The sequence below is a fragment of the Lissotriton helveticus genome, chromosome 2_1, assembly GCF_964261635.1.
Source record: "Lissotriton helveticus chromosome 2_1, aLisHel1.1, whole genome shotgun sequence".
Classification (NCBI taxonomy): domain Eukaryota; kingdom Metazoa; phylum Chordata; class Amphibia; order Caudata; family Salamandridae; genus Lissotriton; species Lissotriton helveticus.
In genome coordinates, this window is record NC_136059.1 from 193,458,455 (window position 1) to 194,611,887 (window position 1,153,433).

Consider the following 1,153,433-nt stretch of genomic DNA (forward strand, 5'->3'; position numbering starts at 1 on the left):
TCCTTCAGACTGACCCAAAGGGTTGGAGTAAGATGCTATCTCCCCTCTTCAATTTCATCCTAAACACAGGGAATTTGCCGAAATCCTGGAAGGGTAGTATCGTCATACCGATACATAAAAAGGGACCGAGACAACAGCCTGGCAACTACCATCATATAGCACTATTGGATGCTACGGGAAAGATCTTTGCTGCAGAGGTACTTGATCAACTAAAAAAATGGGCTTTTACGCAGGGACTGATCCCGCTCTACCAAGCAGGCTTTAGGCCAAAACACTTAGTCCTAGACAATATCGCGATGTTACAAACTATCCTTGATAAATATGTGGTAGTTAAATCCCAGCCTGTGTACGCAGCATTCATTGACTTTACCACAGCATTTGACCGAGTGGATAGAGAGACCCTATGGAAAAAACTAAAGAAATTAGGAATCCCTGAGCAGTTGTTACGAATCATAATGGCACTGCATACAGACACCTGGTGCCAAGTACAAATGGGGAGAGAAAAGGGCCTGACTAACCCGATCCCAACTCCTAATGGACTCAAGCAAGGGTGCCTCCTTGCCCCGTTGTTGTTTTCCTTATATCTCTGTGATTTGCCTCAGCATCTACAGCAAGAACTAAACTTTCCAACAAAGGTTGCTGCCCAAAAAGTTCACACCTTACTTTATGCGGACGATATTATAGTGATGGACCTAACCCCCTTTGGGCTCCAAAACAATCTGGATGCCCTGTTTAAGTACACTAAGGAAAACTTTCTATTACCTAATTTAGCCAAAACAAAAATAGTTACTTTCTCAGGCAAGAAAAAAAGTAGTAAATATTGTTGGATACTCGGGGCCGAAAAAATTGAAGTTGAGGAGTATACCTATCTGGGAAGGATCTTCACTAAGTCACTAAAAAATAATCCCCAGTTCTTAAACTTGTCAAGAAAATCTGAGGTGCACGCAGGAGCTCTGCTAAGGTTATATGCTGCCTCGGGAAATAGACATTTTTCCTCCCTGCTTAAAGTCTACAGTGTGAAGATCCCTGCAGTTTTATCGTATGCCCTGGAATACATACCTATAAAACAGTGGACATTTCTGGACCTAAAAGAAGGAAAAATATTGAGGAAAATGCTAAAAGTAGCGCAGTGTATCCCGGTACAAGCACTTCGACTTGAACTATCGCTTACGAGCTCTTACTCTCGAGGTATCGCAAACATCATTAGGTGGGCATACAACCCGCTCCATGCAAAGGAAGGTACACTTCGCTCCCTGCTTAAAACAGAGACTTTTGATAACGATTCCACGAAGCACGTATTTTACAAAAACATATCTTTCGCCTTCAAACTGGCGAATATTAGTACTGATCTGTTGCTGACTTGGACACCGCCTCAACTGAAACTCTTCTTAAAATGCTATACCCCAAGACTAAGTTTTGAACTTGACTCGACGCATTGCGCCAAATTAATTTCCTATAAAAACTTTGCTGAATCAATAGTATTTAAGAAAACCCAGAACTATATAGATTTTAATCTCACTCACGGCGCTAGGAGATTAATAATCCTACTCCGGTTGGGTATTCTACCCACCCAAACTTTAACATCAAAATGGCATCTAAGTGAGTCACCAATATGTAGCCTATGTAACGGCGGAGAGCAGGACTTAGAGCATCTACTGTTCATATGCCCCAATCCAAAAGTAGTAGCGGCGAGAGCAAAACATCTGTCTCCTATATATCTCAGATGCCGTATTACCACTGTCAAGGAACTGATTATTGTTTGCAAAACTCCCCCTAATGAACTAGTTTGTTACAAATTTTATAAATTTTTAAAACCTTTTTTATCATTGTATTAACATGAGAACTTTTAAAAGCTGTAAGAATTGAATTTTATACACTTTTTTTTTTGTGGTCCTCAGTGGAGTACCAAACCAAATAAAATAAACTTGACCCTTGATTAGAGTTTCTGGCAGAGCCTTTTCCCAGTCTCCTCCCAAACTTTTCTACCAAGGGTTGGAGAGTCTGTGCGTCAACCTTTCCATGACCTTTTCCATGAGAGGGTAGGATCAGGTCCATGGTTTTTATCTTCCACCCTCCGTTCCAAAGTCCACCTCTCCTCCTTTCACACTCTTTACTTATATATTAGTCATACTGCCCAGACTAGTCATGCTCCGAGTAATTTTCCTTTCCTGTTTTCCTCTTCCTCTCCCCTTCTTTGTTTTCACCATCTCTAAAGTGATTGATTCGGTGGTAGCACTGACCAGAGTGGATGAAAAACCAGGAAGCCCCAGGAGTTTCCCTTCTGAGTGTCTGATGGCAGTCAGGGCTAGCAGGGCTCTCCATTTTGGATTTCAGCTGATGTTTGATGCAGAACCATTTATCACAAGTATCCCTGTCCTGCATTTCACCACTGCTGGCCCCCAGCTTTACCTGCTCCCCTGCTTCTGCCTCAGCCGGTGGCCTTCTTCCCTCCTCTAGCACCTTCTGGTTTGCTTGAAAATGCACCATTTGCCCACTTTTTAAAAAAAAGATTCTCGCAGGGGAGAACCCCCCAATTCCCCTGTAGGTGGTTAATGCTCGCTCGCTGCAGTGAAGTATGACAATTGTTTTACGCTCCCACTGGCCACAAGCAAATGCTCTTGTAGCTTGACACAGAGCAGAGTCCCGCTGAACAAGAGTGCCTTAAACGCGGTTTACAGAGTGTTGGAAGGTCTTATGCCTAAGATGCGTTTTGCAGCTGGGAGAATGCTTCGGTTCTGAGGAGCTATGATTTTGCAATGCAAGAACTTGCATCTCCATTAAGGATCCCATCAATGAAGACTTGTGATGTGAAAACCAGCATTGAGTATGCGTCGCACAGTTGAAGCGTTGCATCGGTTCCGAAGAGCTGCGAGGCTGTGATGAGAGAAGCTGCCTCGTCTTCAAGGCTGCAGTTGACAAGAGAGATTTGTGATTCGAGGGCCTGCATTTGGGAAGCTTCACACAGCGACAGTTCCGATATGAGCTGTGGGGTCAATGTGGAGTCCTCGCAGCAGAGGCGATGCATTGGTTCTGCTCATGCTTGCGCACATGAGACGCATTGTTTCTACAGGATCCTCAGGTGGGCTGGCAGAGCACCATGAGGCCCACTTCCAAGGAGGGTACAGGACCGGGGTGGCACCATATGGCAGAGTTGTACTCACACATGGAAGAATCCGGGTGCTGGGTTAAAAGTGGTTAGAGCCTTCGGTCCCAACTTGCCCTTGCAGTCACTCTGGGGTCCTAGGTTCAACAGATCCAGGTCAAGTCCTCCTCCCCCAGGTACAAGGTCAGCAGGTCAGCACAGCCTGGTACCTGCCCATCAGAGCAGCATCCAGCAAAGTGGTACTCCTTTCAGCAGCACAGCAGCCCTTCTTCCTGGGTAAGTATCCAAAGGTCCAGAAGTGTACTGAAGAGCTGGTGTCTGGGATTCAAATATTTAAAACTGGGCCTTCCTTTTAAGTGGGGCAGCTTCTACAGGATTCCCTTTGAAGTCCACAGGCTTCCTGCCTTCCCTGCCCTGGCTCCAGACAAACTATAGGCAGTATTCAGCCCTTTGTATGGAGGCAGGACACAACCTATTCAAGTATAAGTAGGGTTGTGCCAAGCTCCACCCTCCCATTCTGCCAGAGATGGCCCATCCAGGCACACCTAAGTAAGCTCTCCATTGTGTGTGGCTGTCTAGGAAGACTACACAAAGCCCAGCTATCAGCTACACCCAGCCATATGACACAGGAACAGGTTGGAGACACTAAATGGATAAGGGAGGACAATGCAACTCTCTAAAAGTGGAATGTTCAAAATTATAATTTGCAATCCGACTTCACCATGAGAGGGATTATTTTCATTATAGTTCCAAAGACAGCAAACAAGAACTGGTTACTTGCTGCCGTTTGGATATTATCACTTATGAAATGAAATAAGGTAACTCCAATGTTCTCCTATAGGATATGCAGGCCTTGCAGTAGTGAAAAACGAAGTTAAGAGTTTTTCGCCTCCAGGACATGTACAACTAAAAAGTATATTACCTACTTTCAAATACACTACACCTTGCCCTGGTGGACAACCCAGGGCCTAACCTAAGGGTGACATGTTTTTTAAAAAGAAAGGTTTGGGTCTGGCAAAAGGTGTATTTTACCAGGTCAAAATAGATAATTAAAACTGCACACACAGGCTGCTATGGCAGACGTAAGGCATATTTAAAGTGCTCCTTACTTGAGTGGCCAAATCAGTGCTGCAGGCTCACTAGTAGCATTTATTTTACAGGCCCTGGGCACAGGCAGTGCCACTTATACGTAAATTATATATTCCAGTTAGATGCAAGGCAATTATACCATGTTTTAAGGAGAGAGCACATGCACTTTTTCACTGGGTAGCAGTGGTGAAGTGTGCAGACTCCTGAAGCCTAATTACAAAAAGGGGGGTGGTGATGGACAGAGTATCTGAGTTAATCAGAACACTCCTACCCAGTCAACAGATCAGGGCTTGATCCATCACCGTTTTTTAGCTCACTGCACCATCCCAGTTCAGAACCTGGCTATATGCAAATTAGTCTGTCCCTGGCCCAGTGCATCATGGGAACAGGGCAGACCAAACTACCAAGCCAATTCTTCACTGGAAAGGAAACAAGCTTCCGGGGACCGGTTTCTGGCATTACAGCCGTCTTCGGCCCGGCTTGCTTGAATCCTGATGGTGCAATGAGAAAGGGACTCATGTCTGAGCATACCCTTCCACACTCATGGTGGCCAGCAAAAATAAAGTCAGCAAAATAGCAGGATGGACGGCAAAAAGGTAGAGGGAAAACCACACCAAGGATGCCAAGTCCAACAGTCCGGAACTAACACGGGCAAGATCCCCTCCCCACACACACCAACTGTCTCTCTCTCCACTCCACCAGACACTCCAGCATTCCACTACCTCATGAGGCATTCTAACATTACACACACACACACATCACATTCATACTGGCTGAGCAGCACGGGACAGGTAGCTAAGGGAAAGGATGTAAAGCAACATTACAAGTTACAACACATCTCCTTCCTGTAGAAAAACCATTTATAATTTTACAACAATGTACAAAGGAAGTACCCACACTTTTTGATAACATCAATACGAAAGAGAAATATACAATATACAAATAGCAATTGCAATTTGAAAGAACTTAATGCCAAATACATTGACATTACACCACTGTAATATTATACAGGGCTGGGGAGAATGGAGGACACAATAACTCCCTCATCACTCCCCCCCTTCTGCACACCACACATAGCACACCTGACAGAACAAAAAGTCTCAGGTAAAACACAGCACAAGTACACGACCCTTCAACGCACACCTTGGTGAAAGAACAACACAGGGTACACGACCCTTCAATGCACCCCTCATTAAAACAACAGAACAGGGTACATGACCCTCAACACACCCCTAGGTAAAATAGTACAGGGTACACAACCCTTCAACGCACCCCTAGGCCAATCAAAAGTACAGGGTAACGACCCCTCAACGCACCCCTAGGTAAATAACAAGACATGGTACATCAACCTCAACGCACTCCTAGGTAAAACAACACAGGGTATACAACCCTTCAATACACCCCCAGGTAACACAACAGAACAGGGTACACGATCCCTCAACACAAACCTGGGTAAAACAAAAGAACAGGGTACATGACCCTTCAACACACCCCAGGTAACAACTGCACAGAGTACACAACTGTTCTGTATATTTTTCCTATGTTACTCTGCACTTACCTTTCATTCTCTTATCATTCTAGAGCTTAAGGTCCGTGCAGTGTTCTTGTGGGAGTTGTTGGGAGTTGGAGGTTGGAGACGGATTTGTACTGGATGCCCTCCGGTGATGCTGTAATCTTTATGGATTAAAGTACTGTATTCCTTCTTCCTGCCTCCTCATTACTTCACAACTGGATACAGAGGATGGTACAACATCATCTCATGTACCTGCGTGTAAAGATTGGATTTCTTTGAAGGGCTCCTTACTATTTTCAGTTCCTGCATTAGATTTATTTTTTGTTTTTTAAAGAAATTGGTGTCTACTTTTGTTGTGGTCCGGTGATACCTGGATGTAGTTGCTAGTTTGGATTATATTGGATGCTGCCTGTGCTTTGTCTGTGTTCACGCGCACATACCTGCATCGTTTGAAAATTTACCGATGTGTTGAAGCGCGTGAAGATGACGGTGATCCTCTATAATAATAATAACCTTGAATTTGTAAAGCGCAGAGCTACCTCCGAAGTTGTTTACCGGCGCTGGGGGCCCTCGAGAAGATTAAGCGAGCTATTGCCCAGAGTCACAGGGTGCTGGGCTGACCTGCCACCGGGGATCGAACCGTGAACCCCGTGGTCCGGAGTCAGGCACCCTGGCCGCTGCGCCACACCTCTTTCACTTTACTGACGACATTTCAAGAATTCCTATTCGTGTGGAGTTTGGAGTGCGGACGAGTCTCCTCTCTAAGGGGCTTCTTGCGTCTTCATCTTCCTTTTTCTGGAATTCTGTGTCAGACCTTATATGTGCATCACGCTCACGTCTTGTACGTGAGTTTACATCACTATGTTTTCTCACGCAATGTGTAGTCATTTTGTTTTGAATTGGTATCCTAGCAACCTCAGCTCCTGGTTTTGCCGACTTCACTCCTACTCAGCAATTCATTAATTCGCTTTTACATGGACAAGGAACTTTCACAGATCCTACGTGGAATTTTATGGTAACTTTCGTATTTACCATATTTTCTATTTAGCAACAAAGCGCTTCTAGTTTTTCCATCTTGTGATTGTTGTTTTTTTTTTTTGCTTTCTTGAACATTGAACAGTGCTTTACTGTATATTTTGTTGGCAATAAGATTCCTTGCTGTATTTGAAGATGTCTACGCAACATTGTAACTTGGCTCCTCCTCAATGCTTTTGGCCAGCAGGTTCTTCCCTTTGCATGAAATGGTCTGAATGGAAGGCATACTTTATTAACTACGTTATTAACTATGTTGACACTTTGGATGTTCAAGGAAAAATGTCGCCAGCCCATAAAAAGGGAATTTCTTTACACTCTGTTGGACCTGAGGGACTTAAAGCTTATAATGAAATGGTTAGAGTGAGTGGTGGTAGTGATGAAAATGTATTTACTTCTGCTCTTAATGATTTTGATCGTTATTTTTCCCCCAAGGTATGTATTGGTATTACAAGGTATACGTTTTTTCACTGTAAACAAAATGCAGATGAATCTATTGGCACCTACGTCTCTGCCTTAAGAACCTTGTCCTTAGACTACCAATTTGGGTTATTACAAGAAGATCTTATAAGGGACCAAGTTGTTATGCATGTTAGAGATTCTTCTATCCAAGATAGATTGTGGATTAATGGCGACTCTAAATTAGATAGTTAGGAAACCTGAGATGTCATGTAGAAGAGCTAAAGAAGTTAGAGCATAAGATAAAGATAAAGCAGATTTAGCTAGTTCAGTTGTTGTAGCTAAAGTAAACAATGCTAGCGGAAGTTCTAAAAAGGTAAATATTTTAAAGTATGGTAATTCTTTTCCTGAAAAATAAAAAATAAATTGTTATAGGTGTGGCAGTAAATCTCACCTGGCTAACAATAAAAATTGTCCTGCCTTAAAACAGAAATGTTCAGTTTGTAAGTTGGCAGGACATTTCTCTAAAATGTGCAGAAAAGCCAAAGGTCGAAAGATTGAGGGCCAGATGTAGGTAAAATTATTTTACCGATTCTAAAATACCGACTCATACCGAATCGGTATTTCAGAATCGGAAAATGAGATGTAGGTAAAAAATCGGTAAAAATTACCGATTCGGAATCACTCGGAATCTGAAATCGGTATTTACCGAATCGGTATTCTCCGACTCGGTAGTAAATACAGATTCGGAAATTTGAAACTGACAAACATGTGAGCCTGTGAACCAATCAGGAACACCAACCACACCCAAAACCAAAGGTACAGTGGAATCAACCAATCAGAATCAAGCACCCCTCCCCAGTACCTGGGAGTGGCCACGCCCATGCAGGTGCAGAAACCAACAGTCAGGAGAGCAGGAGGACAGACTGAGGAGCAGGCTTCCCTGAGCTTACCTGTACAGCACCATGCAGAGTCGGGATGGACATAGGGATGCTGCTGAGCGCAGAAGAAAATTGAAATTCAGCCCTGAAGAAATGCAGGTGCTTGTTGCAGAGGTTGTCAAACATTGCAGCAAGATTTTTGGTAAACAATCACTGCATGTTGCAGAGTCCATCAAGCGCACTACCTGGATTGACATACAAGCAAAGGTAAATGCCATTGGTGTCACCCACCGTGAAATAGACAATTTAAAAAAAAGGTGGTATGACCTTCGCATCATTACCAAAAAGAAACTAGCTGCCCACCGAAAAGAAGCTGCAGCAACAGGGGGAGGAAGAAACCGAGCATCACGACTCACCGACATTGAGGAGCTGGTGGAATCCACCCGTGAGCCTGAATCCATCCATGGCATTGGGGACGCTGACAGCTCCGCAAGAGCTGCAAAGAAACAAGGTAAGATGCATGTACATTGTCATTAACCTATTGACCTATTCCCCTTCCACACTCTGTGTGCTACATCGCACTCCAGAACAGGTTTTACTAATGCCCAGCAATGCATAATGGGAGACGTAGTCATAGGTAGATACCTCTATGCAGTCAGCATACCATACAGCAAGGGATGCAACACACTACTAGCATAAGCAAATGAGGGAAAGGCAAATGTGTGATAGTAGTGTGTTTAATCAAGAGACACAGGTGAACTACTCCACTGACACAATGTCCATGTCTGTCCACAGGAGAGTCATCGTGCAGCACAGCAAAGGATAGGGAGAAGAGGAGAGAACAAGCTGGTCCCAGCACAATACACGGAGGGAAGGGCACAGAGCAGGCAGCCAAGTCATCTGAGAATACAACCACACCACAGCCTCAGTCTCCTCTTTTGTTTGGGAGTCAGGAGCAGCTGCACAGTCCCCCACCCCGACAACTCCGTCCCCTGTGCTGGAAAGGGCAAGGCGGCTTGATGTGCCCCTCCCCGCATACTGGAAACATCTGAGGAGGAAGAGGATGAGGGTGATATGGCCATCAATCCACTAGAGTCAGCCAACGCTGAGCAGCAGCCCACTCCTAGAGCTGTGCGGGCCAGTGTCCGAGGACGAAGGTCACGGGAGGCAGCTGAAGAGCATCACGGTCAGGGGGTCTTCTGCGGTCTGGAGGCCACCATGATCAAAGTCCAGCGCCTGCAGGCAAAAGCAATGATGGGAGTTCAGAGGCAGGCATGCACCACCAACAACAAGCTGGATGACATAGGCAAGGGCATAGGAGACATTTCTGAGAGCATGCAGTCGCTGGCATCTGGCATTACAGACATGACCCAGTGCATGACTGTCCTGTGCGACAAGTTGGACAGGGACCACTTGGAGAGGCGCAAGGCTCGTGTGGATGTGCGGCAGCAGACAAAAGCCTTAAACAGATTTGCGACAGGAACTTTGCCGCACAGAAACCTGCTTGACCGCCACATCTACCGACCCGGGCATTGACTTTGGGCCCCACCTTTTGGGCGCAGACCAGCCACCGGAGAACCCTGTCTGCCTCCCGTCGCCCACTCGCTGAGTGTTGCTGCCGAGCGGAGAGCGGGACAGGGAACCACAATTCCCATCAGCCCATGCGGGCTGCAACATCGGAAACCGTGCCAGGAGGCGCTTAAAAACAGCGTCAGCCCCTGCTGAGGGGGGAACCTTTGCCGCACAGAAACCTGCTTGACCGCCACATCTACCGACCCGGGCATTGACTTTGGGACCCACCTTTTGGGCGCAGACCAGCCACCGGAGAACCCTGCCTGCCTCCCGCCGCCCACTCGCTGAGTGTTGCCGCCGAGCGGAGAGCGGGACAGGGAACCACAATTCCCATCAGCCCATGCGGGCTGCAACATCGGAAACCACGCCAGGAGGCGCTTAAAAACAGCGTCAGCCCCGCCTCGCGGGACGCCGGGCCAAGCCCAGGCCAAGGGCGGGCCCGTTCAAGTCCGTTAAAGACCGGGTAGGACTGGACTGGGCCATCCCATTTATAATTGTCCTGTGATACTCATCCCGCCCCTCAGACTGGATACATCTTTTGCTCCATCTCCTCTATTATTGGTAAAATGTTGTCTGCTGTCAGTAACAACATGACTACTAGGGATAGCAGGAGCAAAACAGCCCAGGGTGCAGTACAGATCACTGGCCCAATCGATCATTATATCACCAGGGCAAACGAGGCAATTGATCAAGGCATAATCCTCTTAGAACGTAGGGTATCACAAGATTTAGCCCTGGCCAAACGGTCATCGTTGGGCTTATTAGCCTCAGCTAGGACTCCCACACAATCACAGGAAACCGGCCCATTATTGGAAGTGCACGTAGAAACTCACACTGTGCCAAACACGATTGATTTGTCGGCATTCCTGGAGTTCTCTGACTCGCAATCGTCTATGATGTTAGAAAAAACCCCTGTTCTTTTTGCGAGTCCGAGGCAAGGGGATCCCGACATAGAGCTAGAGCGAGACTGAGGGAGGGCGCCATACCTAAACAAAAGAAACAAAAGAAATCGCTTAAAGCGAAACAAACCAAGAAACATAACCATCATAAAAATCACCCCCCAACCAGGTAACAGTACAACATAGTTAAATCCAGAGAGAATTAACTACTTTACCAACAGAAATAATAAATCTCTCTACGAACATAGCTAACCTTAGTGCATCTAGTAACTCGGGAGGAGGGTGCAAAGTTTGTGCACTGAACAATCAACTATTAATTAGATTAGGGGAACTCATTAAAACTCATATACAACCTATTGAAATGAGCCTCATAAAGATTGAAAAGCAGATAGCTGCTCTGCATGCAACTTCTAATAATGAAAAAGGGGTGGGGGTGGTGCAAACAGAGGGGCAGAAAGTGAACAGCAAAACTTCTAAGGTAGGGGTGCAAGCCACAAAAGCCGCTACTGAAGCGACAACAGTTAAATCAAAGCCCCCTCCTGTAGTGGCGAAGAAGGTCCCTGAGACAATAAAAACTCCAGTCCCCCCTAATACATTGAAGTCTGTCCCTGCTAAACCATCGGGGGCACAACATACTAACATCAGGAATAGGGGGAGGGGTGGGCACCCAATACACTTACCACCAGAAGCAAGCCCTTATGTGGAAATCATGACTGGGGTCCCCGAGCTGAGTCCCAACGTGGAGGAACCAGGTTGGTCTCTAAAAAACAAGGTGCTGCACTGGTTATCTACCAACAGACCGTTGCCACCGCACCCTGTTAGCAGAGTCTCAATGGTCCGCAGGGTCCCCTGGATAGGTAAGGAGCCAGAAAAAATCCCGGGGGACTGTGTTATAGTCAATTTCGATGACCCACATACAGCTAAGCACATTTGTTCCTGGGGCATGCTGGTAACTAATGATGGGATAGACACAAAAAGACTCTCCTTCTTCTATCCCCCAACACCCTGTTATAACGAAGCCCCAGAATGGAACTGGACCCAAGTAGGAAATTGGGATAGGAGAAGGGAATGGGTCGACTGGTCTGGAATCGGAGGTAGAGACACTGCTCCTCTGGTAGGTTGGAGAGGTATACCCGTGGCAAACAGATTTACCTGTTTAGAAATGGTGGATTGACCACCATTGCGTACTGACCAAGACAGCCTGGGCCCAAGACCCCTTAGGTCCAAATTTCAACAACCATCCTCTAGCTCCCCGAGTTTCTCCTCAAACATTGTAATCCCCGACAGGATGATGGAACTAATAATAACAAAACCTAATCCTCCCATGGTAATAACTGCTGATTTATCAGAGTCTTTAGCTGTTAAGAACGTGATACCTGGTAGTGTAGGGGAGGCGGCCATCCCTAGACCATCAGAAGCAGGTTTGGTCCACGACAGATCTATAATTCCTGACGAACCCTCCAAAACACAATCTAATGTTCCGGTGCCAGATTTGTATCCCTCGATAGGCATAAAAGCTTCCAATGTCCCCCTCGAAATCAATGACTCGTCAAATTCCATTTTAAATATTTCTGCTTTATTCTGGAATGTCGCTAGTCTTCGCTCCAAAGTAAATCTTAAAGCATGGTTGGATACAGTTAGTATACACCAGATAGTATGCCTGCAGGAAACATGGGCCATCGACCCTATTCACCTTTTAGGCTACAAAACATATCATGTCCCAGCTAGCTCTAGAACTCTCGGTAGACCCAAAGGAGGTCTTGCAGTATATATTGCAAACAACTTACCACTTATGGTCACAACTGTTCTTCTGTATGGTGAGAATTATCAAATCTTGAGGGTCTCATTTAACAAATGCACGACATATTTTCTGGTTAATTTTTATAATAACCTCCAGTCAACTGATTGTGCAAAAATTCTAATTGAAATTACATCTTTTTTAAATGAACAGCGGAACAAGCATGTTTCTTCTGCCTCTTATGTGATTTGGGGGGGGGATTTTAACATTTCATTATGTAATAATTATAAGAATGGCATTTGTGGTCTTCAGGATGAAAATGGATGCTCCATGACACACTTCACACATACGAAGTTAGGTAACTGCCTAAATGAGTGCCTATTTTCACTAGAGATAAAATTTGCGAATTACCTAGTAGATCCCCCTGCTGATTTTTTGCCAACGTTCCATTGTAGGGGTCTGTCAAGTGTCATTGATTATATTTTATTTTCCCGGATTATAAAGGGTCAACTGCTAACCTTTAAAACAGGCACGGATATTAGCAGCGACCATTTTCCTAATAGTGGTACTTTGTCAATTAAAAATGTTTCATCCCAATTAATTAGGCCAAGTTTACTGAACCAACAATCGTTGTCCATGGACAAAGTAAATGGTTTTTCTGTAAAATGGTCAAAAATTGACCCAGCAGTAATCACTAGAAAAGTGGTATCCAGAGCTCTTCCGTGGATGTACAATTGCCTAGCATTAGATTCCCCTCTGCAGATGATCATAACCAGTTTTCTGGAAATTATTAGAATCATACGGGAGGAGCTGTCTCGTAACCAAAAGTCCAAAAAATCGGAATCCAAAGGTTGGTTTAACACAAACTGCCGTAAAGCTCTAAGTGACCTAAAAACAGCTCTCCACGCTCCAGTTAGAGATCGAGCTGAAATCACCAAATTAAGAAAGGTCTATAATTTAGCTCAGCGTAACCGGCGGAATGAAATTAAGAAGAACTTGTGGGCCCAATTACACGAGAGTTGTATATCCAAAGACAGTTCACTGTTCTGGCGTACGGTAAAATCTCCCTTCTTGGTAGATGTTTCATCTCCACAACACCTTGATGTTGCAGTGACGGCTGATGAGTGGGTAGCCCACTTTTCAAAGATATTTGGTGGACCCCCTGAGGATGCTGACAACGAGCTACACGTGCCAGGTGACAGTCCTAGGGACCAGATCCTCCCTATTGACCTTCTCTTCGACCATAAGGAGGTCACTTATGCGTTATCATCCAAAACCGGTAAGGCCCCCGGCCTGGACGGAGTTCCACTTGACATCTTTACACACAGCCCGGAACTCTGGTCACCTCTTGTCACTCAGTAATGGCAGTAGTCACAAAAACAGGTCTAATAGACTCTTGGTCCACTTTAATCTTACTCCCAATTTTCAAGAAGGGCGAACGTAACAACCCAGCATGCTACAGGCCCATCTCCCTTCTGGACTCCCTGGGGAAAGTTGCTGGTCGGCTGATCTTGGAACGCCTCCAGGATTGGGCGTCTACGAATAACATCATGACAGATCTCCAACATGGTTTCCAGGAGGGACTTGGCACCGTGGAGCAGGCTTTGAACCTAGCCCTCTTAATTGGTAAATATGCGGGGCCAAAAGTGGAAATTTGTATTTAGTCTATGTAGACCTCCGCGCAGCGTTTGACTGTGTCATTCACTCAAGGCTGTGGTCTATTCTCAGAGAATTAGGGGTAGATCCACCTCTTATCCAATTCCTTCGTGAACTTTATTCTGATGCGACTGCTCGCGTTAGATACGGGATTGGCGGCGAATTATCTCCATCATTTGCCGTTAACAAAGGTGTTAGACAGGGTTGCGTCCTGGCTCCCTTCTTATTTAATCTATATACTAATGGACTGGAAGCAGCCATGCTTGAAGGGAGCCAGGATCTTCCTCCTATTAACCATCGCCCCATTCCCGCGCTATTATACGCGGACGTTTCCGTAATTTTAGCCAGAACCTTAAACCAGCTTCAAAAACAGCTAAATAAATACTGTCAATTTAAGCTCTCTTTAGGTCTAAAAGTGAATCAAAATAAAACCTATGTTATGCACATCGGTCCCAGGGCGAAGAAACCTAAACCAGTTTTTATCGATAATGTAAGGTTGGAACGCACCAGGGAATACCCCTATTTAGGAATTTTAGTGGACGATAGATTAAGTTGTAAACAAGCCTTGGTTAGTAAAAAGTTACTTTTTCAGAGAGCGACCTCAGCTCTAGTTACCTTTTCGAGGAAACTGGTTAAGCCTGCTCCAGCAGAGTTGCTAAAAATCTATCACGCAAAGTGTCATAGCGTGGCAACCTACGGTGCAGGGGTCTGGGGGTATGCTCCCATCGATACCCTTCAAACGGTTGAGAATGGGTTTCTTAAATATCTATTGGCAGTTCCTCAAAGTGCTCCAACATACGGTTGCCACATCGAGTTGGGTATTGATTATTTGATAGATATTATTAGATGCCAACCGATTTTGCTGTGGCACCGTATATGGACCAAAACACAATGCCATCTAACACGCTCACTGATAATCGATTGTTTGGCCCCGGCAAACTGGAGTAAAATCCCATGGCTTCTGTACGTGTCCAACTTCCTTAAGGACTTGGACTGTACATCTTATTTCTTAGAACCTTCCATGATGACGGACTTCTCTAGGAAGGACTTGAAAAAACTATGCCTATCCCACCTTAGGGAACTACGTCTTTCCAAAGAAATAAGTAAAACCTCAAACGTACAGATCCTATCAGTTCAGACTGCTTTGGGTATTCAACCATACTTAACATTCCATCTAACTATGTACGAAAAATATGTATTAACTAGGTTTCGATTTAATTCTTTTTTCCACCTAGTTACATTTCCAAAAGAGCAGGACTGGTCACTTAATCCAATGAAATGCCCTTGCGATGGCATATCATCCCAGTCTACGATGCATGTAACATTGTTTTGAGCTTCCTCGCAAGCGCTGGATTATTCCCTTACTGCGAAAAATGGGCCTGAGATCATGTCGGCCCGCTTATCCGGCTCTGCAGTTTTTGGATTCCCAATATACTGCTAAAGCACAAGTTACTACTTGTGTAACGATATATCTGTACGAGACATTAGTTAGTATTAGATTCCTTACCTTAGAATATCCCCAGGCGTCAGACTGGATCCGGAAATTTTTGCGTAGCAGTACCCTTGCGCGTCGGTAGGCGTCGTCTGCGGCTCTGCGTCCGTCGTCGGCGTCGTGAGCGCCGTGATGACGTCGTCGGAGTACTTAGACTCCGCCTCCGCGTGCTGACGTCAGTTCTTAGACACAGCTTTTCCGCGCCAGGACCGCAGAGCCATGTCAAAAACCAACACTGGTGCCATTGAAACTAGGGCCCTGAAAGGGGACAACCCTAACCCTAGATATTGGTTCGCAGAACGGGGAGGATGGGTGGGTCGGTAAGGAATCTAATACTAACTAATGTCTCTTACAGATATATCGTTACACAAGTAGTAACTTGTGCATCTGAAAGAGACACGTTAGTATTAGATTCCTTACCTTAGAATAGATACCCCAGCAATACCAACCCCGTTGGTGGGTCTACGAACCAATAATCACACCAGAAAGTCCCGGAGGACGGAACGGCCAAAGAAGCCATCCCTCCGGACTTGGCTGTCCAGGCAGTAGTGTCTTGCAAACGTGTGCAGCGATGCCCACGTAGCTGCCTGACAGATGTCTTGTAAGGGCACTCCCCTGCCCAGGGCAGTGGTAGTCGCCGTGGCTCGGGTAGAATGAGCCCGCAATCCAGCAGGAGGCTCCTTCCTAGCCAAGGAGTAGCATGCCTGGGTACACAGGATGATCCACCGAGAGATGGTCCTCTTGTGCACCGCTTTCCCCTTCTTTGCGCCCACGTAACCAACAAAGAGTTGGTCATCCACCCGGAACTGGCGTGTGCGATCCAAGTAGAATGAGAGCGCACGTTTTGGGTCCAGACGGTGGAGCCGCTCTTCCTCTTTAGAGGGATGCGGTGGCGGGAAGAAGGTTGGCAAGGTGATAGACTGCCCGATGTGGAAGGCCGTGACAACCTTGGGCAGGAAAGAAGATTTGGTACGCAGCACCACTTTGTCCGGATGGACAGAAAGGAAAGGTGGAGTACAAGAAAGGGCCTGGAGCTCACTCACTCTCCTGGCAGAGGTGATGGCAACCAGGAAAGCAGTCTTCAAAGTCAGAAGGCGAAGAGGACAGTTGTGAAGTGGCTCAAAGGGAGCGCACATCAGAAATGTAAGAACCAGGTTCAAGTCCCACTGAGGCATCACAAACGGAACAGGAGGGAAAGTGTGTGTGATGCCCTTCAGAAAACGATTAACAATAGGGGATTTGAACAAAGAAGGCTGATCAGGTAGCCTTAGAAAGGCTGAAAGGGCAGAAAGGTAGCCCTTGATAGTGCCCAGAGCAGAGCCCTGCTGGGCAAGAGAAAGAAGGAAGAGAAGGACCTCAGAAAGAGGGGCATTGAGGGGATCCACAGCCTTTGCTGTGCACCATGCCACAAATCTGTTCCACCTGCAGGCGTATACCGACTTTGTGGAGGGACGCCTGGCTGCCAGAATGATGTTACAAACTTCAGGAGGCAAGTCAAATGGCCTCAACTGTCGCCGCTCAATCTCCAAGCATGGAGGTGGAGACTAGACAGGTTCGGGTGGAGGACCGACCACTGCTGCTGCGACAGAAGGTCCTCCTGAAGAGGCAGACGAACCGGGGGATCGACTGACATACTGAGTAGCTCTGGATACCAGTACCTTCTCGCCCAGTCCGGAGCCACAAGGATGACTTGGGCCCGGTCGCGCTTGATCTTCTTCAGCACTCTGGGCAGAAGTGGTATAGGCGGAAAGGCGTACAACAGACCGCAACTCCACTCGCGACGAAAAGCGTCTCCGAGCGAGTGCCGCCTTGGAAATTCCAACGCGCAGAACTGATGACATTGCGCGTTCTCTTCTGTGGCGAATAGATCTAACCGAGGCTCTCCCCATCGCTGAAAGAGGCCTTGCGCCACGTCCGAGTGCAGACGCCATTCGTGATCCATCATGCACCGACGGCTGAGCTCGTCCGCCCTGGCGTTCAGAGAACCTGCCAGGTGTTGAGCCACCAGGGTCACGCCCTGGCGTTCCAGCCATTGCCAAAGGCGAAGAGCCTCTTGACAAAGGATCCACGACCCCACCCCGCCTTGTTTGTTGCAGTACCACATGGCGGTGGTGTTGTCCGTGAACACCTGCACTACACTCCTCCGGACAGAGGGGAGGAATGCCTTCAGTGCTAGACGAATCACCCTGAGCTCCAACAGGTTGATGTGGAGCCGGGTCTCCGCCGGAGACCAGAGGCCTCTGATCTCCGCCTCTCCCATGTGGCCTCCCCAGCCCTGGAGGGACGCGTCCGTCACAACTACGTGCTCCGGTTGGGGAAGGGAGAGGGATCTGCCGCTGACCCAATCGCGGTCCGTAAGCCACCACTGCAGCTGTCTCGCAGTGCCCTCCGAGATCAGGACGTGGTCGGACAGGTTGCCCTGATGCTGGGCCCACTGAAACTTCAGGTCCCACTGCAGAGCCCGCATCCGCCACCTGGCGTGATGCACCAGTAGGATGCAGGAGGCCATCAGCCCCAGAAGCCGCAGCGTCAACCTGACCGAAACCCAGGATAACGGCTGAAAGATGGGAATCAGAGCCTGAATATCCCGGACCCGCTGTTCGGGCGGATAAACCCGAAACCGCGCCGAGTCCAGAACCGCTCCGATGAAGAGGAGCTTCTGAGAGGGGCACAGGTGTGACTTCGGCACATTGATGGAGAACCCCAGCTGGTGCAGGAGGTCTGCCGTCGTCTGGAGGTGGCTGACGACTGTCTGGGGCGAGCCCGCCTTCAACAACCAGTCGTCGAGGTAGGGGAAGACTGAAACCCCTAACCTGCGCAGATGAGCTGCGACCACCGCCATCACCTTTGTAAACACCCGTGGGGCGCTGGTAAGGCCGAAGGGGAGCACAATAAATTGAAAGTGCTCGTGGCCAACCATGAACCGCAGGTAGCGCCGGTGGGCAGGCAGGACGGGGATATGAAAGTAAGCGTCCTGCAAGTCCAACGCTACCATCCAGTCTCCTGGGTCCAGGGCAGCCAGGACCTGAGCCAGTGTCAGCATCTTGAACTTTTCCTTCCGGAGGAAGCCGTTGATGTTCCTTAGGTCCAAGATAGGGCGTAGGCCCCCTTTGCCCTTCTTGGGTACCAGAAAGTAGTGGTAGTAGCAACCACACCCTACTTCTGGACCAGGAACGCGCTCGATGGCCCCCTTGGCCAAGAGGGCCGTAACTTCCTCCTGCAGAAGTCGCAAATTATCCCCCGATACACGGTGGTTCTGCGGTGGCATGGCTGGAGGAGTTGCCTTGAAGGGGAGGGAGTAGCCCCTTCGGACGATCTGCAGCACCCACCTGTCCGATGTGACAGTGCGCCAGTGGAGGTGGTGATGGCGAACCCTGCCCCCCACTGGCGTCACATGGGCCTGAAAGCACGGACTAGGAGGGTTTTGAGGCGGATGCTGCGGGGGAAGGTGTGGACTGACCTCGCCGCTGCCCCCGACCGCCCGGACGGCGGTTCCCACGGCCGCCACCGCGTTGGGTATTGCCCTGCGGAGCGTGGCTGGCGGCGCGTGTGGGCGCACCCCTTCCGTGGCCACGAAAGGAGTGAAAGGCAGCCGATTGCTGGCGCTGGCCCGAGAGGCCCAAGGACTTGGCCGTAGCCCTGGAGTCCTTAAAGCGCCAATGGTCTGGCCACGTTCCTATCTACGGGCGAACCCGTAGCGGGCTTGGACCAAGTGCCCAGAAGAACGTCGGTCAAGGCCTCATTATAGGGCAGCAGAGGCTCGGCCGAGCTTGACTGCGGTTTAAGGACCTCAGTGAGGAGGTTAGTCCTCACGGCCGCGACGGGGAGCTCAAGGCCCATAGCCTTGGCAGCCCTCATCAGCACCACACTATATGTTGCCCCCTCCTCCGAAGCCACGGTAGGAGGGGAGACAAAACCAGTGTCTGGAGAGGTGTCCAGGCCACTGGCCTCTCCCAGGTCTCCTGTCCAGTCCGCATGAGACTGACACTCTCTGGTCAGAGGGTCTTCAGATCCCTCCCAGTCCTCTTCATCACCCATCTCCTGAAATTCAGGGTTCTCAACCAATGGGGCCTGTTCATAAAAGTGAAATTCACCAAACGACGTCTGGAGCGGCGCCCATCGGGGCCGTTCCGACGGCTGAACAGGAACGAAGGCAGGACCGGGGCCGGCGCCGCCCGAGGACGGCGCCGGAGGCGACACCTGAGGGTCCGACGCCGGGGAGGTCGTCAGATCCACCGGCGACGAACCAGAACCCGAAGGAGGACCAGCGGCGTCCTGCGGCGCCGGGCCCGAAGGCGCTGGCGGCGTCGGAACAACTGGACCCCTCGGCGCCGGGCCCGAAGGCGCCGGCGTCGTCGGGATAATGGGGGCCTGCGGCGCCGGGCCCGAAGGTGTCGGCGTCGTCGGGCCGAAGCGCCCGACGGCGTCGAGGCCGGAGCCGCTAGGGCCCCCAGACGGGTCCGCTGGGCCCGGAGGCGCCGCGGAGCCCGTCGGAGGAGAGAGTTTCCTCATGGCCATGAGGAAGCGCTCGATCTCCTCCGGCGTCGCATTCAGCCCAGGGACCGGAGGGTGTGGAGCTGCACGCGGCGCCCGTGACTCCGACTAAGCCGCGTGGGCGGTGTCACCCGAATCCCCGGCCGCATTGCGCGAGCGTCGGGGGGAGTCCGAGGAGCGATGACGCCGCTTGGACTTCTTGTGCATCTTACCTGACGACGACTTCGACCCGGAGGAGTGCGGCCTACTCTCGGAGCTGTGGTGGCTCCGAGCCCGCGACCTGTCCCTCGACCTCCCATGGGATCGGGACCTCTCACGGCGCGGGACCGACTGCCGGAGTTCGAGGCGCCTACGGGACCGCTTCCGCCTGGCTTTCGAGGAGAGGGCCCGGCAGTCGGAGCAGGCCTTGTCGTCGTGGTCGACGCCCAAACAAGATAAACACACGCGGTGAGGATCCGTGACCGACATCAGACGGTCGCAATCGTCACAGTGCTTGAAGCCGGGCATCCCTACGGCACCGTTCGGAGTCGAGAGACTTCGAAAAGCAATCAAAAATGATCAAAAAAGTTAGTCAAAAATGACTAGGGTTACTGCTTTTTCCAGATCTGCGCTTGCTGGCGCGGAAAAAAGAACTGACGTCAGCACGAGGAGGCGGCGTCTAAGTACTCCGACGACATCATCACGGCGCCCACGACGCCGACGACGGACGCGGAGCCGCAGACGACGCCTACCGACGCGCAAGGGTACTGCTACGCAAAAATTTCCGGATCCAGTCTGACGCCTGGGGATATTCTAAGGTAAGGAATCTAATACTAACGTCTCTCTTTCAGATTGCGTAGCTTGTTTCTTAAAATCATGTTTAAAAATTCGCTGTAATTCAAATGTTTGCCAATGAATTATTGTTAGCAATGGTTTTAAACGACTTCTGTTTTTAAAATGTATTTTGATACTGTGGTTTTTTACTTGTACTGTTTTATCTCTGCACTTTTTATGGTTTCTATAAGATGTAACCGAATAAAAGGTTTTATGATGATGATGATGATTTGCGACTGCAACCTCCCTGCTGTGCAGACAGTCAGTGGCGATGCAGGATGCTATTGTTTAGTGCTGCACCAATTTATCTGTGGGGATAGCCAGTGACCTCTGCCATGAAGCTCATGCTCGCACAACAGACAGCCACTCGAGGCGACACATGTGTGGCTGACAGTGAGGAATCCACCAGCAGGAGTGGCGCAAGCACTCTTGTCCCAGAAATACGCAGGAGCGGCAGGCGTCATTCGACAGAGACAGGCCACACTGAAAGCCATGACACACAGCCACATCAGTCCCACCCTGTAATCCGTGGTCGTAAACATTGACTATGCCCTCCACCCAAAGGACAGGTCACGGTGGTGTTAACCGTGACCACCCAGTCATGGACACTGCTATTTCGTGTAACCATTGTGTGGTATCATTGCAATTGCGTAGTGAAAATAAAACTATGTACATCATAATCACAGCCTGTCTGTGTCTCATTACTTACTCAGAAATATTGCTGTGTGATCTCTGCCCGTCTCAGTCTCCCATCTGTAGCTGGTGCTGCTACTGTAGCATGGGGCTCTGCCTGTTCTGTGTCATCATCAATGTCCTCATGATGTGTGATCTCCACCTCTGTGCCTTCCTTGGTGGCGAGATTGTGTAACATGGCACAGGTCGCAATGATTTAGCAGCACAGGATTGGAGTGTACTGGCGTGCCCCTCCACTCTTATGGAGGCAGCGAAACCTGCTCTTCAGGAGTCCAAATGTGTGCTCCACAACGTTGCGTGTAGATCTGTGAGCCACATTGTACCACCTTTCACTCCTGTTGGATGGGTTGAGGTAGGGGGTGAGCACAAAGGACCACAGGGCATATGCACTGTCGCCTAGGGGGGAGTAAGATTGACATTAGTTGCATGTACATGATACATTACTCTACTGTGAGTGTCAGGGTGTGTCAATGTAATTGACCTAGCAGGTATCCGTTTCCAAATTCTCCGGCAACTAGGCGTGTGTATATCCCACTATTCTGAAATATGTACGAATCATGGGTACTTCCTGGGAATTTCGCAACGATGTCTGTGATGATGTTGCCAGCGTTGCATATGACCTGTACATTGATGGAGTGCGTTGACTTCCGGTTCCTGTATATGTGTTCTGTGGCTGCAGGTGGACAGAGTGGTACGTGGGTGCCTTCTATGCAGCCTATCACGTGAGAGAAGTGTGCCAGTTGATAGAAATAGTTTTGGTCTTTGCAAGTTCCACAGGTGTGTCAGGGAATGAAATATAATACTCCATCCTCTGCATCATGGCGTCAAGAAACCTCCTGAAGAAGCGGGACAGGCAGCTCTGGGACACACCACCCACTGCAGCTATCACACTCTGGTAGCTCCCAGAGGCAAGCAGGTGTAAGCTACGCAGCACCTGCACATGGGGTGGGATGGCGTGGGCCCTGGGTGTTGTGTGCTCTAGGAGTGGGTGTAGGTCCCTGATCAGGTCCTGGATGGTTTGGGGATGTAGCCTGTACCTCTGGAGTATTTCTGGCTCTGTCAGTTGGAAAAGTGTTATCCTCTGCCTGTACACTTGTTCCTCCCTTAGCCATTCCCTCTCTCCTGCTGCCTGTAGTCTTTGACGCCTTGCAATGACGTAGAAAGCTGCCATTCTGCTCACACTGTTGCATTTTGGGACTCATTTTATGGCGTTCACCTGGTTACCACCTGCATTCAATCCATGGAAAAAACCGACTCATAAATATCGAATTTCCGTGAAATCTGTATTTTTCGGGTTTCCTACATCTCCATGCCCACTGTTTTACCGTTTCTTATTTACCGAATCGGTAAATAAGAAATCGGTAAATATGAATTCGGAATTATACCGACTCATGTTTTCCAATTCGGTATTATACCGACTCATGTTTTCCGATTCGGTGACTATTGGGCTCCTACATCTCATTTAATGTATACCGGTCGGTAACAGCCGATATTACCGATTTTCGTCCGTTACCGACCGGTATTGGCCGACCGACATCTGGCCCAAAGTGTGTTGATGGTGATGACCTGGATCGGAGTGATAATGAGGATAATAGTACTAACTTTGATAGATCTTACTTGTTAAACATCAGAGATTCTTCTTATGTAGTCTTGAATATTGACAACTCAGTCATTAAAAAGAAAACCATTTGTAATATGACTATTGGAGGTGTAGACATACAAATGTATGCTGACTCCATATTCAATTGTAAATGAGAATGTTTGAAAGTCAAAATTTGTAGACAAACTAGGTTCGAGCTTAGATCCTCCTGATATCAATTCTGAGGGGTACTCAGGCGAAAGAATAGATAGGGTCTCGCTTACTTATTTTCAGGTTCAAGGACCATGAGTGCGTTGCAAGGTTGTATGTGTCAAAAAAAGGCCCGTCTGTCTTAGGATGGTTCAAACAGGGTAAACTAGACATTATCCTTAATCCTAATAATCCTGATCCAGTCATGGTTATGGTAGTTTCTGATGACTATCGACATGAAGGATGTAGCGCTGGGTACATTTCACCCTACAAACTCAGAGGTGTTACCACCTACATTAATTAGGGACAGTGCAGATTCATCCAACCCCCACTGTACTGTGTTTCCAGACGGAAACTCAGCACATGGCGAGTTAAAAATCCTTAGCTGGAACCTTGCTGGGATCTCAAGGAAACTAGGCCTCCCGGAGTGGAATGCCCTGGTTGATGCCCACAAAATTTGTATATTTCAAGAGACATGGGCCATGGAGCCACTGCACCGGGTGGGGTTTGTCACTTTTTTTACACCAGCAGTAAAATCCAAGGCAGGGAAGGGACGGCCATCGGGGGGGGCTTATTATTTGGATAAGTATCCTGCTTAACTGCAGAATATTTACTAAGAAGGCAGGAACCCCGGATATTCTTGGTGTCTCCCTACTGGGTCTACGGGGAAGCATAACTGTTGACCTCTACAATGTCTATATCAGGGGAACAAAAAATGGGTGTATTTCACCCACAATGATGGAGCTTGAGGCTCGGTTGGGAGAGCAGAGCGGACTTGGACATATCCTTGTAGCAGGGGATTTTAATTGTACATATGAACCCCTCCCTCTAGAAGGAATTCCAGATTTAGGAGAAGAGGACAGTAGATGGGGTATCCCTACCCTCTCTATCCCACCCATCAAGCGCTGGACTCGCAGTGCAATCCATCTAAATGCACTCACATTGGAGTTTGGATTAAGAGCTGCCAATGGTCGCACTCGATCTGACCTCCTGGGTGCTCCCACATTCAACAGAGTTGGCCAATGCACACGGATTGACTATATTCTGCTGGATAGGGGCCTCTGGAGCCATGTTAATGACATGGTTATTACCAACACTACAGAGAGCGACCATAACCCACTCTCCTTATCCTTAAAAAATCCTTGGCACATTGAAGTACTGCCAGTCTCTCTTGGCCGCCCACAGGGGATTACTGTCGCCACTTGTGGCAGGCGTCTAAAGTGGAGTAAGTTTATGTGCAACACCGACAAACTATCCACAATAGACGAAGTGGTTAAGGGCACGCAAGCCGAAATTGGCTTTATTGATCTAACTATAGCAGCAGACAAGGTCACTGCTATTTTTGAAGCTGCCGTAAAAAATATTGGGGACCTCTTTTGGGTACAAATGCCATCAGGGTAACAGAAACCTAAACCTAAAGGCAAACATGATTGGTATTCGGTATTATGCAGGAAGGCCAAATCACGCTTAATAGAGGCAGTCAAAGGGAAGTCTCCCCCACTAATCCAAATTGCCAGAAGAGACCATAAAAAGGCCTTACAGGTAGCTAAAAGGGAGTGGGAGGATACCTACTGGCTAACCCTTAAGGAAGCCAGTATGAAAAAAGACTCTAAATCCTTCTGGGACACCATAAGGGCACGAAACAGACCGGACAGCGACCTTGTAACCTGCAACATTCCGAGCCAGGTATGGGAGGCTCATTTTTCCAAACTTTATTCCTGCCGTAATGATATGAATGGAAGAGGGTCAGTCCAATCCTCTCCTTACATTGATTATATTCTTCTCCCTAGTGATCCTGACTTTACACTGAAGGAAGTAGAATATGCTATTAACTCCATCATTCCACAAAAAGCTGCAGGACCAGATGGCATCCCCGGGGACCTGCTAAAATCCGATGGTGTTAATTGGGGTAAATTAATCCACTCCCTCCTTCTTGCCATCTGTAGGGGTGCCCCCATTCCCGTGTCATGGAAGGGGGCAGAGGTGGTTCCCATCCACAAGAAAGGCCCTAGGGATGATCTGTCCAATTATAGGCCGATTAGCTTACTAGACGTAAGCCAAAAAGTTGTCGGTAAAGTCATTCTACTCAGGATACTTAACTGGGTAGATGAAAACAAAATACTTACCGATTTCCAGGCCGGTTTTAGAGTAGGCACAGGAACGATAGAGCAGGCCTTTAGGCTTATGATGATCTACTGGAAGACGGTAGTGATAGGCAAGGGCAGTCTTTATCTCGCATTCATCGATTTAAAGACTGCCTTTGACCTTGTCCCCAGGGATTTGCTATGGAAGGTTCTGGCCAACATGGGGCTCCCACAGTATCTACTATCCCTACTAGTCAGGCTCCATCAGGACAGCTTTGCCCAAATCAGGTGGGGCCTTGGAGGGGAGAAAACGGGCTGTATTCCGGTCGAGAGAGGGGTCCGCCAGGGATGTGTTCTGGCTCCCACCCTTTTTTCCTTGTACATAAATGGGGTGGTTGAGCACTTACTTAAATCTCCATCCGACGAACCATCCCTGGGGGGGGTACGCATACCGACCCTCCTCTTCGCGGACGACACGCTCCTAATCTCCAAAACCCCAATGGGACTACAGAAACTCTTGGACAATTTCCAATCTTTTTGTACTGACCGAGGCTTGGTTATAAACACCAATAAAACAAAATACCTCGTCCTTAATCCCCCTAAACAGCAAGTGCGTCCCCCTATTTTAAACACTGAGTCCCTGGAAAGGGTAAAAGAATTTGATTATTTAGGGATACGCATTTCAGACAAAATGGATTGGACTCCCCATCTAGATAAGATGCTGCTGAACCATAAAAGGATCACAGGTGCCCTATTAAGGGAGCAACGTTCCAGTTCGTTCAAACCAATAGGAACAGTCCTAGAGATCTACGCTGCCAAGGGTGTCAGCTCTGCACTTTATGGAGCTGAACTTTGGGGCTTTGCATCTTCTCAAGCTTTACAAAAATCTGAGAACAATTTCTGTAGACAAATAATGTCCCTCCCTCAAAGCACCCCACTTTTGCCCTTATTTATGGACCTTGGCTGTACCCAGATTGGCGAAATTGCGAAATTTCGTCCTCTCCTATTATGGGCCCGTATTTGGCGGGTAGAGGAACTCAGTGCCTACGCCAGAGGTCTGGAAGAAATAATGGCGTCACCACACTGGGCCAGAGTCAAATGGCTAACAGACATGAAAACCTTATTGTTGAATTTGGGCTTATTGGATTCCTGGTCAAGCAGAACCTCTCCTCCAAAACAAGTACTTAAAAATCTTTATCGGGATTGGATTTGCTCCCAAAGGCATTCTAGCATATCCATTGGCAGGCTTACAGAGGACTTTTTGATGTTTAAAGACTGTCCCAGGCGAGAACCCTACCTAGATATAATCGGGAAACCGTTTGCCCGGTCCTTGTATTTTAAATTTAGAACGGGTACTTTGCCATTGAACACTTTTACCAAAACATGGAAATCCTGTACAGACAAAACTGACTTGTGTCCATCATGTTTAGCTCACCCAGAGACATTAGCCCATTTCTTATTTGTCTGCAAGGAATATGCCAATCCACGAAGGGCGTGGCTGAAGAACTTGTGCCGGCAACTGGGAACTAGGAGCCATGATGTGGCAATTAGGATACTTGTTTCGGATAGCTATGTACCCTATGCCTGTGCCCTAGCAAAATTTTTATCCTGGGCTTGGGCTATTCGAGCCAGAAAGCTTAAATACTCTGTTTAATTTCTTTTTAAACAATATTAATTTTAGTAAATGTTATACTCTTTGTTATTAACTGGATATGTGCTGCTAATTTTATTATTAACTACTAATTCTTTTTTAACTTGCTTTTATGATAATGACATTTTATCGAAATAAAGCTTTTTGACTTGACTTGACTTGTTTCTGATGACTATAGTAAAATGTTGCCTGAGAAATTTTCTGATGTGTTCAGTAATGACATTGGTGAATTAGTAAATTTTAAGCACAAGATAATTTTGAAGGATAATGCATAACCAAAATGTTTTAAAGCTAGAAATATTCCCATTTCTGTAAGTGATGATGTAAAGAAAGAACTCAACAAAGTAATGGAGAGTAATATAATTGAAAATATTGAATCCTCGGAATGGATTTCTCCCATTGTGGTTGCCAGACGAGCTAATGGTAACATCAGACTTTGTATTGACTTGCGCTATCTGAATAATAATATTGTAGTTGATCAATTTCCGTTACCTAGAATTTCTGAAATGTTGGCACTTATTGGCAAAGCAAAGTTTTTTTCATGTATTGATCTTTCTTCTGCCTACCACCAAATTGTTCTTGACGAAGATTGTAAGAAATACACTGCATTTGTTACACCCTTTGGGTGTTATCAATTCAAAATAATGCCCTTTGGTCTCGCCTCTGCGGCAGCTGTATTCCAACGCACAATGCATAACATCTTTGGAAGTTGTAAAAATACAGTGTGTTTTCAGGACGATATCCTTGTATTTGCCGACAACAAACGTGATCATGACCAATCTTTAGATCTTGTTCTGGGTAGATTATCTTCTTCTGGTTTGACTGTGAAACATTCAAAATGTAAATTTGGAGTGTGTTCTGTGACTTATCTTGGTCATGTACTATGTGAACATGGTGTCAAACCTAAACCTGAATTAGTTGAAGTAATTAGTTGCCCACCTTCTCCTACTTCAAAGGATGATGTAAGGTCATTCTTAGGGTTGACGGAATTTTATGCATAATACATACCAAATTTCTCTTGCAGGGTGTTCAATATTAGGCAATTACTCAAAATCAAAAGCAAATTTGTTTGGAGTGAGGAATGCGAAAAGGAATTCAAAGATGTGAAACTGGCCATTGGTAATGCCACTGCTTTTAGTAGTTTTGATCCCCTTCTTCCTTCTGTTATTACCACAGATGCCAGCTCCAAGGGTCTGGGAGCAGCTCTTTCACAGAGAGGTGAGAAAGGTAAGTAAACCATTATAGCCTATGCTTCTAGAACTTTGACGCCTTCTTAAGTAAAATACTCCACCATTGAAAGGGAAACCTTAGCATGTGTTTGAGTGTTAGAGCATTTTAGAGTGTTTGTATGGCGCAAGGAATGTTAGATCTGTAGTGATCACAAACCTTTGGTACGTCTCCTCACTACTGATGGAATGATGAATGCATCAGCTAGAATTTGCCAGGATGTCTATGAGACTAGAAGATTTTATTGATAAAATAGTGAATGTCACGGGAAAAGAAAATGTCACAGCTGATTTCTTATCTAGACTTCCTGTACCTCTTAAAGAACACATTCACAATCCTTGGGACAATTTTCAAATCGCGTTAGTTCACGATGAGGGTCCTCTTCCCATTAAAAAGGAGGTGTGGTACTCTGCACACTTAAAAACCATGTTTTGAAAAAGGTTCATAAGTATGTCCAGGAAGGCTGGCCTTCCAAGAAAGATTTTCCTCCTTAACTTAAAGGTTTCTGGGAGGTGAGGAATGAATTATCATCTACTGATGGAACAATTCTGCCTTTGGTCCATCGTGACTTGACGGATGCCGTGACCTGTACCTGGAGCCCAGGACTCTGATTGCTTCTACCAGCCATTCTTACCTGCTATTCATACCGGAGACCCGTGGACTCTCTTCACCTTCTTCGCCCGGCCGGGCGCGACCAAAGGAGCATGACTTGAATCTCGTGAGATTCTATGAATGTATATATTCTGACCTGAGGCCTCACGCTCAAATCTGAACTGGAGTCTCTTATCCTGACTCAAACAGGAAGCTGCTGTGTTCACTTCTGTATTGGACCTTGAGTTCTACACATTTTTTCAGCTATTTGAACTAGTTTCTCTATGTTTCCGCCTGGATGAAGCTGTTTTACTTGAGCTTCCGGCCTTCTATCCTGCCTGGATAGTTGCATCAGCTATACACACAGCTCGCTATTCCTGGAGCTCGCTTTAGGTGTCTGTCTTCTCCGATTTACACTTTGATGGAACGGCTATAAACGGAATGTATTTGATTTGGGATCCCTGCCACCAACTGAATATTTGTGTATATAATTTGTTGCTGCTTTGCCTTGTTTCCCCCACGTTTGTTGCTGAGCAACAGAGATTTATATTTTTAGTGCCCTGAGGAAGGTGAAGGCTACTAGTTAGCCCAGCACCGAAATGCGCGTCGGCACCGTGCAAGACAGAGATCATTGGGCAAGAATTTCCTTTTAATACTTATGCACTATATTTCCCACTGTACTATTTATTTGTTGGTCTCTGTCTTTCTCCTTTTGTAGTGGGTTGTACATATTTATGGTGTCATTGTTGTATGTGCAAAGCAATGCAACAAAAGAAAACTGGTGGTAGTGTTCCCTAAAAAGGGAAACGTCCGCACACACTCTACACACACTTGTAATATCTCCAAAATTACGTACACAATGTATATATTTATCACACAAGTAATCCAAATAGGGTGCTCGGATATCTCAAAGCACCTACCACCTAGAGGTGCCACTAGCGTACACAAAGGTACACATAAAATTTAGACAAAATTTTGAGAAATCATATCAGCACTCCTGTGAACAAATAATCATGACAATTAGGGCATAAATAAAAGGCCCTGCCAATCTCAAAGGAATTTTTCTGAGCCAAACTCTATTGGTTCTAGAGCTGTTTAAAGATATCAACATGTGTCTTATTCAAGACAGGGATTCCAAAAATGTATAGTCCACTTATTTGTTATCTTTCTTTTCAATCTTTATTCTTTCAAACAAATAGGTATTTCCAGCAACAAGTAGAGATCATCAGAGATCACCAACACGTGTTTCGTCCTCCACAAGGACTTTTTCAAGGCTGGAAAATATACAAATAATGTACAATGTAAAATCAATTCATAAATTTAAATCCTAAGAATATATACATTTCCTACACAGATTCCTAAATATTAAAAATAGCTACATATTTACATGCCTATGATCAAACAAACCATATTTACAGTGAGACATGACACAAAATTGTTTGTGGTGTACATAAGAGTGCATAATGTATTAGCTCAAACTGTAATGAAAACAGAGCAAATAGTTAAAAATTTTGTACAGAATTGAATAGGCATAACCACCATAAGTGGGAAAGCCCACCATGAGCTGGGCTTGTGCAGTTGAACGAGGTCACTCATATTAAGCACATAGAAGCTTCATATTGAAGGGGCCAAAATGGCGGAGAGGTAGAGTACGAGTTATTAATTAAAACCTATGTCAGCTGATGCCTGTGTCAGAACCAAACAAACACACACTAGTCACTCTCAAGGTAATGAAATCTGATAAATTGCAAAAGGCCGAACCAAGATACTGAATAGTTAGGACTGGCGGTATAAATAAACCGCACAGCCAGGAAAAATAATGCAACAAATGGATGAGAGACGAGACGGAAACGTACGCCAACTCACCAAATCATATGTTGTAGAAAAGGGCTGGAAGTGCGGGTCGAGGAGTATGGGGTGAAAGGATCACCACAAGTAATGGCTGACCTTTAGAAGGAAAATAAGCGTATCAGCAAAAGTTCAAAGTACACAAGTGAAGTACAGTTTCATTAAATAGACGTAAGCACAAAATTCAATCCAAATTTCAGTTCTGCGGACAACAGGGAAACGCAATAGGCATGAAAGCCGTGACATGTTGCCAATATCAACCTGACCTGGTTGAAGATTACATATAGACCACATCAACCCAAACTCACAATTAAATATAGGGCGATATGTAACTGGTGACTAGAACAGCATCCCTATATGCGAGAAGCGGAACTCTACGTCACAAAAGTTTATCATGTGAAACTCACCTCGTTATAAAAGTGAAGGTTGACCAATACGCATATGCACTGTGCTACCGGAATCCCAGTATGGAAGGACGGTGCAAAGTAATAATTCAAATAAACAACCATAGTAAGTTGTGACCCTGAAACGACAAAGGAGACCCACTAAGAAATTTTATTAGTAAAAAAACAACCCACAAGGCCCCCTAATGCCAAGCACAAGCAAACATGCAACATGCTTACCATAATATTCTAAGTCACGAGTATAGAATATGCTGCCGGATTCCAAATACGAATACTCAGCGCAGAAGAGTGTTTAAATGACCAACCATAATAAGTCGTAGAGCTGGAGTAACATGAAAAACAGATATACGTATAATGTTAACGGGACACACCTAGCCCATTAGTGTCAAGACAACGCAAAAGTACAACGAACTCACCATTATAAGTGTAATTGTTGCCGTCACATCTCCAAACCCCAAGCCGTCTTAGTAGCGCGAAGCGAGGCCTCGTGCCTGCCGCATTAAGTAACCCAGCCAAGTATCCGGCAACGCCCAAACCCGCGCGGAGACAGACTCTCCCAGCGAGTAGAGGACGGACTACCCCGAAAATCGAATAGTATACTTAAAAAACGGGCTCCATGTTTAAGTATCAATGGAGAAGAGTACACGCCTGTGCGTATAATCAAAAGCGTGTCAGTGGGCTGAAAAATACATCTTATAAGACGAATAAATGGTATAAACATAACAAGTGTTATCTCAGGGCCAAACTGTGAGCCTAAGCAAAAAGCGCGGAGTTTAGTTCTAACACTGGCAAACAGCGAACATCAAATACTATGTAGTCTGTCCAGAGACATAAGACAGATCAGAAAAATTAAAATAGAGGAAATAGCGAAAGAGCACAAATTGGTACATTTAGACAGCATGAAAGTACAGCCAAGGATCAAAACACATATTCTGGCTGTGTCACTCATTTGCGTGAAAGTAATGCATGCATTGGTCATTACTGATTTCAATAGGATTGATGGATACATATTTATGAAAAAAGTAAATATTTCGTCATAACAAGATTGTAATTTAATTACTCAAAGAACATACCACAGTACATGTCAACACTACGTTAGTCTTTAAGAAAGACATGGAGCTCACGATCAGAATTAAGCCCCATGTCAACCGCTCGTAGTTTGATAAGCCATTGGGATTCACATTTGCGTAATGTTAAGGTTCTATCACCTCCTCTCGGATTAGCTTTTATCTCAGTGATGCCATGGAACTTAACAGAAATTACTTCAGATCCAGCATGGACTGTATTATAATGAACGGCTAGAGGGTAACTTTGATTGCTGTTGCGAATGGCTCTTATATGTTCTTGAATTCTCTCTTTGAGTGGTCTAGTGGAGCTACCAACATAAATAAGTCCACATTGACAAACTATGCAATATACAGTGAATTTAGTGTTGCAATTCATGAATTGGTCAATGTTGTGAGTTCTTTGTGAATTATATTTGAAGCTTTTCTTTTTGTCATCAGCAAATTGGCAGACACAGCACTGTGTGCATTTAAAGAAACCCTTCGGTTTATCAGGAAACCACAGGGAAGGTTTTCTCATAGGTGCGGGTTCCTTGATTATCGATGGACTGATCTGATTTCTAAGCGTTTGTCCTCTCCTATATACAATTCTAGGATTATTTGTTAGGTGTGTTCCAAGATCTGCATCCATCCTAAGAATATTCCAATGTTTTTTCATTGTTTTATATACTTGATTGCTATAGGAATTGTATTGCGTGATCAATGTTACCTTGTCTGTGTTTTTATTTTTTCTCTTAGATTTGCGTTTAAGGGTTTCAGATCTTGTCACTTTGTTAATACGATCCTGTGCTTTGTCCAATAATGCTCTATCATATCCTCTTATCACAAAACGTTGTTTCAAATTATTTACTTCATCTGTAAACTCCATATCACGACTGCAATTACGGCGCAATCTCGTCATCTCTCCAAATGGGATTGCATTAATTTGTGCAGAAGGATGGGCACTGCTAGCATGCAGCACTGCATTAGACGCAGTACTTTTGCGGAAAAGTTTACTTTCTAATTTGTCATTATTCACAAATAAAGTTATATCAAGAAAATCTACACTACTTTTACTGTGATGGGATGTGAAGCTCAAGTTATAGGAGTTTTTATTGATATATATAACAAATTCTTTAAGGGATATCTCATCTCCTCCCCAAATTAGGAAAATGTCATCTATGAATCGACACCAAAAAATGATGTGATTCGACAACTCTGGGGGACCTTCTTTCCAAATATGGAATTCTTCAAAGAATCCCATATATATATTAGCAAAAGAAGGGGAAAATTTCGCCCCCATGGCAACACCTGAGTGTTGATGAAACCACTTTTTATTATGGACAAAATAGTTATTATTGAGAGCAAATCGAGTGAATTCCAGAATCATTTCAGTGTGGTAGTACAAGGTGGCATCACGTTTGGCCAGAAAATATGTAAGGGCTTCCATACCTTTGTCCACCGGAATACTGGTATACAAGGCACAGACATCTAATGTCACCAATATCGCATCATCCATCCATGTCATATCTTCAAGTTTGTTAAGAAGATCTTTGGTATCCTCTATGTACGAAGGCAAGTTACGCACAATGGGTTTAAGAGTGATGTCTATATACTCAGATATGTGTTCAGTTGGACAACCAATACCTGATATTATAGGTCTTCCAGGAGGCTTAATCATGCTCTTATGCACTTTTGGGAGCGTATAAATATACGCTGCCATAGGATTGGGGTTGAAAAGATATTTGAGTTCTAGATCCGATAGGACACCTGTACTGTGCCAGTATTGTAACATTTTCTTTAGACAAGAATTAACTTCAGAAGTAGGGTTATTTGCAACACAGGCATATGCTGTGGTATCCATGAGTTGTCTATCTATTTCTGCAAAATAGTCATTCTTATCCATAAGGACAATATTTCCTCCTTTGTCCGCTTCTCTGAATACTATATTATCATAGCCCTTTAGTTGTTTAAGAGCTTTCCTCTCCTGAGTATTTATATTATCACTTTTGATAGAGGAGGACCAATTAAATTTGTCCTCTAATTTATAGAGTTCTGAAGTGACTGCTCTATAAAAACTATCAATTAAATTGTCATGTGGAAGTTGTGGAACAAAAATGGATTTTTGTTTTAGACCACTATTGGTTGTTAAATTATCCTCAATGCCCAAATCTGTCATGATGTCATGAATACCTGGTGGATGCTCAATACTGTCATCAAGTTCTAATAACATCTGTACATTCTGTAAATCTTTAATCGATTGTCCACTTTCAGTTACATTGTACACAGGAACGGATGACACCTTTTTATTTGTTTCAAAGAATTTTTTAAATTTTAATTTTCTGGTAAATCTAAACAGATCAATATGTAACGAAACAAAGTCTGGTTTAGTCATGGGACAAAAATTTAAGCCTTTCTTTAACACACTTAATTCTTCAGTGCTTAATGTGATTGAGGATAGATTAATAATGGACACATCATTGGATTGCACAGGGGATGTCACCATGTTACTCGCATTGGTGTTATCAGTATCCTCCACTATTTTCTCTGTACTCGTGAGGCTGATCTTGTCACACGTTTGCTCTCGTCTGAACCGGTTCTTCCTCCCACCTCTTCGGGTTCGTTTCCTGTGTTTTTTCGGTTGTATGATGTTTTGGTTCCCTTGCGGAACCTCTCGAGCTCTAATAAAAAAGCCGAACCAGTGTTCTCAGTATTGGGAATTGCATCATTAGGCATTATCTCACTTCTAGTTTCACTACATCCGCTGGCACAACTAGATAGATCAGAATTACTGGTTGTTGTAACGGTATCAGCTCTTTTTTCAGATAAGGAGGCTGTACCGGCTCTGGGTTTCACTTCATCAAACTTTTTTGCAAAGGTGAAGATTCTCCCATTACGATAGTCATTTTCATCTCTCTTCATTTTTCGAAATTTCTTATTTCTAGTGTAGATCTGGTGAGCATTAAGTATTCCCTTTAGAACATTATAATTCTTCTCTGTGTTTTCAGGAAGGTTCAATAGTTTAATCTCCTCTTCTATGGCCTCAATTTCAACCAGTAGTTTAGCTCTTTTGCGTTCTGCATGCCGTATAAGAATATCAATCATCCCAAAGGATGAGCCTGATATCAACTTTTCCCACTCACTAAGAAGATCTGGATCAAGATCCTCGAAAGTAGGAAAGATTATTACACGCAAGCCCCTAGGTATTTGCTTCAGTTCTATGTACTTTTTTAAGGTGGCAGCGTCCCACCATCTAGACAATTCTGCTTTTCGTAACCTCTCTAACTTAACAAATAATTGTTTCAAACCCACAGGTTTCTCTTCAACACTTGTGGTTGCTTTCATTTGGATTCCCTTATCCTGAAAGATATCATTAAATAATTTGTCTCTATCATCTGAGAAATTAGCCATTTTTAATTTTTAATGCCTAAGGAAATTGGTTGTCTGTGACAATCTAAAGCACAGCTCACGTGTACAGAGAAAAGAATAGTGCAGGACTCACTAAAGTTAAACACAAAGCAATGCAACAAAAGAAAACTGGTGGTAGTGTTCCCTAAAAAGGGAAACGTCCGCACACACTCTACACACACTTGTAATATCTCCAAAATTACGTACACAATGTATATATTTATCACACAAGTAATCCAAATAGGGTGCTCGGATATCTCAAAGCACCTACCACCTAGAGGTGCCACTAGCGTACACAAAGGTACACATAAAATTTAGACAAAATTTTGAGAAATCATATCAGCACTCCTGTGAACAAATAATCATGACAATTAGGGCATAAATAAAAGGCCCTGCCAATCTCAAAGGAATAGGCATGAAAGCAATAGGCTTTCATGCCTATTGCGTTTCCCTGTTGTCCGCTGAACTGAAATTTGGATTGAATTTTGTGCTTACGTCTATTTAATGAAACTGTACTTCACTTGTGTACTTTGAACTTTTGCTGATACGCTTATTTTCCTTCTAAAGGTCAGCCATTACTTGTGGTGATCCTTTCACCCCATACTCCTCGACCCGCACTTCCAGCCCTTTTCTACAACATATGATTTGGTGAGTTGGCGTACGTTTCCGTCTCGTCTCTCATCCATTTGTTGCATTATTTTTCCTGGCTGTGCGGTTTATTTATACCGCCAGTCCTAACTATTCAGTATCTTGGTTCGGCCTTTTGCAATTTATCAGATTTCATTACCTTGAGAGTGACTAGTGTGTGTTTGTTTGGTTCTGACACAGGCATCAGCTGACATAGGTTTTAATTAATAACTCGTACTCTACCTCTCCGCCATTTTGGCCCCTTCAATATGAAGCTTCTATGTGCTTAATATGAGTGACCTCGTTCAACTGCACAAGCCCAGCTCATGGTGGGCTTTCCCACTTATGGTGGTTATGCCTATTCAATTCTGTACAAAATTTTTAACTATTTGCTCTGTTTTCATTACAGTTTGAGCTAATACATTATGCACTCTTATGTACACCACAAACAATTTTGTGTCATGTCTCACTGTAAATATGGTTTGTTTGATCATAGGCATGTAAATATGTAGCTATTTTTAATATTTAGGAATCTGTGTAGGAAATGTATATATTCTTAGGATTTAAATTTATGAATTGATTTTACATTGTACATTATTTGTATATTTTCCAGCCTTGAAAAAGTCCTTGTGGAGGACGAAACACGTGTTGGTGATCTCTGATGATCTCTACTTGTTGCTGGAAATACCTATTTGTTTGAAAGAATAAAGATTGAAAAGAAAGATAACAAATAAGTGGACTATACATTTTTGGAATCCCTGTCTTGAATAAGACACATGTTGATATCTTTAAACAGCTCTAGAACCAATAGAGTTTGGCTCAGAAAAATTCCTTTGAGATTGGCAGGGCCTTTTATTTATGCCCTAATTGTCATGATTATTTGTTCACAGGAGTGCTGATATGATTTCTCAAAATTTTGTCTAAACTCTCATTGTTGTATGTGATCAAAGGTAAAAGGTGCCAACAAGGGATTTCGTTTATAGAGAATTGAAACTTATTTAGACTTATTTAGAGAGTGAGTCATATATGAACAAACTCCTGAGTGTCTTTACACAACAACACTAGATGAAAAGAGACAGCACAAAACACATGGGAAATACTATTTATATAGAAATATATGTATTTTTGATATATAGCAAAAATGTAAAAGGAGTACATACAAATGAAATGAATCAGCAAAATGTCATGAAAAGATGTAAAATCAAATGAATCAAACAATTCACGGCAGACACCAACTCCCAACACAATCAAAAAAGAGACAGATCTCCAAAAGAGAATACACGTCACTAAAGAATGATAAATTTCTCTGGAGTTGAAGAAAAGGTCGACGTTTCGGTCTTTATGGCGTCAGTCCATTAGACTATCATCAGCACAGTTGCTTATTGCCAAAAAAGATACTCTTCTGTACTTAATCAAACCGGAATGAAGCTTATTTGTGAGAAAGTGCCATCTTTCTTGCCTTGGTATGCCCCCACTTTTTTATGAACTGCTGGTGTGCTTTGATTAAGTGTGCCCTGGGTTCCTGCCAACCAGGTACCCAGGGGGCCTGTGTTCCTTCCCTAAAACTGTGTTGAACCAATTGGCATCTCTGGCCATCTATCAGCCCCTAGTAAATGGTACCCTAGGCACCCAGGGCATGGTGACCGGAGAAGACCCCTGAAGGCTGCAGCACTTATTGTGCCGCCCTCAGGGGCCCTGTACTCTGACAAGACAGAACTAAACAGAGAGTCGACATGGCACACATCCCTGTGTGCCATGCCCACAGAACCCACTGCCCTGGCATACTTCAGTCACCCCTCTAGCTGGGTGTCCTATGCCAGAGGGGTGGGCACAGGTGCATGAGCCCTGTGCCCCTACAGTAACCTGGGCCATTCCTGGGCACTGTAAGTGCAGTGATGCCATTAAGAGTATATGGTGCTGGGAGGTTGTCATTACGCACTCCACAGCACTATAATGGCTACACTGAAGAATGACAAGTTTGGTACCAAACTTATAAGCTCATTAAACCTGCACTTATGCCAGTGTGGGATTTAATGTAAAGTGCACCAGAGGGCATTTTAGAGATGCCCCCTGAAAACCTAACCTACAATCCACGTCTGGGCTGAGTGGCTGCAGAGGCTGCCACACAGCAGACATGTTGCTGGACCCCTGGGTGGAGAGCCCCCCCAACTCTCCTGGGCCTGCAACAATGCACATCTTGGGCGAGGTGCTAGGTCTCCCCCCCAGGATGGGCAGGGGGAAGCTTCAAAGGCATGCCGCCTCTGTGAGCTTGTTCACACAGGTACAGGGATGCACACCAATGTTATCAATAATAGTCCATGTTAGTCCAAGAGTGCGTGCTGGAATGGTATGGCGCCTTGCCCTGGTGGCACGTAGATAATTGATCAAGATAAGAGGGGTGACTTTTTCACCCCAAACCAGTCGCACAGCTAAATGCGCAGTGCTTTGAATTATTCCATATTTCCTCATATATACAATGCTTTGATCCTCTTTTGATTCAGTTTTTCATTCAGCCATGCTCAATCCACACGTGGGGTATTATGCTGTTTTCCAAGTTTCTAGTGTTCATAATGTGACCATCCGGACTTCTATCACAAACATGACCAGCGCATAATTCATCCAAGGCATGTTCTTTATTTAAACCCAATGCATTTCGGACTGCACGAGTCCTTCCTCTGTGAGCTTCTCCAGACCATTTGCTGCACCCAGCAACTGGCCCCCACCAGTTCTGACCCCCACTCTGGCGGGAAGACTGGTGGGAAAAACTACCACAGGAAGGGGGGGGTGCCAGCCTATGCCAACCCCACCCCTCAGGTGGGGGAGACGAGGTGAAGCACGACCCCGGGCTCCGGCCATCTTGAAGATGGGGAGCCCTGCCCAATCACAGCTAGGCTCCTGCCCCCCTCCCACAGGAGAGGAGCAGGCTAGGGGGTGTACCCACCCCAGGACAGGGACCTATTGGTCCATGCCCTTGCCCTACCTGTAACGCCCCATAATTCATAATTTAGGGGCTTTCTGAACCTTCCTTCCTCAGATCCCTATACCAAAAGAAGAAAGAAGATCAAGAAGAAGAAGACCCGCCGCGCAGCTGCTAACAACAGGACGACAACAACTGACTTGGCCCCAGCTCTACCGGCCTGTCGATCCTGGAACCTGCTCCTGCCTAATTCCCGGTGACTCCTGCGGACAGCAACCTTGGGACACCCAGAGGACCTGCCTGCCTTGACCCTCTTGAAGACTGGGACTCCCATCAGCAGACGCTCTGCTGCAACAACCCCCCTGGTGCCAACTAGGAAGCTCCGGACCAGCCCACTCTGCACCCGCCGAGCCCGGCCCGTGCCAGAGTGATGCAAGACCACGAGGACGTCCCCCTGGCGACTGGGACCCGAAGTCCAGTGCCCAGACCCTCCGACGCCATCAGTCCCGAAACAGACAAGGTTTGTCTGTTTCGCGACTGATGCTGTCACCTACGCGACGTTACTTCGTAGAAACTCCAAAATACTTACACATTGAAGAACGTGCTGCTACTACTGCTGGTTATCTAATACAGCAACTTTTTCCATACCGTGTAGCAGTGACTATATCACGGTCCTGACTACAGATTCATGTTCAGGCAAGCCTGTATATTTTATGCATAAGCTTCATTCCGGTTTGATTAAGTGCAGAAGAGTCTCTTTTTTGGCAATAAGCAACTGTCCTGATGATGGTCTAACGGACTGACACCATAAAGACCGAAACATCGACCTTTTCTTCAACTCCAGAGAAATGTATCATTCTTTAGTGACTTGTATTCTCCTTTGGAGATCTGTCGCTTTTTTGATTGTGATGGGAGTTGATGTCTGCCATGAATTGTTTGATTAATTTGATTTTACATCTTTTCATGACATATTGCTGATTCATTTCATTTGTATGTACTCCTTTAACATTTTTGCTATATATAAAAAATACATATATTTCTATATAAATAGGATTTCCTGTGTGTTTTGTGCTGTCTATTTTCATCTAGTGTTGTTGTCTAAAGACACTCAGCAGTTTGTTCGTATATGACTCACTCTCTAAATAAGTTTCAATTCTCTATAAACGAAATCCCTTGTTGGCACCTTTTACCTTTGATTATGTATTGCCCAAGCCTGCAAGGGTATATTGGGTTTCCCAAACTATTTACTGTATTGTTGTATGTGAGTAGGTTTGAATGTGTGTGTAACTAGACGGATGAGAGCATTTGTGTATGTGGTTGGAGCCTGTTTTTAATTACTGATACCTCCGTTTGTGGGGACGTAACATTTTCATTGTTTGTAATTGTGGCATTGGCTTTTAAATGGCCTAAAAAGAATTATAAAATCCCTTTGTTCTACTGAAAATAATAGGAAACCTCCTTTTCAGACAGGAGGCAAAACTAGAATCTGGAAGAATGTTGATACCTCGGCTTTTATTGGCACTCTAAGATCTTCGTGTCCTCTCTTAGATCAGGACACTGAAGAAATGGAAGCAGCATTCTCGAGGTGGCTACTTCATGCAGCCGATGTCTATGCTCCTTGCACCAACTTTCCCCGCTCTCGCCCCAATGACGCTCATAGGTGGTTTACGCCTCTTTTGAAAAGTCTTAAACTTGGAGTTCGTCAGATGGAGCGCAAGTGGCGAACTGACTATTTAGAAGTAGACAGAGTTAACTACTGCAAGACACGAAAGGATTCCCAAAAACTGCTTCAGGAACATAAAACTGACTACTTCTCAAAAAAGATCCTCAATGCTCACAACAAGTCCAAAGAGTTGTTTAACATCGTTGAGAACTTGAGTGCTAGCGATAGGACGTCTCTCCCGCTAGCTCCTACTCAGGAGATGTGTAACTCGCTAAACTCTTTTTTTTCGGATAAAATTAGTGCCATCAAACAAAGCATCCCTATTACTCAGTCCCCGCTTTTATTGACTGACAATTCTCACAACACTGCGACCTTGAGTTCGCTTCCCCCTGTTGACAGCACTACGCTGCTCAAACTCCTCGCCAAAGTTACATCAGGTTCTCCTGATGATATCTGCCCCCCTTTTATCCTGAAAGAAGTGGGAGCCAGTATTCCGGAGGGTATACTCTCCTTACTGAATGGCACGCTCTCTCAGGGTAAAGTCCCGGAAAATTTTAAAAAAGCCCTTCTCATTCCTCTGTTAAAAAAAGTAGGCGCTAATCCGCAGGACCTGCAAAATTACAGGCCCATATCCCTGCTACCTTACTGTGCCAAACTTTTGGAGGCTCATGTCTGTAACAGCATCTCCAAGTTTTTGGAAGAATCAGAGTATTTTGCGCCGAATCAGGCTGGATTCCGCCCATGTCATTCCACCGAGGCGGTCATCCTCTCGGTGCAGAATACTCTGAGATGGAATGCGGATGAGGGAATACATCAGGCTCTGGTGCTGCTGGACCTCTCAGCCGCTTTCGACACGGTCGACTATAACATCTTGGTCGACCGTGTCGAGCAGGCAGGTCTCAGGGGCCTGGCATTGAGCTGGATCCGCTCATTTATTACTGGGCGCACTCAGGCTGTCAGACTAGGACCTTTCACTGCCCCCACTATATCCTCTACTTGTGGAGTCCCGCAGGGTTCCTCGTTATCACCCCTGCTTTTTAATGTATATCTACGCCCCCTATTGTACTCCCTTAGGAGGGCCAAAGTTACGATATTCAACTATGCAGACGATTTGCAGTTGATTTTCCCGTTAAACACCAAGGATGCTGTGGTTGAATTTCAAAACACTATGTCCCACATTTTAAAATGGATGAACTGCAGTCATCTGAAGCTTAACCCTGGCAAGACCGAATTGGTCTTGCCGGGACTGAGCGCCCACAGCTGGAACCCCAGCTTCTGGCCTTCCTGTATGGGAACTCCTCCATCTAAGTCATGTTCGGTCAAGAGTCTGGGAATACACATTAGCGAAGACCTCTCCCTTAAAAAACAAGTCGGAGCAGTTGTCTCAGCTACTTTCTTCCAGCTGAAGAAAATCAAGAAAATTGCCAGCTTCTTTTCCCCGGCCGCTCTCACTCAGATAGTCATCTCCCTGGTTCTGTCCAGACTTGACTTCTCCAACAGTCTTTACCTTGGCATTCAAGCTGGAGAGCTCAAACGCCTTCAGCTGGTTCAGAATCAGGCCGCCAGACTCCTCCTGAACCTCTCAAAGAGGCAGTCTGTAAGATCTGGCCTGAAACAGCTACACTGGCTGCCTGTGGAGCAGCGTGTGGCGTTTAAAACAGGGTGCATTGTATTCAAATCTCTGCACGACTCTGGCCCCCTCTTCATCAGAGACATGTTTAAGAGATATACTCCCTCACGTAATCTCCGTTCTATTCATAAATTGCTTCTGACGGTTCCATCCTACAAGAGGAAGCGTCTTGGAGGCAGCTGCTTTGACCTTCTGGCAGCTGGTTTTTGGAACTCCCTTCCCCTCCATTTGAAACTGAATGACAACATCCTCAGTTTTAGACATTCCTTGAAAACCTGGCTCTTCACTCAGGCGCACGGTTGAGCTGCTCCCCCTCCCCTGTGACCCTGCGCTTGCTCCTTCCTACAGCGCCATGAAGCCCCCGGGCGTACGAGCGCTTACAAATACCTATTAACATTAACATTAACATTAACATGAAAAGTTTTGCAGCACATAATATATTTGTTTTTTGTATGTCTATTTTTGTTTTGTTGATGCATCCTTCAACAAATTAAATTGATTATATTTATTGTACTTATAATAAATTCAATTTTTCTGTATCATATATTTTTGTGTATTCATATTTTTGACACATTCTCCCTGAATTTGCACCTAGCTATCAGTTGTGAGACGTGTTTACGTCCCAACATTATCATTTGGCAGGTGACACCCTTCTCCCTCACCTGCAAGGGTGGATTATCTCTTTTGTTACAATTCTGCGAGGAGACAGAGCTGTTTCTCCCAGTGGTGTAAGACAGTCTATTGTTCTTCATGGTCAATAATACCATAATGGATTTGGTGGCCGGGATCCGCACCCGCCGGGAACGCGGAGGTCGCGGAAGCCACCACCGAGGGGCGGCACGAGCCAACATCACTCCACGACGGACACCGGTGGGTCGGGGGACCGGTGGCGAACTAACCGAGCGGCGCCAACGGATGCACCACACAGGGCGTGCTTGGGAGACGGTAACGATAGCCTGATAGCGAAAGCACTGCTCCGCAGGAGGAGACGGGGAAAGCACCGGGCACCCAGGGGCGCGGGTTGGACCAGAGGCCTTACTTCCATAATACCACCGGCATAGTAGGCCGTACAGTCCCATATTCTTGTAAAACTGAGACACTGCGGCGAATATGGGAAAAAAGGATCCGCCACCCAGACCACCGAAACAGGGCCCGATGGACAATTTTGCGGCGCCACGGCAGACCAGGGGAAACCCGGACACATCTCCTGAGGGACCCGTAGACACTGGGATACTACTCGCAGCGATTCAGGCGTCGAGAACAGACATTCAAGAATCACGGGCGGCACTGGAAGTCAAAATTGGTGAGGTTGGGTCTGAGGTCACTCTCCTGCGCCAGGATTTCAGAAACCTCTCGGCCAGGGTAACGGAAACGGAATCACGCATCGGAGAAGCAGAGGACTCGATCACCACGATCCGGAAAGACATGGCTGAGCTCCAGGCGTCTCACAGACAGCTGATGTGGAAGGTGGATGACGCCGAAAATAGGGCGCGCCGCAACAACCTACGCTTCGTAGGATTTAGAGAAGGGATTGAGGGGAACCACATGTCAGCGTTCCTACACACATGGCTCAAGGAAACCTTCCCGGAAGCACAATTCTCGACGTGCTTCGTGATTGAAAGAGCACACAGAGCATTACTGGCGAAACCGTCGGAGGGGGCGAGGCCCAGGCCAGTGATCGCACGTTTCCTCAACTTTGCTCACAGAGACTTGATCCTGAGGGAAGCGAGGAAACTAGGAGAGATCAGGCTGGAAAACACCAACATCATGATCTTCCCAGATTACAGCCAGGAGGTACAGAAGCAGAGACGCTCATTTGACTCAGTAAAGGCTAAACTCAGATCCTTGCACATTACCTACATGCTGCTCTTCCCGGCAAAACTCAAAGTTATCTATAAGGACAAAGCAATCTTCTTTAACCACCCGGAGGACGCTTGGCAGTGGCTCGAGGAGAGGCCGATCTTAAATAGTAGGGAAACAGCAGGTCGCGAGGAACTGGAAAAAACCGTGAGAGGAAAGTCACAATGGGGCCTGCCTAAACAGCAAAGAAGGAAATCCAGAAGGACATACTCTCGCACCACAGGAACCCCGTACCGAGCACACACATCTGCGGGGGGGAGGAGGGGGAGATCGGAGTCCCCGGGCGCCTCCGGCACAGCTGACCTACGACATTGTGGTTCCCGAAATCAGACTTGCTCGGAAGGGGACGGCGAAGAGGATGTAGAACTCAGAGTCTCGGACGCCGAGGAAGATGATGAGCTGGACACCCATCAGAACTCTGTTCACCCCCTAGTGACTGTGATTCGCAATTTGGAGCAGGAGACTTCCGACAAAAACAGCGGGGCAGAAACGTCTACACAAGACTCACACTCTTGAACACGACTGAAGTGGACTAATGGAGACGTCGGCCGGGGAGACCAGCGACACGCAAGTTGACACTAACCCCTTTCTTTCTTTTATTCTTATTTTCGTTGGGGTATCTGTTGATCAGTTTAAGTTTTCCTTGAGTTTCAGGTCTTGATCAAAGTTACGCCTGGGCGCTTACCCCGGAAAATTTGTTATACTACATCCTGCCGAGGCGGGGACTGTGAGGCATAACTGAATAGAGGGAGGGAGAGGGTGGGCGACAGACCGACCCCTACTGAAAGCTCGATCCTCGTGGGGATGGGGCTGGATGGGGAGGGAGATGGGGAGGGGGGGGTCGCGGGAAGGGAAGAATTCAACAAGTTGGGGTCAGGGGGATGGAAGGGGGGGACAGCCACAATCATACGAGCTGAAACACCACTACTGGCACACATCTCGGACATCCACGGAACATGAGAGTCACTCCAAGCCATGGCAGGTACACTAACTGACCCACGACAGGAAGGCAGGGGGGTCTCAATCCTCACATGGAATGTGAACGGCCTGGGAGCTAGAATTAAGAGGGGACTGGTGAACGCTTATATCAAGAGGGTAGCTCCGGACTTTGTGCTTCTGCAAGAGACACACCTGAGGGGTGAAAAATGCACATTTATAGCGAGAGGGAGATACGCGGTCCTGACTCACGCGGGGTACACGGCAGATTCCAGGGGAGTAGCGGTGCTGATCAACAAATCATTTCCGTTCAACACAACCCGTACATGGAGTGACCCACAGGGCACGTATGCAGGAGTACAGGGAATATGGAGGAGGCTAACATACACAGTGATATCGGTGTATGCTCCACCGAAACTACAGGCGCGCACACTCAAGGCCATCGCTTCCATCCTCCTAGAAACAGCGGACACGATACAAATAGTGGGAGGAGACTTTAATGACGTAATGTCTGAAGAGCTAGATCGCACAGGGCCAACCCGGAGGGGGGGGGGCACAAACAGCGCTGGCGCAACACATGCCTACCCTGGGTCTCACAGACATTTGGAGATGGCGACACCCCACACAAGAGGCATACTCCTTTTACTCTGGGGCGCATAGAGTATTCTCGAGATTGGACTACATATTTATAGCTAGGCAATACCTCACTGCGGGCGACGAGGTGGCTTATAAAGCAAGGGGAATCTCGGACCACTCGCCATTATATGTGAAGATTGGGGCAAACAGGGGGCAGAGAGGCTCGGAATGGCGCCTGGCAGCCTGGGACCTCCAGAAGCGGGAGATCATAAGGGGACTTAGGGCAGACATTACAGTGTATGTGGCAGAGAACGAAGGTTCGGTCAGCTCCGGGACGACCTTTTGGGAGGCAATGAAACCGGTTTTGCGGGACAGTGCACAGAGTAGATTGAGGGATGAGCGGAGGAAGCAACACGCAGAGACGGCCGAATTAGAAACTACAATACTGCACTTGGAGGAGGAATACCAGGCGTACAAAGGGGAAAATGTCCTAAGACAATTGCTAGACAAACAGCGGGAGTATAAGGAGATAGTCTCTAATGAGGCACGGACACAAGCACTGGCAACCCTCCACCGGTTGTACGACGTGGGTGACAAATCGGGCAGTCTCCTAGCATGGTTAAGCAGGAAAGAAAGGGCAGCTAGGTGGGTAGAACAGATCAGACGGTTAGGAGGCGACCTGGTGAACACTGAACAGGAGATAGCCGACGCCTTTGCATCCCATTATGAAAGCTTCTAAAAGGCAAGAGACCTCGGGACAGACACAGACGCACTACACTACATGGGAGAGGTGGATCTGCCTACACTGGATGCCGAAACTAGCTCGGCGCTGGAGGCGGAAATCACACTTGATGAGATCTCGGAGGCCATAAACAAACTCAAAACGGGGAAGACACCGGGGCCGAATGGGTTCCCTGCGGAATTCTTTAAACGCACGTCAGATCTGTTGACGCGACACCTCAAAGCTTTATACGCTGATTCGTATAAGGAAGGTTGCCTCCCATCGGACCTTACATTGGCCACCATAGTCCCGATACACAAAGAGGGCAAGCCCAAGGACGAGTGTGCCTCGTACCGCCCCATTTCCCTCCTTAACATGGAGGTGAAGATCCTGGCAACGGTGCTAGCTGCTCGCCTGAGGTCGGTGATTCCTGATCTCATACACGCGGACCAGTCTGGATTCCTACCAGATAGAGCGACTAAGCTCAACCTCAGACGCACGCACAATTGGCTACAAGAAGACAAGGACAGGGAGGACCCCCACTGGTTTCTATCCTTAGACGCGGAAAAAGCGTTTGATGCAGTGCACTGGCCCTTTCTTATGGCGGCGCTTCAACGGTTCGGCCTAGGCCCCAAATTCCAGGGTTGGATAAGGCTATTGTATACAGCCCCGAAAGCCCGTGTACGGGTAAATGGCCGGCTATCCCGAGAGTTCCAGGTGTCCAGGGGAACGAGGCAGGGCTGCCCACTGTCCCCTCTCCTATTCACGCTAACGATTGAGATCCTGGCGGCCAGGATCAGACAAAACCCGGACATTAGTGGCTTCTCGTGGGACACGCTAGGAGGAACGCAGGAAAAAATATCACTATACGCCGACGATGTGCTATTATACATCACCGAACCCGAGAGCTCGATCCCGGAGCTGTTGAGGGAACTGGGAGGCTTTGGAGCAAGGGCGGGCCACACCATTAATTGGAATAAGTCAGTCCTCTATGACCCACAGGGGGCCGACAATTGGGGGACCTTACCCGAACAATTGCTCTCCACCGTAGAGGGGTTTCAATACTTGGGTATGTATATTACTCGAGACGAGATGCGTTCATTCACCAGAAATGTAGAGCGAATCATGACCAATGCGGTGGAAGACATGAACAGATGGAGGCAACTGCCGCTCACCCTACTGGGCAGGGCTGCAATGTATAAAATGATTACCCTCCCAAAATTCCTCTACACACTTCAGAATGAGTACTACCCACTCCCGGCCACCCCACTCCCCAAAATACATGCAGACCTCCGTTCATTCCTGTGGTTGGGGAAACAACCTAGAATTGCCCTCCAAACGCTCCAACGGCACCAGTACAGCGGGGGTATCTCACTACCTAATCTAGAGGCGTACTACTGGGCGGAACACCTGACACCCATAAATGACTGGATCCACACCCCGGCCGATCATCCGACTTATGCACTTGAGCGATGCAAGCTGTCACCTCATAACATACTTTACTACCTGTACGGAGGTAGGGCGAGGAAGTCGCTCCTGCCGGCTACACTGATCACACTACGGGCATGGACACGAGCTACGAAACGTATGGGATGGGCGGGGAGACCGACAAGACAGACGCCGCTATGGCAGTGTCAATGGCTGTCGGAATTAAAAAAACTGAAGGGATTCCAAAGGTGGGACGACATAGGTATCTCACATATTGGAGATGTGATATGCAAGGGGGAATTGAAATCGTTCAACATGCTACAGGTAGAATTTGGACTGCATCGCTCACAACTTTTTAAACACACCCAGTTGGCGCATGTATGGAGGGCACAGAATATCACACTCACGGACATACCGGAATACGCCCCGCTAGAAGGTAGACTCCTCCAGGAACAAATGGTACACCAGGCGGTCTCCCTCACATACAAGACACTAACCAACAACATGCTAGGTGACTTAAGGAAATTGAGGGGGATCTGGGAGGCAGATGTGGGGGAGATGGAAGACCTAGATTGGGAGATAGTCCTGATGCACCCCCGGGAGGTAGCAATCAAGTCAAGGCTGCGGCTCATTCAGTTAAATGTGCTACACAGGACATACTTCGATAGAGTGCGTCTCCTCAAGGCGGGGAAAATTACAGATCCCACGTGTCTCAGATGCCAGCAGCAGCAGGGAGATTTTTACCACACCATTCGGTCCTGCGACAAAATACAAATGTACTGGGCACACATCTTCACGGAATTAGGGGAAGTCCTGGGTGTGGAATTGGCAAGGGACCCCAAGCTGGCGTTGTTGGGCATGACAAATGAGGTAGACCTGCCGCGCCCGCTACTCATTTTCCTAGTGCTGGCACTAGTGGTGGCCAAGAGGGACATCGCGAAACACTGGGGTGCCGCAGAGATACCAGAGGTAGAGGAATGGAGGAGGGGTTTAGATCTCTACATGGTGGCAGAAAGGGTGACATATAAGGCTAGAGGTTGCCCCAGGAAATTTCGAAAGGTGTGGGCAAAATGGAGACAATACCATGGTCTTGAAGGGGGACAGTAAAGTGGGGTAGGCTGTTCACCAAGGGCAAGAAACAGGTTTGGGACTGGACATGACCCTGTAACGACATGGACAGGGGAGGGGAGTAGCGCCAAGGGGCTACACATGAGATGAGGAATGTTTTGTTCTGTGGAGTGCTGTCGGGGGGGAGGGTGTGGAGCAGTGTGAGACTCTGATTGTGGGGTTGGGGATGCCTTTTTATGGTGCAACGGAAAGAAATGATGTGGCAATTTACACGTTGGGGAATGTTGTTTTCGGGTTTACAGAACACAGTTGGGGGGGAGGGAGGGGAGAAAATTATAAAAAGCAGGGATTTGACGTGTTACGGGAAGCCCGAAATGAAAACTACAACACATGTTTTGGTGACTAATCAAGAATGCGCCGCCCGACCTCCGGGTTGTGGGCTTAAGGGCCGTGATACAGGTTTTAACCTATATATGGACTCGGGGGTTAATATGGAATTCATGCTCTCAGGGCTGGAGATATCCGTGTGCTTCCTGCTGCAAAAAATAAAGTTTAAAAAAAAGAAAAAATGCCACAATGGGATTGTGAGAACTAAACAATTTATCAAAAAATTATTCTGGTGGCCTGGTTTAGACATTTTTTGGAGCGTATTGTATTGTCAGAGATTGTGTCACTTGTGCCAACGCAGACAAGTCTTTAAAGACACTCAGCCCTAATATGAGTGAACACAATGTTCCCAATGGACCTTGGGAAACTATTGCCATGGATATCATGGGTCCCATAGGACCAATGAACAAATACATTATTGCTGCTATTGACATTTTTTCAAAAAGGCCAGTTTTAAAAATTGTAGATAAGGTTGACTCTGATTCTGTTTTACTTTTCCTTGATGAAATATTTACCTTAGAAGGTCTACCCATCCGGATTATTACTGCCAATGGTGTACAATTCATTTATAACAAAGCCCAAACTTATTTTTGAAAAGTTGGTGTTATGCATTGCACCACATCTTTGTATAACCCCAGTGGCAATGGTACTATTGAGAGATTTAATAAGGTTATCAAGAGTACCATACAGGTCACAGGAGTTGAAGATAACAAATTTTGTGTTGTAAAAACCATGTGGAGGTACAGAACCACTCCCAATGATATAACTGGACGTTCTCCTTTTGAAATTATGAGGGAGGGTGGGATTACCAAGAACTAAATGTAGCCCTTCATGGTTAGTTTCTTCTACAAAAAGCTGTGTTGATTTGGATTTAGTTCAAAGGAAAATTGAAAAAACTCACTTGACCAACAAAATTAGATTTGATCTTAAAAGAGGTTCTAAGATCGGTCCTGTTGTGGGTATGCTTGTCAAAGTCAAAAAACCTTGGAGTGTTCCTAAAGGCCAAAGCCAATTTATGGGACCGTTTACTGTAAAGAATGTTTTAAAAAATTCTGTTAGACTTTCTAATAGCAAAGTATGGAATCTAAGCAGAATTGCTGTAGTTAAAGGTAACAAGAATCTGTATCGTGAGGTTAATAGTTCCCCTAAATATAATTTTGATGAAGAAGAATTGTTTAACTCTAAAATTCACAGAATCTTAGTCCTTCTGTTCCCACTGTGTCTACGGACACTTCAGCCACCTGTTCTTCTCATGTCAATGACAATCCATCTGTTCCTCAATTGTCTGAAACTAAGCGTTTAAACAAAAAACCTGGATGGCTTTCTGACTTTGTGACTTCCATTACAGATATGATATATAAATATATATATTTTTTCTTTTTTTAAAGGGGGACGATGTGTTGTGTATACTCTTGCTATGTTACTCTGCACTGACCTTTCATTCCCTTTTCATTCAGGACTTAATGTCCGTGCAGTGTTCTTGTGGGAGTTGTTGGGAGTTGGAGGTTGGACACGGACTGTACTGGATGCCCTCCAGTGATGCTGTAATCTTTATGGATTAAACTACTTTATTCCTACTTCCTGCCTCCTAATTACTTGACAACGACCATTCAATACACCCCCAGGTAACAACAGCACAGGGTACTCGACTCGTAACTCAATAAGATTCTTCATAACAATGCCACACACTAGACCCCCACACACATATGGCTTTATACACACAGGAAAGAAATTAATTACGGCATACTAAACAGCATAGCATAGACAACGACACACTAAAAAGATGCAGTATGGATGAAGAAAATCCAAATTGCAACATACTCAGCATGAAAAGTAACTCTGCATACCCTCTCTGTCCTTGCACCAAATAACTAGTTACAAGGCAAGTTCCAGGTAAGTAGGTAGTTGACATCGGATAGCCCCACCAGGAGCAGCATGCCTGCTGCTCAGCCTGCACACACCCACTGACACTCAGCACATCACCAGGCACCCAGGCATTCTAAAACATCACCAAGCATTCAGCATTCCATTCATCACCAAGCACCCCAGCACTCATCCTGGGCTGAGCAGTAGAGAAGATGTAGCTAAGGAAAAGGAATGGCAACAGTTAAATCTCAACAATTTATTTTAGGAATATCAAGCATAATAGGTAGCAGCCCCAAAATGAAGAAATGGTAGCCTATGTCAGCCTCTGCATTTTCTCTCTACCTATCACTGACTTGAATGACAAAACCGGGTAGAGACATTCAGAGCACTCACAAACCAACTGTCCCTTCATCTTCCCTCGTCATACCCTACCAGACACCAGCTTCCACAGGCTCTATGGCTCCATTACTACTTTTGTTCAGTTGAATAGGCAGAGTGAGGTTGTCATCTCCAAAGAGTGAAGAACTGCACCAGCTCATCTCCTCTCACATCCCTATCAGACCTGGTTTGAAGACCCTCCACTGGCTTCCATTCAAGAGAGAAACATACTTACTGCACTCCAAGGCAATCTGTGGCTCAGCATCTCTCCACAGTCCAGACATCTGAGACCCCTCCACCTATGACACTGAATCGTCCTCTGTCCAAACAGATTAATGGAAACCTAAAGATGTATATGTGCGTGCTTAACAATCTGGATCACGCACCTGCTCATATGAGGCTACAATGTGACATGCTCAGGACTGAACTCCACTCTAGGTCCTCAAGGTGCCGGATACCCAGGTCCACACAGTCCCCATCGTTCCCATGTACAGCCTACCAGATAGATGTCTAATATTGACTTGATACACAATGGTCTATGACATGTTTCTTTATGCGTTATCGCCATACTGTTATAGCCATTTCAGTCTGTGAGGGGTTTTGGAAAGGCCACAACTCATACATGGTGATATTCCAATCAGATCTAGACCAACAAAATCAGAGACTCAAGGAAGATCCAAGAAAGCAATAGCTTGGGATCTTCATGCAGCTATCTGCAGCTGTTTTCACTTCCTTGCAAAAATAAATAAATAAACAATGCCAAATTCACAAAGGTCAATTCAGTCATAAACATACGTTTACAACCAAATTTACCTAATTTGCAAAGGGATTCATGGCCAGTGTAAATTAATTTATGAGTATGGGTCACTGCGGCACAAGTGCAGAAAAATACGCACTCCTAAATCCAACTCATCGGGTGGGAAGTGGGCATGCAAAGGGCTTGAATAATTTTACCTCCACATTTGGTGAGGGTGTAGGTAAAGGGCTGGCTAAACAAAGAAAAAAAAGAGAAAGTGTGCATTTGCACAGAGGGGCCCATGCCCCTCTGCTATAACAATAGCAGCCTTTGAGAATAGTCACATAACATTCTCAGACGTATGCATGATAAGCAGCTTTTGGGGCACATTTCTAGACATTTTTGGAAATTACAAAAAGTAGTAAATTTGCATCCAGTAGATTTACTACTTTTTCATTAATGGGGGCCATGGATTATTTAAACTAATTCCAAATAAATAAGCAAATCAAATGATGCAGAACGCAACACTAGGACTCTAAGGCTGGCCGTCTTTCTTCAGAATTGAGTACAAATATATCTCTTTTTTTTTTGTTTAAGAGATTTTTATTAATCATTTTTAAAATAGAAAACAATATACATGTCATAAATATTGGAAGAAAGTACATATTAATAAGGATTACAAAACGTATGTAATTTGAAAGAAGTGAATATTGGGAGGGGGAAAGAGGGAGGGAATAGGAAGATATAGGGGGAAAAGAAAAGAAAGAGGAATGAAGGAAAGAAAGAAAAGAAGAAAAAGAAAAATTTGTACTACATTTTTATTCATCAGTCCCATAGATTGTTTTAACTAATTCCACATAAATGAGCAAATCCAATGATGCAACACCAACTCAAGGGCTCCATTTCTGTCCATCTTTCTTCACAATCCAGTACAAATATATCTCTAACTGTACTTTTCTACCAAGGCCTCACTCATCCTCTGTCATGTAAGGCCACATAATGAATCTGAATGTTTATTCAAGCTCTCTTCACACCTGCTGCCTAGAATAATCCACCAGAACTCTGGCTGATGCAGCTTACTGTGACATCACCTGTGATGGAAAAGCTTCCCAATAAAGCCTCTGTGCTACATTCCCTTTCCTCACTTGATGCTCACCAGGCTAATTTGTCTCTTGCCTTTCATACCTGCCCCTATGAACCATCCTTTCCAGTACCGTTTCCCTCCCTCCATCCTACAAGGTGCTCCTGCCATTCCTCGTTGACCCCACCCGTAGATAGTTATGTCTGAGCCCCTGTGCCCTGTAATCGGAGTCTGAGAAGATGGAGCGGTGAGCCAACACTAGCTAACAAAAATGGCTGTGTTCGGTATCCCCAAAATTGTTTTGGAGAAAGGACTCACCACCTACCAAGATAGCTACAGACCACCGCCTCCACCTCCTAGGGTATGGAAACCAAAGCCCCAGGAGAAAGTAAGTGTTAAGATTTCCAAAGATTCTAATCTACCTACAGATTTATCAAATTATTGGGTCAAAAATGTAGAATGACTGTGGAATGTGTCTCAACCACAAACATGCATTTGAGAAAGAGGGTCTTGTGGTCGTCTTGGAGTTTTCATTGTCTCCTTTGTCATTTCCTATTGAACACTTCACATGCTACTCTCTTAAGTAAAGGGATTGGACAGCGGTGTCCACCCAATTAGCTAATTATCTGTGACTATAATGCAATATTCTGCTGGGAGATCATACATTTAGGTGACTTTAACAATTCTTGTTTATGTCTTTCCCTGGACTACGAATTGTACGAATTTACATATATATATATATATATGTCTTGTCTAAATAAAAGCAACCTTTTTGAAAATATACCCCTGGAGTGCGGATAATTCTTTATCTGAGACTGGAAGAATTTGAGCAGCAATATATATATATATAAATATATATATTGTTGTACTTTAGCAAGCATGCAGGACTGCTAACAAAGTAAGAGGCACACGCGGAGTCAGATTATAAAGCTAAGATGCTTTAATCGGTGCTTTACAGTTTCCTCTTCCCTCCAATTCGACAGACGCATGGACATTGAAAAAGCCGCGAAGGCGAAACGCGTCTGTCGAATTGGAGGGAAGAGGATACTGTAAAGCACCGATTAAAGCATCTTAGCTTTATAATCTGACTCCGCGTGTGCCTCTTACTTTGTTAGCAGTCCTGCATGCTTGCTAAAGTACAACAATATGGAACGACTCACCATCGTTTGAGGGAGCACCCGGAAGAACGGAGCGACGGCGGTGAAGTCCTGTCTCAAAAAAAAATATATATATATATATATATATATATATACATATATATATCTATATATATATATATATGTGTGTGTGTGTGTAAATTCCACTATATATATATATATATATATATATATATGTGTGTGTGTGTGTGTGTGTGTAAATTCCACTATATATATATATATATCTATATGTAAATTCCACTAAATATATATATGTGTGTAAATTCCACTATATATATATATATATATATATATATATATATATATATATATATATATATATATATATATATATATATATATATATATATATATATATATATATATATATATATATATATATATATATATATATATATATATATATATTAGCACTCAGTGCCGGTAATCGGGAGCTCTAGCAATGCGGCGGTCCCTCCCCAAAAAACGGCGTTTTTTACCAAAATTATTTCAGCAAACTTTCTGCGCACCATCCAGTCACAGAAAAGGTCGGGACACTCCAGGATGCTTCAAATTCATTTAATGCAACAACAGTTACAAAAGCCGACGCGTTTCGCCGTTAGGCTTGGTCACGGTAATGTTTGCATTCTTCCATCCCCTTTACATACACCCAGTGATAACAATGAAAATAGGACTAACAGGGAATGCTTCCTGGAATTCATCGCCATCTTGGAGTGGCTAACATCTCCATAATTCGGTAACATATCACACTATTGCCCCAGTGGGCTCCTGAATAATAGTTCACAATCTGACAGATCTGTCCCACTATTTATACATTTATATTACACTCATGCCCAAGTGGGCTATTTATTGACAGATTATTCAAGACATGTTATGAATGACATATCTCCCTCAATTCGTCATCTTGTCAGGCAGTTGTGATCCACTCCTAGCCACCCCACAGGTTGCATATCCCTAATACACAAAATACAAAAAAGAGAAAAAGAAAAAGTGCTCACTTATAAATGCAAAAGATTAAAAAGAGAATACATTCTCAGTTTGTTTTAAAAAAGAAATTTTTCTTAACTTAACATTTAAGCAATACAGTTTCATTAATTTATATACAAGGACTTGGTTTCACTCAATCATTAATTCGTAATTCTCACAGATGAACTGCCAATTCTTCACTAGAGTTCAAGCCTACAGGCATTAGAGTCTCAAAGTCAATAATAAATTTGGACTCCAATATTCGTAACTGGTGTTCTCTATCACCCCCTCTTGTTTGTGGTCTAATAGCATCCAAAACCACAAATGGCAACAGTTTGTCATTTTGGTTGTGACAGCTTTTAAAGTGACGAGCTACTGGGTACAATTCATTGTTGTTCCTTATTGCCCTCTTGTGTTCTAATACCCGCAATTTGGCCTTCTTTTTAGTACTGCCAATATACAATTTCTTGCACGGTCAAATGAGGCAATACACACACATCTCTGTGTTACAGTCAAAGTGTCCTCTGATTTCAAAGTCCCTTGTACTGTTAGGTATCTTGATACTAGAACAATGTTTGCTGTAAGTGCAAGCCTTGCAATGCATACAGCAAAAAAATCCAGACACAGCCCTACCCTGCTGGCCGGTCGACTTACCTATCTGATTGTGGCTTAGCTTGTCTTTCAGAGATAGACCTCTTCTAAATGTTATTTGAGGTGTATCATGTAGGCATTTATCCAGTGTGGCATCTGTTTTCAAAATATGCCAATTGTTTTTAAGAATTTTGCGTACCTGGAAGGCTTGACTGGAGTATGTTGTGATGAACCTGATTTTGTTGTCATTTTTCTCTTCCCCTCTACTCCGTGGATTCAAGAGCGTGGCTCTATCCAATACATCAACCTTATTCTCTGCTCTTTTGATTATTTTCTGAGCATACCCTCTCTGAATAAATCTTTTACGCATAATTTTCTTTTCCTTTTCGAATTCCTCCTCTGTACTACAGTTTCTTTTTGCACGGATCAGTTCTCCGTAAGGGATGCTTTGAACCAGACTATACGGATGTGAGCTTGCAGCACTCAGCAAACTGTTTCCTGCTGTTGGTTTCCTGTGAAGTTTGGTCCTCAACTGTTCTCCCTGAACCTGTACTTCCACGTCCAGAAATATAATAGATTCATTACTAATCCGAGAGGTTAACTCAACATTCAAATCATTGTCATTGAGCATTCCAACAAATTCAGTAGCACTTCTGTGATCTCCCCGCCAAATGACAAAAATGTCATCAATAAACCTTGTCCATAGGACAATATGTTGGTCAAACCTCTCAAAGCAGATGGACACTTGCTCCTCCCACCAACCCATAAAAAGGTTGGCATAACTGGGGGCGAAGCAAGTGCCCATCGCTGTCCCCTGTAACTGTACATACAGTTGTTCATTAAAGAGAAAGAAATTATTAGACAAACAGTATGTTATCATGTCTATCAACATTTCAGTATGCATCAACAGAGAAATTGATCTGGCCTTCAAAAAATGTTGAATTGCTTGTATTCCCAGATCATGCTTGATAGATGTATATAAACTCGTTACATCTAATGTAATCAACAAAAAAATCAGGTTCCCAATGTAAACCATCGATCATATTCAAGAAATGCATTGTGTCCCTAAGATAGGCTGGTAGGGCAATGACAAACGGTCTCAAAAAGAAGTCAATGTATTTAGATGTCATCTCCAACTTAGATCCAATCGAGGAGACAATCTGTCTACCCGGGGGATTCTTTGGGTCCTTATGCAATTTAGGTAACAAATACAGTACCGGTGTTTTGGCATACTTGCATCTTAGGCTACTGTATTCATCCCAGGTTAACAAGCCTTTATCTTTCCAATCCTCAAGCATAGTATCATAACGTAAATTAGAGTTTTCCATTTCTCGTTTGTCCACTTTCTTATAGCAGGTGGCATCAGATAGCTGACGTATCCCTTCACTGATGTATTCGTTTCTCCCCCAGACAACCACATTCCCCCCCTTGTCAGACTGTTTTATCACAATGGAGGGGTCCTTTTTCAAATTGTCAATGGCCACCAATTGATCTTTTCTGAGGTTGAATTTCGATCTTCCATATTTTTTGTAACGGATTTTCTTCAATTCTTTAGTTACACTTTTTTCAAACACCTCTACTGCATCACAGTGTACCATGGGTAGAAATTTGGACTTAGGTTTAAAGCCACTAAAACCTGCCGTGTCTATGACAATGTCACTCTCTTGTAGATTAAGAAGTGGGTCATCGTTATGCATAACATTCTCGCTAAGTTCACATACATTTTGAAAATCTGCAATATCTGAAATAGTCATTGATGGTATATTTTCTGTCATGTTATTGCCCCCTGATGGAATTGGGTGTAGGTGAAACCACTTTTTCAATTTTAATTTACGTAAGAAGTGAAAAACATCAATCCGAGTTTGTACATAGTCTATGCTTTTAGTAGGGCAAAATGATAACCCCAACGCTAGAACAGTGATTTCTATTGTGGTTAACTCACGGTTGGAGAGGTTGATGACGGTCATTTGTTTCCCTTCTTGGCTCTCGTCATCATTGGTGAAGCCGCATTCACTGCGTTTTTTTCGCCTCCGTCTTGCTTTTTTGTTCTTTTTGCTCCTCGCGTTCTGCCGCGCTGTCCTCGTCCTCTCCAAAAATCCTGCCGCGCTGTCCTCGCCCTCTGCCTCTCCAAAAATCCTGCTCTTTTTCTTGGGCACTTAATTGGTCTTGTTTTGCTTTATTGATTAGTTGAAACTGTTTCAAGAAATTGTTGCGATTCGGAGTTGCTACCGGTTCTCGTTGATTTAATCTCTCCAACAAAACATCAGAAAGATTACCATCTGATGTTTCACTTTCCTCAGTCTGCACCCTATTCATTATCGCGGTTTCAGGTGCTTTATGAGTTTTTTTGTTGCAACCTGATTCTGACTCCGTAAACAGGTGGTCGTATTTTTTGTGAAATGTTAGAGTTCTTCCAGCCTGATAATCCTTGAAGTCTCTAATAAATTTCCGCTGTTTACGCATCGTAATTTCTTCCTCCAATTTCATCAATCGTGTCTGGAGCTTCTCCATGAAGGAATCAAGTTTGTCTTGGGTGGTTAATTTCAAAATTTCTTCAATGGTGGATTCGATTTCGTCCATGATTTTCTTTCTATCTTTTAAAGCGTATTTGATAAGTATACGCATCATTACAGTGGTACATTCCTTAGAGTTGCCCGCCCACTCCTCCAACATTTCTGGGTCGGGTTCTTCAAAGGTCGGAATGGTATATATTCTTAGGCCTCTTGGGGCCCTACCCACATCAATGTACTTCTGTAAAGACTCCGCCTCCTACCATTTAGAGAGTTCCTTCTTGTGCAATTTCTCCAATTTATCGAATAACGATAATAACAACATCTCACTCGTCATCAAGGTTTGCTCACTGCCTTCCTGGTTAATATTCCCAGCAGTTTCTGTGAGTTGTGTAAAAAATAGTCTATTTGAAACCTCCTTTCTTTTGCTTTCCCAATTGTTCACCATTGCTGCGTAAAAAGAATGGGATGTTGGTGTTCACCCTATTTCAATTGAAGCATCCCAGTTTGGCTAACGGCTCACCCGAATTCGGTCAGTCGTCACCAATCCGCTCCCCCAGCAGTTGAGATCCGTTGTAGTTCACCGAGCCTGCGTTTCTTCTCAGCGTTCGTAGCCCTGTGTCGCTTCGAGCTCTCACAGGAAGACGGGATCTTCGGCGTGGAGCCCAGATTAAAAAAAGTTCTATGTTAGCACTCAGTGCCGGTAATCCGGAGCTCTATACGAGCACAGCGTCCTGCAACTCGGAGAACAAAACTGAGGACGACACGTACGGGAGAGACCGTTGGTAGACATATTTCACTACTCGAGAGCAGCGATGAAATAAGTTGGGACTCTGTTGACGCGGACGGGCTTGTTAGAGCTCGAAGCGACACAGGGCTACGAACGCTGAGAAGAAACGCAGGCTCGGTGAACTACAACGGATCTTAACTGCTGGAGGAGCGGATTGGTGACGACTGACCGAATTCGGGTGAGCCGTTAGCCAAACTGGGATGCTTCAATTGAAATAGGGTGAACACCAACATCCCATTCTTTTTACGCAGCAATGGCGAACAATTGGGAAAGCAAAAGAAAGGAGGTTTCAAATAGACTATTTTTTACACAACTCACAGAAACTGCTGGGAATATTAACCAGGAAGGCAGTGAGCAAACCTTGATGACGAGTGAGATGTTGTTATTATCGTTATTCGATAAATTGGAGAAATTGCACAAGAAGGAACTCTCTAAATGGTGGGAGGCGGAGTCTTTACAGAAGTACATTGATGTGGGTAGGGCCCCAAGAGGCCTAAGAATATATACCATTCCGACCTTTGAATAACCCGACCCAGAAATGTTGGAGGAGTGGGCGGGCAACTCTAAGGAATGTACCACTGTAATGATGCGTATACTCAAATACGCTTTAAAAGATAGAAAGAAAATCATGGACGAAATCGAATCCACTATTGAAGAAATTTTGAAATTAACCACCCAAGACAAACTTGATTCCTTCATGGAGAAGCTCCAGCCACGATTGATGAAATTGGAGGAAGAAATTACGATGCGTAAACAGCGGAAATTTATTAGAGACTTCAAGGATTATCAGGCTGGAAGAACTCTAACATTTCACAAAAAATACGACCACCTGTTTACGGAGTCAGAACCAGGTTGCAACAAAAAACTCATAAAGCACCTGCAACAGCGATAATGAATAGGGTGCAGACTGAGGAAAGTGAAACATCAGATGGTAATCTTTCTGATGTTTTGTTGGAGAGATTAAATCAACGAGAACCGGCAGCAACTCCGAATCGCAACAATTTCTTGAAACAGTTTCAACTAATCAATAAAGCAAAACAAGACCAATTAAGTACCCAAGAAAAAGAGCAGGATTTTTGGAGAGGACGAGGACAGCACGGCAGAACGCGAGGAGCAAAAGGAACAAAAAAGCAAGACGGAGGCGAAAAAAACGCAGTGAATGCGGCTTCACCAATGATGACGAGAGCCAAGAAGGGAAACAAATGACCGTCATCAACCTCTCCAACCGTGAGTTAACCACAATAGAAATCAATGTTCTAGCGTTGGGGTTATCACTTTGCCCTACCAAAAGCATAGACTATGTACAAACTCGGATTGATGTTTTTCACTTCTTACGTAAATTAAAATTGAAAAAGTGGTTTCATCTACACCCAATTCCATCAGGGGGCAATAACATGACAGAAAATATACCATCAATGACTATTTCTGATATTGCAGATTTTCAAACTGTATGTGAACTTAGCGAGAATGTTATGCATAACGATGACCCACTTCCTAATCTACAAGAGAGTGACATTGTCATAGACACGGCAGGTTTTAGTGGCTTTAAACCTAAGTCCAAATTTCTACCCATGGTACACTGTGATGCAGTAGAGGTGTTTGAAAAAAGTGTAACTAAAGAATTGAAGAAAATCCGTTACAAAAAATATGGAAGATCGAAATTCAACCTCAGAAAAGATCAATTGGTGGCCATTGACAATTTGAAAAATGACCCCTCCATTGTGATAAAACAGTCTGATAAGGGGGGGAATGTGGTTGTCTGGGGGAAAAACGAATACATCAGTGAAGGGATACGTCAGCTATCTGATGCCACCTGCTATAAGAAAGTGGACAAACGAGAAATGGAAAACTCTAATTTACGTTATGATACTATGCTTGAGGATTGGAAAGATAAAGGCTTGTTAACCTGGGATGAATACAGTAGCCTAAGATGCAAGTATGCCAAAACACCGGTACTGTATTTGTTGCCTAAATTGCATAAGGACCCAAAGAATCCCCCGGGTAGACCGATTGTCTCCTCGATTGGATCTAAGTTGGAGATGACATCTAAATACATTGACTTCTTTTTGAGACCGTTTGTCATTGCCCTACCAGCCTATCTTAGGGACACAATGCATTTCTTGAATATGATCGATGGTTTACATTGGGAACCTGATTTTTTGTTGATTACATTAGATGTAACAAGTTTATATACATCTATCAAGCATGATCTGGGAATACAAGCAATTCGACATATTTTGAAGGCCAGATCAATTTCTCTGTTGATGCATACTGTAATGTTGATAGACATGATAACATACTGTTTGTCTAATAATTTCTTTCTCTTTAATGAGCAACTGTATGTACAGTTACAGGGGACAGCGATGGGCACTTGCTTCGCCCCCAGTTATGCCAACCTTTTTATGGGTTGGTGGGAGGAGCAAGTGTCCATCTGCTTTGAGAGGTTTGACCAACATATTGTCCTATGGACAAGGTTTATTGATGACATTTTTGTCATTTGGCGGGGAGATCACAGAAGTGCTACTAAATTTGTTGGAATGCTCAATGACAATGATTTGAATGTTGAGTTAACCTCTCGGATTAGTAATGAATCTATTATATTTCTGGACGTGGAAGTACAGGTTCAGGGAGAACAGTTGAGGACCAAACTTCACAGGAAACCCACAGCAGGAAACAGTTTGCTGAGTGCTGCAAGCTCACATCCGTATAGTCTGGTTCAAAGCATCCCTTACGAAGAACTGATCCGTGCAAAAAGAAACTGTAGTACAGAGGAGGAATTCAAAAAGGAAAAGAAAATTATGCGTAAAAGATTTATTCAGAGAGGGTATGCTCAGAAAATAATCAAAAGAGCAGAGAATAAGGTTGATGTATTGGATAGAGCCACGCTCTTGAATCCACGGAATAGAGGGGAAGAGAAAAATGACAACAAAATCAGGTTCATCACAACATACTCCAGTCAAGCCTTCCAGGTACGCAAAATTCTAAAAACAATTGGCATATTTTGAAAACAGATGCCACACTGGATAAATGCCTACATGATACACCTCAAATAACATTTAGAAGAGGTCTATCTCTGAAAGACGAGCTAAGCCACAATCAGATAGGTAAGTCGACCGGCCAGCAGGGTAGGGCTGTGTCTGGATTTTTTTGCTGTATGCATTGCAAGGCTTGCACTTACAGCAAAAATTGTTCTATGATCAAGATACCTAACAGTACAAGGGACTTTGAAATCAGAGGACACTTTGACTGTAACACAGAGATGTGTGTGTATTGCCTCATTTGCCCGTGCAAGAAATTGTATATTGGCAGTACTAAAAAGAAGGCCAAATTGCGGGTATTAGAACACAAGAGGGCAATAAGGAACAACAATGAATTGTACCCAGTAGCTCGTCACTTTAAAAGCTGTCACAACCAAAATGACAAACTGTTGGCATTTGTGGTTTTGGATGCTATTAGACCACAAACAAGAGGGGGTGATAGAGAACACCAGTTACGAATATTGGAGTCCAAATTTATTATTGACTTTGAGACTCTAATGCCTGTAGGCTTGAACTCTAGTGAAGAATTGGCAGTTCATCTGTGAGAATTACGAATTAATGATTGAGTGAAACCAAGTCCTTGTATATAAATTAATGAAACTGTATTGCTTAAATGTTAAGTTAAGAAAAATTTCTTTTTTAAAACAAACTGAGAATGTATTCTTTTTTTAATCTTTTGCATTTATAAGTGAGCACTTTTTCTTTTTCTCTTTTTTGTATTTTGTGTATTAGGGATATGCAACCTGTGGGGTGGCTAGGAGTGGATCACAACTGCCTGACAAGATGACAAATTGAGGGAGATATGTCATTCATAACATGTCTTGAATAATCTGTCAATAATTAGCCCACTTGGGCATGAGTGTAATATAAATGGATAAATAGTGGGACAGATCTGTCAGATTGTGAACTATTATTCAGGAGCCCACTGGGGCAATAGTGTGATATGTTACCGAATTATGGAGATGTTAGCCACTCCAAGATGGCGATGAATTCCAGGAAGCATTCCCTGTTAGTCCTATTTTCATTGTTATCACTGGGTGTATGTAAAGGGGATGGAAGAATGCAAACATTACCGTGACCAAGCCTAACGGCGAAACGCGTCGGCTTTTGTAACTGTTGTTGCATTAAATGAATTTGAAGCATCCTGGAGTGTCCCGACCTTTTCTGTGACTGGATGGTGCGCAGAAAGTTTGCTGAAATAATATATATATATATATATATATATATATATATATATATATATTCGTTCACCAATCCCACTGATCGGCTCTGGACGCCGATCCAACAACGCAGGTACAGACCACAGCAACGCATAGAAATTCTTTCAAGGACGTTTTAATGTTCCCAAGTCTCCAGCATGACGCGTTTCGGCTACAACACGGTAGCCTTGATCACATGACCAGAAGGAACCAATGCTGGTGCTTAAATACAGTGCAAAAACCGATTGGCGCCACAATAGTAATGATCAACATAAAAGACATACTATCCCTTTCCTTCCGGAAAAACAATGCTAAATGAATAAATAAATACATTTGATCTAGTTAAAAATCCATGATTCATATATAAACACACAATTCTTGGAAATTATCCTACCATGAATGGTACACCGGAGGCAACATTTATAATTATATAAACTTGATCGTAAGTAGTCTTATACAGAATTCATAGTTGATCATAACAGTTGTCAGTGGCTCAATCACGAAAAAAAGTGCAAGTGCAGACCTATATACAGTGCAAAAACATGTTACATTGACACAGTGCAAATCCTAATCAACGAAAAGGACTCAGAAAATCTTATTTAAAAAAGCAACAGGTCGGACGGCACATTAGACCCTTAATTATGAGGGTTATATGACTAATGACCCACTAATTGAAAACCAACAATAGGACATGGGGGAAGTGAAACAATATACTGAAAACATTATGGCATAGTACCCTCAATTCATCAGTAAAAAATGCCAGGGTTAAATAATAAGAAGTCCACAACAGCACTCAAATCGTGAACTCAGAATGACTGATAATATTATGGGATAAAAAAAAAACAAAATCATACCAGACAAAGCTTAGGGAAATTCAGAAAAGACAGAGGCAACTCAAGACCCATCACACTTCAATCCGCTAAATAGCTGAGAATTCCACCCCCACTGGAGTACAACAGGGTACAGATTAAGACAAATTTAGACAACAGATAATCATATGGGCTGTAGGAAGAACAAGATCTATTACCTGATATCACACTGGGAAATTGACAGCGTGTAAATAACAGCAAAATCAAAGAAAACAGTGCAAATCCTCCCCCGTATTCATCCCATTCGGGATTCTGGTGTCTAAAAGCAAAATATATTTGCTTTCCAGTTGTCTCAAAACTTTTTCCCTGTTGCCTCCCCTGATGTTCTTGGGTACAGCATCAATGATGAAATACTGAAGGTCATTCAAGTTCTTATTGTGGACCAATTCGAAATGCCGAGCCACAGGGTAATTTTTGTCTGAATTAACTATGGCTCTGAGATGCTGCAGAATACGATTAAAAGCCTGTAATTTTGTGCTTCCAATGTACCTAAGGCCACATGTACATTGGAGCACATAAACCGCAAAATCAGTGCGACAGGTGAAATGGTTCCTGATCTTAATAGGTATGGGGTCAAATGCAGAGTGGAATTCACTGGTATTCACACCAAACTTGCAAGCCCTGCATGAAATGCATTTAAAAAAGCCACATTTGTCTGATAACCTTTTGTTTTTAGAGACTACCTCTGGACTAGACCTAACCAAGACATCCCTCATTGAGGGAGCTCGCTTGAAGACAACAGAGGGTTCATCCGGTATCAGAGAGGCTAGGCTGATGTCAGTTTTGAGCAAAGGCCAGTGCTTTTTCAATATGCCTCTTACCTTCCTTTCATCATCATTAAAAGTCGTTATTAGACTGATGTTGCCACCAGCTATTATTTCATTTACACTGGTGGCTGACTGGGTGGAATTGGCTACAATAGAGGTGAAATCATTCTCTCTATTAAATTCATTAGCCCTACTTCTAGCTTCTTGAAGCATAGAGGGTTGATAGCCTCGTTCACAGAATCTTGTGAATGCATCATTCTGACACCTCTCCAAATCAACCTCAGAACTACAGATCCTACGCATCCTTAAAAACTCCCCATAAGGGATACTTTTAATGAGATGGTAAGGATGCGAACTGCTGCCATGCAATATCGCATTGCCAGCTGTTGCTTTTCTGTGGAGTCTCGTCTGGAGTATGCCCTCAGAAACATAAATTTCTACATCGAGGAATTGGATCATTTCAGTGCTGATTTGAGAGGTGAGTTGTAGATTCAGTTGATTATCGCAGATTTTGTTCACAAACTCTGTGGCTGATTCCACCGACCCTTTTCAAATCATGCAGATATCATCTATAAAACGCCAGAAGTGTATTATCTGATTGGGGAAAGAGCTAGCGAGAGTACCCATGAGGACATGCTCCTCCCACCACCCTACATGTAAACATGCATAGGTAGGGGAGAAGCATGCCCCCATAGCCACTCCTCTCAATTGCTGGTAAACCTCCTTATTGAAAAGAAAATAGTTGTTATTCAAGCATATTTCCAACATTCTTAGCAACATAGTAGTAAGCTGACTGTACGCAATGCTACGTTTCCCCAAATAAAATTTAACAGCATTCAAACCATCTGCATGAGAAATACTTATGTAAAGGGAATTTATATCTAAAACAATGAGAACAAATTCATTTTCCCATTTTACACTATTGATTTTAGAAAGAAAATGTCCAGTGTCCTTGATGAAAGAGGGTAAGCCTTCCACGAATTCATGCAAAAAATGATCCACATATCTGGAAACAGATTCCAATAAGCTTCCCTGGGCGGAAATGATTGGACGCCCTGGGACAGGTTGAACTTGCTTATGGATTTTGGGAATTAAATAAAAGAAGGGTGTAACAGGGAAATCATTTTTCAGAAACGCATGTTCTTGTTTGCTTAATACACCCTCGCGTTTCCATTGATTGAGCTCCTTATGAACAATGTCCTTGAGACATTTAATGTCATTAAAACTACTTTTTCTGTAACACGTGAGATCATTAAGATGTTTTGCTGCCTCATCCAAATACAAGTTCCGAGGCCAGATAACAGTGTTACCTCCCTTGTCCACTTTGTTAATTATCAGATTGGAGTTGCATCTTAATTTCTTGATCAGATTATTATGTTGTTTATCCATATATCTGATTCTCTTATTTCTGCGTGAAATTGAATGCTGTAATCCTTTAAGATCTTCAACCACAATGTGACAGAATGCATCAATGTTGTCCTTTGGCATCACCGGACAAAAGGTAGAGGGAGGTTTGAACTTGGTGACACAAGGTCGATTCATAGGAATACCCAGATTAGATACGTTTTCCTGAGTCGTGCCAGTTTCAAAATCCTCTTCAAGCGCCAGTTCATGTGCAACTCTAAGGGCTAAGATTAAGATTTCCAAAGATTCTAATCTACCTACAGATTTATCAAAGTAGTGGGTCAAAAATGTAGAATGACTGTGGAATGTGTCTCAACCACAAACATGCATTTGAGAAAGAGGGTCTTGTGGTCGTCTTGGAGTTTTCATTGTCTCCCTTGTCATTTCCTATTGAACACTTCACATGCTACTCTCTTAAGTAAAGGGATTGGACAGCGGTGTCCACCCAATTAGCTAATTATCTGTGACTATAATGCAATATTCTGCTGGGAGATCATACATTTAGGTGACTTTAACAATTCTTGTTTATGTCTTTCCCTGGACTACGAATTGTACGAATTTACATATATATATATACATATATATATATATATATATATATATATACATTACCTACTGGCGGTCGCCAGTAGGTATATATAGTTAGGTTTTTTTCTCTATGGGATTTTTGAAAATTCTATGTCTAATAACTTTGGCGTTTGTGGACGGAATTGGCTGAAATTTTCAGGAAAATGGCACATTTTGTTTCTGAGCAGCCCTTGAAAATTTGGGGGGGGTTCGTCAAGGGGGGGCCGAGAAAAAAGGGGGGTCCCAAAACGTGTTTTTAACATTGAGTTTTCCATAGGGCGGTTGGCCTCACTTTTAGCCCGAACGGCTGAATGGATTTGCACGAAACTTGGCAAAATTGTAGGGACTGGTAGCCCGATGTGCCTTTGCTAGGTCTCAATATATGTGCTCCAGTGGATTTTGAGAAATTAACGTTCAAAAAAAGATATATATCTGTAACAGCGGACCGGGCAGCGCTCCGGTTCGCGGACTTTTCGCGGTACGGAGCTTTGTGAAGCGAAGCTGATTGGTTCTCCGGCGTCTGTGAACATTCCAAACAGTCCGTAGCGGCCGCCATCTTGTCTCTCGGTAGGATCGAGAGACAAGAGGAGGCCAAAGCGAAGGGGCAAATGACCATAAGGGGGCATAGTAGATCCTCGCTGACCCCCTAGGTTTGATGTGGAGGTTTTAAAAGGGTCCCGCGGGGCAAAAAAAAATAATAATAATAATAATCGAACGGCTGAATGGATTTGCACGAAACTTGGTAAAATATTAGGGACTGGTAGCCCGATGTGCCTTTGCTAGGTCTCAATATATGTGCTCCAGTGGATTTTGAGAAATTAACGTTCAAAAAAAGATATATATCTGTAACAGCGCTCCGCTTCGCGTAACGGAGGTTTGCGAAGCTGATTGGTTCTCCGGCGTCTGTAAACATTGCAAACAGTCCGTAGCGGCCGCCATCTTGTCTCTCGGTAGGATCGAGAGACAAGAGGAGGCCAAAGCAAAGGGGCAAATGACCATAAGGGGGCATAGTAGATCCTCCTTGACCTCTTAGGTTTGATGTGGAGGTTTTAAAAGGGCCCCGCGGGGCAAAAAAAATAATAATAATAATAATCGAACGGCTGAATGGATTTGCACGAAACTTGGCAAAATTGTAGGGACTGGTAGCTCGATGTGCCTTTGCTAGGTCTCAATATATGTGCTTCAGTGGATTTTGAGAAATTAACGTTCAAAAACAAGATATATATCTGTAACAGCGCTCCGCTTCGCGGAGATAAAATTATATCTGTATTACCTAGCTGTTGCTAACACCAGTTAGCGACGGCTAGTAGGAGATAGCGACCATCTTGGGCCCCACTTTGCATGTGAGTGATATTTATCACTAATGACATGCAAAGTGGGCATGCCAAGATGTTAGCGACTGGAAACAGTCGCTAACATCGCTATCTCCTATTATCAACTTTTGGAAATATTCGCGATAAGCGCGATTATCTCCAAAAGCTAGCACCTGCCCTGAGCAGTTCTTAGCCATGTTATCCAATGGGAGGTGGATAACATGGCTAAGAGCATTAGCTCGGTAATGCATGAATATCGCTGAGTTTTCAGCGATATTAATGCATTGCGGTCGTTTTTTATCGTATTTGCGATAAACCTTGATAATAGCAAGGTTTATCTGCGATAATTTCTGACGATGCTTAGCGGTAAAAAAATCGTTGCTAAGCATCGTTAGGGATAAATATCGCTTAACTTTGGTAATATGCCCCAACGTCTGTTAACGTTCGATTCGAAGGAAATCAGGAAGTGTTGAAAAACATTGTCTGCGCCATCTTGTCTTTTTTCAAATGCCACACTTTTGTCGTGCACGGCAGCCATTTTAGATGCCTTGACCAGACCCACTCTGTGCACGCTGTCGATCCTTAGCATGGCTCCCCACCCTCGCAAGCATCTCCCCCAGGCAGTGGTCACCCCCGCTCTCTGTCTTATGCATGGGTAATAAACCTCCCCCCATCTGCGCTGCTCTTCCCTGAGAATCACACCCTGTGCCCGCCCGACACCTCCCTTTCGCCCTATTCACTACCGCACCCTCTGACACTCCTTTTCCTCTGTGTCCGATTGTCCAGGCCGGTCCTAGGGTATCAGCTAGCCCTGCAGATGTAGTTTATGGCCCCAGCTGTAAAGAATCACCCCTCTTCAAAGGAGTTATAGTAGATCAAGGCCCACACTCGATGAGATCCGTCACAGCAGACGCGTTCCTATTATCTGAAAACCATCCTGTATTGTGATTGGGGAGGGGACCGAGCCTGAAGCGGAAGATTCCAGGGATGACTCTTTGTACATCAAAGTTTTTACAATTATGTGTCACATTAAAAATATATAGCACTCCGACAAAGTAGTAAGATTATAAAACTTTAATAACTTATAAATATATACAAGAAAACAAAAACAGTAATAACATATAAACATTTTTAGGGAAAAACAACGAAGTAGCGGTCGGCTGTGCGAATAGTCCCAACGCAGCACAACGTCCAGATTTCCGGCGTGGGGCGTCGCGGGGGGTGGGTCATCAGTAGCAAACTGTTGTGCGAATAGTTCCAAGGCAGCAGAACGATGGCACCAAGGTGATGTCCAGTAAGTTGCCGCACTGGTTTTGGTATCCTACAATGCTGCTCCGAATAACGGCGTGGGGCGCCCCGGGGGAGGCGGCGTGAACGGGCCTCTCCAGGTGGAGTGTCATCTGTTGTAGTGGGGCGCCCCTTTACCGTTTCAGTTGCCATTCCGTCCGTTTTTGGTCCACTGTGTCAAAAGCCGCAATTCAGCTGAGTTGCGCCCACTCTTGCGGTGCAGCGATAGGCGGCTGTCACAGGACTCTCAAAATGGCGGCAGGCTGTTTCCTTTTTGGGCCTGGTCCACGGAAATGGCCCTGGAACACCTTGGAAATCGGACGCTTGTCTGCTAGGTCTTGGACCCCATTCTCGAAAGCGTCCCCTCCGCCTTGAGGATTCATCAAAAGTTTTGGGGGCCCCCGACTCCTGTAGGCTTCTGGTGGGGAGCGGTTGCCATGATTGCTCGCGGAATGACCACGACGGAGCTACGAGATGGTGGTGCTCTCATGCTGACGCCAGCTTCAGTCTGAAACATCCAGAAACAAGGTGGGGCTTTCATCGTTTGGGAAAAAAAAAAAGTTTTCATCCAATGAAAAGTGTTGTTTTTAGGTCATATGATCAAGCCTTCCATCATTATGAAACCAAAAGTAAAATTAACCAATGAAAAGTTTTATAAACAAGTCACATGACCTGTTATGCGGCATAGGGTATAAAATGCGGAGAAAATACGTTGGCACGTGAGGCGGCGTCAGTAGCGGACCGATGTGCGAATAGGCCGAAGGCAACACAACGCGCCAAGATCCGGATGGCACCGAGGTGGTGTCCAGCAAGTTGCAGCACTGGTGTGGCCATCCTACAATGCTGAAAGTCGGCGTGGGGCGCCCCGTTGGCCTGTGAGTTTGCGTCAGTAGCGGACCGATGTGCGAATAGGCCGAAGGCAGCACAACGCGCCAAGATCCGGATGGCACCGAGGTGGTGTCTAGTAAGTTGCCGCACTGGTGTGGCCATCCTACAATGTTGAAAGTCGGCGTGGGGCGCCCCGTTGGCCTGTGAGATGGCGGCAGTAGCGGACCGATGTGCGAATGGGGCCAAAGGTAGCGCAACAATATTTTCGGAATAGAAGACACCACAAGGCGCTGAGATGCCAAGATCCGGATGGCACCGAGGTGGTGTCTAGCAAGTTGTGGCACTGGTGTGGCCATCCTACAATGGTAAAAGTCGGCGTGGGGCGCCCTGTTGGCCTGTGAGATGGTGTCAGTAGCGGACTGATGTGCGAATGGGGCCAAAGGCAGCGCAACAATATTTTCTGACTGACACCACAAGGCGCTGAGATGCCAAGATCCGGATGGCACCGAGGTGATGTCTAGCAAGTTGCTGTACTGGTGTGGCCATCCTACAATGGTAAAAGTCGGCGTGGGGCGCCCTGTTGGCCTGTGAGATGGTGTCAGTTGCGGACCGATGTGCGAATGGTGCCAAAGGCAGCGCAACAATATTTTCTGTATGGAAGATACCACTAGGCGTTGAGATGCCAAGATCCGGATGGCACCGAGGTGATGTCTAGCAAGTTGCTGTACTGGTGTGGTCATCCTACAATGCTGAAACTCGGCGTGGGGCGCCCCATTAGCCTGTGAGATGGCGTCAGTAGCGGACCGATGTGTGAATAGGCCGGAACCAGCACAAGGCGCCAAGATCCGGATGTCACCGTGGTGGTTTCATAGTTGAGAGGCACTTCATCTGCAGTGGGGCGCCGAGATCCGGATGGCACCGAGGTGATGTCTAGCAAGTTGCTGTACTGGTGTGGTCATCCTACAATGCTGAAACTCGGCTTGGGGCGCCCTATTAGCCTGTGAGATGGCGTCAGTAGCGGACCGATGTGTGAATGGGGCAAAGGTAGCGCAAGAATATTTTCTGAATAGAAGACACCACAAGGCGCTGAGATGCCAAGATCCGGATGGCACCGAGGTGGTGTCTAGTAAGGTGCACTGGTGTGGTCATCCTACAATGCTGAAACTCGGCGTGGGGCGCCCCATTAGTCTGTGAGATGGCGTCAGTAGCGGACCGATGTGCGAATAGGCCGAAGGCAGCACAACGCGCCAAGATCCGGATGTCACCGTGGTGGTTTCATAGTTGAGAGGCACTTCATCTGCAGTGGGGCGCCGAGATCCGGATGGCACCGAGGTGATGTCTAGCAAGTTGCTGTACTGGTGTGGTCATCCTACAATGCTGAAACTCGGCGTGGGGCGCCCCATTAGCCTGTGAGATGGCGTCAGTAGCGAACCGATGTGCGAATAGGCCGAAGGCAGCACAACGCGCCAAGATCCGGATGTCACCGTGGTGGTTTCATAGTTGAGAGGCACTTCATCTGCAGTGGGGCGCCGAGATCCGGATGGCACCGAGGTGATGTCTAGCAAGTTGCTGTACTGGTGTGGTCATCCTACAATGCTGAAACTCGGCGTGGGGCGCCCCATTAGCTTGTGAGATGGCGTCAGTAGCGTACCGATGTGCGAATAGGCCGAAGGCAGCACAACGCGCCAAGATCCGGATGTCACCGTGGTGGTTTCATAGTTGAGAGGCACTTCATCTGCAGTGGGGCGCCGAGATCCGGATGGCACCGAGGTGATGTCTAGCAAGTTGCTGTACTGGTGTGGTCATCCTACAATGCTGAAACTCGGCGTGGGGCGCCCCATTAGCCTGTGAGATGGCGTCAGTAGCGGACCAATGTGCGAATGGGGCCAAAGGCAGCGCAACAATATTTTATGAAGAGAAGACACCAAAAGGCGCTGAGATTCCAAGATCCGGATGGCACCGAGGTGGTGTCTAGCAAGCTATGCAGTTGAGTTGTGTGGGCACTTGCGGCGAATAGGTCGAAGGCAGCATAACAATGTTTTCTGAATAGAAGACACCACAAGGCGTTGAGATTCGGTTACCACCGAGGTGATGTCTAGCAAGTTGCCGCACTGGTGTGGCCATCCTACAATACTGCTCCGAATAACGGCGTGGGGTGCCCGAAGGGGGGGGGGGGAGGCGGCGTGAACGGGCCTTCCTAGGTGGAGGCTCGTCTGCTGTAGTGGGGCGCCCCTTTACCGTTTCAGTTGCCATTCAGTTGAGTTTCGGCTGCTCTTGATGCTACAGCGACAGGCGGCTGCAACAGGACTCTCAAAATGGCGGCCTGTTCTTTGGATTTGGGCCTGGTCCACTAAAATGGCCCTGGGACACCTTAGAACTCGGACGCTCGATTTTTTTTTCCTTTCCTGTACATGCAAAAAAAGGTAAATGCCCGGTACGTTACACGCTTCATCTGCCACGATGAACTCTCCAGAGGAACCGAAAAAATATATAGTTATGGTAACTATACCATGCATCGTCATATGGAGAGGTGGCACCAATTAATTATAGTGCTGCATAAAAGAGAGATTTGGAGAAGAACCCCTGACCTGCTAGTACATTCATCAAAGAAGTGGCACTGACAGCATCAGAGGCAAGGGAAACGGTCCCAAATATTTAGAAGAACTTTGGAAAGATTAAAATGACATGTTTAGATTGTGGCAAATTAATTTCATGTGGACAGATGAGTGTTAGTCTAATAAATACAGCATATGAACATCATCATAGTCGATGGTTGGTAGAGACATTTTGACTATATCCTGGACCTGCCCGTCCTCGCCCAAAATGGCGCCGGAATAAATGGGACTCGTAACTCCTTGTTGTGTACTGGTTGCAGAACCTTGAAATCACGAGATACGTATGCAGTTTTGAAGCACATGGCGGGCGGGGACGAGAATTGATTGAATATTTCGACATCCCTATTGATATTAAGTTCTGATGTGTTATTGATTACTGTACTATTGAAAGTTCGAATTAACGTCACCCATGGTACTTGCCCACAAATGTATATCTAGATAATTTTATTGTAACTGGCCCTGTCGTATTTTAATTATAAAATGTACGTCCACCGATTCCGTAACTGTTAGACACCTTAGTTCTTGCAACCTAATGGCCCGCCCGTTACGTTCCTCTACAGTGTAAATGTCTACTCATCATATACGATTACAGTTTGCTCCGTGGCCGGACCACGTGGTTATAGGCTCGTATTTGTATAATGAAATTTTCACAATAAAGGTTTTTAAAAGAAAACATGGTAGTAGTATATACATTGGTAAAGTTTTTAATAATAGTCACTGTTTTAGAATCATTAAAAGGCAAGTGAAATAAAGCAGACCAATTACATGAAGGGTAAAAGGTATAATACGAAGGAACGCAGTAAAGATAAATGGTCAAGGGCTGTTGTGTTTTCTATTCCTGCAACATAAAGTGATCGATAAGAATCTCATATTCAGGCGTATCGGCGACTAAGACAGCAGGTCGACCCTCTTTTGCTCAACGGCTCCGTCATGGGACGAAGAAACGCTCTTTTTCTCGAAAAAAGAATATATTTTACTTGCAGGACAGTTGTAAATTTTCCGGGAAAGTACATTAGCCTGGAACATTATAACATATATTTAAGAAAAAATAATGTTCGGAAGTAATAAAAAGCGTAATTTTTAGGTCATATGACCAAGCCTTTAATCATTAGAATAAGAAAAGTAAAATGAACCAATGAAAAGTTTTATTAACAAGTCACATGACTTGTTATGCTTACGTTACGCGCTGCGCGCCCCGGATGACTTCCGGATGCGCTAACGCGGCGCGTCATATGACGCATTACGCGACAACGCAGGTCCAGAATATAGTCAAAATGTCTCCACCAACCAGCGGTCGGAACACAACCCCTTTCAGCAGGCTAAATAGTTCTGTTAAATGACAACAGAAGGGACAGGCAACAAGAACCATCAGTCAAAGAGGGGAGGGCTAGTTCTTCTCTACCGGGTTACATTGGGGCGCTACCAGAACTGATCGAATTGGTAGTCTACAGTGTTTCTGGATGTTTCAGACTGAAGCTGGGGTTAGCATGAGAGCAGTACCATTTCGTAGCTCCGTCGTGGCCATTCCGCAACCAATCATGGCAGCCGCTCTTTATCGTTATTTTGGGCGGGGTGGGTGGCGGAGCCGAGCTGTTTTGCAGCCATCATTGTGTGGAGTTCAGTTCATTTCACTAGTTTTGTATTTGTCATGAGGGGTTGTTCCTAATGTTTCTATTTTAGCGAGGTCAAAAAGAGATCCCATTAGTGGCCTACTGATTTTGCTCGATTCCTTTTCTTTTTTTTTTACACGATTTTTCGTTATCTGCAAAGACTAAACAGAGTATTGCGACTCTGTGTTTGTTTGTAAATAGAGAATGAACCAAAGAGAACCAATTCTAAAACAGTAAATACTTGGATAACAATCAATCAAATGGAGAGAGAAGCAGGCACGACGTATTACAACGGGGGCAAAGGCCTGCGTTAACTACCCTTCACTATGTGCAAAGAGAGAGTACTCCTAATAGAAATGAGGGGGGGGGGCACCATTCAAAGCAGATCAGTGTGCATAAACACGAAAATGTTTTCACTTACCACGTACTTGACATTCGACAGCTTATGATATTTGCTATTAAAAAACCATTGAAATTTACTGAAAAAACCATAGGTTATAGACCATATATAGTTAGGAATTAGCATTTACAAAACCTTGAAAATTCACTGAAAAAACCATAGGTTATAGACCATATATAGTTAGGAATTAGCATTTAAAAAACCTTATTTTACTCACACAAAACCATTGAAATTCCATATATAGTTAGTTGCACTAACTATATATCGCGCACCCGCAATCCACTGCTGATGATGTCACATATTACATCATTCATGACATGGTCAGTGACATCACTGATGACATCACTGATGACATCACTGATGACATCACTGATGACATCTCATTTGACATTACTGATCACATCACTGATGACATCATTCATGTGATAATACGATGAACCTCTTCAGACTCTAATATAACCTTAGATACACTCAGTGTAAACACAGACTCACAGATTGTCATTCATCCATGAAGTTACACACACACACCTAGTCAGTCATGCAAACAATCAATCACACCTCCATTTTCCCAACTATACAGTTATACACACCTTACTTATTCAAACATATACTAAAACATATTTACTCTCTTATACAATCCTGGATACAAGTTCACAATGATGCATACAGCCACTCACACATTCACTGGCTCTTATGCACAGTTATTTATATATGTCAAGTCTCACATGTACTGTGTTTTACATATGTACTTACTTTGACATGTAGCACTGAGATATCCATTCACTCACCAATACACTGATGCACACAGTCAACCGCCCATACAGCTGTTTCCACATGCACTTTTGAACCCATACATCTATTGAATCAACTGCTCACACATCTATGCACAGAGTCATACACCTCCCAGCCACCCACACATACACTCAGTCTCCCATACAAATACTTGGGCAACCAATCAATAACCCATATAGTTACTCATATAGCTACTGAACAACACATGCAGCAGTTTTCAGAACAACAGACATAATGATGCACAAATTAAGACAGTTTAGTCACTAACCCATGCACTCAGTGAGACACATTTAATCACTCACTCATACAGTCAGTCATGCACCTACTAAATCCTTCATCCAGACACTTATACATCCACTCAAGACATATTTTAACTTTACAGAAAAATACAGTCACTGGATGTTGTCATCAGTGATGTCATCAGTGATGTCATTTGAGATGTCATCAGTGATGTCATTTGAGATGTCATCAGTGATGTCACTGACCATGTCATGAATGATGTAATATGTGACATGATCAGCAGTGGATTGCGGGTGCGCGATATATAGTTAGTACAACTAACTATATATGGAATTTCAATGGTTTTGTGTGAGTAAAATAAGGTTTTTTAAATGCTAATTCCTAACTATATATGGTCTATAACCTATGGTTTTTTCAGTGAATTTTCAAGGTTTTGTAAATGCTAATTCCTAACTATATATGGTCTATAACCTATGGTTTTTTCAGTGAATATATATATATACATATATATATATATATATATGTGTGTGTAAATTCCACTATATATATATATCTATATGTAAATTCCACTATATATATATGTGTGTGTGTGTAAATTCCACTATATATATATATATGTAAATTCCACTATCTATATATATATATATATATATATATATATATATATATATATATATATATATATATATGTACATTCCACTGGCAAATTCCATCTGCCTTAGGATCACAGCAGGGTATTAACTGGAGCAGTTAAGGAGCGCTGTAAAACACAGGCATCATTTAATTAGAGTTTACTACTGACCTCGTCTGTACCTGTGGCTATCTGTATCAGTGGTCCTCTAGAGTTGACCTGCATTTGAAAGGAGGTCAAAGAGGAAAAGTGGCCTTCTGTTGCCCTTCTCCTACCAACATATTAGGAGATGGGCAAGGCTGTTCAACATGTGCCAGGAACTCCAGATACATCTCAGATTTAGAGGATAGCGATTTACTGTAAAAGATTAACATTTTAATGTATTATATGTGAACTGTTTTTATGTGAATGCCTTGGAAATCAGGCATGTAATAAGGCCTCCTAGACATATGTTGAGCACTCTTTAATTCAAGTGTAATTTGGCACTAACTCTTGATGCTTCAACATTATCTTGCCATAGAAATGGGCATTAGGACTGTTCCAAATTCAAGAACATTGAGAAATTTCCCTTTTTCTAAGCTAAACACCATGGTACAATAAAAAGCATACTTGCAAAGCAGTGGAGAAAATGTGGACTTGAGAGACGAATTCATCACTGGTGCTGTGACCATCTGGTGTGGATGTTCTGTGGTGCATGTAGAGGATACAGCACTGATTTCCACCAACTAGATCGTAGCTGTGGAAATGTTCTGCATAACGTCCGGAATTCTAATTTCTGTGTCTGCTTAACAGGTAGAGATGGATCCAGGCCACATTTTCATGATTTTCACTTGAGAATAAATTTGCATACAATTAGAATACAAGACAATAATTCAAATTGAGAATAATTTACACGTGCATAATATCTTGTTATTTGGCCTAGAGCCAGCTCTCACGGACCAGCTCTCATTGGTCATGTAGAAGCTTGAAATGTGGCATGCATGCAGCCCTCCTGGACCTATGTTGGAACTCCATTTTCCAGTTGATCAAAAATGCCATTATTTGCATGATATTTCTCACTGTGGTGAACAAGATTTGCAGCATGCTGCTTAGTAACAGAACGCATTCATATTATGAGCTCGAAGGTCATCTACTGGGGCATTTGTAAGTGCTACTTCTCACTCACATTATGTTATTTTAATATGACTAAGAAGTTCATTCTGAATAATATTTATTAAAAAAATGTGGACACAGGTCTTTGGGTCCGATTCACAAAGGTAAACTTAGACGCTTAATCTAAACTTAAACCAAACATCTAAGTTTACGACTTTGAGAATTCACAACCGGCAATTAAGAGTACTATCTGCACTCGGGCTGGATGTCTGCCAACGTACAGACATCAAGATAGTACTTACAAATGCCCTTTGCAAATTCCCAAAGTCGTAAACGGAGACGCTGGTCTAGCTTAGACCGAACATCTAAGTTTACCTCTGTGAATCGGACTCTATATTTTATAAGAAGAAAAGTGCTAGAAAGAATCCAATACTTTGGGGCCTGCTAGAGAGATCACAAACATTTGTAGGTTTCAGACCAGGGCATTTAGGTGTCATCCAAAGTTACAACTTATGAACTACTTTGAGCCACATAACGTATTGTACTAAAAGCAAGTGTGCCAAAAACAAAGTGGAGAACCATCCACATCCACATGCGGTGATTGGGAAGCTTGAAGTGACACATGGTGGCTATTTTTAAGTTACTGGTCAAGCAATGGTTGACCGTCATGTTAGACTGGTAAGTTGAAAACAAAAAAAAGTGTACAAAAGGTCAAAAAAAGATAGCAAGAGGCCCAATGGCAATTAGGTAATATTAATAATGATAACGTTTTGAAGACTGGAGTAGGATGAGGAGCTACAATGGGAGTATAAGGGGGCGGGAGTGGGGAGAGTAAAAAGAGAGCATGCAAGAGTGGCAGGCAACTGAGCAAGTAGGGGAGAGAGAGGAAGAAAACACATGCCCTCTCAGGAAGGCTAAATTCAATATAATGGAACAGAACTATCAGCCAATCAGTGGAAGAATACCACTTACCCAAATCAGAACACCATGATACCAAAGTTCTTCTGGCACACAGGGCGAGGTGTGGCGCAGCGGCCAGAGTGGCTGACTCCGGAGAGTGGGGCTCACGGTTTGATCCCGGTGCCAGCAGAAGCTCAGCTCAGCATCATGTGACACTGGGAAATAGCTCACTTAATCTGCCCGATGTACCCCAGTGCCTTAAAACCCTCAAGGGTGATGTGTTTGCACTTTACATATAGGAATTATTATTATTATTATTATAACACAAGAATGGGGAGGAGAATCATCGGATCAGAAAAAGACACCTGAGAAAGACAACAAAGTTATCCAATCATGACCAAGGGGCTATCCCAAAACCCACTTTAAGTATACGTATATATTAGAAAACAATAGGCCTGCCAACAGACAACCAAAGTTGTGTGCAGCCGAAACCCAAATGTAGCCCACTTCACAACAATTCCTTTAAAGGTCATGTGCCAGAAGACGTGACAAACATAATTTCTCCTGTGCCATGACATAGCCATGAGAATTATGTACTAGGGAATATGTGCCTTTGGCAGGTGCTTCCTGGTTACTGAGCCCAGATGTAGCTTGGCAACATCGCTTGCTACTGTATTGGGCCTTTTAAAACTAATTGGTCCATACCCTTTCTCATAGTTCGATGCCTTCTGTATACTGAATAGTGTATTACGACATTGTGTGTGTTACTATAGATCTTCCAGAGGAGAAACTGGAACTACAATTACTGCCTAGATGTTATCTTGAAGCAGAGAAAGTAAGATTGTTGGTATGTCACATTTATCACTGTAATGTTTGGGTGGGCGTACTCCTACTGTATCACTTACTTATAAAGCCCATGCATAATATCACATCAGCAGATCACTACATTGCACACTAACTAAATCCCCTGACCATTACTGCGAACCAAGGAATTGAATATTCTTTAGGCCAAATTAAATTATTTTAAATATTTTCTAAAAGAAAAAGAAAATGCTCCGGCATATATACAGCGTTATTTGTGCCTCTAAAGTTTTTGTTAGTAATAAAATAAAGCTAACAACAGATGGAGTGTAGAGTTAAATCCTGGAATCCAAGTCTTTAAGTATGATTTGTTATCATTTGAAACACCACAGCACAGCTTCTCTCATCCACACCAGCCTGCATGTCCCAGGTTCCAGTAGAACGTCTAGAACAGCAACAGTATACCACAGTTTTTAGGCACAATTGATTAACATATATCAGGCCTTAAAGTCCTCAATGACTTATCTGAGTTAGCACACCACAAACAATTCCTCACAACCTCTCTGCACACATATCCCAGGCCACCAGTACCACTGTGTTGCTCTTTGTTTTGTTTTTAAAATGCTAAAATGGCCCTCATGGCACATTTTCACCAAACATTCTCTGAGTTTGGATGGAAGACTGAGTCTCTCGCCCCTAAGCACAGAGCCATGACTCACTGGCAACTCACTCCTGACCTCCCAAAAACACCTCCAAACTTTATCCACACCTGCCTTCTGGGGCCAACCACGCTAAATCCACTTGATGAGTTGTTGAATCATTTTTTTCCTCTGAACACTCCTTCACCCATAACTCTTTTTCAATTCTTGGAGCACCATGATCATGAATCAGTGTGATTTGCAGATCTTCCCATTCATTGTTATCATACTCCTGCATCTCTGTGGGCATGCGAGTAAAAGTGTCCACTAACATGTTACTTCTCCCAGGCACATAAGCCACCTTATAATTTAGATCCTGCAAGAGCATTGACATTCTCGCTATTTTAGCAGATACGTTAAAAAGCCCTTTTGTAGTTAGTAATTTAACCAATGGCTTGTGACCGCTACGCATTGTGCACTCTTTTGCCCAGACAAATGATCGGAAATTCTCTAAAGCCCATAAACATGCAAGGGTCCTCTTGTCAATCACTGAGAACTCCTCTTCTGTGAGGGATAAGGCATGTGATGCATATGCAAATAATACATTCTTTGCCTTCGCCATCCAATTGAGACAAAATCAGGGCTCAACTATTCTGAAAAATTGTACTAGTCCTGCAGGTCTAGTAACTTGGAAAATCCCCTCAACCCAGCTGCAACCTACTTGACCTCTGTCTCTGAAAACGGAGCAAAAGTGACAAGTTAACAAGATTTAAAGGCATTTTTGTTGCTCAGTCCCTTTGTGAGCAATAAAAATGCCTTCAAATCTTGTTATCTTGTCACTTTTGCTCCGTTTTCAAAGACAGAAGACAAAAGTTAGTTTGTCTTCCTACTCGCCAGAAATTGCGAGTAGGACCTAAAAATAGCTCGTCCTCATCCATTCTCCCTCGCGGGTGAAAATACCTCCCAATCCTCAATTACTAACCTCCACAGTCACTACATTCGCAAGAACTGGGTCAAAACCTTTCAACACAGGAGCATTTGCAATAGCCACTTTCATATCCACAAATTCCTCCCTGCACTTTTCTGACCACACAAATGTTGTTTTGTTATTCAAGATTTGCCTGATGTTGAACACTCTGCTGGAAAACCCTTTAACAGATTTCGTGTGAATTTCCACTAGCTCCAAAAAACGATATAAGTCTGTCCTTATTAGAAGGATGTGGTGCTTTTAAAACAGCCTCCACCAATTTTGGTTTGGTGGTACCTCTTCACGACACAGGCCATGACCCAAATAAGTTACAGATTGTACAGCAAATTTGCATTTTGTATGTTCAACTGTAAGTCCATTTTTTTTTAAACATTCAACACTTCAATTAAGGCAATAATGTGTTCCTGCATATCCCTCCCAAAAATAAGGATATCATCCTGAAAGCATTTGACTTTGAGATGTTTACCAAAAAGTTGATACATTAACCTATGGAAAATTGCAGGGGGTGATGCCAAACCAAGAGGCATTTTTATATACTGAAACACCCCATGGGAGTGATAAAAGCAGTATAAGTTTTGCTTTCTTACATCAACTTAAATTGATGGAACACAGCAAACAAATCAATGGCGGGGAGCCATTTATCATCTTTAACAATTGCAAGCATTTCTAAAATGAAATGACAGAAAAACTTATCAACCAAAATATTGTTGTTCAGATGGCGTAAGTCAATGCACAGCCTTATTTTCCAATTGCTCTGTCTCAGGACTCTCTAACAGCAAGGGGGGGAAAGCCCCGGGCCCGGATGGGGTCCCCATCGATTTACTAAAAGCAGAACCAAACCTGTGGGCTCCTATTCTGGTAAGGACCTTTAACTGCTGTGGTAAATAAATAATTAATTACCGGTACTATTTTTGAATACATTGAATAAAACAGATAGCTCAATAAATAAGAGACAGGATTCGAGGTATCTGAGTCTAACAGGCTTTAATCAGGCATGAGGGAAGGGACAGGAACGGGATAGCCTGCACGGAAATAGAATGGATGGCAGCTGCAATGCCTCATCGACAGTGCAGCATATATATAGTATAATACATTACATTACATTGCATACAATAGGCGTAGCAGTAGGCGTAACTCGTAGCAGTCGCGAAAGATAAGCATAAATGGGTGTAACAAGAAGGCGTGTACAGGGCGTATACATAGACATGTGATGTAGAAACGTCACAGAAGTGTCATAACTGGGCGGAAACATGGAGGGGGCTACCTGAGAGCAGCTGGGACCTTTAACCTAGTGGTGCGCGCAAACGGGCAATGACGTGTTACCAGGGAGAACTGGGGGCTATGACTTCTGCACTAGAAGAGGAGACTAAAGTCTACGGTGTCAGGACGACATGTACCTATGGCATATCTGGTATCTTGTGTTTGGAGTACATGTTGATAGAAACTAAAAGTTATCAGGGCAGAGGCTACTTGACTCTAAGGCTGGTGCATGCATATATTCTTCGTGTAATGCGTGTGCTATGAATATTAATACAGTATTTCTCCTGCATGGAGACAGAAAGACTAGACCATAGCTGAAACTGTTTATACGGTTCAGTAGCTTAGGAATGCAAAGGAGGAAAGCTGGACTGATAACTAGAAGCATAACATACTCTTGGCAGACAGGCAGGCAGAGCCAGGCCGGGCACCGCGCTGCGCGGAAGTAAGTGAAGGGTCAGGGATTCAGGTGGGGGCTGTATCGCTCCTCGGAGTGGGTTCAGGAGACTGGAGCTTGAATCTGGCGTCCGGGCCCTTTTGAGACCTAGAAACGGGGACAATTCAATGAATTAACGTGTACACTGTAAATCGTGGTAACATGGGCCGAATACTTGTTGCTTTCACGAGAACTGGAAACTGGCATACTAGAGTTGGACACAACTATAATTGCGTCTTTAATCGATCATAGGGGGATACATATGCATATTAATCATGCACATATGACATAGGATGGGGAACACGTAGGCACATATAACATGGCAAAATTTACTTTTCCACATTCCCTCCTTGTGCCCTACGTTTCCATCAGGAAACATCAATATTCATGATACCATCTATTTGTTCATATAGCATCATTTGCTCGTCTCGAATTGTCTTGGAACCGGACTTAGGACTAGGAATACAGGATGTAGCGCACAAGCCGCAAATCGCAGGGCCACATTGTAAACAGAGGCAGCAACTGAATATGATCATTACTGCTATACCTAGGAATGACAATACTTTCCATCCCCAGGCAGATATGATACTCCAGAGCCAACCGGACCATGTCCAGGTGCCTGGATCTTGGTGTAACTGATGGGCAATTTTATGAAGTCTGGTTATAGCTGAATAAACATTATTATAGGAATGAAAATGCAGCAACTAGATCCGATGACTCTACAAGCTCCTCCTCTATCGGCCAATATGACGTCAAGAACGAGACGATTTTGGAGCACGACAAATCTAATGGCAGATTGCTCTTCGGTTAAATTACCTAGAGCGGAAGTAGTCTCATTCACTACTGCTTCAAGGGTTCTGGTTAACCTACGTATTAACTTACTATTCTGGACAGGGCCTATAAAGAAAAAGAAACCTTTATTGAAGTCTTGATATTGTTCTAGAGTAGTTTCAGTTTGATCGACAATTGGGGACTCAGTCTCCCTTCTATGTCTAACGTGTACTAGATGTGTGTTTCTGTGATAATCGGATGGGGCTAGAAAAACTGGTGGCAGTAGGAAGGCAATGTAACAAGTTCCATCCCAATCGAGGGGCAGACGAACATATGCGGTCTGACCACAAACAAAATAAGAATGACGTGAGGCTTTGAAAATAGATTTCCCACTGTCACTATACTCGACCACAGTAGTACAATCACTATGTCCTACATGTGCGGAACCATTCTTTCTGACACATAATTCGCCTTTGACGGGTAGGACTGAAATAGCAGGCAAATCTGGAGTAGTATCGGACTGAACATTCAAAACCATGAAATTCGAGGAATAATTACCTAAATCATATACTTCATTTTCTAGATCTAACCCTGTTCTATGGGAAAGACCTTGCTTGTCTGGGAAACATGTTCTATTCAGAAGGGACATATCGGTGGAGGATGACGTTAATGTGGACCATGCTCCACACGAACCATTGTGTGAAAACGGATAAGGAAAGAGTGGCAGAACTCCCTTCGGTGTCTGAAAAGGGGGAAGTCAACCACACACCCAACAATTAGTGGCATTGCTGGTCTGGTGTGAATAGTGTAACATTCTGATAAATGTGTTATTACGCATAGCAAGACGATAGGATAACTCGTGAGGAGGCAGGTCACTAAATGTATGCTCTACTGTAACATTAGGAAACATATGTACATGTGAAATAGGAAAACATAAATGAAAAGCATAACGTATGCAGGTAACCATAAGACTCAAGAATAATAAAAAGAATAGAACGATAATACATTTTTTAGAGTTTTGACTAACTCTCTCACTGTGTGGGTCTGTCTCATACATGTCAGGAACCTGTCTAACCGCTTCACCCGAGAGGGACTTAAACAATTAAACTGGCTGACTTATTTTACTAGACCGGAGTTTTGCTTTATACTCCTGCTGCGGAGTTTTCTCTAACAGGGGAAGTTTATAGTCTGTGTCTGGACAGTCCTTAAGAACGGGGCAGTCTTTGATAAATGTCTTTGGCCGCAATCCATGGAATTTCTTGATGTGGCTGGTATGCACCCAGCCCTTGCGTCCTTCGAGCTTGACGGCGGTCCTTGTTGTTAATAACACCAGCTGGGGCTCCTTCCAACGGGGCTCCAACGGACTTGAACGATCAAAATTGCGCACCAGGACGAAATCCCCTGGAACGACTTCATGTAGTTTCACCTCAGTGTTGTCTGGAAAAGCAGCGGCAACCTGTGAACGACAAGAGTGTAGGGCAGACATCAAGGAAGCTAGGTAATCTGTCAACATATTACTGGAAACGTCTGTAATCTTTCGGGGCATAGGTGTACCCCACATATTAGGAGGACGGCCGAATACGACCTCGTACGGGGACAGACCTGATCTAGAGTGTGCAACCATTCTCATATAAAAAAGGGCAACTGGCAGTGCTACCAACCAATCTACACCTTTCTCTGCACATACTTTTGCAATGCAGATTTTCAATGTCTGATTATGTCTCTCAACTAGACCAGCTGCTTCGGGGTGCCGTACACAGTGGAACTTCCACTGGTACCCTAACAGAAGGGATACTTGTTTCATGAGTTCAGATGAGAATGGCTGGCCGTTGTCTGAATACACGACCCTTGGTAAACCATAGCGGGGGAAAAACTCACGAACCAACTGCCTGGCGGTGGTCGCGGCAGTGTAATCTGGAACAGGATATGCTTCTGTCCATCTGGACAAAGCACATACAACTACGAGGACATACTTGAAACCTCGACATCTCTCCATCTGAATATAATCCATCTGGAGGACTTCAAAAGGGTGGTCAGGAGGATGGAATCCACCTTGTTCCACCGGGACACTTTTACCTGGATTGAACTGACAACAGATCATGCAGGTACGTACTTTCTGTTTGGCTGCTGCTCGTAAATGCTTGTTGAACCAAATGTTCTGGATACTGTCTAACATGGCCTTTTCTCCTAAATGTGCTGGACTATGTGCGGTATTAATAATGACTTGAACCATAGAGTCGGGGAGAAACCATGTGGCTTTTCCCTTCGTCAACCATCCTTGGTCTGTCTGGACCCCTCCTTGTTCGGACCATTTCTTGATTTCATCAGAGGTAGCATGTGACTGTATATCTATTACATCTTGTGTAGGGTCCTTAACTGTCATACAAGTAGTCTGATCTGGAATGAGTGTCTGTGTCGTGTTAACTGGAATGTCTGAGGTCTGAGCTGTAAGCTTGGCTGTTCGATCTGCCAGGTCGTTACCCTGGGAAATGATGTCAGTAACTTTCGTATGTGCCTTGCACTTCATAATGGCAATAGCTGTCGGTAAATGTATTACATGTAACAGAGCTTGAATGAGGAGACCATGCTGAATCTTAGTTCCATGAGAAGTCATGAAACCTCTTTCTTTCCAGAGCACTCCAAAGTTGTGTACGACTCCGAATGCATAACGTGAATCTGTATATATGTTAACTTTCAGGTTCTTGGCACGTATACAGGCTTGGGTCAGAGCGACTAGCTCTGCTGCTTGAGCAGACAGGGTATCAATACGGTGTGTTTCTATAACTTCAGTGTCTGTAGTCACTGCATACGCGGCTACTAGTTCTCCTGTACTTGTTCTCATACATGAACCATCCACATAAAGTGTCAGATCAGGATCAGGTAATGCAATATCTGTTAAGTCTTGTCTGGGCTTTGTCATGGTGTTAACGACTTCCACACAGTCATGTGTGGCAGGATATGAAGTAACTGACGGTAACAGTGTAGCGGGATTTAAAACGTTGCAGCGTCTGATTTCTATGTGTGGCTGAAACAGTGTCAGTTCATAACCTGTTAAACGTGCAATTGTCAAGTGCTGAGTCTGAGTTCGGTTTAAAAGAACTTCCACGGAGTGTGGAACTTGTACTGTCAGGGAGTGTCCTAACACTATGGAATCACTTTGTCTGATAGCTAGAGCTGTGGCTGCAACTGACTTGAGGCACGCAGGCAGAGCCTGGGCCACTGGATCTAATGTGCTAGAAAAATAAGCACAGGGCTTGTATTGTCCTGCTTGATCTTGTGTGAGAACAGATAATGCAGTACCATCACGTTCAGTGACAAAAAGTGTAAAAGGCTTACTGTAGTTTGGTGTTGCTAGAGCAGGTGCTTGACATAAAGCTTTCTTTAACTCATTAAAAACAAGTGTATGTTCCTGGGTCCAAGGGAGGACAGTCGATACGGCTGCCTCCTGTGTCGTTAACTGTATCAGTGGTTTGGCTAGATATGCGTACTGAGGAATCCATTGTCTGCAGTAAGAAGTGAGGCCGATAAAAGCTCGTACCTCCTTCTGAGTCTTGGGCTGTGGAAGATGCGCTATTAACTGGATACGGTCAGGTGTCAATTGCCTACCCCTCTTGGACAGTAAGTGTCCCAAGTATACCACTTGCTGGACACAGAATTGCAATTTGGAAGGGGACACCTTGTGCCCCATCTCGGCCAGAAAATACAAGACTGTCAGTGACGCACATTCGCAGTCACGTTCAGAACGGGCTGTAATTAACAGATCATCGACATACTGGAGTAGGGCAGTGTCAGTTGGCATGTGAATATTGTCTAGTTGTCTTTTAAGTGCTTGACTGTAAATGCTAGGACTTTCTGTGAAACCTTGAGGTGCTCGTGTAAATTTATAGCTTCTTCCATTTAAACAGAAACCGAAAAGGAACTGGCTGTCTGGATGAATAGGGACACTAAAGAATGCGTTCTTGAGATCGATAACTGAAAAGAATGTGGCTTCAGAATCAATGGCTGTCAAGAGTGATGAAATATCAGGGACTACTGGGTACTGGGGTATGATACATTTATTAAGTTCTCGAAGGTCGATCACTAATCGATAAACTGGAGGTGCATTCGGATCAGTACGTTTCAGGACTGGAATGATAGGAGAATTACATACATTGGAGTCAGTTTCTACAACCACTCCTTGAGCAATAAGCTCGTCAATAATTTTGGATAAGGCTGCTACAGCCTCAGGTGGCAATTTGTACTGTCTGATTCGTGGTAATACAACACCTTGCTTCAGAGTGACACGATAGGGTGTAATGTGCATACAACCTACATCAGTTGGACCTTTCGCCCATAATTGCTGTGGTACATTCAATAATCTTGGATCAAAATCACGTAATACATAATGACCTTTAAAATCTCGCAGGAACAGTCTTACTCCCTCTGGGGAGCAACAAATTATGGCACCTAATTCTTTCAAAGTCTTAATGCCTAACAAATTTTCTGGACAAGACTTCGTGAGTAACAAATCAGTAGTTCGGGACAGTGGACCAACTTCTAGAGTAACTGGTTTCGATATTTCATTAACAATGGGCTTTCCTGAAAATCCAAGGGAAACATTTCTTGAGCCTGAGAGTGGAGCCCCTGGAACCTCGTCATGACTGATGGTAGTCCTACTTGCCCCTGTATCAATCAGAAACTTTCTGTCTTTCCCTAATACTTGACTATGTACATAGGGACCCTCTTGATCTACAGGAATCTCGATGAGAGGCAAGCCTACCTCCCTCTCTAGGCTGTTTCATGAATATGGTTGATAATCTGGATACTCTGACTGTGCATACTGGTACATCTGCTGTGTAACGTGCTGTGTTGCAGCTATAGGCTGCGGTACTGTAACTGTATGTTGTGCGTTCTGCGGTGGCTGGGAAGTCTGTAAAACTTGTTCTTGTCTAGGAGGACGTGGTCTTTCTTTAGTCTTACCAGTAGCTATGTTATGTTTCAGAACGGCACATTCGTTTATAAAATGACCTTGCTGTTTACAGTAATTGCATGTCCCTTTAACGGGAGCTGTAGGATGACTGGCTTGATTCGGACCCCTCTTCTGACTGTCTTGTGGAACAGACTGTGCAACTAATACTTTCATTTTCGTGTCTTTCATACGTCTTCTTTCATGTTCCTGCTCTTCCCTGATTCTGTTCTGGTGATACTGGAGCATCTGGAGCATTTGTGACGGAGTATTAGCTTGCCAAGAACTCTCGACTTTCAGTACTCGATTTTTAACTTGTGGACTTGAATTCTCGACTAGTTTGGTAACAAAAAGATGTGGATACGATTCACTACTTGTTTTCAGACCACTATTAATAATGAAACATTTCTCGAATCTAGAATAAAAGTCACTAGTATCTTCATCTTGTTTCTGTTTACAGGCTGAGATAGCATCCCAGTCTTCCTTTTTCGTGGCTAGTAATCTGGGCACGACTTGTATTAACAGTTCGGGCAAAGCCTTAGCTTTATCCCCAAGACCGGTACCTGGTACTCGTGTGTTATCTTCGGCTTCTAATGCGGACCAATCTATCTTATTCTCTCCCACCTCCCATTCTTTTTCTTTAAGTTTTTCATATATGCCCGCAGGCAACAAGACCTTTAACATTTTAATGATATCAGGATACGTGTATTCTCCCATACGGAGCATGTCTTTTAGTTCACGGTGGAACCCTGCTGGATCTTTGTCGTGACAGGGGATTAACTTTTTCATCTCCAAAAGTTCTATTTTAGTGATGGGGGTGTAAACAAATACTCGTTCTAGACCCCCACCCTCTTTCTTGACTGGATGCACTTCTCGTAACGGATTCTGTCTGTCTATGTAGAATGATTTACTTTCTGGGGGTGAGACGTGAACAAAATGTGGATTCAGAAACGTTCGGTATTTGTGGCGCTGTTCTAGAATGACACTAATTAAATCGGTACCTAGACCTTTCCATCTGTACTGGAGTAACTCGTTCAATACATCATGTAAAGGACCTGGATCAGAATGCTGAACCTCATACAGTGTGATGAGGTGCTGGATCATATACATACCCACCAGACGCTGCTCGGCTGGGGGCAGTTTCAGGAACATTTGTGCCACGATTTCATCTGAAAACGTGGTAAAATCACTAGTCCATCGGACTGCTGATCGGGCTAGTTCTTGTTCATGCATGGTATTAAGTTCACTATAACCTATTCGTGATTTCAGAATTTTATCGGTAGCTTGGAATACTTGCTCAAGAGAACATTGTTCTGGCACTGGAGGAGGAAAACTTTTCTTGTAATCTGGACGTGAATGTCTGTCGGAAAGTCTAGTTCTACCTACATACGCTATTCTGTCGGGATTCTCGCTGTCTACCTCTTCACTTGAAGAGTCATTCTCTTTCTCGGCTATTTTTCTTGCTTTCTCTTTTTCGTGTATGTCTAGAATTTCCTTACGGATTTTCCTGTACATAGCGTCTATACAATTCTGTGTCTTGTGTTTTCCCTCGGCTATATTATCACTCCACTTTGTCAGGACTTTCATCTTATCTTTATCTTTCTCAGGATAGTCTTGTTCTCTTATTAAACAGTTAATCAAAAACTGTAAAATCAGATGTTGAGTCTCAACTTTTCTGTGTGCCATAGCTTTGTGAATACTTTCTGGATCCTCCCCTGTACGGATAAAACGATATATTCTATCTAGATGGTCCTTCATGTCTGGCAGAGTAACCAAAAAGGTGGTAACTCGTCGTAAACGTACTGAATACAGTATCATGTAATCTTCACCTGGTACTGAATCATATACGCAATCAGTAAGGTATTTCTTGAGGGCTGCGTAAGTAGAGACTTTCGGTGTACGTTGTAACGCTGCTTCTCTCAGCGTCATTCGTTTCGTTTGAGGCGGGGTGGTAGGAGCGCCTCCCGCCGCCCCTCCTGGGCTAGAGTCGTCAGGTAATACCGGACGTGCGGGTGCTGGTAACGTGACTGGTAAAACGGGTGCATTTACTGTAGGCTGGGCCGGGGGTACATTAACTTGGTCCCCGGGACCAGTGGCTGGAGGAACAGGGATTACATTATTAACAGGGTGCTGAGGTTGAACAGGCGGAATATGATTTGCATATTCTGGGACTGTATCGTCCAAATAGGACGAAAGAAAAATTTCAGCTGCGGTCGGTTTATGACGTAGCCTAGTCGGGACTAATGGTGGCGGAAAATTACTGGATGCTTCCGGGGTTGCCTTCGGCAAGCCCTCGGCAAGAAGAGGATACATGCCCCTTATAAGAGCATTTCTCTGTCTGTCTGACTGTTCTGCTCTAACTCGTTCACCTTCTTCTAGAAGTTCCCTTTCTTGGGCTCTCTCTGAGGATTCCCTACTTAACTCTGTTTTTCTGATTTCTTTTTCGGTTCTTCTATGAGATTCTTTGCGCCATAACTCGATGGCATCTTTCTGGGACTGTCGGGCTTTCTTTTTCCATAATGCCTCTTCTACTCGCATGATGCACTCGGCATCCCATGTACCTGATACAGGCCATCTATATTTCTCTTCTAGATCCTTGGTATAGTCGACCCATAAATCTAAATACAATATGGCACTTAAGCCATGCTTATGATACATAAAATGTCCTGGACTGTCCCTAGGCGGGACAGGAACTGATTCTTCGAGTAACCCTTTCCGGGTTCCTATCTGACGTAACTTGGAAAACAGAGGCATTCTAGACTTGAATCCAAACACAATACAATACACGATAAACACAGTAATGAATAGCAAAACAAATCACTCATACCACGACATTGAAAACACATTAAATAACATTAATAACAGTTCGAACAGAATACTACCTGATACACTGAAAACAGAACACATGAATTTCTCGAGAACAGACTTACTAGAATTACTGGATGCACTGCTAAAACAGTACAGAACAAACCGGTCCCATAAAGAGACACGTCGGACCCGTATCCACCTAGGTGAATACTTCGGACTGGATCTGTGTACCCAAACCCATCGGACCAGAGACAAATTAATTGACCCTGTCTAGATACTACCCCAGCAACGGTACTCACCGGGCAGCAAGAAACTGGAAGGCCTCGGACTGGACTGGACTGCTACGACGTCGGACTACGAACTTCGGACTTCAGTTACAGGTGGGCCTCCGGATACCTCGGACATTGTACTCTCGGCTTGGGCTCTGGTCGGGACTCGCCGCATTCCTCACCGCCTCGTCTGGATGCTGGACTGCAGTCCCCGTCTCCTCCGTGGGCCTGAGGGATACTTGAAGCAGAAATATCTGCACGTGCACGGTATGGTTCCGTCACGGCTGCAGAGGGTCAGGGTCACGGCTGCTTCGCCGGCGCGTGGGGAAAGGGCAAGTCCCTATTCGGGCGCCATTATGTGGTAAATAAATAATTAATTACCGGTACTATTTTTGAATACATTGAATAAAACAGATAGCTCAATAAATAAGAGACAGGATTCGAGGTATCTGAGTCTAACAGGCTTTAATCAGGCATGAGGGAAGGGACAGGAACGGGATAGCCTGCACGGAAATAGAATGGATGGCAGCTGCAATGCCTCATCGACAGTGCAGCATATATATAGTATAATACATTATATTACATTGCATACAATAGGCGTAGCAGTAGGCGTAACTCGTAGCAGTCGCGAAAGATAAGCATAAATGGGTGTAACAAGAAGGCGTATACATAGACATGTGATGTAGAAACGTCACAGAAGTGTCATAACTGGGCGGAAACATGGAGGGGGCTACCTGAGAGCAGCTGGGACCTTTAACCTAGTGGTGTGCGCAAGTGGGCAATGACGTGTTACCAGGGAGAACTGGGGGCTATGACTTCTGCACTAGAAGAGGAGACTAAAGTCTACGGTGTCAGGACGACATGTACCTATGGCATATCTGGTATCTTGTGTTTGGAGTACATGTTGATAGAAACTAAAAGTTATCAGGGCAGAGGCTACTTGACTCTAAGGCTGGTGCATGCATATATTCTTCGTGTAATGCGTGTGCTATGAATATTAATACAGTATTTCTCCTGCATGGAGACAGAAAGACTAGACCATAGCTGAAACTGTTTATACGGTTCAGTAGCTTAGGAATGCAAAGGAGGAAAGCTGGACTGATAACTAGAAGCATAACATACTCTTGGCAGACAGGCAGGCAGAGCCAGGCCGGGCCGGGCACCGCGCTGCGCGGAAGTAATTGACGGGTCAGGGATGCAGGTGGGGGCTGTATCGCTCCTCGGAGTGGGTTCAGGAGACTGGAGCTTGAATCTGGCGTCCGGGCCCTTTTGAGGCCTAGAAACGGGGACAATTCAATGAATTAACGTGTACACTGTAAATCGTGGTAACATGGGCCTAATAATTGTTGCTTTCACGAGAACTGGAAACTGGCATACTAGAGTTGGACACAACTATAATTGCGTCTTTAATCGATCATAGGGGGATACATATGCATATTAATCATGCACATATGACATAGGATGGGGAACACGTAGGCACATATAACATGGCAAAATTTACTTTTCCACACTGCGCAGCGGAAGGTAACATCCCCCCTTCTTGGGGTCAATCAGTTATTGTTCCTTTATTTAAAAAAGGCAGCAAATCTGAGGCTTCTAATTACCGTCCTATATCTTTGCTGGACGCCTCGGTAAAGGTCATGAGCAGAATCCTGCTCAAAAGGCTTGAAACCTGGGCAACAGATTCGAATATTTTAACAAAGGTGCAATATGGCTTTAGGAAAGGCATGGGCACTCTGTAGCAATGTGTAAATTCGGACCTTATTTTGAATAAATATACCGTAGTTAAAAAAGGCAACCTTTTTTTATGTTTTGCTGACCTGAGCAGTGCTTTTGATTTAGTTGATCACGCTATTCTTTGGGAGGTTTTGTTAGAGTCAGGGGCACCGAAGGAAATTATTTATTTTTTGGCCAGGCTTTACGAGAAACTTTCCTGCAAGGTCCGTTACGGTACCCTGGGCGAATGTACTCCGTTTCTCAAAGTCTCAAGGGGCATTCGCCAAGGATGCGTATTGGCTCCTCTTTTATTTTCCCTTTTTATTAATTGTATTGATCGTAAATTGGCCGATGTTCCAGCAGATGCCCCCCTGATAGGAGGTAAACCTGTCCCAATCTTATTATATGCGGATGACGCTGTTCTCCTATCCCGCACTCAGCTTGGGTTACAGCGATTAATCGACAGTTTCCTGCTGTTCATCCAAAACAGGAGGCTCCGGGTGAATAAATCCAAGACTTATGTAATGTCGTGCGGGCAGGCTGTAAACAAACCTAAGCATAACTTTTATTTGGATAGCAATAAAATGACACATGTCAAATCTTTTTGTGATTTGGGAATCACATACAATTATGACGGGTCATGGTCTTCCGAGTTTGATAACATCAGATTGAAGATGCTGCGGACTACTAACAGCATATTCCGTTTTGCATCCAAGCTCGGTTCAAGAAGTATTCCAGACATGATCAATATATATAACATCCGCTGTGTTTCTTCAGCATTGTACGGGGCGGGCGTATGGGGTCACACCGAAGGCCCTTCACTCCAAAAAGATGAAAACAAGTTTTTAAAGAGACTGTTATGTGCCCCCCCTTCTGCTTGTGTACAACTAATTCATGATGAGGTAGGGATCGTGTACATCTCTGACTTAGCAGCCGTTCGGCCACTCTTATTGTGGCGTTCTATTTGGGCTAAGCCTGAGACACGATTCACTCAAGAAATTATTCTTGATTGTATAGGTCTGGATTACTCATCACGAATTCATTGGTTGACATACATTCATTTCTGGTATAAAACCTTATTTGAAATTGATGTTCTTTTAGACCCTGATCTGGCAGCAGCAATCCCTAAAAAGGAAATTAAACGAACTTTTATCAACTTCAAAAAGAATGAGCGAGATAAGGTGTACGGAAAGTTAGCCACCGTGAGGTTCTATAAGGAATTGAACTTACCTCCGGGACTTCAAACCTATCTTGCGACTGTGTCCCGTCCTTCCCATCAATTCGTGTTAACCCGAGTTAGATTGGGTATTGTACACCACCTTGTTGCTTTTCCAAACCCGAAAATTAGATCAGAAACGCCTTGTCCGTGCGATAATACTTCACGTCAGAGCTGTTGTCATTTTCTACTTTTTTGTAAATGTTATGATTTTTTAAGGGTAAAGTACCTTAAACCCATCTTTTTAAAACATAACATCAGATCTACAAAGAGTGCTCTAGTACTATTATCTTCTCTAGAGAATGTGGATATTTGTTTTTCTGTTGCTACTTTTATCTTGAAATGTACAGCTGCCAGGAAGAGCATAGTGCTACTATAATTTTATATATTCCTGTCTGTACACTAATGTCTTTGTTCATGTTGTATTATGCCCACTGTATATAAATGTCTGGTCCTTTTTACACTTACTTATTTAATTATTTTCCCCGTGCCTGCCCGAGCCATATTAGATCCTTAGTTTTAATGTACAGCTGCCAGGAAAAGCACTCGTGCGATAAATATATTTATTCCTGTCTGTACCTATATGTTCTTCTTTTTATAAGTTTTTTAGCCATGCTTTATATTTTTTACTGTTGTCCAGCGTATGTTAATAGGTTTCGGTATGTGTTATTTTTGTACATATTTCGAGTCATTTTTAGAATTGTCACTACATATGCAATGAATTGTTTTTAGCTGTTTCGCTTGTATGATTTTTATTTTTCAAATCGAATAAAAGCTTATGACTTGACTTGAACAATTGCAAGCATTTCTGAAATGAAATGACAGAAACACTTATCAACCAAAATATTGTTGTTCAGATGGCGTAAGTCAATGCACAGCCTTATTTTCCAATGGCTCTGTCTCATGACCACAGCTGGTGAAATCCACTCTAAGGATTAAATGGGTTGAATAATATTAGCTCGGACTAAGTTGTCCAATCCTTTCTCCATTTTATCCATAAGACAAATAGGAATGTTCCTGGCCTTGTGCATCTTAGGACACACATCCCGTTTTAACACATTATCATGTTCAAAACCTTTCAACACACCTATTTCCCCATTGAACACTTAAGGAAATGTGTTTAACATCTCACTAACTACCGTTTCTCTTTCATCCTCAATCAACACCGGGTCTAAAATGAAATGCAAATTACCTTGGTCCTTCCAGCCTAACACAGATGGATTCTTCTTCACAACATACAATTTACATTCCCTATTCTTAAATCTGAACACCATGGTGCAGCAACCTCCTGAATCTTCTATCTTCTCAGCTGAAAAACCTTCCGGATTGATATCTGGTACTAGGAGCGCTCTTCATAGTTTAGGTACGAAATTGGAGTTCCATACCTCTCATTTATGATAGTGAAAGGGGAACGAGAGTCAGCATACACTTGCACATTAACCCCACCAATCATCATCAAGCAAATAGGTGTCTTATTTTCCTCACACACGTCATCTTTGATTATTAAGGCAAGCATATCCTGTTGGCTCTTATCAGCAATGTTACAATGCATGTTTTTTTACGTAATCTTCCTCTTCACTAGAACTAGGTTCCTCCAAACACTTCACCTTACACCCGGTGACGGTCACAGAAGCAAATGGGGCACAATACAAGATACAATACAGATGCAAGACTGGAATGACAAGAGGGCGAGCGGGGGGCGGGCCACAGGGGACGCAGTGTTGGGGAGAGTGGCATACAATGAGAGTGGCATACAATAGCACGCGGGAAGGACAGTCACAAAATACAGGCACAGAATACAATAATAGACGGTCACAAAGCAGAAGGGGCACAATACAAGTACAATACAGAAGCAAGTCTAGACCAGGAAATCAAATCTATGGCCTACCACTGGCCACCAGGGATGAGGCGCAGGTGGTAGCCTGCGGGTGGAGGCGGGCCCTCGATTTCCCTCAGCGGCCGCGGCAGCTGTGCAGAGACACGGGCGCAGTCAGGTGGGGCTGCGCGGCGACCTCCCTGCAGACAGGGTCAAGGGTCGCTCTCACTGCCGCCATAAGAAGGGGAGGTGGGAGGTCTGAGTAGCTGGGAGGGGGGGGGGGGGAGGACGAATGGGCCAGCGGGCGGGGGGGCGGGCCGCAGGGGAAGCAGCAGCGTGGAAAGTGGCAGAGAATGGCAAGCAGGGAGAAACGGTCACAGAAGCGGGAAAATACACTACAATAAGGACGTTCACGGAAGCAAATGAGGCACAAAACAAGATACAATACAGATGCAAGACTGGAATGACGAGAGGGCGAGCAGGGGGCATGGCCGCAGGGGCGGGGAGAGTGGCAGACAATAGCACGTGGGAAGGACGGTCACAAAACACAGGCACAGAGTACAATAAAAGACTGTCACAAAGCAGAAGGGGCAAAATACAAGTACAATACAAAAGCAAGTCTAAAACAGGAAAGCAAACCTACGGCCTACCTCTGGTCACCAGGGATGAGGCGCAGGTGGTAGCCTGCGGGTGCAGGAGGGCGTCGATTTCCCGCAGCGGCAGCTGGGCAGAGACACAGGTGCAGTCAGGCGGGGCTGCGCGGCTTGGGGGGCGACCTCCCTGCAATCGCTTCTTCTTATTATTAAATATCAACAATGGTTCTGTCGGGTATGCAACCTGATTACTTCAATGTATGCATTAATTCATTTCAATTCAACCGGTCCTATGGTTACTTAGGACTGTGCTCCAAACCAGGAGCTTGCTCACAACGCAAATCCAATACCACACGGGTCCAGGGTAACAAACTCTTTTTAATCTATGAATTAATTTTTCATTCATAAATGACCCTGTTTACACATGATTTATTTACTTACAATTTACAGAATACGGCGCAATATAAAATTACGTGAATATGATGTGACATCAAGTGAAATTAGTGACATTCAAACGTGCTTATGTACAAGTGGGTGAAAGGGGGGGGAGAAGTAGGGGGGGAAGGCATTGTTTGGTCAGTTCCAGTTTGTGATGGTAATTATCCCAGTAATCCATTCAATTAGGTTATCATAAGAACTGGGTATTCTCTACTGATCCAATATTCTCAGTATAGTGGACGTTTCAACCCTGTGGGACGCCTTAGTTGGGGGTCCGGGGCGGGTCTTCTTCAGGACATGGGACAGTGATATAGCGCCTGTGGGTTAAAGGTGTAGATTTATCAGAAAGGATTTGCAGGAGCAGTAGAAAGTGAGGTGATGAGTGACATTAATTACTCCTGCACTCACCAATGGGTCTCCTTGCAATAGACCCCAAGTTATTTGTTGTGGAAATTATTCCTGGCGTAGAAGAAATGTACATCTGTTGGATTAATGATGGACATTAGTTTTTTATCTACTGGAATTGTTATTTCTACTTAAAAGCGAACATCTTCAATACATTGATGAATAAAGGCTCACCTATTAGATGAAAAAAGGGGTTCCCGCCATAATCTCTAATGGGGGTCCTCCTAGTGCTTGAAGTGATTTATGGTGCTCCTTAGGGCCAAAGTCGCCGTGTTAATCGGGCGATCTGTAATGAAGGGATATGCGTAATCATTATCGCATTGAACCTATCGGGAGGTCTGAAGGTTTTAATTCATCTATCCCCGCGCTCTCACCTATTCCGATTAATACATTCTTCCACCAAGACCGAGATCCGTTAAATCCGCTCGCTCCTGCAGCATTCAGGCGTTGTGCCGGTGAGCTATGAGCCAGTGAATACCAGTTACTCGGTCTCGAGGACATCGATGCACGCAAGCAGAGAACGGTTGCTGGGCAACGAGTCCAAATACGTGTTGGCGCACGTAAGCATTATTTGGTTGCTAAGCCACGATCAGACTCCTCTCGGGATTGTAGTCTGACGCAGTCGTTACGTAAAGGCATGTTTTCCGATTAAATTAAATTCATGTGGAGGCAACCATATCGGTGTATAATTATGTCTACGTGAAGGCAATATATTGCCAGAATTGTCAGGTATATAAATTGCAAGGCAGGGGTTACTTGTGACAGAGGTATATATCTACGTATATTTACAATGACTGAATAGCTAACATTATCCATGACTGAATAATAAACATTATACATGCAAATGGCATATTACGTTACCTTACATTTCAAGAATCCAATTATGATACATCGTACAGTGCGTAAATTATAACACAAAGCAACTTCCCTTAGGAACGTTATCGTATATATGCCCCACGTTCCACGCGTGCATTGTAAGAATGGCATTCTAAGCTCATTGAACAGAAAGTATTTACATCGTGCATAATCATTACGCCAAAGTAAATTTCAAACCAAAGGTTATTTAAAACAAAACCAAAATATACAAATCTATATACATTTTTCATCAGCTAATACTCAAGTATATGGCCTATTTCTCAGTATCATTCCTATTAGTTTTAGAATCCCAGCATTACAGCACATTCTACAATGTATAGACAGGAGTCTAACTCATAGATATTGTAACAGGTTAGTTCGAACCAAGTACAGGGAACACAGCATATGAGTCTCTGACATTACAGTTGCCCCATTTGCCTGGCTGTCTCCTCTCGTTCATTCAACCCTTCCTGTACCGTATTGAGGGTATGAATCCACCTACATTCCTTGTAATTGAGTGACTTGGTAACAGAACCCCCTCTTGGACTTGGAATTATTTTCTCCAGGACCCTCCACCTGATGTCTTCTGGTTTGTGACCTTGTGTGTGGAAGTGTTCTACCAAAGGTGCACCCACTGTATTACACCTAATTCTGCTCATGTGCTGCAAAATTCTGGTTTTAACCTTCTGTTTTGTCTGTCCTACATATGTCAGGGCACATGGGCATATGATGGCATAAATGACCAGTGTGCTGTTACAGTTCGTAAACGGTGTGAGTTTGAAGGTTCTCATGTTCTGGATGAAACTCGAGCCCTCGAGACAGTAGTCACAGGCCCTACAATTACCACATTTATAGTGGCCAGCGAGTGGGGGTAGGTTCAGCATATTTCTCAAATCGGGCTGTTTAGGGGGATCCAGAAAGGCTTTCACCACAGTGTCTTTTACATTTCTACCCCTCTTGAAGGCAAAAAGCGGTTGTTGCAATGTTTGTAATTCTCCCTGGACCAGGTTCCAGTATTTTTTAATGATCTTCTGTATCTCACTGCTCTTAGTATTGTATTTGGTAACGCACACAATGCCACTGGGTTCATTGGTCTTCTCTTTCGTCTTAAGTAGTGTTTCTCTCTGTTGGTACCATGCACGCTTCAATAGGCCCGAAGGGTATCCACGGTTTCTCAATCTTTTAGTCAGATGGAGAAGTGTGGCTCACTGGTTAGAAGCGGCAGACCCTGAAGCAGAGGTCGGCCCGGGACCAGGGTTCAATTCCCAACGCGGCAGGGTCTTGGGTCAATGTCCGCGGACTCGATAATTCTCGCCTTAGGTGCCTACACTAACCATGGGTCCCACTCTGCAACTCTGGGCAATAGCTTGCTTAATCTCCACAACGGCCCCAGCAACGCCGGAGATGCCTGGCTTTACCTTGGGGTGCCCTCTCACAGGGAAAGCCAGGACGGGTTCCCCAGCGGTATACAGCGCCAGGACGCCACGTAACAAGGTAACAGTGCGCTTTACAAGTATACATACATTACATTACAGATCATCAGCCTCTTGAAAATAATCTTTTCTTTTAGAGCAATTCCTCCTGAGTCTGAGGTACTGTCCATAGGGCAGGTTATCCCTCAAATGTATGGGGTGATGAGAACCATACATAAGCAACGTGTTTCTCTCCATGGGTTTACGATGTAGGTTACTGTATAGCAATCCATTTTCCGCTTGGAAAGTCAGGTCTAGGAAGTCAATGGATTCCCTGCTCTTGGCCATCGTGAATTGTATGTCCGTATTTCTATTATTTAGCCACATCCTGAATTCCTCCAACTCCTCTTCATTACCTGACCAGATCATTAAAACATCGTCGATGTAGCGTTTCCATACATCAATCTTATTCAGAAAGGGATTGGACAAGTCATATAGGTGTTCTTCCTCATATTTATCCATGAAAAGATTAGCCAGACTGGGTGCATATGTTGCGCCCATGGCCACGCCCTTACATTGATAATAAAACTGTCCCTTAAAGATAAAGTCGTTTTTTCTCATCGCTATTTCAAGTAGTTCGATCAGGAATTCGGTCGGAATCCAATGTGGTCTATTTCTCTGGTCCAATGTCCATTTTGTCACTTCTATTGTGCTGTCCTGTGGGATGGAGGTGTACAGCGATGATACATCCAAAGTGACCAGTATTTGTTTGTTGCCATCAAAAGTTTGACCCTCTAGTAGTTGGATAATGTGCATGCTGTCTCGCACATAGGACTTCGTAGTAGGTACCCATGGCTGCAGAAAATGGTCAATGAATTGATTTAGTGTTCAAGTATTGACCCACAGCCCGAAACTATCGGTCTTCCCGGTGGGTTCTCCAGTCTTTTGTGCACCTTGGGGAGGGTATATATGGTCGGTATCCTTGGTTCCTGCTGGCTAAGAAAATCTTTCTCCTGTTGGCTCAAGAATCCTTCTTCCAATCCCGCCTGGGTTGTTACTTCTATCAATGTTTTTATTTCATTTGTGGGGTCTCTACGGACCTTCAAGTAACTCTCCTGTACTTGTAGCTGTTGTTTAATCTCCAAAATATAGTCATCCGTATTCTGGACCACTATCGTTCCCTCTTTGTCGGCTGCCTTTATTACTATCGCAGTATTCTTTGCAAGGTCATTCAAGGCCACTTTCTCCTCTTTGCTTACGTTGTATTTTATATATTTTCTTTCTCCCATCAGTTGCATGATATCCTCTAGGACAACCTTCTCAAAAGCCAATATCCTGTCGCTCATCATGAAGGATGCTGGCGTAAAAGTAGATGATGGCCTAAAGCTGGTTGCTGTCTGTTTTGGTGTAAGGATATTTTTCGTGAAAAAATACTTTAATCTGATCTTGCGGAAAAACCTTTGTAATTCCAATCTGATTTGGAATGAGTCTGGTGCCGTTGTGGGAACATATGATAATCCTTTAGTCAGAATGCCTATTTCTGCATCAGTCATTTCATAATTGGACAAATTTATAACAGAGTCCAAATGTGTCCCCTCCATTCCAGTTTGCAATGGCCCGGGTATTTCCAATGGTGCCGGTGTGTCTTCCACAGCCATCTGGTTGTCATTTGACTGCACCTCAATTACATCCAAGGCCATGACATTGGTAATCTGGGGTCCAACAGTTTGTGTGAAGGCAATAACTCCCTCCATATCAGTGACTACCACCTGTATGTCTGTCTCCTGGTTGAGATCTCACCATGTGTCTCTGGCTGGTAAAACCTGACTCTGGAATTCCCGGGTGTTCCCTGAGTGTATCTTGTTCGCACCCATCTCCTGGGGCGTTCCCAATTCTGCTGTCTTCCACCCCCCCTGTTGCCAGTGGGGTGGCCCTCCCCTAAAAAAGGACGTGAACCTTGATATTCTGCACTGCTTGTGGAGGGTCTATCAGTTTCTGAATCTGAACTACTTCCTACCGATGAGTCTGAAAAGGTATTAAACCTTCGTGGGCCCTGTCTGCCCCTGTTCGAGTAAAATCCTTGGCTATCTTGTTGTGAATAATCGTCTGCAATGTATGGGTATGTAAGCTTCTTATCGTAATTCTTTACGTCTTTGCTCAATTTATCTAATTTCCTACCCAATGTGATTGTGTTAAACTCGGAAAGGGTTTTTTCAGCACGCTCCAAGGCCTCTTTGGCATTTGAAACCGCCGAATCCCCCAGTATCTCGTTCTTAAGTTCCGCAATTTCTTGTATCAACTTCTTGACGTATTCGATGGCTGTCTCAACTCCAAGCACCATCCAGTGCTTGGAGCAGTTGTTTGCCACGTAGCTAAAGCCTTCTCGGAATTTAGGTACGTCTATGAAGATGGCTGGCTCATTGCGTACCTGGAGACCCTTTGGTATTATATTCACCTCCAAATATTTAGTTAGTACATGGCCATGAAGGCGTGATCTGATCAATTTCTTCTCAAGTCTTTCTAGTTTCACTAATTTGGCGTTCAAGCCAGCATCTGTTGATGATCTCTCGCCCCTAACAGAAAGCTGGATGCACCCTGATCCTGGATAAGTTTAGCTATATATTCTTCTGTGTAGGACAGGGTTTCTTTATCGGACATATTCAAATGTACATCAAGATTTCAATAGTTATTTCAGACAACACAACACTAAATGAGAGCAAAAACACCCTCGCAGATATTCACCTGCACTTTACAATGTAACTCACCATGGGGTGACCCAGTATCCCTCAGAACCTGGGCAATACAATTACATATCAACAATGGTTCTGTCGGGTATGCAACCTGATTACTTCAATGTATGCATTAATTCATTTCAATTCAACCGGTCCTATGGTTACTTAGGACTGTGCTCCAAACCAGGAGCTTGCTCACAACGCAAATCCAATACCACACGGGTTCAGGGTAACAAACTATTTTTAATCTATGAATTAATTTTTCATTCATAAATGACCCTGTTTACACATGATTTATTTACTTACAATTTACAGAATACGGCGCAATATAAAATTACGTGAATATGATGTGACATCAAGTGAAATTAGTGACATTCAAACGTGCTTATGTACAAGTGGGTGAAAGGGGGGAGAAGTAGGGGGGGAAAGCATTGTTTGGTCAGTTCCAGTTTGTGATGGTAATTATCCCAGTAATCCACTCAATTGGGTTATCATAAGAACTGGGTATTCTCTACTGATCCAATAATCTCAGTATCGTCAACGTTTCGACCCTGTGGGATGCCTTAGTTGGGGGTCTGGGGCGGATCTTTTTCAGGACATGGGACAGTGATATAGTCTCCAGGTACGCAATGAGCCAGCCATCTTCATAGACGTACCTAAATTCCGAGAAGGCTTTAGCTACGTGGCAAACAACTGCTCCAGGCACTGGATGGTGCTTGGAGTTGAGACAGCCATCGAATACGTCAAGAAGTTGATGCAAGAAATTGCGGAACTTAAGAACGAGATACTGGGGGATTCGGCGGTTTCAAATGCCAAAGAGGCCTTGGAGCGTGCTGAAAAAACCCTTTCCGAGTTTAACACAATCACATTGGGTAGGAAATTAGATAAATTGAGCAAAGACGTAAAGAATTACGATAAGAAGCTTACATACCCATACATTGCAGACGATTATTACCAGCAAGATAGCCAAGGATTTTACTTGAACAAGGGCAGATAGGGCCCACGAAGGTTTAATACCTTTTCAGACTCATCGGTAGGAAGTAGTTCAGATTCAGAAACTGATAGACCCTCCACAAGCAGTGCAGAATATCAAGGTTCACGTCCTTTTTTAGGGGAGGGCCACCCCACTGGCAACAAGGGGGGTGGAAGACAGCAGAATTGGGAACGCCCCAGGAGATGGGTGCGAACAAGATACACTCAGGGAACACCCGGGAATTCCAGAGTCAGGTTTTACCAGCCAGACACACATGGCGAGATCTCAAACAGGAGACACACATACAGGTGGTAGTCACTGATATGGAGGGAGTTATTGCCTTCACACAAACTGTTGGACCCCAGATTACCAGATTACCAAGCGCCTCTGGAGGAGGTCGTACGATCATTTGGCTAAAATCAACTTTAGAGTAGCTACTAAAGCCTACCACAAACTTATAAAACTATCTAAAGCCAAATACTATACAGAGCTGATCAACTCCAGCACCAATCGCTCCAAAACCATTTTCACCTTAGTAAAAGATCTGACCAAGATACCAGAAGGTCCCGGTAATTTAATTGCGTCCGATGCCCAATGTGAAGAGCTGGCCTGTTTCTTTATAGACAAAGTCAAAGGGATCTATAACTCGTTAACTTCAGATGGACCCAATGCTAATTCCAACCTCATGGGGTCCATCGACTCGCCATTCTTACTACAATGTTTACCATCTATTGAGCAAACTGAGATGGACTCTCTGATCAAAAGAGTCAAATCTGGTTCCCCGGAAGACCCTGTTAAGCCAGAACTATTCAGACTATTCCAGGACTCCATCTTACGAGAAGGGCGGATGTTAATTAACAACTCACTTCAGTCTGCGACCATTCCCCCATCCTGGAAACATGCTAAAGTTGTCCCTCTTCTAAAAAAGCCATCATTAGATCCCACTAGACCTGACAGCTTTAGACCCATCTCCTTGCTCCCCTATCTTGCCAAGGTGATGGAGGCCCATGTTAATTCCATTCTAACCACTCACTTGGAGTCGAATGGAATATTGGACGAATCGCAGCACGGCTTCCGTGCTAAACATAGCACGGAATCTGCTCTGCTAGCCGTTACGGAACATCTGAGGGAGGGGCTGGACCAGGGTGAGACATCTGCCCTGGTTCTGCTGGATTTGAGCGCGGCCTTCGACACGGTCTCCCACAGGATCCTGCTTGCGAGACTGTGGGAGATCGGAGTCAGGGAGAGTGCCTTGGGATGGTTCACGTCGTTTTTATCTGACCGTTCATTCCAAGTGCACGCCCCACCGTACTCATCCAGCATACATCCCCTGGACTGTGGAGTCCCGCAGGGCTCTGCGCTCAGCCCCACACTGTTCAATGTGTACGTCCGCCCCCTGGCCATGCTGGCCAGGGATCGTAACATCAAATTAACATCATACGCGGACGATACACAACTCATCTTCTCCTTCTCTAAGAACAGTGGGGCTGACCAAATTAAGTTCCAGGAAGATATCCTGGCTATATCGAACTGGCTGTCACATAACTATCTCCAGCTAAATTCTTCTAAGACGGAGATACTCATTGTAGGTAAGGATACCGAGAAATGGGACGCACATTGGTGGCCTCCCACTCTGGGACCCTCTCCTGTCCCCAAAGAGACTGTTAAAAACCTGGGTGTGATGTTGGATAACTCACTCTCCATGGAAACTCATGCCAAGAGAGTGGCAGGCACCTGTTATGGTCGCCTGCGCTCTCTTAAACCTATCCTCGGATTCTTTGAGCCTTGCATCCGCCAGACTATAATCCAGGCCCTAGTCTTATCCCATCTAGACTACTGTAATGTCCTGATGCTAGGCTCTAACTTGACGGTGATAAACAGGCTCCAGAGAGCTCAGAATGCCGCGGCGCGCACTCTATTCGCTCTGCCAAAAAAATGCCACACCTCCCCTATCCTCCATCGGTTACATTGGCTTCCCGTTAAACAACGTATCCAGTTCAAAAGCCTCTGTTTAATTCATAAAATCCTGTATAATACCGCCCCCCAAACCTTGCTGGGACTCTGTACCTTCTATGCCCCCTCGCGCGCCCTTCGTTCAGCCGACCTGTCTCTGGCACGCACGACTAAGATCCGTAGGAGCCAAGCTGGTGGTCGCTCTTTTAGGCATCTGGCGCCGAAGCTGTGGAACTCGATCCCACTTGGGGCTCGGGCCACTTCTAATCACCTGCTGTTCCGCAAACAGATTAAAACTTGGCTGTTCTCTTCCATCTAGCTCCACTCTCTCTGCTGTGTTGCACTGCTTCTAGGTTTGTCCGCAGCGCTGGGACGCCCCATTGCTGGGGTAGCCATGCGCTATATAAGCAGTATAAAAAAAAAAAAAAAAAAAAAAAATGTCATGGCCTTGGATGTAATTGAGGTGCAGTCAAATGACAACCAGATGGCTGTGGAAGACACACCGGCACCATTGGAAATACCCGGGCCATTGCAAACTGGAATGGAGGGGACACATTTGGACTCTGTTATAAATGTGTCCAATTATGAAATGACTGATGCAGAAATAGGCATTCTGGCTAAAGGATTATCATATGTTCCCACAACGGCACCAGACTCATTCCAAATCAGATTGGAATTACAAAGGTTTTTCCGCAAGATCAGATTAAAGTATTTTTTCACGAAAAATATCCTTTTTTAAAAAAAAAAACCTTTATTGATGCCAAAAAAAGAAAGAGTAGTACACAGCTTCACGCCTACAACCTGCGGCTGCAGGCCGGCAGCCACGAATGAAAGAGTCCAGGGCAGGATCATATGCAGAAAGGCAAGGCAATAGAAAGTTGACACAGCATGTCGCCTACAACCCTGCTGGGCCGGCCGCGATATAAAGGTGGCATAACCTGTTAAAGTGTGCATTATAACTACAGTAAGGAAGCATAGTGTATACAAGCAGTGTGAGTCTGATGTTTCTTTTATCATTTTTAAACAAACTGCAAAAAAAACAACAGAAACTGTTCCCTCCCATGATATACCACCATACACAGTATGTGGATTAGAGGACCTTGAGGTGAGGAGCTATAGAGTGGTACCAGGTAGATAGAGAATCAACCTTCGCCGGGGTTAGTGCTGCTCCGCACCCGCTGAAGACTTCTGGCTGACATGGGAGGGGGAAGGGTAGAGGGAGGGGGGGGAGGGAGGTATTCCATAACCAAATCTGAGAGGGTAATAGTGTGCGAGTGGCCGTGTATGTGGTGATACTTAAAACATGCAAGTGAATCGAGTAAGCAGCCTGGCATTGAGAACGCGTCGCATATCAGTCAAAAGCCGGGTATCGTAAGCTGGCAAGATATATGGTCAGGTCTCCAACTAGCTCAGAGGGTAGGGCAATGTCTTGGGTAAGTCGCCATAGGGCATAGCAGGTAGTCTAGCCTATACGTAGGTGGATACCTAAGGGGGGGGAGGGGAGGAGAGAACAGGGACCCGGCCGACAGGGGGTCAGGGCCAGGTTAGAGTAAGGAAGAGGGGTTGGTTTAGGGTATTCCACTATGATTTCACGTTTCCGAAGGATCCTCGCCCTGTTCACGAAGGAGATATGCAGTGAGGGGGCCCCAGAGATCCTTGGGACGTGACTTGTGTGGTAAGAGTTCGGCATAATTGTGAAGGTGATCTTGCCAAGTAGACATCGTGTTTAGCCATATCTTAAATTTAGGCGCTCTGCCCCTACCCCATCTACATGCCACATGGAGTTTAGCTAACAGGAGGCCCAGTGCAAAAAAATGTCTATGTGATGTCAGCGCTGGGGCCATGTGGCCTAGCAGGGCAATCTTAGGACAAGGAGCGATGTCCACCCCAACCATATCGGACAATGCTCTAAATATAGCACGCCAATATTCCGCTACAGCAGGGCAAGTCCACGCCAGGTGGAAGAAGTCAGCACACTCGACTTTGCATCTGAGGCATTTGTCGTTGTCTCGAAGACCGAAACGGAACAGTTTGGAAGGGGTATAGTAAAGTCGGTGCAAGAATTTGAAATGAATCAGTCTGAGACGAGCATTTCCGGTCACTGCATTGGTGTGCGAGCAGCTTTCCTCCCATTGTTCGTCCGACAGCGGGGAGTCAAGGTCACTGTCCCAGTCGCTGCGTGCTTTGAGCGGTGGAGGCGATGGGGCCGGCTGTGCGTGTTTGTATAGCATAGACACAACATGTCTAGGGGTGTCCGTTTGTAATAGGGTATGTAGGGGTGCCAGAGTGTCTGGCTCGTCAGGGAAGTTGGGAGTGACCGCTTTAACGTTCTGACGAAGCCGAACATAAAGGAACGTATCCATTACCGAGGGGGCATTCTCCCCAAAGAATTGCGCCGATGTACGAAATTGTCCCTGGAGGTATAGATCGCCCCACGTACGAATCGCCAATTTCGTGAGCAGTTTACGGCCGATCTCTTCACAGGAGACTCGCAATCTTGGGTCATGCGCTAGAGGCATACATGGTGAATATAGAAACTCGACCTCCATGTGGTCTGCAAGGCGGTTCCAAGCCTGAACCGTGCAGTCAACTGTAGTCGGGTCCCGGTCCGTGACACGTGACGTAGTGTATAAATATCCCAACGGTTGTACAGGCCTCATATATCCGTCTTCCACCGCTAGGTGGGCCATGAAGGGAGGAGGGTGAAACCAGTACGCGACGAAGTGGCCCTGGGCACAGTCGTAATAGCGTTGGAAGTTTGGAACATCAAACCCGCCTTGATGATAAGGTAACATGAGTGTCTTTAGGCCAATCCTGGCCTGTTTGCCACCCCATATTAGTCGCGATAGTTGGGAATTGAGGGCGCGGAAGAAGTGGGATCCCGGGCTGTACGGTATGTTAGTGAAGAGGTATAGCAGCTTAGGAAGGACCACCATCTTGATCAGGGAGATGCGCCCCGCCATTGAAAGTGGGAGATGAATCCACTTGGTGATGGTATCAGTCAATTTATCCAGGACGGTGCCATAATTAGCCCTAATGAGAGCCTCTCGGTTTCTGGACACAATGATACCTAGATATTTTATTTCCTCAGTTTCCCATAGTAGGGGGTAGTCTAGGGGAAAGTGTACGGTCTTATCTGTTAAGGGGAATAGAGCAGACTTCGACCAATTAATTTGTATTCCTGATATGGCACCAAATTTAGTGATTTTGCGCAGCAGGGGGTTGAGGTTTTCTTGCGGCTTGTGCACATATAAAGTAATGTCGTCAGCATACAGTGCAACGAGCAGCTGGCGCTCCGGGTATATCAGGGAGCGGTGGTTATGATGCTGTCGGAGTTTAAGCGGTACAAAAGGGGGTGGTGATGGACGGAGCATCTGAACCAATCAAACACTCACACCCAGTCAAAAGATCTGGGTTTGATCCATCACCGTTCTTTAGCCCACTCTGCCACCCCAGTTCAGACATGGCTATATGCAAATCAGTCTGACCCTGTGCCTCATGGGAACAGTCCAGCCCGAACTGCCAAGCCATGTCTTCCCTGGACCGGAAACAAGCTTCCGAGGACCGGTTTCTGGCATTCCAGCCGTCTTCAGCCTGGCTTGCTTGAATCCAGTGGCAAAGTGAGCAAGGGACTCACGTCTGAGCATACCCTGCCTCACTTATGGCGGCCAAAGCGGTACAAAAGGGGGTGGTGATGGACGGAGCATCTGAACCAATCAAACACTCACACCCAGTCAAAAGATCTGGGTTTGATCCATCACCGTTCTTTAGCCCACTCTGCCTCCCCAGTTCAGACATGGCTATATGCAAATCAGTCTGACCCTGTGCCTCATGGGAACAGTCCAGCCCGAACTGCCAAGCCATGTCTTCCCTGGACCGGAAACAAGCTTCCGAGGACCGGTTTCTGGCATTCCAGCCGTCTTCAGCCTGGCTTGCTTGAATCCAGTGGCAAAGTGAGCAAGGGACTCACTTCTGAGCATACCCTGCCTCACTTATGGCGGCCAAAGCGGTACAAAAGTGGGTGGTGATGGTCGGAGTTTATCCGCCAACGGTTCAATGGCGATCGCAAAGAGGACAGGGGAGAGCGGGCACCCCTGTCTGGTACCTCTATGGATCTCGAAGGAAGCCGACCCATCGCCATTGAGTAGGACTGAAGCACACGGATTGCAATATAGTAATTTTATCCAGTCTAGAAAGCTATATGGGATCCCCATCCGTTCAAGAAGGGCAAGAAGGTAATCCCACTCAAGGGAATCGAACGCTTTAGTGGCGTCTAAGAAAACAGCAGCAGCTTCACAGTGAGGGTCAATGTCCTGCAGTACGGCCTGAAGGGTGTGTAAATTATGTGAAGTCGCCCTGTTGGGGACAAAACCTGCTTGGTCAGGCAAGACTAGGTGTTCCATCAACAGGTTAAGAAGTGACGCGAGTACCTTCGCTAAGATTTTTACATCAGTATTGAGCAGTGAGAGGGGCCTGTAGGAGTCGCAGTGCTCTGGTGGCTTGCCTGGTTTCAAAAGGGATGTTATAAGGGCTTCGCGCATAGAGGGCGGCAGGGTACCCTCTTCAAGGGCCGAATAGTAAACTTGCTGCAGTATTGGGGCAAGTATATGGATATAGGCCTTGTAAAAGTCAATTGGTAACCCGTCAGAACCAGGTGATTTGCCCGACTTCATAGACATAATAGCGTCTTTTATTTCATCTACCTCAAGAATGTGGTGCAGGAATTTTTGCTGGGATGGGCCGAGCCACGCAATGGCGGTGTCATCTAGGTATGGATGCAGGTCGATAGGTGCCGATCTTTGAGAGGTGTAGAGAGTGGAGTAATGATTTGTGAGGATGCGGAGTTGTTCTGGGAGGTCACGCTGTGGGATTTGATGCTCGTCAAGTAAAGTCGAGACATAGCTATTATATCTCGGGGATCTGACAGCAGAGGCAAGGGCCCTACCGGGCCTATCCCCCTCACCGTAGATGCGCGCAGTATGCTGTTTACCGAGGAATTTGCACTCCCTATCAGCCGCCTCCGTGTACTCGTTCAGCTTGTCCCATAGTAGGCCATTAGAAGCGTGTCCCCGGGCGTCGCGAGTCCTACTCTGATCTAGTTCTCGAAGCTCGGATTCTAGTTTACGCAGTTCACCGCGCAGTGATTTGAGGACGCCGCCCCCTTTAGCGATGCACCATCCCCGCACCGTGACCTTAAAGGCCTCCCAGACCGTTGTGAGATTCGGCACCTAACCCATTTTACGCTTGAAGAAGTCCTGTATGTCCTGTTCGAGTTCCGCCCTAAAGGCAGAGTCCATGAGGTGTGCAGGGTTGAGGCGCCAGCTCAGGTAAGGGGAGGCCTCAGTGGGTATGCGCAGCGATATTAGGACCGGGGAATGGTCTGAGAAAGTCCTGGCGAGGTGTAGGGCGTTAACCAGCCAAGGAGAAAGGCCTGCCGATAAGAACACGTAGTCTATACGTGCCCATGTGGAATGTACTGCAGAATGGTGAGTGCCCTGTTTGAGGGACGGGTGTAGGTACCTCCAGGCATCGATGTAGTGGTGTTCAGCAACAATAGAGGATAGTGTACGTTGGGTGTGGGAGTAGTGTGCGGCCTGGGGGTGAGACCTGTCGAGGCCTGCTTCCAAAGAGGTGTTGAAGTCTCCTCCCAATATGATATGGCCTATGCCCAATGTTTGAATCTTACCGCACATTGTGAGAAGCGAGGAAGTGTCGTCGGTATTGGGGCCATAATAGCAGGCAAAGAGGACAGTATGCGAGTGTAGTTTCCCCCAGACCATGCAGTATCTGCCACATGAATCCACTTCTGTCCCAGCAGGTATAAACCTCATTCCGCGTCTGACCAAAATCGTAACCCCCCTGGCATAGTTGGAGTAGGAAGAGAAAACCTTACATGAGGCCCACCTGGACGCAAATAGGGGAGAGCTATCCGGCATTAGATGTGTTTCCTGAAGCATGGCAATTGAGACGCCCTGCCTGTCAAGGTATCCCAGAATTTGTCTCTTTTTTCTTGGTTTGTTCAGCCCTCGGATGTTCCATGAGACCAGCTGAAACTGTTGTGATGGTCGTGCACCCTCTACGTCACCCATTCAACCACATAGCGAATCATGCAGCATGTAATTTCGTGAGCAAGGGCCATAGCACAGTTGACAGTATAGAAATGACAGTTCCCTCCCAGATCCCCACCCAAAGAGCCCACCCAGAAGTAACGTAACAAACATTTCCATGTCATCAGCATTAGTTCGGAGTTTCTTCCCACCCACACCGGCAACCCCAACTGGCCGGGTATACAACCCCCACCCACCGCCCCAGAAAAAAAACGAAACCAAAACTAGAAAAGATACTACAAATGCCCCTACCCTAAGGAGGGATGGGTGTTTAGGGGCTCGCCCATCGGGGGACAGAAACTAGGGGCACCAAACCTGCCAACCACCTCCCTACTTACACCCACAGACACCGGACTTACACCGGTCGTCTAACGTGGGACGGAAGTGGGTGACCGAGCACTCCGGTATATCATAGACCGGTGAGACTTGTGCAGTTCAAACACCTAAACACAATATGTAAGAACCAGGCTCCGTATGGGTAATGGTCAGAGACTGCTGGACTAAGAGAGTCAAAATACAGTACGTCCTTTCAGTCTTGCTGTGACATAGGTGATTGAGACCTGGATCGTCGACGAGCTGCTTCTTCACTGTTCTGTTCTTTCCTATGGTGTTTAAGAAAGTCTTCCACCTGTTGTGGATTTTGAAAAAAATTATGCTTGCCCTGAAGTGATATTTTCAGTTTTGCTGGGTATAGCATGGCGTACGGGATCTCCTGCACCTGGAGTTTCTTTTTTACCCCTGCAAATTTGCGTCTGGCCTCCTGGACTGAGGGGGTAAAATCAGGAAAAAAGGAGAGAGTCGTGTTGCAATAGTTCACGGTCCCCAGTTCTCTCGAGCGTCTTAACACCGCATCCCGGTCTCTGTAGTTCAGAAAACGCGCGATGATGGGACGAGGTTGGGCTCCGGGAGGCGGGCGAGCTGCCAGAGACCTGTGGGCCCTCTCGATGATGAAGTGCGAGGAGAAGGATTCTTTCCCAAACAGTTCCATGACAAGGGTCTCAACAAAGGTCTCCATTTTGCCTGTATTGGTGGACTCCGCAAGGCCTAAAATGCGGACGTTATTACGGCGGGACCTCGCTTCCAAATCCTCATTCTTGTCATCTATTATTTTGAGCAGCCTGTCCATTTGAGTGACCTGTCTACTTGTAGCGGTGGCGCCATCTTCCAGAACAGAAATCCTGTCTTCTGTCTCCTTTATGCGGGTGTCGTGTTGCTCCAGCTTGGCCACCACGCTGTCCATGCGTGTGTTTATGGTATCTATTTTGGAGTCTATTGTGGAAAGGCTTTGCTTCATTCCCAGCAATAGTGTTTTCCAGTCTTCCTCCTGAGGGGCCAAGGCAGTAGGACTGCTCTCCGAGTCCAGCACCGTTTTGGAAGTTTTTTTGGTTTCAAATGGTATTTTGGACTGCCGTGCATCATTGCGGCCCATGTCTCGTCTGCGCGTCCGCGATGCTGTAGGAGAAGTGGACGCCAGATCGGAGGGGGGTCAAGGCAGAAGAGGGGGGAACCGCCTCGGGCTGGGCCTGTGGGGTGGATAGTGGTAGAGAGCTGCTGTAGCAATAGGCTCCGGATGAATGGGGGTGCCAGGTAGGTTAAACAGCGTAAGGTGCAGGTCTAAGGCAGCGGCTGTATTGCGGACCGACGTCCCACGCAGTGGCCGCATACGATTCAGACCTCGGGCTGAGCTGCGTTGTTGACTCCACACCAGGTTAGGTCAACGGGAAGAGGCCGAGATATCGTATGGCCCCCCACACAGGAGGGGGGAGGGAGGGAGAAGCTTGTCGGCCCAGGCCGCCTCAGGAGGGACAGCAGGATACAGAGGGTGCGATAATTTGCGAAGCAGGCCGAAACCGCGGCGCGGTCTCGCTGCTGGTGTGGTCAAGAGGGAGCCACGTAACCGCAAAGGCCTCGAAGGTGCTTTAAAGGGGAGGGCAAGCAAGTATTAGTGGCCAGGTTGTCGCAATGACCCAGGCGGCGTAAGCAGCAGGCTCGGTCTAGTCTCCACAGGCATAGAGGCGCCGGTTTTGCATGGGGTGCCTGTCACGAGAACGGGGGGTAAGGGTGCCTCCAGTCGATGCGGCGGATGGCGGGCAGCAGCGCCGAAAAGATGGGTGGCCACAACACCGGAGATAGTGGTGAAGGAAAAAGTACCATGGGGCCAGGCACAATGCGTCACAGTCCCTGGGGAGGGCGGCCAAAGATGGCGGATGGCGGCCGGGCACGTGAGCTGGTGAGTACGGCCAGGGGTGTTCACAGCGCCGGGGGGAGAGTGGTGGAGGGAGGTTGCAGGCTGCAGGCAGCGCTCACCTGTAACAGCATCTGGGGCCCCCCCGGGCGTGTCGGTGCACTCCAGACGTCCAGCGGACAGGCTCCCTCCAGCAGGCAAGGCTCCCCCGGCAGCGTCGGACAGGCCGCAAAGCACCGGCCTTTCCCAGCGGGGCGGGCCGACACGCGAGAGCTCTTTCCACAGTGCAGCAGTCCGCTCAGGTTTCTCCGGCCACCGTCCGCGCGCCAAGTGGAATTTTCAGGGCGAATGAGGCACCGCTGTGATCAGCTCGGCGTTGCGGAGACAAAGGGGCAATGTTTCCCGGTCAGGATATCTGCAGAATGGGAAGGAGTGCTCGGTCTGTCGGGAGCCTCACACCAGTGCGGCCATCGTGGTCTGGCGCCTCCTAGCGCCCCCTTCACGAAAAATATCCTTACACCAAAACAGACAGCAACCAGCTTTAGGCCATCGTCTACTTTTACACCAGCATCCTTCATGATGAGCGACAGGATATTGACTTTTGAGAAGGCTGTCCTAGAAGATACCATGCAACTGATGGGAGAAAGAAAATATATAAAATACAACATTAGCAAAGAGGAGAAAGTGGCCTTGAATGACCTTGCAAAGAATACTGCGATAGTAATAAAGTCAGAAGACCAAGGGGGAGTGATAGTGGTCCAGAATACGGATGACTACATTTTGGAGATTGAACAACAGCTACAAGTACAGGAGAGTTACTTGAAGGTCCGTAGAGACCCCACAAATGAAATAAAAACACTGATAGAAGTAACAACCCAGGCGGGTTTGGAAGAAGGATTCTTGAGCCAACAGGAGAAAGATTTTCTTAACCACTTCAGCGCTAATGACAAGGGTAACTCGTCATGGACTTTCCATTGATTTCAATGGAAAGTCAATGGAACCCCTCGCACACCCTTAGCAGCCAAGTGGTTAACCAGCAGGAACCAAGGATACCGACCATATATACCCTCCCCAAGGTGCACAAAAGACTGGAGAACCCGCCGGGAAGACCGATAGTTTCGGGCTGTGGGTCAATACTTGAACCACTAAATCAATTCATTGGCCATTTTCTGCAGCCATGGGAACCTACTACGAAGTCCTATGTGCCAGACAGCATGCACATTATCCAACTACTAGAGGGTCAAGCTTTTGATGGCAACAAACAAATACTGGTCACTTTGGATGTATCATCGCTGTACACCTCCATCCCACAGGACAGCACAATAGAAGTGACAAAATGGACATTGGACCAGAGAAATAGACCACATTGGTTTCCGACCGAATTCCTGATCGAACTACTTGAAATAGCGATGAGAAAAAACTACTTTATCTTTAAGGGACAGTTTTATTATCAATGTAAGGGCGTGGCCATGGGCGCAACATATGCACCCAGTCTGGCTAATCTTTTCATGGATAAATATGAGGAAGAACACCTATATGACTTGTCCAATCCCTTTCTGAATAAGATTGATGTATGGAAACGCTACGTCGACGATGTTTTAATGATCTGGTCAGGTAATGAAGAGGAGTTGGAGGAATTCAGGATGTGGCTAAATAATAGAAATACGGACATACAATTCACGATGGCCAAGAGCAGGGAATCCATTGACTTCCTAGACCTGACTTTCCAAGCGGAAAATGGATTGCTATACAGTAACCTATATCGTAAACCCATGGAGAGAAACACGTTGCTTATGTAGGGTTCTCATCACCCCAGAAATTTGAGGGATAACCTGCCCTATGGACAGTACCTCAGACTCAGGAGGAATTGCTCTAAAAGAAAATATTATTTTCAAGAGGCTGATGATCTGACTAAAAGATTGAGAAACCTCGGATACCCTTCGGGCCTATTGAAGCGTGCGAAGCAGCGTGCATGGTACCAACAGAGAGAAACACTACTTGATACAAAAGAGAAGACCAATGAACCCAGTGGCATTGTGTGCGTTACCACATACAATACTAAGAGCAGTGAGATATAGAAGATCATTAAAAAATACTGGAACCTGGTCCAGGGAGAATTACAAACATTGCAACAACCGCTTTTTGCCTTCAAGAGGGGTAGAAATGTAAAAGACACTGTGGTGAAAGCCTTTCTGGATCCCCTAAACAGCCCGATTTGAGAAATATGCTGAACCTACCCCCACTAGCTGGCCACTATAAATGTGGTAATTGCAGGGCCTGTGACTACTGTCTTGAGGGCTCGAGTTTCATCCAGAACATGAGAACCTTCAAACTCACACCGTTTACGAACTGTAACAGCACACTGGTCATTTATGCCATCATATGCCCATGTGCCCTGACATATGTAGGACAGACAAAACAGAAGGTTAAAACCAGAATTTTGCAGCACATGAGCAGAATTAGGTGTAATACAGTGGGTGCACCTTTGGTAGAACACTTCCACACACAAGGTCACAAACCAGAAGACATCAGGTGGAGGGTCCTGGAGAAAATCATTCCAAGTCCAAGAGGGGGTTCTGTTACCAAGTCACTCAATTACAAGGAGTGTAGGTGGATTCATACCCTCAATACGGTACAGGAAGGGTTGAATGAACGAGAGGAGACAGCCAGGCAAATGGGGCAAGTGTAATGTCAGAGACTCATATGCTGTGTTCCCTGTACTTGGTTCGAACGAACCTGTTTCAATATCTATGAGTTAAACTCCTGTCTATACATTGTAGAATGTGCTGGAATGCTGTGATTCTAAAACAAATAGGAATTATACTGAGAAATAGGCCATATACTTGAGTATTGGCTGATGAAAAATGTATATAGATTTGTATATTTTGGTTTTGTTTTAAATAACCTTTGGTTTGAAATTTACTTTGGTGTAATGATTATGCACAATGTAAATACTTTCTGTTCAATGAGCTTAGAATGCCATTCTTACAATGCACGCGTGGAACGTGGGGCATATATACGATAACGTTCCTAAGGGAAGTTGCTTTGTGTTATAATTTACGCACTGTACGATTTATCATAATTGGATTCTTGAAATGTAAGGTAACGTAATATGCCATTTGCATGTATAATGTTTATTATTCAGTCATGGATAATGTTAGGTATTCAGTCATTGTAAATATACGTAGATGTATACCTCTGTCACAAATAACCCCTGCCTTGCAATTTATATACCTGACAATTCTGGCAATACATTGCCTTCACGTAGACGTAATTATACACCGATATGGTTGCCTCCACATGAATTTAATTTAATCAGAAAACATGCCTTTACGTAACGACTGCGTCAGACTACGATCCCGAGAGGAGTCTGATCGTGGCTTAGCAACCAAATAATGCTTACGTGCGCCAACACGTATTTGGACTCGTTGCCCAGCAACCGTTCTCGGCTTGCGTGCATAGACGTCCTCGAGACCGAGTAACTGGTATTCACTGGCTCATAGCTCACCGGCACAACGCCTGAATGCTGCAGGAGCGAGCGGATTTAACGGATCTCCGTCTTGGTGGAAGAATGTATTGATCGGAATAGGTGAGAGCGCGGGGATAGATGAATTAAAACCTTCAGACCTCCCAATACGTTCAATGCGATAATGATTACGCATATCCCTTCATTACAGATCGCCCAATTAACATGGCGACTTTGGCCCTAAGGAGCACCATAAATCAGTTCAAGCCCTAGGAGGACCCCCATTAGAGATTATGGCGGGAACCCCTTTTTCATCTAATAGGTGAGCCTTTATTCATCAATGTATTGAAGATGTTTGCTTTTAAGTAGAAATAACGATTCCAGTAGATAAAAAACTAATGTCCATCATTAATCCAACAGATGTACATTTCTTCTACGCCAGGAATAATTTCCACAACAAATAACTTGGGGTCTATCGCAAGGAGACCCATTGGTGAGTGCACGAGTAATTAATATCACTCATCACCTCACTTTCTACTGCTCCTGCAAATCCTTTCTGATAAATCTACTCCTTTAACCCACAGGCGCTATATCACTGTCCCATGTCCTGAAGAAGACCCGCCCCAGACCCCCAACTAAGGCGCCCCACAGGGTCGAAACGTCGACGATACTGAGAATATTGGATCAGTAGAGAATACCCAGTTCTTATGATAACCCAATTGAGTGGATTACTGGGATAATTACCATCACAAACTGGAACTGACCAAACAATGCTTTCCCCCCCTACTTCTCCCCCCCTTTCACCCACTTGTACATAAGCACGTTTGAATGTCACTAATTTCACTTGATGTCACATCATATTCACGTAATTTTATATTGCGCCGTATTCTGTAAATTGTAAGTAAATAAATCATGTGTAAACAGGGTCAATTATGAATGAAAAATTAATTCATAGATTAAAAATAGTTTGTTACCCTGAACCCGTGTGGTATTGAATTTGTGTTGTGAGCAAGCTCCTGGTTTGGAGCACAGTCCTAAGTAACCATAGGACCGGTTGAATTGAAATTAATTAATGCATACATTGAAGTAATCAGGTTGCATACCCGACAGAACCATTGTTGATATTTAATTGTTTTGCCCAGGTTCTGAGGGATACTGGGTCACCCCATGGTGAGTTACATTGTAAAGTGCAGGTGAATATCTGAGAGGGTGTTTTTGCTCTCATTGGTGTCTTGTGGATCTTCTATCCATGCTGGTGGTACCAGTTGTTGGCGTTACTGCTTGTGTTTGGCTTTGTTTGTAGTGGTGGCTGTTCGCCACTTAGGCGTGTGATGCAGTGTCCTTGCTGCTGGTGGCTTGCTGCCTGTATATTGTAGAGGTCTTGCCGCTCCTTGCGAGGTTTGTCAGTCTCCCCCTGTGTTTGCAGAGGTGGCAGGCGGTGCCCTTTGCTTCCTTTCCACTTCCTGGGTGCTGCGTGCTCAGTATGTACTGCTTTGGGCCTCTTGGAATTCTCAGTTCTGCAGACTGCACTTTCATGGGTGCTGCGTTCTCCCTGTCTTTCTCTGTCCAGATGCTGAGAGTTGGGGCAGGGAGACATACACAGTGGCGCTGGAGAGCCGTGTGCCAGAGTCCCCTTGAGGCAGGTGCAGAGCACCGGTCACCTGGCTGAGCAGCAGCTGTCACACATTGCAGGTTGAGGGCAGCTCCCCCACGATGCAGTGGTGCTGGAGATGCAGTTTTTGTGTTTCCTGCGCCCTTCTGCCTGTCCTTCACCTTCTTGGTCTCCCCACTGACACTGAAGCAGAGTTGAGGCACGGAGTCACTCAGTCAGTGTTTTGTAATGTGGTTGCCCTCCACTTTCGAATCTGTGCTTGGCATATGTCAGGACAGGGCCTTCCTGATTTCAATGTTTGGGTGCAGTTCCACTAATGGTCACTATGTGGCAGTGCATCATTTCGTATCTCCGACCGGCAGTCTTTCCTTGAACTGCAGGCCTCTGCTGACACAGGAGTTGCCAGTACCGGGCCGTGTGATGCTTTGACTTGGTGTAGGAACTCAGGTGTTAGGTGGCGCTGAGACGACCTGCTTGATGCCACAGCAGCTTAATTGTCTCTGCGGGACAGGTTCCTCTGCACTTTCCTGAACCGGCCGATGTCTCCTCTAATCAAGGTGAGAGGGATTAGGGGTATGGAGTGGGGCTGCAATTCGCGGTTCTTTTTTCCTATCTGGGTGTCCGAGCGCTGCATGTGTAGCGCGACTGCTGCTTGGCACTTCTAGCATGCTGCAGTAGCTTTAGGGCAAAGCCCCGTTGCTCTTATGGCAATCTTCCTGCTTCAGTACGATGCGGAAGACCAGGGTACAGTGGCTGCAGGGCTTCTCCCCACAGGCCGCAGCTGATGCAGGGAACCATGCTGGGGGGGAGGTGTCGGCCATTGCAGCACCGGTACAGCCCAGGACTGCACTCGCTTCTCTTTGCAGTTAGGGCTGCAGTACACCACTCTTCCGTGGTAAGTGGTGCTTGCTTATTTCTCCACCGTCGGGTTTCTAGAAGTGGGCGCTTCGCACCTAGGGCAGCTAGCGGCCTCGAACGAGCATGCAGCCTTCTCCTTGATCAGTCTCACAGCCCAGGGGAGCTGCCATGTTAGATGAGGGTAGTAGCATGGGCATCCGCAGAAATTTTTCCAGGGGGGGCGCTAACCTGGCAAATGAAGGGGCGTGGCTAATGTTAATCAATAGGGGCGGGGCTAAAATGGCAGACAATCAGGATCGGGTAATGCTCAGGCCAAGCTGAGAAAAAAAAGTGGTGAATTCTGCATTTGAAACTGGACAACAATTAGAGCACACATATGAACCCTAATATTACACCCTGCCCCCTTAAAACTCATACATTCCCTAATCCCTGAAATTAGCCCCAGGCACCCCATAACCCATACCCGCCCTGACCCCTAAAATTGTCCCCTGGTACCCCAAAACCCATACCTGCCCTGAACCCTAAAATGTCCCCCCTTGCAACCCAAAACCCATACCCACCCTGAACCCTAAAATGACCCCCTGGTACCACAAAACCCATGCCCACCCTGAACCCTAAAATTACCCATGCCCCCAAAACTCATACCCGCCCTGAACCCTAACATTACCCCTGGCACCCCAAAACCCATATCCACCCTGAACCCTAACATTTCCCCTAGCACCCTAAACCCCATACTTGCCCTGAACCCTCAAATTATCCCTGGCACCACAAAACTCATACCCACCTTGAACCCTAAAATTATCCCTGCCACCCCGAAACCCATACCCACCCTAAACCCTAAAATTACCCCACTGGCATGCCAAAAGCTGAACGCTATGGGGCAGATTTACAAGCCCCTGTGCCACTTTTACGTCATTATTAACATGCGAAAAGTGTCGCAAAAGTGGCCCAAGGGGCTTGTAAATCTACCCCTACAAGCTTACACTACATTCGCATATTCGGAGGGGACTGTCCTCCTTGAGGTTTCCATGCATGTAAGTATAAAACACTGTAACCTAGATATGCAGCCAGTAGGTAATGCTGGTGATGCTGCAGAATGCATTAAAGTTACTGGAACTTACTTAAAAACTGCTGCCTGCTCTTCTGATACTATTCGGTGGAGTCGGGCTGATCAGCGGCACTGTCGTCTTGGCATCCAGCCCCTCCCGAAGATCTCACTTTCTAGATAGGTGTCGGTCAAATGTCTCCTGGATTCTCCTTGCCTGGACCTCCTCTGCTTCTTCGTCTGTGCCCTTGGATGCAAAAAGAGGCAGATCCATGGCCCTGTTCACCATTTATCTGGTGAGCAGCGCCATGGATGTGTATTCCATACAAGTGCACAGACAGGAGGGAGAAAGGGATGGCAGTGCAGGTGACGCTTTCCTTTGTAAAGTCATTCCTGCTGGCGTCATAGCCCATGGTTTGCTGTCTGTGCACTTGTATGGATACACACCTATACAAGTGTGTTAGACCTGTCTGGATTTTTTGCGCAGTCCCTCCTCATTATTCTTTATTTTGTCCCCTTTTTGCCCTCATACCCTTACTATTTTTGTGTCTACTACTTTTTTATAGGTGTTGGTTAAGGGGATAGGTGTTCTTTCTTCCCCCCATAATTATTTACCTCAGGCCCAGAGGCCTGTTCCGACAGGAAAGTTGGAACCACACAAAATGGTGGCTTCCAACTGCCCCAACTGTCGCACTCAGAACTTGGCCATAGCCTAACATAGGGCATTCCAGAACCTTCTGGTCCATGCTGGACCATTGAAGGGCAGCCTATAAAAGGCGGAATGCAGGGCAGCCATTTTGTCTACCTGTGGAAGTCAGCTGGAGGACAGGTGGTGGCTAAGGGTGGGAAAAGGTTGGACTTAGGGTTGACCTCCTGGACTGGGAAGCTGCCTATTTGGTCCAACCTACTACTCCCCTTTTAGTTACTTGTCTTGGCCCCGCTGTGGGAAGTTACTGGAGACCCTGGGCGCCTGTCTAACCCCTTGACTGGAAGAGTAAGGAAGTGACCAGGAGAAGGAGACTGCAGCACTGAAAAAGTGTAGTCCTCTGCCCAGCATAAGGATCCCAAAGAGACTGTGCCAGCATAAGGATCCCAAAGAGACTGTGCCAGCATAAGGATCCCAAAGAGACTGTGCCAGCAAGAGTCCTAAACGAAGTGGGGCTAATCCTGGTGCCCCCCCCCTGTTGCTCAGTTCGTTAATTGGTAGCTGATCGACTTCTGAGAAGCCCCCTTGCGCTACACCCCCATCGAGCCCCTCTTCCTACCTGTGGCAGCGGAGGTAGTGGGACGAGGAGTCACTCTGCTTGGGAGCCGGTGTGTGCGTGCTGAGGGAGCAGAGGCGGCGAGTTGTCAGGTCGTTCTGCCATTACCGGCGCAAGGTGAGAAGCGCCGTGACGGAGTGAAGCCTGAGTATCCTGAGGTGAGGAGCCGATCGGTGAAGTCCCCGGACTGTTTCCGGGTGGGCGGAGACAAGGAGAGGCGTCCCCAACGCAGCGCGATCTCCGGCGGGAGACACTCTCCCTCCGCGCATGCCTAGTGGAGCCACCGGGCATGGTGAGGCGGAGCCGGCGGAGGAGGGGTGAGGGAAACCAGCGTTTGCCTGCGCAGCCCAGTCTCGACGGAAGGAGCCCCGGAGGTGTGAACGGGGGAGTGGGCGCTAACAGTGGAGACGTCCCTGGACCGGGAATTGATTAGAAAATTAACATTTCCCCACACCAGCGCCGAGTCAGCAGCGCGCTGGGCGTGGAGTCGTGAAATCGGCAATTCGGACTGTTGAGGAACCCCAGAACAGCAGCGACGCGTGGAGACTGGGAACACCGTCTCCACGCTACAGTAAGGAGAACGTGGGGGTAGTGTTGACTCTGCTCATTGCCCTCAATTGTGCATAGGAGGTGGGGCCTGCTGAGTAGAAGAAGGATAACAGTTCCTCGTAGGGTCTGCTAATGCCCATGTGGCATTCTTGTGGGTTTGAATCCTCACAGTGTCTGCTTAGTTGCTAGGAGGGTGAGAGGAACTGAGGAAGGAAGATTAAGAGTACCTTATGGAAACTAGAGTTAATTAATACTAAAGTCTAATTGCACATTCCAGGAGTATTCACAGATTGAGTGTGGAATAATAATTCTGGTGTCTGATTCAATGTAATGTACTGAAAAAGCTAATTGATAATTTGCTTAGTTGAAACAGGTGAACATCTCTGAAAGTGGAACTTTTGACATCTAAATGTAATGTACTGAAAAAGCTAATTGATAATTTGCTTAGTAATTTAGAAGGTATAATTGCTGATTCTAAAAGTAACCTGAAATGTCCTAAGCTATATATTCTGAGAACAAAGAGAATAATATTTTTATAAAGCAGTGCTTATTTTCCTATACTTTGGTGTAGTGTTGTTTTTGGTGTGCTATTGCGTGGATTTACTCTTGGGTGGTCTGCAACCTTAACACTGTGCCTCTGAAATATATGTCTTGCCCTAGGCCAGGCTACCCCAGGTTCTAACATTTGGTGCCTAGCGGTGGGATACTGACTTGGTTGCAGCTACTCACTAGTAATTCAACGCAATACACTGACCTACACCAGGAGTTTTCTCCTTGCGGCCCTCCTAATTTAAATTTTGTTTTTTCTAAATTTATTTCTGGTGGTGGGTGGAGGTTAACCTCAGGTCACTTCTTGGTTTTCTCCTGTGAGTGATTTTATTCCATGGCAAAGATGGAGTTGAATTTTAAAGAGCTGGAAGCCAATACTGTGGCCCAACTCAGAGATTGGTGTCAGCATCAAGGGGTATTTTTTAATAAAGGTGCCAAGAAAGGAGAGTTGCTGACAAGCATAAGGGCATGGGTGGAAGCTCATTTAAGGGAGGATCCAGAACCTGAAGAGGGTGACGGGGACACTGTCACTGAGGCTGCATTGTTAAACCAAGTGGGAGGTGGGAATCTGCTGACAGGTCCCAGGATACCTTCAAGGGCAAGCAGCAGCGTCTCAGACAGGGGTTTAACTGAAGCCGAGCTAGAAGATAGGAGGGAGGAGAGGAGAATGAAGTTGGAATTAGCTAGGATGGATATGGAAAGGGAGGAAAGGAGGTTAGCTCATGAGCGAACCATCAAGGAGATGGACCTACAAGCCGTCCTAAGAAGGTCTCCCAATCCTGATAATGGTGGCAGCGAAAATAAAGTGAACACCAGGGAATCCAGACCCTATTTACCCAAAGATGTCATTGCTAGCTACACCCCAGGTGATGACATTGCCAAATGGTTGGCCGCCTACGAAGTTTCTTTAAGGGCTCACGGGATCTTAGAAACTCACTGGGGAGGTGGGCTGTATAAATACATGCCACCTGCTGGCAGAGACACTTTGTTGGCTCTGGAGCAGGATGAGCAAACCCACTACCCTGCCATGAAGGTGGCACTGGTGAAAAAGTTTGGACTTACCCCTGAAAGGTACAGACAGAAATTCAGGGGAAGTCACAAAATGAGTTCCCAGAATTGGGTAGACTTTTTAGACTACGCCAAGAAAGCTTTGGAGGGTTGGGTCAAGGGCAGCGAGGTAAAAGACTATGAGGGGCTGTAGAATCTATTTTTGAAAGAACACCTCCTCGAGAAATGTTTTCCCGAGTTGCGCCAACACCTGGTGGACAGCAAGCTGACCGATCCCCGGAAGCTTGCAGAGGAGGCGGACACTTGGGCAAGTACCCGGGTGTCCTCAAAGGGGACTGGAGGGGATTCTCAAAAAGCCGGACAGGGCGCCCCCCAGAAGAAAGAGGGAGGAGATAAAAAGAAGGAGTTCTCCAAAGGTCCCCAAAATAATTTCCAAGGTAAGGGAGCAGGTTTCACCCCTAGGGCAAACCCGCCCAGAAACCCTAATCCTGGCCAAAGCCAGCAGCCAAGGGTTCTCCACTGTTTTGAATGCGGTGGTGTTGGACATTATAAGGGAGATGTCAGATGCCCAAAGAGACCACCCCCTCCCACCGGAGGAAAGTCACCGGGAGTAGCTAGTGTAGCGCTCGGGGAGGAGTTGCCCTTAGATAAGGGGGGTGAGTGGGCGGGTGTCACCTTAGTGTCCCTGGGAGAGCGGGAGATGGTTCCAAAGATCCAGGTGCCCCCAAATACTACAAAGTATGGGCAATGGGTTACCATCAATGGCCAAAGAGGGGAGGCTCTGAGAGATACAGGAGCCAGTATGACTATGGTGAGAAGTCAACTGGTGTCTCCAGAGCAGGTTGTTCCTAATGTACTCCACCCCGCCGCGATGGCTGACGGCAGAATGGGCCACTATCCAGTGGCTGAGGTTCCCTTTGAGTGGGAAGGGGTTGCAGGTTCACTTCGAGTTGCCGTAAGCCCTGCCGTGCCAGTTGATTGTCTGTTGGGGAATGACATGGAGCACAACACTTGGAGAGAGGTGGAATACCGGACGCATTCTGCGATGCTGGGTACACCTGACTGGGCCTGTGTAAGCACGCGGTCTGCGACTGCCCGGAGAGGGAGTTCGCCTGGGTTGGAGCCTGGAACAATGGCCCAACCCGCTGCCAAAAAGGGTCAGAATCGGAGACAGGGACAGCCTGCTTCGGCTTCCACGCCCCATGTGACAGATCGGCCACCTGCGGTGGTAGGCCAGGAGTCCGTGGAGGGGGGAGTAGACTCTCTGGAGGATTTACCCATCCCTGCTGAATGGCATGTGGAGGGAGGTCCTACCAGAGAGGAATTCTGTAAGGGGCAGAGGGAGTGCCCTACCCTTGAGGGACTGAGGCGTCAGGCTGAAGCCCAGGCAGCAGGTGATGCTACGGGACACCACCATATTTACTGGGAGGATGGCCTCCTCTACAGTGAACCCAAGGTACCTCTACCTGGCTCATCAAGGGCCTTGGTGGTCCCGCAGCAATACCGAGCCTTTCTGCTGGAATTGGCTCATGCGATACCACTGGCAGGACACTTAGGCCAGGACAAGACCTTTGCACGGCTTGTCCTCCACTTCTACTGGCCCCAGATGAAAGTGGCGTCCAACACATACTGTAGGACATGTGTATCCTGCCAGGCTAGTGGGAAAACAGGGGTGAAGCTAAAGGCTCCCTTGGAACCACTTGCTGTCGTTAGCACCCCCTTTGAAAGGGTGGGCATCGACATTGTAGGGCCATTGGATCCACCAACAACAGCTGGTCACAGGTTCATCCTGGTTCTGGTGGATCATGCCACACGGTACCCAGAGGCCATCCCTCTGAGGACTGTTACTGCACCTGTGGTGGCTAGGGCCCTGATGGGAATCTTTACTCGTGTAGGATTTCCGAAGGAGGTTGTGTCTGACAGGGGGACCAACTTCCTGTCAGCTTACATGCGGACCATGTGGAAGGAGTGTGGGGTGACCTACCGGTTCACCACTCCTTATCACCCCCAGTCCAATGGACTGGTTGAGAGGTTTAATAAGACCCTGAAGGGCATGATAAGAAGTCTGCCAGAGAGCTTACGGAGGAAGTGGGACGTCCTCCTACCTTGCTTGCTGTTCTCCTACAGAGAGGTGCCGCAGAAAGGAGTGGGCTTCAGCCCTTTCGAGTTGTTGTACGGGCACCCTGTGCGTGGGCCTCTCAGCCTGGTGAAGAATGGATGGGAGAAGTCCCCCAGAAAGCCTCCCCAGGATGTGGTGAGCTACATGTTGGCCTTCAGAAGCCAGATGGCCAAGTTGTGGAAGCAGGCTGCTGACAACTTAGAGGCCAGTCAGGCAGTCATAAAGGAATGGTACGACCAAAATGCTCACCCGGTGGAGTTGGAGCCTGGCCAGAAAGTTTGGGTGATGGAACCTGGAGAGCTAAGTGCCCTTCAGGATCGTTGGACAGGCCCATTTGAGGTGTTGGAGAAGAAGGGTAAGGCCACTTACTTGGTGGATCTTAAGACCCCGCGGCAGCCCCTACGGGTGCTGCATGCCAATCGCCTCAAACCCCACCATGAGAGGCCAGAGGTCATCCTGATGTTGGTGACTGATGGTGCTGAGGAAGCAGAAAGCGAGCCTCTCCCAGACCTCTTTTCATGTCAAGAGAAGGATGGGTCGGTGGAGGGAGTGATTCTCTCCCCGTCTCTCACTCCTGAGCAACGAGAGGATTGCCGCCAGGTATTGGGGCAGTACTCTTCACTGTTCTCCCTTGTCCCGGGAAGAACCCACCTGTGTACCCATGATGTGGACACAGGAGACAGCCCCCCAGTGAAATCCAAGACCTACAGGCTGTCGGACATGGTGAAGGCTAGCATCCATGGCGAAGTTGCCAAGATGTTGGAACTAGGGGTGATAGAACCGTCCAGCAGCCCTTGGTCCAGTCCGGTGGTGCTAGTCCCAAAAGCCGCCCCACCGGGCACCACACCAGAACTGAGGTTCTGTGTGGATTACCGAGGACTGAACTCAGTTACCAAGACTGATGCTCATCCAATCCCCAGGGCGGATGAGTTAATTGACCGGCTAGGAGCTGCCCAATACCTAAGTACCTTTGACCTCACTTCAGGGTACTGGCAGATCTCCTTGACAGATGGAGCAAAGGAAAGGTCAGCCTTCTCCACGCCTGAGGGACACTTCCAGTTCTGTGTAATGCCCTTTGGGCTCAAGAACGCCCCTGCCACATTTCAGCGACTGATGAACCAGGTCCTCTCTGGAATGGAGGGTTTCTCGGCTGCATACCTGGATGACATTGCTGTCTTCAGTAGCAGTTGGGAGGACCACTTGCAACATTTGCAAGCAGTTCTCCAGGCGCTGAAACAAGCTGGATTGACCATCAAAGCCAGCAAATGCCAGATTGGGCAGGGGTCGGTTGTGTACCTTGGACACTTGGTGGGTAGGGGGTCAGTGCAGCCCCTGCAGGCGAAGATTGAGGCAATCATGGCCTGGGAACCCCCCAAGACACAGACTGAGGTCCGAGCTTTCCTGGGCCTCACAGGTTACTACCGTCGCTTTGTGAAGGGGTATGGCACTATTGTAGCGCCCCTCACAGAGCTCACCTCTAGGAAACAACCTCGACGGGTAGTTTGGACAAAGGCTTGTCAGCAAGCCTTTGAAAAGTTGAAGCAGGCTATGTGTGAAGCACCGGTCCTGAAGGCTCCCGATTTCTCCAAGGAGTTCATTGTTCAAACAGATGCATCCGAACATGGCATTGGGGCAGTGTTATCGCAACTAAATGAAGAGGGCCTGGATCAGCCTGTAGTCTTCTTATCCAGGAGACTGCTTCCCCGGGAACAGAAGTGGAGTGCAATTGAGAGGGAAGCTTTTGCGGTGGTGTGGGCTCTGAAGAAGCTGCGGCCATACCTCTTTGGCTCGCACTTCCTGGTTCAGACTGACCACCGCCCCCTTCGTTGGCTGATGCAAATGAAGGGGGAAAATCCCAAGCTGTTGAGGTGGTCCACCTCCCTACAGGGAATGGACTTCCGGGTGGAACATCGGCCTGGAGTGGACCACGCCAATGCAGACGGTCTCTCCAGGTATTTCCGCCTTAGTGAAGAGGACTCCCAAGGGGTTGGGTAGTTCTCCCCACTTTCAGCTGGGGGGGACGCGTGTTAGAACTGTATGGATTTTTTGCGCAGTCCCTCCTCATTATTCTTTATTTTGTCCCCTTTTTGCCCTCATACCCTTACTATTTTTGTGTCTACTACTTTTTTATAGGTGTTGGTTAAGGGGATAGGTGTTCTTTCTTCCCCCCATAATCTTTTACCTCAGGCCCAGAGGCCTGTTCTGACAGGAAAGTTGGAACCACACAAAATGGTGGCTTCCAACTGCCCCAACTTTCGCACTCAGAACTTGGCCATAGCCTAACATAGGGCATTCCAGAACCTTCTGGTCCATGCTGGACCATTGAAGGGCAGCCTATAAAAGGCGGAATGCAGGGCAGCCATTTTGTCTACCTGTGGAAGTCAGCTGGAGGACAGGTGGTGGCTAAGGGTGGGAAAAGGTTGGACTTAGGGTTGACCTCCTGGACTGGGAAGCTGCCTATTTGGTCCAACCTACTACTCCCCTTTTAGTTACTTGTCTTGGCCCCGCTGTGGGAAGTTACTGGAGACCCTGGGCGCCTGTCTAACCCCTTGACTGGAAGAGTAAGGAAGTGACCAGGAGAAGGAGACTGCAGCACTGAAAAAGTGTAGTCCTCTGCCCAGCATAAGGATCCCAAAGAGACTGTGCCAGCATAAGGATCCCAAAGAGACTGTGCCAGCATAAGGATCCCAAAGAGACTGTGCCAGCAAGAGTCCTAAACGAAGTGGGGCTAATCCTGGTGCCCCCCCCCCTGTTGCTCAGTTCGTTAATTGGTAGCTGATCGACTTCTGAGAAGCCCCCTTGCGCTACACCCCCATCGAGCCCCTCTTCCTACCTGTGGCAGCGGAGGTAGTGGGACGAGGAGTCACTCTGCTTGGGAGCCGGTGTGTGCGTGCTGAGGGAGCAGAGGCGGCGAGTTGTCAGGTCGTTCTGCCATTACCGGCGCAAGGTGAGCGGCGCCGTGACGGAGTGAAGCCTGAGTATCCTGAGGTGAGGAGCCGATCGGTGAAGTCCCCGGACTGTTTCCGGGTGGGCGGGAGACACTCTCCCTCCGCGCATGCCTAGTGGAGCCACCGGGCGTGGTGAGGCGGAGCCGGCGGAGGAGGGGTGAGGGAAACCAGCGTTTGCCTGCGCAGCCCAGTCTCGACGGAAGGAGCCCCGGAGGTGTGAACGGGGGAGTGGGCGCTAACAGTGGAGACGTCCCTGGACCGGGAATTGATTAGAAAATTAACATTTCCCCACACCAGCGCCGAGTCAGCAGCGCGCTGGGCGTGGAGTCGTGAAATCGGCAATTCGGACTGTTGAGGAGCCCCAGAACAGCAGCGACGCGTGGAGACTGGGAACACCGTCTCCACGCTACAGTAAGGAGAACGTGGGGGTAGTGTTGACTCTGCTCATTGCCCTCAATTGTGCATAGGAGGTGGGGCCTGCTGAGTAGAAGAAGGATAACAGTTCCTCGTAGGGTCTGCTAATGCCCATGTGGCATTCTTGTGGGTTTGAATCCTCACAGTGTCTGCTTAGTTGCTAGGAGGGTGAGAGGAACTGAGGAAGGAAGATTAAGAGTACCTTATGGAAACTAGAGTTAATTAATACTAAAGTCTAATTGCACATTCCAGGAGTATTCACAGATTGAGTGTGGAATAATAATTCTGGTGTCTGATTCAATGTAATGTACTGAAAAAGCTAATTGATAATTTGCTTAGTTGAAACAGGTGAACATCTCTGAAAGTGGAACTTTTGACATCTAAATGTAATGTACTGAAAAAGCTAATTGATAATTTGCTTAGTAATTTAGAAGGTATAATTGCTGATTCTAAAAGTAACCTGAAATGTCCTAAGCTATATATTCTGAGAACAAAGAGAATAATATTTTTATAAAGCAGTGCTTATTTTCCTATACTTTGGTGTAGTGTTGTTTTTGGTGTGCTATTGCGTGGATTTACTCTTGGGTGGTCTGCAACCTTAACACTGTGCCTCTGAAATATATGTCTTGCCCTAGGCCAGGCTACCCCAGGTTCTAACAAAGTGCATAGACAGCAAACCCTGGGCTATGATGCCAGCAGAAATTCCTATACAAAAGAAAAGCGTCACCATCCCTTTCCCCTTGCTGTGCACATCTTCCCACTCCCACGCCATGACCAGGCAGCTAGAAGTGGTGATTTGTCATTCTGAGGGGTGTGAATGTTATAAGAATGTGTGTGCCCGGCTGAGACAGCTTCCCGGCACACCACACACACACACACACAGCCGCACCCAAGTACTTCACACAGGTCTTTAAAATACCATTTACTTGGTAATGAGGCCTTGTTGTGTTTTCACCCCTACTTAGAGCCCCTGCATCTCCACTCTGCACATGGCTTTGGCTGGATGAATTAGCCCCCCACCCCTCCCGAAATTTGAGGGAGAGGAGTTGACGTGAGGTTTAAAAGAGGGGTGAACAAGGGATTGAAGACAGTGAGTGGTGACCGTGATGGGGCAGACATTTAATGCAGTTTCCTTTACAAATGGGTTTATTGTACAAATCTAATTTGACAGACTCACAGACAGCAAATGCTGCTGCCTTTCCATGGTGTCTGAAAGTTTTTTTCAGGAAGTTGGGTCGACGAGCTGATCTGGTTATTTTCTTCCTTCATGTGGTGGTGATGAGTGGGTTGCAGGGCGCCTGCACTTGTCGCCTCTGTCATTGGTAGCCCCCTCCATCTGAACACCAAGGATCACCGCCCCCCCAACCACAGGCACCTGGAGGGGTCGCTGTGATGCCTAGAGTGACCAACTGGCATGGGTGCAAATTCAGGAGAGTGAGTGTAAAAATTCAGGACAAAGGATCAAAATTCAGGACAAAAATTCAAGATAGGAGGTCAAAATTTAGGACAAAAGGTAAGGTTTAAAGACACATCAGAGAAGGTTGCGCAATAGTATATAAGTAAGTAGATAGACAACCACTAAAGTACAAGTGAAAATAAGTTTATATTAGGTTGAGACAATTGTGCACTTCATGGTTTGTCAGTATACGCGCAGCTTTAAGCAAATGTGCAGGTCTTTTTATGGTAACAAAACCGGCCCCACCTTTCCAGCTCCCAGAGAAAACACCTGATGCCCGTTCCGGCCAGTCTGGCCTTGATCCCACCCTCCAATGGCGCCCCTCATCTTCACATAGACCCTCTCTCATGTGTATTTAATTTCTTGTATAGTGCTACTCATCCCAAGTATGTGGGGCAGAGTTTTGGAGTGCGTTACAACACACACATATTATATAGAGACAATCACTCATATAAATGAGAAAGTCAATATATAGGAAATGTTGCTTAAGATAATGGGGCTTACAATGTGTAATCATACTTTCATCCATCATTCAGTCTTTCACGATTCATTCTGTCCTTCCATATGTGTGCCGATCCATGTCCATATTCATCCATTTACAAACCTATCCATCACGTTTCCTTCCATCCATCTGTACACTCATCCATCCACTCTTCCACACATCCATCCATTAACTCATCCATCCAGCCATTCACCTGTTCAGTCATCCATTTACACATCCCCCTTCCTCTTTCAATTCCCCTTTCACTTAGCCATCCATCCTTCTATCCACCCACCCATCCATCTACTCATCCACTCATGAATCCATCCATTGAACCTATCATTCATCTATCCTTTCTCGATTCATCAATCCATCCATCATTTCACTCATCCATCCACCCATTCACTCGCCCGTCATCCACCCTTTCACTCATCCACCCATCCATCATTTCACTCATCTATCCAGCCATCCATCCACCCATCCCTTCACTTACTTACTCACTCACCTTTTCACATTAATTATGAGACCCATCAAGGACTCCACCCTCGCTGTAGTTCCTAAAGTAAGGGGTGGGATGGAGCAGGGTTCACTATGCTCCTGCACATAGGCAATCTGAAAAAGTAGAAGGCATGAGTCATGCATGATGCGCAGGGCCTTGACGTGGGGCGACTGTGACATGGTGTTGTTTCCAGAGCTTTAAGTGGGATAAAGGGTTTTTGATGTAACAAAATGTGTGCCTTAAGACACATAAGCTAAAATTCTGTGCTTAATATAATGTGCCGCCTGACTGGTAATTTTGTTGCTTCTGTCACTGCATCCAGATATATAATACAAGTAACGTTACACTTAGAACAAGTAACGTTACACCTACAACAAGCCAGAACTATTGGCTTTGTCAATGGTTGTTAGTTGAATAAAATAAAAAAGCAGCAACCATGGTTGCTGTACTAAAACTATAATCCTTTCCTTTCAACTTCTTTCACCGCTTTCCTTTGGCTAACTGGATTCTCACCTAGCAACAGCATGGGCGTTTTTGCACTTTCATGTGACAGAATACCCTGCCCTGGACTGAGGCTGGATGAGGCCACCACATGCTGTGCCAGCCCAGACTGACCCATTGTCATTCTGTATGGGGCAATCAGCCCCACGCAGAATGATAATGGGCGGGGTGGGGCTGCTCTTGTGCTCAGAGGAGTGCGAGGCGCCCCATCAGGGAGCTGAGGCCTTTTGCAGGGGAACAGCTCTGTTCCCTGCAATGCTTAAAAGCCCCGGCGTCAGGCCTCACTCCTGGATGCATTTATACAGATGGGCTTGCGCAGGGGGGGCTTGCGCAGGGGGGGCAAGCGCCCCTCCTTGCCCCCCCTTGCAGACGCCCATGGGTAGCAGCGGCCTTCCCAGTGCTGCTGGTACGAGTGTGGCATGGGGCAGAGCAGTCGCCGTCCGTGGGCTGTGGCGGTAGCAGGAAGGCATTGGGTACTGCGCCCCTCTCGCTCTGCAGTTTCTGCTGCTACCCATTTCACTTTTTACACGGGAGAGGACGTGTAGCATAGGGGTGAGGGGTGTCGGTTCGGAGCCTCCTGCTGGCGGAGCACCAGTCCGTCGTACCCTGCTGTCGAGACCTCACGGTGCTCGTCAGATGGAGCTGAGCCTGCTTTCTCACCATTGCAGGATGGTAGCTCTCTACTGGGGGCAGTCCTCTTGTGTTGAGTGGCAGAGTAAGTCGCACTTCACTTACTTGCTACGGTTACTTGGTGAGCGGTGTGTCTGATGGCTCGCCTCCTGCTCCGGTTGGACACCGCTGTCAGTCCGTATCTCCCACTTTTCCGTGTTTCTGGAGGTAGATCAGTCGGGGTTCTGGCTCACAACAGGCAGGCTGCTACAGGGACACTGACATGCGGCCGTAACTGTCTCCCCACATCGGGTGGTAGCGTGCTTGTTAGCAGCTGCGGTGGCCCTTGGCACAAGCTACACATCCCCAAAAGCAGAATTTCAACACTACTGCTGCCTGCAGACATGCGTGGGGTCAGACCCGCTCGTCGCCATTGTGGTGTTGGGCCTCAAGCCCAAATCACCGAAAGAGTGGACACAGACACCTGGTGAATGTATAGTAATAACTGGCCTCGAGCACGTGCACCCAGGCCCTTTGATTGTCGGGCTCCTTCACTCATGGCACCCATGATGTGTGGGGGTGCAGTGTGTCCAGCCCTCGAGGGAGTGGCTGGGATTACAGCTTCCTGCGGAACACTAGAACGTGTCCCGTAGGACACTACAGCAGTGTCCTTTCTTCACCTTAGAAAAGGACTAGTTCATCTGCTTGGGCAAAATCATCCACACAAAAAATTCCAAAGGTGCAGTGTCCCTTCTTAACCTAAAGGAGTTGTCCACTGCCCTAAACGTAAACATAAGCATAGCATAAACAAAATACCTCAAAATAACGGACGAATCAATTAGCAACTTACTGCCACAAAATCGAAGAGAACACTTCCACAGCAAGACCACGTCGGAACTTCCTGTTCACCCGCACCAACACAATAGTGCTGCAAGTATGTGCGTCACATAGGCACTTAACTTTGAACCTGATGCAGTGACCTCAGTCGCAAGTACGGAGACTAGCGTAAGGCGGAACGTCACCGCGCGCGCTACGACATCCAGAACAGACTCGACATCGCGAGGACGGAAGCACGCGCCGAGACTTCTTCACTTCATTGTGTTGTGTTGTCAGCTCGAACACGTAGACGTCAGCGCCTCCAAAAGATGCAGATTCGAATAATGCTTTCAGGTAACAACGGAATTCCGTTGCAAAACTGTATTCCTTGGATCTACTATTATTCCCCAAACACAATACGAGGGACACAAAATTAGATATCCTTACGGAAAGAAAGAACAAACCAAAACAGAAACTTAATCCTGAAAACTGCGCTGTACTCGCCGATTGAAATATCAATCCAGTCGAAAAATAAATTGCAGATCAGTAGACAAAATGGGTTCCCGGGGGCCTGTTGCCAGATTTGTAAAGTAAAATCCTTGAATCCAAGTATTTCAGTAGAATTTATTATCATTTGAAACACCACAGCTCCAAGATAAACGTCCTCTCTCCTCCAGACCAGCCTGTATTTCCCAGGTTCCAGTAGAACTTCTAGAACCTAGGTGACACAGGGATTGGAATGTAGAAGCAACTACAAATAGAAATGATGCCACTTACTATATACTGTAATGTAAGTACAACAAAACACATTAACACAAAATACCAAATAATGAAATCATAACATGGAAGGACTATGGGCCAGCCCTCCTCTGTCACTGCTTGCTTAAGTTGGCATTCACACTCTGTATGAGCCACAGGCAGTATGCATGGAGTACCACTTGGGACAGCCTCTTTCAGCCATTGCGGAGTTTAAAGTGTTGTCACATTTTGATTGAGCCTGAAGGGCAGCCCTTTGTTAATGGAGAATCAAGCATGGCAAGTGATTGCATACTGCCTGGTCATGCTGAATCCATGCGAATAACTTGTGAATATGGAGAGAAAAGGAGGCCCTTCTCTGGCCACCACTTACCATCCCCCTCGGTGGGCAAGCAGGCGCTCAGTGTCAACACCAGCTGCAGCCCCAATGGCTGGCGAGGTTATAATATAAGCAAGGACATCATTGTGGGCATATAACCCACAATGGCACCTCCAGCTTTTCTCACTTTGCGCTCATGTTTTCTTTTGTGTTTGATTGTGAGCACTGTTCTAAAAAGGTGAGGATTATGTTATTACTAGGTTACATTGTTTCTTTCTTATGTATAATTTCTGAAATTATGCTTTAACACACAATCTTACAGTATACCCCATCCACTTAACTCCAATCCGCCCCACCCCACTCAAATCCATCCCACCAATCATTCCCACTCAAGCCAATCCACCCCAGACCAATCCAATGCCCCCCACTCCAATCCACTCACCCCAATCCAATCCATCACACACTATTCCTCTCAACCCACCCCACTCCAGTCTGCCCCACTGCAAACCAAAACAATCGGCTCCACCTCAATCCAAAACAATCTGCTCCACTTCAATCTTCCGCACTCCAATCAGCCCCACTCCACTCCAAAACAATCTGCCCCACCCCAATTCAAAACAAAAATCTGCCTCACTCCAAAACAATCTACCCCACTTTAATCCAAAACAATTTGCCCCACTCCAATCTGCCCAATTCCAATCTGTCCCACTCTAATCTAAAACAATCTGCCCAGTCTAATTCAAAACAGCCTGCGCCACTCTAATCCACTTGACTCTGCCACACTCCAATCAAAAACATTTTGCCCACTGCAATCTGCCCCACTCAATCTAAATCAATCCGCCCCACTCCAATCCGCCCCACTCTAATCCGTCCCACTCCAATCCACTTCATCCCATTCCACCCACTCCGTCCCAATTCACCCCACTTCAATACACCAATCCAATTCAACACAATCAAGCCCAATCCAATCTACCCCACTCCAATCCTATCACCTCACCCCAATACAATCCACCTCACTCCCTCTCCAATCCACCCCACTCCAATCAAAAACAATATGCCCCACTCCAATCTGCCCCACATCAATCCAAAACAATCTGCCCCACTCCAAACCAATACAATCTGCCCCTCTTCAGTCTGCCCCTTTTCACTCTGCCCCACTCCAATCAGCCCCACTCCAATCCAATCCGCCTCAATCCACTCCATTGAATCCACTCCACTCCAATCCACCCCAATCTAGCCAAATCCAATCTACCTCAATCCAATCTACCCCACCCCAATCCACTCCATTGCACCCCCTCCATTTCACCCCACTTCATTCCACCCCACTCCACCTCACTCCATTCCACCTCACTCCATACAACCCACTCCGGTTAGGTCCACCCCACTCCAATCCACTCCAGTCCAACCCACCCCAGTTGAATCCACACCACTCCAATCTAATCCACTCCATCCACTCTGCCCACCCTACTCAGTTCAGTCTACCCCACTCAATCCAATCCATCCAGCCCACCATACCCCAATCCAGTCCAATTCAATCCACCCCTCCCATCTAGTCCAATCCACCCCCTCCACTCTGATTTACCCCACTTCGAACCACCCTACTCTAATCCAATCCACCTCACCGAACCAATCTAATCCACCCCACTCCAATCTACCCCAATTTAATTCACCTCATCCCATTTCAATCCACCCCACTCCAATCCAATTCTCCTCACTCAATCCAACACACTCTACTCTGATCCAATCCACCCCACTTCCTCAATCACCTCAAACCCACTACACCCCACTCCACTCTACGCCACTCCACACTGCGCCACTCCACTCTGCGCCATTCCACTCTGGCCCACTCTATGACACTGCACTCTATGACACTGCACTCTACGACACTGCACTCTACGTCACTCTCTGCCACTGAACCCTGCTGCCCCTACTTCACACCACTCCAACAAATCCAGCCAATGACACTCTGCTCCCCCCCACTCCACTCTAGGACACTCTACGCCACTAACATTTTGCCATGCTGAAAAGCAGTCACACTGGTGTACAACATAGCAAAATCACTCTGCCAAAGCCAATAGCTCTTGTATAGGCGAGACCCATTGACTTTGCCAATACTTGTTTTCAGTGAAGCAGCTGAATTGTCCATCCTTATGCATATGTGTAAACATATGTGTGTGCATGTATTGTGACCTGCTCAAAATTAGTGACTAAGTTGTTTAACAAGCCTGCTGCAGAGAAAAAACTAAACAAAAAAGAATTGCATGCATGAGATTAACACTTTAATGTATTATTATTCAGCACCCTTTTGAAATATGAATAGTCTCCTGTGCTTTGCAATGAAGCACTCCGTATGGAGTTGATTGGTACATCTAACAGTCAATAGCATGATAAGATAGAGAAACTACTCTGGGAGGAGTCAAAGCCCATTCTATTTGCATTTTCAAATATTTGGTATCATTGAATCTTTCAGACAGCTGCATTGTCAAGCCAGATCTAAAAATAAATAGTTGGCCGTAGATGGCCAGAAAGATAACGGTTGTATCATCAATTGTCTTTTTGCATATTTTGATCGATTGGGAAAACGGATTGGTAGCTGGATATATATAAGTAGTTTCAAAATGTTTAACACTGGGGTAAAAACTCCTCCTTGTGCAGGAAAGAATTTGTTGTAATTTGTTGTAAGTGCCAATGACCGACCTGATATGATGTATAGTTTTGGTCTGGTATCCAGAAACCTTTCATTAATTGTAAATTCACCTGCAGAGTGCCTCAAGGCTCGTCGCTCAGCCCCACCCTCAACATCATTCGTGCACACAACATCAACATCCTCTCCTATGCAGATGACACACAACTCATACTATCCCTCTTGGACAAGATCCCCAACACAAGAAACAAGTTCACCGCCTGCATGAATGAAGTTGCTACCTGGATGAAAGCTAACTGTCTCATACTCAATATCGAGAAGACAGAAATGGGGTTTAAGGCGGGGAAAATGGCAGCCGTCAGTTAGCAGCGGCCGCCGGCTCTCGCTCTACCACGACGTTTACACATAATTCTGAAGCAAATGGATGTAAACGACACAAGGTCTCGATGAATTTATGTAGGGATTAGCCTACTTACACGATGCCTCCGTCCCAGTTTCAGTCCCGGTATTCAGGGTTCTGTTCTGGCATGCAGAGGTGGCGGTCGGAGTTGACGTGGCGCCTCGGCGAGGCAGCTGGTCAGAGGCGGCGAAGCGGATTGCGCGAAGCAGACACATCGCTGCCAGAGTTGGATTTCGGAGTAGCTGGAATCAGGCGCCCGCCTTCGTGCTTCTGTGTCTGCAGTTCCGGGGGTTAACCCCTAAGGGTCTACAGAACCTCAGGACGGAGAATCAGAAGGCCAAAGACAGAGATAGAAACTTGGCAGGCTCAAAGGAGGCATATTTCAGTTTATGGCTGTCTCCGGAGTAGGGACATCTGGGGTCAAAATCAGTCCCCCCGAGTCAGTCAGTAAAGACCCGGTGCTTTCTACAGCACTAACTAAGCCCCCAAAAATTGCCAAAATCGCCAGTACTGCTCAGAGTACAAAGACCTCTACAGGTAAGATTCCCCTATGTAAAGATCTTAAGAAACAGTCTAAAAATAAATCAGGCAATATCCGCGTTACCCCCTCTTTAAGGTCGTATTTCAAGGTCAAAGCTACACAATCTTCTTTGAAGGCACCAAATCAAAACCCTGAATATAACCCTGGACCTCATCGAGTAACAACAGAGTTCTAGAAAATAAATACGAATCTGTCACACAATTGGCTGATGAAATTGCTAATACTCCTCTGCTTTTCCTGGCTAAAAAGGACAATGCTGTCTACCAACCTAATGGCACTGAGACACATAGCCCCTCGCAGAGTGGTCGTTCAGCACAAGAGCTAGGGCCATCAAGGCTATTAAATACAGCGTGTAACACAGGGGCTCTCACCTCTACGGAGGCGTTACTAACTACCCTTCTTACAGAAATAAATTCACTGTTCCTGAAAATAAGCAATTGAAAATACAGTCTGCGAGACACTAGAAACTAAAATGAATGCTATCTCAGAAAGAGTAGGGGCTATGGAGTTAGCTATGGATGACCTCACAAAGCAAGTAGATAAAAATGCATGAGAAATTCAGACGCTAAAAGGCGGTGATAAAATCTTGAGGGAGAAATTGGAAAGCTTAGAGAACAACTCAAGGAGGAATAACATCAGGCTTTTGAATATACCAGAAGACGTGGCTTGGCAGTTCGGGCTGGATTGTTCCCATGAGGCACAGGGTCAGACTGATTTGCATATGGCAATGTCTGAACTGGGGTGGCAGAGTGGGCTAAAGAACGGTGATGGATTAAACCCAGATCTGTTGACTGGGTGTGAGTGTTTGATTGGTTCAGATGCTCCGTCTATCACCACCCCCTTTTGTACCGCTTTGTTTGCCATAAGTTGGCATTGTATGCTCAGACGTGAGACCCTTGCTCACTTTGCCACTGGATTCAAGCAAGCCGGGCTGAAGACGGCTGAAATGCCAGAATCCGGTCCTCGGAAGCTTGTTTCCGGTCCAGGGAAGGCATGGCTTGACAGTTCGGGCTGGACTGTTCCCATGAGGCACAGGGTCAGACTGATTTGCATATGGCAATGTCTGAACTGGGGTGGCAGAGTGGGCTAAAGAACGGTGATGGATTAAACCCAGATCTGTTGACTGGGTGTGAGTGTTTGATTGGTTCAGATGCTCCGTTTATCACCACCCCCTTTTGTACCGCTTTGTTCGCCATAAGTTGGCAGGGTATGCTCAGACGTGAGTCCCTTGCTCACTTTGCCACTGGATTCAAGCAAGCTGGGCTGAAGACGGCTGAAATGCCAGAAACCGGTCCTCGGAAGCTTGTTTCCTGTCCAGGGAAGGCATGGCTTGGCAGTTCGGGCTGGACTGTTCCCATGAGGCACAGGCTCAGACTAATTTGCATAAGGCAATGTCTGAACTGGGGTGGCAGAATGGGCTAAAGAACGGTGATGGATTAAACCCAGATCTGTTGACTGGGTGTGAGTGTTTGATTGGTTCAGATGCTCCGTCCTTCACCACCCCCTTTTGTACCGCTTTGTTCGCCTACTCAGTTCAGTCTACCCCACTCAATCCAATCCATCCAGCCCACCATACCCCAATCCAGTCCAATTCAATCCACCCCTCCCATCTAGTCCAATCCACCCCCTCCACTCTGATTCACCCCACTTCGAACCACCCTACTCTAATCCAATCCACCCCACCGAACCAATCTAATCCACCCCACTCCAATCTACCCCAATTTAATTCACCTCATCCCATTTCAATCCACCCCACTCCAATCCAACTCTCCTCACTCAATCCAACACACTCTACTCTGATCCAATCCACCCACTTCCTCAATCACCTCAAACCCACTACACCCCACTCCACTCTACGCCACTCCACACTGCGCCACTCCACTCTGCGCCATTCCACTCTGGCCCACTCTATGACACTGCACTCTATGACACTGCACTCTATGACACTGCACTCTACGACACTGCACTCTACGTCACTCTCTGCCACTGAACCCTGCTGCCCCTACTTCACACCACTCCAACAAATCCAGCCAATGACACTCTGCTCCCCCCCACTCCACTCTAGGACACTCTACGCCACTAACATTTTGCCATGCTGAAAAGCAGTCACACTGGTGTACAACATAGCAAAATCACTCTGCCAAAGCCAATAGCTCTTGTATAGGCGAGACCCATTGACTTTGCCAATACTTGTTTTCAGTGAAGCAGCTGAATTGTCCATCCTTATGCATATGTGTAAACATATGTGTGTGCATGTATTGTGACCTGCTCAAAATTAGTGACTAAGTTGTTTAACAAGCCTGCTGCAGAGAAAAAACTAAACAAAAAAGAATTGCATGCATGAGATTAACACTTTAATGTATTATTATTCAGCACCCTTTTGAAATATGAATAGTCTCCTGTGCTTTGCAATGAAGCACTCCGTATGGAGTTGATTGGTACATCTAACAGTCAGTAGCATGATAAGATAGAGAAACTACTCTGGGAGGAGTCAAAGCCCATTCTATTTGCATTTTCAAATATTTGGTATCATTGAATCTTTCAGACAGCTGCATTGTCAAGCCAGATCTAAAAATAAATAGTTGACCGTAGATGGCCAGAAAGATAACGGTTGTATCATCAATTGTCTTTTTGCATATTTTGATCGATTGGGAAAACGGATTGGTAGCTGGATATATATAAGTAGTTTCAAAATGTTTAACACTGGGGTAAAAACTCCTCCTTGTGCAGGAAAGAATTTGTTGTAATTTGTTGTAAGTGCCAATGACCGACCTGATATGATGTATAGTTTTGGTCTGGTATCCAGAAACCTTTCATTAATTGTAAATTCACCTGCAGAGTGCCTCAAGGCTCGTCGCTCAGCCCCACCCTCAACATCATTCGTGCACACAACATCAACATCCTCTCCTATGCAGATGACACACAACTCATACTATCCCTCTTGGACAAGATCCCCAACACAAGAAACAAGTTCACCGCCTGCATGAATGAAATTGCTACCTGGATGAAAGCTAACTGTCTCATACTCAATATCGAGAAGACAGAAATGGGGTTTAAAGCGGGGAAAATGGCAGCCGTCAGTTAGCAGCGGCCGCCGGCTCTCGCTCTACCACGACGTTTACACATAATTCTGAAGCAAATGGATGTAAACGACACAAGGTCTCGATGAATTTATGTAGGGATTAGCCTACTTACACGATGCCTCCGTCCCAGTTTCAGTTCCGGTATTCAGGGTTCTGTTCTGGCATGCAGAGGTGGCGGTCGGAGTGGAGGCGGCGCCTCGGCGAGGCAGCTGGTCAGAGGCGGCGAAGCGGATTGCGCGAAGCAGACACATCGCTGCCAGAGTTGGATTTCGGAGTAGCTGGAATCAGGCGCCCGCCTTTGTGCTTCTGTGTCTGCAGTTCAGGGGGTTAACCCCTGAGGGTCTACAGAACCTCAGGACGGAGAATCAGAAGGCCAAAGACAGAGATAGAAACTTGGCGGGCTCAAAGGAGGCAGATTTCAGTTTATGGCTTTCTCCGGAGTAGGGACATCTGGGGTCAAAATCAGTCCCCCCGAGTCAGTCAGTAAAGACCCGGTGCTTTCTACAGCACTAACTAAGCCCCCAAAAATTGCCAAAATCGCCAGTACTGCTCAGAGTACAAAGACCTCTATAGGTAAGATTCCCCTATGTAAAGATCTTAAGAAACAGTCTAAAAATAAATCAGGCAATATCCGCGTTACCCCCTCTTTAAGGTCGTATTTCAAGGTCAAAGCTACACAATCTTCTTTGAAGGCACCAAATCAAAACCCTGAATATAACCCTGGACCTCATCGAGTAACAACAGAGTTCTAGAAAATAAATACGAATCTGTCACACAATTGGCTGATGAAATTGCTAGTACTCCTCTGCTTTTCCTGGCTAAAAAGGACAATGCTGTCTACCAACCTAATGGCACTGAGACACATAGCCCCTCGCAGAGTGGTCGTTCAGCAGAAGAGCTAGGGCCATCAAGGCTATTAAATACAGCGTGTAACACAGGGGCTCTCACCTCTACGGAGGCGTTACTAACTACCCTTCTTACAGAAATAAATTCACTGTTCCTGAAAATAAGCAATTGAAAATACAGTCTGCGAGACACTAAAAACTAAAATGAATGCTATCTCAGAAAGAGTAGGGGCTATGGAGTTAGCTATGGATGACCTCACAAAGCAAGTAGATAAAAATGCATGAGAAATTCAGACGCTAAAAGGCGGTGATAAAATCTTGAGGGAGAAATTGGAAAGCTTAGAGAACAACTCAAGGAGGAATAACATCAGGCTTTTGAATATACCAGAAGACGTGGCTTGGCAGTTCGGGCTGGATTGTTCCCATGAGGCACAGGGTCAGACTGATTTGCATATGGCAATGTCTGAACTGGGGTGGCAGAGTGGGCTAAAGAACGGTGATGGATTAAACCCAGATCTGTTGACTGGGTGTGAGTGTTTGATTGGTTCAGATGCTCCGTTTATCACCACCCCCTTTTGTACCGCTTTGTTCGCCATAAGTTGGCAGGGTATGCTCAGACGTGAGTCCCTTGCTCACTTTGCCACTGGATTCAAGCAAGCTGGGCTGAAGACGGCTGAAATGCCAGAAACCGGTCCTCGGAAGCTTGTTTCCTGTCCAGGGAAGGCATGGCTTGGCAGTTCGGGCTGGACTGTTCCCATGAGGCACAGGCTCAGACTGATTTGCATATGGCAATGTCTGAACTGGGGTGGCAGAATGGGCTAAAGAACGGTGATGGATTAAACCCAGATCTGTTGACTGGGTGTGAGTGTTTGATTGGTTCAGATGCTCCGTCCTTCACCACCCCCTTTTGTACCGCTTTGTTCGCCTACTCAGTTCAGTCTACCCCACTCAATCCAATCCATCCAGCCCACCATACCCCAATCCAGTCCAATTCAATCCACCCCTCCCATCTAGTCCAATCCACCCCCTCCACTCATAATTCCGAAGCACCACCGAGCGCGGTAGCCTCAGCACGCAACTTGGGTGTTCAATTTGATGCTTCCCTCAGCTTCGATGAACATGTGCGCATTACCGCAGGGCGCTGTTTCAGTCTGATCAGGCAATTAAAGAAATTTTTTAATTTTCTGCCTATCAGTGCCAGGAAATCAGTCGCGGTGGCGCTTATCCTCTCCCGGCTGGATTATTGTAACGGCCTCCTGGCAGGTATCAAGAAGTCCTCTCTGAAAAAGCTACAAACTGTCCAACATGCAGCAGCCAGGCTTGTTCTGAAACTCCCCCGCAGGTCCTCGGCCTCTGCAGCCCTCAACGCCCTCCACTGGCTGCCCCTCCACAAGAGAATCCTTTTCAAGCTCTTAGTCACTGTATTTAAAGCTAACAGGTGCTTGGGTCCATCCTACCTGATTAAGCGCTTCCAGCGCTACAATCCAACTCGCTGTTTGAGGTCATCGGGCGCCAACTTCATCTCTGAACCCCGTATAAAATTAAAATCCAAGGGTGGAAAGACCTTTTCTTTTCTGGCGGCCAAGGCATGGAACCGCCTTCACCCCAGCCTTAGGCACGCCCCCTCCGAAAGCCTATTTAGGAAATCCTTGAAAACTTGGATTTATACTCAGTCCGACTCTTCAGTTCTCGCAGCCATTTGATCCATGCTCCCCATAGACGACTTTCTGTGTGCTCAGCGCCAAGATGCTCCCTCCGGAGCGAAAGTCAGCGCTTTACAAATGACAATAAATATCAAATATCAAATATCACTCTGATTCACCCCACTTCGAACCACCCTACTCTAATCCAATCCACCCCACCGAACCAATCTAATCCACCCCACTCCAATCTACCCCAATTTAATTCACCTCATCCCATTTCAATCCACCCCACTCCAATCCAACTCTCCTCACTCAATCCAACACACTCTACTCTGATCCAATCCACCCACTTCCTCAATCACCTCAAACCCACTACACCCCACTCCACTCTACGCCACTCCACACTGCGCCACTCCACTCTGCGCCATTCCACTCTGGCCCACTCTATGACACTGCACTCTATGACACTGCACTCTACGACACTGCACTCTACGTCACTCTCTGCCACTGAACCCTGCTGCCCCTACTTCACACCACTCCAACAAATCCAGCCAATGACACTCTGCTCCCCCCCACTCCACTCTAGGACACTCTACGCCACTAACATTTTGCCATGCTGAAAAGCAGTCACACTGGTGTACAACATAGCAAAATCACTCTGCCAAAGCCAATAGCTCTTGTATAGGCGAGACCCATTGACTTTGCCAATACTTGTTTTCAGTGAAGCAGCTGAATTGTCCATCCTTATGCATATGTGTAAACATATGTGTGTGCATGTATTGTGACCTGCTCAAAATTAGTGACTAAGTTGTTTAACAAGCCTGCTGCAGAGAAAAAACTAAACAAAAAAGAATTGCATGCATGAGATTAACACTTTAATGTATTATTATTCAGCACCCTTTTGAAATATGAATAGTCTCCTGTGCTTTGCAATGAAGCACTCCGTATGGAGTTGATTGGTACATCTAACAGTCAATAGCATGATAAGATAGAGAAACTACTCTGGGAGGAGTCAAAGCCCATTCTATTTGCATTTTCAAATATTTGGTATCATTGAATCTTTCAGACAGCTGCATTGTCAAGCCAGATCTAAAAATAAATAGTTGGCCGTAGATGGCCAGAAAGATAACGGTTGTATCATCAATTGTCTTTTTGCATATTTTGATCGATTGGGAAAACGGATTGGTAGCTGGATATATATAAGTAGTTTCAAAATGTTTAACACTGGGGTAAAAACTCCTCCTTGTGCAGGAAAGAATTTGTTGTAATTTGTTGTAAGTGCCAATGACCGACCTGATATGATGTATAGTTTTGGTCTGGTATCCAGAAACCTTTCATTAATTGTAAATTCACCTGCAGAGTGCCTCAAGGCTCGTCGCTCAGCCCCACCCTCAACATCATTCGTGCACACAACATCAACATCCTCTCCTATGCAGATGACACACAACTCATACTATCCCTCTTGGACAAGATCCCCAACACAAGAAACAAGTTCACCGCCTGCATGAATGAAATTGCTACCTGGATGAAAGCTAACTGTCTCATACTCAATATCGAGAAGACAGAAATGGGGTTTAAAGCGGGGAAAATGGCAGCCGTCAGTTAGCAGCGGCCGCCGGCTCTCGCTCTACCACGACGTTTACACATAATTCTGAAGCAAATGGATGTAAACGACACAAGGTCTCGATGAATTTATGTAGGGATTAGCCTACTTACACGATGCCTCCGTCCCAGTTTCAGTTCCGGTATTCAGGGTTCTGTTCTGGCATGCAGAGGTGGCGGTCGGAGTGGAGGCGGCGCCTCGGCGAGGCAGCTGGTCAGAGGCGCCCGAAGCGGATTGCGCGAAGCAGACACATCGCAGCCAGAGTTGGATTTCGGAGTAGCTGGAATCAGGCGCCCGCCTTTGTGCTTCTGTGTCTGCAGTTCAGGGGGTTAACCCCTGAGGGTCTACAGAACCTCAGGACGGAGAATCAGAAGGCCAAAGACAGAGATAGAAACTTGGCGGGCTCAAAGGAGGCAGATTTCAGTTTATGGCTTTCTCCGGAGTAGGGACATCTGGGGTCAAAATCAGTCCCCCCGAGTCAGTCAGTAAAGACCCGGTGCTTTCTACAGCACTAACTAAGCCCCCAAAAATTGCCAAAATCGCCAGTACTGCTCAGAGTACAAAGACCTCTATAGGTAAGATTCCCCTATGTAAAGATCTTAAGAAACAGTCTAAAAATAAATCAGGCAATATCCGCGTTACCCCCTCTTTAAGGTCGTATTTCAAGGTCAAAGCTACACAATCTTCTTTGAAGGCACCAAATCAAAACCCTGAATATAACCCTGGACCTCATCGAGTAACAACAGAGTTCTAGAAAATAAATACGAATCTGTCACACAATTGGCTGATGAAATTGCTAGTACTCCTCTGCTTTTCCTGGCTAAAAAGGACAATGCTGTCTACCAACCTAATGGCACTGAGACACATAGCCCCTCGCAGAGTGGTCGTTCAGCAGAAGAGCTAGGGCCATCAAGGCTATTAAATACAGCGTGTAACACAGGGGCTCTCACCTCTACGGAGGCGTTACTAACTACCCTTCTTACAGAAATAAATTCACTGTTCCTGAAAATAAGCAATTGAAAATACAGTCTGCGAGACACTAAAAACTAAAATGAATGCTATCTCAGAAAGAGTAGGGGCTATGGAGTTAGCTATGGATGACCTCACAAAGCAAGTAGATAAAAATGCATGAGAAATTCAGACGCTAAAAGGCGGTGATAAAATCTTGAGGGAGAAATTGGAAAGCTTAGAGAACAACTCAAGGAGGAATAACATCAGGCTTTTGAATATACCAGAAGACGTGGCTTGGCAGTTCGGGCTGGATTGTTCCCATGAGGCACAGGGTCAGACTGATTTGCATATGGCAATGTCTGAACTGGGGTGGCAGAGTGGGCTAAAGAACGGTGATGGATTAAACCCAGATCTGTTGACTGGGTGTGAGTGTTTGATTGGTTCAGATGCTCCGTCCATCACCACCCCCTTTTGTACCGCTTTGTTTGCCATAAGTTGGCATGGTATGCTCAGACGTGAGACCCTTGCTCACTTTGCCACTGGATTCAAGCAAGCCGGGCTGAAGACGGCTGAAATGCCAGAAACCGGTCCTCGGAAGCTTGTTTCCTGTCCAGGGAAGGCATGGCTTGGCAGTTCGGGCTGGACTGTTCCCATGAGGCACAGGCTCAGACTGATTTGCATATGGCAATGTCTGAACTGGGGTGGCAGAGTGGGCTAAAGAACGGTGATGGATTAAACCCAGATCTGTTGACTGGGTGTGAGTGTTTGATTGGTTCAGATGCTCCGTCCATCACCACCCCCTTTTGTACCGCTTTGTTCGCCATAAGTTGGCAGGGTATGCTCAGACGTGAGTCCCTTGCTCACTTTGCCACTGGATTCAAGCAAGCTGGGCTGAAGACGGCTGAAATGCCAGAAACCGGTCCTCGGAAGCTTGTTTCCTGTCCAGGGAAGGCATGGCTTGGCAGTTCGGGCTGGACTGTTCCCATGAGGCACAGGCTCAGACTGATTTGCATATGGCAATGTCTGAACTGGGGTGGCAGAGTGGGCTAAAGAACTGTGATGGATTAAACCCAGATCTGTTGACTGGGTGTGAGTGTTTGATTGGTTCAGATGCTTCGTCCATCACCACCCCCTTTTGTACCGCTTTGTTCGCCATAAGCTGGCAGGGTATGCTCAGACGTGAGTCCCTTGCTCACTTTGCCACTGGATTCAAGCAAGCCGGGCTGAAGACGGCTGAAATGCCAGAAACCGGTCCTCGGAAGCTTGTTTCCGGTCCAGGAAAGGCATGGCTTGGCAGTTCGGGCTGGACTGTTCCCGTAAGGCACAGGTTTAGACTGATTTGCATATGGCAATGTCTGAACTGGGGTGGCAGAGTGGGCTAAAGAACGGTGATGGATTAAACCCAGATCTGTTGACTGGGTGTGAGTGTTTGATTGGTTCAGATGCTCCGTCCATCACCACCCCCTTTTGTACCGCTTTGTTCGCCATAAGTTGGCAGGGTATGCTCAGACATGAGTCCCTTGCTCACTTTGCCACTGGGTTCAAGCAAGCCGGGCTGAAGACGGCTGAAATGCCAGAAACCGGTCCTCGGGAGCTTGTTTCCGGTCCAAGGAAGACATGGCTTGGCAGTTCGGGCTGGACTGTTCCCATGAGGTACAGCGTCAGACTGATTTGCATATGGCAATGTCTGAACTGGGGTGGCAGAGTGGGCTAAAGAACGGTGAGGGATTAAACCCAGATCTGTTGACTGGGTGTGAGTGTTTGATTGGTTCAGATGCTCCGTCCATCACCACCCCCTTTTGTACCGCTTTGTTCGCCATAAGTTGGCAGGATATGCTCAGACGTGAGTCCCTTGCTCACTTTGCCACTGGATTCAAGCAAGCCGGGCTGAAGACGGCTGAAATGCCAGAAACCGGTCCTCTGAAGCTTGTTTCCGGTCCAGGGAAGGCATGGCTTGGCAGTTCGGGCTGGACTGTTCCCATGAGCCACAGGGTTAGACTGATTTGCATACAGCAATGTCTGAACTGGGGTGGCAGAGTGGGCTAAAGAACGGTGATGGATTAAACCCAGATCTGTTGACTGGGTGTGAGTGTTTGATTGGTTCAAATGCTCCGTCCATCACCACCCCCTTTTGTACCGCTTTGTTCGCCATAAGTTGGCAGGGTATGCTCAGACGTGAGTCCCTTGCTCACTTTGCCACTGGATTCAAGCAAGCCGGGCTGAAGACGGCTGAAATGCCAGAAACCGGTCCTCGGAAGTTTGTTTCCGGTCCAGTTAAGGCGTAGCTTGGCAGTTCGGGCTGGACTGTTCCCATGAGGTACAGGGTCAGACTGATTTGCATATGGCAATGTCTGAACTGGGGTGGCAGAGTGGGCTAAAGAACGGTGATGGATTAAACCCAGATCTGTTGACTGGGTGTGAGTGTTTGATTGGTTCAGATGCTCCTTCCATCAGCACCCCCTTTTGTACCGCTTTGTTCGCCATAAGTTGGCAGGGTATGCTCAGACATGAGTCCCTTGCTCACTTTGCCACTGGATTCAAGCAAGCCGGGCTGAAGACGGTTGAAATGCCAGAAACCAGTCCTCGGAAGCTTGTTTCTGGTCCAGGGAAGGCATGGCTTGGCAGTTCGGGCTCGACTGTTCCCATGAGGCACAGGGTCAGACTGATTTGCATATGGCAGTGTCTGAACTGGGGTGGCAGAGTGAGCTAAAGAACGGTGATGGATTAAACCCAGATCTGTTGACTGGGTGTGAGTGTTTGATTGGTTCAGATGCTCCGTCCATCACCACCCCCTTTTGTACCGCTTTGTTCGCCATAAGTTGGCAGGGTATGCTCAGACGTGAGTCCCTTGCTCACTTTGCCACTGGATTCAAGCAAGCCGGGCTGAAGACGGCTGAAATGCCAGAAATTGGTCCTCGGAAGCTTGTTTCCGGTCCAGGGAAGGCATGGCTTGGCAGTTCGGGCTGGACTGTTCCCGTAAGGCACAGGTTCAAACTGATTTGCATATGGCAATGTCTGAACTGGGGTGGCAGAGTGGGCTAAAGAACGGTGATGGATTAAACCCAGATCTGTTGACTGGGTGTGAGTGTTTGATTGGTTCAGATGCTCCGTCCATCACCACCCCCTTTTGTACCGCTTTGTTCGCCATAAGTTGGCAGGGTATGCTCAGACATAAGTCCCTTGCTCACTTTGCCACTGGGTTCAAGCAAGCCGGGCTGAAGACGGCTGAAATGCCAGAAACCGGTCCTCGGGAGCTTGTTTCCGGTCTAAGGAAGACATGGCTTGGCAGTTCGGGCTGGACTGTTCCCATGTGGTACAGCGTCAGACTGATTTGCATATAGCAATGTCTGAACTGGGGTGGCAGAGTGGGCTAAAGAACGGTGATGGATTAAACCCAGATCTGTTGACTGGGTGTGAGTGTTTGATTGGTTCAGATGCTCCATCCATCACCACCCCCTTTTGTACCACTTTGTTCGCCATAAGTTGGCAGGATATGCTCAGACGTGAGTCCCTTGCTCACTTTGCCACTGGATTCAAGCAAGCCGGGCTGAAGACGGCTGAAATGCCAGAAACCGGTCCTCGGAAGCTTGTTTCCGGTCCAGGGAAGGCATGGCTTGGCAGTTCGGGCTGGACTGTTCCCATGAGGCACAGGGTCAGACTGATTTGCATACGGCAATGTCTGAACTGGGGTGGCAGAGTGGGCTAAAGAACTGTGATGGATTAAACCCGGATCTGTTGACTGGGTGTGAGTGTTTGATTGGTTCAAATGCTCCGTCCATCACCACCCACTTTTGTACCGCTTTGTTCGCCATAAGTTGGCAGGGTATGCTCAGACGTGAGTCCCTTGCTCACTTTGCCACTGGATTCAAGCAAGCCGGGCTGAAGACGGCTGAAATGCCAGAAACCGGTCCTCAGAAGCTTGTTTCCGGTCCAGGGAAGGCATGGCTTGGCAGTTCGGGCTGGACTGTTCCCATGAGGCACAGGGTCAGACTGATTTGCATACGGCAATGTCTGAACTGGGGTGGCAGAGTCGGCTAAAGAACGGTGATGGATTAAACCCAGATCTGTTGACTGGGTGTGAGTGTTTGATTGGTTCAAATGCTCCGTCCATCACCACCCCCTTTTGTACCGCTTTGTTCGCCATAAGTTGGCAGGGTATGCTCAGACGTGAGTCCCTTGCTCACTTTGCCACTGGATTCAAGCAAGCCGGGCTGAAGACGGCTGAAATGCCAGAAACCGGTCCTCGGAAGCTTGTTTCCGGTCCAGGGAAGGCATGGCTTGGCAGTTCGGGCTGGACTGTTCCCATGAGGCACAGGGTCAGACTGATTTGCATATGTCAGTGTCTGAACTGGGGTGGCAGAGTGGGCTAAAGAACGGTGATGGATTAAACCCAGATCTGTTGACTGGGTGTGAGTGTTTGATTGGTTCAGATGCTCCGTCCATCACCACCCCCTTTTGTACCGCTTTGTTCGCCATAAATTGGCAGGGTATGCTCAGACGTGAGTCCCTTGCTCACTTTGCCACTGGATTCAAGCAAACCGGGCTGAAGACGGCTGAAATGCCAGAAACCGGTCCTCGGAAGCTTGTTTCCGGTCCAGGGAAGGCATGGCTTGGCAGTTCGGGCTGGACTGTTCCCGTAAGGCACAGGTTCAGACTGATTTGCATATGGCAATGTCTGAACTGGGGTGGCAGAGTGGGCTAAAGAACGGTGATGGATTAAACCCAGATCTGTTGACTGTGTGTGAGTGTTTGATTGGTTCAGATGCTCCGTCCATCACCACCCCCTTTTGTACCGCTTTTTTCGCCATAAGTTGGCAGGGTATGCTCAGACATGAGTCCCTTGCTCACTTTGCCACTGGGTTCAAGCAAGCCGGGCTGAAGACGGCTGAAATGCCAGAAACCGGTCCTCGGGAGCTTGTTTCCGGTCTAAGGAAAACATGGCTTGGCAGTTCGGGCTGGACTGTTCCCATGAGGTACAGCGTCAGACTGATTTGCATATGGCAATGTCTGAACTGGGGTGGCAGAGTGGGCTAAAGAACGGTGATGGATTAAACCCAGATCTGTTGACTGGGTGTGAGTGTTTGATTGGTTCAGATGCTCCGTCCATCACCACCCCCTTTTGTACCGCTTTATTATTATTTATTATTTTTAACACTGATAAAGCGCGACGAAGGCCCTTGGGCATCTCGGCGCTGAGTTACTGCGGTGTTCAACCAAAGGGGGGGGAGCTGGAGGTTCATTGATTAAAAAGCCAGGTCTTAAGCTGCTTACGGAAAGACAAAAGGGAGGTGCTTGTTTTAATTGAAAGTGGCAGGGTATTCCAAAGTTTTGGTGCGGCTACAAGGAATCTTCTATCTCCCCATGAGACCAATTTGGTACGTGGTACCATCAGATCATGAGAGCTAGCCGATCGTAGTGTTCTGGAAGGATGGTAGGGGATGAGATTTTTGGTGAAAAATGCAGGTCCAACATTATGTAAAGCCTTGTATACTAGGCATAGAGACTTGAATTTTATTCTCGTTCGTACTGGTAACCAGTGGAGCTGTTTTATAATGGGTGACACCGATTGGTACTTGGGAATGCGTCCTAAAAGCCTGGCCGCGGCATTTTGGATAGCCTGCATTTTCTGTAACACTCTCTCTTGGGCACATAAGAACAGAGCATTACAATAGTCTAGAGTAGACAAGACCAGGGAGCTCACCAATGTTTTGCCAGCAATCTCAGGTAAAAAAGGTAGATTTTTTTTAATAAGCCGTAATTTATGAAAGGCTGAGGAGGAGATCTGATTTGCGTGTGGTAGAAAGGTTAGGTGATCGTCAAACATGACTCCCAGGTTCCTCACCTTGCAGATTGGAGCCGGGGGCTGGCCCATGGATGACGGCCACCAGCTAGATGACCACGCCGGGGTTAGGTTGCCGAAAATGACAACTTCCGATTTGTCGGAATTCAGTTTCAAGCAATTTGAAGCCATCCAACTTCCAATTGCCGACATGCCTTGATTAAAATTACTAGCGATTTTAGGCCCATCGTTCTTGACGGCGAGTACCAACTGGGTGTCATCAGCGTAGGATGTGAGGCTCATCCCATGTGCCCTGATGACTTGGGCAAGGTCCGACACATAAATGTTGAATAGTGTCGGACTCAGGGATGAGCCTTGAGGGACACCACATGGTAGTGACAAGGGGGGTGATTTGAAGGATCCAACAGTCACGACCTGGGACCTGTTTGCAAGAAAAGAGGCGACCAGTCTCTTGGCATTACATCGAACGCCCAGGCCCTCGACACAGTCGACCAAAGTGACATGGTCGACCGTGTCGAAGGCCGCTGACAGGTCCAACAGAATCAAAACTGCCGTTCCTCCCCCGTCCCGAATAGCTCTGATATCATCCGCCGCTTTAACCAGGGCGGTCTCGATGGAATTGGCGGAAGCCGAACTGTGATTCGTCCAGAAGTTTGTATTCCTCGAGAAAGGAGGATAATTGAGAATTCATAATTTTCTCAACTATTTTCGCCAAGAGAGGAAGATTGGCAATTGGGCGATAGCTTTTAGGTTCTTCCCTGTCCAAGTTGGGTTTTTTAACAAGAGGTTTTATAAGGGTCTTTTTTAAAATCTCTGGGTAGATACCTGTGTCAAACATAGAATTACAGATTGTGGTCATGGCCGGAAGAACCACTTCCATGATTGGGCGCAGGACCTTCAGCGGGCATGGGTCTAGGGCTGAGCCTGATTTTATGGAAGATGAGATATTATGTATCTGCTCACAGGTAACCTCTTTGAACTGGAGAAAGGTAGGGCCATGATGAGGGATCGGGGGTTTCGGGAGGCCATTGATGTTATTGGCAAACACCCGATAAATGTCATCAACTTTGCTGAAGAAAAAGTTAGACAGGTCATCACAGAGGGCTTGTGAGGGGGGAGGTGTCAGATCTACAGTTAAACCTGCTAACTGTTTAGTGGTCTCATAAAGTAATTTATTGGAGTTTTTTGCTAGTTCTATTCTTTCACAGTAATATTTTCTCTTGGCTTCGGAAATTAAAATTTTGTATTTGGTCACTGACACTTTGTACTTGGATTTGGCTTCCTCTTCATAATCCTTTCGCCAGTGCCTCTCTCTATTCCTACACTGTTGCTTTTGAGTGCGTAGTGCCTCTGAGTACCATGGGGCCGAGGGAGCAGGTCTGTTACGAGACCGTTGCTTGACTTGGACCAATTCTGTGGCTGCGGAGCTCAGCCAGTCATATAATTGGGAAGTAGAAATATTAGGGTCGGATGAGAGCGCTGGGATAGTGTCAGCCAGAAGGTTTTCCAGCCTTGAGGTATCTATATCATCCCAGGCCAGGTAAGGTTGACGAGGGTTGGGGCACCGTTTACTAGTAGATAGATCATGCGCTGATAGAGTTGCCATGATAAGATGGTGATCGGTCCAGGTGAGGGGAAGTATTTGAGTGACTTGTAGGCCTGCTACGTTTGTGAAGATGCCATCCAAGGTGTGGCCACCTTCATGCGTGGGAGAATAAACCAGGGAATGAAGACCAAAGGTAGACATATCTGCTAAAAGGGTAGCAGTATCAGGGTTGTCTAGTAGGTCAAAATGAAAGTTAAAATCTCCTAATATTGTGAGAGAGTTATCAAGGGCTGATTCTTCCAATGTTGACCTAAAGTCAAAAATAAAATCGTTCCTGGGCCCCGGAGGACGATAAAGAAGGATCCCCTTGAAAGTATAGGCTGGGGACAACTTGATTTTATATTCTAGGGCCTCACAGGAAGATCGGGTGATAGTTCTGGTCCTCACCGAGAAGGTATCACGAGCAATTATGGCGATGCCACCACCTTTTTTCTTTAGTTGTCTGTCCAATCTGTGTATGGTAAACCCACTGGGGACAGCGATCACTAGATCGGGATCGGATGCATGATCCATCCACGTTTCTGTCATGAATAGTAAGTCTATTTTATAGTCAATGATCAGTTCATGAATGTCCTGGCAGTGTTTGCCTAGCGAACGGACATTGGTAAGAGCGATAGTATACACTTCCGCTGGATAATGACTAGTGCGAGGTGGTTGTTTGTAAATCACAGGCATCGGAGCTTTACAGTGTATGACCGGGTTTATGAGAAGGGAAAGAGGATTAGATTTAAGACAAGCCTGATGTGTCGGGGGGCGTAACTGGTGGAGCTGGGTGGCAGAATAGTAGCCTCGTGGGGGTAGAGGCGGAGAATCAGGGGGGGTGGCCCTGGGCCCGATCCAGGCGCGGACGGGCGCAGACAGGCTTGCCTTTGGCGCGCCGCCGGCGCGCCCGCCCGCTGCGCGGACGGGAAATCGTCGTCATTTTATCCCGTGTGAGGTGGGTGGGAAGCGTCCAACTACTGGACCGCAACCCGAAATGTTCCCCCAAGATGGCGCCCGTTCAGTCCTGCTGGCGTCAGCCCCAAGCTCGGCTGTACCGGTCAGGAAGTGGACGAGGGGGCCTCGGTGCAACTTAAATCTTGCACCGAAGGGACTGATATTCAGGCAAAGATAAAAACGAGCTGTTTAAAATATTTTACACAATTTAAAAATAAATGCTGCCACACGTTATCAAAATCACTCTTGCACAAGAGGAAAAGAGGGAAGAGAACCCCCGGCTTTCCGCCTCAGGGGAGAGCACACGCAATCTGAGCCCTACCTGAGCTGCAAGGTTAAATAACGTTTATGGCGGGCGGGAAGCGTCCAACTACTGGACCGCAACCCGAAATGTTCCCCCAAGATGGCGCCCGTTCAGTCCTGCCGGCGTCAGCCCCAAGCTCGGCTGTACCGGTCAGGAAGTGGACGAGGGGGCCTCGGTGCAACTTAAATCTTGCACCGAAGGGACTGATATTCAGGCAAAGATTAAAACGAGCTGTTTAAAATATTTTACACAATTTAAAAATAAATGCTGCCACACGTTATCAAAATCACTCTTGCACAAGAGGAAAAGAGGGAAGAGAACCCCCGGCTTTCCGCCTCAGGGGAGAGCACACGCAAAAAGTTTGCCATAAGTTGGCAGGATATGCTCAGACTTGAGTCCCTTGCTCACTTTGCCACTGGATTCAAGCAAGCCGGGCTGAAGACGGCTGAAATGCCAGAAACCGGTCCTCGGAAGCTTGTTTCCGGTCCAGGGAAGGCATGGCTTGGCAGTTCGGGCTGGACTGTTCCCATGAGGCACAGGGTCAGACTGATTTGCATATGGCAATGTCTGAACTGGGGTGGCAGAGTGGGCTAAAGAACAGTGATGGATTAAACCCAGATCTATTGACTGGGTGTGAGTGTTTGATTGGTTCAGATGCTCCTTCCATCATCACCCCCTTTTGTACCGCTTTGTTCGCCATAAGTTGGCAGGGTATGCTCAGACGTGAGTCCCTTGCTCACTTTGCCACTGGATTCAAGCAAGCCGGTCTGAAGACGGCTGAAACGCCAGAAACCAGTCCTCGGAAGCTTGTTTCCGGTCCAGGGAAGACATGGCTTGGCAGTTCGGGCTAGACTGTTCCCATGAGGCACAGGGCCAGACTGATTTGTATATGGCAATGTCTGAACTGGGCTGGCAGAGTGGGCTAAAGAACGGTAATGGATTAAACCCAGATCTGTTGACTGGGTGTGAGTGTTTGATTGGTTCAGATGCTCCGTCCATCACCACTCCTTTTTGTACCCCTTAAAGATAGAAGCACATACCCTGATATGCAGCAGCCCTCCTGCACTACACGCATCTATCTCCTACCTGCTGGCTCAGACTCCCACCTGCAGAGGAACTCCACGTTGTGCCCTGAGGAGGTGATTCTTGTAGCACCTACCCACCCCCGATGAGGCCTATGGATAGTGTGATTAGGGGAGGCCTTTATCTACACATCGCCCGCGGCCTCTCTGGCGGATTTCCTGTTCCTTGAGTGACTTGCGCCATCCTCATCAGCGACTGCTTGCCTTCCACGTGCCTCTTCTCTCATCCCTCGGGGACCGCGCCCCTGGATTTTCGCTCCTGGCCTTACAGCTACAACCACGTGCTCCACATCCTAGCGTTCCAGCTCATCATGCGGTTTCTGGGCCCGTGGTGATCTCAACCAAGGGGGGGCCCCCTAACGCTGGTCCGTAAGCCACCCAAGAAAGGGACGACCAGAACCACCACTAAAGTCTCCGATTTCTTCATGGCCTCGGAAAAGCGTCCATGGCTCACACAATAGCAGATCTTCTTGCCATTTTTGAAGACCTTAAATCGGAGTTGCTCAAAGAGCTGGGCCAGGACATCAAATCATCAATGGAACAACTGCGAGCCAACCTGTCTGAAAAGCTAACGTCTCTATAACAAGATGTGGACTCAGTGGGCACCCGAATAGTAGATCTGGAGGCGCACTCTCAAGATCAAGATAAGCTCACAGCAGAACTTAGAGATGAGGTACGATCTCTCCATGACCAAGTACTGCAGTCTCAATTCAAGTCGGAAGACCTTGAAATTAGGGCCCGGAGAGAGAACATACGAATCAAGGACCTGGAGGAGGGAGCGGAGGGGCCCGACCTGGGGGCCTTTCTGGAAGGACTCTTCGCGGAAATCTTGAGCCCTCAAACCCTCAGGATAAAACTCAAACAAGTACACAGAGTGGGGGCATTACAGCACGGCTATAAGAAGAGGCCTTAAGACATATTGGCAAAATTCCACTCCTTTAAAGTAAAAGAGGCGGTTCTTGTGGCAGCCATTCCTGTACGATCTATCATGACTTGGCACCGGCCACCCTCGCACGGAGAAAGCTATTTAGACCTATTACCACCAAGTTAAGAGATGATAAGATTAAGTACCGTTGGACCTTCCCATTTGGATTAAGTTTCGAGTTTCGTAATAGGCAGCGCCACATTTCTGATCTGCAGGAATGCTTGACCCTCCTTGGCATTTCCACTGAAGATAATGTTCCTGCATAGGACAAGGTCAACGACACCAGTAAGACGGCGTCCACTGCATTGGCATGATCGGAGAGTCCTCGTAGGGGGCGCAAATGAATCCTTCATGTCTATGTATGGACAAATGTTACCACTCCGTCGTATGGGCTCTGCGTCCAATTCTCTTTTATCCCCTGGTTGCTGCTCTGACCACGCATCTGACATGGCTGGAGAAGATGGGGGCTTCCACCCCTACTCGCTGTCTTGGCCTTCTGTAGATAACACCAGCAACCTCGTCTCGAGTATCCCGCATGCAGACGCCCGCCTGTGACAGGAAATTATGGTTGGTACATTTTACGCTGTGGATGCAGCACTATGCTTGGTCCCATATGTACATTCCAAATACCCCCTTTATGTTGAGGTCGGTCTGTTTTGCCTCGAGGTGGACACAGGGGACGAGGCTAGACTCTTTACAATTAGAGGCTCTCTTTAGCAATAAGCTGCTGACGCCTTATAGACATTTTGCTGTTAATTCCCTAGGCACTGCTCCGGAATGGGCGTGGACGGGGACCTTGGTCCTTCGACTCCTCGATTTCCCGTGGGGTTTTTATTACCCCTAATGGGATATTACTGATGTATTCCATGTTATTTTTACAATGGTTTGGATTTTGTTCTTATCTCTTGTTGGGAGTTGTAGGGGGGGTCAGGTGGGTCATGGTTGCAGCTTTTTAACGTTCTGTTAAACACAACTGATGGGTCGCACAGCAATTTCTTATTTCATTGGAGGAGGGTGGAAGAATTTTCGGGGTCACTTGTTCGCTGGGGGCCTGACAGGCCTGGTGAGGGTCCTATTGAAACGTTGTCTTTTCCTACTAATGCTATGACACTCACTATAGGTACATGGAACGTCATGGGTCTTAACTCCCCTCAGAAACGCCAGAAGATCTAGAAATACATCATAGATCACCATCTTGATATGGTAGCCCTCCAAGAAACTCAACTCGTTAGAGCCGAGGACACAAGGCTTCGCCACAAACAGTATCCGTTGGCCTACAGATCTTCCGCTTTAACAAAACACTGGGGGGTTGCGCTTTTGTTCCACTCCTCCACCAAATTTCAACCCCTGGAGGTACAACAGGATAGAGATGGTGGCTGGGTTATGGTGAAAAGCCATCTGAGAGGAAACTCAGTACCTTTGTAGTGGTGTATGCCCCCAACACAGGCCAGACAGCTTTTCTACAGAAGGACAGTTAATTCTTATAGGGGACTTTAATTTAACTTGGCGTAAGGACTTGGATAGCACCTACCCACAACGCTCAGACACTAGTTCCTTCTCCGCAGATACTCCGCAACAACCCCACGATATGGGTCTTCTAGATTCTTGGTACACCCTATACCCTACGTCCCGTTACTTCACATTCTATTCCCATGTGCATCGCACTTACTCACGGCTGGAACACATTTTCATCAGCCAATCACTCCTAGGCGATCTTCAAGAAGCTAAAATATTCCCTCTCTTCATCTCTGATCACAGTCTCCTAGCGATCTCTCTGTCTTGGAGGGTAAGCAACTCCACCTCTTCCAGGTGGTATTTCCCGTCTGCCCTTATATGTGACAAGGACTCCTGTACTAAATTACGGGATGCTATCACCGAATTATTTGATATTAACAATCCGGACGATACATCGGACTTTATCACCTGGGACGCTTTCAAATCGGTCTTCCGGGGAAAATGTATCTCCCTTAACTCTGCATTAAATTTACAACGGACTACGGAAAGGGAAACACGGGAGTCGGAATCGGCCTCCACAGAGCAAGCTCATAAACTGAACCCCACTAGGCAGACCATCCGTAATCTCACAGCATTACAGGGTAAACTTCGAGCCATCTACAATAATAGGGCAGAACTTACACTGTTAAAATTACGCCATCTTTCTTATACCCAGGTCAATAGGATTGGCAAACATCTCGCTAGGCAACTCAAGGATAAGCGGGTATGGGAATACATTGGCGGTATCCGGGGTCCACAGGGAGATCTCACCCATAGCGACGAGGCAAAAGCGGAACTCTGTGGGTCCTTTTATAAAGCCCTATACACTGGCGATCATTTAGATCCTGAAGCTCAATGAGAATATTTACAATCCCTTCAACTCCCACAGGTCTCCCCAGAGTGGAACGAGCTACTTACGGCTCCTATCACCTGCGAAGACGTCACCATGGCTATTAAGGCTCTCAAGCTGCATAAAGCCCCTGGCCCGGATGGGTTTACGGCTCCATTTTATAAAACCTTTGCCCCCGATATCACCCCGCATCTCACTAGACTCTTTAACAAGATGGCGGTGGAAGGTTCCACCTCTGGTTCTCTATCGGAAGCAGTAATTACTGTTATTCCCAAGCCGGGGAAAGATCCTGAGGCTTGCGCCTCCTACAGGCCTATCGCTTTACTCAACCTTGATGCGAAGCTCTACTCCTCCATCTTAGCTAAACGTTTAAACAATCTCATGCCCGACCTTATACCCCAGACCAATCAGGTTTTATCAAAGGGCACCAAACTCACTATAACACCCGTCGCATTGTGCACCTTATCGAGAAGGCCAATAGGCGCCAGATCCCCGTGGTCCTTTGTAGGGCTGGACGCGGAAAAGGCTTTGGACAGGGTGGATTGGGAGTTCCTGTTCCACACCCTGTCAGCTTTCGGCTTTGCTACCAAATTCCACACCATGATCCGAGCTAACTACCTACAACCTCGTTCTCGTGTGCTGGTCAGTGGTACGCAATCAACCTCATTCCTCCACTCTAGAGGTACAAGACAGGGGTGCCCCCTTTCCCCCCTACTTTTTGCCCTTAGTATCGAACCCCTTTCAGTGGCAATTAGAGCAAAACCTACAATCCAAGGAATTCCCTTCACGGGAGAACAACATAAAATTTCCTTATTTCCAGATGATGTCCTATTATCCCTTGCGGATCCGGGGACATCACTCCCACCCTTACAATTGGAATTAGCCAGATTTGAAAAAGTAGCAGGCTTCAAAGTAAACTTAGGTAAATCTTTTATTCTTAACTTCACCCTCCCACCAGCTACGATGCAGGCTCTCCAACCTATCACACCCCTCCAGTGGACCACCTTCTCCATTCAGTACCTGGGCGTCCAGATTACACCAAAAGTGGGAGGTTTCTATTCTGCCAACTTCCCTCCTATACTTGTGCGTATCCAAGCAGAGCTCAACAAATGGAAACCCCTCTTCCTATCGTGGCTGGGTCGTATCCATGCCATAAAAATGACTCTCCTTCCTAAGCTTCTTTACCAATTTCAAGCCTTACTCATCGAATTGGAGAGAGACTTCTTCCAACGAGTCAAGACTATGATCTTGAATTTTATATGGCAAGGGAGACGGGCACGCTTCTCTTTTACGCTACTACACCGATCTAGAGAGGAGGGTGGACTCAGACTTCTCCAGATATCCACCTGTGGCCGCTGCACAACTCTGGAATCACCTTCCCCAGACCATTAGACAGGCTAACTCGTTAACCTGTTTTAGAAAGCTTGTGAAAACCTGGTTATTCCCTAGGGCGGATATCTAGTTCCTTTGTGGATTTGTTCAATTGTCGCACCATCTGAAGTTCAAGCGCCAGGATACCCGTAGCGTGACAGCTTTGCGCTATACAAATGTTTGATACAATACAATGCAGTATAGTATTACGAGGCTGCCCAATTATGTATACTTACAGAATGGACAAAATACGAGTCAGACAAACACTGGTTGCACATGGATCGCAGCGTGACCGGTCGGACCATATGGGACTTGGTTTGGGGCCCCAAACACGATAGGTCTAAGAATACCTATATTAGCACTCCTACACGCACAACACTTAAGGTCTGGGATTCGGTGTCGGGCGACGAGAGATGGACCTCCTTTCCCTCCCCCTTTACCCCATTGCACTTTAACCCCGCATTCCCTCCGGGACTACAGTCAGGCCCATTCAATGCTTGGCGAGAGGGGGGATGCCTAGCCCTAACGCACCTTTTTCATAATTTTGACCCCCTTACTTTTATTAGCTATAAAAGGGAGTACAATTTACAGAATTTAGAGAGATACCGCTACAACCAGCTACTACACTGGGCCCTCACACCACAAGTCCGGGAGGCGGCTACTCGTCCCCTGACAATTTGAATCCTTTCTGACTAAGGCGGAGTACATACATTTCTCCTTACTACCACACTTTCTCCACGTCCACGCTACATGTCAATGCGGAAGGGTATTCTACAACAGGGTATCACAGACGAAGAGTGGTCCCATCTATGGTCTGCCATCACGAAGTTCAACCACTCCATCGATCTCAGGGAGGCACACCTTAAGCCCATGATGGACTGGTACCTTCATCCCTCCAAACTTCGACAAATTTTTCCTGGGTCTTCCGATAGGTGCTGGAGAGGATGTGGATTTCTGTGAAACTTTCAGCATATCTGGTGGGATTGTCCACACATAAGGCCTTTCTGAGAAGAAATCCTCAATCATATCAAAAATATGCTGTGATATCCAATCCCAACTAACATGGCAGTAGTCCTGTTGGGACTTCGGGACCCTTCCTTAGAACACCAGACCCGGGCAGACAAAAAGATCATGTGGCTCTGTATAGGGGCTGCGAAGATTACGTTAGCAGCGTCATGGAGAAGGAGAGAAGCCCCGGCTATTTCCCTCTGGCATTCTAGATTATGGAAGCTCCTTAGTTTGGAGCGAATGTCAGATATCTTCAGGGATGACTAAGAATTCTGAATTTAAATGGGGTCCTCTGGTCACCTTTCTCTCCCGTGGTCTTCCATCCGCTGTTTGTCCTTCCTCCATTAGGGCGCTTCATCTCTTCCAGCTATGAAGTACAACCTACCAAGCAATCTGCAGCATAGGTTTTTTTCTTTCATATGCCGCCACCATGTTATGGGAGGGGGATGGGGTGGAAAAGGGTTGGTTACTTACCTTCCGTTTAGTGATCCACGGTTGGGAGACATTTGTACTCTACTGTAGTACTTTCTATACAATTCCCTTGATTCAGAAGGACTCCAGATAGAGCTGCCACAAAGGTCGATGGGAAATTTCTAGAACTACCTGCCGCACTATGCGAAGAGCGGGGGTATGCCCTAAGCTCTACTATGTTAGAAGCTGTACTCTTTAAATGTGCATTCCACTATGTTTGGTCTGACCCTAGCGATCTGCATGATTCTTTACATTGTCAATTTTTGTAACCTTTTTTTTAACATCACTTATGTGAAGAACGCATTGGTAATGTAATATGATGTACTTTGCTAAAATCCTCAATAAAAGTAAGTTTGACAAAGAAAAGATTTTGGCAGGATGGTTAAAAGCAAGGGTGTACAAGAAAGCTGGATGGACATTTCACATCAGATCAGACATTTCTCACATCTCTCAGGACGAACATTGGGAGCTGGGGAAATCGATGAAGGAACTAAGAAATGTGGGTGCTACAGCAAACCCACTATTCCCTGCCTCTCTAAAAGTGATGTGGAACAATTAAATGTTTAATTTTAAGGACCCAAAACGGGCAAACGCCCTGATAAACCAGATAAAGAGTACATCCAAATGAGAATCACTGGATCTAAGCTTGGTCAGAGATAGAGCCCGAAAACCAGAGGTATCTAATCTTACCTCTAGTAGTAGTAGTAAGGCAGGGTTCCCCAGGGGAGGGGGGTTGGGTCACACATAAAATGCAAAATTTAAATTTCTATTTATACATAGGGTGGGGGAGCAAGTGGGGAAAAAAGTAAAAAAAAAATCCTCATTTATAAACAACAGTCAAAGGGTTTTATGTAATCTTTGGCCTTCCTTCTTAAATGTTAGTAATGTTGGTGAATTCTACGCTTTCCGGGATAGTCATGGTTAAGAATGAAAAAGCGAAAAGCATGAGAATCATGTCCTGGAATGTTAATGGGTTAAGGGTTTTCTCCAGAAGAAAGAGAATACTAGAGTGTTTAAGATTATCTGACTGCAAATAATAAAGAAGAAAGAGAGTAAATAAAGAAGAAAGAGAGCTAATTACTTACAATTTCGACAAACGAATGGAACCATCTCTACCAAAGCGACGGAAATAATGATTCCCCACCTCAAGGCTGGCATGAAGGAAGATTAAAAAAAAGACAGCGTCCTTATAGTGCGGAGGGCAGAAAGCATCCCTGCAATAACACCTGAACGAGACCATTTGCAGATTAAAAGTAGGGATGGGAATAAAACAATCAGCTACACAACAAAACAAATTGAGAAAAACGAGGTCGCTAATCGACACAGTCCTAAAATTACTGAGAAACTTAAATTTACACCAGAATTCCGCTCTAGAGGTAGACACGACATTCTTTTTTTTTTTTTTTTTTTTTTTTGAAAAAACCTTTATTTAACAAAGTATGGAAATACAGATTCTCGCCTACAACCCCTCGGGCCGGCCAAGAAAACAGCACAAGGTATAGCATAATACACAGCTCATCAGCCGACAACCAGGGGTCCGGCAGCCATGGTAAGAAATTCGTTAAGTTCCAAACGACAGGATACGAGCGGTTTCATTTTATAACATTCAAACAACAAAAGAAACAAGGCTGCACTCCGATCAGTATGGTCATTACATATGTGGCAGGAAGAAGCGGTCAGGAAACAATACGGTAGACAGGAGAAGAGTCAGGGAAGGAGGGACAAAACGGGAGCCCAGAGCAAATGGAAATATCGATATATCTGTACATGTGAGAGCCGAAGTGTACAGTCAAGGGGAACAAGGAGTATCAGGGGGATCCACGAGGGGGGGTTCACAAATGTCCCCACGGAATGCATTCCACTGGTTCCATATCCTATCCCACTTTCGGGGCCTGCCACGGGAAATGTAGACAATTTTCTCTCTGAACATACACCAGTCCATGTTATCTTCCCACCCGGAAACCAAGGGTGCCCTCTGAGACCCCCATAACTGCGCAATGTCCCTCTTCGCGATCATGTTGCCCAGAGTCACCCATTGAGTCTGAGCAACATTACAGTCGGTCGGTTCCCACACATTCAATAGACAGCGCTTAGGTTCAGGTAGCAGCCGAACATTCGTGACTTCATTCATCACTTCATGCACTCCCCTCCAGAAGGACTCAACCACCGGGCACTCCCATACAATATGGAGGAAAGTGGCAAGCATACCACAACCCCGCCGACACAGTCCACCCCCAGAAAAACCCATACGCATCAGTCGGGGACCAGTGACATAGACTCGGTGCAGGACTTTCAGCTGAACAAGTCGCAGGCGCGCCGGAATCGCGACCTCTTTAGGAGAGGACACCGCAGCCTGCCAATCCTCATCGTCTAGCTCCAGCCCATCGGCAGTCCAGGCGCCACGCAAATGGACAAGCAAGTCCGACCGAACATTAATACGTTTTTTGTAAATAAGAGAAATAGTGCTGTCTGGAACATGACCGTCCAGCACCCTATCCTCCAGAGGGGAACTCTCCGGAACATCAGAACCGGTCGGAAAAACCGACCCAACGGCATGGCGAACCTGAAGATATCGAAAAAATTCCGAGTCATGCAGACCATACTCTTGCTGTAGTTCCGCAAAGGTCTTCACTCTATCCTTAACCCAAAGATCGCTCAATTTACTAATCCCGATGAGGTCCCATCTATCGAACCCCTTCGACGTCCATAGTTCCCCCAGTCTCTCCGCAGCAAATAAAGGGGTCGCCCTGGTAAGCCTATCCGACCACCCAGTAGCCGCGGTCGCGCTGCTCCAAACCCGCACCGCCACTGCCGTGGGACCCGTCAAGTTCCTCCTAGCACTCCTAGAATAAAATGCCCTATAGTAATCCCCCCCAGGTAAGAGCCATCGGTCCATTTCAAAAGCCGGGTTCGGGACAGGACCATACATAGCATGATTCACAGCACTCAACTGGGATGCCCAATAATATCGTCGTATGTTGGGTAAGGCAATGCCCCGTCATACCAGGGTAGCGTGAGTTTAGCCAGTGCTATACGGGGCCGACCAGCCCACACCAGCTTCCTCTGGAGGCACTCTATTTCACGAAAATAGTGAGCCGGCACCAAATCTAGCGTGTTTTGTACGGCATACAGGAACCGGGGGAGGGACATCATTTTAAACAGCGCCGCACGTCCCAAGGGGGAGAGAGGCAGATTGCACCACGCCGCAACGTCCGACCGGAGCCGAGCGAGCGGAGGCAGCAAATTCCGATCATAACGCAGCACAGGGTCAAGTGAAATATAAATCCCCATATATTTAAAGCCATCAATGCAGACCGGGATCGGACATATTCTGGGCAGAGAAAGTGGGTCGCTAGTGAGCGGGAAGATACAGGATTTAGACCAATTGATAACCAACCCGGAGTTGCGGCCAAAAGAGCGCAATACGTCAATAAGAACTCCCAGCGATTTGCGGGGGGACGTCAAATATAACAGGATGTCATCAGCATAGAGAGAGACTCGGTCTTCGAAATCCAGTCCGCTGATCACCGTGACCAGTCGATTTGCCAGTATTTTTGCCAATATCTTCGGTTCAGCGTTCAGAAGGGAGATCGGACGATACGATGAGCAACGCTCGCGGGGCTTACCATCTTTATGAATGACCACAATGGAAGCCAACCTCTGGTCCCTGGGAAGAGAACCAAGATCTCGCGAGGCCGCAAACATACGCAGCAAATACGGCGCCATTTTGTCCGGACACAATTTATACAACTCAACCGGTATACCATTAGGGCCCGAAGCCTTCCCCGAGCGAAGGGAGCGAATGGCAAGCGCAACCTCATCGGCGGAAAAATCAGCCTCCATTAACACCTCGTCCGACTCCGAGAGACTGGGCAACACAAGGTCACGAAGTAACAAGCACGAGTCCTCCTCCGGGAGGCCGGAAACCGGGGCATATACGACACGAAAATGCTGAGCAAACACCTCAACTATCTCCACCGGGTCCACGACTCGCACTCCATCATCTCTCTCAATCACTGGCACCACACGATTCAATCTGTCTCTCCTGTCCAGCCACGCAAGCAATTTCCCGGCCTTATCACCCACATCATAAAGTCGCCCTTGCTGCATGCGATGCATCGCCTCAGCAGCGGCAGTCACAAGTGCCCTGTATTCAGTTTGCTTAAGAGCCAAAACATGCAGAATCTCAGGCGTCACTCCAGCCTCCAACCGCCCCTCAAGCACTGCAATCTCAGATTCCAAACGCACCACCTCCTCTTGGTTACGCCGCTTCTCATCGGCCACAAGGGACAAGGTCTGACCTCGGATCACCGTCTTGTAGGCCTCCCACAATGAAACCGGGGAGGAGACAGAACCCTCATTTTCTGCAAAGTAATAGTCCACACATTTGACCACCTCGGATCTGAGTCTAGGGTTCTGGAAGTGCCACGGATTGATGGGGGCGATATGGCCCCCCGTCCCCAAACAAATGTCTAAGTGAAACCATATCGGGGAGTGGTCCGAGATCCCCCTAGCCAAGTGTCTGATTTCACGCACCGAGGCCAACTGCACCATAGGCACGACAATATAATCAAGTCTCGAGAGACTTCCGTGAGCCCCCGAATGAAAGGTATACTGAAGTTGGCCAGGGTGCAGCTGCCTCCAACAATCAGCCAACCCAAAGGCATCAAGGAATTTCCCCAACCACAACTGCGATGCAGGGAGGAGCCGGGGGGGGCTGCGATCACTCTCACCATTCGCCACTGAATTGAAATCACCACCCAGCACAAGCAGGCCCTCGGGCAGGCCCAGAATGACCTTGCCCAAGTCAGCGAACGTGGTAGACTGCAGCCCAGGCGGAACATAAATAGACAGTATGGAGATCAATTTCCCCTCCCATCTCCCGGTAACGCCAGCATAGCGGCCCGTATCATCTAACAGTGTGGTATCCACCTCCAAGGGAAGGGAATTCCTGACCAGGATACCAGCCCCCCTCGATCCCGAGGTGAAGCCGGAGTGCGCCACCAGACGATAGCCTCTCCTGTTCAAAGCGTGGCACGTGTTGCCCACCAAATGGGTCTCCTGAAGCAGGACCACATCCGGGGAGCACCTCTTCAAGTATTGCAGCACAATCCCACGTTTTATCCTGTCCCCAAGACCATTAACATTCCAGCTCAAAACCCTAAGCCCCCTACCCCCCATCCCTGAAGCAAACCGACCGCACTCCCCACCTCGAAACAGTCATGTAAAAGCAAGTGATAAACAGAGCACAGCCTCGAACCAAACAAGAAGAAAAAAGCCCCCCCCCACCCCCAAGGAACCCAACAGTGTCGAACCCCCCACCCTGCACCCCTGCGGTAGACCCAAAAGCCACCCCAACTTGCAGTGTGCCTGTCGCCCCATTAAACTAACCTACAGAAAGAGAGAAAGAAATCCCCAGAGGAGGAAGATCCCTCAGACCCCCTCACACCCCCGGGCAGTCACATAATACTCAAAACACAGTCCGGCAGCCCATGCGATGTAATCCGGCTCGCCAACGTAGACTCACTGCTCCTGGTCCTCCACTCCTCCCTCGGCCCCTCCCGAGTCTTCCGGGCCATCGGTACGCTTCGGTAAAGTGTCCAACCAGTCACTCACCACCTCAGGGCGGTCGAAGAAAAAGGCACGCTCAGCATGTTCGATCCTCAGGCGGGCCGGGAAAAGCATGGCATACTTCAGTCCCAGATCCCTGAGGCGCCTCTTCACGCCCGTAAAGCCCATCCTCTGTTTCTGGACGGCTTGCGTGAAATCTGGATAGAAACTTATGGAGGCGTTCTCAAATTTAATGGGCCTAGTGGTTCGCGATGCCTGCAGGATAGCGTCCCTATCGCGAAAGTTAAATAGTCTAGCTATAATAGGCCGTGGAGCGGCACCCAGCTTCGGCTTGCCTCCCGGAACACGATGGGCCCTTTCGACCGCAAAAAATTTACTTAGGCCCTGATGCTTCAACACAAGGTCCTCCACCAGGATATCAACAGGCATATCGGCAGAAGTCTCCGGGACACCAACGATGCGGACGTTGTTGCGCCTGGCCCGGCCCTCAAAATCCTCCAACCGATTGGCAAATAGGTCACAAGTGGTCCGGAGATTACGGACCGTGGTCTGGAGGTCCGAGACATCCGTGGTCAGACTAGCGGTCTTAAGATCAAGAGATTTGACACGCTCGTTAGTTTTCCCAAGGTCCGCTCTGATAAGGGAAACATCAACCGCCACTGTGTCTATTTTAGCAGCCAGGGTTTCATACTGCTGGCCCATGCTGGATTGAATACTCGCAATGGCGCCCATCACGTCTTTCAGGGTAGGCTCCTCGCCATCAGGAGCACCGTCCCCAGCTTCCTCCAGGGCACCACTCGATCCGCCCGGGGAGCCCTTGGGTCGAGTAAAGCGATCAATGGTCTGAGATTGGGTGGCCCCCCCTCGGGACGAGCCTCTTGCGCCACGTCTCTCGACCACTGTCCTGCCCGTCATGACCGGGGAGAAACTTCAACCGGAATTGCGAAACTCGGACAAAACAGCCTCCGTCGTGGCAGGCGCCGAATTGCGAGGAAAGAAGGGCACAGCACAAGACCAGGCCAGCAGTCGCAGAGTAAGAACTCCAATCGGGAAGTGGGCTAGCACTAGAAGCAGAAACGAAACCGAAAGCACACCAAGGGAAGAGGGCGTGGCCCACCAGCCGCTGTTATTGCCACCTGGGTACCTCGGGGACTCGAGCCCCCGGTTGGCATACGTGGTAGGCCTCAAAGTTCAGGTCGCAGTAAGTCCAGCGTGCGACGGCCAAAACAAGTCACGAAAAGAGCGCTGGCATCAGCAGGGCGTCAATGAAAAATATCCGTCGTCAGAATTAGGATAGATGACAGGATAGTCGCCGGAGGTGGAAGGGGTCCCGGGAGCTCTTAGCTCACGCGTCCATCTTGGAATCGCGCGAAGCCCCTCCTCCAGACACGACATTCTTAATCGAGGGAATTTACTTCGACTTTTTAAATTCATACCCTCACTGAATAACATTGTAAGTAATGACATTATATCTGTACAATTTATGGAGGATGAACAGAGTAGCCAGACTCCAACCTTAATCTCACTAACATCATTATCCATAGCAGAACAGATAATGAAGGAGCAAAAGACATTCAAAACCTGGGGCATAATACGTACCAAACAAATCCCAGAGGTTTACCCTACCCCTTTTATAGAAGTTGATACATCACTGAAACAAAAAATGGTAGGGACAAAGATTGTATCAGTCTTAAAAAATGCACTTGGTAGATCACCAGTAAAAAATGTATGTCCCACTTTGCAAAACGCGGCAGAAAGAACTCTAGAAATAAATGAAAAATTGTTCAACATGGCACCCCATAGTAACCAGACACAAATAGGAGCTAATAGCAAAAACAAAGAAACAATAAGACTATGTTCATGGAACATTAATGGTTTGAGGGGGGAAAATTCACAATGCACATTTAGACTCTATAGTGGGAAATCCAGACATCTTAGTGTTGCAGGAAACATGGGAACTTAATCCATTTATGCTACACGGTTATGCCGGCTACTATGAAAACGCAAAAAAAGAGCAAAGGTTCGGGCGAGCCAGTGGGGGGCAGGAAAATATTCATTTCTAATGCGTTGCATATCGACCATGAGCAAGTGGGGATAGATGATTCGAACATTCTGATGGTTAAACGTAGCTACAAAATAAACAATAAAAATCCTAGAACACTATATTTGACCACTGTTTACATACTGCCCACTAACAAGAGTAGGGAGACAGCATGCGGAGCCCTGAACAATGTTCTAATTCATAGAATGCTCGAGGATCCGATAGCAGATTTTCTGATTACCGGGGATTTCAACCTCAATCTAATGTCATCACACTTAAGAGATGAAACCACGCAACTTCAAAACCACCAATGGTTAATACCTGAGCAGGATCTAGGGATTGACAATAACTGAAACAAAAATAAAACGGGACAGAAATTCGTAAAAGATATGGAAGCTATGGGTCTTCGGATACTTAATGGTAGAGTAAAAACGGATGTTCCACCGAGATACAGTTACTTCGGGCACAAGGCAAAATCCAGGATTGATTACACCATGACAACATTATATATGTTCCATAACCTCACCTCATACCAACTAATGAAAGTAAACGAAAGTGATCATGCCCAGCAGTCAATACTAATGGAAATTGGAATAACTATGAAAAAGACTTACCAGATGGTCTAAGGGCATTTTGGTACCATTAACTATAAAAAACTGATCTGGAACATTGGTAACAAAGATGTAATGAATGATCAAGTGGAAAAGATCTTGGAAAAATGCCTGAAAGACACTGCATCAAAAACAGCAATTGAACAATGGGAAAATCTGACTGGGATGTTGACTAAAACACAAGGGCAAACAAAAACAAAAAAGTTTAAATACAGGAATGAACCTAAAAAGGAAAACGAAGCTAATTTAAACCTGCCGCATACAATAAGGTCACTGAAGAAAGAACGAAATAGGATTATCAGACTAACGAAGAAACCGGATGTAAAAGCAGAAAACCTTGGAAACCTAAAGTTATTAAATCAGAATTAAAAAAAATTATTATGGGGTGAGAAAAACAAAGTGAAACAAGCTATCTGGGCAAAAATATTCCATGCCAGTAAACTAAAGAATTCAAGAGACTTCTGGTACATTATCAATGGCCTTGCTAGACCCAACAAGCAAGCAGTCTCATCACCTTTAACTGAGCAGGAATAGGACAAGTTCTTGAGGAGACATTGGAATCAAGAATCTATACATACCTCTTCACTAGAAATGCAACAGGGGTGTAAATTCTACAATGAGAATGACATTACTTATCAAGATAGTGATACGGATATGCAATATCCCATAGAAAAAGAAGAGATAATTAAACTTATAAAACATCAGAAGAACGGTGCTCCGGGACCAAATGGGATTCCGTTTGCGCTCTTGAAGGAAAATCCAGAATTATGGGCAACAATCCTAGAGAAATTGTATTTATAAGTTGCGCTGACAGGAAAGGTACCCAAGTCATGGCGCGGATCCCTAATAACCGCAATCTTTAAAAAAGGAAATTGGGCACTGCCAGAAAACTACAGGTTGATCACACTGCAAGACTCTGATGCCAAGCTATTTGCCAGAATAATATTAACTAAACTAACTGACTGGGTGACGGAAGAAAAAAGAATGCCCTTAAATCAAACAGGCTTTATACGAGGATTAGGAACTACCACTAATATACTGGTTCTCGCCCTACTTATAAACAAATCCCTTAGATTAAAGCAACCCTTGTATCTTTGTTTTATAGATTTTAAATCTGCATTCAATTGCGTCAACCGAAAATTACTCTGGGAAAAGCTAGAAAAAATGAGAATTCCAGTCCCCCTTCTTAAGCTTATTCGCCTTCTATACTCCGAGACATGGGTGAGGGTGAGGATGGGTGACGGGCATACACTATCCAGGGAGATTCCAGCAAACGAAGGTTTGAAGCAGGGCAGCGTTTTATCCCCTCTTCTTTTTAATTTGTTTCTTGATGACCTACCAGGAATATTGGACAAAGAAAACGCACATCCGCCGAAACTAGCTGACAAGTGGCTCACAAGCTTGATGTATGCGGGCGACGTCATACTTATGAGCCACACAAAAGTGGGCCTTCAGCGCTTAATGAGAAGGACCTATACCTACTCAAAAGAGAATGGAATGGTTATAAACGAGACCAAAACTAAGATTATGGTAGTTGCCAAAAACGCTAAGATGAAACATAAAAGCAAATGGTTCATGGATAAAATTGAGCTTGAGCAAGTCGAGGTCTATAAATACCTAGGCATATTATTCGATGCAAAGGGCAATTACCATCTACAAAAAACTGACGCTCAAAGAAAAGCGAATGCACTAACTGCTGCATTTAGAACTGTACAGAAGTCTCTTCCCAGCCTGACATATGGTCCTCTCCTGAGCATTGTTGGTGCAAAGCTCTTACCAACTATTACATATGGTAGTGAAGCTTTAATGGGTAAAGATAGTGATACTTTGAACAAAATCATAACCAGAGTATACCGAGCGCTTTTCCATCTCCCAGTGAACGCTTCCCCGGCCCAAGTAAGGTTGGAGTTTGGCCTAACAAATCAACAGTTCGCAAGGCAAGGTCATTTTATTAAAGTCTGGAACCAAATAAAAAGTGACCACCAAAATGAGATATCGTTGCTCCTATGGAGAGAACTAAAGAAGGACACTAACTCTAGTGCAGCTTTCTACCTTAGAGATGCAATTAATGAGTTTGGGGTCATGTCTATATGGGAAACGAATATAACCAAGTCATCATTTAAAAAAAATATTAATAAAACCGCAGATCACCTATCCATCCTAAAGGATAAGGCTACCCTTATCAAGAGAAAACATGCCTGGACGGTGCTAAATGGCTATAAAAAGAAGGAGATACAACAATATCTGAAAACCCCATGGACGGAAAAAAACAAGCAGGTGCTCCTTAAAGCGAGATTTGGATCCATGCCAGGGCTATGTCATCTCCCCCCATGGGAATTTCAAGAAACCCAAATGAAATGTAGACTATGTAACAGGGGCGAGGAAGACATTCAACATCTTTTGTGTACCTGCCCTGAACTCCTTCAAGAGAGAAAAACATTGCTTAAGGTTCCTCTCAAGTCACGCGGCATACAGACATGCAGGCAGGCCGTGATTAAGTGTATGGTCTCAAATGATATTGTTTTAAACGCTACCTTTGTAAAGTTCCTACTGGTGGTCAAAACGAAACTCGGAGACGTAAATATTGCAAATACTTAATTGTTTGTAAAGGTCACGCAATGACATTTTATGTCATTTTATTCTGGAATATATATTTTATAAATTTTTTTTAGATCTGAAATGTTGTAAGATTTTAAATAATCATCACAATAAACTCTTTGTACTTTGACTGCAATCTTTTCTTTGTTCAAGAATCACATTTGCTTAAAGAAGAGCGGACAGCGGTTTTAAAGCATCAAAAATGGATTGAACATTGCATTTGTACAACTCAATCCTGTACAGTGAAAGGGGTCGCCATTTTAATTTTAAAAACTGCCCAATCTATGCTAGGTGAATGCACGGTTGACCCCTTAGGAAGGTGGGCAATTTCTAGGGTTAAAATTAACTGTGCATGGTCGACTCTTGTAGGTTACTATGGGCCGAATCCAGATGATCCAGCCGCTTTGTATACTCTACTTCTCCAATTAACCAAAACAAATGACCGTATTATATTAGGGGGCGATTTTAACTTGGTTCTAGATCCGAGTCTAGACTCTACCTCGCGTAAAGTAGCAGTAAATACACAAAAAATGAGAGCTGCCTTGAGGCAATTAATGTCGGATATTGGGCTTGTATATGATATATGGAGAGAGATGGTCCATAAGACTAGGACAACCAGTGGGAAATTCACTTGCGGACATCGTTCTAGAATTGACTTTTTCGTAGTTGACGTTGTTACAAGTAGAAATTACATCTCTGTTAGCCACGTCCCGGAGCATTTGTCAGATCACTCTGCAGTTATCTTAGAATTAGCTATGGATATGGGCCTCCCTCCCCGGAGGTGGACCATTAATCTAGCACTTCTGCTAGAAAATGCAGTAATCGAGAAACTAAAAGTAGAAACGAAAGAGTTTTTTGATTTTAACCTTCATTCAGCTCAAGTTGTATGGGATATGTATAAGACTTACCTGAGAGGTTCTTTAACAGCCATATCCATTTCTCAATCTAAGAAGGTGCAAGAGGAGCCCAGAAAGCTAGAAGCTGGTATATATACAAGCCTCAGGAACATTTAGAAAAGTTCAGGGGAACCCTAATATTTTAAGAGAACTGGTGACAAAAGTCGATCAGACAAGAAGTTGGATAAAGGATCTCCGATGCTCAAATACCAGTAATACTATCATGGATGACTTTGAAATCGAAGAGGCCTTTGTTCAATTTTTTAAAAACGTATATACTGATAACACAATACTTGATGAAGATCGTATGGAAGAATTCCTCTTAGAATTAGCTCTTCCCTCACTTCAGCGAAATTAAAAAGACCAACTAAACCTCCCCATATCTATGGAGGAAGTTATTCAAACTATTAGTTCCTTTAAAAAAGGAGAAAGCTGCTGGCGCTGACTCCATCCCTAATGAGATTTACATCATTTTAAAAGAATAACTTGCACCGTTTCTCTCTCAATTGTTTGACTTATCCTTTACAGAAGGTCACAGCCCCCCATGTCATGGGAAGAAGCCACTATAACAATTCTGTTAAAACCAAATAAAAATCCAAGACTCTGTGAGTCCTATAGGCCTATCTCACTTTTGAACTGCGATCATAAACTATATACTCAGATCATCACTAAACTCTTATATAAGGTAAAAGGCCCTTTAATAAACCCAGACCAGAAAGGGTTTATGAAAGGGAGGCAGCTCAGTGAATTGACTCGTGATTTAATTGGGGCGATAGATATGGCTCAGACCTATAAGACCCCTTTGGCAGTAATGACATTCGATGCTGCTAAAGCTTTCGATCGGGTCAACTGGTCTTTTCTGTTTAAAATAATTCAACTCATTAATTTAGGTGAAACTTTTTTGACAGCAATTAAAGCCATTTACAAAAATCCCTCCGCTAAAATCCTCATTAATGGGAAATTAACTAGATCAATACATATAGGAAGGGGGACCAGATAGAGCTGCCCCCTTTCTCCTTTATTTTTCAATATCTATATTGACCCCCTTGTGTGTAACTTGAGAGCTTGCCAGACATTATTCCCTTTAGATGTAATGGATGTGAGAAGAAAATCGGCCTATACGTGGATGATCTCATAATATATAGTGGCAATTTACAAAGATCGTCTCCAGAGATATGGTCAGAGATAGAGAGCTTTGGAAAGGTTTCTGGATACCTTATCGATCAACAAAAAACAGATTTAATTAAATGGAATACCAATTTTAGCAGCATTTACACAAAGAAGGACATTAGATATCATGGTATCCAGATCGTTCAAAATATTGATAAAATAGCCCTGATCAACTTTGAAAAAGTAACAAAGAAAGTTTGTTCACAACTACAATCATGGGGGTCGCTTACACTTTATTTTCTGGGCAAGTCAAATTTACAAAAAATGTCAAATCTGCCAAAATATACGTTTTTGTTTAATACTATACCTCTAACCTTCCCAAAAATCTGGTTCAGGAAGGTGCAGGGGCTCTTTTCAAGCTTTATGTGGGGAAATAAACATCCAAGAATAGCTCTAAAGAAACTGAGAAAGAAAAAAGCTTATGGAGGCATAGCAACCCCCGATTTATATCTGTACTTCTGTGCCTTACAATTAAAAAAAATTCGACAACTGTTGATGGAAAGTTAAACTTTTTCTACACTCTACAAAGCCCTTACAACAGAGTTTATTCAACAAGCAGGGTGTTTCCTTCTAAGATTTGGCCACCCAAAATATTTTTAAGAAGCTCAAATAGAAGATTTTGTTAACAACCACATAGCTCTGGTATCAGGTGAGACGCCTTCTAAAAATTCCGTATTACAATGATGTTGCACCAATCTCGGATTCCCCAGGTAGGCCGCTGTGTTTGGAAGAAGGCCTCTTCCCGTTTGTGGCATCACCACATGGGGGCAATTGATTGTTGATGCGGAATTTATCTCTTGGCCTCATTTCTCAGCGATATGTGAGAACTCGGTTTCGAAGTTTAAATATTATCAGTTGTCAAGCTGGGCAAAATCTATAGGTAAAGAGCTAAAAAGGAACTCTGACTCAAACAAAATCGAAAGAAGTGGCAGAGTGGTACTGGCTACTAGTTCAGAATGGAGAAGAGATGCAGGCCTCATTTACCGAGATATGGAAGAAGGACCTGCCGTACGAAGACCTTGAAAATAAAGGGCAAGTATCTATGTCTTTTTTATGGTCGTATGTGAATGCTGCACCTTTAAAAAAGAACCACCTCTTCACAGTACACAAAGCCTACAGGACACCTCAGAAAATATTGAAAATGGAGAGTCAAGAGATCAAGAAGTGTCCAAAATGTGGAGAAGATAAAGCAAACGAGGTCCATATGTTCTGGAGCTGCCCGGTAATACATTCTTATTGGCAGAAAGCGGGTAAGACCATTTCAGATATTATGGGGCTTGAAATAAAATGAACAACTTTGTCTATAATTTTTGGGACACTACCGAGGGACTTAGATGGCCGCCCTTTAACAAAAAGACACAATGCACTCTTCTTCACCCTGATTTTTGTTAGCTGGTAGAGAGCTGTGTATTAAATGGATTCTACCCTGTCCTCCTGCAGAAGAAGAATTGATTCATTCCATTCAGAGGGTATCCTCTTTGAACCAATCTGGCAAACAGAACAAAAAAAACAAATTTTGGGAAATCTGGGATAAGTGGGTGGAGATAGGCTCTTTTTAGAATTATACATAAGCTATTAGACCCCGGCCTTTGTAGGTCTATTGCTTTTCCCTTTGCAGATTTCTGGTACTTTCATTGTTTCCCCTACTTTTTGGTATTTGTTTTCTTGGTCCGATGATTAAGAAAAGTCTAGATGTAGCCCTCCAGCAGGGCCCTCACCACCTCAAAAAAGGAGGAAAGCAATGGTCTAACAGAAGAATCAAGACTAGGGGTTGGACGCCACCCAGGAGGCCGAAGGTGCGGACCTGGAGATACTTGATATTTTTCTCCCCCCTGTGGAGTGACCGGGCCCCTAACAACCACTTTGGCCACTTGAGATGGTCGAAATATTCCCTTCTTGAACTCGGAGCATATTGTGGATAAATGAGGACTAAAAAAAGCCTTGGCGGGTGTTTTCGGACTTGAATGGCTATCGGCGTTTGGGCGTATATGGCCTGTGTTTTTGGTTAATTACTGTGATCCTGAAAAATCTGGACTCGAGAATAAAACTTCGTCGTAACATGACGAATTTAGTATCAAAAGACCGAAAATGGCAAGTACACTATGTACAAGCATTTTCGTCATATTTCAGTGACGATTTCACCTCGAAATCGTCATTTTCGTCTTGAACCCTTGGCTTCCATTTTGTGTACGGCAGCCATTTTGTGAGTTGCCCTTTACATAGGCTTATGATACAGCTAAATTCAATTCAAAAGGACACGTACACCTTAATTGACTTTTCTCTGACCTGGGCAGGTTGAAACCATTGCCCCAGGCCGAACCTGTTTGGTCAGTTCCTCTCCCAGTGGCCGAATGAGATAGCATCAAGGCACAACAGGCCATAAACCCATTCCATCGCACACACCCTGCCGACTCTTGCTCACACCTGTCCCTGCTCTTTTCTCTCTCACTTGCTTTATGATGGAGAGGTGCCCATTTTTTATTGGGGGTCCACCGATATCTGATGAAATGTTGGGCCTTGCCGGGTGATTTGTTGTGGGCTGGACGAAGTGAAATATGGACATGTCATCATGACTCTGCTTTTCCTTTGTAACAAAGAATGTGAATAGTGTACTGTAAATTTGAAAAATGTTTGCCTAAAGCACAATATTTTGTATAAAAAGAGAAGCCTGACTTTGTAGGATTGAGCAGTCTCCTGAGAATATACATCCCGTGTGTTGTACTTCTAGGACGCTTGTTACCTTGGTTGCAGCCAATAAAATCGATTCTTGACTTCACCTAGAAGACTCTGAGTTTCTGTGGTCTGAATCAGGAAAGAACCCGAGGTCTTTGGGTGTACCCTGGCACCGCTGGGTTACCGGTTTGGTACCGGTTCTGAAAAACCCAGTACCTCAGTTGGCGCCATCGTGGGGCGATACCAGTCCAGCCAGAGGTTCGTGAGGAGCTGCGTGTGAAAATTCTGGAGGACGGCCAACCACTTCATCGACCCCTGCATGTCGACGTGGTCCGAAGGTCTTTGCTGCGAGGTTCCCCGCTTCCCGACGGCTACGAAGGACTGCTGTCCTGGATATCGCCCTGATTTGGACCCTTGAAGTTTGGTAGAGCGAAACGATAAGACGAGTCTTCTGGTGACGTCATCGATATTTCAGTTAAGTATAAGTGGAGCGTCTCCCAGTCCTTAGTTGGTTTTAATTTGGAACTTGCAAGTGCCAAAGCCGAAGGACTCGTGTATTCACGAGAAATATCGTAATCGATAATCCTTTGAAGTTTGGAGCTAGACTAGAGAGCGAAGATGCCTGGTCTTAGACTTGGAAATTTGTTTTGTCTTGGTTGTAATAATAGGGACTCCCGATTGGAGGACTCATGTCCGGTTCCTCCGGTTGGAACTCCAACTTACGAGTTATATGTGAAACATGGAGGCCCCATCACATACAATGAAGTGTGGATCAAATACACCAGAAAAGATGGTGTTTTAAAATGGCCCCAATATGGTAGCTTTGATACCGAAATCTTAGATAACCTCGAAGTTAAACTTTTCAAAAAGAAAGCCCGGCCGGCGATGTTTGACTCTTTCCACCTATGGCGTAAGGAAGCCAAACAGAAGGAAATTAAATTGACGAAGAAAAATAAGAGAAAAGGGGGAATTTCGATAATGCAAGCTGCTATGCAGTTTAAAGACAATGAAGAAGAACAGATGAGTGAGCAGTTGCACAGGCAACATAAAATGGTAATAGATAAATGCTATCCAGTTTTGCCACCTCCTCAGCAAGATGCAGCAAAAGGGCTTGAAAAAGATCCCTTAATGTCGCATTTATTAAGTTCGCCACCCCCCTATGCGCAAAATGCCACGGCACCTCCGCAACCTTTAGTTGTGCAACCTGTGCCTCCTGTTCCTCCACAGCACCCACCAGCTGTTCTTCAGCTGGCTCCTGCTCCTTCGGTGCAGCCTCCTCAAGGCCCACCGATCACATCTGCTTCACCTGTGCTTTCTACGACTTTGCCTAGTGCACCTTCTGTTTCTCCTAATGATCCCTCTACTATTGCCTCTGCCCCTGCCTTATCTCACCCTGTTTTTCCACCCGTTCTTCCGTCAGTTTCTCCTTCCGTTCGACAGAGAATGGCCAACACTGTTACTAATCTTTTCTCACCTCTTTTCGGGTCGCCTACTACGACCCCTAACATGGAACGAAGACAGTTGCGAAGTCAACTGCCTGACTATCGAGAGAGAGATTTACTGAATCGTTTAGCGCATAAATGGGTTATGGACACTGTAAAGTATGATGTGGCGTCTGTCATGGAAGTCTTCCGTCAATGGGAAGCACCAACGCAGAGATATGTTTTTGAACAAATGTGTGTTTTTCTCTGTGAGGATTTGGAAGACAATGATCTGGAATGCAACCCGCAAAAGTTTTGTCGTGTACGGTTCAAGTTCGGAGAGGGCATGATTGTAGGACCCGATGTCGAGAGAGCGGTTGAGACATTGTTGTCATTTCGGAGTAAGGGGGGCACTTCTCAATCACTATTTGAGCATGACGCACCCGGTAGGAAAAAGGCACGACAATACCCCATGAGAGAAGTTCCCCCACAATGGAGAGAGGGTGATGCAAATGCCAACCCACCTATTCAGCCTCATTTCCAGCGGGTGTGGGTACATGTCCCATGGAGGCGAGCTGAAGTTTTAGCCCTTAAACAGACATTACCTGATCCCCGTAAAAATCCCTCAGGATATTACAAAGAATTGTCACAGACTGCAGGGTCATTTTTCATGAATTTAGCCGATATCGATATGTTATTTGGGAATGTTGTTCCACAGCTGAACCTAATCATATGAAATTCCGAAAACTTCTCAAAACTCACCTTTTCCCACAATAACCTTTTCTCTTCCCCTCAGCCTCTACCCTCAGTAGTTGGTCTACAATCACAGCGCTGGGACGCTTCCGGGCAGCCATGCGCTATACAAATCCCAAATTCATTCATTCATTCATTCATTCATTCATTCACAGCCTTTATGGGGTAAGATTCGTCATACAGATCATGATCAGGAGTTAGCTAATATTACTGCTGCAGATGCCCGACAAGTTGGTGGTGCTAAGCCTGAGCCTTTAGTAGCCGAACTTCCTGGTAAAATAATTGATTACATGAAAACGATAATGCCTGCAATACGTGTAAATTGGGATAAGTTGTCTGCATGTAAGCAGAAGAAAGATGAAACAGTGTCAGATTTCTTCACCAGGTTCGAAGAAACATTTGTCGACCACAGTGGTCAAGATATGAGCACAGAAGGTGGTCAGCGTTTGTTCGTCGATAAATTCGTGCACAATCTGCTTCCCGAGTTGTGTAAAAAGTTAAAAGATTCAGAGAGTTCTTGGGCAGTTTCCTCTTCAGCACAGATATTGGCTACTGCACAATATTACGAAAATAGAGACAAAGACGAGCAAGATAGAGCAGAAAAGAAAACTAAAGAGTTGAAAACAAAGGTTTTGTTACAGCAAGCATATCCGCCACGTGGTGGTGGTGGCCAGAATAGTGGTAGTCAAAATAATAGTGGTCAGAATAATTATCAGCAGCCTCAACAGTATCAGAGGAACTCGCAAAGAGCCGAGTATACTCAGCCACGTGTCCCTGTAGGCCCCAACCAGTGTTCGTATTGCAAGGAAGAGGGTCATTTTAAGTATAGCTGCCCTATTCTGTTACAGCGCGCAAATGGTATTTCAAACACAAGAGGTAGAGGTGTTCAGCAAGCGTCTAGAGGTAGAGGACGTGGAAATTTCCCCCAGAACACACAGTCTCTTCCACCTCAAAATTCGATGAATAGGTTTGATCAGCAGAATAACGCATCTGGTAGGACAGCCCAGTACTATGCTGATGATTACTATGCAGAAGATGAGCATTGGGAAGGTAATGATTGCTAGGACAGCCATAGACAAAGAGAGGGAGTTGTTTCAGTTCCAGTAGATCAGAGTGGACCTTACGTTGAGGTGATTACATCAGGTGTGTCAGAACCTTTTCTGTTGGATACTGGTGCTACAAAGAGTTCTATTATGCACTCCAAACTCCCTGGTGCACCTTTGTCTGGTGAAAAGAATGTATCAGTAGGTTTTTCTGGCGCCCCAGTTAGAAATCCGATTTCTGACCCTTTGTCCCTTTCTGTTGGACCTTGTGAATTCGAAGCACCCCTTATTCTGACAACAGGTTGTGGTGAAAACTTGCTAGGATTAGATTTGCTAAAAAGACTGTATGTGACTTTGTACTGTTCTCCTTCTGGAGTACAACTTACACTGGGTAAGAAAGTGGTTTCTCCAATGTATTTGTCGAGAGACAAACTTCCAACAGAATTGTCATCTCTCCCTAATATTCTTTGGGCTACTGGTCCTAATGATGTAGGTCTTTTGGAAATACCGCCATATGTTGTAACATTGAAAGCCAATGTTAGAATGCCACGAATTCCCCAATACAAAATCTCTAGTGAAGGTGAAAAAGCTTTGCTAGCGATCGTTTACGATCTAATTGGAAAAGATGTCATTGAAGAGACAAGAGGCAACGTTTGCAATAGCCCTGTTCTGCCTGTTTTAAAGCGAACTGACCCTTCCCAGCCACCTGTTTACAGATTCGTGATTGATCTTAGAGAGGTCAATAAAATAGTTGTGCCACAATTCCCAGTTGTCCCTGACATTACTACATTATTGACTATGATTCCAGCTTCTGCCACTTGGTTTTCGGTGATTGACTTGAAGAATGCTTTCTTCAGCATCCCGATTGCTGAGGAGAGCAGGGATATTTTTTCCTTCAGTTTAGGAGGACGAAGCTTCCGCTTTAAACGCACTCCTCAGGGCTACTGTGAAAGTCCATCAATATATAGTCAAGCTCTAAAAACACAGCTTGACACGATTGTTTTACCTGAAGGTGCTACCCTTATTCAGTATGTTGATGATTTGCTTATTGCTGCAGATACTGAGGAAATCTGTAAAGAAGCCACATTGTCATTGTTGCGTCATTTGTGTGAGTTGCACCACAAAGTGTCTCTCTCAAAACTGCAATATTGTCGACAAGAAGTGACCTACTTAGGTCATCTCTTATCGAAGGAGGGAAGGAAACTGACCCCAGAAAGAATTCAGGCAATAGCGAAATTGAGTGTGCCAAGAACACAGAGAGAAGTGCGTGCTTTCTTAGGCATTACATCGTACTGTAGACAATGGATACCAAATTTTTCGTTATTAGCCAAACCGTTGGTGGCATTAACGTGTAAAGATACACCCAATCCCATTCCTTGGTCTGAAGAGTGTCAGAAAAGTTTTTTTGAATTGCGCACAGCATTATGTTCAGCTCCTGTGTTAGGTACCCCCAACTACAGTAAGCCCTTTACATTGTATGTCCATGAGAAGGAAGGTTGTGCATTGTCAGTTCTGACTCAGTTGTTTGGGGACAAACAGCGTCCATGTGCATATTTTTCGTCGACTTTGGATCCAGTAGCTAGAGCGTTGCCAAGTTGTTTAAGAGCCACAGCGGCAGCAGCTGTTTCTATTCGACAGTCTGCTGGTCTAGTAATGAACAATACGCTAGTCGTGATGGTCCCACATGCAGTAGACACGTTGTTAAATAGAACCAAGACACAGCACTTAACTAGTGCTCGATTGTCAGGTTACGAATTAACATTGTTAACTAGTCATGTGCACATAAAAAGGTGCAACACTTTAAACCTAGCTACGTTGTTGCCAATTGTAGAGGAATTAGATGCTTCAGAACAGCATGATTGTTTTCTTAGAACAGAAGAAGAAACGAAAGGGAGAGTAGATCCAGAATGCGGCTGCCCGGATCCTCTGTCGGATGTACGACGTTACAACGCATACTATTACAACGCATGTTTTTACAACGCATTTTTTACAACGTAAAGTATACTACAACGCTATATTTTACAACGAATACTATTACAACGCATTATAGATTAAGTAATAGAAAAGTACTATTACAACGAAAACTGTTACAACGCATACTTTTAAGTGCTGGATAGTGTAGGAGTGCCATTTACTATTCTAACTCCAGGAAAGTGCATCAGTAGGGTAAGTGCTGGATAGTGTAGGAGTGCCACTTACTATTCTAACTCCAGGAAAGTGCATCAGTAGGGGAAGTGCTGGATAGTGTAGGGGTGCCACTTACTATTCTAACTCCAGGAAAGTGCATCAGTAGGGTAAGTGCTGGATAGTGTAGGGGTGCCAGTTACTATTCCAACTCCAGGAAAGTGCATCAGTAGGGTAAGTGCTGGATAGTGTAGGGGTGCCACTTACTATTCTAACTCCAGGAAAGTGCATCAGTAGGGTAAGTGATGGATAGTTTAGGGGTGCCACTTACTATTCTAACTCCAGGAAAGTGCATCAGTAGGGTAAGTGCTGGATAGTGTAGGGGTGCCACTTACTATTCTAACTCCAGGAAAGTGCATCAGTAGGGTAAGTGCTGTATAGTGTAGGGGTGCCACTTACTATTCTAACTCCAGGAAAGTGCATCAGTAGGGTAAGTGCCGGATAGTGTAGGGGTGCCACTTACTATTCTAACTCCAGGAAAGTGCATCAGTAGGGTAAGTGCTGGATAGTGTAGGGGTGCCACTTACTATTCTAACTCCAGGAAAGTGCATCAGTAGGGTAAGTGCTGGATAGTGTAGGAGTGCCACTTACTATTCTAACTCCAGGAAAGTGCATCAGTAGGGTAAGTGCTGGATAGTATAAGTGTACCAATGTGTATTCTGATGTGTAAAATAAATGAGACATGTGTTAAAAATGTGTACATTCAAAAAACATGTTTTATACCAAATTGAAAAAGAATCATTTATTATCTTGCCGTACAATCACATTTTTTAAATAATACAATAACATGAAAAATTTGGAAACATATGAAACAATCTCTATTTTATTTTTTTTAGAATCCAACTTGGAAGTTCCAAACCAGAGAAAACAATCAACCAACAACCAAAAGAAACATAAAGTAGAAGACCAGGAAGAGCAGCAAGAATCAAACACCAAAAACCCAAGGTAATTTATCATAAAAGTCACCTTTAAATCACATAATAATGACCAAAATATAGATATATCCATTTTTAAAAAAACAGAGAAATATCATCAAAATAGTAAGTGCTGTTTAATGTAAATGAGTCACTTTCAAATCGAACACCATCAAATTGAATCAGTAGGATTAATGTTAAATATTTAAAAGTTTACATTTCTTATGTAACCCAGTGAAAAGTGCTAGATTCTGGTAAGTGCTGGATAGTGTAGGAGTGCCATTTACTATTCTAACTCCAGGAAAGTGCATCAGTAGGGTAAGTGCTGGATAGTGTAGGAGTGCCACTTACTATTCTAACTCCAGGAAAGTGCATCAGTAGGGTAAGTGCTGGATAGTGTAGGGGTGCGACTTACTATTCTAAGTCCAGGAAAGTGCATCAGTAGGGTAAGTGCTGGATAGTGTAGGGATGCCACTTACTATTCTAACTCCAGGAAAGTGCATCAGTAGGGTAGGTGCTGGATAGTGTAGGGGTGCCACTTACTATTCTAACTCCAGGAAAGTGCATCAGTAGGGTAAGTGCTGGATAGTGTAGGGATGCCACTTACTATTCTAACTCCAGGAAAGTGCATCAGTAGGGTAAGTGCTGGATAGTGTAGGGATGCCACTTACTATTCTAACTCCAGGAAAGTGCATCAGTAGGGTAAGTGCTGGATAGTGTACGGGTGTCACTTACTATTCTATCTCCAGGAAAGTGCATCAGTAGGGTAAGTGCTGGATAGTGTAGGGGTGCCACTTACTATTCTAACTCCAGGAAAGTGCATCAGTAGGGTAAGTGCTGGATAGTGTAGGGGTGTCACTTACTATTCTAACTCCAGGAAAGTGCATCAGTAGGGTAAGTGCTGGATAGTGTAGGGATGCCACTTACTATTCTAACTCCAGGAAAGTGCATCAGTAGGGTAAGTGCTGGATAGTGTAGGGGTGCCACTTACTATTCTAACTCCAGGAAAGTGCATCAGTAAGGTAAGTGCTGGATAGTGTAGGGGTGCCACTTACTATTCTAACTCCAGGAAAGTGCATTAGTAGGGTAAGTGCTGGATAGTGTAGGGGTGCCACTTACTATTCTAACTCCAGGAAAGTGCATCAGTAGGGTAAGTGCTGGATATTGTAGGGGTGCCACTTACTATTCTAACTCCAGGAAAGTGCATCAGTAGGGTAAGTGCTGGATAGTGTAGGGGTGCCACTTACTATTCTAACTCCAGGAAAGTGCATCAGTAGGGTAAGTGCTGGATAGTGTAGGGGTGCCACTTACTATTCTAACTCCAGGAAAGTGCATCTGTAGGGTAAGTGCTGGATAGTGTAGGAGTGCCACTTACTATTCTAACTCCAGGAAAGTGCATCAGTAGGGTAAGTGCTGGATAGTGTAGGGGTACCACTTACTATTCTAACTCCAGGAAAGTGCATCTGTAGGGTAAGTGCTGGATAGTGTAGGGATGCCACTTACTATTTTAACTCCAGGAAACTGCATCAGTAGGGTAAGTGCTGGATAGTGTAGGGGTGTCACTTACTATTCTAACTCCAGGAAAGTGCTTCAGTAGGGTAAGTGCTGGATAGTGTAGGGGTGCCACTTACTATTCTAACTCCAGGAAAGTGCATCTGTAGGGTAAGTGCTGGATAGTGTAGGAGTGTCACTTACTATTCTAACTCCAGGAAAGTGCTTCAGTTGGTTAAGTGCAGTATAGTATAAGTGTACCAATGTGTATTCTGATGTGTAAAATAAATGAGACATGTGTTAAAAATGTGTACATTCAAAAAACATGTTTTATACCAAAGTGAAAAAGAATCATTTATTATCTTGCCGTACAATCACATTTTTTAAATAATACAATAACATGAAAAATTTGGAAACATATGAAACAATCTCTATTTTTTTTTTTTTTTAGAATCCAACTTGAAGTTCCAAACCAGAGAAAACAATCAACCAACAACCAAAACAAACATACAGTAGAAGACCAGGAAGAGCAGCAAGAAGCAAACACCAAAAACCCAAGGAAATATCATCAGAATAGTAAGTGCTGTTTAATGTAAATGAGTCACTTTCAAATTGAACACCATCAAATTGAATCAGTAGGATTAATGTTAAATATTTTAAAGTTTACATTTGTTATGTAACCCAGAAGTGCTAGATTCTGGTAAGTGCTTGATAGTGTAGGAGTGCCACTTACTATTCTAACTCCAGGAAAGTGAATCAGTAGGGTAAGTGCTGGATAGTGTAGGGGTGCCACTTACTATTCTAACTCCAGGAAAGTGCATCAGTAGTGTAAGTGCTGGATAGTGTAGGGATGCCACTTACTATTCTAACTCCAGGAAAGTGCATCAGTAGGGTAAGTGCTGGATAGTGTAGGGGTGCCACTTACTATTCTAACTCCAAGAAAGTGCATCAGTAGGGTAAGTGCTGGATAGTGTAGGGGTGCCACTTACTATTCTAACTCCAGGAAAGTGCATCAGTAGGGTAAGTGCTGGATAGTGTAGGGGTGCCACTTACTATTCTAACTCCAGGAAAGTGCATCAGTAGGGTAAGTGCTGGATAGTGTAGGGGTGCCACTTACTATTCTAACTCCAGGAAAGTGCATCTGTAGGGTAAGTGCTGGATAGTGTAGTTGTGGCACTTAGTAAAATAACTCTAGAATCTAGTATAAACATGAAAAAAAATTTTTTTTTTTAAATAAAACAAATTTCTAGAAAACATATTAATTATCTTTTCTGTTTTTATTTTTTTCAACAGATAATGTCAAGCCAGGCCACAGCTTCTTATATTAAATCCAGGAAAGGGAACAGACTTCTTCAACATTGTGGATATATATATTGTAATGAAAGAATAAGTGAACCAAGGAGACATTGGAGGTGTGTGCAATATTATTCTTCCCGTTGCAGCGGCAGAGCGGTTACTGTTGGTGACATCATAATAAAAACCACTGAACATAACCACTCTGCCTCTGCAATGGAGATAGAAATACGTCAAACAATTAACGAGATGAGAGATATTGCATCCACCTCCAATGAAACTCCTGGTTCTATTTTAAGAGAGGTTGCACAGCATGTCCCCAGTCATATTGCTTGCAATATGCCTATTATACCCAATTTGCGGAGAATTATCCAACGTAAAAAGCAGGCAAGTAACACAAACACAGTTACCCCTCAAACTTTTGCTGACATAAATATTCCTCATGACCTTACTCTGTCTTTCTCTAATGAACCTTTCTTACTCTATGACAACCAAAACCCTCTTAAACGTATTCTAATTTTTAGTACTCCCCGCAATCTTTTTAAGTTAGAGAATACTGAAATTTGGATGATGGATGGGACGTTTAAATGTACACTCCATCCATTCACTCAAATTTACAGCATTCATGCACAAATTAACAAAAATGTAGTTCCCTTAGTGTATAGCTTACTACCAGATAAGCAATCTGCAACGTACACTGAATTTTTGACAGTGATTAAAGAGAAAACATCAGGCAAAAGTCCTCGGAAAATCATAATTGATTTTGAATTGACTATGATCAATGTGATCAACAAATTGTACGTGGATACCCAAATTCAGGGGTGTTTTTTTCATTTTTCCCAGGCATATTGGCGTAAGTTACAAAAAACATCCCTGGTTACAGATTACTGCTCAGATAGTAAGCTTCAATTTGAATTAAAAAAATTAACAGCACTTTGTTTTGTACCTCCTGAAAGTGTAGACGAATACTACACTGCAATTTCTGAATCAGAATATTATGTCGAAAATGAAGAAAAATTGGCTTCCTTGTTAAATTACTTTGAGGACACATGGATTGGACATCTAAGCCGATCAGGTCGCAGGAGGAAGCCACGTTTCCATGTGGAGGGGTGGAACTGCTACTCAACCTGCTTAGAAGGAGGTGCTAAAACAAACAATGCCATAGAGGGATGGCACAACTCCTTCAGTCATACAATTGGTAAACATCATCCAAATTTCTACTCTTTTTTGAAAACTTTGAAGAAGGAGCAAAGTTTTCAAGAAACGAGACTTGCCCAAGCATTAACAGGTAGCCTAAATCCACGACCTTCTAAGCAAGCTAAGGAAATGTCTGAGAGACTATTGGGAGTACTTCAACAATTTTCGTTGACTGTGGCATTAGACTACCTGGAAAATGTTGCTAACATATTACATTTCTAATCAGTTTTCACAAATTTACTTTCCTGCTTTGATCTACAAAAATTTTCAACATTTAATGAAATTGGCATTTTTTTAAACATTTTTTTAAATTATTTTGTCGGGTTCTTTTACCTGAAATTTTTTTTTTCTTCTATTCCACATTTTTGTCAAAGAAGGCAATTCCACAGGAATATTTTTATTTTTCAAAAAAACCCTTTAAATCAGAAAAAAGTCAATTTTCTCCACCTATTTGCAAAAATATGATGATATCCATCGCATTTAAAATGGAGTATATTTGGTATGAAAACATTTTGAACAATCCTTTTAAAATATTCCTTCTTTTCTCACCACTTATTTTTTCCAAAGTGATGCTTTTTTTATCAAATGTTTAATATCTACAAAACATTGCTTTAAAGTATAATTTTATGACAGTATTTGTCATATATTCAAAAATTCGAACTAAACTTCATCTTGGTAATGTCAGTAATGCATTGTTCATTATAAGTTAATAATTATTTAAATGCCATAAAATTCCATCTATTTTTTTAACGTATTTAGTAAATTTTTGTTAAAATGATTTCTTTTTTTTATCCAAACATGGACGTCTTTCGAAATAAGTACGTCTTCGGTACACAAATCCTTAAAACATTTTCTTTTTTTACAAAAATAATATTTTTCAAAAAATAACGATTCCAACCTGTATTTTAATTAATTTTCTTATCATATATCACATCCTAACTATTATTATTCTCACTAACTAAGTCAAATCTTATCACATTCCAAATTAAAAAATATAAACAAAAACGCCAAGAAATATTTTTGAATTCCATGAACAAATACATTTGTAAGCAATGCATCAAATGTACGCTGCAAAAGCAAAAGTACAATATACAACAAAATAAAGCTCTGAAACGAAAAATTCCAGGTCTTAAATAAAATATGAGTCCCTTTTTTTTATCTCGTACAATTACAAATAAACATTTTTCAAATTTTCCAATATAAAAAAAAACGCCAAGAAATATTTTCGAATTCCAGACCAAATACATATTTAAGCAATGCATCAAATCTACGCTTCAAAAGCTAAAGTACAAAATACAACAAATTAAAGCTCTGAAACGAATAGTATCAGGTCTGAAACAAAATATGTATCACTTTTTTTATCTCGTACAATTAGAAAGAAATAGATTTATTTATCAAATACCTTGAGAAAAGCAATCATTTTGGAAAAAACAACCAAACTATCCTATTTCTCCACTTCCAATCTTCGATCGATAACTATATCTAAGTTACATCAAAGCATTAAACGTTCAAAAAGTTTTCAATAAATCAAACATATATACTTATTTTCAATCTGTATCTATTACATTATTTCTTACATAACCCGACATAGACATATGCAAGTAATATGTTCGGCGACATGCTTAAAACAAAATCTATACATCTTTTAATAACTACCGCAACCTCTCCTTATTCTTTCATTACAATATATATGTACATAATGTTTTTTACATTATAAAATAACTTTTTAAAGTTTCCTACCTGAGCGCAGATCAGCTTGCAGCTGCTTCCAGCAATCGATGCTATCCAAGATGGCCGCTAACGTCGACGTCAACGTAACAACGTCATCTAAAAAGTACCAAGATAAACAAAGGACTATTTGTTATACATTATTAAATAAAATATATGATATAATTATAATTATTAATTGGTGTTGTAAAATTTTTTAAAAATGTGAAATATGTTAATAAAAATCGAAAGTTTTTTTATATATTTTTTTCACAACAATAAAACAAATTTTTAAATAACGTTATTGTCTTTATATTTTTTTACTTCCTTAAATTTACTCTTAAAATAATGTATAAACTATCATAAATAATGTTTTTGTTCACTTACCTGTATGCTGGTCTTGTTTTCATCTTCTCTCTCCTCCATCTGTTCTTTTTCGACCTTACTAATCCATTACGTTGCTTTGTATAGAGCGGTCATTGCAATAAAAGAAGGACTAAACCTTCCATTGAAATCAATGTGAAAGCGTGGGAAACATTTCAAATATGTTTCTTATTGTATGTGTATCATTTTTAAAAAGTGATATATATTTTAAATAAATAATTTATCAATAATAATTTTTTTAAATAATAATATATTCCTTCATAAAATAAAAAAATCATTTTTATAATTTAATTTTTATTTTATTAATAAAAAAATTAACAATAAAACATTAATCACTTCAAATAGTTAAAACATTTATATTTTCGTAAACCTTAAATAATTATAAATGCTTGTATTAAACAAAATTGTAACATTAATGCAACATTGAATTTAAATAATTAAATAATTTACTATAAATATATAATGTTCACTATTTATATTTTAAACATTTACTTTTTCTAAAAGGATACCTGAGTATTATTTCTTGTGGTAATAAATTTTTTATCTTCATGTATCCAATATATTAATTAATTAATTAAAAAAAAATTAATATAATATATATATAAAACATTTTCATTTTATAAAAAGATACCCGAGTATTAATTTTTTTAACATTAATCCAACATTGATTTTAAATAATTAAATATTTTACTATAAATATATAATGTTCACTATTTATAGTTTAAACATTTACATTTTCTAAAAAAATACATGAGTATTATTTCTTGAGTTTATAAATTTTTTATCAACATGTGTCCAATATATTATTTAATTAATTTAAAGAAAAATAAATATGATATATATAAAAAATTACATTTTCTATAAAGATACCTGAGTATTACTTTTTTAACATTAATCCAACATTGATTTTAAATAATTAAATAATTCACTATAATATATATAATGTTCTCTATTTATAGTTTAATCATTTACATTTTCTAAAAAGATACCTGAGTATTATTTATTTTATTAATAAAATTTTTAGCAACATGTATCCAATATATTATTTAATTATTTTAATAGAAAAATAAATATATTATATATATAATACAATTACATTTTCTAAAAAGATAAATGAGTATTAATTTTTTTAACATTAATCCAACATTGATTTTAAATAATTAAATATTATTCTAAAAATATATAACATTCATATAATGTTCTCTATTTATAGTTTAATCATTTACATTTTCTAAAAAGATACCTGAGTATTATTTCTTTTATTAATAACATTTTTATCAACATGTATCCAATATATTATTTAATTAATTTAATAGAAAAATAAATATAATATATATATAATATAATTACATTTTCTAAAAAGATACCTGAGTATTCATTTTTTTAACATTATTTCAACATTGATTTTAAATAATTAAATATTTTTCTAAAAATATATAATATTCATTTTTTATAGTTTAATCATTTACATTCTCAAAAAAATATACCTGAGATTTAATTTTTGTAATATTAATCACATTTTTTAATTAAATTAAAAATTAATAAATTTACGATGTAAAAACATGCGTTGTAATAGCAGTTGCGTTGTAATAGCATGCGTTGTAAAAACATGCGTTGTAATAGTTTTAGCGTTGTAATAGTCGCGTTGTAATAGCATTTCGTTGTAATAGTTGCGTTGTAAAGGTAGTTTCCCCCTCTGTCAAATACCTAAAAATACCCATTTGTCCCCTTACTTGCGCAAACTTCACTGGCTCAGAGTGGAAAACCGCATAAAGTTTAAGACCCTAAACTATATGGTTAAAATAAAAGCAGGCACTGCACCCAAATACCTTCAGGCATTAGTGCACCCCTACATTCCTAATAGAAACTTACGGTCACTCTCAGCAGCAACATATTGTGTGCCCAGATTCAAGTTTTCCAGAATAGGAGGGAGATCTTTTGCCCATCAGGGTCCTTCTATGTGGAACACCTTACCCATCCACATACGCAAAGAGGAGAGTTATTCTAAGTTCAGGAAAGAAATAAAAGCCTGGCTGTTCGATCAATAAATCCGAATGACCCCGACGCTCCACTCTCACTTGTTTGCTGTGTCTTTTGGCGCCGGGAAACCCTTTTTGGGTAGTTGTTGCGCCTTACAAGTTTATAAAATAAATAAATAAATAAATAAATAGATCTCTACGATACTCCTCTTGCTGAATGTGATGGTACATTGTGGGTGGATGGTTCATGCTTCAAGCTCCCGAATGGTGACACGACTGCAGCATATGCTGTCACGACTTTGCATACAATTGTTGAAGCTGCACGTATTCCACATAATTCAGCTCAAGCAGCAGAGTTGATTGCACTTACAAGAGCATGTGTGCTGTCAAAAGGAATGAAAGTGACTGTCTATACCGACAGTCAGTATGCATTTGGTGTGGCTCATAGTTTTGGACGACTGTGGAAAGAACGTGGATTCCTGACTTCGCATGGAGCTAAGATTCAGCATGGTCAGTTGGTGAATGAGCTTCTTGAATCACTGACCATGCCTATAGAGAGTGTGAAGTCCATTCAAGCTGAGACCACAGAGAAAGAGTTGAGCATGTGGAGAGCATATGTGCTTGCAGTGGTTACAATGGCTCATGGAATGGCTCATATCAGCGTGAAAGGGATTTGCAAGTTGTTGGCTCCAGTATGGCAAAATTCAGGAATTCCCAAGTGTGCAGAGAATGTCGTCAAGAATTGCATGGTGTGTCTGAAACACAATCCTGGTAGGGGAACCCCAACTCCAGCTGGTCATTTTGCACCTCCTACGTATCCGTTTGAGGTTTTGCAGCTAGATTTCATTCATATGGAGAGGTGCAACAATTTAAAATACGTACTCGTTGTTGTTTGTGCCTTCTCAAGATGGGTAGAAGCATATCCCCTAAAAGACAACACTGCCTTATCCACAGCTAAAGCCCTTGTGAAAGAGTTATTCCCCAGGTTTGGAATGCCTAGATCTGGAGTGATAATGGGAGTGAATTTGTGGGTGGAGTGATGAAGAGAGTGTGTGAAGGGCTAGGCATTCAACAAAGGTTCCACGCTGCAAATCACCCCCAATCAGCTGGATTAGTAGAATGTTATAATGGCACGCTTAAGTTAAAACTGGCCAAAATCCAAGCGAGCACAGGTCTTAAATGGCCTGAGGCTCTACCCTTAGCACTCCTATCCACCAGAATGACTGTGCATTCACGAGTAAAACTTAGTCCCTATGAAATCGTTTTCGGCCGCCCGGCCAACATATGGGGAGTGCCAAGGCCCACTAAGTTCAGCGAACTGGAACACCCTGTTTTGCTTGATTATCTGTATGAATTGACGGCTAAATTGCGTGTTTTGCATCAACAGGTTCACCACACCCTGCCTCCGGTCTCCGAGACTCCAGGTCACGCAATCGACCCTGGTTCCTGGGTCCTCGTCAAGAACTTCCAGAGAACCAAAAACGACCAGCCCAGGTGGACCCGACCGCACCTCGTCCTTCTTTCCACAAGATCAGCAGTTCGAGTGGAGAGGAAGGCGAACTGGATCCACAGGATCCATTGTAAACGGATCCCCCTGCCCCTGCCATATGACCAGTGGGTCCAGAAGGGTGTCGCCGACTCAGAAACTGAAACTGTACCACGCTTTCTGCCCTTCAGTGATGCACGAGTAAAAGGAACATTTACTGAACAAGAGAGCGAGAAACTTTTGCAACCAGCTGTATCACCGTCAATTCCATTGAACACTACAGAGCCTGAACTCCTGTTTCAGGATCAGAAGGTACCCGGGAAAAAGCCCTATAATTTGAGGCCAAGACCTATGGACAAATAAACAAAACCTTTTTTTCACCTCCAAGTACTATTTTTGAAAGTGCAGCTCTCCCATCTGAGAAACTTGCTCATTTTTGTTTTTCGAACCGCCATCCGGGTTCCGCTGCAAGGGCCGCGATTGCCCAAAGTCTTTTGGGGTGCAGCTGACGACGTTAGGTCGGCAGTTCTGGTTGGTCTAAGGGAGTTGCCCTGGACTGACAGAAGCATTCCTTAGCAGAATCAACCTCCCATCGCGGGCAGCACTTTAGAGAGGATGGAGTTTCTCGAGATGGAGAGACCTGCCAAGGAAATGAACTTTAAACACAAGATTTGTAATATATTGACAAAGAAAAGCTTTTTGATATTGTGCATTTTCATGCTATTCAGTGTGATGATATTTTTAATAAGTTATGTGTTATTCTCTTTTCGAGTAACATTTGCACCCACTACATTGCCTATACCTCCTCCTTCTACTGTTTCCCCACACTCTTTTCAACCCCTTCCTGCACACGAATCAGCTAGGAGATTAGAGTTTATTAACAACTCCTTTGTTCAGCTCTTGCACCAACACCAACTTGTAATGAACACGACTAACTGTTGGGTGTGCGGTCTTATGCCTCACACAACGGATAAAGGTATCCCTTATCTGGTCCTGCCATTTAGCCACAATGGTTCTGTGTGGGCATACAGAACAATGTTCATATATGCACATGAAATCTACCCCCTACGTTCTGTAACAGACAATCCTAAAAATAGTGCTCTAGTTAAGGGTATAGTAGATATGATTAAGGAAGGTATTTCTTATGAGACTATCCCGAGAGATGAGACACTAGTATATATAGGATGGAACATAACCGGATATGGAGCTACTGTGAGTGAGAAACAGCAAGCTAAGAGATCTTCCCCGATTTGGATTGTACCCCACCAGGGTCATCTGTGTCTGCAAGGTAATGGCACGAATCCCAGAGCTCAGTTAGGGAAGAGTGTCTGCACTAAAACGTATGTTTTTGCAGCCCAGACTTCCCCTTCGTTTTTAGCAGCTAAGGGCACCTATTTCATCTGCCATGATAGAGCCTATACATGGTTGCCCCCTGACTTCTCGGGCTCATGTTTTGTTTCGTTCCTGTTGCCTCCCACCTACACAGCAGCGGCAGATTCCCACAAGACAAGGATAGTTAGAGGTGTCTTGAGCAAAGAAGACACTGCAGGACAAGAATTTGGGGACTTCGCAAAGGGTTTTCTGCCGTTCTGGGGATCCATGGCTAACAGCAGGAACATAAGGCAATTGACAAGGGTGGTTGAAACCACCGTGATTGAAACTGCTGGTGCCCTTAGTAACTTGACTGCTGAGCTCCAGTCGGATCGACTTATGACCCTTCAGAACAGGGTCGCATTAGATGTCATACTTGCAGACCGAGGTGGGGTATGTAGATTGATCCAATCGAGTTGCTGTGTTTTCATTCCAGATAATGCTCCAACAGTGTACCAGGCCATCTCTAAACTGCATAAGATTTCCGAATCTATTCATGTGGATAAAGGAGATTGGTCTTTGATGGGATGATTCTGGGAACTGATATCTGCCTGGGGATGGAAAATTCTGATGGTCATTGGGATGGCCTTAGCCATTCTTTTTCTGTTCTGTCTGTGCGTGCAGTGTGCTCCTGCAATATGTGGCCTCTGTGCTGCATCATGTGTAAGGAAACCTGTATCAAGAGACGAGCTAAGTACTAGAATGATGTTACAGCAACATCTCAATGACTTTAGGAATATAGACCTGGACTCAGATTAGCATGAGATTAGGTTAAATTGCCTATGTAAGGGCAAAAGGAGGGTTTGTGGTTCTGAAAAATCTGGACTCGAGAATAAAACTTCGTCGTAACATGACGAATTTAGTATCAAAAGACCAAAAATGGCTAGTACACTATGTACAAGCATTTTCGTCATATTCCAGTGACGATTTCACCTCGAAATCGTCATTTTCGTCTTGAACCCATGGCTTCCATTTTGTGTACGGCAGCCATTTTGTGAGTTGCCCTTTACATAGGCTTATGATACAGCTAAATTCAATTCAAAAGGACACGTACACCTTAATTGACTTTTCTCTGACCTGGGCAGGTTGAAACCATTGCCCCAGGCCGAACCTGTTTGGTCAGTTCCTCTCCCAGTGGCCGAATGAGATAGCATCAAGGCTCAACAGGCCATAAACCCATTCCATCGCACACACCCTGCCGACTCTTGCTCACACCTGTCCCTGCTTTTTTCTCTCTCACTTGCTTTATGATGGGGAGGTGCCCATTTTTTATTGGGGGTCCACCGATATCTGATGAAATGTTGGGCCTTGCCGGGTGATTTGTTGTGGGCTGGACGAAGTGAAATATGGACATGTCATCATGACTCTGCTTTTCCTTTGTAACAAAGAATGTGAATAGTGTACTGTAAATTCGAAAAATGTTTGCCTAAAGCACAATATTTTGTATAATAAGAGAAGCCTGACTTTGTAGGATTGAGCAGTCACCTGAGAATATACATCCCGTGTGTTGTACTTCTAGGACGCTTGTTACCTTGGTTGCAGCCAATAAATTCGATCCTTGACTTCACCTAGAAGACTCTGAGTTTCTGTGGTCTGAATCAGGAAAGAACCCGAGGTCTTTGGGTGTACCCTGGCACCGCTCGGTTACCGGTTTGGTACCGGTTCTGAAAAACCCAGTACCTCATTACCTTCTTTGTGGAACATTGGGATTTGGATTATCATACCTTTAGAATATACTTTTGGATTGTATGGAATACACACTTTGAGGATGTTATAAATAACTCAAGTTTGTTCGAACTATATGGGTGAGATTTACGCCTAGTAGTTTATACTAAGACTATTAAGAAGACCCGCCTGATTTTTGGATACACAACATAGTCATATACCAACGAGTTACCGACACATGGTGAATGAAATAAGAACGCCTGAAGAAGTCTGTTGTACAGAACGAAACGCTTTGGCTGATTGTGGTATATAAACATAAGAAAATAAAAAGCAATTGAACAAGTATCAAGACTCTGCAATTCAATAAGGACTTTAAGAGATATGACCTGATTGAATTTACTTTGCAAGTGGTGCCGGACCAAATTTTGGGACATTTATATTTTACTCTGCTTTAGGAGTGGTGCCCTTGAACAGGGGGTATTTTTGGAGCTGGCACACGGAATCTATTCTTTCTTAATACTGATTGGTCTGTATATATCTGGAGGTTGGTGCTGTTTCTGGTTTATCTGGCCCACTGTCCGTTTTTTTGTATCTATAAAAAAAAAGAGAAGACAGAAATAGTGAACTTCGACAAGAACACCTCACCATGGGAATCCATCTGGTGGTTTGTCAAACTCTGACCCACACACACTCAAAACCGATGCCAGGAACCTAGGAGTAATCATCAACAACAAGCTGGACATGACAACAAAACTTTACCCCATTACTGCATCCCACCCTGAAGACTCGGAGGAATATCTTCAAATGGGTCCCAAGCAATACTACAAAAACTTTCACTCATGCCCTGATCACCAGTAACTTGGACTATGGGAACACCATCTACAGGATCACCAAGCAACTCACTAGACTTCAAACCATCCAGAACTCGGCAGCCATACTTATCCTCAACCTTCCACACAAAACCTGCATCGCACACACCTCGGAACTACACTGGCTCCCTTTACATAAACAGGCTAAATGGAAACTCCTCACACACTCCCAAACCGCCCTATACGTAGCGGTAACACCTCTGCGACAATCTACACCAACAACACAGTCATGATCCAAGCCAATAATGACAACCTAGAAGCATTCGACTCCCTCTTCCCCTCGCTCCGCAATGCCCCCTCACATTCACACCACTCCCGCTTGACCAACTCCGTATTCCCTGATAGACACCCCCTCCAGAAGTTTGCACAAACCAATCCCAAGACCTTTGCCACAAAAGCCAACCTCCCCACCGTCTACCCTTCCCCGATAGTTCACAATGCATTAGCGCCTTCCAAAACTAATCGGAGCCCGTCACAGATAAGGCTCTCCAAACCCCTACAGACTACCACCCACCCCCTCCATCCTTAAACGACCACTCCCAACAAACATCCAGTGAACTTAATCCGCAGTCAATGACTCCAAAATCTCTCCCTCCACCTACACACAAGAGACGGCCGCTTGAATCACGCCGTGATCTTCCACACCACATATCCAGAATTACCCTTAGGGATAACGTCAACAATACCAACACAAAAAGCCAACACCAAGAGCCCAACCAACACCTACACCTGACACCCACATTTATAGATACTAATCACTCAAGGCCGCCCAAGGCTCATCGGCTCAACTCGGCAACAACCCCCTCTGGAACCAGACACAGACCCAAAAGAACAAGAGCCGCAATGTCCTCCCAGGACGCCCCCATCCCCTCCTCCTTAGAGACGACTCAGCGACTTTGTCTGCTGGAAAGCCAGATAGAAACAGTAATACTGGGTCTCAACGAAATCTTACTGAACCTCACCACACCTCAAAAGCCCAACCAACACCCACATCCGACACCCACACTCACCAACACTAATCACTCAAGCCCTCCCAAGACCCAACCGTTCAGCTTGATCACAACCCCCCTCCTGAACAGACACAGAGACCCAAAAGAACAAGAGCCGCAAGTCCACAAGTGAAGTGATAGGTCTTGCCACCTCGTATGAAACATCCACTATTGTCACCTCTGGCTTCAAGATCCAGGTTTTCACTGGATTTGGAAGACACCGCCCCGCCCCCCAGATCCTCAAGACCCCCAGCCTTCCTCAGTAATGTCCCCAGGGCCCCCATAAAGAAGAAACTCAAAAAAGAGGGTTCCAACACCAAATACATGCTCATTAACTGCAGATCGGCCACCAAACATGCAACAGAACTAGCAGAAACCATCCTCGCCCATGACATAGACATCACATTCATCACTGAAACGTGGCTAAATGAGTTCTCTTCCCCAATTATTAACATGCTTGTGCCTTTGGGCTTCACAATCATCCATAAAGACAGAAAAAAACAGTGAGGAGGGGGTCTAGCAATTATACACAAGAACAACATCTCCTTCTAGGAAACTGCACCTGCAAATACAACTCACTTGAATGTCTTACTGCCACCATTAAGACAAGTCTCACACAACAGACTGTTGGAAATTCTTTATGAAAAGGGAATCTACTCTAATGCTTTAGAGTGGCTCAGCTTGTTCCTGAGCAATAGAACACAAATAGTTCAATTAGGTCATTTCCTATCCAAACCATCAGCCATCAGCTGTGGCGTCCCGCAGGCGGCATCTCTAAGTCCCACACTATTTAACGCCTATGTGTCATCTTTGGCAAAAATTTGCAAAAAATGTGGACTCAGCATTTGCTCCTATGCAGACGACATACAGCTGATGGTAGCGCTTAAGGAAAGACCTGAGATTACCAAAATAAAACTGCACAAATGCCTCTCAGAGATGGCACTATGGATGTCTGAGCATTGTTTCAAACTAAATGCAGGGAAATCAGAAATCCTGCTCTTTGGAGGTGCCAACCTAATCTGGGATGCCACCAAACCCTTCGAGAAGCCCCAGCTCGCAAGCAATGTGCAAGAAACCAAGGTATCCTCATCGATAACACCCTTTCCATGAAGGACCATATGTGGGCCCTCTATGGAAAAGGCTTTGCAACTCTGAAACTGCTAACCAGACTTTTCCCTTGGATCCCACTGGACTGCAGGAGAACTGTTACATAGCTCGACTATGGAAACGCCTTATTTTATGCATGACCGAGATCCTTTCCACACGGCTACAAGTGCTTCAAAACGCCGCAGCCAAACTAGTGTGCAATAAAAAGCAGACTGAGCTCAGCATCAATCTTCATGAAAGATCTTCACTGGTTACCCAATCGACAAAGAGCAGTATTTAAACTACTCAGTCATGCACATAAAGTGTTGTACCAAAGTGGCCCTAGAATACTACAAAATAAAAATGAATTCTATGTTCCCACAAGGAGTCTACGGTCACGCCATCAAGCGCTGGCCAAGACAAAGCGTATCAAGAAAATGAGGGCAGAAGGACGCTCTTTTTCACACCTGACGGCTAGGAAATGGAACAAACTCCCCCTAGACTTACGCCCAACTACCTAGCTGTCCGAAAAAAACTTAAAACTTATCTGTTCCCTAAGGACTAACATTCATTCAATTTTCCACCCCACCAGCAGCCCGGCTACGACCTCTCGCTATTCAGCGCCGCGATATCCCTTGGGTTGAATTATGCGCTCTATAAATAAATAAATAAAACACTACTCTGCCATCTCCTCTACTATCCGCCAGGAAACACCTCCTCATTCAGAGAACATCTTTACGACCTGATAACTCACTGCTCACTCTGTGACTCTAACAACATAATTCTAGGCGACCTCAATCTACACTGGAATGAGGAAAATAACTCAGTAATCAAAACCTTGAATAATCTTCTGATCAACAACATCACCCAACACTGCCCAGAGGAAACCCATTACAGAGGCCAAATCCTGGATGCCATTATCGCTCAAGCAGTTAGTCTCTATCGACCACACATTGCCTGTTGACTGGTCTCATCACCATGTCATCCTATTCCACATCAACCAAATGATCCATTGCCAGCCCCCTACGCAGAACTCCTTACCCCCCCTCTGGGCTAGAAATCTAAGTCAGATTCCCCTTGCCGACCTAGAGGAAAGGGTAAGCTCTCTCCTCCCCATCCCCACAGGAGAGGTCTCAACAACAGAACTCACCTCTCACTACAAAACAACTATGACTTCCATTATGGATCAAATAGCTCCCTTGAAACTAAAAAGAGTCAGGAACATTCAATCTAGATCGTGGTTCAACACAGACATAAACTCCGAAAGAAGAGAACTAAGAGCTGCAGAAAGACTCTGGAGGAACAACCCATCCATAATCCTTTTGAGCTTTACTCAAATCAGTGCCCTTGGCAACACAAAAAACAGGCCCAAAGAACTCTTCAATCTCATTAGGCAACTGCCAAGCCTTCTTCGACATCAGTTCTGGCCTCCAAAGACCTGTGTGATAACTTTGCCAATTTCGACGATCAGCGCAGTCCCCCATGCCCCCCCCCCCGACAGTAACTCGCCCCCAGGGACAGAAGAAATAACCCCAAGAATCCACCAAACTACTGGAAATCTTTTAACCCCATCTCCGAAGCAGAGGTCATCAAAATGATTTCCAACTCCAAACCTTCATCACAGCTCAAACTCACCCTAGCCCCGCTCTGGACTGAGATTATAAACAGCTCCCGGAGTACTGGAGTCATGCCTGATTGTCTAAAATCGGCCAAGTCACACCTCTACTGAAAAAAACGGGCTCTGACACAAATGACCTTAATAACTTTGGACCCGTCTCCAACCTCCCTCTCCTAGCGAAAAACCTGGAAAGATGTGTTCTCCTCCAACTTACTCAACATCTGGACAGCACCAACCTTCTAGACCCTCACCAATTGGGTTTCAGAAAAGATTGCAGTACAGAGACAGTGATCCTAAATGTAATAGATGATATGCACAAGTCTCTCGACACAGACCAAAGCTGCGTACTCAGACTCCTGGACCTATCGGCAGCCTTCAACACGGTTGAACACACAAACTACTCATTAAGGTACTTCATGAGCAGGAGAGGTGGTCTTACAGTGGCTCACCTCTATTCTACAGAACTGCACCCAAAAAATACAAATCTAAAACTTCTCATCTGACCTACTCCCCATTAGCAGGGGTGTCCCCCTAGGATTAGTGCTCTCCCCGCAACTTTTCAACATCTATATGGAACCCCTTACCACCATACTAAAAAAACAACAACATTCCCTTCCACCTCTATGCAGACGATACCCAGATCTATCTGGAAACCTCCTCCATTGATGACATTCAGAGACTGAAAGACACTCTCAGAGAAGTCCAACACTGGCTATCACTCGACCACTTGAAACTAAACCAAAACAAGACGGAAACCCTCCTTATCTCTAACAAGGAGAAGAACCTCCAAATCACAGAATGGCTAAAAGCTATTGATGCTCTCAACTGCAATCTCACCCCAGCCGATTCTGTAAAATCGCTGGGAATCACTCTGGACCCAAAATTAGACATGATCAAACGCATCAAGAACACTACAAAGAGCGCCTTCCTCAACCTTAAACTACTCAAAAAAATAAAACCTTTCATCCCTCCCAAAGACCTCAAACAAGTTACTCAATTCCTGGTGCTATCCAGACTGGACCACGGGAATGCAACCCTCACAGGGACATCAAAATCTCACCTAGCTCCCCTCAGATCAACTCTGAACGCAGCAGCCAGAATGGTCACCGGAGTGCAGAAATATGAACACATCTCACCTGCACTCAGAGAGCTAAAATGGCTCCTAATCTAAATGCGTGCCAACTTTAGAACTGCCTGCCTCACTCACAAAGCTCTGCACACAGGGAAACCCGCCTACCTGGCCTCCAAACTTCAGAGGGCTGGTCAGACAAGGAGCCTTAGGAGTACCTACACTCTACTCCTTATCCCCCTGAAAAAACTCGCAAACAAAAAACCTCATCTCGATCCTTCTCAGGAAGTGCACCCAAAATCTGGAACTCATCTCATTCCATATCAGGACTACCCCCTGCTATTTAAAATTCAAAAGGCAGCTCAAAGACCTCCTCAATCGATCTCTCCCGAATGGATAGCTACCGCCTAACCTCTGAAACCTGCCCACAGCAGCACACAGACACTTTGACATTAAGACTTCTACCTCACTCTCCTCACGATTCCCTTCTCCATTCCCCCCTCCCTGAACTAATCTCGTGACAAATCATTTTGCTTTTTACGACGATATTTTGTGATGCGTCTTGAGTAACTGTACATACTACTGTGATAATGTTTCCTAAGAGTGACAAATGGTGTAAAGCGCTCCTACACCGCTGGGACTGGCTAGCGCTATATAAAACTCTTAAATAAATAAATAAATACACACATTCAAGGCTCTACACAACTCGGGCCACAAAAACTTGAACAGTCATATCTCTTTCCACCAACCATCCAGACACCTCCGATCCTCTGTACTCCTACTTGCATACATCCCACGCATATACAAAACCAGATCAAGGGTACAGGCAGTCTCTTGCATTGCACCTAAAGCGTGGAGCGCCTTCCCTCTCCATAGCAGAGCCTCCACCTCTCTTCTTGTGATTAAACGCACCTCTTGTCCACTTTACATTAAAGGAGTACAGGGAGTCGGAAGTAAAACATTTGATCTATTCAAGCTTGTACAGAATGTCTAATACAATTGAGTTTTGAAGGGAAACAAGGCGGGTAGCTTTCATTTCTATAGTAATGTTAATGAGTGCACCAGTAGTCTCATTAATAACCGCTTCCACTACTCTGATCAATTGGTGCACCTGTATACTATTGGCCATAGGACACCAAAAAGGCACTATACCCTTCATTGCATCAGTAAATTGCTGCAGCATGGTATCTGTCTGGTCAACCTGTACTTCCCGTTTATTAAGTTGACGTGTCTTGTGATACTCAGATGGTACAAGGTAAGTGGGAGGAAGAATAAATGCAATATAGCATTTGCCTGACCATCCTTTAGGGAGCTAGACATATACCTGATTACCGCAAACAAAATATGTGTCTTGTGAAGCCACAAATTATGGAGAACTAGTGCATTCTGCTCATACACAGAACTGTGCACAGAGACCTCAGTGAATTGTGGTGTACCAAAATCCTCACCTCAGTACCCAGAACCCCTAACCGACTAGCATCAGTGTCTCATTAGCTCTCCGTCCTATAGCAAAGTTACCAATGATTAGACAACCCAGAACATGAAACTTAGGATACTCTCAGGAATGGTGGGAATCAAGAACACTCTTTCGCTTTTTTCTCATACCAGTCCACAACGTGAGTAATTAGAGACATGGTAAAGTTTCAAATGTTTATTTTAACGACGTGCTCTAAGATGCAAGAATTTTGGCTTACATAAGCAGGCATATGATTACAAATAATACGATCAGCATTGTTACAATACCATAAAAGGCAAAGGAATACCTCATATTATAATGATAGTGGAAACAGGTCCTATAGTGCCTTGTGAACCACTCTCCCCTGCTAGGAACTAGGTTTTTATATAATAATAGAAGGTCTCTTAGGCTTGAATGGGGAACCCCACACCTCCAAGATCAGCAGAAGTGAATCACATCAGGATCAGCAAAGCTCTCTCTCTCTGGAAAAGGATTTTCTCCAAGTGCCCAATTCATGCATACAGTGCAATATTAAAGGCACTAGAATTTCACTTAGCTGCAGCTGTGTTTGTGTTGTCTAGAGCGGGGGCCGATCAACCTGAATAACAGCATACACTGTTATGGTGACCTTGAAGGCTTCTGTACACAGTGTACAGACTGAGGTCGCGATGTAAGTCTTGGGATGTTAAAAACAAGCCGTTCTCATGCGCGGAATAATCCAGCAGTCTAACTTCCAACAACAGTTACATGTAGTGTTATGTGCAAAAGCTGCAAAGTGCAAAATGGCGTTTAACTTCTAATAAGCTTATGCTAACATAGCAATGTGTGCAATCAAGGCCCTGGCATTATTATAACCTCCCCTGATTGGAACACGTACAAGATGGGAGGCAATTTTTAGGAACGCAGAGTTCAAGTTCGAATGAGTCAGAACCAAGTTCAAAATTTGTCAAACTCGATAATTGGAAGTAATAATGTTCGAAGTATCAAGGAAAAAATAAATAAAACAATAATGGGCGTTATACTGCTTATCACAGAAATGGAAAAATAGTTTTAAAAAAATTGAGTACAGTATACGGTGAAGTTGGACGTAGGCAAATTCAATCCATCAGCGTATAGGCACAGTACATTGCAACTGCTTCCAAGAGGAAGTCATTGTTATCATCAGAAAATAATTTAGCCATCCAAGTTAATAGCGTGAAGGAACATACATGTTCTTTGATAGCCGGAGCCTCTACCACCATCAGAGGACAACTAGGGTGTTCTTCAATATAACTGTGTACCAGAAAGTCATGTGCGGCCGTACATATATGTTCCAAATGCCTAGGACTCCATGCACCGCCGCACAGGCCATAATCCCGCCCTCAGAACATTTCAACTAATGAGCAACTAGGGGGCTTATTAGTTGTTCATAATCCGGGTTAGGAGACACCGTATTGCAGAGACACAAATCCAGTGCCCATTCAAAAGAGCAATCCAGGCAATGGAAAACAGGCTGTATGCATGTAAAGTACGAAAACCGGAAAGACAATCCATACGCTACACTCAAGGTGGCGAGAGGTAGTGTTCCATAGTACTCAAGCATCCGGTTGGGAATCTGTAGCAACCGTGGCAGGTCGTCTTGTGACACAGATTGTGCAGCCATTTCTGAGCAAGCAAATCAATAGCAGTACACCGGCAGCCAAGGTGAGATTTAACTTCAAACCGCCAAAGATGCTGGAAAAAATATAATGAAAAAACGCAGGTATCACACCTAATATAGTTTGGAATGAAGTCAGAAGGCCAGAGCTCACTACTTTAAATAAATGTGTCAAGCCAGTTGTTGACGAGGCATTGAATATAGTGTGAATCAAAGCACCGAAATGCAGTGGGAGATCAGTATTTAAAAGCGCACGCACCTCGGTGCGGGTGTTAGCCACGTGAAGGACAAACGTTTCACGGGAAGAAGTAAGGGCAACTTATTTCTGGGACAATAGAGCCCTTATTCGACTCATCTGGTTGAACTATGCTTTCAAGATCGGAATGGAAGGCCAGATGGACACATCAAGCTTCCCATGCGGGCGGAAAAAGCACATTTTTACAGCAGACTACAAGTTGGGAGACGGTCACAATGTATGGAATCCCTGCCAGCATACCGGAGCAATCTTCATTATTTAAAAGTAAACAGCTACCATTAGGTAACAAAGTGAATGTTGGTGTTATAGCTGGAACTAGATTACCATTTAAAATGCAGACTAAATTCAGAACATTCGTGTTACAAGAGCCGTGCAATTGTATGTTCTTGCAAACCAGTGAATGGTCAGGTGTAGAAGTGCACGCTTCTCCCTTTAAATAAACCTCTTTACCCTCCCTCAGGCACCTATAGGTAAATGGGAGAGACCAAAATTCATGGAGAAAGGCACTTCCCAATGGTTCATATCTGCCTATGGCATAATGTTTCATGCACAAACTGAATTTAAACAGGGGAAAAGAGAATTTTATTAACCCAGGAATAAGCCATACAGCTGAATTAGATTCGGCAACAGAAAAAGGTAAAGGTTTCAACTTTTCAATACGCAAAGGTAAATATGCAGGAATTTAGTAACAGGGACTGCAATTCATCAATGGACCTATCGGTGTGATTGTACCATGTAGGGTATTCCCCCAAATCAGGAATTGATGGGGCATTTAATTTTTTAGATGTAGCCAATCCAAAGCAAGTGGTTTGTGAAATAGTCAAGTTCAAAAACAACATATGGTTTGGGATGAAACATGCACGATGCAAAGCTTCAGTGCCCTGTACTTGCCAGCTTTTAGAACCTCAAACTGATTTAAGATCTATAGTATCTTTCCACAGCTCATAGCCCCCTATAGCTAATTGATCGATAAAGGACTTCGAATACAATAATTTAGTGTGGGTGAGTCTAACTTTGGAAGAGGACTATGCAGTCATCTTAAAATAAAATGTGTCAGGATTGGATTGATTAAAATCAGCAAAATAAGTAAACTTGTTGAAAAGAGTTTTCGAGCTGCTTTCAATGGGAGCTGGAAAGGTTCCCATTGTGTATAATTTACCACATTTCTAAATGTGTTTGCTTTATGTAGAAAAAGATTGCCATAGTGTTGGTAGCAGAATAAGTCTGCATAATTAGCTGAATCTAAATACAAATCTTCAGCATCAAAAGCAGCATAATATTTCTAATCAAAGCAGCATAATATTTCTAATCAGAAAAAAGAGCCTCTACGGCTTGGACATCCCAAGCGTATGTTCTGTTTTACAACATCCCCATAGAAACACGAATTACATTGGGGACATTTATAACCTCTGTAGGGCCGTGTATCTGAAATTTGACAGCATCCTACACAATCCCATCTAACGCAGGCCAAGCTGTGATGTTGACAAAAGTCTGGTCTCTCTTCATGATGTGGGACAAGGAGGAAGGTGCCAAATTTCCATCAATTAACCTAATTGTAGATCTTTCTTTAACATAATGTCCATTTACTAGACGAAAAAATGCAACTACAAATCCAATTGACATGAATAAAAAAATCGAAAATTGCACCAGCCAATGTAAGTCCAAGGGGGTATCAAAAAATGTCTTTTAAACCAAACAGCAAAAATAGAAACTTTCGATGGGGACTCTGATGTTGTAGAGTCAGTGCCAAATGAAAAGCGTGACTGGTTAATTGCACTTGTTTGTACACCAGGCAATGAGACATCTGTGGGGTAAGTATACTCAGTATCATCATTGGGGTCAACAGCTGGTGGATTCAATAAAGGATTAGTAACTGTATAAATCTCGACTGCAACATCAGGCCTGTTGGTATTTGTCGGAGCCAAAACTGAATTTCTCAGCATTGCTGGATAAGAGCTGATGTCCTACTAAGAAGAATCAGCCACTCGCTGTAATTTGACATTGTCAATGGAGATGTACCTGTTATCCTTGCGACCAGGAAGTAGAGTTAAAATGACTTTTCTTGTGCCCTGCACTCCAACTCTGGTGCACATTATGACGGGCCAAAATCCTTCTTGTTCTCCACCTTCTCACGAACCAGGTCACTGACTCGGGGTAGCCAGTCATCTACCGGAATCTGAAGCGTAGCATCAGTTGTGGAGGGCAAGTGTTCCTTTGCAAGACCGTCACAGGTCTTTTGTAGGTTCTGTAATACAGCAGAATGATCATCTACGTCAAAGGATGCGGCAGACGCCACCATGTCCAGACCCTTAAGGTCTGGACGAACATTTTGATGCCAAAGAACATTTCGTATGGGGTCCGCCTCCCAGAGACCTTCTAGGGAGATAATTAAGTGCACAATGAATGCTATAGAGAAGGGCTAGCCAGTTCCTGCCAGTATCTAAAACCCTAGCTGTCAAGGATTGCTTTAAGTCACGGTTCATTCGCTCCACAACACTATTACCCTCAGGTCTGTATGGAGACGAACATTTGACCTGGACCCCAATGAACCCATGGCATCCTTGTACGCCTTAGGGGCAAACACTGGACACTGGTCCGAATGAGGGGTGCCACATGCAAAAATTCCCACAAAGACACGCAAATCCCTTACGACAGTTCGGGCATCAGCACTTCGTTGCGGCCAGAGCCAAATAAAGCATGTGCACTAATCCACTGCAACTAAGATGTACTTATATGCAGTATCTGAGGAGAATGGAACGCAGTGATCTAAATAAACACCCAAGTGGTTTGTTAGATATCTACAACTGTGTCTGGGGCGGGTGCGCAGCAGTTGAAGGTTTTATCTGCTGGCAAATATCACAAGGAAGGACATAGTCACGCGTCTGTTTGTATAATCCACGCCACCAGTAACGCTGCTACAAGAGCGATACAACAACAGGATGGCCAGATAGATTAGTACAATATATTGTCACCCCACCTTGCCAAAAATCCTAAGCGGGCAAACTTTTCATTTAGTAATTTTTACTTTTTTCATGATTTTACAAAAAACATTTCAATATATCCAGACACAAAGCGTACTCAAATAGCGACATTCACATATAACACCATAGTACAAATAAACATTTCACAAACAATATAAATGAATAACATCGATGTAAACACCATATACAAACAAGGGGAAAGAAAAGATGCCTCTAGTCATTTAATTCATGGGGCACCAGTCCTAATAACATAAAAGCAGACAAGCGGCCCTTCACTCCTTTCTGCGGGCCTGCTTGTTTGGCTATGCTAGAACCTCTTACTTTCAAGGGTCTAGTGACAAGGGGAGTCTATCCTAAATTGCAATCCTGTAGCACCCTTTATAAATCCTGTTCCAGCACAGGGTCAACGCGTTTCGAACCCGGACTTTGTTTGGGGGTTCTCCTCAGGACATGGACTGGAAAATGGCCTTCACTTTAATTCTTTGAGTCTTCCCAGAGCAGCTGTGTATAGTTCGTGGGGAAGCAGTAGCACTCTACAATTCTCACTGTAGTTTTCGTGGCTTGTAGCGCGATGCGCTGTGGCTTGTGGGTACGTGATGCGCGCTGACATTCCATGTGGAAGCTGCCAGTTGGTAGGCGAACTGAAGGAGAATGAACGAACGATTTTCGCAGTGAATAGAGAAAAATCACTGCCGCATGATACAAAAATCACGAGTGCACACGAACGGATCTGCTCCACCAAGAGGTCCGGAGGACCGTGTTGCCCACAAGCCACAGCGCATCGCGCTACAAGCCACGAAATAGTACCCACCACTATTGTACAGGCTGCTGAATAAGCATGCTTTGCTCCTGCTGCAGGTTGCGCGGATCCGTCTGTGTAAATGATACAATGGAAATCCTCCAGCGGGCGCAAGGAAAAAGGAGCTGGATGAACAAATTCTTACTGCAAGTTCTCCTGAGTTTACAAAGAGGAATCAAAAATAAACATGACATCCGGAGATGTCAAGGATGTGGCCCATTGTATCCAACGAGGATGCAAAGCTTTTGAATTTGGTACACTGGCTTTCGTCACTGCCTCTAGGGCAGGATAAAGGTGTAACAACCAACATGTGTTTCCCCTGCGACAACGCTCCTTCTTTTAGAATCGCCGTCTGCACTGCAGTCAAAACTTTTTCCACAGAGGAAAATCGCATTTCAGCCGAAGTGTACAAGTGTGACTTGTAAGCAGTAGGGACTGTGTCTCCTTCATTAAAAGTCAGGTACTTGAAACCAACTGCGCCTGGCACAATTCTTATTACCAGCTTAGTGTGGTTGTCACAAGTCGGTAACTGTTTAGATTCAAGAAGATCAGACTGCAGAGAATGCGGTGTAGCTGAATGTTCAGGCAGCCAGCAATATTTGGTAAAAGTTGGTTGTATCAAGGCATAAAGTGGCTTGATACGCTCGGCATATTCGGGAATATAAGTACGCCTGAAATTCAGAAAACCCAGTAAAGAGTGTAGTTGGAGCGCATTTCTCCAGGAAGTGAGGTGCTAAACCTCGACCTTCATTGTTGAGCTCATAGCCCAGAAACAACACTGTGTACTCAGCAATGTGGGATTTTGCAAAGTTAAATTTGTAACTGAAGTCCACAAACATACAGATGAAGCGGTCAACGCGACACAGATGCGGCCATAATTCGTCATCTGTGAGATAAATGTCATCAACATACGAGCACGCATCAGGGTCAAGTCCTTCTAAAAGAGGGACTTTGCGAGTTGCAAAGACGCCTGGACTGTTTTTATAGCCCATGGCTAATCTTTTGAACTGTTTTTGTTTTCCGCCACAAGTGAACGCTGTCCATTGACTACTTAGAGAGGACAGGTTATGGCTAAAAAAGCCATTGATATGTCAAGTGTGGTCTTAAACTGTTTATGCACAAGACTATCCAGAAGGGCAGAACTGTGAGTATTCTGTACCGCGCAGGTCCGACAATGAGCATTCAAGTGGCGGTAATCCAATACTGGGCGGTACGATTCATCAGGATTGATCACAGTAATAAGAAGATTATTCATCGGTGACACACTTGTCTCAATTACACCTTGATATTCCAATTGTTCAAGGATTTCTGCAACAGGAGCTTTCACTACATGTTGCATGGAATATTGGGGTTGAGGCTGCGGCATAGACCACAATGGAATCTCATGACTGGGCGACAGTTTTTCCCATCCACATTGAGTATGGTACAAAACCGGTGCACGCACCTTAGCCCAATCTTCTGCAAAATTCAGCTCCTGCTCTTTCAGAACTGTGTGTGCGAAACTGGGGAGGATTACCTCCTCCCCTCTCGGAGCGGCCAGAACGAAAGGTGGGGGCCAGTCTGCCTCCGCTAACAAAATGTCATACATAGAGGTCAGATTTGACCAAAAAATCCCTTTTATTTTACGCTGTATGTCACCTTCAATTAAAAGGACTATCTCATATAGTCTGTCATGGGGAGCCACTCTAGTGTCAGCTATTTCTACAGTGATGAACATGTGAGTTGCTGTCGCCTTCAGATACGGTCGCAGTGCTTGCCGCACTACTGTAATTTCCGCTGCACTGTCTAGCAGCATCAGCGCCCATGTCAGGTCCCGAAGCTAGGTTCTCACTATCCGTAGCAAACCTCGCTGTCAAAGCGGTAACTTTCTTTTTCTGAATCTGGGGGCATTGACTTTGAAAGTCGTCCTGCTTGCCTTTACCTTCTGTCTGGTGGTGCTGCTCACGACCTTGGGGAGCACCCCGGCTTCTGCCGCGTTCTCCACTGGTTAGTGAGACCCATGTGTCCTGCAAAGAACGAGAACGTTGATCAGGAACCTGAAATCTATCATGTGACTTAATACGAGCGCGGTCACGCAAATCATATGTGCGCTCAAGAGACACAGGTATTGGTGTTTGAATATGTTTATTGCATTTTTGTTTTATCAGTTCGTACATCACAGTACAGTAGGACAATTCGGAGAAATGATAATCAATTAGTATTGCTTGAGCATAGTCAACAGAGTAATGGTTACTACAGTCAATCACGTACAGTATACAGTATGGCCGTGTGGGCCAAAATATAATCAGGGTAGTAAAGTAGCATGGCAATCTGACGAATAATTGGCACATTAACATTAACTAGGAGATAATGTGAGTGGCAGTTGAGCAAACGTCACGTCTCGGCTTACAGTCAGATTATTATTCAGCTCGGAACTGAGGACGCATAGTGATAATAGCCCAAGGTAGGATGGGCTCGTCCGGTATGCAATAGACATTCAAAACTTTAGTACTAAACAGGTGAACATAAGGAACAATCTGAAAAGGTAGGTAACAGTACCAGAAATCGGGAAGGTGCTTATTATCGTGTGTGCGTGTCTACATGAAGTGTGCAGGCCAGGTAGGTAGGCGCGGGCACGCGCACTGTTCCAGTGGCAGCGGGGAATGGAGTATTCTGTTCAGCATGCGCTCAGTGGGGCGGGGGGGCAGGAGAGGGAGGGGGGGCAGGGGGAGGCAGGGAGGGCAGGGGGAAATCGTGCTGGGTAGGAGAAGGGGAAAGGGGAAAAGACAGCCACGGGGACACGCAGGGGCGGTCTGCAGGGTCTAAACAATGCCACTACTTAAGCACTCTTGATGAAAGGTCGCCAGAAGGCTATCCCAGTCTTGCGCTACGGGATACTTGCGGAGCCCCGCGGTTTCCTCTCTGTGTAGCGCTGTGCTTTCCGCTCGTGCCCAGTTGTCAAAGGACGTACGCCAGTGTAATGTCTGTGGGGGAGTGTCGCTTTTCCAACGCCTAGTGATGAGGCGTTTTGCCGTTATCAGTCCCAGATCCCAAAATCGTTCTTGAACCTTTGTCTGTTTCCTCCGTTTAAACAAACCCAGTAAGCCCGCTTCCCAAGTATGCGGCAACCGTCCTCCTGTCGCTTTTGACAGGGCGTCTAACACCGCCCGCCAGTAAGTGCTCAGAGAGGGGCATGTCCAGAGGGCATGGAGGAATGGAGCGTCTACTAGTTTGTATCTGGGGCACGCTGATGTGGTCAGTCCAAAGTATCTATTGACTTTATCAGGTGACAAATAGGCACGATGGATAATATAGTATTGTATAATTCTAAAACGGGCATTGCGAGGCACGTGCAACATCCCAGCCAGTATCCTTGCCCATTCCTTATCGGTCCAGTCCCGGCCCCGATCGGTTGCCCATTTGTCACGCAGCCGTTGCGATGGGAACTGTGTATGGAAGTGTAACGCCTGAGCAAGCCAGTGTACCACATGGGAGCCGTTCCCCATCACATGTAGGTATTGGACCAGCAGATGAGGTGGGGGCTCCTCCGTCAGCGGTCCCCAAGCCCGTGTGAGAATGTGTAGGAGTGTGAGACACAGGTATTGGTGATGCAGGATTTGACCCCTGTTTCTGTTGCTGCTTCCCCTGTTTTTTATTCTTCCACTTCTGTTTTGAAAAACTGGACGGTCGTCTTTATCAGACTTTGCAGTCTGAGTTTGCTGCTGTTTTAGCAAAAGGCTTAACACCCAAACTAATGGTCATATAAGCCTCCGCAATGATTTTCGGTAACTGCCGGGGCTTATCGGCATTGGGGACATCGCATAAAGCATTCGACACCTGAAAGTTTACCGCATCCCCCTTGACATTTGCAAGGATGAGATCGGAAAGTATGACAAACACTCCAACAAGTCTCAATCCCAATTCAACAGCCGCCTCCAGACCGTGTTGATCTTGAACACGTTTGATCACAGAGGGAAGGACAGTCATAGATGGCGTGCCGAAGCACTTTGCATAGATTGTCGCAAATACTTTACCACAGGTCCCACAATCTGTTACCTCTGGTACTAAGTCTTTCTGCAAACGAATGGTCAGAATCCTGTGTTTTTCAACAGGAGTCGTGTTAGGAAATACTGCTTCCAGTTGGTCAAATTTCTCAGCAAGCCAAAAAGACATATCGTCCTTATCCTTGGGGCGCTTGCCCATAACTGAATTAACCATGACAGGACTAATCTTAATCCCGGCCGGTCCAACTGGTAGCGCCACAGCACCAGGTGCCCCCACCTGCATGTTGCGGGAAACGTATTACACTAAAGCCCTGAGAACTCCTACTACAGAGGCATAAAGGACTCTCAAGTCCGCGACAGGGACTGTAAGGTAAGGTGGAGGAGGAGTAAACCCGGCCAAAACAGGCCAAATTGCCCCTGGACAAGGGACCCACCCAACCCCTGTTACCGAGTGGGGATGGGCACCATCAAACCAAACTTGATGTTGCCAAGCCGAAAGTGGACTGTTATAAACACTACTCGAGAGTCTCAAATATAAGACCACATCGTTAGGTGCGCCATGTTGCGAGGATTTTGCTCATACACAGAACTGTGCACAGAGACCCAGGACCTCAGTGAATTGTGGTGTACCAAAAAACTCACCTCAGTACCCAGAACCCCTAACCAACTAGCATCAGTGTTTCATTAGCTCTCCGTCCTATAGCAAAGTTACCAATGATTAGACAACCCAGAACATGCGACTTAGGATATTCTCAGGAATGGTGGGAATCAAGAACCCTCTGTGTAGAATATAGAAGTGTACTAACTGAAACCTCGTATTCCTCATGCTCTTCCAGGCTCTCTCCACAAGCTCACCCCACGCCTTTTCTGGGATGACCTCCCCTATATCCGTTTCCCATTTGAGCTTTAGGGTGGACATGGGGAAAGGGATCCCAATGTCATACATCTATAGAGACACATCACTGCTTTAAAGGTGCCTGCTGCCAACACCACATACTGGCACCCCATGGAAGTGGTTGATTCTGTGAGTTCTCCGCCCCGATGTTTCCTGATGGCCACTGTGAGGGCCATGTAATGTAAGAAATCACCCCCAGGTAAGTCATAGTGGGTTTGCAGATCGTTAATAAGGATCATTGCTCCCTCCTCATATAGATCCCCCATGGTGGAAAGTCCCCGCTTTGCCCAAGTCTCTAATCTCTGCCAGTTGCCACCGTGTGGCAGGGCCCTGCACATTATCAATGGCATTTCCGGTGTATTAATGGAAGCCCTCGGCAAATAGCTGTTCCAGCATTTCCATGCTGTGGCAAATTCCAGGGTGAGGGATGTAGCGCTGACTGGGAGTCGCAGTACTATGCCGTACAGCAACATCAGGGGCTCCAAAACTTCACTGGGCTCTACCTCCCCTCTAGTGGCCCTCGCAACCCATTGTGTGAGCCTTTGAAATTAGGCTGCTAAGTAATAAGTCTCGTAGTCTGGGACCGCTAGAGCACCCTCTGATCTTGGTCGCATGAGTGTGCTGAGCGCTACCCTGCACTTGCCCTTGCCCCATAGAAAAGCTGTTAATCATTGAACGGAACTGCTTGAAGTAGGTTGCCGGGATCCAGATCTGCAAGGTCCCGAAGTAATAGAGGAGCCGCGGGAGGGTTACCATTTGAGTAGAGCCAGCGGCCTGCTACTGAAAATGGCAAAGAACTCCAGAATTCAAAGTTGGCTTTTGCCCCTCTGACGGCCTTTCCATTGTTACCCTCAAGAATCTCCTCCTGTCCGTGGTAGATAAGAGTGCCCAGGGAGGGTAGGCATCTGTCTTCCCAGTTCACTCCCTCCGTGCACTGCGGACCCATTCTATCCTTACGTGCCGGAAAAAGACAATATTTTGACCAGTTAAATTTTAATCCTGCCACTCTGGTGAGAGCGTGGAGCAGGTTTTTTGCCTCCAATAAGGCTGCCCCAGAGTCAGCAAGAAAAAGTAAAAGATCGTCAGCATATAGTGCATTATGATGGACCTGTCCGTGTACGTCAAACTCCTCGAACATACGCCCCGATGTAGCATACGCCGATAAGGGTTCCATCGCCAGAGCAAACAACAGAGGGGAAAGGGGACACCCCTGCCGTGTACCCCGCACCACCCTACACACTTCAAAGATTACTCTCCCAGTTTTAACCCTGGTGGTGGAGTCAAAACCGAGCTCCATTCTCCCCATCACATGAAACAGGAAAGCCCATTCCAAACTGTTGAAGGCTTTTTCTATATTTACTACAAAGGTCGGACCGGTGTCGGCATGGTAAGAATCTGCTCCTAAGATGTGCAGGAGTCTTCGGATATTTAGCGCTGTGTTTCTGGTGCGGATGAACCCGGATTGGTCAGTGTGTATGAGGGTGGTCCTGTGAGGGAGCAAACGGGAGACCAGGATCCTACTTAGTATTTTATTATCGAGATTGAGCATGGCTAAAGGGCGATATGCAGTTCTATCCCATGCCTGTTTGCCCGGCTTTAGCAGAGGAATGATGATCGCCTCTCTAATGGAGACAGGTAGTTTGCCAAGCCTGTTGGCATCAATATATAATTGTGCGAGTTGGGGAGCTAGGAGGTCAATGTAGGCAAGGTAAAATTCTATCAGGAGGTCGTCAGTGCCTGGGGTTTTGTTACGGGCCATATTTTTGATAGCTCCACGCACCAGGTTAAGGGGTGCTGCGCCCGCCAGGTATCAATTAAGCCCCATTTCTGTTGCCAGTTACGGTGTGATTCTGCCAGTGTGGGTGCACGTGCATTAGAGAGACGGGGTGGGAGTGGTCAAGGGTAACATCAGAGGTGCAATTGAAGTCGCCACCCAGTAATAGTGACCCTGTGAGGGTGGTCGCCAACCTTCTTGATAGTAGGGAAAAGAAGGCTGGCTGGTCCGCGCCATGCTCATATATACTACCCAGGGTGAGATCGCTACCGTCTAGTCTCCCCGTCACCACCACAAATCTGCCCTCTGGATCAGTCACCTATGTTGTGCATTGGAATGGGACGCCCGCCCGTATCCATATCAATAGACCTCTCGCAAAGGCAGAGTGTGTATTATAATAAACCTGACCCCTCCAGCGGCGTTGTAACGCCTTCCCTTCTTTTGCCAGGAAATGGATTTCTTGAAGAAATACGAACTGAATGCCTCTATGAATCAAATATGAGCGTCTGACCATAAAGTGTATACCCCTCACATGCCACGAGAGACAAACCAAGCCTAATGGGCTCCCATTGCTGAAATCTACACGTATAGCTCTTAAAGAATTTTCCCCCATGACACGCCTGGATCCCCTTAAAAAAAAAAAACTATATAAACAACCCCAACTCCCCCTCCCCAGGACAGGTATACAACAAGGCATCCCCATCCAAACTGTGATAGTACAAACCAACGTCTAGTGACAAAGGTAGTGGTGGTCCCTCGCTAAGGGCCTCACAAGGCACCCCATAGTGTTGTCTCCCCGTTAACTGTACCAATCAATAAACCCCAGTTCAGCTGGATGTTACCTACAGTTCAAAGTGGGGAAGCAACAAGTTCATTGAAGCTGCACCTACGGATCAGGGATGAGAGTCCCTGGGAAGATCTGCATGTTGAATGGCAGAAAGCCAGAAACTGGTCCTAGGATGCTTGTTTCCAGTCCATGAATGACCTAGCCTGGCAATTTGGGCTGGACTGTTCCCATTGGGTGCAGGGTCAAGACTGATTTGCATATGGCTAGGTCCAAAGTGGAATGGCATGGCGAGCAAAAAAACGATGGATTTAGGCCCAGATCTCTGTACTGGGGTGAATGTATGACATTGTTCTTCATTCTTTCCCTCAATTATTCTTTTTGGCATTCTTAACATGGTGGGCATGCAGCCAATGTTTGTGTCCCATGCTCTTTTCAGCAGTCTGAGTGGTGAGGTACACTTGCACTGGTCCTTTCCAGGGTGGCTCAAGACTGGATTTCTTCTGAAAGTGAGGGGTGACGACCTAGGGCCTCATTAGGATGACGGGCGGACTTTGCCCGCCCGTCATCCCATCGTAAATCGGGACCGCCCGCCATAAGGGCGGGGGTCCCGGGAGTACTATTAGGATGTGCCCGCCACAGTGGCGGGCACATCCTGTATTTTACGCGCGGTGCCTGCCGCTTTGTAAATGACAATGAATGTACACCCCCCACCTGTACTTCACTCTGAGGGCCCATAGGGGGCCCCCAGAGTGAAGACCGCATGCCTTTCCGTGGCGGCGTCGCCGCCGCGGAAAGGCATCTACCAAAGCCCATTGTAATATGGCTGGCGGTGTCTAATGGACGTAGCCACCGCCAGCCTGGCGGGGGCAATCCGCCCAACATCCTAATGGACCCCTTAGTCTCCAGGCTTCAAATTATGACCTGAACCTTCAAGACGAGGAGGGAGACTGGCCTTCACCTGTGAATGAATCAAACGTAATTCTTTAGTCAATTGGTCACAATATTCAACAAGCAGAGAATATTCAATTTCACAAAATGTCCTATGTCTAGGTACACCCCACACATTTGCAGGCCTCCCCATTACTTCTTCAAATGGGGATGAACCGATTTTCGAGTGTTCAGTATCGCGCATTGAAAATAAAGCTATGGGCAAAGCATCAGGCAATTTTAATTTTGTTTCAGCACATATCTTTCCAGTTTTCCTTTCAAGAAACCATTGTATCTTTCCACTGGACCTGCAGCATGAAACATTTGCCTTATCTGAAAGCCCTTGCAGACCAGGTCCATCACTTGACCAATAAAGTGTGACCCATTTTCGCTCCAGTGCTTTCTGGGCAAACTAAATCCCTTAGGAGTATTGATGCAGTACTTAGGGCTATGTTATCTCATAGAGGGTAAGCCTCCACCCACCTACTAAATTTGCAAACCACCACTAAGACATACTTAAGCTTGCCCACTTGTTCCATTTGTATGAAATCCATTTGCAGGACTTCAAAGGGCAAATCTGGAGGTGCAAAATGGAATGTTGGGACTGGGGTACCTTTTCCTGGATTATAAATAGCGCATATCATGCATCTTTTGACATGGGACTCTGCCAACCTGGGAATCAGTTTGTTGAACAATACATGGTCTAATGTTGCCACATTCCTTTGGCACCAATGTGAGCTGGGCTCTGTGCCATAGTAACATAAGAATTACCATAACAATTAGGAAACATCCATCTTTGTTTCTCTGACACATCTATCAAACATCCGGTATCATTCAATCTACCATACATCTGCCATGCCTCTTTCTCCTCCATGGTAGCTTCCTGTTGTAGCTCTCTAACACATTCTAAGGAATTGTTAAACATTGGTACTTCAAGGACCCCTCTAGCTAGTCCTTTAACATATATTAAACTATATTCAGACCTGGCTTTTTGCTTGGCTGTTTCATCTGCAAAAGCATTTCCCTGGCCTACCTCATCAATAAACTTTTTATGAGCAAAGCATTTAACAATAGCAACTCTTTTTGGTAACATCAGAGCATCCAATAATTTTACAATTTACTCCCCATATTTTATTTTACTACCATGGCGTCGATTCCGATCCGGTAAAATCACCGTCCGTACGATTCGTGTCCGGAGCCGTTTCCGTACGACTCGTACACACACCGTACGACTCGGCGAGTACGATCCGGACCGGGTGATCAGGACGCGATTCGTACGGCCACGTCAGGTAAGGGCGAGTCGTACGGAAAAGCACACAAACACATACACACCGTATGGTCCGTACACTCCATGATCGCAGGGGTACGGTGCGTACCCCTGCGATCATGGGGTGTACGAGCCGTACCCCATGTACGATGGGTGTACGAGCCGTACCCCGAGCCGTACCCCATGTACAATGGGTACCATCGTACATGGGGTACGGCTCGTACACCCATCGTACATGGGTATGGCTCTGAGTACATGGTACATGGGAGTACGGTTCGTATGGTTCGTACACCCATCGTACATGGGGTACGGCTCGGGGTACGGCTCGTACACCCATCATACATGGGGCACGGCTCGGAGTACGGCTCGTACACCCCATGATCGCAGGGGTACTCACCGTACCCCTGCGATCATGGGGGGTACGCACCGTACCTGGGGGCGGTGTTCCGTACCTGTTTCGGCGCGAACTTTGCTTTTACGGCTGTTTTCAGCTCCCGTAGAAAAAGGGTCATATGGTGCGTACCCGACACGTATCGTACTTGCTGGGTCGTAAAAACCAGCTGGGAACTGTACAGATGTCGCGTACAGCGGGTTCCGAGGGAGAATCGTACGGAGATTAGAGTCGTACGGTCTCTGTAAGACTCGTACGGAGTACGGCTCCTGGTACGAATCGTACTTCGTCGTACGTACGGGGGACTTTGCAGGGTACTATTCGTATGGGAAAAATGCTCCGAACGGCTATTCGGAGCAGTTTTTCCCGAATCGGAATCGACCCCCATGTGTTGTCAAAAAACCTCTTTCTTTCCATAATCGCCCAAGTGAGTGGATAACGCCAAAGGCATGATGACTGTCAGTATAAATATTTACAATCAGATCTTTACTCAATTCACATGCCCGTGTAAGGGCAATTACATCTGTTGCTTGTGCTGACATTTGCGGTATTTTACATGACTCTACCACTGTTTTCAAAGTGGTGATGGCATATGCAGCAGTGTTTGTACCAACTGGTAATTTGAAATATGAATCATCCACAAAAAACTCTCCCTGTGGGTCAGATATGGGAGTATCTGTTAGGTCTACACGTCCCTTTTTGTGGTGAACACACAATCATGATGTTCTTCCCCTGAACTGGGGAGGGGTAGCATTGTGACTGGGTTCAAAACATTGCAATGTTTCCTAATGATATTTGGAGCAAAAAGTGTTAACTCATACCCTGTTAAACATGCACGGATCAGGTGCTGGGTCTGAGTTTTGTTTATTAGCACATCCACAGCATGCAGTAACATAACTGTCAAATTGTGACCTAGAACGTATATTTCAGATTGTTTGACTGAGCAGCAGCTGCTACCGAGCGCAAACAATTTGGCAAAGCCTTAGCTACTGGATCCAATGTGGAGGTAAAATAAGCACAAGGTTTATTCCTCCCCCCCATGGGATTGTGTTAAAACCGATAGAGCACGGCCATCTTTCTCATGAACAAACAAACAAAACAATCCTTACAATAATCAGGGTTACCCAAAGCAGGTGCATTGCCAAAAGCGTTGTTTAGTTCAAGGGAGCGGGTTACTAATATTCTTAGCTGTTAATGCAATTAAAGGTTTTGCATTTAAAGAGAAATTAGGTACCCACTGCCTGCAAAAGGAAGTCATATCTATAAAGGTGCGAACATCAGATTGAGTCTGGGGACGTTTAATTTTCTGTCCCAAATCTTTGTGGGTGCAGTCTTCAACCCCCCTTTCACAAGAGGTGACCTAAATAGGCAACCTCTTGTTGACAATATTGCATTATAGATAAGGACACTTTATGTCCTAGGAGTGCTAAATGATGTAACAAAGTAACTGTTGTTTCCTTACAACCTTCCTCTGTATCTGAGGCAATTAATAGATTGCCAATGTATTGGAGTAATACAGAGCCTTTTGAGGGGGTAAAAACATCTAATTGCTTTTTCAAAGCTTGACTATATATACTAGGGCTTTCGGCATACCATTGAGGAGCATGTGTACATTTTAGGGAACGACCTTGGAATGAAAATGAAAAAAGGAATTGACTTCCTTTAGCAATGGGTATGCTAAAAAATGCATTTTTTAAATCCAGCACAGTACAATATTTGTCTGAAGACCGAATCATGGTAAAATAGAATTTATGTCAGTAATAACTGACATGAATAACTGGGGTACTACAATTTTATTTATAGCTCGAATATCAATCACTAATCTATGTTTATGAGGGGTTCCCTCTGTGGTTTTTTTAGGAACAGGAAGTATAGGACTATTACATGGGCTGCCTTCTGTTTCTTTTATTATCCCCTTATGTATTAAGTCAGAGATAACCTCTTTGACACCTTATTCTCCCTCCCGGGACATTTAGTACTGAGGACTGCCGGGTAAGGGAGCACCTTTTTTAACACTGATTACTATGGGATCTATGCCCATTTTACTAACATGATTATCTCCTGATGCCCAGGCCATTTTATCAATTGTCTGTAATTCAGGTGGTAGGTGAGTAACATCTATCGTGATAAAACATTTTCTAAAATTATCAGAAGCGATTGAGATACAGACTCCATCAGGCAAACAAAAAACGTTAGCATTCAGTATTTTTAATAGGTCTAGACCTAATAAGTTCTCAGCACAATTTTTTGGAAGCACAAATGAGACAGAGGTGGTGAAGGGAACTATAGTAACATCGAGGGGTTTAGAGATGGGGATACTTGAGAATCTCACTAATATATTCATTCTGCCGGAGAGGGGGACCCCTGGAAATTGGTCATGAGCCACAGAGGTGCAAGTGACACCTGTATCAACAAGGAAGTCACATACTTACCCTTCTATATCCATGGTGACATATGGACCTGCTTGCTTAACTAGAATCATGGCCCTAGTTCCACCCTTTCCATTGCTGTCCTATTGTGAATACTCAAAGGTATTGTAATCAATGTCAGTAAAATCTTCAGTATAAAAACTTCTGTCAACTTGTTGAGTATCAAAATAATTCAGACGTCTGTTGTCATTCTGACGCTGGGTGAAATCTTGCCTATTTATGTCACCTCTCCCTGTACCCTTTGGCACTGAACTACCTCTTCCTCTTGCCACAGTTGCTTGGCCCTGTAGGGTAGGGCATTCATTCTTCCAATGACCCTCTTGAAAGCAATAGGCACACTGATTTTGGACAAATCCTGCTCTATGTTGCTGCTCAAGACCAGTTGAGGCTCTGCAACCCCTTCTTCCACGCCCACCTTCCCTCACATTTCCCATACCCCTTTGTCTTCCCCTGTCTGGGAATGCTTGCTGTAGCAAAACCTTTCTTTTTAATTCTTTCAGTTTCTTATCAATCTTTTCTTTATTTATTTTCAGGTAATTCTCATAATATGTAGCCATTACCAAAAGATCTGCAGGTTCTTTAGTTGGCCAGGTGCTCTCTGATATTTAAATCAACTCTCCTAATTCCTTAATCAAATTATTCACAAATTTGTGAGCAAACATTATTTTCCTCGTCACAGTTGCCAAATCCTGACCTCTATGAGCCCTGAATATTTCCTCCATTCCAGTAAAATAGTCTGAGACTCCTTCTGTAGGTTTTTGTTTCCAAGCTGCTATTTTATCCCAATTTACATCTTCCCTTTGTATTATTCGTAGCAATTTTACAATAATAAAATCAGGTTAATCAAGTATAAGTTGCTCTGGTCTGTCTCCTGCTCTTCTCTGTGTGTCAAGTTTTTCAAAATGTACCCAAGCATGTTCAAAGTACGCTACATCATCATGTCTGCGTATTTCATTCTATTTTTCTCTGGGAAGTAAGGCATCAAAAAATAAATCCAAGTCCTTGAATGTCATTACACATAATTTAGTGGCTGATTCTAAGGCTTCATAAAACACCTTTGGGTTTTTCCTAAAGTCTGGCAAATCTTGTTTTATTGCCATTAATTCATACCTACTCCACGGAGTATGAACAAATTGGGGAATGGGGTTCTAAACAGGAACACCAACAGCAGCAGGGGGTGCAGCATGGTGGTGTATTTCCCTCATGGGATATTCCCCATTCATATTTTGATATTTTCTTCTAACCTTAACACCCCAATGCAAACAATTTTCAACAGCCCGAGGAACATCTGGAAAAGAGATCATGTGACCTTGCGCATTATGCCACAATTGTAACATCTCTTGTGGGGTATTTTTATTACACCATGTCCACCAGTCCTCTATCCTTTCAGTCATGTCCCTGCTGACCCATAGGGAGTGGTACATTTTGTGCCTGTGCTGCAGGTATGGGAACCTGTGGGACATATGGTGGGGGATTCTCAAATAGTCTCTCTAATACCTCATCCTTGTCCACCTGTTCTTTCTCTTGTGTCACATATGTTTTGTTAGTGGTCATTCTAAACTCTCTATCCATACATTCAATACTTTCAGTTTGTTTTAATTGATCATATGCTTTGGCTTTCGGAAACACTCCCTTTTTCTGTTCTCGATCCTTCTCTTTTTTGTTCTTTAATTACAAACATTGTAGCATGTTTTTCCCATTTATTAAAACTGTCCCATGTTGCTTGTCTGACCTTTTTCTCAAGTATACATTGTTGCAATATTGAATTTTATCTAGATCAAATGTTCCGTCCAGCGGCCATCTCAAATCCTCAAATTCCTTAGTATATCGATGCCATAGTCTATTCCACAAGTTCCCACCTGTCCCTTATTTTGTCATCATCTTCCATGCAGGACTACCCTCAACTGGGACTGGTTGGGGCTCATCCAGGCTTGGACTTAGGAAACAGCAACAACGACACTGTGCAATATATTTCATTAGTTTGCTCACTGTGCCTTAAAGTTAAAGATCATCTAAATGAGAAAACGTAACAATACAACCAATACAGGCCTATTTATCAGGTCCAACCTGAAACCCAACCAATATATTGCAATAGAACGCTCAATACCAATAACTAATCAATAATTCAAAACGCCAGTTACAAAATATCTCACAACAATCTTACCAGGTAGTTGCGCACGACGTCCGGCTCTCTGTACCCTGCAATTCAGCTACTTTTCGCTTGACCAGTTTGGAACCTCTGCCGGGGAGATCCTGTTGCTGAGTGACAGCAGTTCGGGACTTCAGATGGCAGTTGCAAGAAACTAGTCCCATGAGCAGGGGCCCCAGCAATCCTTCTGCCTTGGGTCGTGTCACCTCAGCCACAGATACAAATGCTTTTGGATTTCCCATGTAGAGGCCCCTCGTTCGGCGCTATTTGAGAAAACGCACCTCTTGTCCACTTTACATTAACGGAGTACAGGAAGTCGGAGGTAAAACATTTGGTTTATTCAAGCTTGAATAGATGAAAGGAAAAAGTTATTCCGTGTAGGTAATGAATGACCCCACAGAATTCTTCTTTCATATTTATACTATACTTTAAAAAGTCTGCCTACACCCCTTCGTCTCCCTCCCCCTAATCCATTGGAAAATTCCTTCCAGCTATACATACAAAAAGAATAGCTAACCACAATACATTTTCAAGATCAGGGATCCCAAGCCAAAGCTTAATTGCAAATTGAATGTTGAAAGTCCAGCGTGACCCAAATGATTAACAAAGTGTAATTATTCTAACTGCCACTCTGTACTTATCCAAGGACACAGAGAGAAAAAATTAAAAGAATGCACAATGTCAGAAGTGCATGGCGAATTCCTTAAACAATCATTGGACAAAGACAGGTTGATTTAAAAAATTGTCTGCACTCATGTTGGTAATATATAAACTTTTTTTCACTTGAATTCTTTAAGAAGCTAAAAGCTAAAAACCTTGTTTTTCAATTAACTAACCTACCGTAGGCAGGGCAAGGCACATACTTCTGCTCAGCACCAAGATACCCTTGTGAGTGATAGTGTTCTTTACAAATGCACACAACATAGCATGACAATGAGCTCCTTTAGGTGTATACAAGGGTTCAAAGTCCACTCTACTATACTTGTTTTTTTTAACAATTTAATTTTGTGTCCTCAACCCTCTGTGTCCTCTTTAGGAAGGGTGAGCAGGTATCAACAAATGTATTAAAGAAAAATAAGTACTGACCTTGTGACATAGGTTACTGCTGTTCTTGTTATTTGTTTATTTAAGGTTTTATAGAGTGCGAATGTTACCCGTTAGGGTATCAGAGCGCTTTACAGGGATAATACGTTGTATACAAGTTTGATATAGGCAATAAACATGTAATGGGATAGATGGCAGTGACTACATTAGGACATTACCAAGGAATATACAATAATCAGTGAAGCGACATGTCAGCAATATGCATAGAAAACCAGCAATTAATTACATTTGAGGAAGTAATAAATCGGTACAAAGAATAGCCGCAACCGAGCAAACAAGACATTTTGCAGAAGAACAAAAGTAATGCCGCAGAGCATCTCTTGTTGGATTGACAGCGTCTCACTGGCATTCTAGTATGCTACATATTGCAGGTATGAAATCATTTATTTTGTGTACATTGTTACCAACTAATGAGACCATATAATGCTGGATTAGAGTTTCATCTTTAACCCCTTGGTTCTGTGCATTATAAAGTGAGGTTATTGTTACTAGACGAAGATGGTGCTGCTTCATCCGTTATGCTTGTGGGGTGCTCTAGAATTGTGGTCAGTTTTGTGTTCTAGTACTGTACTTGTAATTCTCTTAGGGTATCAAGGGAAGTCAGACAATTGTGTCCATGTGTTTAACAGATTGATGCCTGGGGAAGATAGGATGAATATACCTACCATGGACAAACTTATTTATACATTTATAGTTGTGTGATTTTACGCAATATCACTAACACACGATTATTATGCATGATTGTTGCTTATTAGCCATTCGCCCAAGTCAATTTCAGTTGAAATACGTTGAGGTGGACACAATCAGCGATGATTGACAATTTTCAGATATATACTGTACAACCTCAATAGTGGTAACAAGACAAAATATAGAATTCAAAATATAGAATTACCAAAATTTCGAAGTCAAAATATAGAATGGACAAAATATCGAATGGACAGAATATAGTGGTGAAAAATATCGAATTGAAGGTAAGTAATATAATATTGATTTTTTAAAATATAGAAAATCAAAATATCGAAATATATAATATAGGTATTAAAATATATCGAAATTTTAATAGTATTGAATTTTTTAAAGTGTTTTGTATGTTAGTATATAAGTGAAAAGTGTATATTATTTTTGTAATTTATTTAAAGTAATGAATTTTATGTTATTTAATTTTTGCGTAATTTAATTCTGTAGCGGGTTGTGATTTTATAGGGGAATAGGGTGGGAAGTAATTTAATTATATTAAATTAAATATTAATTTTTAGAAATTACTAATTATTTTTAATTTAATTTTGTGTTTTAGTTCTGTAGCGGGTTGTGAGTTTATAGGGGAATAGGGTGGGAAGTAATTTAATTGTAATTAATTAAATATTTTTATTTATTGGTATTCATTTTGAATTAATTGTTAATTGGTAATTAATTGTTATTAATTGATTAATTGATAATTATGTTAATTTTATTAATTAATTTTCTGTAGCGGGTTGTGGGTTTATAGGGGAATAGGGTGGGAAGTAACTTTATTGTAATTAAGTAAATCATTTTTATTTATTGGTATTGATTTTTAGGTTTCGTAACCTGGCGAGGGGCGAAGCCACTCCCAGATCGAAATCTGTTGTTTCTAATAGTGAGGTTAGGACAGCCTCTGTTTCCAATTGGCTAGCTCCATAAATGGAGGCTAGCCATTGGGAGACAGAGGCTGTCAATCGCGCTTTCTCTCGAAAACGCGATTCGGGGGCGTTTCTGGTGCTTTTTTTAAGCCCCGCCCCTTTGTCCCGGGCCGCGCTGCGATTGGCTGCCGGCCCGGGACACCCCCGTGACGTCATTCCCGGGCCGCGCTGTGATTGGCTGCCGGCCCGGGACACCCCCGTGACGTCAGCCAATCACAGCGCGGCCGGGACCTGACTTGTTTTTTCTAACTTTCAGCCATGCTGCACAGCAGGTATTCGGTCCTATGTACACCATAGCTGAAAGGACTTGACCAGACCTAGTGACTTTGCCAGTGGGCGGTACTTTACGTTGTTCACAATGAGGCTCGTCACCGCGGACGGCCTCTCCTTCCAAGCTTCCTGAGTTCCCCTTGTTCTTCTATACTTTACTCTGACGTTGGATAGATTAACGGTTTTGATATTGTGCATCGCATTTGTAAGACTGCTTAAACGACTGTATCTTTATTAGAATTCTAAACGTGTAAATTTGACATTGGTAAACTAAAATGAATTGTCAGAGCGGAGAATCGGGCCGCAGTCACTGCAGCGCCCAGAAGCAAGAAGATGCGCAATCTTAGGTGTACTAAGGCAATCTTAGGTGTACTAAGGCACACTAAAGCATTCCATAGGCGCTTCCCGGACCAATCACGGCTCCCCGGTGCACACAGGCTCAGCTGAGAACGATGCACTCGCCCACAACCCGGCGAGCAGCAGAAATGCACGAAAGCTGCGCAGTGCGGTGGGGGGGAGAGAGAGAGAGCGCTCGGCGAACATCCCAGAATGCCTCGCACGGTACAAAAATAACGGAGCTGCAGCATCATCAGCAGCACGGACCGGGCGCAGCACGACGGAGGCAGCAGCACTGCACCTGCTCGAGACCCTGTCCAAGGAGACTGCAGGCGCGGGAGGCCCGTTCGTCAGCAGCTGCAGGTGAAAGAGGCTCACCCGAGGCCCGCGCCAAGCCCGGCTGGATAGGGGCAGGGAGGACGGAGAAGCGCGGGCAGCCAGGGGGCGAGGCAAGGGCATCGGCCCTGGCGACGAACAGAGGCTTGGGAACTAATCGGGGAAAGGGGTGGGATCGAGAGACGGGTATTCGGACAGATTCCATAAACGAGCTCATGGTTTAAGTTACAACAAGGCGTTATATGTAAACTGGGGCCGCGTCCCTTACCCTCAACTGCAGTCGTGGTAGGGGGGTGGAGGGGGAGTGCATTTTCTGCCTGTGCCGCATGTATTTATCTTTTTTAGAATATTAATTTGCTGTTTCGTCGCACGGATTTGCGTGTGCAAACCTTCTTTTGTATACAGTAGCTGTCTGTGTAAATGAGCGCGTGTAAGTGGCGGTGTATACAGAGCAAAAATGGCAACATTTTAGGCCAGGAAAGTGTAGGATTTAGAAAAAAAATCGGAGGAATGCATTTTCCCCATTGAATTATGTTGAACCAGAGGCCGTTTCAGGTGGGGCCGTTAAAATCAAGTTGGGGGCGGAGGGGTGTTGTGTTTCAAAAATCGGGAGTAACCCACCTGCATCGGGTCCGTTGCCATGTATGTCAGAGGCTTGCTTGTATATATAGCTTTAGTCAAGTCTGTGTTGCCAAACGTTTGTTGAATCTGTATGTGCACAGGTTTGTGCGACATTAATCATGGCTTTCCCGATTGTGCCAGTGTTTTCTCTGTAGCACAGGAAAGGCAGTACGTATTGTTCAGCATTGGGGGATGGGTCAAGAAGCCACATAGATGCAGAGAATGCTGTACTATTTGGTAGCAATTCCCTAGGGGCCTGTTGCTGGACACAAAAAATGTAATGTAGCACCTAGAAACTTCTATTGTAGCAGAATGTTATAGAGGTGGGCGACTCAAACTGACAGGGAGAGTCGAGCCAATGCCTGGGCCGGCTCTTAAAGTCTGTGCACGAGCCGCGCCTCGAAAAGAGCATCTAAATCATACAACAAAAACATCAGGGGGAAATATGATAGTCTCTTTAAAATTTAAAAGGGTATTTCATTAACATGCAGAAACATTTTATCTTAATACATCAAATGTTTTTGTACAGAGCACACTAAAGGTGCTCCGATATGTGATCATAAAAAAAGTAGGCTTTGGAAAATAAATTATTTGTATAGGATCACACAAGTTGATCGTAAGGGGAAGCCAGGACTGGTCCCAGGTTTTCTAGTTTCACATGATACAATTCACCTGCCAGATGAAAACTTTTTTCTCTCCCTTTTAAAACCAAAAGTTTATGCTAACTTTTTAACTCTTAGTCACGATAGTGTGGGGGGCAAGCAGCATCCACAATAAAGGTGGGTTTGTTTTGGGCTTGACGGTCCAAAAGGACCTTGAGCTGGCAATAGCCAGGCCTCAGGCTCCAACCTTTAGCGTCTCGCCCACCTCCAGTAGGTTAGCTGCATGAATGATATTCAAAACTGTGATATCTCGGAAATTGTAAAGGCTAAATTGACGATTGGAATGGCTGCAGAATCTGGATAACCACCCGCAACCATTGAAACCAGACACCCCTATGCACAGAATGTAAATTTGTGAGATCTCTGGGATTGCATAGGGCACACTACGGGCATGATCGGGTGCAGACGTGCATAGGCTCACCAGCAATGAAGCAGGAAAGCATTTCTGCATCTGCACATCCTGGTGATGCACACTCTGTAGTTTTTGATCTCAGTTGTTTCTCCGGGCAGCAGCAATGCAGTAATCCCATGGCTAACTTCTTTCTGGTTTCATCTGCACGGATGTACGAGTAAGTGGGGTCGTGCTGATTGGTCTAGGGTCAGCTCCACTCCTTGCAGAGAGACCAGCTCCCCTCCCCAACACTATGGTTATAATGGCAAAATGTTCTAAGATTCGTGGATTGGCTTTAGCCCGAGGAAGCACAGCCACTCGCAAACAAAGAGCTCCTCGAGTTTCAGGCTGTGTACAAGTAATTGACCTGAATGGCCTTTATTTAAGCATGGAGGTACTGGCACGCAGCATAGGCCACTGAAAATTCTGATGTGTTCAAAATTTGAAATTCTCTCCCATTCAGGGAAAACTTCCCACTTTGTCCAGATTACTCGGGGGCTCCTGGTGCAGGTAGTCACTGATCAGACAACTTGGGAATGGTCAAGGTGTGCTTAAATTTTACATTCAGGCCGCCATTGCTACGTAACTGATAGCAAGAGGGCAAAGAGAGGACGTGGAGAGGCAGGGGATCCTGTTCTAAGCAAATAAAGGGACAGCAACCTTCACCAACCCAACAGGAAGGAGTTCTTGGTCGGGTAGGAGTTCCTGAGCACAGGAACATGCAGGTGGTCATATCCACCCTGGTCATGTTCACCATGGACAAACACTTTCCAAGGAGATCGCAGTTTTGCACAACCACCCATTCTCCCCAAGGGTTGCCCTCCATTAATTCCACCCAGTGACGCACTCACAGGCACAATACACACTACGCCCACACCTATTGCGAGTTAGGATAAGACGGAACAGGCCTTTACTGGAGAGACCCAAGGGGCATTCTACCACCAGGCCTGATCTATGATTATTATCAATCACCTCACAGCCCGGGAGAGGGGGTAGTCAGCACCCTCACTCCAGCCGGAGAGACACACAGGATGTGGTGCTTTCCTTGTCAGTAGGGCTGGCTCTGCTGCCAAATGACAAGATTAACCTATGGAGAACTTAGTTGACTAAGTTCACTGAAATAAAAGGGTAGCTGAAAAGCATTAACAGGGCAGTGTGGCATAGCTTATCCAAGCCTCGCAGATAGACTTGACACGTTCTCACGGATATAACGGCATCACCTGCGCAGATTAAATTAAACTGCGGAAAATTTTCCAGATGCAGCCGGACGCCTTGGGAAAGGGTCATGAATGATGAATAGTCTGTGAGAATCAGTATCAAATACAGTTAAACGTTCATGCATCTTATGCACGTTTTAACACAAAATAAAAAAATGTCGCACGGTTTTTGGTTTCTAGTATATATTGATTTTACTGTGTTTTACGGAACAGCGCTAATCCGCTCCTGGGTTGAATAGCACTTTATAAAAATGTCTATGAATCAATTGCAAAATAAGCCACTATGGTCACGAGGCTATCCAATCAAAAATACACACTAACATTTTCACACAACCACATTTTCCTGAGCCACTTTAGCAACACATCTAACATGCTTATAATGCATAAGCAACTTACGATCAACCTGTTTATTGCAACAGCAAACTCAGCAGCGAGCCCTCTTAATGCAAAGCATGCCACATCCTCTTTACTTCAAATATCAGCCCACCATACTGTGCCCCATCCTTTCAACCAAAACCGGGTATGGGGCTCACCTCCTAAATGGATTTCTATTCAGAGGTACACGTACTACAAGATGGCATCGCTCACAATATAAAAGGCAAACTAAAAATTTTAATTAGTACCTTCTGAATTTAGCAGGACTCTGCAGTGGCTCTGCTGCGGGATTAGAGGAGGTGGGTTCGTTTTCATACTGCATACCCTTCACCCACTCTTACTTTATCTCTTTCAGCATGGGTGCCAACATCCCCCCAGTGCCACCCTCTGAACACAGTCCTTCCCAGGCGCTTGAAGAACTGAAAGCACGGCTGCTGGACGATTCTTGGGCTCTAGGAGGACTGGTGGTGCTTGGGTCCTTCTGCATCCTCGTCATGGCCCTGCTCGCCTTTGCAGCCCTCTTCGGCTGCTGCTCTGGCTCAGAGCGCAAGACAGGGCATCGATAGCCCAGAAGACCGGATGGACAGACATCAGCAGTTATCAGCACAATGCTCCTCAGTTTGATCACTTTTCCATGAGAACCCTGGATACTGGTCTCTCTTCATGCCAGTTCTTGATGCCAGTCTATGACCCGAGCTGGGTTGTACCGTGTGTCTGGATGTGTCTAGGGCCTGCCTGATGTCAGGTTATAGTCAATGGCAAGAAAGCAGTAAGCACCAGCTTGGCGGGCTTGTGCCAGACAGTATTTCTGGGGACTGCTATCACTCCATTGGCTCGCCTGCTTCCCAAGCTACCAGTGCAGACACATCAGCAGTTCTTTTTCCATAGGAGGAAACAAGCGCTTTCAAGAAGGATGCAGGAGATTAGCTGCCAGGAACCACAGTTTTGAGATCTCATGCCTGAGATGAGAAAACAGCAATCTTGCCTGTTTAATAGCGCCATAAGCCTATCCAATGTGTTGTCTAAGGCCTGAGACAATAATAATATGTCTATACCCAAAGTAACCAAGTCTGCCGTCTGAGGCAATATTCCGATTGGCATACCACTAGGGACGACTCTACTGTCTTAGACCTAAGCCCGTACATACATTGTTATACCTGAACAAGTACCGCTGTTTGACACCTCAGTCTGACACCTTGGTCTGTGTGATCTTAATAACTCGAGGGACGTGAGTGGTCAGTTGATAGTCCTGTTTTCAGAGTCACAAACTTGTGAAGGCTTCATTTATCCGAAAGCTAGCTCTCCTGTCCGAAGCATGAGTGTGTATGCTGTCCGAGGTCTGAGCCTGTGTCCAGTGTGTAACCTGAGTGACCGCTTGCAGGATTGGCCCTCTAGCACAACCTTGAGCCCCAAGGGGAAACCATGCTATCTGAAGCCTGTTCCTTTAAGACACAGTATTACTTCTGGACACTGAAAGCCCCGAAGTAGCGTCTTCCTTCTGCGAGGTGGTCTAGCAGTCGCTCAATGCTTTGCAGTGAGCGGAGTGGGAATGCAGTGATGCTCAGCACTGATCAATCTGAAAGCTAAACTGAAGGACATTTCCTCAAAGGGTGGTTGCACAGTGTAGGTGAATTAGTTTTCTGGAAAGCCCCAAGGTCTAAGCAATGGATCACCTAAGTGGACTGTTCAGAGAAGTGTAAAAGATAACAAGAGTCAGCAAATAGAACATGGTTGATGTAGAAAACTTTCATAACGTTTCCACCATTATACAATGTTATAAATTACCTTTATTAAAATATGTATTTTAGAAGACTAAAGATCATCAAAGTAAAGGTAAAAATGGGTGGGTCTCATCAATTTCTCCTATTTCTACGTTCGTCAGCCTTTCTAAAAGTCCAAGATGGATAAGGAAGAGCAGAAAAAGTCTGTAGCGGGGTAAACAGGTGGAGGGCGCTTAATAACATCTTACCAACAGCCGACTGTACAGGTCTAGTCTTTATGTGGCATCCTTTACAAATTAATAACCGTTTTCTAGGTCTCGGCTAGCATAGGCTGTGCACATGCGCAGTCTCGCTGGCGAGATTTAATGTTTTGGAGTAGCGAGGTTAAGCCCCGCCCCTCTTCTCCATTGGCTGGCCTCCTAAACGGCAGACAGCCATTGGAGAAGAGGTGCCAGTGACGTTCTTTTTTCGATCTAAGCCCCGTCCTTTTGCGATTGGGGGGGGGGGTGTTTTTGACTTTTTCTACCTAGTGACGTTCTCAGTCCAAAACACGCCCCCTAGTCTGAAAAGGAGGGGGCTTACAGGGAATGTCTTGGCGTCGGTGCGCTTGTTTTCTGAACTGCTTGTTTTCCTTAGGGGCAAGCGGGTTAAGGACATAAGAAACATATTTCCCATAACAACACTGAACATTAAAGTTTCACTTTGTTTTAATAATTTGCTGCTGGTTTAGCCATAAGGCGGAGAGAATCACTGATGTTTAGCTTGGATGTAAGCCCCGAGATTAGAGCACGTAAAATTGCTCTTGTGGTGTTTACTTTCGGAGAGGAATGCGGTGATGTATTTCCCTTTGGTTCTGATGTTGGGAGAAGGCAGGATCCTCCTGGCTTCAGACCCTCGGTGAGGCACGCACTCCGACTGGAAGAACCATGTGTTGATCTCAGTACTGCAGTTTCCGCATTCCGGCACGCGCCAGGGCTCCGCTTGGACTACAGAGGCTTGATTGCGCCCAGCTAGGAGCAGCGTCGGCGTGAACTGAGGCAGCGCACAGGGGAGGGGTTGTAATTACCCGCAGATGCCTACCACCATAGCACGCACATAGTGCCGCAAAAGCCTGAGCACTACTAGAACTCTTCGTCTTGGCGAGCTCTATGCACATAATGTAGGCATGCGAAAATAATGCCGATTGAATAAATCGCAAACAGATGTCATATCTGACCATGTTTTCGAATATCAGTCTCTGGTACATATAAATAATGTAGTAATGTATTAAAATGGCAATTCCAACTCCACCGACACCCCCACTCACACATAAAACAGGATTCTCCTTGTACCCAAGAATGTGGTCTCGCTCATTTCGTGGTCAGGCACACGCAGACTACACTCAGGTGATTACTCATTGCCTCAGTGACTTTAGATGCTCTGACTCATTCACAAATAGCTCCAGTCCTGCGCCCAGGCTTTGTTTTCAAGCATGTCAGTATTTGTGCGGTGCCTCTGGAGGGAACAGACTGTTGTGTACAGGTCCTGCACTATTTACCTCTCTGTTCTGAAGAACAAAACTCATTAGCCATATCTTTGTCGCCATCTTAAAACTGATAACAAATTAACACCAATTATCTAGTCCCAGAGGTCACGGGGAGGTGGTTGCAGAAGAGTTTGTGTAGAACCGGTTCTCTGCTGGCTTCCCAGAAGCACATGCAGCCGAACAACACCGCAAAACAGTTCCAGGCGCGCCGAGGGCTCCCTGCGAAGCCGCTCTGTGTGTGTGGCTGTGTGTGGCTGTGTGTGTGGCTCTGTGTGTTTGGCTCTGTGTGTGTGTGTTTGTGTGTGTGGCTGTGTGTGAGTGTGGCTCTGTGTGTGTGAGTGTGGCTGTGTGTGAGTGTGGCTGTGTGTGAGTGTGGCTGTGTGTGAGTGTGGCTGTGTGTGAGTGTGGCTCTGTGTGAGTGGCTCTGTGTGTGGCTGTGTGTGTGTGGCTGTGTGTGTGTGTGGCTGTGTGTGTGGCTGTGTGGCTGTGTGTGTGGCTGTGTGTGTGTGTGGGGGTGGCTCTGTGTGTGGCTCTGTGTGTGTGTGTGTGTGTGTGTTGTGTGTGTGTGGCTCTCTGTGTGTATGTGTGGGTGCAAATGCAATAGGTCTCACATTTGCGAGACATTAAGCTATTGGCATTGTAAATGACAAGGCCATTTATGTATCTGTTTTCAAAACCAACACATAAATACAAATGTTGTCATTTACAATGCCAATAGCTCAAACTTTTCCATAGGCGAAACCGTTGCATTGTAAATGCTTGTTTATTTATTGTTAATTGTTAATTAATTTTTATTAATTGGTAATTAATTTGTATTAATTTATTAATTGATATTTACGATAATTGTATCCATTTTATTTTCGGATTGTGGGTTTATAGGGGAATAGGGTGGGAAATAATGTAATTGTAATTAATTGCATATTAAAAATACTTTTTGTCTATTGATAATTAATTTACTGTTAATTAATTATTAATTGGTATTAATTTTTATTATTAATTAGATTTTGTTATTGAAAATTAATAAGTTAATTAATTATGCATAGGTCATTAATTTTAATGATTGGTATTCATTTTTATTATTAATTAGGTTTTGTTATTGAAAATTAATTAGTTGTTAATTATGAATAGGTAATTACTTTTAATAACTAATATTTATTTGTATTTATAATTGATTAATTATTACATAATATTAAATTGGCAATTAATTTTAATTAATGTTTTATTGGTATTGATATGTAGAAAAAATATTAATATATTAAATCATTACTTTCCCTACTGTTAAACTCACTAGAGTGGGAATAGTAATTTTTACCCTCCCGCTATCCAACGCTTTCCCTACTGTTGCATGTATCCAGAGTATTAAAATCAAGCAACCGCCCGACCTTAGCCCAGGATCGCAGGGGGCCCCAGAGTTTCAGTCACTGGTTATTTGTAACGTTTACTTACACCCGGAAGCCAAGAAGAAACCAGAGAGATTCCTGACCCTGAAAGCACTCGCAAAATCTATGTAAACCACGTATCCAGAGGCGGGACTAGTCGTGTCAGGCGACCTGAACATGTTCCTATTACAAAGGGACTACGCTCAAGATATCCAACACAACAAACAGAACGGTAAAACCATCCCTCCAATGCTAACAAACCATCGGTAAAAGGACAAGCACGGCCAGCAGTGCGCTCAAATGTTCGCTGAACTCAGAATGATCAACCTGAATGGCCGCTTTCCGCAAGACCAGCCAGCACCTCCGACTAGAAACCAAAAAGGCCCAAGCAGTTCTAGACTACACCGTAGTGGACCTGGAGGTTTTTCATACTATCGCTACCTACAGAATAATCCACAAATCGGAGAGCGACCACAGCCTACAATCAATAGAGCTTAGTCATCATCACTCAAGGGCCTCAGCCAGTAAAGACTTGATTGAAATCTCGAGCCCCTTGAAGTGATTAACATGGAATGGAAAGAACGTAGAAGAAATCATGTTACATGTGAAAAAGCGTTTGAAGAAAGAGAGAGGAACCCCTTGGAACTTTCAAGGGAAGTGAGGTTATCCAACCAGTGAAAAAGAGATAATTCCCTTGAAGATGATTACAACACAAGCTAAAACTTAGCCTCAAAGAACATTCTCTCTGTAAGAACTCATATAGGCACAGAAGTGAAAGGATTAGCAAATTTATTGAACTCAAAATATAATTAAAAACAATTCATTAACACATTTTATACAGATTATAGTGCCTAAAATTTTTTTGGGGGAACAACAATAACACTTGTATTGTGACCTGCACAAAACAAAAGACAGACAAGGGTTTGTAAAACACACAAATGGTAAAATACAAATTGTACATTAAAAGAAATCCCAGTTGTATACACCACTGTTTTATCACTAGAGATTGTTAGATATAAACATTAATGGTGTAGGTTTTAATTGTACTATACAGATGCGTCAACGCGTTGTCGAAGCGTTTCGGTGGTTTCGTGTAATTGTGGTCCACCTTTATCAAGACATTCTTTGGTTGTCTGTCGTATTTGAGGGGTCTGTACAATTTCCCTACAATAAATATACATACAGTTATAAATTTGTACACGGTAAGATCTAATTGACACATTACATTGCCTTAAACAAACATCACAAATTATAATCCTTAGTTCATGCTCTTCCACAGGAAATAATTGTGGCACAATGATAGTCCTATCAACTATTCTAAACACTTGTTACATGGGTCTATCAACATCTTGTTGTAACTGTGATACATAATTGTATTTACAATGCTTGTACCCTATCTGAACAAGAAGGCTAAATCATGTTTATATGCCTTATGGCCTCCCATGGTACCTTAACGAGTTGTGTTCACTGATATAAGTGTTATTAGTTTGCGACGGTTGCTGAAGAATTGTCTTACCTATTAATAAAGTCCTTGAGAATCTTATTAATCTCTGAGGTACGACGTTTTTGTGAAAGTTGTTACAATTCGGACGGTTCTATTTAGAAAAATTATGATGATAATCCTGCGGATTTGTGAAGAGAAAGAAAGAGATTCTTTCAGACGGTAATAATACAAACTTAGGTCACTACCTCCTCGCAGTATGCTAGAAGGGTACTATCTTACTATTCATTTATATCAGGACTTACTGTACCATACCTCCTGTGGGAGTCATTTATCGCACATCTCTTTGGGGCATGTATTGGAGGACCAGAAATGGATTTTCTAGTGGCGATCTAGAGTGGAATAAAGATTAAAAGGGCAAAGCTCTCATTAGATAATCTACTTTAAGTTACTATTGTAGGCTGTGATATATTGTTAAGTCTATAATAACATACCCTCTACTGTGGGTTGCTCATCGTGGTTCTTTGTTGATATAAATATCTTGCAGTGCGCTTGGATATATGCAACTTTAAAAGAATTGTCGTTTTCCTAATGACATGATACAGAAGGAAATCAACCAATTATCACGAATTCCTGATAAATGGTAGGATAGAGCTGTGTTCATATTGTGAGGAATCCTTATTTTTAGTGAGGAGAAACCTGTCCTACCTGAATAACGAGGACTCTGTGTTCCAGCTCAGTGGAGCTATTGTGTTTAAAATCAGATAATTTCAGATGGACGCCGCAGCTATCGGGACCAGGTTGCCTAATATAAGAAAAAAAGGGGGATAAAATATCCATTTTAAAAGAAATTGAGAACTAGAACTATGGGGATGTGGTCCTACTCGTTGTGCTTCTGATTGAGAAGCTGGCAAAAGGTCTTACCTCCGAAAGCTGAGTGCTCCCGCTGATAGAAGGGATTCCGTCTTGCGTACAACGGGCCCAGTTTCCCGCCTGTATTTTTAAAGGCAATAGCTGTATATGATTGGGCCACCCAGAGTGAACGGTGGACCAATCATCGAAAACAGATTCAATGCCTGCTTATTTGCATATTATTTCTTCAAATCGTGAGGTGTGATTGGCTGTTGTTTAATAGACATCGAGACCGCACCTACAACGAGGGAGCAGTTCTCACTTTGGTCCTCTGATAAAGACAAAGTGGATTCGGTCATATAAGTGTAGATGGCGGTGTTTCCGTAAGCAAAATACACTCGCAAGGTTCCGGTTTTATTTGCAAGGAACCCAGGGCGCTGGTCTGATTTTGAAGAGGGGATGAATAATTTAAACGTATAAAGCATATTGCATGATTATGCAACTTGCTGTTCAGGAGTCTGGGAAACGATTTTAGAAAACAGGGCCTGGCACACATGGTATTACCGGGCTGGTTAGGTAAAATACTATGCTATCAATTTACAGTGGTATTATATATTGTGCAATTGTTGTATCAGATTACAGTAATGTTACATATTGCACAATTATAGACACTTTGCCCAGTCTTCCCGAGTAATAAGGCCTTTGGCTATGGTATTTAGAAAACAGAAATACCATTGTTCTCTGGTCTTTCTAATTTTCTCAATGTCGCCTCCTCTTCTATTGATTCTGATTTTTTCAAGAATGAACCACCTAATGTCTTCACAGGAGTGGTTCATAGATTTGAAGTGCTCCGTGAGTGGTGCGTTGCACTTTTCCGTGCGTATCGCAGATTTATGCTCAAGGACACGTATTCGCAGTTCTCTGCTAGTTTCCCCCACGTAGCCTAGATTGCATGGGCACATGAGTAAATATATTACGTTCTGGCTTCTGCAATTGTTAAATGTGGAGGGTGCTAGCTTCTTACCGTTATATTCGAAACTGTTGCCAGTGATGCATTGGGGGCATACGGAACAAGTTCCACATTTGTAGTTGCCTGAAGCCACGCTGCCCGTTAAGGTGCGTTGGTTTTCAGATTGTGCTTTGTACGTGTGTACTAGGCTGTTCCGAATTGTTTTATTACGGCGGAACGAGAACAACGGTTTGTCAAGTCGGTTGTCACTGTTATGGTTTAGTATTTTCCAGTGTCTGTTGATAATATTTTTAACTTGATTGCTTACATCGGAATATTGCGTAACGAACACTATTCTATCAAGGGGTGTATTGGTAATATTTGTTTTTCTTTGTTGGTCTAACAGGCTATCCCTGTCATAAAACCGAGCCCGTTTGAGGGCATGTTTGATCAATTTGTTGGGATAGCCTCTATTTTTAAGTTTCGTCTTTGTGTTTTCAGCATGTTTGTAAAAGTCATCAAGGTTGGTGCAGTTTCTTCTGCGTCTAAGAAACTCACCAAATGGGACATTATCTTTTTGGGCCTTGGGGTGATTGCTAGTATATTGGAGGAGTGTATTCTTGTCAGTAGGTTTGGTGTATAATTCAACTTTGAGAATACCTTCCTCCTCCTTGATGGTGATATCGAGAAATTCAACCCTTTGGTTGCTATGGTGTCCCGTAAATTTAAGATTGGGATCACCCAAATTCAACCACTCCAAAAACTCCTCGAGTTCCTCGCTGGCACCGCTCCAGATGAAGATGATGTCATCTATATAGCGGTGCCAGCAGGAAATATTCTCGAAGTAGGGGGCTGCTTCGTTGTTAATATGCTTATTCTCGAAGTTACTCACGTATAGACATGCTAGGCTCGGGGCACATGTGGCCCCCATGCTGGTCCCCTTGGTTTGGAGAAAAAGTTCGTCCTTGAAAAGGAAAACGTTCTTTTTCAATATAAGGTAGATGCAGGACATAATAAATTGTCCATTGCCTCCTCTCAAATCTTCCTTCTCTAGAATAGATGCAATCACCTCTATGGTATCGTCTTGTGGAATATTTGTGTAGAGGGCTTCTATATCTAAGGCGACCAGAAATTGGGTCGCCTGATTGAACCCTCTACCTTCAAACGTGGTGATTGCATGTGAAGTATCCTTCAAGTAGGATCTCTGTTTCTTGACTATTGGTTGCAGAAAAAGTCTACATAGCGGCTCAGTGGCTCACATATGGAACCAATTCCACTGATAATTGGTCTCATGGGGGGTCCTCTACACTCTTATGAATTTTGGGGAGTCCATAAATTGCTGGTATGACTGTATGACTGTTGAGAAGGAATTTGTATTCGTTATCATTAATACAACCTTCCTCTCTACCCCTGTTCAAGAGGTTTGTAACCTCAGTTTTAAGTGTGTCAAGTTCTGTGAATCTTGTACTTCTGTAGTGTTCCTTGACATTTAAAAGGTCTCGGATTTTTTTCTCATATTTGGGGGTATCGAAGACGACAACTCCTCCCCCTTTGTCCGCTGGCTTTATGGTAAGCTCATCGCATTTCTGAAGATTTGTGAGAGCTTGTCTTTGGTCACCTGTGAGATTGTTGTTATATCTGTTGTTAGCGGTTCTATTATAGAGGGCTTTAATATCTACCTCAACGATGTGTTCAAAGATCTCTACATTTTTATCAAGTAAATTTAAAGCCGGGAAAAAGGTGGATTTTGGTTTGAAACCGGTGACACTCTCAGTCGGTGTATAATCTCTATTTTCAAAAAATTTATTCAACCGTATTTTTCTAAAGAAATTTTTGAGGTCATTTTCTATATTATAAAGTGAATGCACTGTGGTTGGAGCGAAGCTAAACCCCTTTTGGAGTACATCTTGTTCTACTTTAGTTAAAGCTCTGCTGGATAGGTTTACTAGGGGGAATTCTCCTACCTCGAATATTGCTTGCTTCTGGTTGCAATATACTCTTTGGTGTTGTTTTGAGGTGGATGGTTCCGGGGAGGTTCCTGGCGGTTGTATCCCCTGAAATTTCTTTGCCCCCGGTTTGGGCGTCTCTCTAAAAAAGACTCCCTCTCCGCATTATAGCCACCCCTATTTTCCTGGGGTCTATCTTGTTCTTCTTCACTGCCCGATCCTGAAGTTTCAGAAAATTTGATTCTTTTGTTACTTCCCCCTCTGGAATAGATGGGTCTTTGTTGGTAGGGTCTATCTCCCCGGGGTTCATTTTTGTTGGTAAAATAGTCTTTATTAGTGTTGGGGTATACTGACTCTTCTGAATACTTCTCTACATCCTTTTTGAATTTTCTAAGTTTTTTGTTAGTGAGGTATTCCCTATAACCTTCTACATCATGGTTAATTTCCTCGAGTTTCTTTTTTGCTTCTTCGAGAACAGGTGATTGTTTAAATTATGTTTCTAACTTGTCTATTTCTTGTTTCTCTATATCTATGATCTCTTGTGCCGTTTCGATGATTAATATAAGCCAATCGCGGCTGCAACGATTAGCTATTAATGTCCAGGTCTCTATAAATTTTGGATATTCAATAAAGAGACCTGGTTAATTTCGAACTTGCAAACCCATAGGTATGACCCCTGATTTTAGGTAGTCTATGAGAAACTCTGCGTGAAGTTCCGTTCTGATTAACTTCTTTTTAAGATTAAGAATCTTCACCAGTTGTTCGTGGCTGCTGTTATTTAAGCGTGTTATACTACCTGCTCTAGGGTTTAGATTAATCAGTCTATTGTACTGGTCATCTGAAAACCCGAAGGTTTTAAGTTTATCCATAATGTTTAGTGGTTGTCGATGATCAACCAACTGAGACTCTGGATTTCAGAGTATACGAGAGAATCAGCCTCTCCAACCAAAAGGTTGTACGGATAGTGTTTGAAGAAAGAGAGAGGAACCCCTTGGAACTTTCAAGGGAAGTGAGGTTATCCAACCAGTGAAAAAGAGATAATTCCCTTGAAGATGATTACAACACAAGCTAAAACTTAGCCTCAAAGAACATTCTCTCTGTAAGAACTCATATAGGCACAGAAGTGAAAGGATTAGCATCTTCTCAGATACCCCTCCTGAGGCGAAAAGCCGGGAGCCAGTCACTCGTTTTTAAAATTGATTGTCACAATTTCTATGTGGTTTTAACCTCACTTACCCCGCTGGGCACTCTTTGTTTTCACTGTTCAACACCCGTTCGGCTGACTGCTAGCTGCCGCGGGCGAGTGTTGATCATATTTTCTGACGCCATCCCTGACACCTAGTGGACACGCCCACACGCGCAGGCCACACCCCCTGCCCCCTCCTAACTTTCACTCCATAAATCATGCCCATTCACTGAACGCGCAGCGGACGAGCGCAGCGGGCGCGACGATTGCGCGCCGAAGGCGCGCTTAAGGCAAGCTCGTCTGCGCTCGTCCGCGCCCGGCCGGGTCCAGGGTCCATGTCCCCCGGCTCTTCTGGAAGTGACAGACATGTATACAGTTCCAGCTTCCTACATGGGCTGCGTCCGCCGACTTCACTTAGCTGCGGCGTCCCCACACACCCTATGGAGATCACGCGTTGCTGTGCATACTGTAAGTCTCAGTTGAGTATCGAAACCACTACTATCAAGCCAGAAGTAAAGGAATACTCCATGTTTCTGCTTAATTGCAGGTCTCTAGTAAAACACTGTTTAGAAATATCTTTGATACTAGATGAATACTCACCGGACGCAATCTTTTTGACTGAAACGTGGTTAAATCAAGATTCTCAACCAGACCTAGCTCAGGCTATCATTCCAGGTTATCAGATAGTGCGGGCTGATCGACCAATGGGCAGAGGTGGCGGCCTGGCGATCATCTATAAAGAGAGCTATGTCTGTCGCTACCTAGTGGAAGAGATTGAGGACTGCGAAAATCTCTCTTTTGCAGTCGAGTTTTCCCCTAATACCAGCTTCACTGGGATTCTCATCTACCGTCCCCCTGGAGCCATGGGACAATTCAACAGCTCTCTGCTTTCTGTGGCCTCTCAACTGGTCGTCCCTCCCTCCAACTTTAACATACTGGGAGATTTCAACATCCATTTTGACGACCGGTTGGATTCCACGGCTTTAGAGATGTTGTCAAGCCTGGCTGCCATCCAATTGGAGCAACTAGTCCCCTCTGCTACACACGAAAAGGGGCATTTGCTCGATCCCATCTTTAGCAACAACGATCAGCTTAAGGTGGGCACTATCAGTAGCCTTCCTTGGTCGGACCATTTCCTAATATCATTTTCCTGGACTTTGGTTAAACCCCCCCCATCCTCCTTTATAACCCGAAAAATTCGAAATTGGTCCAAACTTCCGATTGACAACTGGACGAAGGCTCTGGGGACTATTAGGCCCACACTTTCTCACGATCCAGCGGCTAACAACATTAAATATGACAAATGGATAACCTCCTCTCTTGACTCGGTTCTCCCTCTACGCCCATCTAAGTCAAAAAGGCAAAACAAATCAGCCCCGTGGTATACAGAAGAACTCAGAACTCTAAAGCGTCTATGTAAGAGACAGGAGAGGAAATGGCGTATGACCTACAACGCTGCTGAAAAATTCAGCTACAGGGAAACGATCAGGAATTATAAACTGGCCATAAAAATCTCTCAAACAGCCTACTACAATGATAAAATAACAGCGGCTAAGTCGAAGCCAAAAGAGATTTATCGTATTGTAAATTCCCTTATAAAACCCGCCTTGTCCCCCATAGACAACAGTAGTTCAACTTCCAAATGTGACGAGTTGGGAGACTACTTCTTTCAGAAAGTGAATAAAATCTACCATTCCTTTTTGAACCCCCCTGCTGACCTACCCTCCCGACACCCGGACTCAGCTCGGGATAGCGACAACAGGTTGGAGTCCCTTCCCTTGCTGAAACTAGTAACGTTGGAAAGCCTCGCTCAACTAATAAAAACCGTCTCTCCGTGTGACCCTGCTCCTCCAGGTTCACTGGGGCTGGCCAGCAAAATCATTCTCCCAACTCTTCTGGAACTACTGAACTCGTCCATATTAAGTGGGACAGTACCAGCGACCTGGAAACACGCTATGGTGCGGGCCCTTCTAAAAAAACCTCCCTTGACCCAGCTAACCCAGGCAACTACCGCCCGATCTCCCTGCTCCAGTGGACAGCAAAGATCCTGGAGAAGCACGTCAATACCGTTCTGACGACGTTTCTCTAAGGAAACCATCTCCTCGATGCTTCTCAGACGGGCTTTCGCCCAAAACACGGGACGGAGACCGCCCTACTGGCCGTAACTGAGGAGGCGAGACGGATCTTGGATCGAGGGTGGTCAGTGGCAGTGATCCTCCTCGATCTAAGCGCCGCATTTGATACGGTACATCATAAAATTCTGCTGAACCGTCTCACCGACCTAGGAGTGGCCGGAGAGGCCCTGATCTGGTTCGAATCTTTTCTTTCGGACAGGACCTTTCAGGTCTTCGACGGCACCTCCGTATCATCTAGCAGGCCTCTGGGGTGTGGAGTTCCGCAGGGCTCATCCTTGAGCCCCACGCTCTTCAACGCATATATGAGACCGCTGGCTGGGATTGTTCGTCCGCATGGTGTTAACATCATCTCCTATGCGGACGACACCCAGCTGGTGGTTTCCCTTGCGCCGAAGAGCGGCCTTCTCTCGCCACCCAATCTAGCGGCATGCCTGGAGGATGTAAAAAGCTGGATGATGAGCTCATGTCTGAAACTTAACAACGACAAAACTGAGCTCATGCTCCTGGGCCCGGCGGCCCCCTCGGCGTTAGAGCTGATATGGCCCACAAGCATGGGTGCTGCCCCACCCCCGAGAGATACCATCAAAAGTCTGGGAGTATGGCTCGATAAATCGATGAGCCTTAACACACAGGCCACCAAGGTGTCGGCCTATTGTTTTGGCCTCCTTAGGGTAACAAAAAAAATTCTCCCCCTCCTTCCACCTGAGGCCAGACAAATAATTATTCAGGGCCTTGTCCAATCCCGTCTGGATTTTAATAATGCGTTATATCTTGGAGCACCCGACTATACGCTACAAAAACTTCAGCGTACCCAAAATTGTGCAGCCCGTGTGCTATTGGGAATCCCTCGGAGGACCTCTTTAAAAAATGGCCTAAGAACTCTACACTGGCTACCGGTCAGGGATAGAGTGAAGTTTAAGGCTCTATGCATCGCCCACCAGACTTTCTGGAAAATGGGTCCAGAAACCGTGCCCTGATCTCCCCTTATGTGCCCAACAAAGCACTCCGTTCCTCTACTGCCTCACTAGCCAAAATCCCTAGAATCTTTAGAGCCAGAGCAGGAGGACGCTCATTCTCGTATAATGTTTCCAAACTTTGGAACACCCTCCCTCTACAGATGCGGGAAAACCCCAATTTAACCAGCTTCCGGAAAACAACTTAAGACCTTCCTCTTTAGCAAATAGTAACCTTCTGAGGGTACCTTTCTGTTTCAGTGTTAGCGCCTGGACGCCTCAGGGCAATTGTTGCGCTTTATAAATACTATTTTCATTTCATTTCATTAGCAAATTTATTGAACTCAAAATATAATTAAAAACAATTCATTAACACATTTTATACAGATTATAGTGCCTAAAAATCTTTTGGGGGGGAACAACAATAACACTTGTATTGTGACCTGCACAAAACAAAAGACAGACAAGGGTTTGTAAAACACACAAATGGTAAAATACAAATTGTACATTAAAAGAAATCCCAGTTGTATACACCACTGTTTTATCACTAGAGATTGTTAGATATAAACATTAATGGTGTAGGTTTTAATTGTACTATACAGATGCGTCGACGCGTTTCGGTGGTTTCGTGTAATTGTGGTCCACCTTTATCAAGACATTCTTTGGTTGTCTGTCGTATTTGAGGGGTCTGTACAATTTCCCTACAATAAATATACATACAGTTATAAATTTGTACACGGTAAGATCTAATTGACACATTACATTGCCTTAAAAAAACATCACAAATTATAATCCTTAGTTCATGCTCTTCCACAGGAAATAATTGTGGCACAATGATAGTCCTATCAACTATTCTAAACACTTGTTACATGGGTCTATCAACATCTTGTTGTAACTGTGATACATAATTGTATTTACAATGCTTGTACCCTATCTGAACAAGAAGGCTAAATCATGTTTAAATGCCTTATGGCCTCCCATGGTACCTTAACGAGTTGTGTTCACTGATATAAGTGTTATTAGTTTGCTACGGTTGCTGAAGAATTGTCTTACCTATTAATAAAGTCCTTGAGAATCTTATTAATCTCTGAGGTATGACGTTTTTGTGAAAGTTGTTACAATTCGGACGGTTCTATTTAGAAAAATTATGATGACAATCCTGCGGATTTGTGAAGAGAAAGAAAGTGATTCTTTCAGACGGTAATAATACAAACTTAGGTCACTACCTCCTCGCAGTATGCTAGAAGGGTACTATCTTACTATTCATTTATAGCAGGACTTACTGTACCATACCTCCTGTGGGAGTCATTTATCGCACATCTCTTTGGGGGATGTATTGGAGGACCAGAAATGGATTTTCTAGTGGCGATCTAGAGTGGAATAAAGATTAAAAGGGCAAAGCTCTCATTAGATAAACTACTTTAAGTTACTATTGTAGGCTGTGATATATTGTTAAGTCTATAATAACATACCCTCTACTGTGGGTTGCTCATCGTGGTTCTTTGTTGATATAAATATCTTGCAGTGCGCTTGGATATAGAACTTTAAAAGAATTGTCGTTTTCCTAATGACATGATACAGAAGGAAATCAACCAATTAGCACGAATTCCTGATAAATGGTAGGATAGAGCTGTGTTCATATTGTGAGGAATCCTTATTTTTAGTGAGGAGAAACCTGTCCTACCTGAATAACGAGGACTCTGTGTTCCAGCTCAGTGGAGCTATTGTATTTAAAATCAGATAATTTCAGATGGACGCCGCTGCTATCGGGACCAGGTTGCCTAATATAAGAAAAAAAGGGGGATAAAATATCCATTTTAAAAGAAATTGAGAACTAGAACTATGGGGATGTGGTCCTACTCGTTGTGTTTCTGATTGAGAAGCTGGCAAAAGGTCTTACCTCCGAAAGCCGAGTGCTCCCGCTGATAGAAGGGATTCCGTCTTGCGTACAACGGGCCCAGTTTCCCGCCTGTATTTTTAAAGGCAATAGCTGTATATGATTGGGCCACCCAGAGTGAACGGTGGACCAATCATCGAAAAGAGATTCAATGCCTGCTTATTTGCATATTATTTCTTCAAATCGTGAGGTGTGATTGGCTGTTGTTTAATAGACATCGAGACCGCACCTACAACGAGGGAGCAGTTCTCACTTTGGTCCTCTGATAAAGACAAAGTGGATTCGGTCATATAAGTGTAGATGGCGGTGTTTCCGTAAGCAAAATACACTCGCAAGGTTCCGGTTTTATTTGCAAGGAACCCAGGGCGCTGGTCTGATTTTGAAGAGGGGATGAATAATTTAAACGTATAAAGCATATTGCATGATTATGCAACTTGCTGTTCAGGAGTCTGGGAAACGATTTTAGAAAACAGGGCCTGGCACACATGGTATTACCGGGCTGGTTAGGTAAAATACTATGCTATCAATTTACAATGGTATTATATATTGTGCAATTGTTGTATCAGATTACAGTAATGTTACATATTGCACAATTATAGACACTTTGCCCAGTCTTCCCGAGTATTAAGGCCTTTGGCTATGGTATTTAGAAAACAGAAATACCATTGTTCTCTGGTCTTTCTAATTTTCTCAATGTCGCCTCCTCTTCTATTTGTTCTGATTTTTTCAAGAATGAACCACCTAATGTCTTCACAGGAGTGGTTCATAGATTTGAAGTGCTCCGTGAGTGGTGCATTGCACTTTTCCGTGCGTATCGCAGATTTATGCTCAAGGACACGTATTCGCAGTTCTCTGCTAGTTTCCCCCACGTAGCCTAGATTGCATGGGCACATGAGTAAATATATTACGTTCTGGCTTCTGCAATTGTTAAATGTGGAGGGTGCTAGCTTCTTACCGTTATATTCAAAACTGTTGCCAGTGATGCATTGGGGGCATACGGAACAAGTTCCACATTTGTAGTTGCCTGAAGCCACGCTGCCCGTTAAGGTGCGTTGGTTTTCAGATTGTACTTTGTACGTGTGTACTAGGCTGTTCCGAATTGTTTTATTACGGCGGAACGAGAACAACGGTTTGTCAAGTCGGTTGTCACTGTTATGGTTTAGTATTTTCCAGTGTCTGTTGATAATATTTTTAACTTGATTGCTTACATGGGAATATTGCGTAACGAACACTATCCTATCAAGGGGTGTATTGGTAATATTTGTTTTTCTTTGTTGGTCTAACAGGCTATCCCTGTCATAAAACCGAGCCCGTTTGAGGGCATGTTTGATCAATCTGTTGGGATAGCCTCTATTTTTAAGTTTCGTCTTTGTGTTTTCAGCATGTTTGTAAAAAGATTGGTGCACGAGGAGTTTTTGGAGTGGTTGAATTTGGGTGATCCCAATCTTAAATTTACGGGACACCATAGCAACCAAAGGGTTGAATTTCTCGATATCACCATCAAGGAGGAGGAAGGTATTCTCAAAGTTGAATTATACACCAAACCTACTGACAAGAATACACTCCTCCAATATACTAGCAATCACCCCAAGGCCCAAAAAGATAATGTCCCATTTGGTGAGTTTCTTAGACTCAGAAGAAACTGCACCAATCTTGATGACTTTTACAAACATGCTGAAAACACAAAGACGAAACTTAAAAATAGAGGCTATCCCAACAAATTGATCAAACATGCCCTCAAACGGGCTCGGTTTTATGACAGGGATAGCCTGTTAGACCAACAAAGAAAAACAAATATTAACAATACACCCCTTGATAGGATAGTGTTTGTTACGCAATATTCCCATGTAAGCAATCAAGTTAAAAATATTATCAACAGACACTGGAAAATACTAAACCATAACAGTGACAACCGACTTGACAAACCATTGTTCTCGTTCCGCCGTAATAAAACAATTCGGAACAGCCTAGTACACACGTACAAAGCACAATCTGAAAACCAACGCACCTTAACGGGCAGCGTGGCTTCAGGCAACTACAAATGTGGAACTTGTTCCGTATGCCCCCAATGCATCACTGGCAACAGTTTTGAATATAACGGTAAGAAGCTAGCACCCTCCACATTTAACAATTGCAGAAGCCAGAACGTAATATATTTACTCATGTGCCCATGCAATCTAGGCTACGTGGGGGAAACTAGCAGAGAACTGCGAATACGTGTCCTTGAGCATAAATCTGCGATACGCACGGAAAAGTGCAACGCACCACTCACGGAGCACTTCAAATCTATGAACCACTCCTGTGAAGACATTAGGTGGTTCATTCTTGAAAAAATCAGAATCAATAGAAGAGGAGGCGACATTGAGAAAATTAGAAAGACCAGAGAACAATGGTATTTCTGTTTTCTAAATACCATAGCCAAAGGCCTTAATACTCGGGAAGACTGGGCAAAGTGTCTATAATTGTGCAATATGTAACATTACTGTAATCTGATACAACAATTGCACAATATATAATACCACTGTAAATTGATAGCATAGTATTTTACCTAACCAGCCCGGTAAAACCATGTGTGCCAGGCCCTGTTTTCTAAAATCGTTTCCCAGACTCCCGAACAGCAAGTTGCATAATCATGCAATATGCTTTATACGTTTAAATTATTCATCCCCTCTTCAAAATCAGACCAGCGCCCTGGGTTCCTTGCAAATAAAACCAGAACCTTGCGAGTGTATTTTGCTTACGGAAACACCGCCATCTACACTTATATGACCGAATCCACTTTGTCTTTATCAGAGGACCAAAGTGAGAACTGCTCCCTCGTTGTAGGTGCGGTCTCGATGTCTATTAAACAACAGCCAATCACACCTCACGATTTGAAGAAATAATATGCAAATAAGCAGGCATTGAATCTCTTTTCGATGATTGGTCCACCGTTCACTCTGGGTGGCCCAATCATATACAGCTATTGCCATTAAAAATACAGGCGGGAAACTGGGCCCGTTGTACGCAAGACGGAATCCCTTCTATCAGCGGGAGCACTCGGCTTTCGGAGGTAAGACCTTTTGCCAGCTTCTCAATCAGAAGCACAACGAGTAGGACCACATCCCCATAGTTCTAGTTCTCAATTTCTTTTAAAATGGATATCGTATCCCCCTTTTTTTCTTATATTAGGCAACCTGGTCCCGATAGCAGCGGCGTCCATCTGAAATTATCTGATTTTAAATACAATAGCTCCACTGAGCTGGAACACAGAGTCCTCGTTATTCAGGTAGGACAGGTTTCTCCTCACTAAAAATAAGGATTCCTCACAATATGAACACAGCTCTATCCTACCATTTATCAGGAATTTGTGCTAATTGGTTGATTTCCTTCTGTATCATGTCATTAGGAAAACGACAATTCTTTTAAAGTTCTATATCCAAGCGCACTGCAAGATATTTATATCAACAAAGAACCACGATGAGCAACCCACAGTAGAGGGTATGTTATTATAGACTTAACAATATATCACAGCCTACAATAGTAACTTAAAGTAGTTTATCTAATGAGAGCTTTGCCCTTTTAATCTTTATTCCACTCTAGATCGCCACTAGGAAATCCATTTCTGGTCCTCCAATACATCCCCCAAAGAGATGTGCGATAAATGACTCCCACAGGAGGTATGGTACAGTAAGTCCTGATATAAATGAATAGTAAGATAGTACCCTTCTAGCATACTGCGAGGAGGTAGTGACCTAAGTTTGTATTATTACCGTCTGAAAGAATCTCTTTCTTTCTCTTCACAAATCCGCAGGATTGTCATCATAATTTTTCTAAATAGAACCGTCCGAATTGTAACAACTTTCACAAAACCGTCGTACCTCAGAGATTAATAAGATTCTCAAGGACTTTATTAATAGGTAAGAAAATTCTTCAGCAACCGTAGCAAACTAATAACACTTATATCAGTGAACACAACTCGTTAAGGTACCATGGGAGGCCATAAGGCATATAAACATGATTTAGCCTTCTTGTTCAGATAGGGTACAAGCATTGTAAATACCATTATGTATCACAGTTACAACAAGATGTTGATAGACCCATGTAACAAGTGTTTAGAATAGTTGATAGGACTATCATTGTGCCACAATTATTTCCTGTGGAAGAGCATGAACTAAGGATTATAATTTGTGACGTTTGTTTAAGGCAATGTAATGTGTCAATTAGATCTTACCGTGTACAAATTTATAACTGTATGTATATTTATTGTAGGGAAATTGTACAGACCCCTCAAATACGACAGACAACCAAAGAATGTCTTGATAAAGGTGGACCACAATTACACGAAACCACCGAAACGCGTTGACGCATCTGTATAGTACAATTAAAACCTACACCATTAATGTTTATATCTAACAATCTCTAGTGATAAAACAGTGGTGTATACAACTGGGATTTCTTTTAATGTACAATTTGTATTTTACCATTTGTGTGTTTTACAAACCCTTGTCTGTCTTTTGTTTTGTGCAGGTCACAATACAAGTGTTATTGTTGTTCCCCCCCAAAAAAATTTAGGCACTATAATCTGTATAAAATGTGTTAATGAATTGTTTTTAATTATATTTTGAGTTCAATAAATTTGCTAATCCTTTCACTTCTGTACCTATATGAGTTTTTACAGAGAGAATGTTCTTTGAGGCTAAGTTTTAGCTTGTGTTGTATTCATCTTCAAGGGAATTATCTCTTTTTCACTGGTTGGATAACCTCACTTCCCTTGAAAGTTCCAAGGGGTTCCTCTCTCTTTCTTCAAACACTATCCGTACAACCTTTTGGTTGGAGAGGCTGATTCTCTCGTATACTCTGAAATCCAGAGTCTCAGTTGGTTGATCATCGACAACCACTAAACATTATGGATAAACTTAAAACCTTCGGGTTTTCAGATGACCAGTACAATAGACTGATGAATCTAAACCCTAGAGCAGGTAGTATAACAAGCTTAAATAACAGCAGCCACGAACAACTGGTGAAGATTCTTAATCTTAAAAAGAAGTTAATCAGAACGGAACTTCACGCAGAGTTTCTCATAGACTACCTAAAATCAGGGGACATACCTATGGGTTTGCAAGTTCGAAATGAACCAGGTCTCTTTATTGAATATCCAAAATTTATAGAGACCTGGACATTAATAGCTAATCGTTGCAGCCGCGATTGGCTTATATTAATCATCGAAACGGCACAAGAGATCATAGATATAGAGAAACAAGAAATAGACAAGTTAGAAACACAATTTAAACAATCACCTGTTCTCGAAGAAGCAAAAAAGAAACTCGAGGAAATTAACCATGATGTAGAAGGTTATAGGGAATACCTCACTAACAAAAAACTTAGAAAATTCAAAAAGGATGTAGAGAAGTATTCAGAAGAGTCAGTATACCCCAACACTAATAAAGACTATTTTACCAACAAAAATGAACCCCGGGGAGATAGACCCTACCAACAAAGACCCATCTATTCCAGAGGGGGAAGTAACAAAAGAATCACATTTTCTGAAACTTCAGGATCGGGCAGTGAAGAAGAACAAGATAGACCCCAGGAAAATAGGGGTGGCTATAATGCGGAGAGGGAGTCTTTTTTAGAGAGACGCCCGAACCGGGGGCAAAGAAATTTCAGGGGATACAACCGCCAGGAACCTCCCCGGAACCATCCACCTCAAAACAACACCAAAGAGTATATTGCAACCAGAAGCAAGCAATATTGGAGGTAGGAGAATTCCCCATAGTAAACCTATCCAGCAGAGCTTTAACTAAAGTAGAACAAGATGTACTCCAAAAGGGGTTTAGCTTCGCTCCAACCACAGTGCATTCACTTTATAATATAGAAAGTGACCTCAAAAAGTTCTTTAGAAAAATACGGTTGAATAAATTTTTTGAAAACAGAGATTACACAACGACTGAGAGTGTCACCGGTTTCAAACCAAAATCCACCTTTTTCCCGGCTTTAAATTTACTTGATAAAAATGTAGAGATCTTTGAACACATCGTTGAGGTAGATATTAAAGCCCTCTATAATAGAACCGCTAATAACAGATATAACAACAATCTCACAGGCGACCAAAGACAAGCTCTCACAAATCTTCAGAAATGCGATGAGCTTACCATAAAGCCAGCTGACAAAGGGGGAGGAGTTGTCGTCTTCTATACCCCCAAATACGAGAAAAAAATCCGAGACCTTTTAAATGTCAAGGAACACTACAGAAGTACAAGATTCACAGAACTTGACACACTTAAAACTGAGGTTACAAACCTCTTGAACAGGGGTAGAGAGGAAGGTTGTATTAATGATAACGAATACAAATTCCTTCTCAACAGTCATACAGTCATACCAGCAATTTATGGACTCCCCAAAATTCATAAGAGTGTAGAGGACCCCCCATGAGACCAATTATCAGCGGAATTGGTTCCATATGTGAGCCACTGAGCCGCTATGTAGACTTTTTTCTGCAACCAATAGTCAAGAAACAGAGATCCTACTTGAAGGATACTTCACATGCAAATCACCATGTTTGAAGGTAGAGGGTTCAATCAGGCGACCCAATTTCTGGTCGCCTTAGATATAGAAGCCCTCTACACAAATATTCCACAAGACGATACCATAGAGGTGATTGCATCTATTCTAGAGAAGGAAGATTTGAGGGGAGGCAATGGACAATTTATTATGTCCTGCATCTACCTTATATTGAAAAAGAACTTTTTCCTTTTCAAGGACGAACTTTTTCTCCAAACCAAGGGGACCAGCATGGGGGCCACATGTGCCCCGAGCCTAGCATGTCTATACGTGAGTAACTTCGAGAATAAGCATATTTACAACGAAGCAGCCCCCTACTTCGAGAATATTTCCTGCTGGCACCGCTATATAGATGACATCATCTTCATCTGGAGCGGTGCCAGCGAGGAACTCGAGGAGTTTTTGGAGTGGTTGAATTTGGGTGATCCCAATCTTAAATTTACGGGACACCATAGCAACCAAAGGGTTGAATTTCTCGATATCACCATCAAGGAGGAGGAAGGTATTCTCAAAGTTGAATTATACACCAAACCTACTGACAAAAATACACTCCTCCAATATACTAGCAATCACCCCGAGGCCCAAAAAGATAATGTCCCATTTGGTGAGTTTCTTAGACTCAGAAGAAACTGCACCAATCTTGATGACTTTTACAAACATGCTGAAAACACAAAGACGAAACTTAAAAATAGAGGCTATCCCAACAAATTGATCAAACATGCCCTCAAACGGGCTCGGTTTTATGACAGGGATAGCCTGTTAGACCAACAAAGAAAAACAAATATTAACAATACACCCCTTGATAGGATAGTGTTCGTTACGCAATATTCCCATGTAAGCAATCAAGTTAAAAATATTATCAACAGACACTGGAAAATACTAAACCATAACAGTGACAACCGACTTGACAAACCGTTGTTCTCGTTCCGCCGTAATAAAACAATTTGGAACAGCCTAGTACACACGTACAAAGCACAATCTGAAAACCAAAGCACCTTAACGGGCAGCGTGGCTTCAGGCAACTACAAATGTGGAACTTGTTCCGTATGCCCCCAATGCATCACTGGCAACAGTTTTGAATATAACGGTAAGAAGCTAGCACCCTCCACATTTAACAATTGCAGAAGCCAGAACGTAATATATTTACTCATGTGCCCATGCAATCTAGGCTACGTGGGGGAAACTAGCAGAGAACTGCGAATACGTGTCCTTGAGCATAAATCTGCGATACGCACGGAAAAGTGCAACGCACCACTCACGGAGCACTTCAAATCTATGAACCACTCCTGTGAAGACATTAGGTGGCTCATTCTTGAAAAAATCAGAATCAATAGAAGAGGAGGCGACATTGAGAAAATTAGAAAGACCAGAGAACAATGGTATTTCTGTTTTCTAAATACCATAGCCAAAGGCCTTAATACTCGGGAAGACTGGGCAAAGTGTCTATAATTGTGCAATATGTAACATTACTGTAATCTGATACAACAATTGCACAATATATAATACCACTGTAAATTGATAGCATAGTATTTTACCTAACCAGCCCGATAATACCATGTGTGCCAGGCCCTGTTTTCTAAAATCGTTTCCCAGACTCCCGAACAGCAAGTTGCATAATCATGCAATATGCTTTATACGTTTAAATTATTCATCCCCTCTTCAAAATCAGACCAGCGCCCTGGGTTCCTTGCAAATAAAACCGGAACCTTGCGAGTGTATTTTGCTTACGGAAACACCGCCATCTACACTTATATGACCGAATCCACTTTGTCTTTATCAGAGGACCAAAGTGAGAACTGCTCCCTCGTTGTAGGTGCGGTCTCGATGTCTATTAAACAACAGCCAATCACACCTCACGATTTGAAGAAATAATATGCAAATAAGCAGGCATTGAATCTCTTTTCGATGATTGGTCCACCGTTCACTCTGGGTGGGCCAATCATATACAGCTATTGCCTTTAAAAATACAGGCGGGAAACTGGGCCCGTTGTACGCAAGACGGAATCCCTTCTATCAGCGGGAGCGCTCGGCTTTCGGAGGTAAGACCTTTTGCCAGCTTCTCAATCAAAGGCACAACGAGTAGGACCACATCCCCATAGTTCTAGTTCTCAATTTCTTTTAAAATGGATATTTTATCCCCCTTTTTTTCTTATATTAGGCAACCTGGTCCCGATAGCAGCGGCGTCCATCTGAAATTATCTGATTTTAAATACAATAGCTCCACTGAGCTGGAACACAGAGTCCTCGTTATTCAGGTAGGACAGGTTTCTCCTCACTAAAAATAAGGATTCCTCACAATATGAACACAGCTCTATCCTACCATTTATCAGGAATTCGTGCTAATTGGTTGATTTCCTTCTGTATCATGTCATTAGGAAAACGACAATTCTTTTAAAGTTCTATATCCAAGCGCACTGCAAGATATTTATATCAACAAAGAACCACGATGAGCAACCCACAGTAGAGGGTATGTTATTATAGACTTAACAATATATCACAGCCTACAATAGTAACTTAAAGTAGTTTATCTAATGAGAGCTTTGCCCTTTTAATCTTTATTCCACTCTAAATCGCCACTAGAAAATCCATTTCTGGTCCTGCAATACATCCCCCAAAGAGATGTGCGATAAATGACTCCCACAGGAGGTATGGTACAGTAAGTCCTGATATAAATGAATAGTAAGATAGTACCCTTCTAGCATACTGCGAGGAGGTAGTGACCTAAATTTGTATTATTACCGTCTGAAAGAATCTCTTTCTTTCTCTTCACAAATCCGCAGGATTGTCATCATAATTTTTCTAAATAGAACCGTCCGAATTGTAACAACTTTCACAAAAACGTCGTACCTCAGAGATTAATAAGATTCTCAAGGACTTTATTAATAGGTAAGACAATTCTTCAGCAACCGTAGCAAACTAATAACACTTATATCAGTGAACACAACTCGTTAAGGTACCATGGGAGGCCATAAGGCATATAAACATGATTTAGCCTTCTTGTTCAGATAGGGTACAAGCATTGTAAATACAATTATGTATCACAGTTACAACAAGATGTTGATAGACCCATGTAACAAGTGTTTAGAATAGTTGATAGGACTATCATTGTGCCACAATTATTTCCTGTGGAAGAGCATGAACTAAGGATTATAATTTGTGACGTTTGTTTAAGGCAATGTAATGTGCCAATTAGATCTTACCGTGTACAAATTTATAACTGTATGTATATTTATTGTAGGGAAATTGTACAGACCCCTCAAATACGACAGACAACCAAAGAATGTCTTGATAAAGGTGGACCACAATTACACGAAACCACCGAAACGCGTCGACGCATCTGTATAGTACAATTAAAACCTACACCATTAATGTTTATATCTAACAATCTCTAGTGATAAAACAGTGGTGTATACAACTGGGATTTCTTTTAATGTACAATTTGTATTTTACCATTTGTGTGTTTTACAAACCCTTGTCTGTCTTTTGTTTTGTGCAGGTCACAATACAAGTGTTATTGTTGTTCCCCCCAAAAATTTTTAGGCACTATAATCTGTATAAAATGTGTTAATGAATTGTTTTTAATTATATTTTGAGTTCAATAAATTTGCTAATCCTTTCACTTCTGTGCCTATATGAGTTCTTACAGAGAGAATGTTCTTTGAGGCTAAGTTTTAGCTTGTGTTGTAATCATCTTCAAGGGAATTATCTCTTTTTCACATGTTAAAAAGCTGCAGGAAGTACTCTCTGGGAAAAACCAATTAGCATATCAGGGCAACTAGGAAAAGATTACCTTAAGCCTAACCGACAGATTTGGTCATCAATCTCATACCAACAAGAGTAAAACAAGCAAAGAACACCCGGCCCCCTTGGGATCAAGAGGGTCCAAAAAAAGGACTTTAAACCGGGAAATCAGAAAGTTACAAGCCAGAGACATCTTAAAGGGCGAAGACTCCAAGCGAATAATCCACATCCTAAGGCAAAAATATAAAAAAGACATTTGGTTGGAAAAATCTAAACACCTTACAGAAATTTGGCAACAGCTATTAGAATCCAGCAAATCCGATAACAACAGGAAATTTTGGGCAGAAATCAATAAAGTAGCAAACGGAGCGGCTCATTCTCTGAACGCAAACTTACTACTACAAGAAGACTGGGTCCAGCACTTAGAGCAAAGCCAAAGGAACAAATCCCAAGTAGGGATTTTAGATCCTCCCTTTTACCAACAAAATGAAAATGCAGAAGCAGACCAAAACTTTGGCGATGACTGGATCACGCCGCCTCAAGTACAGATGATCCTAAAGAAATTGAAGACTAAAGGCGCGCCAGGCCCAATCGGTTTACCAAATGGGCTCTTCAAGCACGATCAACCTTTCTGGGCTGAATACCTCACGCCCTTATATAAACAGGGAGCATACCTCCATCATGGATAGGGAGCATATTGCATCCAATTTTCAAGGCAGGTGTTCGATCAGACCCAGCAAACTATAGGATGATCGCTCTCATCAATGTAGAGGCCAAAATATATGCAGCAAACCTCCTGAGAGCACTGGAAGACTGGGTGAGCTCGAGTAAGATCCTTCCAATCACCCAGACAGGGTTTAGGCCTGGAACCAACACATCATGTAATTTGTTTGCCCTAAATCTTCTTGTCGACAGAGCCAAGGAAAAGTCAACAAAATTGTACACCTGCTTTGTTGATCTAAAAGCGGCGTTTGACACAGTCCCAAGGGAGATCCTATGGCAGAAGATGGCTAACTGGGGTATACCATCAAAATTGTTGAGGGCCATCATTAATCTATACACTTCCACTTGGGTCAAGATAAAACTAGGCAATGGTGACAGAACAACAGCGAAAATCCCCACTCAAATCGGCCTTAAGCATGGTTGCGTATTGGCCCCGACCCTTTTTAACATCTTCACGACGGACCTCGACAAGTGTATTTCGGAGATACAAAGCGACCCCCCAAAGTTAGCTAATTGTAAAATAAGGAGCATGCAGTATGCAGACGACATCGTACTTTGTAGCCAGACCCCTTTGGGTCTGCAACGTGCTATCACAAGGTTGCACGAATACATCAGTGTGCACGGGTTACTATTTAATTACAAAAAAACGAAGATCGTCTGTTTTGCATCATGGGTAGGACTGCAACCATTTAAGTGGCATATCGCTGGCAACTTTATAGAGCAAAGCCTCTCCTACAAGTACCTGGGAGTAGTGGTCGACTCAAGGTGGTCACTAAAAGATCACTTAGTACACAGAAAAGCTCAGTCCAACAAATTATGGTTTGTTCTAAACTTATTAAAAACAGAATTGAAATGCCCATCTAATTCACACCTGCTGAAGGTAATCGCGGCAAAGTTTCTACCATCCTTAACGTACGGTTCCGAATTATTCAGAGGCAAAGATGCAAATTTCCTGAATTTACAACAGTCAGAGCTGTTTAAATACATCTTTCAGATTCCGAACTTTGTTTCACAAGTGCAAATACGACTGGAATTCGGGTTATTAAATCAGCACCCAGTTATTAAAAATGTGCTGGAAACTAAGAGCAGCACAAAATGACACTTTGATGAGTCACTGTTGGATCGAAACAAATAAGCAATCCAAATTAAAAAATGCATGGAAAACTGTACTCGAAGAAGCATTGGCAAAGCTCAACATGCAAGAGGCATGGAACACCAACTACACCTTCGCGGCCTTCAAAAAAGCAGCCAATGGCGCGGCAAAACACCATGCCTGGATAGCAGATAAAGCCACACTAGCAAAGAAAAAACATGGCTGGATGGTACTGGCCACATACGAGAGATGCGCCCCACAACCATACCTGGTCAACCACATAACACCATCCGTCCAACAAATGCTTCTAAGAATACGGCTGGGAACTTACATTTCAAAAGATCAGATCCCCGCATGGAAGCAAACATGGCCGTCATCTCTTTGCAGACTCTGCGGCCAAACAGAAGAAACTTTGATCCATATATTGTGTATTTGCCCATCCCTGTCCAACCTGAGACACATATTTCGCTCACTTCAAATCAGATCATGTCGGCCTGCTGTCATGTTAGCATTGAATAGCCAACAGCTGCAGACAGCTTGCAGAGCCACCAGATTCCTTCAGAAGGTGAGCCTCCTAATTTTGAAATCTGAAAAAATGGCGACTAACGGCATAATACCAAAGGCCTGAAGCGCATCAAAAGTTTCAGAACATTGACAATGTAAAGTAGTCTTTTTAAAGAAAAAGGACATCACCGAATGTTGATGTATTTTAACTAATGATAGTTTGAACATTTTTCTTTTCCTTTTTTGTAACAAAATTGTAAAGATTTTAATTAACCATACACAATAAATTTTACTTTACTTACTGTTGCACTCTCTGGAGTGAGAATAGTAATTTTTACCCTCCCGCTATCCAACGCTTTCCCTACTGTTGCACTCACTGGAGTGGGAATAGTAATTTTTACCCTCCCACTATCCAACGCTTTCCCTACTGTTGCCCTCACTGGAGTGGGAATAGTAACTTTTACCCTCCCGCTATCCAAAGCTTTCCCTACTGTTGCACTCTCTGGAGTGGGAATAGTAATTTTTACCCCTATGCTATCCAACGCTTTCCCTACTGTTGCACTCTCTGAAGTGGGAATAGTAATTTTTACCCCTACGCTATCCAACGCTTTCCCTACTGTTGCACTCTCTGGAGTGGGAATAGTAATTTTTACCCTCCCGCTATCCAACGCTTTCCCTACTGTTGCACTCTCTGGAGTGGGAATAGTAATTTTTACCCCTACGCTATCCAACGCTTTCCCTACTGTTGCACTCGATGGAGTGGGAATAGTAATTTTTACCCCTACGCTATCCAACGCTTTCCCTACTGCTGCACTCTCTGGCGTGGGAATTTTTATTTTTACCCTCCTGCTATCCAACGCTTTTCCTACTGTTACACTCACTGGAGTGGGAATAGTAATTTTTACCCTCCCGCTATCCAACGCTTTCCCTACTGTTGCACTCACTGGAGTGGGAATAGTAATTTTTACCCCTACGCTATCCAACGCTTTTCCTACTGTTGCACTCGCTGGAGTGGGAATAGTAATTTTTACCCCTACGCTATCTAACGTTTTCCCTACTGTTGCACTCACTGGAGTGGTAATAGTAAATGTTACCCTCCCGTTATCCTACGGTAAAAATATTGTATATTTTTTATTAATATTATGTTAATATATATATGTATTAAAAAATAAAATTGTATGTTTTTTTAACTTTAATTATTTAATAATTTTAAGGTTATTTTCGTATTTTTCAATAAGTTTTCGTTAATTATATTTATTATTCCATTAATTTAAAATTAATTTTAAGACATTTAAACGAATTTGATATTTTGACTAACTATTTTTTAAAACGATATTTTTGATTCAATTTTTTTGTACTTACCTGTTTGTAGATAGGAATTCGATATTTTTGCATTCTATATTTTTTCTTAGATATTTTGGTAAGTTTATATTTGTGTATTCGATATTATGTCAGTGATCCGTGTTGTACATGATGTGCATGAATGGTGCAGTGCAATATGTCCCTAGTTGCCCAAAGCACCTTCCAATGTGCCTTGCATGTGTCTGCTGCAGCACAACCGCTGGTTGTGTGGTGGTTGTATTAGCAGGAGCCTCTTGGAACTCACTGAGGGTTGTTGTGAGGGATATTAGCACCTGTGAAACCGCGAGAGAGCCTAACATGCAAGATGTCCTACAGCACATCGTGAGGATGGGAAGCAGACACTAGGAGAAATCAACACTGATGCATCAACATCATCATAACACCTTGAAAATTGATAATGCCACGTAATTCATCCTGGCACTTCTCTCCCTTGTCCTGTCCTTATCCTGTCCGGGTGAGGTCGGTGCATAGCTCTAATTACCCACGTCATCCTCTGTCACCACGTCATGGAGCCAGTTTCCAGATAGGAGTGTGGCCGACAATGCTATTATCTTGAACCTCATGGCTGTGAGATGCTACAGTGCGCTTCCAAGCTTTGTGGAGAGACCTCAATATGGATTTGATACAGCAAAATGGGTGCAAAAACAGAAAAGGGAACCCTTCTCAATGGATTCAATAACACATTAATTTTACAAACAGGCAAGTGTGACAATAATCTGAAGATAATGTGGAAATGGCGTTTCTAGGCTAAGAAGTAGTGCATCAATAATTTAAGGTAATGAGGGAATACAGCAGCAGGGGATCTAAATCCTAAGCACAAACACATTTGAATATTCCATTTCATCATTTCAAAATATTTTTATTTTCCTTAAAAGACATGAAGATAATTGAAATACTTATAACCAGATATAGGATCGAAATAATCGAGTTCTGGTAAACACAAAATAAACCTCTAAAAAAAGCATCTCATAGGCACAATTCCATAGAGTCACTGTCGGCTAATATCCAGATATTGACAGGTGTTTTTTTGTAACAAGAGAGACACAAATATGTTAAAAACACTTAAAGAATTAAAACATGGTTCATAAAACAAGAGAAATTGTGCACCATGGCACACCTTGTCTTGCAATCTTCACAGGCGAGTCTGCATTGCCTCTGTTTTATGGGGTTATGGTTTGGGAGGTTAAGGCCCCGTCCACCTATCACTGGCATAACCACTGTCACCTGTCTGGGGACGAGACGATTGGTCAGTAATGTGAAGTAACATCAGATTAATGGTAGTGCCAATGTAACCTGTACTCTTACGAAGGAGCCAACCAGTTCCCAGCTCATCACAAGTGCAGGATCTATGTGTACAAAGTGGTGGAACACCCGCGTACTGCCCGGGTGTTGCGCCACTTTGTATGTAATTGATCACCAGCTGCATATTCAGTGGGTGCTGTCTGTTCATTTCCGCCCCTCTGAAAGTTGTATGTGTCAGGAAGTGAAAAAGCATGTATGGCACCAATCTAGAGATGTTAAGGTTTCTCTTAGTGCCCTGCAGTTCAGCTGGCATGGCCCCGAAGTGTATGTGTGTGCCAAGAGGGGCCGCTCTGACCCAGATGCACTGGTGCAGTAACCGTAACTCTTCGCCTTCTGACCCATCACAAGGCATGACTACTGTTGATGGACAGTTACTGGACACCAGTTGGTGTAATGAGCACAGTACCTGTGTCGTTTGCTATTGGTCGGTTACATTGTGTCCTACCTGGTGGGTTGTGGTTTTGCTGGGTGAGGCAGGGGGGCTGGACCAAGGGAGCGTACGTACAGTATGCTTGCCTATCCGTTAGTGTTCCCCTGATGTATGAGGATGTGATGAAAGTCCTGGCTGAGTTTATTTTGCCTTCTTGTAAATACACACCCTCGTAGCTCCTACTCTCCCTCTTCGAGGGTACCACCCTCTGCTTAAATAATCTCCTCTCCTTCCCCCATGCCTTTAATGTTCAGGCTGCGCTGCTTCTCACTGCACAAAAAAACTGCTGCCTCTTTGGAGATGTGCTCTTTGCTCTACAATGGCATGCCCACGCCTGCTACTTGCTAGCAACAGATGTGAGCGAGAGCAACGTTTGAGCACAAAGTGAATTATTTTGGGTAAATTGAAAAGGATGTTTGGCACATCAAATGTGTGAACTCTGAGTTCACTCACTTTGTGTGAGGACAGCATAGGTTGGCTTGTGTAAATTCTAACTAGGTGGCACAGTAAACTGAACGATGTACTGCAGTTAATGCATATGTCTGGCTTCCTGGTGGTTGTGCATAACAGAGGGAAAAGGCTTGTAGTTATTTATTTATCATTTTATATAGCACCTACTCTTATACTTGAGTGTCAATGTGCTAGATACACTGTGCATCAACATCTGGACCCTTGCAAGTGAAAAGTAATAAGTTTGTTTTTTCTTTCATTGTGGTTCATACTAGTGACAATCTTATTTTTAAGTACTCTTAATGTTTATAAATAGTGAAACTGAGGGATAGGAACTTATTGTGGTTTCCCCGTGACACACTATTTTGCTCAAAGAGGAAAACGATGGAATTATAGCCCATTTCTCGGACTACCAAAGTCTGCTACCCTGCTCTGAGCATGGCGATTTGACCAGAAGTACTGAAAAGCAATATAAAACTAAGGGCTGCATATCTCTGGGTGTCAGTCGTTTATATGACCTGTCGGCGCTGACTCACTAGGGCCTCAAGGGTGAAGATGTCCTTCTCCGCAAGTCAGCTCTGCATGCGTGAGGGGCATGTGCTCCATTCCAAGACATGTCAAGGCAGGGACATGGATCTATGAGGGATCTATGAGGGGTACAGTCTACAAACAACCTCTCATGCACTGAAGACACATATTGATGTATGGCACTGCTCCTGTTTTTCAGACTTTCGAGATACCAGAATGGTGCCTGAGGCCGTGCACGATACCTCCAAAGGCTGCTCCCCCAAAAGACCATGGAATGCTCTGGTAGAGGACAGGAACCAGCATCCCAACCTCTTACATCCACCTCCCCTACAGTCAGCCCTCCAGCCCAAACCAACGCCTCACAGTCTGTAGTTCTAGTGTGCTGGCGATGGTGCAGATGGGATCAAACCAGGCAGTTCTGCAGTTGATACCAAAAGCCCTTGAGGAAGAAACTGACAGTTACGCTGAACTGGATAAATGGGCCAGCTGGCATCCTCCTTGAGATGATGGACTTTCACCTCCTGAATGTTAAGTGCAGATCGTGGCTTTGTTTATGAGTTTGCTACAAAACCTGCTGCTTCAATATGGATCTTCTCTAAGATTGTATGAAGACATTTTGCAACACTCATGACATGAAGTTTTATTTTAACATGGTTGGATTCTACCACTAGGCTTCCCTAATACCTATCATAAGTAAGAGGTAGGAAAATTATAACGTTTGATGCTTACTACATTCACCGATTGTTCATCAATTTTCTTACTATATTCTACAACCGGTGATGTCATGGTCAGTCATTCACTGCAATAAATAATAAATATTCAATTTGACAGTAAAATAAGTAATTAATTAAAAGGAGTTAGCGCCACCCCATAGAATAGTATGTAGTACGATAAGTAACTTATAATGTAACAAAGCACTGCCCAAAGAAATATATAAAGATGTGATTTTATTTTCTAAAAATTAGTTGTCGTGGTAAACACAAATTTTCCCTGGATCACTACAACTGAATTTTTGGGAAGTTCATTGGTTTCATTTTCTTACTATTTTCCTCAAAAGACCATACCAACCAACTGTACTTGCTTTGTTACATTACAAGTCCAAAATCAAACTCTATATTATTGTACGAAGTTGTGATACCTTGTATTCATTAAACATAGTATCAAGAGATGTGGTGTTTTGCATGTTGCATACTTCTACTACCTATTATTAACCCTTCTGGTGGCAGGGGTTCTCATAAGGTTCTAGCTCCCTGCATTCAGGTAAGATCACTTTAAATGTGTTCTTTTTTGTACCACATCAAGATTGGGTTAATTTGTGAGTGCAGCTCTCAGTACCGCTGCCACCTGACTGTAATTACAAGTAATACCAACTTCTCCAGTATTAGGGGTGTCTTTCATAGATTCACATGCCTGAATCATTCCCCGTCGTCGGAGTGGGAGTCCCACGATACATAAAAAAGCAATAATATGCCATAAATATGTAGTAATACTAATAGAAATGAACCAGGAAGTAAAGCAGCCAATGCTACAGTAGGCAAAAAACTTCCACATCTATGACTCTCATAGTCATTATGTATAGTCCAAACTACAGCCAATCAGGCGCCAGCACCCACCAGAATGTTCTCCCCAGAGGCTCAGGCTCTCAGATTTTCTACCGCACGTCGTGTGAAAGGGAGTCTCCCTGAGCTCTGCTCAGTTTCTTACTTCTAACTCCATTTGTTTCTACTTTTAAGGATGTCTTCTAAGAAATCTCTCTTTAGAGCCTGTGATTGCTGTGGTAAGCTTCGGCTTTTTGAAAAAGATCCACATAAAAAGTGTATCTATTGTCTCTACCCAGATCACCAGGCCTCTGACTGTAAGATCTGCAGAACCATGCCTCAAAAGACTCTCAGGGATAGAGAGGGTCGTTTACTTCTGTGGTTGAAAAGGCTAAAGGATTCTTCTAATCCTGCTTCTGAGGTAGGCAGCATTGCCTCTGGTTCTACTTCAGCCTCTAGGAAGAGGCCTGCGCCTGTAGGAATGTCATCTCCTAAGGCTAAGCTGACTAAAAAACAACCACCTTCTAAGGGACTGGATAAGCCTTCAACATCTAAGACTGTCCCCACAACCAAGGGCACTGAAAGTGCTTCTGTTTCCAAAAAAGGGACAATCCTCAAGTTTCCCCAGTCTTCTGAGAGGATTTTACCACAGACATCGTCTCCACCTACTACGATGTCCTCTTCAGCTTCCTCGTCGACGAGAACGACGACTACAGTGACATCGACGGTAACATTTTCCTCTCCTAAACCTGTTATGGTTATGTCATCGTCGACGACGTCTCCGACTATGGTATTTGTTTCTGTAAGGCCTGTATCGCGACGTCCGTCGTCGACGCCTCGTCGTCGACACCTCTAAAGGCTTTACCGTCGACAAAGAAGACTCCGTCGACGAGCTCGTCGTCGGGCTCCACGCCGTCGACGAAGACTGTCCCGTCGACGAAGACTGTCCCGTCGACGAAGAGTGTCCCGTCGACGAAGAGTGTCCCGTCGACGAAGAGTGTCTCGTCGACGAAGGGTGTCTCGTCGACGAAGGGTGTCCCGTCGACGATGAGTGTCCCGTCGACGAAGAGTGTCCCGTCGACGGTGAGTGTCCCGTCAACGACGAGTGTTCCTTTGGCGAAAAATGTCCCGTCGACGAGAGGTGTTCCATCGACGACAAAACAATCGGGAGGGAATCCTCCGACGCCGCCGCAGTTGTCATCATGCACGGCACTACAAGTGTGGTCTCCGTCGACGGTGTTTTTAACGCCACGACAAGCATCAGGGCAAATGCGCGAAACAGCAATGCAGCTTTCACCCCTTTGTATTTCACCTCAAAAGGTGTCCTCTGAAGTGCCAGACCAACTTTTGGACTCTGAAAGTGAGGATGAGTTGGTCCAGAATACTTTTGGACAAGCTACTAGTCCATCGGAGTTGCATATTAAACTTCAAGAGGAGGAATGTGATGATTCTCAATCTCCTGTTAATGTATCGATACCAGTGAGTAACCCTGTTGCTCAAGTGCCTTTGGATTTAATATCCAACTTACAATTTATGCTGGACGATTACTATCGGAGGATCCCACCTTCAGAATCAACAGGTTCTGGACCGGCAACTCCAACTTTGGAAACGCCTCAAACTGTGATCCCACCGGTGTGTCCGCCTTCACACCCACAACCTACTCACGAAGGAGATCCGCAATCTTCGGAAGATGAAGACCAACGGGAAGAGGGAGAAGTGGATGATTTATCGGAGTGGGAGGACTATCAGGTACAATCTCCTTCAACATCTCCTCAGACTGCGTCGGCCTCCCCTCCGGTGGATGTGGCTAATTTTCACTTATTGATGGAGCATGCGACTGAACGCTTTCATATAAAGATGGAACATACGCAACAAGAATGTTTCTTATACGATTTCAAAGATCAGCCTAGACGACAGATAAGAACAATACCCATCGTGGAGTTCATCTGGAAGGAAGGTGTTAAGGTGATGTCAACGCCGGCTTCCATTCCTCCGGTCTTGCCACGAATTGATAAAAAGTATAAAGCTCCTGAAAAGACGCCTGCATGTCTAATTGGACAGGCAAAACTTGATTCAGTAATTGTCCAGGCTGCTCAGAAAAGAGCCAGAAATCCGTCCTCTGCAGTTACGGCGCCGCCGGATAGGGATGGCAGACGCCTAGACTCAATTGGAAAACGTGTCTCCACCATGGCTGCAACAACTGTTCGTGCTGCCAATGCATTGGCCATCTTAGGTCGGTACGACCGCCAAATGTGGTCTGACATCGCACCATTTATCGATCTCCTCCCTGAGCAATCCAAGTCTGAAGCACTCCAAATTCTTCAAGAGGGTCAAAGGATCTCTGAAGAGATTATCGATTCAGCTGTTGATGTTGCTTCTACGGGATTTCGTCAATTAGCAGGAGCTGCTGTCCTGCGTAGACAGGGATGGTTACGTTCCACTGCTTTCAGGCAAGAGGTTCAGAACAGAGTTTTAGACATGCCATTTGATGGCGAATATTTATTCGGCCCCAAGGTGGAGGAAGCTTTACAACTGATAAAAAAGGATACTGAAACAGCCAGATCCTTGGGCACTCTACAATTCCACAAGCCGCCCTTTCGAGGAGCGAGAGGACGAGGAACGTCCTTCAATAGAGGTGGATACCAACAACAACAACAATCCACATACCGACAAGGTAATCAGCGCTATCAGACACAGCGCTACCAGTCTTATGGGCAGAAAAGATCTCAATACACCCCAAACAGGGGTAAGACTAATTACCGCGGCAAAGACAAGCGACAATGAAACTTTTCACCTGCCACCACCATCTTTCCACCCTCACAATCGACTTGGCGGAAGAATATCAAAATTTTACTCCAACTGGCAGTCTATAACAACAGACAAATGGGTCCTGGATATTGTGGCCAGGGGCCATGCCCTCGAATTCGAAAAATTCCCTCCAAATGTACCGCCAAAAGGACCGCCTCCAGCTCACCTGAAGGAGCTGCTTACCCAAATCAAAATGATGATACAAAAAGGAGCGATCGAGAGCGTTCCTCGGAGGATGAGAGGAATAGGATTTTACTCCAGGTTCTTCCTGATAAGGAAGAAGAACGGGGAGTGGCGCCCGATCCTCGATCTTCGCGCTTTAAACAAATATCTAAGGAAATTGACATTCCGGATGCTGTCTCTTCAGGAAATATTGCATCTTCTAGCAGCAGGAGATTGCATGGTCACTTTAGATCTCCAGGATGCATATTTCCACATCCCCATTTTACCTCGCCACAGGAAATTCCTTCGCTTCAGGGTGGCTGGCAGGGACTACCAGTTCAAGGTTCTTCCTTTTGGACTGCGGTCAGCTCCAAGAGTATTTACAAAAGTGTTAGCTCCAGTGGCTGCACACCTCCGGCTGGAGGGAATACAAATTTTCCCATATCTGGACGACTGCCTTATAAAGGCCAGTTCTCACGAAACCGTTCAACGCCACCTTCAACAGTGTCTGTACCTGTTTCAATCTCTAGGCCTGACAATCAATTTCAGCAAATCCCAATTACAATCGTCTCAAAGAAGAGCATTCTTAGGAGCGATTCTGGACACTCAAAAACTCAGAGCTTTCGTCTCCAAGGAGAGACAAATGAAAATAAGTCGGCTAGCACAAGATCTCATGCAAAGAAAGTCAGTTTCTGGCCGACTATACAAATCTTTTCTAGGGATGGCATCGGCTTGTATTCCATTACTTCCAAATTGCCGACTTCGAATGAGGCCGCTTCAGGAGGAACTAACCTTGCAGTGGCAGCAGGTTTCGGGCACTTTCGAGGACCTCATTCAAATCACGCCACTCATGAAGAAGTCTCTTCTTTGGTGGACACAGAGGTGTCATCTGAGTCAGGGTTGTGCGTTCCTTCAAGAAGCACCAAGTCTCACCATCACTACAGATGCATCCCTCGAGGGCTGGGGGGCTCATCTACAAGGCCTCACGATCAGCGGCAAATGGACTGCGCAACAGAAACTGTGGCACATCAACCGTTTGGAGCTGAGAGCCATTTTTCTTGCACTCAAGGCGTTTTGTGCCATCATTCAGGACACCAATGTGTTGATACGAACAGACAACACAACAAGCATGCACTACGTCAACAAGCAGGGGGGAACTCGATCTCTTCTCCTGTCTCAAGAAGCGCAGGATTTATGGACATGGGCTCTTCACCACAATGTACATTTGCAAGCAGTGCATGTTCCGGGGACGGAAAACGTCGTAGCGGACGCACTCAGCAGAACAACGATCACCACCCACGAATGGGAGCTTCACCAGGAGACAGTGGAACACATATTTCATCAGTGGGGTTGGCCAGACTTAGATCTATTTGCGACAAGTACCAACAGCAAATGCCAGAGCTTCGCAAGCTGGCACCCCCACAAGAATTCTCTGGGGAATGCGTTCTCCATCAATTGGTCTCTGACGTTTGCGTACGCTTTCCCACCGATTCCACTAGTCCCCAAGGTTCTGCGGAAGATGAAGAAGGAACCTTGCCGACTCATCCTGATTGCGCCCAGATGGCCACGCCAGTATTGGTTTACAGAACTCCTCCTACTGTCAGAGAGCAAGCCGATTCAGTTACATCCAATCCCGAACTTGCTCAGTATTCAGGAAGGTCAGGTCTTCCATCCGGACCCAGCATCGTTGAGATTAGCGGCCTGGCTCCTGAACACCATGAGTTCGCACACCTGAACATCCCGGAAGACTGTAAAGAGGTGTTGGCCTAAGCTAGAGCGCCCGCTACCATCAAGACATACAGTCTGAAATGGAAACGCTTCTGTATCTGGTGCCGTTCAGCAGGGGTTCACCCTTTTTTAGCAACACCTGAGGAAATTCTTCCTTTTTTCTTGCAGTTAGCACGAACAGGTCTGTCTCATGCTACTTTAAAGGTGTTTCTGGCTGCAATATCCAGATATCGACAGGATGGTTCCAATTCTCTGTACTCAGCAAGAATTATCCAACAGTTCTTTAAAGGCCTCTTTCGAATGTTCCCTCCTGTACGCCGTGCGCCTCCTTCATGGCAGCTGAATGTGGTCCTAGGTTAACTAATGCGTCACCCATTCGAGCCCATCCATAAAGCCGACTTGAAGTTTCTTTCGTGGAAAGTATCACTGCTCTTAGCATTAACATCCGCCAGGAGGGTTAGTGATATCCAAGCTTTCACTGTGCATCATCCTTTCCTGCAATTCACAAGCGATTCTGTGATACTTCGCACAAATCCTAAATACATTCCGAAGGTACCTTCGGATTTCCATCTGAACGAACCTGTTGTTCTTAAATCGTTCTTTCCTGACCCGCAAACACCTGCGGAAAGAGCTTTACACTCGCTTGACATTAGAAGATGTCTTAAATTCTATCTGCAAAGAACGTCTACTGTACGCACTTCTGACCAGTTGTTCATTACCTACGGTGCGATTCGTAAGGGGCAGGCAGTATCAAAACAGACTATTGCAAGATGGATATCTGCTGCCATTGCCTTTTGCCATGCACAGGCTGGGAGACCTTTACCATCTGCGCCCCGAGCGCACTCTACTAGAGCGGTCTCTTCATCTACGGCCTTATTTGCTGGAGTTCCTCTTCAGCAGATCTGCAAAGCGGCTACTTGGGCGAGTCGCCATACCTTTACCAGACATTACTGTCTAGAATCCATCAGCGAGGCTGATACTTCTGTGGGTCGAGCTGTTCTACGGAATCTGTTTCATTAAGGTGAGCCTCTGTTTCCCACCTCCTTGTTTCTGCTGTCAGACGCTTCTTATATCTTATGTTTTCACATATTTCCATGATTGCATTATGTTATGCTTTATACTATATGTGTATTTTCACTTTGCATTGTTATTTGCATTACTAACTGACAAGCTTGACGTCATGGGCGTCTGTTCAGCAAGAATATGTACTGCTAGCTACTCTGATTCAGGCATGTGAATCTATGAAAGACACCCCTAATACTGGAGAAGAACAATAGTTACTTACCTGTAATCTGTGGTTCTCCAGTATTGGTGTCTTTCATAGATTCACATGCAACCCGCCCACCTCCCCTCAGAGGCTTTTAGGCTATTATGTTTACCTTCACTCCTTGCGAGAAAATCTGAGAGCCTGAGCCTCTGGGGAGAACATTCTGGTGGGTGCTGGCGCCTGATTGGCTGTAGTTTGGACTATACATAATGACTATGAGAGTCATAGATGTGGAAGTTTTTTGCCTACTGTAGCATTGGCTGCTTTACTTCCTGGTTCATTTCTATTAGTATTACTACATATTCTTGGCATATTATTGCTTTTTTATGTACCGTGGGACTCCCACTCCGACGACGGGGAATGATTCAGGCATGTGAATCTATGAAAGACACCAATACTGGAGAACCACAGATTACAGGTAAGTAACTATTGTTCTTATGTTATGGTTTGAATATTTCTTCATCTCTGAATTTGGGTTTGTTGGTAGTTTAGTGAGATATCATGGTCCATGCATTTTATCAAGAATCCTGTCTACAAGTTTTCCAACAAGCTTCTGAAAAGCACAAGGTCCCATTAATATCACAGTTTCATCAAATTCTCAACCTGCTTTTCGAGGTAGAGCTTGGGACATACATTGAGATAAATAATACTGACATTAATGAATCACGTTTTTCCCCCCTGTTACGCCATTCGTACATGTCAGAGAAAAGGCATTAGAGAAGTGTGTTATACTGAAACATATTATTTTATTTAAACAAGCTTTTATTGCAAAAACTTTCATGCTAACATTCAAGTGACCTTCTATACTTGGATGTAGTAAACCCTTTGCTCTTATCCTTGTCTAATAGCGTTAGATATATAGCCCACGCTTGAGCTTTGTCCCAGTGCTCCTAAGGATCTACTTCCATGCTTGGCCTCCTGCATTTTGGTTAGTGAATTGTATGTTCTTTGCCAGCCAGAGGTCTGCAGGTAACATAAGTGCTTACTGAAGAAGTTCTTGTGTATGATGCACAACACTTTGATTTTAAGCCAAGCCTTCTTTTTCAGGAGTCAATTATGGTTGCATCTCATTGGCTCATAACTAGTGTCATGCACTTTTTGTAGTCCCTCTGGGAGTAATTGAGAAGGCTGATATACATTAGGTTGCAATAATGAAACTAAATGGGTATTATGATTCTAATCATGTGTAAGTTATGGTCCCAATACAGTAGGATCTTGAGGAGCAAGAGAATGTGGAGGAACAAGGTGATATTTGAATTGAAAATTATCTGCGTCCTTTTTAGGTCTCGCGCCTATCTAGCGCCTAGCGTTGCAGTGCACAGCACGAGACTTCTTGTATGGGGTTTAAAAACTGACCTAGGAATTGCACATGCTCTTGCGTGTGCTTTTCCTTTTGGCCCACACTATTGGCCTTTGCGTGCGTCTTTTTAACAAACACAGCACGCACTTTGCCAAAGGCGGGCGCATTGCTCCGCCCATGGCATATTGGTGTCGGTTACCCGCACCACTGCCATGTGGTTTCAATTATCGTGCCCAGACATGGACCCGATAATTGAAATCACATGTCTCGCTGTGGCGAGCGCACACACCACTCGCAGGCTTCTTTTTTTAATCCATTTCACAAGGAAGCAACAAAATGAAAGAAGGAAAGAGAGGTGGGCTGTTTGCGCGCATCACTCGTTTCCTTTGGCTGTTGCTAGGTTTTTAAACCGTCTACCGCGATATTCTTCTTTATAGTGAAACTGTAAAATTGTGTATAACACACATCGAATAGCTGCCACACTTAAAGAGTACTAAATGTAGTCTTAATTGCCAGTTTGATACGAGCAAAACAACAAAAAGGAACATAGAAACTATCTTTCGCAGTTTCACAACATCCCCTAGCCTTAAGCTTGAATATACATGCGCCCAAACATTCATGAACATGCAATCGCAAAGTTCATTCTTGGTACACCTGACAGTTTGTTTCACTGTTGAGTACCTAAACAGCAACTTTTTTTGTGTGCTGCCCTGTTTCTTGAAATGTGTAGTTTGTTGATACAACTTAGTTTCTTCTTGAAACCATGGAGTAAAAAATGGAGTTCCGTACCCTGCACACCAAGCTAGCTCACATCATGAGATTACACTTGTCAAGCCTGGATAATTGAGGCACCAACGTAGCCGCTAACCAGCAGCGTTGGATTTCTGCTTTAGAGCGTTACTCACCTGAGATTGGAGCATACATGGACCGGTCCCATAGCACTTTAAGGATTCTGGTTCAAGCAGGGCTAAACAGGAGAGTCAGCAATAGTTCATCCCAGGTGCACTAAATTAGAAGGCAACCTTAGTCACTTGACAGTCCGATCAAAGGATGTGCCAAGATTTCAAAGAGAGGGATAATAGTTTACAAAATGAGGGCCGGTAACAATCAAACTCAAAGTAGATTACCACAGTACTCAGCCAAAATAAATTACAGAAGTAGCACAATACCACTAATTCCAAATAGTCTGTTGTAGTGCATGATCCTGAAGCCAGCATATCAAATAGTGCAGTATCTTACCCAGTGCGACTAGTTGCAATCATGGGCTCTATATTTTACCAGTCTATTTTGGGATGCTGGTACAATCACATAAACCAGATACACTGATCCAATAAACTGGGAAATGAAGTAAAGCTTGGTGTACACACTTTTCCACTTCTCGCCTTCCAAAATGTGAAACTGAACTTCCGGATATACTGACAAAGGACTGACGTGAGTTAATATTTTAAACGCCAGGATGCTGATTAGCCTTGGTGGGAACAAAAGTCCTATTAGCAAAAAATATTATCCATTAACTATAGGAACAGCAAACTTCGTATTTACAGAACAGTAGTGCATCAGGAGAAAGATTTTAAATGTTGTGTGCTTTCTGTTGAGTTATATTTGTTAATTAACCATGTCTTACAGCTGGTGTCAACTGTGCAGCTCAGTGTTGAATAGCAAACACTTGTTCTGGCATTGTTTCCTTACTTGCCAGCAAAGAGCTTAAATAGAACAGTAGCTGGTTCAGGCACCCTTCATTAAAGGAAAGTGGCAGGGATCTAGAACAGCAGATTTGTAGATGGCGATTTGTATTCATCTAATGGAACATAATACACTGCTTAATGCATTTCCATAATGATGCAATACCTGATGGTTGAACCTACGGCTGCCGTTTGCTATTTCGCTGTACTATACAGAGAATTCATTGAACCCTTTAATCAACCGCTCTACATAAGCACTGGCTTCATTGCACAAGGTAACATTTATTTTTTTCTCAGCTTGCCCATAACTAAACTCCCGATCTCTCGTGCCGTGCCCACACCATTTCACCTGCCCCCCACCACCCCTCCGAGGTCGAGACATCTTTCCGCTGTATATGGATTTCCCACGCATTTTTTTTCTCCACCTCTTTACAGAAGCACCAGTTTCATTGCACAAAGTAACATTCTTTTTTGTCAGCTTGCCCATACAAATAGCAATAGTGATGTATAAAGCTCATCAGTGAGCTGCATTAAAAAAACATTTGCAAAGCAATAGGTCTCGCATTTGGTAGAGTTTGAGGTATTGGCATTGTAAATGACAATGCTTTCTATTTGTGTTAGTTTTCCAAACAGATGAATAAAAGGCATTGTCCTTTACAATGCCAATAGTATAAACTCTTGCAAATGCGAGACCTATTGCATTGCAAATGCTTGTTGATTTTAGTGTTGGGTTTGAGGTGGATCTAAAGGATATAGGGCACTCAGATAGGTAAGACGACAAGATCTCCATTTAAGCAGCATTCAGGCAGAGCTCATTCTCCTTTTTCCCATAAGAGAGAGCCTTTGCACACCTTACGGTGTGGGCCTGTTTGCCAGATTCATTACCTAGGCAGAGGAGAATCTGCATATGCTCAAAGTACTTTTGGAATTGAAATAAACCTGTGCAAACTGAGGTACCTTCTCTGTGACCTTGAAAGATTCTGCTGTCCCAATTCCAATGTGGTGCCTGCGAATGTGGAGGAATTATCTGATCATTTTTAATGTAGTTTATTTATGGCTGTTTTCGGAAATGCCTTATATTCTTTCAGTCTTTCAAACACAGTTTGAAATGTATATGCCAGGGGCAGGCAATTGATCACAGGTAACAATGTTGCATCATTGTTCTCATCTGCAGTAATGATCAGATTTTAATCTCGCTGGCCAGCAAGATCTCTGTTCCTCTCTTGGATTGAAACATGACTGATATTGTTCCATGTGCTTATGGAAGACTCTGTTCTCTGTTTCTTTCTTTGATGCAAAAGGTTTGGAATTTGATGATAGTTGTTAAGATCCTCTGGATCCGCTGTGGTTTTTAGGAAAATACTGATGGCATCCTTCAGGGATTCCAGTGCCAGTCCCGTGGATGGGTGCATTCACAAGATTTGTAATGTCAAGAGGTGGTGGGGATAAATCCTTGATTCATTCTTCTGAGCAAGAGCTGAGCAGTTACTCTCATCACCTCTTCCTCATCCACGTTTTAGAATTATGTTCTGTGAGATAATTGGAGTTGAAGTGGATATTCTATGGTTATTTGTCTCTATTTAATATTATTTGTAAATCAAAATGTTTTTGAGTCACATATTGGACATTTTATTAGTACTTCTGGGGTAGACAGTTGTGGAAGATACTGAAAATTGCACTCAACGCTGTGTTATTGAACTGGTAGGGTGCACGCAGCTCTGAAGGATGGGAATTTAATCACAGTATTGTGCAGCGTGCGGCTTTTACCCAACATGGTTTACCTAGCTGGTAACAGTGTGTATATATTTTATGGGTACTCTTTTTTTTCTCTATCAATAGTTACGTGTTAGTAAATTGACTTGCTTGCTATTGATTACTGTTTAATATTCACTTTTCTAATGCGATGAAGGGCATGAGTGCTAAGGATGGAAAAATATTAAAACCCCAAAGACATCTCTGAAATCGGACCTTACCTGAGAAGTGACTCATGTCAACCATGCCAATTTAAGCAAGAGTCTTACAGAGATGTGGAGGTCTGTCACACAAATCTGTTGGGTTCATCCTTGAAGGAATGTCGGTTACTCTGACACAATTACACATGGCTAATGTAATCGATGCCAAAACACTTCTTCCTTTCTGACCATATTGGTCGTGCTTATGACCGGACAAGTAGTTTCCCGACCTTCATACTTGCTTAAGTGAAGTGAACTGAATGTGCAAACTCACAAATACTCTATGTTTCTCTGGCTGCATATAAAAAAGAGTTGGCAGTTCTATCCTTAACAATTGCGCTCTACACCGAAGAAGCTGATGGATCCTTGTCAAGTTCTTGTGGTTCTGCTGGCCCTTTGTTATCTTACTCTGAGTAGCTTTTGATTCATTACAGCAGTTTTCATATGATTTCTTCCGTTGGCAAGCTATGAGTACCTGTGTCAGGGCTGCTACTCACATCTGTCTATTTGTCTTGGCACAAAGTCTCCCTGGAGGTACTCTCTCTCAAATTATCTCTAGATATCTAACCTTGGGAAACCTCCAACTAAGGAAATGTGATACCGTCATGGCCCTAGACGGCAGCGGGTCCATTCTCAATGTGAGGCAACCCCTTTGTGTAGCATTTTAAAATCTGCCAAGTTTGCACTTAGCAAAACAGAGTTGATGAAACTTTGCATCTCTTTGCTTTTTTCTGTCCCACCTATGCACATCCTTGTTAAAAATGGCTTATACCTATTTATAAGCTCTTTGGATTCACCCAATTCATCCCTGCTTTACGTATACTACACACTGATACGAGAGAATGGATTGTTATTGCAGTGACGAAATTTCTACATGCTGCTTGGCCTGTTTGCAACCTCACTACCCGTAGTAAGCAGATATACCTTCTTAGCCCGATTTGTTAATCGACTCGACCCTTGTATAGCTTTGTCGTGTCTCTTTGCACTTGCACTTTGCCTCACTCTTAATGGATCGTTGCTGCTGTTTTTATCTATTCTAATGTGATTTTATGAATTGAAGGACTTTGCACATTTCGCTTTGCACATTAGCCTGAAGATTGTTTTAAAAATTGAATCTAGTTGCCTTAAGTTATCTTTCCTTTAATTAGCAAGGGCAGTGGCATTATGTATGCTATGGTTGACTCAAAGGATTCTGTGGACTTTTTATGCTAGTATCTTCAAGGAGCCTCGGTGTAGACTAGTTGTCTTAAGTTAGGGCATTAACTATTTTTTATCTGCATAGTGCATGTGACTGATGGCACTATATATTTTATCTAACTCTTACAGTGGTGCTTTTTATGACTGTTTATATTGGGCTTTGTTATGGATCGACTAGTCTGAAGTAAACAAAAAAAAGTTTTCAAATACTAAAAGAATAAACTGGTACCTCCTATATAATTTTGTTCTACTCACCCATACAACATAATCTACGATGAGAAACCATATTAACATTTCTCTACACCAAGTAAGACTGTGTTCACTAATGGATCCTCAGTGTCTACTCCTTGTGTGTATTAATATTTCAAAGAAGTTCCATGAAAGATTGTCATATGTGTTTGCTTTTCCACATATGAGCTGGCATATGGTAATCCATATGGAGTCTTAGCTTGAGTCGAAAGGCTGTAATCAGTTTTAGGTGATTGCATTTGAACAGTTACATCGTAAGTGGCTGGAAGTTCTGCAGCCCCTCACCACATTGTGGCAGTGAACCATGCCATTTTGTATTATGCCACAGCGTCCAATTTGAATAAATAATGCTAGAGTTGAACACAATTTGTAACGTTATTTTCTTGTTTGGCTACAACACCATGTAATTACAAGTATGGCAAAGCCAATAGGTCTTGACTTCTAAAGGTTGAGCTATTACTTACGGCAACTGGGCCAGGCAGCCCTTTTATTCCACCAGGCATTAGCCAGGTGGGCAGAAGCCTTTGGAGGCTGGTTTTGAAAGCCCAGGACCACTTCTCTGGAACTCTTTCAGGGAGGGCCAGAAGGTAGAGAGAAAGTGATCAAGGAGGGAGAAGAGAGAGCAGGGAGATAAGAATAGGGACAGAACGTTTTGCTAGTCAGAGAGAGATAACACAAGAAGAGGAAAGAAATGGGGCTGTTTTGAGCATGTTTGCCAGAGCTGCTTTTGGTTCCCAGCTTTGGCCCTCTTTGGCAATGCTTTTTGAATCCAGCGAAGTGTAAAAAAGAGAAGTGAGTGGCTGACACCACTTTACAGATGGCAGGCCCTTGTAAAATAAACAAATAAATAACATTTCAAAAATATATTATGAGGAGCTGGATGGGGCACGGAGGGAAAGGAATGAAAACTGGGGACGGATGGAGGATGCAGAGAATAAAGCAAGAGGAAGAGTTAGAAACCAAATGCACTACCATGGGGAACTAAATATACAAATTGAAAAAGAGTCAGTGCAGAGGAAAGATGCAACTCATCTCATTGGAATATTGTGAAACAGAAATGCTCCTGGGTGGAGCACTCAAAATAATATAGAGGCAAGCCAATCATAGCAGATAACTGAGACAGATAGCAATGCTACCCTATCATGAGCAAGGCACTAACCCAAAGCCCTCTCTAAGAGCCTGATTTAGAGTTTGGCAGAGAGTTTGGCAATGACAACGGCGTACCCTCTCTGCCAAATAGACGTTTCGCCACCTCATTTAGGTATCGGGTGGAACTTAAGTATGTCAGGGATGGAGGCTGCTCTGTTTCCACCTCTAGCATACTTCTCCGATGGGCCAACAGTAGGACCTGTTGGAGTTTTGGCAGATAGTCCACCCACCTTATTTACCCGTTTTTCCTTCACTCAAAACTATCCAAAACGTGAAAGCAAGTGAAACTAAAAACACTTTAATGACCCCGTCCCCATGGGAAAAAAAGCTCCCATGGCGAGGGGGTCATTGCGATTATTTTAATTTTAAATAAGAAAATCCGGCTATCGGATTTTGTTTTTGAAAATTTTAAAAAAATATTGAAAGTGTGCCGGACAGCACCTTTGTGTTGATGGAGTCCCCCGGCACACTTTCAATGCATTGACAGGAACCGTTTTGATGGTGGACCCCCCAATGTAAGAGAGAGGTCAGCTGAGGCTGCAGACCACTAAATTTGGATTTCTGTTACTCCATCGCTTTGACAGAGTAAAAGCCATAGTCCCATCTGTTAATCAACCCCTAACTCCGTTTAGAGCCGTGTGACTTTACTCAACATACATACATTGTTTACTCTGACATTACATCTGAGTCACAAATGTCAGCAGTATTCAAGCCAGCAAATTACCCACTTTTTAATCTACATGAATGTGGCCCTATCTTAACTTTTGTCTACCGCATTCTATTGATTAATTTATTTAGCTGTTATTTCAAGGCAGTCTATTTCCTTTTAAGTTATTGCCTGATGTTGAATTTCAAACTGTCCAAAGTACACCTGCATGCAGTGCATTTATTTGAAGATATCACTATAGGTCCAGAGAGTCGACCCGACTGGCCAATGATGGCTAAGAAAGAGACATGTAATGAAAAAGAGTAGTTTTGTTGCCTGGAAGTCTGCCCTGTACCTGCGTCTACGCTATCTGTCTAATTTTTTTCAGATTCAACAGCCAAAGATATCACTCCCTGCAACAGATCCCAAAATATTCATTTCTGAGGGGAGACCGACTTGGGGGCCCATTATGATCGCGGACGGACTTGAGTCCGCGATCACCGAGGAGTAGGGAACCTCCGCATGGGCATGCGGAGTTCCCTCCTGTCCAATTAGGATGTGACCGCCACCCTGGCTGTCACATCCTCTATTTTTACCATTGCGGCGGGTGCGGCTTCAAGCTGCACCCTCCGCAATGTTATAAATGCATACAAATGCAGGGGGGTACCATAGGTACCCCCCATGTGCACCCCCCCCCCCCCCCTTCACCCAGGGGGCCCGCTACGGGCCCCCGAGGTGAAGATCCGCGTGCTTTTCCTCGGCGGAGAAGCCGCCGCGGAAAAGCAGGTTTTCTTAGCCATCCTAATATGTCTGGCGGTATCTGAGAGACACCGCCACCATATTAGGCCTTTTCCGCCGCGGTTGTAAGCCAACCGCGGCGGGAAAGGGGCGGACTGAAACCAGGACCCACCAGCCATCCTAATGTGGCGGTGGGTCTTTGGTGGGTCCGCAGAGGATTTTCCGCATCCTCCGGGCCGGCGGTGGCTTCCGCCGGCCCGGAGGATGCGGAAAATCTTCCATCGTAATCAGCCCCTAAGTTAGGCTGTAAAACAAATCAAATTTCTCAATTATTAACTTGCACAAATCGATGCCCTTACCTCTCGCAACAGTTTTATATATATATTAAAATGGCACTTCCATCCATTCTCATTAACTATAATAGGATTATTGCTGATTACTGCATGTAAAATAGTGGATGGTGCCTCTTACCTTATATATGTTTTATGTGTAAATTATATGTATATGTGTTGCGGTGTTTGCCATCATCTTGAAGCTACAGTGTTCACCCTGTTTTTTGGAACCTTCTATATAAAATACATACAAAGAATGCCCAAAAAAATCCTACTTGTCTTTTACAGACGTGGATACCCCACTTCTAATTTGTTACCAATGTAATCAATAGTAGCATATTTTTGTAAGTAATTATCAATGATTCTAAAGGTATCCCATAATTTATCACCTGTTTTTTTTACAGAAGCCCGACGACAAAAATGCATCATCTGTGCTTGCTCAACAGATCTATTTAGCTCAAGCATGTGGTCAGTCAAAAATGACAAAGGATGCCATTGACAACATCCTGGAAAAACTTAACGCGCCAAAACGAAAACCATGGAACATATTACCAGACGACCGCCCAAAACCGAAGCCCAAAGGTAACACATACATGTTGACTTTTAATTTGTTGAACCCAAGGATGTCAATTAAGAACACCTGTTTCCTCCATGCTTGATCTTTTTAATGGTTGCCCTGTTTTTTTAAGCTTTGATGATTTTAAGAGCTGGTTATTTGTGCCTGTCATTGATTAATATCTATGAATGAGATGCAAACTCAAGTATTTTGCTTGCTATGGACATTATTTTGTTGACAGATTTATATCCATATGCCCCATCATCCTTAGGTCTCGCCTATAGACAACTCTAATAGTTGTTGAAAGACCTATTGTGTACCAAGTCGATGCTTCGGGTTATCTTATGGCTTATTATAGTTTGGATTTTTTGTCAACCTTATTTGCTTGCTTGCTTCCTATTTATTGGCTTTCCTTCCTCTTCTTGTGTTTATCCCCTCACTGGAGGGACAAACTACTGCTTACATTCAAGGAACTACTTTTTACTTTTCCATTCAAAATTCCATGGGAGTGAGAGAGCGCAAACTGACCTAAATGTATGAGTGCATCACACTTACCTGTAGTAAGCACAAATCATGAGAAGAAATGCCATGAGTGCTAATAGTATCTGCAATTATATTCTGAATGTATAGCTAATGTAGAGATTTAAGTAGAAGTGGAACTAATACAGAAATGTGTGACACTATATGATTTTATTAGATGTGATTATTCCTGAATCCATGTCGTGTAGCTGTTAAAATGTAAGATGGCATGTGGTTAAACGCAGAATGTGGTAGGCCTCAGGGCCAGTGCTAGAAGGGAAGGGGAAGGTGTTTCTTTTCACGACATAGATTGTACTAATGTTTTGGTCATTGCATTAATGGGCCATGATTTATAGATGTGTTTACTGAATAATAGAATAAGAGTATTAACATGCTTTAATTAATGAAGAAGTTGAATGCTATAATCATTATGAGAAATATTGTAGGCCTGAAATGTTTTAACGTTGATTTACACATACTGGTCTGGGCCAAGAAATGTTGCGAACCTTTTTGGAAGTCTATGAGAGTTGGGATCTTGGCTGCAGATGTCTGTCTGCAAGAGAAAAGGGGGAATCCAATTATAAATAAAATGAATAGAGGTCTGTTCAGGAGACGGCCCAGACATGGAGGAGGGTTCCGGAATGTTTAAGGGGTATCAGCGGGCCGGAGAAGAGTCTGAGAAGCAAGGTCAACTCCAACGTATGAGGCCCAATACAAAGCAGCATGGAAAAAGCCAGAAGCTACACCACGTGAGGGGCGTCTCACGAGGGGCGTCTCAAATGTTGTTGACTGTTTTGTATTAGGGACAGCACCCCTGGGTGGAGTTAGAGCAGATACCTGAGGACCCTTTAGAGAGCGGATGGGTAGGCAGAGAGGGGTCATGACTGGAGAACTATAGGTTTTCACCAAGAGACTAAGAGTGAGTGACTTCCCTTGGGGGTCATTCACTGCTGACACCTTTGTTAGGTTGGGATTTGGTTAAGTAGGGATACCATCTAGAGCAGGGTAGGGACAGCCTAACCTGTGCGTTTTTCCTCCAACTTAAATGAAGGAGAGATCTCAATATGCGTCAATGCTGATAGCTTTATTATTCTTAGAACTTGTGTTAGTAATTTCCGTTGCTCGTCTGAGGGCTTTCAGAGAGCACATGTATGTAGTTGGACCTGTGTATCTCGTGAATCTCATTCTGAGATGCCTGTATTTGCAGCTTATCCTAAGCTTACAATAAACTTTTGAAAGCTAGAAGTTGTTTGTGATCTTTGGGAGCGGAGTCCTTTATTGGGTGCGCTAGCTTGGTAAGAGATGCACTTTCTTCCTCAAAGACAGGCAACAAAGGTTCAGTCGACCAGATCGAGGTTTGGATCAATAGTGATAAGGTATCGATCAAAATCTCGCCCTTCCAGTTGGTAGCTATAGAGGATGGTTGCCTTCTTGAGGACGGTGACCTAGGCCAGGTTAGCTTACCCCAAGGCCCCTAGAAATCGATGATCGGAAGAACCGCCCGCTGAAGAAGATCCGGATGACGTGAGACAGAAAAAGCAGCAGTATCGGTCGAGAGTGAGTATAAAGGGTTATGCGTGTTAGATTGCGGTGTTTTGTATTGTATCTATGTTGTAATGTCTGGCGGAGTTGAATGTCTGTAGAGTGACTGTGGAACAGGTTGTGAGCGCGCGCAACCGGTGGAAATCTTAAGTTCAAGGAGAGCTTAAGTGGTTCGGGTGTATCGGACACCCAGAGTAATTGTCAACTGGAGTGAAGGGGGTCATGAGGTACCATTGATCACCCGAAAGACCGAGATAGGGGGAACGTAAGAGTGAGTGCGTGAGTAACGGACGCTGGTCGGAGGTTACTGTGTGTGTAAGCAACCTATCAGAGAGACGATAGACATTTCGTCAGTTGTGTTGACAATTACATATAGACTGTGGACGTACAGTCGAGGGAAGTGACCGCTTGGTCGGAAGTAGTCATTTTTCGGTGTATGAATGGGACGCATGCATGACCGGGAGACGAGTTGAGAAAGGAGGGGTGCTGCTGCGAAGCGGAGAAAAGTGACGTCAGGAAGTGTCGCGACGTGATTGGCCGACAGGAGAAAGACCGCGCTGTGATAGGCCAGCTAGCAAAGACGTCAGAAAGTGTCGCGACGTGATTGGCCGACCGGAGAAAGACCGCGCTGCGATAGGCCAAGTTAGCAAAGCCGCGTTAGGATTGGTGGATTGTCATCAGGAAGTAAACAGAGTAGCGAGGCTGGATATTGTGCGTATAATTATGAAGTGTTTTAAATGGCTGAGAGCGGTGTTTAAAAAAGAGAAGCGGGGATCGGAAGAAGGGGAAGAAGCCCCGCCGGAGGGTACGCCGGCTCGTTACATGGCAGTGAATGTTGGGTTGCATACGATCCTTTGGATATCAGAGTGGAGTAAGATTACGGAAGGAAATGAGGAACTGACGTTCCCGAAGTACGGGACGTTCAGATTAGAGGTGTTACATCGATTAAAATCAGTCATGACCTCAATGAGACCCTTGCCTAGACCGACCCAGTTTGAAGCTCTTGATGCATGGATTAGGGCAGCGCATGAAAAGAATATGAACAGACGACAAGAAAGGGTGAAACGATCGGTAAGGGCAGTGCAGGATGCCAGGTGGGATGCGGATGCTAAAAGATGGAGAGTGCATAACATGGAAGTAAATAAACTGTACCCGGTGTTAGAGGTGCCCGGAAATAAAAGCCCCCTAGAAGAAGATGATGAGAGCGAAACAGAGGACAGCCTGATAAACAGATTATTGACAGACAGGCCACCCCCGTATAATAGAGCAGGGGGGGAGGTCGAGCATAGTGAAAGAGAAAAGGGGGGCAATGCAGGGGAGCATGGACCGCTTCCCAGTTCAGAGTGGGATCCTGAGGCAAAGAAAGAGCTGTCCCAGCCTAGTCAGGTGCAACAGGTAGTCGGGAGGTTTGTGGTACAAAGAGCGCCGGAAACGGAGAGCGCCACATCCTACGCATTACCAGATGCACTACAGGTACCTGTTACCATAGGTCCTATAATATCGATATATGACCAAGAAAGAGCAAGAGGGGAAGAACGGGTACGGAAGGACAGAGAAAGAGCAGGGACGGCAAGGAGAAACGATACGATTAATTCCCCAAGTCAGATGCCGATACCAAGAGAGTGGAGCACCCCGATGCACACAGCAGGGGATCCAGGAGGGGACCCTGGGGGCCCTAGATGGCCAGTGGATCTGAGGGGATCTGGACGAAAATCCTTTCAAGAGCTAAATGAGTACATGAAGAAGTGGGATGAGGCAGTGGAGGCTCACAAGAGCATCATAGCTGCAGAAGCTGAAAGGGAAAGTCAGGACAGCAGAGCTCGGACTCACTGCGGGGCTGGGGAGAGCAACCCGGAGTGGGACGGGAGAGAGAGAGATAGTAGGGGAGTCACCCATTGGGCCCGGAGTGGGGATAGAACAGACCTGGAAAACGGGGGCCCCGGGAGTGGAGGGGTGGCGCGCCCAATACTCAGTGAAGGGGAGAGGAGAGCGCAAGAGTACAGAAACAGCTTTAAGTGTCCACACTGTGTGCCCGGCACCAGAGAACTGAATGGGAGTTGTGAGAGGTCGCATCATAGTCCCTGTGATGACGGAAATGAGCGCAGCCCAGGGAATATGGGGAACCAGGAAGGATCGTATCGGATACTGAGCGATACTAGGCAAAGGGAGAGTAGCGACCAGAGGGAAAATAACAGAGAGGCGTACGGTGAAAGGAGAGAAGAAGAAGAGAGTGGGCAGAGCAAGAGTGGGGGTAACAGGCCCGTGTTCCATCACCTTCCAAGATCGGATGGCCGAGCCTGGGACCTGGAGAGATGGGAGCAAGGGAGAGCACTCATTAACTCTCCCGAGCCCAAACGTAGAGCTCGGAGTTGGGATGGTAGGGAGACCAGTGAGCCCCCTTCGAAAGACATATTGCGAGCTGAGATAAAAGCTAAGAGACTCGATGTCGCCAGCTTAAGGTCAGACCTGGATGACATGATAGATGGTACCCTGCCTTTAGAAAGAATAGAAATGTATGAGCAGGATGAAATACTGTATATGGCAAAGGACATCACTCGAAAAGCGAGAGCAATCCATGAGAAGTTAGTCGAACTAGCAGGCAAATATATGGTGGACCTGTCAAGAACCAAAGCATTACAGGGTAACCACAGGCTACATTACACAGATCGAGACCTAGATGAGAGGAGAACGATTGGGCTGAAAACGCACATAAGGGAACTGATCACTGGAATAAGGACATGGAGGGCACTAGATAAGTGGGAAGAGAGGTGGTCCAAGAAAGGGACCGTCAGGAGAAGCACGCTTGGTATGACACCAGGAAGGCTGCAGGGAATAGAAGCATACCCTTTGCGTGAAGTCGCCAATGGGAACTATGTGCATGTCCCTTGGAGTAGGGGAGATTTAGCTGCTTTTACCACCTCCTTCCCCAAATTGCGGGAAAACCCAGTGGAGTGGTACAAGCAAGTCGAGAGATTTGTAAAAATCTCAAAGGTCCTATGGATAGATCTGAACACGCTGTTCGACATTGTAGTACCAGGAGATCTGTGGACAGCATGCAAGGTTAGCGCTGAGTGGCCCACAACGGAGCCGGAGAGAGATGCTAAGACTAATGGGCCGTCCGAGATTGTGATGGCAAAATTCGAGAGAGTGATGACTTGGCTGAAAGAGAAAGTGCCAATGCAAGACATAGATTGGGTCAGAATAGACCGAACCAGACAGGAACCCAAAGAGACCGTCCACGAATATTACGAGAGATTGCTGAAGGCGTTTAAACAGTATAGCGGCCTGGATGTAATGGATCCAAAAGACATAGGGCAATTCGTGTCCAAGTTCGTCCTGGGACTGAGACCGGATATTAGTTTAATGATTCAGCAACACTCGATTTGTTGGCAAAATAAACCCCTAGACGAAATACTGAGGTATGCCAGGTACTGCTGTGATGAGATAGACTCCAAGGCTAAGAAACTAAAAGAAAAGTTGATGGTGGTACAGATGCAGGCAGCAGGAAAGGGGGGACAGCAGCAACAGCAGCAAGGAATAGGTACAGGAGGAAAGAAGCAGTACAGTCAGAACAAGGGCAATGAGGAGAGTTCCACCTTTAGACCCAGATTAGACATAGCTGCCTTGAAGAAAACGACTAGGTGCCACCAGTGTAACGAGGTGGGGCATTGGAAACGCGAGTGTCCCTACAATGTAGAGATAGGAGAACAAGAGATAGAGGAGGAAGAGGTCCAGAGCGCGCCTACAAGAGGGGTGACGCCATACCAGGGAAAGGTGCTCAAAGGGGGGGGGGCTCCTCCCCGAGCCCAGTTCCCGCAACCTCCTCGAGTAGGGACTATGGGTAAGACCTATAGACAGATGCCCCTGTTTGTAGAAGGAGAAGAGTGCTATTATGTGGACCCATTAACCGGACAGAGAGTGGAAAGAGAAGACTGCACCCTCGGGGCAGCCTTGGAGGTGGACCAGAGGGGACCCTATGTCGAAGCAGAAGTAGCAGGGTGCCCCACGACATTTCTGGTGGACACAGGAGCCACTAGGTCCACGATCAGATCAGCTGCAGTTCCAGACCTGCCCATGTCTGGAGAGACCATACAAGTGGTGGGGGTCGCAAACAGGAGAATAACCAGCCAATTGACAGAACCGGTACAGGTGAAAATAGGGAAGTACAGCGATGAGCACCAGTTTGTGGTTTGCGATTCAAGTCCTGTGTGTCTGCTAGGGAGAGACCTGTTGTGTAAATTGAATTGTACTATATACTGTACACCTCAGGGAGTGGAGGTATTGACCAATGATGATGACGCAGACTTCAAAGTTGCAAACTCAAGAATATGCGTGGAGCTGTACCCTACTTTGACAGTAGATGAGCTCCCCTGGGACTTGAGAGAGACAGTGGCACCAGAAGTATGGGATTTCACTGGGGAAGAGATAGGATTGGTCAAAGGGGTGGACCCAGTGAAAATTGTAGTGAAACCGCATGCTGAGTTCCCAAGAACACCCCAATATAAATTGACTCCAGAAACGATTGCAGGCATAAAACCCGTGATCGAGTCCATGATTAAACAGGGAATACTGAAAGAAATCGTGGGTAGTCCATGCAACTCCCCGATTATGGGTCTGCAGAAACCAAATGGGAAATTTCGGATAGTGCAGGACCTCCGAAAGATTAATAACATAGTCGTTTCGTGTTGTCCAGTGGTGCCGAATCCATCAGTGATACTGTTTCAGATTCCATTCCAAGCTGAGTGGTTCACTGTGATTGATCTTTGTCAGGCTTTCTTTTCGATCCCTCTGGACGAAGAAAGCCATTTTCTTTTCGCATTTAAGCTGGAAGGTCGCGTCCTAACATGGTGTCGCATTCCTCAGGGGTATACAGAGAGCCCATCGATCTTTAACCAGCTTTTGAAGAAAAATCTTGAAAGTCTAGTGCTGCCCCAGAAGTCAGTTCTGGTCCAGTACATAGACGACCTCCTCGTGGCGTCAGAAACAGAAGAAGCTTGCAGGGAGGACTCCATTGCTTTGTTAAATCACCTAGCTGCCAATGGGCACAAGGTGTCCCCGGGAAAATTGCAGTACTGCCTGACAGAAGTGCAGTACTTGGGACACAGAATAGAGAAAGGCAAACGAAAGGTGTCACCAGACAGGATAGAGGCGATCATGAAAATGAATGCGCCTAAGACACAGAGAGAGGTCAGGATGTTCCTAGGGATGGTGGGTTATTGCCGACAGTGGATCGCGAACTTTTCACTGAAAGCAAAGCCCTTGCAAAAACTGACGCACAAGGAGGTGAGCGATCCAGTACCATGGGACAAAGACTGTTTGATGGCATTCCTACAGCTGCGAGAGGACCTGTGTCGTGCTCCGGCATTGGGAATGCCTGATTACAATAAACCATTTTTGCTTTACTGTTGTGAGAGAGAAGGTTGCGCGTTGTCTGTGTTAGTCCAAATCCATGGGAATGCCCGCAGACCAGTTGCTTATTTCTCGGCTACTTTAGACCCAGTAGCCGCAGCGTTGCCCGGATGTCTCAAATCCGTTGCTGCAACGGGTGTCAGCATTGAAAGATGTGAAAATATCGTCATGGGGCACCCGTTAGAGGTGTGCGTGCCCCATTCTGTTGAACTGTTGATGACCAGGACCAAAACACAGCATCTGACCAACAGCAGGCTCACGCGCTATGAGCAAGTTATTCTTGCTGCAGAGAATGTGACCCTCAGGAGATGCTCTGTTTTGAACCCTGCCACCTTGATGCCACTCCCAAATGATATCGAGGATGATGATGAATGTACAGACCATGACTGCCTCGATGTGACTGAACTATGCACCAAACCCAGACCCGACATCGTAGATGAGCCACTGACCGACCCAGACGAAATTTTCTTTGTCGATGGCTCATGTATAAGAGACGAAGTTGGGCAGTTGAGAGCAGCTTATGCTGTTTGTACAATTACTGGAGTTGTGGAAGCTGGGTGCCTGGAAGGAGTACACTCCGCTCAGGTAGCCGAGATTATTGCCTTGACACGTGCTTGCTTGGCAAGCAATCAAATTCGAGTCACCATATACACCGACAGCCAATATGGTTATGGGGTGGTTCATGATTACGGGCAGTTATGGTCTCAAAGAGGGTTCATGACCTCTTCAGGCTCTCCCATTCGCAATGGAGAGTTTGTGCGCCTGTTGTTAGAGGCGTTGCAATGCCCAGCAGGTATCGCAGTTGTAAAGTGCACCGCACATACCAGAAATGAGGACTTCGTTTCGAAAGGCAATAGATATGCTGATGAAGTTGCGCGGTATTGCGCGGAGCAAGGGTACTCTTTCACAGAGGTGGAAGTGGGTGGAATAAATGTAAGGACTGAATTAGCCATGATATTGGAAACTGTTGATACTTGGGATGAACTGTCAAACATGCAAGAAAATGCTCCTGATTTTGAAAAAGAAACATGGGAAAAGGCAGGATGTGTAATGGGTGAGTCCCATTTTTGGGTCTCAGCAGACGGCAGAGCAGTGTTGCCCAATGAGATGGTGAGTCCAATGGCCAGACTCATACATGGTCCCGTACACTTAGGGAGAGATGCTATGCTGAGAGTGTTTAGACAGACCTGGTACAATCCTAAGTTTAGAATAGCAGCAGAAGCAGTGTGCCAGCGTTGTGTGACCTGTCAGCAGCTGAACGTAGGAAAAAGAACACCAGTTGCACTGAGTCACATAGGAAGGTCTGGAGGTCCATTCAATCGAATGCAGATAGATTTCATTGAAATGCCGAGGTGCAACCGCCTCCGCTATGTCCTGGTGGTTGTTTGTGTATTCTCCAGATGGGTTGAGGCATACCCTACACGTAGGTGCGACACCCTCACAGTGGCCAAGTTACTGCTTAGGGAACTCATTCCGCGCTTCGGGGTGCCGGCCTTTTTGGAATCAGATAGGGGAACGCATTTCAACAGCGAGCTTGTGAAGATGATTTGTGCGGCTCTGAACATAGATCAGAAATTGCATTGCAGTTACCGACCAGAAGCCTCAGGAATTGTGGAGCAGATCAATGGCACGATCAAGGCCAGAATTGCAAAAGTGTGTTCCTCAACGACCCTGAGTTGGCCTGACGCCCTGCCATTGGTCCTCATGAGCCTTCGTAGTACCCCAGACAGAAGAACGGGGTTGTCACCACATGAGGTGTTAATGGGGAGAGCAATGAGGCTGCCATCTGTCCCAACTACTGCACTGTTAAATATCACAGATGATATGATCCTGGACTATTGTAAGGGGCTGTCTGACGCCATTCGTTCTGTGTCCCTTCAGGTGCAGGCTGCCGAGGTTCCATCGTGCCAGGGCCCGTGCCATGACCTGTACCCTGGGGACTGGGTCCTGGTGAAAAAACATGTGAGAAGAAGCTGCCTGGATGTTCGTTGGCGTGGGCCCTTCCAGATTATCCTGATCACGAACACGGCTGTGAAGGTGGGAGGCCTGCCCAATTGGATCCACGCGTCACATACGCGAAGGGTTCCAGCTCCTCTGGAAGAAACAGCTCCTCTCTCGGATAGACGTCCAACAGAGGACCGAGAAGCCATAGAGGGGGCTAGCCAAGCTGTAGAGGTGCCAGCGGAAGCAGGGAACGAGTCTGACCAAGCTGAGGACGGTCAGTACAACAGCGAAACAGACGACGCTACAGAAGGAGAAAGTAGCTGGGAGTACGAGTCAGACACTGACAGGTCTGACAGAGAGCGAGAACAGACAAGAAGGAGAAGGAGTAGAAGGGCACGTGGAGAAGCTAATTGGCCGCAAAGAAGGAGCTCTAGCTTGAGGTCAACTCCAGAGATAACCCTTCCTCCGATATCAGAAGACTCAGACCCGGAAGAAGGTGTTCAGGGCGCTGAAGCACCGGACCGAAGAAGGTCAAGAAGAGTGCGTGTGCCTAGCAGAAGATACTCCACCCCTGAGTGGACATATCTGGCGACAAATGTCTGTGAAACAGGAGACAGGGAGGATCCGAGCGGTGGTGGTGTCCAGTTCTGAGCCCATCGTCACCGTGGAAATACGACTGTTGGTACCCGGAGTCGAACAAGAAGGGTCACTAACATTCATGCTCCCCAGACCTCCCCGCCTCAGCAAGTTAAAACATATGTTTCTCTCAGAATTGCAATTCCCCGACTTTGGTACAACGATAACAGCCCATGAAGAGCACAATCTTCGTTTGGAAATACTGAACTTTGCTATCGAAGCTGCAGGCACAAACCTGATAGTAGATGCTTAAAGGACTTTGTAAATAAAGCGAGCAGAAAAAGAAGATTACCTAGCGCCCAGGAAGCAGAGAATATTAGGGAACTTCCCTTGAGTTGATGGAGAAGGGCTAGGGTTGTCTTTATTGAACTGTTAAAGGACTTTTGCGAAGAAGGTTGTCAGCTTCCAGTTGTGTGGATTCTAAAGACAAAAGGTTTAAAAAGAGACTGTAAAGGAACGAGAAGAAAATAACTTTTTGCTAAGATAAGAGAGAGCCATATTGTCTGACGAAATGGAAGCCGGCACCCAGAACCGCAGAGCTAAATGTATAATAGGTACACTAATAGTAGGAGTGATAATATTGATAGCTTTAGTGGTAACAATTTCTTATGTAAAGGGACATGAGGAAGAGGCGAAGGTAACTGATGTGAAATCTGTAGAAACGCTTACACCCACTGTTGCTGGTGAGAAAAGGGAAAACACTCAAGAGAAAGCGTTATTAGCTGCAGAAGCCCGCAGGTTACACGTAGATGAGTCCCAAGGAGACTTTAGGTCAAATGCTTATGCTAAACTCTTATATGAATACGTGGATGCCATGGAGGTTAAGGACTGTTACGTCTGCATGCAGTTGCCGGCGTCTGTAGATGAAGGCATTAGATATCATCACCTCCCGCTGACATATGGCATTACATGTAGCTTATTGCTTAGTATATTTTATGAGAGAGATAGTTTTGAATACTATTTCTCCAACTATGATTCAGTGTTGCCAGAAGTCCCAAATTATAAGCAGATGAACAAATGGGACTACTGGAAGAGTGAAGACAGATTGGCCAAGTTCTTCATTCCTTGGATTACCTTAGATACTTCACATGCCCGTAGAAATAACCTGACATGCAAGGTGTCAGAAGTCGAGAAGAAGTTCATAGGGCAGGTGGATGATCGTTACAGGAGACAAAAGATTTTAAAAAAAACCAGGACAATGGAAAACAGATTGGACCGAGGAAGAGAAGGCACACAAGAGAAAGGGTAGTAGTGGTCCAATAGCTTTAGATAAGACGCAGAGAGGAAAGCTATGTCTTCACCGAGCCAAAACGTATTATGAAAATGTATACGTGGGAGAAGTCGACTGTGAACATGCTTTCAATATAGAGTACTATACTAAAGATTTCCTGAAGGGAATGCAAGTGATCCCAAATGTGTATTTTGTATGTGGAAGAAATGCCTACGTGAGACTACCTGACAACTGGTATGGATCATGTTACCTAGCAATTGTCTTCCCCAAAATATATCATGCACAAGACTTAGAGATCATTGAGGGCAAGACATCATCGAGGGGAAGGAGAGATGTAGGAGATGCAGAAATGGTTGGAGATGTCTTTGGAGCTATGTTCCCTCTTTTGGGACTAATCCTTAATGATGTTAAAATTAGACGACTGGCAACAGTCGTCGACAGGTTGTCTGCCAGCACTGCTCAGTCCTTAATGCTGGTAGAAGGAGAGATGCAATCGATAAGGGCTATGGTTCTTCAGAACCGTCTTGCGTTAGACGTCCTACTAGCAAAAGAGGGCGGAGTCTGTAAGGCTTTGAAGGTCCAGGAATGTTGTACTTACATTCCAGACAATTCAAAGCCCCTTGAGAAAGTTATTATGAACATAACTGATATTCACAAGGAGATCGAAGACTTGAGTAGAGAAAATGTCTGGGAAAAGGTGGGCCACGGAATGAGTGAAGTTGGAGGGTGGATTTCCACCCTAGGCAAAAGCTTTGTGTGGTATATACTGAAACCTATCATCATAATATTGATCTGTGGGATCGTATTGTGGGGGTTGGTGAGGGTATTCAAATGGTACAGAGCAAAAAGGTCAGAAAGGGCCCAAAGAGAGCAGCTGCAGAGATTGGCTGCCATACAAGATAATCAGTACAGGAGTCTGAGGGCTCTGGAAGCGCAGAGACAAGTTATGCTAGCAATAACTGCAGTTTAAATGTTAGTGATGACCCCGAGAGGTCATCAAAGGGGGGAACTGAGAGAGCGCAAACTGACCTAAATGTATGAGTGCATCACACTTACCTGTAGTAAGCACAAATCATGAGGAGAAATGCCATGAGTGCTAATAGTATCTGCAATTATATTCTGAATGTATAGCTAATGTAGAGATTTAAGTAGAAGTGGAACTAATACAGAAATGTGTGACACTATATGATTTTATTAGATGTGATTATTCCTGAATCCATGTCGTGTAGCTGTTAAAATGTAAGATGGCATGTGGTTAAACGCAGAATGTGGTAGGCCTCAGGGCCAGTGCTAGAAGGGAAGGGGAAGGTGTTTCTTTTCACGACATAGATTGTACTAATGTTTTGGTCATTGCATTAATGGGCCATGATTTATAGATGTGTTTACTGAATAATAGAATAAGAGTATTAACATGCTTTAATTAATGAAGAAGTTGAATGCTATAATCATTATGAGAAATATTGTAGGCCTGAAATGTTTTAACGTTGATTTACACATACTGGTCTGGGCCAAGAAATGTTGCGAACCTTTTTGGAAGTCTATGAGAGTTGGGATCTTGGCTGCAGATGTCTGTCTGCAAGAGAAAAGGGGGAATCCAATTATAAATAAAATGAATAGAGGTCTGTTCAGGAGACGGCCCAGACATGGAGGAGGGTTCCGGAATGTTTAAGGGGTATCAGCGGGCCGGAGAAGAGTCTGAGAAGCAAGGTCAACTCCAACGTATGAGGCCCAATACAAAGCAGCATGGAAAAAGCCAGAAGCTACACCACGTGAGGGGCGTCTCACGAGGGGCGTCTCAAATGTTGTTGACTGTTTTGTATTAGGGACAGCACCCCTGGGTGGAGTTAGAGCAGATACCTGAGGACCCTTTAGAGAGCGGATGGGTAGGCAGAGAGGGGTCATGACTGGAGAACTATAGGTTTTCACCAAGAGACTAAGAGTGAGTGACTTCCCTTGGGGGTCATTCACTGCTGACACCTTTGTTAGGTTGGGATTTGGTTAAGTAGGGATACCATCTAGAGCAGGGTAGGGACAGCCTAACCTGTGCGTTTTTCCTCCAACTTAAATGAAGGAGAGATCTCAATATGCGTCAATGCTGATAGCTTTATTATTCTTAGAACTTGTGTTAGTAATTTCCGTTGCTCGTCTGAGGGCTTTCAGAGAGCACATGTATGTAGTTGGACCTGTGTATCTCGTGAATCTCATTCTGAGATGCCTGTATTTGCAGCTTATCCTAAGCTTACAATAAACTTTTGAAAGCTAGAAGTTGTTTGTGATCTTTGGGAGCGGAGTCCTTTATTGGGTGCGCTAGCTTGGTAAGAGATGCACTTTCTTCCTCAAAGACAGGCAACAAAGGTTCAGTCGACCAGATCGAGGTTTGGATCAATAGTGATAAGGTATCGATCAAAATCTCGCCCTTCCAGAGTGCATGTGTTTTCCTGCTCTCTCCTATGTGTGCTGCTCCTATCTCACATCTCTGTGATCTCTGAGTTGCACACTCAGCTCATCAGTGGCTTCCCCACACTCCCGCCCCCCTCCTATCCTGTTCAGCTGTCTTCAGCTTTTCTTCATTTGTAACACCCTTGATCTAATGTACTTCTTCCCTACTGCTCTATTGACTTTCTGTTGCTTCTACACCCCTCTTTTCCCAAAGGCTCAGCTGCTGCAATTTGCTACCAGGTCGTTCGTTTCTCAACTTGCCTATGCACTTTCATAAACTTTTTATATTTTAATTTGCTGGTCCTGGATGGATGTCTGCCATCTTTGACTTGTAAATTAAAAGCCCAAAAAAGTGGCTGGTGAATTGTCAGCGCATACGTGCACATGCGTGGTGACACATGCATGCATACGTCATCATGATGGGCTGGCCAATGTAACGTTTTTTATGCAGATGGGTGTTCAACATTGGCAATATAAATCATGAAAGGGGAGACAGAGGTCAGGACTCTGCCTCCTTTGTTTACTTTAGCCAACAAATAGAGTCCGTCTGCACTGTTTGGACTATCTTTACACTCTACTCTAGAAATCAAAAGTTTTTCTTAAAATAACCTTCACCAACCAGGATTTCCCTTGGTGGCATGCTGCATTATCAGGTTCTTCTTGTCCCGCTGCAGAACGGGCCGTGCTGCGACCAACAGAGACGTGGGAGCACTTTTAGTCAAATACTATGAAAAGTTGGGTGGTGTAAGAGTGGGTGGGTCTTATCTAGAGTTAAAAATACCTGGCTAAGTAGGAACCACAGTTTAATACGAACCTCTTGCTTGTATGGTTACATTTGAAGATCACTGAAAAATGTTTTTAGGGCAAATGCACTGCTTTTTTTGAAGTTGTAGTTCAAAATTTTAATTTATTTTGTAGGTGCTCCAAAGGTGGCGTCGAGAGTCCCACGACGTCAAATATTCAGTAGGTTAACGTGAGGCTAGTGGGTCACTAGCTCCATCCCTTTAGGCACACATTCGTATCTCCTTACCAGAAAGAGAGTTCCACACTAATTTTGTAATCGGTTCATTCACATATTATTTATTCATATGTTTATTCATCATAGTTTCCATTCATTAGTAATTCCTTCTAGTTAACATTTTCAACCTTAGGCACTGTCTTATTAGCAGATCCAATGCATTTCGGGCATTGCTGGATGCCCTTGATCAGGGAACAGACACTGAAAAAATGTACATAAACAACGTGTTAATAAACCTATTGTGTGTCTTATATGGCAAAGTTCACGAGTGGTTTATAAAATGTGAAGCTGGGGAGTGTCAGCGTTAATGTGGCACCTTAAGTAACCCGTGGGCCCGTGAATTTCAAAGAAAAAATTAATTGGAAAAACGCCGTGTCACTTACAAGCCTATCGTCACTTTCTGCCTGATGGTACTTGGGGCTGGGTAAAAGCTAAAACAAACGGAAAAAACAGTCGGATCAATATAAATAAATCGCTCCTCATAAATCTGAGCACAAGGAAATAAGGCGGCTCGTTGGGGTAACTAACCTTAATGTTGAGAGGTTTTGCTTCGGTGAGGTTTCAAATCTACTGACTTCATACGAACACCGGCATAGAGCGAGGACTCCGGTAGCCGCGTTTGGAATGTAAACATGGTGGCGGTCACGTGATCAATAGCCTGGAAAATAGACTATGATCTGTGTTATCCAAGTTGTACTGAGCACCTGGTGCGTGAAAAACGCCAGTAATATGTGGGGTCTCTAGGTAGATAATTGAGATTGATCCGAGTGCGATAAAAATGCTAAGATAAAAAAATGAGAATAGCATGTATTATAAGGATTCGAACTCGTGTATTAGGTGTGCAGGTGGTCGGCTTGATCCATCTGAGCTAGGGGGCTACTAGATGTATATAGGGACACTTTAGCATGTAATCACGCTATGATGGCGGGATCACCCCATGTGTTAACTCAAAGTGTACATAAAGAATACATAAGGAATATGTACAGAAAATCAAAAGAAACATGATAAAGTAAAATATCATAGTACAGTTAATCTGTGTGAACGGTCACAGTCACTACATTGTAGTCCATTAAGCATTCCTTATAGGTAGCATGACATTTCGATTCTATCATTTAAGCCAAAAGGCTTCTGGGTAGGAAGTCTCTGTATCCAGGAGTTTTCTCTTCTGAGTAGATGTTTCGTATTGTCCCTTCCTTCTGTTTTACACACAGTTTCCAGGATGATAAATTTAAGTTGAGAGATATTATGTTGCTCTTCCACGAAGTGGGCTGCCAGAGATGATTTCATGATCTTTAAACGGATGTTCGATTTATGTTCTGTTAGTCTCACCTTCATACGTCGTTCCGTTTTACCCACGTATAGTTTCCCACAAGGACATTTTATTGCATATATCAAGTTGCTCGAATCACAGGTGGCGTTCACTTTGAGTTTGATTTCCTGTCCCTTCATAGGGTGGTTGATTTTGTTGCCCTTAATTACGCTGTTACAATGTCCACAATTTAAACATGGTTTGGTTCCTGCATAGTTGATTTTTGCCGTGGGTTTGTTTTGTAGGATTTCACCCAAGTTATGTGCTCTAGTAAATGCGAATAGGGGTGGAAGGTTGAAAATCTGATTAAAATCCGGTTCTAGGTTTAAGAGTGCCCAATGTTTCAGGATCGTTTTTTTGAATTTCCCACTTGAGGTGGAGAATTTTGAAACTACCACAGCGCGGGTCTGATCTTTCTTGACTGTTGGTGATAATAGTTTTGTCCTTGTTATATTTGCGATCCTTTCTTTAGATTCTTCAATTGTGGATTGAGGGTACCCTCTGTTGTGGAATTTTTTTGCTGTTTCATTGATTCTTTGATCCACTATGTTTGGGTCTGAAGTAATCCTTTTCACACGTGCCATCTGTGAGAACGGTAGGTTCCTTTTAAGATTAGGTTCATGGAAGCTGGAAAAATGTAGCATATTGTTTCTGTCAGTAGTTTTTACGAATAGGTCTGTTGTGAATCCTTCCCGGGTTAAGGAGACTTTGACGTCTAGAAAGTTCACTGAAGTTTCAGATATCTCCCAAGTTAACTGTATACGATCGTCTACTTGGTTGAATTTCATGAGAGCCGTATGTAGCTCCTCCTTAGAATTTTTCCAGATGATGAATATGTCATCTATGTATCTTATGATAAGTTTGAGGTTATCTGTCCATTCTTTCTTGGCAAAGATGTGCATGTTCTCATACCATTGCATAAAGATGTTGGCGTATACCGGCGCCGCAGAGTTGCCCATCGCCATTCCTGTTAACTGTTGATACCATTTATCTTGTTACTTGAAGTAACTTTGGTAAAGCGTGAAGAGCATGAGCTCCATCAGGAATGTTTGGAAATGAGAATCCAGATCAGTGTTAAGTAATGCCTCCTCAATCGCTTCTATACCCAAGGAATGGGGTATGCTGGTGTATAATGAGCGGACATCCGCTGTACATAGTATAAGTTGTTCTTGCGGTTCAAAGGTTACGTCCTGTAATTTAAGAAGGAATTGTGTGGTGTCCTTAATGTATGTTTTCATGGCTTGCACTGTCGGTTGGAGATACTTGTCCAAAAGTTGTCCAATCGGCTCGTGGAGGCTACCACAAGTCGAGACAATTGGTCTCATCGGGGGATCCATGATGTTTTTGTGTATTTTTGGTACCATTCGTAAAGTGGGGCTCCTCGGGTTGGACTTGATTAAAAAATTCTTTGTTCTGTCTGTGATAATGCCCTGTTCGTGGGCCTTCTCAACAATGTTGATTAGGTTTTTCATGAATTCTGATGTAGGGTTATTGTCCAACTTCGTATATGTGTTGGTGTCTGAGATGTGTTCCATCACCTTCGCTTCGTACATGAAGTTATTCATAATAACTAAAGCTCCGCCTTTGTCGGCCTTCGTGTAAATGATATTTTCATTGGCCGATAGCTTACGTAAGGTATCTAAATCCTTTTGGGTTACATGTTACATTTTTGTTCTTTACTTTCGTGTGTTTGATCTTCACTAGGTCCTGTTTGACCAATTTCTCGAATATATCGAGTGTTTTGTGACTGACAGGTGCTTGAAAACTGCTGTGCGGACGTAAACCTTGTAGTTGATCTTTCTCTTCCTTCGGTTGTTCTGGAAGTATGTTGTCGAAAAAATGACGTAATCGTAGTTTTCGCATGAGCTTAAAAAAGCTCACTTCTAGTTCCAAATTGTCAGTGATCGTCGTTGGTACAAATGATGTTCCCTTTTGTAAGAGCCGCAGCTCGTTAGGTTTGAGATGGTAATCACTTATGTTGATCACAAGTTGTTCTGGATTCAATTCTTTTTCCCTTTCTTTTCCTTGTCCTTGCTGATTCCTGTCACACTCCTCGTGTTGGGTGGCTCTCTGTCCTTTTCCTTTCCTTTTTCCTCTCCGGGGTCTCCTTTTTGTGATTAGCCTTGGTCTAAAAAAAGGATTAGTTTCGGTTGGTATACTCGTGGTGGGTTGTTCTGCTGGGGTGGTATCTGGCATTTTCCTCATGGGTTGGGTTTTCTGTGGTCTTTGGGTGGTATCGCTACCCGTTGATGATGTGTCCGTATTTGAGTTATATGGGTGGTTCCTTCTTTTTTGGGCATAGATTTCGGCCCATGTATAGACTTCTCCTAGTCTGTAATCAAGGGTATTCCTCTTAAATTTTTGGATTTTGCGCTCATTTATGTCCCAAGTGTGTTTATCCATTTGTGATTGAATATCATCTAAAGTTGTTTTTAGTTCCTCTTCTGTCATCATTTTAGCTAGCTCAGTCGACACCTCACTTATTTCTGTAGCCAGGTCATCCAATATGCCGGATAATTCTTCGATGATTAAAAGGATTAAATCCAGCGAACATTTATTAAGTATTTCAAACCACCGTTCCTGGACATTTTTAGAATGTTTGCAGAGGGATGGTTTAAGGGCGATCCTTAGGCCCCTAGGTATGCGTAGGTTGCGATGGTATTTTATGAGCGTGCTCGCATGGAGCTGTTGGTTGATTTTTCTTTTCGTAAAATACAATAGTTGTCTTATATTTTGCTCTTTGAACCTGCTTGTAGTTTCCTGTGAGAGTTCTTCCCTGATTTGAGAATATATTCGGTCTGCTTCATCTGTTTTGAAAGCAAAGGTGGAGGCCCTGGCCTCCGTACTTTTAGAAATCTCATCATAGTTGCTCATTTTGGTTTATTTGATTGTTTTCTGCGTGCTATTTGTCCAATGGAGGACGAAGGGCATCCAGCAATGCCCGAAATGCATTGGATCTGCTAATAAGACAGTGCCTAAGGTTGAAAATGTTAACTAGAAGGAATTACTAATGAATGGAAACTATGATGAATAAACATATGAATAAATATTATGTGAAGGAACCAATTTACAAAATTAGTGTGGAACTCTCTTTCTGGTAAGGAGCTACGAAAGTGTGCCTAAAGGGATGGAGCTAGTGACCCACTAGCCTCACGTTAACCTACTAAATTTGAAGATCGCCATAAGCATCTTGATTGCGCTGAAGCAGGAGACCGAGACTACTTTCACTTGGCCTTTCAAAGTGAGTTGGCTGCCTATTACTATTGTCCTGTTCCTTGCATGGGTTGCCAGTAGGGGTGTGGGTCCAAGTTTGGCAGGCCACGAGGTGGAGTCCCTGAGTTAGGTGTCTTTGCAGAAGATTACTACTTCCAACGTGTCCGTTTTTAGCTTGAGGCAGATGGTTTTCATTCATCCGGTGACTTTGGTCATGCAGGAGGAGAAATTGGTCCAGGTGTTTAGTGTCTATCGGAGTGGGAGAATAGGAGCTGGGTGTCAGCATAGGATATGATGTTGAACAGAGTGGGCTAGAGTGAAGATCCTTGTTGGACTACCAAGATGACCTTGACGGCCTCCGAGATGAAGGGGGCTAGGCTGACCAACTGGGTACGGCCTGTCAGGAAAGAGCAAATCCAGTGAAGTGTGGTACCTTGGTCGCATGCTTCGTGCGTTGGATAACAATGGGTTGGAAACAGTGTCAAAGGCTCCGGAAAAATCCAATAGTATGACATACGCTGTGTCACTGCGTCACTGCTGTCTATGATCATCTGAATGTCGTTCATGGCGGAGATGAGGGTAGTCTCTGTTTTGTGGTTGGACCTGAATCAAGACTGAGTGGTGTCAAGGATGTGGTTGTCAGTAAGGGGGGTTTCTAGGCATTTGTTTATAATCTTTTCTATGCCTTTCAATGGGTAAGATAACAGGGAGATAGGTCAGTAATTAGCTAGGGTCTTCGGGTCACCTGAAGGTGTCTTGAAAAGCATGAGTATTGTGGCACGTTCACAGCATCTGGGTAGGTGGTGATTGGATTTTTCAGGTTAGGGGTAGTGGCTCTGACGTGCTGATGGTAGAATCTGAAGAGGGATTTGTAGGTACACTTCAAGGTATCATTCTGGCTTTGCCTACTTTTATGTTCAAGTTGCTTGCAGTTTTGCTCAGTGAGCCTGAGGTCTTCTGTGTACCATCATGCTTGTGGGCAGGTGTTAGTGGCTTTGTTGGCTTTGAGGAGAACCAGGGTCTCTGAGTTGGCAGTGATCCAAGCATTGAAGTAGGGGATGGATTTGGGGAGGTTGTTGTGTCGATTTTGTGCTTGTGGCATGTGGAATTCGGAAGACCAGGATGCTTCTGAGATCTTGTTCTAGTTCTGTCATAAAAAATTGGTGATGGCATTTCTGTGGTGGTGTGAGATCAAAATTGATGAGGTGATGAGGGTGTAATCGGACTAGGTGATCGGTGCGGCTTTGTCTACTGTGATATTGCAAAAGTTGGTGAAGAAGGATGCCAGTAGGTGTCTGGAGGCATGTGCGGGGTCTTTCACTCGCTGGGTGTGTCAGAAGTGGGAGAGGTCCTCAAGGAAGTTGGTTGTGTTGGTATCGGTGAGGTTCTCCAGGTAGTACTTATGGTTGCCAAAGGGGATGAAGGTGCTAGAGTGGAGGATCAGGAGGCGACAAAGTCCGCGATAATGGTTCTGAAGTTGGTGTGTGGTCTGAAAGGGTGGTAGACGAGGGTGTGACTCGGGGTGTAGTTGGATGTGATGAAGAGTTTGAAGGTCAAGTGCTCCATGTTGCTTGTGATGCTTTCCAACGTGGTAGAGCAGTTGAGGCATTCTTTGAAGATGATAGTGATTCTGCCTCCGGGTCTGTTTTTCCGGTCCTGTCTTACATTCTTGTAACCGTGGTTGATGGGAGCTGATGAGGAAGTCCGGCAGGTTTTGGTCAGGAAGAGCAGGTAGTGAATGGTCATGCAGCTTTCCCAAATTTCGGTGGCATGTTTAGTGAGAGACAGAGTGTTGAAGAGTATGTGCTACAGAGAGTGGTGTGATGTAGTGGGGGTCGTGTGTGTGTGTGTGGTCATGTGTGTTGGGTGTGTGAGGTGTGTTGGGGTAGTGAGGTGGATGCGTGCGAGTGCATGTGAATTGGCAGGTGGCACAGGAGAATGCCCCTTCAGTTTTAGGTGGGGAGGCATGACAGCAGTGGAGTAGCGAAGGCATAGAGATGGATGAGAAGAGAATCAGGAGTCCTGGCACTGAGCCTTCAACTTGGAAAGACAGGCTTGGTTTTGGCATGCCAGCTGTGTGCTCACTGCATGCAGCCTCCATGAAGTGAAGCCAGTTTTGGAAACCAGTAATGTTACTTCCTGTCTCACAACATTGTAGATAGCAGAACTTGTCTCTTGAAAATGTTCTTTCATGCTTAAAATGACTTTGAAATGTCCACTTTTTTTTCAACTGCCCCTTGACACATCCTGAAAACGACTGCTTAAGTGACTATTCCTTTTTCAACTCTGGTACCAACAGGAGATTTCTGCATGATTGTTCTTCCATTGGAGGATGTGTTGTCAACTTGTTCAACTCTGGTACCAACAGGAGATTTCTGCATGATTGTTCTTCCATTGGAGGATGTGTTGTCAACTTGAGATAGTCAATTTTTGTGCTAGCTATCCAGGGGGTTTCCAGACATACAGATTTTTGTGTGATTGAGGGGTAAAATGTTTAATACAGTGTAGGAGTCATATTTGCAGTTCAGGAGCCTAAACCTTGGATTTGTACTTGAAGGCAAAGGTTTTTTTCCCCAATATGGTGTCGTAAGATTTGGCTGACTATGTGAATGCAGGGTTACAGTTTAGTGTTCAGCCAAGTGTGGATTGGGTTTGAGGATTCAGGTGGTGATAATAGGAGAACTCGGTTTTAAGATTCAGCTTTAAATGTTGCCATGCACTTTTGCCATGAATTCTACACCATCTGGTGATAAGACTTTCCTTCAAATATAGTTGTGTGTCACAGGTGTAGCATCCTGCGATATTTTATGGTGGTACCCTTCTGGCTCCTAACGGACTATGTAGAGCTATGACATAGGTATCAGAGCGCCTTGCCATGAAACCTTGTTTTAGAAGGTGGAGTTCGCAACTACACGCAGCAAAATGAAGACATGTAATACTAAGCTGTGTGTGTGGCGTGTTCATTAGCGGGTACCCAGGCTACAACCGGGATACAAGTTATGCTAGATGTTAGTAAGCCTAACAGAGGAATTTTATGGCTCCATGCAGAGGTTGAATGGAGTAGGAGAGATGGTGAAACCTTGGAGCACTGCTTGTTGGATCAGGACAGGGTTGTAGAACTAATTAATCCGTCGTATGAGTTTGCACCGATTGTTCAGAGCAGTGGTGCTCCAGGTGAGGACTGTGCCATGGATTCCCAATTTATTTAGAGAAGTTTTATGAGCATGGTATAGTTAAGCGTGTCAAAAGCTGCTCACAGGCCAAGAAGGATGACGAGGTAGGAATCCCCGTTCCGTTGTCTGAGACGTGAAAAGCATCTTCAACAATTTTTATAGAAGCAGTTTCTGTGCTACAGTTTGATCTGAAGCCTGACTGAGTTCACCCATGAGGTAATTTGCTCAAACTGTTTAAGTTTTGTCTCCACACACCTCTATAGAGCCAGGAAGCAGTGAGTTGAGACCAGGCAAACATTGTTCAGGTCCTTGGATCATCCCCTACTTTTGTTTTAGTGAAAACAAGATCTATATCTATTTATAAACACTCTGTGACAGTTCATTAGACTAAGTATGTGCTATTCAAATCAGAAAGGCTAACTTCCTTGAGATGCATTCTGGAATTTGTCTTAAGGAAATGGGGTGAGTGTAATTGTTATTTATACTTTTATTGGGTATACATCTCTGAAGTAGATCCAAGTTAATCGTTATAGTTAAATGGTTTTACATTGCTGGAACTTCTGGCAATGAGGACGGGGAGTTCAACCTTCTTCTCTTTTTTATCAAAGAAAGTGGAGAACTCGCACTTTTCTTTGCAAAAGGTGTATGATTTTTTTTTGTTGAAAATATTTTTATTGTTGCAGCAATTACACCAATGCATAGATAAACTTATGAGACAATGTTAACATTTCACAAATATGGTGTCGGTTACATCATAGATCAAACATTTCAATTTTCCGTTTTCCTTTTACATGTAACTCCCACCACCCAGCCCCCTCAGCACTTAACTTTATGCAAATTGTTCGTTGACTGGCAATGACTCGTTACTACAGTCCAATGTGATTCCCTAGTGTGTCACTTTGTCTCCTGCTTCAACATATATTCATTGTATTGTGCAGGCAAGGTCTGCATTACATCCAGTGTGTATTTGTTCCATGTATCAGTATATGTGTTGCCCGGTGTATCGGCCGCCGCGGGTTCTGCTATATCTCCGTCTTTTATGGCTAACCATGCGTGCATCTATACATCGTGTGCAAAAGGTGTATGATACATCTGGTTTTGGAAGTGTGCATTCTTTACCTATCTTGAAAAGCTTTTTTAGGCCTTTTTTCCTTTGTCGATTTTTTTTTTTTTTTTAAATAATTTGATTCGACTTTAGAAAAACTTTTTTCAAAAAATGTGCTTTGTTCATTAAAAAGTTGTTCAAAACTCTGCCCCCGGGATTTTTTTTTGATGTTTGATTTGTTCAAATGCTGTAAGAGTTTTTTCTGACTTATGTTAGCTCTGAACTTATCTTTTAAATGTTTTCCTTTTTATTGTTTATGGGGCATTCTTGCCCATATTTCCTCTCATGTTGTTATGGTACTGATCTGTTAACTATTGATCTCTGCTCCCTAGGAATGGTTGTAATGCTTGAGCTACTTCGGGGCTAGCCTCTTCTTGATAAAAGGTCCTCAGATCTTCAATCTATTATTTGGGTCTCTTCGCTTGAACAGTTGTTGATGATTTCGACAAGCGGAGAGAGAAGGGACTGGGATGGGTGTATCGGTTGATATTTTCCTTTCAATAGCATTTCGAGATCTTGAGTGGAGCTTTTTGGGGCAATATTATGAATTAGGGCGCACTTTTCCTGTTTGCACCTGGTGCACCTTTAAATAGGTGCACCAGGCGCAAACAGAGAAAGTGCGCCCTAATACATAGAATGTGCTGCCCCCAGGGCAAACTTGTGCTGCCCTGGGGGCAGCGCATTCAAGTGAAATACGGGGTGGCTTTGAAGCAGCAGATCCATGTTTCATTGTGCAGGCGGCAACCCGTCTTCACTTTTAGGGGGATTAGAGCTCCCCTCGCGGGTGGGTGCAGTGAGTGACTTGTGGAGGAGTGTGGCTCACTGACTAGAGCGGCAGACCCTGATGCAGAGGTCTGGTCCAGGACCAGGGTTCAATTCCCGTCGCGGCAGGGTCTTGAGCTCAAATGTCTGCGGACCCGATAATTCTCGGCACAGTGCCTACTCTAATCATGGGGTCCCACGCTGCAACTCTGGGCAATAGCTTGCTTAGTCTCCACACTGGCCCTAATCGCTAAGGATGCCTGGCCTCACCAGGGGGGTGCCCAGGCGCAGGGCGCCTCACAGGAACAGGACAGGACGGGTTACTCAGCGGTTTATTCAGCGCGGGGACACACTGGTAAGTGTAACCATGCGCTTTATAAGCTTCACAATTACAATTACCTGCCTGCAAGAGGCTGTCTGGGGGGGGGGTCCCTGGTACCACCTTTCCCCCTCCAGAGAACTGCTCTCCGGGGGGCACTGACAGTGTCTTTGCCTCTGTGCCTGCGTCTGTAATAGAGCATGGGGGAAAAGGCAAAGGGATTCTCTCATTTGCATTGCCCATGCCCCTATGCAAATGAGACAACGCCTTCTGAATGTAGCGGTGGCATTTAAGTGCACCAGTGCTATCGGTATTACAAAATGGGCCGCCAAACGGCCCCTGGTGTGTGGTGAAAACAAAGCTTAGGGCGAGATTGTTATCAATTAGGAATGGTCATAGGAGCGACGTTGCTGCATCTTTATGATCAACATAGTGCAAATGTAAATCTTCTTAGAAAATGTTGTTACTCAAGATTATAAGGGAATCCTTGATGTGTTTGATCAGTTGTTTAATAAAGGTTTTGTTCCTTCTGGGTGGATGGTAGATAAGATGGAGTCTGAAGGGCGCGGGGATGACTGTTTTCCATTTTGAGAGACAGAGAGACATTGGAAAGTGAGAAATTCACTTCTTTCTTTATTTTCTCAAATTTGTTTGAGTTTTTGTATTGGTACTGCCACCAATGTTGTCCATTCTCTCCATGTGTATGATGAAGTATTCCTACAGGAAAGCAGGTTTAGTACCGTTCGTGAGGATTCCTTTAGCCAGCTTTTGGTCAAAAAGATGAGAACCAGAATGTTAGAGTTGATTAAATCAGCAACTGCTAAGCTATATTTGACCACTAATCTATAGCTGTGCAATGGATGTTATGTTATTGCGTCTTATATAGGGCACAGCTGCCCCAGCAAAGGGTGAGGAGCTACTTGCAAGAGTTGAAGTCGATTTTGTTTCTGTTCATTTTTTTTTTTTAGACCAATGCCTTTTTCCATTTTCCGATGTTTTACTTTTCTTTACACCCACAGTAGTAAGAATTGAGTATAGCTCTGGTTTAATTCGATACAGCATCCCATAGTGTAGATTAAAAACAAATCGATCCTCCGGGTTTTGTACACAATCACAACTTTCCTAACGTTTGTAGCGTAAGAATTCTGATTTATTTTAGAGACGAACACAAATATTATCCCTTCACTTCTTTACTCTGCCTCCTTCCTACTTTATTTCTTTTTCATAGAGCATGTCTTACAAATGTAATCACCACAGGATTATTATCAGGAGTTTACAATACCAGATTACTTTCTCCTGAACAGTAATCTTTGTAAGTAGAGTGTGTTTAAATAGAGTCATCAGTTCTTCCTCCATCACAGACAGGGATGTGGTTTCCACAACTACAATGTAATAAACTTGCCATGCCTTACAATTGATGGGGCTCAATCTGTGGCTATTTGTTGTTTTTTCTGTCTTTGCTTGGAAATCAGTTTTTTCTAGGCTACTAAGATTTGTTAATGCTTCCAATAAAGAAAAGTGAAAGTACAATTTGTACCTCTGTGTCTTTAACAACGTTGTGATGGCTGATAAAGTCATTATGCCTATGGGATGTATAACCTTAAAATATGGTATGATAATAATAGAATATGATCTGAATTGGCAGAACTAAGCCAAAAAACTTACATAAATTAGAAACTTCAGATGACTTCATCAGCAGCTATCATCTCCATCAGTCTTTAGTATTCCACCACTTTGAGCAGGTTGACCTTCTTGGACTCATATTCCCCCTTGCCCTTATTTTTTTTAATTTATGAATTGATTTATACAGTACAGACACTACCCCTCCAGATTTCAGAACACTGTACATTAAGCATTGGAAAACTATACTGTCATAGACTGACTGTGGAATATATTTGTGTTTTGAAGTTGGTTTCATGGCTCTGACATGGCAGACCACAAACCATTCCTATAGCATGTTTCTATGCAGTAGGTGCAGACATTATTTACAATATATACATTAGATGGGATCACCCTGTCCCATCAAGAAGGCAATCAGCTGCCTGAATTCTAACGCGCTGCTTACCCATGCTGATTACCCAGGGCTATGGCCCATAAAGGTGCACCTGACTGCCATCAGCACCATGGCCCTCCTAAATTAATTCCATTTTACCACAGATGCTTGACTTTGTCTAGCAATACCGGCTTAAGGTTCTACAAAGTCCTCACTCCGTGCCATTATTCTAACCTAAATAGAAAATGGGGACAACCCAGTAACCCAGAAACGTGGGCTGGACAATTTCTAAACAATAAAGTGGTCCCTCTGGGAGTTGTGTAGCCCTTGACCACCACAGCAATAGTGTTATATTAGGGAAAGAAGGAAAAACTACTCAAATGTGTACGTTTCAGTTAGGCGTTTAGTGCATTTATTTACACGGATCTCAATAATGAATATATTGATCAATTCACACAGTATGATGTAATACATATACAAGGTGCTCCTAAAGAGTGAGGGCGCAGTAAGTGTGATATACAGTGAATAACAAGCATTTGCAATGCATTCAGACTTGCCTTTGGGACTTTATACGTATTTATCTATTCATCACATTAAGGGTAGTTGCTGTGAATAAAAAGCTAACACAGTTTGGTTAGACTTTAAGGACCGTGTATGGAGCAGTGTGACAGAGGGAGAGAGTTCTGCATTAGGACAGTAAGTGGGGGACAATAGAATAACAAAGATAGAGACAAACAGAGAGTTTGGAGGAGAGGAATCAGTTTAAAAGATATAAACACAGAGTTAGAAGTGAGGGAGAGGAGAAACTAGAAGAAAGAGACAGAGTTTTGGGTGGGAGAATAAGTAGGGGGTGTGCATTGAGAGAGAGAGAGTTTAATAAACAGAGACAGGCAGAGTTTGGGGTTGAAGAAGATGAGAATCTTTAGAAGAGAGCGACAAGCAGAGTTTTGGGGTGGAGGGACGGACGCAGGGTTTAAAAGGACTGGGCATGATTTTGAGCAAAGATGGCGATTGCTTAGCTTAACTGTTTTCCCGTGCCCCCTGCTCTCCCAGTGATCAGTGGACTCACGATTGACTGCAGCTGGAGATTGCGGTCTCGCAGTGCAGCCGCACAGAGGTGAACCGTGGTCGTGGAGACCGGCTGCTGCTTGGCGCCTGGTTTGCGTTGTTTAGGATTCATGCAGGAATCAGGAAGTGGCTGAACGATAGCGGAGGAGCCGGCGCGAGTTCAACCATGACTGGGCGCGGAGGAAAGACTGCAAAACCGCAGACTACTGGATCGATCACAGCGGGTGGAGTAAGCTCTGGAGTGGCTCCCGAGGCATCCAGGGATTCCAAACAGCAAGAGTGCCACAACAGAAACAAACAGGAGCCTGGTGGGAACAAAAAGCAACTACCGAAGCCTCTCCCAGGTAATGGGTCGCAGGAGGGTGGGTCCTTGCAACTAGCTATTGCCTCGTGGTTTGCCCCCCCTATGGCAGGAGAGGCAAAGAAAATTGACGATCCCCTGCTGAATTAGATGACGATGCCCTTAAAAAGGGGAGGGGAATTTAACATATTAAACCCCGAAGTGGCAACTAAAGGACATCGCAATTTGAATGGTATTACAGAGAATGGACATTTCTCCCGAGAAACGACTGCAGTAAATGATCAGAGTGTAACTCTTAACCAGAATCAGGAGGTTGTCACAAATCTAGTTGTACTAGGTGTAGCTCAAGGGGAGGATGAGAAGGTTGCTACAAGAGCAGTAAAACCTAAATATATTACACTACTGGGGCCAGGGAAACTAAGCTATTAACAACTGGGAATTCTATCCCCCGAGTAGCCGGGGAGAAGGGAGAAGTTCTTTTCTTTAACAGGTGGAGCGGACTCCTCTAAACAAGAAAGTTTATCCTCTAACAGCAAAGTTACCTCAGACTCCGACAGCAGCGCCTCCTTGGATGACCCGCAAAAGACACAAAGGAAGAAGACTTCAAGGAAGAAAACTAAGGGGAGGAAAAAAGAGTGTGTAATAGGGAACAGTAAGCAACAGTTGAGATGGAACTATTCCAATGCCCATTAATCTTTGCAAGAGCTGGGATTAAGCAATAAGAATAATGCTGATACAGGAATAGCTGGAGGAAGACAAGAAACATCACTTACCACCATCTTCTTTTCCCTTAAACAAATGCAGTAAAAAAATCGAAGTGAAAGCCAACAGCCAAGGATGACCTCTAAGAAACTGAAGGAGGGGATGCGAAACTTAAATAAAACCTGTGAAGAATTTGCAGAGCGTCTAACAACAGTAGAAGGTCAAACAGAGTCCCTGGAAGCAGAAGTAGAAGCCCTGGAAGCCCAAAATTAATCTCAGGGCTCTGCCTTGGCAGATGTCATATTCAAATTGGAGGACCATGAAAACCACCAGCGTCGGAATAATTTACATCTTCTGGGGATCCAAGAAGGAGTGGAGGTGGTAATCCTAGGGAGTATATGGTTAATCTGCTGAAAGGAGCCTTACCAGACCAAGATAGATCAAACTGAGACTCAACGTTCGAGGTTCAACGTGCTCACCGGTTCCCATTAACTGCGAAAAAGCACCCACATAGTGAAACTGAAAAACCCTTTGCAATTTCCTGTTGAGCCAAAACATCTATGATAAGGCACGCCCGAACGCAAAAAAATAATTTGAGGGGGTATCATTTTTCAGTAAACCCGACTTCGCACACACTACAGTGGAGCTAAAATGGCATCTTCGCCAGCTAATCATTCCCTTTCAGAAAATGGGGGCAGAGGTTTATCTTCTAAATCCGGCCAGGCTACAGGTCATTGTTAGAGGACATATTCATAACTTCACATCGGAGATACTAGCCCAGGATTATTTTCAGAACTGGAATAAGGGAACCGCTATAGTAAATCTAAGTGACCGTCAAGGGTCAACCATTAAATGTATTACCTGAAAGAGGCATAGGTGAAGGGCAAAAGGGGGGGCTCAATTTTACTGTTTGAGAGAGAGGGGTGGTGGGAGCAGTGGGCTGGGGACACATCATTCAGGTTCTGCCTGATTGCTTGTTTTGTGGGGGGAGGATGAAGGGACCACACAATTCGAGCACACTTGGTTTTGGTTTTTGTAGCTATGATAATGTGGCAACTCAAACAGTATATTTTCTATATGCGACTTATGACCCGAGGATGGCAAAATTTAATATGGCGGCGCGGATGACGGGTGTAGGGAAACTTCGAATAGCCACTGTTAATATCTGCGGGCTAAATGATGCCAAAAAAAGAGAGAGGTTATATTTAGGGCTGCAAGCACTGCAAGCAGACATTGTCTGCTTGCAAGAAACCCACATAAAAGAATCAAGAATGGGCTTGTTAAAAAATTTGGGCTAAAGACTCATGGGGGGACAGACTAAGCATCACGTACAAGTGGTGTTGCTATTTTCGCCCAATATAATAAATTGTAGTTCCTTCAAACGAGATCAGATTCTATGGGATGATGGGTGATCACTAAGTGTAGTCTTGCAGGGGCTGATACTTTTACACTTTGTTCAATATATAGGTCAATAGTAGACAATCCAGGGGTTATTAATTGGTTGGCCATTATCTATCATTGTTGGTGTAGAGTTTAATGTTAACTTACCAAATAACTGGGAGTCTAATTTGGGGAGGAAACCAAGAGTGTCTCAGGCGTTATCAAATATGTGTGGCTTGCATGGCGTAAAAGATGTCTGGTCAGAGTTGAGGCCACTAGAGGAAGGTTCTACATTTTTTTCTTTTCCCCATCTAAAGCATACTTGACTGAACTACTTTTTTTGTATCTTCCTCGCTGCAGCAGAAATGTCAAATAGACAGATAATTCAGACTTTTATTTGACCACAATCCGCTTGTGATGGAACTTGCAGGGATGGGAGTGAGGCAGAAAACCTCAACCTTGACCCTTGAAAGAGCGTTACTCCTTGACGACGACTATAGGAAGCATATGAGGGAATTGGATACCTGAGTTCTTTGGGATAAGTCTAACAACATCTTCCCTGGTCAGCACCTGGGATTCTTTGAAAGCTTGCATCCGGTGGGAAACTATTCAGTTTTCCTTAAACAGAGGGAAGTCGAAAAACAGAAGATTCAAGATCTCCATTCAGGACTTGCACAAACTGAAAAAGAACTTGTAGTGGGTGTACAGATAGGGGATGTCGTAGGTGAGGCCCAAATTGAGGTAGCAATAGCAAAAGCTGCAGCTAGTGAGAAATCTGTGGATAGAGCCATTATCCATCAGGAAAAGATATATGAGAATAGCAAGAGAAAATAGGTCACCAATTGGCGGTGTGAAACCTGCAGGAATATAAACATAGGGAGATTTCAAACATTAGGGATCCGAATCGGGCGTAGTTCCTGACTCTAAAGAGATCCAGGAGACTTTTCAGAAATGTTAACAAACTTTGTACACTGAGGACTCTGAGGGGACAGACCTCCAGAGCAGAAATCCATCAGTGACTATTTAAATCCTACGCTTATGGCTCTACTATGAGAGGAAGAAAAAGAATATCTAGAAGGACCTTTGACGGTGGGCGAGATGCTTTTGGCATTTTTAAGCTTGCCAGATGGGAAAGCGGCCTGGCCTGATCTAATTCCCTCTGAGTTTTATAAGATATTTGCCGATCAGCTAAAAGATGTGAGGATGGATCTTTTACGCACATCTTTAACAGGGGTTGTGAGAAGTTGGCCTGATGTGCAGTGGTCACTATTCTAGTGATCACTATATATCAGTCCAAACAACCCTTATTGATGATTGGTTGTAAGTCAACCTTATAGACCAGCTATCCTAGTAGCATGGATACGAGCAGTCTAAGGCTAAGACTCTAGAGGGCGTGTTAAGCCAGCTGTTTTACCATCACATTACCCCTTGAACACCCAGTGAAAGGACACCACACAAGTGTTATGAAAATAAACAGTGTATTTATTAGAATCACAACAACCCTGTACTCTTTATGAGGACAGGGTGCTAAGCACACAACAAAACTCTTATGAAAATACTTAAGTTAGCACGTTATACACAAATGCCCGAGGGGCACGAAAAACCATATACTCTAAAAGTGGAATGCGAATTACTAGCAGGTAAGTAACGATTCTCAGAGGCTTTGGGATCGCTAGGACTGGACTACTGAACCTTTAGATTACTAGCAGGAGGCCTAGGGAACTCGGGTGCAGAGTGTGCACTCTCACGCGGGATGCGGGACAAAGTCTATGGAAGCTAGAATTCACAAAGTTAGTGTTCACGGGCGAACCCGACCTGATAGGGAAAAACAACAGTGGATCCTGACCCTTGGATAGTGAGGCTATGCTGGGGCACCGAAATGCCGAAGTTACCTAGCCCAGGGGCTGCAGCTGCATAGGTCTGAAAAGACGTCGGGAATCCTCGTGCCGGACCAGGAGCCTGGAAGAAGGAAGTTGCTGGCAGGCGACCAGTGAAGAAAAGTTCGATGGATCCAAGCCTGGATCAAGGAAGAAGAAAACCTGAAAGCAGAGGGGACCAAGTTCTTGAATCACTAGCCAGTGATTAAGTGGGCACCAGGATGGCACCGGGCGAAGTCACCGCAGTCAGGTGAGTGGGCGCTGCTGGGCTCTGCAGTCTCTCGGACCAGGAGGCGTTGTAGGCGACCAGGATGGAGGTGCGAGCTGTCCCACGAAGGTTCTTGCTGTCGACGTCGCTGGACCCAGGATTGGGCAACAAGTCTTGGCAAATGCAAGGCCCACGCGGTGGACCTAAAATGGCGTCTTAGCCGGACCAGGAGGGTCCAGGGTACTTCTCCGATGGAGGGAAGCAAGGGCCAGTCTGGAGCAACCAGACTAGCAGCAGTATTGTCGTCGGGCGTCGTTCGGAAGGCCACAAGCCAGCGGGCTAGTAGCCAAACAACGCGGTGAGCAGCAACAAGCAGAAGGGCCCCACGCCGATCGTGGAGATGCTGGGGGGCTGCTCTTCGGTGCTGGAGCTGCTCAGGGTGGGGGCTTCTCGGACCCCAAAGCACTCACCAGGAAATTACTCGGTGGGCTTGCTGTGCAGAAGTCGTGCAGTCTTGGCGATGGCCGGTCCCTCGAGGTCTCGTCGCACCCACGGTTCTCAGCTGTGCTGTAGAGGTGGGTAGAGGTCAGAGGTGCCAGGGAAGCCGGGTCTCGTCGAGCTGGGCAGTCGGATTCCGGAGGAAGGACGTGCAGCAGACCGCAGTGTTCTTAGATGGTGCCTGCGGATGCAGGGTGACTACTCCTTAGCCACAAGGGAGAATCTTGAAGAAGAAATCGTGAAGTCCTTTCGTGGAAAGTGGTATCTTGATTCCAAAGATGATCTGATTTGGAAGGGGGCCAGTCCCTACCTTTATCTGGGAAAAGGGGGCTGGCACGCGACTAAGTCCTGCCCTAGGGGTGGGACCAGGAGGGGGGTGGTTACACCCACTTCCTTGGCGGGCTTTTCCCCAGCACAGGGTCTGGAGTGTCCCTGGAACTGGTTCAAGCCAGCCTATGCACAGTGAGCACCGGGGTGCCACGTGCAGTCACCTTCCTCTGAAGCCCTGCCTACCTACAATACACAAAATCCTGTCTGGGACGGTGCTGGCACCGCCCCTGGCAGGAAACCCTTTGTCCTTATCTCCTGCTCTGGGAGGACTCCCAGCAGCAGGAGGGCAGACTTGTGTCTCGGTGGCAGCATCCATTTTGTGGATGCTAAGGCTCTGTCTGACTTTAACCGGGGTTAGGGGTTACATACATGTCGTGTCCCTCTAGAAGGGTGGAATGCTAACCCCGTCGCCAGAATTGGCGAGGGGTTAGTATTCCAATTCGTATGACACCTTACTCGACATGTTTTGATAAAGCGATACCAGAGTTGGCATATAACCGCGAGGATTATAATGCACTTAAGAGTATATGGTATGCGATATCATGGAAACGGCTAAGGGATGGATCCCGAAAGCCGCAGACAGGCTCAGCTCATGCCAGAGCACCATCTCACACGATTCCAAGCACTCTGCCTTCAGGATTGTTAAGGCCTGCCATAGGAGTGACTGATAGGAGATCTGTGTGTCCATTTTAGGGTTAGATATAGGTATACTATATCTAAAGCAAAGGGTGATTACACCACCTTGCCCCAGCTGTCAAGCAGCCAGTTGTGTCAGATTTGGATGGCCAGCCAGGGGTGGCATAATACATGCTGCAGCCCCTGGTAGGCCCTGGGTACACCTATGCCCTGGGTACCTAAGGTACACTGTACAGGGACTGATAAGGTGACTCAGTATCCAATTTAGATATGTACCTAAGGTACATGGAATCCATTTTACAGAGAGAGCAGTAGGCCTGGGGCCCTGAATAGCAGGGTCCCAGGTCAACTAAGTCAGAAAACCAGCAAAACACCAGGCAAAAAGTTGGGGGCAACCATAGTCAGGGATCTACCTTCCTACATAACCCCCCCCCCCAAACGAAAGGAGATAAGGCTAGCCTTGCCAGGTAAGCCTATATTGCCTGAGTGGCCATATAAGGAAGTACCAGCACTGGCATGGTTACCCCCTATCTCATGGTCCACTAAGCAATCCCTCACCCTAAGGGTGTCTGAGGGTCTCCACCATAGGGAATCTCTACCTGTGGTGTGTTTTGGCAAAGTAACCGGCTGGTGCTGAAATGGAGTACTGAAGTGAGGCTCCACTAATTTTGGGCTCAGCTTCCTCCAATCACTATCCACCATAAAGGCCTTTCTTTCCAAGACTGAGTTGTTTTGGGCTCTCAGGGTCAACCTCTGGCTACCTACAGCTGGAGGTTGGGTCCCTCTGTTTGGCTTACTGGAGGGACAGGTCAGGTCTGGGGCCCTCAGGTCCCAAGTTTGGCTGTGCCCAACAGTGTCCATCTGTGGGAGGTCCCTAACTAATTTTAAGGGGGATCCCTCAGGAGTATGTTTTATTTTCACTTGGCTAGGACTACTAGCTTCAGTGCCCTTAATCTGCTGATTGGGAAATTCTTTTGGACAGGGGGCCCTTTGGGGTCCAACACTGGCCTCCCTGACCTCTACAGCCCTGGGCTGACTGAGGCAGGGTAGAGAGGGGCAGGTTACCTGCTCCAGACTGGGTCCCACCTTGGAAGGGTCCACTGACATCAGGGGTTCTGCCAGGCTAGGCCTGACTACCTCTGTGGCAGTTTCTTCACAAGGGGTCAGATCAGTTCCCTGAGGAGGCTGATCTTTTCCTAAAGTCTGGTGGGAGGGAGATTTCTCTTCCTCCTCAATGCTCTCTGTCTGAGTGGAGTGATCCATAGTTTCAGGCTTCACAACACTATCATCTGTCTGAGTTTGAGCTGTGGCCATCACAACTCTCCCAACCTTTTCAGGAGGGGGCTCAGTTTGGGTGTGGGCTGTTACCATGACAGCCTTGACAACCTGTTCTGGGAAGGAAGTTGTCTGAGATTGGGTTGTGACTGGCACAACCCTCCTGACCTGTTTAGGGAGGACATCTTGGACTGGGGCTGTGGCTATCACTGCCCCACTAACCTTACCATGGGTATTTACCATTTTAGAATGGGTTTCTTGCTCTACTTCAGCCCAGGCTGAGAGCTCCAAATCATTCCCCAGTAGGCAATCTACAGGCAAGTTTGGTGACACTGCCACTCTCTTGTGGCCAGTGACACCTCCCCAGCTGAGATTGACCACTGCCATGGGATGATCTCTCTGTACTCCATCAATATTGGTCACCTGGTATGTGGCACCAGGTAAAAGTTGCCTTGAGGGGACTAGACTCTCAGTCACCATAGTGATGCTAGCCCCTGTATCTCTATAGGACACAACTTTTATACCATTGATGAGGGGCTCCTGTCTGTACTTGCCCAAAGTGTTGGGACAAGTTGTGAAGTTGGCAAACCCCATGCCAGTCTCACAGACAAGAGTATCTAAGTTTGGGGACCTGGTTAGGCCAGAGTCCCCAGGAACTCCCAAAGTAAATGCACCCAAATTCTTGGGGGCACTCCCACCACCTGGGGGATTACTACTAGTAGTAACAGGAGGCTTGGGAATGTTACTTGGGGGTATGTTTTCCTTATTGTTATTCTTTGGGCAACTGCTGTCAGTTTTTAAATGACCCACCTGTTTACAGGGATAACAATAAGGTTTCTTCTGGTTGTTGGAAGGATTTTGGGACCCACCCCCCTCAGAGGATTTTTGGGGCCCTGATGTGGTTTGATCTGTAGATTTATTCCCACCCTTCTCTTGAGGCTTGGTTGATTCCTTTTTCTGGTCACCCCCTTGGTTCTTGGGCCTAATCCTGGTTCTGACCCATTTGTCTGCCCTCTTACCCAATTCTTGTGGAGAGGTCAGATCAGAGTCTACCAGGTGCTGGTGTAATAACTGGTTCTGACAATTATTTAAGACTTGCTCTCTCATAATAAGATTATACAATCCTGTGAAGTCAGTAACCTTGCTACCCAGTAGCCAGCCTTCCAATGCCTTAGTGGCACAATCAACAAAGTCAGACCAGTCCTGAGACTGAGTTTTCTGGGTGTCTCTGAACAGCAACCTGTACTGCTCAGTGGTTAAGCCAAACCCATCAACCAGTGCATTTTTCAGGACCTGGTAATCATTAGCATCCTCCACTCTTGTAGTGAGGAGCTTATCTCTACCTTTACCATCAAAGGAGAGCCACAGTATAGCTGCCCACTGACTCTGGGGAATGCACTGCACAGTGCAGGCCCTCTCCAGAGCAGCCATCCATTTCTGGATGTCATCCCCTTGCTTAAAGGGGGGCACTATTTTAGTCAGGTGTTTAGTATCTAAACCCTTCTCTCTATCTCTTGGGAGATTGCTGCCACCAGTGGGAGCTAACCCACTCATCTTCTGCTCTCTAGCAAATGCAAGCTTTTCTTTGGCCAGGGCAAGTTCTTCCCTTTCAATCCTCAGTCTAGCTTGTCTCATCCTTGCTTCATGCTCTCTTCTCTGAGGGGAAGTCAATCTCCTCTGGGGAGAGTTCCTTCTCCCCTGAGAAGAGGCATTAGAGTGCAGAGATCTAATGGAGTCCCTAGAAGGAGATCTATCTCTCCTAACTCCAAGGTTAGGCCTCATTAGGGTCAGTACTGGGGGTCCCCCAGATCCTTCCCCAAGTAGGTCTAAGTTGGCCCTAGTTAGCCTTCTGACTACCTCAAGACCTTTGTCTACCTCATCCCCAGAGAGTTCCTCTTGATCCTCCTCCTCAACTGCAGTTGCAGTGTTGGGGAGGTCTGGATCCTCAGAGGTTCCCTCTAAGGCTGGCATGTTCTCATGTAACTGAGAAAGCTTTCTGGCATCATATGTCTCTAAGAGACCTATCAGAAAGGGAATGGTGGGGTTAGACCCCTGCTTCAGTTTTCTGGAGACACAGATTTGTCTCATCTCCTGGAAACTGAGAGCTGCATATCTTGAAGTGACCTGTGGAGGGTCAACACTGACCAGGGGAGTCTCAGTAGATTCTCCCTGGGTAGACATGCTTTTCTAGTGAGGTGTAAGTGGTGCACTTACCTACACTATATGTTTGCCTACTGATCCCTTGCTAGAGTTGTAGTTTAGGGTGTGCTAGGCCCTAGGAGCTACAACAGCTGGTTCAGTAGAACTCAGAGTATTCTAAGCTAAGTTATATGTACCTTTAGTACTTATGTGATCTTTCACAAGATATTCTTAGGATATGTGTGGTAAAACAACAGCAAGCTCAAATCCCAACCGCTGCTCACCAATGTGAGAAGTTGGCCTGATGTGCAGTGGTCACTATTCTAGTGATCACTATATATCAGTCCAAACAACCCTTATTGATGATTGGTTGTAAGTCAACCTTATAGACCAGCTATCCTAGTAGCATGGATACGAGCAGTCTAAGGCTAAGACTCTAGAGGGCGTGTTAAGCCAGCTGTTTTACCATCACATTACCCCTTGAACACCCAGTGAAAGGACACCACACAAGTGTTATGAAAATAAACAGTGTATTTATTAGAATCACAACAACCCTGTACTCTTTATGAGGACAGGGTGCTAAGCACACAACAAAACTCTTATGAAAATACTTAAGTTAGCACGTTATACACAAATGCCCGAGGGGCACGAAAAACCATATACTCTAAAAGTGGAATGCGAATTACTAGCAGGTAAGTAACGATTCTCAGAGGCTTTGGGATCGCTAGGACTGGACTACTGAACCTTTAGATTACTAGCAGGAGGCCTAGGGAACTCGGGTGCAGAGTGTGCACTCTCACGCGGGATGCGGGACAAAGTCTATGGAAGCTAGAATTCACAAAGTTTGTGTTCACGGGCGAACCCGACCTGATAGGGAGAAAACGACAGTGGATCCTGACCCTTGGATAGTGAGGCTATGCTGGGGCACCGAAATGCCGAAGTTACCTAGCCCAGGGGCTGCAGCTGCATAGGTCTGAAAAGACGTCGGGAATCCTCGTGCCGGACCAGGAGCCTGGAAGAAGGAAGTTGCTGGCAGGCGACCAGTGAAGAAAAGTTCGATGGATCCAAGCCTGGATCAAGGAAGAAGAAAACCTGAAAGCAGAGGGGACCAAGTTCTTGAATCACTAGCCAGTGATTAAGTGGGCACCAGGATGGCACCGGGCGAAGTCACCGCAGTCAGGTGAGTGGGCGCTGCTGGGCTCTGCAGTCTCTCGGACCAGGAGGCGTTGTAGGCGACCAGGATGGAGGTGCGAGCTGTCCCACGAAGGTTCTTGCTGTCGACGTCGCTGGACCCAGAATTGGGCAACAAGTCTTGGCAAATGCAAGGCCCACGCGGTGGACCTAAAATGGCATCTTAGCCGGACCAGGAGGGTCCAGGGTACTTCTCCGATGGAGGGAAGCAAGGGCCAGTCTGGAGCAACCAGACTAGCAGCAGTATTGTCGTCGGGCGTCGTTCGGAAGGCCACAAGCCAGCGGGCTAGTAGCCAAGCAACGCGGTGAGCAGCAACAAGCAGAAGGGCCCCACGCCGATCGTGGAGATGCTGGGGGGCTGCTCTTCGGTGCTGGAGCTGCTCAGGGTGGGGGCTTCTCGGACCCCAAAGCACTCACCAGGAAATTACTCGGTGGGCTTGCTGTGCAGAAGTCGTGCAGTCTTGGCGATGGCCGGTCCCTCGAGGTCTCGTCGCACCCACGGTTCTCTGCTGTGCTGTAGAGGTGGGTAGAGGTCAGAGGTGCCAGGGAAGCCGGGTCTCGTCGAGCTGGGCAGTCGGATTCCGGAGGAAGGACGTGCAGCAGACCGCAGTGTTCTTAGATGGTGCCTGCGGATGCAGGGTGACTACTCCTTAGCCACAAGGGAGAATCTTGAAGAAGAAATCGTGAAGTCCTTTCGTGGAAAGTGGTATCTTGATTCCAAAGATGATCTGATTTGGAAGGGGGCCAGTCCCTACCTTTATCTGGGAAAAGGGGGCTGGCACGCGACTAAGTCCTGCCCTAGGGGTGGGACCAGTAGGGGGGTGGTTACACCCACTTCCTTGGCGGGCTTTTCCCCAGCACAGGGTCTGGAGTGTCCCTGGAACTGGTTCAAGCCAGCCTATGCACAGTGAGCACCGGGGTGCCACGTGCAGTCACCTTCCTCTGAAGCCCTGCCTACCTACAATACACAAAATCCTGTCTGGGACGGTGCTGGCACCGCCCCTGGCAGGAAACCCTTTGTCCTTATCTCCTGCTCTGGGAGGACTCCCAGCAGCAGGAGGGCAGACTTGTGTCTCGGTGGCAGCATCCATTTTGTGGATGCTAAGGCTCTGTCTGACTTTAACCGGGGTTAGGGGTTACATACATGTCGTGTCCCTCTAGAAGGGTGGAATGCTAACCCCGTCGCCAGAATTGGCGAGGGGTTAGTATTCCAATTCGTATGACACCTTACTCGACATGTTTTGATAAAGCGATACCAGAGTTGGCATATAACCGCGAGGATTATAATGCACTTAAGAGTATATGGTATGCGATATCATGGATCCCGAAAGCCGCAGACAGGCTCAGCTCATGCCAGAGCACCATCTCACACGATTCCAAGCACTCTGCCTTCAGGATTGTTAAGGCCTGCCATAGGAGTGACTGATAGGAGATCTGTGTGTCCATTTTAGGGTTAGATATAGGTATACTATATCTAAAGCAAAGGGTGATTACACCACCTTGCCCCAGCTGTCAAGCAGCCAGTTGTGTCAGATTTGGATGGCCAGCCAGGGGTGGCATAATACATGCTGCAGCCCCTGGTAGGCCCTGGGTACACCTATGCCCTGGGTACCTAAGGTACACTGTACAGGGACTGATAAGGTGACTCAGTATCCAATTTAGATATGTACCTAAGGTACATGGAATCCATTTTACAGAGAGAGCAGTAGGCCTGGGGCCCTGAATAGCAGGGTCCCAGGTCAACTAAGTCAGAAAACCAGCAAAACACCAGGCAAAAAGTTGGGGGCAACCATAGTCAGGGATCTACCTTCCTACAGGGGTAATCCACTAAAGTCCTGGGCAGAGGAGAAAATGATTGTCTTTCCTAAAAAGAACAAACCAGGTCTTATCACCCAATTACTCAGGTTAATTATGCTGCAAAGGCTTTCTCAAAAAACGCTAGCCTCCCGATTGTCCCGAGTGATCGATAAAATGGTAGTCAGCATGGATTTATCCCTGGAGGGGTACTATTGATCACATTAGAAGGATAAAATCATTATTTGATGCAAGATAAGTGTCAGGAGATCTTATGGCTGTAATTTTGCATGATGAGAAAAAGCATTTGAGAGGGTCTCCTGGCAATTTCTGTGGATCATAATGCAGAGGAAGGGGATAGGCCCAAATTTCATCAGGGCAGTTAAAGCTTTCTATATAAATCTGGTAGCCAGAGTAAGCATTAATGGGGAATTATCCAGACAACTGAATATTACAAGGGGAACACTGCAAAGGTGCCCTTTCTCCCCATTGCTTTTTGCACTGTATATAGAAACTTATTTATTTTAAACTGAAATTAAATTCAAGTATACTTCCCTTAATCGCGCAAGGACATAGTACCACTGTCTTGGCTTATGCTGATGACGTGGCAGTGGTCACTCCTAATTCTGAGCTTGCTATAAAAGCTGTGGAAGAAGAAGCAACATTTTAGGGAGCTTCTCAGGGTATTCCCTGAACAGAGAAAAAAAACAGATATTTATTAACAAGCACATCGAGATGCTGGATAGGAGAGTAGGTTACAATTAGGGCTGATCTTGATGCCATTGTAGATAAAAATCTAACACCGGTAGCGGAAAAAATTAAACATACATTGAAGAAGTTGGACAATTTGCACTTAATGCTAGTGGGCAGGTGCAATTTAATAAAAATTTACTATTTCCCCAAATTATTATATTTTATGAGAGCCATCCCCCTTTTTGTTCTAATCAATGGTTTAAAAAATTTGAAAACATATTTTCATAATTTGTATGGGCCTATTCGATTCGAAACACAGAAGGGTCCGTCCAAATATTGACACTCCCTAAAGAGTGGAAGGGCTGGCCTTTCCCAATTTGAGGCTATATTATTGGGCCATGGCTCTAGAGCATTACACTATGTTGCTGAGGAAATTCCCAAGTGCCAATCCACCAATGTACCCTTCTTCATTTGAATTAATAATCGGGGCTGACTCCTGGGGATGTTTATGGCAGCAGCTAGAGCTAGGGTACTCTAAAAGGGTCAGATTTAAGACTCTCCTGACGCTTTATAAAATATAGGTCCCTATTCTCCGTTTATTGGGATTAGGCAGGCTCAATTTCTACACTTCACTTCGGGGTAGTGGAAATCTACCAGAGATCGTTTCTGACCCATGTATGACAGATTGGTGGAGAGTTGGGATTAATAGAATAGGGTGTTTTCATTCATCATCAAGCTTTGTCTCGTATGATGAATTCAGGACCAAGTTTAATCTCACCCATATAGAGTTTTTTAAATTGCTTCACATAAGGGATTTTTTTTATATTAGAATGGGGGTGGACCTGGTGAAATGGTTAACAATGAATTAGTGGTGAAACTAACAAATAACCTCCCCCCCCTCGTTTTGGGTCTGCATATTGCTTCCTAACTGGTTTAATGAAGTATGATAGGGAGAAAAATTCCAAAAGGTGGCAATCCAAACTTAATATCACATCACCGATAGTGTGTTTTTTAGCAAGCCTTTTCAACGGCATAGGTGGCATTGATGTCAGCTAAACTGCAGGTCCAGTTTTATAAAACTTGCTTTTTTTATACTATACACCATATAAAATTTCAAAGAGGGGAGAAGGGAAAGGGACGGGGTGCCCACGCTGCGCCCTCCACAAGGCAGATATAGTCCACATGTTTGCAACCTGTGCTTCGCTTTTAACGGTCATTAACCATTAACCAAATTGGAGAGTTTTTTAGAGATAAGCTGTACCTGAAAGTAGTCCTCACCCCCACCCTAATCCTATTGGTTATACAAGAGGGCGGCAGCACCATTGAGTAAAGAGAGCTATACAGTATTTCAATGTCTATATTCAAGCTCTGCATCTTTTTGGCATGGCTGGATTCAGATCCCCCGCTTTCCAGCAGTGGTTGGCCAAGTTGTTGTCCGTTTATAATCTTGAAAAATCAATTTATGCTCGGAAAGGCTTTAGGGTACGGAAAAAATGTCTAAAAATTTAGGAGCTCTTGTCCAGCTGGGTAGAACAAAAGAATGGGTTGAATTGCACACGCACTTTATAGAAATGATTGAAAAGAAGAACTTATTTTACCAGCTAATTGAATAACTATTTGTGGGAAAGTGTATGTATTGAGTCCTCTTTTTAGCTTTGAAATTGAATTTGTCATAGATTTGATAGCCAGTGGATCCTGATTCCTTTTATGATTGTTTGTAATTTCACTGGGTGGGGGTGGGTGGAGGGGAGGGTTAGGGCTTGAGAGTGAATAAAATAAAAATTGATATTTAAAAAACCCCTTAATAAAAATATTCTAAAAGATAAAGGGAATGTGCATGAAACAGCGAGAGTGAGTTTGAGGGGAAAACAGTGAGTGTGAAATATTTTTTCCGGTGACATGGGAGCATTAGATGGAGGGGCAGACATCTAGGGCACAGACAGGCTGAAACATTGTATGCCCCTTCCGGTTGCCACTGAGCAGTGCCCCAAGTTTTCATGGACTTTACCAAATTATCCCATCCTTGTATTCTTAAACATATTCTTTTTTTAAGTGTCTGCGGTTTTTGGGGGAAGCCTAGAAATAATTTTTCCCCTGGTATCCTCTACAGTTAAAAAAAACACAGGCATTTCTATAGATAGTTACTCTGGAAAATAAATAAGCTCAAAACTGTCAAATCCATGGGTAAAATAATACATATTGGGATTTTTAAAACAAAAATTGCTAAAGAGAATACAGATTGTACATGAGAATACTAAACAGAAGGATAAATAGGTTTACTTTGCAAAATGGCACCCTCGTTTGCACGGCACAAAACCTTAAATGTTCGTGAGCGCCAAAAAGCAGCCACCCAGGGCAGTTCAGTTGAGCAAAACAAATCCTATAAATCAAGCAAGCACCGCATTCCTCCTGCCATATAAACACACAGCACATAGTGGGAGGAGAGATGAAAAGGGGGGAGGTGGTGTAGAGGGCTAGAAGCACTAACGTATGGGCTAAAAGAAAGGGAGAGTGAGCACTGGGGAAGGGGAGGTGACATGAAAGGGGAGCCTGAACTATCCCGTGGTGGGTTAGTTAAAGCGTTTGAAAACCACAGAATGCATTATATATTATTGCCTGGTCAACGACAAGCTCCCACTTCAACTCTTTGTTATAAAGAATTGTGCATTATATTAATATAAATATGGACTTCATGTCAAAAAGTTTCCACGTAGTGATATCATGGAGCCTGGTTAATCATCTGACCACATCGAGGTGAAGTAGGAAAGCCTGCATTATCGCGGGCGCTCGGCTGTTTATGTCTGCATAATTATTTATTTATTTATTTATTTATGTGTTTTTATATAGCGCAGACTTTACCCGAATGTGTCAGAGCGCTTCACAGTAGGAACAGAACTGATACATGAGAACATTACAAGTGAACAAATTACAAAAGCAAACGTTACATTACATGAGGCAAAAGTGGCAATCGTGAGCAAACAAAATGCAAGATGTAGCAAACAGGAGGAGAAAGTGACATGTGTGCAGGTTACAAGCATACAAAGTACAAGTAGAGGTATAATACTGCAATAAATAGAGGACACTCAAACACAAGAACAAACTTTACGTAGGCATTGGTGGCACTTGTGCAAGTATCGAAAGCAAACAAAATGTAAGAGGTAGCAAACAGTGTGTTACAAGAGAAAAGTGACGTGTGCATGTTACAAAAGAGTAGCAAACACAGGTAAGAGGGTAATACTGCAATAAATGGCAGACTCTCAAACCACAAGAACACACTGGGAAGGCACTTCCATAGTCATGGACAATAGACATTTTCTATACTTAAAGGTCTTCCTTCAGATAAGTGGAAGTGTCTTTGAAGGAGGAGAACTTTGAGGTCAGTTTTGAAGGCCTGGGAGGAGGTGGTGGTCCGGAGCTGAGGCGGAAGTGAGTTCCAGATTCTCACTGTGTTGTCTGAAAAGGATTGGGCCATCGACCTTTCCTTCTTGAAAGTGGGAGGTTCAAGCAGTAGATTTTCCGCATTTCGTGGTGGTCTAGAACCTCCAGTTGAGTTCACAGCTCAACTCCCTCCTAAGCGTGTAATCAGTCAATTCATCTCCTGCAGTGCGCATTCTGTTCTTTATGTAAAAGAGTCTGGGTTTCTTCACAAAATGGGTGTTTTCAATATATTGTTGTTTTATATAAAGTCACTGAGTAATGGCCGAGAGCTGTGTGCGTATTAAGATGCTCAGAGAGGTGGGCATACTCAGACGCCTGAGGCTCACTAGTGCGTGGTGCGTTTTCTACCCTCTGACCGGATGACCGGATGAGGAAGTTAGCATTACCAAGGGGGTCCCGCAGGGCTCCTGTCTGAGCCCTACCTTATTTAACACCTATGTGGCTCCCTTGGCAGATGTTACTAGAGCTTTTGGATTCTGCCCAGTATCCTACGCTGACGATACGCAGCTGCTCTTCCCTTTTAAACATCTTACCCCGGAAATTTTACAATCTTTTTCCGATGGGATGACTGCAGTTGCAAGGTGGATGTCTTCCAACTTTCTCCAATGTAATGTTGGAAAGACAGAGGTGATGCTCTTTGGAGAAGCCAGGATCCTATGGTCCCCTGAGTGGTGGCCTTCTGACTTGGGCCCAGTTCCTGAGCCTAAAACAGTAGTCAAGAACTTGGGAGTTAGATTGTAGCCGGAGCTAACCATGAAGCAAAACGTTAATACCACCGTGGGCTCTTGCTTTCATGTGATTGGACTCCTCCGTAAAATCTTCCCTTTCCTCCCTGACTCCCACAGGAAAACCCTTGTTCAGGCTCTGGTTATCAGCCGGCTTGACTATTGTAATGGTCTCCTGGCAGGTGCAAGTGAGGAAGTTCTGGATCGTTTACAGGTGGTGCAGAATACTGCAGCCAGGTTGGTGCTAAATGCACCCCCCAGATCCTCCTCCAAACCGTTACTTCATAAACTTCACTGGTTACCAATACGCCAACGAGTGAAGTTTAAGACCTGCTGTACTATCCACAAAGGCCTCAATCAATTAGGACCAGAGTATTTGGCGAACAAATTTGTTCCTTATGTTCCCACCCGTGCTCTTAGATCCAGTGACCAGTTGTTATTAAATGTCCCTAAGATAACTAAAGCCAGGTTAGGTGGCAGGGCTTTGTCTGTTGTAGGTCCCAACCTGTGGAATTCACTCCCGCTTTCATTGAGGCAATGCAATGACCACCTTCAATTCAGAAAATACCTCAAAACTTTTCTGTTTGATTCACTCTAATTAGCATTTATGTGGGCTCACAGTGTTTTTCTAATTCTTTGCTCTTTTATCAGTTTCTGTACCGGTTGTTGCAGCGCGGAGATACTCCTTCGGGTGTTTATTCATAGCGCTATATAAACCTGTAAATAAATAAATAAATAAATGATGCTCCCTGTGCCTGGACGGTAGCAGCAGTACCCGCTTGTGCAAACTGAGGCAGTCTGTTACAGATTATGTTAGTGAGCCAGCAAAGATAGCAGCCACCAGATATGATATGCTGAGGCTGCGTTGTTTACACCATAAACACGAGACTAAGAGCGGATGACCATAAAGCAGCAACGGGCGGGTGGATGGTGCAATCACAAACAATAACACTGGCAATAATAAGCTGTGAGGGGTAAAATATGTTGTTGGGGGAAGACAGAGGGAGATTACCGGAATTGCAAGCAGCGATCTGTGCCTGCAAGTCGCTGGGAAGAGAGAAATTAAAGGAAATACGTAGTACACTCAAACAAAACATATAGCTCATTGTGAAAGGATCCACATAGCACGGCCTGTAGGCAGGGGGGGAACAAAACATCCACTAGGTGGGGCAAATGTACACCATTCACCAACAAAAACTATGGAATTTGTAAAGGCAGACCAAGCAACCGATGAAAAGAGGTGGGTGTGTGATGGGCGTGTTCAATCTCCACAGAGGGAATACAGCATGTCTCGCAGAGCAGTACTTGTGCGCTAACTCTAGGCTTGACCTAAAAAGTGCATTTGTGCTAAGTACAGCATGTGTACATGTGGCTGATAGGAACAATAAAATGTTTTGAAGGCCATACCCATGAAACAAGTGTTTGACATTCCCTCAATCAAATAAGTGTCAAGACAGTATGTCCTGGAAACACCACCCAAGTAGGTATCGGCATGCCCAGAATTTATGGCATTGGAAGTCACATATATGTAGTAGTGTCACACTGTTTCTAAGGACAACTTCAAAATTGAGTTTGCGAATCCAGTGTATTCAAAAACTGGTATAGTATATCCTTGTTGCACCTACAATCAGGATGCATATAGAAAAACGCCAATTTGCTTCAAGAAACTCGTAGACACATCACGTTCCATCCTGACCAGGAATGTTGGAGGAATGGGGGATAAAATAAAACTGGGCATAGTATTACAATATCTAAAAAAACATGCCCCCGATCTGGTCCTGTTACAGGAAACACACATGGTGGGGAATAACTGTAAAGCCCTGACGCGGTGGGGCTATAATCGTTTGGTCCCTGCGGGTTACACCTCGGGATCTAGGAGAACTGGTATTCTAGTCAAACAAAGTCTAGCATTTACCCCAATACGCACACGGGCAGACCCCCAGGGTAGATATGCTGTACTGGAGGCAAGCTGGGAGGGGAAGGCGCTTAATGTAATATCAGCGTACCTTCCGCCAGCATTAGCTAAGGTGGCGCTCATAGACCTTTGGAAACTAATGATAGATCTCCCGTTTGGAACCCTTGTTCTGGGCGGCGATTTTAACATGACCCTTGACGACCTTATAGATAGGCAACCAAATTTGTCCCCAGATTTGACCCAGCACGCATATGTCAGAGTTCACGAAGGCCATGGGACTTACTGACATTTGACGATGCCTTCACCCAGATCAAACCCACTTCACTTATTACTCGACTGCCCACAAAAGCCTATCTCGCATAGATTACTTCTTGACACATGTGGCAGAGAGTGGCAATTTTTGGAACCCAAGTTGTCTACCGCGAGGCATCTCAAACCATTCTCCGGTGTGGGTGGAGCTTACATACTATAACCAGTGGCAGAGTAATACCATAGTCATTAACCCCTGGAGATGACTATGGCCCCTGCACGTAAAGGAGAGTCTAATAACCCAGTCGAAACACTATTTCAATGAAAACGTGGGCTCAGTTGAATCGGCTCAAATAATATGGGAGGCCTTTAAAACGGTCCTAAAAGGCCAGGCATTGGCGCTCAAAGTGGGTTATAATAAAAAAAACAGCAGGCACAATTGGTACAATTAGAGAGCAACCTACACCAGCTCGAAACAGAGCATGCACAATCACCCAGTGAAATTTCTGCACACCAGATATCCATTGAACAGCTAGAATATAAGACCCTAGCAGAGGAGAGGGTAAGGGCCCAATTGCTTGACACACGACATAGGCTTTACGAACTGGGAGATAGAGCTGGCAAGATGCTGGCATGGTTGGAAAAGAGGGAACAGGAAGAGCACGGGGTACCCAGAATAACACTTAGTAATAGCCAACAACTCTCAGCCATCGCGGATGCTTTGCAGATCACCTCGAGTGGGTATACAACTCCTCGACCACTGCTACGGCAGAAGACTCCCGACAATTACTAGCAGATATCCGTTTGCCTACCCTAACCACTTAAGATAGGAATATACTAGAGGAGGATCTTTCAGACAATGAAATCTGTCTAGCAATAAACAGTGTACAATCAGGGAAGGCGACGGGGCCCAACAGGATCCCAATTGTATTCCTAAAAACAACGGCCTCGCATGTCGCGCCCCACTTACGAGAAATGTATAATGAAAGTTATGAAAAAGAAATTTTACTGGAGGACTAACGGTTGGCCTCTATTGTGGTTATTCGTAAGCCGGGGAAACCCGCTGATAGCTGCGGATCCTACAGGCTGATCTTGTTAATTAACGTGGAAGCGAAAATCCTCTCCAAACTCCTGGCGTCTCGCCTGATCTCAAGAATCCCCTCACCGGTGCTTGTGGACTAGTCGGGCTTTGTGCCGGGCCGGAACACTGCTTTAAATAACGGTCGTCTTCAGAATGTTCTGGGCCACAAACAACTAATAGAGGAAGACGCAGTGATATTGTCCCTGGACGCCAAAATGGCGATCAATTCCATAGAATTGCCATATCTTTTTGAAGTGCTTTGGCGCCTAGGGTTTTGCCCAAAATTTATAAATTGGATTCAGCTGCTCTACATGGACCTAAAAGGCCATGTCAGGGTCAACAATTGCCTTTCTAGGATATTCTCACTCAGAAGGGGCAAAAGACAGTGTTGCCCCCTTACCCTCTGATTTTCTGGTTAGTACTAGAACCACTGGCCTCCTGGGTGAGGGCGGATCCACTGATTAGAGGGTTGAAGTGGGCAGGAGGACATGAAGATAGGATATTCCTTTACGCCGATGATATCCTGCTGTATCTGGCGTCCCCCTATAAATCGGTGCACAGAATCTTAAATATCTTTACAAAGTTTGGTAGATATTCCGGGTATCCGATTAACTGGTCCAAATCGGTGATCTTTGCGATTTATGGGCCGATTCCTAAACTCCCCCCAGGATGTGAGGTGGAGACAGCCACTGAGGATTCTGAGACCTCGATATTTATTTAACTCCTGATTCTCTAATCTTATATGACAGAAACCTGGCTGTCCCTCTGGAGAGACTGCGGAATGACGTCCGGCACTGGAGGTCACTGCCCCTCTCCTTGTTGGATCGAGCTGCCCTTTTTAAGATGCTTGCTCTCCTCCATTTTCTATACATCCTTCAAAACTGCCCACATAAGGTTCCTGAGTCCTACTTCATAAACATAGAGAGTGAGTTAAGAATGCTACCGTGGGACGGAAGGGCGCCCCGTATATCATAACTTAAATTAACTAAGGGTTGGTACGATGGAGGTATTGCTCTCCCAGATGTGCGTCTTTACTCCTGGACGTCACAGTTGATAGTGGTCAATCACTGCATCTATCACTCCCCAATGGACCCGGCATATCTGCTGAATCAACCAATCAATCACTCAGGGGGCTTGCATAGCGCACTACTCACCCATGAGGGTCTCAAGGTGCGCTTGGCTCCGTAATCAGTTGAAGAGCCAGGTCTTGAGGTCTTTCCTGAACGTGTGCAGGGTCGGGGAGCGTCTGATGTTCACAGGGAGCTTGTTCCACGTCTTGGCTGCGATGTAGGAGAAAGCTCTCCTGCCGGTTCTGTGTCTGTGGGGGCCTCTGCCAGGGCAAGGTCGGCGGAGCGGAGGTTCCTCTTGGGTACGTGGAAGGATAATCTCTCGTTGAGGTATTTGGGTCCGATGTTGTGTAGGGATTTGTAGGATTGGATGAGGAGTTTGAAGGTTACCCTCTTCTCGACGGGGAGCCAGTGGAGGCCTCGTAGGTGTTGGGTCATGTGCTCTTGGCTCGGTGTCCCAAGGACGAGTCCGGCTGCAGTGTTCTGGATGGTCTGGAGTCTATGCAGAAGGGTTTTGTTGACTCCGGTGTAGAGGGCGTTGCCGTAGTCTAGTCTGCTGGTGATTAGTGCGTGAGTGACGGTCCTTCTGCAGTTGGGGGGATCCACTTGGAAATCTTACGCAGGATGCGAAGGTGTTGATCTGGCGGTCCATGGAGAGGGAGGAGTCGAGGATGATGCAGAGGTTCCTAGCGTGGTCTGTAGGGGTGGGTGGGCTTTAAGGGCCACCAGGTGTTGTCCCAGGCCAAGGTGGAGGGACCGAGGATGTGGACCTCGGTCTTCTCTGAGTTTAGCTTCAGGCAGCTGTCCTTCATCCAGGTTGCCACGTTCTTCATGCCTTCCTGGAAACATAGTCTGGTGTCTTCGGGATTCTGCGAGAGGATGAGATGTGTGTCGTCGGCATAGGATGCTGAGCCCATGCTGTCTCACGATGGCGGCGAGTGGGGCCATGTAGATGTTGAAAAACATGGGGCTAAGTGAAGATCCCTGGGGTACTCCGCAGTTGTTTTCCGTTGGTTCGTAGAGGGAGGGGGGAGTTGGATTCTCTCGGTTCTGCCGGAGAAGAAGGATTGCGGATCCTTGAATTCCTGCTTCGTGTAGTCTGGATGCTAGAGTGCGATGTGAAACGGTGTTAAAGGCTGTGGAGAGGTCTATAACGATGAGGGCCACGGTGTGACCCCGGTCGAGTAGCTTGCGAATGTCGTTGGTGGCGGCGAGGAGAGCGGAATCCTGACTGGGAGGAGTCCAGGATGGAGTTCTCTTCTATGAAAGTGGTCAGCTGGGTGTTTACGAGTCTCTCAGTGACTTTGGCCGCAAAGGGGAGGAGAGAGATGAGCCAGTAGTTTTTCAGGGCTGTAGGGTCAGCTGATGGTTTCTTGAGGAGGGGTTTTACTTTCGCCCATATCCAGTCATCTGGGCAGATGCCGGATCTGAGGGAGGCGTTGATGGTGTGTCCCAGTTCGGGTGCGATGGCAGCCCTGCGGAAGATTTGTGGTGGGCAGGGGTCCGTAGGGGCTACGGAGTGGGTTCTCTTCACGGTGGCTGTGATGCATTCGACGGTCATGGGTTCCCAGGACGTGATTGTCGGCTTATAGGTGGTGGTCGGTAGGGGGGTGGTGTTCGTGGTTGGTTCGTTGAAGTTGTCGTAGAGGGCTTTTATCTTAAGGTCGAAGTAGGAGCTGAGATTATCACAGAGTTCCTGGGAAGGTGTGCAGGTGGGTTTTGCGAGCAGCTGGATGACGCTGAACAATTCCTTGGTTTTGGTCGCGTTGGTCTGGACTTTGTCTCTTATGAAGATCCGTTTGGTGTTCCTTCAGGGCGCTCTTGTGGTCGTTCCATGCTTACATAGTTTTCAGGTTTCGCTAGGTTTTCTTTAGGCCTCTGCAGGAGCGCCTGTCTTCTTGAAGTTCTGTGGTGAACCAGGCGGCTTTCGGCAGGCGTTGTTTGGCGGGGTGGCCGAGGGGTGCGAGCTTGTCGGCGCAGCAGACGATCCAGCGGTGGAGTTCCTTGGCATTGGAATTGGTGTCAGTTGTGGTGCTGGGGGGGTCTTGAAGGAGGGTGGTGTTTAGGAGTTCCTCTGTGACTTTACTACAGTTGCTTTGTGGCAGGCGTAGGGCGGGCTTGGGTGCGGTGGTGGTGTTGAAGGTGAAGTGGGCGCAGTGGTGGTCAGTCCAGGGGGGCTGGGTGGTGTTGCGGAAGCGGATATTAGTTCCTCCCGCAAAGATGGGGTCGAGGGTGTAGCCCGCTCTGTGGGTGGGTGTGTTGACAAACTGCTTCAATCCTAGGTTGGCGAGGTTGTCGAGGAGAGCAGTGGAGTTGAGGTCGTTGCCGATGTCGAGGTGGAAGTTTAGGTCACCGAGTAGGATGTATTCCGTGGAGTTGATGGCGTGGGGTGCGGCGAGCTCGGCGATGGTATTCCTGTGGTGGGTGCGAGGACTTGGAGGTCTGTAGATGAGGGTGCCGTGTAGTGTGGTCCTGGGGCTCGTCTGGATCTGGAAGTGGAGTTGTTCAGTGTTGGAGTGGGGGTCACTCGTGCTGGATGTGGAGCGGCGGAAGGGGTCTTGTGTGCGATGGCGAGTCCTCCTCCTGGGCAGTGAGGGCGGTCCTTTCTCTGGATCATGTAGCCGTCGGGGATGGTGGTGGGGAGGTCAAGACCGGAGGAGTGGTTGGTCCAGGTTTCCAAAAGAAGGCGGCGTCAGGTGAGAGGGTGTCGAGTAGGTCCCAGATCTCAATGGCATGTCGGTGCAGGTAGCGCACGTTGAGTAGGATGCAGGTCAGGGTTTTGGTGGTGTGTGCACCAGGCATTTATACAGCATTCGCGGGGGCTCTGTCGATGGTGAAGGATTTGCGGCAAGGTCTGCACAAGAACTGCCCGTGTGTGTTGTTAGGTGTAGCTATCGCGCAGTCGGCGTGCCTTCCGGAGTTGAGTGCATGGAGGGTGGTAGGGTCGTAGCGGTGATGCCTCTGCAAACCAGGGGTCCTGGCGCTGCCCGCGATCGGATCGCAGATGGGCGCAGACGGGCTTGCCTTAAGTTTACCTTTGGCACGTCAGCGCCGCGACCTCGTAGTGGCCGCCATTATGTAGGGGAGGGACGAGTAGCTGGGAGGCGGGAGCGGGGTGGTCAGGGGGAGGGGTTACGAGTGGATGCAGCAGCAGGAACGTCGGAAAAACGGCGGATGGGAAGAGGGGGGAGAGGGCAAACTGAGGCGGTACAATGTAAGAGAATCACGGGGTAAAATAGTGACAAGTGACTAAATTAACACAGCAGGCGAGTAATGCGGTAAAAATGAACACAGTGAGCCAGGTACAGTGGGAGAAAAATAAAACACAGTGAGGCAGAGTAATCGGTAAAACAGTGAAGATTAACTCAACAGATAAAAAAAGCAGTGTAACTGAGACCAGAATCTGTTGGAATCGAACCCTGCACATAGGGGCTGGCAGGCGACACACAGCACAGTGGAGCTGCCGGGGACAGTGTGAGCCTGGGACCGAAGTCGGAGGGCAGGAAGGTTACCTGGGAGCCCTCTACTATAAAGCCTGGAAAGGTCAATACCTGGGCCCATCAGCCCATACGGTGGAGATTTGGCGCTAGGCTACTGGACGTATTGACTAGTCAGATGTACTGACACAAGCCACCCCACTATGGCCCACACAAATGCTTGGATTACTCTGTAACCAACCCTGCTTTGATAGACGGGATACTATAGGAATCTCCACAACAGGCCACCTAGTGAAAAAGGGGAAGATACTAACGTTTGCGGAATTAAGTGATCAATACGAACTAGCTCAGGGAGAGGCCTTCCTTTACCTACAGGTACGGCATGCCCTTCATGCTGCAATCCCAAACAAGGCAAGTATACCGGAATCATCCCCTCTGGAGGACTGATTGCTCTTGGAACCTATACTAGAGACAGCTGTATCTTTAACATATAAGAAACTATGTAATGACCTGCCGGATCTGTTTCATACTCAAACAGCACTGATGTCCCAGAGCGAAGCAGCCACCCCCCTCAGGCTTCGCCTTATCCAATTGAAAATCCTACATAGAACCTACTTTACAGGGGTTACGTTATGAAGATAGGGAAGAGATAAGATGCGCAGTGTTTCCGCCAATGCAATTGTGAATACACATTCTACCACACAATATGGGAGTGCCCCCACGTACAACCTCTATGGGAGAAGGCTACAACACACATGCAGAGAACACTAGGAAAAGAGATTATCTTAACACCCCAACTGGGACTCCTTAATATACGAGAGGCTTTGGGATACACACTAGTGAAATGCGCAATTGCAATGAAGTGGGGGGCTGGAAGAGAAGCCATCGCCGAAGGGTTGGACTAAGGAATTAGACAAATGTATGATAGCAGAAAAAGAGGTGTTCAAATCCAGAGGTTGTCCTAAAAAATGGGATAAAAAGTGGAGTGAGTGGAATGTGTACTGGGATGAACTGTGTATCTCACCTACCAAGGAGATGGAGATGAGGGAAAATATTGGAAATACTATGGGAATGAATGAATGATTTACTAATGATTCCTATTAAAGGTACAAAGAATGTAACTCTACTGAACTGTAAACAAACCATTAATTGTGGCTTATTTGTGTTCAAAACAAAAACATTGCTTCAAGAAAACCAGCACGAGATGGTGTCTGGACCAAAATTTCGGGATGGAAAATGAATGTGTGCGATTATTTTAACATTTGTAGACACCTACTGTTGGTAATCTCATTTTCGTTTCCATGGATTGGCAAGGAAACTCACCAAAACAGCATAAATCACGGACACATTCATCACCCGAGGTGAAAGCAGAGGCTTCCTTTCAAGATGCACTTTTTATTCAGGTTAAATAAATAATACTGAAAGACTGCCCGTGTTTGGCCTCCTGGGTTCCTCGGGTGCAGAGGGCTCAGTGCAGCAGCTCCGCAGTTTACATTACTACATGATTTGGGTTCGATTTTAGTTCTCCACTACAGCATATTTTTTGTGTGTTTCCCTGTTCACAAACACTCCAAGTAGCAGGCATAAAAAGAAGCATTGGTAATAGTTTTCCAGGTGCACCACTGGGAATGTCATGTGACAGCAGCTCATATTTCAGCTGTGAGTAATCCTACATAACGTAGAATCGTGCACTGGGGAAATGGAGGCTGTGATGCAAATGCACAAATGTTTTTATAGCATTTTCTCTGCAGGAACACTATGGGGCATATGTAAAAGCCCCTATCGCCACCACAATTTCACTTTTACCGACGTTGTTGTGGCTTAACACTGCCTTGTACATAAGGCCCCATTTCACGCTATGCTTAGCGTGAAAGGGACGTGCAGTGGGTGTTGTGGTGGGCATTCCACTGCAACACCGATTGTATTTGACGCTGCCCCCTCTGTACAAGGATGGCGTGTATAGGAGGCAGTGCCAAAATTCAGACCAGGAAAACCCTGGTCTTATGTTGGCAAAACGAGGAGAAATGCATTATTTCTCCTAGTTTCTGCTTTTTCCATGTGTGCTGCCTTGTACAGCACACATAGAAAAACCAAAATGCCATGTTTTTTTTATGTACAGGAAGGTGTCCCTTGCTATACATAAACAAACCTATAACAAATGCAATTTTGTGACTTTCATGTGTGCTGCATGAAGCAGCACACATGAAAGTGACAGAATGGCATTTTAGGATTGTTTATGTGCAGGAAGGGACACCTCCTTTGTAAGCAGACACTCTTGCACTCTGGTGCAAGAGTGCCTGCGTTGTTGCTAAATTGCTAAACTTAGCGCCATTGCAGGGGGAAACACGAGGCTGCACCACATTCTTGTAAATATGGTGCTGCTTTGCATTTCAGAAGAGGCGGAGCGTGTTATTAAGCCAAGGAGGTTAACGACACGCTCCTCCACTTCCTTGTACATATCCCCCTATTTTCCTCCATTGAGAAAGCCTTTTCCATATACAACCACTAATACTGACAGTGATCCGTGTCTGTTCCCAATTTGTAAAGCGTGTTACATTTCTCACCAATTGAATCGTTGTTTGGCCATGCCCACAAACGCACCAGTCTACGCTTGTCCACAATTTTACAAGGCTAACAACACCTTACATTGCCCACTGCCACACCCCTGCTGTGGGATTTACTACTGAGAAATCTTAAGCAGTAATTGCTTTTAAACTGGCCTGGATTTATTTTGTGGATTTCTGGCATTTATAAATGAAGGCATTTTTTACTATAAACTTATGTATACAAGTAAAAATATCTTTGTAAATTGGGCTCTTTGCTTTTAGAGAAATGAGCACACACTGAGGGCTCTTCTGAAAAAGCCTTGCAAAACACCTGCGTTTCTGCCAGGCTTACAAATATGATGGAAAGAACCTGTCAAGACTGTCAGTATACTTTATATAAATAGCTGTGTGGTTTTAAAAAAGGAGGGCAGGGAAAATTCTCTGTGTGGCAGGCTTTTGACCAAAAGAGGCACAGGCGGAAATGAAAAGAGCAGGGCGTTGGACTCAAAAGGAGCAGGATTGGGGAGCAGTTGCCTGCGACTGCTGTACATTTCCTCATTTTAAACAACAAAAAAGATGGCCAGCTAGTTTATTCAAATGTAATCGCACCACACTTAACCAAAGAATCTTAAGCGGGCACACTTGTCATTTAGTGATTTTTACTTTTTTCACAAAATTTTGAAGAACATTTGCATATGTCCAAATATCAAGATACTCAAATAGCAAATTTCACATGAAACACCATCTTACGCAAAAAAACATTTTACAAACATAAATGCAAGATATAAATGAAAAACATGCATGGGTACACCATATAGAAACAAGGGAAGGAGGAGATGCCTCTAAGCATTCAATTCATGGAGCACCAGTCCTGATAACATAAAAACAGACAAGCGGCCTTTGCCTTCTTTTCTTGCTGGCCTGCTTGTTTGACTGTGCTGGAAACTTCTTGTTTACAAGGGTCAAAGGTCAGGTGGACAATGTCCTCAATTGTTATCCTGAAATACCGTTCCTAGATTCTGTTCCAGCACAGAGTCAACGTGTTTCGAACCCGAGTGCTTTTTTGGGGGTTCTCCTCAGGACATGGACCGGAAAGTGGCCTGTACTGTGGGACATACAAATAAATACATGATTGGTGTTGGAACGCTGAACGTAATTATACTCATTCTGATTTAAACCTTAAACCTCTTAATGTGTGTACACATGCATTTATGTTTGTAAAATGTTTTTTGCGTAAGATGGTGTTTCATGTGAAATTTGCTATTTGAGTATCTTGATATTTGGACATATGCAAATGTTCTTCAAAATTTTGTGAAAAAAGTGAAAAATCACTAAATGACAAGTGTGCCCGCTTAAGATTCTTTAGTTAAGTGTGGTGCGATTACATTTGAATAAACTAGCTGGCCATCGTTTTTGTTGTTTAAAATTACAGTGGTCTAGGCCAGGTAGTATATAGACCCAAACCTGTTTTGATCCCATTGTACATTTCCTCATGTCAGACTATTCAACACCCCCTGGTTGGGGGCTGTGCTCGCACGTTTGGTCCAGCATTGAGCTAAAATACCAGGGCTTTGTCTGACCCACCGCTGACAACCAGCTGTGAACGCAAGGATGTATAGCTCAATGGGCTACGGCAACAGCTGTGGATTTTTCTGGCTGTGCTGGAGAAACTGGATCCTTTTTTAAGTTGTAAATAGCGCAAACTCGTCCCAGAGGTGTCAGAGCGTAACAGGTGTTTATGTAAACACCACTTATGCTACAGACAGACACATTCATTTTGTTAGGCACAGGGAGATTAAGGGGCATATGTTCAAGGAAGTGGCGGAGTGAGGCGTAAACCATCATGGCTTAACGCCTCACTCCGCCACTTCAGAAACGGAATGCTGCACCATATTTACGATATTGTGCTGCCTTGCGTTTCTCCGTGGCTGGCACTACTCTTAGCTGCCTAGCGCCAACGCAGGTACCCTTGCACCATAGTGCAAGGATGTCTGCATGCAGGGGAAGATTGTTTATGTACAGGAAGGTCCCCCTTTTAAATGCCATTGTGTTACTTCTATGTGTGCAGCTTAATGCAGAACACATGAAAGTCACAAAATGATATTTTTATTTTTAAAGATTGTTTATGTACAGAAAGGGGGACCTTCCTATACTTAAACAATCCAAGGCATTTTGCCTTTTCCCTGTGTGCTGCACAAGGCAGCACACAGGGAAAAAGCAAAAACAAGGAGAAATAATCCATTTCTCCTCGTTTCGCCCAACTTAAGACCAGGTTTTCCCTGTCTCCTATTTAATCAGCTCTTGTAAATGTAAATGGAGGGCAGCGTCAAAATCAATGGGTGTTGCAGTGGAACGCCCACCCCAACACCCACTGCCCATCCCTTTCACGCTAAGCATAGCGTGAAAGGAGGCCTTATTTACAAGGCTGCGTAAAGCCAGTGGCTTAACGCTGCCTTGTAAATAAAGCAATGCCCCTATCGCCATCACAACGGCGTAAAAAGTGATGTTGTGGTGGCGACAGGGGCTTGCACATATGCCCCTAAGTGCACAGAAGCACAGGAAGTTGAGCGTCCTTGGGGAAACTCTAACCCTGGTTCTTCAGCTTCCAGGTCGACCACTCAAACCGTTAGGCCACATCTAGTTTGGCTAATTCTTTGAAGGAGCCATTAGAGGGAAAAATGGAAGATGTAATCTGCATTCACGTCGTGGGATAAATTGTAACACAGCAAATTATTTGGTTTATTATGAGAAATCATTGTTGTTGCATGTAGGGCCGTGGATCCAGTTTCTCATAATTTGAATGGAACAAATCTTGCTTGTCTTTAGTGCCATAATGAGGGGTGCCCCATTCTCTCCACATGGGCGGGGTTCGAGATCATTCCCATTTTTAAGAAGGGATTTTTGGACTCTCCGGCTAATCCTAGGCCTATAAGCCTAATTGACTGCACTCAAATATTTGCAAGAGTTGTTTTAAATAGGTTTCCAGAGTGGATGTTTGCCACACAGGTCTTGTCCCCCTTGCAGGCAGGGTTTAGGGAACGGATAAGCACTTTAGATCAGGTCCTTCGGTTTCAGCTTCTTTATTGGAAAAATGTTTTACTGGGGCGAACGCCAGTGGTGGCAGCTGAAGCCGCTCTAGCAACTCCCATGGGGACCACCGCAGCACCCACAGCCGGGGACAGGCTACCCTTCCGCCGAGGTATCCGCCTGCTGGAGACGCCTACGTGGAGAATGTCCTGCAAGCTGGTGAGTACACACTCCGTGCAGCAGGGCTAAATGGCTTCCATTCTTGAGACCCCGCCCCGTGTTCTTGAGCAACTTCAGAGCCCCACTCCCTCCTCAATCATCTCCTAAAATATGCCTTGTGCTCAGTGTTACTTTTAACTGTCTATGTGACGTGAATGTAAACAAAAGCGATTATGTGGTGTCTGGTTTTAGCTATAATCACGAACCCCAAAATGTAGACACGGCTTCGTTAGCCTAGAACCGACTCCTGTTCTGTCAGCCAGTGACCGCAGAGATCACCAAGTCTTCGTAATGTAAGCACACCCAGCCCGTTATATTTACCACTCCTGCCTGTGGTGCCAAACCGCAGCTGCAGAATCACCCCAAGCATAGCTTTGATCTTCTTCCCACACCCCTTCCACTCCTCTGCATGTTCCAGTTACTGTTAAAATGCAGATTCTTCAAAAACTGTATCTTTTGCTCACCAGACCAAGGGTCAGCTAACTGTCCATTTATGAACCCAGTTCCCAAGTAGTCTTCCCCAGCAGCTGTTTACAACAAGCATTGGAAATGCAATAGGTCTCGCAGCATTAGAGTTTGTGCTTTTAGAATTGTTTATGGTTTTTTTTTTTTATCTTTAGCATTTTTGTTTCCTGTAGGCAATGCTAAAGAATTACAAAGAAAAAAAGCCATAAACAAATCTAAAAGCTCTAACTCAAATGCTCCGAGACCTATTGCATGCACCCATTCAGTTGTTGGCCTCTCAGCTGAGTCTGCCAACTAGACAACAAAGTGGAGGTGGGGCGGGGCTGCTGGGAGTAGAGCTGTGGACTTGGAAGAGGCGGGGCTGCTGGGAGTAGAGCTGTGGACTGGGAGGAGGGTGGGGCTGCTGGGACTGCTGGGAGTGGAGCTGTGGGCTGGGAAGAGAAGGGAGCGCTGCTGGAAGTGGAGCTGTGAACTGGGAATAGGGCGGGTGCTGCTGGGAGTGGAACTGTGGACTGGGAAAAGAAGGGAGCGCTGCTGGTAGTGGAGCTGTGAACTGGGAATAGGGCGGGTGCTGCTGGGAGTGGAGCTGTGGACTGGGAATAGGGTTAGGCGCTGCTGGTAGTGGAGCTGTGGAACCGGAGAAGATCGAGTTTCTAGCTGCTGAAACTGGAGCTGAGGGTCAGGGTGAGGTGCTGCTGAGGGTCAGGGTGAGGTGCTGCTGAGGGTCACGGTGGGGTGCTCTTGACCCGGATCCGGACCAGGTTGAGACGATGTTGGGAGAAGGGTGATGTGCTGCTGAGGCTGGAGGTGTGGCTCGGGGGAGGGGAGTGCTGCTATCCAGTTGCTGTGGCTCAGTAGGGTGGCGAGGTGCTGCTGAAACTGGAGCTGTGGTTTGGGGGAGCTGCTGCTAAAATTGGAGAGCTGTGGGTCGGTGCTGAACTGGAGCTGTGACTCCTGATGAGGGCGAGGTGCTGCTAAATCTGGAGCTGTAGCCTGGGGGTCGATGAGGTGCTACCAAATTTAGAGCTGTGGCTAGGTGGTGCTGAAACTGCAGCTGTGGGGTCGGGGCGACGGCAAATGCTTCTGAAGTCGAGCAGTGGGTTAGCAAGCGAATGGGGTGCCGCTGAAAGTTGAGACGATGGCTGGTAAGAGGATGAGATGATGCTGAAATTGGAGCTGTGGCTGTGAAGAGAACAAGGTTCTCCTGAAATTGGAGCTGTGAAGAGACCAAGGTTCTGCTGAAATTGGAGCTGTGGCTGTGAAGAGAGTGAGGTGCTGCTGAAAGAGGAGCTGTGCCTCTGAAGAGGACGAGGAGCTGTGCCTCTGAAGAGGACGAGGAGCTGCTGGGAGCTGTGGCTGTGAAGAGGACGAGGCGCTGCTGAGAGCTGTTGCTGTGAAGAGGACGAGGCGCTGCTGAGAGCTGTGTCCCGGAGCTGTGTCAGTCAGTCAGTGGAGGCGGGGGCTGTGTCTCTGAAGAGGACGAGGCGCTGCTGAGAGCTGTGGCTGTGAAGAGGACGAGGCGCTGCTGAGAGCTGTTGCTGTGAAGAGGACGAGGCGCTGCTGAGAGCTGTGGCAGGCAGTTAGTGGAGGCGGGGAGCTGTGCCTCTGAAGAGGACGAGGCGCTGCTGAGAGCTGTGGCTGTGAAGAGGACGAGGTGCTGCTGAAAGAAGAGCTGTGCCTCTGAAGAGGACGAGGCGCTGCTGAAAGCTGTGTCCCGGAGCTGTGTCAGTCAGTCAGTGGAGGCGGGGGCTGTCCGTCAGTCAGGTGAGCAGTGCGCTCAGTGTCACAGCGGAGCCCGGGGGCTGTGCAGGGGCGGGAGGGGGCACGCCACCGAGGCTGCAGCCCTGTCCGAGCTGTGCCAGTCGAGCCCGGCGGAGAGTCCCAGGCAGGGAGCGAGTGCCGACCCCAGGAGCCTGAGCCGGGCACAGGGCGAGGTAAGCACCGGCCCCTCTCTGCGGAGGACCCGAAATCAAGCAAAGGTGTTACTTTTGGGGGGGGCTGGAGGGGGGGGGGGTTGGCTCAGGGTCTGAACCCTCAGTGAAACAGCTTGCTGGGGGAGGGGGCACTTAGCTGCGTGTTTGCGGCTCTCAGGGTCTGAACAACACGCGTTTCTTGTTTGTTGAGGGAGAGACCCCGTGAGACATGCCCAGGAGGTCTCGGGGTCTGAACAATTTAGGGACCTGCTTCTTGGGAGGGTGGGAGGAGGGGAGACTCCCGTAGCGTGTCCGGGGCATTCAGGGTCTGAAGCACACGTGTCCCAGCTCGTCGGGGCAGAGACAGCCCGAGGCGCGTGACCTCGGAGTTTAACCCGATGCTCAGAGAAGTAAGTTTCATTCCAGCAGCGTCCTCAGGCTCATAGCCACACACATTTTCGCTCTCCGGGTCCGGCCCTGCGACCCAGGAAGTCGGTTTATATATCCGTACGGTTGGCATTTCGTTCAGGGACACTAACCCACCGGGCACTGTACTTCCTGGGGATTTACCTGCCCATGTAAGTATGACATATAGAGATTATAATATAATATTAAAATAACGTTGCAATCTGAAAAAACATGTTTGCATGCATCCGTTGTAAACTAGGGGGAGGGGGCGGGAGGCGGAGAGTTGAGGCAGGCAGGCATGGGAGGAGAGGAGGAGGGGGGAGGAGAGTAGGGGAGGCACGGCCTAGCGGCCGTGCAGGGGGAGGGGGCGGGAGGCGGAGAGTTGAGGCAGGCAGGCATGGGAGGAGAGGAGGAGGGGGGAGGAGAGTAGGGGAGGCACGGCCTAGCGGCCGTGCAATCAAGTAGTGAGGGGGCGGAGTTGTGGGAAGGCTGAGAGAGAGAGTAGGCGGCTGGGTGCATGTGCACGCGCTTTTAAGCTCAATGCACATGCGCATTGAGCTTAAAAGTCACGGGCACTGCAAGGAATCGCCACGATTCCTTGCAAGTTAGATAAAGTCTGGATGAGCCCCTATAGTCTCGCTTGCTCGATGCGCATGCGCATCGACAGGCGAGACCTAAAAATAAATATTATTCTCCCCATATCACCATTTTAAGGCAGTACGTATATTCATGAACAGCATTTAGCCCCATATTGAAACAACACTCCCTATAGACCCTAATTGTTTCCTAATCTCGCCAACCATGCAGCCCCGTTTCTAATCTAATCCACAGACCCAACCAGCCCCCACAGACAGGCAAATCATGTCATAATCTACCTCCGATCCAGCCCTTAACCTAATTATTCCAACCAGCCTTTACTCAAAAAATCAACAGTGCACCTTGATCAGTCAATCCACTGACAGGGCCCTGTCTGCACCAAATAACTAGACCGCCCCCCAGCCCTCCTGCTCTGCTCTCACTAAAACAGATTAAACTCCACTGCTCTGTGCCAGTCATCGCCCCAGTGCCTCCGCTTGCTCTCCCTCCTTCCCTGCTGCCCCTGTACACTACCCGCACATTCCTTCTTTTCCTCTTCCGCTGGGACTGGCCACTCTCCTCCATTTAGCTCCCCTCTCCTCCCTGGAAGCTCTGCTCAATGGAAGGAACAGGACAATGGATGAACTGGACAAGAGCCCGCAGTGCAGCCCGGCCCTCCCCTCTTTCCAGTCATTTTCCAAAGTGGCAAATCAGATCTACTTTTTTCCAGCCTGAATGTGCTGCATGGGAGGAAGGGCAAGTCTCCCCCATACTCCTCACACTACTTCCTCGCCTTCCTACTCTTTCTCACACCACTCTCGCTCTCTCACACAATAATCCAGTACTTCCCATTTTGTTTTCTGATGTCTTTTTTGGGCGGATAAATAATGTTTTCCGATGTGTTGTGGCTTTGCAAAGCGGTAAAACTCTGCTTGTTTTCACATTTGTTTTTGGTAGTAGATAAATATTTACTGTTTTATTATTCACTTTGCCTTCTGCCTACTTTGTTACATTATATGCACATTTTCTGCAAGGGGAAGAATTGTTTTTAGTTTCACTCACCCAACTGCATATTACACACGTTGTCGTGTCAGACACAGAGCGCCATCCTCAAAGCTGGATGTTGTTTTTGTTATCAATTTACCCATAAACAGAAGATGCCGTATACTGCATCTTGGCCCATAATGAGCTGACAATATAGTAACTCTTCTGTGTGCGTTGGGTTGGAGCTTGGGCAGTGTCTCGCCTTACCCCAATAATGACAGGAGCCTTGAGGAGAGTCAAACACATCTTTATTGCACCGTGTCTACTCCTTACTGACTTCCCTTTCTCCTCACTTCCTCTTCCTCCCCACGCCCTTTCCTGTACTGCCTGTCCTGTCGCAGACAGGGGTCAGGCAGTTACGATATGACATCTCCCCCTTTTGTACAAAGTCTAACTGCTTCTTAGATCACTTCAGTGAGGCGCTCTGGCCGTCTGGTCTGTCGCCTGGGGCGGTCAGTCTGTTCTGGTGTCCTGGTTCGGCGGCGCACGATGTTATCTTGTCTTGCCGGACTGGGATGACTTCGGTCACTGCTCCTGCTTTGGCTTTCTGAGTCAGTGGTGGACTCCCAGCGTTGATTTTTATGCCGTCCAAGACGGGTGCATTTCTTGAAATGTGAGATGTTTCGAGTGATCCGTTTGTTATCGCCTTCTGCTGTAATCATAGTTCCTTTCCGGCGGCTAACCTTCAGAGAATTGTTGAGGTGGCGGCTATCCGCTTTTGTTTTCCGGTCACGTCGGACCATCACCCAGTCTCCCTCTTGGATATCGGTGTGTCTTGCGTGTCTGCGCTGGTCAGCATATGTCTTCATTTGTAGTTTCTTGTCATAGTCTATTCTGAGCAGTGTCTCATGATCAATGTTTATAACTTTTGGCCGGAGTGCACTGTCCAGGGTGGGCAGTCGAGTGCGTGGGACTCTTCCCTGCATCAAAGTGGCTGGACATCGGTTGGTTTTGTTGTGAGGTGTGGTGCGGTATGCTCTTAGCACTTCATTTAGGGCTTGTTGGATGTCCCGGTGGTTCAGTTCCGCTTGTTGCACGGCTTTCTTCAATGTCCCCATGAAGCGTTCTACCATGCCGTTGGCCTGGGGCCATAGGGGTGTAATCTTTTGATGTTTGAAATTAAGGTGTTTTGCAAATTCTGCGAATTCGTGTCCATTGAACGGTGGTCCGTTGTCCGATTTGACTCGCAATGGGATGCCCCATGCTGCGAATGTTTTATCGAGGACTGGAATTACTGCAGTTGCTTTGGTAGATGATATCAGATGTGCAAAAGGAAACCGGGAGTACTCGTCCATAATGACGATGATGTATTGGCTGGATTTCAGAGGGCCGAAGAAGTCGACTGCGACCTGCTGCCATACTCCTTCTGGTAGTTCTGACATCTGTAAACGAGCAGGAGGTTCATCACGGCTTACCAGCTGGCATGAGACACAGCCTTTGAGTGTGGCTTCTACCATCTGGTCGAGTGTCGGAAACCAGACACGTTCTCGTAGAGCCTTTTTCGTGGCACTTATCCCCCGGTGGCCCTCATGAGCGAGATTGATTACTCCTTGCCTTAGTCTTTGGGGAATGACAATCCTCCCCCCTCTCAAGATCAGGCCATCTTCACTGACAGACAGTTCCTCGTGGATGTGTTTAAACGCAGACAGTTCCTGGGACTTCTGGCCAGAGTCCTGAGACATGTCCTTCACATGTCGCCATGAGTTGTTGCATATGCGATCCGTGACATCTTGCAGGATGGGATCCTGGGCGGATGCTTCTTGGATCTCTGTTAGAGGAACTGTGGGCGGGCATGCCGAGTTAATCACAAAGTGGATATAGTCTTCAGCCAATAAGTGCTCCTCACTGGTGGATGACCTAGGGTGTCGGGACATGTAGTCCACTGGATTCTCCGACTTCCCTGGCTTGTGGACAATGGTATATATGTAGTCTTGGAGTCGCAGGCCCCATCGTTCAATGCGCGGAGGCATCTTGGCATTTGGATTGCCAAAAATGGTGACGAGAGCTTGGTGGTCCGTGATGATGGTAAAATGTTTGCCGTAGACGAAAAGGTGGAAATGTTCACAGGGACCCAACCACCGCTAGACTCTCCTTCTCCGGTTGAGAGTACCGTTTCTCAGTGCTGGTGAGACTGCGACTGGCATAGGCGATGATGTGGCGTTGTTCCGAATCCTCCTGATACTGTGCCAGGATAGCGCCATGGCCCACCGGGCTGGCGTCAACAGTGACTTCAGTTTGTTTCTTTGCATCAAAGTAGGCCAGGTTGATGGCGGAACCAACGGCATGCTTGATTTTGTGAAAAGAGTGGTCACACGCAGCTGTCCATGTAAAGGGTTGACCCTGATGAGTGAGCTCTCTCAAGGGGTGGCTGATGGTGGCGAAGTCCTGGATATAGCGTGCACAATACCTTGCCATTCCAAGGAAAGAACGGAGATCACTGACATCACGTGGCGTTGGTGTGTCCTCAAGGGCGGACACTTTGTCCGGATCCGGCTTCATGCCATCTTTAGAGAAAACGTGTCCATAGAATTTCAGAGTTGACCTGTGAAACTCGCATTTTGCTGTATTCAAAGTCAAATTTGTGTTCAGTAGTGCGTGGCATACTCTGTCTAGAGCCGTGTCATGTTCTGTCTGATATTTCCCGAACACCAACAAATCATCGCTGTAATTGAATGCATTGGGGATCCCTTAGATCACGCGCCTGATGGCCTCTTGAAATATTTTGGCCGCTGACGAGATGCCGAAGTTCAGGCGCTTGTAACGGAATAGCCCTTGATGTGTCGTAAAGGTGGTAATGTAACGTGACTTGTCGTGCAGCTCTAGCTGGTGGTACCCCTTGTTGAGGTCGAGTTTCGAGAATACCGTGGCACCATTGAGGCGAGTGATCATATCGCTGATGTGTGGCCCAGGGTGGCGTTCTCTCTCAATGGCCACATTAGGTGTCCGCATGTCCACACACAGGCGCACCTTGTTGTCCTGTCCTTTCTTCGGTACAACCACTACGGGTGACACCCATGGAGTTGGTCCCGAGGTGCGCTCAATGATGTCAGACTGCAGCAGGTCCTGGAGTTCATCATCGACAGCCTGCTGCAGGTGGAACGGTACCTTCCTGTGGTGCTGCGCCACTGGAGTCACTCGCCCATCAATATGCAGTTTCACCTTGAATTGGTTTAGCTTTCCTAGCCCCTTGAAGAGATTTGGGAACTTTGCAACAATGTCCGGGGCATCTTCAGTCATGTAGAGGAGTTCCACGAGCCTCAATCGTTCGGCTGTCGGCAGTCTGAGCAGACAGTCAGCCATATCTGGGCCTTCGACAACGTGGATATAGGCTAGAATCTGTTGGTCCTTGTACGACAACGTTGTGTGGAAACGTCCTAGGCATGGTAATGGCTTCTTGGACATCCATGTGAGTATCCTGACAGCCGCAGGTTCTAGTTTGGGTCGTGGTTTCATGCTCTGATATTCCAGTGCGCAGATGTAGTTGAGTGAGGCTCCCGAATCCAAGACAAACTTGGCTGCATGTTCCCCTATCCGGATATCTAGCTTTGGATATCTTTTTAGTCGATCTGGGTCAGATACCATACATATATATTCGTCACTGTCTTGTGACACAGGTGTGCGGGATGACTCGCTGGATGTTGACCTTCGTGAGCGATGTGAGCTCACAGATCGACCACTCGATTGGGAGGAGCTGGAGGAGCGTTCTTCTCTCCCTTTCACTGCACGGGCGTGATGTTGGGTGGTTGGTCGAGTTTTTGATGACCTTCGCCCTGAGCGTTGAGTCTGACAGACACTTTCAAAATGATTTTCTGTGTCACAGCGGTGACATCTCTGGCCAATGGCTGGGCATTGTCCTGAATGAGGATAGTCCTGGCCACATCTGTAGCACGCAGGTGCAACTTTATTAGATTTGGTGTGTCGCGATTCATGTCGTGACGACGGTCTTCGAGAGGACTTGAAATGCGTTGGTTTGTTCGTTTTGTGGTGGTCAGTCCGGTGTTTCTTTTCCTTGTGCGCTTGCATTCTGAATGCTTGTTCCTTTCTATCCGTTTTGTTTGTTTCCATCTTCTTTGCGTGGTCTTCCGCCTGGTCGTTGATTCGTGTCATTTCTTCAATGTCTTCAAGATTGTAGTGCTTCTTCAGCAGTCGCCGACGCAGTGACTCGGAGTGGCAGCCTTCAATTATGCGGAGCCGCAGTGCATCCTCTGTATTGAAGTTGTCGAAGTCACAATGGCGAGCTAACCGTCTGATGCGCACGATGAAGTCGCAAATGCGCTCTTCTCTCTCTTGAGTGGCTAGATTAAATGTATAACGTTTGTAGTCTAAGTTGCGTTTGTGTAGGAATCTTCGGTCGAGGGCTCCCTTGACATCGTCGTATGAGGCGGTGGCCGCGTTAGGCAGTTCTTTGATGATCTGCGCGATGTCTCTCCCCACCAAGTTCTGCTTGGGGTCTTGTACCTGAGACCCAGTCATGTAATCTTCAAAATCTTCAGCCCAGCTCTTCCACTTAGGTCCCATGCTGTTACCGGACGTCAGTTCTAGGGGTTCCGGTGGTCTCAAGTATGGCACTCCCATGAGTGTTTGGTGTGCTGGTGCTATCAGTGGTGGGTTGCCTGGGGCTGCCGGTGCTCCTCCTGAGGCACCTGTTGAGCTGGTAACCAACATCTCTGCTTGTTAGTTTACTCCACAGGCTGTTGCGGTTTCTAATCAATCAATTCAGCTTCTCCAGTGTCAACGGAGTGGATCTGTATCTATTATTTGATGACGCCTGACCTCAAAATGGCCGACACCAAAATTTCCAATGAATGTCTGTGAGCGAGGCCTGACCCTAAGATGGCCGCCGCTCGGGTCACGTGGCTTCAGGTAGACCTGCACGTGCAGCTTCCAATGCCTCTTGATAGGTATCTGGGAACATTCACTGGGCCTGCCGAGTTATGCAGTTCGATTCTCGAACCTTCAGGACTCACCCTCTCACCACCGATCGTGGCCGTCGATCACCAGGCGCTCCTTAACTTCTGCGCCGTTTTTGCGCCGTTTTTGTATTCCTGGCCGCTTCTGGTGGCGCGCGCTGAGCTTCTCTCCACCCGGGCAGGCAGTTTGCAAAGTCTGCCGAATTGGTGCGCTGAGGCAGCATTCAGGTGCGGCGTGCGAGCGTTTTGTTTCTCACGCTCTACATGCGCTGCTCCGACACAGGCTGCAGGCTCTCGGTCCTTGGCCGTTCACGGACAGCAGGGGTTTAGGCAATGTGGGCTTTGAACTAAATCCCACCCTCGTCGCCAGTGTCTCGCCTTACCCCAATAATGACAGGAGCCTTGAGGAGAGTCAAACACGTCTTTATTGCACCGTGTCTACTCCTTACTGACTTCCCTTTCTCCTCACTTCCTCTTCCTCCCCACGCCCCTTCCTGTACTGCCTGTCCTGTCGCAGACAGGGGTCAGGCAGTTACGATATGACAGGCAGCACTTTTATTGCCTTTCTGTTGCTTCAACAATACAAAGTGACGTAGAAGAGGAAAGGTAGATGATTTTATAATATGTTACTTCATAGTACTTTGCAGTCGCACATAGAATGTTATAGTGCTGTTCACGTGCATCGAGGCAGTTTTCTTTATGTCTGTGTGTTAGAACGCCTTGGAATGTGTCTATATTGCCTGAGGCAAGCATGTATTACGGCATCAGACTTCATGACCAAGTGTGTAATTATTGTATAGCTCTTCAATCCCTGCAGTATGCCATGCCGCCTCATGCGACTATGTCCTGATTGCACTTTCAGGTCTGTGCCACAATCTAATATCGATCTCCAGGCAGCACACACCTGCTTCTACATGACTGCCACATTCCATGGTCTGATTTGGGCCCTGGCACCAAGGATAATTTGCTGCATGGCTAAACACTTATAAAGTCCCAAAGGCGAGACCTATTGGCTATGCCAATGCGTGTTCCTTTCTCAATCAATTAGTGGGGGCACAGCGAGGACCCGGTCCCAGCTCTGTGCTGCTTGTTTAGAAACAACTCAAGCACGTGGGCACGTTTTATTTTTCTGTCTAGTGTACCAAGGCACTAGGAGTCTGTATATCTGTCCACTATGCTGCAATTATGGAATTAGGTCGTATAGAGAAGCTCTCAGGATTGAAATAGTGCCACCTCCCAGTGTGTAGTCCACTGTTTTTCCGGTCTCACAATATTTTTTAAAAATGTGGAAGATTAGGCAAAATACTTCTAAAAAAGAACACATTACCCAGCACTGTCTAGGGTAAAAGTAGTTAGTTTAATGGTGGCGGTTTGTGGACTCGTTTTTTATGATGTATTTATGTCTATATGGTTTTATGCATTTTTACTTTGATTTTATAAATTGAGTTTGTTATTTGTGTGGACTTCTTTTTAATTGTATGAATTTCGATGGCACAAATGCCGAATAAAGCTTCGAAAGCTTGAAGCTTTAACGGAACATGCTTAGGACGTCTAGGTAGAGGGTTGCTGTCCTATGCAGCAGCAAGTGGCACTGGAAACCCCATAGATGCCCGGTTGACCTTGTCGTAGATGACATCGTCAGCATTCTTAGCGCTTTAGACAATCGATACTTGCATTTTGGGACCTTTATCCACAATGCAGACCATCTTCTTACCCCCCTGTCCTCCCCACCTTAAAGTTAAAGGACAGGTGAAGAACCTCACAGTCTCATTGCCAGGCCCAGGTTTCTGTGCACATTCTTAGACCATTGTGATACAGGGCCAAAATCAAAGTCACAATACCAGATATATTTGCGTTTGGGAGATCCGGGCAGGGGAGCACATCTGTATACAAAGAGGGAGGATTCCCATTAAAACATTTATTTTAACTTTTTTACAAATCAAGCACTGGGTGTGTTTGATAATCAGCATTGGTAAACCAGTTCAGGTGACTTTTCTTCGAAGCACCGAGTTTAGGGAATAGTCCACTGACAGGGTGGCATTTTTCAGCCTATACACAGAATTATTCCAAAAGCATTACAAATATTTTTTGTCAATAGGTTTTCTTAAATTGTTTAGCCATAATTTTTTGTAATATTTTTCTTGCCTGGCACAGCACACAGAATAGACACTTATCGTGCAAAGACCAAAATGCTTACGAGGCAGAGATTCATAAATCTAAATTTATATTTATAATTTCGTACCACAGGGTAACATGAGCAACAGAGTACACACTTTCTAGAATCCTTAAGCTGTTCTCATATCCTGAGACCTCAGTCTTTCTGACATAAGAAATAAATGCTGATTTACAACATATTTTGCCACAAAAATGTATTCTGACTTCATGGGCCCAGTAACTCCTTGGCACTGCGACGGCTTTAAAACACAAATCACACATACTTTATGCACCGTGATAGGTTGGCAGAAATAAACGATTTACACTTTTTGTGGCCAAATGGAAATTAGGACCCCATACTAAACTGGGAGCATATGAAGGAATAAAACATGTATATTTATATATCACACGACTTGCTATTAACTGTTGAACAAAAATTCACTGAAAATGATTCAGGTCAAATCCAATTTTTACTACCTGGAGAACAAAAGTGAGTTTTGCAAATCTGGTAAAACCCAGGCACACTAAAGAAACAGTTGCCTTCCTTAACCAAATACTGAAATTTGCCTTTGTTTGGGAAATGTGTTTCTTTTTTTTTAAACCATATTTTATTGGCATTTAATTATTAGTATCACAGACATTTCTTGATGTTGAATAAGTCCATGACGAACATGGCAAGTGAGCTGTTAATCTTTGGGCATTCTTACAATCAGTCTTCTCAATAAGTAAAACAGTTCCCCCGTCCCCTCACCCTCCCCCGGGTTGCAATTGAACAAATAATATATAAGGGCAGTTTGTTAGTAGCTGCCCGTACATGTGGAACTCATCGGCCGTGTGTGGCGGTGGCCTAGTTCGGGTGTATTAAGTTTGGTGTTCTCCCAGTCCATTGCCTATGGCTGCGTAAGCTGCTCTGGGGAAGCCTAGCTCTTCAGCGTCCTCCTGTCCAGATGCTATAAGTTCATCTACCAATGCGTCCCATGCTTTGTCCCTGTCCATCTTAGCAATCCCCGGCTTGCTTCCCTAAATAGTATCCTACTTTCTGCGCCCGCCCACTTTTCTAGTTCTCTTCTCCAAGTGGCGATCTGCGGGCCTCTCGGCATCTTCCAGTTTCTAGCTATCTCCCTCTTGGCTATGACGTAAGCAATGTCCTCAAACTTCCCCTTCACTTTGTTCCTGGCCGGGTGCGGAAACCATCCTAAAAGGAAGTGTTCTGGTGTCTGCGGCAGCTCTTTATCTATCAGGTCGCCTACTATCTGGCGTATGTCTCCCCAGAAGGTATGCAGTAGGGGGCAGTCCCAGAACATGTGGAGTATGTGTGCATCCCTCTTGCCGCATCTCAGGCAGGCCGCTGATTCTGCTCTGAAGTACCTCCTAAGGCGGGCCGGTGTTAGATAGGCTCTGTGCAGTACATAATAGTTAATTAATTTGAAACGTGCGTTCCTGGACGCCTTTGGTATGCATGTAGAATTGTTTCCCAGTCCCTCTCTGGTGTTTCGTTACCAAGGTCTTCTTCCCATTGTAATTTCAGTCATTCTAATGGCTGCAGTGCATCTGTCTGTATGGCCTTGTATAGGCTGAACTCCGTTTTAATTCTACCCGCTGAGAGCGCCACATATCTCCACCCTGCCAGCGCTCGCGGCTCCGTGCCCCCACCTCTCCAATGCGCCGTAATCTTGCGAGTCAAGCCCCTATGTTTCAGGAAGTGACCCCCAGGGATGTCATATATAGCCTGCAGGTCTTCGAAGGGTAATAGTGCGGAGTCTCTGTAAAGGTCTCCCACTTCCCTCAATCCCGCTTCTACCCAGTCCTCTAGCCCTGCCCAGTGCTCTCCCCGTGGAAGATACCGCAACATTGTCAGTGGTAGGGCGGGGGAATAGGGAGTCGTAGTGTTGCCTTTCCTCAGGTATCTGGACCAACAGCTCAGTACCACCTTGATAGCAATTGTGTCTGCTGGTGCGGTGCGGCGGACTCGTAAGAGGATTTTTGCGCGGTTGGCCGTGTCTGATGTGTTCTGCCCCTAGCCACTGGATCAGCCAGTATAGTTCCGCAGCCAGATAAGCTCTCAAGGTCAGGCACTGCTAGACCGCCCTCTGCTGTAGGGTGTCGCAGTGACAGCAGTGCTACTCTCTTCCTGCCTGTGCCCCAAATGAAATATGTCCCTTTCTTGACTGAAAAACAAGTCCAAGGACCTGTGGACTGCCTACAATGATTCAGATTGGTACCTTGCTAGCAATCAGAATGATCCTATTCGGGTGACCAATCAGATTTCTATTCTTTCACCAATCTGGTTGGCCACCTTTGCAGGCAATCAGATTATGGCCATGTCGTAGACTTAATTTGTTTGGCTGCTGCAGTAACTCAGTACAGCCCTTAAGTGAACTTCGTGAGCTGCCCACGGCTCCTTGGCCGAATGGATGAAGAACAGCCGTCTAAAACTAAACTCTGACAAAACGGAGGTCCTCATCTTAGGATCATCCCCTTCTGCCTGGGACAACTCATGGTGGCCTCCGGCCCTGGGCGCAGCACCCATACCTACAGATCACGCACGTAACCTGGGCTTCATCCTAGACTCCTCCCTCTCGATGACCAGACAAGTCAATGCCGTATCATCTTCATGCTTCAACATCCTTCGCATGCTCAAAAAAATCTTCCGTTGGATCCCCACCGAAACTAGAAAGACAGTCACCCACGCACTGGTCACCAGCCGACTGGATTATGGAAATACCCTTTACTCCGGGACCACTGCCAAACTACAGAAAAAACTCCAACGCATACAAAACGCCTCAGCCAGACTCATACTGGACATCCCCCATCAAGCTCACATTTCCAGTCACCTGAAGGAACTCCACTGGCTCCCCGTCAACAAAAGAATAACGTTCCGTCTCCTCACCCACGCACACAAGGCCCTCTACGACCTAGGACCCGAATGCCTCAACACACGTCTTTCCTTCTACAAACCCACCCGCCTACTACGATCATCCAATCAAGCCATCGCTGCAATTCCGCGCATCCACAGATCCACCATGGGAGGAAGATCCTTCTCCTACTTAGCGGCCAAAACCTGGAATTCTCTCCCCACTCACCTCCGTCTTACTCAGTACCACCCCTCCTTCAGAAAGCAACTAAAAACCTGGCTATTCGATAAATAATGCACCCACCATCCCTCAAGCGCCTTGAGACCCTCTGGGTGAGTAGTGCGCTATACAAATTACAGAACTTAAACTTGAACTTGGTGGCTAGTAACTCTTCAGTAATTGAGAGATTGCTGCAAAATTACAGTTTGTCTTCTTTTTAGCCGAATAGATGTAGATATTGATCCCACATAAATTATGTTTTTGTGCCATTATTTTCAATCGTGTAACCCAAAAATATAGAAATGTGCCTAGCCCTGCTTGCAACACCCTTATTAGGTTTCACCCTCTGTTACTTTTTGCGGATTTAGCTGTCTGTCTTTGAAAACCTATAGTGAATAATACAATGCATAGAAATGGCTTTGTGTTGGCCACTTATGCATGCACATTCTTGGCTTTCTAGTCTGTCTCACTTCACTTCTGATTTGATGATGGCTCTCCTCCCTGTTTTTGAGTTTGCCTCGCCCAGGAGCATGAAGGTCTCACCATGTTTTGGTATGTACCCTTCCACTGCTGGTATCAGATCTTGAATCGAGGTGCATTTGAAGCACTGTTTTCTCTGTCCCTTCTCCCCTCAACCTCCGCTTTTAATTAAATAAATCTTGCCCAGTGCCCCCCTTTTTATTAACCTTGCTTCAGCCACTTGTCCTCCCAATCCCCTTACTTTTCAGCATGGCCTGCCACTCTGTCTGCAGGCTGCCATCCTAAAAGGATTTTTTACCCATAGCAAAATGGCCGAAAATGTGCCTGCACACACATGAATGATGGGCAACGTTAAATCTATTTGATAATATATGAAGAAATTGCATCTAAAGATGGCTGCCGCAGAAGACTAGTTCTCTTCCAGGGGATCCTCATCAATAGTCATAAGCACTAGAATATACCCGCCCATGCGCGGGACCCCGGAAACACAATCATATATGTGCCCCACATATATGTATCTCCATATATATATATATATATATAAATATCCAACCAAAACAAGTTGCTTCGGATCCCTGCCGCTTCCAGTGGCGGGCCTCGGACGGGGTAGCGAATCCCAAGTATTCCAGCCAAACACTCTCCTTTGTGAGAAAGAAAGAAATCCGGGCCACTTCAAGTTTGCAAAGCGTGTTTAATTCACAAACGGCTTTTCTCGACGCGTTTCGCAGGTGAAACCTGCTTTCTCACGAGAACGAGCAAACTGAATGACGTGCAATATATACATAGTCACATGGTATTAGCGTCATACCTAAGGTAATAAACAACAGACTTGCTGGTTTACACTCGGGCTGTGATCAGGCATTGTGCAACATTGTCAGATATACATTAAGTTTGAAACATGACTGGTAAAATTGTGGTTCATTAATAATGGCGTACCGTTCACCGTGTTGAAATAATTACATACATTCAAAGGCAGGCACCGGGACGAATACCCATCGCCAGTGTTCACCAATGAAAAAATAATAATAAAGTGTTCGTAAATGAGAAAAAAGTCAGCCAAGTGGCCTAAAACAATGTTAATGGCGAGCCGCCAACCTAATTTCGTAACACATGATTCATCTTGTTCAGTTATAAGAGGCTCAGCTACCCCCAAGTCGGGAAATACCGGTAACCAATTCTCCATTTCATGCCTCTGTTGCTCTGAATGTCAAGCAGACATAATATACCGCACGGTGACGCCCCAAGTGGGCTAAGAACGCCATGATCTCGTACATGGCCATCAATAAGTTCAATAAAGCCCCAGTGGGCACAACATTCACATTCAAAGGCCAACAATGGTGATTGACGCCAGGCTCCATGGTCAACCCAGTTAATCTGAGAGAGTAAATACGTTTTCCAGTCATACAGTTCATTCAAACGTGCAGTTGCTCATGAGTGCTGAGCAGATTCCCATATTGTGTCCCCACCAAGTTCTGTAAACGTGAAAAAAATGAAAATCAGTTCGTGACTATGGTGCAAAACCATAACATTTCAGTTTGTTAAAAACAGTTAAAAAACGACATGAGCGCAGCAACAATCATCAAATACACATTATAAGGCTAACCTAAATGCACGGTTAGTTCCTGGTGTAAATTGTGGCCCCCTGGTTGTGTGGTCCTGTATTTTATTATAAGTCTAGATTCAAGTCTCCTCATTTCCTTGATTCTGTCTCCTCCTCTTTCCCTACTGGGAACAGTTTCCAAAACACAAAATGAAAATAAATTAGCATTACCCTTATGGTGTGCAGCGAAATGCCTAGCAATAGGGTATTGTTTGTCCCCATGGTTTATGGCCCGCATGTGCTCAAGGACTCTCTTTTTGGCAGGGTATTTGGTGCTACCGATGTAGTTGGCAGGGACATTTGAGTGCATATATCTATTGCATGGTCAGTCAGACATGTGACATGTTTCGTGATCTTAAACTTATCTGTTTCTTTGGACAATTGGACTTCCTTAAGGTTTTTACTGTTGCGACAGGCTTTACATCTGCCACAAATGTAAAATCCTTGTACTGGGTTCCTCTGACTGCTGTTCTCTGGTATAAGTGTTGGGCAGAGGAGATCCTTAAGGGACTTCGGTCTCCTAAAGGTCAGTTGGGGAAATTCTGTAATTCCAGGTGCTAAGTCCTTATCTAGTTTAAGCACATTCCAGAACTTACTCAATGCTTTTCTCACTTCCTTGGATTGGGAATGAAAATCTGTGACGAATCTACTGGTCATGCTGGATTCAGACTCACATTCTTTCAGTAGACTAGACCTTTCCCTATTCTTCACTTTATCCAAGGCTTTGGATATACACTTAGGGTTGTAGCCTCTCTGTTTGAACCGTTCTGCCATAATCAGTGTCTCTTTGGCGTAATCGGCCTCATTGGAGCAATTTCGTTTGGCTCTCAGCTTCCCATCATGCCCGGGGGGGGGAACATCACTTACAACGCAACTTTTACCACGCAGTGCCTTTACGACGCAACTTTTACAACGCAAACCATTACAACGAAATGCGCTGGGGGGCGCTCTAGGATAGGGAATGTGTTTAATGTACTATCCAACACCATCCCTACTATCCACGGGGACTGGAGTTGGAATAGTAAATTAAACAATTCACTATCCAGCGCCTAAAAGCATTATGCGTTGTAATGGTATGCGTTGTAAAACTTGCGTTGTAAAAGCATGCGTTGTAATGTCGTACATCCCTCAGGGGTGACAGTTAGGTCAGTTGTTCTTTCCGGCTCCTTCAGGAAGGATCCTGGTTACACAGCTCCACTTCTTTCTGATTTTAGTCAGAAATAATTTTCACTTTTTGGGAAAATTTTGACTTCGACGTCTTTCATCTATTGAAGTAAGTTTCTGTTTTTTTTTTTTACAGTTTTGGGCATTTTTTCCTCTCAAAATGCCATCTCTTTTTTACCCCTGCCCTTCTTGTGGAAAAAAGAAGGCCAGGTCAGACTCTCATGAGGTCTGTATTCTTTGTTTGCCTAAGGACCATGTCCCCAAGAGTTGTGCTCATTGCCAGACCCTGTCCAAAAGGACTTTAAAGTACAGAGAAAGGATCCGTCTTTATGGGTTGGCAGAAAAGTCTTCCAGAGGCAGGTCACCGGTGAGGAAGGGCTCCAAGAGGGCGAGATCTCCATCCAGAAGCAAGGTCCCTCGCTCTTCTGCTTCTGCGTCGGGCTCGGCGTTGAAAAATCTACCACCGGTGGGTCATTTGTCCAAGAAAAGACCACCGACGGTGGGCTCGCCGTTGAGAAGACATCGTCATTCAGGTACGTCGTCGAAGAATCGTGATCCTCCGCCGTTGTCAACCCGGCGACGATCGGCATCGAGGAGCAGAAGCCCTCCGCCATCGTCAACTCGGCGACGATCGGTGTCGAGGAGTAACAGCCTCCGCTGTCGTCAACCCGGCGATGATCGGCGTCGAGGAGCAGAAGTCCCCCGCCTTCGTCAGCTCGACGTTCGGCGTCAAGGGCAGGTACCCCTCTGTCGTCGTCAGTCCATCGACGTCGAGGTGCAGGTGTCCTCCGCCATCGCCAAACCGGCGACGATCGGCGCCGAGGATCGGAACCCCTCCGCCCTCGTCTCGACAACGATCAGCGAGGAGGATTGGCAGCCGTCTGCAGTCGTCTCGGCAACGAACGGCGTCGAGGAAGAAGAGCCCTACGCCATCGTCAACACAGCGATGATCGACGTCGAGGAGCAGAGGCCCTTAGTCTTCATCTGCACGACGTCGTTCGGCGTCGAGGAACAGAAACCCTCCGCCGTCGCCGGCTCATCGACGTCCGACGTCGAGACAAAGGGATGTTCAGGCGTCTGCAAGGCACTCAACGTCGAGGAACAGAGAATCTTCGTTGAGACCGGTTCCAACAACAGACCGGACATCGAGAATGAGGTCCATGTCGGCATCGAGCGGCACACGCCCGATGCCAAGACCCACTTCAGTGAAGTTTGGCGAAGGATCGGTGGTTCTAGTGACAGAATCAGCATCACAGCACGCTTCCTCTCACTCATCAAGACATCCTTCAACGAGACATTCACCATCTACTTCACCAGAAAGGCTTTCAGGCAGACCAGGTCATAGGTCTCCTACACAGCACAGGGAGGCTTTCCCTACTGTGCACTTGTCTCCGAGATGGCTCCTTCCCCTGCCTCACTGGAGTAAAGATACAGGAGCATCACAGTGGATGCAAGAATACGCCAGTCTTCTTCTTAGATCGCCTCTACAAAGATTGGTGCAAGAAGTGGATAGTTCACATTCGCCCAGACGTGAAGAGCGAACAGGCAGATCACGGGAGCGTAGGCATAGTTCCCATTTCAAAAGAAGAACGTCACCTACGTGGTCTTCCTCTTCCACTCGAAGAGGTGGGGTGGCAGCTATCATCCAACAGAAACATAAATGTACCACCCTCGAGATTAGCAGTCTACCCCAGGTAAATAGCCTCATTTTAAAATTTGAATCAGCCAAATCTTCTTTTATCTGTGCTCTTTTCTACCGACCTCCTAATCATCTGCCCCTGTTCCCCCAATTATTTGGTGAATTTATCTCCCAGCTAGTCATTAATTACGCCAGGATTTTCATCCTCAGTGACTTCAACTACTGGCCCTGTGACACACACAAGAGTGCCAGCTCTGTTGAGTTCAAGGACTTTCTATTAGGCATGAATTGTATCCAACATGTGCATGAAGCTACCCATGCCAAAGGGCATATCTTGGACCAAGTCTGGACTTCTAATATGAAAATCACACCTCCCCTAGTCTCTCCATGCACCTGGTCTGACCATTATTTTATCACTTTCAGCATGGCCTACATTCCTCCCACTAAGCCACCCCGGCGGGCAATCTCCTGGCCAGAAACTGGAAACAGGCTAATATGGGCGACTTCTGCTTACTTTTAACAGCCACCTCTCCCATCGAACAAGCCCCCATCTGTGTCCAGGCCTCTAACCTTGACCATTGGCTAGAATCAGCCAGTGACAAGGTTGCCCCTTTTAAGAAAACCAATCTTAAACGCCCCCACGACGCCCAACGCTGCTTCTCCGACGACCTAAAACCCAAAAAACTGGCCCTCAGACAAGCAGAGCGCCGATGGCAGCGAGCCTATACACCCGAGGAGAGAGCAAAGTATGTGGCCTTGCTAAAAAATTATAAATATTCCATCCTTCAGACCAAAACTGCTTATTTCTCCTCGAAAATCACGCATCCACAGAAGCCAAAGAAATTTGTGCAATAGTCGATGAGCTCGCGCAACTCGACAGAGTGATCGCGAAAGCTGTTCCGTCACAAATACTATGTGACTCATTGAATTCATTCTTCATCGATAAAATCACTTCTATCAAGAATAACATCCCCACCCCCACTGCTCCTCCCACTCTCCCTGCACCTTGCAAAAACCCCTTCACGCTTGACCAAATTCCCCTGATCTCCAGAGAAGAGTTTTTGACTCTTCTAAAAAAGGTGGGATCTGTCCCCCCCACCTACTGTTGCCCCCCCACAACTCCCTTAAATTAGGCATTGTTCCGGATTCCTTCAAATGTTCCGTAAGGGCTCTGCTTTATCGCCCCTCTTGTTCAACCTATATATGCAACCTCTGATCCTGTCTCTACTTAACAGCCCAGCTTCAACCTTCAATTATGCCGACGACCTCCAGCTGGTGTTCAACATTGATTCCTCCAACACCTCTATCACCAATTTTCAAACCACCATGACCCCCATCAGTGAATTGATGTATTCCAACCAATTAAAACGTAATCCAGACAAAACGGAGCTCATACTAACTGGAGGCACTGCCAACCCCTGGGACACCAGCTTTTGGCCTTCACCTCTGGGCAATCCTCCTCGCCCAGCGGATTCCGTTAAAAGTCTTGGGGTTATTATCTGCAGCGATTTGTCTCTGAAACCACAGATCAATGCAGTTGTATCCTCCTGCTTCTTTCACCTTCGCAGAATTCGGAAGATCTGCAGGTTCCTGACCACCAAGGCCCTTACCTTTGTCCCTGGTTACTTCTCGCATTGATTACGCTAACGCACTTTACGTTGGCATCCCAGCATACCAGCTTCTTCGCCTACAGCTTGTACTGTAGTGTAGTTCCTATATTCCCAATAGGCTCTGCGCATTGGAATAATATATACTGCAGGTCAGACGTAGGACTAAGGTATACTAGGTCTCTACCGAATATATTAGACTTAATTATGTGTGTGCCTGCTAGCTCAGAGGTCACTAGAAACGTTCTCGAAAGTACAAGAAAGGATTCGTTCCTGACAACCATATAACATGACAACTTTGTTTCCCAAGAATAAGAAATCAATCTTCAGAGTCGTGGAAACAATAGTTAACTATTTTACTCAGTCAATCGTGTATACTTAGTTTCACCAGAGTTGTTGAGAGAAATTAGAGAGACAGGCGTTTTCAATAAAAGGTTTTATTGAACAGTCTTTTATCTCAAGCATGATAAATGTACTGCTACAATAGTAATGCTGGTTATAAAGTACAAGGCATATGATACAAACAGTATTATAAAGTAGTACTGTAAAAGCATGATATGGTTTCTAAGCCATAAGTTGCTTTAAATAGATAAAATGCATAAAATACATGCAATGATAAGAGAGATGGCTAAAAGTACTCAACTGGTTCTTCTAAAATATGACTACCCCGGTGTACCTGACCTAAGCCTAGCACGAGGGAAGAAATAAGTTGAAGAGTAGTTTTAAGTTTAGTATTCTTTGCCTAGAATCTGCCAAAAATCTAATCAAGAATTCTCTACGGGTCTAATCAGCTCCGTACCTTGGTTTAGAATGAAGGAGGTCTTGTATCTCTCTCTCAGGACTCGATCTCCCAGATACCCGCAAGGGTAAGCTGGAAACACTGGAGCTGTATTTCTCGGCAAGAGAAGAAACAGCGTCTCTCAGTGCGTCTGCTGGAGGGTCGGCTTCCTTCGGCACTTGCTTCTGCAGGGCGTCGGGCAAGTAGTTAGTCGATCTGCTCCAAAAACCACCGTGTGTTAGTTTGGGCAAATGTATGCATATTTATCCCATGAAGGTGCCGAGTTTGACGCATGATTGGACTTAATAACGTCACTCAAAGGTTCATTTCCTAGAAAACTCCAGGATTTCTTGGATAACTTAATATTCAAGCAGGGGGAAGATCCTAGCTGCTGAAGGCGGGTTTCTCCAAGAAATCGTTGTGAATTCTCTGAACTTAGTGGAAGTAGCCTTGCCGTATTTGGGCTGTAAGGCTCAGGCCAAATATGGTAATGATTTCTATGCCTATATAAGGATAGGGCAAAGTATACCTATATAAGGGTATGAATCGGAAAAAGTTACACTAGGGTCCTAGATTCGTTTACAACAGTAAAAAACCAAGCAGCTAGGCTCATCTTCCGACAGACCAAGCATCAGCACCTGATGAAGAGCCTTCATTGGCTCCCGGTAGCTAAACGCTGTTTATTCAAACTGGGCTGTACCATCTTTAAGGCCCTTGCTGGCCAGGGCCATGCCTTTTTCTCCTCCAGGATCCACCGATATGCTCCTTCACGTGAACTCCGTTCGTCCCTCCTTAACCTCCTCACTATCCCCACCTTTAAACGTAAAAAACATGGCTGCCTCAGGTTCTCCTATCTGGCCCCCCATTTTGTGAATTCCATCCCTACTGAGCTGAGATCAGTAACTGACTACACTCAATTCATAACTCGTCTTAAAACTCTATTTTCACAAACCTATCAATAAAACTCTTGTAAACCCCCCCCTGCCTCCGTCCTGCCGCTCCTAGTGCTCTATAAATAATTTTAACATAACAGGGACTATTCTCCCACTCTATCGGACAGCCCTTTGTCGAGAGTGTCACCGATAGAAGACATTAACACATATCATGATGTGCTTCAGAGAGGGGCTCAGAAGCTGAACATTGAGATGTCTACCCTTCAGGTGGCAACAACAGTTATCTCTGAGACTCTGCATCAGAGAGACGCTTCTCGTCCGCTGCTTCCCCTGGTTCCCAGTCTTCTGGAGCTGGTGATGGACATTTTCCTCACGCCAGCTGCGATTAAGGCTGCACCGGCTAGGATTCAAAAGAAATACAAGCCGGCCGCAACAGACCCTGTGTTCTGGAAGACAGATCCACCTGCGGACTCTGTTATATTCGCGGCAGCGAGGAAAACTCATGCTGTAACTGCGTCTTCATCAGTCCCACCCGATAAAGAAAGTAGGTCCCAGGACTCTTGGGCACATAAGGTTTGCGGGTCTGCAGCATCATCACTCAAGGTCTCCAGTGCAGCAGCCTTATTAGGTCGCTATGACAGGGCCTTATGGAACTCCTTGGAACGCTTCAAAGAGAAGTTGCCAAAGGAAGATCAAAAGGACTTGTTGAGGTCATCCTTAACAAGGAAGTGTCGCTTGTTGCCAACCAAGTGATCAGCACGGCAGCGGATGGTTCTAAGCTGGCAGCGAACTCATATGCCCATGAGATTTGTGCCAGGAGATCCTCCTGGTTGAGACTTAACAGCTCTCAAGCCAGATGCTCAGCAGAAAATCCCGAATCTCCCTTTTTCCGGCTCCTCCCTGTTTGGCAGCATACCGATGAGGAAATGGGTAGGATGAAGGCAGAGCCCGATCCCCTCAAAGCCTTTGGATTGGAGAAGAAGAAGGAGTTTAAGCGACGGTACAGACCCAACCAACGCAAGGTTTACCAACAGAGGGTTCAAACCCCTCAATGGTCCCAGAGCAAAAGCCAAGGTAAGTCGCAGTATCAAGGCTGTAAATCCAACAGAGGTAGAGGAGGTCACCAGCAGCAGTCCTCTAACACGGCCAGGTCGGCAGGGAAGCAATGAGCAGGAGCTTCCTCTAACGCCATTGCCCACTCCAGTGGGAGGAAGTGCTTCACATCATCTAGAAGAGTGATACAGCATAACAAAAGATCGTTGGGTGCTCAGTATACTGCGCAATGGATACGCACTACATTTTCGTGTGCCTCCAAAGGACATTCCTCCGAAAAGATCTCGTCCTTACCAGTTAAAGTTGCTTCGGCAGGAAGTGATAACCCTAAAAGGCCATAGACGAGGTTCCTTCTGCGCAGCGTGGGAAGGGAGTTTACTCCAGGTACTTTCTTGTGCCCAAAAGAGATCAGGAGCACAAGTTCAGACCTATCCTGGACCTTCGCTTGCTGAACAAAGTCATTGTGAAGGAGAAGTTTCGCATGTTGGCACTTCATCAAATATATCCACATCTACAAGCAGGAGATTGGATGTGTTTGGTGGACCTCTAAGATGCATACTTCCATATACCTATCATTCCACGTCATCTCAAATACCTTTGATTCGTGGTCGGCAAAAAGCACTATCAGTACAAGGTCTTACCCTTCGGACTGAAATCTGCCCCACAAGTCTTTACCAAGTGCATGGCAGTGGTGGCGGGGGCCCTACACAGAAAAGGTCTGTTCAAGAAGTAAGGAATGATTTCCAGGTCTGTCTAAATCTGCTCCACAGGCTGGGTCTTCATGTGAACATGGAGAAGTCAGTCCAACAGCCCACCCAGACAATCCATTATTTGGGATCGACTCTGGATTCAAACAAAGGAAGAGCATTTCCTTCGGAGAAGAGACTTTCTTCAATGCAGCAGAAGTGCAAGGCTCTGCTTCAGACAGATCGCCCAGCAGTCCAACAGGTGGCATCCCTGCTGGGGTCAATGGCCTCCGGCATATTTCTCATTCCCAACGCCAGGCTGAGGATGAGACAGTTTCAACAAGATCTAGAAGACAAGTGCGACCAAGCAACGGGTCGCTGGGAGGATCGGATTGTGCTCTCCCAAGCAGAAAAATCGTCCATCAGGTGGTGGACTCGACCGCAGAACCTGTTGGTAGAAGTCCCTTTCCATCAACCAGTTCCAGTGCAATCTTTGATAACGGATGCATCTCTGCAAGGATGGGGGGTGCACATGGGGTGCCTCCAAATGCAGGGCCGGTGGTCCACAAAAGAACAGTCCTACCACATAAACGTATTGGAGCTACGAGCAGTCCATTTTGCTCTGAAAGCTTTTTGGCCGTCGATCACGTCCAACTCGATCCTGATCCAAACAGACAACACAAACACCATGTATTATCTAAACAAACAGGTTGGTACGCGCTCTCCCCCTCTCTCCCTGGTGGCTCAAGCGATCTAGCACTGGCTTCTGGCTCAGACCCTCTCCATAGGGGCAGTGCATCATCCGGGAGAGCAGAACGTGTGAGCAGACGCGCTTAGTCGGCACTTCGAAGATCAGCCAGACTGGGTGCTGCACGACGAGGTGGTGGCAGATATTTTCCAGCAGTGGGGTCCTCCGTCAATAGATTTGTTTGCAGACGACAAAAACAAAAATGCCACGCCTTTGTATCCAGATTCCACCGTCCAGGGACAAGGGGGAATATATAGGGGAGATGCGCTTTAATCCCGGCTGCACTTTCATTAAGAAGCGGCGGGAGGTTTGTTTTTCTGGCCAGCATGTTCTCAGATGCGGAAAGAAACAATGCAGCAAGAGGAATGTTTAAGAAAAAAGACAAGGCATCCGAAAATGTAATTGTCACGGTGCCGGAGCCACAAAACAGCAAGACAAGGGAGGCATTTAGCAAACTGGAGCGTCTCCATGAACGTGAAGTACGCAAGTGGTGGGAGGCAACTAGCCTCACAAATTATGTGGAAGAGGAGAGGGTGCCCCGAGGTCTCAGGGTTCACACAGTGCCATCTTATGAGCATCCTGACCCCCAATTGCTCACTGACTGGTTCGAACACTCTGCGTCCTACTGCGAGGGGACTTTAAAGATCTTAATAAAGTACGCCTGGAGTGATAGGGAGAAGGCGTTGGCAGAAATAAAACTGATTGATGACGAGTTGGAGAAAGAAACAGACCCAGAACAGGTAGCATTAATAGCAACGGCAAGAGATCAAATGAAAGCCCGGCTCATTAAATATGAGCAGAAAATTAGGCTCCGCAAACAAGAAAAATATGAGCGGGATGCTAATGACTACCAAACTGGACGTGTATTGACTTACACCAAGAAATTTGACGCACCCCGTAAGGCTCTTCAAGGGGGTATGGGCGCTAGCACACCGTCAGCAACAGAACCAGCCACCTCAGAATCGGACATTACAGAGAACGAATCATGTGATGAGCAACCGGATCCAGAAGAACGCAGGAGGAATGGAGCTGCGCGACCTGGAAAAGGCAAGAGAACCCCTTTTCAGGAGGAGTTCGAGGTAATCAAAAAGTCGTGGCTGCGCGGCGGAAAAAACAAACCGCCGGATGCGGGATCAATGGCCTCAGCTGCACAAGAAAAACCCGGAGGACCAGGAGATTAGGGGGTGGCAAGAGGAGGCAGAGGAGGAACCAGATCCTCGCGCTGGGCCAATCGCAACAAGAAAAAATAACAGCGAAAGGCAGCAATGGTGAGGATTCAACGAACTTGACAGTAGTGAACCTCACAGACATTGAGCTTACGGAGACTGAGATCGAAACTCTGAGCCTGGGACTAACCTTCTGCCCTAAGAACGAACTGGAATATACACAGACACGCATTGACCTGTTTCGTTTTACCAGAAAACTTAAACTCCACAAATATTTTAAACTGCGTCCACACACGAAAGACACCAGTAAAAAAAGTAGCAGAATGACTGTGACAGATGCTCTGAGTAGTAGGGACCTACCATCAGCTGAGGTACTAGAAGGTCTATTAATGGAACAGACTTTGGATATAGACCAATTGGACAACGCAGGAAGAGCAGAACTACTAGGAGTTGACCAAGAAAGAGAGGAAAGTGGCTTCAAACCCACTTCCGTCTTTGTTCCACAGTCGCCATGGGACGCCGTGGATGTTTTTACAGAGGCCATGAATAACGACCTCATGCGTTACAGGAAAATGAACCACCGCGTACAACACAATAACATCACGGATCAGCAAAGAAAAGCACTTGACAACCTGATGAAAAACAAAAACATTGTGGTAAAACCCTCTGATAAAGGGGGGAACGTGGTCCTGATGAGCAGGGACCAATACAGGGGTGAAGCATTGAGGCAACTTTCTGACGAGAAGTTTTATATGAAATGTACCAGTGAGACCTACCAACAAAGTATACTGGACTATGATACTCTAATCCGGAAATGGTACAACCTCAAAATGCTGGGGAAAGATGAACATCTTTTTTTGAGAAACAACTTCCCGATGATCCCCACGTTTTACCATCTTCCAAAGTTGCACAAAAATTGAGACTGTCCCCCAGGCTGGCCAATCATCTCGTCAATTGGCAGCTTGACTGAAAATATGTCCCGATTTGCAGACAACATCCTGTTCCCTTTGGTTGTTAAACTGGAATCTTATATACAGGACACCAAAGACTTCTTGATGAAAATACAAGACTTGAAGTGGGACTCTAATTATTTGCTGATGGTGTTGGACATAACCAGCTTATACACCTGTATTGAGCACAAGCACGGCCTGGAGGCTGTAGGACATTTTCTCGACCATAGACAAATGCGTTTTGCTAGACACAATACTATGATCCTAGATTTCATCGAATTTTGCCTAACCCATAATATCTTCCTCTTTGAGGACCAGTTCTATATCCAGAAGTCTGGTACGGCGATGGGCACCTGCTTCGCTCCCAGCTATGCGAACCTGTTCGTTGGCTGGTGGGAGGAGCAGGTGCCCAGGAGCTGCACAGTTGGGCAAGACAAAGGGGAGGTGGTGTGTTGGCACCGATACATAGACGATTTGTTTATTGTCTGGAATGGTGGGGCAAACACTGCAGAAGAGTACATAAAGGTATTAAACACCAATGACCTAAATCTTCAATTCTCTGGTACAGTTAGTCCGGTGGCAGCGGATTACCTGGACCTGAGGGTATTTGCCGACGAAGAACAATTACACACAACACTGTATAGAAAGGAAACTGCTGGCAATTCAACACTTTTGCCAGCAGCAGCCACCCTCCCCAGCTGATTAGGAGCATCCCCTATGGGGAACTGCTTAGATTGCGCAGAAATTGCTCCCGGGATGTAGATTTCGAGGCGGCTGCCTCTGAGTGTCTGGCTCGCTTCAGAATCAGGGGCTATGGCGAGGAGTTATTACATGGAACTTTGGAGAGAGTCAGGAAAATTCCTAGAAAAAATCTGTTCATGCCCAAACCCCGAGGGAGGAAGGGTCGTGAGAATAAAAAGGATACCACAAAGGGAGGAAAATTTAGACTTATCACTCCTTATTCATCAGGGGCTGAAGATCTCAGAGTTATGCTCAATAAAAACTGGCACATCCTTCAAACGGATAATGTACTTAAGGAACGATTCATAAAAGGGGGTGGTGATGGACAGAGTGCCTGAAGTAAGCAGAACACTCCTACCCAGTCAAAAGATCAGGGCTTGATCCATCACCGTTTTTTAGCTCACTGCACCATCCCAGCTCAGAACCTGGCTACATGCAAATTAGTCTGACCCTGGCCCAGTGCATCATGGGAACAGGGCAGACCAAACTACCAAGCCAATTCTTTACCGGAAAGGAAACAAGCTTCCGGGGACCGGTTTCTGGCATTACAGCCGTCTTCGGCCCGGCTTGATCTCTTGACAGGGTGAGAGTATTCTGCTTAATTCAGAGACTCTGTCCCTCACCACCCCTTGTTGTAAATATTTTGTCCACCCTAAGCGTGGAAGGGTATACTCAGACAAGAGTCCCTTGCTCACTGCACCATCAGGATTCAAGCAAGCCGGGCCGAAGACGGCTGTAATGCCAGAAACCGGTCCCCGGAAGCTTGTTTCCTTTCCGGTAAAGAATTGGCTTGGTAGTTTGGTCTGCCCTGTTCCCATGATGCACTGGGCCAGGGTCAGACTAATTTGCATGTAGCCAGGTTCTGAGCTGGGATGGTGCAGTGAGCTAAAAAACGGTGATGGATCAAGCCCTGATCTTTTGACTGGGTAGGAGTGTTCTGCTTACTTCAGGCACTCTGTCCATCACCACCCCCTTTTATGAATCGTTTTGGCCACTACAAGTGTGGAAGGGTATACTCAGATGTGAGTCCCTTGCTCACTGCACCATCAGGATTCAAGCAAGCCGGGCCGAAGACGGCTGTAATGCCAGAAACCGGTCCCCGGAAGCTTGTTTCCTTTCCGGTAAAGAATTGGCTTGGTAGTTTGGTCTGCCCTGTTCCCATGATGCACTGGGCCAGGGTCAGACTAATTTGCATGTAGCCAGGTTCTGAGCTGGGATGGTGCAGTGAGCTAAAAAACGGTGATGGATCAAGCCCTGATCTTTTGACTGGGTAGGAGTGTTCTGCTTACTTCAGGCACTCTGTCCATCACCACCCCCTTTTATGAATCGTTTTGGCCACTACAAGTGTGGAAGGGTATACTCAGATGTGAGTCCCTTGCTCACTGCACCATCAGGATTCAAGCAAGCCGGGCCGAAGACGGCTGTAATGCCAGAAACCGGTCCCCGGAAGCTTGTTTCCTTTCCGGTAAAGAATTGGCTTGGTAGTTTGGTCTGCCCTGTTCCCATGATGCACTGGGCCAGGGTCAGACTAATTTGCATGTAGCCAGGTTCTGAGCTGGGATGGTGCAGTGAGCTAAAAAACGGTGATGGATCAAGCCCTGATCTTTTGACTGGGTAGGAGTGTTCTGCTTACTTCAGGCACTCTGTCCATCACCACCCCCTTTTATGATTCGCTACATTGGCAGCACAATTAAGGAATTGAAATTGCGGGTCCACCCCCTTTTATGATTCGCTACATTGGCAGCACAATTAAGGAATTGAAATTGAGGGTATTGGAGCATCTCCCGGCAATTGATAAGGCAGATCCTGCCTATCCAGTAGCCCGGCATTTATCAGAGGCACATGGTAAAGACCGGAACAAATTACATCTTTTCGGTCTTGACGTTGTCCCACACAACCCCAGGGGAGATGATCGCCTTAGACGACTCCGACGTTTGGAGTAAAGGTACATTATAGATCTCTCCACAATGCATCCAAAGGGCTTAAACTGTGGGGAAGAGTTGGCATTTCACCTAGGAAAGTAACATCTGTCTAACCTAGTGATCATCTAGACCTCTCCTCACTAGAATCGGCCGGCTGTAATATCCTCATTTCAAATCCTGTTGGGATGCTAACCAATATACAGAATATACACAGTGTGCTATGGGGTTAAGGTCTATGGACATAGACATTGTGATGTACAAGATCTGATCGCACTGTAGTATAATATAGGATCCCACAAATGGAGAATCATTTGAGCTATAACATGAGTTAAACCTTTGTCTTAAAATGTTGTTAATGATAGCAATTCTGAATGAAATGTTCAACATAAGGCTTAAGGGACCAAACTGAGAGAATTGTTCCCTTTTCTTTCCTCTGCTATGTTATGTTTCGCTTTACTTCACTTTGTTGTGTTTTGTTTTGTTTTGCTCTGTTTTGTTTTGCTCAGCCTTATTGGATCTGTTTTAGACTATCGATTCTACATTCTTTTTGCATTAGCCTTTGCACGTGTATTTTGTTCAAAAGTATTTGATTTCAAATGAACTATACACATGTCATATGATTTCTGCCGTATTTCTGAGACTAAATGAATTTTTGATGAATTTTCATATGGAGAAGGTAATGAAGCAATGCCACTGTATGGGTATCTAGCCGAGGACATTTGCCGATCCACGGCTTAATGATATGTTATTAATTGCATTGATCTAATAAATTAGACTCCTCTGTTGTGCTTTAGTGCCCATTTGTGGGCTGTATAAGCTTTGTAAAGTGGGCATATATATACGTTACAATATGGCGCCCATGTTAACAGAGTGTAGTGAGTCCTCTGTTGATTTCTATGTTCAGTGAAGAAATGCTTTATTAACTACCTGGCTTGATACATGTGAACACACTGACGAAGGCAGAACGCCGAAACGCGTCTGTGCATCTCTCCATATTAAAAACTAGTGGTTCTTTGCAGACTCCTTGAGTGCTGAGTGTTTCTTCATGACCAACTTTGGGGAAGCAAATGAGCGTCATATATATATATTACTTCATGACCGCCCAATGCATTTCGGGGTGACCCTTCGTCAGGGGCCTAAAACATGAAAACAAACAGGACCTTAGCGTTCAGCATGCGAACTTTGAGCATTAAACATACGTATGTTTAATGCTTTATGTTGGGCGAGCATGAAGTAATGCTAGAAAATATTCATGAATAAAATGAATTACTGCGAATTTCGTTGAAAATCCTTTTGGAAAAGAATAAACTTTAATGGTTAACTCAAGAACAAAGTGAATATCGTTATTGAAAACGCCAATCATATTTCACAAAAAAATTGTGGAGAAACCTATCGGTTTCAAGTAAAACCAGCGCGCCTTTCTGTGATTTGTTGATCACAATTTGTTATTATAACGTAAGGCACCTTAGGCACAGTGCGACAAGGAAACGCGCTAAGAACTCCTCTAATTGTTTCTAAGATATTGAGTGCACGGAGATCTAATAATCTAACTGTTGGGTTTAAGTTCAGACAGGTAGTTTTGATTTTTTAATAGTGAAGTTAACTTTGGGCAATGTATGGTAACAGGCAGGAAGTAGAAATATTAAAAAGTGCAAGTGAAGAAGCGTAAGTAAATTCATAATTATAGCAGAGAAGCCTAAGTCAATCTATAAATATAACAGAGGAGCCTATCTCTATCTATAACTATAGCAGAGGGACAGTAAATAACTATCAGAAAATGTTTTTAAAAAATAACTTAGAGTGCCCCTTAGAAATTATCAACTTACTTTACAGAGAGGTGAAGAAGACAAAATGCGAAAATCCTTTCAAGATGTACCTCAGGTAGTTGTAGTCAAAATGGCTGTGTTTCCCTCTCATTTTTCATTTATATTCATGTACATAACCAATCAAATGTCAGGAAAAAAAAATAGAAAATGAAAGTAACATTTTAATTAGTTGTAAATTCTAACACTTCAGATGTGTTTTTGTTATGTAATTTACCTCAGGATATTTAGACCGGCTACAGGCCAAATGGCTGAATGGAATTCCACCAAATTTGGGAAAATGGTAGGGACTGGTATGTAGTATTGCCTATTCTATATTTGGTGAACTTTTCTACAGAGGTTTTTATGTAAATTAACTTTTTAAAAATGTTGGGAGCGCTCACCGGTCCTCCATTTTGTGTTTCGGTAGATTTCAGACAGAAAATGGAGGACAAACAACATTGGGAATGGGTATAAGGGGGCATCGTAGGCACTGCTTGACCCTCTAGGTTTTCTGAGGGGGTTTTAGGAGGCCGAAATAGGCAAACAAGAAAAAAAAGTTTTTATTTTTCGCGGGGGGAGCGCCCGGTACGCGTACCGGGGAGCGTACTATAGTGAAAAATAGTGAAAAAAGTTAGAAAAAGATAATCATTTGGAGTGATCAGAGATAGGGTAGCCCTGAAAAGGGCTTTTGGGTTCTGTGGCTGATTTAGGTACCTACAAGTAGGTACCAATGCACAGTCTTAAATTCAGGAGGAATATTCTATTCCCTTCATCTGAGAAGTGCACACCATCTTCTCTGTAAATATCTTGCATGTTGTAACGCAAGTTGTTGTTGTATATTGAACCCATTCCATAGTCTCTCATGTAAGCAGAAACAGATTTATTCACATGTTTCCGTGCTTTTTCAAATTGTGGATAAAATTGGTTGGACCACTTCCATTTCTGCCTTTGGCATATATTGGAATATACCAAGGCAGTTTGTGGAAAAAGTGCCATCAATTGCTCAAAGGTGTCCTTTAAAAGCATTTCCAGACCTACCCCAGTCAAAGTGCCCAAGTCATTTCCTCCACAGTGCACAATTAACAGGTCAGGGTGTGGCAAATGCAAAAAGGTTTTCACCAATGGAATCAATTGGTGACATTTTAATCCTCTGTGGCCAATCCATTTTATGTTCACGTTTGATAAATCAAGGTTGTGTAAATTTCTGGTACTAGCATACCTTTGAGCCCAGTGGATATAGCTATGTCCAATAATCTAGACAGAATACATGGTCAGAGGAGATTCTGGTGCAGTTAGATGAAGTGTGGAAAAGAAATGGCAGTTGGAATAATATGAGTTTTAAAAAAAAAAACTGTGGAGTTTCAGTGCTCTTGAATCACAAGCAATGATTGGTAGAATGAGATAGGTGAAAACTGAAAGTTAGGGTGCATGGTTGTGTTCTGTGTAAGAAGTAATTAGAATGGTTAAAAAAAAGTTATTTAAAGAAACCTTACACCAGATAAGCTGGTGTATTTGCAGGTCAAACATCCTTGCAGAGGTGATTTGCAACATTGTAGAATAAACTTTTAACCCTGGGAGCTCAGTGAGGAGGGAGTTGCTATGGTAACAGGTAGAAAGGGCTGAGGGGGGGAAGGGTGTTGGTTTGAAAATAGAGAGGGAAGAGTTTTAATTGGTTAACAAAAAGGGATATCTGTGTAGAATTAGAGGTTTTCTGTGCCTTTATGGTTTGCAGTGCCTGGAGAACATACCTTTTGCTCTGCTAAAGAAATATTGGTGTGTGTATCTGACACTGTTGTGAATCTCCTAACGCATTTGTAAAAGTGAGTTATGATTCATTTAATATACATAGAGACTTGTATACTCTATGGAGAAGATTTGGAAGAAAATTGTGGTCTTTACATGTTGCTTTGTGTCATGCTTTTTGATAATGCTTGGTAAAAAGTTTTTACTGCATAGAGTAATTGTATTTTGTAAAATTGTGAATTTTTAGTCGTGACATGGAATGCTTCTACGTAGGACTTGTGCTGTGTTTTGTAAATCTGATGTAAAAAACGATTTTGGGGGGAAAAATAGTTTTTACATTTTTTAAAAGGAATAAAGAATGTGTGCATGTTTAATAGAAATACATTTGACTCTTTACAATGATGTTACCTGTGTTAACTCATTGTAGGAAACATATTGAGTTTGTTTGCATAGAAAGAATTGTAATTTGTAAAATTGTGAAGCTTCATGTGAAAGCTTTTGCCTTATTCTTATCCCTGCTGTGAGGCAGATGGTTGTACATAGGATCTGTGCTGTGTTTCCTAAATGTGATGTTAAAAACGATTTTGGGGAAATGAATGTTTTTTACATATTTGAGTATATTGTGGCACAGAGGTTTAAAAAGTGACGCATCTAATTACATGTGTCTCTTTTTAAATATGGTGCAAAAAGGTACATGTTTGGGCTTTCTTGGGGAGCGTAGGTGGTGAGGATTGTGTCTAAGAGTGCAGTGGACTAGGCTTCATGAAGCCTATCCCTGACTGCACTGTTAGACACAGGTGTGAATTTGACTCTTTACAATGATGTTACATGTGTTAACTCAGTGTAGGAAGCATATTGAGTTTGTTTGCATAGAGGAATTGTAATTTGTAAAATTGTGAAGCTTCATGTGAAAGCTTTTGCCTTAGTCTTATCCCTGCTGTGAGGCAGATGGTTGTACATAGGATCTGTGCTGTGTTTCCTAAATGTGATGTCAAAAACGATTTTGGGGAAATGAATGTTTTTACATATTTGAGTATATTGTGGCGCAGAGGTTTAAGACGTGACGCATCTAATTACATGTCTTTTTAAATATGGTGTAAAAAGGTACATGTTTGGGCTTTCCTGGGGAGCGTAGGTAGTGAGGCTTGTGTCTAAAAGTGCAGTGGACTAGGCTTCATGAAGCATAAAAATTGTTTTTACATTTTTTAAAAGGAATAAAGAATGTGTGCATGTTTAATAGAAATACATTTGACTCTTTAGAATGATGTTAGCTGTGTTAACTCAGTGTAGGAAGCATATTGAGTTTGTTTGCATAGAGGAATTGTATTTTGTAAAATTGTGAAGCTTCATGTGCAAGATTTTGCCTCAGTCTTATCCCTGCTGTGAGGCAGATGGTTGTAAATATGATCTGTGCTGTGTTTCCTAAATGTGATGTCAAAAACGATTTTGGGGAAAATAAATGGATTTTACATTTTTGAGTATAATGTGGCGCAAAGGTTTAAAAAATGACGCATACATGCGTCACTTTTTAAATATGGGGGAAAAAGGTACATGTTTGGGCTTTCCTGGGGAGCCTAGGTGGTGAGGATTGTATCTAAGTGTGCAGTGGACTAGGCTTCATGAAGCATATCCCTGTCTGCATTCTTAGACACAGGTGTCAATTTGACTCTTTACAATGATGTTAGCTGTGTTTTAAAACAGTGTAGGAAGCTTATTGAGTTTGTTTGCATAGAGGAATTGTATTTTGTAAAATTGTGAAGCTCCATGAGAAAGCGTGTGCCTCACTCTTATTCCTGTTGTGAGGCAGGTGCAAGATTTTGCCTCAGTCTTATCCCTGCTGTGAGGCAGATGATTGTAAATAGGATCTGTGCTGTGTTTCCTAAATGTAATGTCAAAAACGATTTTGGGGAAAATAAATGTTTTTTACATTTTTGAGTATAATGTGGCACAGAGGTTTAAAAAGTGACGCATCTACCTACATGCGTCATTTTTTAAATATGGGGCAAAAAAGGTACTTGTTTGGGCTTTCCTGGGGAGCATAGGTGTTGAGGCTTGTGTCTAAGAGAGCAGTGGATTAGGCTTTATGAAGCCTATCTCTGCTGCATTCTTAGACACAGGTGTTTTGAGGCAAAATCTTGCACTTGTCTCACAACAGGAATAAGACTGAGGCAAACTCTTTCACATGGAGCTTCATAATTTTACAAAATACAATTCCTCTATGTAAACAAACTCAATATGCTTCCTACACTGATTTAAAACACAGGTAACATCACTGTAAAGAGTCAAATTGACACCTGCGTCTAAGAATGCAGACAGGTATATGCTTCATGAAGCCTACTCCACTGCACTCTTAGACACAAGCTTCACCAACTACGCTCCCCAGGAAAACCCAAACAAGTACCTTTTTGCTCCATATTTAAAAATTGATGCATGTAGGGAGATGCGTCACTTTTTAAACCTCTGCGCCACATTATAATCAAAAATGTAAAAACCAATCATTTTCTCCAAAATCGTTTTTGACATCACATTTAGGAAACACAGCACAGATCCTATTTACAATCATCTGCCTCACAGCAGGGATAAGACTGAGGCAAAATCTTGCACGTGCCTCACAACAGGAATAAGACTGAGGCAAACGCTTTCTCATGGAGCTTCACAATTTTATAAAATACAATTTTATATAACTATATAACTCAATATTTTCTTGGGAAGCATAGGTGGTGAAGCCTGTGTATAAGAGTGCAGTGGAGTTAGACATAGGTCTGATCTTCTTTGTAGTTGTGGACAGAGCTGTCTTCCACTATATTTTTCAATACAGTCCTCACCTTTTGTGCACCACCGGAGAATCCTCACCTGATCTGAAACCCTGTATTGATCATTGCCTTGTTGTTTGGTAATAGTGGTCTATAATGTGCTACTGTTTTTCTTTAACACAGATTGAAATCGTTATTTGAAGAAAAAGCAAAGATGCCCACAAAGGAAAGGACAAAGAAACAACGTAACCGGGAAAAATCAAAAACAGCAATGGAATTACAGCATTCTTCCACAACAGATACTTCAAAAAACAGGAACAAAGCTCCTGGTAAGACAACTAAGTCTTTTTTACGCAACATATGTACATCCAGAAAAAATAATGGACACCATGTAGAAAAAGAAAATGAGAGAGTAAAATTGAAAAGGAAGGAGAGAACTTCAAAGAATCCTAAAACTGGAGCAGGAGAGAATAATATGTATAGGAATAGAAGGCAGAATCAGTTTAGAGACATTCGTAGACGAATGTTTCGCAATAGGGTGGTTTTAAATTTGTTAAAAAACATTAGGAAAGGTAAACCGAGAGCTGCTTTTTATAAGAAAAAGAAAAGTGTAGAGAAGATTGTTGATCAGGCTTTTGAAGTTAAGAAAAAATTATTTATTTTAATAATCAATAGAATTAGGACACTTAACAAGACAATTGATGTTTTCAAATCAAACAGTAGATGGAAAAGAGTAATTAATCGGACTAATTTTTGTAAAGTTTTTTCTGGAGAATGGATGCACAGTTCAAGTTGTGAGCCATTTTTTAATGAGGAGAGTTACTTCCAGGAGAATGATTTAGTGCATGCAGTTGACACCAGTGGTCGAGCGTATGAAGTGAAAGACGGTTGTCCGATTGAAAAAGAGAAACTTGTGCCTAGAGAACCAGAAGAGGTGTTATCTGATGGAGTTTTAGGGAGACGTACTAAGGGTCCAGTGTAGTAGTATTTGTAGTGTGCGACAGGAATCAATTGATTTGTTTTGTAATTTCTTACGTACATATAGTAAGAAAAGTCTAAAGCAGAAAATGAAGTTGTTGCAAGACTTAGATCCTTGCAGAGTGAGAGGAATCACAGGTTTGCAAGGCCATTCACTGGCTTGTCTTTCTAGAAAAGTCTGTCAGAGTGTTTTTCATCATTTTAGGATGTTAGCAGTGCATCATACCAAAATGAGGAAATTAGTGAGAATGTTGTATTATGCAAAAAGTCCAGCACTTAAGCTTAACCAATTAAACAGTGCTCTTTTGCATGGAACAGAATTAGATGTGAAGAAGATTTGTGAAGAAATTGAGATTTGTTATTTTCGTGAGCAAGAGGACAGTGTAGAAATTGAGACAGCAATTCAAGGTAATGTGGAAGACAATGTACAGATTTTAAATACAGAAAAGTTTGAGAAGGAAATTACCAGGTTTAAGGTGAAATCAAGTGAAACGCCGAATTTTACTTGTGTGTGTTGTCGACGGACTCATTATAAGATTCAGACTAGGTTAGTTGATTTATATGCAAAAAGTGAAAAGATGGATAATTATGAGTGGAAAGATTTAGCAACTTATTTGTGGGTGAAGAATTCTTTTGATTTGAGTTCTGATCAGCGTATTTGTAAATATTGTTATGACAAATTAAATCAAAACAGAATGCCTGCTAGAGCTGTTCATAATAATCTGGAGTTGATAGACATTCCCCGTGAATTGATAGATTTAAATACATATGAGTCTATTTTGATTCAATGTCTCCATCCTTTTCAGGCAATTGTTAGCATGGAGCCTAAGATAGGGAAATTGCCTCCTACAGATTTGCAGAGAGGATTAAAGGGAAGAGTTGTTTATTTGCCCCTAGATTTGAAAAGAAATATTGATACAATTGGTATAGAAAAAGTAGAAGAGGAACCTTTAGTTATTCTAGTTAATGGGGTTCCAACAAAGAGTAAAAAAATCTGGCAAGATTTAGTGGATGTTAGGAAAGTCAAAAAGGCAACGTTGTATTTAGTCAAAAACAATGAGTACTACAAAGATGTATGTGTTGCAGCAGAGGAAACAGCTACAGATGAAGACAGTGATTGTTCAGGCGGCCAAATTGAAAAAGTTGATGTGTCTAGAAGTGAAGAAATATATGAACATTATACTGTTCATCCTTTACATTCCAAAGAAGTAATGGGGAATGCAATTGACTTGTTTCAAATGAAAACAGCAAAAGGAAGTCCCATTAGTGTATGGGAAGAAAGTTTGGAAGCTCGTTGTTTTCCACAGCTATTTCCAACAGGTCGAGGTGGACGATATGACGATCGACCACTTCAAATTCCTGCATCTGAATATCGAACTGTAAGATTATATGCTGAAGATGCAAGGTTTTGTCAATGCACTCCCTATTTGTTTCATCTACTGTATGAAAGTGACTTGTCTGGGCTTTCTTATGAAGTAAACCATATTCTGAAAAGTGGAGCACATCTACAAAATGTTTCGGCGAGGGACTTTATGGAGAAAGTGAATCTGCAAGATAATATTTTAGAATCTCATCTAATCAATCTCATGGCATGTCAGCGTGGTACAAATGAGTATTGGTACCGTCGCCATGGGGAATTGAAATGTATGCTAAGAAACTTAGGAACTCCTACATGGTTCCTCACTCTTAGCTGTGCCGAGTATGCATGGGAGGACTTACTTCAATTTCTTTTTTTTTTTTTTTATTAACAGCACATAGTGAAGCTCAGAAAAGAAAAAGCAGTATACCATCAAGATTTATACATAAAACTTATACAGAAAGGCATATAATACGGAAAAATAAATAAATAAAAACAGAAAAATATATAGATAAGTTCATAGAGTATAAGAAGAAATACATTCCCCACAACAACAAAAAAATATATTTTATTAGATAAAGTTTCCCCAAATTTTCTGAAAGTTCAGCATAGCCCTGGTACCCCTAATATGGGCTAATCCGGCTTCCATATTGTGGATTTCATTAACCAAAGACCACCACTGCATAATCTGCGGTGGCTGTGACGAAATCCATGCCCGAGCTATAGTAAGTTTAGCACAGGATAACAAAATAGTAATTAAAGCATTTTGAGGTAACGTAGTACTGTGTATATCTAAAAGTACACTTGAAGCTGATAATACTGGTGGTTTTATTACTTTAAGCTTCAAAACTTTATCCAAGTTAAGCCAAAAATCTTTCAATTGCGGGCAAGAAAATAACATGTGTACTATATTAGCACCAACTGCATCACATTTGGGGCATTTAGTACGATCAGTATATTATTCAACTAAAACCAAATCGCTAATAAGCACTGGCTATAACTGTTTAACTTCTTATATAAAACAAGATTGCTCCAAATTAGCGGAGAAGTGGAGCTCTAAACTCGGATTGATGATCTATTCGGATCATATCTCTCACTCTCTTTCTAAAATCAACAGTTTGGTTCAGTCAGCCAGCCTTCGATCGCAACAGTTTAAAACATCTTGTTTATTGTACCATACCCCGGAAATGATTCTTAAATGGACTTACTTCAATTTCTACGAGAGGCCAATGCTAATATACAAAATAAAGAATTCAAAACACCTGGAGAACTGTGCTCTTTGGATCCAGTGAATGTATGCAGATATTTTAATCATAGATTTGAAGCTATGATGTCTTTTATTACCAACAAAAAAAATCCTCCCCTTGGAGAGGTTTTGGATTTCTTTTGGAGAAAGGAGTATCAAGCGAGAGGTGCTCCTCACATACATATGTTGTTGTGGATTAAAGATGCACCCAAATTTGGAACAGATTCGGATGAGACAGTGATGAGTTTCATTGAAGAGTATTCAACATGTGCTGTTCCGAAAACTACGGAAGAAAACAGTTTAAGGCAACAAGTTTTACGCTTTCAATCCCATAGTTGTGGAAAGTACTGTCGTCGAAAATTCAGAAACAAGGACAAGTTCTACACAAAATGTTGTTTCAGCTTTCCACGACCAGTGATTTCTAAAGGAAGAGTAAATAATTTGATGTCTTCTCTGTGACATACTGTGACGAGGAAATCACCAAAAAATACATACAATTTAAAAAGAGACGAAGAGTCCAAGTACATCAACGACTACAACCCAGTGATTTTGTCCATGTGGAATGCTAACATGGATATTCAATTCGTTGCTGACAACTCTATTGCTGTGGCTCGATATGTGACGTCTTACATCACAAAAAAAGAAAAGACAGAACTAAAGGAAATGTGGGAGGACATTTCACATGAAAAGAGTCTAAGCAAGAAATTATACAGTTACAGTCTGAAGATGTTGTCGCATCGAGAAATTGGAGCGTATGAATGTTCTGATCGATTGTCGTCAGCAAGTCTCTATGCCAAATCTAGAACCATCATTTGGGTGAGTCTAGGTCTTGCTGCAACACGAAATCGAGTTTTGAAATCTGTACAAGAGATAGAGTATTTGGCGGAGAAAGAACCAGAAAGTACAGATATTTTGAAGACAAACATGTTGGATACATACTATCCAAATAGAAGTCATCACCTTGAGAACGCTTGTCTCTATGAAGTTCTGCAGAGATATATTTATAAGAGGAACATCAGAGAAGATATCAATAATGGAATATATGGAGTCATTGGATGTGAAGGATGTCTAGTGAAACAGAAAAAAGGTCATTTGATTAATCATCGCAAATTGAGTTGTGATAATCCAGATAAAAGAGAATTTTATTATTTGGCTCTTTTGCAACTGTTTAAACCATGGCGTGAAGAAGAGGAACTTCTTGGAGATTTTCTCTGTTATGAAGAATCCTTAAATGCAACGAAGGATACCATAGAATGTCCTGTTTTTCCAAATTATCTGCAAATGTTGAATGAAGAAATAGAGCAAGAAGCCACAATTGCTGCAGAGATTGCGAGAGACAGTTCTCAAGGCAGTCATTGAGTCAGGCTCCACTAGGAGGACCAATTATCCAAAATGAAGCTGCTACTGCCATGGGTGAGATGGAAAGAGCTATGGAACAAGGTCAAGATGATGAAGTTAACTTAGAAGATTTGGTGAAACAACTAAACCTTGAGCAGAAACAGATATATGACGAAGTCACAGAACAGATTGCACATGGATTCAGTCATGAGAAAAAAGAGTGCTCATGTACATCATTTAAGCCTGTCCAACTGTACGTGAGTGGAGAAGCGGGAACTGGAAAAAGTTTTCTGATTAAAGCCATTGCAACTTATCTGCAGAAAAGGACTGAATCACCGCTGTCTTGTGTTGTTACTGCTCCAACTGGGCTGGCAGCACATAACATTAAAGGGATTACTTTACATCGTTTACTGATGCTGCCAGTGGAGCATGATAACAAATTGGAGTATCACAAGCTATCAGGAGATGCGTGTTCCGAAGTTTCGAGAGTCCTGAAGAAAATGAAACTTCTTATCATTGATGAAGTAAGCATGGTGTCAAATATCATGCTTGCTTTTGTGCATTTGAGAATGCAAGAAATTCTTAGAACAGACTATGATGTCTTATTTGGTGGAAAACATATTATTGTTTTTGGAGATCTTCTGCAGTTGACTCCAGTGAAAGGACAACCTGTGTTCAAAATGCTCACACATGAAGATACCAGGAAGTGCTTAGGGAGCATCGGAAACGTTAATATATGGTTAAACTTTAAATATGCAGAACTGCTTCAAAATATGCGGCACGCAAATGATGAAGTTTATACAAATATTCTACAAGATGTAAGGATCGGAAAAGTAAGTCAGCAAGGGAAAGAAGCTTTACATGCACGATTAATTTCAAATTTGTACCCAAATGAAAACATTCTTCCAGAGAACATATTTAAGAAAATTAACGAGAAGAAATCTGGCATATGTTTGTTGCCAACTCTGAAAGAATGTTCCATGTTCAACAACAAAATGTTACAGTTAGAAAATGAAGAGATAGTGAAACTGGAAGCTATTGATAAAATAGAGCATGTGGGAGCAACAATTATTTTGTCTGAAAATTTGAAATCAAAATTGGATTGGTTTTTAACTATATATTTCGCGCACCCGCAATCCACTGCTGATGACGTCACATATTACATCATTCATGACATGGTCAGTGACATCACTGATGACATCACTGATGACATCTCAAATGACATCACTGATGACATCACTGAAAACAACATCCAGTGATTTGAGATGTCATCAGTGATGTCATCAGTGATGTCATCAGTGATGTCACTGACCATGTCATGAATGATGTAATATGTGACATGATCAGCAGTGGATTGCGGGTGCGCGATATATAGTTAGTACAACTAACTATATATGCGAATTTCAATGGTTTTGTGTGAGTAAAATAAGGTTTTGTAAATGCTAATTCCTAACTATATATGGTCTATAACCTATGGTTTTTTCAGTGAATTTTCAAGTTTTGTAAATGCTAATTCCTAACTATATATGGTCTATAACCTATGGTTTTTTCAGTGAATTTCAATGGTTTTTTAATAGCAAATATCAAAAGCTTTAAAATGTATTCTTCTTTAATTCGAAAAATATATTTTATATGTTTTTAATACAATTTTTGAATGTATATATTTTTTTATTATTTTTTTTTGTTTCGCTCCCGGTCCGCGAACCGGGTAGCTTCCCGTTAGCTCAATTTGGTGCCGCGACCCGGTCCGCGAACCGGTAAATGTTCTGTTTGCGCAACTGCCGCGTTAGAAAACAACATCGTGACGCGTCGCGTAAGCACGACGTATGGCGTTCTCGCGTAATGCGTCTTATGACGCGCCGCGTTAGCGCACCCGGAAGTGCTCCGGAGCGCGAACCGAGGCGCAAAGCGCAGCTCCCCGGAAGCGATCCGGGGTGCGGCGCGCAGCGCGTAACGTAAGCGTAACAGGTCATGTGACTTGTTATTAAAACTTTTCATTGGTTCATTTCACTTTTGGTTTCCTAATGATGTAAGGCTAGGTCATGTGACCTAAAAATAACACTTTTCATTGGTTTAGAACATTTTTTTTCCTCAAATGATGAAAGCCCACACCTTTTTTCTCACTCTGACTTTCAACTTTGTGAGAGGAAGACCTATTTTGCTTACTAAGAAATGACTTCAGTAGTAGCTGCAGCTGGTGCACCCCCACCACCACCTCCTAGGAAGAGAGGACCACCTCCTCAGGTTATCTTTCAGCAAGAGGAGGAAGAAGAGGAAGAGGAGCAAGGGATGAGGCAGTTTTTGCCTGAGGAGCCAAGAAGGTCCCATGTAAAAGAAGATTACATCTGGCAATTTTATTCATTTCCCCGGGGCCAAAAGAAAGTAAATGCCCGCTATGTTACTTGTCTCATCTGCAAAAAAGATTTGTCAAGAGGGACTGATAAGAAATACAGCTATGGCAATTTCACCTTGCATCGCCACATGGAGAGGTGGCACCCTATTAATTATAGTGCTGCGCAGGTACGTCACCTGCAGGATAACCCCCCTCCTGTGGCCAGTACATCATCTGGAGAGGCAGTGACGGGAACAGAGGCGAGGGAGATGGTCCCCAACATCCAGTTGAAGTTCGGGGAAGTGAAGCACGTGTGCATTTATTGCGGCCAATTAATTTGCTACAGGGAGAGTAGCATAAATTTGATCAACGTAGCAATTGAAAATCATAAATGTCCAAAACGCCCCAGAAAATAAATTATCTTTTTTTTTTGTTGAGCCCGTTATAATCAATGATTTTCGTTCCCCCCCAAAAAAAACAAAAAGAATATAAAACCGTTCAAAAAATACAAAAAAAGTAAAAAATGTTCAGAAAAAAAATAAAAAATATATAAAACAACAAAAACAATTAAAAAAAAGTTCTTTTCAGAACTACCTCCCCTTTATAAAAAATTGCTAGAATGTTTAGCACTCTGGCAACCTCTATTTCTTTTGATTCGCTTCCCGGTTCGCGCGCCGGTACGCGAACCGGAAGCGAAACAATATATTTTTTTTTTTTTAAAAGGAAGAGTGAGTATAAGGGAAGGAAACAGAGAGTAATGTTAAAAGAAAGACAGCTAGAGGGAGTAACACAGAGATACTGTTTAATACATCTATTTACCAAAGAAAAGATGTAAGAGGGTATAATTGAGAAACACAAAATAGATAAGGAAGTGAAAGAAAAAAAGGAGAGTAGAAGAATAATAGACAAGAGTTTCTTGGAGAATATGAGTGAATGTTCAAATTAAGAAGAAAAACAGTAAAGGATGTGGAATGAGAGGTAGGGATAGAACCGGACTAAAAGAACAACCTGAGGGAAAGTGTTAAGAAAAGAGTGAGTGAAAGTAAATAGGAATAAAACAAGATGTATGACAGTGACTAAGGTTAAAAAATGTGGAATAACAGAGAGAAAAAACAGAAAGCAGAAAAGAAGAAGTGAGAGAAAAGGAATAATTGAAACAGCAAAGAAATGTAAATAACATAGTGTGCTTGAACTACAGGGAGAAAGCATAATGAACAAGTAGTGAAAGAGTGATCAGTCAGAGACAGTAAGAGTAATAGAGACGGAGTGAGTGAACAGGAGTGAGGAACTATGAGAACAGAGGGACTGAGAAAATGAGTGGAAGGAGTAGAGTAAGTAAGTAATAGAGAAAGGAATGAGGGAAGTAGCAAAGGCAGGAAACTGAGGGTTAAAGAAATGAAGCAGTGGAACTAATAGAAGTTAAATGTGATAGAAATGTAACGAAAAGAGTACAAAACACTTACCTTATAATTGTCGTTAACTTAGTCACTTGTTATTTTTATACTTTCAATCTGTGAAAGAAAGAACAAAAATTTGAAAAATATTAAAACATGTATTTAAAAATTAGAAAAGACAAGGGAAAAGATTGAAAATCATCCAATTTTACAAAGAAATAAAGTTAGAGATAAACATGCAGAAAAAAAGAGAAAGAAACGGTGATAGACAGTCAGAGACAAAAAGAAATTGTAATAGAGTAAATTAGTAAGAGAAAAAAAAGGAAGATACTTTCAGTGACAGAAAAGAAGGATAAAAGAGAAAACTAAATTGAAGTTGTGTAAGCTACTAAAAGAAAGTGAGTAAGGTAAACTATATAAGGAAAGGGTGAATAAGGAAAAGAGAGTGAGGGAGAGAGGAGACAGAGGAAGTGAAGGAAAGAGTGTCAGATACAGACTGAGTGAGGCAACAAAGAAAGATAAATGAGTGAGGGTGAGTTATACTAACTGATTGCACCAAAAAAGGAGAACCCAAAAATATTTAATTTAGAAAACAAAGGGAGGAAAGATGGAAAAGACAAGCGAAGCAGAAGGTCTAAAAGCTGAAAAATGGTGCAAGGGAGAAAAGAAAAAAGCAGAGTTGGATTAGGGAAACAAAGGTTGAAAGATAAGTGGAGTTAGATAGCAAGGGTGAAAGAGAATAAAACAAAAGGCAATGTGAGTATGTAAGGAGGATTGATAGAAGATAGTAAAAGATGAGTGAGCATGAGATAAGACGAGTACAAATTAAAATTCACTATACAAAGTACAGAATTAATTATACATGTTAAATGGTTTATTTTTGCTGTTCTCAGAATATATCAAATTTCACTAAAAACAGTGAGTTGAAGGTATTCATCATATAACAGCGGGGAAAAAAAAACACAATCACAATGATTGTGTTTAAAAAACCCATATAACATAACCAATCAGAAATCAGAACTCCTTAAAAGTAACTTACTTTCCATGACGTCGAAGGATGTCCTATGAACAGCTTATACTCTGTTGTGCTGTTATTATTTTCAGCCCGCCACTTTCTGAAAGAAAAGCTCCATCGTTTTGACAAATATGTTACATACAATAAATGACTTCTCGCTCTCTACCGCACTTCTCCTCAAGGCCAAATCATGTAAGAGCCATTTATAATTCCAAGAGTTTGGATACAATTCTAAGCAAATCCCGTCATTTTCTTTTTCCGCAACTTTCAGAAAGAAAACGTTCAAGATCACTTTCACAATCCTGTACTAGTAATATCTCACCCTTCTTGCTCACTCATGTTCCACATTTCCTATGACACTGATACTGCTTACTATGAGGCACACTTACTCTACCTCTATGACTACTGCAATTATTTAATTCTCTACATCACTTTTAATCACAAAGCAATTTAAAACAGTACATAAAATTATATCAACTCCTAGAATCATTATAGGCCAGTTACCTACCCAAAATTCTCTCTTCTGAAAATAGAAAGTAAGAATATTTTTAAGTCAAAAGGCAACATTGTTTCATAGTCAAATGTGAATCATTTCCGAAACATCAGCTTTTTTTACATTTTAAATAAGCTGTGTAATAAGCGGATGTTGTCAAAGGACCATTATGTCATATAATAGCTGCAGTTACAAATGTTCTTCCTAAAATCAACGACTGTGTAGCCACAACATTTGTAATTAAAGTTGAAAACTTACTTTCATCAGGTTTATATAGTTGGAATTTTAAAATGACATTATAACCAAACGTTTGTACAAATAATGTGTACAGCATTGCAGACTTACATTACCTCTACTCCATGTTTTGATTGGCTGCTTGAATTAGCTTATTAAAAGAAATATTTTTTCTGAACTCATTCAAAGTGCAGTTATTTTTCCATGACGTCAAGTGTTATGGTAAGAACACTGTTTGCTTTGGGAAATACTCTGTTGTCCTTTAACTAATCCGTGCCCACCACTTTCTGTAAGAAAACCTTCTTTTTTTTCAGGAACTACTTAAAACTCAAAAATAACTTTTTACTCTGTACTACACTTATCCTCAAGGCCAAATAGTGTAGGAGCCATTAGAACCTCTTGAAATTCCTCAGAGCAAATCCCGAGATTCTTTCCCTAAAATTTTGGTTGTAAAAACACCAGGTAAGAAATTTTAAGGTCAAAATGCAATTTTTTTTTTAAAGTTAAAACAGAATCATTGCAGAATGATCAGCCGTTTCTAGACTTCAAATAAGCTGTGTAATGTCCTGATGTTGTTGAAGGACCGTCATGATATATAATTGCTGTAGTTACAAAAGTCCTTCCTGATATTGACAACTGCAAAGGCACAAAATTTTTAATTAAAGTTGTCAATTTTGTTCCATCAGGCCTACATCGTTGGAACATTAAAATGTCATACTGGCCATATGTTCGTATAAATAATGTGGACATCATTGCAGACTTACATTGGTTACACTCCATGTTGTGATCGGCTGCTTTTACTAGCTTATTAAAGGACACTGATTTACTGTCTGGCAAAGTTAAATATATAAATCTTTCTGAGTCTACACTAGTAGTACTTGATACCCTACAGTTCTCACAGTCATGCTGCCATTGATAAGAAAGGCCAAACAGATGATCTACATCTACACCTTCATCTTGCAATACATCAAGAATATATATTAAAAACTCCTGACAATCTTGCTGAATATTTTGAGAGAATTGCGTTTGACCTGAACATTTGTCTAACAGATTTCTGACAATCTTGCTGAATATTTTGAGAGAATTGCGTTTGACCTGAACATTTGTCTAACAGATTTCGAATTTCAGACACACTTTCTATTTTTGTTCTATCAGTGCTACATTTCTCTAACACAGAGTTCAGTAAACAGCAAAAACTTTGATCCGAATTGATCACAATCTGATCTTTTAAAGTTTCTAGAGAAAACACAACATTAACCACTACATTAGCATAGCAGTTGACACCAGAACTATTTTCAAATTGAAAACTAACAACATCTTCAACAGAATCCATTTTCTTTCTGCTTATAATTTCGGGTTCATCGACTTTTCGTCTTTTTGCTACAACCTCCCTACTATTGGTCACATTTCTTCGTTTCCGGCCTACCACACGTTTCTCAAACAAAGGATATTGAGGCAAATGTGGGGCATACTCTCTTCTTAACCTATTGTATTCCTTAACATAATCTAGATCCGCACAAATGTTTGTGACATCACACTCAATCAAGTATAATCCCAATAAAGTTCTGACTCGTGACAATGCCACATATGCCATTCCCTCCTTGAACACAGAACTGCCAATATTCACCAATGCACTGTCTACACTTAAACCTTGCGATTTATGGATTGTCACCGCATATGCCAAGCAAACAGGAAACTGCTTACGGCGAACATATAAGTCTTTTACAAGCAAAAATCTAGCAGAGCAACGACCAATTAACTGTACTTCCTCAATGCCATCAAATTAAATTTTTTTAAATTCAATTCCATCTCTATTTCTGTATTTCTCAAAATCAACAACATTACCCATTGATCCATTTACCAGACCTCTTTCAACATGTAAATTCCTTCTCAAAATGATACGGCAATTTAAGCACACATTCAGAGTCTTTTCAAAACCAGCAGTTTTAGATATAGTCTTCTCTAATGAATCCAATTTAGATTCCAAATTCTCAGACAAAATAATTGTTGCTCCCATATGCTCTATTCTGTCAATAGCTTCCAGTTTCACAATCTCTTGGTTTTCTAAATTCAACATTTTGTTGTTGAAGATGGCACATTCTGCAAGAGTTGGCATCAAACATATTCCAGATTTCTTCTCAGTAATTTTCCGAAAAATATTCTCTGGCAGAACGTCTTCTTCTGGATACAAATTTGACAGTAATCGTGCATGTAAAGCTTCTTTCCCATGCTTGGTCACTTTTCCGACTCTAACATCTTGTAGAATATTCTTATAATCTTCATCCTTCGCTTGAAGCATATTTTCACGCAGTTCAGCATAATTAAAGTTTAACCATATATTAACGTTGCCAATGCTCCCTAGGCACTTCCTGGTATCTTCATGTGTAAGTAGTTTAAACACTGGTTGTCCTTTCACTGGTGTCAGCTGCAGAAGATCACCGAAAACAATGATGTGTTTGCCACCAAATAACACATCATACTCTGTTTTAAGAACTTCCTGCATTCTCAAATGCACAAAGGCAAGCATGACATTGGAAACCATGCTTACTTCGTCAATGATAAGAAGTTTCATTTTCCTCAAGACTCTTGAAACTTCACAACAAGCATCTCCAGATAACTTGTGGTATTGTAATTTGTTATCATGCTCCACTGGCAGCATCAGTAGACGATGCAAAGTAATACCTTTAATGTTATGTGCTGCCAGTCCAGTTGGAGCGGTGACAACACAAGACAGCGATGACTCAGTCCTTTTCTGCAAATAACATGAAATTGCTTTAATGAGGAAACTTTTTCCAGTTCCTGCTTCTCCACTCACGTACAGTCGGACAGGCTTTAACGACGTACATGAGCACTCTTTCTTCTCATGACTTAATCCATGATCAGTTTGGTTGGTAACTTCGTCATATATTTTCCTCTGCTCAACGTTGAGTTGTCTTTCCAAATCTTCTAAGTTAACCGCATCCTCCTGAGCATGTGCCATGGCTCTTTCCACTTCAATCATGGCAGTTGCAGCTTCATTTTCGATAACTGGTCCTCCTAGTGGATCCTGACTCAATGAAACAGAACTCTGACTGTCCTGAGAACTGTCTCTAGCAATCTCGGCTGCAATTGTTGCTTCCTGCTCGATTTCCGCATTCAACATTTCAAGATATTTTGGAAAAACAGGACATTCTATGGTCTCCTTGGCTGCTTTGAAAGAGTCTTCGTAACAGAGGAAATCTCCAAGCAGTTCCTCTTCTGCACGCCAAGGCTTGAAAAGTTGCAAAAGAGCTAAATAGAAAAACTCTTTTCTTTCAGGAGATTCGCCACTCAATTTTCGATGATTTACCAATTGGCATTTTCTTTGCTTGACCAGACATCCCTCACTTCCAATTACAGCATACACTCCTTTATCAATATCTTCTTTGATGTTCCTCTTGAATATGTAATTTTGTAGAACCTCATACAGACAAACATTCTCGAGGTGACTGCTTCTATTTGGATAATATGTATCCAACATGTTGGTCTTCAAAATATCTGTACTGTTTGGCTCCTTCTCCGCCAAATACTCAATTTCCCGTACAGGTTTCAGAACTCGATTACGTGTTGCAGCAAGACCAAGACTCGCCCAAATGATACTCCTAGATTTGGCATAGAGACTTGCTGAAGATAACCGGTCAGAACATTCGTAAGCTCCGATTTCTCGATGCGACAAGATCTTCAGACTAAAACTGTACAACTTCTTACTGAGGCTCTTTTCATGGGAAATGTCCTCCCACATATCCTTCAATTCTGTCTTTTCTTTTTTTGTGATGTAAGATGTCACATACCGAGCCACAGCCATACAGTTATCAGCCACAAACTGTATATCCATGTTAGCATTCCACATGGACAAAATCACTGGGTTGTAGTCGTTGATGAACTTGGACTCTTCGTTTCTTTTCATATTGTATGTATTTTTGGGTGATTTCATTGTCACATTATGTCGCAGCGAAGACATCAAACTGTTCACTCTTCCTTTAGAAATCACCGGTCGTGAAAAGGCGAAACAACATTTTGGGTAGAACTTGTCCTTGTTTCTGAATTTACGACGACAGTACTTTCCACAACGATGGCTTTGAAAGCGTAAAACTTGTTCTCTTAGGCTTTTGTCTTCCTTTGTCTTTGGAACAGCACATGTAGAATACTGTTCTATGAAACTCATCACTAAGTCATCCGGATCTGTTCCAAATTTGGGTGCATCTTTGATCCATAGTAGCATATGTATATGAGGAGCACCTCTTGCTTGATACTCCTTTCTCCAGAAGAAATCCAACACCTCTCCAAGAGGTGGATTTTTCTTGTTCATGATGAAAGACATCATAGCTTCAAATCTATGATTGAAGTACCTGCATACATTCACTGGATCCAAAGAGCACAGTTCTTCGGGTGTCTTGAATTCGATATTTTCAATGTTTCCATTTGCCTCTCGTAGAAATTCAAGTAAGTCTTCCCAGCCATACTCGGCACAGCTGAGAGTGAGGAACCATGTGGGAGTTCCTAAGTTCCTCAGCATACATTTTAAATCTCCATGTCGACGGTACCAGTACTCATTAGTACCACGCTGACATGCCATGAGATTAATCAGGTGAGAATCCAAAATACTGTCTTGCACATTGACTTTATCCATAAAGTCCCTTGCTGAGATATTTTGCATCTGTATACCACTTTTCAAGATGTGGTTCACTGCATATGACAGTCCAGACAGATCGCTTTCAAACAGTAGATGAAACAAATAGGGAATGCATTGACGAAACCTAGGATCTTCTGCATACAATCGTAAAGTCCGGTATTCAGGAGCAGGAATTTGATCAGGTCGCTCATCATATCTTCCTCCTTGACCTGTTGGAAATAGTTGTGGGAAACACCGAGCTTCCAAACTTTCCTCCCAAACACTAAGACTCCCTTTGGCTTGTTTCATTTGAAACAACTCAATAGCATTCCCCATGACTTCCTTGGAATGCAAAGGGTGAACACTATAATGTTCATATATTTCTTCATTTTTAGAGGCTTCTACTTTTTCAATTTGTCCAGTACACAAATCGCTGTCCTCTTCTTCACTTACTTCCTCTTCTGCAACATATACATTCTTGTAGTACTTATTGTTTTTCTTCAAATACAATGTTGCCTTTTTGACTTTCCTAACATCCACTAAATCTTGCCAGATTTTCTTACTCTTTGTCGGAACCCCATTAACTAAGATAACCAGAGGTTCCTCTTCCACTTTCTCTACTCCAATTGTATTAATATTTTTCTTCAAATCTAGAGGCAAATAAACAACTCTTCCCTTTAATCCTCTCTGTAAATCTGATGGAGGCAATTTCCCTGTCTTTGGCTCCATTCGTACAATAGCCTGAAAGGGATGGACACTTTGAATCAAAATAGATTCATAAGTATTTAAATCCTTCAATTCAGAAGGAATGTCAACCAATTCCAGATTATTATGAACCGCTCTAGCAGGCATCTGGTTTTGATTTAATTTGTTACAACAATAAGTACACACACGTTGATCCGATCCCAAATCAAAACAATTTTCTACCATCAAGTATGTTGCGAAATCCTTCCATTCACTATTATTTTCCCTTTCACTTTTTGCATATAAATCCACTAACTTAGTCTGATTCTTATAATAAGTGCGTCGACAACACACACAAGTGAAATTAGGCCTCTCACTTGATTTCACCTGAAACGTGGCAATTTCCTTCTGAAAATTATCTGTACTGGAAACCTGTACACTCTCTTCCACATTACCTTCTTCTTCTGGGTCAATTTCAACATTCTTCTCTTTACTTGCAAAGTAACAAAAGTCAATTTCTTCACAAATATTCTTCACATCTACTTCAGAACCATGCAAAAGAGCAGTGCATAATTGTTTAAGCATAATTGCTGGACTCTTAGCATAATACAACATTCTAACTAATTTCCTCACTTTATTATGATGCACTGCTAGCATCCTGAAATGATGAAAAACACTCTGGCATATTCTTCTGGATAGACAAGCCAGTGAATGACCATGCAAACCTGTCACTTCTCTCACTCTGCAAGGATCTAATTCTTGCAACAACTTCATTTTCTGTTTTAAACTTTTCTTATTAAATGTCCGTACAAAATCACAAAGCAAATTGATGGAATCCTGTCGCACACTGCAAATACTACTACACTTCCAGGTGTACACTGGTCCCTTAGGACGTCTTCCTAAAACCTCATTACCTAACACCTCTTCTGCCTCTGTTGACACAAGTTTTTCTTTTTCAACCGGACAGCCATCTTTCACCTCATATGCTCGACCACTGGTGTCAACTGCATGCACCAAATCATTATCCTGGAAATAACTCTCCTCATTAAAAAATGCCTCACAACTTGAACTATGCATCCATTCTCCTGAAAAAACTTCACAAAAATTACTACGATTAACTGTTCTCTTCCATCTACTATTTGTTTTGAAATCATAAATTACCTTGTTTAGTTTCCTAATTCTATTGATTATCAAAATAAATAACTTTCGCTTAATTTCGAATGCCTGATCAATAATGTTCTCAATGTTTCTCTTTCTCTTATAAAAAGCCACTTTCTGTTGACCTTTCTTAATATTTTTTAACAAATTGCCAATTATCCTGTTGCGGAACATTCGTCTACGAATGTCCCTAAACTGATTTTTCCTTCTACTACCATGCACAGAGTTATCTCCTGCTCTAGCAGTAACATTTTTGAGTGGCCTTTCCTTTCCGTTTAAATTGGCTCTCTTTTTCTGAACTAAAACATGTTCTGTAGTGATACATTTTTTTCTGGAAATGTTTCTTAGGAAAGATTTCGTTCTCTTACCCGGAGCTTTTTTGGTGACTTGACAAGTTTTTATTGTAGAGGACTGCTGCAAGCATGTAGTAAGCTGCTGTGTTTGACGTTTTGTAGCCTTTCTCCTTCTTTGCTTCGATGGCATTGTGTAATTTTGAAATGATCTGCAGTTGAATCTGTGGTAAAATATTATATAAATGTTATTAACCACTATTACCAAACAGTAAATCAATAACAGTCGTCAAAAAATTAACACACTACTTGTCAATTCTACATACAATAATTTGTAGTGCATTGGCAAATTTAAAACTCACAAAAAGTAGCAAAGAAATGGAATGCTTCTACATTTGACCTGTGCTCTTTTATATGTGAATCTGAACTAATTTTATTAGCATATTTCACTATTTTATTAAAGACACTTCCACAAGCTGTTTTTGAAGTTGTATTTAATTTTAAATAAAATGGTTAACATGGTTACTTTTCATTTCCAGTAACTTTTAAAAATAAGTCTTTATAGTTCCATATGCTCAAGCAGGTCAGCTTCCCACCCTATGTCATACAATTCTGACAAATCGGCATCCTCATCATATTCTTCATCATCCACAGGATATAAATCATCCAAGGGATCTACTTCAACTGACGTTTCAATGACAAGTTCAATGATAAGATCGAGATCAACAGATTGCTCATTATCACTCATGCTTGATGTTGTCGTTATCTTTAAAGAAAGAGAACAACAATGAGATGTTGCAGAGTAAGAGACAAATCTCAGGGACTATAATAGTAAAATTGTTTAACAAGAGTAACATTTTGCAGATATTATTTAACCATGTCCAGCGATGCTGAGGAGGTGAGGCCTATGTCCAAGTTTTCAGTGAACAGGACTCATCTCTTCTTAACCTTGGATAAGCCTCACCGACTCTGTGTCCCCTGCTCATACTTAAATGTAAAGGGGCAGATTTATGTTAACGTGCGCCGCTGCTCTGCCACCCATGATGTGCCGCATTTACAATGCGGTGCACCATTGAGCAAAAACAGCACAGATGCGTCACGCATCTGTGCCACAAAAGCGGCGCATTGCAGGAATGACGTCGTAAGCGCGACATGTCTACTGCAATGCACAGGGGCAAGCCACACATTGCATGGTGCGTCACTCCTTATGCCTGTTTCAAACAGGCGTAAGGATTTGATTCAGCAATGCCATAAAGCTAACTCAGTGAAATCTTGTAAATTTCACTGTGTTAGTTTTACAGGGCTTTCATGCAAGTGAATGCCCACCCTGCAACAAAACGCCCACATGAAACCTGACGCAGGTTTCATGTGGCACAGGACTTTACAGCGTGACACATCTGCCTAGATGCATCAAGTTGTAAAAATGTCGCAACATAGCGCATCTTTTGCGCCGCTGTGCGTCACAAAAGTGACGCACAGCGGCGTAAAAGAGGCGCACGGCCATCATAAATCTGCCCCTAACATTTTAAATGATTGATTCAGGATGCCGATAAGGTGTGGGCTATCCAGAGGTTTGTTTGAGGTGAGGCCTACTCAGGGTTACAGATGAAATGTAGGCTTGTTGAAGAGTACAGAGGAGATAGTACATGTGCAGGCCTACCAATTAAGTGAGTCATGTCCACTGCACTCTTGAACAAAGGCCAGACCTCCTCTGTGTCCCTGGACAGGCCTAAACCTCATCTTTACAATGTGATTTGTAATGTTAGGAAACACAGGTGATGTAATTGAAAAACGTGCAATTTCTTTTGCTCATTTCACAATCACAGCACCTGTGTTTCCTTTGCTTAGGTATCTCATTGTGCAGATGTAGTCTAGCATATCAAAGAGTACGTAGAAGGTGAGCACTGTATGCAACAACTTTGACACTTACAGAAACCTCAGCTTCTCCATGCCCCCTACACTGTCCTAAATGTATACAGTTTAAACTGACGGTATCTTGTTGCAGATGAAGTGAGACCTATCTTGCAACATGGTGCATCTTTTCCACCACTGCTGCGTCACAAAAGTGACGCAACAGCGGCGCAAAAGAGGCACACGGCCATCATAAATCTGCCCCTAACATTTTAAATGAATGATTCAGGATGCCGATAAGGTGTGGCCTATCCAGAGGTTTGTTTGAGGTGAGGCCTACTCAGGGTTACAGATGAAATTTAGGCTTGTTGTAGAGTACAGAGGAGATAATACATGTGCAGGCCTACCAATGAAGTAAGTCATGTCCACTGCACTCTTGAACAAAGGCCAGACCTCCTCTGTCTCCCTGGACAGGCCTAAACCTCATCTGCACAATGTGATTCGTAATGTTTGGAAACACAGGTGATGTAATTGAAAAACGTGCAAATATTTTTGCTCATTTCACAATCACATCACCTGTATTTCCTCAGCTTAGGTATCTCATTGTGCTGATGTAGTCTAGCATATCCAAGAGTACGCAGAAGATGAGGACTGTATGCAACAGAGCAATGTACATTACTCACCTCCCTTGACACTTACAGAAGCCTCAGTTTCTCCATGCCTCCTACACAGTTCTAAATGTATATCATTATCATCATAGTGACTATGAAACTCTTTCAGAACATATTGTGAAACCTTAATGACTTCAAGAAACGTGTTTTTAAACCAGCAAACAAGGAAAATTATTCTCACATATTCATGGTGGAAAGTGAAATATTTATTTAAAGAAGCAGACACCAATATGACCTTGTCATAAATGTGAAAAGCATTTCTTTTTTTAAAAAAAACGATTTTCTGGTCATAATTTGAAAACACAACACAGGTCCTATGTAGAAGCACACCCTGTCAGTACTTAAATTTGCCAAGCACACATGGGGGCGTATTTACAAGGACCTTGCACAACGGGGAAATGACTTAAATTAAACTGGGGAAAATAACATCAAAGTGACTCAAAGGCCTTGTAAATATTCCCCAAGCAGCCTATGAAACTCTAGCAGTATATATCAAGAAACCTAAATGACTTCAAGAAACGTTTTTAAACACATCAAGTAAACCAATTATTCAACCACATTCATGGGGAAGTGACTTAAAATGCCCTAACACACATGAAAGCGTATTTTTAAGGCCCTTGCACCATGTTTGCGTCACTTTTAACATGGCTATGTAACTCAAAGAAACAAAATCTAAATTTGCCAAGCACACATGGGGGCGTATTTACAAGGACCTTGCACCACGGGGAAATGACTTAAATTAAAATGGGGAAAATAACGTCAAAGTGACTCAAAGGCCTTGTAAATATGCCCCAAGCAGCCTATGAAACTCTAGCAGTACATTTCAAGAAACCTAATTGACTTCAAGAAACGTTTTTAAACACATGAAGTAAACTAATTATTCACCCACATTCATGGGGAAGTGACTTAAAATGCCCTAACACACATGAAAGCGTATTTTTAAGGGCCTTGCACCATTTTTGCGTCACTTTTAACATGGCTATGTAACTCAAAGAAACAAAATCTAAATTTGCCAAGGACACATGGGGGCGTATTTACAAGGACCTTGCACCACGGGAAAATGACTTAAATTAAAATGAGGAAAATAACGTCAAAGTGACTCAAAGACCTTGTAAATATGCCCCAAGCAGCCTATGAAACTCTAGCAGTACATTTCAAGAAACCTAATTGACTTCTAGAAACGTTTTTAAACACATGAAGTAAACTAATTATTCACCCACATTCATGGGGAAGTGACTTAAAATGCCCTAACACACATGAAAGCGTATTTTTAAGGCCCTTGCACCATTTTTGCGTCACTTTTAACATGGCTATGTAACTCAAAGAAACAAAATCTAAATTTGCCAAGCACACATGGGGGCGTATTTACAAGGACCTTGCTCCATGGGGAAATGTCCTAAATTAAAATGGGAAAAATAACATCAAAGTGACTCAAAGTCCTTCTAAATATGCCCCAGGCAGCCTATGAAACTCTAGCAGTACATATCAAGAAACCTAATTGACTTCAAAAAACGTTTTTAAACACATCAAATAAACCAATTATTTTCCCACATTCATGAGGAAGTGACTTAAAATGCCCTAACACACATGAAAGCGTATTTTTAAGGGCCTTGCACCATTTTTGGGTCACTTTTAACATGGCTATGTAACTCAAAGAAACAAAGTCTAAATTTGCCAAGCACACATGGGGGCATATTTACAAGGACTTTGCACCACGGGGAAATGTCTTAAATTAAAATGGGGAAAATAACATCAAAGTGACTCAAAGGCCTTGCAAATATGCCTCAAGCAGCCTATGAAACTCTAGCAGTACATATCAAGAAACCTAATTGATTTCAAAAAACGTTTTTAAACACATCAAGTAAATCACTTATTTACCCACATTCATGGGGAAGTGACTTAAAATGCCCTAACACACATGAAAGCGTATTTTTAAGGCCCTTCCACCACTTTTGCGTCACTTTTAACATGGCTATGAAACTCAAAGAAACTAAATCTATTTGTAAAACACTTGACACAAAGCAACATTTTAAATACACAACTTTCTTCATAAATTTATCCCTAAAGCATACTATTCTCTATCTAAATTAAATGAATCTTTTCTCACCTTAGCAAATACTTTTTGAGTTTCAAAACAGTCTCAGACACACACCAATTTTTCTTTAGCAGAGCAAAGGGTATGCACTCCAGAGGCTGCAACCAACAATGGCACAGAAATGCTGTAATTCATCACACATATCTCTCATGTCACCCAATCAAAACTCTTCCCTCACTTTTTTCAAATCAACACCCTTCCCCCCTCTGCCCTTTCTGCCTTTTTTCCATAGCAACCACCTCCTGAAAGACCTCTCATGTTTACAAGTTCACACAACAATGTTTCAATTGAACTCTGAACTCTCAGTACACCTGCGTATCCAGTGCAATCTTTCATAAAATGATTTTTTCTTGACCATTCAAATTACATCTTTCAGAGAACTCATCCATGCACCCTAACTTTCTGTTTTCAGCAATCAAAATCCACCAATCACTGCTACTGATTCATTAGCACAGAAACTCCACAGTTTTTTTCATTACATACTCCTACTGTTTCAACTGCCATTTCATTACCACACTTCATCTGACTGCAGCAGAACCTCCTCTCGCCATGTTTTCTGTCTGGATTGTTGGACATAGTTACATCCACTGGGCTCAAAGGTATGCTGATAACAGACATTTACACAACCTCAGTTTACAAAATGTGGAAATCAACTGGATTGGCCACAGAGGATTAAGATGTCACCAATTGATACCATTGGTGAAAACCTTTTTGTATTTGCCAAAACCTGACCTGTTAATTGTGCACTGTGGAGGAAATGACTTGGGCACTTTGACTGGGGTAGGTCTGGAAATGCTTTTAAAGGACACCTTTGAGCAATTGATGGCACTTTTTCCTCAAACTGCCTTGGTATATTCAAATATATGCCAAAGACAGAAATGGAGGTGGTCAAACGAATTTTGTCCACAAATTGAGAAATCGAGGAAGCATGTAAATAAGTCTGTTTCAGCTTACATGAGAGACCATGGAATGGGCTCCATCTACAACAATAACTTGCGTTACTACATGCAAGATATCTACAGAGAAGATGGAGTTCACTTCTCAGATGAGGGGGAACAGAGTTTTCATCCTGAATTTAAGACTATGTAATGGTACCTACTTATAAGTACCTAAATCTACCACAGACCCAAAAGCTCTTCTCAGAGCTACCCTAACTATGATCACTATAAACAAATTTTAAATGTAACTTTTTTTTTACTAATTTTCACAATTTACGCTTTCCGGAGCGCTACCCGGTACGCGCACCGGACGCTAACCACGCGAAAATTTGAAAAAAAATGTTTTTTTTCCGCACATATGGGCCTCCTCAGCCACCCTCAGAAAACCTAGGGGGTCAGGATACGTCTACCGTGCCCCCTTCTACCCATTCTGAACATTATTTGTCCTCCATCTTGTATCTCAATTCTATCGAAACACAAAATGGAGGACTCCCGTAACGCTGCCGGTTCGCGTACCGGGGCGCGCACCGGGAAGCGCTCGCTTAAAAAAGGTGGGAAAGTAATTCACAGAAAAACCACTGGAGACACTTTCACCAAATATAGATTAGCTCATACTACATACCAATCCCTACCATTTTCACAAATTTGATTAGAATTCCATTTAGCCATTTAGCCTGTAGACCTCTCTAAATACCCTGAGGTAAATTACTTCACAAAACTCATCTGAAGTGTTGGAATTGACAACCAATTGAAATGTTACTTTCATTTTCTACTTTTTTTACCTGACATTTGATTGGTTATGTACCTGAATATATATAAAGAAAGAGAGAGAAACACAGCCATTTTGACTACTACTTCCTGAAGTACATTGCAAGAGCATTTTCACTGACAACTTAAACTTGTTTTTAAAAGGTAAGATGTTATTTTGAAAACTGAAGTATATTGTGCACTTTAAGTTAATATGGAAAACTGTTTCTGATAGTTATATACTATCCCTCTGTAATAGTTATAGATTTAGATAGACTTCTCTGTTATAGTTATGGATGGATTTAGGCTTGTCTTGTATAATTATGAATTTACTTAGGTTTCATCACATACACTTTTTTATATTTCTACTTCCAGTCTGATACCATACACTGCCCAAAGATAAATTCACTGTTAAAAACTACCTATCTAAAATTAATCCTAACAGTGCCCTATCTCTACTGATATATATATTTTTTTATGCAAATTTCAGGCAAAATGGAAGGAGAACAAAAAGTGTCATTTGAAATTGTCCTTGCAGAGACCAATCAAGAAAACATTGAACCAAATGACATTGAATTCATGGATGAATCACGGGACCATGAACTACTACAATGTGTACAATCTGTAGATTTCCTCCTTCAAAATGAGGACATTTCAAACACTCAAATGTTGCAAGTTATGTTCAATCAAAATAAGGACATTTCGGACACTCAAATGTTGGAAGTTATGTTCACTGAAAATGACGACATTTCGGACAGTCAAATGTTAGACGTTCTATTAAATTTTGAAAAACAATCACTAAAATAAATGTATATTTAATAATCAAAAATTGTTCGAGACTTTAATCATTTTTATATGTAATTCATAAACTAGTACCAAATTGATTATAATGTAAAGTCAGACTTATAGTATACTGTGCAAATTTTTTATGTTACATAGTAATTTTGCTCATAGTTACTTCCTTTCTCCAACTATATTATCTCCAATGTGTATTTAACATCTCTTTATCATCTCCTGCCTCCATATTTTTTCTGCTTTCCTGACACACTATGGTATGAATTCCATATTCCACAATAACTTCTGAAACAACATGCAAGATATCTACAAAGGAGACGGTGTATATTAATTTTTTTACTCTGCATTGGTACCTACATATTGCTACTTAAATAAAAAAAAACAAAAAAAAAAACAAAACGAACAATCAATAAACATACAATATTTGAAAAGTCTATCATTCTTTTTTCCTCATAGTACGCTCCCCGGACCGCTTCCCGGTGCGCGTACCGGGCGCTCCCCACGCAAAAAAAACGAAAATTTTATTTATTTTTTTTGCCCCGCGGGGCCCTTTTAAAGCCTCCACATCAAACCTAGGGGGTCAGGGAGGATCTACTATGCCCCCTTATGGTCATTTCCCCCTTTGTTTTGGCCTCCTCTTGTCTCTCGAACCTACCAAGAGACAAGATGGCGGCCGCTCTGGACTGTTTAGAATGTTGACAGACACCGGAGAGCCAATCAGCTTCGCTTCGCGAAGTTCCGTTACGCGTCAGGTACGTGAACCGGGGCGCTAAGCGGAGCGCTGTTACAGATATATATATTTTTTGGAACGTTAATTTATCAAAATCCACTGGAGCACATATATTGAGACCTAGCAAAGGCACATCGGGCAAACAATATCTACAATTTTGCCAAGTTTCGTGGAAATCCATTCAGCCGTTCGGCTAAAAGTGAGTCCAACCGCCCTATGGAAAAATGAATGGGAAAAACGCGTTTTGGGACCCCCTTTTTTCTCGACCCCCCTTGACGAAACCCCCCCAAATTTTCAGGGGCTGCTCAGAAACAAAATGTGCCATTTTCCTGAAAATTTCAGCCAATTCCTTCCTCAAACGCCAAAGTTATTCGACATAGAATTTTCAAAAATCCCATAGAGACAAAATCCTAACTATATATACCTACTGGCGACCGCCAGTAGGTAATATATATATATATATATATATGTACAGAAAGGGCAGCACAACTGGATACTTTTTCAAAGTTGCTTTATTTCACAACACTCCACCAACGCGTTTCAACCTCACGGCCTTTCTCACGGTTAGTGAGTCCTTTTTTGCTTTCACATTATATACTGTCCCATATTAGCCGTTAAGTGGCATTATGGGATATGTAGTTTTTAGCAAAAAATTTTTTTTAACATATAAGACAAACAAAAGGACTGGTGTGTTAACATCACTAGTATAGTACTCAGCGCCACAAGTAGTGTTTACTCAGGAATTACTCTGTTTCATGGCTTACAAATTATAATGAAATCGGGTTGTAATGGGTATAGTACCCTGGTCTTAAAGTCAAATTAAGCTGAGTTCACTTTGTTTTTCTGCCTATTTTACACGCTTTACATGACGTGCATGGCTTGAAGCCATGACCTTTTTCGGACTGAAAATGCTGTCTAAAACAGAGAGAGGAGGAGACACTGTCCGTCTTTTGCGACAAATGGAATCCCGCTTCATTGTCCGCTTTCGAACGAAACAGCCCAAAGGCATGAACTTCGGAGAAGATCTCCACATACATCTTGAGTGAAAGTGAACTCAGCTTAATTTGACTTTAAGACCAGGGTACTATACCCATTACAACCCGATTTCATTATAATTTGTAAGCCATGAAACAGAGTAATTCCTGAGTAAACACTACTTGTGGCGCTGAGTACTATACTAGTGATGTTAACACACCAGTCCTTTTGTTTGTCTTATATGTTAAAAATTTTTTTTTGCTAAAAACTACATATCCCATAATGCCACTTAACGGCTAATATGGGACAGTATATAATGTGAAAGCAAAAAAGGACTCACTAACCGTGAGAAAGGCCGTGAGGCTGAAACGCGTTGGTGGAGTGTTGTGAAATAAAGCAACTTTGAAAAAGTATCCAGTTGTGCTGCCCTTTCTGTACATAATTGAATTGGGGCCTTGATCCTGCCTTTGGGTTGAGCACACGCTGGCGAGCGCTCTCATGCGGAATGGATCGAATCTGTGGATATATATATATGTATATATATATATAACAATACAAATTGTCCTGTCACGGCGGGAGCACAATCCAGTGGGTGCCTGCGTGGAGACCAGGGCAGAGTCTCAAGTTTATTCCTTGCAAAAAATAAAATGTCGCTGCACACTTCTTGGTTATTAAGCAGTTATTTATTCAAAACGTGACAAAAGCTTTTGGCACGTTTTGAATAAATAACTGCTTAATAACCAAGAAGTGTGCCGCAACATTTTATTTTTTGCAAGGAATATATATATTTATATGTATATATATATATATATATATATATATATATATATATATATATATATATATACATACATACATACATATATATAATACCCAGCCTACTATAGGTAATTGAGGAGCATCACTTGCCAAAGAATTTTTAATGCAACAGCCACGCACCGAACAGACTACGCATCCCAGAAACACTTGGTATGACGAGGTACTAAACAATACGCCTACCAGGGGTGTGGCTAATAAATCAATGTCTGGCAAATACCGGTGTGTGAACATTATTCTTTGACGGCAGCCCCTGATGACGGGAAAAGGTTCCCAGAAACGCGTCGGGCAGGTTTTAAATAATGGAGAGCGGAAAGCATGCTGATTGATAGCCCGCAGGGCGGAGAAATGTCGTGTGCGTCCCCGAAAGCACAGGCACTTTGGATGACAAAATTCTTACCGGCCGCCTGGTCGGGGGGAGAGCACCATCAGCTGTTGCAGCGTTCACCCTTTGCAGCAGTTCGAGGCCATCACTTCCAAACGAGTTGGAGGTTCGAGCACAGGACTCCACATGTACAGCGTGCTGAACCGTAATACCCAGCCTACTATAGGTAATTGAGGAGCATCACTTGCCAAAGAATTTTTAATGCAACAGCCACGCACCGAACAGACTACGCATCCCAGAAACACTTGGTATGACGAGGTACTAAACAATACGCCTACCAGGGGTGTGGCTAATAAATCAATGTCTGGCAAATACCGGTGTGTGAACATTATTCTTTGACGGCAGCCCCTGATGACGGGAAAAGGTTCCCAGAAACGCGTCGGGCAGGTTTTAAATAATGGAGAGCGGAAAGCATGCTGATTGATAGCCCGCAGGGCGGAGAAATGTCGTGTGCGTCCCCGAAAGCACAGGCACTTTGGATGACAAAATTCTTACCGGCCGCCTGGTCGGGGGGAGAGCACCATCAGCTGTTGCAGCGTTCACCCTTTGCAGCAGTTCGAGGCCATCACTTCCAAACGAGTTGGAGGTTCGAGCACAGGACTCCACATGTACAGCGTGCTGAACCGTAATACCCAGCCTACTATAGGTAATTGAGGAGCATCACTTGCCAAAGAATTTTTAATGCAACAGCCACGCACCGAACAGACTACGCATCCCAGAAACACTTGGTATGACGAGGTACTAAACAATACGCCTACCAGGGGTGTGGCTAATAAATCAATGTCTGGCAAATACCGGTGTGTGAACATTATTCTTTGACGGCAGCCCCTGATGACGGGAAAAGGTTCCCAGAAACGCGTCGGGCAGGTTTTAAATAATGGAGAGCGGAAAGCATGCTGATTGATAGCCCGCAGGGCGGAGAAATGTCGTGTGCGTCCCCGAAAGCACAGGCACTTTGGATGACAAAATTCTTACCGGCCGCCTGGTCGGGGGGAGAGCACCATCAGCTGTTGCAGCGTTCACCCTTTGCAGCAGTTCGAGGCCATCACTTCCAAACGAGTTGGAGGTTCGAGCACAGGACTCCACATGTACAGCGTGCTGAACCGTAATACCCAGCCTACTATAGGTAATTGAGGAGCATCACTTGCCAAAGAATTTTTAATGCAACAGCCACGCACCGAACAGACTACGCATCCCAGAAACACTTGGTATGACGAGGTACTAAACAATACGCCTACCAGGGGTGTGGCTAATAAATCAATGTCTGGCAAATACCGGTGTGTGAACATTATTCTTTGACGGCAGCCCCTGATGACGGGAAAAGGTTCCCAGAAACGCGTCGGGCAGGTTTTAAATAATGGAGAGCGGAAAGCATGCTGATTGATAGCCCGCAGGGCGGAGAAATGTCGTGTGCGTCCCCGAAAGCACAGGCACTTTGGATGACAATATATATGTATATATATATATATAATTGTGTTTCCGGGGTCCTGCGCATGGGCGGGAATATTCTAGTGCTTATGACTTTGATGAGGATACCCCTAGAAGAGAACTAGGATTTCAGGTAAGTAACTAATCCATACATGAGGTAGCCCACTTGGAATAGGGTTTCTTAAACTATAACAAAATGAATTCAAAGATATACGTGATCCGCAGTAGCGTTCTTTAAAGGGAGTGTCTTATGTTTATAGGCAGTAATTCAAAGATGCCCGCTGCTGGTGTGTGGGTATCTTTGAATGGATTTCTTAAAGTATAAGAAACGCCATTCACAGATGGCCACCATGAATGCTAGTGCAGAAATAGATTCAAAGATGGCTGCCAAAGATGTGCACCCATTAACCGCAGTTCTCTTGGTATACACAATGATAAAACAAGTATTAGCAAAGCCTATATATTGCATGGAAAACATTTATGGTTTAGCCAATCTTTGTTTACATTGTCATAGTGGTGCTTTATCTCCACCTGGAGGAAACTATTGCGTTAGTATTAGAAGAGCTGGGTCGGAACTAGGAAGTTGAATGTGTTCAGTTGCTGTAGACTCGGGCAGAGCACTTCAACTATTGTGCATCATACCACAATACATATTGTTGAAAGCATGGACAATAGATCTGTTTTTGGCAGCTACGTGCTTAACAAAGAAGGAAAGCTTTCACTTTCACATACCTGTACCATTAATAATAGCTTAATAATCCCCAGCGAAAAAGAAATGAAGTAGGAAGTTTGTCCTTTTGGGCCTCGTGTTGGAGAAGCGGCATATTTCCATTACATGGCTTAGTCCTACGCTTTCCACCTATAGGGCGTGGCCGCGTATATTTGAATCTCGCTGATTCCTATTAGAGGTGGTAACTGGGGTTCCTGAAGCTATATAATTGGGGCGGAGGGTATGGCCCCATAAGTCAGACACTGTTCCCTGATACTGTTAACGCCTAAAGTCATATATGGGGTCTAATGGAGGTACAATTTACGGACATGTTTAATGTACGTTGTCACAGTCACTGAAGTGGATCTTTTATGATTTCTTTTTTGTTTCTTTAAATGCGTAACTGTTATATTCCCTATGGTACAGCACAGATGTCACTTGATATGTTTGTATAACATGGTATAAACGTCAATAAAAATATTTAAAAAGAAATAAAAAAAGCATGGATAGTGAGCGAGGGACGATGGAAGCCTACAGATGGACTCCTTCTGGTATACGTTGTCTATGTCATATGATGCAGATGCAGATAAAGTTATCTAAAGAAAAAAAATAGCTCAATAAGCAGACTGATCACATTTTCATTCTCCCCAAACATACAAATAAGTGTAATTAAATTATATATATGTGTGTGTAAAATTAGAAAACAGGTCTATTGTGCAATGGCCGGCTGGAGGTTTCCTCTTCCTCAGCACCCTCATATACTGATTTTAGAAACGCAAATACTGTGTCACGTTTCATAGCTTTCCCTTAACCCAAGTGACCTGCCCCTGACCCCTCACAGACATTTTTACAGTGTCACGATGTGATAGAAAATAAGAGCTTCAATACTGAATCAAAACTGCAGCAACTGCCTTTCAAAATAGCAGAGAAACTTCACAATGTACCTACCTGCTGGCTGACTAGTAGAGATTCTGCGTTGTTTGTCTGGCAGCCATGTAAATAGTAGAAAACCCTTACTATTTACCCAGCTACTGGTTAAATAGTATAGATTATGCACTGTCCGCCTGGTGGGCGTGCAAATACCAAGGAAACTTCACTATTTACCTGGCCACTGACTAAATAGCAGATATTTTGCATTATTTGGCCAGCAGTCAAACGAACAAAAATACTTCACTCATTACACAGCTGCTGGCATAACAGCAGACATGAACAATTAGGTCAGCAGCCAGAGAAATAGCAAATTAAAGTAATTATTAATGTGGCTGCTGGTTAAATAGCAGAAATTATATATTATGTTACCAGTAGTCTGCCACGTAGCAAATAAATATCAACATTCAGCTGGCTAAATAGCATAACTGATCTACTGTATTGCCGGTGTTCTTGCACATAAAAGAATCTTCATTATTCACCTGGTCGCTAGATAAATAGTTGACAGTATGCACAACCAGTAACTGTTCACATATCAGAAGAACTTCATTATTTACCTGGCTGCTGTCTGAACAGCTTAACTTTTGTTGTATGCTTTATGCAGATTTTAACAGGTACTTACATCAGGTAGAACTGAAAACAAGAGTGAACACAATCTCCATATGAAAGTTAGAGTCCTGATTTATTAATAGGTCATTCGCAAAAAGTGGTTGAAAAATCCCCACAGACGTTGTGCATTTGGTTAATATTTTGCAAACCGACCTATGCACTGTTTGGTCAGTTCACAAAATACTAAAGGGCAAGGGGTTGCAGAACGACCTGCCTAAATAATATTCATTAGGCAATTAACAATTTGTGACCCTCTGTGATTGGCTGTAATCAATCAAGGCAAGGAACAGCACACCATCAATTGACTGCATACCAAACGGTACCAGTTTTTTTCCAAAGCAACCCGCGTTCATTAAAGTAACAAGTGGTGGTTTAAAAAAACTGGTTTGAGTAAACTTCTCACCTCCTGAGACTGCCAACATCCTGTCTTTAGTGAACCCGTCCCCTTTACAAATTAGTTACCACCCCAACTCGGGGGTTGTTAGCTCATCAATGGTTTGCAACAGAAATTGCAGTCACAAACTATCAATAAGTTCCTTTCCAAATTGGAAAGTGGAGAGAGGAAACTCCTTTCATACAGCCTCCTCTTTACCATACAGTAGCAATTTCAAAAGTCATTTTAATAATCTAAAGAAATTTCCAACTCATAAAAAGGGTAACGATAAATACTTTTGTGGTCACAAATCTTGTGAGTTTGCGATATGAGGGATTCAGTCTTAAAACTGTCTTAGATGCAGGCACTAATTTATAGCATATACGTGTCACGACTTGTAATGTTCTGGCGTGTTGGAGAGGTTCTCGACTTCGGTTCTTGAGGGTGCTGGTCTGTCCAAGTTAAGGGCGACCCTTTCTGGTAGCCACAGTGCAGCTAACAAAGAAAACAAAAGAGCAGTCTGTACCTTCCAAAAGGAGTCCCAAGAGGAAAAGAAACCCTAGGAAAAAGCCTCTGTTGAGAGCGGAGACTCTGGGAACAGAAAGGAAGAAACAAACCCACAATTAGGTGAAAACTCCAGCAAGGAGTGGAGAATAGAAGGCAAGAATTCAAAATAGGATTGGAAGGTTTAAAGGAATCCAAACTGGAACAGGAAGCGCCAACCAGAAACGAAAGTGCGCCAACAGGAAGAAAACATACACCAAGCAGGAGCAAAGGTGACCAACAGGAGCGAGGACACACCAGCAGGAGCAAGGAGTGTTGCAATGCAAGTAAATGAAGGATTCAGCCCCTTAAATATCCATAGGCAGGAAGTGTTGTAACAGGAGGTGGTTTACCAGGAAATAAGCAGTTGCCATCTTGGATAGGGAAAAGGAAACGTAAGGAATAGGAAAGGTCGCCATTTTGGAAAGAGAAAAACAAAGAACCTTCCCAAGGCCCTCTGTGAAACAGGACTGAGTACTCATGGGAATAAGAAGTAACAAGATGTCACCAGAAGAATATACTGAAAGCCACAGTGAAATGTGCAAAACAAAAGGTGAGTGAAAACATGGCCCATAGAAGTACTGGTGCTGCGGTGTGCCCGACTAGACATAAGCATCGAGGAGTGTAGCCACGATGCTGGAACAGTGGGCTGCCGTGCAGCACCGCAACGCGCCCGGGAAGAAGAAGGGACCGTAGGGGTGTCGCTGGCTGTACCTTGGCTTGCAATGATGAGGCAACAGGCAGGGCTGAACCATGGCCGGCGGCGCAACAATAGGTCCCAAATATTTGAATGTTTTACAAGTTACTTTGACAGACATGGCACAGAATGCCACTCCATTACACCGTGGGCTAAGACATAGGGACTTCAAAGTCCCTTACTGGAGCTTTCTTGTGCTCCACAAATGCCATGTTATTAGAACACCTATTTTTCTACAGCAAATTAGAGTATTCTGGAATTAAGGATTCTGGTTCAGTTCAATTAAATAAATCAGACTAAAACAAATTAACACAATGATTTGTAACATAGAACCATCTTATCCAGGACTAATGTGTCCATTTTATCTAGATCCTCTTTGTTCAGGTCATCCTGTTCATAGCCTCCCAGCTTAGTCATCCTGGTTCCTGTCACCCTCGCCTTCCTTGTCCTGTTCCTCATTTTCCTCTTCATCCTCTTCCTGCTTGTCCTCGTATGCCAGGTCCTGATACTCCTGGGCTTCTGTGAACTGAGGTTCACTTTCCCCTTGGTTGTGGTCCCACTGGTCTTCATTGCCCTGGTCCTCTTAGCTCTTGTCCTGTTGGATCTGGTTGCCTGGCCATCTTGTTTCTATTCTTCAGGTTCTGTTCACCTAGTGTTCCTCACTGTCAGTCTGGTTTGCATACCAATGGACTTCCCGTTCCTGGTCATCACAATCCGTGTTCCCTTTCTGGTTTTGTACCCACTAGAACTTTTAATGCCTAATCCTCTTGGTTCTGGTCTTTCTAGCCCCCCTGGTTCTTTCAGGCTTCCTTCTCCTAACTCTTTCTATCCTTTCCTGGCCCTCTGGTTCCTTGTCCATTTAACCTGGTCTTTCTGATCCTTCTCACCCTGCTCATCTGATTCCCAGTACATCAGTTCCTGGTCCTGCTAGTCCCCTCAGTCTACCTGTTCTCCTGTGTCCTGGTCAATTTACGCCTTTCCTTCTTAGCTCTTGTCTTCCTGTTTTGGCTCATCCTTTCCCTCCATGCCCTGTGCCTTGTCCTCATGGTCCCTTTGGCACTTCACCCAATGGTCTGAGACTTCTTGGTCCTGGTTCTCTTTGTTTGGATCCTTCCGAGCCTCAACATGTTAGTTCTGATCCTCCTGGACATCCTTGTCCAATCCCCTTGGTCTTTCTGGCTCTCTAGATTTTTCTCACCCTGGTCCTGCTAGTCCTAGGTTCTGATATTTCTACTCCATTTGGTACTCCGGGCCCTGGTCCTATGATCATGGTCCCCCTGGTACTCCTAGACCTGTTCCTGGCCCTTTTGGTGCTGATCCTTCAAATCCTCATTGCTTTAGTCCTGGTGCTCCTGGCTCTGGTCCTCTGGTTTTCTTGGTACTCTTCCCCTTCTCAATCTTGCTTATTCTGGCCCCTGGTACTTTTGGCCTGGTTCTTGTCTTCCTGGATCTGGTTTTGATCCTCTTGGCTCTGGTCTTCCTGCTGCTTGTCCTCATGCGGATACACAAACTCATCATGGTCTTTTTTTATCTGGCCCTCCTGAGCCTGGTCATCGTGCTGCTCATCTTGTTGGCCATCCTTTTCCTAGCCCTGTGGCCTCAACCTTCAGGCTGTAATCAACCTTATTCTGATGTCTCTGGTCCTGATCCTCCTTTTCCTCCTCACATTGGTCCTTAAGGTCCGGCTCCTCTGTGACCAGATCTTTCTGGTGCCCATATTACTTGGTTTCCAAGTCCTCTTAAAACTTTTCCTCTGACTCTGGCTGCCTATGTACCTGGTCTCAGCTACCTGACGCTCCTGGCTATGGTCATGCTATTCTTGTTTTTCATTGTGCTTGTCCTTCTCGAGGTTCTGTGGCTATCTTAGCCTTGGTCAACTTGGTCCTGGTCATCCTGGTCCTTCTTGTCCTATTGTGATTGTTATCATAAACCTTGCCTTTTGGCCATCATGGCCTTTCCTGGTTTCCCCAGAACTTGGCCCATTTGGCCCTGTTACTTTGTCGTCCTCTTGGTCCAAGTCTCCTTGTCCTGGTTCTCCTCACTGTCATCCTCCCAGTCTGGGACCATAGGTCCTGGTCCATCTTGCTTCACGTGTCCTGGCACTCTTAGTCTTTGTCCTGCTGGTTGTCCTTGTGCTCCTGCATCTGTTCCTTGTCCATGTAGTCCTCCTGGCACTTTTGCCATTGATCCAGGTCCTCTAGATCCAGGTACTTCTTGTTCAGTTCCTCCTGAGCCATGTCATTTTGGGCCTGGTCCTCCTGCCCACCACTGTCCATTCAACATAGTCTTTCAGATGCTGGTTGACCTTCTTACCTCAGATCCGTCTCATCCAGGTCCTGCTATTTGTAATAATTGCTCTGCCTCACTTGAAATTTCGAGCCCTGGTCTCCTAGTTCCCGATCTTCATGACCCTCTTAACTCTGTTTCTGATCCTCCTGGTCATGATCCTTTTTTTTACCAGGCCTCATGCTTTATATTTAGGGGTGCCCTTGGTACTACCCCTCTCAGTCTTCCTAATCCCTGTCCTGCTTATCCTTGTATCCTGGACAAACTGACCGTGGCCCTTTTGGTCCTGATGTTTCTAGTCCTGTTTAATCTGAACCCGATCCTCCTGGCCTTCATCTTCATCCTCCTCCTTCCCCACATGATTCTGTAATAACTTGTCCTGTTACAGATTCTTCCTAGCTTTTGCAAGTCCTGATGTTCCTTTACCTCTGGTTCATTCTAGTCTAAGGATTTTTTGGCCTTATATTCTCTGGTTCTGATTTGACTATTCGTCATTCCCATGTACTCCTGGCTCCCAGTCCTGGGCCTTTTCATCCTTCTCACCCACATTCTCATCCATCAGTCCTCCTAGCCCTGCTTTCTTGTTTTAAATAGTCCTCTTGTTTGTCTGTTCCTAATTCTTCTGATCCTGTTCACCTTGGTCCAGGTAGTCCTAGTCTTAGTTCTCGTACTCCATTGTCTGATCCTCATCTGGTCTTCTATTTCTATTTCTATTTAAAACATTTGTAGAGTGTGACAGCTGCCCCAGCCAAGGGGCGTCCCGGCGCTAAAAGCAAACAGCAGCAAAGATACGGAAGAGGGTTTACACAGTAGGAAAGAGAAAGGTTTTAATAGCTCTCCTGAAACGAGTGAGGTTGTCAAGGCCACGAATGTTAGGGGGTAGAGAATTCCAAAGAACAGCCGCTCTATAGCGGAAGGAACGACCTCTAGCTCGAACTTTCCTGACGCGAGGGACCCGCAGCAAATGTTGGCCCATGGAGCAAAGCTGGCAGGGGGGAACATAGAACAAAAGCAAATCTGTCAGTGAGCTAGGAGATCCAAGCTTTAGAATTTTAAAAGCTATAGAGAGTGCTTCAAACTCAATCCTTTGAGCCACAGGCAGCCAGTGAAGATGGCGAAGACTGCCAGACACTGAGCAGACTCTACGCAAGCCCAGAAGAGCTCTCTGTAACCTTAGTACTTCTGCCTTGTTTACCCCTAGGTACAGAGAGTTCACATAATCAAGCCTGAATAATAAGCTGTCTGGTCGGAGCATCGAAGAAGCCCAGGATAGGCCTCAGCCCACGGAGGAGACCGAAACAGGTGCCCGCTACCTACTTTGTTTGGGTCTGGAGACTAAGCGAAGGGTCCATCCAGACCCCCAAGTTCTTTACCACCTGTTTAGGAGGGGGAGGGGTACCTAGATTCCTGGGCCACCGGTGCTCATTCCATAACCCATGGTCCTTTCCCACCAGTAACACCTCCGACTTACTAGCATTTAGCTGGAGGCAGTTGGCTGTCATCCAGCCGGCAACTGCCGCAAGATCACCTTGGAACTTAGCGGCGTTGTCCCTAGAGTTACCAGAAAGTGCCACCACCAGCTGCGTGTCATCGGCGTCAGCCCTCTGCTCTTGGCCAAAACAGCCAAAGGTTGTAAATATAAATTAAAGAGCAGAGGACTCAAAGATGAACCTTGTGGTACTCCGTGCTTGATGGGAAATGTTGATGAAGAAAAAGGGGGAGCAGTCACCTGGTAAGACCTGTCGGCAAGAAATGACGCAAGCCACTTCAAAGCAAGGCCACAGATGCCTACCTCTTTTAACCGATGCAGCAAGATGGCATGGGACACCGTATCGAACGCGGCACTGCGATCCAGAAGGATCAGTGCCAACATATGTCCTGCGTCCAGTGCTGCCCAGAGATGTTCTTGTACCATCAAAAGTGCTGACTCCGTACCATGGCCAGCACGGAATCCGTTTTGTGAGGGGTCAAGTATATTATTGCTGGTCAGGTGGTCCGAAACAATGGAATTAATGTATGCTTGCACAATTTTAGCAGTCCAGGGGAGCAATGAAATAGGCCTGAAATTCTCCGGTTTTTTGGCATCCAGGGAGGGTTTTTTGAGCAAAGGCAGTACTCTGGCCTGTTTCCGTGCTGTAGGAACGAACGCTTGACTGAGTGATTTATTAATCACTTGGCCAAGAGAGGGAGAAATAATAGGTAAAATTCTCCTAAAGTGGTCAGGTTTCCGAGGATCGTCGATGAGCCCGATTTGATTTTTGCGCAAAGGGCAAGTAACCAGTCCTGCTCCATCTGAGGAAATACCTCTAAGGCTGTGGTTCCCAAAGTGTGCGCCGCGGCGCCCTGGTGCGCCGTGATTAGAAGCCAGGGGCGCCGCGGCGCAATTCCTCCCCCTCCTTTGTGCTGCCAGGTCACTCTGCATCTCAATTAGTGATTGATGGAGAAAGCCAATTCTCACACGTGGCAGACATTGCCCCAGGGCACGCATCTCCTGGTGTTTTCTTCTCGCTCCTATCTGGACTGTTTCTCTGAGCCCGGTGCAGCAGCCTGTCCTGTTTCTCTGAGCCCCTATGTAGCTGACTGTCCTGCTTCTGGGACCCTGTGGAGCAGCCTGTTCTTTTCTGTACCCCGGTGGAGCAGCCTGTCCTTTTCTGTGAGCCAGATTGCGCTGCCTGTTCTGTTTCTCTGCCCCCAGTGCAGTTCTTTCTGTGAGTCCAGTAAAGCTGCCTGTCCTGTTTCTGTGCCCAGTGGAGCTGCCTGTCCTGTTTCTGTGAGCCCGGTTAAGCTGACTGTCCGGATTCTCTGTGAATGAGTCCAGTGCATGTCTTCCTGTCTTGTCACTCTGTGAGTCTCTGAGGCTGCTGTTGCCCTATTTTTCTGCAAGAGAGCCTGTCCTGTCTGAATGCGCCGTGTCCACAGTAGGCAGAATGTCCCACTGCCATGTACCCACTTGCACTCTACCTATGGTTGAGGTGCAGCGCCCTGCCCCCTGGCACGGACAGTCTTCACTCTATGAGCTGTCGGCTCTGCCCTGTCTCCTCTGGGCGCCCGGTTTCCTGCATGAACAAGTGGCAGTCTGTCCCAGACTGTCCCCAGCTCAGGGCCTGTCCCCTGTGTGGCCAAGCCCAGTCGCCACGCTGAGAGAGGGCGTCCTAATGCTCCCTGCCCCTTCCCGAGCTGCCTGCTGCACCCCTGGGCCTCCATTGCCATCTGCTGGTCATGTAGCTGTATTATACAGCTGCCACTTGCACCCTGCATTCTGTGTTTGGGGAGAGAGGAAAGTTGGGGGCACTGTGAGGTCCCTGGTGTAACTGAGTGGCTGAAGGTTGTGTGCATGTGAGCGGGGCACAGACGTGTGAGCAATGCACGAACAGTGACGTTTTGAGTTTTCGCTGAAGTTCCTACAGGGGAGCTTTTCATAGATAAGTTTCAGTGGTACAAAAACACAGGAGTAGCCAACATGCCCCCTTTATTAAGCTGCTTGTGCAAGACAACAACATAGCAGGAACTAATGTCACACTATTTGTACACTGTTTATATATTAAGGCGGGGTGGGGTGAAACACATTTCCCTACTTTTCACATCTGAAAGATGGGGGGACATGAAGCAAAGTAAGCGTGTTCCATTTTAATTACACAAAACAAGAAAAGTACAGAACCAGTTTGCTCCATTTTGTTATAAAAAATAACATCAGACAGGCGGGTGTCACCCCATGTGATGGTGTCACCCGGTGCGGTCCTCACCCCCCACACCCCCTAGTGACGCCACTGTATCTGGTGATTGCTTATTGCGCTCATCAGCCCCAGCACCTTACCTGCTCCTGCTGCCCCAGTGGCGAGCTGCTCATTACTGGACTAGGGGACTCTGTAATTACTGATGGAGAGCGTTGGGTGGGTACAGGATCAGAGCCCTGGTGGAGAGCGTTGGGTGGGTACAGGATCAGAGACCTGGTGGAGAGCAATGGGTGGGTGTGGGTTCAGGGGCCTGGTGGAGAGCATTGGGTGGGTGCAGGGCCAGGGGCCTGGTGGAGAGCGTTGGGTGGGTGCAGGTTCAGGGGCCTGGTGGAGAGCGTTGGGTGGGTGGGTACAGAGGGTAGAAGGGTGCAAGGCAGAGGGGAGAAGGGTGCAAGGGAGAGGGGAGAAGAGTGCAAGGCAGAGGGGAGAAGGGTGCAAGGCAGATGGGAAAATGGTGCAAGGCAGAGGGGAGAAGAGTGCAAGGCAGAGGGGAGAAGGGTGCAAGGCAGAGGGGAGAAGGGTGCAAGGCAGAGGGGAGAAGGATGCAAGGCAGAGAGGAGAAGGGTGCAAGGCAGAGAGGAGAAGGGTGCAAGGCAGAGGGAGAAGGGTGCAAGGCAGAGAGGAGAAGGGTGCAAGGCAGAGGGGAGAATGGTGCAAGGCAGAGGGGAGAAGGGGACAAGGCAGAGAGGAGAAGGGTGCAAGGCAGAGGGGAGAAGGTTGCAAGGCAGAGAGGAGAAGGGTGCAAGGCAGAGGGGAGAATGGTGCAAGGCAGAGGGGAGAAGGGTGCAAGGCAGAGAGGAGAAGGGTGCAAGGCAGAGGGGAGAAGGGTGCAAGGCAGAGAGGAGAAGGGTGCAAGGCAGAGGGGAGAAGGGTGCAAGGCAGAGGGGAGAAGGGTGGAAGGCAGAGGAGAGAAGGGTGCAAGGCTGAGGTGAAGTAGGGTAGGTACAAGGGGAAGGGGTAGAAGGGTGCAAGGTGCAGGGGGAGATGGGTGTAAGGCAGAGGGGGAAAGGGTGCAAGGGGGATGGTGATGAAGTTAAAAATCCCCCCCCCCGGAAAACATTTCTGCGGATGCCCATGATCAGAGCCCGCCTCACGTAAACTTCTTGTAACGAGACAGAGCTCCTTGACCTTTTCTCTAGCCTGGTTACTTTTAGTGGGAGTGCTTTATACTACTCTATGATGGTGTTGTATGCATTGAGATGTACTTTATAAGATCTTTGTGATTGCAAATAAGGTTTTATGACAGTGATGGCTACTCTCTGAATCCTTCATCACGTCTAGGCTTAATTCTTCATGTAGACCAGTGGTTCCCAAAGGGTGCGCCGCGGCACCCCAGTGTGCAGGTTAAAAAAATGGTGGGGAGCCACGGCCAACTGCCAATTAGGTCAAGGGAGCCACGGGTCAAAAACGTTTGGGAACCACTGCTCTAAGGTGTTCATCGTCCCATTGCTAAGTATTTCAGGCAGTCCAGAGCAGTCATGGGGAAGCCTTTGTAGATGTCTTCTATCTTTTTGAAAAAGAATAAGGCAAGTTCCTCCTCACATTGCTGACTCGAGGAAATTAATGGTCCAGCCATCTATTTCTGATTTTTTAAATCTGACACAATAGAGAAGATACTCTTTGCGGGATTAATACTATTCCTAATTTTTAGAGCATAAAATGCTGCACGTTTAGTGTGAATTGCCCTGTGGTAGGTCCTTACTGCGTCCCGATAATGCGCTTTCATTAGAGGGTCAAAGTCCTCCTCCAGGATCTTTCACATTTTTTGCAGATTTTTCGCAGCAAAGCTAGCTTATCATTATAACACGGATTGGACTTGGACATACAATTAGGAGATCATTTAGCTGGAATTAGCTTATCTAGTGGCTGACTAATCCAGTCAGAAAAAGCTAAATACGCTTTGTCAGGATCTGTCGACAGCTCTGGGACGGAGCTCGAAAGTAGGGTTTCAAATTGATCCCAGTTAAGCTTATGCCAAGGGCGTTTTAAGGAGTAGGACTTCTCTAGATTAAGTTTGGGGGCTATGCCCTGAATACACAAAGGGACAAACTGGTGCTAGTCCCTTTCCATAATCCTCCCATGCGCCGGTACGCCTGCCGCATCCTACTCCTACTGGTCCCCTTGGCCACCTGGTTTGCCTATTACATCTTATTCTTGTCCCATCTGACCATAGGCCCTTCTATCATGGTTCTCCTAGTAATGGTCCTATTGGGCCTGGTATTAATCATCGCTCTGGCACTGGTCCATCTTGTTCCTGTGTTTCAGGTCACCCTGGTACATGTAATTCTTGTCATCCTGGTTTAGGAACCTTCTTAGTCTGACACTCCTGGACTTTCTAATCCTGGTCCCATGGGGCCTAGATTTCCTTGTCTTTTATAACCTATTATAGGGTCACCAGGTCTTGCTTCTGGTTTTAGTCTTCCTGCTCCTTTTAATTGTGGCGCCTTGATCCTCCTTGCTCTGATGTCCATGGTTTTGGCCCTCCTGTCTCTGGTCCTTTTTTTGGTCTCCTGTTACTTGTCCTCTTTGGCCTATCCATGTGGGTCTGCTACGCCTAGACTTTGTTGTCCTCGTCCCTCCAGTCCTCTCTGGTGCACACAGGCCCTGATATTCCTCCTTGTTGTTGTCGTGCATGGCCTCCTACCTTAGGTCCTTCTGCTCCTTCTGGCCCTTGTCCACTGGGTCCTGATCCATCTGTTCCACATCTTCCTGCCGCCCTGATCCTTTTCACCCTTGTCCTGTTCCTCATCGTCTAGTTGTTTCTGGTACCGTTTGGCTTTGGTTACCCTGGTCCTCACAGATAAGGTTTCCCTGGGCCTGGTCCTCCTGGCTTTGGTCTTCTAAGCCCTCCTAGTGGTCCACCTCTTGACCCTTATTCTCCTACTTTTCATCCTCCTCCTCCTACTGCTTCCTACCCCAGCCCCCATCCACAATGACTTCATTCAGGTATAGCCTGCAAAGCTGTCACACAGATTGTATATTTTTTGGCTTCCAGATTTCTTTAACCCCTTCCATGCGGCCGCGATTCTGCACCTGTGCGGCAGTTTTATTGAGTGGGCGGGTTCATGACGAACCCCAGCCGTCATCAGCACACGAGCACCGTAGTGCATGACGGCTGGGGTTCGTCATCAGCATGGAAGGGGTTAACTGAGACAGCAGTAGAGACCTGAGCATGGCCACTTAAACCACCGCTTCAAATGTTAAAAATCAAAACTACCATTCCCAAGATGCATTGTGCAGGTGACTTAAATGTCAGTGTCACTGAAGGCGCCACTCATGGGTCATGACATGGAACCAATAAGCATCAATGCCCTAAACCTACTCTGATCAGTGAATATTATTTTTAAAAGTATGTTTATTCACAGGAAACAGATGAACTCTTCCTGTGAATTTCACAGATGCATTGCTTAACTGTCTCCTGCTTTCACTTTACAATTCCAAAGAGGCCCATTACTGTGTTTCACTCAAGTTACCTCCTGTAAGTGCTTCAAAGCACTTTGCCACCAAACACCAATTACCTACTGCATGTGTCCCTCCCTCTGGATCCTAGATACCACCTATCTGTCTGCATTCCCTGTTTGCTGCAGCTAGTTGCCTGCTTTGTGTTGCCAGATTTGAAATACTAAGCAACCACAATCCCTCTTAAACAGACGACTAAAGCAAACACACAGGCTTCAGAAAGAAGCCCAAAAAGAACCTAGCCCTCAAAATTCATCAAAAAGAGCATCATTAATATTAAAATAAAACGTTTTCTCATGATTGAATAAACATTTATGTGACATGCTTTAAAACCATACTTTACAGCATAATTGCCAACCCTCCTGATTCATACATGCAAAAACCTGATTCTTCAATGGGCTTCTGGAGATTGGTCTTGTGTGACTCGGAGTATGGACTGCCAGTAACCTGTTCACATGTTTGTCACACTCTCTCTCTGCCTGCTATAGGGCATTATCTCCTGATAGGTAAGAAACAAACATATTTTTGTTTTTCTACTAGGCAACCAAGCAGGAGCACACTTGCAAGTCCCATACATGTCAATAGACCCAATAAAGGCCTCGCCCTCATTAGAAGTGAATGGGCGAAATACATTCTTCCCATTATTGTTTTAAAATCTCCTGTTATCCTCTTCTGAAATGTTGGCTTGGATGCAATAGTATTCTTTGATGACAGTCAAATACTCCTTGACTGAAGCACACAGTATCAGTGTGTCATATCCTGAAGCTTCTGTTTGATTTATACATTTTATTTGAATAGTAAAATAATATAAATATTTTTATTCAAAGTTGATTTTATGTTTTTTTCATCTGTAAACAGCTTAGCTTAATTAATTCATGCACTTTTACAAATCACTGTACATTTGTATATGCACCTACTTTCAAAAGCTTCAAACATGTATCTCCATTACAAGATGGCACCACTCTTCCATTGCCTGGAGTCTCTTTTTCCTCTATGGCTGGATAAATAAAGATCTCCTCTGCATTATTTATTCGGCACTGGTCAAATTGTACATCATCTCTACTATTTAGTCTAAGGCTGGCTAAACAACAGAGATTATGTACTAATTTGTCGGCCGCTGGGTAAATAGCAGAGATTTTGTTATATTTTGCTGACTGCTTGGTAAATACTAAATAGACACTTCTATTAGAAATACTGCTATTGCTGTATTGCCTAACCCAGTGCACAACAAGGAAAGATTTTATCATGGTAGCTTAAAGGTTATATTTCAGAATATCGTTACCCAAAACATCCTCTGACATAAATATTGTAGCCTACATATCATCTACAAAAACATAAGTCTAGTGGGTGTAGAGGTACTATTATTACCTCCAATTGGGAAATATTTTTGTAAACTATATTTAAGACTCGGTTTTTATGTCAGATGATATTTAGGCAATGATATTCTGTCACCATACCAGTCTGCTTGAATCATAAGGCATGGCTCCGAAGTCCACATCTCCAAAGTTACATGCTATTAATTGTTTAATTTATGTGACAACTGTTTGTATTAACACATGTTGTAGCACAAACATACATAATGAGCATAGAACATGATACCATCACATACTAAAAGGATTCCTCTCACTGAACAGGGTTAGGCAGGGCTAGGAAGCACCATCAAGATGCACCCTGGGACTGGGGGAAAGGGAACCACCACCTTGGCCACTGGGCCAGACCCACCTGGTTAGTTATTTTGTCTTGTCAGGGAGATGAGTGTAAACCATCAATTCCAATGCCATGGTAGGCACTCCTCCGGCTCCACAACTCGGCACCCTCTGGATGAAACACGTGTTGGCAAGGATTGTGGCTGTTGGTTGTATCATTGAAGAATTGAAGTGTAATTTGAGATCAAAAAGTCTTCCCAAGATACAAGTTACAGAATAAAGATCAAGGACGAACACTTGAAAAAGACTACTGCATGGACTTATGTTTTGGACTTGATATAATTTGCTCTGGAAATTGAATTTGTGTCTAATTATAAGACTGCATACACTAACTGATAACGTAGGCTAGCCGTTGTCTCAATTTCCTTTGATGCACTATCAAATTAATTTATAATTCTGATTATGCTGTCACATAACCGTGCGCATTCCATACCCCACTGCCCTTTCATGCGTGAACTAAGAAACAACCTCAGGAGTACACTGAATAATACTTTAATTTTTGTGGAATAAAACCTTTATTGATTAAACTACTTAAAGATATGAACATGATGCTGTGTGTTGATGTGAATAGATCTCAAGCTCTAAAGATACCTTCCATCAGGCATCACAAGTAGCAGTTAAACGCTGACAGTCTTCTCTAAGCTTAAAGTGGCACATAACTGCTCATTTGTGCTGCAAAATAATGAATTGATGTAGAGCTATATGAACTTGGAATTGTGTAACAAACTGTTTCAGGGCAGGAATGCAGTGAAGACTAACATATGCATTCATCTAACCTGTGATAAGTGATATTTGGCAGGAATGGGCCCCTCCCCTGGGCCTTGCAGTGCAATATCATGGGTGGAAAGGTCTGAGAAGTTGAGTCCTCCTCATGGGCTTCAGAGCACTGTTTGATGCCTACAAGGCCACGGAGAGTGGAGCAGGCATTCGCTGCTAGGTGTTTTTTTGCTTGCAGCCCTGCTGTTCTAGTGCCAAGAAAACTCAAGACTACCAGCCTTGTACATCCCTATGCAACCTTAGCTCTGTCCCTACACCACCCAGTCTGTGCCTGCTCCATCACTACATCTCACAGTCTCTTCCTGCTGCCTCCCTGCACCACACAATTTCTGCCTGCCTCATCCCTAACCACCTAATTACAAGTTTCTTGATTGCTCCATACTGTACCAGACAAGATTCAAATCTTTCCATATCTACCTTCAGCATAACATTTCTGTGGCTGCTGAGTCTATTTTAAACACATAACCACTATTAGGTGTTCTGCAGTAAACAACTCTGTGCCAAGCCTTTTGTTGTGCGCCATGTCCACTGAGGTCCTGGCTGAGGTCTGGTGTGTGCTCGAGTGCCCACTACCACTTCATTGAAGAACTTACTTTTTTTCTTGTGTAAGTCACCTCTGTGCACCTCAAACTACATGCAACCAGTTAACATTCAACAAAGAACACTGGAGTAAAGATACTGTTGTATTTTCCCTCCTCTTTCCTTCCCCTTGGTACCTTTCACCCACCCCCCTCCTCCTTACCTGTTAGTATGCCCGGGAGTTCAGGTTAGAATGTTGGCGATGTCAGCATAGCTGAGAGTGAATGACTAGAATAAACAGCACTCAACAATTTCTCCAGTTTCTGAGTGAATTATGTGTCTACTTACAACACTGGCGACAATCCTGCGCAGGGGGCAGCTCTAATCATCTCCCCTTTCTATGCTCTCTCTTTCAAGGACTAATTTTGCGGACAAACCTTCCATGAAACGACACTCTGTGGACTGTCATTACCAGTGACACCTTCATTCCGGTGTGTCACACCTGTCCTTTCCTGTTGTGGCCACCCCAAAGAGTTCCTTAGCTGCCACCTCGAAGGATCCTGCAGCCCGAGTGTCATCGCCCCCCGCTTTCAAAAGGAAGTTCCTGCCTTCACTGGAATTGCAGCCTACGTGGTATGCGCAGTGTCATCTCCTTCACTGTTGCAGCTGCTATTCCCTGCCTTTGGCGATGTCAGCAAACCCCCACGGGACCGTCATACTCTTCTAAGCCGCCAAGCCAAGCTCCACAGTTGGGTGGCAGATATTCCGGTTGCTGTCAGTCTGCGGAGCGGTCCTCGGCACACGGCGCTCCAGCCACCTCTTGGCCACCAGTTCCAGCCTCTCAATTGATCAGTGCAGTCCTTGAGCGTGCTCTGCTATTGGCTTATTCACGCTCCAGAGTCCGGGTGGCGATTATCTTTGAGGTGCTGACGGTCCCCAGTACAGCCTTTAACCACCCAGCGTGCCAGCCACCTCTTGGCCGCCCCAGTTGTGTAGCAGGACTGGGCAGTGCTGCCCCCGGAGTGTGGTTTTGCTGAGGCACCGAAGATCTTTGAACTTCAGGGAACCTTCTACGCTGCCCTGCGCTGTTTCTTGAAGATTGGTCTGTGTCACCGGGGTACTGTAGCCTCCGCTGGGTTATTGCATCGGCGCCTGGCAGCATCCGCTGCATACCTGCCTCCAGTTCCAGCCGCCTCCTTCTGGCACACCAGCTTTCCGCCGCCCTGACGTGCTTCCTGGGCGTCCTCCTCCACGCCTCCCGCTGTCAGAACCGACCAACAGAGCTTCGTTGACTCTGCCGTCGCTGAAGTAAGTTTCCTGCTCCTCCTCAGCGTGGATTCCTTGCATGGTATCTTCGTACTGGTGACTCTCTCTCCTCAGTAGTCTGCTTAGAGAGGGGTCCTGTGGTTTGCATTTTCCATCGTTTAGCCAAGCTTCCACTTGTGACTGTGATTGTGCTCATCATAGTATCTAGCGTCGGTCCCCCATTCTCCTGGATTATACATCGGGCTATTCTTGCTTTGTTAACTGAGTCGTTACACAATACATTCTCCTCAAGACTATGCAGATTTGACTTTTCGTGTGATGACTAATACATGCTATTTTCCCTTCTGAGACTGCCGCCCACTGATATTACCAGACTTACAGCGCATAGTCTCACGTGGTTGCCATTAGACCGCTTCCCTCTGTATTATTAGTTGTGAAGAGAACTATTTTTGATTTCCTCAGCCTGAGCCTCATACACTGCGCTCGCCATTGAGGTATACACATCACTTATCACCATTATTTCCACTGTATTTTGTCTTCCTTTACAATTTTCATTTGGTGATTTTTTTATGTGAAGCATCCTTATTTTCTTTCTTGTGTCCCTCCTTCACACCTGTGTTCCTCACATCCTAGCATGGGCACACCGGGGATCAGTCAACCTCCATCGTTTTTAAATTAATGTGGGGAACCCGATATCCACTGGAAAGAGTGGACTAAATTATTCGAATCATACTTAATTGCCATGGGGGTGAAAGATTCTCTGCAGTGCGTAAACAGCACATTCTTCTACATAACCTGGGGGTATATGGTCGCAAGGTGTATGGGACCCTGCCTGAACCGGAATTAGAAGAGGATGAGGAACTGGATGCATATGAAATTACCTTGGTAAAGTTAGGAACCAATTTTGGTGATAAAATAAATGTTGTGCTAGAACGTCACAAATTTTTCAACTGCGCTCAAGGCAAGAATGAATCAGTTAAAAGCTACATTGCAGTGTTAAGAGGCCTCATCCAAAGGTGCGATTTTGGGGAACTCAATGACTCACTCATATGAGACCAGTTAGTAAGATGCACGAGTAACAGTCTTATTCAAGGAAAGTTATTGGCCAAGAATCCTACATTGGAGGAAGCTATTGCCATTGCCCAATCTATTGAACACACGGCCAAATGCATTAAGGAGATAAAAGTAACCGAGGAAGTAGTGGCTTCGGTACAGGTGGAGAAGTCTATCAGTAACGATCTGAAAGTAAAAAATAAAAGGGATCCACCCAACAAACCTATAAAGGAACACGCAGGCCTCAAATGCTACAGATGTGGGAGCAATAACCGTTTGGCCAACAGTCCATTGTGCACCGCACGTAATGCTTATTGCAAGAAATGCAATAGAAGAGGTCACTTAGCCAGAGTGTGTAGGGACGGTTATAGCTGCCAAGTCAAAGCAGTTAATGTCGAGAGCGATGAACATCAGAAGTTCATTCTTCGAGTGAAGAGTACATGTGGTGGTTCTGTTCCGGATTACCCAAAATTTAAAATATCACTCAATAACAAATCAATAGAAATGTTTGCGGACTTTTGTTCACCATTTACCTTGTTGAAAGTAGAAAATTACAAGAAATTCCTGGGAGATCAATGTGCAAACATAATGAAACCAGACATTTCTCTGCAAAGATCCTATTCCCCTGGTAGGAATGTTGGAAGCACAAATAAACTTTAAAGGAAGGTCCACTGTAGGAAAAGTGTATCTGGTGAGTGAAGACTCGAACCTTCTATGGTGGGAACACCAGAAGAGGCTGGGCATCATTCTTGATCCCAACAACAGAGAACAGGTCATCCTAGTGGAGAAGTCTGACCCAAGGAAGACCCTTTGTGACGAATTCCCACGTCTATTTTCTGATGATTTGGGGCTTTTGAGAAAATACCAACATAAAATAAAGGTCAGACTCAGTACCAAACCTGTTGTCCATAAAACCCACCAAGTTCCCCTCCTTTTGAGACAGCCTCAGAAAGTCGAACTAGACAAACTGTGCCAACTAGGGGTCATTCAACCCACTGATTCATCTGAGTGGCTTGCACCCATTGTTATCGCTTCAAAGGCTAACGGAGAAGGCATCCGCCTTTGCATTGACTTACGAAGCCTTAACGAGAATATTTGAGTTGAGAGATTCCCCCTCCCCACTATCAATGAAATGCTGAGCACAATGGGAAAAGCCAATTTTTTTCTCCATTATCGATCTTTCCATGGCCTACTATCAGGTTGAACTACACCCGTACTCAAGATCCTTAACCGCATTCTCGTTCCCTTTTGGCACTTATATGTTCAGGAGGATGCCATTCGCCTTGCTTCAGCGGCCGCTGTTTTTCAAAAGATGATGCAGCAAGTGCTTGATGGCATTCCGAACAGTATGTGTTTTCAAGACGATGTTTTAGTCTATGGGGCAATGGATGAAGAGCACGATACAGTGTTCAGGAAAGTTTGTGCCAGGTTATCTGAGGCAGGGTTGACTGTGAAGTGGGACAAGTGGAAAGTAAAGGTAACTGAAGTAGATTACCTCGGACATAAAATCTCACACGAAGGGATCAGACCTAAACACAGTCTAATTCAAACAGGGAAAGAGGCACCATTCCCCTCCAATAAAGAAGAACTCAAGTCGTTTTTAGGCTTGATTGAGTACATGGCAAAGTTCATTCCACTGTTTTCTGAGAAGTGGGGGGGGGTTTTACGAGAACTCTTAAAGGCTAAACAAGAATTTAAGTGGGAGGAATAACACTATGAAACGGCGGTCCAGCATCCGAACGAGACGGTGGAGGAACGCGGCGAGTCCCGACCAGAGCCCAAGCCGAGAGTCCAAGGTCCGAGGTATCCGGAGGCCCACCCGTAACTGAAGTCCGAAGTCCGAAGTTTGTCGTCGTAGTCCAGTCCCGTCCGAGGCCTTCCGTTCCGTGCTGCCCGGTGAGTACCATTGCTGGGGTAGTGTCTAGACAGGGTCAGTCTAAATTGACTCCTGGTCCGTGGGTTGGTGGTACCCAAGCCCACAAACGAAGTGTTCACCTAGGTGGATACGGGTCTTGATGCGTCCCTTTATGGGACCGGTATGTTCCGTACTGTTACAGCAGTGCATCCAGTAACTCTAGTCTGTTCCGTTCTCGAGAAAACCTGTTCTATTTCTGTTCTCAGTGTTCCAGGTAATATTCTGTTCGAACTGTTATTTATAAATGTTCTTTATGTATTTTAATGTTGTGGTATGAGTGTGATGTGATTTCGTGTTTTTATTGTGTATTGTATTGTGTCCAGATTACAGTTCAGTCATGCCTATATTTTCCAAGTTACGTCAGTTAAAAACTAGAAAGGGTCTGTTAGAGGAAGCGGTTCCTGTCCCACCTAGGGACAGTCCAGGTCATTTTATGTATCAGAAACATGGCATAAGCGCCATAATGTATCTAGATTTATGGGTAGAGTATACCAAACAGTTAGAAGAAAAGTATAGATGGCCCGTATCGGGTACATGGGATGCCGAATGTATCATGCGAGTAGAAGAAGCATTATGGAAAAAGAAAGCCAGACAGTCACAGAAAGATGCCATCGAGTTATGGCGTAAGGAAGCGCATAGAAGAACGGAAAAGGAAGTCAGAAAGTCAGAGTTAAGTAGAGAGTCCCAAGAACGAGCCCAAGAAAGAGAATTAATCGAGATAGGTGAACAAGTCAAAGCCGAACAGTCAGACAGACAGAGGCATGCCCTTATTAAGGGTATGTATCCTCTTCTTGCCGAAGGAGTGCCAAAAGCGACCCCAGAGGCACCCAGTAATTTCCCGCCGCCATTGATTCCGACCAAGCTACGTCACAAACCGACCGCAGCTGATATTTTTATTTCGTCCTATCTGGACGACACAGTCCCCGAATATGCAAATCCTGTCCGCGCTCCGCCAGTCCCTGTAAACCAGGTAATTCATGCTTCTCCGGACACCGGAGTACCTGTTACGGTACCCCCGGTCCAGCCTACAGTTCCATTTCCCACTCTGCCAGGACGTAGAGCCTCAGTAGACGACTCTAGTCTAGGGGCCGCAGGGGGAGGTTTTCCTCAAACCCCGCCGCCACACAAGCGTTTATCAGCACTCGAATTACATGCTCAAGCATCACAGCGTACTCCTAAAAGTAATAAGTCTGTTACAGAAATCAGACAAGCCCTTAACGAATGTGTCTATGACGCAGTCCCAGGCGAGTATAATATGGTTTTATATTCCGTACGTGTAAGGAGGGTGACCGAGTATCTAGTCACCTTACCGAATATGAAAGAAGATCTAGACAGAATATATCGTTTCATCCGTACAGGGGATGATCCAGAAAGTATTGGCGAGATTATGTCTCAAAGGAAAGCCGAGATTCAGCTCATGATATTAAAGTTCCTGATCAATTGTTTAATAAGAGAACAAGATTACCCGTCTAAAGATCCCGCCGAAATGAGAATCTTGACAAGGTGGAGTGATAATATAGCCGAGGGTAAGCACAAGACCATTAGTGCCATGGAAAGTATGTACAAGAAAATTCGTAAAGAAATAATAAGGTTACACGAACAGCGTAAAGCAGCACAAGTAAGCGAGAAAGAAAGTATCTCTGATCCTGAAGAGGAAGACGAGAATCCCGCCAGAATAGCGTATGTAGGAAAATCCAGATTTCCAGATCGCCATTTACGTCTAGAACCTAAGTCTATTTTTCATCATCCAGCACCAGAACGAGGCTCTCTAGAACAAGTATTTCAAGCTACCGATCACATTCTGAAATCACGAGTCGGTTATAGCGAATTAAGTACCATGCACGAACAAGAACTAGCCCGATCAGCAGTCCGATGGATTACTGATTCTACCACTTTTCCAGACGAAATAGTGGCACAAGTGTTTCTGAAATTGCCCCCAGCCGAGCAACGACTGGTGGGTATGTATATGATCCAGCACCTCATTACCTTGTATGAGGGTCAACATTCTGATCCAGGTCCGTTACACGATATCCTGAACGAGTTACTCCAGTATAGATGGAGAGGTCTAGGTACCGATTTAATTAGTGTCATTCTAGAACAGCGTCACAAGTATAGAACGTTTTTGAACCCGCATTTTGTTCATGTCTCACCCCCAGAAAGTAAATCATTCTACATAGACAGACAGAATCCGTTACGAGAAGTCCACCCAGTCCAAGGGGCGGGTGGCGTAATGCAACGAGTGTTTGTATACACTCCAATATCAAAGATGGAACTTCTTGAAATGAAGAAACTAATTCCCTGTCATGACAAAGATCCAGCAGGGTTCCATAGAGAATTAAAAGACATGCTCCGTATGGGAGAATACACTTACCCAGATATCATTAAAATGTTAAAGGTCCTGTTACCCGCAGGGGTGTATGAAAAGTTAAAGGAAAAAGAATGGGAGGTGGGAGAGAAAAAGATCGATTGGACAGCTCTAGAAGCTGAAGACAAGGCACGAGTACCAGGTACCGGTCTTGGAGATAAATGTAAAGATTTACCAGAATTATTGATTCAAGTTTTACCCAGATTATTGACAACAAGGAAAGAAGACTGGGATGCAATCTCAGCCTGTAAACAGAAACAAGATGAGGATATTAGTGATTTTTATTCTAGATTTGAGAAATGTTTCAGTATTAACAGTGGTCTCAAGACAAGTAGTGAGTCATACCCTCACCTTTTCGTTACTAAATTAGTCGAGAATTCAAGTCCACAAATTAAAAACCGAGTTTTGAAAGTCGAAAGCACCTGGCAAGCAAATACCCCGTCCCAGATGCTCCAGATGCTCCAGTACCACCAGAATAGAATCAGGGGAGAGCAAGAACACAAGAGAAAACGTATGAAAGACACGAAAATGAAAGTGCTAGTTGCACAATCTGTTCCTCAAGACAGTCAGAAGAGGGGTCCGAATCAAGCCAGTCATCCTGCAGCTCCCGTTAAAGGGAACTGCAATTATTGTAAACAGCCAGGTCATTTTATAAACGAGTGTGCAGTTCTGAAACATAACATAGCTACTGGTAAGACTAAAGAAAGACCACGTCCGCCGAGACAAGAACAAGTTTCACAGATTCCTCAGCTACAGAATACACAACAGACAGTTTCCGCACCGCAGCCTATTGCTGCAACACAGCACGTTACATCACAGATGTACCAGTATGCACAGTCCGAGTATCCAGAGTACCAGTCATATTCATGAAACAGCCTAGAGAGGGAGGTAGGCTTGCCTCTCATCGAGATACCTGTAGATCAAGAAGGTCCCTATGTTCACAGTCAAGTATTAGGGAAAGACAGAAAGTTTTTGATCGATACAGGGGCAAGTAGGACCACAATAAGTCACGCCGAAGTTCCAGGGGCTCCGCTCTCAGGCTCAAGAAATGTTTCCCTTGGATTTTCAGGAAAACCCATCGTTAATGAGATATCTAAGCCGGTTACTCTAGAAGTAGGTCCATTGTCCCGCACTACTGATCTGTTACTTACTAAGTCATGTCCAGAAAATCTATTAGGTATTAAGACACTGAAAGAGTTAGGTGCAGTTATTTGCTGTTCCCCAGAGGGAATACGTCTGTTCCTACGTGACTTTAAGGGTCACTATGTGTTACGAGATTTTGATTCAAGATTGTCTAATGTTCCACAGCATTTATGGGCGCAAGGTCCAACTGATGTAGGTTACATGCAAATCACACCCCATCGTGTGACTCTCAAACCAGGTGTAGTGTTACCCCGAATCAGACAGTACAGATTGCCACCTGAGGCTGTAGCAGCCTTATCCAAAATTATTGACGAACTCATAGCTCAAGGAGTAGTTGTAGAAACTGACTCCAATGTATGCAATTCTCCGATCATTCCAGTCATGAAACGTACTGATCCGAATGCACCCCCAGTATATCGATTAGTGATTGATTTACGAGAGCTTAATAAATGTATCATTCCTCAGTACCCAGTTGTCCCAGATATTTCTTCCCTGTTAACTGCTATTGATTCCGAAGCCATGTTTTTCACTGTTATAGACCTCAAGAATGCATTTTTTAGTGTTCCAATTCATCCAGACAGCCAGTTTCTTTTCGGATTTTGTTTAAATGGAAGGAGCTATATGTTTACACGCGCTCCTCAAGGTTTCACAGAAAGCCCTAGTATTTACAGTCAAGCACTTAAGAGACAACTAGACAACATTCACATGCCAACTGACACTGCCCTGCTCCAGTATGTCGATGATCTACTGATCACAGCCCGTTCTGAACGTGCTTGCGAGCGAGCATCACTTACAGTTCTGTATTTTCTAGCCGAGATGGGGCACAAGGTGTCACCTTCGAAGCTTCAATTCTGTGTCCAGCAAGTGGTATACTTAGGACACTTGCTGTCCAAGAGGGGTAGGCAGTTGACACCCGACCGTATTCAGTTAATAGCGAGTCTTCCCCAGCCCAGAACCCAGAAGGAGGTACGTGCTTTTATCGGCCTTACTTCTTATTGTAGACAATGGATTCCCCAGTATGCATTTCTAGCCAAGCCACTGATACAGTTAACGACACAGGAGGCAGCCGTATCGACTGTCCTCCCTTGGACATCTGACCATACACTTAGTTTTAACGAGTTAAAGAAAGCCTTATGTCAAGCTCCAGTTCTAGCTACACCGAACTACAGTAAGCCTTTTACACTTTTCGTTACTGAACGGGAAGGTACAGCATTATCTGTTCTCACACAAGATCAAGCAGGACAGTACAAGCCCTGTGCTTATTTCTCTAGCACATTAGATCCAGTCGCCCAGGCGTTGCCTGCGTGCCTCAAGTCAGTTGCAGCCACAGCACTAGCTATCAGACAAAGTGATTCCATAGTTTTAGGACATTCCTTGACAGTACAAGTCCCACATTCAGTAGAAGTTCTTTTAAACCGAACACAAACTCAGCACTTGACAATTGCACGTTTAACAGGTTATGAATTGACACTGTTCCAGCCACACATAGAAATTAGACGCTGCAACGTCCTGAATCCTGCTACACTGTTACCATCAGTTAATTCAAATCCAGACCCACATGACTGTGTGGAAGTAGTTAACATTACGACGAAGCCAAGACAAGACCTGACAGACATTCCGTTACCAGATCCTGACCTGACACTTTATGTGGATGGTTCATGTATGAGAACTAGTACAGGAGAACTAGTCGCCGCGTATGCAGTGACTACTGACACTGAAGTTATTGAAACACACCGTATTGACACCCTGTCCGCTCAAGCAGCAGAGCTAGTCGCTCTGACACAAGCCTGTATACATGCCAAGAACCTGAAAGTTAATGTTTACACAGATTCACGTTACGCATTCGGAGTTGTACACGACTTCGGAGTGCTCTGGCAGGAGAGAGGTTTCATGACTTCTCATGGAACCAAGATTCAGCATGGTCTCCTTATTCAAGCCCTGTTAGATGCCATACATTTACCGACATCTATTGCTATCATGAAATGCAAAGCACATACGAAAGTCACTGACATTATTTCCCAAGGTAATGATCTAGCAGACCGCACAGCCAAGCTTACAGCACAGACTCCAGACATTCCAGTTAATCAGACACATACTTCAGATCCGATTACATGCATGACAGTTAAGGACCCTACTCAAGATGTCGTAGATATACAGTTACATGCTACCCCCGATGAAATCAAGAAATGGTCTGAACAAGGAGGGGTCCAGACAGATCAAGGATGGTTAACGAAGGGTAGAGCCACATGGTTTCTCCCCGATTCTATGGTTCAAGTCATTATCAATACCGCACATAGTCCAGCCCATTTGGGAGAAAAAGCTATGTTAGACAGTATCCAGAATATTTGGTTCAACAAGCATTTACGAGCTGCAGCCAAGCAGAAAGTCCGTACCTGTATGATATGTTGTCAGTTTAATCCAGGTAAAAGTGTCCCGGTGGAACAAGGTGGTTTCCAGCCCCCTGACCACCCTTTTGAGGTCCTCCAGATGGATTATATTCAAATGGAGCGATGTCGAGGTTTCAAGTATGTCCTTGTAGTTGTATGCGCCTTGTCCAGATGGACAGAAGCATATCCAGTCCCAGATTACACAGCCGCGACCACTGCCAAGCAGTTGGTTCGTGAATTCTTCCCTAGATATGGACTCCCTAGAGTCGTATATTCTGATAACGGCCAGCCATTCTCATCTGAACTCATGAAACATGTTTCCCTGTTGTTAGGGTACCAGTGGAAGTTCCATTGTGTACGCCATCCAGAAGCAGCTGGACTAGTCGAAAGGCATAATCAGACTCTGAAAATCCGCATTGCAAAAGTCTGTAAGGACAAAGGTGTGGACTGGTTAATAGCTCTGCCAGTCGCTTTATTTTATATGCGTATGGTCGCACATTCCAGATCAGGTCTGTCCCCGTATGAGGTCGTATTCGGCCGCCCCCCTAACATGTGGGGTACTCCTAGACCCCGAAGTATTACCGATGTTTCATGTAATATGCTGACAGATTACCTAGCTTCCTTGATGTCTGCCCTCAACTCATGTCGTTCACAGGTTGCCGCCGCATTTCCAGACAATACCGAGGTGGCACCGCACGAGATCGTTCCAGGCTCCCTTGTGATGATCAGAAATTTTGACAGATCAAGTCCGCTGGAACCACGTTGGAAAGAGCCACGTCAGGTCCTCTTGACCACCCGAACTGCCGTCAAGTTGGAAGGCAGGAAGGGGTGGGTCCACCTTTCTCATGTAAAACTTTTCAATCCATTGAAATCAGCCTCCAAGAACATTTCCAAGGATTTCCAGGATTCGAAGGATTGCCAGAACATTGTTTTAAAGGACTGTCCCGCACAAGACATTATTACAACCCCTCCTTTGTTAGAGAAAACCCCGCAACAGGAGTATAAGTTGAAGCTCAGGTCTAGTAAAATAAGTCAGTCAGTTTGATTGTATAAGTCCTCCCCTAGGTGAAACGGTTAAATTGTTTCTGACATGTATAAAATAGACCCCCATAGTGAGAGAGTCAGTCGAAGTTCACTTCAATGTATCGTTTTTCTGAGTTTCATATTGTTTCTCAGCATAATGATTTCTTGCACCAGCTACGCACTTTTCCTGTGTTTTCCAGTTCCTCATGTAAATATGTCTACTAATGCTACAGTAGAGCACACGTTTAGTGATCTGCCTCCTCACGAATATTCTTACCGCCTCGCTATGCGCAACAACACATTCATCCGTATGTTACATCATTCACACCAGACCAGCAATGCCACTAATTGTTGGGTGTGTGGTCGACTTCCCCCCTTTCCAGACACCAAAGGAAGTTCTGCCACTTTTTCCTTATCCATTCTCACACAATGGTTCGTGTGGAGCATGGTCCACGTTAACGTCATCCTCAACAGATATGTCTTTTCTTAACAGTACATGTTTTCCAGACAAGCAAGGTCTCCCCCACAGAACAGGTTTAGATCTAGAAAATGAAGTTTATAATTTAGGTAATTATTCGTCGAATTTCATGGTCCTGAATGTTCAGTCTGATACTACTCCAGACTTACCTGCTATTTCAGTACTACCAGTCAAAGGCGAATTATGTGTCCATAGTTATGGTTCTGTACACATAGGTCATAGTGAATGTACTACTGTTATCAAGTATAGTGACAGTGGGAAATCTATTTTCAAAGCTTCACGTCATTCTTATTTTATTTGTGGTCAAACTGCATATGTCCGTCTGCCCCTCGATTGGGAGGGAACCTGTTACATTGCTTTCCTACTGCCACCTGTTTTCCTAGCCCCACCTGACTATCATAGGAATTCCTTCCTAGTACATACCAGACACAAGAGAAATCTCCCGATTGTCGATTTTACTGAAACCGCCGCAGAGCAATTCATTGATATTGATAAAGGTGTGTTCCCTTATTTAGGCACAGTTGTAAACAGTAAGCTAATCCGTAGGCTAACAAGAACCCTTGAAGCAGTAGTAGATGAGACTGCCTCTGCTCTAGGTAACTTAACTGAAGAGCAATCCTTTATGAGAATTGTCGTTTTACAGAATCGTCTCGTCCTTGACGTCATACTGGCCGATAGGGGCGGGGCCTGTAGAGTTCTCGGATCTAGTTGCTGCATTTTCATTCCAAATAACGCGCCGTCTGTTTATTCAGCTATAACCAGACTCCATAAGATTGCCCATCTGTTACATCAAGATCCAGGCACCTGGACATGGTCCGGTTGGTTCTGGAATGTAATTTCCGCATGGGGATGGAAAGTCCTGTCCTTTCTAGGTATTGCAGTAGCGATCATATTTAGCTGCTGCCTCTGTATACAATGTGGCCCTGCGATTTGCAGCATGTGTGCTACCTCTTGTATTCCTAGTCCCAAGCCCCGTTCTAAATCCCGTTCCAAGACAATTCGAGACGAGCAAATGGTACTGTATGAAATGATAGATGGTATCATGAAAATTGATGTTTCCTGATGGAAACGTAGTGACAAGGAGGGAATGTGGAAAAGTAAATTTTGCCATGTTCTGTGTCCCTACGCCTCATCCATCATATGTTATGTGTGCATGATCAATATGCATATGTTATTCCCCATGTCCGATTAAAGACGCAATTACAGTTGTGTCCACCTCTAGTATGTTAGTTTCCAGTCCTCGTGAATACTACGAATATCAGGCCTATGTAAGTAATGTTGCCACGTTTCTCAGTGTGCACGTTATTCAATTATAAAGTCCCCGTTTCCAGGCCTCAAAAGGGCCCGGACCCTGGATTCAGCTCCTGTCTCCTGAAGGCTCGCTAAGGAGCGATACAGCCCCCACCTGTATCCTCGACCCTTCACTTACTTCCTGCCTCGCAGTGCCCGGTGCACCCCGGCTCTGCCTCTGAGTCTGCCAAAAGTATGTTATAGTTCCAGTTATCAGTTCAGTCCTCCTCCCCTGCATTCCTAAGCTACTGAACTGCATCAATAGTTTCCGTCATTGTCTAGCCTATTCGGCTCCACATTAGAGAAATACTGTATTTAATGGTCATTTAGTATTCTTCATTACGCACTACATGTAGAATAATGCATGGTCCAGTCTTAGAATCAAGTTAGCTTTTCCCCTCATGACTTCTAGTTTATATCAACATGTTCCCTAAACATCAGATACCAGATAGGGTTTAGGTACATGTCGCTCCGACCCTTCAGACTCTAGTCTCTGCTCCTAGCACAGAGTTCATAGCCCCCAGCTTCTCCTAGTAACACGTCATTGCCAGTTTTCGCGCACCATTAGGTTAGAGGTCCCGGCTCCTTAGGTAGCCCCCTCCAAAGTTTCCGCCCATTCATGACATATTCTGTTACGTTTGCACCACATGTCTATGTATACGCCCAGTTACACCTCTTTTTACTGTTATCTCTCGCGACTGCTACGCGTCACGCCTTCTGCTCCACCCACTGCTACGCCTACTGCAATGTAATGCTATGTGTTTGCGCTATGTATATAAATCAATGTTTTGTTATTGAATGTTAGCGCGCTCATCCCAGACCCAGCCCCGGCAGCTGCCGGGCCTTATTGTCCTATTCCCATGCAGGTTGTCCTGATCCTGTCCTTATGCTGTAATAAACCTGCAGGAACTCCTACTACCTCGAATCTTGACTCTTATTTTATTGAGCTATCCGTTATGCTATAAGTCTAGTCAAAAATAGGGTATTATTTATTTATTTACCACAAAGAGTGCAAGGCAGAGGGGAGAAGGGTGCAAGGCAGAGGGGAGAAGGGTGCAAGGCAGAGGGGAGAAGGATGCAAGGCAGAGAGGAGAAGGGTGCAAGGCAGAGAGGAGAAGGGTGCAAGGCAGAGGGAGAAGGGTGCAAGGCAGAGAGGAGAAGGGTGCAAGGCAGAGGGGAGAATGGTGCAAGGCAGAGGGGAGAAGGGGACAAGGCAGAGAGGAGAAGGGTGCAAGGCAGAGGGGAGAAGGTTGCAAGGCAGAGAGGAGAAGGGTGCAAGGCAGAGGGGAGAATGGTGCAAGGCAGAGGGGAGAAGGGTGCAAGGCAGAGAGGAGAAGGGTGCAAGGCAGAGGGGAGAAGGGTGCAAGGCAGAGAGGAGAAGGGTGCAAGGCAGAGGGGAGAAGGGTGCAAGGCAGAGGGGAGAAGGGTGGAAGGCAGAGGAGAGAAGGGTGCAAGGCTGAGGTGAAGTAGGGTAGGTACAAGGGGAAGGGGTAGAAGGGTGCAAGGTGCAGGGGGAGATGGGTGTAAGGCAGAGGGGGAAAGGGTGCAAGGGGGATGGTGATGAAGTTAAAAATCCCCCCCCCCGGAAAACATTTCTGCGGATGCCCATGATCAGAGCCCGCCTCACGTAAACTTCTTGTAACGAGACAGAGCTCCTTGACCTTTTCTCTAGCCTGGTTACTTTTAGTGGGAGTGCTTTATACTACTCTATGATGGTGTTGTATGCATTGAGATGTACTTTATAAGATCTTTGTGATTGCAAATAAGGTTTTATGACAGTGATGGCTACTCTCTGAATCCTTCATCACGTCTAGGCTTAATTCTTCATGTAGACCAGTGGTTCCCAAAGGGTGCGCCGCGGCACCCCAGTGTGCAGGTTAAAAAAATGGTGGGGAGCCACGGCCAACTGCCAATTAGGTCAAGGGAGCCACGGGTCAAAAACGTTTGGGAACCACTGCTCTAAGGTGTTCATCGTCCCATTGCTAAGTATTTCAGGCAGTCCAGAGCAGTCATGGGGAAGCCTTTGTAGATGTCTTCTATCTTTTTGAAAAAGAATAAGGCAAGTTCCTCCTCACATTGCTGACTCGAGGAAATTAATGGTCCAGCCATCTATTTCTGATTTTTTAAATCTGACACAATAGAGAAGATACTCTTTGCGGGATTAATACTATTCCTAATTTTTAGAGCATAAAATGCTGCACGTTTAGTGTGAATTGCCCTGTGGTAGGTCCTTACTGCGTCCCGATAATGCGCTTTCATTAGAGGGTCAAAGTCCTCCTCCAGGATCTTTCACATTTTTTGCAGATTTTTCGCAGCAAAGCTAGCTTATCATTATAACACGGATTGGACTTGGACATACAATTAGGAGATCATTTAGCTGGAATTAGCTTATCTAGTGGCTGACTAATCCAGTCAGAAAAAGCTAAATACGCTTTGTCAGGATCTGTCGACAGCTCTGGGACGGAGCTCGAAAGTAGGGTTTCAAATTGATCCCAGTTAAGCTTATGCCAAGGGCGTTTTAAGGAGTAGGACTTCTCTAGATTAAGTTTGGGGGCTATGCCCTGAATACACAAAGGGACAAACTGGTGCTAGTCCCTTTCCATAATCCTCCCATGCGCCGGTACGCCTGCCGCATCCTACTCCTACTGGTCCCCTTGGCCACCTGGTTTGCCTATTACATCTTATTCTTGTCCCATCTGACCATAGGCCCTTCTATCATGGTTCTCCTAGTAATGGTCCTATTGGGCCTGGTATTAATCATCGCTCTGGCACTGGTCCATCTTGTTCCTGTGTTTCAGGTCACCCTGGTACATGTAATTCTTGTCATCCTGGTTTAGGAACCTTCTTAGTCTGACACTCCTGGACTTTCTAATCCTGGTCCCATGGGGCCTAGATTTCCTTGTCTTTTATAACCTATTATAGGGTCACCAGGTCTTGCTTCTGGTTTTAGTCTTCCTGCTCCTTTTAATTGTGGCGCCTTGATCCTCCTTGCTCTGATGTCCATGGTTTTGGCCCTCCTGTCTCTGGTCCTTTTTTTGGTCTCCTGTTACTTGTCCTCTTTGGCCTATCCATGTGGGTCTGCTACGCCTAGACTTTGTTGTCCTCGTCCCTCCAGTCCTCTCTGGTGCACACAGGCCCTGATATTCCTCCTTGTTGTTGTCGTGCATGGCCTCCTACCTTAGGTCCTTCTGCTCCTTCTGGCCCTTGTCCACTGGGTCCTGATCCATCTGTTCCACATCTTCCTGCCGCCCTGATCCTTTTCACCCTTGTCCTGTTCCTCATCGTCTAGTTGTTTCTGGTACCGTTTGGCTTTGGTTACCCTGGTCCTCACAGATAAGGTTTCCCTGGGCCTGGTCCTCCTGGCTTTGGTCTTCTAAGCCCTCCTAGTGGTCCACCTCTTGACCCTTATTCTCCTACTTTTCATCCTCCTCCTCCTACTGCTTCCTACCCCAGCCCCCATCCACAATGACTTCATTCAGGTATAGCCTGCAAAGCTGTCACACAGATTGTATATTTTTTGGCTTCCAGATTTCTTTAACCCCTTCCATGCGGCCGCGATTCTGCACCTGTGCGGCAGTTTTATTGAGTGGGCGGGTTCATGACGAACCCCAGCCGTCATCAGCACACGAGCACCGTAGTGCATGACGGCTGGGGTTCGTCATCAGCATGGAAGGGGTTAACTGAGACAGCAGTAGAGACCTGAGCATGGCCACTTAAACCACCGCTTCAAATGTTAAAAATCAAAACTACCATTCCCAAGATGCATTGTGCAGGTGACTTAAATGTCAGTGTCACTGAAGGCGCCACTCATGGGTCATGACATGGAACCAATAAGCATCAATGCCCTAAACCTACTCTGATCAGTGAATATTATTTTTAAAAGTATGTTTATTCACAGGAAACAGATGAACTCTTCCTGTGAATTTCACAGATGCATTGCTTAACTGTCTCCTGCTTTCACTTTACAATTCCAAAGAGGCCCATTACTGTGTTTCACTCAAGTTACCTCCTGTAAGTGCTTCAAAGCACTTTGCCACCAAACACCAATTACCTACTGCATGTGTCCCTCCCTCTGGATCCTAGATACCACCTATCTGTCTGCATTCCCTGTTTGCTGCAGCTAGTTGCCTGCTTTGTGTTGCCAGATTTGAAATACTAAGCAACCACAATCCCTCTTAAACAGACGACTAAAGCAAACACACAGGCTTCAGAAAGAAGCCCAAAAAGAACCTAGCCCTCAAAATTCATCAAAAAGAGCATCATTAATATTAAAATAAAACGTTTTCTCATGATTGAATAAACATTTATGTGACATGCTTTAAAACCATACTTTACAGCATAATTGCCAACCCTCCTGATTCATACATGCAAAAACCTGATTCTTCAATGGGCTTCTGGAGATTGGTCTTGTGTGACTCGGAGTATGGACTGCCAGTAACCTGTTCACATGTTTGTCACACTCTCTCTCTGCCTGCTATAGGGCATTATCTCCTGATAGGTAAGAAACAAACATATTTTTGTTTTTCTACTAGGCAACCAAGCAGGAGCACACTTGCAAGTCCCATACATGTCAATAGACCCAATAAAGGCCTCGCCCTCATTAGAAGTGAATGGGCGAAATACATTCTTCCCATTATTGTTTTAAAATCTCCTGTTATCCTCTTCTGAAATGTTGGCTTGGATGCAATAGTATTCTTTGATGACAGTCAAATACTCCTTGACTGAAGCACACAGTATCAGTGTGTCATATCCTGAAGCTTCTGTTTGATTTATACATTTTATTTGAATAGTAAAATAATATAAATATTTTTATTCAAAGTTGATTTTATGTTTTTTTCATCTGTAAACAGCTTAGCTTAATTAATTCATGCACTTTTACAAATCACTGTACATTTGTATATGCACCTACTTTCAAAAGCTTCAAACATGTATCTCCATTACAAGATGGCACCACTCTTCCATTGCCTGGAGTCTCTTTTTCCTCTATGGCTGGATAAATAAAGATCTCCTCTGCATTATTTATTCGGCACTGGTCAAATTGTACATCATCTCTACTATTTAGTCTAAGGCTGGCTAAACAACAGAGATTATGTACTAATTTGTCGGCCGCTGGGTAAATAGCAGAGATTTTGTTATATTTTGCTGACTGCTTGGTAAATACTAAATAGACACTTCTATTAGAAATACTGCTATTGCTGTATTGCCTAACCCAGTGCACAACAAGGAAAGATTTTATCATGGTAGCTTAAAGGTTATATTTCAGAATATCGTTACCCAAAACATCCTCTGACATAAATATTGTAGCCTACATATCATCTACAAAAACATAAGTCTAGTGGGTGTAGAGGTACTATTATTACCTCCAATTGGGAAATATTTTTGTAAACTATATTTAAGACTCGGTTTTTATGTCAGATGATATTTAGGCAATGATATTCTGTCACCATACCAGTCTGCTTGAATCATAAGGCATGGCTCCGAAGTCCACATCTCCAAAGTTACATGCTATTAATTGTTTAATTTATGTGACAACTGTTTGTATTAACACATGTTGTAGCACAAACATACATAATGAGCATAGAACATGATACCATCACATACTAAAAGGATTCCTCTCACTGAACAGGGTTAGGCAGGGCTAGGAAGCACCATCAAGATGCACCCTGGGACTGGGGGAAAGGGAACCACCACCTTGGCCACTGGGCCAGACCCACCTGGTTAGTTATTTTGTCTTGTCAGGGAGATGAGTGTAAACCATCAATTCCAATGCCATGGTAGGCACTCCTCCGGCTCCACAACTCGGCACCCTCTGGATGAAACACGTGTTGGCAAGGATTGTGGCTGTTGGTTGTATCATTGAAGAATTGAAGTGTAATTTGAGATCAAAAAGTCTTCCCAAGATACAAGTTACAGAATAAAGATCAAGGACGAACACTTGAAAAAGACTACTGCATGGACTTATGTTTTGGACTTGATATAATTTGCTCTGGAAATTGAATTTGTGTCTAATTATAAGACTGCATACACTAACTGATAACGTAGGCTAGCCGTTGTCTCAATTTCCTTTGATGCACTATCAAATTAATTTATAATTCTGATTATGCTGTCACATAACCGTGCGCATTCCATACCCCACTGCCCTTTCATGCGTGAACTAAGAAACAACCTCAGGAGTACACTGAATAATACTTTAATTTTTGTGGAATAAAACCTTTATTGATTAAACTACTTAAAGATATGAACATGATGCTGTGTGTTGATGTGAATAGATCTCAAGCTCTAAAGATACCTTCCATCAGGCATCACAAGTAGCAGTTAAACGCTGACAGTCTTCTCTAAGCTTAAAGTGGCACATAACTGCTCATTTGTGCTGCAAAATAATGAATTGATGTAGAGCTATATGAACTTGGAATTGTGTAACAAACTGTTTCAGGGCAGGAATGCAGTGAAGACTAACATATGCATTCATCTAACCTGTGATAAGTGATATTTGGCAGGAATGGGCCCCTCCCCTGGGCCTTGCAGTGCAATATCATGGGTGGAAAGGTCTGAGAAGTTGAGTCCTCCTCATGGGCTTCAGAGCACTGTTTGATGCCTACAAGGCCACGGAGAGTGGAGCAGGCATTCGCTGCTAGGTGTTTTTTTGCTTGCAGCCCTGCTGTTCTAGTGCCAAGAAAACTCAAGACTACCAGCCTTGTACATCCCTATGCAACCTTAGCTCTGTCCCTACACCACCCAGTCTGTGCCTGCTCCATCACTACATCTCACAGTCTCTTCCTGCTGCCTCCCTGCACCACACAATTTCTGCCTGCCTCATCCCTAACCACCTAATTACAAGTTTCTTGATTGCTCCATACTGTACCAGACAAGATTCAAATCTTTCCATATCTACCTTCAGCATAACATTTCTGTGGCTGCTGAGTCTATTTTAAACACATAACCACTATTAGGTGTTCTGCAGTAAACAACTCTGTGCCAAGCCTTTTGTTGTGCGCCATGTCCACTGAGGTCCTGGCTGAGGTCTGGTGTGTGCTCGAGTGCCCACTACCACTTCATTGAAGAACTTACTTTTTTTCTTGTGTAAGTCACCTCTGTGCACCTCAAACTACATGCAACCAGTTAACATTCAACAAAGAACACTGGAGTAAAGATACTGTTGTATTTTCCCTCCTCTTTCCTTCCCCTTGGTACCTTTCACCCACCCCCCTCCTCCTTACCTGTTAGTATGCCCGGGAGTTCAGGTTAGAATGTTGGCGATGTCAGCATAGCTGAGAGTGAATGACTAGAATAAACAGCACTCAACAATTTCTCCAGTTTCTGAGTGAATTATGTGTCTACTTACAACACTGGCGACAATCCTGCGCAGGGGGCAGCTCTAATCATCTCCCCTTTCTATGCTCTCTCTTTCAAGGACTAATTTTGCGGACAAACCTTCCATGAAACGACACTCTGTGGACTGTCATTACCAGTGACACCTTCATTCCGGTGTGTCACACCTGTCCTTTCCTGTTGTGGCCACCCCAAAGAGTTCCTTAGCTGCCACCTCGAAGGATCCTGCAGCCCGAGTGTCATCGCCCCCCGCTTTCAAAAGGAAGTTCCTGCCTTCACTGGAATTGCAGCCTACGTGGTATGCGCAGTGTCATCTCCTTCACTGTTGCAGCTGCTATTCCCTGCCTTTGGCGATGTCAGCAAACCCCCACGGGACCGTCATACTCTTCTAAGCCGCCAAGCCAAGCTCCACAGTTGGGTGGCAGATATTCCGGTTGCTGTCAGTCTGCGGAGCGGTCCTCGGCACACGGCGCTCCAGCCACCTCTTGGCCACCAGTTCCAGCCTCTCAATTGATCAGTGCAGTCCTTGAGCGTGCTCTGCTATTGGCTTATTCACGCTCCAGAGTCCGGGTGGCGATTATCTTTGAGGTGCTGACGGTCCCCAGTACAGCCTTTAACCACCCAGCGTGCCAGCCACCTCTTGGCCGCCCCAGTTGTGTAGCAGGACTGGGCAGTGCTGCCCCCGGAGTGTGGTTTTGCTGAGGCACCGAAGATCTTTGAACTTCAGGGAACCTTCTACGCTGCCCTGCGCTGTTTCTTGAAGATTGGTCTGTGTCACCGGGGTACTGTAGCCTCCGCTGGGTTATTGCATCGGCGCCTGGCAGCATCCGCTGCATACCTGCCTCCAGTTCCAGCCGCCTCCTTCTGGCACACCAGCTTTCCGCCGCCCTGACGTGCTTCCTGGGCGTCCTCCTCCACGCCTCCCGCTGTCAGAACCGACCAACAGAGCTTCGTTGACTCTGCCGTCGCTGAAGTAAGTTTCCTGCTCCTCCTCAGCGTGGATTCCTTGCATGGTATCTTCGTACTGGTGACTCTCTCTCCTCAGTAGTCTGCTTAGAGAGGGGTCCTGTGGTTTGCATTTTCCATCGTTTAGCCAAGCTTCCACTTGTGACTGTGATTGTGCTCATCATAGTATCTAGCGTCGGTCCCCCATTCTCCTGGATTATACATCGGGCTATTCTTGCTTTGTTAACTGAGTCGTTACACAATACATTCTCCTCAAGACTATGCAGATTTGACTTTTCGTGTGATGACTAATACATGCTATTTTCCCTTCTGAGACTGCCGCCCACTGATATTACCAGACTTACAGCGCATAGTCTCACGTGGTTGCCATTAGACCGCTTCCCTCTGTATTATTAGTTGTGAAGAGAACTATTTTTGATTTCCTCAGCCTGAGCCTCATACACTGCGCTCGCCATTGAGGTATACACATCACTTATCACCATTATTTCCACTGTATTTTGTCTTCCTTTACAATTTTCATTTGGTGATTTTTTTATGTGAAGCATCCTTATTTTCTTTCTTGTGTCCCTCCTTCACACCTGTGTTCCTCACATCCTAGCATGGGCACACCGGGGATCAGTCAACCTCCATCGTTTTTAAATTAATGTGGGGAACCCGATATCCACTGGAAAGAGTGGACTAAATTATTCGAATCATACTTAATTGCCATGGGGGTGAAAGATTCTCTGCAGTGCGTAAACAGCACATTCTTCTACATAACCTGGGGGTATATGGTCGCAAGGTGTATGGGACCCTGCCTGAACCGGAATTAGAAGAGGATGAGGAACTGGATGCATATGAAATTACCTTGGTAAAGTTAGGAACCAATTTTGGTGATAAAATAAATGTTGTGCTAGAACGTCACAAATTTTTCAACTGCGCTCAAGGCAAGAATGAATCAGTTAAAAGCTACATTGCAGTGTTAAGAGGCCTCATCCAAAGGTGCGATTTTGGGGAACTCAATGACTCACTCATATGAGACCAGTTAGTAAGATGCACGAGTAACAGTCTTATTCAAGGAAAGTTATTGGCCAAGAATCCTACATTGGAGGAAGCTATTGCCATTGCCCAATCTATTGAACACACGGCCAAATGCATTAAGGAGATAAAAGTAACCGAGGAAGTAGTGGCTTCGGTACAGGTGGAGAAGTCTATCAGTAACGATCTGAAAGTAAAAAATAAAAGGGATCCACCCAACAAACCTATAAAGGAACACGCAGGCCTCAAATGCTACAGATGTGGGAGCAATAACCGTTTGGCCAACAGTCCATTGTGCACCGCACGTAATGCTTATTGCAAGAAATGCAATAGAAGAGGTCACTTAGCCAGAGTGTGTAGGGACGGTTATAGCTGCCAAGTCAAAGCAGTTAATGTCGAGAGCGATGAACATCAGAAGTTCATTCTTCGAGTGAAGAGTACATGTGGTGGTTCTGTTCCGGATTACCCAAAATTTAAAATATCACTCAATAACAAATCAATAGAAATGTTTGCGGACTTTTGTTCACCATTTACCTTGTTGAAAGTAGAAAATTACAAGAAATTCCTGGGAGATCAATGTGCAAACATAATGAAACCAGACATTTCTCTGCAAAGATCCTATTCCCCTGGTAGGAATGTTGGAAGCACAAATAAACTTTAAAGGAAGGTCCACTGTAGGAAAAGTGTATCTGGTGAGTGAAGACTCGAACCTTCTATGGTGGGAACACCAGAAGAGGCTGGGCATCATTCTTGATCCCAACAACAGAGAACAGGTCATCCTAGTGGAGAAGTCTGACCCAAGGAAGACCCTTTGTGACGAATTCCCACGTCTATTTTCTGATGATTTGGGGCTTTTGAGAAAATACCAACATAAAATAAAGGTCAGACTCAGTACCAAACCTGTTGTCCATAAAACCCACCAAGTTCCCCTCCTTTTGAGACAGCCTCAGAAAGTCGAACTAGACAAACTGTGCCAACTAGGGGTCATTCAACCCACTGATTCATCTGAGTGGCTTGCACCCATTGTTATCGCTTCAAAGGCTAACGGAGAAGGCATCCGCCTTTGCATTGACTTACGAAGCCTTAACGAGAATATTTGAGTTGAGAGATTCCCCCTCCCCACTATCAATGAAATGCTGAGCACAATGGGAAAAGCCAATTTTTTTCTCCATTATCGATCTTTCCATGGCCTACTATCAGGTTGAACTACACCCGTACTCAAGATCCTTAACCGCATTCTCGTTCCCTTTTGGCACTTATATGTTCAGGAGGATGCCATTCGCCTTGCTTCAGCGGCCGCTGTTTTTCAAAAGATGATGCAGCAAGTGCTTGATGGCATTCCGAACAGTATGTGTTTTCAAGACGATGTTTTAGTCTATGGGGCAATGGATGAAGAGCACGATACAGTGTTCAGGAAAGTTTGTGCCAGGTTATCTGAGGCAGGGTTGACTGTGAAGTGGGACAAGTGGAAAGTAAAGGTAACTGAAGTAGATTACCTCGGACATAAAATCTCACACGAAGGGATCAGACCTAAACACAGTCTAATTCAAACAGAGAAAGAGGCACCATTCCCCTCCAATAAAGAAGAACTCAAGTCGTTTTTAGGCTTGATTGAGTACATGGCAAAGTTCATTCCACTGTTTTCTGAGAAGTGGGGGGGGGGTTTTACGAGAACTCTTAAAGGCTAAACAAGAATTTAAGTGGGAGGAATAACACTATGAAACTGTAAACAGGTTAAAAAAAGAAATTATTGAGTCACCTGCTCTTGGCCCCTTTGACCATATAAAACTATTTTAAGCACAGATGTCTCTAACAAAGGCCTTGGAGCAACCCTATCACAGAAAGGGGAAGAAGGTGAGACCATCATAGCGTTTGCTTCCCGCACCTTGAGTTAGTCAGAACGGAACTATTCCGTAATCGAGAGAGAAGCCCTAGAATGCTACTGGGCCGTTAATCATTTTATATTTACATTTTTTCTTTGGGGGACAAAATTCACGGTCCGAACAGACCATAAACCCTTAACGTACATTTTTTCAGCTAAACAAGCACAATGCGATTCACCGAGAATAGCCAAATGGGTTCTGGGACTAGAGAATTTTTGCTTTAAGGTTGAATACCTGCTGGGACAAGAAAATGTGGTGGCATATTACCTATCAAGGTCACCCCTTTCGACTAACCACCAGGAAGATCCTTTGGATGCTCCTATCCTAACCATCCAATTTCCTTCCCTCACCAAGGAGGAATGGGAAGATGGAATGAAGAAAGATTCTAAAATGAACTCTCTGAAAAACTAATAATCAATGGCTGGCCAGAGAAATGCTGTGATGTCTCGGATGACATGCAGAAATTTTGGGATGTAAGACATGAACTCACCATTATTGACAACAGGATCTATTGCAACAAGAAAGTTGTCCCACCTTCAGCCCTCAGAGACAAAATAATAGACCTTTCCCACGAGGGTCATTTGGGCAGAAGTATTACTAAATCCAAAGTTAGGAATAGTTTTTGGTTCCCCAAACTGGACTCGATGGTGGAAGTGAAAGTCAAGGAGTGCATCAGTTGCGTTAAAAGCGATAAAAATATAATCTTGCACAAAGTTCCCCGGTCTCCAGCTGAAGTACCAGAAGTACCATGGACAAAACATGCGATGGACATAATTGGTCCTATGGAGGCTTTAGGACCACAAAAAAGATTTATGTTTGCCCTGGTAGACTAAACCTCACACTTGGTAAATGTCAGATTCACATCTACCACTACTACCAACAATCTCATAATGTTTTTGAAATCTGTCTTCTCCTTTGAATGGATACCTGCAGTCCTGGTAACCGACAATGGGGTGCAGTTTACCTCGGAAGAAATGAAAACATTTCTTAAGGACTTAAACATCAAACACGAGAAAACGGCACTCTATTGTCTCAAAGCAAACGGCTTAGCGGAAAGGAACAACCGCATGATCAAAGAGCATATTCAACTGGAGATCTCCAACGGCTTTAATATAGATGATTCCTTCAGAAATTGCTTATGGGGCTACCACACAGCACCTAATCTCGTCAGCGGAATCTCCCCTTTCGTGGCCTTCAGGGGACGAGAGCCTGGCACCAAATTGAACCCCCTCTGGCTAGATGGGGGGAAAGCGGTGGTAAACAACAGCAAGGAGAGCCAACAAAAAGTCCAACAGCATCAAGCCAATTACAAAAATTGGTATCGCCAGAAACATGGAGTGAAGGATCTAAACCTCAAAGTTAACAACCCAGTTGTAGTAAAGAAACCCACTCATGCTCCGGTCGGACAAAGCTTATTTTTTCCTCCTCAGAACGTAAGGAAAACTGGGAAAATGTGGTGCAGCTGGATGATGGGCATACATGGAGTTTGGATAGACTTGCCACGACCAATTAATGCTAATAGACTTATTCCATATTATCGTTGTTAGACTTGCCACAACCAATTAATGCTAATAAACTTATTCCAATTATCGTCGTTGTTATATCCCATGGGTGTGGAGGTATGCTGTATTTTCCCTCCTCTTTCCTTCCCCTTGGTACCTTCCACCCTCCCCCTCCTCCTTACCTGTTAGTATGCCCGGGAGTTCAGGTTAGAATGTTGGCAATGTCAGCATAGCTGAGAGTGGATGACTAGAGTAAACAGCGCTCAACAATTTGTCCAGTTTCTGAGTGAATTAGTTTTCTACTTACAACAGATACCCATTTTCGTGAAAGCTGCGCTAAACGTTTCCACCCAGCTGGACTACTGTGCGCCACTACCAGAGATTTAAAATATATGGACTTGAGTTATTTGGGTTGTTTATGTTCTTAACCTTTATACAGATATCTATTTCCAAGAAGTTGTGTTTTGAAAGTCACTTCAATGATTCAAAAGAAGATTAATTGCCCTGTCATGTCACTTCCTATGAGGCGAGTTCCTGTGATGACACATCAGCTGCAAATTAAAGGGGGCTCGTCTCTTTCATTTTGCCCAGGGCCCCAAAATTCTAGGACCGGCCCTGCTGTGCAGTTTCTACTGGTACATTGAAATATCTTGAAGGGAGCTCCGTTGAATCATCAATACTTCTCCTTCAACCTGCCTCCTGGATATGGGAACAGATTGAAGTGTGGTTGTGGGCATGTAGAATAAATGCCGAGTCTCTAATATGAAATAAACTCACCAATAAGCAGCTAGTAATATGCTGAAAAATATGTTATTAGCAGTGCAATGTGCAATACTTTCAAACTCGGTTGTAGTTCAGAATGTGTGGTATCATTCACAGAGATTCCTTGTTCTAGGTAATACATTTTAGCCATGCACAATATAAACATAATCTCAAGGAAATATAGTGCAAAAGAGCTGAAAAGCGTGTTGATCATGTGAATAGAAGTTATACATCTGGCCTGGCACCTGCCTTTCACACTGCCTGCTGGCCCTGGCAGACCACATTGTGACATTATTACTCAGCTGTAATAAGTTCTTATAGTAAATTAGTAATGTCATTTTCATATTACAGTTGTCCAGTGGTTTTACAACTAGACATATAAACACATTGGAGACTGGCGTTCATACATATATTCCAGGCGTTTATCCATTATGGAAGGCCTTATGTCTGGCTTTAGGCTTCTGTTTATTATAATCAGCATGCTACCCCCAGAAGAGACATCAATGAGAGATTCTTAATGTGAAAGACATTAAGATGAAAGATATCGTTTTTCATTCAGGTGAATGGGCAGCAAAGGTTGCATAGATGCTAACCATGGTTTAACATTAAAAATATATATTTAAGGTATTTAACCAGATGAACAATACTCCCAATGGAATGAGAATTACTCCCAACATCCAAAAGTCAGAAGTAAAAAAAAAAAATTCAAAACCATCCTTGCATCCCTGTTGACATGCCAGGTAGCTTTTAATGGGGAAGCATTTCACGGACCTATATGTAAGTGCCAAGCTGTTCCCATTGTTTACAATGTTAAGATGTTCCGTTATATGCTTCATGATTGAGCTTTTCTAACCTGCTCATCATCTTACTTTTCAGAAATCACCAAAGTCGACAACACAAAGACACCTCTGCCAAAAGAACCAAACTTGTGGTTAGGTCCCAAGTTACCTGACTGGAAGGTCGCGACACCAGACGACCCCTGCTGTAGGAGCCGGTGGCCTGGCCAAAGGCCTCCACAGGTAAAACGTTTCCCATTATGCAAATCTTATATGTATCTGACAGATAATGGTTAAAGCTTTAGATGAGTGCATTGGGAAGATATTGGCTTTTAGTGATGCACCAGTTCCCATTTAATCACTCCTATGATGTCATAACAATGATAAATCACGGTTAACACCCCTAGCCACCAGTAAAATGTTTCCTTCCCATATTTTGTCCCATCTCCAACAACTCTCCTGAGACTGTCACTTGCCAGGGATTCCACAGACCTGAGATAACAGTGAAAGGCAATGCATGCATGGCTAGGGTGACCAGGCGTCCTGGATTTGCTAGGATGGTCCCCGTTTTTCACCAGATGTCCGGGCAGATTTCGAGAAATTCAGATCATGTCCCGGATTTTGGAGAAGGTCGACTAAAAACGGGGGTACAAAGCAGGTATAGCTAGAAGTTGTTTCAAGAAAGCAATTTATGGTGTGGCTGTGGGGGTGGAGGGTTGGAAGGCTGGGAATGTTGACCAGTGATGACATGACTGTTTTGTTGCAATATGGAAAAATGCTAATAAAAATATATAACAAAAAAAAGAAAGCAATTTAATTTACAGGCAAGCTACTAGGTTTAAAAATTGCATCTTATGTATGTTCTTACTGCCTGTTTTGTAATTCGCTGCTGAGGAGTGCTGTCATTCTGTGCGCTCGCTTGATGTCATATTATAGTCCTTCTTCTATTTTTGTGAAATATCCCGGTTTTTTGCTTTAATTCTGGACACCCTATGCATGACATTACCACCCACAACCTACGATTCTCATAGGGCTTCACAAATCCACAGGGGACAACAGATCTTTGCTGTATTGGCTACAGCTTCATGTGGTGGAGCACTGGAGCTCCTTTGCATGGATCTGCTGCTTCCTTCTCTCAGAGAGGAACGGTGAAAGAGCATACCAAGTCCAGGAGGTGCAGAAATGGCCTGAGGGAGGAGGACGAAGTATAAGAGTGAGTAATACCTCTAGGAAGTGGGTGCCGGGAAGCAGAAAAACAGGAAGGTTTTGCTACAAGTGGTTTCCAAGGAAATGAAGATGGGAAGCTCTAATGCACAGGTAATCTGTAAGAGGAGGGTCATATTTTGTATGGGTCCTGCATGACTCCTATCCCATTCCACAGCTGGCCATGATAGTATGAGGGGGCCATATAAGCCTAAAATTGTATAAGTCAAAACACCACAGATAAAGACATCTTCAAATCCACCCAAAGATGCTGCCACCAGGAGATATGGAACATCAACAGCACAGCTCTTGCGGACCACATTAGCACTGGCACAAAGAGCAGCAAGGAAATCTCCTCCATCATCAAGGAGTTCACCACGCCTCCTTCCCCTTCCAGCAACATCACCTCCTTGCAAGATATCTGCAACAAGCTCTCAGAATTCTTCTGTAACAAAACCGCTTCCATATACGCTAACTGAGGCCCTTAACCGGATCCTGTCACCGTTGCAACTTAACTTGCTACCACAGCCGATGAATAAACCCTGACCTTGTGGCCATCGCCACTGTCAAAACTGCCAGCACTAAGAAAACCAATTACTCAAGGGCCCCATCTCACCCTTTTCCCCACCACGCCTTTACACGGTCTCACACCGATTGCAAAAGTATTAACACTTATCCTTAATGCTACCATCAACTCAGCCTTAATCCTTAATGCTGCCATCAACTCAGCCACATCTCTGGGCACCAGGAACCATACCACTGTCACACCCCTGCCCAAGAATCCACCTGCTGACCTAACTATGCTGTCCAACTACAGAAAAATATCCCTTCCCCCATACCTAGGCAAGTCTTGGAGAAAATATTGAACTGATGCCTCACTGACAACCTCATCAACCACCAGCTAATCAACTCCAAGCAGTCTGCATTCGGTCAACTGCAGTACAGAAACAGCACTCATCATTGCCACAGACGACATCCACATTATCCTTAACAGAGGGGACACAGCAGGCAGCAGCCCTCATTCTCCTGGACCTCTTCGCAGCATTTGACAAAGTCCCCCACTCCATCCCCATCAGGCACCTACAAGAAATTGGCATTCAAGACCCACTCTCTCCTGGATCTACTCCTTCTTAATGGATAGGATGAATGAATAAAACACAAGCTGTCAGCCTGACACCTTACACCTCGTAATCCTGCAAACTCATAAGCAAAGTGGCTCATAGGTCATCGCTGATCTCAAACCTCTTCAATGCATACATGATCCGTCTGTCTTACGACATCCATGCATGTGACATCAACATCCTCTCCAACGTTGACGATACACAACTCATACCCTCTCTCTCAGGCTAGGCCCTCAACACAAGAAACAAGTTTACCGCCTGCTAGACCAAAGTCACAAACTGGATGAAAACTAACTGTCTCAAGCTTAACACTAACAAGACAGAAGTAGTCGAACATATTCGACAAGAACACCATGCCATATAACTCCAAACTAGGACCCACACCTACACCCAGGATCCACGCCAGGAACCTTGAAATCAATCATTGATACTAAACTGGACATGACTGCACAAGTCAACACTGTCACTAGAGCCTGCTTCCACACCCTGAAAATACTAAAGAAGATATTCAAATGTTTCTCAATCAACACCAAAATAACTGTTACTAGTGCTGTAGTCACCAGCAAGTTGGACTATGGGAACACCACCTACTCCGGGATAACCAAGCTACTCACCAAAAGACTGCAAACCATCCAGATCTGAGCAGCCAGACTCATCTTCAACCTCCCACACAGAACATACATCACACCATACCTCAGAGCTCCACTGGGTTCCGATAGACAAAGACGCTCATTTCAAATTCCTCACACACACATTACAAGACACTACACAACTTAGGCTTGATTTACCTTAACAGTTGCATCTCCTTCCACCAAACACCACAGCTGCTCAGGACTCCTACTCACACGCAAACCAGGCATACACAGAACCAGAGCAGGAGCAATGGCATTGTCTTACATTGCTCGTAAAGCGTACAACCTCCTACTTCACATGAGAGCTTCCTAGAAGACCTGGCTTTTCAACTAATCAACCTACCCTCTGCAAGGCTAGGAATGCACACCTGGTCAGTTCTTGGGTATACTTTTTTTTTTTTAAACTTTATTTTTTCATTTTGTAACAGTTACAAAAGGAAGAACCCCCTCAATTGGCATTGTTACAACATTTGTACACAAATCGACCTTCTCATTATGGCACTTGTGGATATAGGCTTCATCTGTATAGGCACTGACACAGGAGAAATAACAGACTCACAGGCAAATAACTAACATTGTGAGGAAGCGACCAGGCCTCGCACCACTCCCTGCAATAAATAAACACTAGGACACTCCCCCACCCTCTCCCTCAGATCCCGACCCCCATGGCGAGAACAATTCGTCACTTGCCCCCTCGGACTCGCTCTAAGTCCTCCTGTAGTTTCTCATCCCTCCGGGAGAGCTGCATATGGGTTTCCTCGGCCAGGGACCACTCTCTCACATCTCTTAGCCAGATAGGCACCTCCGGGGCCCTCTGTCCCATCCAGGTAATTGCCACCCTGCGCCTGGCAAGCACCAACATCAGTTGCAATATTATGTAGGAGGGTTTCCGTTTCTTGGGTTTGGGGACTAACGCCAGCAAACATTGCAAGGGGGTCAATGCTATGTGAAGGCCTGTAGTGGTGACTGTGTGATCTACCACCCCTGCCCAAAAACTCTTAATTAACGGGCAGTCCCACGCTAAATGCAGGAATCCCGCCCCCCCACACTACATCTGGTGCAGCTGTCCCCCCTGTCTCCAGATAAACGCCTCAGCGAGATCGGTGTGAGGTAGGTATGGTGCAGGAAATTAAAGTGAATGAATTTGAATCGTGCATTGCTTGAAACCTTACGCGTCAGGGACCCTATTCGTTTCCGCTGCCCCTGTTCCAATGGAGCACCCAGATCCGCTTCCCAAGCCGCCCAAGCCGGCGGAACCGGAGGGGTCAAGTCCTGTTTCATAGCTGCATAGAGCAGGGGTATTAGTCTACGCCCCCTGCCGCAGGACAGAAGAATGTGCAGAGTGTGAGTCATCGTTGGTGCATCCGGACACGGAGGCCAGGTCACCCTTACCACACCATGAAGTCCCCGATAATGCAGATGCTGCCCTCATCGTAGGCTAAATGCCTCCGCCGCCTGCTCATAAGTCAAGAAGGACTCGTTGGGGTATAGATCCGATAGAAGCTCATATCCACCCTTCAGCCAGTTGTGAAAGGACATTTGTTTTTCCATTGCCACTAAAGGGGCCAGTATCCAGACCAGTAGTTCCCTATGGAAGGGCACCCTCCGCAAGACCCTCTCTACAAACCGCTGCCAAACACCCGCCGTGTGATGCACAATATAGGGCAAATCTCCGTCCGCTCCTCTTCCCTGCATCAATGTAACCTGTAGCTCTAGCACGGTCGCCCTGCCCGCCAAGAGGCGTGTCTCCCAATTATCCGTGTCTGCGAACCATCTGGCCGCAGGCTGTAGTTGCGCCGCGTAGTAATATAAGTCAAAGCGCGGTGCCTCTAGGCCTCCCTCCTCATAATCCCGCACGACAGTGTGGAGCGCTACATTACTACGCTGACCCGCCCAAAGGAGAGACGTGAGCACCATGTTGAGAGTGTGAAAGACTCGTGGGGGAAGAGGACATAGCGTATTCTGGAGGACGTATAGCGTCCTGGGAAGCATCACCATCTTTACGACGGCCAGCCGTCCCATAAGAGATAGCGGCAAAGGGTTCCAAAAGGACACCGATTGCTGTAGGGACTTGATTATCCAATCGATATTCCGGGCCAACAGTTGTGAGTCAGCCGGGGCCACCTGAACACCGTGATAACGGAATCCCTCCAGTTCCCAGCGCAGCCTGAGATCTGGCATATCTTCTAGTGGCACTGAGTCAAAGCCCGGCAGCGGGAAAATCAGAGACTTACTGCGGTTGAGTTTTAGTCCCGATGCCTCGCCGAACAGATCTAGGTGGTGCAACAATATCGGGAGTGCCTCCTTCGGGGTTGTGAGATAAAACAAAGCGTCATCTTCATATAAAGAGATGACATTGCATGTGTCTCCCACCAAAAATGCCCCACCGTGACATCTCCATGCGGACTCTCACAGCAAAGGGCTCTATGGCCAGAGCAAATAGGAGTGGAGAGAGGGGACACCCCTGTTGTGTACCCCATCCCAATTGCCTCTCCTCCGACCGTGCAGCTCCAAGTCTAATCCTGGCACGAGGTGCCCTATATGGAATGCGAATCCATCGACAAAAATCGGGGCCCAACCCAACTGCTCGGAGGACCTCCTGTAAATACCCCCAATCGACTGTATCAAATGCTTTGGCAAGGTTGATCGACACCAGAACCATCTGCTCCCCCCTGTCACGTACCTCATGTTTAATGTGATTCAAGCGCCGCAGGTTCATGGCCGTGTTGCGCCCAGGAATAAACCTGCATTGGTCTGCGTGGACCAGGTGGGACATATACGGTGCCAGTCGTGTGGCTAACAGCTTGGTCACCATTTTTACGTCAGTGCTTATCATCGTGATCGGACGATACGAAGAGGGGTCATGCTTGTCCCCCCCCCCCGGTTTCAGGATCATACAGATTTCCCCCCCGTGTCATACTCAGTGGGAGAGTCCCACTCTCAAAGGCCTCGAGAAAGACCTGCCGGAGGAAGCGGGAAAGTGTGTCTCCGAAAGCCTGATAAAATTCAGGAGGGAACCCATCGCTCCCGGGGGACTTAGCGCGCGGCAAGCGGCCCATTGCTTCACGCACCTCATCCAGCGTGAGGGCCTCATCCAGCTCCAGTTCTTGGGTGTACTTGAGGTGACAGTGCACTTTACAAATACACATAACTTCACAAATACAAAAACAGGTAGGAAAGAAAGAAAGAGCATGGAGGCATAGCCTCCACCCTGGCCAACCCCAAACTGCTGTGACAAAGACTGAGTGTGTAGGCAGCTGGCTCTTTATATAGTGAACTAAAACAAAATACACTGTGCAGAGAGTCCAGTAGTTCCCAGGTTGGTATACAGAGGCGAAAGTAGATTATAATAAAGCTCTATGTGTGGTAGTGTGGGCGAGCAGTTGGGCTTATCAGAGTGTAGTGCTATGCATTTTTTGTACTCTGAGTCAATAAATGAAACACACACTGAAGAATAAATCCCAGATCAATTTTTTTAAATAATATTTTGTTAGAACTGGGGGTCTCTAGTTGGCAGAGGTAGGTACCACTGTCCAAATTGGGCCCCTTGCTTCTAGTCAGGGTAAGGAGTAAACACTTTTTAGATAACCTCTCCTCGCCCTCTTGGTAGCTTGGCACAAGCAGTCAGGCTTAACCAAAAGCAATGTGTAAAGTATTTGTACCAACACTCACAGTAACACAGTGAAAACACCACAAACTGACTCCACAACAGTTCAGAAAAATAAAGGTATTTAATGTAAACTACACAAGACCAAAACGACAAAAATCCAACATACACAGTTCAAGAATATGGTTGCAAAAGAGTTCTTAAGGTTGCGATAAAATAATCCACAGTTGCGTGTAAAGTTCACAGTTGCGTCAAGTTTTGCCAACAGTACCTTTTAAAAGCGACAAAGTTCCAAAGCAGAAGCTGGTGCGGTGGAAAACAAGCGATGCGTTGCTCCTGAGACCCTGGGGAGGAGATGCGACAACCCCGCTGCAGCAGCGGGCGTGTTTCAACGAATCCGGTCTGTATGGGGAGGAAGGCGGACTTGTATGGATTCCGGTGCGTAGGTTCCGTAGGAAGTTCTCTCTCGCAAAGGCACGATGCGATGATCTTTGGAGTTGCGATGATCTCCGGGGCAACGATGCGCGGACCAGCGGTGATCTCTCTCTCGCAGCTCCTCGATGCGATGGCTTCTGCGACGACACTCGCAGCGACGTGATACGGTCCACAAGCAAGCGGTGCGGCGATCTCACCCAGCGACGACAAGCTCTGCGACGACACTTGCAGCGATGATAGTCTTCCCGCACCGGTCTGGTGCGTCCCGCAAATGAAGGATGCTCCGGCTCTGGCAGCGGCAACACGCGCTGCAACGATCTCGGCCTTCAAAGCGCCGGGAATTTCCTCACCTGTCGGGGATGCGCTCCGCAAACAGGCGATACGACAAAACTTGCAGAAAGTATTTAAAAGCTTGGTTTCCAGCTTCCCAACACAGGTACAACTTCCAGAGGCACCACAACTGGCCCAAGCACTCTAGGAAGGACAGAACTCTCTCAGCAGAGTTCAGGGAAGCTGGGAGTGAAGTCCTTTTGTTCCTGGGACTTCAAAAACAGGGAGACAGCTCTTCTCAGGCCCTTGGAGATTCCTTCAAGCAAGGGGACACAGCACACAGCAAAGTCATTCCCCTCTCCTTGGCAGCAAAGCAACAGCAGGTCAGTCCAACAGAGCAACAGCAGGACAGTCTTCTTTCTTCAGTTTCAGCTTTCTCCTTGGCAGAGGTTCCTTCTTGATTCCAGGATGATCTAATTTTCTGTAGTCAGGGGTCCTGTACTTATACCCCTAAAAGTATTTGATCCCTTTGTGCAGGAGGGCTCTGAGCCCGGTCTGAATCAGTTCTGGGTGTTCCTTGAGCACTTTGTTTTCCTGGCCTCTCCTTTCCTTTCAGGGAGAGGGGCAGGGTCGTCAGCCTCCCAGCAGGAGGTGAAGCCAGCATTGTGGAAGGCAGGCAGAGCCCTATTCAAGCCCAGGTGCTAGCCCCTCCCACCACTCAAGATGCAGATGCAGTCATTCAGCCTAGGGCTGACTCAGCCAGCCTCCTGGGGGCTCCCAGCCTCTATCACTCTCAAACCAAACAGTCAATTCACAAACAGGCCAAGGCACCCAGAAAGGTCAGACAAGGGAACAGCAGCTTTCTAAAAGTGTTGTTCTCAAACACAGGATTTAAAAACAATATTACTAAATTCTGAGTTCTTTTATGTGCTATCCTGCTCCTATGGGAAGATATGCTGGTAGCCACTGTAGCCAGCTTTCCCCATGATAGCCTATAGGGCAAGATAGCCTTGCAATAGTGAAAAACGTAAATGGCTGTAATTCACTACCAGAGCATGTCACCTGCACAAGTATATGCTCTACCTTTCACATACACTGCACCCTGCCCAAGGTGGTACTTTGGGCCTTCCATAGGGGTGACCAATGTGTACAGAAAGGGAAGGGTTAGGCCTGGCCAGTGGAGACACTGACCAGGAGAACATGGCAGTTCACAGACTGCACACAGGCACTGCGGTGGCAGGCCTGAGACACCATTTTAGGGCTACTCATGTGGGTGGCACAATCAGTGCTGCAGGCCCACTAGTAGCATTTGTTATCACCAGCCCTGGCACACTCAGTGCACTTTACTAGGGACTTCTGGGTGACACAAATATTCCAATCATGGATAACCAATCTGCATAACAATTTACAAAGGGAGCACTTGCACTTTGACACTGAACAACAGTGGCAAAGTGCCCAAAGCATCTAAACCAGCAAAAATGACATCCAGCACAGCATAAAAAATACAGGAGGTAGAGGCAAAAAGATAGGGGGAAACCACTCCAAAGATGCCAGGTCTAACACATTTATTGTTATATAAGTTTTTATACCAAGAACATTGTTCTAAGGTAAGTATTTTTTAAGATATGATTTTTCAAAGTTCACAAAATAACACCCTCTTGGGCGCAATTACGCACCATAGAAGTCTGTGGGAGAAAATAGGAAAATGCATATAAAATCATACAGTTGGTTCACCTTCCGGATTGAAGTAAGTAGCAAGACTAGGTCCAATAATCCAACAGTAGATTGTCGGGTGCTTCCCGGATTCGGCCAAGAGTAAGGTGCCGAGGTCGCTGGTAGCAGGTGCTATGGGGAAGGGAGCAATCAGAAAACACACTGCACAAGGGGACTTAAAGGTACGTCCAAGGGGTCCCACTCAAGGGAGCAGATCACAAGGGCCTCAGGACCATGGGAGCACAGCTGGTTCGTTAGTATCCAGGCCGGGCGGGCAGGTTGCAGACCAGATAGGTCAGCAGGGCGGCGTGCATCAAGATGTCTTCGCGGTCAGTGGCAGGCTGATTGCACAGATTATTCTGGGATCGCTGGCCATTCACAGAGTGGGTCTCAGGGCTCTTGACGTCCCGTGATGGGTGCTTGCTTCCTGAGCAGTTGGAGTCGTAATTGGACTCTTCGTCTCGGTGCAGGTGGCAGGGGGTCTGGTACCCCAGGTGTTGGTGCAGCATTGCTCTGGTAGGCCGTAGTGTCTTCACACTCATTGGGCAGACAGATCTGACCCTCCTGAGCTGATGCACCTCGTTTTACTTGGATCCTGCATTGGAGATGCCAGGGAGCACCAAGTTGGTATACCAGACTCTGCAGGTTTGGTGACTGCTGACTGCAGGGGAATTCTTTGGTGATTGGTGAAGGGCTGGAGGTGCTGTGGGGTTCTTGGAGGCCTCATATTTGCAGGGCAAGACAGCACACTATGAAGGTGCAATCCTGGGAGCAACAGGCAGGGTTTCGCACCAAACCTCTGCCGCAGATCTTTGATTCTTGAGTCAGGAGATCTTCTTTGTTTGTGTCTTCTTTGTATCCAATGAATTTAAGTTCAAGGTTCAAGGGTGCCACCTAAATACTAAATTTAGGGGTGTTTAAGGGAGTGACATGTAGTAGTCAATGCACGACTTACCTTTAGGGTGTCTATACCCTCAAGTGATCACTTCCTGTGTAAAGTGGCACTACCCAAGCCCTGATAGATTAATTCCTGCTATCTCAGATGGAGGAATTTGAAAAGTAGTGTCCACATCACCTGCTCCACCTTAGGGGTGGTGCTAATTGAATGTGGGCACACCTCCTAATCTAACTAATTTTGCTCTTGTCCTCCTGCCAAATGTGGAGCAGGACAGGGGGGTTGGAATACTCCACAATCTGGAGATGCCTGGGCTGCATTTCAAAGGCGGCATCAGTGTTGCTTCCTCCCGCCCTCTCCCATCGTTGCTTGCCCATCTCCTTCTGCTTCTCTGCTTGACCCTACCCCCCACTACCTCCCTCTTCACTGCTGCTTTTATTTTTTTTATACGATCTGATCGTATTGGTGTGCTCGTTCTGTCCTCCGTCTTGCCATAGTCTCCCTTGTACACATACAAACATACCACTAAAATGCAGTTCCATGTACATACACAAATGCATTTCGTAAAAAGTTGTTAAAACATGAAGAGCAATGGTTTATTTGTTGTTCACGATCCAAAGGTATTGGAGCGATCACTCTCTCCTCCGTCTTGCCATGGGCCTGGTCAATGTGAATGTCCTGTAGCCATGTTGTCTAGAAGCACATCTGCTTCTCAGCATGGCTGAAAGTCACTGAAAAAAGCGCTATGATGAGGTCAGTGCAGGCCACGTCATAGTGCTTTTTGTGTTCCGAGGGGCAGGGCAATAAACTGAGCATTGGGGGCAAAGATACTGGGCGTCGGCCAATATTTTTCTGTTTTAGACGGCCTACCAAGCCAAATGTTCTGTCACCGTGTCATTACAATTTATTTTTTTAAATCTTTTTATTTAACATAGCTCATAGTACTATGACACAGTAGATGTTCAAGAAGCAGATTAGAGAATAGCGTTGTGGTGAACAAAAATAGCACATCAGCACACAAGTGGGTTATACAATAACCTGATTACTCCACAGACTACCCCCCACCACCCCCTGCCCCCTCGTCCAGGAGTAGCGCGTGGAGTGGCAAAGCGTCAGTACTGAGTACAGAGCGGTGATGCAAGGCGTCGGGTCAGGCATATCTAAAATGTTTCCAGCAAGCCACCAGAGGGATCAGGTTTCACAATACCGCTGGAGCTTTCGGAAGACAGGTTTGATGTTCAAGCCGATACGAACTGCAACGTGTTGTTTACTTATTGCGCTAATTTGTTATCAACCCCATAACATACAAGCATTTGAGGCGGCTGTCCGGGAGTAGTGCGGGGAGTGGCAAAGAGTCGGTTGAGGGTACAGAGCGGTGGAGCAAGGTGTCGGGTGAGAGAAGGAAGCTGGCAGATGTGCTAGCGGCGGCAGTGTGCAAACTCCGGGAACAGCAAGAAAACAAGTAGTCCGTAAATGAATAGATAACAGCCAGAAGTGGAACTAAATTGTAGTTGGTCGGTGCTGCTTCCTGCAAATCGGAGGCGACGTATCGGATCAAAAGCCAACCATAAGCCAGATAAAAAGACCAATTCCAGAATCAACCAATGGCAAGCAACAGGAGAAATTACCCTCCATATTTGTGTTTACTATAGGTCTTGCGACAACGCAGGCGCTGTCTAGGCGAGACCTAAATACACAGGGTGCCTTGTAACAGATCAAATGGCGTGTGTCTGTAGTCTGCTTTGCTGGAGAATAATATTTGGGTAAGGAAATCCCTGGGGGACCCAGTTGTCTTTGATCACGCACACTAGTCTGTGCTTGTGACCAGGCCTGGAAGTTAGCAGATGTGCTGTGCAGCTAACTTGATTTGCAGCATACAGTGGCAGAATACATATATATGTATACCACATACGTTATATCGATCTAACCTATAAGCTAAATAAGACGTAGAATTGGTATCTTACTTGTAAGCAATTATAGAGCATATTCCTGATTTTTTGAGCATTTGTAATGATCATAACTTGCAACTTTTTCTGAAAATGGTAATTCTTGTAATAAAGACCTGTTTTATTGTAAAGCGCTCTAACACCTTTGGGTAATGTTGAAGTGATAACTAGACTGCATGAAGAAATTGTCAGACAGGTTCTTATAAAGACCATGTCATATTTATGTACTAGTTACATAGTTAAGTGGAACATGTTTAAATATTTTAAGTCCATACTTTCACAATGCTTTATAAACCTTCTTGTTTCTCAAATTTGCTTTAAAATTCACCAGGTGCTCATTCTCTTTTCAAACAATTTGCTGTGCAACATTCATACCCAACTTTTATGCCCCACCACTTTCAAATGGTTCCGGCTGCCATTGGATCCAGTGGAAGAGGCAATGCACTGCCTGGACCAGTGAAGACTGGTTTGAACTGTAGCAGAATCTGGGAAGCAGTAACGCTCTTATCCACTGTTAACCCTTTCCATGCTCAGGACGGCTCCACGCCGTCATGAGCCACGGGCGGCGTGTGCTCATGACGGCGTGGATCCTCCCACGCTCCGCCTGCGCGCACTAATTCCCCGCCTGTGCGGGCAAATTAGTGAACTACTCTATCTTGTAATCAAATGACCGTGGTAACTTTCCCAGTTCACAGTAACTCCCATTCCTCAAGCATTAATTACTCTTCCTAGGTCTGTGCCCCAGTTAGGCTGGTGGACACAAGGAATTTCTGTACTATGCTATAACTTGATCTTGTAAATATCTGATACCAAATTGGAAATAAACACCCAACGGGATGATATTTAAACAATATTTATCAAAAGATATTTGTACAAGAGCATATTTCTGCATGTGATATTCCATTATTCTGACATACAACCGTCCACTTTTTTGGGTATCAGCAAGATGTCATTGAAAAAATTCTGTGCCTCCCTTAATAAACCCTGTGATTTTGTTCCAAAAAATTTTCATTGGAAGAATGATGCTTAGATGTCCTGACCCTAGTTACATTTCTGTGTCATTGTATAGTTACGGGGAGTTACCGCAAATGCCTCTTGTAATTGTAATGCCCATTTCACTTCCCATACCTTTGTTCCCTTTTTTTCGAGTTAGACTCAGAATTACAAATTACAGCACATTCAACTTGAGGCCATGAACGTCAATTCACCAAGAGTCCTGGGGTAGCGGAAGTGACATCACATGCCTTTTGACCTTTACATTCATTCACACACACATACTGACACATACACACAAAATCACACATACACACACATTGACCTACATGCATGCACACAACACATTTAAAAGCATTTTTTACTTATATCTACTGCCAGAGAGAATCATATTATGGTTTTTATTACATTAATAGTGGATAATATGTTATTATTCACTGACACTGTAATTAAAATGACAAAAAAACAAAGAGATTGGTTCACCAACCGATGCCCACATTGCCAAGATGTCCTTGTGTTCCTGGCACTGATTGTGCTACTTCTGAGGCCAGGGGTCGCAAATGCAGTGCCAGGGGTTGCAAGGGTCACGCCAGGGGTTGCATCTGTGACCCCTGGTCAGCCCTAAATGACATCCATTCTTAAAGCCTGACCTTCTAAGCTCAAGCTCCTCTCTTTCCCTTTCTCAGGGATCATGCAGTATTACCAGAGATTGATTTGTGAACATATATATTTTGTGGGCATCTCCACTGAATCCTATCCCCTCATCTCTGTATTTTTCTGATCCTAGCTCCGGTAGTTTCTATCACAAGGGTAACCAGCAATGTCCAGGTTGATGACATGTGGACTAAGGTTGCAGATTAAGAGCTTTCAAAACTGTGGTATCATGGGCTGGACCTTGAAGAACAGCAGCATAATGATATTGGTAAAAAGGAGAAAAGTTTGAAATAGTGTTGAAGATGATCCTAAATTAAAGAACCTGATGACTGGATGAAGCTAGTTGGAGGAGCTGTGGCGTAACGAGGTATTACCTGAGGACTACATATATATTTGCTTGATATAGAAAGCGCATTACAAGATGAAGCACACCCCATGGGGCCATGCTGGATGGCTCTGAACTCACACTAGGAATATGGCTTAACACCCTGATGACATAGTAACAATTTAATATCCTGGGGATGAGGAACTATCCTTTTAAGGCAACCACCACCATTCACACTCATCCACCAGATCACCATACTCCAAAACCTCTACCAGGAAACTGCTGAGTCAACACCCAGCAAGCATGGATGCTGGTACATAGTGTAAGTTCGCAGAACAAATACGCAAGCAGGACCCACATGTATGCACATTTTCTGCACATATAGGACCAACATGAGTACAGTGTGCTGATGAATATAAACTCCATGTGAGATGCATTCCTTTCCAGCATGTTCGGGTCCTGAGAGAAACTATTGTCCTGGTCAGGATACCTTCTTCCTAGGCCAGGCGGTGCATAATGAATTATGGCAGTATACCCTCTGCAGCTGTCTGTGCTACAGATTTCAATGGAAAAACCAAACATGCCAAACCAAAAGGGCGCCTAGATGAAATAGGCAGGGTCCCGAGAACGTCGCGGTAGGGTACCTCTTTCAGGTTAAAAGAACGGAATTCCATTGTACTGGTTCATTTCCAGCTTTGAAGGTGGACTAATATTTCTGTGTTTTTTGATGGTACATTTCACGTAACGACTACATTCCAGATTCCACTCTTGGTTCTTGGTGTTAAACATAATTCATATCATCCCCATAACAGACACTGCATGGATTCCTTACATAGCATCTCAAAACCTGTCATCTAGCTCAGTTTCAACTTGCCCTTTGTGGGTCACTTACAAGTATTACTGATTTAAGATCTACTGATAACAGCAACACAAATATGTACGGCACTGAACTGCACTTCCCTGACAGACTGGCTGTATACCCATTTTGGGTACCTTTGACTTCGTAGTTTAAAATTGCACTAATCCTGTCTCAAATACACCATACTCAATTTAGTGCTATAGCGGTGCTTAATTTGAGCCAGCGGTCTCCCGTGCTTGGCACCAACACTTAATTGTCCACATCGGCGCTTGTGACAGTCTGCCACAAGTTGGTGCTGTCTTGCTAATTTAAATGTAAATGTAAATGTAGTATACTTGTAAAGCGCACAGCTGCCCCAGCAACGGGGCGTCCCGGCGCTGTATAACTCTGGGGAACCCGTCCTGGCTTTCCCTGTGGGATAGTCCCTTGCTGGGAGTCCCCAAGGTGGAGCCAGGCATCCCCGGAATTGGTGGGGCCGTTGTGGAGATTAGGCAAGCTAATGCCCAGAGTTGCCGAGTGGAACCCCTGATTAGAGTAAGCACCGAAGCGAGAATTATCGAGTCCGCTGACCAAGGTCCACGACCCTGCCGCGTCGGGAATTGAACCTGGTCCCGGGCCGACTTCTGCTCTCAGGCCTGCTGCCTCTAACCAGTGAGCCACACTACTCCATTGCTCTAGATATATTCTGTCCATGATTTCCTCCTTAGTGCTCGTGGCCGGGGTTAACCATTTGTCCGCTGCCATTTTCAGTCGAACAAACAGGGTCTTGGGGTTCTCCCCCGGAGCACCTCGCTCTTTCCGGAATCTTTGTCTGTAGGCTTCCTGGTCTAAGCCTAAGTGGTCTAAGATGATCTTCTTTACGTCAGGATAGGGAGTGTCTCCGTTCGGGTTGGCCACCTGGTAGGCGGCCTGCGCCTCTCCTGACAGGAGAGGAGCCCAGAAAAAAGGCCATTTGCTCACGGGCCAACCACAGGCCCTCGCGGCCCTCTCGAAATTGAGCATAAACGCGTCAGGGTCATCCCCGGGATGGAACTTTTGTAAGGACACCACTGAGGACCCATGAGGGATGGACCTTTCTACTCTCCCCTGAGTTCCCGGATCAACCCATACTGTCGGGGTTTCCTCCCTTTCGGTTAAGGCTTTTCTTAAGATCTCGCGGTCGGCTTGAGCCGACGTCAACTGTTGTTCAGCCACCCATCCTAGTTTCTCCTGTCCCTTGATCAGTTGCTGTAGGAGGGACTCCATCTCTATATCGAGATTCACTCTGCCCGCATTCTCCACCACTGTAACCAGGGGCGCTGGTTGAGAGGTAGAAATGGGCAGTAGACGAGATTTTGTCAACAAGGGGTTTATTGTTGCCAACAATTGATCCGAACAGTTAGATTTCAAATAGTGTGATCGTCGCGGGGATCTACTCCTGCTGCGTCTCCGTTGACGGACTTTCTCCTTCTTTCTGCATCCCTCGGGGATCTGTGGGGTGGGTTCTTCTTCCTCCGAGTCCGTTGCGGCGGGACGGGAGACTCTCCCAAAAAGGTAAAGAGAAACAAAGGACTGTGAGACGTCTGCACACGATATTTACACAGGGGTAGGGAGTGAGGGAGTCCACCGGTGCTCTATTATACAAGGTGTGCTGAAGTGGGGTGGTCAGGGACCGTGCTCAGGGAAAAGGGAACCGGGAGGTTTAGGTAACCCGTGGTTTGGTACCTAGTGTACCTCCAGCCCCCACCCAGCCCCGCAAGCGGTCACGCACCTGGGTGAGCCACGCACCTCCCCTGGGTGAGTGGCTGGGCGGCTCGCAGGAACGTAGGCCTCCTGGCTTTCCTCCGTTCTTGTCATACGCCGACTCTGCTCTCTGCGGGCTTCTCTTCTCCTCTACTCCCCCGGCTTCCGATGTTTCTGACCGCTCTCCTTCTCCTCCGGTGTTCTCCGCTCCTCTTGCTTCGGTTTCTCCTCGTCTCCGCTCTGTCTCTTCCTGCACCTCCGTTCTCTCGCCAAACTCCTCCTCCGTCCTCCAGGTGTACAAGCACCTCGTGGTTTCCGGGTCGTCCCCTTTTGTAGTACCTGTATTGAACGCCGGCTCTTCCCACTCCGCCTCTCTCCATGCTTTAAAGGGCCATTCCTCCTCGCCCATGTCATCGGAAGCGCAAGTCTCAAAGTCCTGTTGAGAAGGAAGAGAGAGAGAGGGGAGGGGTGAACAATCCGTTTGGCGTTTCTCTCCACACTCCGGGTCGCCCTGCTGCATTGTGGGACTGGTAGGCGGCATGGACGGGTGTTCTCCATGTAGCTTCCGGTACACCCCGTTACAATATCCCTCCCTAACCCCTCTTTATTCCCTCTCCTGCAGCCCACGCTCATTTATGTGCAATTATTCCGCATTTTGCAGCTACTCTTCCTGTTTCGCCCACATTTATTACAAAAACATAGACCTACATGTCCGGATAGCTCAGCACATATGGTGGAGAACTCTGCACAGAAAAGGTAGTAGTGGCAGAGGCGAAAGTGTTGTATTGCTTATGCACTACAAAATGTAATAGTACCGGGGTAATACTCACATACTACAAAACGCAGTTTGTGAATTAAGCCCTCTGTTTCAGCACTTCTCAGTTGCAGACTTTTAAAATCTCCCAAAAATCAGACCTGCTGATGATTATGCTGCATCTTCCGCTGTCCTCTCTTCTTGCAAGTAATCGTTGACTTTAAGAGGCTAACGTGGTGTAAGGCCCAGATTAGAAGATTAATGATGTAAGACTTGGTAAGTGGTACATTCAGAAGCACTGACCTAAATGATAAGACCAGGAGTCTGATGACCCAAGACTGTAAAGCTCAGAAGACAATACCCTCTGCCCTGCCAGGGTCCACACTGTCCCTTGGACATCCCAACTGCCCCTTGTAGGGTTGTAAAGGGCACGCGTAAAACATTCACATGCATGCATGGTGTGCTCAGTCAGCTCACCCTCACCAGCATAGCCTGGCACATTCCATCTTCTGGTTTGTTAATAGTTGTGCAGAGATCTGAAATGACCATACAGAAAAGGGAATTTGCATTGCAGGTAAGTGTGATTGCTTTCAGTTGGTATCATCATATGTCATGCCATTGTTCAATATTTGTGTCCTTGAGCTCTGTTGATATACAGCATTAAGATGCAATTCCCACTACTGTGCAGTGGAAAGTGACCAACTGTATTCCATCTATATCTAAAGGAAGTAACGAGCTCGAAGGGAATGGCGGCTGGAAAGGTAATTATTTACCGGGAGCTACACTCTCGACCACAACACCTTTACCTTTCTATAGTGGACAGATCGTTTGGTATTCTGGCAGTGCACCTGGTTTAGTCGTTAAAGTGCTGTCCACTCCTTAAGCACTTGTGACCTAGTTTACTACAACGTTTAGAGAAGCATTAGAAATGCAATAGGTCTCGCAGCATTAGAGTTAGTGCTTTTAGAATTGTTAATGGGTTTTTTTGTAAATCTTTAGCATGAGGTTGAGGGTGAGTGAGGGTGAGGGGTTGAGGGTGAGTGAGGGTGAGGCTGAGGGTGAGGGTGAGTGAGGGTGGGTGAGGGGTTGAGGGTGAGGGGTTGAGGGTGGGTGAGGGGTTGAGGGTGAGTGAGGGTGAGGGGTTGAGGGTGAGTGAGGGTGAGGGTGAGGGTGAGGGGTTGAGGGTGAATGAGGGTGAGGGAGGGTGAGGGGTTGAGGGTGAGGGGTTGAGGGTGAGTGGGGGTGAGTGAGGGTGACACAAAAGGTACGAGAAAAAGAACGACGACAGGCTGCTATGGTATTAGGCGCACATACATATAAGACCATGAGCACACAAAACACGCCCATTGTGGGAGAAGACGTGCAGTAACACTTCCAGCCCACATAACTAACAGCATGAAACCATGTGCTGCCTTGCAGCACACTGCTCAATGTCAATCTTTTATGTATGCGTCTACATGCGACTCAGTCATGATACCAAGAACGAAGGAACTTCAAAATTCTGATGTCACGATACTGTTCAAAATAGTATGAAGGCGAAAAGTTTGTTCAAATCTGCAATCATAGAACAGAGCACTCTAAATGTAAAATGCTGTTGCATGTTGTACACAACGCGTTTCTCACTTGCATCTACGTGAAATTTCAGTACACAACTCATCGAAGGTGTAGGGCACAGGCGAATCCCTTTAAAAACGCTGTATGTTCATTCTTAAACCAGTTCCGTAAAAAGACCGTAATACTGTGAGTGTGTCTGCTGTAAGACTTGGTGATATCAACATCTGTTCTCGAATGCGTTTCTCAATTAGAGTTACCAAAAATCGTAAAACAGACTCACCAAAGATGAAAGGTAGCGTGGGGTTCCTTTCAACACGATCTTTATTCATTGAGTAACACGCTCTGTAAAAAGACCGTAAATGCGATAAGTTTACCCGCACTAAAACTTGGAGATGCCTGCCGAGTTCCCAGTCAAGAGTAAGCACTTCTAGAATCCTCTACTCACCAGTCGAAAGCAGCCTGTGGTGTTGTCTCCTGAACACGAAAAACGCGAAAAGCACGGAAACGAAAATCCGCGGGTGACTGAATTTAATTAGCCTGTACCTCCTGAATGCGCTTCCTGCATGCGCATGAAAAGAGGACTAAGCTTATGCGCCATATTGAATGGGTAACTAGACCGTAATCTACGCTAAAAAGCGGTCCATATAAGAAAACTGCATACAGCCGAGACACAATTAAACAACTCAATGCAATGGTCTGAATGTAAAAAGAATCCAGCTAGAGGGTGCCCAGATCTCCACAACAAGGCGAAATGCTTATGAAATTCGGTGGTTTGAGCAGTTTAAAAAGTGCCTGGACTATCCGCTAGATACTGTGATTTAAATTCATAATGAAATGTAAACGTCAGGAACAATATACTCGTTGCTTATTTAAAAAGTTCCTGGAAGTTTGTGTGTTTGAATGCTAATTCATGAAGTGAACGGACGGAGGAGAGGGGAGGGGGGAGGAGAAATGCGACACGGCGGGAAGGGGAGGGCTTTGCATTGGACTTACCGGAGGACTTCGACTGCGAGGAAGACCGCTCACAAGACTGCTCAGCAAGTAGGGATGTGCAACCTTTTCCCCTTTCGACCTTCGTGTAATTTGAACTAATGCGGTTAGCACCCGCAAACTGAAGTTTACGCGCTTTCACGTTAAAAGTAGGAATTTCATGTCCCTCTGAATTTTGGTTTGAGAAAAAGATCACCAATATCGACCCACTTTCAACGTTGCAAGGAAAATGGTTTCAAAGTGTCTTTTAACATGTTTTTATTGGCGGAGCGGGGGTGTGGGAGAAGTGCGGCTGGCTGCCTGATGGAGTGGAGAGCGGGCGGGCAGAGAGAGTGAGGGGGCGGAGCGGGGGTGTGGGAGGATTGCGGGAACAGACGGGAGGGGAGGAGAGTAGGAGGAGGAGTAGGGGAGGCACGGCCTAGCGGCCGTGCAATCAAGAAGTGAGGGGGCGGGAGAGTAGGCAAGGCAGGCGGCTGGGGCCATGTGCACGCGCTTTTAAGCTCAATGCGCATGCGCATTGAGCTTAAAAGTCACGGGCACTGCAAGGAATCGCCACGATTCCTTGCAAGTTAGATAAAGAGTCGATGAGCCCCTATAGTCTCGCTTGCTCGATGCGCATGCGCATCGACAGGCGAGACCTAAAAAAAGAGGGGCCCCTTGCAACCCAAAAGGAATAGGGCACAATCAGTGAGAAAAGAAGGGTCCCCTTGGGTAGGTTGTATTACCTATTCTCAGATATCACACATACTCATACACTCTCTTCATTGTCCACACATTCCAAGATTGAACCATATTAAACAGGGAAAAACAACTTCAACAATTTATATAAAAAATTGAATCACATATATTTATTGTTAGCATAAAAATGTTTTTCTCTTTAAAAGCTCATCAATCCATACATTTAATATCACAGAAATTAATAAAAACACAATATTTAAAAAAGATTATTCACAATTGGCATGAAAACATATAAAGAGTGAAAGGACCAAAAGCTAGACAGAAAAGAATCAGTCTTAACAGTTTACACATCGTCCTAACATATTATCACTGGCATGGAAATATTCAATCTGTAATTAGCTTTCTTTCACCAATGCCCGATGAACGGATTGTGTACCAAAATATAGCGTTGACACGTTTCGATGGGAAAGGCTTTATAAATCCATCTTTATCAAGACTCATATATATATATATACACTCTGTCTTTTGTTAAACGTTTTCATGCAGTCACCTACAATAAAATACAATCATTAATATTTCTATACTAAATGAATCATATTTAAAAACATCTTTTGATGGATGATGGGTTTTTAAAGAGAATTTTTATGCTAACACTAAATATATGTGATATAATTTTTTATATAAAGTGTTGAAGTTGTATTCCCTGTTATTTATGGTTCAATCTTGGAATGTGTGGACAATGAGGAGAATGTATGGGTATGTGTGATATCTGAGAATAGGTAATACAACCTACCCAAGGGGATCCTTCTTTTCTCACTAGTTTATTACAAAACATGCTATTTTTAGCAAATTACACACTCTTTTTTTGCCTTAAATGTTAATATGTTTTATGTAAACCTATTTACGTTTAAATAGCCTTTATAGTGTTTTGAAAAATAATTAGAAAACTTCAGACAGGCATTCCCTTTCACCCTCTTGCCCTTCCCTCTCCCCAGTGACAGTCATTGAGTGCATGACTTCCGTTAGACCAGTTCCACCCTCTCTTCCTTTTCAGACATATTGCCCTCTGTACTAGCGCCTAGTGGCCAATGTCCATTAAACCCTGAGCTCGTAAGCTTGTAGGACAGTAGAAGCTTGGTTATCCTCATTTAGATAATGTAAAACTGGGTACCACATTTTGTTAACTAGTTGCGTCTCCTCTTAGTTGGTATGCCACCTTCTCATGTGCGAGGAGGTGCCAGAGACGTTGCACCCACATTTGTTTAGCTAAGATTACTTCCTATGGGTTTTATTTTAACTTCATTACATTCTGTGACTGTGTGTTGCAGTAACCTGTGAGTGGCTATGTGTGGTGTTGGACGTACTCCAAGGCTGAGCTGGAGTATATGTATTACTGTTTTGTGATATCTTTGGCTGTAGTAACAATGTTTGAATTTACATCCCTTCCTAAAACCCTCTTTAGTCCCTCTCGTACACCCGCTCACATTTATGCGTAAGTAATCCCCTTTTTGCAGCTACTCCCCTTGTTTCACCACCATTTGCTACAAAAACATAGACCGACATGTCCAGAGAGCTCTAAACAGAAAATGTAGTAGGCGCAGTGGTGAAGGTATCCGCGAGTAGGTTAGTGCATAGAATTTTGTAGTACAAGAGTAATACTACTGTTGTATTACTCACGCACTACAAAATGTAATACTACTGTGGCATTATATACTACAAAGTGTCATTCTACTGTGCATTACTCACATACTACAAAATGTAATACTACTGTGGTATTACTCACATTCTACTAAAAGTAGTAGAACTGGGGTATTTCTCACACACTTCAAATTGCAGTTTGTTAATGAAGCCCTTGTTTCAGCCCTTCTCCGTTGCAGAATTTTAAAATCTCCCACAAATCAGCGCTGCTGATGATTACGCTGCATCTGCCTCTTTCCACTCTTCTTGCAAGTAATCATTGACTTTAAGAGGCTAAAGCGATGTAAGGCCCAGCCCAGATAAGACGGTTAATGATGTAAGAAGTGGCCATTTATTCAGAAGCGGTGACCTTATTGATAAGACCAGGAGTCTGATGACGCAAGGCTGTCAAAACTCACAAGACAATACCCTCCGCCTTGCAAGGGACCACACTGCCCCTTGGACAACCCAACAGCCCCATGTAGATTTGTGAAGGGCATTTGTGAAATATTCCAGTGCTTGCATAGTGTCCCCAACCAGCTTACCCTCACCAGCAGAGACTGGCACATTCCTTCCTTTGGTTTTTTAATAGTTGCACAGCCCTCCTGCCCTCTATAGGTCTAAAGTGGTGATATAGCAAGGGGAATTCACAATGCACTTAAGAGTAATTACTTCCAGTTTGATTCAAATATGTGCCAGACCATTCTTCAATATCTTGTGTCTGGGAGCTCTGGTTATAAAGTTCATGAAAATGCCAATCTCTCTGCTGAGCAGTGGAAATTGACCAGCTGTATTTGATATATCCAAAGGAAGCGACGAGCTGCAAACAGTTCACGTCAGTTCAAGTCAGACATCTCCTTTTCTTTTTTTTTCTTACTCAGGATCAAGCCGGAGGAGTTTGTCCCGTCAGCAACGGAAGAATGGCTGGAAAGGTAATTATCAACCCAAAGTCAAACTCCCGACCAAAACTCTATTAGCTGTCTTAAATTAGAAAGATTACTTGGTGTTCTGACAGTGGACCTGGTTTAGTTGTAAAGTGTGGCTTTTGACTAGTTATGACCTACTTTATCACCAAAAAAGCTACGTTTAGCAAATTATATCGTCTTTCAATGTCTTAAATGTTAATATGTAAATGTATTTAAGGTTTCAATAGTGTTGTTTGCCTTTTGAAAAATAAGTACAGAACTTCAATTGGGCTTTCCCATCTTAACTTATACACAAAAAACTCCTTCCCAACCTGACCCTCTGCGCTCTTGCCCTTCCCTCCATCCCCAGTGAAAGCCATTGAGGGTATGAATTCTGTTACACCATGTTCCACCCCCTCTTCTGTTTCAGCCATACTGCCCTGTGCTCTAGCGCCTCGTGGCCAATGTCCAGTAAACCCACAGCTTGTAATCTTGTCAGACAGTAGAGACCTTGGTTATCCTCATTTAGATAATGTAACCCTGAGTTCCACATTATGTTCACCAGTTGTATCTCCTCGTACTTGGTATGCCACCTTCTCATGAGCGTGGAGGTTCCTTAGACTTTGGAGCCAGTTTTGTTTAGTTGACAATACTTCCTATAGGGTGTTAGTTTAACTTCCTACTTCCATTACAATATATGGCAGGGTGTTGCAGTAACCTGTGATTGGCCATGTGTGGTGTTGGTCGTACTCCAAGGCTGAGCTGGAGAATATATTTCCAGCTGTTTTGTTATGTCTTTGGTTGTAGTAACAATGTTTGCATTTGTAATTGCCTCTCTAACCCCCTCTTTATTCCCTCTCCTACAACTGGCTCCCATTTGTGTGTAAGTACTCCCATTTTGCATCTACTTCCCTTCTCACCCACATTTACTACAAAAACATAAACCTACGTGTTCGTAGTGCTGTGCACTGAACAGAACAGGTAGTAGAGGCGGAGTCTGAGGTGCCGGTGAATAGGTTAGCAAACAGCATTTTCTTGTAACTGAGAAATACTACGTGGTATTACGCACATACTTCAAATTGCAGATTGTAAATGAAGCCCTCTGTTTGAGCCCTTCTCCATTGCAGGCTTTTAAAATCTCCCAAAAATCAGCGCTGCTGATGATTATACTGAATCTGCTGCTGTCCTAACTGCTCACAAATAATGTTTGACTTTAAGAAGCTTACTCTGTGTAAGGGTTGGCCGAGATTAGAAGATTAATGATGTAAGACTTTGTCATTTATCCAGAAGCTGTGTCCTTAATGATAAGACCAGGAGTCTGATGACCCAAGGCTGTAAAGCTCAGAAGACAATTCTCTCCATCCTGCCTAGGCCCACACTGCCCCTTGGACAACCCAAATGTCCCTTGTAGGTTCAGAAAGGGCACACATTAAATATTCCAGTGCTTGCATTGTGTGCACAGCCACCACACCTTCACCAGCAAAGTCCTGCCAAATTCCATTGTTTGGTTTGTTAATAGTTGCGCTGCCCTCCAACCTTTAGAGATCTCAAATGACCATACAGCAAGGCGAATTCACATTGCAGGTAAGTGTAATTGCTTCCAGTTGGTGCAATCATACATCAGGCCATTGCTCAATGTCTTGTGTCCTGGAGGCTCTGGTGATGTACTGCATGAAGATGCAAATTTGACTATTGGCACTGGAAAGTGACGAGCTGTATTTGACCTTTATCCAAAGGAAGTGACGAGCTGCAAACAACGCAAGTCAGACATCTCCTTTTCTTTTTTTTCTTATCCAGGATCAAGCTGGAGGAGTTCGTCCCATCACCAATGGAAGGTTGGTTGGAAAGGTAATTGTCAACCCAAAGTCAAACTCCCAACCAAAACACCATTAGCTTTCTTAAATTAGAAAGATCACTTTGTGTTCTGACAGTGGACCTGGTTTAGTTGTAAAGTGCAGTCCTTGACTACATGTGCCCGTTTATCACAAAAAACATGTTACATTTAGCAAATTGCATTGTCTTACCATGCCCTAAATGTAAATATATTTAAGGTTTCTATAGTTATTATTGTGTTTTGAAAAATAAGTACAGAACTTCAATCAGGCTTTCCCATATTAACTTCTACTCAACAATTACCTTCACAACCTGACCCTCCGCACTCTTGCCCTTTCCTTTACCCCCAGTGACAGTCATTGAGTGAACATCTGTGAGACCATGTTCCTCCCCCTCTTCCTTTTCAGGCGTACTGTCCTCTGTTAACACCTTAGGAGCGTTGTAAATACCTCCCCAGTGCTGCGCTGTCCATTGGAACTAGTGCTGAATGGACGTCCAACGGTCGCACGCAGCACTGGGGAGGTAGTGGCCGTGACGACCGTTGGCCGACGGCAGCAATTAAGGGGTTAAAGCGGCTAGTGGTCAATGTCCAATAAACCCAGAGCTTGTAATCTTGTAGGACTGTAGAGGCTTCTACTATCCTCATTTAGATAATGTAACCTGAATCCCATATTTGTTTACCGAGTTACATCTCCTCTTAGTTTGTATGCCACCTTTTCATGAGTGAGGAGGTGCCAGAGACTTCGGAGCTAGCTTTGTTTAGTTAACATTACTTTCTATGGGATGGTATTGTAACACCTTGCTTCCATTATGCTCTATGACAGTGTGTTGCAGTAACCTGTAAGTGGTGAGTTCTGGTGCTGGACATACTCTAAGGCTGAGCTGGGGTATATTTATTACTGTTTTGTGACGTATTTGAAGCTGACATTTTAATTAGCATAATTTGCTCGGCCCCTCTGTACCTTTGACTTATATTTTTTTTAAGTTCTTCTACAATGATGTCTGAGGATGGTGGTGGTTCTTGAGGCGTTGTAGGGGGTGGTGGAGGCTGTTCAGAGTCAGGAGCATGTGAGTCAACCAGTTTTTTCAGCATTCCACTTCCTGTAATATTTTTTTTTTTGATAATCAACTTTATTGGTTTTACTTAAGCAAAGAAACTCATGGGCTGCAGTTCATTAAGCATTAAAGGGAGCAGGTCAGGGATGAGGGATGTTACAGGTAGGGACAGTCCATTACAATCAAACACGGCAGTTTGTTTAGCAGTTGCATTATGACATAGAACAAAGAGAAAACAGAATGTCATGGTGGTATCATATTAAACCATTTGCCCCACACTCTGTGGAATAAGTCCGGGCATCCCCGTGCTTCAAATAGGGCCTCTTCCTGGATCCCACACCAGTCCACTCCCTTCCTCCATCCCTTTAGAGTAGGCGCCTTAGCCTGTGACCAGTGCAGGGCTATGTCCCTCTTGGCCACCGCCACAGCCGTCCTCAAGAGGCGTTTGTCCATCCTAGAACCGTCTAGGCCGTCAAAGACCCCCAAGAGCATCCGCAGCGGGTCGTGTGGAACTTCCCACCCCAGGGCCTGTGTGAACTCCCACTCCACCCCCCCCCCCCACCAGAATGCCGCCAGCGCCGGGCAGAGCCACACCATATGGTAGAAATCGGCAGAGGCCGTACCACATCTCGAGCACTCCGAAGAGGGTCTCAGTCGGGCTTGGAATAGCCGCACTGGGGTGAGGTATGCCGCATGGAGATAGTATAATTGGACCAGGCGCAGCTTGGAGGACGTGGTCAGGGTTTTGGGCGCCATAAGGGCATCGCTCCAATCTGCCTCGTCTAGGGGGCCCAGCCATCCCTCCCAGCGGGCCCGAAGCCGGTCTAAGGAAGCGGGACCATTATTCACTAGGGACCGGTAAATGCGGGACACTCCCCCCACCCCCCTGCCCAGATTCCCCATCATCACTTGGGCTTCCAATGGGTTAAACTCCGAAAGGGAGACAGGTGGTGAGAGATGCGTGTAGAGGGCGTGGTGTAGTTGTAAGTATCGAAAATGTTGGGAGTGAGAGAGAGCATAGTGTTGCCGTAGGTCCACGAAGGAGCGGATGTGATCCCCCACCCAAACATCTCCGAGCACCGAAACTTCAACAAGGTCCCAACGTCGGAACCCCTGCAGGGACGAGACCTCCCCCATCCAGGCCCCCTGCCAGAGTGGCGTCTGCCGAGTGAGTTTCTGGTCCCACCTCACGTGTCTCAGGGCAGTACGCCAGGCCAGGAACATTGTTTTAGTGACTGGGGCCATCACCTGTGGCACTGGGCTGCCATACAGAAGTGCCTGGACCTGTGGAAAGTCCATCGCGTTGAGTTCCACCCGATAGGCAGGGTCGGACCAGCTGCCTGCATACCAATCGTGGATGACGATAAGTTTTGTGGCCAGATAGTAGAGGAGGAGGTTGGTCACCTCCATACTGCCATCAAAGGGGGGAGTGCGGCATTGCGCCAGGGATATGCGCGATCTCCCGCCCCCCCCCCCCAGAGAAACCGGGTGAGGGCCCGTCGAGTTCGCGGAACCAACTGCCCGGAAGGGGGATCATGATGTTCTGCAGGATATAAAGGGAACGGGGGAGGACCATCATTTTGAAGAGCGCACTTCTACCCAGGGGGTTCAGGGGAAGAGTCTGCCACTTCTTAAGGTCTGCCTTCATCCGGACGACCAGGGGCGTAATGTTCAGGGCCCACTCAAGCTCAGGTAAGAGAGCCACCCATACACCGAGGTACTTGACAGAGTGTCTCCTGAGGGGAATAGTCGACTGCCAGTCATAGCACCCCCTGGAGGGGTGAGCGGGACCAGAGTGGACTTAGCTGCATTAAGACGAAGTCCAGAGACCTCCTCAAAAGCCGAGAGGACCTTCAGGCACCTAGGGCCTGAATCCGCCGGATCCGCCAGGTAGAGCAGCACGTCGTCCGCATATAGGGCTATTTTGTCCACTTGGCTCGAGTCCCAGGCCCAGCCTGCCGGACGAGCGCCGCCAGGGGCTCCATCGCCAATGCGAACAGAAGTGGCGAGAGGGGGTACTCCTGACGCGTGCCCCTACGGATCGGGAAGGCCTCGGAGAGCTCTCCGTTAATAAGTACCCGGGCTCGGGGGTTGGTATAGAGGGCTTTGATGAGGCGGCGGAACGAGGGGCCGAAGCCCATCAGGTCCAGCACGTCCTGCAGGTAGTCCCAGTTCACCGTGTCGAAGGCCTTTTTGAAGTCAAGGAAAAGGAGGGCTAGGTACGGGGTCAGTCGATCACGGTGGGCCAAGGCCAGGTAGAGGCGACGGATGCAGTGGCGGGTACCTCTAGCCGGCATCAACCCGCACTGGTCTGGGTGGACCAGCGAAGAGCTTAATCTCAGTGTTGATCAGCGAGATCGGGCGGTAGTCTGCACGGCTCAGAGATGGCGGTTGAGTCTTCGGGATAACCACTATCGTGGCCAAGTCCGACTCAGGGGGGAAGGAGCCAGTCTCCGCCACATGGCGGAAAAGGTCCAGCAGGCAGGAGCCTAGATGTCACGAAAGGCCGCATAATATTCCTGCGGGTATCCGTCGGGACCAGGCGTCCTACCCGGGTGCAGGAGGGAGATAGCATCTCGAACCTCCTCCAGGGTGAAGGGGCGGTCCAGAACTTCTGCAGTGTCCTGGGGGATGGAAGGCAGGCGGGTACCAGCCCCGTCCAGCAGGGCGGCCAGAGGCGCACCTGAGGGTCGAGCCGCATAGAGGCATTCATAGAATTCAGCAAAAGTCCGTGCTACGACCGCAGAATTCACGGGGAGGGTTCCATCGGTTGAGCGGACCTCAGGAATAATATGGTTGATTTTAGGATAAGACACCAGATTGTGGAGGAGCTTGCCGTTCTTGTCCCCCCACCCATAAACCCGTGCCACCGACGAGCGCCACAGCATTTTGGCCGATTCCAGCGAGATTCGGCGGATCTGTTCGCGAACCGCTGTCAATTGTCGGGAAGCATCTGTCCGCCCGCCCAAGGAGTGCGCAGCTTCCAACCGCGCCGCCCAGGATTCCATACGTGCGAGTTGGGCCACCTGTTCCGATCGTTTAGCGTGGACCAAACCCCTGGCCACCCCGCGGACCACGGCCTTGCCTGCCTCCCACAGCGTTCCCGGCGAGGGGACCGACCCCTCGTTGGTGGAGAAGTAGTGACTTAGTTCCTGGCAGAGGGACTCCACCAGTTCCCAGTCTTGTAGGATCCTGTAATATTTTTTAATGTTTTGAAGTGTAATGTTTTGAAGTGTGCTGGTGTAAAGACCTGCTTTGTGGTAAGGTTTGAAATCAGTATGGTTAAAATTTCTTTCATCTCGGCATCCAGGCGCTGTGTCACATTTTTCCAGATATCCCAGGCATCATCCGTAGACTTCCCCAACTGTTCCAGCTGCTGCCATGATACCAAGTACATATTTTGGGCATAATCCATCAGTCCCTGGTTAGGAGGCTGATGTTTAGCGGTATAGCTATGCCCAAGAAAGAACTTATAAAACCTCCTGACTGCTTTACGAGTTTTTCTTAGACATGAGGGATGACCTTTTATTACTGAGCTTCTTGATAAGGTGGCACTTCTTCTTCAAAACAAGGAACTGGTGCTCTGATATACATTAACTTTTAGGGTGTTTAGAGCGATTTCTGAAACAGCAGCCACTAAATCATCCAAAGCCGCACACAGGGTGGCCTTTCTTTGCTGTGGGTTAGCTGTGACTAGCATTTTTAGGAGGGCTAGATTATGGTGAAGACGCACCGACTTGGTCAGTATCTGGTATTATAAGGTCTAGAGTGTGAATGTTTAAGGATTCTGTCCATAGGCTTTGGGCTTGGTTTAAAGTGTGTAAGCGTCCAGGAGATCGGGTGGGAAAATACCAGCATGCAGTCTGTAGTCTTCTACAGTATTGGGTTTTAAATCTACCAGTAAGAAACTGTGTGGTTTCTGAGTAGCATTGTTAAAGACGTACAAGAAAAACTGGGTGTTACTAGGGTACTTCTGTTTATCTTTAATGGATATCTGTTGTTTGTCTCTGCGTTTTTTAAAATAAAACCAGGTATGAGGCGTTAAGAGCTATAGAACGACTGCTCTTACCCTTCTAAAACAAATTCTGTATGATGTAACATATGCTTAGATTGCGATGGTGTGAATATTGTGTAAAAGTGTTCTCTATCTCAGGGTGGTTCCCCACCTTCGCTCATAAGGCCGTCTACAATCACCGTGTTTACAAGGCCTGTAGGTAACAATGCATCATCGTTGTGATTATTCTGTATGCCTTCTATAAACTTGATGTGTAGAAACCTTAGGGATAGTTCTGTATAAAGATTTTGCCAACACAAATAAAGCCAAAATATTGTTAGGGGTTTGGATAAACAATGGGAGCATTTTCTAATAGTTTCTTTATAAAATAGCCTTTACTGCAAATTGAGGGGCATGCTAAAATGCAGGAGAACGAGTGCTATAACCTCATGTCCATAGTCAGGTTTGTGAGACTCTAATGCACCTTCAGTAAGCGTACGGTAGGGCTTTGTAGTCTCCAGTCAAGACCCTATTATCAAGCACTGCATGCAAGGTTTTATGCATTGGTTGGGTTGTAATTTCTTTCTATTTTCTGGACCTGAATATGCTAATTGTTTTACAACAATTGTTTTATCCTTTTCACGGTAGCTAGAGGTAGAGTATTTATTCAATAGATCCTTTAGACTGTCCACATTGAGTTTGACACTGTTGTTTACATTTAAGGTGATGCCTTTGACTTTCGTACATACTGCATTGTTAGAATTTCTGTAAAAATAGGTCTTGGGCCCAAATGATCTATGTACTCATCCTTTTCTAGCACGCTGGTCATATTGCCTAGATAATCAGCGAGTTGGAAATCTGCATCCTCTAATTTGCTCAAAATAACATAACAGAGTCTATATCCTGATACAGACACCATTCCTGAAGTTTATCCATCACATAGTAAAGCTCTGAACGAGCATGAGTTGTTGCAAAACTGGATATGAAGATCTTTATATTGTTACAAGTTGTGGGGTACTCTTGTGTATTTCCAACACAGTGTTGCGGTTTTGTCATTGATAAACTCACAGCTGCACACCTCGTAGCACATCGCAAAAAGATATTTAAACCATTCCTCAGGATCTGTGATGAATGACGTGTTTAACAAGTGAATTTTCCACATAATTCAAGGTCATGTTTGACAAGACATTGTTTAATGTCTTGTAATCTGAACGAAACACATATAGATTCCTTACCTTAGGATTACCACCAGGCATGACACTGGATCCGGAAAGTTTTCTCGTCAGCAGCACCTCTGCATTTCGGAAGGTGGCGTCGGTCGGCTCAGTCGTTGGCGTCGTGGTTGCCGGATGACATCGCAGCAGCTACTTAGACGCCGCCCTCGCGCAGATCCAGGCGAGCGGTACCCAAGTCATTTTTTGACTAACTTTTTCTCTACTTTTGTTGACTTCTTTTTGAAGTCTTCGATTCCGACGGTGCATGAGATATGCCCGGCTTCAAGGCATGCGGTTCCTGTCATCGCGTGATGTCGGTGACGGATCCGCCCCACATGTGTCTTTTTTGCCTGGGGTGGGACCACGACCCCAAGTCGTGCTCTGACTGCCGGTCGATGGTGGTGAAAGATTTGTGGGAACGGTCCCGAAAGCTGCTTGAGCACCGGTAGTCGGCTCTTTGCCATTTGAGGACCCAGTCGAGAGAGAGGTTGAGGGACCGGTCGTGGAGCCATCACCATTCCGGTTCCAAATCTTTGAAGTCTTCGCACTTGGGGTCGTGTAAGTTGAAGCAGAGAAGAAGTCGAAGAAGCATCGTCGCTCTTTGACTTCTCCTCGCCGTTCGGCCGATCCAACAAGGCACGCGGGTGGTGCCCTTCCACTCCACGCTTGGAGCCCGAAGAGTCAATTCAGTTTCCCTACCTTACCGGAACCCGGAGCGACTCTCGCCCAGCTTCATATGTTCTATATGTTCTACGAGGTGATGAATGCCATCTTTGGGTGGACCGACCCTGTCGTCACGCCTTTGGACCCCGCGGACTTGGTTTGGGGGCCTAGGTCTTCTCTGCTGGTGGCTCCGGCCTCGGCGCAGCAGGCCCCCCTTGGATCCAGGCCTAGATCCGGATTGGCGCCAGTTGACCTCGTTACGCCTCTACCGGCGCAGCTTTTGATCGCACCACTACTGCTTTCGATGCCCGTCACCCCCCAGGCCGGCATCGACCACGGCCTCCATCTCGACATGGACGCAGAGCCGGACTGGCGGCGTTCGACACCGGTCCCGGTGCCAAGTGGGGTTTTTGTGCCCCTGTTCACTCCTGGAGCCTCATATCAACCTGAGTGGCATCCAGACGATGAGGAGGAGGACTGGGAGGGGTCAGGTGACCCTTCAACTGACCAGCTAGGTTCTGACCAGGACTGGAGAGAGGAACTGGGGGATGCCCGTGGTCTCTACACTTCTCCTGACCTTGGCATGTTGTCTCTTCCTACCGTGGCTAGGGAGGAGGGAGCGTCGTACCCAGTGCTGTTGTGTTGGGCGGCTGAGGCTTTCAACCTCAAGCTTCCTCTGGTGGCGTTCAGGACTAACCTCCTGACAGAGGTGCTTCAACCGGCTCTTCGGAGACCCTGCTGCTGTTTAATGAGGCCCTCACCGACGTCCTTTTGAACACGTGGTCCAGGACCAACATGTGGGCTCCCGTGGACAGTATGTTTGCCCAATGCCACCGCCCGACTCAGGGCGACCCTACTTTCCTCTTTCAACACCCCACCCCAGAGAGCTTGGTAGTCCAAGCCTCCACTCCCAAAAGCACTTTCCCTACTGCTCCACTGGAAAGGGAATCCAAGAAGCTGGACCACCTTGGTAAGTAAATTTTCTCTTCCGCCAGCTTAGGACTGCGGTCCGTAAATACAGCATGTCCCTTGAGCCGTTATTCCCACTTGGTGTGGGATACGGAGGCGCAGGTGCTACCTCAGTGTCCGAAGGAGGCCCAGGCAGTGCTCTCTCAGGTTGTTGCCGCCGGGAGGGATGCAGCGAAGTTTACAATACGTTATGGGCTGGGCACCACCGACACCCAGGGCAGAACCGCTTCCACGTCAATAGTGCTTCATCGCTATGCCTGGATGAGGTCCACTGGCTTTTAGAAGGAATGTCCAGAACACTTTGATGGATATGCCCTTTGATGGCCATTGCCTTTTTGGCGACAAAGCAGACAACGCTCTAGAGCATTTCAAGGACTCGTGGGCTACGGCCAGGTCCTTGGGCCTCTCCATCTGCCCTGCGCAGTCTGCTTTTCGCCCTTTCGTAGCTACGGAAGGGATGCCCCGCTAGGTACCGCCCAGAGCCACGAGACGCAGCAAGTTACCCAACCTTCGCGCAGCCGGGGATGTGGAAACAACCATTGTGATTCCGGGGGCCAGCGGGCAGGCCAGTCCACCAACCTCCCCTCCCCCCGCAGCAGCCTCCAAATCTTCCTAGTCCGACCTTTCAGGCCCATCAAACGCCATTGGGCAGCAGGATTCGCCATCACCTCCCCCACTGGTGCACCGTCACGTCGGACAGGTGAGTTTTGCAAATAGTCCAAAGGGGCTACTCCCTCCCCTTTGAAACTATCCATCCAGTCATGCCACCGAGATACCACTGCATGTCGGAGTACCATCTGGTCCTTCTCCAGCAGGTAGTTACAGCTCTCTTGGCCAAGGGAGCCATCGAGCGCGTTCCTGTCCCAGAAGTAGGTTATGGTTGTTACTCCCGCTACTTTCTGGTCCCCAAGAAGTGTAGTGTAGTTCCTATATTCCCAATAGGTAATGCGCATTGGAATAATATATCCTATAGATGTGACGTAGGACTTATGTCTACCAGGTCTCTATCGAATATATTAAACTTAATTGTGAGTGCCAGCTAGCTCAGAGGTCACTAGAAACTTTCTCGAATTCACAAGAAGGGATTAGTTTCTGACAACCGCATAAACATGACAACTTTGTTTCCCCAAGATAAAACGTATCTTCAGAGTCGTGGAAACAATAGATAGATATTTTACTCAGTCATTCGTGCATGCTTCATTTCACCAGAGGTGCCGAGAAAAAGAGAGTCGGGCGTTTACAAGGTATTTATTGAACAGTCTTCTTTCTCATGCAGAAGAAATGAACTGCTACAATCGTAAGATTGGCTGTAAAGTATAATGCGTACAGCAGGAAGAGTATTATAAAATAATACTGTAAAAGCATGGTATGGTTTCCAAGCCATAAAATACATACATAAATAAATAAAGACTAAAAGTACTCAACTGGTGCTTCTAAAATACGCCTACTCCGATGTACCTAACCTAAGTCTAGTACGAGGGAAGAAGTAAGTGAGGTGTAGCATAATTTAAGTATTCTTTTGCAAAGAATCTATCCAAGATTTCTTTTAGGGTCTAATCAGCTCCGTACCTTGGTTTAGAATGAAGGAGGTCTGGTATCTCTCTGTCTCAGGACTCGATTTCCCAACACCCCGCAAGGGAAGCTTGGAAACACTGGAGCTGGATTTCTCGGCAAGAGAAAAGACAGCGTCTTTCTCAGTGCGTCTGCTGGAGGGTCGGCTTCCTTGGGCACTTGCTGTAGTGAGATGCGTCGGGCAAGTAGATAGTCGAACTGCTCCAAACCACCATGTGTATGCTTGGGCAAGTGTGGGCATATTTATACATTGAAGGTGCCGAGTTTGACGTAAAGGTGGACATATAACGTCATCAAAGAGTCTCAGTTCTTTGAAAACTCCATGAGTTCTTGGACAAATCAATATTTAAGCAAGGGGATGTCCCTAACTGCTGAAGCCGAGTTTTCCAAGAAATCGTTGTGGATTTTCAGAAGTAGTGGAAGTAGCCTTGCCATATTTGGACTGCATGGGCTATGTCTAAATATGGTTATGATTTCTATGCCTATATAAGGACAAGGTTCTCTATACCTATATAAGGGCATGAATCAGGAAAATTACACTAGGGTCCTAAAATGCTATACAACTGAAGGACATGGGCTGCGTCCTATCTTGGACCTCAGGGACGTCAATCGCTTCCTCTGGAAGAAGAAGTTCAAGATGTTGACGCTTGCTCAGGTCTTGTTTGCCCTCGACCCTGAAGAATGGAGGGTAGCGTTGGACTTGCAGCACACTGATTTACACATCCCTGTTCAGCCTGCCAACCGTTGTTACCTGCGGTTCACAGTAGGCCACAAGCATTTTCAATTTACCGTGCTCACCTCTGACCTTACCAGTGTCCCTCGGGTGTTCACAAAAGTGATGGCGGTGGTCGCAGCTCATCTGCGCAGATCAGGGGTTTCAGTCTTCCCCTACCTAGACGATTGGCTGTTAAAGGCGAGCTCGCCCTAGGCAGTCGTCTACCACCTCCAGACTACGGCCGACCTCCTGCATTCGGGGTTATCCATTAATGAGCCAAAGTCGCACCTGATTCCCTTTCAAAATCTTCTCTTCATCGGAGCGGTTCTGGACACAATGCGGTTTCGGGTCTATCCTCCCGAACAGCGAGTCTGGGATATTCAGGTTATGATTTCGATCTTTCAGCCTCTGTCCCGGGTTACGGTGCGAATGACTCTGAGGCTGCTGGGCCTCTTGGCCTCCTGCATCCTACTGGTCGATCATGCCAGGTGGCATATGCGGGCTCTGCAGTGGGACCTGAAGTTCCAGTGGGTGCAGCATTAGGGGAATCTGTCAGATTGCGTCCAGATCTCGGAGGGCACTGCTTGACAACTGTAGTGGTGGCTCACAAACCATGATTTGGTCAATGACAGATCCCCAACCAGAAGACACGGTGGTGATGGACGCATCCCTTCTGGGATGGGGCGACCACATGGGAGAGGCGGAGATCAGAGGCCTCTGGTCTAAGGCGTAGTCCGGGCTTCACATCAACCTCTGGAGCTCCCGGCGATTCGTCTTGCACTGAAAGTATTCCTTCCCTCTGGGGAAGAGTAGTGCAAGTGTTCACGGACAACACCACTGCCATGTGGTACTGCAACTAACAGGGCGGGGTGGGTTTGTGGACCCTCTGTCAGGAGGCCCTTCCCCTCAGGATTTGGCTGAACATCAGGGCATATCCCTGGTGGTTCAACACTGAACGCCAGGGCGGACAAATTCAGCCGCAGGTGCATGATGAATCACGAATGGCGTCTTCACTCGGAGGGGGTGCAAGGTCTCTTTCAGCAGTGCGGAGAGCCTTGGTTAGATCTATTTGCCACCGAAGAGAACATGCAATGTCAGCAATTCTGCGCATTGGAATTTTCAAGGCGGCGCTCACTCTGCGAGGCCTTTCGGCGTGAGTGGAGTTGAAGTCTGTTGTGCGCTTTTCCGCCTATACTACTTATGCCCGAGTGCTAAAGAAGATCAGGCGCGACCGGGCTCAAGTCATTCTTGTGGCTCCGGATTGGGCACGGAGAGTCTGGTATCCCTAGCTGCTCAATATGGCCATCGATCCCCCAATCTGACTGCCTCTTCGGGAGGATCTTCTGTCGCAGCAGCAGGGTATGGTCCTCCACCCGAACCTGTCCAGTCTCAACCTCCTTGCGTGGAGATTGAGCGGAGACAGTTGACGTCTTTCGACCTGCCTCCCGAAGTATGTCACGTAATCTTGGCAGCCAGGCGTCCCTCCACTAAGACGGTATATGCCTGCCGGTGGAACACGTTTGTGACATGGTGCACAGCAAAGTCTGTGGATCCCCTTCCTGCCCCTCTTTCTGAAGTTCTATTGTTCCTTCTTTCTTTAGCCCAGCAGGGTTCTGCTCTGGGCACTATCAAGGACTATCTTTCAGCCATCGCTGCCAGATAAAAGAAAATCCAGTACTTGTATAGCGCACGAATCACCCCTCGGCGCTGAGGCCCGTTGGGAAGATTAAGCGATCTATTGCCCAGAGTCGCATGGTGCTGGGCAGACCCCTGCCGCTGGACCTGGGGATCGAACCGTGATCCCCAGCGTCCAGCTTCAGTCGCCCTGGCCGCGGCGCCACACCTCTCCCCAACCTTCTCTTTTCAAGTCCCTGGTAGTTAACCGTTTCTTAAAAGGCTTGACGCATCTTTCTCCTCCAATCCCCTTCGTTATGCCTCAGTGGGACTTGAATCTTCTTCTTACCTATTTAATGTGCGCTCCTTTTGAACCGCTTCATAACTGTCCTTTAAGACTCTTCTCTCTTAAGACTGCTTTCCTGGTAGCCATCACTTCTGCTAGAAGCTTGAGTGAGCTCCAGGCCCTTTCTTCCAAACCTCCTTTCCTGTCTGTCCATCTGGACAAGGTGGTTATCAGGACCTGTCCATCTTTCCTTCCTAAGGTGGTCACTGCCTTTCATATGGGGCAGACCATTACTTTGCCCACTTTCTTTCCACCTCTGCATCCTTCAAAGGAGGAAGAGAGGCTCCACCGTCTGGACCCAAACGTGTGCTATCTTTCTATCTAGATCACACAAAACAGTTCTGAGTGGATGATCAACTCTTTGTTGGCTACGTGAGCGCCAAGAAAGGTTGGGCAGTACACAAACGTACCATTTCTCGGTGTGTCGTTTGGTGTATTAAGGCATTGTTATTCTCTGTCTAAATAAGAGCCTCCGATCGGGCTACACGCCCATTCCACCAGGGCGACGGCAGCCACTACTGCCTTGCGAAGAGGAGTTCCTCTAAATGACATCTGTCAGACGGCCACGTGGGCATCGCTACACAAGTTTAGAAAACTGTACTGCCTGGAAAGCCAAGTCCAGAGAGACGGCTTCTTTGGCCGTTCTGTTCTCCAGGACTTTCTGGTGTGATCTTGGTTCACAGACCAACACCGGGGTTGGTATTGCTGTGGTATCTATTCTAAGGTAACAATCTATGACTAACTTGTTTCTTTCAGATGAAAAAGTTACTTACCTTCGGTAATGATATATCTGTAAGAAACATTAGTTAGTTATAGATTCCTTACCGCCCAACCCATCCTCCCCGTTCTGCGAACTGATTTCTAGGGTTAAGGATTTCCTTTCAGGGCCCTAGTTTTGTGCACCAGTGGTCAGTGTCTTGCATAGCTCTGCGTTTCTGGCGCGGAAAGTCGCGTACAGAACTTAAATCAGCACGCGAGGGCGGAATCTAAGTAGCTGCCTCAACGTCATCCCGTTGACCACGATGCCGACGACAGACGCAGAGCCGACTTACTCCACCTCCCGACGTGCAGAGGCACTGCTGAGGAAAAAACTTTACGGATCCAGTCTGAAGCCTGGGGGCAATTCTAAGGTAAGGAATCTATAACTAACTAATGTTTCTTACAGATATGTCAATACCGAAGGAAAGTAACTTGTTCTTCTGGAACTATTGTGATATACCGCATGAAAATGCAAAGTTCTCTACTGAGCACTGGAAATTGACCAGCTGTATTCGATCTAAATCCAAAGGAAGTGACGAGCTGCAAATAGTGCAAGTCAGACAACTTATTTTGTTTTTGTTATCAGGACTCAAGCAGGAGCTTATCCCATTACCAAGGGAATGGTGACTGGAAACATAGTTATCAACCTACAGTCACGTGCCCAACAAAAACACCATTACCTTTCTATAGTGGAAAGATCACTTAGGGCCAAATGTACTTAGGGCTTGTGTTGCCCTCTCATGACGCAAGTAGTTGCAAGACAACACAATTTCATTAGTAGGATTTACTAAGCCACGCAAAGCCACCTTACGTGGCTCTGCATGGTTTAGTAAATCCAAAGGAACTTAAGGCAACATCTATAGCTGTTCTGGAATATCACTTCGCGGCAGGGAGACTTTCCATGGGTGAAGTATGGGTGTTCCCACACATCCATCCATGGATTTTTTTGCATTCTTATCTTTAGAAAGAGATGCAAACCTGGGAATATGGCTAAATGGTACGTCTCCCAGACCCAGGATCAAAGGAAAAAATATCTTTAGTTGACTTTAATTCCTTTTTCTCTGGTGTGAGGTGTCCCGCATCCCATATAGAAAAAGAAAAATGCCTTTAAAGATTGTTTTTGTCTACGAATTTGGTCCTTCCTGCAGAAAAATAATCCTGCCTGTAACACAGGCACCCTTGCACTATGGGGCATGAGTGCCTGCATTTGCGCTAGGCACCAAACAGTGCACCAGCGAAAGAAGTCCGCAAAAATGCACCATATCTTTGTAAATATGTGTATTTCTGATGTTACCCAAATTGCCTACTGCTACAGACAGGGGTTATCTATCCCCAAGCCTCTTGTGCCTTTAGAGCAGGCCAATCATATGCAAATGCAATCAGTCTTAGCCTGACTCCAAAAGCAACAGTCAAGCCTGTCCTGCTAAGCCACATCACCTCTGTGTTTGGATTGTTAGCACTGTCATACTTGCCCTAACGCTAAACCTCTCACCTCGTTGCAGGTAGAGCATACCTACTCACTCACACAGTCTTCTCATAGGAAAAGATGTGGCATTGGTAGCAGGGGCCATAGAGAATGTGGCCATTGTTGGGGGTAGCAGTCCACATAGCAAGGGGCTGCTGTAAACACTGACCCTATGCCATGAGTTGGAAGCCATTGGCAAGAAAACTCTGCCATTGTAGCACATGTCACTCTGGTGGGGCCTGCCCCCTCTCTTAAACACTTCATCTTACACCAGTTTTCAATGAAGGAACGTACTATAAAAAGCACTGAGGGGCAGTACCTCAGATACTTTCTCAGTTCGAGTTTCCATTGCTCCTGTTAACCAGCATTCCTTGTTGACTGCTTTAGACTTTTAACTTACTCTTCTTCATCCATTGCGAGGAACCCCTTGATTCATGCTCTTGTCTGATCTGCACCTTTCTCCTGATCCTATTATTTTGTCTCCATCCACTTCTTATCTACTGAAGCTGTCCTGGAGGGGTTGGGGAGAAGTTCCCCATGACTGAGATGTATGTATGTCAGCTTCCCATCTCTCTCCAGAGATTTTGGGTATTCAGATTATCAGCAGTCTGCATCAGGGGGTTCACATGGGAGGCCTGACAGTGGTTTAGAGGTGAATTATCAACATCATAGACTCAGGTTGTACCATGAGGAGGTCTTACTAATTATTGCTTTGCTCTTGTTTCAGCTTTCTTGGGATCAGTGCTAACTGTTTCCCTATCTCTAGATGTATAGTCTGAAATACTGGTGAGCAGTATTCCCTTAAGAGGATAGGGAGGCTCCTCTTCTGATACACTCCAGAAGGTACAAATGTCGTCAGCCCCCAGAACTAGACACTATTTCAAGGAACACAGTTAACCCAACTAATGCTGGAAATGTATAGAACCTTGTTTGCCCTGAAAAACTCCCAGTTGTTCAGATTAATTCCAACATTTCCATACATGTCTTTAGTACTGTCTAAATGGTGGTGAGGCCCAACAAGGCTGAACACATCTGGATTTGCTTGTATTCCTTTCAGACGGGGCGTGGCTTAGTTGTTGTTTTATTGCAACAGTGTTTTCCCCACATTATGGCTCATATTGCACACGCAGGATCAGCATATTAGAACGCAACACACTGGAGAAAGCCAGCAAGAGAAAACTTAGACTATAGGTATAAAGTAGTCCCTAGTGCTATTCAGTGCAAGCACCAAAACAGTATTAGGTGAGAGATCAATAAACTAGTAGGCTGTGCAAACACTTAATTGTCAATATTTCAAACTGGTGGCTGAAAAAGGGTGGTCCAAGAGAGTAAATGGTTGAAAGGGATGGGCCTGAGCCTACTCTCTTAAACCCAGACCTAACTTGTATGTTTTACAAAATTATTAACATGAGAGCATAATAAAAGGGACCAAAGACAGCGAGGATGCATTGAAAGGGGCCATAGTGTTCCTATAAGGCAAGGATATGGCATTTACCACATGATGCAAATACAGCATGCATTGTAATGGACTTCCCAGTTTATGCATTGGTTTCCTTGTCCTTACCTAGCGTTCCAAACAGGGATGAGCTTGCTATGTATCATCATTGCAGGATAGGTTTGTACCAACATTTGCTCTGACCACTTAGCACAAACAGGCCCTTTGCCTTGACCAATGGAGGAAGAGTGTGGTGGCCTGTTACTGCTAAACAGTCAATCGATTGTTGGAGGCTAGTTTGTGCTAATGTCACTTGGCTTTGGTCTGTTGGTCCAAATGTTAGTACAAGATTCCCTGGCACTGTGCAAAGCCAGGTAGTGTTGGCTGCATGTGCTCCTACTCTCAATAACTTTCTCCCAAACCTTTATCAACAGGAAGCAGGAAGCTTCAACTCGGATCTGTACTGGAAGAGATGTCAGGTCACCCCAGAGAACGCCAATATCAGTACTCATGGTAAACTCACCTTTTCTCTATTATTGTGTCCTGCGGGCACCCTCAGTATATCAGTGGGTGAGTGTACGTCATAGTATTGTGTCATTCCTTCTTGCATTTTTAATGCCATTTATTAAGAATGTCACATTTTCATATCCTTTGAAATCATTATCTAATAACAATACAAAGAAGGGAAATAAGTCAGCCCTTCTCATTCATTGCTTGTTTCAAATGTCATTCACATTTTTGATCTGCCCTCATTACAGCTATTGGGTGTTCAGGCTATCATTCATGACGTGTGGTGTTTTGCTTGTTTACTGTAAAAATAGAAGAGTTATGGGATTGCAGCCAATGGGGAGGACATGGCTGTACTGGCTATAATTGATGTTAACCTCAGATTTGTCAGGTGGTGGGGGGCTCAGGAATGTAATCCGGTTTTTGAAATCCGCCTTCTCTATCCTGCTTTTCCCACCAGGGATATGCACTACACATTAGACAGTGAGAGACTGATATCTCAATAGTCATTGTACTCCCATCCGGCGATGGGGCAGGCTGTCATACCAGACCCAATAGACAGGTCTGAGCAGTGTCATGATGATGACAAGCACCATCAGACTGGGGCAGTAGCCAATGACTCAATCATCTATTGTACAAAAAAATGACAACTCCCCAAGGTATAGCATAATCTGCATAGGTCAGCTCCTAAACTTACTGTGTAACCTGTGCAAAAAAAAACAAAGTATACAAAGACATACACTATCTCAATTTATTAAAGACAATATATAGTTTTTAATTGTTAATAAAAAGGTTGCATGAATTTTAGCCTGTGCATGTATTATATCACACATAAAGGAGACTATGAGGAAAATACCATCTGTTTGTAATCCCCATATATACTCTCCACACAAGAAATACGCAGATATTACAACTATATCCTACGACTATGCCGCAGGTATAACAAAGTTTTGGAAAGTACACCTCACCCACTTTTCATTGTGGTATGCTTCACCATCAGTGTCTTTTCCACATGTAGGTAGGTGAATACCACCTAGATGGACTCAACAATGGGAGTACAGAGATAGGTGAAGCTTGATCAGGGAGCTGATGGATTAAAACAGCCTGGGTGTATACCCAGCTTTCAATAGATGGGTACCACTGGCAAGGCTTTGCACTACAGAGCAGCCAAATTAACGCAGAGCATCCATAATTCCATTCTGTATCTAAAGAACCTCCTTCACCTCAATGTACTTTCCTTCTCCAAGTTCGAGCCACCGTGGAACACCACCCCACTCTCTATCACCCATTACTGCTATCCTTGAGACAACTTCTCCCTCGCAAGCAACCATGCCACCTCTCGGAGGAGGAAATCCTAACTCTCCTCCTCTCCTACAACTCTACTCTTGTAACCCCTAATCCGCTAGACCTTACTGAAGAGGAAATCCTTCCTTCCTTCAACTCCGCCCCAGTAACTCACAATCCACTAGACGTGAATGTCGAACATGCCACCCACACAGTCGCAATCAACCCCAACAGATCAGCCACCCTCCGCAACAGAAGTGTGGTTGACAACAACCTAGTGCCAGTACCCCTGTCTGCCCCTTCCCACGACACCCTCTCCGACCACCCTCCATCTGGCCTACTAATCAACTACCGCTCAGCAGCTAAGCACACTGCCGATATCGCAGATCTCATACTGAGCCAAAACTTTGACTTTGCAATCCTGACCGAATCGTGGCTCAACGAATCCTCCTCTCCATCCCCGGACCTCTTGTGCCTCCCAACTACAACATTGCAAGGCTGGACAGTCAATCTAGCACCCCCCCATATCACACTGGTCAGCGACCTCAAAGATCATTAGTCTGCGACTATAACTAACATTCTTGATGACCTTGTCCCGCTAAGACTAAAAGGAACCCAAATCAAAGACAGAAAGCCCTTGTTCAACGGGTCCCTCAATAGCGAGAGGAAGTCCCTCCGGCAGTCAGAGAGAATTTGGAGACAGCACCCCTCAGCCGCGCATTTAAAACTTCTCTGCCACTACAGAAATGCCTACAACAGGAACATCCTCAAATCAAAAAAAGAAATCTTCAGGTCTGAAATGGGGAATGCCAATAACAGACCCCGCAAGCTCTTTGAACTGGTCAAACGCCAATCCAACAAACTGGCCAAAACTTCAAAAGAAACCCCCAAGTCACTAATATCATCTGAGGAATTTGCCTCATTTTTCTCTGACAAAATCATAGCCTTAGGCAATGAGCCTAGGTCCGCCAACTACTCTGGACCCCTTCCAGATCTGCCTCATCCCTCCTAGCCGCCTCCTCAGGCCTCTCCTAAAAAAAACAAGCGCACTGGACCCACTTTAAAATCTACGACGAACACGCCATCGCAAAAATCCTATCCACCTTAAACCCAAACAACCACTTTAAAGACCCACTCCCCTCCAACTGCCTAGCTGCCAGCACCCAATCCATCATCCCTAGCTGGACTGCAATAATTACCGCCTCCCTGCTTCAAGGATCGATACCCTACTCTCTGAAAGCCGACCAAGTCCTACCAATCTTAAAAAAAACGGCGCTTGAACCTGCCTCCTCTGACAATTTTAGACCTATTTCTAATACCCCTCTCTTAGTCAAAGTTCTGGAGAAGTGTGTGCAACAGCAGCTGAGCCAACACATCACCAACTTCCACCTTCTAGATGACTTCCAATCCGGATTCAGGCCTGGGCACAGCACGGAAACCACCATTCTCCACATCGTGGATGATGCACTTCAAGCTCTTGACCAAGGCAAAACCTGTCTCCTAATCCTCCTAGATCTATCCTCGGCCTTTAACACGGTCAACCATGAAAAGCGCCTCAAACTCATGATGGGATTGGATGTCTCTGTTCTGGATTGGTTTAGGTCCTTCCTCCATAACCGATCTCAGAGAGTCCTAATTAACGGTAACCTGTCTGCTCCTTCTCCGGTCACGGTTGGCGTCCCCCAAGGATCAACCCTTTCCCCTACCCTCTTCAACCTTTACCTCGGACCGCTTGCCGAAGTATTGCAAACTGCAAATTTCTCCTACCATATGTACGCTGACGAAACCCAAATCTACATCAAAATCTCCTCCCTCAAGGATATTCTTTCTCTGAATGAAGGCTTGAAACTGTCTGTCCAATGGCTATCCTCCAATCAACTCAAACTCAACGCAAAGAAGACAGATTTTCTTCTAATTTCCCCACCCAATATAAACCCTGAGACTCAGTGTTTATATTGGATTAAGGCCATCACAGCCTTAAACTGCCTTCCAACCATCGTGGACTTGGCCAAATCGGCTAGAATAACCCTAGACTTCAACTTGAGCATGCAGGACTACATCAATTTGATGGCCTAATCAGCCAGACTCCACCTGAGCTACCTAAGAAAACTAAATCTCTTCCTTAATACTCCTGACCAAAAAATGTCAGTCCAGTCTCTAGTCATCTCTAGAATTGAATATGGCTACTCTACCCTCTCGGGTCTACCAAGATCTCCCTGGCACCTTTAAAAGCCTGCCTCAACGCGGCCGCCACAGTACTAAATGGCTAAAAGGTCAGAATCCAACTCAAGTTGGCATGTATCACGCACAAGGCATTATACTCAAACTCCCCTGCATATCTTGCTCAGAAACTCGTGTTATCCAGAGGAACCAGAAACACACGATCCTCCAGAGACCTCTTGCTCCAACCTGCACGTTTTCGGAAAAAGAAAACTTACAATCGGGTCTTTTCTGGGGACTCACCGAGAATATGCAACTCACTCCCGCCTGCCATTAGAAGAATCCCTTCTTTGGCTTGCTTCAAAAAGGATGCCAAAACCTTCCTAGAGGGCAAATTCCTCGCCTAAACATTGCCTCCTACTCATCCAGAGACCTAGGCCTACTTCCGTCTAATGCATCCCCCAGCATTACCCTGACACTATCCACCCCGAACTTCCGGGCATCCCTCCATGTACCCAGGGACCTACATTGTCTCGTAAAATGCATATGTAAATTTAATTATTTGTCCTTTATCCCATGTGTATCCAGCCCCCCCTCAAGTATGTTGTATATTATTGCTGATTCCTGTAAAGCGCTCTGATACCCTAATGGGTCAAGTTTAAGCTCTATAAAAAATTCAAATACATAAATAAGGTTAAATTATAAATGCTAGGATGCTTTCAGACAGTAATGCTTCTCGCATCCAAATCATTGCGTGCACGCTTCAGCCATTAGACTGCCCTCATGGGTCAATGGCCTTCTTCAAGGCTATATGGTCCCTACTAAGTGTGCTACTCATCCGGTGAGGCTGAATACTCTCATATCGGTTACTTTAATTACTAAGTTTCATTGTTATTATTCAGGGTTCAATCTTTCTTTCTGACTATAGAGAGGGAGGCACTTCCCAGAGTCAAACATTATTCAAGGGAATGTGCATGTTGATCTCGCTGCCTCAAATAGATGATTTGCATGCATATTCCCTTCAAGAATGGTCACCGCTGCTGTCCCAATTCCAAGGACAGCTCCAAGTACAGCATCACATTTATCTTCTGCACACTTCGGAAGGCTAATACGAGAGCAGCAGACCTTCTGCATCTGCACTTACAGACTGACCCATGTCTAGTTAACTCCAGGGCTTGACCGAATAAGGTACCTGTGGCCCTCCTCCCTTGTTCTGCATCCACAAAGGATTTGTTCACAACTCAAAGGGTAGTGGAGGATACTCAAGTGCTGATTGACCCGCATAACTTAGCCCATCTTGTTTCTGTTGCTGCAAATTAAGGAGGTCTCTACTGGGCTCCATGTCGTCCAAAAGACACCAACAAGATTCCTCTATTAAGGATATGCTATCACAGAAAGACTCCACAGCTGACAAGGCAAATACAAACCAAGCAAGCCCCACTTAATCATACATCAAGGACACAGTGGAGGACTCTGGCCCACGTATTTCAGAAGCCTATCTGCAACACTTCCAGCAAGAAATCAAACCAGAAGTAGTCACGCTCCACATAAACCTGAAGGACTACTTAAAGGAAGTGCAGTAGCACCTGGCTATGCTGGTTTCAAGAGTCAATGACCTATGAAACACACTGGATGAGTTAACAAAATCTTAGAAAAAGGGGGTCCTAGGAAATCAATATTTAAAGACCAGGCAGTGTCATCTCCCCACACTACAACTGAAGAAACCACAAAGAGACTACCGGTCTACAAGCAGTGAGACAAGAAATGAGAAGAAGGCTGCAGAGTCTGGATCGAACTTTCACAAAATGAAAGAGGATCCCATCAGCCCACCCCATTGGCAGAGCATCATCATCTGGGATTTACTGTGGGTTGTGTGAACGGTACAGCCCACATCAAATGATGGAAAAGCTGTACTGTAATTCATAACCCAGAGATCGATACAGCCACAATGAAGTTGCAAACAGTGGTGCTGAAAAATTGTAGTGCAAAAAGAAAATGTGAACAATGTGCAGAAATTAAAATTGACTACTAGGACACTTCAAATAACTTTAATAGAGGCTATCCTAGTGTCAAGTTTAAAAACAAAGTGCTGATAGTTTGAAAAAATAACTATCATTAGCGAGAAATTGGCAGGTCTACATGTTTCAGCCGCAGAGGTGTCATTAAACCAGGCTTTCGTCAGGACCAATATAATACTACGCTACTAAAAATGTGGCTAAAAATAGTGCAAGGAAAACAATAATAATAATTGGTGCGATACACCCTACCAGCCCCTGTGAGTCCCAATTTGGTTGTCGGATGTCACAGGAACTTCAAGTTCATTCCTGAAATACAATTCATAATAGTGAATAATTACAGGAAACGATCCAGAGTACATCGCAACACAGCTACTCAATGTCTCATCTTTTAATACTGGCAACAATGTCCAAATTATTGCTCTATTTGTAGCTTAAATGGTTAAAAATAAATGGATTTTTGGAAATCTTGTACTCACCCATCTTTATGTGGGAGTACTCCTCACCCCATCTGGCATCTGCTCAGTGAATGAGGCCCGCTCTGTATTGTGGGTAAACATATGAGTTACAAACAGAGTGAATATCTCTGTAAGCCAGTCTCCCATCTTAAACATTAAAACCTTGTTGCTAGATCATCCTTATTGACCGTGGCCTCCCACCAAGATCTCTCGAAAATAGATAAACGTGGAAAGAGATGTTTTTAGAGGACTAGTTCTAATGTCCTAACCATCATCTTGTTATTCTGTATTGTGTGATATAATAACAGTTAACCACTAAGTCGTGACTACTACTCTACTGAATGTGTGCTGTTTCAACACTCTATACCAGAAACCCATAATACACACTAGATCAAATCGGTCATTGTTTTGTTATTAAAAAGACCCGTATCCCTGAAATAAACTGGAACAATAAAAAGGAGGTTAAAGAGCCTAGATGAAAGACAGCCCCTCATCCTTACCTGTCCGCCGGTACCCCGGGCTTGCCTGAGCCTAAGTGGAGGTAACCGAACAGACAGGGATAGTCCAGTTAAATACACTTACTGCATGGCGATCATTGGGCCAGACGTAGTCACATGATGGTAATTACACATGCTGTACCAGTACACGCGGCGGTCACGGCGTGTGATGTAGAGGAGCCGGACCGCCTCACTACTTCCTAGTTACTAATGCGCATATGCCAGAAGCTCGGCGCTGTAGGGAGTCACACGGCCCCAGAAACGGCAACATCAATACCTGTGTCCTACCGCGCGTGCGTGAAAAAGCGCGTCGCGATTATTTCGTGAAATGGTGCTATGACTGTAGGGAATTGTAGTTCATTCCAATGTACCTTCGTTAAGGGACCAAGTTCAATCGAACATGTAACTGCAAATATATTCATGGGCTGCAGACCATTGCAGGATGGTTGTACACTAGCGTATAAAATAAAATAAATTGTAAATATAAACCCATGAGGTCTATATAACAGAAAAATAATGCCATGGGGAACTGCATTAAAGCTATTAGGTGCTATACTACATAACTATGTGGCCAATGCTGTAACTACCGTCGGTGTGCAAAAAAATTTTTGAAAGGACTTTTGGAAGCAGGTAATATGGTCACCCATTTCCATGAAAAAATGGTCATGAAAGTAATCATACAAAACGCCTCTAAAAGCATTGCCTTGATATCTGGCATTAACGAGGCTGAAGGATTTGAACATTTAGGCTTTGCCATTAAAAATGTTCACGCCCATGTTTTAACAGGGATTATTTGCTATAGGCCCCCTGGGGTTTTCACTGTGCTTCAGCAGCAGTCACTGCTGGAGATGTTTACTAATTTGGCCGCTGTTCATCGTAGACTGGTTATTCTGGAAGATTTAAATCTTTGGTTGAACGGATCCCTTGATTCAGGGTACTTCAATGTTCACTTGTGTGAGGGTCTTGGCCTTTTCCAGCGGGTGGCAAAAGCAACCCATAAGGGAGGCCACATACTTGATTTGATCTTTGCTGAAGAGCATCATCTTAATATTATGGAAATTCTGCCTTTGGTCTGGTCAGACCATTTTTTGATTACATTCGCATTGGACATTGCTAATCATAACTGCTGAGTAACTGGTGTTACGAATTAATATGTTGGTAGAGACTGGAAGGCGCTTCTGCACAAGCGGGGTTTAGCCCCTTTGTTTTTGTTAGATGACTGCTTTTCGGCAATTAAGCTGGTAGGCGAAAATGATACCCTCCTCTGCGCGAAGATTACGGCAGTTTTAGACGTATTTGCACCGCTAAACAAATCATAGAACCAGGGGCAGACCATCGGCTCCGTGGTTCAATGATAACCTAAAAAACATGAAACTGGATTGTGAATGTGCAGAGAACACTTGGAGACGGGGTCACTCGGATATGGACAAACAGACATGGAGATCTAAGATGATGTGTTATAAAAAAGAGATAAATTGGGTTAAGGCAGAATATTTTTCTAACATGATTCTTAATGCCCCTAACACCTCCAAAAGTATTTTTAACATTCTGAACAGTCTCACTAACCCTGGGTGCACATAAAAGCAGATACCCCCTTCCCAGGAACTGTGTAATAACTTGGCTAAGTTTTTTCATGTTAAAATTAAAACTATTATTGATGAGTTGGGGGGGGTGGGAGTCAGCAAGTGGTTCTTGAAACCACTAACACCGTGGGTTTCAGTGATACAGGGAAGAGGGGTAATGATGTTTTTATCACCTTCCCTGATAGCATGAATGGTAATTATCAGATCCCGTACCTCATACAATCTGGAAGGAATTCGAGGCAGAATTGTTTCCTACTCTGCGGTTAATTTGTAATCAGTCCCTCAACAGTGGGGTAGTGCCATTGCAGTGGAAAAAAGCTTTAGTGACTCCTTTGCTCAAAAAGCCCTCCCTGGACCCGGAATGTCCTAAGAACTACAGTCCGATTTCTCTTCTGCCCGTTCTGGCAAAAATTGTGGAAAGAGTGGTCAGTAGGACACTCTCCAACCATCTGGAGCAGCATAAATTGCTGGAGGAGGCTCAGTTTGGCTTTCGGCCTGCTCATGGTACAGAGTCGGCCCTGGTGACCGTGATGGACGAACTTCGGATGCGCCAGACAGGGGTCAGGCAGCTATTCTTATTCTGCTTGATCTGTCTGCCATGTTCGAAACGGTCAATCATGGGACTCTGTTGAGCAGGTTGAGGGAGGTGGGGGTGAAGGGCTATGCTCTTCATTGGTTCCTATCTTTCCTCACGGGTCGAACGCAGGCAGTGTCTCTCCCTCCTTACCGATCTGATCTGATTAACATCACACATGGTGTGCCACAGGGCTCGGCAATCAGCCCGATTTTATTTAACATACATGAAACTTCTGATTGCAGTCATTAAAGAGCATGAGATTAACATCATAAATGATGCCGACGACACGCCGCTTATTCTCTCCTTGGAGGGAGAGCAGTCTACCTCATTGGAGGAGTTGCATTGTTGCTTGCGTGATACGGCTATGTGGCTGAAGGGTAATTCACTGCAATTCAATGCAGGCAAGACGGTGGTGCTCTTCTGCTCTGCGGATAGGGTTCCCTCGGTGTTGCCCAGTAACTTCTGGCCCAGTGATATGTCAACCGCAGTGAGACTAGTGGATACGGTTCACAACCTGGGCATCATGTTTAATAACAAGTTGACTATAGAGGCTCAGGTAACTAGACCGGTGGGTAGCTGCCTTGCGATTATCAGATCTTTACGGAAAATGTTTCCTTTATTACCCCCAGGCACTGGCATTAGTTGCACAGAGCACAGTCTTGAGCAGATTGGATTATTGCAATGCCCTTCTGTTAGAATCTCCAAAATTTCATTTGGATAGACTTCTTAGGATTCAGTCCATCGCAGCCAAACTTGCCTTGGGCTGGCCTAGAAGGTCCTCTTCCTCTCGGGCCCTGGCAGAACTGCATTGGCTCCCGGTGGGGCAGAGAATTCAGTTTAAGTCCCTCTGCCTAGTGTTTAAAGCCCTCCATGGGCTGGGCCCTGTCTCGTTGCAGAGGAAATTTGAGTGGTATGTTCCAGCTAGAAACCTCCGTTCCACTTCGGCGAGATTAGTTAAGACCTCGAGGTTTAGGAAAGTCAGAGCGGGTGGCAGAACCTTTACGGTCGCCGCTGCCAGACTGTGGAATGGGCTCCCTCTGGAACTGAGACAAGTTAGTGATCTCTTCTCTTCAGAAGAAGACTAAAAACATTGCTGTTTCCGAAAATTTAAGGGCTGTATTTCTGGGTGGTTTTCCCACCCCCGTCTCTCTTCTGCACGTTTCTCTACCACGTACTCTGTTAGGTGAGAGAGCGCTCTAGAAATGAGGGGGAAAAAAAGATATAAGAAGGCTAAGGCTAAGTCTTAGAACCAATTTTGAAAAAACAAATAAACAATTGTATGAACCATTTAGTATGTGAAAGTTGGTCTTATAATCAAAACACCTGATCAAGCTCTTATGCTCACTGATTCTCTGTTTTCCCTTATGTGTCGTCATGTCGATATATCTCAGCGCGCATGGACATGTGATCATATAGATCACTCTATCAGTGTTGTAGTTTGTATGTTTTTTTAGAATCCAGGGTTTACCAGTATCAATATCTACAGTTTCTGTTTTCTGGGTTTGGGGACACGCATTACAAGACCCACACGGGTGATGACCCCGGACTGCAGGGAGATCCCATAGTGTATTAACTGTATCCTGAATATCCCGCAAACTTTTACCTCTCTTAAATGAAAAGAGGGGAGCTGGAATGGTCTCGGTGGCCACATTTTGAATCTTCCAATGCCGCCGCACCAGCTTTTATACTTGTATAGACAGTACACTAAATGTATTCACAAAGGTGAATCTCTCTAGGGGTTTCTTTGCCAGTGGGATATCAAGCAAGGCATCCCGGTTATTGCGGAGGCATTGGAAGATTCTAAATGTGGCCACTGAGACCATTCCAGCTACCCTCTTTTCATTTAAGAGAGGTAAAGGTTTGCGGGATAGTTTGGTTCACACCAGAACCAGATCTAAGATTCAGGACAGAGTTAATACACTATGGGATCTTCCTGCAGTCCGGGGTCATCACCCGTGTGGGTCTTGTAATGCGTGTCCCCAAACCCAGAAAACAGAAACTGTAGATATTGGTACTGGTAAACCCTGGATTCTAAAAAACATACAAACTGCAACACTGATAGAACCATTTCTTGAGTTTCAGACACAAGGCAGAAGATATGAAGTGGATAATACTTGAGCAACCATTTATCCCACCTCATGTCAGTTATGTTGCGAAGTTGCTTTTCATTAAGGAGCAGAAATGTATTTTCAGACTTAAAAGTGACAGCCAGGGGTGGAATGATGAGATTCCGTGGGTGATGCTGTGAATCTGGTTCCCCACGTATGTCACTCCTGTTTTTCCATCATTAACCGAATTTTGATTATTAGACCAACTTTCACATACTAAATGGTTCATACAATTGTTTATTTGTTTTTTCAAAATTGGTTCTAAGACTTAGCCTTAGCCTTCTTATATCTTACTAGCCAGATATCAAGGCAATGCTTGTAGAGCCGGTTTTTATTATCACTTTCATGACTATTTTTTCATGGAAATGTATGACCCTCTTACCGGCTTCCAAAAGTCCTTTAAAAAAACATGTTTTCACACCGCTGGTAGTTACAGCATTGGCAATATAGTTATGTAGTATAGCACTTAATAGCTTTAATGCAGTTCCCCATGACATTATTTTTTATGTTATATAGACCTCATGGGTTTATATTTACAATTTATTTTATTTTATACACTAGTGTACAACCATCCTGCAATGGTCTGCAGCCCATGAATATATTTGCAGTTACATGTTTGATTTAACTTGGTCCCTTAAAGAAGGTAGATTGGAATGAACTATAATTCCCTACAGCCATAGAGCCATTTGACGAAATAATCACGACACGCTTTTTCAAGCACCCGCGGTAGGACACAGGTATTGTTGCCGTTTCTGGGGCCGTGTGACTCACTGCAGCCCGCGCTTCTGGCATATGCGCGTTAGTAACCAGGAAGTAGTGAGGCGTCTGGCTCCTCTACATCACACGCAGTGACCGCCTTGTGTACTGGTACAGCGTGTGTAATTACCATCATGTGACTACGTCTGGCCCAATGATCGCCATGCAGTAAGTGTATTTAACTGGACTATCCCTGTCCGTTCGGTTACCTCCCCTTAGGCTCTGGCAAGCCCGGGGTACCGACGGACAGGTAAGGACGAGGGGCTGTCTTTCATCTAGGCTCTTTAACCTCCTTTTTATTTCTAGAATACGGGTCTTTTTAATAACAAAACAATGACCGATTTGATCTATTGTGTATTATGGGTTTCTGGTATAGAGTGTTGAAACAGCACACATTCAGTAGAGTAGTAGTCACAACTTAGTGGTTAACTGTGATTATATCGCACAATACAGAATGACAAGATGATGGTTAGGACATTAGAACTAGTCCTCTAAAGACATCTCTTTCCACGTTTATCTATTTTTGAGAGATCTTGGTGGGAGGCCGCGGTCAATAAGGCTGATCTAGCGACAAGGTTTTAATGTTTAAGATGGGAAACTGGCATACAGAGATATTCACTCTGTTTGTAACTCATATGTTTACCCACAATACAGAGCGGGCCTCATTCACTGAGCAGATGCCAGGTGAGGTGAGGAGTACTCCCACATAGAAATGGGTGAGTACAAGATTTCCAAAAATCCATTTATTTTTAACCATTAAGATACAGATAGAGCAATAATTTGGACATTGTTGCCAGTATTAAAAGATGAGACATTGAGTAGCAGTGTTGCGATGTACTCTGCATAATTTCCTGTATTTATTCACTATTTTGAATTGTATTTCAGGAATGAACTTGAAGTTCCTGTGACATCCGACAACCAAACTGGGACTCACAGGGGCTGGTAGGGTGTATCGCACCAATTATTATTATTGTTTTTCTTGCACTATTTTTAGTCACATTTGCAGTAGCGTAGTATTATATTGGTCCTGACGAAAGCTTGGTTTAATGACAGCTCTGTGGCTGAAACATGTAGACCTTCCAATTTCTCGCTAATGATAGTTATTTTATCAAACTATCAGCACTTTGTTTTTAAACTTGACACTAGGATAGCGTCTATTAAAGTTATTTGAAGTGTCCTAGTAGTCAATTTTAATTTCTGCACACTGTTCACATTTTCTTTTTGCACTGCAATTTTTCAGCACCACTGTTTGAAACTTCATTGTGGCTGTATCGATCACTGGGTTATGAGTTACAGTACAGCTTTTCCATCATTTGATGTGGGCTGTACCGTTCATACAACCCACAGTAAATCCCAGATGATGATGCTCTGCCATTGGAGTGGGCTGATGGGATCCTCTTTCATTTTGTGACAGTTCGATCAAGACTCTGCAGCATTCTTCTCATTTCTTGTCTCACTGCTTGTAGACCTGTAGTCTCTTTGTGGTTTCTACACACTGGACAAGCCCATGGAGGAACTCCATGATAATGACCACCAAATTCTTGCTCATTTGGAGCATAATGAGGGCACTGTTCTCAAGCAGGAGGACCTTGAAAACAGGTCCTGTCACAACATTAGGATCGTTGTCTACCGCATGGTATGGAGGGGCCGGATAATCGGGCCTTTATGCAACGTCTGCTCCACAATGTCCGTAATTAGCATGACGACCCAACAATATGATTGGATTGCATGAGCGAGACAAACACCTATGGGTTTCTGCAGGGAGAACCTCCAAACATTGCAACGAGAATTAACTTTTTTGACGAGAAGGAAGATATCATGGCAACTGTGAGCTCTTTATCACACTTAGCATTTGAGGGTCACAAACTATTCATCTTCAATTAAAATTGCACCTACAACTCTACAACGATGGAGAGCTATGAAGGCAGTCATGCACTACTTGCACTCACATGATGTCTCCTATCAACAGGGACACCTTTTCCATATGACCTCTGGCTGGGAGGGTCAAAAACACATTACCAAAACAATGGTGGAAGCCTCCAGGATTCTAAAGCTCTCCATGGACGACCTACCTACACACAGACAAACACCGACCACAGCCCTCAGAAGAACCGGGACGTACCTGGCGATCGACCAAAAGACAACACAAGCACATTTTGCTGCCACCATAGGAAATTGACCAAGCAAGCCAAGGTGCCATAAAAGAAGCTGAGATAGTGAGCAGCTAAGGAGCTTCCCTGCCGCCAAAGGATGATGAGGGTTCCTTATCGCCCAGAAACTATTGTAAACAATTCCCAACCAAGGTCCAAGTTGACATTTTGCCAAGACATCGGTAGTGCAACCGCATTACGGGTGTTAGGGAAGGATGGAGATGCAGATGCCTGTTCGAAGATGACCGCCCACCATGGGTAAGGGAAGCCTTATATTTTTTTTGTTTTCTATTACTGTTCATATTACATGCAACGTTCATGGAATAATGGGAAATCCCAAGCAGCGCCCACAAACACCTCCATAGATGAGAGAGATCAGAAGCCTTACAGAATATGCTTCCTGTACACAGTTATGTTATAGTATGCAGATTTGTAGAGTGCACTATCACCCATGAGGTTATCCTGGTTCTTAGCTGGTGTAAGCCTTGCCAAACCTAGGGCCTAGTGGGACCACTCGAAGCTCCAGGTCTTCAGCTTCTTGAGCAACTCAGAAAGTGAGGAGCAGGCTCCTATGTGTAGTGGAAGGTCATCCCACACTTTAGGAGCGATGTAGGAGAAGGCTATTGGAGCGCTTGGCCATGAAGAAGATTTCACTGGAATTGGAAAATAATTTACAAGTCTACAAGGTTGACTGGAAACCTTGCATTCTAATTCTGGCCAAGACTTTAGGAAGATTACTTGTCACTGCTACCTCAAGATTGCGCAACTGATCCCAGAAGACGTCTTTCAATTCTTACCTAGATAAGCAAGACGGCATAGTTCCCTGGTGTGGGCTCTCCAATGATCCAATGATCACACAGATTTCACTTGTCGGGCTATGGCCATGCCCTTAGCTTCCGGTAGACCCCTTTGGGAGGGAGAGGGCGTATTTTTGTAATGTACTTTGTTTTGTTTATTTCAGGATTTCCTTGCCGGCCAGTTTGATATTGGTGACGGTATGTGTTTCCTAACTATACATAAAAAACTGTTAAACCTAAAAAAAGAGGAAGGAATTGACCCCTCCGAGACACCACAGCTCAGTGGTCTAGCTTCAAGTGAAAATCATGGTAAAGCCAAGGTTTGGTATTTTCCTATTAGGAAGGATGTAATCTGTTTTAGAGCCAGGCCATCAATTCCTGCTTATTTAAAGGTTGTAATCAAAGTGCTAGTGGTCCTTTGGTTAGCTCAATCAGCTCAGTTCACCTAAAGCTCACTATAAAGTACAAATGACAGAAAAGAGAATGTAGATGAGCTGCAGAAGTGCTAGTAGAAACAATGAGAGGGTTGTTATTCTGATTTAGTTGACGATTGTAGAGCTTGATGTTGACAAGGTAATAAGAACAGCTGGAGTACACTGTCTGATCTCAAACAAGGACAAAGAAGTATTGGCATCAGCACCAAAATCCCTCTGCCATCATTTACTAGCGATCAAAGAAGATTCCTAAGTGACTGGAGGAAAATTTGGGAAATCCAGGTGTTCAAAAGCACAAAGAGGGAGGACATTAAATGACAGCCAGCTTGATGTCAGTAGTGGCGTAATAATACCCGCGTTTTCTTAATAAGTATAGCAAAGACTTGTCCATTACATTATTGAATGCAGGGCATTGCCTATATTCATTCATGCATTGATACATAATCCAGCCCAAGTGGGCATATCCCAAAAGAATCTAACCAGGACTGTTACTATTCCATTTACCCCTTCTAAATTACCAAATTAAACTTATGTGACTCGTGACTATGCTATTTAAAAATTCATAACAGCTTGTTTTCTTAACTTTATTTACAGATGCTACTGACTACAAGTGCGTGTAGAGGTCTTCTTCTACATTTAAACCTTCAGGGTACATAGAGTTAAATCTATGATATAGCGGGACTCAAGTTTTCTCAATTTCTTAACTCTATTGCCCCCCACTTATCCATAGCCACAGGGCCAAAAAAAGCAATAAAAAAAAGAAAATCTGTGCAATTGGCGCAGGGGACGTGGGTTAGCTCATTTTTTCTTAATGAGGCCCCCTGGGTGGGCTAGGTCTTGAGGGTATTTGTTAAAAAAATAATAGCGGGGGCTCGCTGAGGCCTCCGCCGTCCCGGGGCTTCACTCATGTTGGGAGGGGGGTGCAGTAGGCTGTGGAAATTATATCGGGAAAACAACAATGCGCCGTATGGCGATCTTTCTTTAATATAAAATATCAGTTAAGCGTGGCGACACCCTCCCTTTTTCTGCTATAGTTTGTAAAAGTGTTGCCCCATATTCTTGATAATATAAGAGGGCATCAGTTACTTTTAGGTAAAGTAGAATAGAAGTGCTACAACAAACACTCCCGCACTACATTATCTGAGGTCAGAAGAACAAGTAAAAAACAGTTAAACACAAATGACTTCATATTAGATAGGAATGTATGCATTATCATTTGTATTTTGTAGAATTCTGGAACGTTCTGTCGTAGTGCTTAGAGGTCACACACTGTTCTGCTAACAAATCACATACTCATTTAAGAATATATAGGAAAGTACTATTATAATATACAGTACTGGTCCTATATATTCTAAAGGGAGAGCGTGAATAGGAACAGCAACTGAGAAGAATAGAAATTAGAAAATAACATTCAGAAATGTAGGGTTTATCAAATATATAAAGTAACAAAGTATGTATGAAAGCTATATTTTTTTATACTGCAATTTCGTAAAATATGTTCACTGAAAAAATATCTGATCAAGTATGTTATAATGTTTCGTAAGCTGTATTACAAATGGCACCGACAAATCTCCAATTACTCTTATGTAACAATAGGACAGTCTATTACTATATATAACGAATGACATCATTGTTACACAAAAAAGAAAAGGAAATTAAAGTTTTCTATAGAACAGAAGATCAATAACGAAATACTTTCGAGCAGTAATTATTTTCTGAGCTTCTTTTCTCCTGGACGTCGAAAAGTTTGATCTTCGTGGCGACAGGACATAAACTCCTCTGAGATCATTATACTGTGAAAATTATAATATACATATTCACAGTGTATGATCAAAAGGGGGGAACAGACTAAAAACCAGAAGCTGGTGACGTTGCTTATATATCTTTACTCTTTGTGCCGACGGGTCATGAACTTCTCTGAGCTCATCATGACTGTTCATATTATAATATACATACTTTTTCGGATTAATGATTGGCTGGAGGATGCAAAAATAATCTCCAAATTCCAAGCTGGCTTTAGGAGCAAGACTAGCACCATAGATCAAATATTCAGATTCTGTTGTTTGATCTGGAAGTACGTGCATATCAGGAAAGGTCATTTGTATGTGGCTTTCGTAGATTTGAGAGCCGCATTTGACCTCGTCCCTCGCAACTTGCTCTGGAGGACCTTAAGTGAGGCAGGCTTGCCAGGGTGTCTTTTGGCCCAAATAGTAGAGTTACATGCTGGAAATTATGCAAACATCAGGTGGGGTCCAAATGGCGAACTGACGTGTAATATCCCCATTGAATGTGGGGTTCGTCAAGGGTGTGTCTTGGCCCCTACCTTGTTTTCTTTATTTATTAATGATGTTCCCAATTATTTGAATGGTTGTACTAATGATTCCCCACAGCTTAACGGAGAGACGGTGCCTGCGTTGCTCTTTGCGGACGATACCATTCTTATATCCCAGACCAAGAAAGGACTCCAGGCACTCTTAAACTCCTTTAACTGTTATTGCATGACCAAGGGCCTGGAAATAAATGCCGATAAAACGAAATGTATGGCATTAAACCCTAGCAAACCGGACAGAGGGTTTTTGACTTTGAATGGCCAGAAACTAGGAACAGTGGAAAACTTTTCCTATTTGGGCGTTACACTTGATTCCAAATTAAGTTGGAAGGCCCAAATTGAGAAAAGTAAGGTATCATATGCCCACAATGTCAAACCAATTATATGTAGACTAAACGCTAGCACAAGCAAGAGTGTAACCCCTGTTTTAGAGCTTTTTAAATTTAAAATTCAATCTGCTGTGTTGTACGGAGCAGAGATTTGGGGGCCGTGGGCCAGAGACAGCTTTCAGGGTTTGGATAATAAATTCATGAGAGCTATTGTAAGGGTCCCGAATAGTACACCCTTAATACCCCTCCAGCTTGATTTGAATTTTAAAAGAACAGATTATTTTGCCATTATAAGACCATTAATGTTTTGGGTTAGGTTGTGGTCCACCCCAGAACTGCTCGAATACAGAAATGGCCTTCAAGAATTGCTGATCCTTGATTCTTTTAACTCTATTCAGTGGCTTGTGCATATTAAAAAATGGTTCACGCTTCTGGGCCTGTACTCAATGTGGGAGAATCCTGACAATCTACCGGCTTTTTCCAAATCCATATTAAAGCGAGCCTTCTGGTCTTACATGAGTGAAAGGCTCAAAAATGAAAGCAGAGTTGGTTCTCTAATCCAAGATTTTTTATCCTTTAAAGATGAACCCCTCTTCGAATCCTTCTTGGATGAAATAGAGCCACCTATTGCAAAGTCCCTCTATCTGAAGTTTAGATATGGGATCCTTATGTTGAGTTATAATACAGAACGTTGGTCACAGAAAAGATTGGGAGGCCCGAATGTCAAAAGCGGGTGTTGTTCTATGTGTTTAAACCCCTGTAAGGAGAACGAGGTCCACATGTTGTTTGTATGCAGTGCCTACCTGAAGGCTCGAAAGAAATGGCTAAAACCCATGTGCACTCTCCTAGGAACCAGATCCTGCTCTACAGCATATAGGATCATAAAAAGCAATACAACTCAGTTTATTGTATTTAGTATAAGCAGGTTCCTTTATTCTGTGTATATTACTCGCAGGAAACTTGGTCAGATACTCTGAGTAGAACTTTTGTATATGCAGATAAAAATTTGTTGCCAAAATGAAATGCGTTTTAAAATGAGGAGATGAAAAGTAACTTTTGTACTACATTTTTAAACTTACTGTTTTAAAATGTTGTTGTATGTATGCTATTATTGTTTGTTTTTTGCATATATGTGTCTTTTATGGCCAAACTGGTCGAAATAAAGAAATAAATAAAATAAATATACATATTACCAGTATATGATCCCTATGGGAAAACAGACTAACAACTCGAAGATGGTGACGTTCATTATAAATGTTTAGGGTTTGCACCGACGGGTCGCCAACACCTGAGGTCAAGTACAGTGTCAATATTATAATATACAAATTCACAGTATATGAGCTCAAAGGAGCCAGAAAAGGAGAAATGTTTGCTGTAATCTGTCTGTTTCTGAAAACAAGCTGATGACATTACAGAAAAAAAAGGCAAAAACATGGAATAAAACTTTTTTCTACATATAAATGTTTAAATATTGACAAATAGCTACGTATTATAAATATCTACTATGCCATAATCAAACAACTTACAACTCCGGAATGTGTTTTGTTGACGCAAAACAAGAATCCAATACTAGAAAAGGGAACCTGCATCACAGAATGGGCACAGAGAAATAACTCGCGAAAGCAAAACTAATCGCACATTGGGTGTGGTTTATATAGTTTTTGGTTATTGAGTAGTCTATGGAAGGAAGATGCGACTCTGCCCATTTATATGTCACATTTTACAGTTTACACGTGTTCACGTTTTAACTGTTTAACTTGTGCATGTGTTGGGAAAAGTTACAAACTGTGAAGCTGTAAAGGTTTCGATTTGCATCTGAATACGTATAAGGTCCGTAATATCTACTTACGTTGGAGAGTTTAAAAAGTGTTACCCGGTAAACTGTCATTTGCATTCTCATGATTAAAAAGATCCCAATAGAAGACATTAAAAAAAATATCGTTCACAATAGAAGAAAAAAAAAACGTGCTAATATTTGTCATCACTATGCTGTTAAATTAAAAAAATGCCAGCATTTGTAAAGTGTATAGCTTCCCCCCCCCCCGGAAAGGTGTGCCGGCGCTCGGGGCGTTGGGAAGATTAAGCAAGGTGTTACCCACAGTGAGATAGTGGTGGGCTAAGATGCTGCTGAAGTCCGGAATCGAACCGTGAACGCTGTTGTTCGAAGTCAGGTATTATAGGTGCTGCGTCATACTTTTACCACACTTATATGTTAATTACTGCTAATTAAGTTGAAAACATTGTTAAATTATAAGTAGGGCTCCTTGTTTTCCTCTCTGTATTTATTTTAAAATGTGGATAAAAACAGAAATTGGGTTATTTTTAGAGTGATTCTAAATGCTTATAATGCAGAAGAAGCTGAGCTGTTCCTCAAACTAAGGAATGTACTCATCACGCCGGTGTTGAGTGGATGTTGTAGGGTCTCGTTGGGACCTACAGTTGGGCATCCATATTGTTGGATGTAATGCCCTCACACACCCTTGCAGGTGTCATGCTTCATCATCTGGGCTGCTCCTCGTTGGGTCGGCGCTGCAATACCCAACGGGCGACACCTCAAAGAGGGGCACTTTGGCGGAGATCTTCTATCCAACTGCCGTCAGGTGAAGTGAGGGTGTGGGGCCAGAATAGCATAGACGTGGTATGTGAGTTAAAATAGGGCTAGGAGTACCAGGATCAAGTTTATTCTGGGGGTCCCCTGCTCTAATTAAAAACGAATTACTAACCGGTACTCGCTGGAATATAATGTTTCCTATTCCGAGCTTAGGTTTAGTGTGTGCTCTGATTGGTCGACATGTTTCTTGCCTCTGTACAGTGACTGGCGATTCTTCAGGACCTAAAATAAAGATATTGTCTTCAAGGAGCAACTGTCTACGTCAGTGTGATCTACTTGAGTATCTAGTGTTTGAATTATGAATACTTCTATATATAAAGGAAAAATACTCAGTGTGTTGTACCTGTGTTGCGTGTCATCTACCTGAATGGGAAGACAAGAAAGCAATTCACAACAGGTACACAGCATACAAACAAGGGTGACTTTTTACATTCCAAGTGTCATGCTAGGTGTAGTGCTACTAGCATGTGAGTTAAAAACCGCTGGAAACAGTGTTGAAGCTATTCCTCAGTGAGCAAGAAAGTGAGCATGCCCCTGTGGGGATCACAACTTTAATATCAAATTAAAATTAACAATTTAAAAATAACAGCAACTATAGGTCGGTGGCTATTCTAAATGCTGTCAATGATGAGTACCAGGCCAATAGGTCTCTCGTTCTAAAAGTAAAAGGGTTAAAACAATAAAATAATTTTTGTAAATAGCCTTAAAGAGCAATATATATATATACCAATGTTGTGTATAGTTTATCATCTAAGAGTGTTTATATGACTGATAACGGTCAGTCCGTCAGCCATGAGTGCATATTTATCAGACAAATAAATGTGGAAATATACTCATTTCAGATTCCTTTTTTTACAAAACCCAAAATATATATGAGTAAATACAGATACAATTATTTTTTTTAGACTGGATAAATACAGATGGCAATGCCCAAAAAATAAATACCATAAAACCAGGAGCCATAATTATAAGTTAAAAAAGGCTACTGTTAAGTTCGTTTTCACTATAAAAAGTATACACATGTTTTTAAAATGTACTTAAAAAACATCATAGGTTATAGGGATATTGTAGTTAGAAATTAGCATTTAACCCCTTCGCTGCGGGGTGTTTTCCCCCCCATGTGCGAGGGGGGAGCAGGGCCGCGCGCGGCGCGGCTGTGCTTGTGACGAGCTCGGCTCGTCATGAGGCACAGTGCAGCTGCACTCATGACGAGCAGAGCTCGTCACAACCACACCCGTTTTTCGAACGTTCAGCACAGCGGGGTAATTATCCCCGCGTGCGAACGTTCCAGCGGCTGTGACAAGCTCAGCTCGTCATGAGTGCAGCTCAACCGTGCCTCATCATGGAAGAGGTTAAAAAAAACTTTGAAATTCACTGAAAAAACCATATGTTTAAGGGGTGTTATAATTAGCTGGACATTTCACTCGTACGAAACAAACCATAGAAATTCCACTGTTATATTTAGTTCAGCTAACTTTGACTCGCGCCCCCGTAATGCACTGCTCATGACGTCACATATTACATCATTCATGGCATGGTCAGTGACATCACTTATGACATCTCACATGACATCACTGATGACATCACTGATTACATCATCCACATGATAATCTGATGCACCTCCTCACACCCTAATATGTGACTTCATGAGCAGTGCATTGCAGGGGCGCGAGTTATAGTCAGCTGAACTAACTATAACGGTGGAATTTCTATGGTTTTGTACGAGTGAAATGTCCAGCTAACTATAATACCGCTGAAACCTATGTTTTTTTCAGTGAATTTGTAAGGTTTTATTGTATGCTAATTTCTAACTATAAAGGGCCTGAAACCTGTTTTTTTCAGTCAATATATAGGACCATTAGCATTTTTTTTTTCTAATATCTTTGGTGCCGTTTGACGAATCTTCGCAATAGTTTCAAAACTAATGGACCTACCACTTAAGCAGCTGTGTTGAAAATTTCAGGGTGATTCGTCTAGCGGTGCCGAGAAAAAGGGGGGCTGTCCCAAAACATGTGAATTTCTATAGGAAACTGTTGACACGGCTACAGCCCAACCTGCTGGACAGAATTACACCAAATTTGGCAGGAAGGTAGCTCTTGGTCCAGAGTTCCCTCTTTTGTGTTAAATGGTGTAAACCCACATTCTATCACGATCCCCAGATACAGCTAATCTATTATTTGGGTTATTGACTGTTCCCGTGCCATTAGCTGACCCCATAGTGCTGGGGAGGAAAGAATAGCTAAGTTCTTCACCTCTTATTTGACTTACTGATTGCACCTGTGGTACACTGCTATACTTACTGGAGCTGAATATCTGAGTATCTGCAGATATGAGTATTCTTACAGGAGCTGAAGATTTGAGTATTCATATAGAGGCTGAAGATCCTCCTATGCTTACTGGGGCTGCATATCTGAGTATTCTTACAGGGGCTTCAGATCCCAGTATTCTTACAGGGGCTGCAGATCTTAGCATTCTTACTGGAGCTGCAGATCTTACTATTTGTAAATCGGCTGCTGATCCTTGTATTCTTACAGGGGTTGCAGATCCCAGGATTCTTACAAGGGCTGCTAATCCTAGTATTTGTACAGGGACTTCAGATCCCAGTATTCTTACAGGGGCTGCAGATCTTAGAATTATTACAGGGACTGCAGATATTACTATTTGTAAATTGGCTGCTGATCTTTGTATTCTTACAGAGGTTACAGATCCAAGTATTCTTACTGGGGTTGCAGCTCCCAGTATTCTTACAAGGGCTGATGATCCTTGTATTCTTACAGGGGTTGCAGATCCCAGGATTCTTACAAGGGCTGCTGATCCTAGTATTAGTTAAGGGACTTCAGATCCCAGTATTCTTACAAAGGGTGCACACCCCACTATTTGTTACAGGGGCTGCACACCCCACTATTTCTTACAAGGGCTGCACATCCCAGTATTTCTACAGTGGCTGCATAGCCCAGCATTCCTACAGGGGCTGCAGATCGCAGTATTCTTACATGGGTGCAGATCTCAGTATTCTTACAGGGGCTGCAGATCCCAGTGTTCTTACAGGGGCTATAGATACCACTATTCTTACAGGGGCTGCAGATCCCATTATTATTACAGGGGCTGCAGATCCCAGTATTATTACATGGGCTGCAGATCCCAGTATTCTTACATGAGCTGCAGATCTCAGTATTCTTACTTGGGCTACAGATCCCGTTATTCTTACAGGGGCTGCAGATCCCGCTACTCTTACAGGGGCTCCAGATCCATGTATTCCTACAGGGGCTGCAGATCCAGGTATTCTTACAGGGGCTGCAGATTCCGGTATTCTTAAAGCAGCTGCAGATCCCGGTATTGTTACTGGGGCTGCGGCTCCCGTTATTCTTCCAGTGGTTGCAGATCCCAGTATTCTTACTGGGGCTGAAGATCCCAGTATTCTTACAGGGCTGCAGATCCCAGTATTATTACTTGGGCTGCAGATCCTGTTATCCTTACAGGGGCTGCAGATCCATCCCGCTACTCTTACAGGGGCTCCAGATCCAGGTATTCTTACAGGGGCTGCACATCCAGGTATTCTTACAGAGGCTGCAGATCCCGGTATTCTTAAAGGGGCTTCAGATCCCGGTATTCTTACTGGGGCTGCGAATCCCGGTATTCTTCCAGTGGCTGCAGATCCCAGTATTCTTACAGGGGCTGAAGATCCCAGTATTCTTACAGAGCTGACCTTATCCCAGTATTATTACATGGGTTGCAGATCTCAGTATTCTTACAAGGGTTGCAAATCCCAGTATTCTTATAGGGGGTACAGATCCCAGTGTTCTTACAGGGGGCTGCAGATCTTATCATTCGTACAGGGGCTGCAAATCCTAGTATTCTTGCAGGAGCTGCATATTTTTGCATTCTTTCAAGTGCTGCAGAACTTACTATGCTTAAAGGGTCTGCTGATCTTAGTATTCTTACAAGGGTTTCGGATCGTATTATTGTTACAGGGGTTACAGATCTTAGCAGTTTTGCAGGTGCTGCATATCTTACTATTCATGCAGGTGCTGCAGAGTCTAGTATTCTTACAAGGGTTTCAGATCTTACTTTCTTTCAGGGGTTGCAGATCTTAGTAGTTTTACAGGTGCCACAGATCTTAGTATTCCTACAGGGGCTGCAGATTTTACTATACTTACAGGGGCTACAGATCTTACTATTCTTGCAGGTGCTGCAGATCTTAGTATTCCTACACAGGCTGCAGATCTTACTTTTCTTACTGGGACAGCATATTTTAGTACACTTACGGGGGCTCCAGATTCTAGTATTCTTACAAGGGTGTCAGATCTTGTAGTGTAGTTCTTATATCCCTAATAGGCTCTGCGCATTGGAATAACATACACTATAGATTTGACATAGTACTGAAGTCAGTAGGTCTTTATCGAGTATATTAAACTTAATTGTGTGTGCCAGCTAACTCAGACATCACTAGAAACTTTCTCGAATAAACAAGAAGGGATTAGTCTCTGCCAACCACATAAACATGACAACTTTGTTTCCCTTAGAGTCGGAACAATATCTTCAGAGTCGTGGAAACAATAGATAACTATTTCACTCAGTCAATCGTGCATGCTTCGTTTCTACAGAGTTGCATGGAAATAGAGTGACGGGCGTTTCAATAAAAGGGGTTTATTGAACAGTCTTATTTCTCATGCAAGAGATGTGAACTGCTACAGTCGTTAGACAGAATGTGAAGTATAATGCATACAGCATAAACAGTGATATAAAATAATACTGTAATAGCATTGTCTTTTGCTATGACATATATAAAAATACATACATAAATAACACAGGCTAAAATACTCAACTGGTGCTTCTAAAATACGCCTACCCCAGTGTACCTAACCTAGGTCTAGTACGAGGGAAGAAGTAGGTGCTACCTTAGCATAAGTTTTAGTTCTGCCAGGAATTGCCAAAGGTTTCTCTAGGTTCTAATCAGCTCCATATCTTAGAATGAGAGAGGTTGGTATCTCTTTCCCGGGACTCGATTTCCCAACACCCCGCAAAGGGAGTCAGAAACACTGTAGCTGGATTCTCGGCAGGAGGATGACAGCGTCTAGTCAGTGCGTCAGCTGGGGAGTTGGCTTCCTTCGGTACTTGCTGTGGCGAGCTGAGTCGTGCAAGTAGGTAGTCGAACTGCACCGAACCACACCGTGCTTTGCTATAGCAAGTGAAGGTATATTTATACCTTGAAGGTGTTTAGGAATGCCGGTATTGACGTAAAAGTCAGGCATATGAACGTCATGAATGAACCCCTCAGGAATAGATGTTCATGCATAATAAATGAGTTCTTGGAGAAATCAATATCCAAGCAAGGGGAAGTCCCTAACAGCTTAAGAGTCTGGTTTTCCAAGAACTCGTTGTGACGTAGATGAACGGATGTAAGTAGCCATGCCTGTATTTGGGTAGCATGGATTATGCCTAAATAAGGACTGGATTTCTATGCCTATATAAGGGCAATGTGAATTATACCTGTATAAGGGCATGAATCGGGAAATTCATACGGAATCTAAATTGATACACAACAAGCTTACTATTCTTACAGGTGCCATAGATCTTGGTATTCCTACAGGGGCTGCAGATCTAACTATTCTTACAGGGGTTGTAGGGTTTAGTATCCTCACAGTGCTGCATAGCTTGCTATTCTTACTAGGGATGCATATTTTAGTTTAATTACAGGGGAGGCAGATACTAGTATTGTTAGAGGGGTTGCTGACCTTACTACACTTACAGGGACTGCAGATCTTATAATTCTTACACAAACTGCAGAGACTGCAGATCGTAATATTGTTACAGTGGCTACTGATATTATTATTCTTACTGGGGCTGTAGATCTTTATATCCTTAGAGGGCTTCAGAATTTACTATTCCTAAAAGTATTTGTACTGGGGTTGTAGAACCGACAATGTTTATGGTGACTGCAGAGCTCGGTGTTCTTATGAGGACTGCAGATCTTACTATATTTGAATGACTGAATTTAGCCAAATGAGAATTTTATTTTGTAAAGTGCAACATATGTCCGAAGGCGTCTTGGTGCTTTTCATCTACTGTTAAGTCCTCTACACCTTCACCAGTCAAGAATTAAAGTGGGAAAGTAAAAAGCCAGGTTTGCAGCTGTTTCCTAAATATCTGCATGTTATATTGGCCTCTCAACTGTTCCGGAATAAGTTTCCAGGGCTTGGAGGTGTAGTACACTAAACCTCTACTACTTCAGGGGACCTTGTGAATTCTTGGCACGACCAACTTTTTAGAGACTGTGGATTTCAAATACCTGTTTGGTAAGTACCACGAACGTCTTCACTTAATATATTCAGGGCCTGTCAGATTAAAGGCTTTGTGATCTATACAAAGCGCCTTAAATTCTACCCTCTTTTTGACAGGGAGCCAATGTAGTTCCTCCAAGACTTTTGAGATAGAGTTGAACTTCTTAATATTTCTGAGGAGGCGAGCTGCTGCCTTCTGCAGGTTTTTTAACATCCCCTGCAGCATTCTGGAGTTTATAGGTGAGGTTCTTGTTGATCCCGGCCTAGAGTGCATTGCCGTAGTCCAGTCTGCTGCTAATGAGGGCGTGGGTAACTTTTTTCCTGTGTTCGAGGGTGTTAGACCTGACATTATTGGCGTGAGTCTCCCTTCCATTTTTGACGGACTGCCTCCTCTGTTTTGATATGTTTTTGCTGGATTTATGCTTTGGGCACTGTGCCACTGCTAATCAGTGCCACAGTGCAAGTGCTCCCTATGTTAAATTGATGTACTGATTGGTTATTCCACAATTGGGTTATTTGATTTACTGTTAGGCCCTAGTACAGTGCACCATGTGTGCCCAGGGCTTGTAGATCAAATGCTGCTGGTGGGCTTGCAGCACTGGTTGTGCCACCCACAGAAGCAGCTTGTAAAGTGTTATCTCAGGCCTGCCATTGCAAGGCCTCTGTGCAGTCTAGCAATGCCATGTCGACTTGGTCAAGTGCACCCATTTGCCAGTACCTAAACCTTCCCTTTTCTTCATATTAGACACCCCTATGGTAGGCCCAAGGGCAGGGTGCATTGTAAGTATAAGGTAGGACATGCTCTGATGTGTGTAGCATGTTCTAATAGTGAATTACAGCCATTTTCGTTTTTCACTATTGAAGGCTACCTGTTCTCAAAGGCCAGAATGGGCAGTGAAGATTATTACATTCTTATAATCCTAACTGACTCAGGGAACATGGTAGAAATTCGAGTTTAGTATGCCTGAACTCAGAATAATAAAATACATATTTTAGTAAAGTTTATTTTAATATTCTGTGTTTGCAAATACCACTTTTAGAAAGCAGGTATGTGCTTGTCTAACCATTTGAGCCTGCCTCTGCTGGTTTGTGTATTCCTTGTCTGGGTTTGTTTGTGACAGGGCTGGGAAAGTTCCAGGAGACAGCCTGGGACAGCCCAGTGATGAATAGAGAGATTTACATTCAGATGGGAGGGGGAGTGCACCTGGGACCTGAATAGGGCTGGGCCTTCCTTCTACAATGCTGGCTCCACCCCCTGTGGCTTGTCTGATGTCTCTGCCCTGCCAAGTTAAAGGAGAAGATGAATCCTGTCAACAGAGTGCTCCAGAGCTGGATCTTCCCTCCCCTGTGCTGGCTCCACCTCCTGTGGGGCGTCTGATGTCTCTGCCCTGCACAGTGAAAGGAAGAGGAGAGTCATGTCAACAAAGTGTTCAGGAACTGGTTTGAACTAGGCAGAGGCCTCTCTGCCTTCAGAGAACAATGGATTTTGGGGTATAAATATTGAGACCCAGTCCCACAGACTTTAGAACAAGAAACCTTTCTGCCAAGGAGAAGAACCAAGGAAGCTGCAGGAGTTTGGACTGCCCCTCTGCCAGTGTGCTGTTTTCTGGGTTGGTCTGCAGTGGTTGCTTTATTGCCAAGGGAAAGGAGAAGGAACTTTGTAAGGACTTTCAACTACAGAATATTCTCCAAGGGCTTGAACTGTGCTTGCCTCCTGCTGAAGTCTCAGGGCCAAAGGACTTCACCCCCAGCTCCCTCCTGAATTTCCTTGCTGGGAATTCTGACTCCAGTCACTTGCGGGCCGCTGGAAGCGCGAGGCATCGAGAAGAAGCGTGTCGCCGCCGCAGCTGAAATCGTTGCAATGCCGGAGAAGCAAGCCTTCGTCGCATCTCCCTGGAAGCGTGGGTTCATCGAAGCTGCCGGCTGCCGCAAGGCTGCCAGGGCATCACATCGCTGCATCAAGGACGCCATCTTCTCGCATCGCAACTGGATCATTGCATCGTCATCGCATCGCATCAAGGCGCCATCTTGCGCACCGCAACAGGTCGAGAATCTACGCATCACTTCTGCACCGGTAAGGCTCACGACGAGTCCCCAACTCTGTGCAAGCATTGAGGAAGGACGCAACCGTTCCCCCGGGTCACGGAACCGACGCATCTCCCCTTCTGCGAGTCCTTTTGTTTACTTTGCGTTACGCATCCAGGTACTTTGTTGAGAACTTTGTCGCATCTACCATCAATTTGAACAAAGAGACTTTAATCATCTTTTAAGTAATCTTAAGTGTAGTATTGTGGATTTTTGTCGTTTGTGGTCTTGTGTTTAAGTCTATATAAAGAATACTTATTTTTATAAAACCTGTGTTGTATCCATCTGTAGTGTTATCACTGTATTACTGTGTATATTCACAAATGCTTAACACACTGCCTCTGAGATAAACCTGTCTGCTCGTGCCAAGTTACCAAGGGGGTGAGCAGGGGTTATTAAGAAGTGTAATCCCCTTATTCGGACTTAGAAGTAAGGGTCCCTATTTGGACAAAGGTGAATACCATTGCCAACTAGAGACCCCCAGATCTAACAGAGGGTAATCCAGTTGAAGGTCTTTCGTAGGAGATGGAGGGTGTGAAAACAGGATGAGGTGACGGCATTGATTTGGCGGTCCATTTTGAGTTCGGAGTCCAGGATGATTCACAGGTTGGTGCGTGGTCTGTGGGTGGGGGTAGGTTCCCGAATGCGAGGGGCACCAGGTGTTGTTCCAGGCATCGGGGTGAGGGCCTATGATTACTACTTCGGTTCTGTCCGTGTTCAGTTGTAGGCAACTCTTCTTCATCCACCTGGCCACTGCTTCCATTCCTTCTTGAAATTTGTGTTTGGAGAAGCTGGGTTCGTTGGATAGGGAGAGGATGAGTTGGGTGTCGTCTGCATACGATACGATGTTGAGTCTGTGTGATATGACGATGGACGTGCCCGCGGCCATGTAGACGTTGAACAGGGTGGGGCTGATGGAGGATCCTGGGAGACTCCGCATTTGGTTGGTGTGGGATCCGAGAGGAAGGGAGGGAGTCTGACTTGATGCTTTCTGCCGGAGAGAAAAGAGCTGATCCAGTCAAGGGTTTTGTCCTAGATTCCTGCGTCGTGGAGTCTGCGGGCTAGCGTGCGGTGTAAGACTGGGTCGAAGGCCGCGGAGAGTTCCAGGAGGATGAGGGCTACAGTCTCTCCTCTGTCAAGGAGGGAGCGGATGTTATCTGTCGCAGGAATGAGGGTGGTTTTGGTGCTATGGTTCTCCCTGTAGCCTGATTGGGTGGAGTCAAGGATGTTGATTTGTCAATGAAGGAGGCGAGGTGGCTGTTGAACGCTTTCTCCATGACTTTCGCCGGGTACGGACGTAAGGAGATCGGTCTGAAGTTCTTGTGGTCAGTGGGGTCCGCCAAGGGTTTTTTCAGAAAAGGGTTGAGATCAGCGTGTTTCCAGTCTTTGGGGAAAGAGGTAGTTTTGAAGCAGCGGCTACATCCAGTTTACTATGTCTCTCATTCAGTCATTAAAACAATCAGCGACCTCCTATATGCTGTTTGAAATTTATATCACTATTTGGGTATTGTCAGCATATGATATGGTTGACAAACTGAATGTTCTTATATGTTTGGCTAATGGAGCCACGTACAGATTACTTAACGAGGACCCTTGCAGGACACAATACACAACAAGGGACAGGATGAACGATTTAGAGATAAAATCTCCTAGGGCAACTGATTATTCCCTAAAATCAAGGAAAGAGCAGAGGAGAACAAGAGCTAACCCCCTATACCAATTTCTTTGAGCTGATATTTTAGGACTGGATAGCTAACAGTGTCAAAGGCTGCAGATAGGTCTAAAGGACCACTGCAGACTTCCCTCCTTTCTCCATTATATCTTGAGTCTGCTCAGTGGCTAACACCAGGGCCGATTCCCTACTGTGTGCTTTCTGAAACCTAAACTGGGCTTCATCCATGATCCCATTGTATGCCATAAATTCCGAGATCAAGATATTTGAATGTTTCTCTACAGAGTCATCTGAGATGGCGAGCCGAAAAATTGGGTGATAGCTCTTCTCTTCATTCAGGTTTAACAAAGGTTTTTTAGTAACCGCAGAATCTACGCCTCTCTCCATTTTTTGGAAAGCTTCCTGCCATAAAGATGTTATTCAGCGGTGTGGCAAAAAGTGCGGCAATGCATCCTGTAATCTCATGCAACACTTTTGGGGGACACAGGTCTGCTGGGGTACCTGATTTAGTGAACCTTATTAATTCTACTACTCGCTCAGTTGTCAAGAGTGGAAAATTACAAAAACCCACATTGTTTCCCACTGGCGGAATATTTAGAGGGGCTCCAGATCTTAGTATGCTTACACGGACTGCAGAGGCTGTGGATCCATTAAGAGCTACATCCAGAGAAAATCCTCCAAAAAGGGCAGCTTGTACACCCAAGAACTCAGAACAGCAATCCAAATACCAAACAGTTGGAGAGGAGATGGCACGAAGCAATGACACCTCCAACAGGGCAGCCTTCAAGCCCTCCCTCAAACTCTACCACCCCATTCTGAGGGCAACAAAGAAGAAAGTCCTTGCCTTATGCATCGAAACCAGCCGCAACACCAAGGAACTTTTGAATATCATTAAGGAGTTCTCCAACCAGGCTGCCAGCGAACACATCATACCCTCACAGGAACTGTGCGACAACCACTCCCACTTCTTCCACAACAAGATCGCAACCATGTACTGAAACCTCGAAACCCAACCCACACCTACGGGCTCTCTCGACAGATATACCACCACCGTAATCTGCATTTATTTATTTATTTAACGGTTTTATATAGCGCTGGCTAGACCCGGGGGTATCAGAGCCCTTTACAAGGTTTGGAGTGGAAAAAAACAAGTTACAAAATTATATAAGTACCAAACAGATTCAAATGTAATAAACGATACATAAAAAAAACAGCAACATAAACAATACATTTAGTCAATGACAGGAAAAAGATAGCTGTGTCATCGTGGGAGGCAAGGGGAGAAGGGGGACAGTTAAGAGGTAAGGAAAGATCGTGGCGGGAGAGGGGGGAGGAGCAGACATGTAGGAAAAAGGGAGTGACTGAAAGGGGGAGAGTAGAAGTAGGATAGGGCATGGGAGAAGGGGAGAGGCGAGGGAGCGATTCAGGAATGAAGTGGCGAGAAACGTCAATCAGACCTGGACAGAATTAAGGGCCCCAGTTTGTGGAGTAGGTGCCGCTTGAGATCTTTTTTGAAGCTGGCATAAGAAGGGTTGCAACGTAGCTCCTTGGGGATAGAGTTCCAATTAGATGGGGTGAAGCCGGAGAAAGAGCGAGATTGGGTGGATTTCTTGTGAACCAAGAGAGGGATTAGGATGAGGGAAGTGGAGCTCCTCAAGTCTCTAGAACAGCCTGCCTTGTGAAGTTTTTGAGAGAGGTAAAGAGGGGTTTGAAGATGTAAGGCTTTGTGTGTAATGTACGCGTTCTTGTAGGAGGGTCTGCCTTCGATGGGAAGCCATTGGAGATTTTTGAGGATAGGGGAGATGTGATCAAACCTCTTGCAACCTCTTGTGCATGAACCACACACTGACTATCTGGAATATCCTCTCCATCCAGAGCTCCCCCTCCATTATGAAACCCATCCACTCGGGAGCTCCCACAGACCCTTGCCGCACCACATCTTCCACCTCAGAAACCAAAGGATCAGCCAGGAACTCACTACCGTACTCAACACCTCTATCACCACCACAATATTTCTTGATGCCTGGAAACACGCCAAAGTCAGACCACTGCTCAAAAATACCTTTGCCAACCCCCAACAGACTCAAAAAATGCTAGCCAATCTCTCTGCTCCCATTCCCAGTGAAGGTACTAGAAAAGATTAACAACAATCAATTTGTAATACACCTGGAGCAGATCCAGCAGTTGGATGCCTCCCAATCAGGCTTCCACAGCATTCACAGCACCGAAACAGCCCTGAACTCAGCCACAGACAACATCTGAGCCCTCCTGAACCAAGGAGAAACAGCAGCTTAGATCCTCCTCGATCTCTTGGTAGCCTTCTACACTGTATCCCACCACACACTGATCAAAAGACTCAAGCACATCAGCATCCAAGAGGATGCGCTCAGATGAGTCATCTCCTTCCTCACCAGAAGAACATAGATGATCCACTTCACACCTTTCACCTCTAAACCCAAGGAGATCGCCTGCAGTGTCCCTCGGGGCTCATCCCTCAGCCCCATGCTCTTCAATGAATATATGATCCTGTTGGCCAACATCGTCCGATCCCACGTTCTCAGTATAATTTCCTACGTAGATGACACCCAACCCATCTTCTCACTCACCGACGACCTGACCACTACCAGAACCAACTTTCACAGATGCATGACACATGTCCCAACTGGATGGATGTAGAACAACTGACTGCAGCTGAACATAGACAAGAGGGAAGTACTGTTCTTTGGCAACAGCAGCAACACATGCAATGCCTCCTGGTAGCCATCAGACCCAGGACCTGTACCCACTTCCTCCAACCAAGCCAGAAACCGCAGAATCATCATCGACAACAAGCTCACCACAAAATCACAAATCAACGCTGTTTCCTCCGCCTGCTTCCACACTCTGCGCATGCTACATAAGATCTCCAAGTAGCTACCCCTACACACAAGACACACTGTGACACAACCACTCAACACCAGCCGACTGGACGAAGGCGATGCCCTCTACGTAGGAATCTCCACACACGTTCTACTGAGACTTTAACCCATACAGAACACTGCATCCAGACTCTTTTTCGGCCTTCCACGATGAACCCACATCACACCCCAACACGGGAACTCCACTGGCTCCCCATACAGAAGAGATGCCAATTCAAGCTGCTGACCCATGCACACAAGGTTCTACACAACCAGTTGCCCGCCTACATTAACCACCTCCTGGACTTCCACCAGCCATCGAGACGACCATGCACCACCTCCCTGTCGCTTGCCCATACTCCTTGCTTCTACTGAAGCAGAAGTAGAGGACTCTCCTTCCCCCACATTCCATCATTCTGAATGGCCCTCAAGACCTGGCTATTTGAATAAGCCTGCGGGCCTGCAAGCGCCCACATACCCTATTGAGTGATTAGCCGCGCTTTATAAATCCAGATTGATTGATTGATCTTAGTATTCCTAAAGGAGCTTCAGATCTTAGCATTCTTACAGGGACTTCAGACTTTAGTACTCCTACAGGGCTGCTGAACTTACGATACTTATGGGGGCTGCAAATCTTAGTGTTCTAACAGGGGCTTCAGAACTTACTATATTTACGGGGGCTGCAGGTCTTTGCATTCTTTCAGGAGCTGCATAGCTTAGTGTTCTTACAGGGGCTGCAGATCTAATTCTTCTTACAAGAGCTACTGATCTTAGTATACTTACAGTGGTTAGAGTCTTACAGGGGCTGCAGATCTTACTATATTTACGGCAACTGCAAATCTTAGCAATATTAAAGGGACTGCAGTCATCCCTAGGGTAGGTCCTAAACAGACATAATGTAGGGTCATTGTATAATAAAAGTTGAGGATATATACTTTTAAGTTTTACATGTCTTGGTAGTGAAAAATTTGAAGTTCGTTTTTCACTATTGCAAGGCCTACATTTCCCATAGGGTAATGTGGGGTTACCTGATTACATTTAATGAGTGATAACGTTTGTTTAGGAGCAGGTAGGAATATTAGGTTTGAAGTTTCAGGAATTGTTAGGCCTGTCATCCTTAGTGTGGGTTCCCCCTAACCTATTTTCCTGGTTACCTTCTCTTTTTGATGATTCTTTTTGTTGGCCTGAGGACACTGAGCACGTTATCACCTCTGACCAGTGGTAAAGTGCATGTGCTCCCCCCCAAAAAAATGGTAACATTGGTACAGATACAACTGGCACATTTAGTTTACTTGTAAGTCCCTTGTAAAGTGGTTTCCATATACCCAGGGCCTGTAACTTAAATGCTACTAGTATGCCTGCATCACTGATTGCGCCACCCACACAAGTAGCCTTTCAAACCTGTCTCGGGTCTGCCATTGCAGACCCCGTATGTGCAGTTTACTGCCACTTCAACTTGGCATTTAACTATTTGCCAAGCATTACACTCCCCTTTTATTACACATAAGTCACCCCCAAGGTAGGCTGTAGGTAGCCCAAAGGGCAGGGTACTGTGTAAGTAAAAGGTAGGACTTGTACGTTTTGCTTTTCCTGGCAGTGACAGACTGCTACATTTGTTTTTCACTATTGTGAGGCCTATTCCTTTCAAAGGTTAGAATTGGGAATTCCTTTTTTTATGCTGTAATTCCTGATCAGAAAGGAGTACTTGCATCATGTTGTATATTTTTGGAATGGTAATGATAAATCTTCTTTAATGGTGAAGATGGATTTAACATTACTGTTTTGGAAATGCCATTTTTAGAAAGTGTACATTTCTCTGCTCTTACTGCTCTGCAACCTGTCTCCAATAGACGTCTTGAGTGGGTGACAGCCACACTTTTGGCATTCCCTGTGGTCAGGAACAAACACAGGAAGAGTAGGTGTAACATAGAACTCATCTGCATTCTGATAGCTTTTCCTGAGCAGGGAGAGAGGGGCCAACTGACAAACCTGAATATCCTGTTTCCCACACAAAGGGCTGATTACCACCTACTAATCTGAAGTCCAGGCTGGGACGAAAGAACCAGGGTGCACTTTAAAGACCATTCTTTGAAGTCACTCCCACTTCAAAGGCATAACTGCAAGACCGTACACTACTGGACCTGTGAAGTGCTCTGCCGAGAGTAAAGACTGCTGTGCTACAAGGATTGCCACTCTGCTTGACTCCAAGGGCTTCCTGGCTTGACCCCTATTCCGAAGTCTCAGGGCCATCAAATACTTCCTTCAAACCTACAACAACATCTGGACTCTGTTATTTGTGAGTTTGGTCCTGTCAAGTGGTGCCAATCCGGTCCTACAATTGATTTCAAAATATTTTATTGAAAATAAATGTTGCATATACAAAAGCAAAACAGTTTGTCTTATTTCTTGGCAGTTCCGACAAATGTGTACTGTTGGCTTAGTGGAGCCCGAGAGAGAAGAGAAGGGGGGGGTTGCTTACTGCCTCAGGTGGGCGTCAAGGGCTTCCCACATGTCTTCCCTGGCAGTATGGTTCGCCGCCTGGTGTTTAGCGGTGATGTTGTCTGCCCCCCGTAGGAATGTTACCCAGTTGAACCAGCGTTTGAAGGTGGCTTTGCTCGTGTTTTTACAGTTCCCCAGGATTGTTTTAACGGCAGCTGTGAGCAGAACATCGACTAGTTCGCGTTTTTCTTTGGATTCAAGCTGGGGTGCTAGGAAGGCCGTGGCTATACCCTCTAGGCCACGTTGTATCTGGCAGCCTGTGATCGTGTCTATGAGGTTGTAGACTTTGTTCCAGAATGTTTTGACTATGGTGCAGTTGTACAGCATGTGAGCCAGGTCTCCCCTTGCTTTATGGCAATTCCAGCAGGTGCCGTTTTCGCTCGCCCCCACTGTTTCTAGCTTCGCTGGTGTCCAGTGTAGCCTGTGTATTATCCAGTATTTTGTTTGTGCTAGTTGTGGGGTTACTCCGGGCCTACAATTGAAAGATGAATTCTGTTGTGCTGAACCATCGAAACTGACACATCGTCAATTTTGTGCCGATCGGAAGTGACGTGGCTGCCGCTTGATGACATATCTTTGACGACCTGCTTGGCTCCTTGAGGACTGCTCAGGGTCGACGAGGACGAGGACTCATTGCCTGCTTTCATTGACTGTGCGGATCAGAACCGACGCATAGCCTACATCCACAAGTCTTCGACGTCGACGCTTCCTCCATCCAAGGTAATTTTTCAGCAGGTTCTGCTTGAGTAATTAGCCCTCCAAATGGGTGGGCTTGAACTTTGGATTTTCCAAAGTCTAGTGTAACCAGAAGTCTCCGGTTGGTGCTTTATACTGCACTATAATTTGATTTACTCTTTAAAAATTCATAACTCTAATTCTACTTATTTTGTCATTTTGTTATAGATTTCCTCATTAACCTATTGCCAATGTTTCTAGCCGTGATTGGAGTATTTTTGGGGTGTTTTCATTGTATTACTGTACGTGTATGTGTGGCACAAATATTTTATACATTGCCTGTTTAGATAAGCCTAACTGGGGGGCGTGGCCTGACTGGAGATGCGGTGAGATGTACTCTGTGGGGGCTCCGGTCTTCCGCCACCCGTTTTAGCCTGTAGAGCGGAGCTGGGGCGCAAACACTACCCCCCCGGGGGTGGGAGCTGTTGACAGTGGACAGAAGAGCTTGCAGGGCGGCGGATTGCTGATTTGCAGCGTCCCCCACGGGAGAGCAGCAGGGAATACGCGGCGGCTCGGAGGCGGGAGCTGCCATTTTGTGATCTGCCTGGCGTAGCCCCCCTTGCGGCGTACCTGGGACTGAGGGTCCCTGTGCCCCTATATAGCACTCGGGGGCTCCTGTTACCGCCTCTGACCCAGACAGCACCTCGCCTGCTCCTTTGTAGTGCCCAGGGGCTCCTGTGACTGCCTCGGACTCTACGGGCCCCGTATCCCGGACGACGGCTTGGGCCTCCCCTCATTGTAGGCTGGAAGGCGGTGACGAAGAAAGTTTGCCTGGCGGTGTCCAGAGTCTAGCGGCTGATCGCACCGCCTTCGATCCCTGGGTGGCGGTGGGGGCTTGGAGGCACGCGAGTTGGAGGCACGGCAGGGCAGTGCAGACTCGGGCCGCAGGTGTGACTTCCCCCCCGCCCCGCTGGTTTGTGCGGTGGAGCCGGGGGCCTTGCCTAGAGGTTGCCGCCTGGGGACTGCGCATCTACCGGAGAGGGACCCAGGTGATCGGCCTGAAGCGGAGGAGATGGCGGGAGAGAGGCGAGGCTGAAGCGGACCTGCAGGGCGCCCGAGGACTGCGGGTCGGGCGGCTTCTGCTCCACGGGACTGCTGGGCTTGGTGGCGGTTGGCGCTTCAGGTGAGAGGGGAGTTGGAGCACGCGCTCCTTTATGCCATTTTGACCGCTCTCCAGTGGGGGCCTAGTGTTGCTGGCCCCTGGACGCTCTGGCACACGGAGATCCCTGCCCCTGGTGCGGCCCCCTGACCCACTGTGTCCTGCTACTGTGGGGGGAATCTGAGGAGGGCCTGTGAGAGGCTGCTGCTGAGCACCAGCGCGAGGGAGTGCTGGGCGGCGGCGCCATTGGCCACCATTTTAAGGCCTGGAGCTACTGGACAACTCGCCTGAATGCATTTCGCCCTGCACTGCGCGGCCTAGCTGCTCAGGGGGTGAGTGGACTTTTGGACTGCAAATTTGGCGATTAAAGAGGCGATGTGAGGGTCAGCTGCTGAGGGCACTTGCAGGAGGGGAATCGGAGAGGCCGGCACACCCCCCATCTTGCCTCGGAGACATCGTGGGCCCTGCACTGCTGCGGCTGCTCACCCTGCCCCTGTGTCTTGTGTATTCTGAGTCCCGGGGGAGTTGCATCCTGCTTTGGGGGTGCCAAGTGGGGTGCTGCAGGGCCTGTTCTGGCGAGGTTTGGCTGATTGCATTACCTAGACCCATCTGATTTACCGAGGCCCTTGCCCGTCTGTCATGGGGGGATCGGGAGTACTCTCTGGGCCTGATTCACAGAACTAACTTAAGACAAAGTCCTAAACTTACTACTTTTGGTATTCACAGAAGTTAGGATTTTGTCTTAAGTTTGTCTTAAGACAAACTTAAGACAAAATCCTAACTTCTGTGAATACCAAAAGTAGTAAGTTTAGGATTTTGTCTTAAGTTAGTTCTGTGAATCGGGCCCAGTGTGCCTTGCCCTGCAGTCTTGGACGCTATCCTGTCGAACACCTGCGGCTAGTGCCCCTGGTTGATGGCCCCGGCTTCTTGCTCAGGCCTCGTAAGTGGAGGGACGGGTCTGATTGGGGCTTTCGACGCCAAAGTGCTGACAAACAGACGAGTGGGGAACTGGGGGCCACCACTTGGCATTTTGTCCTGAGGTCGAGGCCTTGGGCCCTCACTATCTAAAGTCGTTTCGTTGGAGAGTGGGAGGAGGGCCCCCTAAATATCTTACGCTGGGCGAGCTGTGGCTGCATTCTTCGACTGCTTGTGGGACACTGCGGAGCTGGCGATGACGCGATCCAGAGGGGGCAAGGCCGACCCGACTGCAGCCCACAGGGACAATACTGTCGTGGAGATGTGGGGTAAGGTGGGGGCGTCGACTGCCACTGAGGGATCGTCCCAAGCTACCAGGGACTCAATGCCAGTCACCCAGGCGTTCATGACCTCTTTCATGTCGGAGCTCAAGATGGAGATCGGCTCCCTGCGGTCTAAGGTCCACACCTGCGTTTATGAGCTTTGGAGGCAAGTTACGGACTTGAGGGCCCGGGTGGATGGGCTGGAAAAAACGATGGATGCCCGTACTGAAGATCAGGAGCAGCTGTGGCAGCGTCTGGCGGTTTTGGAGGAGCAGAATATAGAGCTCCAAGTGAAGCAAGAGGACTTGGAGAACAGAAGCCACCGAAACAATCCCCGCATCCGGGGGGTTCCCATCGGAGAAGAGTGGAAGGACATTCTAAGGTACATGGCTCAGCTCCTCCACGAGGTGTGGGGTGATGATAATGCCTCTCCGCCTGCTTTGGACCGAGCACACCGAATTTCCGGGCCCGCGGGGCGGCCGGGACTCATCCCAGACATCTTGACACGGGTCCACTTTTTTTTACGGAGAAGGAAGCCATCTGGAGAGCGGCACGTGACAAACCAGACCTTAGCTACAAGGGGCACAGGATACAGATATTCCTGGATCTGGCGCCCAACACTCTGAAAAGACGGCGAGCCTTCAAGCCTGGGACCGAGAGGTTACGAACCCTGGGCATCTCCTACCAATGGGGCCACCCGTTCGCTCTCATTTTCCAGTGGGAAACCAATCAAAAAGTGATACAGACCTACATGGAGGCGGCGCAGCTCCTTCATCTGCCAACGTCGCCGCCAGCGAGCCCGTCCCATCCACGAAGGCAGGAAAGGATACCAGCCAAGCCGTCCTGGACCACTGTCCAACGCCATCGTCCCACACCCCCTTTGGATGAACGATCAGCCTCCCAGGCCAAACAAGTTATTATTGCGCACATTAGATCCCTAGAAGGGGATCGGGAGGAGCCCATCTCGCGTCCCTCGACTCCATGATCAGATGAGTAGCTGCAAATTAACTAACGGGTTGAATGCTCTTATAACACGCACGCTCACCCCCAGTGAGAGGTCTTCCGCATAGTATTTCACACTATACCCCGGCTCCTGGTAGAGGGGGTGGGGGGTGGCGGGAGCTCCCAGATGTCAGACCTTCGAGGCTACCGCAGACTTACCCCGGGCTGTCCCTGAGGGAGTGACATCCCTGAGAGTATCCAAACTCTAGGGTGTAGGATGCCCTGTATTTGGGACAGTGTAGTATGGCCCTGTTGGCCGATATTGTTGTATAAGGATTTGTGTCCTCCTCCACCCCTAACCATTTCTCTACTGATGAGGGAAGTTATCCCGAAACCCGAGCCATGTCTCGGGCGATACCCAAAAACCCGGGACATGTATCGGGTCTAGAGATTCATCAGTCCAACAAGTACCGACTTGCACCCACCTGGGTGATCCACTATTGAACTACAAGTACCAGAATCCCGAGGGGCGATCCGGAGGAGGGGCTAGCGGTGTGCGCTCCATTGCGGTGGTTTCAATTAATTGGCTCCCTTGAGCTTTGAGCCGACGGGCTCCTGGATGCTGCCCTGCGTGCCGGTTCGGGCATCGAGGCCATTGACGGTTGTTTGGCGGCCTTCTCCTCCACCCCTAACCATTTCTCTACTGATGAGGGAAGTTATCCCGAAACCCGAGCCATGTCTCGGGCGATACCCAAAAACCCGGGACATGTATCGGGTCTAGAGATTCATCAGTCCAACAAGTACCGACTTGCACCCACCTGGGTGATCCACTATTGAACTACAAGTACCAGAATCCCGAGGGGCGATCCGGAGGAGGGGCTAGCGGTGTGCGCTCCATTGCGGTGGTTTCAATTAATTGGCTCCCTTGAGCTTTGAGCCGACGGGCTCCTGGATGCTGCCCTGCGTGCCGGTTCGGGCATCGAGGCCATTGACGGTTGTTTGGCGGCCTTCTCCTCCACCCCTAACCATTTCTCTACTGATGAGGGAAGTTATCCCGAAACCCGAGCCAAGTATCGGGCGATACCCAAAAACCCGGGACATGTATCGGGTCTAGAGATTCATCAGTCCAACAAGTACCGACTTGCACCCACCTGGGTGATCCACTATTGAACTACAAGTACCAGAATCCCGAGGGGCGATCCGGAGGAGGGGCTAGCGGTGTGCGCTCCATTGCGGTGGTTTCAATTAATTGGCTCCCTTGAGCTTTGAGCCGACGGGCTCCTGGATGCTGCCCTGAGTGCCGGTTCGGGCATCGAGGCCATTGACGGTTGTTTGGCGGCCTTCTCCTCCACCCCTAACCATTTCTCTACTGATGAGGGAAGTTATCCCGAAACCCGAGCCATGTCTCGGGCGATACCCAAAAACCCGGGACATGTATCGGGTCTAGAGATTCATCAGTCCAACAAGTACCGACTTGCACCCACCTGGGTGATCCACTATTGAACTACAAGTACCAGAATCCCGAGGGGCGATCCGGAGGAGGGGCTAGCGGTGTGCGCTCCATTGCGGTGGTTTCAATTAATTGGCTCCCTTGAGCTTTGAGCCGACGGGCTCCTGGATGCTGCCCTGCGTGCCGGTTCGGGCATCGAGGCCATTGACGGTTGTTTGGCGGCCTTCTCCTCCACCCCTAACCATTTCTCTACTGATGAGGGAAGTTATCCCGAAACCCGAGCCATGTCTCGGGCGATACCCAAAAACCCGGGACATGTATCGGGTCTAGAGATTCATCAGTCCAACAAGTACCGACTTGCACCCACCTGGGTGATCCACTATTGAACTACAAGTACCAGAATCCCGAGGGGCGATCCGGAGGAGGGGCTAGCGGTGTGCGCTCCATTGCGGTGGTTTCAATTAATTGGCTCCCTTGAGCTTCGAGCCGACGGGCTCCTGGATGCTGCCCTGCGTGCCGGTTCGGGCATCGAGGCCATTGACGGTTGTTTGGCGGCCTTCTCCTCCACCCCTAACCATTTCTCTACTGATGAGGGAAGTTATCCCGAAACCCGTGCCATGTCTCGGGCGATACCCAAAAACCCGGGACATGTATCGGGTCTAGAGATTCATCAGTCCAACAAGTACCGACTTGCACCCACCTGGGTGATCCACTATTGAACTACAAGTACCAGAATCCCGAGGGGCGATCCGGAGGAGGGGCTAGCGGTGTGCGCTCCATTGCGGTGGTTTCAATTAATTGGCTCCCTTGAGCTTTGAGCCGACGGGCTCCTGGATGCTGCCCTGCGTGCCGGTTCGGGCATCGAGGCCATTGACGGTTGTTTGGCGGCCTTCTCCTCCACCCCTAACAATTTCTCTACTGATGAGGGAAGTTATCCCGAAACCCGAGCCATGTCTCGGGCGATACCCAAAAACCCGGGACATGTATCGGGTCTAGAGATTCATCAGTCCAACAAGTACCGACTTGCACCCACCTGGGTGATCCACTATTGAACTACAAGTACCAGAATCCCGAGGGGCGATCCGGAGGAGGGGCTAGCGGTGTGCGCTCCATTGCGGTGGTTTCAATTAATTGGCTCCCTTGAGCTTTGAGCCGACGGGCTCCTGGATGCTGCCCTGCGTGCCGGTTCAGGCATCGAGGCCATTGACGGTTGTTTGGCGGCCTTCTCCTTCACCCCTAACCATTTCTCTACTGATGAGGGAAGTTATCCCGAAACCCGAGCCATGTCTCGGGCGATACCCAAAAACCCGGGACATGTATCGGGTCTAGAGATTCATCAGTCCAACAAGTACCGACTTGCACCCACCTGGGTGATCCACTATTGAACTACAAGTACCAGAATCCCGAGGGGCGATCCGGAGGAGGGGCTAGCGGTGTGCGCTCCATTGCGGTGGTTTCAATTAATTGGCTCCCTTGAGCTTTGAGCCGACGGGCTCCTGGATGCTGCCCTGCGTGCCGGTTCGGGCATCGAGGCCATTGACGGTTGTTTGGCGGCCTTCTCCTCCACCCCTAACCATTTCTCTACTGATGAGGGAAGTTATCCTGAAACCCGAGCCATGTCTCGGGCGATACCCAAAAACCCGGGACATGTATCGGGTCTAGAGATTCATCAGTCCAACAAGTACCGACTTGCACCCACCTGGGTGATCCACTATTGAACTACAAGTACCAGAATCCCGAGGGGCGATCCGGAGGAGGGGCTAGCGGTGTGCGCTCCATTGCGGTGGTTTCAATTAATTGGCTCCCTTGAGCTTTGAGCCGACGGGCTCCTGGATGCTGCCCTGCGTGCCGGTTCGGGCATCGAGGCCATTGACGGTTGTTTGGCGGCCTTCTCCTCCACCCCTAACCATTTCTCTACTGATGAGGGAAGTTATCCCGAAACCCGAGCCATGTCTCGGGCGATACCCAAAAACCCGGGACATGTATCGGGTCTAGAGATTCATCAGTCCAACAAGTACCGACTTGCACCCACCTGGGTGATCCACTATTGAACTACAAGTACCAGAATCCTGAGGGGCGATCCGGAGGAGGGGCTAGCGGTGTGCGCTCCATTGCGGTGGTTTCAATTAATTGGCTCCCTTGAGCTTTGAGCCGACGGGCTCCTGGATGCTGCCCTGCGTGCCGGTTCGGGCATCGAGGCCATTGACGGTTGTTTGGCGGCCTTCTCCTCCACCCCTAACCATTTCTCTACTGATGAGGGAAGTTATCCCGAAACCCGAGCCATGTCTCGGGCGATACCCAAAAACCCGGGACATGTATCGGGTCTAGAGATTCATCAGTCCAACAAGTACCGACTTGCACCCACCTGGGTGATCCACTATTGAACTACAAGTACCAGAATCCCGAGGGGCGATCCGGAGGAGGGGCTAGCGGTGTGCGCTCCATTGCGGTGGTTTCAATTAATTGGCTCCCTTGAGCTTTGAGCCGACGGGCTCCTGGATGCTGCCCTGCGTGCCGGTTCGGGCATCGAGGCCATTGACGGTTGTTTGGCGGCCTTCTCCTCCACCCCTAACCATTTCTCTACTGATGAGGGAAGTTATCCCGAAACCCGAGCCATGTCTCGGGCGATACCCAAAAACCCGGGACATGTATCGGGTCTAGAGATTCATCAGTCCAACAAGTACCGACTTGCACCCACCTGGGTGATCCACTATTGAACTACAAGTACCAGAATCCCGAGGGGCGATCCGGAGGAGGGGCTAGCGGTGTGCGCTCCATTGCGGTGGTTTCAATTAATTGGCTCCCTTGAGCTTCGAGCCGACGGGCTCCTGGATGCTGCCCTGCGTGCCGGTTCGGGCATCGAGGCCATTGACGGTTGTTTGGCGGCCTTCTCCTCCACCCCTAACCATTTCTCTACTGATGAGGGAAGTTATCCCGAAACCCGTGCCATGTCTCGGGCGATACCCAAAAACCCGGGACATGTATCGGGTCTAGAGATTCATCAGTCTAACAAGTACCGACTTGCACCCACCTGGGTGATCCACTATTGAACTACAAGTACCAGAATCCCGAGGGGCGATCCGGAGGAGGGGCTAGCGGTGTGCGCTCCATTGCGGTGGTTTCAATTAATTGGCTCCCTTGAGCTTTGAGCCGACGGGCTCCTGGATGCTGCCCTGCGTGCCGGTTTGGGCATCGAGGCCATTGACGGTTGTTTGGCGGCCTTCTCCTCCACCCCTAACAATTTCTCTACTGATGAGGGAAGTTATCCCGAAACCCGAGCCATGTCTCGGGCGATACCCAAAAACCCGGGACATGTATCGGGTCTAGAGATTCATCAGTCCAACAAGTACCGACTTGCACCCACCTGGGTGATCCACTATTGAACTACAAGTACCAGAATCCCGAGGGGCGATCCGGAGGAGGGGCTAGCGGTGTGCGCTCCATTGCGGTGGTTTCAATTAATTGGCTCCCTTGAGCTTTGAGCCGACGGGCTCCTGGATGCTGCCCTGCGTGCCGGTTCGGGCATCGAGGCCATTGACGGTTGTTTGGCGGCCTTCTCCTTCACCCCTAACCATTTCTCTACTGATGAGGGAAGTTATCCCGAAACCCGAGCCATGTCTCGGGCGATACCCAAAAACCCGGGACATGTATCGGGTCTAGAGATTCATCAGTCCAACAAGTACCGACTTGCACCCACCTGGGTGATCCACTATTGAACTACAAGTACCAGAATCCCGAGGGGCGATCCGGAGGAGGGGCTAGCGGTGTGCGCTCCATTGCGGTGGTTTCAATTAATTGGCTCCCTTGAGCTTTGAGCCGACGGGCTCCTGGATGCTGCCCTGCGTGCCGGTTCGGGCATCGAGGCCATTGACGGTTGTTTGGCGGCCTTCTCCTCCACCCCTAACCATTTCTCTACTGATGAGGGAAGTTATCCCGAAACCCGAGCCATGTCTCGGGCGATACCCAAAAACCCGGGACATGTATCGGGTCTAGAGATTCATCAGTCCAACAAGTACCGACTTGCACCCACCTGGGTGATCCACTATTGAACTACAAGTACCAGAATCCCGAGGGGCGATCCGGAGGAGGGGCTAGCGGTGTGCGCTCCATTGCGGTGGTTTCAATTAATTGGCTCCCTTGAGCTTTGAGCCGACGGGCTCCTGGATGCTGCCCTGCGTGCCGGTTCGGGCATCGAGGCCATTGACGGTTGTTTGGCGGCCTTCTCCTCCACCCCTAACCATTTCTCTACTGATGAGGGAAGTTATCCCGAAACCCGAGCCATGTCTCGGGCGATACCCAAAAACCCGGGACATGTATCGGGTCAAGAGATTCATCAGTCCAACAAGTACCGACTTGCACCCACCTGGGTGATCCACTATTGAACTACAAGTACCAGAATCCCGAGGGGCGATCCGGAGGAGGGGCTAGCGGTGTGCGCTCCATTGCGGTGGTTTCAATTAATTGGCTCCCTTGAGCTTTGAGACGACGGGCTCCTGGATGCTGCCCTGCGTGCCGGTTCGGGCATCGAGGCCATTGACGGTTGTTTGGCGGCCTTCTCCTCCACCCCTAACCATTTCTCTACTGATGAGGGAAGTTATCCCGAAACCCGAGCCATGTCTCGGGCGATACCCAAAAACCCGGGACATGTATCGGGTCTAGAGATTCATCAGTCCAACAAGTACCGACTTGCACCCACCTGGGTGATCCACTATTGAACTACAAGTACCAGAATCCCGAGGGGCGATCCGGAGGAGGGGCTAGCGGTGTGCGCTCCATTGCGGTGGTTTCAAAGGATTTGTGTCCTGTTTGGTCGCTTTTTGCCTTCTTGACCTCTTCTTCCTCCTCTTGTTTCTTACTGGCCTTTCTCCCTCTTTCTTCTCTTTCCTCTAAATGCACTTGGCGGGGGGACATGTGGCTGTGGTGTGCTATGGGGACTGTACTGGTGGGCACTTCTTGCGTTTGTAGGCCTCTGCTGGCGCGGGTTGGGGGGGCGTGGGTGGCACCTGCTTGGACCCTACCATGACGGCGAATTTGCCTAGCCCTTTGAAGATCTTAACACTTAATGTCAATGGCATCAACTCCCCTAATAAGCAGAGGCAAACGTGGCATTATCTCCTTCAGCAACACCCCGACATCCTATTCTTACAGGAGACTCATCTTTTGCAGGTGGATACTAGGCGCATGGCACATCCTAAGTACCCTCTCCAGTTTTGGGCTGCAGCAGACACCAAGACAGCTGGAGTAGCGATATTGTGCAGGGTTAGCATCAGGCGGGGGGACCAAGCCCTTTCGGAGTGGGGATGGACGCTTTCTTAGAGTGAGTGTGGAGATTGGACGGCGCCACTACACCCTATGTAATATATATGCCCCTAATCAGATGCAGGACCGTTACCTCTCCTGAGAGAGCCGGTTCCGCAAGGAGACCCCTCGTTAATCCTGGGAGGGGACTTAGTCTGGAGCCCGGATGTGGATCGTAGCGATGACTCCTCTAGTGGAGCGGGGGCTATGTCCTCGGCATTGCGCATGCAGATAACGGATTTAGGGTTGCTGGATTCATGGAGCCACCATTCCCCAGACCAGAGGGATTACTCGTTCTACTCTCATGCGCACCGCTCGTACTCCCGTATCGATTATCTGTTTATTTCCCACGCCCTCTCCCGGGACATACTTGGGGCCGCAATGTCTGATATTTCGATTTCTGACCCTGCTCATGTCGAGCTGCTCCTGCAGGATCCGGCCGCTATCCCTGCCCGAGGAACGAGGTGGCGCCTGCCACATTAGGGACGCCATCGACTCCTACTTTGTTAGTAATGATCTGCCGGAGACACCCTTTCCAGTGGTGTGGGACGCCTTCAAGGCCACGATACGAGGTCGTATCACCTCCCTTGCACGGGCGTGCGAGGCTCGGTCGCTGGAAGACGCACTGGCGGGGGATATAAAGAAAGCAGAGTCGCAGGATCAGGGCCATACCTCCCTGAAGTCGAGGCGGCGCCTGGCTAATCTTAGAGGGCAGCTTTGGCTCCTGCGTACTAACAAGGCGGAGAAATCCCTATTGGCGTTGAAACAGAGATATGTTGAAGGGGGGCACAAGGTGGAGAGACTGTTGGCGGGACGGCTGAGGGCTCGTGCAGCCAAAGCGCATATTGCCAATGTCCAGTTGCTGGATGGGACGAGGGCTATGGCGGAGAGGGATAAGTGTGAGGCATTTAGGGCTTATTACTTATCATTATATCAGGCGGAGACGCCGCCCCCAGAGATAGTAACAGAGGTCTTGAGAAACTATACGGGGACTCCGCTACACCCACACTATGCAAAGTCTCTGGAGGGCCTTATCTCTCAAGATGAGATAACAACAGCCATGAGGGAACTCCTACTAGGGAAAACCCCGGGGCCAGATGGTCTTCCTCTGTCCTTCTATCGCATGTTCCAAGCCCAGCTTCTGCCGTACCTTCTCAGGCTGTACAACTCCTTCACTAACACAGCAGGACCGTCCCCTGATATGGGTATGGCAGAGATAGCCTTGATCCTGAAACCCGGAATGGATCCTACGTTATGTGCGTCACACCGCCCGATTGCCTTACTAAAAACCGATTTTAAAATTTACACCAAGCTACTGGTGAAACGGCTAGATCCCCACATGCCGGGCCTGGTGGACCCGAACCAGGTCGGCTTCATCCGCAACCGGCAGGGGGCGGATAACGTGCGCAGAGTTGCGCATCTCGTGGGCAAAGCATGCCACTGGAAGATACCGGCCTGCCTTCTATCGCTGAATGCGGAGAAGGCATTTGACCGGGTGGACTGGTCCTTCCTGCGGGCAGTCTTACAAAAGATGGGGATAGGTCAGAATATGATCACCAGGATCATGGCGTCGTACCTTGCCCCGCAGGCCAGGATCCGAGTCAATGGGAAACTCACGGCACCGTTCACCATCTATAGGGGTACCAGGCAGGGATGTCCGCTCTCGCCGTTATTATTTGCCATTTGCGGTGGAGCCCTTGGCGGAGATGATCCGGCGGACGCCTGGAATACATGGTATTCCCTGGGTGGCAGTGAGAACAAGGTGGCGCTGTTTGCAAACGACCTTATCCTTACACTTACGAGTCCTCGAGAGTCCCTTCCGTTGCTGCACTCAGTGCTGTGCCTTTTCGAACGGGCCTCCGGCCTGAAGATTAATCATAACAAGTCTTGGGCCCTCAACCTCACCATTCCGAAGGATGAAATACCCCTTCTGGAACAGCTTGTCCCATATCAATGGGCAGCTCAGCACATCTGTTACCTTGGCCTTTAGTTTACCCCCTCTCTAGATGAGTGGACGCAAGTAAACTGGCAGGAATGTCGGCGTTCGGTCCTTGATGATCTACGGAGGTGGAAGCCACTTGTACTATCGTGGCTGGGCAGACTCAATGCCATTAAGATGTCCATCCTCCCCAAAATTCTATATTTATTCCAATGCCTCCCCACACCCATTCCGCTGCACCATATACGAGGCCTCCAACGCGATCTCACAAATTTTATTTGGGGGGGGAGGCGACCTCAGTTCTCCCAGACACTCCTGATGGCACCGCGAGACAGGGGGGCTAGCCTGCCCTAATCTTGTGGACTACTACTGGGCAGCGCACCTCCGTTTTGTAGTGGAGTGGGGGGTCACCGGGAGCGAGAAGGGGTGGCTGCATATGGACCGGGCAGTGACTGGGCAAACTATCTGGGATCTAGCATGGCATCATAGGGTGGCACGCTCTCGGAGCGCCTATATGGCGATACCCACGAAAACGGTGCTAGTGATTTGGGATAAGATAGCGGTGCGCAGGAGCCTCACGACCTTTCCCTCACTGCACACTCCGATAGAGGGAAACCCGTCCTTTCCACCGGCTCATCGCACAGGAGCCTTCATCAAGTGGACGCAAGGAAACTGCAGGGTGCTTACTGATCTGTTTGAGGGGGGTGCCCTCAAGTCCTTTGCCCACTGTAGGGAGGAGTTCCGCGTCTCCCCTAAAGCGGGGATGCAATACGCTCAGTTGAGGCATTGGGTAGCTGAGGATGAAACATATCAGGCGGCTACGCGCACCTTCACTCGATTTGAGCGACTGGCCCGCTCCTTCGTTGATTCAAAGGGATTGATCTCCCGGATCTACCAGATCCTGCAACACCCAAAGACGCCACCCTCACACCCATATCAGCAACGTTGGCAGTCAATATCAGGTACGGACATTGACCCCGCGCAGTGGTGTCGTCTGTGGCAGGATATCTCCAAAGTGTATCGTAGCAGGAGAATGCCTATAAGCTCATGACCCAGTGGTACTACACGCCTCAGCGCTTATACAAGATGTTCACTGCCTCCTCTCCTACGTGCTGGAGATGCCGGTCTGCAACGGGGGATTTTATTCATATCTGGTGGGCGTGCCCGACATTGACCCTATTCTGGAACGAGGTCCTAGGCCACATCAGGGGTTGTTGGGTTTCCCACTGCCTGAAGCCACAAGCACACTTCTACTAGGTATCAAACCTGTTGGCCTTAGGGCACTGACTCGGAGCGATTGGACTTTGGCACTTCAAATGCTGGGAGCGGCCAAGCAGCTTATAGCCTTGTATTGGAAAAAGCCCGAAGCCCCTCCAATCGCAGCCTGGTTCGTGTGCTTATGGCATGTTATTACGATGGAGCTCTTTACAGCTCGGCTGCAAGCCTGGAACACGCGCTTTAGAGCTGTCTGGCGCCCCCTAGTTCAATATTTATGTGCCGTTGAACATGCGCATCACATGCCTGCCAAGCTCAGGACGCTGCGCCTCTTCGAGGATGCTGTTGCCCCCCCTGACTCAAATAGACTGCTGCCATAGTCGCCCTTGAGCATTAGGCCCTAGCTGCCAGGAGTGCTGGACTGGACCTGCCGTCCCGTAGACTCCTCTTCCCTGCGCACGCTGCACTTTCTGCGGCTGTCTTCTCTTTTTCCTTCTTTACTTATTCCCGCTGTCCACTCTGTCCTGCAGCTTCTCTCTGCACTATCTTGTAGGGTTTTGGACCTTGTTGGTCCGTCTGTTCCATTTAGGCTGCTTGCCTGTTTGTATTTGACCCCAGGGATCGGGCTTTTTCTGCTAGATTGAATGGCCAGTACTTGACATCATATGACGCGGCCGGCCCCCAGGGGTTGTAGGCGAAACGCTGTGTACAGTAGGACTGAGTGAGTGGCTCTCTAAAGCTATCATTGTACTGTCTAGTAATGCGGCCGGCCCTGAGTGGGTTGTAGGCTTAACGCTGTGTAACATTCAGTCCTTTGCCTGATGCTTGTTCCGGAAAATAAAAAGATTTGAAATATAGATAAGCCTAACTGCTCTGTGCCAAGCTACCAGAGGGTGAGAACAGGTTATCTTTTAGTGTGTATCTAGTTTACCCTGACTATTTTATTTTTTATTTATTTATTTAACTTGTAACGCGCAACAGCTGCCCGCAGTGGGTTTCCCGGCGCTAGGGATAGACTCAAGAAGAAAAAAACATATCAGGTAATACCAGCAAACTCAGGACAGCGGGGCTAACTAAAGGCAAAGATCACTCAAAGAGCAAAGTCTTGAGTCCCTTCCGGAAACGTAGCAGATTATTCTCTAATTTTAAGACAACTGGTAAAGTGTTCCAGAGCTTGGGGCCTAAATGAGCGAAAGATCGCCCACCCATTCTAGCAAGTTTGAATCTCGGGATACTAAAGTCTCCATTGCCAGAGGATCTGAGGGTGCAGTGTGTCCTATATGGTTGAACTAAGTTCTGTAGGTATTTCGGGGCTGTGCCCTGTCTAATCTTAAACAGGTAACATAAGGCTTTAAATTTGATCCGGCTTTACATTTTAAGCCAGTGTAAATCCCGTAGAGCAAGCGATGCTGAAGTTCTCCTGGGAACGTTCCGAAGCAAACGGGCAGCCGCATTTTGGACTACCTGCAGAATTTTAATGGTTGCAACATCAGCTCCCAAATAGAGAACATTCCCGTAGTCCAGGCGGGAAACAACCAGCGCCTGGACAACAGTTCTCTGAGTGGAGAGGGGCAGCATCCATAAGATTTTCTGTAGCCATCTTAAGGTGACAAAACAGATCGCGGCAACCTTTTTAGCCTGCTGCCTCATGGATAACTTGTCATCAACAAGAAAACCAAGATTACGCACCACTGTAGCTGGTTGAGGAAGTGGTCCCATGTCGCTAGGCCAGTGTTGGGGGCCCCATAGATTTGTATTTTTGCCCAGTATCACCACTTCTGTCTTCTCCCCATTTAATTTCAGACAGTTCCTCTGCATCCACTCGGCCACACGTACCAGGCCGAGCCTTAAAGCAGAAGGGCTGTTATCATCTCTGCCAGACAGAGAGAAGACAATTTGGGTGGTTCCTACTTGTACAGGGTTCATACTCTGACAACCAGAAACTCCAATTCTAACAGGAAGTGTAATTTAAAACCCTCCTTACTGTTAATGTTGGATTTAAGTCATATTTCTAAAATTGCCACTTTTAGAAACTTGACATTTCTTTGTCCTAACCATTTGGTGCCTGCAGCCTGTGTCCTATGTCTAGGTGTAGTTGCCAGTTAGACTTTGTGGATTCCTCACAGACAGCCACACAATAGATGGGCAGGATGGGGCAACCTGACTTGATGAGGGGAGTGGAGCTGTCACCTGTCACACTTGCACTTAAAAAACTCTGCCTCAGCTCACACGCAAAGGACTTCACACTAGCCTTTTGTGCCTGCAGACATACTGTGACCAGGGCAGGGAGTCAGGATATTCCAGACATCTCCGCAGGGAAAAGACTCAGAAGCTTTCTCCACTTAAAATTGTGGGCACCAGGTATAAAAAGTAGACCCTCAGGAGCATTCTTCTATACACTTAGGACCTGTGGATACTAGAGAAGAAGGCCTGCCCAGCTGACCTGTTGCGCTGGAACTGCAAATAGACCTGCTTGAGGCCTGTCCTGCTGACTCACATAGAAGGCTGGACCTGCACCCTTTATCCCAGGGTGAAGTGACTCCCAAGGTTCAGCTGACTGACCTCTTGTTCTGAGCTACAGGGACACAACAAGCTCCACAGGCCTCTCTGCAATTGCCCAGCTGCACCTACTGCACTGACCCTGCATGCACCTGCGCTACTGGACCTCCCTGAGCACTGCTGGCCTCTGCTGGAGTGATTTCCTGATCCCCAAGAGGTGCCCCCCAAGTCCTGGACCATTGGTGTGGCATTGGTTGAGTTCCTCATTGAAGAAAATGAGAAATCCTGAAGATTTGGGATCTTTGCTCATGCCGAGCACCAACATGAATTTCTGGTGAACTGAACCCTTTGCACAACAGCGGATGCCAGCAACGACCAGCAATGCGAGCCCTGGACTTTGTGCTACAGCATTGACAAGCCATTGTGGCCAATGCACATCTCCAGCAACTACAGTCCATGACGCCTGACAGGATCTTTACCCTACAGCAACGACCATTGTGACACTGGGCCTGCTCTTCGCTCCACAGTGACAACCATCTGCGATGCTCACCCCTCTCCTCGGCGCCTCCTCCACCACGAACAGAACTCTTTGTGTTGCACTTCATAGGGTAACTTTTTCAGCGGGCTAACCTGCTCTCTTAATCTGACCAGCGCTCCAACGTGGTGGGCCTCAAGATTAGATTTTTACCTGCACATATAGGTAACGACAACTGGCGCTTTTCGATTTTGAGCGCTCTACTTACCTTAAATATTTGACATTTCTATGTCTCCGGTTCTACTGATTGGATTTTGGTTGTTTTGGTGTCAAATAATTTATTACATTTTACTCTGTTTTTCTAAATTGGTATGGGATTTTTTTGTGTTGTGTTTTCACTTTATTACAGTTAGTGTGCTACATAAATACTTTACACGTTGCCTCTAAGTTAAGCCTGAATTGCTTTTGTGCCAAGCTACCAGAGATTAAGCACAGACTAATTTAGTGAGTGTTTGTGATTCTATGGCAGGACCGGAGGCCCAGATTATGCTTTTCTCTCTTCGCTACTTTAATCACATCCCTAAACACAGGAAAAAGCATTTAATAGAGAAAAAAACAGTGTGCTCCGCAACAAACTACAGCTCCCATCAGTCCATTGTAGTAGTCCATAGTGTTAGTCCTTCCATCATGTCCACCAAAGGCTAGATAGGGAGTCCCTCTTCTGTCTTCCTCCTCTTTCTTCGCTGCTCACGCAGCCAGTTAAGTTGTTTTTTCTTCCCTCCCTCATATTTTCCTGGAAACGTCTTGAGGGGGCTGTTTTTTGGTGGGTGGTTAATGCGGGGGTTTGCGCTGTGTTTTTTCCTTCGCAGAGCCCCTGTTGATCACGGGAACGCTCTCGTTCCTAACGCAATTCTTTCCCCGTCTGTTAGGTGCGTGCATAAACACCCACCAGGGGGCGCTGTGCCGACTCGTTGCTCCGCAGCGCGGTTCTCTTAACAGAGAGGAGCCGCGCTGAGGAGTTTGCTGAGTTCGGAGCCTTGCACCCGCCGCCTCTGTCTACGCCCGGTCTCCGGGTCTGTATTTGCCCCAGTTATTTACAAAACGCCCCTCGGGGGGTCCGTATTGCTGTGTGAACCGCGGAAAATGGCCTGCGGGCAGTGCAGCACTGTGGAGCTTGTGTATGTGGTGGCGCGCTGGGAGGCGGTAGGACCCGGTCTACTTAAAGAGGGTCAGCGTGCTTTCTGAGGCTTGACCGCTCCTGGCGATCATGCCAGGATAAGTTATTGGACGCGGTTGGCCCTATCACAAAGTTTCAGGATATGGCGGAGGAGGCAAAGGTGTTGGGGTCCGTCATTTCTCCTGACGTCCTGTCGAATTGGGCACAAAGGGTGATCATTTTTCTTGGAAACGCCAATTGTGCCCTATCGACGGAACGCCGGATATCACTTTTGACTAAACTGGACCCGAAGTTAGGGGACTTGGCCTCCTCGGAGGCAGGAGCAGTGGCTCAAGGGGGTCTCTTCAGGGAGCCTTTTATAAAGGAATTGGGCAAATTTGTGTCTACCTTTACTTCCCTGGACAAGGCCCAGTCCAGCATAAAGAGGGTCTTTCTGCAACGTTTCTCCCAAGGGACCAGTCGTGGCAGGGGCTGCACACCCGGCCATGGCGGCCAGAATGCCAACAATACAGGGCAAGGCTCCGGGCGAGGCCAGTATAATACCTCATCCAACTTCAACAATTTCTACCCCACAAGAGGGCAACGCTTCGGTGGGCGAGGCTTCAGGAAGAACTCAGGACCCAACAATTCTAACGGTGAGTGTTATTCCTGCAGACCAGGTTACGATTGGCGGTCGCTTAGCGGCCTTTCAAAAGGAATGGGCAGCGATTCCGGTAGACGCTTGGGTTTTTCAGACTGTACGCGGATTCCACATAGAATTTTACGATCGTCCCAGACAGACTGGGGCTCCACACCCTATAGTCTTTTCAGTATCCGACGCGCAGTTGATCGACGAAGAGGTCTCAGAGATTCTGCGCAAAGGTGCCATTTATCAGTCACATCTGCATCCCTCGGGTTTCCTCAGCAACATATTCCTGGTGGACAAAACCAATGGGGGCAGACGGCCGGGGATCAATCTCAAAGAGTTCAACGGGTGGTTGATCTATCGGCATTTCAAGATGGAGGGGATACATCTCCTCAGAGACGTCCTCCTTCCACACGACTGGATGGTTCGATTGGACCTCAAGGACGCTTACCTTGTGGTTCCCATTCACCCTCCTCACCACCGTTTCTTGCAGTTTGTCTGGAAGGTTTGAGTGTTTGAATTCACCGCCCTTCCGTTCGGTCTTTCCTCAGCCCCGTGGTGTTTCACGAAAGTATTGCACCTGGCAGTAGAATGCCTGCGAAGTCAAGGTATCCGGATGATCGTCTATTTGGACGATATCCTGCTGATGGCCCAATGTCCCGAGAAACTGAACTTCAGCAGACAGTTTCCCTCTTGCAGGGGCTGGGTTTTATCATCAACAGGGACAAGTCTGTCCTCGTTTTGTGTCAGAGGTTGGTATTCCTGGGTTTTTGTCATAGACTCTGTCCAAGCCTCTCTGAGTCTTCCGTCGCAGAAGATGTCCAAGATCTGACATGTTCTGCGACAGACAATAGCCAAGGCCCAGACTTCCCTGCGGCAGATTGCCAGAGTGGTGGGGCTTCTTTCCTCTTCCATTCAGGCAATCTTCCCGGGGCCCCTTCATTACAGGGCACTCCAGCGCCTCAAGGCTCATCATCTTAGGAAGGGAATGACCTACGATCAGATGGTTCCACTCTCAGAGGAGGTGAAGGAAGAAATGTCGTGGTGGCTATCCCACATGGAGGACTGGAACGGTCGGCGATCTTCGGGTCAGTCCCAGACCTGGTGATAGAATCCGACGCCAGCAGGTCAGGTTGGGGCGTACGCTGCGGGGAATTCTCCACAGGCGGCGCCTGGTCGTCAGAAGAACAGAAGTTGCACATTAACTGTTTGGAACTTCTGGCGGGATCTTTTGCAGTACGCTGCTGGACCAGAGATTCAGCGAGTTCGTGTGTTGTGTTGAAAATGGACAATGTCTCAGCGGTTCGGTACGTCAACCATTTGGGCGGTCCTCCGTCCCGAGCTTTAGCAGATCTTGCAAAAGAGTTCTAGGATTACTGTCTGGCCCACCACGTATCCGTAGCGGCGGAGTATCTGCCGGGACAAGCCAATCTAGTGGCGGACTGGCACTCCAGGTACCTTCGGGACTCAAGTCAGTGGAGGATGGGAGTTCAGGTTTTCCAGTGGCTGAACGCCCTATGGGGTCCCTTCTCAGTGGACCTGTTTGCGTCTCGCTTGGATCATCAACTTCCGCGGTTCTTCAGTTAAAGGCCGGATCCTCTGGCGGAAGCTACAGATGCATTCCTCCAGGATTGGAGTCAGGAGAGACCTTATGCGTTTCCCCCTTTCTCGATGGTGGTACGAACGGCGGCTCAGGTCCGCCATCAGAAGGTGGAGCTAGTGCTGTTGACACTGCTCTGGAGGTACCAAGTCTGGTTTCCGGTTCTTCTGGAACTTTCTTGGGATTCTCCAATCCTACTCCCCCGGTTTCCTCACCTTCTGCTCAATCCGGACCAGGAGCCGCATAATCTCATCACTCAGGGTTCTCTCCACCTCATGGCATGGGGGCTTTCCGGCGACGCTGGTCGCTCCCGGGCCTTTCAAAATCAGCTGAGGGTCTTTTGTCAAGAGCCTGGGCGACCAGTTCTGCGAAGCGCTATAGATCCGCTTGGACCAAGTGGGTGCGTTGGTCTCTTCGACGGGACTTGGATCCCCTGGTCGCGGGCGTCGTTCCCATTCTGAATTTTTTGGCAGAGTTGGCTACGGATGGCCTAGCGTACCGAACCATTAATGCAATGCGTTCGGCTTTTTCAGCGGCTCATCATCCGGTGGAGGACACACCGGTTGGGGAACACCCTTTTGTTTGTAGACTCTTGCGAGGTATTCCTCTTTCGTTGCCTCCTGAACCTCGTTATTCAGTCCTTTGGGGCGTCAATATTGTTTTGCATCTTTTCCTATCATGACAACCTAACACTTACCTGTCCTTGAAGGAACTTTCAGCAAAACTAGCTATGCTTCTGTGCTTGGTGTCTTGCCGTAGAGTGTCGGATGTCCGCGCTTTGGTTGTTTCAGCAAGATTTTTTTCCCCAGACGGGGTTACTTTCACAGTGGGACGTCGCACAAAGTATGCGTCAAGAACTATTTCATACCCAGCCTTTGTGGATGTCCCCAAGTTGTGTGTTGTTCAATGCCTGAAAGAATAGGACGATATGACAGTTGACATTCGTCCTCCGGGCGAATGACAATTGCTGATTGCCTTGCAAAAACCACACAAAGCAGTCTCTTCCCCCACCATAGCAAGGTGGGTGCGCTGGGTCATGTAGGAGGCAGGTATAGATACCAAACGGTTCGGAGCTCACTCGGCCAGAGGGGCCATGGCCTCTAAGGGTTTTTCTGTAGGAGCTCGTTTGGAGGACTTGATGCGAGCTGCGGATTGGTCCTCAGATTCCACGTTTAAGAGGTTTTACTTTAAACCGGTAGTGGATATCACCCATTTCGTGGTTAATAAGCTTTGAACTAGCATAATCTGAGCCTCCGGTCCTGCCATAGAATCGAAATTTGTCTAGCCAAGGTAACGGTAAGTGTCAATTCTATTAAGGACACGGAGGCGAGGATTATCCCTCCCAGGTCACTTTGTGTGAGATCCCACCTGTATGGCAGTAAGTAATCGGGTTTACAATTTGAAACTGAAATGTGTTGTATACTACATAATGCTGTGTACTTGATTGACTATCGTAAGTGTGTTGTTATTTTTAGGTCTCGCCTGTCGATGCGCATGCGCATCGAGCTTGCGAGACTATGGGGGCTTAAACAGTCTTTAACCAACTTGCAAGGAATCGTGGCGATTCCTTGCAGTGCCCGTGAAAAAGCGCGTGCACATGCCCCCAGCCGCCTGCCTTGCATGTATTTTCCCTCAGCCTCCCTCCCGCGGGCAGCTTGGCCTCGGGTATTCACCCCAGCGCGACTTCTCCTCCCCCCTAATTACATGCCTGCTGTTTACTTCTTTCACGGCCACTCTCTCGCACATCAAAGGCTGCTCACACACACCATATGCTTTCACGGCCACTCTCTCGCACATCAAAGGCTGCTCACACACACCATATGCCAGCTCCCCTCCCCCACCCCCCACGCCTCGCAACAGACTTCATTGGAATGCGCTCCATGCATTCTCCCCTCCCTTTCAGCCTCTTTCCCAGCTCCAAGCCGGACCCTCCTTTCTCACCTCCTCTTTCTTTATTTACAGGGAGAACTTGTATTTTTCCCCGAGGCAACCAGTTCTGACACTGCCCGTCCCAGCACACACCAACTTAGAGCTTGACTTGTACTGACGCTGTCACCCCAGCAGACATGCAATCTGCATCAAGCATCCATATGCATCAAACATCCACAAGCAACAGACATCCACAAACATCAGACATCCACAAGCATCACAAGCAGCAGACATCCACAAGCGTCAGGCATCCACAAGCGTCAGGCATCCACAAGCGTCAGACATCCACAAGCATCACAAGCAGCAGACATCCACAAGCAGCAGACATCCACAAGCAACAGACATCCACAAGCATCAGACATCCACAAGCATCACAAGCAGCAGACATCCACAAGCATCAGACATCCACAAGCATCACAAGCATCAGACATCCATAAGCATCAGACATCCACAAGCATGAGACATCCACAAGCATGAGACATCCACAAGCATCAGACATCCACAAGCATCAGACATCCACAAGCATCAGACATCCACAAGCATCAGACATCCACAAGCAACAGACATCCACAAGCATCAGACATCCACAAGCATCAGACATCCACAAGCATCAGACATCCACAAGCATCAGACATGCTTAGCATCAGACATCCACAAGCATCAGACATGCTTAGCATCAGACATCCACAAGCATCAGACATCCACAAGCATCAGACATCCACAAGCATCAGACATCCACAAGCATCACAAGCATCAGACATCCACAAGCATCAGACATCCACAAGCATCAGACATCCACAAGCAACAGACATCCACAAACATCAGAAATCCACAAGCATCACAAGCAGCAGACATCCACAAGCGTCAGGCATCCACAAGCGTCAGGCATCCACAAGCGTCAGACATCCACAAGCATCACAAGCAGCAGACATCCACAAGCAGCAGACATCCACAAGCAACAGACATCCACAAGCATCAGACATCCACAAGCATCACAAGCAGCAGACATCCACAAGCATCAGACATCCACAAGCATCACAAGCAGCAGACATCCACAAGCATCAGACATCCACAAGCATCAGACATCCACAAGCATCAGACATCCACAAGCATCAGACATCCACAAGCATCAGACATCCACAAGCAACAGACATCCACAAGCATCAGACATCCACAAGCATCACAAGCATCAGACATCCACAAGCATCAGACATCCACAAGCATCAGACATCCACAAGCATCAGACATCCACAAGCATCAGACATCCACAAGCAACAGACATCCACAAGCAACAGACATCCACAAGCAACAGACATCCACAAGCATCACACATCCACAAGCATCACAAGCATCAGACATCCACAAGCATCACAAGCATCAGACATCCACAAGCATCAGACATCCACAAGCATCAGACATCCACAAGCATCAGACATCCACAAGCATCAGACATCCACAAGCATCACAAGCAGCAGACATCCACAAGCATCAGGCATCCACAAGCGGCAGGCATCCACAAGCGTCAGACATCCACAAGCATCACAAGCATCAGACATCCACAAGCATCAGACATCCACAAGCATCAGACATCCACAAGCATCAGACATCCACAAGCATCAGACATCCACAAGCATCAGACATCCACAAGCATCAGACATGCTTAGCATCAGACATCCACAAGCATCACACATGCTTAGCATCAGACATCCACAAGCAACAGACATCCACAAGCATCAGACATCCACAAGCATCACAAGCATCAGACATCCACAAGCATCAGACATCCACAAGCATCAGACATCCACAAGCATCAGACATCCACAAGCATCAGACATCCACAAGCATCAGACATCCACAAGCAACAGACATCCACAAGCAACAGACATCCACAAGCAACAGACATCCACAAGCATCACACATCCACAAGCATAACAAGCATCAGACATCCACAAGCATCACAAGCATCAGACATCCACAAGCATCAGACATCCACAAGCATCACAAGCATCAGACATCCACAAGCATCAGACATCCACAAGCATCAGACATCCACAAGCATCACAAGCAGCAGACATCCACAAGCATCAGGCATCCACAAGCGGCAGGCATCCACAAGCGTCAGACATCCACAAGCATCACAAGCAGCAGACATCCACAAGCAACAGACATCCACAAGCAACAGACATCCACAAGCAACAGACATCCACAAGCAACAGACATCCACAAGCATCACACATCCACAAGCATCACAAGCATCAGACATCCACAAGCATCAGACATCCACAAGCATCACAAGCAGCAGACATCCACAAGCAGCAGACATCCACAAGCAACAGACATCCACAAGCATCAGACATCCACAAGCATCACAAGCAGCAGACATCCACAAGCATCAGACATCCACAAGCATCACAAGCAGCAGACATCCACAAGCATCAGACATCCACAAGCAGCAGACATCCACAAGCAGCAGACATCCACAAGCATCAGACATCCACAAGCATCAGACATCCACAAGCATCAGACATCCACAAGCATCAGACATCCACAAGCAACAGACATCCAGAAGCATCAGACATCCACAAGCATCAGACATCCACAAGCATCAGACATCCACAAGCATCAGACATCCACAAGCAACAGACATCCACAAGCAACAGACATCCACAAGCAACAGACATCCACAAGCATCACACATCCACAAGCATCACAAGCATCAGACATCCACAAGCATCACAAGCATCAGACATCCACAAGCATCAGACATCCACAAGCATCAGACATCCACAAGCATCAAACATCCACAAGCATCAGACATCCACAAGCATCACAAGCAGCAGACATCCACAAGCATCAGGCATCCACAAGCGGCAGGCATCCACAAGCGTCAGACATCCACAAGCATCACAAGCATCAGACATCCACAAGCATCAGACATCCACAAGCATGAGACATCCACAAGCATGAGACATCCACAAGCATGAGACATCCACAAGCATCAGACATCCACAAGCATCAGACATCCACAAGCATCCGACATCCACAAGCATCAGACATCCACAAGCATCAGACATCCACAAGCATCAGACATCCACAAGCATCACAAGCAGCAGACATCCACAAGCATCAGGCATCCACAAGCAGCAGACATCCACAAGCATCAGGCATCCACAAGCGTCAGACATCCACAAGCATCACAAGCATCAGACATCCACAAGCATCAGACATCCACAAGCATCAGACATCCACAAGCATCAGACATCCACAAGCATCAGACATGCTTAGCATCAGACATCCACAAGCATCAGACATGCTTAGCATCAGACATCCACAAGCAACAGACATCCACAAGCAATAGACATCCACAAGCAACAGACATCCACAAGCATCAGACATCCACAAGCATCACAAGCATCAGACATCCACAAGCATCAGACATCCACAAGCATCAGACATCCACAAGCATCAGACATCCACAAGCATCAGACATCCACAAGCAACAGACATCCACAAGCAACAGACATCCACAAGCATCACACATCCACAAGCATCACAAGCATCAGACATCCACAAGCATCAGACATCCACAAGCATCAGACATCCACAAGCATCAGACATCCACAAGCATCACAAGCATCAGACATCCACAAGCATCAGACATCCACAAGCATCAGACATCCACAAGCATCACAAGCAGCAGACATCCACAAGCATCAGGCATCCACAAGCGGCAGGCATCCACAAGCGTCAGACATCCACAAGCATCACAAGCAGCAGACATCCACAAGCAACAGACATCCACAAGCAACAGACATCCACAAGCAACAGACATCCACAAGCATCACACATCCACAAGCATCACACATCCACAAGCATCACAAGCATCAGACATCCACAAGCATCACAAGCATCAGACATCCACAAGCATCAGACATCCACAAGCATCAGACAAACAGACATCCACAAGCAACAGACATCCACAAGCATCACACATCCACAAGCATCACAAGCATCAGACATCCACAAGCATCACAAGCATCAGACATCCACAAGCATCAGATATCCACAAGCATCACAAGCATCAGACATCCACAAGCATCAGACATCCACAAGCATCAGACATCCACAAGCATCACAAGCAGCAGACATCCACAAGCATCAGGCATCCACAAGCGGCAGGCATCCACAAGCGTCAGACATCCACAAGCATCACAAGCATCAGACATCCACAAGCATCAGACATCCACAAGCATCAGACATCCACAAGCATCAGACATCCACAAGCATCAGACATCCACAAGCATCAGACATCCACAAGCATCAGACATCCACAAGCATCAGACATCCACAAGCATCAGACATCCACAAGCATCAGACATGCTTAGCATCAGACATCCACAAGCAACAGACATCCTCAAGCAACAGACATCCACAAGCATCAGACATCCACAAGCATCACAAGCATCAGACATCCGCAAGCATCAGACATCCACAAGCATCAGACATCCACAAGCATCAGACATCCACAAGCATCAGACATCCACAAGCATCAGACATCCACAAGCAACAGACATCCACAAGCAACAGACATCCACAAGCATCACACATCCACAAGCATCACAAGCATCACAAGCATCAGACATCCACAAGCATCACAAGCATCAGACATCCACAAGCATCAGACATCCACAAGCATCAGACATCCACAAGCATCACAAGCATCAGACATCCACAAGCATCAGACATCCACAAGCATCAGACATCCACAAGCATCAGACATCCACAAGCATCACAAGCAGCAGATATCCACAAGCGGCAGGCATCCACAAGCGGCAGGCATCCACAAGCAACAGACATCCACAAGCAACAGACATCCACAAGCGGCAGGCATCCACAAGCATCAGACATCCACAAGCATCAGACATCCACAAGCATCAGACATCCACAAGCATCAGACATCCACAAGCATCAGACATCCACAAGCATCAGACATGCTTAGCATCAGACATCCACAAGCATCAGACATGCTTAGCATCAGACATCCACAAGCATCAGACATCCACAAGCATCCGACATCCACAAGCATCAGACATCCACAAGCAACAGACATCCACAAGCAACAGACATCCACAAGCAACAGACATCCACAAGCAACAGACATCCACACCCTCACTCACCCTCACTCACCCTCAACACCTCATCCTCAACCCCTCACCCTCACTCACACTCACCCTCACTCACCCTCACCCTCACTCACCCTCACTCACCCTCCCTCACCCTCAACACCTCACTCTCACTCACCCTCAACACCTCACCCTCACCCTCATCACCCTCACCCTCACTCACCCTCAACTCCTCACCCTCACTCACCCTCACCCTCACTCACCCTCACCCTCACTCACCCTCAACACCTCACCCTCACTCACCCTCACCCTCACCCTCACTCACCCTCAACACCTCACCCTCACCCTCTCCCCTGCTGCACTCTCCTGCTCTCTAGAGATGTGGCATAATGACCAGAGCTGCCATATAAGTCACGTAAATACAAAACATGTTGCATTCCAAATGCTATAGGTGTCACATTCGCGAAAGTTATAACTATTGGCATTGTAAATGACAAAGCCATTAATTTAGCAATTTTAACAACCAAAAAATAAATAATATATGTCATTTACTAGACCAATAACTACAACTTTTCTAATGCGAGACCTATTGCATTCCAACCCCACTCATCCACGCAAAGCCACTCACACACGCAACGCCACTCACACACGCAACGCCACTCACACACGCAACGCCACTCACACACGCAACGCCACTCACACACGCAACACCACTCACACACGCAACGCCACTCACACACGCAACGCCACTCACACACGCAACGCCACTCACACACGCAACGCCACTCACACACGCCACTCATCCACGCAACCCCACTCATCCACGCAACGCCACTCATCCACGCAAGGCCACTCATCCATTTGCAAAACAAAAAAGGTCAAACTCTTCTATTGCGAGACCTATTGCATTTTCAATGCTTGTTTACAACGCTATCGTGTTTTTCTATTAGGGAATGACGGTTCGAAACAGGACCAGTGAGAAGTGGGCGTAATTCGCGTGAAGAAAGAGGAGGAAGACAGAAGAGGGACTCCCTATCTAGCCTTTGGTGGACATGGTGGAAGGACTAATACTATGGACTACTACAATGGACTGATGGGAGCTGTAGTTTGTTGCGGAGCGCACTGTGTTTTTTTCTCTATTAAATGCTTTTTCCTGTGTTTAGGGATGTAAGCATTTTGTTGGAGCTTTTCTAAGGCTGCTGTATTTTGTATTATGATTAAAGTAGTAAAGAGAGAAAAGCATAATCCTCGCCTCCGTGTCCTTAATAGAATTGAAACTTACCGTTACCTTGGCTAGGCAAATTTCGATTCACCCTCATAAGGATTGTAGCTTTTGCTTGAATAAGGTTTCATTCCTCTTAACCCAACAAAAAAAATTGTCACAATAACTAAATAAATAATTAACAATAATAATACAGTCGTAATACCTCACCTCCCAATTACAGTCATTTTAGTACCACATTGGGAGCATTACCCCTGCCATCAATTGTTACAGGAAGTATATAAATTACCAGACTTTACTGTTTTCCCCATGATGTTTTAACCGCAGGACTGAGGGATACCACATGTATTCAGAGTTTCCATAATGAAATTTCATATACTTTCACATGTTCAAAACTGTTTTACATTTTTTTTCTCATTCACATTTCTCGGTGTATTATTTGGCAAAATGTGCATGGGGAAAAATAGTAATACAAATTACAACTCTACTCAGCATACCAAGCGTGGGCATAAACAACATTTGCATAACGGATGAAAATCAGGATGACGGCCTTAGCTGTAGGGATGGTTTCTGGGTGAGTGATGTGAAGACAAGACACTGCAAAAATGGGAAGTAGCAAGCTGTTGACCAAAATGGCCATGTAAACTTGAAGCTTTGCCGACAACCTCAGTTATCCTGGTGAATCCTGCACATATCTAAAACTCCCACACCAGCGGAATCGAGCTGGGTTATGTACACAGGCCACACACTGTACCTGTGGGACTGCGAAACTGCTGTGCGGCCTAGACGGTCTCCTGTGCGATGACACTGAGCCGAAGGGTGGGCCTACAGATTATATGGCAGCACACAGATGGCCGAGGCCTTGAGCTGCAGAGGACCGGAGCGGACACAGGCGCTCCTGCTGCTGGTGCAGAATGACAAGGGAGAGAGATAGTCGCGAGAAGACCCGCAGCACATGAGATATGCGTTCTGCTTACTGAGCGGGGCCTGTGGCCTGCAGACTGACTGCTGAAGCGGAGTGTGGGGGCGAGACGCGAGGCCGCGGCCGGAGCCATGAGGCGGTGCTGGGGAGGTGGAGAGGTGATATTGAGAGAGCGCAAACTGACCTAAATGTATGAGTGCATCACACTTACCTGTAGTAAGCACAAATCATGAGGAGAAATGCCATGAGTGCTAGTAGTATCTGCAATTATATTCTGAATGTATAGCTAATGTAGAGATTTAAGTAGAAGTGGAACTAATACAGAAATGTGTGACACTATATGATTTTATTAGATGTGATTATTCCTGAATCCATGTCGTGTAGCTGCTAAAATGTAAGATGGCATGTGGTTAAACGCAGAATGTGGTAGGCCTCAGGGCCAGAGCTAGAAGGGAAGGGGAAGGTGTTTCTTTTCACGACATAGATTGAACTAATGTTTTGGTCATTGCATTAATGGGCCATGATTTATAGATGTGTTTACTGAATAATAGAATAAGAGTATTAACATGCTTTAATTAATGAAGAAGTTGAATGCTATAATCATTATGAGAAATGCTGTAGGCCTGAAATGTTTTAACATTGATTTACACGTACATGTCTGGGCCGAGAAATGTTGCGAACCTTTTTGGAAGTCTATGAGAGTTGGGTTCTTGGCTGCAGATGTCTGTCTGCAAGAGAAAAGGGAGGATCCGATTATAAATAATATGAATAGAGGTCTGTTCAGTAGACGGCCCAGACATGGAGGAGGGTTCCGGAATGTTTTAAGGGGTATCAGCGGGCCGGAGAAGAGTCTGAGAAGCAAGGTCAACTCCAACGTATGAGGCCCAATACAAAGCAGCATGGAAAAAGCCAGAAGCTACACCACGTGAGGGGTCTCACGAGGGGCGTCTCAAATGTTGTTGACTGTTTTGTATTAGGGACAGCACCCCTGGGTGGAGTTAGAGCAGATGCCTGAGGACCCTTTAGAGAGCGGATGGGTAGGCAGAGAGGGGTCATGACTGGAGAACTATAGGTTTTCACCAAGAGACTAAGAGTGAGTGACTTCCCTTGGGGGTCATTCACTGCTGACACCTTTTGTTAGGTTGAGACTTGGTTAAGTAGGGATACCATCTAGAGCAGGGTAGGGACAGCCTAACCTGTGTGTTTTTCCTCCAACTTAAATGAAGGAGAGATCTCAATATGCGTCAATGCTGATAGCTTTATTATTCTTAGAACTTGTGCTGGTAATTTCCGTTGCTCGTCTGAGGGCTTTCAGAGAGCACATGTATGTAGTTGGACCTGTGTATCTCGTGAATCTCATTCTGAGATGCCTGTATTTGCAGCTTATCCTATCCTTACAATAAACCTTTGAAAGCTAGAAGTTGTTTGTGATCTTTTGGAGCGGGGTCCTTTATTGGGTGAACTAACTTGGTAAGAGAGGCACTTTCTTCCTTCAATGACAGGCAACAAAGGTTCAGTCGACCAGATCGGGGTTTAGATCTATAGTGATAAGGTATCGATCAAAATCTCGCCCTTCCAGTTGGTAGCAGAGGATGGTTGCCTTCTTGAGGACGGTGACCTAGGCCAGGTTAGCTTACCCCAAGGCCCCTAGAGATCGATGATCGGAAGAATCGCCCGCCGAAGAAGATCCGGATGACGTGAGACAGAAAAAGCAGCAGTATCGGTCGAGAGTGAGTATAAAGGGTCATGCGTGTTAGATTGCGGTGTTTTTGTATTGTATCTATGTTGTAATGTCTGGCGGAGTTGAATGTCTGTAGAGTGACTGTGGAACAGGTTGTGAGCGCGCGCAACCGGTGGAAATCTTAAGTTCAAGGAGAGCTTAAGTGGTTCGGGTGTATCGGACACCCAGAGTAATTGTCAAATAGTGTGAAGGGGGTCATGAGGTACCATTGATCACCCGAAAGACCGAGATAGGGGGAACGTAAGAGTGAGTGCGTGAGTAACGGACGCTGGTCGGAGGTTACTGTGTGTGTAAGCAACCTATCAGAGAGACGATAGACATTTCGTCAGTTGTGTTGACAATTACATATAGACTGTGGACGTACAGTCGAGGGAAGTGACCGCTTGGTCGGAAGTAGTCATTTTTCGGTGTATGAATGGGACGCATGCATGACCGGGAGACGAGTTGAGAAAGGAGGGGTGCTGCTGCGAAGCGGAGAAAAGTGACGTCAGGAAGTGTCGCGCAGTGATTGGCTGACCGGAGAAAGACCGCGCTGTGATAGGCCAGCTAGCAAAGACGTCAGAAAGTGTCGAGCTGGGATTGGCCGACCGGAGAAAGACCGCGCTGCGATAGGCCAAGTTAGCAAAGCCGCGTTAGGATTGGTGGATTGGCATCAGGAAGTAAACAGAGTAGCGAGGCTGGATATTGTGCGCATAATTATGAAGTGTTTTAAATGGCTGAGAGCGGCGTTTAAAAAAGAGAAGCGGGGATCGGATGAAGGGGAAGAAGCCCCGCCGGAGGGTACGCCGGCTCGTTACATGGCAGTGAATGTCGGGCTGCATACGATCCTTTGGATATCAGAGTGGAGTAAGATTACGGAAGGAAATGAGGAACTGACGTTCCCGAAGTACGGGACGTTCAGATTAGAGGTGTTACATCGATTAAAATCAGTCATGACCTCAATGAGACCCTTGCCTAGACCGACCCAGTTTGAAGCCCTTGATGCATGGATTAGGGCAGCGCATGAAAAAAATATGAACAGACGGCAAGAAAGGGTGAAACGATCGGTAGGGGCAGTGCAGGATGCCAGGTGGGATGCGGATGCTAAAAGATGGAGAGTGCATAACATGGAAGTAAATAAACTGTACCCGGTGTTAGAGGTGCCCGGAAATAAAAGCCCCCTAGAAGAAGATGATGAGAGCGAAACAGAGGACAGCCTGATAAACAGATTATTGACAGACAGGCCACCCCCGTATAATAGAGCAGGGGGAGAGGTCGAGCATAGTGAAAGAGAAAAGGGGGGCAATGCAGGAGAGCATGGACCGCTTCCCAGTTCAGAGTGGGATCCTGAGGCAAAGAAAGAGCTGTCCCAGCCTAGTCAGGTGCAACAGGTAGTCGGGAGGTTTGTGGTACAAAGAGCGCCGGAAACGGAGTGCGCCACATCCTACGGATTACCAGCTGCACTACAGGTACCTGTTACCATAGGTCCTATAGTATCGATATATGACCCAGAGAGAGCAAGAGGGGAAGAACGGGTACGGAAGGACGGAGAAAGAGCAGAGACGGCAAGGAGGAACGATACGATCAATTCCCCAAGTCAGATGCCGATACCCAGAGAGTGGAGCACCCCGATGCACACAGCAGGGGATCCAGGAGGGGATCCTGGGGGCCCTAGATGGCCAGTGGATCTGAGGGGATCTGGACGAAAATCCTTTCAAGAGCTAAATGAGTACATGAAGAAGTGGGATGAGGCAGTGGAAGCTCACAAGAGCATCATAGCTGCAGAAGCTGAAAGGGAAAGTCAGGACAGCAGAGCTCGGACTCACTGCGGGGCTGGGGAGAGCAGCCCGGAGTGGGACTGGAGAGAGAGAGATAGTAGGGGAGTCACCCATTGGGCCCGGAGTGGAGATAGAACGGACCTGGAAAACGGGGGCCCCGAGAGTGGAGGGGTGGCGCGCCCAATACTCAGTGAAGGGGAGAGGAGAACGCAAGAGTACAGAAACAGCTTTAAGTGTACCCACTGTGTGCCCGGCACCAGAGAACTGAATGGGAGTTGTGAGAGGTCGCACCATAGTCCCCGTGATGACGGAAACGAGCGCAGCCCAGGGAATATGGGGAACCAGGAAGGATCGTATCGGATACTGAGCGATACTAGGCAAAGGGAGAGTAGCGACCAGAGGGAAAATAACAGAGAGGAGTACGGTGAAAGGAGAGAAGCAGGAGAGAGTGGGCAGAGCAAGAGTGGGGGTAACAGGCCCGTGTTCCATCACCTTCCAAGATCGGATGGCCGAGCATGGGACCTGGAGAGATGGGAGCAAGGGAGAGCACTCATTAACTCTCCCGAGCCCAAACGTAGAGCTCGGAGTTGGGATGGTAGGGAGACCAGTGAGCCCCCTTCGAAAGACATATTGCGAGCTGAGATAAAAGCTAAGAGACTCGATGTCGCCAGTTTAAGGTCAGACCTGGATGACATGGTAGATGGTACCCTGCCTTTAGAGAGAATGGAAATGTATGAGCAGGATGAAATACTGTATATGGCAAAGGACATCACTCGAAAAGCGAGAGCAATCCATGAGAAGTTAGTCGAACTAGCAGGCAAATATATGGTGGACCTGTCAAGAACTAAAGCATTACAGGGTAACCACAGGCTACATTACACAGATCGAGATCTAGATGAGAGGAGAACGATCGGGCTGAAAACGCACATAAGGGAACTGATCACTGGAATAAGGACATGGAGGGCACTAGATAAGTGGGAAGAGAGGTGGTCCAAGAAAGGGACCGTCAGGAGAAGCACGCTTGGTACGACACCAGGAAGGCTGCAGGGAATAGAAGCATACCCTTTGCGTGAAGTCGCAAATGGGAATTATGTGCATGTCCCTTGGAGTAGGGGAGATTTAGCTGCTTTTACCACCTCCTTCCCCAAATTGCGGGAAAGCCCAGTGGAGTGGTACAAGCAAGTTGAGAGATTTGTAAAAATCTCAAAGGTCCTATGGATAGATCTGAACACGCTGTTTGATATTGTAGTACCAGGAGATCTGTGGACAGCATGCAAGGTTAGCGCTGAGTGGCCCACAACGGAGCCGGAGAGAGATGCTAAGACTAATGGGCCGTCCGAGATTGTGATGGCAAAATTCGAGAGAGTGATGACTTGGCTGAAAGAGAAAGTGCCAATGCAAGACATAGATTGGGTCAAAATAGACCGAACCAGACAGGAACCCAAAGAGACAGTTCACGAATATTATGAGAGATTGCTGAAGGCGTTTAAACAGTATAGCGGCTTGGATGTAATGGATCCAAAAGACATAGGGCAATTTGTGTCCAAGTTCGTCCTGGGACTGAGACCGGATATTAGTTTAATGATTCAGCAACACTTGATTTGTTGGCAAAATAGACCCCTAGACGAAATACTGAGATATGCTAGGTACTGCTGTGATGAGATAAAATAGACCGAACCAGACAGGAACCCAAAGAGACAGTTCACGAATATTATGAGAGATTGCTGAAGGCGTTTAAACAGTATAGCGGCTTGGATGTAATGGATCCAAAAGACATAGGGCAATTTGTGTCCAAGTTCGTCCTGGGACTGAGACCGGATATTAGTTTAATGATTCAGCAACACTTGATTTGTTGGCAAAATAGACCCCTAGACGAAATACTGAGATATGCTAGGTACTGCTGTGATGAGATAGACTCCAAGGCTAAGAAACTAAAAGAAAAATTGATGGTGGTACAGATGCAGGCAGCAGGGAAGGGGGGACAGCAGCAACAGCAGCAAGGAACAGGTACAGGAGGAAAGAAGCAGTACAGTCAGAACAGGGGCAATGAGGAGAGTTCCACCTTTAGACCCAGAATAGACATAGCTGCCTTGAAGAAAACGACTAGGTGCCACCAGTGTAACGAGGTGGGGCATTGGAAACGCGAGTGTCCCTACAATGTAGAGATAGGAGAACAAGAGGAAGAGGAGGAAGAGGTCCAGAGCGCGCCTACGAGAGGGGTGACGCCATACCAGGGAAAGGTGCTAAAAGGGGGGGGGGCTCCTCCCCGAGCCCAGTTCCCGCAACCTCCCCGAGTAGGGAATATGGGTAAGACCTATAGACAGATGCCCCTGTTTGTAGAAGGAGAAGAGTGCTATTATGTGGACCCATTAACCGGACAGAGAGTGGAAAGAGAAGACTGCACCCTCGGGGCAGCCTTGGAGGTGGACCAGAGGGGACCCTATGTCGAAGCGGAAGTAGCAGGGTGCCCCACGACATTTCTGGTGGACACAGGAGCCACTAGGTCCACGATCAGATCAGCTGCAGTTCCAGACCTGCCCATGTCTGGAGAGACCGTACAAGTGGTGGGGGTCGCAAACAGGAGAATAACCAGCCAATTGACAGAACCGGTACAGGTGAAAATAGGGAAGTACAGCGATGAGCACCAGTTTGTGGTTTGCGATTCAAGTCCTGTGTGTCTGCTAGGCAGAGACCTGTTGTGTAAATTGAATTGTACAATATACTGTACACCTCAGGGAGTGGAGGTATTGACCAATGATGATGACGCAGACTTCAAAGTTGCAAACTCAAGAATATGCGTGGAGCTGTACCCTACTTTGACAGTAGATGAGCTCCCCTGGGACTTGAGAGAGACAGTGGCACCAGAAGTATGGGACTTCACTGGGGAAGAGATTGGATTGGTCAAAGGGGTGGACCCAGTGAAAATTGTAGTGAAACCGCATGCTGAGTTCCCAAGAACACCCCAATATAAATTGACTCCAGAAACGATTGCAGGCATAAAACCCGTGATCGAGTCCATGATTAAACAGGGAATACTGAAAGAAATCGTGGGTAGTCCATGCAACTCCCCGATTATGGGTCTGCAGAAACCAAATGGGAAATTCCGGATAGTACAGGACCTTCGAAAGATTAATAACATAGTCGTTTCGTGTTGTCCAGTGGTACCGAATCCATCAGTGATACTGTTTCAGATTCCATTCCAAGCTGAGTGGTTCACTGTGATTGATCTTTGTCAGGCTTTCTTTTCGATCCCTCTGGACGAAGAAAGCCATTTTCTTTTCGCATTTAAGCTGGAAGGTCGCGTCCTAACATGGTGTCGTATTCCTCAGGGGTATACAGAGAGCCCATCGATCTTTAACCAGCTTTTGAAGAAAAATCTTGAAAGTCTAGTGCTGCCCCAGAAGTCAGTTCTGGTCCAGTACATAGACGACCTCCTCGTGGCGTCAGAAACAGAAGAAGCTTGCAGGGAGGACTCCATTGCTTTGTTAAATCACCTAGCTGCCAATGGGCACAAGGTGTCCCCGGGAAAGTTGCAGTACTGCCTGACAGAAGTGCAGTACTTGGGACACAGAATAGAGAAAGGCAAACGAAAGGTGTCACCAGACAGGATAGAGGCGATCATGAAAATGAATGCGCCTAAGACACAGAGAGAGGTCAGGATGTTCCTAGGGATGGTGGGTTATTGCCGACAGTGGATCGCGAACTTTTCACTGAAAGCAAAGCCCTTGCAAAAACTGACGCATAAGGAGGTGAGCGATCCGGTACCATGGGACAAAGACTGTTTGATGGCATTCCTACAGCTGCGAGAGGACCTGTGTCGTGCTCCGGCATTGGGAATGCCTGATTACAATAAACCATTTTTGCTTTACTGTTGTGAGAGAGAAGGTTGCGCGTTGTCTGTGTTAGTCCAAATCCATGGGAATGCCCGTAGACCAGTTGCTTATTTCTCGGCTACTTTAGACCCAGTAGCCGCAGCGTTGCCCGGATGTCTCAAATCCGTTGCTGCAACGGGTGTCAGCATTGAGAGATGTGAAAATATCGTCATGGGGCACCCGTTAGAGGTGTGCGTGCCCCATTCTGTTGAACTGTTGATGACCAGGACCAAAACACAGCATCTGACCAACAGCAGGCTCACGCGCTATGAGCAAGTTATTCTTGCTGCAGAGAATGTGACCCTCAGGAGATGCTCTGTTTTGAACCCTGCCACCTTGATGCCACTCCCAAATGATATCGAGGATGATGATGAATGTACAGACCATGACTGCCTCGATGTGACTGAACTATGCACCAAACCCAGACCCGACATCGTAGATGAGCCACTGACCGACCCAGATGAAATTTTCTTTGTCGATGGCTCATGTGTAAGAGACGAAGTTGGGCAGTTGAGAGCAGCTTACGCTGTTTGTACAATTACTGGAGTGGTGGAAGCTGGGTGCCTGGAAGGAGTACACTCCGCTCAGGTAGCCGAGATTATTGCCTTGACACGTGCTTGCTTGGCAAGCAATCAAATTCGAGTCACCATATACACCGACAGCCAATATGGTTATGGGGTGGTTCATGATTACGGGCAGTTATGGTCTCAAAGAGGGTTCATGACCTCTTCAGGCTCTCCCATTCGCAATGGAGAGTTTGTGCGCCTGTTGTTAGAGGCGTTGCAATGTCCAGCAGGTATCGCAGTTGTAAAGTGCACCGCACATACCAGAAATGAGGACTTCGTCTCGAAAGGCAATAGATATGCCGACGAAGTCGCGCGGTATTGCGCAGAACAAGGGTACTCTTTCACAGAGGTGGAAGTGGGTGGAATAAATGTAAGGACTGAATTAGCCATGATATTGGAAACTGTTGATACTTGGGACGAACTGGCAAACATGCAAGAAAATGCTCCTGATTTTGAAAAAGAAACATGGGAAAAGGCAGGATGTGTAGTGGGTGAGTCCCATTTTTGGGTCTCAGCAGACGGCAGAGCAGTGTTGCCCAATGAGATGGTGAGCCCAATGGCCAGACACATACATGGTCCCGTACACCTAGGGAGAGACGCTATGCTGAGAGTGTTTAGACAGACTTGGTACAATCCTAAGTTTAGAATAGCAGCAGAAGCAGTGTGCCAGCGTTGTGTGACCTGTCAGCAGCTGAACGTAGGGAAAAGAACACCAGTTGCACTAAGCCACATAGGAAGGTCTGGAGGTCCATTCAATCGAATGCAGATAGATTTCATTGAAATGCCGAGGTGCAACCGCCTCCGCTATGTCCTGGTGGTTGTTTGTGTATTCTCCAGATGGGTTGAGGCATACCCTACACGTAGGTGCGACACCCTCACAGTGGCCAAGTTACTGCTTAGGGAACTCATTCCGCGCTTCGGGGTGCCGGCCTCTTTGGAATCAGATAGGGGAACGCATTTCAACAGCGAGCTTGTGAAGATGATTTGTGCGGCTCTGAACATAGATCAGAAATTGCATTGCAGTTACCGACCAGAAGCCTCAGGAATTGTGGAGCAGATCAATGGCACGATCAAAGCCAGAATTGCAAAAGTGTGTTCCTCAACGACCCTGAGTTGGCCTGACGCCCTGCCATTGGTCCTCATGAGCCTTCGTAGTACCCCAGACAGAAGAACGGGGTTGTCACCACATGAGGTGTTAATGGGGAGAGCAATGAGGCTGCCATCTGTCCCAACTACTGCACTGTTAAATATCACAGATGATATGATCCTGGACTATTGTAAGGGGCTGTCTGACGCCATTCATTCTGTGTCCCTTCAGGTGCAGGCTGCCGAGGTTCCATCGTGCCAGGGCCCGTGCCATGACCTGTATCCTGGGGACTGGGTCCTGGTGAAAAAACATGTGAGAAGAAGCTGCTTGGATGTTCGTTGGCGTGGGCCCTTCCAGATCATCTTGATCGCGAATACGGCTGTAAAGGTGGGAGGCCTGCCCAATTGGATCCACGCGTCACATACGCGAAGGGTTCCAGCACCTCGGGAAGAAACAGCTCCTCTCTCGGATAGACGTCCAGCAGAGGACCGGGAAGCCATAGAGGGGGCTAGCCAAGCTGTAGAGGTGCCAGCGGAAGCAGGGAACGAGTCTGACCAAGCTGAGGACGGTCAGTACAACAGCGAAACAGACGACGCTACAGAAGGAGAAAGTAGCTGGGAGTACGAGTCAGACACTGACAGGTCTGACAGAGAGCGAGAACAGACAAGAAGGAGAAGGAGTAGAAGGGCACGTGGAGAAGCTAATTGGCCGCAAAGAAGGAGCTCTAGCCTGAGGTCAACTCCAGAGATAACCCTTCCTCCGATATCAGAAGACTCAGACCCGGAAGAAGGTGCTCAGGGCGCTGAAGCACCGGACCGAAGAAGGTCAAGAAGAGTGCGTGTGCCAAGCAGAAGATACTCCACCCCTGAGTGGACATATCTGGCGACAAATGTCTTTGAAACAGGAGACAGGGAGGATTCGAGCGGTGGTGGTGTCCAGTTCTGAGCCCATCGTCACCGTGGAAATACGACTGTTGGTACCCGGAGTCGAACAAGAAGGGTCACTAACATTCATGCTCCCCAGACCTCCCCGCCTCAGCAAGTTAAAACACATGTTTCTCTCAGAATTGCAATTCCCCGACTTTGGTACAACGATAACAGCCCATGAAGAGCACAATCTTCGTTTGGAAATACTGAACTTTGCTATCGAAGCTGCAGGTACAAACCTGATAGTAGATGCTTAAAGGACTTTGTAAATAAAGCGAGCAGAAAAAGAAGATTACCTAGCGCCCAGGAAGCAGAGAATATTAGGGACCTTCCCTTGAGTTGATGGAGAAGGGCTAGGGTTGTCTATATTGAACTGTTAAAGGACCTTTGCGAAGAAGGTTGTCAGCTTCCAGTTGTGTGGATTTTAAAGACAAAAAGAGTAAAAAGAGACTGTAAAGGAACGAGAAGAAAAGAACTTTGTGCCAAGATAAGAGAGAGCCGTATTGTCTGACGAAATGGAAGCCGGCACCCAGAACCGCAGAGCTAAATGTATAATAGGTACACTAATAGTAGGAGCGATAATATTAATAGCTTTAGTGGTAACAATTTCTTATGTAAAGGGACATGAGGAAGAGGCGAAGGTAACTGATGTGAAATCTGTAGAAACGCTTACACCCACTGTTGCTGGTGAGAAAAGGGAAAACACTCAAGAGAAAGCGTTATTAGCTGCAGAAGCCCGCAGGTTACACGTAGATGAGTCCCAAGGAGACTTTAGGTCAAATGCTTATGCTAAACTCTTATATGAATACGTGGATGCCATGGAGGTTAAGGACTGTTACGTCTGCATGCAGTTGCCGGCGTCTGTAGATGAAGGCATTAGATATCATCACCTCCGCTGACATATGGCATTACATGTAGCTTATTGCTTAGTATATTTTATGGGAGAGATAGTTTTGAATACTATTTCTCCAACTATGATTCAGTGTTGCCAGAAGTCCCAAATTATAAGCAGATGAACAAATGGGACTACTGGAAGAGTGAAGACAGATTGGCCAAGTTCTTCATTCCTTGGATTACCTTAGATACTTCACATGCCCGTAGAAATAACCTGACATGCAAAGTGTCAGAAGTCGAGAAGAAGTTCATAGGGCAGGTGGATGATCGTTACAGGAGACAAAAGATTTTGAAAAAATCAGGACAATGGAAAACAGATTGGACCGAGGAAGAGAAGGCACACAAGAGAAAGGGTAGTAGTGGTCCAATAGCTTTAGATAAGACGCAGAGAGGAAAGCTATGTCTTCACCGAGCCAAAACGTATTACGAAAATGTATACGTGGGAGAAGTCAGTTGTGAACATGCTTTCAATATAGAGTACTATACTAAAGATTTCCTGAAGGAAATGCAAGTGATTCCAAATGTGTATTTTGTATGTGGAAGAAATGCCTACGTGAGGCTACCTGACAACTGGTATGGATCATGTTACCTAGCAATTGTCTTCCCCAAAATATATCATGCACAAGACTTAGAGATCATCGAGGGCAAGACATCATCGAGGGGAAGGAGAGATATAGGAGATGCAGAAATGGTTGGAGATGTCTTTGGAGCTATGTTCCCTCTTTTGGGACTAATCCTTAATGATGTTAAGATTAGACGACTGGCAACAGTCGTCGACAGGTTGTCTGCCAGCACTGCTCAGTCCTTAATGCTGGTAGAAGGAGAGATGCAATCGATAAGGGCTATGGTTCTTCAGAACCGTCTTGCGTTAGATGTCCTACTAGCAAAAGAGGGCGGAGTCTGTAAGGCTTTGAAGGTCCAGGAATGTTGTACTTACATTCCAGACAATTCAAAGCCCCTTGAGAAGGTTATTAGGAACATAACTGATATTCACAAGGAGATCGAAGACTTGAGTAGAGAAAATGTCTGGGAAAAGGTGGGCCACGGAATGAGTGAAGTTGGAGGGTGGATCTCCACCCTAGGCAAAAGCTTTGTGTGGTATATACTAAAACCTATCATCATAATATTGATCTGTGGGATCATATTGTGGGGATTGGTGAGGGTATTCAAATGGTACAGAGCAAGAAGTTCAGAAAGGGCCCAAAGAGAGCAGCTGCAGAGATTGGCTGCCATACAAGATAATCAGTACAGGAGTCTGAGGGCTCTGGAAGCGCAGAGACAAGTTATGCTAGCAATAACTGCAGTTTAAATGTTAGTGATGACCCCGAGAGGTCATCAAAGGGGGGAACTGAGAGAGCGCAAACTGACCTAAATGTATGAGTGCATCACACTTACCTGTAGTAAGCACAAATCATGAGGAGAAATGCCATGAGTGCTAGTAGTATCTGCAATTATATTCTGAATGTATAGCTAATGTAGAGATTTAAGTAGAAGTGGAACTAATACAGAAATGTGTGACACTATATGATTTTATTAGATGTGATTATTCCTGAATCCATGTCGTGTAGCTGCTAAAATGTAAGATGGCATGTGGTTAAACGCAGAATGTGGTAGGCCTCAGGGCCAGAGCTAGAAGGGAAGGGGAAGGTGTTTCTTTTCACGACATAGATTGAACTAATGTTTTGGTCATTGCATTAATGGGCCATGATTTATAGATGTGTTTACTGAATAATAGAATAAGAGTATTAACATGCTTTAATTAATGAAGAAGTTGAATGCTATAATCATTATGAGAAATGCTGTAGGCCTGAAATGTTTTAACATTGATTTACACGTACATGTCTGGGCCGAGAAATGTTGCGAACCTTTTTGGAAGTCTATGAGAGTTGGGTTCTTGGCTGCAGATGTCTGTCTGCAAGAGAAAAGGGAGGATCCGATTATAAATAATATGAATAGAGGTCTGTTCAGTAGACGGCCCAGACATGGAGGAGGGTTCCGGAATGTTTTAAGGGGTATCAGCGGGCCGGAGAAGAGTCTGAGAAGCAAGGTCAACTCCAACGTATGAGGCCCAATACAAAGCAGCATGGAAAAAGCCAGAAGCTACACCACGTGAGGGGTCTCACGAGGGGCGTCTCAAATGTTGTTGACTGTTTTGTATTAGGGACAGCACCCCTGGGTGGAGTTAGAGCAGATGCCTGAGGACCCTTTAGAGAGCGGATGGGTAGGCAGAGAGGGGTCATGACTGGAGAACTATAGGTTTTCACCAAGAGACTAAGAGTGAGTGACTTCCCTTGGGGGTCATTCACTGCTGACACCTTTTGTTAGGTTGAGACTTGGTTAAGTAGGGATACCATCTAGAGCAGGGTAGGGACAGCCTAACCTGTGTGTTTTTCCTCCAACTTAAATGAAGGAGAGATCTCAATATGCGTCAATGCTGATAGCTTTATTATTCTTAGAACTTGTGCTGGTAATTTCCGTTGCTCGTCTGAGGGCTTTCAGAGAGCACATGTATGTAGTTGGACCTGTGTATCTCGTGAATCTCATTCTGAGATGCCTGTATTTGCAGCTTATCCTATCCTTACAATAAACCTTTGAAAGCTAGAAGTTGTTTGTGATCTTTTGGAGCGGGGTCCTTTATTGGGTGAACTAACTTGGTAAGAGAGGCACTTTCTTCCTTCAATGACAGGCAACAAAGGTTCAGTCGACCAGATCGGGGTTTAGATCTATAGTGATAAGGTATCGATCAAAATCTCGCCCTTCCAGTATCCTCGGGGTAACAGGTAAGGCTTCGCAGTGACAGGGACCACAGGTGATCCTGGGGAGATGGCTACAGATACATCCCTTCGCCCCCCCTCACGTAGTGTGGCTTGGCCTGGACTGTAGTGTGGGGCCGTCTGAAACAGGGCGGCCTCAAGTTTGATAAAACCAAAACCCCAGCTACAACACAAGGGGCTGAGAGGGCGGAGGGGGGAGGGGAACGAGACACTTCTACGAATCTACCAGCAGGTGACGATATCCTACAAGAGCTGCACTCAGGCTATCTGGTGATGGAAGGTCGATTCCATGTCCTGGACAGGCAGTTGGATGCTATGAGTGAGCGCATTGAAAGGCATGCCCACAGACTAGAAGCTGCAGAAGGCAGGATTTCAGACTTAGAAGATGTAGCAGCGTAGACAACTAAGAAATTAGAGCGTTTAGAACAGATCATGAACATCATGACCCTGAAAAATGAGGAGCAAGGGACAGGTGCAACAACATTTGCATCCTTGGCCTTGCGGATAGTTCAAATACTGGACGGCTAGACCAGTTTGTTGTGGGCCTGCTCATCGACCTCTTCGGGAGAGAACCCTTCACGCCTACATTTTTGTGTCGGGTTTCGTCGTCGTTTTCAATGGAGAGCTGCAAAGAAGTGCTGCATGCGACCAGAGAAAAGTGTCCGGGTGGATCCAAGTGTGGATCGAAGATCTGAAGAACCTGAAAGCAGAAGGGACAGAGTCTGGGTCACTAGCCAGTGACCAGGAAGGAACCAGGCGCCGACGGGTGATTTCAGGTGAAGAAGTCAAACTTGTCTCTTCAGCCACGAGATCCAGGAGGCATCGACGATAACCAGGCGCTGGATTCCAGCTGTCCCACAACGGATCTAGTTGACTGCGGTGTCGCTATTCGGATTGGACCCAACAAGCCTTGGCAACCGCAACCCACGCAGGATGTCGAGATTGGCTCTGTTGCAGACCAGTAAGGTCTGTGGCGAATCTCCTTTGCAGGGAAGCTGGAGCAAGCCTGGAGCAACCAGGAACCAGGAAAGCAAGTTTCTTGTAAAGAAAAGTCTTCAGGGGGCCCACGGGACGCTCGCGGAGTGTGGGGGCCTGGGCTTCGGTGCAAATGGTGCTCGGGGCTGGGGCTTCTCGTACCCCAATGCACAACTTACTGAGGCTTCAGCAAAGGAGTGCAGGTAGCAAAATGCAGGATGTTCAGGAGTTCCGGTCCCATGTCTCTCGTGTCCGCCACGTGTCTCAGCTTTGCTGTGGATGTGGGTCGGGGTCAGAGATCTCTGGAAGTCCATGTCCTGTGTTGCAGATTCTTCGGGATCCGTCGGGAGCCTCGAAAATGCAGACCGGCAAAGTTGCTGTTGGTGCCTGTTTGAACAGGGTGGTCCCTCCTTGACCACAAGGGAGATATCTTCCGTCTTCCAGTCAGAATGGAACGTCGAAGGTCCAGGATTTCTGTATCAAAGTTTCGTCCAGGGTCATCTAAAGTCCTAGGGACACAGCTCCCATACTTATACTAAGTTTGTGGGCTGGGCTACATGAAAAGGTCTCTCCTATGGGTGGACCTGGGCAGGGAGTGGTTACTCCCCCTTCCCTTTGTACAGTTTCGCGCCAGAGCTGGGGCTGTGTGCCCCAGCAACTGGTTTGAACCGGGCTATGCATGGAGCACCTTGTGTGCCCCAGGCAGTGTCTGGAAAGCATTCACTGAATGCAGCCCTCTCTGCCCCAATACACTAAAAGCCTGTCTGGGGAGGTACTGGCACCTCCCTGGACAGGAAACCTATTGTCCAAGCCTCCCCTGCCGGAGTTTCGTCCAGCAGCAGGAGGTCAGACTTGTGTCTGTGGCAGCAGCATCCATTTTGTGATGCTGGGGCTCTGTTTAACTTTAACCGGGTTTAACAGTAACTACATGTCTTCTCCCTCTAGAAGGACTGGCGGGGGGGGGGGGGGGGGGGGGGGTAGTATTCCAAAGTGTTTGACACCTTATTTATTTTTTTTGAAAATGCATTTTATTGGTTTTAGACGTACATTACTCATATATCAACGTCTCACTTCAACAATACAGCCCTCTTAGCATTATCTCTACTTCCCGTTTCCTCCTACCCTCTCTTCAGTATTCATGCTGTTCCATATGGTGAAGAAAGACAGTACCCAGCCTTGCTGATGTACTAATATGTTAAGTCCAGCCCCTATTTTACCCACCCACCTACCCAACTCTCCACTCCCCCCTCCCTCTGCACCGGTGTGTGTAACTGCTACCTGCGGCATCTATCTTACATTGCTTTGCGGCCATATTCTGTGACATTCTTCTGTGTATCTATTGTACCTAGGGAACCCATCCACCTCCGCTTCCTCAGTTTCAATACCCCCTCGCTGGATCTCTGACAGTGTCTGTACCAACGCCTCCCATGCTTTCGCCGAATCGAGCGCCTTTTCATTGTTCAGTCATCAAGTGTTTGACACCTTACATGACATGTTTTGATAAAGCCAAACCAAAGTTAGCATTAACCACGAGGATTATAATGCACTTAAGAGTATATGGTATGGCTATATCATAGAACAGCTATAAGGAGATGGTTCCGAAAGCTGCAGAGGGGCTAAGCTCATGCTAGGGCACCCTCTCACATAAAACCAAGCACTCTGCCTCCAGGATTGTCGAGGCCTACCATAGGAGTGGCTTATAGGTGTATATGTGTCTATATATATATATATATATATATATATATATATATATATATATATATATATATATATATATATATATATATATATATATATATATGAAGATATAGGTATACTATATCTAAGTAAGGGGTTCTTACAACACCTTACCCAGGCTGTGTGAACTGTGAACAGACCTGTGGTGTCAGTTTGGAGGGCCAGCCAGGGGTGGCATAATACATGCTGCAGCCCCGGGTAGGCCTTAGATGCACCTATGACCTGGGTACCTATGGTACACTATACAGGGGCTCACAAGGGCGACCCAGTAACCAATCTGGTATGTACCTAAAGTACATGGTATCAATTTAGAGAGAGAACAGCTGGGCTGTGGGTCTGACTGGCAGGCCCACAGTCACACTAAAGTCGAAAAACCAGAGAATCATAGCAAAAAGTGGGGGTAACCATAGGAAGCAGACCCTACTCTGCTACAGTCGACTCAGAGTTTCTCTCCCTTCCCGGAGTGACCCCTGCCCAGCTTTGCCAATTTTACCATGCGAGGCATGCCATCTCTGGGCAGTCCGACTCTGCCGGCGCAACTTAGGGCGCCACAAACTCAGCTGGGGCACTGGGGCTTCTACGCTGGAGGCTCCGGCGTAGAAGCCCCCTTGGAACCAGGCCTGGATCCGGATCACGCCCGTCAATCTGATTACACCTCCCCCTCCGAATCCACTGGCACCGCGTCCACGGCAGACGCCGGTTGTGTCCCCAGCCGGCGTTGACCCTGGCCTCCACTTCGATGTAGACACAGCGCCGGATCCAGCGCCGAAGAGTACTTTTGTGCCCTTGTTCTACCCTGGCTCTTTTAGCCCAGATTGGTAGCCAGAGGAGGGTGAGGAGGACTGGGAGGGGTCTGGAAACCCTTTAACTGTCCAGTTGGGTTATGAACTGGACTGGAGAGAGAAACTGAGGGAAGCTAGTGGTCTGGATACCTTTTCAGACCGTGGCATGCTATCTCCTCCTACAGTGGCTACGGAGGAGGAAGCGTCTTAAGCCGTGGTGTTGTGTAAGGCGGCCAAGGCTCTCAACCTCAAGCTACCTATGGTGGCAGTCACGACTAACCTCCTGACAGAGGTGCTTCAACCGGCAGCGAGCTCTTCGGAGCCCCTGCTACCATTTAATGGAGCCCTCACCGACATCTTTTTAGGCACCTGACAGGGGCTCCTGACAGGGGCTCCTGTGGATAGTATGATTGCCCGACGCCACCGCCCAGCCCCGGGCGACCCCACTTTCCTCTCCCAACACCCCACCCCTGAGAGCTTGGTTGTCCATGCCTCCACATCCAAAGGCACATTCCCTAACACACCATCTTATAGGGAATCCAAAAAGCTGGACCATCTTGAGAAGATTTTTTCTTCCTCCAGGTTGGGACTGGGGTCGGTAAACACCGCATATCTGTTGGGCCGTTACACCCACTACGTAAGTGCTGCCCCAGTGTCTAGAGGAGGCCCGGGCCCTACTCTCCCGTGCAGTTGCCAAAGGCAGAGATGCAGCAAAGTTTACCATCCGCTGTGGGCTGTATACCGCGGACTCACTAGCCAGGACGATTTCCTCGTTGGTAGACCTTCAGCGCTACGCCTGATTGAGGTTGACTGGTTTTTCAGGGAATGTCCAATCCACTCTTATGAACATGCCCTTTGATGGCCGTCGCCTATTTGGTGACAAGGCAGACAATGCGCTGGAGCGCTTTAAAGATTCTCGGGCTACGACCAGGTACTTGGGGCTACTTCCTCCCCTTCGAGACTATCCCATCATCCATGCCACCTCAGTACCAACAGGAAGTTTCGGCACTTTTCGCCAAGGAAGGCATTGAGCGAGTTCCTGTCCCAGAAGTAGGTCGTGGTTGCTATTCCCATGACTTTCTGGTGCCCAAGAAGGACAAAGGCCTGCGTCCTGTCTTGGCTCTCAGGAACGTCAACCGCTTCCTCCAGAAGAAGTTCAAAATGTTGACGCTCGCTCAGGTCCTGTCTGCCCTCAGGCCTGGAGACTGGATGGTAGCATTGGACATGCAGGACGATACTCCTTTTCACATTCCTGTCCTGCCGGCCCACCGGCGTTACCTGCAGTTCACAGTAGGCCACAAGCACTTTCAGTTTACCGTACTCCCCTTTGGCCTTACCAGCGCCCCTTGGGTGTTCACAAAAGTGATAGCAGTTGTCGTGGCTAATCTGCTCAGACCAGGGGTTCCAGTCTTCCCCTATCTCGACGATTGGCTGTTGAAGTCGGGCTCTCCCCAGGCTGTCGTCTCCCACCTCCAGACCACGGCCGACCTCCTGCATTCGCTGGGGTTCTCCATCAATGTGCCGAAGTCGCACCTGACTCCCTCTCAGAAACTCCCTCTCAGAAGCTCCTCTTCATCAGAGCGGTTCTGGACACAACGCAGTTTCGGGTCTATCCTCCCCGAACAGCGAACCTGGATATTCGGGTTATGATTCCGATCTTTTAGCCTCTATCCTAGGTTTCATTCAGGATGACCCTCCGGCTGCTGGGCCTGATGACCTCCTGCATCCTGCTGGTGGACCATGCCAGATGGTATATGTGGGCTCTGCAGTGGGACCTGAAGTGCCAGTGGGCTCAACATGAGGGGAACCTGTCCGATTGCATCCAGATCTTGGGGGGTACTGCGACACTAATTGCAGCGGTGGCTAACAAACCAGGATTGGGTTGACGGCAGGTCTCTCTCCCTTCCCCAACCAGAGTTCGCAGTGTTGACTGATGCAGAGGCATCTGGTCTCCGGCGGAGTCCCAGCTCCACATCAACCTTCTGGAGTTTCGGGTGATCTCTCTTGCACTAAAAGTATTCCTTCTCTCTGTCTGGGGAAGAGTACTGCAGGTGTTCACGGACAACACCAATGCCATGTGATACTGCAATAAACATGGTGGCTTGGGGTTGTGGACCCTATCACAAGAGGCTCTCCGTCTCTGGACATGGCTGGAACATCAGGGCATATCCCTGGTGGTTCAACACCTGGCAGGTTCCCTGAACGCCAGGGCGGACAAACTCAGGCACAGGTGCATGATGGATCACGAATGGCATCTTCACTCGGAGATGGCGCATGGTCTCTTTCAGCAGTGGGAGAGCCTTGGTTAGATCTATTCGCGAATTAAGAGAATGCGCAATGTCAGCATTTCTGTGCATTGGAATTTCCAAGGCGGCACTCGCTAGGAAACGCTTTTTGTCGCGAGTGGAGTTGCGATCTTCTATACGCCTTTCCGCCTATACCACTTCTTCCCAGATTGCTGAAGAAGATCAAGTGCAACCGAGTCAAAGTCATTCTTGTGGCTCCAGATTGGGCACAGAGAGTCTGGTATCCCGAGCTGCTACACGTGGCTATCAATCCTCTGATCAGATTGCCTCATCGGGAGGATCTTCTGTCGCCTCCACTGTTATATTCCAAATAGGTACCCTATATAGGCTCAGGTAACATTATAACCTTTCACCTATATCATTCCCTACATTACATACATAATGGTTCTTGGGTACTGACCTTTTACCCAGATATGACACTGCAGTCAGAACGCAGGTTTTTCCCTAGTTCAATTCTCATACATTATGCATGAGGCTTCTTGGAAGCACAGCAGGACTAACATCAGGATTACCATCCCCTGTATAATATCTCTGTATAAAGTTCAGGCCCGATGTCATCCTTTAGGCCGACACAGTAACACAGCAAGGTACGACCCCTGGGGAGACCTATGGGTATAAATGCATCACATCTTGCTTAGGAAGTTAGAGGAGACCGTGACTTCCCGGTTGACACACTGACCAGAGACACTGAGGTTCCTGCATGCAGATGCTCCAGCTAGCAGTGGTCTAACATCCCTCGTGGGGTGTCCATCTCAAGACCAGGATGGGTCCCATATTCTCTCATTCTCAGCTAATGGGGTTGACTAGATACTAGAGGGATTCTTGGCATAACATCTACATATAGGTACATTTAGTTAGGGAGAAATCGCAGGAGTATGCACTTTTTATCATGTGTTTTATATACTTGTATGTATTCATGATTATTGCAAGATGGTAGAGCTGTACCATCCATTTACTTTCTTAGTGCTTCTAATCATGTATCTCTGCTACTGTCTAATGGTTGTTGCAGCTCATATATTCTACACAAGAATAACAGCGCTTCAATAAATCCTTTTTGAAATGCCCAACCTGTTTATTCTGTGTATCTCTGAGACAAACGAAGTGAACACGAGTGACTGAGTGAAAAGCAGTATATTGTTTCCACGATTCTGGGGGATCAGGGTTGCCAGAAACTTTTCTCTCCCAGATAAGAGGAGATTCTAGTGGCACTGTGAGCTAGCTGATACAGACAGGCTAACGTATCCAGTGGGGGTGCACAAAATCAGTTCTCCACCAATTCCACAGTTTATGTAATCCAAAACGTGCAGATCCTGTATAGGGTATATAGGGTACACAACATCACCTCTGCGTGGACATTGAGTGGCAGCAGTTGGCAGACATTGAGCTGCAGCAGTTGTCGTCGTTTGACCTGCCTTCCGAAGTCTGTGATGTTTTCTTGGCAGCCAGGCATCCCTCCACTATGATGGTATAGGTCTGTAGACGGAAAAAATTTGTGGCATGGTTCGCAGCAAAGGCTGTGGACCCTCTTGCTGCCCCCCTGAGGTTATCTTGTTCCTTCTTTCTTTGGCCCAGCTGGGCTCTCTTAAGGGCTACCTCTCCGCCATTTTAGCCTTTCTTAGGATTCCTGATCAACCTTCTCTTTTCAAGTCCCCTGTTGCAATTCACTTCCTCAAGGGCATTACTCATCTTTTTCTACCTGTTCCCTTCTTAATGCCTCAGTGGGACTTGAACTTGGTTCTTACTTTACAGACTGCTTTTCTGGTTGCCATCACCTCTACTCGCAGGGTAAGTGAGCTCCAGGCTCTTTCTTCAAAACCTACTTTCCTGGCTGTTCATCTGGACAAGGTTGTACTAAGAACCAGAACTTCCTTTCTTCGCAGGGTGGTTTCTTCTTTTCCAAATTGGCCAAACCATCACTTTGCCCACCTTCTTTCCGCCTCCACATCTTTCAAAAGAAGAAGAGAGGCCCCACCGTCTGTATCCAAAACAGGCGCTCTCCTTTTATTTCGATCACACCAAACAATTCCGGGAGGATGACCAGCTCTTTGTGAGCTATGTGGGCGCTAAGAAAGATCAGGCTGAGCACAAACGGACCATCTCTAGGTGGGTCATTTTGTGCATTAAGGCATGCTGTTCCTTGGCTAAGAAGGAGCCTCAAGTGGGGCTGCAGGCCAATTCCACCAGGGCGATGGCCGCTACTACTGCTTTGGGACGGAGTACCCCTCAATGACATCTGTCATGCAGCTACGTGGGCATCTCTGCACATGTTCACTAGACCTTACTGCCTGGGCAGCCACGTCCGGAGAGATGGCTTTTTGGGCCGTTCTGTTCTCCGGAACTTTCTGGTGTGAACTTGGTTCGCAGAGCCGTCTCCGGGGTTGGTATTGCTGGAGTATCTATTCTAATATAAGGAATCTATAACTAACTGTTTCTTTCAGATGAACAAGTTACTTACCTTCGGTAACAGTATATGTGTAAGAAACATAGGTTACTTATAAATTCCTTACTGCCCCACCATCCTCCCCTTTCTGCGAACTGACTTCTAGGGTCATGGAATCCCTTTCCGGCCCTAGTTTTGTGCACCAGTGGTCAGTGTCTTGCATTGCTCTGCACTTTTGTCATGGAATGTCGTGTAAAAGAACCACTACGCCAGCGTCGAATGCAGAGCCAATCGACGCCACCTTTCAACGCGCAGGGCTACGGCTGACAAAAAATTATTTCGATCCAGTCTGACGCCTGGGGATAATTCTAAGGTAAGAAATCTATAACCAACCTATGTTTCTTACAGGTATAGTGTTACCGAAGGTAAGTAACTTGTTCTTCATGCACTAAACCATCATGCGACCCAGAAGGGAGGTATCTTATGGTCACGGGGCACCTGCCGAGGCACCGGGTCAGGCTTGTAAACGTATACTCCCAGAACTCAGATAGCCCAGAATTCTACGAGCATTTACAGACCTCACTAGAATACCTGATCACAGGCTATATTTGTATGGGGGGGGCCTTAAGATGTTACTTAGTGCTGAACTATACAGCACTGCCCAACCCCCCCCCCCCATACACAAAACCGTGCGTGAGAAAAAAACACTACAAGAACTATGTGAGGCACTATCCCTGACGAATGTGTGGAGCAAGCGTTATCCTTGAAACTGAACTATACACACCACTTGACCCAGTATTACACTTAGACCCTGCTTGATTATTGGTTGCTCATCCCAGGTCTTATGCCTTGGGTGACCTCCATAATGCATCTACTACACACACTGTCAGACCACTCCCTTGTAACGCTCAAGATACAAATCCCCACAGTGGAGGGGTTTGAGATAGTATGGAGATTCCCAAACAAGGTGTTACAGGACGAAGTATTTTGTGCTGAATTTCACACCACCATAGAGGATTACTTTGTGCTTAAAAGGGGAACAGTGGATATGTGGGAAATGCTATGGGATGCATTTAAAGCCTATACTAGAGAGGTCTGCATATCCAAACACCCAGGCATGCTACAGGATCTACGTAATACCCTCACTTGCATAGAATTCGAGCTAAAAGAGCTGGAACAGGCGCACCGAGAACAAGAGGGCCAGACTATTTTCCAAGCCATGCTAAATTGCTGGAGGAATTTCATGAGGCAACTGCAAGGGAGGCGCATTACCTGGGGAAATGCGCATGGCCTGGCGCTATGGGGAGGGGGAAAGGCCCAGGAGAACACTAGCTAACTTGCTGAGATCCTCGAATAGAAAATCGTATATTCCAGTGATTAAACGGAAGGATGGCACACTCATCTTTGACACCACTAGTATCCAAACCAGTATACAGTCTCACTACACCAAATTATACACCTCCAGGCTCTCTCCGAACGCACAATACCACACACAATATCTGGAAGAGATTGCTATGGTGTAGCTCTCCAATACACAACAACAATTCCTAGCAGAACCTTTTACAGTGGAAGAGATGCAGCAGGCCATTGACTTGCTTGATGGCAGTAAGGCGCCCGGCTTGACGGCTTCACAAGGCATTCTATAAAACCTGTAAGAACCTCCTAGCACTCCACCTCTTAGAGGTATATAGTGAGGCCATAGAGGTGGGCGTCCTCCCTCCCACACTCCGGGAAGCAGTCATTACCTTACTGCTCAAGCCAGGGAAAGACCCGGAGGCATGCGGTTCATAGCGGCCCTTGTCAATGTTGAATATGGGTAACATGATCTTAGCGAAAATGCTTGCCACCCGCCTCTTGCTTCTAATGGAACAAATATTCTCACCTGCTCAGTCCGGGTTTATCCCACACAGGTCCACAGCTTTGAATCTACGCTCCTTGTTTGCGTTCGTAAGTCAAATTGATCCCTCCATTCCAACGGCAGCTGTATTATTGGATGGCGAAAAGGCATTTGACTCGCTGGAGGGAGATTTTCTTCATGGTCCGCTCCAAGCGGGCTGGACTTTGTCAGGGGACGTCAAGAGTTAATCGAAAAACCTCCCTCCTCTCTACAGGAAACAACGACAGAGGAGGGAGAATCAACAAATGGGTGCACGAGACAACCCCGGAAAAGGCGGGACGACCGTCTTTTAGGAGGCTGACTCAGGAGAAAAGGGCGGACTGGAGGAGAAACCCGGAAGACGCTGAGCCCCACGCGAATGCGACGGATCAACGGGCTGAACAGAAACTGCCTGGAGGCCAGAAGATCAAGGACACAACGACGAGAGGTGAAGACAGTGGGGAGGACGTGGAAAGCTGGTCCGAAGACTGGTGGATGCCCCTGGAGGACACTGGAAAGCCGCCACAACTCCGGAGAGTTGCGGCAGACGCGGTGAGTGGTGCAGAAGGGGAAAAGTTCACATGCCTACCTTAGCCCGAGCACCACCTTATCTTTGATTATTGCACCTTACCGAACTGCACATGCTGCCTTTTTTTTTTTGTTTTGTGAACTCAACCCGACGAGGGGTGTGAATCACTCGTGTACTAGCTGTACAGTTCCGATTCTCGCCTCATCCCTGAGTGTTCAGACTTGAGACTTGTAACAGTTTCCCTTGCTTTGATATTGTCTCTGAGGTCTCATGCGGGCTAGAGTGAAAGGGGAGAAGTTAACCCAGAACCTACACCGACCCTAAAACCAGAGACAAGAAACTCTATTGTTTAACTATACCCTATTAGAGAAGGAGGATTGCCACTTTACCCTTCATCTTTTATTTTCCTCCCTTGTTCTCACTTTGGGTGTGGTGACAGTAACCCTATAGGAAATAATACAGTCTGCTGACCGCTCTTTCTTCTCTTGGAGATACTCCGGGACGGCAACCTCCAGACCGTGACTCAAGGCGTCCCTTAAGAAGATGGAAAAGAAGCTTGGATATGACCTCAAGACAACCACCTGACAATTCATCCCACAGATAGCAGGAAGACCACCATTACCATTAACCCTATTCCAAATAAAAACCAACCATTCAATCACCAATTCGGCCTCCTAGTTTTAATTTCCGCCTATCCCTCCGACAACAACCTACAAAATGCATCTGCCTAAATGGCACAATTACATCAACATACCACCTATCACTGACAGGGCTGCCCATTGTCGCTGTTCATTATAGCTCTATCCTGCTGATGCAACATTTGCAAACGCAGCACTTGCACATAGGGCTACAACTTGAGACCGGGCCACTATTGGTCACAGCATTACCGGATTACATCATTCTTTATATACCGTACCCAAACGATAATTTGGCTCCGTTGCTTCATGAAATAACAAGGTATGGGGCTTTGTCGAACCTCAAGATAAATTGGGGCATATCAGAGTTGTTCCCCCAACGGCAACACAACCAGTGGCTAGTGAGACGCTCCTGATGTGGAGAGATACCACTAAATATTTGGGAATACGTGTACACGTTGAAAAAGACCAAGTATTGAGACTTAACTACGGCCCGGCAATGGTCAAGCTGACAGAGAGAGTGGAGAGTAGAATGAAACTTCCACTCTCCGTAGCGGGTCAAATTGCAATAATGAAAATGATAGTATTCAGCTTCAATTCTTATATCTTTTCCAGAACATCCCCATACCCCTTGCAAATGCATTTTTCACTACACTTTGCTCTACTCTTACTAGACTCATATGGCGGTCAGAAAGCCACGTATAGGCTGGACTATACTAACCCTTCCTTATGATAGGGGTGGTTTTGGAGTACCTAACATTCACATATACTTGATGGTTGCGCAGTGCAGCTTTGCAAGACATTGGTACCACCCAGATGCGCAGCTACCGTATGCCAGACAAGAGGCAGACCTGGCGTTGCCCGTACGACTGGTGGCTGTATTGCTGGAGGGCCTGCCACACGACCCGCAAGATATACAGTCTCTACCACCAGTTGGGCTTGGATGAGACTACTGCGTAAACTAGGCAGGAAATTGCTATACTCGCCTTCGATCTCCCTAGCTGCCAACCCCTGGATACCCATTACTCAAGAAGCATTAGTAGAATGCACCTTAATGAGATATTCCTTACAAACCTTCGTAGACCTCTTTCTCGAGGGGCACATATTCTCGCGGACTGAAGACACACGCTTCCGAAACGTTCCTGCAATTCACTACTTTGTGCTACAGAGACTACATAGTGTGCTTAAGGCTCAGATACCAACCTATCCAGTAGAACCTGAGGAATTCCCACGGCTGACACTGTTGATCACAGGTATTGTAGGAAACCATCTTATCTCAGAACTGTACCATGCAAGCCTAGCTCTAATCCCAAAACAAAAAGTCCAAGCAGTGTGGGAACAGGATTTAGGTCACACCTAATCTGATCGAGTGTGGATTAGCTGTTGCACACAGATGAAACTCATTTCAATGAACCACCAACACAAACTAATACACTTAAAGTGTATCCACCAGGCATACGTCACACCGGCCAAGCTGCATAGGATAGACCCTAGCTGCTTGAGCAATTGCCTCAAATGTCAAGGCCCCCTGGTGGACTTTCTACATCTGACATGGACATGCTACAAAGTGGGCGCACACTGGTGTGATATTTTTCAAAATATGTGCAACATGGTTCAGACCCATATAGAACTCTCTCTGCTGATGGCCCTGCTGGGCTATGGGACATGCCACAAAGTGGGCTCATACTGGTGTGATATTTTTAAAAATATATGCAACGTGGTTCAGACCCATATAGAACCCTCTCTGCTGATGGAGCTGCTGGGCTATGTCCGAGAGCTTCCTAAATCTGTGCGTAGATATACTGACAGCCAGTTCTCTTTTCGCTAGCAGCAGTGCTATGTGCTGGGGTAACCAGCAACTCCCAGACTGACACACATGGCTTAAGATCCAAATATACTGTGACACAAACAGCAAACTATATTTCTCCCTGCAATCGCCTGCATCCAGGCCTGGGACAATTGGCAACCACTGAGATCCTACTTGCTCACAATAGATAACGATGAGGAGGAACAGAACGGGCAGGTAACACCAGTACAACAATAAAAATAAGGATGGCGCACAAGGTTCACTGCAAGAATAACCATATCACGAAAAGCAAGTCAAAAATAAGATGCATGTACAAATTGGATGAGAGACAGGACAATGTAACATCAGTACCATGCTATATATGTATGTACTTTACAAGATCGTAAGGAGGAGATGTGTGTGGAACGATTAAATTATGGAATACTGAAAAGTTATGTAACATGGCAAAATTGTAGTATCCTGCGAGACACGTTCTAGTGTCCCGCAGGAAGTTGTAACACCAGCCACTCCCTCGAGGGCTGGGCACACTACACCCCCACACCCATCCATCACGGGTGTCATGCGTGACGTGACCCCGCTAATAAAAGGGGCTCAGGTGCACGTGCTCCAGGCCAGTTACTGTCATACATCTCCTGGTGTCCGTGTCACTCATTGCCGTAATGTGGGCCTGAGGCCCAACACTACACTGGCGACGAGGCAGGTCGATAGCCCCGCATGCCCACTGACCGGCCCTTTATCGCTTCGTGTGAGGGAAGAGAGGAGCACGGCAAACGACACTCCCGGTACCCTCTTTCACGCCACATGTGAAGGAGGAAGGAAGAGTGCTCCTCACGTTGCCTGGTCACGCTTCCCTGACCCGAGAGGATCTGCACCACCCACACATGCCCCCCTGCCAGCATGCCGGCCGCAGCCCTGCTGTAAAGGGAAGACGACACCGCATGCCTACACAGTGCCGATGCTGCAGCCCCAGTACCAGACTGCCCACTACTGAGGTAATTCACACGCTCCAAAGCGTCCGCGGCTGCCCCACCCGCTGTGTGTCCCCTGAAAGCGAAGAGGGAGGGGGTTGTTCTCAGCAACCGCCCATGGCCCGGGATTAGAGCGCCACAGCCCGGCAACGACCGTGTGGGGTGCCCGCTGCTGCACCGAGGGAGCTGCCTCCACGAATGCTTGGTCCGCTGACCCCCAAGTGGCAGTGGTATGGAAACAATCGCGGACCCATCCCGCTCCGCAAACCGTACAGCCCTGAACATCCTACAGCACTGACAGCTGCCCAGCGTAGTGGTGCCACCAGAAAAGGCAGGAAGGGCCCGCGCCGGTTGCTGACGGCGTGCATCGACGCCTGGTAGCTCGAGGAAAGCCGCCGCAACAGGCCCAGAGACGGAACTTGTAGGCAGCGCTATCAGGCGGCCGCTTCCACTGTCAATCGGCCCAGCAACACACGCGGCAAGTATACGTGGGTCCCTACCTGACGGGAAATGGAGTCCCCTGCCACCACTGCCAGTTACCACCAGCTCCCCATGAGAGTCCCAGGCCCCTCACCTACACATGCCAAGCACGGGGACATATCGCTGGACACGTGGAGCCTGCCTGTTGAGGGCAGACCACTGCACCACACGCTGCAGACGCCAACAGCAGCCCCTAGTGCGCACCCATCCTCAATCAAGGCCCGCATGACTATGCCACAAGTCTCAGCGAGACCACGCAACATTTGCCTCCTCAGCACCAGGAGCAGCAGCGCGTCTGCACCAGGGAGGGACACAGAGCACCGGCAAGGGGTCCCTCCTTAAGGCTGCCATAACCCAGGAAGCAGGCCACGATGCAGGGCCACCCATCGGCCACATGCCTGCGCCGCATCTAAGGAACCAAAGCGGCCACAGAACTCAATGGAAGAGCTCCAGCACCCAGAGGCCTAGTACGACGCAAACCCTGGGAAACCCCATGTGACCCAGACACCACAGTGCGCGCCCACGCGCAAGGCCACCACAAAAGAGGAAGCAAGGCTGCTGCTGCTACCCGCATCAGCAATACCTGACAGCTCTCCAGAAAGAGCCCTCTGAAGAATGGATATACTGCATGGCCAGAACAGGCAGTTAGCCATACCCCCAGCACCAAGTTAACCACACTGCGTCCTCGGCCTCCGCACTGCAGCCCACAAACAGTCGCTGCACAGAGTCCTACGCCGCCTCCGACAGTGTACAAAACTTGCAGCAACAAGGGCAAGCCACCGCGATCAACACGACACCAACTGGTAACTCCCCAGAAGCAACACGCCAAGAGACAAACGGACTGACTGGCCAGAACAGTTAACCAGCTGTGCCCCGCGACCGTCAGCCCAGGCAGCACCACAAACCGGAGGAAAAACCCGAACACCCCACTACCCTGCCAGAAGCGGCGGTCCAGCACAATAACTGCCCACCGCGACCGACGGCTGCAGACCTGCGACCACCGAAGCGGTACTGTACCCCACGGACCAGCTGCACCAGGGCACCACACAGCGTCCCGCTAACTGATCGGCAATAGCAGCCAGCCGATCACAGAGTGCGCACCGCCGTCACCAGGAAGACTGCCTGCTCACGCCCAGTAGCTGAAACAGGACTCCACCGGACACAACAAGACGTGCCCCAAGGAGAATGTCCATAGAGTGCCCCCCCTACACCCTGCAAGCATGGACAGCCAGGACGCCTGTGAAGATAGCGAAGTCTCCAGGTGAATGCCACACTGGAGCCCCAAGGTGCCCCAAGCTGCACCAGCACAAAGCAGCATCATACAGGCAAGAGCAGCGCCTGCCACTTCTGCAAAGTACGGGTAGAGACTGACAAACCCCTGCAAGGAACTGCAAGAAACTCAAGCATCAACACCAAGCAGGCTGCAACACAAGCCTCATCGTCACAAGGAGAAGGCCAGGCACAAACGGCATCCCCTCAAAGGAACTGTCCCCGTCGACAGCGCAAGGAAAGACTGGTGCAGAGCAGCACAACCCGTGGCCACTCCACGCCACCACCGGCAGCACTGACATCGCGTCATCTACTCCTCCTCCCAGAGTACAGACACCCCACGTGCCAGGAAAGCATCCAAGAAGAAAACCGAGCACGCAAAGAGCATGCAAAGCCAGAAGAGCGCAGAAAGCAGCACCAGTGCACCTTACTGCACAGTCAGCACCCAGGAGACCTCTCCACAAAGAAGCACTGCTGAAAGCAGGTAGGAGAGCACCCACGTCTCCACCGCCCCAGCGAAGCCCCTGCAGTAGACCAAAGACCGCACACAGTGTCCTCCCTCACACTGCCTCAAGACGGAGTCGGCCCGACCCAAGATTGGCAAGAGCGGAGTCGCACACCCCACGTGACAGGCTGCCACAGCACCATGCGCTCCAATGAAAGGCGACACAAGACCGGACGTCATGTCGCCCAGCAGGCAAGGAGCACGTCACAAAGTGACCAGTCCAGACAAGCACGCCAGAGCGAAGGCAGAAGCCGGCGCTATGACAGCGCCGCCTCGAGGTCTAAGCGCAACGCCCTCGAAGAAAAGAAGAAGAGTGACAGCCCTGTCACCCCGAGACCGGATGAGCACAGGTGGGCTGGAGAAGCCAACAAAGGGGGAAGACCTAGAACTCACAGCACGCCAAGAGCACACCCAGACACACCAGACAGCCACCAAGGCGGACCGACGTCCCTGGATACCGCCTCATGGGTGAACCAAACGTAAGCCGCAGCAAGCGCCAACCGCCTCTCATCCTAACGTTTCCCCAGGCGACCGTCCATCCCTGAGCGTCGGCAGTCTAAGTCAAGCGGCATCCCTGCTCCTGTCCGCATATGCCAAGGGTGAAGATCAGCACAGAGTGTCCGTCCTCACACCGCCTCAAGATGGAGTCGGCAGTGGCCCCAAGCCAGGCAAGAGAGGATCCCCACTCTCTACGTGTCAAGCCGCCACAGACACTCCAGCTCAGCAAGGCGGAGGCACATGGCTTCCAAGTCCCTCCGGACATCCAACACTCCCAAAAAGTCACCACCACCTGTCATCCCAAGTCACCAAATGGCAAGCAACCGCCATCACGCCAGTCATCATCACCTGCGTCAAACATCACCACTCCCAGAAGATCAGCGGACTGGAGTCCTGCACCGTCGCCACACCAGCAGACAAAAAAACCAGAGGCCACCTGTGAACCTGGCCTATACCGAAACCGCGGCAGCAAAGGCAAGTCTTGGCCGAGACTCATCCACCCGTGGGAGTTGGGCGTGCGACTAAGTAACGGCTCCTCAGCGGTCCTGCAGCTGCCCCCAGACGGCACACAAGCAGCCCTCAGTGCAGCCCTCCTACAGTCCCGCAGCAACCCCGCCCACAGGCCTCCCCAGGCGAACTGTCGGCATGCAGAGGACGTCTCCCAGCCAGCGGTCGTGTCCTGAGGCCCTCAGGTTAAACTACGGTGCCCGCCAAGAAGGTTCTGCTGCAAGCCAAGTCACCAATCCAGGTCTGCTGTCGTCCTGCCACCTGACTCTAGAGACTGATGGACGCTGTGGTAACTAGTTAACTGTTTGTTTTATCCCCACAGGTTGGACTACCATTTTTGTTCGTTCCTCAATAAAGTTGGGGAGGAATGTAGTATCCTGCGAGACACGTTCTAGTGTCCCACAGGAAGTTGTAACACCAGCCACTCCCTCGAGGGCTGGGCACACTACACCCCCACACCCATCCATCACGGGTGTCAAGAGTGACGTGACCCCGCTAATAAAAGGGGCTCGGGTGCACGTGCTCGAGGCCAGTTACTGTCATACATCTGGTGTCCGTGTCACTCATTGCCGTAATGTGGGCCTGAGGCCCAACACTACAAAAATGAAAAAGTAGAGTAAAAAAAAGACAAGAGAGCGTGGCCAAGATGGCCGCTTGGTAGGACATGGATCTCCGTCACTCCGGCCTCGCTGACACAGCACGTTGTAATAGCCCCATCTCACGGCACTAAAAACGCCGGACACGGAGCGGTCTTGATCGGTGCTTCCTCCGGTGTTTGTGGTGAGGAAGTTGCCGATCGCATCGTCGCTCCCAGACGGAGGCGCGCCGAGGCCGCGAAGGAGCAGGGGAGAACACAGTCTTGCCTGCATGCAGCGAGGGCGCCGGGTGATCGTGCCACGGATTCAGGAGCAGGCGCTGACCCTGACCGGAAGCCTGCTGGGCGGCAATGGGAGGTGAACGGCGATGCGCTGGACAGCGAGGGGTTCGGCTCGCCCCTGCCATCTTCCGTCTCCACGAGGCTCACCGGGCGCGCATGAAGTTGCTGTGCCTGGAATCCTGCGACACCTCCAGTGGCCCCTGAGTGTGAACCAGCCCCAGCGCCCTACCTTATTTGAACTATAGCCTGCAGACACTGACTGACCTGTGGCATGCTACGGACTGGGGCGGTAGGGTCCCTCCATCGGGAGACAGGCTTTCTTCCCGCCATTATATCCTCTCTTCTGACCCTGCCGGGTCGTCGCATAGCAGACGGGGCATCTGGGAGCCTGAGGTTTCGGAGCCGGGGAGCCGTCCCTTGTGCCTCTCCCAGTGGATGCAAAACCTGGTGCCGAAGTCAGCGTTGAGCCGCCTGCAGAGCGCCATTCTACCCCCCAGACTCCTGGTGAGTGCGGACTTCCCTTCCCAGTGTACCTGCTTATACCCACCTGGTACTATTCTGACCTTTAGACGGCCACAGCGGAGTACTGTGGTCAGGGACTGACAACGCTGCCTTTTAGGGGCTTCGCTGTATTCGGGGGACAGAGTTTTTGTGCAGTATAAGCCCCTTCTTTGGACTTGCCCCCGCATCGCCGAGGGGTGGGAGCTGCTCTGCTCGTGAGGGTTAGCCCAAGGCTCATCCGGCTTGCACGAACATTGGTGTCTCTGCTTTTCGCCTCGAGCAGCCCGGGGCTCCCCCCTGCCAGGAGGACACTGGAACACGAGGGATCTGCCCCGGTCCCATAAAGCCTGACTGGTCGCAACTGGGGGGTCTGGAGGTATACCCACTGCATTTCGCTGATCCCGGGTGGTGCTTTGACAGCCTGGCGACCCCCTAGCGCGGACTCCTGTTCATAGCAGGTGGCTGGACGTCGACCGGGCGGCCCCCCAACAGCCCTTTAATGCATCCCACACTTAGCATCATGGCATCCGAATGGGCGAAGCGGGAGAAGACCCTTAAGGATATGCTCCTGAAGCAAACGTCTGGCCTGGACTCAGCGACCACGACACCCCGGGAATCGGGTCTTCTGGAGCAACTGAAGGAGGCAGATGTGCTTGCTTGCTACGAAGGTTTCATGATGGAGCTCTTCTCAGCGATCAAAGAAGACATCATAGACCTGAGGGGGCAGCTCCTGACCGACCTCAAAGAAGTCCGATGCGACGTGGATGAAGTGGGGGGCCGTTCTTGAAGATCACAAATTGTGCCGCTAAGAAGACCTACACCAATTCCAACAAGAGATGCTCCGGTTGCAGGATCAAAACTTGGATCTCCAGGCCCACGCCAAGGATTTGGAGAACCGTTTGCGAAGGAACAATATCTGCATCCGAGCGATCCTGCGGCGAGCGGAGGGAGACATCCTCCAAGCCTACATTCTGGCTCTCCTCTGGCAGATCCTGAGTGAAGAAGGCCCGCAGGAGATACAAATGGAGAGGGTGTACCGCGTGGGCCTTCCTATGGGGAGAAGACCCCCCCTTCCAGATGTTCTCATCCGTGTGCACGATTTTCAGCTTAAGGAGTTGATCCTCCGCAGGGCTCGAGCAGCTCAGCCGATCCAGTTCCAGGGGCACTCCCCAGCCGTCTTTCAAGATTTTGCTGCGTCCATGCTTGCCAAATGGAGAGACTGGCCCGTGGTCACCTCTCACCTTCGGGATAAAGGAATCCATTATTTGTGGGGCCATCCATTGCATTGCGCCTCATATTTAAGTACCAGGGAAAACTGCGCCACATCCACTCCTTTACTGAGGCTCTTGATCTACTGGGCCTGGACAACTCCGTAGAGGCTGGACGGAGGGAGAGCCCTGGGGACCGTTCCACTCTCACAGTGGCACACAGTTGAGAAGCCAAAGGTCTCTGCGAAACCTGACCTGGAGGAGATGGCGAAGGATCGGGAGTCCGTGATCGCCTCTCTCACAACCCTCTGACCTCCAGTATTCCCCCTGAGCACTCCAAGTACGCACACGGACATGGCCAGCTTGGAGTGAGGTCGGGGGGCTCCTGGAATGACTACTATCCTGCTACTCAGTGTCATGCTCCCCATGGCTTTTGGTTCTCCAGGTACTCTGGTCGACAGCCTCCCACCAGGGACCAGGCCTCCTCTGCCATTGACCGACAGACGGACCTATGTCAAATGCCCCCTGTGGAACTGTGTTTTTTTGGACTCTTTTTCAATGTCTAATTGCTGGGCTTTCCCATATTTTTCCCTCATACGCCGGTCCTTGTTGGGCTGGTATTCTATGACCTAAGATGTCTCATTTTGGTTACTGTTGGGGTTTTTACTTATTTGTTTGGTTTAGGGAGGGTTCTCTCCCCAGTGAGCGCTTTTTATCCCCGCTTCAACCGTTGCTTAGTAATTCCGGTTTCCTCCCTCTCTGGGGCTTCTCCTATAGCCCGGCCCTCCAGCACTGTGTTCGGGGCCTTAACACATGCACCAGTTGCCCCGTCTTTTTCCCATGGAACTTAAGGTAGTTAACTTCAATTCACTGGGGCTTAATAACCCAGTAAAACGGAAAGCAGTCCTTTTTCTGCTGGAGATATCTGTCTCCTTCAAGAAACCCACCTGCCTCACAGTGACACACACCGCATGCGCCATAGCCACTTCCCACACAAGTCTGGTCTTCTGGGAATAGTAAACGGGTGGGGTTGCGGTCCTAATCTCCAGACACTTCAGGGGCTCGTTGGGGGTTCTGTCGCAGAGATCAAAGGACGCCTCCTTGCGCTGCACCTTAGTATTGGGCATTTTCACTTTACAGGAGCCTCTATTTACTCCCCAAATGAGGGTCCGGAGAAATTCCTAATAGATGCCCCGCTCACATTCTGCTCACTCCTGACCCCATAGTGGTGTTAAGGGGGACCTCAACTTAGTGATGGACACGGAGATTGACCGTTCAGGCTCACGAACCAGTGGAGCGGGGGCCCTGTTGGTGGGTGGTGGTGACCGGTTGCCTCACGCAGGGATTCGGAATGCTTGCCAAGGCCTCCGCCTAGACGAGCTAGACTTTTCATACTACTCAGCGGCGCACAAAACCAATGCCCGCCTGTGCCACTTCCTTGTTACCCCAGCCGCTTGCATTACAGACTCCACCATTGAAGCTCGCTCCCTGTCTGACCATGCACACATCACCTTGACCATGTGCCTTCCCTTTGTAAGATCCCCACCCGCATCTCACTGGCACCAGCGAGACTCATTGCTCCGATCCCCAGCAGTGGTGGACGGCATCAAACGTTGCCAGACTGACTATCTAGCAATTAACGACGTAGGACTTTCGCCACTTTCTTCGGTATAGGAAGCTCTTAAGCTTATTGCCAAAGTTGCTTATCAAAATAAAATCAGACAGTCCAAATGCACAGACCTAGATGCTAAAGTCCGGGAACTGGAAGCTATTCACAAATGCACATGCGCTCCCAGAATCTGGCGGCAGTTGGGAAAAGAGGGCCTTCAGCTTAGGCGGTTAGACCTTGACAGAGCTAACCATGCGGTTGTTCGACTCAAACACAAATATTACGTGGGCTTCAATAAAGGGGGACGAATGCTGGCACACTGCCTATGCAGTCAGCAAGTGGCACAAACCATAAAAGTGATACGGGGAGAGCGCGACTCAAAGTTCATAGATAGCAACGGGATAATGTCGGCCTTCCGATCTTTTTATAAAAATTTATATACTGCTGATCACTCTCTGCTGTCCGATCCCACAGAGTTCCTGCAGGGAGCGACGATCACTCCTCTTCCCACAAATGAGGCTGAGGCCCTGGAGGCCCCCACGTATCGAGGAGGTGATCTCTGCTATTGGTTGACTGAAGAACATGAAGGCGCCAGGCTCGATGGCTTCAGCGCTCTTTTCTATAAAACCTTCTGTGCTGAACTTGCTCCGCTGCTCACCCACTTGTTCAACTCCTTCGCAGACATGGGGTCCCTCGCACCCTCAATGTTACAGGCCTCCATCTCGCTCACCCAAAACCAGGGAAAGCCCCAGAGCTCTGTAGCTTATACCGCACGATTTCACTGCTTAATATTGACGCCAAACTATTCTCCAGCATTCTGGCCTCCCGGTTGAACACTCCCATGCCGGGACTGGTTGACCCGGACCAATCAGGTTTTTATCTCCGGTAGGCAATGTGGGGACAACACCAAGCTACTCTGCCACCTGATCGACAAAGTACAATGGTCCAAAGAAGGAGCCTTACTACTGGCGGTCGATGCAGAAAAGGCTTTCGACCGTGTGCACTGGCCTTATTTATTTGCTACTCTGGATCGCTTCGGCTTGGGGCCCCGATTCCGCCAGTGGATAGCGAGCATCTATAGCTCCCTGACAGCAGCGGTGCGGGTCAGCGGTTTGCTTTCTGATAACTTTGCGGTGGAGAGGGGAACATGGCAAGACTGCCCCCTCTCTCCTCTGCTCTTCGCTCTTTATATGGAGCCCTTAGCCCAGCGGCTTCGGGACAACCCTAAGGCGCACGTCGTCCTGTTTGGCCTAGACCGCCATCTTTGTCAGCCTCTACTCCGATTACGTCATCTTTTCAATGGCGCACCCTGAGACCTCCCTGCTGGCGATTGTGGAGGACCTACAGACCTTCAGCCAGGTTTCCGGCTTCAAAATTAATATGCAGACATCTCAGGTATTCAACCTCACCGCTGCCCAGCCAACGGTTTATTCCCTAAGGGCCAACTTCACCTTTGATTGGGTGTTGGACGGTATCGCATATCTAAGACTAGCCCTTCACAAGAGTCTCGCAAAAACTGCAGAGGTGAACTACACAGCCCTTTTAACTCGTATCCGAGCAGACCTGGCCCAATGGTGGCGCCTACCTTTGTCATGGTTTGGTAGGATGTCCGCTGTCAAAATTAGTGTACTTACACGGGCCTTGTATTTGTTTCAAACACTCCCTTTGGAGCCTCCACCGCAATCACTTCGCCATATCCAGACCGCGATCGAGCATTTTGTATGGGGCCTGATCTCTCCTTGCTTGCAGGGGACCTTGCTACAATGCCCTAAAAAGAGGGCGGTCTCGCCTTTCCTAATATCATCTGCTACCATCAATCTTCGCTGCTACAGTACCTGGTGGAGTGGAATCGCCCAATGACCGAGAAATATTGGGTCTTCATGGACCAGACGATGGCATGCCACCACATCTGACAGGATGCCTGGTTGCCGCGCCCGCTCGCGCTTGGGGGCTTTATTCCTCACCAGTCACCCGACCCAAAATGCTGGTTTGGGATAGGGTCTCCTTCCAGCTAACATAACTACTTTCCCCTCGCCAATCACCCCAATCTTTTCCAATCCCGCATTTCCACCTGGCATGGACCAAAAGGTAGCTACGCACTGGCTAGAGGGCGGCTGCAAACAACTTGGGCATCTGCTCGACATCCAGGGCCTCATCCCCTTTAAGGATCTGCAGGAGAGCTACGGTTTACGCAGCTCTGACCTCTTCCTCCACTCCCAGATGACGGACTGGATCTCGGAAACCAAGACGCGCCCCCTGGCACACTACCCGATGCGACCGTTCAAGAAGTGGCTCACCCGCAAAAAAGATGATTGTGGGCTTATATCCAAAACATACTCCTTTCTCACGTCAGGCACTCAAACCACCCGCTCAGCAGGACAGAGACGCTGGGAGGCAGAACTGGGGCGTTCACTATCAAATAACGAATGGGACGATATTTTCTATAGAGTACAGCACACCGCACACTCCATGGGACATGTGGAAACTGCCTTTAAGATTGCTAGGTTGTAGGCACCAGTGTTCTGTTTACCCTGCCTCATGCTCTGCCAATAAAAATTGATTTAATACAACAACAACAAAAAACGACATTGCGAACATAGGATGTAGACCCACCCTCTAAGGTCATCAGTTGTCTAAATACTTCTCTCACTTTGAACCTAAAGTCATATGAAAATACGCTGATTTGTACTATCCCTTTCCATCTTCCTTCTCGTTCCAGACAGAGACGCCATGGTGGGGATGCTGAACGACTTAGAGAAACTTCGCTCCCAAATCTTTTCAGCGAGCTGCCACAAAGGTTACTGCAGCGCCTCCTCTGGGCGTACTTACATACTAAAAGGGGTGGATCCCCGGGTGAATCCAGCACCAGACACTGAGAGGCGCCTGAAGCTGTTGATGAACAAGATTGGCAGGTACTACAAAGAAATCTAAAGGGCCTGCCATATTGTAACATATATTTCAAGAGCATGATATCAGAATAACAGCATTGCATGTATGAGACTATATAGTCATAGGCCAAAATTCGATGCTTTGTGTTTAGCTCTTTGGCTGTGGGATGCATGCTCTAAAATCAGTAGCAGCTGCTCTCACTGCAGAGTGGCGGGCAGGGGGTTCTGAGGCGAGGGGAACAGAAGACAAAATTAAATTGAAATAAAGACCTTACCATCTCCTTGCAGATTTACGCTCTTCTGTGTATTCATGCTGAGGCTCCCAGACTCCCTTGTGGCCAATCATGCACGAGAGAAGCACTGGGATTGGCCTGAGCACGCTTGTTTTCCACTTCAATGGGGACTGGGAGCCTATGTCTGCTATCCTCTCCACCAGGCAATGCAGGTCGGGTTTCGAAGATGTCAGGGCACATGACGGTTTGGCCGTCCTGAGACAGCTGGCCAAACTGTCATGCCCATTGAATGCCAATTCACCACTCCTCCTATGATAGCCCCACCCACAAGATGTGGCAGGAAAGGAAAAATGAAACAATAATAAGCACGTTTTATTATTGTTTTATTCTTTCAAATTTGAGGCCGCTGGCAGGGGGGAGCTGCCTCTGCCTAAAATATATAAATATATCAAAGGATGGTAAATGTAACGGAAATGTTGTATGAATAGCTAGAACATATTCCGTCTGTTGTGTTATGGTATGTTTTGTTAAATTTGGTTCAGGTCCTAACTTAAGAAAAACTTCATGCTGATGAATGGCTGTTAAATCGTAAAACAGTTTTATGTTCTGCTACTTTGGGTAATGTTGAGTTTTGTTGCCTTATTACATTATTGAGGTGTGGCAGAGGCATTCTGGCATTCTGAAAATTCCTATAAACTATGTTAACAAACATTGGCAATGCCAATCGGTCTTGCATTTGGGATCTATTGGCTTTGTCAGGCTGTGCAGCTTTTGCCAAAAGAGATAAAAACATAATAACAGTCTCTACTGACGATCAAGTTATTTTCGTAGGTGCTAGCATGCTTGATAACCTAGATAAAAATCGGCATCACTGTGCAAGCTCGTGCCTGCAAAATGACTCGGTTGCCAATTTTTTTTAATTTGCCGATCCAAGATGGATCTGTAAATAAAAACACAAAGCAAATTCCAGGTAGGGTGAAACCAATTTTAAGAAGTTCGAGTGGCAGTTGGCTATTGTTGCCCTGCTCTCCTAAAATGAATATAAGATCACAGGGGGCACAACAGACCATGTGGGTGGCGTAGGAAAAGGAAGTGACAGGTAGTGGGCATAGGGCGATGATCAACTAAAAATACAACAAGGGCAATAGCAGAGGGAACCCTTCTGTATCCACTGTTTGTGTGGCTGGCCGTGCAGACCCAAAGCAAGGTTTGACCTCCATATTTGAAGAATGAAGAGCGGTGTGCTGCAGTGCAACAACTCTGGGAGGCGGAATTGACTCTGCCGGTCTCCCATTTAAGGATTCCCACTCGTGATCAATGGCAGCACGAGGGACGAGGCAGGGTGCGGGAGCAAAGGAAACACTGACAACGGGTAGTGCTCGCTCGAAGATCACAGATATCCATAAAAGAAATTAGGGCAGCAGCGAGCTAGCAACAATCGGCGAAGGACCATTAACTGCCAAAAAAAGAGAGTTCACAGTACAAAGGATAAATCAACCTGATAGTAAGGGCCCACGTAACGGGCCGTCCGCACAAAAGTGAAAACATGCAAAAAGACAGTACAAAGAATAGCGTTTCAAGAATAACAAAAAACAATTGTGAAAGGCACACAAAAGTGGTAGGTGTGGCCTTAGCCCCTGGAAGGATTACAGCATGCCTCACAGAGCTTGACCTCTAAGCTCGACCTAAAAATTACTAGTGCCATGGAGTGTCCCCTGGCCTTCTCCCTCAGGGGCCAACACCTTCTTGTAGGTCCCTCTTCCGCGTTGGGGGCCCGCACATCATTGAAGGCCCTTGATCATCCTCAGTCGGCACCTCCTTGAGGGCCCTCACACGTCTCTAGGCCCCGGCCCTTAGAAAATTCCTAATTTCTTCACCCTGGCTTGTCTGATCTGTGTGCAAACTCTTACGTTAAAACGTCTTCCATTAATAAAACTAATGTTTGAGGTCGAGCTTGCCTGATCCCAAGATGGCCATGTAGTTAGTGAGCTCCGTCTAGTGATCTAACTATCCGGAATTTATCCTGCATCTGGGCTGACTTCCCTGCCCTAAACTACGAAGACTCTGCCCCTGGGACGGGACGCCTACATTTTGAGCCGTCCATGAACCCCTGAAACCGATCACGAGTGCTGATACTGGGCTCCAGCTCGTAGGCCTGGCGCCGTGCTGCGGAAGAAGGACTGGCTGTGAGGACGGCGCTCCTGCTGGCTCCGAGCAGAGACTGCTTCCATATAGAGCACGTGCTGCAAAAGAGGCCGAACTGTCTCCGGGATCGGTGAGGAGTGCTACCTACCCGAGGGCACAATTGCGCTGACTGCCTGGCTGACCGGGTGTGCGGCGCTGGGCGGAAAACAACCTGGAGGGCACTGCAGGGCTGAGGCCTGTAGGGATCGTTAGTCTGCAGCGACTAGGGCTGGGCGTGGTGTGGCGGCTGCTGCACTGAGCTTGGATCACTTGATGGCGCTCTGCGTCTGGACCCGGAGGACCACTCAAGAGTTGTCAGGTAGGACAGAAATATTTGCTTGACGGCTCACGATAGTGCTGCTGCACCCCCCTCCTGATTAGCTGAAAGCAGTGGTGCAGCCGGGAGGAGCCACGTTTGGCCTGAGGCAGCTATTTTGGAGGCCCGGTGCGGTGCACTGGCGATGCCGCCCTTGAGCTGACATAAGCATGAAAGTTTGTACCGCTGACCCTGGCACAGACTAGGGATTCGCTTAAGGTGCTGAGGCAGGACAGTGGGTGCCAGCACACACAGAGTTAGCCCTACCCCAGCGCATAAAGGGACCAGTACTGTGGCCCGGTCCGTGAGCTTCCTACCTCTCAGACGCAACTGTTGCCCCCTCTGTGAAAGAGCCATCGAGGGCAAATCGATCAAATTTGGAGCTTCGTAGAATCTCCCCATCCAGTGTGGTGAACGGTTCACGGTGTGTTCCTGAGCAAGTCTGAGATCTAACGTGCCCTTCCCCCCCTCAAGACACAGTCCTGCATGGCGCTGCCTTGGCTCTGAGTACCTTGAAGCCGCAACCTGTGGGTAATGTGAGTGCAAGCGAGCTGACAGCTAGAGTGAGCGGAGCAGCGGATCAGGAGACTCACAAGGTTTACTGAGAAATTTGCCTGGCGTAGCCCTGTGCGGTAAATATGGGGACGGTGGACAAAACACAGCCTAAGCTCCAATTCAAGCAGCGGAAATCCAGACTTAGGGAGAAAACCCGGGAAGAGTGCCCCAATATCCACGCTGATATGCCTGTGGAGGGAGACATATGTAATATGTTTGCTTCAGTGCAAAAGAGCTTATCCACTATTGACAGTAAGATTGACTTGTTGGCGTACTGCATGGATCGAATGACTGAATGTATGGATAAGCAGGTAAAACGGCTCAATATGACAGAGAGCAGAGTTACCGAGGTGGAGGAAGTGCAGACAGAGATGGATTCTGAGCACAAGCAGATTGGAAAGCTACTGCAAACTCTGCAGGACAAGGCAGAGGACCTTGGAGGCCCGGTTCCGAAGACGCAATATTCGTATTACAGGCCTTCCAGAAACCGCCAACGTTGGGAACATGGAACTGTTCGTGAAGAAGCTGCTGTAGACACTGCTGGGTGCAAAACGTTATCCTCCATGTTTGTGGTGGAAAGAGCTCATTGCACAGTGGGCACGAAACCGCCGCCAGGAGCTGGCCCGAGGCCCATCATTGCTAAACTGCTGAATTATAGAGATACAGATGCGGCACTGAAGGTGGCTCGGGAGAAGCAAACTCTGCACTATGAAGGTTCTGTAATTGCGCTGCATCCAGACTTTACCGGTTCGTGTACAGGAGGCACATAAGCAATTTGCGCCACTGAAGAGGCAACTACGGGAGCAAAACTTGGACTATGCCATGCTGTACCCGGTGTAAAAACCTGAGTCGGGTCGGGGACAATCGATATTTGCCCGGCGGTATTGCCTCTGTGACCCTCTAGTTATTTAATCAATGAAGAGGCAGGCGCTGGAGACTGGAAAGCAGGAAACAAGGTTTTTATTCTCTCCGGAGGAGAACACAACGAAACGGACAGAAGGTATCGTTCTGAGGTGCTCTAACTGCATCCCTGAGGCCTGGCCTCTTATACACAAGTTTATGACTTTATTGTAGATTACACATTCATGTTAAAGCTTTGATGTATGGAAAAGACATTCCCGGAACTCCCTGTGGGCCCGTTCCCACACACATTTACAGTTGAAGTCCCCACCCTAGTCACAACAGGTGATGAGTATCACGCAGCTGGATATTCCGCCGATTCACGGGATGTGGGGGGTTTGATCGGGTCTCATGGAGTGGGGGCTTTGATCAACCCGGGGATCCTTTGATGGGGGAAGCTTTCTACTGTACGGGGAGGGGCAAGGGATGGCATCGGCAGAGCTGGGTGTCGGCCTGGGAACGGGGAAGACAAAACGGGCACACGGGGAAAAAAAGGGTTTGCATCTAAGGGCCGGAGATCATAAAAGGGAAGCAGGGGGGTGTCGCGCTGGGAACAGGATGGGGGCCTGGGGCAGAGCAGCGCCGAAGAGGGGTTTATGACTCAAGGCAGGTGCAAGCAGGGGGTGGTCAGCGTGCGGGCTTAGTGAAGGCGAAGGGCTATGTCAGGGGCCAGCGGCATGCAAAAGGGTTCGTTCTGATCGGGGCATCTAAAAAAATGGCGGGCGCGCACGACAAAAGTGTGGCATCAAAACGTACTAATTTTCAACAGTCCTCCCTTTAACATATTCAAGACATCTTGCTGGTTCATTTTCTCTATTGTGGTGGGCATGAGAAGGAAAACGGTAGGAACCCTAGATGAAAAGAGTTGTAAACAATACATTTTAACATTTCTAGTTTTTAGGAGGTGGACCTATTTGATAAACTTTGATCAATTTGTTTAGTAGGAAAGTCATAGGAATGCAATACAAAAACGATTCTGTAGCGAGAGCAGCAAGTATATTCCATACTGGCAGGTTATTACATATATATCAGGTTCGGATTGGAGCATGATCAATACAATGGCGGCTGGGAGAGAAATGAGGTCTAGCAGAAACGGCGATTGGGGATGTCAAATGTTCTTTGTTGCCTTTCGTTGGCGCTGTTGAGCACCGGCGGTGGAGCTACGAGTCCAGCTCTGTTCTAAGTTCTGCGTTGCAGGGCACGACCCTTTCCTCGCGTTTCTGGTCGGAAAGGTCCTTTTCGCCCTGTGTCCTTTGAGGTGATTGTCAGATGGAAGAAGAGCGTACAAAACAGTCCATAGGGTAGGTCAGAGGAAAAAGGGGGATGGAGCAAGGCCAAATTAGGAACAAACTAGGGGAACGAGAGACTTCAAATAGGCGGGCGTGTGACAGAATTCTGAGAGCGGGGACTTGTTGACAAACACTGGTCATCGAGCGGGGGCATCAGGTCGACCCTTTCTCCTCATGTTGTCGAAAACAGTGCCTCGTCCTGCAGCTCTTTTCTGTCGTGGTCTCGCCTTTGGCTAAAGTCGCAGGTGTTCCTTAGTCTGCAGTCAGGCCTCGTGCTCCCACATCCGGTCCTTCTCTCCTTCAACCGCAGTACCCTTAAACAAGTTTGAAAAGACAGTCTTTAGAGAATTTGCAGATGAAGATAATCAAAAAGTCTATTTCTCTCCCAGCTCCAGGCAAAGAATGAAAATTCCCGTTATATTAGTGTTCACAACTGGCATATGAATGACCGGAGACGGGCTTGTTGGATTTTCTATGACTTTCCTTTACAATTATTTACTACACAGGTATTTTGCTGGGAGACGAACATGGCTAAACATTTCCTTTCTATTGATGCATCCTGCTTTTCAACTACTACGGGGTTCATTTTGATGATTTCTTTACATTGGACTAGTCTGTTAACTTTGTAAAACATCATTCTGGATCCTACGTAACCTTTTACAGCCCGATTACTTAATTAGGAAGGACGGGGGTTTTATGGGAAACAACCAGGGACATAGGAAACTTGTGGTAAGGGCATAAATCGACCCATCTCTCACAACCGGAAATGAGGGGTAGTTTCAAAATTCCAGTTTTTGGGCGGCTGATACAGGGGAGGTAACAGGGGTGATAATTTTTCCGGTTTGGGTATTGTGACAATTCGGGGCGGGGAGGGTCGCGTATTCGGAAGTCCTCATGTTTTATACCATAGGAGCCGTCGACATGTAGTTCCCTTATTTCGGGCCAGATTAGGGAACCTCTGTCGCCTTACCTGTCCTTTCCCTTACGGCCCAACCTCGGTTCGTTGACTTCTAGCGGGAAAGGAGGGGTAATGACGCGGCCTCAGGGTGATTGTATTAAAGACAAGTTTTTGTGCAAATACTGACGGTATTTGAAGCCAATTAGGTGGTGTGCTAGGGGTGGCGATCTGCCAATTTCGGGGCTAATCACTCGGAAGAGTGGGAGTGCAAAAATAGAGGGAGAGAGAGAGAGAGAGAGAGAGAGAGAGAGAGAGAGAGAGAGAGAGAGAGAGAGAGAGAGAGAGAGAGTGTGCAACGGCAGGCTAAATAGTACACGTGCAACAGAGAGGGTGGCAGTGTATTCAAGAAAGACTATTTAGTGCATTACACAGTAAAGGGCATTCACGGGTCTGCGTTAGAATCTTGTAATCATGCAGTTTGAGCATTAGACAGGGTAGAGGGGACGTGCTTTGAGAAAAAGGAGAGAAGAAAGGAGGTACCATTTTGTCGCACTTCTCGCATTCTCGGTCCTTCGACCAGTTGGGTCGACGCCTCAGTCACACACACACATTCCCTCATAGTTTCGCATCATACGTGACATGGGTTCATTCGTCCGGTCTGGTTTAAGGGTGATCACTTTTTATCAGGTTGTGCTAATTTTCCGGGTTTGTTCGATACGTGGGTAGTTTGCAGGCGTGCTTAGACACCACCTTGCGGCGCTAGTCCGCTTCGTGTATTAGACATGGCAAGGCTTCAGATCTTCGCCACGCCTCGGCTGTAATCTCTGATGTAACCTGCAGAGGGAGGGAAAAAAGGGGGGGTGGGGGAGACAGCATTCGCGCATATTCAAATACATGGATTCATAAGTTCTTTACTTACCTCTTACTCGTCTCTCCTCCTCGGGGCAGGGTCCCCGGGGATATGGTTTCTGGAGTCGGGGGGGGGGGGGGGGCAGTGCGTCCATATAGGTCGTGTGCGGGGAACGTAAAAAGGAAACCAGAGGTGCCTAGTGCGAGGTATCTAGTCAAAGGATGTATCTCACTATCGGGATCCTCAAACCTCTTTCAACGCTGTGGCGTTCTAAGGTTCTTCGGTTCTTGGGTCAGCTCCGTTCCCTGATACTTTGGAACGTTGTACTTTATCATATTTACATTATTTCATTTCACCCTCCTTTTACATTCCCTCATTTACACCGTTCGTTTTACCCATCCTTGGAAGTCAAGGTCTTCCTCTACGCGAGAGTTCATGAGTCAGTCGCGTACTTTGAAGGCGGAGTGTCGTGTTGTCGATCCGATCCGTCCTCCAGGGCTGGGCAACCATCTTCTTTTAACCTTAAAGAGAGAGCAGAGTAGGGTGCACAGAAAAGAACTTTCCCACCGATCCCACATTTTTAAAATAAAGCATGCAATACCCGTTCATAGTTTCAAAAACTTTATTTTGCAAAATCATTTCAGCATGAGGATTATGAGGGTGCGGTCGTATTTGGCCGGTCGTGGCAATGGCTAAAGTGCGTACAGTGGGGGGCGTCGTTTGCAGCAATAAAAACATCGGAAAGTTTTACTCATTCATTTGTCAGAAACTAAAACGTCTATTAATTGGCTGGGGGTTCGGGGGCATTTATTTTCATAATTTAGAAGCATAATCATAATGGTTGTAATCAGATTTCCTATATGCATACCGTACGTGTACGTCGTAAATGAGGTTTACATCAGTTATAAAAAAATATAATACATTTGTACATTTGTAATCGACATTTGTAACGGGGATCCTTTCATACTGTTCGTCGAGTGAGTTCTCCTTGTCTTTTCTAGCCAAGTGTACAAAGGATCACATAAAATCTCAGAACATCAAGTTTATATTAGTGCGAAGGAACACCACGAGGTGTTCGTAAGTTCCGATTGATACCAGCGCCATTTTTGGGCGGGGCCGGCTCAGTCCGGAAGCAGCATCAGGGGGAAATGTTTCCCTTTACTGGCAGTTTGGACCAGAGTCCTTTTCGGCAGTTCTAGAATTCATGCTAACAGAAGAAGTGGCAATGTCATGTTTGTTTCGTTGGCGATCAAGGCAGCCGTCCCTTACCGGAAGCCTGCAAAGGCCGAAGGTTCCGCCGGGGACCTTTGTAGGATCTTCAAGGCTGCGGAGATGCTGTCGGAGATGGGGGCTCGTGCTCCAGGGGGCAAATGTTCGAGTTATATTGCTGGTCAAAGTTACTCTAGTGGCCGGGGCCCGCCTTCCAGCGGACCCAGACGCCATTTTGAGGCCCTACAGGGGCCACTCTCGTCGAGTTTGCAAGAGTGGGAGAGATCCTTCGGAGTGAAAGGAAGAGGTCCCTGTTTTGTGAAAGCGGGACGTTCAGCTGGGGTGCAGCTGTGATGCCCCCACCCCGGGGGGGGGGGGGCGAGGGAGACTCGTCCGCATCGTCTCCTTCTCCCGGTGCACCCCCATGCCGCTCCTTTTCATCGCCCCGCATGAAGGCCTCTCCACATCCGGTGTTCCCCAAGTCTTGTGCTCAGTGCTGTGGGAGCATGGCCACCATTGCACGTTCGGTGCTGCGCAAGTACTGGGGTGCCACCATGGTGTGTTCGGTGCTGTGGAAGTATTGGCACCATCGCCTGACTGGGGGTGTTCGGCGTCGGGCCGGGGGCTGGGAAACCTCCTATCGGTGGAGGTGGGAGAGGCTCGTCCGCGTCGCCTCTCCCTCCCAGCCCAACTTGGACAAATTGTTGTGAGGTACGTGCAGGACATCCCGCCGTCCAGGGCTGCTGCGGCTGTGACGGAAGAGAAAAGGAAGAGGTGCCTCGTTCTTCTCTGGACATGTGGCGGGACTACTTAAGTCTATCCAGGCCCGTTGCGGCTGGCTGAAGAGACATGTGGCGGGACTACCTACAACTGCCCGGGCCGCTGGCTCCTGCCTCTCCTCCGGCTCCCCCATACGTTAAGATTTCCTGACCAAGAGTTGGCGGCCGGGCCCGCCTTATATGGGTTGCCGTTGGTTGGGCGTAGCCGTAACCCTGCCCTACTTTGGAAGGTTCCAGAATGGGGGGGGGGGGCGAATGTTCTGTTTGACTTTCATTTTCTACAGTTTACCGTTATTATTCCTAGTTTGTTGTGTTAAATTAAAAGTTCAAGCTCATTAATGGTCTACGGATTTTGTTTTACCATTTCTTTCTTTCCAGGTTGCTTTTATGCTAAGTTTCTGCTAACAGAGGTTGAGTAACACGGAAACACGTGTAGAGGGATGACGCAGATTTGCACATAACATACACACAAACTCAGACGGGGGACAGTACAAGTACGACATACAAAGACCCAAGACGAATATAAAACAGTTATTGGTCATAATTATCTCTTTCCGTCTGTGAATTTGAAACGAGGCTGGGTTCCCGTCTTGACGTTGCCCGACCTAGGAGAACTTGAGCATGCCGCTGAAATTGTCCTGGCGAAATCTGTGCCATCGGGCATAATCAAACGTGGTGGTTCTGTCTGGTCTGTCTATGTAAGTCGGGTTCTTCTTTGTCTCGCGCTTTTTCTTGTACTGCCGGTCTGTCGTTCCTGTCGGCCCTTTGCCTTTACTCACGCTCAGTAGAGTCGGGCATTGGGCTTTCCAGTGTCCGACATACCTACAGAAAGCGCATTGGTTTTGCCCTAAGTCTGGTCGTCTTTTGCATAGTGTCGGGGGATAAGTTGTGGGTAGCGGTGTCCTGGGGTTGTCCTGTCGGTATATTTCTCTACTTGGTTTGTCCTCGTCTTTTCTCTGTCGTTGCATAGCCTCTCTGCGCCACATACCGAGACTGTCGAGCATAATCGGCGTTGTTTTATTATTTCGAAGGGCTATTTCTAACGTTTCTATTTTATCAAGGTCAAAGGATCCTGCCAGTGGCCACTGTTTGTCTTGACTCTCTTCGGTATACCTGTGCCACAATTTATTATAGGCTATGGTGACTAATCCATAGTTTATGAACATGTCCTTATTAGGGGTGCCTTCTAGTGGAGCTATATGGTCCACCTCTAATACACGGTCCGGGCTAAACAGGCTATTAATCAGTGGGGAGAAGACAGGCATGACGGCTCGTAACGAGGGACTAAAAAGTCAGCACTGCCTATCTTATCACTAGGTGCAAAGACTGGACAGAATATTTCTATTCTACGTTGTTTGCAGGCAGTGAATACCTCATGGATCAAAATAACAAAAGACCAATAAATAACAATGGGGAGAATGAGTAGGTCCGCAAAGATCTGCGTTACCTACCCTTTTCACTATCTGCAAAAAGGGTGGTCTCTTCCCTGTTTGCAGACAGGGAATCTCCAGGAAACAATATTTTGCGAACAACAGTTCAGTTTCAAGTAATTATTGAGTGGGGGAGAAAAAATAAGCACGGCTGCCGCCCTACCTATCCTCCACTGATTGCAAAGAGAGAGCCCGTTGTTTCTCCGTTTATAGACAGTGAATCTCCAAATAAATAAAAAGAGCAATACTAGTATTTTTAAACAATCAAGCAATCAAGCAATTATTTCGCAACTTGTCGTGATTACACGACCTTACCCGGACCATATGGACAGTTTCTTGTCTTCCGAATCCAGCGCCCGATCGTCCTCTTTTTCTCGTATTTCTCACGGCACTCCTGATGGTCCCCAGTCAGGACCGTAGATCACTCGAGAGAGGTCTGTTCGGAATTAGTGAAGTTCGGATGATCGGCTGCCAGACGAGGGTCTATTGGGCAAGAGCTCTCCCGATCGTTGCAGTCGTTCACTCTGTCGTCGGGACCTCTCCCACTGGATCCACGAGTCGCTGATGGGCCCCACGCTTGGGACGCCAATTGTAAAAACCTGAGTCGGGTCGGGGACAATCGATATTTGCCCGGCGGTATTGCCTCTGTGACCCTCTAGTTATTTAATCAATGAAGAGGCAGGCGCTGGAGACTGGAAAGCAGGAAACAAGGTTTTTATTCTCTCCGGAGGAGAACACAAAGAAACGGACAGAAGGTATCGTTCTGAGGTGCTCTAACTGCATCCCTGAGGCCTGGCCTCTTATACACAAGTTTATGACTTTATTGTAGATTACACATTCATGTTAAAGCTTTGATGTATGGAAAAGACATTCCCGGAACTCCCTGTGGGCCCGTTCCCACACACATTTACAGTTGAAGTCCCCACCCTAGTCACAACAGGTGATGAGTATCACGCAGCTGGATATTCCGCCGATTCACGGGATGTGGGGGGTTTGATCGGGTCTCATGGAGTGGGGGCTTTGATCAACCCGGGGATCCTTTGATGGGGGAAGCTTTCTACTGTACGGGGAGGGGCAAGGGATGGCATCGGCAGAGCTGGGTGTCGGCCTGGGAACGGGGAAGACAAAACGGGCACACGGGGAAAAAAAGGGTTTGCATCTAAGGGCCGGAGATCATAAAAGGGAAGCAGGGGGGTGTCGCGCTGGGAACAGGATGGGGGCCTGGGGCAGAGCAGCGCCGAAGAGGGGTTTATGACTCAAGGCAGGTGCAAGCAGGGGGTGGTCAGCGTGCGGGCTTAGTGAAGGCGAAGGGCTATGTCAGGGGCCAGCGGCATGCAAAAGGGTTCGTTCTGATCGGGGCATCTAAAAAAATGGCGGGCGCGCACGACAAAAGTGTGGCATCAGGGGAAGAGGCAAGATGGCGCAGATAATGTTCACCAAAACGTACTAATTTTCAACACCGGCACGGCTGCGGGCGACTAGGCAGGGCTGCTCTCGGATCTTCACGGATCCAAAAGTGTACCAGAAGGCCTTGAAGGAATGGTCAAAGGACAGAGCGCACAGCAAGGAATTGTCTGACCAGGAGGGAGCGACCGGAGGCAGCCTGGAGGAACAGGACTAATTTTCTTGGACGCACATATTGGCAGATAAGATTCTGATTTGAGGGGGAGGCAGTGATTCAAATTGTGTTTAATAGCATGCCTATTGATATTGTGTTATGAGGGAGGGTCGGACAGCAGACCGATAACAGCCATTAAGGACCACAGTTTTTGGCAAGGTAAATATGCTTCGTAATAGTACCATGATGTGAGGAATACATAATAGTTATGAGGCTTAGGATTAGTTAGGCAGGTGCACGGAATGTGCTTGATGGCAGACGGACCAGGCGTACAGCCTATCGAAGGTGAGTGGAAAGGGCGACCTAGCAACATCCGCCCATGTGTGTAAACCACAATCTGGTGAATTGCCGATTTTGTTTGATGTTTGAAATTGACATATGTGATTTTTTTTTATAAAGAATTGGGCTGGGAGGGGAATCTTTACCAATGCAAAGTTGGTGCATGCAAGGCGTGGAAGGGGGGGAATCAGAGACCTAACACAATTGTTGTGATGGATGTATGACGTTACAACGCATACTTTTACAGCGCCTACCTTTACATCGCAAGTTTTACAACGCATACCATTACAACGCATAGTGCTTTTAGGCGCTGGATAGTGAATAGTTTCATTTACTATTCCAACTCCAGTCCCCGTGGATAGTAGGGAAGGTGTTGGATAGTACATTAAACCTATTCCCTATACTAGAGCGCCCCCCCCGGCGCAATGCGTTGTAATAGTTTGCGTTGTAAAAGTTGCGTCGTAAAGGCACTGCGTGGTGAAAGTTGCGTTGTAAAGGATGTTTACCGTTGTGATATTTGTGCAGTTGTCTGATATGATCATGTATAACTTAAACTGTAACGCAATAGACCAGAGAGACACCCGTGCAAACGTTCAGGTTGCAGCGGCGAAGCATATCAATGAACAAGACACTGGCACAAAGCAGTAGGATACACATCTTAACGTGGAACGTCCGAGGTCTTAACAACCATAGTAAACTGAGGAAGGTGTTGGCATATCTCTTTAGGCACAACATAGACACAGCTCTACTTCAGAAATCGCACTTGCCCCCAACCAGCAGAATGCTAAACAACAGGGCGCTGCAGGGACATGCACATATAGCTGGATTCACGTCTCACGCCAGAGGGGTGATTACTTGGGTTAATCCAAAATCAGGGCTACAGTTAGATGCACTGCACAAAGACTCGGATTGCAGATTTGCTATCTCGAGGTGCTCTGGGAAGGGGCTTGATTTGGTTTTGACAAACACCTATAGCCAAACCATGATAATCCAAAATTCTGTGTGTACTTACTGGATAAGATGCACTGCTATGGGCCTAGCCATCAGCTTTGGGGAGTCGATTTTAATTGTGTATTAGATCCACAGCTAAATAGGTCGGGAGGCCCCTTAGCGCCTGCCCGAGCAATCACCGGCGCGATGACGCAACTGGAATTATGCAATGTATGGAGAACGCGATCGCCCGAAAAGGGAGGATTCACTCATTATTTTGTGTATTACGATATATACTCTAGGATTGAATATTGGTTTGCTTCAAGGGCCATTTATCCCCAGCGTGGTACTTCCCTGCACTTTCTCAGACCACTCCCCGGTGCTGCTGGTTATGGAGAGTCCACACAGACATATCCCCCTGTTCACCTGGCGTTTCCCCTCGTATTCACTGCTCAATCCCGTTTTTAAATCTGAGCTACCAGAAGCTATAGAAACTTTATTTGAAACCAATATTGGGTCGGTTGACACATTCTCTGTGGTTTGGGAAACTTTCAAGATATACATCAGGGAAAGATTCAGGAGTTCTACGAGCACTTGGAAAAAGGCTTGCGGACTTGGAGAGCAGATTGCAGTCGCTAGAACTAGGCTTCCTATCCAGCACAGACGAAAAAGTAAAAGAGGAATTCAAAGCTCTACTAAAAGAGTGCCATGATCAGGCCGATTCAGAAATCAAAAACTTAGGGTAATGTGCAATGCCCCGCACTTACGGGGAGGGAGAATGACCAGGCTCGGCACTAGCCTCACTGCTAAAGAAACGCAGGTAAAAGGCAGGTGTTGTAGAATTTAACAACGAAGAAGGGGAACCATTAGTTGACCCGACAGAAATAAAATATTCGTCACTATATTGCTCCAAGAGCGAGGGAAATGACGCCTAAATACTAAATTATCTGGCACACTTTAAACTGCCCTGGTTGACGAACGAACACAGGGAGTACCTCATGCGACCTTTGGAGTTGGAGGAAATTGTGGCAGCACTGGCCGGGATGAAGTCAGGTAGTGCACCAGGCGTTGATGGCCTAACGGTCGCATTTTTTAAAGAGATCAGACTTGCTCATCCCACATTTAACTACGCTGTTTGAGGAGATGAGTTAGAGCTGCATGATGCCACCCACAATGAGGGAAGCTTTAATCGTCGCAATATTAAAACCAGCCAAAATGCAGACTGCATGTGCGTAGTACCGCCCGCTATCGCTCCTGAACGTTGACACAAAAATATATGCAAAAATATTAGCGAACCGTCTAACTCCACTAGTACGCGCCAGAGCAAGCCGGGGTTCTTTCCGAAATCTAACACATAACTTGAGAATGGTTTTGGGGCAATACAGCGCACAAAACAAGACATTCAGGCGATTGCAGCGTTTGATTCTGTGGAATGGTCATTCACGAATCACTTATTGGCGAGACTCGGACTGGGAGGCATTTTCTTACAAATGATAGGAGTTCTCTACAATTATCCCACCGCCAGAATTAAAATTAGAAACATGGTTACTGATTCGATTGGAATAACTAGAGGCACGCAACAGGGTTGCCCGCTCTCCCTGTGCTCTACGCTCTGGTGGCAGAGCCCCTGGCCTGCGCACTTCGAGAGTACCACAGCCACAGGAGCATCCGTTTCAGAGGATAAAGTTTGATTATTTCCATGTATGCCGATGATCCGTTAATATATATATTAGAGATCCTAAGCTTAATTTGTCACCAGTACTACGAGAAGTAGTTAGGTTTGGTGGGATGTCGGGCCGTAAGGTCAATTGGGCCAAATCAATCATCTTCCCGCTTACTCCGGCTACGGTCTCCTTTACGCCTGACTACCCACTGAGTTGGACGACCGAGCTGATGCGCTACCTGGGAATTCTGGTGCCCACAGATTCGGAAGTAGTTTTCAGGGAGAACTACGGGAGAGCAATCAGCAAATTGGAAGAGGACGTTGAAAGAGGGATACACTTGCCATTGTCACTGGCAGGTAGGGTTTTGATCATGAAGATGGTCGTGCTGCCCCAGTTCTTGTTTTTATTTGCCAACATTCAACTGGTGTTTCCTTGCTCCTTCTTTCGGGCTCCTACAACACTACAAGTTCAGACTAGCTTTGGCTGGGAAGCATGCTCGTGTCATATACTTACGTTACTATACCACATGAGATGGCTGGGCGCTCCGGACTTTGATTTGTAATATAGAGTGGCACAAAGTGCACATGCGCACTACTGAATTCATGGCTCTGCTGATACTCCTCACATTCAGATTGAGAAAGTTGTTGCGACACCTCTTCCATTGCCACCTCTTTTTTTAACCCATCTGATCACAGGACTGGAATTCTGGATTCCATCAATGCGACGGTCCATGCTTGGCAGCACCTTCTGAAATTACAAGCAGGTGCTATTTTATATTTTGCACTGACACCGCTGGATTAGTGCCGTTGGCTACCACCAAGGAGGGAGAAAGGAGTAACTCAGAGTTTAGACTCAATAAACATTGAGACGATAGGCAATATGTTTTTGGAGGGCAAAGTGAAAACGTGGGAGGAAGTGGATACTACGGGGCAGCATGACACAGTGCTGATGAGATTCCAGTTCCGCAGAACAAGGCAAAGCTGAAGAAGATTTTGGGAAGCGACTTAGCTGAACCACCAGAAGTGGTTCCTCTTACGTACATGATAAAAACTGACTCGCCTGTGAGGAAAGTCTCTACTATTTATAAACTGGCACAAGGGTACCAGGAAAATTACTACACTAAGGCTAGACTAGCTTGGCAGGCTGACCTGGGTAAAGTTATTGATGACAAAACATGGAAATATTGCTGTGAGAGCGCAAAATGCATTTCCTTGACTGGGCGTCACCGGTTAGTTAATTTTAAATTCCTAAATAGGGTGTATTATACCCCAGAGAGGCTATGCAGGTATGGGTTAAGGGAATCTATAGAATGTGAGCGCTGTTGTGGAAGTCCTGCTGACTTTTTTCACCTAGCCTGGTTATTAAAACTCTGGGAGACATAATCGATATGACATTGGTTCCTGACCCCATGTTTGCCCTTTGGGTTATTTCTTGTACTTGCCAAAAGCGATAAGAAGACTGGTGGATATGGAGCTATTGAAGGCTAGGCGCAGGGTAGCGATCTCCTGATCTCGGGCCCGATTCCCACAGTGTCAGGCTGGTCGAAGGGCATGGTGTTCTGCAGTACACAAACTGAATATTACCGGACTTGTTCCCCTCACATAGTCGTCCTAAAAACTTATGGGAATTATATAAAACTTATTTGGCTACCAAAGAAAATTACGCTGTGCGCTGACCCCCCCTGAAACATGAGTAAGTTCCGCTATGGCCTGTAGCGCTGTAGAGGAGGGAGTGTGTAGCTTAGAGCTCGTCTTAGGTCCAGTCTTCTGACTGCTGATATGGATAGCTGATGCGGGCTGGTTGGATGATAGATAATGTTGGTACTGTCTATTGCACCCTGTTATATTGCACAAGCGTTACTGCTGTTCGCTGCAACATTTGGTTATGAGTAAGTGAAACAATTGATACCAATACTTCATAACAGATTGTGATCATGTGAGACAGACACCTTGATGCATAAACTGTATGTCTCTGTTGCTTTCTATTTGTGTTATCAATAACTTTTAAATAAATCATTTAAAAAAAAACGAATGTTTAAAAAACAAAAAAACACTGACATTCCCAGATTATATGTAACTGAGATGTATAACTGGCACCGTATGATCAAATACGTTAATTGCCCATATTACTACTCTGATGAAGTTTGAAATCACGGTGTAAATTATACTTCTCTTCCAGGGGATCCTCATCAATAGTCATAAGCATTAGAATATTCCCGCCCATGCGCGGGACCCCGGAAACAATATATTATATGTGCCCCACATATATTATAGACATATATATAAATATATATATATATAAAAATAAGCAATTGCAGCCAAATAAACAATAGAGCTGTAATATGCAGTGAAGAATTTCCACCATACAGTGAATTCTGTATTAGAAACATGAGAAACAACACCAATGCTTGTTTAGAAACTGTTTTAATGCTCAGAAAACAGTAGAAATTCTCATAACACACTGTAAGCATATACAGCTCCCAGGCTGCATTGCAAAATCCCAGTCTAAAAAGACTGAAAAGCTAACCTGTAGCGGAATGCACTAAAACTGACGCTGTGCCTTTAAGGCACCTCTGCCCCTAGCTTCCCATCATGCCTCAGGGGTTACAGTTAGGTCAGTTGTTCTTTCCGGCTCCTTCAGGAAGGACCCTGGATACTCAGCTCCACACTTTTCTGCCTTTTCCAGTCAGAAAATCTTCAATAGAACAATTTTTTGATTTACTTTGACTTTTCACATCATAGTCAAGTAAATAACTGCTTAGCAGTCAATTTTTTGTGAGGTTTTCCTTTCAGGATGCCCTCATTATTTGATGATTGTCCTTCTTGTGGCCACAAGAAGGCAAAAACGGACTCTCACGAGGTCTGTATTTTATGCTTGCCAGAGGATCATGATCCTAAAGGCTGTTCTCATTGTAAAAAGCTGTCTGACAGAACACTTAAAGACAGAGAGAGGAACAGGCTCTATGGTCTGGCCCAGAGATCCATGAGAGGAAAATCTGCAGAGAGGAAGAGTTCAAAGAGACCCAGAACTCCCTCCAAAGGCAAGTCAGAGCGTCCATCAACCTCAGCACCGGGCTCGGCGCTGAAAAAACGACATCTGATGGACGGTTCGAGAGAAAAAGCTCCGTCGACGTCGAGATCGGCGTCGATGAGGAAATCGTCGTCGAAAATAGGTTCGCCGTCGTCGAAGAAAGGTCCGCCGTCGTCAACTAGGCGACGATCGGCGTCGAGAGAAGCCACGAGATCGCCGTCGACGAGAGGTTCGGCGTCAAGACATAAGTCAACTCCGCCGCCGTCAACCAGGCGACGGTCGGCGTCGAGAGACAGATCACACTCGCCGTCGTCTCGACGTCGACAGGCTTCGAAGAGTGTAACACCTCCGTCGACGTCTCCACGGAGGCGCTCGGCGTCGAGGAGCAAGAGCCCCCTCGGACGATCGACGTCGAGGAAGGGATCATCTAAGGCACGTCGGCGCTCATCGTCGAGGATGTCCGATCCTCCGCCGTCACCACATGCCAGGTCGATGACATCTCCGTCGCCGACAGATCAACGTCGGCCGACGTCGAGAGCTCCGTCGACGGCAGGACTAGACCGTTCGACGTCGAGACCTCCGTCGACGGCAGGACTAGACCGTTCGACGTCGAGACCTCCGTCGACGGCAGGACAACGCCGTTCGACGTCGAGACCTCCGTCGACGGCAGGACAACGCCGTTCGACGTCGAGGGATATGACTCCGCCGTCAGCGCATCATCACCGATCGACGTCGAGGGACCACAGATCATCGTCGCAGCATTCAACGCCGAAAGTTATCGCCCCGTCGACGCCGCAGAGGCGTTCGACGTCGAGGGAAAGGCTTTTGAGACGTCCTCCAACACCGGTGAGACGGAGATCGCCTTCAGTGCCTTCGACAATCCTAGTGACACAATCTGCTTCACTCCATTCCTCCTCAAGTGCCTCGGGGTCAACGGGGTCATCTTCTAGGAGTAGGAGTCCGGTTCAGAAGAATCCCCAGCGGGGTTACACTTCACATATAAGACTCTCTCCAAGATGGTATGCTCCGTTGAGTAATTGGAAGGATTCTAAGGCACCAGAGAGACTTCAAAGGTACCTGAGTCCAATCCACGGGTCTCCTCTTCAGCAACCAGAAGAGGCAGAGCGATCACGCTCACGAGAGAGAAGAGCGGACAGGTCGCATGCCCCTAGGGTCTCCCGATCGCCAAGGAGGGAGCAACCCAAATCTCGAACACCGAGAAAGGAGGTACGAACTGAGAGATCGAGATCTCCAGTACATCAGAGGGTATCACGTTCTCCTCGAAGGGAGGAACGACCTAGGAGATCACCGGTGAGGAAGGAGCGTTTTCACCACAGGAGTAGAAGAACTCCTTCATCCTCCCCTCCATCTTCGCCTAGATCTTCGAAAGGGGACTACTCTCCGACGCTGGCAGACAGTCCTCGCTCAAGAGCTTCCCCTCTGGACGACGTCAACACGTATCTGGACGTTTTGCAAAGGGGTGCTCACAAGCTGAATATAGAAATGACCACTCCAGAGGTGTCCACTACTGTGATTTTTGAGACTCTTCATCACAAATCATATGCAAGGCCGTTGCTCCCATTAGTCCCAGGAATAATGGACCCAATCAAAGAGGTTTTCCTCACGCCAGCAACGATCAGAGCAGTACCGGCACGTATCCCAAAAAAATATAGGCCGGCTGACTCAGATCCTATCTTTGTTAAAGGTGAGCCTGCAGCGGACTCAGTTATTGTAGCCTCAGCTAGGAAGAATCACACGGTCGCTCCCTCTTCGTCAGTTCCTCCTGACAAAGACAGCAAGACGCAAGATTCTTGGGGACGCAAGGTATGCAGCACAGCAGCTTCATCCCTAAAAGTCTCTAGTGCATCAGCCCTTCTGGGAAGGTACGATAGAGCCCTATGGGACTCCATGGAACGATTCAAAGAGAAATTGCCCAAGGAGGACCAGAAGGACTTTGAGGAGACCGTGACGGAGGGCTGTTCGGTGGCAAACCAAATGATTAGTTCATCAGCAGATAACGCCCTTCTAGCTGGACATAACTACTCACATGGGATATGTGCGAGGAGATCCTCTTGGCTACGTTTAACTGGGCTCAAGCCAGATGCCCAACAGCGCATCCTCAATCTGCCTTTTTCCGGATCTTCACTCTTCGGGGAGCATGCCGATCAGGAAATGGCCCGGATGAAGACCGAGTTAGACACAGTAAAGGCAGTAGGTCTGGAGAAACAGAAAGCACCGTTCAAACGACGCTTCAAGACCAACAAGAACCGGGGAGGCCAACAGAGGGTTCAAACCCCTCAATGGTCTCAAAACAAGCCGCAAGGAAAGCCGCAATACAGAGGAGGAAGGTCAAGCAGAGGTAGAGGCGGACATAATCAGTCCTCTACCACACCTAGAGGAGGCAAGGCCTGAGCAGTGGCTTCCTCTGTCACCGTTACCCACTCCAGTGGGAGGAAGTGCTGCACATCATCTGGCAGAGTGGGTCAGCATCACGAAAGATCGGTGGGTGCTGAATATACTGCGCAATGGATATGCGCTACGTTTCAGGAAGAAACCACAACCGGCTCCTCCAAAAAAGTCTCGCTCGTACCAACTAGAGCTCCTCAAAAAGGAAGTGAGCGTCCTCTTAAAGAAAAACGCAATCGAAGTGGTACCCCTATCCCAAAGGGGGAAAGGAGTGTACTCAAGATATTTCCTGGTTCCCAAAAAAGACCAAGAAGGCAAATTCAGACCAATTTTGGATCTTCGACTCCTCAACAAAGTGGTGGTCAAAGAGAAGTTTCGCATGTTGGCACTCCACCAAATATGTCCTCATCTACAGATCGGAGATTGGATGTGTTCGGTGGACTTACAAGACGCGTACTTCCACATTCCTATTGCACCAGGTCATCGAAAGTACTTGAGGTTCCTGGTAGGGTCCAAGCATTACCAGTTCAAAGTGCTTCCTTTCGGACTCAAATCCGCACCAAGGGTCTTCACCAAGTGCATGGCAGTGGTAGCGGCGTGTCTACACAAAAAAGGTCTCTTTGTGTATCCATATCTAGACGACTGGCTCCTGAAGAGTCCATCTCCTCGACAAGCCACCAAAGACTGTCACCTGTGTCTCCATCAGCTACACAGGCTCGGCCTCCATGTAAACTCAGAAAAGTCGATCCTGCAGCCCACACAAACTATCCACTATCTGGGAGCAGTTCTAGACACAAAGTTAGGAAGAGCGTTTCCTTCGCAAGAGAGACTTTCTTCCATGGGACGAAAATGCAAAAAGTTACTTCAGATTCCTCGTCCAAAGGTGCGAGACGTAGCGTCTCTGTTGGGCTCCATGGCGTCCTGCATCTTCCTAATACCGAATGCCAGGTTGAGGATGCGGCCTCTACAAGAGTCGGTGGAGGATCAGTGGGACCAAGCGACTGGAGATTGGGAGGATCGAATCATCCTGTCTCAAGCAGCGCTGACCTCAATACAGTGGTGGACTCGCCCTCGGAATGTCCTGCAGGGAGTCCCTTTTCAGCAACCTCTTCCTTCGCTGTCTGTGGTGACGGACGCATCTCTAGAAGGCTGGGGTGCTCACATGGGTCATCTTCAGATTCAGGGTCGCTGGTCGACCAACCTTCAGACATACCACATCAACATGCTGGAGCTTCGAGCAGTTCATCTGGCGCTCAAAGCGTTCTTTCCAGCAATAACAACGGACAAAGTCCGGGTTCAGACGGACAACACTACAACTATGTTCTATCTGAACAAGCAGGGAGGAACTCGATCTCGCCCTCTGTCTCTGGAAGCCCAGGCAATCTGGCACTGGCTTCTGGCTCGGGGACTGTCGGTGGTGGCAGTGCACCTTCCAGGCGAGCTAAACACAAAAGCAGACGCACTCAGCAGGCACTTCGAAGATCAGCCAGACTGGGTGCTAAACGACGAAGTGGTCGAAGAACTCTTCCGTTGCTGGGGTCGTCCAGACATAGACTTATTTGCGGACGACGAAAACGCCAAATGCCACGCCTTCGCGTCCAGGTTCCACCGGCCAGGGACGCAAGGGAACGCTCTCCTGCTGGAGTGGACAGGGATGTTCGCTTATGCTTTTCCCCCTCTGGCACTGATTCTGAAAGTGGTGGCCAAGCTCATCAGATCGAGCATGGACATGATCCTAATTGCTCCGGATTGGCCGCGACAATGGTGGTATCCAGACCTGTTACATCTGTCGCTGTGTCCACACAGACGGCTGCCGTGCAGGCCAGACCTGCTGAGCAAAATGGACGGGAGGATCCTGCATCCCAACCTCCAGTCGCTGAACCTGACTGCATGGCTCCTGAGGTCTTATATGGACACTTAAATCTGCCTCCGGAATGTATGAATATTTTAAGAGAGGCAAAGAGACCTTCCACAAGGACGTCTTATGCGTTCAAGTGGAAAAGATTTTTCATTTGGTGTAAGGACCATGGCTTTGATCCCACCAAAGGGCAAGAAGAGGTAGTCCTACCATACCTCCTATACTTAGCGACATCAGGGTTGAAATACGCTTCTATTAGGGTTCATCTATCTGCCATAGTAGCGTACAGAAAATCACCTACACAAACATCGTTTTTTCAGGTCCCGGTGGTGAAGGATTTCCTTCAGGGATTAACGAAGGTCTATCCCCCTGTGAGAAATCCTTCTCCTCCCTGGGAGTTGAACCTGGTTCTCTCCAGACTGATGTCTACACCGTTTGAGCCTATACACAAGGCCTCCTTGCAGCATCTCACTTGGAAGGCGGCCTTCTTGGTGGCAATAACCTCTGCGCGCAGGGTTAGCGAGATTCAAGCACTCTGCACAAAGGAACCTTACACTGTGTTTCACCACAACAGAGTAGTAATGAGGGCTCACCCTTCTTTTCTTCCAAAAGTGGTATCGGATTTTCATATAAATCAAACGATTACCCTTCCTTCGTTCTTTCCTAACCCATCGACCCCAGCTGAGAGGTTGTTGCACTCGTTAGATCTTAAACGGGTGCTAAAGTTTTACCTAGAAAGAACGAAGGACACCAGAAAGACAGAACAACTCTTTGTCAATTATGGTGCAATGAGGTCCGGGTTTGCAGCAGCCAAAAGATCCATCTCCAGATGGATTGTCTCTTGTATCAAACTAGCATACCAGCTGGCTGGCAAACCTTTGTTGCAATCACCCAAAGCTCATTCCACTAGAGGGAAAGCAGCCACAATAGCTTTTTTGCATGACATTCCTATGTCAGAAATATGCAAGGCTGCGACATGGAAATCAGTCCATACCTTTACAAGGCATTATTGCCTAGAGTCTGATTCCAGAGCGGATTCTCAAGTAGGGCAAGCCTCCTTGAGAAACCTATTTGGGTAGAATAAGGCCTATTTTTGGGCCTACGGATATAAATGTTATCTGTTGATTCCTTTGCCCGCAGGGATGAGGTGAGGCTCGCTACTCTATTCTAATGCTTATGACTATTGATGAGGATCCCCTGGAAGAGAAGGATTAGTTACTTACCTGTAATCCTAGTTCTCTTCCAGGGGTATCCTCATCAAAGTCATAAGCACCCCTCCCGCCTCCCCGGGCAAAGGACTTTGTTTATTAAATAGGAGATGTTTTTTAACCTGTTATTACCATGGTTTGGTTTTCAGTCTCCGAAAAGAACAACTGACCTAACTGTAACCCCTGAGGCATGATGGGAAGCTAGGGGCAGAGGTGCCTTAAAGGCACAGCGTCAGTTTTAGTGCATTCAGCTACAGGTTAGCTTTTCAGTCTTTTTAGACTGGGATTTTGCAATGCAGCCTGGGAGCTGTATATGCTTACAGTGTGTTATGAGAATTTCTACTGTTTTCTGAGCATTAAAACAGTTTCTAAACAAGCATTGGTGTTGTTTCTCATGTTTCTAATACAGAATTCACTGTATGGTGGAAATTCTTCACTGCATATTACAGCTCTATTGTTTATTTGGCTGCAATTGCTTATTTTTATATATATATATATTTATATATATATGTCTATAATATATGTGGGGCACATATAATATATTGTTTCCAGGGTCCCGCGCATGGGCGGGAATATTCTAATGCTTATGACTTTGATGAGGATACCCCTGGAAGAGAACTAGGATTACAGGTAAGTAACTAATCCTTATGTCAATTACGTATAATTGACACATTTCAATGTTTTTTATTTTTAAATGGTAGTGTTTTTTCAGTGAATGTCTAAGTTTTTTTTTAATGTAAGTTAAAATCTTCAGTAGCGGTCGGCAGTAGGAGTTTCAGCAGGGCGCTGACGTAGGCAGGGGGAGGGCCAGGGTGGGGGGTAGTAATGTATGGATTACGGAGTTTAACAGGTAAGTAAACATTTAAATAAATAAAACGTGATGCAGTGCGCGCAACAAAAATAATTTAAAGGCAGGAATTACATTGAAGGCATTCTGACGGACCCCACTGGAGGGGAGTGATTTAAACTACAGCAACCAGTATGCCTCACTGGAGAGAGCATACATCAAAGGGAAATGACGCTCTGGTTGTTTTTCGTCATTTGCTGCCGCCCCATGATTAGGAAGCATGTTGCTTCGAAACGCGCAGGGTACTGATTTGCCGGCTTTGTGATGGAGATGCCTCAATAAAAGGTTGTGAAACTTGTCCGGTGTAGAGTGGCGTTCCTGAGATCAGAGGCACCTTCGGCAAGATGTGTTACGCGGCGGCATCAGCCGCGGGAATGCACCGCCCAGCCACTGTGAAATTGGGTCTGCTTGGTTGGAAGATTCTCAGCCAGTTTGCGGTACACAGGACTTTTGAAATACGGGCATCTTCAACAAAGATCTGGGGCCCACCGGAGGGCTGTGCAAAATAATTTAAAGGCAGGAATTACATTGAAGGCATTCTGACGGACCCCACTGGAGGGAAGTGATTTAAACTACAGCAACCAGTATGCCTCACTGGAGAGAGCATACATCAAAGGGAAATGACACTGTGGTTGTTTTTGGTCACTTGCTGCCACCCCATGATTAAGAAGCATGTTGCTTTGAAACGCGTAATGGACTGATTTACCGGCTTTGTGATGGAGATACCTCAATAAAAGGATGTGAAACTTGTCCGGCGTAGATGTACTTTATTTGAAAATAAAAAGGACTGTTTTTTACCCTACCACGGAGTGTCGGATGATTTTCTAAACCCAGACGGGGGAAGATCTTATGTACAGGATATATATATATTATATATATATATATTATCGCTCTCACTCCGTCATTCACTTCAGAAGATAGCCACTCATGGAGGTCATTTTTCTCATCCGTTTTCATTGCAGCAAAACATAACTCGATTCAGCATCTGCCTTCATCAGATGTTTTACTCGCGTGCCATGAAACCGGCATTTTTTTATATTAAATCAACAACCATGATTTTCCGATCACGTGATTTCCATGGGCATGAAAGTGAAGATGGACTTTTTGTCACCGCCATCTTGGAGTGGTTAAAATCTATACATAACAGATAATAACATTACACTTCATATATTTACAATTATATACAGCTTTCATATGGATATCCATCATATTTGTCCTGCCGTCTGGCAGATTCATGCCTCGTCATTGTTCAACCTTTATTAATTGATCTTATAACGCCGTATATTGGCTCAGGTGCCTGCAACTCTCGTTGTCGACCTCCTAATCATTCATTAATGCACTAACATTAATTTTCAAATAATGCTGTATATCGGCCATCTCTCTCTACAGCAAAGCCTTCCAAAAGAGGGTATAACACTGCCGTGAATCGGCTTAATCATCTCTATTGTGAACAATGTACCGCCACTATTATTCGTTACATGGTTGCTGTTAGACCTGTCAGCCCTAGGGTGGTCTTTCCCTGTGTTTTTCTCCCTTGCCTTATTTTTTTCCACCCTCTTTTTGTTGGCCTTAGGTCTCTGGGCACCTTCCCATTGCCAACCAATGCTAAGGTGCAGGTGCTCTCTTCCCCCAACATGGCTGCCACTGACCCCTGCTACCGCAGCGTGGTCTTGTTAGACGCACTCTAGTAGCCAGGAGCTGGCTGGAACCCCTAAACATTGTAGCAATGCCAGCCTGCCTGCCTGCCCATAGCTAGAGTGAGGGAGCTCCTGGAACCTTCCAGAATAGGGGAGTGGTCACCAACTGCCAACTGCCACTATAAAAGAAAAGGGAGGGACACTTTCTAGTCAGTTGGGGCATCACTGACCTGGGGGACCCTACGCAGGAGATTTAGACGGTAGGGCCTAGTCAGAAACCTACACCACTTGGGATGACAGGGTTTAGGCACTGCCCACCAAGCTGTGTGAGGAACACTGAACTAGCCCACTGATCTGGCCCGGCGGGAGGGGAACCCAGGGAACATCTGAAGTGACCTGCTGAGGGAAGCCTTCAACTCAAACTCCCCCCCCTCCTCAGGAAACCAAGAATCTACTGCACAAGGGCGCAGGAACCATCTCGCGCCAAAGAAAAAGCCCAACTGACTGCCACAGGACTACCGGGGATCAACCAGGTACAGGGCTGTGTCCACTTTGCGCCCCTCTACTTCGACCTGGGCCCCTGCACTGTCCTGTCTCATCCCCTCTGCTGTCCTGCCTTGCCTATACTGCCTGAACTGTGAAGCGCCGGGACGCTAGAGACAGTGGCTGCCCCCAAAGCACTATACTCCTGAAGCGCTGAGGTGCTAGAGATTATTGTGCCCTGAAGAGCTGTGGCCCCAAGCGCTATCTCTGCTAAGATCTGGCTCCCGGTATCCTGACACCGCTGAAGCGCTACTGCCCTTCGAGCGCTCTGCTCCTCACGGAGCTACGATCGTCAGCCTGTTGCCGGCACCGCGCTGTGGTGGGCCTCGGAACTTTGCAATTTTCCCCCACGCTATGCCTGAAGAGCACTAGCGGCCTCATTCACCGCCGCGGCCCTTGCCGCCTCACCGGAGCCCCAAACGCTGGTCGCGGCCGCTTCTGAAGCGCCGACCTGTGTTGCCAGGAAGACGTTCCAGGGCAGGTAGTAGTGGGTCTAGAAGGAGTGCGTCGTCAGAGGAATATGAGGACAGGAGGGAGGAGAGGCAATTGAAGTGGGAGCTTTCCAAGCTAGAGCACGAGAGGGAAAGAGAAAGGGAAGATAAAAAGCTCGCAATGGAAGAAAAGAAGTTAGCAATGGAGGAGAGGAAGTTGGTGCACGATCTTCAGCTTAAGGAGTTGGAGCTGAGAGCCTTGCAATTGAGTGCGCCAGTAAGTCCCAATGGTGGCAGCGTACAAGGGGCTCAACACGAGCCTAGATTTTGGTTACCCAATGAGGTGATAGCGAGCTACACTCAGGGGGATGACATCGCCAAGTGGTTGGAGGCGTATAAAGTGGCCTTGACCGCCCATTGGGTGCCTGAGAAACACTGGGGAGGTGGCCTGTATCGTTACATACCTCCCAATGTTAGGGACACCCTCCTGTACTTGGATAAAGGCGGACCAGTTCAGGTATTCCCCCATGAAGGAGGCGCTCATTAAAAAGTTTGGCCTCAACCCCGAAAGGTATCGCCAGAGGTTCCGTGGCAGCCATAAGCTGTCCACGCAGAATTGGGTGGATTTTTTTGATTATGCCCGTAAGGCACTGGATGGTTGGGTGCGTGGCAGCGGGTTGCATGATTACGAGGTCCTGTACAATTTATTTTTGAGAGAGCACCTCTTGGATAAATGTTTTCCGGAGCTGCGCCAACATCTGGTGGACCGCAAGCTAACTGATCCCGTGAGCTTGCGGAGGAGGCGGATTCTTGGGTTAGCACCCGGGTGTCACATAAGGGCCCCGAGGGAGATAACCCGAAAGGCGAACAGGGCGCCCCCCAGAAGAAAGAGGGGGGAGATAAAAAGAAGGAGTTCTCACGAGGCCCACAAACTAGACAGTTTAGGAGAGGAGTAGGTACCCCACCTAATTCCAGTTCCCCAAAGCCCACTTACCCTGACAAGAGTCAGCAGCCAAAAGTTGTCCGGTGCTACGAATGCGGGGAGGTTGGACACTACAAGGGGGATCCCCAGTGTCGCAAGAGACCCCCAGCCCCCACAGGTGGCAAGAGTCCAGGGGTGGCTAGTGTAGCACTTGGGGTAGAGCTGCCCCTAGATAGGAAAGAGGAGTGGACAGGCATCACCCTGGTTTCACTCGGGGACAGAGAGTTGGTCCCAGTGACGTCCTTACCATAGAACACTGCTAAGTACCAGCAGAGGGTGAAGGTTAATGGGGAGGAGGTGGAGGCTCTGAGGGACACAGGTGCCAGCATGACCACCGTAGTGAGGCGGCTGGTGTCCCCAGAGCAAGTAGTACCTGATGTGTTCCATCCGGCCGTGTTGGCTGACGGCAGTCTGAGCTACTATCCCGTGGCTCAGGTTCCCTTCGAGTGGGGAGGAGTGAAAGGCCCGTTGAGAGTTGCGATAAGCCCTGCCTTGCCTGTGGACTGTCTGCTAGGAAACAACCTGGAACATACCGCCTGGAAGGAAGTGGAGTTTAAGGCCCACACTGAGATGCTGGGGTTACCAGGGTGGACTTGCGTGGTCACGCGGTCCATGGCTGCCCGGCAAGAAACTCAACTTGGCTTGGAGCCTGAAAATCCGGCTCAACTCAATGCCGGTCCGAAGGAGAACACACCCCGTGTGATGGATGGGGAGCCCGCGGAGGTACCCCCGGAGTCCGCAGAGGTGGAGGTTGTTCCCGTGGGGGACTTGCCGACCCTTGCCGAGTGGCATGTGGAAGGAGGGCCTACCCGGGAGGAATTCTGTCGAGCGCAGAAAGAGTGCCCCACGCTTGAAGGCATGCGGCGACAGGCCGAAGCCCAATCGACGTATCAGGAGACCGGCAGTTTTCACGTGTACTGGGAGGATGGCCTCCTTTACAGTGAGCCTAAGGTTCCGGTGCATGGATCCTCAAGGGCTTTAGTGGTCCCCCAATGCTACCGGGCCTTCCTATTGGAATTGGCGCATGAGATTCCTTTGGCTGGACACCTGGGCCAGGGCAAAACCTTTGCGAGGTTGGTCCCGCATTTTTATTGGCCCAGTATGAGAGTTGCCTCTGACACCTATTGCAAGACCTGCAAGACTTGCCAGGCAAGTGGCAAGACTGGGACTAAAGTGAAGGTCCCTTTGGAACCGCTCCCGGTGGTCGGGACCCCTTTTGAGCGGGTCGGAATTGACATTGTTGGGCCGTTGGACCCTCCGACCTCTGCGGGACACCGATTCATCTTGGTGTTATTGGACCATGCCACTCGGTACCCGGAGGCTATTCCTCTGAGGACCGTCACTGCACCTGTGGTGGCGCGGGCCCTGATGGGGATATTTTCCAGAGTGGGATTCCCCAAGGTCGTGGTGTCAGACAGGGGCACGAACTTCATGTCAGCCTACATGCAGGCCATGTGGAAAGAGTGCGGAGTGACCTATTGGTTCTCCACTCCTCCCAGACTAACGGGCTTGTAGAGCGCTTCAACAAGACCTTGAAGGGGATGATCCGGAGCCTGCCAGAGGACTTGAGGCGGAAATGGGACTTCCTCCTCCCTTGCCTACTGTTTTCGTACCGCGAGGTGCCACAGAAGGGAGTCGGGTTCAGCCCCTTTGAACTGCTCTATGCCCATCCCGTTAGGGGGGCCCTCAATTTTGTCAATGAGGGGTGGGAGAAGACTTCGAAGAAGCTTCCCCGTGATGTCGTCAGCTACATGCTGGCGTTCCGCAGCCAGATGGCCAAGCTGTGGAAGGAAGCCTCAGACAACTTGGAGGCTAGCCAAGCCGTCATGAAGGAGTGGTACGACCGCAACGCTCGGACGGTGGAGTTGGACGCTGGACAGAAGGTGTGGGTCATGGAGCCTGGGGAGCTTAGTGCCCTCCAGGACCGGTGGACTGGTCCGTACGAAATTGTGGAGCGTCGAGGCCAGACCACCTATGTTGTTGACTTGAAGACCCCCCGTCAGCCCCATCGGGTGCTCCACGTCAACCGCCTGAAGCTCCACCATGAGCGATCTGAGCTTGCTCTCCTCATTTTTTTTTTTGTTTGAATATCTTTTATTGAGTTTTCCAGAGTATGGCCGCAATACATGTCAAAATAGTAATCAAAAGCAATAAGTCATCCTGACAATGTACAGGAGTAACTATAAGCATCAATGGTATTATACAGGGATTTGTTGACATGTCACAACCGCTATTGTAGAAGTATAACTGATATAGGAAATAGAACAACAATTTCACATCATGTTAGATAACTGTAAGCATTTCTCATCTCTACAAAGTAATGGGTCTGCAACCGGGAGGTAGGGGGTGTCGAGGAAATGAGCTATCGACATTTGTCTCCAAGGTATGCACCCGTCGGGTGTGGTAGTCGTATGTCCAACTAAGTATCTAAGAGTGAGCTGTCATCTGGATCGGTTATAGTAGTGGCTCGTAGCCCTCGAACGCGCCGTTAGTTGCCTCAGATCTGTGTATGTGTGCTATCCTAACCCTCTACCGATCATAGTAAAGGGACTCTTCATCCAGGGCGGTCCCGTAAGTTTGGAGGTAGGTATTCCGAACCTGTCTGAAGGTCAGTGGATCATTATCAACTGAGTGTATTCTAAACAGTGTAACTATCGTGTCCGGTATAAAGTCGCTGATACACTGCTAACTTTATCAACTGGGGGAGGGAGGAAAGAAAAACCACATAAGAGTAATAAACAAGAGAGGCCAACATAGAGGAAAAAAGAAAAAAAAATCGGGGGAGGGGGGGAGAGTAAAATATATGTAACCCAATAAAAAGTAATGTGCAAGCAGGCAATTGTGCGTGTCTGATAGTGCAGGTTTCTGTACGCATGTGGGGGAGCAGGTGCGTGGGGGCGGTAGCGTGCTCAGTACCTTTTCCCGGGTATAGTTTTTGTGTGTCTTGTCTTGTGTGCCTGAGTCGGGTTGGAACTATTTACTCATGGTGTAACAGTAGCAATGTGGTGAACGTGGACCTAGATTAAATTCCCTCCTATGTTCTCGCTACCTGTCCTCCCTCTCGCCCTCCATGCTGTGTTCGGTGAAGCGAGCTCTTAGGTGATTCCCCGGTCAATACACGCCTGATGAAAAGATTTCAAGACCTCATCCCAGAGCTGTGCTATTGGGAATGCCCTCAATCCCGCCGTTTCCTCCCTATGTCGGATGGTACTTTCTGCTGTTGCCCAGTTAGTGAAGGAGGTGCGCCAATGTTTGACGTGTGGTGGGTTCCCGTTTCTCCAGTGTTTGGTTAGGAGTCTTTTGGCTGTAATGTGTCCTAGGTCCCAGAATCTAGCTGGGACTCTATTGTGCTTTGTTCGCTTATACAAGCCTAGCAAACATGCTTCCCACGTATGTGGCAGCACTGTTCCAACTCCTTCTGTCAACAGCGCCGTCACTGTATTCCAATACAGCAATATTCTGCGACAGGTCCAGAGCATGTGGAGGATATTCGCATCCGTCAGGGAGCATCGCGGGCACGCAGAAGTGTCGAGCGCGAAATATCGATTAATTTTGTCTGGCGACAAATATGCCCAGTGTAATATGTAAAATTGTATAATCTTGAAGCGTGAATTCCGCGGGACATTGGTGGGCCCCTCCAGTACCATTGCCCATTCCTTCTCTGTCCAATCCTTTCCTCTGTCTGCCGCCCATTTGTCTCGCAGCGGTTGGACGGTATCGTGTGTGTGGAATAATAGCGCCTGTGCCAACCAATGGCTCACATGGGATCCATTTCCCATAACATGCAGGTACTGCACCAATAAATGTGTCTGTAATTCCTAGGATATGTCACCCCACGCCTTCGCATACGTGTGTACCAATGTCGCATGTAGTAGAAACTGCCCCCTAGGTAGGTCAGTGCCCTCAGCCAGTCTGTCAAAGGGGAGCAGGGCACCATCCGCGTATAAGTCAGCCATCGTGTCAACCCCGGCTTGCGTCCAACGTTCCAGCATGGCCACCGTCACCACCCCTCGGTCCCTGGGGGTGCCCAGCAGCGGGAGGGCCGGAGCACAAGGCTTCACTGCTCGGGTAAGTCTCATACCACGCACATAGCACTTACGGGCCACCGCTAGGTGTATTTGCGTCGGGTAGGGCGTTTTGGTTAGGGGGTGAAACAGCGTGTGGATCTGGGTTTGGGAGAGAGTCGTGGCATCAGAGGTCGTGTCTTCTAAGTGTTTCCCACTCGACCACCCATTGTAATTGTGCCGCTAGGTAATAGAGCTCCTGATTTGGGACTGCTAGTCCCCCGGATGCTACCGGTGCATAAAGCTTCGTCAGTGCCACTTGGGGCTTGCCGGCGTCCCAGATGAGAGCTCGGACCATGGATTCTAGCTCTCGAAAAATGCGGGTCGGGACATACACCGGTACATTAGAGTAATAATATAGGAGTCTTGGTAACACTATCATTTTTGTTAGGGTTATTCGACTGGGTACAGTAACGGGGAGCGTCTTCCAAAAAGTAATTTGTGCCTGAAGGGAGGAGATAGCTCTGACAAGGTTACCCTCTAATATGTCTGCATGGGATCGATAAATATTGACACCCAAGTACCGAAACATGGTAGGGTGCCAGGCCAGTCTCACACCATCTATGCGTATCTCGCATTCCTGCATATCGGGGCTGAAGGAGTACACTCCAGATTTGCCCCAGTTGACCCTGAGTCCTGAGAGGGCTGGGAAGGTGCGAAAAGTGTCCGTAGTGATTGCGGCAAACAGGTCAGATCTTTAACATACAACAGCATGTCGTCTGCATATAGGGAGACCGCATGGATGCCGTCCACTAAGGGGATCCCCCAGGCTTCACCCTGTGCTCTCAATTGTTCCGCAAGTGGCTCCATCGCCAAGGAGAAAAGCAATGGAGACAGGGGACAGCCTTGCCTAGTGCCCCTGCGGACCCTGATGGTTTCAGATAGTTACCCCCCAATGCGGACCCTCACTGTGGGCGTCTGGTCCAGTAAATTGACCATATCTATAAAGTCATCCCGAGATCATATTTCCTCAATACAGCCCCCAGATAAGGCCACTCAACCGAATCAAAGGCTTTTTCTAAATCAAGCACTAAACATCCCGACCTAGGCCATTGTTGCACTGCATATTCCTGGACTCGAAAGAGACGGCGAATATTGTATGAAGTGCTTCGTGTTGGCACAAAACCATTCTGGTCAGCGTGCACCAGCGTGGGTACAAAGGGAGCCAACCTCTGCGCCAAGATGTTATAATCAGTATTTAAGAGGGCCAGTGGCCGATACAAATCTAGTTGTTTGCTATCTCTGCCCGGTTTCAGGAGGGAGATGAGATTGGGGGAAGCGAAGAGTCCTCAACTGCCGCCGCATACATCCGTATCAACTCCGGTACCAGTAGGTCAGAGTAGGTCTTGAAGAACTCCGCTGGTAGACCATGCGGTCCTGGGGACTTGCCATTGGATAGTGCAGATATCAATCAATCAATCAGTGACACTTGTAAAGCGCGCTACATACCCGTAGGGTCTCAAGGCGCTTGGGGGGGGGGGGGTGCCGCTACTGCTCGAACAGCCAGGTCTTCAGCTTCTTCCTGAAGGAGAGGTGATCTTGGGTCAGGCGCAGGTCGGACGGGAGGGAGTTCCAGGTCTTGGCGGCCAGGTAGGAGAAGGACCTTCCTCCTGTAGTCGCTCTTCGGATGCGGGGGACGGCGGCGAGGGCGTGGTTGGCTGATCGGAGGTGGCGTTTGGGAGCGTAGAAGTTGACTCGGCTGTTGAGGTAGCTCGGGCCTTGGTCGTGTAGGGCTTTGTGTGCGTGGGTGAGGAGGCGGAAGGTGATTCTCTTGTTGATGGGGAGCCAGTGAAGGTCTCTCAGATGTCCGGAGATGTGGCTGGATCGTGGGATGTCGAGGATGAGTCTGGCTGAGGCGTTTTGGATCCGCTGGACTCTCTTCTGGAGCTTGGCGGTGGTCCCGGCGTAGAGGGCGTTGCCGTAGTCCAGTCGGCTGGTGACGAGGGCCTGGGTGACGGTCTTCCTGGTCTCTGTGGGGATCCACCAGAAGATCTTCCGTAGCATGCGTAGGATGTTGAAGCACGCCGAGGAGACGCTGTTGACTTGCCTGGTCATGGAGAGGGAGGAGTCCAGGATGAAGCCCAGGTTTCGTGCATGGTCTGTCGGTTTGGGTGCGGTGCCCAGGGCGGGAGGCCACCAGGAGTCGTCCCAGGCGGAGGGTGAGGAGCCCAGGATGAGGACCTCCGTCTTGTCCGAGTTCAGTTTCAGGCGGCTGGTCGTCATCCACTCGGCTACCTCTTTCATCCCTTCGTGTAGATTGGCTCTGGCGGCGGCGGGGTCGTTGGTTAGGGAGAGGATCAGCTGGGTGTCGTCGGCGTAGGAGATGATGCTGAGGTGGTGTTTGCGTACGATGGCCGCGAGGGGGCTCATGTAGACGTTGAAGAGGGTGGGGCTCAGGGATGATCCTTGGGGGACGCCGCAGATGACTTTGGAGGCCTCTGACTTGTACGGTGGTAGGCGGACTCGCTGTGTTCTTCCGTCGAGGAAGGAGATGATCCATTCCAGCGCCTTGTCCTGGATTCCGATGTTGCTGAGGCGCTGTATTAGGGTGCGGTGGCAGACCGTGTCGAATGCCGCGGAGAGGTCTAGGAGGATGAGGGCCGCTGTTTCTCCATTGTCCATCAGGGCTCGGATGTCATCGGTGGCGGCGATGAGGGCGGTCTCGGTGCTGTGTTTGGCTCGGAAGCCGGACTGTGAGGGGTCGAGGGATCCGTTCGTCTCGAGGAAGGCGGCCATCTGCTTGTTGACGGTCTTCTCGATGACTTTGGCTGGAAACGGGAGAAGCGAGATGGGGCGGTAATTCTTGAGGTCGGTGGGGTCCGCTGTTGGTTTCTTGAGTAGAGCGCTGAGTTCGGCGTGTTTCCAGCTTTCAGGGAAGATGGCGGTGTCGAAGGATGTGTTGATGATGTCTCGCAGGTGGGGTGCGATGACAGCGTCGGCCTTGTTGAAGACGTGGTGAGGGCAGGGGTCGGTTGGTGATCCGGAGTGGATGGAGTTCATCGTGCGGATGGTGTCTTCGGTGCTGATCGGGGTCCAGGCGTGGAGGGTGGTGGTGGGGGGGGGTGGCTGGTCGGTCGTGGTGTGCGTTGGTTGGTTGTTGAAACTGCTGTGTATGTCCGTGATCTTGTTGTGGAAGTATGAGGCGAGGGAGTTGCAGAGGTCTTGCGATGGGGTGATGTCGTTGTTTCCTGCGCTGGGGTTGGAGAGCTCTTTCACGATGTTGAAGAGTTCCTTGCTGTTGTGTGCGTTGTTGTCCAACCGGTCCTTGAATGCTGTTCTCTTGGCGGCGCGGATTAGCTGGTGGTGTTTCCGGGTGGCAAGTTTGTAGGAGGTCCTGTTGTCCGGTGTCGGTTCCCTTTTCCAGACTTTCTCGAGGGCTCGGCAGGTCTTCTTGGAGCTCTTGAGTTCGTCGGTGAACCATGGGGCCTTCTTGCTGCCGGGTCTGCTAGGCGGGGTCCTCAGCGGGGCGAGTTCGTCCGCGCAGTTGCTGATCCACTTCGTGATGTTATCGGCGGCCTGGCTAGGGTTCGCCGAGCTGGCAGGAGGGTGTTGGCTCAAGGAGGTGGCGAGCTGGTCTGCTGTGATCTTGTTCCAGCTTCTGCGGGCGGTGTGTTGCTGGTGTTGGTGGGTCGTCGTTCTCTTGAAGGTGAAGTGGACGCAGCTGTGGTCCGTCCATTGAAGCTCTGTGGCGTGGCTGAAGTCGATGTCTGTGCTGGATGAGAAGACGGCGTCGAGTGTGTGTCCGGCGAGGTGGGTGGGGGTGGACACCAGTTGCTTGAGTCCCAGGTTGGCGAGGTTGTCGAGCAGGGTGCTGGTGTTGCGGTCGTTGTTGTTCTCCAGATGGAAGTTGAGGTCTCCCAGGAGGATGTAGTCAGCGGAGGGGAGGGCATGCGGGCTGATGAAGTCGGCGATGTCCTCGCTGAATTGCGTGCGTGGTCCAGGGGGTCGGTAGATCAGGGTGCCTCTGAGGGTGGTGTTCGGGTTGGTGTGGATCTGGATATGACCATTCGGAGTTCCTCAGGCGCTATAGGTGCCGCCAGGTCTCCGCGCTGGGTTTCCCCCAAGGGCGGCAGGGGTATGTCTGCTAGATATTCCGCAATGTCAGATGGAGAGGCCTGTAGCTGGGAGCAATAGAGTGTGCGATAATGGGTAGTAAAGGCCGCGTGTATCTCACTCTGCGTGTACAGCCTTTTGTCCCGACCGGTTTGTATCGCCATCACTGGTGCCATACGGTCCTCACGGCTGATCAGCCAGGCCAATAACTTACCGGGTTTGTCCCCCATGTGATGCGTAAGCGCCGAGTGCGCGGCATAGTTAAGGCAACGCAATCTGTCTAATAACCGCTCGTGTTCCGCTCGAGCTTCTAATGCACTTTCATCTTCATCCTTCCCTGCCTCCTGTTCTGCCTGCATCAGTCCTTCTTCCATCCGTGTCAGTTCTCTTTCTAGTGTCCTCCGCAAATTAACCTGTGTGCCTAGGCAGTGGCCCCTGATCACCACTTTAAAAGCATCCCATTCTACTTGGGGAGTGGATGCCGTACCTATGTTATCCTCAAAATAGTTTGCTATTTGTGCATATAGGGAATCACGAAACGGGGCATCTAGGAGCAGATCTGGTTGCAATCTCCAGGTGGGTATAGGGGGGCGTGGTCGTGTCCACGCAAGTTCTAGTATATGAGGATTATGATCCGAGTATGTGCGGCCCATATAGTAAGTGTCAGTTATGTGTGGGAGTAAGTCGCTGGATAACATGAATCTGTCTAACCGTACATGTAACCCATGTGCGCCCGAGTAATATGAATACATCTGAACATCAGGATTACGATGTCGCCATGCATCGTGAAAGTCCCATTGCAAGGCCCAGGATTTAAACATTTTCAGAGCTCCCAACACAGGTGCGCTCGGTAGGGGTGGGGAGGAGCGGTCTAGCGCAGCATCTAGGATGCAATTGTAATCCCCACCCAAGAGCCAGGGGATCCCATGCGACGGGGACAAGACAGTAGAGAGCTGTGCATAAAACCCACCATGGTCCGCATTGGGTGCGTATATCGATGCCAGTATCACTGGCCGTCCATCTAACCGCCCCTTCACCACTACAAATCTGCCCTCCTTATCTATGTGGGAATGCTCTACTTCAAAAGGGGTTCCCGGTCTTATCCATATCAGTGCTCCGCGGGCATAGGACGAATAGCCCGTGGCATAGAGCTGTCCCCGCCACCTGCGGTGCAATGTGCGTGTCTCCGCGTCATTTAGATGAGTCTCCTGTAGGAGCGCGATTTGGACACGGTGCCGTTTTAAATAGGAGTATATTTGGTATCAACGGGATGGCGTGTGCATGCCGCGTACGTTCCATGTACAAAGCTTTGTCGTCGCCATTACACTTTATCAAGGAAGTCTCGTCCATCGCCCCGCTAGGGTCCCCACACATGCGGTATGAGTGTTGCCAACCAAGTGGCCCCACATTTGCTCACTAAAGACACAGTCATGACTACCTGCAATGCTAAGATAAGGTTACAATAAGCAAGAAAAGGGGGGGGGGGTGGAACGATCCAGACAATGCAAAAAACATAAAGAACAACGCTGGTGAGTAATACCAAAAGGTTGGTTGCAAAACGTGCATCCGTCCAAATTCTCTATCGAGATAGTTAACATTCAATTCTAGGGGGGTCGCCGCACGTCAAGTACAGCCTGTTTGACATGGCAAAGGAGCATAAGAGAGGGAACATCACCCCTCCTTGGGATCAAAAAGTAGTCACAGCCGGTATATAAATTCGTTAATAGCTAACCAATACAGTTCTTCAGGTATCATGTACTTCACCCCTAGTTCAGTAGCCGCCAGCAGTGTCTGTTCAGTCACGGTAGTCCCATTCGGACAGGGCGTTAGTGGTTCGGGCCCAACCGGCCGAGGTGCCAGCTGATCTTCGCCCATTCAATTCCCCACTAGGAACCATAGTTCTCAAAAGTAGTACTCGCTGTGTCTCTCGGCGGGTAGCCAAACGCCTTCCAACCGCTCTCATTTCGTGCTGGGCTCTTACCATTGACCAGCAGAAGGCCAGTAGTGGTAAGTACTCTGGGCACACTCACCGGGGCCCCGGAGTAGGAACAAGGAGAAGAAAGGGGGGCAGGCACCAACCCGGCCCATCAATGAAGCAGGTCTGCTGTTTGTGGGGTGACATCCGGTTGTTCCGTGGAAAATTGGGAATCCGGTAGCCCATAGATTGCTTCGTCATCACTGGGCATTGCCCGAGGGCTGGTGTCCGGGATTGATTCCAATGTCGGTGAGCAGCTGATTTCCGCCACTACCCGAATGGCGTCCTGTTGCTCCAGGTGTGCTATATCCTCAGGAGGTCCAGCACCGATCCCTGTCCGGGCACCCAGGGCCGGTGGTGATCTGTTTCCGCGTCTTCTGCGGGGCCCTCGGTTCCGTCGCGTGCCGGAGGCGTCCAGCGGTCGTCGGGGAGCTGTGTCCGTTCCACTGTCCAGCCACGCCTCCTCCTCCTCCGGGTTGGTGAAAAAGTGCGTTTTGTCTTGCGCCACTACTCGGAGCTTGACAGGGAACAGGAGGGAGTATTTAAGACCAACTTGACGTAAACGTTGTTTCACTGCGAGGAAGGAATGCCGTTGTCGTTGCACTTGGACCGTATAGTCCGGAAAGAACATGATCTTGGCATTTTCCACCTCGATGTCCTGAATTTTACGTGTTTCCCTCAAGATAGAGTCACAGTCCCGGTAATTCAGGATGCGGAGAAGGAGAGGCCGAGGGTTAGATCCCGTCGGGAGTGGTCTCTTCGGTACCCGGTGTGCACGCTCTACCACAAAGTGAGGCGATAGTGTTCCCTCAGGCAGGAGAGCTTTTAACCAGTCTTCCATGTGCGTCGTGGGATCCTTCCCTTCCCATCGTTCCGGTACGCCCACTATCCTCACGTTGTTCCGTCGCGCCCGTCCTTCTGCATCCTCCGCTCGATCCTCCAGGAAGTCAACTCTGTTGAGGAGATCTCTCATCTGTTTATCCGTCTGGGTGACTCGGGGCTCGAAGTCCGCCACTGTACTCTCCAAGGCCTTGTTTCGTTCAGCTAATTTCTTGTGGTCGGCCATTAGGTGGGTGAGGTCGATGGCAACGCCATCTATCTTAGTTTCCAGCGACGTGCGTGTGAACTGGACCGACTCTTTCAGCCTCTCCATGGCCGCCAGATGGTATTGAGTTTGGTCACCATCTGGTCTGTGTCCGTATTTTTTGTGAGCTTATCCATCTTTCCTCGCAACTGCACCCCTCCTGAGCCAGTTCGTGCTCTGGTACCGCCTGACATTAGCAGTGGCAGGGGCACGCAATCCGTGATCGCAATCATTACAGCCGGTTAAGTGCTCGGCTCCAGACATAGTCCCTGGAAGCGTAGGGAGGTAGGCCTCGGAGTCCAGGAGGCGACCCGAGAGAAGTGTGGCCCCTTGGTCAGTGGTCTTGACCCTCGAGCATCTTGTAGAGGCAGTTATGCAGTGTTCAGCAAGGAGAGGCAGGGCAGTAATTCTCATAGGTTGCCAGGCGGGTCACTCTAGTTCAGCTCTCGCGTCACAGTCCCATGCGTCCGGTAGGCCGTTGAGCGCCCTATCTTCGCTCCCCCATATGTCACAGCTCCAGGGAGTCCCAGGTCATGCTCCCAACGCCGTGTATCTGCTCCTGCGTCTTATGCCCGGAGGGCGCCCTAAATCTCGGCCTTCCTCCTTTCACAGCGTTCTGGTTTGGCCTAGCAGTCATGCGTGGCCCGGCTGCGGCTTGGTGCAGGCTAGCAATGGCTCTGGAGCGGTGCGCCGCCAGGGTCAGTGCCCAGCATGCCCCCGGTTGCCGCCCCTCGTCTCCCCTCCCCCTGTGGGGCGCTCGAACGGTGCCAGTGGGATCTTCGCTTCCCAAGTTCTGCTCCCGGCCTCCACATATACTAACCCCGGCTCCTGTCTCACTGGGCCACCTCCGTCCCCGGCTCCTCTGGCAGTAGAAACTCCGAGCGTGCCCCGGTCACGGAAAAGCGCCTTCCGTTGTGCTGTTATGGTCGTCCGGGCTGAGGGCAGGTAGTGGGGGAGTCACGTTACTATGTTGATGTGATTACCGCTGGCAACCTCCACCTTAGGGTCGGACCGCCGAGTCTCGCATCTGCTGCCGCTGCGTTGCAAGTCAGGCCCCGCCTCTCGGCCCAGTCCGCCCTCACAGGCCCCGGACTCCCGTGGATCCCGACGCCGGCTCAGTCTCCAGGCGCGCGGCTGATTTTCGCCGAGAGGTCCTGGTGTGGCTGGAGGTTCTCTAGCTGATCGAAACTCCTGCAGTGGTCACCAGCATAGCGACCGGCCGTGGATGGCTGATCAGGATAATTTTCCCATGGAAGGGGAGCTCTTCTTTTTTTTTTTTTTTTTGAAATAATTTTTATTGTAGACATACCTGTACAGGTCATTACACATAGAAGCATCATCATAAATGTAGCAGACTTTCAACTTGCTTCGTCAATCTGTACACAGCCTATCTGCCCACAACCCTGGGGTCGGGCGGCAATGATGTCTCTGCTCGTCCACACCTGACGTTCCATATGAAGGAGGAATCAGTGTGCGGATTACTGTGTATGCCTACTTTTATAGTCCTACCTAACTACGCGCTAAACCCCAACTCCCCTTCCCTGCGCAAAGCCCCGAACTCCCCCCCCCAACCCACCCCACCCACCACCACCTGCCTGAGGTTCCATTGCGACCATTCCTGGATTGCTAGTGTCATCCCCCCTGCATACCTGCTGCGCCTAGGGCCTCAGTCCACCTCCTCCGTCCCATCCGCCCCGGGGGCCTCCCCCTCATCATCAGCCTCGCTGTCCCTAAGTGCCTGCACCATTACTTCCCACGAGGTAGCAGTGTCAGCTGCTGTTGGGCTAGGGGTCCTACGCGCAAGCTGGTACCTATGTGTGCTGTCTGCCGCGGCCCATTTCAGAAATTCCTGCCGCCACCTCCGCGGAGTTGGCCCCACTCTCGCCTTCCAGTTCTTCGTGATCTCCCTCTTGGCCACCATCAGTCCCATGTCTATAAACTTACTGGTGAGTTTATTCTTGGGGGTGTGGGGGAACCAGTGCAAGAGACACTCCGCTGGACCGTATTCTATGGATCTGTCAGTAACCTCATTCAACACCTCTCCTATGTCCTGCCAATATTCCCGCAGGGCCGGGCATGCCCACAGCATGTGCACCAGTTCGGCCCCCTCTTCCGGGCACCTAGGGCAGGCCGCTGTCTCATCTCCAAAATACCGCCTGATTCTGCCCGGGGTCATGTACGCCCTGTGCAGCACATAGTAGTGGATTAGCTGGAACCTAGCGTTCCTAGTGCTGTTGCGAGCCCTGCGGACGAGTTGCTCCCACGTTGTGTCAGGTATTTCCCTTCCTAGGTCCGCTTCCCATTTGGCTTTGAGGGATGCGAGTGGAGGGGTATTCTCTCTGAGCATCCGATTATAGAGGCACGTCACCGCCTTGATCGTGCCTGCCGCCATCATGGTGTATTGGCACGCCGCTGCCGTCCCAGGTTCCTCCAATCCCGTGCCCCAGTGGGCCTGCATCGCCCTGGTCACGGCTGCGTGCAGCAGGAATCCCCCTCTCGGGATGCCAAAGCGATCTGTCAGCTCCTGGAATGGGAGCAGTGCGCCATTTTCAAATAGGTCCCCAACCACCTGTATTCCCGCTTCCTCCCAGTCCTGTAGGTGCGACCAGTCGCCGCCATGTGGTAGGGCCGTAAGCATGCCCAGGGGGATCTCGGGCGCATATGGGCGCTGGATACCCGCTCTCTTTTGGGCCCGGTTCCAGCATTGTCGGTACGTGCGCTGCTCCAGTGACAAATCCCGACTGTCCAGCCGCTGTTGGAGGGCGATATATGCTAGGACATGTCTGGGCGTCCCCCGCAAGCTTTCATCCTCTGGGCCCCGGAACACCCGCGCCACTTCCTGCGTGAAGACTTGCAGTTGGGCTGCTAGGTAATATAGCTCAAAGTCCGGTACCGCAAGCCCCCCCTCATCCTTCGGACGAGAAAGCGTGGCCAGCGCTACTCTGCACCGACCCGTTCCCCAGATGAACGCCGTAATCTGAGACTTAAGTTGTCTAAAGAAAGAGCCGGGTAGCCAGATTGGGAGCGTCCGGAAATAATACAGTAATCTCGGCAGGGCGACCATCTTAAGTAGTGATATCCGGCCCGCTACCGACAGTGGTAACGTGGTCCAAAAGGCCATACAGCCCTTCAGTCCACGTATGCAGCGCCCCAGGTTGCCCTCAAGCAAGTCTCCTGGTTTGTGGTAAACGTGGACCCCCAGATATTTTATACAGGTAGGGCTCCAGACCGCCTCGGATCGGTGCTGTGGCTGGGTAGTGCCCACCAGGAGCGGGAACAAGCTCGTTTTGGGCCAGTTAACCCTTAGGCCCGACATCTCTCCGAAGCTCTCCAGCAGGGCTTCCGCTCTCTGCAGGTCCTCCACACCGTCGCTGAGGAACAGCAGTAGGTCATCGGCATATAGCGAGATGAAATGGTGTCCGTCTCGGGCCCGCACTCCGCGAGTATGCTGCCCTGTCCGGGCCGCAGCCGCCAGCGGCTCAATAGCCAGCGCAAATAACAGCGGCGAGAGGGAGCAGCCCTGACGTGTGCCCCGCTCCACTGGGTAGCGGAGGGATACAGTCGAACCCACCTTCACTCTTGCCATCGCCCCCGCATAAAGGACCTTCGTCCAGTGAATGTAACCGGCACCCAGCCCGAGGCGCTCCATAACAGCATACAGGTAGTCCCACTCGAGGCTGTCGAAGGCCTTTTCGATGTCGACTGAGAGGACCAGCTCCGTCCCTGCCCCGCCGTCGAGCCCATCCATGATACGGACAAGCCTTCTGATATTCAGTGAGGTATTGCGCTGTGGTATAAATCCGTTCTGGTCACCGTGTACAAGCCCCGTCATATGAGGCAGGAGCCTCGCCGCTAGTATGGAGCTCAGGATTTTATAATCCGCTGTGAGCATGGAGAGTGGTCGGTAGGACGCAGGGTCAGCGCCCTCCCTGCCGGGTTTCAATAGTGGGACCACTAACGCCTCCCGCATCGACTGCGGCAGCCGGCCCGTCGCCTTGGCCTCTCCATAGACAGTCAGGAGCCGTGGTGCCAGCGCGTCCAGGTACTTGCTGTAGAACTCTATAGGGAGTCCATCAATTCCCGGCGATTTGTTCCTTGCCATGCGCCGCACCGCCGCCCGTATCTCCCCCACATCTATATCAGACCCTAAATCTTTCGCCTGGTCCGCCTCCAGCCGGTGCAGGGGCAGGTCAGCCAGGAAGGGGTCCACTAGGCCCGTCCTGTCTCCCGGGGTACTCCGGTATAGACCCGCGTAATATTGCTGAAAGCCGTTGACTATGCCCAGCTGTGTGTGTTGCACCACGCCCGCTGTGTCCCTCAGTTGGAGTATGGGAGCGCACCGTCTTGTGGGGTTCGAGAGCCATGCCAGGAGCGTGCCCGCCTTATCGCCTTCAACATGGGAGCGCAGTACATATCGCTTGTAGTCGAAGGCTCGAAGTCTCTCCACTTCAACGGCCACCGCCTCTTTGGCCGCACATAGAGCCTCCTGGAGGTCCGGGTGTCCGGGCCGCCTCTTCTCTACCTCTCTAAGCGTAGTGTCCGCCTTAGTCAAGTCGCCCAGCAGTACTTTCCGCACCCCTATATAATCTTTAATACAAATACCCCTCACCACTACCTTCAAGGCGTCCCATTCCGTCGCTCTAGAGGTCGCCGTCCCTGCATTCTCTGCGAAATATAGGTCCACTCCCTCCGCCAGAGCCTCCCCGAATAGGGGGTCCTCTAGAGTCTCCGGCCTCAGTTTCCAGAGCGGAATCCTGGGCTTCTCCGCTGTCCATGCTAGCCGGATTAGGAGCGGGTTATGGTCTGAAATTGTTCTCGAGAGATACTCCGAACCGGTGACGCTCGGCAGCACCCCCCGGGAGCAGAGCATCGTGTCCAGACGGACATGCAAGTCATGGAGCCCGGAGAAAAACGAATAATCCCGGTCAGTCGGGTGTTGCCCTCTCCAAATATCTATTAGCTCCCAGCTCTCCTGCCATTCCCTCCTCCCTCTAGATAGCCTATGAACTGGGGAGTCACGTAGGGGGGGGTGGGACCTATCCAGCAAGGGGTCGGCAATGGAATTAAAGTCGCCTCCCAGCAGGACCGGGCCCGCCAAGGAGTGGGCCAGCGTCCCTGACAGTGTCGCTAGGAAAGCCAGTTGGTCCGTGTTCGGGGCGTATATACTAGCCAGCACAATATCCCTACCTTCTAGCTTCCCCTCCACCACCACGTACCTCCCGTCCTGGTCCACCCATTGGCGCGTTAGTTGGAAAGGGGTGCCCGCTCTAACCCATATAAGCACTCCCCGCGCATAGGCCGAGTAGCTGGTGTGGAAAACCTGTCCCCGCCATCTCCTCTGTAACGCCACCCCCTCTTGTCGTGCGAGATGCGTCTCCTGCAGCATTGCAATGTGTACTCCCCTCCGCACTAAATAGGCATGCACTTTATGTCTACGCTGCATGGTGTGTAGGCCCCGGACATTCCAGGTAATACAGTTCAATCCATTCACATTAGCCATTGTCCCGGTGGTCTAGTCGGAACCCTCTCCCCAGATCCTGCCCTTCGGCGGTGGTGGTGCCCCCCCTGAACAAAACAAAACATTGCATCTGCCCTCCCCATGGTGCCCCCAGGGTCAACAACCTCAAGAAAGTAAACAGTCCCCAACTGTGGTACCCCTCCCCCCCCTCCCCCAGAACAGGCCCCAATATTGACATATCAGTCCCCATCCAAACTCCCAAACCTGATGACCCAGGTCTCAACTACACAGCCGTAGCCGTGGGTGCCTTAAGGGCTTACGGAGCGCGGCCTCGTCCAAAGGGGGGCTGCGCCGCCTCGCTCCCCGTCTCCTCCCCCGTTCCACATGGTCGCCCTGCCCCGAGCCCTGCGGTGTGCCCCGGCCCCCACTGTGTGCTCAGGCAATGGTTCCCCTCCCAGTCATTTCAAACATTACCCATGCTGCATCAACGGAAGTTCATATGCTCAGGATCTCATCCGCCGTTTGCGGTGTCACCCGCGGCCCCTCTGCGCGGTGAATCCCCGGAAGGTCCGACTCCGATCCAGAGGCCGATACGTGAGTGTCCGAGTCCACGGCCCCCCCGGATTCAGGGCCCTCCGCTCGACCAATCTTCTCGACTTCCAGTAGCGCGGCCTGCCGTTCCACCTCAGTCTGGGAGGCCGTGGGTCCCAGCTTTCCCCGCCCTCGTTTCCATAGTCTCCTCGATTTCCGCAGCCGCTTGGGCGAGCGCTCTCGTTCCTTTTCTCGCTCTTCTCGTGCCTTGGCGCCATCAGTCCCGGCCTTGTACGTCTCCCACCACTCCCAGGCTTCCGCTGACGTCGCGAAGAAGATCGCCTTGTCGTCCACTACTATTCTGAGCCTAGCCGGGAAAAGCAAGGAGTAGGTGATCCCTTCAGCCCGCAGCTCCTTCTTGATTGTGAGGAAGGAGGCCCGTTGCTTCTGCGTTTCAAAGGTGAAATCTGGGAAAAGCGTGACTGCGCTGTTCGCTATCTGGAAAGGGCCATCCTCTCGAGCTTTCCGTAGGAGCAGATCTCTGTCCTTGTGGTGCAGCAACTTGGCTATAATCGGTCTAGGTGGGAGCCCTGGCCTGGGCGGACCCGAGGGGACCCTGTGCGCTCGCTCCAGAGTGAAGAACGGCGAGAGCCCCTCCGGCGCCACCACTGTCTTCAGCCATCCCTCCATGTAGGCAACCAAGTTCCCCGACCCCTCCGTCTCTGGCACGCCTACGATCCGCACATTGCTGCGCCGGCTTCGATTTTCTGCGTCCTCGGCTCGCCGTTCCAGGGTGCGTATGCGTTCCAGGGCGTCCGTTAGTTTATTTTCCATCGCCTTATGAGCCGGTGCCAGGTCACTCAGCGCCACTTCGGTATCCTTGACCCTGTCTCTCAGTTTGTCGTGGTCCGCTCGAAGCAGGCCCAGCCCCGACGCCACCTGCGCAATGTCATTATGAAGCGCGTCCCTGGTGGCCGAAATGGCGTCCAAGATCCGATCCTGCAGTCTCTGCAGATCCGTCTGCTCAGCGGGGCCCCCTTCTGCCATACTCGACGACGCCGCCTCCTCCGCCTTGGTTCTCGGTTTCCCCATAGCCGCCGGCCTCCTCGCTCCCGCCTGCCACGTCCGCCTGTTATCCGTGCGGTCAGCTCCTGCGCGCTGTGGGGTCTTGCTGCTCAGTCACTTCCCCAGTGGGTGCGTCCACCGTGGTGTCCGATCCCCGGGTGCTGTGGGGGATCGCTCTCACTACCCTGGAGCGGCGCGTTAGGCTGGCCGCGCCCTCGGTCGTCAGGCGTTGTGAGAGATCCCTCAGTGGCCCATGGGCTCCTCCGTTATGTCCCCACTCGCTCGCTCACCGGGCTCCTGCTGCGGGGGGAAGGGGGGGGGCGCCAAGGTGGGCAGCGCCGTGCCCCGTCTCCCCGGGACCCCCTCTCCAGGCGGCCCTCCGCTCACCTGATGGGTTGGCTGGCAATCAGGGCCGGGCCGATGCTCCAGGTCCCGCTCTCCCCGCCAAGGAGTCTGTCTGGAAGTCGCGCCTGCAGCGGCGCGTCCGGGTGGCTCTCCCCGTCCCCACACGTCCTCGCTGCACTCCGCGGCCGCGGACCTAGGATCGCCTCCCGCTGTGCGGGGGATCGGCGCTGCCGGCTATCGCGTCTCTTCAGTGCCCGCCGGCGTTGCGACCTGCTGTGCAGCCCTCGGTGCTCCGGGGCGCCGTCGCGGCAGCCATCTTGCGTGGCGCAGTTCGCCTCTCCTCATCAGCGATCGGCGGTCTGCCTCGGCGCTGCGGGTCCGCCGGCCGCCCAAGCCTCGCCCAGCTGGCCTCCGATGATCCCTCTGCCGGCGCCGGGGCACCCACGGGCTCTCCGGCCCCTGTGTCAGGATTTTCGCGGGGAAGAGGCACGGAGCTACGAGCTCACGCCGCCATCTCCCTCGGCGCTCAAGCCACGCCCCCCATGGAAGGGGAGCTCTTCGTCGGAGCTCTACCCAAGTGCTTCCAGCCGTGTTGTGTGCATAACCACGCCCCCCTGAGCTTGCTCTCCTCATGGTGACGGATGGGAGCGAGGAGGAAGAGAGTGAGCCTCTTCCTGACCTTCTGGCGGCCCAGGAGAAGGATGGTTCAGTGGAGGGAGTTGTCCTCTCTCCATCCTTGACCCCAGAACAACAGAGGGACTGCCGCCAGGTGTTGGAGCAGTACACCTCGTTGTTCTCCCTCACGCCTGGAATTACACATCTGTGTACCCATGATGTGGACACAGGGGACAGTCCGCCTGTAAAAACCAAGTCTTACCGGCTGTCCGATAAAGTTATGAACAGCATCCAGGGTGAGGTGGCCAAAATGCTGGAGCTGGGGGTGATCGAACCTTCCAGCAACCCATGGGCTAGTCCGGTTGTGTTGGTGCCGAACGCGGCCCCACCGGGCACCACACCAGAACTTCGGTTCTGTGTGGACTATCGGGGATTGAACTCTGTCACCAAGACAGACGCTCACCCGATCCCACGGGCAGATGAGCTGATTGACCGGCTGGGAGCAGCCCGATACCTCAGCACCATTGATCTAACATCGGGGTACTGGCATATTGCCATGGCCGACGGAGCAAAGGAGAAAACAGCGTTCTCCACCCCCGAGGGCCACTTTCAATTTAGAGTGATGCCCTTCGGGCTCAAGAATGCTCCCGCCACCTTCCAGCAGTTGGTGAACCAGGCACTGTCTGGCCTGGAGTTCTTCTCAGCGGCGTACCTGGATGACATAGCTGTCTTCAGTAGCACCTGGGAGGACCATCTGCAGCATCTCCAGGAGGTGCTGCAGGCTTTGCAACGTGTTGGCCTGACCATCAAGGCTAGCAAGTGCCAGATTGGACAGGGATCTGTCGTCTACCTGGGACACCTGGTGGGCGGGGGTAAGGTGCAACCCCTCCAGGCCAAAATTGTGACCATCATGGCCTGGGAGCCCCCCAAAACCCAGACTGAGGTCCAAGCTTTCCTCGGCCTCACTGGCTATTACCGCCGGTTCGTCAAGGGATATGGACCATCGTAGCCCCCTTGACTGAGCTGACGTCCAAGAAACAGCAGGAAAAGTGATCTGGACGGCTGCTTGCCAAGAGGCATTCGAAACACTGAAGCATGCGATGTGCACCGCTCCGGTGCTTGCAACACCTGACTTCTCGAAGGAATTCATCGTGCAGACTGATGCCTCTGAGCATGGCATAGGCGCTGTGCTTTCGCAACTCAACAACGATGGCCAAGACCAACCTGTGGCCTTCATCTCCAGAAGACTCCGCCCTCGGGAACGGCGATGGAGTACCATCGAGCGAGAAGCCTTCGCTGTGGTCTGGGCCTTGAAGAAGTTGAGGCCATACCTTTTTGGCTCTCACTTCCTAATTCAAACCGACCACCGACCCCTTCGCCGGCTCATGCAGATGAGAGGCGAAAACCCCAAGTTGCTAAGGTGGTCCATTTCACTACAGGGGATGGACTTTAGGGTGGAACATCGGCCCGGAATTAACCACGCCAATGCTGACGGTCTCTCCCGGTTTTTCCGCCTTAGTGACGAGAACTCCCTAGAGGTTGGGTAGCTCTCCCCACTTTCAGCTGGGGGGGACGCATGTTAGACCTGTCAGCCATAGTGTGGTCTTTCCCTGTTTTTTTTCGCCCTTGCCTTATTTTTTCCCACCCTCTTTTTGTTGGCCTTAGATCTCTGGGCACCTTCCCATTGCCAACCAATGCTAAGGTGCAGGTGCTCTCTTCCCCCAACATGGCTGCCACTGACCCCTGCTACCACAGCGTGGTCTTGTTAGACGCACTCTAGTAGACAGGAGCTGGCTAGAACCCCTAAACATTGTAGCAATGCCAGCCTGCCTGCCTGCCCATAGCTAGAGTGAGGGAGCTCCTGGAACCTTCCAGAATAGGGGAGTGGTCACCAACTGCCAACTGCCACTATAAAAGAAAGGGAAACTTTCTAGTCAGTTGGGGCATCACTGACCTGGGGGACCCTACACAGGAGATTTAGGTGGTAGGGCCTAGTCAGAAACCTACACCACTGGGGGTGACAGGGTTTAGGCACTGCCCACCAAGCTGTGTGAGGAACACTGAACTAGCTCACTGATCTGGCCCGGCGGGAGGGGAACCCAGGGAACATCTGAAGTGACCTGCTGAGGGAAGCCTTCGACTCAAACCCCCCCCCCCCTCCTCAGGAAACCAAGAATCTACTGCACAAGGGCGCAGGAACCATCTCGCGCCAAATAAGAAGCCCACCTGACTGCCACAGGACTACCGGGGATCAACCAGGTACAGGGCTGTGTCCACTTTGCGCCCCTCTACTTCGACCTGGGCCCCCTGCACTGTCCTGTCTCATCCCCTCTGCTGTCCTGCCTTGCCTATACTGCCTGAACTGTGAAGCGCCGGGACGTTAGAGACAGTGGCTGCCCCCAAAGCGCTATACTTCTGAAGCGCTGAGGTGCTAGAGATTATTGTGCCCTGAAGAGCTGTGGCCCCAAGCGCTATCTCTGCTAAGCGCTGGCTCACGGTATCCTGACGCCGCTGAAGCGCTACTGCCCTTCGAGCGCTCTGCTCCTCACGGCTCTACGATCGTCAGCCTGTTGCCGGCACCGCGCTGTGGTGGGCCTCGGAACCTTGCAATTCCCCCCCGCGCTATGCCTGAAGAGCACTAGCGGCCTCATTCTCCGCCGCGGCCCTTGCCGCCTCACCGGAGCCCCAAACGCTGGTCGCGGCCGCTTCTGAAGCGCCGACCTCATCACCCCCCACGGCGGCCCCCGGGAGCCAGGAGAGGGCCGCCGCATTGTTGCACTGGGCCGCGCTAGGCCCTACTAGGCCTGAAGCCATCCTGCTATCCTCACGTGACGGGGGCGTCGGAAGTGACTCCGGCCCCGCCACGCTCTGATTGGCTGCCGGCGCCGCGCCCCCATCGGTCCCCGGGTGCAGCCAGGCCCAGGAAAGCCTGGGCCCGACGAAGGAACCAGTGCCAGCGCTCGAAGAGAGCGAGAACCCCCATCAGCCTCGAGAGGAGCGGCGGAACCATGGTGGGCCTCCTTGGATAGGCCCCCCTCCCTCCCGAGGCCTGCCAGAATCGTCGCAAGGGCTCGGAGTGGGCCGAAGAGTGAGGTAAACCCCCGGAGAGGAAGGCGGAAGGCCGGTGGAGGCCCAGAGTTCGCCCCTCCCTGGGGAAGACTTAAGGCTGGGCCCCGTTGGCCCTATTTGGCCCCTCTGCAGTGCTGGACCGGGGCCAGGGCCCCTAGACACTGTGAGGGCCCTATGGGAAAAGAGTTACCCCTGCCGAGAGTACAGTTAAGTGTCAGTCACGTTAGCCTTTTGCCTGGCTTAGTTTGAATAAGATTAAATGCTTGACTGTACTGGATGCCTTGATTATCAGGGCCTCATAAAAGGTTTAGTGAAGGGTAAAGCAGCGTTTATCCTTACCTGCTGCGCTGGTTATTATTGATGTGATGTTCTCCGTTGTCAAAGGGATGTTTACCCTGGCCTGAGGAAGTGCTGAGTTCTACTCAAAGTGATTACTGAGAGGTTTACTGCTAATTAATGAACCGTTTTACTTTAGCCACATGAAAGGGTAAGTTCATGTTTAATAACCTGCGGATTTCTGACACAAGGAAATGTGTATTGCTAAGCAATGAAACGCTATTACCTAATGAAATGTTTTGATCCTGTCTAATGCAGTATTATCTGAAGGGCCTACAGTTATTTACTATTTAATATTTATTTATTTATGTATTTATGGCCAAGTAATGAAAAACATGCGTTTTAAAAGAAAGGTAATGAGTTATTACTACTGTGATTTTTGATTGCCCTGATGTTGATCTGAGATAAAACTTATTTATTTGAATCAAGCATATTGGTGTGGTCTCAGTCTTTGCGTGCATTTATTGTCTCAGCGGTTGTGTGTGCGGTGTAGTCACTTAACACCTAAGCTTCGGGTGCCTTCCTGCTCGGGCCAAGCTACCCCCAGGGGACCTGGTGAACCCAGTTCCTACATTTGGTGGCGAGCGGTGGGATTCAGGACCTGTGACTATACAGCACCCTCCAGTGAGACAGAGTGCGCTGCAATTAGACTAGACACCTATCGTGCATGCAAGCCTACTCAATTGCCCCCCCACTGTCTAACCTGAGTGTATAGAGACCTGTTTTGACCTCATCCTGTTACCTACGCCCTAGTGCTTTCCCTTTATTGTATCTGGGTCCCCACCTGTCGAAATGGAGTTCCAGCTAGCCGACCTGGAAGAGTACACAGTGGTGCAGCTAAGGGAATTTTGTCAGGGGATGGGGGTGCCGGTTGGGCGGAGAGCCGCAAAGGAGGAGCTCCCTACCGCTTTGAGGGCATGGATAAGGCCCACCCAGAGGGGAGAGGGGATGGGGAATAGGAGGGGCAGGTCACACAAGGGGAGGCGGGTGCTCCAGGAGAACTAGAGCTTACACTGCTCAAACTTATTTTCCTATGTTTATCGCCAACTCTTCCCCACTGTTCAACCCTTTAGGATTTTTTTGTCTCCAGGTCGATGATAATCGAGACTCTAGCCTCCTGAGTTTTTTTTGTTCTGTCTCCGCCACGTACATTTGGGGGCACCTGATCCAATCCATAAAACCGCAATAGATCCCTATTGCCTTGATGATGTTCCGCGAAATGCCTAGCCACAGGGTAATTGGAATCATTTTTGGCAATCACTCTCATATGTTCTAAAATTCGAAATTTCAATGGGTGGATGGTGCTCCCAATGTACTTCTTCCCTCATGGGCATACTAGACAATATACTGCATGGGAGGAATTGCATGTCAAAAACTTATTTATGAGACTTTGGGTTTTACGTCCTCATACTTCATATGTAAGAGTTCTCCTACTACACGCTTTGCACTTGCTGCAGGGGTAGAATCCCCTCATCTCTTTGAGTGTTCCCCCTGTCTTCGGTAAGGTTTCTAGATGACTATGCACCAGAGTGTCTTTCAAGGATCTGGCCTTTTTAAAGGTGATCAGTGGTTGTGCGGGTATATCTTGACCGATCACACTATCCGTTTTCAGAATGTGCCAATTCTTTTAAGAATCCTCCTGAGATGATTGGCATTCCCAGACAATGGTGTGATTAGTCTGAATTTCATTTTCTCATCTTGTGTCACTTCCTTTACCCTTGTGTTTAGCAGTTCTTTTCTAGGGATGTTACTCACTCTGTCCAGAGTTCTATCAAGCAAATCTATGATATATCCTCTCTTGAAACCTTAGCTGGCTTTCACCTACTGATCTCTCAAAGTCACTCTGTTTGGTACTGTTCCTCTGGATACGTAAGAATTCCCCATAGGGGATACTCTTTATCAGTCATGGGGGGTGACTGCTAGCAGCATGTAAAATGGAGTTACCCGCCGTGGGCTTACGATAAAGGGACATGCATGACGTTAATTTGCAGATCTAGAAAATTTACAGTTTCTGTGCTGATTTCTCCAGTGAATATTAGGTTGACTGTATTCTTATTCAAATAGATGATAAACTATTCGGCAGATTCCTCTGACCCATTCCAGATTATACACAAATCATCTATATAGCGATACCAGGCGATATAGCGATCTATATAGCGATTCCAACCTTAGACATCCAGATTTTACCTTCTGGCGAACTGGAGACCTGCTTCTCCCACCAGCCCACAAATAAATGTGCGTAGCTGGGGGCAAAGCAGGTGCCCATCGCTGTACCTGATGTCTCCCAGAAGTATTCCTCCCCAAATAGAAAAATATTGTTTTTCAAACAAAATTCTGTGAACTGTAACAACATTTCATTGTGCATGCTAAATCTCACAACCCTTTTTGCCAGGAAATGAGATATTGCATGCAAACCATGTTCATGGTCTACTGAGGTATATAGACTAGTTATGTCTAACACAATCATCCTATATTCATCTTGCCATGATAGTTTCTCCCTACGACATAAAAAGTCTCTAGAGTCCTTTATATATAATGGCAGCTCTTTCACCAGGTCAAATAAGAAGTGATCAATAAAGATAGATAGATGTTCTGTGAGACTACCCTGGGAGGACACGATTGATCTCCCAGGTGGTCTCTGTGCATGTTTATGAATTTTGGGAACGTGATAAAAAGTGGGAACAATGGGATTAGGACATCTCAAAAATAAAAGTTCTTCCGTGTCCAACATTTGCTTGTTATACCACATTTTAATTAAATCTTCATACTTAGAAATACTCTCTTGATAAAACATTTGTTTACTTTCTTGTAGCAATTTACATCTGAAAGTTGCCTGTATGCCTCCATACAGTAATCATCTCTCGTTTGTAATACAATGTTTCCCCCTTATCCGAGGGCTTGCATATTATTGTTTTATCTTCTTGTATCGACTTTAAAGAGTCTTTCAGTGCTTTCGTCAGATTGTTATCCAATTTGATGTTAATCTTGGTTCTTGAAGCCAGCAAGTCTTTAATCACTGCATCTGAAAACACATCAATAGCGTCACTTGGAAATTGGGGTAGGAATTGTGACTCAGGTTTAAAAGGACTGACATCTTTTTCCTGTCTACCCCTAATCTGGATACTCTTTCCAATATGCTTAATGTCAATGTGTTAGTGTTCGTTACTTCATTGGCAATTGTTACTATCGCTTCCCAGGTACTTAAATCATCACCTGTTATGCTTCTGTTTCTTTGGGTACTCTTGGTTGTTTCTTTTTGTCACACCCCTTAGGTCTTGTCTTGAAGTATTTATGCAGTTTAAGCTTCCTGGTCAACTTGAATAAATCGATACTCGTTTGTATTCCATGTTGGATAAGGGGCAAAAAGTGAGGCCCAATTTTAGCACTGTCCCTTCATCCATCGACAGTGCCATCGATGTTAAATTTACAACAAGGGGTGGTGAGGGACAGAGTCTCTGAATTAAGCAGAATACTCTCACCCAGTCAAGAGATCAGGGCTAGATCCAACACCGTTTTTTAGCTCACTGCACCATCCCAGTTTCAGAACCTGGCTGTATGCAAATTAGTCTGTTCCTGTCCCAGTGCATGATGGGAACAGGGCAAACCAAACTACAAAAGCCAATTCTTACACTGGGAAGGAAACAAGCTTCCGGGGACCGGGTTCTGGTAGTCTGGTCTGCCCTGTTCCCATGATGCACTGGGCCAGGGACAGACTAATTTGCATACAGCCGGGTTCTGAAACTGGGATGGTGCAATGAGCTAAAAAACGGTGTTGGATCTAGCCCTGATCTCTTGACTGGGTGAGAGTACTCTGCTTAATTCAGAGACTCTGTCCATCACCACCCCTTGTTGTAATTAATTTTGTCCACCCTAAGCGTGGAAGGGTATACTCAGATGTGAGTCCCTTGCTCATTGCACCATCAGGATTCAAGCAAGCCGGGCCGAAGACGCCTGAAATGGCAGAAACCGGTCCCCGGAAGCTTGTTTCCTTCCCAGTGTAAGAATTGGCTTTTGTAGTCTGGTCTGCCCTGTTCCCATGATGCACTGGGCCAGGAACAGACTAATTTGCATACAGCCAGGTTCTGAAACTGGGATGGTGCAATGAGCTTAAAAACGGTGTTGGATCTAGCCCTGATCTCTTGACTGGGTGAGAGTACTCTGCTTAATTCAGAGACTCTGTCCATCACCACCCCTTGTTGTAATTAATTTTGTCCACCCTAAGCGTGGAAGGGTATACTCAGATGTGAGTCCCTTGCTCATTGCACCATCAGGATTCAAGCAAGCCGGGCCGAAGACGCCTGAAATGGCAGAAACCGGTCCCCGGAAGCTTGTTTCCTTCCCAGTGTAAGAATTGGCTTTTGTAGTCTGGTCTGCCCTGTTCCCATGATGCACTGGGCCAGGGACAGACTAATTTGCATACAGCCGGGTTCTGAAACTGGGATGGTGCAATGAGCTAAAAAACGGTGTTGGATCTAGCCCTGATCTCTTGACTGGGTGAGAGTACTCTGCTTAATTCAGAGACTCTGTCCATCACCACCCCTTGTTGTAATTAATTTTGTCCACCCTAAGCGTGGAAGGGTATACTCAGATGTGAGTCCCTTGCTCATTGCACCATCAGGATTCAAGCAATCCGGGCCGAAGACGCCTGAAATGGCAGAAACCGGTCCCCGGAAGCTTGTTTCCTTCCCAGTGTAAGAATTGGCTTTTGTAGTCTGGTCTGCCCTGTTCCCATGATGCACTGGGCCAGGGACAGACTAATTTGCATACAGCCGGGTTCTGAAACTGGGATGGTGCAATGAGCTAAAAAACGGTGTTGGATCTAGCCCTGATCTCTTGACTGGGTGAGAGTACTCTGCTTAATTCAGAGACTCTGTCCATCACCACCCCTTGTTGTAATTAATTTTGTCCACCCTAAGCGTGGAAGGGTATACTCAGATGTGAGTCCCTTGCTCATTGCACCATCAGGATTCAAGCAAGCCGGGCCGAAGACGCCTGAAATGGCAGAAACCGGTCCCCGGAAGCTTGTTTCCTTCCCAGTGTAAGAATTGGCTTTTGTAGTCTGGTCTGCCCTGTTCCCATGATGCACTGGGCCAGGGACAGACTAATTTGCATACAGCCGGGTTCTGAAACTGGGATGGTGCAATGAGCTAAAAAACGGTGTTGGATCTAGCCCTGATCTCTTGACTGGGTGAGAGTACTCTGCTTAATTCAGAGACTCTGTCCATCACCACCCCTTGTTGTAATTAATTTTGTCCACCCTAAGCGTGGAAGGGTATACTCAGATGTGAGTCCCTTGCTCATTGCACCATCAGGATTCAAGCAAGCCGGGCCGAAGACGCCTGAAATGGCAGAAACCGGTCCCCGGAAGCTTGTTTCCTTCCCAGTGTAAGAATTGGCTTTTGTAGTCTGGTCTGCCCTGTTCCCATGATGCACTGGGCCAGGGACAGACTAATTTGCATACAGCCGGGTTCTGAAACTGGGATGGTGCAATGAGCTAAAAAACGGTGTTGGATCTAGCCCTGATCTCTTGACTGGGTGAGAGTACTCTGCTTAATTCAGAGACTCTGTCCATCACCACCCCTTGTTGTAATTAATTTTGTCCACCCTAAGCGTGGAAGGGTATACTCAGATGTGAGTCCCTTGCTCATTGCACCATCAGGATTCAAGCAAGCCGGGCCGAAGACGCCTGAAATGGCAGAAACCGGTCCCCGGAAGCTTGTTTCCTTCCCAGTGTAAGAATTGGCTTTTGTAGTCTGGTCTGCCCTGTTCCCATGATGCACTGGGCCAGGGACAGACTAATTTGCATACAGCCGGGTTCTGAAACTGGGATGGTGCAATGAGCTAAAAAACGGTGTTGGATCTAGCCCTGATCTCTTGACTGGGTGAGAGTACTCTGCTTAATTCAGAGACTCTGTCCATCACCACCCCTTGTTGTAATTAATTTTGTCCACCCTAAGCGTGGAAGGGTATACTCAGATGTGAGTCCCTTGCTCATTGCACCATCAGGATTCAAGCAAGCCGGGCCGAAGACGCCTGAAATGGCAGAAACCGGTCCCCGGAAGCTTGTTTCCTTCCCAGTGTAAGAATTGGCTTTTGTAGTCTGGTCTGCCCTGTTCCCATGATGCACTGGGCCAGGGACAGACTAATTTGCATACAGCCGGGTTCTGAAACTGGGATGGTGCAATGAGCTAAAAAACGGTGTTGGATCTAGCCCTGATCTCTTGACTGGGTGAGAGTACTCTGCTTAATTCAGAGACTCTGTCCATCACCACCCCTTGTTGTAATTAATTTTGTCCACCCTAAGCGTGGAAGGGTATACTCAGATGTGAGTCCCTTGCTCATTGCACCATCAGGATTCAAGCAAGCCGGGCCGAAGACGCCTGAAATGGCAGAAACCGGTCCCCGGAAGCTTGTTTCCTTCCCAGTGTAAGAATTGGCTTTTGTAGTCTGGTCTGCCCTGTTCCCATGATGCACTGGGCCAGGGACAGACTAATTTGCATACAGCCGGGTTCTGAAACTGGGATGGTGCAATGAGCTAAAAAACGGTGTTGGATCTAGCCCTGATCTCTTGACTGGGTGAGAGTACTCTGCTTAATTCAGAGACTCTGTCCATCACCACCCCTTGTTGTAATTAATTTTGTCCACCCTAAGCGTGGAAGGGTATACTCAGATGTGAGTCCCTTGCTCATTGCACCATCAGGATTCAAGCAAGCCGGGCCGAAGACGCCTGAAATGGCAGAAACCGGTCCCCGGAAGCTTGTTTCCTTCCCAGTGTAAGAATTGGCTTTTGTAGTCTGGTCTGCCCTGTTCCCATGATGCACTGGGCCAGGGACAGACTAATTTGCATACAGCCGGGTTCTGAAACTGGGATGGTGCAATGAGCTAAAAAACGGTGTTGGATCTAGCCCTGATCTCTTGACTGGGTGAGAGTACTCTGCTTAATTCAGAGACTCTGTCCATCACCACCCCTTGTTGTAATTAATTTTGTCCACCCTAAGCGTGGAAGGGTATACTCAGATGTGAGTCCCTTGCTCATTGCACCATCAGGATTCAAGCAAGCCGGGCCGAAGACGCCTGAAATGGCAGAAACCGGTCCCCGGAAGCTTGTTTCCTTCCCAGTGTAAGAATTGGCTTTTGTAGTCTGGTCTGCCCTGTTCCCATGATGCACTGGGCCAGGGACAGACTAATTTGCATACAGCCGGGTTCTGAAACTGGGATGGTGCAATGAGCTAAAAAACGGTGTTGGATCTAGCCCTGATCTCTTGACTGGGTGAGAGTACTCTGCTTAATTCAGAGACTCTGTCCATCACCACCCCTTGTTGTAATTAATTTTGTCCACCCTAAGCGTGGAAGGGTATACTCAGATGTGAGTCCCTTGCTCATTGCACCATCAGGATTCAAGCAAGCCGGGCCGAAGACGCCTGAAATGGCAGAAACCGGTCCCCGGAAGCTTGTTTCCTTCCCAGTGTAAGAATTGGCTTTTGTAGTCTGGTCTGCCCTGTTCCCATGATGCACTGGGCCAGGGACAGACTAATTTGCATACAGCCGGGTTCTGAAACTGGGATGGTGCAATGAGCTAAAAAACGGTGTTGGATCTAGCCCTGATCTCTTGACTGGGTGAGAGTACTCTGCTTAATTCAGAGACTCTGTCCATCACCACCCCTTGTTGTAATTAATTTTGTCCACCCTAAGCGTGGAAGGGTATACTCAGATGTGAGTCCCTTGCTCATTGCACCATCAGGATTCAAGCAAGCCGGGCCGAAGACGCCTGAAATGGCAGAAACCGGTCCCCGGAAGCTTGTTTCCTTCCCAGTGTAAGAATTGGCTTTTGTAGTCTGGTCTGCCCTGTTCCCATGATGCACTGGGCCAGGGACAGACTAATTTGCATACAGCCGGGTTCTGAAACTGGGATGGTGCAATGAGCTAAAAAACGGTGTTGGATCTAGCCCTGATCTCTTGACTGGGTGAGAGTACTCTGCTTAACTCAGAGACTCTGTCCATCACCACCCCTTGTTGTAATTAATTTTGTCCACCCTAAGCGTGGAAGGGTATACTCAGATGTGAGTCCCTTGCTCATTGCACCATCAGGATTCAAGCAAGCCGGGCCGAAGACGCCTGAAATGGCAGAAACCGGTCCCCGGAAGCTTGTTTCCTTCCCAGTGTAAGAATTGGCTTTTGTAGTCTGGTCTGCCCTGTTCCCATGATGCACTGGGCCAGGGACAGACTAATTTGCATACAGCCGGGTTCTGAAACTGGGATGGTGCAATGAGCTAAAAAACGGTGTTGGATCTAGCCCTGATCTCTTGACTGGGTGAGAGTACTCTGCTTAATTCAGAGACTCTGTCCATCACCACCCCTTGTTGTAATCGATGTTAAATTGACAATAGTCAAATTTTCTAGGTCCATCTCTTGCCCCTTTTGCTGCGAGTTACTCTTTGAGGGGCGCTTTGACCACCTTTTCCATCCTCCTCTCCTGGTTGGCCTTTTGTTCCTCCTAGGGGTTTGTTTCCCCCTCCCACCCCTCAGCCATGTCTGGCGCATGACCCGAAATTCCTCCTGAAAAGGGGACTTCTTAAGGGTTGAGATAGTTGCAGCAACATCACCAGAGGATTCACCTGTTATTTCAGATTCGGATGTTTCCACTCTTGTTACTGCCACTGGAGGTGGTTTTTGCCATTTCTTTCCTTGCACCTTCAAATTTTTTCGCTAAAGTTATGACTCAACCTTGGGCATAATCACGAGCATCCCTTTAGAATTTTTCTTGTTTCCGTTGTTTAATTTTGGATTCATACTTTAACAAGCGTTTTTTCATGTTTTCCCTGAATTCCTCAATTCTCTTTTTGTCTTCTTCTTTATCTATTTTCTCTTCTAATTTTTCAATTTCTTGCGTGGCCTTGTCTCTGTCGCTCCACGCAAACTGTACTAATATCACCAACATCCCCTTACATGATTGCGCTATATGCTCTGCCCAGGCTTCCAATAGCTGGGGATCGGGATTTTCATACGCCGGAATAGTATAAATCCTCAGTCCTCTCGGGACTCGTTCCACATCAATATAACTTTGGAGGGAGGTTGCCTCCCACCATTTTCTTATCTCTCTCATATAACCGCTCCAGTGTGTTAAATTTGGCCACTATATTAGTGTTCCCTCCAGTCCCTTTACTGCTTGGTACATGCTGCAATGGTATTTCTTTCTTGAACATGTCCTGTGCCGCTTCTCGGCGTGCCATCACGTTAAACATTTTTTTATCTTTGTTGCCATCAAGGATGAGTTCATTTTGACCCCCTCTTCCTGCTATCTGCATGGGAGCAAAGGCGCGATTGAGAATCAGAAATCACTTACAGGTCTCCACGTCAGGCGTCCTCCGACCCTCCGATCCTGAAGTCCCGGAGGCAGGTTCCTCCCTGTAGCAGGGCAGCCAAAAATCCAAATTCCGCTCACTTGCACCAATTGGGTGCACTCCCAGGCGGGTGCCTTCGTCGTGGCGGTGCAGCCGCGTAATTAATTATCGCTCTCTCTCTCCGTCATTCACTGCAGAAGATAGGCACTCACGGAGGTTAATTTTCTCATCCGTTTTTATTGCAGCAAAACATTCGCCTTCATCAGATGTTTTACTCGCGCGGCATGAAACGGTCATTTTTTTATACTAAATCAACAACCATGATTTTCCGATCATGTGATTTCCATGGGCATGAAAGTGAAGAAGGACTTTTTGTCACCGCCATCTTGGAGCGGTTAAAATCTATACATAACAGATAATAACATTACACTTCATATATTTACAATTATTTACAGCTTTCATATGGATATCCATCATATTTGTCCTGCAGTCTGGCAGATTCATACCTCGTCATTGTTCAACCTTTATTAATTGATCCTATAATGCCGTATATTGGCTCAGTTGCATGCAACTCTCGTTGTCAACCTCCTAATCATTTATTAATGCACTAACATTAATTTACAAACGAGAGATGATTACTGTATGGAGGCATACAGGCAACTTCAAAATAGTATTTCTAGGTATGAAGATTTAATTAAAATGTGGTATAACAAGCAAATGTTTGACACGGAAGAGCTTTTATTTTTTAGATGTCCTAATCCTATTGTTATTTCAAACTAGAGAAGCACTCCTCTATTTAACCTTGATTCAATTTTGAACTGAAATTTAACAATCTTTTATAAATGCGTGCAGTCGAGGTAGCACGTTTGTCCACACCGTGCCACAATTAAACCATCCTATCTTGAGTGAAACAAAACACTCAACCCCTCTGCACTGTTGCAATTGTAGTTCTAATGTTTAGAACATTACTGTTTTATTTACTTGAACTCAACATAATATCACGTTTCACAACAGATTCCTACACATATTATGTGTTTGTTATGATTCACAACATTATCTTTTTAGGAAACATTCCTATTTGTAATTTTCAAAACATTACACACTTTATACATATATTCCAAGTTATTATACAACAAATAATATGAACATCCAAAGGAACTTCTTCATGCCCAATGCATTTCGAGCTCCTCGAGCTCTTCCTCGGGGGCCTGAAATCCAAACAAGTTTAAGTAATTACTTTCCAAAATACTCAATATTCAGAGACGTCCAAAAGATTCACAATGTGCGCGTTTAAATACAAATAAAAATAAAAATGAAAGATCTACCGTTTCCACACCACTGTGCTGTGATAGAAAAGAAGAATGAAGATAGTTGGGTACTACTGTGAAATAAGCACTCACTACGTATCAGATGCTGGACTCCTGGGGGCCACCTAAGTAAAAAGATCACTTTAATCAACTGAACTGTCAATGCTTACAGCAAATCTGTAAAAGGAACAAGCCTCCAAACTTATCTTACCTCCTCCCGAAAATACTCTGTCTCTTAGTCTTTGTCCCTTCCACAACGGTAACTTCAAGCTCCTACTGCCACCTGTAGAGGCGGTGAAAAAGAAATATCAACTCTACTGCTCGGTACCCGAGCTCCTATCTACTTTGCTCGCTCAGAAGCAAGAACACGATTCCCTTACCTACTAATGCCTCCAAGAGCACGGTGTACGTTTGTTCGGTCCTCCGCTGCACCCGTGTGCTCGCGCTAGACTACAGCAGTTGCCGCTGAATATTTCCTCGCGCCCTACCCGTTACCTATATTACACAACTGAAAACGGACTACAGTTCACAACTAACTGGGCGCCATCTTAGAGTGGTATCTAAATGAAGACCTGTGGTGATATCATGTGAATGCAAGGGGGGGAGCTGTGGGGAATGGGTGCAAAGTAATGTGGAGGTTTAAGGAAAGTTGATGAATGTTGAAATGAAATGGAAAAAATAAAACAAAATAGTGGGAATAAACATGATGATAAAAAAATACAATGTTTACTTTACTTTTCAACAATCCTGACACATTATCCTATCTCAAAATACAGGCAACAATCCTGTTTGTACCACAGGGATAATTAAAGAAAGCACATTAGATCAATTTTTTCATTGAGCCCCTTTGGCTCCTGCGTTTCTAGTCTCCTGATCCAGTAAATCTCTCTTTGGAGGAGGGATCTGGTTAGATCAACCCCCTCGTAAGTTCTAACTTTTTCCAGTATTGAAAACCTCAACTGGGATATGTTGTGATGATGTTCAGTCCAATGTTTAGCCAAATTGCTTTTGATATTTACATTTCTGATGGTGCTCTTTTGTTCTCTAATTCTGGTTTTGAGTTTCCTTTCTGTTTTTCCTACATATATTTTCCCGCAAGGGCATTTTATGTAGTATATTACATTTTGACTATTGCAATCTCCATCATAATGTAATGTAATTTCCTTTCCTGTGCTTGGGTGATGTATTATCTTTCCATCTGTGACGTTGGCACAATGTACACAGTTACGGCATTTCTTCATTCCCCTGTGACAGGTTTCTACTTCTATTTTTGGTGTCATTAATAACTCTTTCAAGTTCTTCGATCTTGTGTGGGCAAATATTGGCTTTTGATTAAATATTCCTTTAAAGTCTGGTTCATTCTGTAATAGTTCCCAATGTTTGTTCACAATATTCTTGATTTTTTGCGCTGAAGTTGAAAATTTCATGACAAACACATGTCTGTCGACTCTTTTCTTGGGTTTTTGTTGTAGAAGATTTTCTCGGCTGCAGGACTGTATCCTTCTGCTGGATTTATTCAAAACCTCCTCTGGGTATCCTTTATCTTTATACCTTTGGCGTTGAATTTCTAGTTGTTCTTCGCACTCATTGCCTTCGGAACAGATCCTCTTGATTCTCATATACTGTGAGACTGGTAGGTTATTTTTCAAATTTTGTGGATGAAAGCTTTGGTACAATAAAGAGTTGTTTACATCTGTTTCTTTTCTGTACACTTTTGTCTTCAATGTGAGTTCTTGAATATTAACCATTACATCCAGAAATGGTAATTCTTTTTCACTGATGGTGTGCGTGAACTCTATATGGTCCATACTATGGTTAAGTCTCTCGATTTGGTCTGCTAAGCTTTCCTTTGATCCTGACCATAGGACAAAAATGTCATCTATAAATTGTCGATATATGATCGCTTGTTCCTGCCAATTTTTATCACTGTAGATGAAGTCAGGCTCGAATTTGGCCATAAAGGTATTTGCGTAGGCCGGGTGCCCCAGCAAATCCCATAACGGTTTCATTTTGTTGAAGAAAGAACTTTGTGGTCCATTGAAAGTAACTGTGATACAAACAAAAATGTAACAGCTCCAAAATAAAAACCTTGTCAGCTTGAATTGATGGTTGTTGCAACAATGCCCATTCTACGGCTTCAAGACCGGATTTGTGGGGGATAGAAGTGTACAATGATTTCACATCAATTGTGCACAATAACATCTGATCTTTGATAGTGATTTCTTTTAGCTTTGATAAAAAGTCGTTGGTGTCCTTGATATATGATGGCCATTGTTGTACAAATGGTTGGAGAAATTTGTCGATGTATTGACCAAGTGGCTCGAAAATAGTTCCGCACCCGGTGACTATAGGGCGCATGGGTGGATCTAATCGGTTCTTGTGAACCTTAGGGAGCATGTAGAGGCGTGGTCTCCTGGGATATTGCACAGTAAGAAATTGTTTTGTTGCTACAGAAATAAAACCTGATACAAAAGCTTGTTCGAGAATGACTTGAAGAGTGGTTTTTAATTCTTCCGTTGGATCTCTATCCAATTCAAAGTAGGTTGATGAGTCTGACACATGTTCATCAACTTTGCGCTCATACATTCTTCTGTCCATAACTATTATCGCTCCCCCTTTGTCAGCCTTTTGAATCACAATTTCTTCATTTTCCTGTAAACTTTTGATGATGTTTCTGTCGTGTACCGATAGATTCTCCTTTTTAGACTTTTGAAAATTTAACCGGTCTAAATCATTCTTTACTGCGTTTTCGAAAGCATCAAGAATTTTATGTGATGTCGGCGCTTGAAATTTGGACTGGGGTTTAAACTCAATATATTCAGGTTCTTCTCTTTCTGGTTGGACAGGCACTATGTTGGTGAAAAAATGTCTGAGTTTTAACACTCTCATGAACTTAAAGAACGAGATTTCACTCTCCAATTTGTTTGTATCATATGTTGGAACGTACCCCAAACCTTTGTTGAGAACTCTTAATTCATCTTGAGTCAACTCCGTTTGTGAGATGTTTAACACTAAGTTTGTCTTTGGCTCCTTGTGCGTGCTCCTTCCACTACCTCTCCTGGTTTTCCTACATTTTTCAGTTTTCCTGGAGGTTGGTTCATGTCCCCTGCCTGTAACAAAAAAGGCTGGCTGATGTCTGTTGCTTTTCCTGCTCCTTTCTCCCCTGATGATTGCTCTCCTGGGATTTGAGTTTGTGCGGGTGGTCTGTTGGTGTTAAGGTCACTGTCGGATACTAAACTTTCCTCTGATGTTGTTGGTGCTTTCTTTTTTGTTGGAAAAACTCGTCTTTGGGCATAGACCTCTGCCCAGGTATACACCTCATTTAACTTATAGTCCAGTGTATCCCGCTTGAACTTCCTCAGTTTCCCTTCTTGCAATTCTTTGGAGTCTTTATCTAGTTTGGCATTAATGTCATTTAAAGATTTTTTCCAGTCGTCTTTATCCATACGTTCCTCCAAGTTTTGTTTGATTTCATCAATTTCACTTGATAGTTCATGAATGACCTTTGCAAGTTCTTCTATTAATAGGAGTATCAGGTCTAGAGAACACTTATTGAGGATAGATAACCACTTCTCCATGAACTCCTTATTCAGATGGAATCTATATAACATTGGTTTAATTGACAAACGTGCTACCTCGACTGCACGCATTTATAAAAGATTGTTAAATTTCAGTTCAAAATTGAATCAAGGTTAAGTAGAGGAGTGCTTCTCTAGTTTGAAATAACATTTTGAGACATTGTCCGATAGGAGTGACAGCACGCAAACATGTCTTTTGACCAAATTTCTAGCATTACAGACAACAGAGCCAATATTTTAGCATACACCAATGATCAAGCAACTGACATATACTCATTAATTCAGGACATCAAAACTTCCAATGTGCAAGGAAATACAATACTTCAACAATTAAAACAATTAGAATATTTCGCAAAAAGAGAAGTAAATCAAAAACTGCACGCATCAACCCTAGTGCAGTACCACAGAGTTAAGAGGATTCCTCGAGGCCTGAGAATGTCAATTAAACCAATGTTATATAGATTCCATCTGAATAAGGAGTTCATGGAGAAGTGGTACTCTATCCTCAATAAGTGTTCTCTAGACCTGATACTCCTATTAATAGAAGAACTTGCAACGGTCATTCATGAACTATCAAGTGAAATTGATTAAATCAAACAAAACTTGGAGGAACGTATGGATAAAGACGACTGGAAAAAATCTTTAAATGACATTAATGCCAAACTAGATAAATACTCCAAAGAATTGCAAGAAGGGAAACTGAGGAAGTTCAAGCGGGATACACTGGACTATAAGTTAAATGAGGTGTATACCTGGGCAGAGGTCTATGCCCAAAGACGAGTTTTTCCAACAAAAAAGAAAGCACCAACAACATCAGAGGAAAGTTTAGTATCCGACAGTGACCTTAACACCAACAGACCACCCGCGCAAACTCAAATCCCAGGAGAGCAATCATCAGGGGAGAAAGGAGCAGGAAAAGCAACAGACATCAGCCAGCCTTTTTTGTTACAGGCAGGGGACATGAACCCACCTCCAGGAAAACTGAAAAACGTAGGAAAACCAGGAGAGGTAGTGGAAGGAGCACGCACAAGGAGCCAAAGACAAACTTAGTGTTAAACATCTCACAAACGGAGTTGACTCAAGATGAATTAAGAGTTCTCAACAAAGGTTTGGGGTACGTTCCAACATATGATACAAACAAATTGGAGAGTGAAATCTCGTTCTTTAAGTTCATGAGAGTGTTAAAACTCAGACATTTTTTCACCAACATAGTGCCTGTCCATCCAGAAAGAGAAGAACCTGAATATATTGAGTTTAAACCCAAGTCCAAATTTCAAGCGCCGACATCACATAAAATTCTTGATGCTTTCGAAAACGCAGTAAAGAATGATTTAGACCGGTTAAATTTTCAAAAGTCTAAAAAGAAGAATCTATCGGTACACGACAGAAACATCATCAAAAGTTTACAGGAAAATGAAGAAATTGTGATTCAAAAGGCTGACAAAGGGGGAGCGATAATAGTTATGGACAGAAGAATGTATGAGCGCAAAGTTGATGAACATGTGTCAGACTCATCAACCTACTTTGAATTGGATAGAGATCCAACGGAAGAATTAAAAACCACTCTTCAAGTCATTCTCGAACAAGCTTTTGAATCAGGTTTTATTTCTGTAGCAACAAAACAATTTCTTACTGTGCAATATCCCAGGAGACCACGCCTCTACATGCTCCCTAAGGTTCACAAGAACCGATTAGATCCACCCATGCGCCCTATAGTCACCGGGTGCGGAACTATTTTCGAGCCACTTGGTCAATACATCGACAAATTTCTCCAACCATTTGTACAACAATGGCCATCATATATCAAGGACACCAACGACTTTTTATCAAAGCTAAAAGAAATCACTATCAAAGATCAGATGTTATTGTGCACAATTGATGTGAAATCATTGTACACTTCTATCCCCCACAAATCCGGTCTTGAAGCCGTAGAATGGGCATTGTTGCAACAACCATCAATTCAAGCAGACAAGGTTTTTATTTTGGAGCTGTTACATTTTTGTTTGTATCACAGTTACTTTCAATGGACCACAAAGTTCTTTCTTCAACAAAATGGAACCGCCATGGGATTTGCTGGGGCACCGGCCTACGCAAATACATTTATGGCCAAATTGGAGGCTGACTTCATCTACAGTGATAAAAATTGGCAGGAACAAGCGATCATATATCGACGATTTATAGATGACATTTTTGTCCTATGGTCAGGATCAAAGGAAAGCTTAGAAGACCAAATTGAGAGACTTAACCATAGTATGGACCATATAGAGTTCACGCACACCATCAGTGAAAAAGAATTACCATTTCTGGATGTAATGGTTAATATTCAAGAACTCACATTGAAGACAAAAGTGTACAGAAAAGAAACGGATGTAAACAACTCTTTATTGTACCAAAGCTTTCATCCACAAAATTTGAAAAATAACCTACCAGTCTCACAGTATATGAGAATCAAGAGGATCTGTTCCGAAGGCAATGAGTGCGAAGAACAACTAGAAATTCAACGCCAAAGGTATAAAGATAAAGGATACCCAGAGGAGGTTTTGAATAAATCCAGCAGAAGGATACAGTCCTGCAGCCGAGAAAATCTTCTACAACAAAAACCCAAGAAAAGAGTCGACAGACATGTGTTTGTCATGAAATTTTCAACTTCAGGGCAAAAAATCAAGAATATTGTGAACAAACATTGGGAACTATTACAGAATGAACCAGACTTTAAAGAAATATTTAATCAAAAGCCAATATTTGCCCACACAAGATCGAAGAACTTGAAAGAGTTATTAATGACACCAAAAAGAGAAGTAGAAACCTGTCATAGGGGAATGAAGAAATGCCGTAACTGTGTACATTGTGCCAATGTCACAGAGGGAAAGATAATACATCACCCAAGCACAGGAAAGGAAATTACATTACATTATGATGGAGATTGCAATAGTCAAAATGTAATATACTACATAAAATGCCCTTGCGGGAAAATATATGTAGGAAAAACAGAAAGGAAACTCAAAACCAGAATTACAGAACATAAGAACACCATCAGAAATGTAAATATCAAAAGCAATTTGGCTAAACATTGGACTGAACATCATCACAACATATCCCAGTTGAGGTTTTCAATACTGGAAAAAGTTAGAACTTACGAGGGGGTTGATCTAACCAGATCCCTCCTCCAAAGAGAGATTTACTGGATCAGGAGACTAGAAACGCAGGAGCCAAAGGGGTTAAATGAAAAAATTGATCTAATGTGCTTTCTTTAATTATCCCTGTGGTACAAACAGGATTGTTGCCTGTATTTTGAGATAGGATAATGTGTCAGGATTGTTGAAAAGTAAAGTAAACATTGTATTTTTTTATCATCATGTTTATTCCCACTATTTTGTTTTATTTTTTCCATTTCATTTCAACATTCATCAACTTTCCTTAAACCTCCACATTACTTTGCACCCTTTCCGCACAGCTCCCCCCTTGCATTCACATGATATCACCACAGGTCTTCGTTTAGATACCACTCTAAGATGGCGCCCAGTTAGTTGTGAACTGTAGTCCGTTTTCAGTTGTGTAATATAGGTAACGGGTAGGGCGCGAGGAAATATTCAGCGGCAACTGCTGTAGTCTAGCGCGAGCACACGGGTGCAGCGGAGGACCGAACAAACGTACACCGTGCTCTTGAAGGCATTAGTAGGTAAGGGAATCGTGTTCTTGCTTCTGAGCGAGCAAAGTAGATAGGCGCTCGGGTACCGAGCAGTAGAGTTGATATCTCTTTTTCACCGCCTCTACAGGTGGCAGTAGGAGCTTGAAGTTACCGTTGTGGAAGGGACAAAGACTAAGAGACAGAGTATTTTCGGGAGGAGGTAAGATACGTTTGGAGGCTTGTTCCTTTTACAGATTTGCTGTAAGCATTGACAGTTCAGTTGATTAAAGTGATCTTTTTACTTAGGTGGCCCCCAGGAGTCCAGCATCTGATACGTAGTGAGTGCTTTTTTCACAGTAGTACCCAACTATCTTCATTCTTCTTTTTTATCACAGCACAGTGGTGTGGAAACGGGTAGATCTTTCATTTTTATTTTTTATTTGTATTTAAACGCGCACATTGTGAATCTTTTGGACGTCTCTGAATGTTGAGTATTTTGGAAAGTAATTACTTAAACTTGTTTAGATTTCAGGCCCCCGAGGAAGAGCTCGAGGAGCTCGAAATGCATCGGGCATGAAGAAGTTCCTTTGGATGTTCATATTATTTTGTTGTATAATAACTTGGAATATATGTATAAAGTGTGTAATGTTTTGAAAATTACAAATAGGAATGTTTCCTAAAAAGATAATGTTGTGAATCATAACAAACACATAATATGTGTAGGAATCTGTTGTGAAACGTGATATTATTTTGAGTTCAAGTAAATAAAACAGTAATGTTCTAAACATTAGAACTACAATCTAATCCTATTGTTCCCACTTTTTTTCACTTCCCCAAAATTCATAAACATGCACTGAGACCACCTGGGAGACCGATCGTGCCCTCCTAGGGTAGTCTCACAGAACATCTATCTATTTTTATTGATCACATCTTATTTGACGTGGTGAAAGAGCTGCCATCATATATAATGGACTAATTATGTCGTATAGAGGAGCTATCATGGCAAGATGAATATAGCATGATTGTGTTAGACATAAAGAGTCTATATACCTCAATAGACCATGAACATGGTTTGCATGCAATATCTCAATTCCGGGCAAAAAGGGCTGTGAGATTTAGCATGCACAATGAAATGTTGTTACAGTTCACAAAATTTTGTTTGAAAAACAATGTTTTTCATTTTTGGGGAGGAATACTTGGGGCAGACATCAGGTACAGCGATGGGCACCTGCTTTGCCCCCAGCTACACAAATTTATTTGTGGGCTGGTGGGAGAAGCAGTTGTCCAGTTCGCCGGAATGTAAGATCTGGAGGTCTAAGGTTATAGCCTGGTATCGCTATATAGATGATTTGTGTATAATCTGGAATGGGTCAGAGGAATCTGCGAAAGAGTTTATCATCTATTTGAATAAGAATACAGTCACCCTAATATTCACTGGAGAAATGAGCAAAAAAACTGTAAATTTTCTAGATCTGCACATTAACGTCATTGAGGGGAAACCATGCATGTCCCTTTATCGTAAGCCCACGGCGGGTAACTCCATTTTACATGCTGCTAGCAGTCACCCCCCACGACTGATAAAGAGTATCTCCTATGGGGAATTCTTACGTATCAAGAGGAACAGTACCAAACAGAGTGACTTAGAGAGAGCAGTAGGGGAAAGCCAGTTAAGGTTTCAAAAGAGAGGATATAACGTAGATTTGCTTGATAGAAGTCTGGATAGAGTGAATAACATCTCTAGAAAAGAACTGCTAAAAAACAAAGGTAAAGGAAGTGACACAAGATGAGAAAATGAAATATACACCGTTGTCTGGGAATGCCAATCATCTCGGGAGGATTCTTAGAAAGAATTGGCACATTCTGAAAACGGATAGTGTGATCGGTCAAGACATACCCGCACTTTAATCGTGTTTTTGCCAACAGGGGCCTAGGGCGATGCAGCACCACTAGTTCGAGCGGGACCCTTGAGTTGGACTATATGCTATTATGACTCCCTCTGCTGGATTTATTTGTTTGAGTATTGTTTCTGTTTAAAACAAAATCAGTGGTGCGATTACCCTATCTGTGTCCAATGCAGGTATTGATTTGCTTTCACTATGGTCTTGCTATACTGAGATGCCGTCCGACCTCAGGGTTGTGGACCGTAAGGCTGTGTATTATGACCTGACCTGATAATTGATCTTCATCTTTTGCCTGCATGTACGCAGATGAGACTGTATCATTTGTTTTTTGACTGAACACCACAATAAAAAATTTTTTTTTTTTTTAAAAGACATACCCGCACAACCACTGATCACCTTTAAAAAGGCCATATCCTTGAAAGACACTCTGGTGCATAGTCATCTGGAAACTTTACTGAAGACAGGGAGGACACTCAAGGAGATGATGGGATTCTACCCCTGCGGCAAGTGTAAAGCGTGTGTAGGTAGTAGGAGAACTCTTACATATGAAACACTGAGGCTCATAAATAATTTTTTGACATGCAATTCTTCCCATCCAGTATATTGTCTAATATGCCCATGTGGGCAGAAGTACATTGAGAGCACCATCCACCCAATGAAAATTCGGATTTTAGAACATATGAGAGCGATTGCCAAAAATGATGCCAATTACCCTGTGGCTAGGCATTTCGCAGAACATCATCAAGGCAATAGGGATCTATTGCTGTTCTATGGATTGGATCAGGTATCCCCAAATGTACCTGGAGGGGACAGAACAAAAAAACTCAGGAGGCTAGAGTCTAGATTTATCATCAACCTGGAGACAAAAAATCCTAAAGGGATGAACAGTGGGGAAGAGTTGACGATACACATAGGAAAATAAGTTTGAGCAGTGTAAGCTCCAGTTTGATGTAAGAATCATTAGGAATTCAGAAATTTTTAGGTTTCATTTAAAAAAGAAAAGGCAACCATGTAACGAATATTAGTGGTGGTACATTGTTCACAATAGAGATGATTAAGCCGATTCAAGGCGGTATTATACCCTCTTTTGGAAGGCTTTGCTGTAGAGAGAGATGGCCGATATACGGCATTATTTGAAAATTAATGTTAGTGCATTAATAAATGATTAGGAGGTCGACAACGAGAGTTGCAGGCACCTGAGCCGGTTTACAGCATTATAGGATCAATTAATAAAGGTTGAACAATGACGATGCATGAATCTGCCAGACGGCAGGACAAATATGATGGATATCCATATGAAAGCTGTAAATAATTGTAAATGTATGAAGTGTAATGTTATTATCTGTTATGTACAGATTTGAACCACTCCAAGATGACGGTGACAAAAAGTCCATCTTCACTTTCATGCCCATGGAAATCACATGATCAGAAAATTATGGTTGTTTATTTAGTATAAAAAAATGCCAGTTTCATGGCTTGCGGCTGCACCGCCGCGACGAAGGCACCCGCCCGAGAGTGCACCCAATCGGTGCAAGTGAGCAGAATATATATATATAACTGCAAATTGATCGAGAGGATATGATTAGATTTATGCCCACTAGGGCAGGACTGTGGTGACCTATGAAGTTCTGTTGCCTACACTGCAACACCGATTTTGCAATAGAGGTTTTTTTCCTTAGAAATGTTGCCTTTGTAACAATTTAGATTTTGGTAGCGCTACGCCCACTTGGGCATTTATAAGATAACCCACAATTCAGTATCTCGATTACAGCGCTCGTCTGTCTACTTGAGTTATATTTAAACAGGCTTGTCTCTTTAAAAAACTTTATTGACACTGTGATGTTGAAAACAAGAATGCACAGAATACGTAAATTGATTTGTAAGGCAATCACTTTTGTTTCTGTTTTCCCTCGGATTTAATATTTGAGTAGAATCAATATGCAGATGAATGAACAATAGAGGCACACTCTGACCATTTAGTGCTATGGTAGTGCTAAAACGAAAAGGAGTCTGTTGTTTTTGTTTATGTTGCACTAAAATCACATGTCACGTTATTTAAACCAATCTAATGCTCACATCTTGGCTCGTGATTAAGGGTTTTCTTCCCGAAACGCGTCAAGTTTTCACTTTGTTGCCATCAGTCAAATAAAACTTATTTGATGCACTTTGGAGTCCGTGCTTGCATACTTCCCTTATGACATAAGGAACCGGAGTGTGAGTGATTTGATATATACATATATATATATATATATATGTTATCCACAATCCTGAACCGATCAGATCTTCATCCCAAAGCAGGTACGGACCACAAAACGCAGAGAATTAAATTATTCTTTATTTAATGCAGATTAAAAGTGCAAGTGCAGTGTCATCTGAAAGCAAGTGCCCAGCCTGACGCGTTTCGACTGCCCAACAGCAGTCTTGATCACATGACATGATATGTTTTTAAATTTTAAAATTTTTATTTCCTAACTGGGATTTAACATAGGGGAACACTACTTTTGCCTATTGTTAACATATATTCAATTACAAATCTACAATACTTTCTAACTTCTAAGTACAACAAAGTAATGTTGTTGAGTTTTTCCAGTTTTTCATTTGTCTTCCTTTTCAGGAAAAGGGAGTCTGGAAAGTTGTCATATCCTTTGCAATTTGGTAATATTGTTCATAACTCCTACTGAACCAGGGCACTCTGGTTATTTTATTTTCAAGTTGTAGCACTTGCTAGAGACAGCTTTAGCAGTTTTGCATCACTTATATACAATGAGATGGGTGAAAGGTCAGCTCTCCTCAGCACTTGCCAAATGTAAGCTTCATTCACATAATATGGACCCAATTACATCCATCAGTTGTTGTAACTGTAATTGATGACATACAACATATTGCCTGTGCATGGGCTTTTGCCATTTCATTGGTACAATATGTGCATTACTCTGTATACAAATCAGCGTGCTATTTTTTTTATGTTTGTGCTCTGCCGCTGAGTTCATCATCTGTCTAGAATTTATCTATAACGTTATTTCATAGTGAAATCTAATGTCCTTTAAAGCACATCTTCTGTCCCATAATTACTGCCAGCACAGCCATAGACTAGGCTCAGGTATTCACTACCAATCAAATTGGCAGGAACTATTCAATTACTGGCAGAAAATGCTCTTGAGCTTCAATTGGTTGGCAAACCTTTTGTCAGAATTGAGATAACTAAGGCAGTTCTTGTTCCTTGTTGGCTATTGGGTCTTAAAGAGACTGCACTGTGGATTTGATTTGGCAAGGGAAATGTGTTACAATTGGTCACTGGTTGTGGTTTTCTGGAGAATGCAAAAGACCCCAGTACAGTGTGAGGCTCCTAAACTGGGTGACTGTGACTCTTTTTCAATATCGCAATGTCTGACTCTAGCGGAAATGAAGGTAATGTTACCTGTTACGGTGGCATGAGTTTGACAGGACTCCTGACTTCCACCCGCAACCGCTTCACAGGTGACCTCCTTGGCAGCGCATCACCAAGTATCTGAGTTATGTCAGAAGGCTTGTGTCCTTAAACCATATGGGTGATAAGAACCTATAACCTAGCTTCAGGCACAAGCCCGAAATGTAGCTATTTAAGGGTTGCTGGGCAGAGCAGTAAAAACATATCCATTCCCCTTGAGTTTTGCACTGTGTGCCCAACAATTGCCACATCCTCTTTCTTAATACAGGGGCCTTTGAGGTGTTCAGCCTGATTTACCTCTGCAGTGGCCAAAATGCCTATTGAAATTTGTGAATGTCCCATGATGTGAATGAGGGACAGTGTGTGCATGTTATACACACATTTTTAATACAATGTGGCTGATCTATGTGACTTTCCGTGCAACAACTTGAATCATCTAGATATGTATGCTCTTTTTATGGCTAGTGGTCTAACCATGTCTAAAATGAAAAGTAAAACATGTAAAGAAATACAATAATTGAGGACACCTTTGTCTGTTACAACAACAAAAAGCTCAGTGTTGATTTCCATACCAAGATATTTTAGCATCTAACCAGGGTTTTGTATGTGTTTTAGGGGAATTCCTCCGTATGATCCTATGGGTGAACACAGGATTCTTGGACCTCCTTTTCATGTGCCACAGTGTATCCCCTTTGCCACCTTCCGGTAAGCAGACTTAATAGTACTTAATAAATAGTAGTACATGCTCTTCCTCATGGTCAGATTTAGATGCAGTGGTGCTGAATAATCTTTTAATTCCTGTAGGAAATTTTGAATTCTGAACCTCTTGGATAGGTTTTCACTATAGAAATACCGTATGCATACATACATACACACATACATACATACATACATACATACATACATACATATATACAAATCAGTAGGTGATTTCTTGCTCCACTATATGGATAAGAAGATAATTTAGCTTATGGACTTCCAGATGTAGTCATTCCTCCACAAATTATAGTAATTTCCAATCTAGCCTAGTTCTAAATCAGGCCCCTAGTGATAATAGGAATAGACTTGAGAGGTGAATCTTAGAAACTGAAAAAGGAGTATTCCTTACTGAAAGCTTGCATCCAACTTTTTGGTGATACGATGATTTTGGGGTGAGAATTTATTTACAAGGAAGAAATGAGAGGGTGTTAGATGATGTGTTGGTGGGACTGGTGAGGTGGAATTGATGGAGTCACATTTATTACACTAAAACTATAATGTTACTTTCTTCATGCTTAGCCTCCAGGGGGCTTATTTATCAAGTAGTTATGTTGCACTTGCACCATGCAATGGGGTGCAGGTGCGATGCAACTACTAAGTGTGTTTATCAAGCCCTAAGTGACTTGATAATTCTGGAGTAACGCTATGCAGTGCAAATAGTTGTGTTGCGTTGCTCTGCCCCAAGGAAGCGTTCCATGGGTAATATATGGTTGTTCCCATACATCACCCATGGATTTTAGTGCATTCCCTGATTTACTATCACTGGCCAAAGTGGCAAGAAACCTAGGGGTTCTCATTGACACATATCTATCCCTTAAACCCCAGATGTTGGCAGTGGTCAGAAATCCATGTTGGATTCTAAGGATGCTAAGGAAATTTCTTACATTTTTGTCAGAAACGGTGGGTCAGGCACTAATCCTATCTAGACATGACTTTGTCAACATACTGTACATTGGTATCCCAGATTACTTCATGCAGAGACTACAAAGGGTACAAAACATAGCAGTCCCCCTTTTGTTCAGCCTCCTGAAACATTCCTCAATCTCCCAGTATCGCAGCAAGCTTCACTGGATTCCTGTTAAGGAAAGAGATATGTTTAAAGCCCTTACAATGGCACACTCCGCATTCTATAAAACTAGTCCAAAATATTTACATGATGGGATGACCCCCACACTACTCTGAAAGACCCATTCGATCAGAGTCAGTGGTCTACTATCCATCCCTTGTACCGCAGGCTAGAAATGGGGCGGATCTTCCTGCTCTGTACTGGAAGCCAAACATTAAATGAATTCCTCTTGCCCCTAAAATGAATTCCAGATAAAAAGTTTTTCCGCAGACAACTGAAACCATATCTATTCAAGGGTTAAAGTGGTTGGAATCCCCCCAGTGGGCTTTTGCCGTAGGTCTGGGACACTCTAATAGTAGCCGAGCGCTTTACAAATCCCATGAATTATGATCCTTTGTTTTTATTGACTAACCTTTACCATTCCCTGTCTCCTTTTTTGTCCCGGCCCTACATCTATTCTTAGTCAAAAAACTCACTATGTTACTGTAACCCCTTCCTGATTCCCTTTCCTGTGCTACCTCCTCATTATATACCGTTCCCCAAACCTAACCTGCCCTTTTCCAGTTCCAGTTCCAGTGTCTATTTTCAGCTGGATAACTATGGCAAAGGAGTGCATGAATATCTATCCTCAATGCCTACCTAACTCAATTTCCTCCATAGTTGCTCTAGAATCAACAGATAGGCCCAAATGACACATACTATGCATTAGCACAATTTTCACAGAAATTACCTAAAGGCCACAAGCTCAAACATATTCCAAGCAATCCCTGACTATCCCTAACTCCTCCTATAATCTTGTGAGATCACCATCCTCAAGAAAGCTTTGAAACATTGAATAAATAAGGACAATATTAAATTTTTGCATCATACTTTTTCTAAAAAAGCAGCTACCTTGCTATAAATATAAGAATCAGTTCCAAAAATATAGGTACGTATTGTCTCATGGCCTATCCTTTTGTCTATATGTGTGTGTGTGTAAATGTGTGTATCATTTCCCACACTTACGATTTCCACTCAGTTTTATTTTTCCATTTTGTTCCTTTAAAGAATATTTAAAGCCTTATGTTATGAATGATAATCATCACACAGATCTCACAGTCCCAAGCTGCAGACATTAAAAGTAGACTGGAGAATACCAGTCTTATAAGCTCAAGGTCACTTCGAGTAGCTGCATCGTCTGGCTCGCTGCCGTTCGTGCTGATTTTTAAGCACGGAACATGTTCCTTGCGCTAAATTGCAGTGCAAGCAGCACAGCGTGCATATTTCTGCCCGTTGATATTTCTGCCCATTGGCAGAACTCCGCAGAATCTTGCTGTCCTTTTTTCATAACTCCACGGAATTCCGCACAGTAAAATTCTGTGAGTTCCGCTCGCCCCTTCTCATAACACAGGGGCACTAACCCCATAATCCTAGCCTGTGTGTTATCTGTAGATCTGTGAGGTACCATGTGGTGATTTGCATGTAATCGGGATATATATATATATATATATATATATATATATATATATATATATATATATATATATATATATATATACACTGAAAAAACCATAGGTTTTACACCAGTTATAGTTAGCTGGAAGTTTTACTCGCATAAAACCATTGAAATTCCCACGTTATAGTTAGTTGGACTCACTATAACTTGCGCGTGCAATGCACTGCTGATGACGTCACATATTACATCACTCATGACATGGTCAGTGACATCACTCATGACATCACTGATGACACTATCCAGTGAATGTGTCTTTCCGAGAAATAAATATGTGTTATATATGAATATGTAAAAGTTGATGGAAGAATAAATGTTTAAATAAGTGTTTACATGGATGTTTTAAAAAAAAAAAATTGATTGGTTAACTGGTTTATTAAGTGTATCTTAGGCAATACATATATTAGTGAGTAATGTTTAAATATTTAAATATAAGGATTAGTGTTTCACTTTGTATATAAGTGGCTGCATGGGTTGGTGAGTAGCTACATGTGTATGTATATGGGTTATTGGATGTTTGTTTTAATATCAGTATGAGTGTCTATATGGTTTGGTGGGGGTATTACTTAGCACATAGATGCATGAATGACTGACTCTCTGTTTGTATGTGTTTTGAAGACAGTATATGTGCAGGACTGTATGGGTGGATGAGTGTGTATATGTGTATGTTAGTGAGTGAATGACTGTCTCACTAGTGTCTTTATCAGTAACTACATATGTTTTAATCTAGTATATGTGAATATTGATGTATATAAGTGAGTATATGTGAGAGTAAGAGATTGTAAGAGTTCCTGTTTAAATAAGTATGTGTTTCTATAGGTGATTGTTTAAGAGAATAAATATGTGTAAATTTCCTTAGAAGGAAGGTGGTAGTGTGTGTATAGCTCTATATGCAAATAAATGGATGTTCAATAGTTTATTTGCATGTGTGAGTATGTGTGTGAGTAACTTTTGGATGACTGTCGGTGTGTAACAGGATGTATAGGTGTATCACTACATATGATGAGTGAGTATATGTATGAGTGACTATATAGAACTGTTTGCGAATGAGTGGATGTGTATATAGATGTTGGAATTACTGAATTGGTTGTTGTAACTGATATGGGTATCTCCATTTTTTTGAAAATTTTAGTTTCTATTTTTGAATATGTGTTTCAAGGGTTACATTACAGTGAAAGGAGGTCTGTCACTCTGTCACAAGGATGGTGTCATCAGTGATGTCATGAGTGATGTCACTGACCATGTCATGAGTGATGTAATATGTGACGTCATCAGCAGTGCATTGCATGCGCAAGTTATAGTGAGTCCAACTAACTATAACGTGGGAATTTCAATGGTTTTATGCGAGTAAAACTTCCAGCTAACTATAACTGGTGTAAAACCTATGGTTTTTTCAGTGAATTTAATAGGTTTTTTAAATGCTAATCAATGTTCCCTCAAATTTTTTTCCTCTGTGTGCGTCAGTGTAAGGTCTCTGTGCGCTGCACCCAAGTTTATGTGCACCAGGAACCAGACCACGCGCGTGGTTGAAGCATCTAAAGAAAGGGGCGCGGCCATCTTATTTTTTTAATATCAGTAACCTTCTGAGCATCTGACAGAAAGGTAGACCCTTTAGGAATATCAAGTATATCTTCAATTCTGAACCATAAATCCAACACCATGAAGCCGTTCATATATCATAATCCGATTTTCAGCAGAGACTGCAAATGTTTTGTATATAAAGCTTATCCATCCTTATTATATGTTCTTATCAGACTGTACATGGTAGACATTCATAAAAGCCAGGCATTCCAATCTAATGGGTAAGACCGACGAGCAACAGCGCACCATAGGGGACTTTTTGAAAGGTGGAAAGGAACTGCCTAGACCATTTCATCCACTTTACAAACACCACTTTAAACTACAGTGTCTCTAGTAATCACGGAAATTATTAAAAGTCACACCTAGCAATCTGAAACCATAGCAGCTGTGCAAGTCGTACTTTTGGACTTGATCCATGTTTTTAGGTCTTGCCTAGCATTGCAGTGCAAAGGGGTGCTCGCTTTCCGATGCATGCTCTATCAGGGTATTTTTTAGACGTGTTGTGGAAGCCCCGCCCATATTTTTCATTGGCTGGGGTCATCGTCCATGGTAAATACTGGCTTCCGATTGATAATGAGGTTTCTTAGTCCCTCCTTGTTACCGCCCTGTGTCCTTTTGGGACCGCCCATGAGGACTGGATCGTTTACTGGTGGCGTTATACTGTCTTCTTCAATTAGTCTGTAAGCACTTTTTTTATTTGCGCAATGGTGACAGCTTGTTTAGGTCGCACCTGAGCCAGTGCTTCTCTTTTTAGTGTACTGTTCCCGACCCCCCTCCCATTGTCCGTGTTCCTTTTGTTCCCGCCCCCTCCCACTGTCCCTTGTCTCGCAGCTCGTGGGCCATGGACGTGATTTTGGAGACTGTTGGTCACAGCCCTCCCTGCTCTGCAATAGATTGCAGTGCCTTCTGCAGCACCGTGATGTTATGCTCCTGCGCCTCCAGATGCACTCACCCAGCCCCTGCAGTGCATCCCCACCAGCTCGCCTTGCCCTGACGAGGCCGCCATGTCCGGCCCCAGTGGGCTCCTGGCCCCTCGCCTGCCCTTCTCAGTTATCCCGACCCCTGCAGCTCACATCTGTGCAGATCTCACAGCGCAGGCGGCTGTAAGGCTCTGGGGCGCTTCCCTCGGCTGCCTCTGGTGGCTCCGGTGGGAGGGAGGCCTCCTCCAAGCTGGTGTCCTCTACTTGTGTTTATCTCGGGTGCTCCGCTTTGCTTAACCACGGCACCTGCATTTGTAGGTATAAAATACTTCAGCACAAAAGCTCCGTCCGTAGGGTGTTCTCCACAAATCCCTGCTAAAGCTGTGCCTTTTTTTGTTTCTGTTCCTCCCTATGTTTTTGTTCCACCTTATTATTAGTGCTTTAAATGCTAATGCACTTAAAAGAACGGAATGAGATATCCTTCACGCATGCCCTCAAATACCCATCAGCAAACTTTCTATCAGGCCCTTTTTTCTTTCACGTAAATCAGACATGGTTAGGGAACAAGCTGCTGGTGCAAAAGTGGTTCATATAACACGGTTAATATTGACGCAAACTCAAACATGATAACAGAAAAAATAACCAATTTTTTTTTACAGATAATGCTGCTCATTCATTCCATGTGTATATGGGGGAGTGGAGAATCGGTCCAGTCACAAAGTAACAAAAGCATTAATTTTCAATCACATGCAGACATGTGATGGTCCGTTTTCAGTCACTGCGCGTGAAAAATGCCCTTTAGTCCCATGAAATCACAGACTAATAAGCAGAAATGCGCTGAAAAGTGTGTGTGCCGGGAAGCTGTCTCAGTTCGGGCTGACACACACACAAGAGGGGGGGGAGCTGAAGCCCATGAGCCCAATGGGCGTTGCGCACCTAGTGCTTAGCATAGTGTGCCGCCCGACTGGAATTTTGCAATTTCTGTAATTGTATCAAGATATATGATACAAAAAGTAACATCATACCTACAACAAGTCAGGACTATTGGCTTTGTCAATGGTTGTTAGTTGCATAAGATAAATGAACAGCAACTATGGCTTGTATATAATATTGATAACGTTTCCATTTAAAGCCCTGGTGACACCACGACGATGTTGCTGCTCCTGAGTTTCAAAGGATTTCCCTTCCCCTATAACGCGTAAAAAAACGGACCGACTTTGCCAGGGCACAAAACAGAGCCCAACAGAGGGGATGAGGTGTGTGTGTAGGAGTAAGATAAATAATTAAGAAAAACAAAATGAGTGAAGAAGCAAAGGAAGGGAACAGAGGGTAAGTGAAGTAAAGAATAGGGATTGAAAGAAGTTGAATATGAGAGGGGAAATAGGGAAATTGGAGTAAACATGGAGAATAAGAATAAGTGAGGGAAGCAGAATAAAGACACAGGAGTGAGGTTGGTTGAGAAAATATTAGTAAGCTTAAAGCAAAGGTTGATGACAAACTACATTTTTTTAGTCATACTTACCATATAATAAATGAAACTTTAATTATTTCTTTTTACTGCACTTTGTATCTGTGAAAGAGAGAAGAAAAAATAACTTATAGTTAGTAAAATGTGTATTTTAAATTAAAATATACAAATGAAGAGGTAAAAAATCATAACAGTGTATCTAGAAATAAAGTAAGAGTGAAGGACACAGAAAGGGAAATAAAGTAAGGTAGAAGGATAAAAAGAGAAAAAAAGAAATAGAATGAGAGTAAATTACTAAAAGTAAGGCATATAGATTCACTGACAGAGAGGAAGAGAAGAACAGAGAAATGAACTGAAGGTAAGAAAGATACTAAAACAATGTGACTTAGCAAAACTAAATCAGGAAACAGTAGTAAGTAAAAAGATAATGACTGAGACGGAAAAGATTAACACAAGTGAACATAACACAAGGAGAGTGAGGCACTCAGGACATAGAAGTAGTGAACGAAAAATAGAGAGAAAAGGTCAAAAGTAAGGAGCAAAAAAAGATAAGCGAGGGAGAGTGGGTGATTTATAGTGATAGAGTGCGATAATACTGCTGAGTGAGTAAACAGGAATTACTAAAAGAGCAAAGGAGGAAAATACGGAAAAGGGAAGTAAAGCAGAGAGACTGAAAGCTGAAAACGTATGCAAGGGAGAGAGGGGATGCAGACAGTTGAAATGAGAATGAGGGCTTGTCAAAGAAGTGGAGTAAAGGAACGGGGGTTACAGAGAGTGAGAGAAAGACATAAGTGAGTAAAAAGAGCTGAAAGAGGATGGAAAAAGGAAAGTGAGTGTCAGAGAATGGGAATACAATTTAATTTACACAATCCAAAGTATAGAATAACTTGTACAACATGTTACATAGTTTATTTTTGCTGTTCTCAGAATATATTGAATTTCACTTAAAACAGTGAGTTCAAATTACTCATATGACAGCGGGAAAAAAAACACAATCTAAAAGATTGTGTTTTTTTTAAAAACTTAGATACTGACAAATGACAAATGTACACTAATCTTTGATTGACTTACATTTCCTTGAGGCCAAATAGTATATCATAGAGGTCCTTTTCTCGTTGCAAAGTACTTTGCTGTTCAGTAAAAAATCAATTTCATCGACTTTCTAGAAGAAAAGCTCCAAGAACATCTGAAATATTTTCATTATTTTCATATACCCCTTTTTTTCAGTCATGACTCTTTACTCATTCCTGTACCTTTCCTTTTGGCCAAATAGTGTCAGATGTATGAGTATATTTTCAAATTAATTCAAAGAAACTCTGAAATGACCTTTTTTCCGACGTTCTGAAAGAAAGGCTCTACAACATTTTCACAATATTTAAGTATTTCTAAAACCATCTCTGACTCACTCATGTTCATCATTTTGTATAATACTAATATCACTTACTATGAGATCCACTTACAGTACCTATATGACAAGTCAATTGTTTATATTACCTGGATCACTTTTACTCAGAATATATTTTTAAACAGCAAAATAACCTTTATTAACTGCTCCCGTCTTCATAGGCCAATTACCTTTACCTAAATTTTGGTTCTGAAAACACTAGGTATGAATTTTTTAAGCCAAAAGGCAAACGTTGTTTGAAAGTCAAATGAGTGTCGTTACATTGGGTCCAACCTTTACAACTTTTTAAATAGCATGTGTAATGCCCTGATGTTGTAGAAGGACCTTCATGAAAAATAATAACTGCAGTTGCAAAGGTTCTTCCTGATATCGATAACTGTGAAGCCACGAAATTTTTAATAGAAGTTATCAATTTAGTTCCATCAGGTCTACATCGTTGGAACATTAAAATGACATACTGACCATAATTTTGTAGAAATAATGATGACAGCATTGTAGACTTACATTGGGGACACACCATATTGTGATCCGCTGCTTTAACTAGATTATTAAAAGGCACTGATTTGCAGTCTGGTAAAGTCAAATATATACATCTTTCAGTGTCTATTCTAGTAGTACTTGATAAAGTACAGTTGTCACAGTCATGCTGCCATTGATAAGAAAGGCTAAAAAGATTTTTTATATCTACACCTTCATCTTCCAATACATCAATCAATCAATCAATCAATCAATCAATCATGCCTTTTGTATAGCGCACTACTCACCCGGGAGGGTCTCAAGGCGCTTGGGGGGAGGGGTATGCTACTGCTCGAACAGCCAGGTCTTGAGTTGTTTCCTGAAGGCGAGATGGTCCTGGGTCAGCCGAAGGTGGATGGGGAGGGAGTTCCAAGTCTTGGCAGCCAGGTAAGAGAAGGATCTTCCTCCAGCGGTGGCTCTTCGGATGCGTGGTACGGCTGCGAGGGCGAGGCTGGTGGACAGTAGCTAGCGGGTGGGCGTGTAGAAGGTCAGGCGGTCGTTGAGGTACTTGGGGCCCAGGTCGTGGAGAGACTTGTGTGCATGGGTGAGGAGCCGGAACGTGATCCTCTTGTCGACGGGGAACCAGTGCAGGTTCCTCAGGTGGCTGGAGATGTGGCTGCGTCGGGGGACATCCAGGATGAGTCGGGCGGAGGGGTTCTAGATGCGCTGGAGTCTTTTCTGTAGCTTGGCTGTGGTTCCGGCGTAGAGGGCGTTTCCGTAGTCCAGTCGGCTGGTGACGAGTGCCTGGGTGACAGTCTTCCTGGTCTCGGTCGGGATCCAGCGGAAGATCTTGCGAAGCATACGCAGGGTGTTGAAGCACGATGAGGAGACGGCGTTGACTTGTCTGGTCATCGAGAGGGAGGGGTCCAGGATGAAGCCCAGATTGCGTGCGTGGTCGGTTGGCTTGGGTGCGGTGCCCAGGGCTGGGGCCCACCAGGAGTCGTCCCAGGCGGAGGGCGAAGATCCCAGGATGAGGACTTCCGTCTTGTCCGAGTTCAGTTTCAGGCGGCTGTCCTTCATCCACTCGGCGACGTCTTTCATCCCTTCGTGTAGGCAGGTTCTGGCGGTGTCGGGGTCTCTGGTGAGGGAGAGGATCAGCTGGGTGTCGTCGGTGTAAGAGATGATGTTGAGGTTGTGCTGGCGTGCGATGGCTGCGAGAGGTTTCATGTAGATGTTGAAGAGGGTGGGGCTGAGTGAAGATCCTTGCGGGACGCCGCAGATGACTTCGGTGGCCTCGGAGCGAAACGGGGGGAGGCGGACTCTCTGTGTTCTTCCGGCGAGGAACGAGATGATCCACTCCAGTGCCTTCTCTTGGATACCGATGTTGCTGAGGCGCTGGACTAGGGTGCGGTGGCAGACCGTGTCGAACGCAGCGGAGAGGTCCAGGAGGATGAGGGCCACTGCTTCCCCCTTGTCGAGCAAGGTCCGGATGTCGTCGGTGGCTGCGATGAGGGCGGTCTCGGTGCTGTGGTTGGCTCTGAAGCCGGATTGCGAGGGGTCGAGGGATCCGTTCATCTCGAGGAAGGCAGTCAGCTGTCTGTTGACGATCTTCTCCATGACTTTAGCAGGAAAAGGGAGGAGCGAGATGGGGCGGAAGTTTTTGAGATAGGTGGGGTCCGCTGTAGGTTTCTACAGGAGGGCGCTGATCTCGGCGTGCTTCCAGCTCTCCGGGAAGGTGGCGGTGTTGAAGGAGGCGTTGATGATGTTCCGGAGTTGGGGTGCGATGGTGAAGTCGGCCTTGTTGAAGACGTGGTGTGGGCAGGGGTCGGTCGTTGATCCGGAGTGGATGGTGTTCATCGTGCAGGCTGTGTCTTCGGTGGTCACCGTGGTCCAGGTGCGAAGGGTGGCGGTGGGGGGCGTTGGTTCGACGGTTGGGTGCGTTGGTGGGGCGCCGAAGCTGTTGTGGATGTCGGCGATCTTGCGGTGGAAGAACGAGGCGAGGGAGTCGCAGAGGTCTTGTGACGGAGTGATGTCGTTGGTGCCGGTGCTGGGGTTGGAGAACTCCTTGACGATAGTGAAGAGCTCTTTGCTGTCGTGGGCGTTGTTGTCCAGTCGTTCCTTCAGGGATTTCTTCTTGGTGGTGCGGATGAGCTGGTGGTGCTTGCGGGTAGCGTGTTTGAGGGCGGTCATGTTGTCGGTGGTCCGGTCGAGGAGCCAGGCTTTCTCGAGGGTGCGGCAGGTCTTCTTGGAGTCCTTGAGGTCGTCGATGAACCAGGATGCCTTCTTGCTTCTGGGTCTGCTGGGAGGGTTCTTTAGTGGCGCGAGGTCGTCGGCGCAGGCGGTCAGCCACTGTGTGAAGTTGCGGGCTGCTTCGTTGGGGTCCGTTGTGTTGGCGGGTGGGCTCTGGCTGAGGGAGGTGGTGAGCTGGTCTGCGGTGATCTTGCTCCAATTCCTGTGAGGTACCTGTTGCGGGTGGTGGTGGGTCGTGGATCTTTTGAAGCTGAAGTGGACGCAACTGTGGTCGGTCCAGTGGAGTCCGGTGGCGTGGCTGAAGGTGATGTACTTGCTGGAAGAGAAGACGGGATCAAGCTTGTGGCCGGCGTAGTGGGTGGGGGTGTTGACCAGTTGCTTGAGTCCGAGGTTGGCAAGGTTTTCCAGCAGGGCGGTGGTGTTGCGGTCCTTGTTGTTCTCCAAGTGGAAGTTGAGGTCCCTGAGGAGGATGTAGTCGGTGGAGGGGAGGGCGTGCGGGCTGATGAAGTCTGTGATGTCTTCGCTGAATTGTGTGCGTGGTCCTGGGGGTGTGTAGACGAGGGTGCCTCTGAGGGTCGTCTTAGGGTCAGTGTGAATCTGGAAGTGGAGATGTTCGGCTGCGGCGAAGGAGTCGTTGGCGTCGGTCGTGATGCGGATGGTGTTCCTGTGGACGATGGCGATGCCACCTCCGGTCTGGTTGATGCGGTCCCTCCTGATGATCTTGTACCCGTCCGGGATGGCGATGGCGATGTCGGGTGCAGAGGAGGCGTTCATCCAGGTTTCCGTGAGGAAGGCGACGTCCGGTGATGTAGCGTCGAGGAGGTTCCAGAGTTCCACGGCGTGTCTGTGGACGGAGCGGTTGTTGATCAGTATGCACTTGAGGTGGTTGCTGCTGGTGTTTGTCTTGGCGGGTGCGGGGCAGGTTCGGAGGCAGGTGAACTTGCAGGTGCAGCAGGTGAAGGGTCCGTGGGTGCGTCTCGGGGTGGCTCGGCAGCAGGCGTGGGTCCGGCCGGCATTGAGTGCGTTGAGAGTGGCGGCGTCGTAGGTCAGTTGGGTCGTCTTGCCTCGGCGGGGAGGGCCAGGGGTCCTGGCGCTGGGCGCGGGCCAGGCGCGGACATATACATTAAAAATTCCTGACAATCCTGCTGAATATTCTGTGAAAATTGATTTTGACCAGTACATATGTCTAGAAGATTTCGAATTTCTGAAACACTTTCTATTTTTGCTCTATCACTGGTACATTTCTCAAACACGGAATTGAACAAACAACAAAATCTGTGATCCCGATTTTCAACAATCTGTTCTTGTATATTTTGAAGAAAAAAAACAACATTAACCACTACATTAGCATAGCAGTTGACACCAGACCTGTTTTCAAACTGAAATCCAACAACATCTTCAACAGAATCCTTTTTCCTTCTGCTTACAATTACAGTTTCATCTACTTTTTGTCTTTTTGCTACTACCTCACTGCAATTACTCTCATTTCTTCTTTTTCGGCCTACCACACGTTTTTCAATCAGAGCATATTGAGGCAAATGTGGAGCATACTCTCTTCTTAACCTATTGTATTCTTTAACACAATATAGATCTGCACAAATCTTTGTTTCATCACACTCAATCAAGTACAATCCTGATAAAGTTCTGACTCGTGATAATGCCACATATGCCATACCCTCTTTAAACACAGAACTTCCAATGTTCACCAAAGCGCTATCTACACTTAAACCTTGAGACTTATGAATTGTCACCGCATATGCAAACAAATAGGAAACTGTTTTCGGCGAACATATAAGTCTTTCATGAGCAAAAATCTAGCTGAACAATGACAAATTTGTTCTATTTCATCAATGCCATCAAATTTAATTTTTAAAATTTCAATTCCATCTCTATTTTTGTAATTCACAAAACCAACAACATGACCCATTGCTCCATTTATCAGACCTCTTTCAACATTTAAATTCCTTCTCAAAATGATACGACAATTTAAACACACATTCAGAGTCTTTTCAAAACCAGCAGTTTTAGATGTAGTCTTCTCTAATGAATCCAATTTTGATTTCAAATTTTCAGACAAAATAATTGTTGCTCCCATATGCTCTATTTTATCTGTAGCTTCCAGTTTCACTATCTCTTCATTTTCTAACTTTAACATTTTGTTGTTGAACATGGAACATTCTTTCAGAGTTGGCATCAAACATATGCCAGATTTCTTCTCGTTAATTTTCTTAAAAATATTCTCTGGAAGAATGTTTTCATTTGGGTACAAATTTGAAATTAATCGTCCATGTAAAGCTTCTTTCCCTTGCTGACTTACTTTTCCGATTCTTACGTCTTGTAAAATATTTTTATAATCTTCATCCTTTGCCTGCCGCATATTTTGAAGCAGTTCTGCATATTTGAAGTTTAACCATATATTAACGTTTCCAATGCTTCCTAGGCACTTCCTGGTATCTTCATGCGTGAGCATTTTGAACACGGGTTGTCCTTTCACTGGAGTCAACTGCAGTAGATCTGCAAAAACAATAATGTGTTTTCCTCCAAATAAGACATCATAGTCTGTTCTAAGAATTTCTTGCATTCTCAAATGCACAAAAGCAAGCATTATATTTGACACCATGCTTACTTCATCAATGATAAGAAGTTTCATTTTCTTCAGGACTCTCGAAACTTCGGAACACGCATCTCCAGATAGCTTGTGATATTGCAATTTGTTATCATGCTCCACTGGCAGCATCAGTAAACAATGTAAAGTAATCCCTTTAATGTTATGTGCAGCCAGCCCAGTTGGAGCGGTAGCAACACAAGACAGCGGTGATTCAGTCCTTTTCTGCAGATAAGTTGCAATTGCTTTAATCAGAAAACTTTTTCCAGTTCCCGCTTCTCCACTCACGTACAGTTGGACAGGCTTAAATGATGTACATGAGCACTCTTTTTTCTCATGACTGAATCCATGTGCAATCTGTTCTGTGACTTCGTCATATATCTGTTTCTGCTCAAGGTTTAGTTGTTTCACCAAATCTTCTAAGTTAACTACATCATCTTGAGCTTGTTCCATAGCTCTTTCCACCTCATCCATGGTAGTGGCAGCTTCATTTTGTATAATTGGTCCTCCAAGTGGATCCTGACTCAATGAAGCAGAACTCTGACTGTCTTGAGAACTGTCTCTAGCAATCTCTGCAGCAATTGTGGCTTCTTGCTCTATTTCTTCGTTCAACATTTGCAGATAATTTGGAAAAACAGGGCATTCTATGGTATCCTTGATTGCATTAAAAAAATCTTCGTAACACAGAAAATCTCCAAGTAGTTCCTCTTCTGTACGCCATGGCTTAAAGAGTTGCAAAAGAGCTAAATAGTAAAATTCCCTTTTCTCTGGATTTTTGCAACTCAATTTTCGATGATTAATCAAATGACCTTTTTCTGTCTCACTAGACATCCTTCACACCCAATGATAGCATATATTCCATTGTTAATATCTTCTCTGATGGTTCTCTTATATATATAGTTTTGTAGAACTTCATACAAACAACTGTTCTCAAGATGACTACTTCTATTTGGATAGTATGTATCCAACATGTTTGTCTTCAAAATATCTGTATTTTCTGGTTCTTTCACCGCCAAATACTCTATTTCTTGTACAGATTTCAAAACTCGGTTTCGTGTTGCAGCAAGACCTAGACTCACCCAAATGATGGTTCTAGATTTGGCATAGAGACTTGCTGACGACAATCGATCAGAACATTCATATGCTCCAATTTCTCGATGCGACAACATCTTCAGACTGTAACTGTATAATTTCTTGCTTAGACTCTTTTCATGTGAAATGTCCTCCCACATTTCCTTCAGTTCTGTCTTTTCTTTTTTTGTGATGTAAGACGTTACATATCAAGCCACAGCAATAGAGTTGTCAGCAACGAACTGAATATCGATGTTAGCATTCCACATGGACAAAATCACTGGGTTGTAGTCGTTGATGTACTTGGACTCTTCGTTTCTTTTTAAATTGTATGTATTTTTTGGTGATTTCCTCGTCACAGTATGTCGCAGAGAAGACATCAAATTATTTACTCTTCCTTTAGAAATCACTGGTCGTGGAAAGCCGAAACAACATTTTGTGTAGAACTTGTCCTTGTTTCTGAATTTTCGACGACAGTACTTTCCACAACGATGGGATTGAAAGCGTAAAACTTGTTGCCTTAAACTGTTTTCTTCTGTAGTTTTCGGAACAGCACATGTTGAATACTCTTCAATGAAACTCATCACTGTTTCATCCGAATCTGTTCCAAATTTGGGTGCATCTTTAATCCACAACAACATATGTATGTGAGGAGCACCTCTCGCTTGATACTCCTTTCTCCAAAAGAAATCCAAAACCTCTCCAAGGGGAGGATTTGTTTTGTTGGTAATAAAAGACATCATAGCTTCAAATCTATGATTGAAATATCTGCATACATTCACTGGATCCAAAGAACAGAGTTCTCCAGGTGTTTTGAATTCTATATTTTGTATATTTGCATTTGCCTCTCGTAGAAATTGAAGTAAGTCATCCCATGCATACTCGGCACAGCTAAGAGTGAGGAACCATGTAGGAGTTCCTAAGTTTCTTAGCATACATTTCAATTCCCCATGACGACGGTACCAATACTCAGTTGTACCACGCTGACATGCCATGAGATTGATTAGATGAGATTCCAAAATATTATCTTGCAGATTCACTTTCTCCATAAAGTCCCTCGCCGAAACATTTTGCAGATGTGCTCCACTTTTCAGTATATGGTTTACTGCATAGGAAAGCCCAGACAAGTCACTTTCATACAGTAGATGAAACAAATAGGGAATGCATTGACGAAACCTTGGATCTTCAGCATATAATCTTACAGTTCGATATTCAGATGCAGGAATTTGAAGTGGACGATCGTCATATCGTCCACCTCGACCTGTTGGAAATAGCTGTGGAAAACAACGAGCTTCCAAACTTTCTTCCCATACACTAATGGGACTTCCTTTTGCTGCTTTCATTTGAAACAATTCAATTGCATTCCCCATTACTTCTTTGGAATGCAAAGGATGAACAGTATAATGTTCATATATTTCTTCACTTCTAGACACATCAACTTTTTCAATTTGGCCGCCTGAACAATCACTGTCTTCATCTGCAGCTGTTTCCTCTGCTGCAACACATACATCTTTGTAATACTCATTGTTTTTGACTAAATACAACGTTGCCTTTTTAGGTTTTGCCTGGCGAAAAGATGCGCTCCCGCGATTCTTTGGCTTTTGCCGACGTCACGCGACGTCAGCCGAAAGCCGGGAACGCCCCCGAATCTGGTCCGGCATTGAGCCGGCACCCGCCTTTCTGACCTTCTCAGTTTCTTCCCTCAGGCTCGGACGGGAATAATTATCCCTCCCCTCCACTCCTCTTCACACCCACTCACTCCCCTCCTCCGAATTCCCCTGCCGCCCCCTCCTCCACGCAGCCGATTCTACCCCTTCCCGCCCCCTCCCGCCCCTGCCGATTCTACCCCTTCCCGCCCCCTCCCGCCCCCTGCTTCCACCCTGTATGAAAACGTACTCCCTGGTGGGTGGCGCGGCTGGGGGTGGCTCTGTCGGGGGTGCCCGCCTTCCACTCCTCCTACGGCTCCTCCCCACTCCTTCCCCGCCCCCGGAGCCCGGACACAGACACAGCGCGGCGGCCGCACTCCACCCGGACCCGCCTCCGGCTCCGGCTCCGGCGATTTGTGAAAAGGAAGGCTACGGCAGTGGAAGGGAAAGATGGGCGTGCTTGCGTTCTGTGGGGCTGATATGCCTGTGTTTGAGGGGAGCTGATGATGGCACCCGGGGCGGGGCTCTGCTGGCACGTCATCTATCCGACAGAAGGGTATTTCTAATGGGGGTGGGATAGCGTGCACATTGTCGCGAGAGGCGGGGTGGATGGTGCCCGTTCCGGCAGTGAGATGAGGATGCGCGCAGTCTCGGGGGAGGAAGTGCTTGTAGGTGGGAGGGTAGCATGTGTACCCTGGCAGTGTGAGGGGATTAGAGCGCACCTCCTAGGAAGACCGAGGCGCTGGAAGGGGCGTGCGCACGTTGTGCAAGGTTATGTGCTGAGGAAGGTGAGATTCGGGCACAGATGTCTACGTAGTGTTGTCAGGTTCAGGGTATGGAGGGGTGGAGGTGCTGCATCGTGCAAGGTGAAGGCGCGGGAGGGGCAAGCTCGCAGGTGGATGGAAGTGGAGTATTGTTAGGGACAGGGTAGGCTGAGGGCACTGGTGTGCTTATGGCATGAAACATCGGACTTGTCTAGATCCCCAATTCGTTTGAGGTGGGGTCACGGAAGGGGGGGGGCAGTGCAGGTTATGGGCTCTGACATGCTCATGACATGCTCATGACATGCACATGACATGCTTATGATATGCTCATGATTTAGATCGTCGGGTGGAAATGACCTCATTGTGCAAGAGGGGGAGGTTGATCGTATTTACAAGGCAAGGAGGCGCCTGACGCTCAGAAAACACGTCACTCCCAAAGAATGGGTTGCGGGGCTCTCCCACACCCCCACTTTCCCTTTGTGGCCACTTAGCTCTCTCCGAAAGCCGGGAACGCCCCCGAATCTGGTCCGGCATTGCCGGCACTTCTGCGTCTCTCCACCCCCCTTTCCCGCCCCCTCCCGCTTGTTATAAGAATGCTGCGCAAGCATCGATTTATAGCTACCCGTTCTGTTTAGCCTACTCTGGTAGTTAGGTTAAACCAAAGTCTGTCCACTGGACATTGTACACTTGTGGGTAAAGGATGTGGACTAACGGCCAGGGCTGCCGACTTGAGAGCTCGAGAAACAGGTTCGAGTCTCAGCGTCGGCTCAACAACCTGTGATTCTGGGCAAATCACGCAATCTTCCCGTGCCTACTTCTGTAATGTAAATGCCGTTCATGTAAAGCGCTATAGAAAATTGCAACAAAAAAAACAACTATTGGCAGACGTGTCGGAGTCTGTGATACGGTCACTGTTCATGCCAAAAGCTGCCCGCGTCATCCTGTGGTGCACGTGCAAGTCTGGCACAGTAACGGGTCGGAGGTCAACAAGCCATTGGGAAGAGCCTTCTTTAAATCTAGAGAGACGGCCATTCTAATCTAATACCGAATTTTTTTATAGCTACCCGTTCTGTTTAGCCTACTCTGGTAGTTAGGTTAAACCAAAGTCTGTCCACTGGACATTGTACACTTGTGGGTAAAGGATGTGGACTAACGGCCAGGGCTGCCGACTTGAGAGCTCGAGAAACAGGTTCGAGTCTCAGCGTCGGCTCAACAACCTGTGATTCTGGGCAAATCACGCAATCTTCCCGTGCCTACTTCTGTAATGTAAATGCCGTTCATGTAAAGCGCTATAGAAAATTGCAACAAAAAAAACAACTATTGGCAGACGTGTCGGAGTCTGTGATACGGTCACTGTTCATGCCAAAAGCTGCCCGCGTCATCCTGTGGTGCACGTGCAAGTCTGGCACAGTAACGGGTCGGAGGTCAACAAGCCATTGGGAAGAGCCTTCTTTAAATCTAGAGAGACGGCCATTCTAATCTAATACCGAAATTTTGATGATTTTATGACGCCCAATGTAGTGACCAGACAGCGTGGTCGGTGTTAGGCACGATCTACTGGAAAGATGCAGATGTAAAAATGAGATCATGGTATGAATGTAATTTCAAGCTTTCTTCCTTAAAGTGCCCACGTTATCCGTTGCTGTGCATAATGTGACGCTGCAAAACATCACAGTCTCACGCTGACATCTGGCCAGTTTAAGACATTGTTTTGACCATGAAGAGACGAGCAGCAATTGTAAGGCGCTTTATCTCTAAAGCGCTGCCTCTTTTCCCCATTTCTAATACACTCTCTAATAAATAGAAGTTTTGCCTCAGCAGTGTCACCCCGACATGAGAGTGAACCCGCCGTCCACAAGGCTCAGGTACCGAGTTTCTGATTATTAGTCCATGATTCAAAAGCGGTTTTTTTCTGAAGCTTGACGTGTTATTTATTTTGTTGCCTTTTGTGAATACAGTAATCATTTTCAGCTGTGATTTTTCTGAGGTCAACACGCGGGCTCAGGTGGCGAATGACCTTCCCAATTAGAGTTTCTGTTTACATTACTTATAGGTTCCAGAGCCCAGGACAAGTTGTCTATCTGAGAAATGTGAAGTAGCGTTGCACTCTGGACGGTTCGTACCAGGCTCGACCTGGCCTATACTTTCAAGTCCAGGCAGGCAGAATTATTGGGGGAAAGCAGTGAAATCCAGTATTTTTACTCTCCTGAGACACAGACCTAAAAACAGGAGCCACATAAATCTCTCCATGTTAATACAAGAGAGCAAATTGCAGATTTCGGATTCCTACCGCCAAAATGCCAAGGCTGTCAGAAGGAGTCGCACGTGTCATGTTGGTCCCTTGAAAACAATTAAGATTATGCACAATATTAGTGGCAAATGCACTTCTCTCGAGTAGAGTTTAGGTAAGGTTTTGGTCACTTCTTCCTTATGATCTCGTGTTTAACGAAAAAAACAGACTGCATTAAAGAACAGAGATTGGGAGCCAGAGCTGCCGACTTTGGAACCAGGGACACCACTTAATCTTTCTGTGACTGAAAATTGAATCTGACCTCATGTAAATGTTAAGAGTGTTCATGTAAAGCGCTCCAATACCTTCAGGTCGAGGTTGTGCTATATAAATCTGCAGTGGTGGTCGCCATAATATTGGGAAAATGCTGATTCTTGCACTGAATTGGTAAATTCCAAAAGCTTTAGGCCCCTATGACAGCTGCCCTCCAAGGCACGTAGCTGCACAGACGTAAATACACTCTGCACGTGTTTCAGTGCAGCAGCTGCTACTGGCTGCTTGCATTCCTGACTTTTCAAGCCGGTGGCGCGTGGCATTCTGGGATTTACATAGCCTCCCCCGGGCATTTACAGCTTTTTCCAGATAGTGAGCATATATATAATCATTACCCACACCCACCCCGGGCCTGAGGGTGATGCTGGAAAGTACGGCACTTACCTTCAGCATCCCCAGGCTCACAATGGAAGTGCATCGGCTCAGGGTCTGTGGATCTGGTGTGCCATAATTAAACGCTGCAGTGGGGTTGGAACACTTGTCAGATGGTGGGTGATGCCATCAATGATGCATAACGGAAATCATAAGGATTGCGAAAAATCCAAAGGTAGCACAAGTATCAGTTTGGGGCACACTGTCGCATATAATATTACTAAAGGATGGCGCAGTAGCACACTGTCATTCATAGATAGCACATTTCCACTGCAATGGGCATTACGTTTTCACAATTATGCAATTCTACTGCTGATATAAAGCAATGATTTTCCCCACTCTTCTTTTTTTCTCCAAAAAATAACTCCCCTTGAACCTCCCTTATGATAGTCAGGCTCGCTCACTTCGTTCGCAACAAAATACTCACCCATGACTTTTATGCCTCACCACTTACGAATGTCCCCAGCCGCCACTGTCTTTCTCTCCGTTCTCTCAGTCTCTGATTTTAATCAGATGCAATAACTGTTGCACCTAAAAGAGGCCACTCATAAACAGGTCCTCAGGCTCTGACCCAAGCAGGGCGGACTGCATTTTAAGAAGACCTGCTATCTATTCTTCAAGTCACAGAAGGTGTGGGGGGTCTCGCAGTGTGTGGGGGGGCTCGCAGTGTGTGGGGGGGGGCTCTGTGTGGGTGTGTGTGGGGGGCTCTGTGTGTGGGGGCTCTGTGAGGGGGGCTATGTGTGGGTGTATGCCAGGAAGCATAAATAGTAGTGATTCCCCAAAATTACCCTGAAGGGAGGTATCAAAGTGCTGGGCCTAAATGGGGTCCCTATTGACTTATTCAAAGACAATAGATTGGTGAGCCCCACTATTATTCAACGTATTGAGGAGTGCAGAATACACGGACCCCCTGCTTCTTGGTCTAACTCAGTCATTGCCCTATTTTCATGTTGATCCCCAGTGTGTGGGGGGGGGCTCGCAGTGTGTGGGGGGGGGCTCGCAGTGTGTGGGGCTCGCAGTGTGTGGGGTGGGCTTGCAGTGTGTGGGGGGGCTCTGTGTGGGTGTGTGGGGGGGCTCTCTGTGGGTGTTTGTGTGTGGCATTTGCGAGAGATTAAGCTATTGGCATTGTAAATGACAATGCCATTTATTTATGTTAGAAAAAAACATGAATAAAAATAATGTCAAGAGCAATGCCAATAGCTCTAACTTTAACAAAGGCAAAACCATTGCATTGTAAATGCTTGTTGACTTTCCTAACATCCACTAAATCTTGCCAGATTTTCTTACTCTTTGTCGGAACCCCATTAACTAGAATAACTAAAGGTTCCTCTTCTACTTTTTCTATACCAATTGTATCAATATTTTTTTTTAAATCAAGAGGCAAATAAACAACTCTTCCCTTTAATCCTCTCTGCAAATCTGTAGGAGGCAATTTCCCTATCTTAGGCTCCATGCGAACAATTGCCTGAAAAGGGTGGACACATTAATCAAAATAGACTCATATCTATTTAAATCCATCAATTCACGGAGAATGTCTACCAACTCCAGATTATTATGAACAGCTCTAGCAGGCATTCTGTTTTGATTTAATTTATCATAACAATATTTACAAATACGCTGATCAGAACTCAAATCAAAACAATTCATAATTATTCATCTTTTCACTTTTTACGTATAAATCAACTAATCTAGTTTGATGCTTATAATGACTTCGTCGACAACACACACAAGTAAAATTCGGCCTTTCACTTGATTTCACCTTAAACCTGGTAATTTCCTGCTCAAACTTTTCTGTACTTGAAATCTGTACATTGTCTTCCACATTACCTTGGATTGCTGTGTCAATTTCTACACTGTCCTCTTTATCACCAAAATAACAAATCTCAATTTCTTCACAAGTCTTCTTCACATCTAATTCAGTTCCATGCAAAAGAGCACTGTTTAATTGTTTAAGCTTAAGTGCTGGACTTTTTGCATAATACAACATTCTCACTAATTTCCTCATTTTGGTATGATGCACTGCTAACATCCTAAAATGATGAAAAACACTCTGACAGACTTTTCTAGAAAGACAAGCCAGTGAATGGCCTTGCAAACCTGTGTTTTCTCTCACTCTGCAAGGATCTAAGTCTTGCAACAACTTCACTTTCTGCTTTAGACTTTTCTTACTATATGTATGTAAGAAATTACAAAACAAATCAATTGATTCCTGTCGCACACTACAAATACGGCTACACTTCCAAGTGTACACTGGACCCTTAGTACGTCTCCCTAAAACTTCATCAGTTAACACCTCTTCTGGTTCTCTAGGCACAAGTTTCTCTTTTTCAATCGGACAACCGTCTTTCACTTCATACGCTCGACCACTGGTGTCAACTGCATGCACTAAATCATTCTCCTGGAAGTAACTCTCCTCATTAAAAAATGGCTCACAACTTGAACTGTGCATCCATTCTCCTGAAAAAACTTTAGAAAAATTAGTCCGATTAATTACTCTTTTCCATCTACTGTTTGATTTGAAAACATCAATTGTCTCGTTAAGTGTCCTAATTCTATTGATTATTAAAATAAATATGTTTTTCTTAACTTCAAAAGCCTGATCAACAATCTTCTCTACACTTTTCTTTTTCTTATAAAAAGCTGCTCTCTGTTTACCTTTCCTAATGTTTTTTAACAAATTTAAAACCACCCTATTACGAAACATTCGTTTACGAATGTCTCTAAACTGATTCTGCCTTCTATTCCTATACATATTATTCTCTCCTGCTCCAGTTGTAGGATTCTTTGAGGTTCTCTCCTTCCTTTTCAAATTTACTCTCTCATTCTCTTTTTCTACATGCTGTCCAACAATTTATTTTGAAGTACATATGTTCCGTATGAAATACTTAGTTGTCTTACCAGGAGCTTGGTTCCTGTTTTTTGAAGTATTTGTTGTGGAAGAGTGCTGTAATTCCGTTACTGTTTTTGTTTTTTGGCGGTTATGTTGTTTTCTTCTCCTTTCCCTTGAGGGCATGTTTGCTTACTCTTGAAATCTTGATTTCAATCTGTGTTAAATAGCACATTATAGACCACTATTACCAAACAACAAAGCAATGACAAAAAGCAAACGATCTATTCAGGGTTACAGATCAGGTGAGGATTCTCCAGGGGTGCACAAAAGGTGAGGCCTGTATTGAAGAGTATAGTGGAAGACAGCTCTGTCCACAGGTACAAAGAAGATGAGACCTGTGTCTAAGAGTCCAGTAGGGGATAGACTTCATGAAGTCTAGTCCACTGCACTCTTATACACAGGCTTCACCACCTATGCTTCCCAGGAAAGGCATCTCTCCCACTACAGTCTTGATCATAAACCTCACCTCCTCTGTCCCTCTGGACATGTCTCACCTCATCTGCACAATCTACTTCCTAATCTCAGGTAACACAGGTGACATAATTGTGAAAAGGTCAAATTTTTTATGTAATCATGCACACACTTTTTATTTTTTCTCAAAGATGTAAAAGCTATTAATTTGCACCAAAATCGATTTTTCAATAACATTTTATAAACACAGTGCAGGTCCTACTATTTAAACTTTCTCAAAAATGTAAAACTCATTAATTTGCAGCAAAAATATTTTAGCAGTGTAATGAAAAGCTTATACATATGACCTTTTCATTGTTTTTCAAATGTTATTCTAAAAAACAATTATAAGGCCTAAGCAGGAATACTCAAGTGATGAAGCCTGTCCAGGGGAGCACAAAACGTGAGGCTGTGTCCAAGAGTGCAGTGGACAGGACTAAACTGGAGTAGTGTGTAAGAAAAAAATTAGCCTCATTTATAAACCCCTGCGTCAGTTTTGCGCTACTGATGCGTCATTTTTTGTGACGCATTGGCGGCATAAAACATGTACCTTTTTGCGCCATATTTAAAAAGTGACGCATGTAGGTAGATGCGTCATTTTTTAAACCTCTGCGCCACATTATACGTCTGTCAGGTGTAATGTACACGGAGGGGTCATTTCTCCGCAAAAAGCCTCGTAATAGTGATGCAGTGAAATCTATGAGATTTCACTGCGTCACTGTTAGGACACTGTTACATCAAAATCTTGCACCTGCCTCACAGCAGGCATAAGACTGAGGCAAACGCTTTCACATAGGGCTTTCCCATGTGATAGGATTCTGACACCTAAACAGAAGTACAGATGAGATGAAGCCTGTCCAGGGGAGCACAAAAGGTGAGGCTTGTGTCCAAGAGTGCAATGGACAGGACTAAATTGGAGTAGTGTGCAAAAAAAGATGAACCTCATTTATGAGGCCCTGTGTCAGTTTTGCACTGCTAATGGGTCACTTTTTGTGACGCATCGGCGGCATAAAACATGTACCTTTTTGCGCCATATTTAAAAAGTGACGCATGTAGGTAGAAGCGTCACTTTTTAAACCTCTGCGCCACATTATACTTCTGTCAGGTGTAATGTACACAGAGGGGGCATTCCCCCGCAAAAAGCCTCATAATAGTGACACAGTAAAATCTATGAGATTTCACTGCATCACTTTTAGGACACTGTTACGTCAAAATCTTGCGCCTGCCTTACAGCAAGCGTAAGATTGAGGCAAACGCTTTCACATGCAGCTTTCCCCATGTGAAAGGATGCATTGCTGGAGTACAAGCATTCCATTTCATTACTGAAAACTCACTATTTTACAAAATACATTTCCTCTCTCTTGCAAACAATGCTACCAAGCATTACCCCAAAAAAAAAATTGTAGGTAGATGCGTCCTTTTTTAAACCTCTGCGCCACATTATACGTCTGTCAGGTGTAATGTACACAGAGGGGTCATTTCTCCGCAAAAAGCCTCGTAATAGTGACGCAGTGAAATCTATGAGATTTCACTGCGTCACTTTTAGGACACTGTTACATCAAAATCTTGCACCTGCCTCACAGCAGGCATAAGACTGAGGCAAACGCTTTCACATAGGGCTTTCCCCATGTGATAGGATTCTGACACCTAAGCAGGAGTACAGATGAGATGAAGCCTGTCCAGGGGAGCACAAAAGGTGAGGCTTGTGTCCAAGAGTGCAATGGACAGGACTAAACTGGAGTAGTGTGCAAAAAAAGATGAACCTCATTTATGAGGCCCTGCGTCAGTTTTGCACTGCTAATGCGTCACTTTTTGTGACGCATCGGCGGCATAAAACATGTACCTTTTTGAGCCATATTTAAAAAGTGACGCATGTAGGTAGATGCGTCACTTTTTAAACCTCTGCGCCACATTATACTTCTGTCAGGTGTAATGTATGTATTGTATATATCTAATGTACACAGAGGGGGCATTCCCCCACAAAAAGCCTCATAATAGTGACACAGTAAAATCTATGAGATTTCACTGCATCACTTTTAGGACACTGTTACGACAAAATCTTGCGCCTGCCTTACAGCAAGCGTAAGACTGAGGCAAACGCTTTCACATGCAGCTTTCCCCATGTGAAAGGATGCATTGCTGGAGTACAAGCATTCCATTTCATTACGGAAAACTCACTATTTTACAAAATACATTTCCTCTCTCTTGCAAACAATGCTACCAAGCATTACCAAAAAAATAACACAAACCAACAGCAAACAAGCTCAGTGTGCTTCCTAATCGTTTTCCAATTACCATTTTATGAACAGAACACAGGTCCTATGTACAAGCATTCATTTTCACTACTAAAAGCCATTAGTTTACCCTAAAATCGTTTTTTATTTAATATTTTATGAACAGAGCACAGATCCTATTTACAAGCATTCATTTTCACTACTAAAACCCATTGTTTTGCACTAAAATCGTTTTTCAATTAACATTTTAGAAACACTGCACAGATCCTATATACAAGCATTCATTTTCACTACTAAAACCAATTGATTTGCACTAAAATCGTATTTCAATTACCATTTTATGAACACAACACAGGTCCTATGTGCTTCATATACAAGCATTCATTTTCACTACTAAAACCCATTGATTTGCACTAAAATCGTTTTTCAATTACCATTTTAGGAACACAACACAGGTCCTATGTGCTTCTTAATCTGAACTCTCTATCTAAATGAATCATAACTCACCTTTACAAATGCTTTAGGAGATTCAGAACAGTGTCAGATACACACACCAATATTTCTTTAGCAGAGCAAAAGGTTTGTTCTCCAGGCACTGCAACCATTAATGGCACTGAAAACCTCTAATTCTACCCACATATTGCTCATGGTAACCAATCAAAACTCTTCCCTCTGTATTTTCAAACCAACACCCTTCCCCCCCTCAGCCCTTTCTACCTGTTACCATAGCAACTCCCTCCTCACTGAGCTCTCAGGTTTAAAAGTTTATTCTACAATGTTGCAAATCACCTCAGCAAGGATGTTTGACCTGCGAATATACCAGCTTATCTGGTGCAATGTTTCTTTAAATGACTTTTTTTTAACCATTCAAATTACTTCTTACACAGAACACAACCATGCACCCTAACTTACAGTTTTCAACTATCTCAATCTACCAATCATTGCTTGTGATTCAAGAGCACTGAAACTCCACAGGTTTTTTTTGCAAACTCCTACTGTTCCAACTGCCATTTTATTCCTACACTTCATCTGACTGCACCAGAACCTCCTCTACCATGTATTCTGTCTGGATTATTGGACATAGCTATATCCACTGGGCTCAAAGGTATGCAGCTACCAGAAATTTTCACAACCTTGATTTACCAAATGTGAACATTAAATGGATTGGCCAGAGAGGATTGAGATGTCACCAATTGATATCATTGGTGAAAACCTTTTTGCATTTGCCACACCCTAACCTCATAATTCTGCACTGTGGTGGAAATGACTTAGGCACTTTGACTGGGGTAAGTCTGGAAATGCTTTTAAAGGACACCTTTGAACAATTGATGGCACTTTTTCCTCAAACTGCCTTGGTATTTTCCAATATATGCCAAAGACAGAAATGGAACTGGTCCAACCAATTTTGTCCACAATTTGAGAAAGCACGGAAACATGTGAATAAATCTGTTTCTGCTTACATGAGAGACTATGGAATGGGTTCAATATACAACCACAACTTGCGTTACAGCATGCAAGATATCTACAGAGGAGATGGTGTGCACTTCTCAGATAAGGGGAATAGAATATTCCTCCTGAATTTAAGACTGTGCATTGGTACCTACTTGTAGGTACCTAAATCAGCCACAGAACCCAAAAGCTCTTTTCAGAGCTACCCTACCTCTGATCACTCCAAATGATTATCTTTTTCTAACTTTTTTCACTATTTTTCACCAAAGTACGCTCCCCGGTACGCTCCCCGGTGCGTGTACCGGGCGCTCCCCCCCCCGAAAAAAAAAAAAAAATGTTTCCGCCTATATGGGCCTCCTAAGACCCCCTCAGAAAACCTAGAGGGTCAGGGAGTGCCTGCCATGCCCCCTTATACCCATTCCCAACGTTGTTTGTCCTCCATCTTGTGTCTCAATTCTTCTGAAACACAAGATGGAGGACTCCCGTAGCGCTGCCGGTACGCGTACCGGGGCGCGCACAGGTGAGCGCTCCCTAAATTTTTTAAAATTTAATTTACATAAAAACCTCTGTAGAGATGTTCACCAAATATAGAATAGGCCATACTACATACCAGTCCCTACCATTTTCCCAAATTTGGTGGAATTCCATTGAGCCATTTACCCTGTAGCCCTGTCTAAATATCCTGAGGTAAATTATTTGACAAAAACACATATGAAGAGTTTGGATTTACAACCAATTAAAATGTTACTTTCATGTTCTACTTTTTTTTCCTGACATTTGATTGGTTATGTACATGAATATAAATGAAAAATGAGAGGGAAACACGGCCATTTTGACTAGTACTACCTGAGGTACATTTATAAAAGATTTCCTCTGAAAACATCAACTCCTTTCTGAAAGGTAAGTTGTTCATTTGTAAGGGGAACTATGTTCTGCACTTTAACTTAAATTGGAAAAACGTTTTCTGATAGTTTTATACTGTCCCTCTGTTATAGTTATAGATTGAGATAGGCTTCTCTGTTATACTTATGGATTGAGTTAGGCTTCTCTGGTATAATTATGAATTTACTTAGGCTTCATCACATGTACTTTTTTATATTTCTACTTCCTGCCTGATACCATACACTGCCCAAAAATAACTTCACTGTTAAAAACTCAGAAGTACCTGTCTGAACTTAAACCCAACAATGCCCCAACTCTACTGATATAGTTATTTTTTATGCAATTTACAGCAAAAATGGAAGGTAAAGAGGAGAGCAATACAATTTATTTTGAAATTATGGATAAAGATATTCTTAACGAAGACTTGGATTTCATGGATGAGTCTGAGGATCGCAAGAAACACTATAAAAAGGGGGTCAGAGGGGAATATTTACCGACCTAGTATCCCATACCCCTATTTGACATCTCAAACTACAAAAGGGGATACTGGGTCATAAGTGTGTGTTAGCACAGAAACTAAGGAGAAAGGGACCACATACTATACATGCTGAGTCATATCTGGCTGAGAAATTCCCATCCGACCACCCTTATTGGCGGAGTATCGTCATATGGGAGTTGGTACATGATTGTGGTAAATAAATAAATAATACCCTATTTTTGACTAGACATATATCATAACAGATAGCTCAATAAATAAGAGTCAAGATTCGAGGTAGTAGGAGTTTTTGCAGGTTTAATACAGCATAAGGACAGGAACAGGACAACCTGCATAGGAATAGGATGACAGGGCCCAGCAGCTGCTGGGGCTGGATCTGGGATGAGCGCGCTGACTTTTAATAACAATACATGAGCATATATACATAACGCAAACACATAGCATTACATTGCAGTAGGCGTAGCAGTGGGTGGAGCAGAAGGCGTGACGCGTAGCAGTCGCGAAAGATAAGGGGGAAAAGAGGTGTAACAGGGCGTATACATAGACATGTGATGCAAACGTAACAGAATATGTCATGAATGGGGCGGAAACCATGGAGGGGGCTACCTGAGGAGCCGGGACCTCTAACCTAATGGTGCGCGCAAACTGGCAATGACGTATCACTAGGAGAAGCTGGGGGCTATGAACTCTGTGCTAGGAGCAGAGACTGAAGTCTGGAGGGTCGGAGCGACATGTACCTAAACCCTATCTAGTATCTGATGTTTAGGGAACATGTTGATATGAACTAGAAGTCAGGAGGGAAAAGGCTAACTTGATTCTAAGACTGGACCATGCATTATTCTACATGTAGTGCGTGATGAAGAATATTAAATGACCATTAAATGCAGTATTTCTCTAACGTGGAGACGTGAAGGCTAGACAATGACGGAAACTATTGATGCAGTTCAGTAGCTTAGGAATGCAGAGAAGGAGGACTGAACTGATAACTGGACTCATAACATATTCTTGGCAGACTCAGAGACTGAGCCAGGCTGGGCCGGGCACTGCGAGGCAGGAAGTAAGTGAAGGGTCGAGGATACAGGTGGGGGCTGTATCCCTCCTCAGCGAGGCTTCAGGAGACAGGAGCTGAATCTGGTGTCCAGGCCCTTTTGAGGCCTAGAAACGGGGACTTTATAATGGAATAACGTGCACACTGAGAAACGTGGCAACGTAGCTTTACATAGGCCTGATATTCGTATTATTCACGAGGACTGGAAACTGGCATACTAGAGGGGGACACAACTGTAATTGCGTCATTAATCAGACATGGGGAATGCATATGCATATTTAATCATGCACACATAACATATGATGGATGACACGTAGGGACACAGAACATGGCAAAATTTACTTTTCCACATTCCCTCCTTGTCACTACGTTTCCATCAGGAAACATCAATATTCATGATACCATCTATCATTTCATACAGTATCATTTGCTCATCTCGAATTCTCTTAGAACGGGATTTAGAACGGGACTTGGGACTAGGAGTTATACTAGGAATACAGGATGTAGCACACATGCCGCAAATCGCAGGGCCACATTGTATACAGAGGCAGCAGCTGAATATGATCGCTACTGCTATACCTAGAAAGGACAAGACTTTCCATCCCCATGCGGAAATTATATTCCAGAACCAACCGGACCATGTCCAGGTGCCTGGATCTTGGTGTAACAGATGGGCAATTTTATGGAGTCTGGTTATAGCTGAATAAACAGACGGCGCGTTATTTGGAATGAAAATGCAGCAACTAGATCCGATGACTCTACAGGCCCGGCCCCTATCGGCCAGTATGACGTCAAGGACGAGACGATTTTGCAAAACGACAAATCTCATAGCAGATTGCTCTTCAGTTAAGTTACCTAGAGCAGAGGCAGTCTCATTTACTACAGCTTCAAGGGTTCTTGTTAATCTACGGATTAACTTACTATTCTGGATAGGTCCTATAAAGAAAAAGAAACCTCTGTTGAAATCTGTATACTGTTCTAGAGCAGTTTCAGTATAATCGACAATTGGGGACTCCCTTCTATGTCTAATGTGTACTAGATGTGTATTTCTATGATAATCAGGTGGGGCTAGGAAAACTGGTGGCAGTAGGAAGGCAATGTAACAGGTTCCCTCCCAATCGAGGGGCAGACGAATATATGCGGTTTGACCACAAATAAAATATGAATGACGTGAAGCTTTGAAAATAGATTTCCCACTGTCACTATACTTGACAATAGTAGTACAATCACTATGTCCTACATGTACGGAACCATTATTTCGGACACATAATTCACCTTTGACTGGTAGTACTGAAATAGCAGTTAAGACTGGAGTAGTATCAGACTGAACATTCAAGACCATGAAATTCGAAGAATAGTTACCTAAATTATACACTTCATTTTCTAGATCTAAACCTGTTCTGTGGGGAAGACCTTGCTTGTCTGGGAAACATGTACTGTTAAGAAAAGACATATCTGTTGAGGATGACGTTAACGTGGACCATGCTCCACACGAACCATTATGTGAAAAAGGATAAGGAAAGAGTGGCAGAACTCCCTTCGGTGTCTGGAAAGGGGGGAGTCGACCACACACCCAACAATTAGTGGCATTGCTGGTCTGGTGTGAGTAATGTAACATACGGATAAATGAGTTATTACGCATAGCGAGGCGGTAGGACAGTTCATGAGGGGGCAGATCACTAAACGTGTGCTCTGCTGTAGCATTAGCAGACTTATTTACATGTGAAACTGGGAAACATAGGTAAAATGCATAACTGGTGCAGGGAATCATAAGGCTGGAAAATAATATGAAACATAGAAAAACGATACATCGGATTGAGTTTTGACTAACTCTCTCACTATGGGGGTCTATTTTATACATGTCAGAAACAGTCTAACCGTTTCACCTAGGGGAGGACTTAGACAATCAAACTGACTGACTCATTTTACTAGACCTTAATTTCTGTTTATACTCCTGCTGCGGAGTTTTCTCTAACAGGGGAGGGGTTGTAGCAATGTCTTTTGCGGGACAGTCCTTAGGAACAATGTTTTGACAAGTTTTTAAATCCTGGGAAATGTTCTTGGAGACCGGCTTTAATCCGTAGAATTTCTTGACGTGCGAAAGGTGTACCCAGCCGCGGCGTCCTTCCAATTTCACGGCTGTACGGGTGGTGAGGAGGACCTGTCGGGGCTCTTTCCAACGAGGCTCCAGCGGACTTGATCTGTCAAAGTTGCGGACCATCACCATGGATCCTGGAACGATTTCGTGCGGTGCCACCTCGGTATTGTCTGGAAATGCGGCAGCAACCTGTGAACGACATGAGTTGAGGGCAGACATCAAGGAAGCTAGGTAATCTGTCAGCATATTACTTGAAACATCGGTAATACTTCGGGGTCTAGGAGTACCCCACATATTAGGGGGGCGGCCGAAAACGACCTCATACGGGGACAGACCTGATCTGGAATGTGCGACCATGCGCATATAGAATAAAGCAACTGGCAGAGCTACTAGCCAGTCCACACCTTTTTCTTTGCATACTTTGGCGATACGGATTTTCAGAGTCTGATTATGTCTCTCAACGAGACCGGCTGCTTCAGGATGGCGTACACAATGGAACTTCCACTGGTACCCTAACAAAAGGGAAACGTGCTTCATTAATTCTGAGGAGAATGGCTGGCCGTTATCAGAATATACGACTCTAGGGAGTCCATAACGAGGGAAGAATTCACGAACCAACTGCTTGGCAGTGGTCGCGGCTGTGTAATCTGGGACTGGATATGCTTCTGTCCACCTGGACAAAGCGCATACAACTACAAGGACATACTTGAAACCTCGACATCGCTCCATCTGAATATAATCCATCTGGAGGACTTCAAAAGGGTGGTCAGGAGGCTGGAAACCACCTTGTTCCACCGGGACACTTTTACCTGGATTAAACTGACAACATATCATACAGGTACGGACTTTCTGCTTAGCTGCAGCTCGTAAATGCTTGTTGGACCAAATGTTCTGGATACTGTCTAACATAGCTTTTTCTCCTAAATGCGCTGGACTATGTGCGGTATTAATAATGACTTGAACCATAGAGTCGGGGAGAAACCATGTGGCTCTACCCTTCGTTAAGCATCCTTGATCTGTCTGGACCCCTCCTTGTTCGGACCATTTCTTGATTTCATCGGGAGTAGCATGTAACTGGATATCTATGACATCTTGAGTAGGGTCCTTAACTGTCATACATGTAATCGGATCTGGAGTGTGTGTCATGTTAACTGGAATGTCTGGAGTCTGTGCTGTAAGCTTGGCTGTGCGATCTGCTAGATCGTTACCCTGGGAAATAATGTCAGTGACTTTCGTATGTGCTTTGCACTTCATGATAGCGATAGATGTCGGTAAGTGTATGGCATCTAACAGAGCTTGAATAAGGAGACCATGCTGAATCTTGGTTCCATGAGAAGTCATGAAACCTCTCTCCTGCCAGAGCACTCCGAAGTCGTGTACGACTCCAAATGCGTAACGTGAATCTGTGTAAACATTAACTCTCTGGTTCTTGGCGTGTATGCAGGCTTGTGTCAGAGCAACTAGCTCTGCTGCTTGAGCGGACAGAGTGTCAATACGGTGTGTTTCAATAACTTCAGTGTCGGTAGTCACTGCATACGCGGCGACTAGTTCTCCTGTACTTGTTCTCAGGCATGAACCATCCACATAAAGTGTCAGGTCGGGATCTGGTAACGGAATATCTGTCAGATCTTGTCTTGGCTTTGTCGTAATGTTAACTACTTCCACACAGTCATGTGGGTCAGGATTTGAATTAGCTGATGGTAACAATGTAGCAGGATTTAAAATGTTGCAGCGTCTGATTTCTATGTGTGGCTGGAACAGTGTCAATTCATAACCTGTTAAACGTGCAATTGTCAAGTGCTGAGTTTGTGTTCGGTTCAGAAGAACTTCTACGGAGTGTGGAACTTGTACTGTCAGGGAGTGTCCTAAGACTATGGAATCACTTTGTCTGATAGCTAGGGCTGTGGCTGCAACTGACTTAAGGCACGCAGGCAAAGCCTGGGCGACTGGATCTAATGTGCTCGAAAAATAAGCACAGGGCTTGTATTGTCCTGCTTGATCTTGTGTGAGAACAGATAATGTTGTACCTTCACGTTCAGTAACGAAAAATACTGCTGGTACTCTGGATACTCAGACTGTGCATACTGGTACATCTGCGATGTAACATGCTGTGTTGCAGCGATAGGCTGCGGTGCGGTAACTGTCTGTTGTGCATTCTGTGGCTGAGGAGTCTGTGAAACTTGCTCTTGTCTAGGCGGACGTGGTCTTTCTTTAGTCTTACCAGTAGCTATGTTGTGTTTCAGAACTGCACACTCGTTTATAAAATGACCTGGCTGTTTACAATAGTTGCAGTTCCCTTTAACGGGAGCTGCAGGATGACTGGCTTGATTCGGACCCCTCTTCTGACTGTCTTGAGGAACAGATTGTGCAACTAGTACTTTCATCTTCGTGTCTTTCATACGTTTTCTCTCGTGTTCTTGCTCTTCCCTGATTCTATTCTGGTGGTACTGGAGCATCTGCAACATCTGGGACGGGGTATTAGCTTGCCAGGTACTTTCGACTTTCAAAACTCGATTTTTAACTTGTGGACTTGAATTCTCGACTAATTTAGTAACAAAAAGGTGAGGGTATGACTCACTACTTGTCTTGAGGCCACTGTTGATACTAAAACACTTTTCAAATCTAGAATAAAAATCACTAATATCCTCCTCTTGTTTCTGTTTACAGGCTGAGATTGCATCCCAGTCTTCTTTTCTAGTTGTCAATAATCTGGGTAAAACTTGAATCAATAATTCTGGTAATTCTTTACATTTCTCTCCTAGACCGGTACCTGGTACTCGTGCCTTGTCTTCAGCTTCTAGAACTGCCCAATCGATCTTTTTCTCTCCCACCTCCCATTCTTTTTCCTTTAGCTTTTCATACACCCCTGCGGGCAACAGGACCTTTAACATTTTAATGATATCTGGGTAAGTGTATTCTCCCATACGGAGCATGTCTTTTAATTCTCTATGGAACCCTGCTGGATCTTTGTCATGACAGGGAATTAATTTCTTCATTTCGAGGAGTTCCATCTTTGTTATTGGAGTGTATACAAACACTCGTTGCATTTCACCGTCCTCTGTCTTAACTGGATGCACTTCTCGTAACGGGTTCTGTCTTTCCATGTAAAATGGTTTACTTTCTGGGGGTGAGACATGAACAAAATGCGGGTTCAGAAACATTCTATATTTGTGGCGCTGTTCTAGAATGACACTAATCAGATCGGTACCTAGACCTCTCCATCTATACTGGAGTAACTCGTTCAGGATATCATGTAACGGACCTGGATCAGAATGTTGACCCTCATACGAAGTAATGAGGTGTTGGATCATATACATACCCACCAGTCGTTGTTCGGCTGGGGGCAATTTCAGAAACATTTGTGCCACTATTTCGTCTGGAAAAGTGGTAGAATCAGTAATCCATCGGACTGCTGATCGGGCTAGTTCTTGTTCATGCATGGTACTTAATTCACTGTAACCGATTCGTGATTTCAGAATGTGATCGGTAGCTTGAAATACTTGTTCTAGGGAACCTTGTTCTGGTGCTGAATGATGGAAAATTGGCTTGTGTTCTAGGCGTAAATGGCGATCTGGAAATCTAGATTTTCCTACATACGCTATTCTGGCGGTATTCTCGTCGTCTTCCTCTTCAGGATCAGAGTTACTTTCTTTCTCGCTTACTTGTGCTGCTTTACGTTGTTCGTGTATCTTTATTATTTCTCTACGGATTTTCTTGTACATACTCTCCATGGCACTAATGGTATTGTGCTTACCCTCGGCTATATTATCACTCCACTTTGTCAGGGTTTTCATTTCGGCCGGATCTTTAGACGGGTAATCTTGTTCTCTTATTAGACAGTTAATTAAAAACTTTAATATCATACGCTGGATCTCAGCTTTCCTTTGAGACATGGCATCACTAATACTTTCTGGATCATCCCCTGTACGGATGAAACGATATATTCTGTCTAGATCTTCTTTCATATTGGGTAGGGTGACTAGATACTCGGTCACCCTCCTTACGCGTACTGAATATAAAACCATATTATTCTCGCCTGGGACTGGGTCATAGGCACATTCGCCAAGGGCTTGCCTGATTTCTGCAACAGACTTATTACTCTTGGGAGTACGCTGTGATGCTTGAGCATGTAATTCGAGTGCTGATAAACGCTTGCGTGGCGGCGGGGTTTGAGGAGGACCTCCTCCTGCGGCCCCTAGACTAGAATCGTCGACTGATATTCTTCGTGGTGGAGCGGGAAATTGAAATGCTGGCTGGACCGGGGGTACCGTAGCAGGTACTGCATGGGGTGCCCCGGTGTCTGGAGAAGCAGGATGTGCCTGATTTACAGGGACTGGCGGAGCGCGAACAGGATTTGCATATTCAGGGACTGTGTCGTCCAGATAGGACGAAATAAAAATATCAGCTGCGGTCGGTTTGTGACGTAGCTTGGTCGGAACTAGTGGTGGCGGGAAATTACTGGATGCCTCCGGGGTCGCTTTTGGCAAGCCCTCGGCAAGAAGAGGATACATACCCTTAATAAGGGCATGCCTCTGTCTGTCTGACTGTTCGGCTTTGACTTGTTCACCTATCTCGATTAATTCTTTTTCTTGGGCTCGCTCTTGGGATTCTCTACTTAATTCTGACTTTCTGATTTCTTTTTCAGTTCTTTTATGAGCTTCTTTGCGCCATAACTCGATGGCATCTTTCTGTGACTGTCTGGCTTTCTTTTTCCATAATGCTTCTTCTACTCGCATGATGCATTCGGCATCCCATGTACCCGATACGGGCCATCTATACTTTTCTTCTAACTGTTTGGTATACTCTACCCATAAATCTAGATACAATATGGCACTTATGCCATGTTTCTGATACATAAAGTGACCTGGACTGTCCCTGGGCGGGACGGGAACTGCTGCTTCCAGCAGACCCTTTCTAGTTTTTAACTGACGTAACTTGGAAAATATGGGCATGACTGAACTGTAATCTAGACACAATACAATACACAATGAACACGATACTTATTCCCCATTCATACCACGACATTAAAATACATGAAAAACATTTAAAATAACAGTTCGAACAGAATACTACCTGGAAATATTGAGAACAGAACACATAAATTTTCTCGAGAACAGAAACTGACTAGAACAGAAACTAGATGCACTGCTGAAACAGTACGAAACTTACCGGTCTCGTAAAGAGACACGTCAGGACCCGCATCCACCGAAGTGGACACTTCGTTTGTGAGTCTGGGTACCACCAACCCACGGACCAGAGTCAATTTAGATTGACCCTGTCTAGATACTACCCCAGTAATGGTACTCACCGGGCAGCAAGAACGGAAGGCCTCAGACTGGACTGGACTGCTACGACGACGGACGACGAACTTCGGACTTCGGACTTCAGTTACGGGTGGACCTCCGGATACCTCGGACCTTGGACTCTTGGCTTGGGCTCTGGTCGGGACTCGCCGCGTTCCTCCACCGTCTCGTCTGGATGCTGGACCGCCTCCTCCGTCTCCTCCGTGGGCCTGAGGGATACTTGAGCAGAAATATCTGCCACTGCGCAGAAGAGTTCCGTCACGACTGCAGAGGGTCAGGGGGTCGGCGTGGCTTCACCGACGCGTGGGGAAAGGGCATGTCCCTGTTCGGGCGCCATTATGTGGTAAATAAATAAATAATACCCTATTTTTGACTAGACATATATCATAACAGATAGCTCAATAAATAAGAGTCAAGATTCGAGGTAGTAGGAGTTTTTGCAGGTTTAATACAGCATAAGGACAGGAACAGGACAACCTGCATAGGAATAGGATGACAGGGCCCAGCAGCTGCTGGGGCTGGATCTGGGATGAGCGCGCTGACTTTTAATAACAATACATGAGCATATATACATAACGCAAACACATAGCATTACATTGCAGTAGGCGTAGCAGTGGGTGGAGCAGAAGGCGTGACGCGTAGCAGTCGCGAAAGATAAGGGGGAAAAGAGGTGTAACAGGGCGTATACATAGACATGTGATGCAAACGTAACAGAATATGTCATGAATGGGGCGGAAACCATGGAGGGGGCTACCTGAGGAGCCGGGACCTCTAACCTAATGGTGCGCGCAAACTGGCAATGACGTATCACTAGGAGAAGCTGGGGGCTATGAACTCTGTGCTAGGAGCAGAGACTGAAGTCTGGAGGGTCGGAGCGACATGTACCTAAACCCTATCTAGTATCTGATGTTTAGGGAACATGTTGATATGAACTAGAAGTCAGGAGGGAAAAGGCTAACTTGATTCTAAGACTGGACCATGCATTATTCTACATGTAGTGCGTGATGAAGAATATTAAATGACCATTAAATGCAGTATTTCTCTAACGTGGAGACGTGAAGGCTAGACAATGACGGAAACTATTGATGCAGTTCAGTAGCTTAGGAATGCAGAGAAGGAGGACTGAACTGATAACTGGACTCATAACATATTCTTGGCAGACTCAGAGACTGAGCCAGGCTGGGCCGGGCACTGCGAGGCAGGAAGTAAGTGAAGGGTCGAGGATACAGGTGGGGGCTGTATCCCTCCTCAGCGAGGCTTCAGGAGACAGGAGCTGAATCTGGTGTCCAGGCCCTTTTGAGGCCTAGAAACGGGGACTTTATAATGGAATAACGTGCACACTGAGAAACGTGGCAACGTAGCTTTACATAGGCCTGATATTCGTATTATTCACGAGGACTGGAAACTGGCATACTAGAGGGGGACACAACTGTAATTGCGTCATTAATCAGACATGGGGAATCCATATGCATATTTAATCATGCACACATAACATATGATGGATGACACGTAGGGACACAGAACATGGCAAAATTTACTTTTCCACATGATCCTAATACCGGCCAAACCATCAAATGACGGTGCAGGTATGGATCTATAAAGAAATTCTAGCCAAGATAATGCTCAAAGAGTGGAACAAATGAAGATAAAGTGCAGTGCTTAAAGTGAAAGTGAAACCAAAATTGACTACTTAGACAAAAAATATGTTTAATGAGGATTGTCTAAGTGTCAAAATTAAAACCACGCCCTGTAGTGGAAATTAATAACTACAAAGTGGCGCTGTGCAGGACGGTCAACATGTTTCAGCCAATTGGAAAATGTATCCGGCTTTCTTCAGGACCCAACGATGTAACAGCTACTGCAAATATACAAAGTGTAGTGAAAAAGAAAGAAAAATTGATACTTTACAAAGCAGCAGTCTCCCTGGACCTTGGAACCCCAATGTATCCTGGAGAGCTAGCCTTTTCTTTTCCCAGCTCTATGTGGGAGAAGACCTCACCTCACCAGGCAACCTACTCGGGAAATTGAGGCCCCGCTCTGTCCGTCGGTACCTCTCGCAGTCATCCAAGCGGAAGTGGAGGAGTCTGAGGATCAACAACTAATTGACTGTCTTGAATCATTTGAATCATGTAATGAAAATTTGGAGGACATTCCGGATGATGTAATGTTAGAAGTGTTATTAAATTATGAACAATCTCAACAATAAATTTTTATTTAATAATTAAAAATTGTTTGAGACATTATTCATTTTTATATGTAATTCATTAAATACTACCAAAATGATTATAATATAAACTGAGACTTACAGTGCAACTTTTTTGTGTTACATTGTAAATTTGCTAATAGTTACTTCCTTTCTCCCACTATATTCTCTCCAATGTGTTTTTCACATCTCTTTTTCATCTCCTGCCTCCTTTCTCTCACTCTCTGTCTCTAATGCGCATATCACTGCCAATTTTGTGTAGATTCAGAAGAGAGTAAAATGTAATACTTGAAAACATCATAAGGGAGCAGGGTACACTACCATGTGTGGTGGGGGGAGGTGTGTGTGGGGGATGGTGGGGTGTGTCTGAGAGGTGTGTGTGTGTGTATGTGTCTGGGGGGTGAGGTGTATAGGTGTATGTAGGTGTATGGGGTATGTGGGTGGGGGTGTGGGTGTGTAAGGTGTGTGTGTGGGTGTGGGTGTGTGGGGTGTTTGAGTGTAGGTGGAGGTGTGGGTGTGTGAGGTGTGTGTGGGGGGTGTGTGGGTGTGGGGGGTATGTATGTAAGATATGTGTGTATGTGTGGGTGTGTCTGTGAGGTGTGTGTGTGTGTGGGGAGGAGGTGTGTCTGTGGGGTGTGTCTGTGAGGTATCTGTGTGTGCGTGTGTGTGCGTGTGTTAGGGGGTGAGGTGTGTGCGTGAGTGTGGGTGTGTGGGATGTGTGGGTGTGGGTGTGGATGTGTAAGGTGTCGGTGTGGGGGTGTGGGGTGTTTGGGTGTGGGTGGAGGTGTGCATGTGTGAGGTGTGTGTGGGGACTGTGTGGGTGGGGTTGTGTGCGTGTGGGTGTGTGTGGGACGTACTTGTAGGTACCTAAAACAGGCACAGAACCCAAAAGCTCTTTTCAGAGCTACCCTACCTGTAATCACTCAAAATGATTATTTTACACTATTATTTTCACTATTTTTCACCAAAGTACGCTCCCTGGTACGCTCCCCGGTGCGCGTACCAGGCGCTCCCCCCGCGCAAACCTAGAGGGTCGGGGGGTCTACCCTGCCCCCTTTTGGTTATTTCCCCCTTTGTTTTTACCACCTCTTGTGTCTCGATCCTACCGATACACAAGATGGCGGCCGCTCCGGACTGTTTCGAATGTTTACAGACACCCGAGAGCCAATCAGCTTTCCGTGCGCAAGTCGCGTGGCGCGCCCGGAGCGCTCCCCGGTACGCGTACCGGGACGCGGCTATAGATATATAAAAAGTTTTGAACCTAAATTACTCAAAATCCTCTGGAGCGCATATCTTGAGACATAGCAAAGGCACATCGGGCTACCAGTCCCTACAATTTTGCCAAGTTTGGTGAAAATCCATTCAGCCGTTCGAGCTAAAAGTGCGACCGACCGCCCTATGGAAATTAACATGGGGAAAACACGTTTTGGGACCCCCTTTTATCTCGGCCCCCGCTTGACGAATCCACCCCAAACTTTCAGGGAAGGACCGGAGCGCCGCGAGGCAAAGTTGAGGAAAATTTCAGGCAGATTCCTCAACCGGCGCCAAAGTTATTCCCAATAGAATGTTGCGATTTCCCTATGGAAATCAATCCTAACTATAACTACCTACTGGCGACTGCCAGTAGGTAATATATATATATATATATATGTATATATATATATATATATATATATATATATATAACAAATACGTCTAACTACACCTATTTCAATAACAAGGACTCTCCAAATTCAACAGTATTAGGCCAGGTACTCACAATCCATCAAAAAGCGCTATTAAACTAGACAGTGTATTCAAATGTGTTCAGCACTATAGTAAACTACAGCATCTGCCTAAAGAAACCTAAAACAACCTTAACATAAACTGAAAGCATTTTGAACATTTAAAATGAGTCCCTCACTTCAACAACAAACAAAACAGACTTGTTCATACCCAGTGGCGGCAGCTACTTAACAGATGTGGCAAGGTGGGGGGTTGTAAATTAAAAATAAAGATCACTTACCTCTTCACACCACATGCTTCTTGTCATTCTCTGCTCTACCTAGCTCCCGTAAGCAGGACACACCCAGGCCCCCCTTAGCCAATGACAACGCTGCTGTCACCTTGACAGCAGTGTAGTGACCCTAGTTCGGTGCTTAGATTGGGACTGCGAGCCTGTGCATGATCTCTACCCAGGCTGTGGAGAACATGCTAAGAGCGCATGACTGATTGGCTGGCCCACAACGAACGGCCAAATCGTCATGTGTACTTTAGGTGCATAAACCACTCCTCCTCCAGCACTGTAACAGAAGGCCAGCCCCACCCACCCTGCCCAACCTTGCTCCATAGAGAAAAATAAAATGATAATAACCTCCTCTTATTATCATTTTATTTTTCCTTTGTGCCACTGCTTAGAGGCTGTGGGTTGACACTCCTCCGCCTTAGCGGAGGAGCCACCACTGCTCATTTGTTGATACTGGTTGCCAAGTTTAAGTTTAAGTTTAAAGTATTTATTAAGCGCGACATACACCTAAACGGTTTCTTGGCGCTAAAGTCAAGGGCGGCCCACAGAGCGGGGACAGTCGCTAAGGCAGGAGCTGGAACTGGACAAAACCTAGGGAAGAGTCTGAGGGAATAAAAAGGTCTTCAAGGCTTTGCGGAAAGCAGAATAATCAGTGAGGGACCTGAGGTAGAAAGGGAGAGAGTTCCAAAACAAGGGGGCAAGAAAGGAAAATTTCGAGCCACCCTGTTTCTTTTTCCGGAAGCGGGGCACAACTAGGAGGAGTTGGGCTGAGGATCGGAGGTCTCTGCCAGGGACATAGGCCTTGATGGCCGATGATATGAATAGAGGGGCCAGGCCAATCCTGGCCTGGAACACCACGCAGCCTAGTTTAAACAAGGCACGTTCCCGCACCGGAAGCCAGTGGAGGGTTTTCAGGAGAGGGGAGGAGTGGTGGAATTTGGGGAGACCAAAGGCAAGACGGGCAGCCTGGTTTTGCACTAATTGCAATTTACGAAGGCTGTACTGAGGGATACCATTATACAAAATGTTCCCGTAGTCCAGGCGGGACAGGACCAGTGCGGACATAATTAGCTTGAGTGCAGGGAAAGAAAAGAAACGGGAAATAGAGCGAATGGTGCGAAGAGTAAGGAAGCAGGAAGAAACCACAGAACCAATCTGGGAGTGCATGGTAAGTTGGTTGTTGAGCTTGATACCCAGAGTCTTAACAGAGGAAACCGGAGTGGGAGGGGAACCAAAGGAGGGGGGCCAGAAAAGTGAATTCCAGGGACTGGAGCAACCACCCGTCACCACAAGTTCCGTTTTATCGGGATTGAGTTTCAGGTGGTTGAGATTCATCCAGTCCCTGATAAAAGATAGAGTAGATTGGAAATTAGAAATAGAATCAGAATTAGAAGAGAGATTAAAGATGAGCTGGAGGTCATCGGCATAATTAAATACCGAGACCTCCAGGTGCTGTAGAGAAAAGATGAGCGGAGCGATGTAAAGATTAAAGAGTAAAGGAGAAAGAGAAGAACCCTGGGGGACACCGCACTGGACCTGGCAGGGGGTAGCTGAAAACTCCCCAAGATGGACCGCCTGGTCCGGTCCCTCAGAAAGGACGAGAGCCAGATGAGGGCTGATCCTCCTACGCCCGCCGCCTTGACACGGGAAAGCAAGATGGAATGGTCCACCGTGTCAAAGGCGGCGGACAAATCAAGAAGGACCAGCGCCTGCGGTCTACCGGAGTCCATACCCTCTCTGAGGGAGTCAGATACTGACACCACCACTGACTCGGTTGAGTGCCTTGGCCGAAAACCCGCCTGACAAGGGGCCAACCTCCCATTCTCCTCGGCGAAGGTGCTGAGTGCAGATGTCACATGCCGCTCGAGCACCTTCGCCAAAAAAGGGAGAAGGGAGATGGGGCGATAGTTAGCCATCACAGAAGGGTCGGCTCCCGGCTTCTTCAATATGGGAACGATAGAGGCGGCTTTTAAAGAAGGAGTGACAACCCCTCGGGCTAGTGAATCGTTAAGGAAGCCCAGAGGGGGCGACGGGCAGGCAGTGTAAATCTGCCGTAGAATATGAGCCGGGCATATATCAGATGGAGAGCCGGACTTAATTTTAGGGAGAAGGGACAAAAGGAGTTCTTCAGAAAGTGGAGGAAAGGAAGTGAAGGTGGCAGGAGACGAGTGAAGGAGGGGGTCAACAAAAGAGGGAGAAGGCGGAGGGATATTGGATTTGATTGTCGTGATTTTATCGACAAAGTACAAGTTCAATGAATCGCATAATTTCTGGGAAGGGGGGGGCTTAAGTGTGGTCCGGTCCGAGAACGCCAAATCATGAGTGATGGTAAAAATCTCCTTTGGTTGATTCTCGGCCGCTAAGATTTTCGCCGAGAAATATGCTTTCTTGGCCTCAATGATTTTTCGCTTATAGGTCCCCAGGAGGTGAACGTAGTGGGTCCTGGTGTTCGAAGAGTAATCCAGTCTCCACTTGCGTTCAGCCCTACGAACAGTGAGCTTCAGTTCCTTCAGCTCGATGTTGAACCATCGATTGGCGTCTTTAGGGCGCCTAATCGAGGTACGCCGGAGAGGAGCTAAACAATCGCTTCCCTCCGTGAGCCATGAATCAATGGCTGAAGCTTGGGCTGCGGAATCTAGTCCGGATAGCTGGGGAAGAGAGGCCAGGAGTGCGGTCGAAAGATCAGGTACATTGACCTTACCCCAGTTACGGGCCCAGGAGTTTTTGATGTGCATAGGGGTCTTAGCTACTAAAAGACTAAGGGAAAACGAAATAATAAAGTGATCGGACCAAGTGCAAGGGGCAATCACCAGCGTGGAGAGGGTACAGTTAAGGGACCAGACCTGGTCAAGGATGTGCCCGTGAATATGAGTAGGGGAGTGGACAAAAGAAACAAAATTGAGAGAAAGGAGAGTTTCTGAGAAATCCTTAGATGACACGCACTCCCTAGGGTCCGAAGGCCAATAATTGAAGTCCCCGAGGACTAAAACCGAGGCATAGTTGACCGCCAGGGTGCCAAGTAGATCTTGAAAGGCCGGGAGAAAAGAGGGAGTTTGTTGAGGAGGACGGTAGACAAGCACTATGGCTAGATGGGGTGAAAGGGAGGAAGAGCGGACCACCAAATAGTCGATTCCGACCAGGGAGGGAGAAGGGAGGACTTGAAACTGGAAATCTGAGCGGGCGATAAGCGCAACGCCTCCACCTGTTTTCCCACCAGGACGGTCGGCGCGGATGGCATAATAAGTGGAGGGAAGGGTGGCCAAGAGGGAAGGGAGGGAAGCTTCAGTGAACCATGTTTCTGTTAGCAGTAGAAGGTCGGGTTTATCAGTGTCTAAAAGAGTAAAAAGTTCATGATGATGTTTAGCAGCAGATCTAGTATTAAGTAATCTGATAGATAATGATGGAGGATGAGAGTCATCAATGATGGGTGGGGCGAGGGACGGAGATGACACGAGAGGGGACGGGCAACCAGATGGACAGGCGTGGCAGGGAGAGTTACAGCCCAGCAGTGCGATCCGATGAATAGAGCAGGGATCAAGGGACCAATGGCCCCGCAGTCGGAGCAAAGCCGCGGCTGAATAATGGAGGCGAGGAACAGGGGTAATGGCCCCTAGCCCCGGCCGGCCGCGGACGGGCGCAGACGGGCTTGACTCTGGCGCAACTCCGGCGCGCCTACGTCGCGCCCGCTGCGCTCGTCCGCTGCGCTGACACATAATGTGTGGCTATATAGGTGGTGACGCGATGGGGGAGGGATCAGGAGGGCGGGGTGGGCGTGGTGAATTTTTAAAATACAAGTCGCCGTTCCCTGCTTGTAATCAGCGGGACGGCGGTAGGCAGAGCAGCGAAGCCGCTAGCAGTCAGCAGCGCCAACAAGGTAAAATTAAAACAAAGAGTCAATCCCCAGCGCTCAGCGCGAAGCCCTCAGCCCTCTGCCACAGGGCTTTAGACAGCGCGCGAGGGGGAACAAGCCAGATTAAGTAAGTAGTGACGCGGTGGGGGAGGGATCAGGAGGGCGGGGTGGGCGTGGTGAATTTTTAAAATACAAGTCGCCGTTCCCTGCTTGTGATCAGCGGGACGGCGGTAGGCAGAGCAGCGAAGCCGCTAGCAGTCAGCAGCGCCAACAAGGTAAAATTAAAACAAAGAGTCAATCCCCAGCGCTCAGCGCGAAGCCCTCAGCCCTCTGCCACAGGGCTTTAGACAGCGCGCGAGGGGGAACAAGCCAGATTAAGTAAGTAGTGACGCGGTGGGGGAGGGATCAGGAGGGCGGGGTGGGCGTGGTGAATTTTTAAAATACAAGTCGCCGTTCCCTGCTTGTAATCAGCGGGACGGCGGTAGGCAGAGCAGCGAAGCCGCTAGCAGTCAGCAGCGCCAACAAGGTAAAATTAAAACAAAGAGTCAATCCCCAGCGCTCAGCGCGAAGCCCTCAGCCCTCTGCCAGAGGGCTTTAGACAGCGCGCGAGGGGGAACAAGCCAGATTAAGTAAGTAGTGACGCGGTGGGGGAGGGATCAGGAGGGCGGGGTGGGCGTGGTGAATTTTTAAAATACAAGTCGCCGTTCCCTGCTTGTAATCAGCGGGACGGCGGTAGGCAGAGCAGCGAAGCCGCTAGCAGTCAGCAGCGCCAACAAGGTAAAATTAAAACAAAGAGTCAATCCCCAGCGCTCAGCGCGAAGCCCTCAGCCCTCTGCCACAGGGCTTTAGACAGCGCGCGAGGGGGAACAAGCCAGATTAAGTAAGTAGTGACGCGGTGGGGGAGGGATCAGGAGGGCGGGGTGGGCGTGGTGAATTTTTAAAATACAAGTCGCCGTTCCCTGCTTGTAATCAGCGGGACGGCGGTAGGCAGAGCAGCGAAGCCGCTAGCAGTCAGCAGCGCCAACAAGGTAAAATTAAAACAAAGAGTCAATCCCCAGCGCTCAGCGCGAAGCCCTCAGCCCTCTGCCACAGGGCTTTAGACAGCGCGCGAGGGGGAACAAGCCAGATTAAGTAAGTAGTGACGCGGTGGGGGAGGGATCAGGAGGGCGGGGTGGGCGTGGTGAATTTTTAAAATACAAGTCGCCGTTCCCTGCTTGTAATCAGCGGGACGGCGGTAGGCAGAGCAGCGAAGCCGCTAGCAGTCAGCAGCGCCAACAAGGTAAAATTAAAACAAAGAGTCAATCCCCAGCGCTCAGCGCGAAGCCCTCAGCCCTCTGCCACAGGGCTTTAGACAGCGCGCGAGGGGGAACAAGCCAGATTAAGTAAGTAGTGACGCGGTGGGGGAGGGATCAGGAGGGCGGGGTGGGCGTGGTGAATTTTTAAAATACAAGTCGCCGTTCCCTGCTTGTAATCAGCGGGACGGCGGTAGGCAGAGCAGCGAAGCCGCTAGCAGTCAGCAGCGCCAACAAGGTAAAATTAAAACAAAGAGTCAATCCCCAGCGCTCAGCGCGAAGCCCTCAGCCCTCTGCCACAGGGCTTTAGACAGCGCGCGAGGGGGAACAAGCCAGATTAAGTAAGTAGTGACGCGGTGGGGGAGGGATCAGGAGGGCGGGGTGGGCGTGGTGAATTTTTAAAATACAAGTCGCCGTTCCCTGCTTGTAATCAGCGGGACGGCGGTAGGCAGAGCAGCGAAGCCGCTAGCAGTCAGCAGCGCCAACAAGGTAAAATTAAAACAAAGAGTCAATCCCCAGCGCTCAGCGCGAAGCCCTCAGCCCTCTGCCACAGGGCTTTAGACAGCGCGCGAGGGGGAACAAGCCAGATTAAGTAAGTAGTGACGCGGTGGGGGAGGGATCAGGAGGGCGGGGTGGGCGTGGTGAATTTTTAAAATACAAGTCGCCGTTCCCTGCTTGTAATCAGCGGGACGGCGGTAGGCAGAGCAGCGAAGCCGCTAGCAGTCAGCAGCGCCAACAAGGTAAAATTAAAACAAAGAGTCAATCCCCAGCGCTCAGCGCGAAGCCCTCAGCCCTCTGCCACAGGGCTTTAGACCAAAAGCAGCATAGTTTGACTCCACAAACACTAAATGAAGTTCTGCGCCTATTTAACAAGCCACAGAGTCACTCCATGACTGCCCTATTCCGCACATGTGCAGGTACCCTCCATCCATGTCCTCTGCAACTTTAACTAACCACAGGTCCAAAGCCTCATAGTAAAATGTGGCCTTTACAGTTTACATCTCATAATGTAAAGAGGTTCGAATACCAGAGATCAGATAGCAAAAAACTGGGAGTTTTGATATCCCATCTTCCTAATATCCAAGGTAGTAGGCTTTTCGGTTTCTCACTTGCTTACAGACATCTGCATAGCACAAACTTAGGGGCTCATTAGAATGGCGGACGGAGGAGCTACCGCGGCCCTGGAGTACGCGGAAAATGCCTTTTCCGTGTCCGCCTGCCGCGGACACTCCGTCCGCCAGATCAGGATAGGAAACAGTGTCAAATTTCCGTCCGCGACGGAAAATCACGCACCGCCGCCCAACTACACCCGACCACGCGGCGGACGGAACACATCCTGAGACTCCACCGTACGTACTGACGTCTAAGACCGTCCCCCAAATCAAGATGGCGGAAATTACACATAAAACCGCAGCGGAAAAACAACCTGACTGAACACGGCGGATTCCCCACAGCGAAGAAAAGATACATAGCAGAGATACCCACCACAAGCTGCTCGCCACCATGGACCCAGCGCTACACGCTTTCCCGATGCTCTTCGCGATCCACCACGTCCTAGTCTTGGCCCACCATGGACGCCGACGCAGGTAAGGCACAAACCATTGGCTGCATGGAGGGGAATACCTGCAAGGGTCGTGACGTAGGGAGGGGGAGTGTCATGTTACCGAAACCACTGATCAGAAGCAAATAGAAATACACATTTGTAGTACGCCAGCATGAATGACAACGACAAACCACGAGACTTGATTGACTACCTTTATTGCACATAATAGGGGTATAATCACAGTGTTTGCGTGAGCATGGGCAAAGTGGGCACCAGAGCATGAACATCAGAGGCAGCACGTGAGAGGGCAGAATGCAGTATCAGAACAGCTACAGGGCATTGTGGACAACAGAGCAGGTACATCATTGGCAGTAAACGAGAGGGCATAATACAGTATCAGAACAGCAACAGGGCATTGTGCCCAACAGAGCAGGTACATCATTGGCAGTAAACGAGAGGGCAGAATGCAGTATCAGAACAGCAACAGGGCATTGTGCCCAACAGAGCAGGTACATCATTGGCAGTAAACGAGAGGGCAGAATGCAGTATCAGAACAGCAACAGGGCATTGTGCCCAACAGAGCAGGTACATCATTAGCAGTGAACGAGAGGGCAGAATGCAGTATCAGAACAGCTACAGGGCATTGTGGACAACAGAGCAGGTACATCAGAGGCAGCACGTGAGAGGGCATAATGCAGTATCAGAACAGCTACAGGGCATTGTGGACAACAGAGCAGGTACATCAGAGGCAGCATGTGAGAGGGCATAATGCAGTATCAGAACAGCTACAGGGCATTGTGGACAACAGAGCAGGTACATCATTGGCAGTAAACGAGAGGGCATAATGCAGTATCAGAACAGCAACAGGGCATTGTGCCCAACAGAGCAGGTACATCATTGGCAGCACGTGAGAGGGCATAATGCAGTATCAGAACAGCTACAGGGCATTGTGGACAACAGAGCAGGTACATCAGAGGCAGTAAATGAGAGGGGCTAAGTGCATCAACAGTCCATTGCACTGGACAGGTCCATCAGAGGCAGCACGTGGGAGGGGCTAAGTGCATCAACAGTCCATAGCACTGAACATGTCCATCAGAGGCAGCACGTGAGAGGGGCTAAGTGCATCAACAGTCCATAGCACTGAACATGTCCATCAGAGGCAGCACTTGAGAGGGGCTAAGTGCATCAACAGTCCATAGCACTGAACATGTCCATCAGAGGCAGCACGTGAGAGGGGCTAAGTGCATCAACAGTCCATAGCACTGAACATGTCCATCAGAGGCAGCACATCAGAGGGCACAAGTCAGTATCATAATAGCTACAGGGCATTGTGGACAACAGAGCAGGTACATCAGAGGCAGCACAAGTACGTGTCCCAACCAACCCGTCCCAGGGACCACAACAGTGCAAGGCTGTTCTCAATGGACAATGGACACACCATGTGAACTAACATGTGAGTGAAGTGATCAGCACCTCACATCACAGAATCAGGTGGACTGCGTGAACTACCTGCCTCGGACACACAGCCAGCACCAGAAACAGGAGTGTGAGACACAGCCACAGCCCGAGTGACACACACATGGGCCACAGACCCAGACACACTGCCAGCACCAGAAACAGGAGTGTGAGACACAGCCACAGCCCGAGTGACAGACACATGTGCCACAGACCCAGACACACTGCCAGCACCAGAAACAGGAGTGTGAGACACAGCCACAGCCCGAGTGACACACACATGGGCCACAGACCCAGACACACTGCCAGCACCAGCAACAGGAATGTGAGACACAGCCACAGATGTAGTGACTGACACGTGAGCCACTGACCCAGACAGACTGCCAGCACCAGAAACTGGAGTGTGCGACACAGCCACAGATCTACTCACTGACACATGAGCCATAGACCCAGATACACTGCCAGAACCTGCAACAGGAGAGGGCACAACTGAGACTGTGCTACTACATGATGCATGACCTCAAACAACAGACACAGTGGCACTATCTGATACATGAGAGTCAACTGCACCTGCGGCACTGGGACCACTGAAATGATGAGCCACAGGGCTGTATGGGCCAGGAGGCAGGGTGGCCCTGGGAGCTGGGGATAGCTGACCTTGAGCTACATCGGGGTGGGCAGGTGTCAATGGTGTGTATCTGCGTTTCTTAGTGATATGTGAGTGCACCCTGGACAGGACAGGACTGGCAAGTGGTGGGGACTCCAAACAAATATCACCCACCATAGGTGGAGCATCTGCAGCCGGGGATCGGGTGTCTGGGGACGTGCTGGAGCATGCTTGTCGTTTGCTGTGTGCCTGCCACCTGGACTCAGATTCATGTGTAATGGGGGATGCAACAACAGGGGACTCCCTCCTCTGCTTCTGACTGGCCTGGATGGGAGTGGAGGTATGGGGGGACTCCGCCGCGGAGACATCTGTTTGGCGTTCAGTCGAAAACATCAGCCGCAGTGCAGCCAGGGGTGATGTATGCCTGTCCTTGACTGCGCCATCGTCCATGGTAGAAGCCTTGCCTTACCCGTAGGTGGAGTGTTGTCTCTGGATTTTGCCTGTGCCTTGGTCGGTGCCCTGTTCCTGCCAGCAGACTTGTCGTCTGTGGTGTACCTGTCTCCAGTAGACACCTGCTCTCTGTGTGTGTCCCTGCCCTTGGGAGATGGACCATGCTCTGTTGTGGGCCTGCCCTTGGGACTCTCCCTGCTCTTAGGAGGTGCCTTTGTCTTTTGACTATCCCTGTCCCTATCCTTGGGAGTGGGCCTTTCCTCTGTTGTGGGCCTGCCCTTGGGACTCTCCCTGCTCTTAGGAGGTGCCTTTGTCTTTTGACTGTCCCTGTCCCTGTCCTTGGGAGAGGGCCTTTCCTCTGTTGTGGGCCTGCCCTTGGGACTCTCCCTGCTCTTAGGAGGTGCCTTTGTCTTTTGACTGTCCCTGTCCCTGTCCTTGGGAGTGGGCCTTTCCTCTGTTGTGGGCCTGCCCTTGGGACTCTCCCTGCTCTTAGGAGGTGCCTTTGTCTTTTGACTGTCCATGTCCTTGGGAGTGGCCCCTTCCTCTGTTGTGGGTCTGCCCTTGGGACTCTCCCTGCTCTTAGGAGGTGCCTTTGTCTTTTGACTGTCCATGTCCTTGGGAGTGGCCCCTTCCTCTGTTGTGTGCCTGCCCTTGGGACTCTCCCTGCTCTTAGGAGGTGCCTTTGTCTTTTGAGTGGCCTTGTCCAAGGGACTGTCCATGGACTTGTGAGTATCCCTTGCCTTGGGAGTACCTTTTGTGTTGAATGCCTGTGTAGCATGTGAAGGCATGTCCCCCAACAACACTTGTGGATCCTGTGTGTGTACTCCAGTGTATCTGACGTTGTCTTCGTGAACAGATTTTGCTGACCTAGGGGATGGTGTCTGTGGCCTCCGTGCCCTGACGTGCTGTCTGACGCTGCTTCTAGTGCAATAACCTGTATTAGAGTCCTGCTCAGAATAATCACTACCCCCTGAGACATCCAGTGGTGTAGATGCGGAAACAGAAGTAGCACCCTGTCCATGCGACTGTACTATTGCAGACGACACACTGCTTGCCAATGACTGCACTGTCCTGTGTAGACCAGCAAGATCGCCATGCATCCCTTCCATGAATGCCACCACCTGCCCCAACTTCCTATCATGGTCTTGGAAAGCACTTGTCATATTGGTCTGCCCCACACACAGCTGTCGCAGCAGATCAACGGCCTCAGCACACAGTGCATTTTGGCTCACCGTGGCAGGGGCAGCGGTGCCTGCACCGAACGCCACTCTGCTCCCCCTACTCCTGCGTGCACGAACAGTACATGGTGCAGTTGGTGGCAGTGTGGGCCCTGTGTGCTGTGTTCCGACAGAAGGTGTTGATTGCCCACTCCCAGTCTGTGACAACAGTGCTGGCTCACCAAGAGTTTCCGAAGATGAGGACGATGGTGTCTCCACATGCGAGTCCTCAGGGACGGTCCCATCCCCCTCTCCGGCGCTGCCCTCCTCTGTGTCAGTCTGCGTGTGTGCGAAGTCTGACCCGGACTCATTGCCTCGACTAATCTCCTCCGTCTGTGGCTGAGTGTCCTCTGTCATAGCTGAAATGCACATAAAAGAGGTGTAAGTCATGGGCACACTCACGTACAGAAGGACAAGGATTCCCTAATTCCATAGCTGACAAAGTTCTTGTAGCCCCCATCCTGCACACGGCCCACCTCTACCAGTCATCCTCACATTACATAAGCGTTGGTGGCCGTGACACATGTACAGCATGCGGACAGGGCAGGAGCACGTACATCTGCACACATGTCTTGCCATGGGGCCACGGACCACTACGGCATGTGCTTCAACACTCAACTACTAAGCAAGTGGCGTGTCAACATGCCGGACCTGGATGTCAAATTACACCCACCCAATGGGACCAACATGGCATCGCAGTGATACATACGCACCACGGAACTCAATACTGTGTCTGTGCACCAATACCTGCATTGCACTCACAAGTTTCCTACACAGACAGTATGCTCACCGCTAGTTTGCTGTTGATCGACACTCAGCCGTTCGGACAGGTCAGGATGCGTCACAGCAATGATACGGTGCATGAGAGGGGTCATGGAGCGTCGGGTCAGACGTGGCGTCCTTGGAATCATCCCCAGTGTCACTTCCGCTACATTCTTGCTCAGCCTGGAAATGTTGTCCCAGCGTTTGTGGCAGTGTGTATGTCGTCTGTTGCACACCCCCAATGCCCGTACTTCACGTGCAATGCTCCTCCACACGTCCTTGCGAAGGTGCAGCTTGACCTACCATGATGGGAGACAAAAGGGTGTAAGTCAGTGGACAGTTGGCCTGTCACACAGATAGGGGCAACACGTATCTGTCATCCGCCATGCACAATCCTGAAAATATGTCGAGCCCACACTACACAGCTAAGATTGCAGTAGCCAGGAGTCATTGGCCCCCTCATGCACACCAACATGTCCCACACTGCACTTACCACCTGTCCGGGTGCGCCGTAGAGCCGTCCATAGTTGCGGAGCACACCGTCCACGAGGACATCAAGCTCCGCGGCGGTGAAGGGACGAGACCGGATCTCTTTGCCTCTCGACATGACAAGATCACGGAGTATGGCACTAGAGCAGCAGTCGGTGGTCAGCTCAGCAGCAGCAGGTCGAGGTGATGGTCACAGGCAGCAGTCGGTGGTCAGCTCAGCAGCAGCAGGTCGAGGTGATGGTCACAGGCAGCAGTCGGTGGTCAGCTCAGCAGCAGCAGCAGGTCGAGGTGATGGTCACAGGCAGCAGTCGGTGGTCAGCTCAGCAGCAGCAGGTCGAGGTGATGGTCACAGGCAACAGTCGGTGGTCAGCTCAGCAGCAGCAGGTCGAGGTGATGGTCACAGGCAGCAGTCGGTGGTCAGCTCAGCAGCAGCAGAAGGTCGAGGTGAACAGGCAGCACTGGTTCCCAGGGTAGGATGTGTGCTTTTGGACAACACACATATATAGGGCCCTCAGCACGTGTCAGTGGCATACGTCGCCAGCAATTGGTCAGCCCTGGATGCGTGTTCGTAAAAGGGCCATTGACTGGCCCTGGTGTTGCGGTGCACAGCTTCCGCTACTTTCGATTGGGCATACGCGGCCAGCGTCCCTCTTCCCATTGGCTGCATGTGCACGGACCGTCACGGGCACACATCGGCAACCGCACGTGCAAGCTTCAGGCACGGATGCTTCAGTTGCAACAATGTTCTATCACTGGCGCCACCATGGCGGTGCACGTACTCAGCGGGGGAGGTGCAGGCCTACACACCCTTTAGATGTACTCAATGGACATGGCAGTTCATGTCCCCTCATACAGTCACATTGCATCATCCACCGTACACCGGCCGGAGCGGCAGGGCCTAGGTCGGCCGTGCCGGCCATGTCCACAACCGCCGTGCCAGCCATGTCCACAACCGCCGTGCCAGGCCGGGCCTAGGACGGCCGTGCCGGCCATGTCCACAACCGCCGTGCCAGCCATGTCCAACCGCCGTCCTAGGCCCGGCCAGGCACGGCGGTTGTGGACATGGCCGGCACGGCCGTCCTAGGCCCGGCCTGGCACGGCGGTTGTGGACATGGCTGGCACGGCCGTCCTAGGCCCGGCCTGGCACGGCGGTTGTGGACATGGCTGGCACGGCGGTTGTGGACATGGCCGGCACGGCCGTCCTAGGCCCGGCCGCTCCGGCCGGTGTACGGTGGATGATGCAATGTGACTGTAAGAGGGGACATGAACTGCCATGTCCATTGAGTACATCTAAAGGGTGTATAGGCCTGCACCTCCCCCGCTGAGTATGTGCACCGCCATGGTGGCGCCAGTGATAGAACATTGTTGCAACTGAAGCTTCCGTGCAGGAAGCTTGCACGTGCGGTTGACGATGTGTGCCCGTGACGGTCGTGCACATGCAGCCAATGGGAAGAGGGACGCTGGCCGCGTATGGCCATTGGAAAGTAGCGGAAGCTGTGTACCGCCATGGCGGCGCCAATGATTTTATCTTGTCAGACGCTGCACCGTGATGTGTTGTCTGCAGTTGCGTCATGAGGGTTGTGAGCGTGATAGGGAAACTTCATATGTCATTCACTATTCCATGTGTGTCCATACTATGCCCATCGGTGGGCACACAATGTGCAACAGATGTGCATTTTGACGTATTGACGTCGGGTGTGACCCTACAGACGTTATTACATCTTCACAACTACACAGTACATCATGGCTGTATGGGCAAATTAGGATTCTGTTGTCAGTGTGTGGTTCTGGCGAGGTGACTACAATGGTGGTGGTACACATGCATTCAGTGTATGTGTCTTGGATGTTGTGTCACCATGCATGTAATTACCGTATGCTCAACATTATTGGTGTTGGCATTTGTGCATGATGACATGGTGTGTGTATCATTATCGTTTGTGTGCATGCACTTGCATGTGTGTCTGTGATGTGGCTTCTAAACATTAGGGTCAAGACACACGTATTGTCAGTAATGTTCACATGTGACTAAGTAGCGTTGTACGTGTTGACACACTTCCTGTTGCAAGTGGCTGCACATTGTTAAAGGGCCACTCCGTATTGTATTAACTATCAGAGATGTCACACATATGACCATTCTCCTAAACATTTTTTTTCTTGCTAATGTAGGCTTACATGTGATGGAGTTGCACACGTATGCGTCGTTTGTAAGTTGACTCAAGTTACATCTCTCTCCCACACAGGAGGGCTCCAAATGTGCATCGGCCATACACTGTGCTGGAGGATATGCTTGACGAGGAGGTGATTAGGAAATTCCGGCTGGACAGACGTCGGTTGATGGAGCTTGTTGCCCAATTATCTCCTCATCTGCAGCCACGAAGGACGTATCCTGGTTCTATTACACCCACAGCAAAGGTTATGGCGGCACTACATTTCTTTGCTACTGGCACCTTTCAGTACACAGTTGGATATGCCGGGGGGATGTCACAGTCCATGTTCAGCACGGTACTTCGGGATGTTTTAAGAGCCATGATGCTGTACAAGAATGACTACATCCATTTCCCACGGCCGGAAGAGTTGCCAGCAGTCAAAGCAGACTTCTATGCACTGGGCCAGATACCACACGTAGTGGGTTCAATTGATGGCACACATATCGCTATCATTCCACCACGGGCACGTGAGCAGGTTTTTCGGAATCACAAGCACTTCCATTCGCTGAACGTGCAGGTGGTGTGCCTGGCAAACAACATCATCTCCCATGTGTGTGCAAGATTTCCTGGCTCCGCACATGACGCCCACATCATGCGGAGCAGCATTGTCCCCCAACTGATGGCAAATCTGCGACCCGGTCAAGCGTGGCTTGTTGGTGAGTGTGCAGTGGGGACTTTTGTGATCTCTGTGTGGCATGGGGTACCCACCATATCTTGTTGTGATATTTGTGTCTGTCAACCCCCTACATAGGCGACTCGGCGTACCCAAACCGGCCCTGGCTCCTGAGTCCCCTACGTAATCCTACAACAGCGGGTGAAATGCGCTACAATGATGCACATGGAAGGACACGGAGAGTGATTGAACGTACCTTCGGACAGCTAAAGTCTAGGTTTCGGTGCCTGGATAAGACCGAAGGGGCCCTGCCTTACTCACTAGGAAAAGTATGCAGGATCGTGATTGCCTGCTGCATGCTCCACAACCTGGCCGTGCGCAATGACATTGAACTGCTCTTGGACCCTGAAGACGAAGAAGTTCCTCGGCCTCCCATCCCACCCATGTCGACTGATGAGTGTAGTGGTGAGGAGGAAGGTGTGGACCAGAGGCGCCAGCTCATTGATCGCTACTTCCCTTGAATGTGAGTAACTACCTCTTGTGCCGGTTGACAATGCCTTATGTATGTTTGCTGGTGTTGTGTGGATGTGGGGTGCATCAGCTGTGTGTTCTGGTTTGTGATGGTTGCATATGTGTGTCTTCATTTCTTTGGACATACAAGTCTCCATGATGTGTGTCCTCTCATCCCATGCTTTAGTGATGAGTGTAGTTTGTGGAATGTTGCTGTGCAGTGTGTTGTGATGTGTGTGAATCTGTTTCATGACGTGTGTTTGCTGTCTCTGATTTTCCCTAGGTCACTCCCGCAGCGCCATGATTATGTACGACTAGGATCCCTGCACCTGTTGACGTCTGTTTCTGAAGGCAATCTTTGAATAAACATGGAGGCAAAACATCATTGAGTGTGTAAGTGACATTTATTTACAGGTTGTGCATTTGTGCTGGTGATTATTTACAAGTAAGTGGGGGGGGAGGGAGTTGGAGTTGAAGGTAATGGCAGATGAAATGTCCGTGCTGACACCACATTGGGGGGTGTCAGGCTAGTCCAGCAGACCAGTGGCAATGATTGTCTATGTGGGACAGGATAATTTGCAGGGTGAATGTCTGGCACAGGCAGTGACAAAGTCATTGGCGGCCCCTCTTGGAGCGTGTGGATGGCGCTCCAACACTGCTCTCACCCACTTCCAGCCTCGGGCGGCCCCTCCGTCTTTGAGGTGGAACTTAGTCAGCTGGGGGTGCAGGTTGTTCATGGGCCACATCCGTCGCCAGGGGCACAGGTGGTGGTGGCGGTGGAGGTGGAGGTGGAGGTGGAGGTGACGGTGGCGTTGGAGGTGGAGGTGGCGGTGGCGGTGGCGCAACGACAATTGGTGGAGGGGGGGGTGGGGTTGTTCCGGGCAATCCATTCCCTCCACATTGTTGTCTGCTGGTCCATGATGTGCACTATCTGGCCAAGGTACCCCGACATTTCGCGCAACATGTTCGCGTTGTCCACCGAGTCCTGGTGTGCACGATCTGCATGTTCCTGGGAACGGTCGTATGACGCCTGGCACCTGGCTAGGGCTTGAAGGGACTCTGCCACAGGATGGGGTAGCTGTCCTTCCTCTGTATGGTGGAGTGTGGGTCGCCTGATTGCCTGATGTGCCGTCGCCTCTCTCCTTTGTGGCCCACTCACCCTGCTTGGGTGTGAGGCCGATGGACCTGCGTCGTGCGCTGGGTTAGGCAGGGTGGCACAGGCAGGAGTGGTGGTACTGGTGGTACTGGTGGTGGTGGTGGTGGTGGTGGTGGTGGTGGTGGTGGGGAGTCTGCAGATCACTGAGGCAGGTGTCGCTGGAGTCACACATGCGACGGGTGTCGGGCCCGGGAGTCCCTGTGAGCCAGATGGCCCTGTCTGTCTGCTTGGCCCCGCACCATCCTCCGCACCGGAGCTGCCTGTGTCATCGTCCCCAGAGAGTCCGGTATGTGTGGGAGGCGAGTCTTGCGGCCGGGTGCTGGTTTCCCCAGTCAGTTCACGATCACCTGAGGGACAAGAATGAGCTGGTCAGTAATGTGGACATTACATGTTCATATCGATTTGTAAACATTTCTGTGTCCTGTCGCACACACCCCACACAGCTACCCTCCACCACCACCGCCGCCCTCCCCGTGAACATGGGGGCCTGTTGGGAGTTGTAGTTGTGAGCTCTCACACACCCCACCCACCACCACCACAGCCATCCCCGTGAACATGGGGGCCTGTTGGGAGTTGTAGTTGTGAGCTCTCACACACCCCACTCACCACCACCACCGCCATCCCCGTGAACATGGGGGCCTGTTGGGAGTTGTAGTTGTGAGCTCTCACACACCCCACCCACCACCACCACCGCCATCCCCGTGAACATGGGGGCCTGTTGGGAGTTGTAGTTGTGAGCTCTCACACACCCCACCCACCACCACCACCGCCATCCCCGTGAACATGGCGGCCTGTTGGGAGTTGTAGTTGTGAGCTCTCACACACCCCACCCACCACCACCACCGCCATCCCCGTGAACATGGGGGCCTGTTGGGAGTTGTAGTTGTGAGCTCTCTCACACACCCCACCCACCACCACCACCACCCTCCCCGTGAACATGGGGGCCTGTTGGGAGTTGTAGTTGTGAGCTCTCACACACCCCACCCACCATCACCACCGCCATCCCCGTGAACATGGGGGCCTGTTGGGAGTTGTAGTTGTGTGCTCTCACACACCCCACCCACCACCGCCATCCCCGTGAACATGGGGGCCTGTTGGGAGTTGTAGTTGTGAGCTCTCACACACCCCACCCACCACCACCACCGCCATCCCCGTGAACATGGGGGCCTGTTGGGAGTTGTAGTTGTGAGCTCTCACACACCCCACCCACCACCACCACCACCATCCCCGTGAACATGGGGCCTGTTGGGAGTTGTAGTTGTGAGCTCTCACACACCCCACACACCACCACCACCGCCCTCCCTGTGAACATGGGGGCATGTTGGTAGGCATGTACATATTGGTGAGTATGTGTCCGACGTGCATGGGTTGGGGCGTAGGAGATGTGTCTTCTCAGTTTTGTGAGCCTGACCATGTCGTACTGAGCGTGGTGCTTGGTTTGTACTTACCAGCCTCTTCTCCTTCATCAAGTCAGTCTAGGCTCTCTGGGTGAAGTATCACCAGCACCTTCTCCTCCCAATCGGTGTAGGGTATGGGCTCCGGGGGTGTTCCGCCGCCAGTATGATTGGCTCTTGCATAGTTTTTGGCGCGGATGCCTTTGACCCTGGTCTTCAGGTCATGCCACCGCCTCTGAATTTCGTGCTTCGTCCTTGGCACGGTCCCTGACGGATTCACCCGACTGACGATTCTGTCCCACATGTGATTCTTTTGCGCCACGGAAGTCTGCTGGACTTGGGCCCCGAAGATGTGGGGCTCAACACGGATGATTTCATCTACCATTACCTTCAACTCCGTCTCCGTGAATTTAGTTTTTTTTTTGGGTGCCATGGTGTGTGGTGCTCAGTGTGTGGGTTGAGTGAGTTGGGGGGTGCAGGCGTGTGGTGTGTGATGTGTAGGAATGGTGTGGTGGGTGTTTGTGTGGTGGGTGTGGTAGGGTGGTGGTTGTGTGTCTTCTATTTGAGTAAGCTGTATATCGATTTGGGCCTCTTGCTAGCAGCAATGCTGTGATGCAAAGGATTGTGGTAGTGGGTGGGTGTCAATTTATAGTCGTGTTCCAATGGTTGTTGGCAGTCAGGTGGTAGGTGGGCGTGTTGACTACTGTGCATTATTGGGTACTTGGGGGGTGTCATGGAGGCTTGTGCTTGGTGTTGGTGTATCAGGTGGGGGGGGATTGTCAATTTTCGTGTGTTTGCTAATTACTTGCGGTACACTTTCTGACATTTGTTTGACGTTAGGGATGTTGTGCGTGTTGTCCTTCCGCAGTGATGCACTGTTTATCGTTACATTTTTTCCGCCGCGGAAGTGGATGGCTGTGCGTACCGTGGTACAGGCAGATTTATCCTAATTGCGGACACGGAGTTTTCACAGGTATGGCGGTAAATGTGTATTTTTCCGCTGTCATTGCCGTCCGCGGCCGTGGCGGTTCATTAGGCTCCGTCTGCCGCGGACGGAGTTAGATGTGTTCCGTCCACCGCGGACGGTGTTTGTTATGATCCGTCCGCCGCGGTCGGAGTTTCGTGACATGAATATCCTAATCGCAATCCGCGGCGCGGCCGGGAGTAAAAATTCCCCGAACATGGCGGACAGTACCCGTTTCCGTCCGCCATCCTAATCGACCCCTAAGTTGGAGGGCGCCAGTGTCTCGCTGTGTATTTTAACTTCAAAAATCACAATTGGAGTAGATCCCATAATGCAGATGGGAACATGAACAGAAGGTGAACATGGCAACACTCTTAGCTACCCAGACCTCCTGAACATTTGAGGGTGAGACAAAAGTAGTGCTTAAATTGAGCCGGTGGGTGCTGGTGGGAGCCACAGGCACTTGTTGTCGTACATCATACATTTGCCAAGAGCACGAATAGGAAACACACACAAAGTAGAAAGACAGTGGAAGAGGCCGATGGAAAAACTGAGGCAGAGGAAGAAAGCTCAAACCTGCAGGAGTAAGATAAAGGGACCGAGGTGTCTGGTAGTGTATTAAAGAGGAGTGAGGTGGAGTTACTGCTACTAAACTTGGTATTTGGTGCAGTGGCATCTATTTGCACTAACTACTGAGCAAACCTTTGGAAACTGGCACTCCTTCTTTTACAAATTATACATTGACACTAAGGGGTCCATTACGAAGTCCGCCCGTCATCGCAACGGAACCAGTGACTGACCGCCGAAGTTGCGGCAGTCCCGCAATGCATATTATGATGCGCCCGCCACACTGATGGGCGCATCCTGGGCCTAGTATATTGCGGGTGGATCTGCTGGCTGCAGACCGGCCCCAATGCAATAGGAGTGCGCACATCATTGCCATGCACTACGTGGCAGGCACCACATGGTGCCTGCCAAGTAGTACATGGTAATGAGGGGGGGTACAATAGGTACCCCTCCATGTGCACGCCACCATGGAAAGGCGAATCTCCGCATGCATCATAATATGGAGGGCGGTGTCTTGCAGACACCACAACAATAATGTGACCCTTTTCCGCCCAGTCGACGAGTTGATCGGCGGAAAAGCGGCGGACGGTCTTTCCGTCCACCACGGACTCCCCAGCCATACTAATATGGCGGAGGGTCCATCGGGCATGGATGGAGGGCAGATCGCCCCCGGTGGCTACTGCCGGCCCGGCGGCGCGATCCACCCGCTATCCTAATGAGCCCGTTAGTAGGTTGATTCCCTGCTAGAAGAAGAAGAATTAGGCCCTCTCTGTGTCATCTGCCTTTCCTCACCCCTCCACACAAGTGCAATATTTACAATTCCAGAATTCTTTGCTGTTTTGTGTGTAATTGATGTGATAATTGTTAGTACTAATTATATTTCAGGTTGAAAATGAGAAATAGGCACACAAAAGATAACAACAAAATATTAAATAGTCTGCCCATGGCAAGAGCATAGCACAAATTTGGTGGAAGGCTTTTGGTTCAATCTTAACACTTGCAAGAAAATATTTTTATATTTTCTGATGGTAGCAGTCCTGGCAGCTTCCTCCATTTGACATGCACATTGCTTCAACCAGTGCTAGTCTATACCCAGTTTCTCTTCTGTTTCACCACCTTGTATCATGTGCCATTCATCCTCACAGCAGACTCCACTTATTACAGCATATGGTCTCCACACATTTCCCATGCAAGCACAGTCACATAGCATTACTCAGGGGTCAGTGAAGGGTGCTATTTATGGGAGACAGTGCAGGTTTTTACCAAGGTGTACCAATGAAAAGGCCTCTACGCATCTGCATTTATTTAAGACTGAGTCATTGCTGCTATCAGCGAAGATTTTGTGTTTATTTTAACTGCATTTTCAATTTGGAAATGGACTCTAGAGTGGTGGCATATGTGTAGGTGTGTCTGTCGGAACGACTGCCTGCTGGCATTTTATGGGATGTCCTCTCCCCTATAACCCGCCTCCTTCCACGATAAAGCTGTTCAAGCAGATGCAATGCGACAGCGCCCACAATGTGCAAAGCCAACGTGCTGACTGCACAAGTTGATAGGGCACTGGGGCGTAACACTCTGGCCAAATTATAACTGGTTTTTGAGCTACAGCAGGATTTCATGTTATTTCTCTTTTAAATGAAAAATGTTTTGTGTATTTGATTATTTATACCATTTTATTTTGAGACCTGCAGTTTTCTGTTACTCATTCCCATGTGCTATGACTAGTGATTATGTCTTATAAGGACTGCTTTCTTAATAATTTGACTGTAGGGAAAATACCTAATATGTATGCAAAAGGTACACATTGATGGGTATATCTGTAACTTTTCTAGGATAGCTGATGTTAAGAAAAATGAGAGTGCACTTAAAAAAAAATTATAATTCTGATCTAGTTTTCTAGCTAGAACTAGTTTTCTAGCTAGTTCTAGTGTCATTTTACTTGATATCAACAATTAATAAACTTATCAAGAGTTATACCAACATCTCAAAACACATATGCCAATCAAATTCCAAGATCCATCACTAACGTTATGCATAAAGACACATTGGATATTATCAACTTATATGCTTGTGCATGTTTGGATGATTTAGACCCTGATTATGAGAGTGAGTTGAGAGCATAACTATGGTACATTTAAAACACCATCTCATTATTAATGAGGTCATATTCTACAACTTCTGGTCATTAATTCAACCATTTCATCAAGCATATTGTCAGTTCAAAACACTCTTGAATCAATGATCAAATTGTTCACTTGACAATTGGTAAACCAAGGTCATTCAATGGATGTATTTACTTTATATATTAATTTATCATTTAGGGTTGTTTTCATTCATAGTTAGAGGGACATCAAAGCTTTTGTGCCTTTAGTAATTTAAACAAATGTACCGTTAACTTTACTATCTTTGAGAAAGGCCATCTCTAGAAGTACTGATTACTTCTGATGCTACTGTGTTGGTTATCGCACCAGATAAAACCCATAAAAACATCCAACAGGTAAAAAGATGATATACATCAAATGTGGGTCTTTAAACTGTATCCTAAATGCTGATGATCTATCTAACCTTGGGACATTGCTACCAGCAAATTTAGGAAAAGTAAAAAGAGGCACGAAAATGAGGGTAATATAGGTTAGATTCTGTCAGTAAACAATTGCAGAGTAACTCAGAGACAAATGCTGCTCGAGATTCTCATCTGTCTGTGCGAGATGGTAAATCAAGACTTGCCTGTTCTTAATGCTGATGCTAAGACCTTTTCCCTTTGTAGAAGCACATCTGACCTTCTGTCTAATGCTATTAGGTTTTCATCAAGAAAACTATTAAACATGAACTTCTCACTTATTTAAACCACGAGTCTCTCTAGCCCTGTGAGGAAGATTGTGGCCATGGGTGTGAAGAACCGGATTAACCCACTTACAGGGTCTCGGCAGCGGGGGAACCGCTCAAATCTCCCATACCCTTCATACGTAGTAAAAGGAGACACAGGAGCCTTCGTCTGCAGGAGGAACCCAGATTTATTTCAATAGCCCGGGCTATGGAACAGAGTCCAAAGCCAGTCAAAGACACGACAGAGGAGGCTGCTACTTAAATCCGTAGCTAACAAGCCTTTTATACATTTCATACTCCAGCCTTTTGGCTGCAAGACCATTGTCCAATCAGAGCAGTGTTTATTGTTGATTAGCCAGATCCAGGTGGTGTTTGCAGTTGGTGACCTGGTCAAGGGAAGGTACACAGTCAAATGTTAGTTTTGCTTTGATCAGGGTTTGATTTCCTTAGGTTTCTTTCCCCAGCTGTCTTGATCAAAAAGCCCCAGCTTTACAAGCCATTCTCCGATTGTTCTGGATGAGAATGCGGCAATCAGACCTTTGTCCAGACAACCTGACCATGGTGTCAGGGATGTGTGTCAGGCTGGGAGCAGGAGCAGGAGAAATGGATCATTTACTCGGTGCGAGGGCCATATTGCTCTTTGACGGACTGCAGAGAACGGGGGTTGGGTGGACGACGGTCTCTGGGCAGAAATGCATGCCTGCAAGAAATGGGTTTTTATCGTGGTGGTGGAATTTCTTTCGTAATATCAAGGAAAAACAACCAAGTGGGTCCTGTGGAAGTGTTTGCCACGAGATGGCAAAGCAAAAATCAGTGGAGTCCTGTAAAAAGGATTGTCATTCAAAAATACATTTCCTAAGACCCTCCTTTTGCCATAGAGCGGCAAATACTTTATGAAATGTCAATGTTCATAAGCCCATCTGTTTCTTGCTGGACCATTACCATCATATTGGTGTTGTGAATGCTTGATGGTGGAGGCTTGATGGTCTGGGCACACATAGTACAGAGCACTGGCAGGCATTGAAAACACAGACAGCAGGAGACCAGGACAGCTACTCCCAATGCAAGGAAGATGAGGACCTTCCAACCCCACTGGGAAAGAAGGCCCCAGATCCAGCCGGTGAGGGACCAGTTGCCTTCATCCAGATGTACTTCGGAAGACAGATGATGCAGACGTTGGATGGCATCATACACTGTAGGTGCGTTGTCCAGGATATACACGCAGCAGCTGGAGCCGATCAATTTACATACGCCACCACGATCAGCCAGGATGACGTCCAGGACCATGCGGTTTTGGAGCGTTATGAGGCGGTCTGCCTGCAGCTCTGCAGTGATGTTGGAGAGGGCACCAGCTGTTACTGTGATGGTGGCCTCATGGACCCTGGTCAGTCCTCGGATAGCTCGACTGTTTGCCATGGGGCCCCAGAATGGAAGCATACCTTTGAAGAAATCCCTAGCTTCCTGGCCTGCTGTATCTTCGGCTGATATGACACCCCTACGTGAGCGGCACAGGGTGCCCTTCATTGTCAGATGGTAACCTCCATGGGTGGAATATGTTGGTGGAAGGAGGAAGGCCAGATAGCAGGTACCAGACCAGTTACGGGGGAGCCAAGGGTAGGCGGCAGTTCCACAGATAAAGTAGGTGTTGGGGGATGCCACCAACTTCGGAGGAGATGTGGAGTTTAGTGTCTTAGTGATGTCACATATACTGGTGCCAACTGTCTTAGTCCCTAGGCCATGGATGCAGACACGGCCTTGTACATTTATGACGTTCAAAGTGTCTCTTTCATTGGGCAGTATCTTTCTTGTGTGGAACCTTGAAAATGTTTGTCGAGTGGTGTAATTGAATACTACCATCTCACCGAGTTCATCTGGTGGTAGTAGCAATGTGGAAGAGCTGGTCGGGTAAAAAGGAGCACTGGTATTTCCAGATCTGTTCCGCCAGAAGTCATCACGGAATGTTCCAAGGACAGGATGGGCAGTGCCATCGACAGTGAAGGCTTCCTGCATCAACATCCACCATGCAAGGCAAGACCCAGAAATGGAAAATGGATAAGGAAAGAAAGGGACAGGATGTAGCATGGAATGTGGTATCAGTCCGCACACCCAGCAGTTGGAAGTATTCATGATGAGTTGGCGGTGATGCAGCATTTGGATGAAGGTGTTATTGAAAAATTCTGCACGGCGGGGTAATTCGTGGGCTGGCAAGGAATAGTACTGATGCTCTGCAGGAGTCGGGATAGGAGTCGGTGATGTAGCAGGATGGAAGATCGGTAAGAGCCAACCAAGGATAGATAGGAGGAGGGAGACAAACAGCATCACCACGGTTACCAGGAAGCATCTGCTATGTCGGAGACTGGCATCTCGTTTCTGGATACGGGTGTTTGGGAAGGCGGCCATTGTGCTAAGCCAGGGACCCCTAGTGGCTGTCTGTGATTGGTGGTTGCTTCGCCTGAATGCAGAGGGCTGAGGGCCCTTGTGGTTTACCTCAGTCTTACAAACTGCACTACTCTCAGCCTGGGAGGATCACAGCCCTACAGCCTTTGGCACCTGGCAAAGTCAAGGGCAAGCCTTCCTTCTGGAATGTAAATTGTATCTGTCGGAGGCAGGGATAGTATGATCAGGAAACAGTTGTTCTTGATGCTGAGCAGTGTTAAGGGAGGGTTCCACCCTTCCTCTTAGAATATGGTCACTTTCTGCTTCAGTGGATGTGGAATGTAGCCTGGCGTCGCTGAATGGGATGAAGGTTGGAACTGTCTCTGTCTCTGTGTCTCCCAGTCCTTCCTTCACCCACTGATCATAGGGGAGAGGCAGAGGGACACGCCGGCAGTTGGTAGAGTGGACCCAGTTTTTCCGAACATCCACTTTCACAGCGGTGCAGGTGGCCAACAGGACTTGGCGTGGTTGTGTCCAGCGGGGCTCGAGGCTCTTGGTCCACTGGAAATTCCGGATTAGGACCCAGTCCCCAGGTTAGATGACGTGTCCTGGGCCCTCACTTTTGTCCAGTATGGCCTCGTGCACCTGGTGATAAGGAGTACGAAAGTTGTGGATTAGATTGTACAGGTAATCAGTCAATACAGGGTATTCAAAATCTGACAGTTTATTAGGTTGAGGGACACCCCAGGCATTGGCAGGCCTCCTGAATACAATTTTGTGTGGAGATAACCCTATCCTGGTGTGGGCCGTTGTTCTAGTGGACAGTGGGGCCAAGGGCAGAGCATCAACCCAAGTGACACCGGTCTCAGCTACTATTTTGGCCATCTTAGTTTTTAGGATGCCATTGTATACCTCCACTAGACCTGCTGACTGGGGGTGGTTAGCGGCGTGAAATGTTTGCTTTATGCCTGGTGCTGTACAGACATGATCCATGATTTGAGATGTAAAGTGTGTCCCGTTGTCGCTCCAGACCAAGCGGGGCAAACCAAAGCGTGGGATGTATTCCTTGAGTAGTACTTTGGCGGTAGGGATAGCAGTGCAGTCTTTGACGGGGTTTCCACCCATCGACAGAATGCACAGACCACTACCAGGACATATTTTAAGTTCACGCACCTGTCCATCTGGATAAAGTCCATTTGGAGGACTTCAAATGGGAAGGTAGGAGGAGAGAATCCTCCCTTAGGAGTATTGGTGCCTTTTCCGGGGTTGTACATTAGGCAAACCATACATGTTTTAACCAGTTTTTCAGCATATGCTGGTATTTTGGAGTTGTACCATGTAGGTTCCGACAGTTTACAAATTCCTTTCGCGCTAATGTGGGCGGGACCATGGGCCATTGTAACTACGGCCAGCACGTGACTGTCAGGCAACATCCATTGTCTCTCCGTGGTTGTACGGACCCAGCAACCATCACTTCCCTCCTTTGCTAAGTGATCTTCCCACAGTTCTTCATGAGTAGTATGGGACTGAATGTCAAGCACATTTGTACTGTATTTTCAACCATGCCCCCTTCTGTCACCCACCTAGCGGGACCTCCTACATACATTCCTTCCCTCTTCCTCAGTGCTGTCTGTCTGGCCGTCTGATCAGCCAGAGCAGTGCCTTTCCCGACATCGTCTGTCACCTTCTTATGGGCTTGACATTTCATAATGGCCACCTTTTTGGGGAGTGACAGAGAGTCTAACAGTCGGTGTATTAGGAGGCCATGTTGGATCTTGGTCCCATGGGAAGTAAGGAAATTCCTTTCTTTCCATAACCTCCCAAAGTTGTGGGCCACCCGGAACGCATACTGGCTGTCAGTGTAGATATTTACCGTTATACCCTTGCTTAACTCACAGGCTCTAGTGAGGGCCACTAGTTCTGCTGCCTGGGCAGAGCACTGCGGGATTTGAGCTGTTTCGACTCCCTTTTCTAATGTTGTGAGTGCGTAGGCAGCTGAGGTGTTACCATCTGGCCTCCTGAGACATGATCCTACATATAGTGTACCTTCTGGGTCCTCTATCGGGGTATTCTGTAAGTCAACCCGTCCCTTTATCTCGTCCTCTATCCTTAATATGCAGTCATGTGGGTCTGAGCGGGCATCTGGAGTGTCCAGTGGAAGTAATGTGGCAGGGTTTAGTGCAGTGCATCTTTTGATGTTAATGTGGCTGGAAAAGATTGTTAGTTTGTACCCTGTAAGTCGTGCGCTAGTGAGGTAAAGTGTCTTGGTGTTGTTAAGGAGGGTGTCTACAGAACGGGGGACCATCAGGGTCAGACGGGAGTTCATGATGATTCCCGCACTCTGACGGACCATGAGGATGGCCGCAGCTGTCGCCCGTAGGCATCCTGGGAGAGCCCTCGCGACAGGATCTAAGGTGGCTGAAAAATAGGCACATGGCCGTTGGTGACCTCCAAACATCTGGGTCAGGACTGCGCATGCACAGCCATCTGTCTCATGTACAAAAAGAAAAAATTGTTTGCTATAGTCAGGGGTACCGAGGACTGGAGCAGTACACAGTGCCCTCTTCAAATCTTCAAAGGCCTGCACATGCTATGTAGTCCATGGAAAAGAACTGTCTGATACATCCTTGGTGGTGAGGGCGAGAAGGGGTTTGACCATGGCCGAAAAATTTGAAATCCCCTGTCTACAGTATGAGGTTAGGCCTATGAAAGCTCGTACCTGCTTTTGTGTTCATGGGGCTGTCATAGCATTGATAATGGCTACACGATCAGTGGTGAGCTGCCTTCCCTCCTTTGAGAGAAGATGGCCTAAATAGGTCTGATTATATACAAAGGAATATCTAGGAGTCTAAAAGTGAAATCAAATCACAAACTGTGGAAAAGTAAATTTTGCCATGTTCTGTGTCCCTACGCGTCCTCCATCATATGTTATGTGTGCATGATTAATATGCATATGTATTCCCCATGTTCGATTAAAGACGCAATTATAGTTGTGTCCACCTCTAGTATGCCTGTTTCCAGTTCTCGTGAAAACTACGAATACCAGGCCTATGTAAAGCTACGTTGCCACGTTTCTCAGTGTGCACGTTATTCCATTGTAAAGTCCCCGTTTCTAGGCCTCAAAAGGGCCCGGACGCCAGATTCAGCTCCTGTCTCCTGAAGCCCTCGCTGAGGAGCGATACAGCCCCCACCTGTATCCCTGACCCTTCACTTACTTCCTGCCTCGCAGTGCCCGGTTCAGCCTGGCTCTGCCTCTGAGTCTGCCAAGAGTATGTTATGATTCTAGTTATCAGTCCAGCCCTCCTTCTCTGCATTCCTAAGCTACTGAACCGCATCAATAGTTTCCGTCATTGTCTAGCCTTTACGTCTCCATGTAAGAGAAATACTGTATTTAATGGTCATTTAATATTCTTCATCACGCACTACATGTAGAATAATGCATGCACCAGTCTTAGAGTCTGTTAGCCTTTCCCCTCCTGACTTCTAGTTTATATCAACATGTTCTCTAAACATCAGATACTAGATACTGTTTAGGTACATGTCGCCCTGACTCTCCAGACTTCAGTCTCTGCTCCTAGCACAGAGTTCATAGCCCCCAGCTTCTCCTAGTAATACGTCATTGCCAGTTTGCGCGCACCATTAGGTTAGAGGTCCCGGCTCCTTAGGTAGCCCCCTCCATGTTTCCGCCCCATTCATGACATATTCTGTTACGTTTGCATCACATGTCTATGTATACGCCCTGTTACACCTACTCTCACCCTTATCTTTCGCGACTGCTACGCGTCACACCCTTTGCTCCACCCACCGCTCCGCCTATCATATGTACTGTAATGCAACTGTTTTAATATATATATATCTGTGTATTGTTATTAAATGTTACGCCAGTCCTTCCCCAGAGCGCGCTCATCCCAGATCCAGCCCCGGCAGCTGCCGGGCCCTGCCATCCTATTCCTATGCAGGTTGTCCTGTTCCTGTCCTTATGCTGTAATAAACCTGCAAACTCCTACTACCTCGAATCTTGACTCTTATTTATTGAGCTATCTGTTATTGCTATGCCTAGACAAAAATAGATCCGGTATTATTTATTTATATACCACATAATGGCGCCCGAATAGGGACTTGCCCTTTCCCCACGCGCCGGTGAAGCCACGCCGGCCCCCTGACCCTCTGCAGCCGTGACGGAACCATACCGTGCACCGGCAGATATTTCTGCTTCAAGTATCCCTCAGGCCCACGGAGGAGACGGAGGTGGCGGTCCAGCATCCAGACGAGGCGGTGGAGGAACGCGGCGAGTCCCGACCAGAGCCCAAGCCGAGAGTCCAAGGTCCGAGGTATCCGGAGGCCCACCCGTAACAGAAGCCCGAAGTTCGTCCGTCCGGCGTCGAAGCAGTCCCGTCCAGTCCGAGGCCTTCCGTTCTTGCTGCCCGGTGAGTACCATTACTGGGGTAGTATCTAGACAGGGTCAATCTAATTGACTCTGGTCCGTGGGTTGGTGGTACACAGGCCCACAAAACGAAGTGTCCACTTCGGTGGATGCGGGTCCTGACGTGTCTCTTTATGAGACCGGTAAGTTTAGTACTGTTTTAGCAGTGCATCTAGTTTCTGTTCTAGTCAGTTCTGTTCTCGAGAAAATTCATGTATTCTGTTTTCCGTATTCCAGGAAGTATTCTGTTCGAACTGTTATTTTAAATGTTCTTCATGTATTTCAATGTCGTGGTATGTGTGTGAAGTCATTATCGTGTTTATTGTGTATTGTATTGTGTCCAGATTATAGTTCAGTCATGCCGCTATTTTCAAAACTGCGTCAGTTAAGAACCAGAAAAGGTCTGCTAGAAGCAGCAGTTCCTGTCCCGCCTAGGGACAGTCCAGGTCATTTTATGTATCAGAAACATGGCATAAGCGCCATATTGTATCTAGATTTATGGGTAGAGTATACCAAACAGTTAGAGGAAAAGTATAGATGGCCCGTATCAGGTACATGGGATGCCGAGTGCATCATGAGAGTAGAAGAAGCATTATGGAAAAAGAAAGCCAGACAGTCACAGAAAGATGCCATCGAGTTATGGGGCAAATAATCTCATAAAAGAACCGAAAAAGAAATCAGAAAGTCTGAATTAAGTAGAGAATCCTTAGAGCGAGCACAAGAAAAAGAATTAATCGAGATAGGTGAACGAGTTAAAGCCGAACAGTCAGACAGACAGAGGCATGCCCTTATTAAGGGTATGTATCCTCTTCTTGCCGAGGGCTTGCCAAAAGCGACCCCGGAGGCATTCAGTAATTTTCCGCCACCCTTAGTTCCGACCAAGCTACGTCACAAACCGACCGCAGCTGATATTTTCATTTCGTCCTATTTGGACGACACAGTCCCGGAATATGCAAATCCTGTTCCTGCTCCGCCAGTCCCTGTAAATCAGGCACTTCCCGCTCCTCCAGACACCGGAGTACCTGTTACGGTACCCCCGGTCCAGCCCGCCATACAAGTTCAGCCCGCATTTCAATTTCCCGCCGCGCTAGTACGAAGAGCATCAGTAGACGACTCTAGTTTAGGGGCCGCAGGGGGAGGTCCTCCAGGAACCCCGCCGCCACACAAGCATTTAACGTTAGCCGAATTACATGCACAAGCGTCACAGCGTACGCCCAGGTATCAGTCTGTTGCAGAAATAAGAAAAGCCCTTAACGAATGTGGCTATGATCCAGTCCCAGGCGAGGATAATATGGTTTTATATTCATTACGCGTGAGAAAGGTGACCGAGTATCTAGTCACCCTACCAGATATGAAAGGAGATCTAGACAGAATATATCGTTTCATCCGTACAGGGGATGATCCAGAAAGTATTAGTGACGTCATGTGCCAAAGAAAAGTTGAAGTCCAGCTCATGCTATTAAAATTTCTGATTAATTGTCTAATAAGAGAACAAGATTATCCGACCAAAGATCAAGCCGAAATGAGAACCCTGACAAAGTGGAGTGATAATATAGCCGAGGGTAAGCATAAGACCATCAGCAGTATAGAGAGTATGTACAAGAAAATTCGTAAGGAAATAATAAGGTTACATGATCAACGTAAAGCAGCACAAGTAAGCGAGAAAGAAAATGACTCTGCGGAAGAGGTAGAGGACGAGAATCCCGCCAGAATAGCGTATGTAGGAAAATCCAGATTTCCAGATCGCCATTTACGCCTAGAACACAAGCCAACTTTCCATCGTCCAACACCAGAACAAGGTTCTCTAGAACAAGTATTTCAAGCTACCGATCACATTCTGAAATCACGAATCGGTTATAGCGAGTTAAGTACTATGCATGAACAAGAACTAGTCCGATCAGCAGTCCGATGGATTACTGATTCTACCACTTTTCCAGACGAAATAGTGGCACAAATGTTTCTGAAACTACCCCCAGCCGAGCAACGACTGGTGGGTATGTATATGATCCAGCACCTCATTACATTGTATGAGGGTCAACATTCTGATCCAGGTCCGTTACACGATGTCCTGAACGAGTTACTCCAGTATAAATGGAAAGGTTTAGGTACCGATTTGATTAGTGTCATTCTAGAACAGCGCCACAAATATAGTATGTTTCTGAACCCGCATTTTGTTCATGTCCCACCTCCAGAAAGTAAACCCTTTTACATAGACAGACAGAATCCGTTACGAGAAGTACATCCAGTTAGGACAACAGATGGTGAAATGCAACGAGTGTTTGTTTACACCCCGATCACAAAGATGGAACTCTTAGAGATGAAAAAGTTAATTCCCTGTCATGATAAAGATCCAGCAGGGTTCCACCGAGAATTAAAGGACATGCTCCGTATGGGAGAATACACGTATCCAGACATTATTAAAATGTTAAAAGTCCTGTTGCCCGCAGGGGTATATGAGAAACTCAAGGAAAAAGAATGGGAGGTGGGAGAGAAAAAGATCGATTGGGCAGTTCTAGAAGCTGAAGACAAGATACGAGTACCAGGTACCGGTCTTGGAGATAAATGTAAAGAATTACCAGAATTATTGATTCAAGTTTTGCCCAGATTATTGACAACTAGAAAAGAAGACTGGGATGCAATCTCAGCCTGTAAACAGAAACAAGACGAAGATACTAGTGATTTTTATTCCAGATTTGAGAAATGTTTTAGCATCAACAGTGGCCTCAAGACAAGTAGCGAGTCATACCCTCATCTTTTTGTTACTAAATTAGTCGAGAATTCAAGTCCACCAATTAAAAACCGAGTTTTGAAAGTCGAAAGTACCTGGCAAGCTAATACCCCGTCCCAGATGTTACAGATGCTTCAATATCACCAGAATAGAATCAGAGAAGAGCAAGAACATGAGAGAAAACGTATGAAAGACACGAAAATGAAAGTACTAGTTGCACAATCTGTTCCTCAAGACAGTCAGAAGAGGGGTCCGAATCAAGCCAGTCACCCTGCAGCTCCCGTTAAAGGGAACTGCAATTATTGTAAACAGCCAGGTCATTTTATAAACGAGTGTGCAGTTCTGAAACACAACATAGCTACCGGTAAGACTAAAGAAAGACCACGTCCGCCTAGACAAGAGCATTCTTCACAGACTCCTCAGCCACAGAATGCACCACAGACAGTTCCAGCACCGCAGCCTATTGCTGCAACACAGCATGTTACACAGCAGATGTATCAGTATGCCCAGTCCGAGTATCCAGAGTATCAGCCATATTCATGAAACAGCCTAGAGAGGGAGGTAGGCTTGCCTCTCATCGAGATACCTGTAGATCAAGAAGGTCCCTATGTTCACAGTCAAGTACTAGGGAAAGACAGAAAGTTTCTGATTGATACAGGGGCAAGTAGGACCACCATCAGTCACGCCGAAGTTCCAGGGGCTCCGCTCTCAGGCTCTAGAAATGTTTCCCTTGGATTTTCAGGAAAACCTATTGTAAATGAAATATCAAAGCCAGTTGCTCTAGAAGTAGGTCCACTGTCCCGCACTACTGATCTGTTACTTACGAAGTCATGCCCAGAAAATTTATTAGGCATTAAGACACTGAAAGAGTTAGGTGCAGTTATATGCTGTTCCCCAGAGGGAATACGATTGTTCCTACGTGACTTCAAGGGTCACTATGTATTACGAGATTTTGATCCGAGATTGTCTAATGTTCCGCAGCATCTATGGGCGCGAGGTCCAACTGATGTTGGCTTTATGCAAATCACACCCCATCGTGTGACTCTCAAGCCAGGTGTAGTGTTACCACGAATCAGACAGTATAGATTGCCACCTGAGGCTGTAGCAGCCTTATCCAAAATTATTGACGAGCTCATGGCTCAAGGAGTAGTTGTAGAAACTGACTCCAACATATGTAATTCTCCGATCATTCCAGTCATGAAACGTACTGATCCGAATGCACCTCCAGTATATCGATTAGTGATTGACCTTCGAGAACTTAATAAATGCATTATTCCCCAGTACCCAGTTGTCCCAGATATCTCTTCCCTATTGACCGCCATTGATTCAGAAGCCTCATTTTTTACGGTCATAGACCTCAAGAACGCGTTTTTTCAGTGTCCCCATTCATCCAGACAGCCAGTTCCTTTTCGGATTTTGTTTAAATGGAAGGAGCTATATGTTCACACGAGCTCCTCAAGGTTTCACAGAAAGTCCTAGTATTTACAGTCAAGCACTCAAGAGACAACTAGACAATATTCACATGCCAACTGACACTGCCCTGCTCCAATATGTCGATGATCTACTGATCACAGCCCGTTCTGAACGTGCCTGCGAGCGAGCATCACTCACAGTCTTGTATTTCCTAGCCGAGATGGGGCACAAGGTGTCCCCTTCGAAGCTTCAATTCTGTGTCCAGCAAGTAATCTACTTAGGCCACTTGCTGTCCAAGTGGGGTAGGCAGTTGACACCAGACCGTATCCAGTTAATAGCGAGTCTTCCTCAGCCCAAGACCCAGAAGGAGGTACGTGCTTTTATCGGCCTCACTTCTTATTGCAGACAATGGATTCCTCAGTATGCATTTCTAGCTAAGCCACTGATACAGTTAACGACACAGGAGGCAGCCGTATCGACTGTCCTCCCTTGGACATCTGAACATACACTTAGTTTCAATGAATTAAAGAAAGCCCTATGCCAAGCTCCAGTCCTAGCTACACCGAACTACAGTAAGCCTTTTACACTTTTCGTTACTGAACGTGAAGGTACAGCATTATCTGTTCTCACACAAGATCAAGCAGGACAATAAAAGCCTTGTGCTTATTTTTCGAGCACATTAGATCCTGTAGCCCAGGCTCTGCCTGCGTGCCTCAAGTCAGTTGCAGCCACAGCACTAGCTATCAGACAAAGTGATTCCATAGTCTTAGGACACTCCCTGACCGTACAAGTTCCACACTCCGTGGAAGTTCTTTTAAACCGAACACAAACTCAGCACTTGACAATTGCACGTTTAACAGGTTATGAATTGACACTGTTCCAGCCACACATAGAAATCAGACGCTGCAACGTTCTAAATCCTGCTACACTGTTACCGTCAGTTAATCCAAATCCTGCCACACACGACTGTGTGGAAGTAGTTAACATTACGACAAAGCCAAGACAAGATCTGACAGATATTCCATTACCAGATCCCGACCTGACACTTTATGTGGATGGGTCATGCATGAGAACCAGTACAGGAGAACTAGTAGCCGCGTATGCAGTGACTACTGACACTGAAGTTATTGAAACACACCGTATTGACACCCTGTCTGCTCAAGCAGCAGAGCTAGTTGCTCTGACTCAAGCCTGCATACACGCCAAGAACCTGAAAGTTAATGTTTACACCGATTCACGTTACGCATTTGGAGTTGTACACGACTTCGGAGTGCTCTGGCAGGAGAGAGGTTTCATGACTTCTCATGGAACCAAGATTCAGCATGGTCTCCTTATTCAGGCTCTGTTAGATGCCATACATTTACCGACATCCATTGCTATCATGAAGTGCAAAGCACATACGAAAGTTACTGACACTATTTCCCAAGGTAATGATCTAGCAGATCGCACAGCCAAGCTTACAGCACAGACTCCAGACATTCCAGTTAACCCGACACAGACACATACTCCAGATCCGACTACATGTATGACAGTTAAGGACCCTACTCAAGATGTCATAGATATCCAGTTACATGCTACTCCCGATGAAATCAAGAAATGGTCCGAACAAGGAGGGGTCCAGACAGATCAGGGATGGGTAACGAAGGGTAAAGCCACATGGTTTCTCCCCGACTCCATGGTTCAAGTCATTGTTAATACCGCACATAGTCCAGCACATTTAGGAGAAAAAGCAATGTTAGACAGTATCCAGAACATTTGGTTCAACAAGCATTTACGAACTGCAGCCAAACAGAAAGTCCGTATCTGTATGATATGTTGTCAGTTCAATCCAGGTAAAAGTGTCCCCGTGGAACAAGGTGGATTCCAGCCCCCTGACCACCCTTTTGAAGTCCTCCAGATGGATTACATTCAGATGGAGCGATGTCGAGGTTTCAAGTATGTCCTTGTAGTTGTATGCGCTTTGTCCAGGTGGACAGAGGCATATCCAGTTCCAGATTACACAGCCACGACTACTGCCAAGCAGTTGGTTCGTGAGTTCTTCCCTCGTTATGGACTCCCTAGAGTCGTGTATTCTGATAACGGCCAGCCATTCTCATCCGAGCTAATGAAACACGTGTCCCTTTTGTTAGGGTACCAGTGGAAGTTCCATTGTGTACGCCATCCTGAAGCAGCCGGTCTCGTAGAGAGACATAATCAGACCCTGAAAATTCGCATCGCCAAAGTATGTCAAGAGAAAGGTGTGGACTGGCTAGTAGCTCTGCCGGTCGCCCTGTTCTATATGCGCATGGTCGCACATTCCAGATCAGGTCTGTCCCCGTATGAGGTCGTTTTCGGCCGCCCCCCTAACATGTGGGGTACACCTAGACCTCGAAGTATTACCGATGTTTCAAGTAATATGCTGACAGATTACCTAGCTTCCTTGATGTCTGCCCTCAACTCTTGTCGTTCACAGGTTGCCGCCGCATTTCCAGACAATACCGAGGTGGCACCGCATGAAATCGTTCCCGGATCCATGGTCCTAGTGCGAAATTTCGATCGTTCAAGTCCGCTGGAGCCTCGCTGGAAGGAGCCCCGACAGGTCCTCCTGGCCACCCGTACAGCCGTGAAGTTGGAGGGACGCAAAGGCTGGGTACATCTATCGCATATAAAGAAGTTTTATGGATTGAAACCAGTTTCAAAGAACATTTCCGAGCATTTCAAGGACTGCCAAAGTACTATTCCTAAGGACTGTCCCGCAAAAGACAATGTTACTGCACCCTCCCTGTTAGAGACAACTCCGCAACATGAGTATAAGAAAAAGTTAAGGTCTAGTAAAATAAGTCAGCCAGTTTGATTGTCTAATTCCTCCCCTAGGTGAAACGGTTAGACCGGTTTCTGACATGTATAAAATAGACCCCCATAGTGAGAGAGTTAGTCAAAACTCAATCCGATGTATCGTTTTTCTAAGTTTCATATTATTTCTCAGCATTATGATTTCCTGCACCAGTTATGCATTTTATCTGTATTTTCCAGTTTCTCATGTAAATAAGTCTTCTAATGTTACAGTAGAGCACACGTTTAGTGATCTGCCTCCTCATGAACTCTCTTACCGCCTCGCTATGCGTAACAATTCTTTTATCCGCATGTTACATTATTCACACCAGACCAGCAATGCCACTAATTGTTGGGTGTGTGGTCGACTCCCCCCTTTCCAGACACCGAAGGGAGTTCTGCCACTCTTTCCTTATCCATTTTCACATAATGGTTCGTGTGGAGCATGGTCCACGTTAACGTCAACCTCGACAGATATGTCTTTCCTTAACAGTACATGTTTTCCAGACAAGCAAGGTCTTCCCCACAGAACAGGGTTAGATCTAGAGAATGAAGTTTACAATTTAGGTAATTATTCTTCGAATTTCATGGTCCTGAATGTTCAGTCTGATACTACTCCAGACTTACCTGCTATTTCAGTACTACCAGTCAAAGGCGAATTATGTGTCCGAAATAATGGTTCCGTACTAGTAGGACATAGTGATTGTACTACTATTGTCAAGTATAGTGACAGTAGGAAATCTATTTTCAAAGCCTCACGTCATTCTTATTTTATTTGTGGTCAGACTGCATATGTTCGTCTGCCCCTCGATTGGGATGGAACCTGTTACATTGCCTTCCTACTGCCACCAGTTTTCCTAGCCCCATCCGATTATCATAGAAATACACATCTAGTACACATTAGACATAGAAGGGAGATCGAGTCCCCAATTGTCGATTATACTGAAACTGCTCTAGAACAGTATACAGATTTCAATAGAGGTTTCTTCTTCTTTATAGGACCTGTCCAGAATAGCAAGCTAATTCGTAGGTTAACCAGAACCCTTGAAGCTGTAGTAAATGAGACTGCCTCTGCTCTAGGTAACTTAACCGAAGAGCAATCTGCTATGAGATTTGTCGTTTTGCAAAATCGTCTCGTCCTTGACGTCATACTGGCCGATAGGGGCGGGGCATGTAGAGTCATCGGATCTAGTTGCTGCATTTTCATTCCAAATAACGCGCCGTCTGTTTATTCAGCTATAACCAGACTCCATAAAATTGCCCATCTGATACACCAAGATCCAGGCACCTGGACATGGTCCGGTTGGTTCTGGAATATAATTTCCGCCTGGGGGTGGAAAGTCTTGTCCTTTCTAGGTATTTCAGTAGCGATCATATTCAGTTGCTGCCTCTGTATACAATGTGGCCCTGCGATTTGCGGCATTTGTGCTACCTCTTGTATTCCTAGTCCCAAGTTCCGTTCTAAATCCCGTTCCAAGACAATTCGAGACGAGCAAATGATACTGTATGAAATGATAGATGGTATCATGAATATTGATGTTTCCTGATGGAAACGTAGTGACAAGGAGGGAATGTGGAAAAGTAAATTTTGCCATGTTCTGTGTCCCTACGCGTCCTCCATCATATGTTATGTGTGCATGATTAATATGCATATGTATTCCCCATGTTCGATTAAAGACGCAATTATAGTTGTGTCCACCTCTAGTATGCCTGTTTCCAGTTCTCGTGAAAACTACGAATACCAGGCCTATGTAAAGCTACGTTGCCACGTTTCTCAGTGTGCACGTTATTCCATTGTAAAGTCCCCGTTTCTAGGCCTCAAAAGGGCCCGGACGCCAGATTCAGCTCCTGTCTCCTGAAGCCCTCGCTGAGGAGCGATACAGCCCCCACCTGTATCCCTGACCCTTCACTTACTTCCTGCCTCGCAGTGCCCGGTTCAGCCTGGCTCTGCCTCTGAGTCTGCCAAGAGTATGTTATGATTCTAGTTATCAGTCCAGCCCTCCTTCTCTGCATTCCTAAGCTACTGAACCGCATCAATAGTTTCCGTCATTGTCTAGCCTTTACGTCTCCATGTAAGAGAAATACTGTATTTAATGGTCATTTAATATTCTTCATCACGCACTACATGTAGAATAATGCATGCACCAGTCTTAGAGTCTGTTAGCCTTTCCCCTCCTGACTTCTAGTTTATATCAACATGTTCTCTAAACATCAGATACTAGATACTGTTTAGGTACATGTCGCCCTGACTCTCCTGACTTCAGTCTCTGCTCCTAGCACAGAGTTCATAGCCCCCAGCTTCTCCTAGTAATACGTCATTGCCAGTTTGCGCGCACCATTAGGTTAGAGGTCCCGGCTCCTTAGGTAGCCCCCTCCATGTTTCCGCCCCATTCATGACATATTCTGTTACGTTTGCATCACATGTCTATGTATACGCCCTGTTACACCTACTCTCACCCTTATCTTTCGCGACTGCTACGCGTCACACCCTTTGCTCCACCCACCGCTCCGCCTATCATATGTACTGTAATGCAACTGTTTTAATATATATATATCTGTGTATTGTTATTAAATGTTACGCCAGTCCTTCCCCAGAGCGCGCTCATCCCAGATCCAGCCCCGGCAGCTGCCGGGCCCTGCCATCCTATTCCTATGCAGGTTGTCCTGTTCCTGTCCTTATGCTGTAATAAACCTGCAAACTCCTACTACCTCGAATCTTGACTCTTATTTATTGAGCTATCTGTTATTGCTATGCCTAGACAAAAATAGATCCGGTATTATTTATTTATATACCACTGTTGACGTGACAAATAAGATAGGTGGCAGCTACATTAACCAATTGCACCACGTGATATAATAACACCACATTCACGTGAGGCACATACTCAAGGTGAGAATTTTCCCATCAGTTGTCTAACTGTTCCGCCACTTTTACATCATTTGGGTTCTCCTTACCCAGGAGTCAGTGCAATCACAGTCACACAAAACGGAGTAGAGGACTGTGTGAGTGAAGAAGACCCACCGTTCTTGTCTGGTGAGCGGAAGGAGTGTGATAGGACAACTAAAAAAGCAGTGCGAAGTAAGTGAATAGTGAAGATATAAAATTAGGTGAGACTGAGTAGAGGAAAGACTTTTAATGTTTTCTCTCAGCTCCCTAAGTCTAAAAACAAAAGTGTAGAAGCAGATTTAACAAAATATCTGCTCAGCGAGTGGTCAACATGTTTCTGCATCTAAGGAAGTACCTATGCATTCATCAGGACCTAGTTGGTGCTACTGCTGTAAAATTAGTGACAAAAAATAGAAAGGAATTATATCACCTGATTGTCAGGTTCAGATGCTCCACCACAATCTACAAAATAAGATCACATCAACAGGAGGGGGAAGTGAAAAGAAACACATGACATTATAAGTATTATAGAACAATACACTCAAAAGTAGTGTTATTGAAGTGACTTGTCAACACATATTTCATGACATATTCACACTCACCCAATTAATGTGGGGATCGCGCCTCACCTCACCTGGCTGCAGCTCAGGTAAATGAGGAGCACCGCTCTGTTTAGAAAAAACACATATACACATAAGCATTCACTGTTAATCCCGTCAGGTACCAAAAAATACAACAGTGGCCAGAGTTGCTATCCAAAGTCTCTTATTATGCCACGTGATAGCATCAACAACTCTGGACACACTGTACACTGACCTTTGTTTACATTTACAGATGTTTTATGTATTACATGCGCATAAGACTGTCGATGGTAATCAGTTATTATGCCACATGCTTGTATCAACAGATTTGAAATCTTTACTCTCTATCCCTGACTTGATGTTGCCCGCGAACATTATGTCGCGTCCCCTCGAAGAGGCCAGTAATATTGAGATATTCGTATTAGGGAGTCATAAGATGAAGAGTACACCCCGCCAGGGCGTCTCGCTAGCACGGAAGTCAGTGCACGCGAACGCCGCCTCACACAATGGCTCGGAGGGAGGCTGGAGGATGTTCTATGCGTAACCAACAGACGTACAGACCTAACACGATGAAGCACTCTATCTTTGCTCAAATGTGGCCGAACTCAGTACGCCACGGGTATTTGGCTACATACGGCGAAGCATTTCATATTCTCTTCAGTATAGCCATGAAAGTAATTAACAACATACAGTCAAACTTTGCGCGAGAGCGTGCAGTGCAGAAAGCGCTTACCTCTCCGTCGGTGTCTCCAGGCGTTCCTCTGCGCTGGACTTGGGGAGGCACCGAACGGGAGGGAGGGGCGCCGTCTATTTGATGACTCACATTCTCAATGCGCTCACGTGATAGCGCAAAGGATCATGGTTATTGTGGTACATCAAGCGTACTGCTTAACAAAATGCTCTCTTAAAGACCCTGGCTGTGATGAAATATGTATATGCACATTTTCGGATATACGTTCTTTATGTAAACCCGACTGCGCCCTTGTTAGGAGTCATTTGAGCAGTAATGTAAGGCAGTAGTATTTGCAACGACTGTAGACTGCACACATAAGTCTCTCATTGTAAAATACCGGGCTTGATCTGTTGATTCCAGTAACCTCCTATAACTGCGATGTAATCTGCAGCAAGGTATACATAGAGAGGCAATGTGTCCAAGACATATACTTAGTCTATTACCGCTATGTAATCAATATACAGTGGACCGCTGAATCTTATGAATGATACCAATCTATATATCAATAATGTTTATATTACAGAGATTGTGGTATTTATTTTTGCGCAACAGTATGATCAATATCTATGATGGTACCCCACAGTTCCTTTATCAGATTATAACGACATCCAGGGAATTGGTTCGTTTAGACCCTCCTTGTCGCTATTCAGCTTATATACCCATTTCTGTTCTTTTCTGAAAAGAAATTTGCCTACATCAGGGCAATGATCGGGAATGGTTGGCTGTTCTAGTATAGTCCACATAAAATCATTGGGCCTAAATAGGACACCTTCTATTGACAAAACTGAAGCTTTTTTAAAGAGACTTTGTGGTTGTGGAGGGCAAGGTGGCGTAACAGACAGGGAGTAGCTTCTTTACATGTTGGGGCAGAATTTGCAGCAATGAGGAGGTCGTCTACATACTGCAATAGTGTTGAATTGTCAGGAAGTTCCAAGGAATCTAGTTGGCTTTTTAGGGCTTGGCTGTAGATACTGGGGCTCTCGGTAAATCCTTGGGGTGCGCGGCAGAATCTGAAACTCCGCCCACCAAGGGAGAAACCAAAAAATTGTCTGCTGTCAGGATGTATGGGTATGCTGAAGAAGGCATTCTCCTGGTCAATGACAGAGAAGTGTGTGGCGTCAGAGGGAACCATCGTAAAGAGGGCAGTGATGTCGGGGACAACAGGGTATTGGGATATTGTTATTTTGTTAAGGGCTCTTAGGTCAATCACAAATCTGTATATTTTAGGGGAGAGAGCATCTCCATTAGTCTTTTTCAGAACGGGAATAATGGGACTGTTACAGATATTGCCACGTGTCTCTTCTACTACGCCCTTGTCCATCAATTCGGATATTATTGTCAACAGGGCCATTTCTCCTTCCGCGGGCAGTCGATGCTGCCGGAGGCGGGGGAGAAGTGCACCTGGTTGGATGCGTACCACATGAGGGGGGATGTTGAGACACCCTACATCAGTGTCTGATGATGCCCAGAGGGAGGAAGGTAAAGACTGTAACTCTCGTGGGAGAAGACCGGACAGATACATGTAGGAAGCTGCAGTCGGGGAGATTGTCAGGGATACACCTTGGGGGCTACATGATATTGTCGCATACAGGGCTTTTAGTAAATCCAAACCTAGCAAGTTCTCACTGCAACCTGTAGTAAGGACCAAGGGAGCGTCAACATGTGCAGGGCCAATGTCGAGAGGGAGGGGTTCAGAGACAGGACTGGTCACGGGTGTCCCTGCAAAACCCACGGAGACATTCATATTGCCAGAAAGGGGTGCCTCCAGGACTGACAGACGTGCAATAGAAGACCTGGTGGCCCCAGTATCCAAAAGAAAATTCTTATCATTCCCCACAACCGACATTTTAACATACGGGCCCCTTTGATCCACTGGAATTTGCACTCTGGTAATACCCCTTTCCTGGCTGTCCTATGCTTGGTAGGATCCTGTCTCATCAACTTCATCATAATCATCATTATAATAAGTGCGTGTTGATTCGTTCCCATCAAACCTGTTGGTCGGGCGTTGCCGGATGGGGGCGTCATCCCTGGGCCTACGTTCTTTATCCTATGGGTGGGGCGGGCCATGATCCCGAGTCAGCCTCGCTTCCCTGGGAGCGCGAGGCCGAGTCCTCCCTGTTCTTACGTTTTCTGCTAATACAGATCACTCATCTATCCAAAGGCCGTACCCCTTACAATAAGCACACTGATCGGTTTGGAGGGCTCCCGTACCTTGAGGACTGGAGGGGTGGACTGGCGAGCCCTTGGAGGGGGTTGGGATTGCGGTCTGAAATTTCCGCGGGCATCGGGACCTCGGGGAGGATGAGCTTGCTGTAAAAGAGCCTTAGTCTTAAGATACCTAACCTTCTAATCTTCTAATCTTTATCTTCGTTCTCCCTATTCTCGTGGTATTGAGTGTAGGAGAGTGGGGTCTGCAATCCTATGGTCACCCCAGATTTTTGCTTTTTGCTTCACTGGTTTATGACTTTCTCTGGCTGTGGGCCTGCTAATCAGACCCACAGTCTAGCTGTTCTCTCTCTAAATTGACAACCATGTACTTTAGGTGCATTTACCAATTGGTACTGGGCCACCTTATCAGTCCCTGTACAGTATACCTTAGGTATCCAGGGCATAGGTGTACCCAGGGCCTACCAGGAGCTGAAGCATGTATTATGCCACCCATGGCTGGCCATCTAAAACTGACACAACTGGCTGCATGACAGCTGGGGCAAGGTGGTGTATTCACCCTTTGCTATAGATATAGTATACCTATATCTAACCCTAAAATGGACACATATATTCCTATCAGTCACTCCTATGGAAGGCCTTATCAATCCTGAAGGCAGAGTGCTTGGAATTATGTGAGATGGTGCTCTGGCATGAGCTGAGCCCGTCTGCAGCTTGCGGAACCAAGTCCTAATAGCTGTTCCATGATAACGCTATACCATATACTCTTAAGTGCATTATAATCCTCGCGGTTAAATGCTAACTCTGGTATAACATTATCAAAACATGTCGAGTAAGGTGTCATACGATTTGGAATACTACCCCCTCGCCAATTCTGGCGACGGGGGTAGCATTCCACCCTTCTAGAGGGACACGACATGTATGTAACTGTGAACCCCGGTTAAAGTTAACTCGAGCCTTGGCATCACGAAATGGATGCTGCCACCACAGACACAAGTCTGACCTCCTGCTGCTGGGAGTCCTTCCAGCGAGGGCACGTTGGACAAAGGGTTTCCTGCCTTGGGAGGTGCTAGCACCACCCCAGACAGGATTTTGTGTATTGAGGTAGGGAGGGCTGAAAGGAATGAGACATGCCTGGGGCACACAAGGTGTCCTGTGCATACACCGGTTCAAACCAGTTGCTGGGGCATCCCTTCCCCAGCTCTGGTGCGAAACCGGACAAAGGATAGGGGGTCTAGCCACCCCCCTTCCTGGTCCCACCCAGGGGAGGGACCTGGTCAGTAGTGCAGCCCCCTTTAGCAGGATAAAGGTAGGAGCTGGTCCCATTCCAAATTAGATTAAATCTGAACTACTCTACAAGAAGAAACTCTGGACTTCGACGTTCTGCTCCTCAGAAGACTGAAGAAATCTTCCTTGTGGACAAGGAGTGTCCACCCTGCAACGGCAGGTACCATCAAGCGTCCAGCGGCTTCCCTTTGTCGGCTTCCCTCGAGGATCCAGACTTCAGAGCCCGACGAGACCCGGATTCCCAGACCTTTCCGACCTCTACCTACATCTGCAGCACAGCTGAGATCCGTGGGTGCGACGAGACACGTGGGACCGGCCATCTTGGAAGAAACTGCACTTCGCTTCCAGCACGACTCCCGAGGTAAACTCGACCAAGTGCTTTGGGGACTGAGAAGCCCCAACCCCGAGCAGCCCCTGCACCGAAGATCAGCCCTCCAGCGTCCACGAGATCTGCGTGGGGCCCTTCTGCTTGTCTGCTGCTCGACGCGTTGTCTGGTCACTTGCCGGCTGGCTAGTGGCCTCCTAGACGACGAACATTTGAATCTTTGCTGCTGGTCTGGTGGCTCCAGACTGGCCCTTGCTCCCTTCCAAAAGAGAGGCACCCCGGACTCTCCTAGTCCGCACCAGACGTCTTTTCCCTTCACCGCGTGGGTTGCCTTTGCCAAGGCCTGTTGACTCCAATTCCGGATCCGACACCGCCGACAGCGAGAGCCTGCGTGGGACAGCTCGTGCCTCCATCCTGGTCATCGAAGACACCTCCAGGTCCACGTGGCTGCAGAGTCAAGCGTCCACTCTTCACCTGATCGCGACAACAGCATCTGGTTCCTCCCTGGTTCTACACCGGTCACTGGCTAGTGACTTTGAACACTGTCCCCTCTGCTTTCAGGTCCTCTTCTTCACCGATCCACCCTTGGATCGCACCGGACATCTTCCTCCTGGTTGCCTGCAGCATCTTTTCTTTCAGGCTCCATTGACTTCAACGCGAGAACCCGACACACTTTGGCACCTATGCACCCGCAGCCCGTGGGTGAGGTAACGAGAGCATTTTGGTGCTCAAGGGTAGTCTAACTGTCCTAGTGTCCAATTCCCCAGTCGTTGTTGTCCTAACTAGTCAGGATTGTCCGTACTTACCTTTAACTTGAACTGTACTGTCCATAGACGTTGTTACGCATCTCGCGTGTGAGTTCACACTCTGCACACGCGTTCCGTGGACCTCCTATTACTTATCTAGTGTTAGTATAGCGTGGTCCCATCAATCCTACAGCCTCTGGACAGCTCCATTCCATTTATCGACTTTCACATTCCATTTACTTAGTATATGGTTTGTCGTGCCCCTAGGGCACCATTGTAATTTTGTGCAACTTGTCGTATTTTTCGTAAGAGATTGTCATGTGCTTAGCCCTCTGACCTCATAAAGAGTTCAGAGGTGTTGTTATTAATAAATAGACTGTTTATTTTCATAACAACCTGTGTGGTGTCCTTTCATCTGGTATTCAAGGGGTTATATTGTGGTAAAACAGCTGGCTTCACATGCCAAAAGAGTTTAGCCTAAGACTGCTTTGTCCATGCTACCATTAGGATAGCTGGTCTATAAGGTTGACTTACAACCAATCACCATAAGGGTTGTTTGGACTGATGCAAGGTGATCACTAGAATTAGTGAGCATCATATATCAGGCCAACTTCTCACATTGGTGTGCAGCGGTTGGGATTTGAGCTTGCTGTTGTTTTTACCACATATAATCTTGAAATATCATTTGAAAGATCACATAAGGTACCTAGGTACATATAATAAGCTTAGAAATACTCTGAGTTCTACTTAACCAGCTGTTGTAGTAGAAAGGGCCTAGCACACCCTGACTACAACTCTTAGCAAGGGATCAGTAGGAACACCCATAGTGTAAGTAGAAAGCATGTCTACCCATGGAGAGTCTTCAGAGACTCCCCAAGTGGTTAGTGACCCTCCACAGGTCCTTTCCAGATATGCAGCTCTCAGTTTCCAGGAGATGAGACAAGTGTGTACCTCCAGGAAATTGAAACAGGGTTCTAACCCTACCACTCCTTTTCTGTTAGGTCTCTTAGAGACATATGATGCCAGAAGGGCTGCTAACACAGACCCCTCTAATCCAGATAGGAGCATGCCTCCCTTAGAAGGTACTTCTGGAGATCCAGACCTCCCTGAAACAGAGAATGTAGAAGAGGAGGAGGAAGAAGAAGAACAATCTGAGGATGAGGCAGACAAAGGTTCTGTGATAGTCAGCAGACTCACAAGGGCCAACTTAGACCTACATAGGGAAGGAACTGGGGGACCCCCAGTGCTGAACCTAAGCAGGCCTAACCATGGAGTTAGAAGAGATAGGTCTCATTCTAGGGACTGCATTAGATCTGTGCACTCTCGTGCCTCTCATGCATCTGCTCAGAGGAGGATGAGTTCCCCTCAGAGGAGAGAACATGAGGCAAAGATGAAGGAAGCTAATCTGAGGATCCAAAGGGAAGAACTTGCCCTGGCCAAAGAGAAGCTTGCCTTTGCTAGAGAGCAACAGTTGAGTGGGGTAGTCCCCACTGGTGGCAGCAATATCCCTAGGGATAGAGACAGGAGTTTTGATAACAGACACCTGAGTAAAATAGTGCCCTCCTATAAGACAGGAGATGATATCCACAAGTGGATAACTGCTTTGGAGAGAGCCTGCAAAGTACAGCAGGTACCCCAGAGTCAGTGGGCAGCTATATTGTGGCTCTCCTTTGAAGGTAAAGGTAGAGACAAGCTCCTCACTGTTAGAGATGAGGATGCTAATGATTACCAAGTCTTGAAAACTGCACTGATTGATGGGTTTGGCTTAACCACTGAACAGTACAGGTTGATGTTCAGGGATAACCAGAAAACTCAGGCTCAAGATTGGACTGACTTTGTTGATTGTGCCACTAAGGCTTTGGAAGGCTGGTTACTGGGAAGTTAAGTTACTGATTACACAGGATTGTATAATCTAATTATGAGAGAGCTAATCTTAAATAATTGTCAGAACCAGTTGTTGCATCAGCACTTGATTGACTCAGATCTGACCTCTCCCCAAGAATTAGGAAAGAAGGCAGACAGATGGGTCAGGACAAGGGTCAAGCAACAGAACCAGAACTAGGGTGGTAGCCAGAAGAAAGCAGACCAGAAGGGTAATGAGAATAAGCAAAATGACCGGAAGTCTTCAACAGGGCCCCAACAACCTAAGGAGGGTGGGTCCTAAACTTCCCAAAAGAAGAAGAATGATGGTCCTAAGAAACCATGGTGCCAATACTGTAAAAGTAAGACTCACTGGTTTAGTGAGTGCACCAAGAAAGGCCAAACTCCTACCACTACTGTCCCTGAGACACCTGCATCCCCTAGTACAGTTAGTAGTGGTAGTGTACCTCCCAAGGCTATAGTTGGGTTAACCCTGGGAACTGAGGTGGGTTCTGACTTAGTCAAAATTCCTACTCCGCAGTTCTTGTCTGTACTGGGGACATGGATATGACCCCTAATGTAAGTCCTAGTACTCTGGGCAAATACAGGCAAACACCTTTAATCAATTGAAAAATGGCTCAGGCCTACAGGGACACATGTGCCAGTGTCACTATGGTGACACCAACATTTGTGGACCCTGACCAGATCATGCTAGGTTCAGATTACCTAGTGACCAATGCTAGCAATGTCACTACCAATCACAGTATGGCAGTTGTTAATTTCTCCTGGGGAGGGGTAACTGGCCTCAAAAGGGTTGTAGTTAGTTCAGACCTCCCAGTAGATTGTCTTTTGGGCAATGATTTGGAATCCTCACTGTGGTTAGATGTGGAGTACAGGACTCATGTAGAAATGCTAGGTCTCTCCTCACATGTCCTTGCTGTGACCAGGTCACAGGCCAAGAAATGCCCAGCTGAACAAGTGCTGGATCCTGGAAGAATGGACCAGACACTACCCAAGAGAAGGAATGGTAGGGTTAAGGCAGAGCCTTCCCCCCTGCCTCAGGTTGAGGATCAGCCCTCTCAGGAGGCTGACCCAGAGACCCCAGAAGGAACTGTCCTAGAAGAGCTTGAACCTGATCAGGTTGAGTTTCTTGGGACAGGGGGACCTTCCAGGGCAGACTTGAGACAGGCCCAATTAGACTGTTCCTCTCTTGAACCCCTCAGACAGCAGGCTGCTGCTGAGGCTGCAGGGAATGCTACAGGTGCCCATAAGGTATATTGGGAAGATGGACTCCTATACTCTGAGGCAAGAGACCCCAAGCCTGGTGCTACCAGGAGGCTGGTCATCCCCTTGTCTCTTAGAGGTTTCCTTCTCACCTTAGCCCATGAGATTCCCCTTGCAGGTCACTTAGGCCAGAACAAGACTTGGGACAGGCTTGCCCCACACTTTCACTGGCCTCATATGTCTGAAGACACTAAAGAGTTTTGTCGCTCATGTGTCACCTGCCAAGCCAGTGGCAAATCAGGTGGCACAACAAAGCCCCCCCCCTCATACCACTACCTGTGGTGGGGGTACCCTTTGAAAGAGTGGGGATAGACATTGTTGGACCAATGGACCCCCCAACAGCATCTGGGCACAGATTTATACTGGTGGTAGTGGATCATGCCACCAGGTATCCAGAAGCTATTTCCCTTAGGACCACTACAGCTCCTGTGGTGGCCAGGGCCCTACTTGGAGTTTTCTCCAGAGTGGGGTTTCCTAAGGAGGTTGTCTCTGACAGAGGTGCAAACTTCATGTCAGGATACTTGACTGCAATGTGGAAGGAGTGTGGAGTAAATTACAAGTTTACCACACCCTATCACCCACAGTGCAATGGGCTTGTTGAGAGATTCAACAAGACCCTCAAAGGGATGATAAAAGGGTTACCTGAAAAGCTTAGGCGAAGATGGGACATCCTTTTACCCTGCCTCCTGTTTGCGTACAGAGAGGTCCCACAGAAGGAGGTTGGTTACAGTCCTTTTGAGCTTCTGTTAGGACATCCTGTAAGAGGACCCCTATGTCTTGTGAAGGAAGGATGGGAGTTACCTCTCAAAAAGCCTAAGCTTGACATAGTGGACTATGTATTTGGTCTCCGCTCCAGGATGGCAGAGTACGTGGAGAAGGCATCTAAAAACCTAGAGGCCAGCCAAGAACTTCAAAAAGCTTGGCATGACCAAAAGGCTGTCCTAACTGTTTACCATGCAGGACAGAAGGTGTGGGTGTTGGAGCCAGTGGCCCCAGCAGCTCTCCAAGACAAATGGTCTGGACCCCATACCATTATTGAACAAAAGGGAGAAGTCACCTACTTGGTGGACATGGGAACTCCCAGGAGCCCTCACAGAGTACTTCATGTGAATAGGCTCAAAGCATTTGTCAACAGGGAGGACATGGGCTTGCTCATGGCCACAGATGAGGGACAGGAGGAAAAGAGTGACCCTCTCCCAGACCTGCTCACTCAGAACCCTGATGATGGGTCAGTAGATGGTGTAGTCTTTTCTGACAGCCTCTCTGAACATCAACAAGAGGATTGTAAACAGGTTCTTCAATCCTTCAGACAAATGTTTTCTCTGACCCCCAGTCAGACAAACTGGTGCACCCATGAGGTGGACACTGGAGACAGTCTGCCTATAAAGAGTAAAATCTACAGACAACCTGACCACGTCAGGGACTGCATAAAGAAGGAAGTACAAAAGATGTTGGAATTGGGAGTCATTGAACCCTCAGAGAGCCCTTGGGCTAGTCCTGTAGTTTTAGTGCCTACACCTTATACCCAGGATGGTAAGAGAGAGATGAGGTTTTGTGTAGACTACAGGGGACTCAATGCTGTCACTAAGACAGATGCCCATCCAATACCTAGGGCAGATGAACTGATAGACAAGTTGGCTTCTGCAACTTTCTTAAGTACATTTGACCTAAAAGCTGGTTATTGGCAGATCAGGTTAGCTGAGGATGCCAAGGCCAAAACAGCATTTTCTACCCCAGGAGGTCATTACCAATTTGTGGTGATGCCCTCTGGTTTGAAAAATGCACCTGCCACTTTTCAAAGGTTGGTGAACCAAGTTCTCACTGGGTTGGATGACTTCTGTGCAGCATATCTAGATGATATTGCGGTCTTTAGCTCCACCTGGGAGGATCACCTGATCCACCTGAGGAAAGTTTTGGAGGCCCTGCAAAAGGCAGGCCTCACTATCAAGGCCACCAATTGCCAGATAGGGCAGAGTCAGGTTGTGTACCTGGGCCACCTTGTGGGAGGAGGCCAGGTTCAACCATTGGAGAGCAAGATACAGGCCATAAAGGACTGGGCTCCTCCAACCACCCAGACACAGGTCATAGCTTTCTTGGGCCTGTCTGGTTACTATAGGAAGTTTGTCAAAAAGTATGGGTCCATTGTGACACCACTTAATGACTTCACAAGCAAGAAAATGCCAAAGACAGTTCAGTGGACAGTTAGCTGTCAGAAGGCATTTGATGACCTAAAGCAGGCCATGTGTACTGCACCTATTCTCAAGAGTCCTGACTACTCCAAAACCTTCATTGTCCAAACAGATGCATCTGAGTTGGGTGTGGGAGCTGTTCTATCTCAACTGAATATTGATGGTCATGACCAGCCCATTGCATTTATAAGCAGAAGGCTGACCCCTATCAATCAATCAATCAATCAAAGCATTTGTATAGCGCACTACTCACCCGGAGGGTCTCAAGGCGCTGGGGGGGGGGGGGGGGGGGGGGGGCGGTCCGCTACTGTTCGAACAGCCAGGTCTTGATCTGCTTCCTGAAGGCGAGGTGGTCTTGGGTCAGGCGGAGGTGGGTCGGAAGGGAATTCCAAGTCTTGGCGGCCAGGTAGGAGAAGGACCTTCCTCCTGTGGTGGCTCTTCGGATGCGGGGGACGGCGGCGAGGGCGTGGCTGGTCGATCGAAGCTGGCGTTTGGGAGCGTAGAAGTTGAGGCGGCTGTTGAGGTATCCTGGGCCTTGGTTGTGTAGGGCTTTGTGTGCGTGGGTGAGGAGCCGGAAGGTGATTCTCATGTTGACCGGGAGCCAGTGCAGGTCTCTCAGGTGTCTGGAGATGTGGCTGTGGCGGGGGATGTCCAGGATGAGTCGTGCTGAGGTGTTCTGGATCCGCTGGAGTCTCTTCTGGAGTTTGGCGGTGGTTCCGGCGTAGAGGGAGTTGCCATAGTCCAGACGACTGGTGACGAGGGCCTGGGTGACCGTCTTCCTGGTCTCGGTGGGTATCCATCGGAAGATCTTACGTAGCATGCGCAGGATGTTGAAGCACGACGAGGAGACGGCGTTGACTTGTCTGGTCATGGAGAGGGAGGAGTCCAGGATGAAGCCCAGGTTGCGTGCGTGGTCTGTTGGTTTGGGTGCGCTGCCCAGGGCGGGGGGCCACCAGGAGTCGTCCCAGGCGGAGGGTGAGGATCCCAGGATGAGGACTTCAGTCTTGTCCGAGTTCAGTTTCAGGCGGCTGTTCGACATCCATTTGGCTACGTCTGTCATCCCTTCGTGCAGGTTGGCTCTGGCGGTGGCGGGGTCGTTGGTGAGGGAGAGGATCAGCTGGGTGTCGTCGGCGTAGGAGATGATGTTGAGGTTGTGCTGGCGTGCGATGGCTGCGAGGGGGCTCATGTAGATGTTGAACAGCGTGGGGCTGAGCGACGATCCTTGTGGTACGCCACAGATGACTTCGGTGGCCTCCGATCTGAACGGGGGGAGGCGGACTCTCTGTGTCCTTCCAGCGAGGAAGGAGATGATCCACTCCAGTGCCTTCTCCTGGATTCCAACGTTGCTGAGGCGCTGTACTAGGGTACGGTGGCAGACAGTGTCGAAGGCTGCGGAGAGGTCCAGGAGGATGAGGGCCGCTGTTTCTCCGTTGTCGAGCAGGGCTCGGATGTCATCGGTAGCTGCGATCAGGGCGGTCTCGGTGCTGTGGTTGGCCCGGAAGCCAGACTGCGAGAGGTCGAGGGAACCGTTCATCTCGAGGAAGGCGGCCAGTTGCTTGTTGACGGTCTGCTCGATGACTTTTGCCGGGAACGGGAGCAGCGAGATGGGGCGGTAGTTCTTGAGGTCGGTGGGGTCGGCTGATGGTTTCTTAAGTAGAGCGCTGAGTTCGGCGTGCTTCCAGCTCTCCGGGAAGGTGGCGATGTCGAAGGAGGTGTTGATGATGTCCCGCAGGTGGGGCGCGATGACGGCGTCGGCCTTGTTGAAGACGTGGTGAGGGCAGGGGTCTGTCGGAGATCCAGAGTGGATGGAGTTCATCGTGCGGATGGTGTCTTCGGTGCTGATCGGGGTCCAGGCTCGGAGGGTGGTGGTGGGGGGCGGTGGTTCGGTCATGGCGTGCGTCGGTTGGGTGCTGAAGCTGTTGTGTATGTCTGCGATCTTGTTGTGGAAGTAGGAGGCGAGGGAGTTGCAGAGGTCTTGCGAAGGGGTGGTGTCGTTGTTTCCGGCGTTGGGGTTGGAGAGCTCTTTCACGATGTTGAAGAGTTCCTTGCTGTTGTGTGCGTTGTTTTCCAGTCGTTCCTTGAATGCGGTTTTCTTGGTGGCGTGGATCAGTTGGTGGTGTTTTCGGGTGGCGAGCTTGAGGGCAGTCATGTTGTCCGGTGTTGGGTCTCTGCGCCAGGTTTTCTCGAGTGCTCTGCAGTTCTTTTTGGAGTTCTTGAGTTCGTCGTTAAACCAAGGGGCTTTCTCGCTGCCGGGTCTGCTCGGCGGGGTCTTCAGAGGGGCGAGGTCGTCTGCGCAGTCGCTGATCCATTTCGTGAGGTTGGTGGCCGCTTGGCTGGGGTTCGTTGTGCTGGTGGGAGGGTTCTTGCTCAGGGAGGTAGCGAGCTGGTCTGCAGTGATCTTTTTCCAGCTTCTGCGGGGAATCTGTTGCTGGTGGTGGTGGATCGTGGTCCTTCTGAAGCTGAAGTGGACGCAGCTGTGGTCCGTCCAGTGGAGTCCCGTGGCGTGGCTGAAGGCGATGTCCTTGCTGGAGGAGAAGACCGGGTCGAGCGTGTGTCCGGCGTAATGGGTGGGGGTGTCTACCAGTTGCTTGAGTCCGAGGTTGGCGAGGTTGTCCAGCAGGGTGGTGGTGTTGCGGTCGTTGTTGTTCTCCAGGTGGAAGTTGAGGTCCCCGAGGAGGATGTAGTCGGCGGAGGGGAGGGCGTGTGGGCTGATGAAGTGGGCGATGTCTTCGCTGAATTGTGTGCGTGATCCCGGGGGTCTGTAGATGAGGGTGCCTCTGAGGGTGGTCTTGGGGTTGACGTGGATCTGGAAGTGCAGGTGCTCGGCGGGTGCGAGGGTGTCGTCGGTGTTGGTCGTGATGCGGATGGTGTTCCTGTGGATGATGGCGATGCCTCCTCCTGTCTGGTTGATGCGGTCCCTCCGGATGATCTTGTAGCCGTCCGGGATGGCGATGGCGATGTCGGGCGCTGAGGAGGCGTTCATCCAGGTTTCCGTGAGGAAGGCGATGTCTGGGGTTGTGGTGTCGATCAGGTTCCAGAGCTCGACGGCGTGTCTGTGGACGGAGCGGGTGTTGAGCAGGATGCACTTCAGGTGGGTGCTGCTGGTGCTCGGTTTGGTGGGTGCTGGTGCCGTGCAGGTCCGGGTGCAGGTGAACTTGCAGGAGTGGCAGCTGAAGGGTCCGTGGGTGCGTCTCGGTGTGGCTCGGTAGCAGCCCGGGGTTCGGCCGGTGTTGAGTGCGTTGAGGTCGGCGGCGTCGTAGGTTCGTCGGGTCGGCTTCCGTTGGTGGGGGCCAGGAGTCCTGGCACTGGGCGCGGGCCAGGCGCAGACGGGCGCAGACGGGCTTACCTTTGGCGCACCTTCGGCGCTCATTCGGTGCTCCCGCTGCGCGCGTCCCCTGCGCGGTCGCTCTGTGGGCGTCATAAATCAGGAGCCGGGAGGGCGGGTCAGCTGGGTGGCGGGAGCGGGGCGGCCAATGGGGTGAAGGTGGGCGGGGCGGCAGGGGGCAGCGGCGGGAAAAACGGCGGGAAAAACGGTACAGGCGGGCGGCTCAGCGGCGGCTGGGTCGCTCGGGGCAGTGGCAGCAGGAGGCGTCAGGAGGCGTCGGGAGCAGGAGGGGTGACCCGGCCTAATTAAAGGCACAATGGTCACTCCAGAACACGTACTGCAGACCCCTTATATCAGGAGCCGGGAGGGCGGGTCAGCTGGGTGGCGGGAGCGGGGCGGCCAATGGGGTGAAGGTGGGCGGGGCCGCAGGGGGCAGCGGCAGGAAAAACGGTGGGAAAAACGGCACAGGCGGGCGGCTCAGCGGCGGCTGGGTCGCTCGGGGCAGTGGCAGCAGGAGGCGTCAGGAGGCGTCGGGAGCAGGAGGGGTGACTCGGCCTAATTAAAGGCACAATGGTCACTCCAGAACACGTACTGCAGACCCCTTATATCAGGAGCCGGGAGGGCGGGTCTGCTGGGTGGCGGGAGCGGGGCGGCCAATGGGGTGAAGGTGGGCGGGGCCGCAGGGGGCAGCGGCGGGAAAAACGGCACAGGCGGGCGGCTCAGCGGCGGCTGGGTCGCTCGGGGCAGTGGCAGCAGGAGGCGTCAGGAGGCGTCGGGAGCAGGAGGGGTGACCCGGCCTAATTAAAGGCACAATGGTCCCCTAGAGAGAAACGTTGGTCAGCTATTGAGAGGGAGGCCTTTGCTGTGGTTTGGGCCCTGAAGAAGTTGAGGCCATACTTGTTTGGAACTCACTTCAAGATTCAGACCGACCATAAGCCCCTCTTATGGCTAAATCAGATGAAGGGTGAAAACCCCAAACTTCTTAGGTGGTCCATTTCCCTACAGGGTATGGACTTTACAGTGGAGCACAGACCAGGGACTGACCATGGCAATGCAGATGGTCTCTCCAGGTATTTCCACTTAGAACAGGAAGACTCACCTGGTCAAGGTTAGTTTAATGTCCCTAAGTTTGGGGGGGGGGGGATGTGTAGGAGAGTGGGGTCTGCAATCCTATGGTCACCCCAGATTTTTGCTTTTTGCTTCACTGGTTTACGACTTTCCCTGGCTGTGGGCCTGCTAATCAGACCCACAGCCTAGCTGTTCTCCCTCTAAATTGACAACCATGTATTTTAGGTGCTTTTACCAATTGGTACTGGGCCACCTTATCAGTCCCTGTACAGTATACCTTAGGTATCCAGGGCATAGGTGTACCCAGGGCCTACCAGGGGCTGAAGCATGTATTATGCCACCCCTGGCTGGCCATCTAAAACTGACACAACTGGCTGCATTACAGCTGGGGCAAGGTGGTGTAATCACCCTTTGCTATAGATATAGTATACCTATATCTAACCCTAAAATGGACACATATATTCCTATCAGTCACTCCTATGGAAGGCCTTATCAATCCTGAAGGCAGAGTGCTTGGAATTATGTGAGATGGTGCTCTGGCATGAGCTGAGCCCATCTGCAGCTTGCGGAACCAAGTCCTAATAGCTGTTCCATGATAACGCTATACCATATACTCTTAAGTGCATTATAATCCTCGCGGTTAAATGCTAACTCTGGTATAACATTATCAAAACATGTCGAGTAAGGTGTCATACAATTTGGAATACTACCCCCTCGCCAATTCTGGCGACGGGGGTGGCATTCAACCCTTCTAGAGGGACACGACATGTATGTAACTGTGAACCCCGGTTAAAGTTAACTCGAGCCTTGGCATCACGAAATGGATGCTGCCACCACAGACACAAGTCTGACCTCCTGCTGCTGGGAGTCCTTCCAGCGAGGGCGGCTTGGACAAATGTTTCCTGCCTTGGGAGGTGCTAGCATCACCCCAGACAGGATTTTGTGTATTGAGGTAGGGAGGCCTGAAAGGAATGAGACATGCCTGGGGCACACAAGGTGTCCTGTGTATAAACCGGTTCAAACCAGTTGCTGGGGCATCCCTGCCCCAGCTCTGGCGCGAAACCGGACAAAGGATAGGGGGTGTAGCCACCCCCCTTCCTGGTCCCACCCAGGGGAGGGACCTAGTCAGTAGTGCAGCCCCCTTTAGCAGGATAAAGGTAGGAGCTGGTCCCATTCCAAATTAGATTAATCCTGAACTACTCTACAAGAAGAAACTCTGGACTTCGACGTTCTGCTCCTCAGAAGACTGAAGAAATCTCCCTTGTGGACAAGGAGTGTCCACCCTGCAACGGCAGGCACCATCAAGCGTCCAGCGGCTTCCCTTTGTCGTCTTCCCTCGAGGATCCAGACTTCAGAGCCCGACGAGACCCGGATTTCCAGACCTCTCCGACCTCTACCTACATCTGCAGCACAGCTGAGATCTCTGGGTGCGACGAGACACGTGGGACCGGCCATCTTGGAATAAACTGCACTTCGCTTCCAGCACGACTCCCGAGGTAAACTCGACCAAGTGCTTTGGGGACTGAGAAGCCCCAACCCCGAGCAGCCCCTGCACCGAAGATCAGCCCTCCAGCGTCCACGAGATCTGCGTGGGGCCCTTCTGCTTGTCTGCTGCTCGACGCGTTGTCTGGTCACTTGCCGGCTGGCTAGTGGCCTCCTAGACGACGAACCTTTGAATCTTTGCTGCTGGTCTGGTGGCTCCAGACTGGCCCTTGCTCCCTTCCAAAAGAGGGGCACCCCGGACTCTCCTAGTCCGCACAAGACGTCTTTTCCCTTCACCGCGTGGGTTGCCTTTGCCAAGGCCTGTTGACTCCAATTCCGGATCCGACACCGCCGACAGCGAGAGCCTGCGTGGGACAGCTCGTGCCTCCATCCTGGTCGTTGAAGACACCTCCTGGTCCACGTGGCTGCAGAGTCAAGCGTCCACTCTTCACCTGATTGCGACAACAGCATCTGGTTCCTCCCTGGTTCCACACCGGTCACTGGCTAGTGACTTTGAACACTGTCCCCTCTGCTTTCAGGTCCTCTTCTTCACCGATCCACCCTTGGATCGCACCGGACATCTTCCTCCTGGTCGCCTGCAGCATCTTTTCTTTCAGGCTCCATTGACTTCAAGGCGAGAACCCGACACACTTTGGCACCTATGCACCCGCAGCCCGTGGGTGAGGTAACGAGAGCATTTTGGTGCTCAAGGGTAGTCTAACTGTCCTAGTGTCCAATTCCACAGTCGTTGTTGTCCTAACTAGTCAGGATTGTCCGTACTTACCTTTAACTTGAACTGTACTGTCCATAGACGTTGTTACGCATCTCGCGTGTGAGTTCACACTCTGCACACGTGTTCCGTGGGCCTCCTATTACTTACCTAGTGTTAGTATAGCGTGGTCCCATCGATCCTACAGCCTCTGGACAGCTCCATTCCTTTTATCGACTTTCACATTCCATTTACTTAGTATATGGTTTGTCGTGCCCCTAGGGCACCATTGTAATTTTGTGAAACTTGTTGTATTTTTCGTAAGAGATTGTCATGTGCTTAGCCCTCTGACCTCATAAAGAGTTCAGAGGTGTTGTTATTAATAAATAGACTGTTTATTTTCATAACAACCTGTGTGGTGTCCTTTCATCTGGTATTCGAGGGGTTATATTGTGGTAAAACAGCTGGCTTCACATGCCAAAAGAGTTTAGCCTAAGACTGCTTTGTCCATGCTACCATTAGGATAGCTGGTCTATAAGGTTGACTTACAACCAATCACCATAAGGGTTGTTTGGACTGATACAAGGGGATCACGAGAATTAGTGAGCATCATATATCAGGCCAACTTCTCACATTGAGCCATAGCCAAGATACCGGTCATAGTTTGGGCAGACCATGTACTCTCAACCTTCTTAAGCCTGGCAGATATCTCCGGAAGTAAGTAGCTGACAAATTTGTCGACAAACACTGGGCTAGAACCTGGAGTCTGGGGGTCCAGACCACTATGTCCCTTGTATTCAGTCTCAAAACGGGTAAAGAAGTCAGCCACGTCTTCATCTTTTCGCTGTCTACAGGCGTTTATTTTATCCCAGTTAATGACAGTTTCCGTTAAAAGCGTTTTCATAAACGTCATTATTTTTCCGGGCAAAGTCAGGATGACAGCTTCTGGTTTAGCCCCTCCTATCCTTGCTTCTTCCATAGCCTCTAGGTCGGCCCTTTTACCACCCAATGCCACTTCATGATCGGTATGCCGAATCTTATCCCAAATTTTAGTGGGTACAACCGTACCAAAAAGTAAATCTATATCCTCTAGAACAAGAGTACCTGCAGATATAATCTGGCCTAACTCTCGGTAAAAGGCAGCCGGATTCTTCCGGGGATCGGGTAACTGACCTTTTAATTGCATTACTTCTGACCTTTTCCAAGGGACATGAACCCAAAGCCTGTGCCAGTGTGCTTCGACTGCCCCTCGGACATTATTTTGGGCGTCGGTAAGTGCACTAACAAAGACAGGGGCCGCTTCTCACATTGGCAGAGCTGTTTCTAAAGGGTAATTTGAAAAGGTAGTCATGTCACGGTAAGCTACTAAAACAGATATAGCACTAAACATCCCCTCTCCCTGGACATCACCCCTTTTTACTTGTGACCTAAGGTCCATCAATCCAGTAGGTATCTGAACAGACACATTTTCAAATTTTTGCATTATCAAAACACACATGTATTCAGCCCAGGTGGTTTGAACCATAATTGTCCATTGTGAAAAGGTGGACCATATTTCTTTAAAGGAATAAATATTTTTGTTATTCATCCAACATTCACATTGTTGCCTCTGTAGGTCTTTCTCTTGAAGGGACGAAAAGCTGACTGCTGAGCGTAAGGAGGCTAATCGGGGGGGAATTAAATAACTTACATAAGCCTTGTTTGACTGTAGACCACGGGAAGCAGGAGAAGGACGGGTAGGGGTAAAGCCGCTAGGGTTGGACTGGTGGTGATTTGTTGTCATTCCCTCGGCGAGGTAAGAGTTAATGGGTGTGGTTGAAGTCATGGGAAAACTTGGGAGGGCTGGTATGACAGGGGAAACGGTAGGAGGGGCAGTGGGGGCTGGAGCGGGTGATGGTAGGGGGACATGCAGGGTGTGAGGCGCCAGGGCAGGATACATTGGGGCATATGCAGGTGGGCTTATGCCCCAATGTATCAAAAAGAATCGCTTTCTTCTCCCCCCTCTACATGGACCTTTACTTTTTCCTCACGGACTGGATAACATTTCTGTACCCGGGCCCCATTCTCCCTATCGGCTATTTCTACCGATTTGGCCATTCTATTTTGCAAATTTTCTCTGGCGTGGTCGGCCATAGACATTCGTTCTTGTTTTCTTTCTTGCGCCTTTTGTTTCCTAGTTCTCTGTTATACCTCTTTTCTCCAAAATCGAACAGACTCAAACATGGACGGGCGCGTTTTTCTTTTAATTAATTGTTCCTCTAAGTTTGCAAGGACTTGGGAATCAAAGGAGCCAAAAAATGGCCACTGTAACTCCGTGCTAATTTTCTTGGTGTATTTCACCCACAACGAGGAAAACATTATGGCAGCAGGGCCATATTTAATATACATAGTATGGCCAGGAGTTCCTTCTGGAGGAAGCGAGCAGGCCTCCTCCAGATGGAAGTCCTGGGTACACATACAACAACAATAACCTCTTGAATTTACAACTGACCAGCATGCTTAAAAACAGATATCAGACACCAGCGGGTTCCTAAAACTCACATCGCTTGCTTGTCTTTTGCAAAGGACAATTATTCATACAGTTTTCATACAGAACAGACACCAGCGGGTTTTGAAAAATTTACCTCACTTGCTTGGCTTTGGCAAAGTCAATTATTCATACAGTTTTCATACAGAACAGACACCAGCGGGTTTTAAAAAATTTACCTCGCTTGCATGGCTTTTTGGCAAAAGTCAATAACAAATTGGCTTTTGCGAAAGTCAATAACAGACAGACTTGGTGGATGATCAGTCCACCCTTACCTTACAGGGGTAGTTCTCTTCTGCAGACGTAGGGCTATGTCCTGTCCCAGAAATTATTTGCTAGGGTACTCCAGCGAGAAGGCGGTCAAGTGGCCCAGACCGGGTGGGGAGGAACACCGGGTGAGTCGTTGGGTCTACCGGAATATAACGAGAATCCTTGGGTAGGGCGCCTCCGTCCGAGCCTCTCCATGCACCTCCTCACATCCACCGGGCCTGACCTCCGTACTCGTGGAGTACCTATTCGGGCGCCATTTGAAGAACCGGATTAACCCACTTACAGGGTCTCGGCAGCGGGGGAACCGCTCAAATCTCCCATACCCTTCATACGTAGTAAAAGGAGACACAGGAGCCTTCGTCTGCAGGAGGAACCCAGATTTATTTCAATAGCCCGGGCTACGGAACAGAGTCCAAGGCCAGTCAAAGACACGACAGAGGAGCCTGCTACTTAAATCCGTAGCTAACAAGCCTTTTATACATTTCATACTCCAGCCTTTTGGCTGCAAGACCATTGTCCAATCAGAGCAGTGTTTATTGTTTATTAGCCAGATCCAGGTGGTGTTTGCAGTTGGTGACCTGGGCAAGGGAAGGTACACAGTCAAATGTTAGTTTTGCTTTGATCAGAGCTTGGTTTCCTTAGGTTTCTTTGCCCAACTGTCTTGATCAAAAAGCTCCGGCTTTACGAGCCATTCTCCGATTGTTCTGGATGAGAATGCGGCAATCAGACCTTTGTCCAGACAACCTGACCATGGTGTCAGGGATGTTTGTCAGGCTGGGAGCAGGAGCAGGAGAAATGGATCATTTACTCGGTGTGAGGGCCATGTTGCTCTTTGACGGACTGCAGAGAACGGGGGTTGGGTGGACGACGGTCTCTGGGCAGAAATGCATGCCTGCAAGAAATGGTGGTGGTGGAATTTCTTTCGTAATATCAAGGAAAAACAACCAAGTGGGTCCTGTGGAAGTGTTTGCCACGAGATGGCAAGGCAAAAATCAGTGGAGTCCTGTAAAAAGGATTGTCGTTCAAAAATACATTTCCTCAGGTGGAAGGGAGATAATTATATCAAGAAAACTGAACTTCTCTTCCTAGATAGTTTTCCTTCTCCGCATTTAACATTTAAAATAATCTGACAAGGATATTAAATTCTTCACTTTTTCTATAGTTTCTTCAGAATCAACAGATTTTGGAATTAATTTTGAATTTTGAAGAGCAACTCTGTGTAATAGGATTACATTTAATTCCTATTGATATTTCTTCCAGTCTTGCTTAAGCACCAAAGTTGTGATGTTGGGTTGAACCTATCCTCCTCTGGGTAAACATTTAATTCTGTTTATCCCACTCATCTGTATCTAATATATGAACACAAAATGTCAAAAGCTGTTGATACGGGTGAAAACCTCTTCAAATTAGCAGAGAACTGCATACATATTCCTGGACACAGGCAGGCATGTCAGAGGTTTCTGTGGGCTCTCTTTGATTTGCACACCAATGAGCAGCTCGTAATTATAGAACAGTATGCTGGAGGAACGGAAGGCACAGTATTTGGTACCACCTAGTTGTGTTGACCTTTTTCAGAATCAAAGGGACTACGTCAGGTCTGCATTTTATGAGATAAATACATGTAACAGGACTAAGGGCCCCTCAACAGGGTGTGGTGGTACGAGGTCCTGCTGCTCTCTCCTTCTTATAGCTCTAGACATAGATCTTTATCGGTGTATCTCCTAAATGCGCAAAACCTATTCCAGTTGCCAGTGGCATTCTTGACCTTGTTGTTTTCTGTATACCACAGATTTGCCTGACGCTTTACAGAAAATATGATTGGTTTAGTTTTTCCAAATTTGATTGTAGTGCTGATACCTTAATAATGTGTGCAAAATATTTAATCTTACTTAATTTGACATCTATCAACCTGATGCGGCAACTTAATAATGTGTCTTAAACAGTCACATGTTAAGGAGTTTGGAGCAAGATGAAGAACAGCACCCCAAAAATGGTTTATAAAGTGCATACATTTTGAATTAGTGACTGAATATCGCGGAGGTAATTGATATGAGTAACATGGCTTATTGTTCACATTTCTGTACTTACAGCCATGCTAATTAAAATTAATCATCGTTGCTAAATTTTGTTGTGTAAAGTAGGACTGATTTCCCAATTTACCTTTGCGTAAATTCAATTAACACAGTACAGGATACATCCTTAATGCTGCTGGGTCATCCATCCCTTAGGCACAATATTTCTTTAAACTTGTCACATCAAATACTTAACTAGCCACGGTTGTGGCTGTCTATTTTAATAGATTATTTCTATACTTGCTGTAATTATCATTTTTGTGTTTTATATCCACTCACATTACACGGTATGACCTGTTCGTAGGGCCATGCATACAAGTCTCCTGATATTATTATATTGTATTTAGTTGGGGGTCTAATAAAGCACTGCATTCCACAATGAAATGGCCTCCGAGCATCGAGGACTTTATGATACACAAGATGGAAAATGGATAATAATCCAGGTGGTAGAGAAACCAGTCAATAAGCCAGCTTCAGCCAATCAATAAGCCAGCTTCAGGGTGATATCTGGTGGTGAAATCCCTTGCCGTTTTTGCATGACTACAGTGATGTAGTATTGAATGAGATATATATATATATAGATGGAGAGAGAGAGAGAGATATATTATTCCTGTACATGGAGGGATCTTCCTCCAAATATTTTGCATTGTTGTGTATCCATTCTTGATGCGATGCAAGTACGGTCCGGAGTTTCCACCATTTGTCAACAGTGAGTTCACTGAGACGTCTCAATACAAGATGTAGATCTGTTAGTCATGAAGGTGATGAAGGCCTTAATGGGTAAATAGCAGGGAAGCATATTAGCTCAATTCCTTCCAACAGGGTCCTGGATGTTCATCTTGACTTGATGTTGTGACTTTGGATTTTGATGCTTATTCATAGGATTGTGTAAACAGTTTAGGTTTTAGAAATTCCCAGAAGATGAGATGAGGTAATCTTGGTAAGGCAAGTCAGTGTAAATCAAGTGTATGTCCAATTCAAAGTAAACCATAAATGTGACAGAACTAAGGATTTAGAATGTATCAAACCCAATGCTGAGTCTTGTGACTACCAATTAGTAAGTGCCGTTGAAAAGGAATGATGTTGAAATCTCCATTTTCCAGTAACAGAATGAGCATTGCAGAGCTTAAATCCCTCTATGCCACTTATTTGGCCTACAATAAAGAACAAGCATTGGCATAGCCAATAGGTCTCGCCTTTGGGACCTTATAAGTGTTTAGTTATCCAGCACAATATCCTTGGTGCAACAACATCAACTGTTGCATGGCTAAACACTTATAAGGTCTCAAAGGCGAGACCTATTGGCTAACATGTACTCTCGTAGAGCCTTTTGATACAGAGAAAGTAGTAGCACCTAAAAAAATGAGCAGTGGCAGGACACAAGTAACTCGTTAATGCTACATGGGAGGGAGAGACTGTCGAAGAGGAAAAAAGCCTACGGACGCTGACCAAAGAGAATTAAGCAATCGAGAGTGACAAGGAAGCTGCCTAATGGTAAGCAATGGGTGTCCTCTAAGCCTACTGTTAGAAATCAAAACATCTCGAAATCAGCAGCGCATGCACTGCTCTTATTATTACGTGCAAGACTTTCTTGAGTTGACGCAATGGCTACATTCCATTGTTTGTTGAGTTGACGCTATAGCTACATTCCATTCTTTGTTGAGTTGATGCAATGGCTACATTCCATGGTTTGCTGAGTTGACGCAATGGCTACATTCCATTGTTTGTTAAGTTGACGCTATGGCTACATTCCATTGTTTGTTGAGTTGACGCTATGGCTACATTCCATTTTTTGTTGAGCTGACGCTATGGCTACATTCCATTTTTTGTTGAGCTGACATTATGGCTACATTGTTTGCATGTTAGTCTTGCGGGCCAACAATGCTGGAGGCACAGATCAGATCGCCTTTTGGTGCTCAGAGGCTTGTCCGATGGCTGTGCGGAGAAGAGAGTGAGGATGATGGATACTAGCTTCTGGTAAATCTCTGTGGGTTAAACCATTTCTGGCTAGGGTAGGTATTTTTGTAAAGAAAGCATTTTCATTTTTACCCGATAAAACTTTGTGTTGATGCTACACCAAAAAATGGAGACGAGGCTGAATATAACCGCTCTCTACTAAACAACTGTGCAGAAAAGGGGATGGGTAGCTTAACCTTGCATGTGCTTCCATTGCAGGTGGGTGGGTGCTGGTGATCCATGGTGTCCGCATCACCTGTTCCACTGAAGGTGTAACATTGGACTTGTACTGTGCATTAGAGGGATCTGCTGAGCACGAGGCTGACCCAACCTTGTCACTAGATGGATTAAACACACCTTACAATACCATTTTCAACAAGATGTTTTTCATATCTTCTTGAAAATGTCCTGGAAGGCTGGAGCCACTTTTATATGGCAAGTAATGGCATTCCATTTGTAATATGTAAATCAAGAACATTGTAATGACCTCTTGAGAACACCAGGCACAGTATGGTCCAAAAAGCAAGCACTCTTCACATGTCACTGCACTCCCCAAGGCACAACTTCCAGTAGTGAAAAAACAGCCTGTGTAAGGGCCCAGCATTACTAGCAAACACTGCAGACATGATTCACTGGCTGCCAGTGCTTACAATCAGCAGGTACTCACAGGTAGTGAGTGCCAGCACTTCTACTCGATGAAATTAAGAGTACCTGCAGTTAGCATGGATACAATACTAATAGGAGAGTAACTGCAACTCTTAGGAGCAAACAGGTTCTCTGGGGTAGTAAGTACATGCACTTTTAGATTTCCATTTCAAGCACTGCCGACTCCCAACATTCTACCAGTCCAAGATGTGCGTACAATGAGACAACTATGTGCGTGAGGTTCCATCCACAAAGATTTTGCTGTGAGTAGGTGTGACTTACTCTTAGAGTACGGCTGTCTGGCTACCAAATTCCAGGAGTAAGCTCATACTGCTATTTTCCTATTTGAAAAGTGCTAACATATCACCCCCATAGGGTTTCAAGGGGCTGGGGGCCGTGGGGGAGATTAAGCAAGCTACTGCCTAGAGTCACATCATACTGCGCTGATATGCTGCCGGAGATCGAACCGTGAGACCTGTGCTCCAGAGTCTGCCTCTGTGCCACACCTCTGCCTTATTGCTGGAATTTAGTAGTAAGCCAGCAATACTGCAAGTGTAAGTCAAAAGATTTCTTCAGGGTCGACAGCGTAGACTTTTTAAAGAAAATGATAACATGACATCACTTAATCTCTTCAGATATGCTTCAAACTTAGAATTTGGCCGTCTGAAAAATAACATAATAGTACACAGCAAAAAATCCAGGTATGAAATAAACAAATAGGAAGAAGATTATGTCATGAAATGTGGAATTATGAACTGGCATGTCCACAGACTACATGCTGGAGCTTCAAATATTGTCCAAACTCACCAACGTGAATTAAGAGAACAGAATGGGAATCATAGCACAAATAAAGATGGCAAGGAAAGGCTAAGGGGTATTATCACTGACAATAAGATAGGTTTCTAAAGCTGAACTTGTTTTCTTTGTTCCCTGTTGGACATGTCAAGGATGTATATCTAAAGATGTTAATCCATTATTGTAGGACAAATAGTCAATACACATGATGAAATAAACATAATATTGACGGAATACTATGAGGAGTTGTGTGGAAACTTTACTCAGGGCTTGGCAGGCTGCCCAGTGCCTATATGAGTATACTAGGCTAGTGGAGCTGCCTAGATGAACAGCCTTACAGATAGAACCACTAGATGCTTCCATAACGCTGTATGAAATTAAAAAGGCAATAACTGACTTGGCCTTTGGGAAAGCACCTGGATGTGATGGCCTCCAGACTGAGTTTTAACAAATTACAGCACATTACTGGTATTCAATCTGCAGTCAAAGAACATGAAGGCACATTAATAGGCGATATTGCCACAAACTACATGGAGGCTATCATAATCTCACTCTAAAGCTCAACAAGGACACCTTGGACATAGTATTGTATCGCCTGCTTTCAATGGAAAATCTACATTGCAAAATACTAGATAAACTGCAGGCTAACAAAATAGGCACCATATTACCTGCTATAATCCATCCTGGTTGGGCCTCATTGCAACAAGAAATATTGCTGTTAGTTGACTAATACATGTATGTTTGTATACCAGACAAACGTCTACCATAAGGGGTGCTGCTTGATATAGAGAAAGGTTTTGACAATCTACATTGGGATTTTTTCTTCACAGTCCTATAAGAGATGTAGGCTTGGTTAGGTCCTGCTAGGCTGTGTTTGCGTGTTATACTTGAATCCCATCTCCAGGGTAAGAACTGGTTGAGTGATCTCCAAATCATGTACCATAGGCCATGGTGCGCTCTAGGGCTCCCCACTGTCGGACTGCCATGGAAAGCCTTTCGGAAAAGGACATCGTAATCCCTACGCTGGTCCCTGAGCAGGCACCGCCCCTATTTTAGGAAATACGATTCGACCGAGGGGCTCCTTGAGCCCCTCTGAAATGTTGGTCGGTCCCTCCAACTGATGCGGTCCGACCGCATTATAATGCAGTGGTCCAACTGCTCTGCTGGATGTCAGTCAGACTGCCACCGATGGCCTGTCAGTGGCGGTCCAACAGACAACCTAATGAGGGCCCTATCTGTTTAAAGCGGGAAGAAAATAAATTTTTTAGAGAAAATACACAGCACTTAGTCATAATTGATATAATGCCCATGACTAACAAAGTGTATTGCTATTTATATGTATGCCCCAGTGGTGGAACTTAATAAGTATCATTTTAAAAATGCACGATTGTTGAAATGTAGGATAATCTTGCCAACATTGAAGATTCTCAGGAAAGTAAATGAGAAAGACCCCAAACACAGAAGCAAAATATGTTGTGCATAATTTTGGAAACCTCTGCTTCAGTGATTGAGTTCAACTTATCTTCAGATCTGGAAAGACATTAGAGCAGGTAAAATGGTGCATCCTTTCTCTAAAACATTGGTTAACATTTGAAAATGAACTAAAGATTTCATATACAAGGTATGTAAAGAAATCATAGATGTCACCTCAGTAGGCTTTCAATTAATTGTGTTTATGGTTCACTATATCAGGACAATGAAGTATCATTATTCATATCATATTTTTATTTCATTTTTTCCACATTATGCTTGTAAACAAATGATATCTACATATAAAAGTGAGGTCTCCTGGCTCTGTGGACTAATGCATCCACTGCAGGGAACTGTGTTTGACCTCATGGCTAGAGGCTCGAATCCTGGTGGGTCACTCAGACTCCACCTTTCCTGAAGGTGCTAAAGTAAACACCACCGATTTGGACTGCAATATCTATCTGTTTTATAGTGCCAGGGGACCTCAGTGTGAATGTATGCTTTACAATATCCACATTATGTTATGCTACTAACAGACAGTGTTGGAAAGAATTTGAAAAAATTCTACTGTGAAACTATTGTAATCTTGGGTCATTTGTCCCAAATCCTAGTAAAGAAAGTATTTAATGTTGCTCCCGATCTTTTAAAACCTACTACCTGTGAAATGTAAAAATATTTCTCCCAGTGATGCCCTAAATTCACGAAACCTAGCCCTAGATCTGCTAAAATCCACTACTCCGGGGTTCAGAACAGTTGCAATCAGCATTGCCTATTCCGAGTTCACTCCTGTAGAATGGGGCTTTAGATGTATTTTCAGCACATTTATTTCGGCTGGTTCGCCATGCCAAAACATACCTGTCAAAAATTGCGGGATTGTGGTGTTAACCAAAAACACAGAATTGGTGTATGTGTCATAACAAGACTTACTGTACATAGCAGAATTTCCCAGGTTGCCTGTAATGAGAACCTTGGCATTTTTGTGAAGAACTAGCTGCTTTCTACACAACTACATTTCAGGGCATTCATATCTTAATCATGCCCGCTAAAAATCTTCTTAATCTTCTTTCAAATATATTATTGAGACTCCGCATGTAATTATTAACCTATCAAAAATTTTCCCACTCCGGAGATTCACAAATATTTCCAGTTATTACTAAGTGCTGCAGCAGTAGTATTATGGGATATCTTGTTAATGACACAAACCTTTGAGATAATGATAGGAGAAATTATGTTTCCACTAATTATTATCCTCAAAAACCGCCGGATATGTTCTTAATTTTATGGAAATGGATGTGGTGATATAAATACTGGACCAGCCAGTGTTTTCCATTATATTCTACATTAAGGGTATGTGCCTATGAAGTCCCAGCAGGGGAGTGCATCTCATCAGGAGAGACTAGTTATCAAAATGCATTTTGTGAATCTTAAAGTAGTACTACTCACATACTAGAAAATGCAAATCACAAACGGCTGGAAAGGTACACCTCCTCCGCTAGGTACACCTCCTCCGCTATGCAGAGATCTCCACCATAGTAGTACACCTCCACCGCTAGGTACACCTCCACCGCTATGCAGAGATCTCCACCATGGTAGCAGAGATATACGCACACGTAGGTTTATGAGTTAGTTGTAAATGTGGGACGGAATGGTAGAAAAATTGGCCATAATTACTACTAAAGGAGAGGAGTTTAGTGAAATTTTCAGGAGGGGGGTGAGTGGGACATGATATAGCAATTTACAAAATACACTTCTAAAGTTACTAAAGTCCTAAAGGGGTCTAAACAGGCTCAGATGCACTCCAACCCGGACTTGGAGTAAATCAAGCACCACATATTGCCCACTGGTACGCCTAGTGGTGAGACACTCCCATTGAAAACAATTGAGGAAGAGGGAAAAGCCCATCACTAGTAATGTTCAATTAATCAAATTAGACATTTCAAATTATATATATTTTTAAGTGATAATAAATGATCGACAATTGTTTTTTTAATCAATTGATAATGTACAATTCAAAGAATAAAATAAACAAAATTTATTTGTACAAAAGTTTTTAAATAAATAACTTTTTCCCATATACTAAATAAATACTAACAAAACTGTTAGTGAGGGTAGGTATTTTTTAAAGTATTGTTGACAAGTAATATTTATAAATAAGATGAATAAATGGTAATAATTCTATAGTTAATACACATTTAATTTGATTAATGTGCTGCAAATGTTGACATTTATATTATACATTAAAATATTTGTGATTTGTTTTTATTTAATTACGTTTATTACATTTCCCCTAAACTCTCCCATCGGGACCTCTCCACAACGGTGATGGAAATTTCATCAACTTGTAGTAACTTTACTCTTGTAAATTCTGCTCTGTCAGGCTACACTCACTCATTTAAGTCTACCCCTACGTGTAAATCCCTTTTCGAAATGGTGAATAACAAAAGAAAAGTGGAGTTACATGTAGGTATAGTAGTAAATATATGAGTGTGTATATTTGCCTTTATGAATTGGACCGGATATATTTTCTATACGAGACAACCTTAGAATATATTATAGCTTTCTAAAAATGTAACCCTTCTGGACATCTTAGGAAAGCAATGCATGTAGTAGTCTCTCCATTATGCCATCCACTTGATATCTCCTTGGACCAGATCATAGTCTGATAAGTTTTAATTTTCTTATATATATATAGGCACCCATCTACGAAAGAAAACTTTATTGGTTTCAAAATGTCCATCTAATTCTTAATATATTTACTCCTGCAAAGATGAGAACAGGCAGTTGCTGGCTCAGTTTGTTGTTAGACCCAAGAAAAGCACTAAATCAATTTTTGGGATCTTAGTCAAGGTGGATCTTGGTTGGCAGTGGTGTCACCAGCGTTGTATTTTTGTAATTATCGGAATAATATTTTCTTTATGTATCTATTTGTGTACTTATTTATTGAGTAATTTATTTATAAGATCAGCAAGTAACATTTCAAAGCAGATCTGCAAGGTCCGTTAGTCATCCGGCACATAGAGCAATTAATGGTGAGTTTGGATTTCCGTAAATCTTTGAGTGTTTAACCGAAACTGTAAATAAGCTGTTGTTTGGAGACTAAGAACACTAACTGCAAACAAGCATATGAAACACTGTACAGCAGAGTTCGTATAATCAGAAAATAATAAAAATCTCATCTTATTTATGTTGGAATGCACCTTAACCACTCAGCTTCTGAGGCTTTTTCCACCACAGTGCTAAGAGTTTTTTTTAATGTTTGGGGCACTTTGCTCTTAACCATTCCTAACTTTTTCCCCACTAAATTCTGTTTTTACAACTTTTTGGAGATTCTAAAGATACACAGAGTTTCTGGATTCACACCTGTTTTAACCTGTTTTCTGGATTCATTTGAAGGAAATGAAAAGGTTGTCAAAACAGCAACATTTTTGTGTTTACTCCTTAAAATTAGAATTAATTAAAAGGATTGTTGTGCCGTAATCACTATCTTTCCAGCTTTAAGAAACAGGTAGGGCGGTAAAACCATTGTACCGCAGTTTTTGCATTGTTCTAACTGGTAGTTTATTTTCCCTATTTTTTGCAGTTTCAACCTACTTGTAGTTTGTGGTAAAAACAGGTTAAAACAGGTGTGAAACCCATGGATGAACTGGGAAATCTATACATTTCTATAAACCAAACACAATTTCAAATTTCGAAAGGGTTCATTTGTGTACATTGCTTATGGTTCCCCAAAAGAAACTAGTTTTTGAAATAAAAACTAAAATTAAGTAACAAAAAATAGCAATTGGTACATTTCATATCAGTATTTAGTTTTCTCTGATTGCCAATTTACAGAACTAACATACTGTTCCATCTGTCAGACCTTTCATGTCTAAGAGATATATAGACTTTGTTGGTTAACTTAAACGATGCGATAGCCAGAGCCAGCAAACAAGTGTGTAATGATGTTTCATTGTGTACTGAACATTTAGCAATTCATATGGTAAAATCTAATGAATGAAAAATTGGTATGAAGGAACCCTATGTATTATTGAAATGTGCACAGATACTTATTCAAGGAATAGTGGGTATTTGTACACCTCCCAGTTTTTGGTTACCCATAGTATCATGTGATTCACAGGGCATTTTGCATGCTGTGGTCTTTATTTCACTCTGGCTTGCATTTGTAGTCAACAAATTGAGAGAGATTCAATTGGTAATAGCACATGTTTTATTATTCTGTGTTCCCACACTTCCCCTGATAAAGACAGTAACCCACTTGTGTGGCTGGGCTCATCACCCACTACACAAAAGACCCCAAAACTCGATGTGGAGGCATTGATTTTCAGGCATGAAAAACAAGTCTTTTTCGCGATGTCGGTAGTTGTGGAATGTGGGCAAGGGCTGCGCCACCATCCAAGGAAAATTAGCAAAAGATTCTTACATTTCTAGACACCCAGGGGATTCCAGAGTGTTATGAGTTCCATGGAGCCCTCTATATTTTCTTACTCACAATGCCCTGCAAACCCCAAACTTTGACAAAAATCACAAACATTTGACTAAAATCACAAACTTTTCTGTAATTCCGGATTCTACAGGGATCCACAGAATTCAAATGTTGGTCATAGGCATGCGTCGTGGAGACGTCCCTGAAAGTGCAACTGAAGAAGTTAAGACGAAACTGGCTAAGAGATTATTGTATTCAAATCCTAAATGAAAAGCATTGTTTACCCATTGCAGTTGAAGGAAAAAAAACGACTCTTATAATATCACCTGTTGTATTCCAGTGCTACCTTAAATGAATACAGCTCGAGAGTAACACAATCTGTAACTGTCCAACAAAGTTTTATAAATATTTGGACAGCATACTGCTACTGACTAAAATGCTAAAGAAATCAATTTCCATATCTAATTTGCCCAAATTTGTTACATTGAAAGAGAGAGGTAAGAGAAAACATGCTAAGATTTTCCAAGCAAGCACAGCAATAACCTACAGACCTCAAAATTCTATAAGAAGGCAGATATTCTTATCTACTGCATTACCCACAGTTAATACCTTGCAAAAGAAATGTAAACTCGAGGATAAACTCAGCATGCAGTTTGCGTATTACCATATAAACTAAACAGAGCCAAACAGGGGCAGACTTCGTCAGAAGAGTCCTACAGGATAATTCCAAGTGCAAGACCCATGGATATCAACTTGAGCATAATAATAATAATTATGGTATGACAACAGCATCAGCGAAGTGACAGTACTTGCTTGCACACTGCTGTCCCAATGTGGCTACCAGAAAAGGACAAGACTGCAGTGGCACTTCGAGGATTGACGTGTAACAAAGTTCAATACAACTGGTGACAAGGAATCCTTGGGGACAGAAAAAAAAAGCTGAAAAGCTCACTAAAAACTTTCTGAAAATTAATGTGGCGTGGTTACTTTGAAGAGAAGCACCCCACCTATCTTAGGTGTTATTACAATTTTCTTAGAACAATATCACAGGGACGACCTGATTTGCATTGAAGTTATCAGTTCTAAAGTCAATTAGAACTCACCACACGGTATATTATGATACATTTCCTGAAATCTACGGCTAACCTTGACAGAGCAGTGTTGGGGATGCTGGTATGAAGTTGGGAAGTGTAGTTGTGCACCTTTATGGAGTGGTAGGGATGTAGGGGGAAAGAGGCAGAAGAGTAAGCAGTGAGATAAGGGGTGCATAAAAGTTGTGATTTTTTTAGGAGAGCAGATTACAATGTCTGTGTGGGAGAGAGAGCATGCACAGAGAGTTGTCTAGAAATATCAAGAAGGTGATATGCCAGGCATTTGGAGGAGGGTGTAGGAGGTGATGAGTTAGGCACTACTACTTGGGAGGTAGTCAGATTTTGCATGGTCAAGTCTAGTGAAAAGTATGGTGAGAGCTTGCTTATACGAGCAAAGGTTTTCTGTAGCTTTGTTCATATGCCATTTATGGAAGCGTATGTTCATCAATGTTTTGCAAAACAGATATGTGGTGTGATCCATAGTTGAAGTCTTGATGATATTGGAGAGAAAGGCGATTAAAGAAAATCAACCTGTCTATATATAATATCACATGTGCCTGTAAGGGTCACTCAATAATCCACAAGAATGGGCTAACATACAAAAACATGTTATTAATGTAAAGTATATACATTTTTATTTTCATTATAAATATTAATTTAATTAGTCAATTTTGATAAGACAATCACATATAAATACAGTCCCACATTTCACCATTCATAACCAACACTCATTCCAAAATTCATACATACGCAAACACTCAACCAGTCATCAACCTCTAGGCAATCACATAAGCCATACAATTACATTTACAAGGTGGTATACCATCCTATACAGAGAGCGAATATCGACAAAAAGGGGGAGCTCTCAGGCATTCTTAACAGTTGTAGCTAGATCCGAAAGCACAAGGTAGTTCTACGCCAACACGCGTTTCGGCGTCTGACCCGGTGTGGGTCACCAGACTTAGGGGTCGATTACGATGGCGGACGGAATGACGACCGCCGGCCTGGAGCAGGCGGAAAATGCCTTTTTACAGTCCGCCAGCCGCGGTCAGTCGACCCCCATATTAGGATGGGAAACACAGTCAAATGTCCGTACGCCGCGGAAGAGCACGCACCGCCGCGGAACTACACCCGACCCCGTGGCGGACGGAACCAATCCAGAGACACCGCCGTACGGAATGACGTCTCCGACCGTCCTCTAAATCACGATGGCGGAAAACACACATCAAATCGCTGCGGAAAAACAACCTGCCTGAACACGTGGATTCACCACAGCGGAGAGACAACACATTGCAGAGATACCCACCACAAGCAGATCGCCGTCATGGACCCAGCGCTACACATTTCCGATACTCTTCGTGCTCCACCACCAGCAAGTCATGGGCCGACGGCGACGCAGGTACGCCAACACACCAATTGCTGTCGGAAGGGGAGTACCCACCGGGGCCGTGACGTGGGGAGGGGGAGGGTCATGTTGGGGAAACAGCATTTACGAGATCACCAATATATCAACAATGCAAGGAGACAACCAGGAATGACAACGACAAACCACTACACATGATTTACTTGCTTTATTGCACATAATAGGGGTGTAATCCTAGAGTAGCCAAGAGCATGGGCACTGGATAGAACAGAGCAGGTACATCTGAGGCAGCACATGAGAGGGCACAATGCAGTATCAGAACAGCAACAGGGCAGCGTTCATAACAGAGCAGGTACATCAGAGGCAGCACATGAGAGGGCACAATGCAGTATCAGAACAGCAACAGGGCAGTGTCCATAACAGAGCAGGTATATCTGAGGCAGCACATGAGAGGGCACAATGCAGTATCAGAACAGCAACAGGGCAGCGTTCATAACAGAGCAGGTACATCAGAGGCAGCAAATGAGAGGGCACAATGCAGTATCTGAACAGCAACAGGGCAGTGTCCATAACAGAGCAGGTACATCTGCGGCAGCACATGAGAGGGCACAATGCAGTATCAGAACAGCAACAGGGCAGTGTTCACAACAGATCAGGTCCATCACAGGCAGCACATGAGAGGGGCTCAGTGCATCAACAGTCCATGGCAAGGCACAGGTCCATCAGAAGCAGCACATGAGAGGGGGCGAGCATCAACAGTCCATGGCAAAGCACAGGTCCATCAGAGGCAGCACATGAGAGGGGCTAAGTGCATCAACAGTCCATGGCACAGAGCCGGTACATCTGAGGCAGCACATGAGAGGGGCTATGTGCATCAACAGTCCATGGCAAGGCACAGGTACATCTGAGGCAGCACATGAGAGGGGGAACGAGCATCAACAGTCCATGGCAAGGCACAGGTACATCTGAGGCAGCACATGAGAGGGGCTAAGTGCATCAACAGTCCATGGCAGAGAACAGAGCAAGTACATCTGAGGCAGCACATGAGAGGGCACAATGCAGTATCAGAACAGCAACAGGGCAGTGTTCACAACAGAGCAGGTCCATCACAGGCAGCACATGAGAGGGGCTAAGTGCATCAACAGTCCATGGCAAGGCACAGGTACATCTGAGGCAGCACGAGAGGGCACAATGCAGTATCATGACAGCAACAGGGCAGTGTTCATAACAGAGCAGGTACATCAGAGGCAGCACATGAGAGGGCACAATGCAGTATCAGAACAGCAACAGGGCAGTGTCCATAACAGAGCAGGTACATCAGAGGCAGCACTTGAGAGGGCACAATGCAGTATCAGAACAGCAACAGGGCAGCGTTCATAACAGAGCAGGTACATCTGAGGCAGCACATGAGAGGGGCTAAGTGCATCAACAGCCCGTGGCAAGGCAAAGGTACATCTGAGGCAGCACATGAGAGGGGCTAAGTGCATCAACAGTCCATGGCAAGGCACAGGTACATCTGAGGCAGCACATGAGAGGGGGCAATGAGCATCAACAGTCCATGGCAAGGCACAGGTACATCTGAGGCAGCACATGAGAGGGGCTAAGTGCATCAACAGTCCATGGCAAAGAACAGAGCAGGTACATCCGAGGCAGCACATGAGAGGGGCTAAGTGCATCAACAGTCCATGGCACAGAGCAGGTACATCTGAGGCAGCACATGAGAGGGGCTAAGTGCATCAACAGTCCATGGCAAGGCACAGGTACATCTGAGGCAGCACATGAGAGGGCGAACGAGCATCAACAGTCCATGGTAAGGCACAGGTACATCTGAGGCAGCACATGAGAGGGGCTAAGTGCATCAACAGTCCATGGCAAGGCAAAGGTACACCTGAGGCAGCACATGAGAGGGCACAATGCAGTATCAGAACAGCAACAGGGCAGTGTCCATAACAGAGCAGGTACATCTGAGGCAGCACATGAGAGGGCACAATGCAGTATCATGATAGCAACAGGGCAGTGTTCATAACAGAGCAGGTACATCAGAGGCAGCACATGAGAGGGCACAATGCAGTATCAGAACAGCAACAGGGCAGCGTTCATAACAGAACAGGTACATCAGAGGCAACACAAGTACGTGGGTCAAGCGCAGCATACCAAGGACATTAATAATGCAAGGGTGGTTACAATGGACAATCTAGACACCAAGTCAAATGACATGTGAGTGATGGGAGCTACCCCTCAGAGCACAGAATCGGGTGGACTGCTTGACCTAGTCGCCTCGGACACACTGCCAGCACCAGAAACAGGAGTGTAAGACACAGCCACAGCTCTAGTGACTGACACATGAGCTATAGACCCAGACACACTGCGATCACCAGAAACAGGAGTGTGAGACACAGCCACAGCTCTAGTGACTGACACATGAGCCATAAACCCAGACACACTGCCAGCACCAGAAACAGGAGTGTGAGACACAGCCACAGCTCTAGTGACTGACACATGAGCCATAGACCCAGATACACTGCCAGCACCAGAAACAGGAGTGTGACACACAGCCACAGATCTAGTGACTGACACATGAGCCATAGACCCAGACACACTGCCAGCACCAGAAACAGGAGTGTGAGACACAGCCACACCTCTAGTGACTGACACATGAGCCATAGACCCAGATACACTGTCAGGACATGTCCTTGTACAGTGACCAACAAATACCATGCCAGCATCTGAGACATGAGTGTGGCGGACACACACAGTGCCAGAACCTAAAACAGGAGAGGGCACAACTGACACAGTGCTACTACATGAGGCATGAGAGCGAACAACAGACACAGTGCCACTATCTGACACATGAGAGTGAACTGCAGCTGACCCACTAGGACCACTGAAATGATGAGCCACAGGGCTGTATGGGCCAGGAGGCAGGGTGGCTCTGGGAGCTGGGGACAGCTGTACTGGAGCGACATTGGGGTGGTCAGGTGTCACTGGCGTGTGTCTCAGTTTCTGTGGGATATGTAGGGGCACACAGGACATGACTGGACTGGTAAGTGGATTAGCCTCATCAGAAACATCACCCATCAAAGTTTGTTCATGTGCTGGTGGGGGTCTGCTCTCTGGGGAAGTGCTGGACCCTGCTTGACGTTTGCTGTGGCCCTGCCTTCTGCCCTCTGCATCATGTGTAATGGGGGATGCAACAACAGTGTACTCCTTCCTCTGCCTCTGCGGGGTGTGGATGGGAGTAGAGGTATGGGGGACTCCACCACTGACACATGTGTTTTACGTTCCTTCAACAACATCAGCCTCAGGGCAGCCAGGGGTGATGTATGCCTGTCCTTGATGGAGCTCGTGTCCATGGGAGAACCCTTGGGCCTGGGATGTGCCTTGGCCGTAGGAGGTGTCCTGTCTCTGGTATGTCCCTATCCCTGGGAGTAGGCTTGTCCTTTGTAGTTTCCCTGTCCATTGTAGTGTACCTGTCCTTTGAAGCTACCTTGTCCTTGGGAGTGTCCCTGGCCTTGGGAGCTGCCCTTTCCTTTGTAGTGTCCTTGTCCGTGGGAGTGTCCCTGGCCTTGGGAGGTGCCCTTTCCTTTGTAGTGTCCTTGGGAGTCTCCCTGGCCTTGGGAGCTTCCCTTTCCTTGGTAGTGTCCTTGTCCTTGGGAGTGTCCCTGGCCTTGGAAGGTGCCCTTTCTTTTGTAGTGTCCTTGTCCTTGGGAGTGTCCCTGGCCTTGGGAGCTGCCCTTTCCTTTGTAGTGTCCTTGTCCTTGGGAGTGTCCCTGGCCTTGGGAGGTGCCCTTTCCTTTGCAGTGTCATTGTCCTTGGGAGTGTCCCTGGCCTTGGGAGGTGCCCTTTCCTTTGTAGTGTCCTAGTCCTTGGGAGTGTCCCTGGCCTTGGAAGCTGCCCTTTCCTTTGTAGTGTTCTTGTCCTTGGGACTGTCCCTGGCCTTGGAAGCTGCCCTTTCCTGTGTAGTGTCCTTGTCTTTGGGAGTGTCCCTGGCCTTGGGAGCTGCCCTTTTCTTTGTAGTGTCTCTGGCCTTGGGAGTACCTTTTGAGGGGTATACTTATGTAACATGTGAATCCCTGTCCCCCAACACCCATTTAGGATCCTGTGTGTGTCAACTCTAGGGTAGCTGATGTTGTGTTTGGTTATAGATTTCCTTGTCCTAGGGGATGGTGTCTGTGTCCTCCGTGCCCTGCCTTGCTCCCTGTGGCTGCTTCTAGTGCAATAACCCGAAAATGAGGCCTGCTCTGAAATGTCACTCTCCCCTGAGACATCAAGTGGTGTGGATGGGGGAACTGAAGTAGAACCTTGTCCATGCGACTGTAGAATGGCTGCAGACACTGTGTTTGCTAATGACTGAACTGTTCTGTGGAGACCAGCAACATCGCCATGCATCCCCTCCATGAATGCTACCACCTGCCCCAACTTCCGATCGTGGTCTTGGAATGCATTGATCATGTTGGTCTGCCCTACACACAGCTGTCGCAGCAGATCAACAGCCTCAGCACAAAGTGCACTTTGTGTCACAGGGGCAGGGGCAGCGGTGCCTGCACCGAAGGCAACTCTGCTCCCCCTACTCAGGCGAGCACGAGCAGTACTTGTTGCAGTTGGTGGCAGTGTAGGCCCTGTGTGCTGTGTACCGACTGAAGGTGTTGATTGCCCACTCCCTGTGTCTACCAACAGTGCGGACTCACCAACACTGTCTGAAGATGAGGACTATGGTGTATCCACATGTGACTCCTCAAGGACAGTTCTGTCCCCCTCTCCGGGGCTGCTCTCTTCAGTCTCAGTCTGCGTGTGTGTGATCTCGGATCCGGAAGCATTGTCACCACTCATCTCAGTTGTCTGTTGTTCAGTGCCCTCTGCCAAATCTGAAGGAAAGAGAAAAGAGGTTTACCTAAGTGCCACACTCACGTACTGAAGGTTACAAAATCACAACTTTCCTCACAGTCGACTAACATGTAACACCCATCCTGCACACGAACCACCCCTAACAGACATCCTCATGTCAAAAAACCGTGAGGGCCTGTGAAACATGTACATCAAATAAACAGGGCAAGTGCATGCAGACCACCACACATGTGACGCCATGGGACCACAGACCTCAACGGCATGTCCTGGGACCCTGCACTATAATGCAACTGGTATGTCCACCTGGCGGACATGGATGCCAACACTCACTCCGCTAATGGCTCAAATATGCAACTCCAGCACAACATATACACCACAGATGTCACTACTGTGTCTGAGCAGCAATACATGCATGCACTCACAAGTCACAAACCCATTCAGTGTGCTTACCGCTAGTTTGCTGTTGATCCCCTCTCAGCCGTGCGGACAGGTCAGGATGCGTCACAGCTATGATACGGTGCATTAGAGGGTCATGGTACATCGTGCAAGCCGGGTTGATCTTGGAATCAGGCCCTGGGTCATCTCCATATACAGAAGTTTTTCGCAAGGATACTGATGTAAACAATGCACTGCTGTTCCAAAGTTTTCACCCTCAGAATTTGAAAAACAATTTACCTCTCTCACAATTCATGAGGATCAAAAGAATTTGTTCAAAAGACTCAGACATTGAAAAACATTTGGATATACAACAGAGCAAATATGAAGTAAGAGGATATCCGAAAGAAATTTTGGTGAAGACAAGAGAACGGGTAAAAGCATGCGATAGAGTCAACTTGTTGCAACAGAGACCAAAGCAAAACACAGAGAGACACGTTTTTGTATTCAAATTTTCCACAAGCTCTCAAAAGATCAAAAATATAGTGAACCGACATTGGACACTTTTGCAAAATGAAGCAGAGTTCAATGGAATCTTCGATCAAAAGCCAATTTTTGCCTACACCAGGTCCAAAAAACTTGAAAGAATTGCTAAAACCCAAGCTGAAACAAAAACAGATCTCCTCGTTTAAAGGGATGAAAAGATGTGGCAATTGCGTACATTGCAACAATGTCATAGTAGGAACATCAATAAACCATCCACAAACAGGAAAAACTATACCATTATATCACAGCACGGATTGCAATTCAAACACTTTGATTTACTATATCAAGTGCCCATGCGGGAAACTTTATGTTGGCAAAACGGAACGAAAACTAAAAATCAGAATTACCGAGCACAAAAGTACCATCAGGAACAAGTCCACCAAGAGTCCTTTAGCAGTTCATTGGTTGGAGGCTAAACATGGCATAGCCCAATTACAGTTTTCAGTCTTAGAACAAGTTCAACACTTTGAAGGTACAGACCTGACTAGATCTCTCTTACAAAGAGAAATCTACTGGATTAAAAGATTGGGGACACAAGATCCCAAGGGGTTAACTGAAAAAATTGATTTTTCATGTTTTTTGTGAAAGATGTAAGCACCATGTGTAAATGAATGTACTTCTGGTTGGACCCAAAAAAAATTCTGTTATTTTTATTTTTTAGCGTTACTAAGTTCACTGTGACACATTTTATTGCATGTAAAATTCAATCACGTTCACTTCTACCCGCGCCGTCTAAAAATTGAGTCATCCAGCGCCGTTTGATATTACACTTGGATTAAGTCCTAGAATGTTCGTAAATGGTTTTTAGAGAGAAGATCGATCTCGATCTTAAAACACAGCGAGCAGTTGATTTGTTTAATACGCAGCAATTGTTCACGTGACTTGAGAGGAGAGAGGAAGTTTTACCGTTATTGTTGTGCTTGACACGCTCTAGTTGTTGATCGTCGGTAAGACCGGAATACTAAACCCTGATTGGTCAATATACTGAGCTCACGTTACGTAAAGTTGGCAGTATCGTCCGTGTATACAAAATTTTTGGCAATAGCAGTACGAGTAGATACGGCAGAGGAGTTAGTTGGAAGAGAATTCAAGGTATGTGTTGAGTTTAGTGGTTCTGTTGATTAGTATTGTGTGAGAACAGGTCCACTTATTTCATTTTTTGTTTCTTGTAGAATCGACAAAGCACAACATTTTTCATCGAGGATGAGTTCAGCTGCCTTTAATTACCACGAGTATTATCTCTTTGGTTTGTTTCTTCGCATTAGCACGCTGTTGGTTTATAGACATTCTCTGTATTTTAGCACACGGATTGCGCCACGATACGTGGAGGGTAAGCGCCTTTGACATTCACGGAAATCACGTGGGAAGAGGTGGAGGTTTTAAGTTTAAGCACTCACACGTATTAAATTTAAACCTGTTGGTCCCCCATCTGCCGGATTGTTTTCTAAAACCCATGTTTCATTTGTTTAGATTTCAGGCCCCGGAGGAAGAGCCGCGTTCGGCTCGAAATGCATCGGGCATTTATAAAAATGAAATTGATAATCTGTTATGTTTGCTTATCACTCTAGCTTTGCTGTCAGATGTGTAAATATTTGAAATTAACCAGAATTATGTTTTCAATGTATTGAATTGAAAAAATGTGTTACATTTTTCTTGATTTTGAAAAAGAAAGCCAAACATGAATTGAAAATTAAAAACTATAAAAGTTTTGCAACAGTGCACAGTGGTCGGGTGTAATTTCACTCGAGGTAGCCAGGGTCATCTCCGCCACATTCTTGCTGAGCCTGGAGATGTCGTCCCAGCGCTTGTGGCAGTGTGTGTGTCGTCTATTGCACACCCCCAATGCCCGTACATCACATGCTATGGTCCTCCACACGGCCTTGCGAAGGTGCAGCTTGACCTACCATGATGGGAGACAAGAGGGGAAGGTCAGTGGACAGTTGGACATTCACAAACATAATAGCAACACGTATCTTTCAGCAGCCATGCACAGTACAACACATGTGAAGGTCCCACAGCACACAGCCACGCTAGCAGAAGCCAGGAGTCAGTGACCACCTCATGCACACCAACATGTCCCCCTCTGCACTTACCACCTGTCCGGGGGCACCGTAGAGCCGTTCATAGTGGAGGAGCACACCGTCCACAAGGACATCCAGCTCCGCTGCGGTGAAGGGACGAGACCGGATCTCTCGCAATCTCAACATGGCAAGGTCCGGGACTGTGGTACTACAGCAGCAGTTGTTGGTTAGCTCAGCAGCAGCTGGTCGAGGTGATGGGTGCAGGCAGCAGTTGTTGGATAGCTCAGCAGCAGCAGGTCGAGGTGATGGGTGCAGGCAGCAGTTGTTGGATAGCTCAGCAGCAGCAGGTCGAGGTGATGGGTGCAGGCAGCAGTTGTTGGATAGCTCAGCAGCAGCAGGTCGACGTGATGGGTGTAGGCAGCAGTTGTTGGATAGCTCAGCAGCAGCAGGTCGAGGTGATGGGTGCAGGCAGCAGTGGCTGGAAGCAGTGAATGTGTGCTGCTGAAATTCACACATTTATAGGGCCCTGAGCTCACATCAATGGCACACGTCTGCAGCAATTGGTTTTCCCGGGATGCCTCATTCAAAATGAACCAATGACTTGCCCTGGTGCGGCGGTGCACGGCTTCCGCTAGTTTTGAACCCGAGTACGTGGCCCGTGTTACCTGTTCCTATTGGCTACATGTGCACGGACCGTCACGGTCACACAACGGCAACCGCATGTGCGCGCTACCGCGATGGTGCATCATTTGAAATTATTCACTCACTGGCGTCGCTATGGCGGAGCACGCATTCCCGCGGGGGCAGGGCAGGCTAACACATACTTTTGAATATGCAATTGGAAATGGCAGTTGGTACCCCCCTTACAGTCATATTGCAGCACCCACCGCAGACCGCTGGGTGCTGCACGGTCACCCACCGCCGGGTGCAGCCCGGTCACCCACCACCAGCACCCGGCGGTGGTTGACCGGGCAGCACCCGGCAGTGGTTGACCGGCATGGGCCACCCATGCCAGGGTGACCTCAATGCACAGGGCGCTCACCCACCGCCAGCACCCGGCGGTGGTTGACCGGGCAGCACCCGGCGGTGGGTGACCGGGCAGCACCCGGCAGTGGTTGACCGGCCTGGGCCACCCATGCCAGGGTGACCTCAATGCACAGGGCGCTCACCCACCGCCAGCACCCGGTGGTGGTTGACCGGGCAGTACCCGGCGGTGGGTGACCGGGCAGCAACCGGCAGTAGGTGACCGGGCAGCTACCGGCGGTAGGTGACCAGCCTGGGCCGGCGGTGGGTGACTGGGCAGCACCCGGCGGTGGATGACCAGGCAGCACCCGGCGGTGGGTGACCGGCCTGGGCCATGCATGCTAGGGTGACCTCAATGCACAGGGCGCTCACCCACCGCCCTGGGCCGGCGGTAGGTGACCGGCCTGGGCTGGAGGTGGGTGACCGGGAAGCACCCGGCGGTGGGTGACCGGGCAACTACCGGCGGTAGGTGACCATCCTGGGCCGGCGGTGGGGGACCGGGCAGCACCCGGCGGTGGGTGACCGGGCAGCACCTGGCGGTGGGTAACCGGCCTGGGCCATCCATGCCAGGGTGACCTCAATGCAGAGGGCGCTCATCCACCGCCAGCAACCGGCGGTAGGTGACTGGCCTGGGCCGGCGGTAGGTGACCGGCCTGGGCCGGCGGTGGGTGATCGGGCAGCACCCGGCGGTGGGTAACCAGCCTGGGCCATCCATGCCAGGGTGACCTCAATGCAGAGGGTGCTCACCCACCGTCAGCACCCGGCGGTGGTTGACCGGGCAGCACCCGGCAGTGGGTGAACGGGCAGCAACCGGCGGTAGGTGACCGGGCAGCTACCGGCGGTAGGTAACCGGCCTGGGCCGGCGGTGGGTGACCGGGCAGCACCCGGCGGTGGGTGATCGGGCAGCACCCGGTGGTGGGTGACCGGCCTGGGCCATCCATGCCAGGGTGACCTCAATGCACAGGGCGCTCACCCACCGCCAGCAACCGGCGGTAGGTGACCGGCCTGGGCCGGCGTTATGTGACCGGCCTGGGCCGGCGGTGGGGGACCGGGCAGCACCCGGCGGTGGGTGACTGGGCAGCTACTGGCGGCAGGTGACCGTCCTGGGCCAGCGGTGGGTGACCAGGCAGCACCCGTTGGTGGGTGACCAGGCAGCTACCGGCGGTAGGTGACCGGCCTGGGCCGGCGGTGGGTGACCGGGCAGCATCCGGCGGTGGGTAACCGGCCTGGGCCATCCATGCCAGGGTGACCTCAATGCACAGGGCGCTCACCCACCGCCAGCACCTGGCGGTGGGTGACCGGCCAGCACCCGGCGGTCTGCGGTGGGTGCTGCAATGTGACTGTAAGGGGGGTACCAACTGCCATTTCCACTTGCATATTCAAATGTATGTGTTAGCCTGCACCGCCCACGTGGAATGCGTGCTCCACCATTGCGATGCCAGTGAGTGATGTTTTTCAAAAGATGCACCGTCGCGGTAGTACGCACATGCGTTTGGCAAGGTGTGACCGTGATGGTCCTTGACCATGCAGCATATGTCATGCACAATTGCAGTATCAAGGATCATCTTCTGTGTTGGGGGAAGGTGTACCCGGATGGCGTGTGTACACACACTGCATGTCTCCGCACACATGTAATGTTCATAGTTGTACATGTGTGTCAGGACATGTCCGGAGTGCATCAAGAATCATGATGTGAAGTAAATGGCCCGTGTCCACGTGTGTCATTCATGTCCATTTGTTGCATGTGTGGTCATACTATTGATCTTGCCAGTGGTTAACAAAGGCCAGTGATGTGCACCCAAGTTGCGTCAGATGTGCATGGCGATGTGTTGACGTCTTGGTTTTGCGGACACACGTTTCCATTTGTACACATCTACACAGTACATCAAGGCTGTGTACCCACATTCAGAAGCTGTTGTGAGTGTGTGGTTTGTGTGTGCAAGTAGCAATGATGGGGGTATACATGCATTCTGTGTATGCGTATGTGTGTCGCCTGTTGTGTGCCCATGCATGTCATGTGAGGATGCACAGCATTGAAGGTGGGGTCATGAAGACAAGGAGGGTGTGTTCCATGTTCGTGTTGTGTGTGCACGTCCATCTGTGTCTGTGGGGACGCTTGTCCACACTTGGGCCCTCAATCATGTGTTGTTGGCAGTTCTTTCAACATGTGTGCACGTTAAATTGGACATGTTTGCACACAGGATGTTGTTTGTGGGTGAACATTGTGTGTGTAGTTAGCTGTAGTGCCTTATATATTGCTCACGTCACACATTGAGTCAGTGTCTGAAAGATGCATTATATGTATTGTGTTGGTCAAGATGTGATAGTTTGGCACAGCTATGCGGTGTTGGTCAATTGACATCTGCTCCCATCTACTCCCACACAGGAGGGCTCCAAATGTGCATCGACCATACACTGTGCTGGAGGACATGGTTAACGAGGAGGTGATCCGTAAATTCCGCCTTGACCGTCGTAGATTGCAGGAGCTTGCAGCACAATTGGCACCTCATCTGCTGCCACGCAGGACATATCCAGGAGCTATTGCACCCACAGCAAAGGTGATGGCGGCATTTCACTTCTTCGCAACAGGCACTTTCCAGTACACAGTTGGTCATGCCGGGGGATGTCACAATCCATGTTCAGCATGGTGCTGCGGGATGTTCTGAATGCCATGATGCATTACAGGGATGATTACATCTATTTACCACGTGCGGCAGAGCTGGCTGCAGTGAAAGGTGACTTCTATGCCCTGGCCCGGATACCACACGTAGTGGGTTCCATTGATGGCACACATATTGGTCTAATTCCACCCCAGGCACGTGAACCTGTATATCGCAATCGGAAGCACTACCATTCGATCAACGTGCAAGTGGTGTGCCTGGCTGACAACATCATCTCCCATGTGTGTGCCAGATTTCCGGGTCACCACATGACTCCCACATCCTGCGGAGCAGCATTGTCCCCCAACTGATGGCTAATCAGAACGTGCGTGGCTTGTAGGTGAGTGTGTTGTGAGGACTATTGTGTTGTATGTGTGCCATGCTGTTCCCAACAATCCTGGTAATGATGTATGTGTCTGTTATCCCCCCACCTAGGTGACTCTGCGTACCCAAACCGGCCGTGGTTGCTGAGCCCCATACGGAATCCTACTATCCCTAGTGAAATGCGTTATAACGAGGCCCATGGGAGGACACGTCGAGTGGTGGAACGTACTTTTGGACTGCTGAAGTCTAGGTTTCGCTGCCTGGATAAAACCGGAGGGGCCCTGCCATACTCACCAGGCAAAGTATGCCAAATCGTGATTGCCTGCTGCATGCTCCACAACCTGGCCTTGCGCAATAATATTGAACTGATCATGGACCCTGCAGACCAACAGGTTGCTCCGCCTCCCATCCCACTCATGTCCACTGATGAGGATAGTGGGGAGGAAGAAGGTGTGGACCAGAGGCGTCAGCTCATTGATCGCTACTTTCCATGAATGTGAGTAACTACCTCTTGTGCTGCTGGTCAATGCGTGATGTATGTTTGCTGGTGATGTGTGGATGTGGTGTGTGGATGCTGCCTGTTCTGGTATGTTCTGTTCGCAAATGGGTGTGGGAGATGGTGTACATGCAAAGGTCCCTGATGTGTGTCCTGTGATCCACTTATTTGGTGATGAGTGTGGTTTGTGAGATGTTGCAGTACAGTGTGTTGTGATGGGTGTGAATCACTTTCCTGACCAGTGCTTGTTGTTCTCTCATTATCCCTAGGTCACTCCCACAGAGGCATGATTCTCAAGAACATTGATCCCTGCACCTGGTAATGACAACTTATAAGACAAACATGTGATTAAAACATGGAGGTCACACAGCATTGAGTGTTTACATGGTGTTTATTAACAGGTTGTGGATTGATGTTAGTGCATATTTACAAGTAGGTGTTGGGGGAAGTGAGAGTTGAAGGTCATGGCAGATGAAAACTCCGTGGGGACACCACATTGTGTGATGTACACCTAGTCCAACAGATGTGTGACAATGCTTGGCATTGTGGGACAAGATAGTTCGCAGGGTGAATGGCAGACACAAGGAAGGGTGAAGTCAGTGGCGGCCCCTCTTCGAGCGGGTGGATGGTGCATTGCCACTGCTCTCAGCTGGATCCAGCCTCGGACGGCCCCTCCGTCTTGGAGCCGGAGCGGAGACAGCTGTGGGGGCAGGTTGGTCAGGGACAGCCTCCCTGTCAGTGGCCTCAGGTGATGGTGGCGGTGGTGTTGGTGACCTGTCCCGCTGGGCACTTGGGTGAGGGGGAGGTGGTGTGGTGCGGGATAACCACTCCCTCCAAAGAGCATTTTGCTGCCCCATGAGGTCAACAATTTGGCCAATGCGAGTGTCAATGGACCGCAACAGCTGGCATCTCTGTAGCGAGTCTTGGTGGGCTCGATCTGCCTGTGCCTGCGACCGCTCATAGGAGGCATGGACTCTGGCGATGGCATCCAGGGTCTCCGTCCCAGGATGGGGTGGGTCTCGTTCCCCACCTCGTCTACCACCTGCACTCCTGTTTGTGAGCTGTGGCCTCACCTGTGTCCTCTCCCTTCCACTCTCCCTGCTAGCCTGAGATGTCGATGGCCCATCATCGGACGATGGGTCAGGCAGGGTGGCACAGGCAGGAGTGGAGGTGGTGGTGGTGGTGGTAGCTGCACAGCTCACAATGGCTGGTGTTGGTCTTGTGACACTGGCCAAGGTGGTGGAGGCCGGGATGTCCTGGGAGCCTGATGGCACTGGGAGTGTGCTGGGGCCAGCATCGTCCTCTGCACCCGAGGTATCAATGGGATCCTCATTAGAGAGTCCAAGCTGTGAGGGGGGCAACTGTTGCTGGCGGTTGCTGCTTTCGCCTGTCAAGTTGCCGTCACCTGAAGGACAAGAATTTCAGAATCAATGCTGTGGACATGACAGGCTTTTTGTTGTCACATTACAAATCACTATGGGATTACGACATGGTTGTTGTTGTCATCATGTTGTTGTGGTTGACAGTACAGGGCAATATGGTGGCGTGGAGGTGGGGAGACAATACTTGGATATATGTGGTCCGGTCCTGCTATTGGATGGTGCCCCTGTGAAGATGTATATGTACCTCTAAGTTTGAAGGAGGCAATGCACTGGTCAGCAAATGGTGGGCGGACTCCATCTTGCTCTGGGATGAGACATGGGGGCCTGTTGGGAGTTGTAGTGCTGGTCTCTCACACCCCCCACCCACCTCTCTCACACCTCCCACCCACCTCTCTCACACCCCGCACCCACCTCTCTCACACACCCGACCCACCAATCTCACACCCCCCACCCATCTCTCTCACACCCCCCACCCACCTCTCTCACACCCCCACCCACCAACACCCTCCCTGTAGACATGGGTGACTGTTGGGAGGTGTAGTGCTGGTCTCGCACACTCCCCACCCACCTCTCTCACAACCCCCACCCATCTCTCTCACACCCCCACCCAACTCTCACACCCACCACCACCCTCCCTTTCGACATGGGGACCTGTTGGGAGTTGTAGTGCTGGTCTCTCACACCCCCCACTCACCACCACCCTCCCTGTCGACATGGGGGCCTGTTGGGAGTTGTAGTGCTGGTCTCTCACACCCCCCACCCACCACCACCCTCCCTGTCGATAAGGGGGCCTGTTGGGAGGTGTAGTGCTGGTCTCTCACACCCCCCACCCACCTCTCTCACACCCCCCAACCACCAACACCCTCCCTGTAGACATGGGGGCCTGTTGGGAGGTGTAGTGCTGGTCTCTCACACCCCCCACCCACCTCTCTCACACCCCCACCCACCAACACCCTCCCTGTAGACATGGGTGACTGTTGGGAGGTGTAGTGCTGGTCTCTCACACACCCCACCCACCTCTCTCACAACCCCCACCCACCTCTCTCACCCCCCCCACCCAACTCTCTCACACCCACCACCCACCACCACCCTCCCTGTCGACATGGGGGCCTGTTGGAAGTTGTAGTGCTGGTCTCTCACACCCCCCACCCACCAACACCCTCCCTGTCGACATGGGGGCCTGTTGGGAGGTGTAGCGCTGGTCTCTCACACCCCCACCCACCTCTCTCACACACCCCACCCACATCTCTCACACACCCCACCCACCAACACCCTCCCTGTAGACATGGGGGCCTGTTGGGAGGTGTAGTGCTGGTCTCTCACACACCCCACCCACCTCTCTCACACCCCCCAACCAACTCTCTCACAACCACCACCACCCTCCCTGTCGACATGGGGGCCTGTTGGGAGTTGTAGTGCTGGTCTCTCACACCCCCCACCCACCACCACCCTCCCTGTAGACATGTGGGCCTGTTGGGAGTTGTGGTGCTGGCTGCTTTGACAACATGCAAGGCTGGGAACGTAGGAGGCAACATTGGTGTTTGGTCATGGTGGGTGCATTTGAGCCCAGGACTTCACATTTGGGTGACTATGTGGCCCACATGCATGGATTGGTGCATGGGGGATGTGTCTTTGCAGTTGTGCAAGGCAGACCATGGCAGTGTGATAGTGGTCATTGGTTTGTACTTACCAGCCTCTAGTCCCTCTTTGATTCCTTCCAGGCTCTCAGGGTGCAGTATGCCCAGCACCTTCTCCTCCCATTCAGCAAATGGTATAGGCTCTGGGGGAGTGCCGCCGCCAGTGTGGTGTGCCCACAGGTGGCTCTTGGCCCTGATGCCTTTCACCCTTGTCTTGAGGTCGTGCCACATCTTCTGGATCCCGAGTTTGGTGCGTGGCACGGTCCCTGATGCATTGACTCTGGTCACTATCCTGTCCCACATGTTTGTTTTGGTTGCCAAGGTGGTCTGCTGGACTTGGGTACCGAACAGATGTGGTTCGACACGGATGATATCATCCACCATGACCTTCAACTCACTGTCTGTGAACTTGGGGTTTTTCTTGGGTGCCATGGTGTGTGATGTGCAAGGTGTGTGTGTGGTGGGGTGGGGTGTGCAGGTGTGTGGTGTGTAGGGATGGTGTTGTGGGGGTTTGTGTGGTGGGTGAGTTTGTGTGCAGGTTGTATGTGGGTTTGTGTGTGTATGCTGTTTGTGGTATTCTGCCTCTTTATTGCTGCTGTGCTGTGATGCAAAGGATTGTGGTAATGGGAGGGATTATTTTTATACTCTGTGTGGTGGTTGTGTCCCAATGGTTGCTGCCAGTCAGGTGTTCTGTGGGTGTGGTGACTTGGGTGCATTTTTCGGGGCTTGGGAGGGGGTGTCATTGGGGCGTGTAGTTGTTGGGAGTTGGTGTTTCAGGTGGGTGTGTGTCCTGTTTAGTGTGTTTTCTATTTACTTCCGTCAGCCATTTTGGAATAGGTTTGACGGCAGGGATGTTGTTCGTTTGGTACTTCCGCAGTCATGCTTCATTTGTCGTAGCATTGTTTCCGCTGCGGTCGAGGGAGGTGGTGGGTTTTGTTGGAATGGCGGCGTTATCCTAATCGTGCGGCCGGAACCTCGCAGGTATTGCGGCGGTTGGGCCTGTTTCCGCGGTCATGTTCGTCCGCGGCAGAGGGTGTTTCTTTGGTACCGTCCGCTTACGGCGGTCTTTGGTGTGATCCGTCCGCCGCGGATGGTGTTTGATGTGATCCGTCCGCCGCGGTCGGTGTTTCTTGACAGAATTATCCTAATCGCTACAGCGGATTATCCGTGTTGCGGTCGAGAGTGTTTTTGCCGCGACCATGGCGGACGGGACACGTTTCCGTCTGCCATCCTAATGGGCCTCTATATGTTGGACACAAGAGAGAAACCACCTTAGAATAAATACTCCGTCTTCAAACAAGCCTGGGTGAAGACGGGTGTAATGCCAGAAACCGGTCCTAGGAAGCTGGATTCCAGTCCAGGCTGGACTGTTCCCAGGAGGCACATGGTCAGACTGATTTGCATATGGCCATGTCTGAACTGGGGTAGCAGAGTGGGCTAAAGAACGGTGAGGGATTAAACCCAGATCTGTTGACTGGGTGTGTGTTTGATTCGTTCAGATGCTCCGTCCATCACCACCCCCTTTTGTACCGCTTAGTAAGTCAATGATGGCATGATCAGAAGGAAATGGCTTAATGGTGAGCAGGACGTGTCAACATTCGCTAGTGATCAGTATCTAATGGTTTGCCCTGGTTATGTGAGTACCCTCAAGTGAATTTCCTCATTCCAAACTGGCACGCATCCAACAGTTGTGCTTCCTCCTTTTATTTTCGGAGTTTTATATAGCGTGAACTTGACCCAATGGTATCAGGTAATCAGGTATCAGAGAGCTCTACATGAGCACCAGTTGTCATTGGCTTGTGTCTTTGTCCTTTGGAAATGCTGGCTTCTGATTCAGTAATCGGCTTGTTAGTCCCTCCTTACTACTGCCTTGTCTTTATTTGTAACCTCCCATGGCTACTGACCCCTTTACTTACGGTTGTTATATGGTATGAAGTGTTAGGTCAGTGGGCACTACTTTCTTTAATGAGTTTTTACATGGGCATAGAATCCCCAATGGCGGCGACCGCCTGCACCCCTCTCCCACAGCTTACATTCAGTGTGCCATGCACGCTTTCTCTTTTTTAAAAAAAACAACAATCGGTCATGGGGGCTGTGCGTCTTGTTGCGCACTGGTCGCCCAACTCAATTTCTTTTTCTTTAACAACAAATTATGGCGGGCGCACGTCTTGTTTTCATTCCTGCGTCTCATTCCACTTCCTGGCATGCCCATTCCTCCCACCACCTCACTCCCCCTGTATTCCCCCTCCCTGTACTCGCATGTTTAAACTTCTTCTTAGAAACCTTTTAGAAGTGTTCCACTCGATGAAACCGGCCCACTCACAAAGAGCGGCATGTTATCTGAATAGTATTAATCGAAACATGAGCATTTACTGTCGATGTGCAGACGGTTCTGTAATTGGCAACTGTCCTGAAGCTCAGACCTGGTCTGTGACCTTCGGCGCGTACTGCCGCGGCTGCCTCGTCATACCTCATCCAGTTACCCTCTTACCCTTTGAGTCACTAGCTGGCATTCCTTAAGTCCTTTCTCGTTTATTGCTCATGCCTCTCCATTTGCTACCTAGATTCTTCATTTTCGTCTGATTTACATAGAATTGCCTCTGACACCTAGCTAATGTTGAGGCTCAATGGGGGGGCTTAATACCCTTTCTGTTCTACCTTTGACAGGAAACAGAAATAATTATGGATTTCTAAAGATTCTCCAGGGGCTGAAACTCTTCCTCAGTTACCTGAAAGGATGGTTGAGTACTGCTCTGCGTCCAACATCTTCAAGACTTTCGCACCAAGAGGCTATAGCTGTTTTTGACATTCAACATATATTAGTGCTAGAGTCTAAGGGCTTGCTCAGTGCCCACAAGTCATCCTCAAGGAGATATTCTGAGATTATGTGCTCAAGTGTAATAAAGCTAGTGAACAGCTGCCCTAGCTGAGGTTAATTCTTCTTTAGATCCGACGAACCTTCATAACTTCCATTTTGCTCAAGCTTGAGAATGTCCATTATTCAAGTGGGAATTCTGGACTGCTATCAATTCTGGACGTGGCGTTTGGACTAATCTGGCCACAGTGTGGCCATCATTTGTTTTATCTATCTTATTTTATTTCAAATGTTTTATATAACAAGAAAAACTTAGATGGAATTAAAGCAGATATTGTCATTGCAGCTGAATTCCTTGAGATGATTTCTTGAAATGATTTAATCTAGCGGTGCGGGCAATAACAATTTTGCTATAAAACAACAACCTTTCGAACTTCAGTACATTATTGGAGTTTATAAACCAATAGGAGGTGCGTCAGATGATGAAGTCAAAGAAACCGTAGTAATTGTTCAAAAACCTTTATTTATGTTCTTCATTTTCATGCGTAATTCTTTATTACAACAAAGCAGCTCAGCAAACGCATTTCGTTCCCATGCATGGGAACTTCATCAGGGCTTAAGAATAATAAAAATCATTGCCGTCTTTATATGAAAAATTGTGTTGTTCTAGATCCACAATATCAAAAGGAGGAAGATGCCTCACAATGTCATAATTCAAAGAATCAAAAGCGGAATAGTGCCTCACAGTATCAGCATGCCCAAGGAGTACCGTGTAAGTCTAGAGCGCTTTAGTGAACTATCATCAACCCGATCCACACCAACACCATTTCTCATATAAATATGCAATGCAATGGAGGCCCAACAGAGGACATGGGCCGCCTCTTGCTGGAGGGCCACCGATTCGGGCTTCCCCCATTTGAGAGTGGCCACGTGCCAATATTGTAGACTGCTGGCATTCCCATGCATGGCAATGGATCTCTGAACCTGCAACAGTGCCAAGTCTAGAAAGCGGTTGATAGCGCTCCCTGATTTCTTGCCTTTGAAAAGTCCCAGCTTATCACATTCCATGAAGCACAGTCCAGCCCGACCTGTGATGTCTGTCAGCTTGTCTGTGACCTCTTGCCATATCGCCACCCGCCACTGGGCAGCTCCAAAACATGTGAGCCCTGTTAGCGTTATGTGCTCAGAATCTGGGGCAACTGGCGGTAGTGCCATATATCCTGTGTAAGTGAGGTACTCCCTATGTAGAATATTATGCTGAATATATTGGAATTTAGCATTGTGGTAGAGTTTGCGTGGATATCCTAAGACCCTATACCATTCCTTATGCGTCAGGACGCACAGAAAACATTATGTTAACAGTTATTTTATTTATCTTAATTGCACTAATACAAAACAAATACTAATGCAAACTTTGAGAGGGCAAATACCTAGATATAAAGGGCTAGATGTAGGAGCCCTAATACCGGTCGGAAACGTTACCGACCGGTATTTGGCTTTTGACATGTAGGTGGGCTGTAATTTACAGAATCGGTATATTTACCGATTCGGTAAATGTACCGCCTCGGTTTTTTTCCGAATCGGTAAATATACTGATTCTGTATATCCATATGTAGGTGGCATAGTTTGCAGTGCCACAGGCCCTTAGGAATCCTTAATTTACCACCCAATCCTATTGGGTGGTAAAATACCGAATTCCAGTGTACATGCACATCTGTGCATGTACACCTATGCCATGTGACACACAGACATGCATTTCCGAACTATACATTTTGTGCAGCAATAATGCATTAAATCATATTGCATTGTTTGGTAACAACACTTAGGCCCAGATGTAGGTCGCCATTTACCGGTCGGTAACGGCCGATTTCGGCCGTTACCGACCGGTATTTTGGATTTGGCATGTAGGGGGCATCTTATTTACAGAATCTGTATATTTACCGATTCGATAAATATACAGAATCGGTAAAATACCGAATCGGTAAATTTACCGATTCTGTAAATCAAGATGTAGGTGGCACTTCAAAGAGTGCCACAGGCCCTTTAGGAGTCGGTATTTACCACCCAATCCTATTGGGTGGTAAAATACCGATTTCCAGTGTACATGCACATCTGTGCATGTACACCTATGCCATGTGACACCCAGACATGCCCTTAGGGCATGTGTGTGTGCCACATGGCACACAAGCCTGCACTTGGGGTGCTACAGGGTGTCAAAGTGACACCCCGTTCCCCCTGCCAGGATTCGGTATTTACCGATTGGGTAAATACCGAATCGGTATTTCCCATTGATTCCTATGGGCTTCAAAGCCCATAGGAATCAATGGGAAATACCGATTCGGTATTTACCGAATCTTACAGATTCGGTAATTGTAAATTAAGAATACCTACATCTGCCTCCTTCTAATTTACCGATTCATAAATACCGAATCGGTAAAATTCGGTATTTATGATTCGGTAAATTAGATTTACCTACATCTGGGCCATGATATGTTAAAAATAAAAAATAAAATTGCAGGGTCACAGTTCTGGTTCTATTGAACGTTGGGGCTGCTGAATACCAAAGCAACCTAGTTTTAATTCCACCTTATGCCCTACTCTTCTACCACCCTTCACTTTATTTCTCCTTGTCTCACTGTTGTGTTTATTTTTCTTCTCTATTTTCTCCCTTTGTCATGGTTTTCCTATCTTTTGCTAATGCCGTATTTGTCCTTTTCTACTTTTCTCACTCTTGCCTTGCGTGAAATTTTGGTGTTGAAAAATAAGTCCCTGTACCCAAACATGAGCGCTGGTGGCCACCACCTGCTCAAATTGAGCATTGCTCATGAACTGTATAAATTCAGGGGGGCGGGTGTACTTTTACTTTTGTGTTTGTTTTTTATAATCAATATTTTTTTGTATTCATGGTTTTAGTAATGCAATGGATGGATGCCCCAAACCAAAGTAACAACCAAAGAAAGGATGCTTCTGGTAAAGGAAAGCAGGAGGAGAGGAAAACAGCAGGCAACATACCGGGAAGACTCAGGACCAAGAGCTTTGCAGAGAAGGTGGGTCATCACTTGTTTATGGAATTTCCTTAGGTCCATTTCTCACTGAAGGGAGAAAGGCAATTGCTTCCAGCGGGAGAAGCCTTAAACAATTGGCGGCATATTTATGAGAGCTTTGCATCATGCTTGTACCACGTCACGTGGTACATGCGTGATGCAAACCTCTAAGTCCGAATTCTGAAGCCACACAAAGCCACTTAGTGTGGCTTTGAATGGCTTAAAAAATCAGGAGTAAGGCAACGCGGCACAAATCACTGCGTTGCCCTACTATGTTCATGGAAGGCTTTCCATGGGCTTTTGCAGTGGGTTCCCCCGGCAACTCCTTGGTTTGTTACCCATTCCCCAATTTACAAGGACTTCTAAACTTGGGAATATGCCAAAATCTTACGACTCCTCAGGAGCATGGTGTAAGGGTGCCTGAGGTGGGAAAAACGGTGCCACCTTAGGGGCAAGGGACAGGAATATGCTGTATTGGATATGTATGGCACATTCATGCCCTTTTCCTGTGACGCAGGGGCAGTGCAGCAAAGTGACATGCTGCGCTGCCCTGCACCCCAAACGTCATCAATATGGCCTGTATATCTAGGCTGTAGTAGCAGCAAATAGTGTTTGAGGGGGTTACATTAGGTGCCTAGCTGATTGTGAGGGGAGAAAAATGTTAGTAAAATATGCAGGAGTTTTCTTGTGTAAGGCATAATAGACAAGGCAGAGAGCATTATAATCGACTCTTTGTACGATCGGAAGCAAGTGCATATTATTGATGTAAGGGGAAGGGAGATGTGATCCTATCAATTGAAGCAGCATAGATCGAGTGGTTTTCTCCTCTCCAGGCTGGGCTCGGGTGAGGCTCTGATGAGGGTATCCACAAGTAAATATTGCTTTGGGCTGCGCACACCTAATATCATGAAATGTAAACAATTCTAATATTGAAACCAAATGTTCTGTCAAAGCGTGCTGGGAGGGAAAGAGGTAGCTATCCTCTTCAGCTATGAACAAATGAACAAAGCAAGTGTACCAGATCACTTGACCCTACCCGCACTGGGGTATGCAAAACTGAGTTTGCTCAATTAATTCACACAAAATCATACCATTTAACCTCATAACATTCTTTTTACTCAAAAACCATAGTGAATTTTTCTTGATAATAATATTTTCACTGCATGCTTACATGAAATCAAAATGTAAACACAATGAGGGCCATATGTAGGTGGCCAAATACCGGTTGGTAACGTCCGATTTCGGCCGTTACCGACCGGTATTTTGATATTCAGATGTAGGTGGCCAAAATATTACCGATTCTGTATATTTACCGAATCGGTAAATTTACCGAATCTGTAAATTACCGATTCGGTAAATGTACAGAATCGGTAATATGGGATGTAGGTGGCACTGGAAACAGTGCCACAGGCCCTTAGGAATTCGTTATTTACCATGAAATATGATGGCATGGTAAATAACGAATTCCTGTGTACATGCACATCTGTGCATGTACACCTGTGCCATGTGGCACACAGACATGCCCTAAGGGCATGTCTGTGTGTCACATGGCATACTAAGGGCATGTATGTGTGTCACATGGCATACAAGCCAGAAACAGGGGTGCAACAGGGTGTCAAAGTGACACCCTGTCCCCCTTGTAAAATCGGTAATTTTACCGAATCGGTAATTACCGAATCGGTATTTGCTATTGAATCCTATGGGCTTCAAGGCCCATAGGAATCAATGGCAAATACCGATTCTGTAATTACCGAATCGGTAAATACCGATTCTTACCGATTCGGTAATTGTTACAGAATATTTACCTACATGGCATTTACTGAATTGTAAATACCGAATCGGTAAAATTCGGTATTTACTCCAGTATTGGAACTTTCATAGATTCCCATTGCTTGTATCATTCCCCGTCGTCGGAATGGGAGCCTCGGTAATCATATATATATATATATATACAAAGCGCCACGAAGGTCTCCGTATGGTTCTTCCAATTTGGGTTCTGCAATGGATGGATATATATATATATACCTAGGTAAATACACCCTAGTAGGTACAAAAAAGTAAAAGATAGGCCTAGGCCTCATTATATTTTGTAGCCTATAGGTGTCCTTATGTAAAAAGACCCAAACTCACCTTAGCAACCAATCAGATTAGCCTCACCCTGTGGAACCTTCCTGAGAAAGCTCAGAACCTCAGATTTTCTACCGCATCGTTGGTGACAGGGAGTCTACTTAGAGCTCTGCTCTAACTTCTACTTTGAGGTATTATTTAAACTGTTTTCTGACAGGATTTGTTCAAGATTTAACAATGGCTGATAAGGAAAAGAAGAGCCTATTCAAGCCTTGTGCCACTTGTGGCAAAAAACGACTTTATGTTGAGGACAAACACAAGGACTGTATATATTGTTTATACCCTGAGCATAAAGCAGAAGATTGTAAAATATGTAGGATGATGTTTGTTAAGACCCTTCGTGATCGTGAAGGAAGATTACTTATTTGGCTCAGGAAGTTTGGAAAGAAGGATGTAGTGGTATCAAGTGATGAGGAGGATGCCAGGTCAACATCTTCTAAAACGTCTCTAAAGAGGGGTAGATCATCTGTGGAGGTATCATCTGAACCCCCCTCAAAGGCTGTGCGTGGGACCTCTGATAGGTCTGGCAAGCCCGAGCCTGGCGAATCTCCTCACGGAAGTGTAAAGGAGAGGGAAAGGCAAGCACCTCAGGTGCAGAAGGCAAAACTTGATGAGGGCTCGGCCGGGCCTACACATCAGGACAAAGTTTCTAAGCCCTTCAAGAAGCCAACTGTAGAAGCCTCAACAGTGGTTAAAGAAGGCTCTAAGGCCTCTTCAGTGACTTTGTCTCCTCATCCGTCGACGAGCCATCCAGCGACGACGAAGGCGTCGACGAGGACTTCAACGACGATGCCGTCGACGAAGACTGGGGCGACGACAGCGTCGACGACGATAATTACGTCGACGGTTACCACCTGGTCGACGAGGACGATTCCGTCGACGATGACAATCCCGTCGACGATGGCAATCTCGTCGACGACGACAGTCCCGTCGACGACGACAGTCCCGTCGACGATGACGAGCCCGTCGACGATGACGGTCCCGTCGACGGTGATGATAATCTCGTCGACAGCCCCGTCGACGATGGCAGTACAGCCTAGGGATTTGGTGGACTCATTTATGACGCCGTCGACGGCAGGTGCAAGGGAAAGCACCAGGAAAAGGAAGATAACTCCGGATATGACTTCACCTAGAAAGGTGGATTCATTACCCCCAGCCCTTTTATTTGACGAAGAGGACTACTCAGAGGAGGAGAATGAGATGTATGGAGATGCATATAGTCCATCACAGTTGAATCTTAAATACCATGATTCTGACCAAGATGATGGTTATTATTATCGGCAAGAACAGCGACAGCAAGACCAAGTCGCATACCAGGAATCCCAGGGGCAGCAGGGCACGGTTACTATGCCTATGAGTCTGCTGACAGACTTAAGAGCTATGCTGGAAGAATATAGAAGCAGACAAGGGTCGAGTACAGTGGAAAGTCAAGTGCAGGTTCAGCCACAGGTGGTGGCGACTCAGTCTGTGCCTCCGTCACATGTGGATGAAGAGAGGGAATATCCTAGGCATACACCACACCGGGATGACACCTCGGATGAGGATGGAGCAGGTGACAACCAGGATCAGAACCCGGATAGTGAATGGAACCAGTATATTATTCCGGATCCGGCTTCTCCGGTGCCTGACCCGATAGATTTACCTCCGGCGGAGGTGGGAGGTTTCTTCAGCTTAATGGAGAGAGCCACGGCACGCTTTAAACTAGCCATGCCTTCAACATCTACTGATTGTTTTTTATATGATTTTAAAGAGGCTTACCGTAAGGCAGTGCGTTCGATTCCCATTATAGATCATATATGGAAAGAAGGAAAGAAGGTGATGCAGGCCCCGGCGACGGTTATTCGAACCTTACCACGCCTAGAGAAGAAGTATAAAGCTCCTGATGACAGTCCCGCCTGCTTGATTGGACAACCTCGACCAGACTCAGTCATATCACAGGCAGCACAGAAAAAATCGCGAAATCCTTCGGCCACCCTCACAACTCCACCAGACAAGGAGGGTAGAAGGTTAGACAACGCTGGGAAGCGTTTTTCATCAATGGCTAGCTTGCTGGTCCGGGCGGCCAATGCCCTGGCGATTCTAGCAAGGTACGACCGTCAGATGTGGAGTGATATTGCAGCCTATGTAGACCTACTGGCGGATGACCCTAAGGCTGAAGCACAAAAACTTCTGGAAGAGGGGCAACGTTCTTCTTCAGAAATGACTGACTGTGCGATGGACATTGCAACCACTTCTTTCCGTGCTCTGGGTAGCGCGGCTGTTCTTAGACGGCAGGGTTGGCTACGAGCTACTTACTTCCGACCAGAAGTTCAAAATAAGATTCTGGACTTACCCTTTGATGGGGACATGTTATTTGGAAAACATATCGATGACACACTGCAAGGAATAAAAGCCCATAGGAATGAATGGGGCATTACCGGTCGGTATTTACCGAATCGGTAAATACCGATTTTGACAAGGATGCAGGGGGTGTCACTTTGACACCCTCTAGCACCCCCAAAAAAGGTTCGGGGGCCATGTGGCAGGCATACCTGCCCTAAGGGCAGGTCTGCCTGTCATATGGCACAGGTGTGCATGCACACATGTGCATGCACACCGGAATCGGTATTTTACCATCAAATATATTTGATGGTAAAATACAGATTCGGTAAGGGTTGTGGGACTCAGAAGAGTCCCACCTACATATCAGATTTATCGAATAGGTAAAAATACCGATTCGGTATTTTACAGATTCGGTAAATTTACCGATCGGTAAATTTACCGAATCTGTAAAATATGGTGCCCTACATACCATTTCGTAAATACCGGTCGGTAACGGCCGAAAATACCGATTTTCGGCCGTTACCGACCGACCTACATCCGGCCCTTGGTACCTTACAATATAGGAAAACACCGTTCCGTGGGGCAAGAGGAAGAGGCTTCACTTTGACAAGAGGTGGTTATCAACAGCAACGGTACTCGCAGCAGTCGCAGTCGTACAGACCTCAGTACGGCAATCAGTATTATCAGCGGCAGTCACAATCTCAGTCGTTCTCTCGTCAGAACTCTCGTGGACGTCAAGGGCGTCAAGGCAGGGACGCTGGCAAGCGTCAATAGCTGCCTCCTGACTCTGCCAACTGTTCCTCCGCTCCATGGGTCTCCAGTGGGCGGCAGGATAACTCAACATCTGAGCAGCTGGGAAGAAATAACATCGGATCAGTGGGTTTTGAACATCATCCGACATGGGCATACGTTAGAATTCCAGGAATTTCCACCTACAAGAGCTCCCCACACCACTACTTCAAAACATCTAAACCTCCTGCAATTGGAAGTGCAACAAATGCTTCGGAAAGGGGCGATCCAACGTGTTCCCCTATCGCAAAGAGGAGAAGGTTTCTATTCAAGATTTTTTCTGCTCCACAAAACAAAGGAAAAGTGGCGTCCGATCCTGGATTTGAGGGAGCTCAACACCTATCTCTTAAAACTGTCGTTTCGGATGATTTCGCTCCAGGACATCTTGGGCCTCTTAAATCCAGGCGACTTCATGGCTACGTTAGACCTGGAAGATGCCTATTTTCATATCCCAATCCACCCAGCTCACAGACGTTTCCTTCGCTTCACAGTAGGCAAGAGTCACTTCCAGTTTATGGTGCTCCCATTTGGATTAAAGTCCGCACCCCGGATATTTACAAAGGTGCTGGCCCCGGTAGCAGCGTTTCTGAGAAGACAGTTGCTGGAAGTATTCCCGTACTTAGACGACTGGCTGCTGAAGGCACCAAGTTTCCACGAGGCAACAGAGGCGGTGGAAACATGTCTAAGTCTCTTCATTCGGCTGGGTTTACAACTCAACAGAGAAAAATCGGTTCTTCGACCGGCGGGTACGGTGAAGTTCCTCAGAGCAATACTCGATACTCAGGTGTGCAAGGCCTTCCCTTCGGAAGAGAGACAAATGAAACTCATGTCTTCAGCCGCTCGATTGCAAAAGAGAAGTTGGATGACAGTCAGGATGTACAAATCTCTTCTAGGGTCGATTTCATCCTGTATTCAATTGATTCCGCACTGCAGGCTGCGAATGCGCCCCTTGCAAGAGGAACTAGACCTTCAGTGGAAGCAGGTGGAAGGGTCTTTCAACGACAGGGTAACTGTCACTCAGCATATGAAACAGACGGTTTCATGGTGGATGACCCTGTGTGCTGAGAAAATTTCATCGACTGGCTGCTGTTTGTAACGCTTATTCCCCTGGCTATTCTGCTTGCCTCCCTGATAGCGGGACCCTGTGCGCTGAGGTAACTCACCGTCTGGCTGCTGCGTGTATCATTGATCCCCCTGGCTATCCTGCATGCCTCCCTGTATCCCGGGAGGGATTGACCGCCCCACCGCGCGATAACAGCTTGCAGCACCCGCTTCGCGGGTGCCGCTGCGCGGTGTAAGGCGTGGGGTCGAGGCTGCAGGAGTGCTGTCTGCCACCAAAAGGAGGAGGGAACACCGGAGCAAACTGAGGGCGCGCGCTGCAGGGACTCTCAAGACCAGGAGTCCCTGCGCTGCACAGGTGTGCACGGCCGCGCCCCAAGCAAGACACGCCCCCCGGCCGCAACCGCCCTTTGAAAAACAACGGATCTCCGCTCAGCGGGACGCGAGCGGGACGCCGAGCGAAGCCCGGGCAAAGGGCGGGCCCTCTGTAGCCCTCAGAGGCCTGAGGAGCCTGGCCTGGGCGATCAACCCTGGTCGTACTCCATCAGCCCCACTCTCCATTTCCCATAGCTTAAGCTTTTAGCTTACCTACACTTAGTGCAGGGTCATTATGACCTGTAGGGAAACTAGAAGCATGGCGGTAGCAGGAGCAAAAAAACTTACCGGGACTCTGGATGATTTCATTGTCCGTACTCATGCACTAATCGATGAGGGAATAACATTGATGGACAGGAGAGTTTCCCAAGATCTAGCTAGGGCCAGGAGATCTTCTTTGGGCCTCATTGCCCAGGCAAAGACGCCTAATATCGACTCACACCCAAATACTCGTGCCATAGTACATAATATTGGGGTTACTGGGGAACTTGATGCTTCTCACTCACAAATGGACCTGGAGGCCTCTCCTAATCTAAACCTCCTGACAGACATTGGAGCAAATGGAAATGAGCCAAATCATTCTGTCTTGGTGACTGCTATAAACGATAGGGGCCTGAAAGAGGGTGCAATACCTAAACAAAAACAAAAGGCTGATAAACCGGCTTCCCTCAAAGGAAAGAAGGCTCAAACTGCCCGCAACCAATATAATGCCATTCCCGACCCAGTCGTTGTGAACAATAATTTGGTCGCCTGTTCTAATGATATAGGGGGACTGCACCCGATCACAAATGGCTTACCACTGAGCCTTCCAGACGATACAATCATTGATCACAGTCTGGAGGAAATCTTGGAGCTGAGTGGGGAAGTCGTTAATTTAGCCAGACAACCTCAGGAGGGGAATGGACCAAGCATGGATAACACAAATATTTTTAATATGCTGAAAGCTTTGCTCGAACCCATAGAGGCTAGACTTCGCTGCTTGGAAACTATCCTAATGAATATACATAAGGACATAAGTGCCCCTAGTTTCAATGCGAATTCTAAGTAAGGGACTCAGTAACGGATTACCGCTCAGCGGCATAGATGGAGCATATAGTTCAGCAATTCCCGCCCGCTCCGCTATGCGCTGCCAGGCCCAACGTGCTGTTTCAACTGTGTTTACATCTTCCGACGAGCGTTTGTATTTGTGATAGACCGTTGTGCCTAAGGGAGTGGGTGCCGACACGTCTGCCTCGATCGCTACATGAGGTTGATACGGGATCGGGTGCTGCCAGAAATGCAGGTACTGCGCTTGGGCACTATATGCATGTAGCTCAAAATCTGGCGCCGTCAGACCACCCTGTCGGAAGGGAAGCGTCAGCACCTTCCATTTGATTCTGGGCTGTTTGCCCGCCCACACTAGGTGTAATATCGCGGAGCGTAGTCGCGTAAAAAAAGACATTGTAAGCGGCAGCGGTATGTTAACAAATAAATATAAAAATTTGGGTAGTATAACCATTTTAGCTATGGCTATCCGGCCAGTCATGGACAGTGGCAATGTGGCCCATGTCCTAACTTTCGTCTCGAGCCAGTCCATTGCCTTGCCGTAATTCAAAAGCCATAGCTCCTGTATCGAGCGGCTAATATGGATCCCCAGGTACTTCACCTCCTCCGTCACCCAGGATATTGGGAATTCAGTATTACAGTGTACCGTTCCGTCCGTCAGCGGCAAGATCGTAGACTTGGACCAATTAATATTAATGCCCGTCAGTCCACCATACCGCACCAATTCACGCATAATGGGGGCGAAATTGTCCGCAGGGTCTTTCACAAAAATTGTCATGTCGTCGGCGTACAGTGACACCAATAGCCCCCTGGAAGTGAATCCTATGCTGCGCTGGGTGTGGTGTTGCCGCAGTCTCGCCGCTCAGGGTTCCGTGGCGATGGCAAATAGCAGTGGCGATAGGGGGCATCCTTGCCTGGTTCCCCTAGAGATACTGATTGACCGCGAAATCTGTCCATTTACCTTCACCCTAGCCGTCGGACCATTGTATATGATGCAAATTTTTTGAATAAACAGCCTACTAAAGCCCATTCTCGTGAATAGAGCATGTAGGAATTTCCACTCAAGGGAGTCAAACGCCTTGGTGGCGTCTAGCAAGGCGGCTATCGCCTGGACCTTCGGGTCTAAGTAGTGCAGCAGACCAAATAAGGTACGTAGATTGTGCGAGGTCGATCGACCTGTCACAAACCCTGACTGATCTGACAGCGCTATCTGGGGCAGCATCGGTTTCAAACGTTCCGCCAACAATTTAGCGTAAATCTTGGCGTCCAGGTTTATTAGCGAGAGCGGCCTGTACGAATCAGGGCTCATGGGATCCTTGTCTGGTTTTAAAAGCGTGATTATCATGGCTTCACGGAGTGAGGGGGGTAGGCTTCCCGTTTCCATCGCTTCCATGTACATCCTATGCAACCTGGGGACAATGACGTCAGCATATTCTTTATAAAAGGACGCCGTAAGGCCATCCGGTCCCGGCGCTTTACCCGAGGGCATGCCGGCTATGGTCGTACGTATATCCTCCTGCGTGATCGGCAGGTCCATATATTCCCTCGCCCCGTTGTTAAACCACGCCAGTGCAATAGTGTCAAGATAATCCGTTATCACCCCGTCCTCCGGCTGCAGCTTAGACGCGTACAGGTCCTCATAGTAGTCTGCCATAGTGTGCAAGATATCATTCGGCTTCCTGACAGATTCGCCATTTGCAGCCGTAAGTTCCAAGATATATTCCATGCCCCTTGGTTTGCGAAGCATCGCGGCCAGAGTCCTACCCGGGCGGTCCCCCTCCCCATATCTCCGAGCCTGAGCGTATCTATTTAAGAATTTCACCTCCCTTTCAGCTTCCTCCTGGTATTGAGTAAGTTTCGCCCTGAATGCAGCCTGGGTGGCAGCGGTAGGCAAGCTGATAATCTCGGCCTCTAGTGCCGCCAACTCTCGTTCTAGCGTATCTAGTGCGTTTCTTATGGACCGCAACACTCCTGTTTTTAATGCCATGCAGTGTCCCCTTGTCACAACCTTACAGGCCTCCCATAACGTGCCAGGCGACTCCACCGTGCCTTCATTGAACTCAAAAAATTCCTCCAGTTTAAGTCTCAATTCTTCCTTGAACACCTGATCTAGTAGGGCCTGAGACGGGAATCTCCAACTAAAGGGCTGTGCGTACTGCACTGGAGTGGTCAATGTCACTACTACCGGTGCGTGGTCCGATAGCGATCTCGGCAGGTGTACTGCAGCCACCACCATGGTATGCAAATCTCTGGACAACAACCAGTAGTCCAGCCTCGACCAGGCGGCCCTGTGGGCCGTAATACAGGTGCCCGCCCTCACATGGGGATGCAATTGTCGCCAAGAGTCAACCAGGGTCGCCTCCAGGATGATGCCTCCCAGTGCTTCCGCTGCCCTCGGGTGGTGGTCCCGGGCAGTGCCCTGTCATCAGACAGCACTACGTTGAAATCACCTGCCCACAAAATTTCTGTATCCCCGAATGTACGTATTTTATCCCATAGTGACACATAGAAGGCAGGGTTATCATCATTCGGGCCGTAGACATTCACCAGCAGTAACTGCATACCGCACAGCATTCCCAAAATCAAAGCGTATCTCCCATCCGCATCTCTCATCACCCGCTGTGTCACCCAGTGTAGGCCTCGCCGAATCAAAACTGCCACCCCCCGAGCGTAATTCGAGTAAGGGGCATGAAACACCTCTCCCCATCTAGAGTGTTTGAGTTGTTGGGCTTCCATGGAACTAAGGTGTGTTTCCTGGAGCATGCAAATATCCACATTCTTCCGCGATAAGTAGGTATGTACCAGTCTCGCCTTCCTTCGATCATTCATCCCTCTCACATTCCAAGATAAGCATGTTAGGGTCGACAGTCTGGGCTCTACAGCTTGGGCAGTAATCTCCCCAATCGTCACGCACCCTACAGCGGCCATAGGAACAGTAAAAGAGAAGGGTACAATCGACTCAGCAAGCATCTCAATACAGTTTTGCCATAACTCCAAAGCTCACATTTTACCACCATAGTACTAGCGACTATCAAATAGAATGTCGCCAATGACACAATTAACACTATGCTTTTACAGGTTAACAATACAAACCTAACAGACCCAAGTCCCGTCCCTCCCACCCCACCCGCTACAACCCCCCAATCAGGTCGTGCAGTCATCCCCCCCAACCCCACCCCAACCGACCCAAATACCAACAGTGATAGATGGTCTAACCATAGTTTGGGATACATCCCTCGGGGTACGCAGGTGTCTGCCTTCAAACCCTGTACTTATGACAGGGCGATCGAGTGCAACTCCGACTCTGTACGCTACAGGGCACATCGCGCCCCCAAGGCAAGCTTAACAATGAGTAGCTAGCAGCAAGGAACCGGACAGGTTAGCAGTAGTGTCAACACCTCCCCCGCTTGGGTGGTTAGCGCCTCAGCTCCCACAGGGACCCGTGTACAGTTCCCCACCCTCGAGGTAGCGTCCCAGCAATGTCAGATTCATAACATACGCCTTTATTCAACGTCACTTAGCTGGTCAGTGTCCCCACGTCTGTCGGCATCAGACTGCTTCTTCTGATCTTTAGCAAGTTGTTTCGCGTATTTCAACGCCGCTTTGGCGTCCGTGAAGAAGGTGGGTTTGCCCGGCCCCTGCACCCTCAGCTTCGCCGGGTAGATCAAGGAGTATTTCGTGCCCATTTGTTGGAACACCTTCTTCGCGGGCAAGAACTCCCGCCTGGCTGATTGAACCTGGAGCGTGAAGTCAGGGTACATTGCAATCCGGTTCCCTTTGTATTGCAGATCCGACATATTGCGTGCCAGTCGCAGTATCGTATCCCTGTCCCTGTAGTTCAGAATACGTGCAAGGATTGTCCGTGGTGGAGCTCCCGGCTTGGGCACAGGTCCTAGCGTGCGGTGTGCCCTTTCCACTAGGAACATTGGGGACAGTTCCTCACCAAATAGGTCTTTCATCATCTGCTCAACGTAGCGTTCCATATTTGCAATGTCCATCGATTCCGCCACGCCCGTGACGCGTACGTTGTTTCTCCTGGACCTGGCTTCTAAATCTTCATTTTTCATTTGGATCAGGGAGAGCACCTTGTCCATGCCCCGCAGCTTCTTGTCCAGGTCCGATTGGCATTCCTCCGTTTCCGTTACTCGCGTTTCTAGTACTCCGACAACTCCCTCCTGCTTATCCATTCTTTTAGTCATATTATCCATTCGGGCAGCAAGAGCGTCCATCTTCCCATCTATGCCTTGCAGGCTCGTCTTGAGGTCCTGAAACATGGCCTTGATGTCGTCTGCCGGGAGTACAGGCCGGGCGTCCCCCGAAGACTCCTGTTCCGGCGTTTCAGTGCCCGTGACGTCGTCCAGCCCCGACACGTCGCCAACTACTGTCCAGCAGTACTGTGTGCCCAGCCCGGGCAACTTAAAGGGCAGTGGTCGTGGTCTTCGTAATTTGCGTGCTTCGCCGCAGCGCCAGGCGTCTACCACGTGAATCGGTGAAGGGGTCCGCCGCACTCACCAATGGTCAGCCTTATCCCAAGTTCACCCCCTGGCACCGTGTCTGTTCTTCTCAGGGCTCACAGGGCAGTATGCCCATAAATGATCAGTGTTCACCTCACGCAAGCAAGAGGGAGGCGCATTAATAGTCTGCCCCCAACCCTGATAGCTGCAGCGCCTGGGATACTGGGCAAAATGGCGGTCCGCGCTTACCAACTGTCACGAGCAGTCCCAGGCAATGGTCGCTGAATTACATCCAGGGGTATCAGGCTTCATAGGGCTTTCCGTTCCCCAGTGGGTCAGCAGCGGCAAATCAGCTCACCGGTCATCACGCTTTTCCCTCCGGTGGCGTCCAGATGTCCCAGCCGCGTTCTCCGCCGAGTCTGCGCGCCTCTAATCCTGCGTGGTGCGGCCTCTCCCCAATATCTCCTCGGTCGTCGGTATCTGCGCCTCCGGAGCGCAGCAATGCCTCCGGCTCCGGGCTCCGTCACCCACGATCAGGCCAGGCCAGACAGTTTGCAATCCGGGCGGCACCTTCAGGATGGGTCAAGCCGGGCTTCCACACACTTCCGGCCGGCCAACTCACACGCAAGCTCCCGGCGTCACATTCAGTAGCAGGCCTCACCTCGCCGGAAAATCGGGAAGGCAATTACCACCGCAATGCGGGGCGCAGTAGAACCAAACCTTCTCGGTTCGAAGCGGATATGTCACGCCTGCACCATGGGCACAAGACCCGAGCCCCAGAGTCAGTGATAGACGGATATTGGGCGGATTAATTTACTCGATCAGCGGAGCTCCTTACTTAGGCAGCCATCCCGCTCGGCAGTCAAGCCACGCCCCCGGTGATTTTAATATTCACCCCTGTAAGGGGGATTGTCACAATGATAGATACGGGGGATTACCAGTGGAGGGCATTCCCCACTTCGAACATACCAAGGAGGGTGAGGGGCTCGAGAGCTTTCTTGCCAATTTAAATTTATTTGAATTAGGCCATGGAAATAATAAGACCAGACTGCCCACTTTTATTGGGAGAGACGCAAATACCATCATTGACTATATTTTCGTCTCAGCGGGGGTATTAGTAAAGGCAAGGGAATATAGGGCTGTGACTTCCTTCTTTAGCGACCATAACCCCGTCCTATTAACGGTGGACCTAGATTGTTTACTGCATGGGAGAGAGACAGGTGTGGTAGCCCCTAGAAATTTGTCAACTAAGGATCAGGGTAGGTGGATTAAGTGGGAGAAGATTGTCCCCGAACTTTTTTTCCAAACACTAGCACAGGAAACGGAGTCAAGCATGGCAGTCTGTCTAGATCCCACTTCCTTAGGCACTGATGTCGTGGCCGCCTATGGCGAGATATGTGCAAGGATCTCCAAGAACCTGGAGTCTAGGAGTGGGGCGCAAGGTATTAAGAATACTCACAAATGGTTTGACAAGGAATGCTCCCAAACGCATAGTGCCCTGTTGAAAGCTCTTAAACGAAGACCCAGAGATAGGACATTAGTGGCAAACCTCCGAAAGGAATATAAATCTGCACTCGCCAAGCGTAAGATGCAAATTAAGGAGGAAGCTTGGGATAGTTTATTAGCCACCGACGTACTGAGAGACAGTAAAAAAATTTGGGCCATTGTTAATCAGCCTTTTTTTACCGAGGATGGGAAAACAGACATGGACTGCGTGATCGATGATGATAGTTGGCTTCTCCATTTTAAGCAAATCTATGAAACCACGGCTTCTATTTCTCCAATTAGTGCCCCTGCTCTATACAATACGAACATGGAATTTAACATCTTTGAGGTGGAAAGGGCGATTAAAAACACAAGCAAACGCAAGGCCCCTGGTCCTGATGGGGTCCCCGCCGATCTCTATATTCAGTATCCGCAATTTTGGTAAAAAATATTAACCAATGTCTTTAATGCGATACCTTCGGCTGGTTTTCCATCTTCCTGGTCCACCTCTATTATTGTTCCCATTTTCAAAAAGGGAAACAGGGGGGACCCTGCCTGCTACAGGCCAATCTCCTTGTTGGACTCTGCTGTTAGGATCCTGGGCAGAGTCATTTTACAAAGACTTGGAGACTGGCTTGAGGAGAGTGGGGTCCTCTCTGACCTGCAGTATGGTTTTAGAGCACATAGGGGGACTATGGATCAATGCTTAAACCTCCATCTCATCATTAGTAAATACACCGTGGTGAAGGAGGGGCTTTTATATTTAGGTTTCATGGATTTATCTTCTGCTTTTGATTTGGTTAATCGTTCAAAACTTTGGATTATTTTGCGGGACTTGGGTTTGGACACTACTTTGGTTAATTTTCTGCATGATCTCCACCAGAATTTGTTTGCCTCTGTCAGGGTAACAAGGGAAGGTAGGTGTACTGAGAAATTTAGATCAAGGAGAGGGGTCAGACAAGGTTGTATCCTTGCCCCTCTCCTATTTACACTCTACATCAACTCCCTGGGTAAATCCCTGAATCTTGCTACCTTGGACGTGCCGCGTATGGGAGGATCACCTATACCGGTCCTCCTATACGCCGACGATGCTGTCCTCATAGCTCGTACAGGTACGGGCCTACAAAGGCTGCTAGATCACTTTGGATCCTTTATGGAAGCCCTGGATTTAAAGATCAACACGGCAAAATCTCACGTCATGGTAACTGGTTCACGTAAGAAAAACATGAAGCTCAAAACCTTCACCTGTAACGAAACATTAATTTCTAGGGTACCTTTCTTTTGTTACTTAGGCGTCACTTTTGACGAAAGAGGAACCTGGGACTCAGATGAAATTGAAAGAAAACGGAGTTACTAGATCTACCACAGCTCTCATGAATTTTTCTAAAAAACTTGGTTCGAGACCCATGGAGGCCATGATTCGCATTTATAAATCTAAATGCGTAGCTATCACTTCTTATGGGGCAGACATTTGGGGCTATGTTCCATCTCCAGGTATCCAAATTGTTGAGAACAAGTTTATACGAGCCTTGTTGTCACTTCCAAAATCATCCCCCACTTATTCAATCCATAGTGAAGTGGGCTTGGGCTACATCACTGATCTCCTAAAAATGTCCCCGCTATTATGCTGGGTTAAAACTTGGACAAATGAGGAGAGCACGTTGAATCATCGCATACTTAAAGACTGCATGGCCCTGGATAAAGCGGACAGTATACCCTGGTTGGCGTATGTTAGAGCGGCATGCGCGAGGCTAGGGCGCCCGGACATGTATTCTTCACCCCAGGGCCTCATGAAAGAGGATGTAGGGTGGGTCAAGTCGCATTTCCGGAATATGTTGGAGGTAGAGAGAGAAGAGGTCGAACTCAGTAAAACTTTGGTGAGATCAATATACCGACTTTCAACCTCTGTAGCTATGGAACCCTATTTGAAATTTGTAACCAAACCATACCATCGTTTCCTTTTACTAAGGTTTAGGTTTAATCTTATTCATCTTGTGCTTGGAGCTTATACAAAGTGGGGGATTCCAGAAAACACCCCACCTTGTACCTGTGACAGCTTTTCTACACAGGACACGCTTCATCTAGTGATGTTGTGTGATCACTATTTGGTGGCCCGTAAAAAATTCCTGTTTCCAATTTTGAAAGAACTAAATTTTGTCCAGGTGAGGCCTGCACTTTTACACCTGCAAATGCTTAATTATGTGCAGGTTACATACGGAGTAGCTAGTTTCTTGGTCGCTGCAGCCCGCTTAAATAAAATAAAATGTTCCCAGTCAAATAACCTTTAAAATTGATATCCCGTCAACTAAAGTCTTGGGGAAACGTGCCAAGTATATTGGGAATTATCGCCTTACGTGATATTAGGGCATTTAGTATCTATCCTCTGCAATTTTTTATATAATGTTTTTAAATTGCTTCTTTTAAATGGGATCTGCAATCATGTGTATATTTGTTTAATTGCAATTTTACTCTTGTATGTACATGGCTTTTTTGCATTGCTTTTATGGTTTTAATCAATCGAAATAAAGATGTTTGACTGACTGACTGACTGGTGGATGAAAAAATCTCACCTCTCGGTGGGTCTCAGTTTCAGAGCGGCGCCGGCTCCTCGCGTCATTACAACAGACGCCTCCCTTCAGGGTTGGGGAGCGGTCATGCAAGATCTCCAAGTCAGTGGACACTGGACGCCAAAAGAACGTCGCTTGCATATCAATGTTCTGGAGCTACGAGCTATTCGGTTGGCAATGTTGGCTTTCCTTCCAAAGATTTCAAATTCTGCCATCCTAGTGCGGACGGACAACACCACCGCAATGCATTACGTCAACAAGCAGGGAGGCACAAGATCGCCACTGCTTTCTCAGGAAGCCCAGCTGTTATGGGAATGGGCAATCTCACAGAACATCATGCTTGTGGCGGAACACCTTCCAGGAGTATGCAACACGAAAGCGGATACGTTGAGCCGCCTGAGGGCAGTCTCACACGAGTGGGAATTGGACAATGCAGTGGTCAAGGACATCTTCTCCCGCTGGGGGACCCCAGCGATCGACCTGTTTGCCACTCCGATGAACAAGAAATGCCGGTGTTATGCAAGCAGGGAGCACCATCGAGGATCGCTGGGGAATGCCCTTTTGATGTCTTGGTCCGGCGCATTTGTTTACGCCTTTCCGCCTTTTCCCCTGATTCCTCGAGTCCTCACAAAGCTCAAGATGTACAAGTGCAGGATGATACTGATAGCGCCCGCCTGGGCTTGCCAGTTCTGGTTCACGGAGTTGCTTCTTCTGTCAGAGGAACAGCCCATTCATCTTCACTCCAACCAGACTCTTCTATCAATGTCCAACGGCCAGGTTCTCCACCCGAACCCGAGCTCTCTTCAATTGACAGCATGGCTCCTGAACACAGAGAGTTTAAGGATCTGGACATTCCGGAGGAATGCAGGAACATCTTAGGACAAGCACGAGCTCCTAGCACAAATAAAACATATAGAGCGAAATGGAAAAGGTTTTATTTATGGTGCCAGAGAGAAGGAGTGCATCCATTCTCATCAGCTCCGCATCAACTCTTGCCATACATTCTTTCTTTGGCAAAGGCAGGTCTGGCTCATGCGTCCATCAAGGTCCACTTGGCGGCTATTTCCAGGTATAGAAGAACAAGATCTGGTCCTTCTCTGTTATCAGCAAGAGTGATAAAGCAGTTCCTTAAAGGACTCTATAGAGTGTTTCCGCCAGTTCGGCCTCCACCTCCGGGTTGGCATCTGAATGTGGTCCTGGCTCAACTGATGAGATCGCCATTTGAGCCGATACATAAGGCGGACTTGAAGTTCCTGTCATGGAAAGTGGCGCTTCTTCTGGCACTCGCCTCGGCAAGGAGAGTGGGAGAACTTCAGGCTTTAACTATCAAGGAACCTTACTTGCAGTTCAAAAATGATACTTTGATCCTCCGAATGAACCCCAAGTTCATTCCGAAGGTACCGACTGACTTTCATCTTAATGAACCGGTGGTTCTTAATTCCTTTTTTCCTCGGCCTTCAACCCAGGCTGAGAGGACACTTCATTCTCTGGACGTTCAGAGATGTTTGAAATTCTATCTTCAACGCACAGCTGGTTTTCAGAAGACGCCCCAGCTGTTTGTCGCTTTTGGAGCCCCAAGGAAAGGGTTTCCTTTGTCAAAGCAGGGAATTTCCAGATGGATATCGAGTGCGATCCGTTTCTGCCACCAGGCGGCAGGCAAGCCATTGGAAGGGCAGGTGAAGGCACACTCAACAAGATCGATCTCATCGTCTGCAGCACTGTTTGCGGGAGTATCGATAAAGGATATTTGCAGAGCGGCCACCTGGACCAGTACTCACTCATTCACGAGACACTACTGCCTTGAGGCGGCTGCAAAGGGGGATTCGGCTGTTGGTCAAGCAGTCCTGAGAAATCTCTTCCAGTAAGAGGTGAGCTTTCCTCTCTTCCCTCCTTCCTGTTTTTTCTCACATTTCGTTGATTACGCTATGGTTACTTATTGATTATGATTATGATGTGTTATATTATTGGTTTATGATAGATTTGTAACTATGAACGAAATGTATGAGGCATGCTAACTGCTATCTACTCTGATACAAGCAATGGGAATCTATGAAAGTTCCAATACTGGAGTAAAAAACAAGTTACTTACCTGTAACTTTAGTTCTCCAGTATTGGTAACTTTCATAGATTCCCATGCGCCCACCCACCTCCCCTGGGAAAGCTCACTTCTGGTCTAGGTGACTCTGTAGCAAGGCAACGGCTACGAAAATCTGAGGTTCTGAGCTTTCTCAGGAAGGTTCCACAGGGTGAGGCTAATCTGATTGGTTGCTAAGGTGAGTTTGGGTCTATTTACATAAGGACACCTATAGGCTACAAAATATAATGAGTCCTAGGCCTATCTTTTACTTTTTTGTACCTACTAGGGTGTATTTACCTAGGTATATATATATATATATATATATATATATATATATATATATATATATATATATATATATATATATATATATATATATATGATTACCGAGGCTCCCATTCCGACGACGGGGAATGATACAAGCAATGGGAATCTATGAAAGTTACCAATACTGGAGAACTAAAGTTACAGGTAAGTAACTTGTTTCTTAAGATTCGGTAAATGCCATTTACCTACATATGGCCCAGAATGACGTCAATGTCCTTGTTGTTTATCCTAATGCATTTCAGGATGCAAAATCCCTTCGTCAGGGGAACTGTAGAAATGAAAAAATTAAATACGCAGTATTTTAAACACAACAGCAGAGGAACATGTCACATTGACATTAGCCATATGCACAAAAATGTAGTCCTTATAATGTGTCAGTATCAACAAAAAAGTGCACTTTGAGGTAGTAACAGCCAACCATCACCAGTGAAACACAAAAGGTGTGCTTGTGAGAATATCACCGTTGTTCGGTATACAGAAAAATGCAGACTTACTGAAACAATAAATGAACTTAATGCGAGGCCAATTCTGGCAGAATTCCGTAAAACCGCTAGAAATGAAAAGATAAAACATTATCACCTCCAATCTACAACCTTTTGGAGGATATTAATCCCTGATCTTGTTTCCTACTTTTTACCTGGCTCAACATTAGTCGCCAACCTCTATCCCACAATCTGGGGATCCTGGAGCACTGTACAAGTACAAATTACAAAGTAGTTTATTGTGTTGTTTATTTAAAATCTTACAATATTACACATAAAAGCTATATTCATGTATAAGAACACTTAAAATTTCATTGCATCAGGTTTATAGTCAATTTAAATATTTAAAAAGTTACAACTCCTAGTTTCCTTTTAACTATCATTAGAAACTTTACAAACGTAGCATTTAAAATAATATCATTCGAGTCCAAGCACTTAATCAGGGCCTGTCTGCATGACCTTATGCCTCGTGCATTGAAAGGAAACTTAAGCAATGTTTTTCTTTCCTGCAAAAGTTCAGGGCAAGTGCACAGAAGATGAAGAATGTCCTCCTCACCACTGTTGTACAATCTACATTCCGGTTGGGATACTGATCTCTCCCAGGATGGAAGGTGACACAGGCCTGGCGTTATCCCAAATCTGGCTTTAAGGAGCACTGGGTCCGGGTGGTGTAAAAACATCTGCAGAAATTATATAAAATCAATATTACCCAATCATCTCTGAGTGTAATCTGTGGCGATTAATACACTAAATATCTACATACCAAAATATCAAGTTACCTTCCCATTAAAAAAGCTGTTCAAATCCACAACACGTGCCAAATATTTCAAAATATGTACTTCAACTGACGCCAAATGCAATGAAATGTGTATTGCCTGAAAAAAACGAATTGCTCTTGTAAAACGGCGTCTGCCAAAGAATTCTACAACACCCATGTCAACACGAGGACTTGCCTTACCGTTAAGGAATAATCTCAAACTTCAACTCGGGTCACCGTTTCTTCCCCACTGGATGTGAAAACGCCCATCCACTCGTTTTAACCCCTGAGCACTGCCCGAGCTCACAACGCTTCTGCAAAAATAAAAAGAATCACTGCACTCTTGCTCACGTGCAAGTCTTTCCGATAGTGAAAAGAAATATTATAGCAGCGTTTACCTTCGGTCACCACAATCTCCAGCTTAAACCTTCTGTGCACTCAACGGGAATGCGAAAAGTAAACTCCATCGCATTCACACGATGTTAAAGACAATGGACTAACCGTTCCCACCATTCAATAGCCTAAAGCGGCCGCCATCTTGACACATCATTCACTATCTCTGAACCGAATGTGATAACTGATCTGGTGCTCGGACTAACGATGCAAATAACTCACTCTATCTTAATGCCTATCATGATATAAACATGCCAATGGAAAGAAACCACGGTAGCTGTATCAAAAAATTAAATGCACCCCTCACATCTATCAGTTTCTGCTTTTTATCAGTGTATAACACCCAATAGCGTGAAAAGATTGTTATTAAGAAAACAGTATGAAATTAAAACGTGCAACAGCAAGCAATGTGCTCAACATAATAACATAGGTGATCAGGTACCTATACAGAAAGATTATTCAGGACACAAATGACTGTATTGACTAATTTTGCTGTTTTCGATTTTTAACATAGAGATTATACACTTGTTCATGATATGTATCACAATCACGGATGACATACAAAACAAGAATCTGTTCACATCTACCAGGGTGGCTCAAAGACCCCCTACAACTGGCTAAATGAAAGAGTGAGGTTTACTCCTCTACTGTAGAATACATCTGAAGAGCAAAACCTGCGCACTCGTACATGCAAGAGCCAACGTGGGTTTCTAAAGTAGACATACCATATCTATTTTGTCATTTAATCCATGTGGCATCATAATATTAAGAAATTTAATCCACCATATCTCGCGACGATATAACACTTTTGGCATTATCTTGATTTGGCAAAATCTTAATTTTCTCCAATATTTGAAATCTGAGTTGGGGAATAGTGTGCTTACATTCTACCCAATGTAAGGCCAGGCTTGAGTTGATAGCTCTATTTCTTATGCGGCTTTTATGTTCAGTAATGCGCACCTTGACTTTTCTTTCCGTTTTGCCTATGTATAATTTGCCACACGGGTATTTAATACTGTAAATCACAAATGAAGAGGTGCAGTCGGCCTGATCCCTCAATTTAATACATATTTCAGTCTGAGGATGTAGGATCGTAGATCCCACAATCACATTATTGCAGTATGTACAATTCAAACATTTCGTAGTGCCTGCTCGACTCTTTGGCACAAGGTCTGGTTGGGATCCTTTAGTTAACAACTCCTTTAAATTATTGCTTCTCGTGTAAGCAATTCTTATTTGATCAGATTCCGTTGAAAACTTTGTAACAAAGACCATTCTTTCTTGGTTACTTTTATGTTTGGTTTGCAGCAATTCATCTCTGGAAATGTTACTAATTCTTGACTCAGCTGTTTGAATAATTGGTAAGGGGTACCTGAGTGGCAAAACATTTTCCCTTTCTATGTTGATTTTATCTGACAATGCCTGTTCAGTAGACGAGATCCGCTTTTTTCTCAACATCTGCGAGTATGGTAAATTGCATAATAAAGCCTTGGTAGGAAAACTCAGGGAAAATATATTGGCACGCGGGTATCTGATCAAATAAGAAAAATCATAACTAGTCATTGGGAGCTTCTCCAGAATGAAGAGAATTTCAAAGGCTTGTTCATGAGTAAACCGTGGTTTGCTTACACCAGGAGCAATCATTTAAAGGAGTTAACTAAAGGATCCCAACCAGGCTTTGTGCCAAAGACTCGAGCAGGCACTAAGAAATGTTTGAATTGTACACACTGCAATAATGGATTGTGGGATCTACGATCCTACATCCTCAGACTGGAAAATGTATTAAATTGAGGGATCAGGCCGACAGCAACTCTTCATTTGTGATTTACAGTATTAAATGCCCGTGTGGCAAATTATACATAGGCAAAACAGAAAGAAAAGTCAAGGTGCGCTTTACTGAACATAAAAGCCGCATAAGAAATAGAGCTGTCAACTCAAGCCTGGCCTTACATTGGGTAGAATGTAACCACACTATTTCCCAACTCAGGTTTGAAACATTTGAGAAAATTAAGATTCTCCAGTATTAGGGGTGTCTTTCATAGATTCACATGTCTGAATCATTCTCCGTCGTCAGAGTGGGAGTCCCACAGTATATAAAAAAGCAATAATATGCTATAATAACATTGGAAAAAACTGAAATTCCCAACCAGGAAGTAAAGTAGCCCAAGCTACAGTAGAAAAAAACTTCCACACTCATGATTATCCTAGTCATTTTGTATAATCCAAACAACAGCCAATCAGACGACAGCATCCACCAGAATGTTCTCCCCAGAGGCTCAGGCTGTCAGATTTTCTACCGCACGTCGTGTGAAGGGAGTCTCCCTGAGCTCTGCTCAGTTCTTCTCTATTTTCCTTCTGGAATCTAGTGTTTCTTCATTATGTCTTCCAAGAAATCTTTATTCAGACCTTGCGAATCTTGTGGGAAGCTCCGGCTTTTTAAAGAAGATCCCCACAAAAAGTGTATTTATTGCCTTTATCCTGAACATCAAGTAAAGGATTGCAAGATCTGTAGAACCTTCCCTCAGAAGACCCTCAGAGACAGAGAGGGCCGCCTGCTTTTGTGGCTACAAAAGCTTAAGGATTCGGATTATCCTGCGTCTGAGGTAGGCAGTATTGATTCTGGTTCTACTACAGCCTCTAGGAAGAGAGCTGCTACTGAGGTGTTAACTTCTCCTGGGGCAAAATTTGCTAAAAAACAACTTCCATCTAAGGGGTCTGAGAGGCCTTCCTCTTCCAAGACTACTCCCCCTGTTAAGGAAAAAGGTGGTCCATCTACGCCCCCGAGAAGATCCACCAAGAAGTTACCTCAGACATCTGAGAAGATTTTACCTCAGATTCAGCCCCTGTCGTCGTCGAAGATCTCCGTCGACGCTACATCTACATCAACGGTAACTTTTTCATCTCCTAAGCCACAGATGATCATGTCGACGGCGTCTTCTTCGCCTACGATGGTCTATGTCACTGTTAGACCTCTTTCGTCGACGGCAGAATCTTCATCCTCTGCCATCGTCGGCGCCTCGTTGACGGCTTCTCTGAAGAAATTTCCGTCGACTACATCATCGCGACGCTGGCTCTACCGTCGACTAGGAAGCTACCGTCGATGGGCTTGTCGACGAGTCCCGCTCCGTCGACGACGAAGGCGTCGACGAAGATAGTACCATCGACAAAGTCAATTCCGTCGACGAAGCCAATTCCGTCGACGAAGCCAATTCCGTCGGCGAAGTCAATTCCGTCTACAAAGTCAATTCCGTCAACGAAGTCAATTCCGTTGACGAAGTCCATACTGTCAACGAAGCCGGCATTGTCGACGACAACAACAACGTCGACGGCATGATCACTGTCGACGACATCATAACTGTCGACGACGATAACCGCACCGTCGACGATGAGTTTGTCGTCGTCTAATGCCAAATCCAGTGCCACGAGTTCTGCAGCGGACCCACCATCTCGACGCCGCAGCTATCCTCTTGTACTACCTTGCAGATGTGGTCACCGTGTACGATTTTTCAGACGCAAGGATCATCTTTGCTTCAGAGGCGTAGTTCAGCACTGACGTTATCACCACTGCATATTTCACCTCAAAGGGTACCCATACAGCTCCCAGACAAGCTCCGTGACCCTGAAGACAGTGAGGAGGATTCTGTAATTGGGGAAACATTTGGTGCGGCTACAAGTCCTTCCGGACTAAATATTAAGCTTCAGGAGGACGACCTAGAGGAACAACAGTCGTCTGAGCGGTTGACGTCCCCTGTAGCAAATGTTCCTGCCACTCAAGTGCCAATTGCATTGCTCACCAACCTCCAATGCATGCTTGATGATTATTACAGGCGGTTTCCACCATCTGAATCTACAGCCTCTCAGCCTTCTACTTCGGCGGTGGAAGCGCCTTTACCTGACTTTAGACCTCCAAGGTCCTCTCCACCGGCGCCGTCTAATCAGCCAGAGGGACAACAGTGTTCTGACGAAGAAGAACAAAGAGAGGAAGGAGAGGTTGATGACAAGTCGGAGTGGGATGAATATCAGGTGCAGACTTCTTCTCCGTCACCTCCGGCTGCTTCGGACTCACTACCAGTAGACGTTGGTGGTTTTCACCTTTTAATAGAACGGGCTACTTAGCGATTTCATATAGATATGGAACATACGGAGCAGGAAGGTTTCCTTTATGATTTTAAGGATCAGCCTAGAAAACAAGTCAAATCTATACCTATTGTAGACTTTATATGGCAGGAGGGTATTAAGGTGATGTCTACTCCAGCTTCTATATCCCCGGTCCTGCCACGGATTGACAAAAAATATAAGGCACCGGCGAAGTCACCTGCGTGCCTTATAGGGCAACCAAAACTGGATTCAGTTATTGTTCAAGCTGCTCAGAAGAGGTCTCGGAACCCCTCATCTCTAATTGCAGCCCCACCGGACAGAGATGGTAGGCGCCTTGACGCCATTGGAAAACGTGTTTCAACGATGGCAGCTGCCATGGTCCGGGCTGCTAATTCATTGGCCATCTTGGGCAGATATGACCGGCAGATGTGGTCGGACATTGCGCCATACATAGACCAGCTTTTGGAGCCCGCTAGATCTGAAGAGCAAAAGATCTTACAGTAAGGAGAAAAAATCTCGTCTGAGATTATCGATTCGGCGGTGGACGTTGCCTCCACTGGTTTCAGGCAATTAGCAGGTGCTGCTGTTTTACATAGACACGGGTGGCTAAGATCTACGTCATTCCGTCAGGAAATTCAAACGAAGGTATTGGATATGCCTTATGACGGAGATTTTCTGTTTGGCCCGCAAGTAGAAGAAGCCTTGCAGACAATTAAAAAGGACACAGAAACAGCGAAATCCTTGGGCACCCTCCAATTTCGTAAACCGCCCTTTCGAGGAGCGAGAGGACGTGGATCGTCCTCTAACAGAGGTGTATACACACAGCAATCCTCCTACAGACAAGGAAATCAGCGCTACCAAACACAGTGCTATCAATCTTACGGCCAACGAAGAAATAATTATTCCCAGAACAGGGGGAAACCTCCCCCTACCGCAGAAAAGATAAACGTCAATGAGACTTGTCACCTGCCACCGCTACTGCCCCACTCTCAGGAAAAAGTTGGAGGACAAATATCAAAATTTTACTTAAAATGGTCATCGATAACATCGGACAGGTGGGTCCTGGACATTGTGGCCAAGGGCCATGCCCTAGAATTCAAACAATTTCCTCCGAATGTTTCTCCAAGAGGCCCACCTCCAGCTCACTTGAAAGAGCTCTTTGCCCAGATAAATCTGATGCTAAAGAAGGGAGCAATCGAGAAAGTGCCTCAAAAGATGAGGGGAACAGGATTCTACTCCAGATTTTTCCTAATAAAGAAGAAATCCGGAGAATGGCGTCCGATTCTGGATCTCCGTGCTCTAAACAAATATCTGAAGAAACTAACATTCAGAATGTTATCACTACACGTAATATTGCATCTTTTAGCAGCAGGGGACTACATGGCCACCTTGGATCTCCAAGATGCATATTTCCACATCCCCATCTTACCTCATCACAGAAAGTATCTGCGATTCAGAGTGGCTGGCAGGGATTATCAATTCAGAGTACTTCCCTTTGGGCTGCGCTCGGCACCCAGAGTGTTTACAAAAGTCCTGGCCCCAGTAGTGGCTCACCTCCGGCTGGAGGGGATACAAATATTCCCATATTTAGACAACTGCCTTATCAAGGCCAGTTCGTACGAAGACACAGACTACCATCTTCAACAGTGTCTAAACCTCTTTCGGTCTCTGGGCCTATCCATCAACATCAGCAAATCCCAGTTAATACCATCACAGAGACGGGCTTTCCTGGGAGCAACTTTACACACCCAGCTACTCCAAGCCTTCGTCTCGGACGAAAGGCAAGACAAGATACAGAATATGGCCCGGTCTCTGCTTTCAAAACAGTCAGTTTCAGTCCGACTGTTCAAGTCTTTCCTGGGGATGGTATCGTCGTGCATTCCGCTAATACCAAATTGCCGACTCAGAATGAGGCCTCTTCAGGAGGAGCTCAGCCTACAATGGCTACAGGTCTCCGGCACCTTCGAGGATCTCATCCAGATTACACCTCGCATGCGGGATTCCCTCCGCTGGTGGACACAAAGAACAAATCTACGACAGGGTTGTGCATTCCTTCAGGATACGCCGAACTTTACACTCACCACGGACGCATCCCTCGAAGGCTGGGGAGCTCATCTTCAGGGCCTGACAATCAGCGGCAAGTGGAGCCCTCAGCAAAGTGTTGGCACATCAACCTGTTAGAACTGAGAGCCATCGTCCTTGCACTCAAAGCATTTTGTGCAATCATCCAAGGGGCCAATGTGTTGGTGCGCACAGACAACACTACAAGCATGCACTATGTCAACAAACAAGGAGGGACAAGATCAGCTCTCTTGTCACAGGAAGCCCAGGAGCTGTGGACATTGTCAATACGACACAAGATCAATCTCCAGGCGGTTCATGTTCCTGGAACGGAGAATGTACTGGCAGACAGACACGCTCAGCAGGACAACAGTGTCCACTCACGAGTGGGAACTTCGTCAGCAGACTGTGGATCCGATATTCCATCTATGGGGTCATCCAGACCTAGACCTCTTTGCAACCAAGACCAACAGCAAATGCCGATTCTTTGCAAGTTGGCATCCCCACAAAGACTCTCAGGGGAATGCATTTTCGATCAACTGGTCTCTGATATATGCGTATGCTTTTCCACCAATACCGCTAGTTCCCAGAGTCCTGCGGAAGATGAAGAAGGAACCATGTCGGTTGATTCTCATTGCTCCCAGGTGGCCTCGCCAGTACTGGTTCACCGAGCTCCTTCTCCTGTCAGAGTGCAAACCGATTCAGTTGACCCCAATTCCGGACTTGCTCTCCATTCAAGATGGCCGGATTTACCATCCAGATCCAACGTCACTGAGATTAGCGGCCTGGCGCCTGAGTACCGTGAGTTTGCCCATCTGAACATACCTGCGGACTGCAAGGAAGTTCTAGCCAAGGCAAGAGCACCTGCTACCATAAAGACGTACAGTCTTAAATGAAAACGCTTTTGTGTTTGGTGTCGCTCAGCTGGCATTCATCCTTTTTCAGCTAAACCAGAAGAAATCCTGCCTTTTTACCGACAAGATGGGACAAATTCTCTTTATTCTATGAGAATTATACAACAATTCTTTAAAGGCCTTTTTAGAATGTTCCCTCCGGTACGTCGTCCACCTCCAGCGTGGCATCTCAACGTTGTGTTGGCGCAACTCATGCACCACCCATTCGAACCTATCCATCGAGCAAATCTGAAATTTCTAACATGGAAGGTTTCACTGTTATTGGCCCTGACTGCTTCTAGGAGAGCCAGTGATATCCAAGCGTTCACTGTTCAGCATCCTTTCTTACAATTCACAAATGACTCTGTAGTGCTCCGCACTAATCCCAAATTCATTCCTAAGGTTCCTTCGGACTTTCATTTAAACGAACCCGTGATCTTAAAGACATTCTTTCCTAACCCACAAACACCGGCGGAAAGGGCATTGCATACTCTGGACATTAAGAGATGTCTGAAGTTTTATTTACAAAGAACATCTACATTGCGCAGATCTGATCAACTATTCATCACTTATGGTGTAATTCGTAACGGACAGGCAGTTTCCAAGCAAACAATCGCAAGATGGATATCTGCAGCTATTGCCTTTTGCCTTGCACAAGCAGGAAGACCTTTACAAGCAGCTCCTAGAGCGCATTCTATGAGGGCAGTGTCTACCTCTACGGCCTTATTCGCTGGAGTCCCTCTTCAGCACATCTGCAGAGCGGCAACCTGGGCCAGTCGCCATACTTTCACCAAACACTATTGTTTGGATGCAGCCAGCGAGGCCGATGCTTCAGTGAGTCGAGCAGTTCTACAAAATCTTTTCAACTAAGGTGAGCCTCTGTTTCCCACCTCCTATTACTGCTGTCAGACGCTTATTATGTCTCTATGTTGCGTATGCTTTTAATGATATGTTTATTTACATATTGTATTGCTATGTGCTGTTAATGTTGACAAGCTTAAGCTACCTGTAGCGTCTATCTAGCACAAATATGTACTGCTATCTACTCTGATTCAGGCATGTGAATCTATGAAAGACACCCCTAATACTGGAGAAGAACAATAGTTACTTACCTGTAATCTGTGGTTCTCCAGTATTGGTGTCTTTCATAGGACTGAAGGTTGGTGGCAGCAACTGAGGTTCTTTATGGGAACCGAAGGACAGTAATTTCCAGCGATATACCACGCACAGTAACCTGATGATAGTGCAGACAGTACTGGCATGATTTAGATGTCAGCGGCTGTCTTTTGTTTTTATCCTAAATATTTTAAATCACTCACCAATTTTGTGCACTGTGTTGTTGTGTATTCTGACCTGTACCCCGCCCGTTCCATCGCGGCTGACGGTGCCGTTTGCGTGGAGGGCGAGGCAAAGCGCCATCTTTGGTTGGGCTGGACCGGAGCTAGCGGTCTAGTTCTTCTGGAAGGCAGGGCTTAAAACGATCCAGAGCCCAGGGCCCCTCGAGGACTGAAGGTTGGTGGCAGCAACTGAGGTTCTTTATGGGAACCGAAGTACAGTAATTTCCAGCGATATACCATGCACAGTAACCTGATGATAGTGCAGACAGTACTGGCATGATTTAGATGTCAGCGGTTGTCTTTTATTTTTATCCTAAATATTTTAAATCACTCACCAATTTTGTGCACTGTGTTGTTGTGTATTCTGACCTGTACCCCGCCCCGTTCCACCGCGGCTGACGGTGCCGTTTGCGTGGAGGGCGAGGCGAGGCGCCATCTTTGGTTGGGCTGGACCGGAGCTAGCGGTCTAGTTCTTCTGGGAGGCAGGGCTTAAAACGATCCAGAGCCCAGGGCCCCTCGAGGACTGAAGGTTGGTGGCAGCAACTGAGGTTCTTTATGGGAACCGAAGGACAGTAATTTCCAGCGATATACCACGCACAGTAACCTGATGATAGTGCAGACAGTACTGACATGATTTAGATGTCAGCGGCTGTCTTTTATTTTTATCCTAAATATTTTAAATCACTCACCAATTTTGTGCACTGTGTTGTTGTGTATTCTGACCTGTACCCCGCCCCGTTCCACCGCGGCTGACGGTGCCGTTTGCGTGGAGGGCGAGGCGAGGCGCCATCTTTGGTTGGGCTGGACCGGAGCTAGCGGTCTAGTTCTTCTGGGAGGCAGGGCTTAAAACTCAATGTGTATTCGGGAGCGCAGCGGGCGCGCCGAAGGTGCGCCTAAGGTAAGCCCGTCTGCGCCCGTCCGCGGCCGATTGGGGCCGGAGGCCAAAACCTATGGCCAAATCTACACTTATTCCTCTCACGACCTGGTGAAATTAAGACCCCTAGATAACCTCTGCCCGCCATTACCCCCTCACGTACTTAAGCGCACCGCCCTTCATGGTATCTCCAAGTTTAATCATACAGCCGGTAATGTCATCTACTCTGGCTCACGCACTCGTCCTCAATCCTCTTTAGAACCACAGAACAAGCTTAAATGCATTTATCTGAATACGCGGTCTATGGTCAAACATCACATGGACATCTTTTTAATGCTGCGATCTGAGAAACGCGACATCATGCTTCTCACTGAGACTTGGCTTAAGTTGGACTCACTACCAGATATTTTGGCGGCTGTTCCATCGGATTACTATATTTTAAATGTTGACAGATCCTCAGATAAAATAGGTGGTGGAGTAGCTGCCATTATTCATAATACTCATAAGTTTTCCCTACTCCCACCCCTTGCCCTTACTGGTTCGGAGAACATTGTTTTTAAAATGGACACTGATAGTGGGACACTGATAGTGGAACACTATTAATGGTCCTAATATATCGACCCCCTCAATCTATGTCTACTTTTGCTGCTTTATTGGCAGAACAATTGGCTTCCCTTGTAACTAATCATTCTAAAATTGTCTTGTTGGGGGATTTTAATTTTTGGTTTGATGCTACTGAGTCGGATGCCCAGGCAGCAGAACTCAAGGACTTACTTTTAGACCTGAATTTAATACAACATATCCATTCACCTACACATGAAAAAGGGCATAGCCTAGACCAAATATGGTGTCAGAATATCCCCCTGTCCATCTCCTCTATAACTCCTTGTATTTGGTCTGACCATTTCCTTATATACTTTACACTTATCAGGCAAAAAACTGTCATTTCAAACAGGTGGAAAAATTAGGAAATGGAAGGACATAGATACATCAGGCTTTTTGGACACCTTGGCCTCGTCCCTTATTATTATAGGCTTTTATAGCGCGCTCTGTTACTAAAAAAATAGTATCCTGGCGCGGTCCCTTCCTCTAATGACTAAAGACATCGATGCCACTGAAGAGGCTTTCTCAAGCTGGATACGCCAGGCAGCTGACGTCTATGCTCCTTGCATGAATTTCCCTCACTCACGCCCTAACGATGCACACAAATGGTTCACTCCACATTTGAAGACCTTAAAATTGGAAGTGCGTCAAAAAGAGAGGAAGTGGAGAACCGGGTACTTATTACAAGATAAAGTTAACTATTGTAAGGCCCGGAAAGTCTACCAAAAATTCATTTTAAAACAAAAAACGGACTATTTTTCTGCGAAAATTCTGAATTCACAAAATACGATGAAAGACTTGTTTAACATTGTGAATGATCTTAGTAGTAGTGACAGAACTGCTCCGCTGGTCACTCCTACACAGGATCTTTGTAACTCACTGAATGCTTTCTTTTTAAATAAAATTAGCACTATAAAACAGAGCATCTTAAATTCCCTGCCTCCCCCTCCTTTGGACGATGTTTATTATAATCCTTTTACGTTAGGAATCTTTCCCCCTATTGATGAAAAGATTTTGTCTGATCTTTTTGTAAGGGTTAAATCGGGATCACCTGATGATATCTGTCCTCCGCACATTCTGAGAGAGGTGGGGTTAGCTATCCCACAGGGCGTTCTCCATTTGCTAAATGGTTCACTTTCACAGGGCAAAGTCCCTAGCTGCCTTAAGAAGGCCTTGCTTATCCTTTTGATCAAGAAAGCAGGAGCAGATCCGCTTGATCCGATAAACTACAGACCAATATCTCTGTTACCCTATACATCTAAATTATTGGAAGCCTACGTCTCCGCAAATGTGTCTAAATTCATAGAACAATCGGAATATCTTGAACCAAATCAGGCAGGCTTCCGTCCTTGTCATTCAACGGAAGCTGTGATATTGGCAGTACAAAATACTTGAAGGCGGAATGCTGATAAAGGTATCCACCAGGCCCTGGTACTTCACGATCTTTCGGCAGCGTTCGACACGGTTGATTATTCCATTCTTATCAACCGTGTCGAACAAGCCGGCCTTAGGGGGCCTTGCTTTGAGCTGGATTAGTTCCTTTATCACAGGCCGCACGCAATCAGTAAGATTGGGCCCTTTCACAGCCCCCACTATCCCCACCACATGTGGAGTGCCTCAAGGCTCATCTTTGTCACCTTTATTATTTAATTTGTACCTTCGCCCACTACTATACTCCCTAAAGAATGCTAAAGTTACCATCTATAACTACGCGGACGACCTACAACTCATCTTTCCTCTTAACACCAAGGACTCTGTGGTAGAATTTCATAACACCATGACACACATTCAGAAATGGATGAGTCTTAATCATCTGAAACTTAACCCAGGCAAGACAGAATTGATCTTGCCTGGGAAAAGTGAATTAAGTTGGAGTCCATGCTTCTGGCCATCTAGCATGGGGGCTCCACCTATGAGATCGTCCTCGGTTAAAAGCTTGGGAGTTACACTTAGTGAGGATCTTTGTTTGAAAAGACAAGTTGGTACTGTAGTGTCTGCCAGCTTCTTTCAACTTAAGAAAATAAGGAAAATAGCCCACTTTCTTACGCAGGCCGCTCTTACTCAGGTTACCATTGCCCTTGTCCTGTCCCGACTGGATTTCTCAAATAGTCTTTACTTGGGACTTCCAGCGGGCGTCCAAAAAAGACTTCAGTTGGTCCAGAATCAAGCCGCAAGACTTATTCTTGGACTAGCAAAGTGGCAATCCCTTAGACCTGGTCTGAAACAATTGCACTGGTTGCCTGTAGCACAGCGAATCGCATTCAAAACTGGGTGTATTATTTTTAAAACCTTACAAAATACAGCCCGAAGTTTATAAAAGACCTTGTTTCTAGATATAATCCATCACTAAATCTTCGCTCTGCTCAAAAAGCTTTACTGGTTGTCCCATCCTTTAAAAAGAAACGTTTTGGTGGCTGCTGCATTTGAAAACGAGTGGAGATCTTCTCAGTTTCAGACACTCTCTTAAAACCTGGCTGTTCATCCAGGCCTACTGTTGAGCTGTATTTTATTCTTGTGTTGTGTTCCCTCCGATAGCGCCATGAAGCCCCTGGGCGTACGAGCGCTTAACAAATAAATATTAACATAACATAACATTAACATCATAGATTCACATGCAACCCGCCCACCTCCCCTCAGAGGCTCTCAGGCTACTTTGGTTTACCATCACTCCTTGCGAGAAAATCTGACAGCCTGAGCCTCTGGGGAGAACATTCTGGTGGGTGCTGTCGCCTGATTGGCTGTAGTTTGGACTATACAAAATGACTAGGATAGTCATGAGTGTGGAAGTTTTTTTCTACTGTAGCTTGGGCTACTTTACTTCCTGGTTGGGAATTTCTGGTTTTTCCAATGTTATTATAGCATATTATTGCTTTTTTATATACCGTGGGACTCCCACTCCGACGACGGGGAATGATTCAGGCATGTGAATCTATGAAAGACACCAATACTGGAGAACCACAGATTACAGGTAAGTAACTATTGTTCTTTTGCCTGATCGATATAATGCCAAATGGTTATCCCGTCACGAGATATGGTGGATTAAATTCCTTAATACTATGATGCCACATGGATTAAATGACAAAATAGATATGATATGTCTACTTTAAACACCCACATTGGATCTTGCATGCACGAGAGCTCAGCTTTTGCTCTTCAGATGCATTCTACAGTAGCGGAATAAACCTCACTCTTTCATTTAGCCAGTTATAGGGGTCTTTGACCCACCCTGGTAGATGTGAACAGAATCGTGTTTTGTATGTCATCCATGATTGTGTTCTAATACAAATAATGAACAAGTATATAATCTCCATGTTAAAAATCGAAAATAGCAAAATTAGTCAATACAGTCATTTGTGTCCTGATTAATCTTTGTGTATAGGTACCTGATCACCAATGTTATTATGTTGAGCACAATGCTTGCTGTTGCACGTTTTAATTTCATACTGTTTTCTTTTTTTTTTTTTAATTCTTTTTATTAAAGAGAAAACAAGAAAAACCAATAGTAGGTGCCTTACATCACGGAACAAACAACACTTATACCATCATAGACGGATGACCCCCGGGGCAAGAACAGAGTCATAAATTGTAGCTGTCGTGCATAGTATACAGGAGATATGATATTCGGATCAGCCAGTACCAATCACAAACCCCACCACCCATAGGAACCGAAGTGTAGTAAACAGGATAATTTCAAGTGGCAGGAGAGCGTAACACAGTAAAACAGAGAACGAAACAACGACCGCAACTAGCATGCAAGAGTAATGCACGATACATTATAGAGGTCAATGTAAACAATGTCACCCCAGGACCCGTCTACCCATCAAGCAGGATTACCCCTCAGGAAGGCACCTAATAACAGGAGATTAAAAGGATATTGGACATATAAACAAAACATAGACAATACAAAAAAAAACCTTCCACCCACCCTGCACCCCTGCATATGTCTTTCGCCTAACCCCAACTAGCAGTGTGCCTGTCGCCCCATCTAACCAGGTACTAAAAGTAGAAAAAGTGGAAGAGGATATCTTCATATAGGCTCCCAGTCTCCCATCCCCCCCCCCAAGGAACAAGCAATCCCCGTAGAATAGCTAAAAAGTTTGAAAAACGTCGGCAAAACAAACAGGGGAAGCCGTAAACACCGCCCAACTTCTCGTAATCATAATGGTGACAAATCCCACATCTATTGAAGCCATGATACTAAACCCAGTCAGTCAATCTCATCCTTGGCCCTTCTGATTTTTCATGCGAGCCCTGTAGGAAGGTAGATCCCTGACTATGGTTGCCCCCAACTTTTTGCCTGGTGTTTTGCTGGTTTTCTGACTTAGTTGACCTGGGGCCCTGCTATTCAGGACCCCAGGCCTACTGCTCTCTCTGTAAAATGGATTCCATGTACCTTAGGTACATATCTAATTGGATACTGAGTCACCTTATCAGTCCCTGTACAGTGTACCTTAGGTACCCAGGGCATAGGTGTACCCAGGGCCTACCAGGGGCTGCAGCATGTATTATGCCACCCCTGGCTGGCCATCCAAATCTGACACAACTGGCTGCTTGACAGCTGGGGCAAGGTGGTGTAATCACCCTTTGCTTTAGATATAGTATACCTATATCTAACCCTAAAAATGGACACACAGATCTCCTATCAGTCACTCCTATGGCAGGCCTTAACAATCCTGAAGGCAGAGTGCTTGGAATCGTGTGAGATGGTGCTCTGGCATGAGCTGAGCCTGTCTGCGCCTTTCGGGATCCATCCCTTAGCCGTTTCCATGATATCGCATACCATATACTCTTAAGTGCATTATAATCCTCGCGGTTATATGCCAACTCTGGTATCGCTTTATCAAAACATGTCGAGTAAGGTGTCATACGAATTGGAATACTAACCCCTCGCCAATTCTGGCGACGGGGTTAGCATTCCACCCTTCTAGAGGGACACGACATGTATGTAACCTGTAACCCCGGTTAAAGTCAGACAGAGCCTTAGCATCCACAAAATGGATGCTGCCACCGAGACACAAGTCTGCCCTCCTGCTGCTGGGAATCCTCCCAGAGCAGGAGGCAAGGACAAAGGGTTTCCTGCCAGGGGCGGTGCCATCACCGTCCCAGACAGGGTTTTGTGTATTCCAGGTAGGCAGGGCTACAGAGGAAGGTGACTGCAAGTGGCACCCCGGTGCTCACTGTGCATAGGCCGGCTGAAACCAGTTCCAGGGGCACTCCAGCCCCTGGCCTGGGGAAAGCCCGCCAAAGGAGAGGGGTGTAACCACCCCCCTCCTGGTCCCACCCATAGGGCAGGACTTAGTCGCGTGCCAGCCCCCTTTTCCCAGATAAAGGTAGGAGCAGGCCCCCTTCCAAATTAGATCATCTTTGGAATCAAGACACGACTTTCTACCAAAGGACATCAAGATTTCTTCTTCAAGATTCTCCCTTGTGGCTAAGGAGTAGTCACCCTGCATCCGCAGGCACCACCTTAAGAACACTGCGGTCTGCTGTAAGTCCTTCCTCCGGAATCCGACTGCCCAGCTCGACAAGACCCGGCTTCCCTGGCCCCTCCGACCTCTACTCACCTCTACCGCCAAGCTGAGAACCGTGAGTGCGACGAGACCTCAAGGGACCGACTATTGCCAAGACTGCACGACTTCTTCACAGCACGCCCGCCGAGTAATCTCCTGGCGAGTGCTTTGGGGTCCGAGAAGCCCCAACCCTGAGCAGCTCCAGCACCGAAGATCAGCCCCCCAGCATCTCCACGATCGGCGTGGGGCCCTTCTGCTTTTTGCTGCTCACCGCGTTGTTTGGCTACTAGCCCGCTGGCTTGTGGCCTTCTGAACGACGCCCGACGACATCACTGCTGCTGGTCTGGTTGCTCCAGACTGGCTCTTGCTCCCTTCCAGAAGAGGAGCACCCCGGACCCTCCTGGTCCACTCAAGACGCCATTTTTGAGTCCACCGCGTGGGCTTGAATTAGCCAAGGCTTTGTTGCCCAATCCTGGGTTCTTCGACGCCGACAGCTTCATCCATCGTGGGACAGCTCGCCCCTCCATCCTGGTCGCCGACAACGCCTCCTGGTCCGTGAGATCTGCAGAGCACAGCGTCGCCCACTCACCTAGCCGAGGTGACTACCATCCGGTGCCCTCCTGGTGCCACCTGACTACTGGCTAGTAGTCACGAACTTGGTCCCCTCTGCTTTCAGGTATCATCCATCTTCGAGATCCAGGCTTGGATCACTTCGAACTCTCTTCACTGGTCGCCTGCCAGCATCTTTCTTCCAGGCTCCTGGTTCGTCTACGAGGATTCCCGACGTCTTTTGAGACCTATGCAGCTGCAGCCCCTGGGCTAGGTAACTTCGGCATTTCGGTGCCCCAGCATAGCCTCACTATCCAAGGGTCAGGATCCACTGTCGTTTTCTCCCTACCAGGTCGGGTTCGCCCGTGAACACTAACTTTAACTTTACTAGCTATCATAGACTTTGTCCCGCATCCCGCGTGAGAGTGCACACTCTGCACCCGAGTCCCCTGGGCCTCCTAGAAGTAATCTAACGATTCTATAGTCAAGTCCTAGCGATTCCAAAGCCTATTAGTACTGTACTTACCTGCTAGTAATTTCGCATTCCACTTTCAGAGTATATGGTTTTTCGTGCCCCTCGGGCAGTTGTGTATACTGTGCTAACTTAAGTATTTTTATAAGAGTTTTGTTGTGTGCTTAGCTCCCTGTCTCATAAAGAGCCAGGGTAGTCTTGTTATAAATAAATACACTGTTTATTTTCATAACAACTTGTGTGGTGTCCTTTCACTGGGTGTTCAAGGGGTAATGTGATGGTAAAACAGCTGGCTTAACACGCCCTCTAGAGTCTTAGCCTTAGACTGCTCGTATCCATGCTACTAGGATAGCTGGTCTATAAGGTTGACTTACAACCAATCATCAATAAGGGTTGTTTGGACTGATATATAGTGATCACTAGAACAGTGAGCACTGCACATCAGGCCAACTTCTCACATTGGTGAGCAGCGGTTGGGATTTGAGCTTGCTGTTGTTTTACCACACATATCCTAAGAATATCTTGTGAAAGATCACATAAGTACTAAAGGTACATATAACTTAGCTTAGAATACTCTGAGTTCTACTGAACCAGCTGTTGTAGCTCCTAGGGCCTAGCACACCCTAAACTACAACTCTAGCAAGGGATCAGTAGGTAAACATATAGTGTAGGTAAGTGCACCACTTACACCTCACTAGAAAAGCATGTCTACCCATGGAGAGTCTTCAGAGACTCCCCTTGTGGTTATTGACCCTCCACAGGTCAGCTCAAGATATGCAGCTCTCAATTTCCAGGAGTTGAGACACTTGTGTACCTCCAGGAAATTGAAACAGGGGTCTAACCCCACCACTCCCTTTCTGTTAGGTCTCTTAGAGACTTATGATGCTAGGAAAGCATCTCAGGGAGATGGGAATATGCCAGCCTTAGAAGGGCACCTTGGTGATCCAGACCTCCACAACACTGTAAATGCAGTTGAGGAGGAGGATCCTGAGGAACTCTCTGGGGATGAGGTAGACAAAGGTCTTGAGGTAGTCAGAAGGCTAACTAGGGCCAACATAGACTTGCTTGGGCTAGGATCTGGGGGACCCCCAGTACTGACCCTAAGTAGGCCTAACCTTGGAGTTAGGAGAGATAGATCTCTTTCTAGGGACTCCATTAGATCTCTGCACTCTAATGCCTCTTCTCAGAGGAGAAGGAACTCTCCACAAAGGAGATTGACTTCCCCTCAGAGAAGAGAGCATGAAGCAAGGATGAGACAAGCTAAACTGAGGATTGAAAGGGAAGAACTTGCCCTGGCCAAAGAGAAGCTTGCCGTTGCTAGAGAGCAGCAGATGAGTGGGTTAGCTCCCACTGGTGGCAGCAATCTCCCAAGAGAAAAAGAGAAGGGTTTAGATACTAAACACCTGACAAAGATAGTGCCCCCCTTTAAGCAAGGGGATGACATCCAGAAATGGATGGCTGCTCTGGAGAGGGCCTGCACTGTGCAGTGCATTCCCCAGAGTCAGTGGGCAGCTATACTGTGGCTCTCCTTTGATGGCAAAGGTAGAGATAAGCTCCTCACTACTAGAGTTGAGGAGGCTAACAATTACCAGATCCTGAAAAATGAACTGGTTGATGGGTTTGGCTTAACCACTGAGCAGTACAGGTTGCTGTTCAGAGACACCCAGAAAACTCAGTCTCAGGACTGGTCTGACTTTGTTGATTGTGCCACTAAGGCTTTGGAAGGCTGGCTACTGGGTAGCAAGGTTACTGACTTCACAGGATTATATAATCTTATTATGAGAGAGCAAGTCTTAAATAATTGTCAGAACCAGTTATTACACCAGCACCTGGTAGACTCTGATCTGACCTCTCCACAAGAATTGGGTAAGAGGGCAGACAAATGGGTCAGAACCAGGATTAGGCCCAAGAACCAAGGTGGTGACCAGAAAAAGGAATCAACCAAGCCTCAAGAGAAGGGTGGGAATAAATCTCCAGATCCAACCACATCAGGGCCCCAAAAATCCTCTGAGGGGGGTGGGTCCCAGAATCCTTCTAATAACCAGAAGAAACCTTATTGTTATCCCTGTAAACAGGTGGGTCATTTGAAAACTGACAGCAGTTGCCCAAAGAATAACAATAAGGAGAACATACCCCCAAGTAACATTCCCAAACCTCCTGTTACTACTAATCCCCCAGGTGGTGGGAGTGCCCCCAAGAACTTAGGTGCATTTACTTTGGGAGTTCCTGGGGACTCTGGCCTACCCAGGTCCCCAAACTTAGATACTCTTGTCTGTGAGACTGGCATGGGGTTTGCCAACTTCACAACTTGTCCCAACACTTTGGGCAAGTACAGACAGGAGCCCCTCATCAATGGTATAAAAGTTGAGGCCTATAGAGACACAGGGGCTAGCATCACTATGGTGACTGAGAGTATAGTCCCCTCAAGGCAACTTTTACCTGGTGCCACATACCAGGTGACCAATATTGATGGAGTACAGAGAGATCATCCCATGGCAGTGGTCAATCTCAGCTGGGGAGGTGTCACTGGCCACAAGAGAGTGGCAGTGTCACCAAACTTGCCTGTAGATTGCCTACTGGGGAATGATTTAGAGCTCTCAGTCTGGGCTGAAGTAGAGCAAGAAACCCATTCTAAAATGGTAAACTTCCATGGTAAGGTTAGTGGGGCAGTGGTAGCCACAGCCCCAGTCCAAGATGTCCTCCCTGAACAGGTCAGGAGGGCTGTGCCAGTCACAGCCCAATCTCAGACAACTTCCTTCCCAGAACAGGTTGTAAAGGCTGTGATGGTCACAGCCCACACCCAAACTGAGCCCCCTCCTGAAAAGGTTGGGAGAGTTGTGATGGCCACAGCTCAAACTCAGACAGATGATAGTGTTGTGAAGCCTGAAACTATGGATCACTCCACTCAGACAGAGAGCATTGAGGAGGAAGAGAAATCTCCCTCCCACCAGACTTTAGGAAAGGGTCAGCCTCCTCAGGGAACTGATCTGACCCCTTGTGAAGAAACTGCCACAGAGGTAGTCAGGCCTAGCCTGGCAGAACCCCTGATGTCAGTGGACCCTTCCAAGGTGGGACCCAGTCTGGAGCAGGTAACCTGCCCCTCTCTACCCTGCCTCAGTCAGCCCAGGGCTGTAGAGGTCAGGGAGGCCAGTGTTGGACCCCAAAGGGCCCCCTGTCCAAAAGAATCCCCCAATCAGCAGATTAAGGGCACTGAAGCTAGCAGTACTAGCCAAGTGAAAATAAAACATACTCCTGAGGGATCCCCCTTAAAATTAGTTAGGGACCTCCCACAGATGGACACTGTTGGGCACAGCCAGACCTGGGACCTAAGGGCCCCAAACCTGACCTGTCCCTCCAGTAAGCCAAACAGAGGGACCCAACCTCCAGCTGTAGGTAGCCAGAGGTTGACCCTGAGAGCCCAAAACAACTCAGTCTTGGAAAGAAAGGCCTCTATGGTGGAAAATGATTGGAGGAAGCTGAGCCCAAAATTAGTGGAGCCTCACTTCAGTACTCCATTTCAGCACCAGCCTTTTCCCTTGCCAAAACACACCACAGGTAGAGATTCCCTATGGTGGAGACCCTCAGATACCCTTAGGGTGAGGGATTGCTTAGTGGACCATGAGATAGGGGGTAACCATGCCAGTGCTGGTACTTCCTAATATGGCCACTCAGGCAATATAGGGTTACCTGGCAAGGATAGCCTTATCTCCTTTCGTTTGGGGGGGGGGTTATGTAGGAAGGTAGATCCCTGACTATGGTTGCCCCCAACTTTTTGCCTGGTGTTTTGCTGGTTTTCTGACTTAGTTGACCTGGGGCCCTGCTATTCAGGACCCCAGGCCTACTGCTCTCTCTGTAAAATGGATTCCATGTATCTTAGGTACATATCTAATTGGATACTGAGTCACCTTATCAGTCCCTGTACAGTGTACCTTAGGTACCCAGGGCATAGGTGTACCCAGGGCCTACCAGGGGCTGCAGCATGTATTATGCCACCCCTGGCTGGCCATCCAAATCTGACACAACTGGCTGCTTGACAGCTGGGGCAAGGTGGTGTAATCACCCTTTGCTTTAGATATAGTATACCTATATCTAACCCTAAAAATGGACACACAGATCTCCTATCAGTCACTCCTATGGCAGGCCTTAACAATCCTGAAGGCAGAGTGCTTGGAATCGTGTGAGATGGTGCTCTGGCATGAGCTGAGCCTGTCTGCGGCTTTCGGGATCCATCCCTTAGCCGTTTCCATGATATCGCATACCATATACTCTTAAGTGCATTATAATCCTCGCGGTTATATGCCAACTCTGGTATCGCTTTATCAAAACATGTCGAGTAAGGTGTCATACGAATTGGAATACTAACCCCTCGCCAATTCTGGCGACGGGGTTAGCATTCCACCCTTCTAGAGGGACACGACATGTATGTAACCTGTAACCCCGGTTAAAGTCAGACAGAGCCTTAGCATTCACAAAATGGATGCTGCCACCGAGACACAAGTCTGCCCTCCTGCTGCTGGGAGTCCTCCCAGAGCAGGAGGCAAGGACAAAGGGTTTCCTGCCAGGGGCGGTGCCAGCACCATCCCAGACAGGGTTTTGTGTATTCCGGGTAGGCAGGGCTACAGAGGAAGGTGACTGCAAGTGGCACCCCGGTGCTCACTGTTTATAGGCCGGCTGAAACCAGTTCCAGGGGCACTCCAGCCCCTGGCCTGGGGAAAGCCCGCCAAAGGAGAGGGGTGTAACCACCCCCCTCCTGGTCCCACCCATAGGGCAGGACTTAGTCGCGTGCCAGCCCCCTTTTCCCAGATAAAGGTAGGAGCAGGCCCCCTTCCAAATTAGATCATCTTTGGAATCAAGACACGACTTTCTACGAAAGGACATCAAGATTTCTTCTTCAAGATTCTCCCTTGTGGCTAAGGAGTAGTCACCCTGCATCCGCAGGCACCACCTTAAGAACACTGCGGTCTGCTGTAAGTCCTTCCTCCGGAATCCGACTGCCCAGCTCGACAAGACCCGGCTTCCCTGGCCCCTCCGACCTCTACTCACCTCTACCGCCAAGCTGAGAACCGTGAGTGCGACGAGACCTCAAGGGACCGACTATTGCCAAGACTGCACGACTTCTTCACAGCAAGCCCGCCGAGTAATCTCCTGGCGAGTGCTTTGGGGTCCGAGAAGCCCCAACCCTGAGCAGCTCCAGCACCGAAGAGCAGCCCCCCAGCATCTCCACGATCGGCGTGGGGCCCTTCTGCTTTTTGCTGCTCACCGTGTTGTTTGGCTACTAGCCCGCTGGCTTGTGGCCTTCTGAACGACGCCCGACGACATCACTGCTGCTGGTCTGGTTGCTCCAGACTGGCTCTTGCTCCCTTCCAGAAGAGGAGCACCCCGGACCCTCCTGGTCCACTCAAGACGCCATTTTTGAGTCCACCGCGTGGGCTTGAATTAGCCAAGGCTTTGTTGCCCAATCCTGGGTTCTTCGACGCCGACAGCTTCATCCATCGTGGGACAGCTCGCCCCTCCATCCTGGTCGCCGACAACGCCTCTGGTCCGTGAGATCTGCAGAGCACAGCGTCGCCCACTCACCTAGCCGAGGTGACTACCATCCGGTGCCCTCCTGGTGCCACCTGACTACTGGCTAGTAGTCACGAACTTGGTCCCCTCTGCTTTCAGGTATCATCCATCTTCGAGATCCAGGCTTGGATCACTTCGAACTCTCTTCACTGGTCGCCTGCCAGCATCTTTCTTCCAGGCTCCTGGTTCGTCTACGAGGATTCCCGACGTCTTTTGAGACCTATGCAGCTGCAGCCCCTGGGCTAGGTAACTTCGGCATTTCGGTGCCCCAGCATAGCCTCACTATCCAAGGGTCAGGATCCACTGTCGTTTTCTCCCTACCAGGTCGGGTTCGCCCGTGAACACTAACTTTAACTTTACTAGCTATCATAGACTTTGTCCCGCATCCCGCGTGAGAGTGCACACTCTGCACCCGAGTCCCCTGGGCCTCCTAGAAGTAATCTAACGATTCTATAGTCAAGTCCTAGCGATTCCAAAGCCTATTAGTACTGTACTTACCTGCTAGTAATTTCGCATTCCACTTTCAGAGTATATGGTTTTTCATGCCCCTCGGGCAGTTGTGTATACTGTGCTAACTTAAGTATTTTTATAAGAGTTTTGTTGTGTGCTTAGCTCCCTGTCTCTTAAAGAGCCAGGGTAGTCTTGTTATAAATAAATACACTGTTTATTTTCATAACAACTTGTGTGGTGTCCTTTCACTGGGTGTTCAAGGGGTAATGTGATGGTAAAACAGCTGGCTTAACACGCCCTCTAGAGTCTTAGCCTTAGACTGCTCGTATCCATGCTACTAGGATAGCTGGTCTATAAGGTTGACTTACAACCAATCATCAATAAGGGTTGTTTGGACTGATATATAGTGATCACTAGAACAGTGAGCACTGCACATCAGGCCAACTTCTCACAAGCCCTTACTGTTCGAACCACCGCATTCACAGGAGAGTCAAAGTGCGTCAAGAGTTCAAAAAAGTTCAGTCTGGAACGAGTCAAAAATGTTAAATCCCTGTGAACTCCATCAGCACTGAAGATCTCCCTCACCCAGTTTAATTTCCAATATTGTTTCCTTCTTGACCGTGATAAAGCTGCCAGGGAGGGAGAAGATGGTATTGCAATCCGGGAACGAGCACCAACAGTCTCCAGGAATGGAGAACCGATAGGTCCTCCCTCGGTCGGCAGCGACGTTAAGGGTAGCGATCTTTCCGAAGCCACGGCTCGTTATTATTTATCGGCACACTAACCAAGGGCTTCAATATTATTTATTTATTTATTTATTTAGCGATTTATAGAGCGCCTGGTGACCCGGAGGCATCCCCGCGCTGTAGCATTTGTGGAGACCAAATTACTTTCTGCACGGGGCCCTTATCCTTTGTTAAGATGTTCACCGTGGGAGTCTTGGCTCGCTGTAGATCTCGTAATGGAGCAGGGTCCGGTCTCACACGTCTCGTCACTAGTATACCAGCGATCATTTTATGGCCTATGGTTTCCACATGTTGGTGTAGTGTCCCGATGGCGGCCATGATGGTCTTCAGCGACGGCTCACACTCCGTCCGAACCTTCCCCTCTCGATCAATTTCGAACTATGGGGCCTATTAGGACTGTGTGTTTTGTGCTGCAACAGAAGAAAAAGCAACCCGGCGCCGTCTAGGATGCTGCCGCCGACTCCGTGGCCTGAAGGCACCGCCGCAATGCCGCACCGCAACCCTGGTCTCACCGACTATGCTTGCTGACGCTACAACCGAGCCGCTACTCGCACCACGACCTGTGGGCATCGCACTCCGCATAGCCTCATTTCACGACGCCGCCTTGGTATCCACGCCGAAATTGCCGCAGCTGCTTACACCATGGTTCGGGGGCAGCGCTCGTAAAGTTACACAACGCACTGCCCTCATCCCGCACCGCAGCCTTGGCCTATCGACGCTGGCGGCATTTACTCCAGCTCGGCAGCCGACGACAGCCCTTCGCACCGACGATGACGCTGCTTGCACCGTGACCTGCCAGCACCGCGACGAGCACTGTATCACTTCGCACTGTGATCCTGATCTCCCCGCCAAGGCCACCTGACGCCGCACTGAGCCGCTGCTTGCACCGCAACCTGGGGGCATCGCACGCTGCACCTCTGAACTTCGCACCTCAGCACCCAACGCCAGCGCTCCTGACTTCAACCGTGAGGAGTTCGATCTGGAACTTCTAGGGCGCGCCGACTCCTACACCGGCCTCCGGAACCGACGCCTGCGGACACCTTGCTTTCAGAAGCTCAATGAGAGGTCGCCGGCACCCTGCATTTCTAAAGGTACTGTTTTGCAGGTCTTCCCGACACCATAGCTGGCCCATGATGCCTCGGTCATCCAGAACTATTTGCATTTGTTTGTTCACGATGCCGTGATAGCCCCAGAGTGAGCTTTCGACTTCAATGAACTGTTTTTCAAGGTTATTTTGATAAGTGAAGATTTCTAAGAACTGTATTGTGGATTTGTAACATTTTTGGTCTTGTCTTAAGTATATAAAAATATTGGATTTTTTAAAACTGGTGTGGTGTCCTTTTGTAGTGCTTACGCCGCATTACTGTTGGTTATGTGCAAAATGCGTTGCACACTGCCTCTAAGATAAGCCTGACTGCTCGTGCCAAGCTACCAAGGGGGTGAGCAGGGGTTATTTTAGGAGTGTAAATCCCTTATCCTGACTGGAAGGAAGGGTCCCTACTTGGACAAAGGTGCAAACACTTGCAATTAGAGACCGCCATTTCTAACAAACAGTATATATAGAAAAGTCTATTGTTGAAATAATTTACCAAAATACATCAAGCACAGGTCACACACATAAAAATACTGATCAAAATTAAATCTATGTTATATGTTAAAAAAGCAAAAATAAAATTCAATACAACAAAATGGGCACAAAAAACAATACCAGGTTCACATCTCAGCAATCCTTTGTATGCGTATGACAATTAATCACTACTGGCATGCAGCCTTACAGCAGATTTTAAAAAGTTAAGAACATAAAAGACAGTATTGCCTGACAACATTTGTAAAAAGGTAAGAGCGGAACAACCTGCCTGAAATTAAACTTTTAAAAAATGTGAATAATAAAATTCTTCCAGGGTCCCTCATAGTAACTACAAAACATAATAAAGTGGAGCATGTTTTGTGGAGACTTACCGTCACAGCCACAGGACATTAAACTGTGACCCCTTTTACACCCTCGTAGCTGCGCAAGGAGTAGATAAAAAAGATCGAAGCGGAACATGGTCAATATAAATCAATCATAGCCACTTAAAGGCCATAAAAGGTATGGATGGTTCTGTGGCCTGTACGGTTTTCAGAATAATAAATCTGCGTACCCTAGGCTTCCTTAACTCCCACCCTTTCCTGTCTGTGATCCGCTGTCTAAAAAAGACTCCTTAGCCCACACCAAGTCCTTCCTGTTAGATAATAGGTAAGTTCTTTCAAGGCTCGAGAAACATTCATTGATATATTTGAGCCAGGGGATATGGTTGGCGTGGTCCACAGCCATACAATACTTCAAAATTAGTTTATTTAAAGTTGTCTCCTAACTGAGCCAGATTTTCAACCACAGTGATGGTGGGTGAAAAGACAGCAAGCCAGAAAGGTAAGCTACACACAGCTCCTCATGTACCGATAGGGTTAAAACTCCCTGGGGTACACTTAAAAACGCCTCAAAAAGCGATTTTTGACTAATTGTAGTTCTTCGAAGGAAGAATATCCCCAGATTTCCCTACCATATGACGCCTTGGAAATGCATTTAGACCAGTATATCTCCAAGAGAGCCCCAAACAGTCTCTTTCCTATTCTCACAGCAAAATTTTAAATAGCAGCTTTGGCTCGCACTAGTTCACCTTTCTTTCTATGTTTTAAGGCCCCCAATTCATCTTATCATCTAACAGGACCTCCAGATAGGAAAAAACATCAGTCTGGGGGACCTGAACAGATCTGACCTGGAAGGGATAAGACTTTCTTGGCCGCAGACCCACCTGCATCACATAGAATTTCGAGCTGTTTATCAGCAGGTCCTGTTCCTCCATAAAAGATGCAAAGGAGTTGAGCAGCGTTTGCAGCCCTCTTGTGGTATGGGTAATATGGACCTCATCATCTGCGTACAGTAGTATGGGCACACCACGCCAACCCACCTCGGGTTAATCAACCTTAGACTCCACTAACATATTCTCCAAGTTATTAATATATCAAGTAAACAAAAAGGATCCAAAATACATCCCTGTCGATCTCCCCTCTGTGTTAAAAACTGATGAGTAACCTCCGCCTTTGTATCTCTATAAAGGTCTCGCAGGAAGGCGACAATATCTTCGTCCACCACCATGGATAACATGGTCTGCCAAAGTTTTGTTCTATTAACGTGGTCAAATGCGGATGACAGATCCATAAAAGCCGGGTAGATAGTACCGGGGCGAGCAACCCTGTATTTATTAAGGATCATAAATAAATTTAGACATTGGTACAAGGTTGACCGTCCTAGACGAAAACTGTACTGAGCATCTGCTACTATGTTATCTTTTGCCCAGCAGGCCAGTCTATTTAGTGAAACGCGTCTGACCACCTTGACCACCGAGTCCAACAATAAAATCGAACTATAGCAACGGGTACTATCTCTATTACCCATCTTATATACTGGGACGATGGTAGATGTGGCCCAAGAGCTAGGGGGACCGGTTCTTACGGATGCTTTGATGGCGGCCGTGAGGGCCAGCACCCACAGATTTAAGTTGGATTTATAGAGGTCGGGGGATCCCATCTGGTCAAGGAGCCTTTTTACTTGACAGCCCAACAATACCTTTCCTGACTTCTTTGATTAAAAATATCAGGGTAGATTTCCCTTCGTCCACTACAGTGACTGTGGCCTTATCAGGGGGCACTGATACATATTCTCAAAATGTTGCACCCACTCATCCTCTGCTATGTGGGCCCCAAGAACATTTATAGCATCCTCCGCTAAGAGGGGACTATTTATTTATTGCCTCAATGAGCTCACTCCATACCTCTTCCTTCAACACAGCCTTACATCTTGCTAGTTCAGCTTTATAGAACTTTTGGGAGGATTTTATTAAAACACTGTTCTTGGTTTGACCTAATGCCTTCTTCAACTTCCTAGATGCACGGGAACAGGCTGAGTCAAACCATTTAGGGGCCGGATCAAAAGATACCCGAACTGGGACATTGATAAGGTCTGCTATGGTGCTAGAGATTACTTTAAAAGCCTCTATGATGTCACTCGGTGCCGCCTTCGGGTCTATGCAGGTGACTAACTCCTTCTGGCACAGAGCAGATAAAGAGGCATGAAAAGGATATCGGGTTATCTGAGCCCATTTTAGCCTTCTTCCCCCATCTGTGGCTTTCAATATCCCTCTCCTACCTGGCCCTACAAGAGGCGCTAGTGGTGGCCAGGCGATTAGGGCACTTGTTTTATGGTCAATTTATATATTTGCCTCATGAAACGTCCGAGATCAAGTAAAATAAAACAGGGTTGTCACAAGGGTAGAATCAATAAACAAGCCACATCCCCCTCCGTGAAAAAGATAGATTAATATCCTTCCTGCTGGGGTGCATTTTGCACATGGCTCAAGTTAGTTCAAGTTCGTTTAATAAAGCATTAAGGGAGTCTCCCTTGGAAATATGTTCAAAATCTATACCCTTGAAGCATGGCGAACCCAGGTTTCCGATACCTGTTACCCTGGGGTCCCCGCACAGGCGAATGTTAAAATCTTCAATAATCATTAAGTTGCTATGATCTAATCGAGGGCATTATCATGAGATAAGTGCATGGCAATCGAGTTATACTGGTCAAAGGAATTAAAAATGCCTCAGTACTTTCATTAATATTATTAGAACGTTTTCGGTGGGCAGCAGGAAAGGCGCTAGGCAGTTTTTTTAGCATCAGCACCAGGGTTGCGCCGCATTCTTGTAAATACGGCGCATCCCTGCATTTTCAAACGGAGGGAGTGCGGCGTTACCAATTTTGACATAACACCACACTCCGCCAAATTCTAGTAAATATGCCCCAAAATGTCCATCTATTACTTGTGGTTCCTGAGATTCATATGAGTTGTAGAAATACTGTGCATATTGATCCAGTGCAGAGCTCTGCTGATCTTTTGCTGAAATCATGCAATACATACATCTTCGAAACGGGGCTACTGGAATTATGCAATACTGCTGTCGTTGTATTTTCCACGTAATTATGGATTTGCCGCATTTATCCCATTATACATCATGTGCTGCAGATTTTTCCCAAAATATTTTTTGCTTCTAGCTCAAACACACCAAAACGACGTTCCTAAAAATGCTTTGAGACATGTTTTGCTGTCCAGTGAAAGACCCTTCTCAAAAGTCGGCTGGTCAGCTTTCAATTAACTATTGCGGCATTTGAGTAAACAGTCACTAATGAGGAAGAACCTGTGCAAAGACAGGGTTAATGTGTAAAAAGGCAAAATAATATTTTTATACTGTCTAAAAATGTGCTGTATTACGCCACAAATTGTGCCTTTTCTTGCCACATTTTGTAGTCAACCCTGCCACACAGTTTGTTCTTCTGCTGTCGCATAGTTCCAGTGCCCTGCTCATAAATAGATTTATACAAACATACTTACCTTTATGGTTTCAGAAAGAAGGTTCTTAAACAGTTGCCTTCTGTTAGTAACATCGATTGGCATGTCCATTCTTTAGAGATTTTTCCATCTGGACACAAAGAGTGCTAAAACTCCTTCCATCTGAGTCCTCTATGTTGAGCCTAGCGTCTCCACCAGCAGGATTGTATATGCCAGCCCACTCGACCTTCCCAGCGCCTATTTACTCAGATAATAAAGCTGAGGCGCTATGCTGAGACTCAGCTTAAACAGTTCCACGTTGATCTATGATGTAAGGAGCTCATCATGTGGCCACCATGGGACAACCAGCATATGCCTGCCACAGTTTAAAGAAATGGCGCCAATACTTCTAGAGAGGGCTGTCCTACCTTTAAAGGGAGAGCACAAAGAGAAAAGGTGAGTTGTAACCAATGAAACTGGCTTTGTGTGTGGGAGAGAGGGATATTGTCCTGTTGTTCTAACAGATGCAGTGTTTACAAGCCCAGCAGAGTGGAGATCTTCCTGCTTAACTTCTAATGTATTAAACAAGTGAAATATCCACATAATGTATCATATCAAGCAAAGAAGAGTGACGATGTCAACAAATTCATAATTTCCATGGTAACTGTAATCGAGAAGGAAGAACTGAATATACTATGGGCACAAACAATTTCTGCCAGTGGGTAGCTGGTTGCATCCTGGGATGGAGATTTATCAATAGCCCATGAACTGACTGTGTATGAAATTCTAGAGATAGCTTGGTTGGATGCTGCCTCTGAAACACTGATATGGTGTAAATAGTCAGTTACTGACCATAAAAGGTGTAGGACTAGGAGCACTGTCACTTGTAAACAGTTGTGCAATATGCACTCATTCGACACAATTGATTAGTGTCCGGCATCCCTGACCAGCAAGGTGAGAGGGGAGTCTGACCACTGATATTCAGACGTTGGCCTCCAAGTTATGTCTGAAGCCAAGTTGCTGAATCCTGGTTATTAACAATAATGCAACCCTTACAAGCTTGTGCCCCTGGTTATGCAGTGTCACCTTCATCTGCCTGTGCTTCATGATATGGTAACCTTTAACATGCTTAACCATTACTAATCTGTGCGTACACATTATTTTACATTTAGATTTTGTGAACAAAATGATTTATATGTTTTTTCTATTAACTATAGTTAAGGTATGTGTATATTAAAATTGACATGGGTCGGCATGGGCCTTGGTGCCCGACTCCATATTGAAAGTAAAATGTTGCATTTCTGCTTGGTGTGCATAAATCCCCTTTTGTTTTAGGCACCAGAGTCACCATCTTTTCATCAATTCTTTTTTTAGCCCACTGTGTGAAGGTCATGTTTGTTACTGTTAATTGGTTGGGCGATATTTGTGAGCACCCTCACAGGACGGGAGGCAGAGGAGAGGGATACTCCGTGTTGCAATATTTTGCAGGTTGCAGTGATGGAAGAATCTGGTATTGTATTATCCGTGAGAAGAAGGCCAACACAGCGTACAGTTGGAACACTGATTTTTGGTTAGTTCTTACACAGTGGAAACCTGTACAGTGTATCAGTGTGACTTAATTTTAATGTTTTATCTGTGTGGTGTTTACTTAGTTAGTTGAAGACTTGCCCCTGTCCATCTTTACATACGGGCGTCCTTTTCTCTCCTCCTGAGACCCAATAATTCACACATTTCTGTTCATAGGTTTACTTTCTAGAGTAAGTGCATTTCACCTTTCCTTTATTGTAACCTACATTTGGTTCTACTTTTGATGATATAGTTGCTGGCACCGGCTGCTTCAAAATTTCCGATTTACCCACAACCCTAGCTTAGCATTCCTTTATGGGAAGTGAATGTTCGAGGCATGTGAGCTGTAGATCACATGCTACGCATAGAACGCCATCTGGTGTTGGGCCCGAACGTTTGCACTTTGTTTGAAGAAGTCTTTCCAGTCACGAGGTAGGTGACTCCTCCTTTTGTGTATAGTGCACATGGGCATTGAGTCCATTTTGCCATCGGGTTTGGATGTGAAATGCTATGCTCTGGTTCGACGCCGTTCTCGGGATCCCCTCGGTGCGCAATCCACTACCTCGTCTGTATTGTTTCTCGATCGCGTATTCCTCACTTTTTTTCAGCGTATCAAATTTATTTCACAACCTCGATCGAAAAACCTTGTGCGAGGCCCTTGGGCCTAGCCTCGTCGACCGTATTCACAGTAGATGGGACAAACTCCATTCTAATTCTGCCCCGGGCGCCACTCCAAGTACCCCGCGCTGATCTTCACAACGTGTGCAATTTGTGTTTATCGCCTGAACACAACGAAGACAACTACGAAGACTTTCGATCGAAAAAGACGCTCCGTGACCGTCGGGCTCGATGTCATGAGATCTATTAACAGAAAGACAAGGACTCGGTTACAGACCTGTTCGGAGAAGATGTCGACCAGGAGATCCTTGATGCACATGGAGCCGAGGCAGAGGATGAACAACAAATTGGCGTGCCCGAGGAAAACTCCGACATCGAGGAAGACATCACACCCGTCAGCGTGGCGTGAGTAAAGATACTCCTCTGCCCCAAAAACATCACTTATAAAAAGGCTCTGGTCCCTTCTTTGCCTTCGGACCAAGTTCGGCACCGAGATAAAGTTTCCAAAGCCCCGCCTTAGGGCTCGGTACCGAAACAACTGGGAAAGCCTTCCGGCTTGGGACCGAGTCGACCTTCTTCTGGCCCCGAACACAAAACTCCAGCACCGAAATATAAGCCAACTGATCCCTCCAAAACTTCAGCACTGAAACACACTTCGGAGCCGAAATCCTCTGCACCAAAATCCTCGGCTCCGAAGACGTCGATACCGAAATCTTCTACGTCGAAAATTATGGCTCCAAAGGAAAAGTCGGTTCCTCCTCCATCCACGCAGCTTGGTTTGTACATTCTGCCTGCTAAGACGGACCCCAAATAAAAGAAACTGGTTATTAACCCCAAAACAGGTCACCTTTCTGCAAAACTGCCCCAGCACAGAAAACCAGAACTTGAGTATTCTTACCATATCCCTCTAAAGAGAGAGAATACGGGGACTAATACTTCTCCTCCACCTCTTTCCCCTTCCTCACCTCCTCCACCTATTGACCCTAACCTTCTTATAACTCCCACAAATTCCCCTCAGCAGCAAATTCCACTTCAGCAGGATGATGGTGATGCGGATCAAGATGATGACACACACAGAGAGTACTACAAGATTATGCTCTAGACCCCTGGATAGATTATACCACGGATCCTAATAATGACAATGATCCAGATCTATACCCATCTAGGCCTTCTCCTCCAGCTGATAATGTGGGATTTACAGAATTGCTTAATAAAGCTGCACAGTATCGTGGAGTGCAACTACATAAGAAGCCTCTTGAGGAAGATTTCCTATTTGAGAAACTAAGTGCATTAAAAAAAACAACACATACTCTACCTATGCTCAAGGGTATGTTAAAACATGCAAATGAGGTGTTCAAAGATCCAGTGCGTGTTAGGATACTCACACCTAGAGTGGACAAAAAATACAAGATGTCTCATACAGACCCAATTTTTATTAGAGGTCAAGTTCTACTAGATTCATTAGTGGTTTCAAATGCTCGGTAACGGGCAAATTCTCAGTCAACGAGAGACGCTACGCCTCCCGACAAGGAATCTAAATGAATAGAGGCCTCAGGCAAGAGGGTAGCAGCACAAGCAGCTAATCATTGGTGCATTCCTAACACACAGCACTCCTGGCAAAATATAACAGAGCTCATTGTGATGAGCTATAGCAACTGATGCAATATCTGCCTGATGAACAGAAATCCAAGGCTCATGACCTCATTCAGGAAGGGAAACTTATGTCCAATACTTCAATCAGGTGGGCTCTAGATGCAGCAGACATTGCCTCACGTGCTATTAACACCAGCATTCTTCTCAGACGCCACACGTGGCTTCGAATGTCAGGTTTTAAACCAGAAGTTCAAACATCCATTTTAAACGCACCTTTTGATAAGGAGCATTTATTTGGTCCTATGGTGGACACCTCGTTAGAAAAAATAAAAAAGTAGGCGGAAGTCGCCAAATCCATGGAAGCGCTACATCACCATCCAATCGTTGATCATTTCGCCGATCATTTTATAGAGGAGGCTCAATGTCCATTTTTACTGAAGAGTCCTCTACCTCATATAAAGACAATAGTCAGTCACCTTCTACCAGAGGTTATATTCAAGGTGGATTTTGCAGAAACAATGGCAAAGGAAGAGGGAAAGGTAATACACCCCGTCTTCCCCAGCCAGAAACAAGCAGTGACTTGTTTCCCCTTTCCCCTGATCATTTCACACCTGTCGGGGGAAGTTTCTCTCAATTTTTCCCAGTCTGGAATTCAATTACATCAGACAGATGGCTTTTAAATATTATCCAATCTTGTTACTGCCTGGAACTTATGAGCAACCCTCCAACCATTCCACCTATCTCCAGAACATTTACACCTACTCAAACAAAAGGTACAATCGCTTCTGGAAAAAGAAGTTACAGAACCCGTCCCACTACCATATCAGGGGACAGGGGAGTACTCCCTTTATTTTCTAATTCCCCAAAAAGACGGATCTCTAAGGCCTATATTAGACCTCAGAGAATTAAACCTCTGCATTCAATCAGATCATTTCCATATGGTCACTCTCCAACAGGTACTTCCTCTGTTACAACAAGGCGACTTTATGTCCACTCTGGACTTAAAGGAGTGTACTTCCATAGTCCAATACATCCCGCTCATCGCAAATACCTCCGGTTTGTAATAGCAGAGGAACATTATCAGTTCAAGGTTCGTCCATTCGGAGTAACTACCACTGCCAGAGTATTTACCAAATGCCTAGCAGCAGTCGCTGCACATCTGCGAAGACAACATGTTCACGTCTTCCCCTATTTAGACTACAGGCTTATCAAAGCCAGCACTCTCTCAAAGTGCCTACAACACACTCACACAACAGTACGCTTACGGCACAACCTCATATTTACAGTCAATCTGGCAAAATCCCATCTTCAGCCCTACATTACACATGCCTATCTAGGGGCCACTCTAGATACACAAAAAGCTCTAGCCTATCCCAATCCAACCAAATTCACAATATTCAGGCTCTCATTTCCAAATTTCAAGCCAATCACTCATTACCAGCTCCGGTATTCATGCAACTACTAGGAATGATGGCATCTTGCATCATGATAGTTCCTAATGCACGACTGCAAATGCGTCCCCATCAAGAATGCTTAGCACGTCAGTGGAATCAGTCTCACGGTCTATTGACAGGTCTGGTGTTGGTGGACGGCCGCACTCATCGCTCTCTGCAGTGGTGGAACAAACACAACCTTACCAAAGGATGGCCTTTCATTGACCCGATTCTACAGACAGTGCTAACAGCCGACACGTCGCTCACTGGTTGGGGAGCTCATCTCCAAACTCACACAATTCAAGGATTGTGGAGTCAAAAGGAAAAGCTTTTCCACATAAATTATCTGGAATTGTTAGCACTATGTTTAGTGCCCAAAGCCTTCCAAACTCACCTTCTAGGCAAAGCTGTCCTGATAGGCACAGACAACATGACAGCAATGTATTACATACCGAAACAGGGAGGAACACACTCTCTCTAGCTGTCACACCTTGCACAAAACATTTGGTAATGGGCCATTCGTCACAAGATTTATCTCCATGCGGAACAACTCCCAGGAGTGGACAATCAGATTGCAGATCTCCTCAGCAGACAGAGACTACAAATTCACATATGGGAACTTCACCCTCAAGTTTTCCTCCCCTTCTTTCAGATGTGGGGCTTTCCAGACATAGATCTGTTTATATCACACCAAAACGCAATATGCCCAAACTTTGCCTCCAGGTTTCCACACCCGTTATCCAAGGGCAATGCTCTATAAATGAACTGGTCAGGGATATTTTCTTGCACTTTTCTGCCTCTCTCACTCATTCCACTAGTGGTTCAGAAGTTGAGGCAAACATCCCTCATGCTAATCCTAGTAGCTCCCACTTGGGCTCGCCAACCTTGGTTCACTACCCTCTTAGAGCTATCAGTAGTTCCTCATCAAAAACAACATCTTACATCCAGTCTCCTCATGCAAAGCCAAGGAGAGATAAGACATCCAGATCCCAAATCTCTCAATCTTGCGATCTGGCACCTGAAGTCATAGAGTTTGGTTATCTAAATCTTCCCCAGACTGTATGAATATTATTGAAGAGGCTATAAGACCTACTACAAGAGCTTGTTATGCAGCAAAATGGAAGTGATTTGTTATTTATTGTAATAACAACCATGTGAATCCACTTGATGCTTCTACTCAAAATATCATTTGTTATCTGCTACATTTACAATGTTCAAATTTAGCATATTCGTCTATATGCTTACATCTCGCTGCAATAGCTGCTTATTTTCAAAACAGACAACACGTCCCTTTTCTGAGTGCCCGCTATTAAAGCTTTCATGGGAGGACTCAAGAGTTATTCCTCCAAGATTTCCACCTGCCCCAGTGTGGAATCTTAATATTGTCCTTACCAGGCTAATGGGTCCACCATTCGAGCCTTTACATAAATGTGAACAACAGTTTGTCACTTGGAAACTAGCTTTCCTCATTGCTATCACATCACTCAGGAGAGTAAGTGAGCTTCAGGCATTAACCATAGAAGAACCATTCCTACAAGTACACCTAAATAAAGTGGTTCTTCGTACTAATCCTAAATTCTTACCTAAAGTAGTTTCTGCCTTCCACATCAACCAATCTGTTGGGTTGCCTGTGTTCTTTCCTCAACCAGATTCTGTGGGAGATAGTGCCTACACACTTTAGATGTAAAAAGAGCATTGATGTATTACATAGAAAGAACAAAATCTTTTCATAACACTAAACAACTCTTTGTGGATTTTGCTCCACCACACAAAGGCAATCCCATTTCTAAATCAGGTATTGCACGATGGATAGTTAAATGTATTCAGACTTGGTTCACCGCAGCACTAAAAGTTGAGGAACTGTCCAATAGGGTGACAGAACGTCTCTGGAGAAAAACACAATCTGCCAGTGATCGAACTAAATATAAAGAAAGCCACCGCTCATAATAAACTGGCTGAAAAGCTGTATTTAACAGAGAGGATTGAGAATGCTGCCAACTCTAGCAAGGAGATATATAAAATTCTGAAAGAGTTCACCACCCCTGAAGATACCCAACCCTCCGTCATGCCTACACAGGACTGGGTCGACAAAATATCTTTCTTTTTTTGATCAAGTGTATTTTATTGACAGTTGCATTAAAATAAAACAGCGTGGTAAACAGATAGACATAGCCCCAGTGCAATGCCGCCCCGAACCCCACTTCAATAATCAGAGGGCCATTTTCGGAGCAAAGATCCATGAGTCCGCACAAGAGGGCTGGAGTCTCGCACGGCGTGCCCACTGTCTTACAAACCCCCCCCCCCTCACCCCGCCTCCCAAGAAACCTCCCTAACCCCAACTGCCCCAACCGGAGATATGCCCACTCCCCGTTCTGTCCGGTGCGCCTTTCTATGTGCGTGTATGGTGTACCAGTGTGTCCTCCACTGAGTCTTCACGTCTACTCTCCTGGTGACTTATGAAATTCATCAACTAATCTAAGGACTTTAAGATATTTCGGGCAGGTGAGCTCCCGGAATTCCTGGGACAATAGGGATATCAGGGGTGCCCATGTTTCATTAAAGCTATCTGAGGTCTGTGTTAGGGACGCTTGTATCCTCTCCATACCCAGCGTATACCACAGTCGATGAAGCCACCCCGTGTGGGTAGGTTTCCTAGTGGAACCCCAAAGAGAAAGAATATGTTGTGAAGCTGCGCCTATTGCCAGTCCCATCTGGCGACCTCGAACTGATTTAAGAGGGAAAGTGAGCTTGTTGGGAAGTCCTAAGATCGCATATGCAGGGAAGCGGGGGATCTCTGTTTCGAAGCATTCATCCACATCCCGAAGGACCTCCGCCCAGTACTCTAGCACCATCGGGCAGTCCCAGAGCAGGTGGTACATGGTCCCTATGCGCCCACAGCCCCTCCAACACAAGGGGTCGCGGCGGGGGTTGCCCCTATGTAGGCGCTCCGGTGTCAGGTGCCAATAATATGCCACCTTGACTGCTGCCTCCCGGCTGGCTACATTCCGGGCCGTATGATGCGCCCGGTAATATACGTCCTGCCATTCCCTGTGTGAGAGCTCCCGACCCAGTTCCCTCTCCCATCGCTGTTGTCCCGCGGATTTAGTTGATGGTTGGGGAGGGGTTAGGATCTTGTACAGTTCCGTGATCGTCTTTTTATCCGAGGTTTTGGCGAGAAGCCATTTCTCGTAAGGTTTAAGGGCGCGACCAACGTGAGGCACGGTGTCTTTACCTGTGAGCCAGTGTCTCAGCTGGAAGTATTGGTATTTTTGTGGTTCGTTAATTGAGTACCCGTCTTGTATGTCCCTTAGTGACATAAAGCCTTGCGTGTCGAATAGGTGACCAGCGGATTTGCATTCGGTCAGTTTCTACTGTGGGAAGGAGCCACGGGCCATTCCGGGAGGAAATGCCGGGTTTTCGAACAGTGGCGTCATCGGAGATGGGAAGGATGTGAGGTCTTTCGACACCGCTACCGCATCCCAGACCTGTAGCAGTGTTCTGGTGATAGGTGATTTTTTAATGTAAGCTGGTCTGTCCGTTCGAGTCAGAAACGGGATCTTCCAAAGCGACATTCCGGCCATGGCCCTGTCTTGGAATAGCCATCGCTTCTCTGACATTGGCTTGGACCACTCCAGTAAGTATCGCATCTGTGTAGCTTGAAAGTACCTCTTCAGGTCGGGAACCCCCAATCCTCCCTCCGTGGGAACGCGTGTGAGCCGATCTCGCCACATCCTAGGGCGTTTGCCTGCCCATACATATTGCTGTATGGTGTCCTGCAGTTTCTTGAGCATGCCTATAGGCGGGGTGATCGGTATGGTTTGAAACAGATATAACACCTTTGGCAGCAGGGACATCTTGACCGCCGCCACCCGACCTAGCCACGAGAGCGGTTGTTGTTTCCAATGTCTGACATCCTCTTGGATGCTTGCAAGCAATTTAGTGTAGTTTAGCTCCACCGTTTGAGCTATATTGGGCGTGAGTTCGATCTCTAGGTACGGGAGTGCCGTCCGCGTGGCTAGCCGATTCAAGGCGAGCAAGCCCCTATTGGCCTGGTGGGTATTGCACCCCAGGGGGAGAACGACAGATTTGCCAACATTCATTTTAAAGCCCGACACCGCACCGAAGCGTTCCATCTCCAGGAATGCCGGTATCGAGATCTTGGGGTCGTCGACCGCTACCAAGACGTCGTCTGCGTATAAGCTGATCTTGTGTTCCTCGCCCCCAAAAGTAACACCCTTAATGGCCCGATTGTCCCTCACACGCTGGGCGAAAGGCTGTATGTAGAGGGCGAACAGTAGGGGAGAGAGCGGACAGCCCTGCCTCGTGCCTCGGCCAATGTCAAACGGTTTGGAGCTAGTGCCGTTTACCTTAACCGTCGCTCGAGGAGAGGTGTATCAACTTGCCACCCATGCCCTGAACCTCTCGCCCAGCCCAAATCTCTCCAGTGTACGGTTGAGGTGGTTCCAGTCCACCCGGTCGAACGCTTTTTCGGCGTTGACCGAGAGAAGGGCTGCGTCCGAGGCGTTGAAGCTCGCCTTATCGATCAGATGCAACAGACGTTTGGTATTATCCGAGCTTTGGCGGGTGGGGACGGAGCCTGCCTGATCTGGTTCTATTATGCCGGGAAGACACGAGCCCAGTCTTGCTGCTAGGATCCCGGTGAAAAGTTTCAGGTCTATGTTTAGGAGGGAAATCGGCCGGTTAGCCGCGCATGTGGTCTTGTCCTTACCCGGTTTGGGTAAAACGATAACGGCTGCCTCCAGCATGTCTGGAGAGATTGATCCCGGCCCTCGGAAGGAGTTGAACAGCCTCGTAAGTACCGGAGCTAGGAGGGGGCAGAAAGACTTATAGAAGCCTGCCGAGAATCCATCTGGGCCGGGCGCCTTTAGCGGTTTGAGGCGTGCAATAGCAGAGATCACCTCTTCTAAGCGGATAGGAGCGTCCAGGGCTAGGGTGTTCGCCTCGGTGAGGGCCGTCACGTTAGCCCCCTCTAAGTATGCGACTCCCTCGTCTGCAGCCGTGCCGGAGTCAGCCGCGTACAGTGTAGCATAAAACGATTTAAATGCCTCAGCTATCAGGTCATCCTCTCGGATCTCTCGGCCCCCTTCCTCGCATATGAGCGGGATTTTGGCCCGGACGGTCTTCGCCTTGAGCTTATTGGCCAGTAAACGACCCGTCCTGTCTCCCCCTACATAATACATATGTTTAAGGCGTAGTGCGGCGTATTCCGCCCGGTCAAGATCCAGGCTAGCCAGCTAAGCCCTGGCCGCCTTCAGCTTTCGCCATATTCTAGGGGCCCCAGTCCGACTATGCGCCTGTTCCAGCGCGAGCACCTGTGCCGATAGTTCCTGTTGGCGTTCCTTCCGTTCCTTGTTTTCCACTGCCGATATTGCGATCAGCTCCCCCCTAATAACTGCTTTAAGTGCTTCCCAGATCGCCGTTAGTGCCACCTCCCCCGAGTCATTCCGGGTCAAATAATCCTTGATGCGTTGGCTAAGTTGCTCGGTGACTCCCTTGCGGGAGAGTAAGGGTTCGCGGAGACACCAGTGCCCCAGTGAGAAATGCCTCTTGTTTCGTATTAGGCGCATAGATGGACCCCACTACTAGTGATAGGCTCCCTATGTGGATTGTGTGAGCCAGCAGCCTGCCCCTGACCTCCGCTACCTTGTCCCCCACCCTGCCCTTGAAGTGTTTAGCAAATAGTAGGGCTACTCCTGCCTTTTTCTCCGTAGTGGAGGAGTAGATCTGAGTTGGGAACGCTCTAGACCTCATGCGATGCCAATCTTTAGCTAGTAGATGTTTCTCCTGTAGGAGGCACACCGCCGCCCCTGAGCGTTCTAAATATGAGAGCACCGCTCTCCTCTTGATGGGGTTGTTCAGCCCCTTAACATTGAGGGTAAGAATCTGGAGATCCTCCTCAGCCATGAGAATGCGGGCAATCCTCTGCGCCCTGCAACGACCCCGTGGACGGACACCCCCCCACCTAATCCTGCGTCTACACTAATGGAGCGCACCCGGACAGAACCCCAGAACTTTCCCCGTGACCCGTCCCTCCCCCCTCCCTTTACCCCCCCCTGAACCAAATCCAAAACCCAAACTGTTGAACATTGTCCCAGGCCTATAAAAGTCCGTCCAGGCCTGTGGTGAACGAGTTTACGTGTGGGTGTGTGGCAGTGGCGGCCCAAGACTCCCCGTCCCGCCCCCGACCGTGTCGCCACAACTTAGCTGAGAGTGACCATCTTTGCAGTCTCAGGAGTCGGCGCCAGTGTCCTTGGAGACCTCCTGAATCGCGGCAGCTTGTTCTTGCGCCATTGTTTCTGGATTGGGCTTGAGGTTCTTCTTAGAGGGCCGGCCCGGTCTCACTTTTTGCCAGCCATCGTTAGTCGCTCGCGGGGATCTGGAGGAAGCCTTGTCAGACCGCCCCTCATCGTCGTCTTCCGGTCGCTCCTCCTCGTGATGAATGCCCAGCACGGCGCAGGTGTCGCGCAGGGATCGCAGCTGGTGCAGGGCCCCGTTCCATCTGAATATCAGTCAAAACGGATGCCCCCAAGAATAGGGGACCCCCTCTTTGCGGAGAAAGGCAGTGGCCACCTTAAACGACCTCAGCTTTTGTAGGGTAATAGCCGATAAGTCTTGGAACAGTTCCACCGCGTGGCCTTGGAAGTGAAGAGGTTGCTTGAGGCGTGCCGCTTTTAGTATGCGTTCTTTAAGAGGGTAGTCCGGCAGGAAAGCCAAGATGTCTGGCGGGGGACCCTGAGACCGGCGGGCCGGACCCACCCGATGGGCTCTATCAATACGGATCTCAAGCTCGTCGTCAGCATCGAGCACTGCCCGGAACATGGTTTGTAGGTATCCTGCTATGTCATCCCCCTCCGCCTTGGACGGCACATATCTGACCCTGATGTTGTTGCGCCTCGAGCGGTTCTCCAGGTCCTCAGTGTGAGATTGAAGGTCCGTTTGTTGCTCGTTGAGCCGAATGATTTCTTGCCGCAGGAGCTCTATCTCTTCACCTCTGGCCAGTCCCGTGAGCTCGTTCGCGGCCACCCTTTCCCCGTGGTCGTCGACATCCCGTCGGAGTTCTCTGAATTCCCCTGCCATTTCTTGCCTGAAGGTTTGGATGTCCTCCTTAAGAGAGGCAAAGAGGGTCTCCATGAACGCCTTGGTCGCCGGGGCCTCTCCTGCTGCGTTGTCTTTACCCTTAGGAGGAGGCACTTGAGCCGGTTTGTCCGGGCTCTTATCAACTTTAGGGGTCCCTTTGGACAGCATCTCCGATATGTTGCGGTTCCCTTTGCGGCTAGAAGCTGCCATCCCTCTCCCCTTTGCCGGTTCTGGCTGACCAGTCTGGGCGCTGTCCTTGACTGTACTCCTGCTCGTCCGCGACCAGTGCTTGTGGGGAGGAAGGAGTGGTGCGTGGCTGAATAGCGGTTGGATTCGGCGCGGGCCGTCGGCTGCCGGACCCAGGAGCTAGGAGTGTGCTGTCTCAAGGATGGCTCCCAGGCCCGTTAAACCCCGTGGGTATCCCGGGGACCAGGGCCCTGCTCCCCGATCTCTCTTTGGTGCGCTACTTTGTCTGCGACCTCAGTCCTTCGTTATACTGCCACTCTTGGACCAGTGCTACTGGGGCCGTCTTCAGTCGCGGCCCGTGGAGTTCCCTTTGTCCTCCCCCAAGCGTTCCAGAGATAACTCCCTCTCACCTCCTTGTGTGTGGGTCCGCTGCTGTTGATTGTGGCCGTATGCAGCCTGGCGTCAGGGCCCCTCACTCGAATCGAGGCCGCCCCGCTTTGGGCCCTGTTGTGTCTCTTGTGCTGCTAGGCCTCGGGGAGCCCCTGCCTTAGGTGCTCCGTCTCTGCAGGGCCCCTCAGTAGCTGCTCCGATGGTATAGGGCCGCGTGTGGGCTCCCACTCTCCCGACCCCGCCAGGGCCGTGGCTGCCCCATCCGTCGCCCCGTCACCTCCAGTGTCTAGGCCCAAGCCGGGGCCTCGCGTGATCCGGGCCGCCGGCCCCAGGGGCTCCGTGTGTCTCCGCCTCAATTCCGCCGATGTTGTAGGCCCCCTTGCAAATGCGCCTTCGCTGTAGGGCCCCGCTCGGATTCCCCTGCTGCTGGCCCTGTCAGGGCCTCGATCTCTCCGCCCGGAGCTCCGGCACCTCCGGCGTCTAGGCCCAAGCCGGGGCCTCGCGTGATCTGTGCCACCGGCCCTGGGGGCACTCCGCGCCGTCTGCTGTGTCTTTTAGGCTCGCCACCCGTCTCGGGCCCGCACTGCCTCGTAAGCGCTGTGTCTGATTTGATTAAAATTTATATTGCGCAGAACAATAACCCGCAGGCATCAAGGCGCCTAACATTAATATCAAATCGTCCAGATCAATCATCCTTACACATAGGCCTTCTGAAAGAGGCGCGTTTTTAAAGCACCGCGGAAAGTCTGTAGGGAGGGTAGGGATCTAAGGTCCAGAGGGAGATCATTCCACCATTTGGGAGCTAAGGTGGAGAAAGCCCTGCCCCCCCATCTGGCTCTTCGCACGCGAGGGACTGACAGAAGCAATTTCCCGGAGGAACGCAAATTCCTTCCCGGGATGTAGTGGGAGATGATAGAACCCACTCCATAGTCACAGTTTCTTGCAATGGCTCTGTATATCATAAACAAGACCTTAAAGCGTACTCGGTACTCTACAGGGAGCCAATGCAAAGTTTTTCTAGCCAATGTGGCCGATGAGCGTCTGGGCACATCCAAGACAAATCTAGCCGTGGCATTCTGGACTACCTGCAAGCGCTGCAGGAGGGTCTTATTTAGCCCCGCATACAGCGCATTGCAGTAGTCCAGGCGAGAGCCAATGAGCGCGACCGCTACTTGCTTTCTGGACTGCACAGACAAGTATTTCCTGATCCTTCGCAGGGTGTGGATAAGACCCCAGCAGGTGGAAATGGTCCTGCTCACCTGTCTGCCCATATCCAGGGCAGGGTCTATCATCACCCCCAGATTTTTTGCGGATGTAGTGGGGGAAGGACACGCTCCAAGCGAGTCAGGCCACCAGCTGGAGGACCAGATGTTTTCGTTCCCACCAAACACCATCACCTCAGTCTTCTCCCCATTCAGTTTGAGAGAGTTCTGTATCATCCAGTGACCAACCGCCTCCATGCATGATCTAAATCTGGAGGCGGTCTGCACATCTGAATGGGAGAGAGAGACGAGTATTTGGGTGTCATCAGCATAGGAGACTACCTCCATCCCGAAAGCTCTTATTAGTCTGGCCAGAGGGGTCACATAGATGTTAAATAGGGTCGGGCTAAGAGCCGACCCTTGTGGGACCCCACATAGCACAGGACGGGATGGAGATAGAAACTCACCCATCTTGACTCTTTGTACCCTCCCAACAAGGAAGGACGTCAGAAGATCTAGAGCTGCGTCTTTCACCCCCACCTCCCTCAGACGAGATGAAAGAACTGAGGGAGAGAGGGTATCAAAGGCCGCAGTTAGATCTAGCAGGACCAGGAGGGTGGTCTGGCCTTTATCCACTGTCGTGCGGATGTTATCGAGCACGACAGTGAGGGCCGACTCGGTGCTATGTTCCCTCCTGAATCCATGCTGGGAAGAGTCAAGACAGCCCGAGCTTTCCACAAAAGCAGCGAGATGCTTGTTCAGGTGTGCCTCAAGCATCTTCGCCGGGGCGGGTAGCAGCGAAATTGGACGGAAGTTTTTCAAGACCTCCGGATCAAGGGAGGCCTTCTTTAGCAGAGGTTTTATTACTGCTTTCTTCCATTCCGAGGGAATGGGTGGAACCTCCGGCAGCGCAGCGCAGCGCCGTCCCCCAGGACGCCGCGGGAGGTTCGAAAGCACCCTTCTGCCTCGGAGCCGGGTTCGCGGTTTTCGCGCCCTCAGGCCGCTGCGGCCCGCTCCCGCACTCCCCGGTCTCCTCCTCCGCCACCTGGTCTCGGCGGGGGCCCAGGATGCCCAGCCAAGGTCCCGCTCGCTGGTTGCCTTCGGTGGTGGGGCTCGGTGCAGGAAGGTCCGCTTATAGTCCCGGTCGGGGAATCGGGAACGGGGAGCCCACCGAAGACACTGAGCCGCCATCTCGGCCACGCCCCCATATCTTTCTTTTTTGATGATAAAGTAAAAGCTATCTATAGACCCTTTCCCCAAAAAAACAACATTCCTATGCATTTAGCTATGGTACCATTCACTGGTACCTCTGCTGACCAATTTTAAACCAGTAACTTGTGAACAGGTATCAGAAGTTATTGTCAAGATCAAATCTGGCTCTCCTCCTGATCCTCTTCCCCCTCCTCCCCCCGGATCTATAGGAAAGTAGCCCCACAGCTGACACCGAGGCTAACAGAGATCTTTAATACGTCTCTGGAACAAGCTGTTGTACCAATAAAGTGGAAGATAGCGCAAGTCAGACCCATTCTAAAGAAGCCCACTCTAGATACCAGCGAACCAAGCAACTACCGCCCCATTTCACTGCTGCCTTATTTCGGGAAAGCTCTCGAGGCCCTGGTAAACAAACAACTAACAAGTCATCTAGAAAGCCATAAGCTTCTTGATTCTTCTCAATCAGGGTTTCGAGCAGCGCATAGTACTGAAATGGCGGTAGTTAAAATGGTAGACAACATCAGGCGGGCCTTGGACAAAAAAGAATCAGCTATGCTGGTTCTTTTAGACCTGTCGGCCACTTTCGACACCATCTCCCATGACATTTTGTTACAGAGGCTCTGGGAGATGGGGGTCCGAGGGAAGGCTCTGGACTGGTTTAACAACTATCTAACGGACCGCTCCACCACTGTGCATCTAGGTTCACTGGCTACGTGCAGCAGACCAGTATGTATTGGACTCCCCAGGGATCTATCTTGAGCCCTATGCTCTTTAATCTGTATGTTACACCGTTGGCCAAGCAAGGTAATCAGGTCCTACGGGTGTGAGGCTGTCTCGTATTCAGACAATACCCAGCTGCTGATCACATTGGGCCCTGACCCTACTGACACAATGATCCAGTTTAAAAACTGTATGACCCACATTGACAGCTGGATGGGCCAGTTAAACAACAGCAAAACCAAGATCATTTTGTTCAGCAGGGCCGAAGATCACTGGTCAAGCAGCTGGTGGCCCCAGACACTCTGCCCCTGTCCATCTCCAAAACAAACCATCTGCAATTTGGGAATTACCACCGAGAATAAGCTTTCCATGAAAGCCCATGTGAACCGAGTACTGGGAGCCTGCTATGCCATCCTACGGAAATTACGCAAAATCTTCAAATGGCTACCAATTGAAACCCGGAAGCCACTGGTGCAGGGCCTTATTGTAAGTCGCATGGACTACGGAAATGCTTTATTGGCCTCTATAAATGAAGATCTTTTCTCCAAACTACAGATTCTGCAGAACACCGTAGCCAGACTAATCTTGGACTTGCCTCCTAGATCGCCATTCGGTCCCAACCTGAAACTCCTTCATTGGATTCCAATTAAGAAGAGAGAGCAGTATAAAATCCTGTGCTTAACACATAAAAGCTTCTATGGCACTGGCCCTGGTTATCTTGAAAAAAAACAGAAAAAATACCAGCCCGCCAGAACCCTGAGATTCAGCTCCAAACCTCTCTTAATTCCTCTGCGGGTTCGCACTGTGCACAACGGAGGCCGCTCTTTTTCTTATCTTGCCCCCCACCTCTGGAATAAGCTCCCGCCCCACCTCACGTCCATCCCAGACAACCTACGTTTTCGTAGAGAATTAAAAACATGGCTGTTCTCTAAATGAAATGAGATAGAACCCAGGTAGTGGAATTGTCTGCAAGCGCCTTGAGACCTGACGGTGATCTGTGCCCTGTACAAGACTTTCTGACTTTGACTTTATTATGCAAAAGCTAAGAGAACTTTACCAATTCCCCCTAGAGCGCATTCCACTCGCAAACTGGGGTCTTCTATGGCTTTCTTAGGAAACATTCCCATAGATGATATCTGTAAAGCTGCAAAATGGTGTACACCACACACATTCACAAAATATTATTGTGTAGATGTGTTAGCCAGACAACAAGCTAATGTGGGCCAGGTTTTTTACCTGCACTCTTTCAAACTACTGCAACAGCTACAGGTTAGCCACCTCTTTGGGAGATTACTTCTGTATAGTCTATGCATAGCAAGTGATGTACAGCTCACATGCCTCAAACGGAAATGCTACTTACCCAGTATGCATCTGTTCTTGGCATGTAGAGCTGTAGAGTCACATGCGCCGACCCACCTCCCCTGTCACCTGAATCTGTTCTAGTACTATCTTACTAAGATAACTACACATGGACATCTCTGTTCTACTCTTACTTACTCCATTCTCACCCTTTGCGGGAAAACAATCTAACAATGGAGTTGATGTCCATGCGCACTATCACCGAAAGGAGGAGTCACCCACCTTGTGACTGGAAAGACTTCTTTGAACAAAAACAAAGTGTAAACATCCGGGCCCAACACCAGATGGCGATCTATTCATAGCAGCTCTACATGCCAAATCAGATGCATACTGGGTTAGTAGCATTTTCCTTTATCTTACTTTGCATTTGGGCTGAGTGGAGCTTGCAGAGTTGTTCTCCTGGGAATTCCGCTGAGTTGTCAAAAAATTCAGCAGAATTCTGTGGAATTCCGCGAGCAGGCTGAGTACTTGAATGCCTGAAATGATAATCCACTGTTGCCTATATTCTCACAGTGGACAGTGCCAGTGATGCAGTCAGGCTCCCATCCCCGGGTCTGAGAGGCACGAAGATACAGAGTTTGGTGTGCAGATTGGGCTTACCTTGAACATTGTCACCCGGCTCAGTGACGATGATCTGCAAATGTTTCTCTAGTCCTTCTTCATGTGGTCCTTCTCCGGCGAGGAGGTGGCACCAACATGGGCAGAGCCGGTGTCACCTCTCTACAGCCTCACAGTCCATGGCTGACCTACGGAGCAGTAAAAGGTCAGATCTGCTGGCTGAGGCGGCGCCTCGGGATCAGACACCTACCAGCCAGCTCCGTCCTCAAGGTCCCTCCGAAAAGAGCGACATCAGACTCGCTCCTCTCATACAGCTTCAAGGAGTGAAGCTAGTATGTGCATGGGAGAGAACGAGTCATGGTGATGACAATTTTAGGGGCAAGCAGCCCTATTAATAGTAAGCAGACTAAAAAAACTTGTTCACTTCTCACCCATGCGCAGACTTTCTTCCCTGGTTGAAGACAGAACATAGCAGTTGCGCACCGGGTCAAACTTTAGTGTCAACCATCCACTTGTTTTAAGGCACATGGAGAGGAACCGTACTCATATGGGCAATAGACAGGGCGGCTCATTCCAGGGTCAGGTACGGAGGGCAGATAGAAGAATACAGATTGGTGCATAGGTGTAGTACAAGGCAGGCGTAAAGAAAGCACACTCATACGGGCAATTGACCGGGACGGTTAATTCCAGGGGTAGGTACAGAGGGCAGATAGTGAGATATGGACAGAGGAACAGGGGTAAATCAAGGCATGTGCAGAGGAGGTGCATCCATATGGGTACTATACAGGGACAGAGACTGCAGGCGGCTAATTCCAGGGGTAGGTTTGGGGGTGGTTAGCGAGACATAGTACAGGGACCACTATTGATGCAGGAACACAGAGGTAATGATGGACAAGTACAGAGGAAGTGCTCCCATACGAGAACTCTATTGAGGACCTGGTCAGCTATACTTCTCCCCAACCAAACTCCTGCCCTGTCCCCTCCTGTTGAGAGTGGGTGTTTAGGAAAGGCCAGGAAGATGATCAGTAGTAAGGAGTGTGTAGGATTAATTGACTGGCTGAAGCATGGGGATGAGGGAGAGGTGATTATCGGAAGTGTGAGTCAAGACTGAGAGACAGAGAAGGTAACTCTGATCTTGGCATACAAGTGATACAGGGAGCTGAAGGGTGCGGCGTGAGGCAGGTTGGAAGGAGGATGACGTCTTTGTTAGAGAAGGGGGGATTATGGAAAGGGTTCAGGATGACTTAGCTCTGCTGCCGCAGCTCTGCCCTGACAATGCCCTGCCTCAGGTCCCGCAGGTCGAGCTTTTGCTGCAGAACTATATAGGCCTGCACGTGACGTGGTATTCCTTGTCCCCAACTACTCTCCGGACCCCGATATTCCCGCGCTATATTTTGCGTTAAAACCTGCAATTGGGCCGCCAGATAATAGAGTTCAAAGTCCGGCACCGCCAAGCCGCCTTCTGATCTGGGTCTCATCAGTGTAGCCAGGGCTACACGTCTCCTACTGCTGCCCCAGATGAAACCCCCTACCAGCGATCTCAGCTCCTTAAAGATTCTCGGCGGGAGCCAGATCGGCAGTGTACGGAAATAATATAGGAGCCTGGGCAGCGCCACCATCTTAAGCAGTGCTACTCTGCCCATTACCGACAGAGGAAGCGTCGCCCAGAACTCCATACACTTCTTCAGGGCTCCAATACACCAGCCTATGTTACCCTCCAGTAAATCTTGGTCCGTGTGATAAATCCGGACCCCCAGATAGGTGATGCACGCCGGTTCCCAGGTAATGTGTCTCAGCACAGCTGGAGGAGATAGGCTCCGTCTCATTGGGAAGAGGCATGTCTTGGACCAGTTGACCTGAAGACCAGATACCTTTCCAAAGTTGGACAGCATAGCCGTCGCCCCCTGCAGATCCACCTCAACCCCCCGAAGAAAGAGGAGCAGGTCATCCGCGTACAGAGAGATGTAATGTGGGGTACCTTGATGTATCATTCCATTATATAACCGCCCCAGCCTCGCTCGTGCCGCCAACGGTTCGATCACCAGCGCGAACAGCAGGGGTGACAACGAGCATCCCTGCCTTGTGCCTCTCAGGATCGGATATTGAGCAGAGATCACCTCGCCCAGTTTCACTCTGGCTGCGGCCGAAGTGTACAGCACCTTCGTCCAGTTCACAAAACCGTCACCCAATCCAAATTTAACCAGCACTCTGCAGAGGAAGGCCCACTCCAGGCTGTCAAACGCCTTCTCTATGTCCACCGAGAGCACTGCCGCAGAGCTCCCGTCGGTTTGATTTTCTTCCATAATTCTAAGGAGGCGACGAATGTTCGTGGCTGTGCATCTCGTAGGGATAAAGCCCGCCTGGTCCATGTGAACCAGCGATGTCATGTGCGGCAGTAGCCGAGTAGCCAGAATTCGGCTCAAGATTTTGTAATCCACTGACAGCATGCATAAAGGCCGATATGAGGCTACGTCTATCTCCGGGCGTCCCGGTTTCAGAAGGGGGATGATCAAGGCCTCACACATTGAACCAGGCAGGTGACCCTCCGTCATTGCCTCCTGATAGACCTCCAATAAGGCGGGGGCCAGTCTATCAATGTATTAAACGTAGAATTCGATAGGCAGCCCGTCAGGTCCCGGCGTCTTATTCCGGGCCATGTGTTTAATCGCCCCTCGTACCTCAGCCAATGTAATATCTAGTCCCAACCCCTCAGCGTCGTCCTCTTCCAACCCCGGCAGGCGGATTCCTTCTAAATATTCCTCTATATCTTCTGCTGCTTCCTCTCTCCTACTGGTATATAGCGCTTCATAATAAGTAGCAAAGCGAGATATCACAAACTCCTGTGAGTAGGTCAGGGTGCCATCAGCCAGTGCTATGTGCATTACCGGGCCATTCCGTTGTACCGGGTCAGCCAGTTTGGCCAACAGCGTGCCTACTTTATCTCCCTCCGCATGTACCCTTGCCAAGTACCCCTTCTGATCCAAGCATCGCAGCCGTTCGGTTTCGCCGCCACCTTCTCCCTGGCCTCTAGCAACTGCTCCTGCAAGGATGGTAACTCCGGTCTCTGCCGTTCCAAATCTCTCAGGGCCGCGTCCGCCCGTACGACATCATCCACTACTGACTTCCTAGCTCCCGAGTACTTTCCAATGCACAGCCCCCTGACGACCACCTTAAAAGCATCCCACTCCACTGCTCTTGAGCTTGCTGTACCCCAGTTCTCCCGGAAGTAATTGTCAATACCCTCCCCCACCTCCGTCCGAAACATCTGGTCTTCCAAGGTCTCAGGGCGCAGGCGCCATGTCGGGATCGCTGTCCTCACCCTTTGCCAATCCAGAGACAGCAGTAGTGGATTGTGGTCGGATATCGTCCGAGCAAGGTATTCAGTGCGTGCCGCTATAGGGGCTATCTGTGGGGAGCACAAGATAGCGTCGATGCGTACATGTAGGTCATGCACAGATGAAAAGAACAAATAGTCCCTAGCATGAGGATGCTGAGCACGGCACACATCAATGAATCCCCAATGAGTCTGCCAGTCGGACCTAGCCTTAGCCAAACTCCTAGCCGGTGTCGCCGCCAGAGGGGGATGCGACCTATCCATGTCCACATCTGAAACAGCATTAAAATCCCCTCCTAAAATGGTTGGGCCAGCCAATAGAGGCGCCAACACACCTGACAGTTTAGCCAGGAAGCGAGCTTGATCAGTATTCGGGGCATAAATGCTACATAGCACAACGTCCCTTCCATATAGACTGCCCTCCACAGCCACATACCGACCCTCTTGAACAATCACCTGTCTAGTTACCTGAAATGGGACTCCTGCTCGTACCCAAATGAGTGCCCCCCTAGCGAACGCTGAGTAAGCTGTGCTAAAGCCTTGGCCCCTCCATCTCCGCTGCAATGCCTGACCCTCTGCCCTGGTAAGATGCATTTCCTGCAATAAAGCTATGTGCACCCCTCTCCTCAATAAATAAGCATGGACTTTATGTCGTCTAACCATAGTATGTAAGCCTCTCACATTCCAAGTGAAGCATTTCAAATCACGCAACGTCCCCATCATTGTAACCTCGTTCTCCCGCCCCCATCACAGTGGCAGCGCCCACACCATTACCAACCCCTAAGAGCTCAACACCCCGAAAACCCCTTACATCCCTCCCCCCAGGACAGGACCTAAACCAGCAGACCCCATCAAAACTACCACAACAAACACACTGAGCTATCCTGCAGTAGTCACTACAGGCCGCCTTAAGGGCAGTAGGGACGTGGGTCGACCCCGACAGTCGGCAGCCCCGCCCCAGTCTCCAGCCCCACTACCCCATGCAGCAGCACGTACAGCCATTTCAAGCAGAAACATTACCAGGGGCTCCATCCCCACAGAGTGTAGTCCACGTGATGCAGCTAGGTTACAGATCATCAGCCGATCTCGGTGTCACCTCCGGCCCGCGGTACTGTCCACATCCGACAGGTCAGCCCCTGAATGTCCCTCGCCCGCATCAGAGCCAGATCCTCTGTTCGAGTCCTCCTTCTGTGACCCTGTTATCGCCGCTGTCGCCGCCAGAGCACCCTGCTTGTCAGCTGCCAATTGCGTTAGTAGAAGGGCCTTTTGTCTTCTGTTCCGCTTCCGGATACATTGCGACTTGCGTGTTCCCGGTGGGCTCCGTTCCCCATGTTCACCTCTGCCCCTGCGATCGGTACCTGCCCTGTACGATTCCAGCAACGTCCAAGCGTCCTCAGTTGTCAGGAAGAAGTGGGTCGATCCATCCATAATGACGCACAATTTGGCGGGAAACAACAGCGAGTATTGGATCCCCTCATCCCTGAGTTCCTTTTTAACGGCCAGAAAGGAGGCCCTACGTTGCTGTATCTCCTGTGTATTGTCCGGGAAAAGCGTGACATTGCCGTTCTCCACCTGGAAGGGCCCCTTTGTGCACGCGTTCTGGATCAATAAATCCCCGTCTTTAAAGTGCAGGACTCTAGCGATCACAGGTCGAGGTGGCCGGCCCGGCCGGGGCAGTTTGGCCGGGACCCTGTGTGCCCGTTCGAGCGTGAAAAAAGGGGAAAGGCCCTCCGGGGCGACCTGTGTACGGAACCAGTTCTCCATATAAGCCACCATGTCCACTCCCTCCACCTTCTCGGGCAAACCAACCACTCGGACATTGTTGCGTCGGTTGCGACTTTCTGCATCCTCGGACTTCCTTTCCAAGGTTGCCAGCCGCTGCAGCGCATCCTCCAATTTGCGCTCCACCGTCATCACCGCCGGTTTCAGGTCCTGAACGACCAGCTCAGTGTCCTTTACCCTGTCCACCAATTTCGAGTGGTCCGCCTTTAGGAGTCCCAGTCCCGTCGCTAACTGCGAGATGTCGTTGTGCAAGGACTCTTTCGTCGCTGTGATGGCTTCCAGGATCTTGTCCAACCGTGCATTCAGCCTGCTTTCCACCACCGTGTCCTCCCTGCCTTCTCCGCCGGCCTGTGTGATAGCCTGCGCTCCTGCATCTTCTGCCTTATTTTTTGGTTTCATGTTTGCCTGTAAAAGACCGCCCAAGTCCGCAAGGGAAGAGCCGCCTGCGGCACCAAGAGCTCCCAAAGGTATCCGATCCGTTATACTCGATGGAGTCCCCTGTCGATACCAGGGCCTACAATGCAGCGGTCACGAGCCATCCACAGCCCCAACTTGGCCGTATATACAGCATTCAGTTCCTTCAGTGTCCCCACCACGGTTCGCCCCATGGGCAGGCTCTCACCATGCAGTTGTCATCTGTACCCCCCCCCCGGCTATCAGGGTATTTTAGGCCATGTCAGCTGATTCTGCGCTCTCCCGGCACTCCAAGAATCCGCGCTCCCACTCTTTCAGCTCCAGGGCATCCCCCTTCATCGGCGCCCAGGTCGCTGTTATCCCTGCCGGCTCAGCACGGCAACAGATCAGTTGAGGCAGGCTCTGCACCCTCACACATGCCCGTGCCTCCTCAGCACTTCCCCGGAGTACCAGCGTGCCCCGCGACCGCCCCTGTAGCCAGTTCACTCCCGGTACACGCATTCGTAAATTCCGCAATGTAGCGCCTCAGGGCAAGGGGGCTACACGGGGTCAGCGTGTCATCCAGCAGTCCAGGCAGGCTCCACTACCTCTCCCCGGCCTGTGGTTCCTCAGCGCTTCTCCAATACGTTAGCGCAAAGGGTCAGGGCAGGGGACCCCAGCCGCCAAATCCTACCGCAGCACTCAGCGCTCGCACCATCAGAACCGCGCCTGACACCAATATAGCGCTGCGGTTCCGTACTGATCACCGCTTCCGTGGTTCCAGGCGGAGGTCTGTAGCCCCAGCTCCTCCCGCTCCTCAAGGAGGGTACAGCCGCTAGCTATCCGCCACCTTCCTCGCTACCTCCGCTATCCTCCCAGTAGTCCGGCACCCCGCTGGACACCAAGATCCTCCAAGCGTGTGCAAACAGCAGCCCCTAGCCCACGAGTCGAGCCTCACCAGCATGTATCAGTTGGCCAATGCTCCTCCGATCAGCAGTTGAGCAGGCACAACACCCGTCCGGTTTCATTAATCGCCGTGGGACGATCTAAGCTCCCCCCGGCTGCAGGTCCTCGTAGGCAGTGGTTCTTTGGTAATCTCCCAGCTGGCCGCCATTTTACACCGCAGCATCGGCCCCTCACTTCGGATCAGTGTCCAGCGTTACTCGCATATCAGCAGCAGCCCTCCGGTCTCCAGGTCTCATGCGGCGGCCGCTCCCCGCTGCTCGCCAGGATACTGCTCATTCAATATCCCGCAAGCTGCCAGCTTCAAGTTTCACGGTGATCCGCAGCGGGGACCTTCGGTGGCCGCCGCCATTTTACAGGACCTCATCTCGTCCTGCCGGCCCTTCAAACAGCTCCGATTCCGCAACGGAGCTCTCCGCAGCCACAAAATTAATCGCGGAACGAGCCCCCGACCTTCCGATTTCTGATCCGCTGTCAGAGGCTGTTACCAGGAGTGTAAAACAGGAGTAATCCCGGGGTCAGGCGCGGAGCTCTGGGCTCACGCCGCCGTCCCCATCGGCGCTCAAGCCACGCCTCCCCTCTGCATCATCTTATACCTTGAAGATAATATGCATTGGCTGTTTTTTGTTTTTCATGATCTGGTTCTGGGCCAGGAGGACCGTCTTACAGCCTCCCTACTTCTATCTGTTTCCACCCGTCTTCTCTTCCCACTGGATGAAGGCTGATTCTCTCTAGCTAGGCAGATCTGTCAGATGGGCCTTATTTACACTATGGGTGAGCGGCAACTGGCGACTCATGCAGCACACCCGTAAACTCTGCTCTGCCGACGATAGGCGGAGTTCTTGCACCAAACTCCATGCACCAAATGGAGCGCAGAGCGGCAAAACTCTGCAAACTCTGCCGTCGGAGCGGAGTTTGCCTCCCACCCCTACTTTGCATATGCTGTCTTTAATGGAATGCACTTGCATTTGCCAATTTGAATTGCCAGGATTATATTCCGACATGCTGTATTCAGGTGATTATTGATTTATGCTTAATTGAGTTAACTTCAGATTGTAACTTTACTAATTTGTTAACAACCCTTCATGATTGCAATATTATCCTTCTCTGTCGTTCCTGAGAGGAAAATTCTGTCATTGTCATATTGCTGAATTTATGATTTTAGTCTCAGCTCAAAATAAAGGTCCATCCCAGTGGATGTAGCAGAGATTTGAGTTTCCATCAAGTATCCTTATCTTGTGCACTAGCCCTATTACTGTCACATTAACAGTACTGGAGCCATACTGAGATGTGCTGCACTTCTTATAAAGGTGTACTGATACTCTTTTGCTAAATAAAGGATTACCTGCCCTGGTGGCAAATTATAGTACTTATCCATGTATGGCAAACCGACTGAGAAATTAAGGGTTGAAGCTGTTCAAAGCAAAGCCTCCTTGCTTGGACTGTAATTTTGGAAAGAAAAGTACAAACACTGATGAAAAATAATATAAATAGGCCTGATGATAAGTACTTGTACTGTCCCTTCAAAACATGTCGGTCCTGCTGAGAAATCCTTTTACCGTTCTGTTAAAATGATAACAGGCCACCTGAGATGTACCGGTAATGTCTGTTTATGGCAGCCATGTTGGGAAGTATTGTTATATTTCCCCCTACTTATTGGTGTGCTTTATTCATGTTCCGGAATGGAAAGGAAGGTGAGATTCAATTACAATTCAATCTTTCCTTTCCCTAAATGATACCAGCAAAAGTAATGTATATGTTCGAGATTGTCTTTTGCACTTTATAACAAACAGTTTAATGGGCCATTGGTCCTTGGTGGGCAGCCCATCAGCCATTCATGCCTACCCAAGCTATGGCCGCTGAGGTCCACTCCAGCTATGAGGCAAGGGACCGCCCTCATATTTTGTGATTCCCATGGAGGCGTGGGGGTGATCTCTGACACGCAAGGAGTTTTCTCCCTCAGTGTGGGGACTATTATGCGTTTATCCTACATGGAACTACCTAACCTCGCCTAGCGCAGTGCTGGATTCCCCTGCATCGAGAGAGCGTCTTTACCTCCTGATCTCTGTGTGGGTTGCTGCTGGACTGTGCTGTCAACTTGAATTGCTCCTGGGTCTGTGAGGCTACTTCTCGTGGCACCCGCTTTGCGGGTGCCGCTCGTGGAAGGAAGTTTGCAGCGGTGCCTAAGTTCCCTACCTGACCCTGCGGGACTGCGAGGACCAGCGGGCTGTGCGGATCCCAACTCGCCACAGCTGGTCCTCTTCCCGCCCCCACCTCACAGACGTATTGAAAAGTGCGAGCTGAATTTCATTTCTTGGATTCCCCTGCATCGAGAGAGCGTCTTTACCTCCTGATCTCTGTGTGGGTTGCTGCTGGATTGTGCTGTCAACTTGAATTGCTCCTGGGTCTGTGAGGCTACTTCTCGTGGTACCCGCTTCGCGGGTGCCGCTCGTGGAAAGAAGTTTGCAGCGGTGCCTAAGTTCCCTACCTGACCCTGCGGGACTGCGAGGACCAGCGGGCTGTGCGGATCCCAACTCGCCACAGCTGGTCCTCATCCCGCCCCCACCTCACAGACGTATTGAAAAGTGCAAGCTGAATTTCATTTCTTGGATTCCCCTGCATCGAGAGAGCGTCTTTACCTCCTGATCTCTGTGTGGGTTGCTGCTGGACTGTGCTGTCAACTTGAATTGCTCCTGGGTCTGTGAGGCTACTTCTCGTGGCAACCGCTTCGCTGGTGCCGCTCGTGGAAAGAAGTTTGCAGCGGTGCCTAAGTTCCCTACCTGACCCTGCGGGACTGCGAGGACCAGCGGGCTGTGCGGATCCCAACTCGCCACAGCTGGTCCTCTTCCCGCCCCCACCTCACAGACGTATTGAAAAGTGCGAGCTGAATTTCATTTCTTGGATTCCCCTGCATCGAGAGAGCGTCTTTACCTCCTGATCTCTGTGTGGGTTGCTGCTGGACTATGCTGTCAACTTGAATTGCTCCTGGGTCTGTGAGGCTACTTCTCATGGCACCCGCTTTGCGGGTGCCGCTCGTGGAAAGAAGTTTGCAGCGGTGCCTAAGTTCCCTACCTGACCCTGCGGGACTGCGAGGACCAGCGGGCTGTGCGGATCCCAACTCGCCACAGCTGGTCCTCATTCCGCCCCCACCTCACAGACGTATTGAAAAGTGCGAGCTGAATTTCATTTCTTGGATTCCCCTGCATCGAGAGAGCGTCTTTACCTCCTGATCTCTGTGTGGGTTGCTGCTGGACTGTGCTGTCAACTTGAATTGCTCCTGGGTCTGTGAGGCTACTTCTCGTGGCAACCGCTTCGCTGGTGCCGCTCGTGGAAAGAAGTTTGCAGCGGTGCCTAAGTTCCCTACCTGACCCTGCGGGACTGCGAGGACCAGCGGGCTGTGCGGATCCCAACTCGCCACAGCTGGTCCTCTTCCCGCCCCCACCTCACAGACGTATTGAAAAGTGCGAGCTGAATTTCATTTCTTGGATTCCCCTGCATCGAGAGAGCGTCTTTACCTCCTGATCTCTGTGTGGGTTGCTGCTGGACTATGCTGTCAACTTGAATTGCTCCTGGGTCTGTGAGGCTACTTCTCGTGGCACCCGCTTTGCGGGTGCCGCTCGTGGAAAGAAGTTTGCAGCGGTGCCTAAGTTCCCTACCTGACCCTGCGGGACTGCGAGGACCAGCGGGCTGTGCGGATCCCAACTCGCCACAGCTGGTCCTCTTCCCGCCCCCACCTCACAGACGTATTTGAGCAGACTGGGCCGCGCGCACGCGGGACGCGCGCGGGACGCGGCCCGGGGCGAAGCCCGGGCAAAGGGCGGGTCCTCTGAGGTCCTCAGAGGCCGGAAGAGCCCGGCCCGGGTCCCCCCCCTTTTTCGTGTGTGTTGGGAACTGTCATTGGGGTGCCCAAAAGTCGATCTAAGCCCTCCCGGTGTTACATGTTTTAGAAGGCTTTTACTCACACCTCGGTGTTAAATTCGCCCACAGGTATTGACTATTGTGACCAATTTATAAATACATTGTGTTTGTGTTAGTGCATTTTGTGTATTAGGTGGATGAAATGATCTCTCCTGTTCAATCAAATCCTAGCATGGAGGGTGGTAGTGAAAAACAGGCAACCCTGGATAAGTACTTTAAAAAGAGCTCAGTGGCGATAGAGAGAAATATTACCCTATCTGAACGACGGGCCAATAGACGTCGTTCGATTGAATTAATAAAGAACAAGCGGTCTTCACTGGGCTCCATACAACAGTCCCTGTCTCCACTACCCTCTACTGATTGTGTAAATGTTGGCAATGAAGTCTCCCCCACTAACAGCAATGGCATCCCATTACTTCTACAAAACTCTCCCTCACCGATAGCTACAACCAACGACCTTCTTATAGATCTTTTGTTTTCCCCAGAACTTATGTCTCAAGCGGCTGGGGGTTTGTCAGCAACACCACCTCTGGTGGTCAATACTGCTAACAGCGACACACAAGCTCTGCCACATCTCAGGCACAAAGGACCCCCCCCCCCCAAAAAAGAAAGAAAGGAGAAAATAGACCGCAAATTCATAAATCAAATCATATAGACTGTACTAAATTAAAAAATCCCGCTCCCCCTATACCAGTGGCCCCTGTTCTGTTTTCTGAAATATTTCCGCCAACACTCGACCAATTAGGTACCCTTTTAATGGCAAATATTGAAAAATTAATCAGATCATTTATATTACCTTTGGTAGAGAGGCTACAAAATATAGGACAACAACTGGGTAACTTGGAACAATCATTAGCTGATATCAAAGGAGGAACAAAGACTCTTGATCCTCCGCCCGTAGCACCGGTTGTGAAGGAGGCTTTGTCTAATAGTATAGACTTATTGGCTACTACAACTGCTAAGACTCTTACTTTGGTAGCTCAAAATCCAACATTAAGCAAAGCACCATTGACATTAGATAAAAGCAGCGTTAGCGCAGGAGTACAAAAGGGCAAGCAAAATTTTCAAATTAGTGCTGATAAAACCACTGTCCGTGAAACCCCTGTAAGGTCGATCATCCACAAGAGGCCAAACGTAGATCTGCCTCCAGAAGCACTACCATTAGTGGTGGTACTTACTGGAGTCCCGCCCTTGGAGGAAGGGTTAGACGGTAAAAAGAACATAAATGAAAACTATAACCAATTAAAGAATAAGGTAATTTTTTGGTCAAGAAAAAATCGTTCACTTCCTCCACATGTAAACGGAGAAATTTTACATGTGAGACGTCTTCCCTGGTTAGGTCCCAGCATAAAAAACATTACGGGGGATATTGTGATAATAAATTTTAGGGACCCTAGGGCAGTTACACACATTCTTGAGTGGTCCTCCCCAAACGGTGCGAATGAAATTATAGCCCGTGATCTTATGTTTTTTTACCCCAAAAACCTGGTCCTTCCGACTAACACTAAGCCCTGGACTAAATTCCAGTCGGACGAAATAAGATCTTTATTCGATGAGGTAATTCCGCCTAATAGATCATATTCTGATCGATTTATGGAGTACCCCAGACTTCCACCATACCAGCAGGCAGTTTCATCTAGGCCCTTTTTAACATATCAGGCGAACTGGCATCGATCTATGCCCCATCAATTTGCTGATTCAGTCAGGCCTTGTCGGGATCCTTATCCCTCGCCATGGACAGGTAGTCACACATGGGGACGGAGATTTAACCACCCCCCGTCCGTGAGACCCGTCACGATTCCCACTCAAAACCGCTATAACACCCTATCAGGTTTAGATGATAATGAGTGACTACATACTCCAATTTCATCAAATTGTCACGACTCACACCTTCAGGGTAAGGCGACCGTGGCGGTAAAGCGTAATTTGAAGAAGGCATATCGTATCGTGCTCACTGTTGAATCGGACCTCTTAAATAGAGCTCCGGACAATTGTGCCCAGATAGTCGAGCCTAGCGATCAAATTCAGGTCCCTTTTCTACCGACCGAAAATCAGACCGCGGCGACGGTCTTTCCCTCTGTAGATCCTAAAGCTAACTCTTTATATAAAAAAGCTGTTCAAAATAATGTCAATGATGCTGGTTCCCATTCTGAAGGGCTTTATACTTTACATCATAACGCCCCTCCACTGCCTAAAAAGCAAGCTGAACCTCAGAACACAAAGTGGCAAAACTTCACTAAGGTCTCAAAGCCGAGCCCCCTGACTCTTTCAATTATATTCTGGAATGTTGCAGGTCTGCGGACCAAGATTGAGCAACCTAACTGGCTAGAAATAGTCAGAAACCACACTGTAGTATGCTGTCAGGAAACATGGTCAGAATCCGAAATCCAACTATTAGCATTATTGATGTACCTGTTTTACTATGCTCCCCCATGTACCTACCTCACCCCACTTATACCTGCAACCACGCTATACCCAATGGACTGTTATCTACTCTCCTGTTGGTATCCATGCTTTGTAAAGCGCTCTGATATCTGCAAAGATCTTGTTCGCGCTATATAAAACTTTCAAAATAAAAATAAATAAATAAATAAACTACAGGGTTACAGACTGTATTTCTCGAGCGCCTGTCCCTCGCCTTCGGGCAGACCAAAGGGTGGCCTATCAATTTACATAGCTAACACCCTTTTACTTAAGAAAATTACTGTAATAGTATCCGAAGAGAACTATCAAGTAGTTGAATTGTCAGCAGAGCGAGGACCCAAGTACTTAGTGATAAACTTCTATAATAACATGTTACCCCTTGAATTGGTGAAAAGTGTTAATAAGATAACTGCAATTGTAGAGCAGCAGCGGGCGTATAGTCTTTCTCATCCAATTAAGTTAATCTGGGGTGGGGACTTCAACACTCCCCTATGTAGTGAACATTTAAAATCTAAATGTGGTATTGTGGATGAGGAGGGGAGTCCCTTAACCCATTTTGTTCACTCAAATGTCGGGAATGCTTTAAATGAGAAACTTTTTATGTTAGGATTGGGCTTCGCCAATGAGTTAGTTGTACCATCTATCAATTTTTCACCTACTTTCCACGGTAGGGGTTGTAGCACAATAATTGATTTTATTCTAACTTCGATCCATATGAAGGATGATTTGCAATCATTCCGTACAGGAGATGATGCGAGTAGTGATCACTATCCAAACAGTCTGAGTATTAGAGCCTCGTTTGGACCTTCCCTAACTGACAATTTGGGTCTGTTGAACCAGAAACCTCTAAATCTGAATAAAAGTAATGGGTACTCAGTAAAATGGGCAAAAGTTGATCCAGACATCATTACTCAAAAAATTATTATTAAATCCCTCCCTAAGTTGGAAGTATGTCTAAACCCCCTCTCCACAGCTGAGGAAATATTGAAAATTTTTACAGACATAACCAATGTGATCAGTAAGGAGGTTCTCCGTAAACAAAAACAGATTGCCCAACAAGAAAAAGGATGGTTTAACTCAGACTGTCGTAAAACTCTATCTGCCCTAAAAATAGCTTTACATAAAACAGAGAGGGATCTAACAGAGATTAGAACTCTGAGAAAACTCTATAACAAGGCGAAAAAAGAATGTAAAAAAGAGAGGAAAAAAGAGCTCTGGGAGAAGCTCCACGAGAGCTGTAATAGGAAAGACAGCTTACAGTTTTGGAAAGTGGTTAACTCCCCCTTTCTTAATACAATTAGAAATGGCCCTAGCGTGGTAGTAGCGATCCCAGCAGAGGAATGGGTCTCCCATTTTTCCCAGATTTTTGAGGGTGACAATTCACAATACTGTATAAATCCTTACCTTCCGCCTTACCCTATCGAACTTTCTTTTAGCCATGAAGAGGTAATTAAGGCTCTGTCTTCTTCAAAGACCGGGAAAGCACCTGGGCCTAACGGTGTGCCTTTGGACATCTATACGCACACCCAGGAGCTCTGGTCACCGGTACTAACTAGAGTAATTGAGGCCGCCTTAAAAGGAGGACGTATAGCAACCTGTCCACTTCCATCTTGCTCCCTATCTTCAAGAAGGGAGATCGTAATAATCCATCATGTTACAGGCCCATTTCCCTCCTGGATTCACTTGGCAAAGTGGCTGGTCGGTTGATCCTAGAGAGATTGCAGGTCTGGTCTAAAGACAACAACATCATGACAGACCTGCAATATCGTTTCCAGTAGGGTTTGGGTACTTCTAGAGCAGGCTTTGAACCTCTCACTCTTAGTTGGAAAATATGTACAGGCAAAGAAAGGCAATCTCCATCTGGTATATGTGGACTTGACCGCAGCCTTTGACTGCGTATCACACTCTAGGCTGTGGTCAATCCTGGCGGAAATGGGCGTGGACCCCTGTATAACATCCTTTTTACGAGAGTTGTATTCAGGCGCTTCGGCAAGGGTAAGATTCGGGGTAAATGGGGAGCTTACTCATCCGTTTGGAGTAACTAGGGGAGTCAGACAAGGGTGTGTCCTGGCTCCCTTTCTATTCAACCTATATACAAATGGCCTTGAGAAGGCCATGTTGGAAGAGAGCCAGGACCTTCCATCTATCGCCCGTCGTCCGATCCCTGTGTTACTCTATGCGGATGACGCAGTAGTTATGGCCTGAACCCCAGTCCAGCTTCAGATCAAATTAAATTCATACTGCAAATTCATGGCCTCGTTGGACCTTAAGGTCAACATAAAGAAAACATTGGTGATGCATTTCGGGAAAAAGAAATCTAAGCAAAAATCGATCTGTATTGATAATGCAAAATTGGATTGTACCAAGACCTATCCCTATTTAGGTATTCTTTTTGATAATACCTCCTGCTGGAAATCGGCCACCGATAGTAGATACCTCCTATTCCTAAGAGCCTCTTCCGCACTGATTGCCTTTTCCCGAAAAATAGGTAAGCCGCCCCCCAAAGAACTTTTGCAAATATACCACGCCAAATGTCATAGTGCAGCTATATATGGCGCTGGGGTGTGGGGCTATGTACCTGTGACAAATTTACAAAAGGTCAAGAACACCTTTATTCGTTACCTCTTGGCCGTCCCCCAGTCCTCTCCAACCTACGCATGTCACATGGAACTAGGCATAGAATATATCGAAGACCATATAAAAATCCAGCCTATACTATTGTGGCATCGTATTTGGACGACAGAGCAGTGTCACCTGACCCGCTCACTAATTAAAGATTGTCTGGTTTTAGATAACTGGTCGAATGTCCCATGGTTACTATATGTCCATAACTTTCTAAAGGACCTGAACTTCCCTATATACTTTAATGACCCGGCTTCTTTAAATACTATTACTAGAAAGGCCCTACGGTTGTTATGTCTATCTCATCTGGGGGAAATTCGCTTGGCCCAAGAATCCCAAAAAGTCACAAACTGTCATATTTTAACCATTCAATGCTCCTTGGGCATACAGCCGTATCTTACTTTCTGTTTGACAACTTATGAAAAGTATCTGTTGACCCGGTTCAGATTTAATTTGTTTTTTCGATTGGTTATATTTCCAGGGAGACAGGACTGGTCAATTCCCATCACTCAGTGTCCATGTGATGGTACCTCTGAACAGTCAAATATACATGTATTGATGTTCTGTAAATATTATGTAGTACCACGCAAACAATGGATTATTCCTATCCTATCGACCCTTGGTCTGAGAAGATGTCGTCCTGCCTTTATGGCATTACAACTCTTAGATTCAGTATCAATTGCTAAAGGTATAGCCATGTACTTAAAAACATGTCTGAAAATCCGAGCCACTTTGGAATTTAATGGAAATTTTATAGATTAACTAGATCATAATTGACCGATATGCCTATTTCTGCATTTTTAGCTGTTAGAATTATAGTATGGATGTAAAGCTTTATTATACGTGTGTTCACACACTTTGTTTAATACTTTTTTTACTGTGTAACATTTGATGTAAATGAAATTGTATATATTGACTGTCGCTTTTATGATTTTATATTTGTACTAAAATCGAATAAAGCTTTCTACTACTACTACTACTACAGTGCTGGCTAGGGATCATGAGTGATATCACCCAGCCCTGAATAGTGTTGACGTCCATGGTTTGTACATGAGGGTCCTGTTGCAGGCGGGATATCAGTGTAATGGTTTATGCTGCAGGAGCTAGTGGGGTCTCAGCTGGTGTAAACACAGAGCTGCTCCAGAGTCTAAATAGTGAGGGAGGTGGACCGTGAGTCAGACCATCACTGATGTTGACTAGGCTGCTCCCCCTAATGCTAAATGAGGCCTAAAGTGATTTGTCCAGGATCAGTCTGTGTGGTCACATGAGGAAGCCAGAATTCCACATGAAATTGTCAATGCCGAGACTAAGCCAGACTAGTATCATCTGCACACACCTAAAGTTACGAAACTATAAACACAGTATATTTTCACACTCGCACATTATTCATTATAAGATAGGCTGACCAACGTGTGTCAATGCATGTTATTGTAGCCTTCCTGTATCTAGCTTCCTTCTCTACATTTTCGAGGTCACATGTGTGGTCTGACTGAGCTAAACCCTTCCGGAACTCACAGTTCTCTGCAGCTCTAAAGAACAAAACCAAAAGGCAGAATGTAGGGCTGAAGTGCAGACAATTAGAAATATCTGTCTGAAAAATGAACTGCTAGCCCTATCTTGGAGAACAAACTTGCCCCCGACAATTGACACAGTCTCCTCACAGATACACCCTCGAGTGCAGAGCAGGTCTTTCTAGCCTGTATTCATTCTGAGGTGAATGCAATCTATTCAAATGCACAGTTTTCACCAGAACATAACTGATGCCAGGTTTTAAGGAGGCCAGATAATGTTTATGTGACAGTTGAATTCCCCCACCCCAGCTCTCCCAACCCCCACCAGAGCTATATTAAAAATCAGATCCTATGAGAAACAAGTAAGGCGTTAAATGGATTCTTGTTTGAATTTAGAAAATGGTTGAAAACATGGGGCCGGATTAACACATGTAATAATAAATCTGCGGCTGTAAAAGTACTCCTGCACACGGGTGCAGAATTACGAATTTTCTCCATTCACAAAAATCAGAGGTATCTCATGTGGAAAGCTCCTCTAGGTTCCGCATTACAGACGTACCGGTAAGTTATGAAATTGTTGGTTTTGTCGCTTTTTTCCCAATGTGGAATTAATGCACAATGTGCAATTCCTCACTGTGCAAAGGCAGCCCCCCACTGTTCAATTGCACCTATTTGTCTTTTTTTTTTTTTACTCAACGCGGCCAACAGCTATAGAAACCCCATCTCTTTCTTCCCCATGAAGTTTGCTGATTTCATATCCCATTCCTACCGTAAAAATAAAGGTAAGCTAGCTCTTTGAAAAGCTCCAACCATGTCCATTTCCAAACTGTGAGCATGAGGCTGCCTGATTAAGACTGTTCAATTGAGACAGAGGTACTTGTGCAAGATGTTGGCAGACAAACCATTGTTTGATCGATGCTACAGAACCAATCATAAAGCAGCTGTAAATGTATCGATCAAACTCAAGGAACCAGAATACAACTTAAGCTATGGTAAGCTAACATAAAACAAATGTAAGATACGCATGAAAACTTGAAACAGGCCCACGAGAAGGGGTGGCCAGAGGGGTCATTATTTTCATATTTCATTATTGCACATTTCAGGGTACCGTGCTCATTTATTCCTAGATTTTGAAGCAAGTCTATTCTGTTTATTCATGATTGGGCAGCTAAAACGGCTAATACTATTAGATAGCAACGAATTATCTGCAGTGTTTGCTCTTTCTCGGCTGGGTATTGTTTTTTTAATTTGTAAAACGGTCTTTTTGGGCCCTGATAGAGAATGTTGACCCAGGCCTCACAAAAATATCTGACATGTCTGATTTGAAGGACACAATGTATAAAAGTGTAAATAAAAGAATAAAACTGTATTTCTTTTTTTTTTGCAGAAGTTGGGACACCGGAACCTTTAAGGAAGTCAAGCCCTACAGAGAAACTACTACATCATGGCTCCTGAGTTAGTATCAGAGTCTGTGCATAATCTCTGTAAGAAAGTGTAATAAAAGGCAGTTGTGAGCATCACCCATGTGTGAGGTGTTTTTTTTTAGTGGCGGCTGCCACGGAACAGGGGTGGTGAGGCGGGAGTGATGAAAATAAAATACCTGTCAACGCCGCCTCTGCCTCACCTCAGTCTCGGCATTGGCAGCACTGGAAACACCCATATTCCCAGACTCTCCCAGCCAATCACAATTCTTCATGTGCAGCATTGTAATTTGTGTGTGCAGCCTGTTTGACCACTCAGGCAGTGCCTGAGAGCCTGGGCATGTTCTCCACCCAGCTGTGCAACACAGCCAGGTGGAGAACATGCTAAGTGCGCCATGACAGTTTGGCCAGCCAATAGGTCTGACCAAACCGTCTTGCGCACTTAGAGAGTGCAAAAATCTCCCCCTCCCTCCAACGGCGACAAGCCCAGCCTGCCCCGTCCTAACCTGGCTTTGAGTCGCACAGAAAAATAAAATGAGAATAACGTCTTGTTATTATCATTTTATTTTAATTTTTTTGCACTGCTCAACGAGCAGTGGGGCGACGCTCCTCCGCCATAGCGGAGGAGCTGCCACTGTGTTTTTTATGCGATCTAAGTGTTCTGTCAAAGGCTCCACCTAGAAATCTTTTTTTTCAGAATTGCTTTTTTTAGGTTAAAGCCTACCAGACAGCACAGCTGTCTGGTTTGCTTACGGCTTCTAATGGACATTCTTAAAGCTTCCCTAGCAATACATTTCACCCAATGCCTATTATTATCCTATCTTTGTGGTTTGTAACTCATATTTGCTTGTTCTCTATTTGCTGGCTTTATTTGTTTTAGGCTGTCCAGCTTGAGTTCGTCCCTCCCATGACCCTCCTTTGTTTACAGTATCCTTCAGAGTACGTGCTTTTGGTAAACATGCCTTTAAATCTTGTTCTTATCTAGTCATATTTGCTCTGCATTCAAAGACAGAGGTCAAATGTCAAGCTATGTCTTCCAGGGAGATTGGTGGTTACTTTTCTTACTCTGACTTAAAACTGAAGGAATTTGTGACAATCCTGCTGACTAGCTATGTGAGAAGAGAGGATGTTATTTTTTCTAGCACACAAAAAATATGAACGGTGCTGATATTTTTCAGAATATATCAGAATTAGGAATGTATGAATGCAGTACATTTCCTGTGTAATTCTGAAGTGTGGTGGAACAAATAGTTGAAAAAGATTAAAATCCATCAACACACTAGGTGATTACATTTCCACACATTATCGTTTATGCGCAGTAAAACTGTATGTCTGATAAATGTAATGGTCATTTCAATTGAAAATGTGTTGTCTGTGATGCCAGTGCTCCACCACACCATGCATACCCCACACTATGCCACTCCTTTTTACAACTCCTCTCTACAACACTCTGCTCCACTCTATTCTCTTCCACTCTACACCACGCCACTCCAATCCACTTTACGCAACTCCACGACATGGCACTCCACGTTTCTCCCCTCCATCCAAGACACTCTATGACATGCCACACCACTCAACTCAACGCCACTCCATTCCACTCACGTCATAACACAACATGGCACTCCATTCTACACCCCACCCCTCCACTCCACACAACCCACTCCAATCTACTCCAATCTACCGTACTACAATATACCTCACTCCAATCTACTCCACTCCATTTCAATTCAATCGCCGTCATTCCACCCCACTCAAATCTACCCGACCTCACTCCAATCTACGCCACTCCACTCCAATCTACTCCCATTCTACCACATTCTACTCTACCCTAATCTACCTCACTTCATTCTTACTCCAATCTAGCCCACTCCAATCCACCCCATTCCATTCCACTATGAATCAATCTACTACACCGCACCACAATCTACCCCAATCTACCAAACTCCAATTTACCCCACTCCTCCCCAATCTACCACAATCCACCCCAATCTACCCCACTTCACTCCAATATACCCCACTCTGCTCTATCCAATCTACCCCACTCCACTCCTCCCCAATCTACTCCACTCAATCTAACCCAATCAACCCCACTCCAATCTACCCCAATCCACTCCAGTATACTCCACTCCAATCTACCCCAAACCAACCCACTTCACCCTACTCCATTCTACCCCACCCCACCCAAATGTACCCCACTCCAATATGCCCCACCACACTCCACCCCAATCTACCCCACTCCAGTCTAGCCAAACCCACTCCACTTCAATCTACCCCTTTCTAGTACACTCCACCCTGCCCTAATCTACCCAACTCCACTCCAACTCTCCTCTAGCCCAATCCACTCCAATCTACCTCATTGCTCTCCATTATGATCCACTCTACCCATTCCACTCTACTACAGTCTAGTCTAATGTAACACACTCCATCAAACCCCATCCCACCCCAGTCTATCCCACTTCACCCCAATCTACCCCACTCCACTCCATTCTACCCCTCCACTCTAATCTAATCTACACCACTTTACTCCAATCTACTCCCATCCACTCAATCTAACCCAATCAACCCCACTCCACTCAGATCTACCCCACTTCAATCTACCCACTCCACTCTACTCCAAACCAACCCCCTTCACCCCAATCTACCCCAGTCCAATTTACCCCACTCCATTGCAGTCAACTCCATTCCAATCTAGCCTGCTCCATTCCAATGTAGCCCACTCCACTCTCCACTCCACTCCAATCCATCCCATTCCACTCAACTCCAATTTACTGCACTCTACCCCTCTCCAATCAACCTCAGTCTACCCCTACTCCAATCAACCACAATGTAACCCACTCTATTCCATCCCACTCTAATCTACCCAACTCCAATCAACCCAATCTACCCCACTCCATTCCATTCCACTCCACTCCAGTCTACCCCTATCCACCACACTCCACTCTACTCCCATTTACCTCATTCCACTCCAATCAACCCCTCTCCAATCTACCCCACTATACTCAAATGTACCCCACTTCAACCTTACCTACTCCACTCCAATCCAACCCACTCCAATCTACCCCAACCCACTTCACCCAAATCTACCATACTCCAGTCTACCCCCCACCAATGTACCCCACTCCAGTCTACCCCAATCTACTCCGCTCCAATCTACACCAGCCTACCCAGTATACCCTACTCTATACCAATCCACCCCACTCCAATCTACCCGACCCATCCCAATCTTCCACACTCCACTCTACCAAACCCTAATTTACCCCAATCTACCCCACTCCAATCTATCCCATTCAATCTACCCATTTCATTTCACTCCACTCCAATCTACCACTCTACACTCCACTGTACTCCAATTTACCCCACTACCCTTCACTCCAATCTACCCCACTCCAATCTATAATACTCCACTTAAATCTACCCCACTCCAGTCCACCACACTCTACTCAAATCTACCCCACCCCACTCCAATCTAACCCACTCCACTCTAATGTACTCCACTCCAATCAACCCCACTCTACTCTTCCCCAATCCACCCCATTCCCAATGGTGGTTGGTGACCCACACAAATGGTGAGTCCATATAAATAAAAGGAAACAATATACAAACTAACATTTACATTTTAAAATGAAAATAATGTTTCACTTACCTTTTTAGCCTGAAGCAGGCCCTCAGTGTTCTCCGGCTGGCTCCCGACTCCACCAGCGTGAGGTCTACAGCTCCTTATCCAATCCAGACACTGCTCTCATGCTGCGTGAGAGAAGTGTCTGGATTGGCTAGAGCAGGCTGTTGCAGTGCTCTGAAGGACACTGAGGGCCTGTGCCTGCTCCCCAACCCAGCTGTATATGGCAGCCGGGTTGAATTGTGCATGTCTGTTTGGCCGTAATAATGTGGCTGGCCAAACCTACATGCGCAATTCATACTGTAGTGGCCAGTGCGTCATTGCTGCCAATCAGCTGCAAAGACACACTGGCCTCACGCTGCCCTCCCCGTTCGACAAAAAGCGAGAAAACTAAAATGTTAATATAATTCTTTCATTACCGTTTTATTTTCCCAGCTTTATGCAGGTTTCTGGGGAGGGGGACTGTGCTCCTTCGATCCCATGGAGGAACTGCCGCTGCCCACTCCACTCCAATCTATCCACCTTCTCTCCAAAGTATCGCAATCTACATCACTCCACTCCATCCCATCTACCCCACTCCACCCAACGTAAATCCATCCAATCTACCTCACTCCAATCTACCACATTCTACCACACTTCACTCTGCTCCAATCTACCCCACTCCACTTCACTCCTATGTACCCCACTCCACTCAAATCTACCCTTCTCCGCTCACATCTACCCTTCTCCGCTCACATCTACACCACTCCACTCCAATCTAACCCACTCATCCCACTCCAGTCTACCGCAATCTTCTCCAACCTACCCTACTCCAATCTACTCCACCCCAATCTACCCCTCTCCAATTTACCCTAATCTACTCAACTCTAGTCTACCCCAATCTACACCACTCTACCCCACTCCAATCTGCCCTGTCCCAATGTACCCCACACCACTCTACCCCACTCCACTGTACTCTAATCTACCCCATTCCAATCTACTCCACTCTATTCTAATTAACCCTACTCTAATCCAGCCAATCTATCCTACTCCAGTCTACCCAACTCCACTCTACCCTAATCTAGCCTACTCCACTCCATTCTACCCCAATCCACTCCAGTCTACCCCACTCCCAATCTATCCCAATCCAGCCCACTCGACTCTCCCCCAGTCAACCCACTTCACCCCAATGTACCCCACTCCACTTTAATCTATCCCATCCCGCTCCATTCAACTCTACCCCACTCCACTCCAATCCACCCCACTCCACTCCAATCCACCCCACTCCACTCCAATCTACCCGACTCCACTCCAATCTACCCGACTCCACTCCAATCTACCCGACTCACCCTAGGCGACCCTAATTCTTCCCATCCTACCCCAAATCTACCCCAGTTCAGTCTGGCCCACTCCAGTCCTTCATTCCAATTTACCCTACTCCACCTCACCCCACTCCATTCTACCCCACTCAATTCCAAATTACCCCATTGCAATGTACCCCACTATCTACCCACTCTACTCCACTGCAGTCCACCCCAAACTACCCTGCTCCATCGTACCTTACTCTGCCCCAATCTACCCCACTGCAATCTACCCATTCTACCCCACTCCACTCTACCCCAATCTACCTCACTCCATCCTACCCCAATACAATCATCCCCACCCCACTCCACGCCACTAACTTTTAGCCATGCTGAATAGCAGCCACCCTGTTGTACAACATGGCTAAAAGACATTGCCAAAGCCAATAGCTCTTGCATAGGCTATACCTTTTGACTTTTTCCATGCTTCTTTCTCTTGATATTTGTTAAATGACTCATCATTCTAATTACTTTCCAGTTTTTTCATTACATTTCTCACAAACCCTACTTCATAAGGTTGAATCCATTTCTGGAAAACCGGCAACAATCCCAGCTTTTCTCAATTAAAACAACATTTGACCCCTTCCTTTGTTTTGAGGGTGTATGTACATGTACCAATATTATCAAAAGGTTTCCGGAGTCAAATTGACATTTACACTAGTCATTTATGCTTCTTGGTCCTGTTAGAATTACAGAAAAGGTTGCACACTTTTGTGCGCATCTTTCTGTAATATGTGTTGCATAAGTGAAAGGTCTGTGCAGTGAAAAGTAAAAATGCCCTCATTTGCACATTAGCATAACTCCATGCAAATCAGTGAAAGTCAAATGCTAATCATGAGCCATATAGAAGGTGGTACACTCTAAGGGCCTGATTTAGATCTTGGCGGCTGTGTTACTCCTTCACAATGCCGACAGATATCCCATCTGCCAAAATATAAATCCCTTAGGCTATAATGTTATGTTATGTTACCGGATTTGTAGAGCACATAGCTGCCCCCGCATTGGGGCGTCCCAGCGCTGATCCCAAGACCAACAGGGAACAGTTGACCGCAGAAATAGGTGAGGAGTTAATTAGGAAAGAGATAGGTTTTTATAGCCTTCTAAAAGTCCACATGATCTTGGATACTTCTGATGTTGGCAGGAAGGGCATTCCAGAGTCTAGGAGCGAGGGCATGAAAGGCACGCCCTCTGGCCCGTGCTATTCTGACACGAGGAGCACACGCTAGGTGTTGGTAAGAGAAGTGCAACTGGCAGTTGGGTGTGTAGGGCGTGAGGAGATTGGCTAGGATATCGGGGCTTGAGCGTTCAGAATTCTGTGAAAAATACACAGAGCTTTGAAATTGATTCTCTTCTCCACTGGGAGCCAGAGAAGCTTGTGCCGGAAACTGGAGGTAGAGCAGGATTTGGGGAAGCTGAAAAGCATTTCAGTGGCGGTGTTTTGTGCCCTTTGAAGGCGTTGTATCCCTGCTTTGCCTGCACCCTAATACAGAGAGTTGGTGTAGTCCTTTCTTGAAAGTCTGGTGGATTGGATGATGACCTGGCGGGTGCTGACGTTCAAGAATCCAAGCAGTGTTTTGAGTCCACGTAGGAGTCCAAAACAAACTCTGGCTACAGACTTTGTACCTGGAAGGTCAGTGCAGAGTCAACCCAGACACCCAAGTTTTTTACAGTTTGTTTGGTCATGGGCACGGGAGGGGGTCCTAGGGTGGAAGGCGACCAACGTTTGCTCCAGAGGTGTGTGTTTGTGCCTAAGAGTAGGATCTCAGATTTATTGGCATTCAGTTGTGGGCAGTTGGATGTCATCCAATCTGCGATGACTGTCAGGTCGTTTTGAAACGTGGCAGCATCTTCTATGGAGATATTAGATAATGCGACCACAAGCTGTGTGCCATCAGCATAGGAGGCCACAGTCAGACCCCTGTCCTTTGAGCTGCTGCTGCTAGAGGTTGAATGTATATATTGAATAAGGTGGGGCTCAGAGCGGAGCCCTGTGGCACCACTTGACACACGGCATGCATCTGAGAGCTGAAGAGGGGGGGGGGGGTGCAATCACTTGGAAAGATCTCTCAGCTAGGAAGGATGAGAGACAGTTCAAGGCCACCCCTCTGATACGGATATCTTGTACATGCTGCAAAAGGATCTGATGGGACACCGTGTTGAATGTAGCGCTAAGATCAAAAAGAATCAGAGCTGAGGTAAGACCTTTATCCAGGGAGTTCCAAAGATGTTCGGTAACTGTCAGTAGGGCAGATTCAGTGCTATGGCGAGGTTGGAAACCATTCTGCGAGGGGTCCAGAAGTGCATTGGCTTCCATGAACCTGGTGAGGATGGAGTTAATGTAGGATTCATTAATTTTAGATACCAGAGGGAAAAGAGAGATGGGGCAGAAATCTTCGGGCTTGGAGTCATCCAAGGTGGGGTTTTTGAGTAAGGGGTTCACCTTGGCATGTTTCCATGCAATGGGGACTGCTGCAGAGGGCGTAGACAACTTTATTAGGTCGCAAAAGGGGGGGTAGAAGCTGGAGTAGGAATTTCGGGAACTGATTTGGTTTGAGAGGGTCCGCCGAGGATCCTGATTTAATTTTATTACAGATGGTTAATACAGCTTCATGGGAAAGTGTGGGGAAAGCAGAGAGAGAGGGGGCTGCGGGGTTTTGGGGGCAGCATTGCTATTAGTGGGGGGATGGTTATGTAGATGTCCTTGACCTTCTTGACAAAGAAAGATGGATTTATATTTCGACGGGCTTGATATCCATCACTGTTGTTACAGAGTAGCCCGTCCGCCAAGATCTAAATCAGTCCCCTTGTGTTGAATCAACATTGTGCTCCCTTTCGGAGAAACCCCAGATGGTCCCAGAAGTGCAGTTATAGACTGCAGCTCCTATCAGGTCCTTGGCCCTTCCGATGGCCACCATAAGTGTGGAAGGGTATGCTCAGACATGAGTCCCTTGCTCACTGCACCATCAGGATTCAAGCAAGCCGGGTCGAAGACGGCTGTAATGCCAGAAACCGGTCCCCGGAAGCTTGTTTCCTTTCCAGTGAAGAATTGGCTTTGTAGTTTGGTCTGCCCTGTTCCCATGATGCACTGGGCCAGGGACAGACTAATTTGCATATAGCCCGTTCTGAACTGGGATGGTGCAGTGAGCTAAAAAACGGTGATGGATCAAGCCCTGATCTGTTGACTGGGTAGGAGTGTTCTGATTAACTCAGATACTCTGTCCATCACCACCCCCTTTTTGAAATTATTTTGGCCACCATAAGTGTGCAAGGGTATGCTCAGACATGAGTCCCTTGCTCACTGCACCATCAGGATTCAAGCAAGCCGGGCCGAAGACGGCTGTAATGCCAGAAACCGGTCCCCGGAAGCTTGTTTCCTTTCCAGTTAAGAATTGGCTTTGTAGTTTAGTCTGCCCTGTTCCCATGATGCACTGGGCCAGGGACAGACTAATTTGCATATAGCCAGATTCTGAACTGGGATGGTGCAGTGAGCTAAAAAACGGTGATGGATCAAGCCCTGATCTGTTGACTGGGTAGGAGTGTTCTGATTAACTCAGATACTCTGTCCATCACCACCCCCTTTTTGAAATTATTTTGGCCACCATAAGTGTGGAAGGGTATGCTCAGACATGAGTCCCTTGCTCACTGCACCATCAGGATTCAAGCAAGCCGGGCCGAAGACGGCTGTAATGCCAGAAACCGGTCCCCGGAAGCTTGTTTCCTTTCCAGTGAAGAATTGGCTTTGTAGTTTGGTCTGCCCTGTTCCCATGATGCACTGGGCCAGGGACAGACTAATTTGCATATAGCCAGGTTCTGAACTGGGATGGTGCAGTGAGCTAAAAAACGGTGATGGATCAAGCCCTGATCTGTTGACTGGGTAGGAGTGTTCTGATTAACTCAGATACTCTGTCCATCACCACCCCCTTTTTGAAATTATTTTGGCCACCATAAGTGTGGAAGGGTATGCTCAGACATGAGTCCCTTGCTCACTGCACCATCAGGATTCAAGCAAGCCGGGCCGAAGACGGCTGTAATGCCAGAAACCGGTCCCCGGAAGCTTGTTTCCTTTCCAGTGAAGAATTGGCTTTGTAGTTTGGTCTGCCCTGTTCCCATGATGCACTGGGCCAGGGACAGACTAATTTGCATATAGCCAGGTTCTGAACTGGGATGGTGCAGTGAGCTAAAAAACGGTGATGGATCAAGCCCTGATCTGTTGACTGGGTAGGAGTGTTCTGATTAACTCAGATACTCTGTCCATCACCACCCCCTTTTTGAAATTATCTTCTGATTACACAGCAGGGTTTCATTGGAGAGTGCAGCAGTATTTCTGTGGGCCCCCCTGTCTCCTGGCCTCCAAAGAGTGCTCTGTAGGCCTCAACAAGACAGGTTGCAGCTCGTCCGAGCCTTCGAGGCTTGAAGCGGTTTGTGAAGAGCAACACATAGAGGCTCTTTATCTTTGTGCTGTGCTGTCTTGAGTTCTGCACATGCACTAACTCTATTTTTGAGTGATGCATCAAACACAGCCCATTGAGCCCTCAAAGATAGGGCTCACTTGCACAATTCAGAGCCAGGCTCCTGGATGGTAGCATGGCTCGTGACATGTGAAAGGTTCAAGGATGCACAAGAGGAGTGAGCTAACTTAATTATGGAAATACATTCAAAGGTGTTTGTGGGTGAAGAGAACATGAACTGAGACATGTTGGGAACCTAGGTAATAGATGGAGAGGGTCGAACTGAGACAGAAAATAGGTTGGGGCATTTGTAAAGACATGAGGCTTCATTTACAGCAAAATGACTCAGTGTGGTGCCACAAGCCAATATGGTGCATTCCTGTGCTTTCCTCTGTTCTGGTTCACAATTGGTTGCCATGTGCCAGCGCAGACACCCTTGCGTCATGTTGTAAGGGTGTCTGCGTTGCGGGGATAATTGTTTTTGTGCAGGGAGGAACATCTTTCTGCACAAAAATAATCATTGATGTAGTTTTTCTCTTTCTGTGCATGCTGTAGAATACAACACATGTAGAAAGAGGAAAAAACAAGGAGAAATAAAAGTATGCCTCTCAAAGGGAGGCGTAGGATTCTGTTGCATTCCCAGGTTTTTCAAATGTAAATCTGGGAATGCGGGAGATTCCATGGGTGTTGCATGGAAACACCCACGGCAACACCCATAACACACCCCTTTCACGCAAAGTGATGCGTGAAAAGGGAATGTATTTACAAGGCAATGAAAAGCCATGCAGAATGGCCTTGTGTGGCCTTATAAATATGGGCCTGCACACTGTGCCGCTGTCAATAAAATTGATGGACCTACGGCGTAAGGGGCTTGTAAATAAGTCCCTGAGGGAAGTCCCTGTAGCGTGGAACACCCACAGCAATACTCATGGCACGCTCCTTTCATGCAAAGTGATGTGTTAAAAGTGAACGTTTTACAAAGCCACGAAAAGCCACGCAAGGTGGCTTGGCGTGGCTTTGTAAATATGGGCCAGCACACTGCGCCACCGGTGTGTCACTGTTTTTGATGCCTTTTGATGGCCGTCGCCTGTTAGGTGACAAGGTGGACTCCGCGCTCGTGCGCTTCAAGGATTCTAGGGCTGCAGCCAAATCCTTGGGCCTCGCGGCTACCTCTCGCTTTACCGAGACTGCCTTTTTCCCCTTTCGTAGTTATGGAAGGGGTGCCCCGGGCACGTTCCACCTAATCTGGCCGCAGACATGGGACCCAGCAATGCGGGTCTGAGGGCCAGCGGGCGAGCCAGTTCACCCATGCCCCCCTGCAGCAGCCTCCAAACCCTCCTAGTCTAACCTTTCAGGGCCACCAGAGACCAGTGGGCGGCAGGATTTGCCATCACCTCCCCTACTGGCAAAACATCACATCGGTCAGGTGGGTTTTGCAGATAGTTCGAAGAGGCTACTCCCTTCCCTTCAAGACTACCCCTCCAGTACTGCTTCACATGTTGTAGGATCACTTGGCCCTTCTCCGCCAGGAAGTCGCAGCTCTATTGGCCAAGGGGGCTATCGAAAGGGTCCCTGTGCCAGAATTAGGTTGTGGTTGTTACTCCCACTACTTTCTGGTACCCAAGAAGGACAAAGGCCTGCATCCTATTTTAGACCTCAGGGCCCTCAACCGTTTCCTCCGAAAGGAGAAGTTCAAAAAGCTCACATTGGCTCAGGTTCTGGCTGCCCTCGATCCCAGAGACTGGATAGTAGCGTTGGACTTGCAGGATGCCTATTTCCACATCCCCGTCCTGCCAGCCCACAGGCGTTACCTAGGGTTCACAGTAGGCCAGGAGCATTTTCAGTTTACCATGCTCCCCTTTGGCCTTACCAGTGCCCCTCGTGTGCTCACGAAAGTGATGGTGGTGATCGCAGCTTATCCACGCAGATTAGGGGTTCCAGTCTTCCCCTGTCTCGATGACTGGCTGTTGAAGGCGCGCTCACCCCAGGCTATTGTCTCCTACCTCCAGACTATTGCGGACCTCCTGCACTCCCCGGGGTTCACTATCAACTTATGAAGTCACACCTGATTCCCTCTCAGAAGCTCCTTTTCATCTGAGCAGTTCTGGATACAGCGCAGTTTCGGGCTTATCCTCCCAAGTCTGGGACATTCGGGCTATGATACTGATGTTTCAGCCTCTATCCCGGATTTCAGTGAGAATCATCATGAGGCTGCTGGGCCTCATGGCCTCCTGCATCCTGCTGGTGGATCATGCCAGGTGGCATATGCGGGTTTTGCAGTGGGACCTGAAGTTCCAGTGGGCACAGGATATGGGGAATCTTTCTGATGTCGTCCTCGGAGGGGTGGCTCACAACCCAGAGTTGGGTCAGCAGCAGATCCCTCTCCCTTCCCCAACCAGAGTTCACAGTAGTGACAGATGTGTCAGTCCTGGAATGGGGCAGCCACCTGGGAGAGGCAGAGATCAGGGGTCTCCGGTCTCCGGCAGAGCCCAGTCTCCACATTCACCTTTTGGAGCTCCGGGGAATCCGTCTTCCACTGAAGGAATTTCTTCCTTCTGTCAAAGGAAGAGTAGTGCAGGAGTTCAAGGACAACACCACCTCCATGTGGTACTGCAACAAACAAGACAGGGTGGGGTCATGAACCCTATATCAAGAGGCTCTTCGCCTATGGGCATGGCTGGAACATCAGGGCATATCCCTAGTGGTTCAATACCTGGCAGGTTCCCTGAATGCCAGGGCTGACAAACTCAGCCGTCGGTGCCTGGTGGATCTCAAATGGCGTCTTCACTCAGAGGTGATGCAAGGTCTCTTTTGGCAGTGGGGAGAGCCTTGGTTAGATCTGTGCGCCACCAAAGAGAATGCGCAATGTCAGCAGTTCTGCGTGTTCGAGTTCCCAATGCTGCACTCGCTCTGCGACGCTTTGCGGCCTCCTGTACGCCTTTGCGCCTGTACCACTTCTGCCCAGAGTGCTGAAGATGATCAAGCGTGACCGGGTTCAAGTCATTCTTGTGACTTCGGACTGGGGACGAGGAGTCTGATACCCTGAGCTCTTGAGCATGGCCATCTATCCTCTGATCAGACTGCCTCTTCGGGAGGATTTTCTGTCACAGCAGCAGGGGGCGGTCCTCCACCCGAACCTGTCCAGCCTCCACCTCCTTGTATGGAGACTGAGCGGCGACAGTTGACAGCTTTCGACCTTCCTCCTGAAGTCTGTAATGTCATCTTGGCAGCCAGGCGTCCCTCCACTAAAATGGTTTACGCCTGTAGATGGAACACATTTGTAGCATGGTGTACAGCAAAGGCTGTGGATCCCTTCTGGCCCTCTTTCAGAACTCTTATAGGCTACTGTCCTGATCAGCCGTCTCTTTTCAATTCTCCGATACGTAAATAGATTTCTAAAGGGCATTACTCATCTCTTTCCACCCTCGCCTTTCGTAATGCCCCAGTAGGACTTGAATCTTGTTCTTTCTTTCCTTATCTGTGTTTCTTTTGAGCCACTACATAATTGTCCTCTTCATCTTCTTACCTTGAAGACCGCTTTCCTGCTTTCCATCACATCTGCTCACACGGAGGGTGAGCTTTAGGCTCTTTTGTCCAAGCCTTCTTTTTTTGCAGTTCACCCAGACAAAGTGGTCCTTCACACTAGGCTCTCTTTTCTGCCCAAAGTGGTTACCTCTTTCCACATAGGTCAGACCGTCACAATGCCCACCTTCTTCCCGCCTCCGCACCCTTCCAAAGAGGAGGGGAGACTCCACCGTCTGGACCCAAAACATGCACTGTCCTTCTACCTTGACCGTACTAAAGATTTCTGGGTGGATGATCAAGTTTTCATGGGTTATATAGGCGCCAAGAAAGGTCAGGTTGTGCACAAATATACCATCTCTCAATGGGTTGTCCTATGCATCAAAATCTGCTTTTCTTTGGTGAAAAAGAAACTTCCAGTAGGACTGCACACCCACTCTACCAGGGCGACAGCAGCCTCTACTATTTGGGACGTGAAGTTCCATTGCTTGACATATGCCAAGCAGCTACGTGGGTTTCCCTGTACATGTTCACAAAACATTACTGCCTGGATAGCCAAGTCCGGAGAGACTGCTTTTTTGTCCGTTCTGTGCTCCAGGACTTTCTGGTGTGAACTTAGTTTTCAGACCCACCTCGGTAGTTCGCATTGCTGGGGGTATCTATTCTAAGGTAAGGAATCTATAACTAATGGTCTATTTCAGATGAACAAGTTACTTACCTTCGGTAATGATGCATCTGTAAGAGACATACATTAACTATAGATTCCTTACTGTAGAATTACCCCCAGGCGTCAGACTGGATCTGGAGAATTTTCACCCCACCAGCTCTCTCAGCAGACTCAGCACCATGGGGCAAGTAGCGGATTGAGAATGAATGGCTGCACCACTGCCATATTGTCAGACCAGGAGAGAACCCTCTTATCTGCTAGAGAGTGGGGCCATAGATGGAATGTGGCAACTATATGGAAAAGTTTCAAAACCGTAATGTTTGCTGTGACCTTCCTCGTACCCCAAGCATTGGGCAATTTTTTGTACACACAATTCCTTCCCTAATATTATGCTGAAGCCTTCCCTGCCAGAAGCAACTGCAAATAAGGACAAATCTGTGCTTGATGCCCGAGGCGATCTCCATATTAAAAAGCCATTAAATTGTTTCAGTAACCGGGCCCACATTCATAGGCGTTCTCTCAATCCTCACTAGGAGGTGTTTCTGGGTTACTTTTGACCTAGCGAGCCAACCTTTTACCGAAAAAAACCCCAGCAAGGATGACTGTGGCTGCAAAGTTTAGTTTCCCCAGCAGACTTTGGATGACCCTAGCATTGCCTTTTCCTTTGCCAAAACAAACTCACAGTTGGACAGTAGCATTTTAACTTTTTCCTCTGGCAGTCTAGACATACCCCTAACTAAGTCTAATTATTTTCCTAAAAAGTTAAGTCTCATCGAAGGGCCTTCAGTCTTCTCCAGGGCTAGTGGGACCCCCAACTCTTCAAATATCTTCTGGAAGAAGGAATGATTCACAATCAATCAACAGAATTTGTATTGCGCGCAACTCACCCGTTAGGTTCTCAAGGCGCTGAGGTCTTGAGTTGTTTCCTGAAGGAGAGATGGTCTAGGGTCAGCCGTAGGTGAGTGGGGAGGGAGTTCCATGTCTTGGCTGCCAGGTAGGAGAAGGATCTTCCTCCGACGGTGGATTTGCGGATTCGTGGGACGGAGGCGAGGGCGAGGTTGGCGGAACGGAGCTGGCGGGTGGGTGTGTAGAATGTGAGTCGGCTGTTGAGGTACTTCGGACCCGTGTACACACAATCATGTGTGCCTGATTTACCTATAAACAGGAAGTCATCTAGGTAGTGGGTTGTGCAACCTTTTGGGTGTGCCTCTGACACTGTCAACTCCAAGAACATGCTGAAGACTTCAAAGTAGGCACATAAGATAGAAGAACCCATGGACATGCATTTGTCACTATAGAATCTACCAGCCCATTAGCAACACAGGCGGTGAAAACTGTCAGTGTGGACTGGAAGCAGACCAAAAGAAGACTCAATATACTCCTTGGACATCATGGCCTCTTTACCAGTCTGCCACACCATATCGACCACGTTGTCAAATGATTTGTATGTAATGAAGCAGAACTCACAGTCTAGCCAATCATTGACTGAATCACCTTTGGAGTAGGACAGGTGGTGAATTGGGCAGAATTTGCCAGGTTCCTTCCTAGGAACCACTCCTAATGGTGATACTGCAAAGTATGTCAGGGGTGAGAGTTGAAGGGACCAGCCCCCCATCTCAAGCATAGCTCTTTGTGCAACTTCTCACTTACAACCGAAGGCTGTCCCATTGCGAACTTCAAGTTCTTCGCACACCTGCTGACTATAGGGCCTGTGTGTGGAATCGTGAAACCTTCCAGGAAACCTTTTGCTAGTAATCCCCACTATTTGGGGTTGGGATACTGCCTTTACCCACTGAATAGGACCTGAACTTTAATGGGAGAAGGGCCTTTAACCAGTAAGGATGTAGACGAAGTGGTGTCAGGTTGTTGCATGAGTCTTCCAGGGTGGCGGAACCCTGCAGGTGAGCAACTGCCACTGTATCCGTTATTGGCTGGGTTGTGTGGGCTCCCTTGTGTGCTGTAGCTGGATGGGTGGCCCCACATTTTGAGCAGTTATGGGCAAACGTTATGCTTTTCCCCATGACCAAGAGCTCACATTGAAGAGCCTGCAAGTGCCAGGTGCGGACCCTTTGACCTTAACCACAATGACCCCCTGAAAGGGCTCTTTTGAGGTTTGCTTCATTGACTGGGGTATGGGGTTCAAAGGGACCATGTCAGTGTGGTGACCTGGTGTAGAAATCCTTCTGCGGGGGGATTTTTTCTCTTTATGGTCCCACCCTAAGATGGGGCACATGGCCATATTATTTCAGAATTCGCTTTTGTACTAGAACCAACCAATAACCCCAGTCCTGCTGGCCTCACTGTGCATTATATTGGAAGAAAGCCAGCATTTGTTTTTTCATGATTACTGCTGACAAAATGGAAAAGGCCTCCAACCAATTTTCTATGTTATGTCCGACCAAGCCTATTGCCTGTCCTTCTCTTCCTCCTTTTTCTCCATGTGCCTTGTGTCAGCGCCATCCTTGCCATGCCTCAGGACTGTGAGTATGTATACCCTCCGTTGCATCTGCCAAACTAAAGAACAGCGTCCACCTGATACTAACGGGGCAATGGTTACCAGGTTTGTGGTAGTAGGTTGGCTCGATATGGCAATATGACCCAGTGTCTGGCTAGATATGGTGATGGAGTTGAGTGTGGATGCCGTTCCCCCTTACCATGGCCCCGCCACATCTTTTAAGGCACTGCTTACTGCAGAGTCATTTGTGGCTGAGAGTTGGGTGGACACTGAAGGGAATAGGTGGGTGGCAGATTTCTGGTAAAAGTTGTGTGTTGGTTGAGGGATCGGGTAGTTTGCTGTCCTGAATGTTGCTAGCTGGCCTGTCTAGTCATTCCTGCTGGCTGCTGGAGGGGGGCAAGTGGCTGTGGTAGGTGTGGGGGGGGCATGTGCATCTCACCTGTGCAATTTCAAACCCTCTCTACTTAGGTAGTGGCTGTGCTGACTGTAACTCTACTCTGGGGCTGCTGGTACCAATTGTGGCCTCCACTACTGCTTTAAACTCCACCATAATCCCCACATCGCTTCCATAAGCTTATCCATCTTGCTAAGACTCCCCTGGCCTGTTGGCTCGGTGGGAGGGGGAGATAGCTTATCTATTTGAGGAAAGGATGCCAGCTGAGAGGGTTTGGGCGCCTGATGCATGTTTTGAGTCACTACCCTGGTCACAGCTTGGAAGCCCCTGTGGTGTTGCATCTTTAGCCAGGCTTGAGTCTTTCCATACCTATATGGTTTTCATGGCTCTGAATGAAGGAAATGAAGACCTGTTGGTTCCCTCACGATCCTCGGTCTTCATAATTCCCATAGCCCTATAGCAAAACTACCTGGTTTTGGGGTGCACCTGAGATTTTGGCCCCGGGCTCGGCGGCTATCCTGGGAAAGTACCAAACCCAAACATTTCTGAAAACTAGACACCCAGGGGAGTCCAATGAGGTATGGCTTGCGTGGATCCCTCAACGTTTTCCTACCCAGAATGCCATGCAAACCTCAAATTTAGATGAGAAAAACACATTTTCCACATAGTTTTGTGTGGATTCACTGTGCCGGCACAAATTTCCTACCACCCAGCATTCCCCTTGTTCTCCCGAGTAAAATTATACCTCACTTGTGTGGGTGGGCCAAATGCCTGCGGCTAGGAAGAGCCCAAAACATAGGGATTTAGAGTATAACACTGAAAATTCTAAGCGCTACATTTTTTTAAAATAAGTTTTTAGCCAATTCTGCTTCAAGCATCCACACAAGTGAGGTATCATTTTACTCTGGACACTAAGGGGAAAGCTGTGGGTTTGGACTTTTGTGCCGGGCTTCCCCCCCCCCCCCCCTTCCCGGCAGGGCAGATTGGGGTGCACAAGACGTCACAAAACATCAAGGAGTTTTTTTGGCAAATTTTAATTAGGGTGGGGGCTGCCCAAAATGGGCATTCCATTGCCCCCACCCTAATTAAAATGTGCCAAAAAAATCGCCGGCATCCACTGGGCTTTTTGCCCCCTCCCCCGGTGGGGCAGATTGGGGGCTAATGGCCCCATCTGTGGGGGGGTGGGTGGGGACATGGGCATGCCCATATTGGGCAGCCCCCACCACAAATTATAATTTAAAAAAATTATTCCTGGTGTATAGTGGGCTTTCTGCCCCCCAGGGGGGCACATTGGGGGCTACTGTCCCCAACTGCCCCCCTGGGGGGCAGAAAGACTGTACATTTTGATGGGTGGGGGCATGGAAAAGCCCTTTATGGGCAGCCCCCACCCTAATAAATTATGTGGCCCAAAAAAATATCCCTGGCATCTAGTGGGGTGCATATTCGGGGCTACTGCCCCCATCTGCCCCTCAGGGGGGCAAAACGACTAAATTACACCCCAAAATTTGGGGGGGGCAAAAGCCCTTGCCGCCGCTCCCCCCTCCCTGGTGTCTAGTGGGTGGATCCCTGCTAGGGCGGTCCCCAAGCAGGGATCCACTGCGGAGGGGTACCATTGGAAAGGGGAGATTCTCTTCTTTCCAATGATATCCCTCCCATTTTTCTACGTGCCCGGGGGGCTGAGAGAGTCCCCTGAGCACATAGAAAGTGAAACTGAAATGAGCCTAAAGGCTCATTTCAGTTTCGGTTTCTGTGCAATGATGACAGCGCGACTAGCGCGCAGATCGTCATGGCACAGGAACCAGGGAGGGGGCCTTGGGAGCTGGGGAAGCTCTTCCCCAGCTCCCAAGGTCACAGGGGAATAATAGAAATCCCTCTGCTGTCTGCAGTATAGGGATTTTGTGCCCCTGGCATGGTTCCGTCATGAGCACAGGGGCACCGATGCGTATGACGGAACCATTCCGTCATGGGGATCGAAGGGGTTAATGCTTGTTTTACGAGTGACTAATGAAAATCTAATTCACAGACATGTAACGCACTGGTTTAAACAATAGTAATATGCATGTATATGCGTATTTAACGATGTTTCATGGTGATTCTTATGTTAGCCAATTTTCTGTAGGCCTCGTGTATTTGTCGCTGGCTCTCATAATTGAAGCATTCATAATGTCATGTGCATGTAGAATATCTTCTTCCTCACGTTTTTGTTGCAGGTGGATAAATTCAACTCTGTTAGTTAGGATAACACTTTTGTTTATGGTGTTGGGCTTATGGAGGAGAGGATACATTTGAACAAGTTGTGCGGATAATGTGGGATGGTGTTCTTTCTCACTGGAGAAGTCCTGGGAATCAAGGTCATCGAACCAGAGGCTGGGAGGATCGTAGCTAAGTCCTGGAAAGTTACCTACCAGGAGGTGTCTAGCTGGATGGGATGATCGTGTGATGTGAAGATGGGTGTGTCCTAGGATTTTGATGTTGGAATTAGGTACAGTGCCCCTGGAATTCAGTGAGGAGACAAGATCTGACGGAGAGAGAAGGAGCATCTTTGAATGGGCTCTGCAGATTTATGCTATTTGATCCATTCAACATGAGCGCACTTCTCAGGAAGTCTTCTTGCGCTGACACCTTTTCCTGAACTTACCTGGGGAAATGCTAAGTAGGGATGTCACGTTAGTGGTAGAGTAGGGACAGACTAATAATTTTTACTTACAAACCTCCAATGAAAAATAACTTTGATGTATACGCAGTCCTTGCCTGCGTCCTGTGCCTAGAAATAGTTATCCTTTGTATGCTTCATCGATTAAAATGTGCTCGTAGGTATGGCTTTGTATTAGTTCCAATGTATTTCTACACCCTCTACCTGAGGTGTTTGCATGTCCAATTGTTCTTGGCTTTGTACTAAACTAACTAAACGTAGAACCTGGAGGCAGTGATTCTTGAGAGTCATGATTTATTGAGATTTTGAAATCTAATTGTACAAGATATTACTCCCCTCTACACATTTAAGCAGGAACCAATGATCTGTAGACCAGGGGTTAAAACCGGCCTCATCACCATGGATGAACTGTCCACCAATAACGATCCATGGGGACATGATGAATGATGCTCCCGATGTTACCACTGGCCCTCAAATCTAATTGGATGCCATGCTTTTGTTCACTGTTCACTTGAATGTAATTTGAAGTGTTTGTAGCAAAGACCACTTGAAGGCTGATGTTGTAACTACTAAGCAGGAAGGGCTTTACTACACTCCCCACAAACTGCAACACCAAGGTGGGTAGTTCACCATTAGTAAAATTCCCTCAAACCAAAAACCAACAACAACCATAACAACATTTTCACACAGCACACCAACCTCACTTTTTGCTGTGCTTTTGTATTGCATAAAACGGTTTAGTGATTTAGGAAGGAAAACTCATGTGGGTTTAATCTCCTGACCAGCAGACTACAACAGATATCAGAGGAGAGCGTTAGGCTATCCTCTTAGCAGCAAAAAGGTTTTTCTTTTACTTACCAGATGCGAAAAAGTGCGAAGACGGTTATTGATGTCCTTGATCTCATAAATCACTACACTCTGTCCATGGAGCTGTTCATGACTAAATCGCTCCATTCCAACTAAAAAGAACCTCAACTAAAACCTCTAAACCTCGGTACAACGGTAGTCTCAACACAGAAAGACGGATCCTGAGACTAGCAGAACGTCAATGGAGATGTGACCCGTCTATTGATCACCTCAAATACCTTAGATCATCGAGGAGCAGATACTACAAAAACACCATAACCTCGAAAGCTAATTTCTTCGGAAATCAACAAGATCTAGCCAGTAACCTACCCAAAACTGTTTTAACTCCTAAAAGCACAATCAAACTGCGCACCCATTCAATCACTGGTTGGACCCAATTCACTACCAAATTGTGACGAATTTGCCTACTTCTTACTGCAGAAGGCAGAAATAATATGAGAAACAATCTGCAGATGGCCTTGGAACAACATCTTATTCCCCCTCAACCCTGCCTCTCTCCTCCCAAGTTTCTTGTTCCAGTGTGCTCTCTCAGCCTTTTCCCAAAAACAATGCCTCATGGAACTCTATTAGAACCTTTGATGAAGACAGCAATCACAAAATTCTAATTAGGCTGAAGACCTCAACCATTTGAATGACCTGCTCCCCTCCAAATTCTTCAAGTAATTCATTACTGCAATACTCCCGATCTGGACCAAGATTGGTAATGCCTCCCTCCTTCAAGGGTCCATCCCTGACTGCCTAAAATCTGGTCAGGTTAACCCTATTCTGAAAAAAGCAAAAGCGGACCAAACTGACCTTAACAACTACCAACCTATTTCCAATATCCCCACCCTGGCGAAACTCCTTGAAAAATGTGTTCACATTCAACTCTGTAATTTAAAGAAAATGGGTAACCTTGTGTCCCTCAGAACCTGGGTAGTTAATGGTTAAACAAAAGAGTGGTTCTGTTGGGTAAAACACATTGCGCTTTGACACTGCTTATTAATGGAATCAAGATTCGGTGCTCTCTGGTACACACAAGCTTTGAGAAATGAATGCTCAAACAATAATAAGTCGTGAGATCAAGAAATTGTCTCATGCAGTTTATATCAGAATTCATTCATATGTTGTCTGAATTGCTTCATTCAGTAATAACATTTAATGCATGATAAGACCGTCAAAAATAGTTGCAGTGTAAGTGACTTTAGGTGAATAGAGCTCAATTGGTGAAAAAATATACAGTGAAAAGGGATTTCCTATATACAAATATATACAAGTATTTCAATGGCCAGATGATGATTTGCAACCAAGGATTCCTAGCGTTCCTATTGAGATCCTGGTGGTTCTGGACCGATGACATGCGTCGAAGTTTCGACCCTTATGCGCCCCGGTTGGTGGTCGCGGCAAGTCTTTCTCAAGACAGGAATGCGAATAATGTTGACAGTCTGAAATTAGTAAGAAAGACTGTGTATCAGAGAGGCTGAAAGTGCACATTGGGTTGCAAGGGATATTAAGTGAGATTCTGGTGCTCACTTTTGCTTCAGACCGGCGAGTCTCAGCCTGAATCAGTGCGGCACAGTGGCCAATCATATCTGTGGAGGAGGGATTGGGAATTCAGTACAGCGCACAGCATGGCAAGGGGTGCTGTGGGTGGGGAGGGTTTTTGGGGATGTGTTGGAGTTAAGGCCCTGATGTGCAGCTAACCGTGTCTATCTAGGGAGAACTAGCGCGTGGGGCCTCCTTACACTAGCAGAGTCATGCGGGGATCAACCTTAAAATAGGGGTGAGATTATTGAGACTTCAACGGCGAGGTGCGCCAAGTCTGATTAATCTGGGTGTTGACTGAGGAGTGATGCTCTCCCGGCCGTTTGCCCCCTAGGGCGAATGGTTCAAAGGCAGCGTGTATTGAGCAAAATGGGGTGCAGGAGCGTGTGGCATATCTTGATGCCGTGGAAGGTGCTGAGGTGCGTGAAGCGCTAGCCTTATTGGGTATTATAATGCTCCATTGCGCAAATGCCTATAAGCTCCTGCCTGTCATTCACTGTCCTTATTGAGTCCTGGCTCAAATTGAAACAAGAAGCTCGCATACGGCGTGTGGCACAATTAGCTATGAGGGCCCCGTTAAGTGGAGGATAAAAAGCGTAGCAGTCTTCTTGGGTGAGGAAAACGCTATGAATTAGTATGCTCGAGTTCTCAACTTAATCGGCAAGACAACCCGCGGCGTGTGGCATTGGCGCTACGGGGGCCCGTTAAGTGAAATGCATGGGAGTCTATGACTCGGGGGCAGCGCTCTGAAGTGGGCAAACGGACACGCGGCAAATATCCGTGTGTGTGTGCATAAATAGTGAAGTCTGGTAGGGATCGAGACTTGCTCGGGACTGGGATGCGGGGGCTGATCGGAGGATAGGCTCTTACCTCGATCGGTTAAACTGAGAAGAGTCGGCGGAGACAGAGGTGCTGCGTCCCTCCTGTCTGCTGCATCAATACAGGGCTGCCAGATCACGTGTGCAGAGCGGTTATGAGCAGTTCCCTGAACGGCCTGCACACCTAGCGCATCCGTTGCCAGGCAACGACGTGTTGCCAGCTACTGTCTCACGCAGCGCGCGTGATGAGGCAGAGAAATCTAGAGTGGTGATTGGTTTAGACAGCCCATAGCCCAGCGAACGAAGTGACAGGCATTGGGGCGCCCCGCAGGCAGTTTACTTTAAAAGAATTTGAGGGGGCAATGTAACTATTACGCATACTGGCATTCGAGCCGGTCGTGATGCAAGAAGTGATGGTATCCTTGGAAGAGAAACAATACATCAAACACAATGTCACCAAAGAAGAAAAAATGGCATTGAAGGAACTACGAGAGAACAACTCCATCATTGTGAAGGCAGCAGACAAGGGTGGAGCAGTGGTGTTACAAAACACATAGGACTACGTTGCTGAAATCGAACAGCAGCTTGGGGTTAGGGAAAGCTACCAGCCTACCCCAAAGGACCCAACATCAAGCATCAAGCAACTTATCGAGATACTCGCAGAGGACGGTGTCAACAAAGGATTCCTGAGCACCCCTGAAAAAGAATTCCTGATCAACAAGGAACCACGCATCCCAACCATATAAACGCTGCCTAAAGTGCATAAGAGCCTGGTAAACCCACCCGGTAGACCAATCATATCCGGCTGCGGTTCAGTTTTGGAACCTGTAAACCAATTCATAGATCATTTTCTACAACCACTGGTCCCACAGACCAAGTCTTACGTCCGTGACTCAATGCACATTAAACAACTACTAGAAGATGAACCATACAATAAAACCACACAATTCATGGTAACATTGGACGTCTCTTCACTTTACACCTCTATACCTCAAAACAAGGCCATAGAAGTAATTTGTGCTACACTAGATAGACGCCTAGCACCCCACTGGATACCAACAGGTTTCCTGATCGATCTCCTGGAAATTGCCATGAAAAAAATTATTTCATCTTTAAACAACAATTCTATTTCCAGTGCAAGGGAGTGGCTATGGGAGCTACCTATGCACCCAGCCTGGCAAACATTTATATGGACAGCTACGTGGAGGAACACCTGTATACACATGAAAATCCATACATCGACTCGATAGCCGTCTGGAAGAGATACATAGACGATGTTATCATGATCTGGTCGGGCACCGAATCTAACCTACAAAAATTCTTTGAATGGCTGAACAAGAGATGCAATGACATCCAGTTCACTATAACCTAGGACCGCAACACCATAGCCTTCCTAGACCTCACATTCCAGGTGGAGAATGGCTTGATCTATTGTGACCTCTATAGGAAGCCTACAGAAAGAAACATGTTGCTAAAATACGAATCGCACCACCCTCACAACCTTCGAGACAATCTACCTTATGGACAATACTTGCGAATGAGGAGAAATTTCACTAGAAGGCTTGACTTCTTCAGAGAAAGTGAGGTACTGACTAAATACCTACGTGAACGTGGCTATCCCCTGGGCCCACTGAAATGTGCAAAGAAGAGAGCCTGGTATTGCCCCAGAGACCAACTCTTAAACCCCAAGTACAAGAAACCAGCAACCAACAACATGGTATGTGTTACCACCTTCCACTCAAAAAGTAACATGGTGAAGAAAATTGTGATGAAATACTGGAACCTAGTGACACCAGAATTGAATATGGAAGAGAATACATTGTTTGCCTTCAAGAAAGGATGCAACATGAAAGACAGTGTTGTAAAGGCGTTCCTTGAACCACCTAAACCAACCAACCTACGAGACCAACTGGGACTTCCACCGATCCTAGGCCACTTCAAATGTGGAACATGCAAAGTATGTCCTCTTAGCATAGAGGGACCCTCTCTTGCACACAAAAACAAAATGTACATATTTCCCTCACTGACAAACTGCAACACCACCAATGTAATCTACATAATTTTGTGTCCCTGTATTATACCATATGTCGGGCAGACCACCCAGAAGGTGAAATTGAGAATTTTGCAGCATATGAGTAAAATCAGATGTAGAGTTCAGGGAGCACCACTAGTGGAACACTTCACTAACCTAAACCATACTGCAGAGAACATACGCTGGAGTGTGTTATAAAAAATCAATGCCAACCCAAGGGGTGCCTCCATGGCATCTGCCCTTAACAGGAAAGAATGCAAGTGGATACACACTCTTAACTCGGTATCCGCTGGCTTGAATGAGCATGAAGAGATATCAAAACAAATGGGCTTGTTATAAATGTGCTGTGATTATGCAATTGCTGTATGCTTACTCCACCCTTAGCCATTGTTAAATGGAATATTGTACATGTTATCCTAGCATAAACCCACTGTTAGCTGAGTTGTAGATAGCATCCCCAAAACAATGCCTCTTCCACTCACTCATGTTGAATACTCCATCTCTTAGTTGTAAAGTCTACCGTTTATCTATTTCTCCCCCACACTGGGTTTACTATCTATTGCCATGACAGCCATACTTTGCTTTATGTTTTCCCAACCCACAATTGCAGTGACTATTTAGATTCTGCAATGGCAATGACTGACTTGATACTGCCTTCATGTATGTGTTAATGTTGTTTTTTCAACCTGTCTATGTCGTTAAGGCAACTGATTAGCCTACTATTAATATATAACCGGACTGCCAGTTACTCTTTACTTGAATGTGATGCTAAATAAGGATACCAAATGGCCCTCCACAACCACGCATTAAATAGTTACATTGCCCCCTTAAATTCTTTTAAACTAAACTGCCTGCGGGGCGCCCCAATGCCTGTCACTTCGTTTGCTGGGCTATGGGCCTTCTAAACCAATCACCGCTCTAGATTTCTCTATCTCATCACGCGCGCTGCGTGAGACAGTAGCTGGCAACACGTTGTTGCCTGGCAACGGACGCGCTAGACATGCACGCCGTTCAGGGAACTGCTCATAACCGCTCTGCACACGTGATCTAGCAGCCCTGTATTGATGCAGCAGACAGGAGGGAAGTAGCACCTCCGTCTCCGCCGACTCTTTTAATTTTAACCGATCGAGGTAAGAGCCTATCCTCCGATCAGCCCCCACATCCCAGTCCCGAGCACTTCCCGATCCCTACCGGACTTCACTATTTATGTGCACACCACACGGATATTTGTCGTAGGTTTGTTTGCCCACTTCAGAGCACTGCCCCAGAGTCATAGACTCCCATGCATTCCACTTAACAGGGCCCCCGTAGCGCCAATGCCACACGCCGCGGGTTGTCTTGCTGATTAAGTCGAGAACTCGAGCATGCTAATTCATAGCGTTTCCCTCACCCAAGAAGACTGCTAATTATGCCACATGCCGTACGCGAGCTACTTGTTACAATTTGAGCCAGGACTCAATAAGGACAGCCCATGACAGGCAGGAGCTTCGGCATCTATATATGCCGTACGCATTTGCGCAATGGAGCATTATAATACCCAATAAGGCTAGTGCTTCACGTGCCTCGGGACCTTCCTCGGCATCTAGATATGCCATACGCTCCTGCACCCCATTTTGCGCAATACACGCTGCCTTTGAACCATTCGCCCTAGGGGGCAAGCGGCCGGGAGAGCATCACTCTTCAATCAACACCCAGATGAACCAGACTTGGCGCACCTCGCCATTGAAGTCTCAATGCTCTCACCCCTATTTTAAGGTTGATCCCCGCATGACTCTGCTAGTGTAAGGAAGCCCCACGCACTAGTTCTCCCTAGATAGACTCGGTTAGCTGCACGTCAGGGCCTTAACTCCAACACACCCCCAAAAATACCCCCCCCACACAGCACCCCTTGCCACACTGAGCGCTGTACTGAATTCCCAATCCCTCCTCCACAGATACGATTGGCCACTGTGCCGCACTGATTCAGGCTGAGACTCGCCAGTCTGAAGCAAAAGTGAGTACCAGAATCTCACTTTATATCCCTTGCAACCCAATGTGCACTTTCAGCCTCTCTGATACACAGTCTTTCTTACTAATTTCAGACTGTCAACATTATTCGCATTCCTGTCTTGAGAAAGACCCACCGCGACCACCAACCGGGGCGCATAAGGGTCGAAACGTCAACGCATGTCATAGGTCTAGAACCATCAGAATCCCAATAGGAACACTAGGAATCCTTGGTTGCAAATCAGCATCTGGCCATTGAAATACTTGTATATATTTGTATATTAGAAATCCCTATTCACTGTATATTTTGTCACCAATTGAGCACTATTCACCTAAAGTTACTTACACTGCAACTATTTTTCATGCATTAAATGTTATTACTGAATGAAGCAAATTTCAGACAAAATATGAATGAATTCTGATATAAACTGCAATGAAACAATTTCTTGATCTCACAACCTATTATTGTTTGAGCTTTCATTTCTCAAAGCTTGTGTGTACCAGAGAGCACCAAATCTTGATTGCATTAATAAGCAGTGTCAAAGCAATATGTCTTACCCAACAGAACTACTCTTTTATTTAGCCACATTCAACTCTGTAACAACTTTGATCATTTCCATATATTAGACCAATTTCAATCTGGCTTCCGTGCAGCACACAGCACCAAAGCTACTATGACTCACATTGTGGATGATGCACTAAAAATGCTAAATCAGAACCAAGCTTGCCTATTAATCCTCCTTGATCTATCCTCAGCATTTGACACGGTTAAGCACACAAGTCTCCTAGACCTTTTGGAACATCGTATGGGCCGAACTGGACCAGTCCTTAACTAGTTCTCCTCCTATTTCCTAAACAAATCTCAAAGAGTCAAACTTTATCACTCTCTATCTCCGGCCACGCAGCTCTCACTGGGGGTTCCCACAGGGATCATTTCTCTCACCCACCCTTTTCAACCTATTCATGGAACCCCTAACAGAACTTCTACACTCATCCAAAATCCACTACCACATGTGCACTGACAATACCCAGCTATTCCTAAAAGGCTCCTCCCCAGAAGGCATTACTTCCCTCAACACAACACTAATGGAAACTCAAAACTGGCTAGCAACTAATCACCTCAAACTAAATACTCAAAAAACTGAGCTCCTAATCGCCCAACCCTGCCAGGTCATCGAAGAATGGCTGAAACAGCTTACAGCTCTCAACTGCACTCCACAAATCATTGACTCTGCAAAATCTCTGGGCATAGCACTTGACAAGAACTTCAACATGCGGAAACACATCAATACCACCACCAAAGAAAATAATCAAGTGAGTATTTTAAGAAAACTAAAACCTTTCCTCCCCCCACAACAACTTCATGCATGCACTGCAAGCCCTAGTGATTCCCAGGTTGTATTGTGGTAGTACAACACTATCCGGACTATCCAGGTCCAAACTTGCTCCACACTCAATTCTGCCACTAGACTCATCACTGGCTCAAAAAGATACAACCACATCACCTAAGATCCCAAATCCCTCAAATGGCTTCCTTACGAAGCAAGAATCCAACTACAGATTGCCTACATAACTTATAAAGCCCTCCATCAAAATACCGCCAACTATCTCGCTCAGAAGCTCGAGCTCTCTGTCGGTTCCAGAACATCCAGAAGCTCCAACACCTTTCTTCTGAAACCTCAAATATTCCACAAGAATAAAACCTACAACCGTGCCTTCTCTGGGATTGCCTCATGAATCTGGAACTCACTACCTCCCGGAATCAGAACAAATCCCTCAATCATATCATTAAAGAAAAAAGTCAAGGAACTCCTCATGAACAAACTTTCTGCCTAGATCCCATGACTCTAGCCTCCGAAGGTGCTCACATGATTACCTATCTCCGACTGCTTTTATTGTTGCGCTTTCCGATGAGGAAACGTCTTCTCTCCCATACTTCTCCACACACCCTGGTATTCGCAGTGGTCTGAACTATGACAATATGCCTGTTTTGAATGACGGAACTATGATACTCGGTTGTTACGTAATTCAGAACTTTTACCGAATGTGATATTGCTGTTTTAAAACTCTGTTAGCTGAAACTCTGTTGAGGGCTCTGATACCCGCACGGATCATGTTCCTGCTATATGAAACTATTCAAATAAATAAAATAGCTAGAAGGAACTACGCCCGATTGTGAGGGTATCATGCCAGCTTGAAGAAAAGGGGAAAGGATTATAAAGACAATCATTCTCAAGTACCCGCTCACCCTAAGACAACGGCAGCACCCTTGTAAGGATGTGCCTGCAACAGTAGACATTGACATTAGCATTGCACGTTGGTGTTTATGAGCGATCTCAGAAATGCACAACAGTTAACAGATTTAAATACTAAGGGGTTAAACCTGTACATTCTGCCGCCGATACCTGTCCCCGAGCCTAAGGCCTGCGAATACCTGGGCTCGAACCTTTGTCCACCAGTGTGACAGACTAGGACTTGGACAGTGGGGTCATCAGGGACACCGACCCCTGACTCTCAGCTTGCTGGATTGGAATTTTCATAGTTACAGGTATACACGCGAGTGTAATGATCTGCCTGGCACTTTTCCTGTGAGTATGGTTGCCACATGACAGGTTTTATACTGGCACCGCCTGTATTTGATGTCCCGTCGGGACAAAAATAAGAAAAAACACCATAAGCCGATAATTTCAGCCTTTATCTGTAGATTCTTTAAACATGAATATAAATAGAAAGTATTTTTGAATGTGATCTAGAGCTTCATTAATATCGCATGACTAATAATTAAAGTAAACAAAGGCAGAAGAGTCATGTTACAAATGAATACATACGGTTTTGTGTACATGTCCCATTCATTATCATGTCCAGGCCTTTGCAGATTCTTTAAACAACAACAAATGATCTGAAGTTTTATCTTGGAAAGGTTGCAACTCAACATGTGAGGTAGGCCAGTCCTGTTATTCTTACAAGCAACCTCCTTCATAACCCAGGAGTGGGTGAAAGACTGCCTATTGTCAAGCATGTACGAGCCAGTGCCCCTGATTGCCCGTAGTGAAATGACAAAAGTCAGGTTCCACTGCATGTTGGAGTCACCCTTGCTGGGGGATTCCCATTAACCTTGGTTTAATCCGTTCCTGTTGTGGGCATTAGGACCAACCACACAAGTGACGCAGCGTTATTATCAGCACCAGTAGAGCAATGCTGCGTGGTAGGAATTTTACGGATTTTTGCAGAATCCAGAAGTTTCCATCATAGAAATGTAAAAAAATGCCTGATATCAGGCAAGGTTTGAGTTGTGCAGGGCATTGTGGGTAAGACAATCTTGTTGTATTAATGCAATTAATGCAAGGCACACCAACCTGGAATCCCCTTGTCTACTTTTCAAAAATGTCTGTGGTTGGAATGTCTGCATGGGCCCAAATCCCTCAGCTACCCCTAGTGTTGATCTCTCCATGTAGCACTTTAGGGCCTTTTGTGTCCTGGTCTCTAGTTATACCAACACAAGTAAGATACCATTTTTATCAGGAGACTTGGGGAAATGCTGTATGATAAGACATTTGTGGCTCCCTACAGATTCCAGAAGTTTTCTTCAGAAAAATATGAGGAAAATATGTGTTTTTAGTATACGTTTCTTGTTTGCAGGGCATTGTGGGTAAGAAAATGGTGTGGGATGCATGCAAAGCACACCACCCTGGACTCCTGGGATGTCTGGTTTTTAGAACTATCTGGGTCTGGTAGGTTTTCCAGGTGGTCACTTACCCAAGCCCAAAACGTCCACTGCTCACCATTGCAACTGGGATGATCTTAGGAGGTGGCCACACTCCCCTGGTCCATATGTAAAAACAACACCCAAAAGAATCACATGCCTCTCACTTGCCATTGGGAGGAGATGCTTTGATTCGCAGGAGACCAGAAAGAATATTGAGGTTTTAGGGTCGAGGGTGGGGCCTGATGTTAGGATGCCCCCAGGAGGGAGCAGAAAGACTATTGACTTATTTACTTGGGGGGGAGGGGTGGAATAGCCATGCTGGGTAGCCCCCACCTCTAAATTAAAAAAAAGAAAACACTCCCTGGCGCCTAGTGGGCTTTTTGCCCCACTGGTGGGACAGATCGGGGTTAATTACCTCATCTTCCCGGGGGGGGGGGAAAGACTATTGCACCACTTATTTGGGGTTGGGGACATAGCGATTCCCATGTTAGGCTATCCCCCTCTCTATATTTGGTTTAAAAAAACTTTCTCTGGCATCTAATGGCCTTTCTGCCCTCCCTGGGGGGAAGAGCTGACGTAGTTATCTACCCGGGGGTGGCAGAAAGACTGTTGCCCAATTTACTGAGAATGGGGACATGGCCATGCCCATGCTGTTCAGCCCTGCGTATTTAAAAAAAATCCCTGGCATCTAGCGGGCTTTCATCCCCTAGGTGGGGTAGACCGTGGGTAATTATCCCAATCTGCCCCCCACGGGGGACAGGAATACATTTGCCCCAATTATTTGGGGTGGGGCCATGTCCATACCCATGCTGGGCAGCCCGCACCCCTATATGTCTGTATAACTAAAACATCTGTGGTGTCTAGTAAGCTTTCTGCTCCATCCCTCGGGGGGCAGATTGGAGGTTATTGCTCCCGTCTGCCCCTCCCCCCACCCCGGGGGACAAAAAGACTTAACTATATCAATTACCAAGGGGGAGCACAAGCCCTTGCCCAAGGGGCTGCACCCAGTCTCTGTGGTGTCTAGAGGGGGGATTCCTGCTTGGGGATTGCTCTCCTGTGGCAATCCCCAAGCAGGGATCCACAGATGTACTATTGGAAAGAGGAGATTTTTCCCTGCCCTTTCAAAAAATATCTCTTCCTTGAGAATCGGTGCTTGGGGGCTGAGATATGCCCCTGACTACTGATTCAGTGAAAGTAAAGCAAGCCCTCCGGCTCGTTTTGCTTTCACTTATACTGCAATGACGTCAGAGTGCCCTGGGCGCCGATCGTTATTGCAGTAAAACAAAAATCAGGCTGCTCAGGAAACTCATGAGCAGCCTGATGTAAAAAAACAAAAACCATCTCTCCGGTGAAAAGCACCAGAGGGGCTTTTAAGTTCCTCCCCAGTGTAGGCTAATAGCCAACACCTGTACTGGGAAGGTAGTGCTGCGTCCACACTTAAAATGTTAAGATTATTTCATGCAGCACAGCACAGCAAGGTAACTTCCAGCACAGCGTTGCTTGAAAGGAAGAGAGCAGAAATGATTGATATTTAAAAAGATATGGAGCATTTCTATTCTCTTCCTGTGCTGGTGCACTGTGTGCAGTCTAATGCCAATGCAGCACCCTTGCTCCATGGTGTACGAGTGCCTGTATTAATGGCGAAGCTGTTTTTGTGCAGAAAGGGTCGCTTTCCTGCACAACAATCTGTAGAGGTTTAGTCCTGTTTCTACGTGTGCTAAAGAAAGTAACAAGGAGAGATAAATATATTTCTCCTCATGTCTTTCTGTGGTAGGAGCACCATTTTTGTGCAAATCCAGGTTTACAAGTCCGTGTATTTCTGGGATTGCATCAAAATACATGGGTGGTTGTATGGGACCTCCCACCTGACACAAAGTAAAGCAAGGCAGTGCATACCTGGAAACATAGGACGGTTTGGTCCCCATCGAATCTCAACGTTAATTAAGCATCATCTGCAAAGGCATACAACTTCAAGTCAGAAGAGCAGAACATGCCTGTAAGTGGGGCCACATAGACATTAAACAGGGGGGGAGTAAGGGCTGAAGCCTGCAGGACCCCACAAAGAGTCAATGAACTGCTTGAAAGACAGATCGCTACAGAGTAGCATAGACAGCCTATATGGGTCCGTCAAAAAACAGGAGATTAATCTTACAGCCATATCTTTTACAGGAATAACAGCAAGATGGTAGGGAGACCTTACATTTCTGTTCTTGTGCCTTCATATTGAGTGAGAGTCGAAGGTGAGAATGTACAGATGAATAAGTCACATGGGACCGAGTTAAGGAAAGCAGGGAACTTGCTGTGGATCTGAGGAGGTGTGTGTGTATTGATTGATTGGTTGAAACTTTTATAGAGCACACTGCTATTCAATGTGTGCCCTAGCGGTATTCCTGAAGCAGACAGTAATAGGAAAGCTACTAGTTAATAAGAAAATGAATGAGCTTTGAGATGTTTCCGAAAAGGTAGATAGGCATGTAGATGTTGCAAATGGGTGTAAAGCCTATTCCACGATGTGACTGTAAGGAAAGAGAAGGAGCTGCCACCTATAATTAATTTTCTTTTTCTTGGCACTATTAATATATCTGCCAAGCTCAATGTCTGCCAAGCTCAATGTTCAAATATGGTGGGCCTGCAGCATGGAACGCTCTGGAGTATAAACACAGGGCTTTAAAGGTACTTCTTTTCTCTACCAAGAGTAAATGCAAATGGCATAACTGATGAGTGATGTAGTCACATTTTGTGATGATTAGAACAAGGCGTGACATCTGAAGTTTGTGAATGTACATTTTAAGAGGGCCTTCTCAAATGGAACCACAACAATCTAATCTTGAGAAAATTGCTGCTTGGATTATACTACTCTAGCAGGACAACTATAATCCAGGAGAAGAGGCAAAGTTCCTTATCCCTCTTAATAAGAAGAAGGTGGAGGCTGTACTGGCTATGTGTTCCTGCTTGGAGAGTTTGACGTCAAACACAATCCCTTGGTTTTTGACAGAGTGGGTAGAAGAGGAGGCACCAATTTGAGTTCCAGATCGAAGAGTTGTCAAAGGTACATCCAGTCTTACATTATTATCAGGCAGTGTCTGAACCTTGCTTGAATATCCTGAAGATCTCTCTCCAACCTAATGATAAGCTGGGTATCATCTGCATAAGAAACGTATACTAATTCCAAAGCCACAGATGAGCGCCACATGCTGAGCGGCATTTATATATATTATATATATATATTGAAGAGGGTGCGGCTGAGTGCCGAACACTGTGGTACTCAGTATTTCAAGCTTATCAATCAATCAGGGTTTGGTAAAGAGCGCTACTCACCCATGAGAATCTCAAGGCACTGGGGAGGATGGGGGGGGGGAGCAGATCCGGATCAGTCAAAGAACCAGGTCTTGAGGCCTTTCCTGAACGTGTGCAGGGTAGGGCAGGGTCTGATGTTGACAGGGAGCTCGTTCCAGGTCTTGGCCATGATGTAGGAGAAGGCTCTCCCGCCGGTTCTGTTTCTGCGGACCACAGCCAGGGTGAGGTCAGCGGAGCAGAGGTTCCTCTTGGGTACATGGAAACAGATTTTGTCGTTGAGGTATTTGGGTCCGATGTCGTGGAGGGATTTATAGGCGTGGGTGAGGAGTTTGAAGGTGACCCTCTTCTCGATGGGGAGCCAGTGGAGGCCTCGTAGGTGTTGGGTCATGTGTTCGTGGCGCGGTGTCCCTAGGACGAGTCTGGCTGCGGCGTTCTGGATGGTTTGGAGTTTATGTAGAAGAGTTTTGTTGATTCCAGCGTAGAGGGCGTTGCCATGGTCCAGTCTGCTGGTTATGAGTGTGTGGGTGACAATCCTTCTGCAGTCGATGGGTCCATTTGAAGGTCTTACGGAGGATGCAGAGGCAGTTGAAGCTGGTGGATGCGAGCATCTTGGATGGAGTTTTCTTCGATGAAGGCGGTCAGCTGGGTGTTCATGAGTCTCTCGGTGACTTTGGCTGTGAAGGGGAGGAGAGAGATGGGCCGGTAGTTCTTCAGATCCGTTGGGTTGGCAGTTGGTTTCTTGAGGAGGGGTTACACCTCTGCACGTCTGGGTAGATGCCGCATCTGAGGGAGGAGTTGATCATATGTCCTAGTTTGGGTGCGATGACAGCGGCGCCCCTGTGGAAGATGTGAGGGTAGCAGGGGTCAGTTGGGGCTTCTGAGTGAGTCTTCATGGTTGCAGTGATGAGCTTAATGGACGTAGGGGCCTAGGAGGTGATGTTAGGCTTCTTGGCAGGGGTGGGTCGAGGGGTGCTGTCTTGTAAAGGCTCGCTGGAATTGTCATAGAGGGCCTTGATCTTCAGGTAGAAGTAGGCGCGGAGTTTGTCGCAGAGTTCCTAGGAGGGGGTGCTGTTGGTGGCTTCGCAGGAGGGCTTTGCAAACTGCTGAATGATGTTGAACAGTTCCTTAATGTTGGGTGCATTGGCCTTGACTTTGTCTCTAATGAAGGTCCACTTGGTGTCTCTTATGCGCTGGTGGTATTCCTTCAGGGCACTCTTGTGGTTGTTCCGTGGTCTTCTGGTTCTGCCAGGTTTTCTCCAGGTGCCTGCAGGTGTGTCTGGCATCTAGGGGTTCAGTGGTGAGCCAGGCGGTCTTCAGAGGGCGTTGTTTGGCGTGGTGGCGGAGAAGTGCCAGCTTGTCAGCGCAACAAGAGGTCCAGCAGAGAAATTCCCTAGCTGCAGCGTTGGTGTCGGTAGTTGTGGCACAGTGGGGGCTTGGAGGAGGGTGGAGTTTAGGTGTTCCTCAGTGACTTGCCCCCTTTCCGTCACGACGGGCGTGGGCGGGCTTCTTTGAAAGGGGGGGGGGGGGTAAAGCAATCAGTTGGTCTTGTTTGGAAAGAAATGATGATAACCAGTTCAGCACATTACCTTCCACCACTGCTTCGCAGAGTTGATGGAGTAGGTCACCCTATCTAATGCCACTCATAAAGCTAGAAGAACCAGATTCAGAGACTAATGGGGGACCAACCTCCATACAGAATTGGGGAAAACCTTAAATTGATGAACAGGGGCAATGTGGTGTGAGCCCAAAAGGATAGGTGGCACTCACTAGGACTCTATCTGGCTAGTGTGCAGGCCAACTGAGTGCTCAACATCTGCAACAAAGGCAGAGATGGGGGATCAACAAAACAAAATGTGTGATGCATAAATGAAATATACTCACCTAGCAGAGTTGCCTCATTGCTCATCTGCCGTTGCAGCAGTTGGTTCTTGATGGACTCTTCTCCGAACTGTGATGAGAGGAGGAGTATTTTTAGACACTGTCCTGCATCTATGCACTTCTTGAGGGGGGCTCATAGACATGTTAGGTTAGTAGCAAGTCAGGTCACCACAGCTTCAGCAGCGCCTTCCGGACGGGGCGGGCCTTGAGGCAGTGAAGTTGGTTCTGAAAGGGCCTTAGACTGGTCGAACACAAGTCCAGGTAAGTGGGAACTGGGGCCTCTGAGGATGGACTCTCTACTCCAGCATTAGTTGGATTTACAATCTTTAAAGATTCACTGGCATTATTGACATTGTGGTGTTGCCTAATCTTCATGGAAAACGGTGATGGATTAAAACCATGATCTCTTGACTTGGTAAGAGTATTCTGCATCATTCAGAAACTCTGTCCATCACCACCCCCCTTTTCCAAAATCGGTTTATCCACACTATGTGTGGGAGGGTATGCTCAGACGTGAGTCCCTTGCTCATTGCACCATCAGGATTCAAGCAAGCCGGGCCGAAGAAGGCTGTGATGCCAGAAACCGGTCCCCGGAAGCTTGTTTCCTTACCAGTATAAGAATTGGCTTGGTAGTTTGGTTTGCCCTGTTCCCATCATGCACTGGGACAGGAACAGACTAATTTGCATATAGCCAGGTTCTGAGCTGGGATGGTGCATTGAGCTAAAAAACGGTGATGGATTAAAACCATGATCTCTTGACTTGGTAAGAGTATTCTGCATCATTCAGAAACTCTGTCCATCACCACCCCCCTTTTCCAAAATCTAATCTTCATGGAATACATGCACTTCTTTCTTCAGACCAACAACCATGCATCTATCAAGGGCTCCCTAGCTTTCCACCCACCCTGACCACGAGCCACATACAGCACCCTCCACACAGACTTCATCACCGCCGTTGCCATCAGCTTGAATGAGGACTTCTTACTTGGCAACCTCAACTTCCATCTAGAAGACCGAAAATACTCCAGCTCCAAGGCACTATTCAAGAGCCTTGAGATCTTAGGACTCACCCAGATCATCCAGAGTCCCACCCACAATGCAGGATACACCCTTGACCCCATCTTGATAGCCAGTGTCAAAATCAAGTTCAGCCACTTCACTCCAATCACCTGGACAGACCACTCCATTTTCCACTTCTTTATTGACACAACTCCCCCTCTGCCAAGACTACCTACAACTTCAGACGTAGCTGGAACAATATAAAGGACACAGGCTAGACCAACAGCGTCACCGCCCACCAACCTAACCTCATGGGCGACCTGCATGCCAACATCAAAATGAACAACTGGGTCTCTACCAGCGCAGACACCCTGACCCCTCTGAAGAAAGTCAGGCACTCAAGAACCAACACCGAAGTGAGCTGGTACACTGAAGACCCCAGAAACTCCCAAACAACTCTGCAAACAGAGAAAAATGGAGCCCCACCTGGGACACCACCACAAGAAACACTTCACAAGTCTGCGCTCAGGAAATACCACACCCAACTCAATGAAGAAAGCAGAACAGCCCTAGCTCTCAGACTGGAAAATAGCTCTAACAACTACAAAGAACTTTTCAACAACGTCAAAGAATTCTCCAACTCCACAGCCTCCACCAACTCCATCACCCCTATGTAAGACTTCTGCGTCAACCTCTCAGCTTTCTTCAACAACAAATTCCTAAACATCTACAGCAACTTTGACCCTAGCACAAGACACAAGAACTCATCAACCAACTTCCACCACCTCTAAATCCGACCTCCAGTTTACAAACTGGAAATCCCTCACTCCAGGAGACACCACCACAATCATGAGAACAATTTATTCCAAGGCCCCCACCGATCCCGGCATCATAATTTCAACCTAGGAGGAATTCTGACCACCTCCCACCTCACCACCATCATTAACGCCTCCCTCCAAAGTGGAACTTTCTCGGAGAACTGGAAACACGCAGAAATCACAACACTCCTGAATGAAACCACGGAAGACCCAAAAGAACTCAGCAACTACATACCTATCTCACTCCTACCCTTCCCATCCAAAGTCACAGTGATCAACAAACATCGTTCCAACCATCTGGAACAACATCACTTACTAGAAATTTCGCTGTCTGGACTCCACAGCAACCACAACCGACACCAGCCTCAACGCTGCAACTGATGGCATCCAGGCCATTATGGACAAAGGGGAAACCGCACCACTCATACTACCCAACCTCTCCTCAGCCTACAATGCTATCCAATACTTACTCAACTTTTGCACTCCCTAAAGTGGAAATAGTAATTTTTGCCCCTCCGCTATCCAACATTTTTCCTACTGTTGCACTCACTGGAGCTGGAATAGTAAATGTAATTCCTCCGCTATCTAATACTCACCCTACTTTTGCACTCACTAGAGTGGGAATAGTAATTTTTACCCCTTCGCTAACACTTTCCCTACTGTTGCACTATTTGGAGTGGGAATAGTAATTTTTTCCTCCCCACTATCCAACACTTTTCCTACTGTTTGTCTTATTGGAGTGGGAATATTAATTGTTACCCCTCTGCTATCCAACACTTTCCCTACTGTTGCCCTCACTGGAGTTGGAATATTAAATGTAATTATTTTGCTATCCAACATTTTCCCTACTGTTGCATATATTGTATTTCGAAATGTTAAGGATTCATTTTTTTCCAATAATTTAATGTTTATAGAATTTTTTTTAATTATTGAGATATATATATATATATATACACATTTTTTATATAATCTTAACATTTAAAAATTAGAAAAATAGATGTATATGTCTAACTTATGTTTCTGTGTTTATATTTTTATAAATTAAGTTTATTTGTTACATTTAGTTAAAATGTATATTAAATGTAATTTATTTAGTTCAAAATAATATGAATATTTAATATATTTAATTTATTTTATTTTATATACATTTTTGAATCAATATTTTTTACATCTATATTTATTGCTTCGATATTTTTTTACTTACCTGTTTAAGTATAGGAAGTCGATATTTTTGCATTCTATATTTTTTCATGGATAGTTTTAACATTGATATTATGTCAGTGAACCAACCAAAATAATCGAGACATCATAATTCCAAGTGTCCAGACTTTACAGGGTCAAACCACACCTTCTCAACTCTTTACCAGGAGATGGTACTTTCTACTGGACTCCTTTCAGGTTCTCCATCAGTAGTGTCTTCAGTGTGCCATGGGCCCAAAGTCAAGAAAGGAAATGCCACCCCATTCCCTCCGGCTGCTGTTTGAATAATAAATTGCAGCAATAATAAGGATTGAGTGCGCTCCTCAGGCCTGTGGGCCACGGTGCCACTGCACCTGCTGCACACGTGGAAGCTTCGTCCCTCTTCCTAAATAAAGTCCTTTCCAAAGCTGGGGCCTGACTCAAGCAACAAAAGAACGACAAGAGCATGGCCTTGTCATCACACCTCTGGTCTCTCTTCACAGACTAAACCTGAAAGCTTGAACCTAATTCAAATCTTAACACATAATGTACAAAGCGTTGATGGCAGAACAGCTTGGATGCCTTTCTAATAAAAAACAAACAATCTCGGGCGGGACAGCTAGCAACAGAAGCTTCACCCTCATCAGATTGGCACTCCAAAACTGCAAGGGAGAAGACACTGGAAGCAAGCCTTCAAACAACCCTTGGACTTAGGAATATGACACCATTCAAGAGCTGGGCTGACATCTGCCTCCTTCTATCAGGAAAGAGCCCCCATGAGGCACTCTCTGCCTGCACCACAGTCTAAGTCACTGTTAAATCCAGCCCCCTGGAGCCAGCAGCCCCCTCCATGGACGTCAATGAGGAGAAGCCAGTAATGAAGGATGCTACCCCTGGCTCAGCCTTTGAGGCTTTGCTTCTGTCGTTTCTACCCCGGGATCAGAGGTCAGGAAGGTAGAAGCAGCAAGAGGAAAAGTACGTCAGCAATTCCGTGGGCTCTGTGTACTTTAAGTAGTGCCTCCCCTTTCCACAATGATTGGGAATCAAACGCAGTCCTGGCAAAAATATCCAAACCAGACCCACTCCCCATCTCACTTTCCGTTCATCCTCATTCTCTCCCTCTCTCTCTCTCTCGCCTCATACTCCACTGCTCCTGCTCCCATAAACCCCTGGGAGAGGAAGAGAATGGCGCAGGCGGTGGCCGTCCATCTTCAAAAAATGGCTGCCAAAGACACCAGCACCCTCCACCCTCTTCCGGGAAGACCATATGGGAGGTATGGCCAATCCAGCCCTGCTCCTTGTCCTTCCCCTAATACCCCAGCAACAAATGAAGGGGTATATAGAGCCCAAACGTGGCATGAGGGTTTGACCCTGTGATGTCAGTGGGCATCAAATGATGCGTGGTCACGCTTGTTACCCCTAGAATTTTGATGAATCACTGTATGTGACTCCTTTATCCCTAGTGAGGTCTCAGTCTCCACAATGTTGCCCTCATTCTTGCATTCATGTAGATAATCTCTGAATTGTGCCAAACAATACAATCTATGTATGTATGTACTGCGCAGCTGGCAAGCAACAGACAGCTGAAAAGAGTTAAGAGCCCAAAGATGTATACAATTGCATATAGAGCGGGCACACAAGTTCTAGTGTATTGAAGGGTAATGCGCTTTTAAGGAGTTGTGTCTTCAGCATCTTCCTAAATTGCAGGACAGTGAAGCAGTTCTGGGAGTTAAACTAGGCTGCCCTAGATCCTGGGAGTGTTTTTTCCTTCTTGCATCTTTTCGTCGCCATTCTGGTGATGTGCTGTCTCGTGGTGTAAAAGACACCCAATTGATGGACGGAATGCAGAACAAATCAAAACATTCACCCAGTTACATCCTGATTCCTACCTGCTTATAACTTCCATTGGGTAATTAATCCCTATCAGGCTAACGCTGTGCCAAATCGTACATCGGGTTCTCCCTTGTGTACTACTGGTGATATTCCCAAATGATGTAGGGCGGTACAGGATGGAACTCTGATGGGAACACTACAAATAACTTGAAGGTGCCCCATGAATGATTTTGCTATCAGCACACGTATCCATTCAACCCTCACTTAGAGGTTTTTGACTTAATGCTACTCGTTAGTTGGTTTCTAGTAGTCTTGAGGGACGTAGCATTGTGGTCGTTAAACTTTCCCTCTGACCCCCCCCCCCCTAGTTAATATTGTATGTTACACACACACATGTCCTTTGGACATGTGTGTGCGCAACATCAGGCTACATTTACATTTCAGGGGTGCTACAGGGTGTCCTTTGGACACCCCTGCCACCCTTGAAATCGCATTCTTATTTGCGATTAGCTAATTGCTAATCGCAAATAAGGATTGACTCTCCATTCATTCCTATGGGCCTTTAGGCCCATAGGAATGAATGGGGAGTTATTCCTTATTTGCGATTAGCAATTTGCTAATCGCAAATAAGGAAGCTGTAGGAATCGCAATGAAAATTGCGATTTTTACATGAATCCCGTTTTGAGAGTCTGTAATAGCGATTCCTTAATAATCGCTATTACAGACTCGCAAAAGGGGACTTTGATGAATCTAGGGGATGTCTCTTAGCTGTGGCATAGTCTGCCAGCAGTGGTTAGTTAATTGGCCAGGAATGTCAGGGTATTGTTTCTGTTGGCCATGTAGGTTTTTTTTTTGTTTAAATTTGTTTATTGGGTTTTTGTTTACTGTTGATAATCAACATAACAGTAATTATGAAATAAAGACAATGCATGAACATAGGTACACAGTTTCCGATATTATCGCTTAGCGGTCTCCCTGCTCCAGGGAGCCCATGCCACACGACCGCATCCCACCGTGTGTTCCAGTAGCGTTCACCTCCAAACCCTCATGGGGTCCCCAATATGCCCCCAAGGGGGGATCAGTACCGTCCGTGGTGTGCGGCCTACTATTGTCAGCGAGGTGATGGACTCGTGATGTGGCAGTTGTTGTGTGGGTGTCTCACAGAGCAGTGGCTATGTCGGCGTGGTCCGCAGGTGCGTATGCTGCCGCGTCGCTGTTATCTGTAGGTCCTCCCAATGAACCATAGGTGGGGGGGGGGGGAAAGGGGCCCCCAATCTAAACTTACTAACTCTTCCAAGAACTTCGGGATGAACTGGGTAACAAGGGGGGAGAGAGTCTAGGGGGTGAGCGGAGGGAAAAGGGTCGCTGCCTCGGGGTACCGCGACGGCGCCCCTGGATCGCAGAGATCAGCTGTGTGTGAGGAGTTATGGACTCGCGTCAGATCACGAGTGTGTTACGGGGGCATTGCTACTGGTGGTGATCTGGTAGGGTTCGTAGCCGTGTCATGGGGGAGAGGGGGCCGGTGTGGCTAGGTGTGTCTGAGACTGTGAGGCCATGGGTGATGTATCGGGGCGTGTCGACTGTGTAAATTTGTACATCAATTGAGCCCACTCTAAGGATATGGGGTGTTTGCGGTGTCCCCGTACCTCTTCCTCCCGGAGTATCTCCTCCTCTGCCTTACCCCACTTATGCACCGCGCCGGCGGTCCCGTAGGGGATCTCCAGTGCATGGCTATTCCCCGTTTCGCCAGAAAGATGGCCAGTGAGAGGAATCGATTCTGTACCTTCTCGGTTTTCTGCCTATGGAAGATACGGAGCTCGCATGCCTCCCATGTGGTCATAGTCGTTATGGCCGTAACCTCTGCAAGGGTTCGATGGACCAAGTCCCAGAATCCCCGGAGTGTGGGACAATCCCAGAACATGTGTCTGAAATCCGCTCCTGGGGTGTGACAGCGGGAGCACTCGAAGTGAGTGTCGGGGAAGAAACGCTGCAGGCGGTGCGGTGTGAGGTATGCCCTGTGAAGGACGTTGAATTGTATGTTACGGAATCTAGCGTTTCTGGATACTTTTTTGTGGTACTCCAGGGCCGCGCTCCATTCTTTATCGTGGACTACTCTGCCGATGTCCGTATCCCATTTCTGGCGCAGGGGTTGGAGGGATGGAAGGAGTAGTGACCGTACCGCCTTATAGAGCCAGGATACTAAGTGTCGCCCTACCCCCTTGTGTAGAAGCGTGTGGATCACTGGATGTGGTGTGGGTTCCCCTTCATTCGGATTCCAAAACCTACGACTGCTGTCTATTAGTTGCCTATGGAGTAGAAATTGTCCGGGGGGGAGATCGTAATGCTCCATCATTTGTGCAAACGTTTTTAACTGTCCGTCCTCAAATAATGATTCTACCTCCGTGACCGACAATTCTGTCCTAACTCGAAGCATTCCTTGAGTGTAATATATGTCTCCATGTGGAAAGCCTACTAATGGCAGCAGGGGTGAATATGGTGGTTGTGTTTTGGACATGCGATGGATTAGCATCATACAGGTGCGGGCTATAGATAGTTGCAGTGGTCGAGTTCGTATAGGCTTAGTGCCAGGCAACAGCATTCGATGGATTGCTGGTTGTGGCATTGGTATTTACAACAAGGGGTGGTGAGGGACAGAGTCTCTGAATTAAGCAGAATACTCTCACCCAGTCAAGAGATCAGGGCTAGATCCAACACCGTTTTTTAGCTCACTGCACCATCCCAGTTTCAGAACCTGGCTGTATGCAAATTAGTCTGTTCCTGTCCCAGTGCATGATGGGAACGGGGCAAACCAAACTACAAAAGCCAATTCTTACACTGGGAAGGAAACAAGCTTCCGGGGACCGGTTTCTGGCATTACAGCCGTCTTCGGCCCGGCTTGCTTGAATCCTGATGGTGCAATGAGCAAGGGACTCATGTCTGAGTATACCCTTCCACGCTTAGGGTGGACAAAAATATTTACAACAAGGGGTGGTGAGGGACAGAGTCTCTGAATTAAGCAGAATACTCTCACCCAGTCAAGAGATCAGGGCTAGATCCAACACCGTTTTTTAGCTCACTGCACCATCCCAGTTTCAGAACCTGGCTGTATGCAAATTAGTCTGTTCCTGTCCCAGTGCATGATGGGAACAGGGCAAACCAAACTACAAAAGCCAATTCTTACACTGGGAAGGAAACAAGCTTCCGGGGACCGGTTTCTGGCATTACAGCCGTCTTCGGCCCGGCTTGCTTGAATCCTGATGGTGCAATGAGCAAGGGACTCATGTCTGAGTATACCCTTCCACGCTTAGGGTGGACAAAAATATTTACAACAAGGGGTGGTGAGGGACAGAGTCTCTGAATTAAGCAGAATACTCTCACCCAGTCAAGAGATCAGGGCTAGATCCAACACCGTTTTTTAGCTCACTGCACCATCCCAGTTTCAGAACCTGGCTGTATGCAAATTAGTCTGTTCCTGTCCCAGTGCATGATGGGAACAGGGCAAACCAAACTACAAAAGCCAATTCTTACACTGGGAAGGAAACAAGCTTCCGGGGACCGGTTTCTGGCATTACAGCCGTCTTCGGCCCGGCTTGCTTGAATCCTGATGGTGCAATGAGCAAGGGACTCATGTCTGAGTATACCCTTCCACGCTTAGGGTGGACAAAAATATTTACAACAAGGGGTGGTGAGGGACAGAGTCTCTGAATTAAGCAGAATACTCTCACCCAGTCAAGAGATCAGGGCTAGATCCAACACCGTTTTTTAGCTCACTGTGGCATTGGGCCATTGGGTATGATAGTCTCTCCTATGTGGCGCCCTGCCGTCCAGTAGGATAGCCATTGAAGTTGGGCCGCCAGAAAGTACGCCTCGAAGGCCGGCGCTCCCAGTCCTCCCTCCGTAGTGGGCAGGTAAAGTGTGGACAGTGCCACACGTCGCCGACCTCCGCCCCACACCAGCTCTGTCAGGAGGCTGTTCAGTTCTGTAAAGAACGATCGTGGCGGAATCACCGGGAGGTTCACGAAATGATATAGGAGCCTGGGGACCATGACCATTTTCGCCAGGGCCACGCGGCCGATAGGTGCCAGCGGGAGCGTTTTCCAGAAGCTCACCGCCGATCGTAGTCCAGCCAAGGCCTTACGATGGTTTCCCTCATATATGTCTTCTGGGGTGTGGTACAACCGCACTCTTAAATAACGGGGGGCTTCAGCATTCCATGCTAGCGTCCGAGTGCCTATTTGGGCTTCGAGGGGGGCCATGTGGGGGGTCAGCGGGTATAGAGAGGATTTCCCCCAGTTAACCTTAAGGCCCGAGATGACCGCAAACTCCTCCAATGTCCTCCAGATGCAGGTCAGATCGCCCATAGCATCCCTGACATAGATTAAAAGGTCGTCGGCGTACAGGGACACACAGTGCCAAGTGTGTGCCAGGGGAATACCCCAGTCCTCGCCCTCCCGACACAGGCGTATCGCTAAGGGTTCAACCGCCAGGGCGAATAAGAGGGGTGACAACGGGCACCCTTGTCTGGTCCCTCTCTCCACCCCGAACTCCAGTGATATGTAGCTGCCCATCCGGACTCTGGACGTGAGTTGTGTGTATAGGAGCCCAGTGTATGCTGTCAGGCGTGGGCCAAAGTTGTTTTTTCTGAGGACCTCGAACAGGTATGGCCATAGGAGAGTATCAAACGCCTTCTTGAGGTCTAATATGAGGCAGACTGCGTTGGGGAACCGTTCACTCGCCATGTCTTGAACATGGAACAGACTACGGAGGTTGTGGGATGTGTTGCGGTTTGGCACAAACCCATTCTGGTCGGGGTGGACCAACTGGGGTATGATCTGGGCGTATCTTTCCGCCAGCAATTTACCCAAGATTTTGCAGTCCGAGTTGAGCAGCGTAATCAGTCTATAAGATGACGGGAGCTGGGGGTCTCTGTGTGGTTTCAGGAAAGAGACTATTACCGATTCCCTGAGGGATCGTGGCAAGGCCCCCGCCGCAAGCGCGTCATTGAACACGGTAGCCAATCGTGGGGCAAGGAGGGCCGAGAACGTGCTGTAGTATTCAATAGGGAAGCCGTCCAGACCTGGGGCCTTATTCCTGGCTAGTGCTCCTATCGCTACTTTGATCTCGGTAGGTGTTATTTTATGTTCACGGTCCTTCTGCATTTCTGGCGAGATTTGGGGGATTGGGAGCGTGAGGAAGAAACTGTCTGTCGCGTGGGTGTCTTGCTGGCTCGGGGCTTGGTATATATGTGAATAGTATGTGTAGAATTCTTGCATGATTGCGAGTTGGGAGGTTTGGAGCCGACCAAACTGGTCTGTAAGTTCCGTGATGGGTTGCAAGTCGGGCTCTTGTCTAGCTAACCAGGCCAGCAGGGTCCCCCCCTGTTGCCCTCCCGGTGTACCCTGGCTGCATATTTCCGGAAGTTGTATTTACGCAAGTCCCTCAGTGTTTCAGCGTATTTTGTTTTGGCCTCAGCTACGCGCTCCTGGGTCACTGCGCCGCGATCATCCGCCGTTAGCAGGGTAGCCAACGCGCATTCTGCATCCTGTAGTGTACGTTCTAAGACCTTGCGCACCCCCACCACCTGTTGTATGCAGTGGCCCCTCACTGTCACTTCGTGTGTGTCCCACTCTATGAGGCTAGAGGATGCGGACCTTGCATTTAACGTGAAATGTTCCTGCAGATGTTCCCCGTGATCGTGTGTGAATACCTGATCTGAGAGACACTCCCGAGGGAGTTTCCACGTCGGCACTGGGGGTTGGGGTGGATTCCATCTAAGGGTCAGCACGTGAGCGTCATGGTCTGAAAGTACTCTTCCGAGTTAGTCTGCGGTTTGTACTTTAGTATGCAGAACTGCCGAGCAGAGGAATCTATCGAGACGCACTCGGAGGTCGTGCGGGATGGAATGGAATGAATAAAGTTTTGTAGTGGGGTGTAATGCCCTCCATGTGTCAGTCCATGCCCAGTGTTACACCTATGTATTGAAAAATTCAGTTTGTATCGGTGAGCGCGGCGGCGGGGGTCGGGAACGGTCAAGGGTCGTATCTAAGACACAATTATAATCGCCTCCCAGTATCCAGGGGGCGTGAGTGTGGTATGCCAGGGTTTTCGTGAGGCAATTCCAAAATACGTGTTGTTCTATATTAGGGGCGTATATGCTGCCTACTAGGATTGGCTGCCCATCTAATTGTCCCTCTAACAGTACATAACGCCCCTCCCTATCTACCACCCTGTTCTGCTCTCTAAAAGGCACGCCCGGCCTGACCCAAATCAATGTCCCCCTGGCGAATGCAAAGTACCCTGTGGCGCATACTATACCCCTCCATTTTTTCTGAAGCCTTCCAACTTCTGTCGGTGTCAAGTGGGTCTCCTGCAGGAGGGCTATGTGGGCCTGCTGTCTTTTCAGATATGCGTATACCGCGTAGCGCTTACTCGCCGTGTGTAGACCTCTAACATTTAAGGTGATGAATGTGATGTCTGTATTAGGGTTTTTCGTCATGTGATACTGTTAGATCTGTAGGTCGGTCCTCCCGCCACCCGCTGCCCTGGGCCAGATCCATTCCCGCTTTCATATTGTCCCCACACATGTGTAGTCAGAGACCATCTGTCCGCTCTCGCTAGGGTATCAGGGATAAATAGGGGGGGAGGGGTAGAACAAGAACAATGTCTGGGAAACAGTCCCAACAAACGGGGCCTAATGCTTGGCGCAATAAGTCCAAACCGTACATCTCGTACTGTCTCTAGTTCGTTTGCTGCGGGGGGGCGGGACTGCTACGCTGCCATGCAGGGTCTGGCCACCCGTATCATCGTGTCTCTGTAGGTGTAGTCGCTGCCATTTTTACCTTAATCGGTGAATCGCGATGTCCCCCGTTGGTTAACCCGTCTGGGTTTCCTGGTCTTACCACAGTCTGTGCTCGCCGCCTTCAGATGAGCGTGTCCGCCGTCTGCGGAGTTACCATTGGCGGAGAGCCTGACCCATCTCTGGATGTGCGGGTGTCACTCTGATCGCCTTCGTCAGACGTAAAGATGTGGGGGCCCCGATCCTCCTCCGGGTCGACTCCTGTCCGCAGGACCTCCGTCGCCGCCTGTAGGGCCCTCCGTCGATCCGCTATGATCTGCTCCAGGTCTGGGACCCCTCTGGAGTTGGGAGTCGAAGGGCGGTTCATTTGTTTGAGGGTGACTTTCTTAGAACGCGGCTTGCGCCTGCTGGATGAGGAGCTCGACGGCGTAGACCCTCGCTCCGACCCAGTGCCGGACTGGGAACTGAAACCAGCCCTGGCAAATTTTGGCAGACCAGCCCCCGCCCGGCGCGCTTAGCGAGCGAGCGTAGCGAGCGAGCCCGACCATTAATAGGGGGGTTTGGGGGGGTTATCCCCCCACGAAAATTTTAGAAAAAGACAGATCAAAATGGTGTATTTTACAGCACATTTTTCATTACATATTCAATTGTATCAACTTTCAAATCACAGTAAATAGTAGATGATGACCTTAAAGAGCACCAGGTTACCCACCCAGTCCTATGTACCCATAGACATTCTTTCAGAGCGCACCAAAAATAGACAAGTAGTGAATCAGAGAGAACAAAGTAAATGTGAGACCAACCCCCACTACTAGGGGGAGTTTGGGGGCTTGTCCCCCCAAGAAAATTTTGGAGACAGAAAGGCCAAAACAAAGCATTTTTCAACACATTTTTCATTGAATGTTTACTACAGGAGAGAGTTTACGGGTGTATAATCTTTAACGTTCTTTTAAACTATCCTGAGTGTTATGTGAAGCAGATTAGCAGAAACGCATGTCCATTTAGTTCGAGGAGTTAATAATTGGCATAGCACTCCATCACTAGCAGCAATGAAAGTCCCTGATGTGCGCTGCATGCACCAAAGAAAGTACAAACTGCTCCCAGATAAATGGGAGGCCTCAGTCAGACCACAAATGATTTACCATGGATCGGGGATATGTCCGCAAGGATTTCAGATGCCTGCATGGGATGGTACCGGACTTCACGACTGATTTAATTTTCTATGGATTGATGTGTACACTAGCATCCATTCTGGGTCACCCAGATGCCATGCTAGTGTACACATCACCGCTGCTGCTCCGGTTCTCATATGATAGCCTAGAACCAGGCCAGCTAATAGTCAAGTATCCTTATAAAGAGTTGACAAGGGACTCCTTAATATTGTAAACTGGTACTACAGTCAATTCATAAAGGGTATATCATAACCTGTTCAAACTAGAATACACTGCTTGCACTCTTATCATAAACAGCTCAACATATGACTATTTTTGCCCCGCCATACTGGCAAAATGACCAGTAAAGACATTAGATAATTTCAGACACAGCATTACTTGTTAAAGCGGTGTCGGTCTGAATTATAGGCAAGACAAAAGATTTCGTAGGGTAATCTAATATTTGACCGAGCCTGTCCTGGACCTTTTAAGCTCTCAGAGGTCTTAAATGCTTTGAAATTCCAAAAGACCATACTTTGTAGTCACCAAAATTGTGCAAAAACTTTGTTTTCAATCTGCTGGTTGGGATCAGCGAATTATGGGGCAAACCTAGGAGGCATAGGACAGATGAGTGAGACAGACGTATGTCGAGTTAGCGTGTTCACTTAATGTGCAGGTTTCAATCTACTTTCCACAAGTTTCAGTCTATACTGTGTAGTAACATACTAAGGAGCTGGCACTTGGGTCAGTCGCAGGTGGACATCACTTGCAGCTCCACGTCTGTGTATCCTCAGATACCCATTTGAGGGGGGTGAAGATAGAAGAGGGTGAAGAGGAGATGGGATTTAGAGAGCGTATGGCAGCATGTTAGGAAATGTTCGTACATTGAAAGGAGACTTTACATACCAGGGTTTCTGGTGTGGCTCTATATTTGTACATACCGAGATGATGTGTATTTTGGCCTGACAGTGGTGCTGGACATACCTGGGCAATATGTTTAGCATTAGATCATGTCAGCATGCACTACTATTTTGATTTTTTGTATGAAAGGAATCTCCACAAATAATGGCTGCTTTCATAAAATTGTATCTTAAAGCCGAACGATTATTGACCGTAAACAGTCAAACAAATGTAACCTAAGGATGGCTCCACAGTGACTTTTTTTAACCAGGGCACATTTGGAACTTTAGTGATGCTAAAGGAAACTTTAAAATCGGATTTTAATTTCAGTAGAATTAAGATCTTTTAACGTTTTTATCTGTGTAATATTCCATGTTTTTTAATAACTGAAATAAATGTATCTATCTATCTAAAAAAAAAAATACTTGGGCAAGAGGGAGCCAGGAAGGATTGTTCAATGGCTGAGAATGATCAGTTCTGGTTCAACAATGCTTCACACACCAGAGGAATCTGGTTTCTGGTATGATTTCTATATCTGCACATTTTGTTTTATGTCATGACAGTGGTGATTTACAGTTTTAAAATGTTATGATAGTATGTCCTTGTCATACTATGGTAAAGTGGGCACTGTCACTTGGATGTATATGCAATCTGATGAGCAAGTGAGCCCTGAGATATACTAATGATTAAACCTTGCCTGTTGCACCACCCTGAACAGGAGCTCTAGTAGCTTAATCTGCCACTGACGCTGTGAGCTTTCTCACTTCACAATTAGCAGCACTTGCCGCTTTGAGGATCAGTGATCACCTTCATAAGCTGAGAGTATGAGAAGTACTCTGTCATGCAGGAATAATAACCCTAGCAGCCTAAAAGAATTTTGGATGGTGTGTTTAGTGGCAGAGGAATAGTGATGGACAGTATATTCTGACATACACTTTTGTTCTTGGAGCTTGTGATTTTTATTCCCCTTTTATTTGGAGGGGACATTGCCTGAGATAGGCACTGCATCGCCTGTAGCAACCACAACATGCTGATATCCATCCACTTTTTTTCTGCAACAAAATTTCTTTATGGGCATATCCGTGTTCGCTTAGAAGGGATTTTGCTACTCGGTGGTCTGCTAAACCTAGAACTATTGGGATATTTTATTATTGCTCTTTTCAAAACAGTTTTCAAAACATTTTGCTTTTCAACAGCTTATTAGACAAGCATTGGCATAGCCAGCCGGTCTCGCCTTTGGGAACTTGTATGCATTTAGCCATGCAGCACATTATCCTGGGTGCTACAACACCTACTGATACTTCACGTGCCACTGGAGCCTGAGCTGCATGCCAATAAAGGCCTGGTTTGTATGGGATACAAGGGGTGAACAAGCTGTCAGGTACTACACTATGGAAGACATATAAACAATATGAAAACTTGGCAGTTATGCTCATGAAAACGGTGTAAATGTATGCTGAACTCACTCCCAAGGTATCTGAGGGGATATTAACCTCAAAAGAGTATATCAATTATATCTTCTACCAACCCAAGGGTCACATAATACACATTGGGTTGCACACTCCCAAAGGTGGAAGCACTAACAGTGCTTGTGGAGAATGGGTCACTCACACTGTCCCCAAACATCCATAACCAAGCAACACAGCTCTCAGTGCATGAAGCATATCAAGGCATCCTGTGGCACCGTGATCTCCTGGGAAACTGAGGTGAAAAGCAGCTACAGCTTGGGAGCCATGTTTGGAGCAAAGATGGGCACGGATTACTGTGATGATAACAGTGCAATAGTCATAAAAGTGAAGCACAAACGGATATCAGATACCGTAGTATCAGCCCCAGTCAAAAACAGATAAAAGTTAAATGTAATGTAAATGTGTTGGACTTGTAAAGCGCACAGCTGCCCGTAAGCGTTGCGGCGCTTGCTTAGGGAACCCGTCCTGGTATTCCCCTGTGAGAAACCCCGGCAGGGTGTCCACAAGGTGAAAGCCAGGCATCCCGCCGCGAGGGGCCGTAGTGGAGATTAAGCAAGCTATTTCCCAGAGTCGTAGAGTGTGACCCCGTGAGTTGAGTAGGCACCAGAGCGAGAATTGTCAAGTCGTGGAATTTTGAGCCTGAGACCCGCCGAGGCGGGGAATTGAACCCTGGTCCACGGTCGATCTCAGCTTCCGGGTCTGACACCTCTAACCACTGAGCCACGCTTCTCCACGTGAACTCTCACCCTAGATGAATGTTTGAATGAGCTCTCTCTCTCTCTCTGTAGAATTGAATTATCTAGCTATGCAGTATTGCACTGATCTGGCTTTTTATTTTTAAGTATTTCAAAATATTGCTAATAATACTCCGCCGTATCTCAACCTCAGAATTTGTTATTGCAGACAGCAGTGAACGACGGAAGCCTGCTTTTAATTTGCATTTATTCAAGCAAGCTTTGCTGCAGCCAAAAAGTTGTCAATCTAAATTGGCGTTTTTGTAATTATTTGTTGCATTGTTATTTTCATGGAGCATGTGTTTGCTGTTGGATGGAACTGAATCTTTTGAAACAATTGTTATTTCTGCTTTACCGAAAAGGAAAGAAATGCAACTTACAGCTTTAACTTCTGCGCTGTGCACATTGAATGTGATACATCTGTGCTACTCACGGCATTCAGAAGTAATCTTTTGCGCACAGAATGCACCAGAAATGCTATTACAAATGCCTGCTTTGCTTGGGTGACAACAGGTAAAATACAGTTGAAGTCATCAGGTAGCAGATACAATTCTGCAAGAAGGGCACAGAGGATATTTATTCTTCTAATTTGATAATCGGATGTCCGAGTGCCAATATATGCTATTTAGACCTGTCAAGTGTACCGCACCACCTTCAGCATGTCCTCGCTGTGCACTTTTTAGGTTGTGGCTTTTGCTAGCGAAGGGAGACAAACCATGTGCGCGCACAGACAGGCCATGTGCACGCGCATGGTGTCTCCTCACTGCAAGCAGATAAGAAAAGTGTTCATGAAGCAGACGAGCCGCGGCGCACAGGCATTCCAAGGGCGCCTGTTCCGAGCACTTCCCTTTTCTCTTATCTGATGGGCCATTACTCACGTCTTCTGTTTCCTGCCCTCGCTACTCTACCCCCCATCCCACTCTCTCTGCAGTTCCTCCCCTCCAGTGCTGTGTGGGGCGCAACGGCAACCGCTTGTTTAAGCAAAGTAGCAGAAAGCGTTTTTTAAACATTGAAAAGTGCACACCAGACTTAAGCATTACAGAAAAACTCCAATGTTGACTGTTAATGGACAGACAACTCCACCAGCACGAATACATAGTTTCTTGGTAAAAAACACCTGGATAACCAGTGGGAACAGCCTGCAACATAGGGTCTTTTAAAAGTCACGCCCATTTTAATTTAACATGGTCATGAAATCAGGAGCTGTGGCAATTCTTGTTTTTCTCTGTCATTCCTCCTTCATTCTCAACCCCCTGCCTCACAGAGACACTCTGTGCTGCAGCGCTTGGAGGCAGCTTCTCAGCACAGAGCACTATACAAAATACAAATACATCATTTGATGGAATGGAATCTCAATGTCAAAACAAAATTCTGCACATGTGGATGCGTAAGAAAGCAGAAGACCAAAGTGACACATTTCTCGTGAGCGGTAAACACATGTAACCTACACTAGTGCCTTGAAAAACACAGTATTCTGGGAAGCACTATAGAACACTCCCAGAAATAAAAACTCTCTTTACAGTAGGAGTGCGCAGGGAGGAGGGTACACCCAAGGGCAGAGAGCCTCAGACACAGCGTTTACGAGCCCTGGCAACAAAAAAACCAATTTGAAGTCATGTTTCACCAAATACACTCACACCCTTTGCAGCATGGAGGAAGCTTCCAGGTGCGGTTCACACTAGAGAGAGGAGCTCCCTGCATTCCTCCGCGGCGGTGGCGGCACTAGGCGCTATGTGTCACCGGCCATCGGAGTCTTTGTTAGCTGCCACTGACCACCCAGCTCACCACAGACCGACAGGGTCCTGCAGCCTCGCTCTCAGAGGCCCTTGACAGTTCTGGTGGTAAGAGCGAGGCCCCTCTTCTGATGCCCGTGTCACCAGGGCGAACCGGGAACAGACAGGCCCACGTGGACAGATAAAAACATATCTCACAAAAACCTAAACTCCAAAATAACAGTTGCCAAACTCACGCCCTTACATTAAAAAAAAACATAAACGTCGACCGTTATCTAATTCCTAAACCCACGTCACTACATTAGGAGGGGGTTTGTTTCTTCATCTGACACCACTGCTCACTGAGCCCTTCCAGACCGGAGGGAGGGGAGGCTTACGCGTGGGGAATTCGAGCAGCTTTGGGCAGCGCTAGAGACAACTATCAGAGATAGGCCTCCATTTTACCCTCCACGCTAAGTTTCTTTTTCATTTTTTTCTTCACTCCTTTTCATTTGTTCGTTCCTTCCATTTTATTGTACATTATTCAACTCTCCCTCATTCCTTCTTCTTCCTTCCTTTCATGTCTTTTCTCCTCATTCCTTCCTCTCCTTACCTGTATTTCTTTTATCTTCTCTTCCTCCCTTTTTTTTACTTCCTTCGTATTTTACTTAACTTTTCCTCCTTTCTCCACCTTACTTTATACCTGCCCACTTTCTACCTTCCTTCATCTTTCTTTTCTTTCTTTCTCACTTCTGTCATTCTTCACTCTTTTCATTTGTACGTTTATACCATTTTGCATACTTTCAGCTCTTCCTCCTTCATTTCTGTCAACATTTCATCATTCTCTTCCTACTTCCTCTCTTCCTTAGTTGCTCTTTTGCTTCGGGTCTATTTTCCTTAACCATTCCATCTCCATCTTTCTACCCCTTCCATCTGCTCCCATTCCTTTCAGCCGTACTTCCTTCTTCCCCTTATTTTCTCTTTTATATATATTTTGTTCCTTCATTCACTTCCTTCGTTTCTACTGTCCTATCTTCTAATTTGAGTTTATTGCCCCATCGGCCATTGCCATTCCTCACACTTATTTCATCTCCCCCCCTCTATACCATCCTCGCTTTCATTCTTCCTGCTCCACTAACCATCCTTTTGTTCCTTTTCTTATTCCTTCCTTCACTCCCCCTCCCTCCCTTGCTCATCTGCACTCCCCTTCCTATGCACTTTCCTTTCCTTCCTTTCATGGTTAGTGTTCTGCTTTTCTCCCTTCCCACTCCCTTTCTTCCTTTTTCCCATTCTTCCTTTTTTCCCTCCATTCATTCTACACTCTTTCCTTTCTTCCCTTTGCGCACCTCCCTCGCCTTTCTTCCCTTTTTAACTCCTTTGCTTTTGTTTGTCTTTCCTTCTGTCCTTTCTACCTCCGTTCCTCCTTCCGTTCTTCACACTTTCCTTCCGTCACTTAGTTCATGCCTGCCCCCCATCCCTTCACGCAGTCCTTTACCTCTTCCCTTGAAAGCCAGGGAGGCAGCAGCTGCCCTCTCATCCAACGTACCTTCTAATTTTGTACCTGCAGCGCTGCGAAGGCCCATTTTCCTTACCAAAAAAATACATCATTGCCTCGAAAGCAGTGAAAAGAGGCAATCTGCGGGCACTGTTGTTAGATTAATCACTGTGTTCCAGCCTGTGCCACGCACCCTGCCCTGCTTGTTAATTTAAGCTATCAGTGCGTTTCATGCCGGAAATGCTGTTTATTTTTCGGGCCTAGCCTTTTGCTTTTAATTCCGGCCCGGCCGACCCCTCAGTGCTGTAATCAGGGATTGCATATTTTCATGCAAAGGACTGGACTCACCTGTGGGCGGCAGACAGGGGGTCTAGAGGTAATAAATTATGGAGTGCCTCTCCTCAGCATCGACTCGTATAATGTCTGGCCTCTCAGATTATGAGATGCCTGCTGCCTCCTCCTAAATCCCCTCTGCAAGTCACACGCACTTTTTGAAAAGATGATCATGCGCATTGGGGCTCGCGCAGCCCCAATGCGCGAGCCCCAATGCGCATGATCATCATCACCAGACCCACCCCAGCTAAGGGTGAACTGTGAAACCACGGCGCGCAGATTCGGCGGGGGCAGGAAGACATCTGAGCGTTGCGAGCAGCATGCAGTTTATGTGCAGCTGCAGGTGGATTTCTTTTAATAAAAGAAAATTGTGTAACGGACGGTGCGTGCAGCACCAGCAGCATAGTTGCACTTGAATGCTGCTGGCGCTGCCTTGAGCGGAGCGAAGAGAGACACAGCAGAGCACTAGTCTGACTGTATTTCAACACAGTCAGACTAGTACGGTCAGGGTCCAAATCGGCCTCCAGCACAAAAACCGGCCCCTTGTCCCAAAACCGGCCCCCACCCCCTCCAGCCGACCGGGGGATTGCCCGGTGCCCGACATTATCAGTCCGGGCCTGCTCCGACCGATCTTGGTTGTGATGGTCTAACCAGCGCCTCACCTCTGCTGGGTCAGTGAAGAAGTGTGTCGAGTCGTCGTATATGATTTTGAGGCGGGCCGGAAAGAGGAGGGCATACTGTATCTTGCGTTGGCGCCGGGTTTGCTTCACCGCCTGGAATGTGGCACGTTGGCGTTGAACCGCTTGGGAGTAGTCAGGGAACACCATCACGTTTTTATCCTCCACCCTGAGTACTTTCGCCTGTCTGGCCGTCCGCAGGATCGTGTCCCTATCTTGGTAATGTAACAGTTTTAGCAAGAAAGGTTTGGCGGGAGGCCAGCTGATGGTCGCCGGGCTGGAACCCTATGTGCTCTCTCCACGGAGAAGAATGGTGTGAGATCTTGGGTCCGGGTGAACGTTTTTATCCATGCTTCAATGTACAGAATGGGGTCTGTCCCCTCCACTCCATCCGGCAGGTTAAGCAGGCGTATGTTACTCCGACGGGAGCGCCTCTCCAAATCATCCGCCTTGCGTTCCAGAAAGTTAACTTTCTCCTGTAGATCCTTGATAGCTTTTTGGTTAAGCTGGACCTGTGGTTGCAGTTCGTGCAGCGTTTGTCCCTCCTGGTTCACCCTATCCGCCAATTTCCTGTGATCATCTCTTAGGAGGGAGATGTCTGAGGCCAGTTCTCCAAATTTGGTCTTCATGGAGAACCGGGGGTGTTCGTTAGCCGCTAACACTCTGTCAAGCTTTGTGGACATATCTGTCTCTTGCGGTGGCTCTCCTGTCTTTATCTTGCGCGAGGGGCCCGGGGAGGGCGAGCACCTCTGGGCCGGCGTCGGCGTCATATTCAGTGTTCTCTGAGGTCTCCCCATTGGTGTCGCGGGTGTTCTGCCAACTCAGAATGGCCCACCGAAGACGCTGCGACCCGCGTACACCCGTGGGTCACTCCCTCTATGGCAGCATCGTCAGGGGAGTCCCTCAATCCCGGTCACGCAGTTCCCCACAGTGATAGTTGCCGTGGCCACTCACTCCGCCCGGCGAACCGATTCAGGCGTGCTGGAGCTCCCCCAGCCGCACTTCCACGTGGGCCTGTTCCAGTGTTGTGCTCGTGCTGCGGGCCGTCACTGGGTCCGCACTCGCCCCGCGTGTGTCGGCTGCCGTGCTCTGGGTTGTCCAGGTGGGTCGGGGGCTGGGAACGCCAGCTGCCGATGTGCTCCCCCTCGGCTCCGCCACCCTGCAGGGGGGCGATCACGGTGGTCCTCAGGCACTCTCTGACTGTTGCTCGGGCCGTCAGGGGCCTCGGTGCTAATGGCGGCCCTCGGGGGCCTCTCAGGCAGATCCCAGGTACTGCAGGACTGTCGGTACCAGGGGTGTGTGTGCCCTCCCGGCTGCTTGTCTGCTGTGTCCGAGGTGTTCAAAGGGGGCCCACCGACCAGGACGTCCCCGGGGATCTCCGGTGTCGTCGCTTCCGATCCGTGGGTTCACAGGGCTTCACCATCGGGCTCCTCCTCGATGCAAGTTGTGTGGCGCCGTTTTCGGGTTGGCTCGTGTGGCCGCTACCTCGCCGCCTCACAGGCACCCCACCAGGATTTCGCAGCCTCGGGCCTGCAGGAGCACAATGAAGGGCGCTCACAGGGGTGCCCACAAGCGTCACTCCCTCGGAGACCAGCTCGCCCCCCCCGCCGGTCCCACGACCACTCCAGGTCTGTTGGCTCACCTGGGCGGGCCCGGGAGCGGGACGTCTCGTCAGCGGTCAGAATTGGGGCGGCAGCGCCTGCCGCCGCCATTTTGAATGGGTCGCGGCGGCCACCGCCTCGGGTCACTCCGGGCTCACCGTGGCTGCGCGGTCCCCTGCATCAGCGCCGGAGGTGTGTACCGGCGATCCTCACTGGGACGAGTGGCATTTCATGGGCATTCCGGCAGAATATATCCGTGGTGTCAAGGGCAGCCGACCGGAGCACTAGAAGAGTGCGTCCGCCATCTTGGCCGGCTCGGCCACGCCCCCCCTGTTGGCCATGTAGATGATGCATATATTTTTGAAGGTAATGCAGGTCCGGGGGTGGAGTAAGTGTAGTTCCATCAGTTGTATGTATGTATCTTTGCCTCATCTGCCAACCCAATAATCTGCTAATCCTACCCAGGTACGTGCTGCAACCCAAATGTCTAGGCCTACTGATGCTGTAGGTTTAGGCTTGTAGAAAAGTTAACGCATTCCTGAGATTCTGAAGCATCTGGGACATACTTACACTTTTTGAAGGTCCCTACACGTAGAGAAGAAGACTAGTGCACAGTGATTGCTGGTGATTGTGATGATGTGAGGGATGGATATTGATGGACGCCCATGCTGCCAACCACAGCCTAGAGGGAGGGGGCTGCTGGATGGATCGATGCAGCAAGTGCATATCTTGCATTGCAGGGCAAAATGAAGCAAACCTTACAAAATAGTTCTTCTGTTTCTTGTTCTTGACTTCATTCCTACGGTACCTAATCTGTCTCCCACCAGCAAGGATGGAACTTGTTCCTTCAGGGCCAACCTTGTCCTTGAAAAAGAAAATTAGAGCTAATGATACTCATGATCATGTCATGATGCAGATGGGTTTACAGGGACGTGGACTTAGCAGCGGCACACAAGCCCTCCTAGCTAAAGAGATGAAGTTGTTCGTGTTCCATCCTCAAAGTGTGCATGATACCCAAGGCTGAAGTGCTACACCTGTCCTCTGTGCTCCATACTTACCCACAATGAGTGCTTGGTAGAACAGCTCGGACCTGAGGACACTCTCTGCCCAAGGTGATATGTCTTGGAAGTCACTGGTGATGTTAGAGGGATACTTAAGATCAGTCAGGCTGCACTGTGGTATTGGCATGCCCAAGGTGCACTTGTGTCTGGGACATTCTAATGGCCTTAGGTGGATGTATTACTCACCCCAGGTGCTACCCTGGCTGACACTGGGCCCCTCCCTCCTGGAAGGCGATTGGAGCCCCTCTGGAACCTGGAGCACAGGAGCCATCCCTGAGTACAGGAGGAGTCCCTTTACAGTGTGAGCTGACTACCGGCCTACGACCTTCTTTACCTGGCCTCAGCAGCAGAAGAGGCAAAGCTAAATGGTGCCCCCCAAGCCGCCCACTAGAGCGTAGGATTCCCTGAATCCTGGCCGGGGTCGGAGGAGCACAGGTTGGTGGACCGGAGTGCTGTGGGAAGGGGCTGGGTGTAGGTGTTTCTATCTTGGAAGATGTAGATCTCAGAGACTACTTTTAAGAAGCAGACGGTGATGAGTCAATTCAATTCATGAAGCTTTATTCGGCACATATAAAATGACCATAAAAGCACATACAAAGTCGGTCACAAATATTATAAAAATGTACATTCAAATTTCAGGGCAGCGAACAACCTAAAAATACAGACAGGATTATTTAAAAAAGCATACTTTTCCTGATATTAGTACACTTAATTAAAAACGTTGCAGTATAAAAACAGATATCGACAGATTGTAAGTTAAAAAGTAGACTCATTGCCTGGTTAACTGTTCGTACGCCATGTTTAACAAACATGGGTTTAGGTAGGCAGCACGTTGGTTGAGTACAGTTTACAGAACAGTAAAAAGTGCATAGTGCTCTGTTTTGATACGCCATCACACATACATGGCCCTAGTGGATGTCTCTTGAGATTCGGCAGGGCTACTAGGTGATGTGCTTTTCCGAACCTCAGTCTAGTGAGCACAAACTTGTGAGATGGTCTTGTCACCTCTACCAAATAGCTAGGAAAACCTCCATCAATGATATAACGGTTATAAAACATTACAGTTGTTAAGGATCCATGGGCTAGAGCTCGTTTCTTTGATTTATAAGCCAGGAATTTAGCTTTAAACTCTGTTTTTGGAATCTTAGAAGGTGCACCGGGGTCAGTCAGGGCATTTAGATGGAATATCTCTGAGAAACAAACAATAACATATTTTAGCCAGGATATGTTTAAATATTTATCCAGTGACATACAATCCTCAATAATCCATCTGTTATAAACTTTTTCTTCCTGGAGTCAAATTGACCGCCAAATCATAAGTGGTCTCAGGGATAACAGATCCGTTAGAAAATTGATATCCAATTCCCGGTGAATTAACTCAGTTGGGGCAGAGGTTGGTAAACACAGGACCTTTTTTAAAAAAGAGTTTTCCTCCTGTTGCAAACGGTGGTCACTTCTGTGACCCCATACGCCTGCCCCGTAGCGCGCAATAGAGATATATCTTGCTTGATATATTTTGAGCATGTCTCTAGTCTGTCTCTCCCCCACCTTGGCAGCAAATCTAAAGACCAATAATGAAATTAATAGATCTCCGTGCACACTTAATGTTTTACAGAAAGTTGAGGAATTCTTGGCGCGTTTCCTTGTCACACCGTGCCAGTGGTGTCTTGAATAATGATGTCAACATGTGATTAACCATCACTGTAAGGCGCGCTGTTTATACATGAAACCAACTGGTTTCTATACCATCTTGAAAATTATTAAATAAATCAATTCACTACATTCTTGTGTCCATCTTAAGAATATTTTTATTCCTTAAAGGGATTTCTTCAAAATCAAAGTTGATTCATTTCATTCATGAATATTTTTTCTTCTTTACTTTGTGTTAATTCATACATTATTTCCTTCCTGCCCAATGCATTTCGGGGTAAACCTTCATCAGGGGCCTATAAAATGAAAGCATACCGGACCTTAGTATTCAGTTACCGAACTTACAGAGTCATCACAATTTATCGTTGCATATAGTGGGTTTAGATACAAATAAACATGCATGGTGAACAATCTAAAGATTTTTCACGAATAAATCATATCATGAGTGATAAAAACAGAACTCAAACTTAAAAAAGCATTTGCTCCTAATGTGCACAAAGTGTCAAATAGATTCCGGTTAGTGATTAGCGCCTAAAACGTGTAGGTCGCGAGTAGCAGTGATCATGGACTTACCCGGAAAATAATGCGCGGCGTTCTCGTGGTTCAAAACACGGAAGTTTCCGAGTGAAGCAGAAAGCCAATGGGGTTCTGTAATATAGGCAGGTGACGAAGTCACGTGATCTTACAAGCAGAAACTAATGATCGATAATTTTCATTAACACCAAATGATAGGTGTGGATATATTTGGCATTCTCGGGTGTATTCGCTGAACTATCAAGACTGCAGTCTTAAATATTTAACATTAAACAACTCGCGGTCATTTCATGGGACCGGGTAGTGATTAAAACAAGCTATCTGATTGGATGTGAAGAGGTCACGTGGTGCCGTTACTCAGGGAGACTGGCTGTATAGCGATTGAGAAGCGCTATCTGATAGGATGTTGGTTAGTCAAGAGGTACGCAATGCGATGGTCAACAGACCTTCGAAAAATAATGCGCGCTATAGACATAAAGAAAGTCTATTATATACAACTTAGAAGAAAGAATGAAAATATGAATATCAGATCATATGTGTATAAATAATAACACTATAATGGTTCACGTTCAAATTTAAAACATGATAAACATTATAAAACCCAGTATGAACAGTATGCTTTAACTCTGATCTCTATCTTCCTCATAGAGAAGCAAAGAGTCTCTCATTATGTCCAATGAAGTGTACAATTTACAGAAAACATGAATATTCAATTCTGTCATTAATCCCTGTGGGTTGTAGGGAATTCAGTTTTTTGATCCAATAAAATTCTGCCTGTAGGCGTTGTTTCAGTGGGTCTGTGTCATGTCGTTGTGGGAGTATCTCCAGTATGGTAAATTTCAACTGTGCAATTTGATGACTGTGTTCTAGCCAATGCTGGGCTACGGCTGATTTTGTCTGCTTTGTCCTAATGGTACTTTTATGCTCCGAAATTCTAGTTTTGATTTTCCTTTCAGTTTGTCCGACATATGTCTTGCCACAGGGGCATTTGATTGCATATATTACATTTTTAGTGTCACAATTACCTGTGTATTGCAAATTGATTTTGTTACCTTTAGTTGGATGCATGAATGTATTACCGGGTATTACATTGTTGCAATGTATGCAATTATAACATTTAGACATTCCTTTATGTAGAATTTTTGTAGATTTAGTAGATGTTAGCATTTCTTTTCAATTTCTTGATCTTTTGAAAGCAAAGGTCAGTCGATCTGTATACAGATTGGTTAAATCTGGTTCATCTTTGATCAGTGCCCAGTGTTGGTTGATGATTTTTTTGATTTTCGTGGCTGCAGTTGAACATTTTAAAACACATACAGTCTTTTGTTCAGTTATCTTTGATTCTGATGTTAACAAACTCTCTCTGGATAGAGTTGCTACTTTGTTGATTGACTGCTCTAAGATGTCTCTGGGATATCCACGATCCAGATATTGTTGTTGTTGATCTTTGATTGTTTTTTCTAGAATCTGTTGATCGGATGTTATTCTTTTTTGTCTTATGAATTGCGATGTAGGCAGATGTTTTTTCAATGTTTCTGGATGGAAGCTCTGGAATAATAAGCTTGAGTTGCGGTCTGTACTTTTTTTATACACTTCAGTGTGTATATCTTGATTCAAGATGGTTATTCGTACATCTAGAAAAGATATGGTTTCTTTTTGTATGCTGTATGTGAATTGTATTCTAGGATTCACTTGATTGAGTTCCATGATGTTGAGTAACAGTTTTTCTTTCTCTCCTTTCCAGATCATAAACAGATCGTCAATGAATCTTTTAAATATTATCAGATGGTCTGTCCAGTTGGTGTTGTTCAGGATGTGGTCATGTTCAAATTTAGACATGTACATATTAGCATATGAGGGCGCCCCCCCAAAGCCCATTGAGGTTCCATTACACTGATTAAAAAACTTATTGTTCCATTCAAAGTAGCTGTGATATAATGCGAAATGCATTAGTTCAGTTAAGAAAATCTTATTAGCTTCACATTCTTGGTCTTGTAACAAGTTCCATTCGAAGGCTTCTAAGCCTTCATTGTGTGGTATGGATGTGTATAATGATACTACATCGATTGTACATAGCCAATATTCAGAATCAGGTTCTAATTCAATGCTTCTCAGCAGATTCAAGAATGCAGTCGTGTCTTTCATATAAGTGTGTCCTCTTTGGACAATTGGTTGCAAAAAACAATCTAGATATTTACCTATACTGTCTGATATGGACCCACAAGCGGACACTATAGGTCTAAATGGTGGTTTCTGCAAGTCTTTATGAATTTTTGGTAACATATATATTTTGGGTCTCCGAGGGTATTTAGTTTCCAAAAATGTTTGTGTTCTTTCATCAATCCATTTAATTTCTAGTGCATGTTCCAAAATCAAGTTAAGAGTTTTTTGATACTCTTCAGTTGGATCAATATCCAGTGGGATATATGTATTAGTGTCATTCACGTGTCTATTGACATTGTCTTGATAAAAATCCGTATCCATTATAACAAGGGCTCCCCCTTTATCCGCTCTTTGGAAGGTGAGTTCTGTGTCTCTTGATAAACATGTGATGGTACTTAGTTCAGCTTTAGACAAATTGCTTTTGGTAGTTTTATTAAAGTTGATTTTCTGAATGTCTGTTAGAATAAGTCTTTCACATATTTCTATCGTTTTGTGAGAGTATGGTGCACAAAAAGTACTCTTAGGTTTGAATGTTTTAGCAAAGGTTCCTGGAGTAGAAGTGGCATCTTTGAAAAAATATTTCAGTTTGAGTGTCCTGAAAAATTTAAACAGTGCTATTTCTGTTTCAGCCAAATTCGTTTTATAAGTTGGTACAAATGATGTTCCTTTATTAAGCACAGCCATTTGTGCCGGCATCAACTCTTTAGATGATATATTGATCACTAAGTCGTTTTTTGAACTTTCTGACTCCTTGTTCGTTTGGCTATTTCTTTGGGTGATTCTTCTACCTCTCCTGTTGCGCCTCCGGGGGGGGCGTTGGCTGCTGGGCTGATGTCTAAAAAAGACTGTTTTTTAGTGGATGTACTAGGTTGCTGGGTTTTATCCATAGGTTGGTGGGTTTTATCCATAGGTTGTCTCGTTTGTGAGATATCTGATTCAGAGACTAAACTTTCTTGTGAAGAATTAGTTGTAGGTTTAGTTTTAGGTTGTTGCCATTTTCTTTGATTATATATTTCTGCCCAGGTGTATACTTCGTCATATTTGTAATCGATAGTATCTCTTTTGTACTTTCTCACTTTTCTATCATTTACTTCCTTAGCATATTTATCTAATTTCTTATTCACATCTTCAAGAGTGGTTTGTAGATCCGGAAATTTATCAAGTTCTTTTTTCATGTTGTTGAGATCTGTTTCGATTTCTTTAAGCACTTTGGATAATTCTTGTATGATAAGCAGACAAGGAAACGTGCCAAGAATTCCTCAACTTTCTGTAAAACATTAAGTGTGCACGGAGATCTATTAATTTCATTATTGAACTTTTGCCTCCAGTATCCCCCAGTGCACCTACAAAGTTTGAAAAAATGCAACTAGATGAGATATCCCAGATGACCTCTAAACAAGCAGAACTTTTAGCCTTTACTCCAGAGGCAGCAGAGGAAATATATGGACTCATACAGGAGACCAGAGCCTTCAGTCCGAACGTGTCAACTACAGCACAATTGATCAGACAATTTGAATTCCTCAGCAAAAAGGAAATCAATCAAAGACTACATGCTACTACTTTGATTCACTATCATAAGAACAAGAGGATACCCAGAGGGCTTAGAATCGCTCTAAAACCAATGTTGTGTAAGAATAGCAAACAATTCGTTGATAAATGGTACCAAATCCTCAACAAATGTTCGCTTGATTTAATTCTGCTTATCATACAAGAATTATCCAAAGTGCTTAAAGAAATCGAAACAGATCTCAACAACATGAAAAAAGAACTTGATAAATTTCTGGATCTACAAACCACTCTTGAAGATGTGAATAAGAAATTAGATAAATATGCTAAGGAAGTAAATGATAGAAAAGTGAGAAAGTACAAAAGAGATACTATCGATTACAAATATGACGAAGTATACACCTGGGCAGAAATATATAATCAAAGAAAATGGCAACAACCTAAAACTAAACCTACAACTAATTCTTCACAAGAAAGTTTAGTCTCTGAATCAGATATCTCACAAACGAGACAACCTATGGATAAAACCCACCAACCTATGGATAAAACCCAGCAACCTAGTACATCCACTAAAAAACAGTCTTTTTTAGACATCAGCCCAGCAGCCAACGCCCCCCCCGGAGGCGCAACAGGAGAGGTAGAAGAATCACCCGAAGAAATAGCCAAACGAACAAGGAGTCAGAAAGTTCAAAAAACGACTTAGTGATCAATATATCATCTAAAGAGTTGACGCCGGCACAAATGGCTGTGCTTAATAAAGGAACATCATTTGTACCAACTTATAAAACGAATTTGGCTGAAACAGAAATAGCACTGTTTAAATTTTTCAGGACACTCAAACTGAAATATTTTTTCAAAGATGCCACTTCTACTCCAGGAACCTTTGCTAAAACATTCAAACCTAAGAGTACTTTTTGTGCACCATACTCTCACAAAACGATAGAAATATGTGAAAGACTTATTCTAACAGACATTCAGAAAATCAACTTTAATAAAACTACCAAAAGCAATTTGTCTAAAGCTGAACTAAGTACCATCACATGTTTATCAAGAGACACAGAACTCACCTTCCAAAGAGCGGATAAAGGGGGAGCCCTTGTTATAATGGATACGGATTTTTATCAAGACAATGTCAATAGACACGTGAATGACACTAATACATATATCCCACTGGATATTGATCCAACTGAAGAGTATCAAAAAACTCTTAACTTGATTTTGGAACATGCCCTAGAAATGAAATGGATTGATGAAAGAACACAACAATTTTTGGAAACTAAATACCCTCGGAGACCCAAAATATATATGTTACCAAAATTCATAAAGACTTGCAGAAACCACCATTTAGACCTATAGTGTCCGCTTGTGGGTCCATATCAGACAGTATAGGTAAATATCTAGATTGTTTTTTGCAACCAATTGTTCAAAGAGGACACACTTATATCAAAGACACGACTGCATTCTTGAATCTGCTGAGAAGCATTGAATTAGAACCTGATTCTGAATATTGGCTATGTACAATCGATGTAGTATCATTATACACATCCATACCACACAATGAAGGCTTAGAAGCCTTCGAATGGAACTTGTTACAAGACCAAGAATGTGAAGCTAATAAGATTTTCTTAACTGAACTAATGCATTTCGCATTATATCACAGCTACTTTGAATGGAACAATAAGTTTTTTAATCAGTGTAATGGAACCTCGATGGGCTTTGGGTGGGCGCCCTCATATGCTAATATGTACATGTCTAAATTTGAACATGACCACATCCTGAACAACACCAACTGGACAGACCATCTGATAATATTTAAAAGATTCATTGATGATCTGTTTATGATCTGGAAAGGAGAGAAAGAAAAACTGTTACTCAACATCATGGAACTCAATCAAGTGAATCCTAGAATACAATTCACATACAGCATACAAAAAGAAACCATATCTTTTCTAGATGTACGAATAACCATCTTGAATCAAGATATACACACTGAAGTGTATAAAAAAAGTACAGACCGCAACTCAAGCTTATTATTCCAGAGCTTCCATCCAGAAACATTGAAAAAACATCTGCCTACATCGCAATTCATAAGACAAAAAAGAATAACATCCGATCAACAGATTCTAGAAAAAACAATCAAAGATCAACAACAACAATATCTGGATCGTGGATATCCCAGAGACATCTTAGAGCAGTCAATCAACAAAGTAGCAACTCTATCCAGAGAGAGTTTGTTAACATCAGAATCAAAGATAACTGAACAAAAGACTGTATGTGTTTTAAAATTTTCAACTGCAGCCACGAAAATCAAAAAAATCATCAACCAACACTGGGCACTGATCAAAGATGAACCAGATTTAACCAATCTGTATACAGATCGACTGACCTTTGCTTTCAAAAGATCAAGAAATTTAAAAGAAATGCTAACATCTACTAAATCTACAAAAATTCTACATAAAGGAATGTCTAAATGTTATAATTGCATACATTGCAACAATGTAATACCCGGTAATACATTCATGCATCCAACTAAAGGTAACAAAATCAATTTGCAATACACAGGTAATTGTGACACTAAAAATGTAATATATGCAATCAAATGCCCCTGTGGCAAGACATATGTCGGACAAACTGAAAGGAAAATCAAAACTAGAATTTCGGAGCATAAAAGTAACATTAGGACAAAGCAGACAAAATCAGCCGTAGCCCAGCATTGGCTAGAACACAGTCATCAAATTGCACAGTTGAAATTTACCATACTGGAGATACTCCCACAACGACATGACACAGACCCACTGAAACAACGCCTACAGGCAGAATTTTATTGGATCAAAAAACTGAATTCCCTACAACCCACAGGGATTAATGACAGAATTGAATATTCATGTTTTCTGTAAATTGTACACTTCATTGGACATAATGAGAGACTCTTTGCTTCTCTATGAGGAAGATAGAGATCAGAGTTAAAGCATACTGTTCATACTGGGTTTTATAATGTTTATCATGTTTTAAATTTGAACGTGAACCATTATAGTGTTATTATTTATACACATATGATCTGATATTCATATTTTCATTCTTTCTTCTAAGTTGTATATAATAGACTTTCTTTATGTCTATAGCGCGTATTATTTTTCGAAGGTCTGTTGACCATCGCATTGCGTACCTCGTGACTAACCAACATCCTATCAGATAGCGCTTCTCAATCGCTATACAGCCAGTCTCCCTGAGTAACGGCACCACGTGACCTCTTCACATCCAATCAGATAGCTTGTTTTAATCACTACCCGGTCCCATGAAATGACCGTGAGTTGTTTAATGTTAAATATTTAAGACTGCAGTCTTGATAGTTCAGCGAATACACCCGAGAATGCCAAATATATCCACACCTATCATTTGGTGTTAATGAAAATTATCGATCATTAGTTTCTGCTTGTAAGATCACGTGACTTCGTCACCTGCCTATATTACAGAACCCCATTGGCTTTCTGCTTCACTCGGAAACTTCCGTGTTTTGAACCACGAGAACGCCGCGCATTATTTTCCGGGTAAGTCCATGATCACTGCTACTCGGGACCTACACGTTTTAGGCGCTAATCACTAACCGGAATCTATTTGACACTTTGTGCACATTAGGAGCAAATGCTTTTTTAAGTTTGAGTTCTGTTTTTATCAATTCAATTCAATTCAAAAGTGCTTTATTCGAGTATTACTCATAAAAGCAGACAAACAAACACATAATAAAAATACAATTAAATTACAGTTTCGAATATGACTTTAGCACGATACATTTTAAAAGACAATTCAAAATTCATTTAACAAATATATATTGACAAAAAGTGCAAAGTTCGCATGATAAAAATAGATTAACAGATCAGACACCCCGCATGGGGAACAGAGAGTAGATGATCTAGCAATCTCTGTTCAACTAAGCAGAGAGTAGTTACCCTACTAGCAATCTCTGCCTAATTACCCACGACCACCCCAAAAACTTTGCGGTCGCTATGGTAATCCAATTTAAGGAGGTAGTTTTTATTATACGTAAAGCTACCATGCTGCTTTTAGTACCCAGATTTCTAGACATAGGAGCCAACCAAACACGTCTAGGAACAGAATATGCATAACAAGAGAACAAAAAATGACCCAACGTTTCCTTTCCTTCCCCACAGACTGGGCATAGAGCTGGACTTCCCTCTCTCCATTTTGCAGTTAGATTACACAGAGGTAGAGAGCCAGCCCTCATTTGGAAAAACAGTTTCCTATCCATGGGTTTCGTTATTAAATCCCAATAGATTTCATACATGGGGAAGAGCTTAGCTTCAAGAAAAATAACCGTCATAGACCCATGGTTGTTACTAAGAAGACTCCTGTTTTCTACCTGTTCCCAGAAAAGCTTTTTTATAAATTCCTTAGTGGGGAAGGACGACCCAGTTGGGTCGGACCACAGTTCAGCTAACCCTAGTTCGCCTAATGCTGCTTTTAAAAATCTAAACCATTTGATTTTGTGAAATCGGTCTGCTTTGATGACATCAGCAAACCCAGCTGCATATTGTGACAACTCAGGGGTGGTCCAGATTCTACGCCAGTATAATATTGGACGTAATTTGCACATTACCGATATTTCTTTCCTATCGAGATCATATCTAAGAGGCAAAAGGGGACTACTCTGTGGGGTACCTGTAAGTTTACGAAGGAAATTATTTTCTGAGACCTGAAGGTCCAGAAGATTTTCTTGACCCCACAGCTCAGCCCCATACAGGGCTGACCCCAAGGCCTTGGCCTCATATATGATCAAAGGAGGTTTGATTGGTTTTGTCAGAGATTTAAAATGCTCCTTAATGATGGTACCAGCCAGTTGTTTATGTCTTAAAACTGCGATGTTTATATGTTGGTTCCATCTGTTGTCATTTGAAATATGAATACCCAGGTAGGTAAAAGAGTTTACTACTTCGAGGCAACGCCCACTCATGGTTATTTTAGATTTAACATTTCTACATGGATTAAAAGCCATGAGCTTTGTTTTATCGGCGTTGACCTCCAGGCCATGGTCGCTACAAAATTTGTCAAAAATTACCAAAGCCTTTTGGAGACCGCTGGGGGATTTTGATAAAATTAGGGTGTCGTCTGCAAAAATTAAAATAGGGACTTTTGCACCTGCAAGGGAAGGAGCATCCACTACCTGCGATTGCATGCGGGCAACGACTCCATTAATAAAAAGAGTGAAAAGTGTTGGTGCCATTGAGCAACCCTGACGGACGCCTCTGGCGACTGGAAAATCAATAGTGTCGTTGCCATAGCCACCCCATTGGATTTTGGCATAAGTGCCCTCGTGGAGTCTCATAATCATCGTTAAAATAATCTTTGGGACCCCTAGAGCTGCAAGGACCTCCCACAATTTTGCCCTTGGCACCAGGTCGAATGCAGCCCGCAGGTCAACAAACGCTGCGTAAAGGCTGCATCCTCCCAGTACCACGGTCCTCCATTGTATCAATTGAAAACGGAAGACCTGGTCCACAGTGCTAGTTGCCCTGCGGAACCCAGCCTGGAAGGGGGATAAAACATTCTGCTCCTCAGCCCAATCTAACAAATTGTTAATAATTACACGTCCAACAACTTTTTGAACTGTGTCAATTAAGCTAATTGGGCGGTAATTGCAAGGTTGGGCACGGTCTCCCTTTTTATATACTGGAATAATAACAGCACCACGCCATGATACCGGGATTTCTGCTCCCTTGGCAATATGATTCAATAAGAGGCAGATATATTTACTCCACCTGTCGGTGTCATTTAGAAAGACATCCGCAGGGACTCCGTCTATACCCGGGGCTCTGCCAGGGTGAACAGATTTCAGGGCAGACAGTACTTCACTTTGCACAAAGATGTCATCATCTGCATACAGGTACTTTAGACTTACACTATTAAAAAGTTGATCCCTGGAGGAGTACTGCTCACTGAAAAATGTAACCCACGCATCATGGGAGACGTTGTTATTGGGAGTTTCTGGAGGCCTATCATGACCCCATTTGACAATATGCCAAAAGAGTCTGGAATGTTTACGATCGCTTGCATCCTTTAGCTTCTGCCAGTATTCTTCGTCCCAGTCTCTTTTAGCCCTTACAATACAATTTTTGTAGTGCTTCCTAGCTGAACGGATCCCATCCAAATTTTTACCTTTAATTGCAGCTCCTAGATTTAATCTTGCCGTCCTACAGGCAGGGTTATACCATTTTGCTGATTTGCAAGGGCAGGCCCTCTTGTTCACAGGTTTCACAAAGAAGCCTTTGACTTCCGTAAAGAGAATAGTATGTGCATTTATAATATCCTCATTGCCCTGGGAACACCCGTCTACATTCTCCAATGCCATGATGGCCTTGTCAGCCGCAGCACTTATTTTTACAAGGGTCTGTTGGTCTGCCTTGACACCTGCCCACCTTAACCTACGCATATTGTTAGATGGTAGAATCGTTGGGGGCAGAAATTCATCTGAGAGGTTGTGAATAATTTCTTTAGATGTCCACCATTTGTGTGAGACACATAAAGGGTCGTGGTCGCTTTCTGGCCTGGCTATTACTACCATGTCATTGAGAGATGACCATAATGACGTACTACAGATGACATAGTCGATACGACTTTTATTACGCCCATTGTTAAAAGTCGTAGCAGGAACACGGTCTGATTTAGTTCGACCGTTCAGGGCTCGAAGCCCGTGCTCAAGACACATTGCGTTCAAGCCTAATATGTCAGATGTCCAGCGAATTATTGGTGGTGATTCTAATATGGGGATATTCCAAAGCTTATCTTCCTCTGCTCCAAGAGGAGAGTCGCCAGTGATAAGGGGTTCGAATGTGCGATTTAAATCGCCTGCAATTAGAATATTTTTACCTGCAGAATGAGTCTCAAGAAAGTTAAAAAGACTCAAAAGAACCTCTGATTTACCTTTACTGCCACCTCTAGCATAGATATTATAAATGTCTATGGTGATGGATACATCACTGGTCAATCTGATAAGCTGAATATCTTTATGGTCAAGCTCCACACATTTTACTATGGTTTTCAGAGACTGCCTGATCCATATGGTAAGGCCCCCCATTGGCCGACCTTTAGGGCCCTTAGTGGCAGGAACATAAAAATTTATATACCCCAGGGCAAAGATAGGGTCACATGCCCAAGTCTCTTGAAAGATACAAAGATCATATTTATTAATGAATCCCAACCAGTCAGCACAATCCATCCTCGAACATAGTCCAGCTATGTTCCAGGACAAAAGCTTCCCTGAGCTAGATATCATAGGAGAACAAGGGTTTATAATAGTCTCGTGACTCTCCGTACCACCAGAGTTCTGCACACTATTATTTTCGTTGGTGGGGGCTACTAGCTCCACAGCAGAATTCCCCCAAATACAATCTTTAACAACATTACCAACCCCTTCAACAATACCTCCATCACAATCAGACAAAATCAAAGAATTGCTACTAAGTGGTTGTCAGTCGCAAGCATTTAGATTCGATAGTGCAGAGAATCGATTTTCCAACCCCAATCCCCAATCCACTGAAGCAACATCCTTCCTCCCCCTCTTTGTCACAATGTTCCATTTAGTTCTTAGAATACTAGGATTTGGCCCGCTTCCCTTTCTTGGGTAAAAGAAGTCCAAAGTCAGTGGGACAATTGAGGTGGATCTCCGTTGTGGTGGGAAAATGTTGGGCAAAATGTTAGGTAAAACCCCTGGGTCGGAAAAATGTAGGACAACACACTCCCCCTTGAACTTTTTCGCTCTGTCCCCAATCCACTGTACCCTTCTCGCTTTAACAAGCTCTTCTGCAAGTTGTTGCTTACCCCAGGGAGAAATAACCATATTGTTGGTCAACCACGATAAGGATTTATTAATTAGGGAAGATGTTGTTTCCCTCTCATCGTGGGCCAATGGTGGTACGTTGGCAAGAACAAGTACTAGTGGGGAGGCTTCTACTACAAGCTCGAAAGATCCTTTTACCACAGCTTGGTCTTCAGTGTCGGGAACTGGGATGAAAACATTAGAAGCATCACCAGCCGGGACGCACCTAGATACCAGTTGAGGATTTGGGACGGAAGTGGAGACCAATCCGCTGCTATCAATTGTGTCTGGTTTGCTTAGGATGTCCTTAATCCTGGTAGAAACATTTTCTGGGATCTTATCCATCTCACTCACAGTATCTTTTAATAGACCTTCTAATCGGTTAACCTCAGATGTTAACTTGTCTATTTTACTGACAAGAGGTTTAACCGCACCTTTAATTTTATTATCAATCAGAGACAATAGTCTGTTGAATTGGGCGTTAGAAAGTGTAAGAGAAGCCTCGTTGGTCAAATCAAGCTCCTCTTCCTCTGAGTGTTTCCTAGGAGGGTTTGCTACTCTGTTCTTAGCTGACCTTAAGCCCTCCCGTTTCCCTGCAACTAAAATAGGAGCTGAGGGGGAAATCAGGGGTTCGCTACTATTAGTGATCTCTACCAAAGCCTCATCAATACTGCGGTCTACAATTCCAGCTACAATACCACTAGGCTGAATAATGCTGGTATCAGGAGCAGAATCAGGCATTACGCCATTAGAGCAGGTGTTAATCTGAAGACCAAAAGGATCATCTAAGTCAATATCAGTAAGGGAGGATTGGGTAGTCAGATCTATACCAAGAGAGGATCTCCTATCACTATTGATTCTTTCAACAACCTGTACAAGATAATTCTCGATAGAATTACTAGAAGTGACTGCCTTTTTAGCCGGCATGATAAAATATGTGCACAGCGTCTACAATACACACTTGTGAGAATCACCAGATTTGCCAGATGTAATAACACAACGTTTACGAACACCACGAAATAAGGGACCTGGCCCAACCCAACCTTGTCCGACCTCGGACGGCCTCAGACGGCCCGCCCTTTGTCCGGGCTTCGTCCGGGCGTCCCGCGCGCGTCCTCGCGGGACGAGGGACCTGCCAACGCTTTATGCGCCGCCTGGCGCGCTGTTCCTCGTCGTAGGCGCCTCCCCCCTGGAGGCTGCTGGGAGATGTAGTAGTTGACCGGCGGAGCCAAGCCCGGCCGGTCGTCAGGAAGTGCGGTTTGGCGGAGCAAAGCCCGGCCGCTGTGCCAGTAAGTTCAGGGCAGTAGAGACCCTCGCAATTCGGGCAGCAGAATGGATGTCAGACAAGGGACTCGGCCCCTGCAAACGCTTTATGCGCCGCCTGGCGCGCTGTTCCTCGTCGTAGGCGCCTCCCCCCTGGAGGCTGCTGGGAGATGTAGTAGTTGACCGGCAGAGCCAAGCCCGGCCGGTCGTCAGGAAGTGCGGTTTGGCGGAGCAAAGCCCGGCCGCTGTGCCAGTAAGTTCAGGGCAGTAGAGACCCTCGCAATTCGGGCAGCAGAATGGATGTCAGACAAGGGACTCGGCCCCTGCAAACGCTTTATGCGCCGCCTGGCGCGCTGTTCCTCGTCGTAGGCGCCTCCCCCCTGGAGGCTGCTGGGAGATGTAGTAGTTGACCGGCGGAGCCAAGCCCGGCCGGTCGTCAGGAAGTGCGGTTTGGCGGAGCAAAGCCCGGCCGCTGTGCCAGTAAGTTCAGGGCAGTAGAGACCCTCGCAATTCGGGCAGCAGAATGGATGTCAGACAAGGGACTCGGCCCCTGCAAACGCTTTATGCGCCGCCTGGCGCGCTGTTCCTCGTCGTAGGCGCCTCCCCCCTGGAGGCTGCTGGGAGATGTAGTAGTTGACCGGCGGAGCCAAGCCCGGCCGGTCGTCAGGAAGTGCGGTTTGGTGGAGCAAAGCCCGGCCGCTGTGCCAGTAAGTTCAGGGCAGTAGAGACCCTCGCAATTCGGGCAGCAGAATGGATGTCAGACAAGGGACTCGGCCCCTGCAAACGCTTTATGCGCCGCCTGGCGCGCTGTTCCTCGTCGTAGGCGCCTCCCCCCTGGAGGCTGCTGGGAGATGTAGTAGTTGACCGGCGGAGCCAAGCCCGGCCGGTCGTCAGGAAGTGCGGTTTGGCGGAGCAAAGCCCGGCCGCTGTGCCAGTAAGTTCAGGGCAGTAGAGACCCTCGCAATTCGGGCAGCAGAATGGATGTCAGACAAGGGACTCGGCCCCTGCAAACGCTTTATGCGCCGCCTGGCGCGCTGTTCCTCGTCGTAGGCGCCTCCCCCCTGGAGGCTGCTGGGAGATGTAGTAGTTGACCGGCGGAGCCAAGCCCGGCCGGTCGTCAGGAAGTGCGGTTTGGCGGAGCAAAGCCCGGCCGCTGTGCCAGTAAGTTCAGGGCAGTAGAGACCCTCGCAATTCGGGCAGCAGAATGGATGTCAGACTATATTACAGAACCCCATTGGCTTTCTGCTTCACTCGGAAACTTCCGTGTTTTGAACCACGAGAACGCCGCGCATTATTTTCCGGGTAAGTCCATGATCACTGCTACTCGGGACCTACACGTTTTAGGCGCTAATCACTAACCGGAATCTATTTGACACTTTGTGCACATTAGGAGCAAATGCTTTTTTAAGTTTGAGTTCTGTTTTTATCACTCATGATATGATTTATTCGTGAAAAATCTTTAGATTGTTCACCATGCATGTTTATTTGTATCTAAACCCACTATATGCAACGATAAATTGTGATGACTCTGTAAGTTCGGTAACTGAATACTAAGGTCCTGTATGCTTTCATTTTATAGGCCCCTGATGAAGGTTTACCCCGAAATGCATTGGGCAGGAAGGAAATAATGTATGAATTAACACAAAGTAAAGAAGAAAAAATATTCATGAATGAAATGAATCAACTTTGATTTTGAAGAAATCCCTTTAAGGAATAAAAATATTCTTAAGATGGACACAAGAATGTAGTGAATTGATTTATTTAATAATTTTCAAGATGGTATAGAAACCAGTTGGTTTCATGTATAAACAGCGCGCCTTACAGTGATGGTTAATCACATGTTGACATCAGCAAATCTAAAGACGCCATGGGCACTTTTTGCCATTTTTATACGAATATTGCTAAATTCATCGGACCATCTTCTATCTTTGGAGAAGGTTATACCGAGATAGCAAAATTTGTCTACTTGTTGAACCTTGACCTTGTGTATAAAAAAGGAGTTTTGAGATTTCCTTCTTGCCCCAAATGTCATTGTATGCGTTTTCCCCTTATTAATGATTAGTTTTCTATCATTAATAAAGTCAGAAAATCTATTAAGGAGACGCTGTAGACCCAAAGTAGTCCTAGAGAGCAGAACAGCGTCGTCCGCATACAACAGCACAGGGACAGGTACACCTTTGATCTGAGGGGCATCAGCTTTAAAAAAAAAAAAAAATCAAGTCAATACCATTAATAAATAAAGTAAAAAGTAGGGGGGCTAAAACACAGCCCTGTCTGATCCCTCTTTTTACATTGAATTTTGGGGTGCATTCACCTTTAACACCGTATCGCACAGATGTTTGTAATTTCCCGTACAGCCTAGCGAGGAAGAAAATAATACCCTCTGTTGCTCCCAGCTATAGCAAGGTGGGCCACAAAATAGAGTGGTCCACCATGTCAAAAGCACTAGACAGGTCTGCAAAACAAAGATACAGCGATTCTTGTTTTTCTTCAGTGTATTTCCCTATCAATAGGTCGAGGTTTATACACTGTTCTATTGTTCCCTGACCCTTTCTGAAACCATACTGGCTGTCGGCAAGGATACCCTCTTGCTCCACCCATTCCTCTAATCTAACCAGCATGACTCTACTCATAATTTTGACCGAGGAGTCAAGAAGGGAAATGGGGCGGTAATTTTTAACATCTGATCGGCTACCCTTTTTATATATTGGGATGATGATAGATTCCCCCCATGATTTGGGTGCCTCAGTACATATTGCGGCGTTAAAGGTGATAGCTAAAATTGGACTCCACATCTCAGGGGCTGTTTTAAAAACATCAGGGCCCTGGGCCTTCCCCCCCTTACTGGTACGAATGGCAAGTTCAACTTCTGTGGCCGAAAATTCTAAAGGTAAAACAGCCCATCCTCCAGGGTTGGGATCCACACATTTATTTGAATCAAAAATGGTTGAGAAATGGGCAACCCAGCCATCACTTGTAATATTCGAGGTAAGCTCTGGCACATTTTTATCTTTCAGAAAAGGGGAATTAATAGTGGCCCAGAACAAATTGGTGTTAGATAATACAGCAGCTTGATTAAGAGAATCCCAGGCCAACTGCTGCCGCTCAGTCCTTCTCCGTTTCAGGGCACGCTTGTAATCTATTCTCAACAAACTAATAAGGTTAGCGTCCCTTGGTTTTTTAACAAGTGCATGTTTTAATTCTGTTAATAACCTAGTACATGTGTGGTCAAACCAGCCTGGGCCATTCTTAGTCTGTGCCCGTTTAGGCCTAGTGAACCTGGCATCGATTAATTTGTTAATATTATTAAAAGAAGATAAGACCTGCAAATAATCATAATCATTGTCAAGGATAAAATTAATGTCTAGCATACAGTCCCTGACAATGGAGCTCATTAGATCATCAGCTTTGTCCCCTGCCCATCTTAATCTGACCCCATTGGGTCTGTGTGGTTCCACGTTAATAACTGTAATGCCTGTTTTAACAAAATTTCCGGCCCAGAGGCTTGTTTCCAGGATGATACAGTTATGATCACTGATCGAGGTTTCAACAATCCATGGAACAGCACAACTAGAATTAATGTTAGAGGGAATAACAACATGATCAATAACCGAGCTAGAATGCCCATTATTAAAGGTAGGAATGATTTCACCTTCTTTGCCATTGGCAAAGCCCATAATTTCCAAGTCATAACAGCCCATAAAAGCATTTAGAGCTTGATGAGTCAATGCTAACAGAAGTGTGTACATTTGTGTTTTTTTTCCTAGAAACAGTGCACAGGATTTGGGGATGCAGCAGGTGCGCTCATTACTAAAATCTCTGACCCTGTATCCCGCATAAAACACTTTACAGCATCTCTGGATTCTTCAGGACCTTGAAAAATATCAACCATTAAACTCAGATCAGCTCTGCCTACATGTTGCCCTTCGCCCCAACGGTTATTTAACGTCGCCACTGTAATGTATTTACCTGTGAAGCTCTGTTCACCCTTACTGGCATACTGGCGTTGAATAATAGATGCTTACAGACAGTTACCAAAGTCAATGACACTCATTTTATCTTTCGCAGAAGGATGAAAGCTTGAGTCAAGATTTGAACCTGGAACCATGAGATTTGAACCTGCAACCGTGAGCTGAAACATCATCTTCACTGTGGCTCCATTATGCCACAGACCCATCCCACCGACATTCATCGTTAACGTCCTCTGCTAAATCCGAGCCATTCGACACTTGTTCAAAGATCTGTTGCTTCTGTGTGCCAAAGCAGAACCGAAACTGTGCATCTTACTTAAGTTCATAGAAGTCTGTACAACAACAACATAATTATGAAATATTTTCCAACTGCTGCTGTGGGATGCAAATCTTTCCAGGAAGTGAAAACCCCGTGCTAGCTGGCTTGTTTTCTGTTTTGTACACTCCCTCTAAGTGAAATGCATGTGACAGTAGGTGCCGCCTAGAGGCTTTTCCGAACAATGAAGGAGCCTACAACAGCTTACCCTAAATAATTCAGAGTTTACACGCCATTCCTTTCTTCCTAGAAGCCAGCAGGAGGGCTCAGCGAGCTGAACTCTTGCTTTAGTGCAGTGATGTGCAGCGCACGAGTTCAAACTCCAGCCAAGCCGCCCCCGCCCCCGCCCCCAGGGGTCAGGAAAATTAGTAAGGATCAATTGGAATTCAATGAAACCTGTTATTTACTGCGCTTAGAATGTGGAGTACGAGGCACTTTATGAAAAAGAAGGTGTATTTATGGTCTCCATTAAATTATGGTCTCTAAGGAATGGGAAGAGAAGACTGCTGCGGTGCAGATATAGGTATTCAGAGGACGCCCCATATCAATGGAATGCCTGGAGCTGGAGCCTGTCTCTTTAAGACATGTCTTCACATCTCTCCAGATCCGTAGGAATGAGACGAAGCAGGGGCCTGCAGGTCTCGGAATCTAATGGAGTATTGCTTGGATTTAACCCAGATCTGTGACTGGGGGTGAGTGTCCCAGGATGCTTGTTTCCGGTCTAAGGAAGACATGGCTTGGCAGTTCGGGCTGGATTGTTCCCATAAGGCACAGGGTCAAGACTGATTTGCATATAGCTGTGTCTGAACTGGGGTGGCAAAGTGAGCTAAACAACGATGATGGATTTAACCCAGATCTGTGACTGGGGGTGAGTGTCTGAAAAGTTTCAGCGCTCCGTCCATCATCTCCTTGTGTTTGCTTTGTTCGCCCTAAGTTGGCAGGGTATGCCCAGACGTGGGTCCCTTGCTCACTTTGCTACTGAATTCAAGCTAGCCTGGCTGATGAGGGCTGTTGGCCCGTAACTGGTCCCAGAATGTTTGTTTGGGGTCCAGGAAAGATATGGCTTGGCAGTTGGGACTGGACTGTTTCCATAAGGCACAGGGTCCAGACTCACTTTGCCACTGTATTAATGCTGACCTGGCTGATGAGGGCTGTTAGCCTGAAACTGGCCTCAGGATGCTTGTTACCTCCCATGAGGCACAGGGTCGACTGATTTGCATATAGCTGTGTCTGGACTGGTGTGGTAAAATGAGCTAAAGAACAATGATGGATTTAACCCAGATCTGTGTCTGGGGGTGAGTGTGAGACTGGGGGCGAGTGTCTGAAAAGTTACAGCGCTCTGTCCATCATCTCCTTGTGTTTGTATTATTGCTTTTAACAGCTTGTTTCCAGATTGTTCTCTTTTTTGGAGTTCTTCCTCCCCCTCCTGTTGATGTCTTGGCTTCTTGTAAAGTATTGTCCCTGGGAAAGGGTGCATTTTTCTGTCAGATTCTTCTGGGAGTGAGGAGGACGTGTTGTTCAGTAATAAACCGAAATCAATACAATTACTGAGAATCAATAAAATAAATAGAATAAAGATTAATACTTGGGAATTATCTGGGTCATGCTTATTTCTATTTGCAAACACACTACAATCAGGACACTATTTAAGGATTAATACCCACAAATGCAGGCAATAATGACTGTTAATTACCCACTCCCTCCCAAGTCACAGTAAATATTTCTTCTGTATGTGGGAGGTGAGTTGTGCTCAGTGGTCGAAGTGGAGGAAAAAAAGTAGGGGAACTGTGGGCGGAGAATCAGAGGGCGAAAATAACCCATGGATTGGGTCAGTAGGCGGAGTCAGAGGTGTCGCCAGAAGGAGAAAAACATACCAATTTTTAGTATTTGTTTTGCATTTCACTGACGAGTTACAGCTCATTACGTTATTTAATTCAAATTGACAATAAAATACATTCACAAATTGGGATGCGTATCCAATCACAGAATGTCCCAAATACGTTTCAAAGTGCTAGCACAAGCCATTTGTCTCTCATCCATGCAGTTTCTGTCATCAGCGCTTTTCCACAAAAGCAGTTCAAACATGAATAGCAAACTCCTATTTTGCAAATGTTTTCCACATAATTATGTCTCTGCCATATTTGCTACATAATACATCATTGGCTGCATTATCTGACGCTTTTAACTAATAAATTGTAGATCAAACAGATGAAAAGTTACTAAAAATATGGCTTGTGTTGCTGCAAAGTGAAGGGCCCTTTGCAAATGTTGAGTGGTTACCTTTATCACTGCTACGTTCGTATGTTGAACTGGTACTAAAGAGTCAAAATATTTGCAGAGACTGTTAGTATGTGTAAAAATGTCAAAATAATAAAGTATCAGGAAATTTACCTCATTACGCTGCAGCCTTTTTCTTGCTGCATAATTAAGTTGACACTGCATCATAATTATGTCCTCCTTTGCTGCATAATTCCAGCGACTTCAAAGCAGGCAGCACATGTTAAAAGTGCTTGTGCATGAAGCAAAGAGACTGTTAAATTTGTGAACTTATTTTGGTGTGGGTGCAAATCCTGCATGCCGATCCTTTGTGAGTTGCAGCTACTACTGCTAAAACAAGGCCAATGGAGGGACCAATGGGTGAGGCGGACCGTCATCAAGGGTCCTGTGACCTGAGGGACAGAGTCACTGTCTCTCTAGGGTTGGCTTCTTCGTATACCTGCCGACAAGACTGGAGGTGAACTTCAGTATGGATTGCCTTGAAGATTAACCCACATTTGCCACCTCTAGTGTCCACCTGCTAATGCTAAGACACCAGGGCTTTTAAGGTCTAGCGAGGCCTTCTAAGGTTTAGCATGGGAATGTGCTCTCTCAGGAGAATGGTCTTGTGGACTGGTCATAAAGGCTGAACCTGGTTCCCCAGTTCCAAATTCATCATCTCTGGCCAAAGAAGTGCCATGTCCTCTCCCCCACTAGACACCATACTGCCCCACTGAGAGAAAATAGCACTGCCTTCAACTACAACCAAATTATGCCTCGCTATAAACACCTAGATGAGATTCAAGTCAAATTCTACACTAGACAAGAGTAATACGCTGGCTGAAAAAAGTAACAACATTCTGGAAAAAGCAAACACTCATACGGATACAACTTAACACTTTTAAACTCATTATTCAGAAATCAATGAGCGATTTTGCCTGAAAAGTTAAGCACATGACTACAGGGCTCGGAAGACCCGTTTTAGTGTCCATTGCTTATATCCTTACACAACATAGCCACTATGGTTTAAAAAGACCACATCCCTGAACACAGCTGTGGTAAACATCTTATGAACTAAAATAGGGACAACTACTGATAAGGATCACATTAAATGTTTTCCAATCCATTCATCAAGCAGGTATTGCAGTACCTCCATGAATCGCGCACTTCCCTGCTTGGGGAAAAATGCTGTTCAAAGAAAGGTGAGAAAAGAAAATTAGCGCTTCGTTGGCAAATGCTGTAAAGTGCTGCTAATGTGTTTGCGGGTGAATAAAATCAATCAGGACAATTTGCGACCACTCTCTCTTGCTTTATTTAGTTATGTATTTATTGTTCACTTTTAAACCTTTTTTCTCCCCTCCCGAGGCTGTATAGAAAATTGTCAAAAAAAGACATTTACAGCAAAAGTGTTTAATATTTTTTTGAATCCATTTCGCAGGGGAACGAATGAAGGAAAGCAGGGGAAAGAAAAGTCATGGTTTTCAACAAGTGACCTGGAGCAGGACAAAAAGGTAGAGAATAAGAGAACGAGAGGGGGGCGGCTGCTAGCAGCGGAGCAGGAGAAGTGGACACTGTCCTTGACTTCTCTGGGCAAGAAGGAAGCGACAGCCCTTTTCCTTCTGTGCCCGCCCGTCCTTGAACAGGCTATTTCGGCCGTCCTGGGACGCATATCTAAAATAATGTAGTAGGGGAAAAGACTGTATTAAACTAAAGAAGTAGGGGCACGCCACGCCCTGCCCATCCCGCCCACTTGGACCACTGGTTGTGCTACATAGCACCACCTACAGTTCCTCTTCGTGACTCCTGCTAATTTTGTTAAGATTATTGGGGGGACAAAAACTGTTCCTTATTCCCTTCCATTGGTCTTTGTCCAAACCATAAAGTGAGATTCACTATTTGGATACACAGAATTCTGTCAGAAAACACTAACCTTGTGGTCTGAATGCAGCGGAGCGCTGAATGTTTCCACACTTCACCATATCCACTGTCAACCCAACACAGTTGTGGTGTGCTAGATGTCAGCAGACCAGGGGGAAAGAGGAATTGGATAAGAGAGAGAAAACAGAGACCTTGGCGATTGCAACCCTCACTCGTCAGTGCTCCTGGACATGGACATCGACTCGTCCAAGCAGTTATCTAAGATAGACAAGACTACTTGTGCCCTCGAATTATGCTACATCCAATTCTACACATTGATATAGGCAATGATACGCCTTCAGATTATCCCTGTATCTCTGACTCTCTTGTGAAGTGGACATCTGATATTTCAGAAAACATAAATAATTGCTCAATGTCCTGAGCACGGTGTAGCTTTTTCTGCTGGACAAATGTTGGATTTCTCGTGTATGTACGCGGAGCCCTCTCAGATGATTCACACTGAGTAGCCAATAATTTGAGGATGTCGCTCTGCATATTAAAATAGTCGCAAATTACGAAATGCCAGATTCTGGACTATTATGTATTGAGGAAACAAGAACAAATGATTTATGACAGAGTGCATTAGTTTCTTACTGGAATATTGTGTCCCAGATGGGATGTCATTCTTGTGAAAAATATGGCTGCCTAATAATTGGGGTATGACAAGAAGAGATCTTTAGACTGAATGCTGATTCTCTAAAATACACCGCTGTTTGATCCCATAAGTTGTTGCTTCTTGGCCAAATTATTTTTGTCTTGTCCCCTGGGTTTTTGTGAGATTTATGTGGGTGTCTGGAAAGGTCCCGATGAAGATGGTTTGACTACTCTTCACACACTGCCGAAATGCTCGTCAATCCTATGTTCAGACTCTTTTTGAACATATTTATTCAATATGGTTGCGGAGATTTTGCTATCTACAATCTCCCCCCTCTTTCAGATGCAGTTTGTATGATTTTGGTATGAGTCTGTATGCGTTTGAATGAATTTGGTGAAATTGTTGTATTTTTGTGTTTTATCCAGGGGTTTTCTTTGTTGAATAATACATTATATGTGTTTTTAGGGCTCGGGCCTACGCTACCACGAAGTGGGGGGCGGAGCTTCCAAGCTCTTATGCGTTAAAAAAAAAAAAAGAATTCAGAAAGGGGTCCGGCTGGCACATTCCTTAGTTTTTTATGGCATCTGCCTAGTGATTCGTCTTCGCTGTGCTGTCTATTTAGTAGCGTTGACGTGATAGGCTATATGTAATTTACGCGTGCACGATTTGGCATATTTTCGGCGGTTTCGCGCACGGCAGACTTATTAATCTTAATTAGGAGCTGTCAGAGTGCCCGTGTAATGCAATCCAGATGGTGTGAGCGCGGAGAAGAGGCAAATGTTCGTGCAACAACAGAAATATCTTTTCAGAAATCTTGAAAGACTGCGCACTTTTATTTTAGAAGACACGCGGATTGGCGAGGCAAGGGTGCTTGTATGCGAGGTATCTTAAAAAGTGAGTGCAGAGTAGTGAGTAGTGCAGAGTGGTAGTGCGTAGTGCAGAGTGCAGAGTGGTAGTGCGTAGTGCAGAGTGCAGAGTGGTAGTGCAGAGTGGTAGTGCGTAGTGCAGAGTGGTAGTGCGTAGAGCAGAGTGCAGAGTGCAGAGTGCAGAGTGGTACTGCGTAGTGCAGAGTGGTAGTGCGTAGTGCAGAGTGGTAGTGCGTAGTGCAGAGTGCAGAGTGGTAGTGCGTAGTGCAGAGTGCAGAGTGGTAGTGCAGAGTGCAGAGTGGTAGTGCGTAGTGCGTAGTGCAGAGTGGTAGTGCGTAGTGCAGAGTGGTAGTGCGTAGTGCAGAGTGGTAGTGCAGAGTGCAGAGTGGTAGTGCGTAGTGCAGAGTGGTAGTGCGTAGTGCAGAGTGCAGAGTGGTAGTGCGTAGTGCAGAGTGCAGAGTGGTAGTGCGTAGTGCAGAGTGGTAGTGCGTAGTGCAGAGTGGTAGTGCAGAGTGCAGAGTGGTAGTGCGTAGTGCAGAGTGGTAGTGCGTAGTGCAGAGTGCAGAGTGGTAGTGCGTAGTGCAGAGTGCAGAGTGGTAGTGCGTAGTGCAGAGTGGTAGTGCGTAGTGCAGAGTGCAGAGTGGTAGTGCGTAGTGCAGAGTGCAGAGTGGTAGTGCAGAGTGGTAGTGCGTAGTGCAGAGTGGTAGTGCGTAGAGCAGAGTGCAGAGTGCAGAGTGCAGAGTGGTACTGCGTAGTGCAGAGTGGTAGTGCGTAGTGCAGAGTGGTAGTGCGTAGTGCAGAGTGCAGAGTGGTAGTGCGTAGTGCAGAGTGCAGAGTGGTAGTGCAGAGTGCAGAGTGGTAGTGCGTAGTGCGTAGTGCAGAGTGGTAGTGCGTAGTGCAGAGTGGTAGTGCGTAGTGCAGAGTGGTAGTGCAGAGTGCAGAGTGGTAGTGCGTAGTGCAGAGTGGTAGTGCGTAGTGCAGAGTGCAGAGTGGTAGTGCGTAGTGCAGAGTGCAGAGTGGTAGTGCGTAGTGCAGAGTGGTAGTGCGTAGTGCAGAGTGGTAGTGTGTAGTGCAGAGTGGTAGTGCGTAGTTCAGAGTGGTAGTGCGTAGTGCAGAGTGGTAGTGCATAGTGCAGAGTGGTAGTGCGTAGTGCAGAGTGGTAGTGCAGAGTGCAGAGTGGTAGTGCGTAGTGCAGAGTGGTAGTGCAGAGTGGTAGTGCAGAGTGCAGAGTGGTAGTGCGTAGTGTAGAGTGGTAGTGCAGAGTGCAGAGTGCAGAGTGCAGAGTGGTAGTGCGTAGTGCAGAGTTGTAGTGCGTAGTGCAGAGGTAGTGCGTAGTGCAGAGTGGTAGTGCGTAGTGCAGAGTGGTAGTGCAGAGTGCAGAGTGGTAGTGCGTAGTGCAGAGTGGTAGTGCGTAGTGCAGAGTGGTAGTGCAGAGTGGTAGTGCAGAGTGCAGAGTGGTAGTGCAGAGTGCAGAGTGGTAGTGCAGAGTGGTAGTGCAGAGTGCAGAGTGGTAGTGCGTAGTGCAGAGTGCAGAGTGGTAGTGCGTAGTGCAGAGTGGTAGTGCGTAGTGCAGAGTGCAGAGTGGTAGTGCGTAGTGCAGAGTGCAGAGTGGTAGTGCGTAGTGCAGAGTGGTAGTGCATAGTGCAGAGTGGTAGTGCGTAGTGCAGAGTGGTAGTGCATAGTGCAGAGTGGTAGTGCGTAGTGCAGAGTGGTAGTGCGTAGTGCAGAGTGGTAGTGCGTAGTGCAGAGTGGTAGTGCGTAGTGCAGAGTGGTAGTGCAGAGGGGTAGTGCGTAGTGCAGAGTGGTAGTGCGTAGTGCAGAGTGGTAGTGCGTAGTGCAGAGTGGTAGTGCAGAGTGGTAGTGCGTAGTGCAGAGTGGTAGTGCGTAGTGCAGAGTGCAGAGTGGTAGTGCGTAGTGCAGAGTGGTAGTGCGTAGTGCAGAGTGCAGAGTGGTAGTGCGTAGTGCAGAGTGCAGAGTGGTAGTGCGTAGTGCAGAGTGGTAGTGCGTAGTGCAGAGTGGTAGTGCGTAGTGCAGAGTGGTAGTGCAGAGTGCAGAGTGGTAGTGCATAGTGCAGAGTGGTAGTGCAGAGTGGTAGTGCAGAGTGCAGAGTGGTAGTGCGTAGTGCAGAGTGGTAGTGCGTAGTGCAGAGTGGTAGTGCGTAGTGCAGAGTGGTAGTGCGTAGTGCAGAGTGGTAGTGCAGAGTGGTAGTGCGTAGTGCAGAGTGGTAGTGCGTAGTGCAGAGTGGTAGTGCAGAGTGCAGAGTGGTAGTGCGTAGTGCAGAGTGGTAGTGCGTAGTGCAGAGTGGTAGTGCGTAGTGCAGAGTGGTAGTGCGTAGTGCAGAGTGGTAGTGCAGCGTGGTAGTGCGAAGTGCAGAGTGGTAGTGCAGAGTGCAGAGTGGTAGTGCGTAGTGCAGAGTGGTAGTGCGTAGTGCAGAGTGGTAGTGCGTAGTGCAGAGTGGTAGTGCGTAGTGCAGAGTGGTAGTGCGTAGTGCAGAGTGGTAGTGCGTAGTGCAGAGTGGTAGTGCAGAGTGGTAGTGCGTAGTGCAGAGTGGTAGTGCGTAGTGCAGAGTGGTAGTGCAGAGTGGTAGTGCGTAGTGCAGAGTGGTAGTGCGTAGTGCAGAGTGGTAGTGCAGAATGCAGAGTGGTAGTGCAGAGTGGTAGTGCAGAGTGGTAGTGCGTAGTGCAGAGTGGTAGTGCGTAGTGCAGAGTGGTAGTGCAGAGTGGTAGTGCAGAGTGGTAGTGCAGAGTGGTAGTGCAGAGTGGTAGTGCAGAGTGGTAGTGCAGAGTGCAGAGTGCGTAGTGCAGAGTGCGTAGTGCAGAGTGCGTAGTGCAGATTGCAGAGTGCAGAGTGCGTAGTGCAGAGTGGTAGTGCAGAGTGCGTAGTGCAGAGTGGTAGTGCAGAGTAGTAGTGCGTAGTGCAGAGTGGTAGTGCGTAGTGCAGAGTGGTAGTGCGTAGTGCAGAGTGGTAGTGCGTAGTGCAGAGTGGTAGTGCAGAGTGGTAGTGCGTAGTGCAGAGTGGTAGTGCGTAGTGCAGAGTGGTAGTGCGTAGTGCAGAGTGGTAGTGCACAGTGGTAGTGCAGAGTGGTAGTGCAGAGTGCAGAGTGGTAGTGCAGAGTGCATATTGGTAGTGCAGAGTGCAGAGTGGTAGTGCAGAGTGGTAGTGCAGAGTGCAGAGTGGTAGTGCAGAGTGGTAGTGCAGAGTGCAGAGTGGTAGTGCAGAGTGCAGAGTGGTAGTGCAGAGTGCAGAGTGGTAGTGCAGAGTGCAGAGTGGTAGTGCAGAGTGCAGATTGGTAGTGCAGAGTGCAGATTGGTAGTGCAGAGTGCAGATTGGTAGTGCAGAGTGCAGAGTGCAGATTGAGAGTGCAGAGTGCAGAGTGCAGATTGGTAGTGCAGAGTGCAGAGTGGTAGTGCAGAGTGCCTAAAACACATTGCCATTTACAATGCCATTATCTCTAACTTAAAACAAACCCGAGCCCTAATGCATTCCTAATGCTTGTTTGTATTTGATGTAATCACAGGATTGACCTTTTATTGTGATGTATACACTGTATAAAAAAAGTTTTAAAGATGAAAAAAGAAGAAAAAAAATTTAAAATTTTATAAAATTTATAAAGAAACGAAATAAATAATGATAATAAAACTACAAATGCTATTGTCAGTGAAGTGATATAATTGCTGATTGAGCCCAGTAGGTATTCAGTCCTCATGATAATGGAAAGATAGTCCTCGAGGGAGCCCTTTTCAGTGTATGTAGCCTGCCTCACATCACTTCCAACAATGGCTGCCTTTAACTGTAGTTACACTTAGAGCAGTTGATTCTTGTAATATGAGCTCTGGTTAGGACTGAAATATACAACATTGAACCTTGCTGATTAAAGTAATTACGCTGCTTGAATTGCCAAGATTTAAAACATGATACACACATCATTAGCATTATTAACGTCTTGAGCTTTAAGGGATCTCTCCATTAACTTTACGTAAAACTGATCCAAATCCAGAGAGAAAAAATAGCTCGGAAATCCCTTTAAATTGTATCCAATGTTTTTTTTGGGGTTCACAACTTCAGAAATTGAATATTGCATTTTTTATATAGCGCATACGTTACCCAAAGATGTCAGAGCAGTTTACATTAGAACCAGCTCCATTACATAAGAATTTCAGAGTAAATAAACATATATGATACAAAACAGATACATGCGTCTAAACACAAAAAGGAAACGTTACAATGGTGTACACAAAATATGCACAATTTAAACTAACAGCGTAGATAGAATGTGCTGCTACTGGCCGGAAGTGAGCGCAAAGAATATCGAAATTGCATAATGATATTATGTAGCATAGCAATATGTTATCCACAGGTTGGTCAGATCAACTTAATTTTATTTACTTGCATTTTAAGAGACAAGAGCATATGTGCTGCCCTGTCTCTTCCTGTTGGTGAAGAAGGAGATTGTGTGGCAGAGAAGTAAAAACCAGCAGCCATTTACTTTTGAGAAGGTTTCCAGAGTAAGGCTTTGAGGGGATGCAATTCGAGAGGACATGTTATGTGGGTTAATATATATAGTGATTTGTAATGAACGAAGGGGTTTGACAAGACTGAGGCTTATTTGTTTGTATTAGGAGAATAGTGGAACCTTTTGAGAAGGATGAGACTGCATGACCCAGTACAAGATGCTTGGCTAGGAAAGATTTAGGGAGTGCGATAGCCACTGATTTGACTGAAATAGGGTCAAAGCTGCTTTTGAGAGATTAAAGCCCTTAAGTGGTGTATTGGCATTTCAAAATAGGGTAAGATGAGAATGGGGCCTTAGCAGGGATCTTTTGGTGCTCCGGGGCTCCTCGATCGCCTTACCCTCGCCGCCGTTATAAACAGATCCAGGAGCGAGCGATGACGGCTTGAAACTTGGACAACAGGGGCTGTAATACTGGAGTGCCGCCGGGGTGCAACGGGCATTTGCGCCAGCTTTGCGTACCCCTGGGGCACTTTGGTATTACAGAAGGGGCCGTAGACGGTTGTGCGGCCCCTTCTGCATTACAGATAGCACTGGCGGACACAAATCGCCAGCGCTACCATCAGAGGGTGTGCCCTCATTTGCATGAGAATGTGGCCCCATGCAAATGAGGGAATCCCTTTGCCTCTGCAGCCGCGCCGTATTACAGACATGGGCGCAGCGGCAAAGAAGCTGTCAGGAGGTGCACTGTCAGTGCGCCCCCAGATGGCAGCCCACTGAAGGGGAAAAAAGGTGTCCCATGGAACCCTCAGACATCCCCTTGCAGGCGGGTGCAGTCACTCACTGTAATTGCCTGTTAGGGTATCTCAGACTTTCCCCTATTGAAAGTGTAGGCATGATGCCACCTGCACAGAGTAACATGAAGTGGATGCTTCAAAGCTGCTCAGTTTTTCACCTCAATGCTCTGCCCCCAGGGCAGCACGAGTTGGCAGCTACCCTTGGAGCAGTGCATTTAATGTAATGCAGAACACCTTCACTGTTTTAAGGTGCAACAGGCGCAAACAGGGGAAAGTGTGACCTATACATAATAGTGTTCCAGAGGTTCAAAGAGGCAACTTTGGAGAGTAGTTGGTGTGACCTTTGTGATCAAGCAGCCCATCACAGGAAAGCACACTTTCCCCAGAGTTAACTAAGTCAGACATGAGTGGGGAGCCTGAGGAAGGCCTACAATGGGAACCGCCTGGTGCTGCATGACTGGATGGGCACTGTAGACCTAAGAGCCCACCACTGGAGCCAAGATTGGGGCAACAGCTGCCTTGTCTGTCGCATGTGTGTCCCGCTGGTGCACGGGACTGTAGACAGCGGAGGCTTTTGGCAGGTCTGCCTTGGAACAGGTAAAAAACGCAGCTGCGCTGTGCCGCTAATCCTGTGCCGCTCCATTTTAATGACTGAAAGGTAAGCAGAATTACTTGAAGATGAAAACAAGAGAGACTCCTCGCACTAAGGGGTCAGGGTTCCACCAACCGAAGAATCAAGAAGACCCCCCTAGGTATGGTAATCACATAAAGCACTTGAACTTCACTGTGCATGCAAACCCCAAATCTAATAAAATTCAAGATACCCAAATACCACAGAAGTTTAGAAAAATATTCCTGGCTTTAATCTTATTTGTAAATTTTTTTTTTATTTCAAATCTCATTTAGAGTAACACATTTGTGACTTGTAACACATATACATAACATAACATGAAAATAAAATTAATTACAATAACATAAGGTAGAACACCTAAGACAAAATAGTTAGTCTTCATAAAACAGCAAATCTGTTGTTCGTATTAGCAGGTGTCCATGAATTAATTAGATCACACATAAAGAACCCCATGCACAGAGGATACTGCTTTACTGATCCATCGATGTGTCTTGGTGGAAACTATTGAAAACAACCACCTTCTTCAGGACTACATATAGCTCCTCCCCAATATCTCTCCATGTAACATCTAAGAAAAGGACAATAACAATACATTAAAAGAAATACCATACACCTCCATAGAATCAATACAAAACATCAAAATAAAACCTAACATTAATTGAAAAAGTATATACATTAAAGCACAAGGCACTAATTAAAAAACAAGCAATGGCAAAGCCAATTGGTCCAGCCTATGCAAGAGCTAGTGGCTTTGCCAATGTGTTTTAACCATGTTGTATACCAGTGTGGCTGCTGATCAGCATGCCTAAAAGTTAATGTTGTCGAGAAGAGTGACGTGGAGTGTTGTTTCTAGAAATGGTGAAGAGTCGAGTAGAGTGTCATAGAGTGGAGTGACATAGATTGTCACATATTGGAGTGATATAGAGGAGAGTTGCATAGAGTGGCATGCAGTGGAGAGGCGTTGAGTAGAGTGGACTTGTGTAGAGTGCATTTGCATAGAGTGTTGCAGAGTATTGTGGCGCAGAGTGCAGCAGCATAGGATTCAGCAGCGTGCAATGCAACGGTATAGAATGCAGTGGATTAGATTAGAGTGTTGCATAAGAGAGTGCAGAGTAGAGCAGAGTTGTGTAGAGTACAGTGGCGTAGAGTACAGTGGTGCAGAGTACAGTGGCATGCAGCACAGTGGCATAGAGTGTTGCAGAGTGCAGTGGTGTAGAGTAGATTGATGCAGAGTAGAGTGGCATAGAATGCAGTAGTATAAAGTAGAGTAAGTTAGAGTTCAGTGAAGTAGAGTGCAGTGTTACAGAGTAGAGTGTCATAGAGTGCAGCTGCGTAGAGTGGTGTAAACTAGAGTGGCACTGAGCACAGTTGTGCAGAGTAGAATGCAGTGGCATAGAGTACAGCAGTGTAGAGTGATGTAGAGTGGAGTTGAGTGACATAGAGTAAAGTGGTCTGGTGTAGAGTGCATTGGCTTAGAGTGTTGCAGACTACAGTGGCGTAGAATGAAGATACATTTAATGTAGCGTCATAGAATACAGTGATGTAAATTAGGGTGGTGGATAGTAGAGTGCAGTGACGTATATTGCAATGGTGGGGAGTGGAGCAGATTAGAGTGGCATATAGTGCAGTGGCATAGAGTATAGTGATGCAAATAGAGTAAAGTGGCACAGAGTGGAGTGCTGCAGAGTGCAGTGGCTTAGAGTGCAGTAGCGCATAGTAATGTGGCACAGAGTCCAGTGGCGGAGAGTGCAGTGTTGAAGATCAGAGTGTCAGAGAGTGCAGTCGCATGGAGAATGGTGGCATAAAGAGCAGTGGCATGGACTACAGTGGTGGAGAGTAGAGTGCTGTGGCACAGAGTGCATTTGCATAGAGTGCAGTGGTTTAGAGTAAAGTGGTGTAGAGTGCAGTGGCATAGAGCAGATTGTTTCAGAGTAGAGTGAAGTGGCGTAGAGTGGGGGGTGCAGGGAAGATTTCAGTGGCATAGAGTAGAGTGATGTAGAATAAAGACTGTAGGAGAGTAGGGTCTGCAATCCTATGATCACCCAGATTTTTGCTTTTTGCTTCACTGGTTTACGACTTTCCCTGGCTGTGGGCCTGCTAATCAGACCCACAGCCTAGCTGTTCTCTCTATTCCAAATTGTACCCAGGTACTGAATTGGCACTGGGCCCTCTCTTGTGTCCCTGTAACCAGGGCAGAGGTGTACCCAGAGGTCTCCCAGGGGCTGCAGCATGTATTATGCCACCCCTGGGCTGACTAACTAAAACAGACATAACTGGCTGCTTGACAGCTGGGGCAAGGTGGTGTACACACCCTTTGCTTTAGATATAGTATTCCTATATCTAACCCTAAAATGGACACATATATTCCTATCAGTCACTCCTATGGCAGGCCTTATCAATCCTGAAGGCAGAGTGCTTGGAATAATGTGAAATGGTGCTCTGGCATGAGCTGAGCCCGTTTGCAGCTTGCGGAACCAAGTCCTAATAGCTGTTCCATGATAACGCTATACCATATACTCTTAAGTGCATTATGTACCTCGCGGTCAAAAGCTAACTTTGGTATAACATTATCAAAACATGTCGAGTAAGGTGTCATACGAATTGGAATACTAACCCCTCACCAATTCTGGCGACGGGGTTAGCATTCCACCCTTCTAGAGGGACACGACATGTATGTAACTGTGAACCCCGGTTAAAGTTAACTCAAGCCTCAGCATCACAAAATGGATGCTGCCACCGAGACACAAGTCTGCCCTCCTGCTGCTGGGAGTCCTTCCAGCAACGGAGGCCTGGACAAAGGGTTTCCTGTCAGGGGCGGTGCCAGCACCATCCCAGACAGGATTTTGTGTATCCCAGGTAGGCAGGGCTTTAGAGGAAGGTGACTGCAAGTGGCACCCCGGTGCTCACTGTGCATAGGCCGGCTTGAACCAGTTCCAGGGGCACTCCAGCCCCTGATCTGGGGAAAAGCCCGCCAAAGGAGAGGGGTGTAACCACCCCCCTCCTAGTCCCACCCATAGGGCAGGACTTAGTCGCGTGCCAGCCCCCTTTCTCAGGATAAAGGTAGGAGCAGGCCCCCTTCCAAACTAGATCATCTTTGAATCCTGAAACTACTTTCCACGAAAGGAACTCAAGACTTCTTCTCAAGATTTCTCCCTTGTGACTAAGGAGTAGTCACCCTGCAGCAGCAGGCACCACCCAAGCATCGCGGTCTGCTGTAAGTCTCTCCTCCGGATCAAGACTGCCCAGCTCGACGAGAACCGGCTTCCCTGGCACCTCTGACCTCTACCTGCATCATCAGCCCAGCTGAGATTCGTGGGTGTGACGAGACCTCGAGGGACCGGCCATCTTCAAGACTGCACGACCCTTGTCCAGCACGACCACCGAGAGACCCTCGACTGAGTGCTTTGGGGTAAGAGAAGCCCCGACCCTGAGCAGCTCCAGCACCGAAGTTCAGCCCCCTTGCATCCACGAGATCTGCGTGGGGCCCTTCTGCTCTTTGCTGCTCACCGCGTTGTCCAGGTCACTTGCCCGTTGGCTAGTGACCCTCCAGACGACGGCCAACGTTTGTTTCACCGCTGGTCTAGCTCCTCTGGACTGGCCCTTGTCTCCTCTTGAAGGGGAACTTCCTCGGACCCTCCTGGTCCATCCCAGACGCCATTTTGTGTCTCCACGTGGACTTGCCTTAGCCAAGGCTTGTTGCCTCCTTCACCGGATCCAGCATCGCCAGCAGCAGACATCCAACGTGGGACAGCTCGCAGACCTCCAGCCTGGTCGACATCAGCGCCCTGGTCCGTGCAGCAGCAGAATCCAGTGTCACCTCTTCACCTGGCTGAGTGACCTCGTCCGGTGCCATCCTGGTGCCCACCTAATCACTGGCTAGTGATTCAGAACTTGGTCCCCTCTGCTTACAGGTACTCTTCTTCAACTGATCCAGTCCTTGGATCAGCCCGGAACATCTTCACTGGTCGCCTGCCAGCAACTTTTACTTCAGGCTCCTGGTTCTTCAACGAAGACATCCGACGACATTTGAACCCTATGCAGCCGCAGCCCCTGGGCTAGGTAAACCGAGTACCCCGGTGCTCCAGCGTAGACCAACTCTCTAAGTGTCTAGATCCACTTTCGTTTTTGACCTACCTAGTCGGGTTCGCCCGAGAACACTAACTTTTGCATTTACTAGGATCCATAGACTTTGTCCCACATTACGCGTGAGAGTTCCCACTCTGCACACGACGTCCCTAGGCCTCCTGCTTCTAATCTAAGGGTTCAGCATTGTAGGCCTAGCGTTTCTAAAGTCCATGAGAGTAGTACTTACCTGCTAGTAATTTCGCATTCCACTTGTATAGTATATGGTTTTTCGTGCCCCTCGGGCATTTGTGTACTTTGTGCGACTTAAAGTATTTTCGTAAGAGTTTTGTTGTGTGCTTAGCTCCCTGACTCATAAAGAGTTCAGGGTAGTCTTGTTATAAATAAATATCTGTTTATTTTCATAACAACTTGTGTGGTGTCCTTTCACTTGGTGTTCAAGGGGTAAATGTGATGGTAAAACAGCTGGCTTAACACGCCCTCTAGAGTTTAGCCTAAAGACTGCACGTGTCCATGCTACTAGGATAGCTGGTCTATCAGGTTGACTTACAACCAAACATCAATAAGGGTTGTTTGGACTGACACAAAGTGTTCACTAGAATAGTGAACATTATATATCAGGCCAACTTCTCACATTGGTGAGCAGCGGTTGGGATTTGAGCTTGCTGTTGTTTTACCACACATATCCTGAGAATATCATTTGAAAGATCACATAAGTACTAAGGTACATATAACTTAGCTTAGAATACTCTGAGTTCTACTGAACCAGCTGTTGTAGCTCCTAGGGCTTAGCACACCCTAAACTACAACTCTTAGCAAGGGATCAGTAGGCAAACAAATAGTGTAGGTAAGTGCACCACTTACACCTCACTAGAAAAGCATGTCTACCCATGGAGAGTCTTCAGAGACTCCCCTAGTGGTTGATGACCCTCCACAGGTCAAATCAAGATATGCAGCTCTCAGTTTCCAGGAGAGGAGACAAGTGTGTACCTCCAGGAAACTGAAACAGGGGTCTAACCCCACCATTCCCTTTCTGATATGTCTCTTAGAGACATATGATGCTAAGAAAGCTTCACATACAGATGGGAAGATGCCAGCCTTAGAGGGTACCATCGGTGATCCAGACCTCCTTGACACTGAAAATGCAGTTGAGGAGGAGGAAGAAGAGGAACTCTCTGGGGATGAGGCAGACACCAGGTCTGAGTTAGTCAGCAGACTTACTAGGGTCAACTTAGACCTACTTAGGGAAGGATCTGGGGGACCCCAGTACTGACCCTAATAAGGCCTAACCTTGGAGTTAGAAGGGATAGATCTCATTCTAGGGACTCCAATAGATCTCTGCACTCTAATGCCTCTTCTCAGAGGAGAAGGATTTCTCCCCAGAGGAGATTTACTTCCCCTCAGAGAAGAGAACATGAAGCTCGGATGAAACAGGCTAATCTAAGGATTGAAAGGGAAGAACTTGCCCTGGCCAAAGAAAAGCTTGCCTTTGCTAGAGAGCAGCAGATGAGTGGGATAGTACCCACTGGTGGCAGCAATCTCCCTAGAGATAAGGAAAGGAGTTTAGATACTAAACACCTGAGTAAGATAGTGCCCCCCTTTAAACAAGGGGATGACATCCACAAATGGATGGCTGCTCTGGAGAGGGCCTGCACTGTCCAGTGCATCCCCCAGAGTCAGTGGGCAGCTATACTATGGCTCTCCTTTGAAGGCAAAGGTAGAGATAAGCTCCTCACTACTAGAGTTGAGGATGCTAACAATTACCAAGTCCTGAAAAATACACTGGTTGATGGGTTTGGCTTAACCACTGAGCAGTACAGGTTGCTGTTCAGGGATACCCAGGATTGGTCTGACTTTGTGGATTGTGCCACTAAGGCTTTGGAAGGCTGGTTGCTGGGCAGTAAGGTTACTGATTATACAGGGTTGTACAATCTGATCATGAGAGAGCAGATTTTAAATAACTGTCAGAACCAGTTGTTGCATCAGCACCTTGTTGACTCAGATCTGACCTCTCCCCAAGAATTGGGAAAGAAGGCAGACAGATGGGTCAGAACAAGGGTCAAGCAGAACCAGACTCAGAACCAGGGTGGTCAGAAGAAAGCAGACCAAAAGGGTAGTAACAAGAATGAACAAAATGACCAGAAGTCTTCAACAGGTCCCCAACAAACCAAAGAGGGTGGGGGTTAGGCTTCACAGCAGAAAAAGAAGACTCAAGAAGGCCAGTCAAAAAGGTGGTGCCAATACTGTAAAAGTAAGTCTCACTGGTTTAGTGAGTGCACCAAAAGAGGAGGGCAAACTCCTACCACTACAGCCCCTAAGGCAACTGCACCCCCTAGTACAGTCAGTAGTGGTAGTACACCTCCCAAGGGAATAGTTGGGTTAACCTTGGGATCTGAGGGGTCTGACAACTTAGTTGGCACACTCACTCAGGCTGTCCTTGTCTGTACAGGGGATGTGGATATATCCCCTGATGCAAGTCCCAATACCTTGGGCAAATACAGGCAGACACCTTTAATTAATGGAAAGATGGCTCAGGCCTACAGGGACACTTGTGCCAGTGTCACAATGGTGACACCTAACTTTGTGTTCCCTGGACAGATCATGCCAGGTGCAGATTACCTGGTGGCCAATGCCAGCAATGTCACTACCAATCACAGTATGGCAATTGTTGATTTCTCCTGGGGAGGGGTAAGTGGCCCAAAGAAGGTTGTGGTTAGTTCAGACCTCCCAGTAGAATGTCTGTTGGGCAATGATTTGGAAACATCCCTATGGTCAGAAGTGGAGCAGAGGACTCACATGGAAATGTTAGGCTTGCCAGCACATGTCCTTGCTGTGACTAGGTCACATGCCAAAAGATGCCCCACTGAACAGGTGCTGGTTCCAGGAACAATGGACCAGACACCTCCCAAGAGGAGGAGCAGTAGGGTTAAGGCATTGCCTTCCCCCTTGCCCCAGGTTGTCGATCAAGTCTCTGAGGAGGCTGATCTCAAGGAACTGAGGGAAACTGAGCCTAAAGAGCTTGAACCTGATCAGGTTGAGTTTCTGGGCTCAGGGGGACCCTCCAGAGCAGACCTGGGGAAGGCACAGCTGGACTGCCCCTCACTTGAACCCCTCAGACAGCAGGCTGCTGCTGAGGCTGCAGGGAATGCCACAGGTACCCACAAGGTATACTGGGATGATCGACTCCTGTACTCTGAGTCAAGAGACCCCAAGCCTGGTGCAACCAGGAGGCTGGTCATCCCCTTGTCTCAGAGAGGTTTCCTTCTTACCTTGGCCCATGAAATTCCCCTTGCAGGGCACTTAGGCCAGAACAAGACGTGGGACAGACTTGTCACACACTTTCACTGGCCCCACATGAATGAAGATACCAAGGAGTTTTGTCGCTCCTGTGTCACCTGCCAAGCCAGTGGTAAGTCAGGTGGCCCAACAAAGGCCCCCCTCATACCACTACCTGTGGTGGGGGTACCCTTTGAAAGAGTGGGGATTGACATTGTTGGTCCAATGGAACCCCAGACAGCATCAGGGCACAAGTTTATACTGGTGGTAGTGGATCATGCCACCAGGTATCCTGAAGCTATTCCCCTTAGGACCACTACAGCACCTGTAGTGGCAAGAGCCCTAATTGGAGTGTTCTCCAGAGTGGGTTTCCCTAAGGAGGTTGTCTCTGACAGAGGTGCAAACTTCATGTCAGAATATCTGACTGCAATGTGGAAGGAATGTGGTGTCAACTATAAGTTCACCACACCCTATCACCCACAGTGCAATGGGCTTGTTGAGAGATTCAACAGGACCCTTAAAGGGATGATTCATGGACTACCTGAACCTCTCAGGAGGAGATGGGATGTCCTGATACCCTGCCTCTTGTTTGCTTACAGAGAGGTCCCACAGAAGGGGGTTGGCTACAGCCCTTTTGAGCTTCTGTTTGGGCTTCCTGTAAGAGGACCCCTTTGTTTGGTAAAGGAAGGATGGGAGAGACCTCTCAAAAAGCCTGGAACAAACATTGTGGACTATGTACTTGGTCTCCGCTCCAGGATGGCTGAGTATATGGAAAAGGCATCTAAAAACCTTGAGGCAAGCCAAGAACTCCAAAAAGCTTGGCATAACCAAAAGGCTGTCCTGACTGTGCACAAGCCTGGACAGAAGGTGTGGGTGCTGGAGCCAGTGGCCCCAGCAGCACTCAAAGACAAATGGTCTGGGCCCCACACAATCATTGAGCAAAAGGGAGAGGTCACCTACCTGGTGGACCTTGGAACTCCCAGGAGCCCCCTCAGGGTGCTCCATGTAAACAGGCTCAAGGCATATGTCGACAGGAAGGACATGGGCTTGCTCATGGCCACAGATGAGGGACAGGAGGAAGAGAGTGGCCCTCTCCCAGACCTGTTCACCCAGAATCCTGATGATGGATCAGTAGATGGTGTTGTCTTTTGTGGCAGCCTCTCTGAACATCAGCAACAGGATTGTAGACAGGTTCTGCAATCCTTTAGACATATGTTCTCTCGGACACCCAGCCAAACTGATTGGTGTACCCATGAAGTGGACACTGGAGACAGTCTGCCTGTCAAGAGTAAAATCTACAGACAGCCTGATCATGTCAGAGACTGCATCAAGACAGAAGTGCAGAAAATGTTGGAGCTGGGAGTCATTGAGCCCTCAGATAGCCCTTGGGCTAGCCCAGTAGTTCTAGTGCCAAAGCCTCACACCCAGGGTGGTAAGAAAGAGATGAGGTTTTGCGTAGACTATAGAGGACTCAATGCAGTCACTAAGACTGATGCCCACCCAATACCAAGAGCAGATGAACTTATAGATAGATTGGCTTTTGCCAACTACTTAAGTACATTTGACCTGACAGCTGGGTATTGGCAAATCAGGTTAGCTGAGGAGGCCAAGCCCAAGACAGCGTTTTCTACCCCTGGTGGGCATTATCAATTTGTGGTAATGCCCTTTGGTTTGAAAAATGCACCTGCCACCTTCCAAAGGCTGGTGAATCAAGTTCTCACTGGGTTGGATGACTTCTGTGCAGCATATCTTGATGATATAGCTGTCTTTAGTTCCACCTGTGAGGATCACCTGGTCCACCTGAGGAAAGTGTTAGAGGCACTGCAAAAGGCAGGTCTCACTATCAAGGCCACTAAGTGCCAGATAGGGCAGACACAGGTTGTATACCTGGGCTACCTTGTAGGTGGAGGCCAGGTTCAACCCTTGGAGAGCAAGATACAGGCCATCAAGGACTGGGCTCCTCCAACCACCCAGACTCAGGTTTGAGCTTTCTTGGGCCTGACTGGTTACTATAGAAAATTTGTCAAGAATTATGGGTCCATTGTGACTCCACTTAATGACCTGACAAGTAAGAAGATGCCAAAGAAAGTTCAGTGGACAGCAAGCTGTCAGAAAGCATTCAATGACCTAAAGCAGGCCATGTGCACAGCACCTATCCTAAAGAGTCCAGACTACTCCAAAACATTCATTGTCCAAACAGATGCTTCTGAGTTGGGTGTGGGAGCTGTTCTATCTCAGCTGAATTTTGATGGTAACGACCAGCCCATTGCTTTTATGAGCAGAAGGCTGACCCCCAGAGAGAAAAATTGGTCAGCTATTGAGAGGGAGGCCTTTGCTGTGGTGTGGGCCCTGAAGAAGTTGAGGTCATACTTGTTTGGCACTCACTTCAAGATTCAGACCGACCATAAGCCCCTCTTGTGGCTAAATCAGATGAAGGGTGAAAACCCCAAACTACTTAGGTGGTCCATTTCCCTACAGGGGATGGATTTTACAGTGGAGCATAGACCTGGTACTGATCATGGCAATGCTGATGGGCTCTCCAGGTATTTCCACTTAGAGCAAGAAGACTCACCTGGTCAAGGTTAGCTTATTGTCCCAAAGTTTGGGGGGGGGGGTCATGTAGGAAAGTAGGGTCTGCAATCCTATGATCACCCAGATTTTTGCTTTTTGCTTCACTGGTTTACGACTTTCCCTGGCTGTGGGCCTGCTAATCAGACCCACAGCCTAGCTGTTCTCTCTATTCCAAATTGTACCCAGGTACTGAATTGGCACTGGGCCCTCTCTTGTGTCCCTGTAACCAGGGCAGAGGTGTACCCAGAGGTCTCCCAGGGGCTGCAGCATGTATTATGCCACCCCTGGGCTGACTAACTAAAACAGACACAACTGGCTGCTTGACAGCTGGGGCAAGGTGGTGTACACACCCTTTGCTTTAGATATAGTATTCCTATATCTAACCCTAAAATGGACACATATATTCCTATCAGTCACTCCTATGGCAGGCCTTATCAATCCTGAAGGCAGAGTGCTTGGAATAATGTGAAATGGTGCTCTGGCATGAGCTGAGCCCGTTTGCAGCTTGCGGAACCAAGTCCTAATAGCTGTTCCATGATAACGCTATACCATATACTCTTAAGTGCATTATGTACCTCGCGGTCAAATGCTAACTTTGGTATAACATTATCAAAACATGTCGAGTAAGGTGTCATACGAATTGGAATACTAACCCCTCGCCAATTCTGGCGACGGGGTTAGCATTCCACCCTTCTAGAGGGACACGACATGTATGTAACTGTGAACCCCGGTTAAAGTTAACTCAAGCCTCAGCATCACAAAATGGATGCTGCCACCGTGACACAAGTCTGCCCTCCTGCTGCTGGGAGTCCTTCCAGCAACGGAGGCCTGGACAAAGGGTTTCCTGTCAGGGGCGGTGCCAGCACCATCCCAGACAGGATTTTGTGTATCCCAGGTAGGCAGGGCTTTAGAGGAAGGTGACTGCAAGTGGCACCCCGGTGCTCACTGTGCATAGGCCGGCTTGAACCAGTTCCAGGGGCACTCCAGCCCCTGATCTGGGGAAAAGCCCGCCAAAGGAGAGGGGTGTAACCACCCCCCTCCTAGTCCCACCCATAGGGCAGGACTTAGTCGCGTGCCAGCCCCCTTTCTCAGGATAAAGGTAGGAGCAGGCCCCCTTCCAAACTAGATCATCTTTGAATCCTGAAACTACTTTCCACGAAAGGAACTCAAGACTTCTTCTCAAGATTTCTCCCTTGTGACTAAGGAGTAGTCACCCTGCAGCAGCAGGCACCACCCAAGCATCGCGGTCTGCTGTAAGTCTCTCCTCCGGATCAAGACTGCCCAGCTCGACGAGAACCGGCTTCCCTGGCACCTCTGACCTCTACCTGCATCATCAGCCCAGCTGAGATTCGTGGGTGTGACGAGACCTCGAGGGACCGGCCATCTTCAAGACTGCACGACCCTTGTCCAGCACGACCACCGAGAGACCCTCGACTGAGTGCTTTGGGGTAAGAGAAGCCCCGACCCTGAGCAGCTCCAGCACCGAAGTTCAGCCCCCTTGCATCCACGAGATCTGCGTGGGGCCCTTCTGCTCTTTGCTGCTCACCGCGTTGTCCAGGTCACTTGCCCGTTGGCTAGTGACCCTCCAGACGACGGCCTACATTTGTTTCACCGCTGGTCTAGCTCCTCTGGACTGGCCCTTGTCTCCTCTTGAAAGGGAACTTCCTCGGACCCTCCTGGTCCATCCCAGACGCCATTTTGTGTCTCCACGTGGACTTGCCTTAGCCAAGGCTTGTTGCCTCCTTCACCGGATCCAGCATCGCCAGCAGCAGACATCCGACGTGGGACAGCTCGCAGACCTCCAGCCTGGTCGACATCAGTGCCCTGGTCCGTGCAGCAGCAGAATCCAGTGTCACCTCTTCACCTGGCTGAGTGACCTCGTCCGGTGCCATCCTGGTGCCCACCTAATCACTGGCTAGTGATTCAGAACTTGGTCCCCTCTGCTTACAGGTACTCTTCTTCAACTGATCCAGTCCTTGGATCAGCCCGGAACATCTTCACTGGTCGCCTGCCAGCAACTTTTACTTCAGGCTCCTGGTTCTTCAACGAAGACATCCGACGACATTTGAACCCTATGCAGCCCAGCCCCTGGACTAGGTTAACCGAGTACCCCGGTGCTCCAGCGTAGACCAACTCTCTAAGTGTCTAGATCCACTTTCGTTTTTGACCTACCTAGTCGGGTTCGCCCGAGAACACTAACTTTTGCATTTACTAGGATCCATAGACTTTGTCCCGCATTACGCGTGAGAGTTCCCACTCTGCACACAACGTCCCTAGGCCTCCTGCTTCTAATCTAAGGGTTCAGCATTGTAGGCCTAGCGTTTCTAAAGTCCATGAGAGTAGTACTTACCTGCTAGTAATTTCGCATTCCACTTGTATAGTATATGGTTTTTCGTGCCCCTCGGGCATTTGTGTAATTTGTGCGACTTAAAGTATTTTCGTAAGAGTTTTGTTGTGTGCTTAGCTCCCTGACTCATAAAGAGTTCAGGGTAGTCTTGTTATAAATAAATATCTGTTTATTTTCATAACAACTTGTGTGGTGTCCTTTCACTTGGTGTTCAAGGGGTAAATGTGATGGTAAAACAGCTGGCTTAACACGCCCTCTAGAGTTTAGCCTAAAGACTGCACGTGTCCATGCTACTAGGATAGCTGGTCTATCAGGTTGACTTACAACCAAACATCAATAAGGGTTGTTTGGACTGATACAAAGTGTTCACTAGAATAGTGAACATTATATATCAGGCCAACTTCTCACAAAGACCTAGAGTGACATAGATGCAGTGGCATAGAGTGGAGTGCTGCAGACTGCAGTAGCGTATAATGCAGTAGTGCACTGTAGATGGGCATAGGGTGCGGTGCCATAGAGTGCAGTGCGTAGTGAGCAGCTGCATAGACTACAGTGATTGAGAGAAGAATGCAGTGGCGTAAAGTGCAGTTGCATAGAGTTTCCCTGGTGTAGAATGCAATGGCGTACAGTGGAGTGGTTTAGAGTAGAGTGGCATAGAATGCAGTGGCACAGAGCGGAATGGTGCAGAGTGGAGTAGAGTGGCATACAGTGTATTGGTATAGAATGCAGGGGCGTAGGATGGAGTGGCGCAGAATATTGTGCATTTGTGTATAGTGCATTGCAATAGAGTGCAGTGTTGCAGAGTGGCATAGAGTGGAGTGGCAGTGGTGTAGAGTAAAGTGGTGCAGGGTAGAGTTCAGTGGCATAGAGTAGAATAGCATAGAGTGATGGCATAAGTGGTGTAGAGTGCAGTGGCATAGAGTGCAGTGGTGCAGAATAGATTAGCGTGACATACAGTGTTTTGGCATGGAGTGCAGGGCGTAGAGTAGAGTGGCACAGAGTAGAGTTAGAGTGCATTGGCATAGACGGGTAGATGCATCATTGTTGCCGTTTGCGATTCCTAAATTGCGAAAATTAAGGAATCGCAATTTAGAAATCGCAAATGGCAATGCATGAAAAATTCGCAATTTTTTTTGCAATTCGGTATTTTTCCTTAATTGCAATTCACAATTTGCGAATGGCAATTAAGGAAACCCTTCCCATTGATTCCTATGGGCCAAAAGGCCCATAGGAATGAATGGGAAGGCATTAAAATTTTGCGAATTTCATTTTGCGAATCGCAAAATGTGAATGCAATTTCAAGGGTGCAGGGGGGTCATAAGAACCCCTCCCTGCACCCCTGAAATGTAACTTTAAGATCCATTTACACACACACATGCCCCAAGGACATGTGTGTGTAAATTAAAAAATTTGAGAATTGCATTCGCACCGTTTGCGAATGCAATTCTCAATGATGCATCTATGCAATAGTGTTTTGGCATACAGTGCAGTGTTGAAGAGTGGGCTAGTGTAGAGTGGAGTTGTGTAGAGTAGAATGGAGTGGCCTAGAGTGGAGTGGCGTAGAGTGCAATGACAAAGAGTAAAGTGGTGCTGAGTAGAGTAAAGAGGCGTAGATTGAAGTGGTGAAGAGTGAAGTGCGTAGAGTGGAGTGGTGCAAAGTTGAGTAGAATGCAGTGATGCAGAGTGCAATGGTGTGGTGTAAAGTGAGGTTGTGCAGAGTAGAGTGCACTGGCGTGTAGTGGTGAAGAGTAGAGTGGAGTGGCATAGAGTGGAGTATGCATGGTGTCGTAGCACATTGACATTACAGACAACACATATTCAATTGAAATGACCATTACTTTTGCACAGACATACAGTTTTACTAATAAAACTATCCAACTCACAAATGATAATGTGTAGAAATAGCATCCCCTAGTATATTGATTTGTTTTGATCATATTAAAGAATTTGTTTCCATCACACTCCAGAATGAACCAAAAATGTGCTTAATTTGTTCTTTGCTAATTCTGATATGTTCTTAAATGCTTGGTCAGCTCATTTAAATGTTATGTGCTAGAAATGCAGCCCTTTCCTACCACCAGTATCCAGTAAGGTTGTCAAATAAATTGTCTCACTTTGAAGTCAAAGAAAGAAAAGTAAACACTACGCTCCATCAAGACAGAGCCTGCCATGTGAACTCTGATTTTGATTGCACAGTGAATGTGACAAGATAAGAACAAAATTTACAGGCCTATTTACAGAAAGAAGCATTTGTGGAAGAATACAAGAAGAGGTAGTGTAAAAAGACGTTGCTCCTTAGGAGGGGCAAACAACCTGGACAGCCTAAAATAAATAAAGCCAGCAAATAAAAAAACAGAAAATGTGAGTTACAAACCACAAAGCCAATAGTAATCAAAAGGCATAATGCATTTCCAGGGTAGCTTTCTGAATGTCCCCAAGATATATTTAGGCTCCAACCTAATGATCTTCAATTAAAGCTATATACATCCCCCAACTTTACTTATTTGATAATCCCATTCACACTACTCAACATAACTTCAAACCAACCATCTTTTCAAAATTAACACTCAATCATTCATTCCTAAATATTAAACTATATAAATCATATTAACTCACCAAATGGTGATGTTGATGTTAAACATTATCAAACACCTAAAGACCCTTCACTCCTCAATAGAAACTATCTGAAATCTTTCCCTCTTTACTATGCTTTGGTGGATTAAAATGTCTCTCCGTGGTCAAATAAACATGCACTTCAAGACGCGCAGCGGCCACGCGCAGCGGGCGCGCCGACTGCGCGCCGAAGGAGCGCCAAAGGAGGGCCCGTCTGTGCCCGTCCGTGTCCCGGACGGGCCTAGGGCCAGCCACTCTGCCAACACTTCACGGCGGTCCTATAACAACCCCACGCGGTACTCTCGTGGGTACCTCATGACACTGAAAGCCAGGTCCTGCATGTGCAACGCTTCATGGGAAGTGGCAAACAGTGTATCCCGGGTCTGCCAGGAGTGCAATTTTCGTTTTCAGCCCATTCTTAACCATTTGACTTCACGTCCCGCTGATTTTTCACTGGTCAAAGCTGGTTTGATTAATGCTAGGTCATTGGTCAAACATGCAGCAGATATTTTCGAACTGCTGAGTGAAAATCAGCTGGATTTACTTTTTATAACGGAAACCTGGCTCAATGAAACTTGTGCCCCCTCTGTTGAACTTGCCATTCCGCGGGGCTTTAAGATCTTTAGATCTGATCGCCCTCTGGGTAGAGGAGGTGGGATTGCGGCTGTCTATAGAGAACAGTGGACCTTTTCCCATGACCCTCAAGGGCAACTGGCTGAAGCCGAGGTGCTCCATTTTTCTCTAATATTCAACGCTCACTCCTCCATAGGCGGCACGCTGGTCTACCATCCTCCAGGCTATGTAGGTAATTTTATGGAGGCCTTGGCAGATATTATAGTCCCTCGGATTTTAAGACATTCCCGATATCTTCTCCTGGGGGACTTCAATATTCATGTTGATAGCTCTGACTCGCCGGAGGCGGTTCACCTTTCGGAAGCTCTCTCTATGGCCCAGCTAAAACAATGGGTGGCTGCTCCAACCCACCTGGGAGGACATGTCCTAGATTTGGTATGCTCGAATTTTGACATCAACATGGCCCACCCTGAGCCAGTAACCTGGTCGGACCATAAGCTTATCAGATTCTCCTGGCCTCTATTGACTTCTGTTGAGAATCACCCCCAAACTGCCCATACACAGAAGATCAACCTAAACACCCTTTCAGACGGCCTTGCCGCCTCTCGTCCATTGCTTCCTCCTGATATTGAGGCGGCAGCCAGCGCATTTAATCTATGGGTGGAATGTGCGACCACTGCTTCAATTAATAATAGCCGGGTTTGTAGACTCCGTTCTACCCCTTCCAAACCCTGGTTTTCTCATGCCCTCCGCGACCTTAAATCAGGTTGTAAGAAGCTGGAGAGGTTGTGGAGACAAGCCTATCTCCCCGAGGCTAAAAAGGATCTGCGGGCTGCGCAAAAAAAGTATTACGCAGCCATCAGATCTGCCAAAAGCAGTTACTATGCTGGTCGTATCGATAAAGCTAACAACAATAGCAAGGAAATCTTTACGATTGTAAAAAGTTTTGTATCCCCCTGTGCGACACAACCTTTGCTGCCTTCAACGGAGGAATGGTGTGAAGAACTATCTGAGTTTTTTATTGAAAAAATTGTTAAGATTCAGGAAGATCTGCAAACTGTTAGCAATGGTTTCTCATCGTCTTTAGCAACCCCTCTCCCTTTAATGCCAATACGTACTGAGCAATTTGCCAATTTTGCCCCGCAACTGAATCCTGACATTATTGCTATCATTGCTGCTTTAAAATCAGGATCTCCCTCTGACCCTTGTCCGGCTAGAGTATTTGCGGGTTTAGCGGAAACAGTGGGAAACGAGGTTACTCAGATCATCAACCTCTCGTTTCTCACTGCTACCATCCCAGCCTGCTGGAAGCAAGCTAAATTGCTCCCACTGCTAAAAAAAAAACAGACTAGATCCTGTCACTCCGTCCAACTTCCGGCCAATATCTTTGCTGCCAGCGCTTGCAAAAATTTGCGAAAAGATTGCCTTTAATCAATTAGATAAATTTGTTGAAACCACGGAAGCCCTGCATCCAGCTCAATCTGGTTTCAGGGCTGCCTATAGCACCGAGACGGCTTTAGTCGAAATATCTGAGGCTATTCGAAAGTGTCTAGACGAAGGTGGCAGAGCGGCTCTGATTTTACTAGACCTCTCTGCTGCCTTCGATACGGTACCTCACTCTCTTTTACTCTCCAGACTAGCCGCCATAGGCATTATTGGCCCTGCATTGGACTGGTTGACCTCATTTTTAAGTAACCGTACACAACAAGTTTGGTTGCCTCCCTTTGCCTCTACCCCTAAATTACTCTCTACAGGTGTCCCACAGGGGTCTACTTTAAGCCCTTTGCTTTTTAACATTTATCTTACCCCTTTGAACTACCTTGCTGAACAGTTAGGGGCAAAAATTATGGCCTACGCCGACGATACACAACTATTGTTTACCTGGTCTAAAGATAATTTAGATACGTCGGCGGCCCAATTTTGTTTGTCCTCTGTTTTTCAATGGTTAGCACGTGCCCAGTTAAAGTGCAATGAAAGTAAATCCGAGATCCTGCTATATGGCTCTTTCCCTGAGGATTTTAGTGGTCGTCTTTGGCCTGCTGACCTACCCCCCCCCAAAAGCCATATGTGGCCCTGTGAAAAACTTAGGTGTCTGGTTCGGAAAGAACCTTAAATTTGAAGACCATTTAAATAAACTTACTGGGGTCTGCTTTTCTACCCTGAAAACTTTACGTAGGTTTTTCCCTCTCCTACCGAAAGAGGCTAAAGAGACTGTCATTCGCGCCTTGATACTCTCTAGGCTGGATTACGCGAATGGATTGTTCTGCGGATTGCCGGCATACCTGATCCACCGTCTTCAGGTCATACAAAATGCCGCTGCTAGACTCTTGTTTAACACACCTAGGCGTTCCAGTGCTCGACCCCTTCTCCGTGCTCTTCACTGGCTCCCAGTTGCCCACAGGATTTTGTTTAAAATTTTAGTGCTTGCCTATCGTGCTATCCATCAAACAGGCCCAGCCTACCTGAGGAAAAGGTTTTGTCTGTATGTCCCTAACCGCCCCCTTCGATCGGCCAACCTGTGCCAAATGTCCGTCCCTAAATTTAACTATTGCAGACTGGGTGGCCAATCAATTTCAGTGAGAGCCGCAAAAGCCTGGAATGCTCTTCCCCTTCATATAAAAACTGCATCTACTCTCAGCGCTTTTAAGAAAGGACTAAAGACTCACCTTTTTAACGCCACAGCTTAATCTTTTTTCATTTTTTCCTGGTGTCTGTCCTCTCCCTTTTCTGTTCAGCCTTCACCGCGCCAGGATACTATTTTTTTAGTAATAGAGCACGCTACAAAAGCCTTTAATAATAATAATAATAATAATAACTAAAAGAAAGGCCAAACACAAATCAGATGATTCTTTCCAATCATTTATATAATGTCCTACCTTCATCAAAATAGTATCACCTTAAAAAAGAGAGGATACTGTCATTGGCAAAATAATTTAAAGGCAACAACATCTCCCTGTTCCAAGATGTCTCAACAATTGCGCTGGCCAAATGCAGGGAATTTAAAGGAAGACACACACACTTTTGCTAAGAAGATATCTCTTACAAATGGGAATTCCCAGTGTACCTTATCTTTTCCTTAGTGAATAAACAGATTATAGCCCGAATGACAAGCAACGCGAGTGAGATTTTAAATCTGAAATCATAAACAATGCCTTCTAGATCACAGATGAAGATCTTGCCGGAACTCTAAATTCCTTTGAGATAGTTGACCGTTCTACATGCATATGCACCCTAGAGTCTCAAATGAGATTCACCAACAATTTCCCTTACTGGTTCTCATTCTGTGTTGGAACCGGAGGTCTCTGGTTGGCACAGGTATACACTTGTGACAAGCAGGGACCCTCAACTCCACGTCAGGGCAAGGGAACTACTCCTTCGAATAACCCCTGCTCACCCTCTAGGTAGTGTGGCGCGAGCAGACAAGGCTAATTCTCAGGGCGATAGTAAGTTAAACATTTATGATCACACACAGTAAACCCACTGACCCACCACAAATGGACACCAGTCAAATGGTTGTATCAAAAATACGTATACTTTATATAAAAGATATATTCAAGCAGGATTATCACAAGACCGAAATAACGTTTAGCGAATGAAGGCCACCAGATTACAATAGGCAAACTTAGTCTTTAAGTGTTCGTTGTTCAGCAAGGTACGATGACAGGGAAATAAGAACGTTGCGGACCCTGGATCCGATATGATCTTGAGACGGAGTCCAAGTGTACCTTGCTTGTGGAAGTCCGAGGCATTTTAGGCGCGGCTACTGGTGAGGGCGGACCCTGGACGAGGCCGACGGTTCTCTAGAGGATCTCTCCGGCTCGGTCCCCCTCGAGGAGCGAGGCGGGGGAGCTAAACTGTGGAGGGTTGCGGCGATCTGGGGTCAATGCAGCTCACGGGGCGAGGCGCCGTTCAGGCCTGCGGGAAGTACTACTTCTTAGCACGCCGGGTCGTACTCGTGGATCTGTGAGGGGCATCGCGTTCTCGGGCAGACGGGTGCAGCACCAGGCTTTCGGTACCACTGTATGGGGAGGCCTTTCTTGAGGTGCGGCACGAGCCTTGGTATGCAGGAGGGCAAAGCGAGACAGTCGGGTACGTGGCAACGTACAGACCGTCCGAGGCTATGGAATGCTCTCCGTGCAGATTCCGGCTGGAGAAGATGAGAGGCACCCAACGCGCTCCGTTAGCGGCGAGGTGACAGGAGAGCGGGCGGCCCGGCACTGAAGCGGAGAGTGACTCAGGAATGAGCGGGGCTCTCTACGGCGGGGCGACCAGGCTCCGAGCTGTCACGACCTGGGAGGGGGCGAAGGCACCCGAGTCACAACTCTGGCGAGGGAATAAGAACTAAGGCCCAACAGCAGACGGGCACAAGCAGATAGAACCCAGTGGTCCTGGGGTTCCGTTCAAGGGGCAAGCTCTCGATCAAGCCCTTGGAGATCGTTTCAGGCACAAGTCTACCAAAGTCCTCTCTGGTCCTTTCCTCTCCGTTCTCAGCAAGGCACCACTGCAGGCCAGTCTAACAGGAGACAGACTGGTTTCCGTCCTTCAGCTTCTCTTGGTCCTTCTAGTCAGACAGAGGTTCGTCGTGGTCAAAACTGGATCTAATTTGCAAGGAGCGGAGCTCCTATATTTATACTGCGTTTCTTTTGTCTTTGCAGGCCAGGGGGCCTGAGCCTGGTTCAACCCAGTTCTGGAGTACTCTGTTGACAGGACGCTGCCGTCTTCTTTCAGGGTGCAGGGCAGGGACATCAGACGCTCCGCAGGAGGTGGAGCCAGCATTGTGGTGGTGGAGCACAACCCTATTCAGAGTCAAGGACTACTCCGCCCACCCATCCTGGTGTAAGCACCCCATTCACCCCCTGGAGCACCCGACTATCCCCGGGAATCTCCCAGCCCTGTCACTCACGCAAACCCAGACAGCAGATACACATCCTGGCAGAGGCGGTTGAACAGTTAGGCGAGCAAAGGCTAACTTTCTAAAAGTAGCATTTGCAAACACAGGATATTAAAATAAACCTTACTAAAGGAAGTATTTTATTATTCTGAGTTCAGGCATACTAAACTCGACCTGCTACCGTGTTCCCGAAGCCTGCCGGGACTATAGCGTGTAATAGCTCCAACAGCTCGTCTGGCCTAAGAGAACAGGTAGCCCTTCAATAGTGAAGAACGAAAAGGGCGGTAATTCACTACTAGGACATGCCATACTCTAGGCTTGTCCTACCTTACACTTACAATGCACCCTGCCCGTGGGCCTACCATAGGGGTGACTGACAGGAAGGTTAGGGAAGGTTCCGGGACTGGCAAGTGTGGGCACTTGCGCAGTCAGCGTGACAGTACGAGACTGTACGCGGGGTCAGCAATGGCGGACCCGAGACACATCTTACAAGGCCGCTTCTGTGGGTGGCGCAACCAGCGCTGCAGAGCAGCATTTGTATCTACAAGCCCCGGCACTCCTCGTGCACTTAACGGGGGACTGACAGTAAACCAAATAAGCCAATCGTGGAAATCAATGACACATACGCTTTTCATTGGGAGCACTTGCACTGCGGCACGGATTGGCCGTGGCGCAGTGCCCTGAGCATCGAACACCAGCAAAACATCTGAGGCTCATCAGAAAAAAGTGGAAGGGAAACTCACGCCAAGGTGCCAGGTCTAACACGTGTCCCCTCCAGCTGAAAGGTGAGGAGAACTACCCTACCCCAGGGAGTTCCTCATCACTAAGGTGGAAAAACCTTGACAGACCGTCAGCATTGGCGTGGTCTATGCCAGGGCGGTGTTCCACCATAAAGTCCATACTCTGTAGAGAAAAGGACCACCTCAACAGTTTCGGGTTCTCACCCCTCATTTGCATCAACCATCTGAGGGGCCTGTGGTCTGTCTGAACTCGGAAGTGAGACCCAAACAAGTAGGGTCTTAGCTTCTTCAGGGCCCAGACCACAGCAAAAGCTTCTCGCTCAATCGCACTCCACTTCTGTTCCCGTGGAAGTAACCTCCGACTGATGAAGGCCACAGGGTGATCCCAGCCCTCCTCAGTCGTCTGTGAAAGGACAGCCCCAATCCCATGCTCTGAAGCGTCTGTCTGCACTAAGAACTCTTTGGAGAAATCAGGAGCCAGGAGCACGGGCGCCGTGCACATGGCTTTCTTCAGGGTGTCGAAGGCTACCTGACAAGCGTCGGTCCAGATCACTTTCCGGGGCTGCTTCTTCGAAGTCAGCTCTCTCAAGGGGGCAACGATGGTGCCGTATCCATTGACAAACCTCCTGTAGTACCCGGTGGGTCAGAGGAAGGCCCTCACCTCCGTTTGGGTCTTGGGGGCTTCCCAAGCCAGGATGGTCTGAAGTTTGGGTTGAAGGGGCTCCACCTGGCCGCTCCCGACTTGGTGTCCCAAATACACCACCGAACCCTGCCCGATCTGGCACTTGCTTGCCTTGATCGTGAGGCCTGCCTTGCGCAGAGCCGCCAACACTTCCCAAAGGTGTCGCAAGTGTTCTTTCCATGTTCCGCTGAACACCGCGATGTCATCCAAGTAGGCGGCACTGAACGCGTCCAGTCCAACCAACACCTGGTTGACCAACCTCTGGAAGGTGGCAGGGGCGTTTTTCATCCCGAAGGGCATAACCCGGAATTGGTAGTGCCCATCTGGGGTAGAAAACACGGACCTCACTTTGGCCCCGTCAGTTAAGGCGATCTGCCAGTACCCAGACGTTAAGTCAAACGTACTGAGGTACCGTGCAGCTCCCAACCGATCGATGAGCTCATCAGCTCTGGGGATGGGGTGCGCGTCAGTCTTCGTGACCGAATTAAGTCCTCGATAGTCCACACAGAACCGGAGTTCGGGTGTGGCTCCCGGCGTCGCAGCCTTCGGGACCAAGACCACTGGGCTGGCCCAAGGACTGCTGGAGGACTCAATCACCCCAAGAGCGTACATCTTCGAGACTTCCTCCTTGATGCAGGCTCGTACCCTGTCAGTCACGCGGTAAGCCTTGTGCTTCACCGGCAAGCTGTCTCCCGTGTCCACATCATGGACGCACCAATCTGTGACACCCGGGACCAGGGAGAAGAAGTCAGAGAATTGCCCCAGCAGCTGGCGGCAACAATCGAGCAACCACGTAAGCGTTGGATTATCCCTCTTCTCCGTCAAATGGGGTTGAGGACCTGTCGCCCAGCCTTTCTGGCACTTCAGCTAGTAGATTCCCAATATGTAGCCAAAAACGTTGCCCTTTTCTTAAAATTTTGTTTGAAGGCACGTAGTAAAATTAGGTTACCGTCCCTCTGATCTCATGCCTATTAGATTCAATGTGTGCACTGGTTTTATACAAAGTTTTTAAACATCACTTTGCAATGTACTAATGTGTTTTAATGTAAATTTTATTTAAATTGTATGATGTACTTTTTATGATTACCAAGTGTTAATCGAATAAAAGTTTTTGATACTGATACTGAATTAAGCAAGAAGCTAAAAAACAGGTCAGGGAGATCTTAGATCAACTTGAATACCAGGGGGTGATTGAAACATGCACCTCACAAATGAACAATCCTTTGTTTCCTGTCTCCAAGCCAGACGATTCATATCGTATAGTTTTGGACTACAGACACCTTAATTCATGTTGCAAGACATTTGCAGTACAAAACTCACACAGTGCAGCACTAATGAATAACATTGTGCGCAAAAAATACAAAACAACATTAGACATCTCTAATGGATTCTTTTGTCAAAACATTGCACCTGAAAGCAGGTATTTGACCGCTTTCTCAATAATGGGCTCGCAGAAAAATTTCTGTCGACTCCCACAGGGGTTCAAGAACAGCCCAGGATTATTCTCAGCAAGAGTAACAGAGTTACTACAAATGTATGATGATGAGGCATTATCTTATGTCGATGACATCTATCTCACAGATGATGACTTGGATACTCACTTGAAAAGAGTGAACACCATAATACTTGAGTTCGCAGCAGAGGGTTACAAATTCAACTTTAAAAAGTCACGAATTGCCCATCTAACTGTCCTGTTTTTAGGATATGAATTATCAAGTGAAGGCAAAAGCCTAGCAGACAATTTCTTAGAGAAGTGTGCTGTACTCCAAGCACCAAAAACACTGAGGAACTTACAATCAATACTAGGTTTCCTGAACTTCGGAAGAACTTACATTCTAAATTATGCACAGAGGGTTAAACCTCTCTATGAATTAATAAAACCTGATTTTAAACCAATCAATTAGACTCAAAAACACACAGAAATTTTGAGATCATTGCAAACAGACATGTTAGCAAAAACAAAATTGCAAACTCGCGATAATACACGCAACCCTGTAATCCGAGTCATCCCAGGAAGATGCGGATTTACGTACCTGACCTCTAATGAGGGAGAAAAGGTGCCAATAGCATACAAAACGCACTTGTACTCACAAGCTGAAAAAACATTCAGTCTCGCGAAAAATGTTGTAAATGCGGTTCAAACAGCTGTAGCAAAAGAAAGAGCCCAGGCCCAAGGCAGACAGATTACTGTTTTAACAGCAGAATCAGCCTTCAAGTCATTAACAAGCCCATGTAATTTGACTACCGAGGCATTAGATCCAAAATGGATACAATGGGAAAATTCTCTTGCTACAGAAAGAGTGAAATACTATTTTGACCCGGAAATGAAAAAATTGAAATATCTAACATATGAAAAAGAATATTCTCTGCCTAACGACATTCTGCTCCTACAACAGTACGCCTGCGTAATATACACAAACAGTTATGCAGAACCCTCAGTTTGGGGAAAACAAGCTTATAACGCTACGTGCGAGGTTGTCAAATGCCGGTGGCGCGGAGGTAAATTGAGACCACTGGTAACAATGTCACAATCTGTAAAAGACAATTCAGGTCAACAAACTGAATTAATAGCTTTAAAAATGGCGCTCGACATTGCCGATCGCGAATTCCCGACACTAATAGTGTGCGATTCGCATTCCTGCGTCAAATCACACAATAATGACTTGCAGACATGGGTTGAAAACGGTTACAAAGATGACACAGGTGCCACAATTAAGCAAAAATCGCTTTGGGAACAAGTAGTTCTTGTAAAGAAAGAACTACAAAAGACTCACGTGATACATACACTGAGTCATCAGTGTGATGGCGTTCACGCTGCAGGGAATTCATTGGCTGAGACAGCCACAGCGGAAGCAACTAATCCGGCTTCCGTAGCCACAAAAAAGCGTTCAGAAAAATACATAGACGGGGAAACCATGCTGGCGGTAAAAACGTCTTCAAAAGGCGACTGTGCAGCATTACCCGTGAACTATCCACTCAATTATACATACATAATCGATGCAAACTCCATTCCTTTTGCTCGAAACCCTGGAGTGGGGATAGAGTAATTCCAAACACGAACAGGAGAATCTTCTTAATACAAGAAGCACATATGGGATTAGGTCTAAGGCATCAGATGATCAAGGAATCTCTGACAGAATTACAATCAGAATACTGGTGGCCGGGAATGAGCGTGGATAATCACAAATTTGCAAAAATTTTTGAAAATTGCAACAGAGATCGCAATGGGGAACCTTCCGAAGTAGTGCCAGAACACTTAATAGAAAGCATAAGGCAATCTATACGCATGATTAAACAGGAAACATGCGTCCCAATGTATATTATTTAAGACTAGATTCACTTAAAATGTAGACACCAGCGCTCGGCTGATGCCAGAACTGTTATAAAAGATTTGCGAGTCAAATCAAATCAAATCAAAAAGCTTTATTCGATTTTCGAGAAATCATAAAAGCATACAAATAAAATTTATACAAACAATAAAAGAATATTCATATTGACAAAGTTTCCAAGATAAATTCCTCAAGGGATCATAAAACCGGAAATAGAGTCTCTACATAAAAAATATATATAAAAATATTAAAGAAATATTTAATGGAATGCATGATTTCAACAATAGATAATACATTTCTCCTAGGGTGAGAGACTAATTCAGTACTAAAAAGCATGACATCATTTTGCCCTGGTCTATTTAAGCAGCCCATAACAGTTTAACTCATGGTATTTCTGAATTTCATCACTGCCATTAAAAAACGAGAGACAGCAAAGATAACATTCACATCTTCTAGGAGCAATAATTTTGAAAATGCAAGTTTACATGTTCTTATTCCTAACCGTTTAAGTAAGGGTAAGAGGAATAATTTTCTCGGGCTAGTATACAGTTTACAGAAGAACATAATATGTATGTTACTCTGTATAGAGTGGTCATCACATGGGCATATTAGCTTCGATGAGGCCCAATCGTTCTGTATTGGCAGAGTGACCAAACGAAAAAAGATCCCTAGGCGCAGCCTAGTTAAGAGAAAACGAGAATAGGTTGCATTTTCAATCCCTAGGTACAATTGCAAACCTTCCGTTGGAGTAATTTGCTGGTAGGTTAGAATGTTGTCATTGTGTTTCTTAGTGTCCCATCGTACGCTCTCTAAGTGTGTGAATAATAATTTTTTAAGGGCAGATCTAGTCATGGTTTGTGTAGACTCTGGTTCGTCATAAAATTCCGGGTGTCCAATATTAGAGAACATCGTTTGAACATATCGTAACCATTTGACTTTTGATACCCCATCCAAGGCCATACAGTCTTTAATGAGGTTTCTATTCAATTTACATTGTTCTGTGGTCCAGATCTTATGCCAGAGCAAACAGGGTGATATTTTTATGGTATCGCTAAGGTATTTAACACCGACCTCGATGTGGGTCATAAATGTCGACGTTGTTTTTGGCACACCTAATAGGTAACAAATGAAGGTGTTCTCACGTGTTTGAATTGAGGACACATTCTCGACACCCCATACACCTGCGCCATATGTGGCTGTGGCTATACACTTTGCCTGGTAAATCTGCAACATTTCCCTAGTGGGTTTACCCCCGATTTTTGCAGCAAAGGTTCTTAGAGCGCCTATAGCGCGAACAAAGGCAAGATTCCTGGCTGATACTGCATGTTTCCACCTACCCCACCTATCGAACACAATGCCCAAGTAGCAAAAAGAATCAGTAACTGCAATCCTTTGCTGGTCTAAGTATATTGTACATGCTGGTCTATTTTTCTTTTGGGAGCAGGGCATGGAGAAAGTTTTGGATATGTTCACCTTTAAATTTCTTTTACCCATAAAAGATGAAAATTCATTTACAGCCTTCTGCAGGCCTACCTTAGTTCTAGACATGATGGCCGCGTCATCGGCGTATAAAAGAATGGGTATAGGCCTTCCATTTATAGTGGGGAAATCGCATGACAGAGTTGTTAAACTGTCGGCGATAGAGTTTATATACAATGTGAATAGCAAGGGGGCAAGTATGCAACCCTGCCTAACCCCTCTATTTATTGAAAATTTCTGTGAACATTGCCCCTGGGTCCCGAACCTGACTCTGGCCCCTGCCTCTCTGTATAATTCTTTGATGAATGTGAGGATGATATGGTCCACCCCAATGTCTTCCAGTGTCGACCAAAGCAACGCATGGTCCACGCAATCAAATGCGGAGCTGAGGTCGACAAAGGTGACAAAGAGGTGCCCTTCTTTGGCCTGCGTGTATTTAGAGACCAAAAGGGACAGGTTTAAACATTGCTCCAATGTCCCCAGGCCCTTTCTGAACCCATATTGGCACTCCGAAATAACCCTCTTCTCCTCTTCCCAGTGTTGGATCCTCTTAAGGACTATCCTTCCAGCTATTTTCATAAGGCCGTCCAATAAAGATATTGGGCGGTAGCAAGCAGGATCGTCCCTATTCCCCTTTTTAAAAATGGGTACTACGATCGCATCCGACCAGGTGGGAATGAGGCCACACTTATTTCCCATGTTTAATACATTGGTTAACAGGGGGACCCAAAAGTCTGGTTCTGATTTATAAACATCCACTGGTGTAAGATCCGGGCCTGGGGCTTTACCTGATGGGCTTTCTCTAAGGGCATCTTCCACTTCTGATATAGTAAATACTAAATCAATGGGATAAGGAGATACTGGGGAGGCGGTGGGTTTGTCATCCTGGTTTAAACTATCTATGAGGGAAATCCCCTTAGAAGGTTTCAAGGGATTACCCTGTATCTTGTTTGAATAAAGGTTGCCATAGTGTTCTACCCAGAGGTCAGCCGTTATCGCCACCTCTATGGAGTTATCCCTGTCTTTTGAATTATACACGGATCTAATGACTTTCCAGAATGCATTACTATCCTTAGACCTGGCTGCCTCCCCCAAGGATTCCCATGCCTCTTGCTTCAAAGTCGCCCGCCGTTGATTAATTGCCAGCTTGTAATCACGTCTTGCTTGGCGAATTTGTACCCTGTCTTTCGGGTTCGCAGACAAAACTTTCTTTAGGTTTTTCAGCGTGGAGGTACATCCAGAGTCAAACCACCCTCGGGTCTGGGTCCCCTTGGGTTTGTAGTTTCTTGTCAGTGCATTCTTTATGTGGCGCTGAATGTTAGAGAAAGCAGCCATAAGGCTCGCTGCGTCCATGTCTTCCTGTAGGCAGGTAGATATGTCGGTAGGACAAGCGGACATAAGATTACGGAGGAAGGATGCAGGATCCACATTCTCCCACTTAATTACATACCCGTTGGTTCTAACTAGAGAAATCTCAATATGGTGTGAGGACCCACTGGATTCCTTTTCCTTGGTATCAGTCAGGTTTACCCCAAAGGTAATTGGATAGTGGTCAGTCATCGGGTCATCCCCCGTTTCCCAGAAGGTTACAAAGTCTGGGTCGGTTGATGATATAAGGGCAAAGTCAATTGTGGATCCGCAGCCTCTGCCATTGAACGTTGGGGCAAAGGGGACCGGGGGGGAGCATACTTGATTAATAAAGTTGAGATCAAAGGTGAAAATAACGTTATTAAGGAGGGACCCCACAGTGGAGTGGGAGAAGTGTAAGGGACCGTCCTCTCCTACATCTGATAGGCCGCACAAACCTAGCTCAGATGACGGACAGACGGTACAGTTAAAATCGCCCACCCACAATATTATGTGTACCCCAGAGGCTTGGTCTCTCACTTTATGGATGTGGTGGATCATGGTATTCAAAGTTGATTCCACTTCGTTAGGCGGCAGGTTATTGTAAAAATTCACGAGGATTACCTTTTGCGAATTGCCCCATTTAAATGATGTAATTTGAAAATATTGGTTAGATATGAATTTACAAAGTTTGATATCCCCTATATTCGAGATATATGTGCACAGGCCCCCCTTATTGCGCCCCTGAACTGATGGCGCCGCTGGTGAATGGAGGGTTCGGTAACCTAGCATATGTGCTTCCTCTATAAGCCATGACTCTTGTAGGCATATAATGCCATGCTTCTGCACAGTTTCTAGCCAAGGTTTATGGGTGATCTTACTGGCTAGGCCCGCTACATTCCAGGAAATGAGAGAGTGCATGGGTTTTCCCGTTTCCTTTGAATGTAGCTTTTGCCCACTGGTCCTCCTTGTACCTTTCAGATCTCTCAAAAGCATAGGATCTGCCTGTGTAATAACCTGAGCGGGGAGAGTGTGCTCTTTTAATAATTCTAAATCCGTCCCCTTGGTGCTAGAGACGTCGGGTGGGGGGTTTAGTTTTTCATTCCGAGTAGTCTCTGTTAGGGGATCTAGGGTGTTGGTTTGAAGAGCAACAAGCCTTTTTCCCAGTCAATCCACCTGGTCGAGACAGTCAAACCTATTCCTCGTGGGCGCTCCTTCCCACCAGTTGTTGGTTGGTTGCCAGCCATCCCCATATCCTTTCCCTCTGCGGTTGTGGACTAATGTCCATGTCCCAAATGGATCAATGGTCTGTTTTGGGGGGTAGAAAAAGGTTAAGGGTCTGGTGACGATGGAATGGTCAGTTTCCTGGTTTTCCCATCTAGTGATATTTTGGGCTGTATGGGGGTCTGCAAATGAGATCACTATGCAGTCTCCAGGAATAGACTTGTTGGTACGACCCACCCATGGTACTCTCCTGGCCATTAAAACCCCTGTCCTGCCGGGGTTGGGAGGACGCCTATTTGTATTGAGCCAGTGAATCACCTTATTCTTTAGAGACCATTGGGTCTCCACAGAATGCGGATCAAGTGGTGGAACACCAGCCAAGATGGCCACATAGGGGCCCGCTTCAGGAGGGAGATCAATATATCCCCCCCGGAAATTCTGACGACCATAGTGCTGGTTAGCTATGTGGTCAGTAGAGGGGACAGAGGTCTTGGTGGACTTAAAGGCAGCATTAGTGGTAGGTTTGGGTGAAGTCTGGTTTACTGGGCATTTTGGGATTGGTATGGAGAGCCTTGGTGTTATTGCAGAAGGGACATTTAACTTAGACCGTGGTTTGGGTATTGGATTTGGTTTTGGTATTGGTAAAGGTGGAGGCAGGACCGGAGGTATTGTTTGCAGGGGGGGGGGACTCACATTGGGTAGAGGGGCCGGAAGAATTCCATCGTCCTCAACCTGGTTACTTCCCTCGACGATGTTAGGATAAGTTGATTCCAGATGTTTTAGAGTGAGGGTGGCCAGGGAGACTAGAGTCTTATCCATATCGAGTAAGTTATTCTCGATACGCGAAAGTCTCAGTTCTAGAGGTGACAATAGCTGTTTTAATGTGGCCCAGACTTTTTTAAGGAAATCTTCGTCTTCATCCCCCTTGCTATTGCCCTTTCCAGTCTCAGATTGTACGCTCTCCATTTGGCTCACGCTATGTGTGGGGGAAAGCCCATGGGTGAGGACAGGGAGCACATCTAATGCAATGTGCGCCTCGGCCCCCCCAGTTGGGTTAATATCCTGATTGGGCATTTGTGTGGTATCCCCCAAGATTGGTAGTATTCGCCTTTTATTGAAAAACTGGAGCCTTGCACTTTTAGCTTTTTTACGGGCATAAGCATTTCTTTTACGGGCATAGGCAGATCTGATGCTATTTTTCTTTTGTGAAGTTGTACCGGCAAAATTTTTAACATGACCAAAACAGTTGGGAAGTTTAACAGTGTCCAAAGGGTTACTCGCCATTCTTGCTCCAAGCCCACTGCCAGTTCCAGTGAGGGCTGTTCCCTCAAAGATGTTAGGGGATATAATGACCGGGGTGGGTGTTGGGTCTAGCGGGAGAGGGGCCAGTAGGGGAACAGAATGAATATCAGCATGTATTAACAATGGAGGAGGACAAGGCGGATGTTGTGGGGATACAGCTGACGCGATTTTCCCTAGGGAAGATTTTTTAGAATTTGCAAAGGTCTGAGAAAGCCTGCGTGCGGCATCAAGCTCAAGTGACACCCTAGTCTGCAGTTTGGTAATCTCATTGTCGATTGCTAAATTTGTCTTTACAAGGAAATCATCTAATGTCCCGCTAGGCTTGCTGAGCCCCATAGCAGTTTTACTACGACTCCCCCGGGTATTCATTTTGTGTTTAAGTATCAATCCCGGCAATGTACTTACTACTACAAAGAGGAGCTAGTCAGGGCGCACGGTCCAGGGGGAGTGGGCCAGTCCAGTCCTCGGCCGTCCTCGAACGGCCTCAAACGGCCCAGTCTTTGCCCTGTCTTAGCCCGTGCTGCGTCCCGCGCTGCGGGAGTGATGTGTTGTTTTGAAGCCTCAGGAGGGCGGGGGGCGGGCCAGCAGGGAGAGCGGACCGGAAGTTCACACTCGGTCTAGCAGGGACTTCTGGGAATTGAAGTCCCCGCACGCTCGCAGCCCCGCTGCAGCCACACGCCCGGTTCCGCTCCCTCCTTACCGCTTCTGTGCTCCTCTCAACGGCAGGTGTATTTCCCTCCTGGTGCAGGCGATGGGGCACCCGCGAAGCGGGTGCGCCGAGAGGTGAAGTCGCGCTTGGCTGAAGACAGGTGAGCCGCTAGGGCAATGCGTTCCTCCGTTCGCTGTGCAAATAAGATTAAAAAGGTCCCACTTGCTTTGGCCTGTAGGTGTGGTTTTGAAGCCTCAGGAGGGCGGGGGGCGGGCCAGCAGGGAGAGCGGACCGGAAGTTCACACTCGGTCTAGCAGGGACTTCTGGGAATTGAAGTCCCCGCACGCTCGCAGCCCCGCTGCAGCCACACGCCCGGTTCCGCTCCCTCCTTACCGCTTCTGTGCTCCTCTCAACGGCAGGTGTATTTCCCTCCTGGTGCAGGCGATGGGGCACCCGCGAAGCGGGTGCGCCGAGAGGTGAAGTCGCGCTTGGCTGAAGACAGGTGAGCCGCTAGGGCAATGCGTTCCTCCGTTCGCTGTGCAAATAAGATTAAAAAGGTCCGAGTCTATATCGGCACATACGCAATTGGCATGCTACATTCTGACCATGGTCCTGCTTTTAGCTCTCGAGCTTATAAGGAGGCCATGACCAGCATGGGCATTGCATTGCGGTACTCTTGTCCCTTCCATCCTGAGGGAAACGGGATTGTGGAAAGAAAAAACCGAGACATAAAGCAATCTATAATGGCGAGGGTATTAGGTACGGGTACTGGGTGGGTCCAACATTTAACAAGTATCCAACGTAGTCTTAACAATCTGCCAAGAAATTCTCTAAAAGGTTTCAGTCCGTATGAACTATTGTTCGGGACTAGAATGCACATTCATGACCACGATAGTCAGACTTCAGTGGTAGAATAAAAATGCTTTGATATCAAAGATCGTTTGGCTATTTTACAGGACTTAAATGAAACAAGAAAAGACCTGAGCAACGTAAAGCTAAAACAGCAGCCAACAGCCACTGAAGAGAAACCACCTGTCCCAGCAAGGCCTGTCTGGATTCCAAAGATTGGGGATCTGGTCAGAGAGAAGATCGCGGTAAAGAAGGAATTTGGGCCTTCTTACAGAAAAGCAGTACCTGTCTTAGCTGTCAACGGAACAAGATCAGTTGTACTACCGCCCCTTGCTGGTAAAAAGGAGAACCGAGTTGTATCCATCAACCTGGTAAAACCACAATCATGTGGCCGATAATAAGTAGTAGGCCCAGTGGACTCCCAAGAAATAGCAGAACACCAAAGTTTAATACAATACAAGAGGTTCAAACTGAGAGACTAATCACATTTGATAAACCTGCAGTGATTAAAAAAGGACTATGCAATAATGCCATGGAACATGTGCCTCTTGAAGCCCAAATCGCAACAGTTCATCAAGAAACACCTGTCTACAACGATGTAGCCACAGACTATGCTAATGAAACAAAGAAAATTCCAAAAGCAAATAAAAATCCGGAAGCGATTCCAACAATTGATAGAACTGCATCTGGCTACTTCATCAATTTCAATGACTTTTCTGAGGATCCAAGCGAGCCTGAAGAACAGCCAACAACAAAATCTTTTAAAAACAAAGTAACAGACCTCTTTCATCAACTCAAAGAAACCTATCTGATTTCTCCATGGACTGAATTTTGGATTGTGTTAGGTGTACTTTTCCTCCTGCTTTGGCTCATCATGGTTCTTTGTTTGGGAAAATTCATTGAGGGAAAATATAGTACAATGGACACAGCAAGTCAGAACATCAACTTGGTCCTAAAGCCACACAAGTCATCTCACATCGAGAAAAGAGAACTATCATCCGTGAATGTCAGAGCCAATCTAATACCCGGTGGGGTAGCTTGGGACAAAACAGATTGCGATATTTATGGCCCGGTCGAGCTCCTGAAGTATCCACACCAGTTTAAGATTTCATTGAGTGACTTTGTAAAACCGAACACATTCTCTGATGATTGGGACTTTGAAAGTATTAATGATATGATGTCAGACTTAGTAATGTCAGCAAAATTAACAGAACATGATTACTTGCAGGGTTCATCTAATTATGAAGAAATGTACTGCTACAACCATTTTGCACATCACTATTTGCATAAATCTGCTCAACCTAGAAATGTTTTTAATTATAATCAGTGGGAACACTGTGCAACTCCACCAAAAGGCAGTTCAAAAACATTTTATGAGAAATTCCCATACTTCTCAGGGTTTAACACAAGTGAAGCAGAAGTGTTTTATTTCAAAATGTTAAATAAGACAGGAATGAAAACAATGCTGACAAACACTAAATTAATCTATTCGGAAGCATTTTATGAAAAAATGACTACATTTGGTTTTGATTTTTGGAAAAACAATATTGAAACAAAAACCATCTGGGGTACCAAAGATTGGCAGGTCCAAGGTATAGAATCATTATTTAGAGCCTGCATGATCCCAGAACAAATTATATTCTTAAATGATACCATTCAACAGACAACCTGTCTTGGGCTAGCCAACATTAAAGACTTAAACAAACCGTCTATTCCAAAGTTAACACCTGACAGTAATAGCACTACAGATGTTGAGATAGACGTATCCCATATTTTTAACCAAAACAGAACACATCCTGATTGGAAAAAATGGTTGATCTGGCCCACAGACACAAATAACTGTCAAGATAGATTCCTGAACAAAATACAGGGGTTCAAATTGACCAGGCCAGACCCTAGATACTCCCAGAGACAAAATCCAGGGATAGTTACAACATACAGTGTAGGAAAACTCTGCCTCGAATGGCTACAGAAATCCACACTGGCAGAAATTAAGCAACACTTGACGTTACTTAAAGACGGTGCTGACTTGCGTGATTTCATAATGGGGCCACGCAAACAGCGTCAAAAACGTTTCATAGCGGCCAGCATTTATGCAGCTTACAACGAAGCTTGGAAAGAAACGCAAATTGGAACAGCAGAAAAAATATGGGAAATTGACCGTATTAATTTGGAAAAATCACTTTCTTTTGTGGACAATGGGTTAATGACTCTGTCTTCCAGAATATATTCACTGGACAGTATTGTATCATCTGCTATAGATATAATAGAGCAGGACTTGCTAATGTTACAACATGGTCAGTCACAATTACGTTCTATTGTACAGCTAGGCTGGACGTTACAAAATCTGCGTTCAGGCTACGTGCCTTGGCGTTTAATCAACACAACGTCATTATTCTCTATCTTTAACCTTACTGATACACAAATCAGCTTGGCACAGAAAGGAGCAAAATATACAATTCTGAGCATTGAAAAACTTGAGAGATTACCATTGACAATGTCAGAACGACCTGTCATTGAATGGATAATACACGGAATAATAACTATTCCGATAACAACTTTCAAATTTAAATTCTGTGAAGAATATACACCAGCAGGCCAGTATGAAAGGTTGGGTAAAGGGTACATTATGTCATCATGGAAATTACCTTACACACACACATGTTATAGTGAAAAGGAACAGAATGTATTTCTTAGTGGTAGTAATTGTAAAAGATCACTAAGTGGTATACTTCTGTGTCAAGGTATTAAATTGCATGGGGCATGTCACCAGCATGGCACACCTGCAACTCGAATAGAGCAATTCTTTAGACGGCTTTCTAACGGGAGCTATATTCTAATAGTGGACCACAGATGCTGTGGCATGGTGCCTGGAAAAGCTTATCTCATTAGCGTTAGTTCCATGGTCACTTGCTGTATGCAAGTATTGTTTCCAAACAGCACTCCAGAAAGGGAGGCAAACATTTGGCCATTTTTGAATATCTCTTCTATTCGAATTAATACTTTAAGAAGAATGAAGTCTGTCCTTTTGCAGACAACTGTGCCCTTGAAGTCATCAAAAGAAACGTATGATCTGCAAGTCGCAAGGACAATGGCAGAGATACATAGCCTTTTATCAACAAATTGCCCCCTACATTTCGCAGAAATGTTAAGCCAAATCCTAAATATGTCTGATACTGGCGGGATCCCATATGTATTTAAGACAATTTTTTCGGGACTGTTAACACCCTTCACAACAGTTCTGGGCATTTTTCCTAATTTTGTCCATTCTGTCTTTGGCAGCCTACCACTCCTGTTGGGACTCGTAGCAGGCATTTTATTTTTGATACTTCTGCTTCGTTATGGCAAGCCAAAACGCAGACAAGACTCCACAACAATGGAAAACACGATCCTAGCTATACGCTATCGGGACCGCATAACTAAAGTCCTTGGATTAGCCCGGCTAAGAGATCTGAATATGACCTGGTTTCTTTCATTCAGACCCATCTGGCAGAATTGTATCTTACCTGTGCTTCGATGTATGCTATGCGGAGAAGAATGCGTGTTGGACGTCTGTCTTACACTACAATCAGCAGTACCATTGGATACAGATACTTTGCTAAGTCCTGTAACGGCTCATGCATCGTGTTGTCCCCAGCGGTTAACAATCCTGATGACGGCATTCGTTGAGACTTCACCACTGCGATTAGAGGGTAGTGAAGTACGAGATGAGAGCAACATCACCCAGGTACGACCTTCTGTGAGTACTGCTGATCCTGTCATCGATGATAGCAATCATGCTCACGACTGCACAGTTGCGGCATTTTCCAACTTGGTCGAACTTTCACCTGAAGCGGTAAACCACTTTTTTGAAAGTCTGTCTGAAATGATGTTTTCCCCCGAACAAAAAGAATAACTTTTAAGCAAATAGGGTACACAGCGTTCCCTGAACTCTGAATTCGGCCTTCGGCTTTGATAAACAAAAGCTACTGAACATATTTGGAACTATATTTTTTCTCTCTCCCCTGAAAGCGAAATTATTTTTTTTCCCGATTCCAAAATATTTACCTTTTTCTGGCATATGTACTCTGCTTGAAGTAGAACTATTCTTAGAGAACAGAGCTTCTATTTTAGGAACTCTAAAGACAATATATCACGTCAGCCTCTAGCACAATTACAGCAATTGTATTTATATGTGATGGACTATACTAAGAGCCATTTCATGTGTAAATTTCGCAAATCATTCATGCCGATATATATATGCATCCTTTTTAGTGAATGATTACACTGCTTAAAAAGTGTACAGTACCTATAATCATTTTCATGTATTTCATACACCATTTCAAATGCAAAAATGTATTTTGGGGTGGGTTGGTATTCACATGCACCTTTTATGTTTACTATTGCTTAGTTTTTAGTAATGATGGACATTAATTCGTGGAGTGGGTGTAGTGTTTTATCTAGGAAACCTGAATCGATATTCCTATTTTATGCCCTTGTCCGGCTATAATCAATAATATCCATACAACGGCATAATAATCATATCCATAATTCAGTCGTAGCACATGCTGTCACATTAAGCAAGGCTACTTCCCCGGCCCCCTAGTAAGCACACCGAGTTCTCTAAACAAAACCAAGCCTCCAGCAACCTGGGAAATCCCCCTTGCTATTGTTTCATTTCGTCCTAGAACTCCTGTAAAGCACTGTAAGAACGGCCAGTTCTTAGTGACATCTTTATTGACGTCTTATGTCCAACCTTACGTCAAACCCAGGCACCTTTCAGGTATAAATATACCAACGTTGCCTTAAGCAAACACACGGTGGTGATTCTGGAGCAGAGCAGCTATCTACTTGCCCGAAAGCCCAGCTGATGCGAGAGCCCACTGACGCTGCCCCTCCTCCTTGACGCACTGAGAGAGACGCTGTCTTTTCTCCTGCCGAGAAATCCAGCTCCGGTGCTTCCAGATACCTTCGCGGGTTTCTGGGATATCGAGTCCTGAGAAAGAGATACAAGACCTCCTGCTTTCTATTACCCAGGTACGGAGCTGACTAAACCCTTACAGAGAATTCTTGAGTCAGATTCTTGGCAAAACAAACTTAACTTAAACTGCTACTTACTTACTCCCTCCCACGTATTAGGCTTAGGTGAGGTACACCGGGGTAGGCGTATTTAGAAGCACCAGTTGAGTACGATTAGTCAATGTATATATGTATGTATATATTTTATCTATTTTAAAGTATCATATGGCTAAGAAACCATATCAATGCTTTTACAGTATTATTTTATAATCCTCCTTTTACTGTACGCACTTTACTTTACCATGAGCATTACAATTGTGGCAATTCATTTCTCTTGTATGAGGAAGAAGACTGCTCAATACATAACACCTTTTATTGAAAACGCCCGTCTCTCTTTTCTCTGCATTCTGGTGAAACTAAGTACGCACATTTGACTGAGTGAAACGCCGGGTCGTACTCGTGGATCTGTGAGGGGTGTCGCGTTCTCGGGCAGACGGGTGCAGCACCAGGCTTCCGGTACCACTGTACGGGGAGGCCTTTCTTGACGTGTGGCACGAGCCTTGGTATGCAGGAGGGCAAAGCGAGACTGTCAGGTACGCGGCAACGTACGGACCGTCCGAGGCTATGGAATGCTCTCCGTGCAGATTCCGGCTGGAGAAGATGAGAGGCACCCAACGCGCTCCGTTAGCGGCGAGGTGACAGGAGAGCGGGCAGCCCGGCACTGAAGCGGAGAGCGACTCAGGAATGAGCGGGGCTCTCTACTGCGGGGCGACCAGACTCCGAGCTGTCACGACCTGGGAGGGGGCGAAGGCACCCGAGTCACAACTCTGACGAGGGAATAAGAACTAAGGCCCAACAGCAGACGGGCACAAGCAGATAGAACCCAGTGGTCCTGGGGTTCCGTTCAGGGGGCAAGCTCTCGATCAAGCCCTTGGAGATCGTTTCAGGCACAAGTCTACAAAGTCCTCTCTGGTCCTTTCCTCTCCATTCTCAGCAAGGCACCACTGCAGGCCAGTCTAACAGGAGACAGACTGGTTTCCGTGCTTCAGCTTCTCTTGGTCCTTCTAGTCAGGCAGAGGTTTGTCGTGGTCAAAACTGGATCTAATTTGTAAGGAGCGGAGCTCCTATATTTATACTGCGTTTCTTTTGTCTTTGCAGGCCAGGGGGCCTGAGCCTGGTGTAAACCAAGTTCTGGAGTACTCTGTTGACAGGACGCTGCCGTCTTCTTTCAGGGTGCAGGGCAGGGACATCAGACGCTCCGTAGGAGGTGGTGCCAGCATTGTGGTGGTGGAGCACAACCCTATTCAGAGTCAATGACTACTCCGCCCACCCATCCTGGTGTAAGCACCCCATTCGCCCCCTGGAGCCCCCGACTATCCCCGGGAATCTCCCAGCCCTGTCACTCACGCAAACCCAGACAGCAGATACACATCCAGGCAGAGGCGGTTGAACAGTTAGGCGAGCAAAGGCTAACTTTCTAAAAGTAGCATTTGCAAACACAGGGTATTAAAATAAACCTTACTAAAGGAAGTATTTTATTATTCTGAGGTCAGGCATACTAAACTCGACCTGCTACCATGTTCCCGGAGCCTGCCGGGACTATAGCGTGTAATAGCTCGGACAGCTCGTCTGGCCTAAGAGAACAGGTAGCCCTTCAATAGTGAAGAACGAAAAGGGCGGTAATTCAATACTAGGACATGCCACACTCTAGGCTTGTCCTACCTTACACTTACAATGCCTACCATAGGGGCGAATGACATGAAGGTTAGGGAAGGTTCCGGGACTGGCAAGTGTGGGCACTTGCACAGTCAGCGTGACAGTACGAGACTGTACGCGGGGTCAGCAATGGCGGACCCGAGACACATCTTACGAGGCCGCTTCTGTGGGTGGCGCAACCAGCGCTTCAGGCCCACTAGCAACATTTGTATCTACAAGCCCCGGCACTCCTCGTGCACTTTACGGGGGACTGACAGTAAACCAAATAAGCCAATCGTGGAAATCAATTACACATACGCTTTTCATTGGGAGCACTTGCACTGCGGCTCGGATTGGCCGTGGCGCAGTGCCCTGAGCATCGAACACCAGCAAAACATCTGAGGCACATCAGCAAAAAGTGGAAGGGAAACTCACGCCAAGGTGCCAGGTCTAACATTCTACCTTTCCAACCAATGCCAGTTTGTTCACAGGGCACCTCCGGGCAAAAAATATCTCTATCACTGCATGGCTCCATACCATCTCTTGTCATCTTCAGCCTCTAGAGGGAGCCTATTGGTGCTCTACTCACAGGTAACAGAATCAAGAGTCACCAATATGTTGATGATACAAAACTCTGCTTGACATTCTTCCCTGCTTTAGACATTCATTGTCTGAAACACTGCTTGCACATCACCAGACTTGGATGTCCGGCACCTACCTGAAGCTCAGCCCAGAAAGAATATCTACTATTTGCCAAGAATAATAAGTAAAAAAGAGGACCAACCTGACTCAATGGCATGAACCTTGACAGCTTCAAACCCCAACTTTCACTGAATACCAAGTTACGTATATTCTTGCTGGACACCAACTTCGCCCTCAAGAAACACATTGTTCAAAAAACAAAAATGGCCTGGTATCAGCTCGCGTCTAAAGAAAGTCAAACTGTTTCTTCTAGATTGGGATTTTAGAAGTGCTATTCAACCCTCAAACTCTGCACGTGGATGGTGGTAATGCTCTACTCTATGGCCTCCTAGATGATACAATGGCACCCCTTGAGGCATTCCAAAAGGGCTGGGGACGGCTGGAATGCCAGAAACCGGTCCTCGGAATCTTGTTTCCGGTCCAGGGAAGACATGGCTTGGCGGTTCGGGCTGGACTGTTCCCATGAGGCACAGGGTCAGACTGATTTGCATATAGCCATGTCTGAACTGGGGTGGCAGAGTGGACTAAAGAACGGTGATGGATTAAACCCAGATCCTTTGACTGGGTGTGAGTGTTTGATTGATTCAGATGCTCCGTCCATCACCACCCCCTTTTGTACCGCTTTTGGCCGCTATAAGTGTGGCAGGGTATGCCCAGACGTGAGTCCCTTGCTCACTTTGCCACTGGATTCAAGCAAGCCGGGCTGGGGACAGCTGGAATGCCAGAAACCGGTCCTGGGAAGCTTGTTTCCGGTCCAGGGAAGACATGGCTTGGCGGTTCGGGCTGGACTGTTCCCATGAGGCACAGGGTCAGACTGATTTGCATATAGCTATGTCTGACCTGGGGTGGCAGAGTGGGCTAAAGAACAGTGATGGATTAAACCCATATCCTTTGACTGGGTGTGAGTGTTTGATTGATTCAGATGCTCCGTCCATCACCACCCCCTTTTGTACCGCTTTTGGCCGCCATAAGTGTGGCAGGGTATGCTCAGACGTGAGTCCCTTGCTCACTTTGCCACTGGATTCAAGCAAGCCGGGCTGCGGACGGCTGGAATGCCAGAAACCGGTCCTCGGAAGCTTGTTTCCGGTCCAGGGAAGACATGGCTTGGCGGTTCGGGCTCGACTGTTCCCATGAGGCACAGGGTCAGATGGATTTGCATATAGCCATGTCTGAACTGGGGTGGCAGAGTGGGCTAAAGAACGGTGAGGGATTAAACCCAGATCCTTTGACTGGGTGTGAGTGTTTGATTGATTCAGATGCTCCGTCCATCACCACCCCATTTTGTACCGCTTTTGGCCGCCATAAGTGTGGCAGGGTATGCTCAGACGTGAGTCCCTTGCTCACTTTGCCACTGGATTCAAACAAGCTGGGCTGGGGACGGCTGGAATGCCAGAAACCGGTCCTCGGAAGCTTGTTTCCGGTCCAGGGAAGACATGGCTTGGCGGTTCGGGCTGGACTGTTCCCATGAGGCACAGGGTCAGACTGATTTGCATATAGCCATGTCTGAACTGGGATGGCAGAGTGGGCTAAAGAACGGTGATGGATTAAACCCAGATCCTTTGACTGGGTGTGAGTGTTTGATTGATTCAGATGCTCCCTCCATTACCACCCCCTTTTGTACCACCCCTTGAGGCATTCTGCAAGCTACAGCACATCTCATCTAGGACATGAAGAAATATGATCACATCACCTCCATCCTGATGGAATTTCATTGGCTCTTCTTGCATGCCCGCAGCATCTTCCAAATAAACTTTATTATTTACTAAGCTGTCATAACCCGTACCTCGGCTTATCTTGCAAACAAACTCACCATCTCTGCTGGATCTCATCACAACTGCAGCTGGGACAACACCCCCTGCAGACTAAGAAGTGTAAAATAAAACCAAGAGAGTAAGCCTTTCCATCTATGCTCTCAGGATCTGTAACAACATTCCCTGATCCATCCGCACCACCCCACTGCAGCCCCAATTCAGTAAAGAATTAAAGACTCACCTCTTAAAAGAACACTACATCACAATGCATCCACAACCCCATTTCTTCTCCTCTTAATCACTGACTTTATGCTTTCTTTGACAGTGTACATCACTCCCCTCTATTTTAGTAGGTTTGCGCTTTAGAAATGCCATACACAAGCATACATACAGATCCCTAGACATCAATGAACCCACCATGGATGCTACCAATGAAAAATAGTTTCAAGATAAGTGGACAAGGAAGATCTCCAAAATAACACAGAAGACCTCTAGGAAGCTAATACAGCATCATGAACAGAACCCAGTAGATGCTTCTTCAAGGGAAGGCTAAAATATCAATGCTTAGGTCCCTTGAACTATGGATATTACCACTAAAGAGAACAATTCTCATACATGAACTCACAGCTAAACAAAAGCCTATGTGTAATGACTACATTTTTAAATTAGCTAATTAGGGCCCCGATGTAGGTAAATCCCATTTACCGAATTTGAAATACCGAATTTTACCGATTCGGTATTTCAAAATCGGTAAATGGGATGTAGGTCCCAACATCTGGATTCGTTACCGAATCCTTAACAATTCTTTAATTACCGATTCGGTAAATACCGAATCGGTAATGCCCATTCATTCCTATGGGCTTTGAAGCCCATAGGAATGATTAGGCATTACCGATTCGGTATTTACCGAATCGGTAATTAAAGAATTCACAAGGGTGCAGGGGGTGTCACTTTGACACCCTCTAGCACCCCCAAAACGGGCATGTGTGCAATGTGGCACACAGACATGCCCTAAGGGCACGTCTGTCTGTCACATGGCACATGTGTACATGCACAGATGTGCATGTACACAGGAATCGTTTTTTTACCATGGATTTGTATTCCATGGTAAAATACCGATTCTGTAAGCCATGTGCTGATGGAACATAGGCTACCTACATTGCATTTTCGGTAATTTTACCGAATCGTTATCATTACCGAATCGGTACATATTACCGATTCGGTAATGATAACGAATCGGTAAAATCACCGAAAATGTGCCCCTACATCTCCATAGCCCTTTACCGATCGGAAACGGCCGAAAATCGGTATTTTCGGCCGATTCCGATCGGTAAAGGGCTACCTACATCGGGCCCCTAATGTACTAATCGGTATGATGAAAATGGTTCCAAGTTGTGGGATGGTGGGGAGGGTGAATCCAAGTGGATGTGGTGTTATGGATAGAGCTGTCGATTTCTGAACTGGGGAACCAGGTTTGATTCCCGGCATCAGCTCAACATCCTGTTATTCTGGGCAAATTAGTTAATCTACCCATGTCTAACAAGAATATGTACCTTGTATAAAAACACTGGTGCTTATGTAATGAACTCCAATGTCCTCGCGTTGAGTTCTTACTATTTCAAAATGCAAAAAATATATTTACCTAGATGCTTTCCTATATGTTGCAGCATACATGGTGGTGACCCCAATTGCTGTTTATACTATTTACTTATTTTATTTTTTTAATGTTTTTTATTAGAAGTTATTGTTGTTGAACAATTTTCACATAGGGTTTTACACACACTGCAGTATGCAGGGCACAATGGAAACTCGCTGGGATAATCATAGACAAGAAGCAATACAACAATCCTGAGGAATTACACCACAGAGGCAAAAACCCCCAGGAACGGGCATCATGGCTTTTGCTTATTTAATAAAGATGAATTCAACACAGAACTCCATACTCAGAAATCTATGACACAACTAATCACAGTCTCTCTGAACGTGCATGGCCTCAACTAATTTGTGAAGAGGAAGGCACTCCTAAGATGGTTGTATGTATTGTCATGCTGCAGGAGATCCATCTTCATACCCATCCAGGATATACCTAGATTAAAGTCCTACTGGTAGCAACTACAGTTGTTTCATTCTAGTGGCCCATTTAAGTCGAAAGGGGTGACAACCTTGATCAGGAAAGATGTGACCTCGCCAAATCAAGAATGACGAATGTTGGGCCTCCGCAGTCTGATAGAATCATTCCCATTTATGCTATGCTCCATTTATGGCCAAAATGCAAAGGAGCATTTCTATTCAAATTATCTTTCAGATTCTAGCTGCCTTCACAATAGGGGAGTAGGTAGTACGGTACTGTGAGAAGATAGATTATTAGTTGGGGTAGATTTTAGTCTACCTCAAGTAATAAGTTTGTGTTAAATTTTTGTTAGGTATAATAAAGGTTTCAGTAAGTTATACCTGAACCCAATAGCTGTGGAACAGGGCTGACAGGCTGTAGGGGTAGAGGCACTCCTATTGTTAAAACCATGTGATGACCTTTGACTACCATGATTTTAATTGACTTTTGGTGTTCTATGTTACTCTAGCCTGAATGTACGATATAATTTCCCTGCATGTGCTTTTTCCCTTGAAGATGTCTTTCGTATCTCTTGTAATTTTAAAGTGGGAGCTGTCATTGAGTAGAACAGATTGTCAAGAACAGAACGTGTGGGATGTGCATTTGAAAGCATGAGAGAGAGAGAGGTGTACTTTTTGGTTTCGAAGTGCAGTGTTATGAGCAGTGGTGCTCACATATGCATTATGTTGTACATTGGCAGATGAAGTGTGTGATGCTATAGGCTGTGGTGCACAAATGCGCATTGTGTTGTACATGGAAAAGTATTATGAAGTTCTTACCATTGGCTTTGACATGCCTCATGTCATCTTGAATTCTGACTCTGTCTTGCTTGAGCTTTTTTCTCACATAGGCAGGCCCCAAATTACTAAAATTGTTTAGGTTATTCACATTCAAGGTTGCTTTGTTTTTTAAAGATTGTTGAATGTACGGCTAAAGACTGTCGTAAGCTTAGTTAAGAATAAGGCTCAAACACATGAGAATGCAGAAGGAATGTGAGAACGCCTTTTGCCTTTGGAATTCTTGCATGGAAGGTGGCCAATTCCATTAGGTTTCCTTGGTGCTGAGGGAACACATCTTGAAAACTTCTAGTGTTTTCAGATTTTAAAGCTGAGGTTTGTTGACTTGGAAACCGGGGTTATTTGAGCCTGAACGGTGGACGCATCATCAGTGCAGGCATCTGGTTGCTGAGTCTCTTGACCCCGGCTGTGAATCCCCTAGTCTCGAGTGGGCCAGGATGAAGTTTGCACCAGGTGAAGTGTTTGATTTTTGCCATTGTGATGTGTGGCTGTTTGTGTGCATATTCAGTTTTCATTGGCGATAGCAGTAATTGTGATGCGTGACTGTCTGTGTGTACCTCCAGTTTCCAGTGGCTATAATCGTCTGAGGTGTTTTCTTTGAGTATTGACTTTGTGATGTGTGAGTGTCTGGGTGAACATCCAAGTCAATCATATGATATATTTAGTTTATATATCTTTCTGATTTCTTGCAGGACGTCCATTATTATCTGCTTGTGCATTTGGTTTTATTATTATCCATGCATTTAACAGTTGCATTTGCCAAGTGTGTTGTTATCGCTTGTATATATATATATATATATATATATATATATATATATATATATATATATATATATATATATATATGTACATTTGAATGTTGCTCATTTGACATCTGGGAAAGCCTTTCTGTTAGAGAGCATTGCGTATATAAAACCTAAAGCCTTATTCTGAAAACAGTCTTTGATGTGCTTCATTTTATAAGGTGACATCCCTTTCCAGGTGGTGTTGTGTTGGGTGTATTGCTTTGTCGTGTTTGGCCTTCGTGTGGGAGAGTAGTATTCCCTATTATCTGACTAAGTGCGAAGCAATAAACAGGCTTAACTTAAGAAATAAAAATTCCACTCCAAATCACAAAAATAAAGAATAATGGAATGAACACATTAACATCAAATGATAAAACATGAATAAGGGAAACAAAAAATATGTGTTTTTAAAGTTTAAAATAAAAAAAGTGCCAAAAAAGGTTAAGCAACCGCGGTCATCTGGTTGTGCTTGACCTGGACTTTGGCGTAATTTAAGACCAGCCGTAATGAGCGATTGGCGACTACAGAAAACAGGTTTAACCCTGTTGGTCACTTTTTTTGTGGCTCAGATTCCTTCAGTGGCAGGATAATAGTGGCATATTTGCTGAAGATGTCTATGCACACACTTAGTCCCCAGCGCACAAGGCTGCAAGCTGCAACCACACAGAACACCACGAGGCCAGATTCTCTTTCCACCGAAACAGATTTGCTACTATAGAAAAGCTATAGGTGGGAGCAACCTGACTTTTTGGCCCAGCGGCAACACATCTTTGTTGGATTTACTTGGTAGGCTTGTGTCGGTCCTCCAGAGGTCTTTAGCTGTGTGTAGTCCTAACATACTGAAAAACCTGAGACTTAAAAACGTTTTCGCTCCAAAGGTCCTAGGATCGTAACAACATCACTTGGGAGTCTAAACTCACTACAGCAGAAGCCACCAGCATGGCCCATGGCAGCTCCAGTTGGAAGTGGCTAGCTGGGCTCTTTAGGGAAAGGGGTTCCTTACAGGTTTTTTTAGCCCTGTAGCTTAACGGGTCAGCCAAGCTGACCGTTGTAATCCACTCCTTTGCCTAAGGTATAAGTGGGTCGAGACAGGTCCAGCCCTTCAGGTCCCCTCACAGGTCTCAACACCAGTTGCAGTCTTCCTTCTGTCTTCCACAGGACCAGTAGTGTTCGGAAGTGAGTGATCAGGCGCCACATTTATGCCTGGCACTAGCTTGCAGGTCGGGGAGACTCCTGGCCTTTCCGTGACTAATAGAGAAAAGGTTTCCAGGGGTAGCCCTTCTCACTTTTGCAACAGTTCCTGCTTGTGATTGTATGAAGGAACCTCACATGCATTTACCTTGCATGCCTTTACAATGCAGTCACTACCCCGACTGTGATGTTACCACACGTTACTTTACCATGCAGGTCGTTACAACGACTTGCCTTAGGGGGCACTGGACTTTGGAATAGTATAAATTACTATCCCAACTCCAGTCTACACAACAGTAGGGAAGGTGTTGGACTTAAAATCCAACACCAGTCACACAACTCGTCTGTAAAAGAAAGTCCTTGTAAGGAACATGTGGTAACATGTGGTAACATCGCAGTCGGGTAGTGACTGCGTTGTAAAAGCAAGTCATTGTTCTGACTGCGGGATAAAGGATGTTTACTCTGTGTGCCCAACTGCAAACAATACAATAAGTGCCCCTCTCTGTCCAAATCCAAGATCACGAAACCCTTCCCCTCTTGCGCAGAGCCTGCGTGCCCATCCCAGATGTGTGGCCAAGAATGTGAGCAACCCACCTTTGTGGTCACTTCAAACTAGTTCTTGGGACAACTCTTCTCCCACGGGATTGGTGACTGTCTGACGGGGGGAACAAAGAAGAGTCCTGCCCAGATGTCATCTATAATTGGCCTGTGACAGGGTAGGCCTCTTTGAAGTTAATCAAGTTATTGTGCCCAGCCCAGATGGTCATCCTGCCAAAAGGAACAGAAACCCCTTCCCACACTCAAGGCCTTTGTCCTACTCTGAGAGAGGTTTTCACTCTTCATCAAGACAGCTATTCAGCTGCCAGGAGACAAATGGAGCTTTTGCAAGTGGGCCTCCAGACCCTTTAGACAGGAAAAGGCTAAATTCTAAAACTACCTTGTCACGTAGTTGATCTTGCCATTATATTGAATTTGATATAACTATTAAAATGAGTGTTTGATTTATATTTCTCTCAGTTTCCTAGCTGAAATTAGCATTAATAAATGTGATAATGTATACCAGAGCTTTTCTATGGAGCGACCAGCCTTGCTACACCTTCAATAGCTTTTGGGGCTTTCTTCACATTAAGCACATGTGTAACATTACATTTCTATATGTCCTATTTTTAAATTCTATGCAGCCTGCTTTATGGTTTATAAAACCTACATAGGGGTAACTTATTAATATTTACTAGGAAGATTTTGACATGTCAAAAGGGTTTATTTTGGCAGGTCAAATCGCAGTTTTAAACTGCCACAGCCAGGCTACAATGGTAGGCCTGTAGTCATGTTTGCGCGGTCACTCTAGTGGGCGGCACAATGGGTGTTGCAGTCACTGGTCACATTTAACTCATAGGCCGTGGGTATACTTTGTACCGTGTACTAAGGTAAGTAAAATATGCCATTTAGGAGTAAAAACAAATTTCAAAAAGAATCCACCTCTAAAAGGGGGTACAGTATAGTATGTTTAATCACTGTGTTATGGAGAGTTTGCTTAAATACCCCTCACACACCAAAAGGGCCCTTGGTGTCATGTACTCCCCATAACACAGTGATTAAACATACCATACTGTACCCCCTTTTAGAGGTGGATTATTTTTGTTTTGTTACTAATTCTAGGTGGAGGATGTAGCCACCTCCAGTGTAGGGCACTACCTCTTCACTCTCCAATCTTGCTGTTTATAGCTAAAAACAAATTTCAACATGTTTAGGGGGTCTGAGCACATGCACTGGAGCCTGATTAGCAGAGTCCCAGTGCACAGGGTCAAGAGACCAGGGAGCATCAGTCTCCACAAAATGGGGGTGATCATGCAAAAAGATGTATTTTCCTCAGGGGCAATTTTTATACGACGCCAAAACCCAGAAGATGATACGTCAATCGCCGATACCGCATACAGAATAAACATGCATCTCTTCTTCAAGGGATAGCAGACCTGAACTTCGCAGACACTTGGTGGGTACAACAACTAGGCTTAAGGGAATATATGGTCTTTTCAAACGTTCATTGTACAGACACCAGACAGACTTTTTAGTGTCGAGGCTATTAATGCAGCATAACATGCTAGACAATAGCGCAGGCTCTCTTGTCTTATCAAATAATGCACCGCTCACACTTACACTACACCTCAGCTCACCCTGGAGGTCTCAAGTCTCTTCATGCTACATTAATGAGATAGCCTTATGCGATCTGGCTTTGAGGCACTCCACTACTTCAGAGAAAACAATAATGGAGAATTTACTTGGGATGTGGTGACCGATGCAGCCAACGCTGTGATACAAGGGGAGCCTATATCATACACAGCTACCTTTACTAAATCGGCAAATGATTTCGGAAATTGCATGTAGCCATTGTTGGTGTCAGAGTTCCAGTCAGGAACCATACAAGAAACCACCAAACAAGTGACAAAACAAGACCAGTAGATGACCATATCAACATAGCGGAATAATGGAATAAGGGAAGGATCTGTCTCCAAATTGACACGGAGAAGGTGTTGAACAAAGTTGATTGCCGATATTAAACCAAAGTCATAGCCAATACCGGCCTTGGTCCAAATATGATGTGGTTTCCCTTAGCCAAAATCGAGGTGAGTGGTGAGCTTTTCTCCACCAATTTCCCGATCTAGAGGGACAAGGAAGGCAAGGATGTCCCTTATTCCAAGCTTCAGAGTTGGTCGGAGTAGCAAGGGCACTAGATGCATGGAAAGATTTGTCAGCTTGAAAAGTATAGGATGGCTGGTCATTGGAATGAGATTTCAATTCCATGGGAGCTTCTGTAATTTAGTTCATTTCAGATATATGTAGAAGAGTTTGAAGGTATACTACTGTAAGTATGCATAGGCAATTGCAGCCTTGCATGAGTTAGTGGATGATATTTTTATAGGAACAAATTATTTGATTACAGAAATCACCGGAGCCCAGGTATTCTGTTTTTTGGATGTGAGTGTGTTTTTATGTTTTTTTGACAGACTGGCCAGATAGATAGAGAATTATCTTATAAGAGTTTGACCTGTTAGTTGACAATCTTACTTTGTTTTGTTTCATTTAGGAGGTATTCAGAGGTCAGTGCACTGGTGCTCAGTAATAGGTTTTCCCACCAGAAGGGTGTGCTTCGACTCACTAGAAGATTAAAAACATCCTCCAGAGCAGCAGAAAATCTGTTGTTTAGTGAACAATCTAAACTAGGCCTGGGCAGTAAATTCCGTTCCGCTCGCGGAATTTGTGGAATTTGATATTGAGATATTTCCCCCCCGAGCATGCAAACTGTGATTGCAAACAGGAAAAAAGCATCGCAAACAAGCAATTCCGCGTGTTCACGGAATTTCTGCGTGTTCGCAGAGATTTTGTACCGTTTTGCGGAGATTTGCGTAACGCAATTCCGCAAATTCCGCCCACTCCTAATCTAAACTATGTTCATGAGATATCTGCAAGAAAATTAAGTGAAAACAAGAGAACTTCATTGAGCAAATCAATTGTTAATTTCTTAAATTAAACCATAATAGCTCATTTAAACTGGTAACGGTGGTTACTAATGCCGCACCGTTAGAAGGGCTTATGAGTGAACTGTGCATTCATTTAGAGCATGGGTACTCACAAACTTTCTCTCAGGGGCCAAATTTACAGTGTAGTTTGTGGCCGAGAGCCGCACCGGTGGGGGCGTGGTCAGTGAGAGAGGGGGGCAGTGCTAGAGACAGGCCCCTGCAGCGGATGTCTTCGTCCACTGAGCCACCAGACCCGGCATACACACATCTCTCTCTCTCTGTCTCCCTCTCTCTTTCTCTACCTCCCTCCCTCTCTTTCTCTACCTCCCTCCCTCTCTCTCTCTCTCTGTCTCTGTCCCTCCCTCGTCTCCCTCCCTCTCTCGTCTCCCTCCTCGTCTCCCTCCCTCTCTCCTCTCCCTCCCTCTCTCGTCTCCCTCCCTCTCTCGTCTCCCTCCCTCTCTCTGTCTCCCTCCCTCCCTCTCTCCGTCTCCCTCCCTTTCTGTCTCCCTCCCTTTCTGTCTCCCTCCCTTTCTCTGTCTCCCTCCCTCTCTCTGCCTCCCTCCCTCTCTTTGTCTCCCTCCCTCTCTCTTTCTCTCCCTCCATCTATCTTTCTCTCCCACCATTTTTCTTTCTCTCTCTCACTCCCTCCCTCCCTCTCCCTCCCTCCCTCTCTCTCTCCCTCCCTCTGTCTCCCTCCTTCCCTCTCTCCCTCCCTCCCTCTGTCTTCCTCCCTCCCTCTCTCCGTCTCCCTCCCTCTCTCCGTCTCCCTCCCTCTCTCTGTCTCCCTCCCTCTCTCTGTCTCCCTCCCTCTCTCTGTCTCCCTCTCTCCCCCTCTCTCTCTCCCTCCCCCTCTCTCTCTCCCTCCCCCTCTCTCTCTCCCTCCCGCCTCTCTCTCTCCCTCCCCCCTCTCTCTCTCCCTCCCCCCCTCTCTCTCCCTCCCTCTCTCCATCTCCCTTTCTCTCTGTCTTCCTCCCTTTCTTTGTCTTCCTCTCTCTCTGTCTTCTTCTCTCTCCCTCCTTCTCACCCTCTGCCTCTCTCTCTCCCTCCCTTCCTTTATCTCCCTCCCTCTGTCTCCCTCTGTCTCCCTCCCTCCTTCTACCTCCGCCTCCCTCCCCCTCCCCTGACTCTCCTTCTCTCACCCTTCCCTGACTCTCTCTCTCCCTCCCCGACTCTCTCTCCCTCCCTCGCCCTCCCCTGACTCTCCCTCTCTCGCCCTCCCTCGCCCTCCCCTGACTCTCCCTCTCTCCCTCCCTCCCCTGACTCTCCCTCTCCCTCCCTCCCCTGACTCTCCCTCTCTCTCTCCCTCCCCTGACTCTCCCTCTCTCTCCCTCCCTCGCCCCCCTGGCTCTCCCTCTCTCTCCCTTCTCTGACTCTCTCTCTCTCCCTCCCTCGCCCTCACTCTCCCTCCCCTGACTCTCTCCCTCCCTCAACCTCCCCTGACTCTCCCCCCTCTGTCTTTTCCTCCCTCAACCTCCCCTCACTCTCCCTCCCTCTCTCCCTCACCTGACTCTCTCACTCCCTCGCCCTCCCCTGACTCTCTCACTCCCTCGCCCTCCCCTGACTCTCTCACTCCCTCTCCCTCCCCTGACTCTCTCCCTCCCTCGTCCTCCCCTGACTCTCTCCCTCCCTCGTCCTCCCCTGACTCTCTCCCTCCCTCGCCCTCTCCTGACTCCCTCGCCCTCTCCTGACTCCCTCGCCCTCTCTCTTCTGACTCTCTCCCTCTCTCTTCATCTCTGTCTAGGCGAGGTGTAATAATTCTATTAGAAATATCACGAAAAGCAAGAGGTATTTGCTGCACACATGGAACCACCTTCCCCAGCCTTCCCACAATCTGCAGCACATTATTAATGACACCCTAATGTAGAGGGTGCACAAGAGCTGGCTGCACCGCTGCAGCAGAAATAAGGTGTAATCCGGAGGGCAGAGATTCCAAATAAGGCTGGGCTGATTTAGACTTTCATCCCTTCAGTGTTGATAAAAACAAAGAGTGATCTCCAAGTTCATGCTCGGCTCGGTTCAATCAGTCACGGGGTTTGTCCTGGTCACTGTAATTGTCCAACAACCCCCCCCCCCCCTGTGTGGCAGCCCGGGATGAGACAGCTTGCCTGGCGCGCACACAGCCACTTCACAGGTCTTTAAAAGACCATTAAATTGTTAATGAGGCTTTGTTCTGTTTCACCTCTTCTGAGGCCCCTGCAGCTCCACTCTTTGGCTGGAATCTCCCGGCCCCCCTAGAGCAGAGCCTCTCCGAGTCCAGGCTGCATCAACCGGCGGTGTTTACTGACACTCTTGAAAAAAAAATTTTTTAACCTGGTACATGTCTGCAAGGTCCGCGGGCCGCCAAGGAAGACTTGCCGGGCCGCTGGTGGCCCGCGGGCCGTACTATGAGTACCACTGATTTAGAGCATATTCTGCAAGAGGTGTGATGGCTTGGAATAGAGGATATTCTATGTCTGTAATTTGGTCAAATATTTTATGCTTAATAACTTAATTCAAGCATTTTATAATGTGTCTGTGCTTGTAGTGCAAGGGCTTTTAATTTGCATATAATGATAATAATAATAATAATAATAATAATAATAATAATAATAAGGAAATGTATAAAGCATCTGGTTACACCAATCAGCGTGTCCTCGCGCTGGAGTAAGTGGTAGAAGCAGATCCCCAAAGCCTAGATCAGCGGCGCACAGGTCTATTAGTTTAGGAACAGTTAAGTTTTTTTTTTTTGTAAAATTTTTATTTTTCATTTTCAAAATAACAGTACACATATGAAGTTCACCAGGAAGCAATCAGTACCTCTCGAGATAGACCCTTCCGGGAGCAAAACAAAAGCAACAGAGCATCAAATTCGTGATAACAGAAGCAAAGTCAGTGCTCGGCATGTGCCCATGGCGGTAGTCTCTCAACAAGCGCAACATATAGCCGGGCCAACATGTCCATAGTCCGGCAGGGCCAAAGAGCTAGGCCAGACATCCTTGCCATGCTCCTCGGTGAACTACATACCAGTAAACAGAACTCCCCCCCCCCCACCCACTCCCTCCCCCCACGGTGGCGACTCACTCAAACCAAACCTCCTCCAGACAACAAAATTAGACCTGAAATAAATGAAGTGACCTCAGGGACGCGGGACAGACCGCGGATGGTAAGCCCTTGGACAGAAAATTCACCAACGGACCCCACTGGAATTGGAAGTTCTTATAATTACCAAGGAAGACGTCCGCCATTCTTTCCAAACTCAGAAGTTTCCACAGGCGCGCGTGCCACAGCGAGATTGCCGGCGCCTCCTTCTGTTTCCAGGCAGCTGCCAGTGTAAGCTTGGCAGCACCCAGGCACAGCCACAAAATCTTCTTGTCCGCTTTGGTCTGATGCTCTAGGCCGGGGTCTCGGAGACCCGGGAGAACAGAGGCCATTGAGTCCTCAATGGGATACTGCAGCAGTTCCTTAATGTGCGAGAGAATCTCGTCCCAATATGGCCGAATCACCGGACAGTCCCACCAGATGTGGCGAAAGTCCCCCAGAAACCCGCAACCCCTCCAACATTTATCGGAGGCGGCCGGATAAAAGCGATGTAGCCTGGTCGGACATAAATACCATTGCATAAGAGTCTTAAGGTGGGCTTCCCTGAGGTGAAGTGAATGATTAAACTTCGAGATATCCCGCCATAACGCTGTCCACTCAGCATCCAAGACAGTTCTCCCCAGCATCTCTTCCCACTGGTCCATATACCTAGGTCTAGGCGAGACTGCCGACCGAAGCAAGAGCTGATATATGAAGGAGATAGCCCCTTTCATCACCGACGTCCGTAGCAGGAAGGCCTCAAAAGTGGAGGGTGGCCGCGTGGCTGCCTCCCGTACCCCCGGCGATGTGGCCCAGTGGAGCAGTTGCGCATGACGGTATTGGTCATTCTGGGGAACCCCATAGTCCCTCACGCAGTTCGCAAAAGTGAGGGGGGCCTGACCATGGAACAGGTGAGTCAAAGCCCTACATCCCCCCTCCCTCCACGCATCGACGGCCCCCTCTCGCTGAGCCGGCGGAAATGCCGGGTTGAAGTGCAAGGGCGTGAAGGGTGAGGGGAACGTAGTCCAACGGTCGTCCCCAACCAGCGCATCCCACACCTTCAGGACAGTACCCGTAGGCATACTTATGTACGCATTTAAGGGGCGGTCCCTCCTAGGCTTCCAAGCCAGGTCCCAAACCGACCTCCCCGCCACACTCCGGTCCATATGGAGCCAATGCTTCTCCGACGTCTGCTGTGACCATTCTACTAAAATTCGCAGTTGCGCCGCCTTGTAATAAAGCTGGAGGTCAGGAAGCCCCACCCCGCCCTCGGATCTCGGTCTACGTAGTAACGCAAAGGACAAACGCGCTCGGCCCCCTTGCCACACAAATCGCAAGATCTGCGTTCTAAGGCGCCGAAAAAAGTCGCCGTCCAGAGGGATGGGGAGGGCCTGAAATAAGTACAAATATTTGGGAAGGAGGACCATCTTTACAGCATGGATTCTACCCAGCCATGATAAAAATTTAGGTTTCCATTTGTCCAAATCGGCTCTAGTCTTTGCCAGCAAAGAGGGGAAATTAGCCGCGAATAGCCCGCCCACAGTGGGGGTCAAGCGGACCCCCAAGTAGACAAGCGAGTCAGCAGCCCAGGCCAAGGGCGTCAAAGTGCGCAAACGTTCCGCATCCGCAGGCGATAGAGTGAGATTCAGGACATGCGACTTGCCGTAATTAACCTTGAAGCCTGCGACCACTTCATATTCCAGCAGGGTCTCCCTAACACAAGGCAACGAGCGTTCAGGATCAGCAATGGAAAGAAGTACGTCATCCGCGAAGAGCGTGATCGTGTGCTGCTCTCCCGCGAACGGAATGCCCCGTATACCCTCATGTTCCCTAATCGCCACCGCCAGGGGCTCAATGCTCAACGCGAACAGGAGAGGGGAAAGGGGGCAACCCTGCCTAGTACCCCTGGAATGAGGGAAGAATGCAGACAAGTGGCCATTGATTCCCACCCGAGATCTAGGACTGCAAAAATTAGCCCTCACCATGGTAATGAACTTTTCCGAAAAGCCAAAAGCCGTCATCGTATGAAACAGGAAGCGCCAGTCCACACGGTCGAATGCCTTCTCGGCATCCAACCCCACCAGGACCGCCGGGATGCGAAACCTGTCCGCCTTTTCAATGAGATGCACAACTCTGCGGGTATTGTCGTGAGTCTGGCGCCCCTTGATAAACCCGGACTGGTCAGGGTGTATGATCGCTGGTAACAGATCCTGCATTCTACGCGCCAAGATTGTCGAGTATAACTTCGCATCCAAGTTAAGGAGCGCTATGGGGCGAAACGAGGCACACTGGGTGGGATCTTTCCCCGGCTTCGGCAGGACCGTTATAACCGCCTCGGCCAGAGAGCCGGTCGAAGAGCCGGTCTCAGCCATGTCGTTAAAGAGGGTCACCAGGAAGTCGCAAAGGTCAGAGGCGAACGTCTTATAGAAGACGGCAGTGTATCCGTCCGGCCCAGGGGCCTTGTGCAGTTTCAGGTTCTTAATAGCCCCGAGTACCTCTTCCCTGGTAATTGGAGCCTCCAGGACCTCATTCCACTCTTTGGACACCTGGGGAAGGGGTAAGCGCTGCAGATACTGCATCTGGGACTCCGCATCCAGCTCGTCCCCAGTATAAAGGTCTCCATAAAAACGGCCAAAAATGGCCGCCTTTTGCTCGTCCCGGTGATGCAGCTCACCCGCAGCGTCCCTAATCCCCCCGATATACTCACGCTCCCGCCTATCTCGCAGCTGCCTTGCCAAATGTCTGCCCACTTTGTTACCGCAAGAATAAGACTGCCTGCCTAACCGCAACAGCGTCAATTCGGCCCTGTTATTGTAGTGGGCCCTGAGTTTCCCACGAACTGCGGTCAAAGGCCGGAGGGTAACTCTAGAGGGGTTAAGCTTGTGAGCCTGCTCAAGGACCGCCAATTCAGCCTCCAGAGCTTCCCTATCCTTGCGCCGTGCTTTATTAAGATTTGCATTGAGTCCCAAGCAAGTGCCCCTGATGGAAGCCTTCAAAGCGTCCCAAGTGTTGGATACCGACGTGTCCGACACTGGGTTCAGCTCGAGAAAGTCCTTGATGGCCTTACGCAGTGCCTTACTAGAGACATCGTCCCGCACTACCGATGCCGGGAAATACCATTTCCTTTGCCCATCACCAGGTGAGGACCACCGGAGGCTAAGCACCAGGAGACTATGGTCAGATACCGAGAGTGGAAGAATGACGGAGTCAAGGACATCCCCCCTAAGCGCCTGGCTAATAAAAATGTGGTCCAGTCGGGAGTATGATTGATGGACATGCGAAAAAAAGGTGTAATCCCGGGAGGCAGGGTGGAAGAAGCGCCAACTGTCGACCAGACCCAGATCCCCAACCACCTGCTGCGAGGAGGGGGAAAACACCCCTGTATGTACCCTACGGGTCCCAGAGCTATCCACATTCGCATCCCATACCAGGTTAAAGTCCCCTAAAAGGAACAAGTGCCCTTCCGCAAAGTCCCCCACACGCTGCAACAGTCCCTGCAAAAACTGATTCTGACCAGCGTTAGGGATGTACACCACCACAAACGTACAAAGCCTCCCCTGAACAAGCCCCTTCACCATCAGCCAGCGTCCATCCTTATCACTACAGACATCGTGGGGCTGGAAGTGCAGCGTAGAACGAAACAGGAGAGCCACCCCTCTATGCTTTGTGGACGCCGAAGACCTATAAATGATGGGAAACGCCTTATGACGAAGGCGCAGCTCGTCCTTACGCGCCAGGTGGGTCTCCTGGAGCCCCACAACATCCAACTGATGATCAGTTACATACTTCCACACCTTCTGCCTCTTCTGCGGTGAGTTCAGGCCTTTAACATTCCACGTCCCTATACTAAGCGGCATGATGGTCCCACAACCCAACACTCTCTATAAACAGCATCGGGCCCCCCCACCCTACAGTCAGCCATCTTCCGCTCAAGGGGAACAGTGACATGCGACCCCTAGATCTCTCCCGCGCCTCCCCATCCCGACCCCCCGCCTCCCGTAGATCCCCCAGCGCCATAGTTAACCCCCCACACGCCACTCCCACACCACACCAGACCCACCGTACATGCCATGAATCACTCCAGTCGTCACCAACATTTCCCACCCCCTCCCCCCTCAAACCAACTGTCCCCTGAAGAAAAGGGGAACAGTGAAAGTGTAAACAGAACAGAAACAGTGAAAAATATACTCATCAGTCCCAGTGGTCCACAGGTCACGAAGCACCGACCACTCCGGGGACAGGGCAGGGAGACCATCTCGGTTCCTCCCAAGGTCACGGTCTGGGGAGTCTTCTCCAAAAGTACTTCCATTCACCCAGACCGGGGGGGTCCATGCCCCCTCCAGCGCCGATCCGCATTATCAAGTCACCGTCACGCCGCTCCGGAGCTGGCCTGTGACGCCGGCACCGTCGCTGAAACTACTGAAGCCACTGCACTCCCCCTCTCCTGCTGGCTGGCATCGCGGTCCGGGCGCCCCCGCGTCGGAGAGGACCCCACTCTATGCCATGAAGAGGTCCGACGTCGCCTCCGAGACGGGGATGCATTCGACCCCTGGGACGGGGCAGCCTCATCCAAACCCAAGAGCTCCTTCGCTTCCTGCAGGGAGCGTATCTGCATCAGTCGATTCTGCCACCTGAAGATGATCCTGAAGGGGTGCCCCCAAGAATATGCGATGTTGCGTTCCCGCAGAAGGGAAGTCACCGGTCTAAAATCCCTCCTCTTTTGAAGTGTAGATGCCGCTAGGTCCTGAAAAAGTTGAGGATGATGTTCCCGAAATTGCAGCGAATTTATGGCCCTAGCCTTCCGGAGGATGCGCTCCTTCAATTGAAAGTCATGAACACAGACAAGGATGTCTGGGGGCGGCCCCCCCCCCTCTCCTGGGCAAACCAACGCGATGGACTCTATCCATCTGGATATCCGTCACATCGTCTTCATCCAAGATCTGCAGAAACAATTCCTTCACATAGCCTCGCAGGTCTCCCGACTCGCCATCCCATGGCACCGCTTTAATGCGAATGTTATTCCGCCGGGAGCGGTTCTCAAGGTCTTCCATGTGTGCCTGCAGGTCCAAGTTTTGCTCCGTGAGGCGAAGGACGTCTTGTTGGAGTAAGTGGACATCGTTGGCCGTGCCCAAATCATGGTCCTCAAGAGTCGCCACTCTTTCACCAATCCCATCAACGTCTCTCCGTACGTCCCGGAGGTCAGAGGCCAGCTGCGCCCGCAGCTCGGAGATGTCCTCCTTGATGGAAGCAAAAAGTTCGGTCATAAAAGCCTTAGTGGCCGGGGCCTCGTCATCGGACATTCTTGGCGACCCACTGGCACCGGGGGACGCCGGCTGCTGTGATGATTTAGCTGCGCCGTCCTTCACCACGCGTCCCTTGCGGGGCTGGTTAGCCATAATGCCGGGCGCCCTGCAACAGGGCGAACGTTCCACCAGTCACCACCAGAACCAAGCAGTGCCCGGATCCGGGCTTGCAGGCGTAGTAGTTGGTCCCGGCGGGCAGCCCAACTCTGCGTCCACCACTCCGCTCCAGGCCAGAGGCTCCCAGCGAATCTCCGGCGCCCAGACACCAGACAGTCGGACGAGCCAGGCAAAAGGGCGGCGTCACGCTCCTTATTCAGATCACCACCGGACCTCCAGGCACGCACCCCCAACAGCACCTCCAGTTCGCACCAGCTCACAGCGTAGGACCGGAGCCCTTCTGGAAATCCGGGCACAGGCAACGAGCAGCAGCAGTCCCCTCGGCCCACACACCATCCAGTCTGGCACCAGACGCAGCCTTTAGGGCCCCTCAGCAGCGTAGGAGGCCGCGCCCACCTCGATTGCCCTCACCCTGCTTGGATCGCCGGTCCACTGTTAGCACCCCCTCCGGGCCGGCGCTCGTCTCCACGCGCCAAGTCCAACAGCTCTTGTCCGGTTGAATGCGGCCTCTGGGAAGCGCCCGGGGCCTCCACCACCCCTCCGGGTCGGTGCTCCGGGGCCTCCGCTCTCCTCGCAGGTCAGGTCCCTCCGCCGCGTGGCTACACCCCCACAGCACCAGCGGCGCCGCGCAGTCCACAGAAGGGGCCCGGGCCATGCACCACCACAGCAGCAGTCGCCAGGTCGCCGCTGCAACAGGGGCCGGCAGCTCCCCCAACACGTCTCTCGTCGGGCCCCGTCAACAGGCCGGGCTCCCTCCGCACCTCTCCTGTCCAGAGCGGGGGGTCACTCATCAGGACTATGCCTCCCGGGGGCCCCGCGGAGCCCGGTCCCCGCCGCACCACAGGTGCTCCTCCGAACCCCGGTTGGGCACAGTGGCGCCGCCCCTCACCGAGGGCTCCGGGACCCCTCCGCTTTCCGGGCCGCTACTCGCCGGTACCCCCAAGGCACACCGGAGATCGTGGCTGCCCCTCACCGCCTCCGGCAACAGCCCGCAGCCCCGGCGGCTGCCGCAAGATGACTCAGGCGGGACGGGGCGCAGAAAGAGTCTCCCCCGTCGCGATGGGCCCCGCGACACGCCGGGCCGGCCTCCGCTAATTTAGACCGGGGATCCACAGGCCGCAGAGCTCCGCCGGTCCTACAGCCACTCCGGATGCCCCCTCTCCTCGCCGACGGCACCGTGCTCCTCCGCCGTGTCCTGGCGATCTCCGCCACCGATTAGAGGCCGAGCTGGACGCCAGGTGCCGCGCTATCAGCAGCTTTGCTGGATCGGCGCCGGAGAGGTAGGAAAAAACGTCCTACTCCGACGCCATCTTGGCCACGCCCCCAACAGTTAAGTTTTAAGCTCCCTCCTAAACCTCATCTCAAAGATCTACCACCCATCCTGGCCCTCTTGACTTTAGGGACAAGCAACAAGCCAGTCCCACTTGATCTAAGAGACCGTGCGGGCCTATAGGAGGTGATAAGACTCTGCAAGTACTCAGGATTGATGCCCTGGATAATGTAGTGGCATGTACAGAGGGCCTTGAACATAATTCTCTTCCTAACTGGGAGCCAGTGTAGAGTGTCCAAGGTCCTTTTAGAGGCAGCCCTTCTCGGTTGCATGAGAACCAGCCATGCCGCCGCATTTTGCATGACCTGAAGTCGGTTTAGACTTTTGACAGTGTAATTGGAGCCTCTCGACTTGTCATAGATCTGCGATTTTCACAGCTATCAATGTTAAGAAAATCAGAGGCTTTGATTATGTATGTGTCTTGTAAAGCGCACTGCTGCCCTGAGGCGTCGTGGCGCTGAAGACCGCTGGGGAACCCGTCCTGGCTATCTCTGTGAGATGGTCCCTACTGGGTATCTCCAAGGTGAAACCAGGCATCCCCGGCGAATGCGGGGGCCGTTGTAGAGATGAGGCAAGCTAATGCCCAGAGTTGCCGAGTGTGATCCTGGTTAGGCACCGAGGAGAGAATTATCGAGTCCTCTGACCCTGGTCCACGACCCTGCTGCGTCGGGAATGGAACCCTGGTCCCGGGCCGTTCTCTGCTTCCGGGTCTGCCGCCTCTAACCAGTGAGCCCACCCTTAAATTTTGGGTGTATTTTCGATCTGTAATTTAGTTGGAAACCTAGTTCGAATAATTGTGTAATATTTTTAAGATTGTTTTGTAAAAATGGATTAAGGTTATTTAATAAATGCTGTTTTGCACGTAGGGAGTAATTTTCAGTATTTTCTTAGCAGGATAGTTTATTGAAAGGGTTTTAAATGCAAGAGAACCAGCAGATTTCCAAGAGTGAAGCGATGGCTGGAATATGGCGTGCTGAGTTGGGATGTTTTGCTTTAACACACTTAGGGGCATATTTACTAGTAAAGAGGCGAAGCGTGTCATTAAGCCAAACAGGCTAACGACGTGCTCCGTCACTTTAGAAACGTGGGGCTGCACCAGATTTGCAAGAATATGGTGTAGCCTAGCGCCAACGCTAAATTTAACAGGCTAGTGCCAATGCAGGCACCCTTGCACCGTAGTGCACCATAGTGCAAGTGTGTCTGGGTTGCAGGGGAAGATTGGAAGATTGTTTATGTGCAGGAAGGTCGTCCTTCCTGCACATAAACAATCTTTAAATGGCATTTTGTAACTTCTATGTGTGCTGGTTAATGCAGCACACATAAAAGGTGCAAAATGTCATTTTTTTAAAAATGATTGTTTATGTGCAGGAAGGGACACCTTTTTGTACATAAGCAGTCATTGGCGATTTGCTGTTTCCATGTGTGCTGCACAACGTCGCAGACATGGAAACGTATGCTAAAGTAAGTTCTGCTGGGAGAGGAATAATTACTTTAAATTTATCATAAACATTTATGCATGAAGAAAAAAGAACACACCTAGTTTGACGTAATCAAAAGGATTTGTATTAGCATCTTAATTAATTTTTCTTTTTACAATTTTATCTGGTTGTAAAATAGTCCGACTGTCACAAAAAACAAAACGGTATTGATAAACAACTCAAGGTAAACTAATCTGTGATAAAGTAATCCAGAAGTGCCAGAGTGCTTAAAGTGACTAAAATATATACAGTGCTGTACAAGATGTGTCTAAAATGTTCATTCAGTAGACATCAATCCCTATGCACTTGAATCTACAGTTTTGCTTTTCACTTGGAGTGGAGAGAGTAGGGAATAGATTATAAACATGGAAACAGCAAAAATGAGGAGAAATTAAACATTTCTCCTAATTTCACCGGGATAAGACCAGGTTTTCCCTGGTCTTAATATTGGCACTGACCCATATTTAAGCCATCTTTGTAAATATGGGTCAGTGTCAAAATCAATGAGTGTTGTGGTGAAACGCCCACAGCAACACCCATTGCTCGCCCTTTTCACACTTAGTGTAGCGTAAAAGCTGCCTTATTTACAAGGCAAAGCCCCACAACTCCTGAAAAATTACTTTCTAGTGGTGATAAGGGCTTGTAAATATGCCCCTTTGTGTTTTGTTATCAGCATTAAAGAAGCTATGTTCCAGGGAGTTTACAACAGTGGTGATGTAAATTCCTTGGGAATCGAGAAATAAGGGTCAAAAGGGGACTATGAGGATTCATGAGAATGACAGGACCTTAAATGTGTATTCTTGTCTCACACACAATTAAGTCAACAGATTGGAAATTTGAATGAAATGTATAACACTAAACAGATGTATTTTACACTAAAAATATGGTAGAATTTACAGTCCCCAAATCCTGATTCGCAATTCAATCAATCAATCAATCAATCAGGCATTTATAGAGCGCACTACTCACCCAGAGGGTCTCAAGGCGCTGGGGGGGTGGGGGGGGGGGGTGCCGCTACTGCTCGAACAGCCAGGTCTTGAGCTTCTTCCTGAAGGAGAGGTGGTCTTGGGTCAGGCGGAGGTCGGTAGGGAGGGTGTTCCAGGTCTTGGCGGCCAGGTAGGAGAAGGACCTTCCTCCTGTTGTCGCTCTTCGGATGCGGGGGACGGCGGCGAGGGCGTGGTTGGTCGATCGGAGGTGGCGTTTGGGAGCGTAGAAGTTGAGGCGGTTGTTGAGGTAGCTCGGGCCTTGGTCGTGTAGGGCTTTGTGTGCGTGGGTGAGGAGACGGAAGGTGATTCTCTTGTTGACGGGGAGCCAGTGCAGGTCTCTCAGATGTCCGGAGGTGTGGCTGCGTCGGGGGATGTCGAGGATGAGTCTGGCTGAGGCGTTCTGGATCCGTTGGAGTCTCCTCCGGAGCTTGGCGGTGGTTCCGGCGTAGAGGGCGTTGCCGTAGTCTAGTCGGCTGGTGACGAGGGCCTGGGTGACCGTCTTCCTGGTCTCGGTGGGGATCCACCGGAAGATCTTCCGTAGCATGCGCAGGATGTTGAAACAGGACGCGGAGACGGCGTTGACTTGTCTGGTCATGGAGAGGGAGGAGTCCAGGATGAAGCCCAGGTTGCGTGCGTGGTCTGTCGGTTTGGGTGCGGTGCCCAGGGCGGGGGGCCACCAGGAGTCGTCCCAGGCGGAGGGCGAGGAGCCCAGGATGAGGACTTCCGTCTTGTCTGAGTTCAGTTTCAGGCGGCTGGTCGTCATCCACTCGGCTACGTCTTTCATCCCTTCGTGGAGGTTGGTTCTGGCGGCGGCGGGGTCGTTGGTCAGGGAGAGGATCAGCTGGGTGTCGTCGGCGTAGGAGACGATGTTGAGGTTGTGCTGGCGTGCGATGGCCGCAAGGGGGCTCATGTAGACGTTGAAGAGGGTGGGGCTGAGCGAGGAGCCCTGAGGAACACCGCAGATGACTTCCGTGGCTGCAGATCTGAACGGTGGTAGGCGGACTCTCTGTGTCCTTCCAGCGAGGAAGGAGATGATCCACTCCAGTGCCTTCTCCTGGATTCCGATGTTGCTGAGGCGCTGTACTAGAGTGCGGTGGCAGACAGTGTTGAACGCCGCGGCGAGGTCTAGGAGGATGAGGGCCGCTGTTTCACCGTTGTCCAGCAGGGCTCGGATGTCGTCGGTGGCAGCGATGAGGGCGGTCTCGGTGCTGTGGTTGGCTCGGAAGCCAGACTGTGAGGGGTCGAGGGATCCATTCGTCTCGAGGAAGGCGGCCAGCTGCTTGTTGACGGTCTTCTCGATGACTTTGGCTGGGAACGGGAGGAGCGAGATGGGGCGGTAATTCTTGAGTTCGTTGGGGTCCGCTGTTGGTTTCTTTAGTAGAGCGCTGAGTTCGGCGTGCTTCCAGCTCTCCAGGAAGGTGGCGGTGTCGAAGGAGGTGTTGATGATGTCCCGCAGGTGGGGTGCGATGACAGCGTCGGCCTTGTTGAAGACGTGGTGGGGGCAGGGGTCGGTCGGAGATCCGGAGTGGATCGAGTTCATCGTGCAGATGGTGTCTTCTGTGTTGATCTGGGTCCAGGCGCTGAGGGTGGTGGTGGGGGGCGTTGGAGCGGTCGTGGGGAGCGTTGTTTGTGGGCTGAAGCTGTTGTGTATGTCAACGATCTTGTTGTGGAAGAAGGAGGCGAGGGAGTTGCAGAGGTCTTGCGACGGGGTGATGTCGTTGCTTCCGGCGTTGGGGTTGGAGAGCTCTTTCACGATGTTGAAGAGTTCCTTGCAGTTGTGTGCGTTGTTGTCCAGCCGGTCCTTGAATGCTGTTTTCTTGGTGGCGTGGATCAGTTGATGGTGCTTCCGGGTGGCGAGCTTGAGGGTGGTCATGTTGTCTGGTGTAGGCTCCCTTCTCCAGGCTTTCTCGAGGGCTCGGCAGTTTTTCTTGGAGCTCTTGAGTTCGTCGGTGAACCATGGGGCCTTCTTGCTGCCGGGTCTGCTCGGCGGGGTCCTCAGTGGGGCGAGGTCGTCTGCGCAGTTGCTGATCCACTTCGTGAGGTTGTCGGCGGCCTGGCTGGGGTTCGCTGAGCTGGCGGGAGGGTGCTGGCTCAGGGAGGCGGCGAGCCGGTCTGCTGTGATCTTGTTCCAGTTTCTTCGAGCAACCTGTTGCTGGTGGTGGTGGGTCGTGGATCTTCTGAAGGTGAAGTGGACGCAGCTGTGGTCCGTCCAGTGGAGTCCGGTGGCGTGGCTGAAGACGATGTCCTTGCTGGATGAGAAGACAGCGTCGAGTGTGTGTCCGGCGAGGTGGGTGGGGGTGGTCACCAGTTGCTTGAGTCCGAGGTTGCCGAGGTTGTCAAGCAGGGTGGTGGTGTTGCGGTCGTTGTTGTTCTTCAGGTGGAAGTTGATGTCCCCCAGGAGGATGTAGTCAGCGGAGGGGAGGGCGTGCGGGCAGATGAAGTCGGCGATGTCTTCGCTGAATTGTGTGCGTGGTCCCGGGGGTCGGTAGATGAGGGTGCCTCTGAGGGTGGTTTTGGGGTCCGTGTGAATCTGGAAGTGCAGGTGTTCGGCGGTTTTCAGGGTGTCGTCGGTGTTGGTCGTGATGCGGATGGTGTCCCTGTGGATGATGGCGATGCCTCCTCCAGTCTGGTTGCCGCGGTCTCTTCGGGTGATCTTGTAGCCCTCTGGGATGGCGATGGCGATGTCGGGCGCTGAGGAGTCGTTCATCCAGGTTTCCGTGAGGAAGGCGACGTCAGGAGCCGTGGTGTCGAGGAGGTTCCAGAGTTCGATGGTGTGTCTGTGGATGGAGCGGGTGTTGAGTAGGATGCACTTGAGGTGGTTGCTGCTGGTGTTCAGCTTGGCGGGCGCTGGTGCGGGGCAGGTCCGGTTGCAGGAGAACTTGCAGGCGTGGCAGCTGAAGGGTCCGTGGGTTCGTCTCGGGGTGGCTTGGTGGCATCCCGGGATTCGGCCGGTGTTGAGTGCGTTGAGGGTGGCGGCGTCGTACATCCGGCGAGTGGGCTTGCATCTTCGGGGGCCAGGGGTTCTGGCACTGGGCGCGGTCCAGGCGCGGACGGGCGCAGACGGGCTTACCTTTGGCGTGCCTTCGGCGCAAAATCGGCGCGCCCGCTGCGCGTGCGCACGGTCGCCATTTATGGCGAAGTGCAGGGAGGGAGGGGCAGCTGGGAGGCGGGAGCGGGGAGGAAGGGGGCGTGGCTACACTCCCCGGCGGCGGGAAACGGCAGCGGGGAGCGGGTGCAGGGGTCGGCTGGTGCTGGGGGGGGAAACCAGGGGCAGCACGGGGAAAAAGTATCAGGTCACAGTAAAACAAAACACTACAGCAGGAACAGGCAGGCAGAGGAGAGGCAGAGGAGCACAACGCGGAGAGAGCAGCAGGCGGGGGGCGTGGCCTGAGGGCGGATCCGAGGGCGGGAAGGCTCTGTGAGGCAGGCTGATTCGGCAGGCGGGGGCACACGCAGCAGCTGGTGGCCGTGCGGCGCGGGGGTGTCCTACAAGTAATTCACAAACTCCACTCAATTACTCCAGTGAAAGATCTACTGGTACTGATGGTTTTCCCATTTGTAAATTTAGATTTACATGTTGGGTGAATAAGCAGGTGGGGGCAAGAAAAGGGGGTGGCATTTGGGAATGTGGTTATCAGTAACTTTGCGGTTATTCACTATTCGCAAACATTTCCACCAACTTTTGCTGCTCCATCTATCCATGGATTATTGTTCCCCAAAAAATGTGCAGCAAGTGTGCAAACCTGATAGGAAACTGTCGCAAATGCTGCCATGTTTACAGGTTGTAATGACAAGGGTTTTATACATGTAAAATGCTTTCTATTTGGAGAAAGAAAAAAGGCAAATAGAAAAATATGCAAAAGCCCATTGCACTGCGGACAAACCAACCTCATTTCGAATTTTGAGGAAATCGTATATTTCTTTGCCTCCAGGTGATATTTAAATCACGCCTTTATGATCATGCATAATTTCCAGCATTTAGTGATGTGCGTTTGTTGCATAGAATTCCAGAAATTACGCAATTCGGTTCGGGTAAAAATCCTATTGCCAGAGCAGGGAAAAACCTGAATGAACCCCACTCCGAGCAGCTGTTGTTTGCAATTGCTAATTTCGCCCAACCCTGGTATTCACGCACTGTTTGTGATTTAGGTCTGCCATGTTTAACCTAGGGTGAATAAAATAATATATATGAAAATAATTCTCTAGCAAAGGCCATCCCTGCTGAAAATGTCGAAGGCCCATTAAAAACTAGAATGTTTATGGCAATTTAGAATCTGGCGAATGCCACGAGAACCATTATCAGTCATATATAACGGGTTTAATTAACTGTATCATGACTAATAAAATTCAATTATCAGTAATGTAGCAAATTATGAGGCTGGTTCAAGGCATTTTATGTGCAGAATAATGTATAATGTTCTATTGGCTCGCATTTTTCATCTTAGCGCATCAGACATCTGCTCCAACACGTCCAATAAGAGAGAAAAACAGGTAATTTCATAGTGTCGAGCAAGAAGATGATTGTTTTCCCGGAGTTTGGAGCGCGCCAAACAAAATGAGCTGTAATTTTCTCAGGCGCAAATAACAGCCTGTCGGAGGCAGCGGCTGTAACTGCTGGATGTGCTGCCTAGGAGAGGCGATCCTGTCTGCAGGGGAGGCGGGGGCTCCCCTGGGGGAGGGGCGGGGGGGGGGGGGACTGGGACGATGTAGAGTGTATAGCGCCGAAGGTTTAGTGACCCACACTCTGGCGCTACAGAATTCACAGCTGCGTGACTTGTAACATTGTCATCCAGACGTGGCTTTTTATCCAACAAAACTTTGCATTCTGTGGCCTGTACTTGTGACGTTCTCATTATTAAAGGGCTTAAACGGCGCAGCAAATTAAGGGTCCTCTTTATGAAGGCCTGCGTCACATTTACGCTGCCATTGCGGCGGTGTAAATAATGTGCGATTTTGTGCCATATTTACGAAATGACGTCAATAGATGCGTCACTACGTAAACCCCTGCGCTACATTATACCTGCGTCAGGTATATTGTATGCAGGGTGCGTGTTCCACCACAAGAAAGGGTCATAGGTGCGGCGCAGTGAAATCAATAAGATTTCACTGCACCACTTCTAGGGCGCCAATGCGACAAAACCTTACGCCTGCCTCATGGCAGGCATAAGGGTGACGCAGGCCCTTTCAGATGGGGCTTGCCCCATGTGAAAGGACACATTGCTGGGGTTGCGTCTGTTTTTAGACACACTCCAGCAATGCGCCACTTTTGTGCTGACAGATATGTCAGTAATACTGACGTATCTGTAATTCCTTGCGACATGATGCGTCACACAGTAAATATGACACATCCATCATGTCGCAAAGAGGGTACACTGAGAAGTGTTTTTGACTAAAAGGCCAAGAGTGACTAGGGGTGTCTTGCAGGACCCGGAGTCACGTGGCAGCTACACAGCCCACAAAAAGAGTCAGTCATTCTCTGCTCGTGTAAGTATTCGAAGCACCTCTGAAAATGGACATCACAATGTTATATTATGTTATCCTATATGGATTTGTATAGCGCACTAATCACCCAAGAAGGTAACCAGGCGCTTGGGCAGGCATGTTGGTGTATGCTCCCTAAGGTGCTCATACAAAGAGCCAGGTTTTCAGCTTATTGCAGAGCTCAAGGAATGAGGAGGAGGCTCTGCTGTGTTGAGAGAGGTTGTTCCATGTCTTAGGTGGGATGTAGAAGAATGAGTGAGCTCCAGTTTTGCTTCTACGGATGTGGGGAATGTGTGTGAGTGAGACACAGTGCATAGGTGTCTGGTGGGTGGGGAACATCCTTAACAACGCGGATGTTACCCCGCACTACAGTTACGACGCGTCTTTTACCACGCAAGTCGTAACCACGACTTGCGCTAGAGGGCGGTCAAGGACAAGGAATAGTAGATTTACTATTCCAACACCTTCCCTACTGTACGTAGGCTGGTGTTGGAATGGTAAATTTAACTATTCTAAGTCCAGCACCCCTACAGCGCAAGTCGTGGTAACGACTTGCGTTGTAAAGAACACGTTGTAACGGTATGCGTGGTAATACCACGCGTTGTACCGTCCGTCGTACATCCCTTGTGGGTTAGTGAAAGTGTATTCAGGTGTTCAGATATTCTGGTCCTGTGTTGTTCAGGGTGTTGTATGTGTGCATGAGAAGCTTAAATTGGCCGTACTTGTGAATGGGGAGCCAGTGAAACTTCCTGAGATGCAGTGTGATGCGGGTGTGGCGTGCAAGGTCAAGTTTGAGACTTGCAGGGTGTTCTGGATGGTCTGGAGTCTATGTAGGAGTAGTTTGGAGAGTCCGGTATAGAGAGTGTTCCCATAGTACAGCTTGCTGGTGATGAGTGCTTGAGTGAATGTCTGTCTGGTGTTGTTAAGCAACCATTTGAAGATTGTTCGCAGGTGCACATGATGTAGAAGCAGTAGGTTCACATTGCATTGATTCGAGCTATCATGTTGAGCTTGTCGTCTAAGATGATCCCTAGATTTCTTGCGTGGTCTGTGGGTATTGGTCCTAGCTCTGACAGCCACCACGTGGAGTCCCATGGGGAGGTATTGTTGCTAAAGACCAGTACTTCCGTCATATCAGAGCTGAGCTGCAGGCAGTTGGTTCGGTGTCTTCGGCATAGGAGATGCGGGTGATGTCTGGTGATTAGATGATGCTGGTGAGCGGTGTTATATGTTGAAAAAGAGTAGAGCAGAGGAAAGATCCCTGTGAGACTCTGCATATTAATGTTTTGGTCTCTGATGTGATGGGTAACAGCTTGACCCTTCCGGTTCTTCCCAGGTGGAAGGAACAGATCCATTTGAGAGTAGGTCCTTGTATGCCAATCGCGGGGAGTCTCCTGATGATGGTGTTATGAGAGACAGTGTCAAAGGCCTCAGAGCAGTCGAGCAGGATGAGGGCTGCTATTTCTCCTCAGTCCAGGATGATTTAAATGTCATCGGTGGCCATGATGAGTGCTGTTTCGGTGCTGTGGTTCTTTCTGAACCCTGATTGAGTTTTGTCTAGAGGATAGTGCAGTTCGAGGTGGGTTGTGAGTTGCTTGTTGATGGCCTTCTCAATCACTTAGGCTGGATCGGGAAGCAGGGAGATGGTTTGGAAAGTTGCTCCGTTGATTCGGTCAGTTGTGGGCTTTTTGAGGAAGGCACTGGTTTCAGCAAGTTTCCATTCATCTGGGAAAGTGGTAGACGTGATGGAGGTGGTGATGTGGGCCAGAGTGGTGCTGATTGGTGATGTTCCCAGGTTGGAGATGTGGTGTGGGCATGGGACCATGTGAGCCCCTGAGTGGATGGTCCCCATAATTGCAACTGTGCCATTTCTAGGTGAGGCTTGCTCATTACATCAGGTTGCCATCTCGGTTGGTGGTGGGTAGGGTAGCAATGAGTTCTCTGGGGATGGATTGGTGTGCAAAGGTGTTGCAGCTGTTTGCAATTGTGCTGTGCAAGCAGTTGTATAGGTTGTTGCAGAGTTGTTGGGAGGTAGCAATGAGTGGCAGTGGCAAAGGGTGAGGTAAAATCCTTAATGATTGAGAAGATCTCCTTGCAGCTGTGGGAGCTTCCTTTGTTGTGGTCCACTATTATTTTTTCCTTGGCGTCTCTTATTTGCTGGTGATAACATCTAAGAGCAGCCATCTAAGTAGTTCTGTTGGTGGTGTTGTAACTGTAGCTCCATTTCCTTTTTAGCTGTTTACAGTGTTGTTTGTGTCTCTAAGTTCTTCTGTGTACCAGCTAGCCTGCTTGTATGATCTACTATGGTTTTTGGGTTTGATGGGTGCGAGGGAGTTCACACTGTTCTTGATCCAGTTGTTGAAGTTGTTGATGTCCTTTTCAAGGTTATCTATGGGGCTAAGTTGATCCGTGCTGAGGGCGCTAAGCCAGTCTGCTTCTGTGATTTTGCCCTAGCTGGAGCTTGGATTGCTGAAGCTGATAGGGGGGTTGACTTGAGGTGTGTTGATTTGGAAGTGGATGATGGAGTTTTCGGGTTAAGTGAGAGGTGTGGTGGAGTTGTATTTGATGCTGTCACTTGTAGTGAAGTTGGGGTTCAGTATGTGCCCTGCGGTATGTGTTGGTTCTGAGATGAGCTGGGTGAGTCCGATGTTGCTCAAGCTTTCGAGGAGTGTTGTGGAGCAAGGGTCATTTCGGTCTTCCAAGTGAAAGTTGAGGGCACCGAGGAGAATGCAGGCTTTGGAGTCGATGCAGAGCGGAGTGACCAAGTTAGTGATGTGATTGGTAAAGGTGGCTCATAGGCCAGGTGGTCGGTAGACAAGGGTTTCATTCAGTTTTCTGAGAATAGCAGCTTAAAGTGCAGGAGTTCTATGAATAGGATGGTATTCTTTGCAGATGTTGTGCATTTGATGGATTCCTCGTAGATGATAGCAGCTTGTGCAGGAGGTCCCGTGGAGCGTATTGTAGCCCAATTGGATTGCCGTGGCGATGTCGTACCTGATGAGAGGTTATGCCAGGTCTCTGTGATAAAGAGGATGTCGGGTGAATTGCTACTCAGCAGGTCTCTTATTTCACTTGTGTGTTTGCTGTATGATTGTGTGTTGAGAAGCATACATGCAAGTGACGTGCGGGTTTGCGGTGGTGTGTAGTGTAAGGTGGGGGTGTAGGTGTTGCTGGCTCTTGTGTGGTGTGTGTCTTCAGAGAGGGTGTTGATGGTGTTGTTAGCATTGGTGTGGGGGCTGAGGGTGTGCGGCTGCTTGAGAACTGCAGTGGGTACAGGTGAAAGCTCCTACCGTGATGTGAGGCACGGCAGCAGTTGAGGTAACAGTGCTGTGGTCAAGTGAACTAATTATTGCTGCAGAGTATCACCGGGCGGAGATCGGACCAGGGTTCATAGTGCTGGGTGCAGTCCAGGCGAGCACACCAAAGGCAAGCCCATCTTAGCCCATCTTAGGGCTAAGATGGGCTTGCCTTTGGTGTGCTCGCTGCACGTCTCTGCTGCTCGCCCATGTTGCAGCTGCCATTAAGTAGGAACTGGGAGGGGGGAGGAGTGCAAGGTGCCGTGATGTCATTTCCTGTGATGAGAAATGAAGTCTTCATGCTTGGCTTCTTCTTTTAAAGAAAGTTTTGGCTGGATAACCAGTAATGTCCTGATAGATAATGGTAAATACAGTGATGGCACTTCCTGTGTAGGCGGATGATAAGAGATCCAGTGATGTCAGTTCCTGAGCTTATGGGTAATGGGAAATTAAGTCCTCTTGCTTGGCTTATTCTTTTAAAGACAGTTTTGGTGGGAAAACCATTAGTGTCACTTCCTGTCCAGATGGATGATTAGAAATTCAGTGATATCACTTCCTTTGTAGGTTGATGATGAGAGAGCCAGTAATGTCATTTTCTGTGCTGAAGGGTGATGGGAAATGAGAGCTCTTTTGGTTAAGTGAATTTTTGGAGCAGCAAACTTAAAGTACAGTGCAAAGTGTCATGCCCTATGCACAATAAGCTCTTAAGAGAAAAGCTGCCACCGCCCTTTATATTGTAAACAAATATTGGCCTTTGTGTACTGTATGCACACAGTGATACGTCATGTGGAGGCTCCGGTAGAGGGTGTTAACAGGCATACACACCATGAGATGTTTAGTTGCACAAAATTTAACAAGCATATAGGCATCAATGCACACAGACCAATAGTTGTAGAAATATCTGTGTAAAAGTCACAGAGTAATGTATGTCAAGAGTCAATGGCAATGTACATCAATGAATCACATGTTAATGTGCATCCAGGGACACATGATAATTTGCTCGCCGGCTCATGCTGATGGGCTTCAGGGTGCATGGACTGATTTGTTTCAAGGGTCAGATGGTTTTGTAGGTCAATGTTGCTCATGTTAATGTGCATCAGTAAGAACATGGTGATGTGAACTGTGCAGCACATTGCTCTGTGGATCAGGGTCAACCTGGTGCTGTGCATCAGGGAGCAGATGCAGATGTGTATCAGGGGACACGTGCTACGGTGCACGCAGGAACATGCTGATGTACATGAGGGTACACATGATCATGTGTATCACAAGGCACATGTCAAGTGCATCCAGGAAAACAAGGCAGTATGCATCAGGGTGTACTAGTTGATGTGTATCATGGAGCATGTGGTGGTGTGCACTGCTGATTCCTTCCTAGAAGGATGTGCAATTGTCACAATAAAGTGAGTTACCAAAAGATGAGGGGCTAGCAGTGATCTTCAAGATGCGGTTTGTGTGAAGGAATCAACATCACGGGCCAGATATACAAAGATGTGATGTAGCGCAACACAGTAAGAAAACCTGCTGCGCTGCATCACATGAAGAGACAAGGAATGCACCATATTTACTAAGATATGGCGCATTCCTGCCCTCTCCATGCTCTAGTGCACACACTAAAGCCTAGCACTAACTCAGGGCAAGGGTGCCTGCATTGCATTTATAAATAAATAAATAAATGCAAGATTGTTTATGTGCGGGAAGGGACACCGTCCTGCACAAAAACAATCCTTGAAGGCTTTTCCTCGTTCTATATGTGCTGCAGATTGCAACTTGAGTAGTAAGAAGAAAAAACGAGGAGAAATAAAGTTATTTCTCCTTGCTGTGCCTCTTCTGGGTGGGCATACCATTTTCAAACATTCCCGGGTTTACTACTGGTAGTAAATCTGGGAATGCATCAAAATCCATGGGTGGATGCGTGGGAACACCCATGCCCCATCCATGGAATGCCTTCCCAGGGCAGAGTGACGCAAGACAACGACTTGTGCAGCATTGCTCCAGATTTACTATGGCATGAAGCAAGGGCGACGTAATCCTTTCGTAAATCTGGCCCCAAATGCTACTCATAGTCAAATCTTTGCTTTCTAATGATTTTTACCCAGCATGCTCTCACATGCATATCTCACTGTTTACCGCTACCATGAACACCTGCTCCTGCTACCGATTTCATCGCAGACAGATAGACCTTTTGGTAATTTACTATGAGAACCCTTTAATTTTAAGAAATGTTAGTATTTATTTTCATGATACTTCAGGTTAATATAGTCCCCAATTATTGAAAACGTTAGAAAAGTAAAGCAAACTCAGTGTTGTACTGCATACCCTCAAGGGGACGATTACGTGCTTGGCATGGCTCCTTCCTAATTGTATGGTCACCACGCGCTCTTCTTGACTGTGACTTATCCAATAACCATGAAATGTAAACCAAGTGAGAGGTAACACTCTTGGTACCTAAGATGTGATGGAGTGGAGTACTACTAATTTACCGTAGCAGCTCAGAAGTGTAATGTATTTTGTGAAAATAATTGAATTGTTACCAAATTATGCCTACTATCGCGCCTGGGAAATAGGCCATGTTTGAGGCATAAGCAGTAAAATTCTCAACTTTTGAGAGACCATTTTCACCTCACTCATTGTGTCCTCATACAGAGGCACTAAATCCTGGTTGGTCTAGCACCGTGGGTGGGAGGGAGGTTTCTGAGGGGATCTGGAGTATTCATCACCAAGAACCAATAAGTCCAAGAGACCTCCTGACTGCCCAGAGGTTCCAGCATTGTCTTGGCCCCAATGGGGCTAAAATATGGTGGGTCAATAGCTGCGCCCAGTACGCTTCTAAGGCGGTGCACAGACATAATATCGACTCCAAAATATCGTTTGGACAGAATATCGAGTTTTAAATATCGTTTGGAGAAAATATCGACAGGACAGAATATCGACAGCCAAAATATCGTTTTTAAGGTAAAAAGTAATATCGACTGTAAATAATATCGAAAGTAAAAAATAGCGTTTTTTATATAATATGTAATTATTTATAGTGTTTTTATGTTATAATATGTGTGAAAAGTGTCATTTTATGTTATAATTATTTTTAATTAATGATTTTTTTAAAATTATTGTGTAATTTTATTCTGTAGCGGGTTGTGGGTTTATAGGGGAATAGGGTGGGAAGTAATTTAATTATAATTAATTAAATATGTAAATTTATTAATTGGTAGTAATAATTAATTAATTGGTAATTAAATATTATATGTTAATTATTTAAAATTTAATTGGTAATTAATGTAATTTAATTGATTCATTGCTAATTATGTAAATTAAAATAATGTATTTCCTGTAGCGGGTTGTGGGTTTATAGGGGAATAGGGTGGGAAGTAATTTAATTATTATTTATTAAATATGTAAATGTATTAATTGGTAGTAATATTTAATTAATTGGTAATTAAATAATATTTGTTAATTAATTAAAATGTAATTGGTAATTAATTTAATTTAATTGATTAATTGCTAAATATGTTAAATTAAAGGGGTATTTTTAGGGTTCAGGGTCAGTTTTTAGTTTTTGGGTAAAGGGGTATTTTTAGGGTTCAGGGTCAGTTTTTAGTTTTTGGGTAAAGGGGTATTTTTAGGGTTCAGGGTCAGTTTTTAGTTTTTGGGTAAAGGGGTATTTTTAGGGTTCAGGGTCAGTTATTAGTTTTTGGGTAAAGGGGTATTTTAAGGGTTCAGGGTCAGTTTTTAGTTTTTGGGTAAAGGGGTATTTTTAGGGTTCAGGGTCAGTTTTTAGTTTTTGGGTAAAGGGGTATTTTAAGGGTTCAGGGTCAGTTTTTAGTTTTTGGGTAAAGGGGTATTTTTAGGGTTCAGGGTCAGTTTTTAGTTTTTGGGTAAAGGGGTATTTTTAGGGTTCAGGGTCAGTTTTTAGTTTTTGGGTAAAGGGGTATTTTAAGGGTTCAGGGTCAGTTTTTAGTTTTTGGGTAAAGGGGTATTTTTAGGGTTCAGGGTCAGTTTTTAGTTTTTGGGTAAAGGGGTATTTTTAGGGTTCAGGGTCAGTTTTGGTTTTTTGGGTAAAGGGGTATTTTTAGGGTTCAGGGTCAGTTTTTAGTTTTTGGGTAAAGGGGTATTTTTAGGGTTCAGGGTCAGTTTTTAGTTTTTGGGTAAAGGGGTATTTTTAGGGTTCAGGGTCAGTTTTGGGTTTTTGGATAAAGGGGTATTTTTAGGGTTCAGGGTCAGTTTTTAGTTTTTGGGTAAAGGGGTATTTTTAGGGTTCAGGGTCAGTTTTTAGTTTTTGGGTAAAGGGGTATTTTTAGGGTTCAGGGTCAGTTTTGGGTTTTTGGGTAAAGGGTTTTTTTAGGGTTCAGGGTCAGTTTTGGGGTACAGGGGTACAGTGTAAAAATAAAGTAAAATTAAATTTACATTAATTTAATTTAATGAAATTAAATTAAATTAAATTATATTTTAATAATTTTAAATAATTTAAATTAAAAAAAGTATTATATACTTACCAATACTTACGTTGTAATGGTAGTGCGTTGTAAAAGTTGCGTCGTAACGTCATATATCCACTGTTGCACTCTTTGCAGTGGGAATAGTAATTTTTACTCTTTTGTATTTGTACGTTAATAATATTTGCTATTATTTAATAAAATTTTGTTACTATATATATATATGTTTTAAGAAATATGATTAAAAAAATATTAGTTTTTTACTTTCATTAATTATTTAATTATTCGAAGTTATTTTAAGTATTGTTAATTATATTTTAGTAATTAATTTTTTATATTAATGTAATTAAACATTGTTTTTATTAAAGTCGATATTTTTTACAACTATATTTTTGTTAACGATATTTTGTACTCGATATTTTTGTACTTACCTGTTTGTACATACAAACTCGATATTTTGGTTGTAGATATTTTCTCATCGATATTTTGGGTAGTCGATATTTTGGTAGTCGATATTATTTCAGTGATCCTTCTAAGGCATGTCTAAGTTACAGGTATTTGTAGCATTTGGAATTATGGAAAGAAAACTCATCCTTGAGCTATTGGACTTATTTCCTTTGGCTCCCTGTCCATACAACCATTGCAGCCAGCTTTGAATTTTTCCTAAAGTTTCTGCAGAGCCACAGGGCCGGAGTTTTGGAGTGAATAAGTCGAACAAAGGCTCTGCTCTCCTAGGACAGGTGTGAGCTGCAGTTTCCAGCAGACTCAATCAACACTCTTTGCGGGCTGGATATAGCATTCAGAGGCTGAATTAGGAGTAGTCTAGAACATTAAATTACACTTGTATAGCTACTATTGTTTGTATCAAAGGCCTCTCGCTAGAGGTCAGAATAGAGTTAACAGGGGATGGGGAAAATAGGAATGGGTCAGGCAGAGGAGATCGGAATGATAGTTAACTTGTGTAAACACACATAAAAGTTGTTTTTCACAAGGCTCACAGAGAAGAGCTGGGCTAAGATTGAATAAAATGAGAACTACCAAGCCATGCTGATGCCTTAGTCAAAAGAATGGAAGCAGATTAAGTTTATTTAAAAGATGCTGTCTCTTTGATACTCTGAACTATCATGACCTACTAATAATGAATGTGTAATTTGTCTGGGAGGAAATTATAGTAGCCCAGGAGGATGCATCTTCGTGTAAACTAGGAAGATCAAGGGTCTCTGGGGACTAAAAGGGTTGGGCCTTGATGTAAGGGTGAGTAGAGCAAGGTATCACCTGATAGGCCAATTCTTTTTTGTGCTGTAATGGCAGCAACCTACCAAAAAAATTGTCTCTCATCCTTGCATGCAAAGGGTGCCAGTTTGCTTGGGTTTGAGCCATAACCCGGCTAGTGCTCATCAGCCGTAGTGAGTCTGCGGGAGCATGAGAAGAGCTTGGATGTGAATATCTGCTTAACATTTTGCCCTCTTTTGGCCTGGCAGGAGTAGGTGGAATCTGGGCCTTTAAAATAATACTGCTTACTGCTCCAGCCTTGATTGCATTTCCAGTTCCTTCTTCGTTCATGTGGGGCACTTTTATGTTAGTAGTAGAGTATCCTGCTTTCAACGTCACCAACTCCCATTCTTGATCATTTGGCATCATTTTACTCATTTGGCAACCTCCCTGCTGTGTGTATGTTGCTATATGGATTACTGGGCCTTCTCTTGCTAACCCCCTTGTTTTTGGTGTACTCACACAACACCTCACTGCCCCTCTGGCTAGGTTGGTTCTTGTTACTGTGTATATAATCAAGTCCCTCTGAAGCCCCTTCCCCCAACTGGTCTACCTATAAAATAGACCATTAAGATAGATACAGGCCTCTTTCCCCTGCCTCTAGTGTATTAGAAATTATGAAATATAATGTGGTACCTGCTGTGTAAATTATAACCACCACTTAATTATAATTGTATTTCTTTTGACTATTTCTCATACCTTCTTTTCCATCACTCCGCCAAGATTCCCCAGAGCTTCCGAAGTGTGTGGAAGCAGGAGGAGGCGACTGAGTTAACCTGTCATTTCATGGTCAGTTGGCTGTTGAGGATGATGCAAAGATCGAATGCATAATCGATCAGTGTGGGTGTGGGTCCGCGTTCTGCAGGCCACCAGCTATGGCCCCATGCAGAGGTGTTTTTGCTGAAGATCAGCACTTCAGTTTTGCTGGAGTTGAGTTTGGTGCAGTTGTCTCTCATCCATTCATCTATGTTGGTCATGGCATTGCAGAAGTTAGTTTTGGTGTTGGAAGGGTCCTCAGTGAGTGTGGGGATCATTTGAGGGTCATCTGCGTAGGAGATTATGTTGAGTCCATGGGCTCTAAAGATGTCTGCGAGGGGGTCATGTAGATGTTGAACTGGGTAGGGTTGAGGGAGGATCCTCAACCCCATGTGGCACATATGTCTTTGGGTACGGAGGTGAAGGGAGGCAGTCGGATGCTCTGTGTGCATCCTGTGAGGATGGAGGGGATACACTTGAGTGCATATTGCTGTATGCTTATGTTGTTTAGTCTGTTAAGGAGGGTGTTATGGGAGACTGTTTCGAACACCGCAGAGAGCTTGTGGAGGATTTGGTCCATGGTTTCTCCACAGTCTAGGAGTGTTCTGATGTCATCAGCATGGTCTCAGTGCTGTGGTTGAATGGGATCCTGATTAAGAGGCGTCCAGTAGGTTGTTTTGTTCCAGTAATTCAGTAAGCTGCTGGTTGATGGCTTTCTCCAGAACTTTGGCCAGGTAGGGACGCAGGGAAACTGTTGGAGTCGGCGGAGGCTTTATTTAGGAGAGGTCTGATGTGTTTACATCTGTTCGGGAAGATTGCTGTAGAGACGGAGGTGTTGCGGATGCTGGTGCATTGATTGCTGATGGGGCTCATTGTGAGGTTGTAGAGGTGGTGGGGACCGGAGTCAGTGGGCACCCTGGAGTGGATGGAAGACATGATGGCTGAGGTGGTGTGGGCGGTGAGCGGTGATTAGGCGGTGATGGTATGGCTGGTGTTCGCTGGTTGGTTGAGGTTATCAGAGATGAGGGGGGTGGGTTGGATGTTAAAATTGTTGCACACGTTGATGATCTTGCTGTGGAAGTAGTCTGAGAGGGAGTCATAGAGTTCTTGGGAGGGGTGGATGGTGTTCCCTATGGCTGTTGGGTTGGAAAATTCTTTGACTATTTTGAAGAATTCCTTTGTGTGGGTGGCCGCGGAGTCAATTCGGCTGCTGTGGCTGGTGATGGCTCCTTTCTTGGCTTCTTTGATGTGCCGGAGTTCTTGCTGGCTCACCATCGTTTATCCAGTTGGTGGCAGTTGCACTTGGTGGTTTCTGCCATTCTGGCCCACACTGGAACAACTCTACTCTGACTCCAGATCTTGGTCTGACTTATAGAGTAGAGCAATTAACATGTTTAATTTCATTTCATCTCATTGTGGAGGCACGTTACTGACCATGTAGTGTTTGTGTTTTAGTATGTTGGCCTTCCATTGGTTCTGCTGGTTTCTACTTTAAGGATCCCTGATATGAACAGTGCTGTCTTCTTTAACGTACATAAAACCTGTTAAAGGATGAACGGGGCTGAGATTGAATTTGGAGAGCCACTTTAAGGGCGTTCACGAGCACCCAGTAGCTCACGCACTACCCGTTTGAGACATCTGATTTAGAATAACATTCACTTCACACAAATTGAAGACCACGAGGAAGTAAATGTAGATGTGAGAGAAGTTTGGAAAAACTGAAACAGTACTTTGCTTGTGGTTAACTGAAGGCATGTTAAATGAAGGTTGCCTTTCCATGAGTTAGGACAGGTTTAATATAATAATAATAATAATAATAATTAATCATTAAAACAACATTATGTATGTTAATAAAACATATAGAAACACATATTTATGAAATAGAATCCTAGAGAAATGTAGGTTCAGAGAAACGGAGATGACCGCTGATTATTGGTAATTGGTAGGACTATTTGCAACCAGTTCCATGGGACATAAATTGAGCACTGCTAGAGATTAATTTTGCCTGGGTATAATTTTTGGGAGGGGACTGCTAAAAAAAACTTGGGCCTCAGATGCTGCTATGCATGTTTCTGTGCACACCCAGATGCTAGTGGCTGTGAGATGCACCAGACCCTTCAGGGAAAAAAGAATCAGTTAAAGTATGGGTTCTAAAGACCAAGTGAAATAAAATGCCTTCAAACTCTGTATTTGAGTTGTCACATTGCTGTGCTAAACGCTCAGAGGTCGAATGTGGGGCTATGTCTTCTGACAAGTTTCTTCTTAATTTTATGTATTTATTTTAATACCGGGATTGGCGCTTACAGACTCTTTTTGCAGTCAGAGAAAGGAAAAAAATGTTCTGTGTATGAACTGGGCACACAACAGTAATGAAAGCAAAAACAAAGCACAATTCTTTTATTTTTTTGTCCTCATTCTGCCAACTCTCTTGTTGGTATTACTCTTATCGCATTTGCCAGAAGAGCTTTACCACACAAGAACACTGCTGTTTCCACTTCCATCTCCTTCTCAGATAGGCCTGAAACATAGGGAGCAAGGACCAACATCAATTTTGGCCTAATCATCGGACCTACTGTAGCGCTGGCTCCACTCCACCAACAATATCCATACTTTCTCCCGACTTCTAGGGTCGCAGGCCATATCCGACTGACTTGTTAAAATTATATTTTTGAGACAGTCAGAAAAGCAAGGTGGACTTCCTAATTTCCAAAGTGTACACATCTCCCGTCTTACAAGGAGAGTTGCATAGCAGATAAATTTGGAGCTAACAGTATTTATTCGAGCTGGACCATCTTGATAGAGCCCAAAGAATATAAGTTTAGGGCTTACCTTGATTTGTCGACCTGTTACCTCCACATGGAAATTACATATCTCAGTCGAGTATCAAGCAATCTTCGGACACGTCAAAAACATGTGGATATCATCTGCTGATGAAAATATACATCTTGGGCATACGTACGGGTTTCCTGTAGCTCTTGACAACTTGGCTGGAGACCAATAAAGTCCATAAGTAGTGAAAAGATGGTTACGCTTAAGTGCAGCAGGTTTCAGCACAGCTTGTAAAATAGAGAAAGAGTCATACCAGATCTGCTTAGGATTTCCACCCTCAAGTTCTTCTGTCCAAAGCTTAGAGGTATCAGAGATAGTTTCATCTTAAGCCTCCACCAAGGCCCAATACCACAAGGTGACTTCCTTTTTCAGGGAACCTGCTCTCATCGCCTGGTCCAGCGAGGAGTCCTCTTCCTCCTCTACCCAGGCCTGTGTAACCCACCAGGAACAGACTTGGTTATATTTGAACCTTGTTAATTGTCCCCTGGTACAGTTACTCAGCACTTCCCAACTTGCTAGGCTTGATGCCATTTTGAGATTTTCCCAATAAAGTAACTCCGCAGATTTTAGTGGCTGACTAAGCTGGTCTCTCAAGCATTCGGGGGTTCCCGGTGAATCCCAGATCGGGGCCCGGGACGAGTAGTAAGGTACTCCTAGTTTTTTCCAAAAGTACATCCAGGTGCTCAAGCACCCCTTCAAAAACTTTAGTCTCATCTTTTTGAAGTACTATGGGTCTCCATATTTAACAAGCATTGGCATAGCCAATAGGTCTCGCTTTTGGGACCTTATAAGTATTTAGTTATGCAGCACAATATCCTTAGTGCAACAACATCAACTGTTGCACGGCTAAACACTTTTAAGGTCCCATAGGCGAGAGACCTATTGGCTATGCCAATGCTTGTTTTTTTACCAACCAGGAAGAGGGCTGGTGGCATGAACAGCAGAAATTGTGAGAATCATTTAGACTTGGACTAGATCTGCCCCAGATGTGAAAATATATACATTTAGCAGAGCTGTGAATTCCAGAAAACATCATCAATTGGTAGCGGACATGGGATCAGCTCTATGGAGAGCCAGACCCATCAAATCTCTGGCAGTAAACAATCTAACTTTACAGCACGCTAAACCTTTAAACAACTGCACACTTACTGAAAAATCACTGAAAACATTCTACTAATCAGACACTGTTGACAAATTAAAAAACTGCTCCTTTTCCAAACAACGTTTTTTTTTTCATAATGAATGGCAGTCTTACATTTTGAGACTCATAACCTGAAAGAGGATGTGCTGTCAGTACAGAGCTCCTTAAATTTCTAGTGGACGCCAAGTGCTAAGAAAGAACACTTACCTATGGCGAGGAGTGGAGTTGGTAAGAAAGGTTAACTTGGGGAGACATTCTTTACAGATACTTTTCTGAAGTTCGGGTGTACTACGAAGCAGGGGTTACTTTCTAAAGAACCACATAGAAACAGGGAACCAAGTCCTTGAAAGCTCGGTTGCCCAAACCTACACTAGCCTATGCAACCAATCACACGAAGAAAGCTTATGTAGAGCCCATCTTGGTCGCACAGGGATGTCCCCACAAGAGCATATGGGGCTGAAGGCGGGGCTGCTATGGGCTGTACAAACCAGCATGTAAACTCTGTATGTAAATCTCATACTAGAGAGGTTATGGGCCGCTTGCTCTGTATGGTTTGCTATGATAAAATCAATAATTGGCTTATTTAAAAAAAGAAAGCTTTCTTGCCACTAAATTCTTGCACAACAAAAGAGCAAGGGCAACGAATGCGTCACAACTGGAACCAGTTGCTTAAACTACAGCCCGTAAATGATGACACTCTTCATACTTGAGAGATTAAAAAGACTAATATAAGTGCCCAAATTGTTCACTTTTGAGACGGAGCCACAACTAATCATAACATAAGTCACTGCTGACATAGAATGATTCCACACAGATCCTCAGCAAACCTACCTGGGGGAGGCGCTGAAAGTGCCTCAGGGCCACAGCTGATGCCCAATGTGACACGGGGGGGGGGGCGGGAGGCACCGCTAGCTAGCCCCCTGCTAAAGCCACAGTATCATAACCCCCGGATTATGTTCAGTTCACAGTTATGTTGTATATACGTAATAGCTGGTCTGTGCCTCGAAACACTTTTTCCGGTTGAGTGGAGTATGACTTTGTGCTAGAATAAATAATAGTATCGAGTCTGAGCTTCACCTGTACAGGCAAGTGCTAGTGAAATCTTAGTCGAACGACAAGGCCGGTTTTAAGGGACGGGGGGGAAGGGGGTCCGGGAAGGGAGAAAAAAAACCACAAAAGAAATGAGACGACAGAAGCGTTCACCATACTGTGCATGTGCAAGGTCTCCTGAAGATGCGTTTCTTCAGAAGTATTGTTCAAGGAATGTTCTTGCCTTAAGGGTTACCTGGGAACTCACTCATGGAGGGCATGGGAGAGGTCCCAGCATCTTGGCACCGTGCCTGGCCGGATAGACCTACTCCTTCACAGTCAATCGTTAAAGTGAGAGGTAAACTCTATTTTCTTAGATTTTAAGGTGAAATACGAGGTAGGATGGATCGATGGACAAAGCAAAGGTGTCCGCTGGCTCAGTCACGAGGGCGGGAAACTTTTGTACCACATGCAGTGACTGGGATAGCTATGCCAAAAACGACCAAATTTAGTACCTGCACTGGTGAAGATGCACGCGTGGAAAAAGCTATAAAAAGAAAACACAGGGATACAAAGTCTCCCATACCCTCCACAGTGAAGCTCTTTGCCAGGCGAGGCAAAGAAAAACAATGTTTTGTTTAGAGGCACGCTGTCTCAGAGTAAATAGAGGGGAAAAAAGGAAATGAAACTTTCCATGGGACAAAGGTAGGTCCTGAAATGGTTATGATGTGGAGATTCCCACCAGGTCAATCATAAAGCACACCCGTCCGACTGTAACAGTACAAAGAAAATGTGAAGGAAAAAGTGTTTGCAGACTGAAGAAAGATACTGATGCTCATTTGGCTACTGGGAAATCACTCCTGTTGCCTGAAAAGCCATAAAGAAACGCCCGACAAGACCATAGCACTAAGAGTACTTTAAAATGGCTTAGGTAAACTAAATCAGTCCTAGAAAATAATAGCCCTGTCCTGCAAAGTCTCATTTGGATGTCCTGCAAGGCATTCTTAAAACATGTTCGCCTGGTAAGCAACCTTGAGGATAGAGGAACTCCCTCCTGATTTTAGCATTATAGCAAAATCTTAATCGGTCACTCTAAACACAAAACAGTAAACAACCATTCTACCATTGACTGTACGAATGGATATTCTTAGAGGTAAATATTGAAACAATTTAAGACTTACATTCTGCATTGACACAGAAGATACATCGTTCATTTCATACGATACATATTCTGTGACAAAGCAAAATGCACACGTCTATCCCGTTTTAGCTGATTAATCCGACATAAAGGCTTACTGTGAGAAATGCCGAGTTAAAGAGCTCTGTTGTTAACTCGATATAAAGCAGCACAATTTTTTCTTTTTTTTTTATATTTCCAGAGAGTCATTGCTTCTTTTTGTCGGTAAATAGTCAGCATTCAGTCAAATAAATAAAGCAGAAAAGCGTACACTCAAAACAAACACTGGACATTTTCCATGCCTGAACTTTAGTGAATGTAAATGATGCTTAGGTGGTGACTTGGCCCGCTCCCTTATGCGACTATTAGGGTAGAATAGAGACACTAGAAGAAACTGACTATATGTCCTTTAGGTGGATAATTCTACTCACCCGATAACACACACCATTGAAAGCATGAACTCTTTTGAATTCAGCTGCACTACCATTAAGAGTTGCAGTGTTAGCAAAGGAACTCAGGTTGCTGAGCCTCACCCTGGCGAGAAAATACAAACCCCCACCCTGTGCGTACAAGAACAGTGGGCAGTGCTAGGCATACAAGACAGTGTAGAGGCTTGTTACCATATGACTGGCCAAATGAGGCCACAGATGCACCCCAGGGCCTCAGCAAACACCACAGAACCACGCAGAAGCTGGGCACTTTGCGTCACTGCCTTTAAAGCATTCCTGCACTTTTTACATTCTTCAAATATAAACAAGGACACGCTTTCCCCTGCTCTGTGGAAGGGACGGAGAGAGAAACCACGATCTACTGTCTCACCTCCTGCACTATCAAGGAGCAGACACAGTTACTCAAAGACACTGCCTACTGCACTGTGAAGGTACAGAGATACAAACCCTAAAGCACTACCTACTGGACAGTGGAAGGTACAGAGACAGAAACCTTGGACAGTAAAGAAACAGAAACCCGGACAATTCCTCCTGCGCTGTGGAAGGTACAAAGATAGAATACAGAGCTGTCTCCTGCTCTTACAAAGATATCAGAGAAACACGTCTTACTGGAGCTGTCAGAGAAATAAAACAGACTCCCAAAAAAACGCGAAGAACTGATGTAATGAAAACAAGCATTGGCCGCGTGGCCGTAAAAATAATGGTGAAAGCGAAAGTGATCGCGATCAAAGCGAAAATGATCGCGAGGACGCGCTCTGTGGTAAGTACGTGAGTGGTGCGCCCGCAGCAGTGATCACACTGGAAGGGAGTCAGAAGGCGGCTGCGCGCAAGCACGTTAGCATGAACACAACCGTTAGGCCAACGAGGTCTGGTAGCACTTTGAAAACCTGTATAATAAATGTTTCGCAGAGCAGCGTATGCGCTGGCTCAGGTGAGACCTAAAAAGGAAATGGCTCTGCCCTTGACTCACATCCCTTAACATTGGCCCAAAAAATAGTCCCAGGGAGACCGATCGACTTTGTTGATGACCATACGAAAGTTCTTGAAATGAAATGCATGACAGTATGCAAGGAGATCCGGAAGAGCTCCAGCCTCCTCCTCAACTTTTTCCAGGAAATCCTGGGCCCCTTCGAAGACCAAATAAAACTGCTTTTCTTCCTCTGGAGCTTAGCTATATCTTCTTTATGAAAGGCTAAAGGAATTGAATTAAAGAGAAAAGTAATCATCCTAATGAGATTGACACAGCCGTAAATATTTTAGGGTAAATTGGCCCACCTGACCAATTCACTCCCTACCTCTTGACTGACTTTTATTCAGTTAGTTCTGGGAATGTCTTCTGCTTCTGTGTTATTAGAATACCCAAATACCGCATTTGGGCCTTCGCCCCCAAACTATGCTTGGCCTGGTTCCATTCCTTGATTTCGGTTTTTCCACTATTCACCTTAGAGCCCAAAACCATACCAAAGCTTTGCGCTTTGGCCATTAATTTAGGAATTGCCACCTCTGGTTTAGTGGTATAGTGGATGAGATCGTCTGCATTCAAAGCCAACTTTACCACCAGACCAGCAGATTTAGAGGGAAAGATGGTGGGATCTGCTCTAATCAGGGATGCAAACGGCTCTATGTACAGATTAAGCAAGAGCAGGGACAGGGGACAGCCCTGTCTCGTGCCTCTAGTGATGTTAAACTAATCTGACAGCTCGCCATTCACCAACACCCTAGCTCTGGGCAGGTAGTACAGATTTTGGAAAGCCCTCACAGTATTCTGCGGAAACCAAAGTTCTTTTGGGGATCCCAAAGATAGGCCCAGTGTACTTGGTCAAAAGCCTTTGCAGCATCTACCACTACTGCCATCACAGGTAAATTCTGGGCTTCTGACAAATCTATAACCCCCAGAATAAAAATAGTAAGCTCATTGAGCTGCCTCCCAGGGATAAAACCGCTTTGGTCCTGATGGATAACTCCCTTGATGACCTGGGCAACCCTAGAGGCTACTATCCCTGAAAATATCTTGCAGTCGGAATTCAAAAGTGAAATTGGCCTCTATGAATCTACTTCCAACTGATCTTTATTTGATTTCAAAATGAACGTTACAGTGAGCTCAGCCCAAGACCGCGAGACTTTTTTGCCTTCTATATATATTACATTAAATAGGAATTTCAGGACTGGGGCTATATTATCAAGGAGTTGAGAATAAATCTCGAACGGAAGGCCATCTGGCCCAGCTGCCTTTGCCCCTGCCATCTTTCTAATTTGTGCCTTGACCTCCTCCTCCGTAATCTCCGCCTCTAAGAGCCTCTTTTGCTTGTAATTTAATCGAGGGAGGTCCTTCTTATCTAACCGGGCCTCTATGCTCTCTTTCCTGGTAGATATATCCTCTCTATATAAACTACTCATATATCTCCGGGCCTCCGCACATATTTCCAAATTAGTGTTTAACAAAGCTCCCGATTCTGCATCTCTCAGCTTTCGAATTGAATTCCTAGCCTTATCTATTTTTGCTTTCCAGGCCAAAAGCGAGCTAACCTCTCTCAATATGAGAAATGTTGCAGTTTGCTTACATTCCACCTATCTAATAGTCTTTCACCCAATTGCCCTTGATATTCTGCCTGTAAGTGCTCTAGTTCTTTGCTAAGGGCAGGAACTCTACCGGAACCCTCCAATGATGCCTACTGAAGATCACATTCCTTAGCCTTAATCTCTTTAATTTGATCCTCATCTTCCTGCTTCAGGTCATGCCTCTTACCCTCCATTATCAAACTGACTATTGCCTTTAAATATGCTTTAAATGAACCCCACACAGTTTGTATTTTAGCTGAACCTCTGTTAGCATTAAAAAACCAACTGTTTTATCCATTATATTTGATACCGCCCTCTCGTCTAATAGGATGGTCCTATCCAAGGTCCACCTTTTCACACCAGATTTTTGGTGATGTGTTAGGGACAGGAGAACTGCCGAATGATCTGAGAAAATGGCAGGAACATGTTTAACCTCTTCTACCTCAACTCATAATTCCTGGTCTACCAAAAAGTAGTCGATGCGGGAATGGTGCCCATACATTTTACTATAGAAAGTAAAGTCCCTTACCCTCGCATCTTGCTAGGCCAAATATCAACTATATTTTTCAGGATTGCAGATGTTCATGGGGGACTAACGTATTTAACTTTTGAGGTTCTGCCTAAATCCTTATTCTGGACTATGTTAAAATCCCCGCCAAGTATTACTGGGATGGTGGCTTTAAAAGACATGATTCCAACGTCATTAAGGCTTCTGGAGAATCGTTATTTGGACCATAATAGATAGCACCTACTACTGACATCCCCAGTATCGTCAGGTTAGCCACCAACCATCTCCCTGAGAGGTCCAATTTGAATTTTGCCAACTTTATACCAGAATTATTTCTAATAATTAAGGTGACACCTCTAGTGGAGTCTCTCTGGTCCGAGCAGACTACTTTCTGGAACCAACCCAATTCATTAACGGATGACCTGCACTCCTCCCGTTCCAAGTGAGTCTCCTGAAGCAAGATAATATTCACCTCGCTATTCTTAAAGAAATTCAATCACCCAAGCCAGCTTCTTCCTAGACCTCAAACCATTAACATTCCAGGATATCAGATAGACAAGATTCGATTTACTCATCTTCAAATTTCCACCCTATACTCCCATGAACCTCCTTCAGCATCCTATTGTATTGGAGACTCCTTGCCTGATACCATCATAAAACAACTGAGACTATAACCATAGAAGAAAATGGCAAAACTAGGACATCTTTTTTTCCCCATGCTCCCACCACCCTGTGCACCCCACCTCCCACCCACCTCGGGGAACACCCCTTTCCAATCCCTGGGCGATAGTGTCGGCCCTTCGTGACCCCAGGCAAAGAGAGGAAATCTAAATTATAATCAAAAAGAAAGAGAAAAGAAAGCATAACTACGTATCAAGGTTATATTACTGCATTTATGCGATTTCATCTTGACTGGGCACAAACAGAACTCTCCAGGCCTCTACTAATCTGATCCCTCCATCTGGGCCAATAAAGTATCCACCTCTTCCGGGTTACTGATATTGTCCATTTTATTGCGCCACATTATTTTCAGCATCACAGGGAACTTCATCTGGACCTGTGCGCCCTTACTTCGTTAGTCGTTCATCTTTGAGCCCCGCTCCCTTTGCCTCTGCACGATTCTCTTGCCAATATCAAATCGTACTTGGTAGCTGAAATCCCCAAATTTCAGAAAACTTTCCTTCAAGGCGTGCCCCAGCACTAACTCTTTGAGAGCATACGTAAGAAAATGTATCAACATTTTCCTGGGTGTTTTCCTAGCGGGATTTAGCTTGAAGGAATCCCTATGGACTCTTTGGATCTCTTAATCAAAATCAATATCCGGCCTGCCTTGGAGTAAACCTTTACCCAGAAGTTTACATATAAAGCCTTTAATGTTGCTCTTTTCAGAGCCTTCTGGGATATTGAGAAGTCTCACGTTGTTGCGCCAGCCTCTCCATATCCTCCTGTAACTGCTTATTTTGTGCTTTAAAGTCTGCAATATCTCTTGTATTATCAGATAAAGCTACTGACAGAGACTTTACCTCACCTTCCAGGATTGTGGTACGCAGAGCAATTCCATCTAATTTTTCTTCAAATATCCCGCACTTCTCTTGAAGCCCTTTTGGTTACCCTCAGAAATCTCGAACTTCATAAGAATATCTTGCCTCAAATTGAATAGCAATTTTTCAACCTGGTTTCCCAGGGAGGACTCCGCTTGGTTCATGTTATCAGTCCCAAATGTCTCGCTTTTGTCCTGAATGTGTCTCGGACTCTAATCATGAGCCCCCCCCCCCACCTCCATCTTGAGCATTTTGAACATCTTTGGAGTTTTAGGCATCTTGGGCGTCACCTACAGCATCTGCCAGCGGGTAGAAACAATTTTCAAGCAACAAAGGCTCAGCCTTGGGGAGAGACTGGGTTATATTACTCCCCCTCCCCTGTGCAGAAGCAGCAACATGCTCCATGATTTTAAAACATGACCTTAAGGAAGGGTGGTGTTGGGGGGTAAGAACCCTTCCTTGGGCCTGCACCTCTTTGTTTTCCCTGCCCCTTTAACCCTTTCCGTGCGTCGGACGGCCCCTGGCCGTCCGCGTCACGGTGGGCATGTGCGGAGGACGGCCCCCGGCCGTCCTGACCTCACCCAGTCATAAATCACCCTCACCGCGGCGGAATTCCGGCCACGGTCAACGGGTTAATGCCTTGCATGTGCCTTGCAGGCACAGTGGAGCTGTGCTCATGACGAGCGGAGCTTGTCATAACTGCCGCGGACGGAGCAAGCGGGGCTAATTCCCCGCCTGTGCGGGCATTCTAAAGGAATGGGCAGAGTTGTGAGGAGCCCAGCTCGTCATAAGCACAGCTCCACTGTGCAGCATGACGAGCTGGGCTCGTCACGAGCACCCCGCGAGGCCCCTTCCCCCCCACCCAGCACCGCGGGGGAATTAGCCCGGCGTGGAAGGGGTTAAACGCCTTTTTGACAGGAGATAACGCTACTGACTCTCGCACCGTCTGGTCTTTTCCTCTCCCACTTAATCTTTTCCTCTTCGGCACCGGGCGCAAATGGTACCTATTCCTTGAATGCGGGACTTGTAGCTCTCTATCAGAAGGGGTATTACTGATTTTAGCCCTCTCCCCGGTGGCTTGCACAAGGTTTCCTCCAACACACTCAGCCCCAAGCTTTTCATTCACAGTATTCATAAGGAAAAATGGTACATGTATGGGGCGATCGTTTTCCATCAACCCCTGCTGTACCTCATACCCACTCAGGTGCTGCCCTTCACTCCTGCTTGTAGTCTCATTTGGTACTCTCACCGCTGGGCCCGGGCGTCCCTTCAATCCAGGGAAACTTGACGGCAACCGCCGGAGGCTTCGTCACACTGACTATCCTCTGGGTGCAGCCGTCCGGTGCTGACTCTACTGCATCCAGCCCGGAACCACGGGAGACCTCCGCCCAGCCGCGGCCGGCAGTGGGAGTACCTGCAGGGTGGTGACGTGGGGAGGGGGAGGGGCAGGGTGGGGGGTAGTAATGTATGGATTACGGAGCTTCCCATGTAAGTAAACATTTAAATAAATAAAACGAATTTCGTTGAGTGCACTGCATCCCCAAATGCGATGCAGTGCGCGCAACAATATTCGTTTTATTTATTTAAATGTTTACTTACCGGTAAAACCGGTAAAACTCCATAATCCATACATTACTACCCCCCACCCTGCCCCTCCCCACGTCACCGCCCTGCAGGTACTCCCACTGCCGGCCGTGGCCGCCTCCACCACAGGGCCGCCGCCCAACACCAGATCCCCCCGATGGCTACCGATGCTGATGTCCATACCCATACGTGTTTCCGAGATTGGCTCTTAATGACTCTTGTTGCAGTAAGAAAAAGGGGAAAAAATGTTCTGTGAATGAACTGGGCACACGACAGTCAGGAAAACAAAGCACAATTCTTCTGAAGGGTGATGGAAGTAACAATTTTAATACGGTCAAAACAAATCAAGGCACTTTACTTGGTGATACACAAAAGACAAATATTCACTGAAACCAGATGTTGACACATCATTTTGTTCAATATAGTTGTAACAACAAAACTGGGTGTCTGTGCATATTTCATGGGCATTCGAATGGAAAATGGGCTCTCAGTAAACGAGAGTGCGTGCAACGGGATACTGCAGTTGAGTTAAAAAATCGCCTGCCTCATAACCATTAAAACTAGTTTGTCATTCTGAAACGTGGGACACAGTTCTAAAGGTTAGGAGCACTGGTTTAGAGGACAAATGCTGAGAAAACTTATTATAAAACGTTTGCCATTTCTACATTCGGGAAAGTGCAGTTGAAATTGTATATATATGTTTTACTCCACCTTCTCACCATCACACAGCTTTCCCACTTGTCTGCATTTTGCCAATAACTCTCGGAATGTTGACTCTGGGCAACCTATGCTAGGGTAGTGGGCACAAGCACGGTGACACAGCATCAAAGGATCACAGTTAGACGGTGATGGGTTTGCAGGCAATGAGGACATACATGAAGAAGAATACTATGGGGTTCAGTTATGAGGACCTTGGGCCGCAGCCTCTGTTTCAGATCCACCTTGGTTTAGGTGTGAAGCAGCACACCTAAACCAAGGCATGGCATCCACATAAGTACATGGCACACACAGCTTTAATTCTTTGGAACATGTTAGCAAATGGTTATGGAGGGCTTTGCCACCTGTGCCAGCCAGAGCAATGAAGTGGGACTATCTTGTCCAGCGCCCACTCTCCCTGTTGCTGCGCATGGTTACCAGTTTGAACCCTGAACTTTGGGTCTTGTTACTGTGGGGGCAAACACTGAGCGTAGCCAATCCCTAAATATAAAGGCACAAATGTCCATACAGTGCACAATATAATATATCACATGTAACTGTGGTTAACAAAGAGAACAGTAGTTTCAAATTGGTCCCTAGAGGAGCGCTGATGAAGCATACAAATGGTGTAACTGGGTAAGGATAACTGATGTGTGTGATCCACAAGCAATAACTTATTAACATTTATACGTATGATACTTTGAGGCGTTTCCCCTCATCCAGATAGCATGGCTGAGTTCCCCCAGCATGCTTCGGTGAAGTTTGATCACAAACTGCAGGTGAGACTGGCTGGGAGTGGGCCGCCACCTCACAGTTTACCAATTCAACGTGTTGGCAAGGACCTCACCTCCATGGGGCGCTGCCCGCCTATCAAGGCAAACTGTCAACCATGGGGGAAATCGACAAATTCATGGGACGCTGTGAGTTATGGTGGTCTTGGATAATCCTGCGCAAGGAATGGCATGGGGCCCTGTCTGGGGATGTCATTAAACAGCTGATAACTCAACTAGAGGCAGGTGCAGATCATCAAAAAGGAGAATAGAACATTCCAGCAGGAGGGTAAATAGCACTATGCGCATGTTCACCAAGAACATGGCTTTGGTTTCATAAGGCATGGCCTAATTAATGCAGGTACCACAGGGTTCTTCGATAGAGACGGGGTACACTTGTCAGAGGATGGCACAGACTTGTTCCTCTTGGACCTTCAAGAAGCACTGTAACTACAGGAAACAGGTGATTAAGGAGCCCCGGGTGTGAAAATGGCCACATTCAAGGTAAAGGTGGGGTTGCAGGGTGATCTGGAGGCAGTTTGGTACACAAGGGTACCATCTCAGGTAGCACAGGAGGGGTACTCTATGCCAAACCCCTAGCAGTCTTTACTGTAGGACCCGGGGATATAAGTGACCGTGCCCGGTAAGCCCTTTGGGCTTTTGCAAGCCTGAGCAACTTGTGGCTTTCCTGGTTGACACTCCGCCCTTGTGGTGGTCCATTGTATTTAAGAGAGAAAAACTCGGGTAGGGGCGTGGCTTGGCACTGATGCATATGGCCGCCTAGTTGCGAGCTCCGCCGCGAGAGCTGCTTAATTCCCCCCACAATCCGCACATTATCCGGCAAGATGCACGGCCATGAGGCGTGAATAGGTTTGCGGATGTGAGCGGCGCCGGAATCTGCGACTTTGAGGCTCTGGACGCCCTCGATACTCTGGTGTGCCTGGTGCGAGCTGTGGGGGCCGGGAGCACCCGGAGGACGAGTGGCGAGTCTCCCGCCGGCGGCTTACGCAACGTCCCGGCGCTGGTGTCTGTAACGGCACGGCCAGACCACGGCGCCCCCGACTGCACTGCTGTGGTGCCTGAAGGGGGCCCTGCGACAAGCCGTGGTCCCTGGGGAGCCTTTGATGCAGTCCTGGTGTTCCTGATTGGAGGCTTGGGAGCACCTACGTTATCCCGACACTCCCTGGGCCTAAGGAGATGGCCTGAAGGAGGCAGGCAGCCCGAAGACAGATAATCCCCCCTGCACCGTACGATCCTGCCTGTAATTGTGGCCGGTGGAGGCGCCTGCTCGTGGGGAGGAACCCAGGTCGGAGGAACCCCATTGCCCCACCTCAGCTCTTGGCACTGCAGGGGGAAAGTGCACAATCTGCGACCAGGTCGTTGTCTGTATCCGCTTGCGGAACGCGCGACCTCTGTAAAGCCAAGCTGGCAGCACCCAGATAGTGAAACCAGCGACATGAAGCCTAAGGGGGCTACAGCTGCTCAAACGAACAAGCTCGATAAGTACGCGGTCCCGTTGTCGGCCCCACAGACCGAGGGAATGCAGGGGGCCAACCTGCGCAGGCTGAGCCATCCCTGGCCTCCATAATGGCAGCCATACAAAATCTGGGGACCACGATGGAGACGAAGATTGACAAGATGTCCATTGAAATGAATCTGATACGGGCTGATCTCAACAAGACATCGGATAAAGCCAGGGCCAAGGAGACCGAAATCAAGGAGCTTCAGGCCTCCTCTAAGAAGCTCGAGCAGAGGGTCAACGAACTGGTGCACCAGCACCGTCAGGTGGCCTTGAAGCTCGGAGACCAGGAAAGAAGGGCCCGACGGAACAACATTCGTGTGGTGGGCGTTCCGGAGGATTCAGAAGGGACTAGTATGGACCTCTTCCTGGAAGATTTGATCCTTAACTACTTGAAGTCGAAACGGCTCTCTACTATATTCGCCATTGAGAGAGCACACTGTGCGCCAATCCCCAAGCCCAAACCAGGGGCCCCACCGTGGACCATCATAGTGAAAATCCTCAACTACAGAGACTGTGATGCCATCTTGCAGGCCGCCAGACAGATGGGAGACCTACAATATGGGAACGCGACGGTCAGGTTCTTTCCCGATTTTACACTCAAGGTGCAACGGGACCGGCGCTCCTTTGATGGGGTCAAGGCGGCGCTTCGGGAAAGAGGTATTAAGTACATGATGTTCTTCCCTGCCAAACGCAAGATAATTGCTGGCGGCAAGTCCCTATTCTTCACAACGCCTTCGGAGGTGCAGGACTGGCTTGACAGAGGCGCGTCGCAGACGTCAACTACCGCGACAGGTGATGGATGGAGAGACACTCGGGCCAAGTCACCGGGTTCACTGGATGGCAGATCGGACACTGACCGAACGAGTCAGCGCTCATGGTGATCGAGATCTCACAGCCCGGACATTGGAGGTGCTCAGAGACGCTAGTGACTGGCATGGACTGGACAGACTACGTTAATGGACCTCAGCAGATTGTACTGTAATTTATAAATCTTACTTATGTTACTGGGGGTGGGCTCCCTGGGGCGGTGCCGACCGGGAGGGCGATGTACACTCCATGCCTGGAAAGGGCGACTTTGCTCATGGAGGGGCCGGACTTACTTCCTGATTTCATTATTTACATTTCACGAGCAGAGTGCTCGGCCGGTAATAGGACATTGCTAAACATACTTGGCAGGGGGCGGGATGGAACTGATGGTGCCGCTTGGCTCTATACGAAATGTAAGTGCATAGGCTTGATAAGCTACTGAATGTATGGGGAAAGCTTTCTGCGGCTGGAGTTGGTGCCAGCGCGTCTCCCCACTTAACAGTTTTCGGGGGGAGGGGAAGGGTTCTGTCTCTCTTTTTGGGGCGACAGGCGCTCTGCTAGTTGGGGATGTGGGTTGTTGTAAACCTACGTGGCAGGGTAGCAGGGTGGGGGGAGGCAGGGGGGCGAAAGTTTCACGGTGTTTTATTGTTGGGTGGTGATGCCTGGGGGGAGGGGTTGAGTTTGTCATGCAGGAAATGTACCTGTGCAATGGTGCGGGGTTGCTGAAGATACAGATTGCTTGTTAAGATAGCTTTCAGCGATGGCTACGAGGTGGGGTAAAAGTCTCAAACTCCTTAGTTGGAACGTCAACTGGTTGGGGGACAAGCTAAAGAGGAGTATGGTTCTCCAATTTGTGAAGTGACACCTCCCAGACGTTGTCCTCTTGCAGGAAACACACCTCATCGGTAATACATGTCATGCACTTAACAGGTGGGGCTATACACTTGCGACACATGCTGGCTTTACAACAGGATCCCGCGGAGTGGGCATTCTGTTGAGTCGTAACTTTCCATTTGTCCTTTAGCATTCAGAGACTGACCCGCTGGCGCGCTATGCGGTGCTCTCGGGGAGGTGGTACGGACGCTTGCTCAACCTGGTAACGGTCTATATCCCGCCGGGTCTCTAAATCCAATCATACAAGGATCTGGGTAGGCTGCTCCTCTCCCTTCTTGGGGGGCAGCTTCTCATTGGGGGAGGCTTCAACGCAGTAGTGTGTGGAGGACTTGATAGGCACCCCCCCCCCCGGGACATTGCGGCCGGACACATGTGGCTCTCCAATCTCCTGGAGACGTTTGGATTAATGGACCTCTGGCGTGTATGCCACCCAAATCTACAGCAGTACACATCCTTCTCTGGACCACACCGCACGTTCTCTAGGCTAGACTATATCCTTGCACCTGCACACCTTGACACTATCATTCAAGAGATCACACATCTACCAAGAGTTATATCCGACCACTCCCCAGTATGGGCACACCTTACTATTGGGGAACAGAGGGTTGGCTGAGTAGCGCCCATAAACCCCTGGGTCTTACATAATCCTGAGGCAAAGAAGATCTCTCGCTCGATAGACCAATACTTCCAGGAAAACGTAGGGATGGTGGAATCCCCGGCAGTCCTTTGGGAAGCATTTAACACCGTACTGAGGGGTGAAGCCCTCTCCATAATTGCCAGCCAGCGCAAAGAGAAGGAGGCACAAATGCGTACCATTGAGCGTGACCTTCTTGCTTTGGAGGGGGCAACACACGTTACTTGAAATCCGGGGGCTCAGCATCAGATGCAGCTCAAAGCGGCTGAATACAAGGAACTAGCCACAGACACAGCTAGAAGCCTAGAAAGAAACAGAGACGGCAGATTGTATGATCGAGGGGACAAAGCGGGCAAATTAATAGCGTGGCTAGACAAAAAGCAGAAAGTGCAGAGGGTGGTGGCTGAGCTCCGGACTGAGAGGGATTACACCCTGACTGAACCTCAGGAGATTGTTAGCGAGTTCGCTGCTCATTTTAAAAGAGTATATAGCAGGGAATCGGAACGGCCGGAGGACGATTCCTCCGGGCTTTTGGTAGAAATTAAGCCACTCGCTCTGACGACAACCGGGAGACTCTGGATGGCAAACTCACCACCGAGGAGCTGGCCAGGGCGATCAGTGACCTTCAACCGGGGAAAGCCCTGGGGCCAAATGGTCTCCCTATCGAACTGTACAAACTCAAACCCGATTGCCTGGGTCATCACCTTAAGAATATGTTCGAAGACAGTAGGGTTCTTGGGAAGCTCCCGAGAGATAAACGTATTGCCACACTGGTGGCCATCCCTAAAGAAGGGAAACCCAGAGAGCGGTGAATCTCTTATAGACCGATATCATTATTAAATGCTGAACCCAAAATCCTCACGAAACTCCTCGCAAATAGGATAAAGCCGATAATTACTAAACTGATCCACCCGGACCAATCGGGCTTTATGCCGCACAGAAACACTGCGCTCAACCTGCGTCGACTTCACGGAGTATTAGGACGCTGCCACACGATCCAGGAAGATGCTGTGGTGGTCTTGTTGGATGCCGCTATGGCATTCACCTGACTTGAATGGCCTTATATGATAGCGGATCTCAAGAAGATGGGCTTCGGTCCTAACTTTATTGGGTGGGTGCGCCTCCTCTACACTGAGCCATTGTCCCAGGTGGTTGTTAACAACAAGATCTCAGAGATATTTACACTAGAAAGAGGGATGTGACAGGGCTGCCCCCTCTCCCCCCTTCTGTTTGCCCTCTCCCTAGAACCTCTCGCGGCCTGGATACGTCAGGACCTCTCATTACGGGGTCTCAGATGGGCAGAGGGGTGGGAGGACCGGATTTCGCTATATGCGGATGATATCCTCCTGTACCTCGCCTCCCCTACAAGTCCCTAAGAGTCGCCCTAGACATCTTCACCAGTTTTGAGAAGAATTCAGGCTACAGCGTCAACTGGGGGAAATCACTACTATACGTCCTACACGGCACCCCACCCCCCGTCAATCCGCCTGATCGGGATCGCCACTGAGGGCTTCAAGTATCTTGGAATCTTTATTTCAAGGAACGAGACGACTCGATATGAGAAGAATCTCTTACCACCTCTGCAAAGATTTAAACGAGACACCGCCATTTGGAACCAGCTCCCGTTGTCCCTACTGGGTCGGGCAGCTTTATTTAAGATGATGGCACTTCTACGGTTTTTGTATGCCCTCCAGAACTACCCAGACTTAGTCCCCCATAAATATTTTACAGAGATTGAAGCATCTCAGAGAGACTTGTTGTGGGATGGAAAACCGCGCATATTGCTCCAGAAACTTACACTGGGGTGGTACGACGGGAGTATAGAACTCCCAGACATCTGGAAGTACTACTGGGCAGCACACCTCGCGGCCATTAATCAGGGTATGTACAGTGGTGGGGACGATCCCAGAAATGGGATGGACAGGTGGCTCCTCCCGGGAGGGAATTTCAAGGCTGCGCTCTACTCTAAACCTAACAAATACCCCTTCACAGGACCGACAAGACACTCTGGCATATTGTCAGCCGTAAACTGGGGTGGGCAGACAAACTCACGTTGGCTACCCCGCTCTGGGTTTCCGAAAGGCTGGGCACACTGGGACGTGCAAAGGGGTTCCGCGAGTGGGATTTGATAGGGATCTCACGTATAAAAGACCTATGGGGACCCAAGGGAATGGTGATATTTGCCTCACTACAGCAAACATACGACTTGGTGCACAAGGAGTACTTTCGTTATATACAGATCAGGCACTCACTCCAGTCCAAAATTTCACTTGGAATGACGCTCCCGGAGGCCTCTCATATAGAGGACAGACTACTTGATGGCCACTTGCCGGAGAAGGCTATCTCCCATACATATAAAAACTCGTACATCACACCCCTGACCCCCTGATTACGCTTAGGAGAAAATGGGAGACTGACGGTCTGGAGATTGACGATGAGGAATGGAGGGAGGCACTTTCCTCCCCCAAGGAAGTAGCGATATCAGCAAAACTAAGGCTGCTACAACTTCAAATATTACACTGGACTTACATCTTGGGTACACGGCTAGTTCTGATGGGTAGGAGCGAGGACGGGCTTTGTAGGAGACAGTGTGGGGAGGTGGGGACGTTCCTTCACATATTATGGGAGTGCCCCCTGATACAAGACTACTGGAACCGGGTACACAACTGTATGCGTACTGTCTTGGGGTGTCGACTTGCGACCTGAAATTAAAAGGTGTCTCTTGAACATCTGGGAGCACACGGACTTGTCTGCCAAAGGCAGAACATGGGTGACGCTCGGACAGGGAATTGCTAAACGCAATATAGCATGCCTATGGGAAGCAGCAGCACCTCCAAAGGTAAGCGAATGGAAGAACGACATGGACTGGTGCATGTTGCAAGAGAAGACAGTCTATGTGGCCTGGGGGTGTCCTAGGAAATGGGTGGCAATCTGGTCAAAATGGATTGAGTACTGTGAGACCTTGTGTGAACCCCCCGAGATCCCCTCCCTTGACGAACCGCCGTAATGATCCATGTACCACTACCGCCTTGTATGTAATGATATCTGGAAAGTATACTTGTATAGTAATCTGTGATTGCAACACCGTAATGACTGTGAATCTAGATGTCTAATGGCCAACTTTTTCTTTTTTGCAAATAAAAAGAGTTATAAAAAAAAAAAAGAGAGAGAAAAACTCCCCAAATAATATTGTAGCATCGAATGGGTTGGCCCACGTTGCCGTTTGGCTCATCAGGCGGGTGGGCTGCTTAGGTTACTCATCGCTGCCTGCCATTGGATTGCCCATAAATTAACCCACCACGCTGGCATATTTCATTTATGAAATAAATCTGCAGCAAACTGTTTTTCCACCAAACCATGTGCAGTGTGATTTATTTAATTCCTTGTGTGCTAAGCTGCCATTTACAATTGATTGCTGGGAAAGTTGCTGATATCGGCACTATGTGGCTGCCAGCGGCGCATGCAGTGCGCCCTCCTAAGAGGGCAGCTGCTTACTGCAGCATTCTGGCACACTCACCTTGTGTCACTCAAGGGGAGCTCTGTGGGAATCTCTCTGTTTCGGCGCTCCACCTGCGTCATCTCCAGTACCTTGGAGGTTGGGTCCAAGTACTTATATACCTTCCCTACCCAGGTGCCAACCTCTTTTTCCCCCGCTGTACATGCTGTCACCCACCCAATCTCATACCAGGCGTGACAGCGGCGGAGTTTTGCTTCAGGTGTTGTGCTTGTTAATTGTTTATTTGTGTTGCAGGCAGAGTTACAGGGCGATCCAGAGGCAGTTTGGTACATAGGGCTATCATCTGCGGGAGCACAGCAGGGGTGCTCTATGCCAAACCCCAGGAGAGTCTTTACAGCAGGACTCTGGGATGTAAGTGACGGCGTCCCGTTAGTCCTTCGGGTGGTTGCAAGCCTGAGCAACTGGGGGCGGGTTGATGCTCTGTCCAAAACAAGGCGTGAGTAATAATCCTAAACTGGTGGTCCACAGTAGGTATAGGAAAGAAAACTTCCCAAATAAAATTGTAGCACGAAATCGGTTGGCCCACAGTGCTGTATGGCTCTTCGGATTGGCGGGCAGCTTAGGTTACTCATTGCTGCCGGCCCTTGGAATGCTTGTACTTTAACCCACCAAGTTGCCATATTTCATTCATGAATAAATATGCAGAAAACTTTTTTTCCTCCAAACCATATGTTGTGTGATTTGATTCCTTGTGTGCTAAGGGTGCAGTTACCATTGTTTGCTGGGGAGGGTTGCCGATATTGGCATTATGCTCTTATGCAGAACTTACTACCCCTAATGAGGTGCTGAAATGCTTTGTAACGTTGTAATGCTCGAAATTAAGAAATCGGGGAATACAATTCCTGGGAAACTATTTAACCATTTTCTCTGGCATGTCTAATTAAGAAAAGGTAGGTATTAAACTTTCTGGACTTCAAAGACCGTCACTAAAAAAAGGTTTCCTGTTTTGTCAATGTAGTACAACTATGCGCCCCTTTTTCAACCGGATATAATGTTTGGAATGTTGCAGGCATGTTTTGGTATTGCATTAATGCGTATTGCAAAGTTTGTAGCAAACAAAACAATTTAGTTAATTTAGTATGAATTCAGAGACCACGCTGGTAGACGCCATTTATCAATTTTATATGATGTATGCACAATTCTGTACATGTCTGCCTGTTTCCACTGCGGTTATCATAGTGTCTATTGCTGGCTGTTATGTGAGCTTAGCAAGTAATTCAGTTCTGGAGCTGCGCGAGACACAGTCTGCCTAAAGGTTGGGTGAGGGTGCCTTGCGCAACCGAGAGAGCATTATCTAGTCACAGTTTAACAGGATCACATTTCTGCATGTGATCCTCACAACTACAGCCCCCAGACGTCCCAAAGCCCGCCTCCGCCTTGGCCCGCCCATTACACCGATTGACTTCCCTGCTGCCCAATCAGAAATCCCGATGAAAGGACAGGACTGAAAAAAAAAAGAAAGTTACTCTTCCTGACAAGAGTTGCGAGTTGGTGCCCTCTGGCACTGCCAGTCCCCCCGCTTGTTTTGGGGCCCGGGTGTGTTATGGTGGAGGTGCCCCCTGCAGCTGCATTGCAGTCCTGCATTCGTGTGCATTATTTGCACAGCGCTGAGGGGAAGCGCCGCGACTCCCCCGAGGACGCAGCGCGCGAGGGTGAGTAAACAAGGGAGTTGTGTGCCCGAGGGCAGGGGCTGCGTCGCACACTCTGCCGTTGCGGGGGTTCCAGCAGTGTGCCCCCTCTGATACACACGCGGGCTCCGGCCGCTGTGTGCCGCAGAGCACTGCAGTGCCAGTGTGCAGAGGGTGCAGTGAAGTGACCCGCCCGGTGCGTCTGTGGCAGGGTGAGACTAGAGACACCCGCGAGGGGCTTGGGGGAGAGAACAAAGGGAGGGGGACATAAGTTTCCAGCGGAAATATTCTGTGACGTTTTTTGTTATAAAAAAAATGGTGCATGGACGGCTGCTTGCCTCATAAATGTTTGCAAATTTGCATCTAAATTGAGTGTTCAGTTCCAGTGCGGAAAACCGATGTTTGTCTAATGGGCTGCCAAAAATAATGTTTTCAAGGGGGTTTTGGAATGTGTTTTGTGTATGAGGGTTATTACTACAGATGTTACCCTTTCGTGGCGTTGTATTCCTTTTACTTGGCAGGACTCTCTTTGTAAACATCGCAAGGATAAAAGACCGAGTGGGCCCGGTCGAGTTTCATACCGACGGCCTGTCGGGTTCCGTAGAGATCTCAACAGCAAGCGCTTTGCGGTTGTCATGTATGTAGCGCTTCATGTCAAAGTGGCGCTGGTAACGATGTGGTTATTTTTGCCAATATAGAGCATAATATTGGCGAACGAGTGAACTGATGTAATATTGTTAATTGATAGGTAAAACCTTGCCTAGGTGTTACCTTTGAAAGCACGCCTAATTTTGGCAGATGAACAGTGGGGAAGGAAAGTGCCTTGTTCAGTATCACATACAACTGGTCACAGTATGATTGTGACCACACACAATGTATTGTTTTTTTCGTTCTTTATATAGCGCCAATGTGGCCCAGGGCTTCGAACGCTTTTGGACTTGAAGGACGGGGTTGAACGAGAACGAGTTCAAGTCGGGCTCAAAACAAACACATGTGACCATTGCCAAATATACAAGTATGCATACCAGTGGCGAAACTAGACCCAAACTTTTTTTTTTTTGGGGGGGGGAGCTAACACTCCCAGCCAGTGCTGGCCCCTGCACTGGTTGCACAGGGTGCAACAGTCTTTTTTTTGCGCCTCCTCCTCCTCCTCCATGAATTCCCTCACTGCCACGCACCAACAATGCGCCTCATCTCTCTATAGCACCTTTCTGACAAACATTTAATTTTTTCATAGCGCTGCTCATAGTTTACTCACACTCAGTTCTGTAGACCACATTACCCCCAGGTCCCTTATGTCCTCGGCCCATTCAGAACTTATGGAGATAATCATCTTCCAGACAGAAAATAAAAACAAGAGGAATGCTGGGATATCCCTACTGCCCCTCCCCCCGGGAGTATAAAGGTAGGATCTACCCAGCAGCCCTCCTGTTCTTTTTTTCTGTCTTCGACAGAATGGCTGTTGGATGCTGTGATTGATGATCGAGGCTGCACCGGCTCCTGCTGGGCTTGAGTGGCGTGCAGTGCTCGTCTGGCTCCTCCTGCCCGGCTGCCTGGCTTCTCGGGCAGGGGTGTGGTTCCTGTTGTGTCTCCCCCCCGGCCTGCCGGGCTTGCTGGGGGGTATTGACTTCTTTGCAGCCGTTCTTCCGGGTTTCCGGCCCTTTGCGGCTGGTGCGCCGCCTCCCGGTTCCTTCCGGGTCGCTGTGCGCGTCTCCCCGAGCCTGGCCGGGTGGGAGACGCGCTGCGCTGGTGTTTCATTCCCGGATCCGGCTGTTGGTGTGGGGGCCTTTCTGGAGCTGCTCGGGCCCCCGCTCCGGGTGAGTCCCGCTTTGCGGTGTTTTTTTTTGCTCCCCCTGTCCGAGTGTGGTTTCCTGTTCACCGCTGCAGCCGAGTTTTGTCAGGCGGCTGCAGCGTGTCTTGCCGGTTGCTCTGTTTCTGCAATGCTGCGCTGCTGGCTTTGTGTCTGTCTCCTTGCAGGTTTTGCTCTCCTGCCTCGGATGTCTCGTGGCTGCCACTGCGGAGTCCTGCCTGTGGAGACGGCGTTTCTCAGGAGTTTTTTCTTGGGGTGCCTATGCAAGATGCCTCGGATGTCTCATGCCTGCCAATGCTGTGTCCTTCCTGGTGATGCGGCGTTTTTCTCGGCAGTTTGCTTGTGGTGCCTGTGCATGTCACATTCCTGCACATGCTGCCGGCTTTGGGGCTGGTGTCCCGAGTTCGGTCCTTGTTGGTTCCACATCCTGTACTTTGCTGTTGTCATTGTACTGGTTTTACCCCCGTCTTGAGTTTGTCGTGTTGGCGGGGTTTCCTGTGTGTTGCCACTCTCTGCTCCCGACGTCGGTGTGGGGTTGGCCTGTGGCTTTCTGTCCAGGGTGCGCACTGTTCGGTGGATTGCTTTGTACTGCCTCACTTTTGTGGGGGGGGCTACCTACCTCTATGGTGGGGCTGCTCTGTCCCTGCCGATCTGCCTGTCGTGCCCTTTCGGATTGGTCGGACGACTTGGCGGTGGGTGGTCCAGGTTCTGGTCTCGGCGGGGGTGCTCTTCCTCCGGTGCTCGACGGTTCTCCTTTCTCGGGGTTCCTTCCGACTTGGCAGGGGTTCCTCGGTGTCTGGGAGTGGTTGTGTTCTGTTGGCTGCCTCTGCCGTCTTTGGTGCTGCCGCCCTTTGTTCGTGCCTCCCTTCGACTCGCCACGCTTCTTGGTGGGGCGCTGGGCTTTGGGTCTCGGTTTCTGGGGTGATTTCCTGGGCCCGGGTCTGGAGGGGTGTGTACGCTGCTGCCTGCCGTGGTGGCTGGTTGGGCTGTTTTTTGGCCCCTGTTTTGTTCTGGGTCTGGTGGCTCTGTGATCCTCTTCCCTTCTGGGTGTGGGGTTTCCTTTGACCTTCCTGTGCACTTGTTGTGCGGGGGTCTGTGTGAGAAGCTGTGCGGGGTACTTTCCTTGTTATCCTTGCTGCCTGTTCCGCTGCGGCTGGGTGTGGGTGCCTTTCTCCTTGTCGTGGGCTCCTCGCTGCCGTGTTGCTGCTCGTCCGCCTCCTGGGTTGCCTTGGCTGGCGCTTCCTTTCGCTGTGTTGGTTGGCGCTTTGCCCTCTGTCGGTCCTCCGGTCCCCTGTGCGGCGTCTGGTTGGCCTTCGCTCTGGCGGTTTTTCGCCTCTGTTTGGTGTCGGGGCTTGCTTGTGGGCTCTGTGCTACCTTCCCTTTTGGGGTTTCCTGCTGCTGCTGTTTCGGGGGTCCGCGCTCCCTTCGGCTGACCCCGGTTCTCCTGTGGTGGACGTTCCGTGGGTCTGTTCCCTTGGTTCTCTTCTTCGAGGGTTCCCCTGCTCTTGGCGCCTCTGGGGGTGTTTGCCCTTTCTGTTTCTGGCTTGGGTTCCGGTCGCCTCTGTGGTGGCTGGTTCTTTTTGCTGCTCCTGCCTTTGCTTGCTTGTGGGTTCCCTGTGTGGTTGGGGTTTCCCTGCCTGCTGGTTTGCGCCTTGCCCTCTGGTGCTCTGGTGCCGGTGTCTCTTCTTTTTATGCTTCGGCGGCCTGTTTGGGTTGCCTTCTGCTCCGGCTCTCTGCCCCGTCTGGTGCTGGGTCGTTGTTCCTACTTCTTGGGCCGCTGTGCGGTGGGTCCTGTGGGCTCCCCTCGTTCGGGTTGGCCTGCCGTCCTGTTCTTCCTCGGTGGTCGTGCCTCCTCTGCGGGCTGGCTGTTGTGGCCGCTGCCCTGCTTGGGGATCCTGGTTCTTCCCTTCCGGGTTCCTGGTCCTGTCCCTCCTTTGCCTTGGCTGCGCCTGGTTCCTCTCGTGGGTGCCGTTGGTTCTTTGGGGTGCTCTCTGCCCTCTGCCTCTGCTTGGGTAGCTTTTGCTGCCTTGGGTCCGGCTGTTCTGCTCCTCCCCGCCTGTGCCTGTTGTCGGGCGGGGTGCGTAGTGGGGGCCTGCTTGGTCCTTCTGGTGCTGTGGCCTTCCCTTTGCTGGCTGTTTCCTGGCGTCCCCTCCTGTGTCTGCTGGGCTGTCTGCCTGGGGCCTCCTGGCGGCTGCAGGGTCCTGTCATGCCTCCTGTTCTCGGGGTTGGTGTGTTGTTCCCGCGCTCCGCTATCTGCTCGGTGGCTTGGTCTGGCCTGGTGGGTTTCTGCCTGGCGTCCTGGAGCTGCGGGGTGCGCTTGGCTTCTTCCTTTGGTTTTCTTCCCTGCCTCTTCTGGTGATGGTGCGGGGTGGCCGTTGTTGTTGCCTCTCCTGGGCCTGTGGGTTTTTGGCTCGCTGGTTGTCTGCTGGGTCTGCCTCCCGGCCTGTAGGGCTTGCTGGGCGGCATGGCTTCCTCCTGGCCGGTGTTCCGGTTTCCCGGCCCTTTGGGGCGGGGGCTCCGCCTCCCCGTTTCTTCCGGGTCGCTCTGCGCGTCTCCCCGTTGCTTGGCCGTGTGGGTGGCGCGCTGCGATGGTTGCTGTGGACTGCGTTTGCTTCTGCTTGGCTTTCGGCCGTGGCTTTCTGTGGTGGCCTGTTGCCTTGGGATTCCTCCCTGTTGGCTCCTGTTCTGGGCTGGTCTGCCTTCTGTTTGTGCCTCCTGCTCTGGGTTGCCTGGTTGTGCTCTTTCTGCGGTCCTGGGCTGCCTGGTGGTGTCTCTTCTGGGGGTTTCATGGGTGGCTTGGCGCTTCTTTGCGGGTGCCCTGTCTGCCTGTGGGGTGGCTGGTCCCTGTGTCGTGGGGTTCCGGTTGCTTGTGGGTGTGGTGTGTTCCGGTCTGGTGCTTGTTTCTGGCCGTCACGCTGTTGCCTTCTTGTTTGCCCTTCTTGCCTCTTCTGGGGTTCGTTGGGGCTTCGGCGGGGCTGTTGGCTCCCGGGCCTGTGCTCTGTTGGGGTCTTGCCCTCTTTGTCCTTCCCTTGTTTTGGGTTGGTTCTGCGGGTTGCTTTGGCTTCGGCTTTGGCTTCCTGTCTGTTTCCTTGGTTGCGGCTTTTCGCCGTGCGGGGTTCGTCCCCTGTGCTTGCCCTGCATTGGGTCTTGCCGGGCTGTGGGATGTGGTTTGCTTGTGCTTTCCTCCCTGGCTGCGGTTGCTTCTGTGAGGTCCTCTGGGGTGGTTTTGCCTCTGTCTCTCTGGCCTCTGGGTTTCTGCCCGGTCCTTTGCTTGGGATGTTTGGGGTCTTTGTGCCTGGCCCTTTTCTGGTTTGGCTTGGCTTGGCTGTGGTTGTTGTGTCCTTCGTGGTTCCCTTGCTGTTGTCTTGGGTCCTCCGGGTCCTTGGCCCGTCCGGTTGCGCTCCTGCTTTGGTGTTCAGGTTTGCCTTCTTCGGGCTGTTGATTCCTGCTCCCGTTTCCTCCGCTTTGGCTGGAGTTCTGTTTTGGGGTTCCTGGGGTTCCTTCGGTTCCCTTTCCTCTTTTTCCGGGTCTCTTTGTCCTGGTTGGTTGCCCTTGTTGGTTCTTCCTGCTCGGGTTTCCTGGAGGTGCTGGTTCCCTTTGCCTTGTGTCCTCGTCTTGCGGGGCCTGGTGGCTTGGCTTCCTGGGGTTTGCTCTTCGTTCCCTGGTGTCTGGGGTTTCTCTCTTTCCCTGGCCTTGGGCTCGGTCTTGCCTTCCGGGTCGGGTTCTGGTGGGCTTCCGCTGTTCTTCTTGTTGGGCCTTTGGTTCCTCTGGTCCGCTTGTCTCCTGCCTGTTCGGGCGTGGGTTGTCTTCTTCGGCCCGTTTCTGTTTTTTTGGCCTGGTGTTTCTTGGCCTTTCTCTTTGTTTGGCCTCTCTTCTGCTGTTGTCCCCTTGCCTGTGGCGGATTGGGTGTCTGTGCTCTCCCTGTCGCTGATTGGCTGTCGGGTGTTCCTGCGGTGGGCTGGTTGGCCTCTGTGGTGGCCGGTCTGGTCGTCTGGCTGTGCGCCCTTGCTCTTGTTGGGTGTCTGCTGGTCTGGTGGGGGTCCCTCTTGTCGGGGGCTCTGCCTGGGGTTTCCCCGGTTCTTCCTTTTTCCCTTCTGCGGTTGCTGCCTTGGTGTGGTTTCCTGGGTTGGCTTCTGTTGGGTTGGGAAGGCCGGCTTTTTCTGCTTTGGTATTTCTCCATAAGTTCTGAATGGGCCGAGGACATAAGGGACCTGGGGGTAATGCTCTATTACTTACCGGTAATCTTCATTACTCCTGGTCCCGTTGTCCTCGGCCCATTCATGCGCCCCTCCCTCCCTCCCGGGCGGCCGGCCTTCCTGTCTGAGCTTGTTTGTTCAGGAGGGCTGCTGGGTAGATCCTACCTTTATACTCCCGGGGGGAGGGGCAGTAGGGATATCCCAGCATTCCTCTTGTTTTTATTTTCTGTCTGGAAGATGATTATCTCCATAAGTTCTGAATGGGCCGAGGACAACGGGACCAGGAGTAATGAAGATTACCGGTAAGTAATAGAGCATTCTTTGTAGCAGGCACATTAACCCTCTGCGCTGTGTGGATGTAAGGAGTGCCCATGTGAGTGCACAGTTAGCAATGTGAGAGTAGGGTAAGAGGCGTGATTGCAGGGTGAGTGAGGTGACCATATGAATTTGGGTGCAGATGTAAGAGCAGAGTGGGACAAGTTAATGCATGGTTAGTGATGGGCTTGTTTGAGTGAGATTGCAGATTCAGCAGTGAGGGGACAGGTGAGTGGCGTGTCACATGAGTGCAGGGTGAGTGGTGTGCTCGTTTGACTGTAGGGCGAGGTACAGGGTGACCAGCACAAGTGCATTGTGAGTGCAGAGTGATCACTGTGAGTGCAAGGTGAGCGCGTGAATGGTGTGAGTGCATGGTGATCGCTGTGAGTGCAGGGTGATCGCTGTGAGTGCAGGGTGACCGTGAAAGTGAAGTGCGAGAATGAGGAGTGTGTTGTCTGAACGCAGGGTGCATTCCCAGACAATTTGAAGTAACTCAGCATATTATTGACAGTGGCATAGGGTTTCAGATATAAGTTAAACTATTACTATTATGGCATTAATCGAGGGTGGAGGAAATAAATAATGTGATGATCCTGCAACAAACTTCCAGTCTTATTATTAGGGTTGCCAGCTCATTATTTTGATGTCCCAGAGGGTACAAAAATAAACAGTCATGTGATGCTGTATTTTCAGCACTTATCTGTGCATACTTCCAACATTAAATATAAATAGAAAGCACTTTTAATTGCGTTCTAGGGCGCATGAAAGATCTATGACTGATAATGGGAACAAAGACAGAAAAGTAACATTACAAATGAATACATACTTTTTTATTTATAACCCTATTTAGTGTCAAGACGAGGGCTTGCAGGCTCTTTAAACAACACTTGGCTGGCATTTTTAGGTCTCGCCTGTCGATGCGCATGCGCATCGAGCAAGCGAGACTATAGGGGCTCATCTACTCTTTATCTAACTTGCAAGGAATCGTGGCGATTCCTTGCAGTGCCCGTGACTTTTAAGCTCAATGCGCATGTGCATTGAGCTTAAAAGCGCGTGCACAGCCGCCCGCATTCCTCCGACACCTTTGAAGTGAAGCTTAGCTTCACTTCAAAGGCCCGGCTTCTTCACACCCACATGCCGCTCTGCCCCGCTCCGCCCCCTCCCCTGAGTCATCCTGCCTGCCCTCGAAGTTCCCCCCGCCCCCTCCCGCCACGCAATGCCTTTCGATTTCCAGCGCAACTGAAAACATGTCTGGAAATCTTTCATTTTATTAGTTTCCTGCTCAGGCAGTCTGAAGGCATAGTTCTAAGGTGAACGTGTGTTTGAGAGCCCTCTTTAAAATATTTTTTTAATAAAGAGAAGGAAATGTGTGTAGCATGCTTAAAATTGCACAAACTTTGTTTATTAATAAGATTTAGAGCGCAAAGCAGCTTTTATTTTCTCAGCCCAGCACCCGCTTCAGGGACGCCATGCTAAAGGCCATCGTCTTCTGTCATCACCGGCACTTGGGAGAGGGTCCGGGGAACATAGCTGCTTAGTTTACATTTCTCCTCACCACTGCGAGGAGCAGCCTCTGATGGAAAACCACCACCTCGGCCTTTCGTAGGGGAGCAATGACTCACCCCAGGTAACAGCAGGTTTGGTCCGGGCAGCACAGGGAAAGCAACGACACAGGGGTTTGTCCCAGTTTGTTTCACCCTTCATTTATTCTCCGTTGCTGCACATGCTCAGTTTGTTACAATGCGGTGCTGCCGCTCTGCCCCGCTCCGCCCCCTCCCCTGAGTCATCCTGCCTGCCCTCGAAGTTCCCCCCGCCCCCTCCCGCCACGCAATGCCTTTCGATTTCCAGCGCAACTGAAAACATGTCTGGAAATCTTTCATTTTATTAGTTTCCTGCTCAGGCAGTCTGAAGGCATAGTTCTAAGGTGAACGTGTGTTTGAGAGCCCTCTTTAAAATATTTTTTTAATAAAGAGAAGGAAATGTGTGTAGCATGCTTAAAATTGCACAAACTTTGTTTATTAATAAGATTTAGAGCGCAAAGCAGCTTTTATTTTCTCAGCCCAGCACCCGCTTCAGGGACGCCATGCTAAAGGCCATCGTCTTCTGTCATCACCGGCACTTGGGAGAGGGTCCGGGGAACATAGCTGCTTAGTTTACATTTCTCCTCACCACTGCGAGGAGCAGCCTCTGATGGAAAACCACCACCTCGGCCTTTCGTAGGGGAGCAATGACTCACCCCAGGTAACAGCAGGTTTGGTCCGGGCAGCACAGGGAAAGCAACGACACAGGGGTTTGTCCCAGTTTGTTTCACCCTTCATTTATTCTCCGTTGCTGCACATGCTCAGTTTGTTACAATGCGGTGCTGCCGCTCTGCCCCGCTCCGCCCCCTCCCCTGAGTCATCCTGCCTGCCCTCGAAGTTCCCCCCGCCCCCTCCCGCCACGCAATGCCTTTCGATTTCCAGCGCAACTGAAAACATGTCTGGAAATCTTTCATTTTATTAGTTTCCTGCTCAGGCAGTCTGAAGGCATAGTTCTAAGGTGAACGTGTGTTTGAGAGCCCTCTTTAAAATATTTTTTTAATAAAGAGAAGGAAATGTGTGTAGCATGCTTAAAATTGCACAAACTTTGTTTATTAATAAGATTTAGAGCGCAAAGCAGCTTTTATTTTCTCAGCCCAGCACCCGCTTCAGGGACGCCATGCTAAAGGCCATCGTCTTCTGTCATCACCGGCACTTGGGAGAGGGTCCGGGGAACATAGCTGCTTAGTTTACATTTCTCCTCACCACTGCGAGGAGCAGCCTCTGATGGAAAACCACCACCTCGGCCTTTCGTAGGGGAGCAATGACTCACCCCAGGTAACAGCAGGTTTGGTCCGGGCAGCACAGGGAAAGCAACGACACAGGGGTTTGTCCCAGTTTGTTTCACCCTTCATTTATTCTCCGTTGCTGCACATGCTCAGTTTGTTACAATGCGGTGCTGCCGCTCTGCCCCGCTCCGCCCCCTCCCCTGAGTCATCCTGCCTGCCCTCGAAGTTCCCCCCGCCCCCTCCCGCCACGCAATGCCTTTCGATTTCCAGCGCAACTGAAAACATGTCTGGAAATCTTTCATTTTATTAGTTTCCTGCTCAGGCAGTCTGAAGGCATAGTTCTAAGGTGAACGTGTGTTTGAGAGCCCTCTTTAAAATATTTTTTTAATAAAGAGAAGGAAATGTGTGTAGCATGCTTAAAATTGCACAAACTTTGTTTATTAATAAGATTTAGAGCGCAAAGCAGCTTTTATTTTCTCAGCCCAGCACCCGCTTCAGGGACGCCATGCTAAAGGCCATCGTCTTCTGTCATCACCGGCACTTGGGAGAGGGTCCGGGGAACATAGCTGCTTAGTTTACATTTCTCCTCACCACTGCGAGGAGCAGCCTCTGATGGAAAACCACCACCTCGGCCTTTCGTAGGGGAGCAATGACTCACCCCAGGTAACAGCAGGTTTGGTCCGGGCAGCACAGGGAAAGCAACGACACAGGGGTTTGTCCCAGTTTGTTTCACCCTTCATTTATTCTCCGTTGCTGCACATGCTCAGTTTGTTACAATGCGGTGCTGCCGCTCTGCCCCGCTCCGCCCCCTCCCCTGAGTCATCCTGCCTGCCCTCGAAGTTCCCCCCGCCCCCTCCCGCCACGCAATGCCTTTCGATTTCCAGCGCAACTGAAAACATGTCTGGAAATCTTTCATTTTATTAGTTTCCTGCTCAGGCAGTCTGAAGGCATAGTTCTAAGGTGAACGTGTGTTTGAGAGCCCTCTTTAAAATATTTTTTTAATAAAGAGAAGGAAATGTGTGTAGCATGCTTAAAATTGCACAAACTTTGTTTATTAATAAGATTTAGAGCGCAAAGCAGCTTTTATTTTCTCAGCCCAGCACCCGCTTCAGGGACGCCATGCTAAAGGCCATCGTCTTCTGTCATCACCGGCACTTGGGAGAGGGTCCGGGGAACATAGCTGCTTAGTTTACATTTCTCCTCACCACTGCGAGGAGCAGCCTCTGATGGAAAACCACCACCTCGGCCTTTCGTAGGGGAGCAATGACTCACCCCAGGTAACAGCAGGTTTGGTCCGGGCAGCACAGGGAAAGCAACGACACAGGGGTTTGTCCCAGTTTGTTTCACCCTTCATTTATTCTCCGTTGCTGCACATGCTCAGTTTGTTACAATGCGGTGCTGGCTTAAGGCAGCACACTTTCATTTTATCAGCAGGTCACCCACTTCATGGCCCTGTGCTTCATGAAGTGCGGCGGCGTGAAGCGGGCACTTTGTTGATAACAGAAAGGGCACAGCCGCCACACTTCTTCTCTCACTGGTGCGATGTTGGAAATTGAAAGGCGCACTGGGGCTGCACTTCTTCTTTTACCATGGCAGCTGTGTGCCTTTCTTTTATCAACAGAGCATTCTTGTGCAGTCTCCCTCACCAGGATTGAAAGCAGTTCACTTCTTATCACTCTATACAAAGGCTCCCATGCAGTGTCTCCAGCAACGTGTGCACGGTCTGCAGCGCGCACAAACCAAGCTTCACCTGTGATGCGCACTCACGCTCCCAGGGAGCCCCAGGCCGGGGGAGCCTTAAACACCGGCCACGGACCCCTTTCGCCCCAGACAGATGCATGAAAACCGCCGAGCTGTAGTAATTGCTTTTTAGATGGAAGGAATCCCAAAAGCTCAAGAAGCCTCAGCTTCTACCCAATAGGAAGTCTGTCTCTTCAAGGAGCAACTGCCCTATACAGAAAAAAAAATCAGCTCGTATTCCTACCTGGCCGTTTGTCACTGTGGAATATTCATGTTTCTGCTATTTGAGCTGCAGCGCTCTGTTGTTCCCATCGTTGCTGCTAAACGGGTTTATAAAGATATCTACAGCGAGGCTTCTAAAGTGGCCAATCTGTGCAAGATCACACTTGCTACCAAGCAACTGAGGCTGCTGCTTACAAATGCCATTATACGGTCTTGGTGAGATCACGTACAATGCCCCCCCTCCACTCACCCTCACCCTCACTCACCCTCAACCCCTCACTCACCCTCACTCACCCTCAACCCCTCACCCTCAACATCAACCCCTCACCCTCACTCACCCTCACCCTCACTCACCCTCACCCTCACCCTCACCCTTACTCACCCTCACTCACCCTCACCCTCACTCTCACTCACCCTCAACCCCTCACCCTCACTCACCCTCACCCACCCTCACTCACCCTCACTCACCCTCAACCCCTCACCCTCACACAGTGGAATAGGTCTCGGAGCATTTGAGTTAGAGCTTTTAGAAATGTTTATGTTTTTTTTTTTTTAATTCTTTAGCATTGGCTACAGGAAACAAAAATGCTAAAGATTTACAAAAAAACCCATAAACAATTCTAAAAGCACTAACTCTAATGCTGCGAGACCTATTGCATTTCCAATGCTTGTTCTTTTGGCATCCCCTACCTTATATTCCCGTTCATGAAAAAGCATTCTCAAACTATGGCAAAGGAATAGGCAGTATGGGAGTCCAGGGGGTACTGGAACTAGGAAAAAAAACTAAGCCTCTGTAACCAGCTTACAAAGGTATGTAAATATGCAAATGTTCTTTAAAGACCTGTGAAAAACTCGGGTGTGCTGGAGATAAGACTCCAGACACTGCCCAAACGAGCCCACAACAGCTCGAGCTGCAGCAGCCTGCACTGAGACACACGGGGGGACTGGGACTGAAGCCCTCTGAGCCCTATGGGCATTGCACGCCTGATACATACAGCTATCAACGGGATGACTACTGTATAGAAGAGAAAACATGCTCGAGAGAGAGAATAGACCGCAGGGGCAGACGCCAGGAGAAATCAATGAGGTGAATTACATCTGAGATAAGACATTAAAGACGTGCAAGATAACAGTGGGGCGGGAGTCACAACCACCAGCAAGTGAGAGGAAAGACAGGAGCGTAGGATAGTGAACAGCCAGGAAAGATGAATAAAGATGAAAAGGCTGCAGAGTAGGAAGTAAAAGAGAAGCAACAACACTCGAGTAAACACAAGATGGCAGAGCAATCAATGTAGAGATGCCGAAGAAGATGATCGGGATAGATAGACCCATGGGGAATGGCTTTTTCGCAATAAAAGTTGAAGGTTCTTATTCAATGGTGCAAAAGATGTGGTGGTGCGTAGAGCAGGAGGGGTCTAGTTCAAGATTCTGATTGGGCGGCCAGAAATCACTGTGCATGTCTTGATTTAAAAGCTGCAAAAAAAAAATACAAAAGAGATTGAGCTCTGCATAGAGTCTTGAGGCCTCCAGAAATGATCATCTGATCGGCCAGGTGCAAATGAATCCCAGTGTGTGGGACCTTTTGAGTCATAATCCTAGAACAGTGTCCCCGGCCTTCAGTGTCCATGCATTGTTGTCCATCATTGTCCCTTTAGCACATGCAAACCACCCCGTAGGAGCTTGGAAGCTGGAACCAGCCTCCTTCGCTGCCCTTGAACCACTCTCTGTCTGTCCTTCATGGCTTGGCACAGCTACTCTGATGTTGGCACATTACTTTTCTTCCAAGAAGCCTGCGCTGTTCCCAGGGAAGGGAGGTACTGAGGCGCTGCCAAGGAACGCGTCTTCTGGTCGTCCACCTCACACCGTGGCTTGCTGTGTTTTATTTAATTATTCTTATTATTTGAGGAAATGTTGCCTTTCTCTACGAGATTAATCACACAGCGACAACACGTCTTGTTTCATTGAAATACTACTTTCCCTTAGAAGCAGCAGCTATGTCGAAGAGAAGGAATGAGGTATAAATGTTTCTTAAGAAGGTGATGTTAATAGATGTTCTGAAGAGATGCAGTAGGTTGATATGTTTGTGGATGTCGCCCTATTAGTTGAAGTTAGACCCTTTTCTCGAGGGCACCACCACCTGGTCACTCAGATAACAGGCCTTTGTAGAATGGCCTCCACCAGTCTAGTGATGGTGATCTGTTATCACTCCTCTCCACATTACACCATTGAACTGGTGCTCAAAAATCCCCCACTTCCACCCGCCCGTTACCGCGTTCTGTGACACCAGTCTGGAGTTTGAGCACTTTATAAAAACACCAGATAGCATTTTTTTTATTACTGCAAACCATGTCCACCTCTTTGCTATAGCAAGGATCCTTAACCAGTATTACTATGATAGAGAATCGCTGTAGCTAAGCATTAAAACCCCCTACAAAGGGCGATAATGGCTGTTAAAGGCCCCAAATCCATTATGAAGAAGAGGGCCTTTAACAATCATTAAAGCCAGAAGCGGAAGGGCTATAATGATCTTAAAGCATTCCACCCACAATGGGTGGAGTGTTCTAAATTAAAAAGGCTGAAATAGAAAGACAAACATTAGTATGTTTGAGCAGAAGGTCTTTACGTGCCATTATTGGCCTCCAGCCACTCCACTGACTTCAGTGGAGCTCTCAGCATTCCAGGGTTCTTATACAGATTGTTTGTAAACTGCATCCTTATCCCCACCCAGAATGTGCCTTGGAATCCACTCCTTCCAGCAGCTGTTACATACTTGACACTCGAAAGTTTGTCACAATATGTTATTCTGAGTCAAGATGCCCACTGAAATACCATCTTAGCAGTTGTATAGCTTCAGAGGGTGTTTGGGGTGTGACCCCAACCTCCGCCCCCCCCCAATTAATGCATTCTTGGCTTGAGAGTTATCTGGACGCCCTGAGTCTGGTCTCTCATGCTTTTGGTGGTCCTTGTTTGGCTAAAAGGTTTTAACTTATTTTTTTTTCACCAGGGACTTAGACAGGGACCCACCAAACTGGAAATTAGCATTCATCTTGTTCCTCGTGGGAACAGTGTATGCAGACATTTGTCATTCCTCCACCCTTCGGCTTGCTGTTTTTGAGTCAGGAAATTTACTATTCACCCCCGCCCCCAAATCTCGCAGGTTAAGCCACGCCCCTGCCTCTTGGGTAAATCTGGGCTCTCATGCACAGACATCTGAAGTCAAACGAAACAATCTAGTCCAGTTTAGAAGTAGCATTTTTTAATTGTTTTCCTTGGCATTTAAATTAATCATCACAGAGTCAGTGGCCTTAGAACAGAAAACATTGTAAACTTTGACAACAGAAAATTGAGGAAGAGGGGGAGGAAGAGAAGAAAGCGGGGGTGGCAGTGCAGGACAGGACAATCAGAGCATTATAATTTCACATGCTGACAAAAGCTGGAAGAAGAGCATACTATAATCTTCAATCTGTAAAGAAGCAGAGCAGCCTTCAATGGCTTCTAGATAACTTCAAATGATAGGGTTCTATTGCAATCCACCAATGGAGCCCAGTCAAGAGGAGTCAGACAGTTCACGGTAACGATTGTACCCCTATGGGGTTCCACATCCTCAGGTTCCGGGGATTGAACATTCAGAGGAGGTCTCTCCTCTGTAAGCAATCGTGGCGGGGTTCTCGAGACGTACATACGACAGCAGGGGTTCCCGAATGTCTTTAGGGCGGGACGTCGGCAGCATTTGTACGCAGTTTTGAAGCACCTTTGATATCAGTCTGCTACAATAAACCAGGGATCACCACCCCAAGGAATGCCTAAATTTACTTTAGGATTGGTACATCTGAAGAAATTGCATTGGCTTCTTGTACAAAAAAGGATCTGATTTAAGGTTCTGTGCCTCGCACATAAATTATATTATGGTCTTCTTACCTCAGCTGTAAAGTGCAGGGATATATACCTGGAAGATGCCTTTTCTCAGTGCATGCATTTCTAGCAGTGATACCAAAACCTAGGCTTGCTAGACCAGAAAGCAGAGCATTTCCCTACAGTGCTCCTGCTATCTGCAAGCAACTTTTGCGATGTCTCAAACTTCATATTAACCACTTATCTTTTAGGAAGCTTCAGGATACATGGTTCTTCTCTAAATGAACTTGAGCCACCACAACTGCCTCTTTGGGTGCTGTTAGCACTGGGATGTCCTTGGGTAGCTGTGCGCTTTAGAAATTCCTAAATCAATCTGTCAACCCCAGAATCCCCAAACTTTCAGATACATAACATCCCCTTAACAAAAAACACCAAAGACACTGATTCTAGTCACCTGCAGTTTAATTCTAGCGTCAACAAAATACCCTCTTCTGGTAATAATTGTACACGAAAATGCCCAAAACCTACAATTTCTACTGATGGGTACAGATAACGATGAAGTTTTGATAATTACTTATGTGTATTTCTCCCTGGCGTGTGCACAAAAGAGTTCTTGCACTGATTTAGTAATATTGGAAGTGTTCTTTACTGCTCTCTCATTCCTTTACCCCTGTTTTTATGTGCTTTCTCCTGCTTTTGCCTAGTTTTTCCTGCTTTCTCCGTGAAGCAGCTAGCAACTCCAGCGCCATGAGTCCTCATGGGTGATTTGCTGCACTTTATAAATGCTGATTTATGGACTAAAGTTATAAAGGCCTGTGGTCCTCTGCAGATTCGGATGTGCCACCTGCTGTCAGTCTGTCCATACCCTGGTTTAAGGGCTATAATCACCTTGATTGTTACTCCCTGCTCCGCAGACTTTTGTGCTCTACTTGAACACCAGTACAACATGAATCACTTCGAGTGGGCTTGAAGATGTCGCGCCCACTGGAGGAAAACGCAGGGTCACTCAGGAAAAAGGTGTCCGTGCACAGCTGTCTAAACTTAGGGGCTCTTTTATTCCTCTAGGATAGAATCAACTTCAGGCAATCAGTTTTTCCTTCAGAGTGATTTAACATCTGACCGCTTGAAAGGAATGTACTATGTTTGGCTATCCTATATAGCAAACACAAGGAGATGATGGACTGAGCACTGAAACTTTTCAGACACCCACTCCCAATCACAGATCTGGGTTGTTACTCCGAAACCAGTCTCAGGATGCTTTTTTCCGGTCCAGGGAAGACCTGGCTTGGCAGTTCGGGTTGGACTGTTCCCTTGAGGAACAGGGTCAATACTGATTTGCATATGGCTGGGTCTGAACTGGTGTGGCGAATTGAGCTAAAGAACGATGATGGATTCAACCCAGATCTGTGACCGGAGGTGAGTGTCTGAAAAGTTTCAGCGCTCCGTCCATCATCTCCTTGTGTATGCTTTGTTCGCCCTAAGTTGTCTGAGTATGCCCAGATGTGGCTCCCTTGCTCACTTTGACACTGGATTCAAGCTAGCCTGGCTGATGAGGGGTGTTACTCCAAAACCAGTCCCAGGATACTTCTTCCCGGTCCGGGGAAGGCTTGGCTTGGCTGTTCGGGCTTGACTGTTCCCATGAGGAACAGGGTCAAGACTGATTTGCATATGGCTGGGTCCGAAATGGGGTAAGCTAAAAAACAATGATGGATTCAACCCAAATCTGTGACTAGGGGTGAGTGTCTGAAAAGTTTCAACGCTCCGTCCATCATCTCCTTGTTTATACCTTGGCTATCGTATATTTCAGCAAATACCTTTGACACTGATGACCAGTCAAGATCTCTGGGGAGAAAACTAGCAACACGCCTAAAGACTTCTTATGACATTTTATAATGTGCCTGCTTCGTAGAACAACTCAAGCTAAATCTGGTGCTCAGCACCCCAGAACCAAAGATCTCCCCCCTAGAGATGTCAAACAATGCTTGATCGCTAGTGATTGAGCAGTAAACTATGGCAGACATCTTTGAGAGGGGGCAATCGCTCAACCCAAGAAAAACTGAGTTAGATGGATGCGAGGGGTAAATGAGCCATTGTAATAATGATGAGAAACTCAATAGAACGCTGGCTGCCACTTTGAAGGTGTAGTACGGCGTCCCTGCGGATGCCCTGCTGATGCTGACAAAGGAGATTGGAAGAGAAGTAAAGAGGAGAGTTTGTAACAAAATTTGAATAGATGGGTGACAGCCTCCATACCAGATTACATCAAATCCCATACATGACACAGCTTCCACCCATCAGATAGAGGTGAAGCAAAAAGGTGCACATGATTGGCTGCTTTGGCTCTTCTGTACCTTGGGACCCGGGGGTTGGTGGGAGGGACCCCTGAACCTGTGATCCTTTCAATAGGGGTTGGTGTATATTGACCAGTGATGGTTGGGAGACTAAGATGAAAAGATATTACTACCGGTTACCCTTCCCCACCCCTACTCCCTGGAAGCATTGAGCTGATTCTTAATAAGGATGGGGAAGCACGTACAGGAACTGGTAGTAGAATAGGCAGAAAGAAGAGAGAGAAATATAAATAAAATTAGTCAAAATGATTTGTTTTGTTTGAGAAAAAAAGGTAATAGAAAAAAATCACAGCAGCATATCAAAACAAAGAAAATTAGATAATAAAATATACAATTATGCACATATTAAAAAAGTAAGCACAACATCTGATAGTTCATCAACTTGCTTCTCAGTTTCTGTATTAAATCTCCTAAAATGGCTGCTAGCCTGAATAAGTCGAATTCCAGAGGATCTCGTTAAAAGGGAGTCAATAACAAAATCAAGACAATTAAAGCATTAAGCACATTTTTAGAAAGCACCAAGGATATGGGCCTCCTTTCGACAAGAATCCGACCAACCCTTCCCTCCTGCATTTCAAGAAGATGCTGACGACGCTCCTTGTCCTGAAAGAGCATGTTGATTGCTTATCCCACACGTATCCCAGCACAGAGGAATCTCTCGTTTGTTAGCCGTCTTCCCCTTTTTGTTGTACAGCGCTCCATTGCTTCATATCGGACTCTATCGCGATATCCTTCTATACATGCAAATGTAAAGAGAAGAATTATACGATGCTGACTCACGCCTACAAGGCCCTGCACAACGAAGAACCAGCATACATCAACAAAGGCCTGACCCTCCACCAACTGACCAGACACCTTCAATCAGCTTCCCTCTCTCTTCTCGCACCTGACAGCCAAGGCTTGGAACAACCTCCCCTGCACCTCAGGACCGCACCATTGCTCCAGCAATTCAGAAGAAAACTAAAAATCTGGATGTTTGAATGAGCAAACCTGTCCTCCACACAGCAGCAAACCGCTCCAGCGCCTCAAGACCCCCATGGGTGTTTTGCAACGCTCTATAAATGTTTGGTTGATTGATTGATATGTTCCATAATACGCAATGCAGGGAGTGATCATGATGAGACATAATAAGGATGGGTTTAGGCTGCAGACATGAGCTAGTGCTCTAAAAGGAGAGAGTGAAAGCTAGAAGGAGTAAGGCACTGCAGGCCCTTGGAGATAACGGAAGAGGGGGAAGTGAGCTTTAGAGGGAGACTGAAAAGCAAGAGGTGACCACCAATTGGAGAGGAGAATGTGCCCACCTTGGTAAGAAGCGAGGAGGAGTACATAAGGGAAAGAATACACAAGTGAGAGTGAAGGACTTTGTTGCTAGGAAGGAGAGAAAGATTTTAAACCTATTCACCAGGTGCCGTGGTGGTAATGTGTGCAGGGAAGGGATTGGTCAAAACGCCGCACTCCGCTTGTGGGCATGGAATAGAGAGGGAGGAAAATAAAGGAGTGGGGAGGGTGTGATGTGATGATTCAGATTGGGGGCACAATGATGTATCTCCTTTTGTTCTTTATAGCAGAAACACCATAACAAACAAGAGACCCCAGGTGTTCCATTGCAACTCTTCCGAAAATACCACCCTGACCACGCACTGGTGAATGTCTCACGATCTTCTGCTCTGAGGCACATTGACTCACGGCCTCACATGCAAAGCCTGACATCTTCCACGGCGGTTATCTTCGTGGTCACCCTTGGTGGCCTCTCGAACACACCCAGAACTAAAGGCCCACACCTATAATTCCAGTTTAGTCGGTTTACTTACCGCCTCAAGTGTCCTGGTGATTACACTGAGTCCCCTGCTTAGGGCGCGGCTGAATTTACACCCCTGCCTTGCAGAATTCAGGGTGGCATGCGGGAGGCATGCCTCTTAGTTCACGGTTGCTGTATCTTGAGGCATAGGCCCACTCCAGCTAGTGCTTGCCCTGGAAAAAAAAACCTGCAGTGGTCGGCATCGTACTGTAAAAGTATCACCCCCGGGTACAGTGCTTTGAGGCATCTTTATTATACAATCTCTCGACTTTGTCAATGCTTGTTTCTTAAAGATGGTTGAAAAAAATTGTAAAATAAAACATTTTACAATACTAGAAAAAAAGTAACCACATATCCTAAAGTATTTCTTATCTGTGCACTGTACTCAGTATGTTCAGTGTCTACACGTCACTTAAAAAAATATATATGCTTTTTATCCGGTGAAACTCTGGATATAATTTAAAAAGAGAAACGAAGTGAGTGTCAGAATGTAAAAGAAAACACTTTGCAAGGCCTTATTTACTTTCCACAGGACTCGGACCTGAAACATGCAGCAGCCATTTGGTCCTCTGAAGTAGCCCAAGGAACAGATTTATAGGCCTACACTAGAAGAGACATCTCCTTTTCAGTCACGCTTAAGAGCCCCTTCGTACTCCAATGGCAAAGGCAAAGTGCAACAACAAGTCTATTACCTCCTCCAGCAACATAACATCATGTGCATTAATGCCGTATGTTGAACGGAAGATATAGGGCAAAAACAACCCTTATTTTCTGCTCTTTGGTCGTACACTCGGGAAAATATACCTGTTGCTGTGCTTTTACCGTCAAAATGGGGTGTGGGAAACAACACTGAGCCCACTGGGATGGGATTTTGGGAGGTGGGGAAGTGGCAGCAGCACACGTGGGAGAGAGTCAAAAACTATATACACTCTCAAAAAGTGCTGAATGAACAAGTTGCTCCCTGGATGTGAGCAGCGGAAAGATACAAGTTATCCAGTCAAAAGGATGATAAAGAAGCTATGCTCTATATGATGACAAACAACAAGCAGAGGAAGCAAAGCCATCAAATAAGAAGTAATCAAATGCGATTGATAAGAGAGCTGACCAGTGGTAAGAAACGGATGAGCTGTAAGCCACTGTAAGCTTTTAGTGTGATACAGAAGAGGTGTTTGACAGTACCCAGCGAAAAGCTGGCTGTAGGCAAGACCTAAAAAATGATGAGTGGATTGCTTGAATTAATCTCAGCCACTGGTAATTACTCTAGGATACCATCCAGCCTACCTACTTTTATCCTCCTTGCTATCTCAGACAGGTATTGGCCCTATGCAAATCAGCCTTGGCCCTTCTCCAGTAGGATTAGTCTAACCCGAGCTCCCGTTTGAGTGAGAACTCGAGCAGCCCAGACGAGTTTCGGCCTATTTTTGCGTTTTTGTTTCCAGCCTCACATGTATTTTATTATAGTGTTGTTCAGGTCTGAGCTAATGATGTGTGGTGCTCACCAATGCATGCATTGCCACAAGGATCATTTATGTGCTCCGAGGTAGATGAACAGTGATTGGAACAGCCATTCTTGTGAACTCCAATCAACCTCCCCTCTCTTCCACAAACACACTTCTCCCTCAGGATCTCGCACCATCCCAAGGACCTGTGAGTGAGGTCTAGTTACACCTCCTCTGCAGGCCGCCTGGTCCTTCAAAGTGCAGAAATGTAGCCTTTAAAGACTCTCCTAAGTACAGATGTGCATGATTGGAGCTGCCTAGGCTAATGTTAACAGTAATCACAGACAAAAAACCTGGAGTTTAGGGGAACATTCTCTGTATTTCGTATCACAGTTGCTTTCATAATTGCTTAGCAATAACTATAAAGTACTTCTGAACTGATTTCTTCTTGTATTCACTTTTTTATGTATATTTGTCAAGGGGGAAACATTACAGCTCTTGCTGATGATTCCCACTTTTTGTTGGCTTTTTGTATAAAGCGATCACTCATTTTGGTAAAATGCTGGGCAGGTGACATCCGGAGGCTAGAATTGGGGGTGTCTTGTGGCCAGGCTGTTGTGTGTGAGGGAGTTAGAAGCATCAGAGAGCGTGTGTGCGCTTTCTGAAGAAGTGCAGCAGGCATCTTTGTATGCTTAGCTAGACATGGTATGGCTGTTGCTCACGGGGTTATAATTTGGCAAACAGGGTGGCGGGTTAGCTTGAGAGCCTGCAGAATGATTGTGGTTATGGTATGTGCCAAAACATGTGCTTGGCTTGCGGGTGATTTTCAGTACTATAATATTGCTCTCTCCATAATGTTAATGCTGCCTCTCAGATGACCACAAATGACAAGAGCCCAGATGTCCACCAAAAACGTAATTTCCAAATTTGATTGACAAAAAATTTAAAAAAGGCATCCTAACCGTTCTCCCCCATTTTGCATTTGCTAAGATATGCACAAACAGGGGTGCAACATAGCATGTTGGTGGTGGAAATTTGACACCTTTCTGGGGTTGTCAAAAACCTCTGGCACCTTACCTTGATGCAGACCAGGTGCCGGAAGTTTTTGACAACCCCAGAAAGGTGTCAAATTTTCACCACCAACATGTTATGCTGCACTCCTGTGTGTGCATATCTGGTGGCGCGGCTGCCTTTCATCGTATTATGAACACACTGCCACTGCCAAGGTGGTTGAGACACTTTTGGGGCTGGTTGCTGTCTCATGCAAGTGAGACGCAGCCTATACGTTTGACTCCTTTGGGATGTTTGGCATAAATTCCACAAGGTTGGTCCTCTTCCATAATGGGACTGCAGGACTACCAATTGATGGCTTGTTCTTAGGGCAATATCTGCAGTGGTCCAACCAATCCTACCATTTTAGGTCGAGCCTAGGCAGCTCATGCACTGATCTGCAAGGCATGCTGTATCTAGACTGTGGGCTTGAAGCACCTCTCATCTTTTCTATTAGTTCCTATTCGTGCCCTTCATAAGTGCCTGCTTTTGTTTGGTCAGAATGCTTATTTAGTCCTGCCTTTTGTTGTTTCGGGCCCTCCCAGGAGACCGTTCCTGTTACATGTGGTCTTACTCTTTTTAAATTTTTTTTAATTTAGGTGCCTTTGTGCGCACATTTTTTTTTTTGCTTGTCTCAGCTCTTGTATCAAAACAGCAACCACTTCATGGACGCCACGCTTCATGTTTCAGATGGCATTTGACGGCATTTTCTTTTACCATCGTGAGTTTCCTTTGTTCAGTTCAGCCTGCCTAAAATGGCTTATACCCGCTGCCGACAAGCGCTTTAACTTTAAATCTGTGAGCCGTTACATGCCTAGGTATGTGAGTTTCCTTTTTTCTGTTCACCCTGCCTAAAATGGCTTCCACCTGCACGCACTATCACTTTCAATCAATCAATCAATCAAGGACATTTATAGAGCGCACTACTCACCCAGAGGGTCTCAAGGCGCTAGGGGGGGTAGGGGGGGGTGCTGCTACTGCTCGAACAGCCAGGTCTTGAGCTTCTTCCTGAAGGAGAGGTGGTCCTGGGTCAGGCGGAGGTGGGTCGGAAGGGAGTTCCAGGTCTTGGCGGCCAGGTAGGAGAAGGACCTTCCTCCTGTTGTCGCTCTTCGGATGCGGGGGACGGCGGCGAGGGCGTGGCTGGTCGATCGGAGCTGGCGTGTGGGAGCGTAGAAGTTGAGGCGGCTGTTGAGGTATCCTGGGCCTTGGTTGTGTAGGGCTTTGTGTGCGTGGGTGAGGAGCCGGAAGGTGATTCTTTTGTTGATCGGGAGCCAGTGCAGGTCTCTCAGGTGTCTGGAGATGTGGCTTCGTCTGGGGACGTCGAGGATGAGTCTCGCCGAGGCGTTCTGGATACGCTGGAGTCTCTTCTGGAGCTTGGCGGTGGTTCCGGCGTAGAGGGCGTTGCCGTAGTCCAGACGGCTGGTGACGAGTGCCTGGGTGACCGTCTTCCTGGTTTCGGTGGGGATCCACCGGAAGATCTTACGTAGCATGCGCAGGATGTTGAAACAGGACGAGGAGACGGCGTTGACTTGTCTGGTCATGGAGAGGGAGGAGTCCAGGATGAAGCCCAGGTTGCGTGCGTGGTCTGTCGGTTTGGGTGCGGTGCCCAGGGCGGGGGGCCACCAGGAGTCGTCCCAGGCGGAGGGCGAGGAGCCCAGGATGAGGACTTCCGTCTTGTCTGAGTTCAGTTTCAGGCGGCTGGTTGTCATCCACTCGGCTACGTCTTTCATCCCTTCGTGAAGGTTGGCTCTGGCGGTGGCGGGGTCGTTGGTGAGGGAGAGAATCAGCTGGGTGTCGTCGGCGTAGGAGATGATGTTGAGGTTGTGTTGGCGTGCGATGGCCGCGAGGGGGCTCATGTAGACGTTGAAGAGGGTGGGGCTCAGCGAGGATCCTTGAGAGACGCCGCAGATGACTCCGGTGGCCTCTGACTTGTACGGTGGTAGGCGGACTCTCTGTGTTCTTCCGTCGAGGAAGGAGATGATCCATTCCAGTGCCTTCTCGTGGATTCCGACGTTGCTGAGGCGCTGCACTAGGGTGCGGTGGCAGACAGTGTCGAAAGCTGCGGAGAGGTCTAGGAGGATGAGGGCCGCTGTTTCTCCGTTGTCCATCAGGGCTCGGATGTCATCGGTGGCAGCGATGAGGGCGGTCTCGGTGCTGTGGTTGGCTCGGAAGCCAGACTGTGAGGGGTCGAGGGATCCTTTCGTCTCGAGGAAGGTGGCCAGCTGTTTGTTGACGATCTTCTCGATGACTTTGGCTGGAAACGGGAGGAGCGAGATGGGGCAGTAATTCTTGAGTTCGGTGGGGTCCGCTGTAGGTTTCTTGAGTAGGGCGCTGAGTTCGGCGTGCTTCCAGCTCTCCGGGAAGGTGGCGGTGTCGAATGAGGTGTTGATGATGTCCCGCAGGTGGGGTGCGATGACAGCGTCGGCCTTGTTGAAGACGTGGTGAGGGCAGGGGTCGGTTGGAGATCCGGAGTGGATGGAGTTCATCATGCGGACGGTGTCTTCGGTGCTGATCGGCGTCCAGGCGCGGAGGGTGGTGGTGGGGGGTGGTGGTTCGGTCGTGGCGTGCGTCAGTTGAGTGCTGAAGCTGTTGTGTATGTCCGCGATCTCGTTGTGGAAGTAGGAGGCGAGGGAATTGCAGAGGTCTTGCGAAGGGGTGATGTCGTTGTTTCCGGCGTTGGAGTTGGAGAGCTCTTTCACGATGTTGAAGAGTTCCTTGCAGTTGTGTGCGTTGTTGTCCAGTCGGTCCTTGAATGCAGTTTTCTTGGTGGTGCGGATCAGTTGGTGGTGCTTCCGGGTGGCAAGCTTGAGGGTGGTCATGTTGTGCGGAGTTGGTTCCCTTCTCCAGTCTTTCTCGAGGGCTCGGCAGTTCTTCTTGGAACTCATGAGTTCGTCGGTGAACCATGGGGCCTTCTTGCTGCCGGGTCTGTTGGGCGGGGTCCTCAGTGGGGCGAGTTCGTCCGCGCAGTTGCTGATCCACTTCTTGAGGTTGTCGGCGGCCTGGCTGGGGTTCGCTGAGCTGGCGGGAGGGTGCTGGCTCAGGGAAGCGGCGAGCTGGTCGGCTGTGATCTTGTTCCAGCTTCTTCGAGCAACCTGTTGCTGGTGGTGGTGGATCGTCGTTCTTCTGAAGGTGAAGTGGACGCAGCTGTGGTCCGTCCAGTGGAGTCCGGTGGTGTGGCTGAAGGTGATGTCTTTGCTGGATGAGAAGACGGCGTCGAGTGTGTGTCCGGCGAGGTGGGTGGGGGTGGACACCAGCTGCTTGAGACCGAGGGTGGCGAGGTTGTCGAGCAGGGTGGTGGTGTTGCGGTCGTTGTTGTTCTCCAGGTGGAAGTTGATGTCCCCCAGGAGGATGTAGTCGGCGGAGGGGAGGGCGTGCGGGCTGATGAAGTCGGCGATGTCCTCGCTGAATTGTGTGCGTGGTCCCGGGGGTCGGTAGATCAGGGTGCCTCTGAGGGTGGTTTTGGGGTCCGTGTGGATCTGGAAGTGCAGGTGTTCGGCGGTTGTCAGGGTGTCGTCGGTGTTGGTCTTGATGCGGATGGTGTCCCTGTAGATGATGGCGAGGCCTCCTCCAGTCTGGTTGCCGCGGTCTCTTCGGGTGATCTTGTAACCCTCTGGGATGGCGATGGCGATGTCGGGCGCTGAGGAGTCGTTCATCCAGGTTTCCGTGAGGAAGGCGACGTCTGGGTCTGTGGTGTCGAGCAGGTTCCAGAGCTCGACGGCGTGTCTGTGGACGGAGCGGGTGTTGATCAGGATGCACTTCAGGTGGGTGGTGCTGGTGTTCGGCTTGGTGGGTGCTGGTGTGGCGTGGGTCCGGTTGCAGGTGAACTTGCAGGCGTGGCATCTGAAGGGTCCGTGCGTTCGTCTCGGGGTGGCTCGGTAGCAGCCCGGGGTTCGGCCGGTGTTGTCGTAGGTCCGGCGGGTCGGCTTCCTACGGTGGGGGCCAGGGGTCCTGGCACTGGGCGCGGTCCAGGCGCGGACGGGCGCAGACGGGCTTACCTTTGGCGCACCTTCGGCGCTCATTCGGTGCTCCCGCTGCGCGCGTCCGCTGCACGGTCGCTCCGGGGGCGTCATAAGAAGGGGGCCGGTAGGGAGGGTCTGCGGGGAGGCGGGAGCGGGCCGACCTATCGGCTGGCGGGGGGGCGGGGCCGCGGGCTGGCAGCGGCGGGAAAACGGGAGGCCGAGGCTCGGAGGGCGGCCCTGCGGCGGCTGGGGCAGCGTCAGCGGCGAGGATCTGGTGCAGCGGGCAGCAGGTAAGCAGGTAGGCTGAGGGGGCGACCAGGCCAGAGGCGCAGTGGTCGCTCACTTTAAATCTATGTGCCGTTTCACACCCGGTATGTTCGCTCTCCACCCTTCTCTTTGGCAGAAGCTAGCCGCTGTTTATGGAATTAATCAGTGTGCATGGAGGCTCCGCTTACAGCCATTCAGAGCATTGCTACCCACGTCTACAGATTTTTTCGGATTGCATGAGCACTGGCACCGGGCCACAGGCTGACGCTCGACTGAGCCACTGGTCGCTGCTGTCCAGAGACGGCTCATTGGTTTAAGTGGTGTCCCTACATATTCCCTGGTGGCTCACACATTCCTATGTTGGGTGTGTACACACACTTTCATAAAACCACTCCCTGTGCCATCTCCCTCCACCATTAACCCCTCCCACAACACTGCTTGCCCGTCCCACCAGCTCTCCGAGACCGCTTCTTGTGTTCTTTGTTTCCTTACGTTTGTTTCCTCCATTCTTTCCCTTTATGCCCATTTCTTCCATTATTTCACAAATTCTGTGTTTGTATTTGTTTTGAGGCATCTCATCAAGCTTTGGTTTGTTTGAAAAAATGTCTTTGTTAGAAATGGGGGTCTCTAGTTGGCAATCGCTTGGCCCTTTGTCCAAATAGGGACCCTTGCTTCTAGTCAGGGAAAGGGGGATACACTCCTGAAAAACCCCTGCTCACCCTCTTGTAGCTTGGCACGAGGAGACAGGCTTATCTCAAAGGCAGTGTGTAAAGTATTTGTGAACACATACAGTAATACAGTGAAAACACTACAAATAGACACCACACCAGTTTAGAAAAATAAGTAACCTTTACTAGACTTGACACAAGACCAAATGACAAAAATCCACAATACTGTAATAAAAATATGACTTTAAAATGGTAGAAATAGCTTAGTTCACTGTAGATGGTAAAAGCTACACTTTACTTCCAAAGTACCTTGGATGCGTCATACAAAATAAACAAAAGGGTCGCAGGGAAGGTGATGCATGTCGCAGGGAAGGTGATGCATTGGTTCCTTCTTTCGGGGGAGGTGATGCGTCGGTTCCTTACCGGAGAGGAGGTGATGCGTCGGTTTCTTACTGTGTTCCGGTTACGATGCGACAAGATGGCGCCTCGATGCGACGATCCGGTGCGATGCGACAAACTGGCGTCTTTGATGTGATGCGATATCGGGGATGCGATGCGTGCACGCCCGACGGCCGTGCGGCGAAATCGATGATCTTTGGAGCCGCGACAGGCCCTGTGACACGCTTCTCCGGTGATGTGACAGCAACCTCGGCAGCGGCAGGCTTCTCCGGTGATGCAACACGCTTCCTCGGCGATGCGACGGCGAACAGGTGTGGCGACGACACACTTCTTCATTGTTACGTTGCGCTTCCAGCTCCCAGTGACAAACAGTCTCTAGTGGTCCTAAACAGCTGCAGGCATCTCTCTGTAGGTTAGAATTCCCAGCAAGGAAATTCAGGGGGAGCTGGTGGTGAAGTCTTTGTGTCCCTGAGACTTCAAGCAAGATGCAAGCTCAGTTCAAGCCCTTGGAGATCTTCCTCAAGATGACAAAGAAAACAGCAAAGTCATTTTCTCCTTTCCTTGGCAACAAGTAACCACTGCAGGCCAACCCAAACAGCAAACAGCACAGGGGCAGTAATCCTCCTTCAGCTTCTCCGGTTTCTTCTCCTTGGCAAAGGTTCCTCTTGATTTTCCAGAAGTGATCTAAAGTTCTGGGCTCTGGGTCCCCCTTTTTATACACACAAATCCTTTGTCCCTGAAGGCAGAGAGTTTCTGTACCTAGTCAAAACCAGTTCCGTCCTCCTGGGTGCAGCTTCCTGGCAGGAGGTGGTGACCGCATTGTTGGAGAACAGACCTGGCCCAGGTAGCTGAAAGGAAATCTCCTCCCCCTACTCTCTATTCTATGAGGGCTCAGGTCAGTGAAAGGAAATCTCAGCCCCCTTCTCTCTATTCAATGCAGGCCCTATTCAGCCCAGCATTGGCACATCAGACTGCCGGAGCCAAGGCCCTCTCCAGCCTCCTGTCACTCACAAATCAGACATGGAATACACAAACCTAGCAGAGGCATGCTGGATGGTTAGGCAAGAAAATACCTACTTTCTAAAAGTGGTATTTTCAAACACAGAATGTAAAAATCACCCTCACTAAAAGATGTTTTTTTAACATTCTAAGTTCAGGCATACTAAACTTGAATTTCTACCTTGTTCCCTGGGTCAGTTAGGATTATAAGATGTTATAATCAAACTGCTCATTCTGGCCTATGGGAACAGGTAGCCTTGCAATAGGGAAAAACGAAATTGGCTGTAATTCACTATCAGATCATGCCACACACATCAGGGCATGTCCTACCTTTTACACACAATGCACCCTGCCCTTGGGCCTACCTTAGGGGTGACTAATATGTAGAAAAGGGAGGGTGTAGGGATTGGCAAGTGGGTGCACTTCCCAAGTCGACATGGCAGTCCCAGACTGCACACAGGCTGTGCAATGGAAGGCCTGAGCCATATTTTGCAAGCTGCTTCTGTGGGGGGGGGGGGCACAATCAGTGCTGCAAGCCCAGCAGCAGCATTTGATGTCCAGGCCCTGGGCACACATGGTGCACTGTACTAGGGTCTGACAAGTAAATCAAATGACCAATCATGGAATCACTAATCGATTACAACATTTTAGACACTCATGGGAGTAGCCGTGTGCTTTACAAGTGCCCAGTAACATAACATTTTACAGTCTGGAGCACTTGCTCTTTGGCACTGATCAGCAGTGGCAAAGTGCCCAAAGCATCTAGACCAACAAAAACAGATGAGGCAACAGCAAAAAGTGGAAGGGAGACTCACGCCAATGGTGCCATGTGCACAGTCTTCTAATTTCAAAGGGGTTACCTTTGCTAGAGTCACAAGGTTTAACGTCGTTTCCAATGTCCCTGAGTGAGTAGCTTGACCAGTCTTGTGCTCGTATTCTGGTACTTGTCGTTTTGTATGCTCTTTTATAAAGACAGGGCAAAGTTCAAGAAACCAAACCTAGACTGTATGCATAGACCTGGGAAACCTCAGAGGCCATCAACTTGGCTTCTTCTCAATAAATCTTATACTCCAGTAGCAAGGGTGAAAAGTATGCAGATTGCCGTTACTTAGTAACTACTGAACACCAGTTCATTAACGCTGTCTCCCAAGGCTGCCTGTACTCCGTTGTACTGCCGCTTCTCATCTACATTGTCATCCTGGTGGTAGCAAGAAGTTCTACACTTTTGAACCTTGGATTAGAGGAAGAAGTGGGGGGACAATGTTCTCAATCTTTATTAATTTGATCAGAGCAGCTCCCATGCTTACGTAAAAAAAAAACCATCATAACTGTTCCTGAATGGTTCAGTTGCTGCGGGTTGGAAGGGGACTCCTCAACTGTGAGTGAGAGAAGGGAGAGGCAGCTAAAAAAAAAGTAACCCTTCTCTCTAGTGTCCCTGCTTTTTGAAATTATTGTAAATCGGTGCAACTGTTTAATCAGCGAATCTAAAGGGCCAATATAGGCTTTAACTGAAAGAATCTGGAATTTGTCCATTTAATCAAAAGCTATAAAAAATATTTTCACAAGGTACAATCGCCATATTACTGAAAACATAACCTTTGAAAGCACTGTACACATTAAAACAATCCTTTTGCACTTTTTCCTACAGCCTATATATACTGTGTGCAACCTGTCTTTTACTGTGTGTAATAGCTTTTTAAAAATAATGACTTTCATTTTTACAGTGCTTTCTGTCACAAGTTTGGACCTCTTAGCACTAGAAATGCATTTCACTATTTCCCCAGTGCACCAACCAAGACTGTTGAGTTACACCCACAGACATCTGAAGTGATCGTATTAACCATCGACCTTTCTTACATAAAATGTATCTTTGGGAAACACATTTTTCAGTTATTTTGTTTTCGATTTAAGGCGTGTGCATTACATTTTATATATATTTACCTGTAGGAGAAAGACCAACAGAATAGTTACAGAATATTTTGTTCTTTTTAGCCACATCTCTGACCACGCCCTCAGTTGAACTCTGGATTACAGTTCCCACAGTTTACTTTATGCACTTGACTACTGCCTTGGACGTTTGCAAAATAAACATGGATGGATGAGCCGTTGGGTTTAGTTCCCTATGGTGTGTACGCTCAACATAATCTGTCTCTCCTAGGAGTCTATTTTTTTAGAGGGGTTATGTTAAGATGTTGCCGTGTTGAGAGGTATCCCTACTCTTCTGCGCTTAAACCCTGCTACATTTCCGATTACTGACCCTCTGTAGCCGGATAATCAGGCTCCACAATCAAAACATCCCAACCCCCTAATGTACGTCCGTAAAAAAAATTACTGTCCAGAGATTTTAGATGTGAGTTTTTGGATCATTAGAGAAGTAATTTAGCTTGGGTAGACATTGCTAAACCAGGCCAAATGTTTCTGGACTACATTTTTAACAAGCATTTGCAATGCAATATGCCTCGCATTGGGAAAGTTTGAGCTATTGATATTGTAAATGACAATTTTTTTATTTGTTTTGTTTTTGAAAATAGCAAAATTAATAGCTTTGTCATTTACAATGCCAATAGTTATAACTTTCGCAAATGTGACACCTATAGCATTTGTAATGCAATATGTGTTGTATTTATGTGACTTACATGTATTGATATTACAAATAACAATGGCTTTTCATTTTTTAAAATAATTAATACTTAAATAAAAGTTATTGTAATTTATAATGGCAATAGCTTAAACTTTTGCAAATAACGTTTGTGAAGATTATGTTCAGTGTATTTTATTGTGACGGAAATCCAAGAACAGAAGTGAAATATTAACATCTTTTTGTTACATTTGTAATAAAGCTTGAAACATTGAGAGAACATATTTGAACCAGTTGTTGTTGAATGGTTGCACAGATTGATGCAGTGGTGGCGCTGAGTGATGTGATGGCGAACGAGGGATGCTGTGGCGTTCAGTGATGCTGTGGTAGCGTATAGTTATGTTGTGGTGCCCCTGAGTGATGCTGTGGTGGTGCTGAGTAATGCTGTATGCTATTCTATGTTTTGTTTTGCTATCCTATGTTTTGTTTTGTTATGCTATGCTATGTTTTGCTATCCTATGCTTTCCTATGCTTTGATTTGTTATGCTATGCTCTGCTGTGTTTTGTTATGCTATGCTATGTTTTGTTATGCTATGCTATGCTATGCTATGCTTTGTTATGCTATGCTTTGTTATGCTATGCTATGTTTTGTTGTGTTTATTATGCTATGCTTTGGTGTGCTATGCTATGTTTTATTATGCTATGCTATGTTTTGTTGTGTTTGGTATGCTATGCTATGTTTTGCTATGCTATTATATGTTTTGTTTTGCTATGTTTTGTTAAGCTATGCTGTTTTGTTATGCTATGTGTTGTGTTTGTTATGCTATGTTTTGTTATGTTATGCTATGTTTTGTTATGCTATGCTATGTTTTGTTATCCTATGCTTTGTTTTGTTATGCTATGCTATGTTTAGTTTTGCTATCCTATGCTTTGTTTTGTTATGCTATGTTTTGTTGTGTTTTGTGATGTTATGCTGTTTTGTTGTTTTTTGCTATACTATGCTTTGTTATGCTATGCTATGTTTTATTGTGTTTTATTATGCTATGCTTTGTTGTGTTTTATTATGCTATGCTTTTGTTTGCTATGCTTTGTTTTGTTATGCTATGTTTTGTTATGCTATGTTTTGTTAGGCTATGTTTTGTTATGCTATGCTTTGTTTTGTTATGTTATGCTATGTTTTGTGATGTTATGCTATGTTTTGTGATGTTATGCTATGTTTTGTTGTGTTTTGCTATGCTATGCTTTGTTATGCTATGCTATGTTTTGTTGTGTTTTATTATGCTATGCTTTGTTTTGTTATGCTATGCTTTGTTATGGTATGCTTTGTTTTGTTATGCTATGCTGTTGTGTTTTGTTATGCTATGTTTTGTGTTTTATTATGCTATGTTTTTTATGTATGAAATGTTTTGTAGTTTTTTGTTATGCTATGCTATGTTTTGTTGTGTTTTGCTATGTTTTGTTATGCTAAGCTTTGTTATGTTATGCTATAGCTCTCGAATTTGCAAGAGCTTGAGCTATTGGCATTGTAAATGGCAATGCCTCTTATTTATTTTAAAAAAATCAACACATAAATAAAAATGCATTGGCATTTACAATGCCAATAGTTAAAACTCTTGTAACTGTGAGACCTAATGCCTCACCACTCATGCTATGTCCTTTAATGACTATGTATACTCCCCGGAGAGCCCTCAGATCAGAAGGACAGTCTCTGGCTACGGTTCCGCGAGTAAAGCGTGCCCGGATGGGAGGACGCTCCTTCCGGTACATGGCCGCAAAACTCTGGAATGCACAACCATCACAGATACGTGGCTTACATGACCTCTTGGCCTTTAGAAAGGCAATCAAGACTCGCCTCTTCTGTTAGGGCTGGTTATGTTATGCTCATGTCCATCGGCGGCGTTTGCCCTTTTCTTCTCTTGATAAGCGCCGGGACGCCCCTTTGCTGGGGCAGCCGTGCGCTATATAAAAATTTATAACATAACATAACCTATTGCACTGCAAAACTGTTATTGCAAAGGCTGCGTTTGCTTTCCCAGTCCTGCCCTGACCATCAGTGATACTTAGAGAACGGCCTGGGGCCCCAAGCGGCCCTCCTGTCCTTTACAAGTGACCCCTGGGTAACAGCAGCATTGGGCTGATGTGTCTCAACTCAGCACTAAGAGATATGTTAAATAAGGGGCATATAAATGAACTGTACTTGCATGTGTTCTTTCAGGCCCCTAGCCAGAAGTAAGTGTTTTGGGGGGATGGGGCCCCAGTGACATCATCAACAAACAACAGTGGTTGTGTGTGTAGGGGGGGGGTCTCACATCAGAATAGTTTTTGAAAAAACCTTTCAAAATGGTGTGGCTTTAAAGAATGAAGTTCGGATGTGCTGATGCAACCGCAGATTGGAATCCGGCCCAACTTGCCATTCTGCGGCGGCCCACTAAGCACCAACGTGCTTTAATGTTGAACGTCCGCTCTCGGCGCCTTAAGATACCGATCTGTAGGCGCTCTATAAATTATTTTAAAGTACGTGGTCACCTGCTACAAGATCCGTTTCTGACCTGGAAGTCGTGGAAAGTGCCGCAGGGCTGTGGTTTCTCGGCTCTTTCTAGCTAAGATGATGGATGGTGCTGGTGGGGGAGGAGGTGGCGCTGAAGATGTCACCGGCCCCTGGAGTTATCAAGTAGCTAGCTGCAGAAGAGTTAAGAAACGGAGCGGCGTCCATGCAGCGCACAAAGGCGGTGGATAAAGGCTCTCCCCCAATAACCCCGGCAGGAGGCGGGTGGGGGGAGGGAGGGTTAGTCGCTGGTGAGGGGGTGCAGTGGCTGCTCTGGGAGGTCCGGGCACAGCAGTACCCCTCCCGGCCAAGCTCCGGAGACAGTAGCTTCTCTTGGACCGGCTGCTGGTAACGGATGAATGGGTAGAGGGGAGGCGGTGTGGGAGGGGAAGATGAAAGAGGCTGGGCATGGGAGGGTGAAGGCAGTTGAGACACAGAGCACACAGTGAAAGAGGGGAGAGGCAGGGGCGAGAGAGCTGAGAGGAGGAGGAACGTAGGAAGAAGTGTGTGTGTGTGGGGGGGGTTGTTAAAATAGGGGTGGCGTTGAGAGAGGAGAAAAACCCAAAGAAATCTCAAATTAAAAACAAGAAATAGGCTTCTTCCAGCAGGATATGAAAATACAAGTCTGCTGTTGAGAGTTTCTGCTGGAAGAAATCTGTTTTCACATAGTCGGACAAATCAAACTGTAGGATGCTAAAAGTGACTAACTCGAGCCAGGAGGCAGAGCCAATTTAGCTGCATCTCCGCGTATGTCCGCCCCGCTTAAGCAGCACTACAAAGAAAGACTGAATATTTATTTTAATGTATTTAAAAATATATATGTACAAAACATGGCTATGTACTTGGCTGTACATCTAAAGTAGCACAAAAATGTTTTTTTTAAAAACCAAATGTTAATTGCGAAACAGGTTAGGGGAGGGGTTTAAACAACAGGAGGGCCGGTAGAAAAATACGGATGCAAGGTGGAGTATGGAGATCTGGGCTGTGACGGTATCGGAGAACCACCGGGGTGAGAGAGAGGGCAGTAGGTGGGGTTTCTGTAGACCCAAGGGTATGATGCAGCAACACGGTGTTGGGCAGAGAAGCGTTCAAGGGAGAGAGATAAAACAAAGGCACCCTCATAAAGTGCTTTCTAGATAAGAACAAGTTAAAAAAAAATATATATATAAGGAGGCAAGTGGTGCGCGCGCGGCGTCAATAAAGTAGCACAAAAACGTTTTTTTTAAAACAAAATGTTAATTGCGAAACAGGTTAGTGGAGGGGTTTAAACAACAGGAGGGCCGATAGAAAAATACGGATGCAAGTTTCCTTTTCTTGGAAGGGAGGGTGTCGAGATTTGTATTTTGACTTTGTTTAGAGCGGATGCTTACGAGACATTGTTTGCTTCCCGTACAGTAGAGTAGGATGAATGTTGTACCTTGAAAAGACTCCAAATGCATTTTAAATGTTTGATTACAGAATGTGTGATGAAAGTCCTGGTCAGTATTAGAGGAGTTTAAAAGCAGCTTTATCATAACTGCCTGTGAACCCGTCCATTACGTTTCATAAGGAAATTAAACAGCGTTTTGTAGTGGGTCTTGTGTGCAAAAAAAGACCACCCTTCGTGGATGTGTTATTTAAACCCACTTCGTAATGTGTGTTTATTCTTTGCATGTATCTTTCCTGGGTGGAGCAAAAATAAATGTCATAGAACCGTGAAAAAAAAAGAAAGGCTTGCGGTTGCACTGATTAAACAAACTATGGAGGCTGTGAGTGTGTCTGAATGTGTAGTGTGTACTACAGCATGTACCTTGATTAGCAAGGAGTGATGCATGTCGTACACAAACTAAAGGTGCTACTTGGGAGAACGGAGCAAAGGCACAGAATGTAAAAGTTTAGACACTGACCGCACGATGTAGAAAGTAAGGCGAGCAGCTCCCGGTTGTTGTGCTTGGCTGATTCACAGGGATAGGGTTGACACTCATATTTGTCCTGGGCAGAGAGGCATCATCCTGTACGTGTGACCCTCATGCTTAAAGATGAAGCATGGGTTACCGCGCTTGTTAAGGGCTTTAATCCTGGGACGCATATTAACTCTGATAATGCTAATTAACGTACAGGAAGTTGGAAATGTGGATGAGAAGGCAGACATTTTACCTTTCGGCTTGTAGGAATGCTGCGCTGTGCCAAAAGAAAGAAAGAAAGGCGCGCAGTCGCCTTGATTAAAGGTTTAAAAAAGCCATGACATCCGTGAATCAGTCTGAATACACAAACTGCTACTTGGGGAAACGGAACAAAGTCACACTATGTAAAACACTAACCGCACGAAGTAGAGGAAAGGCAGCGCTTGGAGGGGGGTTGGGCAACCATGCCAGCATTCGGATTCACGAGCAGAGGGTCCTGTTTATGACCTGCGGAGTGCGTGAAGTGGTGGCAAATGGAATCAGAACGGCGGCGGTCGCTTTGATGTTCTTGTCTTGCTTTGTGGGAGGGGTAGGGGGAGCAAATTCCTGTGCACGTGCCTGGCTCGCATGAACTGTACGCGATCCGCAGTGGGTAAACTTTTCGAAACGCTTACTATAAATCTCGCCTACATCCCTACGGGATGGAATAGACGAGACCTAAAAATGGCAGATGTGTTGCAGTGATGTAATATTTCACTGGTTTGGTTGCAGAATCTCCAGCAAATAATGAGTTTGTTGGAAGAAGATCGTGCGACAGAATGTCCTTGATAAATTCACCCCTTTCTTTGACTACATCCATATCTCTTTGTGCTTGTGAAAGTTGTTTTTTTTTAACCTGTTTTGTAGTGGCTGGTTGGACGAAACTTTTACTATAGTAATTAAAGTGTGGAAGTTTAGCTTTAGTGATTGTCAAACACCTTTTTCTCTTTCAATACAAATCTCTCCTGCTTCAGTTCTGCATATAGTTTCGATCTATGTTACAGGACATCTACTTGACGTGTTTTTATATCGTTATCTACATATTATTTGGTCACGAATTTGTGTAGTCACAGTTATTCCAAAAGGGGTTCATTGTTGCTACATGATATGAAGAAGGCTGTTAACATGTTTATTCAAATGTTCCCCTAACTTTCATCACAAGTTCGTGGTGAGGAACAGTTTCATGATGGTCCCTTCATTTTGAATTTGTCATCGCTCTGAAAACATTGCAAATAGAAAGGACTTCATGGTAAACTGGCTGCCATTGAGCAACAAATTCACTTTTACATTACTGACCAATAATTCCTATGGAGCTTATCTGTGATCTCTGGAACGTCTGTTCCAGTTTCACATCTTGAGCCACAGGATTTAACCTTCCATCTCTGTCTTTCACCACAAAATGTCTTTGGATGCATTTTCAGCAGCGGCATGGTTTTTCCACCTCTAACTTCTTCACTTTCCAAATACCAGACTCGTGTCTCAGGTAGTTTATGAAATTGAATTTGCGAAACACAGTAATCAGTGACTCCACAGTCTTCATGTGCAGCTTTCAATCACCTTCCCGATCAGCATGTACCAAGTTTTTCACTGGAGCTATTGCGTGTAAAATCTTTCCCCAGTACTGGAAAAGATGTGATTTTTTTTCCTCACAGTCTTTGACAAACTGTATGAACTTCGTTTTCTGATTTTTAACTGCATGTATTAAATATTGTCTTGCTTTGCAATGTCTTTTGAATGAAGTGCACCCTGTGCATTGTTCAATTCTGAGATAAAATATGCAAAACCTAATCTGCCATTCTTGTTCCAGAAAGCATTCCAACGCAATGTTTCTATAGCCTCATATATGTTGAGCATTCCTAGTAACAAACTAACATAATGAGTTCCACTCAATACTCATTGGACAGTGTTGCTTCCAAAGATTCCAGTCTCAAAAAGTGCATTTATCTAGGATATCGTACTTTATTTTTCAATTAATTAAAATCGTTGCAATATGCTATCATTACAGTTTACTATAAATGGGAAGAGTGAACAGGTTAAAACTCACAGGGTTTGCTAAAATGCTAAGCATGAAATAAAACCTTAAAAACTATTACCGAAGCTGGAACTAAAGTGCTGGTGCATCGAACTTCTGGGAGATGTTTAATCATAGTCACTATTGTTTTATGGCCGACTGAGAATTTCTTGTGTCTTTAATGTTTTGTGTCAGTGTGGCACAAAGTCCATCAATGAATTTCCCTAGTCAGGCCATGGTTAGCACTATGTTAGCAGAGAAGCAGAAGTCTGACGACCAAGGCCGTGAGACCTGCAAATTGTAAGTACCAGGCGGTGCCGCTCACTGGCTAACTTTGGGCAGCAACACAACAGATGGAGCCAAGATTCTCCATAGTAACTGCAGAGACGGCCGGTGACTAAATTGTCTTGCCGGGCCCAAGAAGGATTTAAGTCCACGATGGGCATGCTATAAGTTTCATATAAGTGATTCTTTTACGGGCCGGAGCTGAAGGAGCTTGCTCAAAGTAGGGCTGCGGTTTTCCCGGGATATAAGAGGCATCCAGTGTGAAGAGGTTGGGTTGATGTTGTAAGCTTTCCAGGTCCCTTTCAAAGGATATTCTCTTGACCTGTGTGTTCACCGTCTTTTTCCAGGCTGTAACCGTGATATCCTGATTGTGCAAATTGTGGGCTTCCATTTCGAGTAGACTTATAGTTGCTGCCAACTGGACCTGCCAGGGAGAACCTTCCTCTTCAAAGATTGTTTTAATTGGCGCTTTCAGGGAAAATAGAGGTGCACGCAACATGCTAATGTAGTATTTTAATGTATCCCCTGAGCAAGTGATATCTGGACGAGTGAATCCCAGTTACAGCCTTACTCTGGTTCTCCTGGCCTGTCGTGGGAGAGCCAGAACCTTCTTGTAGGCAGAAATTTAGAGGTTCATAAGGAGCTTATTGAAGGCACCTGGAAAAAACAGGTGACCATAGTTAAAAGATGGAATAAGTTTAGCTCTTAGAAATTTCAGAATAGGTTACGCAGTCAAACTGGAAGACGCTGGTTTAGACGTCTCAGACTGTAAATAATGCCGGCCCCCTTACTTCTTAGATGTTTCAGATGGACTGTTGGTTTTGGCCCTTCTGATAGCCTGATACCCAAATAGTTATAGTTTGTGCATGTTTTGAGTTGCTGTTCGCCTAGGTGCCATTGTGCACTTTTCTTTCGGTGGTACTTCCCACAAATGAGTATCCTGGTCTTCTCCTGGTTCGCCAATAGGTTGTTCTTTTGATTATACTTGTATAGGGCGTTTAGGGCTTTCTGTAGGCCTATCCGCGTATGATCCATTATTACAATGTCATCAGCGTACTGAAGGATTTGGAGCCGTACTTTCTCCAGCCTTGGTGTTAATAAACTTACCCCTTCCAGGGCTTTTCCCAGGTCGGCTATATAGAGATTAAAAAGTAAAGGGGCAAGGACACATTCTTGTTTCAGGCCGTTATTTAGTTGGTACCTTAGCTGTTGCGGTCGTTTGGCTGGTCTTGATGGGGACCCAAGTCCCCTGATGTAATGCATTTATTGCCTTTAGCAACTGTTGGGGGATTCCCCAGGAGTCCAGTTTTTCCCCACAGTTTTCCTCGATCAACCCGGTCAAAAGCTGCACTGTAGTCCTTGAAACAGCAAAAGAGAAGTAATTGTGATGACTGGGTTGCTCGATGTAACCGGGGACCCAGTGCTGTGATGTTATCTGTGGTTGAACTTTCAGGCCTAAAATCGGATTGAAAAAAAGGAAGGATGTTATTATCTTTTGCCCAGGCTTCTGGGTCTTTCAGTAATATTCTTGCATACGCCTACGCTTCGATATCTAATAGGGCAATAAGCCAATAGTTTTCTGGATTCGTGCTGTTCCCTTTTTTGTAGATGGGGGAAAGTATAGAACCTTTCCATGATGATGGGACGGTGGATGTGGTAAAAGAGTACTGAAAGAGTGGTGTGAGCTGTTCTGCCCAAAATGCGTGAGAGGCTTTAACCGCATGCGTGATGGCAGAATTCCGCTCGTACGCTGACTTTTGCGAAAACGCATGTTACGTGACGAACTGGGCTCGTCATCAGCGTAGCAGGAGGCTACCTCATGACGAGCCCAGCTCGTCATCAGCGTGCAAGGGGTTAAACACTGATGCGTGGGCCCCATTAGGTCCTGGAGCGCAATCTGTCCTAATTTTTTTTATCAGAATGGTTACCTTGGCCTCTGTGATATTAGGTGTTTTGTCAACATTGCATTATTCTGGAGAGTGTATTGTCTGTGCCATATCCACTGAGATAAACTTCCTGCTCACCGCAACACAACTTTTGTCATGTGGAAAACACCCATCATTGAATAAAGATCAAATTCTACTAGATTGCTCATTAAAATGTCACCTACAATACAGAAAACACCTTCATCGCAGATTATTGACAGGATAGGCTGGTCTTCAAGCTGAGCTTGCACATTTTGGACATTGTTTTTAGAGCTGTGTATACGCTTCGCTAGTTTGTGATTGGAGATTGTATTATTGATAAAAACCCAACCTTCTTCAGTGGAGCGGTATTCTGGGAGATCAGAGGAATTCCAGGACTCGTAGAAAATGGCTTTTCTTCATCCTCCAGTTTGCACCAAATAAGCGATGTGATAAATTCAGCTAAATCAGCTTTGTGGACCGCAGCATCAGGTAGAAGATCCATGTCCTCAACCACTTTTAAACTTTCTGGTAGACTGGGACATGTGGATGACTTGTAGTGATTTTGCACACGTTGGCAAAGCAATTGGATTATAAGGTTGCAGCTCCATTTGTTTATCCCTACATCTGACACAGCTAGTTTTCCAGCAGCTAATTCATTGATACTGTCTTGAAAAAGCACCATGGTACTATCATGTGTACTAGATGTTTCAGACAAAGAAGAGCTGTCTTCAAATTCAAAATAATCAAGAGCAGCAATTGTAAATCCTTTTCTGGTAAAGTGACTTGGAAGTGGTGTCCTGTCAGATTCACAAGATTTTACAGCATGAGGATCTAATAAGTTCCTGCTCCATCCTACGTCATTATAACTTGTTGATACACCAACCCTGTTCATTGAAGTGATTAGGTCTCTACTTTTGCACTTGTCATAGATTACGTGAGCAGTCATGTGTAGCACAGTTTTCTTTTTGCCTTGATATAATTCATAAAACATGATATGGAAAAGACGTTACATTTGCACAGCATAAGCCTGTCTTTTCATGGAACTGTCATCCACTTATTTGCTTATATCTTCAAAGCCGTCATCAATGTTGTGGTCTTCTGTTCTGAACTCAAGAACTTTAGTTTGTAACAGTTTTGCTTTGAGATATTAAACAATGGTGTAAAAAAATGTTAGGTTAACATTAAGCATTCTTGTTGACTCCCATGATTTGCGGAGCTTTGGGGCATCATAACATTTTTCATTAAGTCCAAAATTGAAGTCTTTCAGGACGATTCTTAAAATGGTTCCTGCTTTTTCTGCACTCTGTGATCTTATTTTGGCCGCAAGAACTTCAAGACCACAGTCAGCTGAGAACATCATAAGTGGCTCATTAATTTTTTTAGACTGGCAAAAATTACTTCTTTCATTGTACATTCTCACCAGAAAAATCTTAATTTCATTATTATGAACCAATACAGTTTCTTCAATGTTGACCATTATTTCTTTGATCTCAGTGAGTGTTAACCCGTGGCCAAACCCCCAAGAGTGGCTTTCAAATGTAATTTGCTTTTTCAAAGAGTGCAAACTTAACTGAAGGCTGGTGACGTTACTGCTGGAAGCTCAAAGTACATTTGTATTTTTGAAGGAATGCACGAATGCAGCTTGGGTGGGCATTTAAGTCTGCTGCAAATATATTCACCTCACTGTTTAGATCAGCTACTTGGCTGAAAACGTATTCTTGGAAGAAACTAGCTGCAGATAAAAACATCTTTGCCCTTTGAGACTCACATGCTTTGTACTTTGTTCCCTTTGGCCCTTGTTCTGGCTAAACCACATATAACACATGGAAGATCCTCTATTTTCTGACCAGTTGTTGGAAGTGGGCGAGGGGGAGCCATTGATCTTCTAAGTAGATCGGAATTGGGTTTGGTTGTCGTCGCTTTCTCAGAAGACTCGGATTCTTGTTGTGATTCACTGGTTTCTGCTATTTTTTGACTATTTTTTTCCAGGCTTTTTCCCATTGTGTACGACTTGTAGTATTTGTTGTTACAATGATAAAATATTTGATCCTCTTCACCCATCAGTTTCAATCTTTTGTGAACTTCGTCTTGCTGTATTTCTGGAGCATCTCGAACTCTCTTCTGTCCAGCTGCAGTTGATGTTCGCTTCTGGGATTCGTTTTGGCATATGACACTTTTTTTGTTTGTTTAAGGAGTCCTCAGATTGTGTAGTAAGCAACGCTCTGTCAGGAGATAAAGATCCTCAGCTACCCCCCTGCTTAGCTCATGTTTACGAATTTGAATCCATTGAAAATCTGAAACCAAAGCAATACTAAAATAAATTAGCAACAAGATGGCTAAAACACATCATTATAGAGCCGCCATTTTGGAAAATGACAGAAGTGTTGCTCTGAGGAGTTTATTTCTGTCTCTACAAGACTATTTGACCTCCAAAACCTGTGTTTTGACATCAAAATGAAGTATATAGGTCTCATGATACCTGAAATATGACATCATCACTGCAACACATCCGCCATTTTAAAAATGTCGTCCAGAAAAATGTGTCCCGTTTTAGCAATGTCTACCCGAGCTAAATTACTTCTCTAATGATTCAAAAACACAGATCAAAAATGAAAATATCTGAACAACAATTTTTTACAGAGGCTTATCAAGAGCCCAGGACCAAAATCACCCAGCTCTCTCTTTCGTCCATTCTGTTCTAGTCTCTTCCTCACAAACTCGCCACCGCTCTCTGTTTCCCACTCCACCTCATATTCCTTCTCCGCTCTACCCCATTATTCTCTAACCATCCCTTTTTCCCTGTCACTCACGCACACTTCTCTCTTACCCCCTTTAAGGCACATATCCTGCTCCAGTATCCCACACTCTCCTGTCATGTGCATTATCCCGACCCTTTACAGCAACTCCTTCCCAATGTTTTTAATTCCCTTTTTCCATTGGTGTCATTTATTTGCCACCTCCCCTCCCTCGTAACCTAGTTCCCATTTTCTGGTTCTCCTGCACCGCAACATACTACGAATGGCAATAGCGCTATGCATATATGATAATTCCACTACAAACAAGAAAAACAAGAGTAAAAAACATTGTGATTTACAACCCCAATAGCTCTCACTTTCACAAATGCGAGACCCGATTGCATTGCAAATGCTTGTTTCGGTTTGCCCTTTAGTTAGCTGTCACTAAGGGGCAGATTTATGAAGGCCTTGCGCCGCCGGTGCGTCACTTTATTTGACGCAACGGCGGCGCAAACAATGCGCCCTATTTACAACGTGACGCATCTAGGAGATGCGTCACGTTGTAAAGCCCTGCGCCATCAGGAGGCGTTCCGGCGCAGGGTGGGCGTTCCGGGGCAGGTGCGCCTCGCAAAAGTGGCTGAGGGAAATCTATAAGATTTCACTCAGTCACTTTCAGGACAATGTTGCATCAAAAGCCTGCGCCTGCTTGAAGCAGGCGAAGGTCTTGACGCAGCATTGTGGAGATGGGGCACCCCCGAGCCTTGCTGGAGCTGCGTCGCGCTTGCGACGCAGCTCCAGCAATGCGCCACCTTTTCGGCACAGATGCGTCACGCATCTGTGCCGTTTTTGCCCCATGGTGCGCCGCATTGTAAATGCGGCGCACCATGGGTGGCGTAGCAGCGGCGCAGGAGGACTGGCGCATCCCTGGGGATGCGCCAGTCATCATAAATCTGCCCCTAAGTGCCTGAGCTGCACGACCCCATACAAGTGCTGGCAATAAAAGTGGAATTATTTGCTAGCGCAGTTTTGTTTCCTGTTCAGGAAAATGTTCAAGCTTCGAGTAGACAGTAGCTCACTGAGCCATCACAGATAAATCACGGCGCTGCAGAAATTGTCGGTGCCCTGGGCGGTGTAGTGCGGTTAGCACTCTAGTCTGCCCACACATGCACCCCTACATCCGCAGGCCAGGCGTGGCCTGCGGGGAGGCAATAAAAGGAAGGCGTGCGCTCGGGCACGTCACTTCCGACGGTGACCACAGTGTGAGCCTGATTGTTGTAAGCAGCGCGTCCCCACCCCTGCGCTACCTCATTGTGGCCTGGTGCCCCAAGTTGGCATAAAACTACACTGGCGACGAGCGGAGGGGGCCCAACCCTCGCCCGTGCACCTGGTTCCTGCGTGGAGCGATCCGCTCCCCCCCGCGGTGGCGACCGCGTGTCCGCTGACTGGCTCGAGCACTGTGAGCCCACCTCCTCCGGTGCACCCTGCTGCTGCATTTGCTTTGCTCATTGGGGCACAACATCGACCCCCCTGGCTGCCCCGGTGTTGGCGCGAGCCTCCGGCTGCCTCCCGCGGCGTCCCGCTCCGAGGTTTGCGACGCCTTGCCGGACCTCACGCATCTCGCGTGGTCCGCGGTGCCGGCGCCCTACCAAACCTCACGCGTGAGAGCGGGAAACACCTTGCTGAACCTCACGCATCTCGCGTGCAACGCGTTTTGGGTGTGCTGTGCTCCGGGGGGAGTGTGACGTCGCCTGGAAGGCCTGCTGCCATCACCTGAAGGCCCCGGAGGTTCGCCCTGACTGGTCCCTGACCCTCCAACGTCCCGCCAGAAGCGGCACACGTGACGCAGGGAGACGCTGAGACGCATGGTGAGCGGACGGCGCGGATCATCGCTCAGGTACCCGTAGGTGCGACGCAACACCGAAGAGACTGTCCAAACCCAGTAACGCCCCACCCTAGCCGGGAATCGACGTCATGGGGGATGAAGCCGCGGCAGCGCCCGTTATTACCATCCCTTTCCAGCACGCCGCGACTGGGGTTCTCCCGCCATTCAGTGAGGCGAGTGACCCGTCCACGGCGTCGCCTCGATGGAAAATCTGGCTGGAAAGACTTGAGAACTACTTTGTAGTTACGCGTGAGACGGATGATGCAGTCAAAAGATCCTTACTACTCCACTACGCAGGGGACGAGATCTTCAAGCTCTTCAAACATCTCCCCAACTCGGGTGCGGCGGCTAGCTACGCGGACGCAGTCGCCGCCCTCAACGGACACTTTGATCCCCAACTTAATGTGGATTTCGAGGTCTTCAAGCTGGGACAGGCACGTCAACGAGACGGAGAAACCATGGACCAATTCCACACGCGAGTCAGGGAACTGGCCAGTTCCACCGACGAGGATCAACCCCGAGCCATTAGGAGGCAACTGATTCAGGGATGCAGGGATAAGACACTGAGGGGCCAGATTCTCCGAAAACCTGGAATAACCCTGGAGAATATCCTCATCTTGGCCAGATCCCACGAGCTTTCAGATGCCAGAGCGGCGGCCATGGAACAGGCCCTACATAAGACCCCGATCAAAGTGGAAAATATCAAGACAGAACGTGCGGATGCGGTGCTGCCTCGAACACGTGGTCAGGCGCCGAAGGGATTTAGGAAGAAATCACCTCAAGCCCGTTGCGGATACTGCGGCCATGAACCACACGCAGCCAAGGACTGCCCGGCCCAGGGACAGACGTGTGGGAACTGTGGGATCCCGAACCACTTTGCAGCTGTCTGCCGCAGGAAGAACCAGTCCAGGAACCCCAAAAAGTCGTGGACTCCCACCAAAGCGGTCCGCCAACTGTCACTAGACACAGCTGACCCGGGCCCAGAGAGGTCAGGAAAACACCTGCCCACGGTCTGCGACGACTCGGATTCGGAAGACGAGGAGGCGTATGTCGTCTCGTTTGCCCGGGAACTCAAGCAGCGACGGCGGCCGCAGCCCACATGTGTGGTGCAAATGGGACAGAACGAGGTGAAGGCGATCATCGACACGGGGGCCACCGTGAATGTGATGGGACTCCAGCAATTCAACAAGTTACGTCCCCGCCCAGAGGTCCTACCGTCCAAAACGAGGATCTTCGCATATGGCGCGGATACGCCTCTACCCCTCAAGGGGAAGATCGTGATACCGGTTCGGGCAGATGAGGAGGAGATAACGGCAACCATTCACATCATCAACCGGGAGGCTGATACTCTCCTGAGTAGTCACACGGCAGAGGATCTGAAACTGATAGCTTTCGCCAACCGGATCCGAGCCCACCAAGTGGACGAGTTGTTGGAGCGGTTCCCTGAGCTGTTCAGGGGACTAGGATGCATTAAATGCGACCCCATTAAACTCCACATCGATAAATCAGTCTCCCCCACGGCTTTGCGTCACCGCCGGATACCATTCCACCTCCGACCCCTAGTGGAGAAAGAACTGGAGAAGTTGGAGAATCTTGGGGTAATTGAGAAAGTGACGGGACCCACCCCCTGGGTGTCGCCCATGGTGATAGTTGAAAAACCCAAGCAGCCGGGCGAAATTCGGCTATGCATCGATATGCGGCTACCCAACACAGCTATCCGAAGGGAGAGGCACCTGACGCCTACCATGGACGACATAGTGGCCGACGTGAATGGATCCAAATGGTTCTCTAAAATTGACCTCAATGCAGGATATCACCAGCTACCCCTTGCGGAGGAGAGCCGATTCATTACCACATTCAGTACCCACCTCGGCCTACGACGATACAAACGCCTCAACTTCGGCATATCATCGGCAGCCGAGGTGTTCCAAAACACCATTAGAGAGCTCCTATCAGGACTGCCAGGAGTCATCAACGTCAGCGATGACATCCTAATACACTCATCCACTGCATCTGATCATTATAAACACCTGCGGAACGTCCTGAAAAGACTGAGTGAACATGGAGCGACACTCCACAAGGACAAATGTCAATTCTTCCAATCATCGATTGAATTCTTTGGCTACATATTCAATCAGGAGGGGATTCAGGTCGACCCGAGAAAATCCAAGTCCATCAAGGACGCACCAGCACCCAGATCGCCAACGGAGGTGAGGAGTTTCCTTGGGATGGCCACGTACTGCGGCCGGTTCATACCGGGCCTAGCCACCAAGAGCGAGCCATTACGAACTCTCACAAAATCAGACGCTGTATGGCAGTGGGGCACCAAAGAAGAGGAAGCATTCCGGAGCATCAAGGATGCCTTGTTGGAAAACGCGACATTGTCCTACTTCGATCCCGGGAAGCGCACCGAGGTCATCGTCGACGCCAGCCCGGTAGGCCTGGGAGCAGTCCTGACCCAAGAGCACGAGCCCGGACAATGGACAGCCCTAACGTTTGCCAGCAAGGCCCTGACCCCCACCGAGACCAGGTACGCCCAAATAGAGCGAGAAGCCCTGGCGATCAAATGGGCCTGCAGCCATTTTCACCTTTATCTCCAAGGCCACCCGTTTACCATGGTTACGGACCACCAACCCCTGGTACATCTTTCCACGGCGGCCACCAAGGCACCACAAAGATGAAAGCACGCATGCGGGAGAAGGTGTGGTTTCCCGAGCTGGAGACCATGGTCGAGGACTACGTGAAAAACTGTCTATCTTGCCAGTTGACCAGTGCTCCAGAGAGGCCTGCCCCAATCATCACGGAGGAGGCCTGCACAACGCCATGGACCAAAATAAGTGTGGATTTTGGAAGTTTCCCGGGAGAGGGACACACGCTGGTGGCCATTGACTCGTACTCAAAGTACCCGTTGGTTGAAAAGATCGACTCCACAGCTTTCTCACACGTAGGACCCGCATTAGAGAAAATGTTCTCCATGTTTGGCTATCCCCAGGAACTGAAAAGCGACAACGGACCACCGTTCCAGGGAGTGGAATTCGCCACTTTCTTAAAGGCCAGAGGCATCAAGCACCGACGCATTACACCACAATGGCCGCAAGCAAATGGGGAGGCCGAAAGGTTCATGCGAACCCTAAACAAGACATTCCGCATAGCAATGGTAGAACAGGCAGACCCTGAACAGAGACTACATGATTTCCTACGAGAATATAGAGGGACTCCTCACTGCACTACACAGAGAAGCCCCTGGGCACTCATGTTCCACGGACACCGCAGAGATCTCCTCCCCACTGCCCCGGGGGCAACACCACTCCCGAGTGACACAGAGGGGACCCAGGAGCGGAGACGGCAGAATAATCAGAGAACAAGCCAGCGCCGGAGGGCGACCACGCGACGGCTGCGCCAGGGAGATCACGTGGTCATACGGAACCGGCGTCCTGGAGGAAAGTTCCAGACGCCCTATGAACCGGGGCCGTGGATTGTGACGGCCACAAAGGGACCCATGGTGACCGCACGCAAGGAGGGAGAAGAAGTGTCGAGGAACACCTCGTGGTTTAAAGCCGTAACCCCGGGGATAACCAACAGTTCGGAAGTGCTGGAAAGCGCGGAGACAGTGCCTGAGGCTCTGACCCAAGAGGATGGAAGCAACTCACCGATAGGGACACAAGGAGGTCCGCCAGAATCAGAAGACGGACTTCAAACGTCGCAAACCCCCACCAGGAACACCCCACACCATCGGGAACCTGAGCGAAGTCAGAACCTGCGATACAACCTACGGCCCAATCCACCCCCAAGTCAGAAGCTAAAAGACTATGCCTGTCAGCTAAGCCCCTGAATCCATCAGCAAAGGACACGCAAGTACAGCATTTTGTTTTGCTTGGAGTTATGAGAGACTTGGTTATCTTACTTCGAGAATGTTTGATGCAGATATAAAAGTTTGTAAAGTTGGATAGGGATGTAGTGCGGTTAGCACTCTAGTCTGCCCACACATGCACCCCTACATCCGCAGGCCAGGCGTGGCCTGCGGGGAGGCAATAAAAGGAAGGCGTGCGCTCGGGCACGTCACTTCCGACGGTGACCACAGTGTGAGCCTGATTGTTGTAAGCAGCGCGTCCCCACCCCTGCGCTACCTCATTGTGGCCTGGTGCCCCAAGTTGGCATAAAACTACAGGCGGCTCTTAAACCCCGGGACGCCGTCCTAAATGCTGTGGTTTCTGAGCTTAAATCGGGCTGTCAGGAGACACACTCCGTGCCCTGGAGACCTCGGAGCGGGAGCCTCAGTGCCTGCCTGCTGCTCGTTGCCCTGCCTGGGCAGGCAACCAACTCGACAGGCAGAACGTGATGGTGCCACTGCATTTCCACTGCGCCTCGGTGGCAGTTTTTTCAGGTCTTCGACTTGCCTGGTTTGATGCGTCCTCAAGGTGCAAAACTATGGGGCAGATTTATGAAGGCCTTGCGCCGCCAGTGCGTCACTTTTTCCCATGTTAAAAATGACGCACCGCGGCGCAAGGCCTTCATAAATCTGCCCCTATGAATTTTGGATCCAGGAGACTTGGATTGTAATCCTGGCTCCCAAATGCCGCCACATTGTGTGATCGTCTGCATATCACCGATGACCCACACAGAAAAGTCAGGCATCTATTTCCATAGCTTTTATTTCTGCATCTGGATCAAATAATCGAACTCTCAGTGGCAGCCTCAGATAATCCTGTCTATAATAGGCTTGACGGGCTGCTGGCAGGCGTGGCATTTACACACTGCGGGAAAATTAGTATATACATCATTTTCACATATAACTTGTTTAACTCCACGAGTTAAATACATTTCCGATAGGGGGGGGGGCTTTCCTGCCTGGAAATGGCTGTACTTCCGCCTTCAGGAGTACATTTGCAGTTGTTCCCACGATGGAAAACGATTTGGAACAGACGTGAGACTGTCCTTGGATTAACAAGCCTAGAGACGCTCACCTGTTTGTTTTTTGGCATTAACTCCCAGAAACGCCTGCAAACTTGCCCCTCCCCCTCCTGGTGGGACATCTGCATTCACAGGTGTTCTGGAGGCTAAAATTGCACCTACCAGTCGTTTTTCTGTGAAACTGGATTGCTCTCAGAGTGTCACATCACACAAGTAATTGGTGTTTTCTTGTGATTTCGCTTTTACACGCCTCTTGTTTTTGCACGCTGTGCCTTTTCGCCGAGTTCTGCCTCTTTCACAAGCTCTCTCTTTGGCTGTGCTCGGCGTCCAGTCTTTTAGTGTCTTTCCTGACTTTTTGCTGTGTTTATTTATTTTCGTCTCCCTTCTTCGAGGGTTGCCTGCTGTTAGTTAGAAATGCACTTCCTGAGTCCTCGGGTGACACTTGCGTGTGAACCAGGCCTGTTGCTGCAGCGCGTGACTTCAGGTAAAATTATGTTTAACCCATAACACGTCGAACACGCCTCTGATCCCACTCGGATACGCCTGACTGCGCCAGCAGGTGCGGGCAGCAGCCGGGGAATGGCAGATGTGTGCTGTCAAGGAACTGAAAACAAGCGTTTCGAGATAGGACGCTGTGCTCCGAAGAGTGCAATTAATTGTGCTGTGCAGACCGTGTAATTGCAGAAAGTGTCGGATATCCATGAAAACCGCGATAAGGCAACTGCTTCCTGCACTCTTTATTTATAGGCCGCACCGGTCCGCGAAGGGACTGGCGTTGCTGTTGTTCCTACAAGCACCAGACAGAGGCGCAGTAGACCAAATACTTTGATGGATAAATGAATGCACCTGCTTCTAAGAGCTATACAACATGAAGATCGCAGCGTTTGAGTTTGATTGAATGAATCAGTGCTGTCGAGTTGGCTGGTGGCAGCGGCCTATAAATATAATACACATCCACAGACCCAGAGCAGGCGGAAAATCCTTCTCTCACATTGCAGCCAAGACCTGCAACGAGCTACTGGAAAACATCAGACGTGCCCCCTCCCTGAGACCCTCAAGACCAGGCTCTTGGGTTAAACAGTTCTGCGGACCCCCGTCCCCCCAGCGCCTTGAGACCCTCACGGGTGAGTAGAGCTTCACAATTCCCCTAATTGATTGATTGAAATGTGTATATTAGCACTGTCTGTCACAGGCACAAACGCACACCACAACCCCTTTTCCAAATTGCGATTAAAAAAAATGTATTAATACATTTTCATGTGTCTTACCCCCTTCGGCGCTGATGACAAAGCCAGCTCGTCATGGGCGTTACCTGCGCTACGCGGATGACGAGCTTGCTTTGTCATAAACAGCACGATTTTCAAATTTCAGCGCACAGCGGGAAAACGCGGTAGCGCGGTAAAGGTTAATCAAACAATGTGGGAATTCCAGGACTAATGCCAACACAGGTTTCACAAAAATCGGAGCATATGAAATCAATCACTCTTCTTATATATCCGTGTATACGTCCAGTATCTTTCTGTATAATATTATGTCTTGTATGAGATATCTACACGTCACGTTCACAGTGAGGCTGCTCACAACCTTATGTTACTCGATTACATCAAACTGTATTAGAATGCATAGGACACCTCCGTGTGTGCGCAGTACCCTGACAGCGTCGGCGCATGCCACCAGTCACCTGGTGTGGTGGTGTGGGTTTGTGCCCATTTGATAAGCAATCTGGGGAGGCTCCTCCGTAATGGCGGAGGAGTATCGCCCCACTCTTCAGAGTCAGAAAAAAAAATGATAATAAAACATCATCATTTTATTTTTCTGTGACTGGTTAAGGCATGCGTGTAGGGCGGGCCGGGAGGAGTGGTGGATACTTAGAAGTGCACATGTAAGTTTGGACGGACGTCTTAGGCCGGCCAAACAGAGAAAAGCTGCAGGCTCCAAAAGACTGTCTGAGCAGCATCCCAGGCCGCTCAGACCAATCCTGGCGCTGCTCTCATAAGAGTAGCGTCTAGATTGGGTAGGGAGGAGGCTTTCCCAGAGACTGCTGGGAGAGCACAGAGGTGCGCGTCGGAGACCTCGGCAGCGGTTAAAAATTATTATTTTCGCCACCTCTCCCCTCCCCCGTCCATCCCAAGCCTCCCCTCTTTCGATTTATAGCGGCCGCCACTGTAAGTAATCTTGATGCAAAAACTGGTGTAACTTGACCAATCATCCTCCACCTGTTCCCCTTCTGGACTATGGCCACCGTTGTCTGGAGCTCGTCCCCGGTCAGTATCACACCGCTCTCCCCCTTAAGAGATGGCTCCATGCTCCTGGCTGTTACTATGGCCCTGACCAGACAGGTGACTATCCGTAGGCAAAGCATTGCGTGGCCCTTTGCCACATCCCCTGCATGCCACTCATTAGGCAGTGCTGGCTCCTTAATTCTTACCACCACAGACCTGGGAGCAGCCCTGTGCTCCACCGCCTGCACAGGCTTATTTGCTGCGGAAAGGTCTTTGGGAGGCCTCCCAAGCTCCTCCAGGGGCCGGTCATGCCATTGTGCGGAGTAGAGTTCTGCTGGCTGCCTGCACTGTCTCTGGGCTTTTCAACTCCCTCTTGCTGATGTTTCTCTAGAGACCGTGGCGCCGCGAAGTCCGCAGCACCCGTCCCCCTCTCGACCCATACACTGGCCATAGGGGTTTCCAGCCATGGGAAGGGTATGGGGGGTGTTCTATGCCTGCAGTGCCCGCACCTCTCCAATGCACTAGGGAACAGTACCATGACAACCAGGGCTTCCGTCGGGACCCTCTCACTGGTGCACTCATCTCGCCCAGGTCCCCAAGCCCCTCTGCGCTGAAGGGGTTCCCACCAGTGACCTCACACCAGACTTACTGCATCATGTCACCAAATTCTTGCTACAGCCTGCACCAGGACTGGCTAGGTCCCCTCAACCACCATCACCTCATCTGACTGAACCCTGGCTTCTCCTGAACTCCTTGTCCAATTACTGTCCACATCGGGACTGGCGTTGTTGTTCTTCTGACATGCACCAGAGGGGGGCACAGTAGCGGCCCCCTACCAACCCGCTTAGGATTGCCTACTCTTCTCCTGTACCTGGGGGTGAGCTATATGCAAAAATCGCAGCAGAGACACCTGAGGAGTCTGCACAGCACAGGTGGCTGCAAACAGGTTGACTCCCACTGCTCACCAACAATCGATGCCTGGTGGAACCTCCCTACCTCTTCCAAAAGCTCAAACTCTTGCTGAATATCAACATATCAAGTTCTGAGGGTGGCAAATTGAAACCCATCCATTCACCCTTGAATCCAAAAGTACCAGTGGCGGCTGGCATGTACCAAGGGTAGTGGGGCAGGTGACGGGCAGGTGACAAACTAGAATAAAATAGACTTGCCTTCTTCCGCGCCGCATATAAAAGCATGCTTAATAAAGTGGCATATTTGTATATGGTAAACATCGTTTACCACAAATCCTTTTCCCTGCAGGGAATTACAACTCAGTCGTCACAACGACCGCCTTGTAACAACGCATACCATTACTCCACAAGTCGGAACAACGGCTTGCGGAGGGGACAGAAGGTGTTGGATTTAAAATCCATCACCTTCCCTACTGTTGCACATACTAGAGGAATAATAAATTATATTCTTCTAACAGCCAGCGCCCCAAGTAGAGCAAGTTGTTGTTACGATTTGCGGGGTAATGGTATGCATTGTTACAACGTGTTTGTAACATTGTTACGACCGCTTTGTAATTGCATGTGGCGAAAAAGCATGCGTAGTAAAGTGGCATATTCATGACGTCCTCTTCCTTCGGTATTTGATGGCAGGCTCCAACGCAGGACCCAGCCAACTCCCCTAATCAATCCTGGTGCTGCTCTCACCAGCATGAGAGAAGTGCCAGGATTGGAGGGAGCAGCCTCAGCACTCTCCAGAGCAATGGAGGCCTGTGCTTTCTCTAACTCAGCTAAGACAGCTAGGGTAGAGAAGTTAAAAATGTGCATCCTTGGCTGGCAGTCACAAGACAGCCGGCCACAGGGACTTGCGCATTTTAAACTTAAGCCCACAGCGCCCTGCTGCCACTCGGCAACACTGGCCCCTCCCACCCTGTCACTCCGTTCGAACGGGTTGGTTGCTGTATAAAAAAAATTAAAACTTTATTACCATTTAATTTTTCAGCTCTGGCCTGGGGATTTTCTTAATTGGGCGACACTGCCTTTTATTAGCTAAATTAATACAAAAAGGTAGTGTTGCACCCGAAATGAGGAATCATTTTTACTTACAGTGCAAATGTAGGCCTTCATTATCTGCGTCACCCAAAGTCAGGAGTTTAGAAGTTCCCTTCAGGGTGGCAGCAGGCTCAAAGGAAAGAGCACCCGCCGGCGTATGCGCTGACGCTGAGTGGGTGGGTGGCCTTACAGCCGCCATATCCCCTCTCCGTACTCTCTTCTTCCTCCCAGCCTCCTCAAGTGCAGAACAACATTTAAGAAGGGGTTAGAAACTGGAGGAAAAACTCTGGGGACATGTGTCTCTTTTTCACATGGGATTCCCCGTCTACGACTAGGCTTCTGTGTTCAGTGCCGGCTCTAGGCTCACGGAGGCCCTGAGCAGGGAGTGTAGGTAGGGGGCCCAAGGCCGCCAAATCCCTGCCAGGGGCCGCCACGCAAATATGTATCTAAGGATATATATTGGCGTGGCGGCCCCTGGGGTTTGGTGGCCCTGTGCAGGTGCACAGCTTGCACATGCCTTAGGCCGGCCCTGCTGTGTTTGAGGTTTCTCTTTTGGGTTCTGAGGTGCCAGAGTGTCTTAGCAACTTAGAGCTCGAGTCACCGTTCATGATGCTCGCCGTGTGTGAGTTGTATGAGACCCTGTCTAAAAAGATAGTAAATATGGGACTTGGGGCCTGCAAAATACATTAAAATGCACTTGTAGCTTGATTCTAAATCTACTGTGAATCCAAATCTACTGCCCTTTATGCGCCTAGGTAGAATTTGCCACGCTTGGAATGTTTCAATTCTTAAAAAAAAAAACACACTATAAAACACCCAACTCCTTCTAGGCATCTTTGTTGCTGAAGCAGACCTCCTTTGCTTCATGCACCGTGTTCCAGTGGTTCATCGGCTCTAGGGTCACAGAGACGGACATCCATGGAATGGTGGGGAATCGCATATGAGCACATTGACCAGGGGTGCATCTACATGGGTGTCAAAAAAGAGGGATGGCACAGAATATGTATCTTGCCTGTGGTGCCAAAATGCCTTCAGACCACTCTGCCCACCCCTTCTGCAGTCTGCCTGTAAAGGGTAATTAGAATATTAATAACAGCCCGGCCACTGCAAAATTTACGAAAGCCTGTATGTGTCACATTTTTTACCATTTTTGTTGCACTGTAGGACAAATAAATCAAAAGGGGTAAACATGCCCACAATTTATTTCCCTGGTGCTCTCCATTTTTAAACACTCATTCCTTTTGGAAAACCTAATTGTAGGAAACCAAGATGCAGGGCAGCAGTTTGTTTTAGTGTCACTAATGAATTTGCTTTCTGTCCAGCTTGTTGTCTTTCTGCTGTTGCTTCAACTAATATAATATACAGCATATTTATACTGTCGACATCAGCTGGAAGGTGGAATTTTCTTAATGGAGATCGTGAGTCAGGCATGATTAAAACGAGCAGCTTTCTAATGCGGCGGGTTTTCAGCTTATCCAGCAAAATCTTTAAATCCTTATTTAATTTTTGTAATTCCTCTTGTTTCCATCACCCCTCATCTATGGAGTGAGAATTAAGTCAGTGTGTGTAAGTGTAAGATGCCATTCATGCATGAAAGTAGTAAGTCTTCGAGAAATCCTTGCCTTAAAGCTGCAGGAACACCAACAGACGCGTGCACCGTGCTGCCCTAGCATAAGATACAGTCTTGTGTAGAAAGGATGAGACCCCATCGACCAGTTTCAAGAGGCCATGGGGTCCCCCTCAATGCTCTGGCATGTAGAGCTTTCCCATTTCTTACTTACAAGGGTCTTCTCTGGCTTTTCATGGAATAAGGTGCTCGTGGTGCGAGGTTGACATAGGAGGTGCTTGAAGCTGTCGCTATCCCCTGGAAAGCATGGTCAGAAGGACCAGTAAGGAAGAAGTCCTCCCTATCCCCGTTCCTTCCAGAGGTTAGCTGGAGGGGAGTTTGAGGTCCAGCAGTAGATGCGAGACCACATGTTGGATGCTGCAAATCTCATTGCAAAAACAACAGTTGATGGACAGAATGCAGAACAATGTCATACATTCACCCCAGTACAGAGATCTGGGCCTAAATCCATCGTTTTTTTGCTCACCAAGCCACCCCAGTTCAGACATGGCCATATGCAAATTATCATTGCAGCAGCAGAGATAGTAGCAATAGGAAGGACCTGATGGTACCTTGGATCCAATGATGCTTACTCTTTATCTTTATCAGGAGCCCGGTTATATTTTGAGGGCCTGAAGGCAGCCAAGGATAGATCAAAGGGAATCATATAGACCAGTTTCCAGAACAGGGTTGGAGAGTGATGGAGGACTTAAACCGCTCCACATTCAGCCATGTCACGTAAGGACAACGTGGGCTCCGGGGAACGCCATGGTTTCAGCTCTTCACTGAGGCAGCAGAATACCCGATCTAATGTAGCAGCGGGCAGTTGTGCTTGAGGGCTTATTCAAGGGATCCACCAGGACTAGTGTGCAGTCCTCACAAAAGCAGTGCTTTATAAGGACACTTATTGAGCCCATATTGTCATGCATTCAGTGTTGGAGCAGATGGGGATGCAACTAAGGTTGTGAGGCAGCGAACACCACTGACACATGAGGCAACCTGAGTTCAGAAGGAGGAGGGCGAGCACAGCTCTCGGCTCTCTGAATGTTTTGGACGAATTCCTAAATATGGCGCTTTGCCTTCTTATATTTTTTCCTGTTTGCGAAATGTAAACCCATTTGGTTGGCTCAGCTCCATCTTTTCAGTAAGGGTGGATGGAACTGTGTTCTGGGGAGAGGAGTTGGCCTAACGGCTAGGGCGGTCGACCTCGAATCTGGGGAACAGGGTTAAAGTCCCGAAGTCAGCAGCAACTTTCATGCGTACAAGACCGGTACGACGATTGAGGACGGGCCGGCCATTTTTCGCCCATTGAGGCCTCCCGGAGGACAGCTCCGTTTCGGCCGCCCATTACTGTACTGCCCTCGCAGTCCCTGACACCAAGAGTACGAAACCATTCTACAGGACCCCAAAAAAGTTTTTGGACGCTCAACTTGCGCACCTGATTTGAAGATCCTTGCACCCGGACTGGGTTGGAATTATCACCAGTCGTGGGGGATTATTCTTCCTTTCCATTTGGATTTGGCCCTGAAGATTTGGGGTGCATTCCACTGCAATGAAACACGTGTCGGCAGGCGCAATAAACCATATTGCTGCATTCACCAACTGTCCTTCATTGTTGTTGTGAAATTAAGACCAAAGAATTTATTATAATTTTGTATTATTTGTGTGTGCTCAGGTTTTTCTCCTCACTAAATTACATGTAGGTGCTTGGCACATTACATTGTCAAGGGGTTGTACAGGTCACCCCTTTTCCTAGTAGCACCACTTCAATATAATTACCATTTAGACCATACCAAATATCCGGTGGTGCGCAAAGTTCCCCTTCAGCTAAGTACCTGGACCATTGTTTGGAACAAATCAAAAAAGAAGGCAGCAGGTAATTGAAACTAGGGTTCGTGAATAGAATAGTAGATCGCATGATAATTCGGACTGGGGAAGAATTTGTGCTAAGGGTCTCTAGAGAGGTAGGCCGCCCCAACCTATACTAGTGCTGTCTCCAACTCCTTATCTGGTACAGGGACACAGTTAGTATCTCCACCTTCCCTCCCTCCCTCTCCTAATTCACCAATTTCTAGTCAAGATGTGGCCATATGATTTGTTTAACATAGGGCTTGTGATAACACCATGGGAGGGCTGACTCCATCTGCCTAAATTTATAATTGTTTGCTTCTTTAACAGAATGATGTGAACAGCATTTTTATACTATTGACAATGTATTTCTTTAAATGTCCATCTATAGTCAGGGCCATTGGAATTAGGCGGCAGGAGAGGGCCAAATTATGTGGCAGGGTTGGGTAAATTATGTGGCAAAAAAGGCAAGTTAGGCAGCATAATGTGGCACATTTTGTGATAGTATTACTTAATTCCTTTGTCATTTCTACACTTGTGAACACTTTCTGGCATTGGTTGCACCAGGTTAACACCAAATATAGCAATAAGCAACAGAAAGGTGACCAGTCAACCTTTGCAAATGGCCTTTAACTGCGCAGCAACACGTAAATCTGCGTTTTTAGTAACTCTTCAACTGTTTCGGTTAGAAACATTTATTTGGTTAAAATCTGTAGATTATGCAGCAGATGATGCATTGTGTGGCAAATTATAATTATTTGACAAACTATGTGACTGCGCAATCGTGTAATTCCATTGGCTCTGTCTATTATTGACACCATTACATTGCTTACAACATATTTTCGCCTCTATATTACTTTTGTTGTAACATCACATTAAGCTATTATGTAAAACAAAAACAAAAAAATAAGATCAGGGCGTATGCAAAACATCTGCATTCCAAGCAAAAAATTGAAAAACAAAGAAATTACCTGAAAATATGTTGCGATTGTTCGGAATGTTTCCAGTTGATGGAGAAACATAGAGACCGGAAAGGAAGTGTGGCGGAAGGTAAAAGAGACATGAATATTGTTTCGGTTAATAAGAAAATCCAGCTAACCGTGCCTCTGCACAAGAGAATGCCTGCATGAGACGGGCCAGAGTAGGCGCGTACACGCCAGAAAAGTCTGTGTGCATGCGCAGAACAAGCAAACGCGTATGACACGGTGGGGTACCAAGTAGATGCGCACAAGCTACATAAACATCTGCGCGGAAGCGCAAGAAACCACAGTTAAGGCAGAACAAATTAAGACATACAATTACACAGGATAAATTACTTGCTTACGTGCATAGAAATAATTATTTAAAGAAATTAAAGAAGAAAGGAAAAGAAAGGGAACAAGTAGATATCGATGAAAGGAAAATAAAGAGAATATGTATAATATTCACTAAAAAAAAACAAAGGTTAAATGGACGTTGTTGGTAGGTGAAAATGTCAGTTAAAGCATGGCGTTTTAAATTTAAAAAACCACCGAATTCACCAGTTATAGTTATCTCAAGTAACTATAACTATAATAACTATAACTCATGCCCTAAAGTAACTTTAAAAGAACTATATATGGTGTTATATATTTAAGTTAACTTTTTCTAAATAAAATATACATTTTTGAATTCCTACCAGAGTGCCGATAGCGTTCTAATTGGGGATCGTGTTACGGGGAGTTTTGATCTTTGCCTCGCTGGATATCTCGTGGGATGGGTTTCCCTGCTACTGCCGGATATTGCCCTGCTGAGGGGGTCTGGGGAGGGGGGCTTAGCTGTTACAGGCAGTAACCGCTACAGGCCGCATGTCCCATAACCCTTTTTGGAATCATCACCTGGACATCATAAACACTACTGAGAGAGCACAAATTTGGGAAAAAAATGTATAAGTGTACCATATTTACAAGCACGTAGTTAGTTAAACATGTTTTGCACACGAGTGTTTTATATCTAGGAGTGAAATATACCGAGTGTTTTATATTCAGTAGCGAAATGCATAGAATGTTAAGTAGAGTAACTATAATTATAACAGGTGTGAGATTAATGTAGAAATGTTGGAATAAATGTGAAAACCTTATGTTCTCATGTTAAAAGAATCATGTCCGAATTAAATGTAACTTTGAAATCCAGTATAATGTGTAGGCCTTAGGGCAATTCACAGCAAACCTAAACGTGCTGCTAAAATAATGTGAGATAAGGTTGACGTGGTTCTTCCAAATGTATTATTGAACTTAGGGTTAAAAGTATATGCTTTATAGATGTGTTATTTTAGAAACGTATGCTAGTTAAGAATGTTTGCTGTTTAAATCAAGTTAATGTTTTAAGAGTGCAGGGACCTGCTTCATGTAAATCAAGTAGGCCTGAAAAGATAATGTCATGTCGTTTGAACCGCCATGTGCTCGTTAAGGAAGAAGTCGAGAGGTGTCCAGTACAGAGCTTTGGAGTGTGTTTTACGACCTAAAGATATGGTGGAGTCTGGAATTTGAGGCCCACTGCAGGACGAGCTGTATGCAGGTGCGAGGGTCCTAATCAGCTCGAATGAAAGGGACTTTGTTCAGTGGCGCCTTGCGCAGGCCTGTAGGAGTTTCCAGGAATTTAGGGGGTATCGGCACATTGGAGAAGAAGCCTGGGAACCAAGGTCAACTTTAACGAGGGTCTTTAAGAGTACCATCATGGAGTTTGCCGCGCACAGAGATACCACGTGAGGGGCGTCCCAAGGGGCGTTTCTGTTGGAAATGTGATTTGGTATTAGGGAAAGAGACCCGGGAGGAGAAGAGAGCAGATGATTTTGGGAGCCTAAGGAAGCGGATGGGTAGGCAGATAGGCTGATCAGGAGAGACCCATTATCAGAGAAGAGACAAAGAGAAGTGCGTGATCTTCTTAGGAAGTCACCACGGCTGACACCTAGAGGGTAAAGATCTTGCTAAGTAGGGATGTCACTTAGTATAGTGTAGGGACAGACTAACCTTAATTTTTCTTTTCTGTAATGACTTTGAGGGTGCAACTTATATCCATTTTGACAACCCTTATGGTTTTCGAGATTGTACTTATTATTCTGTTTTTCAGACTTAGACTACTCAAGAAGTTCATGTTTATAGTGATACCAATTTATCTTTTGAATCTCATTTTGAGAAGTTTGTATCTTCAGTTATCTTTGACTTTATATTAAACCTTTAAAACTTAATCCTGGTCAGTGGTCATTTAGAGTGGTGAAAGTTCTTAATTGTTTGACTTATTGTAAGATTACCTTTTACTCAATGACAGGTACCAACGATTCAGTCGACTTAGTTTGGGATTTGATAAGGTAACTAGTAACCAGTAATCCCGCGTTAGCAGTTGGTAGCAGAGTGAGGATGGTTATCTTCTTGAGGAAGGTAATCTAGAGAGGTTAGTTTACCCCAAGGCCCGAGACGTCGAAAGACGAGCAGCGGAAGAATCGTGTGCCGAAAGGTGCAGACGGTGCGAGGAAAGCAGCAGTATCGGAAGAGAGTGAGTATAACAAAGGGTCATGCGTGAACAGATTGCGGTGTTTTGTGTTGTATTTGTATTGTAATGTCTTGCGGAGTTGAATGCCTGTAGTGTGAATGAGAGAAGGTTGTGAGCGCGCGCAACCTGGTAAGCTGGTAACCTGGTAAACGGGTGAACTGGTGAAATCTTAAGTTCAGGCCAGAGCTTAAGTGGTTTTGGGTGTATCGAACATCCAGGGTAGTTGTCGACCATAGTACGGAGGTCACGAGGTACCATTGACCGCCGTGGATCCAAGATAGGGGGAGTGTAAGAGTGAGTGTAGGAGTAACGGACGCTGGTCGAAAGTTACTGTGTGTGAGTAACCTATCGGAGAAGGCGATTGTCTGGAAGTAAACGGAAAGATATTTCGCCAAGTTAAGGTGACAACTACAGAAAGACTGTGGGCGTACAGTCAAGAAAGGTGATCGCTTGGAAGGAAGTAATCATTTTCAGAGTATGAATGGGACGCGTGCATGACCGAGGAGACGAGCTGAGAAAGGAGGGGAACTGCTGCGAAGGGGGACGGGTGACGTCGGCTAGAGCCGCGCTGTGATTGAGCGGTTGGTGTGACGTTAGCTAGAGCCGCGCTCTGGTTGGGCGGCTAGAGTGACGTCGGAGGAAAGTCGCGTACGGATAGGCCAGTTAGTGAGAACGGCGCTGAGATTGGTGGAGTGTCATCAGGAAGTAAACAAACGCAGAGAAAAGAGAAATCATGAAGTGTTTTAAGTGTTTGAAAGGGATTTTTAAACGTAAACGAAGTGAACATTATTACGGGGAAGAGGCTCCGCCGGAGGGTACGCCAGCTCATTATATGGCAACGAATGTTGGGCTGCATACCATATTATGGATTGGGGCTTGGAATAAGCTTACGGAAGGGAATGAGGAAATGCAGTTCCCGAGGTACGGGACGTTTAAGTTAGAAGTGTTACATCGGCTAAAAGCAACCATGTCCTCATTGAAACCCTCGCCCAGACCAACACAGTTTGAGGCCCTTAATGCATGGATTAAGGCTGCACAAGATAGAAATTTGAACAGGCGTCAACAAAGGCTGACGCGATCGGTAAGAGCAGTGCGGGATTCTAAATGGGATGAGGAGGCAAAGCGTTGGAGGGTACAGGCTATTGAGGTGGAAAAAATGTATCCGATGAGGGAGGTGGCAGGAGGAGGAGGAAACCTCATGGAAGAAGACGAGGAAAGCGAGTCGGAGGACAATCTGATAAACAGGTTGTTGATGGATAGACCACCTCCAAGGGTGGGGGTGATAGAAGATAGAGGGCTCGCAAGAGAAGATGGGAATGACATAGAGGGATATACACCACTCCCTATATCGGAATGGACACCTATCAAAGGCGGAGAAATACCTCAAAACAACACTGTACAGAGTGTAGTGGGAAGGTTTGTGGTGCAGAAAACGCCAACCACCGAAAGGGCTGAGTCTATGGGATTGCCAGATGCTCTTCAGGTGCCTGTTACCATAGGACCCATAGTTTCGATCTATAACCCTGAGAGAGATAGAGAGGAACAACAAAGGCAATTGGATAGGGAAAGGATTGAGATGGAAAGAAGGAATAATGTGACAAATGCATGGAAACAATTGCCAGGATCGGTAACATGGAATACCCCATTAGACACAACTGTCGGTCCCAATTCAGAACAGGGAGGTCCGAGAGGACCAATGGATCTAAGGGGACCGCGGCCAAGACCCTATTCAGAATTAAGAGCTGATTTGAGGGAATGGGACGGGTCCGTAGTATCTCCAAGTAACAGGACAAGAACGGAACCAGAGTGGGAAAGCAGGGGTAATGGGACTGTATCTCATTGTGGGGCCAGCGAAAGTAGTCAGGGCCGGGAAGGCCAAAGTCAAGAGAATAAAGGGGATACCTGTCCTACAAATCAGAGAGAACAGCAGGAACAAAATACCAGGAGTATGGAGTGTGAAGAGGTGTCTCGCCTCACGCAAACAGAGGGAGACCAAAGAACACAAGAGTACAGGGATAGGTTTAGGTGCACCCATCATACACACGCACCTGGGGAGAATGTACAGCACTGGCAAAGAGGGAACAGTGAAAGGTCACGTCATACATCGAGTGATCGGAGGTCACAGATGCATGAGGAAGAAAAAGAGAGTAACGGAATTCCTTACCATACACCCCGTGAAACCAGACAGGTTGGGGAACGCGGGGCTATGAGGCGCGAAGGAGTATTTCACTACCCACCCCGAGAAGATGGAAAGGCATGGGACCTAGAGAGATGGGAACAGGGGAGGACTCCCTTTAACTCACCAGTGCCTAGGCGCAGGGCTAGGAGCTGGGATGGGAGGGAGGCCGAAGGTACTTCTGGACCAGAGGTGCTGAAAGCTGCGATAAAGGTTAAAAGGCTTGATGTCTCCAGTCTGAAATCCGACTTAGACGAGATTATAGAAGGAACGGTGCCTTTAGAAAGAATCGATTTGTACGAACAAGATGAGTTGCTGTTCATAGCGAAGGATACTACTAGGAGAGCTAGAGCATTCCACGAGAAACTGTCTAATTTGGCCGACAGGTATGCTGTAGATTTATCTAGGACAAGGGCACTACAGAGTAACCATAGGTTACAATACTCAGACCAAGATCTAGATGAGAAAAGGACTACTGGATTGAAAACTCACATAAGGGAGCTGATATCTGGAATAAGAGTGTGGAGAGAACTAGATAAATGGGAAGAAAAGTGGTCGAAAAAGGGCACGGTTAGGCGAAGTACAAATGTGATGACCCTGGAGGGAAGGGTAATGCAGATGGAGGCATTCCCTTTGCGAGAAATATCCAACGGAAATTATGTACATGTGCCCTGGAGTAGAGGAGACTTAGCTGCATTTACCAACTCATTTCCGAAGTTGCGGGACAATCCAGTAGAGTGGTATAAGCAGGTAGAGAGGTTTGTTAAAATTTCGAAAGTATTGTGGATTGATTTGAACACGTTGTTTGACATCGTGGTCCCATCTGATCTGTGGACCCCTTGTAAGACTAGTGTCGAATGGCCAAATGCTGAACCAGTGAGGGATGTTCGAACTAATGGACCATCTGAGATTGTCATGCGAAAGTATGAAAGGGTAATAGCTTGGTTGAAAGATAAGGTACCACCACAGGATATAGATTGGGTAAAGATAGATCGAACAAGGCAAGAACCGAAGGAGACCGTGCATGAGTTTTATGAGAGGTTGTTGAAAACATTCAAGCAATACAGTGGACTTGATGTAATGGATCCCAAAGATATAGGACAATTTGTGTCAAAATTTGTCTTGGGGTTGAGACCTGACATTTGCTTGATGATTCAACAACATTTAATCTGTTGGCAGAATAAACCACTAGATGAGATTCTACGTTATGCACGATACTGTAGTGATGAAATAGACTCTAAAGCCAAGAATCTAAAGGAGAAATTGATGGTGGTACAAATGCAGTCCGCCGGGAAGGGTGGCCAGCAGAAACAGGGGATGGGACGAAAGCCAAACGGTCAGAATAAGGACAATGAGGAAGGGCAGAGACCTAGGATAGACTTTGCCACTTTAAAGAAAACGACAAAGTGTCATCAGTGTCACCAGGTGGGGCATTGGCGACGCGAGTGTCCCTTTAACCCTGAAAATGGAGAGCTAGAAGTAGAAGAGCAGGTCCAAGAAGTCCCAACGCAAAAGGTGACAGTTCCAAGCAGTAAGGCGGCAAAAGGTGGGACTTCGGCTCCACGGGCCCAATTCCCACAGCCACCGAAGATAGCGACAGGGGGAAAGGTCTTTAAACAAATGCCTCTGTTTATCGAGGAAGAAAAATGTTATTACATTGATCCATTGACAGGACAACGGGTGAGCAGTGAAGAGGACTGTACCCTCGGGGCAGTCCTAGAAGTGGATCAGAGAGGGCCATTTGTTGAGGCAGAAGTGGCAGGGTGTCCCACTACGTTCTTAGTGGACACTGGGGCTACTCGTTCGACTCTGAGATCAGCGGTGGTTCCAGACTTGCCAATGTCAGGGGAAACAATTCAGGTGGTAGGAGTCGCAAATAAAAGAATGACTAGTCCTTTGACAGAACCAGTGTCTGTGAAAATTGGAAACCACATGAACGAACATCAGTTTGTGGTTTGTGACTCGAGTCCGGTATGTCTGTTAGGAAGGGATTTGTTGTGCAAATTGAACTGCACCATATACTGCACCCCGCAAGGAGTGGAGGTACAGACTACCGACGAAGATGCTACTTTTAAGGTGGCCAATTCGAAATCTTGTGTAGAACTATATCCTACTCTGACAATAGAAGATCTTCCCCAAGACCTACGAGATGCAGTGGCGTCAGAGGTATGGGATTTCACAGGAGAAGAAATAGGATTGATTAAGGGGGTAGAGCCGGTAAAAATATTGGTAAAACCAAATGTTGAGTTTCCAAGAACGCCTCAATACAAATTGTCACAGGAAACGATTGCAGGAATAAAGCCTGTGATCGAGTCAATGATACAACAGGGAATACTGAAAGAAATCGTGGGTAGTCCTTGTAACTCCCCGATTATGGGTTTGCAGAAACCTAGTGGGAAATTCAGGATAGTACAGGATTTACGAAAGATTAACAACATAGTTGTTTCATGTTGTCCCGTGGTACCGAATCCTTCAGTGATACTGTTTCAAATACCATGTCAAGCAGAATGGTTCACAGTGATAGATCTTTGCCAGGCTTTCTTTTCAATCCCATTGGATGAAGAGAGCAGGTATCTTTTTGCTTTTAAAATGGAAGATCGCGTTTTAACATGGTGTCGAATCCCACAAGGATTCACAGACAGCCCATCCATCTTTAATCAGTTGTTGAAGAAGAATCTTGAGAATCTAGTACTGCCACAGAACTCGGTTCTGGTACAGTACATAGATGACCTACTTGTTGCGTCAGAGACAGAGGAAGCTTGTAAAGCAGACTCAATTGCCTTATTGAACCATTTAGCTGAAAATGGACATAAGGTATCTCCGAGCAAGTTGCAGTATTGTCTGACAGAAGTACAGTATCTAGGGCACAGGTTAGAAAAAGGGAAACGTAAGGTTTCCCCAGAGAGGATTGAGGCGATCATGAAAATGAATGCGCCTACAACACAGAGAGAAGTTAGAATGTTCCTAGGAATGGTGGGTTACTGCCGACAGTGGATAGTTAACTTTTCACTGAAAGCAAAGCCCTTACAGAAACTGACGCACAAGGAGGTGAGTGATCCGGTACCATGGGATGAAGAATGTCTGGTGGCGTTTTTACAGCTGAGAGACGATTTATGTCGTGCTCCGGCTCTGGGAATGCCCGATTACGAGAAATCATTTTCACTCTATTGCTGTGAGAGAGAGGGATGTGCTTTGTCAGTCTTGGCACAGATCCACGGAAATGCCCGTAGACCAGTTGCATATTTTTCGGCTACATTAGATCCAGTAGCCGCAGCGTTGCCCGGATGTCTCAAATCCGTTGCTGCAACGGGTGTCAGCATTGAAAGGAGCGAGAGTATTGTGATGGGACATCCAGTGGTGGTGTATGTACCACATTCAGTTGAATTGTTAATGACCAGGACGAAGACGCAGCATCTGACCAATAGTAGGCTCACGCGCTACGAGCAAGTTATTCTTGCCGCAGAGAACGTGACTCTCAGGAGATGCTCTGTCTTGAATCCTGCTACTTTGATGCCATTACCCACTGTGATAGAAGGCGAAGGATGTGAAGACCACGATTGCCTTGATGTGACTGAACTATGCACGAAACCCAGACCAGATATTGTGGATGAGCCATTGTCTGACCCCGATGAAATTTATTTTGTTGATGGCTCATGTTTAAGAGACGATACTGGTCGGTTGAGAGCAGCTTATGCTGTTTGTACTATTACTGGAGTTGTGGAAGCCGCTTGCCTGGAAGGAGTACATTCCGCACAGGTAGCAGAAATTATTGCATTAACTCGTGCCTGCATAGCAGGAAACGGAAAGAGAGTCACCATCTACACGGACAGCCAATATGGTTTCGGTGTGGTTCATGATTTCGGGCAGTTGTGGTCTCAGAGGGGTTACATGACCTCCTCTGGTTCGCCCATTCGAAATGGAGAATTTGTGCGGCTGTTGTTAGAAGCATTGCAAGGTCCAGTTGACATCGCAATAGTAAAGTGTGTAGCTCATACTAAGAATACAGATTTTGTGTCACAAGGCAATAGATACGCTGATGAAGTCGCACGTTATTGTGCGGAGCAAAATTATTCTTTCTCAAAGGTTGAAATAGAAGGTGCAGAAGAAAGGACAGAATTAAGCATGATGTTAGAGACCGTGGATTCCTGGGAAGATTTGAGGGTAATGCAGGAGAATGCACCAGAAACTGAGAAAAGGGCATGGGAAACTGCAGGTTGTGTGCGAAGTGAAATGGATTTTTGGGTTTCAGCAGATGGGAGAGCTGTGTTACCTGAAGAATTAGCTAATCCCATGGCAAGAGAAATACATGGTCCAGTACATCTAGGAAGGGATGCTATGATGAGAGTGTTTAGGCAAACTTGGTATTGCCCTAAATTTAGAATAGCAGCAGAATCAGTATGTAAGCGATGTGTTACCTGCCAACAACTGAATGTGGGCAAACGAACACCAGTCACACTGAGTCACATTGGGAGGTCGGGGGGGCCTTTCAATAGAATGCAATTAGATTTCATCGAAATGCCAAGGGTCAATCGCCTTAGGTATGTGTTGGTGATTGTATGTGTATTTTCCAGATGGGTTGAAGCGTACCCTACACGTAGGTGCGATACACTCACAGTGGCTAAATTGTTGCTCGGGGAGTTGATACCGCGCTTCGGGGTGCCTGCCTCTTTGGAATCTGACAGAGGAAAACATTTTAACAGCGAAATAGTGAAGATGTTGTGCTCCACACTGAATATCGATCAAAAGCTGCACTGTAGTTATCGACCAGAAGCTTCAGGAATTGTGGAACAAGTGAATGGCACTTTGAAGAATAGATTGGCTAAAGTAGTGGCATCCACATCTTTGAGTTGGCCAGATGCTCTTCCTCTAGTGCTCATGAGCATGCGCAGCACCCCTGACAGGAGGACAGGTCTTTCTCCCCACGAGATCCTGATGGGGAGGGCCATGAGACTTCCTACAGTTCCAACTACTGCCCTACTGAATATTACAGATGATCTGATCTTAGATTATTGTAAAGGACTGTCTGACGCCATCCATTCTGTGTCCCTTCAGGTGCATGCAGTTGAAGTTCCAGCATCGAGGAACCTGTGTCATGACCTGAACCCAGGGGACTGGGTCTTGGTTAAAAAAACACGTCCGGAAGAACTGCCTAGATGTTCGCTGGCGTGGGCCCTTTCAGGTAATCCTGATAACGAACACCGCGGTGAAGTGCGGGGGGCTGCCAAATTGGATCCATGCATCCCATACTCGAAGAGTTCCAGCACCTCTAGAAGGAACAGCTCCTATCCCAGACGAAAGCCCGGAAGTGGAAGAAGAGTCGCAAGAAGGGATTGAGGCAGCTGAGGGGGTGTCGGAAGAAGTTGGAACGCAACGGATTCAGAAGAAGAGCGAAGGCAGGACGGCAGTGAGACGGAAGACGCAACTGAAGGAGAGAGCAGAAGTGAATACGACTCAGACTCAGATCCGTATCAGAGCGACCAAGAACCAAGTGAGAGGACAAGGAATAGGAGAATAAGGCTTGGAGCTGCCACTTGGCCAGCAAGGAGAAGAAGGCTAAGTTTGAGGTCGGCCCAGGAAGAAACGCTTGCTCCTATATCCGAAGACTCAGATCCAGAAGAAGATACCCAGGATCAAGCCGAGGAGGGTCTTAGAAGATCAAGGAGAGTGCGAGTGCCTAGCAGAAGATACTCTACTCCCGACTGGACCTACCTCGTTGCAGATGTCTGGGAGACACAGAACAGGGAGGATCAGGGAAGTGGAACTGGTCAGAACTGACCCGATCATCACAGTGCAAATAAGGTTTCTACTGCCAGGAGCGGAGACCGAAAGGTTGCTGACACTCAACATCGTTCATCCTGCTCTCCTGAGCGGAATAAGAAAATTGATTTTAGAGACAGTTGAGTTTCCAGTTTGCTGTTCACGATATCCAATATTGGAGGGAACTCTTCTTCGTTTGGAAATGCTTGAGCGAGTAGTAGAAATGCTAGGAGCGCTTATTGTTGTGGATTAATACCATATTACGAATGTCTTCAAAGGGGCGCAGAACTGGAAAGGTGAAGAAAGTGATCTTGATTAGAACGGACCCCTTTGTAATTGTGGATGTAGAACTGATAGTACCAGGAGTAGAAATTGAAAAAACGTTAACGCTCAATTTCGTCCGTCCACTTGTCCTGAGCGAAATAAGGAGAATAATCCTAGAAAAAGTTGACTTTCCATGTTGTGGTACGAACTGCCCAGAACCTGAGGGAATGTTACTTCGGATGGACATTTGTGATGACGTAGTGTCCCTCCTCGAGCCATACATAACTTCAGACGAAAATAAGACTTTTTAAAAGAAATTGTAAAATTGTTGCAAGATAACCTAGCGCCGAGTGGAAGAAGAAAAAAAAATGGTAGGGGTTTCCTTTTAGCGGATGGAGAAGGGCTAGGGTTGTCTAATTTTCTACTGGACTTTGAACTGTTTTGCGGAAACAAATTGTCAAGCTTCCAAGTGTTCAAAAGAGAGACATTGCAAGAGAGAAAGGCTTTGTTTGAAAAGAGGAAGTTGATGCGGGAAGAACGTCCAAAGCGACACTGTTTGAGAACATGGAGGCTGGCAACCCGAACCGCAGGGCAAAATGTATAGTTGTTACACTTTTAGGAGTAGTGGTTTCTCTTATAATTTTAGTGGTAACTGTTTCATTCCTAGTGGGACACGAGAGGGATGAAACTGCAGTCAAGGAGGTCAAGGGAGTGTCAACACCGAAAACTACCATTATTAAGGAAAAGGGAAACATCAATGATAAAGACAAAGCGTTGTTAGATGCAGAAATAAAAAGGCTACATACAGATGAGTCACAGGGAAATTACAAGTCAAATGCTTATTCTAAATTGCTTTATGAATATGTTGATGCCATGGAAGTGAAGGATTGTTACGTTTGTATGCAATTACCAGCTTCGGTAGAGGAGGGTATCAGATACCATCATCTTCCGTTGACATATGGAATCACGTGCAGTTTATTGTTGAGCATATTTTATGGACGAGAAGGATTTGAGTATTATTTCTCGAATTTCGACTCGACATTGCCAGAGGTCCCGAATTTCAAGCATTTGAACAAGTGGGACTATTACAAAAGCGAAGACAGATTACACAAATGGTTTATTCCATAGAAAACGTTAGATACTTCACATGCTCGAAGAAACAATCTGACTTGTCAAATATCAGAAGTTGAGAAAAAGTTTATAGGACAGGTAGATACTAGATACAGGAGGCAGAAGATTTTGAAGGCATCAGGACAATGGGAAACAGATTGGACCAAGGAGGAAAGGGCACATCAAAGAAAAGGTAGTATTGGTCCAATTGCTTTGGATAAGGAGAAACGGGGGAAACTGTGCATTCACAGGAGTTACTCTTATTATGAAAACTTTTATGTAGGTCAAGTCAATTGTGAACATGCCTTTCAATTGGAGTACTATTCTAAGGACTTTTTGAAAGGGATGCAAGCAATACCAAATGTATATTTTGTATGTGGAAGAAATGCCTATGTGAAGTTACCAGATAATTGGTACGGATCATGCTATCTGGCTGTTGTCTTCCCTAAAATATATCATGTTGAGAATTTAGACACGCCAAAGAAAGAAATACCAACTAGATGGAAGCGAGGGCTGGGTGCAGCAGAGGTAGTTGGAGATGTACTAGGCGCTGCATTCCCTATCTTAGGACTGATATTGACTGACATTAAGATCAGGAGGTTAGCTACAGTCATGGATAGGCTATCTGCCAGCACTGCAAGATCCTTGATGCTGATAGAAGGGGAGATGCAATCGATTAGGGCAATGGTTCTTCAGAACCGACTTGCTTTAGACGTTTTGTTAGCAAAAGAGGGAGGAGTCTGTAAGGCTTTGAAGGTCCAGGAATGCTGCACTTACATTCCAGACAATTCAAAACCTCTAGAGAAGTATATACAAAACATCACTGCCATACACTACGAAATTGAGGACCTGGCAAAGGTAAATGTGTGGGAGAAAGTAGGTCATGGAATGGGTAAAGTTGGAAGTTGGTTTGCCAACTTAGGAAAGGGTATCGTTTGGTACATACTGAAACCCATCATCATAATTGTGATTTGCGTAATCACTTTGTGGGGATTGGTGCGTTTGTATCAATGTTATAGAGCAAATAGGTTGCAGAGAGCTATGAGGAAACAGGAAGAAGAGTTGACAGCGATGCAGGACACTCAATATAAGAGTCTGAAAGCATTGGAGAGTATGAAAAGAGGTGGCACAGCCATGACTTCACTTTGAAGGGTTCTACATTTTTAGTGTCTTGGTGATGATGACCCCTGAAGGTCATCAAAGGGGGGGACTGAGAGAGCACAAATTTGGGAAAAAAATGTATAAGTGTACCATATTTACAAGCACGTAGTTAGTTAAACATGTTTTGCACACGAGTGTTTTATATCTAGGAGTGAAATATACCGAGTGTTTTATATTCAGTAGCGAAATGCATAGAATGTTAAGTAGAGTAACTATAATTATAACAGGTGTGAGATTAATGTAGAAATGTTGGAATAAATGTGAAAACCTTATGTTCTCATGTTAAAAGAATCATGTCCGAATTAAATGTAACTTTGAAATCCAGTATAATGTGTAGGCCTTAGGGCAATTCACAGCAAACCTAAACGTGCTGCTAAAATAATGTGAGATAAGGTTGACGTGGTTCTTCCAAATGTATTATTGAACTTAGGGTTAAAAGTATATGCTTTATAGATATGTTATTTTAGAAACGTATGCTAGTTAAGAATGTTTGCTGTTTAAATCAAGTTAATGTTTTAAGAGTGCAGGGACCTGCTTCATGTAAATCAAGTAGGCCTGAAAAGATAATGTCATGTCGTTTGAACCGCCATGTGCTCGTTAAGGAAGAAGTCGAGAGGTGTCCAGTACAGAGCTTTGGAGTGTGTTTTACGACCTAAAGATATGGTGGAGTCTGGAATTTGAGGCCCACTGCAGGACGAGCTGTATGCAGGTGCGAGGGTCCTAATCAGCTCGAATGAAAGGGACTTTGTTCAGTGGCGCCTTGCGCAGGCCTGTAGGAGTTTCCAGGAATTTAGGGGGTATCGGCACATTGGAGAAGAAGCCTGGGAACCAAGGTCAACTTTAACGAGGGTCTTTAAGAGTACCATCATGGAGTTTGCCGCGCACAGAGATACCACGTGAGGGGCGTCCCAAGGGGCGTTTCTGTTGGAAATGTGATTTGGTATTAGGGAAAGAGACCCGGGAGGAGAAGAGAGCAGATGATTTTGGGAGCCTAAGGAAGCGGATGGGTAGGCAGATAGGCTGATCAGGAGAGACCCATTATCAGAGAAGAGACAAAGAGAAGTGCGTGATCTTCTTAGGAAGTCACCACGGCTGACACCTAGAGGGTAAAGATCTTGCTAAGTAGGGATGTCACTTAGTATAGTGTAGGGACAGACTAACCTTAATTTTTCTTTTCTGTAATGACTTTGAGGGTGCAACTTATATCCATTTTGACAACCCTTATGGTTTTCGAGATTGTACTTATTATTCTGTTTTTCAGACTTAGACTACTCAAGAAGTTCATGTTTATAGTGATACCAATTTATCTTTTGAATCTCATTTTGAGAAGTTTGTATCTTCAGTTATCTTTGACTTTATATTAAACCTTTAAAACTTAATCCTGGTCAGTGGTCATTTAGAGTGGTGAAAGTTCTTAATTGTTTGACTTATTGTAAGATTACCTTTTACTCAATGACAGGTACCAACGATTCAGTCGACTTAGTTTGGGATTTGATAAGGTAACTAGTAACCAGTAATCCCGCGTTAGCACTACTTTAGCATCTCGCAGCCCTGCTGCGCGGGATACGGCCAGGCCAAGGGCAGGCCTGTCCACGCCCGTCAGAGCCCAGAGGAGGCTGGGCTGGGTCAACTCTTGTTGCCATGCCATCCCAACTAACTGCACCCAACTATGGGGAAGACGAAGCACTTGCCAGCTGCCACAAAGGGGAAGTCTCCCGATAAGACTAATCCCTCAATCTTACATTATATTAATGGTGCAATTACATCACTAAATAAGGAGATTCCCATCGTGGAAGAAAAAAAGGATTGTAGCGCATGGGTCTTGTCGCAGGATACCCCCACAGTCTGCGCCACTGGGCTCCATACTTGCAGCTCTGGTCCGTAACTATCGAGGCTCCAAGTGAGTTAACCAACAAGGGCACAAGTGGGCCGGTTGAACTCCAACATTGTCTCTTCTGATTTGGCTCTGCTCCCGCCCTCAAAGCGCATGAAGACCCCTGGGCTATGTGCCAATCTGTCCAAAACAGCATTGGGGGACATTACAACTGCACCGGCATCATCGCCTAACTTAAAGTCAAACTTGATGGGGGGTGAAGTCAAGATCAAAGTATGGGCGGGCAATGCAGGAAGAAATTACGTCGATTTCTGATGCTATTCATGCCCTAGAAGTCGGAGCGAAGTCTGCCCTTGCTTCGCTGGGAGAAAAGCTTACACATGTCGAAACAGTATCTGTTAGCTGCCTAGATCGCATAAAATCTCTTGTTAACACTAATTAAAATGAGAATGCTAACTCGAATGTTAATTCTGTTTTGCCCTCAGAAAATGTTATCCTATCTTCATCCAATCTCACTACACGTCGTAGTGAGACTCTGATGCCAACCAAAGGTAACCATCAGATGACTGCCTCACGTAGCATGCCCCCGTTCCATCATCCACTTTATGCAGTAACTCAGAGGTGGTAGTGCCTAGATTTGTCGATGCCCCCGGTTTTCTTGATCTTCATCCGAAAGCCACACCTTATACCATGATACTAGCTATTGCACTGCCCCTCACACCTGCATCTGTAGAGTCCTGGGGGTGTCTAAGCAATAACGCTCTGGACTAGTTGAGTACCAGAACAGTGTTAGGCAGGTCGTTTTTCAATAACATCAAGATGGTGAGAGGAGTAGGTTGGGTTGGTAGAAGTACAAAAAAATTCCCAGGGGATTGCGTGGTATTAAGTTTAAAGTCACTAAGCCTACTGGAGGCAATCCTACAATGAATGTGTGAACCTACGGTGATACCTCAACATATCACTGTTTACCTCTTGGTTCTTCTATCGCCCTCCGCTTTTACATACCCGTCCCCATTGCAACTTCCAAATTTTCTGCTGCGTTATGTCAGAACACTCGTTTTCCTATTTTTCTCCAGAATCACTTCTCCCCATTAGAGAAACTTGAGGGTGTTAATTCACTCATCTTAAAGCCTAGCTATGCATCTCCGGTGGCAAGTGCAGACTGCTGTTTCTATCCTTAGTACCACATCTAGTACTTCCTTGTCCACTCAGGGGCTTTGGATTCTACAGACAACTCTGGTATTGGCATATGTTTTTGGAACGTTGCAGGTCTACGCAGCAAAAGTAGTACTCCAGACTGGTTGACTTTTGTTTCCTACTTTTTCATCTTATGTGTGAAAGTCTTAGGCAGTTGAACCAATCCACGCAAATGGTTATAAAACCTTCCACTCAATATCCCTTAGTGATAACTACCCCAAGAGCATATGTTTTAATTTAAATGCAAAACTAACACGCATACTAAGTTACAACGTACAAGTTGAAAATGTTGAAGTTGCTTCAAATATTGGTCTTTCCCTACGCTGGTTGAAGGTTAGGCTGATACATTTTTTGAATAAACTAATTGTGAAACATAGGGAAGACTTGAATATCTGTGTGGCTGAGGAAATTGATCATAAAACTGTTGTGAATGCCTTTGTTAATATCTTTAGGGGGATAAAGGTCTTTTTGCTAGAGGGGGACTCCTGGGTGAAACAACATAAGCGGGGTGGTTCGACTCTTGTTGTTCCAAAGCGCATAAGAACATTAAAGCCGCACTTCCTAAAGTTCCTAGGTGTGTTAATGAAGCATAGTCGCATAGGCAAGAATATAGAATGGCTCTAAAGGACAAAGGACGTCCCATAGGCAAGAATATAGAATAGCTCTAAAGGACAGAAAGGACGTCCCAAAGGCTGAAACCTGGGAGGCATTAATCGCTGCCAGTACAGACAGTGATTGCACTGCCTTTTGGTGTATTATAAATTCCCCTCTTTTGAGAGATGATGTAGCTCTACGTTTGGAGATATGCATAAATGAAGCCAATTGGGTGACACATTTTGCTAAATACAGTCTTATATAGAAAGGATGAGACCCCATCGACTGGTTTCAAGAGACCAACTCTGGCTCGATGTATTTATTAACAAATTGGGACCATTTTTGGTTAGAGGGTGCAAGGACCTCCCTCAAATTGGCCAGCGTTCGGTCCCAGCCCTCCTCTACATGGACGATGCCGTGCTCATGGCTCGTACCACTAGCGTGGTTTAACGCCTTAACTGCGGCCGTTATTTCGGCGCAGTGCGGGCGTTCTAAAAGGTGGGCGGGCCGCGTCGGGCGTTGGATGACGGCAGCACTAGCGAGGTAGTGCTGCCGTCGGCAGCACGCAACGGGTTAATTACCAATTTGGATAAAACTATTGTTATGAAGTTTGGGAAGGAGACTGAGGTACCAGGATTTATTTATTAATAATACCAAGTTAAATTGCACTTAGTTTTTCTTATCTCGGAGTCATGTTTTCACAAAGTGGGTCATGGAAGGTGGCAGTTAAAGCCAGGAAACTACATTTTTTAAAGCAACTGCTTCCATGACCAATTTTGCGCATAAACTCGGCAACACACCGATCAACGAAATACTGATATACAAGGCCAAATGTGTCACAACTGCACTTTATGGGGCTGAGCTTTGGGTTTCCTGTGACATTAATTCTCTCCAGATGGTGGAGCGCTCCGTCTTTAGACATCTATTATCAGAGCTGTTCATCCCAAATTTGCCATTCAGAGTTGGGCATGCCTTTTTAGCTGTAATATCACGTCGCCGCCCCATTTTATTATGGCTCAAAGTTTGGACTAATGAGGACACAATTCTGAATCCCAAGGTGATCGAGGACTGCCTTAAAGTGTCTGCATTTCTCTGTATTCCCTGCTTTAAATATGTTAAAAAGATCTGAAGTCACCTGGGGGCACCCGGAATTCTCTGAATGCTCCAAGACATTGCGAACTGTGTCAAGGGAAGCCCTGGTCAAGATGTGTCTCGTGTTGTTCGAGGAAGCCAGGCTCTCGATTTTGACCACATTTTCCTTGCAACCTTGCCTAAAGTATGTGCATAATACTCAACATAAGTTTGTACTGGTTCGCTTTAGGTTGGATACCGTCCACCGCTTAGCAACATTTCCTACCCCAAACAATTGGTCAAACTTTTTGCCCCATTGCCCCTGTGATAGCACCACTACACAAAGCACTTTGCAAATTTTATTTTTCTGAAAAATCTTTAAGGATTTAAGGAAATGTTATATTAAACCATTTTAAGCAAACTGGATTTTAAGCAATGTCGCCCTGCCTTTTGTATCTGCAAATGTTACCCTCCTTACTGATTTCCTCTTCGGTTGCAACATACTTTTGCTAAGTCATTCAATTTAGGAAAAAAAATGGTTTTATATATTGAAATTAGGTTGGATTATAATGTCCTGCTCTCTTGCTGTAATATATGTGTGTGTAAAGCCTGGTATTTTAGGGAAAAACTGTTTTTACAGATCTATTTTATGATGGCTCAAAATGTGTATATTGCAGTTTTATGTTGTTTTATGGTATATGTATACTTTTATGATTTCTGCTGGAATGGAATAAAGTTGATTTGATGTGAGTCAGAAGAAGTAATAAAAGTGGTGATAACCACACCGCAATCAATCATCTAATCCAGTTGCGTCTCACATACTACATCCATGTGGCGTCTTGAAGAGGAAAGCCTTACAAGTGCAATGTTAAGAAAACCCTGGCATTTGATATGTCAGAAAAGCAAAATATAGGAGCAAGAGGGGAAAAATGGATGCATAGATTTCAATATTATGTGCAAGCGACTTGTAAAAGATTTAGTGGTGAACAAGCACAAGATATTTTCTTAAACCTTGTAGGAGATGATATCTAAGAATTACCAGTGACAAATCTGGCCGAACAGACAGAAACATGCAAGGTCGTAATAAAGTGCCTGAAAAAAACTATTTGTCCCACAAAGAAACTTAGATTGTAAAAAGATGTATGTTTAACATAGCATACCAAAGGGAAGACAGAACGATAGATGATTTTGTTAAACGTCTGTGTTAATTAGTAAGATATTTAAACTTCCAGGTTTGTCAATGGGGAGGCAATAAGGTTACAGAATATGGAAGGATGTCCCTTGAAAGAAATGCGGATTCAGCAACAAAAGCTCTGCAGCTTTCTAGAACAGAAGACAGAGCGGAAGCACGTGCAGTATGGAAGCACTTGCAAAGTGGAAACGGGAAGGAGCAACATTGCAGAAGTGCAGCAAGTGAAACTAGCGAAAAAGAAAACTCCAGATATATATTGGAGAATTTGGCAGGACAGTAAATTGGATAGTAAAGTGTGTTACAAATGTGAGATGACATTTCCGCACCAAGCAGTATGCCCTGCCCAAGGACAACAATGGCAGAAGCGCAGAAAATGTAATCATGTTGCATCTGTCTGCAAAGCCAAAGGAACTGCAGAAAATCTAGAAACAATGCAATGTATGACAAGAGTAGTAAATGCAGCAGACAAATAGGCTATTTAGAAGTAGTAAATACTAAAGAGATATCTCCTGTTAGAAAACATACAGAGCACCTGAAATGATTGAGGAGAAAAGTGAAGAGAAAATAAAATTTGTGGCCTGAAACAAGATAAAGAAAATAGCTTAAGTGCAGCTAAGAGCCGGAGAGCACCCAACATTTGTGCTGGATAGTGGCGCAACCTTCAACATTATGTGTGCAACAGAATTTAACAAAAACGTAAATAAACCTTTGCTAGCCAACATTAATATAGTCCAATGGGGAGCTTGCAGTCCTTTGGAAAATGTAGGCCAATTTGAAGAAGTCCTAACATATGGAAGTGTCATCACCAGAAGAGATAAATGTGCCAAAGGTTGAAGCTTCAGCACCTTGTTTACTGAGCAATGTGAACGGTAGGCTGTGACCTATAGAATTACAGATGATCATCAAATAACTCAACGATTCACAGTACTCCCCCCCACCCCCTCAGAGCTTGGAAAGTATAGATTATCAAAAATAACTCTTCACATAAAAGAAGCAGTGCAACCAAACATCAAACTCATAGTGCCAAAACATCTCCAACAAAGGGTGGAGGAAGAAATTCATAACTTGCTGGTGCAGGATATTATAGAACTAGTGACTGGGCCAATCCATAGAGTGGCCCCAATTGTGGACCGGGAGATATGGGAACCCTGGGTTGCATATTTTTATTAGACAAGTAGCTCCACGGTGCTTATTTTGTGGATTTAATATGCAACTGAAAATAATAAAAAAG

General features: G+C 46.5%; 2 protein-coding genes and 1 long non-coding RNA gene across 8 annotated transcripts; 2 read left to right on the plus strand and 1 right to left on the minus strand.

Moving 5' to 3' along the window:
• Window positions 1-30,582: 30,582 nt before the first annotated feature.
• On the minus strand, window positions 30,583-134,523 carry LOC144819282 (uncharacterized). Its single transcript, XR_013607260.1, has 3 exons — window positions 134,400-134,523; window positions 30,972-31,087; window positions 30,583-30,663 (listed from the first exon to the last, which is right to left on the minus strand). It is a non-coding gene; the product is annotated as an uncharacterized LOC144819282 (long non-coding RNA).
• A 56-nt stretch (window positions 134,524-134,579) lies between these two features.
• Window positions 134,580-887,115, plus strand: LOC144819281 (uncharacterized). 6 transcript variants are annotated; one of them, XR_013607256.1, is made up of 10 exons: window positions 134,580-134,719; window positions 281,589-281,766; window positions 448,595-448,737; window positions 471,404-471,454; window positions 473,225-473,275; window positions 489,497-489,632; window positions 592,365-592,557; window positions 667,002-667,091; window positions 801,810-801,943; window positions 886,983-887,115. XR_013607256.1 is itself a non-coding variant. In XM_078677246.1 (9 exons), the coding sequence occupies exons 2-9, from the start codon at window positions 281,664-281,666 to the stop codon at window positions 887,004-887,006; spliced, it is 675 nt and encodes a 224-aa protein (XP_078533372.1). In that variant the 5' UTR covers window positions 134,580-134,719; window positions 281,589-281,663; the 3' UTR covers window positions 887,007-887,115. The 6 variants fall into 6 exon arrangements, 2 of the variants coding, with proteins under 2 accessions (XP_078533372.1, XP_078533373.1); XR_013607258.1 differs by having other exon boundaries at window positions 886,986-887,115; XR_013607259.1 differs by having other exon boundaries at window positions 134,581-134,719; window positions 489,497-489,575.
• LOC144819280 (uncharacterized) lies at window positions 187,660-189,445 on the plus strand. The gene has a single exon (XM_078677245.1). It carries the CDS (start codon window positions 187,660-187,662, stop codon window positions 189,073-189,075), a length of 1,416 nt encoding a protein of 471 aa, XP_078533371.1. The 3' UTR covers window positions 189,076-189,445.
• Window positions 887,116-1,153,433: the final 266,318 nt, after the last annotated feature.

Excerpts from the sequence above, each read along its gene's own strand:
- LOC144819280 (XM_078677245.1), top strand. The coding sequence starts at position 187,660 with ATGTCAAGCCAGGCCACAGCTTCTTATATTAAATCCAGGAAAGGGAAC.
- LOC144819281 (XM_078677246.1), top strand. The coding sequence starts at position 281,664 with ATGACAAAGGATGCCATTGACAACATCCTGGAAAAACTTAACGCGCCA. Across the intron at positions 281,767-448,594 it reads CCCAAAACCGAAGCCCAAAG|AAATCACCAAAGTCGACAAC; the intron begins GTAACACATACA and ends CTTACTTTTCAG. Across the intron at positions 489,576-667,001 it reads CGCCAATATCAGTACTCATG|GGGAATTCCTCCGTATGATC; the intron begins GTAAACTCACCT and ends TATGTGTTTTAG.